General features: G+C 44.9%; 15 protein-coding genes, 11 long non-coding RNA genes, 1 pseudogene and 3 gene segments (V, D, J or C); 19 read left to right on the forward strand and 11 right to left on the reverse strand.

Annotated features, from left to right (window-relative positions):
- Nucleotides 1-95,300: 95,300 nt before the first annotated feature.
- Nucleotides 95,301-149,469, reverse strand: PI4KA (phosphatidylinositol 4-kinase alpha). Of its 8 annotated transcripts, none has more exons than XM_086856317.1 (55): nt 149,200-149,469; nt 147,082-147,198; nt 145,892-145,985; nt 145,140-145,228; nt 144,598-144,670; nt 144,072-144,331; nt 143,318-143,387; nt 141,278-141,426; nt 140,631-140,696; nt 139,519-139,615; nt 138,942-139,133; nt 138,211-138,311; nt 137,323-137,452; nt 136,462-136,594; nt 135,682-135,777; nt 134,798-134,981; nt 133,925-134,028; nt 132,820-132,988; nt 130,822-130,872; nt 117,513-117,621; nt 116,887-117,023; nt 115,866-115,999; nt 115,607-115,689; nt 115,263-115,333; nt 115,028-115,152; nt 114,492-114,573; nt 113,797-113,880; nt 113,352-113,441; nt 112,762-112,881; nt 112,039-112,131; nt 111,522-111,678; nt 111,118-111,245; nt 109,743-109,901; nt 109,368-109,519; nt 108,723-108,830; nt 107,892-108,019; nt 107,692-107,811; nt 107,137-107,216; nt 106,809-107,002; nt 106,000-106,090; nt 105,037-105,204; nt 104,476-104,529; nt 103,113-103,233; nt 102,681-102,810; nt 102,493-102,563; nt 101,733-101,805; nt 101,501-101,571; nt 100,802-100,911; nt 100,129-100,233; nt 99,549-99,674; nt 99,100-99,220; nt 98,294-98,453; nt 97,380-97,469; nt 97,096-97,179; nt 95,301-96,003 (listed from the first exon to the last, which is right to left on the reverse strand). In XM_086856317.1, exons 1-55 carry the CDS (start codon nt 149,419-149,421, stop codon nt 95,952-95,954), a joined length of 6,378 nt encoding a protein of 2,125 aa, XP_086712443.1. In that variant the 5' UTR covers nt 149,422-149,469; the 3' UTR covers nt 95,301-95,951. The 8 variants fall into 8 exon arrangements, with proteins under 8 accessions (XP_086712443.1, XP_086712444.1, XP_086712446.1 ...); XM_086856318.1 differs by having other exon boundaries at nt 136,462-136,591; nt 149,200-149,426; XM_086856320.1 differs by lacking the exon at nt 149,200-149,469 and adding an exon at nt 148,531-149,175.
- SERPIND1 (serpin family D member 1) lies at nt 118,762-127,914 on the forward strand. Its single transcript, XM_023937560.2, has 5 exons — nt 118,762-119,115; nt 121,116-121,984; nt 125,639-125,912; nt 126,852-126,996; nt 127,384-127,914. Exons 2-5 carry the CDS (start codon nt 121,132-121,134, stop codon nt 127,573-127,575), a joined length of 1,464 nt encoding a protein of 487 aa, XP_023793328.1. The 5' UTR covers nt 118,762-119,115; nt 121,116-121,131; the 3' UTR covers nt 127,576-127,914.
- Nucleotides 149,369-158,055, forward strand: SNAP29 (synaptosome associated protein 29). The gene is made up of 5 exons (XM_023937861.2): nt 149,369-150,030; nt 151,453-151,649; nt 151,872-151,957; nt 152,935-153,039; nt 154,041-158,055. The coding sequence occupies exons 1-5, from the start codon at nt 149,821-149,823 to the stop codon at nt 154,196-154,198; spliced, it is 756 nt and encodes a 251-aa protein (XP_023793629.2). The 5' UTR covers nt 149,369-149,820; the 3' UTR covers nt 154,199-158,055.
- A 236-nt stretch (nt 158,056-158,291) lies between these two features.
- On the reverse strand, nt 158,292-167,370 carry LOC147649909 (uncharacterized). The gene is made up of 4 exons (XR_015277823.1): nt 167,147-167,370; nt 162,748-162,960; nt 161,400-161,486; nt 158,292-160,644 (listed from the first exon to the last, which is right to left on the reverse strand). It is a non-coding gene; the product is annotated as an uncharacterized LOC147649909 (long non-coding RNA).
- CLTCL1 (clathrin heavy chain like 1) lies at nt 167,333-202,411 on the forward strand. 3 transcript variants are annotated; one of them, XM_086856339.1, is made up of 33 exons: nt 167,403-167,847; nt 176,131-176,338; nt 180,332-180,600; nt 180,868-181,029; nt 181,479-181,592; nt 182,732-182,905; nt 183,175-183,372; nt 183,744-183,944; nt 184,068-184,220; nt 184,757-184,879; nt 185,694-185,831; nt 186,027-186,191; nt 186,542-186,722; nt 187,074-187,237; nt 187,390-187,515; nt 187,795-187,937; nt 188,525-188,759; nt 190,565-190,687; nt 191,110-191,255; nt 191,647-191,830; nt 192,012-192,204; nt 192,694-192,851; nt 192,945-193,109; nt 193,287-193,394; nt 193,807-193,974; nt 194,057-194,206; nt 195,008-195,139; nt 195,482-195,592; nt 196,112-196,282; nt 196,851-197,072; nt 197,781-197,801; nt 199,999-200,074; nt 201,077-202,411. In XM_086856339.1, exons 1-33 carry the CDS (start codon nt 167,806-167,808, stop codon nt 201,190-201,192), a joined length of 5,040 nt encoding a protein of 1,679 aa, XP_086712465.1. In that variant the 5' UTR covers nt 167,403-167,805; the 3' UTR covers nt 201,193-202,411. The 3 variants fall into 3 exon arrangements, with proteins under 3 accessions (XP_086712466.1, XP_086712465.1, XP_086712468.1); XM_086856340.1 differs by lacking the exon at nt 197,781-197,801 and having other exon boundaries at nt 167,333-167,847; XM_086856342.1 differs by lacking the exon at nt 199,999-200,074 and having other exon boundaries at nt 201,077-201,208.
- A 270-nt stretch (nt 202,412-202,681) lies between these two features.
- LOC147649910 (uncharacterized) lies at nt 202,682-206,610 on the forward strand. Its single transcript, XR_015277824.1, has 3 exons — nt 202,682-202,763; nt 204,043-204,114; nt 204,925-206,610. It is a non-coding gene; the product is annotated as an uncharacterized LOC147649910 (long non-coding RNA).
- Nucleotides 206,611-208,711: 2,101 nt separating this feature from the next.
- SLC25A1 (solute carrier family 25 member 1) lies at nt 208,712-222,552 on the forward strand. Of its 2 annotated transcripts, XM_086856385.1 has the most exons (9): nt 208,712-208,908; nt 218,746-218,853; nt 218,981-219,080; nt 219,298-219,436; nt 219,911-219,995; nt 220,144-220,248; nt 220,620-220,735; nt 221,055-221,128; nt 221,225-222,552. In XM_086856385.1, exons 1-9 carry the CDS (start codon nt 208,818-208,820, stop codon nt 221,337-221,339), a joined length of 933 nt encoding a protein of 310 aa, XP_086712511.1. In that variant the 5' UTR covers nt 208,712-208,817; the 3' UTR covers nt 221,340-222,552. The 2 variants fall into 2 exon arrangements, with proteins under 2 accessions (XP_086712511.1, XP_086712512.1); XM_086856386.1 differs by lacking the exon at nt 218,981-219,080 and having other exon boundaries at nt 208,742-208,908.
- Nucleotides 222,553-222,799: 247 nt separating this feature from the next.
- On the forward strand, nt 222,800-225,412 carry LOC111936741 (somatomedin-B and thrombospondin type-1 domain-containing protein-like). Its single transcript, XM_086856389.1, has 6 exons — nt 222,800-223,071; nt 223,781-223,963; nt 224,068-224,158; nt 224,564-224,737; nt 225,108-225,228; nt 225,322-225,412. The coding sequence occupies exons 1-5, from the start codon at nt 222,864-222,866 to the stop codon at nt 225,211-225,213; spliced, it is 762 nt and encodes a 253-aa protein (XP_086712515.1). The 5' UTR covers nt 222,800-222,863; the 3' UTR covers nt 225,214-225,228; nt 225,322-225,412.
- Nucleotides 225,413-225,983: 571 nt separating this feature from the next.
- Nucleotides 225,984-239,290, reverse strand: LOC111936742 (tRNA (32-2'-O)-methyltransferase regulator THADA-like). 14 transcript variants are annotated; one of them, XR_015277805.1, is made up of 31 exons: nt 239,025-239,290; nt 238,394-238,571; nt 238,130-238,216; nt 237,828-237,855; nt 237,368-237,516; nt 237,063-237,185; nt 236,723-236,843; nt 236,337-236,488; nt 235,774-235,858; nt 235,333-235,469; nt 234,841-235,038; nt 233,787-234,483; nt 233,547-233,699; nt 233,348-233,457; nt 233,055-233,215; nt 232,653-232,819; nt 232,255-232,440; nt 231,645-231,796; nt 231,148-231,291; nt 230,768-230,872; nt 230,348-230,548; nt 229,970-230,120; nt 229,626-229,860; nt 229,239-229,478; nt 228,893-229,118; nt 228,566-228,772; nt 228,136-228,291; nt 227,747-227,929; nt 227,022-227,288; nt 226,726-226,931; nt 225,984-226,611 (listed from the first exon to the last, which is right to left on the reverse strand). XR_015277805.1 is itself a non-coding variant. In XM_086856330.1 (31 exons), the coding sequence occupies exons 1-31, from the start codon at nt 239,288-239,290 to the stop codon at nt 226,319-226,321; spliced, it is 5,847 nt and encodes a 1,948-aa protein (XP_086712456.1). In that variant the 3' UTR covers nt 225,984-226,318. The 14 variants fall into 14 exon arrangements, 12 of the variants coding, with proteins under 12 accessions (XP_086712456.1, XP_086712455.1, XP_086712454.1 ...); XR_015277804.1 differs by having other exon boundaries at nt 236,337-236,491; XM_086856330.1 differs by having other exon boundaries at nt 228,136-228,374.
- A 113-nt stretch (nt 239,291-239,403) lies between these two features.
- On the forward strand, nt 239,404-245,751 carry GSC2 (goosecoid homeobox 2). The gene is made up of 4 exons (XM_023937569.2): nt 239,404-240,555; nt 243,367-243,759; nt 244,520-244,764; nt 245,305-245,751. The coding sequence occupies exons 2-4, from the start codon at nt 243,447-243,449 to the stop codon at nt 245,404-245,406; spliced, it is 660 nt and encodes a 219-aa protein (XP_023793337.2). The 5' UTR covers nt 239,404-240,555; nt 243,367-243,446; the 3' UTR covers nt 245,407-245,751.
- Nucleotides 245,752-246,362: 611 nt separating this feature from the next.
- Nucleotides 246,363-255,001, forward strand: ESS2 (ess-2 spliceosome associated protein). 2 transcript variants are annotated; one of them, XR_015277806.1, is made up of 11 exons: nt 246,410-246,639; nt 246,921-247,089; nt 247,983-248,078; nt 248,397-248,563; nt 249,346-249,463; nt 249,915-250,048; nt 250,193-250,295; nt 251,270-251,379; nt 251,921-252,054; nt 252,290-252,405; nt 252,959-255,001. XR_015277806.1 is itself a non-coding variant. In XM_086856343.1 (10 exons), exons 1-10 carry the CDS (start codon nt 246,493-246,495, stop codon nt 253,242-253,244), a joined length of 1,446 nt encoding a protein of 481 aa, XP_086712469.1. In that variant the 5' UTR covers nt 246,363-246,492; the 3' UTR covers nt 253,245-255,001. The 2 variants fall into 2 exon arrangements, 1 of the variants encoding a protein (XP_086712469.1); XM_086856343.1 differs by lacking the exon at nt 251,921-252,054 and having other exon boundaries at nt 246,363-246,639.
- A 3,559-nt stretch (nt 255,002-258,560) lies between these two features.
- DGCR2 (DiGeorge syndrome critical region gene 2) lies at nt 258,561-303,702 on the forward strand. 2 transcript variants are annotated; one of them, XM_023937573.2, is made up of 10 exons: nt 258,561-258,798; nt 278,786-278,908; nt 286,585-286,710; nt 287,855-288,065; nt 289,057-289,133; nt 291,045-291,221; nt 292,570-292,773; nt 297,118-297,270; nt 297,712-297,948; nt 298,746-303,702. In XM_023937573.2, the coding sequence occupies exons 1-10, from the start codon at nt 258,720-258,722 to the stop codon at nt 298,985-298,987; spliced, it is 1,629 nt and encodes a 542-aa protein (XP_023793341.1). In that variant the 5' UTR covers nt 258,561-258,719; the 3' UTR covers nt 298,988-303,702. The 2 variants fall into 2 exon arrangements, with proteins under 2 accessions (XP_023793341.1, XP_023793342.1); XM_023937574.2 differs by lacking the exon at nt 258,561-258,798 and adding an exon at nt 272,174-272,225.
- A 3,475-nt stretch (nt 303,703-307,177) lies between these two features.
- LOC111944654 (carbonic anhydrase 15-like) lies at nt 307,178-314,256 on the forward strand. The gene is made up of 8 exons (XM_086856394.1): nt 307,178-307,398; nt 309,079-309,114; nt 311,086-311,256; nt 311,458-311,618; nt 312,289-312,381; nt 312,673-312,739; nt 312,941-313,107; nt 313,799-314,256. The coding sequence occupies exons 1-8, from the start codon at nt 307,332-307,334 to the stop codon at nt 314,015-314,017; spliced, it is 981 nt and encodes a 326-aa protein (XP_086712520.1). The 5' UTR covers nt 307,178-307,331; the 3' UTR covers nt 314,018-314,256.
- A 9,878-nt stretch (nt 314,257-324,134) lies between these two features.
- LOC111936554 (immunoglobulin lambda-1 light chain-like) lies at nt 324,135-329,375 on the reverse strand. Its single transcript, XM_023937577.2, has 4 exons — nt 329,274-329,375; nt 328,848-329,139; nt 326,213-326,250; nt 324,135-324,604 (listed from the first exon to the last, which is right to left on the reverse strand). The coding sequence occupies exons 1-4, from the start codon at nt 329,317-329,319 to the stop codon at nt 324,282-324,284; spliced, it is 699 nt and encodes a 232-aa protein (XP_023793345.2). The 5' UTR covers nt 329,320-329,375; the 3' UTR covers nt 324,135-324,281.
- A 6,421-nt stretch (nt 329,376-335,796) lies between these two features.
- On the reverse strand, nt 335,797-337,856 carry LOC147649911 (Ig lambda chain V-1 region-like). The segment is given in 2 exon segments: nt 335,797-336,378; nt 336,512-337,856. Coding segments are annotated over 2 exon segments (354 nt in total).
- A 2,445-nt stretch (nt 337,857-340,301) lies between these two features.
- LOC147649912 (Ig lambda chain V-1 region pseudogene) lies at nt 340,302-341,702 on the reverse strand (annotated as a pseudogene).
- LOC111936744 (Ig lambda chain V-1 region-like) lies at nt 340,463-344,073 on the reverse strand. The segment is given in 3 exon segments: nt 340,463-342,037; nt 342,468-342,795; nt 344,031-344,073. Coding segments are annotated over 3 exon segments (462 nt in total).
- A 422-nt stretch (nt 344,074-344,495) lies between these two features.
- On the reverse strand, nt 344,496-348,725 carry LOC111936555 (uncharacterized). Of its 2 annotated transcripts, none has more exons than XM_086855788.1 (4): nt 348,251-348,725; nt 347,874-347,959; nt 347,353-347,439; nt 344,496-346,966 (listed from the first exon to the last, which is right to left on the reverse strand). In XM_086855788.1, exons 1-4 carry the CDS (start codon nt 348,286-348,288, stop codon nt 346,548-346,550), a joined length of 630 nt encoding a protein of 209 aa, XP_086711914.1. In that variant the 5' UTR covers nt 348,289-348,725; the 3' UTR covers nt 344,496-346,547. The 2 variants fall into 2 exon arrangements, with proteins under 2 accessions (XP_086711914.1, XP_086711913.1); XM_086855787.1 differs by having other exon boundaries at nt 347,666-347,959.
- LOC147649913 (Ig lambda chain V-1 region-like) lies at nt 348,406-348,793 on the reverse strand. The segment is given in 2 exon segments: nt 348,406-348,725; nt 348,787-348,793. Coding segments are annotated over 2 exon segments (327 nt in total).
- Nucleotides 348,794-353,836: 5,043 nt separating this feature from the next.
- LOC147649914 (uncharacterized) lies at nt 353,837-356,614 on the forward strand. The gene is made up of 2 exons (XR_015277727.1): nt 353,837-354,894; nt 356,502-356,614. It is a non-coding gene; the product is annotated as an uncharacterized LOC147649914 (long non-coding RNA).
- A 102,343-nt stretch (nt 356,615-458,957) lies between these two features.
- Nucleotides 458,958-624,985, forward strand: MED13L (mediator complex subunit 13L). 2 transcript variants are annotated; one of them, XM_086856439.1, is made up of 31 exons: nt 458,958-459,122; nt 477,835-478,072; nt 541,523-541,607; nt 545,916-545,999; nt 580,504-580,649; nt 581,787-581,981; nt 582,386-582,577; nt 586,510-586,672; nt 587,328-587,432; nt 589,721-590,449; nt 591,134-591,356; nt 591,772-591,877; nt 592,245-592,369; nt 593,507-593,606; nt 596,941-597,161; nt 600,238-600,443; nt 602,700-603,646; nt 604,268-604,447; nt 606,017-606,240; nt 606,834-607,026; nt 608,574-609,027; nt 610,341-610,560; nt 612,860-613,048; nt 614,442-614,665; nt 615,113-615,255; nt 616,442-616,600; nt 617,786-617,962; nt 620,031-620,185; nt 622,045-622,206; nt 622,491-622,603; nt 623,657-624,985. In XM_086856439.1, exons 1-31 carry the CDS (start codon nt 459,051-459,053, stop codon nt 623,787-623,789), a joined length of 6,663 nt encoding a protein of 2,220 aa, XP_086712565.1. In that variant the 5' UTR covers nt 458,958-459,050; the 3' UTR covers nt 623,790-624,985. The 2 variants fall into 2 exon arrangements, with proteins under 2 accessions (XP_086712565.1, XP_086712566.1); XM_086856440.1 differs by lacking the exons at nt 458,958-459,122; nt 477,835-478,072 and adding an exon at nt 541,247-541,400.
- LOC111936557 (uncharacterized) lies at nt 620,246-676,733 on the reverse strand. Of its 6 annotated transcripts, none has more exons than XR_015277843.1 (7): nt 676,565-676,659; nt 676,238-676,371; nt 655,256-655,372; nt 640,643-640,799; nt 629,610-629,835; nt 624,450-624,512; nt 620,246-624,310 (listed from the first exon to the last, which is right to left on the reverse strand). It is a non-coding gene; the product is annotated as an uncharacterized LOC111936557 (long non-coding RNA). The 6 variants fall into 6 exon arrangements; XR_015277842.1 differs by lacking the exon at nt 676,565-676,659 and adding an exon at nt 676,437-676,519; XR_015277840.1 differs by having other exon boundaries at nt 624,068-624,310; nt 676,211-676,371; nt 676,565-676,733.
- LOC147649915 (uncharacterized) lies at nt 629,966-635,319 on the forward strand. Its single transcript, XR_015277847.1, has 2 exons — nt 629,966-630,081; nt 630,161-635,319. It is a non-coding gene; the product is annotated as an uncharacterized LOC147649915 (long non-coding RNA).
- A 146-nt stretch (nt 676,734-676,879) lies between the features above and the next one.
- On the forward strand, nt 676,880-931,536 carry LOC111936560 (uncharacterized). Its single transcript, XR_015277844.1, has 27 exons — nt 676,880-677,195; nt 686,194-686,431; nt 686,816-686,865; nt 688,272-688,351; nt 690,452-690,496; nt 690,662-690,762; nt 693,166-693,281; nt 733,065-733,186; nt 803,289-803,466; nt 840,629-840,699; nt 862,180-862,375; nt 865,717-865,877; nt 902,749-902,824; nt 903,373-903,449; nt 905,616-905,868; nt 905,964-906,072; nt 910,941-911,030; nt 911,182-911,346; nt 914,157-914,272; nt 914,538-914,670; nt 914,853-914,955; nt 915,455-915,566; nt 915,698-915,852; nt 920,709-920,884; nt 925,420-925,563; nt 927,398-929,640; nt 930,682-931,536. It is a non-coding gene; the product is annotated as an uncharacterized LOC111936560 (long non-coding RNA).
- On the forward strand, nt 850,677-854,794 carry LOC147649916 (uncharacterized). Its single transcript, XR_015277846.1, has 2 exons — nt 850,677-852,420; nt 853,510-854,794. It is a non-coding gene; the product is annotated as an uncharacterized LOC147649916 (long non-coding RNA).
- A 263-nt stretch (nt 931,537-931,799) lies between the features above and the next one.
- LOC147649917 (uncharacterized) lies at nt 931,800-938,498 on the forward strand. The gene is made up of 2 exons (XR_015277845.1): nt 931,800-931,889; nt 938,440-938,498. It is a non-coding gene; the product is annotated as an uncharacterized LOC147649917 (long non-coding RNA).
- A 68,063-nt stretch (nt 938,499-1,006,561) lies between these two features.
- Nucleotides 1,006,562-1,019,970, forward strand: LOC147649918 (uncharacterized). 2 transcript variants are annotated; one of them, XR_015277849.1, is made up of 3 exons: nt 1,006,562-1,007,019; nt 1,018,823-1,019,016; nt 1,019,603-1,019,970. It is a non-coding gene; the product is annotated as an uncharacterized LOC147649918 (long non-coding RNA). The 2 variants fall into 2 exon arrangements; XR_015277848.1 differs by lacking the exon at nt 1,006,562-1,007,019 and having other exon boundaries at nt 1,018,796-1,019,016.
- A 4,166-nt stretch (nt 1,019,971-1,024,136) lies between these two features.
- Nucleotides 1,024,137-1,025,224, reverse strand: LOC111936787 (uncharacterized). The gene is made up of 3 exons (XR_002868330.2): nt 1,025,151-1,025,224; nt 1,024,703-1,024,863; nt 1,024,137-1,024,622 (listed from the first exon to the last, which is right to left on the reverse strand). It is a non-coding gene; the product is annotated as an uncharacterized LOC111936787 (long non-coding RNA).
- A 44,153-nt stretch (nt 1,025,225-1,069,377) lies between these two features.
- TBX3 (T-box transcription factor 3) lies at nt 1,069,378-1,082,794 on the forward strand. Of its 2 annotated transcripts, XM_086856443.1 has the most exons (8): nt 1,069,378-1,069,804; nt 1,070,419-1,070,863; nt 1,072,644-1,072,911; nt 1,074,143-1,074,289; nt 1,076,445-1,076,521; nt 1,077,818-1,077,975; nt 1,079,276-1,079,979; nt 1,080,508-1,082,794. In XM_086856443.1, exons 2-8 carry the CDS (start codon nt 1,070,469-1,070,471, stop codon nt 1,080,952-1,080,954), a joined length of 2,196 nt encoding a protein of 731 aa, XP_086712569.1. In that variant the 5' UTR covers nt 1,069,378-1,069,804; nt 1,070,419-1,070,468; the 3' UTR covers nt 1,080,955-1,082,794. The 2 variants fall into 2 exon arrangements, with proteins under 2 accessions (XP_086712569.1, XP_086712568.1); XM_086856442.1 differs by having other exon boundaries at nt 1,069,397-1,070,863.
- Nucleotides 1,082,795-1,094,048: 11,254 nt separating this feature from the next.
- LOC147649919 (uncharacterized) lies at nt 1,094,049-1,103,392 on the forward strand. Its single transcript, XR_015277655.1, has 6 exons — nt 1,094,049-1,095,360; nt 1,095,976-1,097,794; nt 1,098,192-1,098,302; nt 1,098,881-1,099,787; nt 1,100,580-1,100,797; nt 1,102,490-1,103,392. It is a non-coding gene; the product is annotated as an uncharacterized LOC147649919 (long non-coding RNA).
- Nucleotides 1,103,393-1,121,628: the final 18,236 nt, after the last annotated feature.

The following is a 1,121,628-nucleotide window of genomic DNA, read 5'->3' on the forward strand; positions in this document are numbered from 1 at the left end:
GAATTTTGGTTTTGTCTGATTGTGCTGAGACGCGCTGTTTTCGGGGGTTAAGTGGGCTTTTAGCGTCTTTAGCACTTCCATATTTTTGAATATATATTGAATTGTTTTCTCCTTGATTCCTTGTTAACCCCCACCCTGAGAACGTCCCCAGAATAGTCTTTGGGGAGGATAGGGAAGGCCGTGCCATCTACCTTGTGCTCAGAGCGACTCTGAGCAGAACCCAGGGACAGCTGTGCAAGATGAGTGAGTTCCTCGGCACTTTCACCCCGCCTTTGCCTCCCCTCCAGCCACCCAGGGCGGAGCCGGCCGGCCAAGGAGCCCTTCCAGAGCAGGCTTTAGGTCCCTTAGCGAGGGCTGCGGCCGGGCTGGGGTGCGGCTGTGGCCCTGCGTGCCGCTGGGGACGGCAGGCTGGAGCCACCTTGGGCCAGCGGCTCTCGGGGGAGCAGCACCGGCACGGAGCTCCTCGGCAGGCAAACCCCTGCTCCCCCTCTCTTAATTCCATTTTTACGTGTGTGTGGGTGATGTAGCTTCTCCCCCTGCCCCAGGCCCCATCTTCATTTGTTTCTTAAGCCTTGAGAATTACGTTGAACTTTCAGGACCCAATGCTATTTTTTAAAAACTATTTTTTGGAGCATCTTTTTTTTTTTTTTTTTTTTAATCCCCTCCCCAGCACTTAAACAGTACGACATAAAGTCTGTGTACAGCAAGAGTATTGTACAAAAGGAAATTATGTTCTTTTTTCAAATAGCTGTGTAAAGTTGTGTTCCATAGATTGAGTATAAACGACATTTTCCAAATTGTGACAGTAATAATGAATAACTAATAATACTCAAAACTTCAGGGACTGTTTGAGGCCTGCTTGGGGCCTAAACACTCAACTGCATTTGTACGACATAGTATTGTATCAACATTTTTCTGTATTTTAATGAGAAAGCAAAACACTAGTTTCATATTTAAGATTTTAAGAGTTTTAGGGTGGGGGGGAGGGAGTTGCATTTTTGTTTTTGTTTTTTTTTTATTTTGATTTTTTTTTTAAATACACAAAGAGCCTCAAGAGGAATAAAACAACTTTAAAGGAAACAAAAAAAAAGAAAAAAAAAAAAGAAAAAAAAAAGAAAAAAAAGAGGCCAGGCAGCTTAAGTATATACTTTAGTCACTTAGTTCCAGAATGTTTTCGGAATAACAGGAAAAAAAAAGATAAAATAGCAAAAGTTGTATAAAAGAATAAAGAAGCTCATACCCAAATTCACAAAACTATTTTTTAAACCAAAGCACATTTGAATGAGTATGGAACCTCACTTGGCTCAGAAAAGTACTAATATATTTATCTCATTGTTTACATAAACTTTTACAGTTTCAGACCTCAACAGATCTAGGGGCCAGTCAAAATTAATCTTTGCTTTTTCCATTGGTTTGTCTCTGAAGGCTACGCAATGTTCCCCAGCTTGGGAGGGGGATCTGTGTCCCAGCCTGCATTCCAGCACTGCTCGGGGAGGGTGGGGAGAGGGTGGGCAATTACAAATATGGCATGTAGAATTTTTTTTTTTTTCAATCCATGAGAGATGTTGCTGGCAGTGAGACCCAGGCACTATTGTAGAGGCATTCCAGCCTACCTCTTCCTCAGAGGAGTCTGAGGGAATCAAGAGGACAAAGGGAGATGCAAGAAGCTCTAGAGATAAAAAAGGGTGTTAGAAGATGTTGGGAGCTGCTGTACCCAGCACATCTCCATAACTTCAACCATGGGGAGCTGGGCTGTTTTCCAGTCCTTTACTGCAAAACCTCCAAAAAGAAATTCCTGGCAAAAAAAGCCCCAAAGGCCCAGCTCCGTGCTGGGGGTGTTAGCAGGAGCCACAAAGGTCACAGAAGACACCAAAGAGCTATTGACACTCAGCTTCTGTGAGGCTTTGCGGCCGCTGCCGCGGCAGAGCCCAGCCCGCTCCCGGCCCAGCCCGGGGGCACCGAGCGGCCTCCCCCGGGCGGGCTGGGCTCTCCGGGCCCTCGGAGCCCCTTAATGAAAGCGCTGGATTGATTCACTGCAGACCTTACAGTCCTGCACGTAGAGCCCAACCAAAACTCCTAAAGCTGCCCAGGTGGAAACCTAAACCGATCTGCATGGTAGAACAGTTTAAAGATGACCAATGAGGATGGTTTGCTAAAATACCGCTGAAGCCAAAAATAAAAAGGTTTAAGAAGGCTCCCCATCATTAGTCTTGACCCTTTGTAGCTTTTACCTTCTACACCAAAGCCACCTCAAGCATTTGAGGGGGGGCTGATGGAAAATGAAATATTAATTTTGCCTGGTCTTAATATCTAACAAAGATGGTGCAAACACTATTTGACAGTGTTGTTTTTGTATCAATATGTATGTGCAGTAATGAATGTATTTATTTCTCAGATTCTGTATGCACAGTTTTGCAATGTAATTCAGAAAGTTGCAAACACAAAGATGTGTCCGCAGGGTCTTCTCTACAGGATTTCAAAAAAATGAAAAAAATATATTAAAAAAAAAAGAAAAAAAAAAGAAAAAAGGAATCTCAGAGACTCAGCATAGCCATAAACCATAACCTGTGAAGACAATACAAAGACTGGACTTTTGTAGCTTTGCATAGAAGAGGAATTTATGTTTTGCTGTATTTAAATGTTTCAATTTACAGTGTCACTCTCTTAAGATTCCCATTTTGGTTTTTGTTTTTGTTTTCCTCTCTCTCTTGTGTGTGGAAAGCATTGTTTTCAAGCAGTGCAGGTTCAAAGTCTGGGTTAGCAGTATTTTACCACGTTGCTTCAGTTCTGAAAAGCAGGAATATGGGTCTTGACCAGAGAAACATCCAGTGCACTTAGTGAAACAAAATGAAATCTGAGGTGACTGCTGGCAAAATCCAGAGAAGGTTAAAGTCACTTGAGGAATAGTTGTGTGCTTCTGATTGCAGCTTGTGACTGAGACAAGTCTGTTCTGCCTGAAGGACAGGATACAGCTCCTTTTTAAAGTCCCCCTCATCCCTCACTTACTGTTTACAGTGATAGCAATAAGGATCTCAAAAGTGGGGAGTCGAGGCCAAGGATGGGCAGAGGAAGCTCCGTGCCAAACCCCACAGCCTCTGTGCTACTCATGGTGGGCCTTGCAAATGATACTGAAGCATCAGGTTTGCCACAGCACAAGGGGGCTCGAGCCCCTGGGAAAAGCTGTGCTTTACAGAGCCTCTTGTTCCAGTATTGCTGGAGTCAGCACCCACTTCAGCTTTACAAATTAGCATGAAGAAAGGATGTTTGCTGATTTCTGGATATTTGCCAAATTCTGAAACCTTTCCAATCAGCAGTGCTGGAGTTAAGGGAAAAACAAATAAAAAAACAAAGAGACAAAACCTCCCTATGTTTTAAAGTGGGTTTAAGAGGCTCTAGGTAGCAAACATGGAGCTGTCCCCAGACAGCAGAAACGCTCATCATTGAGATGGCACGTTTGGATAAACATTTGTTTAAGCAAGAATTTAAAATCTAAATGAACCCAGAGCTGCAATTCTGGAATAAGTAAAGAGACTTGGCATTTTTTCTCAGTTTTTGTTTAAATAATTATTTGCTCAACATCACTAAAGTCTCTCAATTTACTGTAAAATCCTTTCTTTTTATAAGCTTTTTCTTGCACTCCAGAACTGGCCATATTCTTGAAAAAGAAAATGTAGGGGTTGCTTTCAATAGCTGAAAGTAGCCTTTTGCAGTGTTTTAACTCCCATGGTGCTTTATGGTCCTGATTTTAGTGCAGGAGACAAGCAGGCAAAAGGAAAAGCTGTTTCTCAGCCCCTTTCCACTCCTCGTATTTTGCATTTTTTCAGAATAGGGTAAGAAATTTCACCTTTGATTATTTCCTGTTAGACTCACTAAATTTGCTGCTTTCCTTGCAAAAGGAAAAGATTTGGGAACCCTTGTGAAGCAGTTCCAGCTCTGCTGTAAGGTTCCTAGCTGGTTCTCCAAGTCAGGAAGACTCCTTTGTTTCAGCCCTGGTTCATCTTTCTGCCACATCAAAACTGCAGTTTATTCTGGTTTCCTTGTTTTCATTAACAACTCAAAGATCCTGCAGCATAAGTTTAGAGATAGAAATGCTTTTTTTTTTTTCCAGTGTCTCCTATCACCACCATCTATCTTCCTTCCTTCCTTCCTTCCTTCCTTCCTTCCTTCCTTCCTTCCTTCCTTCCTTCCTTCCTTCCTTCCTTCCTTCCTTCCTTCCTTCCTTCCTTCCTTCCTTCCTTCCTTCCTTCCTTCCTTCCTTCCTTCCTTCCTTCCTTCCTTCCTTCCTTCCTTCCTTCCTTCCTTCCTTCCTTCCTTCCTTCCTTCCTTCCTTCCTTCCTTCCTTCCTTCCTTCCTTCCTTCCTTCCTTCCTTCCTTCCTTCCTTCCTTCCTTCCTTCCTTCCTTCCTTCCTTCCTTCCTTCCTTCCTTCCTTCCTTCCTTCCTTCCTTCCTTCCTTCCTTCCTTCCTTCCTTCCTTCCCTCCCTCCCTCCCTCCCTCCCTCTCTCCCTCCCTCCCTCCCTCCCTCCCTCCCTCCCTCCCTCCCTCCCTCCCTCCCTCCCTCCCTAATTTTCCTAAACATTTTGAAGGCCAGTGTTGAACACAGGGACCAGGGGATCAGTGTTTTTGGGAGAGAGCAGCACCTGTGGCATGTGGTGGGGCAGGTCTGAACCACCACACTTGATGTGGCATTTATTGGCATTAGGGACCCACTTCATAGCGCTGCTTTCCCTGAGGAGTGGGACTGGTTTAAACTTCCTCTGTCACAAGTTACCAATCGAAGCACTCCCAGCACAGCTGTTCCTCTGACCTTCCACAGGACTTTTGACTGGCTGGGGATAACTTTTCTATGAGGAGAGGATCTTGTTCTTGCTGGCTGGATATTTTTCCCCATTTTATTTTAATATTTTAGATACAACTGAAAAAGGGATGTTGCATCACCCCTTTTGGTTTTTGGTTTTTGTTTGGTTGTGTTTTTTTTCATTTTAAGCCTTAACTATCAGTCAGTCTGGAAGCCCTGGATGTTTCCTGGGGAGGAGGAAAGGAGGGGAGGTCAAGGAAAAGGCCGACATTCCTGCTGCAATGTTCTGTTCATTTCCTTCAAGAGCTTGAATTCAGGTCAGAGCCACAATAGTTGTGGCTTCAACTCAAGTGTCATATAAAAAGATACAGAAATTATAATATGATCTCAGCATTCAGAAATTTGCAGTCTTAATGTACAGTGATGAGAAACTGTTATTTTATGATCTTTTCATTAAAAGCTTGATTGAAAAATTGCATCTCTTGCTCTAGGGTTCACCTTGTTCCTATAGCTGACTCTCTCCATGTTTTCATTTATTCTTGCCTAGGGATTTGAATCAGCTATTTCACAGAGACCACCCCCACTCCATACACAGCCTAAAAAGACACTCAACCTCACATTTTATGCACCTTTGCACTTGGCTCATAAGCCAAAATCTGACACTTGTTAGAATATACGAAAGGATGAACTGTATGGGCCAGGCAGGCACACAGAAATTATGAAGGCAATGGATAATGGACCAATCATAATTTCACTTTTTTTTGTTGTGACCCTGAGTAAGATGAGGCTGATTTTGAAAGGCACCCCTGTTTTGTCCTAACCATAGTCTGAAAGCAGCGTTTGGCAGAGACAGTAGATGGTAGGTGTATCTGCCAGTCCACAAATCCCTCCATACTATTTGGGCTCTAAATGTAACTATGAGGAGCAGCGAAGAAGCTGAGGCAGAAAAGTTTCCTAATATAACTTATAGCTGTCCACCCACCTATGGTGCAGGTAAAAGGGGAAAATGCTTCCAGAGAAGATGAATGTAATTGATGACAAAAGCACCCACTGCAGATTACAACTCCTACAGTGTTAAAATTCAGTCATTTTTCCTTGGGCAGGTTAAATATGACCCTAGAAAAATTAATTCACATTTCCTGAACCTGGGTTCTAAATGGTATTTTTTCTGGCTCCCAGGCCAATTTTTTTTCTCTAAGAATTCTTTGATAAAATACCTATTTAATTGTAACAAATAAAGCATCTTCACTACACTGCAGTTGCCAAGCCTAATATTTTGCAGCACTTCCTTTGTAACAGTACTCATTACCTCAGTTGTGTTGTTCCTCCCAGAGCCCAGTAGAATGCTGTAATATGCAGCAGAGTAACCCTGGTGTTGAATTCATATAGTTCATTTTTTTCTTTAAACACAAGGCTGACTGTATTTTAAAGTGACTGACTGAAGGAGCTTCAAGTTTAGTCAGTTTTTTGACAGGTTGCAAAGTCAGCAGCACTAGCAAGAAAAATCATTTTTATTTGTCCTTGGAGATGTGTTTTACCCAGCAAGGTTAAAGAGAAGGACAAAAATGAACAGAAAAACAGATGAAGAGCTACAGAAAACCAGAGGCTGTTTTTCAACATCTCAGATGTGGTAATGATCCTGCACTCTTTTCCCAGCTACCGGTGACTTTTCCTGTTTTTTCCCTTTTATTTCTAATTTCTTCTGGAAGTTTTTGCTTCCTGGCATCCATTTCTCTGTGGCATAAGTGGTTTCTAGCATAGTTAAAAGATTGCATGTTCTATTTTACTTTCTTTGCTGTGGTCAGCTCCTTTTCATCTCATAAGATCCTGTAACAACTATACAAAACTCTTCATACAGTAACTCCCAACTGAAATGCAGCTGCCTCTGCAGTGGAACACAGAAATATGTACAACTGAAGTGCAGAGTGCAGGATGTAAAGGATACCAGATATGTCTGGAATGCCTGGGAATTTGTACTTTCTTCCCTCTGCTTTCATTATCCCCATTTATTGGTAGGATTTCTTTTCTCCCAAACCTGCACTCGCTTGCTTCCTCTCCACTACCCTTCTCCCTCTTGAAGAGCAGACATTGGGTCAAACCTTTGAATGATAGGTTTGGTTTTTGCTTTCTTGCAGGAAATATTTCATCAAAATTGGAACTTTTCCATGGGAACAAATTTTTTTTTAATGAAATTTTGTTTCAGCCACTGTTGAGGTCCCATTTGGACTCTGCTGAGTAGATACAGATGGAGAATGTTTCGTAAGAATCATGACTGATACCACATTAAGAAGTTAAAAAGGAAGGACAGTTTTTTAATAAAGAATAACTTCAGGTCAGTGAAGGCTGAAAGACTAGCATCTCACTTTGCAAATTATTTCTAAAATATGCCTCCATCCTGTTTTGTATTGAAGATAAACTGAGGCACTAGAGATTTCATCTGCAAGTGAATGCTATGTTTTCAAAAGGCCTAAGACTGCCAAAGCAGTTACTAACTATTCATTTTGTGTATCTATCTGAGTTTTGTTTGTCTGGATGTCTTACAAAGTTGTCCAGGTTTAAGCAAATTGATTTTGTGTGTACTTGTGCAAAGCCTGTTGTGTAGTTTAGTGTGACCTGGCTTAAACCAGTAATAGCCAAATCAGGTGCACTTGCATTGCAAAATGCATTGTTCTTTGTCTTGCTCTTTTCTTGTGCTGCAGAAGGCCCCCCATAAGATGCACCTCAAGAATCAAACTGGATCTCTCACAGGAGAGGTCGGCTGCTCTCAGCAGAGCCTTAAGTCTCTCACCCCTTTCATGGGGTGCGCTTATCGTGTTCAGCCCCCAGCACAGAATCATAAATACTCCAGAGTTTGCTATTTGGAGCAAAATTGCTTCCTTCTGCATCTTCTCTGGGCACTGCTCTTGCCTAAATTCTGCAGTTTCCTCCCTGCTACAGGTCACCATATCACATCTTCCTTCCCTTCATGGCTCTGTAGCAATGATCACTTTTCGGTTTGATTTTTTTGCCCTGCAGTTGTGCTGTCTTAGTGATGAACACTGTTGGAAGCTGCTGCAGAGCAAGGTTTGGATCCATATATTTCAGCTCAGTAGCTGAGCCAGTTGTAGGAAAGCACGGTCTCCTCCAACACTGCAGAGTAAAGAACATCCATCATGCTGTCTTCTGTTCCAGGTGCTAAGAAGAGAGGCCAATGTAGCTGCCATGTATGGGCCCAGGAGGTGATTCATGGTCTTGCCTACCTCCTTTGCTTCTGCCTTCTCACCATTTTGCCCCATTTTAGTGAGGAGAGGAGATGTTGCAGGGCTCTTTCTGCAGAAGAGGGTAATTTTTTGGGTAATTTGGCTCTGAAGCAAAGGCCTAATTCTCCCTCTCTTTTCTTGCCCATTCTCTCCTTCTTGTACACAATAATTAGATTTTAAAAAACCAGACAGAATCCTGCACCCCTTGTCTCTGGATCCAGACTCATTGGTCCATTTACTTTTCATTAGAGATTTTGAATTTGATAAAAATCAAGATCTCTTCCAGAAGCCACGCTTGAAATGAGCAGCATTTTAGGCTAGTGAAGTCAGGACATAGCTGTCCCTTGATTTCAGAGGACAGCAGTGGCACAGCAGATTCAAGCTCTAAGATCTTTTGGTCAGTCTCCCTTCACAGTCCTCCGTCAGGCACTGGGGATTCAGACACAGGAACCTGGCCAGACAACATAACCACATCCCCTGGCTCTGGCTGCACAGGGAACACTTTATGAGCACTAGGCAGAACTGAGCTTCACACCTGGGTAGATGCTGCTTCTCTGCAGCCCTACAGAGCTCTGTGTCTTTGCACTAACAGGCCTGGCCATTCAAACACCATCTGGGACTGGCCAGACAGATCTGACTGCAGGACACTGGGGAGGGCAGCATCACCAGATGTCAATTCTCAGCCTCCCAAGCATTTGTAAAACGTGCAGAACTAAGCTCTGGGTTTCCAGCCTTGTCACAAGAGGCTGTTACTACCCCCATCACCGGGTGGCAGCCTCTTGCCAAGTCCAGCTGGTCCCCTTGCCACAATAGCAGCCAAAGGCCAGCCAGAGAAGATTGCACAACCAGGCCTTGATCTGTATTTTCCACTGCTCAGCCAGAAAACCCCTCCTTTTTTCCAGCACAGCTGTTTTCCATCTCTACTCAGGAAACATGCCCTGTTTTTGATTCCTGGTCTTGCTTTATGAAGCAATCATGGGCAGGCTGTCTGGGTGGAATGGGTCACGAAGTGGTGGATAACTCTGGATTCTGAACGCCAACACAGAACAAAGGGGAGCTTTGCCAAGGCTCAGGTGAGCCTGGGGTCAGCATACAGACAGGCTACTGACGTAAGCACGAATGCAAGGTTTTCTTTCTCTGTGCTGTGCTGTTTGAAGTCTCCCTTCCCTTTTCCTCTCCTGCCTGCTTGCCACAGCCTTTTCCTGGTTAGACCCATATGTCAGTAACAACACTGGGTGTATGGGTGATGGTGTCACTGTTTTGCTACATCTTACTCACACTAAACTCCTAGACCACAGTGGCTGTTGTTTGTAAGCTGCATGCCTCGTACAGCTCGGTTAATAAGCAGTCAGTTTGTCCCCTTCTAGGCATTTTGGGTGACAGTATCACAATCCGCAGCTGCAGCTTGGTAATGCCCAGCTGTTAAAGACACTTTAGCCCACGGCGCACACAGAGGGTGGTGGGATGGCAGACAGTGGCTGGAAACCCAGGATGAAGTGCAGACCTGGATGTGGTCCACTCAGGAACACCAGCAGCCAGAAACACCCTGGCATTGCACTTCTTGGCTCTCTCCCCAAAACACTGGAAATTAGCCAGCTCCCTGGCCATATCGACCTGGAAATTAGCTCTCTTCCTCAAGGGTTAAGGCATTAATGTTAACACCATCTATATTAACTAAAAATAATATGTGTGCAGAAACGTTTGAGTTACAGCTGTTACAGGAGTCCTACCTTGCCTTTTCCGAGTCCTTCACATGTGAAGTATGGTCCTGTAGAGCAAAGGCCTATAATGTGTCTTTTATGCTGGAAGGGGTAGAAGGGGAAATTACAATGGACTTACTTGGAGCTTACACAGGTACTTGAGAACAGGCTTTGTGATTACCCAGGGCAGAACAAATGATAATCTCTTTTTCTTTTTTTAGTTTATTTTTTTCTGTGTAGGGTTGAGCTAACAACCAGCTGGGTACTGTCATCAAACTGACTGACTGTACCTCTAGGTAGAAGAAACACAGAAAAAGAAAAGGAAAGCAGAGTTCCACCTCTATTTCTTTTATAAATTTATGTTGATTAGTTCCTGGCCACTCTATCTGGCTTAAGTGTGTCCACACAAAGGACTTAGTGCCATAAGAGGAGGGATTCAAAAATCATGGAATTGAATCCTAGCTGCCATCACACAAGCCACAGCCTGCAGGAGCAGGGGCAGCTGACGTGGGCAGTGACTCAGGAATCTTTCACTATAGCTACTCCTTTGCTTTACAGTGGGAGTCTTTGTCCCAGGACTGGGGGTACAGTGGGAACTGGAGGATGGGAAGGAAAGCAAGCAGGCTTAAAGATCTCTAGCAATGCACTGCAGACCTACCAGCTGGCTCTTCCAATCTCAGGACTCACACCAGACCATGCAGTAGCAGTTTAGGATGTGTACAAACACTGAGAGGAGGGAGAGATGCCAGCCCTTGGTGTAAGCTCTGCTCTAGCCTGGCTGCACAACCTTGCAGCCTGGCAGTGTGTACCTGGCAGGGCTTCTCATAAACTCACAGTGCACTCTCCTGACCAGGGGTGTGAGGTTCCTCCTGTCCCTTGCTGTGTATGTGTACACACAATACAGTGTGTGAGTGTCTTGTCCTGCCTCCTCCCTTTGAAAGCAAAGGTCAGAGGGATCTCCATTATTATAAAGAGCATTTAGCTTGCACTTCTTAGCTTTTTACAAGACGGGTACCTTTCAAGCCTCCTGACCAGTGTGAATGCTTTCTACAGAGGCATACTGACTTCCCTTGACTCAGCTGGAGTGCCCACCTGCTCTCATTGCACTTTTGCCCTGCACAGTGCTGTTTCACAAGCTGGCATACTACAGGAGACCTCTGACTATAAAGCTTGGTTCCTGGTCCATAGCAAAATGGCAATACACGTAGAACAACAATTTCCAGATAAAAAGGTAGCCCAATAGTAGCTCATGCAGTCTGTGGGTCACATCATCCCAGCAGCATGGCCCTTTCACACCCCTAGGAACCAGTGAAGCAACATTCTTGAGCAACAAAGGGAAGCATGACACAGTGGCACATAAAATGAACTTGTTAAACTTCTTCCACTGCCATATTATTTCTGCTGGGTTCTGATTTAAGCTTATCTCCAATGCCAGTACCTTGTCTTTACCTTCATCCTCGCTCATTTTTACAGTGTCATTTTCTTTTGCATGAAGCACAATTAAAGAAGCTTAGGGAAACTAAAGACTTGCTTTGTTTTGATGCCAAAGCTAAATGTTTTTCTTTTTTTCCCCTTTTTAGTTTTTCTAGTCTAAACAAGAGATGACATACCTTTTGAAAAGCAGCTTTCCTGAGGTGGCTTGTACCCTGAAAACATATGCAACTGGAAGTTCCAGTGCTCTAGACCCGCTGTAGAAGATCAGTCTGTAGATGCTTTTCCTGCCCTTGGGTAGCTAGAAGAAGGGCTGGATTCCATGCTCTATAGCTTCAGTCTTCCCTAGAAATGGCAATACATGAAAGCCTCAGCATCTTGAACAGCCTTCCTCAACATCTCAGTGAGTTGACTCTACTGAGATATTCAGAACACGATGCTTTGACAACCTGATCTCAAATCATACAGTACAGCAGTAAAGGTAAGAGATCTCTTAATACTGCAAGAAGTACAAAGCAAAGCACAGTGTTTCTCAAAGCCTTCTGAACAAAGAGACCTATTTCTAAAAGTTTCTGTAGTGGCTGGTTCTCCCTGCCTCATTAAACCCGGAGAAAGGACAGAATTAAAGTGCATTTGTTTTATATGAAGCAAAACAAGGCACGGTCAGAGAGAGTGCTGGAGAGCACTGAGTTCTTCAGACAGTCTTGAGGTGTTTGAAGGGAGGATCTGTGAACACATACAGAAATATCTGCAAGCAAACTATGAAGCCTGCTGCAAAACCAGAGAGGTTTAAGTTGTGCTGCCCTTCAAAGAAGGCCTCTTCTGAGCAAAATTAAGTAGCATCCCATCTAAACCATGACTGCCTGCGTCACTTTAAGCTGATGGAATCAAACATGGGAGTGAAACCATGCAGAGGGAGGGAGCCTTTGATCATTCATTTAACCTATTGTTCTTTGGTACCTGCTACAGCCAAAGCACTCCATCAGGCAGCCCAGGGGATGGCTGTTTTAGAAGTGTGCATAGCAATAAGGAGAATTAGCAAAACTATGTCAGGTAGCTTTAGTCTTTATCCAATTGAGTTCTGAAATCTGCAAAGATGGAGCTTTCATACACTTGCTGGTGTACTTATTCCAGTGTTTAACCCACTCCACTGTAAAGTCCTTTTCTGCAGGTTGAAGAGTTTGTCTAAAATGTCACCATTACACTTTTCTCCCTAACATGATGTGTGGAGGCTCCAGGCCATCAGTAAAATCTCCCAGTCACAGCACTGCAAACAGAGTCTGCAATGCACTTATGCATGGGCATACAGGCTGGAGGGGCTCAGGGGTCTGGAGATGACAAAAGGCAGGGGAACTGTCTGGGCCTTGTCTTTGTCTCTCAAGGCCTGTGCCTAGTGTGCTGCCAACCATGTTTGCCGTGCACATTAGATAATGATCTGAAAAAGCCTTCCCCCTAGAGGTATCCTGGTCTCTGCTGCTACGCAGCTCTTCCTCTTCCTTAGCTTTGTCAGCCTGGGGACTGTGAACAAGTCCCATGTAAGAGCTGCAAGGAGCAGTCATCCTCTTGTTCAGGTTTCCAGCTTGTTATGGAGTGGCTCTGTGCAATGTTGAAGGCAAAAGCAGGGCACAGATGTTGAGCAGCAGGCGTGGTACAGCAGAGTGAGAGAGGGCCTGAGGAGAGTCATAATGCTGAAAACAAGGGTTGCCCCTCTTTGCCTCTTGGGAAAACTGAATCTTAATGATTTCATGTGATTTTACAATTTAAGGTACAGGGAAATCTGTGTTTAGAAAGTGGCAATAGGAAGAATTCAGCTAATGCCATCATACCTGCATCCACCCTGCCTTAAAGAGTACAGGGCGCATTGCTTTCCTCTGACAAAAGGGTTAGGGACTGGACTTGGATTAAGTTTATTCTCCTGGCTTTGAAAGGCTCAGTTATAGTAGGGCTGAGAGCCAAATGCAATTCTGTCTTGAGCTGTTCCTTCTCCTCCCCCACTAAAGAATGATCTTTAAGCTCTGGACCCTCATCTCCACCCAAAATGACTGCCCTGATTTATTTTATGCTTTTTTTGTTGTTGCCTTTTAAATCACTCCTAAGCTAAGCTTTTGTTTGCCAAGTTTTCAGCCTGGAGCAAATTTTTGCAGTCGAATTATAACCTCTTCTGCTTCCATTTCAAAAAGAGGTGTTTTTCTGGATATGCTGCTGTCCCACCCATTACTCACCTTTCTGCTGGGAGGCAGGGGAGATGGCAATCTTGTTAAATACCAGCATCTGAAAGTTCAGTGTCACAGGCATGGGCACACATCTGGTTAAAGCATTTCCTTCATATCTTGGCTCCAAATCCTTGGCTGAGACAACTCATGGCAGTGGATGTGTCCAGGGAGTGGAGAGGGAGGGAACAAAGGACACAGAGTGGTTAGGTTTCTCAGAAAGGGAATGGCTGTGGGCTGGAATATAAAGAAATGCCAGGAGTGGAGAGTCTGCTCTCCCAGCACGTTACAGGGTTTGGCTCTCCAGGGCAGTGTGAGGCTCACCCACACTTGAGAAGGCTCCTCTAAAGCACAGGCTGCAGAAAGCAGGAAACTGCTGAGGCTGGTGCCTTCCTCTGAAGCAGCAAATGAGAGATGGACTGAAAAGGTGCTATGACCTGGAGGCTGAGGAAGACTTGGGAAATTCTTTTCCTCAGGGATTATGGTTTCACAACTTAGAACTAAGCAGAAGCCTAAAAATCCCTGGTCAGCTGCTAGTGAATTCCCAAAGCTGAATTTGAAGGCAGAAAGGCTTCTTCTGGAGATGATGTTTTAAAGCAAGAAACTTCACCTCCCCTACTGCCTGCTTTACCAGTGGGATCTATTCACTCTTGCTTAGTCACAGCATGCCTAAAACTGTTATCTGTGGTCTGGGACAGGGTGTGGGAGGGTACAAGTAGGAAGGGAGTAAGACATTTGGTGGGGAATTCCCTATGGATGTGTCAGATCAGGATTTACAATCTTTCACTGGACTAAGAAGGTAATCTTGTAATTTCTTGTATAGGAACTGATGCCCAAATTATTCTGCATTATGACCTTTTATTATTTTTATCAACTTATTTCCCCTCCTTTCACAAGATCAGTTAACAAGCAGTGGTTGCCTCTCTCACTCCAGGGAGGTTACTTGCCTTTCCACCACACCCCCTCTCCTAAGGAATTGCTCCATGTTAAGAGCCACTGTAGAGTGCAATGACATTTTTATACATGTTGATGTTGGCAGAGAGTTATATAATTGCAGGGCACAGGTCTTCTAGACAGGCTATTGACAAGGGAGAAGAACAACCACGAATAGAATAACAACAAAAAGGCCAATTCTGGTACTGAGCTTCCCTGCAAAGGGCAGGGCTAGACCCAGGACTAACTCTGAAATTGTGACATCATCAGATGTGAAAAGCCACAAAAGATGGTGCATCTTGCCTTCTGAGAAAGTCCAAGGGTAAGAAAACCACATGGTAAAATGAATTTTTCCTGCTTTTTTAGAGTTAGAAACTGGAGTTGGGGACATTGTCTCTGCCTCTTCCTGCAGGCAAGCTCTCTGCTGCATATGAACTCCCACTGTTTAGGGAGTCACAGAAGCTTAGGACAGAAAGAGACTTTCTGGTCTATCCATCTGCTTGCCCCAAGGCAGGTCAGCTCAGTCTGCCATCCTTGACTGAAATTTTTATACTCTGTTTTAAATATTTCCTTCATAAACTCCACAGCCGAATTTGCACTTTATTCCTAGGTTTCATTACATTTACTGCTATGAAGGTGGGTTTTTCCCCCCAAAAGCCTTGCTGTAGTTAAAAAACTTGAAATTTTATCCTATATGCCCTGGACACTGAGAACAAATTATACCCATTCTCTTTGTATTATCTGTATTGTCTCTCCAGCCCTTTACTACTCCATGATGTTATCACATTTCTCCATTCTTCTTGTTTAAGAGCCTTGGGCTCTCTCAGTTCTCCCCTTCTAAACCTCCCAGATGCTCTTCTCATACCTTCAGGCAAATGCCAAGCTTGCTATGTGAGAGAATGGTACAGCCCCATACTTTGGGACAGGGGCTGAAGTGCAAAATTGTCTGAAATAACTGAGGCAGCTTAAAAATTTCTTTTCTCTAGAGACTTTGCTGCAGTATTACAGTTCACTCCTTTCCCCATTTGAGATTATCAATTAGTCTGCAGGTTATGTTTCACATAGTCTGGAAAAAACCCCAAAATATGGAAAGCTGCTTTCAACTATGGTATTTCCAGGGATCTGTGAGAACTTCCAAAGCTAGTTTCACCTCCCAAGTCAGCTTATCCCAACTACCCTCTAACATGTATTTTGCAAGTGTGCTTACAGGACCATAGAACTGCTGAGAATGGAGACAGCTCTGGAGATCATCTAGTCCACCCGCCCTGCTCACAACAGGCTCAATTACAGTGTTTTGAGAGCAGTCAAGTTGGATTTTGGATTATCTCTGAGGATGGAGACTCCACAGTCTCTCTGGCAACCAGTTCCTATGTTCAAACACCCTTACAGTAAAAATCTCTAAGAGTCTGTCTCTATCCTCTTTATTCCTCCCATCAACTCTTTATACACATCAGCAAATCATATCCAGCTCCAAAAACCTTTTTGTCTTTTATCTCTTCCCCATGTCTTCTTCCCATTAATGCCTACTCTGGTCAGTGAAGCAGATCCCAGTTTTAGAGAGCTGCCAGGGAAACACACAGCAAACAACCACTCAGGTGTGTCCAAGTATTTGCTCCTGTTCTGATCATATCTACATGACCAAACCTTGTTGTACTTCCCAGTAACAAAGAAGCAAGGATGCAGGCAGCAGAGCTGTCAAAGGCAGCATCAGAAAAGAGGGATGAAGAACTGCTCTACTCATTTTCTGTATCACAATCTTGACATCCATTTAAAAAGACACCCCCTTCCCCCAACATTTCTAGAAGCCTGCAGAATGATAAATACTTAAAAGCCCGTGTATAAGGAATCTTGTGACGCCTGGCTGAATTTGCAGGCAATTTGAGAAGTGTGACTAGCTGACATCTCAACAGAAGATAACTAAGAACCACAGTTCTGGAAAGGGTAAGAGGGCAGCAGCCCAGTATCTTTCTCAAAATACTGTATTTCTTACCCAGCCTCCAAACTACTGTCCCAGCTTTCCAGGGAAGGAGTATGGTAGGGATAAGGTAGGAAAAAACCCTCCGCTCCTCCCTCCACTCTCAGCTGTGTGTCAAGAGCCCAAAAATTGCTCTAATTTCGCCCTGCCAGACTTTTCAAGGGAACAATTACATAAGTCTCTGCCATTTACATTTAAAGTCTGCAACCCTTCAAAGATGTAGGCACTTGCCTGGCTTACAATGCTCTCATCAACATGATACGAAGGAGCTGATATGAACAGTCAAAGCAGGGCTGGGACACACATCCTTTGCAAGGGTTGTTGGGGAGCAGAAGATAACCACAAACCTCTCCCTCCCCACAAGGTGAAAAGCTTTACAAACCATGGACACTGGACCTCCCCCTTGTCTAAAGCCTCGTTTTTCCCTGGAATATTTATCTTTCCTACATTTCCCCTCAGTAATAACCTAATCAAGTAGAATTCTTCTGGTATTAATCGGATGTGCAGGAGAGCACTTTGTGGTTAATATTATCAATTGAGGATGTCAGGAAGGCTTTGACAGGATTACCCTTGGAATTTGCCATTTATTAACTAGGCCATTAGCTAAAATGGCATGGCTGGGGTGGGGCTGGTTTTGCTTTGCACATGGGAGACGTCCTAGTTGAGGGTGGGGAAGCTGAGGGTGGTGGAGTTCTGTCTCCATCTGATTCAGAGATCTCAAAGCGCTGCCCTGGCAGCCCTGAGTTATCTTTCTCCATCTACGCGCCTTTCTTTGATTTCATAATCTCTTCCCATTATTGGGAAACCATCACAAATCAAGCTGGAGACTGAGCTAGGAGAGCTTGCACCACCACGCGTAAGCTTGTGGTCCTGACCTGGACGGGAATGAAACCCTGCTGTTCCAGGCTGTTCTGCTGTGGAAGGCCAGAGAGAAATGCTCCAAGCCCCTAGCTCAGAGCACCAGGAAGGAGAAGCTAGGTTTAGAAATAGAGGCATATTAGAATTGCAGAAGCAGCTGGGATACAAAGTAGGCACACGCAAAAAGTTTAGGCAAGCGAGGAAAACAAACTGAAGAATTTGTTTAAAAATTTGTTTTATCTCCTTGAAAATTAGCCCTGCTCTTTGCCTAAAACAGACAAGCTGGATATTCATGGCCAGGTAATGGAACAATACAGGCAAACACTAAAGAGGAAGCAATTTTGAAAATATAACTGCAACATTTTTTCCCTCCAAGCAGGCTTCTATCCTAAATTCCAGAGGTTCTAGGCATTATTTGCTGTATGTTCCAGGCAGCTTTCCATGGGCTGTTGCCGGAGGGAACTTTCACAAACTTCAGTCTCAAAGATCACTGCAGTAGAACAGAGACAGAGGCACCCAGCACTGGAAGTTACTGGGCCATGATGCAAAGGGCCAAAGAGTGAAGAAAACTCCACTAATATATCGTAAGGTATGTCTTTATTCATTCCTCATTCAAGCAGGAGCAGGAAAATAATATTAGACCTCCATTCAGGGCCCTTTTTCTTGGTAGTACACCTCAGGAAAGACAGCAAGGACTCCCTCTGTCTGCTATCCCACATGATGACAGAAAAGGGGTCTCTAATCCTCAGGGGCAACTGAAACACAAAGCTCCAGAGCAGAGATTCTGGGAAGAGGACAACAGGAGCTTCTCTGGACAGATATGAGTCAGCACCTGCAAACTGCCTCTAAATAGCATCTCCTGCTACCCTTTCTAGAGACAAAACCTGTGGCTGGGTGGGAGCACCCCAGTGGTGTGGCCCAGCTGGGAAATTTTTAGGTTCTTATAAACCCCAGAATTACAAAGGCATTTATTTAGAGCTTGCCACAGCTCTCAGAGTCTGTGCACTGTAGCACCTGTCACTGCATCCAGACACCCTGAAGCATTTGTTTGTCACAACTCAGTGGAGTAACTGGACTCGGCAAGGAGCAGAACTGGACCCTCACAGAGCATTTACACATTGTTCTTTTGGACAGAGCTTTGAATACAGAGAGGCAAAAACCAGCATTCGTTTCTAAATTCTGTCCTTCCTGGTCAGCTAAAGAAAGAAGTAACACAAGAATCCAAATTGCTGCAGGAACAAAAGCACATCCAATTCATGCAGTCACCTCTGCTTTGATGCACACAGAGAACATATTTATGTAATTTCATCCACTCTCCCTTGAAATGTGACAATTATGCATTGAAAGGCCTGAAAAAGGAGGGTCTTGAAATCTCCATACAATTTGTAATTTATATATTTCCTAGCTCACAAACCAAGATCTTGAGGTAGCCCTTTACCATTCATTCAGCACAAATAGAATTAACTGAAAATTCAACTGCTACTCGGTAACTTCTCACATTGCCTATGGAAAAACCTATCAACTTATGTCTCATAGTGCAGGTGTAAAATTCCTACTTCTCAATTTGTTCCAGCAGTTGTTCTGATGAGAGAACATCCCAGAAAAGGTATTTCTTCACCAGGTACTTTGCAAAAATCTGGCTGTGAACCCAAATTCCCTATACCAAAGTAATCTTCTTCACCTTACGCAGGTCACTTAGTCTACATTTAGAAAGAAGGTTATGGGCTCTCCTTGAGGCAGTTTGCTCCAAAAACGTCCACCCTAAAGATAAATGAAAAGCCAAGAAAATGTCAACAAAAAATAGAGACTGAACCTAGCAAAACTGCTGCTGATATTCAGGAGCAGAAACCACATGCCTCTTGCCTGAACAATTTCCAAACCATAAATGATGCTTAATGTGGAAAAAGTCATAAATGTACAAAAGTTACTTCAAAAACCAAAAACACAGAATTTCTTACTTATGGCTTTGATGAATGAAGTGTTTTGTATTCTGGCGTCATGCTTGGCACTCTAAAGAACCTTTCTGGTAGCTGGAAATTAATGGCACTGCATGTTGGCATGTCCAATGGCTTTGCAGCAGACTGGAGAATGCCCTTCAGGATCCTAACACAGGCTGTCTCTGTTGACTGCTCAGCAAGGTGGAACATGTTCTCCTTGCACCAGTCATATATCACAAAAAAGGGTTAAATAATACTAAAATACTTTAAATGGTGCTGTTCATTATGTTCTTTTGTGCTGTTGGCTCCTACCTGTCTTTCAGCTACTGTCCAATTCAGGAAGAAATAATGTGTGAATAAATCATGCACAAACCAGAAGCGGCTCACACAAAGCAAAGCAGATTAAGGTATTTCAAAGGACACAGGAGTTAAGGAAACAGTGCTTTAGTCTCCTGTCTGTTACTGTTGATTTGCAGACATTTCCAAGTGTGTTCCAAAACTATATTTAAAATTAAACTTTCAAAGTAAACAGTTTCCAACGGGTGCCAAGATTGCTTTAATGCCAGAACAGAAAGCTCTGTCTGACACATGCATCATTTTCCAAGCCGGAAACATAACAAAGCATTTAATACAACAGACATCATTTGATAGTCTCAACTTAGACGCCCACTTGGCAGTGGCAGTAACCAGTCTTCCATCAACTGCATCCAAAAATGATGCTTGCCTAACTTGTTATCATGCAAAACACTAATGGGAGTATCTTCCTCTTTTGAAGTCCCTTGGAAATGGAAACATAGGCTGAAACTGCCTGCTACACAACCATGCAGAACATCTGAGAACCACCCTTCCGAGGTGGAAGCACACAGAAAAACATTGGGAAGCAGAGCTTCCCAGCCTTTTCTATCCTGTGAGTCACATAATGCACACACAGTTCCAGGGATCCCTGTGGGGGCCATGGGGAACACAGGGAAGCAGAACCAGTAACTATTTCATGGAAGTGGTGTGCTGGAAGAAGTCAGCAAGCCTGTAGCTGCCTGGTCAGCTCTCCAAAGGCAGCTGGTGGCTGGTCAGCACACGTTCTTCTGAGAGCTATCTGCTTTCTTTTTTCCCTACCACTGGTTACTTTTTGCATTACGCCATCCCAGACTTTTGTACAAAGATATTCTTCTCTTCCTGGATCAGTGAGTGGCAAGGGTTTTTCACTTCTTTACCTAGTATGAAAGAGCTATTTTAAATTGTCCTCTTCCCAAAATGCCCATATTTTCGGTTTTAAACACATGTGACACCAGATCCTCAGGATAAACAACACCTTATTCAGATTCTAGGCATAAGTGCCCTGTTGAGAGAAAATCATAGCTGAAAAGATGTGAAAATATGAAAAAAAACCCAAAAAACAAAGAAATCACTGATTGATTTGTTTAAAGACACTATGTGATGATCTGTAGCCTTGCCCCTACACAGAGAAAAGGCACATTACCTACCAAGGGATCTTTGTCAACAAGTCCTAGTAGTTGTTTTCATCATTTCTAACAACCAGTGACTCAGTTTTCCTTTTCTTCTCCTGCATCTCACTGAGTGGAGTAAATTAAACAGGCTGTCAGTGGCTCAAGGCCAAGTCCAGCCCTCTCTTTCTGACAGCACACTTCAATTTTGCTGTTCCAGCACTTCTTGTGGGACAGGTGCCCAGTAAATGCTTTAGAAACCAGTATTTACTATTCATGAGAGGAAGAATTTCAGCAAAAATACTATTGTAACATCCATGACAGGGGTTTTTTATAACCCTCTTGTTAAAGTCATGCACTTTTGGTATGGCAGCCTTCTGAAATGCATCTCTTTTGGGGTCCAACCCATTCTAGGGTTGCGATTTTCTGTGTGCCAGGAGTGAACATTCCCTCAGGTCTGGTAGCATCCAGATCCATGGTAATGTTCTCCCTGGGAAGCAGTGACTAACATGCTCCTGAAAAACAAGTCATTAGTTCTAAAGTATGTCAGAGCAAATATATTGCTGAACTTACCCACTGTAGCATATCTGGTCTTTTGTTAAGGCTGCAGCTGAAAAGACCCAAACCCTTTGTGTTTCAGCAGACTCTTCATTCCTGAATGGGCAACAAAGTTGAGTGTTCCCCCTAACAGCTCTAAGTTCTCTCTCTTTCTCACTGTGTTTTGCTATTTGACTCCTAACAAGTTTTCTTCTCAGCATAAGCAACTTCTGCATCACCTTAGAGCTGGTGCAGCTGGGTCAGAGTCTGTACACAGTGACACATCATGCACCAGATGCAGAGGGAATTAGCTTGAGTTCCATGGACTGATGTGGCATTTTTCAGCACTTTCAGTTTTGTTTTACTTTCCTGCTCATTACTGAATGCTTCTTATCCAATTGCAATGTTCCTTTGTCTTTAGTGCTTCTGTATAGCCCTCAGCAATCCAGATGTTGCTCCTATGCTCCAACCTAATGCTTGCTGGAAATTATATTTTCTGGTTTTCCTATGCTTTTCCAAAAAGACTGAGGCACTTTTCCCTCTTTGCTTTTTCTCAGCTATCATATGTGTTTTCCTCACACCTTTGCAAAATTTGTCACTGAAACAGTCCAATGTGCAACACAGCAACAATCTTTGAGCAGTCATTCCTCGAGCTGCTATGGAAACACAAGAATTGCTGGAGAAGAGTTTTCTGGCAACTCGTGGCTCCTCACCTGCAGCCTGGGGCACACCACCTGAAGCTGCTATCATAATGCCTTGTCTCCTATCTCATTAGGGCAGAAGGTAAAATGCAATTCTTTATTCCTCAGCACACATCACAGAAGTATCCTGAATAAATTCCCTTTTTGTTTTTAATATGATAATTTTATTTGGAGACTGCTTCTAAACTTGGTTAAAAAAAATTCTTTGGAATGAAGAATACAGTAATATACATTATTCAAATGGATAAAGAACCTCACCACTGTAATGCTGCACCCCCTTTCTTTAAAAGCTGCTGTTAACCACTGTATGTTAACACTTTTTTTTTACCCCAGTTGGACAACTCCATGATCAAAACTACTGTCATTAAACATCAACCAAGAGACCACAAAAAGACCTCCCTTATTTTCAGTAAATTAAACACGTTGTTAAATGGAATGCTGAGATTGAGTCTGAGTTATCAAATGCAGAATCCTCCAGCTTCAAACACATAGATCAAGAGACAAAAAAGCTGTATTGGTTCAGCTTTGAGTCAATGGAAACATTGGCATTATTTCTACCAGCACTGGTGAGAGCACAGACATTCCTGAACCCCAAATTTCTCAAAAGAAGGAAATGGTCCTTGGACCAGGCCTGAAGCTTTCCAGTGAAGAGACACAAAAGTTTGTCCTGCTGCCACACAGACTTTGTTTGGTGACTAAGTATGCCTGAGTATCTTGTTAACATGCCCTACAATCTTGAAAGCTGACCCTTTGCAATAAGAAGTGTGACAATGAAACAAGCTCTTGAATGGGGAAAAAAAGGCTGTATGCCCCAAGCACTGTAACCCGAATAAGGGGCTTTCTGAAGGAACAAAGCTGCTTTTACACAGGTGCCTGCTCCTTGAGGCAGCGGGTAAAGCACAAGCCAGCAACACTGTTGGGAATTGGGCAGCACAGGAGTTTGAAGCAGAGGCTGGTCTGCTTTGCCTCTCGATGTTACAACAGTTCCTGAAAATTTCAGAGTTCCAGGAGAGCTGCCCGACTTCCTCTAAGCCGCTGCCTCCAAGCTGCATTTGCAACACTGGCGGCCTGTGTATTTCAGGAATGCAAAAAACTGGCACAGTGAGGTGTATGATTCAGCCAAGATGATGTGTTGGGACATGACTGAAGTTAATTAAAAGGAGCTTAAGACAGACAGACAAAAAAAAGAGTTTGCAAGACTTCTTAAAGAGCCAATTAATTATTATTTGTGGCTGCACACGCCAGCTGGGCCACAACATGGAATCTCCCCAGCCCTTACCACTCACCTCAGAGTCTTTATACAATGCCAAAGAAAACCCATACACAGGTCAGCCTTTGGGAGCTCTGGGCCAAACTCCTTCCACAAGAGCTGAGTAGAACTTTATGTTCAGCAGGACAGTCTTGTTTACACCCACAGATATATGCTTGGTCTAAATAGGGGACACAGAGCAAGAAATTAATAATATTCTGGTTGACATGTAAAGAAGCACGGGCTCTGCAGAGCAGGATGTCCCAGTGACAATTGTCTTTGTAAGCATGAACTGGAAAAGGAAGGCCTGTCTCCATCTGGAGTCAGGGTTGGGGAAGATGGAATAAATGTAAATAATTTCAGCCCCTCTACTGCATGATAGTGATAATTTTCACTGCTGCACAAGGCACCCACACTTAAAGAAGCATAATTTCCCTGAACACACTTCTAGACTAGTTTTTTGTAAGAAATTCACTGCCTCCTTAGCAATTCCCTAAGACTTTAAATTCTTTTAAATTCACAAAGACTAAATTCCAAGTCCCAGGTCTATGGACCTAAACACTTCATTACTTCCCTGAGGACAGCAAAGTTCACATGTGTGAGCAACCTCCTTGCTTTCAATTCTTCTGTACATTCAGCTAGCACTGTCACAGAGGCACAGCTGAGCAAAGACGTGAGTGGGCCTTGCCTAGCCGTGGGAACTCAGACCCACATCACTGCACAAAGACAGAGCAGTCAGAGCACCCACGGGCTGAGCAGGCTGCCTGACACATGCTTACCTAAATCTGCACTTTTCCTGCTCAATACGACAGACCCTACTAAGGTCTGTCAGTAGCTGACATGTATGTTTAACAGGAGGCTACAAATTTTAAGCGGCTGAAGGTGATTGCAGCTTCCAAGGCTGCCGTGTGCGTGTGACTGGCATGGCCGGGCTGCTCCCGCGGCAGGGCCAGGAGCCTCCCAGCGCTGCGGGCCCCACACCTGCTCGCACAGCCCTACCTGCACGTAGACCTTGGCAGCCCCTGTGGCATTTGCTGGGGTGGGGGTGGGAAGACCACGGTGTCATTTACACACAGGTTGAGCAAACCAGGTGCAATCAGTTTGGGTTTGGCTGAAGAATCCTCCACCCTTCTCGAGCTATTTAACCCCTGCAGTGCCAAACCTTTATGCACGCCCAGGGCAATGACAGCAATAGTCTGCAGTGGAGGCATCTGTAGATCAGTCATCATTCTCATACTGCCAAAGGCAACACAGGAGGGATGGGTCATATTAAGAGAAAGATAGCCAGCCCTCCAGCCACTGTAGTCTTAGAATTGTTTTAATCAAAGCAATAAATATACACAGTAAATATAAACCCATCTGTCATCCAAAAATTGTTTCATTGTCCTGTCACCTGGCTTTGGACAAGCTAAAATGATGCATGACAACCCTTTGAAAAGTATGGCATAGTGATCAATACATTGCAGAAGCAATGGGCAAGAAGGTGGCAAACAGACTGCTGGACAAGCCAAGCCTTCAGGATTGGGAAGCGATGCAGCACTGACAGTGCACTGTCCTTGGACACAGCTGCGTGTTCAGTCCAGGTCTATCCCTTGGTAGAGAGACAAGTCCCCTGGGATCCATGGTCTGAAAACTGCTCTCTGGAACACCCACCTTTTGCCTTCACACCCACTGAACTCTGGTTTGTGGGGTATACATCTTGCAGCTCTCCAAAACAGGAAGATTGGAGTAGGCAGTTTGTAGGCGGTGGACAGTTATCAGTCCCTGAGCTCAGGGGTTTGTAAAGTCAACTAAGGGCTGTTTACTCCCAGTCTGTTATATTCCTCAAAATTAATACTGTAATAACAAAGCCTTAATTTCTCTATGGGAAATTGCTGAGTATAGATCATTCAGTCTGTGGGAGACATGTCGGCAGAAAGGCCAGGAACAGCAGATTTTATTTGAGTTTCTGTTTCCAGTTGTTCTTCTAAACCTTTCACAAAGAGTTGAAGAAATAGGGGAGGGACTTGGGGGGGAAGTCCCTATTTGAAGTAGCTTAACACCTTGCTGGGTCCTTGCCAAATACAGTTTCAAATTAACAATTCCAAACTAGCAAGAAAAATGCTTCTCTCGACCCCCGGGGGGTCAGCGCAACATCCAAGCGTTGGCGCAAAGCAGAGCTCAAATTTGACACAAAAAGACTGGGTTGCTCACCTCTCTTCGGGGCTGAAGCCCGGAGAAAGGGGCACTGCTTCCAGAAAGGGACAAAGCCAGCCAACCGCACAACAAAGGACACTTTTCAGCAGCACATAAAAGGAGGATCTGGCTCTGCCCCTCCGGCCAGACCCCACCCCTCGCAGCGTGGAGGCTTCGCCCCAGCGGCAGCCAAATCTAATCACGTCTAGCACACAAGACAACACGGACGGACACTTGCCTTAGGCAGCCCCCTCCTCTGCTCCTCACCCACAGACCTCTCTCCGACCCACAGGGAGCTCCTTGCTTGAAGAGCTCAGGCCAGCTCACGGCCTCATCCCTGACCCTGCCGGCCATCACCCCCTCCGCTCGGACAGGCACCGCCCCACAGCCCCACAGCCCCACAGCCCCACAGCCCCACAGCCCCACAGCCCCACAGCCCCACAGCCCCACAGCCCCACAGCCCCACAGCCCCACAGCCCCACAGCCCCACAGCCCCGAGAGCGGGAGGTGAGCGCCCTTCGCTGCACTGATGGAGCGGCTCTGCTCATGTGTGGGGAAAGGCAGCCCCCGACCCTGCTGTAGTGGGGCACGAGCGTTCCCTGCTCGCAGCCGCAACTGAGCTTCCCTTTCCCCCAACAACCTCCATACCTGCCCTAGTGTACCTGGGGGAGTCTTTGCTCCCGCTCCCCCCAGCCCTTATTATTTAAAGCACAGCTGAGTGTTGATTACAAGAACTGGGGCAGATCCTCAACAATACAAGTGTTCCTCCAGATAGGAGGAAAAAACCCACAAAGCTTTATAATAGTCCATTTAAGCATTGCTGGGACAATCAAGCAACTGCTGAAGGTAGAAAGCAGCTCAAAGCAGACGGACCTGTCTCATAATAGCAGGGAAGGGTGAATATTTCCTAAAACTGCCGCTCCTGCATTATCTACTCCACTCCTCAGGTCAGGACTCAGTATACTCCAGAGTGGGCGAGAGTCTAGCAAGGAAAGCTGAATAAGCATTGCTTGAAAGGGAGGAGGCAGGAATTCACCAAAGTGAAGAGGAGGAGGAGAGAGCGCAGGCTGTTTTTAGAAGTACTGGCACCACCTTAGTCTGCAGTGGCCAGGAAACTGGTTGGAAGCCCCATGACTTGATCAAGACACCCAGACCTGGGAGCCAGAAGAGGAAGGGACTTGGCAGAAATTCCCCTGCAAAGCGAGGAATCATTTATGCAGCAGAATATTCAGCTTGGCCTCACCACAAAGAAATGCTGCCAGATACCTGATCATGCCACCAGTATATTAGCACTCCACTTCCCTGCTCTAATACAGCCATGAATCTTCTCCATGCACTTCTGTCTTCCATTTGATCAGTTTTACACAGCTTCTCTCTATCCTCAGTCTTCCTTCACTGCCCTGGGGCCCATCCCAGAGCCATTGTGTCCCATCCCCCTGGCTCCCAGATACCCAGCCTCATTCCTTCCACACTTGCCCTTTGGGCACTGTTTTCCCAGCCTCTCCATAGCACATGGAAGGGTGAAAACCACCACTCTAGCCATCCTAGGGTTAAAGACAACGAGGCCAAGTATGAAAGAGCCAACTCAGGGAAATTTTGGCACCTGCAGGAAGCTGAGATAACCTGGCTGATGCATTGCTAAACTCACTGCTTCAGTAGATCTTTACCCTTCCTCTCTGAACTAGCTGTGTGTAGCTCACTCCATGGTGCAGTGTGGAATAAAGCCCTGAGTAACCAGAATGTCTGCAACAAGACAGTAGATAGGGGAATATTCTATCACTGCATTTATTTTCTTACTTGCTTGCTCCACAAAAGGAGAGTGAGAGGCTCAATACTAGGAAGCTGCAGCATGTGACACAATATCACAGTGGAACTAAAATTCACCTTTCAGTGCAGAAAGCTGTCTGGGTCAAGGGTTAGTGGTGCCAGTGTACACTGATGGGCACAGTCTGAGAGGTTTATACCCATGCCAGCCAGAACTTCTAAACAGAACAATGCCACTTCAAATACACAGACATCTAAAACCTTCACTGAGCAAGTGATAGTCATGTCCTTGTTTTCTGAATGTGCTTGTTCCTTTTCTAATTTTAAAAAATGAAGAACAGTTTTAACTGCTAGAGACTTTTTCAGGGCACAGCTATACCAAATAATTTCGCTTTGCTTTATTCCATGGAAAAAATATAACCCTTTTAGAAAGACTAGAATCACTTGGTTAGAATGTGCATCTCTCTCTTCCCAACAAGCACAGAAAACATAAATTTACACTTGAGTTGTAGTCCTGTTTTAACATGTCATCTACTAAGACTGTCAATTTCAGACTAGCTGTGAAAATCTGTTGCTGGAGGAACAAAATCCTAGCTGAAAGTCTAAAGCTAAAACATAACTATTCTGGAAACATTTGTTAATGAACAAATGACTGTGTAAAACATACACTGTCACTGACAATTGTATTTTAATTATCCTCTGTGTTGAAAAGAAACATAAACATATGAATCCACTTGGTTGGTGCTAAAAATTGAGAAGAAAGGAAGGTTCACTTTGGACCTGATACTTGCCACACTGGGTTTGAAGTTACACAGAACTGGTTCCAGCCCTTTTGTTCAACAAATCCTGCTGCAGACAGGACCCTGCATTCTTTCCCTTTTAAAATATAAGCTTGTACAGGGAAAGCCTTGTGCCCACATAGCAAAGTGGGTGACACCAGCAAGCATGGAGGGAAGCACAGAAATAGATTTTTGATCATGACTGATAAGCATAGAAGTACAAACTTTGTTCTTGGATACTTCAAATTAGAAAGAGTCTGCTCCTTTGGGTCCATGCCTAGTTTTTTCAAGTTAGCTGGATTACCATCCTGCCTTTCTTTCCACATACTCACTCAGACCATGAGTTTAAGGCTCCTGAAAGGCACCAGATATTGGGGGGAGGTGGGGTGTGTTTGTTTGTTTGAACTCTCCTTGCAAAAACAACAATAAAAGAATGGAAGAACATTGGATAGCTTCAGATTTGCTTTCCAGCAGAGTATGACTAAGGCAGGGAGGCAGCCTGGTAAATACACTCAGGACTCTCGGGTGGGACAAAAACATACGGAGAAACTCAACAGAAAATAAACACAGAGAGAGAAATTTCCAGTCATTAGCAGAGTGAAGAAAATAGACCAAACTTGGTCCAAGAGACCAAGATTGGGAGGCAGTTTTGTGGACATGGCCTGGAAGGGAGGAGAGCCAGGAGTTTAATCTCCAGGCATCTCCAGGCACAGTCTATTAATATGGACCCAGCAGACTGACAGACTGAAGTAATAGGTGAGGAAAGCGAGGGCAGGAGACAGACCAGAGAATAAAGCTCACTTGGAGGTGAGTGGTCCACATGCTGTGCTGGACCCTGTTTTGGGTAGTTGCTGTTGTTTAACTGGAGATTTCACATTGGATTCCTGGAAGTTTATAGTATTCAGGAATCTCTTCCAGGGAACTTGCTGTGCCTGAATGGAAGAGCACAGTGATCAAGGTGAGCCACAAGCATTTAGCAGGAGGTGTAACAGTAAAAGTGTGAGGATGAGTATGAGAAGAGAAAGTGTCTAAGAAATCCAAATTGATGCTGGTTTATGGGACAGGGAAAATCTGAAGAGGAAAGGATAACAGACAAAAGGAAGGTTCTAGGAGAGAACACAAGTTCTTTGAACTGAAATTCTGCTTTACTTTAAAACACACACATTGCAACAGAGATGTGCACAAACAAGTCAAGCATCCACATGAACACAGTTGGTTCTGGATATCCCTTCTTTCTTTAATTGGTCCCAGGTGAGGCATCAACAATCACATCTGGAAATTTTTATACAAATGGCAGGAAAGCCAATGACTCGGGTCACAAATATTTCACGCTCTCTCTTTGCCAGAAACACGGGACAAATGTGGTTTACATCTGCCTCCCTATAAATACACACACACTTGCAAGATTCTTTGCTATGGCAAGTACTTGTGCATGTAAAAGCTGAGCTGATCAGTGTTCCTCCCATCCACCCCATGGAGATTCGGTCAGAACTAAGAAACTGGATGCTGGGTGACACCTGCAGTCCAGGTCAGGCCTATTGTCAGTATAAGGATCAAGAGACGGCAAAGACATCCTTACTGGCTGTAGAAGCAAAACACAGAATCAAATTACATGGATGAGCACTTTCAAAAGCTGCTGCAGCCCCTGCCTTCCAGATACAAACTGTCCATGAGACCACAGTGTCAGGCACACCCAGTTTCTGTCTGACATGCAAGCTCAGCTTAACTTTCAAAAGCCTACCTTTCAAGAAAAAAAGCCACTGGGTTCTCCCTTAATCCCCTACTCTTCCTGCCTCAGATGCCAGCTACCGCCTGAGTTTATCCACACAGAGTCAAGAAGAAAATGTAATGGTTTCTTGTCTGTGATGCACCAATTCAAGCAAAGCACTGTCTTAGTTCAACACAGTGTGCACTGGTGCTGTAAAATGCTCTACAAATTCAACTCATCTCAGCAGTAAGGACCAACCTCGTGGGCATCAGAGGATGAACTCAGATCAGGTTAACAGCAGAACTGTTTCCTAGCAGGAACTCTGTGTTCAGCTTCTGTACAACTACTCTATGAGCATTATCATTTCAAGAGATGGACGCTGTGTCAACAGTTCTCAGGAATGCAAAGAAACTGTATTTCTCTTCAGTGCTAGCTAATTCTTAGAAGAACCACAATATCTTTGCTCTTCTGAGATGTCCTGCTAGGGTAGGTGATGCTGTTGGTACTTGGCAGCAGACACTGGTTTAGGAGAACTGAGAGACCTGCTGGGTGCAACAGTGTGCACGACAGGCAGAGCCAGGCAGGGACAGCTTACACACCCCTAATGAGCCAACTCTGATCCTATCTATGGCAACTTTGTGTTGCTCCAGGGGTAAAGAGACTGCAAAGGTGACTCAACTTGATGTCAGAGGGAATCTCCCAACGCCACCAAAGCAATCCAGTTGGCAGTTTTTCATTCTTTCTTCCTGTCCTTGACATAATGGATGTGCCAGTAGCTGTTTACAAGCTCTGCCAACCCTGCGTAGCAGGGTATGACACAGCTCACTGCCCTGCACCCCTAGAACAGCCTGGAGTCTGCAGCTCTGAACTCCAGGATGATGAAGTTTCTTCAAAGACTTAGATCAAAAATAATTTTTCCTCACTGAGGAGATTGCCTAAAGCTAAAGACACAACTTCACCCACCTCTGAATGTCCACTGTTAAGCTCCCTGCCATCAGAATTTACAATGGACAAGAGTCAACAGCACCCAGCTACTGTATCTCTGCGGCATTTAGCTAGAGCACCTGACCATATTTTCCCTCACCTAAAGCTTTGAAACAAATTGGAAAGTTTCATGTATGTTCAAATTGGAGCTGATCACTCAGGCAGAACAGCACAGCAAGATACACATTCTCCTAAAGGTGGCCGAATTCCAAAGGCAAAGCACTTAAAATTGACAAAACATCATCATTTTTTATACAATGTTTAATTAACACATTCAATTTACCTCTACTCCCACTGTTGCAAGAGAGATGAATAGCTTACTAATTTTAGGTATTTTTTTAAGGATTAAAGAAATTTGATTAAACATTTCATCTTTTAACTGTTAGATCTTTAGAGCACTCCATCAGCCAGGCTCAAATCCGTGATGCTGCTGGTACCTGTCCTAGCCTCACAAGTCCAGAGCAGGCACTGCCTTACTAGGTACCTTGTAAGCCTCATTCTCTTTGGATAAGGGACACTGCTGGAAACAGGATCACTGAACTGATCAATGAGTTTGTCATGGATGGCTCACACCACTTCCTGGAGCTTTCCAGAAGCTCACACCAGGCTGGCCAGCATCCCAGGACTAAGGAAAACTGAACCAACTAGAAGCACAAATGTTTGGAGTCCTCACTCCAAGTGCTGACAGACAGTGCCGTGCTCTGATTAATTCTCTGTAGCCTTTCTAAGGGCACACATTGAAATGACCTCCCTACGTGTCTCATCTGGTATGCCACAGGTGTGAGGCTGTTGCTGTTCTTAACATCTTTTAAGTGTTCCACCAGATGAAAAGATGAATTCCCTTTGTTCCTCAGAGATGGAGTTTCTTTCATTTCCTGCATAAGGATGCAGTCCACACTTCCAGTAGAGGGAACAGATGATGTAGGCCTGGAGGGTAGGGGTGCATTTGCATGGGATGGGCTATCAGGTGGGTTTGCACAATTAATCACTTACACCTATGGGCTGTACAGGGCTGGTAACAGCAGAACTGTTCTGAGGGGGTGCTCTGTTTCACAAGAGCTCCAGAGAAGAAAACTATCATTTCAAACCTCTTTGCTCTCAACCCATGGAAACAGTCCCCTTAAAACCAAAGCTGAATGAAAGGACCATGCTTTAGCTTATTTGCATATGTGATTATGTAAATCAACCTACTCCTTCTTATCCCACGGCAGCAGACCTGCCTGCAGAAGAGCCTCCAGTGGAGAAGATTGGATTATGGAAAGGGACATATGCGTGAAAACAGGTCCTAGCTGCATATTTAGAGTTCATCAGCAGGCGAGTGGAAAAAAGGGGGATTTAACCCTTCACTGTCAGAGAGACAGGACAAAGGAAAACAGTGCAACAGCCATGGAGAATGCTTATATATAATGCAGCAGCCTTTACTGGAACATGTTTAGGGAAGTATTCTGTGATCACTTGGACTACTGTGTTGCAGTTTAATGATCATAAGCCAACAGAAATCAAAATGGTGAAATATTTCTAGCTCCAGGATCATCACAAAAAGAACCATCTCATTCACATGTCATTGTCACCTTGTGATGTGCACACAGTACCTGCTCTTCGCTCACCAGCATGCCCAGTACCTCCTGAGATGCATGTTCTGCATTCCCATACAGCTACCCTGCATCCCACTGCTGGTTGGACTGTCAGCTGCTCCAGCCTTCCAGCTGCCATCCAAACCAGTGCTCTCTGCACTGCCCAGGGCATGCCATATGCCTTACCCTTTTTTTATGGATCTGCCTGCCTAGCACCCCACTACCTCCCAGGGGTGCCAGGGCAGTGACAAAGCAGCTTTTTTTTTGAGGGGCTCAACAGGCCCCATTGGTGTAGTAGCACTGCTGGGGTTAACACAACCCCAGTCCAGCATATCAAAACATCTGTAGGAAGTGGAACATTTTTAATCCTGTGAAGAAACTGCTGTATGGATGACAGAAGCAAAGAGACCAGGCCATCTCCATCTAGAGGAAAAAGGAGCAGCATTCAGGGGAGCATGGAAAGTGCTACATAGTATTTTGCAAGCTCTAAATAATCTCTTACTAGGGCTAATAGGATATCTCTCACAAAAAAACCCAAACAAACAAACAAAAACCAGTACCAACCCCCCCCCCCCGCCCCAATAATTAAACGTAATGAAAGGAAAAAGAAACGTCACTTCTAAACAGCTAATATAACTCAGCCATCTCACTAATTTTAAACTGACTACAGGAATAAGTGACAATAACTTCAGAATTCCAAGAAATGTCCCAAAGCAAAACTAAATATCTGTATAAATTAAAACTAAATAAATCTCTGTATTTCTCTTTGTTCTGAAATTTGAATCAGGATGATTTTGGCCAAGAGTCACACAGCTTTTAAAGCCAACTTTGACCAATCTAAAGCTTCTAAACCAAGGGAAATAATGCAGATTCTTTGGAGGAAGTTTGCATGTGTGACACAAATTCAGAGCAAAAGGTGTTTGGTGGGGGTAGGGTAGGTTTTGTTTTGTTAATCCTACCAAGATGGCAAAATAAGGGGGGATTGTAGCAAAACTTTAGGTTGAACCAAACCAGTAACACCTCTTCAAGTTATTCTTTTGTTACCTACCCTGAGTCAGCCACCTCAAACTATCCTTTGTGAATATATGGAAAAGCACATACAGTAGCTGACACTGGCTAACTCTGGTTCATTTTTCTACTGTAAGCAGTAGAGGTGAGCTCAAACAGTGCTGAGTCAAACTCAAACTTCATGAAATGGCAGTATTATGCACAGTCCTGGTAGTCCCAGAGGGCCCACTTCAATTATTTGCAGTTTGAAGTGTAAATGAATAAAAGAAAAATCCTTCACTTACAGGATTCCTCAGTCTCCTAGCTTCCTCAGGATCATCTGATTTGATGCCCTGAAGGACAAGATCAAATTCAAGATACTGGGGCATCTGGAATGTATCTGTGCTTGAATCCTGCGGTTTAGATGCCAGCTTCCTCTTCTGTGGTGGTAGTGCCTCTGCAAATCCTGCTCAGAATCAGGGGAACAACCAACTGTGTGTTTGTTTTCACTGTCTCCAGAATTAAGAGGGAATTAGGTGTGGAGTTTCTTGCATGCCAGCTGCACTGCTTTAGCCATAGCACTGTACTGATTCTATGGTAGAAAGGATGACACCATAGGAACAACATCCATCTAGCTCCAGCAAAATTATTCTGGCAACTTGCAAGATAATTACTAAACTTCCACTAATTTTCAATGTTTTCCTCACAGTGGAATTCGGAGTATGTGGTGGTTGGAGTCCAAACAGCCCTAGAGGCTTGCATGGGAGGGACTGCCACTCATGGTCACTCCAGAGAGGAGGGAGAAAGGAAGGAATCCAGCTGAGGGAAGGAACATGCATAGGGACAAACCCATCCCACTGAGGATTGCAAGGAGGAGCAGTGTGCTGAGTTCAACACATCCTGAGGGACAGATCTTGGAAGCAATGAGAAGGTCTCTTGGATGCAGTCAACAATGCAGTGTGAGCTGGCTGCTGGCAAGGGCTATGGCAGCATTCACATTATGCTGCTTTTTCCCCATTTTGAATGTCCCCTATCAAGCTTGTACCACTCCAAAGTACCAAGACCATATATACAATAAACCTCTTCTCTTCAGTCACTTCAAGGTTGGCCATGGATCTGTGCTGTTACCTGTATTTGAGAAGGCCTGGGAGCAGCTGCTCGCTGCATTCAGGAGCGGACAAAAACGTGGCAAATGTACTCTGCAGAGACAGCCTGGCACTTTTAATCTACACCAGCTGGAAAAGTGACTGCTGAATACTGGAAACTGCTTTATCCATGGGGCTGGTCTAAGGCAGCTCTTGTCAAACTGACCAAGAGCTTTGTGCCCTCACAGTAGGGTATTCTGTACCCACCGCTCCTCCATGTGCCCGCAGCAGATAAAACAGCTCAAGGTCAGGGTGTGCTCTCAGTGCAGCTCCTGGAGCACTGGCAGTGCCCTGTGCCCGAGTGCCAGCATCACCACCATGAGGCAGCCAGCCCCAGCCTCAGAGGTTCAACTCCAGCAATGCCTTCCCATTCCCGGCTGGCTGTCTCCCATGTGGCGACGCATAGCACTATTCACCCGACTATTGGCCCAGCCCAGAACTGTTTTTATTAGAAAACACTAAGGCAAGCCTTTCCAAGCCTCAGAAGAATCATCTTGTAAAGATCTGGGCTTGAGATGCCAAATGATTGCTGCTTTGGCGGAGTCTGCACATTCATTTTTTATTGGTCACAAACGCTTTCCAGATGCTGGCATGCTGGCTGCAGATTGCAACTCTGGGGACTTGGCTCCCAGCCCCAGTCACTTTGTTAAACTCTTGACCTGCTGTGGGTTAAAAGAAGCGGGGAATGGGACTGAGTCACCATGAGGGCATTGCTAAGAGAGAGTGCTCACTACACAGCAGAGACCCATTTCAGCAGCTTTCTGTGCTCAGCTGGCATGGAAAACATTTAAGGTGGTCCACAGCAATCCAGCTCAGCTGCCAAAGCTGGTGAGAACTGCAGCATAGCACTAGCCCGGGCTTTAGCAGCAGAGGCAGAGAGGCTGCCCTGCAGCTGGATTTTCCACATTGCAGCCCATACACTTTCCATCTTTTTTTCCTCTGCACAAGTGGATTTCCCATCCCTGCTGCAATACTAAAGCAATCCTCTGAGCCAGAGCCATGTGCAACATCAGACTGAAAGCTGAAGCCTGGAAACCTTCTTTGGATTCAGGTTTCATGACAAACCTGAAGCTTGTTCATCAAGGTTTGCAAACCTTTAGGGATAAAAATGCTTTCTGGATGCTCAGTTGTTGGTGTCCCAAGTAAGGGGGAAAAATAAAATAAAAAAAGTAAAAGAAAAGGATATGTGAATAAGCAGGAGACACAAGTTTGATGGAACTGTTTAGTATTTTTCTGAATGGAAAAAAATTTCCTTTGAAAAACATAGCTGTTACAAATCATTGGGTTTTTTCTCTCCCTCAACAGGGCAGTATTAAAAAAACTGGTATTTTGCACTTTTGGATAGCTTTCTTAACTGAAATTCTACAGCTGATGACTTTCTTTAATCTCAGTTTTCAAGAAGAAAAAGTTCTCTCAAAACCTCAATTCAAAGAGAGCACTTTTAGCTGAATTGAAATTTTTCATGCTGCTTTGAAATATGCAGCCAAAAGCAGTATTTCAGAAAATGCATTGCCATTCAGAACTCCTGGGCAGGAAGGAAAATAGTTCTTGATAAGATCCGTTGACCTGAGCTTTGGTGCAGTTTTCCCCTTCCCCTGTGTGGGGACCCTGCTGGGGCAGGGGTTGCTCAGGGAACAAAGTCCCTGCACAGGTCCTCTGCCCTGACATCACCTCAAGGCTCTCATCCTGCTTTCCCACACACTCCTTTTACAAAGTACTGCCTAAACCACAGCCCTGAGGAGCTCCTGGGCTCTGCTTGGGAAGATGATGAACTGTGCTGGATGCCAGGCAGGACACAGACAGGATGGGAGGCTGGTGCAGGAATGCACAGCAAGGCTGGAGATCAGCTTCTGCAGTACTCGCTCAGTGAGGTGATGCTGGGAATGGCTGGTTACCCTTCAGCTGGGGGAAACTGCCAGCAGAGGTCTGCTTGCTTCCCTCCACCCTACAGCTGGGGATGGAGACTTTCCAAGATGCTGACAGAAGCAGGATGTTGAGGGACATCTGGCTGCCTCACACTGCTCTGGATGTTGATTTCTAACCTTCCTTCAGACCTTCATGGGAGCTCAATGTCACCCACAGGCCATTCATTACAGCAGGCAGGGCCACAGGGGCTTGAGCAAAAAGGAGAGAGTGAATGAGCCAGTCCTTTTGCTTAAGCCTTCAACAGCTACACAAGGAAGAGATTTCAGTGGGAGCTGGGATCCAACTCTTTGTACTCATCCTCCTCAACAGAGGCCTACCCACAGCTCTCCTGCCCATGTTTGCAAGCAATGCACGATCCCTTCAGCAATACTTGTGCAAATAGAAAGCTCTACAGTCCAGAGGGAGTATTGAGGGAAGGTTTTATCCAATGGATCTGGTCCAGTGATGCTAATTAAATCATCACATTAGAGCAGGGGGCTTTCTTGAGTAAGTGTTACCACTTGAGCTGAATCACACCTCAGATCACCGCCAGGTGTGCTCCCTGGATCCAGAGAGCCCTGCCAAACTCATTTCACTTGTGATGCTAAGGCCAACTCCAGCACAGTCTCCAGAGATGAATAAAATGAGGGAACAACGCAGTGTAAACCTGAAATCTTTTAGATTCCGCCAAGTGGAAATCCAGCCTGACTCCCCACCCAAAACCAAACAACTGAGAAAAAGAGAGAAAATTTTTCATAATAATCTCTCCAATGTTACAGCAGACAGTGTTTCTCCAAGGACATTATGTAATGTCTCGTAAGGGCTTTTAGCTGAATTATCAGGTGACTTGCACAATTACTAAAGAGAAAAACAGAATCACAGGTGAGCAGTTGGTGTGAGAATGAATACACATCTGCCTGTTGTACATTAGCAGCTGGAGAAATTGTTCCGATTCAATGAGATGTCATTGGAGATAGGCTCATACTACAGACCTCGGGTTCAGAGGACCTGGACCTGTTTCAATCTGGCTTTCAGGCCCATGCCTACCTTCTCCAGCATGAAGGAGGACCTCTTCACAATCCTTTGTAGAGGGACAGACTCTCCAGGGTGAATTTTCCTGCCACTTCTGATCTTCAGGCCTTTACAACAGGCATCCCTGTTTTGAGACTGACCAATGGTGTCACAGTGACAAGAAAGAGAGCTCTTGGGTATTTCTTCTCCCACAGTCCAAGCATGGGAAATATTCCAGATGAATTCCCACTACATAGATGCTGATGTTTACTTCCAGGCTGTTCTCTCCCTTGCCCCTTCTGCTCACTGAGAGAACAGTGAGTAGCAGTACAGGAGGAAGAACATGTACAAACAAAGGCAGTACATCAGATAATATAACCCCTCATGCCATCTTACTGACTTCTGCCTCACAGCAAGAAGTAGGGAAAAAAAGCCCCAACAGCAAATTCTGCTCCAGAATCCCTCCCTTCTGATGGTTAGGAACCTTCTAATTACCAGCTAAAGTTACTATTAGCTTGATGATGCCCATCTGTTCATGTGCCAGTATTGCCTTTAGTCTAAGAAGTAGTTCTCCTCCCTGGCATTTACCTCTCCTTTTTCTCCTGTTCTGTGTATTTACAGAATTTCTCTCGGCCTTCACCAGATTAAAGTTTTGAAGGCAGATTTATCTAATGGGTTTTACATTTGTTTTTGCCATACATTGGTCTGTATTTGTCCAGCTTCAATGTTTGAATGAGGCAGCTTTGTTTTCAGATCAGCATTGTCCTTTTAGCACATTGCTGAAGAGGTACCTTACAGATTCATGAAAGCAATGAATCCTCTATTGCTATGCATAATGCTTTGCAACAGAATAAATATTCACATGAAGATAAATCTACAAAGTACTATGAACATGGTAGTAATTATTGAAGCAATGGGTACACTGAAGGCAAGAGAAAAATAAGGTGGATACTGCTGTCTCAACTACTATTGTTTGAAAGAGAAAAGACACTTGGCAGAATGAAGAATTAACTTCCAGAGAAATGGAGACACTGAATACTGCTCTTCAGCAAGCCCCTAGGCCACAAATTGATGAACTTCTAAAGAGGAAAAAACAAGTGTTGCCAAATTTTTTATATTTCAGTGTATTTTCTGTAGACAGTTCTAGTAATACCAATTGGAATCATAGAATTTTACCACAGGAAACATAAACCCTTAATAATCCCTCACTTGCACCATAATCAAATTGCTGGTATCATAACCTTTTGTGGTAAAACCAGCCAGACCAGCAAAGGCAAATGCCTCTTGGGTGAGTACATGCCAGTCTCACATGATGTTGGGATGAGATAGGAAGGCTTTGTCCTGTCTGGTTTTGTAGTCTATAATGCTTTTCAGTGTAGTAATATAGCTTACATGCATACTATCATCTCTCCTGTGAGTGCAGCACAGTGAGACATGTGTATCTATATGTGATATGTGATGCATTTAAGCCAGTATGCAGCTAGTTTAAATACGTCTGTGACCTGCATTCCCAGCAGAAATCGCCTTAGTTTCCATTTTCTGGCCAAATTATTGTGAATATTTTGACGTAGTTTCTGCTGGAGACATTTTTAAGGATATATTTTGCACACAGGTATAAACAAAACAGTTCCACTGACAGCTAACAGAATTATTTCAGATATCACTAGGACAACTGATATAAAATCTCAGCATTTTGTGTCCCTCTCGAAATCTGTTGTGAAGTTTTGTTGTTTAACTAACTTTTGTATTTCATCCCCGAGGCAGTTGAATTAGTCTAGAAAGTGAATAACTGAGTTAATCCATTACACTGTGTGGCTTCCTACAGAGAGAGCAGCGCCACACAAGAACATAGCCTCAAATAATTGAAGGTAAGTGCAACTCATTAGGTGGAATTCTAGGAGATACGGTCAATCACCCAGGAAGCTTTAAAGCACATTCATGTGTGTTTAAAATGCATTTGGTTGTACATTCTATAGATTGAAGGACTGCTCCTAGCACGGCAGCGAAGTGCCTCCCGACTGAGGGTGGGTGGGCTACCTGCGGCTCTCCTGCGCCCCCTGCCTCCTGTTACCTTTATTGCAGAGCATTTCTAGCATTGCCATTTCCCATTGACTTGACATGTTCTGACTGCAACGCACATGGAATCTGTGAGAACGGAGGATGGGTGAAAGGAGAGTCATGAGAAGATTCCTGTGAATCAGCCTGGGGAGAGCTGGTTTCAGCTTACCCTACTCATACTGGCTATCACTACTCCTGCACTCAAAGAGCTGAAGTCAGTCAAGGTCCACTTGCAGGCCAGAAAGCTCCTTCATTTTATTTCCATTCTGGAACCTCATCCTTGTCGTGTTCCACTTTGGAGAAGGGAAAAAGTATGGCTCTATTGTTTGTGCCTGGATTTGCCCTCTAGACTTCTCCACAGCTTCATGTCAACACATAGACACAATGTATATACAAATATTTAGCAAGAGTAAGAGATTCATTGCACGTCTTCCTGAAATTCTCCCACTTTGAGCTCTGCCAGGTGTCATCATCATAATTATTATTACTAAACTATCTTAGCAGGACAGACCACTGCTAACTCATGGATTCAGTGGATCCCAGCCCTCAGCTCTGGTGCCTCTACACAAAGGGATGGTAGCTCTCTTTAGCAGCCACTCAGCCACAGCACCTCCCTGCACCAACAGGACCTTCCAGCAGGAGCTCCTGCAGCACTCCGCCTTTGGACCAGGGCATCCACAGCTGAAGCATCAGCACCTTGCATCTCATTGCTCACTCCTGTCCTCTGTGACTCACTGTCTCTTCTCACATTCACATCTGGTCCTTTGCAAGCATTTCATCAGGAATAAATAACTCTATGACTGCATCCATAGGCAAATACCCAAACCTGTACCTGATCTCATCATGCCAATAGGGATGGAGGAAAGAACAGAGGGTTTGGGGCCCCTTATGAAGAGGTGAAGATTGATATTGATACAGAGAATGTGTCATCCTTAACTGAAATGAGAACGGTGAGAAGGAGAAGAGAAAGAGCCCCTACATAGATCCTAGGGAACAATATTTGTAAAGAAATCTCAAAATTCCCCTCTAGACATCCCATTTAGGATTCCTTGGGTTATGCAGAGAGAAGGCTGCCCACAACACCTTCATAGATTACTGAAATGGAAGCATGACTAATTTAGTCCATCATACCTCCCTACCTCTGGAAAATAAAGAATAAACACTGGCAGTCAGGAAGCAGCTAGCAGCTTGGAACCAAGACTTCATCTCCAGGAATTTCTTTCTCTCATCTCTTTCCTGACAAAGAAACAAATTTCTCTCTTAAACATTTCTTGATTGCTTTCTCTATAACTCCCTTCCTCTGAAAGTGTAAAATGAGTCAACTGGATAGCAAATCAAGAAAGAAAAAGAAGAAACATTCATTAGAAGCTGAAGAGAGTAGATATTTGCCTTCAGTTGTGGGGATTGGCATGGATCCTTCCCATAAAGATAAGCCTCCACAGCTGTAGTTCTAGGAGTTTAGATCTTCCTCCAAACACGATAAACCTCAATCCAGTGGATAGTACAAAGGGAAGAGGGATTTCCCCAACACTGGTACACACTGTGTTATATTCCACCTTCAGGAAATATATAATGGATTCATTATAAGCCCTTGACATCTAGTTTTCTAGTACAAACATGGACAGATCCTTAAAAAGGTTGTATTGATATAGTAATTACATCAGACAGTCTTGTTTACTTACTGCAATAATACACCATAATAAATGATAACCTACCTTTATATTATAATACTGTACTATGATTCTAATTTAGCACATATAAAAATCTTAGCTTAATTTCAATTTTCACAACTGTAGAAAGTGCCAAACCAATTTGAAATCTATAGGCAGAACAAAATGAACCAGCAGGTTATACAACCAGCAGTCTTGAAAGAGAAAAAGGAAAAAAAAAAGAGAAAAAGACAAAAGATGAGCAAAGGGAATAGCCTTGCAGAATCTGAAGAAAAATAATGTTGGAAGTGTTATAAAACAACGTGGGTGAGATGGTCACAAGAATGTTTGAATTGCCTTTCCTGTATAGGATTAACAAACTCAGCAAACTGCAGATGTGCAGTGACGAGGTATTTGGTTACTCTTGTTTAATACACATACACCTGAAGAACACTCTAACTAGATAAACCTCTGAGGGGGAAGCACGCTGCTATCCCTGCTGTAAGAGAAGAGCTATTGAAGCCATGCTATGATCTGCTGCGTCCTGCAGAGGAATATTCTGACTATTCTACACCCTCCACTATCGCTCTTTGGAGCTTTAAGGAATTTTGAGAAGACTCACAGAACCATGACAAAGCTCTTCACACCTAGATCATCACTCAGGTGCCCTGGCTAAGTCATTGCTAGTAGTGCTTCATAACCCTTATGAGTTGTGTAGTTTTTAAATGGGTGGTAAGCATGTTAAAGCAGGAAGATAAATTTGTATTCAGGTAGAAATGAAAACATTTCCATTTGCTAACCCTAAACCATGTGTGTGTGCCCAAACACACTCACACACACCCCGCCCCCCACCTAATCATAATGCTTTCCAAACACAACCTTGCTGCACAGTGCATCACATCTTAGAGGTTACTACTCTGAATGCTTTAGGACAAGAGGACTCCAGTCTAAGATTAATGATATTTTGCTCCTGCTTGATTTTGTTCAATGACAGTCAATTCTAATATTTAGATGTAAGTCAGACTTTTCAAGATGGTGCTAAGTTCTTCTAGTTATCCAGTAACTGCAGTGAGCAGGCTGGACAGGTCTTCCTGGCCTTCAGAAAGAACTGAATATGCCATCTCTGAGTTCCACTCCCAACCCTTCCTTCAGCAGACTTCTCATTTGCTTATTTCAGTGCTGGACCCTATACATAAAAGGCTTAGCAAGCCATCATGCAAACCAGCAGAGGTTTTCGAAAAAACCTTATGTGCAGGCAAAGCTACATGGTAAAAATGGTTTGGGGTAATCCCACAAAACCAACTCTAACTTTGCAAGAAGAGCAATGACACTTCCTCTACCACTCTGCACTGTCACAATTGAAATGAAGATGTAAACAATTTTCATCCATCCCAACCTCGCTACATTCAGCACAGAGTCATAAGACTCTGATTGGGGTGTTCGTTCTGGAACTATTGGGAACATACACACTTAGCCTGGAATATCAGAAGCACAGTTTGCCCTGAAATCACCTAGCAAGTGACCCTGCCATTGCTTTCCACTGCTACTCGAAGCACCTGTATTACAGGTGTGGAAGTGTCATTGGACCATGAGCTCTGTATCCGTCCTTTGGAGTGAGAAGAGCATGGTAGGGTCTACCAGTGCTGAGCTTCAAGCTGCTGCAGGTATATTTCTACCACCAAAGTGGATCCTCTATCTCTGCATTACATTGCAGTCATTCTAAATTAAGAGAGGAAGAAAAAAAAAAAAACATGATTGGAGACTGATGTTTTATGAAAGCTGAGATTCTCCCCCTCTGCATGATACCATCTCCCACATCAGAGGAAGCCCAATAGCCGTGGGCTTCCCATCCATCTCTGGCTCCTAAATGGCAAAGCTGCAAACAAACTCTAAATTAGGCAATGACTTCAGGTAACAGCAGAATTACCACACACTTGTCAAGCAGCCAATTCAAAGCAGCAAGACCTGAGGAGGAGGCTGAATGTTTGATAGCTTTGCTGGCTTGATTGGCTGCCACAATGCCCAAGATGACCGATGACACTTTCTTGGGCAGGAGCCATCTCCTGCAGGGCCCACACCCTGAGCAGAGGCTGCTCTCCGTCAGAGCAGCTGGCTCCTGCAGTAGGTTTACTGGCTGGCTGTTTGCTCCTTCCCAACTTCTAAAACAGGTCCTACTTGTAGGGGGGTGGTGGGGGGCTTGATGTGTCTCTGGTATTTATAATTACACATTTATTGAGCTTGTGCAATCCAAACTCCAGCTTCAGGCCAAAAGTTCATTGCTAGAGGGGTTCAATAAAGAATTTCCTCCTGAAAATGGAGAATTACATCACTTGCCAAGTGTGTCAGGCGGTCTTCCAGCCTCCTGTTGGGTCACACCCTTTTTGACTACTCTAGTGGATGGATACTGTACATGCCTGGCTGTATCCTTAAGCTCCATTGGATTTTAATCATGTCTGTGTACTCCACACATCAGAAAAATGAGTAAGGTTTTCATAAAGCTCTTCTTATCATGGCCCTCAGGACCCTGAAAAAACTGAAGCAAGTAAATGCATAAGGACCAAAATGGGTTTCCAAGCAGCAGACAGCCAACTGGTGAATATTTTGTATGTATAACCCTAAAAAAAAATCACTTTTCTTTGCAAATCTCATCACACAGGTCTTGGTGACAATAATTACATTTTTCTGTTGGAATGCTTAATAATCTCAGGGACACATCACTTACCGTGCTGAAGACAGTGAGTACATTTAAAGAGTGATAGTTCCTGCCCCAAAGACTTCAGTCCCTGTTCAGCATGATGCCCTGTTCCTTCATATTGCTTCTGTGGCATCATGATGAGCTTTACATGATAATGTATTACCATCTTTCACTCAAGGAAATACAAATCCTGTTCCTTCCATAAGCCACTAAAAGATCATTGCCTGTCTCTCCATAGACAAAACACATGCCTGAAGACCCCGAAGAGAACAGTCTCCTCTAATGCTGTTAGATTATATTGCGCCATGCTGGCATGACGATTAACAGACTAATCCCAGTGCAAACAGATAAACCAGAACTCTGAGACGAGTTTATGATGGAGTCTGATACTACTGTTGGTAGCAAACCAAGAGAGTGACGCTCATTTTGCTGGCACTATCAAAGTTCATGTGAGTATAAATGCTCTTCCTTAGCCTTTCTATATCAGCTGTCTCGATGGCCTTACTGCATTAAGCCTTGCAATGTAATAAATAATTTTTCAGATGGGGAAACTGGGGCAAAAAGCCGTACATCTCTTAGGGGATCACATCATGAATGAAAATGAAGGACACCTACCTGTTAATAGTCTATAAACTACATTTGCTGACCACCAGGCTAAATGTTTTCCACCTCACAGGTGTTTGCGCTGATTATGAGAAGCAAATTACAGGAAGGCATGGATTTTAGTAGAACAGACTGGAGTAGAAGGATTAATGTGATTTAATGGGTCACTTCGGGAGGAGAACTGGCAAACATAAAAACAATGATATTCAAAGAACTTCAGCAGGTGAACTAGGCCCTAATTGTAGACAGATAGCTACACTGCTGTAGATACCAGGTGCCTTTTCTCCCAAAAAGAAGCTCACAAGCCTCAGAGCTCCTGCACTCAAAAAGGAGCAAGGAACACACAAATATTATTTGGGGATATAAAAGCACCACCGTCTAGTGATTTCTTTTATAGCCAAGTCTGCTAGAATCCACATAACCTTCCCAGCTCAAATCCTGATGAAAGAGCACCCTCAGTTCCCACTGCCCAGAGGGAAAAGAGCACATAGTAAGAGCTCTGCAGCATGAGGCATATGAGTATGGGTATGTTAAGGATTACTCTAACACCAGGACCTTCAATCAATTCAAGGATCTCGTGCAGTTTCAAAGTTCCTGGAGCCAAAAGCCCGAAATAACACAGTTTTTTCATTCCCCATGTTGCACAGCCTGGAGCCAGTCTGGTGTCTGGGATAATGGCCAGTAATGTTTCTGAATGTTTTTTGGACCCTGACAAAGGTTTTGAGCTCAGCAGATCCTCATGACATCTTCTTGTGACTTGAGACTGGTTTACCGCAGCTGAGGCGGGCAGCAGCACCTGCCATGTCAGCCCCCTAACACAGGGCACATCAGCCATGTCAGACACCCATCTGGTCTGAAGAAAATGGTCACTGAAACGTTCTGTCAATCTTCTAAACATACTTACTGTGGCACAGCTTAGCTGCCAAACCCCCTGAAATCCATGGTAATATTTTTGGAGACAGACACATATGCAAACTCAAAAACAGGGGCTTGAAGGAGCCTCCAAATATAAATCACATTGTTGCTGACCAACTGTGCCAGACCACCTTAAATGGACACTGTGCCCATCTGCTCTTCCCCTCTCCTCCCCCACACCTCCTCCCTCAGGGTTGTAAACCATCCTGCAATATTTAAAGTAGCATTGTTCACCTCCCTTCTGAAGCCCCTGGACCATCTGAGCAGCTATATATTCTCTCTGTGCTGTTTGTTATTCCTGAGGACATGCACATTGCTGAACATACTAATAAAAATTTCATAAAAGAGGTTGCCAAAGGGGTGTCTATGAGGGGATTTGTAAAGCTTGCTCACACACACACACTCTCACTCACTCGCTTTCCATTCACCATTAAGAAAGGGCTGCAGCAGGCAAAAGCAAGTACCTCTGTACAACAAAAAGAAACGTCTCTGATCCTGAATGGGACGAAGCAGGCTTAGGTAACAAAGATCTGTATCATCCAGTGATTCAATATAAGCAAACACAGAAGCGTGTTCCTTTGCAATCTCCAGCAAGTTAAGTGAAAAAAAGAGGAACTAGCAAGAAAATGCCTGCACAAGGCATGGCAGTACAATAGTGCTACGTGTGTATGTTGGTGTACTGTCTGCTCACTCATCCCCAGCGTGCCTGATTGTACCTTTCCCGAGTGCAGATTGAAAGGACAAGGAATAGCACTGACTGAATGACTGAAACACTCTGGAAGAGTGCACTCCCCTCTAGGATGTTGTCTGCATCCCAGGACTCAGCAGAGTAACACTGAGGCCGGTACTTGAGTCAGAGCATATACAGATTTTAAAAAGAGCTATATAATAGTTTGAAGCACTGATCAAATCCATTACCCACTGACTGTCCTGCCTCAAAGCTAATCAGAATTATGTCTTATAGGGTGGAAGGCATCTAGGAAAGCTGAAGTGCTAAGGGATGTTTTTGGTAATTTCATTATTTTTTCTCTTTACATCTTTCCCTAGATGATTAGGCCTCTGCTTAGTGGACTTAACACTCAATTTCAACAGCCCTCAATTGTTAGCTCAGATTTTCTGAGCAGGGCATGGGATTAAAACCTCTCTTAAAACTCTTTAAACTGCTATGTGTACAGTATTCATCAGATGCTCTGCTCCACTTCTGTGTTGGTGGTGAAGTCACATACATTTTAATCTGAGCTGTATCTCTTCTGAATGGAAAATGCAGTATAAATGTAAGTCATTATAATCAAATACAACAAGAAAATAAACAAAACCCCAATAACATACCCCAGTGCATGTTTTGACTGTACTAAAAAGGTAGAGCATCTATAGAATTGTAAATAAATGACCTAGAGAAGTCAGGGCCCTTATTAAAGCAGACATTAAGAAATTATTACAACACAGGTTGCTGCCCTCACAGCAACTAACAGCTCATGTGGAATGGTTATGGCAGAACATTCAGTTACACATTAGGGATGTTTTCATTGTAACACATATTTACAGGCTTCATGATCTCTCTTGTAAATTCATTTTAAGGAAATACAAGTAGTTGGCTTTTAGAGCTGGGCCTTGAATAGTTTGTGAGTTTTATCTTGGATGCACAGGGACAGTCTCACAGGATGGAGAGCCTTCTTTGTAGTTGCCCCAATGGGAAACACTCAGAAAGGGAAACACCCAGCAAGTATTTAAGCAAGAAGCAAGTAAGGGAACCATCTCTCTTAACACTTAGGAAAGAGGACTTAAAGCACAGAAGGAAGGATGTTCCAGTGATGAGGTCTACTCCATTGAAATACTATACAGACATGGACACTTGGGTGTGCTGGTGGTCAGGGGCCTAAATAAGGCTAGATATTACCTTAGGTAACACCAGAATCCTATTTCTGCTTCAGTTTTCCACCCAAGAGGACTCATGCACAATCTATTGCTGTACCATTGCAAGCATCCATAATTATAACAAGGCAAACAGATTCAGACTATGTGAGGTGCCTTGACCATAATTTTACTCACGTAGAAGAATATATTCACTAAGAAGAACAATTATTTTCTAGATTAGGATCTGTATGTGCTGAATATTCCATATCCATTCACCAGCTCAGCAAGCTCCACGTGTGTATATTTAAACACAAAATGTACAGATGTTCACTGTAATTTGCCTTGGTGAACATCATGCCTATTTATCCATTTTGAAGGTCAAATATATTTTAATATTTTGGCAAATGCCTTTGGAACCAACTGAATTAAACACAGTTAAATTGGGCAGTAAGTTTTCCTCAAAAATGCTTACAACAACTAGTCTGAACAATTAGCTGCAGGCTTAGATGGATGCAGCTGGAGAGCTGGAACCGGGGTGGCTGTGCTCTGCCAGACCTGAGCTGGCTCTGAGTGAGATCCATGTGGGTGCCTGCACTGCACTCCTGGCAGCACACCCACACACTAGGGACAAGGAACAGCAGCACAAGGCAGCAAGGCAGAGCACAGCAAAAGAAGTAAAAACTGCAGATTTAAAAAAGTGTACAAACAAGGAAACTCAGCTATGTGCTAAACCTAAAGGAAGCTCATCTAGGATGAGCTCTGAGGATCCATGTCAAGAGTATCACACATTAAGGTAAATGAAGCATTAGTGTTCCCAGGAAGGGAGCCAAGGACTGGGACTGGAGCTCAGTTGTTCCACTTAGAAGAAACCACCTTTATGTGAGATACATACATAGAAAATGTATGCTCATCTCATGGTATGCATATGTAACAGTGCAGATGCTCTGCTTTGCTACACGAGTGCTTGAGCAAACACCTTTTGCATGTCAGCAGTCTATGCAAGCTTTTCACGTGGAATGTACATCTTATTTTCACACGTCAGCTCAACAGCATGCATGAACACCATATTGCAGGCACATGTGCACATGCATGTGTTCTTGTGAAATACTCTGGCAAGCATGCAAGCTTTAGGAAAATGTTCTGTCAGACATTATGTTGACAGATGTAGATGCAATGCCTCTTCCAATTTATCGAAACCAATCCAGACATCATCTTTCCACACACAAAGCCAAAACTGGAGTGCTAAAATTCAGCATTGACATCATATCCAATATTTTAATTGTTATCACTTGACCCTTTGGTCCATGCTTGTTCAAGGCAGCTTCCTTTTTATTAATATCTCAGCACACTGTGTGACACAACTTGAGTGTGTCCTAATTTAATTTTAATTAGTGCAGACTTTTGCTTTCCTCACTAATGAAACAGTGCTCATTACGAAGTGTAATTGAAGACCCCTAGAGGGAGGGGTGCCTGGAGACCTCATTGTGTTGGTACCCGGCATCCTGCCCAATAAAATTCCCTTCTGAACGAAAGCAGTTTTATCATTAATTCATACTGCAGGGGGGCTAACTCACTGCCAGCCGTTGAGTTCATACTGCTCTTAGGAAGAGCCCAGGGCCTGTTTGTTTTCTCCAAAGAAACAATTCCAATTTTCTAATGACTAAAACACTTATATCGTAAATCCTTCTGTCTTGTTGTTAAAAGTATCTTTGAAAAGTGGCTGTTATGAAAGTATGCCTCTCCATTAGAAGCAGACTATTCATAAAATTTTTGTGTGTGCTTTTAATTGAGCTTGAATGATACAAATATTGAGCTGCGGTTAACTCCATTTAAAAAAAAAAAAAAAAAAAAAAAAAAAAAAGAGTGAGAGACAGAGAGAGAGTGAGAAGGAAGCCAAGATGACCAGGGCAATCACAGTAAGATGCAAATGAGCTCAGAAGAACAGGCCAAGGAAGTGGTTAAGTGACCATCTTTGGATGCACACATGCAGTGCCATAAGAAAGGAAGTCTGCATGCCCAGAGTATCCCCAGACTCTCAGTTTCTTTGCTCCACAGGTGTGAAATCATGGTAACTGCAGAGAAAAGTTCTTCAGATGACTGCACTTATATTTGTTTATGGCAGACTCAGGGCTTTTTGTAATTTTGACTGTAAAAGTTTCCCCTTTCAGTTACTAGACAGAACATCGACCTGTATTTGCATTATCTGAGTAAAGACAGGATATTGACTACAGGGATTTGTTCAGGAATAATAATGGCACTTCAGATTCACCTTCTGTATCATTCCAAGCTAAGGCTGGAGCATGCCAAGCCTCTACACCAGGACAGGACAGAGCAAACTGGGGCCTCCAAGTTTATCAGAGCTATCACCATACCAAACACTGGAACTGGTAGATTTTTTTCTGGCACCACTGAGGGTCTTGAGTCTGGGCAGTCAGCAACGTGTCTTGTGAGAGCTGAGGAGCCTGTGCCAACAGACACACAAATCTGCCCAGCAAGGGGAAGGATTAACATATAAAAGTGAAGTGCATTCAGATTAACATACAAAACTGATCTGATGTTGCACTAAAACCTTCACTTCACCAGTCTGGGATTAGGTTTTAGCAAACATGCTCAGGGGTTAGAGACATTTATCTAGTGTTAACTCAAATAGTATCTGTCTGAAAAAGGCACTTCCCCCAAACAGGGCATCTGAAATATGCACAGCCTTTTTGGCAGCACAGATCATAAAATGTTGCTGATTGTGATTTTCCTCAAAACCAGCAGCAAAAAGGCATGCATTTTACCTAAAGCAGTGGGGACTTAAAGGTCTTTTCCCTCTCTGGTTGTAAACAACACCATAGCTTGTATTCTAATACATATCTGAAATGATAGCAAAGTGACCTCTTTTGGTTTCTAACCTTACAGTGCTTCTCAGAGCAAAAGCCTCCCCCTCCCAATCAAGTCTGGTGTGTACATGCTCATTTGTAACACTCCCTGCCATCCCATTCCAGGTCAATAATTGCTAGCAAAGGTGACTGTTTTCCAAATTTGTGCTGCCCAAGTTTCTAGGCTGAGGTACAGTTTAGTATCACTGAGAACCTTGCCAGTGTAAAGTGTGCTCAAAACATGAAAGAAAAATTGCATGTTTACATAAATCCAGTCCACCTCCTCAACCTCAGAGTAATGACTCTTCATTAACATTCCCGATATGACCTTTTATAAAGCAGCAGCAGAATTAAAAGATCCACAGACAATTGTGCATTCAGATGACTCCATTTCCAGTGTAGTTTGGAAGGTGAACCACAATTTAATTGCATCGCCTACCAGAAAAATCTCTGTGTTCCTGTGTCCATTATAATCTTAGGCTTTGGTGATAAGAAAGTTAGGGGAGACACAGGGAAGGGATTTTGCCCACTGACTCACAGCACCCATCACCAGCACAATACCATTAGTGAAACCCAGTTCCTTTAATAATGAAGTGTTTGATAGACACCGCTGCTCTGGTTCTGCTATTAATCTTGTCCTGATGCTGTTACATTAGGGGATGTAAACTATCTTTTCTCTCTACTCATTATGGAAACTGCAATTCACATCCTCCCAGGAGTGCTCCAATTAGCTAAGCCTGCATCACACTCAGCTTTCCATCAACTTGCTGCATTATGCTGCGCTGGAAAAGCTAACCTCCTACCACAGGCATGCACAGAAACAGCCTGCGGTAGCGTATCACTGCTGACTCTTCAGATACATTCTCTCTAAAGCTGCAGGTTTTGGTCTCATCAGCAATTCCTGAATCTTTAGACAAGAAGAGCAAATACAGTACAGTATTTTTAAGTAGTAAAAAGACACATATGATTCTTGATCGTAGTAGATCTAGGGCAGAAGGCAAAGGCTGTGTGTGACCTTAACCAAGCTACTTTTATCTATCAAGTAAGATTCTGTACTGTCCAGCACTGCTACTGAAAGAGATACTCTACACTCTGAGTAATCCTCTCTTCCTTTCTTGGCACAGTCAATTAGCAAATAGTTAACTCAGTGTTCTGTGCCTCTATCATATTTTGGTAGGTTTTTAGCTCATCTATTTCATTTTTCTAAATTGCACTTCCAAGTACACCCAGCCCTGGTCTTTTACATGAAAGGGTGGATTCTGAGATTAGATGTGCTTTTGCTTTGTTTTGCATCTTCCCCAAGGTCTCCATAGATAATGTCATTTTGGATATCAAGTACAAAATCCTTGTGGCTGTCTTAGGTGAGATCAAGTAGAGTTAGGGATCTTGCTTCACAAGTGAGCTGCCTTCTCCATGGGAACTAAAACTGTTTCACCACAGGCTGGTTACAGCAGCTGGAAATGTCTCCATTCCTCTCTGCTCACAGCTCTTACTCTGTTCAAATGGCGATGCTTGTTCTCTAGCCCAGACTCTACTGCTGCCTTTCTGATCTGTGAGCCTGACTGCAGCTGCTCCCTAACTCGCTGCTGCTTGCTGAGGAGCTGGTCTGGGGACAGCAGAGGCTTTACTGCTGCTTCCAGGGGCTTAACAACAGCTACAACAAGACATGCAAATGTAACCCACGGCTCCTGGCTGCTTTTTTGGTTGTTGCCATCGCTTTAAGCTGTTTGGGGGACAGCAGAATCAAGTACATGGGGTATTAAAGATTTCAATCTTCAGAAATTAGTTTCAAGCTATCCTGAAAGTAGGAAGAAGCAACTCTTCATGCAAAGCAATGCAGAGCTGTTGATTCCAGAGCCTGCAGCCACTGGCACGGAGCAGCTGAGTGAGTGGCTGCACGGAGCACGGGGCTGGGTCTGTGTGAGCCGCACAGCCCAGCTCAGCAGCGCACGCTGCAGCAGTGGGGAGCACAAAGGGTGCTGCAGAGGGTGCTGCACAGACTGGGCAGCCCACAGACATTACTGAATGTGATCCTCTGGTGCACTCCAGAAAGACCTAGAGGGTTATTTTGCTTGTGGGGTGGAGCGCTTTTTTTGTCTGTTTTTTTAGTAAAATATTCTCCCAGCAGCTTGTAAGTTTTTAAGCAAGTTTTCATCCTGCTGCCACTTCATATAATCCAGCCATGTAGAGCCCAGATCTGAGACACTTTTTGGAGAATAGTTATTGTTGGCGTTTTCTAAGCTCTCGGCTTTCCTTAGTTTGAAATGCAAACTCTGCATATATGCATTAGCAAAATGGCACATTCCAGCGCCTGGGAATGAACCACAGTGGAGGTGACATTGGGCAGGGGTTACTTGTGTATGGAGCAGCCAGCTGATGTGTGAATCCATTACTGTTATCAGCAATGCATTCAAATGACCTACTTTAACAGTGTCACAACTGCCCGACAGAATTCAGTAAACTGCTGGCATGCAATTCTCCCTTTAGAGTGATGGAAGACTAACACGTGCAGATACATAGCAGCTAATCCTCCTCAGGTACACCTACATTTTTCCAGGCAAAGCTATCAAAGAAGGGTAGGGGAAGCCGAGAAAGACCTTTAAAATCCTCTGAGTGCTCTTTTCCAGCATGGAGTCACCAGGTCACCACACAAGATGGTGCCGTAAATGGCAAGTGCAGGAGATCCCAGGCTCTCAGATCAGCTGAGGATGCAGAAACTCATTCAACAGCACCTAAGAGGCACAGAGCGTTTATCACTGTTCCTCTCCTTTGCTATTAACTGTGTGTTTCCATGAATGAACTTTTTGCATAAACAGCAACTGTCTTGGTTCCCAGTGAGCACAGCCTACCAAGAAACATACTACAGAGCTCCATTCTTACAAGGAGTTGTTATTGTTTGTTATATTCCTTACACATCCCTATTTGAAAGAATGACGTTCCATTTCATCTGTATAAATGTTTAAATGCAGCCACATGCTTTTAAGCACACCTAGCATTAGACATAATGCAAACATTTTGACTCTCCCATTTTAATTGAATCAATTAAAAAGTATTCAAAATTTGAAAATACTACCTCATAGCATTTTGTTATCTTAAAAGTAGAATAACTGTACTGACCATAGACAGCCTCAGCTCATATGTCAACAGGGCACTGGCACTTGCATTACGTGGTGGAAGAGAGTGACTCTGCAGTCCTGCATAGCCCTTCAGTTACACACAAGAGGCTGGTGGAGTGGGAAGGCTTGCCATTCAGGAATTAGGCTTTCCACTCAGGAATTATGCAGACTAGGTCAGGTATTAGCAGTAGAGTAGCATCAGCTTGCTTTGAGTTGGCTGAGTGAAAGACCCAGTTGCTACTAGTGCAGTAGGAAAGCAAACTTTGAGAGTACAGTTTACTCCAAATTTAGGCACAGCCCTCCACATAAAGGGCCTGCATTGGAGGCTGTTTGCTATCCTGTCCTTCGCACAGCTGTTCATGAACCAAAATTTGGGTGCCTGCCTTACCATTCTGATCAGATCTGAATTAGTAACCTAAGGTTGCAAGGCCACTTACAAAAGGATTTTTCCACAAGGACTCGTAAAATTAGATCACAAGCAAAAAATGCAGCTTAGTGCTTCAAAAGCTGCAATTTGCTAAGGCCCTGAGGGCTTTTTGGCAACTTAGTTCAAATATTATCTACCTCTATGTGCTGCCAAATTTGAAGATAAACTTATTTTCCATGGGCTCCTTAATGTCAGTACAAGCTTGGTAGTAAATCTGCAGTGTGCAAACCAGGTCGGATAGCTCAGGTCCTCCTATCAAGGCCCCTGGAATGGCTCAGATCAGGGCTTGGAAGAGGACAGAGACTGGAGATTCAATGAAGGCTGCAGAGCTGGGGTACACAGATGCCTAGAGTTCAACATTCAGATGTCAGGAAGTTTGCTTTCCTCTCAGAGCTCTGCTATTTCACCAGCAGTACTTGTCCTCTACACTCACCAATGTTGGTTTCAAATTAAAGAGCACTTTGTTGTGTTCTGAACAATGAAGACTGCCCTTTATCAGAAAGGGTATATGCCCTCCTATTTTACTCAGGTTTTCCATAAAACCCCATAAAATCACACCTGCGATTTTAGTGCTTGTTTTATGGCAGGAACTTAGGTGTTCTCTACACATCTGTTCATCCTTCTGGGACCCTGGAAACACCCAGAACCTAAGAAAATTCTGGAAACAAAATTCTTTGCTGTACAATTCTCAACTTTCACAAGATATATTTTTCCCAGAAGCATCACACACTTTTCTGTTTCATGCTACTTCTCCTCAAGTTCTACTGTGAACCTCCAACTCTTGTAGGTAATCAGGATTAACATGAAATTCATTAAGACTTTCACTATAATAAATATGAAATCCAGAATGGTTTTCTTTTCCTTTCCAAATCTGACTCTCATTTAAAAATGAGTCATTCAAATCCAATTTCTGTAAGTTGCATTCCAAGTTCCTCATGCTTCTAGTATTGTTATCAAATAAAACTGCATTGGTTTTGCACCAAACCCAGATAGGAATATGTTAATAAACTTCACATACAAGCATTTCAGTTCTTAAATTCATCTTTGTGTTCCTTTTAGCTTTTATAGTGACTATAATTCACTCTACATGAAAAGAAGATTAAAATGGCCAGTTCACACAGTGGGACTTGCTCTGGCATGAGCCAGCTTTGGAAATGACATGAGCACAGAGCAAGAGTCAGCTTTGAAGATGACATAAAAAAGAGAGGCTGTATTAGAAGTAGCTGTATCCTCTTATTGGTGCATCCCACTCCTTTTTACTTGATAAATGAAGGCTGCTTCTTTTTATAAAATTGTCACTGCACAACCTAACAGTGGCAGAGCATCTCTGAAGCTTCCTCTGGTTACGTCCCCTGACTTATCTAAATGTTTTTTAAAGCAAAGATGAAGGAGATAAACATATCTTTACATCTTCCCTGAACACGTGTGTAATGTGCAACCCCAAGACATATACATGCACTCACCTAATCCACAACATCCAGAGAATCTGTCTTTATTTTCTCCACAGCTATTTTCCAGATGATGGAAAATTTAAAGTTTCTAATTTTTTCTTTTTCCTTGATAAAGGATTTTCACTTTCTCAACCTCCTGAGGAGGCAGAGTCACAGAAACAGCAGCAGTGGGGTACTGTAAATCTTTGAAACTAGTAATTATTAAACACATAAATCTATTTAACACATAGAGCCTCCAAACACGCTGACTGGATAATATGAGAGAGAGAGAGTGATCCACGAGTAGCAAAAGGGCCTTACCATCTTTCCAGACACAAGGCTGGAACTTTATTCCAGTGGCAAGTCTTCATTTGCCAGAATAATTGCTGTGTAGGAGCCTTAGGAAACCTTGGGCTTCCAGCTTTTTATTCCACACTACCATCAAGCTCAGTTGGAGTCCCTGGCAGGGAGCTGTAAGCAGGAGATGGGAACCAGACCTCCTGAGCTGTTTCAATGACCACAACTCCCCCACCATGCCAAGCCTTTGAGCCCCTGAATGGGAAACAAGGGAACTGCCATGCCCAAGGCAACATAAACACAACTCAGGGCTCTACACCAACTCTCTGCTGGAAGCTTGGATCAGACCTCTGTGATAAGAACAAATCTCTATCAAGACAGAGTTAGGTATTTTTAGATGGTTTTCTGTTCCTTTCTTTCTTTGAGCTCCTTTAAAGTTTCATCTCAATTCTGAATTCCCTTGGTACATTAGCGCACACTTCTGGAATGATATATATTGTGGTGTTTTAAATTACTGACATATAATCTGAACTTCAGCTCCATTTTAGCACAGACCTGTCCTGTGATTATGATTCTGAATGTAGATTCCTATTTTGTGTTTGAAGACTATATCTTACTATATGCAATAAAGAGAAATGTCAAGAATGTGAGACTCTCTAACCAGAACTGCACTTAGAAAGAAAAGAAGAAATCTACCCATGGGATTTTGGTAAATGTTCAGGGGAAAAAAGTGTAGAAATATTACAATGAGGTCTTAGATGTCAAAATTCAAATATATCTGATGAGGAATTTGGGGAGAAGACTAGACAAAACCACCTTCAGTGGTTTCCTCTAACTCAAAGTATTCCATGACTTATGAGAATATCTTTTGTTTTGGCCATTAAAGAATTTGGTTTTGTTTATTTATGTATTTCTCTGCCTGCCAGTCCTATCATCTCAGCAGATGGAAAACAATCAAATGTCCCATGTTGCTCAGAATGCCAGCACTGGAGAAGCTGTAGATGCTGTGGCCTGGGCACTCCTCCTGTCTGTAATGGAAACGTGCTGACTGGAACTGCTGTACTGTGGGTGTGCACATCAAACTCAGTGAGTGACAGGTTGAGCAAATGAAACAATCATCTCCATATTTTCTTGTTGGACTTTTTTCTAAGGAAATATGAAAGTGAAATGTGGTGAACAGGTTCAAGGAGACTGAATTTAATCTGCTTTTGAAGTTTTTTTGTGAATTACAAGAAAAATCGTGAAAGGGATTTTTGGATGAATCTCCTTCCATTTTGCAGGCTAATGGAATTTTCTGAAACAAGACCACCAGCTGCTCTGCTTATAATAGTTTGCACTAGATTTCAATATATTCATTTCCTTCTAATAGATGCTGACACGAATGCATACTGGATGGGCCTTGTCCAGCACTCCAGATGCAAGCAACCCTTTACCCTAACGGTACTCAAAATTAGAAGTTACATTTTTCAATATGAAAAGTTTGATGAATCAAATCATTCTTTAAATCAATGACTGCTGCCTTCTGAATGAGTATAATGAAATCTTGATTAGAATTGTGTGACCTGGAATCCTGAAAAATAAATAATCAATTTCCTGTGTAGAAAGAGCAAGATAGGAAAGATTTATTTTTTTAAAAAAATTGTATTTTTATAAAAGCATTTCTAATGTCTAGCTTTAAGCAAACATTTCTTGGAAGTTTGAGAATGTTCAGTTCCTTCTTTCCAAACTATCCATTACTTATCAGCTGGTTTCCTGAGAAAACAAGTCTTACACAATCTTGCTGTATGTTTAAGTACATGTTTGTCCACGTCTCCCCATTAATAATTGTGTGGTGTATTCATATTTATTACGATATCATATATGACATTTTGTTGAGTAGTTATAAGTCATTGGCCAATGTCAACTAAATCTGACAGATACAGAGATCTCAAAGATACTTAAATCTGGTTTTAGCAAAAACAAGTTTTGCCAATTCTGCATAGTTTTGCACATAATTACTTTGCACTGTTCATACAACTCTCTTTTTTCATTCAAGTCCAGACTGTCCATGAAAATACCCAGGGATGGGTCTCCCTCCAAGTTGTTTTCCCAGCAAGCTGTGAGCAAACTCCCCAGAAAGTGTGACTGGAGCATCCAGTTTAGTTTCCATTTCTGCTACACATCACTTGCAGTACCACAGATGCAGAGAATCATTTAGGTTGGAAAAGACCTTTGAGTCCAGCCATTAGCACAGCACTGCCAAGTGCCCCACTAAACCATGTCCCTAAGTCCCACATCTTCACATCTTTTAAGTGGGAATGGTGATGCCACCTCTGCCCTGGGAACCCTGTTCTAGTGCTTGACAACCCTTTCAGCCAAGAAATTTTTTCTGATATCCAATCGAAACCTCCCCGGCACAACTTGAGGCCAGAACCACGTTGTAACCAGAAACATGAGCACTGTGTTTCTTGGTACGATGGGCGGTGAGTCCGAACTCCCAGCCCTCCGCCGGGTACCTTTGAGCCTCCGGGAGCGAGGGCTCTGGAGATGCTCGTTTTGCACATCAAGATACTGCCACCCCATGGCCAGAGAGGACGAGCGGCGCCCGCCTAAATAGCCGACTGCCATTTGCAAGCTGGCAGAGGCTTTTCTTCTCCTGGCTTTTTTTCGCACACGCTGAAAGATGCTCTGAATTTACACAAACACTACCAGAAATCCCATGCACTCTTACCCCACTGCTGCACCTTCTAGTGAACACAAGAATCTTTGAATACCATCCTTCTCACACTGTTATTTATTTGCCACACAGTAAGACCTTGTTATTGCCTCCAACTCTGTCCCTTCCACGCATCCTGGCCAATAAAACTTCCACTGCCGTGTCACATACACATTAAATATCCATCCCTGTGATCCACGCATGATCGATCTCCCCATCCCACATTACAATCATGATTAACTTTCTCCCACTACGTCACAGATTCAATACACCTCCTTTGCCTCCTTCACTCAGACAAAATGAATCTCCTTAGCATTGTCAATAATAATTTTCTTTATATCCTGCATAACAACATAAGGCAATCTGACAGAGCACTCGGGCAATAATTCAATCTTAGCTTCCCACCGACATTCATTAAACTGAATATAACTTCACCAAAGCCACCATTGAATAATACCCTCATATCCTTGAGGGAATTGTATATTATTCCTTGGGGAGTAGCAGCAATGCAGTTTAAGATGAAATAATTTGTTTTAAAAACCCCAGGATTATATCTGATAGTACATTATTTCTTCATCTTGTTACTCTGCATATTAGTAATTAGCAGAAGTTATTTCCTCCATTCCCCCACCTTTTTGTTTCATTTCATGTCTGCTAACATTAATCCATGTGAGATAAGATGCTGGAAGATTTTAATACAACTGAAATGACTGAGATCTTCACTGGAGGCAGGCAAACCCTAAGAAATTCAAATTCATTTTGGCAAACAACAAAACCATCCTCACCACTCTCCCCTGTATTTTGGCATCTGTCCCTTCCCCTTGAGAACAAGCCTCCCTGGCCCTACTGTGCAGTTGGATGGGGCAAAGCTCAGGTGGTCTCTGTGCAAACATTGAGGTTGCTGCTCCTCCTGCTGCATCTCCAGTTCTAATTTCTCTTGTTTGCTTTTGAAGACAGTTGTATGATTCACCAAGCTAATGATAAGCACAAGATTTTTCCCAGTCCATAGCAGCTCCTTGTGATGGCTCTGGAAGCTGTTCTGTAATGCTGCTGTGCTGGGGATGGGGAGAGTTTGCAATGTGCCACAGAGGTTGTACCAGTACACAGTGAAAAGAAAACCAAGAAATGCTACTGCAGTTGTCTTCTTGCCTTGTGCTGCTTCCTCTGATCTCCCTGGCCTTTGAGGAGTTTCCTTTAGCCAGCACATATGACCCCATTTTCTACAGTGATTCTGTGTTGCCTTCAGCAAGATGGCCACTGGTCACAAAGCAACTGAGTGCCACTCTCAAATGTGAGAGCTGGCATGAGCTCTGATCACAGAGCTCCTTCCCAGTCTCTACCACAGCAGAGAGGCTAAAGAGCCCATCAGTGCCTCTGCCGTGCCATGAGCAGCAACCGCCAGGCTCTGCCTTTCACTTCTTTTTCACGGGCTGTCTGTTCCTGTCATGTTTGGGGACAGAGCCCAAACATTCTCCCCCTCTCCCCCCACGTCACTCTCCCACTCCTGCACAAGTTGCCTGCTGTTAAACCTTATCCTGCTGAATACCATGTGTTTGATATTAATTACATGTCCGAGCCCCATGAAAGTCATTGAAATTTAATGAGATGCAGGGATGGAACCACTGAGCCAATGGCATTCATTAAGGGTTGCCATGGAGATCAGTTTGCCAGCCTTGACCCACATTAAGTGCCACTGGTCACCTCCCAAACAGACAAAAACATGAAATTAAAAAAAAAAATTGCAGCCAATTCCTGAGGGGTCTGAGCACTATGGGGCTCTGACGGCCTTTAGTCAGAGCAGCTGGGGCTCAGCCGAGTTCAGCGCATAGCCCATGGCCCTGTCAGGGAATGGGGGCTCTAACAGAAGTCAGGAGCTGCTCCTCCTTGGCATCTACAGAGAGGAGAAACCCCACCAACTCACTGACACAAAGAGGCCAGTGAGCTCTTCCCACATCCCTTCCACCCGTTATAAATGGTGCAGCTGAACAGAACTATCATTTGAAATGTATTTTGTGCTGTTTCCAAAATGATGCAGTTCCTAGCAAATATGAGCATTGTACTCTGAGTCTGAGGAGATGGGATGCAAGAGAAAGAGATGGGAAAGGTGGGGACATGGTTGGAGAAAAGAGGTTGTAACTCAGCATGGAAATACTAAGATAGACAAATTTTAAAAGTGAAAGCTTCGATGAGAGCCAAGGATGACCTGCACAGGGGTAGGGGAAAGCTGGTATTACTTCCTGGCTCAGTCTCTGCACAGCCTTGGCCAAATTGCTTACTTTCCATCTCCCCCATTCCCTCTCTGCAAAACCAGGGTCACAACATGCTCTTCTTCCCTACCCTGATCTAGCGAGATAGAAACCAAATCAAAGTCATGCATTTCTAGAGCCTACTGAATGGGGTAGCATGACCTCTGACAGCTCTTTGTAGTCTCTCAGTATAAATAATAGTACTAAACAGAATTAATTAACCAGCTCACCAATCTGCCTACTTTCCAGCCTACTAGTAATCTGTAAGAATCAGACTAAGATGCAGCTGCAGGAGTGGCTGGGTGGCAGGGGGGACCCAGGGGAAGGCAGAAGGCTGGCTGTGCAGTGGTAGACACACAGCTCTGACACCCAGGCAGTGTCTTTATCTCTCAAGTAAACTAGGTCCAGTTACAGGGCAGACCCTTACACAGAGCTTGTGGCAGGTAATACAGTATAGCAGCAGCAGAGCTGCCTCTGATTTCCAAAATATTTTAATATTTTCTTTTTCATCCTCAGTCCAAGTGTATACCAACACACACATGCAACAATCACATCCCAGGTTCTAAAAAGGAATCTACAAGAACATGATAGTTTAAGCCAGGTTTAAATGAAATGAAAAGTACCCTCATCACAAAGGCAAAATATAAGTTACAATTTATAAGGCAACTAACCCCTAAGCGCAGAGGCCATCCTTTGAAGCACAACTCAAAAACCAGAAAGAAATTGCAACAAACTTATCTGAGTACATCTGGTTCACCTAACCCATCTGCAGCCCTGGGAAAGAACCCCATTGCCAAAAATGGCTGAAACCTTATCCTCACAGCCTACGGGGGTTCAGATAATTATATCTGACATGAAAACTTGTAGCACATACAGAAAACTGGAGGGGGAAGAAAAGGTCAACTGTATAAAGATGCAATCACTGTGGAAGGGGCCAAGTTACAGCATGGTGAGCCGTTTAAACAGCCAAGATAAATAAGATACAATTAGGGTTACATTGGCTCACCCTTTTGAGATCCCATATGTGGGTGTACGAACCTTGGAAAAAAAGGGCCAAGTTATCAGGACTTGCTGTTTATTTAACTTGGCCCATTTCAAGGCTCAGCCTGTTCTAACTTCATCTCATTTTTTGCAGCAAACATCCCATTTTCAGTATTTTTGTACTTGTCAAGTGCTTTCTGATCACATCTCTCTTCTTTTTATTGTTTTCTTTAAAAAGAGAAAAGTGCTGAGAAAGGGATGAGAATCTGAACTCTGGGCCTCCTACACCAAAGTCAGCAAACTTTATCCCTTTGTGCCAGCTAGCCTAGGGTCTTTGGTCAAAAATGAAAGCACAAGAATTTCCAGCATGTTTAATTACCAACCACAGGGAGCCTGGTACAGCCTCACCAATGGAATAACATATTGAAACTAGCAAAGAAAAGTCAACTGAAAATATTTTGTAGAAGGGCCACAAAGTTGAAGCCCAGTTCTGGAAGGATGCAGAATTCCACGGGAACATCATGTTAGCAATCAAAGACTGACTCCTGCACAGTTACTCAGACTCAAGCCTTGGGATCAGCATTCCCCAGCCTCTGCAGAGGTTCAGAGACTAATCTAGTGTTTTACATAGCTACCACACTGAAAGGGGCTTATGTGCAGCAGTAAGGTTAATTCAGAACACTTGTTACAGGTCTGCCTCCTCAATACACATTAGAAACTGTTAGAAACTTTAGTTATAAATCTATGTAGTTGTTACTAATTCGTGTATTTGAGATGTTTCCTGCTATCACAGTGTTACCAATACAACCTCTGAAACTGACAGGAGGCTGACCCCATCACCTACTTTAGCCCCTACATGTCACTCCCCTGATGCATTTCTGCAAATATTCAGTGTCCTCATACCCATGTGAAAGAGTACCTGGTTACATGATGGTGGGAAGACCAGCGGTGTTCATTAATTTATACAGATAGCTGTGTTTCATGGCAAAGCAGGTTGGCCTCCTTCTCCAGCATCCACTGCCACCTGTTCCACTCCATGGAAACTTGCTCCTTTATCAGGTTTGTGTCTCTGCACCTGATTTTAAGATGCTCCCATCTGATTGAGTGCTTTGCCCTGCCTATAAAAATACATTGGTTTAACACAGTGGTGTCTCTTCTGAGTGAAGGGCAAAATTCTCATTGCTTGTGCACCAATGCAATCCTGTGGGAGTCTGTGCTCAGTAAAGCACAGACAGTAAAGACAGGCAAATTGGGAAAGGCTCCTGGAATTCTTCAGTGTGCACTATCTGTCCTACTCTGCGCCAAGCTCCAAGAGGCCTCAGCCTGGGACTACAGCTAGATACACACACACACACCTAAGATTCCTCTGTAGATGGCACATCTGGGCTCACCCAGTTCATCCCACAGACCAGCAAGACAAAAGTACCCATGAGTTTTTACTGGCAGTTCCAGGTTCAAGTGGTCCTTAATAAACCAGATATTGCCCATTTGCTGGGAGCAGAAAAGCAGAGATAAAGGAGCTGAAAGGGTCTGTGGCAGAGGGTAGTGTAGAGTGAGCCTTTCAGGGCCATCTGGCCCTAACAGCAGCACTGGCCTCCCCCTCCTTCTCTGGCAAAAAGGCCTGCTCTTTCCAGTTGTGGGGAGGGGGAAATGCCATATGGGCTTGTGGCTGGGAGACTGGAGGGACATGCAATATACCAGAGATGAAGGTGGAGATAAAGCCAAGTATGTTGGGGAAAATTTATACATCCTCCCCACCTCCTTGTCTCCTCTGCCAGATATTTAGGAACCAACAGCTCTACTCTGTTTTACTGAACAGAAAAGGCCTACCCTATTGCCAGCTGGCCCTGCCCCATGCCAGACAGGCATTTTTCTTCTGTTAGGCTCTCTTCTTCTGCCCAGCACTCCCCAGAGCCTCCGGCACAGGGATGCAGCTCAGACCAACCAGAACAGAAGTACCCAGAGGATGAACCCAGCCATGCAGCCCCTCTTCCCCTCTCCATTTATCACTGTCAAGCTGCAATAATTGAACATTTGCATCCCCAATTTCACACAGCCATCTCTCCACGTCCCTGCAAATTAGCAGTCTGCCTATATTTACAGACACACGTGTCTGTTGGATATCTGCTTGTGCTGAGGGCTGCAGAGATGGGGGAGCAGAAGAGTAAGAGTTTTCTATCCTGCTGGTACATGACAAAATGCTCTGGCTCTGAAGCTGGCCAGCAATACTGTGCTTTATTCCTTATATTCTTCCATACCATCTCACAGTATAACACATCCACATGGTGCTACTGCTGTTGTTTGGAGTTTCTTCTGTTTGTTTGCATCATTTACACTTTTATCTCCTTCCCCTGTGAGCCCTCATGGAGGTGTTTTCCTTTAGTATGCAGGCCTGGTTGGCCAGTTGCCATAGCAATCCATTGCAGTCCTCATAATATTGCAGGAAGCAAGATCAAAAAGGCAGGATTGTAATAAAGCAAAAAAAAAAATAAATAAAAGAGAGAGGGAAAGAAGAAGACGATATCTTTCCTACTCTTCTTCTGCCCTACCACACACAGAGGCATTTTGCAAGAGCCCATCATTTTAGGACTGGAGTGAAAGATGAAAACAGTTTCAACAGCCACACTGCCAAAAAGCCAGATACTAACAGGGAAGAAGCCATTTAGAAAGGTGGCAGCATGGACACAGCCTCTATTCCCTACAACACCTTATATACCACTTATTCTCTCTGTGCTAAATTCTGTGCTATTTGCCTAGTGACACAACTCCTCGCTCTAATAACAGCTAATGCTTGAACTTAGAGTTTTCAAAGGCTGAGACTGGCCCTCAGTGACTGGAGGCCAAGCTAAGCAACATTTTCCCTTTATTTGACTACAGCTGTTTTTCCTGGATGTGTTTGAGATTGCCATTCAAATCCAGTCTATTCTTTTATACAAATAACTACTAATCCAGACCTTTACAAAGTGGCCTCCAAAGTGGTCCACAGATGCAGCAGCCGAATCGCTGCCATGAATGGCTGAGTCCCAGACAAACAAGCCTGTGCTATGAAGGTGTTCAGCACAGGAATTCAACATAATGACACCAAAATATCCGATGTGACAACAATCCCAAAACAAAGATTAGTGTGCCTGGCCTTGGGGATGCTGCAGCTGATGCTTATGTCAGCACAAAAGCTGTATCAGTGCTGTTTAGTGTCTGTTCCAACATTTGCTCCTAACCACACGTGTGCCATGGATTTGTGAGGTTATTGTACCTAGATGAAAGGCGAATACAGCCAGTGTTACCTGACTCCTGGTCCTGGACTCATCGCAAAGACCAGGCTCTCAGCCCTGCTTCCCTTGAGCCCAAAGCTGCCACCCATGTCTTCCCTTACATTTCTGCTCCATTTTGAACATTTTGATTTACTTACAAAAATATTAAAAGGAGATTTATTTTTTAAAAAAAAATTATGTTTTATGAGCAGGTTTAAGAGGCAAGGAGATGAAGAATCCATCCCCAGTGGAAAACACGTGGCTAACGGGTAGATTTCATTTATATGAAGCACACCACTCTCTCATAAGCTCTGCTTGGCATATTAAACTGGTGTCTTACATCTCCTTCCAGTGCCAGAAATATTTATTTCCCACATCATAAAGACCTATCCATGAATAGTAATATTAATAATTAAGCACCTGACTCCAGGGCTATACTTTGAGCATCATAACACTCTAATCATTTGCTTATCCCATGATAATTACACTCCTCCATCCTATTTCTATGCTCTGCCTTATTGGTTAACCATTTATTTGCTATGGTGTTTCTTGAGACCCCACCCAAGTTTTCAGAGCCCAAGTCTCATCTTCCTAGCAAACTGAGGTATGTGCTCAGTATTAGCAGCAGCGTTCCCAAAGACATGCTGCAGTCCCAGGGCTCTGCTGACGACTGTCACTGTCACCAGGCTCACAAAGAGGGGTGGCTCAGCAATGCAGAGCAGTATGGATGTCCCAGCAACATGTACTGGCACAGAGCCACACTCATTTAATCTCTTCCTCAAAGGAAAAGTAACCAAAGCAGTGGGAAGCGAGGAGGATGAATCTCTGCCACATAGAGCCAGGCAGATAATTCTGGCTGAGCTTGCTCAGCACTAGTGAGGAACTAGAAGCAACACAGCTGTGTTAGGATAGCATTCTGCCTGGATCAATTGCATTTTCTGAGAAGTATGGTCTCTCCTGCACAGGCTCATCTGATGCAGCCATTAGGGGTTGTTTGGTTCAGTGCTGTTTTTTTCAAGTCCATTACTGTCAAAATTAGTAATTTTGGTCCCAGTTCTGCCATCTTTTCCATAGCATATATAAATTCACTTGCTACTGCACTGATTTAAACTAAAAATACTGTCACATGCAACTCAAGACAAGAAAAGGCTTACTGCCTGCTTTCACGTACACACTCCTTTGCCATGGTACTCACCTTTCATGTTTTCCCCACCAAAGCCTGCAACTGCAGCACAAACATCCAAGATTCTTGACCATCACCTTATCCATGACATTCCTGCAAACCCCAGCCAAAAATTTGTCCCATGGAGATAGAAACCTCAAAACAGGCAAAGTTTCCTCATTACATACAATCTCACAACATACAATGCATCGTTTCTGAAGGAGCTTCAGAAAGAGAGAAGGTTCCTAAAAAAACAGTGGATAGAAGTCTGCAAGACCATCAATAAGAAAACAACAGCAGAGAAGCCAAAAAAAAAAAAAAAAGGGAAATAATAACTAGTACTTCAAGAGCTGAGTATATCAAAAAGTTTAGGGTCAGCAAAGAGGGCTTATGAAAATAACATGAAAGCAGAAAGACCGCAAAAAAAAAAAAGTCTGTTAAAACAAAAAGTCTGGTGTGTCAGGAAAGATCTTTAATGTTGGAAGAAACTACTTTTGTGAGTGTTTCCAACTCCACACAACAAATGCAAAACTCACAAATGCTGACTTTTATGGCCAAGTTAAATCAGAGACTGGTGCTATGGCTTGTTTCCTTTGTCTGTTAAATAAAGCACCAATAAAACTCTGCTTCTTGCTGATATCTCAGTATCATGGAGCAGGAACACATACTCCAAACATGATGGAATTCTATATGCTTACTTGGGTAGAACTTTATTTATCAAAGAGTTACTAGTTACATATGGATGAAGACAAGTCAGATCCTGCAAACTTCAGTGATATAAAGAACATCTTCTGCAAAGTCTGTTGAAATCAAGAACAGCCAAAAGCACTGGATGCCAGTGTAGGATGATGCATTTAAACAGACCATGCTTTCATCAGCAATGAAACAAAGCAAGCAAGGGAAGAAAACCAGATTTTTCAAGAAGTCATGAAAATCAAAGAGGCCAGTTTATAAAACCACAACATATCAGACTCCAGCACTGGTACTAACACAAGCATCAGAGCAACTGTTCATCAGATTTTAGTGCTTTGAGGTACTGACGTACACGGAAATGATTAACCCTGTTCATTGGTGTCACGCAGAGCACATCAGGTATCATGAAGGAAGCAAGTGCCCAAGCAGCTTGTGGTTCCCTACATCTCTAAAAGCAAGCCACACCATGTCAAACAGGAACAGGACAGCCCCCGTCTGGAGCTCTGCCTGGGGCCCAGTCTACGCTGGAGAGCTGCACTTCTTTGTTATACCAAGATATCTACAAACCTCCCCAGCCAAGCAGGGGAGTGCCTGCATAGAATGCCTTGTCTTAAAGGCACTCTATGCAGGTTTCCCTATTCCTTCAGGGAACATGGCACAGTCATCTCTTGCAGCACTGCCTTAAGCACAGTGATATGCAGAGGCACGTTCCCCTTCCTTTTTCCCCCGCTGCACCACTACTATGCCATCTCTCCCCTCTTTTTAGTCAGACAGCTGTACACGAAATGCCCGGAAGGACCTCACTGCAAGGGCTGCAGTTTCACATAGAAGCAAAGCACCACCCATCAGCTGCAGGAAGTCAGAGCCCAGAGGCGGGAGCTGAGCAGCTGCTCATTGGAAGCAGCTGATGGCAAAATCCTGCTTCCCTGCAGGGCAATCCTTCCTGGCTCTTCTTGAGCTCAGGCAGGATCCTCCCCTCCTCCTGCCTGGCTTGGAATACATCCTACTAATAACCCATATCACTGTATCTGCCTTTGTGCTATGACTTTTTAGCACTGCAGCCATACCAACTGAAAATCATATCGCCTAGCCACAGTTAGTTAAATCATTAAAATTTCAAGCCCGTCAAGTCAAAGCCATTAAAAAACCCCAACAAATAACCAGAAACAGATATTCCAAATCATTGTTTTAACAGTGTAGCATAGCCTTATCTGATGATTTATGCAAACACACCAGAATACTTGCAATACTTCCTGGAATACCTTACTTATCTGGAATATTTGCCAACAACTTGCCACAAGTATTGACTTTGAGTGTTTTTTGCTGAGTTTATTATCTGTCCAGTGTAACTAATCTGTACACCATATTTCTGGAGTTCCTGATTAACTAGTAATCTCCCAGAACCAAAATCAGTCTCCATAGTAGCTGTTGACCAGTTCAGCGTGAAGACTTCTGTATAACTCATGGAAGCATCTATAGAAGTCACCTTTTCCCAGCATCTCTATGTACTAAACATGTGTTGGTCAGAGTAACCAGGGGAAGCCAGAGATATCATGGGGATGATATTGTGATAATTCATACTAGATTATGTAATGAAATAGGGTCAGGGCAATGAAAACCATCAACTATCCATCAGTGGCTTTTGTCAGCAGCCATTTAAGCTCTGTCTGGCACAGGGCAGTGCCCCACCAGTTATCTTGGGCTTCTTGTCTGATTCAAGCTCTGCACTAAAACTATGTTTTACATTATAAAAACACAAACCAACATATATACACACTTGTATACATGATACATGAGCAGCTCTGCCCAACTGCATCCTGAAGAAAGCAACCCTAAACATAGCCACAAGACTGGCACCTGAGAGCTATGAAGACCTGAGGCTAAAACCCAACTGTTGCTTTATACTTTTATTTGTCCAACAATATTTATTCATTGCAACAGTCTGCTGTCTCATGTATGTAAGACTGCAAGAGCTTCAGGGCAGAGGCCATCATTGGTTTTTGTATGTTTATACAATACCTACAACAACAACACAGTAGCAACAGGAAATCTAATAATTAAGTTCTTACAGTAACAATGACAGAGCTGAGTAGCAGTGATTCTGGCTGAGTCAAAGCTGCATAAATCCATTTAACATTCACACAGATATTCTAACCTCCCTGGCCTATTACAGAGCCTAGATCTTGAGAGCTGAAAATAGGGAGAGAAACTAATGCACTGAAGATTAGCAGTCCTAGTCCACAGCTGGTTGTCAGGGTAAAATAATGGGTCAGTTAAGGAAGCAAACGAGTCTGCTTCCAAATCCCTACTCTGAATGCTATGGGTTAAATTCCTGTACCCTACAGAGTTTAGAACTATGAATGAGAAAGATGAATGGGATTTTCTTTTAATGAATGGAGGAACTGCTCAGAAACTCCTCAGACCTGCAAGCTAAGTCCGCCTTGGTATCCTCATCACTGTCAATGCACAACAGCTTTCCTCTTTATGACAATAAAGCCTCAACGCTTCCTTGGGAAGCTCCTTCTAGTCAGTTAAAATCAATAGCACAGGGCTCCACACCGCTGTCTTCCAGAGCCAGAGTGTAAACACAATTAGTTTTCAGACCAAGACAATGAGGCAAACTCAGCCACATGGTCATCTCTGACTCTGACTGGTGCTTAATAAAAGATCCTTCAGTCTAAGGTACCACAAGACTGTGACCCCATCACTCTGAGTGGGACTCAGACCAGAGAGACAGACCCTATAATCTATCTGCTGATACTTTTTAAGCAGAGCACAGCCCAGATTCATAGATAATGCAGAGATGAGAAGAGAGAATAAAAACTTCTGCTGCTTCTTTTAGCTAGTATTGTTAATAAAAGTAGTAATATGTTGTCTGTTATGCCAGAAATTCTATGAACATTTACGTCTGCTTTTTAAACAACAGCTCTGAAGTGATCATACTCTCAGTTAATGACAGGCACAACGGGTGGGGGGAACAGAAGGAGACAAGCAATTAATAAAGTAAGAACATTTTGCATTCTAAGCCGTTACCACATTTCTCTACATCTCTAGAGTAAGGCACCCTTTCTGCAGTGCTCCTCTGTGGGACCTGTTCATCATTTGTATGACAACACCTGCAGACAAATTATAGAACTGCTTGCTGCAACGTTTTGCAATGCAGGAGATATGGACTCTCAAGATACGGTATTTTAAAAGAAACCAGAGAGGGCGCCAAACACTGATCCCATTTGCACCTCACCTAAAAACTCCGAAAACTAAAGCCCTACCTACCTCACTGGACATCACACTATCCTGTTACTGTCTTTGGCTCTGAAATCCTAAAATTTCACCAGACAGGTAGGATACAAGGCACACAGTTGAGGAGTTAAGGCAATGGAACAGATGAAACGTGTCTGGGAAGGAGCTTGAGCCTCTTGTGTTCTAGCTCAGGGTTTTGCCGAGACACCACACAAGGGTAAGATCATACTGTGCTGGCCTGCACTGTTTCCTCCAATCAGTCCAGTGTTTTGACATTGACTGCCTCTAGCAAATGGAAAAGGAGGCAAGTCCTGTCCTGTATGAAGCACCAGGGAGCATTAAACATCAATTATCAGGTCTGTGACTTGTTTCAATAGCTGGTCACCTGTGGGAGAACCAAGTTCCCAGAAGAATCAGCTACTTATTCGATCCTGAAATTCAAAGACCAAAAGATCACACGACTCAAAGAAAGACTGACTCCTGAAGGGGTCAGATACTGGGCCCAGTAGCCATCCAATTAAATTCTGGTATATTCATTATGGAATCATTAATAGGTCCGTGGCTATTGGCCACCCTGGCCTACACACTGTGCAAAGAGCCCCAAAGCAGGATGCAGCCAGAGAGACATAAAACCCACGTGCAAAAGTGCTTCTGGGCAGGTGACAAGATCCTGGACACAGGTTTAGCAGGATCTTTACTTGTTCCGCTGTGAGCTCCAGCTTCCCACAGAGCCACCCATACTGCCACGGGGTGCCAAGAGAGGAACTAATTCCTGGCTCCTTCCCCTCAGGAAGGCAAAGCACTTAACAGAGCTGCAGGGCAACAGGGCAAAGGTTGCTTCCCCTTGCAAGGAGACATCTGTCGGTTCCACACCCTTACCATGAGCCTCCCTACAACATCTACTATGCAAGAGAACTACAAGGTCAGGTGGAAGGTGTGAGAAGAAAATGGCCATTCCTCCTTGAATGAACAAGCATGAAAATCCTGCAGCCATCCATGGTGGCTGCAGGTAGAGATGGCTTACCCCTGCCACTCAGAGCTGCTCTAGCAGCTGTGAATTTAACAGAAGTAGTATTAAAATAACCTCACTTATTTATAAAAGCAGGCAGGCTGAGTGACATTTCTATTACAGAGCACACACCACCGGGAGATTCCCTGACGCTGCAGCAAACCAATGTAATCTGCATTATGATGCACTACTCTCTCTGCAGCACACACAAGCTGGCTGTGCTCTCCTGGTGTAACAGCAGGTCTGATTCTCCTTCCCCTAGAGCTGGGAGAAGATTTGTTATAGGCTCTGGTGGTAAGATCAAGTACTAAATCCATGAGTAACCACTGCTACTTGCATTCACTACAGCCTATTCATCTTGTATAATCAGTGTTATATATCTTGTGCATCATTCCATCTCTGCAATCCTCCAGCATGCTCACAGCTCAGTCAGAAATGGGGGCATTATCTTTCAGTTGTTGGATAAAACTGCATTACAACATCATTTCCACTGTGTGGCTGAGATGTTCAGACACTTAAACATGGGATAAGTAAAGTGAATGAAAGGCTCACGTTAGTTATTTGGACTCCTTCAAAAATCCCAGAAATGTACTGGAATCTCTTTTTTAGATTCCTGTCCTGCCCACTACAAAGACTGCTGCTGTAAAGTATCATGTATATTAACAAACATAACAAAACAATGAGGTCAGATGCCCTTAATTACACCAGTTTAAATCCAGAGTTACTTTGATAAAATCAATTGGATTATTGATGTTTACAATGGTATACTGGGGAGCAGAATTTGACACTTCATCTCTCTCACATGGGTTGCTGCCCTGCAGCAAACTGCAGGTCCAAGTAATCTGTTCAGATGCCACCAATGTAATCTGTAGCAACTGCTCTGCATCTAGCAAATTAGTATAATGATCTAACACTGAGCAGTAACAGCAATTAATGCTTACAGCCCAGGCACAAACTGTCCTCAATAGCAATATAACATGCACAGGTCCTCTGCAGTATATTGTACAAACCAGCTGTATATATCAACAGAATCATCAACAGCAAGATCCTGTCCCTGCAATACCACTGGCTTTATTCTGCCTCTCAGCATTCACTGGGCCTGATTCTGCCTGTCTCATCTAAGGAATGGGCATGATGATATGCTCACTTCTCTCTAGCTGGACAATCAGGGTTGTCCTAGAACACACTGCTACCCACGGCTGCAGAATCATGCACACGAATGGAAACTGTGAAATGCATTCATCTACCTTTTGTGCTCCTTTCTAGTAATGTCATTTACCAAACTTTCTGAACTGTTACTTGAATGTACATAGGCTTCATCTGTACCAAAACTACTTTTTCACAATGACTACAGATTTTAAAACAACACTTTCTTGCCTTTTTCTAAAAACAAATTATCAAAAATTCCAGTCTTTTCACTGTGACTCGACAGAGAAAAAATTGTAAATCAAAGCCATAAAGAAAAAAAGTACATTCTAATAAAGACACTAAACTCTACTCTAGGTGCCTATGGCTTCTGATTGTGCCCATACCAGTACAAAGATGGCAGCAACACATGTTCAATCAGAGCCTACTTTAAAGCTATTCTGTGTCACAGTAAAAAGGCATACATGGTGTAAACCATAATCCCAAGGACTGATGATAAAATTGCCTCAGATGTCTCACAACTGGATGTAACTCAGCTATTACATATTAATTTGGCTAAAAAGGCCCTGCTTTTCTAGTATTCAAACTGCAGGCAAGATGCAGGGGGATGACTTTTATGCAGGTGGGTGGGCTCCTTTTTCATCCTGGACCTCTGCTGAGTTAAAGGTTTATAAGCCACAGCAAGCTTGCCACTATCACTATTCAAAAATGATGCCATCCTAAAATAGCACAAAGGCAGGTCTCAAAGAAAATAGCACTGTTTCCTTTCCTACAGTCAGCTGTGTATATGCCATTCTCATGTTACACAGATGGACCGAACAATGCTCTTGTCATTTATCTACAGATACAAATGCCGTACCTAAATGCTGTAACTACTTGACTGCAGTGCCCATTGTAATGGTTGCCTTTTCAGCCCTTACTCATCATAAATTATTTCCTAAATGAGAATATGCTTAATTAACTTGTATGCAAGAGGCTTGTGCTTGGAAAGAAATTCTTCTCTAAGAGATTTAGGTACTGGGAAAGGCTGCTCTGGCTCAGTGCAGATCTGTTTCATTAACTATTGGAAAAGAAAAGCTTCCAGATATTCAAGTATTTATCACAAAGCATAAAAAATTAACATCAACATTCAAACAAGTTCAGAAAAATAATTTCTCTTTCAAGTATGCTCAGCTTGCCTTCCCATTCCAAATCCAAGTCGGAGTGCCAGACGGGAGTGCCACAGACAGTGCAGCACACCTCCACCAACGTGCACATCAGTGCCTTTGCCACACTTGCAAATGACTGAAATTCTGTTCAGCAGCTCAGGATTTCATTCACTCCAGGATTTCAGCGCCTGATGAGCTGGATTTTTGTTTGTTTGTTTTCCTTTTTGCTAAACAATCCTTTGCAAAGATGTAGATGTATGGAGCTTCAGAGTGGGCAAATTACAGACCAGTCTACTCAGAGAGAAGCTCCTTCCTAGCAGGCACAAGTCAGAGGTTTATGCCTTGACATACATGGTTCTTGTAGCTTTATCATTATATTTCACTTCATCCTTTTTTATCCAGCTCTTGATGTTCTCAGCATTTAAAGACAATGAGCAGGTATCAAGATCATGAATGCAGCTTCAACATGATTTACACAGGGAATTTGATGCCCACCTTATTCTTCCTGCTTTAGAAAATTCTCCTCTTTACTGCTTTGGATCCTGCTGAACTCATTGCCAAGTGCTACATTTTGTCAAGGTGTTCTGCAACATGTGACTCTAGAATACTTTCTTTAGCTGTTTTAAAAATGTTACCTATCAAAGACAACATTTATAATTCATTATCTCCTTCCGCTTCTATTGTAAAATGCAGAGAGGGAGGTTCTTTACCATCATTGTGCTAGTCCTTATTCCACGTGCTTTTGGAATTTTCTAAAAATTCTCTGGAATTGAAATAATTCTCCATTATTGCCCCCTCTCCAACTTAAATAATCTTTTTCTGTGTAAACTGCCTCATGTTTCTAAGAATAATCACTTCCCCTGAAAAATTTTATTTTTATAATGCTTTTGTGAACACAGAACTCTGAGAACAGATACAGAACCCCACATGAAGGCTGGAAAGGAAATGTCTAGATCTTAACCATGAGCAGCTCTGGCTGCTGAGACTGCTGACAGTCTAAATCACTGCAAAAAAATTCCCACTGGCTGTCCTAGGCTTTTTATAGCAAATCTAAGCACACTGTCAACAGGCTCACTTTCCTTTTGGTGCTTCCAGAAGAACCTCTGGGAACCTCCAGACCACAGATTATAAATCATTAAATCAATTGTCTTAAAAAGAGGTGCAAATTTCTCATTGAGCTCCACAAGGTGTTAACAGTACAGTGCAGCAACGGGCAACCCAGGTGTCAGCACTCCCAAGCAGCCTAACAAAATGATCACCAAGAGAGACATTAGATAATTTTGCCATTGTGCAAGGATTTGAGGAACACAGCTGGTATCAACATCTGCATTTTTCAGCCCTTCTGACACTGGTATCCTAATTCAAAGCAAGAAGTTTAGCAAAATTCTGTTTCTTTTCCTATGTAAATTTTATGCAAATACATGACATTTAAAGGTAAAAACTCTGCTCTATATAATAATTACATACACTTTTATAAAAGGTTTTTAAAGACCTGTAATTATGATAAAAGAGAAAGCATATATGTGTTATATTTAAACGTCCTACATAAGTTCAAATGGGTATTGCAGCTAAGAGAAGAAAAGATTTATCTTCTAAAGTTCTAATTCAGCAAAATGCTTTAACATGTAAGTAATTTTACACATATAAATAAAACTGAGAAATACTGGTTCCTTTTCTAAATAAAATTTTGGGGAAGTTTTTAATTTCCATTAAAAAACTTTATTTCGCTAATAATAAATCAGATATTTAAACAAAGCATTATCAAAACGATAAAACTTCTTTTCCCCCCCCAAAATTTTTTTTTTCATTTTTGCCTTCAAAAGGGAAGAGACAGATCAGAAAGTTTCAGCGAATAAAAATACAGCACAAAATTCTAATTTTTCCATTTTCCCCCTGCAAGCTCTGCATTAAACGTGAAGGTGAGAAATGCTTAAATGCTCTGCTGAAACAAAGGCTGGATGGGTTTGCTCGGATCGCCGTGTTCGGGCAGCTCCCCGCGGTCTCTGCTGTGACAGTGCGGGCTGGCTCCCGGTCTGCAGCGCAGCATCCCCAAGGCACTCGGGACCGTGAGAGCTGCAGCCCAGCCCCGGTGCGGGGTCCCAGCTGCTGGTCCCCTCCATTTGTGCCTGACCTAACCCGCGCTGCGGCGCGGGGCTCGCTCCCTTCACTGCCTGCGCCGGCAGCCAATGCCCTGTGCTTGGTGTCACACGGATAACACGGGGGGGACACCAGGCCGCAGCTCAGCTGCAGACAACTTATATTTGCCTAAAAGAATGGGTAAATCCATGGACAAATCACCGAGCAATATTTTAACAAGAAGAGAATGACGATGAGATTGATGTGGTAAAGGAAGTGGAGAGTGTGACCAGCCTTGCCCCCACCGGCCCCGATGAGCCTTTGTCTTTATTGGGGCACCACAACTGGAGCACCAGGCAGCCACAGAGCCAGCAGGCTGCAGAGGCTTCAGTCAGGTCCCTCATCTTCCCTTCCTGGACTGACACCTACAAGGCTGCTCAGCTTTGCTTTAAACTTGAACAGAGAATCAGGCCATCTCCTTTTCAAGAAGCAGCTAGGGAAGGAGTATGAAAAATGTAGACAAAATTAATCCAGGCCAGTGACAACCTGAGGATGGGGGAGAAGGAGAAGGATTTATTCATTTTCATGACAATAGCCGTAGAAAAAAGAAATGCTCTCTTGCCTCTCCCCAGGGACTTGAATTGAATTCCCAGGGCTGCCAATCAGATCAAGAATTTAACACGATTTATTCTGTGGGGAGCCTGTCTGGAGCCAGTGTCAGCATCTGGATGATGCCCTGAGCCTGCATAAGCAGAGCAGCCAGAATCACAGATCTGCCTGGCTTGCTACGGAGGGAGAGATTCTGGACACATGCACAGAGAAACAGTTTCTTCCTCATTTATGGCAACATCTCCAAAGCTGGAGAGTCAGGGAAGCCAGTATTATTTAATTAAAACTCAAATGGTAGAACACAAGTTTCAGACCAGAAATCGTTGGTATTGCTGTAGATGACACTCCCACAAACCAGGATCTTGGCTCAGGCTCAATGACTGGCAATAGACTGCTTGAAGTGGTTCCCACTTGGAATAGTGGTTTTGTACCAATTCAGGCAGGAAAAGAGACCCAAGCACATTACGAGGCTGACTCTTATTCTGGGACAGTTTGCAAAGAGTTAAACTGCAGCTTATGTGACTTTTAGCCACTGCTTGCAAAATTAATTCATGTTCCAGGCTGTAGAGTACCATGAACCACTCAGAGTGCCATGGGGACGATAAGCTCTTAGGTCAATTACTGCACAGATGTGCCCCAGTTTGGCTGCCTCTCACTTTAATAATAATGCTACATATGTATTTCTATATATTTAGCCTATACAGATCCACTGCAGAGAAAGCAGTAATCTACAACCCAAATATTCCCAAGTTTGTATATTTATTATACAAAGTCTGCACGGCTGTTTCTACAGAAACAAACAGGACCATATGGGTATTTCTGTCACTAGCAGTTCAACCTTTCCCACACTGCAGTTTCATTTCTTCCTGTGGTTAAATGCTCAACAAGAAAAAAATAACAGCACAAAGAATGCCAAGTCCCCTTTTGTTCTTTCCTGGAGCATTTCTAGCTATGGCATTTTCAGATGTTGCTAAAAGCATGGCACAGCAAATGCAAGACAGCATATTCTACCAAAAATCCTGGAAAGACTTCCTGCCAGTAAGAGACTGTTTTGAATTTCCTCAGAAACTGAAGAGCTGAGGGAAAAGATCTCCCACTGCAATCATGAAACCCAGTCTTAGACCAAAAAACACTCTGGCAGAATTTCAGGAGACAGTTGGTTATCAAGAACTGGCAACTAGAGCACGCAGTGAATGACACATTATCATGCACAAAGGTACCATTGGCACTGCCTCATCTGTCCAGTGCATCACCACTAAACCAGAATATAAGAAGACTTCATATTCCATTCCATGTATGAATAATTTCAGCTAGGACTGAAAACTCCAAAGAGTTTTCAAGGACTCCGAAGAGTAGTACTATTGATGAGAATGGATGATGAGAATGAACATCATTTATGTTGCTTATTTGCCCATATTAAGCTCAAATTATTTTTATAATATCTATAAATGGGTGATACCATTCATTGGGAAATCCTCATCTTTCTTTTTTAAGGAAAGAATGTTTCTGTATAGAAATTAAGAGTTGGAGGGGCAATGTTTCATTGAAAGCACCATGGAAAAGATTATGCAAATAACTACCAGAAAAGCAGGCTGTATTTTGTGGCAACTTAGACTGATCCAAACTAAGAACTCTGTATTATTGTTATTCACCCATTTAAGGTCCTATTTTCACTTCAGTTTCCATAGAAACCTGTTGTCCTAAATCTGCAGCACTTATAGCCTTTTAGTGTCATGGGTTCTTTCTTTACAGCTCTAATTACACCATCATCCACAAGGGGAAATGGCTGGGATGCTTTTCCCACCACAGAAACATTCAGGAAGTGCTGCTCTGTAGACAGAAGGAATATAAAACCTAATCATAAACCTTCAGACATCGTCCTTTTTGGACAATTCCCTTATGTCACAGCTGTATGTTTTATTGTTTGGGTTTTGAACATAGGCCATGGCAGAAATAAGCATTGAAATTGCCAGGGAAAAAAAAAATTATTTGGGTTTTTGCCTTTTCTCTGTCTTTTTTGGTCTATGGGAAAGAACAATTATATACAACTGAAAAAACCAGAAAAATACTTGTAAATTAACTACACTGGTGTCACATGGATATTAAATACATAAGGTTGAACAAAGCTGTCAAGGCATATGGTCCAGAAAGACCTCCTACTGCCAAAGGAATGAAGCTCGTGCCCTTTTATTAATTTACTTCAGCTCTCAGGTCTGCATACAATTTTCTTCTCAGCATTTGAGGGGTTAAGGTTCCCACCTATGCATTCCTGATAGACTCAATAAGACTTTTTCACTGTGCTAATATAAAACACACAGGGACCTTTGTCTTCCTGCATGCTGGTAAAATGCCCGTTGTGCTATGCAGATTATTATTGTTATTATTATTTCTGGCGCTGTCACTTCTAGCTGTGGTGCTTCAAAGCAATGATATTAAAAACATAAAGGCAGGCAGCCCTTTGGAAATAAGGAATTGCAACAGCAATGCAAAGAACTTTTTATAGCACCCCTTATTGAAACATCTGGAGGAAGTATCATCTAATGGTTAGTGAAGACAGCTAAAGAGCCAGGACTCCTATGCTCTGTTTCTAGGTCTGTCATTGTCACTGATTTCAGTGACAGATACCTTTAAAGTAGTACAAAAGTGGTATCTACCCAATCTTATTTCTTTATGAGAGGTAAAGAATTAATCTTAGGACGAAGCTTTCCTTTTTCAGCAATAACAAAAGATGTATGTATATGCAGACAGTTTTCTGCTATCGCTGTTGTGGTACAAAGGTGATCAAGGACACCGCTGGCCATCATCACCCAGAACCAGCACTTACCTCCCACACTGCTCACTTACTCTTCCCATCTCTTCTGTCCTTACTGAGGCTGTGTTTCCACCAGTTTGCAAAAGAACACTTCTTGTGAGCACTCCCTCATTTTCTCTGAAGCCAACAATTTTGCCATGGCAAACAACTGAAACTGCTTGAACAGACACTCAGCTTAGCCTGAGGCTCTTCCAGTGACCAGCTAGACAGTAAATTCTGTTGGTGAGGTAGCATCTTTTACTAGAACAGCTAAGTTTGGGGTTTTTTTTGTATTTAGGAGGCGCTCCATACTCAGAGTGTGCCTGCTTCAAGTGAGAAGCAGGAGAGAAAAGTGAGAAGACGATAAAAAGGATTACCTGTGGTGTTCCTGACATAAAAAATAGTTGCATCATGTATGGGGCAATTGCAGTTCTATTTATTGGCTCCATAACAATCAGAAAAATACCTAAATTTTCAATCTCGTTCACCTGGCATCTCAAATAAAATTATTTAAAAATAGAAGTTGTTGAGACAAAGGTAATCCTAAGGTGGCAGGTAGAGAGGATACAAAATACAACCCTGTTGTTTTGCTGTATTCACAACACTGTGGTCCTCAGAGTTTATACAGAACTCAAGACAAAATAGCAGAAACATAAAATCATGACATCCTGGCCATACACACAGTGCTCCAAGCAAATGCAGCAAAAAAAACCCCCAAAAAACTATCAAGAATATTTATTTGGCTCTTTTCGTCATTGCTGTGCTCTTGCCATAACTTCTGTGAATAATGAAGCTTCATGCTTTTCATGATTGTCTACATCAGCAAAAAGCCACTTGCCTAAGATTTTTACAGAAACAGAACAACAAAACTAATCCCAGAAAAATCTGCACCACAACTATTTCCAGTGTTAGGGAATGTAAAACGTTAGTCATTTAACCACTGTGACTATATTTACAAGTGCAGGCAGCTGTTTAAAAGACAACCTACAACAAAACAAAAAAACTCATTCCCCACACTTCAAAATTGTACAGAAACCCAACTTTTGAAAAATGAGCAAATTCAAGAAATTTACATGGAGCAGAGCTACATTTGTCAGGTAAATGATCTTTTTGTTTGGTATCCTACATCCTGACACTCTCCAGAAGCAAGGAGCTGCCATGTTTTACAATATTGCCTGAACAAAAGGGGCTCCCGAGCCAAACCAGAGGTCATGCTGACCCCACTAGCTAAGGCTTTTAATCTCATGAGCTGTGGGCAGTCTGATTCAACTTTGCCCTCATCAAACTGTTACCTGTTCAAAGTATTTGCAGATGTTTTCCAGCTGTGCCAGAGGCTACCGTTATGACTTCGTTGTTAATGACACTTGAATGGTTTCCTTTAAAAATAGTTCAGGTGCACTTACACTTGAGCTCTGGAGGTGAAGCAGAAGGCAGGCTCAGTGCTCCTAGCCTGCTCTGCCAGTTCTTGCCATGCAAAACAAGAGCAGGTCTCACATCGGATGAGCAGGATGTGGGAACCAAATCACTGCTTGGGCACTGGCAGTCCTTGGAAAGATATTTCCAAGCTATGCCTGGGGAGAAAAATCCAAATTGCTTGTTTCCAACCAGCTTATGCTTCAACATTGAAGCAGCTTGTGCTATGGGGTACATGAGCATACATTCTACAGGGACTGGCTGGAAACTACTCAGGAACAAAGAAGAAAGCATGCTTGTTTTCTGTTGGGAAAAGCAAGAATATGGTAGTAACGTTTCATGCAGGACAGGTGATACATAAACCAGGTACTACAGGTACAGGCAATCCTATAAGGAAAGAAAGTGTGGGAGGGCTCCTTGTTTCTTGTTGCTGGAGGGACAATTAACGAAACTGTTCTTGGGGTCAATAACTCCGTTTTTACCCATGCTAGCTGGGGACATTGATCCCATAATTAACACAAGCATGAGATAGTCCTCTCTGCTGCCTTGGTCAACACATCAGACTGAGCCTGAGCTCTGCACTGTACTGCAGATCTTAGTACTGCATTCATTGCCTGTGCCCACAAAGATTCAGTCTTCCTTTCATTTGGTCCCATTTCCTGACATGATACACTGGAGAGCACAGCCATGGACAGGTGTTAGAACATACTGGAGGGGCTGTGCTGTGTGTTTAAAGTGTGTGCAAGCACCTAAGCCCACAGGAAAAACTCAGCAGCTTCAAGATGGAGTCTTTCCTTCAGTACTCCAGTTAATTATGGCTTACCTCCCTTCTCCCCTCAGAAATTCCCTTTGTGCTTTCCACTACTGTGCTATTAAGTGCATCGTGCTCAGCACTGACAGGTGACAAATGAAGTGTAAGTTGGTTCACCACACTGACCCTTCTTGGCAGGGTTTACCCAGCTGGGCCTGACCTTTTCTTGCTGGCTAAGCAAATTTCCCTTCTCTGAAATTCTGCTCACAGGGTGCTGCTTCGTGGCAAAGAACCAGAGTAGAAGCTACTCACTTCCCACTATGGGGTTCGGAGGAGTCCTCTAGCACCTCAGTTACAATCCTCAAGAAAGCAGATACAGCAGAATGTGAAGAATATTCTTTTGATAAATGAATTATAAGATTTTTTTCCAGGAGAAAGGGCCTGAGGGGAAAATGGACAATTGCTGCAATGCCACCCATCCCTCCAAGAAAAGGTGGCATGTCTCATTAAAATACCGAATTTTCTGTACAGCTGTCAGCAAGCACAAGTTCTCCAAATGAACTGGTCAGCAATAACCTGCTTTCATGACAACGTGCAAAGAAGGGAGCAGGAGGGGTGATTTGTGCCCAGTACAAAAATAAACCACAAAGATATCCCATGCAGCAGACATACAAAGCTGAGCTCTGCACATCATGCTCCCCAGAGAAGTAGTCAAAGAATCAAAGCAAAGAAACAGTGATACAAATAGCCTGACTTTTTTAAACACATCAAAGGCCAGAAAACAAGTCCCCCTCAACCCCAGGGACCAAGACAGAAAAGATCTAATAAAGAATTCAAATGCCATAATTACATAATCCAATAAGCTACAGTTAAACTAAAACACCTCTTTAGCAAACATCTGTAAATGGAACAGGAAAGGCTCCAAAATGCTCAGCATGGATGTCTCCCTTCACTTCTTCCTGTTAACACATCACCTCCTTTCAGTGAGGCAGATGTGAAAGGTTCATTCTTGGTTTCAAATTCCCACACAGGAAAATAGGAAAAGGGAGAAGAGCATCTCAACAAAATCAGCCAGCACAGATCCACCAGTCACTGAGAGCTGAGCAGTACAGAATGTGTGCTGGACTGACTTGCCATGGTGAAAGATGGTTAAGATATCTGTGTGGGAAAGATGAGAAAGGGTAAAGGTTGAGACAGACAAAGAGAAAAAAATCTTATCCTCTCCAGATTGCTGCCAAGTTAAGTCCCTTTCTCTATACTCCAACAATATTCCACTCCTTGTTTTCATTTTATTCTGGATATGTTCCTTCCTCTCTTTCAGTCCACATGGTATTTTCTTCCTTACAATCTCTGAATCTCTCCCTCTTGTATTATCTAGGACTCCATCAGTCATTCAGCCCAAATACCTGCTTCCCTAAGTGCGTCTCTTCCATCACCTCCCTGCCACATCTGCCAAACAGGGAAATGGCTCACTTTGCCATTGTAGAGCAGTGGCAGCTGCACTGATTATTGTGACTCTGATGCTGTCATACAGCAATCACATGTCACAGAAAGAACCTTTCCATTCCACACTGGCATCAATTGGGGACTTCGTCCCTCCTTTGACATGCTGGGTAGGACTATCTCCTTCTCTTTCCATGCTCAGACATGTGGACAGGAGCAGACTCAGGGGACCATTCTGACCTCATCTGAATAAGCAGATCCTGACTTACAAACCTTCCTTCAACAGAAAGGCCATCCGTGGCCTAACTGGAGTAATCAGGAAGAACAAGTTTTGCTGACGAATGCATCCCTTAGGTATTTGCTTTTATACCAGCTCCTGAGTACAGTCGGTGAGCAGAGAGCAGTAAATCTCTCTGAAACACAGCAGGGGATGGCAGCACCAGAAAGGGTCATTTCCTCTTGCAGAGACTAGATCAGGCAAGAGCTGTTCAGTGGGTACAAAGGCAAAGGAAAAGGGGCCCCCGGCTCCTCTGATATGCTTGTATGTACTTGCAGATGCTTCTGCAGAATCCTAATATTGTCCAGTGATTCCGTATTTAAGTAGTAGAATTAACATTTGCAAATACATCAACCTTGTACTGGAAGAATTCCACTCTTAGGACTTCTCTTCCTGTGCAGCCTCCTGTCATTAGCCTCTCTTCTACTGCACAAGCCATGTGCTAATCCCTGTTTTTCTGAGTACAATATTCCTATGAGATACCTTACAAAGTGCATTGCTGAAATCCAGCTAGATGATGTCTGCTGATAAATCAAGACATTTAAGCTTTCTTATTAAAGAAATAAATTAAATCAAATTTAGACATGAGAACAGTATAGAACTGGTGGACTCAAATGTTGTTGCAGTCTTAGAACACAACATGTATGCTCATGCCAGCAGCAGTTTTGGTATGATGCCTCTGTTTTCAAACCAAGTATAAAGTGTAGGCTCCTACACAAAATTCTGGCAAGGCATGAGGAGGAATGCTGGAGTTCAATGAAAAATCACTTTTTCTTTTCTATAAGTAATCATTATGGAGAGGAGCACAACTCAATGCAGCCATTACAATTCTAAGAGTGGGAATTAACTTACTGGAAAAGGTTGGGCAGTAACCCAGACAAAACTCCCATCTGGAACTAGGCCAAAAAGGGTCATCAGCTCTTTTGAACTCCTTGCTTTATGCTATATGAAATCACTTTTTGTTGATGCAAAACATGACAGTACTTGCTAGGGTATTCAAGAAAAATCCATTACCTTGATGTGGCACATATACATCTCTGCAACAGAGCAGAATGTGTGAGCATGCTCACACCAGTTGTACAGTGAATTTCAGAAAGAGGGTTACAGGAGAAATGGGAGGGAAGTGCTGAACTGTTGTATATGATCTTTTACATGGTGAGTTATCGGTTGATTTATGTATCAAGTCCCACGGAGTTAGTTCATGATAAATTCATGAGGCATGTGCTTTTGATCGCGCCGTGCTCTTCTCATGTCTTGCCATTTTCCTCTCCCTCTTTATCCACCTTCTGGAGACATTATTCTACCTCCTGTGGTAAACTGGTGCTATAGACAATAAGGACTTGTCTGCACTGGTTGCCTCTGCTGAAATGCCACATTCTGGAGAGGAAGAGGTACTTTAAGAAGTCAGAAGTCCAGGAGATGTAAGTGCAAGCAGGCTGCTTGGAGGGGCTAACATATCCAAGCATGTATATCCATATGAGGAAAAGAAAGCTGATAGGGACCAGTTTTCAATCAGCTGGCTTTAGTAAAGGTGCTCTGTACTGTACATGCAGAAAAGTACTCCCAGCTTCACAAGGCACATAGTGGACTTTCCCTGCTTAACTGGGAGAGATTAACTCTTTCTTGAAAGAGACAAGCAGTCTATAGATTCAAAAGGTGTATCAGCTCTTGTTTAAGCCTCAGATATCATAAATTCTTCAGTCTACACTCATTCTCAGTTCATAATTACTCTGCATAAGTATGTCTACACCTAAGGAGTCCCAGAGGCATTGCAGCCATGGAGCCTTGCACAGGTGAGCCACCAGATACCCACCAGACTTTTGGAAAGGTTGTGCAGCCCATACTAGTACTGTACTGCTTTGAATAGGCATCTTTTGGATAAGCATTAAAGATGAATTGGAGCACACTGCGGCACTCCCCCATTCTCAGCCTTAGATCTGCTCCCAGTGAAGCCAGCAGTAATCCTGGTGAGCACTGCTTGTGACCCCATGGATGCAGGGAAGGTAACTCTATTCAAGCCCCATACTGCTTTATAGTTTGCAATTTCTCAGTATCCAGAAATAGTGTTCCATAGCTGGTTTTAGGGCACAAACACATCCTTGGGTTATTTTACTAGGACAACTGCACGGTAGGAATAGTCAGGATGGCATTACTACAGCGGCATGACAGTAACAGTTGCATGACAAAGTGATGCAACCTAGAGAGCAGCCCAAGCCAACATACCTACAAATCACAATCTGCTTCTTCATCTCGGCAAATAGAGACCTATGGGAAGATTGCTGCTTTTCAGCACAAACAGAACTTGATGGGAAGAACAGAGTCATGGGAAGATCGCCAGCATCTGAACCAATTGCTGTGGTCTGAAGAACTGTCATGAAAGCACATTTCAGAGTCAAAAGGCTGTGTCCACTATGGGGCATAGAGCACTGGCTTGGAGCAAGCAACCACACTGGAGCATGCATGCTTTAGTGAGAGCATACTCAGATCTGATGCCACAGAAAGATCTATGTCTCATTTTCCGTATCTGTAAGACCAAGCAGCTGAGACACGTAGCCAGGCAAGGAACTGTATGAGCTAAGCATTGTGTGTTAAGCTTGCACATTCTTGCTGGAAGGGATATGTCAACCAGGAGGTATTTTCTGACATCAAACACCCAGTACACCTCCATTTGGTGAGTTCAGGTACTCAGGTCTGATTTAGTGTGTATGGTATAAGATTCCCTATCCTTTTAAATATCTTCAGTAACATGGCACTTTGGAAGACACAATAATTAGCACAATTGTCAATTCAGACTCTAATAATGTACAATACGCTCATTAACCCAATTAACCCCACACTGCACAACAACCATCACAAACAACACAACAGATGTGGTGAAGGGGAATGGATGCTTGACAGCCCTGCCACATCCCAGCATGATGACATGACACTGGCAAGGGATGAAGGCAACTCTCAGAGGCAGGACCCCCACCCAGCTCAGAGATGGGACACGCTGCCACCTGAGCTGGTGCATCAGCCGTGTGCTCAGCTCCCTTCATCCCTGTCTCAGGAAAATAGAGGAGTTTCTCCTCCCACAAGGTTTTTCCTGGTACATTTAATTAAGCACTATGTATCAACACCCACATATCCACACCCCACTTCTCGACCCCCCCCCCCCCCCCCCCCCCCCTTGCTGAAAGAGTCTCAGGTGGGATTCACTCGCCTGCTTTTGCTGCTGCTTAATTCAGGCAGGCTGGTAAATAATTCAGCAAGCACTCAGCCAACAAACAAACAGGCAGGCAGCACAAATGGCCAGACAGGGAGAAAGAAGAATGAGAGAGAGAAAGAAAAACCAAATGGGAGAGTGACAGCTTTTGCTGGAGCTCCTTTTCTACAGGCAGTACTTCAAGCTGTGCCTACTTCTTTCCCTGTGGTTACACTCTTATCCCATAAAGAAGAAGGGAAGTTTTTTCCAACTGACATTGCCATGACCTACTGACAGCTCACGGGTTGGGGTCCCACTGAATGGCCATATAACCTTTTGATTGAAGTTCAGGAAAAGCTTCAGTACCTTGCTTATGATCTTCAGCTTTGAAACCCTTCAAGATGGAGACCAGCAGCTCTTGGGCTACAGCTGGGCATGGGAATCTGCATCATTGACTCAAGTCTTTTTAGGCCTCTGTTTTCCCAGCTGTAGAAGAAAAGATGAAAATCCTTCCCTATTGGCATCCCAGCAGGCCCAACAAACAGAAGCAATGCTAGGGGCCTGAGAGTCCTTCAGATGAAGTGCTAAGGCTTGGCAAAACCTTTAGAATCCTGACTGCATCAGTGAATATAGAAAAAGATGGTATCATCAGGCACCAAAAATATTAATTCCAGCCTTCCATAAAAACTGATAACCATAAAATATACATCCCAATCACAGCAAAGGTTTGGGATGATTCAAGGTATCTATAAAAACAAAGAGTAAACCAAAACATTTGGAGTAGAATTTTCTGTGATGCTTAACCTTACAATAATAATAAAGCTTTAACAAACAATATTTTGAAAATGTTTCCTACACACATAATAAATTAGCATAAGACAGCCTTATTAACACAGCTAGTTTGTTTGAGCTCGCTATGTGAGCATCCTATGAGAAAATAATTTAATGAAGTGAATAAGGAAACATCTATGCACCACAAGTTTAGTAAAACAGAATCCAAATCAGAAAGCACTATCAGGAGCCACAGTGATAACAAGACAAGATAACAAGATCTCAAACTGCTGGGACCCCTCTAGGCCAGGACTAGTGAGGGACACAATGACAACCAGCATTTAGGGGTAGCTTGCACACAATATGCTCATTACATAAATGCTCTTAATCTTGCTGACTCCTTGCTATAAGGTATTTAACAAGTTTGCATATGAAGATTGTCGTGAAGTGGTAGTGGAAAGACATGAATTTCAAAGGAGGTGACAAAGCATTGTACAACCATCTCTTAGATTATCAATTATCCTTGGAGCCACATAATTACATGATAGTTGCCAAATTTCAGTATGCAGAAATACCCTTTGCAAGAGCGCAAGACAAGCAGGACCAACATGCTTCATGTGAACATACTCTGAATCTCATGGAAAAGGCTAAAAAAGAGCAATGGAAGGATAACTTGAGTAGGTGTACATAGAAAATAACTACAGCAGAATGAAGATTTTTCAGGCTGTGGAATAACAAAGCATTTCCTCTGCCAAAATATAGAATGAGGTAGCAAGCAAGAGCCACAGCTCAATGACTGGCTGCAGACCCTGTGCAATTTAGGGTGAGAGCCCAGAAAGACACCCCAGAGAGAAACAGGTCCCTTCTGCTGGTGGGTCAGTCAGATGCTCCTGGGAAAAAGGCTGCCCAAAGAGTGGCTGAGTCACCATTACACTGTGGTGACTGTTAAACCAGGTATGGCAGCAGCATGGCAATGTGTACAGGCCAACTCCTTGGCAGCTCTTTAGTTACCTATTAGCCACAGAGAAAATGGGTTAAAAGAAAAGTAGGGCTTCCACTTGGGGTAAGCAGTGAAGTCATGCGAAAACCTTCTTATTGCAGTTCTGTGCAGGGTTGGGCAAACCCCTTCTGGTTTTGGCTCAAGGAGGCGCCTATTGCCCAAACCTTGCTCTGAGATTTTGTTTCAAATACACACAGGTCCTCTAAGCATAATTATGGCCAAGATCAGCCTGGTTGCAAGTCAAATGTTCAGATGATATCCACCCCAAATCATAAATCCCACCCCATCACCTGGACCTGAGCCCATTCTGCTCAAACCTCGGCTTGCATTTGGGGGAAACTTGACTCCAGTTCACTGAAAGGCTTGCAAATCCAGCCTATGTTCTAGGTTTGTAACAAACCCTTTGAAACAGGCAAAATGGCCTTGGCTTTAGGGTTCATCTGGACCTTGTTGCCAGAGTCATGGTGTCATCTAGTGGTGACAGCTTGTATGGGCACACACACGGTACCCACTTCCACCTTCATAAACATCCCCACACAATTGCAGGTTCGGTAATGTCTTCCAAAGTACACTACCTTTTTCAAAGGCAGAACAGCTCCACCATTTCAATAAAAGCCATTCACACCTCGCGGAGAGCTTTTTGCAAAGGCTCCCAAATAAAGTGAAGGACAAACTTAATCCACTATCACTTCTACACAACTAGAAGACAATCTCCTGGGTAAAGAGCAAGCCACAGTAAACTTTGAGGGATAGCAGTCAGCAGCAAACTTAGCTGTGAATGTTTTAAATATAAAAGTAATTTTCAGTACAGAAGGTGGATCTCTTGAAATGTCACTTTTACCTACGCTGCAATAATGCTCAAAAATCATAGTAATAGATACAAGTGGTAAAAGGGCTCAAATTTCTTTGAGAGCTCTCTTGCACAGGCACACATGCACAGGCCTCAAGAAAGGGCAGCTGATTTATGGATTCCCAGTTTATATCATACTGGGGAAAAACTCAAGAACAGTGCAGCTTAAGCAGCTTAAGCAGCTCCCAAAGTCACAGAACATCTTTTGCAAGAGATCAAGGCCTTTAGGTCTCACTTCAAGCATATCTAAAGGGATTTGACCCACCATATATTCTGTGTGACAGTTCTGGTAACATGAATTCCTTCTCCTTGGTGAAGCTAGGAACTGACGTACCTGCTCTTAAACCTAGTCTTGTTTTAATTCAATGAAATTTAAGCTTATGAGTTTTACCTTTCAGCTAAGACAAAGCAGGGACACTAACATGATTGGTTTTCCAGGCTCAGCTGATGAGTAGAAACAGTCACCATCATCCCTGTTCCCATAACCTCAGGCACTGCACTGAGTCACTTGTCCCACAAACTGATAAGAGCTGCATCTCAAAGGAAAGAAAACTCTGTTCAAATTGGAAGAAGGATCACAGTGTCAGCAGAGAGGCAAGAAAAAATGGCCAATTTCAGCACTGTCCTGGAAATGAAGCGGGTTTTCAGGTTCCTGAGGTCTATCATCATGGATCCAGCTCAAATGTTTCCTTGGAAGGTTTTTCTAGAGCTTAATCCTTCCCTCTCATCTAGCCTGTCTGCAAGCTAATGAGCTTGAAATTACTCTATATTTATGTGTCCCTCTGAGCTCTGATCTGTGACAACCACAGCTACAGCTGGACTTGCATCTTTCTTTATTGTCTAGAGCTGTAGCCTAAAGGCCAGGCTTGATGCTAAAAACAGTGAAATTCAAATCCCAGTTTACAAGTGGGATAAGAGGGAGAAAGCACTTTTCAGAACCCTGGTTTCTTTTGGGATCTTTCCAGAGACACTGAATTTTATGCCTGGTAACACACAGAGCAGGGCTATCTTCATGGCAGAGGATTCCACACACCCCATTCCACCTTGGTCACAGACAGCACAGGGAAGACTTTTAACTATGACTTCCCTGGAGTCAAACTGACCAAGGAATTATCCAAAATCAAAAAACTCTTTATAGCTGCATCAAAGTGTTTTCTTTTCTTTGATCTGTTTTCTTCCCCCATCCTATCACCTGAGCTCCACTTGTTCTATGAAGCTTAAAGACTTCATTGTGCCATCTACCCACTAGGTCTGCCACAAAAGTGAAGCCCAAGGCAAGTTACTCAAAGGTAAGAGAGAATGCTCAGCTACTATTATGTGGGGCAGGCTTTAATTTTTACAAAGTACACAATCTTAAAAAGAGCAGATAACTTACATCACAACCTTTCACCCCAACAAGCTTTCCAAAAATATTCATGCACAGCAACACAAATGTAGCCACCTCTGGAGCTGATTACAGCTGCTGCTCATCCAATACAGTGTGATAACAACAAGGAGAGCTACCACAATAAACCTCTGGGTTTTTGGTAAATGCACCATGGATTTCTGCACACTTGCTATATCAGAGGACACTCATATATTTAAAGGCTTCATCTGACACAACAATGCAGAGCCAGCAAAATGCATTTCCTTTTTGTCCCTTGGAAGGTCAAAAAGCTCCCCAGCACAATATGCTGGAATACAAACGGCCAGGCTCTTGAGCAATTTCATATCTGATATTCAGGTAGTCACTAGCTCTAGCACTCAGTGTGTGCCGTGACAGATGTCACAAGTAAAGGTCACGGCAAGGTTTTCCCTGCCAGATTTGTCCGCTTTACAGGAACGGCAGATTTGTGTCTGCTCAGTTGCTCTGTCCTGTGTCCCAGGCACGGTGGCTTGTTTTGGAGTGCCCTCTGCCGCCCAGCCCACAGACCTGCGAGCCTGCAGGGAACGAGGCCGGGACCATGAGCGGGATCTCGGTTAAGGTCGGACAGCAGTCAGCGCCATTCAGCTTCAGGAGCAGGTCACAGCCCCTCGCTAGAGCCGAGCCCTGAGTTCAGCATCTGGAACTGACTGCCTGAGCTTTAAAGGTTTGCAAAGCATCACCACCCACCAAAACTGCAGAGACAACTGATTCTCAGGTCTGTTTTCTGGGCCAACTCTACCTCAGCTCACCTCCCACACCTCAGAAACTCTAACCCAGTTCTTCTCATCTGGGATCTGAGGCAGAAAAAGCAGCATATGCCCCTTGCACTGGCACTGCTGGGATTCTTCCTTTGCAGCCATGGGAGGCAGCTTTACTCTTCCACCCAGCCCACCTTGGGTAACTCCTGTCTCCAAAGGAAAATAGGAAAGCTGACACATCCAAGATGTGGAGCCAGGAATCCCTTTGGGGGTCAGCAGGCCACTGAAAACTGCACAGAAATAATTTCTATTTAGGTGGTAAGAGATTGGAGATTCTAGAAGGTTCTATTAACTTACAACATATAATACCAGGCAAAATTCTTTAGTCACTCCATCATCCAGACGCCTCAAAAATTCTGACCCTGCCCTTACCCCTTTCTGTTCAAGCTGGTGCAGGCAGCTAAGCTTGACACCAAGACTGAAGATTCTGACTCCCAGTGCCAGAACATAATGTGATTTTTTTACTTACCTAGGTTAATATAGTTCTTTCAATAAAGTTCTTCTAAGCACAACACCGTTGAGTATCTTTATTAGATCACCCACTCATGTCCAATCAGCTACTACACAGGCTCACCACCATCCTGCACAAGAAGTAACTTTGCAGTATGTACAGGATTCTCTGTGCAGTGAGGTCAGGTACTGCAAAGCTGTTTGGTCTGCGCTCCAAAGTCCTGTGAAGTTCTCAGCAGGGGAATGGTTTGCTGGAGTGCATGCCAGGATGCACACATACAGCCTTCACATGTGAGCTAACAGCAAGCATCTTAAAAAATTTGAGATGTGGCAGTCAAAATGTAGCTTGCACTGGGGAAGACAACTATATGAGAGTAATACATGATTTTATCACTTTTGTTATCCAGAGTTATAGTCTTCTGTGAAATACTGCTCCTATAGCTCTACAAGGATAGAATTCCATGACTCTTCCCTTCTTACATCTGGATAGAAGTTACCAACCTACACGTTCACTCCTAATCAATACATGCAGCTAGAACTGTCTCTTAGACTTGCTACAATTCAGACATTTTCTCCTCCCTGACAGCAAAGCACAATTTATTTCGTCAGGAATGTCACTGCAAAGCTGGGACTACTTGCCTAAGAACAGACTAAGACACAATCCTAGCTCTGCCTGTTGAAGGGTTTTTAATTCCAAAAGGTGTATGTGGAGCATCAGGGTATGTAGCAGTCTTTGTGTGGGCACTTACAATAACAACACACAATTCCCTTCCTATTTTGGTTGCCGTGCTTTCCTTGGGAAGAGATACCTGAATGCAGCCAGGTAGATAGCCTCTCCCTTCAGTGAACTGCCAGCCTTTGTTGTTTGCCTGTGTGATTACTTATCTGTGTCACTGTGTCATCCTCTTGTATTGCTCTCCCCTGTCAGACAGCAGAGCCACCTGGAACATTCATAAAACTTAAGACAAACCTGGTCACAGTTTCTCACTGCCACAGTAAGCACTGAGGCTCCCCAAGGCTGTGTTGCCCCTGGAGAGGACTGTGTTAGAGCAACGTGATTCACAGCAACATATCACTGCTATTAGGCCACTGATATTGCACCAGAAATAAACACAAAGGTGTCACCTGTAACTACAAAGCTTTAGACACCGGGCTGCTGCAGTGGCAAGGGCCCAGATGAAACCCACTCCTTCTGTGGAGGCTGTGCTAGTTACTAAACCAGCTGGTGCCAGGGCTGCACCTTACCAGGGTTCATCTGCTCCTCCCAGCTAAGTAGCTTATCTAATAATTACACCATGTCACCTTAGAAATCTTGTTTCTTCAGGAGTGTAACCCCTGTGGCCTCCCAAATGCAGAATCCTTGCAGAAACAGATGAGGCACCAAACAAACCAACTCACAAGCTGTAGGTAACAGTGTGAGGTGGAGATCCTTTGCACGTCAGTAAAAAAGTTCTATCAGAGAGCCTTTATCTAGAAAGGATCCCTTGTGCATGCTGTCTTTTGAGCAGATTTCAGTCCTTGTTACATGGCACAAGCAAAACTGACAGGTCTTAACACCAAACAGCACAGGTGCAATATTTTTCAGTAAGTCAAATAATGAGGTGTGCTTAAAGCTGTATGTACATTCAGGACAAAGTCTTGTTTACTACCCCCCCCCCCCCCCTTTTTTCCTTTTTTAATAGCATTCATGTGTAAGCAAAGGGATAGACATATTTATGATATAAAGGAAAAAAAAAAGTCTCATCCAAACCATTCCGTTGGCCACAATCCCTTCCCCCCTCTTCAGCATTTTTCCAAAGAGAAGTCTAGCTCCTCTTCCCTTGTTGACTCATTCCCTTGGCTTCTCCACCGAGCTCCCATTCCCTGGCCACATCAGCCCCGATGTTCTGCAGCATGTGCTGGGTGCCTGCAGGGGGTACCGTGACCCTGCGTACCAGCCAGAACATCACACAGGCCCGTTGTGCTAACGGAGGTGGATTGCTGAGCTTCAGTCTCTAACACACATAATGAGATTAGCATTTGAATAGTGCTGATCAAGTTACCAGCAGCTCTGAACCCGGGGTCCATCAGATGCAAATGAAGCACTATAAATTTTGCTCCTTTTTTAAATGCTCTTTATATCCATGGCCAATGCAGAAAGAGCTGCAGTGGGTATATTGGCTCAGGAAGTCTGTCTCTCATCATTGACTGGGCCTTTCTGAGAGTGGATGAACCATAGGAGTATCTTTTCTTAGATTTTTTTTTTTTTTAATGAGCATTTTTCCCCATTTTTTTTTACGTGTCTTTTCTCCCAAGGCTGCACAGGCATCACAACATATTTTAGCATAAAGTTCAGAGACAAAATCCTTCACAATACCTTCATGTAGGTCTTAATTCTATCTGTTTTAATTACCTGAGTAACTTCTGAAAGGCCTGCCAGCCTCCTTGTGTCAAGAACATATCCTTCCCTGGTGGGAGGATGAAGGTGAGAAAAGTCTGTGGTGTCTCCAGCTGCACTAATTCAGTATCTCGGAAGCACCTGCAATATTGTGGGGCATCTCAGTATTCTCGCCTCCTCAATCTCCCTGCAGGAAGACACAGTACACAACCCATTTAGGAGGAATCTTCAGGGTACTGCCTTGCATGATTAAATGTAAACAGCCTGATCTCATCCGTATCTCAGTGGACACTCAATTACAGGGGAGTTTTGTCCCACATCTGTGCTGCAGGAAGGAACCCTGATGGGAGGGGAAGGGAAGAAGGCACGGCCAACTTGAGAAAATAAAATCTATGGATGTCAGGCAAGCTCTGGCACACACCAGAGCTCACCTGACACTGCAGTGAGAACAGAAGTTACAAGAGCATAATTTCTACTAACATGGAGATTTAACACACTCACAACATTCTGCAAGATACGTAGCAGTACAAAATTATGCATCCATGATATCTCAAATGCAGCCATTTGAGTTTTTAGGATCATACTGCAAGCAAGAATGTTCTTACAGTAACTACATGCAATTGACTTCAGCTGCTTTAATTTCTCTGAACAAACTTGAGAGAAGAAACTAAGACCACATCAGCTCTCCAGACAGCCTGACTTGAAGCAAGCACTGTGAAGAACACTCAAACTCATTCACTTCCCAATACAAAACCCTGTAAGGCCTTAATTGCATTCCAGAAAATTCTGGGCATCCTATGCTAGAATACACACAAATTGCTGCATGGTTTGAAATTTGCAGCTAGGAGTGACTTTCTGATTACCAGAGCTCCATTTATGATTTCTAATATTATTATTCACCAGATAATTCCTCACTTCTAGCCCTAGATATTTTTAACATGGTACATTTATTTTGAGGTGCAGGAAAGTACATGCACACAAGCATTAACTTGAATTAACAAAATATTAGAACTCCTCGCCATCTCCCCTGAGAAGAAGGGGAGCTTCACATCTCCTCACTCCACCTGCTCCTCGTTAAAGGAAAGGTGTGAGGAAGTTTACCATATTTGTAGTGTCAATCAGCTCCTTTCCTATGGAATCTAAATAGGTTCAACTAGCCACAGGCATAGAGCACCAAAATTACTCTATGTCCCAGTTGGCTATATAATAAATCTGAATTAAATCAATAATTAAAGCAGTTCTTGCATGCTACTTCCCCCAGATGAGCCTCCAAACGTTTTTAGAAAGCCAGTGGAACCTCTCCATGAGAAAAAGGGCTCAGAATCCACTTCACCGTGAGACATCCACTGAACAGGTAAGAGACTTTTAACACCCATGGCAAAAGCAGGTGTAAATTCTGAATGCTACCCACACTGAAGAAAGAACAGGCTTTCCACTGCACCATGAAGGCAGAACCAAACACGCTGCCCTGGCTGCCCCCTCTCAGGCTCCCTGAGCTGTGAGCTCAGTGCAGCTCCCTCCTCTGCAGGGACCTTCTCAGTCACTCTGGTTTCGGGCTGAGGAGGTCCCCCTGAGCAGCTCCTGCTGCCTGGGCTCCAGGGACACACCAGGAGACTTAGCCGACTCAGAGGTGCTCAGAAATGCACACTGCCAAGGGGAAGGTGTGGGCACAGTCATATCATCGGCCTACTATCCCCTCAGATAGACACCACCCTGACCTGCCGCAGGCTTCTGAGGAAGCTCCCGGCCTGGTCAGCTACAGCCCCAAACCATGCCCCTCGGGGTCACAGCTGCCTCGCAGAAGGCACGGCCCTCGGGTGGATGCAGCTGGGCGTTCCTCACACCACAGAACCGCACCTCACGGCTGCGCCCACCCCATGAAAGAGCCCTCCCTCAGGGCCGGGCCCAGCTCACGGCAAGGCCCTGCCCCAGGGCTGGGTCTCCCTCACGACACCTCCGCTCGTCAGCGCTGAGCCCTCCTCGAGGCGCTGTCCCGTGTTCCACTCATCCGTTGTGCTTCGGGATGGTATGTCCCCTTCACCGACCAGGGCTGGTTCTCCCTCACGACGCCTCCACCCTTTGGCCTGTGATAGCCCGCGTCCCCTCGCCCCTCAGGGCTGCGTGTCCCTCAGGGTGAGGCCGGGCCCAGCCCCTCACGCCAGGGCGCGCGCTCGCCGCAGCGCGGGGGGACCGCCAGGGGGCGCCCCGGGGCCCTGCCCAGGCCTGGCACCCCCTTCCGTCCCTGAGGACACGACCCGGACACTCGGGAATAGCTCCCAAAAAGGGAAAAATCCCCCTAAAAGGGGAAAAAAAATCCCCTAAAGACGGGACAGCCCCTGTGTTGAAGAGCCCATGTTGAAGGATAAGCATGTAAAAAAACCCCAAAAGGCCTATGTTCCAGCTCAGGACAGAGGTCCTTAGTCAGCAACACTGGGGAGCTTTACCTTGGTCCTAAATTCCAGTTCTTGCCCTAAACATTTATTTTACGAATAAAAAATGTCACTTGAGATGGACAAGCAGCTGAAGAAGAAATTAGATTTCTCTATTAGAAAGGGCATAATAAAATGAACAGTACACAAATGTGCAGAATGATGTATATACACTAAAAACAGAGCAGGGCAAAACATTTGCAACAGACACGAAGTCTAAGGTCTTTTATTACATTTTATAGATTAAATATATCTTCAGTAGAGTCTCTTTTTAAAACACACAAAAGGAAAAAATACATTCTTCATGTACATATGAAATACTGACCATGTAGCAGGGACCATGTACAGTGCAAAGTATGAACACAGCTACACAGACATCACCACCTTGGATGATTATCAAGCTTTTTCTACAGTAAAATTGGAACAAGTTAACATTTCTGTTTCCAAAGAGAAATCCACACCCTTCCCTTCCATGGCATTTTGTGTGATTGTACAGGAAAGGGTTTAATTTACTTTTTAAAGATATTATAAAATCCTTGCATTGCATGAAAAATTGTTGAACTCCTTAAGCTTTACCACTTTCACACATTTATAATCATAGTACATTTTTTATTGTGATTGCAACCCAACTCCAAGAATCCAGGGGAAAACAGTGATATATATATATAACCTGGTATAGAGGAAGGAATGAATCAGAACAATGTCCAGGAAACATGTACCCAACATGTACACACACATACACAGAGGGTAGAAGATAGCAAGGTGTGACAGAGCATCTCCGGTTTGTCACAAGTTTGGAGTGAGGGCATGGGGTTGCACATTTCACTTCGGCAGTGTATCTCTAACATCTAGTAGGGGATGTCATTCTGGTAATACTGGATCATGTCATATGTTCTACTCCTAGAGAAGAAAAGCAAAGCCAGAGGTAAGTAAAAGTTTAAAAAAACACTGCACTCATTGTCAAGAAACATTCATCAAGATCCCACAGAGACAAAACATGGGTGAAGGAAATCAGCTGCTAATTAAAGCTAGCCCTCCATTCTTTGAAGGCATTGTGAAGGTCCAGTTACTGTTATGGACAGCACAAAACATCCTCCTCTTGTTTAAACTAGTTTAAAAAAGTATTTCCACGCTTCTCAGTGTGGCAACAGCATCAGCAGCATCTGCATCAGCAGATCCAAACAGATCTTATGTTTGGATGAGCCACAAGCATATCACGTGGCATTTGCAGTTTGTTTTAGGAGAAGGAAATGCATAATGGATGAATCAAGATCAGCAGGGCTGCATGGAGACAGGATTATGTGGAAATAAAAGTCATCTTAATTAAGGATAATGCTAATAATGAAAATAAAAGTGCAGGGAAAATAACAGCATTAACAGCAGCATCTCTGATGAGTGACTGAACAAACAAATCTTAGCTTGTTACACATAACTCAATTATACATGGGCAGAACTTTTTCAGGTCACAGATTAACCATGCCATAGGTAGAAAAACTCAAGCTTGTCAGAACTAAGCTGGTTCTGGCCATTCACACAGCAGTGTCACTGCCTTCAATGCCCCATTATTAATCTCAGATTATTAATTCTGAGCAGGGGTACTAGCAAGCACTGAACACACATTCTAGTGGGGATGTATCTGAGCCAGTGAGAGGTACTGGTCTCAAGCTGACCTCAAGCACAAAAGGTTGTACTAGACTCTCCAACATATCCACAAAGTCTGTATTATCTAGCATAATAAAACATAACTATTACATTTATTCTTTAGGCTAACCAGCCTTGCTATTTGACCATCTTGGACATATATCTTCCTTCCCAGCACAAAATGGAGGAGATGCAGCACATTCAGAAACAAAGCTGCTATCCTGCACTATCAGAGTATCAACAACTTAAAAATTTTTGGGAACTGACTGATAAAACTCTACTTTTCAGCTCTGCTCAAAGCCTGATGACTTTCCTTTAGCCATAGGGAGAAGACATGCATAGAAGCCAAACCTGTTGCTGAGGAAACAGTTCTGGATGATCTTGATGATGAAAGTCGCAGCCTCCCTTTCAGTCATGTTGGGGCTGAACCTGTGTCTATATGCAGAAAATCACAATCAAATAAGAGAAAACTAGTGAGGTTTCTTTTGAACACGATACAAATGTGTCTTTGGACAAGCTCAACCAGGTATGATTTCACTTGCTGCAAGTATCTACTTCTTGTGAAACCACTTGGTATAAATGACATAACATTTTAATAAAAAACATTTTCCAGTTCACACTCATTGCTAACTTACTTCAACAGCTTGATTGTCTGCCCTCGGAAACAGGGCAGCCCTGTATCCAACATCAGGGTAACCAGTGAGACCACAGCATCCATGTAAGGCCTAGAGAAAAACAGGACAAAAACATCTTAACACTCAAACTCCTGCAGCCTTAGCAGGTAAAGCAGACAAAATGAGGAGTTCAATGAGCTGGATCCCACCTTTTTCTTTAATTAAATCAACATAGATAATCCTCTTACATTTGCTGGTGAAGCTACACCATTGCTTGCAATCTGTCACTTTAATTAAATGTCACTCCTTTATGCTGGACTGATGCTGCAAGATCAAGTCTCAAGAAGGATTATGCAAAGTAATGCTTTAGCAAACAACACTTCTTTGGCATCAGAAAGGTGAAGCAGTGCACCAAAACAGTACAGAAGGCTGAAACCAGCAATACCACAGGAACATACTATCTTTTAATCTTAATTACTCTGTGTAATTCTTTGCTACATCAGCCCAGCTTCCCTTTTCCTTCCTGTCCTCTTGCTCAGTACATTTATTATCTACCAGGCTATTACTCTGCTACTTGAGTGACACATTTACTTTGCCACAAGAACTTTGTCCAGACTATTTACCCCCTCAAGGAAACAAAACGATCTTGACAACAAGACAGTAATTTCCTGTTGTATTAACAGTGCACTAAATTGTGTGAGGAAATGTGTGAAACGTCGTATTTATAAATTGAATATATAAAATTTAACATGAAGTCAGAAAAAATAGCACAAAGTAAAATAGCAGGCTTATTACATTGTTTCAAAGTTTGCAAGATATACCAGGACAATTAACAGGCTCAGACTCCCAACAAATCAACATTTCTTATTATTTATCCTCTCATCTGTCTTTGGGCATGCAAGAATTCTCACTGTGAGCAGCTAAGAAGAACTTACCTGACTGCCAGATAGCCTCTGACACACATCTCCATAAACCATTTGAATGGTGTTGCCTCCATTTTCCCTCCCATTATCATCACCATTTCATCAGTCAGTTTAATGTCAGGCTCCCAGCCCAGGTTTCCACCAGGTGAGCTTTCAAACATGAATCCAAAATCTGTGCACAAAAGGTAAACTGCTTCATAAACTTTGTTGGTTAATTGTGTGCTGTTAAAGGTGACAGAAGCAAGAGAGGTAGATTTCATGTATTAATTATAACCATTTTAACTTCAACTGGAAAAAAGCTTTAGTGAAGTGTAAAAATAGTGACAAAATAGTGACAAAAGCATCATCACCATAAGAATAGATGTAAGAATGGTGATATCAAATGAACTGCTGAAATATTTGTGCAGTTCCAGCAAAGAAAAGCTAAAGCAGAGATTACAGCCTCACACAATTATATAAATTTACTTGTCAAGTTCAATTCACACCCTTGCAGTGATGAAAAGAATGCAAAGACATATTTCTATAATTACACACATACACACATGTATCCATGCATGAGTACATAAACATGTGTCATCCATACATATGTGTGTATATACTTTCCTGAACCTGACAGGACTTTGCAGAGCTAAATTTACACAGAAGCAGCCAACACACAACACTTAAAAGGCACAAAAAGCTTCCATATGTGTTTATGAACAGTGAAATCAGTATAGAGATGGATCTCAAAGGGGAAATGGCTTATTGTCTGTTATCAGCAATACTTAAGAGCACAAAGCAAAGGCAGTAACTGATATTCAGAGGTGCATATGACTGACCAATATGAATGATGTGTCCCTGTTTGTCCAGCATGATGTTGCCATTGTGCCTGTCTTTAATCTGGAGCAGGAACAGCAGCAGACTATAGGCAGCCATACTGCGGATGAAATTATAGCGAGCCTGTACAAACAACAAGTTAAAACAAATAAGAACAGCTTACAGAAATTATTAGAATTTATTAACTCTCCATCAGGAGAAGAGACAGATGAACAAAGCTTTTTTCTTTTTTTCCATTCATGATTAGTTTGAAGCAAAGTGCAATGACATTCTCCATGCATCTATAGCTGTAATTACTTTAACTAACTCACTAATAGCTTAAAATGGATTATCAGCATCAGAAACTAGATACAGCATTATAGCAGTCATTATGCAATTATTTGTCATTATTTCTTATAGGTAGAATATTTTTCAGCTGATATTTTGCTGTGTTTGCCCACTGATATTTTACCTTCTGGAATGCAAGGGTAGACTCGTCTCCGTATTGCCTTGTAAAATAATCATACATCCCAAAGTCTGTCTGCCTGCCCAGCTGGTCACGGGATGTGCAGTCAGGAATGCACTCAATAACACCACACTGGAGGGGAAGAAGAGGAACAGATTTGTAAAGCATGTTCCCAAATATATTTTGTTCATGGCTCTTGGCCATCATAGAGGTTCTCTGGGTAATGTGGGGAAGCCTACAGATCACCAAATGTAGAATTTCTAGTTTATTCATTAAAAAAGTATATCCTCTCTTTTAGGATTTCCATGCATCTAAGATAAGCTCTGTGACTTTCCACTGCTTTGCACAATGTAGTCCCAGAAATAAAAAACCAAACATTTGCAAGCAGTAAAATTGCAGAGCCAAAAGCTTTAGAAAAGCAGGAAGCAGGAGAGGAAAGAAACATCTATTGCTGGTAAACCAAATATTTGGCATAAGTGATGTGGGCAGTACTTCCTTGCAGCATGCATTTTTTATGTGTACTGGAAGAAAGTATTTTTGAATTAGGAATTATTTTCTATAGCACTTAAGTTATTTGTCCACTTACCCCAGGAGCTGTGGCCACCACTCTATATGGAAACACAAAAAGATCCAGGCCTACCAGCTGAAATATGTTCTTGAAGAGATCGATGATTTGTAAAGCTAACATGTCCTGTCAGACAAGAAAAAAATTGCACAAACATTACAAGGGTTACAGATCATAAACTGGATTATAAACTTGCTCTGAAGAACTCAGAAGTACACATTAAGTTAAGCAGGTGTGCAGATGTCAAAAAGGGAACTAATAAATGCTGTGTGAGTGGGCAGCAAACAACACTGATGATTTAACTGCTGACCTAAGAATGAACTGCCTATCACCCTTTGATAAAAGGACTACTAATAACTCCAGGGATAATAACCAGCATTCCCTCTTAATCAATCAAACTTCAATGTACAGTATCGCACCTCAGGAACAACCACAATATTACCAATAGAGCAATTGAAAAAGAAAGTCTGTAAAAAAATTTTTAAGGCTTGGTAAACCTGTCTTGACAGAATGGCCTTTATTTCCAAACCAGAATTTCTCTAGGGGTACAACACAGTTCTTCCTCTCAGTCCATAACTAGCAGAGATAACCAAAGTTCCAAAGAAAAATATTTTTATACTAAAATTATTTTCTTCTTATGTATTATCATGTACAAATCTGTCTCTTCTAAGTGCAAAGCCCGACAGCTTTGTACCTGTCTGCAGTCATCGCCCACTTTAAAGATTGCTGCCTGCCAGCAGATTTTCTCACTATCCTCATCCTCTTCTGCACTTTCATCGATGGAGTCAGAGCGACAACGCAGACCTGCAAGAAGAGAACCAAGCAAAACCCAGACATGGGCTTTAATTAGTAACTTTCTATCATGACAAGCCCTCTGCACTCAAACCCACAGCATTTTACTGCAGGTGCAGCACAGATATTTCTGCCTTTCAAGGTAATTATCATAAGACAGTTCCCTTTGTCTGCTGGAATTAGAACATCTCAAATCAGTGATGGTGATTTACCTGATAAATGCCTGCACTTCATTGAGCTAGTCAGCTGGAGACTCCCACGAAATGTCTTGTGAGAGAAAAACTGCCAAAACCTGGATTTTGCTACTATCTAAAAACCCAGAAAAGGCCAGTGATTTCTATTTTAGTCTAAAGTAACTGGTATAATCTCTTCAAGAGCCCTATGTGGCATTCTTCTTGGGACTTTAAAAACGATTTAAGTTTTCAGAATTTTCTTCTCTCTTCCTTTGATCCAGTTTATATTCTCAGCTGAACTATGGCAGATAAAGTTCAACATGGAAATAATTTTTCTGCAATGGTACAGGTAACTAAAAGTGGGCAGTTTTAATGGAATTGCTGACTATTAATTGAGTAGTATCAATGATTAAATTGAAGTTACTAACCTTCTTTTTCAAGCTCACTGACTCCACATCGTTTCACTTTAAATTTGGCCAGATAAGGTGCTTTTGCTGCACTAAATTACAGTAGAAACAAAGAGGATGATAAGTGCAATTAGCCAAACAAAAATTTATAGAAAAATACTTGAATATCATTAATTAACAAGCATATTTATATATATATATATATATATATATATATATATATATATATATATATGAAACAAGAGCATGGTACCTCTGCATAGGAGTTCCTGACTTGTAGTCTATATCCAGAACAATTGCTTCAGGATTGCTGGGCAAGTAACAGCCTGCAAAACAAAGCAGACAGCTGAGAACAAATCCACTGGCCAGTGAGACAATGCAAACTGGACAATAACTGATGTCAGTGTCTATAACTTCAGTACACAGTTTTGAATTGATGTTAGAGAGACTCTGGAGATTGCAGTCTGTGAGCCATGAAGGATGTGGCATGCTTTGCATTAGTGAGAGATTCCCAGGAACTAATAAAATACAGTTTTGAGCTAATACTGCAGAACCTGTACCACAGAAAGGTACAGAGAGGATATCTCTTTACAACAGTCCTGAATTAGATGTGGCAGCAGCCCCAGCACATTGGGCAGTGCCCTCAGCCACCAACACATGGTAGAAGGTTTGAGACCTGTTAGAGGTCAGGAAAACCTTTCATCAAACTCCATTTTGAAGAGAAGATTCAGGTTGGGAAAACACATATTCAAGATTTGAACAGACTCTCAGATATTTCAAGGGGATGCCTGATGGGAGAAAGGGGAGAATTAAAGGAACTGGACATGCTTCATTCCTGAGATAACAAAACTTCTCAAAAACACCACATCTGTTTAAAAACAAAGGCGGTAGAAAGCAAAAGAGTTTATTTGACAATCTGCCACTTCTAGGGATTCCAAGATTTGCTTGCAGAAAATAAATAATCATGTTGAATGCAAAAGCCCACAATTTTATATGACTAAATCACATCTTACCAGGCTGCACTTTCACCTCAGACAGAGCACTCAAACAAGCTTTTTTTCTTTCATCTCCTTTAGGGAATGGCCTAGAAAGATGAATTATCTTTTAATTATCTACATATTATATATTACCCTACACACTAGCCTCAAATTTGTTTCAAACTGATACAAACAGAGCACAGTTTCTGAAGTACAATACTTACTTGATAATGGCTGAAACATTGGTGATTTTATTAAAGAAATCAAACTCCCGTTGGTAGAATTCCTTGGCTGGGCCAGACAATGAGCCAGTTATCTCCTCCACTAACTGCTCCAGAAGTTCTCCAATGTCAGCTGCATGTGAAAAAAAAGGAAGCATCTGTGTCAGAAGCTTATTTCAGAAAGTAAAATGATATGGGTGATGGAAATAAGAGCCTTTGGACAGTATTCAGAAAAAGGTACTGAGGGAACCAGCACCTTGTCTCTCTTGAAAGACTCAGATCAGGCACTGATGCAGAATGCGTCCTACCTCAATAAATAAAAGAGAATTTCCCAGCTAAAAGGATTCTTCCTGACAAGCAAGAAGCAGGAAGAAGATTTAGTCTGGACTGGGAAAAGGAAAGGAGTCAAGTCAGATTATATTTTAAAGTACTCACGATCTTTTTGATGTCCTTCTTCATCCAGGTAGATATTAGTTTTCATGTTCCAGATGAATTGGTGAGCCAAGAGCTGAGATTTGGCAGCTGCCCACAGGATGTATTCCCTAACATAACCCATCTGCAACCACATGCACACCAATAAGGATCAAAGTTCATTACAACTCTCAGACTCAATATTATTGCTTCTAACAGCTATTCTTCAAACCCAGAAAGTGTTAAATGGATGGACAGAAGACCTCTGCACTCTCACTCACTTTGCCAAAAAGACCTGACAGTGTATTTTAAAAGGTAGCAAAGTGAAAACTGTTTTCAGCTTTGTTACTGACCTATTCTGTTATTCTCATCAGCCTTTCCCTACCTCTAGGCCATTTTCCATCTGATCTTTTTGGATTTCAAATATCTTTGAGCTCAGAGCATCTTCTAGTATATGTACAAAGCACAGTGTAACAGGGACACTGATCTTCCCTAGCATTGCTGTGTGTTCCTGTAATACCAGAAATCTACACAGTGTCATAGGGACTGTACAGTTAGGTGGCAAGAGCTGCATCTGCTGGCACAGTTTCACTGAAATTCTGGAAACTAAGAAGACACTTAAAAAGTTGAAGTGTCCAAGAAAATCATATTCCTTCCAGCAGCCACACTCCCCTTCCTCTACCTGCAACTACTTTTGTAGTCTATAGGTGTTCCCAGAGGTGTTTGACTGATATTAACAGACACGTGTCTGATGTTCGTGCTCTGCATTGCAGACTTCTCAAATAACTACAGTCAGTCACCCACACTATGGGATGGGAATATGTTCACCTGAAAATAAAGCACTGACCAGAGTTCACTGCCTTGCTGGCAGTTCAAATGATCTCACATTAATGAACTCTGAACTTGGTGGTCAAGCTTTGCTTCAGCTTCTGCAAGATAAGGCTGAGATTTGATTTCATATCATATTTCATATCATATCATCACATGATGCTCATGTGATGGAGCACAAGACACTCCTGGGTGTCTTCTCTGCTTAACTCCACAGCAAAATTATTAAGGGCAATGATTTAATTTCATTATTGGTTGTTTCATGCAGACCTCCAAAAGCTTTATTCAAACAGAATCCTCACCTGGGGCTTCCCATAACAAAATCTCTTTCCTGACAGATGAGCTACATAGCCTTTCTCAAGTTTATCTGTTCATAAGAGGCATATTCAAAGCCAGCCAGCTTCTAGAGACAGTAAGTTTTCTAAAATTATTATCGTAGATGTAGGATAATAATAAGCAGCATTAGATGACACTTAATTCTGCTTTTATTTGCTGCTTTAAATCTAAAAGCTGCATTAAAAATCTGTTTTCTTCACATGCAGCTGGTTCATAATCTCACCTTGTCATACCGCAGTGCCTGAACAATCTGTGGAATGTAGAATAAAATGGCATCCTGAAAGAGAAGGGATGGCAGGGTTTTACTGTTCTGTTTTAGTAGTCAGAAGGGAAGATACATACACAGAGAAAAGCTCTTTTCAGTTAGATGACAAACAAAATCCCACTCCCTCTTTATTTTAAACTATGTATGCAACTCTCTCAAATCAAGGTATTCTGTTTAGTTACTCCCTTCAAAAATATAATTAATAGTCATGTACTTCACAGTCCCAATAGAAATCTGAGAAGAGCTAAAAAACAGCTTAGAAGAAACAACTTTGTCATTGAGAGAAGAGGCAAAAGAGACAATTTGAGAAGGGCAGTCTGAAGAATTCAGCTTAGTGTATTTGCAAGCTGCAAATACGTCAGCCAGTTTTACATGGGACATCCCACTCCATGCACATTCTGCAGCGTGCTATGCCTATTTAGTACATGTCTCCTTGGCATTCAAATGAAACTTGTAGCCACAATGACCAGGGCTGTAACTTCCCCTGGAGTGTTAAGGCTTTCTTGGAGCTCTTCTTACCGGAGGGAAAGATCTCAGGACTTTAACTCCATACTGGGCTGTCAGAGGGTGAGGTGGATACATGCTGGAGAAGTAGGACAGGCCAGTTGGTGGATCTGTGGGTGCCCAGCACAGAACATGGCTGAGCTCAGGTGCATCAGCATCAATTGTGTGCCAGGTAACCAGGTACTGAAAAAGCAGGTCAGACACATTAGGGGTTTGTAGCACTCACTGATGTATAGGTACTACACATCAGACAGTAATGCTATCATCTAGCTCCCTCCAGCAAGGCAAGTGAAATACGGAACTTTTTTTTTACAAAACTATGGCTGTTTTAGCTACTGCAATTTTTCCATGGAAACCTAGCTGTTGGAATCACCTCACCTCCCAGAACACCAAATGAAGTTACTAAAAGCACAATCCAGAAGTTCTTGTACAGGGAGAAAGAAGAAAGGATGACTCATTCTGAAAGGGTCAAAAAAGGTTCAATTTTCCTGTCATCTATTTTACAAGTGATGTACAGAAAGCAGGTCTGACAAGATGGTCCCTCACAGGACTAAAGTGCCTCTCTGCAGATGATCCCTCCTCACTCCCAGGCCTTGGCCTCTGGATACACAGAAAAGGTTACGCTTGAAATAACTTCAGCAGCAGCATTCATCATAGCTTGGTCCCGTGATTTTTTCACTTATTATGCCAAAGGAACAAAAATGCTGGCTGTACTGCAAGTGATGAATTTTGAGCTATTTTGTGTACAGTGAGAATACCCAGAAGCAAAATGTACCATTAACTAACTGGCTACCTCATTTTACTGCTGTGATTCTCCCCTCAGCACCCTATTCCCACAGCTGTTCTGTCATTCTCCCCTACCAGAGATACGGGTAGCACTAGAACATACCCTGTGGTAAGTCAAGACTGTATTTTCCAATATATCTGAATGAAATGTGCCTCCTGGGGCCCTGTAACAGTAAAAATATTCACAGGTACCTTTATAGCCTCAGGAACATCACTAACAGCTCCTGGGTCCAACCGGACCAGACGGGTCACTTCTGTTCCAATAGCTTCAGTGTTCTTAAACCTAAGTATAACCAGGAACACAATAACATTATTAGAAAATTTTGATGGCTTCTTCTATTTATGTGAAGATGAGGATAGCAGAAGGCAGAAAACTATATGCTCAATAAACAAATAGTCCAACTTCAAAATAATGTACATCAAATATGCTGTGGAAAGAGAATTCTGAAATCCAGTCCTCATCTTTTGCATAAACCAGTTGTATTTCAGCCCACTTCCACTAGGTGGATTCTTGGCTGAAGTATTCTGTCTGGGATTCTACAGCAACCAGTGTACAGGACCCTACTTGGCAAAAACTATCACTGTTGTAAGGGGGAAAGAATTTCCTTTCCCCTCCAGAGCCAACTATGCTAATTCTCCTGTAACACTAAAGTGCAAGCCAATATCTAGCTAAAACACTGCATTCCAAGATACTTTTAGCACTGCTTCAATGTTATGCTTGCTAATGGCCTGAATGCTATTAAAAAACAAACCTGATTTCTTCTGAATCAAACACTGTCTAAGCGCTGGCAAAGAGCAGATGGTAGGAAAGGCTTTGTTAGTGACTGAGCCAAATGAGTCTATTAAGTAATGTAGTTCTTTTCAAAGGTCTCAAACAGTTGTGACAGTATGTGAGAAGCTGCAACCAGCAGCAAGTCCTATCAGTACTTACTGCAAATACTCACTCTAGAACTTCTAAGGCAGCAGTAATTACATCAGTTGTTTCTTTTGAAATATCTCACCTGGTAGGCAGCTGCACAGCAAGATGAGGAGAAATGCTCCAAGCCAGATTCACATTATCCTTCCACTGCTTCTCACTAAGGCTGATGTATTTAGACCTCCAGTTTGCTACACTACTCTCTCCAGTTTGATCCAACTCTAGCTCAGGGGAAGACAGTGGATTGTACCATGTGATCAAGCGTTCAATCTCAGTAGCCTGAGGGAAACAGGAAAAAAAAAGGGTTTTCTGGAAGAAGCAAAACACTCCCAATCACATACTTCAGTTTATATATCCTGCAACAATAAGAGGGTCTTAGAAATTCATGCAGTTTTCCCATCCTGATGACTCACCAACAATGACAGCAGTAATGTCCTGCGCTTCATGTAGTATTTGTGCAGCTGTGTCCCCCTGTTTGTCTTCTTGGACATTCCTGGAGAAAAGGATTAAAAAGATTTAAGTGGATTTTGTTCAGTAGGTTAAACTGTACTTTCAAACTGTCCACACCTGGAAACATGAACACAGAACTGAATAACCCCAGGACACCTGTAACTCAGAGTGCCAGCAGGGAGTCTGCTCTGCAGCCACTCATTATGCAGGTGTCCTTTGAATCTGTGGAGTACAACAGGCTACAGAGGTATCACTGTAGCCAGCAGCACATTCACTTCAGGAACACGACAGCCTACTAAAGAGTATGTAGCTTTAGATCTGTACAAAAACACAGTCCATGATCTAATGTCACTCTGCTGTCCCCAAAAAGCACTAGGGGCATGTATCCACAAAGCAAAAAATTTCATTACAGGATTTCAATATGTCTTGACCTCTTCCAGTCTTATTTCTCCTGCATAACAGAATTGAACATTCTATCAAAAAACTGAGGTGATTTCAGGTTACACTCAAAAAAATACCTGATTTTTTAGATATGGTTGACATGCCACTGGACAATGGGTAAGTATTTATCCATCCTTGTGTAGCCTGCTGCCGAGATCCAACATTGATATCCAGGTTGCTCCTGGTGTCTTGATTATCTAAGAACAGAGCACAGATCTGGTGTGGAATCCAATCAAAGAAACCAGACATTTTTAAAACAGTACTTAAAGGAACTCACCAGGTGGCACAAGTTGGCTGGCAGTCAGATACTTCTTGTCTGAAAACATTGCTGTCCAAAACTTGATCAGTATGCTGATATCCTCACGGAGCCTCTTTTCCCCTTGTGTAGGAAACTTTGAAGGACAACTTGAAGAAATCACACAAATAATGTGATGTTGAATGCATTAGGGGGAAAAAACTCCCAGCAGTCAAGATCACCAACCTAATCAAGTAGTATTTCTTATTCTGACTGAAATCTACAAGGATGAGACCACACATCACTACATTTTATCCTCATGGATTTATTATAACTGACTGAAGAGCACAAACTTCCAATTTTAACTGAAAATTAAGGCAGCAGTCTGTCAGCATCCTGGATTCATTTGAAAGTTAATATTACAACTGACTGACCTCCTCACATTCAGACATTCCTGTCAATTAAATTTTCTTTTGTGCCTGTGTCAAATGTTGAAATAATCAGATCCTGTGTGGCTGTATTTTAAAACAATGAAACTGTATTTCAGCCACACAAACTCTAACAGCAGTTCTTTAAACCATATAAATCTAGATATAATCTTGAGCACTGAATAAACTTCAAAATAAGGAAAAAAGGGAAGAGAAACATTCCTGCTTTTTAAATCACACATAAAATCTGAAACTAATATCTAAGCCTCTGTGAGATAATTTATGAACCATACTAAAGCACAAGTTAAGTTTCTGAAAGTAGGTAAAAAAGGAAAAGAAGAAAAAATCACCAGAAGAGAAAGACAGCTGCTGCTTTGAAGTATCACTGAAGGTTCAGGAAAAACACAAACACATTTTCAGTGAGTTGTTTCAAATAAAAGAGTACCTGAAATAATCAAAGGCAGTTGAATAAATCTTTTCTCTCAAAACGTTTCGGATAGTTGCATTTGGAACCACATCAGCATGCAGCAAAGACAAACCCAGGGTCAGCAACCTAATGAGCAAAACAGAGAATGGAAATATTGGCTCTCCCAAAATGGTGACCAATATACCACCAAGTAAACCACAACTACAACTGTAACTGTAGCCTCACAAGTGTCTGTTTCAGAGCTCTTGGCAACCTGGTCACATTATCATCAGTGTGGTTTTAAAGCTGTGACTGCTGAACCACAGTGAGAGCCTTTAAATCACAAAAAGTGAAAATAACTGATGAAGCAAAGACTAGATTCATTATTAGATCCATGATGTAGGCAATTCACTATATGAAATCATCCCATGAAATTTCCTGAAACACCAAAAAATTACTTTCAAGCTGAAGTGATCAACTTCTGCTTTGAAAACAGAGCTTAGACTGCATCATTGCAGGCTTTTAAAGCAATCCTCAGCACTAGAAGCCAAGGACAAGTTAAACATGTAATGTTTAGTTGCTTTCTTCCATCTCTCTATAATCTTATTTCTTCTCCCTATAATCTTATTTCTTCTTTCTGTTTATTCTTCTTCTTTCCAGAAGGAAAAACCCAAAAGCACTCACTTAAATCGGGGCCCAATGGCTGCCACGTGCCGGTTCAAGCTGCCTTTTGCGCCCCCGATGTTCAGGGACAGGGACCGCTGCAGCAGGCTGGAGAAGATCTCGATTTGGTCAGAACTGCAGTATTTGGCTATTTCAAACCTCTGCACCAAAAACTGAGAAGAAGAGACAGATATACTATGTCTCCTTTGACCTTTTTGAATTTCAAACCCCACCCCCTGACTTCTCTGTTTCAAACACCCTTCTCCCCCTCAATGATTATGCTCGTCTAAACAAAATGCCTCTCCTGGCTGTTAGCAAGACTCCAGTCCTTTCCCAAATCACAGCAACAGGAAATACAGACTGCCCACAGGTGGGACATTCAGAAGAAAAACACACCTCTATCCAGATGTAATGTGGGGTCACCTCTGGTGGACAAGGCCTTGGCTGGCTCTCCTCTGAAGCTGCTAAGGGATCTGCTTCTTTCTGCTCTGCAGAAAACAGCCCAACTTTCTGCTCCACTGTCATTTGCCAGGCTCCTGCCATTTCCCGCATGAACTGCAGAAAGGAAGGTGACAGTGCTTCCTGTTTCAAGAGCATCCTCTTATGTGGAAAGCACAATCTTTCCACACAGCACACACAAGAACCTACTGCATCAATTAAAATTCACTGCAGCGCTGATGGAGAGGCAGAGACAAGCCTATACATCCCACCTAAAATAAAATGTTTCTTTCACAGAAGGAAGAGAGGACTCCCCCAGAATCTCAGCTAGTAACAGAAAGACTGAAGGCAGCAGCAACCAGGCACTGTATTTGTTGAGGAGACTGAACTGTTAGATCAGCCCATGCCGTCCATCCTCCTGCTCTACTAAAGGTTGCGAGCCCAGCAGACACAAGTACATGCCAGGTTCCTGTGACCTGCAGGACATGGTTTGGCCCCTGGGCATACTGAACACACTCTGGTTGACCAAGCACAACATAAAGATGGCACATCATTCAGTTTTGCTGATCCTGCTCTCAGAAGGAGTAAGGGGGCTAAACAACCAAGGGTGCTTCTCTGTTCTCTTCAACCAGAAAAAAGACATTTCCCCAAATGTCCAGTTGAAAAAAAAATGAAACTGATGCTTAAGAAGTTAACCACTGAAACCTGCACATAAACTCAATTAAATAAATTCAGATGGATGATTATCTCCAGCAAGTGAAATTTACTTGGTGCTCCCTAAGCAAAGCAATTACCAGAGGCAGCTTTCTCAGCTGTGTGGACTGTCACTACACCATGCTGAGTTACTTTATTAGTATTACATTGATCCCCATCTCACAAAATACAACTGGTTTGGCCTGTTACAGGATTAGGACATTTGCAAGCCCATGTTTTTATGTAATGGTGCAATACCAGATACCAGAGGCTGATTAATGAACAGGGACACTGGTTTCTCTTCATTTTAAAACACCATTCTATAGTCTGTGATAGTGTAAAGTCAATTCATTAACAGCTCAGGCATCTCATCAGAAAAGTAAATTCTACAGCTGGAATTCTAACAAGTTTCTTTTGCTGTAACATCCATGCTGTTGAGAAAGGTCTGTTTCCCACCATTTACCTCATGGGGGTGCTCTGACTTCCAGTAATACTGGAACAGAGTATTCCTAGCAGGCTAAAGTGATTAACAGTGCATTTAAACATCCTTGACACAGATTCAAAATATCTGTGAATCTCTCAAAATCTTCTCTCTTCCCCCTCGAAGGGACAGAGAATGAGTAGTTATATCGCTTCCTACCGGCACTTCTATTCCATTCTTGGCAGCAAGCAGCCACTCCCAGCAAGCAATTGCTGTTTCCATGCCATGTTCATTGAACATTCGCAGGGGTCCCCAACACAGATGATGAAGGAGCTGGGGATCACAGTCTGAAAACAAACATTCACTCAGATTTCTCCAACAGAACAACTACTTTCCATATCAGCATGAAATTGGTGTGCATTGTAGGTAATAATCAGTTCCTAATATAAATAGCTTCTGGTTTAAGGAAGGAGGCTTTTCCTCAATATAAGCTTAATTGAAAAAATTCAAACACAGTTTTGCTGCAACTTGATGCAAACTGGGATGGTATATGGATAGTTTTTGTAGTTTATTATTCTTGGCATTCACTGTCAGAAAGCAGAACTCCATTTGGTTTTCATTACCTTTGCTGCTTATTAGCAGTGCAGTCAACTTAAACATGGCCTGGGTGTAGAATTCAGTATTGCTTGATTCAAGAGCAGCATTCAGCTCTTTGACCATCATTTTATTCAGGTCAGATGTTCGTCCTGTGGCATTTGAGAACTGAATCATTCCAGAAACCTGTAAAATTTAGGGGGGTTTTCAACAGAGAATAGTATTTTTAGGAATCCAGTTAAGTATTGGTCATGTGCTGATTAGGGAGTTCCAAAAACACAGGTATCTTTTGTTACTACTTTACCAAATCGATAGCTTCATCTGCAATCTAATCTTTAGCTTTATCTAACCTTTAGCTTTATCTGTAAGGCCAACAGTGAAATGATCTGTTTAATAACTTAGGAAAATTATACTCTTTATCCTGAAGGAATTTAGAGGCTATGTTTCATGTAACATAGACCCATACACCAGTAAAGGACATCATTCCCTGAGAAGTGATACCAGAGCTTCTGGACACCCCACATTCATGAGAAATCCTGTACTTACCTCCCCTGCATAACGGTTGCGCAAATTAAGAGAAGCCATGAAATTGGAGTAGTCCTTCTTCACACAAGTTGGTCTTTCAGTTAGCTGGGTTGCCTATGGTCAGACCACAACAAGGTGCTTATACTGTTCAAACCATATCAAGTATGTATCAACATATCAAACAATTTGCCTCTTTATCTTTTTATTCCTTCACGTATATTTTAAATTTCCTTATGCTTGTAATCAGAATAGTATCTGAGAGTAGGACTGTTATGTACAAGAGTACCAGGAGTGATCAGAAGCAAATAAGGAGTATGTGTATTTTTTCCATGGACACAGGATCACAGAATATCCTGAGCTGGGAGGGACCAACAGGGATCATTGAGGCCAACTCCTGGCCCTGCACAGGACAAGCCCAGCAGTCACACCACACCACTGGGATCACTATCCAAACACTTCAAGAACTCCGTCAGCCTTGGTGCTGTGACCATTTCCCTGGGGAGCCTGTTTCCATGCCCAACCACCCTCAGAATGAAGAATCTTTTCCTAACACCCAGCCTTAAACCTCCCCTGACACAGCTTCATGACATTGCCTCGGGTCCTGTCACTGGTCAGCAGAGAGATCAGTGCCTGCCCCTCTGCTGCCCCTTGTGAGGAAGTTTTAGGCAGCAATGAGGTCTCTCTTTAGCCCTCTCATTTGTCAAGGTCTCTCTGCAGGTGCACAAAGGAACAAACAATACTCACGCCCAGAGTGGTGTTCTGCCTGTTGTAGCCTGCGAAGTGCAAAACACTTTCTGTAGCCATGGCCAGTCCAGTGTGCTGGGACAACCCTGATACCCAGTTCTGATGTTTGTTTAGGTACTCCTGGAAAAAAAACAAACTCCATAATGACTTTTGATTATCTTCAAAACAAGGCGGCTCATAAGCAAGCGCTGTATCACTGCAAACTACAGGAAACTTAATTATACACAATTGTGACAAAAGACTGCTTCTACTCATCCCTTCCAGGCATTGTTCCCCTGGCAATAAGATTTTCTGAATGTCCTCCTAAACACAGAAAGAGTAAGACTCTTTCTGTATTAAAAATTAATAAAGTTGTCAAAATAAATGCTTGAAGGCTGCGATCTTCTCTTAAAAGAATCACTTCTGACAAAAAAACCCTTATGAGATGAAGTGTTTTGGACTACAAGGAAGAAGAGAATGTAATTGTTTGTCCTTTCACACACAGAATCCCTTGAGGCTCCTTTTTTTAGGGGAGGAAATATAAACTTCAGGTAGATTTGCAGTGTTCAAGACCTACAAAAATCAAATTTTCACAGAAGCAGGCCCATTACCTGTAGATGAGATTTTGTAACAGAGGGAGCCCATTTCATTGCCTCTTGCAGAATCATCCCACAGCGTGCAGCAAAGTCCTTGACTATACTCTAGAATAAAAAGCATCAACACAATCAGTAAAATACAGGACATTTAACATGAGACACTGGTTCTAATGGTGTAATAAATAACATCAGGAGCAAGACTGTTGCAGCAACATGACAAAGTTAAAATTTCTGTAACAGATAAATGTGCCCTTGATTAGAAAAGAACTGTCACACTTTAGGTCAAGTAAAATAGTAAAATTAAGAAAAACATAAATATTGAGTGTCATATCCTATTAGAAAAATCTTACCTAGGGAAGTACGTTTAAAAAATGACCATTCAGAGTAGTTCACTAATTTATCTCAAGCTACAAAATGAGGTATTATTTCATTCTTTGATAACTCAAGGAGAGCCACCCACCTCTCTGGCTTCATGTGTGTCAGGGACTGTTATTCTGTAGGGAGCATCAGGAATGTCATAGTATGGTTGGTCCTTGTGAATGTCCTAAACAGAAACAATTATCAACCCTCAGTAAGAAAAAAATCATCATCACCTGACATTAACACTACAGGTAGCAAACAAGAAGCCTGATTACCAAACCTTTTTTGCTAACATTTGCTCTCTATTTAAAAAGCTCTAAAAGCAACTGTTTATATTGCAGTTTGATTTTTGGAATAAATAATTTGAAAATCCAAAGCACTCTTCTCAACATTTAGTATAAAAATAAAATTCTATAAAGCATTTCCATCTTCAAAATTCTAGCATGTAACAGATTCAGGAAATATGGGCACACATACACCGACTGGAGAGAATACAATCTGCAAACCATAATTCTTAGAAGACCAAACTAACCACAAACAAGAAAAACACCACTGAATCTTTATTTCGAATGATACATTTCAACAACTATAAACCACGTCTGACAAGAACTTTTTAGCACTAGTTTTACTACTTATTTAATAGGATTGCGAAGATATTTCTTGCTTCACAGAATTTAAAATTAAGATTTTATCAATCTTAGTAAAAGGAAAGCCAAATTACAAACTCAATTAAATATCAAATAAATGCAGAACAAATAATAAAAAAAAAAAGTTCTAGGAAAGAAGAGCACTTACTGCACTAAGGGACAGAGACAATGTCTGCAGAATATCTAGCATAGTCTTCAGCACGGTTCCGCTCCACAGCAAATGAGGAAATCTAGAGCAAGACAGAATTAAGAAACACAGTAAACATGGAGAGCTAAGGAAGGCCATTATTTTGTCAAGGGAGCTGCTCAAAGAGCCAGCTTTATACATCCCTAGATAAGCTCATACTCAATAGAAGCCACAAAGCCTGCCATGGTTCACAACAGCCTGGCTTTATCCAGAGCTAAAAGCTGAGGAGAGTTATTGCACAGCAGTTGAGATTGCATTTGTATCATGGGCACTTTGCTTTGCTCCACCCATTTATTCCCACCACGGAAATACTAAACAGACACACATTTTAACCAGGGGTTTCAGAGCTCAGGCTAGAGATACCACTGAATGTAATTTTTCAAGGAGACGTTTCAGCATTAGTAGCAGCCAAGAAATCCACTTGACCAGTGCCACCAAGTGCCTAAGCAACCACTAAACAGGCATTGTGAAAAGAGAAACATAGCATCTACACTCACTTGTCTACCAGTCCAGATAAGTATTTGTCTGCAACTCTCCTGATCCTCTTGTGAATGTGGTTGAAATTCACCAGCAAGAACTGTGCATGTCTCTCCAGCTCCTCTTCATTCTCCTTAGTTTTAGGCTAAAAACATGCCAAAGAGAACTGTGAAGCTCTTAAAGGAACAGACAAACTCATAAACTGAAATGAGAACATTCATACAAGTTCAAAATTCTAGTTTCCAGGTAACCTACTTTATCAGCCATCATTGTCAGGAAAGCTTCAAACACCTTATCAGCAACAGCTATCACACACTGCATCATGCCTAAGGAGTGGAGAGAAGTGACAGATTTCATTGTCAAAATTACATTTGTTTTATAAACCAGGCTTAACAGCTAAAAAGTGTTTATGTTTACTCAGCCAATATTGAACTTGTTTCAAAACAAAACCAGTGCTCTTGGCAAGAATAAAGCAGCAGCAATCTGGTGAACATGATTCATTTTGTTATATAGCTGCTTGATTTGTTTCTGCTTTGCAGGCCTGGAGGTAATTTCCTTATACCACAAGTTGACAGGAAATCTAGACAGGTAAATCTTACCAGATTTGTCTTTCTGAATTGCTTTATCTTCAAAATAGCAAAACATGACTTGGAAGCGATCTTGGTCAGTTGAATGCAGCACCCTAGGGAAGGAGAGTTTTTTACATTGGGATGTTTGGGGGTTTTATTTTATTTTTTGTTTCAGTTTTTGTTTATTTCAGATTGTTCTTGTTTGTTTATGGGATTTACTAATTGTTTTGTTTTAGGGGTTTTTTTGCTGTTTCATCAGTGAAAAAACTAAATATAGATAAACATATACCTCATATACTCTAGGCGGTAAACAGAAAGGAGATAGGTAGACATAGCAAAGTCCAACTTATTGATCAACGCTGACACTTCTGGAGGAGGATCCAAGAGATTGATTATGGTACTCCGTAATTCATTTAATTCAGCCTAGAGATGAATACATGAAGTTATCTCAAGTGGGAATCCTGTATTATTTTGTTTCCTCAAACATGCATTCAGCTATTTGTTAACATTTCAACCTTCACAAACAATATGTCAGGATGCTTCTGCCTGCAGACTCAGAACAACCTCCCCTGACCCATCATATCACAATGCTTCAAATACAGAACAGAATTTAATCTGGAATTAAGCTTCTGGCAGAAATAATTGCTATAATTCCCATGCAGTTATACCAATGAAGAAATACAAGTCCTACACTAAATGCATGCAAGTTCAACCAACATCAGCACTGTGTCCAGCTCCTGAAACCTCATGGACTTGTGCCAGTCTTTGGTGTCACAGAACTATGTATCTAGGTACAATAAAGATTTCTGTCTTATTTGGGAGACAAAGAGATTTCATAAGCCAAAAAGCCCTTAGGCAAAATCTGTCCTGCATAATCTATCCTGCAAATGCTAGGGAGAGACAAGAATACCAGTATCCAGCCAGAGCACACTTAACATTTCTTTGAAAGCCTGAATGTGCAGTTTTCTTTCAAACTTGGTTGATTTTTCTTTCTTTAATCAGTGCGAGTTTTGTCAGGTACAAAATGGATGAAAAAGCACTAAGAGGCTCCCATCTCCTCAAAGACTTAGTTTCTATACCTAATCAAGGTAGTGTAGTGACCCCACTAAACACTTGTATTAACACTCCATAAAACTGACCCCAAGTTACTTATGCAGCCTGATGTCAGAAGAATAGTGCAAAATAGCTGCTTTTCACTAATAGGAGGCAGGTTGAAGAGGTGTTGTGCTATTTCAATATATCACAGGGAACATGTCATTTAACAATGGCAGACACTATAGAAGGAGGTAATAGAAGAAATTAATTCCTACAGAAGTCACGGTGTCGTTCTTCATGGCAGAATTGTACTGCAGAACAGATCGGAGTGGCTCTTTGCTGGGAAATGTAAGTAATGGAGACTTGGTGGCAATTTCACACACACCTTCATACCATTCTTCTGGCCAAAGACCTGGAACACAAGTAGGAAGAGGAAGGTGGAATGAGAGATTAAAAAAAAAATCAAATTTCACAAATTTACTTGCATTATCAAGCTCTGCACTACCTCTAGGGCAGATTTTTCATGCTCTTAAGCACAGATACTAACACACATGATCCATGTTCCAAACTTAGTAAGTATGTTTAGGTGAAGTTTCTACTTAATTATCATTGTACCCCATGAGTCATATCTTCCATTTCAGGAATCTGGCTATCAAAACTCATAATTAAGGCTATTAACTTAGTAATAAAACTAAGTACAAGTTGTACCATGCTGAATCTGATAACAAAACTGCAAAGATTTAAAGAAATCCCACCAGAGAACTGTCATGTAAGCTGTTTGCTTTGAAGTGTCTTTACGCCTGTAATTTTTCTTCCAGCTGCCTTGAATGGTTTGCACAGAGTTGCATTTAGATTAATCAAAAGTCTAAATGTGAGCAGAAGTGCTGTTCTCTTAGAGTACCTGATCCTTCCACAGCAAATCCCATCAGCACCGAATACAACCAGAAATCGCGGAACAGCTTCTGCAACCTGGGCTTGGCTTCCTTGATGGGAGGCAAGCGCCTAGTGAGCTAGCAAAGAAATAAAAATTAACATTAGAAAATGGTGGGAATTAGAATAACTTAATTCCACACTAAGGAATCAATTTGTGTACTTTCTTTACTATGATTTACAAAGGTAATATTCTTTGTCACCTATGAAAACTAGTATTGTACTCTTATTGTTATATTGAAGGAATTAGGTTATATTTGGAGAGCTGAAAGGCTAACTTTGAGATGTCTGAAGTAAGAATTTCCTTTGTTTTACACAGGAATAACACCATGCTGATACAGTAACCTCTGAGGAGAATACATAATATTGGTATACTATACACTGCAGGGAGGAAGAGACCACACAATCCTTTAAACTGTGCTGAAGACAATGCCATGCAGCTTTGCTTCAGTGTAAAGGAACTCCAAACTAAATAAATACTAGTCAAAAACACTTCTGGTTGCTATTGTTTATCAGCTTTGTGGAAATACATTGAGGCACCAGTTGGGGATCTTTCATTGTTTGCACCCACGCACAGAATGACATCAGTTCTGAAGAATTTACTCTCTAAACAAGCAAGTAAAAAAGCATTATTTTCAACACATTTATTAAAATTCTCTTATATTTTTTGCACAAATAGCTGCTACCACCAAAGGAACAGTATATCCTCTCAGCCAACATGATATACAATTTTAGATAAATTTATAAAACAAAGACCACATGTGTTATCCTAGAAAGAGTTAAAGCACAGGCAGTGTATAAAAAGCAGAAGAAATTGTCTCTTAAACTGCAAGCTTTATTCAAGATGACTGTTTATTACTACCGTAAATTTTATTAAGGAAATGTTACATTCTAATCTAGCTTGAAGAAGTTTTCTCTAACCACAATAATTCTCTCTAGGTATGAGAGCCAGCAGTATTTCAGTGAAACCTTACATAAAGCCAACTTCAGATGCATTTGTAAGTCATGAGGGAGATTAGTCATTTAAAAAGGAAAAGCATGAAAAAAATCTCTCCATTATAATAAAATCAGTCTGTGTTTTAGCTCTTGAACAACACTATGGTAAAAAGCTGTTTGTGCAATGGAAATCTTTGCACCTATGTAACATCAGCTGAAGAAACCCCATCACAACCACAGAGGCCTCAAACACATTTGTACTAAGATGCTCCTCCCCATCCCCCATTTCAGCAGAAAACAGCAGTTACATGAATCTTCCTGTCATTAACAGTCAAGTTTATGTGTGTGCTTGACTTTGAAACTTTACATACCCACCGATTTTTGCTCAAAGACCTTCCTCAAAAGGGAACAAGTACCTGCAAAGCTATAAAAGTAGTTCAACAAACAACAGAGAATTCAGCAGAGATTACTAGGCAAGGGAGGGATTTTGGCTGACGAAGTAAGTTTAGCAGTGTTTGGTTTACAGAATGTTTACTTTGGGAGATACACAAAAAACCAGCGTCAAAGTTCAGATTTAAACACAGCAGTTCCCTTTACTTGAGCTTTTCAACACATCCTTCCCGTACAGTGGCTTAAAGGTAAGCTTCATTTACCTCTCCTGTTATTTTGGGTAGATCTCACCAAAGACATAGGTATTGCAGAGAAGGGGGATGTTTTGCCTGTGTAAGTGCAGCTGAGCAATAACTGAACTTCGATGAAGATGAGAATGTAAAGCTGGGAATACAGACAGCAAATTCTGCTGTGCCAAGAACAGAAAATGTTTATCAATGGATACTGGACAGAGTATCTCAGCCCTAAGGGCCTGACTTCTGGGGGCGGGGAAAAACTAATGAATTTATGGAGAAACAATAAGAAAAAGACTGACTCAAGATGTTCAGTCACAGTGTAAAACAATTTCATACACATCTTATTAGTATCCTTCATTTTTGCAAAACAATGTATTATTTTATATGGGAGGATCACCTTAAATGGTTTTAGGGTTTAAAGCAAATTAGTTTGGGGGATAGCTTCAAAAATTTATCTGTCAGCACAGTTATTTCAATCCTGTTACAACATCTTTGAAAATATTTTCCTTCAAGGTTTTATTCATTGATATACAGGTCAGTGAACAGGTACAGGTATGTGAACCTTTATACCTTACAGAATAGCTCTCTTTCCTAATTTAAAAAGCATTTTAATCAACAACTTACTAAGACTTTTGTTTTAACTGCATTCAATATTTTGTCCTGTATTATATTGTAAATAACTGTCTTCTTCCTCAAGAAAGGGTATTGAAATTAACTTTATAAATGTGTGAAATAACTTTATAGTTAAGTTTGAGCCAAAGTCAAGGCCTGGCATTCAGACACCCATTCAGTTTCAGCTGACAGATCTATTGAACATTTTGATCTCTGCCTGTTACAGGAGGGAATTACACTTTTTTGTATCTTTTTAAGATCACTTTAATTACTGCACCCAATATTATGGTGAAAAGTCTCTCAGACCTGCTTCTTGGTAGAGGGTTTTAGAGCTGAGTAAGTTTGATGGATTCTCTTCAAATATATACTTAAGAAAATGGTTGAGTTTAAAAATAATTTAAAAATGCAAAAATCCCAATGCTCAGTAGATTAAGAGATTGATTAAGTTTCCCTTAGAAAAATGAAGGTTCTACTTAAATGCATTCTCAAACAAAAGAGGCGAGGTTGCGAATCTAGAACTGGGATCAGCCTAGAGAAACAAAGTTCTGAAGGGAGCTCACAGAGACCTCACATCACAAAGAAAACAGAGAGCACTACGAGTTCTGCAGTGCTACATAAAAGTGAAACAAAACATAACTAAGCCAAAAGTAGAATTGAGCCAATCCATTACAAAAGTGGCAGATGAGGACAGAGAGCTGCGGAAAGGGTGCACAGGCATTGAGTAACACACCCTAGTAAGGCTGTGAGCAGGCCAAGACAGACATTTATGCCCAACACTTCCCCCACTGCAGTCCCACTAATGGTACTTAGTGCAAATACACGTCTTTCTGCGTGCCTAGATCGCCTTTAGTCACCAGATTGCTGCCTTGCTTTTCCAAAATACTCCCACAAGACTTCCATTTTTGTTGCAGCTACGGGATGTTTGTTTTTCAAAATTTTCTGTACATCTCAGCCTTCTGGTACGCTCCTGCAGGGGACTGGATCAGGAGTCCCTCTTAACAAGCTCAAATCTTCAAGCTTAACTTCACACTGTATTTTCAACACAGACTAGTTGCACAGTTAGTGCATGGTTTAAATGTAAAAGTTTCAAATAAAGAGTCCCACATATTCTGGGTAACGAGTTTGTAACTGCTGAAATATGCCAGTAATGACTATGTGTATGGGAGGAGGCCAACCAACTCTTTGGCAGGCTGGAGGCATTGTGTAAGCAAAACCAACTACCAGTAAAACAGACTTATCCATCTAATTGACATATGTTCCACCAAAAAACAGTGCTGTCAAAAAAGGTAACTATACATCTGCTGTTGCAACAGAAATCAGCATGGACCTAAAATTTAGGGAATAGGTAACTAAAATTCAACTAGCCTTGACTCTCTCAACTGCGTTATGTTGTCTTCCAGGCTTTCACCTGTCAGAATGAAGTTCCTATTTCAATTGCTTGCCCTTGCTCTCATGATAACCTCCACATTTTGCGGAGTCAAGGATGTCACTGAACATTTTGAAAGCCTTAAAGGTGCACAGCCACATGAAAATGGGACTTATATGCCAAACCTACCACTCGAGTTCCATAGAGAAAACACCATCACTAATGACTTGATTCCTGAAGAGGAGGAGGAAGAGGACTATCTAGACCTTGACAAGATACTGGGTGAAGATGATTACAGTGATATTATTGATGCTGCCCCACAAATGGTTTCTGAAGTTCAGCAAGGAAATATTCTTGAACTATTCCATGGCAAAACCAGAATCCAGCGCCTCAATATCCTCAATGCAAACTTTGGCTTTAACCTTTACCGCAGTGTGGCAGACAAGGCCAGCTCCTCAGACAATATTATCATGGCTCCTGTTGGTATTTCCACTGCAATGGCTATGATCTCCCTGGGTCTGAAGGATCAAACCCAGCAGGAAGTGTTATCTGTTCTTGGCTTTCAAGACTTCATTAATGCCAGCAGCAAATACGAGCTCATGACCGTTCACAACCTCTTCCGCAAACTCACCCATCGGCTCTTCAGGCGCAACTTTGGCTACACACTGAGGTCTGTCAATGACCTTTATATTCATAAAGACTTTTCTATTCTCAATGACTTCAAAAACAATATGAAAACATACTACTTTGCTGATGCCCAACCAGCTGATTTCTCAGATCCCAGCTTCATAGCCAAAACCAATGAACGCATCTTGAAGTTGACCAAGGGATTAATAAAGGAAGCTCTTGTGAATATAAACCCTACAACACTGATGATGATTCTTAATTGTCTTTACTTTAAAGGTAAGACTCTGTTATTTCAATCTTGGTGATGGATTTTCTCAGTTTGCAATGTACTGCCATATGTCATTAGAAATCCCAGACAGAACTTAAGTCTAACATATACTACAAAAAACCTACTGACCCCCTCTTTAGGAATCTGTATTATTAGCCCATTTTTTGCCTGTTTCTGTAGCACAACAATGCTCTGAAGTTAGTGGGTATTGTATACATAGAGCAACTGCTTACTACTTCCAAAACCTCAATGACTCACAGTGAAACAGAGAAACAACATATGAATGCAGAATAGCCTCAGAAAGCATAAGCTTTGTAGAAGTATCAGATGGGGAGGTATAGATGCATATGCAAGTCATCAGTCACATTCAGTCCTGGTGTCACCAAAATGGTACAGGTTGATTTCAGTTAAAGCACTTAACATCTCTGAAGTACTCAGGACTCACACAAACGACTACAAAGAATTTCAGCTTGAAGGAAGCAATTTTTTAATATGATCAGTGCATGATCCTTATCAACAAGTCCATACATGGGACCTAAGAGAATAACCAAAACACTGTTCTTCTACAACTAAAACCAAACTCATTCACTACATGGAATATTTTAGTTAATTCAGCATGAATGGTCAGCTGATACGGACTTCTTCCTGTATTACTATAGGCTGAACAGTCAAAGAGGCTTGAAGTAAAGACTCTACAACATATTCTTATTATAAACCCTTATTTTCAACATCTTTACATTTAAGCTAAGAGCCTGTGGTGAGACTTTCAAGATATGTTATCTGCCTCAGGTTGAAAGTTTGTTAGTTTTTCAACAAACTTCTAAAACTATATTAAATGAGCAAGAGGTGTGAGGTGCCAATGGAAGAACTGAGGATAAAAGAAAATCTGTTACTGACTGTTAAAGATGAAAATCAGATGAAGGTGACTTAAAACACAGATAAGAAAAGACAGATTAGCCCAAAAGGGTAGCAATGTTTGCAAGTACAACACACTCCTTTCCATAATCATAAAGGAGTTTCTTTTTCCCCAGTTATATCCCTGCTTCCAGGAAACAAAGGCCTCTCTTACACCTGCCATCCCAGCAATTTATAGAAGCAACATTCCTATAAATGTACCTTTTCCCACTCATTTGCAGGGAATTACTTCCTTGAATAATGCCATTTATCCCTAAAAGAATCTGAAGCAATCATTAGCATAAAATCCAGATAATCTCCTGTTCTCAGATACCATCCAACAGGCACTTACTTGTATTCTTGACTACATCCCTGATGATCATATACTAAATGCAAGGCTTTACTGCCTGTTAAACCATCCAAAGAAAAGGACTATACAGAGTGAAACAGATACCTTTTTTTCATTATTTTGTGAAATTTGAAATACCCTTGCTTTCCATGCTGCAATTATTCAATACCTATGCTATCTCAAAATAACAAAAACACCATAAAAACAGACAGCTGTGGTATTGGAACTCTTGAGTCATCAAGACCAAAAAAGGCTTTAGGTTTTTCTTTTGCCCCTGAAGTCCTATTAGTCCAAATTGCCTTCTGTGCCATCTGCTGAAGGCTGGAATTTCTAACCCTCAAAACAAAGATCAATTCTCTACTGCTCTCATTCTTTTGTCTTACAGTGACAGTCTCCTGGGAACTCTCCTTTGAGTGGAACTGAACTTTTTAAAAGCAAGTTCTGCTCCTAGGTTTCTTAGTTTCCTCACTACTCCTTCTAACATGGCAAATTTTGTCCACATCTTTCCATTTGCACTGTTTATACCACTGTAGAAAAGCTCCACTAAGCCCTCAGAACCAAGAAACCTATAAGCATTTTCAGATATACAAAGGTCTCAGTACAAGTGAGACTGAGTAGTGGGATACTTGACAAACACTGTGAGGTTTCAAGCTCCTTTTATATTAAAGACCATCAAGAAACTATTGGAAACTATTTATGTTGGTAAGAAGCACATTATTTCTTGTATAAATGTCCAGCCCACCCTCCATTCTGCTGAACTCTGAGTAATCATTTATGAGCTTCCTATCAAGTAGGAGCTGGTTATTTTAGCCATGTCAGTTTTGGTAACTGACAAATGTTGACAGGTCCAAAATGTCCTGATTTTTTCTGAGATTCCAGTCACAAATGCAAAAGAGGAGTCACTCAATGGAGACAACATCTGTCAGCACAAATGGATGCAAAAGACATATTGGGGGAAGATTCAAAACAGAAAGCCACAAAAGTCATCAAGTGCCAACTGGTTTCAGCTGGCCACACAGCTCCTGCTGGGGATCAGTATTCTACCCCAAGACAAACACATTTGCAAAACTGAATCCAAGAAAAATGTTCCCCAGCTCCTCTTTTCCACTAGGAAGAGCTGATTATGTCTCCCATCCCTCAGTGGATGGCAGAGCTGCTGAAGCTCCCCTGGCCTACAGCAGCCCCATGTCACTGGCCAGCTGAGGTTCTGTATCTGTGAATTCTGCTCCCTGAAAAACAGCCAGATACTGGGTTTTCCTTGGAAGTGAGATTATTTGTTTGAGAATAGCATAATCCATTTTATACCCCATACCTTTCAGGTTATTAACCACAGTCTGATCGCTTCTCAAACTGATCTCCATCAGCCTGACATGTGCAGGAACTATTAGAATGAAAGTCGGACTTAAAGCTTTTCTTTCCTTATTCACAGTCAATCTGGCAAAGTCACACCAAGGAACCAATAAAGGTTATACTCTAGGCACTCCACACAGTCAGTCACATTCCTCACATACTTGCTTGCCAACAATGACCTAAATTCCTGAGTTTTTACAGGAAATACTGGCAACGCTATTTCCACTATAACTTCTAGCTTTGTCTGCCCCTTAAGAAATGATCTTTATTCCAGAGCCACAGTTCTGTAAAAAGACCAGCAGAACACTGTATTTAAAAAAACCTTCTTTCAAACAGTTAATAAATATTTCTGGTATCCAGATTATCTCCACACAGAAAGCTTTAAACCCTGATGGAAAAGCTTTCTGGGTTGCAAAATGTGTTGGACTGCATTATTTGGGCATAAACCTGTCAGATTTCAGCACATCTACAGGAACCTGTTATCACATCAAACTGGATCATAGAATTAAGCAGTCAACACCCCAATTCTTCAGGTTAAGATGGAAAATGAACCATTCTGAATGGACTAAGGTAACATAATGCCTTCAGCATAGCATTTTTCACAACCTTATCCAAAATGAATTCAGCCCTTGCTTAGCTTGATACACCACTGAAGTTCTCCAAAGAGGTGCTTTCAGAACTGGATTCAAGCATCACATCTCTCAGAAAATACAGTTGGGTCAGGTGTTCTGCTAAAGGCAAACCCTAAAAAATATTTTACATCTGTTTAAATTTCTTGGCTCCCCATAGAGAAAAATAATACACACACCAACCACATTCTTATTTCTGGTTTGTATTCACCTGCTTTTGTAATTCAGAACACTCAAATCAGACAAATGTTAAGTTATAAAGACAGGAATTCTGAAGTAACTTTAAAACTCATCTTCTAATTCAGGCTTCACTGAAATCAACAATCTCCTGCAGTAACTCCCAGTCCACTTGACTTAAAGCTTAGTGTAAACCTATTCTGGGAACATTTCATTAAACAGCCACCTTGGGGTTTTATCTGTCTTCTGCATTGTACGAACAGGAACTTGGGAGAATAAGTTTCCAGTGGAAATGACCACAAAGCGAAGTTTCCGGCTGAACGAGAAGCAGACGGTGAAGGTGCCGATGATGCAGACCAAGGGCACCTTCCTGGCAGCTGCTGACCCTGAGCTGGACTGCAGCATCATCCAGCTCCCCTTCGTGGGCAACATCAGCATGCTCGTGGTGCTCCCACACAAACTGGCCAGCATGAAATCCCTCGAAAAGCAGCTCACACCTCAAGTGGTGGAAAAGTGGCAGAAAAGCATGACAAACAGGTATCTGCTGAAAAGCACTTCTTGGTAAAATCTCAATGTATTTTCTCACTGAGACTGATGAGTAAAAAAAATTTATTCAAGTAAAGCATGCAGAGGATAGTATCTTTTGATAAAAAAATACAAAACCTAAACAAAACATCCAAAAAATCGATTTATTGAAGTAGAAATCAGGACCGGTGATCTCTCAAAATTTAAATACCATCAAGAAATCAAGGATGATTGAGGTAGAAAATTGTAATGAAGTTTCAAAATTCTTTCTATTGGGTAATTAACGATGTCAATTTAAAGAAAACATTCTTACTGATGAAGTTTACAATAAGAAGGAAAAACAGGACTGTGAAAATAACAGATTATTCTGCACCAATAATCTTGGTCACATCAGCCTATCAGCTCAGCACTGAGCATTTCAACAGAGCTGTGTGTAAAGGAACACATTCCATAGTCAACAAAGGACATCACAATTATGGGAGAGGAAAAATAAAGCCTCCCTTGAGGAAGATGACAGGTTAGGTGTATCTGTCTTCAGACTTGATAAAAAGAGATAATTTGATGTGATATCCAGGAATTCAGCCTACTTCTGTTGTACACAATATGTGACAAATCTCCAGTTTAGTACTTCAGAAAATCTGACACCTCAACGCTTATTACAAGCATGCACTGAACTGCTCAGTCACATACCTTATACACATAAATAATGCAAATCACTATAAATGAAATTTCAAATTGACAAATTAAGTTTTCACAGGGGAAATAATTTTTTAAAGCAGTTTTAAAAGTCATGATGCTCAAGTTTTGAAAAAAGTGCAGTCCTGTATCTCTGTGTCCTGCTTGCTGAAGACAGCAAAAAAAATCCAATCCACAACAGGTCTGTAAAGCAAAGGAGTTGTACACATACTTATCTGCTTAATTATTTTTCCTTTTTGTGTTTATTTTTATTAGAACAAGAGAAGTGGTTCTGCCTAAATTTAAGCTGGAGAAGACTTACAACTTGATTGATTATCTGAGGTCCATGGGAATAGAAGAACTGTTCAATGGAAAAGGCGACTACTCTGGTATATCAGATGAGAAGATCACCATTGACAGGGTATTTACTCCTCATTTCACCTTCTCTCTGATTAAACTCTATCACCCAGTATCACAGCAGCTCAGTAATAATAATGCACAGGAAGCTAAAACAATATTTTTTCCTCATTTTTCTGGAGGATGTTAAGAGGGAGGGGTTGTGGGCTTGCCCTTGTCTATTCACATGATGAAGCACATGTTTAATCAGATGTCAGAGGGACTAAGAGTGTTGTGTTCAGTCAGGAACAGGCTTCTCCACAGAACAAACCCCAAAGGTTTTTGGTGCTGCGCAGGATGAGCAGCAAGGGTGTGGAACATAGAGCCAGGGAAGGCTGTGAGTGCATCATTCGTGTACTTAGGAGAGCCTCAATGTCTCTCATTTGTTTTCCTGTTTTGTTTGACTGAACAGTTCAATCACCAAGGCACAATCACAGTGAATGAGGAGGGCACAGAGGCTGCAGCAATAACCACCGTGGGGTTCATGCCTCTCTCCACTCAGATCCGCTTTGTTGTCGACCGCCCCTTTTTGTTCCTGATCTATGAGCATCGCACCAGCTGCCTTCTGTTCATGGGCAGAGTTGCCAACCCAGCCACATCTTAAAAGCAGAGAAGACCTTCCACCACTCTGTTACACATGGGCTGTATAATTACATGTTAAAATACCAGTATCATAAAAGAAAATTTATTGTTGTATTAGTCAATACAAAAGTCACTGGTATAAAAACAAAACATATTATCTACAGGTAGTTTCTCCTGAATGGACTCGCAGCAGAAGGTAATTTGACTGCAATTTAAAATGGTTAGTGCCATGTATTGATGTAAGTGTATTACTAGCAAAAAAAAAAAAAAAATAAAAAAAAAAAATCACAAAGTAACTTATACTTTGTGTTTTGCAACAGTGTATAAAATGTAATCAATAAAGTATTTAGACTATCTGGAATCTTGAAATTTAGCTCCAAATTTGTGCTAGGATGTCTGTTTATGATAAATAGGACTAAGGAAATCCTGAATTCCTGACCAGCCATAGACACCTAAATCTCTCCTGGGCATTTTACACAATCTAACTCGGTGAATATACACAATGTGTATTAAACATTCAGACTGGTGCACACAATGAGCCTCATGGACCAGTGTATCAAGCAAGAGGCAACAGAAGTGTCTTGGAGGAATGAAATACTAAGAGAGCCACTACTTTTCCCTGATCTAACTTGTATTGCTTCAATACTTCCTCTCATTGGCTCAAGAGGTATCAGAGTTAGGCCAGCCTGGTAAATGACATAAATATCCTCAGAATACCCTTCAGAGGGAAAGCAGTCAGCAAAATGCTCTTTTCACTGGCTCAGTATCAGGTAATCCTCTCTAGAAAAAAAAGCCATTTATAGCAATCTCTCTATTAATATTCCAGTGCACTCTCCATACTTGATTTAATGGACAAAACCTTTCAAGTCACTGCAAACTTTCTGAATTGTTCCAGTAACAACACAAATTCTGTTCAAATGTGTCACATTTGAAAATGAGAAAATTTACCCACACTCTGTAGAATATCACTGGCTACCTGGTACAAGGAACAGAGCTGCACCATACATTCAAATTATTAAAGCCAATGAACATACTCACCTCTGCATACCTTACTTTACATCATACCTTTTTAAAAAAATGTGCCTCATAATCCAGTGAGAGTAATTTTATTGCTTTTTACAGTAATCAGTATCAAATACCGTATCAATCTATTTATATACATCATAAATTTGTCTTACGTTAGCAAAACCACACAAATAACCTTTAAACCAACCCATTAATTTAAGAATTAAGAACTTTCTTAAAATGGTGTTTTTCCGATAATAGGTTTAACTTGTTGATTTCATTTTGCTTTTATATACTGCTGTTTGTAATTTTGCATCTGCTCCAATTATATGCTCCATACTCAAACCTTTTCAACCTGTAAACCAGTGAAACACTGGTATTACATGATGATGAATGATGAAGAAATGATACTGAATAGGAAACTCAGATGTTCCCCTTTATTCTTTCTTTTAAGTCCATAATGTGATAGATAGTTTTCAGTACTGGAAGTGCATAACAGAAATCATTAACACATTTTGTTGTTTTATCTGTATTCAAAAAGGAAAGCATATACAAGAAAGAAAAGCATATGCAAAAGCTTAAATATTCAAGCCCCAGGTTTAATTAGTTTATCAATGATTGAATGAGCTGGAGCATCTGCAGTATGGGATTTTGGGGACTTAAGTAAAGATAATTATTCAAGGCAAAGAGGTCAAACAGAAAAGCAAATCAGCTACTGCTCGAAACTCACGATCTTCATACATTGTGCAAGAAAGTCAAATATTTGCTTCAACAACCATAATGTAACCATTAACTCTTGCTTCAGATTCTGGCACTATCTGACTGCATTTAAAGGTCACATTGGTTAAGAAAAATGCAGTTATCCCCAGCTATTCAGAACAAATGTATCATCAATAAAAATTTGAAACAGAAAAGTACTTCCGTAACTTTTACATTAAGTCTCTAATAAGCATTAATCTCCTCTCAATATGCAAGGAATAGTCCTGCTTTCACTGAAATCAGCATCACTGACAGCTGAAAAATGCCACCCACTAGAACATCTCAATGCAGGACTAGCTGGCTCATGCCAAAACTGAGCAACTATTGAATAACAGTGATCCAAGACATTTATAAACACATTTCTTTAAAGTTAGAAACTGGTCCTTATGATCACTGCTGAATTTGGGGAGGGCTGATGTACAAAACCAGTGGAAGAGACATGGGAAGGAAAGGAACAGCCCTCAGATCTTTAGTGCTAATTTAAACTCTTCTCTTTGACACACTTCAGTGGTTTGAGGGGGCAGAGCATGAAATGAATGGTTTTTTTCCTGCCTGTTAATGGATGTGCAGTAGGAACAAGTTACAAGAAGACATCCCTACTGGAAGCATGGGATACGTTTTTCACTTTTGTCCCACCAGCTGTGCAGGAAAAGCTCTACAGAATAATTCAACTTCAGGAGGGAAACAAGCAGCATGATGCCTTTTGTCCTTCAGGAAGTTTGTCTATGGATTTTTTAGATGTGACTTTTTTTTCGTAAAAGCTACAGCAGTTAGGCAAATAGTCCTATTGACCTGGTAACACATCTTGGACATATCAAATTTTCCACTGCAGATCCAGATCTACAATTTTTTCCTGAATTAGCACTTGTACTTTGTTAAAAGAAATGTTTTTTCCCCAGAAAAAGATTACATCCAAGAGTGAACTCAGATATGCTTCAGAATAAATGAGTCTGGCAGGGTCATCGGTGTCCTTGAACGTTTCCTAAAATGCTTTCAGCCTGAAAGTCAATTCTCATTTCAGAAGACATGGGACACTCACCCCCTTCTTTATCAATGATTTTTTTTTTCCTTTTAAGAAGCAGAATTCACTTTGCTGCCAAACTAAGATTTATTTTTCACTCTGCTTCTATTAACTTTTGTTTTTCACTTCTCCTCAGGCCACAGATATGCGTTGTTTATTACACTGCATGCCAAACACTATTCAAAGTCATATTCCCTACAGTGTTATTTAGCTCCAACAATCTCCTGAATTCATGGCTTGAAACAATCTAATCCTGAATCACAAAAGATTCTTTATTTTCAAGAGATTTTTCATTATTAAACAAATGTTTCCCACCCTTAGAGTAGGGTGTATTATTTTACATTATGTAGTAGTACTACATTTCTCTTGGATGGTAACCTCTGCTCTATCAGTCAATCCAACTATTTTGCTTCAAATAGCACCAGTATTTGATAAATATGAGAAAAATTATTGTTTACAACACATCATCCACTGGTTACTCACCACAGCAATGACAGGAATAAGCACACCCAGGTTCCCTGCACTACTGGAGGCCTGGAGAAGAAAAAGGAAATGCTCAAAACATCTACAAAAGCATTTCTAAAGTATCTGCTATAAGACAGATTTCAAGCATCAAATGTTACAAGTACATCTCTGTATCTTGCAAAGAGACATGCACAAGGTGGTCAAGAGAGCACCCATGAAATCTACAGGACTGAACACACCCTGGAATCATTTAACAAAGCTTTTCAGGTTTTCCTCATGGACTACAGGTGGGATTTTTTCCCCCGTCAGCACACAATCTGTAGATATTGAATAACTCGTAGAAACATTATCACATTAAATGGGTGGTCACAGATAAGTATGAAATGTTTACCAGAACTTTCATTTTACTATCAAAATAAAGCCAAAAATAACAAGCTTGTAAAAAGATAGCATTTTCAAGAATTTATTTAAGCAGGAGGAGCAGCCTTTTCCATTGAAATAGAAGAAGCGTAAGGAAAATACGAATTTCCTTTGACTTTTTTGGACTTTTTAAATTGCAGCTATATACGTGTGCTTGCTCTTGGCCAAGCAGAGTATTTAAGAACTGAAAACATTCACTGAGCACAGCACATCATTTCTCACCTTTTCTGATCAGGCAAACAGCAATGGCACAGACACCACTTTAAAGTCTTTCCCAACCTCCCATATCCCTCCACACTGGATTTGGGAAAGAGGGAATGCTCCAGCTCCCTCCTTGCAAGAGAGAGACTGCTGCCCCCACACAGATGAGGCAGGGAAGATGTGCTAATCGGATACAGCTTTGCTTGAAGTGGAATTAAACCAAAAGGAAGCAATTGAAAAAAAACAAAAACAAAGAAGGAAAGAAGAGAGCAATAGAGAAACAAAGCCGAATAGTCTTCAGATGAAACAATAATGGCGCAACCCAACTAAAACAAACTTCAGTTATCTTTCCTGGAGAGTCAAGATAAAGCAAAACAAAAGCTGGGTCTTAAAATATTTTTGAAGGGAATAAAATAATAGCACAGAAGACACTCTGAGGGGTGGGGACAATTGCAAAACGTCGCCATGGGTTTTTTGTTAACTTCAGAACAATTCACTGCATGTGACTCACTGCTTCAGAGTCAGCAGAGATGCAAACTAACTGCAATAGGCAGAACTCAGCAGAACTACAGAGTTTCTGCAGAAAACCCACTTTTCTAGTAGCATTTTTTGTTAAAAAAAAATGAAATATCAGCCTTTTCATGATAATATATGGCACTGAGGGTGAAGAACATGGAATGACTTCCATTCCTGGGCATATTCAGGGGACATTCCTGCCAACTATAAGCAATAGCAAAAGAAAAATAAGACTTTTTTCTTCTCCTCACAGAAAGCACTTTTGAATGGTTGAAAATAGAACAAATAAATCACTGAACCTTTTAATGGTTATCAAGCAAATTTTAATGTGCTGAGAAGAAGAGGCATAGGCAAACTAACAAAGAAAAGCTTGCTTTTGTTTAGGAAGCGCAGCATATGGGGTGTTTTACCCTCTTTATCTCTTCTTGAAAATGAAGTAACCCCATCTTCAGAATACCTTTCATAACTAATGCTCTGCATTGAGGAGAGTGTTCTAGTGAGAACTGCTCTCAGGATCTTCACACTAAAGAAACACTGCCTCCTAGCTCAATCCATCTGAAATCTGTCATTTCTCCATCTGCAGAACTGCACAGCTTTCAGTCAGTGCAGCAGTTTATCTCCCATACTGATGTCCAGAGCATCCCACGTTTCCCTTTGCAGCTCTGCCTCTGATACTCAAGCTCAGGCAGCTGAACAGCAGCTATCCCATTTTATCTGGGCACTCCACATGAATCAGTCAGACATCCTAGACCTGCACTCACACTCCACAATCAGAACGCACTCTCAGCCTTAGCACAGTGGGAGTTTTCCCTGTGTGTTCAGCAGTGCCACCCACACAAAGCACAGCTGCACACCATTAAAAACCAGTGCATATCTGACCTTCAGTGCTGGTCCTTTTTCACTTGCTCTCTCACTAGCTCTCTTTCCTTCCAGCCCAAGCTGAACAAACAGCTCCAGCAAGTTCATCAGTAGCTCATCCACAAGGTGCTCTACCTGGATGTTGGCAGCGATGTTGGCCAGGGCATTAATAACTGCTAAGGAGCAGTGCCTGAGGGCAAAGAACAGTTATGAACAAGCAATTCCTCGAGTTTTATATTTTCAGTGTTTTCTTCCTAATGCTGATAGTAACTCTTGTAACAAGGCTACTGACATATTTTCACCCAGATTCTTCCTTGCTGTTTTTATGAGCAGCACATCATTTTACTGACAATTGAAGTGCAATTGGTATTTAAGTGAAAAACTATTTTTAAGTTGTGCCTTTGGAGAATGTTCCATTTATGATGCAGTTATGGCCACAAGGAAAGTACTTCCATGCAGCAGACCAAAAGCAGCCAAGGGCAGTGTTTCTGTTTTGGGAAAGCTCTTGGAGCAGAAGAATCAGAACTCACATCAGTTGTTGAAGCCGAGACTGCATTGTTAAAATACTTAAAACATGTTCCTGTCAGTACAGGAACAGGCCTCTCAGCTACTCCCATTCTGCACTGAAAGGTATCCAGCCTACCCCAACTACCCACAGAGTCAGTGACAATCTTTATTTCTACTGGGGACAACAATGCGTAACTTACAAAGAATTAAACAGATAATGGTTGGCATTTGATCCAAGTACCAGGAGCACATTAAAAACAAAACAAACCACACTCTCAGTTTTTCTGGGCTAAGAGATTCAGTAATTAATTACTGCAATTTACTAATTTATTACCGTAATTACAGATAACATAAGTCATCAACGAATTATCTTTCACAAATACTGACTCCTTACAGAGGTAAAAGTTATCAGTGCTACCTTTAGTGAAAATCATTTTCAGGAATCTCTGCATTTTGAAGTGCTATTACTTTTAAATTATTTCTTTTCAACATCAAAGAACAGTACAATTTACAACCTTGTAACAAAATTTGATAGGGGGAAAAAGTGAAAAACCCCAAAGCAGCACAAAGGATATTTGACATAGTTTTCACATGTTTAAGGGACACAGTTAAGTGTTACCTGTATCCATGGTCCTTGTAGTCCTTTGTGGCAGAGTAAACAACTGAGCTTGCTTTAACACTGATTTGCTGAAATAGATTCCACACCTCACCATAAATGTATTGCTGCAAAAAACCAAAACCAAATCCCTAAGTAAAGCTTACTGAATACAATCTGTCTAAAGGAGAGACCTGTAAAATACTCTAAGTATTATCAAGTTCTTCAGATGAGTGTGTAGCCACAGTCTGAGCAATGGTTTCAGCTTCCATGAAACAAACAGTGCAAGTGCTTTTGTGAATTTTGTGAATGTTTTTAATTGATCAAATTTTTAAAAAATTATTATTTTTAAAATATAAATAAAAATATATTTTTATTTATTCTTTAATTCTGCCTTCCCGATGGAAACAATTCTTTCAGGCTTCTGAGTTCTGGCAATTAATTGCTTCTTCAGAGGCACAAATAACATTTGGAAAAAGCCAGTTAATCTTTGTATGAGAAGAAGAAGACAATCTTCTGTACTTTTAAATGTATGAATTTACAAGACTTTGAAAGTTAATCATTGACACAAAAAGAAAATACTCTCCACTTATTTGTGATAGGCCAAGTTTAAAAACTTAGTAACTTTTGAAAAGATTGAGTTTTGTAGGGTTTATAGTATTTTCTTTAAAAGACTCATATTTTCGATGGGGATTCATCTTCTTTACAGGGACAGCACTTTACAAATACCACAGATTTTGTTTTCTGATATCACAAAGATTGCACAAATGTCTACCTGTAGTGAAGAAAAGAGAAGCTTTAAAAGCCTTCTGCAAGTACACTTTCTAAAATATATTTCCATTTAACTAAAGGAAAGGGATCATGAACTGGCATTCTCTTGGCCAATTATTTTCTTACATTTCCAGTGATGACCAAACAGCCAAGCTGATCAATGATGAGTACATCAAGATGAGAAGGTGGCTGGCAAAACTTCTGCTGTAAGATCTGCAGGATGGGTTCCATCATTTTTGGGGTGTCCCTCAGTGCCACTGCAATGTGCCCTAGAGCACGAATTGTATGGTCAGGAATCAAATGAGCTTCCCTGTAAGGAAAACAAACAAAACCCACAAGGTGATAAATGTAACTGTCAAACAGTTACCAAAACCTCAGTTACATTTCATGTAAGTAACAAATCCTACCCTAACATCACTAACAGCTTTAATACTATTAATACTTTAATACTACTATTTAATACTTTAATATAAGAGGATATACTTGCACAAATTGATTTTCAAAATAAAAAATAACCTCTCCCAGAATCACTATTGAAGAAACCTACAATAACCCATGAATAAACTGTTCTAAAAACAACAGTGAAAAGAGGCAAAAATGATGGGCAAAATACTAAGTCAGACCAGCTACTACCATACCTCCACCATGAAACTTCTTGGTTGGTGAGTCTCTTAGAAACAGAGCAAAATGGCACAAGTGACAAGATGTGTCTAGCCAAAAAAAGGACAGCTAAAGCTTAAAGAGAAAGCATCACTCAGCTGAGGACTCAAAACTGGCTAATATTCACCAAAGAACTTCTGATTCAATCAGCTAAAACTGAATCCATAACTCTCAGTATGGAAAGGGGTTCAGCTCTGCAAAGGCTTGGCATGGGAAGACCTTGACCCCACGCACCATCAATCTCAGAGACATTTAATTCTAAAATAGTGCTGCCACTACTTATATCTTAGAATAAGTCTCAGATTCACTGAGTGAAGGAAATTTGGTTCTACGATTGACTGACAACTTACTTATCATTCTCCTGAGAGATGTACAGACGGTTGGATAAACTGGCAAGAAAGGCCTCAACAATCACCGAATCGATAGTCAAACCAGCTTTCAAGCATCTGGAGTAACAATGGACAGAAAAAACAATGTATCAATAAAACATATCACTTTTAACTACTGTAAATGCATGCCATTTATATATAAGGGAAGCAGGTTTATACTGGAGAGTAAGAACTGATTGCCAAGGAATGCTGCACATAAATTTCAAAAAATTAGCCAAGTTTCTACTTCTGCTTCCTCCAGAAACAATAGTGATGAGAATATGCAATAAGGTAAATTCAGAATCCACTGCTTTGAAACTTTAATTCCTTGTCTCTAGTCACCAACTATGTCTTCCCTCTAGCTCTCTGTAGCTGTCTAAAAGGAAGGATAATCACTGCCCACACGTGTGACAATCCTTCTGTTACAGGAGACTCACTCATGTGATAACCTAAGCTGAAAACAAAAAAAACAAACTACTGAATACCTACAAAAACACCTACCTACTGAAAATGGTGACTAGCAGATGTGGGAAGCAAAACAATAAGACCGAATTATTATTTTACAGTTAGGACATAAACAGAACCAAGAGATGCCTGAAGGAAAATGAACTCATGACCAAACAAGGCACAAAGACTTCACTGGCAGCACAGAGAAGAACCTTCTAAATGGGCACTGTACTTTTCTGCAAGGGAAATAGCATGTGTTCAGCATGGTGCCAGGGAAATAGCACATGTCCAGCATGGTGTCAGCCCCCCTCTTACCTGCAGATGTTGTCTATGGCAATGTCACGCAGCTGCTCATACATGGATGGCTGACCTTTCTTGCCAGGCGTTACATTTAGAGTGGATTCTGAATGCTCGTTGGTAACGCTAATCTTGATGTCATTCCCACCTACTAAGAACACAGGAGTACAGAAATCAACACCACTTGATGAGCTATACAAGCCATTACAGTATTTGACTATTCCTGTATTATTATTCCTAAATATAGCCACTTACTTACTACTTTACTGTTTTGCTCTAGCCTTACAATTCTGCTTTTGCACCAGCGATTCAAATTTTTCTTCTGGAAATCATACCTCAGTATTAAAATTTAAAAACAACAACAAAATCCTGCCAAACGCCAAGACAGTCACACGGCTGGAGCAGAGGGTGTGTATGGGGAGTGTGAAAAACGACCTAGTTCTTCTGGAGAAGCAGTAGCTTTGGACAGACCCAGTGGCTGCCTCCCAAACTGCAAAGTAGGCTACAGGGCAGACAAAAGCAGCCTTTGTAGGAGAATTAGACACAACAGCCTCAACTTGAAACAAGGGAGGTTCCAACTGGGAATGTGATTTCACTATGAGGATAATTATGCACTGGCTCTGGCTGCAGAGTTCCACTCAAGACAGAAGCGCTCAGTGTCAGCAGAAGAGGCACAGCAGTTCTACTGCTTACCCCTAGATACACTTCTACCAGAATTTCATTTGCTTCCCTTCTCCCCACCTCCAAAAAAAAAAATTGCACAATTCCATTTCCACCCATTTCCACCTACAGCTGCATCACCACAAAATACCAAAAAGTATGAAAAAGCCACACAAGTTGAAAATCAATCACTCAGGAGCACAGGCTTATTTCCTTTACCTGTGTGATACTGGCTGTGATATTTGTAAAGCTTGACAAGCACTGGGGAAGGTATCACAAGAAAGTCTCTCAATGATGGATTGACAGAATGAACTACAACAGGGAACCTCTCACACAAACGACCCAAACCCTAAAAAGGAAAAAAAAACAAACAAAAAAAACAAGACAAAACCAACAAAATATAGCTTTAGAATAAAACAGCACTGTTTTTATTTCAGCTGCAAGCTTGCAACTTCAGCTCAATACAAACAAACAGAAAACAAAATAAATCCTACATAGTTTTGAGATTCAATTTTTAGCAGAAGATTTAGACATTTTTAGCCTCTAACTGGTTTAGGTTATTCTAGGGTATGTCATATACCACTCAAGCCTTGCTGCTTTCTTCCTGGGTGTTTTCACAGGAGTTACATGACATTAACTGCACTCACCAAAAATAAAGTTACTGTACAAGCTCCAACATCTAGAGGAACCTGATAACTTACAACTTAAGTGGTAGAAAACACCACATTTGTAAGACAAGGTAAGTGCCCAATATGCAGACAAAAATTAGAATAACCAAGGCTTAGTCTAAAACCTCAGTTAAAACATTGGCACTGGGAGGTCACTATCTGTGTAATGGACTAAGAAGCTAAATAGTTCAAAAATTAAATACTGGTTAAAAAACCCTCATGAATATTATTGTTCAAGAAGTAGTTGAGTTAAGAAAATTCTAAAAGCAGTTCCTAGTTTTCACACCTGACCTCTGAAATCCAAATGCAGAACACAATGATGGAAATTAATAAAAATAGCAGATAAACTATTCTAGAAATCTGTAAAATTCCCCACACTCTCACTCACTGACACAGTGAGTAATTACAGTAACTAATGACAAATGCTGTAATGACAGACCTGCAAACAGCAAATTAGCAGTGGCAAATGAGCAATTATGACTTTGCTTGAGGTTTTTGACTGCAGTTTCTCTGATAACTTGATGCACAGGTTCTCTGCACCTTAAATCAAAAAATCCAATACAAAAAGTTATTTTCTATTTGTTATTAGGCCACACACAACCCAATGCTTACTGGAATTTCTAAAATAATGGAGAGAATTTATAAGCTTAAAGCTTCTAGTATAAGATTCAGTGCTGCTTCTGCAAAAATAGTTTTAGAAACTTAGCACCTGCACCAAACAGCTCTAACACTGTGTCTGAAAGAATGACAATACTTAAAGCTGATTTTGAGCATACTTCATACTGAACAGAAATCAAATATTGCAATGTCCAAAATGAAAATATCCTTCACATATTCAGCACATGTAAAATCTATAGAACAAGAAAGAAAACAGAGAAAAAGTAAGAAAGAGTTTCCCGAAATAAATAGTTGCATGCAATTCAGCATCTATAGCATCCCCTGGAGATAATTAATAGAAGTTTCTGTTTCCATTTCTATAAAGAGATGTCTAACTACTCAGCCAACTAATCTGACAACCTTTTGACAGAAATTTTACTCTCGTATTCTAGAAGTAAGAAGTATTCCACTGAAATTTAATATTTCTCTGAGCACCATCTACTCTGTAAGTATTTCTACAACTTAGAACACAACAAACAGACACTGTAGAGACCAAAGAACATTTTTTTTTACTTTGCTCATCTTTCACAGCCCACACCATGAGATCCACACAGGCAGCATTGGCCTGACAACGCAGTTTTAAAGGGCTCAGTTCATTGTGCAGTCGATCCACATCGTGGAGGATTTTCTGAAGTTCTGACTGGCTGCTGTTGAATTGCTCCAGCACAAAATCATGGATTTCCTTCACAAATGAGTTGGGAAGGTCTAACGAAAAAAAAGGAGACAACATTATACTGGAAGGATTGAAGTCAATGTATCAGGATAACAGCATATATAAAAGTCATTGCTACATTATAAATTATATTATTTAATCAGATTTATGTCCTGTCTAAAAGACAAATATCATAACAAAGTCTACCAGTGAACAGACAATTCAAATGCTATCTATTAATCCTTTTAAAGCTGGTCCAAACATTTTTTTCTACTTCCACAGCACCTTTTTAATATGGGAACATTTCAAAATACAAATTTAATACCATAAGTAGAGTTCCCAGGAAACGCAAATCCAATGTTCAAGCACTCAATACAAAGCAGATGATGCTTGAGATCGTAAACATAATGAAAGATAAATAAAAAAAAAATACTATACCTTTCATATAGTATAGTGTGTCTCTCAGCATTTTAAACTGAGCAAGATAAAGAGGGTCACTGAAGGTTTTGTAATAGAGATCTGTACTAGAACCCATCTGAAAGAGAAAATCTTTCATTAGATGCAAAAGGAAAATCTTAGATTCAAAAGGAAGTATCTTACATTATACAAATAAATATATCTCAGTCCACCTCCACAATGTAAACAAGTGTATAAAACAGGTACAAGAAGTAACTTCACAGCTTTTCCCCCTCTGCTAGTAATGAAAGAAGAAGTACAGCCATTCAATGCATTAAACAAGATTCAGTCACTGATTGGAAGAGCACATCTGTTTCTCTAACAATGGGGCTAAAAACAAAAAAGAAAAATAAAGGCGGGGCTCAAAGCTCTGATTTTACTGAGATGGAAAAAAGAGAGGCTGAAGTTGTCTCCACTCAGGCCTACATTTTGAACATGGCAGTGCTCAATGGGAGGCTGAGAGCAAAGCAGAGTCATTTCTGCACACATTTCAGCACACACCCCTTTCAGCACAGCTTTATGACCTGAGGAAATGAGGCAAACTCCATAAAATGTGGTGGAGGCTGTGACAGAACTGCACCCAGGGGAGAGGAGAACAAGAAACAAGTCCTTATTCTGAAATGAGGACTCACAGACCTAAAGAACCAAGTCTGCCACCCCTGAAAGTGCATGAGCTGAACACTGACAAACTCATAGAAAGGCATCTAAGAGAGCAGCAGCGATTTCCAAGCCATAAACTGACAACAACCAATGCATTTCATATATGTGAAGAAAATGTTACTGCAATATGCAAGAAAGACCTCAGTCTACAGTAAACCAGTCTGGGGCAATCAATGCTGTAATTTATTAGGACAACATAGCTAATGTAGGAAAATAACTATTTCCTCCTATGTTAGTGAAAAACATCAACCCCCATCACCATTTTCACACAGTCTAAGGCTAGATTTAAATCACTGAAAGAGCTGTTCAAAAAGGAAACTAGTATCATTTTGCAAAGAGAAAGCATACCTTATATCAGTAAAATACTGATTTTGTAAGTAATAAGGCAAAAAATGAAATATTGAAGTCATTAAAGAAGGAAGGTAAAACCATACCTCTGCAACTTCTGCTATAACTCCATCTAAGGTCTTCAGAAGAGAATCCTCAACAATCTGCTTTACCTATGGAGGAAAACAACCCAAACTGAAACAGGATGTTTCTTGTTAGTGACTCTAGATAGGAGAATATAATTTAATAATTCTGCTAATGCACAGAAAACACAAGTCACTTCACTACAAAGTCTCAGATGAAATTAAGGCTGCAACAAGAACTTTTGAGCCTCTCTGCTGTTCCAGAATAGCTGACGCCAGAAGCAGACAGGGCCTGCAGCTTCTGTCAGTCGTGCAAATTGCCAGCAAACAAATCCTTTAGGAAGTCTCACTCTGACAGCAAAACCCAATCTACTATTTCAGCAGCTAGCAGTATGCAGGTTACACCAGAACTAGTGGTCTGCAAGACTCAAGCAGGAAGCAGTTGACATAAACTTACTAAATTTTCCAAATTCTGCATGGTTTATATGAGAGCTTTTCAGGATCACTACTGAAGTGTGACATTAAATGATATAAAAACAAAATTACACAAAGCTTGAGAGACAAAGTTGGTTTACTTCCAATTCTAAATGTTTAAACTTAAACTGTGTCTATTTCTAGCAAATATCTAGAACACAGTGACACTGCAGTCTTCATAAGGAGCCATCACGTACCATGTTCAACAGCTGTCGGAGCATTTCCAGTGGGATGTTAAACTCTTTATTGTTAATACCATTGAAGAGAGGAGAAACTGAAAAGCTGGAGCTGATTGTGGAGAAGTAATAATCAGGATCCAGTGCACTGCCATCAGGAAGATATGAACCTGATCAGAAAAAAATGGAAATACAAATTTGAGAGAAAGGATATTAACTTTCTTTAATGGAACCATTTAGCCACTACAAAAAAGTTCTTTCTAACACAGTCTTTAACCTGCCAGAGGTTTCAGCTCATCTACTGGTAAATTAAGACAGAAAGCTATGATAGAATTATCATTAGAAATTCAGTATCACAACAGAGAATTCATTACAATAACTTGTGTCCAAGCCAGAGATATTTCTGACAAATCTTTCCAGACGACTGATGTGCATTTACTTGAAAACATCTGTAAATGTCCTTTAGATGAGAAGCACAGAGATGCAAAGAACAGGTTAAGTCAAAACAATCTTGCAAGGTTTTCCCCTGTATTAGATTAAAACGAACACATGGCACAGTGTCCATCTTAGAAGAGGCACCAATTCACCACAGCAATTTGAAGAGAATCAAATTATTTTTCAGATTCAAGTACTCTATTAAGCAAACAACTTGCTCAGCAAACTGCTCTTGGCTCTGTTTCCTATTGAGAAATTACATCTCATGCCTTACTGAAGTGCTCAGCTGGCTGTGCTAGAGTAATGTTCTCATGATTAACAGGCTTTCAAGCAAGACTATTTATTGACAACAACAAAAAAAGTCCTCAGTTCTTTTTTTTTCAAAACCAAGGTCACTATTCATCTTCTTTAGAAGGCATGGCTATATCAACAGAAGTAATACAAGGATTGACTGTAGCTGAAATATTGGATAGAAGTTAGTACTGAAAATAAAATCCTGACTGGAATAATCATAACTCTACCAGAGAGACAACTAAAATAATTTAAAAATATTTACAGAGTTGTCCACTATTCACCTATAAATTTAAGATTATTTCTGTTCTAGTAGTATCTCTCTAACCTGCAGTCTTTGGGTTTTGTCTATTTTTTCAATTCAAACCACGAAGACCACAACATTGAAGGAAAATACATTGGTTCAACACAATAGACAGATTAACAGGTCTGTTCCTACTTGGCAATTTAAGAACTACCCTCCAATCCCATTATATGACTGAGGAAAAGATGCCTCTAGAAATAGCAATGTGAAGGAAAAAGAAAAGCAATGTGGAAGAAATTAATTTAAGCCAGGGCTTAAGAGAGAATGACCCAGAAACAGAGAAAGCCCAAACTGTTAAAAACCTGAAAGGGCCAGACAAAACCAGAGACACCAAAACAGCTCAGATGCAGAGCTAGTCCTCCACATGATTCATGAAGAAGAGTTTATTTTTAAGCCCTGCGTCAACTTAGAACTCACAGATGGAGCTCAACCGCAACACAGTATTAAGAGTTTGCCTGTTAATTCCTGAAAATTTCTCAGGTTTTGGCCTTTTATGATACAGTAACTAATGCACATTACTGAGCACTCCACTGCACTGTCTCCTTTAGTATTTCTTGCTTCAGCAAATTACTGGGTCTTCCACAATGACTCACATCACACTCACTCCAAATGAAGCAGTTGTTTTGGATTTATATAATGTGCCACAAGTCTCAAAATTCCAGACCCCAGTTCAACAATGTTGCTGTCTACTGAAGCACAATATTAACTCTTGTTCCTCAAAGTTACTCAGCCTAATCTCCTGAAATCCTTTTGGCCTAGTTCAATTAAGCTCTTCAGTACTAGGCACTGCCTATCAGGAAGAGAATCAAGAAACAAATGAAAAATAACTGAGCCTAGAAATTACTGGTGTTAATAATTACTTCCTACTGTCCTTAAACCAGAGTTTTTTAAAAAATACTAGCCAGCATGTGCCATGAATTCCTATAATAATTCTAAAAGGCAGGGAAAGGGATCAAAAGTTTGGTTTTTTTTAAATTTCTATAAATAGCAACAAAACCCCAAATCACAGACTGTTCCTTAAGGTAATCTACCTTCAAAGTAATGAATTGCAGCAGGTCCTCCAGGAGAGCTGGGAGGTGGAAGCCCACGTTCAGGACTAACCTGAAACATTGCACAGAAGCCATATTTTAGAAAATATTTATAAAACATTTAAAAACCTGTCAAGGAGTAGATTGCACACTTTAAAATGAAACACAGCTTCAAGCAAAACTAACAGGAACTACATACTGTTTGGTCTAACAGCACTACTCAGCCAAAAATGGGAAGTTCAAATATGCCAGTTCAGTGCTTTTTGACTAAAGGGAAGGGATCAGAATGATAACTCCTCCACAGTATGAAACTATGCCAGTAACAATCTGTAGTTTCAAACCACCATCTGAATCCAGTCTTCCCCTAAGACAATGAACATCCACAGCCTCTAGTGAAACCAGGAAGAGCTCCTGTATCCACTTGTGATAACTTCAGCCATTAAGTGCCAGCATCCTGATTTTACAGCTACACATTACAATGCCTTTTCATGATAATAACAAAAGGAATGGGATTCACCAAATGCTCTATGTAAAGACTTACTAGTACAGTTGCTACTTTAACTGTCACTGCTTGTTCTGTGATTCAGAAACTACAAAACTATTTTGAAACTCAGTTGTGGAACCACAATAAAGATATTTGTATTTGGTCAAACAATGTGTTAAGAGACTCTCTGCATATCCAGGCTTAAGTCTTAACTCCACTGAGATCAAGAAATCATCTCAGTGCTGACTCTGACACAGAGGAGGGCATACAAACCTGTGTGATGCTGGATACACTGCTAGTCTTTCTCTTCAGTGTTCCTTCCTGGCAAACAGTGAGCAGAGAACTGGGAAGAATTGATCTGAAATCATTAAAGGATCGCCTGCGAATTCCTTCGAGCTCTTCTGGAACTCTCAGGGAATGTGGGGGAATTTTAGGAAAAAGCTTTGAAAGGAGAGCCTCCTCTGAATTGCTGTAGCGACCAAAGGCTCGAGAAATTCCAATCAGGCAGGGCACTGCATACTTGCATAAATATTCTGGAAAAGAAAAACACATGTAACAGCACATTAACAGTAACTTAGAACTTCCTCTTCATGGTTTTGCTACCACTTCACTGATTAAAGCATCACAAATTACTACAATTCTGCTTCTGTATTTTCTAGTCAGCAACAAACAGAATAGAGAAGTGCTACAGGAAGCTGAAAGACAAAATTCACTTTTCAGGATTGATCCTGATAACCAGCAAACACAAGAGAATTTCAGAGGAGAGGAGTTACAAATACAGTAACCATTTTATCACTACCTTTATCGTGCATTTGTGGTGTCTGGCACATTCCCAACAGGAACTGCATTACTTGTAGGACTGCATCCAAAATCTAAAGTCATCAAGACAGACAAAAACATCTTTTGGTAAAGAGATATCATTATCTTACACCAGATCATTATAACAAATGAAACTTGTAAATATTAATGTAAGCACCTCTGTGAAATTTCTTAATACTGTGTGACTAAAAGATTACATTGCCCTCCATAACATTACAGAGCTTCTCTTGTAAAGTCTGCACTGAGCTGCAAGTACTACCCGATAAAACAGCAGCACTCCCAACCTCAGCACCAAAACTGGAATTTTAAATCTGGGCTCAGCAACTGACACCCAAAAGTAACTGCAGACCTATGAATATCCTCTAAGTACTTGACTATCAAGACAAGCAAATTAATGCATCAGCACACACTAAAGCAATCAGCCCCTTGCTGACAGGGAGCAGCTGTGCTGTTCTCCAGACATTTGTCAGGATTGCAGCATTGGAGAGCTGGGTAACACAACAGCACAAACTTAAACTCCACCTGCTCTCGGAGAGATGCATCCCTGTAAGCCACGTCAGACAACAGTGTCACTAAGCAGAAGCTGAAGTTTTCTGCCACTGGAAGCAAACCTGCAAAGTAATGGAGAGAAAATCAGGCACTTAAACCTTGTTAGAGAAAACCAACATGCAAAGAGCAAACTGTAATAAAGCAAGAAGACACAAGTGACTCCCATGTCATAAAGTTCTGAGACAGACAGTAGACAAAAATAGTATTACATTACAAAATTTAGAAATACTCTAACCACCATAATTTCAGCATAAATGTTTAAAGAAAATTCAGAATTAAAAACCTTCCCAGGCTTTCACCTAATTAAAAATAAACCTAAATTATATAATACTGTATAAAAGTATTCATACATCAAGGGAGCAAAAAATGAAGTGGTTTAAACAACAACTAAGCATCAAAGCTAAAAGTAGAGCATACAAATCTCATGTTCCACTCTCCTACCCTAGCTACTACACAATCTTCTCCACTTTAGTAACAAAACATATTGAACACAGAACTATTTGGAAAGTGCAATTCATCTAAAAGCAGCCAGGCAGGAAAACAGGGATCTATTCAACTTCCTTTGGCTTCTAAAGAAAATCAATATTAAAGGCTGTCAAGCCAGGAGCTAAGTAAGAACACAGCAGGACTTCTCCCCTCCCCTTGAACCGTGTCCCAAACAACCTTTGCTATTTCTATTTCCTGGCTAGCGTTCCATGACAAAGATCAAAAAATCCAAATATCACCTCTGCCTTTCCGTGCATTGCTTTCTTCTATCCACTGGACTTTGGGAAGGCCCTTCAGGAGCCGCAGAAGGTAAGGAACCAAAGTATCCTTGTGCTAAAGAAGAAAATATTTCATTTAAAATGGAAGAGAAAAGCTGAACCATGTAATCTTAAGATGTTTTAGAGATATGGTAAAATTACATTAGCTCACACAGAACTTTCTTCTAATGATTACTCCACAGGCTTCTTGACTATTGCAAAACTGATTTCAAAACAAGCAAATGAAAGTAACCCAGTTCAGTGCCTTAAATCCAAGCCTTTCACTTGAGGCAACAGATCACTCTCTGTAAAAGCTGGAGAAAAAAGTTCCAGAACAGTAGCTAACCCCAAACATTTTATTAATTGACAGCAAGCTCCCAAAATAATTTTAAGACAGCTAGAAATTCAGAGCGCCAGTGCCAATTCAGTACACGTGATGCATCCCAAGGCCTTACGCAAGTCACTTAACACATCTATGTAACACTTCAGCTCCCTCACCTGCAAATCAAAGCACAGCACAGCTGCCTTATAAAAAACCCCAAACAAACACCAAAAAAAAATAAAAGAACAAGGTCAATAATACCCATGCAAACTGTGCATGCAATATGAAAGAATTCAAGGCGAGGTCTAACAGCATTGGACCCGGAACTCTGTCCCTGCTTCCTTTCCTTTACACAGAACAATACCAGGCCCAGTAGTCAAAGGGAAGAGAACCAGCTTGTGCTGGCCCTGCTGGCAGACACAGAAGGGATACTTGTGTACAACGCAGCCTGTGTGCCCTGTCTGTCTGTTTATCCTGGCATGAAAGGGCCCATTGCAAACCTTGCCTTCAGGAGTGCACTGGAACATCCCTGTCAGTCAGGAGCATGGGGGGGAAGAGCATGCAGTGACAAATCTGGTTTGAGTAAATCCTTCTGAATACTCTTTCCCTTCTCTGCTTAAGCCATGATGACCAGAAAACACAGCAGAAATTTGGCTGTGGTAGTGCCATGGCTACTGCCTATAGCACTTACTAGTATTCCCCTGCTCCTTGACTGCATCCATCCCTTATCTCTGGCCTTTTTAATTACTTTTATGAAGAACAAATATTAACTTCTCATTCACTGAACAACAAAACTTGAATTAATCCAAGATCTCTGAAGGTAAATAGGTAGCCTAAGTGAGAATAATACCTGAAGGTCAGATTCAATAAGGAAGATTCCTAAAGCAATAACAGCATCCCTACGACGTTCATCCAACTGGAAAATCCCGTGGAAATCCACTGGACACATACAGAGCAGCTTTTGTACCTGAAAAACAGCAGAAGGAAAGAGATTGAAAAACAAATTGGAGCTTGTCTGACACACACAGTAGTCTCTTCATCTTCTGGAATACATCTGGCCACATTACCCTCCTTCCATCATCAATCTTAGTGAGAACATTCAAGGGCAAGGAAGAGTGATGACAGAAACCAGAAAAAGACAGAAAAATCTCAAGTGGATGTCGAACATTTTTTCTATGACATGGGTCAACTTAAAGGTTTTCTTCAACACTTGATCAAAGTGCTGAAGTATGATAAAGCCTTTGTTCCACTATTTCACTCCTAAATGTGCAGGAAATTTGCAGCAGGCACTTTCATTATATGACTCAATTCCTGTAAACAAAAAAAAAAAGGTGGATGTAGCTTCAGTTACAGCTGCACCAATGCCTTCTACATACACAGCACTAAACAATTAACTGTTACCAACTGCTCAAATCCTTTCAAAACAACAGATTAAGTTTTCAGAACAATTAGTATCTCACTACTTACCTATTACTTCTCTCCATACTTAATAAATACATGTTTAAAGAATACATCAAACCTCCCAAATACTTTGTCCTTCTATAGAGTTGTTAATACATGGGAAAATGCAACAAACATGTTGCTTTTATAAATTTACTTTATGTTAGTAAATGCTACCTAAAAACAGCCCTCATAATAAATAACTGTTTGAGTTACCAATGTTTGAATTTCAAGTCACTTCCTGTTTAGATAACTCTCTGAACATCCCACCTTGAAATTTCTAAAGCAAGACACAACCTCCCTAGAGGATTAGAAGAATTGACTGGATGCTCAGTGCAATTCAAGATTCTGGTCCTTCAGCTGCCATACCTCCTAATTACAAGACCTGTAGTACAACATAGATAATCCTCTTGCTCAACATAAAATGCAGTAGACGAAATATGAACTTTGGAAAATGACTGCTGATATGTGTGTTCCACGTCAGGTTACATTTGCAGTAATATGAGTGAGTAACTTGAGCTAGATACAAACTGTTACTATCATTGAACTGCTGTATTCTGTCAAACTGCAAAAAAAAATTAAAATCCCTGGATATTTATGAACCAACAAGCAGGGCGCAAAAAAATTATGCACCGTTGGCTGTCATACCAACGGTACACTTCGAGAATAAGAAATAAGAAAAGAAGGCTGCAACAGCTGGCCCAGAACAAGCCCTATAGTTTTCATCAGCAGAGAGAGGTGATTTTTTCAGCTATTTAGTCACGATTATTGCCTGATGCAACTCGGACATGCTGTCACTTCGTGGCCAGTCCGGGCGCAGCAGGCTGTGCATCCCTGCTGCGGGCAGCAGCACACGCACCTGCCCGGGAGCGGGACAGCCCCTCGGGGCACTGCCCGGACACGGATCCCCGCCTTCTCCCCTCAGCACGGCTTTATCTCACCACGTTTCACCCGGCACTGATTGCGTCGCCTGGATTTAACCAGATACGTGGAAGAAAGCAACCAGCCCTAATTAGGTTGAGACTAATTACTCCCACACGACCATATTCTACAGACTTGGGGGACATGCAGCAAGATCCAGTTCCTCGCCCCGAGGGTGCGCTGCTGACCAGAATTTTTGGGTCACGCTGGCCCACACGAGCATCCCTGAGGCCCAGCTGCCCCGAACGCAGGGTCGGGCGAAGCTGGGGTGACAGAACCCTCTCAGAGCCCACAGACAACCCCGCCCAGGCAAAGCCGCGTCCTCTGGGGCATCTCCCGGTCCGCGGGCACGCTCGCTGCCCCTAACCCGCTTCCCACGCGTGGCACTGCCCAGGGCTCGGCCGGACACCCCGACACGGCACAAACAGCGCACAGGAGGGGCCACGAGCGGCGCTGACCGGGCTGCTCGCGAGTCCCGTGCACACAGGGGCCACCCCTGCCGCGGCACGGCCCCCCCGCCACACGCGGCTGCCACGCGTGACAACCCCGCAGTCTGCACACACGCAGCGCCCCACGCGTGTCGGCCGCCCCCCACAAACGCCCTCACCTTCTCCAGGGGCGCCGGGTTCTGCACCGCTAGCGACCGCGCCAGCGACAGAACCGTGTTGAAGTAAAAGCCGCGCGCGGTGGCCGCGCTGCTCCCGCGGCCCGCAGAGCCCGCGGAGGGAGCCGCGGCGGTCCCGGCCGTGGCGGCCGCCGTCCCGGCCGCCGCCGCCGTGGCCGCCGTGGCCGCAGCCGCCGCTGCCGCCGCCACCGCCGCGGCCGCCATGTTGTGGGGGAACGGCGCCGGGCAGCCCGTCCCGCCCCCGCCCGCGAGATCAGCGCCTCCCGCGGGAGCACGGCGCACCAATCGCGCCACAAAGATGGCAGCGCCCGGTGCGGCTTCACTTCCGCCCGGTGACCCGCCTTCGCTGCGCAGCCGTCCGTTCACATCTTCCCCCCCTGCCGCAGTGGTCCCGCCCGGCAGCCGCCTATCCACCAGCGGCGCTGCGGTGCGCCCACCCCGCCTCACGGGGGGGAAGGCTGTCGGTGGCTGCTCACGGCGCTTCCGCCCGGCGCTCGGTGCGGTGGGTGGAAGCAGCGGAGCGGCCGCGGCCCGAGGCGGGGGCTAGAGCGGTTGTGTGAGGGGGGAGGCCTCCTCACGGGCGTTCTCGCGGTCGGCGGTGCCATGTCGGCGCTTCCGAGGAGCTACAACCCGTTCGCGGAGGACGAGGAGGAGGATGTGGCGCCGGCGGCTCCCGGCGGGCCGGGCGGCACGGACCGGCAGCGGTACCTGCAGCAGGAGGTGCTGCGCCGCTCCGCCGCCACCGCCGACAGCACCACCCGCTCCCTGTCGCTTCTCTACGAGTCCGAGCGCATCGGCGTGGCCGCCTCCGAGGTGGGTCAGGGCTGGGAGCGGAGCCTTCGCCCCTGGGCCGCTGGGGAGGAGCGGCCGCAGGCCCCGAGCGCTCCCCCTTCGCTCACACCTCCGGGAGGGAAGTCTTGTGCTCCCTGTTCCCCCGGACAGTCTCCTGAAAAGTCCCTCTTTGCTCGATGTTTTCCAGTCAGTCTGTCTCTGTGTTTTCTGGATGGTGGCGTTTGGGTTTTAAGGGAAAAATTCCAGTTATAGCCTATGTGTCTGAATAGTACTGAGGCTGGGACTCGGCCGTGTTTTCAGCCGTTTTCAACAGTTCTTATTAATTTTTAGCTGACTAAAAAGTTTTTAGCAGTGGTTAGATGAAGGGCCTTCCCTCTTAGTTGTTTGTGATGTGCTTCGGTTCACCCTGATTAATCATTTCCTTCATTCCTTAGGCTCTGTTTCAGCACTTTGTGCTCGGGCTCATAAAGGTCTTGTCCATTGTGTCACCGGCTATAATGGGATGTTCCTTGAGTGATGTAGCCTAAATTAACCCCAGGCCATCCCCAAGCTGCAGCCAGTCCTTATGCTCAGAAGGTTCTTAGTGGGACTTCTGTGAACTTCCAGACTTGTGATTTGTTTGTCCAGGAAATCACAAGTGAGGAATCAAGAATTCAGGCTTGATGCAGAGCCTGTGGTAAAGTTTGAAGACTGTGTGTTTATTGAGAGGGGGGAAAAAACATATTCAACTAAAATTTCCCAGAGTTTAACAAGAACGTGAACACAAGTTCTTTGTTTGGCACTGGTGGTAGCTGCAGGCAACTTTCCTGCCAGCATTAATCTTTGGATTACTCTGGAACAGTGGTTGTGCTGCTGAATTAGAAAATAATGTACTTCTATATATAAAAATTCCTAAATCCTGCACTGCTAAAATTAACTAAAATATTCCTGAAGTCTGAAGAAATTCTGTTTGTGTATATTTCTTTTGGTTATTCTACTTGTAAATTATCAAAAACCTCCCAGTAAGGTGGAAATAGATTCCCTTCCCAATGAAGGTGCCACTCATAACTAGAAATTGTCCTGCTTGCTCATTCCCCTGCCATAAACCTGTGCATTTCCATCATATCACCCATCTGGTGGTCAGCCATAGAGGCAAATGTCAGCTTGACAAAAGGCTACTACAGGAAACTCCTGGATGTTTTTTGTGGTAGGTGCCATGAACCCAACAAGTCTCAGGGATGAGGATTTTACAGCTTGTTAATGCAGTGGCTGACAAGCAACTATTGATTGAAATGCCCTGGAGGAAGGGGAGCAAGGGAAAAAGCTGTTTGCCCTCAGAAATAATCTGCACAGGTGAAGGAGTGCTGTTAATTTTTCTTGAGAGTGTCACCTTTAGTGTTAATTATTTGATGGCTCAGTTTATCCTGGCTTTATGATCTGCTTTTCTCTGTCAATACCTGTTAGGAGCTCATCCGTCAGGGAGAGGCTCTGAAGCGCACGGAGCAGATGGTGGATAAAATGGACCAGGACTTGAAAACGAGTCAAAGGCACATAAACAGCATCAAGAGTGTTTGGGGGGGCTTGGTAAACTACTTCAAAGCCAAACCTCCAGAGAGCAAGCCAGAGCAGAATGGAGCCCCTGAATATTATGCTAACAGCAGGTAAATAATATAAACTTTTTATTTAGGACTTGTCTCCCATAGCATCTCTGAAATGTCACCAGAAAATCAGAAAGTAAAACATCTGTTGGTTCTCTTAAACTCTTGTAACTCCTGATATGGTCTAGCTACCTTTTTTCTTAAATGCTGAATTTTAATTAATTTAATTAATTAATTTCATTAAAACAATGCTTTCTTTAATTTTTTTTTTCTTTTTTAAACTAGGTTAAAAGAAGCAATGGTGTCTAGTAAAGAACAAGAGTCAAAATACCAGGAAAGCCATCCAAATTTAAGGAAGCTAGATGATTCAGGTTTGTTAACTTTATTTTACACTGAATGCCTGTCATCTCGGTGGGGCAAACTTCCAGAGTGATGAAGGCAGAGACCCTTCAGCCTGCCCAACTGCTGACTTGCCTTGCTGCCTAACATCTTCAGATTGGTATCCCAGATGCTTCATGTTTGAATTCTAGGGAATTGTTTCCATTAAACTCTCATATCCATTGGGAAGATGTTATACCAACTAAAGACTGAAAACACCCAGTGCTTCTTTTTGCATAGAGAATGCACAGTGTATAGACAGGGTTTCCCTAAGTTTGCCAAAATGTTACATGTTCAGAGGTTCTCCTTTTAACCATTGTTTGTCATAGTTTTTAGATAGTGTGCTTGTTATTTCAAACATGGATTCTAGCCCTTCATACTGAAGTAATTTCTTGATTTTCAGAAGGTGGTGTATGGAGTTTGGCCTCATTCCTCCTTCTCTCAATCTAATAACTTCTGTGAGGGCTTTTTCGTACTAAATGACTGTTTCTTTATAAAGTGAGCCTCGGTTATTTAACACAGTAAGAGTGGGAAAGCAGCAGGATATCGATGGTGTTGTATGAGAGTTGTATGAGGCTTTTGAGGGCTTGGATCCCATCGCACTCCGTGCAGTGCCGAGCTCTGTTCAGCAGAGGGCAGAGCGGCTCCGGCGGCCCCAGCTGCGGCCGCTCGCTGCGGCTCCCGGTGACCGTCCCAGCCCTTTGTCCCCCTGGATGTGCGCTGCGGGCTCCGTTTGCTTTTCTCTCCCAACTCCCTACTAGAACTACAATTAACAGCCCAGAAGAGAATAATTGTAGCTTAAGTGTTCATCTTGAGAGCTGGCTTGTAGACAATGGTCTTGGACTACTGATACTCTGGTTACGTGATTACCTGTGTTCAAGCTAATTTTTAACAGCCTTGCTAAAACTTCAAAACCTCTTCTCACATGCTTTTTCATTATATAATATTCTTTACTCTATACTCCTAACAGACAATGATTTCAACAAAGCAGATTTAGTTTCTTCAGTGCAAAGAGATGCCTATCCAAAGAACCAACAACTGCGAGCTTACCATCAGAAAATTGATACCAACTTAGGTGAGTGAGGAAACTGAAGCTGTTTGATGTTATACAGCTGTGAAATTTTGATTCCTAAACCAGATAAAATTATTATGTGATATATTTCCAACACTTGTTTTAGTTAACATGCAAAATTTGATAATTTTAAAAATAATTTGCTGGTATTTGCACTTCAAAACTATCTACGTGGTACATCAGTTTAGACCCAAATAATTTAAAGCAGTGCACAGCTTTTGAAATACATGTTTTGCAAAATATTTAATTTGTGGAATTTCTGCATTTCTTTTATTACTTCTCAGAACCATTCAGCTGAGTTTGCCTTCCTTTGTTCTGTTGCATATAGACGAAGTGCCTGTTTGCATACATGTGTCACTGTGTAGCTGACCTAGAAAGAAGAGATTGGGAAAAAATCAGAAAGGAATAAATCAAAGAGAAATAGTCATAAGAGCTAGTGGAAGCCCATTTGTTCTGTTCAAAAGGTGTGGAAAACTTACTAACCTCAAGAAGCATTTATACCAATCAATCATGCAATGAAATTGTCAGCTTTTGGTCAACTAGAAAATCTAGAAATGGGAGTTTCTCATCTCTGATAAATATCTGCTTACATCTTCCGCTCACTGGTATCATCTGTGCATGAAGCAAAACAACTGAGGTAGTAAGCACACTGTATGCTGAGCAGAGAAAACATGTACCAAATTTTCTATGAGGTACATTTTTAAAAAAAAGGTAAAAACTATATTACAGGGTATGTAATTTGATAAAGATCCAATTTGGTGTTAAGCATTTGCTTAACAACAAATGTAAAATGTAAAAAAGGAGGAAGTGACCATTTCTGGTAGTAACAGTACAACAATGAACATACCAGTGCTTCCTCTATTTCAGAGGAACACTGAGACTTGAGGAATTGTACCTAACATTTTCTAACCCAGGGTTTTGTAGAAGAAGGGATCCTGAGTGTCCCTTTAGATAATATGTGTTACAGCACTTTGATTCCTTATGATCCCTCTCTGCCCTGACAGATGAGATGTCTTCTGGGCTGAGTCGCCTGAAAAGCCTTGCTCTTGGCCTGCAGACTGAAATAGAAGAGCAGGATGATATGTTGGATCGGCTCACAAAGAAAGTAGAGACACTGGATGTCAACATTAAAAACACTGATAGGAAAGTCCGACAACTTTAAAGGATTTTTAGAATTTCTTTTGCCTGGTATTGGTTCATCCTGAATGCCTCATCTCAACCAATCTCTTAAAAAAAATCTTGGGCAGTATCTGTTTATCTTTTTTTTTCTGCTGTGTTTACTGGTTTTGTTGTCATTAAAATTATGTAGTCTTAAGTCAGCACAATACTTTACATTTCCTCTTGGTCTACATGGGAAAAGTGCATGTGGAGTAAAATCTCTCGGCATTGGGTCAGGATGCCCCACTCAGTTGTGTAACTGCGTCATGTGCATGGAGGAATTCGCACTCCACAAAGCTGCAGTGTCCTTGGCCTGGGAGCTCTGATGAGAAAAGGAACTGCATTTTTGCCTCTGTTTTGGGGAGGGGGCAGGGGGAACATAATGTGATGCTTTGTTCAGAACAAATGTTGCTAATTCTGTTTACCTACAGATACGTTAAATTCAGAAAAAAATGCTGATTTCCAGCTGTAAAAATATTTTTAAGTGACTGTTCTCCAGCATTTCTGGGGCTTAAGGAATGAACTGTTCTGTGGAAGTTGTAAAATATCAAGGGTGTCTTGTATTAATGTAATATCCTGTGTTGTGTTCCCTTTCCTAAGATGATTTTGCCCAAATGGTGCATCCACAAATTGTGGTTTTTATGTTTAGGTAGCTAAATACACTTGCCTTTACAGTCTTGTCAGTAAAGATCTCTAAGGGTATCTTATGGTCTGAAAGAAATGTTCCTTGACAGTGACTCAAAAAGTTTGGGTAACAAAATCAGGACTTAAATGTATCTGCTCTTAAAGATTCTTTTGCAGAAATGGTCACCATCTGTTTTTAATTTTCTGCTTTTTCTCAGCTTATTCATTTAGGTGGTTATTTGAAAAAACAGCTTCCATTTTAGAAATGGAGAATTGGTCTGATAGTGCACAAGCACATTACAGAAGATTGTTCTTTAGCATTTATTTCAGATGTGATTACAGATGGAGTGCTTTGCTAAGTACTGTGACTGTTAAGAAACTCCACTATGGTTCACATGCATCTGCATTGGCTTAGCAGGTATAAAAAATTCCTGCAAATAAAGAAAAGCCCAAAACCGTTTCTGAGTCTTCCAGATAGAATTTGGGTCTTTCACTTTGTTTTGTTCTTTTGTAAGGATCACTCTAGAACAAAATAATCACAATTCTGCTCCAGCCTGACACGAGACATTCAGAACTTGCTGTCTGTCTTGAAAACAAGCAAGGTCCTCCTGTTTGGAGAGGCAAAGGGACCTGTGTCAGCATTGGAGCATCACAAGTGACAGTGTGTGGCTAGGAAGAGATTGTTACTTATTTTGAACTAATGCCACATTGCCTTATGGATTAAAGGTGTTCTGAGCTATCAAGCTTGTCCCCTTCACGGATGTCACATTCCCACCCCTCTTGTTCCTTTTTCAAGGGATTTGTTACCTTGAGCTCACTTGCCACAAGGTGCATCCAAATTGTTAAGGAGATAAGAGAAACTGAGCCTTTCTTATTTTACTGTATCTCCAGAAAGTTCACTTGTAGAAAAATAAATCACTAAAAAAGCTACACTTATTGGACATAGTATTATGGAAAAAATACTATTTCTGGGGTACTGGCAGGGTTGAGTTGTGAATTAGATTTAAGGTGAGCCTCTTTTTCCTTTGTTACCGGTGGCATTGATTTCAGTCCCCCCAAAAAAAATCTCATTTGGAGTGACATAAAACATCAAGAGCAATTGAGTACCTTTAATTGCTTTTTAATTTTCAGTTTATATCATTTATGCACATTAAGAATTATAAATAACCTATTAATATATAATTATACTATTTGGGTTTATACCATGATTAATTATTTCACTCTGTTAGAATATTTATTAATGATATGATTTGATATCTCAAGAGAGTTGATGCATTTATTTAGTAAATTACAGAGTTTATATGAAGGAAGATCAAAATTTTGATTATACCTTTAGTTTAGTTTCTTACTTGTTTTAATAACACTCCTTTTAGTGTGAAATCTGCCTGCAACTGTCACAACTCAGTGTTTACTAAAGTAAGACTGATAACAAGGATGGACTCTGAGACTTTCTTGACTAAGTTATGGCAAATGGAGGAAAAACATTACTGGAGGATCTGGTTGTGTTATGTGAAGTAAGAAATCTGGAGCTTGAATCCAAGCAAAAATCTTTGATTTAAGGGTGAAGTGTGCTGCCATTCTGATGCCATTCCATTTTTAGTGTAAATTATTTCAAAAATTAACTCAAGTTTTTGAGCAAATGTTTAGTTGTATTTGCCTTATGAAATATTCAGTGCATCCTGGATATCTTTGATGCCTTTGAAAACACAAGGAGGGAAGTGGAATAAAAAATAAATCCCTATTTCTCCTTTGGGAATAAAAAATAAATTTCTATTTGTGCTTTGAGAATGCCCTAATCCAAGCAGAGTAAAAACCCAGGATCTCAGCCATGTGGAATCTATACAGATGTCTAACTCCTCATGTCTTCTAACAATCCCATTCACTGCCTCAGTAATGTATGCCTGCCTTTGCTTAGGTTTTCTTGCTCTATTTATTATGTTTGTTTGGTTTTAATGGCCTTGTTTTAAAGGATCATTTACCACACTGGGTTTCTTTTGCAGGGGAAAAAAGATGGTGCATGGGTATAAAAGAATTTCTGCTACAAACTGAATTGTTTGTCTCTGCTTTCATACTGATTTTTGCTGATAACAAACTTAAGTCTAACTGACATGAGGAGACACCACTATTTTATAATAGTGATGATGTTTTTTATCTCTTGGACTAACTTTCTATCCTAGAGGAAAAGGAAGTTTAAAGGAAAATAACCACATGATTTTTGCTTTTCCAGGAAATGCCATTTTGAATGTATAATGAAGGATTTACTTCAGTAGCTTTTCTTACTGTTTCCTGAGATGGAGTTTTATTTCTTCTTGGATACTGTTGAAAAACTTTAACTGTGTAGTGTCCAGGACTTTCAGAAGAAATTTAATTTGCACTCGTGCTAATTTTTGATAAAATAAATGTTGTTGCCTCTATATTCATGTTGGCATATAAGCTGGTGTTCTTGCAGCAAAATAGCTCTGGTTAATTTTATTGGCTTAGGTAGAAGTTTAATAGTCAAAAGAAGGTGGCAAAAAGAACACATTTTAAGTGTTCTCTATAAAAGGCAATTTGCCAGTTTCTCAAGAAGTTTGCTAATCAATTTTGAAGAGATCTTAAACACTGGGAAGTAGCATATACCCTTCATAACACAGACATAAAATTCTACAAGCAACAAGGAAAAAGAATGGAAATTACCAGTATCTGATGACTAGATTCCTAGGTGTATTTTATTTTTAATTTTCCTGAGCATTGAATTAAATCTTGTAACAAATTTTATGTAGCTGAATTTTAGTCTGTACTACACATATTTCTTTGCTGTGCTGAGGTATATTGGCCCTACTGAAATTGTTGGGATATGGTGATGTCAGGGGTTCTTTTAATGTGTGAAATTCACCTGAAATATTTTGCTGCCTAGTGTTTTTGTGATGTCGTTTGTTAAGTGTTGAAACAAAATACCTTCTGCCTTCTGAACAAACATTTTTGTAGGCATTTGTAACATCACATGGAGGATATGTGTTAATTTTTACTTTGAAATACTTAGGACTTAATTTCAAATCACAGGTAGTGATTATTTCTATCTATGACTTTTTTAAACAGACCTTTAATTCTGTGCCACCGAGGTATAACATTTTTTGTATAAGTCAAATTGCATTCTTTCATTTAAATGCTAAACTGGACTGTAGTTCAGCAGTTTAAGAGATTGAATGGAATGAGTGTTGAATGGTAAGACAGTCAATAAAAGGTGCTTATTGTTAATGAAGAGTTGTTGCACTTATTTCCCAAATTTTTTTTATTACAACTTCATTGATAGTTTTCCCCCATAATATCTTTTAAAATGCAGAAACTATCATGTTTGTTTCAGCATGGACATGCAGCTGGTGGATATTGTTTTCTTAGAATAAAAGAGAGTATGACATTTCTGTGTTTTTCTTGAGTAGATTCTCTTAGATGCTGAGAGAGGAATGTAAACCATTACTACATGTAAACCATTATTTTTGCAAAAGAATTTATTTGTGATGATAAAATAATTCCAGATGTTGCTTAAAAAGTTACTTTGCCACAGTTTGGTATTTGGTATTACCAGAAATAAAAATAACTGGATGTGTACATGAACAGGGGGCAGGTGAAATAGGAGTATGGCAAAAAAAGATACAAACCTTTTTGACACTCACCACAACACCTTTTTGAAAACCTTCTTGTGGTATTTGTGTGGTCACAAATTTGGTGATGGTAGAAAACTTGTGAATGTCTTGACCTTCAGGTAGGTTCTTGTATGTAAAGGGAGGAACTTGGCTTCTGATTACTATTTTTTTAATAGAAATTAATTTTTTTTAATTCTATAAAGAAAGATTAAGAAGTGCTATTTATTACAAAAGCTCTGAAAAAGGAAAATTTGAGAGAGACTGATGGATTTTTTTTAAAAATTCAAATAACTTTGATTTGCTGCCTTTTTACTGAGAGTTCTTCAACAAATGGGAATTGAGAGCACTTCCATCTCTATGCACTTAATTTTTGCATATAGAAAAATCAAAATAGTACAAAGAGCACAGTAGGAGATGATAGAGAATGGAGCAGCACCGTGGATTCTGGATCTCTGCTAGGAATAGTAATAGTTTGCTTGCTCTGCTGGCATGAGAATCCGTTTCAGAGTCTTAAGGGTATTTTTCACATAGCTGTTTGTTTATGGTTGGTCAGGCATTTCAACCCTTAGTTTTAATCTGAAGAATATCCTCCTGTACCAGTACTATTTTCAGAAGTCCATATGAGATGTAGTCCTGCTTATCTATCCAATCTTTCATCGCTGACTTTGGAAAGTTATTTTTCTTAGCCATACCGCTCAGCAATTTCCCATGCCATCCAAGAAATACATTCATTACTGAAACTTGTGTGATTTAATAATTTCCTGGCACAATAATTCCAAAACATGTGGGAGGAAAAATGGAGAAAGATTTTTCCATCTCCAGGTATTTATTTTACTGGATGAATCCTTGCTCCTGACCCTTTTGAATGGCTTTCTGTTAAGCTGGATTTCAACTGCTGTTGAGTGCTTGTCTGAGAAAGACCTTCATCCTTGCAGCCGAAGGAGGGAGGGAAGTTCATTCAGAGGAATCTGATGTACCCAACTGCTGTAGCACTTCCAGCTTTGGATTTATGCAGCTCTTTTCCACAGTCTCCATAAGCTCAACAAACATCTTTTTTTTTTCAATCACTCGCTTTGCTAATCAGTGTTTGAAATGCAAGATTGAGGCCTTACTCTCCACTCACGCCAGCTGTGCTGGGTTTACAGCAGCAGCCTGCCAGGAGCCCAAGGGCTTCACCTGTGCCCAAGTGAGGCAGGATGAAGAGCACAACCAAAAGCAGCTCTTCTGTGAGACACAGCCCCACATCACTGGTTTCCATGTGTTACTGGACAGCAGCAGCTCCTGGCAATGACAGCAGTGGGGTCCAGGTGCATTAAATAGCAAGACACTGGAGCCTTAAATAAGGAATGTACTTATTTAGGAAATGTGTGTGTATTTATGTTGAGCACCACATTAGAGCCATTAAACTTCCTTATATCTTTGCAGTTGGGCACATGCAGATGTACTGCTAAGTCAGCCTGGCTATGTTAATAACCCCAGTAGATCTCCAGGGAATGTCTGCTTCCCCACGTGTCTCAAGTGTCAGGGTGTGAAGCTGATTCCTGTGAGAACAACTTTCGTTTGTTATTTGAGAGAATCATTAATTCCAATACTCTTCCCTGGAGTAGTGATAAATAAAGGTATTAGATAACATTTCAAGATACATTTGTTAAGCCTCTACCACCTTTTTTTTGTACCTGCCCAAAACTATAAAATGAACAGTCAAGAGAAGGAAGAGAGCTACTGATGAGTCTCAGATGCTCTGTTGTCCAATTGCTCAGTCATCTGTAGGCCATGCAGTACAACATAATGTAGTTGTATTTTAACTCTCATCAACTGCTCTGCTGTTTTAGTACCTCTGTAGTACGGAATGACTGGAAAATTGCCAAGTAAGGGGAAATCTGTGTGTGAACAGCCGGGAGGGATAATATGTAAATCTGCTGGAAAGAGGCAAATAAAGGCAGCACTGAGATATAATGAAAAATAGACAATATTGAGCCTCACCAAGAATAGCAACATAAACAGCAGCTACTGTACTGTGAACTTTGCTGTAAATAACTGCATTTCACAAAAAACAGATGGATTATGAAGTCTGTGAGCAGACTTACAGAAAGCTGCTTGGTCTTCAGGAACACATCCACATTGATGTTTGGCATGTTGTCCTGGCCCGAAGGGACAAAAGGTGGATTTTTCCTGCTGTTGTGTTAACAGAGTCCGGGGGGAGCTGCAAAGTTGGATTACATGCAAGCCAAGTAGAGCTGAAAATAATTCTGCATGTCATATGTAACTATGAATGGAGATGACAGAGGAAGTGATACCTGAGATCAGCAGTGTAATAGATGTAACCCAGCAGCTGAGGAGGTAACACCCCAGTCAATGCATCAGGAAGTCCTGCCTAACCACAGATCATGCCCACAGCTTACCACGACCTTGGCATCACCAGCAAATCCAACCACATCATTTTTTGACATGAGTGGGTGGACTGGGAAAGGAAAGACCATTCCAAAATGTTTATATCACAAATGATGGATTCAGGCTGTGTTTTAATCCTATGGCCTAGCTTTGACTACCCTTGTTTTGGAATAATTGATCAAAAAGCTCAAGAGTGCCCTGTATTGTACCATTTATTCTGCTATTTTGCTGCTTTCATGAAGGAGTATGGTCAGCCACAGCCTAGATATAGCAAATCAAACTCCCGTCTGCAGACACAAACTTGGCAATATGCATTAACTGAACATAGTTCTTGCATCAGGCAACACATCATGTGCTGTCTCAGTGACATTCTGAGCTAGAAGAGAAATATGCACATATTTAAAGGTCTTTGGGGCCCATCAAAGTGCTTATTTCTTAACATTAAACTTGTTTCTTTTAATTCTTTAGTTTACCTCTTCCAGCATGACCAAAGAAACAAAAAAGAGCTGCTTATTATTAACATGTTTCAGTCTTCATAAAATGAGTAGAAACACACAGATGACTCACTTTTGGTGTGGCGCAGCTCGAGCCTTACTCCATCCAGAATTTAAGCACTGGACTCCGGTTGAGTTGGAGCAAATGATTTGTGGAGAGCTGAAAGAGGGAAAATTCTCGCACTGGGGATAGAAATCATCCCTTTGCTTCCTGGATGCAGTATGGCTTGGTGCAGAAAGAAGGAGGCAACTAAAAGCTACTCCATAACAAACTTAATATATTCTTTTTGATATTAGTACTTTATTAGACCACATTTTTTCCATAATAAGGACCAAAAAAGCATGCAAAGAAACATGACAACAAAATGCTAAATAAATGGTTTGTTTAGCTAGCTCTTTGTATGCTTCCCCTTTCATTTTTTGTGTTTGCTTAAGATACATTACATATCTGGAACAGCACAGTTTGCCAAAAGGGTGATGTAACATTTTATGTTTCAGGGCATCCCTCGGGCCTTTAGAAAAGCAGAAAGTACCAAATACTCTTTAAATCCAGGAAGATCTTTCTAAAAAGATTAATTATACCCTAAAAAGACAGCATTGTAAATTCCCTCTGGTGCTTGTTAAGGCCTCTGCACAGGTTTTCTCCCTTTTTAAAACATCCCTCACACAAGTAGCATCAGTTACACTGAAAGCTCTGGCACAAAGGGGCACGGCTGTCTTCATCTTGTGTCATCTAAATTCATTCTAGTGACAAGGTTGCAAAGTGCTTATGTATTCCCTCTGCCGAGTAGGCACTGAGCACTAGTAGGAATTTTTTCTTTAGTGAGACATTTCATTATGAGGACTTTCAGCTTGTAAGCCTGTGCTTGCCTACATTTTTTTCCAGCTCAGCCATCTTGCTTGTTGTCAATCATCTAAAAGGTAGTAAATGGATGACTGTCAAACCTCTCTGGGAAACATCTTTGTGTTGTGTTTGTATCTTGAATATCCTAGTTAAGACTGAAGTTCCAGAAAAGCCAGTCTGTTACATTCAGATTGTATATGTCATTAAGAAGCAAGAAATGCAGAGAATGTCCACTAAAACCTGTTCCACGAACAATTCCAGACAGAGAAAGCCAGGAGTGAAAAAGAAATGAAAGTGACTTTTATCTTCCACGTCCTGAAGTCCTACAAGCTGATAGAAAAAAACTCAGGGCCTTTGTGTTACATAAAACAGCATTACATGGTCTAACGAAAACCTGGTTTTGAAAGGGAGAGCACAGTTCAGAAAATAATGGTGGTTTTGGGAGAGGATTTCTGAACCTATATTTAAAGCTAATGCAGACAAATGTACATATTCATATAAAAGCAGGAATTTGGGCATAAGGAAAGGGAACAAAAATATTTCATGAACAATAAAACTAATTCAAGAAGGTACTGACCTTGGTCAAAGATTTTTATTTTTTTCATGATTTGCACTGACTGCTTCACGGATTTGCCAATAAAAGCTGAACTCCCACTTCAGCCATTCCTTCTAAATAAAAGTCTCTCCATTCTGGCTGCCTGTTTTCATGAAACTTAGTGGAATCCAGTATCTTTGAGCTTATTCCTCTCCATCACATATGGTTGAATTTGGCCAATGGTCCCAAAACTGACTGTCGTGGGGAAAAGGAAACAGGCAAACATAATGAAAGCACACTCATAAAGTCTTGCTTCCTTCTGAGGATGGGGGAATTCATAGATGGTGAATTTAGAGAGTACTTCTTTACGGGAGGAGGAGAAGGGGAAACATATTGTAAATACCCTTTAGAAATAAAGTCTGTTTACCATCCCTATGGTTTACCACTATACCCTAAAATGTGACTCAATTTCTGCTTTTCTTGGCTTCATTCTCTTTCCTGGATAATACAATAATGTTAAGAAAATGAACACTGAGGTTTTCTCATCGGGCTCTGGAGCCTCCACACAAGGCATTCTCTGTGGAGAACCTGAAGACTTGCACTGCTACTGCCTCCAGACACTCCAGTTCATTCTGACATTAAATGCTATCAGAATCTGCTGATAGAGATGATGGAGATGATAATCTCCAGCAGAGCTTTCATGTGGAGGGAATACAGGATAGGCTTCATATACTGAACTAAATTCATAAAGTGACCTTTGTTGAGAACCTGGCAAGAGTAAAATCCACCATAACAGGACTGTCTTGAAATGCTGTGTACAACACCATTCTCCTGTCAAAGAGTTAATTAGACATTAAACAATTACATATTAAATAAATCTGTAACATAATTTTTTATATTTCAAATAACTTCTTCAAAAACAGTACAGTTTTTACCAGCCTGCTCTCAGGAGCTTGCACAATGACTTACAAAAACCACAGAAGAAACTCATCCAGAGCCTCAGAGTGCTTTATATGACCCAGAGCTTTGCATTCAGTACGAACAGATGGAAAAGAATAATTGAATTCCAGGCGAAAAGAGCATTATTTAAATGGAACTTTGCAGTAAAATGGACTGCAGGATATGTACAAGAAGTCAGTTCTAGATGGGAGACAGTGATAGAAGACAGTTCTTGTCTCAGCAGCAAGGAGTTTGTTGGAAGGAGAGACAGAGCTAAGAAAAGGGGCAGACTCCACTGTCTCCAGGAGACAAGCTGGAAAGACGTCCAAGGAGTGAGGGTGTGGTTTGAAAAACAAGGAGTACAATTTCAAACTGGATTCCGAAGCAAACAGGGCAGTCAGTGAGGGCCTTGAGATGCATGAAATGCAAATTTTCTCCACAAGAGACCGAATCAGAACTTTGGGAGTTGTGACACTCTGTTATTACAGCACCAAAACATCTTTGTGCTGTGACTGCTGATCCATCATTCCTAAGGTTTGCATTTATCTGTTAGGCAAAACATTGATGCTCTGACAGTGCCAGGCAGCATTCAGCTGAGAACAGATGTGGATCAACATCCTGCATTCAGTGCTTTGCCACATGCAGCAGCTCTCCAGTAGTTTGCAGTGATCACGCAAAAGGATGTGCAATTCCAACCCACAGACTCCTTGTTTGTTGGAGCTGCACTTTGAGGAGCACTCCAAATGTTTGGGTGTTGTCACTCAAGCAGGTCTCCTGTGGTGGATGCTTTCTCATACAGGCCAGATGATGTGCCAGTGACTTTTTTACCTACTTGTATCAAAAGAGGGAAGTGGCCAAACAGTTGGAAATTGAACACTTGTGTTAACCAGTGATTCGAACGGATGTTGTTGAGCAAGAACTTGAGAGAAACATTTAAGAGAAATGCACATTGCTTTATCAGTGAGACTTCCTTGCTGATTCTGTGAGAAGAAGACTGTGAACATATATACAACATTTTTCCATGTAAATAACAGCCCTTCCAAGACAAAAATGTAGGTCTTCTCAAACATTGGAAAAAGAGCATCAGGCTGCCATTGATAGGATGAGCCAGAAACCCAAATATTTGGAGAGCAACTTCTGGAAAAAATAGAGAAACATTTACCAGGAGCTTTACCATTTACATTGTTAAGGGATTGCTAGGGATTACACCCTTCTCAGCTGCTGAGTGCTGTGGCTGTGCTTTGTATAAAGGAGCAGGGGAGTAACAGTCAGCTAATCTCAGGGGTACTAACACAGCAAACCATTAGAGACCTTTTACATTCCCTTTTAACAGACTACAGACTGTAGGAAAAATACCTTAAATAAGGCCAGTAGTGCCTTTTCACTGAGAGACCCCAACAAAATAAATATAAATATAGAAAACAAGGCTAAAAGACTCTGTTAAAACATCAGTGCATACAGCTGACAGTACAGAGGTCAGTTTCTTTAGCTGTGGAAGCTCAGGAGGCTGCAGAGTGGAGAAAAGATGGCAAAATACTTTTCCTATTTTTTTCATTTGTGCTAAAATGTCCAACACTCTCAGCTCACTCTTCAGAGCTGATCATACTTGCAAAGAATTCAACCCTTGGGATCAGCAAAGCCAAGTCTTATAAAGGACAGATATTTAAACATAGAGCAGTGCAAAGAAGGTACAAATGAGAAAGACATCAGCAGACAGAAGCGTGGCAAAGCTCTTTTACAAAAAGTGAGATAATTTTTAAATTATGAGATAAAGAAATTATGAGATGTTGTAATTAGGATTTGGCCAGCTGGGAGTGGGCAAGAAGGACTATATTATTAAAATTGGAGTGAAGAAATATAACAGATCTTTAATTTTAATTATACTTTAAAAGAACCTCAGTTTCCTTAGCCAGTGATCTTTCTAGTTCATGGCAGCAGCTTAGTGCCAGACTACTAAGACTGCGCACAATGCACAGTGACTTTTATGCATTTGTAATTTCTAATAATAAAAATATCTCAGAGACAAATCTGTTGCTTCTTTGTCACAATTTTCTTAAAAATATCAATGATATAAAAATATATAACTATGTACACTACCTTAAGTAGAGGTACATAGAGGTACTACTTAATTTGTACAATAAGTGATGAAAGTATGTAGCTTTTTTTTTTTTTAAGAAATAGCCATAAATTAGCAAAAATAGGAGCTCTAGATGTAATTAATTAGCATCCATAAAGTGAATGTGAGGGAGGGAGGGAGGTTAACAGAAAACAATCTTACTGTGCCAAAATGGGCTGGTGACAGATATGTCCTGATGTCCCACTGGTAGTCTGTCTCTGCAGCACTGCTGACTTGCCCTCATTTAGAAACTCATAACCCACCAAATTAAACTGCAACTAACAAACCTACAGAGCAGATGCTACTCAAACCTCTTTGGACCACAAAGAAAAGTTGTCTCCACTTTACCTCCAGTTTTCCTTCTTTCTTTTGAGAAACCAGACTTTGGTGCATAACCCCAGTCCTCTGAGGAGAGCTACAGATGCCAGATTCCTGCAGGGATGGGGCTTTAGCATCATCTCCTTCCTAGCTAGCAGTGTTTCCTCAGTCCCACTGTAGACCATTCTTCATCAAGGGATCCCCATGGCTGCAGCCCGTGACTGTGTGTGCCAGTAGAAACCCAAGTGTCTCAGCAAGCCATGTTTATGATTCCTGCAGAAACTTAACCCAGTTTTGGTAATTCCCAACTTCATGTATTAAAAATTAATGAGGTTAAGTGAAAATAATGAGGTTTTAAATTGTAATGTATATGAAATTGTTTTAATCTGCCTTCTGGTTTTGAGGCTTCAGGGGTCTCTTCAGCTTTGTATTAGAGATTCTCCTATAATCTTGTTTCCCAGAGCTGAGCTCTCTGGGAAAATGTGAACACAATGCTCTGGATAAAACTGCTGGAGCTAGCACCACTGCAGCCATTTCCGCCTCAAAGGATTACTGTAATTTAGGAGAAGTATAATAGCACTAACATTAACTTCATCTCCCTCATCTAATGTTAATGGGCTGGCTAGGCGTGAGAGTAAAGAAAAAAAAAAAAGTGTTGATGCATCTCTTGCATGTTGGACCCTTCACTTCTTGGTTCCAACTCACAGTGTCAACTCTTGGGGAAGGAGCCCTATTTCTATTTAGAAATTGAACAGGGCAGAACAGTTTGTTTTCATAGTTGGTAACTAGCCATAAACCCCCTCACCTACCTTCGGGCATGACTGGCCTAGCCCTAGCCTGGCATACCCTAGCCCACATGGTGCTAGGGTAAGTTGGTGGGTCGTGGCCAAGAGCAACCGTCTGACGCAGCCAGACCCCAGGGCCTTTCGGGGTTCTGGGGCTGCCAAGGAGAAGAAGGAGGAGAAGGGTCGCACTTTGGCACAGCCAGCCACCACAGCAGGTGCCAGGCAGGCGGCTCCCGGCTTCCAGTGCCCACCAGGCAGCGGTATTCCCTGCCTTACTCCTCACCTCCGGCGGGAGTCCCGAGGCGCCGAGTGGAGCATTGCCCCAGTTCCACCGCACGGCTGTGGGGAAGGGAGAAGCCCTGAGGGTCGGTGTGAGGGTGGGCAGGGGACAGCGCTGCAAGTCGGTGTGAGGGTGGGCCGGGAGGAGCCCCGGGGCCCGGAGTTAGGGTGGGCCGGGGGCAGCGCCGGAGGGAGCCGGGGAGGGGGCCGGCTCACGTGAGCGTGTGTGGCAGCAGCGGAAGGATACCTACACTCCGACCACCCCTCCCGCCCCTCTCCGCTGGCCGTAGCCGCGGCGGGGACCACCTACTCCTCAGAGCCCCGTCCCCAGCCCGCACCTTCAGCGGGAGTGAGGGATAGAGGGGCAGAGAAAGGCGGGAGGGTGAGGGCGGGCGAGAGGCGGCGGCGATGGGCGGAGGAAGAAGTACTGCAGGGAGGGACTATTTGAGGAGACCCTGGCAGGCTGGTGAGGTGCGGAGTGATCCCGGAGAGTGAGCGGCCCCGCGCTGAGGCCGAGGAGGGCGGCGGGCGCGCCGGGCGCCATCCCAGCGAGGGCTCCGCGCCTGCGCCGCTCCTGCCGCCGTGAGGGGAGCACCGGCGGCCGCCCCGCTTCACCGCCCGCCCCTGCCCCGCGCCCCTGCCCCGGGGAGCTCGCTCCCAACCATGGCCCAGATATTGCCCATTCGCTTCCAGGAGCACTTCCAGGTGAGCGCAGGGAGTCAGCGGAGAAGGCGCGGGGTCGGGGTCCCCTTCTTTGCCTCACCCTGTCTCTAAGAGAGTGGGGGCCGAGGCCTAGGCGGGCCGGGGGAACGCTGAGGGCGGGGAGAGGGGGCCAGGCCGCGGGGGGACCTGATCCGTCCCCTCCTTCCTTTTCCCCGGAGCGCGGCCGCCGTCCCGCTGGGCGCCGCGGGAAGGCGCGCGGGACCGAGCCCGCGCCCGGTGCGCACTCTGGGCTGCCGCTTCTGTTCATCCATCCGTCTGTCCATCCTTCCGTCCCTGGAGCTGTGTCCCCGCGGCGTGCGGAGCGGCCGCGATTTGTGCAGAGTCACTCGTCGCCTGAGGGACCTCCCGCTCCGGGGAGGGGGCGGCGCCGCGCCGGAGCCGCGCCGCTCGCCCCGGGCACCGCGGGCGCTCCCCCGCCTCAGTTCGGGCGGACGCCGCAGTCTTGCGGGCAGATTGTGGTTTTTCCTTTTTGCCTAAACGACCATCAGCCTCTGGATCGCGAAGGTTCCTGGAAACCTCTTTTTGTGCAGATGTGAGGAAACTGATGAGATGAGGTGCAAGAAACCATTTGGACTTGGAAGCTGCACGGCCACTGTCCCTTCTTCCAAACATAACAATATAAAAAAATCCTCCCCCAAAATGACATGGATCTGTTCTTAATATCCTGTGAAAACCATAATGCCAGCATTGGAAAAGATCCATGGCTAATGGATGCAGCACAGACAAACCGGCTTATATGTTTCCTTGTGACCTGGTGGTGAGGGAGGGTTGTAAATGGAGTGAGAGAATAGCATTCTCTGAACGTGCAGTTTGAGGCAGGAATTAAAGGAATTTGCTAAATGAATGAGAGAACAGGAAGTGGACTTGGCAAGTCATCCTTCTGTCGCTGTACCGCCCCTTAGTGTCAAATCAGGCATCCATTTCAAAATTCTAACTGGGTATCATCCACCAGTGTACTAAATGCCACTCTGGGCATTTCAGCTTGGGAAATGGTTACGGCCACTTCCAGCTCCCTTTGGGAAGTATTTTTTTGCTTAATAGAAAGAACTGGCCCCGTGACCCTAGAAGGAACTCTAGCCTGAAAAAAACAGTAATTAGAGTGAATTCCAGAAATATCTTATCTCTCTGTCCAAGCGAGGAGACACACCTGTGTCCTCTTGATCAAGTTTCCATGCATTCTGATCCTGAGTTTAACATGGTGAAGAATTCTGCGGTCACTCCACCTCCTCCCTGCCAGTGTCCACTATAGCAGTGATTCTGGTAATCTCAAATAGCTTTATGAGAGCTGCAGAACTCAAGAGCTGTCTTGAGTAAGAAACTTGGAATCAAAGTGATTTTGATGTCAGACTCTTCTTAGAGAGCCTGTAGTTCTTACCATTTAAAACTAGCAAGCATAATTGATCCTGCTGATTGTGTTTGATCTATATAATAGTGATGTGAGGACATCACACTTAATATGCAAGAGGTGTCCTGTGCTGCTTTGCATATTAAATGACTGTTTCTGTGATTACCAGGGTTGAGCGTCTTGCAACACTGCCAATATCAGCATTGTGCTACCTTGGGTTTGAGTGGGGGGCTGCCCACCCGCTTTTCAAGGGATTTGTACTGAAGTCATACTCTATTTTTTGCTCTTAAGCAATTTGATCGTATTGAAAAGGATAAGCCTGTGCTTGAGTTACTTTTCCTCGGCATGAAAGCTGCATGGAGGAGCAGGGAAAAACATGCGATGTCTGTTGCTAACATGTAGGAATAAACTTCAGCATTCACTCTTTCCTACTTCTCCCCCAGGCTGTGTGCAGAAGCCCTAAAGCAGTACTCTGCTAAAGAGATTGAGATTAGTAGTAGCTGGGAGTAGGCATGCAGTAGCCTCCTCATGCTGCTTCTGCAGTTGTCCCTACATGGTGGGATAAATAGGGAGCAGAAAACAGAAGGAATGTAGGAACTCATAGTGCTTGCTCTGGGTGGATATCTGCAGTACAGTTACTTCAGCTCTAACTTATTGTATGTTGTAAATTAGAATCAAGAGTCATGAATTAATGTTGCATGGTGCCTGTTGTTGACTGGTTAAGAATTTGTGAAAGCATTAGGCCTTCTCTTCACAATACTACACTGCCACACATATTTAGCTTTATCAGATTAATCTCTCTCCCCCACTCACATTCCTTCCAAGTAATTGTCTTGACTGGTTAAATTATCATATTTAAAATTAATACGGTAAATCTACTATGCTGCTTTATGATAAAGCCAAAAAAGTTACAATTCCATGTTGTGTGTTTCAGTGATCCTAAGTTTAATCTTTCTGTGCCTTAATTCAATCTGTGTGCTGTTTCTACCTGTAGCCTTTTTAATTAATACAGCTTTAAGTGATTAGAATATCAGTTAGTGCTATAATTAATTCTAAGTTCAGCCTGTTGCTAATGAAACATTATTTCCCTTAAGTTCAGTGTCTTCCCGAGGTAGGTGTATGTACTTCACTGAAAGAAGAGCTGAACCGTGCAGTAAGTGCTCTCCAGAGAAGCTAAACATAAGTTGCAGTGCTAAATACTGAACTGTTCTCTCCCACTCTCTCTTGCTGGAAGTGGATAAATGGTAGTGTGAAGTGAAACAGTGATCTTGGTCCGTGTAGAATTGGAGGAGTGCTAGGGATCCGGCAGACTTGTTTGTTTACATTCTTTGTGCAGCTCATTTTGTCTTACGTTGATCATCCTTCTGACTGTAGTAGCTCCAAGCCCGTGCAGGAGGAGTGACTGCCAGTCGCAGGGCATGATCACTTGTTAAATTTGAAGTTGTTACAGCTTGGGTGTTCAAGTCCTGTGTGAGCTGAAGGGCGGAGAATAGTTGCAATGCAAAAAAGTTACCCAAGTCTTGATGTGGTAGAAGGAACTTAAAATCTGTTTAGCTCCATTTAATGCAATTGAACAGTTATTTTTAGATATGAACTCTGTCACTATGAGTCTTCATAAAGAACTTTCATCTTGCTAATTTTTTCCCCAGAAGATATTAGAGTTTGTGTTCCACAGCAAGGGAGGGGAATAAGACAAGGACTTAGTTTTTATCTGTCTGGTGACTGCCCAGCTGCAGCAGTGCAAACTATGCCAAGTCCTGCTGCAGTGAATTACTCCTGCATACTACTTAAGCTAATGTGATTTAATTAGGTTCTTAACTCCAGTGTTTCTATTGGAGCAGTGAATTATAAATTATTTACCAGATTGAACTCTTCCAAGGGAATTGTAGTTTACAATGGAAGTGCAGTAGAAGACCAGTATACTGGTAGATAGACTGGAAGCAACACTACTGGAATCCAGTGTACAAAGTGTTCCTGATCTAAAATTAAACTTTTCCTTCACTTAGTCATTGCTTTAGTCTTAAAAGCATCTCTTTGTGCCTCTTCAAGCTTTTCTCAGTTCTCACTAGCAAAAATCTTTGCTTGTCTATGGGGAAAACTGCTGCTTAAGTAAGATCTCAGGTTCCAAGATTGGATCCATCATCCCTTTGATGCACAGACACACAGTTCTGCTTTCTGTTCAGTAACTGATACAGGTTCTTGAGCACAGCCAACTTCTGTGGGAAAACTTGTGTGCATGACATGCTCTCAATACATAAGTGCAGCACTGACAAGCTAAAGATCCTAGTTTTAAGCATAAAGGATGAAAACTGACTTCCATTATTTTTAAGACAAAACCACTTTCTGTTTGGATAGTCAGACTTGTCTTATTAAGATTTACTATCTGTTGTGTAATAGGCATGACTGAGCTGGATGGCTTTCATAGGTTTGCTTTGGCTGGACATGTGGACTTAAGTAGTACTCAGGATATTTGCAAGCTGTAAGTGAATTTATTTAGATTTGTATTCAAAAGGTAGGGCTAAATATTATGACTTGATTCAGCTATTCAGTGATGAAGAGCCCAGATATGCTCACTGGATTCAGAAGTGCCCTGCACATGGTAGTGATAACTCATTCAGTAGATAATCCAATCCTCATCACAGACATACAGAAATAGATTTTTGTGTAGGGAGTAACTGTCCTTTGAGATGAAAGCCTAATTGCAACTGCAGCTCAGACCAGTGGTTTTGCATGTTTTGGGTCTTACATACTTCCTTGGTGTCCCTCAGCTGTCAAAATGGGAACTATAGCAGGAGCTGAGGTGAGGGTGAGCAGTTGAGCAGGAATGTCCAACAATTACATTCACATCCTTACTGAGCATCATTAGAGCTTTATGTAGCCACATGAGAAAGAGTTAAGGGAAACTATTACTGCATTCTTGGTTTGTATTATGTTTAAAAAGATATATGCTTACAGAGCTTTTAGCAGGCAGATTTGTTTGGGTATGTACAGCCTCTGACTAAGCCTTACTCTTTTCTAATGGCCTTAGAAACAATAGTTGATCACCTCTAACAAGTATTTATACTAGAATTATGTGGAATAAAGCTGAAATGGGATACTTATTAAACCTCTGGACGGATATTAAATTCAGAGTTCTGACTCCAGCATTTTACTGATGGTAGGTCCCAATTACTGGTGTGTCAGTATTAGACAGAAATGCTTAGTTATTTCCCATTAGAGAAACAGACTTTTTGACAGACTCTAGTTTGAAGACTAGAGGTATCAGTATCTGAGTTGTCTGTGCTGGCTCAGTCTAGATCACTGCACTCCACAGTAAGGGAAATAGATTAGAAAGCTCAATATTTAGTAGAGCTCTTGTGTAAAAGACACATCTTGACTTTATTTCTTAGCAAATGGGACAATGCTGGTAAAGAAGGGGGAGAGACTAAATAGCTGATCGATAATGGTCTTTCATCCTGAATATCTTTGTGACTTAATTCATGTTAAGAAACAAATAACGCATCTTGGTTTAATCTTTACCATTTCAGTAGGTTCTCAATATCTGTAAAATGCTTAAAGGTCTTGTGGTATCTAATCCACTCTGTAGTAGTACTAGATATCTGTGAAGCAAAAATCTTTGTTTATCCGGTTCATACACGCACAGTGTAGAACCATTTTCACTAATGGGTGTTAGGGCAGAAGAGGCTTTAGGCTGTTACTTGTAGAACAGAGTGTTGTTACCCTTTCTCCTACAGCAGGGCTTGCTGTAACCTACATGGGGGTGCTTGGTAGGGCTTAACTGGATTACTCAGAAGTAGAGTGTGGGTGAAATCATGGAAATGATGGTAAATGGAATCATGAAAATCATAGTAAATCACACCTCTGTAATGACTAATGCTGAATCTTTCTTTTCAGAAGTAAACAACCTTAGTTTGAGAAAGCGTACTGCTTGCCTAAGAAGCATAATAAAAAATGAAAATTTAGTAATAGTTGAGAGGCCTGTTCACTCCTTTATAAAAATAAACTGAAAAAACACGAGTTAATATATAATAACCTCTGTAATGACCTGTAGCATCTTCACCTGAGGCCTTTTAAGATACATAGCTGAGTGCTTGCTGCCTCCTGTAATAAAGTTCTGCTAATTTTCTGCTTGAGGAAGGAGGTGGTGAAGGTGCTTTAGAACAACACTGTTCAGATCATTGTGGAAGATTTGTCCCATCCAGGGTAAAAGTGATGGCTGATGTCCTTTATTTGATGGTAGAAGGATTCTGCTCATATTCTTCTGTATAGTCAGTAAGGAATGTGCCTATTACAGTGCCTCACTTATCTCAGGAGGATACCTACCACTCCCCTAATGGTAAGAACAGTCTTCAGTGTTTTCAGACTGCTAAACTGTGAACTGTGAACATTGACTGAGGCTTTCAGTATTCACATGACCATCCTTTAGGGAGTACTGGCATTTAGCCTTTAAAAGATGTGACGGGTTTCCCTAATAATAACGATGGCAGTAATACAAGGAGAATTTAGCACTACCTTTTCTGAAGCCTTTGCTAGATTTTATAATAGTTTAAAGCAGAAGATTTTAATACCCAGAGCATGATGCCAAATCATACTTGTCTTAGTGAAGATACCCCAAAATGTTTTCTTGCACAGGGATGAGGCTTTGAAGTGAATATTGGTGGGCTTAAAGCTGAACTTCAAGGAAATGCCTCAAGGTTCTCACTTTGCAAAATGAGTGGCCAGGGGCTGTGTCTTGAAGAGTAGGTCAAACTGAAGCACACTAATTGAAAAGAGGCCTTGAAAAAAACTGTGTTTCTGCTTCAGTACTCTGGAAATACATCTGAATTTGGATTAATTAAATCATTTTAGGAGCTTAGCTGTGCTGCAGTTAAATCTCTTGACTACTCCTGGGACAATCAGTCTCTTACCATGGACTGTACTCTGTTGGCAGATGGACTCGGAACATACTCAACATCAAAGTGCTTAAGTGTCAACTGCTTGAACATATAATTTGTGACAATATGTGGACATTGTCTGGTGTAGAGCAAGCAAGCAAGAACAGTGGGATTAAGAGCCTGTTGTTTATTTCTCTGTTATTCAAAATCACAGAAGTTGATAAATGATAAACTTGCATGTTTATTGGGTGCTAAAACATTGTGTGTTACATATGAAAGGTGCACGAGTTGTCTTGATATGAAAACTTCTTTCCTTACTGACACCAAAGCCTGTAATAGCCACCTACCTCATAGATTTGTTTTCAAAACTCTGGGTGCAAGCATGACCTTGTGCCTAAACTTTGATTCTCTTTTGGAATGAATGACACCTGCTGAAGTTTACTGTTGTGTATTAAGTATTTACCCCTAAAGGGAGGTGTTAGTTGAATGGCTCTCAGTTCTGCTGAGAAACATTTATGGGAATGAGTAAATGACCTTTTACACATTCGTAGATTTGGCTTATATTACGGTACTGAAACTTGAGTCTGTTGAGATTAGCAGTTCCTGGGCTGAATAGCTCTTCATTAGCCAGCTCAACAGAATACAAACAATTCCTGAGGCATTCTTGGGCACAGTCCCGACACACCATACTTAAAGGTATCTCTGTTACATACCCAATTTACCATTTAGTGAGTAGCATTACAGAAGCTGTAGCAAGCCATGATCAGCCTGCTCAAACACACTAAAACAGTGTTTGTGATGCCATCATGGGTCTTACTGCCCAAGGGATTCAGTCTATTGTATGAAGCTGCTGGTGCTGTGTAGCAAAGGAGCATAATGACGGAGTGATGCTGGTGGTAGATTCTATCCTTTCTCCTTGAGGGCAGTAATTTTTCACTTGCAGTGCACTGAAAAGCAGTATAGGTTAATCCTTTGAGAAGCTTCAGTGAAGCTAATATAGTTCCTGTGCTTGAAAACATTGCTTTGGGCCATAAAGCAGGTGCTCAGGTTTGTCACAGTTACATAAAATACTTAAAGTATATACTTAAAATAAAATACTTAATAAAATACTTAAAATACAGTTCTCAGATGTACCAAACCAGGGTGTGCTGCATAGGTAAATCTGATTTACTGTGGGCCAGTGAAACAGTGATGTTTGTTCACTGCTACCTCCTCCTCCTGTTAACTGAAATTGAGAGTGAATGGAAACAAAGTTAACACAAAAGGATGAAAAGGAGATATACCTGTCTTGTAGAGGAGTCTATTTGGCAGCTCAAAATTACTCCAGGTTACATTTAGAGTAACTACTTCGTTTTTGCTATTGTGTGGTTGAGCACAAATTATGTTTCTAGAGCTGGGCATACGGCTGGAAGAGGCCTGCATTACAGTCCCTGCCTTTGTTGTTGAGTTATATGGCATGACATCTTGGGCAAGGAGAGGTGAAATGACTGTTTAACACATCTTTCTTATCTTTCACTGGTAAGAATTAGGTATTCTGTGAAGTAAGATGAAAAAGTTCACTTGTAGGCCAGTTGAGACCTGCTGTGTAGACTTCCTTCTACACTTGCCAGGAGTGAGTTGCATAAGGGTAATTGATTCTTTCTGTACTACCCACTGGTGTTGAACATTGTAGTTCTGCCACTTAGGTTTTGAACACTGAATTTACCAGCCTTGCTAAAACTGGAATAGTGATGCTACTGCTGGTATAGTCTTACCAGGTTACTAGAACCAGGTTAAGCAATAAACACATAAGTTAAAAGTCCTTTTAGTTTGCATCAACAGTATGACTTCAGAATGTCTTTAGGACCTGGATATCGACAATTGTGTAGTTCATTGCCTGTGGAATGAAAAGACTCAGAAGATAAATCATAGTTCAGTAGTGTGCACTCTAATCAGAGAAGCTTGTCAGTCTTGCATTTCCTTCTGGAGGAGGTTTTAGACACAGAGGCTTGAGTTAGACCTTCAGCACAGGAAGGATAATAAAGCACTCTTTTTTTGTCTTTCTAGCTCCAAAATTTGGGTATTAATCCAGCAAACATTGGATTCAGCACCCTAACGATGGAATCTGACAAGTTTATCTGCATAAGGGAGAAAGTAGGAGAGCAGGCACAAGTAGTGATAATTGACATGAGTGATCCAACAACACCCATCAGACGTCCAATTTCTGCAGAAAGTGCCATCATGAATCCAGCCTCTAAAGTAATAGCACTAAAAGGTGAGTAACCCTTTATGTTGCAGTATGAAAACTACTGTTAAGCTTTATTCCTACTTATTAATGCTTTTATACTTCATGTAAACTTTCTAAGAAGAATGTATATGAGGATAAGAATTCTTGCCTGAACTTGCATGCTGTATTTTTGGCAGTAGATCTTTCAGTAATCTTTGGATGATTTGCCTCCAAGTGGGTGTGAGATGCTTGGACCTGGCACTGCAGCCTCCTATCCTCACTGAGGACCAGGTCAGCATCTGGTGTACTTTCCCTTTAAACAGGTATTGTAAACGTAATGGGCACTTGTATAGATGAGTAGTGGTGTAAAGCCATATTTTCTGCCGTGTCCTGGCCCTTTCTTGTAGCTCTGAAGGTTTGACTAGATAGTGACAAAAATGTCGTAAGGATGGCCAGTAAGTGTAAAAGTCTAAACATAACAAACAAGTTTAACAAGCATGAGGTCTTGAAGCTAGAAGACTTTTGCTTACTGCTGCCTGTGGTGTTGTTACTGCCTTTAAGCAGCACTCTTGAGCTCAAAGAAGTAATTTTTAATTCATGTCTGGCTCTTTTCTCAAATGACCAACATTTGGTATTTAATCTCAATAACTGTTACTGACTATGTACTTTTCTTCCTGCATCTTATCTAAACAGATGGTGAGTGAACTTTGTCCTGACATTGTATGTTTGGTAGTACAGAATGGTCCAATCTCATAAAAAGTACTGAACTTTAAGGTAGCCATTTGACAGTTCACTTCATGGCCAGGTGGGGAAATCTTAATCCTCAACTGGTATTTACAATGATCATGTTCTCCATTGGCTTGTTTCTAACCATTTGGCTGTTTTGACTATTGACTGTACCAAGTGAAGGAGGAGAGTGTGCTTTTAATGTTCGTGTGTATATGTGATTGAAGTACAGTTGATAGACAAAATGAAGTTGCAAAATTTTTATGAGAGACCTCTGCTAGCATGTCCTGTGTGCTATTCATTTCTGCCTAAGTGTGTTTTTTATTGTGAAAAATTATGGTGAAATTACTTGGGGGTCCAAGAAACTGTCCTCAGAGCTGGTGCAAAACCTTTAACTTCTTTTCTTTGATCTCAGGCTTATACTGACATCAGTTGAGAACTAAAATGTTTGACTTCAGCTGAATCTGTGATTCAGCTGAGATAGTTATGCATCTTGCAAAGGACTGCCTTACCCTGGGTATGGGTAAAGGTAATAATGAAAAAAAGTCAGATCTGTTAAGAGCTTACTGTACTTTATCTTGAACCCCTTTAAACAAGCTGTATTGGCAAGGAAAGTGCCTTCTCTACACTAGCAGAGCTTTGCCCACCTCTTAAAAGGAATCTACGTAACCTGGCTTTAAAACTAATATACTAACTGAATGGATTATCATCAGCTTCAAAGAATATAGCTTTATTCTTTCTAGTTAAGACTTGCTCAAAAGGAGTATTGTTCTGTCCATTCAGAGTGAATAAATCTGTCCTCTGAGTCAACGAGGTTGAGTTCATGATGTTGACATTCAAAGTTGTGTTGTCAAGTGTTGCAAACTTGATCTCTTCTATAAATAATCTAGTGATCAGAAGTTTGGGTAGAAGAGAGGGTTAATAGAGCTACCTAACCAATATCCATGATGACCTGAAAACTTGGTTTAAGTCTGTCACTCCAGACTTTTCCCTGCTGGTTGAGTGAGGCTTCAATAGTCAAAATGGTTATGTATTGTGATTCAGTGTGCCATGATGGGGAGTTGCTCGTAATCCCAGGATTATAGAGCAATAAATGTAGAAACCCACCCTCAGAAAAAGAAATGAAATGGTTCTTGATTTTAATTGCTATACAGTATGCACAATTTCATTTCTGGATTGCATGTGGCATTCTCCTGGTGTACTGAGATTTATACATTGTCCTTGTGTTTTTGGTCTTCTTGCACTGCTCTGTACTGGGAGTACTCAGCAGTGGGTGTAAGTGGAGAATGCAGCATTTGAGGGTGCTTCCATTCTTTGTGGAATGGAGAAACGTCATGCACCAGTCAACTGAAATGTAAATTCTTGTGCTTTCGATGTTCAAAAATTGAATCTGCTTACTTGGTTACGCCTGTATACTCTAAATAGACTCACCAGTTTGGTAGTTTGATCAGAAAAGCCTTAAATCTTTTTGTCTCAAATCTTGGCCTAATAAAATGTTCAAGTAGACATAAGACTCAGATGCACACTTGCCCTCAGCAGATCCTGCTTTCTTGATTTTTTTTTTGTAGTTTAATTACAGTTCAGGGTTGTGAAGTTTGAATATATGTTGTCACACTTAGGGAGTTGTAAAGTGGCTTCTGCAGCTCCCAACATCCAGGGCTAAACTGCCTAGTGAAGCTTGTAGAAGCCATTTCCAGCTGTGACACAGCAGTTAAACTTAGTCTAGAAAGAAGACAAGCATGAGCTTTTAGCTGTTTGTCAGTTTCTTCTATGTTCTTAAAACTAGGAAAGACATCCTGCTTCCTCTTCAGGAAGACTGTCCTTAAGAGCAGTTTCTGTATGCACATATTGGGATTGTTGTTTAGATGGTGACCAGAGCCCTTCCAGAACTACTTATCTCCTGGCTGCATGTGAGGCTGCACACTGTGGGAGTTCAAAATCCATCTCTTGATAACACCAGGCCATTGCTGGACAAATTGTTGTCCAATACAGTAAATATGCTGTTTCCAGCTATCACTTTACAGGCCTGGGCTTACTGCATCTGTCTAGCACAGTAAGTGCATGTGCAGAGCAAAGTATTCATTAGCAGGCTGCTTTTGGTCTCAGGAAAGCCAGCAAGCTCTCCTAGGATGTAGTTGATCAGGTTGATAGTTCTCTATGCAGTTAAACCAGGCAGCAAATGCTGCATGCAATAGCTCTTAAGTCTTGCATTGTCTCTTGGCACTGCATTAAACTAACATGATCAATTTATGTATAAATTATGCTAAAACAGAGCAGTTCAAGATACTTACTAACTTGGGATTACTAACTCTTGAATACTGCTTCTTGGTGGCCAGCAGCCTTTATCTATCAGTGAACATCTCCCAGTTTGGCAGTCACAAGTGTTACTAACAGGAAACACTTCTGAAATGGGGATAGAAATAATGGCATTACAAGCCAGTACTCCAGCAGTCTGAGTGGGTGTCTTGTGAACAGAAAAGAAAATTCCTGGAGCCAAGTTGTCTCATCTGCAGTAAAATAAAACATTACTTTGACTTTATGAAAGGAATTGATTCCCTTATTCTTTATAGTTTGGTTCAATTAGCATTGGTTTTAAGCCTACTTAACAGGGTAGGGCTTCTGGTTGTTTAAAAGGACTACTAAATCAAGCCTAAACCTGCAAGTATAGTTTCCTAAACCATGAAGAAGTAATCTTAAGTGGAACTAAAGCTCCAAACCTTCCTACAGTCTTTCTGAGCTTTTGACTGTCCTCTTCAGTAGGCACTTGTTGTACAAAGCCCATCTAGTTCAGTGTGCAATTCATCCAGCAGGAAAACAAAATGGGAGCTGTGATCTTCGGCTGTCTCAAGCTGTTTCAGGTCTCCTGCTGTTTGACTCAGTCCAGGTCAGCAGCTACTAAACTGACATAAGCTGGAGCCATTCTTTCTATTAATCATACTGAATGACATCTACTAGACACCTGCAACTTGGCGTACCAGTACTGCCAACTAAACAAGAGTTTACACAAGCTCTGTAGCTTAGACTGTCTTTTTACAACAGCTTATAGTGAAAGTGTCTGTGCTTGTCAGTTGTTGGAATGTCTGTGTGAGTGTCTATGAGGAGATTTTTCTGGTTTTGGGATGGTACAAGTGTTGGGGGTGGAGAGGGGTTTCTGTTAAGAGTCAAGTGTCAAAGGAGACTGAGAGTGACAGGACACTACCCTGTCTGTAACACCACTGGAACAGAGGGTTAAACTGGGTGCTTGTAAATGGGCAAACCATAGGATGGCCATTATGGTGATTGATCTGTGATGTTTCTTGGATTTTGTCATAATAGCTGGGAAAACACTTCAGATCTTTAACATTGAGATGAAAAGTAAAATGAAAGCCCACACAATGGCAGAGGAAGTGATCTTCTGGAAATGGATATCTGTGAATACAGTTGCCTTGGTGACAGAGACAGCAGTGTACCACTGGAGCATGGAGGGAGAATCACAACCCCAAAAGATGTTTGATAGACATGCTAGTCTTGCAGGCTGCCAAATCATCAATTACAGAACAGATGAACACCAAAAATGGCTGCTGCTGATAGGAATTTCAGCACAGGTAAGTTCCCTGGCAGCAACATATTATGAAGATAATTGGGAAAGCCCTGGCCCCACTTGACTTAATAGCTGCTGTAGTTTAACTTTGGTTTCTATAAATAAAAAATTGAAAACTATCTTTTATGTAGGAATAGCCTGACTTTTAGTTCAGTTCAAGTGTTGGAGGAGGGGATGAGAGGCATTTGCTGCTTTTTAGTTCACTGTCTCAGGGGTCTTGCTACAAACATTTGAAATCTTATCTCTAAAAGCTGACCTTTCTTTTTTCTAGCAAAATCGCGTGGTTGGTGCAATGCAGCTGTATTCAGTTGATAGAAAAGTCTCCCAACCTATCGAAGGCCATGCAGCAGCTTTTGCAGAATTCAAAATAGAGGGAAATGCCAAACCTTCTACCCTCTTCTGTTTTGCTGTGAGGAGTCCTGCAGGAGGCAAGGTAAAGTCTGCAGCTATGTTCCTGTAGTGCCATAGGAAGGTTTGCATCAAACTGAATGTGGAATTCAGTAGCATTGAATATGCTACAACTGCTGAGCAGTCTGTGCAGGGCTAGGTAACACCACAGTAAATTCCTTGGCCTTTCTAGTCTTTCCCTGCAAAACAGATGAATTGACAAGTGTGACTCAAAATGTCTTAAACAGGCTGTCTTGAATAGGAATAGTTGACTTTCATAGAAAGCATGGTTGTTTTAGTTTTTTTTATTCTTCTCCCAGGTTTTAATTTATCAAGTTCTAGAAAACTTAATATTCTGAATATGTGGAGCACAGCTCCCCAGACTGTGTTGGCCAAATGTGGCAGATGATTTCAGCAGCACATCTGAGGAAGGGAACTTCTTTCATGTGGCTGTACTTGCAGGCAATCTTGTGACATTAACTTTTTTCTTCCTAGCTGCACATAATCGAAGTAGGTCAGCCAGCTACTGGAAATCAGCCATTTGTTAAGAAAGCTGTTGATGTGTTTTTCCCACCTGAGGCACAAACAGACTTTCCAGTGGCAATGCAGGTAAATGTTTGACCCCCAAAAAAATGAGCTTTATAGCCTGGCAAGGAGCTGACATCTATTGTAAAGACTGCTTTCTATAGTGCTTTGCTGTCATTCTTCCTAGTTCTGGGAGGGGTGTTAATAGGTTTGTGGGAGGTAGCATGGACATTAAAACAGTAATTTAAATATATAGACTGTTTCTGTATTTTAAAAGATAATAAACAAAAAGGCCAAACAAAACTTTACAAAAAAAGAACCCAAACCAATGGAACAGACCCGCCAAAAAAACCCTTGAGAATGTCTTCAGGAAGAGTGTATCCATCACTTTGGCTATTCAACTTCCTACTTAATGTTCCGAGTTCTAGATAAGAATATTAGCATACCTCCTGTAGTAGCAGCACAGAAAAGGCAATTTGGGGCATTAGTGGGAGGTTCTTCAGGGAAGAGCAAAGCTGGTTGCTATCACAAACCAAATTTCACTTAGCATGTCTCTAGGACTAGAAATTGTGTCATAAAATCAGACTATCTTGGAGCGTAAGACTGCTGGCAAGTCGAATAGATCAGCTTCGTAAATAGACCAAGAGATGCCCATAACTAAGGTGCATGCATGGCAGGATTCATGTGGCTCTATACTTCAGCTTAAGGCTTAATTAACAAAACATCCAAAGACTTGCTCCAAGGGGGGAGTACTTTTATATCTTAAGACCGTTTTGGCTTGACGGATAAACTGGAGTACTCAGTAGATGAGCTTGGTTTAAATTCTGCTGGTGCTTTGGGTAGCCTTTGTTGGAAGAGAATGGGATTATCTCATTAGTATTTCTGAACAGAAACTTGTACTGACATATCTAGTCTAGAATGCTAATTATGCCCAAACTTCTTTCCTCAGCTTGGCTTATTAGGATGAGGAGTATGTTCTTTGCTGCAGATGAATTTTGATTTCCCTTCAACCTTTCTATTCACTGGAACTACGCCTGCAAATGGCCAGCAAAGCTGATCATTGCTTTTGAGTCTGAAAGGAAGAAGCCCGAAGCTATATTTGTTCTTAGTGTCAGTACAAAGGCATGTCACTGCAGTACTTTCTTAGTGACTAGGCTAAAGGCAGCTGTCTGAAGTGTTACAATCTTACTAGTTTTGACTAATAAAAACCTGTCTTTTGGCAGATTGGAATTAAGCATGGTGTTATTTATCTGATCACGAAATATGGATATATCCACATGTATGATTTGGAGTCTGGAGTGTGCATCTACATGAACCGTATCAGTGCTGATACTATCTTTGTCACAGCTCCTCATGAACCTACCTCAGGCATTATTGGTGTGAATAAAAAAGGACAGGTAACAAAGCCACTGTTCTGTTTCTGAGCCTTCTAGAGTTCAAATAGAATGTAACAAACCTGATGAGGGACTTGATGCAACAAATGCTATGGAAGGGAGCAAGTGACTATTTGATTAATCATTTTTTATCTCTCCTAGTACAGAGAGAAGAACTTGGTTTTTTAGTAATCTGCTCCTTCACTGATAAACTGCATAGCCATTTTGTTGTTGTATTTCACAGTAGTTGTGGCAAGGTCAGTACTCCTCAATATGCCTCTTGTCCTTTCCAGGTGCTTTCTGTTTGTGTTGAGGAAGACAACATAGTGAACTATGCTACAAATGTTCTCCAGAATCCTGACTTGGGACTGCGAATGGCTATACGTAGTAACCTCGCTGGGGCAGAGGAGTTATTTGCCAGAAAGTTTAACACACTGTTTGCTCAAGGAAATTATGCAGATGCTGCTAAAGTAGCTGCATCTGCACCAAAGGTAAGTAACTCCAAAGGTAAAGCTTAGAAATCATGGAAATTTGCCTAAGCTTATTGGATTGCTTAGCTCACTTGTATCTCAGAGCTTCACATTCAGAACATAAATGCTGTTTTAGTTCTCTGCAGTCTGGTAGCAGTTCTGACTAATACATTTCCCTGTATCCCATAAAGGAACATTTGCTATTCATTTCTAACCAGACTGGACTTTCTGTGGCCACTAACTTCTTGCTATACAGTCACTGGTTTGATGGTCTCTATCCTGAAGGTTTAACCGTAGATGCTTCAGTTTATCCTTAAAACCTGCTTTTTTGACTAATGTTATTCAGTCTTCACTAATTAAACACTGCTTCTCTCTCTATTGTGCCTGTTCAGGGAATTCTACGTACCAGTGATACAATTAGGAAGTTCCAGAGTGTACCGGCTCAGCCTGGGCAGGCCTCTCCCCTGCTCCAGTACTTTGGAATATTGCTTGACCAGGGACAGCTGAACAAGTTTGAATCTCTGGAGCTCTGTCGCCCCGTCCTGCAGCAGGGCCGCAAACAGCTTCTGGAGAAGTGGCTGAAGGAAGACAAGGTAGGCTCAACCATGACAGTAGCCTCCTTCTGTTGCCTTGTAACAATTGAGTGTGAACAATACTTTTGTTGATGCTACATCTCTGAATTCTTCTGGTTGACAAAATACTACTTCTGACTTCAGCTGGAGTGCTCTGAGGAGCTGGGAGACTTGGTGAAGACAGCTGACCCAACCCTTGCACTCAGTGTCTACCTTCGAGCTAATGTGCCAAACAAAGTGATTCAGTGCTTTGCTGAAACTGGTCAATTCCAGAAAATAGTGCTGTATGCTAAGAAGGTAAATCATTTATCACAAAGTACAGGCTCTGCCTTATGTGTAATGTGTCCATTGTGCAAATCATAGTGTATTGCTACAGTCTAAAAAGTCTGCAAAAAATAAGCTTCAAAACATTCAGCATTTTATGAAGTATTAATTTAATGTACTGGCTTAAGCTTATTCTATGGAATAAAGATAAGATTCTTCCTTAATTTCTTAGACTTTGTTTTGTAATGCATAAAGAGAGAAAAATTGCCTAATGTCCACTTTTAAGTTTAGGACTTGATAAACAGGGCTTTAGCACTGTTGAAAAAATTATTCCAAGCAGTTTCTTAAATAGCCAGAAAATTGCCCTGGCACAAGTTCAGTTACTAAGTAAGTGAATACTGAATTTCTGTGTCAACAGACAAGAAATGCTTTTGTCTGAGAATTCCTGGAAGATGGGGGATGGGCACTCTGAGCTCCCAACAGTTTATAGTCCCTGTGCTAAAGAACCTGAAGGTTTAACAGAAGTGTGAAGTTTCTTAAATACACGTGACTGTTTCTGAAATATCTAGGTTGGCTATACCCCAGACTGGATCTTCCTACTGAGAAGTGTGATGAGAGTCAGTCCAGAACAAGGCCTGCAGTTCTCTCAGATGCTGGTACAGGACGAGGAGCCACTGGCTAACATTAACCAGGTGAGGCCTACAACAAGAGTACTGGTCTCTTTCTACACAGAGGGAATAGTGCAGTACCATTCTGGGGACTGGTAAGCCTGGTTCACATCTCTTGTCATCTTGATTAGAGGAATTACTAAATAGTCTAGTCAGGTTTGGTTATCATCGAGTCTTTAGAGGCAAGTGCATTCTCAAGTTCTTGTGGAAACTTTCTGGTTTATTGGTAGTAAACCTGCCACAATCTTAGTCTAAGCAATAGTGTTATTATCCTGCCGTTGGCTTTAATGGAGCTTGCATCTCCCCACGCAGAGAATTTACAGGAAGATGAACAAATAATCCTAACTTCAGTTCTGGCTGCCAGTGGCCACTTCTTGTTAAATGGATGGAGAAATAAAGGGAACATTTTGCATCATTAAGTAACTGAAGCTACTTGGAAAAAGTCTTAGCTTTTCTTCTAGCAACTATCCCAACAAGAGAGAAGGGATGAGCTTTGCATGCTGTGTTAGAACTAAACAAGAGTGGATAGTAAAGTCTGGCATAATAGCTCAGAGTAATGCACTTCTTCCATTCTAGAGAAGAAGGAAATATGTGAAACTTGTCTCTCTATTACCATGATAGTGATACTATGAAAACAAGGGAATGCAGCATGCCAGGTGCTGTGATAGCCTGGTGTCTGGGTTTGAGACAAGTTAAGATCTTGGCATAAAGCAGACAATAGGGGATACAGTATCATAACATCACCCCAGGACACCTGTCTAGCCAGGCTTTTTGTATACACAGAAAAATGTACATGTGTGTACATAGACCTCTCTTCTCTCTTGACTAATCTCAACAGATTGTGGATGTGTTCATGGAGCACAGTCTTCTGCAGCAGTGCACATCCTTTTTGTTGGATGCCCTGAAAAACAACCGCCCTGCAGAAGGCCACCTTCAGACCCGTCTCCTGGAAATGAATTTGATTCATGCCCCGCAGGTATGACCCACTTCCTCCAAAAAGGGAGAGACAATACTAGATTTGCACAAAATAGGATGTCTGATACAATTATCTATAAGTTGTTTAGTAACGTGAAAGTCTTCTAAGTAAGTCACTGCTGTGACTTCTCAACAACTTGTAGGCTAAGCTGCTGTGATTCTCTTGACAGTCTGAATATGAAATGTTACCTCGTAGGTTGCAGATGCCATTCTTGGAAACCAAATGTTTACACACTACGATCGTGCTCACGTTGCCCAGCTGTGTGAAAAGGCAGGCTTGCTCCAGCGAGCTTTGGAACACTACACGGATCTCTATGATATTAAACGAGCAGTTGTTCATACTCACCTCTTGAATCCTGAGGTAAGTGTTGTCCAGAGTAAGAAAGTGATGTGAACAGTCTTCAGCACTTCTGCAGCTGCCTTGAGATGGGTTGTAGGTACTGAAGTAGCTGTGATTCAGGAACATTTGTCCAGTTAACAATTAAGTTGTATCAGCGGCTTAAATCTGACCTCAGTTTCCCAAGTGGACATTTCAAATATTATTTCCAAACTGCACTTTTGTAATTGTAAATACAGTGAGTGTTTCTTATTATGTCTTTGCTCTTAGTTCATGGAAGACTTCTCGCTAGTAGCTGGGGTAGAAACTGTCTAGTTGGCACATCTTAGAAATCAGTCAAATCCTGTGTGAGTAAAATTTCTGTCTCTTTGCAGTGGCTTGTGAACTTCTTTGGCTCTCTCTCTGTTGAAGACTCCGTGGAGTGTTTGCGTGCTATGCTGTCAGCCAACATTAGGCAGAACCTACAGCTCTGTGTGCAAGTTGCTTCTAAATACCATGAACAGCTTGGCACCCAGTCTCTTGTGGAGCTTTTTGAATCTTTCAAAAGCTATGAAGGTACAGTATTAGAGGGAAGCAGCTTACTTGGAAGCACTGACTGATTGAAGCTAACAGTAAGGATTGTAGCTTTTATGGGAGAGGTACCGGTCACATGGCTGGATCTTAGGATACACTTATAAAAGCGAGCTCATCACAGTGAGTTTTAGGGGTAGTTTTGTTCTAGATAGTTTCTTAGCTCTCAAGTAAAGATCAGAAAGAAAGATGAAACCTGAAAGAAGTTTCTGATTCTCCCTGCAGTTGACTGAAAGCTGCTCTCTCAGCAAAGCTGAACTAAGTCACAAGCTGAAGCCCATGCAGCCTTCACTTGCTTCACTTCTAACAATGTTAAACACATGTGACTCTTTCCAGGACTGTTCTATTTCTTGGGTTCCATTGTAAACTTTAGCCAGGATCCAGATGTTCACTTCAAGTACATCCAGGCAGCTTGCAAGACTGGTCAGATAAAGGAAGTGGAAAGGATTTGCCGTGAAAGTAACTGCTATAACCCAGAACGGGTGAAGAACTTTCTGAAGGTAAATACTCTACCCAGGGGATTGAAGGGTCCTTTTGTATGTTTTGCTTAGCAGCAGAACTACAGCTTTCTAATGGAGGGAAACGCCAAAAAGGTTTAGTTGGCATGGCTATGAATAATTTGTTGCTTTTTCCTCTTTCGCACAAAATACAGGAGGCAAAGCTCACAGATCAGCTTCCTCTGATCATTGTCTGTGATCGGTTTGACTTTGTTCATGACCTGGTGCTCTATTTATATCGCAATAATCTGCAGAAGTATATCGAGATCTACGTACAGAAGGTAAGGACTTGCTCTTTACTTCATTATAAGGAGCTTAACAGACTACAGTATAATCTGTTGTCTCTTTTTGCTTACTCTCCCAGTGCAGAGGCACTTCATTAAGCCTTTTGTCTATCTCAAAAACATCATTCCTGGAATGTATATACAAATGTTAGTTACTCAAAGTTCTCTGCTCTGAAGCATAATTGAAATGGTTAGCTAGAATTTCCTCATGTGGAAGGCTGGGGGTGCATTATTAGTAATGCTAATAACTAATTTTAATGATGGTGGTGATTCTAGGTGAATCCTAGCCGTATACCAGCAGTGGTTGGAGGGCTTCTTGATGTAGATTGTTCTGAAGATGTCATCAAGAACTTGATCATGGTGGTGAGAGGGCAGTTCTCCACGGATGAGCTAGTGGCTGAAGTGGAAAAAAGAAATCGGTAATGAAAATGCATCTGTAGGCACCAGTGTTGGGCTTCCCTGATCCTGCTATACACAGATTGAATTGCATGCAGTTTTGTTAAATGATAAAGTACTAATGTTGTTTTGTGTTCCTTTATAGAAAAGCAGTTCAAATTTGCTAGTCAGTCTTTCCATTGTTTGTGTCATTTAGGAATGCCTGACAGCACTGTATGATGTATAATATGGCTTTTGAACACTCCCATACAGCCAGCCATGGGATGTGCCTTTGGAGTAAATTTGGATCAAACCATCTTGACAGTCTAGCTGCAGGCACACAGCAGCTTCTGTTATTAGTATCTAATAGTGCCTGTAAAATGAACAAATGGCTTTAAGCATGAACTGCCAGCTAATACAACAGGAGTTGAGAGATTGTAAAACTAGGGGTATCTGCAGCCTTCCCTGATTGATGTTAAACTGCAGATCTCATTAAAAAATAACTGTCTGGTCTGTGTTTGCTTTTAAGTTTGACCAGAAGATTTGCTTGAAGGGAAGGCCAGGTACTGAGTGGTAACTGTCAAGCATACCTCAGTCTGACTAAAAACCAGAAATGTTTGTTTCTTCAAAGGCTTAAGTTGCTGTTGCCATGGCTTGAATCAAGGATTCATGAAGGCTGTGAAGAACCTGCGACACATAATGCTTTGGCCAAAATCTACATTGACAGTAATAATAATCCAGAACGCTTCCTTCGTGAGAATCCTTACTATGACAGCCGTGTAGTTGGCAAATATTGTGAAAAGAGGGACCCTCATCTGGCTTGCGTTGCTTATGAGAGGGGGCAGTGTGATCTGGAACTCATAAAGGTTAGCAAAACTACGTTTATAAACATGCTTAAAAGAACTACTTGCTGCCTGAAGTGGAAGACTGTCTGGCTATTAGTCTAACACTTGAAGAATCCTGTCCTGCGGTCTCACTCAGGAGTTGAGGCAGGTGGGATTCTTCTATGTGGAGACAGTAATTTTTATGCTGATGAGAAGAACTTAAGCTATATGTCCAAGCTGGAATTGTATAAGTGGAACTTTGAATGGATCCATGTCTTTCATCCACTGATTCTGCTTGAAATTAATTTGTTTATTAGGCCCAGGTAATGAATATGCCTACCATTAACACTTTGTTAATTTGATTTTTTTTTGAGCTTTGAAGGCTTAAGAGGATGAACAGGCTGTCATCTAGCCCTACAGTGAAAAAAAAAGTTTCCCTAAAACTAAAACAGAACTTGTAATTTTCCTTTTTTTTTTTTTTCCTTTTTTTTTTGACCCATAGACTTGCTCCAGTACTTAACCAGAAATGAGGAAAATAAATGTTGACAGTCTAACTACAAGAACTTACTTCAATAGCATTCCTTTCCTTTCTTTAAGCTTTTTCTTAGAGCATCCTTCAGAATTTCAAGGGCAAGTGAAATTCTCAGGGTTTTCTAACACTTTCTAGTCTCAATATGAACACCAGAGCTTAATGTCAGATTAAGCCAGTAGTGCTTGTGGCTGCTGAGAAAAGCATTCTTCTACTTGCACTTCCATACTGGTATATGCAGAGAATATCAGCTGTGAGCATTAGAATGGTAGTACAATCCAGGCTTGCTGCTGAAAGTGGATGGCTTTCCAGCCTGAAGGAGTTAATTTTTAAGTAATAGTTGCACTGTAGCTGTTAAAAAAGGGCTAGCTGCATTTGTCTCCTTTATTTCAGGATATGAAGGTGGCTTTGAATTGTTGTTTGCTAGGAGACTGCTAGGATAAACTTTACCATTCTGGTTAACCATTAAAGCCTGTCTGTACCAGTTTCTTTCTGGAACTGATGTTCTGAGGTTTTTCTGGTTATGGAGAAATGATCTTCCTGTAAGAATTATTCTTAAGACTTATTATTGTTGTCTCCTAGAAGAAGGATCAACTCCTGCAACTGATAAATGTAAAGCATAAAACAAAATTGTGCTAGTACTGATTTCCTTACAGTACAGTAATTAAGATTCTACGGGCTTATTTGGATACCAGCAGTGTGAGCTGTTGGTAAAAGATGACTTAGGCCTTCAGGCTTCTACTCTTCTAGCTGGAAGTTGAAGCTAGTGGTATGAATAGGATTATGACTTGTAACTCTTCCATGGTGCACTTCTATAAGGAATTTCACATTTATTCTGTACCCTTAACACCTTAACAAGAGAATTCAAGCCACTTGCTATTCTGAACATTTATAAACACATGTAAAGCTAATGACACCAAATACATAACCTGCTTCTACCTTTAAACACCTACAACCATTCCTCAGTTCGCTACTTAGCACTGCCCAGGCAAGTGGCTCCCCTTTCTAGATTTAAAACTTAAGTTCTTCAGGCTTCTGCAGGTCTTCACTTCAACCAGAAGCAAATAGTTACTGTGAAGCCACAGTCAGAGTGTTTGTGTGTTGGGCAAAACCAAGAGAAGCTGTAGAAATTCTGCTGCAGACCTTCTCCATGAGCCTTCCAGATCAGAGGTTGGGTAAGAACTTGTCTGTGGCATTTAGCATTGGTCAGAAATTAGTTCTAGTCAGTCTTCTAGACTGTCTGGTTCATAGCTAGCTAAACCTGTCTTGCAGTACTGACCCTTAATAATAATTCCAATAATTGTAACTTCTCCTTCAGGTGTGCAATGAGAACTCCCTGTTTAAGAGCGAGGCTCGTTATCTGGTGCGCAGGAAGGACCCTGAGCTCTGGGCAAATGTACTGGAAGAAAACAACCCATTCAGGCGGCAGCTTATTGACCAGGTAAAGGAAACAGGTTAAACTTCTAGTGTGTGGAGACCTCAGGATGTCTCAGAAACATTATGGAGCATTAAAGTAGCATTCTTCCCCCACAAGGCCCCTTAAAACCCCATCTCACCATATAGAAGTTTGTAAGAGTTAGAGTGGCAGGTATTAATTCTGACCTTCATGGTAACCACTAAGCTACCAGTAAGATACTTTTTCTGTCCTGGAGAATGACCTTCCTCTAGTGAATTTGTTTCCCATACAGATGTAAATGGGGCTTTACTTCTCTGTAAAGTACAGGTAATAGCTGTTTCTTGCCGTCTTTATCAAAATACTCTCAAAATTCTGAAGTTTTAATTTATAGTTCACTGGACAGATAACAAATGGACAAATATTTCATTTAGGGAAAACACGTAATGGTTTCTTGCCTTTGAATCTAGGTTGTCCAAACAGCTTTATCAGAGACACAGGATCCAGAGGAAGTTTCTGTAACTGTGAAAGCTTTCATGACTGCTGATCTGCCAAATGAACTGATTGAGTTATTGGAAAAAATTGTCTTGGATAATTCTGTATTCAGTGAACACAGGTAAGAGGAGAGCTTTGCCCTCAAGTTTTGCCTATTCAGTGCCTTTGTTTAGGTTGTGAATGATCCAGGTTATCGTGGGCCTCTTGGTTGCAAGACCTAAGCACTCTTCAGTGTTTACTATAAGGCGAAAAGCTAGAATTTCGAGTGCTTTGTGCTTGAAGAACAGAGCTAGTTCACACTGTGCAGTTTGCAGTGATGTGTTGAGAGCAGGGAATACTAATATTGGTAAGCAATTTCTTTTTGAAGGTAAATGTCAGTGGTTCTCAATCTGGGGATGAAATGTTATTTCTAGTGACAGGAAGTGGGTTTATTTTTTCACATGTACAATCCATGTCACTTAAGCAGGTGTTGCTGTGCACTGCTTATAGCCTATGCCTTCTGTTAACCAAAGGAATCTCCAGAACCTGCTGATCCTGACTGCCATTAAGGCTGACCGCACGCGAGTGATGGAATACATCAATCGGCTGGATAACTATGATGCCCCAGATATTGCAAACATTGCCATCAGTAATGAGCTATATGAGGAAGCCTTTGCTATATTCAGAAAATTCGATGTCAATACTTCAGCAATTCAGGTGAGGTGTGGTTCCTGTATGATCCTGTAGAATGCTTCCCTGGACAGAAATGGCTGTTCTGAGAGCAGTTAGCTTAATATTGCTTACACAGAGCAGTGTATACACTTGAAGAAAGGCTTCTGTTAAAATGGACAGTGTTACAAAACGTCAATTTTTAACTTGGAACTTCAATTTCAAACAGGTGCTGATTGAGCACATTGGCAATTTAGACCGTGCTTATGAATTTGCAGAGAGATGTAATGAACCAGCCGTGTGGAGCCAGCTGGCCAGAGCACAGCTCCAGAAGGACTTGGTGAAGGAAGCCATTGACTCCTATATAAAGGCAGATGATCCATCTGCCTATATGGAAGTTGTTCAGGCAGCTAATAGAAATGGTAAGGCAAAGCATCTTCAAATTGCTTGGATGTGAGCTAGGTTATTGCATTTATATTTAGCAGCAGAGGCTATTGAGACTTAGGAATTCTGTTTCAGAGGAAGTTGGAACAGTCGGTACATGGAATGGATCAGTCAATGTTAGGTGAGATTCCTGTCAACAAGGTTGTCTGTCTTGCTACACCAGACATATCTCCACACAGTCTGTGGAGATAATTTGGACCGTTACCTATAATGTCACTAAGTGTAATGTATTTATTTCGTTTTATATGGCACAATTGCTTGCCAATTGGATTGCAGATCAGTAGCAAGAAGTCCAGTCTTACCTGAAGGTGACTTCGTGTCGTCCATAGCTGAAGTTACGGAATTGGCTTACTATCGTGGTAGAGGAGAGCCCTGAGCCTGCTAGTGAAAACTATCCCTAAGGTGGCCAAGGTAAACAACACAGAATGACTAAACACAGGAACTTAGATATCTCTGCTCTCTTCCAGATAACTGGGAGGACCTAGTCAAGTTCTTACAGATGGCCAGGAAGAAGGCTAGAGAGTCTTATGTAGAGACAGAACTTATTTTTGCTTTGGCAAAAACAAATCGTCTGTCAGAACTGGAGGAGTTTATTAGTGGCCCTAATAATGCCCATATACAACAGGTATGTCTTGATCCAGTTTCCAAGTGTGACTTGCTGCTTAGCTGACCCCTCATTCTTGCTGCTGCCCTTGTTTACCTTGGACTCCTCATTCAGGTCGGTGATCGCTGTTACGAAGAGGGGATGTATGAAGCAGCAAAACTTCTCTACAACAACGTATCCAACTTTGCTCGCCTGGCATCTACCTTGGTGCACCTCGGGGAGTATCAGGCAGCCGTGGACAGTGGCCGCAAAGCCAATAGCACAAGGACTTGGAAGGAGGTAACTTAAACTTGTGGGTAGTAGATTTTAATTCTAGAGCAAGTATTATGGAAACACCTATTTGGAACCGCTAGTAAATCTCAAATTTGGTAAAAGCTTTGTCCTGTTAACTATTTGCTTGTTGTCACTTTACCGTTCCTAATACAGTCCTAATACATTTGCTGACTGTCATGACAGGTCTGCTTCGCCTGTGTGGACGGAAAAGAATTCCGTTTGGCACAGATCTGTGGCTTACACATTGTTATCCATGCTGATGAACTTGAGGAGCTGATCAGTTACTATCAGGTAACTGTTAATATGCTAGAAGACTTGTACAGAATACTTGTATCTGCTAATAAAGTGCTCAGAGAAAAAAAGAAACATACACTGGAGGCTAATATCTAAATTAATTTGTCCTCTATCTTGGTATTTATCTATATATTTATTATACTATTATTATATTGTTCATTTTATATATTTTTTTTTTAATATATATATTTATATTTATATTTCTCTATATTTCTTAGTGGCAGCATGCATTTTTTCTGTAGTCAATGGAGAGGTAGTAGTTTTCCATTGTGCCTTCTTCTATAATTCTCTAACCTCATTGGAATCAAAAATCTAAGCACTTTAAATGGAGAGGAAATCAAAGCATGTTGTGTTTAAGTAAATATATGTTTTAGCAAGCTTAATTAATCCTTATTTTCCTAACATCCAGGATCGTGGCTACTTTGAAGAACTGATTGCCCTTTTGGAAGCTGCTTTGGGCCTAGAGCGTGCTCATATGGGGATGTTTACTGAACTTGCCATCTTATACTCCAAATTCAAGCCTCAAAAAATGAGGGAACATCTGGAGCTTTTCTGGTCTAGAGTTAATATTCCAAAGGTATGCAGTAAGGTAGCTGCAAGTGAAGGTGGGAAGCTGCCAGTGAATAAAACCTGGTGCATTTTTTTGTTTGTTTTATTAGGTGCTCAGAGCTGCAGAACAGGCTCATCTCTGGGCAGAACTTGTATTCCTCTATGACAAGTACGAGGAGTATGACAATGCAATAATTACTATGATGAATCATCCCACTGATGCCTGGAAAGAAGGCCAGTTTAAAGATATAATTGCCAAGGTAAGTAACTTGGTTAACTGAAGCAAAGTGCTGAAAGCTTCTTTCAGGAGAGAAAAAATGTACCACAGAATTGCTATTTAGAAAACAGTTTGCTTAAGCTACTACTCAGTTTTTCTGCTATACTTCCAATCAGTTTAACGCAGTTTCTTTTCTGCTGTGCAGCACATTCTGTTGAGTGGCTGCAGCTAGCAGAGGATGTTTTCAGAGACTGCACAGGATCATAGGTCACAAGCAAGAGGCCTAACCTCCTTAATAATTTTGAGCTGACTGCTGTTTTAGTCTGAGGCTGTAACTGTTCTTGGAAGATTTCTGCATATGTTTCCAGCTGTTTCAGTGTGAGAAATGGGGTGGAAAGTCCCATGAGAACAGCAGAGAATAGTGAATCGAGAAATAGTTTAAACAAGATTTATGACTGAGTACACTCTTACTGCACTGGGGGCTTCAAGGAAACAATTTAAAGACCTTTTAAGGCTGCAGTCTTCACTGGCTTCAGAAGTCAACAAATGGTCATATTAACTGTAGTGGGCTGCCTGTGCCAGGACCTCTTCAGTGGATAGATTAGAATTGGTTTGTAATGCCCCTAGTAGCCTGTGATTTCACTGTTGGGAAGAAGTTGGTACAAGAAGCAGTCATAGGATTGAATAAGAATTCTGCATAAGTGTAAAACTTCTGACCTCTAGAAGGAACCTTAAGCTGTTGTTTAGTAAGACTCACATAAACTTTGTGGTGAGTTAAGTGGTCCAAACTATGCACCTTAGGCTTACTTCTGTTTGAAGTACTAACTAGTGTCTGATCATGCAGGTGGCCAATGTGGAGCTGTACTACAAAGCCTTGCAGTTCTACTTAGACTACAAACCTCTGCTGATCAATGATCTCCTACTTGTATTATCTCCACGACTGGATCACACCAGGACAGTCAATTTTTTCTCAAAGGTGAGCTTGGGAGAGCATAGGTCAACACAAAGTCCTCTTGCTGAAGTTAAGATACTCTAGGCTCTGGCTGGAAAACAAGGGTTGGCATCTGCTGAGTAGCTTTGCCTGCAGTATAAAGGACTGAGAAGCAGCCCAGTCCTGGCTTGATAGGGGAAATGCAGGAAGAGTTACGTAACTGGCCTTGTAGACTTTTACTTTACTCCTGGTAATACAAGACACCTTGTCTGAAGGGTTTTAACAATGAGCACAAGCTCTTGTAATAACAAATGGGAACCTGTTTCAGGAGAAGGCAGTGTCAGGATTGCTATATTTAATCTTGTATTGGAAACATCTTCTTTCCAGGTTAATCAGCTACTTCTAGTAAAGCCTTATCTGCGTTCAGTCCAGAACCACAACAACAAAGGAGTTAATGAAGCTCTAAACAACCTTTTAACAGAAGAGGAAGATTTCCAGGTGAGCCCCAAAAAACAGATTGCTAAGCCTGAGGGATGGTCCTCTGACAAAAATACACAGTAGTGTCCTTGAGTAGAAGATAACACTTCTCCAAAGCAAGAGAGAAGGCGTGCAGTCAGGCCCTTAGCAGGCAGGAGTCTTGAGACATCAATGATTTGCAGAAAAGTGGGTGTCACAGATGTTTTTCTCAGAACAGACCTCAAAAAGGTGAGTATCAGGTGTGTACTCAGTGGGCAGCGCTTCTGTAAATAAATTTGCTTTTGGCCCCAATGGCTGCTATTTGAAGACACACTTTGTCTTTTAATGTAACTAGCTCTTCTCTCTGGACCCAGTATGACCAAGTTAACATCTTGCTTTGTTAGAAAATATCCTTTGGAGAGGTGCATGAAACACTTCAGTAAATAAGTTGTAACCATTGCAGCTGGCAGAACTGAAACACTCGTGCACTATGATTAGATGCTTCTCTAGTTCTCACCTACTGCCATCTGGAAGCACGTGTAACAACTGTCTCTGAAACAGGGTTTGAGAGCTTCCATTGATGCCTATGACAACTTTGATAACATAACGTTGGCTCAGCGTCTGGAAAAGCATGAACTAATTGAATTTAGGCGTATTGCAGCATATTTGTACAAGGGTAACAACCGCTGGAAACAGAGTGTGGAGCTGTGCAAGAAAGACCGTCTATATAAGGTGAGTTAATGACACTGCATAAATCTCCTGGATACTGAATGTTTGTTAGTTTCAAATCTGGAGTTTTAGTTAGTAGTCCTTAACTTGAAGGAAAGACTCAAAGCAGAAGTGGTTGCAGTTTCAAATGCATGTCTTAAATCTAGATTCATAATGTTGTCCTGTATCTGAGGATAACAGATCAGTTTCTGTCAATCAGTGGCATCTGTATAATTACCTGGATCAGTATGGAACATTCTCTATAGAACTCAAGTCACAGGCTCTTGTAAGGGTACAGATGAAATGTGATTACACTGGTATGCTCTTCAAGCCTGTAGTGAGTTCTTACAGGCCAGTTTGTGCAATAGTCTGTAGGAAACCTGTTGGATGGATGTTATTAAAGTATCTGGCTTGCCTCAGAGTTGTTGTGTGTGGTATCTTGCCTTCTACAGAGCATGCCTGATGTTGTTAAAGACTAACTTCATGGTATGCCAAATACCCGGCTTATCTAGCTAGTAATAACTGGGATGTAAGATGTAGAGCAAGATGTTGACAGGCAAGGGTCAAGCTTAAATGTTGTTCTCTTCTGTAGGATGCTATGCAGTATGCTGCAGAGTCCAAAGATGCAGAGCTGGCTGAGAAGCTGCTCCAGTGGTTCTTGGAAGAAGGCAAGCAGGAGTGCTTTGCAGCCTGCCTTTTCACATGCTATGACTTACTGCACCCAGATGTAGTCCTTGAGTTGGCATGGAGACATAACATAATGGACTTTGCAATGCCTTACTTCATCCAAGTGATCAGAGAGTACCTTACCAAAGTGAGTATTGCATAGGCTAAAGAGCTGGGACTTGAGTCTGCTGTATGATTAGCATTATGTAAACCAGAGCTCTTTGCATATATTTGGAATATTACCATTCCTCATAGAGGAAGTCTTCTTGAAGTTCTGTAGGTTTCATCACTCCAGGCTAGCTAGCAAAGTCTGTAAATAAATGCCTTGGCATTTGAAGAGGTCTGGTTAAACTGCTTTTAGCAGTAGATAGAAGCAATTGTACTTCTCAGCTCCATAGCTGATGAACTGAAAACTTGGTGAAGACAACACATAACACTTTTATCTTTGTGTAACTACGAAAGTAAAGTCACTTTATTTCCTAGAGTAAAAAGAGCATAGGGCTTTTGAGTAACTAATTGTATACATATGTTCTATATCAGCCATAAGAGTAGACTGCTGAAGGTGTTTTGTGTTTTAAATGGAAGACAGAACTTTAGATGCATAGTCTAGTTGTATAATACTGACACCAAGAACTGGCCCTCAACTGAGGGAAGAGAGATTCTCATCATGTGTGGTCCTGAAATGCTTGTCTCAAACAGCTCCAAGATCCTAAGCTAAGATTTTGCCTTGGAAAGCTGTGGGATTGCATAGGACATCACAGTAAAGAACTTCATTAAAATTAGCAATGTAAAAGTGACTGCTTCAGGTTGCTTCTAATAACTCATGTTAAGTATTCCCCTCTGAATTTTCTTGCAGGTTGATGGACTGTTCTATAAGGTGACACTCTGATTTCAAACTCTGTGTTCATTTGTGTCCCTCAATATCCTAGGTTTCTTTTACAGGAATCTAGCTGTAGCTTCTGCCAGAAGAGCAGTGTAATCTAGCTCTAACTCATTTCCTGTTCACTTTCTAATGCTAAAAGGATAACTATTCACAAGCAACTTGAAAATCCAACCAGACTCTTCTCCTCTTCATGGGAAATGAAAACAAGTGCTTGAGGAGGGCTTTACTTTGAGCTCCTTTTCACTGAATGCCGTTCATAAACAAAAAAAAGCAGTTGCCATGTAACAGGATGTGTTCTAAGGGCAAATTGCTTTTTACACTGTAAATTACCAAAGTGTGCAATAACTCAGGCATGATGGTGAATTTGAATAGTGCCATGAAGCTTCTGTAAACTTCCTGCCTGTTGGTATGATGAAAGTACTTGCACAGATCTTAAACATCTCCTACTCCTCATATTTCAGAAGAAACTTGCTACACGAGTTTACCTGAACTCTTCCATGTGAGGTTTAGGCCTAAAATAATTTATTTTAAACTGCTGGTTGGATTTACAAGTAATCATGTGTACTAAATATGGGATAACTTGCCAGAAGGAAAATCTGCATGGTGAAAGTGGTTTACAGTGAAACTAATTTAGTTTGTTGAATTAACTGCAAAACATGAAATTGGAGAATGGGCTTTATAAATGTGGTATGTCTAAAATTGTCATGTAACTAACTTCAAAAGCACAAAAGAATAGACTAGTTTCAGTGGGGTCTGTAAATCTTCCAGAATTTCTGTCTTTTCTGCATTAAAAAATAAGTTAAAGCACAGAATAGCCTCTGTCCCAGAAGGGGTCAGGCATATGGAGTATAGTGACACCTGGAAGCCTTTCGAACCAGTTCTAGGCAGCAGAGCAGATGTCATCTGGCTTTCCCAGAGCTGCTCATCCCTTGTTGGGGATGGCTGCTCTCGGCATTCCTGCTTTTTGCCCAGCTGAGGGCAGGACTGCACTTCTGGCCAGAGCCACTGTAGGACAGCACCAGGAAAAGGCAAACCCGAGAGAGCAGAGTCCAGGGATAAATAGAGCAGGACAGGTAATTGGAAATGGGTAGCTCTCAATTGATTTGATCCTTAGTAATTTGGATAGCATTTTTAACACCAATATTTAGTGTTATGCTGGAGAACTCTTAGGCTGATAGCTATAAAAGGACCAGCAAAAGACCAGCTGCCCCTCAAGTTGTCAGTTTGAGTTGCAAACTTCAAAACATTGAGGAAGCTGTTAAACACCATATCTGGATAGCATCTCTAAAGTGTAACAGAAACCCCTCTTGAAAGCAGTTCTCAGAGCAGATGTGATTCTTGCAGTGGGAAAGGAGGATAAGGAACAGCTGAAATACAGCATTGGGCTAAATGTAGGTTTGCCCAGGATATTACTGCCTGTACCAGGATGTGAAGCTGTGTGACTTTTATGCCTTGTAGTCTTCAGTCTCAGTGGTTCTCTTCTGGAAGATATAACTTGTTAAACCTGAGAAGGAAGGTACTGTTGCTCTTTGGATTGCTCTCCCACACCCACAATCTAAAGTTGTGTTTAGGGCTCCTGCATTACTGTAGCACTTCCACAGATTTGTTCAGCATGAACAGAGCTTTATGCGGCACAGCACTAAGATCTGTATAAAGCTGGTACTACTAGACCACTTTCCATGATAGTTCTCGTCTCCCCTAGAAGTCTCTGTGAGTACCAATATGGTTAAACCAGTACCTTGCAGCCAGGTTAGGCTGTATTCCTAGACAAGATCATACTTCATGGGCCTGGAATATTTGCAAATATCTGTGAGGTGTCACTGAAGGGGATAAGAACTGCAGGTTAATAGATAAATGTAGATTAGGCCCATTTGAGATGATGGTTGCTCTGTTGGGTTTGAGTTCTGAGTCATAGTTAGCAGTCACTAGAATAGGGCCCCAAAAAATGCTTCCTTTGAAGGTAATGAGTACCTCATCTGCATTGGAGAGCTGTTGCTTATTGCAATACGCCTAAAAGAATTGGGAGGTCAGTTTTACAACAAAGCTTGCTAGGAATAGGCAGACTTCAGTATATTCTAACTTGGAGTAAAAAGGAGCACTTGGTAGCTGAAGTACCAGGCATGAAAAGTTTCACACAGTGGTGCAATTCATAAACAAGGCCTTCATAAATCTCCTGTTCACTTCAATGTAGGTGGATAAACTTGATGCTTCTGAAAGCCTAAGAAAAGAAGAGGAACAAGTAACTGAACCCACTCCAATAGTATTTGGTAGGTTTTAATTGATTACCTGTTGTCACTCTGGTCTCTCTTTGTGGAGGCAGCTTACATGATTATGTTGTATCCAAGAAAACTGGTTTCAACTAGATAGTAATTGAAGTGGTTGTTTCTGGTCAATGAACTGTGTAAGTTGTTGAAGTGACATCTTGCTCTTACAGTACTTCTGTTCTTCAGATTAAAGCATTGCTCCTCTTACATGGCTCAGATCTCTACTTTAGGAATTATATTTCAGTGTGGTAATAGAACAGGAGATTACCAGGGTGTTGCCAACCCCAGGAATAATTTAGCATGAAAATTCCTCTTATTCCTGTCTGAGGAATGTGTCTGCTTTCTGCTCTTCCAAGTAGAAAAGCAGACTGGCTTTCTAGCTCACGCATTATAAGACATGTGCAGCCAAAACACCATGGCTGTCTTGAAGTGTGATGCTATTTTAGAAGCCCTTCTGAAGAAGCATTCAAGCACCTAGAAGTGGCTGGTAAGGGAAGGATGTGACTGGTTCACTGTCTGATATAAATGTTAACATGAATTTAACAGATGCATGAGGCATGTGCAGTCCTAGTGATGAAAATAAATCTGTCAAGGTGTGTTCAGACCTTTTGCAGCACCCTCCAGACTGTGAGACCTAACAGACCTAACTATTTGCTTGAATTGCTTTATTCTTTAGATCTGACCATGCATGTGTTAAATAATATCAGTTTGGCTTTCAGTATGGTCTCTTCAAAATAAGCCATATTTATTTTGACCTCAAGACGAATATCCATTGATCTTCCCTCTGAGTCCTGCCTTGCTCTTCTGTAGCTTCCTGGTAGCAAGAGCAGATGGCATGGGTGCCCACTCCATGGCACACATTGGGGAAAGTGGGACTTGCTGGTGTGTGCTTGCACAGGGGCTGATTTTTAGCTAAAGCCTAATAGTCATATCACACAGTACAGCTAGCATTAGGTAAGCTTGGGACTTTAAACTAACTTTCTTTTTGTCTCATGCTTTTCCTAGGCCAGCAGTTGATGTTAACAGCAGGCCCCAGTGCAGTACCTCCCCAGGCAAACTTCCCATACGGATACACAGCACCAGGATTCACCCAGCCGCCTGTTTATGGTTTCAATATGTAACTAGCTCTCTGACAGACCTCCGCTGTCTCTGTTCTCTTCCTTCCCGTCCCTTTTTAACTTCTCCAAGAAGTGTACAAGGCACAGATGACCTTCTGTTGGCTGAACACACTTGCAGCCCAGCTCAGTGAGGAGACTTCAGCAGGATGCCTGTTACTGTTATTTATTGATTATTGTCCGGTTACATTTCGACCTCTGAAAGGCAGCTTTTGTTAATGACATTGTGAGACTCTTGTCTGAAGTTAAGGCACTATTTCACTAACTCATATAGCAATAACTACTTGAGGCCAGGGGGAAGAGAGCATAATTTTCATTGTTTTGAAAAGCCCATTGAAGGCAGCTGGGAAATTGCCTGGCACCAAGTTGTTAAAGCTTTAGCTGAAGCTACTGAAGTAGCAGGGTTGTTAACAATTCAATGAAACATCTCTTTAATAATGAATTGTTGAAAGCTTGTGTACATCTGATCACCCCATTTTATTTGCATTCTTATGTGCAAAAGAAAATGGGCTTTTCTAATACTTGTGCTCTGAATGTTTAGAGGAATATTGGAAAAGTTTCCTTTTTTGGACAGTAATGCTGTTGGAGTTCAATGCTGTTGGGGTTCAATACTGTTGGAGTCTGTTCTCTATTTTCTGGAGTAGATCTGAGACTTGAAGAAAATAAATCTTCTCATGCCAGAGAGCAAACACTTCCCAGATCCTTTTTGTTTAACAAGAAGAGAGCATGTTACTTATTGACATTAAATGGTACTAAACAAACCTCAGCTGTGTGTGGCAAGAGAACATAGGAGTGTGCATGGGCTGCCAAAGCACTGGAGATGCAAGAGCACAGCGTCAGGGTTGGGGAGGGGGACACACTGCTACCATATTGAGGCAGTAGGGAGGGCCATAATCCTGACTTTTTATTTGCACCTTTAACTGATGCTGGCATTAGCTTCCTGCCACACCGTGTTCTGACCCTGTCTGGTGGGCAGTCAGCACCACCCAAGTGACCAGGGTGCACTGACTCAGTTCTGCTGTGCTGCAGTAGCATCAACAGCCTGTCCATCACCACCTCTTCCTTTGAGAATGCCAACAGGGATGTATTATTACTTTGTGCCACTTCAAATACATGTATCATTAACGTTTTATGTACTTAGATAACAATGTATAATTTATGGTTATGAATCTTGTGCTAATCTTGAATATTATAAAAGTCCAATTATAAATGTAAAACTGCAGTATCCACTGTGTGGTTCTAGTCTTACTGTCTTGGGTATGGGGACTGGCTGGTAGCAATGTACTACCACTCATAGCATCAGGTTTCTTAATCTGATAACTGAGGATGCCAGGCAGGAAAAGGGACACTTGTGCCAAGGCACATAACAGGGCAGGCCTAGGAAATAACTTAAAGGGAATTGTGGCCTCTTATCAGCACACGCTGTCATGTGGGGAGGGCATGCAGCAGGAGGCAGTCACATGTTCTCATACTTTCATTCACGGGGCTGGGAGAGCTTCAGTCCTGTGTGGAGGGAGGTGTGCTGCAAGGAGAGAGCATCTTCTCTGCTGAGATACATCAGTATAGCAGTGGCTTGGGTAAGCTGCACCCTTTCATACTGAGTCCCACTTGGAACAGGGCAAAACACCTTTAAATGCAAACCAGTGGAGATCGTCAGGGTTGTAGAATGGGTTGTAGAATCAGTAACAGCAGACTGTGCTTTGGCACAATTGTAATGAGTGTGTTGTCTCCTTGGTCACCACACCATGACAGTAGTGGCATGCAGTTCCTCCTTCCTGATGGATGCCAGAATACCCCCAGTGTTGTTGCAGCGTACTAACCTCAACTTTGTACTGGTCAGCACTCACAGCTCAGCTTGAACTGCTGAGCACTGATGAGTTCAGGCAAACCTCTGCTCTGTCCAGACCTACTCATTGCAGGAATTAGCCAGGTAGCTTGCCATTTTCCAAGAAAATAGTGCTTCTATTTTGTAACCAGTTCTTTGACAGTTGAAATAAACTGGGGTAAGTCAGCTGAAACTGAAGACCAGCTCTAGGATTAGTATGACTGTAGGACTTTCCATCCTGTCAACTTAAAAATGGGCTCTGACTTTATAGCAGCAAGTGCAAGCTGATGGTGCAACACAGTGAAGTGCTAGATCAAATACTGGAACAGCTCCTGACTGCAGAGAATTGAGGTAGCCTGGGGATCCTTGATAGCCTCAGTCTAGAAATCTAATTACAGGAGTGACTGAGTTCTCAAGGAAAGCAAAGCTGCCAGCTCTGATCAACAGTCTTGCTTTAGTTGCTCTCCTGGTATTTCAGCTCTTGCTAAGTAAAATGGCTTTTATAAATTTTGTGATCTTGCATTCTAATATGCAATCAAAACAGATTCCCTGCCAATACAGTGCAGCTGTACCTAAAAAGTGGAACAACCTCTTGTATACCAAGGTACTTCACTGCTTCTCTGAAAGTGAAGTCATTCACAGTAGGAGATAACCCCTCTTTCAGGGGTTAGGTGAAGGATTTACTGCATTTCATGAATTTGTAACATCCAAGTTTTTGAAAACTTGGATAAGATTGTTTTGCAGAGAATCTGCTTTAAAACTAAGCTTCTTGCTAATTCCCATCCCAGTGACACAGGGCTGGTGCTGTCCTGTTGAATCATCTGCTCATGCAGAACCTGTTGCAGCGTGCAGCATCTGGAGACCAACTGCTAGCTCTTATCAGTCAGAGGGGTAACTTGCTTGAGACTACATACAGGCTTTTACTGCCTCATGCTGTCCCAGTGAGAAACAGAGTATGGATCTCCTTCTGTGTAATGGCTCTTGCTATTTGTCAGACCTTAGGGAAATCTTCCCCTGTCTGTCAAACTTAGGGCACATACAGATCTGGCATCAGAGACGACAAGCAATTCACACAGGGAATTCAGGAGGAATACATCACTGGGGTAAGTCCCGTTTCTTGTTTCACGTAATTGTGTGGTATTTTATAAGACTTCTCTTTCCCCTTTTTAGGACTCCATAATTAAATGGTAGTGTAGCAGAAGGAAATTATCTGAAGTAACTTGGCTCATTAAAAAATAAAAATTATAGGCAGATGAAGTCTGTTGAAGTTTGTGCAAATAATAGGCATGATACAGTAAAGACAGTAGTAACTGTAGGGTCAAAAACCTAATTCTGATTTAATAGTCTTAGCTGCAGTGCTGAGAGCTGGCACTTAGAGCACAACATGGATCCTTAATTGGGCTGTGGGAAACAAGGAACAACTTTTTTTTTTTCCTCTAGCAAATCCAGCAGCAGTTACTCAGAAGCCTAAGAAATTTCCTTGGTTTTTGAACTCTAAAACTGACAAACAAACCTTGTCAGATGCCCACTCAAATGAGTGTGAGTAACTTTAGTACTTCGGCAAAGCTGACTGTCAACTGCTTGTAACTAATGCTTATGCTTGGATGTGTGATATCCTAATTGGCAGGCTTGGACTTGGCCTCTGAGAAATTGCTGGTGTGACTGAATCAGCATGACAGTTTTTCAATCTGCTGAAAAAAATATGAGGCGAGAACTCTTGCAAATCTTGGGACAGGTAGCACTATGTGCCAGGTTCTCATAACAAGCATTTTATCAAGTGTATGTATTACCTTATGACAGTGTAATTTCTCACTGTAAAGCTTGCAGTCTTTCTGCGCCCTTCTGTTCTGCTGTAAATGGTTTGGCTTTGTACTTGGTTCCAAGCTGACTGCATTTCATTTTTTGCTTTACAGAGTACCCCAAGACTGCTTCAATCTCATCTGTTTCCAGATAAGGACATAAGGCTGGAAAATGCTTGACGACATCAGAGTGCTTTGTGACACTCGTGTGTAATTAGGTTGTGGTTTGCCAAGTCAATGAGCCTTGCTATAGCAACCTGCAGGTGCACCAGTCCAGTTTAATGGATCTGGAGTCATTATTGTGCACTATCTCCTACTTCAGCAGGTCTCCAGCCCCCAGAGAGAAAGCTAGTCTAGTTTTCTCATTTTTCAATACTGTGCATTTTCTGTGGGTACCTTTCCAAAGGTACCCACAGATCCTGCCTCATGTTTTATACTAATAAAATACTCAGAATTCTTAGGCTAGGTATGTGTTTCAGTTTGTCTGGAGCCTTTACAATTTTTCAAAAAGGCAACAACATCCATCTGTTTTCTTCCAAGCTAATATAAAGTTGACAGCTTTCAAGCTTAGGATTAATTTGAAATGCAGTCAGTGAAGTCCTGTCTTTTATATATCAGAATTTAAAAATCCTGAGTCAGATTCTAAGCTTATTCAGGTATGCATTTCCTGCGTGATTCAATGACTCAAGATTTTTTTTTTATCTGTTCTGTTTTTAATCAAGATTGTAAAATTTGTTTGCCTAAAAATCTCCATTTCTCCTTTCCTCCCAGTGGTTATGAAAGGAAGGGATTACAAAGTCTTCTGGTATGTTGTTTTCCACAGCACTGAGTTCTCCAATATTATGCAAAGCACAGATTCCCCAAGCACTGGTTATCCATATGGGGTGCTAGGAGTGAGTTTGGGTGAGAAACAGTGCTTTTAATAAATCTTTGAATTGCTCTCCTTTTGTAAGGTACTTTTTTTTTTTTCTTTTTTTTCTACTTAGGTGGGGGGAAATGGCCTCATCAACTGCTAACTGAGTTTGTAAACTGGAGTTGCTTTGTTGAGTAATAGATCCTGCTGTGAGGGATTCACAACCATGGCCTGGTAGCAGAATGGTAATTGGTACATGCTGTACATGGGCTTCACTCTCTTCTGAGATGAGTCAGGCCCACGCAGATGTGAACAAAACAGGGACTTCATGAGAGGCTCAGTCCTGGTAATCTCAGTGAATAATCTTGAGTAGCAACAGGAGCTCTTTCTGCACGTGTGCTCAAGTGGGAATCATGTTCGTTGTTTGGAATCATCGTTCTTACAGGAGCTCCTGCTGCACACACTTCAAAGCTGGGGAAATGTTGACTCATCTTTCACTTCTTGAAGCCAGTTATGCGCAGGATCTCTTTTGCGTAAAGGAATTCTTTGGTCTCGATAGGGAACTTGAGAGAAAATGAGTTTTCTTATTTTATTATAAGACTGCAAGTGATGGGGATTAATAATGCATGGAAAGGTTTGTAGTAGTTGATGAGTTGTAACAATTGTGCTAATACATCTGTTAATTCAGTGAAATGAAGAGGTTCTCTGATCCCAGGATATATAATAGGAAACTATTTGCCCCATACATGACAGCTCATGGTCTCTGAAACCATAGTGTGCTGTTTAGTGCCAATTAAATAAAAGTAATAATAATAATTTTAGGGAGAGACAAGGGAGGAATAAGTTGGAACCAAGTGTTGTCATGTAAGCATGTGCTTCCAAGGATCCAGAAAACTGTCTGCAATTGCTGAAAAAATTGAAAAAATAAATTGTGAAAGTTGCTTTCATTTTCAGTAGCTCTTTTTAATTCTGATTATTAGGGCCTGGAGAGCTGCCATGAAGCACACAGGTTGCAGTAGCACCTGACTGGGTATTTCACAATTCCTGTGTCTTTGTATGCCAGCAGAAACAAGCACCAGCCACCAGCAAGGGAAATGAGTTCAGATTGTCAGAGGGATGTTTCCACAAAAATTCCTGAAGCAAGAGCAGTAACATAGTGGGTTTGATGTTGTGTCTGATGTAGTTGCTCTTTTATGCTTTGACCATGCATTCCTTAGGAGATGCTCTTGACCATGTGAGCCTGATGAAGTATTTACTTTCACAGAAGTAAAGGGATATAAAACATCCTCTTGTAGCCCCTGGTATTTCAGGGATTGCTTATCTTGTTTCACTGTTTACCCTTCAGGCTTTCTGCTGACAAGTGGTGTTAGCAGCTTCTTGGAGGTCAGGTCCTTGCAGAAGATGGCTTGCAATCTGCATGTGATTAAATATGAATAATCCTTTCCCTGTTCAGCAAGGTAAGCACTGCTGTGAATCCCATTGAGGCTGATGCGAATTAAGCATGTGGTGTGGTATTTTCTTGGACAGGATGAGGTTGTGCACAGGCCTTGATGATTCAGGAATCTGTAAGAGCCAGTGTTTATTGTGAAGGTAATCATGGCCTCACAGCACAGGGTGTACATGTCTGCAGGCAGATGTAAAAGCCATGATAACTTGATGGAAAGGTATGAGGAGTTGCAGAGGTTAATCAGAAATCAAATGCATTAGTTTGTTTGTCATGTTTGAAGGAATTTATCTTTACCATTCTAATAATGCTAACCTGAACATGAGTAGCTGCTCTGCATTTGTGACTGGGACTATGCCTATTTCTTCCTTCCCTTCACATGTTAATTCCTCCCCCTCCTTTAATTCCCTGTGTTAAAAAGAGGGGGGCCTTAGACTTGGCATGAGACCACTGCCTATTTTAACTATTGTGAAACCACATACAGTTCTGATCTCACCTGGGGGCGAGTTCTGCAATGCAAGTATGTTTGCTTTTAACGCTGGCATAATAAAGGTGCTTCAGTTTCCCAAAGGGTTTTTCTGCTGGTGGTTCAGCCACAAAGCCAGGGCTGTGTAGCTGCAGAGTGAGCTCTTGGATGGGGCTGGCAGCTGCTACATTGCTGAATCTCGTTAAGCAAAAACCATGTCACAAGGCACACAGAGAGCAAGTCTGGACAGGAGAATGTTTTATGCTTAGTTGGGGGTGACTTCTTGCACAAAATGTTCGCTCTTTTGAGTAATGTGGCTGCTTCAGGTGTAGGGGAGAGCACAGTGCTGGAGTACAGCTTGTGTTCCCTGGTTTCTGCAACATCCTGGATGGAAGTGAAACCAGTGTTGGTTTCTTTCCCCACATCCTGTAAATACAGCTTTTGGACGTAAACTAGAGCAGGGCAGTCTTCCTCTGAAGATAAAGCAAAAACACATCCTTGTGCACTATGCACAACCCAACTATTGAGGAGCAATAGATAATACACCCACCCCCCCAAGAAATCAAACAATAAACAAAACAAAAACAACAACAACAAACCAACACAAGCACCAACCAACCCCTGCTGAGCCTGGAGTGTCATTGCACTCACAGCAGCCTTTTAATTTGAGAATGTTTTTTTTCTCTTCCGCCTGCACTGGGCGTTCACATGCGCTTCCTACCCCACGAGTTCCTGGTCTCCGTTCCTCACTGAAACAGAAGGGACTCAAGCCAAGGGCCTGAGATGACCAAACCCTCCCTTTCCCTCCCCTCGGACCGTCACCACCGCGCAGGAGCGCACTGTTGTGTATCCTCGCTGACCGAAGGGTTTGGGGCGGTTCAGAGCTAGTCCTGGCCTAGGCGTGCCCGGAGGTGCGGATGCTGCTCAGGGGAGGAGGCGCTGCTGTCCACATGCCTCCGGCCGGGCCGGCATCTCTCCGTGCCCACGCGGAGGCTTTTCCCGTGGATTCCTGGGAGCGCGCTGAGCCACCCCCGTTCCCGCAGCACCGAAGGCCAGGCTGGGTCACGCTGCTGCTCTGCTGCGGTTCTCCCGCTCCCCGCAGAGCCGCTCCCCCGGTCCCCACGGGCCGCCCTGCCCCGCCCCACGAGGATGTGACGCCGCCGGGGCCGCCCCTCGCGGGCGCGGCACTGAAATAGGGCTCGGCCGCCGCCGCCGGGCAGCCGGAGCCGCGGAGCAGCGCGGCCATGCCCGTCCCCGCCGCGCCCCGCAGCCTGGCCGCCGCCGCCCCCGCCGGCAAGGCCAAGCTCACGCACCCCGGCAAGGCCATCCTGGCAGGTAAGGGGCTCCCGGGGCTCTCCTGAGGACGGGGCTCGCCCCGCCGCTGCCAGCGTGGGCATCCGGCTGGGCGGGGGCGGCCGGACCCGCCCCGGGGCGGTGGCGCTCCTCAGGTGATGCTCCATCCCGGGACCGCCGCCCCTCTCCCGCTGCCCGCGGGAGGCGACCCCGCTGGATCGGGGGCACAGCCAAAGAGCACCCGCAGCTGCATCCCGAGCCTGGCCGCTGGCTCCGGGGCTCCCTCTCTCCGCGGAAACCCCAGCGTCTTGCCAGGCTGTTTCCGCGCCCGGTGGTCCAGCCGGGAAGGTGCTGGTGGGCTCGGACGCGACGCGGGGCGAGCACTCGCGGCTTCAGCGGGGTTCAGCAGGCGGGAGCGGAACTGATGGGAGACGCTGCTGGCAGCAAGGGCCCCACATGCTCCCCTGAGGGTGTTATGGGACAGGGCTGAAGCAGCAGCAGTCGGGTGTCCCTGCCCCAACTGTGTCCCACAGGACATACTTGCGCTGATACAGCTCCTCTGAAGGCTGTTTGGTCCCTCCTTTGTGCCTGAGCATCAGTCCCTATGGATCAGGGCGTGTTTTCCCGTTCAGCTGTGACCACTTCCATGGGATCAAGCCCTGCTCCGAGTGCAGCAGTAACGGCAGAGTTAACGCTCTGCCTCTCTTGTGGCCGTTCCGAGCTCTGAGCTGAACGGAGTCCAAGACTCGCAGGCTTGTTAAACTCCTTTGTAGCTGTTCATTAGCTCCCTGGCTTCTCCTGCCAGTCGCAGGACAATTCCCAGAGTGGAGATTAGCGTCTTTGTTTTGAAATGAGCTATCGCAGCCTCGACATGATTGGCATGTTTAGAGCTTTTGTGTTTTCCAGCCAATTCCCCCTCCTATGATTGTGCCTTTGTTTGTCTATCCAACTCCCTGCTCCCCTCCAAGGGCAGAGCTCCAGCCTCCAGTAGCGGGACCGGCTTGCAGCGGGGCTGTGCCCGCACGGGGAGCGGAGCCGCGGCCGCTCCGGCTCTGCCCACCGGCCCTGCCCCAGCCCCGGCGGGCAGCCTCCCCCGCAGCACCGGGAGAGCTGCCGGACGTGGATGCGGCCGCTGGAGCGTGCAAAGGGTGCCGGGGCCTCGCAGGGTCACGTCTTCGGGAGGGGACTGTGCCGTCACTCGGCTGCCTGGCCAAAGGGCTGGGGCACAAGGACGAGGCAGTCTCCAACGAGAGGGTGCCTTCCTGCTCAAGGGAGCCCTTTGTAACACCAGGCTTCTCCTGAGCTCTCTGCCTCTCTCTGCTGCCCCACCTCAAAATGGGTTGATTTTTTTCAGGCCTCTTGACTTAAAGGTCTTTTAAATAGGATTTATTCCAGTTTTAGGATGAGAAGGACAGGATGATTCCTTCTTGCCCACCCTTCCTAGTCTTTCCAAACTTGCTGTCCATGTGCAACGAATGCATCAGGTTGTCACTGCCTGGACCAATGTCCCAGGTTACTTTCATAGATCTTGTGTAGAACTCTAATCAGGATCATCAGCGTACCAGAATCAGCCTCCTGTAAGAGAGGCTGCAGCAGACTCGCTCTGCTCTCGCCTGCCAGAAGAGTTGCTGTGGGTATGCCTGGAAGCTGTCCCTGTGTAAAGGAAGGGACATGGTGCTGGTGACCTTTGCCAGGTGCCAGGTTGAGCAATACAGCACAAAGCTGTGTGTGCACCTGCGTGGTGGGGGCCTTCTGGGCTTATGTGAAGCTGCAGAGGTAGAAGAAGGATCCTATTGAGATGCTGATCTTCTCCTCACAGGCCATAATCAGAGTAATTGGTTAATGGGCAGAAGTCCAACCAAGCCTCTGTGGCATCTGATTGTATTAGAGAACCACAGAAATGGGAGAAAGCTTCTGTTAACTCCCTGTGCCCTGGTCTGCTCAGCCCTCCAGCCCCTTGCTGGGGGATGCAGTGCTGTTTGTGGCTGTCTCTGCTGACAATAAGGGGTTTGCTGATGCTCTCAGAGTTTCTCATCTTACATCTGTCTGCACAACAGGGGTAGGTACTTCAAAGCTCCACGTTCTGGAGAGCTGGAGATGTTAAGATGGAACATCCCTGCTGTGCTTCATCAGCCTGTGCTGGTGGAGTTAAATAAGCCATCATCATAGCCTGGGTGCATATCTGCTCCCAGACCCTGTGTGTAAATGGGATCCTCTGGCACAGCTCCCTCGGCTGGGGTTGGCTCTTTTCTGAGAGATGCAAGTAAAGCTCTGTCTGCCAAGAGCTCTTCTCCTTCAGTTGTCGCAACAGACAAAACACAAGGTTAAAAATTAATTTGCTAATGGGCTCTCCTTTGTCCAAGCAGCTGTTGTGTGCCAAGGCAGCACTTCACCTTGCAGGGACAATGCTGCTGGTGCTGCTGTGGCCATGTGTGGCCTGAGCACATGAAGGCAACTCGGCCTCTTCTGCTGTATAACAACCTGTTAGCAGGCAGGCCAGGAACCCAGCCCTGTCTCTGGCCTCCCACAGCCAGCTTTCCCATTTTGTGCTGTGGTTTCCAAACAGGCCACCAGACTCCTGTTCCTCCCACCAGCATCCTGAAGGGCTGGGTGCTGCTGATCTACTATGCTCCCAGCACAGGGCCACACTGCAGTGGGGAGCTTGAAATAAAGGCAGTTAAGTGGTGAGACAGGAATGGTGGTGGCAGAGCTGGTAGGACAGTCATCAGTCACCTCTGGGATTCCTGAGAGTTCTCCTTCGCTGGGTTTTTGGATGCCACGTTGGGTCAGCTTGTTTTGGTGCTGTTGGGTCTGTTCAAGTCAGCCTGCAGTGTAGGTTATTTCCAGCCCAGCACAAATGATCTTTGCCATTTGCAGGCAAACCCTTGCACTCCTGCCCTCCTCTTGAGAACTTTGCTTGTGGCTAGCAGTACTCATTTGATGAAAGTCTCTGCCTGCCCTTGCCAGAGTTAAGTACAGCCTTATTCTGTTTTTAGCCAGCTTTGAAGCCTGGGGTCTGCTCTCTCCCACGGAGAAGCTCCCAGCTGCCTTGCTCTCTGCATGGTATCTCTGCTCACCCGGGGGCTGTTGCACAGTTGCTGTTTCTACCTACACCTAATCCTGCCTGGCCAGGGAGGTAGGACGCCTGGATGTTGTTCTGCACAGTGCAGGATTTGGAAAGAGCTCACAGGGGTTATGGCTGCTACCCAGGTGTGGGGTACCAGAGGCAAATAGTGATGTGTACCAGTGCCCTAGGGGGAGCACAGACAGGGGAGAGGGACTGCAGGAGAGAGAAGGGCCTGAAGAGAGGGTAGGGTATGAAGCAGAGTTCAGCAAGGGAGCCCAGGCTCGGGAACAAAGCAGTAATTGGAGCTTCAGTTTCCTCTTCTTTGTTAATCCTTGGTATTATCTTTCTTGGGAAATGCTGTACCTGCAGAGGAGAGGAGTCAGGGACTGGGTGTGAAAGCTGAGACTTGCCTCTTGCACAGCAGGTCTCCTTTCCCTAAAGTCCCAAGTCCATCTGGATTTCCAGTGCCGTTGCTCTCAGGAGAGGGTGTGAGGGAGGTTGTGCTGCTGTGAATTGCTGTGGCCCAGCACACACCCTGGTTTTGAGATAGATGCCTGGTGCTCACAGCAGAGTAGGGAATGTTTCTCCCTTCATGCTGAGCCAGGTGGAGGCTAAGCACAGCCAGGGGGAAAGATTGGTGAGCGCACAGGGAACCAGTCCTGCCAGGTCTGCTGGCCCTCAGTACATCACTCCTGGCTGTGATTTCTCCTGCAGCTGCCTCCTGTGGCTGTCATTTGTTTGGGGAGTGAGTCCCTGGCTGCCTGGGAGCCCTCATGGGCTGCAGTGGAAACCTGTAAGAGCCCCAAGGCTCCTATGGGAGGAGGATGTCAGCCCCAGGGCCAGGAAACCACACTAGGGTGTCCCTTCAGTCTGAATGGATTCTGTATGAGCTGGGGTTAACCCTGGGCTCTGAAATGTGAGTTTCTGAGCTTTTCACATGCCTGATGCTCTGCTTGACATTCTGCAGGCAACCATTTTCTCTGGGTTGATGTAAATGATCGGAAGGAGTCGTCCGTCTTCCCAAGACGATGAGCACCATGAGCTGACAGCCTGGGGATGTTGCAGCATGTCTCAGCTCTGACAGCCCTGTGTGGTGCATGCCAATGCAGCCTCCCTGCTCCTGCTTGTGCCCTGAGGCCTCAGGTCATCTCTTGACAGCAGGGATTGATTTTTTTGGCCATGTCTCCTCTCTCCCTGTGCTCCAGTGCTTGGTACAGCGGTCACTCCCCTGTGCTGGGGGCTGGGAGATCAGAGCCTGTCCCCAGTGAAGTCTCAGTCCTGGAAGTGGTTCCTTCATCCAGCTACAGGGCTGTGCTGGGGGAGTCACCCAACAGCCCTGGGCTTTGATATCAGCTCCCTGTTGCATGTCTTAAGAGAGTTTTTGACAATTGAAAAGCTGGTGTTTGAATTTAAGTCGTGGGATGGCCAGGAAGCAACTCAGGGTGATAAACCTGGGGCCTTGAGGTGTGCAGGGCAATGAGGAGAAGGTGACTTGAGCAGAACAAAGAACCTGGCAGTCCCCAAAGGTGGAATCGGCACCGAAGACAGAAGATGCTGTGACTGCGAGCATGGGGAAATGGCCATTGTACTCACAGCCGAGAAGTTTCAAATGTAATAATGATTAATTGTCATATTGAGAAGTAAATGCAAAGAGGTGATGAATGAGTGAGCTGTGAAAGGACAGCCTGTTCAAACAGGACAGTTCCAGTAAGATTCAGGACAAATGATTTCATCCCATCCGTAGAGTTATCTGCAGCGCTGTTTGCACGGAGCTGTTTACCCGCAGTGGCGCAGGGTACAGAGGGGCACCTCTCTCATGTTTGCCATTCTGTATCCCTGGTGGGGTCAGACTGTCACCAGCCTGCCTGTAGCACGCTCCCATGACCAAACCAGCTGTGTGTATTTACTGCTGGACATGCTGAACCCCTGTGCTTCCCCACTGGCCTTGCCCCTATCCAGTGGGAGACCTTCTTAACCCCACATGCAGACAGACACTCTCTGAGCCTGCTGATTTGTTGCATGACATGTTTTCTTCCCTTTTAACCAAAACACAGGTAAACTTCGGGCAGTCTGGTTTGGGAAAGCAGCCTTGCCCATCTCAGCACTGAGTCAGACTTTTGGTGGCAGAGCTGCCCCCGCGGTGGTTTTCCACAAGGATGTGGCTGCGGATGGTGGTGAAGCCTGTCCGTGGCCGGAGGAGGTGTCCGGGTGAGGACAGCAGTGCTGGAGCTCTGCCGAGAGCCAGCTGTCCTGGAGAGCTGCAGCCCCAGCGAGCCTCCTGCCCGCTCCTGAGCCCCGAGTTTCACAAGCCAGCCCGTGGTGGGAAGTGCGGGGAGGGTGGAGCTGTAAAACCCGTTTCACTACTGCAGGCAGGGCAGGATTGCTCCACGGCGATGGATGATGGGTGAAGAGCAGCCTGGACGGCTGCCAGGGGGGTTTGTCCCTCCTTGTGGGGAGCAGTCTGGGCTGCAAAGACCTGTCACGGGCTGCTGGTGGGTGTTTCTGCCTTCCTGGTTTGTAGCAGCCTGATGGTCTTTGTTCTTGGGATTTTTTTTTTCCTTATCTCCCCAGCTCCAAAAGCCATGTTGGCTAATGAGAAAGGGGACCAAGCACCCTTGTAAGAATGCTGCATACTGTAAGCACAGCATCCAGGAGCTGGGTAGGATTGCACCCTGTGCCCATAGTGTGTGCTCCATGTCAGCTGCTTAGCTCATCACCTTCTGCACATGGGCTGGGAGCCCCCAAAATGGGGAACTCAGGGCTCAGCTTCCACTGAGAGCCTGTTTGTGCCTTCCCACCATCCTGAGCCACCCGGCTGATGGGGCATGGGCCCTGGGAGAGCTCTGCTGCTTTGCTTCTAGATTCTTAGGAATAATTCCCTCTGGCCTGAAAGGATCCTAAAGAATCTGAAGTTAAAGGGTGCTTTTTATATGGAAATCAGGTGCTGGTATGTCAGCTTGTGAAATTACTCTTAGAATGGAGAGACTGAAATTGCTCCCCAGGTGCTCACTTCTCATCAGAGCAGCACAGAGACCTGCTGCTCCATCACTCTGCAGGAGCAGGATGCTGTAGCAGGCACAGCCACTTGTGGGAGTGGCAGAGGGTCCAGTGCCACTCTGTGGCTCCCAGACAGTGGGTGTTCACTTGCCTCTGGGTAGGAGTTTGCAGAGGGTGAGGCCAGTCCTGGCTGCACAGCCTTGGTTTGTGTCGGTCCTGGGGCTCTGCTTGTCTTCCCCACTGCAGCTGTGTCCTCCCATCTCCAGCGCTGCCCTGGGTCTGGAGCTGGGGTCCCGGGGTCAGGGTGGTCAGTGGTGTCCCAGGAGCTGCTCACGGACGGTGTGTGAAGCTGAACCTGCATGTGCTGATGCCATCACACGTTGTGTGAGCATTGCAGGGGCAGCACCCTCGCACTGTATCCAAAACCCCCTTTTCTCTCTCCTGCTAGCTCTCCGCAGCCGTGCCCAAGGGCTGCAGGCATATCCTCAAAGGACGGCCTCCTCGGGCCTCTCTGCTGGGGGAAGCTAAACTTTCTCTGGGAAAACTATGCCAGAGTATTTTTGCCTTCTCTCCCTTCCCGCTGAGCCTGCGATGTCAGGATAGCTGGCAGCAGAAGCGCTTGCAGGCTTGCTGCGGGCAGGGAGCCATTCCTGGTGCTGGGAGTGGGATCCCCCCGCCGGGGGCACCTTCCCTGGGGCCGGGCACAGTGACCTTCCCTGAAGGACGTTCCCTCTCCTCTGGCTCTGCTGCATCCAGCGAACAGCCAGAGCCTTGGCCCGGCATCCCAGCTGCCCTGCGTGCTCTTTCACCTCCTGAGCGCTGCTGCTCCTGCTGACTCCGCGCTGTTGCAAGAGCTGGAGCTGCTGTTTAAAGTCGGGGTAAACAGGTTGCAAAGTCCCTGCAGCCCTGGAGAAGGAGGGGATTGGACAAAGCTGCTGTTCAGGGCAGTGGAGTGATTTATTTGCATAGAATGAGGTTTCTGCTGGGGTAAAACTGTGTGGGGAGAGGAGATGACAGCAGAGCAGGACCTCTGGTGGGTCTTGCTTCCAGGGGGCTGCAGGGCAGGTGGCCTATGCCACCCTGTGGGCAAAAAAAAATTAATTAAAATTGCCACAAGTCATGGAGTAGGTCCAGGGTCCCTGCTCTGCGCACCTTCCCATGGGATTTGAGGCCAGAACAACACTGGGGAACAGGGAGGGGACCTGGCAGCATGGGTGCTCTGTTCCTTCATCCTTGGCTAGGGCAATCTCATTGCCCCAGAAGCTGCCAGTTCCCAGGAGCAGCATGCAGTTCCTTTGCTGGGCTCCTGGGCTTTGCCCGTGGGATGCTGGGCAGAGCCTCTGCCTCCCCTGCATGCAAATGTGCCTGCTGAGGCTGAGAGCAGGTGGCAGGAGGCTCAGCATCTCTCCCTGTAGCATTTGGTGTGGTTGCCCCTGGACTGCTGCTCGTCCTGGGTGTTTCCCTGCTGTCTGGCTCCTGGATGTGCTGGAGCTGGTGCTGGGGGACCGAGAGAGAACAAATATTTATGGTGATTAAATTGTCCAGCACTTCAGTTCCGCAATGTAGGAGGGAGGGAATGGCCTTGGCAGCACCTGTGGTGTTGTGTGGCTGTGGTGGCGTGAGGCTGGTGGCACGGTGGTGTGTGGCGGTGTGGAGAGGTGCCAGCTGGTGCTCAGCTTTTTGGGGACTGTTGGACCCAGCTGGAGGCCACTGCTCCTCATCGAGCTGCTCTCTGGGGCCTGCCAGCTGCTCTTGCAGGAGATGTTTGTCTTTGCAGGAGAAATTAGTGTTTGGCCAGCCCCCCTGCCAAGGGACCGGCAGTGTTTGCCACTCTGAGGGACAGCAAGGGCGGGAGAGGGTTGAGGGGGCAGCAGGGGTGCTCTGGGGACCCTGGGGGTGCTGGCTGTCCCCCTGGGGAGCTGTTGGCTGGCTGCAGTGCCGTGAGCTGGCCCCGTGTATTCCTGCCATGCCCGCAGAGCACCGAGTGCCGCGGGGGCCCCAGGGCTGGCAATGGTCACCGATCGCCGCCTCCCGAGAAAAGCCTGCCTGGGCTGGGCTGGGCTGGGCTGAGCAGCTCCAGCCCCCCTGGGAACACGGAGGGAAACAAGGAGCCTTTGTTTGCTGTGGCAGAGCTGGGCTGGCCTCACGCCCCGTCCCCACGGGGCCGGGGAGCTGCCCGGCTGGGCTGGCGTGTCCTGCCCTGGGCACTCAGTGCCACGGTGTCCCCATCCCTGCCTGCGGGAGGAGAGGGATGCTCTTTGAGCACGAAGCTGATCTTTGCCCCAGCTGTGTTGAGGCTGGCCTGGCTTCTTGGCTCCCTGGGTAAGACTGTGCAGCCTGGTGCTTTTTGTGCCTGTTGGGAAAAACCAGCATAAGGCTGTTTTAAGATGGGTGCTGCTCAGCTGCTGGAAGGAATGTGGGAAGGAAAGCCACAAAGGAATGCTTTTCCCTTCCCTCTGGAAGGACTGGCCTGAGTGCAGGCAGCAGTGCTCCTGAGGATGCCAGTGGCACCGACAGAGAGATCTTTTGCATATGTGGAGGTCATGAAGAAGAAATGATTTTGTGAGAAAGTCTGCTGGTCCAAGGAGTTGGTGCTGCCTGCTGTTGTCACAGGGAGCTGCCATGGGTTGTGATGTCCCCTATCAGAATCCTGTCATGGGGGTACTTTGGGGGGTGCTGATAAGCAGAGCTGTGCCACGTGGCAGCAGCCTGTGCTTCACTGCAGAGCGGGATAACAACCACTGCACCCAGTCCAGCCTCTCCTGCAGAGGCAGTGTGTTCCCTGCTGTGGTGTCCTCTGGGCTGTGGTGGGGCTGTAAACCTGGCAGTGGGGGCCACAGACCTGCTGAGTCACTTGGAGGACGTGGCCAGGCTGGAGGAACCACTGGAGGCTGTGCAGGAGACTGGGAGCTGGCAGCCCACTGACCTGACGCTGTGCCTGTGGGCTGGAGCATGATTCACCTTCCCTGGGCAAGGAGCAGGGAGATCCTCGGGGCTGCTCAGGTTGACTGCAGTGGCAGTGCCCCGTCCTGGGCTGAGCAGGGGTGGCCCTGTGAGACCTGAGGGAGCTCAGCCCTGTGCTTCCTCCTGGTGCCGGTTCAAAGGGCTCCTGCCACTCGGCAGGACCCAGCCACACTTTGATGTGAGGAAGCGCTCTGTGATCCATCGTGGCCGGATGGGCTGAGCCCAGCTCCCCCAGCACAGCTGGGTCCAGCTGCAAGGGCTCCAGCCATGCTGAGGGACAGCATCCCTTGCTGCCCAGGCCATCAGGAAAGGCTGCAGCCGGTGTAATCAGCGCCCAGCAGCCGCTGCTGCAGGAGCCTGGGACAGCCAGACAGGCTTGATGATAATTGTGCTTCCTGCTGGCACAGCCAGGCCTGCAGGTGGGCTCCTGCTGGGGTGGGGAGTGGTGCTGGGCCTGCCACAGCACCACTGGGCTTATCCATCCCAGTGCTGGCAGCTCACCTGGAGGTGTGAGGCTGCAGAGGGGGAGAGGTGCCTTTGAGGGGCAGCACACCAAATAGGCAGCCATGGGTGTGCTGTTTTGCCCTGTTTTCCCACCCCTTTACCCAGCCTCCTCAACAGCTTTTGCCATGGCAGCGCAGTGGTGCCCATGCAAGGCACCGGGTTGGCACAGGGCCCTGCTGCTGTGTGGAGTCCTCAGGGATTCTGGTGAGGACAGGGATATCGTGTCCCAGCCCAGACCTCACTGCCAGAGGTCCCAGGCTCAGCTGTCGTGGAGCTGGGAGCAGCCATGCGGCACTGAACAGGCACAGTGCTGCTCCTGCCTCAGTGTCCCTTCCTCTGCCGTGCAGGTGGCCTGGCTGGAGGGATCGAGATCTGCATCACATTCCCTACCGAGTATGTGAAGACACAACTGCAGCTGGATGAGAAGGCAAACCCTCCCCGCTACAAGGGCATTGGTGAGCAGCCCCTCTCTGGGTTTGGGGCTCTGGGGGAGCCTGGCTGGTGCTGGGGGGATTTGGCAGGGCGGTGGCGGGTGGTCCTCGGCGTGGCGGGTGACAGCGGCACCGCTGTGCTCTGCCGCAGGGGACTGTGTGAAGCAGACTGTCCGTGACCATGGCATCCGGGGGCTGTACCGGGGGCTCAGCTCGCTGCTGTACGGCTCCATCCCCAAGGCTGCCGTCAGGTAAGGGCTGAGTCGGGGGGGATCCCCAAACAGCAGCACGCGAGGGGCTGGCTTTGCCCGCGGTGTCTCCATTGGCGTTTTACCAAAGCCAGGTGGTTTCCCAGGCAGGGAGGGTCCTCTCACAGGGTGTGCAGCTGTTCCTGGAGACAGACCCCGAGCAGGGGGGTGCAGACCCCTGTCCGGGTGCCCAGGGGTTGGCACAGTGGCTCCTTTGCAGGTTTGGGATGTTCGAGTTCCTCAGCAACCAGATGAGAGACGAGCAGGGGCGGCTGGACAGCACGAGGGGCCTCATCTGCGGGCTGGGGGCTGGTGTGGCTGAAGCTGTGGCCGTGGTCTGCCCCATGGAGACTGTGAAGGTGGGTGGGTGTGGCTGCCACTGTCCCTTGCCTTGGCACCCCTCACTGGGCTGGGCTGGGAGGGGGCAAAACCCAGGGATGCCCGACTTTTGGGGACCTGAGGGCTGCATGCTTTTGCCCAAGACAGTTTTGTAGGGGAGGATCTGATGCTGGGAAGCCCTGTGGAGATCAAGTCAGGTGGCACTGGCCCCTTCCCCACTCTAGGGAGGAGCCCCACAGCCAGGAGCCATCGTTTTATGGGTGTAAGCCCCACATGGCTGCTTGCAGTGGCAGTTTCCTTGGTTTTCCTCTGCAAAATGCACTGCTGGCCACAGGCACAGGCTTCCTCCATGATCTCTCCCAGAGCTGCCTGGCTGCATGGGTCAGCTCTGGTCTTGGGACCACCCCTGGAACAAGGCAGGAGGTGGCTGACAGCCCTTGGGGCCATCACGTCTGTGTTGCCTCAGCCAGGACAAGTGCATCGTCTCCTTGTAGGTGAAGTTTATCCATGACCAGACCTCTCCCAACCCCAAATACCGTGGTTTCTTCCATGGCGTCCGGGAGATTGTTCGGGAACAGGGTGAGTCCCAAGAAAGTGGCTCCCTGAGTCCCCATGCTCTGGGGACAGGATGGGAGGTGGTGGATGGGCACAGGCTGGGGCAGGTGGCCTGGGGAGATTTTTCTCTGCCACTTGAGGCTGGTCTCCCCTCCAACACCCTCTTTTGCAGGACTGAAGGGGACTTACCAAGGTTTAACAGCGACCATCCTCAAGCAAGGATCAAACCAGGCCATCCGCTTCTTCGTCATGACCTCCCTCAAGAACTGGTACAAAGGTATGGTACCCTGGGCTCCCCAGGCCACCCTGCCTGTGCCACCGGCTCTCCAACCACCCCTGGGAGCTGGGATGGTTATTCCATCCACACATACCCTATTTCTCATGGCTAAGTCACTTGGAACAGAGGAAATGATGATGTGGTACCAGCTTGTGGGGCTGACAGGTCCTAGTGCTGGAGCATCACTTTCACACCCACCCTAAGCCCCACGGTGTAGCATGGGCTCTGTGGGGCAGGTGCTGCTGGACAGTCCCCAGCTCAGCACTGCACCCTGACCACAAGCAGCCAGACCTGGGACCTTCCTTGCAGGCTCCTTCCGGAATGTAGACGGGAATCCCAGCACTCTGCCCTCAACCTCTCTTCCTTCCCAGGGGACAATCCCAACAAGGCCATGAACCCCTTTGTAACAGGGGTGTTTGGAGCCCTTGCTGGAGCTGCGAGTGTCTTCGGCAACACCCCCTTGGATGTGGTGAAGACCAGAATGCAGGTATGGTGCCAGGGCCTGGTGTGGGACTGCTGTGTCTGCAGCAGGCTGGGGACACCCACTGCCTGGGAGCTGTTTCATGCAGCCCCTGGGGCAGGCACACGATGTCTGCAAGGTTTGTTTTGGGAGATGTCTGTGATTGCTCCTGAGCCATGGGGAATATTTGCACGGAGGTGGGGACATCCCTGTGGGATCTGATGTCCTGCAGCAGTGGAAAGAGATCAGTTCCTCATGGCACACCCCCAGCTTTCTGCCTCCCCACTGAAATCCCCCAGGTGCAACCCTGGCTCTGGCCTCTGATCCTGCTTTTCTCTTCCCACAGGGGCTGGAAGCGCACAAGTACAAGAACACCTGGGACTGCGCCTACCAGATCATGAAACATGAAGGGCCCCTGGCGTAAGCTCTGCTGTGGGGGTGGCTGGTGGGGAGGATGGGACGGGCAGGGGCTGTGAGGGCACCCAGCCCCATGGCCCCCTTCTCTATCCCTGGCAGGTTTTACAAGGGTACAGTGCCTCGCTTGGGCCGTGTGTGTCTTGATGTGGCTATCGTCTTCATCATCTACGATGAGGTGGTCAAATTCCTCAACAAGGTGTGGAAAACGGACTGAGGGGCCGGGCCAGGCAGCCCCCGCCTCCTGTGCCCCGCAGGGCTTCAGCTGGAGAGCAGAGACCAAACCCACACCCACCTGCGGCGCTGCTGGGGCCAGGTCTGCCCTGCACACCCCAAACCTGGCCACCTTTATCTTTAGGAGCAGGCCCTGGAGCAGGTTAAATTACTAGTTGTGTGCTGAAAGGAGCAGGGAGGGAGCTGCATCCCACCGTCCCATCCCCCAACATCCCAGTCATGCCCACCCCAATCTCCTGGTGATGCTTTCTGCCAGCCCCACATCAGCTGTGTCTGCTGGTTAACCAGGCTGAGATGTCCCTTAGATAGTGGTCTTGGGGCTTCCAGCAGCCAGGAGCTCCTCACTGCCAGGGGAGCAGCTCCTTTGGGGGTGCTGAGAGCCTCCTAGAGCCATGTGGATGCAATGCCAAGCTGTACATCACAAGCTGACAATGGGGCTGATGCCACTGGCAGGGTCACAGCAGCTCTTGGAGGGGGCCCAACAGCCCTGCACCCCCTGGGATGGGAGGGCAGTGACCTCCTGGTGTGACCCCAAGCTCCCTCCTCCCTCCCTGCCAGCACCAAGACCCCTGGTGTGCAACATCCCATCCCATCCCAGGGATCCTGCTCAGCCCCGGGCTGCTGCGCAGCAGTTGCCCAGAATTGCACATACAGCCAGGCCTTTAGTTCTGCTCACTGTGGGCTGGGGTTGGGGTGAGCCGGGTGCCCCCTCACCCGCCGTTTACAGCCGAGATGTGTGTGCGAGCCAGGGCGAGGTGCAGCCCCACGCCGCAGGCTTGGCCTCTCGGCCAGGGGTGCAAACCCCTTTCTTCTGCCACATTCCCCACATCTGCCCTCCCGCCGCCTGTCTGTGGTGCCATAGGTGATCCCGTAGCTTTTGGAGCTTCACGCTGACTCACTAACACCCGTGGCCGTGGGGCTGGAGCCCTGCCCTGCCCGTGCCAGGCTGGCCACACAGGATTTGTGCCAAATTTCTCCCTGAGGGAGCTGGGGGTGCAGGAGCCAGGGCTCAACCCATCCCTCCCTCTTGTAGCCAGCGATGAGCTCAGCCTTAACACAGGAGGGTGAAGGAGGAAAGCCTGGGCACGGTTTACCTGCGGCTTTCGGCTCTGAAGCCAGTGAGGGTTGCATTAGTTTTTTTTTTAATTATTATTCTGTTTTACATTTGCAATTTGAATAAAATCAGTCTGGCTTTAGCAGCTGCGTTTGCGTCCGGGCTGTGCTGAGTGGGCGGTGAGTGGCTCCTGCCCTGTGGGTGGGGGACGGGGCTCCCCATCATGCCAGGATGGTGCTCCCAAGCAGGTTTGTGTTGTCTCACGCGCAGTGCTTTATTAATAACCCTGGTTAATTGTATGAAGTCCTTGCCCTGCCATGGAGCCGAGGGGCGGTGGAGCAGAAGGGAACGGGCTTTGTCCCCCCGCCCAGCCCGGGGGCGGTGCGGCACGGCCGGAGCTCCCAGCGGCAGAGGCAGAGCCATCGCCCCGCGGGCTCGCAGCCTCCCGCTGCCATGCGGGGCCCGCTGCTCTGGGCGGGCTGGCTGCTGGCCACCGGCTGCCTGGTGGGTGCCACGGGCAGCTGCCGGCACCGGTGCTGCCCCGGCAGGAACAACGCCTGCTGGGCCCCCGCTGCCCGCCGCGCTCGCTGCTACTGCGACTCGTACTGCCAGAGGACGGGGGACTGCTGCCAGGACTACCTGGCCACGTGTCGCCGTGCCGGTGAGTGGCGATGGGGGTGGCACTGGCCGGACCGCGGCTGGGGACACCAGCCTGTGCTGCTGTGCTCGGTGGCGAGTGTTTGCTGTTACCTGTTAGCCCCGTGCTTCGAGTGATGACAGGATGTGTCAGGGGATGCCGGCTGGGCTGGGTTTGTAGCAGTGTCCCAGCTGTCCCTTGTTTCCATGCCGAATGTCTGGCTGGCCCCGGTGCAGTGAGGGAGCCCGTGGCCTCTGGGCTGCAGGTGACGGTAGCGCAGTCACTGCGAGCCAGAGTGGTCAGTGTGGGACCCAGCAGCACAAGCCCCGATGTCACAGGCGGTGCCTTGCACAGGGACGGGGAACCGGGGGCTGCTCTGAGGCTGCCAAATAGGACTCATGGGCTTGGGGAGTGCAGAACCAGCCTGCCCTGGGGACCCAGATCTGGTCAGGCGCTGGCCACGGCCCCCTGGACAATTGCAGCAGTCAGCTCTTCCTAATCTCCGGGGAGATTAGCAGGGTCCCAGCTCAGCGCGATGCACACAGGGATGAAGTCCTGCGGGAGCAGCTCACAATGCCCCTGCACTGGCAGGGGTCAGGGGAAAGGGGCTGCTGGGGTCACTCTGCCCTTGCCCTTCCTCCCCTCTCCAGTCCCCCGTGCTGCATCTCCCCTGCTCTTTCCATTGTTCGTGACACTGAAACTCTTTCTTTTCCCTCTGCTCCATCCCTGGCAGCAGTGGGCTGTGCTGTGGGGCCCTGGGGGCCGTGGAGCGGGTGCAGCTCCCCGTGCGGGGTTGGCAGCAGGGCCCGCAGCCGCCAGGTCACTGTGCCGCCCCGGCACGGAGGGGATCCCTGTCCCGACCTGAAGCAGCGCCGCGGCTGCCTGGGGCAGCACCCGGCCTGCGGCACGGCCAAAGGTACGTGGGCTGCCTGCTGCCCTCCTGCGTGGCCATCCCCGTGTGCTGCCGTCCCGGGGTGTCTTTCATCATCCCCGTGCCCCTCACAGCTTCTCTTCTGCCAGAGGTAGCCAAGATACTCCCCAACTCCTTCAGCCAGGACTTCAGAGATGCCTGGCGAAGAGCTGGGCTGCCGCTGCCGGAGGAGCCCTCTGGGTATGTGCGGAGTCGGGCCCCTCTAACCACCAACAACCTCAGCTCTGCCCCTAAAGCCGGGACCCCTCCTGCACCCCCGCTGCAGTCATGGGTGCAGTCTGCACCCCCCAGATCCAGGGCCTTTTTGCTTTTCCCAGCCATTACTTTTCTCCCTGCCCCAAACCATGGCCCCCATACATAACCATGGTCCTTCCTATGTCCCACAGAACCATCATCCTTCCCACCCCTCAGAGGAACCAGGATCCCTCTGCACCCCCCCAGAGCCATTACCCTTCTCACCTCCCCATCCGAGGCCTCTCTACCAGCCCCCAAACTCACATCCATCAAAAAAACCACCACAAGCTCTGCCCTACTGCCTGCCCACCATTTTCCCTCTTTTCTCCTCCCATTTTCCCCCCTCCCCAGCTCCCCCCTCCCCAGCTACTGCGGCTATTTCCGCCTGACACAGGTGGGACCCCCGTGCCGCGGGCGAGCCTGGAGCCGCCGGCTGCACCGGGACAAGCAGGTGTGTGTGGAGTGCCGGGGGAATCTGCCTCACCACCGTCCCCACTGCACTGGACACGGGCTGCAAGGAGCCAGGTAGGTGCTAATTTGTGGCATCCCCACCATGGGATCTCTCCTAAGGAACATCACTCCCTGCCTCTAAGGCATTCTCCTTTTATATTCTAATTATAATATTTGTAGACAAAGCTATAATTATGGTAAAATATGCCACAATATTATAGTATACCATCATATTATTAAATGAATCAATAATATGTCATATAAATCAAGATTATAATATGAAAACATATTTAAATAGGATATGTCTGTTAAAAGGGACATACAATGATCATCTAGTCTGACTGCCATTATTACATATGTAATATAAACCCATACATAAAACTCTATTTGATTTTGAAAAAATTATTAATGGCACACCCCAGTTCTTGCTGATTTTCCCTTCCAGGTCATTTTGGGTGGCCACTTCTGTGGTGGGGTGCCAGGGCTCGTGGGTGCAGGAGGGCCTGCAGGAGGGCTGCATCTGCTCCCCACCAGCTCTCATGTTCGTGTAGGATCCCCCTGGGAAGGTGAGCTGAGCCTCCCCACGGCCCCACTCCTTGCTGGGGAGGTGGGGAATGAAATAAAAATGTAGTCTCTTTCATAATTTCACCCTCCTGCAGGTTTGCTGCTCACCCTTGGTGCCAGCTCCCTCTATTTTCCATTAAATATTTTGCTGAAGAATGGAAAAACCCTCCTTATAAAGACTAAAAATAAGGGAATTGTTAAAGTGTGGTGATTAATGGTAGAACAACATGATGAGGTTAATTCTGGGTGAGAAGATGATGTGGCAGTGACATGGTGTGATGATGTCACACTCAGCCTTGACATCATACTTTCAACTGGCAAGCAACGTGAGGATGGAGGCAGCATCCTTCCTCTTGTCTGAGCTCACTCACTGCAGTATCAGGTGAGCCATGCAGGGCAGTTCAGGCCTGCTGGGCTTTGCAGAGAGCAAAGTCTGTACGTGGGCGATGGTGCTGGTGTCCAGTTCCAGCCGTGGGGTTCGGCCGCCTGCACTGGAAGGAGTGAGGCTGGGCTGGGCGGTGCTGCTGCCCTTCCCCGCTCCTTACCCAGCAGGACATGACCTTGCTGGAGGGGTCCCAGCTTTGGGTGGTGGTACCACAGCCTGTGGTGGGAGCACGTGCCATGCCAAGGCTGGATCCTGCTCCAGTGCAATCAGTGGCTGTTGCCTGTTTGCTGCCCCAGGACACCTTTGGCTCCTGTAGCCTGCTCTCACACCACCCTCCTAGGCAGGAGAATTAAAAGGCTTCAACACTGGGAGTATTCTTGGCCTCTTTTATTTGGGATAAAAGCCCAGGTTGGCCAAGGACCAAAGTGCTGGTTAAAAAAACAGGTGGTGGGAGTTGAGCATGAGAGGGTATGAGAGCTCTGGAGCACAAGTTCCCTCCTGCCAGCCAGAGTTTGAGGGCAAGGAAGTAGTGGCCAAGGCAATGCTGCACTGGAGTCCTCAGCTGGAGAGTTAGAAACTGGGAACAGAAGCGAGTGTGTCCTGCACTGTGAGTGGGGTTCCCCTGAGTTACACCACCAAACCTGAAGGCCTGGCTGCTGGTCAGAGAGCATCCAGGAAATGGAGGGAGATGGCTGCAGGATTTCATGTCACACTGCTGCATGCCTGGAGCTGTCAGTCCCCCACAGTAGTCCCAGCTTTCCTGGTGCACTGTCCTGATTTGGCACAGGGGCCAGCCCGTGCTGCACCAGCAGCCCCTGTACCAGCTCCAGCTCCTGCTCCAGTTCCTGGGTGCCACAGCCCAGGCCTGGCATGGTGGTGGCACCTTCCCCCAGCACCTGCAGCACCTGTGCCACCAGCTGGGCCCTCACCAGCAGCACAGCCAGGGCTGTGTGGAGCTTGGCACAGCCCAGTGCTTTCATCCCCCAGTGGACAGCAGTCCCTATGGAGAGAGCAGGTGAAGGAGCCGTAAGTGTGGCACGGTCCCCCTGGGCAGAGCTGGCCTGGGGAACAAGGACACTGTTTGCTTGTCCCAGGCACTCCACACTCGCCATACCTTGGCTCCAGCAGTGTTTGCAGTACTGCAGGTCCCTCAGCACACTGGGGCCTGTGGTTTCCAACCACTGCAGAGCCGAGGCATGGAGTGGGCTGCCAGTGGGAGCCTTCTTCAGGAGCTGCACCAGGACAGGGAGCAGCTGCCGTGCCAGGACAGCTGGCTCTGCAAAAACGTTGGGTTCATCCTCCTTGTACAGGCTGGCAGCTCTGGGGGGAAAGATGAGGTGTGTGAAGACACAGGCTGGCGCCATGGTACCCCACACTCCCTTACGCCAGTCCACAGGTCCAGCAACTCACTTGTTGGCCTCTAGCTCCTCCACGACACTCCTGAGATCTAAAATGGGGAGGTGGTGTAGTAGTGAGTTGAAGGTCTCAGGGTGCTCCCCAAACTCTCTCAGAAGGAGCTCTAGGAGGCTCTGGAGCCCCACATTGTCCTGCACAAAGATGCAGCCATCTCGGAGCAGCTCCCCTGGGCTCTGCCGCAGGAGGCTGGCGAAACCCGAGGCCTCGTGCCGGACCTCCCGCTCCTCATCTTGCAGAAGGTGAATGGCCATGTTTATCAGCCTGAGGAAAGGGAAGAGAAGTGAAAGGAAGCATTCTGCTCGCCCCAAAGCATCCCACCCTGCTTGGAGGGGAGGAAAGGGTGAGAAAGAAAGACCCTCAGAAAAATGCTTCTCTGAGGGACTTTTCTCCCGGACTGTGAAAGACACAGCCACCACCCAAGAGCTTAGAACTTGGGAGTACAGGGGCTGTGCCAGAGATTGAGGGACCCAGCAATGCCATCTGCTGCTCATAAGGCACTGGCTGCTTGTATTAAACTGCCACCCACACATTTGTAGGCTGTGAGCTCGAGTGCCAGTGACTTTTGAATGAGTGGGGTTTTCTTCAATACCCTTGAGTTTTTGCAGGGAACACCTTTTGCAGAGTCCATTAACCTGGAGCAGGCTGGGGCTGTAGGGAGCAGTGCTGCCGGGAGCTGGCTGCAAGCACAGCCATCGGCAGAGATGGGCTCAGTGACCTACCGCAGAGCCACAGGGACGAGCGAGGGACAGGCGGCACGCAGGGATCGCCGCACCACGTCAGCCCCTGCCATCTGCAGGGAGCGGGCAGCCGCCAGCCGCAGCACCTCGCACCAAGTGGACCGGCTGCACTCCTCCAGCGCCGCACACCAGCGCTCCACCCGCGCGCCATCCTCGTCCCCAAACCTGCCGGAGGCCAGGGAAGGACAGCAAATTCAAGCACACCTTTCTGCTCCATTAGGGGACCAAAGGCCACCGGCTGCCCTGAGATCGCAGGAGCCAGGTGCAATGCTGTGATTTATGGAAGAGAAGTCATGGCTCTGTTTCTAATAAGGACTAAGGAAGAATCTGCTGGAAGAGTTGGGCAGCCCCCAGCAGCAGTGGGGACCTACTGGTGAGCGAGCAGCAGGCTGGCAGCACACAGCGCCTGGAAGAGGAGATCAGGCCCAGGACACTCAGCCTCCACCATGTGCAGCAGCATTTCCAGGCATGATGCTGAGGAGCCCTGGAGCTTATTGGAAGCTTCCTGGGACCATGATGAAGGATCTCTGTAAAGATGCAGCAAAGCTTCAAGGTACAATCTCAGGAACTCTTTGTCCCTTCTCTCTTGCAGCACCGACCCCAAGCTCTCCTAGTTGACAATGGGAAAGAAGGGATATGGTTAGTGGTCCTAGCACTGCAGGACTGGGCAAGTGCTCTACACCCATGTACCCTCAGCCTGAGGAGCACCAAGCTTCTCAGCAATGGGATCTCAGGGGTCCCATCTGCGTGGTGCACTGGAGCCCCCCTGCTTTACTTGGTGACTTTTGAGCCCCATCATACCAGCAATGTCAGCCCAAGAGCATTTTCCACTTCCTTGCACGTTCCTCCCTCCCCAGCAATCACCCAGCTCAGGATGGCAAGCTGGATGTCAGGGTTGGGCTGCTGGAGAAGTGAGCAGACAGCAGCAATCCGCTCACTGTCTGCCAGCCGGGCTGCCTCGCTGCACATGAAGTGGGCCATGGTTTGGTGGAGGATGGCTGAGCCCACCTGCAGGAAAAAACAGGATTCCCCTTCCAATGCTCAGCCTGGAGTGATGGGTCTCCCTGTCCCTGCCCAGGCTCACTGCCAGTCAGGCATGGCCATGATTTTCCTGGCAGGAAGCGGTACCTGTGGCTCGGCACAACCTGGCTCTCCCCTCTGGGGGAGGCTGCCCAGCTTGGTGCTGATGGTGTCATGGATGTACTGGGCAAAGCCAGGGCTGAAGGATGTGGGCAGGAGGGTGAGGACCTGGAGGAATGCGGCACGGACGAGGGGGCAGCGCTGGGCAGGGCTGAGCAGCCAGCCCCGCGCCTCCAGCTGCAGAGCCACAGGGTGCAGCGCCTCAACTGACAGCCTGCGTGGAGACACAGCCTTACCATGGGGCACAGTGCTGAGATTGGCACCCTTCTGTGGCCAAAAGGCTGCGTTTGGCACAGAGTGACCCGAGCTGGAGAGACAGAATGGCAACACCCACCTCCCAGTGCCTGTGGCAGAGGCCAGCAGTGCCCGCATCTGCAGCAGGTGCCCGTGGACAGCGTTGTGCGAGCGGATCTGTCCGGGTGCTGCAGGGAGCTGCTGGGCCAGCTGCAGGAGCAGCCTGCAGCGCTGGGGAGGGGGGACAACAGGCACCAGAGCCTTGGCAGCCATCGCTCGTACGGCGTAGATGGGGCTCTCTGCCAACCCCAGCAGTGGCTCCAGGAAGGGAGCAGAGGGACTGTGGAGCAAAAAGGGTACCATGTGGTGATGTTCTGGCTGGAGTAAAATCTCACAAGAGCCAGGGCCAGCCTCGGCACCATAGGAGCAGCCCTTCCCACTGCAGGAGCCCTTGGCTGAGGCACAGGCATCCCCACTGCCCCCATACCTGCTGGGACTGTCAGCACCAGGCTGCAGCTGGGCCAAGAGGGTGAGGATGGCGTGGAGTGCAGGGTGCAGGCGGGGTCCCCCTGATGTGGGTGCTGTGGCCACCTTCAGCTCTCCGAGCAGCACAGCACCCAGCTTTGGGTGCTGCCCAAGGAAGGCATGCAGGCTCAGCCCCTCTGATGGGCAGCCATCCCTGTGGCTCCACGGCTGTCCCAGCAGCCGGGACGTGAGGGCACCTGCAGGGACAGAGAAGGTAGTGTAAGGTCCCATCCAACCCTGCCAAGCCCCTGCACTTCACCCCACACAGGTTCCAAACCCCGGGGGCTGTGGGATCTCTGTACTCACTGAAGAGCTGGATGGCTGCGTTCCTCATGGCCCAGCAAGGTGAGCCCAGGCCCTGCAGTGCCAGGGCCATCATGGGGGTGGCATGGCACAGCACTGCCCTGCCCAGCCCTGCCCCACGGACCAGCGTCTGCAGCACGTGGAGGGCACAAACCTGGGGAGAGCACACGGGGGGCTCAGTGGCACCATGTCAGGACAGGGCTCGTGCTACCATGTCAAGGGAAGAGGGTGGGAAAAGACAGGGGAGCCAAGAGGCCATCGGCTCCCAGGCAGCTGGGCTGGACAGCACGACCAGGCTCTGGCTTTTTGCTCACTCTGAGTTCTCACAGTCTCACACTGGGTACCTGGCACAGATCATCCTGTTCCCAAAGGGGCTCTCACCTGCGGGAGGTCAAGAGTCTGGTCCCAGTCCTGTGGCAGTGCTGTGGTGGCCAAGGTCAGCAGTGTCTGGATGCAGTGGGTCAGGAGTGGCCGTGCCTGCACTGGGGCCTCCCCACTGACAATGCAGAGGAAGAGCATGGGGAAGCCGGCAGCACGACGCGTGATCGAGCTGCTCCGGGGCCCACTCAGTGCTTCCAAGCCCTGACAGAGAAACAAAATCCACCTGAGATGTGCCTGGAAGTTCTGTGCTTTGTCACTTGGAATCTGCAGCTGCCCTGCCAGGAGGGCACCAGCTGCACTAGCCCTGCACCAGTATCACAGCTGCCAGAGGGTGCTTGTCTCAGGGAGTGGGGACACTGAGAAACAACCTTGGTGCTCCCTGGGGCACACGGGAAACAAGGGGCACAATGAGTACTGTACCTGCTCCAGCACAGCCCGTGGGATGGCCTGCAGCTCCGGATCTGGGTGGTTCAGCAGAGCAGCACAGAATTTGGTGAAGCCCATGCTGCAGCCCTCCACTGCTCCCTGGGCAGAGCAGTGTCAGGCCCAGCACCCCAAAGGCTGCACCCACCAGCCCTCCATGGCCCCAGAAAACTCATTGCAAAGGGGAAGATCAAGTGAGAAGATATGATGGTGTGGGGATATGATAGGGCCTGGCACTGGGATCCCAGCCAGGGGACTTCCAGCCATCCCCATGTCCTGCCCCAGAGCAGACCCTGCCCCACTGCACCCCTCCACCCCAGTATGCCAGGGCGGGGACAGGGCTGGGGGGATGGCTAAGGGCTCAGATACACTCTTACCCAGTGCCGACAACGCAGCAGGATTTCCTGGAACACTCTGGTGGCCATCTGCAGGGTGGGGAGTGGTAGGAGGGGCCCCAATTCAGCAGACATTGATGGGGATAGCAGCAGCTCAGCCAGGCCCCCCAGGAGCAGCCCAATCTCCTGGGAAGAAGAGGAAGGTCAGCCAGACTGGCAGAGAAGACGAGAAGCTGGGATGGGTGGCAGCAGGACCTCAAGTCAGGCAGCCCGGCTCTGCCACAGCAGGGGACTATCAGTATCTGGGAAGGAGCTGGGTTCTGTAAGGGCAGGCAGGGAGGGGGCTGCTTCTGGGGAGCCTGGTAGTTGCACCCTTTCTGGAAGGAGGTGAGGACATGTGTGAGAGCACTGAAGTAAGGACAGAAATACCCAGAAAGGATGAATGACCCAAGGGGAGGTGAAGCAGCAGCTGGGATGGGCTGGATGATGGGTGCCATGCTGGGCTGCCCTTCTCCCAGTGCCATGAGCAGGGGTGTCACCTTCACTGAAACCCAGCAGCACGTCAGGATCAGGTTGTGCTCCTCTGACAGCAGGACTGAGTCACCCTCCTCTTCCTCTCGCCCCTGGCCCTTCCCCAGCATGATGAGGGAGCCAATGGCATTCCCCATCTCTGCAAACGATGGGGCAGCTGCTGCAAAAGGAAAAGCCAGGTCTGAGCAGGGTGGTGTGGCACAGTGGGAGGGGGATGCAGCTTTGGAGAACCTGCAGTCCCCTGTCAGAATGCAGACAAACGGCAATGGCTCCTGCCCTGCCTTGCGTCCCACTCAGGACTGCAGCTACATTTTGCCCACTGCTCTTTCCAAGCCATTGCTGTAAGGGCTCTGCCAGCCCCTCCTGTCTCAACTGTTTTCATCTGGCAGGTGCCTCTCTACTTCTGGAAGGCTTTTGCCTCTAGTGTTCCTGATCTCCCATGGAGTTGAGAAGGGAACCCAAAGCCAGGCCTAGCCCCACCATGGTCCCCTGCTAGAGGCACTGAACCCAAAGCAAGTGCATTCCCCTTGGGCTGGAGGACTGCTAGGCCAGGAATGACTGTGATGGAGCTGTCAGTGGTTCCCAGGGCTGGTTCTGCCCCCCTGGGGACACACTTACCTTGTTCATCAGCACCAGGGCCTTGCTGGCTCTGCAGAGCACCCAGGAGCAGGGAGGTAATGTCTCTCACTGTGGTCACGAGGCAGGTGAGGAGCTCCTGCCAGCTCTGCACCAACTCTGCTGCCTGCATGGAGATGGCCACCTCCGGCACCTGGAGCAGGCACCTGCGCAGGGCTGCGATGGCTCCTGCAGAACACCCACCTCTGCTCACTGTGGTGTCAGCACAGCCCCGGCTCTCCTGCCTGAGACCATGGCTGATGTGGCTCAGGGGCAGGAGAGTGAACAGGGCCCTGGGTAACACAGCAACAGGCTGTGGCCTGAGTCCTGCCATGATTCTGGCCTGCTCCAGTTCCCAGGCAGCTGCTGCAGGAACTGCTCTCTGCCCTGCCCTGCCGTACCGTGCATCGGTGTGGTGGCTGCTGCCCGCAGCAGGTCCTGGCACGCCACCTTGTACTGGGCCTGTAGCACGTGGAGAAGGTGCTGGGCGAAGCACAGCCCTCGGCTGGGCACTGTCAGGGCTGCCTCAGCCTCCAGGGACAGGCTCTTCATTGTGCCACTGTCTGACCTGGGGCAACAGGCAGATCCCTCTGTGAGCACCGGGGAATTTTCTGCCCATCTTGTGCTACGCAGCTCCTTCCTCCCCTGGTGCAGACTCCTCAACCCTCCCCAGCTTCCCACTGCAAAGCTACTGCAAACCCCATCTCTGACCACAGACCAGTGAGGCACCAGTGCTGCCAACACACTCTTGGAGTGTCCTGTGCCACTGCAAGGAGAGGGAGGGGGATGCCAGGAGCCCATACTTCTGCAGGATGGTCTTTATCAGCACAGCTCCAGCTTCAGCCTCCTGCACTCGGGGGCTCCCCAGGCTGTCCTGGGCCAACTGGAAGAGAGCCAGGGCAATAGGCTCGGGGAATGTGGCAGGGAAGTAGCGGACAAGCAGCTCCGAGGCCAAGTCTCTGATCTGCCAGGACAGAGAAGACATGGGGAAAAGCAGGACACTGGAAAATGGGAAGCATGGTGGGCTTCCCTGCTGAGCCTGCTTGGGGCCAAAGCAGGCATCTTTATGACCTCCCCTTGGCTTTATAAAGCTCACCTCATTAGTGCTGTCCTGCAGGCAGCTCAGCAGTGCCAACAAGTTGGGCTGGGAGAAGAAGTCCCAGCAGCCGCTCTGCCTGGCGTAGCTCAGCAGTGTGGCCATGGTCCCTGTGACGGGGACACGGGGCGGTGGGATGGGATTGGTTGAGTATCCCCAGAGCTGTGGGTGATACTCCAGGTAGCTTGCCTGTACTCACGTGGGGGCTGGCCTTTCTTCCTGTCAGGGCTCCAGGTGTCTGTGCAGGTCTCCAAAACAGCTGCCAGAAGGAGCAGAGCTGTCTTCTTCCTCTGGTAGTTGGAGCCTGGGCTGAGTGAGGCGATGCTGAGCTGCAGCAGCCATTCTACAAAGCCTGTGGGCAGACAGCATGGCAGCAAGGGATGCCGAGCACACGAGAAGCTCCCAGGGCTGTGGTGAAGGTGCTGGGTGGCTGCCTCACCTACTGCCAGGGTGAGCTGCTCAGCTCCCCCAGCCAGACCGGAGTGTCGCGGTGCCTTCCCCCGCAGCTGGGCCAGCGAGCTGTCCCGCAGCCGGACCAGCGCCTTCCTCACCGCTGCCTGCAGCAGCTGCCGGAACGAGGAGGAGTCGCAGTTGAGGTTGAGGGGCAGGAACTCCTGCAGCAGCTGCATCTCGGTGCCTGAGAGGGGCTGGTTGGTGTTGGGGCTGCAGCAGAGCAGACCCAGTGCTGCCAGCCGAACGCCCTCCTCGTGGGTGCCCAGGCAGCGGGAGAGCCGCTCCAGTGCCTCATCCCCCAGCGGCAGGGCCCCTGCCACACTCTTCTGTGCCTTCAGCAGTGACACCCAAGCCCGGAGTGACATCGTGTCCTGGCCACCAAACTGGGCTGCTAGCAGTGCCTGGGTGGCCGGGAGCTGCCGCAGGGTCCAGGTAAGGAGGTGGTTGGCAGTGTTGCTCTGCAGGATGGGCAGGGGAGAGCAGAGGGCCTGGGAGAGCAGGGGGAGCCAGCGCTGTGCCCACTGCTCTGCCAGGGCCACCTCTGTGCCCTGCTGCCCACCCTGCCACTCACTGCACTGCTGCTGCACCAGGACCTTGTAGACCTCGGCAGCAGCGGGACACAGGTGGTTGGTGGAGAGGCAGCTCAGGAGATGCTGTGGCAGGTCTGGGTAGGCATCCAGCACCTGGGGGAAAGGCAGGAGACCCTCATCATCCTGTCTGAAAGCTGCATTTGGGGGAAAGACAGATGGGTACAGGCCACACTGCAGTCACTGGTAGCACTGAGCATCTCTGGTACCTCAAAGCTGATTTTGGTGGGCACTGACAGGCAAAGCTTCCCTTCCCACTGGCACTTCCCAGGGATGCACTGCTGAAGCCCACTACCCCAGGGAAGCTGAAATAGCCCCTCTGGGTGGGAAGGCTCCCTACCCACACAGCTGAGCTGAGTAGAAGGTGACAGGCAGTGGACAGAGGCTGTGCCACCACAGCAGCAGAGACACCGGCTGACACCAAGACTCTCCATACCTCCACGCCTTCCCTACCTGCTGGCTGCCCATGTAGGGGACGATGGTACACAGGGGCACATATCTTGCTTTGATCTGCCATGGCATTGAGACCACCCTCTGCAGCATCTGTTGGTAGAGGGGTCTCTCCTGGTCCTGGAAGTGCTGGCACTCCAGGTGGTAGATCTCCAGGAGCAATCGGAAGGAGCTGTGGATGAACTCAGACACACCCTCCACCTGTGCGAGAAGGACAGCAAACAGAGTGGTTAGGGTGAGCTCCCTCTTGTGTCTTGCTGTCCTGTGGCGGGTGAAGCACCAGGACATGGCCCTTTAGAGCCTGTGTGTGACAAATGCCACAACCTCAGCAGTGTGACTGCCCCTGCCCTGGCAGCTGCAGGCAAGAGAGTGTATTTGGCAGATGCAGCTGAAGCAGGCAGGGATGTGTTATTGGCTGGGGACAGCAGTTAAGCCAGGTGAAGGAAGAGCTGCTCCTGGCTGCCACACTACAGCTCTTTGGCACCGTGTCCTTACCGGGGTCTCTGCGTTGTTCCACAGCAGCTGGCTGACCTCCTGGAGGAGCTTGGTGTCCTGGGCCAGGATGTGGGTCCCTGTCAGGTGCCAGAGAGCAGCCAGGCCCTCCCGCAGGCGCTGCAGCCACAGTGCACAGGCTGCCAAAACAGAGAGCTCTGCTGCAGCCTTCACCCCAGACTCACCTGCACCAGATCCAGCACAGGCTGTGGGCTTAAAGACACTCTGTGAAGGGGCAGCAGTTCCCCCTTTAGATACACAAGACCCCAGGAGGGCAAGTGTCCATTGGGCTGGAACAGAAATTAATAGCAGTTTCCAAAACAGCTACCAAGAGCCAGAAAAGTATCTTCCCTGGGAGAAGATGAAGCACATGGGTACTCCATGCATCACAAGCACAGTGAACCTTTCAAACCTCCCCACCATGGCAGGGTCACCAAATCTTACCTTGGAAGCAGTAGTAGTGGCAGTTCTTCTGCTCCCTGATCAGGGCACACACAGCAGGAAAGACCATGTCCAGCAGCAGGCAGGCCTGCAGGGGCACAGTGGCTCAGGGAGTGGGCAGGCAAAGGATTTCCAGGGAGAAAACCCTGCTGTGAGACAGGCAAGGAGAGCGCTGCCTGGTTCTCCTGCTCTTACGGAGCTCACCTCTGCTCCCTGCCTGGAAGTCCTCAGCTTGTGAGGACTTGGGACAGGCTAGAGATGGGCAGAGCTGAGGCTGTGCTCTGCAGGTTCATGTCATGGGAACACAGGGTGAACACTGCTTTGCTTGTATAGGGGCTTTTGGCACCACTTTGTTTCCCAGCCCCCCCACAAAGAGAAATCCCTGCTTGGATGTCTTTGGAAAAAGCAGGCTCCTTGGCTAACTGGCTGTGCTCAGCAGGATTCATGGAGCTGCAGAGGGGTGCAGCCTGGCTTCATCCCCCATGGATCCGCAGGCATCACAGGCAGCTGCCAGTTCTCTCCAAGGGTTCCCTCAAGCCCTGTCCACTGGGTTTGAGCTCTCCTACCTTGTGGGGGAAGCCCTCCAGTTGGCAGCTGAGGATGTCCATCTTGCAGCACGTCAGCAAACCTCTGGTGAGCACCAGCTTCTCCAGCCCATCTGATTCCAGGACAGGGGGCACTTCCACCACCAGCTCCCCAAACTTCAGCTCCCCAGTGCCTGCTGGAAAATGGCTGCACTGTATGGAAGGAAGGTGGCAAACCCAAATGCTGCTCTGAGAGCAACTGCCATGGTTCATTCCAGAGCATCCATGGGAGGTAGCCAGACAGCTGGAGCTCCCAGTCCCCGAGAGACAAGCACAGCAGCAGAGTCCAGCTTGGCACCAGCCTCTGTCCCCTCACACCCAAAGACCCTTTGCCAGAGGCCGTCCCCAGCTCAGGATGGAGCACGCACCTTGGCTGGGGAGCTGGAACAGGGTCAGCACAGCACTGGCCCCATACTGGGGCTGGGGGGCCGTGTTCACCAACATGCTCAGGGCTGTGCCTGCCAGCAGCCTCGTGTCCTTGTTCAGGGCCTGGACTCATAGGGAAGCAAAGGCACAACTCAAAACACCATTTAAACGCCAACCACATTTAACTGCCCCTGCAAGCAGCTACATGGGGTCTCACAGACATGCCACACACTGGGCTGTCTCTGCAGGCTTGCCCTGGGGAATGGGGAAAGCACCCAGGAAGGACAGCACTGCTCAGCTCCTTGGGACAGGCAGCTCCATCCTTCCCAGGGCTGTACACACCTTCTCCCAAACCACCTCCAGCAGCAGTCCCAAGAGGCTCTGCAGGGTCTCACTCTTTCCTGTTGTGCTCCACACCAGGGGGGCCATGTCCTTTGGCAGTGCCTGGAAGACCTGGAGGCAGGCCTGGAGGAGCAGGAGGTGCCACAGGGATAATCAGTATTCCTTACCTCTGGAAAAGCAGCAATGCCTCAGGAATGGCCATTCAAAGCAGCTTGATATGTTACATCCCTCTGGACATTGCTGCTGCTGCCCTGTCAGTCCTTGCAGGTACTAATCCTTCCCCTGCTCCCCAGTCTGGCTCCTACCTTGATGACCAGGTAGCCCCACGTGCTGCCAGGTGTGGGCTGGCCCTGCAGCACCCAGCGCAGGGTGGTGGCCAGGCGCTGCAGCAGCGAGGTCAGGTTCTGCCGCCAGTGCTGCCGGCCCAGGCTGCTCTCCTCCAAGAACATGGACACTGCGGGCAGGGGGACAGCATCAGCCCCTGGCCCTCCTGCAGCCAGCCCTGCTTCCAGTTCAGCCAAGGGCTGCACTGTTGGTAAACGAGGTAAGAACAGGGCTGGGATGTAGGGGATGCTTTGGCTTCTCTGGTTTCCAGCTGTGGGTGGGCAGAGCTGGATGCTGCTGGAATCTCTGTAGAGATCACATGGATCTGGCTGATCCCCGCTCCCCTCCCATGAGCACAGAGTTTGGGTTGGCAGAAAGTGTTCTGTGCACTGGTGGTGTGAGCTGGGAGAAAACCCCAGAAGGTAAAGAACAACAACTCACCTGACTGAAGGTCTCCAGGAGAGAGCACCTGTAAGGACAGAAGGATAGTTTATCCTGTGTAACAAAATGCTGGGGCTCGGTGCCTTGGGCAGAAGGGTTCTGCTAGTGCCAGAAGCTGCCCCAGGGATGAGCAAAGGGCTGGTGTGATAGGCAGACACATGTTGCCAGCTGCAAGCAAGGGCAAGTCCCCAGAATAATGGGAACTGAAGTGAAGGACTGGAGGCAGCCCAAAACAGGAGGTCCCTGTGGCACATGGTCTCCAGCCAAGTCCTCATAAAAGCCAGTGCCACCGCTTCTCTCACCTCTCCCTGCAGTGCCAAGCCAGCCAGCAGCGTGTTCACCTCCTGGGCCAACAGGCCTTCCTTCCCCACTGCCAGCTGGGTCACCATCTGCCAAGAGAGACCCCAAGTCAGTTGCTCTGCCCAGAGCCCTGGGAGACACCAGCTACCAAGAGCTATCGGGGGAGCCTGTGGCACCTCTGAGCCCCTTTGCTGGTAAGGATGCCAGAAAGCTCCAGAGCTGTGCCAGGAGTGGGCAAAGGCAGCCCAGCTGATTGTCTTACAGACCTGTTCCAGTTTCTGGAAGGAGCTGGAGCTGCTGGTTGCCTCCATCTGGAAAGCCAGGACACAGCGGAGGAGGGGTCGTGCCTCTGCCTCACCCAGTGCCTGCAGACCCTCGCTCAGCACCCGTGTCAGCTGGAGAGCCTCCTCCAGGTGCTTCTCTTTGCATCTCTTGGCAGTACTCCTGGAACAGGACAAGGACAGGGGTGAGGATACCCTGGCTCGGTGAAGTTTTTAGTGGGGGAATACCCCGACTCAGTGGAGTCTGGGATTGGGATGCCCCAGTTTGCGATGCTCCTCTCTCCCAGCACTGCACTGGAGCGAGGACGGAGGGACGGCGGCGGTGGGGGGGAGCGGAGCTACACGAAATCCTCAAAGCTCAGCGCATGCAAGCCTGTGGTGGGGCAGAAGGGCTCGAAAATCCTAAAACCTGCGGGCCTGATGTTGCTGAGTGAGCTAGAAGGGCACCTGAGCGTGGCACGAACCCCTTGCTGGGTATCGATCTTCTCTCGTTCCCTCCCTTCCTCCCTCCCGACCCGCGCCCGGGAGATGCACGGGCGCTCCACACCGGGGGTTTCCCGACGCACCCGCCACCGGGGAGATACCGGGAGCTCCTCCCTGGGGCCCGCCCTCTTACCCCGCGAAGTGCCGCAGGCAGCGCAGGCAGGAGAGCACTGTGGGGGCGAGGTCCCGTGTGCCGTAGAAGGCGGCGCAGGCCCTCGCCTCCCGTTCGGCGCCCATGGCGGCAGCACCACAGAGCTGGGCCCGCTGCGCCCCGCAGCGCCCCCTGGCGGCGCCCCGGCCCAGCACCGCCCACAGCGGCGCCGCGGCCCAGCACCGCCCACAGCGGCGCCGCCCGGGAGCGCTGGGCGGGACCGCGACTGCGGGCCTCCCTCCCTTCATCCCGCCGGGACCGCGACTGCGGGCCTCCCTCCCTTCATCCCGCCGGGACCGCGACTGCGGGCCTCCCTCCCTTCATCCCGCCGGGACCGCGGGCCTCCCTCCCTTCATCCCGGCCGGGACCGCGGGCCTCCCTCCCTTCATCCCGCCGGGACCGGGACCGCGGGCCTCCCTCCCTTCATCCGGCCGGGACCGCGGGCCTCCCTCCCTTCATCCGGCCGGGACCGGGACCGCGGGCCTCCCTCCCTCCATCCCGCCGGGACCTTGGGCCTTCCTTCACCCCGGCCAGGGACCCGTGCTGGCTGTAAGGCAGGGGTTAAAAAGCATCATCATCCTAAACTGTTTCCGTAGTCGGGGAAAAGCGAGGTAACCCAGAACTTCTGAAAACCGGATGCTGCCTGCCGAGCACAGAGGGATTTGTACAGCATGAGGCGGTCTAAGATCTCCGAAATGCCAGCTGGAATGCTTCAGGGTGAAGCAGTTGTCAGATTGCATCCTGGTTCATTGTGGAAAAGGAGGTTTGGTACCCCACAGTCCTACTGCTACACCATGAACACCATCTCTGATAGTCAGCACCACTATTGGTAGCATCATTACTAGTTGTATCACCAATAATGCTACTACCCAGTGGAGAGACTCCACTTCTTCCTATGGTATGAAATGGCTTTTGGGGAGAGAGACAGATTTAGTGTAATTATCGTCAAATCAAAATGAATTTATTACAGTTCTTATTGTTAGTTGGCACAGGGTTGAACAATTTTAATAGGCACAGTTTTAAGATCATCTTTAAAGGTCCCTTTCAATCCAAACCATTCAATGATTTTACGGTTTCTGGTTTTTTTATTAAACATAGTTTTAACACCTGACTAGCACATCCCACTGAATTTCAGCTACACAGAAAACGCTTCTTGGTTTTGATCTTGAAGGATTGCTTTTAGCCTGGATTGTTCCTCACTGTGGCTCTGGAGCAAGTGATGGGCATCCACTGCTTGGATGAGTCATGGCATGGGAAGCCCAGGAAAACACAGCTGGCATGCACCAGTGGCTGCACTGGGTGGCCAGGAGGATGCTGAGATGTGGATCCCAGGCTGAGCACTTCCCTTGGGGATGGAAATCCCCCAGACTGTAGTTTTTGGCAGCATTTGTCAGCAGCCTCCATCTTTGTTCTGCTTTAGAAATCAGCCTGGAAGCCCAAATCCAGCCAGGGTCCAGATTTTCCCTGACTGCTGTCAATATCAATGAGTGAAAGAGCCCAGGATTTGTTCCAGGTAAGGCAGAGGAGTACAAGAGGATGTGTACATCCCTCAGATCTGATCCTCCATCACAGCCACCCCACACAGGTGATAGGGAGTGGGGAGAAGCACTGCCAAACGAGAGCTCCCACAGGTGCCAGCACACAGGCAGGGGCAAGGCAGAGGAGGGTGCTGCCATGCTGTCAGTGTTCCTGTTCCCATCACCTTGTGCTGCCTGCAGAAGGGAGGGGCAGAGGAGGGAAAGGGGGATTTTTTTTCTTGTTTCACCATAGGAAGGATTTTCAAACCCTATAAATTCACTTTTGACAAGTGAACAGCTAAAGCAGATTAACCTTTTTGCTAATCTTCTATAATGGCTTTGGAATCTCCTTAACCAATAAGAAAATGATAAGAGCCTGTTTCTTTTCTTTTTATCTATATCTATATTGTCCTCTCTTGTCTGCATGTTTTTTCTTTCTTGTTTTATTTTCCTTTCCTTTTCTAATATGAAATAGCCCAGTGATCCTATCTCTCAGAGGCTCAGTAAACAGAACATCAGAAATCCCTTTCCTTTATCCCTCTCTGGTAACAGGGTGCAGAGAAGTGTCTGCCGATTGGGATTTGATTACCAGCAGCTATCAAAAGTCTCTTTGTACAATCTGGGTCCTAAATCCCATAATTCTTTGATAAAAGAAGTATTACCAGTCCATTTTCTGTAGTGAAAGGTATGGGAGGAATGAAAGAAAGCAATCAGCAGAGATCCTAATAAGCTAAGTGCATGTGTGGTGGGAAGGCAGGGCTGGGACAGGATGCCCAGGGAAGGGTGTCCTTTGTTGAGGATGGCCAGGGAAGGGTGTCCTTTGTTGAGGATGGGGAAGGAGAATTAATCTGCTTCAGGCAAATGAACTCAGATCCTGCACCTGCCCATGGCATGTCCCAGCTCACCAGCCCTATGGTCCCTCTGGACCAACACAGTGTGGGGAGCAGAACCTGGCCCCACATCCACCATTGTGTGGTGTGGTTTTATACATGAACCCAGTGTTTGCGTTCATGTCTAAAAGCTGGGAGCAGTTTTCAGTGATCTCTGGAATTAAGGCATCCCCAGTGCCTCTCTGGGGCACTGACACCTTGGCAGGGCAGCAGTGAACATGTCCAGACTGTGCAGCTAAGAGGTGTCTTCGTCTCAAAAGGTAAAAAGGTTCACAGAGCTCAGTTATAAACCATGTTACAACGTTGGAACAGCTGAAGGAGAGGCAGATAAAGGGATGGAAGGAAAAATAGCAGTTTGGTTTTAAGTAAGTCACAAGTAGAATGGCTATGGAGCATCTCTTCCCAGCACTGAGGGACCCGCAGGTGAGGAAAGGCAGGCAGTGAGCAGGGACAAGGACAGAAGAAGGGAGCTGAGAGGGGGCTCTCCTGGGGACTGGCTGTGAGTTTTACAGAATGCTGGAGGTATTGCTGGGCTGTCCAGCATGTGGATCTTTGGTGTGCAGTAGTTTCACAGCACCCACCTGTGTGTCTCCTTGGTGTACTGTGAGTGGGGCTGGAATCTTCACTCCCCTGCAAGGAAACACCAGGTGTGAGAGTGTTCCCTACATCAGCTCCTGAGACCTTGCTACTCACCTTGGCTTAAACTGCACTGAGGGCAAGAGAACTTTGGTTTAAACTTTACTAAGCAACCTGATCTCAACCACACCTTCTCTATTTTATTCCCAGCTACTAATATCAATTAAAAACACAGGATCCGAGATGTTCTCTCTCCTTCTGTGGATAACAGCTGCCAGGCCTTGCTGTTTGCCCTTGGAAGGGGCAGAGCCTTGATTTTCTTCCTGTCCTAAATCTTGGCCATGGCCTCTCCCATGTTTCTCTGGCTGGGAAGGAGTTGGGAATTGAACAGGCTTTGGGAAAGCCTGGCTGTGGCACTGAGTCCACAGTCCTGCCTGGATGGCTGCGGGACCTCACTGAGAGCACATAGAGGCAGCAGCAGCAGCAACAATCCTCCCCTTCCCTTCCCCACATGGCTCAGCTGCATGGGAGGTGGTTACATGCCACTAAGCTGTGGTGCAGAGCTCCAGAAAGCAGCCAGTAATCTAATTTATTAAGGGCTTTGAATCCTTACAAAGAGTATGTTGGATACATGCAAAGCATCTGCATTATTACAGTGATTAGGACAGCAGAGATGGGGGAAAGGGGAAGGAGGGAAAATACAATTTCTCTGCTTTCAGCAGAAAATAAATCAACTTTTACAGAGAATTCTGGCAAAGGCTGGGCTGTCATTAAAAATGACTTTTTATTAAGCTGAACTCTCTTCTCTTATATTGTATGATATGACAGCTTTCTTTTGATGGGAAATCTTTCATTTGGCCAGAGAAAGGGATAATTTGCTTCTTTTAAGGAGTTAATCCTCTGGTCCATTTCCAGGCTGGGAACAGCTATCCTCCCCCTTCCTTGGATAGGAGGCTGCAGCACAATGGAGATCATAACCACCTCAAATCTACACTCGAGATGGAGAAATCAGATTTCCTTCTCCAGTCATTTTTGTGGGATTAGCTAAATCTTAGATCCACACTAACCCTTCACAAAGCTGCCAAGATTAGTTAGAATTTATTTTATTTGCAGGGGGGTTTATGGTTTTCTTTCCAAAGGGATTATATCTTTCTCTCTATATATATTTAGAGTGGCTTCAGTCATAAAGCAGCTAGGTCAGAGGGACGAAAAGAGTGTGTGTGTATAAAATAAAAACTCAACTGTGAGAATGACAGTCACTTGAAATGCCAAGACAAAGCAGTGGTTCTGCATGGCTTTGCCAGTCCATTTTAAAAGCCACATAAGCTGTCCTTTCTCTAGCAAAATCCTGCTAGGGAGCCAGTGCACGGAGAGCAAAGCCCCTCGGCTGGGCCAGCCGCTGCTGCTGCTGCTGGCACAGGATGTCTTCAGAGCCAGTGTCAGGTGCTGACCCCGGCAGGAGAGGCCTGAAGAAGCCACGTCCGTTCAGCATCGAGGACATCCTCTCCAGCCCTGCAAAGAAGAACCCCCAGGTCTTGGTGCCACTGTACCTACAGAACATGTTGGACTGCACACCCAAGCAGCTGTGTGAGCTGGAGACCATCCCAGCCAGCTCCCTGCAGGAGGAGGAGGAGGAGGAAGAAGAGGAGGAAGAGCTGGAAGGGGCAGGCTGCAACTGCTGCTGCTGCTCTCACACGAGCGCCCGTTCCCTGCAGGACCTGCCAGGCTGGCTGGGTGAGTGTTTGGGTTTGATTTAGGTGTGGGGCTTGCAGAGGGGCTGGTGCAAGTGCTGTGGGCAGGGGAAAACCTGGGTGTTAAGTGGCAATATGGCATCTGGCCATGGTGGTCTTGGGCCCCAGGCCTAAGCTGTTCTCAGCAGGGGCCCTAGAGTGGGCACTTTCACCTGCAACGTACCGGGTTTGAAAAGCAGAGGGTGCTATTACCGGATATTACTGGTTTAGTGTGAAACTCTTGAGAGAATGATGCTTCTAGGGGTGCAAGCTCTCTGTGGAGTGCACACTGCCCATTTGCAGAGCTGTGCCTGCGCTTCCTGACAACACCAGCCCTGGGGAACCTCACTTACCCTTTAAGGAAAAGAATTTTGGCTACTATAGCAGAATTACTGTGAGAAAAAGATGTAACAAACCCTTAAAAATGCAGTTCAAGAGCATCCCAAAAGTTCAGAATTCCCTTGTGTCAGGACTGAAACACAGATCTTTGCTGGGCTGTGAGTTTGCAGTTATTTTCTGGAGCTGGCCATAGTGCAACTGGTAAGTGAAAGAAATACTTACCACCTGCATCCTTGTCCCAGAGTCATGCCCTAAATTCTTCTCCTACTTGCATAGTGACCACTCAGCTTGCCACCCACTCCAGGTGACTGGCTGCCTCCTTCCAAACTGTAGCAGGGATGCAACTCGTGCCTGAGCTGCTTTGAGCATGACGAGTATTTCAGCCCCACACCTCTAACACTGCTGCTGTCCCTGTCCCCTCGCAGATGCCCGGTTCCCCTGGCCCATGCAGCTCTTCCACCCGGCAGTCAGGGTCTGTAAGAGTTCCCAGAAGTCAAGCGAGCTGCAGACCTTCCAGCAGATGCAGCGCCGCACACGCCGGCACCGCACCATATTCACCGAGGAGCAGCTGCAGGCCCTGGAGACGCTTTTCCACCAGAACCAGTACCCGGACGTCGTCACCCGCGAGCACCTGGCAAACCGTATTCACCTGAAGGAGGAGAGGGTTGAGGTGAGGTTCTGCCACTTGGTGAGGGGCTGCTGGCTGCAGTCCCCCAGGAACACAGACTGGGGCATTGTGCTGTCTTTTTTGGGGGGGCTGCAGATCCACGGCCTCATTTTAAAATCCATCCTTGTGCATTTGACAAAAGAGAGTTTAAGTTTGGCAAGAAGTGGAAGAATACAAACCATTTCAGCTGGGCTAATTTGTACTGGCATCCAGTCCCACAGACTCACACGATCCCTCCCTCCCAGAATCACCTGTCACACTCAGACATGGCCAGCTCTGCTGCTCATCCCCTGCTCCCAAGTATGTATTCCTTGCCTGGGTGATCTGTGTGACTTCTGAATTTGTCATGGGGGGATTTCCAACTCCCTTGTGCCCTTCTCATGTATCTGAGCAAGCGGCAGAGGGACTGATTACATTTTGTACCACGCCTTCATATTACAGTATCTCACAGCCCACACAGTACAGCCCAGGAGGGTCACTGCCAGTCCCCCTCCCAGTAACATGTGACATGCAAAAGCCCTTTTCTTGTTTTGCACTTTCTAGGTTTGGTTTAAAAATCGTCGGGCGAAGTGGCGGCATCAGAAGAGGGTGACTGCCTCAGCACTGATCCTCCAGGCCAAGCAGCCCCCCAAGGAGAGCTGTTAGTGCTCACAGGCTGCAGAGGAACACCAACAGCACCCACTGCCCATAGCTGACAGGCTCAGGGGGGTAACCCGAGGGGGCTAATGCAGCAAAAGGGAATCTCTGCGATTCACGCAGGAGGAGGATGGGTAAAAGCAGACATACCTCCTCCAAATCTAGTTCACGTGGCATATAACTTGGCAGGCAGGATGTGCAGGGGACAGAGCTTTACAGGTGTTAAACGTGTGTGCTTTAAGAGAAGGGGAGACTCCCCTTCTTGTCTTTGCTCTGTGCACATAGTATTTGTGCTTGTTTTATTGATGTAGATTTGCAAAATATCCTACAAATGAATGTTTCCTGTTTGCAGCACCTCAGTGGCATCTAGAGTCGCTTTTGGGGTTGAACTTGCTGGACAAGCGATTTATTTAATAACAAAGAAACACGGTTTTCTCCCCATCGCCCTGGGGAGAGGTGATGACCCTGCCTGTGGTGAGAGGGCTGGCACAGGCACCTTCACCCTGCTGCCAGCCGGTCCGTGTCACAGCGAGCCGTGCCCGTGTTCCCGGCGGGGCCAAGGAGCGCCCACGAGCTGGAAAGCAGCGACATCAATAAAACTGCCCTGTCACCCCCGCCCGAGCAGCCAGCCGGGGGTCCCGCTCCCCGGGAAGCCCGGGGTGGTTGTGAATTGGTCTGAAGAGACGGTGGGAGTGTTGGGGGGATGCCCCCGGCGCCCATCCCGTGTCCCATCCCATGTGTATCCCGGCTCCCACCCCGGTTCCCATCCCGGTTCCCACCCCGGTTCCCATCCCGGTTCCCACCCCGGTTCCCATCCCGATTCCCACTCCGATTCCCACTCCGATTCCCACTCCGGTTCCCATCCCGGTTCCCATCCCGATTCCCACTCCGGTTCCCATCCCGACCCTCGGTCGCTGCCACCGCTGTCACGGCGCGGGTCCGGGCGGGTCCTCCGGACCGGCAGGGGGCGCACGCGGGCCCGCGGGCCTCCCGGGGCGGGGGCGGGCATTCCGATCCCCGCGGCGCGGCCGTGTGACGTCTCGGGCCGTGGCGTTCGCGGCAGAGGAGGAAGCGGAGGGGAGCGGTTCTGACGCGATGGAGGCGATACCGGCACCCCCGGCCTCTCCCGCCGCACTGGTGCCGGCTACCGCCGCGGGGCCCGTCGCCGTGGCGGGGAAGGAAGTGGTATCGCCGGCCCCGAGGCACCCGAAGAAGATCCTGGATGAGGAGGCTTATATCGAGGTAAGGCGGCGGGCCTGGGCCTAGGCCCGGGAGGCTCCGCTCCGCCGGTGCTTGGGCCGAGCGCTTCCAGCGCGGCGGGGTCGGCCCGGGCTGCGGCTCGAAGTAGCGCCGGGGCCGCCCCTCGGGCTCCCGCCCCGCCTGCGGTGACAGCTGTCAGCGCTCTGCCGCCGGCCCTGCGCCCGGGCCTGCCCTGCTGCCCCTGCCTTTGCACTGCTGGCCCCGAGCTGAGCCGGCTCTCCGGGTGCCCCAGCGGAGCGTTGCAGTTGTCTCTCTCTTTGTAGAGCTTAGAGAAAATCATCCAGCGAGACTTTTTTCCTGATGTGGAGAAGTTGCGAGCACAGAAGGACTATCTGGAGGCTGAGGAAAATGGCGACTTGGAGAAAATGAGACAAATTGCTATCAAGTTTGGCTCTTCCTTGAGCAAATCGTTGAGGGACACACCTGCACCCTGTAAGAACTGACTCTGTGGGGCATGAGTGGTTTGTATCTCATATTCCATCTCTGCTTTATCTAACTTGGTGCAGGCAATGCTTTTCTTAAAGATTCAAGGTTGATGTTGCATGACAGCTAAGTGTACCAGTTTCAGCAGTAGCCAGTGTCAGGTGCCTCATGCTGAATTTCTCTTTGATGGTATCTAATAACTTCTTGAGGGAAAGGTTTTGGAAACAGCAGCCTTTTAATAACCATTCCTTATAGGCATCTTTTGCTAAGTTCTTGCTCCCTAGGGAATGTTATGTGCTCTCTACTATGAGAAATTCTATTTTGAATCCTTATTTTAGTTTGTAGCTTTAGGGGTTCTTGTTGCATCTGCAGATGCTTGAGATATTCATGTACTGGGGATAGAAAGTGTGGAAAGCTTGTGGTTATCAGAGGTTCCTACAGCAGGTATCCTGTATTCTGCTTTATGTCTTTCACTTCCAGTTCAGGTGTTTATTAAAGTCCAGCCTCTGCAGTGGGGTTTGGGTAAGGGACTTGTGACAAAGGTCACATGTCACCAGGTGGTGTCCCTTCCTCCCCTGTTGCAGGTGCTGGCCCTGGCCTGGACTCAGTTTGATTTGCTGCTGCTGCTTTTGCTGGCAAAAGCAGGGTGTAGGGTGACAAATATACTGGGCTGTGGTTCTCCTGGGATTTCTCCCAGCAGGAGAAAAATGTCTTAGACGGGGCCAAAATCTTGTCTGAAGGTTGAAACAGAATTCAAAAGAGCATTTTGGAGTTTTTTTCACAAGTTTTAACGTAATTGTTGTTCTCTTGATATGCCTTCTGTGGCTTGTTTGGTACATGATCCTTACAGCAAATCCTGCTGTGTGCTCCAGTAATCAAGTGAATTTTTTTTTTGGGAGCAGATGTTACCCCAGCCACGTTTGAAACCCCAGAAGTGCATCCAGGTGGCCTTCCAGCAGGAAATAAATCTAAAGTTGGCATCAAGACTGCAGAAGAAGGTAAGAGAATTATGTTTCTTCAGCTGAATTCTTCCAAAAATAAATTGTCTGCCAGCAGCTGGCCACTTGTACGTTTCACCTTTAAAATAAATGGCTACAAATGCCTTAAAAGGGTTTATTGAAAGTTGGTTATACGTGGTCCAAACTTGATTTATTATTGCCCCACTCTGTGTGGATCTGTTTCTTTGACCAAGCTTAGTGTTAGTTACGGGTGTGTCTGTGGAAGGATTGCTGCCAGGAGGGTTAAGAGGTAGATACACTGCTCTTATGGAAAGGGAGGCATTAACCTTCCTCAGGCTTCTTCCCTTCTCTTGTCAGGAGAAGCAGAGAAAGATGACAAAGATGCTCTTCCCAGCCTGGACACCTTCTTGGCAAAGCACACGAGTGAAGATAATGCTTCCTTTGAGCAGATCATGGAAGTGGCCAAAGAGAAGGAGAAAGTCAAGCACGCTTGGCTGTACAGCGCAGAGGAGGAGTACACCCGGGTAGGGAATTGCCTCAGCTCTGTCTGTGCTCCTCCAGAGGGACACTGCAGGGAAATACCATTTCACTGTGTTTCTGCTATGGCTCACTTTCCTGGGTCTTGTGACTGCTCTTTGCTTCATTGTGCATTCCTGCTTTTTCCCCATTCTGTCAACAGTCCTGACTTAGTTGCTGAGGCTTTGTCTCTTCTGCAAGCTTTGAGACTGCAAAACACTGCACAGAGTGCAGGTATTGCTGTCCTTGGCAGCCTCTTCTGTAAGAAGGAACACCAGGGAGAGCAGCTGAGCACAGTTCCTGTTGTTTGTCCATCATTATTTGCAGTTGGATTGTCTGTCTTATTTCACTTTTCAGTTTCTGTTATCAGTAATAACCCACTCAGCTGCTGAAGCACAGAACTGCATGAGCGTGGCTGGCTATGCTGCCTTCCTCAGCTACCTGCAGGGGAGGTCCAGGAGCTGTTCTGGGCCTGCCTTGTTGGTCTTTAACCATCAGCAGTGAGCAGCTGGCACAGATGTGTCATTGATGGCTGTGGGATGCAGTGCCTTTTAATGAAGTTTGGCACTGACGTGTGGGTGTTTGCTGCTATTGTTTTGAGGGAGTGTTATTTTTTATCTCACCTATCCCTCAGAGTCTGTTACATACTTTATGCAAAGTTTTCTAGGGCAGGTGGTTGAGCTTGTGGCTGAGCTCTCCAAGTTGTGTGTGCCTGAATAAAAGATTGCAGGAGGCTGCTTCAGACTCCTTTTTTTTCACCTTTTTAAGTTTTTTTCCATTGCCTTTTCAGCGACAAAATGAAAACCTGGCACTTCCTTCAGCTGAGCAGCAAGCTCTGGAGAATGTGAAAGCTGGACTGGATACCTGGGAGTACACAGCTCGAAACACCCTCATGTATTATCCAACAGGTGAGGCACTGGTTCTTGGTGGGTTGGCTCCAAACAGTGCTTACAGCATTTCTCTATAGGACTGAGCAGCTCCTACAGGTAATGCTGTGCTTTTTCTTCTGTAAGGTTGTTTTTAAAAAGTGGGGTTTTTAATTTTTTCTTGGCCTCTGATTCTAAAGTCTGCTCATGTTCTATTTGCCATTGAAAAGCTCACCTGTATTATAAAACTACTTATTTTCAGCAACCAAAACTCTTTCCTGGTGCGCCTTCTTTATGAGCACTTGTCATCTTCATTCACTGTTTTCTTCTGCTCAAAGAGTCCTCCTTGGACTTGTTAGTCTGTTTATTGCTGTAGAAAAACATATATTTTTGTAAATGTAGTTTTCTTTTTTGGCTATAAATGTACAATTGCTAGTTTCTGTGAACCAGTGAAGTAAAGAGCCTTTTTGTAAAAGCTGTTTGGCTTTTCAAGGTGTACCTGATGAGAGTGATGTCTTTAAGAAGCCCAGGGAGGTCGTGCATCGAAACACCCGCTTTGTGAAGGACCCTTTTAGCCAAGCTGTGAGCAAATCACAGCTCCAACAAGCTGCAGCCCTCAATGCTCAGGTTAGATAATTTTACTTTTTACTCAGACCTCGTTAGGCTTTGCCCTCTGGTGTCGTTCATCCCCCCAGAGAGCGCTGTGTGTGTGCTGGATACAGCTGACTCTCACCGTTCTCCAGAAGAATGGCTTTTTCTTTTTTATTTCAGTACAAACAGGGCAAAGTGGGACCCGATGGGAAAGAACTAATACCCCAGGACTCTTCAAAAGTGAATGGGTATGGATTTGTGGCTACCCCCTCTCCAGCCCCAGGTAAGAGGGTTTTCTTACTTCTTCTGCTTTAAGAGGACTATTACTGCACTTACTTTGGTGCTCTGTTTAGCACTTGAGTGTCATTACAGGGTTAGATGAGGAGGTAAAACTTCATGCCATGTATGCCAGCTGGATTCAGGGCTTAAATCCTAGTCCAGTACACTGGTACCAGAAGTCACACTGCACAAGAGGCTCTGAGCAAGTTGCTGTGCCATTGCTCAGGAATCTTCTAACTGTGGGATACTTTGTTAGAACAAACTGATTATTTTTTTCAAGTTGAAAAGTTGTATCTGAATTTGTAGCTGTTCTGCACCAGCCCTGCTGTTTCTCTGTGCTTTTACTGGTTATGCCAACACCTCAACATAGTGGGGCTTTCCCTCTGCAAAACCTGTAGATGGCGTTTGGAGCACCTCCTTTTGCCATCGTAAATGCCTTTTCCAAACCCTGGACAGCGGGATTTTCCAGCCTAATCGGGCTCTTAAAATCCTCTCTACACCTGTTAGACAAGGTGCAGTCACTGTTTGGTACAGGCTGTCCCTGAGGTGATTGGATGGTACATTTGGCTTTACATGTTTCTGTAAGTCCTCTGTCTCTTTTCTTATTTCAAAAGAGTTTCCCATGTTGAAGGAGCTCTCATACAGCGGCCAAGGGGAGGACTAGTACTGTAGAGGGAAAAATGAAAGTGTCACTAATCAAAAGCTTAGCAAATGGAAAAATAAAGACATGGAAAGGGTGGTGCTAAAGAGGGAAAGGTTGTTGTAAATGAGAGGGTGACACAGCTACAGGCAATCCCTTTTAATGGGAACCACATGTTACTATCCACATTAGCTGTGATTTCCTCTGTAGTGGAGGGCCTCCTTTGTTGGTGAATTTCCTGTGTTTCCTAACTTGCTTTTCTCTCTTTTTTGTAGTGAATGAATAGTCAAATTAGTCAAACGTCTTGCATAGACATAACTTGTTGGATTTGTTTTTAGGTGTGAATGAGTCGCCTTTTATGACATGGGGTGAAATTGAAAGCACCCCTTTGCGTCTGGAAGGGTCAGAAAGACCATATGTGGATAGAACACCTGGACCAGCTTTCAAGGTATTTCATGTCAGCAGATCAGCATGAGATTCTTTTCTGGGGGGGAGAACTAAGGAGGGAAAGGCAAGTGAGTAAGTAATAGATTAACGTGGTGTGTGACACATCTCTGGGTGGTGTTCCCCGTCCTTGAAACTAATAATCTAGTTTGTGCTTGGAGGGTGGAGGTGAGCATGGATCCACATGAAATCTTGGTGGAGCTACCTGAGGTGGCATACACACTGCTGGCAGGAGAATGAGATTCTGCATTTGGCGGTGGGCCCAGACAGAGGGGTTTTCAGAGGAAGCTGAAAACACAGCTCAAATTTTCTGGTTTTAATGTGTGAATAGGTAGAAATTATAGCATCTTCCTCTGTCTTTATCTTCTGGCTGTCGCAGCCTGAGGCAGGTGTATCAGTTGAGAGTAGAAAAGACACTCTGGCTTTGCTAATGGCACCTAACCCTGCATGCTACTTGTCTCCTGCTGGTGTCTTTGAATGTGAGCTGTCTGAGACTCTTAGTTTAAGAAAGGTGTAATTTGCTGTATGTGCTTCTGTTTTGTCAGACTCCAAAGGCTTTGACTGGTTCTCCTGCTGTTTAGCAATGCCTGTGTATGCCTGAGAGCTGGCTGGCTACAGGCCAGGCAAGACACAGGTGACATTGTTTGTCTAGGAGAAACGGCAGGAGGAAATGCCAGAGGTAATGGCTGCTTCCTTTACTGGACTGGTTTTACAATTTTTGCTACTTGCTAAGGCAGGTTGAAGGTCTCTGTGTCCTCTCTGGCTTTTATGCAGCAGCAGAGAGGTTCAGGCTGACCCCACTTCTCCCTGCTTTAGATCCCTGTACATTGGAATCCAGCTTTGAAGGTGCTTTGACTCATTTTTTGCAGCACTCTTGAGTGCCTTGGTAAGTGAACTGTGTGGTGCATTTATAGATCCTGGAGCCTGGGCGCCGTGAGAGATTAGGACTCAAGATGGCCAATGAAGTGGCAGCTAAAAACCGAGCAAAGAAGCAGGAGGCACTTCGAAAAGTGACAGAAAACTTGGCCAGGTGAGACTTCTGTTTTGACAGCAGAACTGGGGGTGGGTATTATCTGATGAGATGTAAATCAGCATATGTAGAAAGGGAGAAATGATGGTAAGGAAGGACCCTGGAAGCAGGAGGAGGTACATTTGGACTGAAAGTTTTTAAAAATTAAAAATTTAGAAATTAAAAAAAAAAGCTTAATTCCTGAGAGAAAGTGGCTGGTTGCTCTCCCTGACACTCCTTGTCAGGATCAGTGCTCTGCCCTACAGCCACCCAGCAATGCCTCTGGATCAGTGTCTTGCTTGTTGCAAAGAGGAGAAATGATAAGAGTTGCTTGGGGGGGGATCGCAGGAAGAGCAGAATGGGCTCAAAGGAAAAGCCAGGCAGTGCCACTCAGGTTTTTCTGTCAGTTGTTTCTCTAGAGAGACAGGCTGCATTTACCTGCAGGCAGAATGACTTCTGCAGGCAGTGGGTCTGCTCTGTGGGGGGAACTGATGTAGGGAGGCAATATTGATTTTCCTGCTAAAGGCAGATCTTTTTACTGTAAAATCTCTTAAAATTGTTTATTCTATTTCAGCCTTACTCCAAAAGGACTAAGCCCAGCAATGTCACCAGCTTTGCAAAGACTTGTAAACAGGACTGCAAGTAAATACACCGACAAAGCCCTGCGAGCCAGCTACACTCCTTCCCCAGCCCACACAGGAACTCCTGGTTACAAGACCCCAGCCAGTGGGCCTCAAACGCCCCAGAGCACCCCACAGTCTAGGACAGTATCTCAGACACCAGTATCTCAGGATACTACATCCATCACGGACAATTTACTGCAGCTTCCCAAAAGAAGAAAGGCATCTGATTTCTGCTGAACATTCCAATCAGCACCAAGGTGATAGGGATCTGGCTGTGCTCAGTGAACTGCGGACTGGTTACTGGAAACTGGGAAAATGGCGATAATTTCTTAAAGATACATTTCTGTTTTTAAGAGAGCCATGCATTTAAGTTTGTTTCTGTACAGCTACGTCTCTTTCTTAAGTGGGGTAAGTCTTTCTAAAAGGCTAAACTGGACCTGGCTCCAGCTTGTCAAACTTGAGTTTGTAGTTTGCAGAAGAGGGCACTCAACCATGTTTATACTGAGGTGTGGCACAGAATTTTAGAGAGGTTCTCTTTAACTTGAATTTAAACTGATGCAGTTCACAAATTTGGCTAACTTTGTCATGTTGTTAAAACCAGCGTTCCTTAAGAGGACCCCATTTCTTCCTTCACTCTTTACACTTTTCAGAATGGGATTTGCCTAGCTGCTTTTGCTCAGGCTTTTCTTTTGCAGGTTTTGGGCTTCTTGGCCTGTTCTGCAGCTGGCACAGGGAAGGGATCAGATTTGTTTTATATCTGCTCTGTGTATGACTCCATAGAGTTGCTGATCACGATGCAGGGACGAGTCCTGTGTCAGCCACCAAGACGACAGTGCCATTCTGAAGGACAGAAGTGGTACCTCTGATAGCCACACTGGGGATTTTGTTTGCTGTTGTCCTCCCATTCATTGAAAATTTTGGCTTTAGTCTTATAATGGGCAAAAAAAAGGAAAAGTAATTTTAGCCATACACAGCCTGCACTCAGTACTGTGGTTGCTGCATATGAGCTGACCTTTGTGTATGGGATGAGCCCTTGTGGTATGATCCAGCCTGGAGAAGCATTGTGTACCCTTCTGGATTAAGCAGGCGTGGCCAGATGTGTTCACTTCTTGCAGCACACCTGAGTACAAGACACTACAGTTGGCAGTATTGGCATTTGCTATAGTCAGGTGATGTTTTACTGAGGGAACATCCATGGAAAGTCTTACCCAGCAGCTTGAGTATCTGCGGCCTTCTCTAAGATGTGGGGTGTTGGGTGCTGTGTTTGTCTTGGTGGAGAGCTTCCTTTTGTGTGGTTTCCTCTGCCACTTCCAAAACTTGTGTCCCTGACTGTGAAAAACCCTTCCAAGGGACTCAGTTTTTATAGTGCACCTTGTAAAAATAAATTGATCAACATGGCATAGCTAGGAATCATGACTCAAAATTTAGTAATTTTTACCTTTTTTTTACCTTGAAAGCTATGTTTTTTTCTTTAAGCAAAAAAATTATTCTCAGGTACTCATGAATTAATGTAAAAGGACTGCATTTACTAAGCTTTTCATGCTTTAAGGACTGAACTGACTAAATATGAACCAAGTTCTTACATAATTTAAAGTACTCACTATTTATTTCATAGTGAAATGCTTGTCTCCATTAAGCATAGGACCTCTCCGTTAGGTACACGGGCAGATGGTCAGACCCTGGCCTGCAGTTTGGGTCACTGGGGAGACCAGGAGCAAGGAGTGGATGTGGGATTCCTGCCCATTTGTGGGTGCAGAAGCTCCTCTGAGTGTGGGATGCAGAGAAAGGCTGAGCAGCATTCGAGGGACTGCAGATGGGGTGTACACATGGATCAGGAGTGGGATGTGACACCTCTCTGCCACAGCATTCCAAACTGGCTGTGCTCATACCAAGGTGTAGCTGGAAAATAGGGGAATGTGATATCTGAGGGTGGTTAGTTCCACATTGTGCAATTCATGCTTAAAAGCTGACTGCATTAAATATCCTGTGGATGATGTTGGTTTTGTGTTTGCCCTTAAGTGAATTAACCTAGACAGCCACACTAAAATCACAGTCTTGATTCTGCCACACTGACGGGCCTTCACATGTTTTTGGAAATGGAACTTATTTTCAGTTACATGCTGTAAAACTGGATCTGTTGAAAGGGCTGTAGTGCTCTTCAGATTGGCTGTTCCTGTAATGCCTGCTGTAATGTCTGTTCTCTGCTTCCTGCTGCAGTTCAGCCCCTGCTATCTCTAATTAGTGAATCAGTAAATTCTTCACTGCCAGATATTTTTGCTGCTGTAGCAGTGGCACATAATGTGCCTTACAGGGCCAAATCCAGTGTGAAAAAACATCTTGGTTTTTGATGACTGGTGATTTTCTTTCCCTTCGCATTTTCAGCAGATGATTTTTCCTTTGCTGTTGCAATATATCTGCATTTTCCTATGTGCAAGGCCCAAGCACACTTGCTCCCTCAGCCATACCAGGACCTGGAGCTCTCCTGATGCTGCAGAGGTGGCTGGCAGTGAGCAGTGGTGGCCCCAGGCCTCTCCTGGGTGGCCAGGCTGGCTCTGGTGTGTTACTGGATGCTTGGGAGCCGCGGTGGACCTATGTCCACATAGTGTGAACACCATCACATCCAGAGGTTGTGGGGGCTTGCTATGTGCAGCCTGAGCCTTGGCTCCTGGGCCCAGGCAGGAAGGAAAATGGGAAATCATGGGAGATTCTTGTTCTTTTAAGTCTAATCAAGCTGTTTCTCTGAGCCCTTCACCTTCAGGGCCAGGAGCCTCTCCCTGGCCCCGGGGGTAACCATCTCTGTTGTGGTGCAGGGTCTGCAGCTTTTCACCCATCCAAAAGCAGGTTCCAATAAGGGAGCTGATTATTTAGGTCAAAAGAGAAGCTGTGGTTGGAGTTACTTTTTTGTTTTGGAGGATTGGGCTATTTCTCTGCAAAAATAAAGGAAATGGGTCTACTTTCTTTAGGGGAGAGGGAAATGGAGCAATTCTCACTTCCTCATATTTGCACGTCTTGCCTCAATCCCAGCTTAAGGCTGCTGGCCTAGCAGCAGCTGGCTCCAAGCCCCAGCTCAGGGTCAGGCCAGGGCCAGAGATGGGTTCAGCCACGCTCACCACGAGCCCTTTCCCCCCAACTTCTCCTGGCCCCAGCAGCTGACCTGGCACAGTCTGGGGCAATGGGTGCCTCTCACCCTTTGGTGCTGCTGGGCCTTTGCTCTGGGGTGCTGAGGGGCTGCTGGGCACACAGGTGTGCTTCAGACCCCCATCTCTGGAGCTGGGGGTGCTGCAGGACGTGGCATGGGGCAAACAAGGCCAAAAGCCAGGGATAAGCAGCCTGTGTGCCCTGCTCTCGCGGTGGAGGCATCATAGGATATTTATTTATGCATCACCCTGTATGGTGTAATGCCCAGGCCCTGGGGTGGATAAGGATACCCTGGATCAGTCTGGGGTTGGCCTATGAGGCTGTGCTGCAGGAAGCCAGGCTTGGAACAGTCTGTCCCCACAGCATCCCATGGGAGGAGTGAAGCTGAGAAGTTTAATGCTCACTCTTTGTGCTGGAGGATGTTGTCATATTTCAGGTCCCCACAGGCTCTTGGATCGTGACAGTATTTGGCAGCACATGAGAGCTGGGAAAGTGGGTTTTGGCCTAAATCTTCAGGCAGTGCCCTGCTGCTTGTGACACACTCCAGTGGGTCCCCAAGCACATTCCTGGCCACCCAGTGCTCCTGAGGCCCCCAGGGCTCACAGCTCCAAGCTCACACTTGCTGCAACTCCAGCTCCAGGGTGCTCTTGGTAGGCACCAATTTGCCCTCCCATGTTAAACTGCGCATTTAGGTTTGGAAGAAGCACCTCCCTGGAGCCACTGACCTGAGCAGTGCAACAGCTCCTGGGGGGACAGAGGCAGTGAGTGCTCAGGAAATCACACAGAAGCCTTGTCCCCTGCCTGCAGGCAGCTGACTTGTGGGGCAGTCAGTGACTGACGGGGAGCAGGAGCCATGAGAGAGCAGAAGTAGCTGCACATCCATCAGGAAACCCCTTGAGAAAAGTTTGCGACTGGGTATACTGAGTAATTGGTATTAACTGGGAAACAGTGGGTAAAATCAGGTCAAAATGGTCCTTACTGGCATTGCAATGTTTTATTTGAGAACTACAAGTTGTAGCAAAAGAGTACAAAACATCTCACTGTAAATATTAAAAATATATAAACATTTCCAAGGCACCTTCCCAGGTTTTGGCTTTGACTAGGTTGTACTAAAAAGCTGGAATTCCCTGCAGAGGAAAGCGACAGCTCTCTGCTGACCGTGGGTCAGCCATTGTGTCCAGCCCCTGGCTGAACCTATGTCCTGGTGCTGCCCAAACACACCCTTGTGAGTGAGAACTCCAGAAGAATTTGGGAAGTGAGTGTTGATGCTAAAACTGCCTTTTAATCCCAAATGCTACCCGGGCTGACCTCCATCCAGCACCAGGAGGGTTGTGGCACTGGGCCGCTGTCTCCAGCCACCACCCTGCCCAGCTGACAGTGCAGCAACACCCAGGGTCAAATTCCTACAGGCACCTGTCACTTGCAGGGCCACTAACAATGACCTGAGCCATATAATTAGTGTTCTTTATGCATTTCCTCTCTCTGGGCCTGGGATCTGGGAACGCAGCGTTTCCAGGAGCTATGGAAACACCTGGCTGGCTCTGGCACTGCGGGGTGCTGGCTGTGGGGATGTCCCAGCCCCAGGTGCTGCTTGTCTGTTTGCCAACCTACAGACATGAGAATGTGGACTGTCTCATCCTGCTATGGCCCAGAGTAGTGAAGAAGCAAAAGATGGGAGATGGTTGGGGCTGGGAAAGTCCAGAGCTTTGTGCCTCTGCTGCAGGATAGGCAAGGTGGTGGCACTGGGAAGTCCCGGCAGAGATGGAGGGGACCTGGAAAGGCTGTCCCGGGGTACAGAGGAAGCTGATTGGATCTGTCCCAGCGGGAATGGGAAAGGTTGTCAGGGAGTGATGGATGTGAGCAGGAAAGGACACTCCAGCTGGGGACAGGGAAATGCTGCTCTGGGCGAAGAGGGGACTGGTAGAGGCTGTCCTAAGGAGGTGGAGCGAACTGAGCAAGACTATCCTGGGGGGAATGGGGCTTCCACTCTGGTGAGGACAGAGGGGGCTGACAGAGGCCGTCCTGCGGGCTGTGGTGGCCATCACTGGCCATCCCGCGGGGGGCCAAGGGGCCGCTGTGGGGTCTCGGGGAGCGCGGGGCCCCGCCCGGCCCCGCCCGGCCCCGCCCGGCCCCGCCCGGCCCCGCCCGGCCCCGCCCGGCCCCGCCCGGCCCCGCCCGGCCCCGCCCACCGCCGTAAGTGGGCGGGGCGTGCGCTGATCCTGGCGCTCGGCCCCGCCCCCGAGTGCCGATTGGGCGGGCGGTGCGCGGCGGGAGGGGGCGTGGCGGCGCGGGCACGGCGGCGGGGAGGCGCGGCCGCCATCTTGTGCGCCGGCGGAGCCCTGCGAGCCGCCCCAGCGCGGCCGCCCGACCCGCGCCGCTCCCGCCGCTCCCGCCGCAGCCAGGGCCGCCGGCTCCGCCCGGGGCGGCGGCGAACGGCGGAGGGAGGGCAAGGGAAAAGCTCGGTGCGGACCGGGGCCCCCCGCGGGCCCGGCGGCGGCCCCTCCTCCCGCCGCTCCGCGCGTCCCTCCCCGCGGGTTTGTGGCGCTGTGCCGGGGGAGGATGAACGGAGGATAAATGGTGCCCAAGGCGGACAGCGGCACCTTCCTCCTCCTCTTCCTCCTGGTGCTGAGCATCACCGAGCCGCTGCGGCCAGGTAGGGGTGGCGGCGGGGCCGGGGGTGCCGGGCCCGGGCGGCCCAGGGTGAGCCCCCGGGGTCGCCGGGGACAGCCCGGCTCGGGGCGGAGTGGCCGGAGCCGGCCCCTCCGGGGAGCTGTGGGCTTTGCTGCTGCTTTGTGTGTTTAAACGGAGCCGGGACGCGGCCGAGCATCGGTTCCCTGTGCCGGCTGCCTGGATCCAAGAGAGCCTGGATTTACCCTGGGAGTCCGGGTAAAACGTTCGTGTCAAAGTGTGAAAGCTTGTGTGGAAATCTACATAACCCTGCTGGTAATGAGCACAGAAAATGTGGTGACTAAGTTTTCAGGTGCTTGTTACTTGCCTGCTTTTATGTTGTGGGCCTTGGATGCCTACATGGCCAGGCAAAATGCTTACTTTCGAAGTGCCATTTAATCCTGCCAGAAAGAGGAAAAAAACCCCTGTACCTGGTTCGTCTTTCTGGCTCTGTTGTGCTTCTTTTAGGGAAATAATTTAGCTATGAAGTTTGTGTGCTAGCTGCTAGGCATGGTGCTTAAGATCTTAAGATGATTAACTTAGGAGAAATGGTTGGTGTTTGCGGGTAGAAAACTACAGTTTTTCTAGGTATATCGCTCAGCTGGGGTTTCTTTTTGGGTGTTGAACTCTCTTGGAGCTTGGCAAAGCCCTCGGGTATCATGGGCAGCTCTTGCCAAAGCGTGAGGCTGCCTGGGGTGGCTTTGCAGGTTTGGAAATCGCCCTCCCATCGCACCAAGTGACTGTTCCTGGGTGATATGTGCTCCTAGTAAATAGGAGACTAAGAACCATGGTGTACTCTGAAACCCCCTTGCTCTTTCTCTTCAAAATAAATTTTGTGACCCAGACTAATAAAATATAACAGTATTAATGAACTGAACAGTATTAATGAGCTCACTCTAAGTGAGTTCCCGGCAGAGCTGAAAAACAATTGGGTCAGTGTAGGCAGAGTTATTGAAATAACTAACTTGGGTGTTGAAACGTCTCTGTGTCTGCCTTGTTTTGTTTTAGCTTGTTTTTTTGGCAGTGCAGTGTGTATACAGAGTTTATGATATGCACTTAAGTAGCCAAAAAAACCCCGTTGTGTTGGTAGCCTAGTATTATTGCAGCTAGAGGCTTTAATGGCTGAGAAGGTACTATGTAAAACTGATTTCAAGCAGCTCCTTTTTGCTGGCACAAAGTGCCACAAGCTGCTGGATTGCTGGGTATAAAGGTTCAGCTTATTCAGAGCTGTCTCTGCTTTTACAGGTGGGTAGGCCTGACCCTGAACTCTGTTGGTGTTAAGCATTGTTGCCTCCGAGAAATTAAAAAATGGCATTTTTCATATTGTGTCACATTTGTCACTCCAGTTTGATATTGTACCTCTGTCAGCAGCTGATGCTTGATGGATGAGCACAAGTTTTTCACTTGGATTTACTTTGTTAAGATGAATTATATTTTTCCACTGGTGCTCTAATGTACCTGCTTTAGAGATTGGCGGTGCTGTAGCCTTGCTGGCAGAAGTGTCCTTGTGAACAAACCTTAACTCATCTGCTCTGGTTCTACCCCACTGGCTTTGAAACTTGTAGTGTTAGAATTCCCCTGTGGCAACTCCATAAGCATTCCATGAATTTTGCTCAAACCATATGTATTCCTGAACCTAAGGTGAAGTATTGCAACTGGATATGGTGCTGCAGCTGGAATTCCTTGCTGTATGAGGAGTTCCTGAGTTCCATTTGGAATATACTCATCCATCCTGTTTACGTGGTTGAGCGTGGTGGTTGAGCTGTCCATGGTGATGCTTCTCCCTCCTCAGAGGAGAGCCCATCTCTTCTGGGTGGCATCACAGCTCTTTGCCTATGTCATCTGGATTTTTTTTGGTGTGCTTCATTTAGTATCTTGAATCTGCTGTCTCAAGCAAATCACCCATTTGATAGATTAATAGCACATGATTTTATCCTGAAGCATGAAGTGCAAGTAGGGAAAACCTTGCACATGCAAGTACAGAGGAAATACAGAACCAAATTTACCACTTTAATCAGTGTTGAAAAAGTCTGCCATGCCATCTCTGGGGAGACACAGCAGAAAAAGAGGAGTACTTGGACTTAGAATTTATTTTCCAGGTGATATTTGCTTTACTTTTACTTCTTTAATCCTGGGTGTTGTAGCAACTTTCTTTTTGGTTTAGGAAGGATGCCTGCAGCTTGCTTAGCTTAAATCTGCACTTGGAACTATCAGATGAGTGCTGCAGAGCGCTGGGAGGTTTTATGTACTCGGAGATGAATGTGTAGTCCCTTCACAATTCAGTCCCGGCAGATCAGGCATCTCTTTGTATTTCCATGTTAATTTGACACTAGCTTTGTATCCATGTTCTTGCTGTGCTCTTCAGAAAAATAAAACCTTCTTTTAAGCCTCATCAACTGTAGTATCTTTTCATGCAATCTGAAAGGCAGTGATTTTACATAGGCCTATTTTTTTCCTGCATTTAGGGTGAGGTGGGCTTTAGTAAATTAGGGGGAAATTAATTAAAATTTCTTTATTTTTCCTCTGTTTTTTACTTTCTCTTGGTTACATGAGTCTGTTTTTGTGCTATTGCCATCACTAACAGCACAAGGTACTTTCAACATACCATGACATTGGCCCCAGCTGTGCAGACTTGGGTTCCTGAAGGTGCTGTGGGTAGCTGGATTTTCTGAGCCTGTGGACTTGTAATGGTAATTTTGAACCTTTGAGATTGCCACTTGGATTTATTTTTTTTTTGTCCCAGTGTTTCCATCTTTTCCATTCTGTTTTGACCATATCCTTCGTGTTTTGCCTAGTTGTCCGCTTTATAGCACGTTTTTGAAAGTGTTCCTTCTTTTCAAAGTAGGGAATTTCTCCTTGAGTTGTGTTACTCATTGTTTTTGAATATGCTAGTGTGAATTGAAGCTGAATGTATCAAACTCTTCCAACTAAATGGGTGTAGAGTGAAGGACTATCTTAATATTTCCTTTAAACACTTGCTGATTTTGCTTTGTCTGTTGGGGGATATCTTTTGGGGGATAATTACCACCGTAGGCTTTAACTTAATAAAATGTTTTCCAGGACAACTCAAACCCATCTGCTTCAGGTTATCTGACTAGTTGGCTGAGAGAGCTGATGTCTTTGTGTGAGGAAATATTTCAGTGGTGTGTTAACTGAGTTGCAATAAGCTGTTCTGGTGCTAGCTTAGCTTTTTCCCCGAGTTTCTGAACCAGTGCATTTCTGTCAATTGTTGGAAGAGCATCAGAGATGTAAATTGTTATGAATTCAGTTTTTCACAGTTTGAGAATATTTAGGAAGTTTCTTTTTCTGTTAACAACTCAACGCATACCGCTGAGAAGCGGAGGTTTTGGTGTCTTTGTGTCGTGTTGGGAGCTTAAGCAGTCTGGAATGACCACGCTGACATGTTTCAGAATAGTGTTTAGAGGATTAATTAAGATCATCATCACTAAAGACAATAACATGTTTTCATATTTCTCTAACAAGATACTGCTGCTTGCTAATGGAGAACACTTAAACATGGTCAGGCTTTATATTGGATTTTGTAATAATGGTTTAGTACAGAGCCTTGTGAATGTAGGTCATCGGGCTTTCTTATTAGAGCATTTGCCAGGCAGCTAAAAGCCAATTGAGTTCTTGTTCTTGCAGTGTTTTTTCTCCACTTCAAAGCCAGCTAGGGGAAGTAATTTTATTACCCAAGTTCTGTTTCAAAAAAATATTGCACAATGTACTTAATCTGCAATGCTTAGAAAGACTTGCCAGTGCAAGTGGTCTGGTTAAAACCCCACACTCCAGCTCACAGTTGGAACTTCCCATATGCTTTGGAGCTTGCTGGCAGCTGTGGTTATGCTCTTACAGGTGGGGTGTTGGTGTTTTGACATTATACAACTGACAAGTGTGTTCAGATTGCTAACTTTTTCTTGTCTTTTAGTCAAGAGGTGTTGGTCTTACATACAAGGCAGAACTCATCAGAGTAGAGGTCTAAGCAAACCCATGATCAGCATAGTTTCAAGGTGATCCGCTGGTGTGCTGTGACTGGATGGGTCTGGTTTTGTCCAGTTGAAGTGTATTGATTAATTCAAATGGAGACCCAAATTTATCGGTCATAAAATTTGCTCTGGCCAGTGTTCCTCTGCTCTGGAGAGATTTTGTTGGTAGGCAAATACAAACCCTTATTTTGCTCTTTGTTCACTGCCTCCACGTTAGTGAGAGCTGAGATGAATTATATTTATTCAGGTTCATGTTGTTGCTAGCTGCAGTTCCTGTCTGTGTATTTAGGTGAATTCCCAAGTGGAAAGTTCTAGGAGTGAGGGGTAGAAGGGTTTTTATTACACCTCCTCTGTTAATTTTGCTGAAAGTAGGTCTTGGCCTGTCTTTTAGTCCCGTGTTTTTCCTCCTCATCCCTTTGCTTCTTAATCTACTGGTTTTAAGTTTTATTTTTCTTCCTAGTGTTGCCTATTACTGATTTCTTGTCCTGATGTTTCTTGCTCTGCTGGTTGCTGTTTTTGCAGCTGGAGAGCGAGGATGATGGATACGAAAAAGCTTTTTTGTGGCTGGTCTCAGTGTAGCAGAGACAAAGCAGAAGGTATCAGACCTTATTAGAGGGTCTGATACTTTAAGACTGGTAATTCGTGATGTTAATTATAAAGCAAAATTTTTGAGGCGCAAGTGGATTTGCTGCTACCTGTGGCTACAAAGTAAAGGAGGAAAAAGGAGTCAGTAGTGCTGTTTGCATTGCTTTGGCTCTGAGAAGTAATAAACCAGAGGGGTGCCTTGGGGGTCTGCAAACACATGACTTCTATGCCTCTGCAGTAGGTTTGAGGGCAGGAGAAGGTTGGTCCAAACCAGCAGAAGTGATGGAGAATAGAGCACTGCCGCAGCCTCTCTCTGCAACAGGAGGAGGCAGCTGTGCTTCTTTCTTGGTATTTGAGGGGAAAGCACAGCTAGACTGAAGAGTGAGGAATTTTAGATACTAAGTATGATACTAAGTATGAAAGATGTAAAATCCCCTGGTGAATGTCAGAAAACCAGTCAAGATTTCAATGAATCATTCTGTCCCCTGACATTACCTTTGTTAGGGCTGGTGTTGATGTTAAATTGTAATGCAGGAGTAGTAGCTACCTCTGTGGTCCATCATTGAGTAATGCCTGGGTCTCTGGGTTTTTACTTGGTGATTTCTTGGAACTTTTATAAGTTCTTGTTTGATGCTGGGAGGTGCATATGAATAATTTATTTTGTGATTAGCAGAGCTTCCCATTGTGCAGCGCCAGACCTGTGTACCCTGAGTGGAGCTTCTGATACCTGAAAGTTCTGTCTGGAGAAGAGCCTAGAAGGAATTGAGTAGAATCACAGCTCCTGCCCTTCAGGGCTTAATGTGCATGCTCAGGTTGTTTTGTATTTTGAAGTGGACATGTGCATTGGGTTCTTGCAGTGATAGCCTGGACAAGGAAGGGCTTAGATAAAAAAGGGAACAGAGCACAGCTAATGGCAGGCTCAATGAGAGGCTCTGCAGATCTTTGTTTGTGCAATCTGAAGGGTTATGCTGTGATGGAAAGAACTTTGCTAATCTTTTATTCTCTGTAGGCTGATAGAAAGTTATGGCTAGAAGAAGTATAAGAGATGAGGTTGTCTTCCTATCCCAAAAGAAAATCTGGCAAACTCGGGCAATTCCTGAAGGTGTTAAGCAGATTGTTAATGATTTCCTGTGATAGACTTCAAACACCAAATTATTTTGGTAACTCTAGTTGCCAGTCTGCTTCTTCTGCAGTTACAGCTTATTATTTGTATAAATGCAGTGTAATGCACGGGTCTCTCATAAGCTGCAGCTTTAAAGAACAGAGTCACAGTTTTCCAGAGCAGTTCAGGTGCCAGTTTTTCTGTAGCACTGAGTGTGGTGGGTGCCTGCCAGTGCCCAATCCTTCCTGGCTTTCCATTCTCTGGAAGGGTTTCTGTTTCATGCTGGATGCTTGCTTGGCAGGCTCACATGTTCTCACTGCAGTTCAGTGGTGGTTTTGTAGAGGATCCCGAGTCCAGGAGGAATCATGGATCAGTTGGTGAAGTCACTGATTTGCTGTAGCAGGACTTGAGCAATTTAGTTGCTTAAAAACATGAGTTTGGGATTAACCTTTAATCCATATTCTCCGAACTGTGAAATCCTCTGGCATCTTGTGGTTTCCTGTGAAACTTTAAATTTTTCTTTGTTTTAAAGGGTCAGCCTGGTAATTCTGGGTTTTATGAACAGCATTTTAATGATATTTGCTATATGGAACTCCTAAGGAAGTTCCTAAGGATGTGTTTGCCTTCCATTCAGATAATTTAGTAATATGGTTTTAAGTTTAATGGCTGTTGATAGTTACTGCATTATCTATAGTTAAACTAAATTACATTCAGCTTCCTACTTAATTAAAATTAAAATTGGTTGGTCTAATATTATGTTTAGCTTCTGTTCTGTTTATTGATTATTGTGCTTGAGAATTGTCAGCCAGCTGAGGGAGTGGAAATGTAGGAGTAGCTTTTGCTGGCTGCTCTTGTGCTATTCCCTGCTCTTTTGTCCTTTAACTGATTTTAATTTGACATATTTTCGTTTGTGTAACTTTTTTGCTGTGTTGTCTTCTCTTCCACATGCTGCCTCTGTTGTGCTTCCTTATACCTTTCCCACTATAGGGCCAGTTACTTGGGGTGCCCAGTGGAACTATTTGAAAGTCAAAGTTAGTAGAAAAATGGGATTAACTGCCATTTCTAGTAGAATGATGCTGAATGTTCTGGGCTGGCTGCAAAACTGAGTAGTATTATTGCTTAGTATTTCTATGTTTGGTCTGTTTTAATATTTCTTTAGCAATGTAAATAAAACGATTTCTTCTGAATTAAAAGTAACTCGTCATCTTTTACACACTTTAAAAGAAAACAAATAACCCTGCTTCTAACAGCTGCTGGGTTTGAGTTTGTGCACAAGTAGCATTTTGCCTTGTATGTTCAAACTCTAAAACTTACTGCAGCTTATTTTAATTTAGGGATGGTCAAAACTGCATTTGTGTTTTCTCTGTTGAATTTGTAGAAAAAATTGATACACTTTACTTACTCATCACTGATTAAAATCAGAGGTATAAGAGTACTCTGTTAAGGAGATCTGGGAAAATCTTCATGAAATGTTGGGAATCTTGCAGGAGGGAGATCAGAGACTTAAGTAGAAGCATCTTGCCTCCTCAATTCTGGCAGTAAGCAGGTTGGAGGAAACGATTCAAGAATGCTGTAGTGCCCATCTTTGTCTTTCTGAGCAGTAATGGAATTGAATGTAGTTTATTGATGTTAATATGGCAAAGATCAAGTTTTGTGGCATAGTACCTGACACATGGGCACAATAGATGCTGAAGAGTGCTGGCAGTAGTGCTTGATTTTTTAGAAGGTGTGGAGGATGAGAAAACTACTCTCAGAAGGTTTTGTGTTTTTTTAATTTGGGTTGGATCTGTATTTGCTGACTTCTAGTAGAACTGTTAAACTTAGGAGTCCGATATGTGGAGTTTCTCCTCAGGTATTTGATTTGCTGGGGAAGAGGGAAGCACAGGATGTCCTGCAGTGTGGACAGACGTAGCTGTAGCTGACATTGGCCACATTCCTGCTGTGTTCGGCTTCAGTGGAGCAGGGGAATGCTATTCAAAGGATGAGCCATTTGCTCCAGGACATGACAGCCACTGCACCAGCTCCTGTGCAAAGGGTAAAACTGGGGTTCCCTATTTGAGGTCATAATATTTCTGTGTATTGAATTCTTGTTCTTAAGTGTTCTAGGTGCTTGCTCATCAAGTCTTGCACAAGATGTGAAGAACAAAAGTGAAACAGGAGCAAAAGCTTTTTTTAGTGTGACCTGCATTTGAATAGTTCTCAGGCACAGTTTTCCTGTCTCCCTGATTTGTTAGATTCTTGTTTAGGACCTTGAACTTTCTTAGGGCCCTGTAGAGAACTTCTTCCATGTTAATTTGGTTTAAGATTTTTTTTTAAAAAAAGTTAGTTTTTGGAGAGTGGTGTAGTTGAATAATACCTGGTTTCATAGATAGAACTTTGTCACCTATTTGCTTTAAAGACTACTGCAATTCCTCGTGCTTTAGTTCAGCAAAGTTTTAAAGCACATACTTAGCTTTGAATTGTATATTTTCATTAGATTTGTTAGGATTGCTCATGTCCTGAAAGTTTAAGGAATATGCTTAAATGCTGAGTTGTGTACTAAAAAAACAACAACAAAAAAAGATAGGCACTTTTCTGTTTTCCTACAGAGAAGGAACATGTGTTGTCTTGCTAAAAGTAAATGGGCTTGCTAAGTAATACTGCTGAAATCTGGCAATTCCTACTTTTAATTTAATGGTGGCTACAAATTAGCCTTGATTGCTCTGACAGTTCTTGAATTGCTGTTATTGTGTTTCATCTGGGTACTCTTCTTGTTGAAACGTGATCTAAAAGAAAATACTAATTAAGTTGATGTAAAATTTTGGATTTGAATTTTTCCTGTGAGGAAAATGAGTTTCTGTAGAGTATCTTTTAGATTTTAGTTATTTGGTTAGAGGTTTTTTGTGGTTTTGGGGTTTCTGTTGGTTTTGATTATTTATTTGGGGTTTTTTGTTTGTTTGTACTCCTGTAGTTTATTTGGTCAAAGGGAATACAGCCTCTTCCTCTGCTGATTCTTAGTGAAACTGTTTTGTATATGAACAAAACCTGATCCAGCTGACTTGGTAGGGTGTAGTAATCTTGAGAATACAGGAGTGTATGCCTAGATTTTTTGGGAGTAGTTCTGGGTGGGCAGCTACCACATAATAGCTTTAGATATAGAAGTACTTCAAGCTGCGGTACCCAGGTAGTTGAAGGATTTGTGGTGTGTGGGGGATAATCCATCTACCCTGACCTGGTATATGGATTTTAGGGAGAAAGCATTGTTGTTGAGGCTGCCCTTTTCTGGACACAATTGATGACTTGCTGAGTATATCACTGCTGATGTTGTTCTTAATAGACTTTGTCATGTGTTGCTTCGTCTCTTGGGAGAATTAGTATGTTTTGTGTGTGGCTGTATTTAAGTTCTGTGTGAGGAATAGTGCTGTTTACATAGCACTGCTATTTCCTGTGAGCATGTTTCATAAGCAGTGGGGCTTAATGAAAACCTGGACTCCAGTGGGTTTGTCTATGTCCCTGTACCTCCTCTGCTGTAGTAGCCTTGCCTGACACTGATTTAGTAAGGCTGTATCTTGCCTGTGTCCCTCAGCCTATCCACAGCACATCCTCTGGCATGAAAAAGCTGGGAGTCCTGCAGGGTCTCTTGCAAAGGTTTGGTTACCCCAGCTCACCACTTCCCTCCACTGCCAGCTGGGAAACCAGCCTGGTGGTGCCAGAGTGCCACCCAGGTGTGCTGGCAGGCTGGCACCTGCTGAACAGTGCAAGCCATGTGTGGCTTTCCTGCCCTTTGAAGCTCAAGGAGGTCATCATTTCCTTACCTTGTGCAAGCTGTGGAAAGACATATGCTGTCTTTTCCTGGTCTTGGCTTTTCTCAAGCTTGCTTGAAATTGTTTAGTGAATTTGTGATGTGTGATTGGCACTTTCACTGATCAGCTTTCTTTAGGGAAAGGGTTAAACATTTGGTGCTGCACAGGTTTAAATCACTTGTCACTGTTGTACTAAAACATTGAAATCCTCCCTGAGGCTGTACAGGACACTTGAAGTTCTGAGCAAGGTTGTTAGCGTGGAGAAACAGTAGCCTTTAATTTTGAGCCATATTAGAGGCTTATTAAGTACCCATGGCTTTGGTTTTGTTTGTATTAACTGCTCTTTGTGCCTATGCTGTATTTGGTTTTTCCTTTCTGCCTCTTTACTTATTATCATAATATAACAGGTTCTTGACTGGGGAGAAGCTCAAGACTGTTGCTTAGCTGGTATTCTCACTATGAAAATAAACTGCTTTTCAGTCTGGAATGATGCATTGCCCAATTCTCACAGTATTCTTGCAGCTTAGTTCAAGTAGCAAGTTTTGTTTTCTCTTTGGTTTTGGCAGTGCTGGAGAATTGGGGAATACATTTTTTCTGTTTTAGTCTTAGGAATAAGTGCCCACTTTCATGAAGCTCAAAGTCTGTATTTTCTGAGCCTTAAAAAATTATAGCCAGGATTCCCATTCAAAAAGCTCTGATGTTGTTGCTTTGGATGAATGCCATGTCTCTTGCCTGCCTTTACTTTTTATTTTTTGTAGTTATTTTGATTTCTCTTTCTTTTTTCCATCCTTCCTGGCCTTGAGTTTGCCCTCCAGACAAAGAGCAGACAATGAATTGCAGTGAATGACACTTGTGAGCAAGGAAAAACTGGGTCAGTTCCAAGCCTGTGCAGGGTGTAGGTATAATAAATATAGAATCATAGGATCATTTCAGTTGGAAAAGACCTTTGAGACTATCTAGTCCAACCATTAACCCAGCACTGCCAAGTCCACCAGTAAAACATATCCTGAAGTGCTGCATCTACACCTCTTTTACGTACCTCTAGAGATCATGACTCCATTTCTCTAGGCAGTCTTCCAATGCTCAACAACCTTCTTGGTGAAGAAATTTTTCCTAATGTCCAATCAAAACCTCCTCTGATGCAATCTAAGGCAAATTCCTCTTGTCCTGTTGCTTGTTACTTGGGAGAAGAGGCTGACCCCCACCGTGCTACCACGTGCTTCCAGATAGTTGTAGAGGGTGGTAGTGTCTGCCTTGGGCCCCCCAGTCTGGAAGGTGTTTTACTGGGTGAAGAGCGTGCTCTCTGAACCATGAGCAGCCAATTTATCCACGAGAACGCTGTAGCAAGTCGTGTCCAAGATTTACTAAAATCTACCAGGTAAATGACATCCACAGCCTTTCCCTGGACCACTAAATGGATCACCTTGTCTTAGGAGGAGATCAGGTTAGTCAAGCAGGACCTGCCTTTCATAAACCCACGGTGGCTGGGCCCGATCACCTGCTTGTCCTGTGTGTGCCATTCGTGAAGGATGATCTGCTCCATAACCTTCCCTGGCACTGAGGTCAGACTGACCAGCCTGAAGTTCCCCAGATCCACCTTAGCACCCTTCTAATAGCAGCTGGCTGTCATACTTGCTGATTTTGAGTCAGCTGGGACCAACTGAGTTAGCCAGGACTGCTGGTCAATGATAGAAAGTGGCTCAGTGAGCACTTCCACCAGCTCCCTCAGTACCCTTGGGTGGATCTCATCCAGCCCCATAGACTTGTGCATGTCTAAGTGGCCATAGCAAGTCACTTAACATCTCCCTTTGGATTATGGGGGCTTTGTTCTGCTCCCTGTCTTCCAGCTCTGTTCTTCTGGAGAGCAAATACGAGGGAGTGAGGGGAAGGAGACTGCTACCATTCCTTACTGTGCTGTAAAATCTTTTGATGGATGTTGAGGTGATCTAGCATAACTTACAGTGGCAGAGCACTGAGTAATACTGAATGTTGATGAGTGTTATTCATTAAGGATTTACAGTTTTCAGCTGGAATGCTGTCACAATTTTAATTACTTCATGAAACAGCATGCTGAGGTCATGCAGAAAGTGCCAATGCCTCTAACATGTATTATTTATTTATCTTTGGAACTGATGCATTCCTATTAAATGGGATTATAACTTCAGAATCTCTAATTTTCAGGAGCTGGAATTAGACTTGAGAATCGGTGTGGGCTGTGTTTTGGCTATGAGCATATCATGTGGCCTTTTTCCCCCCCCAGGCTCTATGCTATTAGGTGCTGTTATGCTTTCATACTCTGCTGCACATACTCAGGTCATGACGAACCAAAGCTACATGATCTAAGGGTATTTCCTAAGCATGTTTTCACTATCACGGGTAAATGGCCAAGCATTTTATCTTCTGTGGAACTGGACATCAAAATGGAGTGCTCTATTTTTCTCTTTTATTTCTTCTGAAAGGTTTTAAATTTAATTATTCTATAGGCTTTTAATTTGAAGAATAGTAAATAGAACCAGTTTTATTGAGAAACTTTAATAAACTTTCTATGAAATGGATAACTGATAGTGACACATGAGCTTCACAAATAGTTTTCTTGTCTGGAAAAAGTTGGTGTTAAAGTCTGCTTTCCTCCTACTGTAACTTTGTTTTAAAGTACTGTATGTATTCATTCTGCTACACTGAATGCAGCAGTTGGTGGTATAATGATAAACTCAAAAATACATAATGGATGTCAGACTCACCAAGTGACACAAAAACCTGCTGGCAAATGAATGGTTAGTGAAAACTTCTCTGAGATCTGGAACTGAGGGAAATACCATTTACGTATGGCTTCTCTTCCCTGAGAGCAGAGGCCTTGTATGGGATTGGGGGTACCTCAAAGACAGGTTAAAAATGAGAAAACCTGTTTGAAGACTGAGTCAGAGCATCCTCAGATGCAGTTCACAGTGAGCTTCTCTGTCCCTGAGAACTGTTCAGCAGCTGGTGCTGGCCCCTGCGAGCAGAGGCGGCGCAGGATGGCCCTGCTCCTTACAGGCTGGCAGATTTTCAGGAATTTTGTGAGAGATGCACTGTACCTGCGCCAGTGAACTTCACCTGTGGATTTGGGAGACATCCAAGTTATGGAAACTGCTTTTGCAGTAAGGTAAGCATTACCTTAAGGAGAGTTTTTTCACCTTTCTGCTGAGGACTACATTATGATAACCATCATGATATTGTTGTGTTGGAAGTATTAAGAGTGTTTTAAAGTTCATGTTACTGCAGTAAATACCAGTCTAGAGCAATATTGATTGTGTTATGCTTCCGCTTGAGCATAAATATTAGATATAGAGCTGTGTGTGTGTGTTTGTTTGATGGCAGTGGGTGTGGTGTTCCTTCTGTTGTTTTGTTTCTGGTGCTTGTTTGCAGGCATTTGGTGAGCACTGGTGTTCAGCAGAATCTCCAGGAGTGAAGGACTTGGGGAGTTTGGCTTCTTGCTGGCATGGACTGGGATCTGATCGTACTCAAGCACTGTAGTATGGATCAGGTTATATAAGAAACAGTGATTTAAGAAAAAAAATAATTTTCAATTTTAGTAAACTTATTCCTAAATGTGTTAAAATATGAAAGGATAGTGCAACGTGTAGGTACAGGTCTTAAGTATGTAGGTTGAGTATTATAAAACATAGGAAAGACCTGTTGGACGAGTTAAAATCTGAATAAGAAGAGTTACTGGTCTAAGCACTTGTAGTTAGAGTTTTTGTTAATGCTTAATCAGCTTTTGATGACTGTAATTGCCTCTTGAAATCTGAACAGAATATTCCTTTACAGGTTGGTTCATCTGGTCTGGGACAATGAGTGATTTTTACAATGAGAAAGGAGGAAGTATTTTTGTCTTTTGTTTTTCTTTGGTCTGTAAATAAAAATGGTGCCAGAGGATCTACCATGTCCAACCTTAAGAAATGTTACCAAAATAAGCAAAGTAAGCTTGCTGTACACACAAACCTGCCATTGTTCATTAAAAGCTTATGTATAAAACCAAACCATGTACTTCAAGATTATCTCTTCCAGTACATGAATTTCAGAGTAATAACTTATACTTGAAATAACATTAAATGCTGGGTGTACATTTAATCAAATCTCAATTTCCATACAAATGAAGCTCAACAGACAAGAGCAATTAGTGTAGCAAAAAAAAATGACATTTCTTTGTGTTTAAAACTGAAATAGATTCAAATCCATACTTGCTGTGTAAACACTAACATCTAGTGCATCTGTAGGATTAGCTACTAAAAGACTATCTTAATGTATCAGACTTTACTAACTGGTGAATCCTTTAATCAAGAAAAGTTCAGTAATTGCAGCCAGAAGAACACAAACTTTCATAATCAGTGATTGTAGTCACTGAGTTTAATTTCTGTGTCAAAGCACTTTGCTGAATTGAGTATTATATTTTGGAGGCTTTAGTTTCAGCCTCTGGTTCCTCATCTGTACCTCTGAATTTTTGAATTGCTGTGATAAGGTTTTTGTACTGCTGGAGGTTTATAGGCCTAGGAACATACGTGAGAGGAATGTTCTGTTTGTCAGGGATACATTTCTGCTTTAGGATCTAGTGCTCATTTTCCCACAGGTTTCAGTAGGGTTAATGTTTGGTGTCTTGAAAATATAAGGTTGAAATTTAGATTTTGAGAACTTTGATGTGTTCACCTAATGCTTTACAGTAGATGTTTATAACATGTGCCTGAGACAGGGCCTCTGTCATTTTTATTGGATGTAACATTTCCTCCAGCTGAATTTCTTTTGTATCTCTGTCTTCAATTGAAGGAGGCTAGATAATCCTGCTAGAACAGTATCAAAGTTTTCTCATTTACCCAGCAGCTTATCTTTGCAGGAAATGTTTACAGCTGCTGGCTTTTGCCCATTGCCATGAGCTGTTTCCACCCCTGCTCCCTCTCTCAGCCCAGTGGTGTGTGACCTGGCACCAGCCTTTCGTGCCTCAGAGCTGCCACCCTGCTCCTCACTCGAGGCTTTTCTGATGCTGTGGAAGTGACTGTTTAAATGTTTTCTGTTAGAGCAAATATTTAAAACTAAAGAAACATTAGTAGATGTTCTGTCTTTGGTGGCAGGCAACTATTATGATGCCCCAATTCCATATTAATGGATACTGGATTTGTACAGCTAATTCTGCTGAATTAGCTGGAGCATGCAATCTTCCTGGTTGCAAGGGGACAAACCAGAGCTGATCTGACTTAATGTGGACAGACAGTAGCTAATTTGATCTAAAGCTTGCTGTTTCAGGGCCAACTGATCACATTCATTTTGGAAACTGAACCAGCAAGGTGAACTTGTTTTGAATAAACACTTTGTCTCATGTGTCTGTTACAGCCATACTTCGGTATTGAAATCTCTAAAATGATACATACTGTGTTCAAAAAGTAGTTTCACATACTGGATATGGATCCTCCCTATCTTTCTTTAAAGTAAAGCAGTTGTTTTGAGTAGCCATTTATCCCTTATGTCTTGCATAAAAAGGGGAAAATTAATATAAAATTAGTTGCTGTTTAGATTTGAGCAGAAGGTGTCTTAATCCAAATGAATCTCAAAGGTTTTAAAAAAATGATGCAGAAAATATGGGTTTCAGGTAGTGTAATGGTCAGCTCATTGGTCAGTGCTGCAGGAAGGATGCACTGCAGCTTCTCAGCACTTGGGCTCCAGGAGGAAAACGTTCTCAATTACACAGAGAGAATACATGAGGTCGTTAAACTTGAAAGGACTTCCTGGATCATTTTATAGTGGCCAAAATCTGTTTGTTTTGTGAAACACATGAAGCTGGCTGGAAATTAGAGGGAGTATGTATGTGTGTTTTATTCATCTATCATAAAGTCCTTCCTGTGGATAAAGCTTCTTGTAAATGGTTTTTCTTTTTGAGTACTTAGCAGAAAATCAGGAAATTATCCTGCTGTAAAGAAAATTCAAAAAGCTAGTTGACCCGTGAGGAAATACACGATGAGTTCTGTGAAACACCTGGCATTCAACATGCAGTGAGCAAAATTTTCAGAACAAAAACTCCCTGTGAGCGTGTAAGCAACCACCTTGAAACATTAGATTTTTCCTGTGTGAAACCCCAGATTTTCTGTTAGTCAGAAAATCTTGTTGGCTTTGCTGCTGGCTAACTTAGAAAAATATGTGACAGCTAAAGCAGATGAAGGTCTCTTGTTTGTATGGCACTGTTAAAATTGATTTGTAATTTCTGGTTTGATGAAGTAAATTTCCAACTGTTTTGGAAGTTGTCTTTAAATTTTGAATTACAAGTCCACAGCTAGCCTTGGTAAAACTGCTTTCAGATGAGTGACTTGTGGACAGGTTATATTATCTAATAATGTGTCCCAGCAAGTTGATAATTGGGGTTTTTTGGGGTTTTTTTTGGCCTTCACGTGACAGTAGGTTTTATCTTTGGTTATGTATTTAGCTTTTAGAATTGTTGGTCTGAATTTGATTTCAGTTTTTCTGCTCTTTTTATATCAAGTCAAGGAATGTCTTGTTTTCTGTTTCAAATTTATAGTAGAGAAACAGGTGAAGTGTTACCAGAGAACTCGCTGTTGTTAGTTGATATTTCTGACAGACATTTGTTCAGGGTGTGCTGGTGAACGAGCAGGTTGCTTGGGGTCTAGGGAATAGACACAGTGCCATCATGAAAGCATAGAACTTGCAGTCAGTCAGGGCAGCTGGCTCCCTACAGGTTCATCTTGCCCATGGCAGACTCTTGAATTTTTCTGTACTTCATTGTAATTGTGGCAGAGGATGCATTGGTTGGTAAGATTGTTGAGGGTTAATGTTGTAGAAGTGTTTTGAGATAGTGAAATGAAGAGACTATCATGACACCTCACTGCTTCAAGTGTTTTCATGTTCTCACATTGCCTGAACTTTGCGATGTTTCGTAAGTTTATACTCTGTATAGTGCAAAAACTACAATTGCTGCTGTTTTCAGTGTTTTAGTTGTCTCCTTTCTTCCCAGCAAATGCCAGATGAATTTAATTGCTCTGCAATAAGATTTCAGTGCTCTAAATTTCATCCTGTAGCATAGCAAAGACTGCATCTGATCTCTAAAAGAAAAAGAAGCCTTTTATGTTAGAATTGCCCATGTGAATCATAATACTGCTGATGTCACTTATCACATTGTACGTGAACACTGGGGGAGGTTGCATTTCCACATTTTCACTTCGACGCAATTGTTGATGCCCTTGGCTTAATGTCTTGTACTTCTGCTCCAACAGCTGCTTGCTCTTAGCTGAACTTGTGCCATTTCGTATTTACTAATTAGAATATTTGAAAATATGTTTCTGCATTTAATATCTGGTGGAAAGTATGGATTTAGTGCTGTGAAGAGGAGACAGTTTAAGTTACTTTCTTGATCCTTTCTTACTGTGAGTTACCGTCAACATCTGTGAACTGTGAGGGATATCTGGCTTTAAGGACAGAAATGGACTGATATTTTTGAAATCTTTGCTATTCTTCAAAAGAACTTAAAATATATGGATGAAGAAATAGTTTTTATTTACCACACTCCTGGAAAGTACAAAGTCTGGCCATGTGTTAAGTGATTACTTGCATTCCAGGAAAGATGGATGGTCACATAATGTACTTTTCAGTACTGCTCATACATCTTCCTGACTCTTGCCCTGCTGCTGGTAGTGTGACTTGCCTTTTCTGTGGTAGAGATGGGCTTGATATGTTTTAATTTATTTGCTGTTTTAAGTTAAAAATGGGCTACTGATGTGAGATGTTCACAGGGTTCTTGATCAGCACATACCCTCTGTACCCTTGCCTCTACCAAATATCTCCATTCCTTGGTTAATATCTTACAGATTTGTTATAGTCTTCCATCTTTTTTTATGTCTGTAACTTACTGCTGATGGCTCTGGGTTGGGATAGCTCAGGAGGGCTTATTGACAGAGATTTTAATTTCACAGTATTTCTTCGTGTCACATTTCTGCCTTCTGCAGCAGAGTTGCGTAGCAGTTCATGTTCCTTGGTCTGAAATAATTAGTGCATCTGACAGCATGATCTCCATTGGGAACAATGGTACAGCTGGTCTGAAAGGTGTTTTAATATAAATGTTTTGTACTCTTCCATGTATCCACATTCTTCAGAGAGGAGTGTCTATAATACAGGAAGTAATGACATTACAGCATGTAGCTGGCATTTTTTTAATGCCCATAATACTGAGATGGAGTCATCCTTTTATCTGAACCAGTCATATATAATTGTACATAAAATAGTAATAGCATGTATGAAATTGCAGACAGACAAAAGTATTCTTGACTGTTTTTCCCATGTGCAGGTTGGCATTCCTGGTGAATGCTGCCTGTGAAACCAGAAGGCTGCAGGATAACTTTGTTCACAAAGTGTATCTGTGAATTCCATTGAAGTCAAGCAGTAAAAGAAAAAATCAGGTTTATTTTAAAGTATTGAATTTTGCCATAACTACGGGTGGATGCAGTTGAAACCTGGAGATGGACTGAGAATAGCCTTTGATGTGTTAAAAGATCTACCACAGGCTCCAGTGTAAATTCTGTATTTGAAACTGGAGTAGCAAGACTTTCTAAGGAACCTCCCACTGCATCCTGAGCTTGTGCAAAAGTGGTGAAAGAAGCTGCAATGATTTCTAAAATGGTACTTTTCTGTGGACTTGAAATCTGAATGCTTTTCATTTCAGATTGAGGTTTTGTATTTGTTTGATTTGGTGGTTTGTGTGTTGTTGCGTTTTTTCCTCTAAGTTAGAAGGAGATTTAATTAACTCATAGATATTACTCTTGAAATTATTTAGCTTAAAGATAGATTTTTAAATTTTCTCTCACTATATTGGGCAAGCAAAGCTTTTCCTCCTTTTTTTTTTAACACCCCCTCCCAACTGTTTTAATTCCCCTTTCCCTCTTCAGGCTAAATAAATTATTTCATATTTTTTTTTCTAAGGGGGATGTCATTATGACTGATAATTTCTGGTTTTTTCCCATTTCCCCTGTGCTCACTCTCTGTTAGCTGTTTGGGCTGAATAAATCTCTGAATGGGTGAGAACACTCTTGTTCTGTCAGGTCTGTTGTTGCCGTCAGTAGTCTGGCAGGTCTGTGTGAGTTCTTAGCATCTTGTGACCTGAATGTTTGCTCTGAGTAGGTGGTTGCTAAGAGGATGTGCCTGCTTTTATTCTTCTAGAAGAGCAGGTCTGTGCTTTATAGAGGAACCAGTAGTAGGACTGGATTTTAGTCTAACATCAAATTAGAAGCCTGTTATCAATATGTTATACCAATTACTAGGTGTATGTGTACGGCTTTTATTGAGAGTGCCCTGATGACTGGGTTTATTATGCCCAGTCATGTTGTTTGAGCACTTAAATGTGACCTCTTGATTTAGCTTAGACGTGTGTTTCAAGAAGTAACAATTGCATTTACAGTCTGCTCTTACTTTGTAAACTGTGGATGAGAGAATGCATACCTGTATATTTTACATATAAACTTTTTTTTTTTTTTTCTATTTAAAAAGGTGCTCATTCTGTAGACATAAATTGCGTGGGATTAGTGCAGCTCACTGAGAGAAAAATGTGCTAAATTGCTCAAAACAATGGTTGGGAAATTGACAACCACTGTCTAGAAGAAAGATGGACAGTGATGGTCAGGTGAAAAAGTGAGCCTGTGGATGGTGTTGGCATTGGCAGAACAGCTGTGAACAAGCTTAAAATTGTTCAGTTTTGTAGACAGACCTTTTTCTTCCGTGCAAAATGTTTTGAGGGACAGAAAATGAAGCTGAGTTACTAGGTTCTGACATCTGATAGATGGAATTGAAAAAAAATGGGTTTTAAAACGTTGTACTTTTTGTAATGCTAATTAGGTGTGACAATGTAATGATGGAAAGTAGGCAGTGAACTCACAGAAGCAGGAGCTACATGTTTGCAGGTAGTGACAGTTTCTAGTAAAGGATATGTTCACGTGGAGAAATTCTACAAAATAGCTGAAGCTAGAAAGTGAAAACAGCTTCATGGATATAGATACCGTTTTACAAGTAGTTCTGTGAAATGTCTCTAAATCAGACTGGACATTTGTGCAAGTCTAGTGGGTTCTGGCATACACAGTGATTAGAATGGAAATAGGATTCTGAAGCTGTTGCATAATGTAGCATGTAACTATCAAAACATATTTTTGTTGAATTTAAGCTCTGAGAAAATTGAACAAGCACTCCTCAGTGCCCCACAAGAAGTAAATGGGTAATGCTGTGGTAATAGCTGCTCACAGGCTATCTTTATCAGGAAGGTTTTCACCTTGGATGTCTTGAGAGAATTATTTTCCATACCCTTCTGTCTGTTAAAACCACAAACATGCAGTTTAGGACATGAAGTGATCTGAAGGAGTTTTTAACCGGCTGAGTTAATCAGAGATTTTGTCCATTAAGCTTCAGTGATCCATTGCACGACAGATGATGAATATTGTGTATAAATTTGCAAGAATAAATAACATTTCAAACAAAGCACGATTGTTTTTCTTCTTTTCCCAGAGCTCCGCTGCACCCCAGGGCAGTTTGCGTGTCGGAGTGGAACCATTCAGTGCATCCCTTCAAACTGGCAGTGTGATGGATGGCCCACCTGCGAGGACGAGAGCGATGAAGTTGACTGCCCGGGTAAGCAAATCTAAGAGAGTGCTCAGCCCTGTGCCAGCTTACTTTGCAGCAGTACTTTGACTCTTCCAGGTTGTTTGGTTATTTTTATTTGAAATTGGTGATCGATTGGTAGAACTGTACCCATTATTAAGAAAGACTAAGTTGGCTTCTCTTCATTTTTAGCAACTAATGCCACAAACAGTTTTTTGCTTGTCTGAATTATCCTTCCATTCTTACGGTCAGAACAGGTATCCTGAAGATGAGGAGAGTTTGTGGTCTAAAAAGAGACTTCTGCCAAGGAAACAATGTTGCAGTTAAACTGAAATGACACATAAGCCTGTGGTTAATTGGAATTACTGATTAGGTTGTATATCAGTCAGACAGTGCTGGGTGACATTGCTGGACTTGGGTAGAGAGTTTGTTTCATTGCTCCCTGTTCTGATTATGCTTCTTGTGCTTAAGTAGAGAACTTTGTTCTGCCAGACAAGCTGGTGTATTTGCACTTCATAAGGTCCTGTGACCATATGCTTTGAGGAGCCTGTCACCAGCAGGGGATCTCTGCTAAAGCTACTGGATACTGAACTGTGCTTAAAAACAAGCAAAGAAATATTGTGACTGTACAATCACAATTTTGAATATTCTCAGTTGTTCAGGCTAGTACATGTCTTACAGTGTATCTTAAGAGTGAAGTGGCCTGTAATTTTTTTTTTTTCTGTTGAGAGCAATGAGACAGGTATCTGAAAGCATGAATTCAACTGTGACACAATTCAAAACTATCTTTACAGAATGACTAAATTACATTAAAAACTGTTTTAAGAAGTTCTTTGCCAGTGAACTACTTAATTTTCTTGGCAGAGAATCACGTGAACTCTGTGTCATTACCTTAACAGCATTCAGTCTGTCATCATTCTGAGTCCCTAGTTATTTTAGAGGTGCTACAAAATAATAACATTGATGTTTTATTGCAACAAACTTCTAGATATTCATATTATATAAAGGAATTAGAGAAATAAATCTAACACACAAGCTTTGAAACTGTGCTAGAGCTAGCCTTCTCCCCAATGAGTACTATGGAAAAATAATTAAAAGAATGTCAGTGCTCTTTTAAGAAAAATTTTTGTTAGTTTGTGTGTGTGAATGTGCAGCAAAGGGGAAAAACAGTCAGTAGTTTTTTCTGACATTGAAAATTAAGCTGTGCTATTGATAGTCTGTTTAAGGATATTCTTTACAATGTGGATGTCCTAAAGTAAATTGCTTTTATATTTGTGCTGTTATTCTTCCTTTTTAGCTAACTTTGGCCAAATGTGAAAAAAGCTATGGACTTAATAAAATTCTGGGGTATGATGGAATTCAGTGTCTGGGGGAAGGCAGAGTCGTGTTCTTATTCAGATTTACTCAAAAAGCACTGAAGACTTTGCTTGTGGGAACAATTGAACTTCCACATTAGTAGAAAACTATTTTTATCTTCTGTTCCTGATGTATTAGTCAGCAACTTAAGTTGTTGCCTGGAATATGCACCAGGATGGTGTTGACTAGGGACTGGAGTTCCAAAGAATGTTTGGTATATGGATAGGAGGAGGATTATATAGGAGTAACATTTCTCAATACATAGGTTCTGGTGTTGTGTTTGGGGTGCAGGTCTCACTGGACTGTCTAGCCTGACATGATGAAGAACTTGAAGGTTAAAGAAAGGAAATGTGGGAGAGACTTGATTCACCACCATGTCTGTGTGCAGGAAGAGAAGAATAACATCTGTAAATACCAAAGGGAAAAATGCTGGACAGCAGAGAGAAGGAAAGTATTTCACTTGATGAGAGGAGTAATTAGATAAGTAATTGGTGAAAAGGCTCAGTAAAACAGCCAGAGAGGAGGTGTGGTGTTTGTGAAAGAACTGAGATATTTGCACAGTAATGCGAGGAGTGCAGCCAGCAAACCAGAGGAACAAGAGCTACCGGTGTAGGATGTAAAAACTATTCTACTTGTAACAAAAAACTTGGTGGGATTGCATCGTGACCTGCAATGGGTGTTGAAGGGTAGGTGTTATTCATAGCTGTCAAGAATAAGGAGAGGTTGGTGTGCATGGGAATGCTCTGTTGGAGCATGAAGAGGAGTAGCATCAATGAAAGTAAACCTGAGGACAGAATCCGTTTGGATGAGCACAGTGTGCTTGTGTTGAGGAAAGCAATACATACGTGACGAGTCACAGGAGAGACTGTCTTGGGACACTGATTGTGGAGCTAATGCTACTAATAATAGTAACATAGTCATACTCAGGAGTGGCAACTTTCTTCTTTGGCCACTGAATTAACAAGAAATGATGCAGCTTTAAATTTAGAAAATACTTTTGGATTAGATGAGCAGTTGTGTGATGATTCAGCTAAATGTAAATACTTTAATTAAAAGTTCTTCCCTTCAATAAAGACAAGGCTGAACACTAAAAGAGCTAGTTAGTGAAGCCACCTGGACTTGTGAAACTTGGAGAATTACAGTATCTTTAAATTAAAAGGCATGAAAACTCTCTGAAGCATGAAAAGAAAACTTGCAAGAAAGGGCCCTGAATCTAGTTGGGAAGCTTGTTAATCTTCAGCCTTTGAGCCACTAATGGCACACTCCAAATGAGCAACTCGGAAGAGATCAGTGCAGTGAATTAGGGTTTTGTGGTGCTGTTAAGTGTGTTTCAGTGACTACTTAGTCATGTTGGTGTTTCAAAAGGTTTATTACAAAGCCATTGTAAGTTGTTTGCCACTGTTGGTTCACCTTTTTTAGGCTTAACTTCATTTGTGTTAATAACAAAGGTCCTATTAAAAGAAGAGGATCCATAATTAATAAATTAGTTTGGTAATCGTGTATTGGCTGAAGTACAAGAAACATTCCAAATTGTAAGGCTTTTTGTTTGAATTTCTTCTGGCATTTTTTTTCAGAACACAATTAAGTAAGACATTTCATTCATTGACAATCTGAATAAGTGTGTGAGATGCTTATTTTTTGCTTTATTTCTCTGAAGATTGTCATTATAGCTGTTTTTATTCTTACTGTCTCTTGTCACAATGACCTTTTTCCTTTAAAACATGGAATTTCTTTCAGTCCCAAATTTGTCATGTGTAAAGTACTGTTCCCCTGCCCTTCCCACTATGCACCATGTGTCAGTGGAATCTGCAGCAGTGATTACCCTCAATTCATCTCTCTGATAGACTAAAAGCAGTGGCTGCTTGCTTTTGTGAGCAATACTAAAAGTTCTGGGAGGGTTTGTTATGTAGCATGTGCCTGTGACTTAAGCAGTGGAGCTTAAAGAAATTTGTGGACTCTTCCATGTCAACTGTAATTGATCTGAAAAATAGGATTTAGAGTACATAGAAAGACCAAAGTGGTCAATATTTAGAATACACCAAAGTGATGTATTCTATGAACTGGTAGAAACAGGCATTAATATCTTAAACAAGGACTTTTACAAATGGGAATTTTTTATTACTAATCACTTTCTCTCGTGTTTCTACACAAGCGAAGTAGAAACAATTTTTTCACCTTTATCAAAGTTCTGTATTTAAACCTGTAAGAGGGAAGGGATCTGCAGTTTACCTTTTACTGCTTATTGGATTTCCAGCTTTGCTTCTACCAGAATATCAGATCAGCTTCTGCAGATATCCTACCTTCTTTGCAGGCCTTCTGGTCTAACTCATTGTCAGAAGGCTGAGCAGAGAAGGGTTTAGTATAGCTCTGGCTGTGTTTTCCTCCCAAACTGCAGGCTTGATTTTTTTTTTTTCTGTTGACTTTGAATGAGAATGGATGTCTTAAATTTGAGTGCCCTTCATAAAATCCTATCCATATCAGTTTTACATCTTTCCCTTCTGATGAAGCAGCAGCTGCAGCAACCTGTGATCAAAAACAGCTTTGTGTTTTGTTTCACCAAGGATATTTTGTATGGTTGAAGTGACTCTTGACATTTGTGCACTTCTTAGTACATCTCCTTTTTAAAAGCTAGGTATTAATGATAAAAACCTCTAAGCATTTCCACACCTTTCCTGAGCCCTTCCTGAACTCCTATTTTTTTTACCTTCCCTCATGATGTTTAAATTATAAGCTGTTTTCTGCCAGTCCATTACCCTGAATAGCACTCAGCACAGCAGGATGCTGTTCTTGCTTGGCATTGATATCCTAGCACAATACAGTTGATAACACACAGCATGGAGCTGCTTGATCTGAGAAGAGTCATTCCTCTCTAGGAGCTTCTGAACTATATTTCCAAATACCGAGGGACAAAACTGGACTTAATCTTGAAGTTCTCTCACCTCTCAAATTACCCGATGGAATTAGAAGCTTTCTAAGCTTTCAGTAGGGAATATGCTGGTCAGAAGATTTGAAGCTTAGGAGACAAGGCAGCTTTTATGCAAATGTTGAGAATCTGTGTGTTTAAACAGGAGCAACTCAAATCTTGGTACTAATAAGATATGGCAAGATCTGGTTGCTTCACAAGCAGTTTAATTTTGGCATCATTTGACATAGTACCTCCATCCTTCTGAAGGATTTTGCTTGAGTGACTTGACATGTATGACACAGAAGTTTTCCAAAAGGTAGAAGGAGCTGTCAGCATGGCAAACTTCCATTCTGAATTGGTTGCTTCAAGTTTTAAATAACTGAAAATAGCCACAGAATCACCACTGTTGGACAACTTTCTCTTGATGTATAGCCCTATAGTTAGACTATAATTGTGCTGGACTGAATTAGATAGCAACTCCAAATTGGAAGGAGCTGGGTGAATACTAATCATGACTGGATCCATTGGGAAACAGACTGGAGGATGCTTGTGTTCACCACACTAATATTTGAAGGGTGAAAAAAAATAGTGCCCCATGAGTTCATTTTCTGCACCAACTAGCCAGCAAATGACATTTCTGGAGTAATTATATGAAGTCAGAGAAACAGATCTATATCTTTCTTGGCTAGTGAAAATACCACTGTTGCTGTTATTGCCTGTGGTTGTAGTATTTAGAAGAATAAAGATCTTGGAATATAACTGATTTTCTGAAATGGCATTGCTTTCAGTATATGAAGTGTGCATGTAAGCACTGGAAATGATGGCCTTTTCTTTGTGAAACACTCAAACATGGTTAGGTTCTGATCTTCTGAGTTGTTATCTAAAGATGAGTGCATGGCACTCTATTTTTAAAGATAAAATTATTTGTAAAAAGGAAGTAGGGACAGCAAAGTACATGGAAAATTCTTCCACAGAGTGTTGTAAAAGTTAAATAGAAAACCAGTCCAATTACACCTTTGCCACCAGAATCTGCAACAGCTTTTCATGGCAGTCAAGTGACTTAGAGGCTTGTTAGTGTCTCTTTATTACCCTGGAAAAAGTTGTCATCGATGCTTTTCTTGGGAGACAGATATTCAGGTCAAATAGAAGCAATTTAATATTTGAAGAGCTCCCAGTTTATTAAGCAGCTGATACCACTGGACTTGGTGGCTGCTTTATGCCACTTCAGTCCTGGTTTCAGCAGCGAATCTGCTGACAAGGGCAGATGCTGAGGAAGGAATGAGTTCTGCTTCCTGGGTGTGGACTGATGGAACTCTCTCTGTGTGGGATCTGTGTAGCTATTTTTCAAAGCATCTGACATAAATTCTGTTAATTTACCATGTTAACCTGTGTAACCCTTCCTTAACCTTGCATGTTAAAACCTGTGAACTTTTGTTTCATTCCTGTGGGAGATAAATTGTTAAGTCCTCGTGGGCGTTCTGTTTAGCTGTGGAGGGTCAGCCATATGGTGCTGCATCTGCTCTCACTTCTGAAAGGCAATTGATTCTTCATGTGTTTGGTTCTGACTGGTTCTTTAGGTTTAGCTGTTACCACTTAATGCCATGGGAAAATAGAGCTCCCCATGCTGAGCTCAGTAGAATTTGATAAAGCATTCCACATTAGTTAGTGTTATTTTTAAAGTCCTGCTATAATTGAAGATTTGATTTTTTTAGTGTCTCAGTATCGCTCTGAAAATCACAGTGTAAATAGTGCTACTGAACCATTAGGATTAAAAACAGATTCTAAAACTAAAAATAGATTAGCCTTTAAAGTAATAAAAAATCAGTAATCTTCACTGTCAAATTATTTTACCATTTTGTTTCCTTTGAAATGAACACTGTCTGAATTTCTTGGCACTGACTTCTTGCCTGTGATAGATAGCATATTCTTAGATAGCTGCTTTATTCCTGTAAGGCCATGCGAGTGTATTATGCACAGCCATTCCTTAATGGGTGATCTCTGTAGACATGTAATTCCTAGGATAACGTGATAATTAAATAGTCCTTGCTTATCCCATTAACCCAGGGCAAACTCAGTATGCTAGAGCCAGATGAATGCAAAGTGACTCTGCTGTTCCTGAGCTCCAGCTAGCGATTTTTTTTTTGCTCATCAGTGCCTACATTTGTTCCAAGGAGTGCACTGTTTGGTGTTGGGTCTTGTGGAGGTCTTTCCCCAGGTAATGCACTGAACATACTGCAACTGTTAAATTATCATGTAATTGCTGTGGACCTCTTGCTTTCCAAAGATAGTCCGAAAAGAGAAGGTTCTATTGACGTGGTTTTGTATATATTTCAAACAGATGTAGTTAAACAAGACTGTTGAGGAAGACTGTGTAGCTTCTTTTATTTGGGATCATGACTTAGTTTGTTTGGTTTAGGAAGGCTAAATGGACCTAATCAGCTTTAAAGGAAAATAAGCAGATTTTTTATATAGAAATTAGTATCTACATAGTTCTGTGCTGGTTAAATCCTATTACCTTCTATAACATCTAGTAGTAGTAAGTAACTTACAAGTAGGTACTTAAAACACTTACACTCTTGGGTTTTTAGTTTTTCTCTTTTTAAGGTTAATCTGTTGTTTCCACAATAATCTTTCTTGGTGCCCTTCTCCATTCTTCTCTATGGTTTCTCCCCACTGCTGTGCCAGCCTTCCTGCTTAGGAACCTGCCAGTTTTGCTGGCTATGGCCCACCCTGCATTGCCTCCACCTGAATTGGGTGTTCCTTATTTACTCCTGGTAGGCACATGGAGCCCTCCAGTCCCTTTTCTTGAATAACACCTTACACTGTCCTAACTTACTGAATCCAGTTGTCATGTACACCTGTTAACCCTGACACTGAGATGAGGGGGTGTGGGGGTTTATTTCAGGAGTCATCAACTAACTTTTCCTTTAGAAGCTTGAGAGTGAATAAAAAAGCTTTGTTTTTCTGGCTGAAGCTGTGTCTCCTTTCCTGGTTTTAATTACATCCTACATCTCAGAGCATGTGTTGGAAAATGTATTGGAGGAGTTGTCTTATGTCCTTGAACACAGCTGAGGAACAAAGCAGCTGGAAAGTGGGTAGTTCTGTAAACAGGAGCAGATACAATGGGGATGATGCATTTGCTGCAGCAGTTGAAATGATGAGCAGCAGGTCCTGTGTACAATTGCAGGCTGGTGAGAATCTCCCAAAATACTTAGTTTACCCTGCACGGCTCATGTAATGGCTTGTTGGTTCTTTTCAGTTGAAGGTATTTCAGTTACCTGCTGAGTAAAATGGCCAAGCTGTTATTGCAGGAACCTGCCACCTTTGCTTACCCGAGTCATGTATCACATATGTCTTGAATTAAAGCCCAGAGAAAGTTTAATAAAATGAAATCTGCCTTTGCTTGCATCTTTCACCACTATTAACTATTCCTCCTGGTCCCCAGGCTTGACAGGGGACCAGCGAACTTACCATGGGAAGGAGAATGTGGACTCAAGGCACAATCGAGGGAGAGGAGGAGAGACCACCCGCTTCCACACCGTCAACGTGGCACAGCCTGTCCGCTTTAGCAGTAAGTTGCAGACTGGAAAATCTGGGCCATCTTTCTGCTAATTAATTTAGAAATTTAGACTATTTTTAAATGAAAAAGCTCTTGCATAGCTTTTTGACCAAACTTTGACATGTGGTGCTATTTCAGGTGTTTGTGCATTTCTTTTATATCTGTCCTGCATGGTTTATATAGTAGACCAGGACATGCAAAGAATGCTATGTCCCTATTAATCCTCTTTTTGTGAAAACAGAGTTGCAATTTTCTCTTACAACTCATTGCGGTTACAGAAAACAGAATAAAGAGGCTTGAGATCAGAACTGTGAATTGCAATGAACAGAAAACAGTTTCTGAATTTTAAGTTTCTTAGGTAATGCAAAATTAATAGTGCAGGTGCTAAAATCATATTTCACATCTATTTTAAATGTCATCCTCCTGTCCTATGGTTCTCTCTGTTAAGAACCCATCACCTCCAGGAATGTCGGTCAAAAGCGCATGGGCCTGTTTCATCCAGAAATGCCTCGAGGCTTTTATTTCAAGTTCCCTCAGTTGAGTTGAGAGAAAGCAGAAACAGCAGTTCACACCATCACCTTCTTACTTCCTAAAGATCTGCTTTACAGTGATGCTTTTTCCAAAGCAATCAAGAATTTCCCCAGAACTTCTGTCATCTTCAGTGATTGACTCTGGGAGCAGGATTCTGTGAATACTGTTGAGACTGTTAGAGTAGCTTGAAAACTTCACAACCAGTTGTATGTATTGCTAATTACCTAGTAGAAAGACACAGTCATTAAATTGGCTACCTCTGGGGTTTTTGTACTGCTTGTTTTTGCATGGATTGATCAAATTTGTTTTATACATATGTGCAGGCAAATGTCTTCTGCAGTAGATGGTCAGTCTTAATTTAAAATTTTAAAGGCTGTGACAATGTGATGGAACTTTAGTAGGAGCTTCATCTTTTTAAAAACATGTAAAAAAAAAAATCAACATTTATCAGAAACTGTAGTAAAGTAAATCTATAGGGATCTGTAATATGTGCACCTCCTCCTCCAGAGGTGAAGTGTGCACACTGTTGTGTGTACACATCCCAGTGATTATTGATTAGGATGCGTTATCTTAAAGATCCTAATTTGGGGGGAATGGTTTCCCTTCTATTCTTCATGTTTCCTAGGAAAGTGCCCAACAGGATGGCACCACTATGAGGGCACAGCCAGCTGTTACAAGGTGTATTTAAATGGGGAGAACTACTGGGACGCTGTGCAGACATGTCAGCGGGTGAACGGATCCCTCGCCACCTTCACCGCAGACCAGGAGCTGAGGTTCATCCTGGCACAGGAGTGGGACTTGGAAGAAAAAACATTTGTAAGGAAGGACCAGCGTAGGTGAGTAGGAAGAAAAGGACAAAGATCTCACATTACAGAGAATGGTTTCTGTGTGGTACAAATACTGGTGGTTCAGTTTGTGTAGAAAATCTAATGGCAGAATTGACATCAGGTGAATAAACCAGTATGAACGTGCTGGTTGGCTGATTGGCAATGCACCATCTCCATTTTATGTTTTAATTAATATTAGCAGATAATTCAATTCAGCAGAGTCTCTTTATCAGCAGTCTTCTTATCTTCAGCTTATCTTAGCAATGTACAGGTATTCTTGAACTGTGTCAGGGAAGGTGGATTTAACAATGATTACTGCTGCACTACCTTGTACAGAAATAATTATTTAAATTTTTCAACAACATTTTGATTTCCATTAAGTTCCTGTAGCTCTAACAAAGAGCAGCTTTGAGATAGGAATAAAGTAAAAAGGCATTTTGAGTTGCACTTACCGTGTTTGGGTAGCTTTAGACATTTCATTCTGTTAGTTCACAACAAACAATTCCTTCTTTTTCTACGTGTAGGATTTTTGTCACTCGCAGGCTGCCATGACAGGTCACCAGGAGTGGCTGAGTAATGGTGTATTTCTGTCTCTGGAGAGTTCAATGCTTTGATCCAGAGCAGTCTGACCTAAGTTGTTTATGTTCAGAGATACTTGACTTCTGGATGCTGCTTGTGTGATTTTTGGGTTTGAGATACTGATGTGCTGCCATGACAACAGAATAAGGTGCTGCTTATGAGTAGAAATAAAAGACACAGTCAGTTATAATTTGTAAATCTAGAAAATCACCAGATATTTTATCAAGTATTTTCCTCTGTTCCTCAGCTGTAGTCTGTCTACATGGCCAATGTATGGGCCAGAAAGATAAGGAAAATGTCATCAGAATGTTTTGAAAATTAGCTTTTACATATGAAGACATTAGAAGATTCTGTGTAATTTAATTTGTTACTGTGGTTTTGGCCTGTATCTTTAGACTGTAATTTAATTTTTGTTTTGCAGGTTCTGGGTGGGATATCAGTATGTGATCACCAATCGAAATCACTCTCTGGAAGGTCACTGGGAAGTAGCTTATAAAGGTGAGTCTCTCAAATTACTGCTTAGTTCAGTGCCCATGGAAACTATCAAAGCATGAATATGATTTGCAAGAACAACATATTAAAGCATGAATATGATTTGCAAGAACAACATGAATTCTTTCACTGATGGTATTGAAATAGTGTAGGTGAACTGCTTCTCTTTATAGGGCAGAAGTGGAAGATTTTAATACTAAACACGCATCTTATTTTAAAGTTTAAGAAGTTTTATGGGTTTTCACATTGGCATGGAAAGAACATGTGTCAGTTTATTTGGGCTTTCCCCTTGATTAAGTTGAGAGATGGGAAACTACTCTGTAATTTCTCCTTCTTTGTGGTGTTTAGATGAACTGCTGATTCCTGGTTCTAGTATTTGCAGACCAATGAAGCATGTTTGGAAGTTTTAACGTCTTAGGAATTGGTAGAATTTTATATACTAAAACAGCACACTTGAATTTTGCAGAATTTATACAGATTTTTTTCTTTTTAAAGTATCTCAGATAGTTTACTAAAATCATGTCAGAATTTGCATAATCCCAGAAATATATCTCATTTTATATGAAAAACTGAAGGTTAATTTGATGGGCATCATTGGCTAAACCCTTTCAATTGCAAAACAAGCAGCTCCCTCTGCTGAAAATACAAAGTTATGCTTCTACACCTTTTATTTTTAGCTAATTCAGTTGAGAGTTTAGTTAAAGTCATCATATGAACTCTTATGTGTACAGTTGCCTGTCTAATTCCTGCACTGGTTTAGGTAATGGAAAGTTTGTAAGAGAGGTGTTTTTTTAAGCATCTGCACTGTGAGTTCCAGTGTAGCATTTGAAAACTAATCTGAATAGTTTTTTTTCTCATGCATAGTTTGCAGTATCCATGGAAAATCTATAAGGAAAACTTTCCTTTAGGTACAGACACATAATTATGATCAGAATTTTCAGTTTGGTCTAGAAAAATACTTCCTTTGACACATGAATACAAAGATTCTCCTTAAAAGGACCTTTCTTTGCTTTTTGGAAAGCTGACTGCACTGCCATCTGCTGACAGAGTGGTTGCAACATGAATTACAGGCATGAATTACAGAAAAATCATCATAACTTTCTTACTAGTTTTATTTAATTTGATGCATTATATAAATTTAAGCCTTCTCAATACTAAATAATCTTCTGTTTTCAAGGTTTATATTCAATAAAGAGATGCCTCTATGAAATAAAGTACATAGTTACATTCAGTAGTTTGTGAAAATTTCTTTTTAGGCTTGTATTGAGGCAGACTGAATTCCTAATACCTGTTTGAAAAGTGATTTATAGCTTGAAAATTTTAATTTATTGTTGTGACATGTGGAACATAAGCCCTCCAGAAAATGCCCTCAACACTTTTTGCACTGTTTGGAGATGATCAGGATGCTGTTTCATGAGTTGAAAGGACCAAACTGTGGATGCCTTAGTGCATCCCCCCCAAGCATGGAAGGGCTCTGTGGGGGCTGCACAGGTGGATGCACATCTTTGGAAGCACTTTGGAGATGCGTGGAGTGCCAGGGACAAGATTGCTGTGTGGGTTCTTGCTCCACTGGTAGCAACTGTGACCAAGCTGAGCGTGGTTTGAGGAGGTGTATAACTATTGTCAGGCAAACCCCCTGGGGCTGTGTGAAGCAGCTCTGGTGATGTTGGAGTACCACTTCTCCTGGTTCAGAGTGACAGAATTACCCAGTACTTTGAAAACAGCAGCCTCTTTTCTGTGTGAGTCACCCCTTCCCTCCCAGCTGTTTGCCTTTCCCCAGAGCAGCGTTGCTAATGGGAGCTGAAGCTGGAGGACTCTTTGTATTGGAGTTGGTGTGCGTGGAATGGGTGATGTTACAGAGCCTCTCTAGAGCTTTGCATACCCATAGGCTGCTTATGTCAATGTATCTCATTCCAGGCTCTTCAGAAGTGTTTTTACCCCCTGACCCTATCTTTGGTACGGCTATGTCTGAAAAGGAAAACGTTCTTTGTGCTCAGCTCCAGTGTTTCCATTTTCCTACCCTCCGGCACCACGGTTTACACAGCTGGTATGCTGAAAACTGCTATGAGAAATCTTCATTCCTCTGCAAAAGGAGTAAGTGTTAACTGTGTCATGTGTTTAAATATGCATACAATAAGTAGCTGGAAATTTTTTCATTACCCTTTCTAATTTTTGCCCAGTGAATTAGAAAAAAAAAGGGTGGAGTTATATTTCTGCTTGTTTTTAATGAAGAAGAGCATCATAATGTGTGGCTGTCACACAGTAGAGTTTTACAAAAAAATCATTAGGCAGCAGTATCAGTCCCAAAATAAATTTGGGCAAAAAAGTTTTTTGTTGGTTGGTTTGTTTTTAAAATACCTTATTAGTAAACATTGCTCTGAAGTTATTAATTTTACATTAAAATGAGGAAACACTTATTTCTGGTTTATATAAAGTATAGCAAATTCTACTAAATTCTTTCCAGTCGGCTTTTAGAACTAGAAGGTGAAGATAAGTGAAGGTCACTGACTTCAAGGTGGGAAAAAAAGGCTTTTGTTCTGTGTCTTGCATTCTTGTACTCCAAAAACCCTTGATACCAACAGAGGTATTTGCAGTATTATCAGGTAATCTTAAATGTTACCTGATCTAGATGGTACTTCATTGCAAGGAGAAAAGGTGTTTAACTTGAGGGTCATAAAGGGTGCAACTGAGTGCCAGGGAAGTTGTGCAGCCTCTGTCCTCAGAGGTTTTTATGACCAGGTTAGATAAAACCCTGAGCAGCCCATTGGGATGTCATGGCTGACCCTGCTTTGGTCAGAGGTTGAGCTGGAGACTTCCTCAGCTCTCTTGCAGTCTTACCTTCCCTGTGGACCGTTCCAGCTGACCTGTGCATAGGGTGGAGGGGACAGACCATCCTCCCTGAGCAGTTGCTCCCTCTGCCAGGTTCCAGCACTGTTTTCTCTCTCTGGTTTTGGCACCTGCCTTTAGGTCAGTGGGCAAAATGCAGCTAAGCTTCCCTTGCTGGGCAGGGATCAGGATGCTGCTAGGACAGTGGAAGTACTATTGCCTGGCTTTCTTTTTAAGTCCTGGCCCATTCAAAGGCCTTCAGATTTGGTCTAGAAAAGATCCAGCTTTTCCTAATACCAGGAAAGAGGAAGGGAGCTGCAGCAGGCTTTTTAAGATTAAGCTTCTGAGACCATTTGCCTTCCTCTGTCTTGGAGAGGATGCTTGGAAGTGGGTCAGTTCCATTAAATACCTAAAACTCACCTTGTCAGTGAGCTGAAAATCGTCTCTGTGTCCCTGGAGACCATCCATTATCTTTCCCACTCCCTGGAGATCCCTTTTCCACTTTCTTTAATGTGAAGGCCTGGATTTTAACTGGTGGTCTGCTTATGTTTGCAAATCACTTAATGCAACAAATTAATCTGGATTCTGTGGTTACTGATGTGCTTTTCTTTCCTAGGCCAGACTTGTGTTGATATCAAAGACAACATTGTTGATGAAGGCTACTATTTCACTCCCAAAGGGAATGATCCCTGTTTGAGCTGCACGTGTCACAACGGTGAACCTGAGATGTGTGTGGCTGCTCTGTGTGAGCGGCCCCAGGGCTGTCAGCAGTATCGCAAGGACCCCAAGGAGTGCTGCAAATTTACCTGCTTAGACCCAGGTAAGACTCTATTGTTACAGTTTTGTCAGTAAAAAGTAGTTGAGTGCTCAGCTTGGCTATCTTTGGGTATAGCTTTGTTTGAAACAGCACAAGTGCCTCTACATTGCTGGGTACAACAACCCCATGGGGAAAGGTCTCAAATCATGGGAAAGGAAACACTTCAGGCTGTGGCTGGTAAAAATGAGTTATCCCTGATGCTACTTAGAAAGGAGAAGCAGTAGTTTATTTTCAATTTGGAGAGAGATAATAGTGTGGGTTTTTAGTAGAGCATCTGGTACATTTCCTTTGTCATGTTTAGTTGTCATGAAAACAAAGCACTTTTCTCTTGAGCATTAATTAAGCATCTTTTTCTGGTGATGAGCATATTTATGTGTGTGGAAGTTTTCATGCAGGGATCATGTGGGAAGCAGAGTTTTAAAATTATATAGAGTTTCAATAATAATCAGGACCTGCAATCTTGCTTGATTTGGCATATCAGTGCAAGTTTTTGTTTTAGATCAATAAAGTCAGTGAAGTTGACTTTGAACTGTTTGTCATTCACTGTTTTGGGATGCAGATTTTGGGGAGGTTATTTTCCTGTACAGAAAGGAAATGTAGCTTACTTGGAGTTTATTGTGAGGGTGGTCAGATGCTGGAGCAGATTGACTGTGGAAGCACCTTCTGTGCAGATATTCAGTGTCTTATTGGACTCTGTCCTGCACAACCTGCTCTAGCTGATGCTGCTTGAACAGGGGTTGGACAAGGTGATCTCAGGATGTTCCCTTTAACCATTTTGTGATACTGGGGTTTTTGATATTTTAAAAGAACCTCATCTTAATCTGAGTGCATTAAGAAGCTGTTGTTCTGAACTCCTCTAGAAAACAGAGAAGGTCAGCTCTTCCTATCAGATGCTTCTATTTCAATCTGTTACAAATAAAGAGGTGCTTATTGTGTTCCAAATTTGCAGTCTTACTTTTCCTAACTAGAGAAATTAATCATTAAAGGCCACTGGCTCTCCTTGTGTCACGTTTGTTCTGACGGTTAAGCTTAACAGATGTTTGCAGCAAGTGTGGCAGGTCTGTCAGTGAAAGAGTGTGGAAAGGCAGGAGTCTTCCTCCCACTCTTATCAGCTGAGTTAAGACTTAGGCTTCACTTTTTTTATCTTCAGGAACAGTGTCAGCAAAGCATCATCCAGCAGACAGGATAAGATGACCTGGGATAACCTCATGTCGTGTTCTTTAATCCTTGCTTATTGCTGTGGATCTTAACTATTTCATGAATACTGATTTGAAGAGTGTATTTTACCACATCCTTTCTCATCCTTAAGCTCTTTTCCTGTATTGATGCTAAATGAGACTGCTTCATTATACTCTTGCTTGAAATGTTCTGGTGGATTTTTCAGTAACTTGATTTTTTAGAGAGGAATTATCAAGCAGTCATCCAACTTCTTTCATCATGCAGTTACTTTAGCTAATGATAAACACTGAAAATTTTAAATTAAACATTTCAGTTTTCCTTCTGGGTAGTTATAAATGACTATTCCAGATGACAAAAATTAATTAATTTCTTTAATCAGCATGCATTTATCTCCATCCAATTCTTTCATGTATCTTCCCTAAGTTCTGTTGCAAAGGAAAGAAAACAGTTTACTAATCAACAGTAAGTAAATTAATCACCCAAGGAGAAACCTGGGGGAAATAAATCCTGCTGTTGGGTTTGGCAGGTAATCAGCTCTTGCAGAGTGAGTGGGTGAGCAATGATTACAAGTGGTAACAAATATTACTCAAGGACTTGTTAGTAGGGGGATTTTTCAGTGGTAGGAGTAAGCTGAGCAGTCACAGCTATAGCAGTTTCAAAGATGCTTCTCCTCACTTAGCCAAAGATAAATAGCAGAGGAATATTTTGAAACCAAGGTAGTCTGTATATTGCTGCTCTGTGTTGTGGTAGAAAATAATTTTTCTGTTGTGGCTGTTGTTTAGACAGACCTACAACTGTGAAAAAATAGTAGAAGAAATAGAATACTTGGAAAGAGCTAATGTGCCAAAGCTTTTCTAGTGACTGAACTGGTGCAGTTACAGGGCACTACTATACTGAGGGTAAAAACAAGTTTTCTGAAATAATTTGTTTTGTATTTATGTGGGCTTCAGGTGTCTTTGCTGGTCTCAATCCCTCCCTAGAGTCCATGCCCACTTCCTGCCTCTCATTCTTGCACCTGCACTGTACTGTGATGTGGTTTTTCCTCACAGAAAAGTGCTGCCCTATCTCCACCTGGCCCCCTTTCTCCAGACAAATCTTGTTCTTTCTCATGGCACGTTAATACCAATACTCCTTGGTTATTAACAACAATTCTCCTCTGTTATTACTAACAGTCCTTGGTTGGCTCCACAGCCACCTGTTGTTGGTGTTTGAGACATACACGTGAGTGTATCCCCTTATCTGGGAACTGAGAGATCAAAAGGATCTCACTCTGGGCTCCTGTTTATAGGGTCACAAGAGAATGGGCTCTAGTTGTAGTAATTTTCCATCCTGGCTACATTTGGAGTCACTAACTTTCTTTGAAGGTGCAATAACAAAAATACCACTCCAAGTAGATTGTTATTCAGGCAAGAAAAAATAGTTTCCAAGGCTGTATATTAAAAGAAAGGTGTTCATTAGACACCTGTGAGTTCCTGGGAACAGACAGTGTTTCTGCTAAGCTCAGGAGGGTTTAGTCCAAGTGCAGCTCATCGAGGCTGAAGTCTAATGAGCGTTTCTCAGACCATAGGGCAGCCTTCAGAGGGGGGATGCACCATCAGAATCCATCCCAGAACTAAAGTCAGCTTCTCTGGCCCTCTGCACCTACATGTATATTTTACTAAAAGCACTTCATTGTTACTGACAGCCTTGACTGTTCTGCAGTGATCATGGAGTCAGCATTGCCATAAGATGGAGGAGAGCAGGGGCAGGTCTGTGGTGTTCAGGAGGCTGTGCTGGTTGGGAGGTGTGTGACTGCAGCACTTGAAGCTCTGTCAGCGATAGTTGCTAAAAGGTTTGACAGCACCCAGGCTTTTGTGCCGCACAGCCGGATCTGAGAGGGTGTAATGTTCGAACTTATGCGTAGTGCACTATTAAATGAATTCCTTGTTGCCAAGAAGGTGTTACATAATGAATGCCAGCCTGTTAGCCATGTACTGGAATGATATAAATTAGGTGGATTTTTCTGTTACTAGCATGTGTAGCAATTAATACTTAATTTTTTTGTGAGGCTTTTAGCCTTCTTTTATAAGGAAACTTTGATAAAGCTTCAGTTGCTGTTAGTGGAAGGGAAAGTATGGAGGGAGCTCTTGCAACTGGAGTGGGTGTAGGAAAGAGGTGGCCAGGATCTGGCTCGTTCCTCTGGGAAGTGGTCCTGCAGTGGCTGGGAAAAGGGGCCATCCCTGCTAGTGCTTGTGTCCTGCAGCAGCAGGTGGCCACATTCTGAGGCCACCCCATCTGTTTCTTACCCACCCCTAACCTGGGTGTGTTTCTCATTCAGAACTCTTTAATGGGAAATGGGTGCAAAGAACACAGTACATCATCTTTAGGTCATTTTTCTTTGTGTAGAGTACCTGTGTGTGCTTGTGTTGCTTAAACATAACCAAGTGTGATTAGTTGAATTGTGAAAAATGAATGTCTCTTGTGCCTGGTGCACAAGGAGTACAGTGGTAGTTTGTTCACAGCAGCCTTCCCAGTGTGGGTCTGGTTAGCAATGGGATAGAGCTCTCCAAGTTCTGAGCTCCTGGGTCTGCTTCTTGTTCTGCCACTTGCTTTTGGTATGACTCTAGGAAAAGGTTTCCCATTCACCTTAATCTCTTCAGTTCCTGAGTGATAATTACCATGTTCCTATCACTTAGTGGTGCTAACCAATGTACTGGTGTCATGTGGAATTTTGATTGTCATTGTCACCCAGATGAGACTATGTTCAGAGATTTTTTTAGTGGAAATGGAAGTGTAAGGCTATTCAGAAGTTACATAGTGTATAGATATGCCAGTTCTCAAGCCTTTTCCTCTTTAGTATAATATCATCAGCCATACAAGGGAAACAAGTGGATGTGCAAAATGACATTAATCTTTCTTTTTTCCAATTTTTGGAGGCCTGAAGCCTTCAACGTTTTTCCCCTTTGCCTGAGGAAGATGTTCTTAGAAACTTTCGGATCTTCTTGCAGTAAAAAGATAAATCACCTGATGATTCATGATTTTCTTATAAATTTGAAACATGGAGAAGTGTTAAACCAGGCTAATGAATCTCCACTCTACGTTTATCTCTCCGTTACTGACAGAAGAACATCAAGAAAAGTGAATCTTGAACAAAAATAACAGGCTGTTTTTATATGTTTTATGTAACAGATGGCAATAGCCTGTTTGACTCAATGGCCGGTGGAATGAGGCTGATTGTGAGCTGCATCTCCTCCTTCCTCATCCTCTCTCTGCTGCTCTTCATGGTCCATCGGCTGCGCCAGAGGCGGAGAGAGCGCATAGAGTCTTTGATTGGAGCAAATTGTGAGTATCAGCTCTCACCTTGTGCTTATTATTGACACATCAGTGCATGTAAAAGGGAGAAATGTCACTGTCTTGCTTGACTGTGCCTGTGTCTTGGTGGGCTCTGCAAACTTGAACTTTTGTAGTGGATAATGGAAAAATATTTGTGTTTGTGTGTCGTCCTAATCTGAGATATCTTCTGTGGGAACAGTAGTCCGTAGTTTGAAGAGGTTAGAGTCAAATTTAGATGTGATGCAGGACAAATAGACTGGGAGCAGGTGGGCCTGGGTATTGTGTGATTGCAGCAAGTTGACTTGGATGGGTTATGTAGACTTTTCTAGGTCTCCAGGAGACATGAGTTCCTGAGGTGTGAAAAGTGGAAAACAGTGCTGAGATCTGACTTAAACTGAAGAAGACAGCACGAGATAAAGTCACTTACTCCTTGCCCTTCTCTTGAAATAGTGCACCATTTCAACTTGGGCCGCAGGATGCCTGGATTTGATTATGGTCCCGATGGTTTTGGAACTGGCCTTACTCCACTGCATCTTTCAGACGATGGGGAAGGTGGAGCATTTCATTTTCATGATCCCCCTCCACCCTATACTGCTTACAAGTACCCAGATATTCAACATCCTGATGACCCACCTCCTCCTTACGAGGCTTCTGTCAATCCAGACAGCATCCTCTGTTCCACTCCAGGTATGCAGGCAATAATTTCTCTTTTTTCTCACTTTTTCATTTTGGCTACAGGATAGATATATATATTTTTTAAAGCAATAATCATGTGTTTTAACAATTGTGATGGGAAAAGACATTTTACAAAAAAAACATCTCCAATTTCTGTGATGGAAAAGTCTTTTGTTAAAATGTATCATTAAGCTTAAGGTTTTTCTCAAAAGCTCTTTGAATCACCTAATTTAGCAGTGGAATCCAATCTGTAAGCAGTTTACCTCTTAAACCTTACCTATTTTTGAGTCTTACCTTGGATGTATTAGCTGGTTACCTTTTTCCTACCTTGCTGATACCATTTTTGGCCTTTTGAAGATAGGTTGATTGAGTTTGGTATTAAGAAGTAGAACAAATGTCAAGTACAAGAGATTTTGGATAAAATGTATCCAGCCTCTTCTCTCCTCTCTTCTTCCCCCACCCACATCCCCCAAAAATTGACCAAAAATACCACTTTCTAATGATTCACCCAGTGCTCTTCAGTTTTGCATCTGTGATATTCACATACTGTAGAAATCATTCCAATTTGGGATTTTATGGCAGCATGTTTCACAAGATAAGTGAGCCTGATTAGTGCAAGCATCTTATTTATATGTCAAAGTTTTATTTTTGTTACACAATTTTCCTCTTTTGCAGTCTCATCTTGTTGTGCATTAGCACAAAACCAGGAAAAACTCAGAGCTTCCAGAAATACAGATGATAAACCTGTTTGGGAACGTGAAATGATAAACTTTACGTTCTGATTCTGCTTGTTTTTTCATCCTTTGCAGATGGAGTTCTTTCTCAGGCTGTGCAAAGCAGTCCTCCATCACTAGGAAACTGTGATGTATCCCCACAGCTTACAGAGGGATCGCTTCCTCCCTCAGTTGGTCCCTCTCCAGTGGAGCTGGAAGACTCTGCTGACAGCAGCACCTTTCTTGTCCCTCCTGACACACCCATAAATGAAAACACCCCAGCAGAAACTTTGACAGGCAGCCGTCACAGTCACTGTTCCCTCAACACCATTGTATAGAGGAGTGAAACGCCCAGCACCGCTCAGAGTTCTAGCAGCTGTTTGCACAGACAAACACTAATCCGTGGCTTGAACTTCAGAAGGAATCTCCACTTTTTTTTTCAAACACTGCTTTTATGTTCTAGATTAGGATCGTGCCTCTCGTTTTTTGGCTGTCGTTATTCATTCACTAATCAATTTGTCCTGTAAATATGGATTGTACAACTGCTCTTTTTTTCCATTGGCTATGGAAAGGAGAGCAGAGAATTCCTTTGACTTCTGAGGAGGTGAGAAGAATGGGTAGTTTGGGTTGGTTTTTTTTTTTCCTTAACCTGAGAGGAATCAAAATCTACATCAGAAAAAAGCTGCTTGGATTTGGCTGGATACCACTGGACCCAGGAAACAGACAACGGAAAAGAAGGGTGGGGCAATCCTTGTTCAAGCAGAGAAGATGGAGCTGCAGGGGAGGAGGGCTGGGGGCCTGTTTTCTGGAGTGGGACACATCCATTAAGAGTTACACTGTGTAAAACACTTGGGGTTTTGATCTGCCTTGATCAGAGCACCAGAGGAACTGGAATGTGTACACAAATGTGTGGCAAGTGGGTACTGAGAAAATCAGGATTTGTAATTACAGTTATTTGTTGTCGGTAACTGCAAAACCTCATATTGTTGGATAAACTTCTGGCCCATGAAGAAAACTGGGTCTGTGTGATGTCCCTTTGGTAGAACCCTCACATATGTTAGGAAGTACTTTAGGGAAGAGATGAGGAGCTTTGTTGCAGCCTGAGTTCACTGTATGAAACCCCTGTTTGTTCCAATCCCATAAGGAAGATTGAAGTATTTTCTTTCTAGTTCAACTTCTTTACAGTGAACGGTTGCACAAAACTGGCCTGGATAAAAGACCACTGTTCTTGCTTTACTTATTGCATGCTATATTTAGCATGTGTGTTCCCTCCCCTTCATTTCACTTCCTTACAGTTCTACAAATACCACTCAAAAATGGTGATCAACATGTACTGTAGGTGATGTTTGATTCTAATTGGGCACCTGTTCTTATCTCAGTCCCATAAATAGCCAACCCTGTTCTAGAGATTTCCCCCGTGCCCCCCAAACCATTTATCCAGGTCCCACAAGGGGTTATAATGAGGTTAGTGTACTTAAATCAATAAAGCAGTTTGCTGCAGTCTGATATGTCATCTTAAATTTCCCCCTCGTATTGAACTCTTTAAGCTAAGTTAATTTACAGATGGCAAAGATTCATTCAATCCCTCATGAAACCCAAAGTCAAACACTGTTGGTTTTGATAATGAGTACAAAATAATCTTTACAGGCAATTTTAAATTTAAGTTTCAGTGTACAAATAATTTACCCTTTTCTCCCATCCTCCCATTGCCTCTGCTTCTCCTTGACTTACTGTAACACAGCAGATGAGATGAATTTTAAGGAATTTGTAAAGAATGCCTCTTGTGAGTGGTCTCCTGTTACCTTATGAAGGGTACAAGCCTAGAGGGACAGGAAGAAAACACTGCATGGGGGTGTGTATGTGATCTATTTTTCTAGTAATGATGAGAAATCATACTTGTATGACAAATCCTAACCCACTGTTGTGCTTTCCCAGTGCAGCTGACTCTTTCCCCATGGAATATGCTGCTACTTTCTATTCCCTGTCTTGCCTATAGGCTTATACTGTACTTGGGGATTGGTCTTGACAATTCAACTCGTTTTGCACAGGAAACTGTGAGTTTTGTTATTGAGGTCGTATCTGGTGTCTCGACATGCAGACACTTGCAAACAGCCCTGACTCCATCAGAGAGCGTGAATCACAGTTCTGGGGAGCGCTGCTGGCACACGAGTGGGAGGAAGCACTGGTAGGAAGCCTCTCCTGGAGCCGTTCCACCACCCCATCCTGCTCTCTGCTGTGCCTGGCTCCAGCAGCAGTGGTATGAAACAAGAGGAGCAGTTCTCCACCCTGTGGCATCTCTGACCGAGTCCTCCTCTGAGTTCCAAGTCCTGGTCTAATGAAGTGGATGGATAGCAGTAGTCAGAACCATGCATACAAATTATTGAGCATTTCTGAAGTATGAAAATAAAGCGGGTTTTGTGCGTTTTTGAGCACATTCATACGTTTTATACATTGTATGTACTGATTTTTCTTTAGTTTTATAGGTACGAATGCGTGTGTGCGTGTGTGTGTTTCTGGGTGGTGATATATATATACACACACATATATATATATCTCTATACATACTGTAGGCAGTAACCTTTGTGCTGCGTCCAGCTAGGTGAAGCTAAGCACTGAGATAGAAATTAGGCTCTAGGGTTAATACTTCTCTCGAGCTGGCTACACTCTTGTAGCACAGGCTGTGATAGTGTACACTTAAATAGGATGCAAAGTCTATGCTACTACAATCTGTTCCTGAAAAATACTTCGTTAGCAGCGCAAAATAGAAAGTTTCCAATTTCTTTTGAAGCCAGATGGAATATTTGTTCTTTGTAGTATCTTAACGCAATAACAAAAAGCCTTTTGGCTTGGTTCAGTCTCTGAAGCTGTATTTTGTGGCTGAGGTGAACAGATACCTTACCTCAGACTTCTCCTAATACTGCGGGAATCTGTTCAATATTTTTGTATTTTACTTTTGGTTCTGTGGTGAATTTTATTTGCAAATAAGCTCTGTTACAACTGGCAACTTCATTGTGGCTCCTGGTTGTAGCTATTCCAAATGGAGGCTTCTTTATAGAAGCCTCAGTGTGATATTTTCCCCATTGCTTCTGAGCCTTTCCCACTTGTATATTGGCAGGAGGCTGCTATTTTCTGTTTTCCCCTATCCTTCTTCATCTTAACTGTAAACAAGGGAAATTCTGCCTTGAATGGAGCAGCTCACTAAGTACAGCTCATTTACCTCTTGGTGAGCTTTTAATTTGGCAGTAAAATTGTCATTCCCTCCCCCCCCCCCCCCCCCCCCCCCCTTATTAATGTAGCTTTTTCACATTGAGTACTTTCTCTTGAAGTAAGAGCCTTTGTAGCAGAAAATGTCCCAACTACTCAGACTGCTGGACCAACTGGGGAAGAGTTAGGTTTTCTTGACAACAGTAGAGTCCTCAGCAAACCTTCCTTGCCCTTGGCCAGGTGACTGGTGGGCAGTTTGTCCCGAATGCCGATGACAGAGGGTTGGTGCTTGCCCAAGGAAAACCTCTCTGGTTTGATTGCCATTAGATTGATGAGATCTTTGGAGTTACTTTCTGCATTGATTTTTTTTCCCCCACTGCCATTCACATTTCTGGATTTTTTCTTAACAACTGGTGCATTCTAAATGTCCCTGCAGCCCCAGCAGGGAGATGGCATTGCCACATGGTTTCCAGGAGCCCAGGCTGCATTTTTCTTGGGATGCCCTTGACGGCAGTCATTGCGAAGTCCCAGCGCTTGGTTCTGTGCTGGGCTGGTCTTGTCCCACTGTGGCCTCGGACAAAGCTGCTCCTCAGCTTCCCCGTCCTGTGGTGCCATATCGAGGTCTCTGCTGTTCCCTGAGAGCGGCCCCAGACACTCTGGTGTGTCAGTGATGCCCATCCACAGTCTCACAGCAGCCTCTGGATCTGTACTGGGTGAGTTTGAAGTGTTACAGGGGCGGTGGGTTCTGTTGTGCAGGATCAGCACCATCATTCACGTGGGCAAGGAGCTTGTCTGTGTCATGTTCAGTCCTGTTTAGTTTGAGCTTCAGACTCTTCCTGTAGCCGTGCACAGCAGGACACTGATCTAGCTGAAAAATGAAGTAGCTGGACATTTTTTTTCTGAAGGTTGAATCTTCGAGTCGGTGGCTGCTCTGCCTCCACAGGTGTCATGGGGTGCTGGCCTGTTCGAGTACTTGGGAAGAAAATGTTTTTTCTGACCAGTAATTATTACCATTCTTTCCCATCTCATGTTAAATAAATTTGAACCTGGTACTTAAAGATGGTTTTATCTTTCAGATGTGACTTTTCAGTGGCAAAACACTGATGTTTTAATGTTGCCTCGTACAATCCATGATGTGCGTCTCCTTTTTTCAGTTGCTGAAACGTCTTTTTTCTCCCTAGCCAAGGAACATGTAATAAGCAGAAATTTCTTTTAAATTTCCCTTGCAAGCTGGGAGCTGGACTGTAAAATTAGAGTAGTTGAGTGTAGAAGAGGTGAATCAAAGTTCATGTTTGTTTCTCATGTTCCCCACTCCCAAGTGAAATAGGTGTTTCCTTGGAATAGATGCTTTCAGTGATGAAGATGCTCTTTCCCCTAACAAGAGTCAGCATTGCCTGCCTGCTACGGTACCACATAGCTTTAATTTTCTAGTATGTGCCCCTCGAGTGTTGAGTGGGTCAGGGTTGATGGCAGCAGAGGTGGCTGTGCTGCACCATCCCTGTGTGTTGGGCTGAGGGCGCCTGGGAGGCTGTGAGAGAATGAGACACTGCTTTTTACCTTCCTCTGGAAAATAATTTTAGCCAGCGCTGCACTTGCAGGCTTCTCCTGTGTAGTTGGTTTGTGACTGGACTTAACTGTGGCAGTGTATAAAAGATTTTGATATTCTGTGAAATACCATGTAGAATTTAAATTTGATACTATAATAATTGAGTCCCTGTGACACTGGTTTTTGTTTTAACTTCTTTGGGGTTGGCACTAATCTCTCTCTTTTTTTTTTTTTTTTCTTTTTCAAGATGCTGTGAGAAACATTTCATCTAAATGCCAAATAAATTGTGTTCTGTAAGAGAAATGTAGTGCTCCAATGTCTCCTGATTTCTGCGTCGATGTGGTTCCCCAGCGTTGTGAAGGAGGGTTTTGTTAAATCACGCTTCTGAGCTGTGATCTTGCAAGAAGATCGATAGATGCATTTAACTTTGAGCAGGTAGTCTGCCAGAGTTCCTGTGTGTACAGGTCCCAGTGGGATTCACCTTTATTAGTGCAATTTCAGGAAAGTCTTGGGTTTATACCCAAGAAAACGAAGTGCAGCGTATTCCTGGTGCCCTCCTCAAAGCCATGGGAAGCTGCTGATGGCAGGGGCAGGGGGTTCTGCAGAACGGAGAGGCTGGTGCAGACTCCCAGCTCCCCGTGTCGGGCTCTCAGTGTGTGCTGCGGGGCTGGGCCGTGCCCGCGGCCGGCCCCAGGTTCATGGCCGTGGGGCCAGGGAAGGCTCTGCTCCCCCATCCCTGCGCCTGCAGAGGGCACCGCAGCCGCTCCGTGGGGCTGAGCAGCACAGCTGCAGAGCTCCAGCTCGGCTCCAGCCGCCGGCTGCTGTTCCCGGGGGGACTCGCATCTCTCCGGAGCGGCTGCCAGATGGCCCGAGCTCTTGGAGCGGCTCAGGCTGTTCTGGAACCCCGCGGGGCTGTGCTGCTGCTGGGAGATCTCGGGCAGATACAACCTGCCCTTGTGTCCTGCCCCTCGCCTGGGGCCAGGACAGTTCCTGTAGGGAGCAGCATGGATTGTCCGGAGCACGGCCCCAGCTCTCGGGGCTCCCCACCCTGTCCCGACACGCGTGTCCAGAGGCAGCTGTCGCTGTGCCTCGGGTGCTGTGGCAGGGCACTGCTGGGCAGCCTCCCGCTGTAAGCTCTTAGCAGCTTAAAATGCGTTTTTCTGAGAGGGTGATGAGCAGCTGTGCTCAGCACGGCGTGTCCGGGGCGCTCGGGCCCGGGGGGAGCGTGTCAGACCCGCGGCGGGGGAGATGTCGCTGTCCCCGGCGGCGGTGGGAGCGTGCGATGAATGGCGGGGCTGTGCAGCGCCGAGTGGCCGGAGCGCATCTGCCGGCCACAGTGCCTCCTTTGTGCCTCTCCTGCTGCCCTCCCCGCCCCGCTCCCGGCTTTCTTCTGGGCTTGCACCGGCTTATTATGGGGATCAAAGATCAGGGTATTTACTGCCTGTGAACTTCGCCTCTCTGAATGCCCGCCTCTCTTCATGCACCCATCCCCGTGTGATGCGAACCACACCCTGGAGGCTCAGGCCTTGCTCTTGTCACTGTCCCTGTCAGCCTGGGTCCCTGGCCAGGCTCCCGGGCAGTGCAGGATTTACCTCCAGGAGCTGCTGGCACCTCTGCTGTGTGCTGGCACAGGGCTTGCTGACGGTGCACGTGGTGGGGTTCCCACCAGGGTGGCACACGACCAACCCATGGCTGCAGCTTAAGTAACTATTTTTATCTTTCAATGACATTTTTCCCATTCTCATGGCTCTTGCTCTTGGAGCTGTGACTACACTTGTCTGCGGGGACCTCGCCACCTCCCGGATCGGTGGCAGCAGGCTGATGGACGTGGTGTTGCCCTATAAGGACGATAGAAGCTGCAGGATCAGCTGTGAGCTCACCACCGCCAGCAGCACGTCAGCAAGGCCGGCAATTTCAAGGCTTGATCTGGTTCCTATAGAAACTGGAGGTTGCTCCTGCCTGGCACGGGTGGCAGCAGCCCGCCGTGCACCCTAGGGAGCGGTGGGGATGGGTGGGAGCAGGGTATGGCACAGGTGCTTTTACTGCCTTTCCACACTCCTTGTAGATCCCACTGCTTCCTCACTCTGCTCCCGCTTCTTGTCGGGGCTGTGCTGAGCCCCACACACCGCTCTTGCCCCTCTTGCTAAAAATCACCGCTAGAGAAGCCTGAAAACCTAAAAACATGTCCGTGGGGCAATGAGTGTCATCTTCCGACCCCAAGAGCCTTGGGCTTCTCCCCCACTCCTGGCAATATGGGCCGTCCTTCTGTGGGCGTGTAGGAAGAGGAATTACTTGGTGGGCTCATGTTTCCAAGGGAGGTTTCCATACCGTGAGTGGCCGCACAGCTCCTCTCTTTCCCGGCAGCAATCGGCCGCAGGCTGCAGAGCTGGTGCGACCCCTCTGCCGCACCTGCCCGCCCTTTGCGGCTCTCTCCGGAAGGATGAGCGCAGTTCTCTGCAGACTACCTCATCCCTGGAGCAGGGGCCAAGTGTCAGCCACGGCACAGATCCAGCCCAGGGGACACCTGTGCTGCCGCCCTCCTTCTGTACCCTGCACCGGGGCGCAAACGCCGCTCGGTGCTGCCCAGGCACTGCCTGGGGCTGCTGCTGCCTGGGGGGAGGAAGGTGCCCCAAAGAATCCCTGCTGAGGGTGAGCCCGTTGCAGCACCTGGCTGCCCAGCAGCTCTGCTGAGGCAGAGCCCGTCCCTGGCCAAGCCGGCAGCAGGAGGCTGATTCCCACTGCCCGAGCGCTGCTGCCGGCTTTCTTCATCCCGGCAGTGACTCGCGGCCAGGGCCAAGCGCCGGCGAGGGGAGCTGCGGGCTGGGCCCCTTGGCCTCCTTTCCTCTGCTGAGTGAGGATGGCCGGGATATTTAAGGGGAATGTGATAACACCATGCTCCTGTGTTCTCACCCCCTTCCTACCTGCCTGCTTGCTGAGCTCCTGGCTCCTGTGGGACCCGCCCGGACAGGTGCAATGGGATGGGGTATGTGCTGAGGAGCTGAACAGCTGCCTCCACCAGCACGGGATGCCAGCGCCGGGCTCCGGTGCTGCTCGGATGGGTGCGCAAAGCTTGTGCCCCAGCACTGCCCCCCTGCACCGGCCAGCCCGTGGCCGTGAGAGTGTGAGCCAGGGCAGCCTTGTGCCCGCTGGAGAGGAAAGGGCTGGATCCTGCCCCAGCACTGCGCGGCTCCCTGGTGGCTGCAGGGCCTGAGGGTCCCCCACAGCATGGCTGTGAAGGCCGCCTGGGCTTCCAGAGGTGCTCGCAGGGCTTTGTGCGGAGAGGGGCCTGTGCTTGCAGGCGTGAGTTGGGTTTGGTCTGCGGAACCCCGTGGCACCGCCTGCCCCATCAGGTGGGAACCTCCACGCTCGGACAGGGGAGATGCGGGACCCGCTGCTGGCTGGAGACTTCCCAAAGCTGGGGGGAGGCTACGTCCCACAGCCTGTGTCTGCAAGGAATGGGGAGGGGATGGGCCAAAGCTGCTGTCCCCAGCCCGTTCCTCCTCCTGGCAGGCCCCTGAAGTCCATCTGTATTCCCACGCAGTGTGCGGGGGCGGGATTGGGCACAGCGGGGATGCTGCCCACCTCCAGCTTTGGGCATGGAGAGCGGGACGGTTCCGGGGGGGAGCGGGGCGGGGGGGAGCGCAGCACCCGTGGGCTCCGCCAGCCCCCGCTCCCCGCCTGTCCCTGTCACCGCGGGCTGGCCGGGGGCCGGGCTCTCCCCGCTCCCTCCTAGCAGCCGAGGAGTTAAAAACTCAGCTCGGGTGATGAATATGTAAGAGCAGAGCCCAGGCTGGAGCCGAGCATCTCCCGGGCTGCGGGCGCTGCCAGCGCTGCCGCCCGCCCCAGCCCAGCACCGGGCGCTCTGCGGAGGGACGGGACGGGACGGGACGGGACGGGGAGGTGCGGGGGTCTCTCCGCTGCCCCCCGCCGCCATGGGCCCCACCGGGCTCGGCATAACTTTCCTGACACTGCCCCTCGTCGTGCGAGCGGCCGCGGGAGGTGAGCTGTGCCCGGCGCGGCGGGGTCGGGGGTCCCGCGGGTGGAGAGAAGGGGGGCTCGGGGTTGGGGGACTTGGGAGCGCCCCTTATTCCATTCCCTTCCCACGTGTCATGGGGTGATGCGGGCTCAGGGGTTGGCAACAGGGACCGGGGGACCTAGTCTGTCCCAGGAGCCCTCTCCTGCCCTCCCACCACCCCGAGTGCCGCCGGCGCTGGGGGTCTCAGCCCTCCTGAGGCTCTGTGCTGGCAGGAGGTGGTGGGGCCAGAGCCCCCTTGGCAAGTGGGGTCTTGGGCTTCAGCCCATCCACGCCACAGACCTGTACCACCGGGAAACATCAAGGAGGACGAAACCTCTGAGCGAATGGGCGCTGCCGTCCCGGGCCGGGGCGCAAGGTGCTCACCTGCATCCGGGCCAGGCTGGGGGTGCGCGGCGCTACCTTGGCTCCTGCCGGAGGATGCTCAAGGGCTGCTGTGTGCAGCTCTGAGGATTTTCCAGGAGCTCTGCTTGCTCCCGGACCCCAAGATCCCTGCTCTGGGCACCGTCGCAGTCCTGCCTGAGCCGTTCCGCTCCCAGTTCTCTGGGGCTCGTTTCTCCTGTACCATTGTAGTGAGACTTTGGATACAGTGCCGCAGGCTGGGGCTTTGAGCAGCACAGGTGGAGGCCGGCAGGGCTGCCTTTGTCCTGCTGCTCCGAGCGGCTGTGGCTGGCACAGAGCGTGGCTCGGCCCCTCGGCCACCAGCGGGGACCCTTCACGTGGGCTGAGCCCGGACAGCACCGGGCTGCTCTGCGCCTCCTGGCAGGAGCAGAATGGGACTGAGGAGGGAAGGGGGGCACTCCTCTGCAGAGCTGACGGCCCTGGGTGGATGTGCAGGCAGCAGAGCAGGGCACCGGCTTTCTCAGCATCCCCTCGGCGTCCCCGCACCTGCTGCGCCACCTCTCGTCACGGAGCCCGTGGTACCCACAGCCACCCAGAGCTGCTGGGAGCTCGGCAGCTCCGGCTGAGGCGGCCCTGAGGGACGGGACCGACCAGCACCGCCACAGCCTGGGCTGGGCCTGCCCTGCTGCCGCTGCCAGCCCAGCCGCGGGGACAGCGGGACAGCGGGACAGCGGGACAGGGGGACAGGGGGACAGGGGGACAGAGGGACAGCGGGAGAGTGGGACAGGGGGACAGCGGGACAGCGGGACAGCGGGACAGCGGGACAGGGGGACAGGGGGACAGGGGGACAGAGGGACAGCGGGACAGCGGGACAGCGGGACAGCGGGAGAGGGGGACAGCGGGACAGGGGGACAGAGGGACAGCGGGACAGAAGGACAGGGGGACAGATGGCAGGGCTGCAGCAGCTCCCCTCGGGCCCCACTCCCCTGGGCCCCTTGGCTCCCCAGGACGGGTAAGGGGGGGTGGCCCCACAAGAGTTGGGGAAGGCGCACAGTGAGCAGCGAGGTTTGGCTGCCTTGGAGCAGCGATACTGAGGGAGGTTTCCCTGTGAAGCGTCTGGGGGAGGCAGGGAGGGTGTGAAAACACTAACGCCAAAAATAACCGTGATGAACACAAGTGTTGTCGGGACCCCGGGCTGCACTGGGGGATGTCCTCCCTGTCAGGGGGTGGGGCACGGCTGTGGGTGGGTTTGGGGAAGGGCGTCTGTCTTCATCACCCGCCCTGAGCTCTCCTTTCTCCCGCAGGGCAGTGGTGTTACGACTCCCAGGACCCCCAGTGCGGTGAGTGGTGCCAAGTGTGGGTGTGCTGGGGCTGTGCAGGGCCCAGAGCCTCGTGTCTCCCCACAGCTCCCAGCTGAGAGCACCCTGGGCAGCAGCAGCAAGGCCCAGTGGGGAGCGTGACGTGGAAAAGGGCAAATCCCCCCGTGTCACACAAACGTGGGAATGGTTTGAGGAGCCTCACTTTTGGGGGTGTTGCTGTCGAGACTTGACAAACCCCTGAGCCCCTTGGAGCAACTCAGCCCCACCCCTCACCTCAGCCAGGTCTGGGTGCTCCTGGGACACCACCAGCATTCCCCTTCTTCTGTCTGAAACAAATCCAGGTTTTAAAATACTCTATTAAAAACCCAGTGCAGTCCAGGCAGCAGGGGGGACTGGGGGTCCAGGGGCCTGACTGAGGAGGGCCAACTCCTTTGAGCAGGCAGCAGCCCTGCCTGGATGGGGAGGGAAGCATGGCTGGGGGCACTTTGTCTCAAAACACACAAATACAAATTACAAATAGCTTGTAAAAGGTTAATTAAAGATCATCAAGCATTTAATCAGCTGTTACGGCCCAACTGTTTTATAGCTCTTGGGTTTACATGCCCTGTGGCTTGTGAGTGTGGATTGCTGGGCTCCGCTCATCCCTGTCGGAGCGAGGCTCGGTCTTACCCGGTTTAACATCGGGCTGGCAGCGAGGGCAGGTTTTGGCAGGGCAGAGGGGCTGGTGGGAAGCGGCTGGAGCAGCGTGGAGCCGGCTGTGTGCCTGCAGCAGAGCCATGTGGAATGGTCCCTTACTGAAGGCACCTGGTGATCTGTGGGGCCACCCAGTTACACCGAGCCAGGAAGCCGGTGGGATGATGGCACAGGCTGCAGCTCCCAGGGCTTCCAGGCAAAAAGATGCCTGAAGTAATGAGAGGAGAACATAAAGGATAAGGGCTGAGCCTAAGGGGGCAGGAGATTGGATACAGCCCACAAGTCTGTGGTTTTGTCTGCCCAAGAGGAAGGTAAACGTCAGAGCTGAACCGTGGGGCACTGCTGGGGGAACAGTTCCCCAAACCCTGGCTGCAGGCAAAGGTGGTCCATGTGTGTGTGAGAAGAGCCAGCAGCGCCTGCTGGGACGTGCTGAGCTCCCCTGGGAAAGGAGATGTCCCAGGAGCACAGGGTGGAAACACTGAGGGAGCTCCTGTTCCCTGGCTGGGACTGAGCCCAGATACTGGTGGTGCCCAGTGCTGACACCTCTATCCTGGGCTGCACCAGGAAGAGGAGTGGGGTGCTGTGGCAGCCACACTGGAGCAGTGACAGCAGGGAGGCTGTCTGGCTGCATCCTACAGCTGTGGGCTGCCATGAGTGTTGCAAGAGATGATGCTGGGGTGGTGGGGACAAGCCATATATATGGGTTGGTTGTGTGGTCTGGCTGTGGTGGCAGCCATGGGGACCCTGCTCACAGCCCCCAGGCAGCCCTGTGGGTTTGCAGTGGGTTTGGTTGGCTGCCAGCACTGTGTCCTCACCCAGCTCCTGCCATGGTGACCCCCTGCCCCAGGAGCTGCTGATGGACATTGTGTGGTCACTCTAGAACACGTGTAGGATTTGCCCCAGGAGGAGTTGTGTGGCTAGGTTGCACTGTCATCTGTCACAGCTGGACAGAACCAGCGTGAGTAGGTTAAACATGCTAAAACCTGGGAACGGGCAGGAAGAAAAGCCTGCCCTTCACCAGCGTCAATGTGGACACTGATGTCAGCCTAAATATAGCCCCCAGCCCCTCGAGGAAATCCTGCTGAATTACGGATGAAGCTGCAATAAGCCCCTGCTCATCAATAGGAAGGAAACTTAGCCGGGCAGGAGAGCAGTTCCCATGGGATGCAAGAGAGCACGGCCGGGCTGGCAGGGACAGCAGGGCTGCTTGGAGACACAGCCACCCGTGGCCTTGTGTCCCCCTCTGGGGGCAGTGATGGTTCCATGGCTGCCCATGGTGCCCCTGCTCCTCCTCTGCAGGGCCCAGCCACTGGAAGGAGCTGAAAGCCACATGCGGTGGTGACAAGCAGTCCCCTGTGAACATCGACAGGCGCCGGCTGCAGCGGGATGGTGGCCTTGGGGACATCCTCTTCGAGGGTTATGACCAGGCTCCCCCTGGCAAGTGGAGGCTGACAAACAACGGGCACACAGGTGCGTGCTGAAGCTGGGCACCTTCCCCTGTCCCAGATCCTCAGTCACCATCCTAACTGGAGCTTGGCTCTGGTGCGGGTGCTGCAGGATCCCATGCAGAAGTGCTGGGTTAGTGCTGGGATGAAGCTGGGGGAGAAGAAGCTGTGCAAGGGCTGTTCCCCGTCCTAAGCCTCCCCTCACCCTGTCCTGCTGCCCTTGCAGTGATGCTGGACCTGGCGAGTGAGTCGGCCTCTGAGCACATCACCATCAGCGGCGGGGGCCTCCCTGGCAGGTACCGCGCGCTCCAGCTCCACTTCCACTGGGGCAGCCCGGCCGGGAATGGTTCTGAGCACACCCTCGATGGGCGCCAGCTCCCCATGGAGGTACATGAGAAAAAGCCCCCATCATGTTCTGGGTTGCCCAAGCCCTTGGTGTGGTGGGAAGGGGTGATGCTGGGGCACCCCAAGGCTGTCATGCAGCAGGTGACTGGGCACAGCAGCTCTGCACTGGGGGGTTCAACCGTGCTCCTGCACAGGCACCTGGGTGGTGGAAAAGCAGATGATGTGAGACTTGAGGTGTTTCTTACTGTGCATGGGCCAAGCTGCTTCATCCAAGGCACTCAGTGGGGTTTGTGGGGCTCTGTGCCCTGCTGGGACCGCACACTGAGCTAGTGAATGCAAGTGAGAGCAAGCAGGAGCGTGCTGTGCCAAGCACATTGGGATCTTTCTGGATGAAAGAGGCTCTGCACCTCTAAAATATTCATTATCTGCCAGAGGAAAGCAGAATTTATGTTCTGTGTCTGGCGAGAACCCCGGGACTGCTGGCCCCCTTTTGCACACCCTTCAAAGGATGCTTGCTTCATTGGGGTGCTTTGATCCTCTGAGCACCCACCCCACAAAAGTGCCAATAGGACCAGAAGGGCTTTACTGGGAGAGGTTGACTCAGGGTCTGGCCATCCCAAGCTGGCTGGAAGGGCCCATAGCAGGATATCCTGCTTCCAGGGTGTTGGCTGGGGGCAGCTGTGCACACCTGACTCCTCTGTGCTTTCCTCAGATGCACATCGTCCACATGAATGCCAAGTACCAGACACTGGCAGAGGCCAAGGGGCATCCCAATGGGCTGGCTGTCCTTGGCTTCTTCTTCCAGGTGGGTCTACAAGGGCCCCCTAGAAACCCGGTGCTGCTGGTGCAGCTGGGCGAGCATTGTGTGGGTGTCCTGAAGGAGTGGGAAGGGGAAGGGAGGCTGGCAGAAGGCTGGGAGGGGCTGGGGGACCCACTGACAGTGCAAGAGAGGGCTGGCTGGGAACCCTTCCCCACGGCTCTGCAACAACATGAGACAGGGCTGGCTCTGCCTGTGGTTGTTTGGCAGGACAGGATGTCCCAGCTCTGCCCTGCTCACCTCTGCCTGACTTCAAGAACTTGTTCTCCCTGTACACAGGTCTCTGAAACCACTAACACCAACTACAACACCATGGTGGCGGGGCTCAGGAATGTCTCCCATGCTGGTGAGTCTCCTCCTCATTGGGGCAGGGCAGGAAAGGGGAGACCCTGCTGTGGGAGGGCAGGGATGCACCCCAGTGGGTTGGGTGGGGAAACTTGCCTGTCTCTGGGTTCATCTGCTGAGGGGAAATTGATGGGGGTGGCCCTGCTGTCCCCACCACATCCCTGGCAGGGGACAGGCTGAGTGCCCCCGTGTTGCCCCACAGGTGACTCCGTGGATTTGGCCTCCACCTTCCGCCTGAGCACGCTGCTGCCGCGTGCCGGCCGGCTCTCGGGCTACTACCGCTACCAGGGCTCCCTCACCACCCCCGACTGCAGCGAGGCCGTCATCTGGACTGTTTTTGAGGAGCCAGTGGAGATTGGCCGGGAGCAGGTACTGGCATGTACAGCCCCACATGCCAGCACCCGAAAGGCTGGATCCCCAGGGTGACCTCTCTCCTTGTCCTTCCTGACCCTTGAGCAAGAGCACAGGGAAAGCCATCTCTAGAATAATGCTCCTGGCAACTTGGCAATTAATTTATTTTATGAAGGTTAAGTAATGGAGATGTGGCCACCTGCCAATGGGGAGAAATCCCATCCGTACTGTTCTCCTGCCCAGCCTTGGCATTCAGAGAGAGAAATGGGAATGAAGCCATTGAAGCTCAGTAGAGACTCCAAGGAGATGGATGGATGGATGGATGGATGGATGGATGGATGGATGGAAGGAAGGAAGGAAGGAAGGGATGGAAGGGATGGAAGGAAGGAAGAGATTTTCTTCTGCTGTTCAAGCATCTTAGTAGATGTGTTTTCTTGAGGGAGTCATGGGCCAGCCACTCTCTGAGTGCTCACTGTTGGCACCAAAACACAATTAGCTCCTTTAAAACTCAAGACCTGATCCTTGTAAGGACCTCTGTGCTTACCTATGGCTCTGGCTTCAGGAGAGCAGTGGGGGTGGTGGTGTGGGGCACCGGGGTGCCATGGGTCCTGTGCCATTGGCAGTGGGGCAGTATGGGGTAGGCTGGCAGTGGGCAGGGGCTTGGGGTGCCTGGCAGTGCAGCTGCCCACCCTCCTCTCTCCCTGCACAGCTGAAGGCATTCATCAGCACCCTCCACTTCCCACTCGAGGGATCCGTGCTCCTAAAAATGATCAACAACTTCCGCCCACCGCAGCCTCTCCACAGCCGGAAGATCTTTGCCTCCCGTGGGGCCACAGCCAGCGGTGGGTCCCTGCACAGGGGCCACCAGCAGCTCCTCTCACCCCTGCTCCTCCTGACCCTGCTCAGCCTCTTCTCACCAGCCCCATAGGGTCTGGCCCTGCTGCAGCGGAGATGGAGGCGATGCATCTTGTTCATGGGAAATGGGAAACAATGAAAAAAAAGCACATTGAAGCCTTGGCTGGGTGAAGATTTTGTGAACCTGCATCTCTGCAGAGGTGAATCTCTGCAAGCTGGAGCTGCCCTGGGATGCCCCTGTAGATGGGCAGTGGGAGCTGCTGGCAGGGGGATGATGCATTGAAGGGAATAAAGCCAAGGTCCTCGCCAGTGCATTGCTGCCTCTTTTTTTGCTGGCTGTGTCCCTTTGCCATCTGGGGCAGGTGCTTGGCATGGCACCGTGGGGTCAGCGGGGAGGGAGCTGGGGGCGGTGTCTGGGTGGCATTCAGGGATATCCCCTGTGTGGTGGTGCAGGCAGGCAGAAAGGAGCCAAATCCGGGCCCTGGCACAGGATCCGTGTGGTCCCTGTGCTGCAGACACTGCCTGGTCGCTTTCCCCAGGGTTGGGGCTGGCTGTTGGAGGGATGGGGTGTCCCTGGGAACACAGCACCTGCAGTGCCCTTGTGCAGGACACAGGGAGCTTTCTACGGAGCTCATTTTGTGCTGGCAGGAATAACTGCAGCTGCCGGGGCAGGGCTGTGTGTGTGGGGTGGTTCATAATTAATGTGCTGGAGCTCCAGGCATGTTCCCATCTTCTCCTGAATTATGGGTGAAGAGCACAGGCCGTTATCTGGGAGAAGAACGGGGAAAGCTGAGGTTTGTCATCATTTCTGAAGGGAACCATTGCCAGTGCCGGGCTCCAGCCGCACCACCCGTGGGTCCTGATCATCCCCCTGATCCCTGCGCGATGCTCCGGGGGTGAAGACCTCGCTGCAAGGGGCTCTGCGTGGCGGGAAGGGCCCTGTCACAGGCCCCCGATGCCCTCGCCGGGGGAATGCGGCTCTGTGATCCCCCCGGAGCTCAGGGCTGGAGCCGCGGGACACGGGGACATGGGGACACGGGGACATGGGGACAGGGGGCCATAGGGACACGGGGACATGGGGACAGGGGGCCATAGGGACACGGGGACATGGGGACACGGGGACACGGGGCCATAGGGACACGGGGACATGGGGACAGGGGGACATGGGGACAGGGGGACATGGGGACATAGGGACATGGGGACATGGGGACACGGGGCCATAGGGACACGGGGACATGGGGACAGGGGGACATGGGGACATAGGGACATAGGGACACGCCGGACACGCGGGGGCGCCGCGGGCACGCGCACGGAGAGGCGCCCGCAGCGGCTTGGCTGCCGCCAGGGGGCGCCCTCCGTGCGGCTGCGGGCACCCGCACGGCCCCGCCACTGTCACTGTGACCTGACACTGTCACTGTGACCTGCCACTGTCACTGTGACCTGACACTGTCACTGTGACCCGCCACTGTCACTGTGCCCCGCCACTGTCACTGTGACCCGGCACTGTCACTGTGACCTGACACTGTCACTGTGACCCGCCACTGTCACTGTGACCTGACACTGTCACTGTGCCCCGCCACTGTCACTGTGCCCCGGCACTGTCACTGTGACCCGCCACTGTCACTGTGCCCTGCCACTGTCACTGTGCCCTGCCACTGTCACTGTGACCTGACACTGTCACTGTGCCCTGCCACTGTCACTGTGACCTGCCACTGTCACTGTGACCCGGCACTGTCACTGTGACCTGACACTGTCACTGTGCCCTGCCACTGTCACTGTGACCTGACACTGTCACTGTGCCCTGACACTGTCACTGTGACCTGCCACTGTCACTGTGCCCCGCCACTGTCACTGTGACCCGGCACTGTCACTGTGCCCCGCCACTGTCACTGTGACCTGACACTGTCACTGTGCCCCGCCACTGTCACTGTGCCCTGCCACTGTCACTGTGACCTGACACTGTCACTGTGACCCATCACTGTCACTGTGCCCTGACACTGTCACTGTGCCCCGCCACTGTCACTGTGCCCTGCCACTGTCACTGTGACCCGACACTGTCACTGTGACCCGGCACTGTCACTGTGCCCTGACACTGTCACTGTGCCCTGCCAATGTCACTGTGACCCGTCACTGTCACTGTGCCCTGACACTGTCACTGTGACCCGGCACTGTCACTGTGCCCTGACACTGTCACTGTGACCCGGCACTGTCACTGTGCCCCGCCACTGTCACTGTGCCCTGACACTGTCACTGTGCCCTGCCAATGTCACTGTGCCCCGCCACTGTCACTGTGACCCGTCACTGTCACTGTGCCCTGCCACTGTCACTGTGCCCCGCCACTGTCACTGTGCCCTGCCACTGTCACTGTGCCCTGACACTGTCACTGTGCCCCGCCACTGTCACTGTGCCCTGCCAATGTCACTGTGCCTCGCCAATGTCACTGTGACCCGGCACTGTCACTGCGCAACCATCACCATGCGCTTGTCCCCATCCCTACCACCGTCACCTGTGCTCCGTGTGCCTGTGCCTTGAGTCCCTGTGTCCCTTGTTCTTGTGTCCCCGTCTCTGCCACTGCCACCGGCATCACGTGTCAGTGTGCCTGTGTCCCTGTGTCCTGCCATCACCACCTGCGTCCTCCTGTCCCTGTTCCCCATGTCCTTGGGGCCCTTTCCTTTGTGTCCCTGGTCCCTTGTCCCCCAGGTCCTGTGCCCCTACCCCTTCATGTCCTCATTCACTTTTCCCCTCTGCCCCTGTTCCAAATGTTCTTGTCCTCTGTGTCCTCATGCCCCTGTGCTACACGTTCTCCTGCTGCTGTCCCTTAAAACTGTTCCTTGTGTCTCCATGCCCCTGGCCCCTGTGTCCCCTGTACCATTGGCTCCCATGGCCTCTTGCCACCATCCCCCATGTCCAGATGCCATGGTGCCCTGTGTCTTCATGTCCCTGTCCTCAGTGTTCCTATGCTCTCTCTGCCCTGCCACCTCCCTGCTGTGCCCTCTCTTCCTCCCATGTCCCATCATGTCCCCTCCCCGTGTTCCCCACCCCTCCATGTTCTCATGTCCTCCATTCTGTCTGTTCCCTCATGTCCATCCATGTCCCACCATTCCCAGCTCTAGCCCCTTGTGCCCAAAGGCCACAGGGCAGCTGCCCTACGGACATGGCCAGGTTCAGCCCAGGGTGGGCCCAGCCCCAGCTGGCAAAAATGGGGGCCCAGTTGGCCGTGGTGAGCCCCAAGTGGCTGCAGCCCCCCAGTCCACTCCAGTACCAGGCCAGGGTGTGAGGGGCACCCAGGCAGTGGGACCAGGAGCCTGCCCAGGGGGACCAGGCTGTGGCTCCCAAAGGCATTGGGGACCAAAATGTTGGGCAGTAGCTCTGGGAGCAGGCACTCCACAGGGTCCCCATCACCTGGGGGTCCTGTCCTTGCTGGCTGTGGTGTCCCCAGCAGAGGACAGTAGTGACACCAGGCAGGGTCTGGCAGCAGAGACCCCCTGTACTGCTGGTCACCAAAACCTCCCCAAAGGCTCAGCACACACTGGGCAGCCCTGCTGGGACTCAAACCCCGGGGAGGTGCTGTGCCTCTGCAGGGAATGCTGCGCTGCCCAGGAAAGAACGTGGCAATGCACCCCCTGCCATGAACCATTGCTGATTTGGGGCCAAACCCCAGCTTTTCCCGCTTTTGCCCTGGTGGGCAGCAGTGCTTGGGGTGCCACGTGCTGGAAAGTTTGTGCCAAGGCAGCCGAGTGTGGCAAGGCCAGGGCTATTCCTGGCTCCCAGCTGGTGTTTGGCTGAAGAGGGCTCTTGGTTTTGGTGGGCTCTTGGTTTTGGCGGGCTGTAATTTTAGCAAGGGCTATTTCCAAGCCACGGGGCTGCGGTCGAAACAGCTGCCTGTGAATGTGCCTGGCTCAGCTGGGGGGCTGTGATGTGCATCAGCACCCCCTGCCCACAGCCAGCCTGGGGAGGTCCAGCCAAAAGTGCCCAAAACAAGGCAGAAATGTTTAAACCTGGTGGTTTTTTCCCTGCAGTGGCTGCAGAGGAAGGGAAAAGGGCTCTGTCTCTGGCATGGGGCTGGCAGCATGTGCACAGGGTGGGGAGCTGTCGGTGAAGGTGTCACTGGCTGGGGTAGGAACCAGCCTTTATGGATGGAAAAGCTGTCTAAGATCATACTGCCAGGTCCAGCCATGTCCCTGAGCACCACACCTACAGGATGCAGGGTCCAGCCCTGCAGTGCACCCAGTGTTCTCCTCCACTCCCCCTCACATTGTCTGCTCTGCCCACTCTGGCTGTGGAGAGGGAAAAAGGCAAATTTGGGTAAAAGTCCTCCCTAACTGGGTAAGCCTAACTCTTCTGCTCCCTCCTGAGGGCCTGAAGAAGACCCTGGAAGCCATCCCCATCACACCCCTCAGCCACCACTGCCACCACCTTGTTGTCACCATGCCACCAATGTTCCCTACCTAGAAAATTCTTAACATTAAACTAAAAATTCCCACCTAGGGAGTCATAACAAGGTCTGCAATTCAATGACCACATTCCTCAGGACAGGGAGCACCAGTCCTGTGATCAAATCTTTCTCCATCAGCACACCTGACTGGGGATCAGCACCTGTTTACCTCAAATATGAGAGAAAACAAGGGTTTGCTGAGTCCCCAGACCAGGCTGAGGCTCTCCTGGGAATGACATTTTATTATGACAATAGAATAGAAGTAATAAATATTTTGAAGCTGCTGAAAGGTGTTTATTTTTGAGTCGGTTCAGCTTGTTTACAATCTGCTTACAAGCCTGGGCACTTATCTTTGGGGCTGTTTACTGGGCTCTGCCCCAGGCTCTGGTGTGGTTTCGTACACATCTAAATAACCCCCAGCAAGGGGGCACCTTCCTGCCAGCTGCGTGCCCTGGCAGTTGCTGTTTTGACACGGTTATGCAAATGATTTCTCTTGTCTTCACAAATGGGCTTGAATGCTCAGATCGTGTTTTCAACCACACCAGCCTGAAACATTTATTTATTTCATTTAATTCTCTTTCAATTGCAGGGCAATAAAACTTGGTCTTGCATTCTCTGGCTGTCTCCAGCTGGGTCTTTGACCCAGGGCTGCCCAGGGGTGTTTGATACTATTTTGTCATTCATGACTTGAATTTTATAATTTATATCTGGTATTTTATTAATTTATAACATGTATTTTATTAATTTATAACCCATATTTTATTTCCCGGATTTGGGGAAACCTGACCCATATTTTTTGAACCTGAAGGCTGCCCCTGTACCCTGTGAGAGGATGGGCTGAGGGATGACCCCAGAGAAGGGGCTGCCTTGGCAGCAGGCAGGGACTGATTAGTTTAATTCCGTAAATGAGTGAGTAAATTCAGGGTGACCTGACAGCAGGGTAGCAGCAGGAAGCTGTTCAGGCTGGTCCCCCTGTGGTGGTGGCACAGGGAGTCAAGGCCACAATGTGAGCAGAGGCAGGATCTTTCCTGGCCTCAAAGCCCACAGGTGTGGGGTCAGTGGTGCCCAGTGGTGCCTGGTGATCCATGCACTGGGATCACTGGAGAGGCAGTGTGTGTGCACACATGTATTCCATACATGTGGAATGTGCTGGGACATCCCACACCAGGGCAGGGACCACCCTGCCAGGTAAGACCCCACTGGGTGCCCTGTCAGGGACCCTCCAGGGGACAGGAGGGGTGACCCTGGCCTGGGGACACATAGCCTGCAATAGCTCAGAGTCCTGGCACAGCCTTGGCTCCAGCCCCCAGCAGGTCCCCCGTTCAGCACCACCCATACTGCCAATTTTGGGCAGCATCATGCCACCCCAAGACCTTTCCCCCATCTCAGGGGCTGATGTCCCCCACAAGGTGATGAACCCCAAGGTCAGGAGAGCCCAGTGAGGCAGGGACACAGAGCTGGCCACATCTCAGGGCTGAGCCGACTCAGGCTCGGCCGCGTGGCGCTCACTCGCCTCCACACGTCAGCACCCACTGGAGACAGTTTCGCTTCCTTTTTTGGGGCGCCCTTTTGAATTTCTGGTTGGGGACTGTAGTGGTGAGGAGTAAATTTAGCCAGGGGATGCCCCACTGCCGCGCAGCTGCATGCTGGGGCTGGCTGGGGGAAAACAGGAGGCCAGTGCTGGCGTGGCACAACCTGGGCTCTGCACAGCCTCTCCCCAAGTCCTCCAGAGAAGAGGGCTGTGTGAGCTGGGGGTGCGTCAGGATGGGGTGCAGGAACCAGCAGCACCCTCAGGGTGCTCGGGGGCTGCATCCCCCTGGCTCAGGCGAGGCAGAGGCCATGGGAGTCACCCAGGCTTGGCACCGCTGTAGCACCAAAGCGAGGGGACTTGTGCCATCCTCCCACTGCTGTCCCTGCTCCCCCCAGCCCGGGCTGGGGCTATTCTGGGACCATGTTCTTGCTTTCGAGTTTCAGCCCTGCTGCCTCCAGGAATGCGCTGTTTGTGTGGCTGCAGCTGTGCTGGGGGCAGGCGGGACCCATCCCCTCCTCTCTGGCTGTGCCACGTCGCCCGTGGCTCTCCAGAAGAGGTGTTTCATCAGCTCCAGGTGCACTCTGTCCACTCCTGCCACGTCCCCACAAAAAGAGACCCCACCTCCTCCTGATATGAGACCTTGGGACTTGCCTGGCCTGGGTGATGTACAGTAAAAAACAAAAAAATCCCAAAACCAACTTAAAATAAATTAAAAATAAAAATATTGTAGCCAGTGATGTACAATAAGAAAACAGGTCAGGGCTGTTTTTTGGTGCACAAATGTGGCCAGAGGTGGTCGTCACAGAGGGGAGCCAGGAAGGATTTAGGGACCAGAGCAGAGCTTTGCGCTTGAGGTTCATGGCAGTGGGTTAGGAGTGAGGGTTGTGAGAGCTCCTATGGTCCCACACTCCTTTGCCTACATTCCTGCATCCCTCACTCTGTTCTCAGCTGTGGGAACCCTCCAAGCCCAAGGTGTCCAAACCCCCAGGGTATATGAAATGGCTCCTGAAAGCTTTGTTAAGCCCTCACTTGGGAGCCTCAGCCTGGGAGAGCAGTTCTTACCAAGCCCCAACCCTTCATGGGATCCACTGCTTCTCTTTGCAGCTAATTAAAGCCTTCCTGAAGCATCTCATTTACTAAATTAGATCCCCCTCATTTTAAAATTACTGGCAAGCTGGGAAAATGAGAAAATAAATGACTGTTAAAATTGCAGTGCAGGAGCCGGCAGAGTGAGAGCGGGAGCTGCAGCTGGGGAGGGGAGGGAGGTTTTGGTTCTGCTCAGCACATTTGCTCACCAGACACCCCCAGCGAGGGCGGCACAGGAGTGGATCCAGATTGCTCTTCCCAGGCACTGCTTCCCTCCCTGCCAGGGGATAGATCAGGCCCTGCATCCCGCTGTAATTCCCAGCCAGGGCTCTCTGGCCCTGTTGAAGGATTGTTAAGGGTAAAACTGGCTGGGAGTTTGCCAAGTTGCAGGCAGCAGGGGAGGATGGGAGCCCTGGAGGGACCAGGGCCACTGATCTATAATTAATTAGGCTTTTTTTTGACAGTTGTTGCTTATGGGAAAGATTTAGCAAAATCTTTTAATCAATAATTAGTGAGGTTTCCTCCCCCTGAGTCAGAGATGTGCCTGTGTTCTGCCCACACAGATCTGAGCTGAAGCAAGACCCCCGCTTGTGCCCCAAATTGAGCTCACAAAAGCTGAGGCTGGTGTCCTGTGACCAAGGAATGGGCTTTTACTCGGGAAATGTCAAGATGAATCTCAGGACCTGGGGAAAGCCTCGCCCTGCCACCCTCCTCCAACGCCCCTCCCCAGAAATACGGAATTTTTCAGGGTAAAACCTGGTTGCACAGCTGGGATGGGGGGGTCCTGTGTTACCTGTCATTCACTGCAGCATCAACCACTAAGGTGATTCAACAGCTGCTGGAACTGGTAATTATTGAGGCTTGATCTTTGCAGTGGAAAAGAAGTGAACATCCTTTCTGGCAGCAGGTCTCATTCACTGGGGCATTTCTGGCTGGCAGAGTCTCAGGCAGCAGCTCTCCTGGCAGCCCCACAAGGCTGGGGATGAGATGCCAAAGGCAGGGGTTTGCCAGGAAATAACCTTGCTTGAGCAAGGAAGGGGATCAGTGGCAGTGTGGAGGAGCTGCTGCCATGTCTGGGCTCACATTCCCCAGCAGTGAGCCAGAATAGTTGCATGCATGCATGGATGTGGCCGTGCTGCAGGGATCCTCACCTTCAGGACCACCTGCCATAGCCCAGCAGCCCCCCAGGAGCCAGCCCTGCACCTCTGCTGCAGTGGGCACTCTGCTCAGGAAGCTGTGTTAAAGAAGCTGATCTTGAAACACAGTGGGACAGAACTCTCCATCATCTGCCCTTTCTGCCTTTCCCTGGCTGTGATGCAGGCTGAACATCCTGCTGCTGGCTCCTTCCTTGAGGGCAGCAGCAGCCCAGGGGTTTGGCCTGCACATGGGTTTGCTCTGTAGTGACAGGATTTGGGATTTCATGGGAAAACCATGAGCTTTTCACCCCACACCTAGGAAGGGACATTGTGACCCTGAGCAGGGTGATGGGAAGGGGGGTTTGCCCCAGGCATGGGGGTGTTCCATGGCAAGGCCTCCCCTGCCCAGCTGAGGAGGAGGATAAAGCAGGATTAAAGCCAATGAAGGTGTTTTGGAGCATGAGGTGCCTTTTGGCAGCACAGGTGGGGTTAAGGCCTGCTGCCAGCTCCCTGACAAAAAGCAGGAGGGAAGGGGCACTGTACTCTCATATACACTCTGGGGCACAAGGGAATTGATAATGGTCCTGCTGCAAAGGATTTGAGGAAATCAGTGGATAATGACCTGGCAATGTGCATCTGCAGCCCAAAAAGCCAGACATATCCTGGGCTGCATCAAAAGCAGCGAGGGCAGTGGTTTGAGAGAGGGGATTCTCCCCCTGTACTCCTCTCTGGTGAGGCCCCACCTGCAGTGTAGTGTCCAGCTCTGGATCCCATGACATAAAAAGGACATGCACCTCTTTGGGCTAGTCTAGAGGAGGCCAGAAAGACTTCAGATCACTGGAGCACCTCTGCTGTGAGGAAAAGATGGGAGAGTTGGGGCTATTCAGCCTGGAGAGGAGAAGGTTCTGGCAAGACCTCATAGCAGCCTTTCAGTACTTGAAGGGAGCTTATAGGAAAGATGAAGACAGATATTTAGCAGGCCCTGATGCAATAGGACCAGAGATAATGTTTCTTAACTAAAGAAGGGACACTTTTTAGGCTAGAAAAAATTAAGAAATTTTTTACTGTGAGAGTGGTGAGGTGTTGAAACAGCTGAGGGAAGCTGTGGATGTCCCATCCCTGGCTGAAAGGGGCTCTGAGCAACCTGATCTGGTTGATGTCCCTGATCATTCCAGGGAGCTTGAACTGGGTGACTTTTAAAGGTCCCTTCCAACCCAACCCATTTTAGGGTTCTATGATTCTGTGTCCCCAGAAGACACTTGTAGGGACATGTGGCAATCCAAAGCCTGGTGGAGCAAGGCACTCCACTGGCACAGCCTGGGAAGGGGGAGGTGGTGGGGCCATCCCCCCTTTCCCAAGAGGCTGGTGAGGGACACCTCTCCCAGAACCGTCCCTGGTGTGGCTCCTGGCTACCCTGATGGTGTGACAACAGCAGAGCACTGTTGCTTTCAGCATAGCCATGGCTGTCAGCCCTTCCATGGGCAGGGATGCAGGGAAACTTCCCCAGGGCTGTGCTGGGGATGGGGCATATGGCATGCAGGTGTCCAGGTTGTAGCGGCACAGGGTGCTTGTGCTTAACTGGCAGCTGCACCAGGAAGCACGGGGGTGACAATGAAAAGGGGACAGAGCCTGGTGGCAAAGGGACATGGCTGGCCATGCCTCCACCACAGGCCACATGTGCCTGCATGGCACCTGGCACTCAGAGGCCAGTGAGCAAGGGTCGAGGATGGCACAGCTGGGGCATGTGTTCAGTGACTGTGAGGGCTTAGTGCAGGCTGTGCCCCAGGCTGCTCATTCCCTGGTCTTGGCAGTGCCAGGGGGTTTCACTGGGGTCCTCAGGGTTGAGCAAAAGCTTCACAGAGCCCTGCTATATTAGTGTGTTTGTACACATGTGTGTGTTCCCATCCCACCCCCCATACTGGTGCCACTGGGCTGTCGCCAGGCAGGATGTGGGGAGCGAGCGCATTGGAAGGACACAGAGACAGGGATGCTGAGCCAGCACTAGTTCAGTGTCGGTGTTTATTTGTGTGACACTCAGAGAGGGGGGACAGGCACAGGGGACATGGGCAGAGACATCTGCGGCAGGGGGAGCCGCTGTTCCCAGAAGTGGGGAGGAGGGAGGGAGCCAGCAAAGGGCCGGCGGGGTGGGTTAGAAGCACTCGGATCTGTTCACGGTCTTCTCCACATTTCCAGCCTCGTGCCTGACCTTGCACGAGACAGAATTGTAACTCTGCCACTTGCTGGCATCCATGGACAGGTAGCTGCTGGCCATGTACTGGTTGTTGCTCTGCCGCTGGGGCTGGCTGGTCTCCACACCAGTGCTGATGGTGTTGCCATCAGCCACCCATTGCACCGACACAGGGCTGGGGTAGAAGTTCTCCATCAGACACACCAGGGTGGCTTTGCCCGTTGACGACAACTCCTGGGAGGATGGCGCGAAGAGGTGGACGGTGGGAGAGGTCTTGGGTTGGCCTGAGAGAGATGAGAGGGGTGTGGGGTCAGAGAGGGGCCTGTCCCCCACCACAGCCCCTGCCTGCCCTGCTGGCACTCCCCAGAAACTCCCCACTTTCCCCACAGCCAGAGCTTATCACTTGTAACTGTAATGTATTTAAATTTGGGATATATATATATATATATATATATATATATATATATATACACACACACACACACATATATATATAAGTGCATATATGTGTGTGTTTAATACACATACATCTCATATATGCTTGTATATATGTTTTATATACACTATATCTACATATATGTGCATATACATGTATTATATATGGTAGATATATACAGATAATATATGTAAAGTGTACAACATACATATGCATGTAATCCATATCATATGAATAGCCGTATAATTCTATAAAATGCATTTAATATTAATATTTCAACATTTCTGTATCTCAAATCTATCTAAAAATACTTACTATATATATTTATATATATAGACATATATATGCATACATATATACATTTATATATACATATCTATATTTAACTATACATATATATCTATATTTAACTAAATCCTAATTTCTTTGCCATAAAGTAATTTTTCTCCTTTTAAAAGGCATATTTTTTTTAAAAAAAACCCCAAAATTTCACAGACAAACAGTCCTGTTTTCTCCCCAGTTCTGCTTCCAGATATTTTCTTGTCTCTGGAAAGCTACCACTAAAAATCACCCAAAGGAAGATGGAAAGAAGATGTTTGGTCTTTTTGGTGTGGTTCTGTTGCCTCCTCCAATGTGCAGTGTTTCTATTTCTATTTTCACCTCTATTTCTATCTCTATCTTTACTTGAAAACCAGGATGACTCCACCATTAAATATTTTTTGATAAAGAAATGGTCAAAGAACATTTTTCTTGATCTTAGCCCTAAGAAATCTGGTTCAAATTTGGATTTTTTCACCAAATTATTTTAAAAATTACAGACAAAGACAGACAAACCACACTTCCGGCATCATTTTCAGCGCAATAATCTCCATTTTTGACGCGTCTTACCTGGACAATGGGCTCTTTAAGATATCCCTGGAATCTTTTGTCTAAGATTCCAGAGATGTGCTGTTTTAACACGAAGTCAGGATGGCTGTGGGCTCCTCACAGCCGAACACAGGCTGTGTGTTCACAACACCTTCACCCTTGGCCATGGGACCCCACGGAAGAGCCCCTGCCTCTCACCAGGGGTGGCAGACTTAGTCCTCAGGACTAAGACTTGAGGTTTTAGACTTTAGACTGACAAATTTCTTAGACAAAGACAAAAATCACCTCTTTTAGAGACCTAAACCTGAGTTTCCTTCCCCCTGAGACCTCAGACACATTTCCTGGACAAATTTTAAGACTTTTCGACTGAGAAAATACTCCCCGATTGTCTGTGGCGCGCACAGAGTCGTCAGAGTCTGAAGGGACGAGACAGAGCCCCCAGCGCCGGGCTTAGTGCCTGGCCCCAAACGGGTGACAGACCCCAGCCTGGCGCCAAGTCCGAGAAAAAAACCCCAAATCATCAAAAATCGACAAAATGTCAAAATTCCGCGGTGGGAAAGGAAAGACCGAGGGGAAGTCGGCGACTCACCTAGGACCGTCAACATCGTCCCGTCCCCGAATACACCACACAGTGACACAGGGCCATACAAAAACCTCCTGCCTCATGGCAGAACAGTTCTGTACCTTATGGATGTGGGAGGATGGTCTGGAAATATCCCAGTGGATGCAGTGGAAGGAAGGTGATGGGATGGAGATGTCTCAGTGGACACAGCAGGATGAAGGTGTGGGCACAGCTGTACCTCTGGAGTTTTGGTCCTGGCTGGGCTCTTTCAGTGCAGCTTCCACCACCAGCAATAGAGCTAATAGCTGAAGGTCTCTGCAGGCAACTTATTTTTATTAATATTTACCCTAAAAATATGAAAAGGCAAGAGGTGGAGATGCCTACATAAAGCTGCAGTAGCCAAGGAAGGGGTGAGCCAGAATGGGTTTCAGCTAAAACAAATTAACTTCAAAATTCCCTGTAAAGGCTTGGCTGCTTCTTTGACAGGTGTTTTCCCAGTGTGGTGCCAGTCCCACAGATTGGCAGATTTAGTGCTCAGCTTGGACCACCGAATGCCAACAGCACCAATGTAAATTGAACCCGCAGATTTTCAGATGATGTGGTTTGTGCAGGAAGTTATAGAAAGAGGCAAAGTCGGTGAACTTCCTGAGTCACAGGAACTATATAAATAGTTCACTATGAAACAGGTAACACTTCGAAGATTTTGTGGTTTGAGACACTTTCTCTTTAGGAGGTTTGCTTTGCATTTGGGAAAGTTTATGCTTTTGTACAAAACCTGAAACAATCCCCCCTCCAAAAAAAAAAAAAAAAAAAAAAATCACTGAAATTGCCTATGCAAAGCATTTTGCTGAAGCCACTGCCCCGTGTTGTGGATGATCATTTTCTGAGCATTTCTCAGGCTTCCTTGGGGTTTCAGTTTCATTTTGTGGGACGACAAAAGCAGGGGAGAGTGTTCATCTCTTCAGTCCTGTTCTCCTTGGACAGAGGCATGGAGGAGGACAGAGGCTGTACTGGATGCAGCAGGGTGTTGCTGAAGTAGCTTTTGGCATTGCCACCAGAGCAGGAGATATTGCAAGTCCCTCCCAGGTTGGCTGACACCTTGGATGGCTGACTCAGCCATGCTGCCTGGACCAGGGAATAATGGAGAGGGAGAGGCAGAAGAGGGCTGTCAGTCAGTGCCCCAGGACAGCCCTCTCTGACGTGCAGGACAGGGCTCCTGTTCCAAAAGGTCCTGATGGAACAGAGGGCTCCCTGCCTCAGACAGAGCCCATGGTCTGAGCCCAAGGCCACGGCCCCATGAAGAGACAGAGCAAGAGGACATGGCTGGCAGCAGAATGAGGTGGTGGGGCTGACAGCACAGCAATGCCAGGCACTGTACTGCCCCAAGGTCTCTTGCTGCACAGCATGGGGCAAGGAGGAGGCCATTCACAGCCAATGGTCATGGAGGGAGACATGAAGCTGCATCAAGCCCACAGCTCTGCTCAGCCCTGAGAGACAGGGCAGAGAAGCTCCATCTTTAACTCCTGTTTCCAGAGGGCTACATAGTGATGATCCAGAGGCTCCTGGCACAGCTGGCCTGGGAGCTGGGCTGGGAGGCATGAGCAGGGCCCTGGGCACCAGCCAGGGAGATCAGGAATAGCTTGGCTCAGGAGCACAGGGCAGGCACAAGAGGTCATCCCAGCATTTCTTTTTTGAGAGTGTAGGCAAACACTGGACAGGCTTCCTAGAGAGCTGGATGACATCCCAGGCCTGCAAGTGTTATACAATTTGACAATGTGACAATGCTCTATATTTTCGTCATCCCTGCATGGCCGTCATCCCTGAAGAGGCCACACAGTTAGACTGGTGAGCATTGACGGCCTCTTCCATCTGAAATGGTCTATTCAGTTTTATCCTATCCACTCTCATCCACAAATGACAAGGAAAGGGCTGTAAGGATGGAGTTGTATCACTGGAATTCAGGAACAGCCATATTCACCACAGGGCAGAAAAAGGCAGGGTTGTGCCAGGGACCTGCCCCAGCAAACAGAGACACCAGAGACTCCCAACAGACTCCTGCTATGGCAGGAAGACTTTGTATCCCTTCCCCATTGCTCCGTTTAACCATGGTAACATCATCACTGCCATTTTGGTAGTTACCACATTAACAGACAGCCTTGTTCTGGGCTTGGACCCCAGAGATGGTTACGGTGCTCACGGAGCTGGACTGGGATCTGGAGAATTGCAAAGGGGTGTCTGGTGGTCCCAAGCCATTGCAGGAGATCCCAGTGACAGGGGATCAGACAGGAAACTTAGGCTGGTACCAGTCACAGCTGCTGCCATCCCTGGAGCAGACGACTTTGATGGCTTGTCCCACAATGCTGACACTGAGAAGAGCTGACAGAATACTTCCTGGACCAGGGAAAATGGAGAGGGAGAGGAAGGAGAAAAGCAGATGGGGGTCAGCCAGTGACCAGGAATATGGCCCTCTCTGGTTAAGGGAACAGTGAAAGGACAAATCTGCCTGCAGGCACATACATGGGACACCCTGGGCCATGACAGTGTTGCTGGGAGGTTATAGCTTCCTCAAATGACAGGGGATGGGCACAGTCTTGGAGCTCCAAGGGATAGCAGAAGCAGGAGGTTTTTGTACGACTTCCCCATTGCTGTGTGTCACGGTGCAGCAGTACTGCTGCTGTCATAGCTACCACAGAAATAGACAGCCTCGTCCTCGGCTTGGACCCCAGAGATGGTTAATGTGGCTGAGGAGCCGGACTTGGATCCGGAGAATCGCGAAGGGATGCCCGAGGGTCTCCTGTCATTGTAGTAGATCACAGTGACAGGGCCAGTGCCAGGGACCTTCTGCTGGAACCAGCCATAGCTGTAGCTGCTACCAGAGCAGGTGATCCTGACCGTGTCTCCCACGTTGGCTGACAGCGAGGATGGCTGACTCAGTGCTGCCTGGACCAGGGAACCTGGAGAGGGAGAGAAAAGAGGGGAGAAGACGGGGGTCAGTCAGTGTCCCAGGAGCACAGACCTGCCGGGACAGCAGGACAGAGCCCCTGTGCCCAAAGGCCCCATTCAGGCACAGCGAGTCTGGCCATGGCACCTGTGCTGTGGGCGAGCACCACGAGGAGAAGAGGGGCCCAGGCCATGGTTCAATCCCACCAGCTCAGCGTCCCCAGAATGATGGGGCTGTGCTGTGGACCCTGACTCCCTTTTAAGCCCCTGCCTGCCCAGGACACGTCCCCTCCATGCAAATCCGACCCTGCGGTTACGGCCGGATACTGCCCGCGCCTCTCTCTGCGCATCCCTCCCTGCTCCACACCCAGCCCCTCCACCCCAGATGCATCAGAGCTTGTCCCCAGACACAAAGCAGAGACACCTCCCAGCTCTGAGCCTGAAACCCACCAGCACTGACCCCTCTGTCCCCACACCAGGCTGAGTAGCCACAGTGCCGAAAGATAAGGGAGAGTTGGGTGCTTTGGGCATACAGGAGCACCTGCAGCTCCCAGTGATGGGACTGGAATGATGCCAAGCTCCCCAATTCCCAACTCATTTTTGGCATTTTTCTCTCCCACAGGTGTTCCAGGCCCATAAAGTATCCCCCTGCTCTTTTTTGCCCTGGTTCTTCCTCTGACAGCTGAGATGTCAGACACTTAAGACCAAGACCTTTGCTCTTCCCAGGCATTCACACCCCAGAACAATGGGAGTGGGCCAGCACTGAGCCTCAGGGTCCAGCAGTGCCTCCCCATTAGCTGATCATGAGCCCAGTGTGTCAGTGCTCAGCAGCCAGAGCTGGGGCAGCTCCTGATCAGTCCTGCTCCGACTCAGTGCACAGGGATCATGGCTGTCTTTGGCAGTCCCAGCCCAGAAAAAGAGTGGCTGCACCACAGGAAATTCCCTCTCCCCCAGGACCCTCCCTGTCCCTGACTATGCTGTCCCCAGGGTGCCCAGGGCACCAGGAGCCTGGCTGGCATGGGCAGGGCAGGGCTGAAGGGCTGTCTCCGGATGAGCAGCATGGAGGGGACCTGCTGGAGCAGAGCATATGTTCCAGAGCAGGAGCTGCCACACAGCCAAAGATGCTGTTCCATGTTGCTCCTGGGCAGCTGCAGGCAGCACCCGAGGGTGCCCCACTGGGGCAAAAGTGGGCTTGTGTCTCCCTTTTCCCATGGTGGGAGTTACCATGGCCCTGATCACCACTGGTGTCCCAGCCAGAAGAGTGTGAGCCTCCTCCTGCTTCTCCTTCTTGTCTGCTTGGACCTAGCAGTGGGTAATGGGGCCATGGAGGTGTGCTCCCAATTGCTGTAAATCCCCTCCTGAAGTGCCAGGGAACAGGCAGGGACCTGGGGCTCTAAGGGAGTGCCAGGCCGAGACACCAGGCACAGCCACATCCAGTACCGGGCAAGCAAGGGCAGGGCCATGGTGGGGACCTGAGCCCCCATCAAACAGGCACAGCAGAGACTCCTGACTGATATCTGCAATAGCAGGAGGTTTTTGCATCACTTCCCCAATTGCTACATGCCACTGTGGAAGCACTGCTGCTGCTGTCCTCACCACCACAGAAATAGACAGCCTCGTCCTCGGCTTGGACCCCAGAGATGGTTAACGTGGCTGTGGAGCCGGACCTGGATCCGGAGAATCGCGAAGGGATGCCCGAGGGTCTGCTGTTATCAACATAGATCACAGTGACAGGGCCAGTGCCAGGGACCTTCTGCTGGAACCAGCCATAAGCATTGTTGCTGCCCCCAAAAGATCAAGGTGCTTTCCTGCAGAGACTTGGACACTGGGGACATCTAAGCCAGAGCCATGTGAGAGTCATGGGCTGCAGCAGAAGCTCTCCAGGCCTCCTGTGTCCTGGCAAACACCCATACACCCAGCCCTGAGCTGCCAGCGTGGCTGCAATGCTGCTGGACCCTGGGCAGGACTCAGACTATGGAGCAGATATGTGGCAGATATGGGCAGCTCCACAGTCTGCAGCTCCTAACGTCCCAGGCTCCTCTGCCCCTCACACAGATATTGGGCAGTGAGGATGAGGCCAGGCCAGGGCTTCTGCAGCACCAAGGCCCAGTCACTGGGAACACAGTCATTGAATCATGGAATGGTTTGAGTTGGAAGGGACATTAAATGCCATCAACACTTCTGCCATGGGCAGGGACACCTTTCACTAGACCAGGCTGCTCCAAGCCTCATCCAGCCTTGCATTGAACCCTTTCAGGGATGGGTCATTCACAGGTTCTCTGGGAAACATGCTCCAGTGCCACATCATGCTCAGAGTCTCAGCCCTGAGACATGGAACACACAGGGAAGGGAACCAGGAAGGGAAAATAAAAGTCCCAAAGCTGGAGAGGTGGTCATGCCTGGCAGAGTGGAATGAGGAACCAAAACCAGCCTTTTTGACACTCAAAGTCTTGCTTGCCTGTGGCTCAGTGTCACCATGAGATCAGCACTGCTGATCTCACAGTAATAGACAGCCTTGCCCTCAGCTTGAACACCAGTGACCCTCTGGAGCCAGACATAAAAACAGAATCGCGAAGGAATGTCCAAGGGTCTTCTGTCATTCCAGTAGATCACAGTGACAGGGGCACTGCCAGGGACCTTCTGCTGATACCAGCCATACTCATTGCTGCTCCCAGAGCATGTAGGCCAGAGTGTTTGTCCCAGGTTGGCTGGCACTGAGGATGACTGACTGGACCAGGGAGCCTGGAGAGGGAGAAGTGAAAGGCAATAAGATGGGGGTGAACCATTGCTTCAGGAGCATATCTCTGCCCAGGCAGTGCAACAGGGCTCCTCTGCCCAAGGTCCTTATGCCATGGTGGGACACCCAGCCTCAAGACAGAGAGAAGGATTAGAGGCCTATGGCCCTGGAAGGAGAGCTGGCAGCGGCAGAGCAGTAGAACATCACCCTCTGAGGGAAAGGGACCTGGTCATGTCTACAGAAACATGGGGGAATCAGATCCCAGCCTGGCCCAGGGCAAGGCAGCAGAGGCAGCTTCAGCAGCAGCAGGAGGAGGAGGGGGCAGCATGAAGCAAATGGCAACAGGGCTGGGGATGAGGCCGTGCCATTCCTATGATGGGGACAGGGGAAAGAGTCACCTCCTGTGCCTTGTCATGCACATTCATGTCCTTAGACAGGGGACAGAAACCTGCCTCAATTCCATTATTACATGGATAATTGACCATGAGAAAAAATGGCTCAAAACCTTCCTCTCTTGACCCTGGGTTCTGTGTCTCACTTCCCCATTACTCATTGGCTTCATTGTCCTCATCAGCACTGCTGCTGTCACCACCACCACAGAAATAGACAGCCTCGTCCTCGGCTTGGACCCCAGTGATGGTTAATGTGCCCGTGGTGCCGGACTTGGATCCGGAGAATCGGGAAGGGATGCCCGAGGGTCTGCTGCTGCTGCCATAGATCAGTGACACAGCCCAAGGCACCACAGTAGAGGTAGCAGGAGGAGGACATGGTCATCAGTAGCAAGATGTGATGGGTTGGGGGACAAAGCCACGCTGATCTTTGTAGGGACAAGGACAATGACCTTCAGACATGGCAGAGAACAAGAGATCCTCCAGTTCTGTGGGACAACAAAAGGACATTTGTAGCCATTTCTGTACAGAAGGGATAGGAACCTATGCCACAGCCAGGCAAGAGTGAGGAGGGCTGAAGTATTTGCTTTAGTTTTGGAGTCTGTAAATCCTTAGAGTTATCACTTCCTACTTCTTGTTGTCACTATACACCATAGCCACCACTGCTGCTGTCCCAGTTACCACAGAAATAGACAGCCTCGTCCTCGGCTTGGACCCCAGTGATGGTTAATGTGGCTGTGGAGCCAGACTTGGATCCGGAGAATCGCGAAGGGATGCCCGAGGGTCTCTTGGTGCTTTCATAGATCACAGTGACAGGAGCAGTGCCAGGAACCTTCTGTTGATGCCAGCCATAGTAGCTGTTAATCCCAGAGCAGTTGATCCTGACCGTGTCTCCCACATTGGCTGACAGTGAGGATGGCTGACTCAACGCTGCTGCCTGGACCAGGGAACCTGGAGAGGGAGAGGAGAGAGGGGAGAAGGGGCAGTCAGTTAGTGGCCCAGGAGCACAGCCCTCCCCATGCAGGGGAACAGTAATGGGAGAATTCTGCCTTCAGGCTCATGTGGGATACCCTGGGTGCAACCTCCAACCAGGCGCTCCTGAAAGAATGCTGTAGCTAGAGCCTGAACCTTGTCCCTGGCCACTGCCCCTCAGGGCGCTCCTCCTTCCAGGCATTGAGGCTGGACAGCCTGGGGCATGACCTGCTGCAGACACCCAGATTCTGGGGCAGTTGGAGACTCCCCTGCCCATGGACCACCAGGAACCACGTCCAGGCCAGCAGCCAGCGACAGCAAAGCAGAGAGTCCCCAGGCAGTGAGAAGCTCTGTGTGGTTATACTGCATGACAAAGCAATGGGGACATCTTCAACACACTATTGCCATCAGATGGGCTGTGGCATGAGGACAGAATTTCAGACAAGACCTGGTAAAGCAAGAGCAAAAATAGCGGCAGGCACCAAGGGTAGGAACCACCTATGCTCTGAACCTCTTCCCTACAGACAAAAAGGTTCAGCAGTGGAGTGAAAAAATTACCCCACCACCACCAAGACCCTGAGTAGCACTGCTGTCCCAGCCACCACAGAAATAGACAGCCTCGTCCTCGGCTTGGACCCCAGTGATGGTTAACGTGTTTGTGGAGCCGGACAAGGATCCGGAGAATCGCGAAGGGATGCCCGAGGGTCTGTTGGTGTTGTCGTAGATCACAGTGACAGGGCCAGTGCCAGGAACCTTCTGCTGGAACCAGCCATAATAGCTGCTGCTACCCCCTGAGCAGGTGATCCTGACTGTGTCTCCCACGTTGGCTGACAGCGAGGATGGCTGACTCACTGCTGCTGCCTGGACCAGGGAACCTGGAGAGGGAGAGAAGAGAAGGGAGAAGAGGGGGGTCAGTCAGTGTCCCAGGAGAACTTGCCTGGGGAGCAAGGTTACAGGGAATGCCACAGTCACAGGTGATTGGACCCAAACACAGTCACCAATATATTTGAGGAGTAGAGCCCTGGCCAAAACATTTCAGCAGAGAGGCAGCTCTGGCAGCTGCCGGAGGACATGGTCATCAGTAGCAAGAGGCAGTGAGGTGTGGGACACAGCTATACCATGAGTTTTGTAGGGACAAGGACAATGGTCCCCAGCCACAAAGTGATCTCCTGTTTTCTAGGAGAAAAGGAATTTATAGTCATGGTTGTACAGAGGAGACATAAACCTGCTCCAGTCCCACATCCACAACTCTGCTTGGCTGAGAGAAGGAACTGAAGATCTATGTTTTTAATTCCTCTGCACCTCATTTGAAAATCTGTCTTTGTCCCTTCAACACCAGTACTGCTGCTGTCCCTGCTACCACAGAAATAGACAGCCTCATCCTCGGCTTGGACCCCAGTGATGGTTAACATGGCCGAGGAGCCAGATACAGAGCTGGAAAATTGTAAAGGGATGCCTGAGGGTCTCCTGTTATCCCAGTAGATCACAGTGACAGGGGCAGTGCCAGGAACCTTCTGCTGGAACCAGCCATAATAGTTGTTGCTACTCCCAGAGCAGGTGATCCTGACCTTGCCTACCATGTTGGCTGACAGTGAGGATGGCTGACTCAGTGATGCTGCCTGGACCAGGGAACCGGAGAGGGAGAGAAGAGAGTCAAGAAGAAGGAGATCAATCTGTGCCCCAGGAACACAGCTTTCCCAGAGCAGCACGATGTGGCCCTGTGTGCAGAAGTCCTGTCTAGGCATAGCAAGTCTGGTCATGGCACCTGAGCTGTAGGTGGACACTGTAATGAGAGGAGTAGCCCTGGCTATGGTCCAATTCCACCAGCTCCATGTTCTCATACTTGGTGGGACTGTGCTGTGGATCTTGTCTAGCTTTTAAGCCACCACATGCCTGGGCTGTGGCTCCTCTAGGAAATTCAGACTCTATTCACAAGGCAGAAACATCTGTCAGTACATCTTTCCCCAGTTCCCACTCAGCTTCCTCACTAGGGGATACTTCCCATACCACACTTCAGCTGATGAGAAATACTGCCAGATTTATGGTTACACCTGACATGGAGATGGCCAAATGTCCAGATGGCATAACAGGGTACTGTTCCTTCCAGGGATCCCTAAACCCAAGGGCCTCTATCTGCAAAACCATTCCTGTAAACTGCAATTCTCAAACCTCAGTCATTCCTCAGAAACAGCATGTCCCAGCATCCATGGTCAACAACAACAACCATCCTGCAGGGTGCCACAATCCTGACCAGCACTGCTGTCCCAGCCACCACAGAAATAGACAGCCTTATCCTCGTCTGGGACCCCAGTGATGGTTAATGTGTCCCCAGAGCCGGAGAATCGTGAAGGGATGCCCGAGGGTCTCACATCATTGTAGTAGATCACAGTGACAGGGCCACTGCCTTCTGCTGGAACCAGCCATAGCCATATCTGCTGCTACCTGCAGAGCAGGAGATCCTGACAGCCACTTCCATGCTGGCTGGCAGTGAGGATGGCTGCGGATTCAGCGCTCCCTGGACCAGCGCATGTGGGAAAGTAGAGAAGAGAGGAGACAAGAGTGGAGCCAGACAGTCAGAAAGAGCACAGACCTTCCTGGACAAGGTTACAGGGAATGCAACAGTCATGGACAGAACACAAAGGGACATGGTCACAGGCACATTCCAGGAGCAGAGCCCAGCCCATTGCAGAAGAGCTGCACAGAAGCAGTTTTGGCAGCACATGAGGACATGGCCATCTGTAGCAAGAGGTTGTGAGGGACACAGATACACAAAGAGCTGCCAGGAAGTAGAAGGGCCAAAATCTTTCCTCTGCATTTTGAGTCTCTGTCACTTTCTCTTACTCAAGGTTACAACACACCATAGCTGCTGCCACTGCTGCTGTCCCAGCTACCACAGAAATAGACAGCCTCGTCCTCGGCTTGGACCCCAGTGATGGTTAACGTGGCCGAGGAGCCGGACTGGGATCCGGAGAATCGCGAAGGGATGCCCGAGGGTCTGTTGTCATTGAGGTAGATCACTACCTCAATGGTAGGGATCTTCTGCTGGTACCAGCCATAGTTGCTGCTGCTACCAGTGCAGGTGATCCTGACCGTGTCTCCCACGTTGGCTGACAGCGAGGATGGCTGCTGAGTCACTGCTGCCTGGACCAGGGAACCTGGAGAGGGAGAGAAGAGAGGGGAGATGACAGCTTCAGTCAGTGTCCTAGGAGCACAGACCTGCCATGGCAGCAGGATGGGGCCCCTGTGCCCAAAGGCCCCATCCAGGCTCAGCGAGTCTGGCCATATCACCTGTGCATTGGGCGAGCACCACGAGGAGGAGAAGGGCCCAGGCCATGGTTCAATCCCACCAGCTCAGCGTCCTCACACTGACGGCTCTGTGCTGTGGGCCTTGACCTGCTTTTAAGCCCCTACTTTCTCAGGCACAGGCCCTCCATGGATATGTGGCATCCAATGCTCCCTGGAGCTCCTGTGCCAGTGTTCCCTTTGCCCAGTGCAGGCACCTCTGTCCCACCAAATGGCAGCAAGATTGGTCTGGGTTGCTTCCTCCTTCGACAGCATGACTGCTGAGCTCTCAGATCAGCTGGAGAACAACCCAAACTTGTTCCTGCCCAGTAGGACCATGACCTTCCTGCACATGTCCTGCTTCAATTGAGAGTGCCACCCTGGGCTTCTCTGAATTGCCACAAGGGAAGAGCAGAACAGAGAAATGGAGCTTTGAAAGGGAATGGGAACCACACCAAGAGCAGGAGCTTCAAGGCTCCACAACACTAAAGAAAATCAAGGCCCCAGTTCCTCCAACCTGAAAGTGAGCTGAGGGTCTCCAGCAGCTTTGCAGCAGCTGTGGGTAGAGCTGGGCTGATGTTTGTAGCAATCACGAGCACGTAGCACCTGCACTCTTGTGCAGCCAGGGAGAGCCCCTCTGCCTCCTGCGCCCAGCACGGCCCAGGGCGGCCGCCGAAGGAGCCTGCAGGGCTGCTCTGAACCTCGCCGGCACAGGCTGGCACCTGGCTGGCCACAGCCCCTCTGCCTCCTGCCCGCCCCGTGAGCCCCAGGACTGTGCAGTGGAGCCACACTGACACCGTGTGGGGACAAGAAGGGCCTCAGGGACAGCACTGCAGGAACTGAGAGCAGAGCCCGGCACAGGGCTCTGCCCTTGCTGCCTCTCACCTCTGCCACGGCTTCCACGAGGTCCAGAGATTCCTCCGGGCCTGGCCGCAAGCATCAGGGTTTCTGTATGGCACCCTGCCCGCGGCAGCTTGTGCTCACAGAGGAGAGCCTCTCACACAGACACAGGGTCCTTTGGCACAGTTGCTGTCACCAGAGATGAGCTGGCATCAGCCCTACACTGGCAGGGGCCAGCACTACTGTGTCTGTGGTATCACAGATCACAGAGACATGGACTTCTGCTGGGACCAGGCACACTGCTACTGATCTTGATGGTTTCTCCCAGACTGGCTGACACCTTGGATGGCTGACTCAGCCATGCTGCCTGGACCAGGGAATAATGGAGAGGAAGAGGCAGAAGAGGGCTGTCAGTCAGTGCCCCAGGACAGCCCTCTCTGACGTGCAGGACAGGGCTCCTGTTCCAAAAGGTCCTGATGGAACAGAGGGCTCCCTGCCTCAGACAGAGCCCATGGTCTGAGCCCAAGGCCACGGCCCCATGAAGAGACAGAGCAAGAGGACATGGCTGGCAGCAGAATGAGGTGGTGGGGCTGACAGCACAGCAATGCCAGGCACTGTACTGCCCCAAGGTCTCTTGCTGCACAGCATGGGGCAAGGAGGAGGCCATTCACAGCCAATGGTCATGGAGGGGGACATGAAGCTGCATCAAGCCCACAGCTCTGCTCAGCCCTGAGAGACAGGGCAGAGAAGCTCCATCTTTAAATCCTCTGTTATCTCATTTCCACATCTCTCTGTGTCTTTATACCAGCTGCCACTGCTGCTGTCCCAGCCACCACAGAAATAGACAGCCTCGTCCTCGGCTTGGACCCCAGTGATGGTTAACGTGTTTGTGTAGCTGGAATTGGGTCTGGGGAATCTTGTTATTGCTGTAGATCACAGTGACAGGGGCAGTACCATGGACCTTCTGCTGGAACCAGGCATACCAGTTGCTGCTACCCCCTGAGCAGGTGATCCTGACTGTGTCTCCCACGTTGGCTGACAGCGAGGATGGCTGACTCACTGCTGCTGCCTGGACCAGGGAACCTGGAGAGGGAGAGAAGGGAGAAGAGGGGGGTCAGTCAGTGTCCCAGGAGAACTTGCCTGGGGAGCAAGGTTACAGGGAATGCCACAGTCACAGGTGATTGGACCCAAACACAGTCACCAATATATTTGAGGAGTAGAGCCCTGGCCAAAACATTTCAGCAGAGAGGCAGCTCTGGCAGCTGCCGGAGGACATGGTCATCAGTAGCAAGAGGCAGTGAGGTGTGGGACACAGCTATACCATGAGTTTTGTAGGGACAAGGACAATGGTCCCCAGCCACAAATTGATCTCCTGTTTTCTAGGAGAAAAAAGGGAATTTATAACCATGGTTGTACAGAGGAGACATAAACCTGCTCCAGTCCCACATCTACAACTCTGGTTGGCCGAGAGAAGGAATGAAAATCTATGTTTTTAATTCCTCTTTGTCCCTTCAACACCAGTACCGCTGCTGTCCTGGCCACCACAGAAATAGACAGCCTCATCCTCGGCTTGGACCCCAGTGATGGTTAACGTGGCTGTGGAGCCGGATGCAGAACCGGAGAATCGCGAAGGGATGCCCGAGGGTCTCTTGTCATCAGCATAGATCACAGTGACAGGGGCAATGCCAGGAACCTTCTGCTGGAACCAGGCAAAGTATCTTTTGGGATTGCCTTCGGAGCAGTTTATTTGAACAGTCTCTCCCATGTTGGCTGACAGCGAGGATGGCTGACTCAGTGATGCTGCCTGGACCAGGGAACCTGGAGAGGGAGAGAAGAGAGGGGAGAAGAGGAGCTCAGTCACTGTCCCAGGTATACACACCTGCCTGGACAAGGTTACAGGGAATACAACAGTCAGATATGGACATGGTCAAAGGCACATTTGAGGAGCAGAGCCCAGCCCATTGCAGAACGACTGCACAGAAGCAGCTTTGGCAGCACAGGAAGACGTCATCAGTAGGAAGAGGCTGTGGGGAACACAGCTACACCAAGCACTGCCAGGAAGGAGAAGGGTCAAAACCTTTTTGAGTCTGTCACTTTCTGTTACTCATTGTTACCGCACACCATAGCTGCTGCTGCTGCTGCCTTCATAGCTACCACAGAAATAGACAGCCTCGTCCTCGGCTTGGACCCCAGTGATGGTTAACGTGCCTGTGGAGCCGGACCTGGATCCGGAGAATCGCGAAGGGATGTCCGAGGGTCTCTCATCATCGTAGTAGATCACAGTGACAGGAGCAGTGCCAGGAACCTTCTGCTGGTACCAGCCATAGATGTTGCTGCTCCCAGAGCAGATGATCTTGACAATTTCACCCATGGTTAATGACACAGATGATGGCTGACTCAGTGATCCTGCCTAGGCCAGGGAGCCTGGAGAGGGTGGGGGGTAACACCAGAAGGGTCAGTTATTTCCCCAGTAGCCCTGCCCAGGTAGTGTGACAGTCCCCTGTGCCCGATAGTTCTAGTGTTTGCGTGTGGGACACCCAGCCTCAAGACAGAGAGAAGGATTAGAGGCCTATGGCCCTGGAAGGAGAGCTGGCAGCGGCAGAGCATTAGAACATCACCCTCCGAAGGAAAGGGACCTGGTCATGTCTACAGAAACAGGGGGGAATCAGATCCCAGCCTGGCCCAGGGCAAGGCAGCAGAGGCAGCTTCAGCAGCAGCAGGAGGAGGAGGGGGCAGCATGAAGCAAATGGCAACAGGGCTGGGGATGAGGCCGTGCCATTCCTGTGATGGGGACAGGGGAAAGAGTCACCTCCTGTGCCTTGTCATGCACATTCATGTCCTTAGACAGGGGACAGGAACCTGCCTCAATTCCATTATTACATGGATAATTGACCATGAGAAAAAATGGCTCAAAACCTTCCTCTCTTGACCCTGGGTTCTGTGTCTCACTTCCCCATTACTCATTGGCTTCATTGTCCTCATCAGCACTGCTGCTGTCACCACCACCACAGAAATAGACAGCCTCGTCCTCAGCTTGGACCCCAGTGATGGTTAATGTGCCCGTGGTGCCGGATGTGGATCCGGAGAATCGCGAAGGGATGCCTGAGGGTCTGTTGGTATTAGCATAGATCACAGTGACAGGGCCAGTGCCAGGGACCTTCTGCTGGTACCAGCCAGCATAAGCATAGCTGCTGCTAAGTCCAGAGCAGGTGATCCTGACCGTGTCTCCCACGTTGGCTGACAGCGAGGATGGCTGCTGAGTCACTGCTGCCTGGACCAGGGAACCTGGAGAGGGAGAGAAGAGAGAGAGAGAGAGACCTGCCATGGCAGCAGGATGGGGTCCTTGTGCCCAAAGGCCCCATCCAGGCTCAGCAAGTCTGGCCATCACACCTGAGTTGTGGGCAAGCACTGTGAGGAGAGGAGGGGCTCAGGCCACAGAGTGATCCCATGACCTTCATGACCTCACACTGATGGAGATGTGCTGTGGCACCCAACACCCTCTTATGTGCCTGCCTACCCAGGAGAGACTCTTCATGGAAATGTGGCCCCCAACACTGCTCCTGCCCCACTTCTCCCACTCTTGCTTTTCCACCAATACAGGAAGATCACTCCAGTCCATTTCTGCCCTTGGGCACACAGCTGGGAAAAGCATGTCCTGCTGCAAGCCTGAGTACCACAGGGTGGGCTATCTCAGGAGCCACAGCAATATGCTCAGATGGATCGAGGTGTGTGGTCAAAGACCCTTCAATCTTTGCAAACATCAGCTCCTCCAGCTGTTTCCTTCCCACAAAGGAGCTTCTGCACAGGGGTCTGCACCTGCAGCTGTCCCAACCAAGCTCATGACCCCCCACCAGTGCTGAGGTGCCACAACATCCCCATTGCAAGCATTGCCCCAGCATCAGTGAATCTTCCCCTTGTCAGCAGCACCAAAGGGAACAGAAGGGCTCTGCATCCTGAAGCCTCTGGAGCATGAGGGCAAGTTCCCAGCCTGGCCAGCCCCACACACCTGCACACCACCCTTCCCAGACCTGCCTCTACCTTTCCAAATTCTGCTCCTTTGGCCGTGGAGGCAGACCAGAAAAATTGCAGAGGAATTCTCAAGGGTATGCTGTTGTTCTAGTTACAGGGGACCTCCCAGGGACCCTCTGCCTTGACCAGCCAGCATAAGTCTAGCTACTGCTAAGCCCAGAGCAGCTGATCTTTGTGGTGTCTCTGAGGTTAGTTGATAATAAGGATGGCTGACTTGGCAATACTGCCTGGACTAGGGGAGCTGGAAAAGGAGACGGGAAAAGACAGGGTTCAGTAAGGCAGGCAGCTTGATACTGGAATGTAGGGACTCCTCACAGAACTCTGCCATGGTAGTTTTTTGGATCATGTCAACAATCCTCTGTGCCACTGTGGCAGCATCACTGCTGCTGTCATGGCTACCTTAGACAGCCTCATCCTTGGCTTGGACCTCAGTGATGGTTAACGTGTTCGTGGAACCGGACCCGGATCCAGAGAATCGCGAAGGGATGCCCGAGGGTCTCCTGTCATTGAAGTAGATCACAGTGACAGGGCCAGTGCCAGGGACCTTCTGCTGGAACCAGGCATACCAGCTGCTAGTCCTGGAGCAGGTGATCCTGACAGTCTCTCACATGCTTGCTGACATTGAAAATGGCTGATCCACTGCTGCTGCCTGGACCAGGAAACCTGGAGAGGGAGAGAAGGGAGGGGAGAAGACAGGGGTCAGTGTTCCAGGAGCACATATATCCTTATCCACATGCCTGGATAAGGATACAGGGAATGCAACAGTCAGAGGAGAAGAGACATGGAAAATGGCCACAGGCACAACTGGGGAGCAGAGCCCAGCCCCAGGTACCCCTGCACAGAGGCACTAGCAGGAGAACATGGTCATTAGTAGTAGGTCAGAGAACAGTGGGAGACAAAGCCATGCTATGGGTTTTGTAGGGAGCAGAACAGTGATCCTCAGCCACAAAGTCACTTTGCACTCTCTAGGACACAAAATGGGAAAAATTCAGGATCTTTTGGAGGAAAGAAAAACTTGCTCCTGTCCCACATCCACAACTCTGTTTGGTTGTGAGAATGACAAAAAAAATCTCCATTTTTAATTCCTCTGTACCTCACTTGAAAATCTGTCCTTGTCACTATACCAGCAGCACTGCTGTCCCTGCCACCACAGAAATAGACAGCCTCGTCCTCGGCTTGGACCCCAGTGATGGTTAATGTGCCTGTGGAGCCAGACTTGGATCCGGAGAATCGCGAAGGGATGTCCGAGGGTCTCTTGTCATTCTGGTAGATCACAGTGACAGGGCCAGTGCCAGGGATCTTCTGCTGGAACCAGCCATAGTCGCTGTAGCTACTCCCAGAGCAGGTGATTTTGATGGTCTCTCCCACATTGGCTGGCAGTGAGGATGGCTGCTGAGTCACTGCTGCCTGGACCAGGGAACCTGGAGAGGGAGAAAAGAGAGGGGAGAAGAGGAGAAGGGGTGAGTAACTGACCTGGAAACACAGATCTCTCCAGGCAGTGGGACAGGGATAGCACTTCTGTGCTGAAAGTCCCCAGCTGCTCATACAGGGTCTGGCCAGGATATCTGCACCAGGGATGAATAACAGGGCGAGGAGGAAGACAAGGCCAGCCAGGTGCCAGCTGCTCAGACAAAAGAGGATGATGATGGTTTCAGGCTCCTTGCTGTTCTGGGGTCATAGCAGGACATTGTCCAGGGCCAGGTGCTTCCCTGAGGGCTAGAGAGAGCTCCTGCACAGGCTGAACATGAGCCCAGTGGGCCAGCACTGAGTAAATACAGCCAATGCAGCCTTAGCCTGGCAGCTCCTCTTGCAGCACAACAGAGCATCCCCTGACTAGCCCTGATCTGCCCCAGCAGCCTCATGCATGACCCCAGAGCTGCTGTGTCCATGGGAAGCCTTCCTAGGTTTTGAAGGCAAAGCTTTGGCCCTGCTCCCTGGCCCATGGTATGTCCTCAGCTCTCAGGGCTGGGTCCACAAGACTAAACCCCCTTGTGTGAAATCCAGGGGGTCCTCGCACAGCTGGGCTGGGAGGCAGCCAGGAGGGCCCTGGACACAAGCTGAGGAGCACAGGGGGACATTTGCCCTGGAAGAGTATGCAAGGACAGGGCTGCTGGGAGGTCACCCCTTACCCAAATGTCAGGGCACAACGATTGGACTGTAAGAGACAGCTGAGCTGGGAAGGTTTTGGACCACTTCCCAATTTTTCTGTGTCACCGTGCAGCATCACTGCTGCTGTCAGCACCACCACAGAAATAGACAGCCTCGTCCTCGGCTTGGACCCCAGAGATGGTTAATGTGGCTGTGGAGTCGGATGTGGATCCAGAGAATCGCGAAGGGATGCCCGAGGGTCTGTTGTTGCTGTTGTAGATCACAGTGACAGGGCCAGTGCCAGGAACCTTCTGCTGGTACCAGCCAGCATAGCTCCAGCTGCTAATCCCGGAGCAGGTGATCCTGACTGTGTCTCCCACGTTGGCTGACAGCGAAGATGGCTGACTCAGTGATGCTGCCTGGACCAGAGAACCTGGAGAGGGAGAGAAGAGAGGGGAGAAGACAGGGGTCAGTCAGTGTCCCAGGGGCACAGACCTTCCCAAGGTAGTGGGACAGGGTCCCTGTGCCCAAAGGCCCCATCCAGGCACAGCAAGTCTGGCCATGGCACCTGTGCTGTGGGCAAGTTCTGTGAGGAGAAGGGCCCAGGCCATGGAGCAATCCCACCAGCTCCATGTCCTCACACTGATGGCTCTGTGCTGTGGGACTTGACCTGCTTTTAAGCTCCTACCTTCCCAGGCACAGGCCCTCCATGCATATGTGGTGCTCAGTGTTCCCTGGCGGTCCTGTCTCAGTGCTGCTCTTGCATGCTGCAGCACCTCTGTCCCACCAAAGATTGCTCTTGGTTGCCTGCTCCTTCCCCAGTATGCGTGATGCACTCTCAGTCCAGCTGGGCACCACCCCAAACCTGTTCCTGCCCAGTAAGACCATGGCCTCACTGCACCGGGAGTTCTGCGCACAGAGCAAGGACAGCACCACCTCGCCATGGGGACACATCCGCCTATCCTGGAGCACCCAAGGCTGGTTGGTGCCTCCTGGTCCCAGGGCACTGCAAAGAATGGGCAAGGAGACGTGCTCCTTTTTTAATGCCTTTATTGAGGTCAGCTCAAGGTGGTGGGGGACAAGGGGTCATGCACACCACTGCTGCTCCCCATGGACAACACAGAGGAGGAGGCATTCAATTTTGCTGCACAGCAGAGCTGGGGCTTCCACATCCTCACAAGAATCCCTGGGAAGATCACAGCTTGTTGAAAATCTAGGGTAGTCATGCAGAGTGAGTGTTGCTTAATTATGGAGATGAGGCCTGGAGCATCAGTAAGTAGCTCAACGTTCTTCCTTGCTCCTCGACGTAGTTTGGAGTCCTGTTTGAGCAATGGCTTGCTGGTTCTAGGGGTCTTTAAATGTTAATTCCAGTTCTGCTGGGTGCTAACCCCCATGGGAGTTCTCTCATTTGTGTGCTGGGTGGTGTCATTGGTTGCCATTTGAGGTGTGCAGGGAGTAGCGCAGGCAACGCAGGTACAGCAAAGGGCATGGGTACAAAGCAGGGTGGCATTTAACAAAGAAGGCTGTCACAACAACATCAGGCATAAGGTATTCAACAATGAAGGCACTTTACGGTGACAACACTCAGCTGAGTTAACATCTTTGTATAATGATCAGGAGGTCACATTTTACTCTTTACATGCACTGTGCTCCCTGTGTGCTGATCAGCAGCAGGGACAGAGCAGCCGGGAAAAACCACATCCTGCTTCAATTGAGAGTGCCACCCTGGGCTTCTCTGAATTGCCACAAGGGAAGAGCAGAACAGAGAAATGGAGCTTTGAAAGGGAATGGGAACCACACCAAGAGCAGGAGCTTCAAGGCTCCACAACACTAAAGAAAATCAAGGCCCCAGTTCCTCCAACCTGAAAGTGAGCTGAGGGTCTCCAGCAGCTTTGCAGCAGCTGTGGGTAGAGCTGGGCTGATGTTTGTAGCAATCACGAGCACGTAGCACCTGCACTCTTGTGCAGCCAGGGAGAGCCCCTCTGCCTCCTGCGCCCAGCACGGCCCAGGGCGGCCGCCGAAGGAGCCTGCAGGGCTGCTCTGAACCTCGCCGGCACAGGCTGGCACCTGGCTGGCCACAGCCCCTCTGCCTCCTGCCCGCCCCGTGAGCCCCAGGACTGTGCAGTGGAGCCACACTGACACCGTGTGGGGACAAGAAGGGCCTCAGGGACAGCACTGCAGGAACTGAGAGCAGAGCCCGGCACAGGGCTCTGCCCTTGCTGCCTCTCACCTCTGCCACGGCTTCCACGAGGTCCAGAGATTCCTCCGGGCCTGGCCGCAAGCATCAGGGTTTCTGTATGGCACCCTGCCCGCGGCAGCTTGTGCTCACAGAGGAGAGCCTCTCACACAGACACAGGGTCCTTTGGCACAGTTGCTGTCACCAGAGATGAGCTGGCATCAGCCCTACACTGGCAGGGGCCAGAATGTCCAGAGACCATGACAAGGAGTGTCCCAGCTCCTCTGAGTAACCACAGGACAGGACATTTTGAGGGCCGGAACAAGTAGCCCCACTACAGGTCTTCACTTCCAGGATCCATGTCATTTCAATGTCCTCCAGCACCGCTGAGAGTGTCTTTGCACTATGACAGATCACAGGGGCACTGTTAGGGACCTTCTGCTGGAACCCAGCACAGCCACCCCTATCTTCAGTGCAGGAGATCTTGATGGTTTCTCCCAGACTGGCTGACACCTTGGATGGTTGACTCAGAGATGCTGCCTGGGCCAGGGACTGTGGAGAAGGATAAGAGAGTGGACAACAGGAGTTTCACACAGTATTCCAGGAACATGGCCATCTCCTGGGCAGGGGGATCAGGAATTTCACACTCAGAGGAGAATGGGTGCAACTACAGCCACTAGTGAATTGGGGAGCAGAGCCAAGCCAAATGTACCCCAAGGCATCTCAGCACATCTCCTCTGCCAGCAGGAGGAGAATGTGGTCAGTAGCATCATCAGTAGCAAGAGGCAGTGGGATGGGGAATAGACAAAGCCACACCATGAGTTTTGTAGGGACCAAGACAATGATCCCCAGTCCCAAGTTCATCTCCAGTGCTCTAGGACACAAAAGTGGGGACATTTATAGTCATGGTCATGCAGGGGAGACAAAAGTCTGCCCCAGGCTCACATCTACCACTCTTCTTGGCGATGAGAAGAACAGTAAAATGCCATTTTTATTTCCTCTATGTATCCTTTGAAAATCTGTCATTTTCATTACACTAACATAGCTGCCACTGCTGCTGTCATAGCCACCACAGAAATAGACAGCCTCGTCCTCGGCCTGGACCCCAGTGATGGTTAATGTGCCCCCAGAGCCGGAGAATCGCGAAGGGATGCCCGAGGGTCTCCTGTCATTGTAGTAGATCACAGTGACAGGGCCAGTGCCAGGGACCTTCTGCTGATACCAGCCATAGCTGTTGCTGCTACCAGTGCAGGTGATCCTGACCGTGTCTCCCACGTTGGCTGACAGCGAGGATGGCTGACTCAGCGATGCTGCCTGGACCAGGGAACCTGGAGAGGGAGAGAAAAGAGGGGAGAAGACAGGGGTCAGTCAGTGTCCCAGGAGCACAGACCTGCCATGGCAGCAGGATGGGGCCCCTGTTCCCAAAGGCTCCAAGATGCCATGGAGTGGCCCGACAATGCACACAAAACACAGGGCATGAGAGTGCCTCCACTGTGCTGACCAGCATTGCTGCCGTCATTGTTACCACAGAAATAGACAGCCTCACCCTCGGCTTGGACCCCAGTGATGGTTAACGTGTTTGTGGAGCCGGACCTGGATCCAGAGAATCGCGAAGGGATGCCTGAGGGTCTCTTGTTATCTTTATAGATCACAGTGACAGGGCCAGTGCCAGGAACCTTCTGCTGGAACCAACTAAAGCCAAAGATGCTGTTACCTCCAGAGCAGGTGATCCTGACCGTGTCTCCCACGTTGGCTGACAGCGAGGATGGCTGACTCAGTGATGCTGCCTGGACCAGAGAACCTGGAGAGGGAGAGAAGAGAGGGAAGAAGAGGACGGTCAGTCAGTGCCCCAGGGGCACAGACCTGCTATGGCAGCAGGACAGGGCTCCTGTGCCCAAAGGCCCCAAGATACAATGGAGAGGCCCAGATTCACAGACAGATCCCAAGGCATGAGGGTCCTGTAGGGAGAAGTGGCAGCAGCAGGAGGAGAGAGAGAATGCTGGAGTCTGTGCCTCCGCTATGCTGACCAGCACTGCTGCCGTCATAGCCACAGAAATAGACAGCCTCATCTTTGGCTTGGACCCCAGTGATGGTTAATGTGCCTGTGGAGCCAGACTTGGATCCGGAGAATCGCGAAGGGATGCCCGAGGGTCTCCTGTCATTCCAGTAGATCACAGTGACAGGGCCAGTGCCAGGGACCTTCTGCTGATACCAGCCACAGGTGCCATAGCTAACCCCTGAGCAGGTGATCCTGACCATGTCTCCCACATTGGCTGACATTGACGATTGCTGACTTAGCGATGCTGCCTGGACCAGGGAACCTGGAGAGGAGAGAAAGAAGGGAGAAGAGGGAAGTCAGTCAGACTCTCAGGAGCACAGACTTCCTTAGAAAAGATGAAAGGAAATGCAACAATCACGGTCAGAACAGACAGGGACAAGATCACAGGCACATTTGAGGAGAAGAGCCCAGCCCATTGTAGAATATCTGCACAGAAGAAGTTCTTGCAGTACAGAAGGACATGGTCATCAATATCAAGAGGCTGTGGGTGACACAGCTACACCAAGATCTTTGTAGGGAACAGGACATGAATGGGCCCCAGCTGCACAGTCACCTCCTGATCTCTACAACATCAAAGAGAGGACATTCCATGCTGTAGACATGAAGAAGGGATAGGAATATGCCTCAGCAACATATCCAGCCAGGAGGGAGAAGGGCCATAATCTTTCCTCTGGTTTTGGAGTCTGTCTCACTTCCTGGTACTCATTGTCACCACACACCATAGCTGCCACTGCTGCTGTCATAGCTACCACAGAAATAGACAGCCTCGTCCTCGGCTTGGACCCCAGTGATGGTTAACGTGCTTGTGGTGCCGGATGTGGATCCGGAGAATCGCGAAGGGATGCCCGATGGTCTCTTGTCATTAGCATAGATCACAGTGACAGGGCCAGTGCCAGGGATCTTCTGCTGGTACCAGCCAGCATAAGCATAGCTGCTGCTAAGTCCAGAGCAGGTGATCCTGACCGTGTCTCCCACGTTGGCTGACAGCGAGGATGGCTGCTGAGTCACTGCTGCCTGGACCAGGGAACCTGGAGAGGGAGAGAAGAGAGGGGAGATGACAGCTTCAGTCAATGTCCCAGGAGCACAGACCTGCCATGGCAGCAGAATGGGGTCCCTGTGCCCAAAGGCCCCATCCAGGCTCAGCGAGTCTGGCCATGGCACCTGAGTTGTGGGTGAGCACCATGAGGAGAGGAGGGGCCCAGGCCACAGAGTGATCCCATGAGCTTCATTACTTCACACTGATGGGGATGTGCTGTGGCACCCAACACCTTCTTATATGCCTGACTGTCACAGGCCCTCCATATAAATGTGTCCTCCAACATTTACTGACAGCTCCTATCCCACTTCCCCCACTCTTTCTTTTCCACCAATACAGAAGATCTCTCCAGGCCATCTTCTCCCTTGGGCACTCAGCTGGGAAAAGCAGGTCCTACTCCAAGCCAGGACACCAGGAGCCGGTGTCCCTCAGGAACCACAGCACTATGCTCAGATGGATTGAGGTGTATGGGCAAAGGCCCCTCTGCCTTAGCCAAGATCCATGTCAAGGGATGGCAGGAACATTTTCTATCCTGCCTTGCCATTGCATCCTCTGCTGCCACTTTCACCAAGCCTGTGACCCTGGTGTCATCCATCCACTGTGCATTCCCTGAGGCAGCTCAGCTCTTCCAGCCACTTCCTTCCCACACAGGGGCTTCTGCACAGGGGTCTGCACCTGCAGCTTCCCCAGCCAAGCTCATGGTCCCCCGCCAGTGCTGAGGTGCCACAACACCCCCACTGCAGGCGCTGCCCCAGCACCAGTGAATCTCTCCCTTGTCAGCAGCACCAAAGGGAACAGAAGGTCTCTGCATCCTGAAGCTCCCGGAGCATGAGGGCAAGTTCCCAGCCTGGCCAGCCCCACACACCAGTTTAACAATGTCCTTGTGCGTGAAGTAATTACAACATCAGAATATCAGAACATGGTGCAAGTCCTCTTTTGAGGACAGCTGTATTGCATGAGCTCAGCTTAATTCAGGATGCTTTTGATTTGCTGTTGGACAGACTTGACATACTCTGGAATTGTTGCCTGATCAGAATGACACTACAACCACCTTGGTTCTCCCACAGCTGCTCTTAGCTCTCTAAACTGCAGTTTCAACTTTCTCCCTCTAAAGACCGCACAAGACAGAAAAGGTGGGTAGAGAACCTGTAAAATGCTGACTAAATTTCTGCTCCTCCTGCAAAGCCCAAGTGCCAGACTAAACTGGGCTGTTCCTGTCTATATGTAGAGCCTCATTTCTCTTGTTTGTATCCCATTCATTTCCCCATGGTTTTGGCTTCGTGTATGCTTTCTTAAAAGAAAATTAAATAAAAATATAGATGAAAACCTACAGAGGTGTTGAAGATAAAAACCACAAAAAACAAAGTGGTGGAGTATCCTGCTGCAAAAGATCTGTAGAATGCCATTGCAATCACGAATGGTATAAACAAGAAGTAGTATCAATCATCAGATAAAACCCGTTTGCATTGTTTTTGTTCTTTCCCAGAAGTCATCAAGTGAAATAATGGTTCCATAAGCAGATTGTCTTGAGATCTTTATCATAAGCAGTTTATCCAACTGCAACTCTATCTCCCCTTTGCTGCCATCCTGTGGCAACTTGCTGCAGCAGCGTGAGGCTGCAGTGTGAAATGCTGTCTTCAGAGGGTAGCAGAGGTTGCATCTCTTTTCAGTGTTAAATAGATTCTTCACCCCTTTCCAGCACTTCATAATAATTTTCCCTAGGGAAGGCCATCAGCTTAGTCTATCATATCATTCCTGCTGAGATGTATTCCAGCACTTCATGTGTTTGCACCACAGCTGATGAGGTCAAGATGCTGATGGCTTGGTCTTGCTTTCTTTTCCAACTTGGTATTAATTCCTTAGCAGGTAATACCACTGTGTGAAGCAGTAATTTTCAGAAGTCATAAGAACCAATGTGATTTGGAGAACTTTATGGGAATTCTTGGCCCTTTTCTCTCCTAGAAAAAGAAGTGTATTGTGACCTTTGCCCATTCAATGGGACAGAAACTGCATCCTCCTTCCTTGGTAGTGCTGTTCAACTAGTGTCTGTACTACACGTTAAACCATTAAAAATTCGTGTTCCAAAAGATTGCCTCTTCTCATGTCTTTGAACTACAAAGCAACTGTACCAAAATGTAAGTTTGAAGAATGCAGTGGGTCAGAGAAGGACTTGAATATGTGTAAAAAAGACAAGCAAGTAGAGGCAAACAGAAAATTTGTTTCATTTTAATCTAAGAAAAGAGCATGCTTCTATCAATGATTAACAGGAAAATCAAGCCCTTTGCAAAAGTGGATCGAGCAGGGGAAGGAATGCAAATGATTGCTTCATGTTGGGAAGATATGATAAGAAATGCCAAAATCTGTGCTTCCTGATAATACTACTATGTGGTTTAAGTGATGTCCATCCCTCTTGCAAAAAAGCCTGGTGATTCTGGTGTGTCTGATATCTCTTATTTGTCAGCTGAGAGACTGGGCTGGTTGATGTGTGTTTGGCAGCAGATTTAATGAGAGCACCTGATGGAGAAGAAGCTCTTATCTGCACTGAGGTCAGTGCTGGGGATAATTGGATGGGTTCTATACTGCCTGATTTCTGTAGTTTACAAGAATATTAATGCTAGTGAAAAATGGTAGCAGCTGAGGATGCTGTAATGTAATGAGGAACAGGTGTAGAATTTAGCTGTATCAATTTTGAAACAGCAATCTGTGGCAGAAAGGGAAGGTTCTAACTGCCGGCTTTGCTGAATTTTAACTTGAACCACTGGCCTTGAAAGAACCCACTACTGCTTCACATAGTGGTGGTACATAGAGAACTGGATAAAAATCCTTCCTGTCAGGGGCTGGAGTGCTGAAATGCAGACCTCTGAGCTGAGGCCACCACTGATGGTCGATGAGTTGGCCTTGTGTTTTCTGCATTCTCAGAATCTCTCTCATTGCAGTGGTAGTTCTTTATCACCAGGCTCTGATTACTTGGAGAACTTTCTAACAAACTATACTGGGAGTCAATTTCTGAATATAAAGCACTAAAGCACAGCAAATCCTAAACATGGATCTTTGTTTTGATATTCTTTTAAAAAGCATTTTTTTTAAAATTTCCCTCATAATTTAGCTGGATGGGTTTGAGCTGTAGGATTTGTTCTGCCTTGTGCTAGTCACTTAACTGCAAACACTGTTTATTCTTGTACCTAGCACCATAATGTGATATTTGTTCTTCAGTTCAATTCTAGTCAAGGAGGGGTGGGGGAGGAGGTGAAAAAGAATTTTCTAACTCAACAAGTTCCACAAAAGATGGAGTTCAGCAAATTATCAGTGCTTTAATAACAGCCTTCTGCATTTCTTTACAACCCGAGGCAAACAACTAACTATATGCAGAGGGGAAATGCCAACTTCAAAACCTGCAGGGAATGATGGGAAAGTACTTAGTTCTTAATTTTTGATCCGTGTCTAATTAAACAGGCAGCTCTATCTAATACTTTTGGTCAATTACGGTCTGACTTGTAGCAACATGCACATTGTCTACATGATGTTTTCCATTTTGAGGTAGTTGTGTGGCCACAGATTTTTCTTAGAAATCATGGGTTTGGTAGACTAGAAGTATATGTCTTAAGAATTCTCAGGACACCTTCAGACTGAAGCATGTTTGTTTCTGTGGTCTGCTGTTTCAGCTATGGTAAAATAACAGAAACATGCAGAGTAGAGAAAATGAAATTAATTCTGACTGAAATCTTGCCTCACAGAAGCTTTTCTATGAAGTATTTTGATTAAGGAGGTAGAAGACCACAAACTATAGTTGCAAATAGAATGGGAGGCAAGTGTTAGGTTTTCCATGGATGATATGATCTGTTTCTACTGGTAATAGCTGAAATGAAGACTAGCACTTGACTTCTTGGCAATGTGATGGAAGCTTCCAATAAAACCCAGCTCTCATTTATCCCATACGTATTCCATCTCTCTGCATGCACCTACAGAGTAAGGCTCACTAGTAGGAATCAAAGTAAATGGGAATTCTATATCCATTTCCTGTATTTTGTTCCTTTCCTTCCCAAAATGTGTTTAGATTTTAAACTTCTCAGAGCAAAAAGACATTTGTAGTTCCTACAACTTACAACCATGGCCTCACCTGGAGTTTTTAATGTACCTGTTGATATGAATAGTACCTGCCTTACATAGATATGAAATGTTGCCATTTGAAGAAGTGGGACAAGGTTGGATATAAATCACAAGTGTGACATATTTGTTTAAACACTGAAAAAAAAGTAGCATTATTGACGTTATCGTGTGCATAAAATGCATCATTCAGGTATGTGAGATGACACTTGATGGTTTATCCACATCTTCAAACAGAAAAGTGTAGATTAGCTGCAAACTACAGTTACAGACCTGTTTGGTAATAAAAGCTGCACTGTCTAAGGAAATAAACATGTTCATACTTGGATGAGCAGGGTCCTAATTTATCTAAATCACCGATGCCTTAAAAATACACATTCAAGTAAAAAATTCCAATCCTCTGTAGTAGCAAATGCATACAAAAGTATGAGTAAGTAAGTATGAGTAAGCAAATGTGAAATACCTCTTCTGATGTATTTTTGTCTGTTCAACTACAAGCTCACCTCAAATAACATCTTAGCTGGTGTAGCAACCAGGAGCTGCCAGCAGAGGTTACCACAGCCTTTGGAGAAAGGCTGGTTTCGTCCATGGAACTGGGCTGGCACAAGGCTCCTGGAGCTGGATTCTCTTTGGTGAAAGACTACAAGACACGAGTCATAACATTGCTTGGAAAAAGTATGGAGAATGTGTCTGGAATTCCTCCTGCACTTTTTCCCTGGCTACCTAAAATGACCTACAAAATAAACTTGTCTGTGAGAACTGCCTGGGTTTTAAACCTCTTGGGTAATCCTGTGTGCTAATGTGGGAAAAGAGATGTGACAGAGGGGTAGCCTCATTGATAACTGAGTAGTAGTAATAATAATAATAATAATAATAATAATAATAATAATAATAATCATCATCATCATCTCAGCCCAAGTGAGGCCACATCTGGAGTATTGTGTTCTATTCTCGTCTCTGCAGTTCAAGAAAGACAAGGAATTACTCTAGAGGGTCCAGGGCAGGCCACAAAGATGAAGAGGGGTCTGGAGCTGCTTCCTTATGAGGAGACACTGAGGGAACTGGGCCTTTTTAGTCTACAGAAGACTGAGAGAGGATCTCATTAATGCATATAAATGTCCCCAGGGGATGTCAGAGGATGGTGCCAGACTCTTTTCAGTGGTGCCTAGTGTTAGGCAAAGAAGCAATGGCCATAAAATAAAACACAAGAGGTTCCATCCCAACATAAGGAAGGAGTTCTTTCCATGGAAGGTGGCAGAGCACTGGAACAGCTGCCCAGGGAGCCTGGAGTCTGTCTCTCTGGATGCATTCCAAACCCACCTGGACACCTTGTGTCAGCTGCTCCAGGCGACCCTGCCTGGGCAGGGTGGGTTGGAGTGGGTGATCTCTTCTCAACTTTTTATTCAGTGATTCTTTGAACAGCAACAATAATAGTAATAATAATTATTACAATACCCCTGAGCCTCAAAGTAGGGGTAGGAATTGGATAGATTTGCCCAGCAGCTGCTGTCTGGGCTGTGATGGTACCTCTCCTCATATCTGATGAGGCACTGTAGTGCACCCTGTAGGTACTTGGGGTCCTTCCCGCCTTTTTTCCCCCTCATGTACCCCCAGCCCCATTTCCCATCTTTCTTTTTGTCACGCATCCCAAATCAAACTAGATTCCTGCCTTTTTCTCCTCATGCACCCCTGGCCCTCATTTCCCACTTTTATCCTCCCATGCATCCCTAGGTCCATTTCCTGCCTTTTTCCCCTCACACATTCCTGGGTCCATTTCCCGCCTTTTTCCCCTCACACATTCCTGGGTCCATTTCCCGCCTTTTTCCCCTCACACATTCCTGGGTCCATTTCCCGCCTTTTTCCCCTCATGCACCCACAGCCCCCATGACCTGCCTGGTGTGGGGCTGCTGTGACGAACTCATTGTGGGACGAGGCTGTCAGACAGGATGGACCGTGTCACCATCGGAGTGGTGTCCTGTGGCTCACAGAGTTCCATGGCTGCGCCAAGACTGTGGCCAGGGCTTGAAGTGGCCCGTGGCCCACCAGGGATTGCTGAGGTGAGGCTGAGGGAGGCGGCAGCCATGCCATGCTGAGGTGCTGCCTTGTCCCTGTCCCATCTGTAGCTTTGCTTACACTTCCCCTCACTGCCTGCAGCCCAACAAGCCTGCTGTGGGTTCATGTTTGGCAAAAAGGCCGTGTTATAATGTGTATTTAAGTGTTAACCTCCATGTGGGACTTAGAACCGGCCCTGCTCTGTGGGACGGGCCCAGCTCCTCAGCCTGACTTTACTTTTCCCAGCCCCTCATGGATGTAAATTTGCTATTAAACCTCCTGCCACCCCTAAACCTACTTTCATTTTCGTCCTCTCAGCTTACTGAATGTTTTAGTTTCTCTTTTACTATGCTCCTTTCCTCAGACCCCTCTGTCTGTTCTCCCTTCCCCTGCTTTGCCTTAGCTCTGTCTCAGCTGTAGTTACTGAAGGCTGAAACATGTAGTGGGAATTCTCCCTCCTAGAGATAATGTTGCTTTTTAAAGAAAAGCACCCCTATCAAAAGCTTTTGATAAAAGAGGGCATCTCTCCTTTTTTCCCCCCCCGCTCAATTTCTCTTCACCCCCACATGAATCTGGTGCTACCATTATCTCAGTCCACCTTTACTTTGTATATTTCTGCATAATTTCATACTGTCAGTTGCAATCTGTGTTAAAAACTCACTCATCCAAAATTTCAGGAGAGGAAGCTTGTGTTTCTGCCCACCGGTGCCATCCACTGGGCTGTGAAACCAGAGTATGAACTTTCCCATTTGTCCCTAAAAACTCAGCTCTTGGCCTGGATTCCACTAAGCAAAAGCATCCCAAATATATGGATTTTGCTTTGATAAACATGCATTTACTTTTTCAGCCACAGGAGTTCTAAATCTACTTGAAAGTTACTGAAAACTCCTATGTTGCTAAAGAAAGCATTTGTCCTCATTCCAATACCCCAGCCTGCTGCCAGCAGCAGATGAGGCTTGCTTGCAGGAGATAAATGCTTTATGGAAAGGTGTACCTGCTATCTGATCTGAATCTTTACTGTGATAAGTTTATATTTAGAACTTTTTATAATACCAAAATAGCACCAGCATCAGTTAAGCTTTTATTTTTTTCTTTAGTAGGTACTTAAAATTTTGTTTTTATCTCTAAATGAGCCCAAGTAAGTTGTGCTCACCTTCATCTTGATGCATGGAAACCCAGCCCTATGCTGAAAAGTAATTATTACATATATATATATAAACAATGTTCTCCTGCTTTGCTTAATGATGTCTGGGAAGACTAGCTCTCAGTGCTCAACAGGCTTTCTTCCTGCTATTTTTAAAATTCAGGTTGGGTTCTCCCTGTATCTTTTATATTATTGTGTTTAAAAGCTTGGTAGGTGGAAGTGAAATGATTTACTGCTGATACATGAACTCAAACAGCAATGTTGAACGTTCAGAGTTCTAACATTAATTCAGCAATTGTGTGCCAGGTCCTCTCCTAAAATCATATTAAATTTAAAAATAGCTGAGAATGTGCTTGTTTATCATCTGAAGATGGACCAATGAAGTTTCAAAGTCCTGATCTCCTCTTTACAATTGTAGATGTTGAATTTTTCTTTCTTGTGTAAAACTACATAACTATCTTACTCCAGCAGCTGCAGAAAAAAAAAAAAAAGCCATGAATGTTCTCAGACCCATGAAAACATTGTGGGAGTTGGTGACTGACAGCGACTGCAAGACGAGTGAAATAAAAATCAGACTTCAACCTGTGGTGTCTGAGTTGTTTCTGATTATGAAAAGGAAATGCATTCAGGTTTGAGGGTGTTTTTGGTACACAAGTAATACTCAGCTACAGGGGATGTATTAAGAAGCTGTAATTTTTTTAAGTCAGTATTTCAGATCCCAAGTCCTGCAGCTTAAAAATGGTGCAGTTGTGGGTGAGTGGAATTCCTTTGAAATTTATTAAGTTCTGTAAGCTGGGTAAAGACTGAGAGCTTTGGACCATTCAGGATTCTCCCTGGCTTCCTGCCAGCTGGCTTGCAGGTAAGTTCCATGTAAAGATCTGATATATTCTGTCCTCAAACCCAGAGTTTGCTGCTGAAATGCTGCAAGAGGCCGGGCTATTACAACAAATTAAGCTATCTATTTGTGAACATTTTGTGATGTTACACTGTATGCACTTGTCACAGTGCTGCCATATCAAGGTTAGAGTGAGAAGGTGACTAGCTGGCAGTCACTTAATCAAAGGGAGCTGTTGATGTCTCAGGTAGCCCAGGCAGGGTGAGGCTTGCATGCTCCGTTGCTTTTAACAGCCAGATAATGAATATGCTTTCCAGAATCTCTGTTTCTCATAGGGGAAGCAGCAGCTGCCTGTGATCTGTGTCGCTGTCAAAGGAAAGTGAGATGTAGTTAATTCAGGGCTACACAACAAAGACATATTGATCAGGGCTCTTCTGGCTCTTGTTGGATTTCTGCAATAACAATGACTAGGACAATGCAGCAAGCCAGGATGGCAAACCCAAATATGCTTTGTCTTACCCAAAAAAGCATGAGTTCTTGCCACCAAGATCTGCTGCTGGGCATCAGCAGGTTCAGAGAAATTCTGCTCCAGAGGTTCAGTAAGACACTGAAATCAAGTGAAAAGGGCACATCTTACTCACGTCATTATAAATGCACTTCATTTGTGGCTATAAGTAAAATTCATAGATTCACTACAAATAGCATGCAGTACACAAGTTCCACATGATTTAAAAAAAACCAACCAACCCTGTGTTTATGGTATCTGGATAAAGTCATACAGAGCTGCTTACTGAGGTACTGCATGTTGCAAGAATTATATAGAGTTAATGTATATATTATGTTTCCTCTGTTCCTGCTCTACTAGTAGGACTTGGATGTGGATGATTATGTGCTATATATTTACTTAAGTATTGCAGCATATTTTTTATTGCCAAGCTAAAAATCCTTGTTTTGTAATATAAATCTGTAATTACTATTTTTATTTCTGCAGAGTTACCCAACTCATTGTCTGTCTTCCCACTTTTTTTTCCCTGTTACTTCCCCTAATAGCTGTGTCTGCTTTTCTTTTGTTCACGTGTTGTGCAGAAGAAAAATGGGCACTAACAGGTTTGCTAATTACTATAAAAATCTTCCCAGCCTTGTTCAGTTCAGATCATTCTATTAGCTAAAGTAATGGCGTGCAGTGGCACAATGGTCCTCTCACTTTTCATTGTCTGGGGTCTTTCTGGTGCAATATATTATTGGGATTGTATTCTAGAGCTGTCACAATAGCTTTTGATTTCCCATACCTGCTGTTTTGTTTTATCTCAACATTCCTTTTTTTACTAGTACTTAATTCTCCTTATCCTTCCTAAATGACTTTTAAGGGCACAGGACTGTTTGCCCCCTGCTTCCTCAGTTTTTTCCTGGGAATCAATAAGGCTGAGGATTGTTGTGCTCAGTGCCTTGCAGATGGACCTGTGTCCAGTGTCAGGGTGTTCACATCACTGCAACAGCTCCTGGCAGTTTAGAGCTGTACTATTTTACCTAAAGGCACGGTCTTTACCCTCACCACATCATTTTGCTCTTGACACCTATTTTTCATTACCTATCAGCATTGTCAATGTCATCTTCCTCACCAGTATTTACAGCAGCAGACTTTTGTCTCATCACTCTGATTATATTAGCTCCAGTGATTGTACTTTCACCTCATTACTGAAATAAAGTTAACATTAATGAGAGTCATGCAGCTAAACCTCTGCTCACCTCTCCGGAAATTTATTCTAATGATGAAAAGAAGATGCATGTGGATCTATTTGAAAGCAAGCCAGCTTTTCTCCCCACCCCCAGCTAGCTACCTACCAAATTCATGTTAGATAAAATTTTTTGTTATTAAGAGCTGATGATGCAAAAGAAGCCAAATACATTATACAACATTAACAAGGAAAAATGTGATGGATTGAACACTGATTTATGTACTGGTCTGCTACAGAGTTCCTTTATGACCTAAATTTCTTTGTTCCTGCTGCTTCAGGAAAGGGTTTTCTCATATCTGACTCTCACAGTAAATTAGCCATAAAGCACTTGGAGGTCCTAAGGGGTGTGCTAGGAAAGTTCAAGATATTATCAAGGGTAACAGTAATAGCACTTCTAAACAAGATGAAGCATTGAGAGGTAGAAATTGTCTATAGAAACACAGCAAGGCTTTGAGCCTAAAGAAGAAATATAATTAAGATAAGCAAAGTTCATGAGATAAATGTACATGCTGCATGTGCCAAGCAAGGGGGCTCAAGAGATCTTTTACTGATCAGAATTTGGATTTGCAATCAGACCAGTCCTTTTACCACTGGTCACTGCTAGGGAAGCCATATGAGTATAGAGAGTTTTTTTGTGTTTTCCTTTGTTTGCTTGTTAGTTAAGGTTAGAGAATAAGAATTCACTTTTTATTGAAAATTCATTTTTTATTAATCCTTCTTACAAGCAGCTGCTGTGACATGGCTTTAGTTCTTTCTGAGGCCACTGCCTACTCCAGCAACACAGGTTACCTAGAAGGATAGTAATATTGAGTGAAAGGAATGCAGCCTTGGAGTCAATCTAATTGTTTGAAGTTTTCCTTAAATTTTACCCCTTCATGTATGAAACTAGTCTGAGCCAGCTGTGGTGGAAGAGGTCCAATATTATTCTCGCTGAACATTTGCATATCTTTTCCTAAAGATAAAAGAAGGATGTTCACTCTATACAATATTGTGAGCGAACAAACCTTTGTGCTCAAAAGTAAAAGTTATGACTTACTAGAAAATACCACTGGCCTGTACAGTAAGTGTAATATTTTAAGTACTAAGTATTCTAAAATGCTGCCTTAGTTTTTCAAGGAAAAAAAAAATCAAGAATTACCAAAGCATGGTTGGCTCAGAAAAGGGAGCGAAATATTACTGTACTGATAATCATGCTATGACCTATTTTGGATTCTGGGTTGTAGAAATATTTTCTCTCTTGTGAAGGCTTATGATTTTGACCATGGAGTTTACAAGGAAGAATATCTAGACTTGTCACCAAAAGAAAAGCTTTCTAAGAGGAAGGCTGTTTAAGTTAGCCTTTTCAAATGTCAAAATCCTAAACAAAATAGATTGAGTTAGATAAAGGTAACCCTTTACAAAGGTTGATGAAATAACATTATCGCCCTTTGGCAGAGAGAGGAATGGAAACACACTGTTTAGGAGACATTGGTCTTGTCAGACGGTGCAGCAGGAGTGGGCTGGGGCACCACATCTGAAACTGGTCCCTGGATCACTGTCCTGCTCTGCCTTCTGGATATTTCTACCTACTCTTTCTGATCTTGCTGCTGTTGTGCCTGAAGATAGCACTGACTCATGTCTGGAGCCACAAACTGAGTGTGTCAGGTTGAAATGTGCCTTATGGAATAATAGTATGTATTATATTTAGTTTGAAAGAATTTTTCAAGACTATCCTAAAGCAGCTTTTCTTACAGATGCAGATTAAATGAAGAAGTGACATGAATTCACTGATTTTCAGCTCATGTTTCATAGTCATTCTCACTGCTCCTGCAGCATTGTTTTTCTAAAATAGTCCATCAGTTGCAGGTATTTACTTTACAATTTGTTCTTTTTCCTTTATGTGCACATCTCCTCTTTTCCCACCTGCTTCCCAGCTTGGCTTTTCCTCATCTTGGTGCCCAGGAAATGCCAGTGTCTGGTTGAATGAGCTCTGCTATAAATCAAAGTGTCATCACTTAGCTGGTAGAAGTGATTTAATTAATGCATCATGCCTTCCCCAGAGCCTCTCCCCACCTGACTGCTAATCAACCTTCATCAGCAGGAGGAAAACGTAGCCCTTCTTACAACTGTGCAGGAGAGACTGAAGGAAAGACAGTTAATTGCAGCTGCCGAGATCAGCCTTGTCACTTGTCTCTAATCTGTTGTCTGCTTCTTAAAATACTGCTGTCCTAGTCCCTTGCAAGCCATGCTTAACTCCATTCATATAGAAATGATTCAGTATCATCCCAGAGATCACTTTCTGTCAGAAAATGTATTTGGCAGATGACATGTTTAAAAGCACCCTATTGTGCATGGCAGTACTGGAGCAACTTTTACAGCCTGAGTGCTTTTTTAAATGGAAGGAGCAGTTTATGTGTGAACATTTCTGCACTTCAGAGGTGGTGCTGTGCAGTTAGCAGTGCAGATTCTGAGCCAAAAAATTGTTGTGCCAGTATGGAATTACAGGGCAGATGTTGTTAGCAAGTGGTCCCCTTTGTCAGCAGCTGAATAAATGCTTGATGATTTTATCTCAGGTAAATATGTACCAAAATGATAAGCTCTGTACAAGCCAAAGCACTTGTCCATTTCAGTTTGGTGCCTCCACCATTCAGGGCAGGGTCTGTGATAATGGGAATCTCAGATTCCATCTGCTGTATGATATGGGCAGAAGATTTTAGGGAGTGTCTTATTTGTGACTATTCATAGTTATATAGGCAGTCAGGATAAATATGAGAAATAGCACTTGTGGGAACTAGTGTTTTTTTCCTGGTAGCTGGAATAGGAAACTGAGAGTCAAGATTCCTGCTTTCTAGGCTTGACCATACCCAGGTTGCCAAATGACCATGAGAGAGACACTTGATTAATTTTTTTCTGGGTTTTCCCCAAATATAATGTTTGTTGGAGAAGGGCATACTATACTTAGGACAGGACACACTCCTCCCTTCAAACAGATGGTGTTATGGAAGCAGATGGGCCAGGGCCACCTTCTGTGGAGAGCAAGGAGGTTCATCAGTGAGATGGACAGCAGTGCAGCCAGAGGTGTTTTAAGGTCCATAGGCCATTTGGATGACACAAGTGCAATAATGATAATTTCAGCTGTGATACTGCAGGTACTGGGGAGTACCTCTCTGCTTGTGGAGCCCAGGATGGTGTCTCAGTGTGGGTTTTGGGGTCACCTTCAGAGGCCAGCGGGAGAAGAACTTGGCCCCCACTAACTCTCAGTGTGAGCTAGAAGCTGCCACAAGCTGCACAGGATGTGTGAATTGGGCCACTTCTGATATCCCACCACCTTCTGATGGTGCCCTGTGGCCTATATCAAGCACACTCAGCCTTTAGTCCTTCCTATCACAGCCCATCAGACACACTGGCCAGGTGCTGGTCCCCAGCCTGCCCTGTGACAGATGGCACAGATGAGTCAGTGCTGAGCTCTGCGCAGTGGTACCGGTTCAGTCCCAGCTCTGTGTCCTGTGTTGCACCAGTCGGGTGCCCTGAGCCCCAGCCTCAAGGTTGGGTGCTCTCAGTCTGACCAGGGTAATTACCATTATGGCTAAGCAGCTGTTTCCTTTGTAAGTCCATAATTCTGAGGGTTCATTACATGGGCATAAAAGTCCTCTCCAGGCAGAGATTTGGCAGACGAAGCCCAGCCAGGGAGCTGTTTCATCATTTGTTAGTTTGTTTATTTTTGCATCTGTTGGGCAATTCTTTGGGTATTTTGTATACAAGGCTGCAAAAGATACAGCTGCAATCATTTTTAATCGCTTACCATTAGGGTCTTCACTGATCTTTATTTTTCTATTGGTCATTTATGATTCAATTGAGGAAACAAATTATGTATTATTATATTAATAGAAATAACATAATTTCCAGATATTTCACTGATTCCCTTGTTTCATAGGTGCATTGTTTTACTTATTCCCACAAACTCCACTGCTCTGATTGCTTATTGCTGGTTCTGTTGTTTTATACTACAATAGTAGACAAAGACAGTGCTCAGTGCATAGCTTTGCTGCTATTTTTATTCTTTCCCCAGATTTTTTTTGACAGAAAATCTGGAACCAGGCTTCTTAAATTTCTATCTTTTTGGTGATTTAAATTGAGAAGAACTTTAAAAGTAGTGATATTACTGTAATATTACCCCAATGCAACTTGTAATAGAGTTTGTGCCTATTGACGAATTATTTTTTTAGGAAATGCTCTTGAATATAACATCTTTAAATATGATCACTGAAGGGAACTGCATCCTCAGGCTTTCTAAAATTCCTCAATCTCCCTTATTTATACTGTTTAAACCACCCCTGAGCTAACTTAAAAGCAAGAGCACTGATACCTACAGCAACCCATGCCAAATAAAACCGCCCTCCCTTGTAGGATTTTGCTGAGGGCACGGAACTGAGTAAGTGGCCTTGTTGTAAGGACTGTGCTGCAGGTGAGTGAACGGAATATTATTTAGCAGGTATTTGGATACTAGGGAATCCTGTAGCTGGCAAGATGCTGAGCTTCTAAGTGTTTTTTCTAGTTTTTTTTCATTTTTAAGAAGCCTTGACACTACCTGATGATTTAAATCAGAGTTGTCATCTGGCCAGTTTTCATCTTGCATTGAAAAATATTGCAATGAATTCTTTCAGAGAGGGGAAAGGAGCTGTGACTGTGTTTTAATTTCACACTTGTGGTTCATTTTAGCACTCTAGTGCATGCTGTCTGTGACTGAGCAGGTCACAGAATTGCTGTGCTGCCCTCTAAACCAGGAATGTCATCTTTTGTGAGCATTATGAGCTCAGGCAGTGTCATAAGGAAGAGATGTACTTACTCTCTGTGTGTGAGGTGCTGAGGAGGGGCAAAGTCAGTAATGTCTGTACATCTTTACCTTGCTGCCTTGGGACAGGGACAGTGTGACCTGCAGACAGTGTGCCAGGGAGAGCAGAGCCCTCTGTGCCCTATCAGACCCCTTCAGCTGGGTCTGCTCCTCCTCTGCTCACACCTCAGGAAAATTGGCTGTTGCGCAGGAGAGCAAAGCTTGTGTTCTCAGAACAGATAAAATTCTGTTACTGCTCGCATGACAAATGCAATGTTTACCAGCCCTTAATTTTGTAAGGACTTATTAATTCATTTGGTTTAAATAAAAATATCCTGCCAAAGGCTTTCTATCCTTTTTCCCCAGAAAAATTTCTTTTTGATGAAATGAAAAAGTAACTTTTGATTTAAGAGTATTAATTTCTTAGGGGGAAAAATGGTAGCCAGATGTTTGACAGAATCACAGAATAGTCTGAGTTGGAAGGGAGCCACAATGATCATCAAGCCCAGCTCTTAAGTGAATGGCCTAGACAGGCACCAAACCCCTGTCCCTGGTGTCATTAGAACCTTGCTCTAACAAACAGACCTAATCTCAAGGTCACCATTTCAATGTAATTAAAAACCTTAATCTTGAAAATATTTGGTATTTTTTCCTTAAAATTCTTGTGTGATACAGATTTTTTTAACTTAATAAAAAATGATAAGTCTCTTTCAATGAAAACAACTCAGTTTAGTGGATAATGTGCCAGAGTGTTGGATTGGGAGCCTGTGAGAAAGCTACTTTTATGTGGGGAGTGAAGGAGAAGAGGACCGTCATTTCTGAAGGTATCAGAAAGGCAAGGTTTTTATTCTCTTCCATGTTCTGCCTCTCATTCTCATTTGTGTGTGTGTATTAAGTGGCTCTTGCTGAGCTTGGTGTTGAGATGTCATTGTGATAAATCACCTTTTGCTAGAGATTATATTTTTTCTTCAAATGAAGGTGCCAGCATGACACATTTTAACAGTTGCAAGCGACTGCAGTATTTTCTGGCATCTTTTTTCCTTTCTCTCCTCAAAATATTATACAGTAAATGCAGACTAAAGTATTATACAATAAATGCAGACTGTTGATGACCATGTTTTCCAGTGGAAGAGAAAAAATAACAGAGGTGGCAATTAACAACTGTCAGCACTAGTGAAGTATATATGGGTATATATGGGTACAAAAATCAGGTTTTCTCTCACACTGCTTATACTGGAGGAATCCCAGCCCTTGCAGTATTATCCAATGAAGCTCTCCAAGATCCCCAAGGAGCCATACTAAAGTTCCAAGTTGCCTGGGATCAAATTTCAGAATCATAGTGTGTCTATAAAGAATCAGATCATCATTAGATATTTTTATCTAGCCAAGTGAATCCATATTGTCAAGCTTAGACATCAGATATTAAGGTCATACAGTGTCTTCAGTAAATTGACTTACTTTTAAAAAACATTTGTGCCATTTTGTCTTCACTTCAGAACTGCAGAACTTTGTTGTTATGCTGATGTCACTGTTCTTGCCCCCTAAAAATTCAAAATGAATGTAGGAAATAGTGGATCATATTTGTAGAAAGAAAGGAATAAAGCAATTTCATTACAATAGAAATAATTTCTACAATGTTATTTTTTCAGTTAGCAACTGGGAGACAGGATACTTGGAAAATTGTCTTGAGAAGTTTTATCAGGATCATCAAAAGATTACATTTGTTTTGGTTTTGTGAAATTGTTAATTGGTTTTGACATTTTGGAGGAAATAATTTTGGCAGGCAAGTCACAAATAGTAAGTTGTACACTTTTAAAGCCTTTTGGTGTGCTTGACAGTCACTTCAAAGGTTACAGTCATATTACTCAAGAAACAGCTGTTTGAATCCCAGCTGGAACCTCAAGGCTAATCAGAGAAACAGGAATTAATTCCTCAGAGTTATGTAAAGTAAAACATTGCCTGCTTCCAAAGGTGTCTGGGTTCCTCCAGTGTAAGGTTTAAGTCACTGTGTTGGTGAAATGAATGGTGACACTGGTCAGGATACAAGTCATTCAGGGTGATCCCAGCTGGTCCCTCTCTCTCCAGCCTTCTCTGCTTGGTGACCTGCTTTGGTTTCTTTGCTCTAAAATTTCTGAACTCACTTCCATTTTTTTCCCCTCCAATTGTTGCTTTCAAATGAATTCCACATCAGTTTGCCCTTGAAGTCCATTTATAGCAGTGGCTGTGAAAAATCTGTTGTGTGATATATCCCCATGTGAAAATCAGTCCATTTCATAGTTGTCTTAATACTTCATTCAATTCTTCCTCATTTTTAAACTTTACATTGCTGGTGGATACTCTGATTTTTTGTGGGGTTTTGGTTTTTTTTCCTCTTGAAACAGATGTGAGAGAACACCAACATTACAGCAGGCTTCATAGAGGCTTCTTTTCTACATACTATATGGCCAGACATCCTCTTCTGTTTTTCTAGCTGAAACTGTCATATTTCAAAAATTAATTGTTTTTAGAAAAGGGGGGGAAACCAGGTTAAATTTGCAGAGCTAATTTCCAGGTGTGAAATGCCAAATCACAAAGGCCAGATACCTTATTTTGTCAATAGCCTGTGAAGGTCAGTCATTATCCTAGACAAATAGTGACTATGCTAGTTTCTTGGATAACTCCTGAGGCAGTTGTAGGAAAGATAACAGATCGGCACATTAAATAGTCCCACCACGATGAGGAGTGCAGCTTGGTCATGGAGGAGAGCCCCATTCCTCTGTGGTTACTTGACAAACACTTTTAATTATCAGTATTGTCATTTGCATAATGGAATTGTACAGCTGGCCACACGCAGCGAATGGAGCTGCCACATGGTCTCCCAGTACTCAGGCGCATGCAGAATTCCTGGAAGAATGCTGGCTCTGTCAGAGGGAGGTGAGCAATTGCCCAGCACAAGTGTAGGGGCTGCCTGCTCAGGAGGAAGGGGTTAACTGGGCTGGACTGGGAGCTCCTTGGGCAGCCCTTGGGCAGCAATTTGCTGGCCTGTATCAAGAACCACTTGCTGTTTGTTGTAGGAAACTACTTTAGGGCAAACAGTCTTTTTTTTTCTTTGCCATGGTTCAAGCTGTAATTCTGGGGAACAGCTTTTTGACAGAGATCCAAGAAACTAATGCAATGGTCAGCTGCGCTTTGATATCCTGTGGTTTTGGCTTTGGCTCCAGCTGGAGTGTAGCAGAGCTGAGCAGACCCTGCATTTCAGACTCTCCTGCAGCAGTGCTGAAATCCAAGCAGGCTATGGGCAGAGATGGATGGCTGCCTTACTTTCGAGGCTCCAACACAGCTGTGTGGATCAGCAGATGGCACAGTGCTGCCAGCCATGGGCCACAGACAATAGGAACAGCTCCTCTTCCTGCGCTGTTCCAGATGGGAGGCCTCTGAAGGGAAAATGGAATATGCTTGTTTTGCAGTGGTCTTTACAGCTCTGCCTTCTCTGCACTTGGTTTACTCTTCCCTTCTGGGAGACACTTTCCTGTGTGATTGAAGATGAGCACAGCCAGCCTTGGTGTGTTGTTTTATGATTCACTCTGACCTTGTAATATATACAACCCTACTCTTCAAGCTATCACCAATCTCAAATGTAGAATAAGATTTAATAAATACCATGATTTCTGACACTTCATGGAGTTACAAGTGAAGCTTTTGGGCTACAAAGCCACAATCAGTGGATGACATTCAGAGAGAAGGAATGCATCAGAATTAATCTGCTCCATCTGGGGCAGTCAGAGCTTGGCTGCCAGTGCAGTAAGTAAACAGGATTGCATCTTTGAGAATGACACAGTATTTGGCATAAGTAAGTTTTAATTTCATCCCATTGCTGAGGCAGTTAACACTGTCCATCATAAAAGCTACCTTAGGTGCTGCTCCTTTGAGTGGGTGGTTATAGATCACCTGTACATGGAGAAGTGTTGGCAGCTTAGGATGATGGAGCTTAAGAGGAAAAAAAATGATTTTTCTGTTATAAAAATTAATCTTTTACTTGTGCCCTCATGGTATCAAGGGTTTCCCAGTGGGAATTCTTTCCTTAGTGATGTGATTAAAGAGAAGGGAAATGCTATCAGTTTGTGCTGACCTCTGCCATCAGCAGACCCATGGTGCTTGGTGACACTCCTTGGTGATGCCCTGCTAGTGCTGTGCTGGAAACAGGATGAGTTGTCAGAGTACCTCCAGGTTCTGACTGAGGGCTTACAGATAAGAATCGTGAATCCCCTTCCCAAAGATCTGCTGTTATTTTCCAGATACAACATTTTTATAGGACTATCAGAGTATTTTACAGAAAGATTTTTCTCTCACATATGAAATATTAGGAATTGGTTTTGTTTTACATTTTTTCTCTGATTCCCAAATGCTTACTAAATGAAACAAGCAGCAGAGGATGAATATTCTCATCAATCATCTTTTGTTTGTGTATCCTAAAAATCCTCTTTAGGAGGGAAAGGGGAAAAATTCTGGAGGCTTTTGTTAATCTTAGTTCAAAAATAGAGGCTTCCAATTTAAGCCCTAAGCCCCATAAAGTAATTTTGTCAACTGGCTGCATAGTGGCAGAAGCCCAAGAGAGACAGCTAGTCAGGAAGATTGACCCTTCCATGGACACAGTTCTGACTTGGTAGCATGGGCTGACCCTGGAACACTCAGCTCAGGGCTCCCTCACAGGTTTTGAAGAGAATGTTCAGCAGCCCCAAGAGCTGTTTAGGGTTTTCCTGTCACATAAGCAATTGCAACCATCCCATTTCTAACCACAGCCCTGAAGACTCTGTGAGGAAAGAATGCTACAGCAGACCATTCAATATATTTTTTTCCACTGAAAATTTCCTGCTAATTCTCCCTTGCTAGATAAAACTCCCAGTATGTCAGGGTTTTCTTTTTCTTAAAATGATTTCCAAGTTTAACCAAAAGGTTTTTTTTGTGAGCATGTCTTCGGACAACCTCTTGGAACCAGAACCTACATAAATACTGAGGAGGCCTCTATAATATGAATTTACATATTGTCTGTAATATCCACTGTTTTGACAAAAAGATAACACATGTATACAATAGCATTTAGAACAGGGGGTTAATTGTGTGGTTTCATCATAAATTGCAGCATTAAGGAAAATAGCTGTTAAGAATGGCTGCACCTTGCAGTTAAATAAAAACAAAAATTGAATATTCCAAGGTTTTCTGTTGTGACTGACACCCTAAATTTATTAATGACCTGGAAAAACTAGACCATAAGCTTTCAAAATTTGTGGATAAAACATATGGATCTTGTAATGTCTGTGCAAAGATAAATAAATCACTGGGACAATCATTATTACAGTAGATGAATTTTCAGTTGGCTACGTGTCAAGTGCTATGTGTAGGCCAAAATGAGGCATTTTCTTGGTAACATGCTGGTGGACTTCAAGCTTTTCCTATCTCCTCTAAGGAAATATTGAGCAGTCTGTGTAAATATTTAATTCAAAAAATGTCCTCCTAATGAGCAGAAGCTGTTGCAGAATAGCTGGGACATCTTGTAGCATTGTACCTGGGCCAGAGGGAAAGAGAACAGGTGTACTGTCACATCAAATGTTTATTTTAATATTCTTTGACCCAAGATTTCCCATAAGCCTGGTATTTATTTGTTATTCAGCCCATATATTACAGTACTGTTACTCTGCCTACTCTCTCTTTTACACTGCCAGAGCTTTTGGCACCTGTGTATCCATAAATGCCACAGAAATTTAAGTTGCAAATGGGCAAAGGGATCTATCACAGCAAATGGAGGTTTGACACATGCATTTGTGGCCTTCAGCTCCTGCCTTGTGCATAAAAAGCAACTGTTTCCCTACCAACACAGCAAGGCTCCTTCTCATTAGGTTCATTTCCCAGCTCAAGGTCTTTCCCTCATATTCAGTACATTTTATATTATGCCTTGGCCACTGGTCATCACCTTTATAGGACCACAGCATCTTGCTCCATATCTGTGAACATAGGGCCATTCTGGAATTATATAGGAAACCAAGCTTTCCCAGAAGCTGGGGAAAACCAGATCTGTTTCTGCTAAGACGATAATTCTGAGCTTTCAGGTTTTTTTATAACACAGTAAAAAAATGGTTTACATTGCTCAATTTGTCATCAGATGCTCATCTGCACTTGCTTTTCTCTTTTTCTTACATGCTGTAGAGACACTGGAATTTTAGCCTTTTAGGGACGTGAGAGTGCATAAGAGACAACCCAAAATCAGTTAACACTTCATTAAATACAATCCAGCATCATACCAGAGTTTCCATAAACAGTTTGTGTAAATCTTCTGGGAACACAGAAGTGTCCTTCCATTTTTTCTGTAGTGTTATTCTTTGATTACTTTATCACAGATTATGAAATACATGTTTTGAAAATGAGTTTGTGTACCAATATCACAAATAACTGAGGCGTCACAACTAGTGATCTACTACTTGTGAAAAAGTATTAAGAAAAGCTCTCAAAATTCAAAACACAAAAGACTTTGTGGCTTACTTATTTCCTTTAGTTTGTGCCCCCTGGCTTAAAGCAGTCTCACTTTTTGGCAGTACCTTAGGTAAGCAGCAGCAGCAGCAATGCCCCAGTAGCTGTACTGAAGTTGAAAGTATGGGAAAGGCTCAGATCACCAAAAAAAAAAAAATCCATGATCTGTGCTGTCTAGAAAAGCAAAGCCTCTTACATATTTCTAGGCCGTGCTAGCATTTTTCAGTCTAATCAAAGAAGAGAAGAAATGCAAGTTTTGCTATAGTCACTTTGAAAGCCATCTATAATATTCTAAAAGTCACAAAAAGAATTCCAGAGAAGTGATTGGCATGTGCCTAAAGACATTATTGTATCCATTGGGGAGTAGAAGGTGGAAAGAAAAGTAAAGGGTGTGGATACTGCTGGATGTTATCTTTGCAAGATGCAACAATATTAAATAGAGGGGACACCAGAATATCAGGAAGGAATCTGAAACCAGAGCAGCCATCCTTATTGCTAAACTGTCCTTGCAATGGCTATAAAGTCCTATAACTTCAGACTCACTCTTTGTTACAAACCCACACCTTAGCACTTAGAAAGATATCTTCAATCACTCTGTTTCAGAAATACTTACAAAACAGCATGCAAGATACCAGTAAAACCTACCAGTGTGTCCAAGTGCACCAGACAATATCCCTTTAAAGCACTGAGGCAGCTATCGATGGCTTAACACAGGGTGTTAGAGCAAGGGTAAGGCATTCCTAATGCAGGACTGCTTTAAAATACATAACTAAAAACTGACCTTGCTTTGCATTGCTCACAATTTGACCACTGGTTTGCAGAACCCAGAAATATAATATAAAATAGGATTAATTTTAATTTCAATTTCTGTAAATAGGCTAAATTTAGGAAAGTAATTGAGGGACTTGGCTTGAAGTTTTATAGCTGCTCATAGCCAGCCAGATGTGGTTTAGGCATCTGCAGATCTGCAGCTATAGATTTAGCTACATGCTTATTGATCTTGGGAAAGATCCCAAATGAGTTCATAGCTGTGGGAGTTCCTTCTCAGGCCGTGCCTGATGGCAAAGGATCATCCCAAAGTTTCCTACCAGCTGGCAGCCTGAAGCTGAAGCAGATCCTCTGTGAACAGCCATCTGACAGCAGCCAGAAAGGAGGGCATGAGATCTGCTCTCATTATCAATTAGCACTTGGGATACTTGGGGCATTATTCCCTGCAAACAGCGGGAATGTCTCCTAGTTAAGGAGTCTTCCCAGAAATCCCTGTTCAGCCACTGTGGACAAACTGATATTGCTGTAAGTGTGTTTATCATGAACCTGAGGCTCAGCTTCCTCAGCAGCCTCCCCCTCCCCTGTTCACCCAGCAGCAAGCACGTCATTTCCCCACAGGAATCTTACTACAGTAATCCAGTGTCCTGGGTTATTTTGTGCTGCTCAACTTGAAGTGCTCTTAGCTTTACTGAACGTGTCTGTACTGTTTTAAGTGTCTGCTAAATTCCAAAAGCTGTTGTGCTGTGCCTGCTGCAAATGCTTGGATATGATCCAAGTCCTAGTCTGGCATTTAAAAGGGATTTTCCAGGATGTTACAATTCACCCAACCCTGTAACTGTGCCAATCCAAAAGCTTTGCTGCCTTCAAAGATGCACTCCTGCATGCAGTAAAAGCGTGTTCCAAGGCACACAAAGCATTACAAAGACCAGCTCAACCAGTGGCTTTATTGGCATAGACATTGAGCTCTCCAGAACTGCTTTTCTAAGCCACTCTCAGGCTGTGAGAGTCGTTCAAAGCTCCCGTGCTGCTGTGTGTACAGAAGTTTCTGTGAAAGAGAACATCTTTCAGTCTGTTCCTGCATGCATGTGCCTGCCTAGAGAGTTCCACATGAAGGAAAAATTCTCACTTCCTTTTTCTCCAGTAGATCACATAATCCAAACCCAAATATACAAATCCTCTCTACATTCTCAATTCTTCCATGGAAGAGTGGGGCAAGAAAATGTGTGGGTGCAATTCTTTGAGCAAAATGTGGGTCTGTTTATTCTGAAAATGGACAAGGCCATAGCAGCAGTGACATGACACTGTTAGAAACTAAATTGCTAAATGCTTAAAAGACAGGGTGACTGGAGGAGTGGGACATAAATATATTTAGCAATAATTTAAATAGTGCTGCGCTGGACTGAGTGCTCTACTGTGTCTAATATAAACTGAATTGTAATGAACAAATTGACCCTATACTGCATATAATACAAAACTGTTGAAAGTGAAGTAAAATATTTACTACTGAAAAGCTAAAAGAAACCCCATAAACCCAGGATAATTCTTCAAAATTACATTTATAATTTAAACAATGCTGTTGAAGCCACTGAAAATTTAACTTTATTCAAATGAAGTTGCCTTGTACTTATTCTCCAGATCCCAAAGCTGCCCTTTGTTATGAACGTAAAGTACAAGCTTTAAGCAAATACAACTTACTAGGATCAAATCTAAGGTGAGTGACTGGAATAAAACTGTCTGATACTAAAAGACCAGATTAAGATACTTAAGGGAATATGCCAGACTCAAACTATCATGGAATGGTTTTGGATGGAGGGGAGCTTAAAGCTCAGCTCATTCCACCCTCTGCCATGGGCAAGGACACTTTCCACTATTCCAGGTTGCTCCAAGCGCCATCCAACCCAGCCTTGGACACTTTCAGGGATAGGGCAGCCACAGCTTCTCTGGGCAATTTGTGCCAGGGGCCTCAGAGAACAATTTATTCCCAATATCCCATCTAAACTACCCTCTGACAGCTTAAAGCCAATCCCCATTGTCCTGGCACTGCTTGCCCCTGCAGATTCCCTCTTCAAACCTTTCTCTCTGCCCCCACTACACAAATTCTGGTGAGCCTGAATGTTTTAAACATATTGAGTACAATGTTCAGGGTGATGGCCAGGAGTGAGTTTTCTTGCCTGACTGAGCCATTACCTAAGCTGAAGGCTCAGGGCCCAGGTTATTCCAGAATGCTGGAGAAGGCTGCAGAGACTGGAGCTCCTGGTCCATTTGGATGGCGCAGCCCTGGCTCACAGGGAGCTGCAGCCCATCTCGGGCTTGTTTACTTTGGCCTTGCTGTTTTATACTGTTAAGCTACAAGTGTTCCATGTCCCAATACCAGCAGCATGGACAGCAGTGGTTTGCCAGGACAGACGAGTTGGTTCTCTAGGATATAATTAAAGTGCTGACAAGCTCAGACATAAGACACATAATAAATTAGTTATAGGACCTGAGTAAGAAGGATTAACTCTGCCGCAAAGGCAATTAGACAGAATTTCAGCCTTGGGACCACTTCTATATGTTCTTGTGTGTTGGGAAATCACATATAAATTTTATGTGTCTTTAGCAAAACTGAGAAATTATTAACATAATATTAACATAAACAGATATAAATTTTTAAGTCCAAGTGAAATCTAGGAAGGTTGTTGCAATAGAACCTGATTTTGACAGTGTTGTTATCCTTCTGGCTTTAGAAGCAAAGCAACAAGTATGGAAATGCTCTTAATCTATTCTTGTATAGAACAACTAGACTTTTAATTACTGAACTGATATTTAAACCACTCAGTAATCTGCTATTAAAAACCTAACAGACCTGGGTTTCACAAAATTGCTTTTCAGAGGTGATAAACATGATGGCTGCATTCAAGTGGTTTTCAAGCCTTGCAATCACCACAGGAGCTATTTTAAATGCTGTATTTGCTAGTGTTTCCATTTTGCCATTTCCTCTTATTTTAATTTTCTTCTGTGTTTTTCATTCCTTCTGGCCACATTCATCTTGTATTCAGCAAATCCATTTGTTTATGTTGGAGCATAAATTTACTCATACGAGTCAGACAAATTACTGGATTTTTATATCTTCTGTTTTAAAATCCACTTCATGGTAGGTGGAGAGGGCTGGACAGGGTCCTAGAAGAGCTGCTGACCCTTAAAGAATAGTTATCATTTCACTAGCAATAACTCGCCCCTTGTCTTCTGAAAGGAATTGCCTACTGTGCTTCAAATAACGAGGGACATTGTTATATTTGCTTTCATACAGGCTGCTGAACAGCTAATATACCAAATAATTTATTTTTTTCTTATTATACAAGGACTAGAGCTATTGTCCCTATTGGCTTGCACTGCAGTTCAGCTTAGTTATTAAAGTAAAGAAGCTATGTAAATTTTAGACCTAAAAGAACAAGAATAGAGGATGTGTCAAGAATAGAAGTATTTCATGTTTGATAGTGTAACTGAAATGCACCAATATCTAGGGGAAAGAAGGTGATGATGGAACAGCCATGCTGTGAACATTATCCATGGGCAGAATCTTAACCAGGCGTCTGGGGCAAGCGGCCATTGAAAATTAAATATACCAGTGGATCTTCAGTGTCAGAGCAGATGGGGCTTCAGTTTCTCAAATTTCAGCCACATAATTTATAAGCCAAGCAAAAGTGTAAGTGGCAGAAGATTCAAGGTGGAGAAAGACAATATCAAACAGAAAGCACTTATTTGTAAACCTGAGCAGTGCACAATTTGACTGAGGACAAACAATGATGTAATCAAAATTAAATGGAGTCTAGGACATTATTAGAATTAACATCTCCATTGATTAAATGAATTGCTGACAGCAGCAGCAGTGTTGCTGGGCTATCAGTCTTGTGCTCTTGTTTGATGTTTCAAAATAAAATGATGGATATTACCAAGATTTTTTGCTTTTATTTGTATGATGTAAGAGATTTTGTTTGATGGATTTCAGATCCATCAGATCCTTCTAGTTTAGTAGGATCCTGAGCACATCAAAATATTTACCTCTTATCTTCATTGGAGGCAAGTTTAATTTGTTTCTTCTACTGTGTTTCCAAAAGCAAAGGCTTGTCTACTTGCACTTTGAACTAAATTGACTAAAATCTATTTTGATTTATTCTGAAAATTATTTCAATGCAAGCCTGCACATACATGTCTTCTTTGACCATAGTATCTTAAAACTTAATCATAGTTAGTGTGTAGATGAGCTTTAATTGCCATCCTCCTCAGCACTTTTGCCACGTTCCATGTTTTTCATGCATTTTGAAGGCAGTGCAGCTGGACACTTGGCTGTAGCTTGCATTTCAGGAAGTCATCTTCTGCTCTGTGCCTGGCACAACCATCCTTCTTCTGGTGCCAAAGGAGAGGCAGCAGCCGCACGGCTGCATCCTGGCACAGGGCACAGATTGTCACTGACCTCTTGTGGAATCCAGTAATTGCCATGGAGCTGGGCCAGTCAGACAAGGGCACACTCCATCCCCTTTAGCCCTGGCTCTTCTAAGCCATTCTGAAACCCCTTGGAAAGAAAATATTCAGCTGAAAATGAAGATAAGTATGGCTGCCTCTAATTTAGCCTGGCTTCTCACACTTCCAGTATGGCAAGTGACCTGTGAGCCTTAACAATTAGAAAAAATAAGTATTTACTAAAGTTGGTACTGACAGGTGCAGGTCATCTTGGGAATGCCTGAGTATCCTGAGGGAAGTCTGCACAAGGATAGCTGCCTAGCTGCTGGGAAATGACAGCATCCGCACAGACATCAGTGTGCTGCAGAAAGTCTCTGGGTAATGCTTCCTACTCACTTTCCATAATATATAAATGTCGCTTCTGTTCTGTGCTGCAGGATGATGAGAGCCTTGCCCTAATTGCTGCTGCTTTTCCTGGCTCAGGTGGAGGCTCTGGTCACAGGGTTCATGAGGAGTATGAAAACAGATTTCTACATGAGTCAAGTCCTTACACTGGAAGGTTTCAGTGCACGGGAATCTCACCTGTCTAATGGAAGTTAGAGGTGTGCAAAATAGGTAGAAATCACAGCATTATGTACTTATATTTCCCAAAGATTAAGGCAGTTTTGGAGTTAGATCCTGTGCTCCACTGACCACTGAAGCACTGGGTCATTGCTTTCTCTCTCTTGTAATATCATTCACAGCCTTCTTACCCATGCCTCTTTCTCCTGCTCTTCCATTTTTGCCCATTGGAGTCCCATCTTTAAAATCCACCTTCCTAGAGAAGACTGTCTGGCAGAGAAGGTCAGAGGACTCAGTCCACTCTTCCCTTAGACTCTTTTCTTCCTGTTAAGTACCTGCCACAGAAATATTCTTCTGAGGCGTGCTCTGTGTGAGGCTCCTGCAGCCTGCAACCCTGTCAGCAAAGCAGGACATGCAACAGCCAGGTGACATGTGCACAGTGCCTCTTGTTCCCAAGGCTGGGGTGTTGGTGATGTCATCCCTATTGCTTTGAACTGCTTTACCTTGCTGAGGCTATAAGCCGCTCTTTTGTCCAGAGACCTCAAAAGCCAAGTGGGAAGCAAAAATGTGTTTCCAAAGATAGGAACATGGCATCTCTGGAGGGCATTCCATGCCACATCCCAGCCACAGCCAACAGCAATCCAGGGTCAGTGGAGGGGCAGCCCCATGGGGTCCCTCAGCTCTGTTCTGTTCCCTGGGCTTTGTCTGCATGGAGGTTTTCTATGGATAAAACTGGTTGATAAGGGTGCAGATTTTCCTCATAAATTACTCATATTGTGTCCTGTCTGCACTGCAAATATTATTGTGTTACAGACTCCTTATGTTTTTCTTCAGAAACAGTTGTGGGTGTAATTTTTCAGTATTATACCAATGGAAATAGATCTGTGTCCATGCACCTATGCGTAGGAGGGCAGAAGTATTACCATTTTAACTGGACTAGAATAAATAAAGCAATACAATATTTGGTCTGTACAAAAGATGGCATAAAATAAAAGCAGCCAGGTAGTGTTTACTCAGTTTACTAAAACTGTAAAGAGTGGAATTTATAAGTTGAGGAGAACCCTTTCTGATTCCAGCTTTCATTGAAAGCGCTGCATTGAGGTGCTGTATCCTGAGCACAGAGGTCTCGAGCACTGTGGCAAAGAACACAGCGAAATGTTCGAAGTGGAACACTTAAAAAAAGCCCAACCAAAAATAGATACCAGTAATGCAGCAGAGAAAGGGTAGGGTGAAGACAGCTTCATTTTACAAATGTCTTTGTTGAAACAGTAACTGGATACAGAAATCCAAGTCACAGTGGGATTCCAAGAGTGCACATCTGCCTCCCAGCCCTCGTGTTTCCCAGAGCAGCAGCATTTAGCTGAGATCTTTAGAAAGGGCTTATATGGTTCTGCCTGTGAAGGCAGATTTTAAGGTTCACTTTTAGGTGCCCTGAAGGAAATGAATGTCTGTTTGCTGATATTGAGCAGACTATGCTCCAGTGTGAACCTATTTCCACACCTTATTGTTCTAAAAGAGAAATACTAAATTAACTTTTACCACATAACTTTAGTAAGACCGTCTCTAAAAAGAACCGGAGTCCAGCTCTGGCTTCAGTGAGACAGCCAGGTGGGGCCACTGCCTGTGGTAGCAGCTACTCACCAAAAGAGTTGCAAGAATAGGGAATCTTCAGCAGAAATTCATGGATTGACATACTTTATGTGTCCCACAGAGGCCCAGGCAAAACCTACCCCTCAGCTGGTGTTACATGGGAATCTGATACTCGAGTAACCTGCCTCTGGGAAAGCATTAATGCTGCTGTCCTGTGCTCTCCAGAATTTCTTCACTGTAAATCCCCACAAAGTCTAATTCTTTCATACCATGTAACCCTATGTTATCATGCCAAGGTTTCCCTTAAATGCAAGTTTGCTTTTAAAAAAATTACTCAAAAAGGAAGACTTTCCCCCAAAAGTTATATGTGGATATCTATGTCAAATAAGTTGCAGCAGGCAAACATTTTCATGTGAGGTCTTGCACAGGTTTGGTTCTCATATGAAGACTCACCACAACTGTATCTGCTTTCTTTCTGTTCTGTCTTTTCCACCTTTATGTAGTGGTCAGAGGACTATATAGAAGGAACCCAGAGAACTTTCCCATCCCTGTTCATTGACTCCATATCCATGTGTACCCTCCCTCATGGAGCCTCACATTCCTCAGGGCTTCTCTGTAGCATCTCTTATCCACAAACACAGGCCACTTCCAGCTTTGCACAGATTTTCCAGTCTTGGGATCCCTTGCTTTTGCATTATGCTATGCTATTTGCATTATGTTATGCTGCTCTCCAGATCATACAGTTCAACTCCATTTATTTGTAGAGGCACAGCAAGTCTTAGCAAAGGCAAAGGCTGGAGCTTTGTGGCACTTCTTGGCAAGAAACTCTTTGCGTAAAGCCCATTAGGGAAGCAGCAGCTGAGCTTCTCCCTTAACAACTTGCCGAAGAAGATTAGAAGATTGAAATAAGTTGTACTTGTGGTTAGTTTTTTTTTAAAAAAAAACATATTTTGAGAGTAAAGTTCAGTGCCTGCACTCATACACACACACACACACACACACACACACACACACACTACTGAATCATTTAAAGCAGGAACAGAAAAAAAACAAATGAAAATAGAGGTCAAAGAGATCCTAGAGAAGGGATAAATACCTTTCTGTTCTGTTTGATTTGAATTCAAGGAAGAGCAGGTAATACCCAGATTCAGAAAAATGAATGTTGTTTTTAATGCAGTGTTAAAGGTCTGAAGTCTAAAACCAATTATGGGAGTATTTAAATGTAAAAAAGGGAGCAAAGTCCTCATGTTTTCTTTTCAAGTAGTTAGGATTCTTACTTGTGCCTATGCATGTTTGTTACAGCAGTAAAATTCTAGGAAAAGCTTGGAGGACTGACAGGGATTATTAGACAAGGATGATTCTGGAGCAGCACTGGCACAGCACATTCTATCACACATCTGTGCCTACCCCCAGGTTAACAGAAATATGTGTAAGTGTGAAACATGAGATTCAGGCATATCCTGCATTCAGAGGTATTTTCTCTTTAATGAGATAATTTTTTTAATCTTGTAACATGCTTTCCCATTTTATGGATATGGGAGGTGGTAGGTAAAAATCTGGTGGGTCCTAGGCAGAATTTTTGGATATAAGGACAGCCAACTCATTTGCACAGGCCAGAACCCAGGCACACTCTATATCTGTTTTGGGGAAGTGTTATATTTCTTAAATTCCATGTGTCAGGGGTGAGATTTCTTCCTTCTCTAACAATTTAATATTACAGGTAAGTGTTTTCAGAGCTGGAATTTTCTGCAAGTTATCTATGTAGTCCTGTGTGTGTGAATGGAGACATCACCACAAAAAGACCCTGGAAGGCATTTGAAACAAAGGACTTGTGTAAATGGTGGTATAAACCAGTACATTCAATTAGAAAAACAAAAAAATCTGAACCCAGGGTATGACATGCTCTGGTGGAGTGGCAAAGGCTCTGGAGAAGTTAAGTGCTTCCATGCTTAGATGGTGGAAGGCCATGTCCAGGGAATATGTAATAGCAGCAACAAGCAGTTTGGGATAATAAACATGTCCCGCTGTCCAGACACTTCACACACACAGGGCAGCAAAAGGGTTAAAGATAGTTGTTCTCAGTAGTGTTTGGCCCGGCTGAGGATTAGAGCTTATTTTAGCTGTTCTTCCTAAACATAGCAAAGGTCACGAGGGACCAGGCTTTGCTGCTGAGTCTTATTGGCCTTGTTCCTTGTAGGGGTTTTGCAGGAGGACAGGATTGTCTCACTTACAAGGATAATAGATGACAAGCCCAGTGCTGATTAACCTCATTTTAATTGATAATTAATTTTAAACCCTATTTACTTTCCCTGGAACAGCTGAGACTTCAAGGGAATCACAACAGAGGTGAACAAGAACTGAAATCTCCCCCAAGGAAATGATACAGGCAGGAAGAAGAAAAGACAAAGCTAGATGTGTATTCAGATTGTCAGTTTGGATCTTCATTAAATATATTGCTTCTGCAAATGGAGGCCTTTCACCTTGTGCTTGCTATTGCACTTGCCTTTTCTGCAAAGGTATCCCAGTCTTGTAGTACAAAGACCTGTGCACTCAAAAATCTGGGTCCTGCTTGCCAGTTAGCCTTCTTTTTGCTTTATTAGAACTCCTTTTGTCTCATTTCTGAGCCTGCTGGCCATGTGGGAGCATGATTTCCTATTATACTTGAAGTATATGTAATGATCCATAGTTTTTCAGTAGTGAAAGCTTGAGAATGTGTGTAAAAGGTCATTTTTATTCATAACCCAACTGTTTACACATTCTGGACTTCATTCTGCAAATCAGAGCCTTTGGGGATTAACAGCTGTATTAAGTTTTCTAGCAGCACATTCCTGCAGAAGCATTCTTTATCACAGTTAAAATCTGAAAGCCACAATGTCTGCAGTCTGCCCTTCACAGCACCGCCTGGAGAGGGCTCACAAATCATTCTACAAATATTAAGGAGTTAATTCCTTAAACACCTTTGAGATGCGTGTCATTCTTATGGCACAGGCTGATAAAATGGAAGTCAGTAATTGATTCAGGGACACATGACATCTATGGCAGAAGCAGTAGCTCTTCCTGGCACTCAGAACTGCTCTGAACTTATTTCCAGGACAACATTCCAACATGAGCCGCATTCTGAACTTTCTATGTTGATATTTTTTATGTTTATATCAACATGCACTTCATCGCTCTGTAACGATTATGGCATTGCAGAATCTCTTCTCAGGGGAATTACCAACACCATTTACTTGGTTATGTTTGTAGCCTATTCAGTACCTTCATTCTCCATCATAGAGCTCTTTAAAATAATGCAGATAATTTAGTCTGAATTTACATAATCTCACTTGATAGATACAATCAAGGTCTATTCTCACAGTAGCATTCTGAGGTATTCACACACCCTGAATATGAAATGCCACCTGTGACATTTCCCCTGCCTTTACTGAGCAGAGAACCCCCCTGCTGAGCAGAGTACTTCTCATTCAGGTGACATGAAAACCCATCACTCTTATGACCTGAGTTCTCAGAGTGATTAAAGTCTTAGACTGGACAGTTCTAGATGGTGTGTTTGAGCCCCAACTTCAGGAGTCCTTTACATCTGTCACACCACATAAAATGGGGATATTTTCCTGCTGTCAGCTCTTACAGTAAAGCTTAGTGTTTGTTGGTAGAGGACACTGGGATACATACACAGAAGGAATGTGGAAATTCTATTAATGAGGGCAATTTAGTTTTAATAGCTGCTATGTGAGCACTGGATCTGCTCAGGCAGAGACAAGTTATTAAAGGTGATAGTACAATGATGATTAGACCAAGCCCCTGGCTACAATCTTTCCTGCGTTTAAAGTCATTTCAAGCATCAAGATCTCACTGTTACAACTGGCAGCACAGGTGGTTTACCTGCTTGCTTCCACACGTGTTGGATTTCCCCAAGCTACACCTTCCATGGGGGTTTTCATAACCTTTTCTCTCCTTCCTTTGCCCCCACCCCTTTGCACTAGAAGGAGAAAGATATTTCCCCTTTGTTTTCTTCCTAAAGGCTGCAATGTATTTTTAGCTGCTCAGGATGTCTCCAAATAACGCAGTGACTCTGAACTTGCATTGTCAGCCTTCCCTGTAAAGCCCCTCCTGGGAGGTTTATGGCTCACTCTCCACAGCTTTGCTGATGCAGCGTGTAATGTTTATACCTGCAATCAAGCATTGGCTGAGCTGCAGCCCAGTGCTGGCAGCTCTTTCTTTCTCTCTCTACCCCCTCTCTTCCCTTGCAACTCCCCTTTGGTGATACTGGACTGATAAAGTGCATACAATGGTGATTGCCTGTATAAAAGTCAAGAAAATAAAAGGCATTTCTCAATAGCCAGAAAAACTTGTATGTGCTTTGCCCAGTGTGGATGAGATGGACTTGGGGGTCTATATTTCTTTTTCTAGATGATTTATAACACCTTCCTTCCCTGCCCTGCTGTTTTCCAAGCCATTTAATGGATTTTGAGATTTACCAGATAATAGGTTCATCTACAGTTTAGAAACTGTTTTTCTTTTAAAAAGAACACAAAGGTTAGTTTATTTTTTTTTTGGGGGGGGGGCGGGGGGGGAGGTACTTAACAGATCTTTTCCCCAAAGTACCTCATGGCCTGCGATTGCCTCAGAACAGCTCATCAGAATTTTTACCAACCCACAAAACTACTTTGTACTCAAGAGGCAAAAAGAAACCTTTGAAACAGGGGCCTCATCTAGATGGGAAAGTGAGGCTGATTCAACTGGAGCAGGATTCTAAAATAACTCACTTAAGCATTCACAATGCAGACAACTTTATTTCAGTGTAAGAGGGTCTTACTCATGCTTAGCTTTGGTTTACTGTGTATTCCCAATCCATGTTAGCTAAACCAAAATAAACATATCTTACAGACTTTTGCCAGCATTTGGCTAAATGGGTTTGAAGTCAATCTTTACTTAAATCAGTGCAGCTGTGGTTGAAAATAAGGCCAAATGCATTCAGTTAATCATGAAGACAGTGCCAAAAAAATACATAAAAAAGGCACATTTTTCCTTATTAATGTATCTGCAAGTTCTCTGTTACAGGCACAGAGATGCAAGTGGAGTTGAGTCTTGAATGCCATAGAATTAAGGATGTCACTGTCATGTGCATTTTTATTTACATTGAGTCTCCCTGCAGTGAAGTGCACTTTATATGTCACAGTTTGCCTATGTTTAGTCTAAGAAAACTGTAGCTACCATGCAGCTGGACATTTGGGAGTCTCCCTCCCTTTTGCTTTCTGAGATATAGTGTAGTATCTAAAAATCAGGTTCTGCTAGCAGGTGTATCTTGTGATGTTTGAGTATAGCTTTTCACTTGAAAATGTACTTCAGGATCACGTGAATCTCTTTCAAGGTCTCAAGAAGCTCTTCTGACCACCCTGTGATCCTGCCCAGATTCCCTCTGGAAGTGTCTCACTTGGTGTAACTCCCACCTATCAATGAAGTTCACTATGTAGTTAAAAACTGCTCCAAACTGAGCTAATTTTGTTCATTTATCCTTGAAGATTCTTCCTTAATTAAAATGGGCCTGGGGGAAGTATGACTATCTTAATTTATCTTTTACCAGAGAAAATGTTTGAAGGCTATGATTTTATGCAGATCCAGACTTACTTATATTAACAGATGATACTTTTGGTTGCCCAACTCTTTTTAAAGCCGATATCTGGGACTCTTGCTGCTTCATTGAATTTACAAAGTAGCAGCAGAGGTACTGAATTGAAGAGGCATCACTGAAAACACGGCAAGGGGAAAAAGTAGTTAAGTGTATCTTTGTAATAGAACTCAATCAGGATTCTGCTTTTATGCTTCCAAGTCAATATACCTGCTGTTTCTAGAGCTTAAATCAACATACAAAGGAGGGTTTTGACCCTTACCCATTCATAGCATTTTGTGACTTATCTCTGACTTAGACTTCCACAGTACAGCCAGCCTCCAGCTTCTTAGGTTTCCATTTAGTATTAATTGCAATAACTCAACTGGAATATGAATCTCATCTATGAATTCTTTTGTTCCTTGGCTCTAAATACTGTTATTCAGCTTTTCCCAGTTCGGATGGGTGGTTAAAAGGTTGCTGCCTCACAAGTGTGGCAAATGTCTGCTACATGCCTATTTTATTTTATGTTTTACCCCCCTTGAAAGTAGAACTACCAACAGTCATGTGAGACTTGGCTACCAAACCCCATCATCCACTTGGGATCCAAGTAGGGCTCAGAATAACCTTCACTCAAGAGAGAAAATATTATTATGTGGTTTCTTCAATTAGAGTTTAGTATTGCGCTCTTTCCTAGTAGTGCTGGAGCGATTGTTCTTCGCTGAAGTTGCTTTGCACCATGGTGTTGTTCATCAGTGGCTGCATTTTAAATATGAGAAAGACAAACATATGGTTTTAGTTCAGAAATGCTTATTAAAACCTTTCTTCTAATCTAAGGTTAAATAGAGAGTTCAGCGTATGTATGTCTTAGAACGAGCTTTAGCAGCTGTGAAAATGAAATAACTGTTTCTCTAACAGACTTTTGGAGCAAAATTAGCTTTCTAAAGCACATAAATAAGCTGGTAGGCTGCTTTCTTACTGATCAGACTCAGAATAATGAATTAGTAAGTTATACTTCTGTGTTTGAACAGCAAGGCCTTGAAGAAGAAAGAACTTTTATTTCCCCAGAATGTTACTTTCAGGTAAGACAGAGCTGTCATAAGGCAACTTCTCTTTTGTTCACGTTTTCAGACAATTACTGTATGTTTTTTTTCCATTTGTCCCTATTCCATCTCTCAGTAATATGGCCTATTTATCCTGACACATATTTTAATTACAGTAAGATTTGTGCCTAATGCTGTGTAACTTCCTCAGAATTGGCAAATTTGGAGAGAAGCTTGAAGATGAATCACATTGCAGGCCATCACTTTGAATTTGCCATTGGGGAATGAAGGGAATGTGCTGTCTAGGTAGAGCCTGTCTCAAGTAGTCTGTGGCTGCATCAGGAAGTTTTGAAAACCTTTCTAAGCAGTGACTGCACAGCCAGGGAAGTTTTGTTGTGAGGAGCCAGGGTATGGGCAAAATGTCAAAGGTGTGGCTTGCTCTGCCCTCCTTGCCTTCAAGCACTGAAGCTTCATTATGTGACTCAGGAGCTACGTGTGTTGCTGTTCACATCAAAGCTGCTCACAAAAACCACACAGCACTGACTCCAGCTCCCAGTTGCTGGCAAACTCACTGTCAGCTTGTGTAAAAGACTATTCTAAAGTGAATTTTTTTTTTTTTTGGTTGCGTTACAAAGTGCTCTACAAGAATCCAGAAATTTTGGTCTAAAACAAGAAGAAGAGAAGATGCTGTCAAAGAGGGATCCTTTGAAACTCTGGCTTTGTAGAAGTAATAGTAGAAGCTGTAGGAACCTAAATCAAGTTAAATCACATCCATGTGTCTGACAGAACATACTTTGAGGTGCTGCATGGGACAGTGTCCCACCACCAGCAGCTCAATTCTTTCTTCCACCAGCCTTCAGTCAGTTTACTCAGCAGAACCTGTGGCTCTCAAGGAAATTTACACACTTACCTTCTGTGTATGGATGCAAAAAGTAAAATGTTGGCAAATAGTGAGATAAGTTGTTACCATCCTGCCCATATTTTTAAACAACATGGACATGGTCAGTGCCTAGACTCAGTTCCTTCCCAGTATTTGTCTGTAAGAAAATAGAGAGTGAAAAAACAAACCCGTCTTACAACACAGGTGCTGGTGGCACAATACCACGTGGTGATCTGGATTTCATGGATTCCATCTGTGCAGACTGGCTACCTTAAAGTGGAGGAAGAAATCCTTCAACTCTTGGCAACAATCACAAGGCTGATTGATCTCTGGCAAGTTGCAGCCTCAGCAGAGACTGGCCACATTTCCACAAATCTCCTACTTCTTTGATTTCTTCTTAAAAAAATATTCAAAAGTATGTGTATTTCTGGAGGGCTATTCAAGAAGCCATCAGGGAATCAAGTTAAATAATGTTTTTATTGTGTTTTCTTCTGTAGTTTTATGAGTGTTTATGTGTGGGCTTGGCTAAGAGATGTGAGGTCAGATAATACACTCAAAGTTCTGTAAATGCAAAGCTTTGTGCTGAAAACCGTGAGTGAGTCCAGATTTTTCTCACTGTTTTTACAGACAGTTTACTCACAATCCCACCTGCAGTGTTTTGAGAACTAAGTAGGTGAAGACATTGTTCTTAACAGAACCTGAAAAAACAAAATGCTTATCTCAAATTTTGCATTTTAGACCGTGCCCTAACACACAGTGCATAAGACTGCAAAACCATATCATAGGTGGCACATTTTGGATTTTGGTTCCCAAGACACTTTAACACAGTAAGGACAAAGCCCATTAATCCAAATATAGCACAGTGTTACAACAAAACAGAGCTGAGCTGTAATCCTGAAGATTAGAGTTTCAGGAGAAAGATTTAATGTCACCTCAGGGTGGTTGCTTTTTTTTCTTGGTTCTGTTTTGTTTTCAGGCAAACTTCAAAGTGCCTCATTAGATGCCTTCAGAAGTCATGAAGATGAAATGAATAAGAAGCGATTCAGGCAAATTGTTGACTCTGGAGAAGGGTTTTAAAAAACAAGAACACAAAAGCAAAACCCCTAGGGATAGCTGTAATTGCATATCTGAAGAGTATTTCAGTGCTGGTCTGCCAGCCCCACTTAGCTCAGGCACCTTTTCTTCATCCTGAGAAGGACTGATCTTTTTTGTCCTGGCTTCTCAAACATCAGACTAAATTTTCCTTGACTGTCTAAATTTCCCTTGACTGTGTCATAGCGATTGAGCCTCACAGACTTCCTGTGGGGAATTCTTTATGCTGTAGAGTAGATTTGCTGAGGAGAGAGATATTCAATATCTGTATTTTAAAGTGTGTAGCAATGCAGACAATTTGATAGCTGTGGAGGAAAGAGGATGTTGGTTTTTTTAAAAATTTATATTTATTACTTTAACAATGCTGGGATAGGGTGAGAAGAAGAAATGGAACAGGAAAGAGATTCTCAGTGATGGATGGTTTCCATATTGTGAGGAGGTAAATCCTCAGGTCACGCTGTGCAGTGAGCGCTGTCCTTTAGAGCCCGAGCTTTGGTGTATGAGGCTCAGCCCAGCCAGCCCTCCTTGGCACACCCATTCCTTTGTAACCCGGGGCTCCCGCAGCGAGGCTCCGCTGCATGACCCTGCTGCTTGGGGCAAGTGCGGACAGATGCTCGCTGAGTCAGCGGGGAAGGTCTGTCTGCCCTGCCAGCTGCCGGCTTCGGAGCACGGAGCAGGGCAGGGTTCCCAAGGCAGGCTCTGTGAGCCGTTTGCAGCACCTGAATGCTGCTCCAGGGAGCATGGGGTGATGCTGAGCTCACTGGAGTGAGGATGGGAGCACCAAGGTTTGGGTGAGATGTGTTTCATGGCTCTTATTGGCGTTTCCTGTCTTGTTGGGTCTCTCCCAGAGGAGTGAACAGGGTGTGTTGGACCTCAGAGGGCAGATGAGTTCCTTTCCTGGTCTGGCACTCACTTGTGCTTCTCCTTCCTAACCACCCTATTACTGTGGTGAGAGACCCCCTGCTTTTCTTTTACATCTGCTGCCTTTGAGTCTTTGAAACGTAACAAGCACGAGAAAAGTAGGGATGCTGAGAAAGCTGTTGTAATTGTGGGGGTTTTCCTTTTTTCCTCCTTGGTGCAGTGCCTTTGTCATATATATGAAGGCCATGTGAAACTTGGCTGAGGACAAAAGTTCTGCACATCACACTCATACACACAAGCTTTTCTAAACTTCATTTTTTTAGTAGAAAAGTAATTGTTCTGCATTCATAACGGTCATGAGAATAAAAGAATGCAAGGTTAGTAGGGGGAGTTTGCTAACTGATATGACTGCAAAAAGCCAAAGGTGCTGCCAGGTTCGGACCCCTTCGTAGGTGTCTCCCTCCAGCCCGTGATTGTGGTGAAGCTGGGAGTGCCACTACCAGCGACAGCCAGACGGTGCTGCTCTGGCCCTGGGATTATAGGGGAAAGTGCAGGAGAGAAACCAGTGGAAAACAGGCGCCAGGGAGAGAACCATTTGTTCCAAAACATTTGCTTTGTAACAGGGTCATCTATAAATTCTGGGATTTCCTGTTTGCTGAATGGCAGGCTTTCTCTTTTCAGGTTACAGACTGGAATAATTTTATTACAGCTCACTGTAAGCTTCTTTCCAAGCTCAGATTTTCAGCCTTTGCACAGAAATTTCCCAGCTTTCTTGGGGTTTTAAGTTGTATCCTTCAGCGTTGTGCTCTAGAGCTGTGCTTTAATTTCCTTTGGACTTTGGAAGTGGTGAGATCATGGCAGTTTTAAGGTAAAAGCATTAGACATATTAATGAGTTCTTTTCATGCTGATGTATGTTTTCTCTGGATACTAAAGTAAAATTTAAATAAAGAAAACTGTAAAAAAATAGTAATTTTAGCTACAAGGATCTTGATCCTGTATCTTGTCCGTCTTGAGAATTCATCTACTTGACTGGGAGCTGTCCGTGTTAAGGAAATGTAGCATTTGGGCTACAGCTGCTCAGGATGTTGCTTGGGTTTTTTAACATTTTGTTTCAGAGCACTGCCCCCCCGCCTCTCAACGGGTTGTCTTTGTCAAGAATTCATTTAGGAAACACTGCCAGGGTAGTCCCTCAGGTCAGACCCTTCTTGCTAAAACAAGAGGGACCTGTCCCAGAATATTACCTGATTAATGATGTAACCTCGTGCTGGGAGAAGTCACCTGTGCTGGTAAAGATCTCGGTCAGGTCGCAGGTCTGAAACAGCCAGTGACAATTTTCCACATGAGTGCCTTGCGTACCTGGGTATCTTAGTCCCTTTCTGTCATGGAAAGGATGGGAAGCAATCAAAGAATGGATCCTTTGAGAGCTGATGATAAATGAGGAAAAGAAGAGAAAGGTAATTGCAAGTTTTGTGAGATAAGAGAAGTGTTTTGTGCTGCAGCAGGAGATGCTCTTTGGGATCTGCTCCCAGTACTGAGGTCATTGGCCAGAACTTTGTCCATGGTTGTGCTGCACAGGACTGCAAACAACTAGGGAAAGAGCCCTGTCTGCTTGGGAGCCTCTGCTGATTACACTTATAATGTGAGAAGATTAATATTTTTGTGACTGGGGAGAAAATCTGCTAACTCAGCCTGAATTTTTATTAATGAGAGAAAGTTTAGAAACTCTGTGTGCATGATTTTAAAGATGTCTGTTGTTGAACGTGCTGGGAGGATTTTGTCTTTATGCTGAGTTTAGCAAATGAGATTCTAGTCCTTGACTGACATTATTAGGCACTATTGTAACAATATTGAAAAGAAGATGATTAAAATCTGCCTACTAGTGGCAGGGGTTGATGTTACTATACAGCAGTAGAAGGAGGATGGCATTCTGAGCTTCTGGCATTCTCCACTGATGTGAGCACATCATTATCTGCATCTCTGTTGTAAGGTAAAATGGAATTTTCAGAAGAGATAAACTGGGTAATTGATGTTTTTATTTTAACTGATGCAAAAGCTAACTTTTTTCACATGGAACTGATATCTTCCATGGAAATTTTGTCTGTGTTAACTTTGGTGAAAGCTTCAGACTATTTTTGGCAGCAATTAAAAGCATTCAAGAGATGCCTGTCACTTCAGCTTGCATATTTCCACTGGGTACTTTATTTGTGTTTTATGAAAGAAATAGAAAACACAGCAATATGGCTTCTGCTTAACTTGAACTATCTCACATCTCGTGGCAGCAAGTGACAAGCAATTTTTCTTCATTGGAAGCTGTTCTTCAGGATATCACAGCATGGAGTTGCTGATAGGATTTTCACAAGGAAAATAATAACATCTAGCATTCACTAACACCTGCTGTCCAGTGATGTTAGACTGCTTTGGAGAAATATTTATTAGGATTCATGACTATGAAATTGGTCACATTTTATTGACTGGGCTTACAAGAAAAGCTGATTGTTGTCTCTCTAATACTCAAAAGTGCCACTAATTCCAATTGTCAGTGTTTTTCAAGGCTTAATTTGAGGGAACTGGGTCCTGATGTTCAAAGCAGACTGGTTCCCACTTTCTTCAGAAGGGGTTAAATGTGAAGAAATTGAAGAGCTGGGCCAACAGTTTCCCAAAATTAAGAGCCAGCTGTGAAGATGTTGCTGCAGAAAACTTGTCTAGTAATTGCTTAAAGGGAGAACAGTATAGTAGTCAGGCTGAGAATAAAACTAAGAGCTATTTTATTTGCAGAATCCTCTTCTCATTCAAATATTTATGAAGCTTGTTGAATACTTCTCTGTGGGAGGAAGTATGAAATGTATGTGTGGTATCTCTGATAGAATTTAGCTCACTGTGTGGGTATAATCTAAAAAAACATTAGATCAAGGGTACAACTGTGTTGAGCTCATCTGATGTATGACATACCCGGCTTCTAAAAGTGGCTCTACTGCAACACCTAATGCTTGGAGCTTTCACCAAAATTCTTCCCTCCACTGCATTCTGAATTTTAAAGTCTGTAATGGAGTTATCTGCCAGCAGTCCCTAATTAATACAGCATTGAGCCAGCTGGAATCACAAGAGCAAATGGCTCTCCTGGCACACCATGGAGCGGCTTCTGAGCAGTCCCACTGCCTGTGTGCAATGCCCATCCCACTGCACACAGACTTCATCTGCCAGGGCAATTCTTGCCTCAATTAAAAGTCACTTCACAGTCACATTTGCAGCTAGACATCTCTGTGTTTCCTGTTCTGCCCAGGTGGAAAAAGCAGGTGGAAAAAATACAGTGTGATTTTTAGGAATGCCTCAGCAATGCTGTATTAAAGCATCAGTGTTTTGGACTCCTCAGAGTGTTGGGCACCAAGGCTGCTCTTCACGATGAGGATGCCAATGTGTGAGCTCTGGATGGTAATGGGGGGTAGTCATCACAGGTAACAAGAATGTGTGATACAAGTAGAGGTGGGTTATTGATGTGGCAGCTGATTTCTTCACAGCTCAGGGTTTGTTTGCAGCTCTGCAACCTGAGGAAGTTTTCTGGAAGTCAGGACAGTTCTGTAGAGGAAAAAGTGGGATGCTGGGAGTAATTTTCTACCATCTTGGTGTTCACGTTCATGGTGCTGAGACTACAGTGACATGGGCAGTAAAATTCTTTCTTGCCCCACTGTAGGGCTTTGTGTGACTATAGGATTCCCCAGGGTTCAGCTGTGAAAAGATATTTTGCTCCTGTAGGGAGCTGCTGCCAATTATACTTTGGGTGCTTTGCAGCACCTCTGAGATCCTATGCTAAGACCAGAACAGTTTCCCTAAACACTGTACAAACAGGGAAAAAAACACCCCAAGAGTTCCTCTATTCCGTTCTTTCTGGTTCATCACATTGCTACTAGGCCAGACTACGGGAAGGATAAAAATCCCAAGAGGAAATGATTCATGTCTGAACAGGGAAATACTGTTCAGAATTACAAATGTCTGCCAGAGTTTAGAATAAGGTTCCCTGCATGACAAGGCTGTGTGCCAGTTTTTATAAAACATATAAGTAAAATTCATGCAGTATTTCTGTTAATCGCAGTGTCTGCTTAAGATACCCATTAAAGTCCATCATATTAATTTAACCGAAAAATTCTCTGTGAATTGTATTAGATATTTTCCCCATTAAATTAATATTACAGTCTTTAAATAAAATTTCTGGGCACTCATTGTTGTTCTCAGAACTATCATGCAAATTGATATCTGCTCTCTGCCTTTTTGGGGTCTGACCACTATATCTTTCTTCTTTTGTGCCTCCTGTCTTCTCCCTCTTCCTCAGTCTATATTTAATTATCCTCTTCCTTTTGATTTCTGGGGTCATTACTGTGATGCGTTCTGGGGTTTGTCACAGGACATTCAGTGTTTGTCTGCCAGTTTGGGCCTCTCTGAATTAATCTGTTAATTAATTAAGGTATGGGACTGTGAAGTGAAATTCCCCAGGTGGCAGCCTGGCCTTACGGTGAGAGAAAGGGCAGCTCGTGTCTCAGTGGCTGAGAGAGGGGAAATGCGATTAAGGTTGTTCAGGACTGATCTTTATGGGCCATTTCAGAGCCAAGGAGAGCTCTGGGCCCAGGACTGGAGCTGTGGCTGTGCAAATCCTTGGAAATTGCTACCCTTTTTGCATCCTAGGGAACCTTGATAAATGCTGCCATGCAATGGATGTCTCAATGCAGGTCACATTCAGGATCATAAAAACCCTTGTAGTTCTTTCCTAAAAAATAATACAATTCCTTTTTTGCTTGTGAGCCCTCAGCTTCCCTCACGTTCCATTTTGCCTTCTTCTAGACTTTTGTTGGAGCTCTTTCTATGTGGGGAGTCACCATGTGGACCAGCAGCAATGGGGTTGGAGCCCTTTAAGAAGTTGGGGCATTATCCAAGTAGCTGCTGAATGTGAGAGTTGTGACTTGTCTGTGCTGGAGTGCAGGGAACAGCTTGTGCTCATATGGAGAGGAACAGGTGCCACTGCACAACTGGGGAGGGCCAGACACAGGCACGAGAAAACAGCAGCTTGTTCTGCACTGATACCATAGCCTGGTGCAGGCCACAGGCTGCTCTATGGGCTTGTGCTTATGAGCTGTCCACCTCCACTGGCCATTCCTGATCCAGCAGTGAGCTCAGGTTTCCCACTGGAGCTGGGGAGCGGAGATGGCCCTGGCTCCTGTCCCGTCACCCAGGCCCAGCCCACAGTGAGCAGCACAGAACTCAGTACAGCCTCTGGCCCAGGAGTGGAGAATGCAAGAAGAGGGATTTCCTCTAATCAAGTAGCTCCAGGAGGTTGTTGTTGAGTTAGTGGGTCAATGTGTTTATCTTTCTGTTTTCTTTAGAAAAGTGCAAGTCCTTGCCCCCGTGGTTATTTTTACCTAACAGCTGTGCTTCCAGTGAGCAGCTGGGAGAGCTGCCTGACTCAGCAGATCTCCAGCCTCAGCACTCCCCAAGTGCACTCGAGCAGGACAGGGGCAAAGCAGGCGGCTTTGCTGTGGGCAAAGCAGGGGGTCTGCTCCTCTGCCTCCCACAGCCAGGGGAGAGAGATGCTAAGTTCTATGGATAGAGGTGTTTGGAGTGAATCATTCACTCTGAAGAGTGTGCCCACAGATAGGAAAAATACATGGTCTTTATTTGATCTGTATTTCAAAATAGTGAACGTGTGGAAGTTACTGTCTGTAAAAGTACACAATGATGTACAAAGACCCTGACACGAGGATGGTGTTCTGTAAGGAATGAGAGCCTCTTCCAGGATTTGGTTCTTGTCAAATCAGTCCTATAGAACACACCAAACCATTTCCATGCTTTAGTCCTATGACAACATGCAGCATCCCAGAAGTAATTTGAGTCACATTTTCTGGGCAGGCTCATCACACCCTTGGCATGGTGCAGCATTTCACCACTCCACATGTGTTAGTGAATTTGTGGGATGTTTGCATGTGGGATTTTGTGGGGTTTTGAGAGGGAAGATAAGAACTGGAGAGGGAGGCTGGGAAGACACCTTTGCCTGGTGGTTTGAGTACTGGAGTGAGAATAGGAAGATTGTGTTACCAGGTCAGGGTAAGAGAACTCTCTCTACCTCTCAGCATTCTGCCCTTTGTCTCCATTGTATCTTTTGACTATAATTTTTGATATAAAAGTGATCCCTCTACATGTGATTGTATAGTGTCTAATAGCTTTAAACATTTTGAGGAGAACTTTTTGGGACTACTATGCTACAAGTATGTAACAAAAATTATGTGAAAATGAATCTGTTTGGTAAAACACAGAGGAACTTGCATGAACAGCAAAATGCCAGCTAGAGTGAGGACGAATTAAATGTCTGGTGTAATTTGAGTCCACTGGAAACAAAACAAAACAAAACAAACCCCTAGAATTCCAGTTGCAGTGAGGTTGTTGGGGGCTTCAGGAGAGGAACTTTCCCTTAAGCATGGGAATGAGACTGTTTCACAGGGTGACAGCTTTATCATCTACCTGTATAGGAGGAAAGTTTCCTTAACTAATACGATTTTCTGGCAGCGTACCTGATTGGAATTGAGTCTTGTGGAAGCTCTCAAATTTGTAGTTTGATGGAGAAGAGCAAGAAAACTCTTCTTCTCCCCTGGGTGTGTTGAAGCCTTCCCTGAGCCATGTAGCTGTGTTTGGGTATTCTGCCTGCAGTAGAGGTAGGGTGTACTTGTCCACTCCAAAGAGAACAGACTGAGTTATGGATCTGGCACAGAAGAACTGTTGTGTCCTAATGCAAGCACTCACTCTGGTGAGGATTTTTCCTTGTCCTGCCTCCAAACCAGGCACAGGAGTCACAGCTGTCCAAGACAAGCTACAATTTTCACCAGGTCTGGGAAGTGCTGTATCCTCATTAGAACACGTCTTGTTGTACAGGGTTCATCTGGAGATCTTGCTCCACAAATCCCTGCACACAGGCCACACGATTTTGCTCCTCACAGCCCTACACCTGGTCAGGTAGTGGTGTTGATACAGCCTTCCCTCAGAAAGCTTCAGCACAGCTGCACACACCCCACAAAAGTCATCAGAAGAGGCCTTCCTTCTTTCAGGCTGTCTGCCTGGTACAATTAGGATTTCACAGCAACAAGAGCTAATATTTGTTTACTTCTTTTCAAAATTGTAACTAAGGCATCTTTCTGAAGACAGTACTAGGGAAAAAAAAACACAAAGAAACAAGAGAGAAACAAACAAGTTTGAGACTTCGATATGACTCACTTCAGCCAGCTTCAGAATTTGCCTCCATGGACAGCAGTGACTCCTTACACACTTGATTGCTCCATTTCCTCCCTGCCCCCTCAACAGACTTTTTAATGCCAACTCATACAGAACTCGCAGCAGCACAGGAAGCTTTTTGCTATGTAAGAAGAACTTGAGCCCTTTCACATGCTCTTGCGTCATGTGTGAAGTTAGATCCACATGAAGCCTCAGTAGTAACTGTGCTGATCCTCTGCTGAGAAACAGGTTCTTTAAGAGCAAAACCACCTTAGTCCATCCAACCATGCGAGTGAGCTTATGTGTGTGTAATATATATATATGTGTATGCAGATAGAGTGAGAGCACTTTGTCATGATTTAGGTTGACTCAGCGGGATTTGCAACCAATATTAGTTCTCACAGGACTGTTGAGACAGAGATTTTAACATATGAATAAATAACCAACATGATCTTCTCCACACAGACTTGTTGAACCCTGTCCCATGGACATATGAATAGTGTCATTGTGAAGGAAGGCATCAGAGATTCTTCTCACTCCATGTGTCCAGTCCTCTGGCGTCACAGGCAGCTCCATCTAGTACCTTTGTTCACACAGGGAACACGACCCTCATCTGAAAACTAAATACTGTCTTTTGCCCTTGTTTTGTGAGGGAGAGTGAAGGGCCTCTTCTCTGCCCTCATGTGCACACAGGACTGACAAAACACTTGTAGGTGGCTCATAAGATCCTAAGAAGTGTTATCAGCACTACACCATTTCACTGCCTGCCCTCCACCTTGATAACTACTGTGAACAGCAGCCATCTCTCTTCAAGGTCAGTTCTGTTTATTGAAGGAGTGGAAACCTGTTATTTAATCTAGGCTTTTCTCTCATGTGTAATAAATATCATGGATTTTCTGCAGGTTATGCTAATGTTTTTGTTCTCACAGACCTTTAGATTAACCATTTAGATGTTGAATGCCTTAAAATAATTTTAGCTAAGTGAAGTGGTTAATCTGGCTATATTGAATATGTTCAACCAGCTCCACAACTGACACTGACAATGAGAAAATCAGTCTGCTTAAGTTTATTCACCATCCTCCACCTGAGTCTTCCAGGAATGACTCGTTTTGTGGGTGCTTGAGAGCACAGGCAGCGTAGGTACAAACCAGTCTGTCTGGGTTGTGCAGAAAGAGTTGGAGGGAAGCAGCTGACTGGTGTGTGAGAAAACAGCAAGCCTAAGTCAGCAGCATGGTTTGATGGGGCTATTCCTGTTTCTTCTTTCCAGTTAACAGGAAGGTGTTAGAAATCTGGTTCCTGGTGAGGGAAGATATCTTCCTTTCCCTGCCTTTTTCACCTGTTAAGGGAGAAGAAACTTCCTTCACATCTTCTGTATCCTCCCTCCTCTTCAGATCAAATCCAGTTTTCAAACTGAATCCCAAGATGGGCTGCTCAGTCCATACTCTACATCCTCTTTGCTGTAGGATCTTATCTTCCACATCCAGTCTATCTAGGTTGAAGAACTGCTCAATCAGTAAAATGCACTTTTGTGGGTTCAGTGTGTTCAGCACCTACTGCTGCACACAAGTGCTCAGGAGCCCTTCTTGCTTTCCCCCGGTATCATTTTTCCACAATTCTTTGCTTCTCATTAAATCACTGGCTGTCCTGGGATTATTTAACTGCAGGAGCAGTACTTCCTCTTAAAAACCCTTCCTGCCTGCTCAGGAGCTCCCCAGCCCTTTCGTACAAGTCACCCTTGAAAGAAAAAAGGTGGAGAGGGTACAAGGATTCCCACCAGTGGGAACAAAGGCAGGTTCGTGGTGCTGGGGCTGTCCCTGCTGTGTGATCCACCTTGCCTTGAGCCTACGGCTTTAACAACATCTTTGTCCTCTGAAAGCCTGAGCCTGCACAGCACAATAAATAATGCCTTGGAGCAATGTGACCCGTGGCAAGCAGTAAGTGATGACATTGTCAGACACACACAACTGTTGAAACAACCAGGCTGTAATCATCGTGCTGTACCCACGGAAAGACATTTGGCAAATGAGATTCCATTTTCACATTGGTCTGTGCCGAGCATGTAAATTTCCAGCGGGACAAGCGGCATTAGGGATGTGTAATTGATTGTCTGAATTATAATAAACAAGCTGTGACAGGTGATCATCCATCATATTCCTGCTGCACGTTCCAGGACCACAGTGAGACACAGGGAGAGAGAGAGCGAGCTGGAACATGAGCAAGGGAAATGGGAAGTTAGGTTCACATAGAAATACAGAAGGAATAGAATAGAAAAAAGGGCCACAGTGGAAGTGAGAGGGGACTGCAGCTGGGAGAAAATGCATGCCCTGATTCCTGAGGGATATGAAGGCCTTGTGATGTACAGTGGTGCTGTTTCAGAATCCAAGTGATTGGAATGACGGTTCTCTCCTAAGGGGGACAGCAGCCTAGAGCAGCTCGGGTCTTTTGTTTCTCAGACCAGCCTTTCCAGGGAGAAAATGATTGCTCTTGGACAGGAGTGTTGAAAAAAAAAGGCATGTTGGGGAAAAATTTAGGGAAATGGTGTCTCTGGCTAGGACAGAGTTATTTTCCTGAATGTGTGCAGCCATACCTCTTGGGAAGCCCCATGCTCTAATTTCCACCCTCTGTACTCAAGCTGACTAAGCAACTGTGGGAATAATTTGCCATTTTAATATACTTAAGTTTTTTTGTGTTACTTCTTCTCTTTGCAGTATGAATGATCGCAATTCTTTTCCCACGTTTGGGAAATTTTATCTCTCTCAGACTTGCTTATGTACAGTTTTATGGCATTAAGACAATCACCCAAAGTTTAATTGCCACAGTATTTTTTATATTTGCTGCTGGGTCAAATTGCTCAAACAGTTCCCCTATAGACCTTTGCCCACAAACATTTGAAATTCATTCTTTGTAAGCATGATAGTCACCAGAATTTGTGATGTAAATGCTTGTTTAAAATGGATGTGAACACAACTAGTGCAAATTCACCTAAATGGGGTAGAAGAATGAAGTAAACACTGTGAAAATTTTTTAAATTATTATAAAAAATCTTTAAAGATGTAATAACTTTTATTTGATCAAATAATGGTTGAAACAGATTTCATGATATGCCTGAGACTTCAAGATTAAACTTTCTTCCAGAGGGTAAAAATAAATCCATTATTTTTGTGTAATAACGGAGTATGGACATATCTCCTACTGAGACTGCTCTGCCCAGATGTCAAATTTCAGTCCTGTCTGACCGTAATCCTGTGATCGGTGAAGCAGGGGCCATTTGTTCCTTGAATACTTTCACAAGAATTTGATTGAGGCATCCAAGTTTTCTATGAGAACAGAAGTGATGGAGGGGAAGACACAGTGCAAACTGGTTTCTGAGACTGGGAACAAACCCATTCCCAAGAAGGAGAAATGAGGGTGGGAATGGAAAAGCTTCATAGCAAAGCAGGATATGTTCTGGGCAGAGACTCCCTGGATCCAAGGCGGAATATTTACTTCTCACCATTTGCTTTTCTGATGGTTATTCTGTGACTCAAGGAAAACATGGGAAGGGATGCAGTTGGAGAAGTGAAAACTCTCAGTGGAGGCTTTATCTATGAAGGGAAATGGGACATGGCTCGGACTGGGAAGCTGCAGGGCTGTGCTGCCTGGCTTTGACTGTTAGTAACTGCTGCTCACACAGCAGGGGTTTATTTTGGCCCAGACTGGCCCTGGGAACAGCAGAAAAACTAAGGCTCTTGGAATTCTCTCCCTTTACGATTCACTCAGCAACTTGGCTTCAAAAGAGTATTTAAAAAAAAAAAAAAAAAAAAAAGGCAGGAAATGTATCCAAATATTGAAGCCAAGGTTTGTATGCGAAACTGTGAGGAGGAGATTAAAGACCCAACAACGCTGGTCTCCCTGAGTAGGAAATTTAAAGGGGACTGAGGGCTTGTGCAGATGGAGGGGAATGAACTATTCTGAAGAGCTTGTTCAGCCCTGTGTGAAATATAGTTGTGATCCCTGGGCAGGGAGTCACCTCCTTCCCAGAAAACAAACCAAATTTCTAGTATCTGTGACAGGGACTGGGAAGGACTTAGGAGTTGCAGGGAAGGAGGCAGCCAGGATTTTTGTATTTGTGTGTTTCAATTATGCCAATTTTTCTTGTTTCCATCAGCGCTGCTGCTCTTCCCCCGGGGCTTCCCTCTCCATTCCCTTCCATAGACCGTGGTGTCCTCGGGCTTAATGTTCATCTCCCATGTAGGAGGTGAACCAGAGGACTGAGCCAGCCAGGAATCTGGCAATGGCATGAACAAAGCACTCTGTAGGATCAAAGTCACCTGGTGCACAATGATTAAAACTTGTTCAGGTGAAAACATCAGAATCAGGATTTTTAATTTTTTTTTTAATTGCTGCAAAGCTGTGTAGTCAGTTCACATGGGACAAAGTCACATGTGAAAGGAATGTAAAACGTAATTTTCAGTATGGGTATTATTTGTTACATTGTGTATTTTTAGCCTAGAGGATGAATTATATATCCTAAATACCTATTTCAGCACATAACCCACTAATTCACAAGCATGTGGCAAATGCTGGAACCTTCAGGTTATGTACAAACCGAACTGATTTTATTCCTGTCTTAATGGTTTGTGAAAGGGCAACATAATAGCTTCCATTGAGGAACATTACTAGAAACAGTATTATTTAAAATTCCAGACTTTGTGGCAAATGCAGTCATTCTCTTCTTTTTTTTTTTTCTTTCCTTTGTCCCAATCAGATCATCTCTTAAGTTGGATATGACAATATTTTTCTCCTTTTTTAAATAAATGTAAACAGAACTAAGCAGAGAGCAGAAATTCTCTGCAGCCTTAAGATACCAAATTTTTCATTTGACCTTTATAAAAAGTCAATTTTGCTTTGTTTCTTTAACATGAAATCTAAAATGCCCTCCAGCCCCTTCCTCACAGAATTCATTTTTGACCATAAGCAAAGCAATTCTGCCTTTGCTCTTTTCTGGCACTGCTGAAGCTCAGGAGGCAGGGGCGTCGTTTCTGCTTTTTGCTTCTGCTGGAGGGTTCAGGTTGAAGAGCTCTGGTGTCACAGCCATAACGTCCCTCACTTTGCAGTTAACTCTGCTTTGCAGAGCATCAGTGTGAGCTCTGTTTGAGGAGGGATAACTGTGGATTGAACAGGGATGAACCCCCAGAGTGCTGGTGGTGCATCTGTTGTTGACAAGAACAAGTTAGGCCAGTTCTTAAGTTCCTTAGGCCAGAAGTGGTGTCTCAGTGAGGGTGACTCACCCTTTGGAGATCCCCCACCACAGCACAAAGAGGCTGAATTTTTGGAACAGGGAAACACCCCTGTTTGCAGCTGGTGGGTCACAGTTCTGCAGAACTCCTTTATTACACAGACTGCATTTGATAGGAGTGGGCAGGAAGCGTCCTCTGAATTCATTTGCTTATGTTCCACAAAGCGTCACCCAGGGGTTTTCCCACAGTAATTTGGATTCTGCCTCTAGAAGTTTAGTGGGAGATTCAAACCCGGTGACTTTTTTGTGCCTTTAAAAACTCTGAGCAAAACTCATTACTTTCTTGACAGTCCATCAGTGACTTCCAGAGTAATGTGGTATGGAAAAGCCTTTCCAAAGAGATCTACTGTGTCTCTCCACGTAAGCTCTCCTGCATCTGGGAGCACTTCCCATCTGGTACCCAGGCTGGAAGAGACACGTCCCTTGACCTGGTACCACACCCACAGTGCATAGTTTTGGACACAGGCATGCATGCCTTATCATGCCAGCTGTGGTCAAGTATTCACATGAAACTCAGGTTTCCAAAGATGTTGCAGCTCAGAAGTGCTGTTGAAGAATCACAGTCTCCTGTCAATATAAGTTCCCAGTTTATTTCTGGGTTAAATTTAAATACCAATACATTAGAAGGATATGGCACTGGGTTGAAAACCCCGTGATGGTGTGGTTGATCAAACGAGTCACATTTCTTTTCTGGCTGAACCAAGGTTTGTGATTTACAGGATGCTTTGATGCCTTTGAAAGGCTGGGAGGTTACCAGAACTATATGAATTGAGCATTACCTTCTACAGACTTCTTTCAAATAACCATGATTTAATCAAGAATTACATTTTTGGAAATTCAAACACTGTATAGTATCTGCTAATGGCTCAATGTTCTAAAAATAAAGTTAACACAAAAAATTAGCCCTACAGAATCAATTTAGTGTCTCCTCTTTCCAAACTTTCTAATCTGTGATCATAAAAATTCTTCTTGTACACTATTTTATGTACTTTGTGACAGTGTAAGGCATTTAAATTAGGACCTCAAAATGCTCATGAGCACAGATTTAAGTTTTCCAAAACTCAGTGGAAGAAAGTGAATGCTATTGCACTAGAAGGCCTCAACAGAATTGGAAGGAGAAAAAAATGTAGGCCTCTAGATTCTGTGAATCCTTTTACTTTAACCACAAGATCTTCCTTTTGCTTCTGTGACTCAAAAAACAAAGTTATTTTTCTTCATTGTAATGAAATGTAGTAATTAGAATATGGAAACAATCTGCGGCCTCTGAAGCTGTGTAGAGATGTCACTACTGCATCTTAGAGTCACTTGGGGCTTTGTGGTTAACCAGAGATAGAATTTGAACTGTCCTGATCCAAAAGCAGAGGCTCTTCACTGTTGGGCTAAAAACGGAATCTGTGCTGGCACTTTGCTATAAAGGGACTGTGATGTTCACATGTGATAAGGTTTAGTTCTGGCCTCTCCAAACAATATTATGTCATCTGTATATCCATAGGAAGGATAGAGCAGCAGGAGTTCCTGGGCAGTGTTCAGCAGCTCTTGATGTCTGATTTACTCATCAGTCAATTCATTTACTGCAGCTTTGTGTGTGCAGTGATATGGCTCAGTGTTGTATAATTCATCTCCCTTTGCAAGAAACTCACTGTCCTGGTTTGCAATGAGACCTTGGAAATGTGTGAGTGTTGCTCAAGGAACTTCTTTTTTCCCTCTTTCTGCTGTGGTTCCTGTTTTTACCCATCTGCTTGACTTTACTGATTGCCTTTTGAGCCTACAGAACTTCCCAAGGCAGGGAAAACCATACTGTCCTGCTCTTCTGTCAGACTCTTCATTCCAGTGTCACCCACCTACACTGAATAATAATACACAGAACTGTTTGAAAGCATCTTCATTTATATGCTTTCCAAAGTGTCTGATCATCAGGATGCCATTTAAAAATTCATCAGACCTGGAAACCAGTGGTTTGGAGTTGACAATCAGTTGACTGTGTTATTGGTGACCACAGGGGACCAGAAGGACATAACAGAAACATGAGATGGTTTGGGTTGGAAAGAACTTTAAAAATAATCTGGTTCCCATGGGCAGGGACACCTTCCACCATCCCAGGTTGCTCCAAGCCCCAAGCCTGGCCTTGGACACTTCCAGGGATCCAGGGGCAGCCACAGCTTCTCTGGACAAAAGATTACACAATTATACTCCTTACTGATTTTAAAAGCAGTCAGCACTGGAATCTTGCTACTGGATCTGCAGAGAAGAGTGAGTTACCTGGGCTGGATGATGGATCCAACCTCCTTGGCCTTGTCCACAGAGAAACTTCTACTGACTGTCCAAAGCAATTCCAGTGCTCCATCCATTCCAGCATATCTCACCATATGGATATGCTTATTCCTGTGTAAAACATTCACCTGGGGAGTAATATTATTACAGCAGTAAGTCTGTGTCATCCTTGAGGATATGAGCTCTTTATGTGCTGAAATCTTTAAGGAAGGAACCTTAGGCCAGTGAAGGAAAATAAGAAAGAAAAGTTCTGTTATACCAAGGAATCTTGTATTTGACCTTGCCTAAGCTAAGGAGTAAATGGTGTATTATCCCCTCATCTTAAGACAACCTATATATGTGTGCCATCTTGATTATGTCTTCTTTTCTCCCCTTCCAAAATTTTAATTTTTGGGTGGTATTTGAGGATTTTGTTCTATTCATCTGGAGTTTGAGCAGTTCAGCAGCAGGGTCAGAACAGGGAGTACTTCTGCAAGCAAGATACAAAGAAGGATCTTGCACCCCCCAGATCTGTTAAGCTCACTCTGTGTGTGTGTCAGGAGCACACAAACATGTTATTTTTACGCAGGATTTCCCCAAAGTAAATACAGCTTCCTACCTTCTTTTGAAATCACATGAACTCTTCTGATTCCCAGAGGCTGCAGCTACAGTTAAATCCAAGTTTTATTGTTCATCTGTGGGAAAAGCAGAGGCCTCATGTGTCCCCATCATTATGTGAGCAGGAAGTTTGGGTTAGCTGGAACCCGTGGCTGAAAGGAAAGGCCTTGGGATTGCTGTGTATCTCCTTTCTCAGGAATTATACCTCTCCCTGGACTTGTCAGCAGTGGGACAGGTGGGCTGTGGCATCTAGATCTAGTCCTTGAGAATTAAAGCAATAGACCTTTCATCTTAACATTAATGCAATTATCCATCTTGCACTTTGGGCCTGTTAACTAGAGAAAGAGAAATCAATGGAAGCCAGGCCATGGCTGTTTTCTGCATTCTATATTTTAAATAACAGTCTTTCCAACTGTTCCTGGAGTCTGGAATAGGATAAGTCCCTGGAGAGAAGGGTTATATACAGAACATAAGTGATGTAGCCAGGGTTGAGTGAAAAATATTATTTATTGTCTGTTTTTACAGTTTATATTGCTACCATTTTATATACACACTTTATAAAATATCATTGTATTTATTGCAAGCTCTTGTCTGTATGTGTTAGTCACTTATAAAGCTCAATAAGGACCCTCTACGGTTCTTAAAATAGCCAGACATATTCTTACTCCAATGAGTTCATAATTTCTAACTACAAAATAAGTTTTAATTACTTCCTATATCTCTATTACCACTTTTTGGTCACTTTAGTCTGATTTTGTTTTTTCTTCATGGACAGATTCCAGACAGTAAAGCCAGAGCAGCTCAGGGAAGGCTGGATATCATTTCTATTTAACAGCCTGAAATGTTTCTACGGGTGTTACATGGGGATGATTAAAAGGGAATTCCCTCCATGTAGAAACCTTCAGGGGAGAACTTGTTAGGAGGGGAAAGACAAAGAATATTAAAAATAAACTCTACCCATCAGCAGGTATTATGTCAGCAAACACACTTCCAGCTGAGCTCATTGCACAAAGCCCCTGGTTCCTCCAGCTCCAACATCTAAACAGCCTTTTCCAACAGAGCTCTTTAAGTGGAGGGGTGCTTATGCCTGCATCAGTCCTCACTGTCTCTGGAAACAGCCTCAGCATCGATGGACAGTAGTTCAAGAATTACTCAAACTGACAGATTTCCAAGATTTTCATTGTAGAGTCTCCTCCAGATCTGGAGTAGGTCCTGTCTCAAATTGTTTGTAAAACTGTTCTGCCTGCAGTAAAAGAGTGTTCATATGCACTTGTGGGAAAGCCCAGGCACAGGTATCCATCAAGGAGAAGGCAGCAGATGCTCTGCTCATGGAGGGGGGACAATTTCATTGTCTATTATCAAGCTACTCTGACATAGTTTTCAAAACAACAGCTTTCTGCTTTTAACAGCTGTAATCCTCACTAGGGAAAGATGAGAAGAGGAGCCTCACTGCACCCTCTTGAAGCTTTTTCTTTTCATAGAAAACTGAGATTTTTAGTGTGGAAGGAAAGTATTTCTCTTTTGCCCCTTTCTTTTCTGTAAGAGAAAGCATGAACCCATTCACATATCTATATCTAACAATGGTGAGGTTTCATAGTCTTCATAAAACATGCCAAGTTTCTTAGCTGAAGAAGATTAGGACATAGCTACAAAGCTTCATTATAATCAGAGACTCTTCATTAAGAGGTTATTGGATATTAATTATCTATTGATACTGACAAATATTTCATAAGAAAGTTCTTTTCTGCCTGAAGTCAGATCACTGGTGCATTTGCCAGTGAGAGACCACTAATAGAGCTGCAGCCTGTGGGCAAGAGCTACAGAGAATATTGTGATGCTGTGTTACAGGAGAGAGATGTAATTTGAGGGCATTTATGTCCAAGAACTGTCATTTTTGATCAGGCTGAGCACAGAGGGACAACATGGTGGAAGGCTGCACAGTGGCACAGAGGTGACAGTGAGCTGGAGGTACTCTCCCAGTGCAAACTGGGGGACCAGTCCAGGCAGCCAGAGATGGCAACAAGCCAGGTCATGGCAGATTGATTTGTCCTGAACCCAGGAGAATCCTTAGGGGCAAAGGAGCTTAAAGAAAGCTGTTGGTAATAAGCAGAATTGGGTCTTAATGGGGCTCACAGAGACAGAACAGGAATAAAATCTGTGTTTGCATAAGATGGAAGGAGAAGTGGAAAGCGCAGAGCAGCAGTGACTGTCTTGATCTGAAAGGCTCAGCAAGCAGCGCTTAGGCAGCCAGGCTCCATTAAGATCCTATCCATAATGCATGAGGTTTGGAAACCCAGGGGACTGCCCAACAAAAAGGGAAGAATCCTCCAAACTCTCCTTCCGAAAGAGCTGGGTTGGCTGTCCCAGAAGGGGCCCGTCAGGAGAGCACTTTGAGTAAGTAATGGCTCACTTTGGCAGAGGTGATGGAGCACTAATGCACTACGCGGAGAGCGCCTGCCCTCCCCGCACTCACTCGCTCCGTGTTCAAGGATCACTGCGGGCAAACAACGCTGGGCATAATTCATCAACATTACTCTTATTTTTGTTTTATTTTGGGCAGATTGCGGGACATAATTCCTGCCTTCAGTAGGTCAGACTGGAAGTACCAGTGTCTTCCCAAAAACTTTGTTAAACTTTAAATTTTCAAATGTCAACCCTTTATTTCTCTGGTGTGGTTTTAAAAAGATTAGTTGTCTATTTCAACAGCTCTGGAGTTTAGAAGAATTCACATGAAGAGTGTTGGTTCACGTGACTTAAGTGCTAGAACAGAGTGGCCAGCTTGAAAATGTGCATTTGGACTCTTCTTGAGACACTGATTTGGTCCCCGTAAATTTTCCTGTCTTTTCTGCTGAAGTTGTGTGCCAGACCTGCTATCAATCACTCCAAGTCCTGTTTCTCATTTCTCTTGTGTGGTATTTTTGAGTCTTCAGCATAAATATATTATTGAAAAAGAAGAATTATTATCTGAAATAGTTTCTTCATTAGAGTTATTTCTGCTGGAATAAAGATGCAACATGCACTGATTGGAATGACTGAATAAAATGGAGTTTGGAACTAAGGAGATATTTCCCAGCTGTTCATGTTTTATTTCCCTTTGGGCTTTGCACTGTACAGTAACACAGACCTGAGCTGACCCTTGGGATCTTCACAACTGTGGTGTCTGATCTTTTCCACTTCAGAGAAGACAGAGGATCTGTCAGCTCACACATGTCCAATTTATTTGCAGCAAGCTACAGAATTTTGGAGAATATAAAGCCTCCGTCGCTGACACCACAAAGTCTTCAACTACCTTGTGCTTTGGCACCAGCTGAGGGAACAGCTGGAACAGCAGGGATGGAAGTTACAGTACCAGAAACATATTTGGCTTCACTGAAATCAAACTTGGCAAAGTATAATGGTAAATTTGCTTCTCAAGCATGAGAGGTGACAATTCCTTCTTCTTTCCCAGCCAGAGCTCCTGCCTGGGGTTCAATTTGACAAGTAAGATTTTGAGAGATCTTTATGATCTTGAACTGGTGGAGTGGGTCTGGAGTGCAACAAAGAGAAGATATCTGAATGTTCAGATTTATAGCTCAACAGCTTGGGGGAGACTACAAACACTGTTGGTCCTTTTTCTGAAGCAAAAGCAGAAATATAAATATTTACCCAACTATAAAAGGGACCTGATACTAATCTCAGAGTATATAAAAGGCTGATGTAAAGAGAGAAGGGATCAATTTTTCTTTATGGTGGGTAAACTGAGAGAAAACAGTCTACACTTAAGCAAGGAGCCTCAGACAAACGTTTAGGAAACCTTTTCAAATGATAATGACAATAAAGTACTGAAATGGATTTCTTAGGGAAGTTGAAAGACTTCAGAAGAATTTGTATAAGGACAAATGAACCTCCCTGCAGAGCAGGGAGAAGGACTAGATTGCAAGGCTCTTCCAGGCTATCATTCCACAGTTTTATAATTTGGTTATAATTTGGGCAAAATCCTGCCCTTGTGCTGCAGAATTTGTTTTGCCCCAGTTCTATCCATCTGTCATAGACAGAGTGGGACCAGGCCAGAAAGGTTTATTCTTGTGCATCCCTCCATTTAGACACAGAGTGTTCTTGCCCCAGCCTGGAATCCAAAGCCCAGCTCAATGAGTTTAAGATGACTGAGACATTTAGAAAGAACTGTTTCTAAACTCTGCAGTTACACATTTGGCCCATTCCCACATTGGTACACGATCCACCTGGATCCTGTGAGGCCAAGGTAAATGCTGAGCAAATCTTTCTCAGCCTTTGTGCCAGCACTTTGGAGTCTGGCAGCACTGGCAGCAGCTTCCAGTGAGGCACTGTCCATCCAGATGTGTTCCAGGACCCCCACATGCCAGGTGGTTCCAGCTGCACGATACATACCACTTGTTGAGGGAAGTCAAGACATAACTGTGCTTCCTTTTAGGACAAACTGATTTATTAATGCATTGTTGTCCCTCACCTTTGGTAGGTTTTGAAGAATATATGATCTATGGATTGATGTTTGACCCATAAAAATTATACTCCTTCTACCTACTTACACACCTGTACAATCCCATGTGACATTAGGTTCATCTGGGTGTGATTTAATTTAATTTTATTTTTACCTCAAAGCATCTTCATTTATTGTATTAAAGGAAAAGGTCCTCCATTTTGGGAGTTGTGGTTGTGTGTCTCTAATATTTTTCTTAGCCATTCTGTGCACTTTGCCAGGGATTATGTTACTTCCACTTCACGAGAACAGAAAGTCACCTTGTAGGAGCAGCTGCTGCAGGCAGTGGGCACTAACCTGCCTGGTGATGTTAATAGTAACATTTAGTTATCCTAAACCATACTCTCACTGCATGCAGAACTCCCCCATAAAGAATAGAGATCAGCAATAGGGACCATGTTCAGAAAGTTCTCAGGTGGATGGAGAAGTTTTTGAACGTGGGCATTTCAGACTGACATGGAGAGACCTGTATTCTAGTTCTGTTTGTTTCCTCCAAGTCCAAAATATTTCAAGATTTTCCCAGAAAAGCATCAGAAATTTTGAGGAAATTTTCTGATCTGTTAAAGAAATCTGTTGTAAGGAGCAGAAAAAAAAATAAAATTTAAAAGACAGAGTCAAAAATACTTTCTTTTTCTTGCATATCTCTGCAGTTTTTTGGCAATGCCTCTGTGCCATCCTTCAAAGCAGGTGTGTGCCAGGTCTGGATTTTGCTGTGCCATGAGAAGGATGCATTAGGTCTGTTTGTCATTCCCATGACCTTTGTCTCTGGATATCTCTTTGTGGCACTCAGGTTCTGCAGCTCCTGGGAACTTTTCCCTTTTCACTGATCCCTGAGTCAGCAGTGGCCACTCTTCCAGTGGGACTGAACAATTTCTACTCTTCCCATCTCTGCACGCTACCATTGGGAAACAGACCACATAGGAGGATCAGGTGTGAGTTCTAAGTGATGAGAAGGTGTTAATTTGTGTTAATTGTATTTCTGTTTAAACTTTCTCTTCCTTCTTTTATTCACCAGGTTGTCTTTATGTTTTGTTGTAGATACTGAGAGAATATTGTAACAGGTTTCTGCTCAGATCTCTTGGTCCAGAGTATTTTGTTCCAGTGTTGAGATACTGATCTGATGAATTCAGAAGTGAGTTGTTGGTCTCTTCAGAATATTAGGAGGGTCCTAATAGAAGATGAGATGGAAGGTTGGTGCTTCTTGCATAGTCCTATCAGCAGATTCCCAGACTCCTGTGCAGGGAGGAGGAACTGGGGGGAATCCTCCTGAGCTTGGGAGGAATTCATCTCACTCTTGGAGACAGCAGTTCTGGGAAAGATCATGAAGAATAGCTGAAATCAACCTAGACTCTTGGAAAATATATTCTGAATGAGTACAGGATCCTTTCATTGCTCTAGACATGATATTGCAGCAAACCCCGTGTTCAGCTTGTTTTGAAAGCAGAGATACTTGTCAGCAATTATTGCTGAGCTAGGGAGAGCACAGTTAAGATAGATAAACTTGCCAGCTGTGTCAACTGTGCTGATGGAAGAGCAGAAGGGCCAGCTGGAAGGTTGAAAAAGACCTTTGTGCTAGAGATGCAGATATTGAGGTGGTTCTTCCATAATACTTCAATATGATTGAGAGTATCTTTGGTTCTTGTGCACTAATTCCACAATTACTACAGAATAGAGCCAGGAGTAATGGGCTAAGATGGTTGTATTATTACTAGGAATCATGTTTGGCATTGGCAGTATATTTTTGTAGGCATGCAGGGCAGAATCTTTCAATTTGAGCTCCCCTTGCTATCCAGGGGGTTAATTTGGCTCCTCCTTCTGCACACTGTTGATTTGCTTATCATCCATCTTTCATATTTATGTCTTTAAAATGATGGTCTGCTGATTTTCTCCAAAAGTTTTTCATAGTTGTGACTGATAGCTGAGTCAAATGTACATTTATGGGAAAAATCTATTTTCTAGATTCTAAGACATCTAATTTGAGACTGGCAGTTGAGGTATTGCTTGTTTGGCTGCTGCACTTGGGTTGTGTCCATGGTTGGTGGAACCCCCTGAAGGGTCCCTTGGAAGGAAGACTGAATGGTCCTAGCAGGAATTTCCTTTAAGTTCTACTATTGTTTTTATATAAAATTACTAATAAACACATTTGGGGCTTGTAGGACCTAACCAAAACAGTCTCATTGCTCCAGTGCCTGAGAGCCAGTAAAGGGAGTGTGAGGTAACAGTGAACATCCCTGGGCAATGTGGGATGGAGACAACCAGGGAAAAACCTGGGGCGCAAAAGCACTGAACATCGTATTCCTTTCAGGTCCCATTAGGAAGGAAGGCTAAATAATCAGCCCACCAAACAGGAAAATATGGTGATAGTAGTAACAAAACCCATTTTAATTCCGTGTTTCTAAGTGGATATTAGCAACAATAACATTAAACAAAATTAAGCCATAAAAAAGTACTCAGGAGTGTCGTATTCCTAGTGAGCACTAGAACCTGATGAGACTTGGAGTGTGCTTTCTCCATTGCAGATTCTCCCAGGAAGGAGCTGAAAATCTGTGCTTTGCCCTTGGCATGTTCAGGCTGTTGTGTTTGTTTCTGTATTGCTCTCTTTCTCTCCCCCTCTCAATAACTTCTGGGTTTCAAGCACTGTTTTGCTCAGTCACAGTGAAAGATGTTTAATGCATCTTCATTAATATACATGAAATGCTGTTCCTGTTTTCTGCTGAGGAGGTAACTGGGGCTTTTCCCTCTCAGGTCTGAGCTGTGTGTGTGAAAGTGGGAGAGACAAAGAGCAAGGGAAGGGGAAGTGGGAGAGAGTTGGTTTGTGTCCATGTGTAGGTAGTTTAAAAATCCCAATCTTTTCTGTTCTTGTAGAATACATGTTACATATCCAGAAGACACTCAAAGCAGAGTCGTGTCAAGCAGGGTGAGAAGGGGAGCTTTTCTCCAGATTGTTAATTTTTCAGGCTTGCCAGCCAGCTTTTAATCAATTTGGTGTGTATCGTGTTGAAATGTGTGTCATGTTCTGGATTCTTCATCAGAATTTCCTATCTCAGAAAATCAAATATCTTCTACAGAACTGAAACTGGATGGCCCTTTTGACTCCATTGTTTGCATGACAGATAACACTGGTACAGAAATCAGAGTGAAGTTCCTCTGTATATCAGGAATGATAGCAAAGGGATAACAAAAATAACAGGACATACACTTGGGATTATTAATCAATCACTTGGCCTTGTTTGGGCCATTTCTCATGCCAATAAAGGAAAAGATTTTTGCTATCAAAATAAATCCAAGTATTTTCACTGCTCAGAACATGAAGATTCACCATCAGGTCACTTTGAAATTAGTGGTGTGATAAGGATAAACTATTTGATGAAAATAAAACATCTTTTTCTGCGGTGCAGTCAGAAACATTAACTTTTCCTTGGAAAGGCTGTTCCTTGCTCCAGTCAGATCTTGCCCAATGATTTTCTCCCTAAAAATGTATGCATTATAATCCGTGTGTAAGTTCTAGTCTAAGAAAAGATTTTTACAAAGCAGGGAAAAATCAGCATTAACTCAAAGCATAAAATATCTGGAGGTTTGATTTGTGAAGGCAAATCAAAAAGGTTTTTTATCTACAGCTTGGTAGAGAAATGTAAGAGAGAACTGGTCTGATAATGTAAAATGTTTCATAAAGTCACAAATGCTGTGAGGTTGCAAAAGAAAACCCAGAACATGCAACATAAAACCCAAAGGAAAAAACTCTGGGGAAAAGCCATTAAAGATGACACAAAGGAGTGTAATTTCTTGAGGTAAAAAGAGATGATGAAATTTGTTCTTGACTGAGCCAGTGCACAGATGAGCACATTTCTAAGAAATATGATAGAAGTACAGCTACTGACTAGGACTGAGTATCATTCCTAGAACACTTGCGGCACTGCTCAGGATTAGGGACTAGAGACTCTTCAATATCAAAGATTTATTCACTACCTCACTACATAGCAGATAATATTTCATATTCTTGCAGCTCCTTTCAGCAAATGATTTTAAAGAGCTTTAATTAATGCTTCAAATTCCCTTTGAGATCAACAAGTGCTGTGCTCCTTGCCCACACAGGTAATGGGAGAGGAGTGTGAAGTGCAGCTTTGTAGGGATGGGCCTTTCCAAGGTCTGGGGACTGGTGAGTCAGTGCTGCCTAAAGAGGAATGGGTAAAAACACTAAAAACACCTGGTCTGGGTAACCAAACACCTCAGCCTCAACTGTACACGTGAAATGGCCATCAAGATCTGCTAGTGAATAAGTTTTTAGATGGTTCTGATAAAAATACGTTCAAAAATTTGACATACATTATGTGAAGAAAGTGAAATTATTTGGTAACTTGTGCTGGGCTGTGGTAGACATTTGTTCAATTGTTCTTGACAGAAATAATTTTATCCCAGATGACACCTCATAAGCATTATTTGGTCATCATTTTGTATAGTCCAGGTGAAATGCAGAGTACTGGAGTGAAGAATGCTGCATTTTGACCAAGAAGTAGAGAATATCAGAATCTGAATCAATGTTTGAAAAGAATCAAAGGCTCTTTTGTCTACTTTGACACCTGATACTCTGCAGCAAAGATTTCCACTTCCAATGAATAAAACTGCCCTAGGCTTGTTTCTTCCTCCAAATATCCAGGGAGTAAATCTCTCCAATTGTTCCAAACTGCATCAATATACAATATCAGGAGGAATGTGCAGGAGAATGGGTATAATGTGAAAAATCTACAAGGCTGAAAATAAAAACTAAACAACCCTCTGATCTGCAGCCTAATCCCATGGTGCAGCTGACCCAGAATTGTAATGCAAATATTGTAGTTCAATCAGGCTATTTTAAGACAGGATAGGAATGAGGCTTCTACTTTCCCCAGAAGGAATGTACATCATTGCCTCTTCTTTAATTTCCTTTTGATTAAAAAAATATTAGACTGTCTGAAGAGTATGTGCTATCTTTTCTGTGTGTTGAGGGAAAGAAGAAAATCAAAAGGAATGAGAAATACAGGTGAACTTGTCAATTCAGGTTCACTGGGAAAAGCTTAGAACTCTTTGTTAGATGCTCTTTATGTGCTGTAGTTTGGCTGATTAGGAAATGCAATTTCTTTGTTTTTGCAGTCTAAAATTCTGAGATCTTCCCGTGAGTTTCTAGGCAAGGGGATGAGAGTCAAATTTCTGTGTAGCTCTTTCTTCCCTCCCCAGTTGTTCCAGGTTTATTTGTACAGCCATTAGTTCAGTGAGATTCTATTCTCTTCTCTTCTCTGTGAGGTTTGATACCTAGAGCAGGCTGAAGCTGAGCTTTATTGCCACATTTCCTGCAGCCAACCCAAATAACCAGTGGCAAACCCTTTATTTTTGAGCTTCCCTTGTTTTTTTGAGGTTTGCAAAATATTTGCAATATGAAAGAAGGTATAAAAAAATTTCCAACTGGTTTACTATGTTTTTATTCTTGAACTGATTGTGCTGGCAGTTTTCCATGCGTTCTTTGTCTGCTTAGGAGCCAAACGGGTTCACTTGTGTGGCTGACATGCAACTTCAGAGCAGCTGCCAGAGCCTTTGAATAGCTGATGGCTCAACCTATCCAGCCCCAAGAGATTTAGTGGAAACCATTTTTACTGCTTTTCACATTCTCTCAAAAGTGTTTGGGAAATGTCAGTTGCAGAAAGCATCCCTGAAATGACTCTCCAGGACATGATGGTGAGTGGCTTTTCTTGACAGTGTCATGGAGACTCCAGAGAACAGGATAATATTTAGACCAAAAAACAAACCAACAAAACCAAATGAAAACAAAACAACAACAAAAAAAACCCACAACCCAAACCAGACCAAACAAAACAACCAGATGATGGCTTTGCTATTAAGAAGGCAATATCAGAGAGGGTTGAGGAAAGAGAACTGCTGATAGAGAGAGTGAGCTACAGGCTTTATCAGGAATATCCTTAGGCAAGGGAATGTTGATGAGGTTGAAGCTCTTGAATTTCTATTCTTGGATTTGGTTTTACTGTCCCACGGCTGGTTTGCTTTTCGTAGCTGTGGAATGGCAAGAGGGTGAATCTGGGGCTGAGATAATGATTTTGCACAAAGATTTGCATGTGGTAGTTGAAAACCAGACTGCACTGTATGAATATACTCATGTACATAAGTAAAGTGATGCTTAAAAGTTCTTTAATCCCAACTTTAGAGAGCCCTGTGTTCCGTTGAGGTTCCTTCTCGTTAGTATGTACTATTATGTAACAGTTTCTGTTACTTTGTGTGTCGATCTGTCACTCCCACACTGCTCTGCTAAAGCCAGACAGCTGCTTTGCACATGAAACTTGAAAATGTGAAATTTTAAACTCTTCATGGATTTCAGACACTCATCTCTCCTAAAGATGATAATTTGGTGCAAGCTATAGAAGTGTTCCTGGATCTGAAAGCTTTGCAGCATTAATTGGAGCATGGAGGAAATTCTTTCTGCAGTTCTGCACGTTGATGAAGGGAATAAAATCTTTGTTTCATGCAGTCCAGGACTGCCTGGTACTACAGTGCTCAGGGCCACAGAACTGTTGGGCTGAACATTGTATGTGAATCAAGTGACAAGATCCCGAGGGAAATGGAGACGGCAACTCCAAACAAATGGTCACACAACTGTGCCTGCAATCTTCACAGTGTGCTTTTAGGTTTGTGAAGACAATCCCCATCCTTGGTTTTCGTAATTTTTAAAGTTTCTCTTCTTTTTTAGGTTCTTCCTCTCTTTTGCAATGCATTAGTTACTATAGTAACTATGCTGGGAATGGTATAGAGGGAGGATAGTGCACCCTAGCAGTGAAATAGAAAGCCACTTTATATAATAGTTGGAAATTTATATCATGGGTTTGAAAACACAGCAGTTTTGTGGAGGTTTCCATAACCACATATGTTGCATAAGTATATGTAGCACTCTTAGGTCATCACTGGTAATTACCCGCTGCTGCCAACATCCAAAGGATGGCAACTGGAATTCTACACCTCAGACAAAGCTCTCTGACATCCACAGCCAAGCACTTCAGCACCATCCACTGTCATCTCCTGAGGAAGTTTGGTTGTTATGGAAAAGTGTTATGGAAAATTGTACCTGTAGGCACAACTCTGGATTCCAGCAATTCAACAGGGGCTGCTACAGGGTTGTATCTGTACTGGTCACTCCAGCAAGGGTATATTCCATGCCTATATTCCATGTCTATATTCCATGCCTGTACTCCATTCCTCTAGTGTAACAGCTGCAGAGTTTGACCTGTGATCCTGTCCTCTCTTAAGCTACCCTACTCTGAGTCAGTGTTTTCACAGGTGAATGCCAAATATTGCAGGAAGCAAAGGCTGAGTAGAAAGTATTCCTGAAGCCAGTTCTGACCTGTAGCTCCTGCATAGCTCCAGGAGACACTGAAGTACAAGCTATTTGTTGATAATGATGTATTACACACCTGGTAACTTTGGCCTCTTCTGGTAATAAGAGACTTTTCTCTTTTTCAGGGAGCATATTTAAACACAGCCTGGTGTAAATTCATACTTTAGTAATTGTGTTCTACCCATCCCTGGAGTTCTGAGTGAAAGCATTACCATTCATTACTTCCTGTCCGAAACTCAGGCTGCCAGCTCTTGTGATTTTATGGAGTCTCAGGATAGCTGTATTTTCAAAAAGTCCCAGCTCCTGAAGCAATGCAAATATGTGAACTCTATTTCATTACATAAAGGGCACACTTCTGGTTTTCTCAGCTGGGGAAAAGTCTGAACTAGCAACTCAGTGCACTGTAAGACTGGGGGGAAAATACAATTTAAAGGTATATTCTTTTTAATGAAGACTTAAATTTAAGCATGACTGACAAGTTTTGGATGTTTGCACTTGATAACAATTGTTAGTTCGGTTTTGCTGCCATGCTCTACTTGGGAGCTTGGATATCGCTCCCTCACTGGTAGAACATCCTTTGCATTACCACAAAAAAGACTGAAGATTAAACTAGAAACCTATTTAAAAATGTTTTGAGATCTTTGGATGGAAGCTGTGAAAAACACATCTGTCCTCTTAAATATGCATTAATGTATAAAGCATATTAAAAATTCAGCTCTTAAAATCTTCATCACATGACCTGAAAATCTGCTGATGTTTCTTTTGACTCTTGAAGGCAGATTCTCGAGGAGCTGCCTAATTGCTTACTTTAACTCCACAAACCCCTTCAGAGCTGCCTGGTTCATAGGAGCAGGGAAGAAAAGGGAATAGTTGAGAGAGAAAAATGGCAGGGAAAGGGAGGAAAAGTCTGTGTGTGCCTGTGGTTCCAGCACAGAGCTTTCAGGAAGCACGGCAAGCACTGAGCAGGGAAAAATGGTGAGTAAATTATTTCCCAACTACTGACTTTCTGCAGGTTTTCTTGGATTTAAGCTCCTGGAACTGACTGCTGACACAATACTTGGCTGATGGTCTCACCTCATCCACTCCCTTTCCCTACACTGGCCATGGCCTGAGTTTCATCATATCCCACATCCAAGCTTGTGTTTTTCCCTTGTGAATCTATTTGCTTAAAGGATTCCTCACCATGCAGTAGTAGGATGTTTATTTCCATAACACGAACAGTTGGATTCCTGTAACTTGGAGCTTGGAGAAGGGGGAAGGAGCAGTAGAGAGACTGAAATCTTTCTGTACAAACCTCTGGCTACAGAGCCCAATAACCTCTCCAAAGCACTGTCAAATCTCAGCCAACTTTGAGAAGGGCTTGGAATCGTGCTCCAGGCAGGCCTAAGAGAAATTTGCATTGTTCACATTATTGCTGGTATTCTCTGCTTTCTGAACAACAGCCAACAGGAAATTCCTGGGACAAATCTTTCCACTTTTTTTTTTTTCTTTAATAAAATATTTAGGGGAAAAAAAAAAGAAGAGCAAGAGAGTGGAACCAAGCCGTACAGAACAAAGAAGGCAATATCAGCCTCAAATGACAGATATGTAAAATTTTGAGCCTCCTTCGTGATTTTATTTTTTTCTCCTGAAGGATTTATGACCTCACGTGTGTTGTTTCTGTGACATCAGATGGTGTTGTCATGGGAACCATTTTATTGTCAAAAACAAAAGAATTTTGAAGAGTTTCTTAGCAGCACAGGACACAAAGTACAGAGGATAAAGAAACTATTTTTATCTAGATGATAAATCTGCTTTATTAGACCCATGATTTTTCAGCTCTGTCCTGCTAGAAGCAAAATAAATCTGGCAAAAACAACAACTCTTGCACCTGTTAATCAGAGTGAATTTGTCCCTACATGCAAAATCTTGGGAATTTCCTTTCTTGTCTCCCCCTCCAAAAGACTGATAGCTTCCAAATGCTTTAGCATATGAGGAGAAACAACAATCTGCTCATATGAGCTTTGCAGGAGCAAGTAAAAGGAAGTTTTGTGTTGCTGTGGGCTTGGTTGCTTTAAATTGATGAAATATAATGAGCAGAATAAAGTATTGAGGATTTATATTTTGCTTCCATAATACCTCCAAAATCGAATTTCATGACAGATTTGGTAGTTCATGTTATTAAATATAAAGCTCTCTAGTTTGTACTGAGACCTGCAGGAATGATGGATCCAGTGGACCCATAGGTAAAAATGAATAAAATGTTCTGATTAAGCATGGTTAAAATGCAGAATAATGTTCAAACCCTGCTGAGAACAACATGGGATCAACCCTCTAAAAACTAACAGTTAACATGGAGCAAATCTGGGAGTTTTAGATTCATAAAAATAGCAAGTGTGTGGTGTATGAGCTCACTGATAACATGCACTGCCAAGTCCTACAATCCAATCTGAATGTGAATCTACACACAGCCCAGTTTTTCTTAAGGGAAATATCAACACGGGTTCTGAGAGAAAGTTGTTGGAGGAAATTTTAAAATTCCTTTCACATATGTATCCTGCCCTGGTTAAGATTCTGCAGCTGCTGAATTCAGTGCCCCAGCACTGTTGCTGTATTTCGAAAGACAAGTGATCTCATTGCCATATATTTGCTGGAGTAAAAGGAATATGCACAAGGGGACAGGTAGGTTAAATGCCATATGGTTAACCCCAACGTTCCTGTTTTAAATGATTCCCCATGTTTGGATGGATATCAGCATTTCACAATATTTTGCTGATCTTTTCCTTTGTAATGAGGTAACCTGGGGAGAGGGAGAATGATAGTGACTGTAATTACTCCAAATTTATATCTGCTCTCTGTCCAATCCACCTCTACAAACGTATTCCTGTAGACCTAAGCAGCTTAGAAGTGGATCTGAGGGAATATCAAGGATGCAGAATCCCAGCATGGGAAGGAGAAGGAAAGTGCTGCTTAAACATTGACACATTGCCAGATGTAGTGCTTTTTAACATTGGTGGAGGCTTGTTCACACTTGTCAAATCACACTGTGCTTGCTAATGTTGCATTTTCATCAAATATATTAGCTTGTTCTCTATTCCCACTCTCCAGCAATCCTTTTATTTTCATTTTCCCTTCCTTACCTTCCTTCCCCATTCTTTGTTTTCCTTTTTTGTCCTCATGGTTATTTCCTTTCTTTATTTCTGTCTGTCTCCCCCTTGTCAGCTGAAAAAAATCAGTCTGACCCGATCTCCCTTTTTTTCAAACATGTAGGTTAAGCAGATGCCTGCCTGGAGGAATTTACAGTCTCAGCCTGATGTACAACATGTAAGGAATACATAGGCTGATATTCCAGAGAGGGAGTAGTTAGCTGTTAATCAGCAACTGAAGGATGCATGAAAGAAACACATTTCTTAGGGAATCTTAAGGATCTTCTTTGGGGGGAAAAAAAAAAAAAAAAAAAAAAAAAAAGTGAAGCAGTGAATGTCTGCCCTGAAGGAAAGGGATCTTTTTTTGGTGCACCAGTGGGTAGTGTCAGTGAAGAAATCGAGTTCAGACCTGAGGAGCATTTTTTGTAAAATACTAGGATGCACCAGAAATAACAGGTTACAGTGTATGGGAGTTTCTGATAGGTGAAAAAGAGGCTCTTAAATTAGTTGTGAAAACAAGCTGAGGTTTATGAAGGGGTTTAATAAAAATAACATAGAGTAGCAGAACATCCCCCCTTTCCTTTCATTTCAACTATACACAAAAGCAGCAAGGATTCTCATTCCTTTGCCCCCTCAGCTCTTTTCCCCCTTTCCCTGTCATGTGGAAGGATAAAAAGAGAGCACTAAGCTCAGAGCGTCTGATTGGGTTGGACAGGAGAAATACTGAGAAGTTCTTTGCTGAGGGCAGGTCTGTAGGCAGGGAAGGAGGGTGAGGGGAAGGGAGTTGTCCTGAAAAGCTCTTATCTGGGGTCTTATCTCTTTCCATCTGAGTGGGGGATGGCTGACAAGTGCAGACACTTAAACAAGGCCAGTGTTAAAGCAGAGCATTGCCCTTCAGTGGTTTGAGAGCTGCTGCTGGAGGGAGAATGTTCAGCAGAACAGAATCCTTGAGGATCACTAAGACAGCCTGAACTGTGTAGGGCTTGTCCAGTTGGCAGTGGGTGCTTTTTGGGGCAGGTGTCATATTGTAGATAGATAATTTTTAATATGTAAGCCTTTGTTTTCTTATTGTGCAAAATGCTAATGCTAAATCTGCTCTTCACATAGACGGTGTTTTAGAAGCTCAAAAGGAGGTTTTGCCAAGGAAAAGTTTCTTCTTATGCTCCTCCAGCAGTGTCTTGTACAATACAAATATGCACATTTGTCCAAAAACCAGAAATGAGCTGCTGAGAAAGCAAAGCCACTGAAGACTCAATTGTACCAGCCTTGCCTTGCACCTGGCACCTTTGCTGAATGGGTTCTGAGGTGGAGTTTGGGTTTTGGGGCCTCTGTCAGGCAGGGTCAGCTCCTCATATTGCCCTGGGGCAGTTACATGTCAGATTCAGAACTAAAGGTATGGGCTGTGTAAGATTCCTGTGGCCACTGCTGTATTGGAAGCCCACGGAAAATTCTGTTCATTTATGCTGTAGAAGCAGAGAAAAGTCCTTGAGCCACCAGAGTTAATGGAGGAAGAACTACAGATCTGCTCTACCTCTGTATCTTGTCATCTTTTCAATGGATAATTCTTGCTCTTGTGTCACCTTAGGGTGCTGCATCCACTCTTGATGTGATGGAGGTTCCTAGATCTGATGGTTCTCATCCCCAGCCTAGACTGTAAGGTTTTGGAGTCCTCATATCCTATGCATAGCAAGGGGAACATATCCAAGTATTTTCTTAAATAGTCTCTCTTATTTCCATTGTTCAGGGAAGGGATGTGGTGTGTTCAGACATTGGCTTACCACAAACCATCCCTCTTTCCATTGTGTGTAATCTGAGGCTCTCCTGTGTTTGGGGAAAGATTTGCAGGCGACTTAAGGAAATTAAGGATGGTAACATGTGAGAAGTTACAGAGCTTCTGGGATCCCCTGGAATGGCTGTGGCTATGATAATGAACCTCTATCAAACACCACTTGCTAAGCCCCTGCCTCCATGATTACTTTTCAGCTGAAAGGAGCTTTACCTGAATTAGTGTTTTGATTTGGAGCAAGAGTGTGCTTTTGAAGGGAGTCCCCTCATCAGTTCTGCTCTCTTTGCATTGGAGTGGTTTAGAATGCATTATATCAGTTTACTTTGGAAGCACTTGAAATGTGCTTTAGGAGTAGCATAACCTCCAGCCGGGATATACAGACCCAAACCAAGGATTGGTTTTGCAGATCCTCCTAAACCATAAGTACAGCTGGGCTGCTCTGTGCATGGAACCAGACTAAACCTAGTACAAAACAAAATTCCAGGGCTGAATTTACTGCTCGCTTTGATCCACTGAGGTGCTGATATTGTACAAAATTACTGGCAGGACATAGCCAGAACTGGTTGCAGTTTAGATGTCAGAATTAACCGTAAAGATGAAGAACAAGAGAAAAAAGAATGACTCCCATGGAATACATCAGTTCATCCCAATATTTCACATTATGACCAGCCTTGTGTCTGTCCCTCAGCTTTGTATCAGTGTCAGACACAAAAACTTCTGGTCAACTTTCCATACCACATCTCTGTGCTGAAGTCAACCCCTCTTTCCTCCACACAGGAGTACAACTGTCAGCTGAAAATTTGTGAAAATTTACTTATCAGAAAAGCATTAAAGCTAAAACTTAATATTAAGAAATGGGAAGGGTAAATGGTGTGATGTGGGAGTCACTAGTATGTCCCACATGTGCATTCCTTGCAGATTGTGCTCCCTGCGGTTCAAAGGACAGGGATACCGGAGGGAACTCGAATTTTAATTCCCTCCCTTCCCCACAAAGGTCTTATGAAGAAGGAAGCTGGAGGTAAATGTTCCTGTTTTTCATCTCTGGGGTGGGGCAGCTGTTCTCTGATGCTGGCTGTGAGCCACCAATTTTGCCACTATTCTAAAAAGGAAAAAATTTTAAAACTTTCATCTTGGAGTCAGGGAACAGCTGGGGTGATTCAGGCACTCTGAGCCCTGTGGCTGGCCCTGATTTAGTATTGCTTCATGACCAGCATGAACATAATTTTTGGTTCTTTTGAGGAGGGTTGTGTTTGTATTTTTGAGAAGGCTGCATTTGTTTCTTTTTAACCATTAATGTGCATCCCTTGGAATCTGTATTGGATTGGTAGTTACAGAGAAGAGAACCACTCTGAGTGTGGGTGCAAGGATGAGAGATTACAGCCTGGTGCAGCCCAAATACACAGACAGAGATGGGACACAATCAATTTATGGGCTGGAGTAGTACTGGAGGAATCCTGTCAGAGGACAGGGGGCTCTGCCATATGGAGTGGCTCAGATGGGGTGAGGAAGCAAAGGAATTCTCACAGAAAAAGGGTGCTGGCATGTTTTCAAGTCCAGCTTTTTGATCTCCTTAGTCCTAGGAAATTTCACAGTGAACCAGTCTAAATTATTACCTCCTAAAGTTATTGCTACTTGCTGTGTTTTTGTGGGAATATTATGATTCTTAATTTTTATGGCCCTTTCTACAGTGATGCAGGGATGTTTGGCCACGTCACTCCCAGTGGTACTTGATGGACTTGTCAGAGTTGGGTTTTCTGTGTCTTAGATCTCTGATGTAATAAAAATACATTATTATTGACTAAGCTTTGATGTTCCTAGATTCTCAGCTGAGAATCTGAACCCAGAAGAGCGCATAGAAATAGAAAGGAGTTTTATGGACCCTGTCTGCATGCAGGAATAGTTCCTGGAATGTGCTGAGTATTTTAGCTTAACACTTCTACAGGAAAAACCTAGAACACTGCAGTTCATTCCTTCAGACTGATTTATAAACCAGATTTTTAAAGGAGAGGAAAAACTCCAACTTAATTTTTTTTATATGACTACAGACCATTCAAAGTGTACCAAACTCATAAATCAGATCCCAGAAATGGAGTGTTCAGGATTTTACTTTCTGGATGGCCCTTAGGATTCAGTTTTCTAGACTTTTCTACAATCTTGCAGTTGACAGGGAAGATGGGTAAGTAATTTCTTGATTCCAGGAGCTGGATCTTTGTGAGAAATACAAAATGTATAAATACTGCAAGACCAGCTCCCCCAAAAAAGCTCAAAAATGTGACATTTGGGTTATGATCATCTTGGTTGCTGTAAATCTTGGTTAAATTCTTCACCATTGTCTGGCTTTTACACATTTAAAATAATATTTTTTCCCCCTTAAGAGTAAGCAGGTTCACACAGGGCTAGGGAGGAAAACACAAGGACAGTAAAATGCAAGTCTTCCCTTAGAATCTATTTTGGGTAAAATTCGTTTTGACATTTTCTCCCCTATCTTATACTTCTCCTGTGAGAGAGGAATGAATGCCAGGATTTCCAGGGCAGAGTACAGGATCATGGATCAGAGCAGGAGTCTGTGGGCAGCTTGCCAGTGTGTACCCCTCACTGTTGTGTAATGCCTGTGATCCCTAAATCCTGCTCTGAAAGGTAAAACACAGGGCTTTCTCAATGTGTACACAGGTAAAACAGGAAAGCCAGTGATAGAAAGCCTTCCCAGACAAGGTGCTTTAGAAATTTGGATTTGACTGCAACCATGTGCATCACATTCAGTTCAACCCTGGGAAACACTGGATTTTTGACTCAGCCTAAATATTGTCACCATCAAATAATGGATCCTTTCCTTTGTGGGTGTTTTCCAGAAATCTTCTCAGAAGCTTTGCAATGCGTGCAAGAGAAAAAAAATTGCAAGGCTGATGCTGAATTCCACACTCAGCCAGCCATAGCTCTCCAGCTGCTGCCCCCACTTAGCTCCCAGTCTTAATGTCTCCTGATTTAAACAGGAATAATTTGGCAATTGACTTTAAAGGTGCAATTGTCATTTGAGATGAGCACCAAGTCCATTTTTACATGACCTGTTCCTTCCTCCCTTACTTTTAGCAGGAGTTATGCAGGCGAACTCATACCTGCTGTGTTCCAAGGAGGTTCCAAGGGCTCAGCAGTTGATTTTAGGCTCCCTCCCCTGGTGCTGCCACTCCCCCAGGCATGGCTGAACCGTCAGCCCTGCACATCTCCTTAGTTGCAGGGTAGAGGCAGGAAAATGACCCTTTTCTGTCAGTAAATAGCACTCCTGAGTGCTTCCCAGCTGGTGGCCACAGTCCCCTGCAGCATTTTCATTGATTTTCCACCGTGCAAAGAAGGTAATTTCTATCTTGGAGAGCACAGGATTCTCACCGGGTTCCTCCAGACTGGGAAGAGCCAGCGGCATGTCAGAGTCATGGAATCATTAGGATTGGAAAAGCCCTCTGTGATCATCAATTCCAACCACTTTCCAGCACTGCCAAGGTCACCACTGACCCATGTGCCCAAGTGCCACATCCACAAGGCTGGTAAATCCCTGCAGAGATAGGAACCACAGCAATGCCCTGAGCAGCTGTGCCACCCTGACCACCCTTCCCATGAGGATATTTTTAGAGTATCCAACCTAACCCACCCCAATTTCCCCCAATTTCCCCCTCCCCAGCAGAGCTTGAGAGGCCATTCCCTCTCCTCCCATCCCTGTTCCCTAAGAGCAGAGCCCGACCCTCCCCAACCCCCTGGCTGTCCCCTCTTGTCAGGGAGTTGTGCAGAGCCAGAAGGGCCCCCCTGAGCCTCCTTCTCTCCAGGCTGAGCCCCTTTCCCAGGTCCCTCAGCTGCTCCTGGGGCTCCAGCCCCTTCCCCAGCTCTATTCCTTTCCCTGGACACACTCCAGCCCATCAAGGTCCTCCCCATCATGAGGGGCTCAGAACAAGGCTCAATGTGCCCCACTCTGGGATAAAATGGCCATTCTGGAAAATAAGAGAGTGAGGCTGAAGTCTTGGGACAGAGAAGATCTCAGGACTGCTGTAGGAATATGCTGGGAATCCTATGAAATCAACATTTGCCATCTTCACAAGGGAAGCAACAGTCACAGATTGGTGCTCACCTGTGTGCAGGTGAAGGAGGAAAGTGCCTGTGCTATCTCATTTCTGTTCTTCCATCTGACAAGTGTTACCTATCTAAAGAGCTCAGACCACCAGGAAAGACATTCTACCTCTTTGGCAGGGATGGTAAGGCTTCAAGGATGTTTAAGGTCACCTTAGTGGTGCTGAATTTCCATGCTCACAAACCAAGGGAAGGGTTTTGAGTGTTTTTTTGAGTTACTCCAGAAACCTCCTCAGCTCACGGGCTTGTTTTCTGGAGCTTTGTCTCTCCCTAGAAAATGAATTCCTGCAATTGTATCTCTTTCCATTCATTGGCGTATTTTTTAAAGTATTAATTTGTTTTCATATTGTACTTCATTTGGCCACCTATATTCACCTCAAGGTCAGTTCAGGTTTGGAGCTCTAATCTTGTGCTGGTCTTTCATAAACCTCTGCTCTCTGAGTGCTACTTTTTAAACTGGATTATGACAAGGATGTTCAAAAAATGAATTTAAATCTCCCATGGGAATACTGAAACTGTGATTTTTTTGGTGGTTTCATTTTTTCATTTTCTCTCCACTATCCAGAACAGAAAAAAAAATTTAAGAAATTTACTTCCAATTTTTCTAAAATGAAAGTTCCAGTTGTGTAGCCACAGAAATTAGAGCTTTAAGAAAACATTCTAAAACAGAGTTTCATTACAAGACCTTGAGAGTGGACAAAGCACTCACCCCCACAGAACAGCTCTTGTGGTAGGCAACAAGAAAAACAAAAACCCAAATACCACACATGGTGATTGCTGAGGAGAAAATTCACAAAAAACCCACAGTGCAACAAACAAAAATAGAACCCAAATGAAAAAAAACCCAAGTTATTTATTTGTATTAATATCCTCCATCTGCTTTCTGACTGGTATTTTTTCTAAATTAGGTTGAGATCCTAAGGTCAAACACAAAATGCAAAATAAAGTTCAGAGAGTCTGGGGAAAGTGAACTTCGCTGTGTTTGAGGATAATTAATGAAAAATTTGGCAATAGATGGTTTATCTCTTTCATTGGACTCCTGATCATCTTTACATTGCATACATTTTTCTGTCCAGAATCGAAATGTTTTTCTTAGAATCACTAATGTAGCTCTGAGGATAACTTTGCTGTGTGGTATCATTTACAAATGAAAAGGAAGATGAATTTTTCTGTTGGTTGTAAATTTGCAATGTTTCAGTTCCATCCCAGCTTTATCCAGCTGGTACAGGTTTCCCGGGAGGTGCTGGCACCACACAGCCACTGCAGACTCGGGATCTGGGCTTTGTTCTTCTCTTCCTCTTTGCTGGACTGCGCTGGTGTCCCTCCCCACCACACACTTCTTATCCAGCCCAGTGCAGTGAGGCTTGGAAATGAAATTCATTTCCCCAGCATTCCAGGTTTGGAGTCTGAGCCTGGGCTCTTTGTCCCTAGCATCTGCTCTGCCTGTTTGTCCTTTGTTCTCACCCAGAGCTCAGAGGATTCTGGAGTGGCTGCAGCACTGCAGTTGTGAGTGTCCTTTGGCACTGCAGGAAACACCCACTGGGGATTGCTGGATACTCAATCCATGATCATAAACCTATCCACAGCTTAAGGCATTTGCTTTTCCTAACACCACCTCAACCCCCACTGAATTTTTCGATGTAAAACTGTTCCATCTCCAGCAACTACTTTTGTTGTCTCTTTTTCCTTTTGACCTTCTTCTGTGTCCCACTTAATTTTTAATATCTTTCCCTGCTTTTGTCTTTTTGTCCAAAGTTCCTCTGCAGAGTGGCTTTGTCCTGCAAAAGCACTTTGCTGGAACACCCTCAAAATCTTCAACTAGTAAAGTGTGTACAAGGATCTAAGTTTGGGGAGAGTGTCCTGTCTAAATCATGATGATGTTTTATAATATCATCAAATTATAACATCATCAAAATAAATTAATGAAAAGTGAATCAAGTTCCAAGTCTCCCTTGAGCCCTTTGGTTTCTAAATCAAGTTAATAACCATGTGTGACCTTTAAGGTGGAGATGGCTGGCCCTTTGGTGCCTGCAGTGGAGTGTAAATCAGGGGCTGTTCAGTTCAGTTCTGCCCCTGCCCTTGGCTGCTGAGCTTTCCCCCTTTTCATTATTTTCAATATCTTTTCTGGTTTGGACTTTGAAAAATATAGGTCATCAATGGCTGAAAGCAGAAGATAGAGAGGATGTCTGATTGAAATATGATTTACTGAGGATTCAGTATCCAGAATAGGATTCACTTATGACAAGTTACTGCTGGAAAAGATTTGTTAACAGTGTGTGATAACGCAGATTTTCTGTGGCACAGGGGCCATTCTCAGGCTCCAGCTAAAGGCACTTGCAGCATTCAGAATTGGGTTAGAAGTGAACATTTTTCAGCCAAAGGAGTTCCTTAAAGTCATTTATTTACTCCAGCAAAAGAGGGAGGTCCTCCTGAGGCTGCTACTTCCAGGATTCATTCTCAAAATCACCCTGTCATTTCAATTTTTTGGGGTGTGTGGGTGTCTGTGATGGAGAAATAACGTTCATGGAGCTTTTGCACCATTGGTGTAGAAGTTACTCTGGCAACTCCCCATGGCTTATTGGATGCCAAGGTAAATAATAGCCAAAGACATGCATACACTATTATTCTCATAATTTCCTGCTGCCCTCAGGCAGCAATAACTTACACACCCTATTTTCCAAATGTTTCTAATTTATTTCTCATGAGCAGAATTATCTCATAAGGAAAACTCCTCCCCTTTGCAACCAGTCCCTGTCTTGTCTTTTCTTTTCCAGCTGCCACAAATGAGGTGACCAGTTAAAGAAAAAGCTTAGGGATCTCCTGCTCACTGTGAACTCCTGGATGAGAGCACGTTCAAACTCCCAGCTCATTCTCCTTGCTGGTCTGGAGCTCTGATATTCTCTCTTCCCAAGCCCTAATCCTGCAAGCAATGTTGTCTGCAACTCTGCAGAGAGATTTCATCCTTTATAATCCCATTTTGTGGTTCTCATACAGCTCCTGCATTTCTCTCTAAGCCTGAGACTGGGATATCCCTGTTATTCCAGTCCCACCTCTGTCATGTGCACCTGGAGCTGGATTTGCAAGCTGCCTTTTGCATCAACCACAAAGCTTCTCCTGAGAAACAGCAAAACAGGGAGGAAGTAGCCAATTCTGTTTTCTTAATATTAAGGCAGAAACATCGTTATAGACCTTCAATTCTCTGTTAAGGGATATCTTTGGTTTTCCAATACTTTTTTCCACTTGATTACCATCTATATTGACTTGTGAATTGTTTTTGAGAGTGCAGCAAACGATGTGCAGTGATGGCTACATGATAATTGAAAATGCAGGATAAAAGACAACTCAGAATTCTGAAGACTGGTTAAGCAAATAAAATTTCTCAAAAATACCATGAAACTATTTCCATGAATGCTTAGGTGAAGCTGCAGTTTGAAAAGGATGTCCCTAGGCTGGACTGTAATTCCACTTTGTGACTCCTGTCCTGCTTGAACATCCTTTCACATGAAGCTTAGGAGTGTGAGAATCCAGTCCTGAAAGTACATTTATATTTTTCATCTTTCCTTTTAATTTTGGGGGCTTGCAGAATACATTTTACATTTTGACTTTGAAGAGACTGCAGTGGAAAAAGTGTCTCCTCCATTAGTTTGCAGGAATCCTCAAAACAAAAGGTTTATTATGATTCCATGCTCAGTCTTGGAAACTAAGAACACAGACATACACAATGAAAATATGTACCCATGCTGCAAATTGTTATACAAAATAACTTACTGCTACAAACAGGTAGCTATTGCTGTTTCTCTTCTCTACACTCATGTAGTTTAGCCTCTGAAGTGGTTAAGGGAGCTAGAAAGCAGGATTAAGGTTTTTTTAACACGTTTTCTCACTCAGTCCCATGCACTAATACAGTGTTGTGGTAACTGGGTTGCAAACATGACTGAGATGTTACTGTTCTCAGGGGTACATGAAGTAAGCAGGTTTTATTCATGTACTGGAAAGTAATCAAGAAAAATAAGCTTTCTTCCTCTTTCTATGCTATTTATTGTGTGCTCTGCCCCATTCTCCTCCCTGCAGCTTCCCGGGGTGAGGGATGTTCCGCTGCCTTGTCTCCTTCCAGCCCCAAAAGCTGCTTTTTTCCAGCAAAGCTTACTGATGGTGGAGGCATGGCTGGGTGAGGGAGAAGAAGGGTTGGGGAAGACACAGGGTGGGCACAGCCTGGGCTCTGTGCTCACCTCAGGAGGTCCTGGCAGGCAAAGCTTTGTGTTCCTTTGTGGGCTGACTGCCCAGAGAATGGCATTCCCCATAGCAGGGTGATAGAAACAGGAGCATGGCAAGTGGGATAAATCCATGAGGGTTGCATCTATTCTTTGCAGCTGAGAAGAAAATTTTAATGTATCTTTTTCTTTTTTTTTTAAATAAGCCTTTTTCTGATTTTGTTCAGTTTAGGTTTTTATGGAGCTCTTTCTCCTTCTTCATTTGCTTTTTGTGACTAAATTTTTATCCCAGTTTTTGTGTGGCCATTTTCAAGGAACTCACAAAGCTTTAATTCTGATCTAAGACATTTGCTTCTGTGCTAAATAAAGCAGCAATTAATTATTAAAACCATACCTTTTGTGGCTGAACATTCTCCCTCATAGCTGTTAAACTCTAAGACATATTTTGCTTTTTAATTATTCATATTTTAAAATTTATTTTGTGAGTATACAGTAAGTGTTTTGTGGGAAACTGGGAGAAGGATGATCTGGCTGCTGCTGGAGACTGCAGTGTGAGCCAGGAACAATTCCAGCTCCAATACAATCCTCCTGGATGGCTGGCCATGCCTAGAAATATCCTGAGTTTCTGCTCAATGCCTGTGTGAAAGCAGCTGTGGGGTTATTGCTGAGGGGCTTTGGTACCTCCCTTTCTGCCCCTCTGCACCACTCAGGTGAGACCCCACCCCCAGGGCTGCCTCCAGCCCTGGGGCCCAGTACAGGAAGCATCTGCTGGAACAAGTCCAGAGGAGGCACCAGGATGATCAGAGGGACGGAGCCGCTCTGCTGGAAGGAAAAGCTGGGGTGGTTGGGATTGTTCAGCTAGAGAGGAGGAGCTTTGGGGTGATCTAACTGTGGCCTTCTGGTGCTGAAGGAGCCAACAAGTAACATGGAGAGAACTTGGGACAAGGGCCTGGAGTGCCAGGACAAAGGGGAATGGTTTTCTCCTGACAGAAGCTGGGGTTAGGTTGGGTTTAGGAAAAAATTCTTCCCTGTGAAGGTGGAGAAGCCCTGGCACAGGTTGCCCAGAGAAACTGTGGTTGCCACATCCCTGGAAGTATCTCTGAGGCCAGATTAGATGGGGCTTGGAGCAACCTGCGCCAGTGGGAATTGTCCCTGACCACGGCAGGGTGGGGAACAAGATGGACTTTGGAGACTATTCCCACCCAAACCATTCAGTGATTCTCTTGCACCCCTGACAAGGACACTGCCCTTCAGTGTGTTCAGGGAGCAAGAGATCTAAATTGTTCTGCAGTGCCAGAATACCACAGGCATGAGGCAAATGAACCAGGTATGTCAACACAGAATGCTGTGTGTTCTCCTCCTCTCTCCCCATTGACAGCCCCTGAGCTGGAACAGTACAAACCCCACATTTCTCTATGAACTGGGCAACCATCACTTTGCCCTGAGAAAACTGTTTCTGTATGATGAGAAAAATGGTAAATTTATTTGCTTAAGGTTTGAAAGATATTTATGAGCTTTGGTAAAGAGGAAATTTCATCTCCGAACAAAGCCTTATGCACCAGTTCTTTGTGAACTGCCTGAAGCCCTTTGCTGTAGTTATTCCTCTGATTAGCGCAGGGTGGATTGGGCACAACCTATTCCTCCTGACAAACTGAGCCTGACTGCTCCAGCAGTGCTCTTTAAGCCTTTGCCTCCATGCTGGAAAAGCCGCAGGAGCCGGGGAAGGGGAGATCTGAACTCAGCTGGTGTCAGGAGCCTGTGCTGTTCAGTGTGGGAGTTACAGTGGCAAAGCCACAGCAGAGGGAAACATCTGATGGAACCAGACAGGTCACTGCTGAGTTACAGGGTCCCGTGCTGCTGACAGGGCCATTTTTTTCTAATGAGACTTAAGACTGGAGCTCTGACCTCCCATTGTGTGTTAGCACTTTCTGCAAGGGATGAGAAATTGGGTAACTGGCCAGATTCCAGCCCGCAGTAAGTTCTTATATTTTACCTGCTGAGATTCCCTCTGCAGTTTCAGGGACACAGAGTGCCTGACTCTCATTATCCTGGAGAAGGGGAGACTGAGGGGAGACCTCAAATCAGTCTGTAACAAGGGCAGCTCCGATCTCTGCTCAGGGACAGGACCCAGGGAAAGGCTGGAGCTGTGCCAGGGAGGCTGAGGTTGAGTATCAGGGAAAGGTTCTTCCCCCAGAGGGTGCTGGGCACTGCCCAGGCTCCCCAGGGAAGGGGCATGGCCCCGAGGCTGCCGGAGCTCCAGGGACTTTCGGACAATGCTCTTAGGCACAGGGTGGGATTGTTGGGGTGCCTGAGCAGGGCCAAGAGCTGGACTGCTGATCTCTTAGGCTATCCCAGTCTAATTGCTAACAGAGATACAGCAACTGCTTAACATGTTCAAAAAAGGCTGCACTGCCCTTTTTGTGTAAGTGTACACATGTGTAAACAATGGGTAATGGAGAAGGAAAACATGTCCTCCTCTTCTCCCACAGTAGCTCTGCCTGGAATCTGAGGGAAATCCTTTGCTTTTGAAACAAGAATAATACCTGTTCCAAACAAGCAATTATTTTCTCCCAGCTGATTGAGTGATTAGGAAGGTGCATTTGTGCCCTGCTGCCAGCTTTTGAAGGACTCTTGAGGAGGGAGGTTGTCTCCACACTTTTGAGGTCAAATTACTAAATGATTCAGGAAGTATAACTTTAATTTCAGCCTATGTCTATTTAATGTGAAGAGCCAGGCACTTGTGAGGAGATTCTAAAGGTCTGGAGCCTCTGAGTGAACAACAGCCCAGGGATCAGTAAGAACTGGCACTTCAGGAAAAGAGAGGCTGTGGGAATTTTTTCCTCAGGGTTGGATATGTGTTTTGACTGGGCTAAAATTGATTTTCTTCACAGAAAAAAAAAGGCTTGATGGGGGCAAGACACTATTTCTGTGCCCTATGCTTTCCAAACAAGAAACCAAGCTGTATTGGAAGATTTCCAGTATGAAGCAAATGGGTGGACAAAATAAAGGGAAGCCCAGTGCACAAGTTCAGCAGTCAAACAGATGTTCAGACTCTTGCTGATCATAACGATTTGTTCATTACCTTGGGCTTAGAACTGTTGCAAGGCAAACACAATGCTGTGGGCATTGGGAATTTCAAAATCTGATATCCAGCCCAATGCCATGACTTTTTTCGCTTCTTATTACTGGACTACTGGGACAAATTTTGTAAAAGTCTCAGGCATTGGAAGTCATCTTTTGGTTAGCTGGTTTGCTTTCTCATATTCTTTTAAAGAAATCTGTTTCTAATTGCTGGAAGGGCTGCATTGTTTTCCAAACCTCCCTTGGGGGCCCACTTAAAAAATAACATGAGTTTCCACAGTGCTGACGGTAGCATTGGGTGCTGGATTCCCTCAGCCCAGCTCTATGTCTCTGGACGTGCTGAAGTCTCTGGCCATCGTGTACTGGGATTTTCCAGCATCCATTTTTCCCATCAGACGTGGCCTGGCTGCTGCCAGCTGAGCCTGAAGAGCCGTAGAGTTTTTGTTGCCAACTCTTCCCACGTATCTTGTGGTGCCAAAATTATAGAATTATCCTGATCAGCAGAATGACATGGGACTCATTTTCTTAGATTAAATGGTTGATATTCCCATGAGTTCCTCTCCACCCTTCAGTAGAACTTCATTGGGTGACTGGATTTCCATACATAGGATCTCCTTGGCATGGATTCCTTCCATTTCAGTGGTTTTATTTCCCTTGTGTGTGCACCTAAATTTAAAGATGTTTTTCCTTGGGATGACAGAATAATTTCCTTACAGTAATTAAGAAATGCTTTTGAATTATTATTCTGGAAAACAGCATTTACCTCTCAGTGGAAATGATTATGCTACACTACTTCCATTGAAAATCAGGGATATTTCATATTCTGGGGACAAGAGGAGACCTGGGGTTTAGTTATGAGAGCACAGTGAATTTGGCAGGGATGTTCAGTGTAATGCTGCTCAGGCTGCCTATGAGAGCAGCAAGTCTGGAATGTGTGCTGTGCAAGCAAGGAATCAGAGAGATTTCAGCCCAAATTAATTAGCATTATGTAAGTGGAGAGAAAAGCAAAAATTTAAAGGGGAGGGAGACATCTGTTATGTCTCTGAGTTTCCAAGTCTGCCTGCAAATACAGGTCTCCTGGAAAGACAGGAAGATCTCCATGCTCTGGAAATGGAGTAAGTGATGAGGAGCCATTGGCTGAAACCCAGAGGTGTGGTCAATGCTAATCCTGGCTCTGTCTTGTGAGGGATGGTTTGCTCTTGCAACTTTCCGGGGTTATTTATTATTACATTATGGTGGGGATTATATGGCAGCAAAATGACACCTCCCTGTCCTCTCCCAACAAACCCAAGCAGAAGTGGCAGTGTCTATCAGACTGATGGATAAAATTCCCAAACACTCTTTTCTGCAGAACAAGAAGTTTTCTGCGATAGCAAGAAATCCTTGCTGAGGAATGTGCTGTGTTTGCTCTGAGGTGCTGCTGGCAAAGGCACAGTGGCTCTGGAATACTCCTGAATATCCCAGGCAAAGAAGTGATTGCAGTGGCAACGTGGGAGGTAATGTTCCAGCAATTTGGATATCACTGTTGAGAGTTATGATGTTTAGCTAAGGAAACACTTCTCTGAAATAAGACGTTAAGGCAGACTGACTCCTTCTCCCCCCACTGCTTTCCTCTGGTGGACTCTATTAAAGCATGTTGTGAGGAATAAAAGGAGTGAGGTCAGGTCAGGCTGCATGGCCAGGGAGGTCAGACAGTGTTAAGCAGGTCAGGTCACATTTCTGTGTCTTCTGTGGTTCTCCAGGAATTTGGGGTCACTGCTTAGAAACTGCTATTTGACCAGCTGTTGGTAATTTGAGCATTACACAAGAGCAAGTGAAGTCAAAGATGATTCTTGGAGGTGAATAATGAGTAAAAAGAGGAATGAATGGAACACCGATACATTAAAAAATTAAATCCACCCATCTTTTGTTTTATTCCAATTTCAAATCAGCTGTCATGGTTAGCTGACCTAGAAACAAGGGCTGTGTGTATTTGACTGTGTTTGAGAAATAAGTGAAGCAGAGGCCGTGTGTCTGGGAAAGGAGGACAGGCAGCTGAGTTGTGTATAAGGTGTTGTTCTCCTGTGAAAATTAACTTGTCACTTCAAAAGTGGCTGGGCACCAAACATGGACAAAAGCTACTTTGAATATCTTCTAAGAGATGGAGCCTTGTTGAAGGGCTAAGAATCCTCTTTATCCAGTAATTGCCAAGTATTTAATAACTTTTTTTAAAAAGTACATTGTCATGAGGTGGTTTTCATCACCATTCATCAGGCTGGCAAATGGAGACATGGGGAGGTTAAATAACTTACCAAAGGTCAGCACAGACCAATGGCAGTGCTGGCAGCAGTACCTGGTGCTGAACCTTCCCTGCTGAAATGATTGGCTCTGAAAGAAAGGAAACTCAAGGGCCATAAATTAACTGCTCTTGAATGATGGAAATGCCAGTAGAATCAAGTAAGAGGAGAAAAACCTGGCATCAGCAACTTAGACAGGGGAGCTTAGGGATGGATTTCCTGTTCCCAGGGGAATGGGAGAAGGTGGAGTAAAACCATGTTTGTTTAGGGTTTTTATTACTTTTCATTTGTTGTTTGAATTCTGAGTAAGAATTTGGCTCAGGTGTTCCTGAATCTCTCAGTCTTTGCAGGCCAGTCTCCTTATAAAGTCATGATTTTCAGGCCTAAAAGTAGCAACACAAATGAAAAAGCAAATTCCCTTGAGACTGCTGGTTTATCAGTGAATTCTTCTCCTATAGAGATACACGTGGCTCTCTATCACCTGCCATCCTTGTTTTGGATCTCCTACTCTTGAGTTCTCCAGCACTGGTAATGGCTCTCCAGTCGAGGTAATGCTGAGAAAGCCCCAATGTAGTGGGGAGCAGAGGGAATCCCCTGCCCCTTCACATTCAGCAAGCAAAATCATGTTGTGGAAAGAAGAATTTATTTACAGCCCAGCAATACAAAGTGAGTTTCAAGACAAATTTTGTGTCTGTTTTACCAAAACTGCAAGGACTGACATCCATGGTTATGTCACTCCGGGATTTGTACTCCAGCTCAGAGTTCCTACTCACCGTTCTCCTCAACCCACTCCTGCTTGGCAGTTCTTCCTCTGAACATTGGGTTTGGAGCCAGATTTCTGAACAAAACAGCAATTTCTCTGCACTGTGGTTCTCACAGTGTTCTCTGATGCACCTGCACCCCTCAGACTCTGAACATTTCATATCCTTTTGTGCAGGAATGGCTACTTTGGAGTTGGGCTGGAGGTGGAGCAGAAGGAGAAAGCCCAGCAAAATGCCATGTTTATTAAAGCATTCAATGAACTTACAGTGTAAGTTAATTGTATATACCATAAAATTGAACTACCACAATAGTTTTATAGGGAGTGGATGTTTTAAAATCATTTAAGCAGAAACACATTTAATTCATGGCAGATTTTCTGGTTTCTGGGTGCAGAAAATGCTCCTGTTACAGAGAACAAAAAGAATCACAAAGCTGATACTACCAGAAATTTTTGATTTTTCTGCTTCACAAACAAGGGAGCAAGCTTGTGTGGTGGATATTTGGTGATGGAATGGTTGGAAAGCAGGGTTAGAGAGGTAAGACTTTTAAGAAGAAGGGCAATTCACTGCCTAATCCTGAGGCACTGATCTCCCCCTGACATTTCACCCTGCCAAGGCAGCTTCTCCTGCAGTTTGGGATCTGTGCTCAGTCTGTGCTCTGCCTCCAGAAAACATCTGTGTGAATTCTTTTCTCTCATCTGTTTGAGAAAGAACAACACAAGTCAAAATCTGGTGATGAATTATGGTGTTTTCTACGTGACAATGAACCAAGCACTTTAGTGTTTTCCTTTGGGTTATGAAAAACTAGAAATGTAGATACTCCAGTCCCACTGTCTTATTTTCAGTGGCTCGTTAATGATGTGTACGTTGGGTTTTCCTCCATAACATGAACAAAAATAGTTCATTTAAAAACAACACAGGCAAATGCACTCTTTTTATAGCAGGAAGGAGAAGGATAAGTGTCAGTCATGACTAGTTCCAAATATGTCTCCAACGAGGCCTCCTACAGAATCAGCGATACTGGCTGGGTGCCATCGAGATTACTCAGGGCTATAACTCTTTAAAGAGTGTTTGTTATGGATTTCCACAGGAGAGAAATTTACCAGGGAAGAACAAACAGATCCTGCTACCGGGTTTCTTTGTGCTCTAGAGAAGTGCTCACAACTGTTTACAGTGTTGCCTTAGATTTTTCAGAGTAGTTTCACTTTCCAGGTGTTGTTTTATCCTGATCATTTTGTAGGGATGTCAAGTAGCTGAAACAACTCACCTGTTCCTCCCTGGATTCCCATGTTTTCCAAGGCAGGCTCTTCCTCACCCTTAGCCAGGGGGTCCAGCAGGTGTGTTCAGAACGTTCTTAACTCGTCCAAGAAGGCATGACTGTGGAGATGAGCCAGAGAGAATGGCAGCACTCCTTAGAGTGTTTGGGATGTCTGGAACTACAAACTTCAGAGCCCAGAGCAATTCGAGGACAGCCTACATTAATAAAGTGTATCCATAGACAAAGGGAGAAATCTGAGTTCATCCCTGAACCAGGGAGGACAGAAGATACTTTACCATAGTCATTCTTCTGGCAGCTGCATGTGGAACAGCCTATACCTTGCTGTGCTTCAAGGGCAGAGCACACATTTGCCTCTGGAGGACGACGTGCACATGCTAATCCCACAGGAACAGCTGCTTAATTAATAAAGCCATGAGGAAAATTCTGTCTGGCTTTTTTCTTGCTTTTCTGACTTCAGGGTTGATGAGGCTGACTACACAGAAGCTGTTTGCTGCAATGTCTTGGGACCTTCCAGCAGCAGAGAATGTGCTTTTTAGTGGCTTTTTTTTGTAGGAAATAATAGTTTTGCATCTGTACAGAGTTCACAAGCACTGTGCCATTCCATATAGGTTTAAAAGAATCACAGAATATGCTGTGCTAGAAGGGACCCAAAGGATCATTGAGTCCAACCCCTGGCCCTGCACAGACACCCCAACAATCCCACCCTGTGCCTAGGAGTATTGTCCAATGCTCCTGGAGCTCTGGCAGCCTTGGGGCCGTGCCCACTCCCTGGGGAGCCTGGGCAGTGGCACTTGAGTAGCTCCTGCCATGTTAAAACCCCAGCATTGAGTAGCACTTGGGCCATGTCACTCTGCAGCAGGAAAACATCGGAAAGTAGGTCGTGGAAAAAATCCTGCTGGTTCCAGTATACAATAGGGTCAAAAGTTCAAAGGGAGCTGGGGAATGCAGAGAGTTTCTTCTGCCTGAGTGCTGGACATTGAGGTGCTCTCTCTGAGGGGCTGTGGAAGGAGAATTTCTCCTAAGTGGCATGTAGCCATCAGCTGCGTTAGATAAAAAGTGCAAAATTTACAGAACCATTTCTTCCCTGGAACTTGGTGTCTTCCTTCCTCTCTGAAGTTCTGGAGTGTGCAGGAAAAAAACTTGTAAGGTCTCTATATTCAGATGTGCAAGTCCTACATACTGGAAATATATCCAGGTTTCTGGGTAGCTCATTTGATGGTGATGGTTTGCTCATTCCCAGTTAAAGAATTTATACACAGGATGAGGGAGAAAAGAAGAAAATTGGATGAGGGTCAAGTTTAAGATGAATTTTGGGTTAGAAGCTGTGGGTGGAAATGTTTTTATCTCTTTTTTTGTTGTTTGTTTTTATTTTGGTTTGGTTTTTTTTTACTTAGTGATTAAATTTTCTTAAAATTTTAAGTGGGATATTCCTGTGATATTTTGGCTGCTCCTTCCCCAGGGCCAGGACATAGAATCCAAATCATGCTGTGGACTTGATTCAGAATCCATATCTCTTTCTGGTGTTTCAATACAGGCATTTGTATCCATGATTATAAAACCACAGAATCATGGATACAAATGCCTGTATTTGGTATGGTATTAGGTATATGTATTAGGTTGGTATGGAAGGACCTCTAAAGATCATCCATTTCCAAAGCCCCTGCAAGGGGCAGGGACACCTCTCGCTATCCCAGGTTGCTCCAAGCCCCACCCAACCTGGCCTTGAACACTTCCAGGGATGGGGCAGCCACAGCTTCTCTGGGCAACTTGTTCCAGGGGCCTCACCACCCTCACAGCAAAGGTTTTATTCCCAATATCCCATCTATCCCTGCCCTCTGGCAGTGGGAAGCCATTATCTGTGTCCTGCACCTCCAAGCTCCTCCTCCAAGTAAATGGGGTCTCTCCATTCATGTTTCTTGTTGACCCCTTCAGGCACTAAAAGGCCATGATGCAATCACCCCAAAGCATCTCTTTCCCAGGCTGAACAATTCTAACTGTTTAAGCCTTTCCTTGTAGGAGAGATGCTCCATCTGGACTTAGTCCAACAGCTCCACGTTTTCTCTACTCCTGGTCAAAGCAGAAACTCTTTGAAAACTCCCTGAGAATACCAGGACTCCCCTCTGACTCTGGTGTCTTTGGCACACAAATGCCTTGAACCCAGTAACTGGGAAAACTTGAGCTGTGGAAGGGCTCTGCATAGGGTAAGATCCTACTGCTGAATCCTCCTGGCTCCTGACAGGTGGTGGTTTATGTGTGTCCCTACAGGAGGGATGCACATAAACCATCATGTTTAATAACTGTCAGTGGATCACTCCTCCATGAAATAGCTTAAGTCCTTTCAGATCCTAGTGCCTCCACAGCATCCTGCATCAGTGAATCCTACAGTTTCAATTATGAAGAGAAACCCTTGTTTTGGCTGGTTTAAAACAAATCTATCAGATTTCTTTGCCATGGCTCCTTAATCATTGTAATGTGAGAAACAGCAAATAATAATATTTCATCCATTTTATCCGTGGCACTTGGGATTTACATCTCTGTCTTCATTTTCTCTTCTCTGAGCTGAAGATAATGAGCTAGTCCAGATTTTGCCACTGATGCAGAGTCCTTACCTGGCTTTGCTCTTCTATTTGTGTGCATGTGAAATAAGGACAACACTCCCCACACCATAATTGTTCTTGTAAAGAATTTAAGGCCTATTACACAGAAAAGATGTTATTGTAGCATTCCAAAGGCTGCTTATAAATTAATTAACAGGGATGAATACAGGTGACTTGAGCATAATTTGGTCCTTCTCATTCACAAATGGATTTTCTTACAGAACACAGATATCAGAGGCATCAGCTTTTTCAAATTTGGTCATGTGCATCATTCCCAGGACGCACACCCAAAATTCTCTTGGCTCTGAAATATGAACATTTGCATTTAAGAAAGGTGTAGAGTGAGTCCATTCAGAACTAATCAGTATTAACTGAAAGAAGAATCTCCCACATCTTATTCATCGCCTGACTCATGACTCACTGTTCTTGCAAGGCATCCATCATTCCTGGACCAAATGAAAGGGGAAGTGTGTAGTATTTAAGTCATTTTAGCATAATTAAATTTTGATTTGTTTCTTTCAAACCCCTTTTTTCCTCACTAAATCTCAGAAAGAGAGATTACTACTGGAGTTTAAATGGCAACTTTCAAAGTCCTACCAGATTCTCTTCTGAAGGGTTCGTCTGTAGCTCATTTTTTTAATCTTGAAAGCCTCTTTTTCCCTTTCAGATGGTCTGTGCAGATCACTTTGTTTTACTTAATGTAAATACTCCAGCAAATTTCAGAACCAAATAGTGATGGACGTGATTAGAATCAGAGCTTTGTTAAGTAGCATGAGAAGATCCTTTATTCCAGCAAGAGAGATCTGTCACCTCGCTTGCAAATTATCTCATGCTGACAGAGTGAAATGTTCTGTAACCTGATGAAAACAGAACATGATCTAACTGTATTGATACAGGAGGGGAGAAATGCACACTGTGTTCAAAACAAGTATGTCAGGAGGAGTTCCTTCTTCCCCTGTTTTCATTTTCTGAGGCAGGGTGAGGTAATTGTTTCTCTGATAGAAAAGTGCAGGCAGTGCCTGTTGGATAGGTGGGTTTTACTCCTTTGCTCATTAAGTGACAGTTCAGAGTCTGTATAACAGGGATGAGGAAGAGCTATCTCATACAGAAAACATCACAAATGCCATCTTGTGAAATTGGACACTGAACACATCCTAAAAGCCTTTTTTCAAGGGAACTGATGGATTGTTTACAGGCAATTTTTAAGACTATGTCCCTTCCCTCAAGTGTTTTTGGTGTCAAGGCCAAATTTCATTTGTTGTTACACCAAATCTCAAATTAAGTCATTATCTACTTCATCCAAGCCACAGAGAGTCTGGATTAATACAGGGGTTGTTGGGAGGAATGTCGGCCTAAAGGGCATGTATACCAACAGAGAAAGAAAAACCCAGTGGGGAAATGCAACGTCTCTGAGCACTGACATGGAGAAAAATTACCTGGGTCTGTGGTCTTGTTCACTGGTTTGCTCAATGGATGCTAGGATAAGTTGTACTTCAGAGACACAAGTGACCACATAAAAATCTATTGATATTTCCTGAGGTCAGGCAGGGGGAAGGTGCTCAGAGCTGGCTGCTCACACACAGGGTTTTACAAACATGTAACTAATAAAACTTATCACTGGTGCAGGTTAAAGGAATCACCGTCTTTAAAACAATGGAAAAGGAGGAGCAGGACTGCTCCAAGTGTTGTCCAGACTGTCCTTTGCCACTCTCCCCACAGATTGTTTGATAGTGCACTTGAGGCTGAAGCCTCTTGCATGGACTCACTGTACTCAATTTTCAAAGGCAGTTTATATGCCAAAACAAATTCTTTTTGAGTTCTGTGGTCACTGACACTGCCAAAGTTGCCCCTTTTACTGCTCTACCATCCTCTACACTCCTCACTCCAAGCCATTGCTACAAAACACATTTGTACTGAAGAAACCCATTTCCAGTTGAAACACAACACAAAGCTTCTACCACTCTTACTGGGGAAACAGAAGTAGCTATTTTTCAGATCATCAGGTGTATCAGTAAATGTACCTATTCCTTGTCAGTGTTTGTTAAACCTATACTTAAACTGGGCTTTGAAATGGCAGAAAATTACATGTTTGGTTTATCATTAAGGGGGTGGCGGGGGAGAGAAGGACAAAGCACTGTCTGGAGTAGGAATAAAGAAAAAGGAAGGATTTTATTTTTCAAACACTGGTTGCTGCTGTAAATGCTGTAATGAAGTGTTCCATGGCCCTTATGCTAGTCTTGACCAAATGTGTTAAATCTGAAATTTATCCCAAAATTCGAGTGAGAGAGAATGTGTTTACCCACATCTTAATTCTTGCTGTAATTTTAGCATTTAAATTTTACATTGCAGTATCTTCTTGTTCTAAACTAGCAGGAAATGTTATACTGATATGACTGCACGCTGTTCCTATCAGAATAAAATCTCTGCTAACTTTGTTGATTATATAGTTTGTTCCTGAATGGTGCTGACTTTCATCACATCAATAGTGAAGAGTTACCTCTGCACGTTAGGTCAAGCTTCTCAAGTAGTTTTGAAAATTAGCTAGAAAATAAATATTTATATCTTGTGTTACCACACAAGATCACAGTCTTAGAACATGTGTGGGAACAAAAATATTTTTAAAAATAACTTAGAAAAAAAGTATTTTTAAATTCTTTTTCAAAATGGCAGGGCAGTTACTGGGTTTGTTCACTTTTAAACTCCCCAGTTCTGTATTACCCAGATGATCATTTTCTGCACTTGTATAAAACAAAAATAGTTTTGCTCTAAAAGATAAGATTTGGCACTTAGGGCAAAATTCCCCTCTCCAATCTGCAATGCAGGTGCTGTTGTCGCAGAGCAGATTCCCAGTGCCTTCCTGCATTCAACTCATGCAGAAAACTTCCCTGACCTCCATGGGAGCTCCATGGAACAGGCCACAGGAGAGAATATTCCCATGACCAACCTCCCATGTCCACAGCCAAACCAGGACAAACACTAAATTCATGCTGGGAAGAGCCATTTTAAGCTGGTTCTTCTGCAATCAGAATAACTTGGAATAACTGAGCACGATCTGGTGGAGAAGCTGGGATTTTGGTGAAGCCCTGCACAAGACTGTGAGTGGTTTCCCTTCCCCAAATTGAGGTGACAGCTCTGCAAACCTACGAGTAAAAATTTGCCATCAAACCCAAATCCTGGCAGTCTTTGTTGTGTGTGGGAAGAATTAATTTCCCCACGGTGCTGCTCTGAAGTTCCTTGTGGCCTTCCATTCTTGTCATCCTACCACTGGACAGTGGTACCCAACCCATCCCACTGGTCACATGCCTAAGATAACATGGAAAAATCCTACAGGGAGCAGACCCTTGGGATGAAGTGGGTCTGAATCCTTTTGGTATTTGTACTGGGGAAGGTCCCTTCCCCTGTGGAGGGAGAATGCATTAAAGCCAGCCCCAGTTGCTGGTTCTGTGTGCCTCGAGGCAATGAAAGCAGGATTTTCTCTTTAAATCACTGCTAATTAGAATGAATAAATCTAATGAAATAGCAACAGTGAATATTAATTGAAATAACCCCCCAAATCTCACCTAGATATAGCTTGAATTTTTCAGTTGGTTTTTTTTGCTATAAAGTCATACAAATAAATTTGTACATGAACATCTATGTCTGGGAAAGTGTGAAAAAACAAAAAAATCATAGACACTAGTGGAAATTTATTTTGGTAGACATTTACAGCAGAAATATTTGTTCAGCCATGTTGGAATCCATTTCCTTCGTCTCCCTAAATCACTGTATTTGTGAAAAAGAGGGAGAAGAAAGTCACCTAGTCCAGGTTTCTGTGCCAGATTTGGCAAATAATTGAAGGTACAGGGGTTTTGTTAAAATGAGACCTGAGCCATCCTGCTAAAAATGAGTAGAGCCTGGACACATTAGTTGTTTTTGAAAATGTTATTTTAGTAGTTCTGATATGTTATTTCTCTGAAGTCAGTCCAGGAGAGCTCATGAAACAGATCCCTGACACTCAAACTCTTCCTGCGCTGCGAACAGAAGAAGGGGCTCAGGCCATGGAGGGAACTGGTTCTGAAAATGGTTCTGGTGCAGCTCCTTCCAGTTTTCCAAAACCAAGATCTTACCTCTGGAAAACATATTATAACATAAATCCATAGAGTTTGGGTTCTACGGGAAGAATAGGAAGACTTTATTTGCATCTTATTACTGGCTTACTACTGAAATTTCTGTCTGACTACTTAAAATGAATTTCCTTTATAAGACAGAAAATGTTAAATGTGGTATCACATACGCCTTTGTCTGGAATTTTGTTCTTTATAGAGATGTTATTTTTAAATTTCTTGGATGAGACAAGAGGCCTTTGAGTTTAAGTGCCTCACTTGGTTCTGTGGTTTCTGTGTTAGGTTGCTCCTCTATAATTTTTTATCATAACCTTGGGCAAGTCACTTAATACCTGCATTTCATTCAAACCCAATCTGGGTGCCAAGAGCTGGAACCTGGCTGCTAGCTCTGCCTTCTTCACAGACTTAAGGAGTTGCCTCAATAAGAAGGAAACTGTAAGATTAATTAGTATCACGTGTTCTGGGATTAATTCACTCCAAAAATTTCATGTAAGATATAGTGGGATTAAATAATCAATATTGATTTAAGTACGTGAATGGTTTTAAAAGAGGACATGCTGCCTCAACATCAAAAATGGTTCTGAGAGGTTTTGCCTTGCTTACATGATTCATATGTTTTAAATGCAGTATTGATCTTTGCCATTCAGTGGAAATGAAGGGATAAAATTCTCCTTTTCAATTATAGAATAATACAAAAGGGACCACAATTATTTTAAAGCTTTCCCTTTCTAAGTTGTAATCAACACCAGAGCTAGAACACACCCCAGAGTGTGGTGTGCAAACTTAGCTGCAGTGCTCCAAGCCAGCTCAGAGGAGTCTTGTCTGATCCCCCAGGACAGACTCTGTCCTGTGAGAGAAATTCTTTGAAAATCCTGGTGATCAAGGTCTCTCCCAGAATATGATTTCCCATCCCCTGCCTGTTCCTGCATTACACAAGAAATCTCCAATTTAGCTCTAATCCTGGCAAGCATTTCTTGGCCCACGTCGCTGTCCTTTCATGTTGGCCAAGTTTAGAGGGGGAGAAAGAGGAGGCCAAAGATGAGCCAGCTGGTTTTAAACCATTCAGTGCATTCTGTATTCCTTTACACATGGAATAAAGACAAGCTTCAAGCCTCTTGTTTGCTTTCTGGAGAATGGCTGGGTCATGTTTGGGGAACAGAGCTCACGTTCTCTTGCACTTGTGTCTCGTGAGTGGTGTAGTGCCTAAGGACCAGGAGGGATAAACTTCTGCTCCAAAGGAAGTTGGCAATAAAGTTTGCTCTATAAAAAGAAACCTGCAGTTAGGATCCAGTTTCCTTTTCTGAGTCAAGGCAGGGTGTCGAGTCAGAAATTCCAACCCAGCAGGTCAGGAAGGATTCCAGGACATCTTGAATCACAACTCCAATGTGTTCCCTTCCTTTCACCCTTTGGCCCAAGTCCCACTGGGATTACTACTCAGAACTATTTTATTCAATTCACTCTGTGCCTAGTGCTTGGTATGAATACACACTGTGTTTTCCAAAGGCTGGAGCTTCTCTTCATGTCTTAACTGGCTACTCCTGTTTCTCCTCTACTTATTCTGCACATGCAAAAAGTCTTCTCAGAAGACTTTTTTATACATAAACCACAGGAGACACTGAACTCTACCATAAACAATAAGTGGCCTTGCTGTTCCCAGTGTTTGGGTGGTGATTTTATTCCATACTTATTTCTTAATTATTTTGCTAAGGACACAGATGATTTTGTGGACAAATTTGTATAAGGAACTTTTCTCACCTATCTTTATGATTTTGTGCTTGGCAACCTAGGTGGAGAATAGGAAATATTTCTCATAGTTGTCATTCTCAAGTGGTGCTGGCTTCCAACTATAAGGTCACAAAAATAGTATAAGAAACTATAAGTTATATGTGTATAACACATGGTTCTGTGATACTTCATGATGAGAAGAAGTGAAAACTTCAAATTTGTCTGGAAAGAAGACAAAAGGTAAGATAGAGAAATCACTTGTAATGTAGAATCACTTAAATTTGGTGAAATGGAGCCAGTGGGACACATTTACCTGGATGGTTTTACTGAACATTTATTGAATCCCACCCTCCTGGTTTTCTTTCCCCCAGCAGGACACTAAATGAGCTAACAATGGAATGTCTTTCTCTCCACAATTCTGCAAGCAGCACAGGCTAATGATGAAATGTCCAAAGGTAAAGATAATGCAGTAATTAGCAAAGAGAATAGGCACCTAAAAAGAGAAGAAAAATATAAAAGGTGCAATAACAACCTTAGAAAGAAAATTTTCTTGCAGGTAAGTGGAATTCAGGGGATGAGCCCATTCCCCATGGTTTCAGTGGTTCTGTGGATCAAAGAGATATATTTGCACTGGGCCTTACCTGCCATTAGGTAAAGCAGTTGGTGGCAAAAGAAGGCAAAAGAAATCTGTGCTTTATTCATTAGGCTTTAATAATTCTTCTCTTTTGCCCAATGTATCTCTCACTGTGCTACACACTAGGCTATCATCAAAGCAAGGGTGGGGAATGCTCCACCTGGAGCAAACACCCTATAATTTAGAACTGAGGTAATTTCCATGGGAGATGTGGGCTTGAACCTCCTTAGGGAGAAGTCTCCCATTTCCCTGCTACTGGAGTGACAGGGGACACTGCCCCAGTGTCTGCAGAGTCTGCAGAGCATATTTTCTAAAAGGTACCTAAACTCGAGGGGAATGATCTTAAATGGAGCTTCAGCTCTGTGCAAGGTGAGCAAAGGTGGCCACGGAGGTCAGCCCTTTGTACCTGTGGACCATGAGGTTTAAACCTTGCTGGAGGAAGACACTTCAAACACCCCCCTCCCTTCAGGGTTTCCACTGACACTTTGTGTCTATCTGCTGAGGAACCAAATTTTCCCCATGAATATATGTGCCAAGGCCTTCCTGAGAGAGCTGTGCCTTCCCTTGGACAGGGTGATGCACAAGCTTGACCCCATTGCAAGCTCTCCCTCAGCTCTTTCCCAGACAGATTAACACCTCTGGGAGCTCTCAGCCTCAGACCAAACCAACAGGCAGGTTTATGCTGTCCCCTCAAACTCCTGATCCTTTGCTACAATTTATCAGGTATGAAAGTGATCAGGAATCCAAGGTGCATTATTCTAGATTAATTTGGGACATGTATAAAGGACAGAGAGTTTGGACAGTGGAGAATGTAGTGGATTTTGGGTTTTTTTTCTTTGCCTGACAAAGTCTGGATCAAAAATCTGATGCTGTGCTGCAAAGACCCAATTCCCTTCCCCTCCAGGGCAGTAGCCATTATTTTCCTTATTCCTCATTTGCTGGGAAGTTGCCTATAAGGCTTCAAACTGAGAATGAACAGGGAATTCCAGGCTTCCCTTCTTTACCTTTGCTCTAGCACATGCAGGTTATTTTAGACGACAATTCCTTTGAAGAAGAAACAATGAACCGTGTGAATCAAACATTTTCACAGCGGTTGAAAACTGGAGCTTGGCAGAAAAGGGGAGCAGGGAAACATTAAAAACAATGTAGCAATAATAGGCAGGGAGCAAAGAGAGAGATGGGGTAGAAGATAACAGGGTATGGGGTAGTGTACACAAGCTAAGCAGGAAAATTTAGATGAGGAAAGGAATGTGGAAAAATGTAGAGGTAAAGATTGAGAAATCAGTTTTGCCAGGTAAGCAAGCTGAGCTGTCTCACTTTGGGAAAAGGGAAGGTTAGAACTGTTGACTGACCTCTGATGAAATCTAGCATGTACTTTCACAACCTCTTAATAAGAGTAGTAAAGTAGTTGTATTGCATAATGGTCTGAGAAATGGATATTTGTAACACGTTCCAGTGCCCTGGCTGTGCTGTCACTGCCAGGACACCAAACTCCTTCTACTGGGTACACTGGTCCTGGGAGGCTGCTGCAGGTGCCTTCCACAGGGCAGGCTGTGCCCAAGCCTCACAGTTTTGATGTTTTTTCCTGGAATCTCTGTTGGACTCCTATGTGTCCTTTAAGTGCATATTTCTTTCATCTGAGGTTCTATTACAGAGGTGAAAGAAAAGGTTTGGTGTCCACACTCATGGCATAACTGAAATTTCAGGGGTTGAGGCTTTCATATAATTTGTTCAAGGATCTGAAGGCCTGTGGCCAAGCACTCACAGCTGATCTGTAGGTTGGTGGTGTGAACGTACTTTTAGTGAAACCTGAAGAGGTGGGGTTTTCTCCCTATTCTTATCCTGGAAAATATCCTTAAATCTGCATCCCACAGGCATTTGCAATGGCCTCTCCGTGCATTCCAGACTTTACAGCTAGCTGTGGGCTGGGGTGACCACACTGCCAAACCCCAAAGCCAATGGGTACTTCCCAAAGGCAGAGCCCAAAGGCTCCCAGGCTGTGATTTGCTCCTGTGGTAGAGGAGAACACAGAGAGCTTTTGCTCACGAGTGATTCCACCTTTCCCACTGAGTGCTGCTTTCCTTTATTCCTCTTTACATCACACTTGCCTTGTTGTTGTTGTTGTTTATTTGGGCACAAAGTCTCCTACACCAGCAGTCCCATCACAGATCCTCTGCAGGAGAGTGTTTTTTTCCTCCTGATCCTGGAGGCACTGCTGTGAGAACCTGCTGGTGACACTCCCACAGCTCTGCCCTGAGCTGGATGAACCCTGGGCTCAGGGAGCAAACCCCAGACCTGGAGCTGCTCTGCTTTTTCCTCATGCAATCCCAAAACTGCTTCAAACCCTGGCAAATTTACACCGTGTGGTGTCATATCACAGCCCCTGCCAGTGAATGTAAATGGCATAAAGAGCTTGTGGAACAGATGGAACGAGACATGCACGTAAAGAATTAAAGTATTTGTGAGGGAATTTGGCAAGGATGTTGGAATGCTTCAAGCACTGTGTATGGGGGTGGAGGGAGGGAGACCAGGATGAGTTGTGGGGGCTTCTATGCTGGTGATCCATTTCCTTCAGAAACAGTATGTGACCTATTTCTGTAATTGTGCTAAACATAGCAACAAATATTCCCTTCTTCCCACCTTCCTTCGGGAAGCTTGACAACTTCTTTCGTTGGAGAAAATGTTTCCTTGAGGAAGGGCTGTGAACTGCTTGAATTTGCATTGAAATATTAGATGAAATTAAAGATAGCAAAGGGAAAAAGGAAGGCCTGGGTGGGAATAGGATGGTTTGTTACAATCAGGGGCAGTGCCCTCACCTATGGGCAGTGCTGGGAACCAGTGCAGAAACAATACACAGCTGTTAAGTTCACTTACATGGAATGACTTAGAGTTTTCATTTTAAAATGGCTTAGCCAAATTATTTTAAAGGTGACATTTTAGGAGATTTTTATACACATACACAAAGAGTGGTGGATTTTGAGTGGCTCATCAAATTGGAAAGGAACAGGATGAAATTTTATGTAAAAGAGGCAGAGAAAAGACACTGGGAAGTTGAATAAAAAGTATGGAATTCTGCAGACTTTCCTTTTATAATTGATCAAAGCAGACTTGGTAACTCACATTTTTGATCACCTCATTGCATAACTTTTTTCTTGGAAGATACCTCTTGAAGTTCATGATCATGGCTTGGATTGGCTTTGAGCAGGGAGCTCTCCATGCCACAGGTAACCCTCACACAGATTAGGGTGAGAGTATTGTAATCTTCAGTCTGTCTTTCTCAGAGAGAGGTGACAGAAGCCCTGAATCTGAGGATAGATGTTCACTGCTCAAACAAAACATCTAAATTCAGAGATGGGAAAAGGAAGCTTTCCTGCAGCCACATGAAAAGCTGAAATATTAACTAAACAGATTTTTGAAAGAAAAAAGGTGATGAGTTTTGAACAATGCAGACCAGTGATTTAGGATAAGGTAACACCTGGTGGTTTTTATTAAATCTGTAACACTTCTTGTGGTGCTACTGGACTTTAAAAGAAGCCTCCAGCCAATGAGTTTGCCCCAAAAGAAATCATGAAACAACAATGTGGATAGAAGACACAAGTCATGTTTCCCTTGATAATCATAAAAGGCTCAAATTACCTTCCTTTCCATCCCCAAAGGGGGCATAAATACTTCATTTATGAGATTGTTTACGCATGACTAATCTATTTCTACTTGCTAATTGTAATGACTAATGTGTGTTACAAGACAAATATTAGCTTGTAATAATACCTGAACAAGTAGATTTATAAGCATTAAGCAAAAATACAAATAATTAGCAGAAGCTGACTGGCATTATCGTCTAATTAAGTGTAAAGACACTTTCTATATGAAAGCAAAAGCCTGAAGAGTTCTCAAGAAGCTGTAGGAATAACTAGGCCATGCTGCTGTTCTCTCGATAAAAGGGCAGGAGTCAGGTAATATTTAATTTTCATGGGAGCTGCATTCAGTCACGCTTCCCCCACTGACGTCAGTGCAAGAAAAGCACTTTCGGCCTGTTCCTACCTGCTGAGGCCATATGTCCACTGGGAAGAATTTGGCAGACATCTCCAAGTAGAAGTAATTACAAGAGACAGGAGCAGTCCAGAGAGCAGAGTTTGGGAGTTATTTCTGCACTGCCCAACTCCCTGCCCACTGCTCCCAGAGAGGGAGTGCAGCTCACCATGCACTGGGTGTGATACACAAACACAATTTTGACTTGGCCTGTGCTGCTTTGTTTAAATCAAATGTGAAAACTTGGCTTCATTAAAAGTGGGTTCTCCTTAGGTGAGGTGGAACATCACCTCACTTATTCCAGGCTATGGAATGTATCTCCATTTTCTGGAGATTCCATTATGAGGGGCACACGGACCAGAGGGATTTTCCAACTGCTACAATGTAAATTTTATGTACAGGTCAAAGCACCACAGTTCATATTATATTTGAAAAGTGGATTTAAAGGGGCACCATTGAGTGTGGTACCTCCTGAAGGAACACTGAGGGCTCCCGGTCCAGAAACTCCCGTGGATTGTACCCTCCTTGCCTGAGAGGCAGGACTGAAGCAGTGATTCCCTGACTGTCCTGGATGGAAAGATAGCTGGTTAATCCCAGGCTGGAGCCAGAGCACACAGTGAGCAGGCAGCACCTGTGATGAGAGAATTTGACCTCAAGAAGCAACTTGGGACAGACGTGTGACACAGTGACACAGGCTGAAAATTGATGGCAGTTGGTTCTAAAGGTAGAAATTGGATTTTGGCTCATAAACAGTGTCATTACCTCAAAAATAGTATTCTAGAGTAGCTTGTTACACTAATAATGTAATCTTTCATTTACCATCTGTGAGTAGCACCTAAAATATTTGACCTGTATCACAGACAGGAGTCTTGCCTGAAACATCAAAGTGAGCTGAGGCTTGTGCTAGAATTGTTACCCAGCTCCCACACTCCCAAATCCTTCCTTTCTTTTTGACATCTTCCAAGTTTTCAGTGTTCTGATAAGTGATTGGGATAGTTCACACTGAGGGATAGGATGAGGAGTTCCTCCCTGGGAGGTACCACAGGGACACAAGGGGTGTGTCTGACCTTCAGCTTCAAATAATTCCTATGCCCAGCTGTAGACTGGGAATGTGCTCCTCCTGCAACCCAGGGGTCTACACCCAGTTAAATCTTAGCAAATATTTCTTGTATTTACAATGTCAAGAACAACAACAAAACAATGGTTTGTGTGCCTTCATCCAGTCCATCTTAGTGGCTTAATACTGAGATCTAGAGATTCAGTAGAATTGTTACTCGTAAGTTTCTCCTTTTACTCAAACTCTACAGCTCTGATGTGAGTTTAGATTTTATACAAACACATTTCTTCCAAATACAGATTTGGAACACCAACTGTGTTTTGTCAAAATACTGTATTGAAGGTGTAGAATAGAATTTAGGCTCTGCAGAGTGCTGTGACTTGTAGCTTTGTCAATCATTTAAAAAAAAAATGTCTGTTAGCAAAACCAAGCACATTTCAGAATAAGTTTGTATCCATCAAGCCCCATATCAGCAAGTGCAAACAGCACTTGTTTCTGAATATGAGGAGGAAAGGTTTGTTTAAATCAGCAGAGTTGGTCTTTGTCCATTTTAGTTTCATGTGCCTGAACACTGGAGGTCACATCTGATTAGAATGGACCAACATCCTCTGTGATTTCAGAAAATACAGGGGCTCATGTGAACTGCTCCCTCTTGTATCAGGAGGTGAACCTTGGGGAGTTCCTTGGTTTGGACACTTTCCTGCCAGGACTGGGTCAGTGTTACCCTTTCCATCTCCTCTGCAAACCCATTCAAATTTTTTATTTTTCTTCTGCATAAAATCTCAGTCAAAGGATTTTCAGCCAAAATGATTGGCTGAGTAGGAATGTGGGTATTTGCTCTGTTGTGTGACTTAAACAAGGCCAAGAGGCTGCAGGCTCCACACAGGAAAATAATAAATATCCCTGTGTAATTCCTTTCTTCGTATGTCAAGGAAAGACTAACATTTCAGTTTCTTCCTGAAACGAGTGTCAGAAAAATCCAAAAAAGCAATATTCACTGGGCTGCAGGAAAACAGAAGGCTGGAAAGATATCTCTGAGCTGAAAGACAGGCTCCCTTTACACAAACATTTTAAGGTATGGATAGTTTCTTGATTAATCAAGAAAGCAGTTGATTAAATTAAAAGCAGTTGAAATGTTTTATTGTATGCGATTGTATTGTCTCTTAGGGTGAATATTTTAAATTTTTGATAGTAGGAGTGGTAGCAAAATATATTTGCTCTGTAATTCCATTGTAATTTAGGGCATGTGAAACCTTAAAAATCTCAGAGAAATGCATTGTTTCATTTAATAAGGCTTGGAAACAGGGATGTCAACACAGAGCATCTCTGGAAATCTTATGGCTCTAATTCCTTTATTCCTTCTCATAATTTCAGTGAAAGCTTTCAACACAACATTTATCTGCAGTTGATGGATCACTGAATGCTTACAACTGAAGAAAATTAACATCAAAGATATCCAGTAAATTATTTTAATGGTTGGATCTTTACCAGAGCGAGCTTCGCCTTTTGCATGTTTTGCTTCCCATAAAAATACAGTTCATATATGTTCTGAAGGCAGAATTTAGCCAGAGCTGACTATTTGCTTTGATTTACATTTCTTATAAGTGAGCTGTGAGTGAACTTGACAGCTCTGTGGCCGAAGGGAAGTCCTGATACCGAGGTTCCAGAACAAAAGGGCCTTAATGAGGTCAGAGTGGTAACAGAATGTAAAACAGAGCATTTCTTATTCAATCTCATTATTACTGATGAGCCTCCACTGCGTTCTTCAGGCTCCAGTTTGGAATGGGGTGAGAGGAAGCAAAGACAGAAGGAAGAACAGACCTAAATGTGAATAATACTGAAATTATAACAAATATTGCAATGTGGGCACCTGAGTGAAGTGCAGGAACATCACCTTTGCATTTTGGTCGGTACACCTGACACTGAGCAGCTGGTTTAGTCTGTGGATGAGTTTTTTTCAGGGGCATGACCTGAACCTCAATCTCTCTCTAAATGGTGAAGTCCATGGCAGTACCATCTACTCCAAACCCTTTGCTCTCCATCCCATAAATGCTCACTGACTGCGCAGCTGCGCTCCCCTCTTCAAATCTCAAACCTGTGGAATGGTTTGTTCTCTTTTCAGTTTACAACATAACTTTGTACCCACAGAAATCAAGATGTACAAAATTTGAGAGCATAACAATAAAATACATTTTGATGACAAGAAAAATAAATCTAGAGGGAAAAGAAGAGGGGAAAATGGAAATTCCTATTAAATAATGCCTATGTGGATCTGGATTTGAGCAAAAGAATCTGCACAGTGGCTGATAATGGCCTGAAGTACCAGAGCTGTTGCCTAGAAAGTATTTTTTATACCTTTCCAGATTGTGGTAACTGTTTCAACCTATGGATGTTTGAAGGAGGAATTGTAGGAAGATAACAGAAGGCAAAGAGCTGCATTAATCCAGGCTCTGATGTGGTCACTGATCACAGACAGGAGCCACAGTTTTTATTTATCTTTTTTGTAACATTACTTGAGCATGACTTTCAAAAACCCCAAAGATTTCTTAGGACTTACAAGAAAAACTTCACCTTATCTTTTCCCACCACAGAAAAGGAAAATTATTTTTAGGATTCAAAAAAATATTTGGAGTGATAAATTTCATTTTCCTGGGTTTTTTTTCTGTGCTTTGTCCACAAAGGTCCTACTGTCAGATTATTTTTTTATTTGTTTTAATTTTAAACTGCAGAGTAAATCTTGTAAGTTTGGCAGAAGAAGCCCTTAGATATTTCAGTGCAATACTTTGTAATTCTTGTTTTTACAGCCATAAACACCTTCTAATGCCAGAGGGGAAGAGGACTTTAATCCAGATAAAATAAGATTCTTAAACCCTGAAAACTGTACTCAGATTTATGGGCCAATTTTAATTTTTGGGCTCCCATGCCAAAAGCAGCACATTCCACATGTGCAGCACAGGGTGATGCCTGCCTGGCTGATTCCAGGGTCATGGCACACCAAGCAGCTTCACCCATCCAGAGCTACCCCACAACCTAATCCAACAAATAAATGCGGAGTTTTGTTCTCAGAATGTGTTTGCCAAATGTTATTTCCATATTTACTTTGCCTTTTAGCCTTAAATATTTTTTTTTCTCTTGTAGTATTTTTATCCTGTATCTTATTTAACACCTTTTAATAAGCTGAATTCTTACCAAGCTAGCACAACAACATCTGAAAGATGAAATATCTCTCTTTGATGGTATGAAACCATGACCCAACAGGCCCATCCTCTGCCTGCAGGGCTACTGGGAGCTTCATGTTAGATTATTAAATCCTTCAGAAACTCAGGTATGTTTATTCCTAATGCAAGGTATCTTGCCAAATCGCCATTCTTTCCTCTTTTGAGTGCAAAAATAATTTACAATTTAAAAGTATTTGCCATTTTGCTCTGCCCTAAATCACACTCCCCTTTTATTCCTGAGTAGTTTCAGTTGTCATTTGCTTCTCTCTGTTTTTCCAAGCAGCTCATTTGCTTTGGTTCTACAGAGTATTCAAATGTGAAGTTGCAATGGTGTCTCACAGAAACCAAAAGGACAAGCTGGAGCACAAAACTGTTCCTCACTTCCACTTGAAAATAAGCACCTTCCTCTGCCTTCCTTGCAAGGAACTTCTGGCCAGCTCTCTGTCCCACTTGCACCTGAAGCTCTCAAAGCCTCTGTGAAACAGATCATTCTCCTTTCTTTAAAAAAAGCCAAGTGAAAACCTGTTCACAGGTTTTGACACATTTTGACTGTCAAATGGGTCAGCATATATGGGACTGCCTGAAGCTTGATTTTTAAATCTTATCTCTATTTCCAACATCTTCTATTTTTTTAGTATTACACTTGCTTGAAAGTAACAGTTTGCATTTACTACTTGCTTCATCCCTACCAGTTATACCTGAAATGTCATCTAAATATCACTGTGATGTAGGGAAGGAATCAATCTACTCTGCTCCTGAACTGTTTTTATCCTTTCATCCACAAAGCCACATTTCTAGAGATTTTCTCAGATTCATTGCTGGCAGTTTAAACTTCACACAGACAAATTTAGCCATCCTTTTTTTCCTGGCTGCCTCACACTTCCATCACCAGTAAAGGCACCCAGCTACAAGCATGGCTCTTTAGAATGAGTTGGGCAGCTTTGGTGCCTTCCATTCCTTCACTGTTCCTTCTCTGTCCATCCCACTCCTCCCTGCTCTCACCGAGCTCCTGCTGCTCCTCCATCCGTAGCAGTCAGAGATGATCTTTTCTCTTTCTAGGCAGCACAAGATTGTCTATCTCCCCTTGCCTGCCACTTCTTCCTTTCCTGCCTCTCTTCTATCTTTTACAACCCAGAGAACAAGCAGCTACTAAGATAATTTTTCTGTTTTTTGATAAAAATACGGGAGCACATCTGCTCCGGAGTCAGCTTAGATGTCTCATTTTTGTCATTAGGACTCGAGTATTAATTTGAACTTTTTCTCTTCTCACTTTCCTAATGATGTGACCTTTGGATAATGGAAGTCCTCTACAACTGTTTGCAGATTTCTTTCAACATTATCTTGGAGGTGGAAAAACTTCCCCAAGTTGGCTTTCCAGGTCATTAATCTTTCCTCAAAGTGCTCCATAATAGGCACTGTTAGTGTAGGATTGAGACAAGCAAATAAAATAATTTTCAGGGAATTTTCATGTGTTTGAGTCTCAGGGGGATGTGGAACCCTTGACAAGGTTAGCTGATTCAAAGGCCACAGTCTGATTGCTGGCAAGACTTAAACTATGGGTCTATGGACAGCTGCTCTACAAACAAATCTTTTACTGATGTTTTTAATTTCCTTCTAGAAGTACCCATTCCTTCAGAAAATCAATATCTTGCTTTAAAACTCAGATAACTTTTTTTACTATTATTTTTACCAGGAGAAAATAAACCTGCTAATGCAGCTATTCCTGTATCTTAATAAAATGAAAATGAAAATGTGAGTTTACTGGTAATCTGTATCAGTGTTTAAAAAAAGAACTATTGGGTATTGGTTTGTTTTGTGAATTTTAAAATTATTTTTATGTTAAAATTAGATGTTAATTTAGTCAATGAAATAGTTTATCTGGTTTGGCTTTGGGGTTTTTTTTTCCCCTCTTAAATCTCCAGTTTGTGGAAGTAAATTGTTTTGGTTCAAGAACAAAATAATTTTGAGCTGTTGTTTATAAATATTTGGAGAAAAAAAATGTAAGTATTGAATGAATTGAAAAACACTTAAGAAATTTATACAATCTCATAGACAGCAGACAATGAGACCACTGCGAACACACCTGGGGTGAGGCTGCTCAGCTGTGCTGTATCACGAGAACATATGAAAAGAAACTGCATAAATCATGGTCAGAATCTTCTAAAATTCTGTGACTTTTAATCTTTGCCAATGAACTTGCTCATTTGAGTACAGCTTATTTAAGGGAAATCCAAGAGCAGGGGGCAAACAGAATTATTTTTATTTTAGCTTTTTGCTATATAGAACAGTTGGAGATCCTTTGCTTGTGTGGTATTCCTAACCTGGGTATCCTATCATCCTTCCCTCCCTGGTCTTTCCATTACTGAGGAGGAAAACACAGAAATCAGTAAAAATGACACTTGATTAAATTAGACATGAGACAATCCTTAGTTGTACTGCAGCTGCTGGACTTTTTTTCAGTCAGTAACCACAATGTCCAGCTAAAATACATGGAAAAATATGTTTCACCTGGAAATGAGTTGTCTTTGTCATGGAATGTCCAATGCTGCTGAGTTTTAACATAGACAAAGCTTGGCTGAACTCCAGTTTTGCTCTTGTAGAAGGGCCAAATTCTACATCCAGGAGAGCCCTGTCTGAGCCTGCTGCTCCAGCTGGGTGAATTCCTCTAGGAAACGCTCCTTCCATGGATTGGATGTACAGCAAAGGGGCCAGACTTTGGGACAAAACAAAGCCAAGCCCCTGTTTGCCATTCCATCTTTGCTGGAGCCTCCTGTGACACCTTTGTGTCTTTCCCCATGTCTACTTTGAAGCTTAAGCAGCACCTGCTGGTGAAAGCAAAGGCTATGGAAGTGCTGAGGCATCCTCCTGGAAGAACTGGTTTCATCATTACTCTGAGCTCTGGGGAAGTTGTTCTAGAATGAAATAAGCTGGGCTATCACTGTTTGGAGTAATTTTGTCACGGTGAGGACTGGCTCATTCCCAGCTCTGTGTGCTGAAGGCTGAGTGTGACCCAACTGATCTCCACGAGCCTGGGAATTTCCAGTGGCTAAACTTTGGAATTGCAAATTAATCCATTGACAGATCTAGTAAAGACTGTATCTTCCCACTACAGAAAAATGGTTATTTTGTATAGTAGAAACCCCAATGTTATTGTTCATGTTCATTGATTTTTGAAAAGAGGTAAAGAAAAGAGGGAATAAAACTGAAATGCTCTGAGTTGGGGAACACGTTCCACCACATACCATCTCAGGTAATTATGCACAAGGAAGTGTCACTTGTGTGTGATATCTCTAAGTGGAACAGTTTCTGTTTGAAGTAATGCTGCTGTCAGAGACAGCAAGGGAACTTCCCTGGTTTTATACTGGGAAGGGAAGGATTAGACTGTAACGATTTCCCTTCACTGCAATAACTGAATGCAATATAAAATCAAGTACCTGGCAAAGGATACTTGTAAAGAAATGTTACCTTTTTTCAGTTTAAAGCCAAAACGGACCTGGCAGTGAAGGGCTGTGGTCAAAATGTGTGACCAGTACCATTTCCAAAGTGCAAGAACCAACTACTCAGCTTCAGAACATTGTCACAAAACAGGTAATTGAATTCCATTACATGATTTTTAGTAAAACTAAGAGGGGAGATTTAAATTAAATGGTAGGAGGAAATTGCTTACGGTGAGGGTGGGGACAGGTTGCCCAGAGCACCTGTGGCTGCCCCATCCCTGGGAGTGTCCAAGGCCAGGTTGGATGGGGCTTGGAGAAACCTGGGATAATGGAAGGTGTCCCTGCCTGTGGCTGAGGGTGGTACTGGATGGGATTTAAGGCCCCTCCCATCCCAGGCCATTCTATGATTTCACAATTTTTAATTTATAAAGTATTTAACATTCATAAGACTACTGGAAGGTGGCCAAAGCAGCACAGTATGAGTATGTTAACATTTCTCCTCATGAAAACGGACCTGAATCATCTGTTAGACCCCACATTTTCCTGACAAAATAAAGCATAATAAGTCATCACTACTTGAAAGATCCAGATAAGAGGAATGGTGCTGACTGGAAACACCATTTGGAGGCTAAGCAGCATATGGAAGGAACAGGAATTCTGTAGTGTCCAATCCTGCACAGTGTTTATCTGGATAAGTAATAACACAATTCGCAATTCCAAAATATTTTCTATAATAAGAAAATAATCTCTCTTTTTCATGGTAGTGGATGTTCTTTTATTCCAGATATAGGGTGGATATTTCATCAAAGGGTTTGTTGTCCCTGGGCCTCCTGTAGTGATAGGATGGGTGCGTGGTGCTGCAGTGGAGTTACAAAAACTGTACTATTCTAATGCGGAAGGATGTGGTTTGGGGTTGGTTAATACACACTGCTTGACATATTTACAAGTGTCAGATTGTGTTCTCTGTTTATAAGACTTGTGCCAAAAGGAAAGGGAGTAACATGGTCCAAAGTACTTCCCTGATTGTGGGTGCCAGGATGTAACAAGCAGTTTTGAGGCTGTGACACTTGGACGGAATAAATTGCAATTGTAACTGAACTTGAATAATTTGTATTTGAAAACATTTTTCTTCACAATATAGGCCCAGTCTTTGCAAGACAGAATTCCTGCTCGGCGTGGCAGGGAAGGGATTGATGGATGGTGGATTTGTAAGAGGAAACATACACAGAGTAAGGACTCTGAGCTGGGTGGAAATTTTCTTTTGGCTTAAATTCTGTCTCTCACTCTGTGTACGTAATTCAGGTAAACGTGATGCCTGTTTGTAGGAGAGATTTGTTGCCATGAGGTAAATCCAAACAAACTCCAGTCAGCTATTGCAAGAGATGCTAATCTTAATTTATTGCCAAGAAAAGTAAATTGCAAAAAAGACTCTTAAATGTGATTAAAATCACGATAAGGAAAGCTGACATTGGGCACAGAGTGAGAAGTTTTTCCACTGAAGCACATCACTGAAAACGTGCTGCATTTCTGTATTAAAGCTTAAGCTGAAATGTTCAATATCTTCACCCATTAAACACAATATTTGCTTTCTGCCACCTGTGGAACACTTCAGGCAGGGAGGAACTCAGGCAGGTGAGCCTAAATCTGCTCTCACTGGCTCAAATCAAAGGGTTACAAACAGTAAAAACGTTGTTTGTGATGAATTATCTGTTTTAAACCGAGTTATCTCCCTCTTGCATGGTGCTGAGTTAGACACCATGGTCCTTATGGGCCCCTTGCAACTCAGAATATTCTGTGGTTCTTCTCCAGATCATGATTATTTTGGAAATGAAATTCATTTGTTTATCTAACTCAGGTGTTCTCGAGCTCCCTTTATAAAAAGCTGACGCCCCTCGATGACTCTGAAGCTATTTCAGGAGAGCGCGGGGCTGTGGAGAACGTGCTGTTAAACTCGGCTATGAAGGGAGCTCGGCGTGCCCTGATGCAGCAGTGGCCATGAACGAGACTTGAGGCCTTTTTAAAGTTACTTTGAGCACTCTCGGGTGCTGGGGAAACCCTCCGGTGATCCGCAGAACGGCCGGGACCGTGTTTCCCCCGTGCCTGGCACCCCGAGCGACTTCCCTTCGGCGGCCAGGCGCGGTGCCCGTGGTGGAAGGGACTCCCCGGGGTCATCCAGTGCCGCTCCGGGCCCTGCCAGGGCCACCCCAGCAGTCCCACCCTGCCTGCTCCTGAGAGCCTTGTCCAAGTGCACCCGGAGCTCTGGAAGCCTCGGGGCCGTGCCCATTGCCTGGGGAGTACCCGAAGAAAGACAAAACCTTCCCCAAATGTCTAGGTAGCACGTCTGTTCTTTTTGATTTTCCCTGATGGTTAATAGAAGTATTCTGTCTGGTTCAGAGACAGTAAATGGTAACTTTCCTTATCCAGTTTTTCATTTATTTGGGAAAAAAACCCAAAAAACAAAACATCTCAAAACCACCTTTGGTAAACCTGTAACATCACAATGTAAAACTGTTTCAACTTTTCCAGTAAGTCACTGGTTTTCTTATGTTCTGTGGTACTTCGTGACTTTCAAGTGGTCCCCGGGGAGCCCACTCAGTGCCCAACCACCCTCTGCGGGAAGAGCCGTATCCTGATATCCAGCCCACCCTCCCCTGGCACAGCTCCAGCCGCTCCCTGGGGCTCTGTCGGTGGCCGCCGGGAGCATCGATCCCGTTCCGGGGCTCGGGACAGGGACCCGGGACAGGGACCCCCCGCGGCCCCGCCGCTCCCGAGCGCCCCCAGCGGCCGTCGGGCGCAGAGCAGCGGCGGCGGGAGGCGCCCCGGCGCCGGGGCTCCGCCCCCGGGCCCTCATCACGTGGTGCGGCGCGGACCAATGGCGCGGCGCGGTGCGGGCCCGGGCGCCATTGCTGTCAGAGCGCAGGAGGCAGAGCGGGCGCGGGGCTGCGGCCGCCGCGGGCACGGCCGGCACAGCGCGGGCGAACAGCGCTCCCTGCCCGGGCCGGGCCGCGCCCGCACCGCCGTCACCCCGCGGGCAGCGCCGACGAGGCGGCGGCGCCGGCAGCGGGAGGAGGAGGAGGAAAACACCATCCACGCACAGCCAGCGGCGGCAGCAGCGAGGGGCGGCCGGGCGGGGCGGGGAGGGGACACAGCGCCCCCCGCCCGCCGCCGCCTCCGCACGGGGCCGGGACCGGGACCCCCCCTCGCCCCGCCCGCACCGCGTCCCGCACGGACCCGCCGCCCTCCGCGCGACCCCCGGCCGGGGGGGGCCGCACCTGGACGCGGAAGGGCGGCCCCGGGCCCCCCCTTCCTCCTCTTCTTCTCCCGGCCTGGAGGAGCGGGGGACGCGTCCCCCCCGCTTGCACCGGAGAAGGGCCTCCCGGCTCGAGGATTATCGGCGCGGGGGCGGGTAGCGAGGAACAGCGCGCCCGCCCCGGCCTCGGCGCGTCCCCTCCCGGCCGCGGGGCCCCGCGGGGCCGAGGGGCCGGAGCGCGGCGGCCGCCCCGGGCAGTGACGGGCTCGCCCCGGGGGTCGCCCGCCTTGCCCCTCGTCCCCCGGCCGTCCCCCCAGACATGCCCCGCCGTGGCGGCTCGGCTCGCCGAGGATCATGACTGCGGCGGCGAACTGGGTGGCGAACGGGGCCAGCCTGGAGGACTGTCACTCCAACCTCTTCTCGCTGGTGAGTGAGCGGGCGGGTGGGTGCCCGGGGGTGGCTCCGCACCGGCTTTGCCGGCCGGGAGCAGCTGCCGGGGGTTTATAGGCAGGGCCCGGGGCTGCTCCTGCGCTGGCCCCTCCCCCGGCCCGGTCCCCGTGTTTATTTTGCTCCTTAGCGTGGTTTGCTGCGGGTCCGTGTATCGCGCTCGCAGCTGGGGAGCGGGGAGGGGACGGCTCTGTGTCCCCTGCACACGACCATCTTCCCTGGTAAACAGGCTCCTCTCCCCGCCTCCCTTGGCACTCCGTGCCCTGTGCGCTTTGTGCCACCGAACCGGGGGGTTTTCTCTCCTCTCACAATGACAAACGCCATTTCAGCAGCAGCGAACGCTCATGTAGTGTGATCGTCTGTCGGACTTGCTCTGGGCTCCTGTGACGGCGTGTCAGCTGCTGTTACAGCCTGCTCTCCTCTTTGCACACATCGTGCTCGGGGGCAAGAGGTTAAAAAAAACCAAAACAACCCCAACCTTTTAATTTGTTCTTCTCTGAAGAACAACAGCGGCGGACAGTAGTGTGCCGGATTGTTTGCATAGATGCCGTCTGCCCATCTCACTGGGAACTTCCCATGTGGATTGCGTGGTTTAATGTTGGAGAAATCACGGTATCAGTTTTGGCTGGTTATATATTGGCAGTTTAAATTTAAAATACGAAAACAATTTGCGTGTAATGGCAAAGTCATTTGGAAATACCTTGCTTTATTTTACCTGGCACGCACAGGAACATTATCCCTTCTGGCTAGGCAACAGCTGAGTGAGCGAGAGGGCTGCTGGATCATCGGGAGCCTTCCAGTGCTACAGAATAATGTCGGAGGGGAGGAGGGACTTGTTCCGTGCGTGGTGTGGTGGAGTTAAAACCTTGTGATGCAACTTTGGGGGTAGCATGTGTGAAAGGCTTGTGGTGGGTGCCCCCTCCCCGCAGCAGAGTTCTGCCAGAATTGGAGGTGGGTACATATGTTCTTCTTCTGATAGAACGGAAGAGATTGTTTTTAGCTCCCTTATGAAAATAAGGAGAGGGGGAAAAGAAAGGAAATTATTTAGAAATGCAAATGATCAAGCTCTTTGTTTTATTTTTTTTTTTAACTTTGTTGTAGTATATTTGTTATTTTGTCTCAGGGTTGTTTTTGGTTTTTTTTTTAATCTACATATATTTGGTGTATATTTTGCTCGTACCTTCTAAGAATCTGGGACGAGAGTCGTCGTCTTCCACTGCTGGAAAACTGTTCCAAGAGCTTGTTCTGTGAAAACGATACATTTCTTACTTTGGCTTTTTATTGAACTGTTATGTAAGTTTGTATCGGTGCTTCTGTTTGAAGGCATGTAGTAATATTTATAAATATGTAGCAGTGCTCTGTGTATCGAGATGCTGGAGGGGTGATTTGGGGGATTGTTATGGTGATTTTGACTACGCTGCTCTTAGCCAGGGAGGAAAATAAATCGGGAAGCATGAAGGGAACAATTGTATCTGATTGTGGAAGGGAGGCAGTGGAGGGTTTGCTTCTCGCAGAGTTGTGAAGTCCCCGTTCATTAATGCAGACTGGAGTGTGTGTTTGGAGAGGCGGAACTTCTCCTGCAGTTGCAATCTGCAAATCTGTCACTGGTAAAAATAATTGTTGGCATGCAATTAGCATAAATTATAAAGTGAAGCTATTTCATAGTTATTGTGGTTTGGTTGCTTTTTTTTTTCTCCCACCTGACTAGGCTAGGGAAATGTTCAATTTTAAATGGGTGTGCAATATCACTGAAATGAGTTTAACAAAATTCTTTTGCAAGTGGCTTTAATAACAATAATGAGTTTAATGTGCAACCCTTTAATCTCCATGTAATTTTGTGGGAGGTATCTGTGCCTAAATGTGGTGCTGTGTATGAAACTCTGGTTTTATTACATTCTGGGTCTACAAAAAAAAAAAAATACTCAAGTAGTAGTATTTTTAAAATGCAGCCTTTATGAAAACTATTAGGAAGATTTATTTTATATGGTGTTAGGTTTTTTGGGGATTTATGTAGCAGAGAAAGATATTGAAAACGGAAACACTGACTGGAAATATGTGGCCAGCACCACTGACCCTTTAACCTCAGATTGTCATATACATTTCAAAATTTATGTAGTGTTAAAGCTACAGTAGTCTGGATTAGTAGTTAGAGAAGCTTTTGCTAATAGTTCACTTTTTCAGTGTAACAGAGCAAAATCTAGTAGGTACAGTAGTTGGTGGGAATCCATTCGTTCTTTAGGAGCAAGATAGATAACAGATATTTTGAAAATTGATTCTGCTGTTAGAAGTTGGGGGTTTTTCAATTGCAGGCTTTGTTTTGTGTGTGAATCACAAAGAAATGTTTGTGACTGGAGAATTACAGTTCTGAAATAATTATAGTCTATCGTGATACTGTTTGTTCATGGTTAAATAATATTTCTTACCACAGACATTTGTTTTGTGGAAGCAGGAATGCTGTCTCCCTGCCCAGGAGAAGCCAGAGCTCTGTGCCAGCTCTGTCTGGTTGCTGTGGTGGATTTGGGTTGGTTTAACAATTCATGATTTCTATTTTTCTGTCAACTGTAGACACGCTAGAGAGATTAGGAGCCTTTGCTGCTTTTGAATCTTTTGATGGGAGTTACTAAAAGCTTTTAGTAGCTGATTCTCTTTTATCAGTGGTGTCCAGAAGGTGTGGAGGCCCTCAGTGCTTTGGGCTCAGAATGTGTCACCTGAGGGGAGGGCACAGTCTGAAGTGAAGGTTTTAAAATTACCTTTGACTGTGCAGGTGCTGGGGGTGGTGCTGGGCTGGCAGAGCTGGATTCCATGGAATGTCCCTCTGGACTGCAGCGCTTGGCAGCACCATTGTGTGTGTGGTGTTCTCCAGCAGTGCGGGGATCCAGTGCTGCTCTGGAAAATGGGTTAATGTTGGTGTGCTCTGGCAGGCAAAACCTCCCAGCCAGCCTGCACAAAGACATCCCCAGCCCTGCTCTAAGCATGGAGCCTTTCCCAGTAACGTGATGGAAGGGCTGGTTTGCATCTTTGGCATCACAGCGCTCCTCAAATAATAACTTGTTTAATCTGCTAGATATAATAGCTTTGCTCATTAAAAATACACTTTCTGTCTGAATTTGCTGTTCCTAGAACAGCAGTAGGAAAAATGATATTTATCCTCACTCTTTTTTTTTCTGTAGTCAAAATGCCTGCTGGTGCTTCTGAAAAGAATGTCTGTTTTGATAAACAGTATTTAATAAGCCATTGTATGGGCCAGTTTATTTAAATACTAATTAAGAGCTGTCTAATAACTGTTTAGAGACAAAATATTCTGAGGTAAGATGCTCTGTATTAAAACTTCAGCCTTGACTGGCAAGCAGTATTCCTGTGAATAATCCTTAATCATAAAAGTAGTCTTAGAGAAATTAATTTGGCTTTTCCTGTGAGTAAGGGTTACTCATGTGACAGTGAGGGCTTGCATGAAAATATTTCAACTGTCTGTCTTTGCTGCCATGGTGGATCCAAAGGCATAAGTCAGTCTTGGGAAATTGGGGTGAAGTTGCAGAGCACTGGATACACTGGAGCTGGGAAGAGTACAGCCAAGGGCATCAAGAATGACCTGCAATTTGGAGAAGTTTTCATGGGGTAGGAAGATTTGGTACTGTAGGAATCTTCATGCTGGAAACAGCACTATTGTGTTCTTACAGAAGCTGTTGTAAAAGATGTCTCTTGTTCCTGTGTAAGTGTATTCCTCCAGAAACTGGCTGCTAGAAAGGTCCAGGCAGTGGGAATTGTGTTTGTTCTTGCTTAAAAGGCAAAGTTACAAACAGTGAAGATCGTTGCTACTGTTGCTTTTTGCAGTTCACATGCAGGAACAGAAGTTGTCCCCTTTGGTCAGTGAGTTTTGTTGATGTTTCCAGAATAAAATAAAAGGAATTAAAGCAACCTGAGGTGGCGTTTGGTTTATTCTCCTAAAGGTTCTTCATGGCATCAGAAAGTGAAGGTTGCAGAGGCTGCTGTGAGCTATTCCTTGGTGTTGCATAATTGTCAGTAAAGGACTTCATAGTAAATGTGGATTGCTCAATGCCTTTAGTAGTACTGAGTTAACCAGTAGTCCTTGCTTATTGTGTTTTCATAAATGCAGTGCTTCGAGCAGTGGGCTGAGATTTTGGCATGCTGGAGGTTACTGCACTGCACAGTGTCTATCTTTCTTGTTTGGAATTTTATGTAGGTGTGAATTTACATGCATAAATAATTAAGAAATGGAATTAACCTCTCAAGTTGTGTAAAAGTATTTGATTATTTAGTTATCTTTATTCTGAGTTTTATTAGGTAACAAGGCAAAAGTAGAGAGATGACATTAGAAAGCTTGTTCACTTCTTGCTAATAAAAGATTATTTCAGGTTTTAAATCACTTCAGTGGTAGGTTTTTATTATGTCCTGTCAGAGTATTTGACAGTTTAATGGGATGTGCTAGGGAGAGGGTTTGAAGAGAACATACCCAGATTTGCAGAGATTGGGACAGTGATGTTCAGCCAGCATGCCCAGCTACAGGAGGGGAGTTGAGGGATTTGTTGGATAACCAACGCTTTTGGAATATTCCCAAAGAAAACTGGGGGTGTAGGAGTGACACTTGCAGCTCAGACTAAGTGTGCCCAAGTTAATCACTAAGAAATATTTGAGTGAGGTTTCCTTGAAATCCTGAGTATTTTGTGAATGTACACATGTCCTGGGGCTGGGAATCCTTCCTCAGAGACTCTGTCCTGGTTCTGGTGGCACTGTGAGTCCAGACAGCTGTTGGGAACAGCAACGCAACAAAATTAATACTCCAATATTAGGGTGATGTATTAAAAAAAGTCCTAGGTACCTACACCTTAGGAACAAGAATTTTAATTTACTGTAACAGTATCTGGAAATAGATTTTTCTATTTTTCTACATTCTTAATACAGAATTGACATCATAACCCCAGTTCTCAAACACTCTCCCCACCCTGACTCATTTGATCTTGAATTTTTTTGCCTTCTTCTGAGAGCGCTTCCTCATATGAAAGAATAGAGAAAGATCTACAGATAGAACTTTTTAATCCTTTCTTCTATTATTTTCCTTCTGGACAATGCAGTTCTTTTGAAGAAAATCTAAAGAAACTGAAGGTTTTGATCTTCAGTGGAAAAAAAAATAAGCGTGGTGCATATGAGATATATTTGCTGAGTGTGTTAACTTGAGTAACTTTGGTCATTAGATGAACAAGGATATGTTACCAGTTTTGTTTTATTTTTTTCATCTCTCTAGTTCTCAGAAGCATTACATGAAAGGATATGTATGTATGCAGATGCAGGGCTTTTAAATACCAAACCCCATCAGTGTTAGGGGGCTGCTGCACTTTGTGATGGGGTGAACACCTGGGCTGGTTTGACACTTCCTGTTCACTGGGTGAGAATGCACCTGTTGTCTCCACTTTCCTTGATGTTTCTATGGAATTACATCTACCTCCCCACCTGCCCCAGTCTACTTTTTGCATCCTTGGGTGTGGCACACTTTTATCAGGGTTTGGATTTTATTCTGATCAGAGCAGGGATGCACCTACAAATTTTTTCTTGCATCCTGTGACTGGAATGGTTGGCACCTTGCTGCGTTCCTTCATCATCTTCCTGCTGTTATACCTGCTTCCTCTCTGCCTTTTATTTTTCCTTGAGTGCTGGCTCCAGTGTGTGCCAGGATCACCTCATTATAAATTTATGTCCTTTGGTTTTTTTCTAGTTGTTCTGTCATAGCTGTGGAAGGTGACAGTTGATGTCCACAGACCTACAAAACCCCTTTTCCTGAGCTTGTGTGGAATCCTCTGGACAGCCAGTAACACTGGATAGGTGGTTGGGCTGTTCCCACTGTTGTTAAGGCTGACAAGTGTAGTTTATACAAAACTTTGGAGTCTGTGTGTGTTCATTTACTGTTCTGTGGGTGAGTCGTGCACTTCGTTGTGTAGAGTCTGTCACGGTGCCATTTGCATCTTGTTGGTGCCATAGTAACACAAATAATAAGCAAAAATACCGCTCTGACTGAAAACATGCTTGTTTTAGTATTAACTTGCCAGTTTTAAAAGTGCACAAGTGTTTCCAACAGAAGATCCCAACCCAAATCCAGAAGATTTGCTTATAAGGAGTGTGTGTTTACATGGGGCCATCTTTGTTCCTCAGACCAGGCTGTTCACCGCTTTCATTTTGAGCTCGAAGTATTGCTTTAAAAATAGATCCTCTTTCCTTGAGTTCCCTGACATCAACATGTAGTTTTAAAGATAAACCAGCTAATAAAAATACTCTGCTCTGCAGACCTCAGAGTATGACTAGAAGCTGGTGTTGGGCTCCCTGTGCACATAATAGTGGAGTGAGCGCACAGCTCAGGGATAAGGGGACTGGGATACTGGGAATGACAGCTTGTGCTGTTTCCTGCTGTGGCCCAGCTGGTTACAGAGCTGTGCATTAGTGTGATCCCAACACTGCAAAACGATAACGAGGGCTGAGCAAAACCCACTCTGATACCAGGGAGGAAATTTCACTTTGGGAGGGTTCTCAGCATTTCTCATGCAGTAAGGAGCTGTCTTATTCACAAATGTAAAATATTTAAGCAATCTTTCCTTTGTGATGTGAATTTTGATTAAATTTGATGAATTCTGACTATCACTTTCTACCTTAATTCGTAAAAATACATTATTTCTCATTGAGTCATGTGTGACTTAATCCATGAGCAGAACTGCAGTAGTGCATGTGGAAATGTGGCTCGAGCTTTTAGTGGTGTCCTCGTTTTTGTTTCTTTGAGATGGGGAATTTTATTGTGTGGTGCTGTTGTATAAGGTGCCCTGAGGCAATATTTACATTTCTGTGAGTAACACAGATGAGCTCAAATGTACACAATGACCTTGTACCTATATTAAGGAATGTATTTAATCAGGTTATGAAAATGGAGAAAAATGGCCAGGCTTCTAAAATGACAAAAGTAATAAAATATGACACATGTATTTTCTGTATCACTTCTTATGAGGCACTTTAATCAGCCAGTGTTGCAGCATAGTGTATTCTTGTTTAGGAAAATCATAATTACAGAGGAAAAACTTGGGGGTTTCCCCCCTATTTAATTTTTGTCCCTCCCCCTTCACTCTTCTTCCATGCCTTGGTGACTCCAGAAAGGTCCATAAATTCATATTTAAGCCTGGAGTGTGGAACTGACCTAGTGAAAATATTTTCCCCCTTTTCTCTCCCAAGGCAGCTCTGTTCCCCTCATTCCTCTCTCCCCACCACGTTTTGGCAGTGGTGTGGATTGAATGGAGATCAAAGTGGCTTTGTAACCACAATCCGTGTCTTAGAGAAGGAAATTTAAAGCTTGTTCAGTAAAACTTTATTTCATTCATCTTTTAGCTTTAAAAGAGCTATGCTGTGGTCAGGGCCTTGTGGTTGCCTGTTCTTATGACTCCATATTTGCCCATAAAATACAATATTTTGTGAGAACAGAGGACTGAAAGCAGAATTTAAAGAAAAACTCTTCCTTACCTATTGACCAGGCATTGGCAAACATCCAGCTTTTGATAACGTTGCATTCATAGCTGACAGCTATGAGACATAAGTTTCAAAATGTGTTGGTTTTTTACATTATAGACTAATGACTTTTTACTTACAGGAGTCTCTGGTTTACTAAGAAGTTTTCAAACCTAGTTAAATATATCTGCAGTCTCTTAGTGTTGAACTTTTATGAGTCTCACTTCATGTATGTCTACAATGTTACTGGATTTGTAGGTGGCTCTGGTGAGACACAAAATTAATTCCAGGAATATTTTATGGTGGCCATGTCAAGTATTTTTATAAAAAAGTAATTTCTTTGCTGAGAGAAAAGGTTAATTGGTTAAATTACTTTATTCTGGAAGAGCTGCTTTCAGTTGTAGCCCAGTGTTTCTGCTTATTTAATTTTCCATGTGTATTTTAATAAAATTTTGACTGGACCGCTCTTTGAATTTCCATAATTCTCTTCTGGCAGGAGGTGCTGGATTCTTGTCTTTGCAGGAATGACAGTGAGAGCTGGCAAAGTGAATCTGCATGACCAGTCATGTAGTGGCTTTATTTACTGCTTTCCATATTGCAGAAGTCATACACCAGGATTCTCCAGGTGGTGGGTTTTGAAGAGCTGAGGGATTTTGGCTGCTCCTGACAAGCTGGGCTTCACTAGGTGTCAGTGGTGAGGATACGGATGAAGAACCAGGACTGGGGAATGGGATTCCTGTGCTGTTCCTGCCTCCCTGTCCCAGAGCAGGAGCCTGGGATGGATCCCCTTGGGAAGGGAGCGAGGTGTGTGAGGCAGGGATGAGCATGGGTTAAAAGCGAGCTTTGCTGGGCAGGGATGGACACAGCTGCTGTGCTGCTCAGATGTGGAGCACAGAAATGTTCTGAGCCCTCGGTGCAGCTTTTTGTGTCATGGAAGAAACGGAACTGCATTCTTTAACTCACTGTGCCAAAGTTTACTCTGCTCGGGGTTGTTACTTCCTCCAGCCCACCCTCCCCCCGGTTTCTTTCTGCCCATATGTCAGATTACTTGGTTTGGGAAACAGCTGATAGTCCATTGTATGACTCTGATGTTTGACATTTCCTTCCTCCCTTCCTCTTTTAGTTAAAAAAAAACAACTAGAAAAGAAAGTTAAATTTGGGAAGGATAGAGAAGATTCCTTTGTTTCCTTGCAGATTTGCTTTTGCCTTTCTTTTTTTTTCTTTCACATGTTGGTCTGCTTTTCTGTAGTCCAGCTTTGTCCAAGCGGGGGCTTTTAAATTTGGAAAATAGCCTGTCAGTTCTGATTCTTTCTGAAGGGGACTTGGAAACCTCATCATTCACCCTGTCTGAAAACAAGAGAGGGATAGATACTCTGGCTGCTAGCAAGTTGCATCTTTATTTGCTTTTTTTTTGGTGTGCTACTGAAGTCTGCAGTAGTAGTTTCCATTTTATTATTTGTTCTCAACCATCTACTCAGAAGTCAAAATATAATTGATTCCCTTTTGTGAAGAAGCTAGCTGAAGTGATGGAGAACTCGGAGATGCCTTTCTGTAAAATAGTGTCTGTGACTTGAGCTGTGGGCTGGGTCACTACCTAAACCCAGGGTTTGGTAATATGAAAAGAATTTCTTCAATTCCGTCTGTCTTTTGTCTTGGAGATGGCGTTTTGCTTCCAGGCATTGTGTACTTCCATAGAGTCTGCAGGGGTAAATGTTCAGCTCTGCCATGGGTAAAACTTCATTCCATGTAGAGTTAATAAGGTTGGAAAAGAACTCCAAGATCAAGTCCACTTCTTCCCCTTTTCCCAGTAGTAACACCCAAACCAAAGCAAACCCAGTCATGCCTTGTTACTTTTGCTGCCGTGGCTTTGCTGGGTAGATGTTTGGACATGGGTAAGGTTTTGTGCATCCTCTGAACCCCAGATTCCTGCCTATTCAGTTTTGTTGTGCAGATTGGCTTTCCCATTTCCCTTTCTCACTCCTGGTGATGGGATTCTGGCTCAGCAGCTTCCCATTTTGTGTTGCTGTGTTGGTGCAAGAGCCATCAGAACACGTGTGGAAGTGCTTGTGTGAGTTTCACTCCCATGCTGACCTGGGACCTGCTGCCATCTTTCTGTTTCCTTATGTTTGTGCCTTGAATATTTTGGGCTTAAAAGTATCTTTTCAAGTGATGGCTGAGTCTCAGCCCTTTGGCTTCCAGCCATGCTTATCACATTATCCTTTCCCATCTCTGATGAGCTGGGTTACAGCCTTGAACAGGGGAGGGGAGCTGCTGAGCCAGGCACCAGCGTGGAACCATGTTCTGAATTTGCTGGATTGGATTTGCTAACCAAAGCCTTCACTGAAGGTGAAAGATGTTGATGTAACACGAAGGTCTTTTATCAAAAGTTTCCTCTTTAATTCTTTGTTTCTAAATGATTTTTTAAGAGTTTTTGCAGTTAGTCCTGAATGACTGTAGCTGCTCTGTAGATGGACATTGAGTCTGAGGATGGCAGCTCTGAGGGTGACCATCATGTGCTCTCTGTGTGCTGATGAGATTTCCAAGGTACCTCTTGGTACCTGGCTAGATGAAGGAGTGTGGAATAGTGTTGTGGAATTATAATTCCTCCAAAGTGTCCTGTCTCAGTGGTGGCCAGTGTTTGTTTGGCTGGCCAGATTTGCTGAAGTGGGTGTGTTGCACTTCCCTTGAATAATCTTCAAGGCTCTCTGTGTATATGGTGGAGAGGTTTCTTGAACCATGTAGATGTTTTGTTGAGAAATTCTAAACTAGTACTTAAGCTTTTATCCTGATACAAAAGTTTCAGTCACCTTGTTTTGGTTTGAGTCTGTGTTCTGCTAATTTAATTTGATATCTGGAAGAAAACTAGCAGCTGTTCTCTAGAGAACCTCAATCTCCCTCTAGTAAACCAACCAGACTTAATCCTTGGATGATTTTTTAACTGTATGAAATATATATTTTTTGACCATTCCTGTAATTCTCCTGGTTTTGGTGTTGTGAAATGAGCTGCAATTTGTGATTAACATGCAGAGCTACAGATGAATTGTAATAGCCTCAATTTCTGTGTCACCTTCTGTTTCTTTCATAAGAATCTCACATTTGGTTTTGTTTTGCCAACCTGTTTTTGTGGTGGACTGGAAGAAGATACTTTTTCTCTTTCAGTGTGTCAGTGTGTGCTCATTTTCCTTCTGCTGTGTTTGATTGTAGTCATCTACTTTAGTATTTAACCTTGAAATTCTGTGAGGGTTTGGATCCATATCAGTAATTTGGGTGCTTTTACCAGATTGCTCTTTCTTTTATGCTTGCCACTCAAAAAGCCTTTGTTGGTAGCTCCTGCATCTGCCAGAGCTGCTGAAATTTGAGCATTAGTATTGGAGTCCTTTTATATTTTCCACTGGGAAGGATGGTACTTGGTTGCCACCTCAAATTCTTTTTGAGATGGATCTGACTTTTGTTTTTTTGAAAGAAGCAATTAATCTTCCTGGCTGCCTCCTCTCCTGCATGGGCAAAGTCACCCTTACACTGGGGAGAGAGAGGAAAAAATACCTCATTTCTGTCCATGCTGTTTACTTTTTAGGCATAAGGGCTTATGATGTTAGTTTGTGCTTTTTAATAATGTGAAATCTATTATTTTAGAAATGCCTTGGTTTTCTGGTCTCCAATACTGTGATATGGGATCTCAGATGTCCCCAGGTACAGAAGTCCATCAGGGAGATACCTGATAATAGGATTTTGGTTACAGCTAAATCCTTCTCTGAGACTTGGCAAAGGTAAAAGATGACACACAAATGCCCTGACACTGTTGCTTGTCACAAACAGCTCTGGAGTAGAAGCATTTAGATAATCTTCCAGAGAGCATGAGGGAGGGAGTGCAGGGATTTATCCAGCAGAAAGCTGTTCCAGGCACATGTGCTGCGTGCATTGGTGTGCTCACTTTCACATTGGTTTTAAGAGCAAAGGAATAACAACCAAAAAAAAGGTGATTTCTTCATCCTTCATTTTTAAAAGCTTGTTAGTGGCTGCCCTTTATCCCTTTTTTTCCAGCCACTTGACTGTGTGCTTATGCAGGGAGAGGATTAAAGTCAAACATGTCATTCTGCTGCTGCTCAGTTGCATACTAAGAGGGCTGAGGCTGAGTGCTGGGTTCTGAAGCACAAACCTTGGCATGGTGTTTTTTTTGGCCATGGGACACTCATTTCAGAATTAGCTATTTTTTAATGTAGTATTTTTCGTCTGTTCTTGATTTCAGAGCAAGTTTGGAGGACTTTGTGCAGTTAGGGCAATACTTGGCCTCACAGAAATGTCCTTTTGAAGCTCATTCAGTGCATGCAAGGCCTCTGCACTGCCATGTGATCCCTCCCTCTTACAGGGGCAGAAGGGAGAAGCCCTGAGGGAAGGGAACACAAACCATTCCTTGCTTTTTTAAAATGAAAAGCATAAAGAGGAGAATGTTAATATGTAGTTCAGGGAATGATCTGATTTCAGGAGACTCTGCAGGGCTGATATAGTCAGTCTGCTGTGGGTATTCAAACCGCAGAGATCTTCAGACCCAGCACAAAAATGGGGAATGTCTGTGGACAGGTGCTGGCACTGCCCAGTTGTGCTGTGGGAATAGGAACCTCTCTCAGGGTGTACAGACAGTCTGTAAAGCTGTGGAGAAAACAAATTTTTTAGTTAAGCAATTTCCTCTATTCTTTCAATTCACTTGACTGGGACTTAGGCAGATGTTAGTAAATTATTTCACTGCAAGAGAGGATGGTGTTTGCCTTCCCCACAAGCAACACTTTGTTACAGAGTAGTTTTCAGTCCTTCTGTCCTCGTCCTTTTGTCCTTCCTTCCTGGTGAAGTGTATCAACATGACATAACTTTTATCTGTTATTTAAATGGCTGGAGTGGAGTGTGCAGTGATATTTCCTTGCTGTGTGAGGATGATGTAGTGAAATGAGACACTGTAACCAAAACAGATGGTGCTAATCTTGAGTCTGTCTGCAAGATCTTACAGCATTTAATTAAAATGGTGGTATAATTCCCATGACACCTTTAACTACAGTTTAAATTCTTGGACTATGAACTAAAGGCTTTCTTATGCAGATTTTCACTCATGTGAGTAGTCCTTAGTATGAGTCTCTGGTGGCTTCAGAATAGCTACTTACTTGAATGAAGCTCTCAAGATGAGACACTAATAAAACTGGCAAACATATATATGGCATTAACATGTTTTATGTTTCAATTTGAAACATGAATTGTAGACTACAGATACTTAGCAACTACTCTCCTATGTAGAAGCAAACAAAATTCTAGATTAGAGGAATTGTTTAGACTGAGCCTAACTTCAGAGGCTGGTAAATACAATGTTTTTAAGGTACACTGGGCAGCTTAACATCCTCCCCTTGGTTGGAAGGATGTTTGATGAAAGCTTTTATATTCCCTTTGTTTAACTGAAATGTGTTTGTAGAAGTGATGAGGTGTGGTTTGGTTTTTACATTGCTTGCATTGGTCTTTTTAAGACCATTTAAGAATGTTATATTTGAAGCACTGGGTAGACCTGAATTTGTGTGAGTGGCACCTTTTAGGCAAGCAGCTGGATAGTATTTTTATATTTGGTGTTTGTTTTGTTTCAAATTGGAGAAGTGTGAAAAATAAAATGACCTGAATGTTGCCATATTGAAAGTCTTAGAGAAAGCAGGGTTGGAGCTGAGGGCCTGTGTGATGGATATCTGGTTCTTTTATTCATGATATGATCTTACCTCCTTTCCAATGCATCCTTCCTATATTGAAAGTACCAGTGATCATTTTCTACACTCTGTGGCCTGACTTGCCTTAGTTTTTATTCCTTTTCTGTTCTACATGAAGCAGGAAAAATAACACATTTATATAGTTTTAGTCATTGTTTTTAATGTAGAGAAGCACAAAGTAGTTAAAAAATAGCTCTGCTTTACAGTTGGTGTGGCCAAATACAAGAATTTCTAAGCTTTTGATGCTCTCCCTTTTTGTCCTTCTGCTGTGTCTGTATTATTGTATAATCTCTCCAAGGGAGCTTTGTGTATTAAAATGGGTGGAATTACTCAAGTGATCTGGAGAAGTTAATTTGGAGTTGGCCTGTCCATTTCCCATAAAACAGAGGCCAAAAAGCATTTGGTGGAGATGGGGAATAAAAGAAGAGGTGGAAGATGGGTTTATTTGTGTTCCATCTGCAAGGGCTGCAGAAAAGGAAAACAGTCACAGTGGCTACCCAGCACTAATTATATCTTCAGGGTTGCTGGGAGCATGCCAGCACCAAGTTGTGCACTGTGAAATGTTACTGGGGAATTGTGATTTTTAGCAGCTTAAACTCCACCAATCTGAGTGGAGCAAGATGAGATCAGCAGAAGACCCTCCCAGCCTGCCTATTATTGTGATTTAAGCCTGAAGGGAGAAAAGAATGAGAGCTTAAGTTTTCTGTCTCCTCGGAATTCACAGTCCTGCATGGTGTCCTGGAACCCTGAGCTGTGGCAGGTGCATTTGGAGGTGTCTGTATTTAGGGCAGCAAGGTGTGAAAGAAAGTGCTAATTTGCTTTCTGTGTCTCTGTTTGTCTGTGTTTGTGCAGGGGGGATTAGAGGTTTGAACACTCTCAGCTCATCTCTTTTGAGGCTCTTTCACTCTGCAGGGTGTGATGATGGTCACTGAAACCTGAGTTTGTGTCCATTTCCAAAAAAACTCTGTGTGATCACTCTAAGTCCATGCATCTGAATAAAGATATAGGCAGTGCACTGTTTTCATTAATGCCTCTTTCTTGGGGATGTTATGGGTGGTTTTGGATGCCTGTGTGGAATTTGAACACACTCTTCTACCCTGACAGCTGCTTTTGAAAACATCAGAAACAGATCTTTCTGTGTCTTGGGAATTACACTGTAAGAAGCTGGATGTTAGTGAAGGGTTTGGATATTGCTGTTAGAGATCAAATTTCTCTGTTTCCTTACATGCTTGGCCCAGTGCATTTAAAACTGGCGTCTCACAAATATTCTGTGTCCAACTGCAGTTAGCTGAACTTAGGAAAAAATCTCCATTTCAAAACAGCTCCACTTATCTGAGCAGTTGAACCCTTCACAGCACAGTCCTCCATAACACATGTTCCTTTATAAACCAAAGCAAAAATCTCATTTAATGCATGATTTGCTAGCAGTGTTGGATAATAATAAGTATTTGTAAGTTCCTCTTTTTTTTTTTTTTTTGTCAGGCTTTTTAGTTTTAAAAACATTGTAGCAACTGCAATAAGCCAAAACCGTGCATATGGGAAGAGATGCAAGAAACACAGTAGATTACATCACCTGGCAAGTGTTCTGCTTTGTTCCACATTCATCTCTAGCCAGTAGTGAGTTAAACAGCATGTTCACAGTTTTGTCCTCAGGTTGGCAATTTTGGTTTCTGTCTCAGTGTTTCAGGCTGCTTTCAAACCAGCAGTTTTACTAATCAGACCAGCTCTGCCCTCCCTGACCTGCTTTGCTGTCCTCAGACTTCCCAGTACAAGCATCTCTGTGGCTGTTTAATGAATCAGGTGTGGGGACTGATCTGAGTGGAGGAAAAAGTCGTTTAATCCAGCCCTTCTGGGTTTGAGTCAGCCCAGCTCAGTGTGAATGTCTGAGCAGCAGCTGAGTGCTGCAGGGAAAGCACCCAGGCCAGGCCTGCTCTGGCACCACTGCTTGCTTGTGTTGGTTGGGGTGTGCATGAAAAGCTGTCTGGGTGCACTGAAAGTTGTGTTTTATCTGATTGGAGCTGTAGCTGGCAGGGAGATCACTCTCCCTCCTCTCCTGTGGCTGCTCGGTGATTCTCTGCAGGATGAGCTGTCAGGGTGCTGAGCCTGGGAATGTTTGTCTTTGTCTTGTTTCAGTTGGTGAAACGGTCCCATTCCCTGAGTGATTCCATGAGCAGTAGATGCAGTGTCAGACTGGGACATGGAAATGCATGGCTGGGGCTGAGGAGGCGGCAGTGTTGGGTCAGCCTGTGCTCACTGCCGGTGATGCACAAAAGAAACCACATTTGACTCTTCAGAACAGTTCCCAGAACCACAGCCCACTGCTTGTCTTGTCTGTGCAAACCCTGCTATAGATGGAGGCCTCTTCAAACCAGGGCTGTTGGTTTGTTTAAAGAAATTAATGTAAATAAATCTCCATGTGGATGCAGATCTTCTCCCTATAGTGTGTTAAATACTTTACAGAGAACATCAGTAGAGGCGTAGAATGTATGTAAGTGTTTTGGGTGTAGTCTGCTCTCGTGTATCTCTTCTGGATTCAAATCTCTATTTGAATTCAGTTTTAATTAACATGAGGACACAATCCAGAAGTTCTGAGGGATTAGTACTGATGCTTACCTATTAAAAATTTAAACAGAAACAGACATATCCCAATATATGTGTTGAACCACATCTCTGCAACTTGGACTGGGAAATGATGTGTGAGAGCTCATTTAATGCTGCTACTGAGTCCAAAGCCCCAGGACTCATCTCTCCCTTTTTTTGGGAGTCTCTCTCTGTGTGGGTGGGCACTGGTATGGTCCAGGTTAGTAGTTTATCATTCCTCACTGTCCACAGAATTACAGACTCCAGGAGTTTGTTAGCACAGAATTAAATTTGGTGTAGCTCTGCTGATTTCACTGTGCTTTCCTTGACTGTTTCATCCCTCCTCTGGGGGGGATGTTGGGGTGACACCTCTGAGCTGGCAGGAAGCCACAGGAGCCTCTCTGCTCTTTGAAACAGCTGAGCTCTGGCTTTTGCTGTGTGGCTTAAGTGAGTGCTGCTGTTGGGTAATGTCCTTTGTTCAGTTGGGTTTTTTGGTTTTGGTTTTCATCATCTTCCTGTTCCATGCTTTTTGTGACTCAGTATATGTTCTTAGTATATGTTCTAGCTGCTTATATCACAAACTTTTAACATTATTTTTTCACAGGTTGCCTATGCTAGCACTAATTCTTGATGTTTTGTGTTTCATAGTTATATTCATCATCCTGTTTCAGGAACTGCCCATTCCTTTTTGAAGCTATAGCTGGGGACAGACACAGAACAGATGCAGATGTTTTGGAGGAGCGCTTTCTCTTAGACTGTTATTTAGTGTATAAGGTGTTCCAGCACCCTACTATGGAAAAAATAACTTTATCTATTCCATTTTGCCTCTTCCTTCTGCATTCCCCTGCCCTTGTCATGCCAGGAAGGTTGGCATGGCTGTGTATCTCTGTCTGGACTATCTTTTCCCATTTCCTTTTCCGTAGTGCCCAGCCCTTTGAATGGCTGATCAGCACTTCTGTTTGAATTCAAGAGCTCAGTTCTGGCTGTAGGGAGCCTCCAGCTGGGACAATCCAGGACTGGTGTCCTACTGGCAGGATATAGCATGGCAGTGTCCCTTCTGCCCTGCAGAGCTAAAGATGCCTGGTGGTTCAGGGGCCTGCAAACAATAAACTAAATTTCCCTTCTGTTCAGTGTTCCATAGGTTTTCCCCCTTCCCAGTGCAGTACTATGCCATGTGCCTGGTGAGGCCTCTTCAGAGGACAATTAAATGGGCAATCTAGGTAATCAGTGTTTGGGGAAATAGTTCTTGAGGCAGAGTCCCAGGAACTGTAGCCATGGGCCAGAGCCTTGCTGTGCCAGGCAGTATACAGGAACAAAGTGAAACTTTCAGAGAATTTTCAAGATCCAAGACATACCTGTGTTTTTTGCTTCTGTTGTTGGTATGGTGAGCATCACCTTCAGCTCCTCAGCAGTTCATCAGCCAGCTCTTGAACCAGGCACGCTCCTTCCAGCTACTGTGGTGGACAGAAGTAAATTTTAGAGTTTAAACTTGTAAATGGGCTAAGTTGGACTTGAAAAAGGGATTCCTTCTGTGTGTTATGGGGAGTTTGGGTTTTGAAGAAGTTGAATGTCCTTACGCAAGTGATGACAAGGGAGGAATATGTGATCCACAAGTCTTTGGTTTTTCTTTTTGAGTAAAAATTCATTCCTACAGTCAGTGTTTCCAGTGCTGGGTCTTTCCCTCATCCCTGGCAATGCCCTCTCTTGTCAGAGGTGTAGCTGCTGCCCTGGAGTGTTTGCTCTGCTTGCGGCAGACCAGCTGGCTGTTCCTGCAGGAGCACTTTGGAGCTGAGCACCGGCTGCTTCTGGGCAGCCAAGGGAAGGTGTGAACACTGGAAATGAAGCACTGGAGGGAATAGCAGCAGCAGGAATGTGGTAACAGGTTGGAGAGTAGAGTACAAGCCCGCTGTGAGCAGGGTATACACACACCAGTTGTGTTTGATAACAGCCAGACTGTCCTGGGGGTATTCCCTATCCTGTGCTGGAGAGTGGAGAGAAAGGGGAAGGCTACAACAGGGATGGGGCAAACTGGGAGTGGAGGAAAAATTTCAGAATCACAGAACACCCTGTGTGGAAGTGACCCACCAGGACCATTGAATCCAGCTCCTGGCCCTGCCCAGGACACCCCAACAATCCCACCCTGCACATCCTTGGGAGCGTTGTTCAAACACTCCTGGAGCTCTGGCAGCCTCAGGGCCATGCACATTCCCTGGGGAATTCTCTGTTCAGTGCCCAACAAAAATCTTCCCCAGACATCTGGGTAGAAAATAGTTCTTTTTATTCTTCCTTGATGATTTGAGAGAATTCTGTCTGGTTGAGAGACAGTAAATGGCAACTTTCCATATTCTGCTTTTGTTCATTTGGGCAAAATATAAATAAAAAGCCGATTTGGTGAACCTGTAACGTCACAATGTGAAACTGTTTCAGCTCTTCCAGTAAGTCACTGGGCTTACATACTGTGGAACTGTGACTTTCAAGTGGCCAGCTTTTGGGCTGACACTGAGCTCACATGGCCACCAAGCAGCCTGTAGTGAATGAGCCTTATATCCCTCTCCCTGTTTGGGTTTTTTCCTTTCTAACTTGTAATATGACAGTAAGGTAACACTATGGTTAGAAATTGAATGAAGCTGTTGGAAATTAATAGAGTAGAAATGAATAGAATTGAGTCAGGTTGTGGTGAAAACCTAAATGTAGGAATAAGCCAGGTTTATTCAGTGTTGTTTCTAAATTCTTTTTCCTTGAAGGGAAGTAAAGGAAAATATACAAATGGGAAGATTTTTGAACTTGAATTGAGGAATTAACCATTGAAAATGAAACAAACTGTGGATGTAACTAAATTGTGAAGTGATCCAATGACTCTTTTCTTCTTTTTTTGTTTCCCACAGGCTGAACTCACGGGCATCAAATGGCGTAGGTACAACTTTGAGGGCCACGGGGACTGTGGGCCCATCATTTCAGCTCCAGCCCAGGATGATCCCATCCTGCTCAGCTTCATCCGCTGCCTGCAGGCCAACCTGCTGTGCGTGTGGCGCCGGGACGTCAAACCCGACTGCAAGGAGCTCTGGATATTCTGGTGGGGGGACGAGCCCAACCTGGTCGATGTCATCCACCGTGAGCTGCACAGTAAGCCACTCTTTGTTTCTCAATTGTTTCTATTTTTTTCCAGTGAAAAAGGAATATTTTTATAATGCTTTAACTTGTTACCTTATGTGATTTCATCATAGTTTGTATTTTATGACCTACAGGAAAACAAAAAGCCCTGTAAATCTGACTTTTTTTTGCCGTGTGATAAAATGCAAAGTGAAACTTGGACTCAGGAGAATTGTCAACATCAGGACTTGAATTTTTGTGGAACCTCTAAAAATAAACTTAATTCTAGTTCAAGGAATGATGATGATAATAATAATACCCCAGCTCTGGCATAAGGTAGCAGCTAATGGAATAAATCACCTCTTCTGTAGAGTCAGGTGAACTCCACAGCGCCCCAGGTAAATCTGTGAGGTCAGGACTTGCTCCTTGCTCGTGCTGCAGGATTTGAGTGTGATCCAAGGCGAGTTGCAGCAAGTGAGTGGAATAGGAGGCAGGAAGGGGCAGGTAGGTCAGAGGTGACAGTGATAAGTTGGTGATTATAGGCTTTATGCAACTGGGATTGTCTTTAGAGTCTCCAGAATGTGGAGCCTTAACACGATAATGTCACTTTTGCTGCATCTGTTATGATCCTGTTTGGGTTTGACTATATCCTGTGTATATTATTTTCTTTTCAGTGGTGTATTGTTGCTATGACAAGTCTTAGTTTGCCTGAACTAAAAGGTGTTTTATTAGGCTGTATGAATTTTACCTCCTTTTTCACATTGTGTCTTGCAAGAAAACGACTGAAGTTCAGCAGTTCTGGAATAATAGCAGTAGTTAAAAACACTCAAGACAATCATAAGGATCAGGTTCTGGTTTCTTGCAATAATTTTTTATCCTCGTGGCTTTTAGACCTTCTGGTGACTTGGTGATTAAATTTGTTTCAAGTACACAAAATATTTTGTTTAGCAAGTATGCTTGAGTTGTCCCTTATCTCCTACCTGTACTCTACACTGTTTAGTCCTGAGTTATGGTATATTGATTTCTTTTCATTCTCTTCTAAGCACCATTCCAAACTTCCTGCTTTGATGGCTGCCAGATTGTTTATTTGGCATCAGAGCCTGTGAAATCACAGATATGGAGGGCTGAGTACCTTGGGGCGTGTTCCATGCAGGTTGCCCTGTGATCATGTATAATTAAAGAGATGGCTCACAAGTGCTGCACTGAGCCATTCCACTGACATTCATTTTTTATGAGGCACCTGTTTTGAATGAAGGAATGGATAATATTTCTACTTACCCGGCAAAGCTTTAATAATATATGCTTTTCTCTTAGTGAAATATAATTTATTTAATATTTCAAATGCAGTAGATGGGACTTAAGTGTCTTTTTATTTGAGGGGAGTTGCAGGTGATGCTTCTGTTTCTGTTGTAAATTGATGGAGCTTGTTTATATCTGACATCTTAGTTACAAGAGTGTGATGCTGCTTCCAGTGGTGGTGCTTTGGAAATCCAGTTAAATGTCTGGACAGCTGAACCTGTTTCTGCTGGGTACAGTATGGGGCAGAGTGTATAGCAAAGCATCCCTGTCACACATCGTTTGCCTTTATGGAATTTTATGGAATCACAGAATTACTCTGTTTGGAATCACAAAGACTTCCAAGGTCATTGAGTCCAACCTGTGCCTGATCTGGCAGCCAGAGTGCTGAGTGCCATGTCCAGGTGTACCTTGGACACCTCCAGGGATGGGGACTCCACCCCCTCTCTGGGCAGCCCCTGCCAATGTTTCACAACCCTTTCCATGCAGAAATTCCTCCTGGTGTCCATCCTGAGCCTGCCCTGGCACAGCCTGAGGCTGTTCCCTCTCCTCCTGTCCCTGTTCCCTGGGAGCAGAGCACAACCCCCCCTGGCTGTCCCTTCCTGTCAGGGAGTTGTGCAGAGCCAGAAGGGCCCCCTGAGCCTCCTTTTCTCCAGGCTGAGCCCCTTTCCCAGGTCCCTCAGCTGCTCCTGGGGCTCCAGCCCCTTCCCCAGCTCTGTTTCCTTCCCTGGACACGCTCCAGCCCCTGAATGTCCTTCCTGAACTGAGGGGCCCAGAACTGGACACAGCACTCAAAGTGTTCCAGCATCCAGGCTAGAGCCTTCAGAGCAGTAACTTTTGAGTGGAATTCAATCTGAAACTTGTCTGTTGTCACATGTGTAAATCCTACAAGGATAAATTTCCTTGTTCTATATTAAAAGCACATTGAAACACTTGTAGTGACTTATCAGATATACTTCAAAGTGATGTAAATTGTGTAAGTGTTGTACATTTTCCTGCTGATAGGGCTGCTGGGCTCTGTTTGGTACATTTTAGAGTTCAAACATCAGTATTGACAAAATATTGAGCCTCAAATTCTGCCAGAACAAGGCATTTATGTCCATTGATTCCTTGAGATAGGACAAAGGACAGAGTTTGTGTTCACTGCTTCATTCAGCCAGAGCAAAAGGAAAAAGTTTATTCTGCTTTTTATTGTATAAACAGGCCACAATACTGAACTATTTGATAGTTGAAATTAGCTTCCTGAAAATATATGGGGCTTTTCCATGTGGGCATACAAACAGAAAATAGGACAGTTACTGAAGCAGAGCTTTCCTTGCCTGTCAGCTGAGCCAGGGTAACATGATGCTTTTTTTTGGGATAACTTACTCAGGAAATGAGCTGCTTTGGCTTAAAATGCTGTTCCTAGAGGCTGGATTGTCACCGTGACTTAGAGTTCTGTGGCCAGAACTTTGTTGTTGTGTTGTACTCACATGTTCAGGAGCACAAGTCCCAGGAATTTGATGCTGCAAATCCAAGAGCAAGACTAAAGTTTATCCAAAACATTGACATCTGAGATGTTGGAACTTTAGGGAATAACGCCTGTTGGTGAGATCATGAATTCTTATCAAGAATAGAGTTTTAGATTTCTCTTTCCTTATATAAGTGCCTAGGACTTGTGCTTTAAAAGTGAAATAATTTAGTGATAACTAAATTTTAAAGAACTTAATTTTTAAATATTATGTTTTATTAATTCAAGTCATAATTTTTGATTTTTCTGGATAACAGAATCACTCCAATAGTGCTGTATATTTACTGCTTTCAGTAAACAGAGGAAAAGTCCAAACTGAGGCTTTGCTTTCAGAAGCACTTCAAAAACTTTTGGTCATGAACTCCAAGGGTTCTTTTATCTTTATAACATTGAAGATTTGGTAAACAACAAATCTGCCATTAATAAAAGAATTTCAAATAGTCATAGGGAAAACAGCTTAGTGGTTGTAAACAGGAGGTACAAGGAGAGTTGTTTATGCAGTAGCTTTCCAAAACTGTGGATAATTAAATGCTGTCACGGGAGATTAGGTAAAAACAATTATTTGCAGAGTAGTTATGGATCAGTGGAGTGGTTGGATTAACCAGGCAGCTGGGAACTTCAGAGGTGTCTCTTGCACATTCTCCTACATTTCTTCTTCCTGCCAGCTTTGACTGTGGTGTTCTGGTTTTTATTGTGGTGGCATTTAAAATTGGATGAGAGGGTGAAGATCTTTATTCAGTCCTGCATGGAAAAAGCTTATTGGGGTGGGGTAGTGAGTGATGAAAAACTGGAGTGATTCTGTAAGTCTGAAAAAGTTGGGTGTGCTTTAGTTTGTTGAAGTTAGGTTTTCTGAAGGATAAATGCTGTTTAATGATGTTGCCTGGAGAGGTTTGGCAAGTGTTCCAGCCACAGTACCTTTTCCCATAAATCCATTTTTTTGTACATCCGACAGAAGAAGTGGAAGGAGAGGAGGGACTGTCTGACTGTTGGCAGCGTTTTTGACAGGAACGTTGTGGATTTGCAAGTTGCAGAGCTCTCATTTGCATTTGGTGACCAAATACCATCTGGAGCATCACAGAGAATTTAGACTCAACTCTTGGGTTTTCTCTCTTCTCCCACCCCTGCCCTGGACCCTGTGAGTTCCACACAGATTATAGGGAAGGGAGATCTGTTCCTCAGTTCCCTTCTTTGCTTTTGCAAAGAGCACTTTGCTCTTTTTTTTTCTTTTTTTTTTTTTTTTTTTTTAAATTTTTCTTTTTAACACCATTCCAAGAGTTGGACTTGATAAGCTTGTGTGTCCCTTTCAACTCAGAATATTCTGTAATTCTCTGTCAGTTTTGTCTACCAATTTTTAATCTCTGTACTGGATTTATGGATATATTCCTCTTTGTCTTCTGCATCTGTGGTACAGAATACTGGAATTCTCAGGGATAATGCAGGGGTTATGATGTGTACCACTACTGAGAGTACAGGTTGGTGACTGTAAGCACAGCATTGGAGGTGGACTCTGGAAAGCTGGCAGGATGTGAGACAGGAGCTTGAAAATGAATAAATTCTGGGTGTTTGACAGTTCTTTAGGTGAAACTACATCCTTCTATCAGCTCAGTAGCTTGTGTCCCTGAATTCACTGATTCTGGTAGGTATTTGGGATTTCCATCTGATATGTTGCACTGGATCCATTAATTTCGGGAGCTGCTTCCCCAGAAAAATGATACTATTTCAATTTCTACTATGTAGAATATAAGAATTTGGATGAAAATGCTTATGAAGAATAGATTATCTTGAATGAATTAGACAAGTCTTTCCTGAAAGATTATTGTACGCGATCTTTGCAGCTTGATAGGTTTAAAAATGTAGCTGAAATTTGAGCTGTGACAGGAAAAACCTGGAGCTTCGGCTCATTCCTGTTTATGAATTCTTGGCATATCGGGCTGGCGCAGCCGTAATCCCCTGGTGCTGATAAAAGTGAGGAGGGAAAAATGCTGCCTGTAGGAAGAGCTGTGTGCAGGGCACCCACATTAACCCAAGTGGTTGTGCCCCAAAACAAATTTCTGCTATTGTTTGCCTACCTGAAATTTGCTGAATTTTACAGTTTGCAATAAACAAAATTTTTCATTTCCTACAGGAAAGCAGAACATATCAGCTCTGTTTTTAAGGATCTTTCCTGAGGAGAACAACTTGCACCAGAACTCAACTCAGTAGTTTTTAATCCTGCTAGGAAGGGTTCTTGATGCTCCCTTGTAAACTGCCAGATTTCCAAGTTTCATTTATCTGTCAAGTCCTCTAAATTAAGTCAATGTTTAACCTGTAGATGTTTAGTGGTTGTTGCTTGTCAGCATTTATTAGGGATTAAAAGAAAAACAATAGAAAACTTGGACAAAATTATATTTTTTAGTTCTGCTAATGTAAAAGACAATAAAGTAGTGAAATATATACTTTCCATTTCAATTTGAGCCTATTTAAGGTTCTTTCAGGGTACTGTCTTACTCTGCAATTGTGAGGAATTGGGAGCTCTGTCAGGAATTAGAGTTTGTTCTGTGCTCTGTGTAGTGAGATATGTTAATTATTGAATGAGAAGATGTTCCTGTCTATTCAAACATGTTTTAAGTGTGTGAAGCAATGCGTGAAATGAAGACTGAGCCCCCTTGCCATGAAATGGGTGTTCAAACGAGAGTGCTCCTGAGTCTTTTCATTCTGCTCTGAGATTATGGCAGCGGGCAAGAAGGGAGGGAGTTGCTGCTGGAATTGCATTACAGCTGACTTGGAGTCTTCCTTGGATTTTCCCAAAGGTTATTCCTGGGATCCCTGGGCTTTGGTGAAAGCATGGGATGTGTATTACAACAATTTTATGTGCTCTGGGTAACTCCATAAACCCTGGAACTCTTGTCATGCCCAGTGGTACCAGGAATGAGCACAGCCAGGGCATGGAAAAACAGCTCATGAGCAAGGACTAAAGGATCTGAAATGCAAGGCTTTTGCAAGGGTTTCCATTTAAAAAGCAGCAATGAATATCAAGCAGCTGAGTACCACTTATTAATAATTTGAAGTGAAATCTGAAAATGGTTAATTGCCGGTTCTTGAGCGCAGAGTGGAATTAACAAGTAGGTTCCTATGACAGAAGACTTTATTGGAATATTAAGTTACTGAAAAGTCTGTTTCTGGCTTGATTATTTTCAATAAGATAAGTAATTTGCATTTTCTTAATTGCCTAGCATAGATTATTCCCAAAGACATGAAAACAAAGTTCAACTTTTCCATTCTTTTGGCAAGAAGATGGGATTGAAGAGTGAATTCCTACTTTCTCAGCTTGCAGAATTGTTCTGTGACCCTTATATCTGACACTGGTAATTGGTGTCCAGTGATTGCCAGTTGAAGTTCAGCTTAGACAAAATAAACTTTTTCTTTTATGGAGGCATATTAAATGAGGTTATTATGCCATCATTTGGGATTAAGGAGTTGCTTCATGGGAAAATGCCAACTCCTTTTATACACATGAAGTTGACAAGAGCCTTATTGTGTCTGAGTGAGATGTCTTCATTTTGTTTTGTTTTCGTTTTTTTTTAAATAAATGTTCCTCCACTACTTCTGTTCCTTTTACTTGAAAGTTGGTTTAGAGGAGTCATTAAAAAAAAGATTAAAACTGAGTGTCCTGTTTGGAGTTTTGATTGCACTTACCTTTGCTTTAATTCCTCTTTCCTTCAGTGGTTTTGTCTCCACATGAAGAGGGAATCTGTGTTCAGAGCAGGATCCAATGAGTACATGTGGCATTTGTGAATTCATTACTAATTCTAGTCAAGAAATGGACTTTACTGATCCTTATGGGTCCCTTCCAGCTCAGAATATTCCATGGATCATTCCCACATAGTGCATTTTCCCCTCTTCCTACAGGTGACAAAATCTAAGGCTAAAAAGTTATAAAAAAATCTGAAATCTACCAAAGGGCCATATGCAAAAAAGCCTAATGTTTATAGTTTTATTTTATTTATATTACTCAAGAATTAGCATCTTAATTTTGTTCATGGCTGGGAATTTGGATTTGAATTTGGAAATTGATTTCATTCAAATTTGGAATTTGCTTGCAACAAATTACCTTCTGAAAACAGTTTAGAGGAAAGATGCTGATGGATAGCAAAGCCAAGAAATTCTGTACTGAATCCACATGCTTCCTCATAATCTTTCTGCTTTCCAAATATAAGCTTGGTTCGACTGAAATAGGTGAAATTTTGAGTCATTAACCTCTGGATTTTATTTGCCACATAATAGTTCTTGTTTTTCTCCGGTGTTTTTGTGGGAAAAGGAGTTGGTATTCCAGAGGCAGCATTAACAGCTGCCTTCTGGAGGGACATTTGATGGTCCTTTGGCAGAACTGTTTCAGCAAGGCCAGACTTAGAGCAAATCCAGGGTATTTAAAGTGGGATAGAACTGTGGAAGTGGAACTGCCTGGAAAGCGCTGGAAATCTAAAGCAAGGTTCCAATAGCTGAGTATCCCTCCCAATAACAGCAGAGTGAGGTGTTTCTAATGAATCCAGGAGAACTATTGTGTGAAATGGGCTTGGAATTAACTGGAGTGCTGAGAACAAACTCAAGTTCAACTTTTGAATGTAAATAAAATTGATGTGTTACCACAGGCAATTCGGTGAACCACGTAATTAGGTTTTTTTCCATGAAAAACGAGACATTATGTTGCAGCTGCAGCAAAGCAGTATGTAAAGGATTTATATTCTAGTTATATGAAAATTAAACAATCATTAAAAGACTGTGTTTTTTAAAGTGCTGCTAGGGGGTGAAATGAAAAAAAATCCAATCAGTAGAATTTATTTTTTAGCAATGCATTGGGCAATATCAGCCATAGTAGCTGTTGTTTTTTTTCCTTCAGGGAATCTCTTTTTCCAGTGAAATGAACTCACTTAACTGTGTGAAGTAAATCTAAGTTAGCTTGAAGTGAAATCTGCGTTAATAGGGCTCATTACTAATGTTTGTATTTTCATGTATTGAGTAATTCTAAGAACACATGGTAAGCTCTACTGGAAAATTTAGACTTTAAAAATAGATGAAATGCCACCTTCTGAAGAAAATGATTAAAAAATTGCATACAATTGCATTTCAGTAAAGGCATTTTTAGAATAATTAATGCACTTTAAATGACAATGATGGTGCTGGATTGTAAACAGAAAACACTGAAACACAGCTCTGCTGATGTTAACACGTCATTCCTCTTCAGAGAGAGATGGTTTTCATTACATAAAAGTCACTTTTTTAATAATGAAGTTCCTATTAAAGGTCATAAATCTTACTACAGAATTCTTATACCCCAAGCCGGTTTCATTTTAAGTGGGCTTCATTATACACCTGCACTTACTTATCCTGGGATTTGGCTGTAATCTGTAGGACAAGTACCTTGGATACCTGGCAGTGTGTCCATGTGGCAGTTTCCAGATGTGATCCCTGGCTTGGGGTGTCATGGATGAGCCAGGAGAGCGAGGCAGCTTTGGAATTGTGAAGTTTATTCCTTACGTTCATTGAAACCACAGGGCTCTGAAGCTGGAATATGGCCTTTCCAAAGGAGCAAACAAAGCCATATTCCTGCATGGAATGTAGAGGAGGAGCAAGTGGAAAACAACTGAGTACATGGGATAGGTTAAGAATGAGGGTGGACCTTTGCTCTTGCCCATGGGAAGTGGGGGTTTCAAAAGGAAAAGGCTGGAGTTGTGCTGTTAGTTAAATATTAGTCTCTTGGTTAACAAACAAATAAACAAACCAAGCACCCATGTGTTACAGTCACTTATATAATGATAAGTAGAACTTTATATGGAACGGTGTAGAATTGATTTTCCAAGGCTGAAATTGAAATGCTCAGTAAGTTTGAAGTGAAGGTACAAGCCAGAGAACAGGCACACTTCAAAGTGGGCACAGCTGAATGCTTTTGCCTCCTTGTTGCTGTACTACACTTAAATGTGTCTGGAGCTGGGGGGTCAGCAGGAGCTGCTGCCCTGGTCTGGGGGCTCAGCCTGGCTCAGAGCAGTGGAGGTGCCCTGCAGCTGTCCCTGTGCTCCCTTAGCTCAGGGATGCTGGGAGCCTGGCACAGTTTCACTTTCTGTTCCAGTGCTGAAGGCTGGGAGCTCCCTGAGCTGCCTCTGCCTCTTCCCAGCCCTGACTCTGCCTTGGCACAAGCCCAGTGCTGGGCTGGGTGCTGGCACAGCCACCTCCGGTGTTCCCTGGCTGTCCTGAGTGCCTTCCTGCTCAACCTTCACAGCCCTGATCTCTCAGCTCCTCCTGGATGGTGTTGCCAGTATTCACACCAAATCCTGGGGTGTTTATTGCTTTGGAGTAGTCAGTGAGCTGGAGGAGTCAAACTGAAATGCTTCAAATTTCTGTAACAAATTGGTGGGTGGGCCATACAGATAACCAGGTAAAAGTAGCACCTCAAATTCCTGGAGAAATTGAAGCGTGAATTTCCTATATTAAAGTGTTTATATTGATAAACTTGATTGCAGAAGGTGGCAAGTGTGGCAGTTTCTAAACAGGAAGTAAACATCAGATTTTCAATAAAACATTTCTGTTTTGTAGTTGTTCCATTACATTGCTTCTGAAACACAAGTAATACGTTTCTCACCAGGGAAACTTCCAGTCACCATCACCTTTCAGGTGATGAAAGGGTCATTGTACAGGATTTCTTTTTTACTGGAATGGCTTTAAGAATTTCATACTTATTCTTTAGAAATCTCTAAAGAGATGGGAAGTATGGACAGTGTTATTGTGTCAACAGGGGAGCAGCAGGGCCTGGAGTCTGATGGGTTTATGGTTCTCGGGAGTTGGAAGGAAAACCTCTTGGTCCCTGTGGAGTTTGATAAAATTGATTCTTTGCAATACTTTGCTACATATGTCAACAAAATTCCCTGGAATCTATTCTCTAAGGCAGGTGAGGGGGAAGTGTGTGGTGTTTGTCTGCCCTGTCATTTTTTTGTCTCTTCTGTATGAAAAGGATGTGATTTCTGATATTATGGTAATGAGCAGTGTGACTGTAAGGCAAATTTAGCTTCTGTATTTGAATGATGTCCTCTCCTTTTATCAAGGGATGGAGGTGATGTTGGACAGTGGTGGGATAGAATGGTCAAGGGCTTAACTGGCAATCCTGCCCTTTCCAGAGATATTCCTGAAAGTTCTGCCACTTTAACTGTCAGATGGTCAAGAGGAATCTGTGTTCCTGACAAAAGCTTTATAGATTTTCTTTAATGTGTAATTGGATTATTGAAAGATAGCGCTTTATTTTTATTTTGTACTGACATTATAGTTTGGATAACTTACTTGTAACTTAGGGATTCTCTTGCCATCCCTAACAGCCCTGAGTTGGGAGTCTAATTTGGATTTTCTATACAAAGCAAAATAAGATTTCCATTGCTGCACCATGGTAAAGTTAATGAAATACTTCACTAAAACTGGAGTGTCCTGAAGTGGTGTCATCATCGTTGCTGCTGCTTCTCTGCTGGTGTTGGTGCTTCCAGCTTCAGTATGGCATTCTTGTTCTCTCATGGAATTTATACCCAGCAAGGTTTTGCAGTTCAAATGGAGGAATTCCCACTAATTTATTCCTTTTCTTTGTGAAATAGTGTATTCAGGAGCTAATAAGCAGGTGAGGTAAAGCTGAGAGTAATAAGCAGAGCATGCTTGAGAGATCTCCCCAGAGAGCCTTTGTACCTGGAGAAGCTGTCCTTGGAAGTGGCAAACTTCCAGGCAGATATCCCCTGTCCCAGGTGTCTATGTGGAATTATGGCTCGGTTCCTCTCTGCCTTTTTCCTAAACTAAACCAGACTGCAGGAAGCATTATTTTATTACTATTTATTTTGCTGTAAACCATAGTTAAGGCCTGGAAAGTGTGAAGAAAAATGTTTTTTCCTGCAAGACTGTTACTGCTTAGTCTCAAAGAAATTCACTCTAGAACTGAAATCCTAATCCCTCCCCTTTTGGGATAGGGGCTCCTGCCTGGCCTTGTCCTCAGTGGGGGAGGTTCTCAGTGGGCCCACAAAAGGGTAATTGGTGAGCAAACATTACACTCAGCACTGTTTGCTTGTCCTGTCCCAGACAGCTGCCGTAGGATGCCTGAGCCTGGAGGTGAGACACTGCTCACATTCAGGGGCTCCGATTATTGTGTGGGAACAGCAGAGACAAAAGATCCTGGTGCTTAGAGGTACACTAAATAAATATTTGTATTTAAAAAGAAAAAAAAATCATTACTGTCTTAAGAAAAAGTGACTTTTCAGTTTAAGGTGAATTTATGTAAGTTCAGCTTTCAGTTCCTCAATGAGTTCTTGCAATTATTTTACACATTTATTTATTCCTGCATAGTAAATACGCCAGCAAACCTGTGTTATAAATCCCCATGAGAAACATTCATTTGCTTCATTTTCCCTCTTCACGTACTGACTGCAGTTTACATTTTGTCATTAATGCACTGAACAGGAGTTCCTGTAAATTTCTGAAATTCAAAATGTTAAAATTTAGCAGCAACCCCAAACTGCCACTTGCTGCCTCTTTAAGATTCCTGCTTGTGTTCCCCAAATGTTGGAAGAAGCAACTGAGATTTTTTAGTAGCTTCTTGTGAGTTTACTTGCTTTGTTTAATTAACATGTAGTCACTTCACTGAAAAAGTGGAGACCTTGGATTACTGGTAGATTGGGAAATCTGGAAGCTATTCATTGTCCAAGATGCCATTTTCCTTAGCTGGCTGGAATACCAGGAATCAGAGCTGTGATGCTGATGTAGCCAGAATAAGAGGGGCTGTGGAAGGAGCTGCCCACAGAGAAGGCTCCGTGATTAATTTCTGTGTGAGTTCAGAATCTTTCAGTGCTCAAACTGCTGAGCTCGGGAGTTCTCTGCTGTCATTTGTCTTTGTTTTAATGGGATTAAGTAATTATGTGTGCATTTTCTTTCAACTAACCAGCCTGATAAAGCAGGCACAACTCAAGAGCCTATAAATTGTCAGCTCTTCTGTTCCAGCAGAAGTGCATTGATGGCTCTGCAGATTTTACACCTTGGTGTGTATATTTAGCTGCCTTACTAAGGTGAGTAAGACTAGAGTGTAGTTTATATAATCGACAGGCTGAGGGTCTCCCCTTGGGAATGGGCCTGGGGGAAAGTGGATTTCAGCTACAGGGCAGTTTTAAGGGAGAAATTCCTGGCACTTCCAAGCAGAAATAGAAGCTGTTCCCTAAACATGGGAATAACTTCATTAAGCTAATCACGTCTGGTGTTGATACTTTGGCTGTATCAGTTGTAGGTTCAAATTTTGCTGCTGCTTTGCAAAACCTCTGCCTGTGTCCTGCAGCTGTTAAGACTCACTAGTTTTTTCTAAGTTTGACATCCATCTGATTTTTCAAGTAGGAGCTTCTCACTGTGTATCGTGGCATCTGCAGCCCTTTGTGTTTAATGAATTCATCAGGTGTTTGCTATATGATATCATCAGCCCACTTAATTCTTTTCAGAATTTCATTCTTTCTGCATGGTGTGTTTATGCATTCAATTTTATCTTTACTATTAATTCAAATTAAGTTTTGGTTCGAGAGTTTATGTAATCACTTTAATGAAGTGTCTGTGCCTGCTCACTGCTTCTTGTTTATTTTAAATATTGGTCTGAGGAAGTAGAGGTTTTAATGTATTCCAAATTATAACCAGCAGTAACTATGCAATAGTCCTCTATTAATTCAGTTTTAAGAGCTCTGCATATAAGATGACTTTTACACTATTGTGCTGTCTCATAATTTTATGCGAGAACAGGCTGCTGTTAATTTGTTTTCCTGTTAGTCCATATGTGTCAGAGGCAAAATTTGTCATTTCTCTTCTGGCTTGAAGTTGTGTTGTCACCCAGATCCACTTCTTTTCTGGAGTTTTCCTATTATACTTACCAATGCAGTTTCTGAATTTTTGGGCTTATGGCCGCTTAATCCCAGGTAGCCATTTAAATTAACCTGTTAGGATGAGGAATGAATTGCTGCATCCTAGAAATTACTTTTCCTGTCACCTGTCAGAGGCTTTCTGTGGTTACTTGGCACACGTTAAGTGGTCTTGGTTTAAGAACAGTGACCAGTGATGGAAATGCACAGCTTCCCAATGCCCGTGGGGCCAATAATCAGTCCAGCCCCCTTGTTTGCCTGTCTTACACATGGAATTTTTGGTGTCCTGGTTCCCTCATGCAGTGGACAAATTCTGTGGGAATGTTGAACTCTCAGATCGTTACACCCTCCCTCACCTGGCTGTTTGCAAACCACACCAGTGGCTGCTCTTGCTGTGGGATCTGGAGCTGCAGATCTGACTGGAACCAGGAACAGTGAGCTGCCTCAGCTAAAGCTTTTGTGTTCAGCATTTCCCCCCTGGCCACCCTCTCCAAGCTGTGAATTATCCAGGATGTGTGCCCAGGATGTGGGATGGAGGAGGAGGAGGGAGCCCTGGACCACAATTGCTTTTCAGTGCTGTGCTGAACAAGCAGGCAATGCAAATGGTGAATGGAAGGGAAGGTTGGTTATTGCTCCACCTTGTCTTCATGTTCTGGGAGCTGGGGAAATTGGGAAAAAGAGAGAGAGCTGGTGTGGAACTGTTTTAAATCAACAGATACCCAGTTTCCCCTCCCATTGCTTACACTACTCCCAGCTAAGTCTTTCTGCTAATCTTCACGTGATTAAGAATGTTGGATGGTAACACAAAGTAATGCTTAAGGATATCCCGCTGTGTGCATTTGATGCCACATCTGGCATGAGATTATAAATAAATAAATGAAAATGAAAAAGAACAAAAGAAAATGCAACCCTAGAATCCCATGAACTGTAACTTTTTTAAGTTTTTGAATATACAGTGCTTGAGGAAAATGGAAGAAGTTAAGATATTTTGTACAAATATATTAGAAAAGAATACAGGGTATATTTGGAGTACAAAGACTCCCAGAGTTTTATTGGATGTGGTTGTTGTCAGTGTTAACAAAACACGCAGTCAGCACGGCCCCAGTCTGTCACTGTGACATGTTGAACATTTGCAGATGTAAATCCCTGTCATATGTCAGAAATACGACATTTTGCAACCAAATAAAAACACACAGAAACTTGGGATTCACAGAACTTCCTGCCATGTACCATAATTCTGGCCATAGCTTCTGTTCAGCGTTGCAGCTGCCCAGTGGATAAAGGGAGTTTTCAAAACCATATGTGCTGTGAAAATGGGGCTGTTTATGTAATGATAGTTTATTTAATGGGAGCTTTGCAAAGAATTGACTGTTCTGTGCAGTGTCCAAGAGGGTGAGACACAAAGGAAGTGGCAGGCACAGCCATCATAACCTGAAATCCCATTATCAGATTTTTGTGGAAGTGGATTTGGTTTTTCAGAGGTCAGTATTTCATTACTGCCAAAAGAACCTGTTTTGTACATACCAGAAGGGGCAGAGTGATGAGGATTGGTGATCACCCAGCATTTATTGTTCCTCAATACCGGTGTGATAATTGGTTTGTCACTCATCTGCAGTGGGTGCATTGCAAGGGTGGCATTAGGCCCTGGTGCTTTTTCCCCTCAGGAGACACCATTTATTGTGCCAACAGGTATTTGTGTCACGTGCCCTGGTTTGGGTGTGTGAGGGACGTGTTGCACCCTGACCTTGGTGTGCAAGCACAGCAAACGTGTTCAGCACGTGTGGCTGAGCTGAGCTGGTTGTAGCCAAGTTCCTCCTCTGCAGGGTTAGGGGCAGCTGCCAAACGGCTGCAAATCTCCCCTAAATGCTGAGAGTCCCCACGTTTGAGCACAGCTTTGGGGTTTGAAGAGATGCAGCCACTGGAGGCGTGTAGGTTTTGCCTGTGGATGCACATTTCCTTTGTGATTCCATGGATTTTCCACTCTGAACAGCAGTGGTTGTGTGAGGGGCTGCCTGTGCTCCTGGCCCATCCATTAAGCTAGAACATCAACCACCCTTCTCTCTCTGAGTTATTAAATATTTTAACATTTCATCAATATTTATTAAATAAAAAATGACCGCCACTACAGAATCAAAATGTAAAGGGGCTTTTTTGGCTGTTACTGGAATAGAATTGGGAAAAAGATAAGAAGCCTTTAGTGCCTCTTGGATTCTTCTGTGATTTAGCCCTGTAGAAAATGTGGTAATGCTTGGCTTTGTGTTGTTCTGGTTTAAAACCAAACCACTGGATTCTCTCATTTACATAGCAGAAATTATTTTGCTATTATTCTATTTACATTAGTATTTCCTTGTGTATTTGTTAGGCAAATGAATTCCTTGTTAAATGGCTGGGAAGAGGATTTCGAAACACTGGGATTAGTTCTTTTCTTTTGGAAGAAATAGTTAACAAATAGGAAAATGCTCGTGGAGAGCCGAGTTTCTGGCAAGCCCCACTGGTACAGAGTGTACTGAGCTGGAAATGTTGCCGAGTTAGCACAAACTGTCTGATATAAAAAGCACGTTTTTGTTATAAACACTGCCTGCTCAACAGAGTTGTTGGTCTTACAGAACAGCTTTAAACAGGGACTGTTGCTTTTGAGTAATATTAAATATTTGTCTTCTGGTGAATGTTTTCTTAGGAAAAATCACTGTAGATAGCAAACAAACCAATTTTTTTATCATCCAGTATAAATGCATTTGAACTTCCTTGTTTTTATCTTGATGGCTTCACTTGAATTTATATGTTTTTGGTGGGGTTATTTTTCCCTTGAAAAAGTTTTGCATTTTTTCTTAAAAAAAAAAAGTATTTATACAGGTGTCTTCAGATTTGAAATTAGGCTTTGTTCTTTCTGAGCTTTGTCTTGTTGTTTTTCTGGCTTTGTACTGACACTTCATGGTTGTTTCTGTGGTGTTTCAAATGACAGCAGTCACAACAGTAATGGAAAATAGCAACTTAAATAAACATTTTCAGGAAGTATAAAGCAGGGTGAGTGTGGAAACCTTCCTGAGCTCAAACCCCATACAAATGTTCTTTACAGCTCTGCCCTGGGAGTAGGTTTATAGGATAGAGATGAGGCTTTTAGATTTATTCTGTGTCTTTTTTTCAATAGTAAATGCTGTGAACAAGATGTCTCTAGACACTGTATTTTGTGAACAATCTGATGGGTATTATTAACTTATAAGCATCAAATTTTCTTTTTATTGTACAAGGTGATTGGTGTATTTTCAGTTCTAGGTTGTGTCACCATTCTTCACTTGATCCTGTAGTGTATAAATTCCCTTTTTCCAGCTGTCTCTGTGTACACAATTGAGGAGGTGATGTGGTGATACAATCCTTTTTTTTTTTTTTTTTCTTTATTTTAGTGTGTGTGGTTGTACATAGTAAGAACAGGATGGAAAAAAGATAATTTTGGAGCCAAGTTCCATTTTTTCAGTTATGCTAGCTGTCAGGGATGATAATTTCTGAACTATCTGTGTGAAGATTTGTGGCTGTGTTGGAGGAAGAAACAATACATTAATTTAATTTATCTCTTTTAATTTCCTTCCCAATCTCCCATCTATCCCTCTGGCAGTGGGAAGCTGTTCCTTGTGCCCTGTCCCTCCAGGCCCTTATTTCATTTAGGTCAGTTCTGAGTGTCCACTTGGAAGAAAGTTTTTGGAGGGCAAAGAAGTGTAGAGGGGCAGCTGTGGGTTGGATCGTAAGTGAGCAGTGTGTTTATCCTCTCCTTAACACAAGGAAAATCTAATTACTTAATGCTTAAGCAATGAATCAAAGCAAACCTTAATCCATGCCTTTTTTTTTGGGCAAATTAAGTGGGCATGTCATTATTTAAATATCCAACAAGATTCTGGAAAATTTGATTAAACCTACTAAGAAAACCTTGTGAAATACAGGAGAGGTAAAGGAAGAATTACACTGCAATTGAGCATAAATAATTATTTTTATCAAATAGCAGTGCTCAGTAATGATGTGTGTGATTATATTTCTTCTTTGCTTGTTTTGTTGGGGTTTGTGTTTTTACTTCTGTAAGTGTCAGTCTCCTGCTGTCTGTTCTGGGGAGATGCTGTGCAGTCAAATACTTTTTGAGTAAGGAAAAAAGGAACTTGTTTCTTGCTGATAATCCACCCAGACATCAAGGGAAGAAAATATCAAAAGGAAACTTATTAGAAGTCAGCCAGTTTTTTTTTTTTGGAAATGAAAGATGTGGAAAATACAGGCCAGTCTGAAGGGAGGTTGGAAAACTGTCGTTCTCCCTGTAAAACATCACCTTTTTCACTTTAAATGCTGTATTTTGAGAGCCCCTGGCTGTTTGTCCTTGCACACTCACCCTCTGTGGATTCCTGTGCCTTGCCACTGAGTAAATGATTAGCAATGGGAAAATGTTACACAAGAAATACTTTGGAATGTTAATTGTAAATTTAATTATTTCCTTCTAAAATGAACCTGAAGCACATTTCTGGTAGCGGTTACTGGGAGGAGAGAGGTGGGAGTATAAAGTAGCTGAAACTTGTGGTAGTTGAAAGGGGATCTGGTAATTAGGGCAGAGAGTTTCCACTTCAATTTCTAAGACATTTTGGAGGATAATTGAAACAGGGACTTTATTTCAGAATACTCCATAGCTTTAAATGTATTTCATGGAGTTACACAATCATTTAGGTTGGAAAAGACTTTTAAGATCAGGATATTTTGCAGTTTATAATGGCGCAGCTCATGGGATCAGGTTGTGAAGCTGACACATTTCTCCTCAGAAACAGTTTTATTTAACTGTTTGAATTTTGTATCAAAAAATCTATTTGGAAGAGTAAAGGAAATTCAGTTTTGGCTTCCTGTGTTTGGTGAGGGGATGTGTGGGCAGCAGTAGCTCTTGTGTCAGTCAGTGCTCAATGTGTGAGTACAGGTGGGTCAGAACTCACCTGCTCTGACACCCAGTTAAAAACCCAACACACAGAAAGCTCACAAACCCAACAGCAAACACCTTCCTCTCCCCAACTGCTCGCACCTGGTTTGAAATTTTCACCTCCTCTCTTTTTAAATTTAATTTTAAAATTTAAATATCTTCAAATTTAATGGCCAGTGTAGTATAATTCATCAGTTGCCATGCATGAGTGCAAGAAAGGACTCCCAAAAGAACTCAGAGAAACTCTAAAATTAGTGACAAAACTGAAAAATAAAAATTTCAGGCAATGCTTTTACTACAAATCCTCTTGTTTTGCTACTAATAATTTAGAGACTCATTTGCTATTTTCTAAAATAGATGAGAAATTACGCAAGTGAGGGCTTTGCAAAACAGAAATTCTGCCAAAGCATAAACAGTTGTGTATCTGTGTCCCTTTTTGTCTGCAAAACCTGGACTATCCTTCCTCTTTAAAGCAGGACACAGAACTTACCCTGAATTCTTAGTGAATATGTGGAGCTCTGTGCGTGTTGAAGGTGGATGTGAGGAGTGCTGATGATCATGGAGAGGAATAAAAATGTCCTAAACTGGGTTAGAAATGACTCCTTCCCACCCCCTTTCAGTGTTTGATATAAAAAAAGAATCTGGTAGAAGATCTCTTCGCTCATTCTGCCCCAGCAAACCACAAGAAGAGAAGCTGTTTTTAACTAGATGACATATTTAGTAGTTGCCTTGCCAAAAAAACTTTTTTCTTTCAAACTGGAAATAGTTTTTTGTTCTGAAATAATGATCTTTTTATCTGCATAGCTTTTTTTTTTTTTCCTCTGAAGCTGGTCCCTTCTTCGTGGAAGTTTATTTTTGTAAGGCTTTTCCAGATTTAGGAACTGCATTTGATGACTCACAGGATTTTTTTCCCTTTGCTTTCTGCCAGGTAGGAGCAGCTGTGTACTTGGTAATTAGCTTACTCTGCCTTTGCTTAACCACTGTGCTCTCACTGTGTTCTGGCTAGGGGGGGAAAAACGCTGCATTTTCCTCCTGTTTGTTTTCTGTGTTCAGTCTACAAAAGCCAATTTAACCAAGCCCTTGAAACAGCCAGAATATTTAAATAGAGCATCGATGTAAAAGGAGGGCTGTAGAACTTCTGTAAATAATTCTTTCTTTTTTTCCCCCCTCTGTGTTCACTTTCTCTGAACATGGTCATTCTGGACAGTATTGTAAGAGCACAGAGGCAACAAAAAGCAGATGGTTACTATAGTTTCAATGAATGGAGCCAGTTTTACTTGGCTGAAGGTATTTTCTAATTTCTGTCCTCTTGCCTGACATTCATGAAAGGCCTTTCTGAACGCATTGAAGTCCTGACTGTTTTCATATAACATTTGATCTCTTTTACCTATAAAAGCACAAGGACCATCTCTGATGTTTTTAAGTACATCCTTATGCCCAGGGTTTTATTGCCACTGTGGTTGACTCACATCTGTGGAGGAGCACAACCACTTTCCTTATGCTTTATCCAGAGAAGCTGTGGCTGCCTTTGGATCCCTGGGAGTGTCCAAGGCCAGGTTGGACAGGGCTTGGAGCAGCCTGGGACAGTGGAAGCTGTCTCTGCCTGTGGCGGGGGTGACACTGGATGGGCTTTTTCCCCTCAACTCAACCCAGTCCATGATTCTGTAATTCAGTGACAAACAACACCTGTAACCACAGGCAGAGTTGGATTCACTTGAACTTCAGGAAACAAAGCAGCAGCCACAGCTTCCTTGTGCCCAGCTGGGTCTGTGCTACGGGAAATTAATTGGGATTGCAGAGGAGGTGATTAGGTGACATTTTCAGGAATCTGCAGTATGTCTGCGGGCATCTAGTGGATGATGGTGAGGATGAACCTAAGTTATGATCAAACAGACACTTGAATAAGTGAAAGGGGTTCAGTTTGCTGTTATTTCATTAAATGAGCATCTGTTGCAGCCTTGTTATTTTAAAGCTGATTTGACAGTGCTTAAAACTGAATTTTCTTTACAAATTATGCATAAAGCAGACCTGTCTCCTTGTCCATAAATGGCTTCTTCTGTTGTGGAATCATAATGTCTTTTGTGTGAAACTTGCTGTGTCCTGCCCTAATAACTTGTCAGGTATGTGACAGCCGATTTGATAGCTGTGAAGAGCTGTGATCCCAGCTGAAATTCCTGTCATTTGACGGGTTCAGGAGGAAGATTACTCAGCAAGAGCCTCCCCTCCACCAGAATGAAGGACCTGCACAAATATCTGCCAAGGAGAAATTGCAAGAGGTGGCTTTTGCAGGATCTGCAACATTTTCTTTTGCTTAGTATTTAATATTGAAGCCTGAAATGGGTAGAGGATTTTTACAGAGCATAAGGGCTGACAGCAGCATCCCCAGGTGGGTCTGTGCATTTTGTCATTGCCAGATGCACGTGGACGTGCTTTGTTCCTGTTTGTGGTGTTGTGGATTAGAGTTTGACAGAAATGATCTATTTTGGTGTGTGCACACAAGTGCAGGTACCAGTGTTCAGGCAGACAGCTAAAAATTACAGCTTAAGTATTTGATTTAAATTCCATGGAAGTTTCATGAAACTTGCATGACTTTCTGACAGCAAAATTGCAAAACACTTGAAAAACGAAGTCCAAGACAAGTTTTGTGGTTTATGTTTGTTAAAGTGTTCTTTCCACACACCCTGTGCCTTGTTCTGAACCTGCCGTCAGGAGTTTGGCATCAGGGGAGACAAAGGTGACATTTTACAAGGTCTCTGACTCTAAGGAGATGTGACCAGTGGGGCTTTGGGGTTTGTTGTGTTTGTTTTCTTTTTCCCCAACCCTTATCTCCTGGCTGCCTGATGGCAAGAATTTACTGCAGAGCTCTGACCTCTGCCCGCTGGCCCAGGCACAACCTGGAGTAACACTTTAAACCCTGAGTAGCTCTGTAGTAGTTGGCAAACTCTTGTGGAAAAGGATTTTTGTGCAGAAGCCATGTCCAAAAATATTTCTCAACTTCTAAAAAAACATTCATTATAAATTCAGGTGTTTTAATCAGAACTGGTGTTTACTATGGCATCACTGCAGTGTCTCCTCTCTGGAATTGCTGAGGTTTTTAGCTCATGGCTTGAGTTCTTAAGCCATGGGGAAGCAGAAACCCTTTGGCTGATATTTTTTTAATTACTTTTGTAGCTGAGGAGTGTTTGTATGTATCCACACAAATATATATATTTAATATCTAGAAAAAGCAGCATTTGGTTGGTGTACTAAGCATCTGTTGTGCTTCAAATTCAATTAGCAACGCAACATCTTCATAAAAATACCCAGGACTGTTCACAGTTAATGAGTATTTAATTTTATTAAGGTGCACACCTGGGGTGTGTGTGGGCATGTGAATCCAGAACTTTCTTGGTGTTTGGTAATTGTATGTTACTCATAGTGTATTAAAAATCAGAGATTTTAGTATTGCTCTGTACTGTGCATCGTGACTTTGGCATTTCTCAGGTGTTCATTTGGCAGTAGTGCTGTTTTTTGATCATTTTTTCAGTATTTGAATTGGCATGTAGAACCAAGAGGAGTAAACAATCCCAACTATTTTAAACTACAGTTATGATTTGTTTTTTTAAGATTGGATGAAAATCAGCTTAAATCTCCTTTGTGCCAACACTGGAATAGCAAGTAAGGAAAGAATTACCATTTAAAAAACAGTGACTGTGAAGAAATCTGCAAGTGAATTGTTTTGATTAATTGGTACCACCTTGAGCTGATGGGACTTTATATTAAAATTTATTCCTTACTTTAGGGAACAGATTTTTCCTTGATAGGTGTTATTGTGACTGTAATAGTGCTTTTGCTTTAGAAAATTGTCAGTTTTGTTGTCTTTCTGCTCTCTGTAAAATGCCAGCATAATTTGGCATTAATCCACCTGGATTTTCTCTTATTTTCTTGCTCTGTAAGAAAAGACAGCACAACTGGAATGGTGATAAACACAGGAGAGACGATGTGAGCTGGGAGCAGGACAGGCAGAGCCTGTGAGGTTGATGGCTCCTCAGGGAGTTCACTGGTGATAAAAGGTTTGGAGGAGTGGCTGAGCAGCCCTTCAGAGGGGCCTGGACAGGTGGGAGAGGGGCAGAGAGGAACCTTTGGAAGTCCCACAAAGGCAGATGCAGGTCCTGCACCTGGGGGGGAACAACCCCATCACCAGCAGAGGCTGGGGTGACCTGTGGCAATCAGCTCTGTGGAGAAGGGCTGGGGTGCTGGGGCAGGAGTGTATATGAGTACATGGGGTGGAATTTCAGAAATCAGGTATCCTGTCTGAGACTGTAGGCTTTGGAGAGCTGCAAAGACACCACCAGAACAGCTGCAGCTATAAAAGCCAACAAAGAACAGTTTTTTTGTCATAAAGAATAAGTGTTATAGTCAAAGGCAGGATAGGAAATAATGTGAATAAGGGAACAGAGATGACTCTGGTGCTTTGTAGGTATAAACCTACTCAGAGTTCTGTTGTTGTCTTGAATTTTCCACCCACACCTTCCCCTATCTCAAAATTTGGCTTTTATAAATGCCATTTATACCTCTGGCTAGAAGCCAGGTGGACACTTCTGAGACAAACTGGTGCCAGGACAGGAAAATCCCGCCGAGGTTTGCTATTTCCAGTTAAAAGGTTGGTTAGACTCAAACACTGAGGAGGCTTTACGCAATCTGTGGGGAGGGAAACGAATGATTCAATGGTGTTTCCAGTTAAGAAAGTTATTAACTATTCCTGGCCTTGTCCCTTCATCTTCAGGGAGCAGCTGTTCAAATCCAACCAGGGAAAACTTGAGCAGCTTATCTAAACCAGGTGGCATGAAAGGAACTTTGGTGTGCAGAAGAAAATAAGTTTTGTCTCTAGGCAAACAGATTGGTGCAGGGTTTACCTGAAGTTGCTGATAACTATCAAAGAGAGCTAGGGCCGGGTCAGGCAGCCTGTTCCTAACTCAAAATACAGCCTTTAGCCTAGATGAGAACCTGAGATGGGACTTTGGAGTCACAAAGCTTGATCGTTCTATCTTGTACAGCAATCCTGAGATATTCAGAATTCATGCTTTTACGTCTGAGCCTGATTCCCAGCAGGCTGGGGCTGGGTGGAGCAGGGTATGCTGAGGGGACGATGACTCCAGTGCTGTTTGGGAATTCCTGTTCAACCCTGCCAGCCTGGCCTGAAGCTGCACACCCCAGTCCTCACATGCTGAAATGAATCAAAGTTGTTTAGTCTGCTTGAGTAACCAGCATTCCTGGGGTCAAATAAAAATTCTCTGTGAAGCAGATGGAGCAGTTCAGCCCTAATTGCACAGCTTGCTTCAGGTTTCCACAGCTCACTTTTTTGTGCAACATCAACTTTTGAAAAGTCAGAAAAAGAAAAGAAATAAAAAGATAATAACTAGAATAATAAAAAATCAACACACTGAAATAACACAATTTTATTCCTGAAAAGTTTATTAAGGATCTGCTGGAGCTTCAGCTGTTTTTCTAGTTAGTCCTACAGAGGATGTGTCCAGTCCCTAACTATGTTAATCTCCTGAAAGAGTGACACAGGGTTTTTCCTGTTTTTAGGACCTGGAAGACTTTGAGGTTTATAAATATATGGGGGAGTAATTGCAAGGCACTGTACTGTATTTATATTGGTCTTTTAATAAGTCATAAAATTACAGATGGACCATGATAGGAAAATAACTTGCTGCAGGAAACATTCCTCAGGATACCTGGTTATTCCCAGTATCTACTGCTGTCATTTAGCAGGGGAAGACGGACAACAAGCCATGTCTGAATAACAACATGCTAATGTGCTCTCTTCCTGAGTCTGCTCTGAAAAGATCTGTGATTGATAAAGATGAAGGAATTTGAAGAGTTATTTTGGTTATTTCAGAGAAAGTTTAAAATGGAGAAAGGATTGGGGTGACTAGGAGGCTGTCATTAGCTATCACTTTCAGTGCTGTGTATTGTAGCAGAAATGATAAATGTGCCCTTTTGGTGTTCTGCTGGTGTTTAGATTTTCTGAGTCCCTCAGCTGTGAGTTGGGTTTCCATGCTGGTGGAACTGTCCTGCCTGTTGCTTGCTGGGTGCACTGGAACAAAGAGCTGAGCAGTTTATGAGAATTACCACAAACAAGTTTGTGTGGCTCAGAGTGAAAGAGAGGAAATTCATGTTTAATGTAGAAAATCTTCCCTGTGAGGGTGGTGAGGTCCTGGCACAGGTTGCCCAGAGAAGCATAGTAAATAAAGTTTCAGAATCCTTCATTTCTGCCCCATTCTTTTTCCGTAAGTTCCGGTTTGGTTTTCAGAGTGCCACCTTCTCAGCTGGTTGCCATTTGTGTCCTCCTTTCTCTCCTGCCTTCCTTTGTCTGCTCTTTTTCCTTCCCAGTGTCCCTCTTTTCCTGTGGCAGTTCCCAGCCAAAGACCCTCTCCTGATTTTTGTTTTTCCCCAATCCAGGAGGTAAAGCAGCCCTGGATGAAGTTATGGAGGCTGGCAGTGGAATGTCATTGTAAGATCTTGCTCCACTTGGGTCTCTGCCCTTTGAGAACTTTGCCTTGAAGGGCAGGAACATCTTTTCCTTGCTGGAAGCTGGAATGCCAGCCCATTGCAGTGTGTGCCATGGACCCCAGAGGGCAATTCCCGAGGCTGCCAGGGTGCTGCTCCTGCTGTGCCTCCCAAGGGAGCTGGGCAGGGTCCAGCAGCTGGGTGGGCTCCCAGAGCAGACAGCAAAGGTTGCTTTGCTGCACATTCTCCAGCTGGAAGCGGAGGGAAGAAGGGAAGGGAGTCCTGACAGAATCCTGGAGTGTTCATGACTGGAAGGGACCCTGCCCATGGTTCCACCCAGGGTTAGGATGCCATGAAGGAGAGGTGCCTCTGCCCCAGTGAAGGTGCAAATGAGACCATAGGAGGACAACAAGCAGATTTTATTGAACGTGGGTTTTATTGAGAAAGAAATGGGTGCCAGGGACATAGAAACAGGGAGGAGGTCTCAGAGGCAGAGAGTGCTCAGAAGACGATCAGGTGGAAGTAGGTGCTTTTTAAGGTCCTTCCCTGCATTCTGGGATCCCAGATGTGTATTTTAATTTGATGATCTTCTTCTTCTTCTTCTTCTTCCTATTTACTATTTCTTCATCTCAATCGTCTTCTTCTTTCCCTTCTTCTTCTTCTTCTTCTTCTTTCCCTTCTTAATTGCTACTACTATTTTTTCTTCTTCGTCTTACTCTTATTCTTCTTATTCCTAATTTTTATTCCTATTTACTACTACTATTTCTTCTTCATCCTATTCTTCTTATTCTAATTAATCTTATTCACTTGTTATGCTTACTGTAATTCCTATTCTTCTTATATTAATGACTATCTTCATCTTCTTACTCCTATTCATCTTCTTATTCCTATTCCTATTCTTATTCCTAACTACTACTACTAAACTCAACGTTGATTTGTTTGGAAGAATGGTACGAGTCAGAGTTCTGCAGTCACGTCAGTGGAGCAGCACCTCTGGTGTGTGCCCATTCTTCATGGATATAATCCCAAAGGATCCCTCCTTTCATGAGAGGAAATGTCCCGTGATGCCACCAGGGGAAGTTCAGACTCAGTATCAGAAGCAGTTTTTCTCTGACAGAGGCGTGAGGCATTAGAAGAAGTTGCCCGGGGAGGTGGTGGAGTGGCTGTCTCTGGAGTGTCGAAGAGTTGTGGCCCTTGGGGATGTGGTTTTGCGGTGATGGTGGTGCTGCCAGGAGGCCAGTGGCACTGGGTGACTGTCAGGGTCTCTTCCCACCTTGATGACTCTGGGATTCACTGCTGAGCGCCCTGGCACCAATGTGCCCCATGGCTGCTGTTTGGGGTTGGCCACAGCGGTGACTCTGGGTGTTGGGGAGATGCCCCTGGCACAGTCCACAGTAGCCATGGCAGCTGAGGCTGCAGGGCCATGTCCAGGGCAAGGTGTGGCTCCCTGGGGCCCTGGGCCAGCGGCCATCTGTAAGCCTGGCACCGGCGCTACTCCTGTGGCTGTGGTGCCCAGCAGGGCCAGCGGAACAGCGCCCGCAGCGCCCGCCGTGCCCGCCTGAGGAAGCCGGGCCGTTTGCTGGAGGGAGACGGCTGCTGCCTGAGGGCCTCGGGGACCTCGAGGCTGTGCAGGGCAGGCCCCAGGCTCTGAGGCCCTGCCTCAGGCCCCTGCTGGGCCGTGGAGGCTTGGCCGTGCAGGGAGGAAAGTGAGGCACGGAGTGACTCCGGTGCCTGGACCTCAACCCAGGCCTCCCGAGGGACAGGCACTGGCAGCCCGTCTGCCGCAAGAGCTGCCAGGCTTTGGGCCCTGCTTTCTGCTTCACACAGCTCGAGGACGCTGACTTTGTCCAAGCTGTCCTCCTCCTGTGGCAGGGGGGTGATCCCAAAGCTGAGGATGCTCACATAGTCATAGCTGTCCTGTGTGCTGCTGTTGTCTTCCTCGGTGGAATCGTCTAGGCTGCTGGAGTCCCCGTCCAGGAAGTCTCCATGGCCCAGTTCGCTGCACTCTTCCGAGTCATACCAGTCCTGGGAGCTGCTGACCTCTTCCTGGGACAGCTCTGGCTCTGCTTGGCACTCCTGGGAAGACTCACTCTGGGTGTATTGTTCCCAGTCTTCATCATAGTCAGCTGGGGTCCCCTCCTCACTCCCTTCCTCTGCTAGGAGTGACCTCCCCTCAGTGACATCCTGGTGCTCACTGGGGCTCTGGGCTCCCGGCAGGCTGGGGGAGCAGCAGGTGCTGTGAGGGGCAGGGCCTGAGCTGTGTACCCCTGCTGATGGCATCTCCTCACTGGGGGCAGGAGAATGTGTCTGGTTCTCCTGGCTGTTTGCACTTCCTTCCCCTTGCTGGGACAGCTTTAGGTCACCCACCTCCTTCTCCCCTTGGGGCAGCTCCTTGACTGTCACCCTTTGTTGCCACTGGTAGAGGTGTTGCTGTGCCACATCTCCCCAGGGCACTCTCACAGCCACCTTCCCCTGGTGCAACTCTTGGTGACTCCCTGCTCCGTAGAGGCGAGGCTCTTGGGCCCGAAGGTCTCCCCACTGGGAAGGCTCGTCATCCACGTCAGGGTTCTTCTCTTCCGTGATGACCAAGGGCCCCTCCTTCTCCTCAGTGCCTGACTGTGGCCAGGCTGAGCCACCCACTGCCCCCACCATGTGCCCGCTGAGGGCCTGGTCTTGCCCCCAGCTGGGCAGGGGGCTGGGTGGCTGGGAGCATTTGGGTTTTGCCTTGTTCTCCTCCATCTCTGAGATCAAGCGAATGGATCTCGGGAGCTGCTTCCTTCTGCAAGAGTGGCTCTCACGGGACTGGGCACCTCAGGGTTCTGCGCCGCTTACACACCCTGAGTCGTGGTGGGGCTCTCTGATGTCACAGGGGTCTCTTAGCACCGCTGAGTCACAACGGGCCACACCCAGTACCCCTGCAGGTAGCAGCTGAGCCCACTGGAATCTTCATGGAGGATTTGGGCACTTGCAGCCCTTGGTGTGCCCGGGCCTGTCCCACAATCCCACAATGTGCTTGCTCACTGGTGCCACGGTCCCACCACCCTGCAGAGCCCTGGCTTCGGGGAGTGGGCTACTCTGGGCACAAGCCATTGGCCAGAGGGATGCAGCCACGGACTTGTGGGGAGTGGCTCCATGTGCAGCTGGAGCCCTGCGATGAGGAGTGTCCCTCAGCCCCTTGGCCCTGGGGCTCTTTCGTGGCTTCCCCAATAGCACAGACAGTGGATCAAGCTTTCCCGCAGTGTGTTTGCAGGGGATGGGGGAGCAGAGCGGGCCAGGGGCACCGTGGCAGGATTTCACCATGCACACAGACCTGGGCAAGCTTGAGAAGGGGGACCATGAACCTTACCAGGTCCCACAAGGCCAAGTGCCAGGTGCTGCACCTGATCTGGGACAATTCCTGAGTCCCGGATTCATCCAGCTCAGAAGAGACCTTCAGATCTGTCAGTTTGGTGCCTTTTCCCTGGCCGCTCCCAGCACCTCCAGAGCCAGCACTTGGCTGGGTCTTGGACTTTTCCTGTGCCCATGCCCACTTCCAACAGGGCTGGCCAGAGGGGAGGACCCCCAGCCTGTGCCTCTGCCCCACAGCCCCTGTGGCCAGTGTCGGGCTGCCATGGGCACGCTCCGGCGGGGAATGTCCTTGCAGCAGAAAGTGCAGAAGGGAACCCAGGGCCAAAGAGAGTCTCTTGCAGTTACTGCTTCTTCAGTGCATTGAGATACTTCCGGTGCTGGAGTGGTCTGAAGAGTGTTTCCTCATCCCACCCAGAAAAGAAGCTGATGGTTGGATATTATATGAGAATTTCTCTTAAGTTGAGCCTTGCAGGGGGTTATTTACAGGGAGAAGCTGCTACAATAGATTCCCCCATGACTCCCCAGGGTCTGTGGGTGTTTCAACACTCTTGGGCTTTCTTGACACTTCTCAAATGAAAAGAAATTCTTGGGGCAGCAGTAATATTTGCCTCTCGCCATAGAATACTTCTACATAAGTTGGTTTTCCAGTCCATCCACCTCTTAGAGTGGGTATCCTGGCATGTGAGGAATTCTGCAGCCTTTTCTGTAGCCACTGTGTTCTTGTGCATCACCCAGATGTGCTCTTTGCATCTTGGGGGACAGTAAATATCAGCTCATGCTCTGTGTTGCTGCTGTGGTCTCAGGGAATGTGCTGGCACTGTTCCCCATTCTCTGAGCATTCTCTTCCTTCAATAAATTCTACCAAGCCCTGTAAGCTTCTTAAGAAAGAATCTACCAAGTCATTTTATTGCTTTGAATTTCTGTTTGTTAAATGTGTATTTTGTCAGGCCATTGTTCCCTCTTTGCTTTCCTTCTGAGGGCAGGGTCCTGCACAGTCCATCCCTTCCCAGCTCCAACGTTCCACTTGGATTGGTCTTTATTTTCCAGCCCTGGGGAGGCTGGGCTAAAGTGAGAACACCAGCTCTGGTGACTGGTTTTTGTTTGCCTTAACTAGAATTAGCAGGTTTTCCCATCCGTCAGAGGAGATACACCCCAAAGCTAAATTTATATTATTTCAGAAACTTGAGCACATAATGCTTAAACACAAATGGCTTTTGGAAATTTGTGCAGGTTAGTTTGCTCTTTGTTGGGATCTGATAGTTATTGGTGCCTCAATTCACAGGACAGCTGATGCTTTTTACTTTTTTTTAACCACTTGCTTGTTTTTCCTCGTTGATTCTCATTTTAAATGAGGGGAGAACCTTGTCAGCTGTAAAAATATTTGACTATACTTTGAGAATATGTTTATTTGTTCAAACAAAGAAATACTGTCTCTGGCAAAAGGCTGAGTGGAAGATGAGCACGAGTGATATATTGTGGTGTTGGGTCACATTGAGAGGCTTTATTTGTGTGAAGGGAAAACGAAATTTTAAATTATTCAGCTCATGAAGTTTTAAGATCCTATGACAAGACCTGTTTTGGTTTGTAAATACAGTATTTAATGTCTGGGCTGAACTGGGGAAGTTACAGGAGAGCTGGAGAGTCAGGGTGCTCAGAGATTCCAGGATGGGAGCACTGGGATTTCTTTTTGTGTATAATTAGTCTCTGTTTAATCCAAACTCACCAAACTGCTGCCATTCCCTACTTAAGTTAAGCAGTGTGGATCCTGCTCTGTGGAGGACGGTTCCACATCCTCTGTCATGTTTTCCAGGGAGGAATTGGCACTCCCTGGAGTGAGCCAGATCCGAAATGGCAGTGTCTTTATTTGCTTTTTCGGTAACCTCAGTTGTATAAGCACTGTATTTGTCATAATTGCTCTCAGTTTTCAATATTTCTCTGCTACTTGGTGGCTTCTGGCAAGTGATTAAACCCCTGAATCTATTGGGTGTTAGAGATCCCCTTATTGCATCTCACAGGTATTTCCAGATGCGCTGTGTAATGGGAAAACTGTAGGAGAACTTGATGCTTAAACTGGGGGAAAAAATGTTGTTACTTATGTTTTAATAACATTTGCAATAAGGCCTTGTGGATGGTGTAAGGCAGTCTGCTAAAAAAGAATGAAAACAACCTTTCTGCTGAATAATAGCTTTTGCTTTTGTAATTACATAATTTTCTCGTTAAATCTAACAATTATTTTTTGAAGAATTAATGGAAGCAGTTTAAAGGGATTCCCTCAGTATAAGAGATACCTGATAGTGGTGAGTGGGTAGCACTAACTGGGATTTGCAGGTGTCCTCAGCACTGGCAGAAATAGTTGCACTTAAGACATTTAAGAAAGAGGGGGCGAAGAAATGCTCTGAAGCCACATCCTTTTTTAAAATTTATTTGTTGCATAGAAGTGCAGCTCAGAGCTTTATTAGTGCCCTGCCCTGCCCTGTGTGGCTGCAGAGCAGCCCCTGTGAGGCAGGAGAGCAGGAGCTGTATTTTGGGTGCCTTTCCTCTGGGAAAACACGGATCTGAGGGTCGCTGATGCTGTGAACTGAGAGGTCTGAATCTCATCCAAGAGATAAAACCATTGACACAATGAACTGCCCCTTGACATCAAAACACTTGTCGGGAATCCACTTTCAAGGCTGTCCTGGATGTGAAGGGTGTTGCTAAAATGATCGGGGAAATGCTGTATGGCTGTTTTTATGAGACTGTATTTATTGGATAGGTATTTATTACCTGCTTTTCACTGGTTATTCTCAGTGTTATTGCATTCCAGCTATTACAGAAAAAAGGTGCAGAAAATGGCTCAGGTGTCTCCAGGGGCCCCTTCTGTTAGCTCACACCAAGCAATGTTATCTTCAGCTCAGAACTATAAATGAAATTCCTGAAATTTGGGGGTTTTGTCTAAGGTGAGCACAAGATTTGGTCACTGCACCTGTCCAAGGGCTCACCTTGCAGACAGGAATTGTTCCATTTACTGAGATCTCTTTAGGAAAAGAGAGGAGGGGATACACAAACATATGGAACAGATTCCCTGGCCAGGCCATGCTGGCTTTATTTGGATACATAATGAGCTGTGTGAGGGTTTGAATCCTTGCATTGTAGTGCTGGGACTTGGCTTTTCCTGCTTTTTTTTCCCTCTTTTTCTTTTTTATCCTGGGTCATTTGTGGGTTTAGCTACACCGATTTTCTTGAGCCATCAGAGTTGTGTGGAACAATTTTGGATCACTGCAGGTCCATGAAGATGACTTTGTGTTGATCACTTGAAACACTGGCTTTTTCTCACAGTTTAATGGTGCTGCCTTATATTCCCACCCAGGCTTAAGGCTCAGTATGACACATAATATACTGCTCCATAAATATAGTTTAGCAAAACTCATGAAAGAGGTAGGATTATTTATCTAGAAATTATTGACAGAATTGGCTGTTTCTGAAGGGATGGAGTAGTCTCATTCACAATGAGGCATTCCTAGAGACTTTCTGAAGTCAAAGGTATTTTGACCTTTCTCAAAAATTAGTCTGTGTGGAAGCAGAAAAGGTGTTTATGAAACAGATTTTTAGCTTGTTTTGGGGTTGGTTTTGTTTTGCTTTTTTTTTGTTGGAAGCCAGAATATTTTTAAGCTTTCTTCATTCCTAATATCTGAGATCAAAATAACTGCAGCTATAATCTTTGTATTTTTGATTTCCTCAGCTAAAATCTGTTTAGATTGTCAAAATTAGAATTGTGTCTCGTCCTCTAGTGCATTTCTCAGGAATTTGCAAAGCTTGAACACTTTGAAGATGCTCAGTGACATTAAGGGGGGTGTTGGTCCAAGCAGCATCTTCCCTGTGCATGTTGTGCCCTGAGCCTGGCACAGCTGGGCCAGTGCTGGGCCATTGAGTGCTGCTCCTGGAGGGACAATTCCAGCTGAAATCACATTTTATAAATGAAACTTTTTATAGATTGATGCTGGCAGTGGTGACACTAATTCTGAGCTTAATTTCTCCCCGTGTTTGGCCTCTGTACCAGAAGCCTCGTGGTGCCAAGGGTGCCAGGCCTTGCCCAGGCTTTCCAGGCAGGGACACTCTTGGTAAAGTGGGTACTGGCTTGGAGAGCCATCAGTGTTCCTGAACACAGACTGGTTTCACAAATGTTGTGGTGCTAAGGTGAATCCATTGCTGGGGAAGTCACTCAGGGAAGGCACCATTTCCCTGCTCCAACTTCCCTAGGGAGCTTTGGAAATACCCTCTGTGCCTTCTGTCCTAAAGGAGACTGAGATAAAGCTCATTATTTGTTTTTAATGGACTCATTTTACACCCACCCCTCCTCCTGTTCTCTTTAATTTCATGTTGATCAGAACATTTCCATTCCAGCCTTCAGCTGTTCCAAGGCAGCCTCTAGAATTCCTGCAACTTCCAGGAAGGTGGATCCATCCTGCTCTCCCATATCAGGCTCTTCCACAATGGACTTTGCCTTCTTAATTTCTTGCTGCCTCAGAGCTGCATTTTAAGAGCAAAAAGGAGGCTTTTCCTGTAGAGCAAATCCAATTTTACTGGGATGGCAACCCAGGAAGACTGACAAGATTAAGGCCTGCTGGCTGAGGTGCAGATTCATTAGACAAACTGCCCTTGGAGTTACATGGAATAACCTTTCTAGTGCAGCCTTGGCAATACTATCCCCTGGGAGCTGTGTCCTTGTATTTATTGTAATTTGTGTTGTCTGATAAGCATTTCTTAAGGATTTTAAGCATGGCCAATTGCTTTCCTGGCCCTGAGAGCAGTGTCTGTAGGTACTGAGATCCCGTTGTCATTTCTTGAAGTTTGAAATTCTACTGCTCTTATTTTGCTGCAATAAAAACCTAAATCTTGGAGATGAAGATGAGCGCAGTGTTACTTTCACTCTAAGTTTGCAGGAGAGGCCATGTTCTCAATTATTGCATTATTTCTACTTTATATCACTCACATTTGGGAAACAAATGCAAAAGTGTAACATGACTGTTGGATTTGACCCTCTCTAACTTCCATAGCTGGAATGCTTTGTACTTCTAATCCCTGATCACTTTTCAATATATTCTTGCAAAGGGCACCTTCCACTATCCCATGTTGCTCCAAGCCCTGTCCAACCCGGCCTTGGACACTTCCAGGGATCCAGGGGCAGCCACAGCTTCTCTGAGCACGCTGTGCAAGGCCTTCCCACACTCACAGGGGACAATTCTTTCCCAATATCCCATTTAAACCTACAGTCAGTTTGAAATTCTCAAGCTCTTTCTCTCTTGCCTGTTGAAAAAATTGGAGTGGCTCACCTGGAACAAACACAGTGACATAATTTACTAGGAATTTTTAAGTGTTGTTCGGTGTTAAAATTGAAGAGAGTTTAAACAGGCACAGACTTGATGGAAACAGTTGGATCATCTTTCAGAGTTAGAGATGGTCATGTGTAGGTGGACTCTTTAAAATGTAAATCAGGCTAAAATGAGCTGTTAAAAGCATACTGTGAGTAGGTTTTGTTGGATTTGTTTGTGATCAAATAATGCAGGCAGGGATTTGGGAAACATAAGAAGCAAAAATTCCTCCTTTATGGAAGTTTTTCGATAAGCCCAAAAAAGTAACATCTGCTCCCCTGTAAGCTGCCTCTCCTGCAGCTCGGGATATTGCACACCTGCAGCTCAGGCTGAGCTGGAATCCAGTACAGGTATCCATATGGATGGCAGTGCATTTTTGCAAGGCTCACAGGCAACAAAACCAGTTTTCCATTCCCTTTATCCTTATGAAAACTTGAGTCTCGTGCTTGATGATCCTGCAGTTGGGAAAATGAGCTGCAGCCAGATGGGGCTGGGTTTTATAGGAAAGCTGTTTAATTATCTGCCTTTCTCCTGCCTTTATGGGCTCAAAATGTGAGAGTTTGGAGGCATTAAGTGTTTTATTAGACTGACTGTTGTTATTAATGGCATTACAGGTCAGTTGGTGCTGTTAAATCAAATTTGCTGCTCTCACAGTAGTTGTGCTCAGTGCTCTGGAGAGGGAGCTGAGGTGAAGCTGAGGATAAGCCCCAGTGCTTTGGGGAGTTTCAGACCCTGGTGCTGACTAGGTCAGGAAGAGTCAGGGCTAGAAAGATACTCAAGTACTCTTGGAACCCCCTGTACGTATTTTTAACACTTTTACTTCAATGGTAAGAATGAGCTTTAATTTGTGGCCTTTTGTTATTGTAAGCATTACAATATTTTATTTCTTTTTGTGGAGAAGAGCGATAATTTCTGTGATGTCAGAAGTCAATGATCATCTGTACTGCTGCTTCTATTTATGAGCCTATGTTTACAGACTCTTTATTTGGTTCTTTGAAAAATACACTTTATTAACATAGTCACAACAGCTGGGACTAGTGGAAGGTGTTTTTGGAAATAATGGCGTGTGTTGAAGAAACACCCTCATTGCATTGTGCAGCAGTGCACAATGGCTTTTGACAGAGCTCCATGAGAAGCAGTTGAGAACAAGTTCAAGTTGAATTATTAATGGTGTCCAGAGCAAGCAGTTGCCTGTGAATTGCAGTGAATATCTGAATTCCATTAACTGTTTTGAGAAATTACCAAAAAATTATTTTTATACAGTAATAATGATAATAATATACTGTGTACTTATTTAGATTTTAATGTAAATTCTGTATAGTGGGTATTGCTCAGTGCACAAGATAAATTACTGCACAGTAATAATTTTCTGATAAATAAAAGCCTGATAAAGAGCGTTTCTGTAGGTGCAACAGCCAAACTCTGCTCTTGAATTATGTTGACTTAGAGACTGGATTTGCTCACTGCTGTGAATTGGCTGAGTGGGAATGGGCAGGCATTGGTAGTCCTGCCATTCCCACAGGAACACCTTTCTTCTGGAAGCTGTTTCACTTCTGCTTTAGCTCACACTTTCAACTTTTCAGGTTTCAGAACTAGGTTTGTCACTGACAAAATATGAGCTACAAATGAGTATGAAAATATTAAATACCTCTCTTGTTTACAGGAAAGATGGAGTAGAAGTCTATGAAAGAATGTGTCCTACCAGGGATGGTTGTGTACAGTTTCTGTCCCTGACATGAAAATAGCAGATGAATTTACTGATTAATTGTACAGAATGGAGTTGTTAGCCTGGCTTTGGGATTCTGTGCACAAAATTCTTCCCTGCCCTGTGCTTGCAGCAGAGCCTGTCAAGGAGTTGAAATGCTGGGTCCTTCGCTGTTTGCTGGTGCCTGTTCTGGGATTCCAAGTCTGAACTCGTGGAAAGGGCATCTTGTGTTCCCTTACAGTGCCTTGGCAAGGCTGGCAGCTCCACAGAGCTGAAAGATCAAAGCTCAGCCACCTCTCTTGGGCAGTGCCTGGCAGTTCTGGGTGCCAGTGGCTGAATTTCTACTGCAGGGAGCCCCAGACTTTCAGTCCCCCAGCAGCAGAGAGGGTGCAGTGTAACACACTCTGCACTCCATGGAAGCCTTGGCTTTAATATTTCCTCCTTGAAAGCTTTAAACTCCGTGTTCAGTGATGTGACATCTGTGAAATTCAGATTCTGATATCACAGTGCTAATGAAACTTGGGAGGCTTCAGTTCCACTGAATTCTGCAGATCCTGAGCTTAACAGATGAGGTTTTAATATAAACATCAAACTAATTTTCCTCAACCGTCCTGTAGGACTGATGACAATTATTTCTGATATTTTAGCTGTGGTGCTGTGCTGCTCTTTGAGGGGAAGCCATGGAAGGCAGGTTTGGGATATTTTCCTGATTCCTTCCTTTGTGTGACCTCCCTTCCACCTTTTCTGCCAGTGTCTTTACAGAGGAGATGCTTGGAGTGCCTGTGGACAACAAGAGACCCTGAAGGCATTCGTGTAGTCATTCATGATTTATGGGCTTGGCAACAAAGGTCTTATCTTTCTCCAGGAGTAAAAGAAAACAAAATGAACGAAAATGCCAGAAAATGAACAGTGGCATGATTCTGCTTTTAAATCAAGGGAGAAATCAAGCAAACAAAACATTTACCACTAATCTATAAAACGGACTTTCAGCCAGTCTTAGATTCCTCATTTATCTTGCTCCTGTTCTTATTATTTTGCACTTATTATTCCGTCATAAAACAGCTGAGAAAATAATTTTCTCTGTGTGGATTTTTAAATTGAACTCTTTTACCCTGATATTTTTGCTTTTACTTCTAAAACTTTACAACTCTTTTTTGAGAGAAGGAGACTTTGGTGACCACTGTTGGTTTGGTTGTGTTGCAGCTTATTCTGTGCTATAAACACTCCAGCATTTCCAGGCCTCTTTGTACTTATTTTTCTTTGGGCAGTGCTCAAAAAAGTAAAAATGTTATTGTTTGAAGTGTTTCGGAGTTATTCCTGGCAGGGAATGGGCTTTGTCCCAGCCAGCATCTGCTGCCTGGAACAGTTTCCTGTCGGGAGGCCGGATCTGGGAGCTCCTTCCTCGCAGAGAGGGGCTGAGAGGCACCTGAGGACAGAGACCTGTGCCACTTGTGCCTGGCTGCAGGGCCACAGCTCAGCCAGCAGTGGCACTTGTGCCTTTTGAACAGTGTCTGGAATAGAAAAATCCCTTTCCAATGAAATTATCTTATCAAAGTGCTTGGGGAGTTCTTGGTGGCTGTGCACAGCTGCGTTACCTTTGCTGTCAAACACCACTTCCATACCTAGGGGTTTTTTATGGATCCTGTGGATTTTTTTCTCTCCCATGTTAGGCTTTCCTTTCTCTCTGCAGCAACATCTGGTTTTGATATAAGGAGGAATAAAGCTGAACACTTCTTCAGAGCTGTATACTGTATTGCAAATATCTTCAGAATTTTTCTACTGTTCGGTAATAACATTTAGTTTGTTTTATAGAAAAATTCCTCTGCAAGTTTTATTTTATCAGAGCCTGGAAGCTTTATCTCACAGGGGTGATATTCAATCATTTTCTATTTGACCCATTTTTATTGGTTATTCTTTCAAGAATTAGGCAATGCTTATTACTTGTTCTGGGAGGGCTTTCCCATAACCTACAGAAGTTATAGCATGTACTGTTCCTGCTGTTGAGAGAAAATATATCTCTTTCCAGAGCTGGTTTTTTTTTGCTTAAATTCAGATTAATCGGCTGTGGTAGGAGTTGTTCTTTTAATCATTTCTAACAAGGTCATACACTGAACAATACCATCCATAAAAGGCTGCAGCAGCAGCAGAGAGGGTGTAGTCCTGGAGGTAAGCACTTTGTGTGACAGGTAATCCACTGGAGACAGCCGTGTTGTTCATCATTCCGGGCATGAAAAAGCCATTAAATCCAGGGAATGAATGAGGAATGTGGCACTGCTCTGGCTTCCTCTCCTCTGCAGACTCCGTGTAGGCAGGGCAGACTCTTTTCTTGCTGTTTTCAAGAGGCCATTTGCTGGTTTTTGTCAAAAAGAAAAGCCTCCCTCCCTCCCTCCTGTTTTTTTTAAGCAAAAGCTCTCCAGGCCCTGTGAATTATTAAGATCTGTTAGCACAGTTGCTCTTTCTTTGGGAAATTGGCTGTCAGAAGTAGCAAGAGAGCTCTTAGAAGTCTCTTTGCTTTTGATTAAGTGGAACAGTTGGATCGGTAACAGATTCCAGATTTTATGTGACAGTTCCTCATTTCTGCACAACCTGTGCGATTCCAAGGCCTCCTCTGCCATGTGCCTGTGCAGCTCCCTGTATACCCATGGAAATCGGGGATTGGGCACACACACACACATGCATGGTCACCCTCTGGATGCTGCCACAGCATTCCCTTTGCTTTTCCTGGAGCACAGAATGTTAACAATGCTCATGGAGATGGATTTCCTATGGCTGCTTCCTTAGGGAGCAGTGATCCAGTAAATATTGTGTCACTCAGAGCAGAGCATCATTTGTATGTGCCACCTATTAATGAAGTCACGGTACAAATTCTTTACATTTATGGAGTGTGGGTTTGGAAAATAATCTTTGGGAGAATGCACTGCTTTGTACTGCCCTACTTTGTACAAGCAGGGAGACTAGCAGTGTTTAATATTTTTGGAGCAGTCTCACTACTTCTGCTAAGAGAAAAGGATTTTTCCTCCACAAGTCCATCTTCTCCATCAGTTCTGGACAAATGGATGCACTTGGTTCAGGTTTCTGTCAAGCCCAATTGCAAATGTACCAAGCTGTGGTACATGCGTGCCTGCAAGGTAATGAATATGGATTTCAGTGGAAGCTTTTTTGAGAAATGTTTTGAAGTTTACCTCCTCTTGAAACAGGTTTTCAGCTCAGAGGATTAGCTTGCCTAATTAGCATATATTAGCATACATAACTTGCTGTGTGGTGGAAGGAGATCTGTTCAGTACAGGAGCATGGTACCAAATATGTTCGCATCTTTTAAGTGGAATATTTTTTTCTTACTGGACAATTTTGGCTTAGGCTGGTTTAAAAAGCTGGCAAGCCTTCAAAGGGGCAACAGGACATGGAGATCTTGGAATTTCTGATTTCACTGCTGTCTTCTGGACTTGACTTTGGACAAACAGGGCTTTTGGGATGGTCTTGGTCTCTGGTGTGGAGCACAGGCTGAGCTGCTGGGCTCAGAGGGTGTGGTTCAGAATCCAGCTGGCATTCTGGGTTAGCAGCACCCTTCTCCAGAGTCAGTCCTGGGTTTGATGCCAGATGTTGCACCTGAGATGGAATAAAATCCTGCGCTGACAACCACTTATAGCCTGGGGACAACAAAACAGCTTTTGTAGGAAAGGATCTGGGCTCCTGGTGGGCAAGGACCTGAAAATGGATCAGTAGTAGTTCCCCTGTGGATAATTCCCTGCTGCTCTGGGAATGGCTTATTCCTCACTCTTAGGCACTGGTGGGACCACCTGGGGCCCTGGGTTCCATGGGAGGCCCCCAGGTGGGCAGGCTGGGAGGGGCAGCAGGTGGGGGAAGCAGGTTCTTGCTCTGGACATGCTCAAGGAAAATTAAAAACATCATAAAAAGTTACCTTAATTGGCAGAAATTTCCATTTTGGATCAGAATATTTGTTTCCAAGGAGAATGTTCAAACACTGGAACAAGTTGTCCAGAGAGATGATGGAATCTTCATCCCTGGAGATGCTCTAGACTTGTTTGAGCAGCGTTAGCTAACTATTGATTTGATTATCAGCCATGGCCTCAGGAGGGTTCTGGGCTAAATTTTACTGTGATCCCTTTGCTTTTTGGAAGCCACCACCCTAGTTGAGGACTGTCATGGCCCAGAAGAGCTGTGGATGCAGACCTGGGCTGTGGGAAGAAGCTGCTCTGATTTGGTACAAGATTGCTGTCAAGAGATTGGACACAAGGAGAAAATGAACATTAGGAATAGAATTTCCCTGCCAGGTGCCTTCTGTGTGTATCTTCCCCCTTTTATTTCACTTGTTTTTTTGAGGCAGGAACATTTTTCCTGGAGTATTTGAATCTTAAAGAAATTAAAGTTCTCTGAGCTGAGATACCCAGTTTGCTATTTAGAGGTCTTGGAACATTCACTGGTGGTGATGCATTGTGTTCTGACCCTTTTTATATCCCAAAAAGCATTGTTCCCATTCCATAATACAGCCTGCAAGAAGGAGTACAGCGTTTGCCATCCCTCTGTCCTTTCACTCTTGTTTTCTTCCTTTTTAATGGGCTTTCTGGTGGAATTTAGAGCTGTAATTCCCTGCAGTACAGCACTCAGGATGATGTAAATTGAACAAAAAGAGGTTTTTACACTGGGTTACACAAAAGATATCAAAATTTCAAGCCAAACCTTGGAACTATAAATGCCTGAGCCAGTCTGGGGGATGTTACCTGGTCACTGCCTGGCAGGGATGTGTGTGCTGTGCCAGGTCTCCTTTCCTTCCTGGAGAATGGGTGCTGTTGGTGCCTTAATTCCCTGCTGCCTTCCTTCTCCCTACTGCAATTTAAAGGTCAGGATGTTCTGATGTTTTGTGATTTCTAATAAATTTATAAAATAAGAAAGATACTTTGAGGGGCCCTTATTGTTAACGAGGCTTAATGTGCAGTTTTGGTGGTGATGAGGAGTTAGTGTGAGATCCTGGGTTCCTTTTGTTTTCCACCTTGGAATTACATGTCGGAAAATTACAGGAAGTTGGTAAGAGGGAGTAAATAATTTCTGAGATACAATCAAGCTATATTTTTTTAGCATGTTATCTGCTTCCTTTTTCAGGAAAATATTTCCTCTGAACTATCATCGTGTAAAGGTCCTTCATGGGATTTTCTACTCTGGAACCAGCTCCTGTTCTTGGGGAAGTTGCTAATTAGGCAGAAATGGGATTTTAACCTGTTTTATCTTTAAAGGCCAATTCATCCTGTCAAGTCTATGTTCAGTTGTGAGAGCGCAACCATAAATCTTTTTAATGCACAGCCAAGTCCTGGCTTTGTTGTGTTGGATATTTCCACCAATTTCTGTGGGGCAGAACTGGTTGTACCTTGCTTGTAGACAAATTGTTGAGTGTCCAATGAAAAGTGGTTTGGTAGCTCCAGTGGGATTGCTTGGCACACATCTCTTGGAGGAAAAGTTGCTGAAATTAAGGAGCAATTAATTTGTCCTTAAAGAGAAACCAAGGTAAGGAGTGGGGCTGGGTTTATGTAGTACAGCCCCCAAGTTTAAGAGAGGTCAAAGTTAAATAGAACCATATTTATGTTTGGGGTGTCTGTAGATCCAGTTTTGTCAATGCATAAGGATTTTGGAAAGGCTGAGCAAGAGATGCACCAGGCAAGATGAAAGAGGTTTCCTGGAGGTAGCACTGCAGGAGTGCCCCTGGTGGTTTTAGGGAGGCAGAGAAAGTATCAGAGGGCCAGGCAAGCTGGAGGAGCCATGAGCAGAATTACCTTCAGAATGGAGCCGTAAGAAAACCTCAGAACCGGTTTGGATCATTTGTTGTGTGGAAGGAAACTCGGAGCTGTGACCTGAAGTGCTGTTTGATTTTAACTCAGGATCCAGTCATGGTCTTCTGCTCTGGGAATAAAACCTTCTGCAGGTGGAGTCAGGGCTGATTCTGGGGGGCAGAACATCCCCACTCAGCCAGACTCAGGTCTGGATCTCTCTTGCTATGATAAATAGATAAAACAGCTTAGGAAAGCTTTTGTTAAATCCCTTGTTACTTGGATATCCCTCTGTGCCTTGGGGGAAGCTGGAATGGTTTGTTGGGGTAAAGCATGAGATTTATAACTAAAGAGATGTTGGATTTGGTTGTTACTCAGCTCCTGTGGGAGCTCCCATGGAGGGAGGGCTGTGTTTCCAATGTTTTGTGTTATCCTAAAGCTGTTGGAGGCACTGTGTGTTTGAAAATATTATTACTGATAACATGCATATAAATTATTAAAAGATAGGTTAGAAACTCATTGTACTTTGTACAGGCACAGTGTGTTGGACTTCAAATTGCTGTAGAATGAGGTAAGGGCAAGAAATTCACTTTGGAGTGACCCACAGAACAGCTCCAAACAGTTCTGAAACCTGCAGAATTATTGGATGCTAATTAAAAAAAAAAAAAAAAAAAGTCCCTTTTCTTAACATGTGGATTGTCTTCCCAGAACAATCTCACTGGGAGCAGTGTCTGGAGTGTAGTTCCCATTCCAGAAGCACAGAACTCAGGGAGCACCTGTCGTATTTATATTTACACCTGGGCTCAGAACATTCCTTCTTTGCCACTGCTTCAGTTTACTCTCCCAACTTTGTTTCTTGGGCCCAGATTTTCACTTTAGCTCTGATGTCACGTTGTGAAACTCTACTGGAATAAAGTGTACCTGGTTTTTGGAACCTCAGGGCAGCCAGTGTCTAAATTTGGGCAATGATGTCTTAAACTTACGGGAATTCTGTATGTGCTGGCACAAGACTGTGATGATTTCCTGTTTGTTGATTTATCTCTTTTCCATAGGTAAGCTTCAGACATTGATTAATGGCTGTAAAGAATTTAATGAGTTGAAATAGAGGAGAAAACACAGAGTAAATATGATCTCAAACCCCCAAATTAACACATAGATAATATATGTATTTTAACTAATTTCAGTAGCATGTGCCTTTATAAAAGATAGGTTGGAGTTGTGGCCCCAGGGAAAGGGTAAGGATATAAAACTTGAGCCATTGTTTTCTTGCAGGGATTTAACATCACCTCGAGTGGTTTGGTTGGGTGCACAGCTGACTGTAAGGGGGCAGCAGATTTTGGTGTCATTGCAGATGGAATTGTTGCCTGACAACCACCCAAATCAGTGCAATACTGGAAAATAATTGAATAATTAAATTTATTGTGTAGATGGAAGGATAAGACACATCTAAGTCATTATGGAATTCAAGAGTTAGGTTTATCTGGAAGTTCTGATTTGTTTCTGAGCTGATAAGGATTCCAGTGTTTTAGGGGTGCAATGTGGATTACAGCTTCAGATCTTACTAATGATGCAGTTTTTCCTATCGCAAGCTGCAAGGAAGCCACAAATAAAAACATTTTGTTTTGCTCTCCAGGAAGGAAAATATACCCCAGCTAATGGTGTCAGCTCCTTCAAGCCTTTGGGTATGGGCAGTGATGCTGAATGATCTCTTACCAAAACAAGGTTGGCGCTTGGGATGGAAGAGTGGTACCGAAGGAGAATGAATAATTAGAAGTTATGTTTTGTTTTTTGGCAAATAAGAAATTCATAAGTAACCAGACAAACACTAACCTAGTAAAACATTTAAGATATTTTTTCTTATTACGTGAAAAAAACGTGAACAGCTACAAAAACCTAAGCAGCACCTATTGACTGCAGGTAAAAAATTAAAACCACAAAAAACCACAAGTGTGCAGTTTTCATAAAAGGTTGTGTTTGCCTGCACAGGGGAGAGGTTCAGTGTCCTCCTTCCTTTTGAACTGTTCTCTTAAGGTTCAGAAAGCAAAAGGCCTCTGAGGGAGGAGAGACCCAGGTGTGGATGGAATTACCTTGGTGAAATGTCCCTGGAATGCTGACAGTCCTCAGGTGCATCGTGGCAATGGTAACACCCAGAGTTTAGTCTCTGTAAATTTACTTTTGACTTGCACACTGCTGAATTGCCAGCTGTCTTCTATGTATTTTTCTTCATATTTTTAATAGCGGGAGAAACATTATTTTATCAGTGTCTTTCTTTAAACTCCAAATTAGGGTAAATTAATCACAGTTAGTGGCTGCTGCTGCAAGAAGCACTGGCAGGATGGATGGCTTTTGTGTGTGTTTAATATGTTGATACTTCTTGTCAAATAGACTTTCTCATACTGAGTGTGCTCTGAGTAATGGAAGATGAGAGGGGAAGGGAATTAAATCCGATTTATTCAGTGGTTTATTGTTTCTCTCTCTCATTCCTGAAACCCTCAGAAAGATTAATTAATGGATGACAAACATCTCAGCTTCAGCTATCCAGCTCAAATACATGATGAATCTTGGAGCTCATCATCAATTTATTATTAGCTTAGCAGTAAAAAGATAGGACAAAGTGCAAAGTGGACAGAAACCCCCAAATCCTCACCCTAATATTGATAAAAGGACAAGGAATTGTTCCTAAATTCCAGTGGAGATCTTTTGGCTCTCCTTAAGTTCTGGCCACATTCCCAGGAGGAAGCAGAGCAAACAGACAAGGGGGGATATGGCTCCTGACTTATTTTGTCCTTGTTGTAACAGCAGAAATCCAAAGTTTGTTCTTACAAAGCACTAAAAATGTCATAACATAGAATGTCCTTTTTAGGCCTGCCTGGATGCTCTGCAGAGCAGTTATTTATGTGTTGCAGCTTTTTGCCACTGAAGCAGAATTACAATATTTTAGATATTCCAGGAGCTGTTTTTAAGCCCTTTAGGCGCTGCAGAAACACAACATTTATTTGTAATTGCTGTGTGTGTTCCATGTGCAGCTTGTTTCGATGTTCTGGACAGGGACGTGATGTTTACAGCGTGTGAGCCCTGAAGAACACTCATGTATACAGCAGAAATTCTGATTAAACACCAATTGATCAGGCAATTTATTCTCTATTTCTAGATTATTTCCCCCTCAGCTCATATTCCGAGTGCTACTGGAAGGCTTGGGTGCATTTGCCTCTAGAAGGAGATGCTTCCAGCTGTGTTTGCAGGATCATCTGAATTTCAATCTGATCTGATTCCAAAAAAAGGGGCCAGTTCCTCCCCTCTGCCTCTAGCTGGGCTTTTCTGCCCCAGACATTGTCACTGTTGATGGCTGTGCCTCTCTAGAGGTCCCTGTGCTGGCAGGTCCTGATGGAAGCTGAGGAATAAGTTTGAGGGAAAAGTGGGGATGCCAGAATGAGAAAGAAAGAGGGGAGGAAGGTGAAAGTGAGAGGGGTCAGGCTGTGGGAGCTGGGGAGCAAATGTCACCCCGGTGAGGGAACCACATCCAGCCTGGGCCCTGGCTTGGATGGCACCCTGGGAAATTGCAGACCTTGGAATACCCTGAGTGCAGCAGCATTAAACTCAGAATGGAAGCTCAAGTGCTTGTCCAGAGTTCAGACAGAACTTTGCACTGCATCCCTGAATGCTCTGCCCAAAATGTGCCTCAGCAACTCCCCTGTGCCCTGCCAGGCTAGGCTGCCCCACAAGGAACTCTGGCATAAATAGATTAAACAAACATTAGAAAGGGAAGAAGACCTAAATCTTCTAATTTTCAAAGTTTATTTTAATCTTCATTCCATGCAAAAGTTGAAACAATTGCTGGTGCTTTGTCCCTTCCTGCAGGTCCCCTGAACTGCTGCACCCCTGGCACGTGTTTCAGTCAGATCTCGGTCTGGGTCTGACACCAAAATCCCTTTAGTTCCTAATTTTTTTTATGATGCCATCACATTTTGAGTGCCTGCAGTCTCTTACACGTGTGTGTTAGTCATGGATGGGAAAGGATGGAGTTCTTTTGTGTCTTTTTAAGATGAATGAACTCACTCTGTTTGGTCTTTATGGATGGTGGTGCCAAAGCACAAATATTGAGCTACTCAGCTGAAGTCATCGCTTTGGGAAGAAGAGAAGGAATAGAACACAGGCTTTTTAATTCATGTTTATTTTTAGAGCCTTACCCATTGTTTCATGTAAATTTTTTTTTAAAATCTTTTAAGGTAGTAAGCCTTGTTCTTTCTTTTCTGCATTTTGATGATTTCCTTTAACAAAATACCTTAAGTTGTAAATATTCTTTTGCTTTATTAAAAAAACCAAACCCCACCCAAAGGACAAAACCCAAACCCACACAAAACCCTCCCACAAATGCAAGGCAAACCCAAGCAAATCTGTTTTTATTTGAAGGATTAGTTTCTGTTTCCCTGTGGCTGTAGCCCAAAGACATAGATCAGGACAGACAATGTGGTTTTGTGGGGAACAGAAAAAATAAAATTTCCTACTATTTTCTGTGAAACCATATTTTCTGTTTATAAATGTTGTATATTTAAAATATTTTTATTTCCTCTCCCTCTTTTCAGATGGGGATATTTTCCTGCATGATAAATTCAGCTATGTGTAGAAAAACACTGTGTTTGAATTCTTGAAAGTTAAAAAGGTCTTGTTTTTCAGAAGTCAGCCCATTCCAGATTGGTTTTAACCTAGATATTTCAAACGTGATTTGGGTTGAGAGAAACAGTTCTGCGAGTGCTCCCAGCAAATATCTCATCCCTCTGGGCAGATGCCATTAAATAAACATGTGTTCACTACTACATAAGAACATTATTTTTCTAATGTGGCATATGCATGACAAGCACAGAAGGCTCAACTGTCAAACTTGGAAAAATATCTGTATAGCTAATTCTGGGCTTGCTCTGCAACCAGCTTTTGCATATGCTGCAAGTGTTGTTTTTCTGCATAAAATGCTTTACTTTTGCTTTTCAGTATCCAGTATAATCCTGGGAGTAGAATAAGCCATGAAGTAACAGAATGTCGCTGAAGCCCTGTGAGGGGGCTGGTGTGAAGCAGGGTATGTGCTGGTAGAAGCTAGATCATATTAAACCACTGGACATATCAATGTAATTCATAATTAGTCCAATGTTACTGGGTAATTTTGGAGGGAAGAGCCTTTTCCTTGTATCCAGCCTGAACCTCCCTGACAGGGCTCTCCTTGAAGAGGGAAGATGAGTGGTTTCAGTGTATCCTAAGAATTGATCAGGATTAATTGATGGAATTAGCCAGCCCTCAGAAAGACCAGCTCACCCTCCTTCTGCTGACTGGTGCCCCTAAATGTGCCCTTTTCTCTGGCCAAGGTGTGTGTGAGCAGCGTGGAAGCCTCTCCTTTGGAAACTTTCCCTGGAATGCTTTTCCAAGCCCACAGGGGCTGAGCACCATGGAATGACTGCCTTTAGAGATCCATGGAAACTGAAATAGAATTGTCAACTGGGGTTACATTATTAACAGCATCTTCCTTTCCTGGATGCTGCACAGCCATGATGTAATTAATTAAATATATCTGGACAGTGGGAATGAAGGATCTGGCAGAGGGGCACGTCTGGAGAGCAGGAGCAGATGCTGCTGTGTCTGGGGCCTGCAGAGTCACGGAGGTGACACTGGGATGGGCTCGGGCTTTCCGTGGCTGTGGGATGGAGTCACTGGGCAGTTCTGTGTAAGGCTCCAGGTGAAATTGTTTTAGCCACAAGTTCATCCATGGATTTAACATTTGCCATTACAGACCTAAAAATGATTCAGTGAAACTGAACTGTCTGAAAGTTTTAGGCAGCACAGACAACAAAATAATGTGTGTCACCTGCCAGCCATGTGTGTTGGCTATAAAAGATCATTCATTTCTGACTTTGAAGTTGTACATTTCCCCCAAACCTAAAATGATGGGCAAAAATAAATACAGCTCATTGCACCTCATCTCAGTTCCTTGTTGTGTGTCATATTTATATAATCAGTTGCATCTTTTAATAAATTTTGAAAAATTCGGGCTCGCTTACATTCCAGACATGGTAGATTACTTTTTTAGGTTTAGAAAAATGGAAGTTAAGTAATCATAATGCTGAGAATTGTCTGAGAATGATTGTTGTAGATTTTTCCAAGTAGTAATCACAGGCCCTGCTTAACCAGCTCCATATGGCCCAAGGCATGTAGGCAGCTCTAAGTGGGACAAAGAGTGTTGGAGTGGTAATGAAATATGCAGTAATCATCAGGGCTGTGTGAGCTCTTTACATTATTTCACACTGCTGCTTTGAAACAAAGAACAGGATGTGGCACATTTAATGCTTTCCCCTTGAGAATCTGTTGGAGTAAAGTTCAATTTTTAATTCAAAAGGCAAGGGAAGCTGCTACAGAATTAAAGATGTGGATGCTGCCCAGATGAGCTATAAATAACTTATCCATGAACAGCAAACCCTCTTGAACAGTCATGAAGAGATAAATGTGCCCCTTCGACAGCACACTCACCCTGAGCCCTTCCTCTCACGTTTGGGTTGGGCTTTTTCTGCTGAGTAATTTCGCTGTAAAAACAGCCCCCAGTTAAACTGGGTTAAACTGGGAGATGCTGATGAGAGCTGTACCTTGCAGATAGAATCACAAGTGCCTTTTGTTTTGCTGTTCCATGAGTCTTTTCTGTTTGTTTTGGCACTCCCATTTTGTGTGACACCACTTGGTGCTGGTGCCTGGTTGAATGTCCCCAGCCTGTGGTGCCTGAGGAGCAGAGGGGCCTCAGGAGCAGAGGGACACCAGCCTTGGTTCCCTTGCTTTCTGGCATTATTTTTCTATTGACCATCCCAGTCCAATTCCCTGTTTGGCTCCTGCTGTCCAGTTGCTGTATCCAGTGGGTTTGGTAGATTTTAAGGCACGTCCAAGTGTGGAGATTTCAGTATCATGGAACAGGGTTCTTGGATACAAACACCACACCAAAGAGCAAGAGTTACTGCAGAGTGGCTCTTCTCTTCTGGCAGAGATCCCAAAGTGAAAATGTTATTGTTGTATTGAGGTAATATTTCAATTTTGATAGATCTGAAATTGCTTCTGAACTTCCTCCCCCCCATTCTCTTGCTTGGATTCAGATGAGTCCTGGTATCCACCGGGGAGCCAGCCAGGAATAATTGAACGTTTTCTAGTGACTAGATTCTGGTGTGCACTTGTCTGATGTGAATATATCAGAGTTTGGATCATTCCTTAGCATTAGGACTACTTAATGCATTAAGTACTTTAATAAAAATTGAGTTTAAAAGCATCTGTGGTGCTGTCCATAATGTTTTCTAGAATAATGAATTTATTTAATGTTTTTAAAGGGTGATGTAGAGTATAAGACTCTTCAGTATATGTGTATGTGTGTACATATGTATTTGTATATTTATTTGTGTCTTATCTTCCTTCGATACACCAAAATAAGAGTTTGTTAAACAGCAGTGGGATGAAGCCAGTTACTTCCACTTCTTTCTTAATTTGGAGTTTGAAAATGAGCCAAATTAGAAGTTAATTTGTTTTTTCCTCTTAGCTAAGCTTGTGTGTATTTGATTGTGTAACTTTCACCAAAATTAGCTTATTTACAAATAAGCATGGGGCTGGGGTGCTACAGGAGGAAGTCCCTGGCACCTGGGCTGCTCAGCTCTTGGAAATGAGCATCTCCATGGTTTGGGATGGGCACGGCAAGGAGAAACTGCCTGGTACTGCCCAAACCTGAGCAAGGGACACCATGCAGGAACTTCAAAATCTTCAGGACTAATTTGTGCCTGATATCACGTGAAAATGCATTAAAATACAGAGAGACCAAAAGGAAGTTGAGGAGGGTGTATTTTATTTTAGCTGCAGATAAATGCAGCATTCCGATGGGGATGTCTTGGCAAGGAAAAGACATTCAGACCACTTCTGTGAAACACAAAAGTGACAGCAGTGAGAACAGGGATCTATTGCCTTACAGATTTGCTGACAATTCATGGGGAATTTGTTGGGAATGAGGAGAATTTTAGGTGTAAAACACTGATCATCAAACATGTTTTCCTACTGTGGTATAAATCTCTTGCCAAAACATATCCCAGTGGAAGTGAAGGACGGGTTAAATAATTTGTCTGTCTCTTACTGGTCTGTCTTGGAAAAGATTCTCATGCATGGCAAAATTATTTCTCTTCCCTGAACATAGGAACTTTAGGCATTTTCTACTAAGGTTCTTGTAGGTTTTCATAACCTGACTGATTTTATTTTGCATTAATGAAAAATATCAATAATTTTCCAGAATTACCCCCCACTGATCTGACTTTTATTCCTTTCTGATAGCCCAGGTAAAACCCACCACTGTTATGGCTGAAAGTTAAGGTTTAGAGATAAAGATTAAATATTAGCGGTAGAGACCTTTATTTTTTATTTATATAAATATATAAAATGTTTAAAATATTTATATAATATAAAATCTATTAATTTTTGTATTTTTAATTAAAACAGAATGGTGCAGTTACTTTGCACATTAAATCCTGTCTAGTAATTTTAGTAGAAAGTAACTGCATGTTGATAATTTTAGTTATTAAAAGTGAAGTCAAGATTTATTTTGTTTCTTATGTGATACTTTGTACAAAATCCTCCGTCAATACTGGGAATTAATTTAAGGGGAGCCCATCTCTGCTGTGATTATGTGAAAGCCCAGGGAGGTGCAGGATTCTGGTGGTGGTGAGATGGAGCACAGATGGGTTGGGAGGTGCAGCTGGACACAAACTCCCAAGGTAAGGGGCACAAGGAGTGACTCAGGGCATGGGTTTTATGTAAAACAGCTTAAGATGCTAGCTCAGAGCAATTACATGCAGAGTTATTAAACTGGGATTATCTCCATGTTGCTACCCTTTTTAAACAACCCAGACATGTTTTGTGGACATTTAAATGCATTGTAGCTGGGGTTTTATGCCAGTAAAATAATGTCTGGAGTAATTGTGATGCTTTGTGCTTGAAGGGAAAGGCCTCTTACAGGCTATGGGGGTATCACATAAACAAGAAGGGAAGCATAAAAGAAAATAAATTGTCAGAAGCATCAGTCATTTATCTGTTGGTTGTACATGATAACTTTTATCAGGATGAAGAATATATTATGGAGTATATTTCCAAGAGGATATCTTTCCAGCTGGTTTATATTCTACTTGAGAGGGGACAAGTAAGCAAACCCAGTGTTTTATTAATCTTCAACTGAAGCTTCATTTACTGTCAGATTATGTTTAAATGTTATGAGTGAAATTTTTTGGCCCAGAGAGATGGAGCTAGGTGGGGCTGCCGGGATACTGGGAGATTTCACAGGGGGATTTTCCCCTGTTAATTTGCAGTGAAACTCAAGGGCTGTGATTTGTATTTAGCCATGGTTTGCAGTAGTTAGGAGTTGCTTTTTACATCCCTAGTGTGATAAAGTCAATTAAGTCTGGCTTTGCTGCTTCCTGGGGTAAGTAGGTGAGAATTTGGGTTTGGCTGTAGGCGTTCTGAAGGGCATGATATATCAGCGATGGAAAATCAGCTTAAATTTTGTTCCACGAGGGACAGCCGTGGTTGTTGCAGGCACTGTGGGGACGGAGCTGTGTGTGTGGTATTTAACACTAAAACCATTGACAGAAAGGCAAAATGCCGATGTCCATTGCAGGCTCCAGATGGCAGCTGGCACAGCCTGGCAGCAGATCCGTCCTCCTTGCCCTGCCGAGGAACGATCCTGCGGGTACCCCCTGTCACACTGGCTCAGGATCCTACAAGCACTGGCTCCTTGCTGGGGTGTTGGGTGGGCTGTGCAGATGTTCTGGGGTGACTGTGCCCAGGGGAGGCTGTGTCCAGGAGAGGCTGTGTCCAGGACAGGCTGTACACAGGGCTGGCTGTGTCCAGGAGAGGCTGTGCCCAGGGGTGGCTGTGCCCAGGAGAGGCTGTGCCCAGGAGAGCCCAGGGGTGGCTGTGTCCAGTGGAGGCTGTGTCCAGGAGAAGCTGTGCCCAGGAGAGACTGTGGCCGGGAGAAGCTGTGGCCAGGAGAGGCTGTGGCCAGGAGAGGCTGTGTCCAGGGGTGGCTGTACCCAGGGGTGGCTGTACCCAGGGGTGGCTGTACCCAGGGGTAGCTGTGTCCAGGAGAGGCTGTGCCCAGGGGTGGCTGTGCCCAGGGGTGGCTGTGCCCAGGAGAGGCTGTGCCCAGGAGAGGCTGTGTCCAGGAGAGGCTGTGCCCAGGGGTGGCTGTGCCCAGGAGAGGCTGTGCCCAGGGGAGGCTGTGTCCAGGAGAGGCTGTGTCCAGGACAGGCTGTACCCAGGGGTAGCTGTGCCCAGGAGAGGCTGTGCCCAGGGGTGGCTGTACCCAGGGGTGGCTGTACCCAGGGGTGGCTGTGCCCAGGAGAGGCTGTGCCCAGGGGTGGCTGTGCCCAGGAGAGGCTGTGCCCAGGAGAGCTCAGGGGTGGCTGTGCCCAGGAGAAGCTGTGCCCAGGGCAGCACAGCAGGCCGGGCCGTGGCGGTGCAGGGTGAGGCTGATGTGTGGTGATGGCACGGCCAGGCTGCGCTCTGGCCCAGGGCTCACAGGGTCACCCACAGTCCAGTTCAGTCTCTGGAGAGTTCTCAGGGTGGCTCCTTCTGCATGATTGCCAAAGGCTTTCATGGAGATGCAGAAATGGATGCTTGTTATTTACTGAAATATTAGGGGAAATTAAGTAGGCTGAGCTGTAATCTTCTTATAGCTGCGTTTTTAAACAGAATTAGGTTTTTTAATAAAATAAAAGCTCATTTTATAATTATTTTTATTTTAGAAAGAGCATTTGTGTTCTCCTGTGCAACGAACCCCTGGGCTACGTGTACAGAGCCCTCCTGATTCAGAGAGGAGCTGCAGGGCGCTGTGTGCAGAGTACTGTTCTTGGGTGGATTTGCCTGGATAGCTGTGGGATGCAGCTTAGGAGTGTGCTCTGGCTGGGGAATTTGATGAAAGCCCTTCATGTTGCATCCCAGAGGTGTTCCTGCAGCACCTGTGCTGCCCCTGCTCCTGTCTGGTGTTCCAGTGTGGTGCTGTGGTGTGTTCAGGCTGCCCTGTAGGGCTCGTTGACTTTCTATTGCCCTTTGACCTTGGACTTTGAGTCTGTAGGATTGTAGGAGGTAAATCCTTCAAGGGTAATAATTTCTCAATATTACTGCTCACATAGCAGCTACTGCTTAACTGTTCAGCGCAGGGGGCCATGGTAGAGTTTCTGCTTTGGGTGGCTCTCACAAAATAGGGACCCATGGCGTCTGAGAATTGAATTAAACTGTTCCAATCAAGAAGTATTTCAGATGTGAACAATTAAAGGTTGCAGCCTTGGTTTCCCTGAAAACCTTGTAGCAGTCTTCCAGCGCCTAAAGGGGCTCCAGGAGAGCTGGAGGGGGCCTTAGGACAAGGGATGGAGAGATAGGACATAGGGAATGGCTTCCCACTGCTAGAGTGGGAGAGATGGGTGACCAGGGGATGTCGTTTGGAGGCTGTTTTGCCCTTTAAGCTCCTGAATTAAAAATAGGATTTGAAACACAGTGCAGGTGACCTTGTGTTGCTCGAGTTGTTCATATTGTCCCAAAATGCCTGATGCATCAGTGCAGCTGCTATGGAGTCAATGGAAGTAGTGCCATCACCAAGAAATGCAGCTGGTGAATGGGACTGGGCTAAACTGGGAGGGAGACTATTCACTGGATGTTTTACTGGCAGCAGGAGCTCTCATAAGCAGCCAAACAAGTTAAGTCAATAAGGTTGAACATCTCCCAAACTAGTAAAGTTGCAATTACACACCTGTTTAAAATAAACACCTCTTTAAAAAAAAGATGTCAAGAAACTTATTTTTGTTTCCTATTTGTTCAGCTATTCAGTAGCCTTTTTAATCTTGGAGATACTGGAATGGTGAGCGTGTCTTTTGATGGGTGCTCCTCCCCTAAATGGGTGGGGTCTTAGGAACAAGAAGTATTTAATGAATTGTGATGGAGAGTTAAGGGTGAGAGACTTGGAGGAGCAGGTTAAGACTCCAGATTAGATGGAACGTGGAGGTGGAAGCCACAGACAAGATCAGGGAAGGTACTCTTGAGTTGTTGAAGATGAGATCTGTTCTGTGGATCTATCTGTCTATCCCATTCCACATGCAATTCAAGGGAGTTTGGAAAGGAGAGGAACACCTCAGTAAGTGGATGATTTCCTTGCTGTTGGGTAGACTTAGAAGTGCCACAAGACCCCAGAAATGCAGGCCAGGTGTGAGGTTTTTTTTCCAGTTGGAGCTGCCAAAGGAAATGCTCAAGAGCTGAGAAGTGCCTGGGTTTCCTGGCACCGCTGCCCAGAGAGGGTCAGACTGCAGCAGGATTCTCCTTGGCCAAGTGCTGCTCCACCTCTGGGTGCCTGTTTGTGACAGGGGAAGTGGGGGGAATGTGTTTATCCCTATTCCCAGGCAGTTATTCCTTGGCAGGTCAGCAGCTCCCGGCAGGCAGAGGTGCCCATTCATTCCCCACTTGCTGTGTGTCTTTCGACTTAGTTAAATCCACTCTCAGCAAAGCTAAACTGTTTGGGAAAAAGATTAAACCAGACAGTTTGACTAATTGAAAATGAGGGAAATCCTCTGTGACTGTGAACACTGGGTGTGCTTTGTACTATATTCTGCTTTTCTCTAAGCTAAAACATTTTTTTTTCTGTGTGTATACTTACAGATAAAGTAGATTAACTTGTTGTAATCTTAGCTACTGTTTTAATAAGGCAGAGTAACATTTTGTTGATTCCTGGAATCCTTGGAGAGGAAAAAAACTTCAGGAGTACTTTTCAGTAATAATTTTTAACGGCAGCCCACCGCTCTGATTTTCTGAAAATTAAGTATTTGCTGTGGCACATATGTCATGAATGGAATTGGTCAGTCAAAAGGTAGCTGAAATGAAAGGAAAAGCATGTTGGCATTGCTGGGATGGTTGGCCACTGCCTGCTAATTTAAAGTAGAGTTAAGAAACTGATGTTTCCAACAGAAAACTTTATTTCCAGCCATGGAGAAAAGCTGAATTTTAGATGTGCTGTTCCATCTGTTGCTGAGGAGGTCCCACTGTGCAGGTAACAGTCCAGTAAAAAATTCAATAGGGAATTTGGAATCTTTTAGGAAGCACTTACATAGAGAAACATTCAACACTAAATTAAAATACATATTTATGTGCCTCTCTTTTCTTTGTGATTTGTACAACAGTTGCTTATTCTTAAATATGCTTGGTTAGATGAGTTCTTATTCTTCTCCTGCTTCCAAGCCCTTTCATTTTGTTTCTGCAATGAAGATGTAACAATTTATGACATCACATTAATATCCATGGCAACAGCCTGTAAAGTGAACAACATATTGCATTTGCATTGCAGAGGGAGACGGCTCCTGCTGAAATATGGATATGGGAAAGAACTCCAGCAGTGAGCACAGGGGATGCCTGGGAAGGGGAATTCTTTTGTAGTGGTCAGATTTTGTAAAAGTGATCTTTAGAAGGAGTCCCAAGTGCAGAGAAGTCAGAAGTTGCAGTGCTTTTTTGGACTGAATGGAAAGTTAAATCACAACTTTCTATTCCTGGGTGTTCCTCTGGGAGCCTGCTCATCCCCGAGGGAATCCTGCTCACTTGGGTTCTTGTTTGCAGTAACTCTCACAGGAGAGATTCTTATTGGAGAGATCTTACAGAGCAGGACTGGCTTTAAATTAATAATTGCTGTATATATGTTCAGCCCTAAAGATCATGAGAAAAGCTGAGTACTTGGTAGTCTAAGGCTGTAAAATCTTGTAATTTAGTTTATTACTGTTTGGAATTCCAAGGACTCCTCTGTTTCAGAGCAACTCTCCAGTCCTCAGTAATTTTTTTTTTCCATTCCCAATGCCATGTTGTATCTTCCTCATTATTTTTCCCCTGTAATACCTTCTGTTTATAAACAGGAGTAAACAAACATATTATTATAAATAAGAATGTGCTGCAGAAGAAATGGTTTTTCTGTCCCCATCTGAAAGGATGTCTGCAGCAGTCCCTGCTTGGAGAGACAGGGATGGGGAGGGAGCGGGGTTGTTTTCCTACACTGAGGTTTCAGTACCTGTTTGGGGCAAGTATCTGTTCAGCCAGTGGAAGTAAGGGACATCAAGGATCTTCAGGGATCTTCTGGAGCCTTTCCCAAGGGATCACACATTTGACCAGATTATTTTTCAAGGACGTTTCTCTGCTTTCAAAGCTGTTTCATATGGACACATATGGACACTTACACTGTGCCCACTCCAAACCTTCTCTCTCCTAATATATTTATTATTGAACGTGGTCGATTTTTTTTCCCCTGAAGTTTTATTTTTAGCCTGTGTGATCTCAGATCCTTTTCTTAATTGAAAAAGCAGTCCCTGTGTGAAGAGCCCAGCCGGGTCCCAGCCAGCTCCCTCTGCTGGCTTCCTCAGAGGACAAAAATAGATTTAAAAACCTGTTTAAAAACCTGCTTGACATTCTGCTGCCTCCAGCTCAGGCCCTTTGCTGGCAGAACTCAACACAGAACTGTTATTTTGCTTTTGCTTCCGTTCAAGTAGCAGCAAACTCCAGTAAACATTTTCTTACAGAAGTGCACAAAGTATTTTGGCATGTTTTGTGGGGAGTAAAGAACAAACAAAATGACAAAAATATGCTTGTTTTGTCTTTGAAGTCTGTTCTGCGTTTTTGTTCTGTGCCTGTGGTTTTGGAAGGCTCCTGGCCTCTCCAAAAAGAGGAGGATATAAGGAAAAAGGTTCTCACTGGCACATTTATAAAAACATATATTTCATTTACGCTGTTCTTCATACCTCAACTTAAGATGCATTTTCAGGTTTTTTTTTATTACTAAAAATGGTTTCAAAGCTAAGAGTCTTTTCTTTTGAAAATATTTTTTCAAGTATTTTATTTACGAGCATCAAGTCTGATCATTTATAACCTAGAAATGATACTATAAATTATTTATAACCTAGAAAAAATATATACTTATTCACATCTTTTCCTGTTTTCAAATAGTAACATGAAGAGGATTTATCTAATATGTTCCATACATAATGGAATTATTGTTGTGGCTCCTATGTGCAACCTTTGGCTATTTTGTGTGGGGCACATGATGTGCACTTAACACTGGAAACTGCTCTAAAAGTATTTAATGTATCCCTTACTTAAATCCAAATCTTGTTTTCTCACAATATATCATTGCATTATAGTAAGTTGCTAATGGGGAAAAAATAAAATAAAAAAAATAAAATAGGAGCCTGGGGGCTGCAAGTAGTGATACAGGACCAAAAGCAAGTATGGACTGAGATAAAATAAGCACAATTCTTAATTTTTATGCAGAAGGGTAAACTCAAATTTTATATTACGGAAACTCAAATGTTGGTTTGGTTAAGTCAGCATACAGCTGAGATGGAAATATCACCAGTTCTTGTTCTGTAGAGCAGAGCCCAGCCGGGTGGAAGCAGAGCCTGGGGAGTCTGGGCATGTTACACCCAGGATTTCTCCATGAATGTCTCCTTGGATGTGCTGGAGATTCTGTCTTTCCTTCAGCTGTCATCTTAACATAGCAATTAAAGGCTGTGGCACACAGCATGTTGTGAAGCAGTGAGGAATGCTGCCCAAGCTGCCTTCCTGCAGGATGAGGATGGATATTCATTCCCTGGCTGCTCCTTGGACAGTGGTGGGAAGTGGCCCCATGGCAGTGACTTGTGTCCATGTCCCCTTGGCCATGGCAGTGACTCGTGTCCATGTCCCCTTGGCTGGGGGAAGCTCCTGGGATTGCCCTGGCACGCCGCTGCAGCTCCCTGTGGATGTGGGGCTGGATCACCGGGAGGGATTGGGAACGGGAATGAGAAGGGACAGGATTGCAGAGTCCGAGTGGAATCGCCTGTCTGGAGCCGTGTGGAAGGGCAGGGGTGCTGCTCTCTGAACTGAGCTGTGCTCCAGCAGTGACGTCCTGCATACTTGGGAAGTGAGGGAGGACTCTGGGCTCCTTTCTCTTTCCAAGTAGGGATTAATAGGGACGGCAGTTTTCCTCAGAACAAGCCCTGTGTTACTTGGGAATGGCCAAAGTCACTCTGATTTCTCCAGAGAGACTCGCTGCCCTCAAACCTTGAGGTTCTGTTACCTCCAGCAGAGCTCTGGGAACAGGGAATGCAGTCAGCGTCCCACCAGTGCTGGTAAACACCAGTTGTGTCTGGAGAGGAAAAATGAAAGTTCTCCTCATTGCATCGATGGTGCTGAGGAAAGTTCCTTGCTGTGCATCCACTGCAGGAATCCTGTATTCTTTGAACCTGGGGAGATCAAAAGGCAGAAGTGGGGGTTGCAGCTGATATAGGGAATTGAGGGTCACGATGGGTGCAAGGCCCAGGTGGTCACTGGAAATGGAAATGAAGAAAACTTGGGAGATTTGGAAGGGGGAAGAAGAGAGCAGATAAAGTTTGGAGAGTACAGGTTGTTTCTGGGATTAGGAAAGCATAGTATACTTTTGAAAATTTCACTTTCAAGTTTTTTGGGTTGCTTTTATGTTCTTCTGACAAACTACCTTTAATGTCTTCATTCGAAAGAGTTGAAGATGTAAAGGAAAAGGAAGAGTTGGAAATGTGAGGGGGAATTCTAGAAACTCCCAGGAGTAAAGTTAAGAAAATACTTCTTTTCTACTGGTATCCATAGCCTGGAACATTTTAGGAAATGATGGTGAGAATCTCCCAAACCTTTAGTGCCTTTTCACTTATGGTCAGGTTATGCTTTTCATTTATAGGAAATACCTCTGCAAAGAAATATAAAGTGGCTTGGAAATAAGACTGCTTAATACAAACGCACGGTGGGACAAATGAAGCAGTGTAAATCAGGGATTGGAGGGATTTTTCTGGCATGTGAGAGCAGGTTTCCCGTTGCATACAACTTCCTGCTTTGCTTTGGGAAACTGTGCAAATCACATGTCTTATTTCTGTTCCTTTTACTCTTTCTGGTGATTGTAGAAAGCATTCACAGCAAAAACCACACAGCAAACCCATGGTTTGATTTGGAATCTGTCCTGTCTCGGGAGCGAGCAGCTCGGCTCTGCACAGCTCATCTGCATTCCTACACAGAGAGCAGACTCGGGCTGTAATTGCACAGAAGTGCTCGTTCTGATTTCATAGATAATAATTTTGGTTAACCAAGCTGCTGAGAAACTGTCCCTGTGAAGATCTGGCTGGGGTGTACTCTGGTGAAAGACAGGAGAGGCCGTGCAGGAGCACAGGAATGTGAGTGTGTGGGCCAGGGAGAGGATGTAATATTTAATGTGTATTTTATAAAAAACAACTCTGTACCTACTGGGATTGAGGAAGCGATAAAAGTATTACTTTAAGTAGTGCTAACACAATCTAAGTGCAGATAGTTACCTACCATCTGTTTTTCAATAAATAGCTATTATGCTAATTTCTGTTTCAATGCGCAACAATTAAAGCCTCCGAGTATTCCTGTGATATTCAACAGCTGTTGCCTTTGAAGGTTTTATTTATCCTTCTGAAGTGCAACAATTTTAGTTTCATAGTCAACTCTGCTTGCAAGTGTTGGTTTTTATATCAAAAATTGCGGTGCATTGAGATGCAAACTTGGGTCATGCCTGAGCAGCAACCTCCAGGCATTGTCTCCATTAATATTCTGATTTTCCTGGAAGCTGTTAAGGATACCTTGGGAGGATGCGGATTGGAAACTCTCCTGTGCATGTCCAGTGAGTATTCCCTCAATTTGGAAATAGGAGAACACAAATGAATATTCTGGGGAACATTTTCAGTGGTTTGGTTGATTTTGTGATGAGCTGACTTGGGGAAGGGAGCCAAGATGGATTCTCGGGCCTGTACGAGTGAGCAGCACAATTTCCCTACGATCATAACCAGCACAAGGAAATTAGATCTCTAAGTGGGTTGAATCTGATTTAGTAATAAGTCAATTTAATCACTAATGACTTCAAACGCAGATTTTACAAGGTGATCAATGGCAGTATAGCCATGATCGATCAATGGCGTTGTCTTTAATTGGATTTTTATGGGTATAATATAGTTTTTCAGAATTAATGTACCATTGCATTGTGTTGTTACTCTCTTAACTCAATTTTTTAGGAGAAATGATACTTCAAAATGCTCGTTGGTTTTTGAAATATTGTTCTAAGGGTACGTTAATAAAAATACAGATGAAAAATTAAATGCTTGCTTTTAGTAATTTTATGTCTGATGTTGTTGGAGCTGTTTAGCCATGTGGTTTTAAAACATGGAAAAAACCTCACATCCTTCATATTTCATGGCAACAAGGGGGTAAAATATCAAAGGCTAGGAAGGGAGCGTGTGCTGCTCTGAATGTGAATCTTGAGGAGCTGAGTAAGTCCCCGTCCTCAGCAGTTTGACATAGTAATCTTCCCTGGAAGTAATCTCCTTGTCCCATGTGTCCTGCTTTAATCTATCAGTATTTCTGCAGTGTGCAGCAAGAAATTGATTTTCAGTAATTTTAATGGCTGAATAACTGGTGCTGTCCCAGAGTGTTTTTTCATATTTGCAGTGGCCAATGTGGTAACTGAGGGCAGTGTTCTGGATAATGGGTTTCATTAGCTCTGATGCCTGAGGTAAAAAAGCAGTAGGTGGGAATAAAGCCTTGTTTTTGATGTCTAGACGTTCATTTCAGCTGTTGCTGCAATATGATACATTAAAAGGAAATATGTAACATAGCTCTGAGGAAATATGTATTCTTTGAAACTAATTCTGCTTTTAAACTGCACAAGGCAGTGTGACCTGAATTATTAAAATGTGGGTGGCTAGATTTCTTAAAGGTATAACTGTCTCTGCAGTGCCGACACAGCCTCGACTTGCCTCCTCTCCTTCCTTCCTATATTTCTTTTAAGTAAAATATGTCAGTTTGGCCACTGAAGCAGAACAGAGATCTTATTATCTTTCCAGTATCTCTGCTGGGAGACCTAAAATTATTGAAGTATTTGCTTTGATATTTTGCTGTGACTTCTCTCCTTGAAATTTTTATAATGGATCTTCTTTTTTTTTGAGAACATGGCTGGCTTCATAAAAATCGTTGGACACTTTGAAGACCTTAATATCTCTGACTTGAAAATAAAAAAGATCCCAAGCCAACTAAGCTGCTCATTAATGTATGTTTAAATTAAAAATTTCCCATGTAAGTCTAAATTATTGTAGTTGCCTTTCATTCTTTTAACATCTGATCTGCAAGAATAAACATAAAAATCAACACAAGCATTTTATTCATTTTTTGAACCTATGAAAACAAAATCATAACAAATGCCTAAAAACTTCATATATGAAAGCTGTTGATTAATTCCCGTTCTGTTTGAACACCAGCAGTGAGATTAACACCTCCACTGTAATCCATTATAAGTGTCAGATACACGTTTTTCTTGTTTTGGATTTTCTGCTGTTCTTGATAATTTTTTTTCTGAGAATCCAGATTTTTTTAGAGACAGAATATTAATAAACTTACTGGTTTATTTCGGGAGATGATTTAATTTTTTTAAAAAATAACAAAACATAACTACAGGAAAGCAGTTGGTGAGAAATGACATGGTGAAATTCTCCCTCTGTTACAGGGCAGTGAGAAGGGGATGAGCTGCCTGTTAAGGCAAAAGCTTCTCCCAGGTGTCATCCTTCTCCAGAGTGTGCTGAGGCTTGGATAGGGTAGTTAACATATACAGAAATATATATATACACACACAGGGCTATAGCTATGTGTGTGCATAAACTGGTCCCAGTGGAGGAGTATTCACCTGCCTGATCACTCTGGTGAGAAGGAGCCTGGGCTCCTGGAGGTCACCCAGCCTGACCCCTGCCAAGGATGGGATTGCTGCAAACAAGGCTCACATCAGCCATGGCTTTATAACCCCATGGCCTGGCAAGCAGTGACCCACAGTTTGTCCCCTCTGCTTTGCTGCCTCTCCAAACTCTTGTCCTCTGCTCTGACTTCCATGGAGGAAAACGTAGTTTGTGCTCCATTGTGCTTTCCCTCACTAAAACATTCCATCTGTCCTAGAAATTCTCTGGTTTGGAAGATGCCTTTCACAGCTGTTGTTCAGTGTCACATTTGTTGTGTCTAAAGAGAAATATTTCAACTGAAGGAACAGAAACGTGTCCAGGGCAGGCCAGAGGTGCTCCCATGTTTTGGAACCTGTGCAGCACCTGTGTTCTGCTGGCTGTGCCTGGAAATGCTATCAGGAGCATGGGAAAGCTGAGGGGGCTGGAGTTGAACGTTTGGAGTGTTAAAAGCATTAGAAATCATTGTGTAGACAGACAGAGACTATTTTCTAGGCTTCAATTTGCTATAAGGAATTTAAAATACCCTTCAAAATCTAAAATATAGTTAAATTATAAGTGTCAGGAGCTTTGGAATTTACAGGGAATAGTCTAATTTTTAGTGTTTTGCCAAGCTTTTTTATTGGTCACCATATGCATCCTGAAGTTGTAACTTGCTCCAGTCATTTCAACACTTTCCTTGTGGAATCTGGATCAGGAAGCCAAAGAGCAGAGAGAAAGTGAAATGCTGCACTTCTAATTTTTCCTCCTCATTTTTATGGCATTAGACATATGTACATGCTCTTAATTGTAAGATGTACTTTTTTAGTAGGATAAAGAAGCATTAGAGATAATTACAGTAAGTATAGTGCTTTAATATATCTGGGAATTAGAGGCATTATTTATTATAGGAAAATGGTTATGGCAATGTCTTATGATATGCTTAGAGTTAAATTTAATAGGGAAGTAATTTTATTTCCATTTCATATATAATTTATGTGAATTCTGCGTACTAAGAAAGGCAGTTTGGAAAATTAGAATATTGAGGATTGATACCACTCTAGACTTTCCCCTTTTCCCTGTCCCACTCCACTGATGCTCCTCAGCCAGTCTGACCTCATGGCACACTTGACCTTTGGGACTTGGCTTCAACATTAACGTTGCTTTTTCCCTGCTTTTCCTAGGATTTTGGACACCTTCCTCCCAGCCTGCTGAGTGCAGGACAGCCATGGATGCAGTTGTGGTGGTGGGTAGGGAGGGGGAGTGCTGCCAGCTTCCATTCCCTCATCCAGTGCCTCCTGCTGGGATATGTAGTGCTTTCATGTCTGGGATTGTGGAGGAATAACAGGCTGGGCTAGCCTAGGGAACCCGAGCAGGGAAAAGAATACAGGTGATGTCCAGACAAAAAATAACTTTGGATTCAAATTATCCCAACTCTACAGAATATTACATTCAGTGGTGTAAAGCAGTGTGATCTGATCTGAATTCTTCTGAAATGGCAAAATTATACTTGCAGAAAATAGTTCTGAGAGAGGATACAAAATGTGACAAGGTCCCGTTAGTCTGCTCCCTACCTGGGAGTAGGTAAGGGGTTAGGACTGAGAATTGCAGAACTGGTGGTGGAAACTTTCCTGTAAAATCAAAGACTTGATTCTTGTCTCCCCTTTTTTCCATGAAGCTTCTAAAGTGGGGGCAGTAGTGGCAGTATAAGATAGGATAGGATAGGTCAAGAGCTCACTGCTGTGTAAAAGTGAATTTATTTTGACTTTTACAGGTTGACTTCATGATGTTGTCCAAAAATTTGATTTTTAATTTAAATACTGAATTTTCATGCAGGTGTGATCTCTCACAGTGTAACTAATCTGTAACTTTTCATATATTCGAGGATTATGTAATTTTTAAGTGCAAGACTGTACCTGCCTTGCAGCTTCTGGGGCTTCACTAGTTCTGAGCTGTTGAGAATTTATACATCAGTAGTTCTGACGTGCACGGGGGTTGTGAGTTCCTTAAGCGCAGTGTTTTACCCATGAAAGCCGAGGAGTTCTGTGCAGTAAATAGCCATGGCCCATTACATCCTCAGTGTCAGGGAGGGCTTGCAAGCATTAAAGGGCTTGCAGTGGTTTCTAAGGAAAAGCTCCTTGGCTGCTGCTTGTGCCCAGGGGCACAGGTCTGTGTCTCCATTCTCCCGGCAAATCCTGTGCTGTCCGATAAAGGTGATTTAGGTACTAAAACCTGGCTTTTCCATTCTGCACGGAGAGGCTCTGTTACCGACATTAGCATATCACAACATTGCACATGCCAAAAAATGTGCTTTTTCTTGTCTGAGTGTGTGAGTTACAGCTCCTGGAGAAGCAGCACAACAGTGGCTCGAGGCTTTGAAGGCTTCTGGCAATATTGATATTTTCCATGGTGCACAAACTCCTTAGAAGTTTGCCTTTAAAGAAGGTTGTAAACTATACTGAGATAATCATCTCTGTGCGATAGACGCGCTGCTGGGAGGTCTCGTCCTGCAAATTGGCCAGGGAGAGGTGTGAAGTATTCAGTGCTTAACGTGCAGTAGATTTTTATGTTTGCACTTTTAAAGATCTGCCGACTATTCCTGTAAAATTGAAATGACAGAACAATTAACGAATACTTACTCCTTGAAAAACTTGTTTTATCATACGTTTTTGCTCTGCATCTTCTGCCTGAGTAAGATTTAGAATCTGGTACAGGCATACCAGAAATAGTGCTACTCCTGGTAGTTTTAGCACCCAAAAGCCATGAGTAAGGACAGCAGATATTTTTGAGGTTTGTCTGTCAGGTGACTAATTCAGGCTGCACTCTACTATGAGAGATAATTAGACTTACTTTTTTAAACTCTAAAAGCTCTGCAGTTCGGTACTGAGTGTACAGTTTTTATTTTGGTATAAAATCTGCTGTGTATTGCTAAAACTGCAATAGTTGAAGTCAGTACAACGGAGGAATTGCACTTGAGTGTGACAGCGAGAGGTTCAGAGGAGTCGTTTCATGTTGTTTCAGTTATGTAAATTGATTTTACACCTTTAATGATTCACTTTGTTTCTTGATTGTCGGCATCTGTGGTTAAGTTTTAAAGGATCTCTCAGCAGTGGTGGATAAGAATGATCTTGCATTCCTCACCCCTGTACTTGAATACTGAATGCTACAAACAAATGGGTTTGCTTTTATGCTTTTGTGTTTACTTTTTTTTTTTTAAAATTCGAAGGATGCATCTTCGGCAAGTAAAGATTAAAGCTGCTTGGGTGATATAGGTAATAGTTGAAATAGTTTAATGAAACATGCTACTTTGAAAATTAAAGCTGTGGAATATATGTTTTGGATAAATGTTTGTATGTCCCTATTCTGAGCATGTTGACATTTTGTGTTTTTGCAGTGGTGGAAGAAGGATTCTGGGAGAATGGACTTTCCTATGAGTGTAGGACCCTGCTCTTCAAAGCCATTCATAATCTTCTGGAAAGGTAAGAAAAACTCTAGGGCTCTCAGATATTTCACTTTGATACTTAGAATTATACAGGATATGTGTAGAGCAGTTATATTATTATGTATCTTAAACTGTGGTTTTTTTTAGAGTTAGACCTTGAATCCAAGAGAGCAGAATAGAGATGGATCTCTTAAGTCATTGACACTGGAAGTTAATCACAAAACACTGTACAAACTAAACACTCTTACAAACAATAATGTTGATACATATTTCTGCTCGGATTTTTGCTAAGGAGCTGTTTTAAAAGCCAAAAAAAAGGGAAGTTTTCACCTTCTGGAAGTGCTTAGAGAATGTCATTGTATCTGACCTTCAGTGCCTTGATGAGGTTAAATGATACACATCTTAAAAGCTTTTAACTCTCTTCTCTCAATTATCCTGGTTACATGCATGTTAAAATTTGACTACATTTGTGCACAGTATTCAGGGTGAAGCTTAACAGTTCCTGGCTCTGATGAGCCATATATATGTATGACTTTACTGCAGAGTTTTTCTGTGATTAGTTAATACACTTATGCCTTTTTCTTCTTAATCCAGCTATCAATTTTTGAGATTACTGAAGATTATCTTGTTCTTAGGCCTGTTGAGTGGGACATGGCATCTTGGGCTATACAATTTTATTCTTTCTGTTTCTGCAGTTCTTCAGGTCATCATCACCTTCCTATACTGCATCCTAGTTCTTACAAATTTGGATAGCTTCTTAGAATTAAATGTCATTAGACTATTCCCACTTTCTCTGAGGTTATAGTAATACTAATAACAACAACAACAAAATAGAATGCACCTTTGTGTTGCAGTAATTTTGTAGAATGCAGCCTTGGATATATTTCCTTTCAGAAACTAAGCAAATGGAAAACACTTTCATCTTGTCTCATTTAGTGTCCTGTTTGCTTTGATGTAGATTTACTGGTAATGAGGTTTGCATTATGTTCCTGAGGCTGTGTTTCCTTGGGGTGGCCGAATTACCTGTGTGCATATTTGCAGGTACAAAGGATTAGTTGTTTTATTCCCTGTTTTCTATCCCATCACTCTCTTTAGGGGATTTTTATAAAAATTGTAGGCTACTTAGAATGAATAAAAGTATAAAAATTAAATTCCAAGTTTAGAATGTTCATTAGTTCTTTTGTAGCTTTATAGCATGAAAAGGAAAATTAATTTGATATTAATCTGTGGTACCCAGCCAGCTGACTTCTAAGTGTAAAGTGGCTAATTTTATTCTTTAGATCTCTTAAAACTTGTGAAATAAATTTATTTTTTTTAATATAGCTTAATTGAAATCAGTTGTCAGCTGAGCTGTTCTGTCCAGCTGTGACTGGAAAGTCTTTTTTTTCCAGCAGTAGTTGGTGAACACACCTCAGGCGTTTGCTGAGAGCCTCAGTTCATGTCCTGATAAACTGAAACAATTCATGTCACGATAAGCTGATATGATTAATGTTGTGATAAGATGATATGATAAATGCTATGATAAGCTGATATGATTCATGTCATGATAAGCTGATACAACTCCTGCTGCAGACCCAGCCTTGGACACGAGCATCTTCTTGCTGCGCAGCTTACTGCAATTTTTACAGTTTCATAGTTGAATTTACTTCAAGTTATTAACTTTTTATATCTCTTTTCTTTTTCTTTTTTTTTTTTTTCCTGCCATACCAAATCTGAAGTTAACATCATAATTACTTCATTTAAAGTAATAGCAACATGGGTGCAGGCTTTATTAAATATCACTTTAAAGCTCTATTTTGCCCTGTGTTTAGGAAAAGCCCCTTTAATAAAGCAGAAGGCTCGAACGCGTTTCTGGCCCATCAGCCAGGGCCGGTGCCGGCGGTTGCTGTTTTGTGGGGTTTGGGGTTTATTTCGTGTTTATTTCGCTGGAGGCTGAGGGGCATCGGCCGTGGCGGGAGGGAAATGACGAGAGGAGGAACCGTGAGGGGGGAGCGGCCCCTCATGGAGGAGCCTGAGGGGCCTGTGGGGACAGCACGGGGCAGGGAGGGAGCAATAGCGTCTGCTTTTACCAGACCCCGGCAAAGGCAAGAAAAAGGGCTTTTACACAACTGTGGGGTTTTTTTTCCTTTTTGGTTTTTATTTTTTTTCTTTTTCTTTTTTTTCTTTTTGCTTTTTTTTCCCTCTCCTCTGTACCCACACTGATGTTCAGTTTATGCTAATTGGCAGTATAGAAAGCATTACAGGATTTGAGGGATGAGTACTCAAAATATTACGGTATTGTTTCGTAACCATTGGTGTGCCCTTGGCAGGTCATTTTTTCATGGGAAAATCAGAAATACAGGAGGTATGCCATTGAAGTGCTGGAACAGCTGCACAGCTGAGGGAGGCATCACCCAGCCCTGAGGAGGGAAGAAGCCAGGGCCTGAGGGGTGTTTCATGTCCTTCTATCATTAAATAACTGCTTTTTATGACTATATATTAGGTTTTTTTTACACTACTCCATTGTTACAGCTCACTGTGAAAGACTAGTTACCTTTAATGCTTATACAGCAAAAATAACCATACTGTCATTAACTGCCCACCCGGCCGCATCTGAGATCCGCACTGCTGCAGGCATGGCTCTGATTTTATGTGGGATTATTCCTTAAATAACCCGTGATTTAGTTTAGCATGTAGGGTTGACTGATTTTTAAGGACAAATCTTCCCATGAAGACTTTTTTTCTAGGAAAGCAGCATTAGTTTGAGGCAGTTAAACCTGCTGTGGTAGGACACAGCAATGTGGCATTGAAGTGTGTGTGATGGGAAGAGTTTATTACTACATTTTTTGCTACTACAGATTATTTTCTTTAAGGATCTGATGTAAACTTCACAGACTTCTTTTGTTTGTATAAAACATGCTGGCTCTGACAGACTCTCTGATAGCAAATATTTCCTAGGGAAATAGTTGCTGAAGCTTTTTTCCCCCTCTACCAATGTCTTTAGATCTTTGCTGCCTTAGCTTTCATATTCAGTTTCAGATATTGGTTATTCAACTGAAGTGGATTATTTTTGCTTTAATTGACAAAATGCTGGTAGAATTTTCTTCAGCTTTAACTTTGGAAAGTCCTGCCAAGTTTATACAGAAAAATTGGGAGCATATTAGCATTTATATTGTCAGTTGTCCATTTCCTATCTGTGTCTTCTAGGTATGTTTTGAAGTGTAGATCACACAGCTTTTTTGAACCTTGCAGAATGTACTTGCCCAGAAAGTTTCATGTGATTTTTAATTTTTTTCTCCTTTGTTTTGGCTAATCTCTAGCAGCTGCTATAGAAATAAACTATTGGAAAACTTAAAAGAGTATAAAAATCCAGTTCCTTCATTGAAATAAAAAATACTGAATAGATGTGAAATGTATGGGCAAGGTTTGCATATTACTTGTAATGGTGTATAAACCACTAGCAACAAATAACCAGTTTTACAGAATTTTTGAAGCATATTATTTACCTTACTGAAAAATACGCCTTAATTATGAACTTCTGTGTGTGGTCCCTTGGGCAGCGTGTTCAGGTACATGTTTAATTTATGAGGCATATTCAGGGTTGGCAAATTGCTCCTGTGATTCATCTGTACAGGTGGACCTAGAAAGGCACCAGGCACTCCCTAATGTGTCCATTTCAATTGGGTATTGATCACTTTGTGTCCTCACTGTTGAGGTTTGCTTAAAGAGGAATATGCAATTTCTAAAAAGAAACTGTGGACTTTGAAAGGGACCACAGAGAATGGAATTTATTGCTCTGCTTTTGGTGATGTGGGAGTATATTTGATGGAGTGAGGTTTTCTGACAGAGGAAGCAGTAATTATGGGAGTTTCAGCACCTGAAATCATGCTGGGGATCATGTGAAGGGAAAATTGTATCATTTTTAATATTTCCTTAATGCAATTTTCTGTCATTTCTTTACTATACCATTTACATGCCAAAAATATGGGAATGCATATTCTTTATCATCTGAAATCTGAAAGACTGGATAGAAAAGAACTTGCACGAATGAATGGCCTTTGTTCAAGAAGAGGAGTGTGAAAAATAGAATGAGGGATCAGTCAGCAAAAAGAGTAGCACAGAGTGGAAAAGATTGTGGCAAAGGTGAGGGGAAAATGCACGTGTCAAATTCAGCATCAGTGGCAGTGTTATGAGATGGGACAGGGATTTTCTATGACTGATATGGGAAAGCAAAAAATGGAACAAACTTTTATTTCATTCTGATTGAAATTCATCTGCCCAATCCCTAAGAGTCACTGTATTCAAAGACTCCTTTTAATTACGCTTTAAGATGTAATTAGTAATTGTTGCTGTAATTGTTTTCTAGATGCCTGATGGATAAAAACTTCGTAAGAATTGGGAAATGGTTCATACGGCCCTATGACAAGGATGAAAAGCCTGTTAATAAAAGGTAAGGAGATCTCTACATCAAATCCTGCTTCTGTCAGTGTTGTGGATTGTATGATGGTAATTGGATGCTTCATTTTGGTGGTAGTTTTCCCACTTTTTTTGCCATGTAACAAGTAAAAACACAGATGCCGTGTTCACATCAGTAAGATGTAGAAAGCAATTAAGTAAGTTTTCAGTCCTTGTTATGATAATTTAAGATAAGAAGGCGAGGTTGGTATTTATCCATTAGCTCCACAGAAATGTCACATTTATTAATATCTTTTGAGCAGCATCTGCTTTTTCCTCTCATTATACAACAGAATTGCAAGCAGTTATAACGAATTATTTTAATTTCTGGACACTAAACCCCAACCTGACATTTTAAGCAGTAAAATAAGTAGTCGATAGATTTCTTGATTTATTTTCTTTAAAGATGCCACCCTCAATACACAGTTTCCCTGCTCAGGCAGGCTGACAGATCAGACCTATAGGAGTGATTAATGTGCTTCTCCCACAGCAACACAGCCGTGGAACAGGGGTAGCTGGCTCCACTGCTCGCTATTTCCTCTCTGAGCTCTAAAGGTTACAATGTTCTCAGATCTTCTGGTACTTGCATTTATAGTCATCCGCTAAACAAGTTCTGTCAAAAATAATCTGAGTTAAGCTGAAACGCAGATTTTCTAACGGGAATCATTTTGACAGAACTGGGTTAGGAAGTGACTAAACACACAGTTATGCTGGGAGATTTGAAGGTAATGAGCAGTGGAGATGAAGTGGGGTGGCAACTTCTTCATCCGTCCAGCGTAGCTGCAGTCACACAGCATCTGATGGCAGGGTGGGGACAGGTGGAAATCATCCTTTGCATCAGACCTGTCTTCTCCCTCTCGTCATGATCTCACTGCAAGGTTTAGTGCAGAAATGATACAGTGCAATGCTACAGACCGTTTGATTTCTTCTGTAGCAAACTTGGTGCAAACCAGTGGCTTAGAAACAGTATTTGGTTTTGAGAGAATGCAGGAGTTAACCATGGATTTGTCTCCTTTCTAAAACATGAAGCGTTAACGTAGCTTGGAGTTACCTATTTTGTTTCTGTTTACTTTGTGGCTGACACTGTGTGTGTGTAACCTTGGATTTCACATTGATCTAATGGCAAGGAGCCATGGAAAGGCCCAGGTTTTTCCATACCTTCCCCTGTCCTGGCTGTGTGTAACCACCTTTCTCCCTTGTGTTTTCTCTGCTGCTTTTCTGACCATACTAACATCAGCTTAATTTTCTGGAAGATTAATTCCCTTAAGTGACGTAAGTAGGGGTCAATTCCAGTTTCTGGAAAAGAGAGGCAGCTCCTTTCAGCAAAAGCTGTTTGTTTTATCCACGTCACTGCAGCCTGAGTGCTTAGATTAAATGTGCTTGTGAGTCTCCTGCCTGTTCCTGGTGTGTATCAATTTAATAAATTAAGCATCTGATACAGTAGATGATGTCTGTCAAAAACAGCAGCAGCACTGCTGTGGGAGGTAATATCACCTTAGAATTCTGATTCAGATTAGTAAGTCCTGTGTCTGATTTACATGTGTGTAACACCCTATCAACCTGCACAGTGAGGGTTCTGTAGGGGATAATTGCATTTGTAAACAGAAGTGCAGTCTGCACATAAAGAAATCTGGCCTGGAAAATGTCACAAAATCCAAGTTCATGTTGAACTCAGTTAGTGATTAAAGTATTCCATATATAAATCTGACACTGAGGATTTTAGGATTGGAGGGTGCACTCTTGATTTGAAGAAGATAATTGTTGTTGGCTGGGGCCGTGTTGGTTTCTCTGTTTACTTTTATAAAGTTCATGTTGCTATAGATCCTTTGGATACACACGATCTCAAAAGTGTTTATTTAGCAATAACAACTATGCCTAATTTGAAATAGGTTTTGTGTAGTTTTAGGTTATTTTTTTTTTTTCTATAAATATAACATGAAATTAACAAATCTTCCTGAAAAATTGCAGTAAAAACTGCAAAAGTGGACAGTAGAGTCAATTGTGGACAGTAGCAACAAGTAGAAGGAGGCTTTGAGGACTAATCTGTCCAGACACCTTTAATTTAATCTTTTAAGCTTTCTTTTTCAGCATAGCACAAAAAGCTATCTTCACAAATTGATTCATGTTAATTCCAGATAAATTCTTTGTGAAGGTCTTGCTCTAAGCAGCAGCTTGTTCTAGATAGAGCAATAAGGAATAGTCGCAGGAAAAAGAGGCCAACTGAGAGTGTTTAGGTATTTTAACATAAAACCTTCATAACCAAAAAAAGAAGGCATTTTATAAAATATTACTTAAAGCTGTGTTATTATATAAAGTAATAGAAATAAATAGCATGTGTGTGCCATGATCAGATTGGGGTCTGGGAAGAGGCAATCCCTGTTGAAAACACCTGCTCTGTTCTCCTTGAGTGTGGAAAGAGATCTGTATGGATATATCCCCCCCTTGAATGGTGGAAACCAGCAGGTGTCTTTCTGCTAAAGAGTTAGAATCATCTCTTAAAGTCTGCTTTTGTATATTTTTGCTTGCAGCAGAGTTGCTCATCTCAAGTTTCCAATGTCCAGAGTTACTAATACCATTTCAGGAATACACTGAGAAATCCTGGGCTGGGTGTAAATGACCAGGGAAGCAGTTTTAAGTCACAGACTGGCTTTCAAGGAGTAAAGTCCTTCAGGGCCTGTGGTTTTTGTGAATGGCATTAAAGGAGAAGGATGGGAGGGCTGTGATTTCAGAATGAAGTCAAAGATGAAGTGGAGCATGGCAGTGGCCGTGACCTACTTATGCTGAGATGTGAGAGGGAGGCCTAAGAACAACAGAGGGCCTGGCCTGCCTTCTCAGGCAGTGCTGGAAACTGAGTGCAGGATGGGCTTTCCTGCTCTTCCAGAAGGACTGAGGGAACAGCAGAGGGAGTTCCAGACAGATCCCTGTATGCTTGTGTTTAGTTTTGCTTTCAGCACAGACCAGATGCTTTTAACAGGAAGTTTAGTGCAGAACTTGTGGGTTTCCTTTCCCAAGTATCTTCAGTATTTCTAAAATATATTCAGTATTTCTAAATAATTCTGCGCATTTTATTGTCACCCTACAGCAGTGTGTCTAAAATAGGTTTCACGCTACTGATGGGAAATGGCAAACTTGATTATTTTTTCACACAGGTTTCCAAAGGAGATCTGTATGTTTGGGGTTCACAGAACTTGTCTGATCCAAGGCATTGGTAGTGCCTTTTACTGTATGATGAAAATTCATTCTCACAGTCTGTATGGGTTGGTTTTTTTTTTGGTACCACAATGAAGTGTTAAACAACTTACTGAAGAAATAAAAAAACTTGACCATCATATGTAAGGATGTTTGCTGATTGTTTTAGTGATTGATTTCTTAGTGTGTAGGAAATTGGGGGAAAATCAGTTTGTTTTGAACTGTATGAGCAGCTTAAGTTGTTAAGCTGTTTTTAATTAAATTCAATATAAAGAACACATGAAAAAATAATTGTTGCTTTTTTGTAGCTTAAATAATTATGGGTCATGTCCTCTGGGCTGGGTTTTTTTAGCCTTAAGAAGAAAACTACTCCATCAGTAGAATATACAGAATTAGAGCTTGTTCCTCTCCTTGTTACTCCGTGAGGGCTGGCAATTAAGGAATGGGGTTTAGGCAGCTCCTGTGCCCTCTGTGAACCAGCATGGATGGGGCAGTGGGGTTGCAGTCAGGCTGCAGGGACATGCAGCTCTTGGATTGCAGTTCCCAACAGGTTTCTGGTTGTCACTGTTCCATACTTGACAACCTCATGTGATGTGCTGGAACACAGAAATCTTTGAGTTATTGAGTGCATGGATAACTTAATAAGTATCTAGAGCATTCCATGTCAGCTCTTCTCCTGTAGACCTAATCCAGGAACTTTTCTGTCTGTAACAGCTCAGTCGGTGCATCCACAACAAGTTTTGGTCAATAACTGTGTTCACTTCTTTGTGAGCGTGTAAACTGGGCATTAATCAGTGCCATCAAAACCTGAAGACTGCAGGCACTTAAAGCACTGCTGCCTCTCTCAGATCCTTGAAATCATCTTTGCCTTCAATTTCCCGGGACTAGCCATTAGGACTCATCCAGGGAATACCTAAATCAGTGTACCAGAGTTGACACTGAGCATTGTTGCAAGCTGCATTTGCTTTGTGCCATGCCAGGAGCTCCTGCCAGTCACGTCAGTGTCTTCACATGGAAACATCAGGTTTAGGGAGCCCTGGAGAGGAGCTGCTGTGCCAGGAGCAGTTGGGAACCAGTGGAAGCACTGGAGCACCTTGGCTGAATCCCACATACTTGCTCCTGGCACATATAATGTCTTCTGGCAAATGGCACTCAGGTGTTTCATTACATGGTGACATAGTGCAGTAAAAGCACAGTAAAATAAGTTGAAGTGCTCTATTTAATTTTTTATGAAGATTTGAATTCCTCAGCTGAGAAAAAGTAACTGATTGTGCGTGTACAGTTTGCTGTGATGCAGTGAGGAGGGTTTTATTGCATTGACTTTGAGAAAAAGTCTTACAAATGATTTTAATTCTGCACATTTGTGTACTTGTATTTTAGCCATCTTTCAAAATTCAGTAATGTGATCATAAATGTGTCTTGAAAATGCTGTCTAGTGATGCTGTATTAATATATATGTACAGTATTGCCAACACCATTATAAATGAGGAAAGACCAGGCAGGAAAATAATAAAAATCAATCTGACTTAATTTTAAATAATGTGTTCTTATTTCTGACTTGTCAAAATACATGTGATAGAAATACGGAGTAATAAGAAACACTGTGTATTTTCCTATAATTCTTTGTACCTCTGTAAAAATAAGCTTTTCTATTTCAGTTTAAGAGGCTTAGTTCCCAGAGAAATATTTTCATATTTTTGAGGTTTAAGTTCTGAAATTTTATGTTCATCTTTGCTGAGTTTCTTCTGAGGATTACTTATGGTTTCAGTAAAACCATACACCAAGTTGGTATGTTATATCTGTAGCTGGTGTTACTTTAATTGGTAATCTTGTGTGTGCTAGAGCTGAATTAACTCTTACTTACTCTGAAATATTGTGTAATGTACCCAGTGTAATATAGTCTGCATTTGTATTTTAGCAGAAGGAATAGTTCTAAAACAGAGATTTTAAAATATGTGTTTTCACATGCATTTTTCGGGTAAAACCAGCAAAATATTATTAGCAGCTTAGGGTTACTTAAGGATACTATTAAGATGGTTAGGGAAAATGCTCTTCAAACAACAGCTTTTTAACAACTATTCTTATATATGCTACTAGTAGTCTTGGATTATTTTGTGTGTTTGTATTTCTGGACTCTCGTATGTAAAATCCTTGATTGAAAATATTAGTGTACTGTGCAGGATAAAAGCATTTTGGACTGAATGTCTCAATGTTGATGTGCTTTATCACCAAAGTAACCTTCTAGATAAACTATAAATTAAGGGGTATTCGGTATTCAGTTGGTTTTTTATTGTTTGGGTTTTTTTTTTTTTATTTAATAATGAAAGTAATAAACCAATATTTTCTAGAAGCTGGTAAGATTGGTGCTCGAACGTGCTGTAAGATTTCCATTGCCTGTTTGAAATGTGTGACCCAGTTTGCAGTGGCTGTGCCCAGCTGTGCATCGGGGCGTGGGGCTGGGCTTTGTGTGGTGTCCTTCAGGAATGGAACCGAGCAGCTGGAGCCTAGGGCTGCTGGCCCCAGCCTCAGGGCCTGGCCTTTTCATCTCTTTTCCTGCCTAAAACCATTAAAAACACAGTAGCAAAGCAACCCCAGGCGCCGATTCTTCAGATTCCTTGCCCCTTGCCAATCAGGATAAGTCCTGGGAACAATAGAAGGGCTCCAGGCATAGGGTCATTGGTGAGATGTCACTGGAGCTGTGTTTCCAGTTTGCTGCATATCCCCACTAAAGCCAATTCAGGTGATGCTGTGCAGTGTCTCACCCTGCTGTTTGCTGAGGGCATGGACCTGAGCCAGCCACCCCAGATAATGCTGCAGGCCTGTGGGTGGGTGTGCTGGGGGCTGTTCAGTCACGTCAGAGCTTGTATTTTGGTGATAGAAGTGGGGTTGAAATTGTTTCTTCACAGGTGCATCTTTGTCTTGGTGAGAGAGATTCTGTGACTGGAGTGACCTCCTTGTCTGGCTGCAGCATTATCTCAGTGCTGCTGCTGCAGCTGATGGGCACTTGCCCGGTGTGTTTGGGGTGCCTGTGTGTCCCTGGCAGGCAGATCAGGGTCCTTCCTGTCACACAGGAATTCCCAGCCTGAGGCAGAAGGGTTGGTACTCACAGAATAATCTGGTGTGGCAGTCTTGAAAAAGGATCTGTGTAAACTCCAGGTGTTTGGCTCCTCGGGAGCTTTTCCAGCACAGGAGACAGATACTCCTGAGCAACATCCACCAGTATGAAATGAATTGGTAGCAGAATTCTCATCCCTTTCTGTCCTGAGAAAGAAGAATTCTGTCATGCCTACTGCTTCCAAAGGCACCCTGAATTCCTGGTGTTTGAGACAGGACATTCAGGGTGCTGTCACAGTGTCACAGTCTGATTTTTGTGAGGTGTCCAAGACTTTGGATTGCCTTTTCCGCTCTGAAATACTTGGAATACACCTCAGTGTGTGTTTGTAACTACCACCTCCCTGCAGGATTTTGAGGAAGCCGGGATATGTGTGCTAGGGTATATGTTTCCATGTGTTTCCTCTTTTACTATCTGGGGGGGTGGTATGTACTGGCACATACTTTTGTGGATTCCAGTTTATTAGGCAGAACAATTGTCTCTGCAGTTTTGAAGTTAAGGAGCTTCTTTACTGATTTAATTAATGCAAATGAACAAATATATAAAGCTGATCCAGTAATTTTTAACTTCAGGAAGCTGTAAAACCTTTTCTTGTAGTTATTTTTTCTGGGCAATGTTATTTATATATATATAAGGTTTTTGTAATGCCTTTATATATTCTAAATATTTGCATTATTTAATGTAATTGAGAGATTATCTTCACACTTTTATAACTTTTAAAAAATAGCGGTATTTAAACAATAGAAATATTTTCTACAAGGAGTATACAAAAGGCAGGTAGTTCAAGTAAATAAATTCCCTGTTTCTCTGTTTCTTTCCTTTTTCATGCCTTATTTTTATTCGTGTAGTTTAGAAGCGACTGACTATCTTCATGAGGTGTTTTTGGATACATTTGTGTCAGATACTGGAACTTCAGTAATTATATATGAAGCCTGGCTTAATCAGGACTTGGTGACCAATTAGCACAGTCCCCCTAAAGTTTAAGCTCCTTTTCTCATTATGCACTCAGTACTGGCACTGTGTGTAAAGGATAAACTAAGTGCCCCTGATGTGCTGTTAATGAGATTTGTCAGGGCTCCCAGTTGCACTGTCTGCCAAACACAAGTGTTGTCACTTACTGTATCAGTAATGAATTGACTTAAGGGCTTCTGTAGATATTTAGAGGGCCTTAGTTTGGAATATTTAAATCTGTTGCAACTCTGATTGTAGGTGCAGTGCAGCTCTGCTCCCTATGCTGCAGGAACCCCCGGGATCAGGAGAGAATGGCTTGCCTGGGTTTCTGAAAATCTGGCTACATTTGGGCCTTAGACTGATTTAAAATCCTTGTATATGGTCTTGTGAGTTCTGCAAAATCAGTACCTCTGTAGGGTTCGTTTTCACTCCAATTCAGAAGTAAATACACTTTCTTATATTCACAAATAAAACTGGTGTCCAAAGCCAAAAAAAATCTTCAATCTCTCCCCAAAACCAGAAAACTTCAATTGAAAGCAATTCCATTGAATTATTTTTGTCATCAATAATACCTTTCTCGTTTTTTTCTGACACTTTTATATCTCTTTAAAATAACTTAATCTGGAAGTAAAGCTTTATTTCATAATAGTTATGTAGGTTATTTGTTCTCAAAGTCTGTTTTCTGAGACTTACATTCCCTTAGAAAATTTTGCAGACCCTTATTTTCTGAAGACTCAGACTAAAATGGTGGTGACAGGGGAATGGTTTTAAACTGAAAAGAGAGTAGATTTAAATTAAATGTTAGGAAGAAATTCTACCCTGTAAGAGTGGGGAAGCCCTGGTGGAAGTTGCCCAGAAAGCTTTGGCTTCCCCCAGCCTTGGAGCAACCTGGGACTGTGGAAGGTGTCCCTGCCCATGGCAGAGTGGAACTAGTCCTTTAAATACTGCAAAATAATGTGATTTTGGTGCAATACCACATGATCCATTAGGTGTTGTGCAACCGAGTCCCTTGTTTAAGAAATCCTCAAATGATAGGAATATAAATGGACTTTTTGTGACTGCTGTGCAGCAAAAAATGTTATGGAAATGCTTATTTTTAAACACTAATTGTCTGGAACCATTTATAAAGTTGAGCAAAAGCTATATTAGTCTTCTGAGTGCCTGTAGTGTTTTAACTTACTAAATGGTCAGATTCAGGATAATGACACAGCTTTAAAGTAGCTTTGGTAGGAATTTACTGCTGGTTTAGAAGTCAGCAAACTTGAATGAACACTTGGTATATCCTATATAACATAAATAAGGCTGTATAAAACAATTCCTCTGGGTGGGCCTATAACACAAGCCCATATCTGAACAATTAACAAGGAGCTGTAGGCAAGTCTTTCCAAGGCTGAAGTGAACATTGCAGAGGACCAATCTGCTGATAGAAACAATTGCACAGCAGATTCATCTTAAAATGCATCACCATTTGTGAACCCTGTTGGCAACTGAGAAAGCAAACCCCTGAGTTATGGCTCCAGTCAGTCAGAGGACAGAAGCAATGCTCACTGCTTCTCCCCTCTCTTTGCTTCCAATGGCTCCTTCTCCTGCATAATCACTCTAACCAAACTCTGTCCTGAGCTCAGCAATATTTATTTTTAAACCTGTCTAGAACGGGAGGAGCTGCAGTTGGAGCAGTGATGTTTGGTGGGACAAACTGGGTAGAGCTGGATTAGTAAAGTGCATTAAGAAGCCACTGGTTGTTATTCTTGGATGCTGTCTGAGTTGTAGCAAGAGGTACTGACTGGTGACAGGGCTTTTACTTTTCCTCTTTGAGAAATCTCGTATGGTTAAAAAGAACTTTCCTATTGAGAAGAGTGGGTAGGAGGGGGAAGCAGGGAGAGGTTCTGGCAACAGATATATGATTCTCCCTCAAACTGGGATTTTGGGGTGAATTGTTGAAACATTTTGCCCTTTGAAAGGCAAATCCTCAGGAAAAAGCCTCTTCTCCTCCTGCTTGGGATTGCAGAACAGACCTTGTTCCTTCAGCGTGAACGCTGCTTAAGTTTCATGTGGCCTGAGCTGGAGGCAGGATGAGGAGCAAGTGTGGAACAGGTCCTTTCTCAATCCTAAGTGCTGGGCAGCTCTCAAGTGCTCTCAGTTGGGTAGAGAACTGACTTTCTATGTTCTGAGTGCCTGCACTTTGGAAGTTGAGAATTTCTGGACAAGTGACTGGATAACATTTTGGAAACATGAATTGGATTCTCTAGCAGTGTGTAGGTCTGGGCTGTCTGGAGTCCCTCATGGTAGGATAGACCCACTTGTCTGGACCCACATGTGAAGCTCTCTGCTTCACAGTCATGGCACACAGTGTATTTATGTCAAGTTTTCTTTCTGAAAAATCAAGAAACATAAAATGTTGATGTAAGAGATCAGACTGCATTTAGTCTCTCAACTCTACCCTGTTAATAAGAGTGGGTAATTCCTAAGGAGAAGACCGTTTTTCCAGGTGCCCAGCAAAATACTCTTCCAGCATTGCCAAACTAATCTTTGCCAATCCTGTGCTTGATGCTGCCATCTACTGCCACCAGGTCTGCTGATGCAGCAGGGATCAAACCATGGCTTTTCTCTGTGGCAACACGTGTGGTCCAGACTCCTTTGCTGTAATGACACCTCTGCAGATTTGCTGTTACAGGGCTTGGATGTGGATACTGTTCTTCGGGATGGGAAGTGCTACTTCTGGAGTAGCTCATGTGAGTGTCAGAGTTTGCATTACACAAGGAAAAGGCTCTAAATCCTGACACTGTGTGTGCAGCTGCCTCAGTGATTATTTTGGTCAGGATTCACCTGCCCAGGGAATTGCAGATGAAGTATGCTGTGATCCCAGGTCATGTCTGTGGCAGTGCCTTTAAATCCTTGGTGATCTATAAAGAAAAACCCAACAAGAATTCCTCATGCATCACTGGATTTTGCAATGCCTATGTAAAACTCACCTGTATGAGACTTGCAAAATATTTTCTTCCTATAGGAGTAGACTTCCCCTTTTCTCTCCACCCTTTCTTCTTGCCTTGTTGTTCAAGTTTTATCTGCATATCTGAGAACCTGTCCAGATTTGGACTGAAAAATAATTTTCTTCCTGTGCATTGTGTAATGATGGCCATCTTTAAATGCAGCTAGACAGAATATTTGGGAAAGTTGAAACTTGCATGGAGGCATGTTGCCTTCCTCTGATTCCTGTCAGTCTGAATGTCATGATGACAATTTTTGGAGTTTCCTCCCTGGAGGAGTGGGAGGGGGAAGGCATTCTGAGAGAAGTGGGAGCTGTGGTTGCCTATGTGAAGGATCCAAGGACTTCCAAAATACAGTCCCACGACTGATGATGTGATATGGCAGGGTGAGAGACTAACGCTGATGGCTGGATGTCTGCAGGCATGGCAGGACTGTGGGGAGAAGAATCTTGAGGGACAAGGCAGTAATGCAGGGGTAGATTGAATTTCCCACCAGCCAAAGGGATTTTCTGTCTCCTGAGGAAAGCAAGCTGCAAAAATTACTTTGAGGGATCTCATCTCTTTATAATCTCTTCATGTTGCCAGCTGTTAAAGACACGGGGAACTGCAAGTGTTTTTTGCATGATGATGTCAGTACATCTAATTATATAATTTCCATCTGCTGACTGGAAAGCTGATGGAGAAGAGCTGAAGGAAGAACATTAATATTTTTTTTCCTTGTTGAAGGATCCAACAGTCTAAAATACGGAACTGCATGTCTAATGTACAGAATTATCTCTTTACTAATTTTCAGATTATGTAGAAATGTGTATGTGTGCACACAATGTTGCTGAAACCACGTTGACATTTTGGAGAGCAGCTCCCTAGGACAGACACAGAGAAATTATTTACTGCCCTGCCCAATTCCTAGAAAAAGATTTAATTTAGGAAGGAGTGGAAATGTTGCCTGAAGAGTATCAGATTCTGCCTAGTTTGGCCCCAGCCATGAGACAGATGTAGCCTTTGGCCAAGTCAGATAAAAATCAGTGTAACACAGTTACTCTGGGCATTTCAGGAAGCTGCCTATGATTATGTGCTTCTAATTTCTTAAAAAGGAATATACCCAGATCCTAAATAATCCCTTACCATAAAAATTGTCTCCAGCAGTGGTCAGAAGTGGGATAGCTCAGGGAAGAGTCTTCAGATCATGTCAAGAATTCAGTTATTTTTCTGTACACTCGGTCAGGTTCCTGCTGGGTTTGACAATACAACTTGACATATTTTTATGTTTAACAACTGTTGATGATTTTTTCTTTTGTGCATTTAATTGATTTTGAATCCACACAGAATTTCAGCCTGCGTAAATACTTGTTGGTAATTAATACCATAGCTCATCTGTGCAATGGGTGGAAAAAAGGCTGGGATTTTTGGTTTAATTTTTTCCTTCATTAATGTACTTTAGGGCTCCTACTTTCCTGTGTGAAGGAGAGAATGTAACAATCTATATCCTTTTTTGTCTCAAGCCTTTTGATTTTAGTACACATCTGCTCTCTCTCTGTTCACTTCATCTTCTTCACAATGAAAACTCCTAACATTCTTTGTATGGAATTATTATTATTATTGTGTCCTGTTCCTTTTCTTTATGCTTTTGAATTTAATTTGGGGTTTTTTTGGTGGTTTTTTTTTCCCTGTTGGTGTTGTTTGTTTTTTTTCTTTTCCCTCATCCAGTTTCTGATTTCTCTAGAGTTGTACTACAGTTCTTTGCCTTGAATTCTAGTTTTCATATTTTTCCAGTATAATAATCAGAGCAGAATTTGTTTCTGTGCTGTTTGCCTTCTTCTTTTAATTCTCATTATTTAGCCTTAATAATTGTGACATCTCTTTTAAATGCAAAGTAAAGTCAAGGACCGTGTCTCAATGCTGAAAGAAATCAAAGAGCGCTAAGTGATCTCAGGAGAGGCACTTAAGTAGCTGTAGTGTTTGTATAAGTGAGAGAATTAAAAGAACTAATTAAAGTAAGCTGGAGCGCTTTATGAACTGCCCACACAGACCTGTTTAATACAGCTCAGTCCAAACTTGTAGCACTTGTATTGATGGTAAAAATTACAGAGGAAAAAATATCTCACTGATGGAAGTTAGCACAAAGAAAGCTGTTCTAAATGAAAATATTAAATACTGTGAACCAGTTGATTAAGAAATTCTACTAGCCAGTGAGTTTAACTGTACATTCCCTCATCACATGTTCATTTTATTTACAGGAGCTAACACTGTCAGTGACACCAAATCTATCTTCTCTTCTGTTAAAGTGGCTGTTCTTTGTAATATAGGGTGCAGTGTAGCAGGATTTGCTGTTGTACTTCATTATTCTTAAGGCCACTCTTCTCACAAATCCATGATTGTTTCCATTTGTGGCGCGCACACACACACACACTGGTAATTTCAACTGCATTTCCATTTCCCTTTATGTACCATTTATGATCTTCGAAGTTGCATTTTGGATGTAAATTACCAGTTGAAGAGTATAAAAAGAGAAATCTATTTAATGTTCCAATTTTGAATGATGGTTTTGCATGAGTGGAGATGATTTACTTTGAGTTAAAAAATAAACCAGTCAATCCTTTTACAATACACTGTCACAATAGAGATGTTGAAATAAGAGTGTTAGTTTGGTGGGGTTTTGTTTTGCTCAAGTCGCAAACTGCAAACCACTGTTTTGAGACTGGACTGACTTTGGTTTATTGTGTGTTTACCTGAAAATTCTTTTGATGATGTATTTATATTTAAGGGCATCTTCACTTACTGCAGCTTTGTCATTTGTGTGGTATTGCAGAAAAATCCAAGTCTCCTGGAGAGCAGATGGACCCATAAAGTGTCCACCAAACCTCCATACTTATTTTAGAGTCTATTTCTGGTACAGTGCAATCAACAGTAACAAAGAACTAAAAATAGCAGTGCTTTATTTTAGGCTGTCCTGATGCCTCTCTGCTTTTCTGGCAGTGTGCTTTGTGTCACTGACGTGCTCGTGTGACCTGTCTGCTACTTGGAGGTGGATTTTTGCAATTTGCTCTCTGTTTCGTTCTGAACTGCTCTAATAGAGCTGAGCACACAATTTCCTCGCTGTAAAAATCCAGAGATTAAACAAGGAAGACTTGACTTCCACCACCTCTGGAGCCAGGGGATGTTGTTCTGTCCTCACCGTGCTGGGTTACAAGAGCTTTGGGGATACAGCTGGTTCACACTTCAGGAGTTTCCGACGTCTTTTGAGAAGGTTCAGCAATATTCTTTAAATGAAGACACTGATTATTTGAAGAAATCATTTGGACCAAGGTCTTATAAAAATAACAATATTTTCTGTAAATATAATAAACAATGAGAATCACAACTGAAGTCAAGTACTTATGCAGTTGGCAATATTTCAGTAATTTCACCTGTCTTTACTCTTTGCTGATGCATCCTGCAATGGAATTCCACTGCTTTGTTTGAGAAAGTACTGAGCTGACTTTATTGATGTGATTTTACTGTTAAGCTTTTAAATATTATTACTTTTTCTAAAAGTCTCTATAAAAGCCAGTCAAGTGAATTTTTACATACTGATTTGGTAACATGTTAAACCAAATAAATAGTTTAAAACAGTTTATAGTAAAAGCACACTGGAAATGTAAACATGAATTAAACAAGACAAAGATGTGGTTAGTTACATGCACAAACCAACCAGTAGATCACAGAGAAGCAGCCCTATTTATTAAACAGTCAGATGGCACTGCGAAATAATATCAGTGTCATTCTGCCAAAAGCAGCAGATTGCCACCTGGGCTGGGTGAAAGAATCATCCCTGTGCTACTGTTCCAAAATCTGTAAGAGATTTTTATGTTGTAGTTAAAAGTCTTGGTTTTGGAGGCAGTTAAGAGCATCTCTGTGATTTAATGTGCAGGTAGCTGCTTGTAGGATTTGCTGGTGCCATTAGGTACCTACTTCATGTTTCTGTCAGGGGGAATTGGGCATTATTTGTTTCTTCAAGATCCTGCTTGTTTTCTTTCTCCATCTAACAGCAACCAATTGCTTTTAAAATCTAACTCTGAAGTTGGTTTGTGATGTAAGTCCTGTGTTCAGTGAATAAAGGATATTAAATCCAACTGAGGGTTTGTGAGATTCAGTATTTTAAATTCCTGAGTCGGTTTTTTTGACCAGTAATTGAACATTTTTTCAAAGTTCAATATGAAAGCTTTAATTTTGTCACTCCTGTTTACTTTCCTTTGTAGATTCTCAAGTAATTCCTGTTAAATGAGTGAGGTGTATCCACCTGTTTCTGAGTGGCAATAGAAATACATATTTGTTGAAATGTTTTATTTTGGATAGAATTATTTAACTCTGCATTCATGGGGCTGTTTGTGTGCATGTGCACATAATCCCAAGCACAATTTTTATCCACACAGTTATTGTCAGCATGTTAGAGAATATGGTTTGTGGGCAAAACCCCTGAGCTGACACACTGCTCTTTCTGGCTTTCTTGTTTTGAAACAATTCTGGAGCATCTGTCATTGTTTCACACAATTTCCTGTAAAGCTGCCTGTGGCAGTTGCACTCATTCTTTATTACCCAAGGGCTTTGCAAGCTATAAAATAATGTATCTGACTACCTAATAGCCTAATATTCAGCCTTCCCAGGAGAAGGGGGAGTAGAAAGCTGGTTTTACTTTCTTTTTTGCTGACCATGCAAATCTGACCCTCGATGAGGTGCTTTTATCTGTGTTGTCAGTGAAGTCAAAGGATTTCCTGTGATAATGGCTTTTCTAGCTAGGAGGTGGTTCCTTCCATGCTCCAAAGAATGGCTCTGATCAAATGAGATTCAAATTCTGCCTTAATACAAATGGCATATCTGCATATGATTATCTTTTTAACAACCCCTTGTTTTTTTGCTTTGTTTATTACTTTAGAGGCCCTTTATACTGAAATGAACTGTTAAAGCAGTCCAAAAATGTGATGCCTATGAATGCTGGACTGTGCCTGTAGATCCTTGCTGCATATGCACACACATTACATCATCTGTGCACAGCTATAGATAGATACGTGTTGCTGCTCTTGTTTTTAACTACATTTTTTGTTAAGGAGAATTTTCAGATATTTTTAGTTGAAAATTGAAATGCTTGTACAGAGCCACTTTTCTGTTTTGTAGTTGAATAAATGAATATTTTTTCTGTAGAATTTTTTTCTATAAAAAACAAAACAACAGCAATTAGAATTAATTTAAATTTCCTAAGCCTAATGGAATCACATTAAGATCAATATGTGGTGAGCACATCACTCTTAGTTCATTTTGCATGACAACAGTTCCATTGGGGTTACTTATAAAACCTTATTTAGGTATGTTTGAAAAATTAAATTACGCTTGTGTGGATTGGGGCTGGAAAACCCCAACCACAGACCTACTGTACCAGTACACCCTAAAACTGGATATTTTCAGCTACAAACAAACCCCAGACACACCAGAAGGCTTGTGCTAAAATATTAAAAATCAGAGAACAAAGGAATACTTAACCACTTAAGGTTTTTGTCTTTCAAGCGAGTTTCTTAGAAATATAAAAATGTTGCTGTAGGTTTGAGGGAAACCTTGTGAGTAATGCCAAGTGAAGTGAGCTGGTGAGAGCAGTGCTCAGGAGCCAGGGTTGGGCTGAACTCCTCCCAGGGAGCAGCACCGACACCATCAGTGCAGGGAGCTGTGACCTGGGGAAAGGCAGGAGCTGGGAACTGCAGTCTGAGTGCTCAGCTGCACCATCAGGTACAGAGGATTGTGTGTGATGCCTGCTGGTTTAATAGTGCTCTGCCTCCTCCCCTGCGGTTGGATTCCTTCAAGTTCTTATTTAAAAAACACTTGAGCTGCACATAATTTCAGACTATCACATTCCAGTGAAGCCGTTGTAACCACATGATTGTTTAAAGCTCTGTCCTGCCTTCCCTGTCTGGCTGAATTAGGGTACAGTCTTCATTTGTACATTCCAAACTCATGAGCAGCTTCAAAGAGATTATTTTCCTGGCCTGGGCTGCTGCCAGGGATCCTCCAGCTTTCTGACCTGAATGTGGAACCAATGTGGCTCTGTTTAACATTGGGCAACTTTTGGCCTGCATCCTCAGGAAGGTGTTAGCTATGTTTGGGATAGAAGACTGTGCAATGGGAGGGCTTAACCAGCATCTAAACTGCATAATTCACCACTGGACTTTCCATTTGCAAAGCACTTCAGCAATCCTGAATGGGTATTAATAAAACCCCTCCTGCTGTACCAACACATTTAGAAACAGGAACTGTGTATTCCTGTTCGTCTGTCTTGTGCTAAATGCTTACATTCACATGGTTTTGGGATTCATTTATCTGATACCAGCCATGCACCTCTGCAAACTCGAAACTTCCCACCATGACATGAGGTTCCAAAGTACATGGTATATTTATTTGGCTGGGTTTCCTCACAGGATGAAGGGAGTTTGCTGCTTCCTCCCTTCTCCCCTGGCGACCTTTAGATTTTGTCCTGGTGCTTATTTGAGATGGCTGTGTGTGTAGCTCTGGATGTATATTTAGAAATGCCATGGTCTCCTCACAGTTGTGTTGTTTTTGTTTTTTCTAATTGAGTCCATGCGATTACTTTGCTGGCAGAGTGTTCCTTGCATTTCAAGGAACACTTCAAATATTTAGTTGTATTTTTAGGAGCTTAATTTTGTGCGTCAATTTTATGGCCAGGTAACATAGTTTTAAGTCAATATTTAGATTTTTCTTACTTGCTACTTGCTCTGACCTAGTCTTCTTAACAGATAGTAGCATCTGAAGAATCTTAACAGATTTTATTAAAATTTTGTCTTTCAACAGGAGCATTAGGAAAATTTTCACTAATGGTTGAAAAATGTGAGCTGAGCTATTCTACCCAGGCCATTTTAATACTGAGAGTGTTTGTTGTTGAAAGTAAGAAAGGAACTACCTAGTCTGATTCTTTTCCAAAGAAATAAATTATTCCAGTGCAGAGTTTTTATTTAATATCTGTCTGTCCACAGTCAGGTGTACTGAAGTGTTGTGTGGAGCAGTGACACAGAATTGGCCCCCAGGCAGTCACAGAAACCTCTCCTGAGGAAAACACAGGCACAGTTCTGTTCCAGTGCAGGGAACAGACACATTCTTGGGGAGTGGGGTGGGCTTTGTACCCACCCAGGTGCCTGGAATCAGGAATGGTGCTTCTTGCAGGACATCTTGGGTTTCAGGAATTAGTGAAGTTTATGTTCTTTGATCAAGTGCTGTCAGTGAAGCAGCCAAGCCAATGGAAGTGGATGAAATCAAATTTTTTTTTAATATATGTCTGGTTTTACTCAAACTTTTCCTTTATTCTGCTGAGAATCTACTTTAAATATTGAGATCTAAGGTGGGCTCTAATAAAAGAATTATTAGTTTCTGAGGTTAACCTTTTTTTTTTTTACTGCAGGTTTCAAAAAGAAGATTAACAACCTTGCCCTGAAGTACAAGGGGGGAATAGCATGAGGGAGAATCCTATTTTTTTTCTGGTTGTGTTTTAATATTGTTATACTTTTTTTAACCACTTAGTTCCATGTGAGAAGGGATGACAGTTGTTTGTGTGTTACAGATGGAGAATGCAGAGGTGTAGGGCAGGATTGGCTTACACAGGCCAGCAGAATGAAACATAAACCTCTTCTTCATCCTGCCCTCTGGAAGGGAAGGGTCACATCCTGTTAGTGTTTAATCCAGGGAAGTGCTATTTGTGAAGGGGAGCTTTTCCTAGGAGTCTAGAACTCACACCCAGGTTTTCTATCTGCCTCCATGCTGCCAAATTTGGCTGCTTCACTCGCAGTCTGTACTTCTGGAAAGAAAGAAAGAAATCAGAGAGAAATCTGTTTCTTCAAGTGACCTAAATAATTCTCCTGCTTCCTCTGCGCAGCTCTGTGTTACTCCATTGCCTGCAACATTAATAGGATCAGATAATATCAGAGACTTGCGGGTGTTTTTTCATAATTATCTGTTTAACCTTGTGATTGAGGGTAATGCATCTCCTCCATCTGTTACTAATTCAGCTGAAGTAAAAGTAGTTTGTCTGTTTGGAGGCTGTTGGAGCAAACACTGATGGAAAATTGTGAGGAGCCTTTAATAATGTCATTAACTGACTTTGTACCTCCTTTGGAGGTAGAAATGATTATTGATGCAGGCCACCAGTCTGAATTCTAGGTCAAAAAATCTCAAAGCTCTGCTGATTCTGATAGATGTGTTGCAATCATTGTATGAAGGAATTTTGTAGGTGCTGTTTCAACTTCCATATTCTAAACCTCATCACCACACTTCACACTAATGAGCAGGCTGGGGAAAGAAGCCAAGAAATTAATGGACCATAGAAACTAAATTACCCTTTCAACCCTGAAGGAAGTCTTCCCTCGCTCAGCTCATGAATTGATCCCAACACAAGGAAAACAGAACCTGCTAAAGCCATTTGCTGGCAGTGTCTTACCTTGCTATTAAGTCTGTGTAGTTTTATACAAAAACATACTGTGTCTTCTTTCTAAATAATTTTCCTAGATTTAGATTTCATTCAGACTTCCATGTGTGATAAAATTTGGCATCTATCTGAAATGATTTCCCCCCCCCCTTCCTGCTCCTCTGAATTCCCATGGCTGCTGGAAAATTGAAATCCTTTTGGCTTTATGAAGAGAGGTTTAGCAATGGAAATTTCAGGACTAGCTTAGTTTGCTATTGCACTACTTATCATCAGCCTTTATGTTATAGAAGGAAAAATTGTGAGGAAAACCACAGTTAACTGCAAAGTTCTCATGAGACACATGTTTTTAGATACTTTGAGAACCTTGATATTGTTTGGTTAAGAAAAAAGGAAGCTGTATGGAATCCAGTTTTCTCACTTGGCTGACCTTATCCTTACAGTTCACCTGGACTCTGTGGGATCAGTGAATGTATATTCTTACAGTGTTTAGAACCCTAAGACAGATGTCTTGTTTTCAGCAGCACTTCACCTGTCCCACCTCAGATGGTGACTGTAATGACCCAACAAGTAGCACTACTGAAAAAGCTCTCTCTACTTAGAGTTTATGAAGAAATGAAAACCACTGAACCTGTCTGATGCCAGTGTATCTTAAATTTGCAAAAAATACTGTGTTCTAACAGTTTAAAGCAGGTCTTGAGAAGCTGTTAACCTAAGAAGGAAACTCTTGGGTTATACAGATTCATTTCCAGTGGGGCTTTTGCCAGCATCCTTGTGTCTGTGAGGAGATGTCTTGGAGCTCTGCTCCTTACATCATTAAATGTTCTCAAGGGTTGGCTGTGCTTTCTTAGGGTTTTTACACCTGAAAAGCCTCTCATGTTCCATACTCATCTCAGCTTAAGCCGGGGCATTGTTCTCTTGATGTTTTTGTGGGGCTTTTTACCCAAGAAGAAATCAGTGAAATAAGTCAGAAGTGACAAGAAGTCTGGAATGAGAGGAGCTGCTTGTGAATCTAAGTCACTCTGGATATTAATTATGAGTCCCAGAAAGAACAGCTTCTCTGGAAGCTTGGTTCAGGACTGGTTATGTGATTGAAATAAGAATATCATGTTCCATTGCTCTGCACTCAAACTTCCTTGTAGAAGGATCCATGGCACATTTAGCTGACAATTTGCAGCCATTACAGAGCTTATGCCCTGCTTGGGTAAAACAACAGGAAACTCCTGCTGGATTTTGGATGCAGATTGCCCTTTGAAGCTGACTGTGTGACAAAAGTAATTCTTCCATATGAGCATGTCATATATTTTCACAAACACGTAATTTCATTTCTGTCATGGAACGGTGTCTTCCTCTAGCAGATACCTGTTGAAAGTTCCATTTATGTAAAATACAAAAGTGTAGTTTTTTGTGTGATGTTAGCAATTTCTGTATGATCCAGACACACTGACAGAAACAAATTGTCTCATTGCTGATACCTGCTGCAAGTTGCTGGCTGGCTGAACAGAAAATGTTCACAACTTCTGTCACTTGTGTATTGGCCAGTGTGACAAACCCTCTCACTTGGTGGGTTTTAATGTTAATAAATGATAATTTTACACTTAATTTTTATATAAGGATTGTGGGTTTTGGTACTTTCAGGGAATTTTTTTTTCCTCTGAAGGCCTGTCTTGAAAATGTCTTAACTAACAGTGTGTTAAAGAGAGAAGATGTAGTTCACAGAATGCATAAGGAATGTAGGTACTTGGATCTTTAGGCTGCTGGAGTATCAAGAGGGTGTGAAATCCCTCTTGCCTCTGGTTAGTGTAGCTGAGGAGTTGTGTTGGGCATGGGGGCCTTTCTTTCTTTTTGTGGTTTGAGTGATTCCTGTCAAATTATGTTGCTGATGATTGAAGCACAATAACATTTAATAACTGCAGGCTGCTGCACTGCTGCTTCTGGTGGTTTGTGCTTGGGACATGGTATGTGATCTTTTGCTTCACCAGATCATAATGGTACCAGTCATAGCTGTAGCACACACTGGAGTTTGAACGTTCAGAAATTTTGGCAGCCTGTCAAGTGGCCAGGTTGAGGGAGGAAAAAACAGAATTAGGAAGTGTTTATTTGCTTTTCCTTCACCCTACAATTCAGTCAAAAATTAACAGTATTTAATTGAAAGCCTGAAGAGAATATTTCTGACCTTGAGGAAAATCCTGCCACATCTTGGTGACCTGTTAGAAATAATGATGTTTTAGGGGTTGTCAGAGAAGTTTTGTGAACTTGTACAGCTTGAACACTGTGGAGTGCACGTAAGCATGGCTGCTTTACCTTTTAACAGCTGAGTTCATGGAGCTCAGTAGCTTTCCCTTGTGGCTACATTCCCTTCCAGTGCTGGGTCTGCTGAGAAGAGGTCTGGTTGGAAGCTCAGGGCTAAGAGCTGCATCTTTTTTTCCCTGCATGCTGTCTGTATGTGGCTTTGCCCTGTGCACTGATGCTCAGCATTACACATGTGGAGAGCTGTGTACACATGGCAGACTCATTTCTGCCTGGTAATTAATAAGCTAATCCAGCTTTTAGAGTAATTTCTTTCATTTTATTTCCATGTTTGGGTTGAAGTCGTTCTGAACAGCAAACAAAGCTGTGCCACCACCACAGGCAGCGGCACAGAAAGTTAGAAGCATTTTGTTTCTGTCTGTGGGTGAGAATTCAGCACAAAGCGACGGCTGCAGCACATTCCTGCCTCAGGAATTGTTTGGCCTGGCAGAGATCCTGAGTCAGCAGCTGGCAGCACAGGCCAGGGCACAGGCACTGGGCTGGCAGGGGCTGAGCCCACTGAGGGCGGCACAAAACTCCCACAGGTCTCAGAATGGAGAAGTCGGGAGCTGCTGGAGGTGGAGGATGGATGAAGATCCTGGTTTCCCTTTCTCTGGGGGTCACTCTGTGTCAGTGTCCCATGGTGGGTGGGTGCTGGTCACCAGAGCTCTGTCTGGTTCACTCATTTGGGTGGAGTTTCAGTCCTGCCAAGACGCAGAATTGGTATTTCAGGCATTTCTATAAAATACTTCTCACTGCAGAAATGTTTTTCTGCAGTGGTGGGGTTGGGGTTTTTTCTTTTCAATTTCTGACAGAAACTTGTTCTTAATTCAAGGGGAAAATGAGGGAGAAAAGAATTTATATTATAAAATTACTTGGTGGAACTGAAAACACTAAATCTTGTGTTTGATGTGAGAATAATTATTTTTCCTTCTTATGATTCTTTCTTAAATTTTTTTCTTGGAACATACTTTCTCTAGGTTTCAGATCATTTGTTTATCATGTGTCTGTGTAAATTTTTAAAATACAACAAGCCTTGGACTGATGTGCAAAAATAATACTTTAATTTCTACTTGAGCCTCATGTGGTTTCAGCTGTTTTTAGCTTATTTGAAATAATTTTTATTTTCAAGCTCTTTTCTTGGTTGAGCACCTTATAGAAGGGGTGAAGTCCTTGACTCATTTTCAGATTTACTTTATTGTTTAACTAGAGAAATTCTACCTTCATTCTGATACCTTTTAAGGTGTTATTTTATGGGAAAATAAAATGTCCTGTCCCATTCCAATACTCTTGAAATTGCAAGTGGTTTTAATAGGCAAAACCCTCAATATATTGTGATTTTTCCCTTCTTTTAGGATTGTGATGCTGGAGGTTACTGGTTTGGTGTCCAATACCTCTGTTCCCCACCTGAGGAATGATTTCCTTGGTGACAAATCTACCTCTCCCTATCTTTGGCACTGAATTATTTCCATGTGCCTTGTAAAAAAATGAAGAGAGGAACAGTAGGTAGGTGAGGATGAGAAAGTAACAAAAATTAAAATAATTATCTGTGACCTGCAGTTGTTATTTAAACCCCACCAAACATTCAGGGCATGACTGGGAGCTGGAGTAGTGGAGATCAGGGAGTGAACATGGTTGGCTGAATTGTGCATCTTTAATGCTTTGTATCCCTGCTAGTGCAGTTCTTTCTCCATTCCTAAATGTGATTTGTGTGCCACCTGTTTCAACTGCAGTCACTCTCCAGGGACATCAAATGGGAGGCAGCATGTAGGAGCTAAATTATTTGGAGAGGATTCAGTGATTGACTTAAATGTAAAGGGATTAATTGGTCTCTAAACTAGTCAATTAAACCGTACTCCGAAAGTGGAAAGATCACAAATGCATGGCAATGAATAAATTAATGCATTTTTCATGGTTTTAGAATTTTCTACATGTTGCTTAATTTGTTTTGAATCATAAAATTTATTTCATTAATTGTGATCATGCTGCATAATGGACGCATGTGAAATAATTTTGTGCAGCCATCCTCCTAAAGGACAGCTGGCAGCAGGCTTACAGCTCAAATTTTGGTGTGTATTAGGAGGTGTTTGCAGCCTTTGCAGGCTCCTTTACACACCATACAGCAAAGGAGAACAAATTTTCTCTGAGACCATGCTGTAAAATGAGGTTCAGATCTCTTAAAACTTTCTGCCCTGTGTAGCTCATTAAACCTTGTGCTCTTCAATAGGAGTGTGAAGGGCATTTTATGTCCTTAGTGCTTGGTGCTCGAGCAAGGTGTGCTGTGCAAGAAAATGGGGAGAGATTCAGGCACTTGGCTTTGCTTTGTCATTTGGGGGGTGGGGGTTTGGTTTTTTTGTTTCATTTTATCAAGGTATGGTTGAGCTTTATTTCCTTCCATTTTCCTTTCCATTCAGTAGTGCTGTTGTGCTGTCACATTTAAGAGTTCAGCCGTGAGTCCTGGGAATATTAAAGCTTTCCATCAGGATTCATCTCTCTTCATGTTCTGTAATTGAAAATACTGAGTTATTATTATAGATTTATAATCATGTAAAGATATCAGAAGATTTGGTTTGTAGGAAGAAATTAATTTAGAGGGGGATCAAGTCTTGCAGCCCTTACAAATTCTGTTTCCAGTTGCCATTTCTAAATGGATGTGAGATGGTCAGAAGGTCCCCAGCTCCCGTGTTCTGAGAGCAGGGCTGCTTCCTCACTGGAGAGCTCCCAGTGCTGGTGTTCACCTGCCAGAAAAACGGAACTTTCCTCACTCTGGAGAGTGGGTATTGGGATTTAATGCCTGTAGAATCTGAATTTCTTTTTAAGGTTGTGTGAATCTGTGACGTACAACTCACAATATAATGCTTTACTTCTCCTTTTCTCTTGGGGAGCCCACAGTAAGCAGCACTAATCAAAACTGCATTAATAGTTTTGAGATTTTGAGAACAATATTCTTATTATTTCTGTGTTGAACAACCTGGGTAACCACAGTTCCTGCTGTTGATGTACTTGCTTTTTGAATGAAACCGATAAATTTAATTTTATGTGGAGTGAACTTAATGACAACAAGAAATGAACGTGTGGCCCTTCTTTCCCTTTGCTTTGCTGGGTTTTTTTCCCAGGAATCTCTTTTCAGAATGGCCTTAATCTAATATAATGCTACTTTGGATAATTGCTCAGCCTCCATGGGGTGAAGGGGAGAAGGGTGCATTAACCTACATTAGCAGGCAGGAAAAACAAGGCAGTGCCGGCCTTGCAAGCAGAGGAGGAGCCTCTGACGAGCTGCGCTTTATTTTTATAGCTCAGACATGGAAAAGACGCACCCTGGTTGTGCTCTGGCTGCTGGCTGTGGGGACAGAGCCTGTGTGTATGTCTGGAGAGCATCCCTGTGACTGAGACTGCAGGAATTTAAATGGGGAGAGAGCAGATGAATTGTTGTGTCTGTTAACTTGTGAATTACTGGGCCCTGTGTTACCATGCCAGTGCTGCTTAACTTACAAAGCAGGGAGAGAAGCCTGGCTGCTTGTGAGAAAGTTAGGTATTTGATTGTAAGAAACACGTGTCTTTTCTTTTATGGGATTTTAGTTTTCATTATTTTTGAGCTTCATTTTTAGGATTTGTGTAGAATTATCTGATTATCTTGAAAGAATTTGGATATAATAATTTTAAAGCTTCACACAACCCCTCCCTAATTTAAACATGTGGTGCAAGCCAGGAGTAAGTGGCAGTGGCTGCTTTGCTTTCTTCCCCATGCTACGAGCAGCCTGAAAATGATGTGATGTTCACGTATTATTTCCCCTTGTACCTTATACCTGCTAGTCAGGGTTCTTGTCAGCTAGTCAGGTTCATTGACAGCTGGTTTTGTTCCCATATTTTTAATTTTTTTAGGTCTCCCTATCCTGGTCTGCACAGCACTGAGTGGTTGTTCCAGCTCGGTGCTCCCAGGTGAGGGAATGTCTGGTTACTGAAGAACTCAGGGCTGTTATTTGTAAGAACACCACGTGTGTTACATAAACAAATAATGTGACCTTTCAGACTCTGCCTCCATAATAACAGAGTAGCCCTATAAAACACACAGCAATGCTTATCCACGTCACAGTGTTCATTCAGGTTACAGGGGTTTTAGAGTAGTCATTTCTAACTAATGGTTGTTGAGATCAAAGCCATTTCAAGCCAAAAGAGGCTATCAGATGAATTAAATTTCTGGATTTCAGATTTAATTTTGATATAAATTAAGACAGAATTAGGTATTTTTTGTTAATTTCTTATAAATAAATTTCTGTGGTATCCCATGTTGATGCTCTTCTTCAATGTGCAGTTTTGAATCCAGCAGAGCACAGAGCAAATATTGGTGACAAGCTCAGCTGTGGCTTTGAGTGAATCTGTGCTACAAGGACATAGTCAAGTAAGGAATTGTCTAAAGCAATTACTAAGGGATCACTAATGACTTGTGACTTTACTCCTAGAGCAACATTAATTTATGAAAATGAAGCTCCCAATATAAATGTGGTTTGATACTCCCCCATACCTGAGTGTTAAATACTAATTTTATTTTTCTGCTGAACATGATTTCATCACTGACTTTACACACAACTCCTGCAATTCAGGTGTGAGACTGAAAACTAGCCTGACTTCATTTGGATAAAGTTAACTGCCCACCAATGGCCAGAGTGTAACACAAATCTTAATAGAAAGGATAATATTTTTACCCCTTTATCAGGGAAGCCTTTTTCCAAAGCTTCAGCTCTGTTTGGGTCTGTGACCACAGACAAATCATTTTGACTGTGCCAGTCAACCATCCAGCTGGAGCTGTGAGCCAGAGTAACTGATAGCTGTGTTATCTGTGATAAAACTGCCACAGAAAGCTTCAATTTAAGGGAACCCAGCATTTAAACTTTGCAGGGCCGAGCTGTTAAGGAAAGGTCAGTTTATGCCTTAGGCTGAAAAAAAAAATGGCAATAGCTGGTTGGCGAACCTCCATCAGCGCTCGTCAGGCTTGTGCTGGAGTTTGGGGTTATTAATATTCAAAAGGATTTTTTCAGTCCTGATCTCCAGAGCACAACTGCTCATGACAGTTGTGAGGCCTGGATGGTATTTAAGAAATGCTGAGACTAACAGCACAAAAAGAGGGCTTTTTGGGAGATTCCACATGTAACTAACATGTAACTTATTCATGTGTCATGTATAACTTATGGGGCACATTGAATGTATGAGCTTATCTGCCTGCATTCTTGTTTGAAAGGGTATCAGATCTTTCATGGAAATGAATCTTCCAAAGGACCCATTTCAGACCCTGTGTGAAAACAGTGCTTCAGACAGAGAGACATGGCAGAAGGGTGATAACAGCAGGGATTTTAGGAGATTTATATGCAGTTTTTTCTGATGTGTTGGTATTTTGAGTATGCTAAAGCAATAGTATGCTAGAGAAATAGTACATCCATTCTGAAAATCTTCTAGTTAATTATAATCCGTTTCGTAGTTTTCACTGGTACTATTGTTTTTAGAATACCTGGTGATGCTAGTACAGATATAAGCAAGCTCCTGATTCCTAAGGACATAAATTAAAAAGCTCAGAATTTCCAGTGAAAAATATATGTTTGTTTTGGCATTAACCTGAAAATAACTTTAATAACCTCCATGTTTCTTTTTTGGTATGCATTTATATAGTACTTTAAAGTCTATATCCTGTAGTACAGTAGAAATATGGTCACAGCAACTTCTGTGTTTTCTAAATAGGACAGGATCCAGTGTCTCATCACGATGAATTTTAATTCATAATGAATATAATAAACTTGCAGAATCACTTTTTGGTACTGGCATCTTAAATAATTCAAAAGAGTTGTAGTTCTAAATCAGCACTGCTCTGAAGTGTGGCACAAATGTAACAAATAATGGACTCGGTAATCCTCAGTGCCTCGAGCTACGTAGTGTGGTACAGCCCTGACTGCATCACTCATCATCCCTCTGCCAAGGGAGCAATGTTCACTGGGATTTCACTGCAGGAATTTTATTTCAGAGATCCAGGAGATCCTTTGGGTTTGGCCAGCTTTATCTGGTATTGATTACATTTAGTAAAAATCAGATTGTATTAAAAAGTTGTAATTTAGCACATAAAATTTTTAGAGATCTGAATTTCTGATACAGGGAAACTGTATGTTGATCTGTTCTGTGTCTCTACCCTACAACCTCTGCTTGTCTACTGCAGGTAGGATTTTTCTAACCTGACATGCCTTCAATGCTCCTGATTTTGGAGCGTTGGTGGGAGGATGCACAAGCTCCTCACCTATTGAGCAACACTGTTGGATTGCTGTGCTTTGATCTGCTGGTTACAATCCTACTGGAGATGGATCCCAGCCCATTTCCAGAGCAGGAATCCTCTGCTGTTCTTTCAAGTGGGTCAAGCTTTCAGCATGAAAACTAAAATCCTGCATAGCTGTGCTCTGACTTTAATGTGTTTATTTTCATACTGGCAAATGTATTGACCAACCTTTCGTGCCATCTGTCATTGTCCCATATTTCTGAATATATGGGATAAATGCTATCCTTGATCCAGGGACCTGCCTTCCTTTTTGCTCCAGGTTTCCTTTGGTAATAACTGATATCAAGAGCAGGGTTTGTCCCTGAATGTAAAGAAAGAAATACATTGCAGTGGTTGTGGCAGCCCTGCTGCCTGATTTAGTTATTCAGGGTATTATTTTGGATTATTTCTTCAGTAACCATCAGTGGTCTGAGAACGAGTTCAGTTCATCGTCTTAAAAATTGTGGGAAACAATTTTAGACCACCGTATTTTGACAAATCACATTTTATGCACATGTGCAGCTAATAAATAAATAAATAAAGCTAATAATAAATCAATAAACCTTGATGTTCAACACACAAAACTTACTTGATACAGAAAAATAAGGGTCTATAGTGCATATTTATGGGACATTTTCACCTATTATACTGTAATACTTCGCTGAGGATCACAGGAATAAAGCTACTCCCGTTGTACATGGAAGGGAATTTCTCAATGCCAGCACACTGGAGGAGCTTCTTATACATTTAAATTATTCATTAATAAAAATGGAACCAAATATTGAACGCTGCTTCAATACAGTGTAAAAATACGCTTATTTCTATGTGTAGTTTCCCAGGCAAGCATGGATGGCTGTTGCTGCAGAACCTGCTCCTCACAGCAGGAGCACTGTCCCTGTAATTTACTCACAGCCAAGCCTATTCTCTGTTCTGTAAGCAGTCCAGTCCATCTCCAAAAAACCCAAACCTGGAGCTCTCCCAGCCTTCAGACATTGGGATAAACAGGAGCAGTTTCTCCCATTTTCCCATCAAAGGACATGACCTTGTCTCCAGTACAGTCTTGATGTGGGTCTTGTTCCAAGTGGTCCTACAATGCAATTACTGCTCAGAACAGGCTGATGGGATGTGCAGCATTTCCCCTGGACTCGTGTAGGTGCTGCTGTTCTTACCCTGTCCCACTGCAGACTGATGGATCCATTGGAAGAATAAGCCCTGTGTCCCCCAGGCTGGCAGCTCATCCTGTGTGTATGTTTATACTCAGGGGAGGGTGGGAGGATGCTGGAGACGGGATCAGGGAGGGAATCCCGTTAGGGAGGTGTTTGTTGGCCTTGGCAAGGGCTTTGCTGGTGACAACCGAGGCAGTGTTGAGATAATAAGTCTGTAACACAGCAAGTGTTTAGATAATGTTATCTAAATGCATGCTGCATTGTGAAACTGTTATCTTAGTGCTTTTACTTCACTACTGGAAAAAGGCAATTAATATGTGTACAAATTAATTAAAGGCAATTCATACATATACAAAGTTTCTGTCTGTGCATCTCATACATTTAAAAAAAATCCAACAGAATATGTGAGATAACAAATGGACTTACTGATACCATTATTAAAGATCTGGTAGTTCTGGGAACTGATGTTCTGTTCCCTGCTTTTTATTTCTTTGAGTTGGGGAAGAGAAAGAGATAACAAGATGAAGAGACAAGGAGTCTTTACAAAAGCAATATGATTTAATCTGCAGCTTGGCCTCCTGTATTCTTATTCTGTGCCATACAAAAACTAGTGACTGAGCAGAGTTGTATAACCAGACATCAGTTTCCATTGTTCGTGAGGCAGCAGTGTGTTCACCTGTGATACAGTGAAATCACACTTTCACAGTGAAAGAGGACCTGGCTGTGGGAGTCCCATGCCTGGTGCAGAAAAGGGGGTTGGGTGTTGTTGGGAGGCTGTGGTGTCCAGAAAACTCTGAAATTGTCTCATGCCTGGAAATGCTTTCCTTTTAGCTTTAGTTGTGGTTTTGAACATGCAGTTTCCCTTAAGCGCCAGAGAATGGCCTGGCCTTTTTATTTATTTCCAGAATATTGAAGAAGAGCTGATTTACATACTGGACTGTTAATTTCTGTGCTGTTGGAGTGTTAGTGACTGTAGGGGTGTCCAGGTGCTGCCATCTCCTGCCCAGACCCTGCTGTGACCTGCTCTTGTCCTGTTGCTTTAGCAGCTTTAAAGGAAATTATTTTATTTTGCTCTCACTTGCTCTTCTGTTTCAGATTCGCCTTTCGATGCCTCTTTTTTGTAGTCCACATTAAACAGATGATTTGACTCTTTTCCTAATGCCTGTGCCTTGCTGCTGCCTCTTTTCTGACATCAGACTTGATTAATCTGTTTTGGGGTAACTGTGACTTGAGGGCTTTCAGATCCCAGTCTTAACTTTGAGGAGAATTAAAGCAGCCATACAATTTCTTGGTCCAAGAAAATGTATTAATTAAATACAATTAATCATACACAGTCAGTGGCTTTGTAGACAATTGCTGATAAAATAAAGGAGAAACAAGAGGTTGCCTGCAGCCTGGAGGGCGAGTCATGGGAGCTCAAACTGCTCTGTGGAGAAAAAAGTATTTAAAAAATGCTCAGCCCTGAAGTTCTAAAAGTAGGCTGGATATGTACAAATATAGGATTCTTAAATTTTCAGTGTGTTTTTCTAAGGAACCTTTAGTGTCAGTCCTAGCATGTGGTTCCCAACTGCCCTTTCCAGGTGTGCCAGGAGAGGTTGCAGTGTTTGGGACAAAGCAAGCTTAGACACTGTGCACTGCATGGCAGCAAGGGGTTTTCAGGGAATGGTTTCAAGTCCTTAAAATAATGATGATAAAATTGATACCATGAAAATATTGTTTTAATATTCCTCGAATAAGGAAAAAAAATTGGTTGTGTTCAATTATTTTTTTTGTTGCATCTTCTCCCTCAAATCCCCCAGTAATTGTTACTGGTAGATTGACTTCCACGTTTGTGGTGTATTTTGGAATTTGTAGGGGGCAGTTTTGACTTTATACAAGATTTACATTAGTATATACATTCCAAACTTGGTTAGGAATTGTAGTATCTTGGCATTTTTTTCCTGTACAGTTTGAATGCAGAACAGACAGGGTTCCAGTCAGTATTTATCCAAACTTCCCCCCAAAAATGAAAACAACACCTGAATCCATGAGTTGTTCTACTTTCTCTGCCAATGTTGTGGAGTTTAAATGTAGTCAGGTTTTCATAATCCTCATCTGATTTTTATATGTAAGTAAATGTAATGTTATTTTCTTTAAGTCATTTATAGTAACTGAGGAATTGGCATTCATAAAGTTTATGGGAAGTCCTAAATATTACATTGCCAAGGCATTCAGCTACATTTTTAGGCATCTCAAAAGTTATTTGAGGTAATTAAGGTCCCAGAAGAAACACTGAAAGACAGATAATGCCAGCTGCAGGTGATTAGGTACCAAAGTGAAGGCTTGATTTTTCTGTGTTGTGGAGAAAAAGTACCTGCAATACTTAAGAGGACACAGATCTTTTGTTACAAAAGGTTATTTGACATTGCTATTTCTTTGTATTTCTGTTAATAGCTGCCTATTTTAATTTTAGCACACAAGTCTCAGTGGATGTAGTGGAAATATTGTTGAAGGTATGTGCCAAAGTGTTCTGCTGGCTGCAGACCAGTGCTCAACGTTTTTCCCACCTCAGCCTTAGTGCAGCCAGCATTGGAAATAACATATATTCTGTATATGTTCTATACATTCCACTGGGGAAGATGACATCCTAACCATCCCAGTTGTCAGGCACTGGGAAAGGAAAAAGAAGGTTTCTGAAAAAGTACCCATAAAAAAGAATTCCTGTGTAGTGTGACCAGAGTGCTGTCACATTTTTGCTCTCTGTTGTGGTTTCACACTGGTTGAAATGTCAGGTGCCCATAAAAACAGTTCACTCTCTCTCCTCTGCTACAAATGAGAAGAGGAGGGAAAAAAAAACAACAGGCTCGTGAGTTAAGGACTGGGAGAAAACACTTTAAGGGTGAAACAGGCTCAAATTTAAAATTATAAAGTAAATTCATTAGCAGTCAGAGGAGGAGTAAAATTGTGCCTCTGACTTTTTTGCCCTTTGTTCCTGTGTTAGTGTGTGCAAAGTGAATGTATAGTACAGCTGTGCAAAATTAGCAACATTTGTATTATTGTGCTTGTCCTGAGCTGGCAGCTCGAGGTATTCCAGCAGACTTTGGGGAGTAGGGAGATCATTTGGAAGCCATTTCATGTGCCTTTCTGGTGGTTTCTGATGGTTTTATCATCTGATCAGAAAAGAGTACAGAAAGCAGGGTGTTTAAAAACCCACAGAGATAGTGGAGTGGCTTCTCAAAAGCCTGTCAGCTTCAGTTTTTGAACTGGGTTGAAATAAATGTAAATAAAATAAAAACTCAGTCTGAACATGGTGTTGAATGTTTTTAGGAACCCTGGGCTGATCTGCATTTTGTGTTCAGTTTTTTGTTGGTGCAAAGAGAAGTGGATCTGGTAGAAAAACTGGATATTGGTATTGTTGGTGGACTCTAGTGAGGACCTGAACAATTTGTGTGTTTTGGAACTTTATGTGATGTGAATAGGTTGAATGTACAGCGGAGCTCAGTGGTGGATCAGGTGAAGCCTGGTGCTGGGGCTGTGTGAAGTTTCTCCACTTGGATTTTATTCCAAGATCTGGCTCACATTTGTAGCCAGAGCGATTTCTTTGGGCTGGTATTTCAGGAATGGTGTGAGCTGTACTGCATGCAGGAATGTCAGGAGGCTGGGAGCACTTGCCAGAGTGGGACACAGCCCAGCAGTGTGTGCTCAAATTCTTATTTGTTACTAAAGGAAACTTTCACTCGGGGTCATGGGGACTGCAGGAAGTCCCCAGGCCTTGATCTTTATTATTTTTGGTCTTGAAAGCTGAACTTCTGGTGGTGACTGGCACCAGAGGGAGCTTCACTTGTGTGTCAGTGCCTCTCCCCTGGCAGAGGTGGTGGGGAGTCAGGGAGGGAAGCAGGGCACGGGGTCCTGGAGTTGGACCTGCTGGGCAAAGGGGCTCGTGCCAATAGCTCCACCAAGCCTGGTCTGAAGGAAAATGCTGCTGGACTGGGCAAGCTTTATTGCTCTCTTCCTAGAGCTGGGCACAGTTTAATTTGGATCCAGTGCTCGATAGAAAGGATCCATCTTTCACTGATGAAGTCCTTATTGCTGGGTGCGAGCAGTAACATTCATTACTATTATTCCTTAATCTGGCATTCAGGGAAGGGAGGTGGGCTGATGCTGTATTTGTACACCTCTTTCCCCCATAATTAATTGTCTGTACTCTCAGTCTGAAGCTATCTAATTCTGTGATCTCAGTTACTAATTCTGGTGTTTGTTGATTCTCAGTTGAAAGTTAGTGGCATGCATTGCCTTCCCACCAAAATGAAACGAATCTTTTGTTTTTCAAGCTCTGATTTGGTGTATTCCTTATCCTCACAGTGTTTGTGGGTAGCTGTGAGTGTTGCAGAAGATTCCACATGATTTGTTCATGCCAGAGCACTTTGCAAGACACTTGAGAGGGTCCCTTGCTCGTCCCAGTTTTTTCCCTTCAGTTCAGTAGCAGCCACACACAAGACCCAGTCAAATCCTGCAGGAAGCTTGCAGAATCCAGTGTTTCTGTGTATATCCTGAAGACAGGAGCTGAAAATAACAGCTTTGCTCTCTGCTTTGGAAATGCTGACCTGCTGCACATGAACTTTCTGCAGACATTATCCCCACTTGATCTTACACCAGATCTCTCATGAGGGTTTTATTCATTAAAACCTTTATATTAAAGGCATTCACCCTGTGTATGGAAATGAATGGGTTTTGATGAAATAATTGGACTTTGCTGTAATTTTGTATTTCTTGTATGTGCAAAAATCCATTGTTCAGGAGGTTTTATTACATGAATTTATTTGCTTCTCTCCTTGGGGCAGGATAGAAATACCTGGAGTCTGACCCATTTTGTCCCATGTCCTGTTCCCTCCCTTCCCCGTCATGTAACTTAATGCTCAATTTATCACTTCATCACCGAGGATAGTGAAATTGCTGTCCTTTGTGAAAATTGAAACAACGAAACTTTTTATTTAGAGGAATTATTGTTGCAAAGTACTTCAGAATCGTGGATGGCAGCACTAGGGAAGTGTAGCTGTTACCTGTTATTTAAGTAACCTTTTCTCTCCAGATTTTTCTCAGCTGAACATTTTTTTCTGGTCTCTTTTTGTGGTAGGATTTGAGGCTTACAGAAGAGGAACTTGAGCTACAGGATGACAGGTTACTCTGCCCAATGTGTGGACTCAGAGATTTAGTGAGGTTAGAGCAGCTCCCAATTCTAGACCATCAGTGCCATTATTTAGAAACAACTAGCAGCAATAGCAGAGCAGTTAGCTGACTTAAAACACTAAAAAGAAATGGTTATAGTTGCCTCTGGTTTTTCTTCTTGGTGCAGGTAGTGAGAGCTGAGTGTAAAACACAGATTAGGGCTGGCCCTGTGCCAAAGCCAACACCCATAAAACTGTGTGCAGCTCTTGAATTGGACAGAGAAATCTCTCACACTTACTGCAGCCCTGTACATTTTTAGTTTATTAAAATGATTATTAAAAACATGAAATGTGCTTTGTTTTTTTCTTGTGGCTTTGTAGCAAGGAATATTTAAGCAAATAGTTTGCTGTGATGGAAGCACATGGGTAGAATGGAGTGAAAACATTTTCAGTACCATTCATTTCAAGTTAAATTTGGCCAGCAGTGGCAAATCTATGGTTCACCTTAGGTTGTTGACAACTTTGTTATGTTCATGTGCTTTTATATTTTTTAATCAAGATTCTCATGAGGTTTTAGGCAAATGTCTTTCCTATTCCTTTGTTATTCCTTTTAAGCTGGACCTCATTGTGGCTGAACTTCAAAGAATTTCTAAAGACCCATCATTTTACTGCTTGGATTCTGGTTAAAATCCCATTTATTTGTAATGAAACAAGTAGGAAAACACATCAATGAGACAGCTGCCAACATTGTCAGTTATTTGTCTGGTAATAGATTCCTCTGTCATGTGATTATCAGCAGGCAGTGAGCCTCAGAACAGGACAGGAGGGTGTGTGCTTGGCCTCCGAGGCTCTGAATTTCCCTCCTGGAGCCCATTAAACAGCATTAAATGTTTCCTTTTGTCTCCTCTCTCCTTCAGCGAACACTTGTCGTGTGCCTTCACGTTCTTCCTTCACGGGGAGAGCAACGTGTGCACGAGCGTGGAGATCGCGCAGCACCAGCCCATCTACCTGATCACCGAGGAGCACATCCAGATGGCCCAGTCCTCCCCCTCGCCCTTCCAAGGTACCCAGCTGCTCGGGACGTCAGCCATGTGGGGATTGTTCTCCAGAACTTTCTGTCCATTCACATTGGTGGTAACCTTACATGCCAAACAAATCAATCGTTTCAGTTGAAAAAAAATTAGTGTTTAAGAAAGTCAGTGCACCCATGTGATTTTCTGACATGGTGTCTCTGTGAATCCTATGTGGATTCAAAAACTGAGCTGATCTGGTTCAGGACTGCTTTTCATTCATACTCTGGCAACTATTTACTATTTTGTTTTAAAAACAAGAAGTGGGTGGGTGTGAAAATGTAGCAGAAACAATGAAAAACTTGATGTATCTATTATAAAACTTGACTATTTATTTGCCAGTTTAAGAAATTAGAATTTTACAGAATTAAGTTAATGGCTTAGTAATTCATAATGCAATTTTCATGTGATGCTCTAAAAAAAAATGCTTTAGAATTTTGAGTCATTGCATTATGCTGTCTTTACAACAGTCTGAAGTTATAATTTCAAAGCAATTAAAGCAAGAAATCTTAGTAAAGTTCAACATAGAGTAAAAAAACACCCAGAGACACATGAAATAATCATTTATAGAGATGTTAATTTACAGAAGCTTTATTGAAAACATTTTGTGTCTACATGTAAAGCTTTGACAGAGGCTCAGGCACTTCAATCATACATTTTATTTCAGTGAGCTGAATTCATGTCTCAGATCAAATACAACTAAAAGCAAAACTGAGTCAGAATGGAAATACCTGTTGTTAAGCAAGTAGTTTTTCTTATTTGTTCTGACCCTTCTTTGTGTATTATTTATCCTTTTTAATGCTGAAAAGTCTCAAATTCCCATCCTCTCTTCTTTCCATGAGTGCTCATCCCTGAGTGCTCTTTCACTACATTGGGGTTGCTGGAATTTCATTTGGTGTGGAAATTATGAACCCAAACTTCCATGGGGTGCTGAGTTAGCTCAGGATGCCTCAGTGCTCTGTAGGTTTGGATTCACACCCATACTGGGTTTTGCAGTGGCTTTCCCTGGACCCTTCAGTCCTCACGGGATGGAAGAGTGGCTCTGGCAGGAGCAGCCCTGCTGTGGGACCATTCTTTGTTCTCCTGCAGTGCTGCTGAGTCCTTCAGGGCTGCTGTTTGTTGTGTTGCAGTGCTGGTGAGTCCTTACGGCTTGAACGGGACCCTCACGGGCCAGTCCTACAAGATGTCAGACCCCGCCACTCGGAAGCTGATGGAGGAGTGGCAGTACTTCTACCCCATGGTGCTGAAGAAAAAAGAAGGCATGAAAGAGGAGGAAGAGCTGGGATATGACAACGATTTCCCTGTGGCAGTTGAAGTCATTGTTGGTAAGTTTCAATATTCTGCCTGAAGGATTATTTTCCTTCCCATGATTAAAAAAAAAAAAAAAAAAAAAGACATCTAATTAATCAGAAAGAGCCATTATAATTTTTCTATATTCTCTCGTAGCTCTCTTGACACCAGAACATCTGAGTAGTTCTGTTGCCTCAAGCTTTTGTACTCCCTGTATCCCACATGCCATTATTCACTGGATTGAGATACTTGTTCCAGCTCTGTACTGGTTACAGAGGGCTGGATATATATTAGCATGGAAATTCCTTAGCTCTTTGTATTTCAGATAATAAGTTTTGTCAAATTGACATTGAAAACAAGTGGAAGTAGCTGTGGTTTCTGGATATTATCAGGTGTGTCTAAGACTTGTGGTTTTCCATCTCTGGTTTTCTCTCTGCAGGGGGTGTGAGGATGGTGTATCCTTCAGCCTTTGTTCTCATCTCCCAGAGTGACATCCCAGTGTCACAGAGCGCTGCCAGTGCTGCAGGCCATATAAATGTGGGCCAGCAGGGGCTCGGAAGCGTGAAGGATCCTGTCAGTACCTGTGGGATGCCACTGACTCCCCCCACCTCTCCAGAGCAGGCTGTTATGGGTAAGCAGTGGGCTGGGGACATGGAGTCAGACTCTGGGTTTTGCTAAGCTCCTGGGGAGTGCCTGTGTGAGCAGAGGCAGGCAGTGAAGGAGTGTTGGGGGAGGACTTTGTAGGTTGTGGTAAAGGAAAGCCAGTGCTATGAACATCCCATTACACAAAACAGAGTGAATTCAGTTCAGCTCCCTTTCCTGTAGGTACATCTGTGTGCAGTGCTGCAAAGCAACACAGAAACCACTCACCACTGGGCAACCTTCTGCCTGAACTTGGAGAATTTTTGAACCTGTTGGGCAGCACTTATTAAATTTCACAAAGCAATAGAAGTGTCAAAGACACACAGGCCCTACAAGTTCTGTGAGACCATGCAGCCAGATGGGGCTAAAGAATCCTTGTTATACCCTCACTGAGGAGCTCCTGAGCTTAGCCTTTATGGGATAGTTCTGTCACATCAACAGGGTCAGTCCTGGAATAACAGAGGCATTGAGGTTGGAAAAGTTCTCTAATGTCATCCAGTCCAACCTTTAAACCTTGATGCAAAGCCAAAGAAAACAGGTCTGGATTCACTTGTCCACGATTAGAGCCTATAGATGACAATAAAAGTATTTAGTGTTTGCTGCTAATAAGTCAGAATATGAGATGCAAATTCACTTGGAATAGTGTTCTTCAAAGGAACTGAAAATTAAAATAAGCAAGAAGGCAATTAATAACCAACTGAAGCAAGACAATCACCATTTAAATAACAATCTCTAGACAAGTATTGATGCATATTTTAATGTGCTATTGTATTTTTAAAATTTTCAGAACCCTGTTACACTTGTAGAGTATCAAAAGGGGGATTCTATTTTTGAATATTTATAAACTATCATTTGTATAGAAGTGTTCATGTTGTCCAATCTGGCAGTCACAGCTTGTGTTTGATCTCTGCTATTGTTTGAGGGTAGTATGAATTTGTATCAGAGGGGTGCCTCTCCAGAAAACAATGACATGATTATTTTTTATCAAAAAACATTTTAAAAGTCCTTTGAAAACTGGAGAAATGGATTGGGAAAAGCATGTAATGCAGTCCAGAATCAACAATGGGACCCATAAACTGGATTACTGTGAGGCATGGGAATCATACTGCAGTTCTGCCCAATACTATTTGAAATGTGCCTTTAGTGCCATGTCCAGTTTGTAGCTCCTGAAGATGTGGTTAAACTGACTGGAGTCCACGAAAGTACAGTGAGAGTGATCCTGGATTTTGAAAACAGGACCTCCAGGAAAAGATGGACAGGATTGAGGTGGTTTACTCTAGAGAAAGTGGAATTTCAAGGAGAAAAAGAACAGTCTTTTCTTTGCCACCAGTATGTAATGAATCTGAATTGGAGCAAAGCAAAACTAGGTTAAACAGGAGGACAGTCTTGCTCTGAGGAAGAATAATGAAATGTTGGAATAAATTGGCTGTTGGGAAGCTACAGAAGTTCCATTAACAGAAGGGTGATGGGTTTTGGGAGGTTTGGTGGGGACATTTTGTAAGGTTGTTTTTAAGAAACAGATTAGTTAAATTTGTTGATCCAGCTTTCAAGCAAGGGCTGGACTAGATGATCTGTTCTCTTTTAATCATATTTTGCATGGTTGTGTCTAAAGTATGTAACAAAACAAATTGTTGCTGGAACTGGGGAACGGTGTTTTTCACCACTGGAACCAGTTTGGACTGCAGGGGTTGTGTGGTGGCCTCTGATGAGGGGCTGCTGTGTCCTCCACTCTGTACCATTACCTACCATAGGTATCTCTGTGTTCCAGGACTGTGTCAGGGGTGTACCTGGATAAAAATTAGTGTCAGTGTGTGAGAACAAAGTGTTTTTGCCTGCTGTGAATTTCTGTATCCTGTTATGCTGTCTATTGATTTACTGTATGGTATAAAAATATTACATAATTACAGAAAGCAATAATTAAGGCACTCCAATGTAACTTGAAAGCCCTGGTAGTTCCTTGGTTATCCTCTTGTGCCTCCTGTCCTTCCCTTCCTATCAGACTTTTCCTTGTTTTCCTCCTGCTGTTGATACATGATGCCTCTGTGTGCATATGATGCTTGTCTGTACACACATTCCTTTTCCCCTTCTCCAAAGGTGGGCACATTTGCCAGTTCTGAAGTTCTGACTTGTTTGTTTTTTGATCATCTGTTTAGTTCTCCACTTGCTGGAGAGCATTTGGAAGCCAGTGAAATACATGGTTAGGGGCACAAGTCTCAGTATGGCCAGGGATTTCCATGTTTGGCTTTACAAAATGATAATCAGGGAAGATCTAACTGGAGAAAGAAATACATAATGTGAAGAATGGAAGAAGATGCAGGGTTAGGCAGCTTGTGCACCATTTCAGAAGTTGTGTTTTGCAAGTCACCTGGTGGCAAGCAGCAGGATTCCCTGTTAGCCGCAGTGATGTGCAGCAGAGTCCCTTCAGCACTTCACACTTGAGGCTGCTTGGACTGCGTCAGCAGGAGGACGAAGTGTTCTGTACCCTGGTGTGACCTTGTGAAAATGCAGCACATCCCTCCTTGCTGTTCCAGCCCCAGCCCAGAGCAGGGACTCCGTGCCCAGGGCGGTGGACCCAAAGCTCCCTCTGCTGCTGCAGCTGGGGTGTGGCAAGATGGATGTGCTGCTCGGTTCAGCTAAACAGAAACACATTGCAGGGCAGAAAAAGAAGCCTCTGCTTGTACAATAGCTGGTAAAGGCTTCTGCATCACAGGAAGGAATGGAGTGCAGAGAGTTTTCAGGCTCTCAGACATGCTGAAGTAATATCTTCATATTTTATCTCTTTGATAATCATATAGAAAATACATACTGAGAATATCATATGCTGTGTTAACAGTGTATCTACTGGTGATAAGCTGTTGGAAATTTCTGTAGTAGTGTAGATCTCAGCTGGAAAGTCTCACCAAAGCCAGTTTTGATTCTAGTATTTCAATTCAAACATATTGTAAAGAAGTGGCACAGAATCCTAGAGTGATTTGGATTGGAAAAGACCTTAAACTCATTCCACCCCCTGCCATGGGCAGGACACCTTCCACTGTCCCAGGTTGCTCCAAGCCCTGGCCAGCCCAGACTTGGACACTTCCAGGGATCCAGGGGCAGCCCCAGCTTCTCTGGGCACCTGTGCCAGGGCCTGCCCACCCTCACAGGGAACAATTCCTGCCCAGTATCCCATCCATCCCTGCCCTCTGGCAATGGAAGCCATTCCCTGTGTCCTGTCCCTCCATCCCTTGTCCCAAGACTCTCTCCAGCTCTCCTGGAGACCCTTTAGGCCTTGGAAGGGGCTCTGAGGTGTCCCTGGAGCCTTCCCTTCCCCAGGCTGAACACTCCCAGCTCTCCCAGCCTGTATCTGTAGGAAAGCATCAGTGATCCATTCATTTCCTCAATGAGGTTTAATATGGAGTATAAAGAATTTATCCTTGCTCTGAAATAGTCTACATAAATGATTAGTTTTCTTAATAGATGCTTTTAGGACCATCCATATTACAGTAAATTTCATCTTTAAAGCAACTCACTAGAGACTATATAAATTCAAGTTTAACATCCAGGATAATAATGAAAAAGCTCTATCTGCACTATTTCTTAGTGATTCAATCCAGGGCTGTAGGGGCTATCTGAAGTACCGCCATTTATTAGAGAATGTATTTCTTTATAGATACATACAGATATAGAATATACAGAATGTAACACATCAGGTGAGGTGTAGTATGTACACAGCTCTGTTGCCTGTGTCTGTGGTACAACCCAGTGCCTTGTTACCTCTAAGGAAGTGTTGCTTTGAAATGTGTTTTGTAAGGATGCTCAGAGCATTCCCCAGTGAATGTGAACATCAGTGTAGCCAGCAGCCTGCTAAGAGACTTCCAGGAAAACATAGCTAGTGACAATATGGAGAGCAGTTCTGACATTAATGCTTTATTTCTCTTGCAGGAGAAAGTGGTTGCTCTCAGAGCAGTATCAGCCATCCAGCTGTGCAGGAGGGGACAGTCAGTGTCCACAGTCCAAAGAAATCAAGCAAGATTACTCCCAGATTTCACAACCGTATTGTTCACCGTGTGTGGAAAGAATGCATCCTCAACAGGGCACAGTCCAAGTATGGCAGCAGTCCTCATGCTTTGTTTATAACACATAATATATAGCTAAAATTGTCATAGTTTGCCTTAATGCTATTCCTTACAGGAATAACATTATTAAGATTGAGATTATATATATTATGTTAATTTTTATTGTAGTTACTAAACTGAAAGCTGGGTGACTGCAGAACAGATTGTATATATTTGATATTTAGGGCTCTAAGGGGAGTATTTGTAAAGCATTACATGATTTGGACTAAAAATTCAATTGACAAGGGTGTATAAATTGATGTTGGTATCATAGACCTTTAGTTCTGGAGATTTAAAATGTATCACAGCATGATGAGCCCTGAAATATTTATTTTTTTCCTATGTCCATGCAATTTCCTCATTGGGTATGTCAGACTAATTTCCAGAAACGGTTTAAATGGCTTTCCCCTTGTTTCTTGTGCTCAGACTCCAGACAGAATTATTTGACGCAGAGCTGGGACCTTCCTGCTACATAAATCAAACTGTAAATTTAAGGAGTAGTACAGGGATCTGCTGTTAATTTCAGAGGTCAGATAGAAGGAAGTAATTTCTCTGAGGGGAAAATACGTGAATTTATGCATATACATTTTAAAAATTTTGTTCTTCAGAAGGTGGTGATTACTAAAATAATTTCCTCTTCTTCAGGAGGAATCAAATTACAGCTGCAAATTTGGAAGAGGAAGTTTCTAACAATAGTGTGTCATGGGATTTTGTGGATCCAGTCCAAAGAGTCAGTTGTTCTTGTTCCAGGTGAGCTTTGAAGAGAACAAACATTTGTTGTATTGTGAGAACCCTGTTTAATTCAGACAGAGGTACACTTACAGAAGGGAGTTATGTTTTAGCTGAGACAAGAGGAAATTATAATATCAAACCTGTGATCACATTTGGGGGATGAATGTGCATCTCAGCCCACTGTCACTTGAAGAAGCCAATCCAAGTGGAAAAATGATGGTGTTGGAGCCAGGATCACTCCAACAGTTCCCATTCGTAAGGAACTCATCCTGCAGCTTTTCAGAGCTGTAACCTTTGGTTAAGTGGTTAAGGCTTGTGGCAAAGAGGAAAGGATCTTAGACAAACCTAAGTTGTGAGTATCCTGATATTTGGAGGAAGAGGGAAAACATCCCTACAAATCATTTCACGTACCTCTGGTGAATCTGCCACAGCACCAAAACCCACCCAAGAGAATATTACACCTTTGCAGCCTGGTCACCCACTGTCACTGGATCAAAAAGAATTCACAACTCACACTAAAACTTAAGGGGGTTATTAAAGTTATCTGTCATCTTTGGGTGGTTAGAATTCCATAACTACGCACTCAGAAAAGGCAAACCATCATCACCAATATGCTTAACCATTCAAAACTATCAGAGAGATGTTACAGGGCTAGGAAAAAAACCCAGTTTGCAGTGAAATAGTCCTGTGAAACACTTCTACTGAAATTCTTAATTCCCAAGGTCACCATCTACTTGTAAGATAGATGATAAAAGCACCTTTACCAGAAGTTATTCCTTCAGCATGCAGTTCTTCCTTGTGTAGTCAAAGGAAGAGATGAAGGGTCTGTGCATCCTACAAGGGTGGAATGTTCAACCTGGAGACCCCCTGCTCTATCCCAAGTGAGAGGATGCTTTCTGCAAATCTTCCCTCAGATTATACACATTGTTTGTATTTATATACTCAAGAATGTGGAACAGAGAAATGTTTTGTTAGAATGCCAAGTGTTTCCTGTGGAAAACTGAGGTCCAGCTTTGCCTGGAAAGCATGGGAATCAATAGTGGGCAGTGGGAGCCTGCTTCTATGGATAGGTTCAGCTGCACTTGCAATTTCACACTGTCTATTCATCCTTCCAGTGATAACTGCATCATGCTGGAGTTAGTAAACACAACAGCTGGGAAATGGAAACATTATCCTTAAAATGAAGGCAGTACCTGATTTCAAACATCAATAAGTACTTTCTGTGTAGCTGCAGAACCTGAGCAGCTACTGACATGTAGAATTTTTTTAGTCATTTCTGTGCCCATTCCATGTACTGGAAAAATGTCAGGATATAATCTTAGATCTGGAGTCTCAAAGGGCTGTCTGGTACTCCGCATCAGATTCAGTCTCCTGCAGACCCAGCTTGCTGTGTGAGGAGCAGAATGTCTGAAATAATTCTTTGCAGCCAGTTAAAATATGGTGAATGATGGAGAATTAAGGCAATGAAATGTTACAAGAACATGCTTAAGGCAAATCTCCAGTTACCAGGGCATTAACTGCACATTAGGGTGATTGCAGGCACAGACCATCTGCTGCTGCAGGGAATCTGCAGCGTGGCCTGGGAACAGCAAAGCCCTGCAGAAAGCTGGGATAACCCCACACAGCCTGGATGCTTCCAGGGATCGGGGCAGCAAGCACAAGACCTGTTTGTGCTTGTAAACACGTTTGGGTGTCTTCAGTCTAGTCCACTTCACTTGTGATCATGTAGGTTAGATTCTTAAGTAAAAAGCACATTACTTGTTTTGAAATGGGTTTTTGTTGTCCTATTGTTGTTCATAAAATAGGGATGGAATGATTCATTTTGAAGTAGTGCTTATTTTTAAACAGGTTTCATTGTTAAGCAAAACACATCTTTCAATTTCTGTTTAGCTTAATAAAATCAAATAAAACAGCTAAACAAAAAGCCCTGAACAACAAAAAGACCAGTAAAAGTGCAGGCAGAGTTATATCCCTCTTGTCACATCCTTGGGAATCATTCTCAGTATGATGAAAATACTTCTTAGCAGGACCTGAAATTCAATTCTGTGCTTACCAGTCTCAAAGATACTGGATGTAAAGTCAAAAAAAGCCACATGAAGCCAGTAACAAGATTGTATGTTACTGCATTTTTTTGTTTCGAGTATTTAAAAATATGTATTCAAACTTCCTCCACCAGGCAGAAATTAAAAGTCTGTTATAAGATCAGGAGTAGGCAGGAGCTTTCTCAGTGCTGTTCTTTGGGTTTGTCTTTCCCTGAGGTGGAGTAACTGCCCAGGGCATGCAGTGAGCGCTTTCTCCTTTTCCAGGCACAAGGTGTTCAAGCAGCGCTGTGCCGGTGCCTCGGGCCGGCCCCCCACGCTGCCCCAGCCCGGCTTCGGAGTGGGGACGGCGGCGGCCTCGGCACTGCCCCCTCCTGCCTCCTCAAAGCACAAAACCACCGAGAGGCAGGACAAGGGAGAGAAATTGCAAAAAAGGCCCCTGATGCCATTTCACCATCGGCCTTCGGTGACTGAAGAGCTATGCATGGAGCAGGACACATCCGGGCAGAAGCTGGGACTGGCCGGGATGGATTCTGCTCTGGAAGTCCCGAATTCCAGGAAATATGAGAAGCCACTCTCGCTACCTGCTAGAAATCCAAGCAAGCAAATTAATATGAATCCTATGGATTCACCCCATTCCCCCACTTCCCCTCTGCCTCCCACCCTGAGCCCCCAGCCCAGAGGTCAGGAGGCGGAGAACCTGGACCCCCCTTCCATTCCTGTGAACCCAGCACTCTACGGCAGCGGGCTGGAGCTGCAGCCACTGCCCAGCTTAGATGACAGGACAGTCCTGGTGGGACAGAGGTTACCTCTGATGGCAGAGGTCAGTGAGACAGCCTTGTACTGTGGCATAACTCAGAGCAATGAGGCCGTGGACGTGTGGAGGACCTACAGCGTCCCTTCGAGTGATGACCCCGAGTTCCGGCCGCCAGAGCTGCCGTGCGAGAGGTATGATGGCAGGATGGAGATCAACCCCGACAGCACTGCACTGAAAAGGTGAGTGTGCACACTGGGCAGGGGGCTGGGCAGTTTTAATCATCATCGAACTCTAGTTTCTACTTTTCAACTGAGAAAGGCTATGGCTTCACCATCACAGATGTTGCAGAGAGCACCAAATACTTAAATAGAAACAATCTATTGCAGGATGCTTGCCTTTTTCATATCTGGCTTTCTGTTATACACTACAAGAACTGATCAATCTCTTTGTAACCTATTTTGTATTTTATGCTAGCCTAAAAATTACTAGCATTCTGATAATGCATTTTTAAAAATGCACCAGAGAGAATGGTTAATGAAAATGTTTAGGAAAAATTAATTGAGGAAGAGTTATTGAGTTAAATGACTGTTGGGTTTGGTAACTCCAATGGAGTTTGCTAGGCTGAAAGGGGTTTCAGCCTCAAAAACACAGCCTGGAAAGGCTGGACTCCAAAGTGTTTTCATTTGTACAGTGACAAAATTGATTCTTCTTTCATTGTCCTGAAGTAGGTCTTAATATAGTAAGGTATTTAGTACTAAATATATCCAGTACATTTATTATTACATATATGTTATTATTGTTTGAGGAAAAAAACATTTCTGCTTGATTAAGGATGGAGTGAACCATGGTCTGTGTTTGTGTGACAGCTGCAGATCATGCTGGTTTTATTTCATGGAGGCTTTGCTTGTTCATTTTCACTTCAGGCTCTTAGCACAACCTAATAAACGGTTTAAAATTTTGGAAGAGCAGAAACCAGTGCAGACCCTGAACTATCTTGACCCCTTGCCTCTACTACAACCTCCTGGAGAAGGCTGGGGAGACACCAGTGATCCTTACACCTTCGAAGATGGAGACATCAAGTACAGTTTCACTGTCAATAAAAAATGCAAACTTGGGGCTGACAAAGATCCTTTGAAGAAGAGCAAGGTAAGGTGTAAATTCAGTCTTTGGCATTAATGTTCTAGGGGGATTTATCCTGTAGCACAGTGTTTGCTCTACAGCTCTCTGGAAGACACAAGTCTGTTCCACAGAACAAAATTAGACATGTATTTATTTTTTTTTATTATATTGTCACCTACACAATGTTCTTTACGTATCTTATCCTTTATGGAACTGTTTTGGTGTCTGGCTGTGCAAGCAAACATTCTAAAAGATGTTTATTCCTGGAGAATTTGAGGTGGTTAATTACTTGGACTGGCTGTCAGAGCTGAATGTTGTCCATGGAATCCTTTGTAAATCTTGTATTTAACTCAGACCCCTGAGCCTGGCTGGACATAGGAAAACATTTGTTCTTACATAGCCTAAATCCATATCCATGAAATCTCTTGGATTTTTTGTACAGTCAGAAGATGGGATTGGTTCCAAGGAAATCCCCCCAACGGGCCATTCCACACCAGTTCCTGATGGAAAAGATGCCATGTCCATTTTCAGTTCTGCTCCTAAGACTGGTGAGTTAAAGCTCTTTGGTTTGGTTTGCAAAGCAAAAATATCCATATGCCAGAACATCTGGAGGGAAGAATCACATCTGAACTTTTGTCTGTAACGTCAGAGCTACAGACAGCTCCCAAGCTGGAAAAATCTCGATTTTCCTTGTCCTTTTTGTAAAAACAGTTATACATTTTTTAGAATATTAAATGAGCAGCGGCTCCTTCCTTGTTTCCCAACTGACCGTCGGTGGTTGCTGAGCAGCCTGCAAGGCTCCAGCGCAGCAGAGGGGCTCAGTGCTGTGGGGAAAGGTGTTGTTGTGCTGCTGCCTGTGCTCCCGTTTCCCTGACCGTGCTCCCATTGTTCCCCTGCTCTCCCCGGCGGTGGCAGACCCGCGGCAGGACGGCGCTGCCGGCAGGGCCGGCTCCGGCAGCCTCACCCAGGTCACCGACCTGGCCCCGTCCCTGCACGACCTCGACAACATCTTCGACAACTCTGACGAGGATGAGCTTGGGGTGAGTCTTTGTGGGGATGAGTGTTCTCCAGGCCAAAAACCAGGGATCCTAGTGGGAATGATTATCCCTAATAGATGAGGGAGAGAGAGTTTCCAGGTAGGCAGGCTTGGATTTTAGCTAGGAAGGATTGCTGGCAAAGAGAGAGATCCTGCAGGAGATCCATCAGGAAGGAGCTTCTACAGGGAGAGCCATGCTGTTGCTTTATAAATCCATTATATCTAGTTCTGTGTCCTGGACCTGCCAGAGTTTTGTGTTTGAGAATTAAGGTGGAAAAGATCCAAGTTTTATTAATTGGTGATGGGTTCTTTTACCTTGTCTGAGAACCTGCCCAAAGAAAAATAAATTTAACCTTACAGGATTCCAGTAATTCTCTGAGTCGTGTTCTCTCATATTCCTCCAAGCACTTGATTTCAGTGCAAAGAGAAATAGTTGCTGCATGTTAGGATATACAGAAGGAAATGCAGATTTATATCAGTTATGAGGGGGAAGAAGTTGTCTGGGAAGGCCAAAATTTGGATAGTCACTGTCTTTAATCATAATCTAATACAGCCATAATGATACAGAAGGTGGTCCTAAAGTGACTGTTAGTAGATAACTGCCTTGTTCCTGGCAGGACTTTATAAGTGCACCAATTTTCTTACTGTGGTTCCACACAAACTGCACTTCAGATGCCACAGTTAATATGCAAATCTGCCAGAGGACTGTTCTGTCAAAATAAAAAATTACTTTCTTCTCTGAAGTTGTCCTGGACAGCCCTAATGTTCTTCCTGTCTTAACACCTGCATGTGTTGGTCTTACTCTCAGTGTCATATTCCCATTACTACCTTGGAGTAATCCAGACATGGAAACAAACAGAGCAGTCACATGCATTTCAAGCTCAGGGCTTGTGATAACATTTTGACTATAATTTGTGTGCATGTAGAAATATAAAAATACATAGTTATACATATGCATCAATTTACGGGGGGATGTATAGACAGGCAAATATTTCTTTCTGGTTTCAGTGTTGAAAGAGGGGAAAAAATCCAGACTCCTTGTGGGGAGTGGGTGGGAGAGAAGGAAAGCAGCCATTCTCTTTGCTGTGCAGTGCCACTGCGAGGTGTCAGTCTGTGCTAACTGCAGTGTTTGGCTTTGCAGGCCGTGTCCCCAGCCCTGCGCTCCTCCAAGCTGCCGGCCGCGGGCTCCGAGGAGCGGCCGCTGGGCAAGGACGGCCGGACTGCGGTTCCCTACCCTCCCAGTGAGTACCAGGGCTGCACTGGCGCAGCTCACAGCCTCGCTGCACAGCCCTGCAGGGGGGCTCACTCAGCTTGCACCTGGTGCTGGAATTGCTGGGTTTTAATGAGGGCAGTGGTAATGGAGACATGGATTTTTAATGAGCCTACTGAGGTATCAGGTATTCTGCTGTTGACATTGTTGTCTTAGTCTGGAGCTATGGGAGGGGTTTGTTACAAATCTTCCTTTGGAAGCTTTCCCCTCTCTGCTCACTATTGGGCACTTCCACCATTACTAAATCCCTCTTTAAGTATAAATCCTTCTACTTAATGAAATCAAAGAATCTAAAACCATGGCTTACCACCTGCACATGATGGTGCAACCTGTCTGGGAAGAAAATTGCACTGAACATTTGACAAATTAAAAATGAAATCACTTTCAGGGTTTAATCTGGATGTGGAAGTGCATGATCAAAATCAAAGTGCTAGGTTCTAACTGGAGGCATGGTGTGGACCTTTTGTAGGTGGCTGTGGTAGTGATACTTATGCAGGCTCTGTACATGGACAAGGGAGGTTGTGGGAGTGCAGGAAACTTATGAAATTGTATGAAATTAGATTAAAACAATAGAACTTTTTTCTAAGGATTGTGCCAACAGCTATTGGGAGCAATAACTTGTACTCTGAGGTTTGAGGGCTTTGCTGCATTTCTTGCACCTGATAGGAGGGGACAGCCGGGGGGGGGTCAGGCTCTGCTCCCAGGGGACAGGAAGAAAGGGAATGGCCTCAAGTTGTGCCAGGGCAGGCTCAGGATGGATATTGGGAAAATCCCTTCACTGAAAGGGTTGTAAAGCCCTGGCACAGCTGCCCAGGGCAGTGCTGGAGTCCCCAACCCTGGAGGGATTTAACAGCTCTGTGGATGTGGCACTTGGGGACATGGGTCAGTGGTGGCCTTGGCAGTGCTGGGAGTGCTTGGAGTCAAGGATCTCAGAGGGCTTTTCCAACCTGAACAGATCTCTGATTCTATTGGTGCAGGTGGCATTTCTCTTGAGATGAAGGAGAAATGTGTCTGTGTTTGTGGGACAGGAGGAAGGTGAGAATTTTTGGTATAATAGTAACGAATCAAAGTACAAATTACTTAGTGGTGAGAAGGAAGAGTGTTTGATTTCTGTGGCTACTATAAGCAGAAATCCAATCTCTCTGCAAATCATTCTTTGATGCCTTCTCATTAACTTCAGCTGGTAATGAGAACAAATTGAGGTGAAGAAAAAAACCAGTCTGAAGGAGATGAGTCAGAGTTTTATGGACCCATAAAAGCTGTGCTGATTTACTCAAATGTAGAAGTCTGAAGTATACAGAGATTGGATTTTGACAGGTTTAGTTGATCCATAGCTTTTTAAAATATGCAAAGCTTTTTCAAGCATGACACACATGAAAATGAATGATGATAGTTGCCTGTTGCTGTAGGGTTGGGGGATTTTTTGTAATTAAACGTTTTTTATGAATCTGCACTGCAGAATTTTGCTAAGTGGAGTGAGCTGGAGGTGAGAAAATGATGTAGTGTGAAGTTAAACAGATACGCTCCTCTTGTAGCCGTGGCCTTGCCACCAGCTGTCGAGGCAGAACAGTGTCTGTGGGGAGCTGAAGTGCCTTGTACAGCATCATAAATTCCTGCTGGCCACCCTTCATTTTCACCTTCCTCCCTGTCCCCTCTCCAGTGCCTAAAGCACCTCTGCTGAGAAACAGAGGGAGCCAATCCAGCTGCCAGCCTGAACATTTTATTCCATACTAATGTTGGTGGAAAAGAGTTTCTTCCATTCTGCTGAACTTTTTTTCAGCTTTGATATATCCTGTATCAGGACAGACTAAGGTCTTTTAAATTCAGATGCTGAGAGAGTGGGGGGAAAAAAGAATATGGACAGAGTGGGAATAATTCATAGCCCATTGTTTACTCTGCTGCTCCAGATTGTGAAGGACTGGGCCTGGCTTGGACAGCTATTGCCAAAAGAATTGTATTTTGAGAGGACTGCCCCTATTTGAGTGGTTTCCCTTTGTCTAAGGAGTTCAGTAGCCAGGCTGTGTCATCTCTGAGCACAAAGGCATCACATGCAGGGTTTGCTCTGTTAAGGCAGGGTGGAGACAGCCTGAGGCCGCAGCATCCTGCACAAATGTACTATTAGTGCAGGTATTCATAGTTCTAATCCCATCACTTATTTCTGCCTTTTTCTGTTAATTTTTGAGAACAGTACCTGTTACCTGTTTGGATTTCCACAATACAGTGTTTACCAGTCAGAAACCCATCTGTAATTATTTATGAATTTTCCATAATCTTTAGACTGCAGATGTTATTGAGTACAAGAGTGTGTGTTCTTGTGTCCCATCAGCTTGGGTATGGAAATGGGATTGGGCATTAAATCTGTCCAAAAAAGTGTCTAAGAGGAGTCACTTCTGAGAATTCACCCTTCTCTAATTTTAGTGGTTCACCACTGATGGCTTTGTCCAGAGGTGATCTGTCCTAATTCAAGTCAGGAGAACAGAGCATTTATGCTGAATGTGACACAAAATAAATATTGGAGCTGTAGCTGGAAGGAATCAGAGTGGAGCTGGAGAGAACATGCAAGACTGTGCTGTGATTTGTGTTTGATTGCATTACACTGTGTAGAGCATTTCTGTTGGGGTTGGTTGTTCTGCTTAAAGAAAAATAGACAATGGATGATTCCATTACATTCATTTCCTGAGAATTCATTTAGGGATCTTCCTGGCTTCATGTCTTGTGATGCAGAATTATAACTTTGTGCCTTCTCTGGCACTGGAGCTTTGGGGTGCCTGGCAGTCTTTTCCTGGGCAGAACTGCCTGTGTTTGTGGCAGGAGCTATGTTGCCATGGACCAGACAAGGCTCCAGTGACTGAGTGAAGAAATCCAGCTCAGGGCACGTGGATTCCAAAGGCCTCCTGCTTTAGGGATAGGTCAGCTCTGGCAAAGGGAGGAAACTCCTTCGTGACTTCTTAGAAACAGTCACTGGCATGAGCTTGGCATTAATGTCAATTCCCCTCCCCTGTTACAAAGGATTTATTAGCTGTTGGTAAACTGTACACTTGTTTGTCTGTCTAGCAGGTTGTTGTTTCTGCTGAACAATAACTTTGCAGAGTATATCCCTGGGAATTTAGGGAATTTGTCCCTATGAGTTAACTTTTGGTCTAGACTTACACTGCTGTCAGAACCTTGGTAAGTCTGGAGAAGCTCTGCTGGTTTTTAACTGATGAAATAAGAGCTAGCATTGAATTAAAAAGTTCTTCTGTTTCATTGAATTTCCTTGTGAATTTGTATTTGAATGATTAACTGTGTTATTTCATCCTCTTCAGCTGTGGCAGATCTCCAAAGGATGTTCCCAACACCACCCTCTTTAGAACAGCATCCTGCCTTCTCTCCAGTGATGAGTTACAAAGATGGAATAAGTTCAGAGACTGTGACTGCCTTGGGAATGATGGAGAGTCCTATGGTCAACATGGTTCCAACACAGCTGGCTGAGTTTAAAATGGAGGTGGAAGATGGATTAGGTAGCCCTAAGCCTGAAGAAATCAAGGTAATGTGGGATTTTTACAAACTCATCTGTGCACACTGATTTTTATAAACAAGTCCCATGTAGTGTGTGTAGCAGCTAACAAATGTGAGCTGGACCTGTGTAAAGAACCTATCAGCCTGGAGCTGGAAAAATATTCTTCTCTAGTAGAAGAGCTTTTTAATTGTTTCCCTGATTTTAACCGTAGGCATTTAATAATTTTATGTTTGTAATGGTTCTGGGTGTTCTCAGGAAACAAACAGCATTGTCTCATTTCATTGTGAAATGAGCCCTGTGCCTAACAGAAAGAATGTACATGTATGGAAAAACACCACACTTGTGGCTAAGTAGCTGTTAAATTATGTATTTCTTTAGATAATCCCTCTGTGGCACCTTTGTTGTGTCCCCCTCCCTGCTGCCAGGCTTGCACACAGTGGGATAAAGTGGTGCATGTAGAAAGGCTGCCTTTATCTCTCTGAAATGTTCCTTTTTTGGTTAGGGTTGAAACTCTGAGAAAGCCCAGGGGTTGAACTTGCTCTGTTTCTTCTTCAGCTGATGTTACTTCACAAGTTTTAAGGCCAGATGGGACCATTCTTATCTGACTTTCTGTATAACACAGGTCAGGTAATGTCACCTAGTTCCTCCTCTCTTGAGTCCTGTAGTGTCTCAGTAAAGAGCTGTTTGTAGCTGGGGACTCTGGGTTCTTGTGACATCCCAGTGTGGCCATTTCTCCATAGCATCCCATGGAGGGACCCAGCATCAGCACTGATACGCATTGGTTGTGTCATTGTTCCATCACAGGGTGAGAGCAGGGCACAAATCATTCTGCCTGTGTGTCCTGCATTTCTGAACTTCTGGGGCTGCCTTTTGTCACTTTTGTCAGAAGGTGCTGTTGCCATATTTCCATGCATACAGCCTGAGGGTTTTTTTTAATAAAAAATGCACTTTTTGTGTCGAAGTGCACAGCACGTTGTTCTGCAACAAGCTGCTGTGAACACAGGGAATAAAAAAGGAGATGCCCACTCTAACTCTGGCTTCCTGGTAGTCCCCAGGCTATGGTTGTATAGCATAGCCTAATTCTTCTCCTTTAGCCCCTCTCCCTCATGTGCCACAGCCTGTTCTATTTCAGCAGCTGTCTGTCTCCCCAGCACCACTCCCTTCCCTCTCCTTTGTGCCCATGTTGGAATTAGCTGAGGGCTGATTTTTAGGGGTCTGCATTGCTGAGCCAGGGACACACTTGCAGCTGCATGGACAAGAAGTGGCTGTGTGTAGGTGTGAGGATACCGATGGATGCCTTTGTTCAGTGTAAATGACGTGGTCAGCTGTGAACCAGGACATTTTCCTGCCAGCAGGAATAGCATCCCTCAGGCAGACTGCAAGGGGGGCTGTGGCAAATCCCACAGGCGATTCTTCCCACCTCTTCCACAGGAGTTTTCAGTTTTGTCATTAGGAGAGAAGGGAGTCCCTGTCCCTGGCAGGAAGCAGGACAGCGTGTGGAACAGCATTCCAGGGTTGTGCTCCCATGTTTTGGTGCCAGTCCAGTGTCCAGTCAGGCCCCAGAATTCCCAGTTCACTCCCCTGTCAAGGGCTGAGCTGGCAGGGAGCTTGTCCCAGCAGTTCTGTGGAGAAAGGGGCTTTGCAGATGTGGGAGGGTATTCCCAGTGTCCCTCCTGACAGCAGAACCCAGCTGGACATCAGGACATGGGACAAGTCTGCTTTGGTACTGCCAGATCTCTCCTTCCTTCCTCCCTGAGCTCTCACTTGTAGGCACACTGGGAAGAGGCACCTTCTCAGTGTGTGCTCCAGGACAGTCTCCATTGCCCATCTTGAGTTGGTGCATCCACAAGTTTTTTTGCCTCTACAGGAGTTTGAAATAAGTTTTTTATAAGGTTTGTGAGACTTTGCCTTGCCACACACCTTGCGGGTTTTTCTCTTCTGCTTGTGCAGTAAATTGTTTGTTTAAGAATAGGATAACTTGGGCCTGGAAAAAAACAAGTCTGTCTTGGAATTTGTTGAGCTGAAGGTTTTGGAGTGGGAGCAGATTTCAGGGCATCATTGATAACCGAAGATATTTTAATCTCCCTCACAGCCATTACCTGGAGTATTAAAATACTTACTTCAGTTCTGCCTGAGAACATTTCCAACAGCACAATTGACTTGCTTCTGTGTGTGTCACACCTGCTCATACACACCAGTGGGGGAAACAAGCACTAAACCCATTGCTGATCATTCTGAGAACATGGAAGTAGATTCCTTGTGCTGAGCATTCCGCAGCTGGAGATAGAAATCCACACATTCCTCATCCCTCAACGCTTGACAAAGTGCAGGGGGAAAAATGCAAAGCTCTAACGAGTTGTTAAATACTGAGACTGCTATTACTGTTTTCACATTGATTTTTACTTTGCAGTAGTGCCTCAAGAGGACTAGTTCTGTTCTCCTGAAAGAGCTGGAATAGCTCTAGAAACTCTGGCTGAAGTTCTTGTCATCACTCTCTGCGAGCAAACGTGACAGTCACTGCAAGCCCAGCTGGGCTGAACTTCATTGATAGTTAATACTGTATTTGCTGGATTGTTTAGATATTTGTATTTAATACTCTGTGTAATGATTGGCATGTGCAAAGTGTGCACTGTTATTGCTAAAGTGATGTGAACCCTCATGGTGGGGGTTATTTAGAAAGGCTGCCTCAAGGCACCTCAGGGTTCCTCACACTGTGACAGCCTCTCCCCACTGTCAGCATAGAAGTCTTGCAAAGATCAATCTTTCAAGTGCCTAAATGAGGTGCTAAAAGTTAGGTACTGTGAAAATTTCATAGTGTGCAACTCGTGTTTCAGGCACAGCCTGTCTGAAATGAGCCTGATCCAATTGTGAAACCTCATGCCATAAAGCTGTGCAGCATCTCAGGATAACAGGGAGCCTCAGCTGAGTTTGCTTGAAGGAACTACTCTTGAATGCCTTGTAGAAGGAAAAAATATAGTTCATTTGGGTGGGGGGAGATGTAATTGTAGAGGGTGCAAACAGTGCAATATATTTTAATTAAAAATAAATATCTAAAGAACAACCTGACCACATTGTTGTAACCAAGGTCACTTGAATGTTACAGGATTTTTCGTATGTGCACAAAGTTCCATCATTTCAACCTTTTGTGGGCTCCTCCCTCTTTGCTCCACTGAAGATCCTGCCTAGCCAGTGCCTCCTACCTCTGAAGATACCAGATGCCTGCATCTTCAGGCCTTCTTGGGCTGTTCCTCCGAAAATTGAACAACTTCCATTGCCACCTGCAGCCACTTTCATCAGAGATGGCTACAAGTAAGTACAGCCTTGGAGGAAATGGGTCTGCTAGCCCATGCCTAAAGCTGGATAACTAAGATGGGAGTTTGCATTGACAGTGCTTTAACCTGCAAATGTGTTTTAAACCTGCTAGGTTTTATTGACTGAGATGAAAACAGTTCTGAGAGCAGGAACATTTAACCCTGGCTTTGGCAGTCAGGGGTATTACAGTGTGTGTCTACCCCCAGCACTTCTAAAAGAACAGGAACGTGCAGTGTCTGAATTAATAGTAATTTCTGACAGGAAAGTATTGTAATTCAACAGAAACCATGAGTGTTGGGGAGCAAAATGAATGCACTGAACCCATCACATCTCTGCCCTCCCATCTCCATGTCCAGCCTCCAGCCAGGCTCCCTTGTGACACTTTGAGCTCCAGCCTGGTGCTCTTTGGTCCTGGTGATTCCATTTGGCCTTCCGAGGGCTCTGGAAATGTTGAGTGGGCCTGTGAAAGCTCCCCAGTCTGTTCCCACGGGAGCTCCTGTGAACTCCTGTGGTGTCCCTGAGTGGGGCCAGGGGGAGCTGCTGATCAGACAGATGTTGGCCCATATCCTGTCTTGTCCCACCCTTCCTGATACCAAGAGGAGAGTGCTGTGACCTGCAGGGAACCACTGACATTCATTTTCAAAGCTTGGATTCCTCACTCAGTTCTCAGAAATTAGCAATGTTTATGGAGGAAATTCATTGCTGGAGGTTTTGAAAGTTAGCAAGAATTGGCACCATTAAATTAATAAAACCTCTTTAAAAGCATAGTAATAGTACGAAGGTCTCCTGCTGCACTGCTTCATTTCTAAAGGAAGCAGTCTGTATCTTTAAATCAGTCTGTAAATCCTTTAAATCAGTCCTTCTGCAGCCCCAAAGGGTCCTTCAGTGTTCTCAAAAGAATTGCAAAGAAGAAGTTGTAAACCCTTGATATAGTGCCTAGGGAGCAATTTAATTCTCAGGTTTTTTCATAATAGTAACTGATGCACCGGGCCTGAGCTGGTTATTAATTTCAGGTATTTGTTGGGGGGAAAAACCCTTTCATTTTCAATCTAATCCAATTAGAGGGAGGATTATTACTGCAGGCTTCCGACAGAGTGGTGATTGCCAATCAGGGTTTCTAGGTCACCTTTTCTTATTAGTCTGAGGCACTCACTCGGCTGCAGCTCCACAGCTCCTTCAAACCCCGCTTCATTATTTTCCCCTCTCCCACTTTGAGTTGGACACACATCAGTTCAAGGTAATAAAATGATTGTAAGGAAAGAGGTCTTCAGAGTTTTCCTTTTCAAGTCACTAATGATAGGTGGGCATTCAAATGATAGTCCTTTCCAATAAGACACAAAATACACTGTGAGGACAGACAAACATGGAAAAATCCTGTTCCTTATCCAGAGACTCATTGAGTTCTAACACTCTTTCCTCATTCTAATATGTAATTAACACATTACAAGAAAAGCAGGTTAGAAGTGATGTGGAAAGATAAAAGGAAGATCTTTTTCTTTGATTGGCCCCTTATTACCTGTTTCTTGAAATGAGTCCTTGCAGATGGAAAACAGATCTCATGGGGATGTACAGACTGTTCTGTGGTAACTTGAATTTGGCAGGAAATGACAAAAACAGGGTAATAAAACCTAGTCATGAATGGAGATGACCCAAAAATATGATTCTTAGCTTTACTGGACTGAGAGTTTGTAATGGAACATATCCCATTGTGCCACAGACTGTGTAATCCGAAATGAGGATTTGAATTTATCAAATCAGACATACAGAGTGTGTCCATGAGGTGCCACTGTGTGTCAGAGCCACACGTATGACTTGTGGCAGCTATTTCAAGTGATCATTTCCAAAATAAAGATTTCTGTCTCTCTGAAATACTTTCATTTCTACTAGTCTGTATCTTTTCACAGATAGCGGTGTTTAAAATGAAAGCTACTATTCTTTCTTTTTTCCCTAAAAAAGTTGTAAACATTCTAAATCTTGACTCGATCATTTATCTAGAGATTGTTCTCGAGAGTAGTTGAATTTTAGGCCGTGAGAATAATATTTAAGAGACGAAGTGATACTTTTTACCATAATGATAAGAAACAGTGGCGCTCGTGGTGGGAATTCCAAGTTCTGTTGAGAGTGATGAGTCAAGGTTATGAGCAGTGTGTTCTCTACTGCAGTTTCAGTGTGTCCCTTCAGGTTCCGCTACCTCCTTGTATTTAAAAATGAGCTTTGACAGAAGGGGTCTCTGTTCCCATCCCTTCCCTGCAGCAACGTGCCCAGCGTGGGCAGCCTGGCGGACCAGGACTACCTGCAGATGAGCACACCCCAGATGAGCACTCCGGTGACGCTCAACAGCGCGGCCCCTGCCAGCAACAGCGGCGCGGGGGTGCTGCCGTCCCCGGCCACGCCACGCTTCTCCGTGCCCACGCCGCGCACGCCGCGCACGCCCAGGACTCCCCGAGGCGGGGGCACCGCCAGCGGCCAGGGCTCCGTCAAGTACGACAGCACGGACCAGGGCTCCCCCGCCTCCACCCCCTCCACCACGCGGCCGCTCAACTCGGTGGAGCCGGGCACGGTGCAGCCCATCCCGGAGGCGCACAGCCTGTACGTGACCCTGATCCTCTCCGACTCCGTGCTCAACATCTTCAAGGACAGGAACTTCGACAGCTGCTGCATCTGCGCCTGCAACATGAACATCAAGGGCGCCGATGTGGGGCTGTACATCCCCGACTCCTCCAATGAGGATCAGTACCGCTGCACCTGCGGCTTCAGCGCCATCATGAACCGCAAGCTCGGCTACAACTCCGGGCTCTTCATCGAGGACGAGCTGGATATTTTCGGCAAGACCTCGGACATTGGCCAGGCTGCAGAAAGGCGACTGATGATCTGCCAGAGCAACTTGATCTCACAGATGGGAGAGGGAGCCAGGAGGAGCCAGGAGCCCCCCATGAGTCTCCTGCTGCTGCTGCAGAACCAGCACACGCAGCCTTTCACCTCCCTGAGCTGCCTGGATTACATGGCCTCCAACAACCGCCAGACGCTGCCCTGTGTCAACTTGAGCTACGACCGGCTGCAGGCTGACAGCAATGACTCCTGGGTGGAATGTTTCAATGCCCTGGAGCAGGGCAGGCAGTACGTGGACAACCCCACGGGGGGCAAGGTGGATGAAGCCCTTGTCCGAAGTGCCACTGTCCATTCCTGGCCTCACAGTAACGGTACGAGCACAACTGAGCCTTTTGTCTCTGAATGCTTTGTGATTTCTGTAAATTTGTTTAGTTGTGACCCATATAATCTTTATGTGGGAGGTGACAGGACTTATAATATGCTAAAGTAGATTTCTGAAAACTTGTAAGTTACATCTGACGTACCAATAATCTAGTTGTCCTCAGACTTCGTGGCCTAAATTGGGAATGAGTCTCCAGAAGTTCACAAATCTGAAGCAAATTTGGGGGAAGGCAATATTAGGGGCTCTTTTTTATTTTGGAAAAGGGTATAAGTAGTCAGCAGAAAAGAGTTCCTCTGTTTGAGTTAGGGGGAATAAGTACCAAGGAGGGGAAAAAATTATAATTAAATATTACTTGTTTGTATACTGAAGATGCTCTGATGTCTTGTGACCTGAGCTGGACACCATTGATACTGAAACATGTGTATAAAGGCCTGTGGTGACAGCAGTGTTTTTGAAAATGCAATATTGAGTGCTAACCAGCTAGTTAGAACTGTCCAAATTCCATGGGCAGTGTGCAGAGCAATTCAAGGAACAATCCATAAAAGCTGTTGCTGTGTCTGAGGGATCGCTGTCGCTCCCTGAAGTGATTGCTGCTCCTTGTCCCTTGCAGTGCTGGACATCAGCATGCTCTCCTCCCAGGACGTGGTGCGCATGCTGCTCTCCCTGCAGCCCTTTCTCCAGGATGCCATCCAGAAGAAGCGGACGGGAAGGACCTGGGAGAACATCCAGCACGTGCAGGGACCACTCACCTGGCAGCAATTCCATAAGATGGCAGGACGAGGGACCTATGGTACCTACACTGGGCTCTGTGCCAAGTTAGAGCGCAGCTTCCTAGAAATGGGCACTTTCTCCTGGAAATGTTAGGAAGGGGCTCTTCAAAGAGCTTTAAAGTGCCTCAAAAGGCCTTTGTAACACCCTGGTGAAGGTTTTACCCCTCCAGGTGATGTACATTTACAGGGAGCAGAAACTGTGGGTGAGGCTCGGCCTCCCCCACCTGAAAGTGGGGGCTGGCTGAGACCAAGGCAAGCTGGTGCAGACATAACGGGAGCAGAGGGAGCTGCTGAAATCATAACATCATAATAGGAACAGGGCCTGTGTGAGCTCTGCAAATCCAGAAAAACTGGGAATGCTTTCTCCACACAGGTTCTTGTAGCCTTTATGAGAAGTTTCACTATCTCCTGGCTGTAAGTAGTGCTTCTGTAAAATGTGAAGTAACAAACCAGATTGTCTGTGCAGGTTTGCAGAATAATGACTGATATTTCAGTCTGTATTTCTTGCCATTTATTTCAGGCTTAACCAGTGCAGTCTGGTTTATTGTTTTTCCTGCAGCTCCACCATACTTTGCTCTCTATTGGTATTTGATATATTGCTGCTTTCCTTGGGGCTGGGACCACTGGGGGTAACTCCAGTTCCTGTCTAAAGCTGCTGTGCCCCACCAGGAGCACTTCTAATAATTTTTCCAACATTTGTAATTTGAAAAGTTAGGATTTGCCAATTGTTACCAGAAAATAGCACCAAAATTCCCATAGAGTGCAGAGCACAACCTTTGATGGAAAGTCAGTGAATTTCACTGGATGCTGGCTTTTTAATAAAGTTGAATTATATTCTGCAGGAACTACTGGGTATATTTTAGCTTGACATTTGCAGCAATATTTCTTCTACTGAGGCAGTATCTGGGAGACACCCTGTTACACTGGATAATAATCCTCTCTGTGGGGACAGCAGTGCTTGGAGCACATCCTATTGAGAGGGGCAGGAGGCAATTTTTAGAATTACAATAACTTTGTATAGTATTATATACCTGGGAATGAATTTCTCTAAGCATCAGTAATTTTGCATAACCAGGTGGAGGTGGATGAAGAACTGTAAGGTCAGATTTTGTGTGTTCCTGTTATTACTTGTGATTGAACAGGAACTCCTGGGCTGTGGTTATGGACATGACAAAGGAAAACCAGGAGATGAAGCTTTGGGAAGGGCAGTACATGAGCTTGGAGCTCACTGGGAGAAGTTTTATTGCAGCTTTCTAGGAAAGTTTAAGTGGTGCTTGGATCAACTCCCTCCACTTTGGCCAACAATTTTGATTATATGACATTCCTTAAGTATGACATAAATCTTCCCTCTCCTTTATTAAATATCTTTTCCAAGAAGAAAGGCTGGGAGCACATGGTTTATCAGGCATGGCACACCCTTGATAACCATTTCCACTCCATGATAAACCTGTAGGACACTCAGAACAGCAAGGGATGAGTGGTTTCCAATATTCCTGTAAAAGAACCCACTTCCTGGGCCATCAGAGGCCCACTGCAGTTAAACCTGATATTTTAACAATTTTTCTTTGTTTGTTTGTTCTCCTGTGAAGGCTCTGAGGAATCTCCTGAGCCTCTCCCGATCCCAACGCTGCTGGTGGGTTATGACAAGGACTTCCTGACAATCTCTCCGTTCTCCCTGCCCTTCTGGGAGAGGCTCCTGCTGGACCCCTACGGGGGCCATCGGGATGTCGCCTACATCGTGGTGTGTCCAGAAAACGAGGCCTTGCTCGACGGAGCCAAAACTTTCTTCAGGGACTTGAGTGCTGTATACGAGGTTGGAAATAGGAACCACACTGAATTATTGCTTCTTATGTGTCATTGCTGCTCCAGTGCATGTCCACTGGGAAAACTCTGTGGGGTTTAAAGTAACAACTATTTGAAGAAAGGTTTTGTTTTCCTTTTGAGGGCTTTCTGTACTTTCAGAGTCCGGGAATGCTGTCTGAGTGACACTGGGATTCTGTGGGTATTTTGGGGTGTTTGCTGCTGTCTGCTCTTGCCGGCACACGCTCATTTAACAGAGGAGGCAGCAGTGGCACTAACAGAGCTGCAGCCTCCCAGTGATAGCCCAACCAAACCTAAGGAGCACATTAAAGAAGCTGTTGCTTTCTCACTATTGTTAGGCTGAGGTTAAAAGCATTCATTTCTTTAGCCTGTACTCTCCAATATGTCAAATTCCTTTGTAACCTTAGTTTTGCTGTGAGTGCAGTTTAATCCAACAGATAAATGTAACCCCTTTTTTTAGATATTTATTGAGAAGCCCCTAGCTGTGTGCTGAGAACGAGGGGCTTAAGCCACAAACCAGTCTCTGTAACTTGCTGGGGTGGTTGGCATCTCCTTACAGGCATTTATCCTTCCCTCCCCTGGCAGATGTGCAGACTTGGGCAGCACAAGCCCATCTGCAAAGTGCTGCGGGACGGGATCATGCGGGTGGGCAAGAGCGTGGCGCAGAAGCTGACGGACGAGCTGGTGAGCGAGTGGTTCAGCCAGCCCTGGGGCTCCGAGGACTGTGACAATCATTCCAGGCTCAAGCTCTACGCGCAGGTCTGCCGCCATCACCTCGGTGAGTGACACCCCACGGCTCTGGGGACTGTAGGGAGCATATGCAAACCCACAGCATGGGTCTTCTAGAGGTGCAGACTGTGGGCTGTTTAAAAATTTAAAAGATTTTACAAGGCTTTATCTTAAGTTCTTCCATGTTAAATTTGCCTACTTCAGAAAGTTGTGGTGTTTGTCACTCTGGGGATTGTGTCAGTGATTCAAATTCTTGTCTTTTTAGAAAAGTCAGTTTGGTATAAAATGTTTTTGTGTCACAAAGATCACAGAATGATAGTCTGGTCTGGTTGGAAGGGACCATAAAACTCATCCTGTTCCACCTCCTGGGATGCATTCTACACCAGACCAGGATGCTCCAAGTCCTCTGCAACCTGGCCCTGAATACTTCCTGGGATGAGGCAGGTGTTCCACACAAGACTGAAGGTGTCCATGGTTCTGGTTTATTGCTGCTGACACATCTCATCACACCTGTGTGACAGAGCTGTGTCACAGTGGCCTCCAGTGTAAAGGTGTGTTTATAGGAGAGGGGAGGTACTGAGACTCTGCAAAGGCAATGAGTTAACACAGGGGCAGAAGAGACAGTGCTGATGTGTGCCTGGGGCATCAGTCTGCTATGTGTGGATCCTTGGAAATACATGGCCCTGAAGGCACCTTCTCCTCTGGACCTCACGCTGCCTTATTCCCCCCTGAAAAAGTGACACTTTTAACAGATCAGTCTGGTTGTTTTTGTTACGGCATCCTGCCCTGTTCTGTATTACACCAACGTCAGGAGCACTTGTTTGTCTGGTGAGGGACTGTAGAACCCGAGAGTGTGGAAGGGTATAACTTCTCCTGATCAGCTGACTTCTCCTGGCTGGGTCCCTGGAGTCACCTGGTTTCAGCTGGGGACAGGCATGGCTGTTTCCTCCCAGAATCCAGAGTTAACATATATTGTATGTGACTGAGAATTGGAATCTTAGCATGAGACACAGGAATTATGGCAAGCTGAGGAATTATTACAACACTACTGAAGTACCTCAGGCTTTCCCACAGAAAGAGGCAACATGTGCACAGCCAGGTGAGGAACTGGGCTGCTCAGTTTACACCTGAGGCATCTGGCAGGGCCAGCACTGGAGATTTCTCCACTGGTGATTTACACCACCTTGGGGAGCAAATAAATAATAAATATTCATTTATCACCATGGTATCTCACAGCAGAAATAACTACATTAAAGTTTGCCATGATTGTAGCTCAGATATAAACGACTCTAAAGTTTCCAGCCTGACAGAGATAACCTGTCAGAGACTGCTAAGGTGTGAGCACTGTACAGTGCTGTTACTGCCACAGTTTGGCCAGAGAGCAGAACGTGTCAGTACCAGCTTAAAGTCACAAAGCACTGTGAAGTCAGTCTTGGTTTTAAAGACAGTTGATTCATATCAGTTCAAACTGAGAAATGGAGGTTCCATTCTCTTAGCATTTGTATACTCTTAGAATTTTGTAAAAGTGCAGGGAATGTCATCTGAGTTGCAGGTTCCTTTGATCTGTCATTAATCCCTCTTTCCATGCCATTCCAGCACCTTACTTGGCCACCCTGCAGCTGGACAGCAGCCTCCTGCTGCCCCCCAAGTACCAAACGCCGGCTCCGAGCCAGCCGCAGGCAGGTCCCGGGAGCTCGGCACCCGCTCCCTCCAGCTCCTCCTCGTGTCTCTCGGCCGCCGCCGGGGCCCCTGCCACGGGCAGCTCCTTCAGCTCCACGCCCAGCGCGGGCACCACGAGCCTTCCGGCAGGGAGCGCCTCCTCCTCGGGCTCCTCGGTGCCGCAGCTGTCGGCGTCCTCTGCCACGCCCGGCGCCAGCCAGATGGGCCCCGGCACCTCCTCCACGCCGGGCTTCAGCGGCAACGCCGGCTCGGGGCAGAGCGGCAGCGCCGCGGGAGGCACGGCCGAGCGCTCGCAGGGCAGCGCGGGCCCCGGGACAGACACCGAGCCCGGCCCCAGCCTACCACAGCAGCAGCAAGAGGGCCAGGAAGGGTAAGTGGTGCGCTCGCAGGGCTCCAAGGGCTGCTCACTAATCCCCTGTCCTGTGCTCAGACAGCCTCTAAGCCTTAGGGAAAGCCTAAGAGAGGCCCCTCTGACAGGTGCAGCACAGCTGAGCAGGTGGGAGTGGAGCAGGGCCTGTTTCTGTGTGAAGCAGTCGCTGACAAAGGGGAGCTGGAAAAAACACCCCTTTTTCATCACAAGAATCCCAGCCTGATTCAGCTGCATGCATGTGGAGCTGCCTTAGGACCCTTCACCTGCCCTGTCCTTGCAGCACCAGGAGCACATGGGTCCTGTCAGGTCCTGTGCCACACATGTGGCTTGGCACTTGCAGGTACCTCATGGAGCTGAGTGCCTCTTGCTCCATCACACCTGCACCATTAACAGATGCAAAGTACAAGCCATGGATTTTCTTTTCCCTAATTTTTTGCACTGCAGGTGTTGTTTTGCAAACAGGTACACTTGGAGACACACAGGCACATACAGGAGACACAATTTTAGTCCTGTTACTTTAAAATAAATTTGGACACCACAACTTTTTTAAAGATTTCATTATGAATAGCCATCCATTGCATAAAAATTAAGAAATGGTTTTGTAGCATTATATGTAACTTCCTGAGGCAGCATGTTTTTCATTACCCTCATAATACACATTGCTGATAGTCCTGGTGTGTGTTGCAGAGAAGGAAACGCCCACATCCTGCTGTAGCTGGGCTTTTCCTTGAGACATCTGTTCCCTGATCAGTGCAAAACACCCTTTGAGCAGCTGCAGGGGCTTCTGACAGAGGCTGAGTTGCTTTGATCACATACAGATGTTGAGCCTCTCTCTCCTGGCTGAGACACAGGAGGAGCATTTTACCAAGTAAGAAATTCTCAATTGCTTGTTCTGTTACCAGTGGAGCCTTCCCTGGACCTGAGCAGGACTCCAGGCTCCATGAATTGCTTTGGCACTTCTAAATTCCTGCTCACCCCCTCCCACCTCTCCCAAAGCATACCCTAAACTGCACCAAAACCCAGACATGCCCTGACATGAAAAGACACACAGCTGAGTCAACTTTTCCATATTCTTCAGGTATAATCTGGTCTGATAGCATTCAGTGAGATGCTGTTAGACTCTGTGGTCCCTTTGATGACTAATTAACCCAGGTATTTTGGATTAGGATCTGTTGTGAGCACAGCTCATCTCAGTGCTTATCCTCATGGATTTTAGTTTTGCTTCCGGACATCAGAATTCCTCATGCTTTCCTTCCCCCTGGCTCAGCCTGGCCCCAGACACAAGCAGTACTCACCTGTGGCTCTGCCCCCAGCACGTCGGAGCGGGAGCGGATCGGGATCCCCACGGAGCCGGACGCTGCAGACAGCAACGCCTACCCCCCCGCCGTGGTCATCTACATGGTGGATCCCTTCACCTACACTGCAGATGAGGAGTCTGCCTCCACCAACTTCTGGCTCCTGAGCCTCATGAGATGCTACACAGAAATGTTGGACAACCTTCCTGAGAATATGAGGAATTCTTTCATTCTCCAGGTAATTCTGCCTTCCTCTGTATCCTCACACTGAGTCTGTCACAGCACACCTGTGATATGGACTGTGCTAAAAGAGATACATGGGAGATAATGCATGAAATGTAGGTGGCATTTACAAATTATTTTGTTGACAGTACAAGTCTGTATATTAAAACAATCCCTTATGTTTGTTTTGATGAGAAAATTAATTAGAGCAGCCACAGAATCCCTGCATCGAATCTGTCCTGTGGTCCCAGCAATCCTATCTGCTCAATGCTTCCTGGAGAGGGATTTCAATTAAGTTGTAACTTGAGTTGCCATTGCCAAAACTGGCCAGTTGCTCCTTTGATTACTTTACACATCGAGTTGTTTGCTGTTTATATTCCCTTGATTTATACTATTTAATCCAAAAAAAGTATGTCAAGCCAGACATTTAATGTATAACTACTGTATTGTTATTATCTGCTTCTTAAAAATAATTTACCGTGTAACTTGGCATATAAAAACAGTTACTTACTATGGAATTGCTGAAGAATTGAATTTGTGCAGCCAGAGGCAGCTGTTGGCCTCTTGCCCAGGCTGGCTGCATTTGCCAGGCCTCCTGTCACAGAGGCTCAATAAATGTGGGGGGAATGGGAGGCCAGAGGGCACAGGCAGGAACAGTGTGGGAAGGATTTCTGTGCACCTTATCCATGTCTGTTCACCTTGGTTTAAAGGTATTTCAAATTAGTTTAAAAAAAAAAATAAAAATTGGAAGTTCTTGTGATGCCTCAAGTTTGGCACAGAAAACTGTTGGTTTTGATAGTTTTGACCTCATTGTCCCCTGAAAGGATGGGGGAAACTGTTACCAAAATATTTCAGGCTTGGGGATGAGCTGAAAGTCAGATCCACAACTTCATATTGTGGTAGGCTGCAGGCAACTGATTGATCCAGACCTGGAGACACTAAAACCAAAGCAGCCACTGATACCATGGTGTCTGAAACACGAGAACTGTGTGACCTCTGCACTGCCATTGGAACTGAGGCTGTAGCACACTGACCCTTTTTCTCAGTCCTGTTTGGTTCCACATTCACATGTATTCCTCAGAATACATTTTGCCAGTTGAAGTCAAAACATCAATTTTCTCTAAGTCAAGGGAAACATGATCCAGTTCCAGTACTGTATTCTCACAGACAACATACAGTTACTATAAAATAAATCAAACCCAAATGTTTGCAGCTTTATTACCATTGCTGTACTGATGGGGAAGGCTCAGTCCCTGAAATCCTTTGGTAAAGATGGTTCTTAAAACACACAGGCACATTTAGTAAGCACAATGTGCTGCCAAGTTTCTGAAGATTCAAGCAAGAACCATAAAGTATTAAAAGTTTTGTGATGTATCACTTTTATTTCTACTGAAAATATTTGTTGAAAGAATCTGTTTGGGTCTTGTAGTGTTGGCTACAATGTAAATGTTTTATACTGACAGCTTCTGCTCTGAAGATCTCACTGTAAAAGAAACTTTAACAGCCATGAGTGGGGCTTGTACAATAAAACCAGTAGATAAAAACAGTGAGGTTACAGGTATTTAATTCTAATTTTAAAAGAGGTTTGATCTGAAAACTGCGTTTTTGTCATGCTTTGTTTCCTTCTGAAGAAGTGTTGTTTCATTTCTCCTTCCTGCTCTTGTTATGTAGTTGGGTCTTAACCCCAAAGTCGTGTCCCAGGCAAATCTCCCCATAGCTCTGGTTCTTGCTGTTTGAACCTGTGAATCCTTGTGGGCTGCTTCCCATGACTTTCTGAAACAAATGAAACTGAGCAGCAGCTGAGGCTGCTGAGCTTCCACTGGGAGCTAAATTGAAATGGGGAAACAACCACACAGATCATTGTAACAGAACTTAATTGTGCCCTCTACCCTCCTCTGTAAGGATGACACCATAGTGCCAATTCCCACAAGGACAGCAAACAATTCCCAACTCTGACCATGAGCCATGGAGCCAAACCTGCCCGAACACAACGTGCAGGGATTGTGTGGTTCAGGCCACCTGCAAGTGAAGATGTTGCCCAGAAAAAATCTTCTAAAAAAATCAGGGTGTTTGAATACAGGTGTTTGGATTTTATGGATTAAAATTCACTCTTGTGATGGAAGCAGTTTTGTCCCAGAGAATGCAGTCCCTGCCTGCTGCAGCCACTGCTGCCAAGGGACCTATAATGCAAATTGTGGAGCATCCCAAAATGTGCTGGGTGTTCAGTGACTAATGACTGTGTGGATCTGGTAGGATATTAATGAGCAGCTCCTGGAAGCCTCTCAGCCATTTTATTGTGTGTCTGAATTCCACAGATTGTGCCTTGCCAGTACATGCTGCAGACAATGAAGGATGAACAGGTTTTCTACATTCAGCACTTGAAGTCTCTGGCATTCTCTGTGTACTGCCAGTGCAGGAGGCCCCTGCCCACACAGATCCACATCAAGTCCCTCACAGGCTTTGGGCCAGCTGCCAGCATTGAGATGACCCTCAAAAATCCTGAGGTTGGTATTGGTGGCAAGAAAAATCAAAGTCTGTTAATAAACTGTAACCACTTTCCTCAATTATCAAAGAGTAGAGAAGATACTTGTTGGGGCATTTTTTTTCAAGGTATAGAAGACAATGATGATATAAAGGGAAAAGGCAAGCTAATATGAAATAGAAAATAGTAACAAAAACATCAGGCTAACTTGCTTTCAAAACATTGAAATCATAAAGCAAAAGATTGAAGTGTGAAAGAAGAGAAAATGAACATCGTTAGTTGGGATTCTGAGTCATTTTGTGGTTTCAGTCTGTAGTGCTCCAACCTGAGTTTAAACTCAACCTTTATTTCTATTCACATATATATGCATATATATGAAATAAGTTCCTGTGCCTAATTGCAGATGTTATATTAATTCCCTGAGGTAATGGAGAAATCCCCCTCTTCGATGGGCTTACCTTTTATCTATTTTAAACTGTAAATATTAAAGCCCTGATTCTGGAATTTCAGGGATTTCAAAGGAAGACTAATTCATTCTACTTTCTATGAATGTTTTGCATTCTTTGAAAGATAACTATGAATATTTTATTCAGATCTAATGGACCAGCAAAACACTTAAACACTTACCTTGGCATAAAGAGCTGCTTGGGAGGGTTTAAAAACCTACTTGCAAAGCCAAACCTATTTATTAGCATTTATTTATTGCATTTAATTAATTTCCATTTATTGCATTTTACCCATTTGCTCTCAGTCTGCACTGCAGACTCCCAAACTTTGCTGAAGAATTAAGAAAATACCCTGACCATTTTTTAATTATGGAACATGTCTGGTGAAGCCTCTCCTGTGTGTTCTGCAGAGAGGAGTTCCAAGGCAAAGATGGGTTTGGGCTGCCCATGTGGGAAGCAGTTTTGCAGATGACCTGAGGTCCTGTTGGACATGATGGTGCTCCCAAGGAGCAGCAGTTGGGTTGCCTTGGGAAGGTGCTGCAGCACAGCCAGGGTGGTGCTTGTCCTCCTCCCTTCTGGGCTCCTCAGAATAAGAAGCTCACATGCACTGGAGCAAATCCAGCCAAGGGCCTAAAGATGATTAAGGGACAGGAGGATCTGACAGCTGAGGGGGTTTAAACTCCTGCCTGTGTCAGAGACTGGTCCAAAGACTGCTTTCACACCCTGGGTTACCTGTAAATAAAAAGAAATCTTCAGATTTCTTTTAAGGTTTGAAGCGCATCAGCTTTAACTGGCAGCAGTGAATTGTCTCTAACCCCCCTTTTCCCAATCTCCCTCCTGACTAGGAATGCTTTGAATTTACTCATTGTTTCAAGCTTGCCTGACTCTGTACTTGTTGCCAGTGTGTGTGTGTTCCTTGTGTTCAATAGTTTCCGATCTATCTGCTGATGGTTGTGCTGACTCTTGCAGAGGCCCAGCCCAATCCAGCTGTATTCACCTCCTTTCATCCTGGCCCCCATCAAAGACAAGCAGACAGAGCTGGGAGAGACGTTTGGAGAGGCCAGTCAGAAATACAACGTGCTCTTTGTTGGGTACTGCCTGTCTCATGACCAGCGCTGGCTCCTGGCATCCTGCACCGACCTGCACGGGGAACTGCTGGAGACCTGCATTGTCAACATTGACCTGCCCAGCAGGTACTCACTGCCCTTGGCTTCTCCCATGGGTCCATGTCTGGAATCATCCCTCACCAGCTCCTTGCACATCCCTTCCATCCCCTTTCCTGCTCAGGAGATCATGCTGGTGTTACAATGAGAGCCTTTCAGTTGGCACTTCCAGATTTTGAGATCTGCACAGGGAAAAGGGACTGAGTTACACTTGTTTTACAATTTGTTTAACAGCTGTTTTGCTTACAAATCTTACCTTGAGAAACACCTGGTATGTTGCTTGGTAGTTTGATGGCACTGTAGTAATAGTACTGAAAGCAGACACATAGTTTTTTCTTGGTAGTGGTAGTAAAAGATGAGTTAGGGACTGCCCAGAACTCTTTAGAGGGTAAACAGTGGCATAATTAGAGAGGACAGAAATCTGAATATTGTCCTTGATTCTCCTTTCACTCTTGTTTTTAATTGCTTCCCCTGGAGGTCAAGGAGGAGCAAGTTGTCTGCCCGGAAGATTGGGCTGCAGAAGCTCTGGGAATGGTGCATCGGCATTGTCCAGATGACATCCCTGCCGTGGAGAGTCGTCATCGGGCGCCTGGGCCGGCTGGGCCACGGGGAGCTGAAAGGTGGGCACTTGTCAGGGCTGCCACTCCTAGGGGGTCGGGTGGGACAGGGACCCAGGGTGCAAGGCAGGATGGCTCAGACCTGATCACAAACCTTTCAAAAAGGGTGAGAGTGATAATCACATAACCACTGAGTTGTTTAGGCTGGAAAAGCCCTCTGAACCCATCAAGTCCAACTGTTCCCAGCACTGCTGAGGCCACCACTGATCCATGTCCCCAAGTTCCACATCCACACAGCTTTTGAATACTTCCAGGGATGGGGACACAGCCATTCCTCTCAGTTTTGCATCACCTGCCGACTTGTTGAGGGTGCACTCTGCCACCACACAGTGGCATTAGATGGGGTGAATTTGGCTTAACCTTCCCAAGTCCTGTCTGCTTCCTAGAACCATGACCTTACAAAAGGTAAACAAGGTGTGCCAAATTCTATCACAGACAGGATAGACTGTTGTTTATTTTTCCAGAGTTTAGTGAAGGCAAATATGGATGGGAAGCCAGATATCCAGGCTTCCCAGGCAAGGCTCCTTAGGGATTTATAATCAGCACCAGAGCTGCTGAAGCCCTTTCTCTCCCTTTGTCCCCATCATTGTCTTGATACTGATGCCCACTTGACCAAGTGGATCTGAGTGTAAAGTACCTGGCAGAGAAATCACCAGGATCCTCCACACTGGAATTTCCTGGGCCATGACAGCATGGTTTACAGGAGAGCTGGCTGCAGTCCTACCTTGGCACTGAATTGGTTTCCATAAACCTTTCCTTGTTTTTCCCTGGGTCTGATGGAACTCCCTTGTGTTGTGCAGGATTTGCACACTGTCCTTCCATGGGAAGTTGGAGGCCTTATCATGTGTTAGAGAAATTTCTCAATGAAGTTATCCTGACACAATAATAGAGGCAGGATTCAGTTGTGATTCCTCAACTTCAACATCACTAAACAAACAAAAAGGGAAAAAATGTAAAAAAATGTATTGAACAAAGGAAAGCCAACAGACTGCCATGGAATAAAACATTGCACAGGAGCTCCTCGAGCACCCAGTTTGTAGGGGCAGACCCCTCGTGTGCACAGTCAGTCCTGGAGAGTTTGGGATTAGGGAAATGCCAAGTGTTGGGAATGTTTTGCTGTTTCCAGGTGAGTGCTGGCTCTGCCAGCTCTGCTTTAGCTCTGTCCTCCCATGGTGCTTTTCCCTTGCAGACTGGAGTATCCTGCTTGGGGAGTGCTCCCTGCAGACAATCAGCAAACAGCTGAAGGAGGTTTGCCGCATGTGCGGCATCTCCGCAGCAGATTCCCCCTCCATCCTCAGTGCCTGCCTCGTTGCCATGGAGCCACAGGGATCATTCGTGGTGATGCCAGGTATGTTTGAGCCAGCTATGGCAATACCAGCAAAATTGATCATCACATTTCACACTTAGGCACAATAATCTTGGAATTTCTGTGAAGAGCTTGACTAGCATGGCTAATGGTGTGTCAGAAAATAGGTTTAGCCAGCAGAATTCCCCAGAATACCATGGAGAGATGCTGTATGGGGAGATCAGTCTCCTGAGGGAAGGTGACTGTGGGCCACTGCCAAAGTGCTGATCTCTTCCCTGGGAAGGCCATGGGCTGGAAACGGTGTCACAGACACCCTCGTGCATGGAAAAGGCTGCAGTGGGAATGAGTAGGAGCCTGTGGAAATGGGAATAAGAATAAGCTCACTTGCATTCTCACATGCTGAATTTATTTAGAGAGTTCACTTACAAGCAGCAGTCTATGGGTTTAAGTTGAAGTAAAATTTAATGCTGAGGTTCCCTTTGTTGTTTTACCCAAGCACGTACTTTTCAATGTATGTAGTGACACATCCTTAACATATCCTTACAAACCACTCTGGGGTTTTTTAAGTTTGGAAAGAAAAGACTAATACAGAGCAGAATTAATTGAGCCTGAAAATTACTTATCGTGTTGAATATTTTCAAAGCAGAGACTTTGTAATGTGAGAAAACAGATGGCAAATGAGGCTTTTTTCATATCACAGTAAAACACAAAGAAAGACCCAAATCCTTCAACAGAATATTTTTTCCTTTAGATTCTGACACAAAATTAGGTCAACAGCAAACAAAAATTATGTTAAAATTGAAGGTGCTGGTTAAATAGTGCCAAAGAAGATGTCTCTGCATTGACTATTTTCACCTTCCAAGTTAATTGTTGGTGGATAGTTGAGAAGAATAGAGGAGAGAGAAGCTTTATTGTTGTGTGGCTTTATGTTTGTGTTCATATTGAGCAAAGTAGGGTGTATTTCATAATTCTACAGAGATGTGTCTGAAAAATCAATTTAACTTGCTCATTTAACAAGTAAATATTGGATTAAGGGGCAGCAGAATGACAGGAGAGGTGGGGCTGGTGATCTCAGTGTCAAGCTCTTGCAGCAGTGTAATCCTCTGAAGGCCCTTCAGCTGTGTCTATGAGTTTGCAGAGCAGGTGGGGTGGGCAGAGGTGTCCCTTACACAGAGCAGTCGTTTGGGAGGCGATGCAGTGACCGCTGTGCTCTGTCTGTCCCTGCAGACGCGGTGACGATGGGCTCGGTGTTCGGGCGCAGCACGGCGCTGAACCTGCAGTCGTCCCAGCTCAACACCCCCCAGGACGCCTCCTGCACACACATCCTGGTGTTCCCCACCTCTGCCACCATCCAGGTGGCACCTGCAAATTACCCCAACGAGGATGGCTTCAGCCCCACCAACGGTGAGTGAGGGGGAAATCTCCTGGGGCCTTTCCAGGGCATCAGCAGAGCTGAGCTGGGCAGGAATGAACCCCTGAGAGGGCTGGGGTTCTGCACTGACCCCACACCACCCTGGCAAGGGAGCCATGCAGGGCTTTAGCTACAGGGAGAGGCTCTGTGCTTTCCCTCAGTGTGTTTTCACAGTCACACTGGTTTATTCCCAAAGGGCCAAGGACCAGCCAGTGCACCAAGTGGCACAGACCAGAATGTCCTTTGTGTTGTGACTTGCTTAGGCCAGTCACTGTTTTTGAGTCGAGTTTCACATCGGGCCATGTTGTGTACAGAGCTGACAGGAAGGAGGCACTTGTGGAGTAGGGAAAATATCCCAACCTGAGATTTGCTGATGCCCCCAGAGTGCTTTTACACTGAACCTGCAGTTTGAGTCAGCAAGACTGTGGTTAATGCTTTATATCCAAATAAGCATTTTCCTGCTTTGTCCCAAATCCTTTAAATGAGTGCAAAGCAATTTAAACCAAGAGTAGCTACAGACACGTATGGTGGCTGTATTAATGAGGGCAGTTGGGCTAGAGAGGAAGGCAGGCTACTGCTTTTAAGGCTTTGATCTGTCCCTCCTGGAATGTCCCAGGGCCTCTGGAGGGAAGTTGCCCCTCTCAATCCCTGTCCCAGAAGGCACTGGGATCCTTCCCAAGCACGACAAACATTAACCTGCATTAACCTGCCCGTTGGTGCTGCAGATGTTAATTAGAGTCAGGTACAAGAATAGCCTTTTCCAAAATGGTGTTAAATTTAATTTTCTTAACTCTGCTCTACTTAATGATTAAGCTGCTTCCTATGCCATTAGCCAGCTCATTTCTACTCTGGGGGCCAAACAGAGCATGATATTAGCTCTGGTTTGTTTACTGAGGCTGTAGGACACAAGTTAATAAACTTCAGTTAAAGCATTGCTCTGGCAATCCAGAGGTTCTCTTTGGGAAATGAAAGAAAACAACTACCTGCCTGCTTCAATACTGGGGTTTCAGGTGAAATTAGTTCAGGACACACATACTTTTCCATTTTATATGGAGGTAATTCATCTTTTTCAAGAGAAATTGTTGTTTATTATATGTAGGATGCTTGACTTCCATTTAGAGCTTTGTGTTTTAGTATAAATTTGGTTGCAATTCTAATTAATGCAGTCAATTCAGACAGCTCCCACTGTCCCTGTCTACCCACTGAAATGTACTTTAAATGTCATTATACTCTTGGATTTCTTTGCCTGCTGAGAAATCTGGATAAGAAAAACCCCCCTCTAAACCATATTGTTATGCTGTAATTTTTGGCTCTGTGTTGATGGTGCCTTATCCTTCTCTCCCGTAACTTAGGCTATTGTAACCTGTGTGCAGATGATGAGTAATGGAATGCACAAGGCAAACACATCTTCCCTGTATCTTTAGCTCTCCCCACATATTAACATAAACCAAATTATTCCAGCCAATTATGCTAATGAGCAGTGTGGCACTCCTGAGGTGAAAGTGGGATATGAAGGCGGTGTTGTTGGGGATCCTGGTGCTGTGTCTGAAAGGATCACGAGGGCCTTGCTGCCCTCACGAATTCCGGGGGGAGCTGCCAGGGCCGTTCCCAGAGGCTGGAGCTGCTGTGCAGCTCTGGGAGCCTGAGGAGCAGCACCTGTGGCAGCAGCACATGGAACTGTGTGTGATGATTCCAGGTGTTTTGTTAAGAGGTCTCCGTGACCAACTGCACAGAGGTGTCAGTTGTTCTGTTACAAAATTCAGTCTGGATTTTATGGAGCTGCTACAACGGGAATTCTGCTCAGTCTGTGGCCACTGCTAAAATTCATTATCCCAATAGCTGCCTGCCAACTCTCCCTTTCATGTCTGTGTGGTTGCAGTCAAGAGTTCTAAAGGGGATTAAACAGTAAAGTCTTTATCTCTGCTTTCATCTATCTTGGGAGTATGTAAAAGAAAAAAGGGAATGATACTAAATTAAAGGGAAAGGTAATAAATCATGAAAAATTATTGGAGAAAAGAGTATAGCACATTGGAAGTGATTTTCCTTTCTTTTCCTTTTCAGATGATATGTTTGACCTCCCGTTCCCAGATGACATGGACAATGACATTAGAATTTTGATAACAGGGAATCTTCACTCTTCGCCAAATTCCTCCCCAGTTCCTTCCCCTGGATCACCATCTGGCACTGGAGTGGGATCTCACTACCATCACAGTAGGGTAAGGCTGGAGCACCATAGGGCACACACTGCTTAAAATAAATACAAAGAAAGACCCAAATCCTCCAACAAAATCTTTTTCCTTTAGATCCTGACACATAATTAGGTCAACAGCAAGCAAAAATTAGGTTAAAGTTGAAGGTCACAATACTGCTGGAGGTGTCTCTGCATTGGCTGTTTGCACCCTCCAAGTTAATTGTTGGTGGATGGATAACTGAGGGGGAGAGAGCAGGAGGAGAGCACCTTTATTTTTGTGTGGCACAGCCATTGCTCATCAATTCTTTCCTGGAAAATCCTATGGAATGTCCCTTGCACCAAGTGACAGAGTATTTGAGAGAAGGGAAGCTGTGATAGCCCTGTTCCCGTGGCTTTCAGGGGAGGCAAGAGGGAGAGAATTCTCCCAGTGATGAAACTCTGCCCATGGAAACTCCACAGGTGCTGGATGGTTATGTAAATGTTGTTTTCTTAGGAATATTTAGCCCAGAGCACACAGCACTTGGGAGTTATTTTTGTTTGAAGTGGCTTTTATAAAGTCAGTTCCAACATCAGTGATTACTTAAAATGCAAATTATTTTTGGTAATTCAAGTTACTTTCTTGAATTGGCATAACTTGGATCAGGTTTGATGGAACTCTTCCACTCCCACATTTTATCATGTAAGACTGAGCTGTTCTCTTAAAACGGTTTCCATCAAAATCAGGTAAAAGTTTTATACTTCAAAAATTTCTGTGAAGTTTTGTTCTAAAAGTATTACATTTAAAGTAGTAGCATATTACTTCTTTTCTAAATAATGTTTTATGAGATAAACTTTTATACCATTTTTGATATGTCAATGAGATGTCTCAAGATCCGAATTCTAACTCCTGAATGTGACTGACTAAATGGTGGTAGTTTCACCCCTGGAAGTAGAAAGTCCTAGCTATTCTTTTCCTTGCAAACTGCCAAAATGCCTCAGGGCAGCTTCAATACAGTCAGTGAGGGAGAAATGCCTCCTGCCTCAGCCACAGAAATCTTGATCCTGTATTTTGTGAGCTCAGTTCACAACCACCTTGTGTGGATGGTGCGTCTCTCCCATCAAAGGCTTGATAACAGCACATTGCTGTCCCAGTTATTCCAGACTGGTGTGGGAGAATGAAAACTTCTAAATTCTGCTGCCAAACCCTGAAGCGATAAATCACAACTCCTCACTCTCTCCCCAGTTCCCTCAGCAATCCATTCTGTCCCACCCAAGCTATGCAGAGCTTGCTTTCAGTGGAAATGAATCCATTGGGAATAGCCCTGGGAGGTTCATGGCCTGAGCCCAGAGCCCCGGACAAGCCGTTTCCAGCTGAACCTGAGTAATTCCCATTAACCATTAAGCCAGGTCTGGTAATTGCAGTGTAATGTTTGGCTTTAGCAGAGCAGCAGTGTGTGATCATCCCCCCGTGGGCCTGGGGTCATGGAAATAATTGATGGTTGGGCACTGGCCCCGTGTGCTGGCCTTCCAATGCTGCCTGCTCCAGGCTTTTTCCCTGCCTTGGATTCCTGTCCAGACCCACTGGAAGGGATTGGTGAGGGGAGAGATTTGTAACTGAGCTGCTTTCTGTCCAGTGGAATATTTTTTTTTTAAACTTATTGACATGTATGGATGAAGTGAACTGCTCTCCCAGCTGTTTGGGAATCTGCAGTGCTTCTGAAACATAAGCCTGGAGAACCCAGCTACAGGGGAGTAAGGCAGGACCTGGATAACTTTGACTAAGATTCCTGACTGACTAAAGGATGGCTCATTTGTCACAGGACAGTAATTAGCAAATGAATTCACCTTCCCAGGAGTGGGATGGATTGCAAGCACTCTCTGAGCTGCCTTTTCCCTGTCTTGCAGAGCCAAGGTGAACGTCTCCTCTCCAGGGAAGCCCCCGAAGAGCTGAAGCAGCAGCCTCTGGCTCTGGGATACTTTGTGTCGACTGCCAAAGCGGAGAACCTCCCACAGTGGTTCTGGTCCTCCTGTCCTCAGGCGCAGAACCAGTGTCCCCTCTTCCTGAAGGTCTGTCACGGAGCATTCATTATCAATTGCTATTTCCATGCCTGTAAAAGCTGCAGTTGGAGTCTGTGGTGTCAGAGTGAACCTGAGACCTCCCACTCCAGAACGGCAAAACTCCAGTTTGGTTTATTCAAAAATGGTATTTGGAAAGACATGTGGTCCTGGGGGGTTCAACACAACTGCCAACTTCCCACGCTGTCCTGAGGTGATTCACAATGGATGTTTCTTGGGAATCTCTAGCAGTACCTGCTGTATGAGGAGTTAATTTTTGCTGTTTCCCTGTGCAGGCCTCTCTCCATCACCACATCTCTGTAGCGCAGACGGACGAGCTTCTACCTGCCAGAAATTCTCAGCGAGTTCCTCACCCCCTCGACTCTAAAACTACATCAGATGTCTTGAGGTAACACCCTTTAGGTGTTCATTTTTGCCCTAAACATATAGGGACAGAGCTCCAAGATTTCAGAGTAACCTTTCCAACCTATCACAATTACTTACCAGTTTTATCAGCAGTTTTTAGCCCTGCTGCGCCCTATGTGTCCAGGGCATTTCCTCCTCAAAGATGCCAGAACAGGGCCCTGAGGGGGAATTCTGTGGGCTTCCCTCTGCTGTGCACAAAGATGCCAAGGAAACTCAGAACAGTTCAGCCTTGCCAGGGTGACATCATGGTTTGCCCCCCACCCAGACTGCTCTTTTCCCCTGTCATCTAATCTGAGCTGTGCCACTCATTATCTTACCTCACCGAACCAAATGGATGAGTAGGAGGAAATAAAAGCACTCCCTGATACCTCTGTGCTAGGATTGGGGTATAAAGGAGACACTGCTCCTGAATGCATGCAGGGTGTGTGTTTTATTGTTCAGGATGATGTGAGGCCTGTTTGCCTCCATCCCACCTTTGGGGACTGGACACAGATCTGTGTGATGAGAACACGCTGTGTGGGACACCTCAGTGAACAAGCAAACATCAGCAGGGAAACAGCAATGTCTAATCTAACGAAATTGGGGGGGTCTACTATTCTAGAAGATCTGAATTTGCATCCTCTTGGAGGATTGAGCTCTCATGGGTGTCCCAGGTATTGAGTAAAATGAGAATACAGTGGACAGGGAAAGGATGAGATAAAACAAGCACAAGTTACAAGATGAGAAATTGCAATTAGATACAGGATCACAGGAGCAGTGTGAGCAAATACTGGCACAGGGTGCCCAGAGAGGCAGAGGTGTTCAATTCCCAAGGCTTTGACAGCAGTGGCATTTGAACCACTGTGAGTCCAGAGTCTGATGTGTTTGGAAGGGCCTTCATGCAAACAGTTCAAACGTAGTAAAGCTAAACCCTCCTGCTTTTCAGTGAGGTTCCTCCTTTGCCAGCACCCTGGCAGCTCTGTCAGGGTGTAGATCCAGGAGAGCCCATTTACAACCCTCCCTGGGCAGTCTGTGACGTCTCTGCCTTGCTGTGCAGGTTCGTGCTGGAGCAGTACAATGCCCTGTCCTGGCTCACGTGTAACCCGGCCACGCAGGACCGCAGCTCCTGCCTGCCCGTGCACTTCGTGGTGCTCACCCAGCTCTACAACGCCATCATGAACATCCTGTAGGACACACACAAGCACTTGTTCTTCTGGCTGCTTCTCCCCTCCGCCCGGGAACGTGCCACCACCTGCAAGAGCTCCGTTTGCTTCTCTTCAGACCAATCCTGTGCTGTGCTTCTGTTCCTCCAAAAGCACATGTGAATTCCGCAGTGTTCAAAACTAAACTACCCATTAACATCTCTGGCAGCTTCAGTCCAAAATCTGGGAACATCCAAGAACAGTGAACACGGAGTAACCTCAAGCCAGTGTTAGTTTGGTGGCTCAGTAACTACTGGTCAGCGTGATTATTTTTTTTAATATTTTATTTTTTTAAGGAAGACTACAGAATCTTTTTGCATTAGGAACTGATAAAGACCCACAAGCAGTGTCAGCCCTGCAAGTAAAAACCACCTTGTAGTGACCAGTTCGGGTGTTTCGTTGTTTGATCGTCGTAAACCGGGACTTTGCAGGAGGAAAAAACCACAAACACAAAACCACACAGTCATAGTCTCGTATAAATATTGGAGTTTTCTGTCTACCTGGAGTTCCTGTCAGAGTGGATTGGGATGAATGCATGCATTTGTTACCTGTCCATGTAGATATGAATGGTCTGGAGATACTTTATTTATTTTTAAGTTTGGGGAGGGGAGGGATTAAATTATAAAGGACCAGGAACAGTAGAAATACCTTAAAAATCCAGCTCCGTTCCACTGTAGGGTTATTTATCTACAGACCTCTCACTCTTCTGACCTGGAAATCAAAAGCGAAGCTCATAACAATCAAAATCTTGGAAGGGAAGCGTGTTCTGGTATAGGTATTCTGTATTTTAAAGAGTTCTCCCCTGTGTTTAGCCTGGTTAAAGCAAGGAATGACCAGTGTTTAATGAAGGATAACACTACCTAAGGGAGAAGAGTGAGAGGGAGGTAGGGAGGAAAAATACTTTAAAGCCCAGTGTCAGGGCAAGTGGAAAGTGGTAAATTAATCTATTGTAGAGCTATGATTGAAATATATTTCCAGTAAATTTAGTGATGCTAGAAAAGTATTTACTGAAAGCCAAGTCGCCCTTTAATTCTGGGTAGACTCGTCCATGTACATATCCAAAAATATGGTTTTTGTTTACACTAAATCAGTCACAAATCTGGTGTATTTTTTCTGACTATAGGAATATTATTTCAAAGAAATAATTTTTAAAAATTATATCATTAAATTAGTACTTGAAGTTACACCACTGTGGTGGCAAAGTTACTTTGTTTAGTGAAATGATTGCCATTGGGAAGGTTAATGGCTAATTGAAGTATTTTTATGACTCCTTCATTCCAGGCTCCAAGGGGGTCCTATTCCAGCCCCATTCCCTCATTTCTGGGGGTGCACTGGGCAGCAGAGGGGGCCAGGGTCAGGCACTTGGATCAGGCTGGGTGACCCCTCCCTTGGCTGTGGAGAAAAACTACCAAGTTTAGAGTTCTTCCAAAAGACTTTCATGTTCTGGTTAAAAAAAATGAAATTCTATGATTTTAAAAAGTATTTTTCTTGAGATAATGTAACATTTAAAACAAATTATATAAAATAATAAAAGAAAAAAAAAAAAGAATTGCTTGTGTTAATGAGAAGGTGAAGGCAGGAGAGGAACCTGTAAATGGATTATTTCCTTCCCTGCTCCACCCCTCTGTGTGGGTGTCCTCTTTGCAATGTATAGGTTAAAAAAAAAAAATCTGATATCAAACCATTTGTATCTAATGTGTACAGTGTAAAATTGACTTTAAAAATATTGCAGTACTATTTTTTCTTAATCAGAAAAGAAAATTCTCAAGGCCTTTTGAAGAGCATAAAAAGATGAAGATTGTAAACTTGTATAAAAAAATTTAACTTGGGGAGGAAAAAAATGTAAAGTAGACATTTGTAATCTTTTACCATTTGGGGGTTATTTGTTCCCAGGATTCATCTGAACTTTGGATTATTATTTTGCTTATTGTTTTTAAATGGGCCGTTTTTATCCAGGGGCGTTTCTTCCCCACAAACCTGGTTCTAAGCAAAAATTAGAAATTAAAAAAAGGGCAGCAAGGAGTAGTTTTCATCTGGTGTCTTTTATTTAATTTTTTTAAGTTAAGAGAAGCTGGTGACATATTTATACGTTTTTGTGCAAAATAAATGAATGGCAATAGATTTTAAAGAAAAATCTTATGTACTTCAGTGTGAAAAGTTCTGTATAATATTTCTCTTAAATATGCATTATTTTACTTGTGAGTTTTTTACTGAATTAATCTGAAATGTACAAGCCCTGGCTTTCCTACAGAGTGAAGAAAGTTTTTTTTTTTTTGTTTTTTGGGTATTTTTTTTTTTGGTTTGGTTGTTTGTTTTTTTTTTTTTATTTCTAACTTGGAAAAATCATGCCTAAATCAGAATTATTATTACAGTTGTTTGAGCTAAAGGGAGCGGGAGGGTGGGGAATGTCCAGCATGCTTGTATGTATATTTCAGAACCTTTTTTAAATGTAAAAGCTGTACATTTCTGGGGAGTTCTGAATTTCTTTTTTTTGTTTTGTTTTTTTGTTTTGTTTTTTTTTCCTCTGAGCATTTTGCAGTGAGCTTCTTTTATATATAGCCGACAATTTGAAAGAAAACAAAAAAAAAATGTGAAGTTCATTTTAAATCTACAGTATATCGCTGGTACAATACACTAAAAAAGACTTTGATAAAAAGAAACAATAATAATAAAAGACCTCCATTTTAAATGTCATTCATATATACCTTGTGGATGAGAGCTATATACTTTTACACACTTTTTTAGATGAATAAATTATTGAATTACTGAAACTGTTGGTGGGGTTTTATTCTTGTATTGAGCTGAGTTTTGGCATTCCCAGGGAAGGAGTTTCAAGGTGCAGATCCAGGGATGTGAATGGAACCGGAATGAAATGTTTCAAACTGTAGGTGTTGTGAGGGGAAATTGGATGCCAAGGATGGAAAATCCCACCAAAGGGATGGGTGGGAGCAGCCTGGGATAATCCAGTGCCACAGGAGCAGTGGCTGCTTTCCATGGGCAACTCCAAACCCAGGGGCCCATCAATGATGGATGAACTCCATGAGCAGCAGGTGAGTCTCCAAGAGGAGCTGGCAGGGGCAGGTCAGGCCTGGCCCCTCTCCCTGCACAGGGACAGGGCCATGGTAGCTGCAGGACTGCCCTGGATGAGGGACCAGAGCCATGGCCTCAGGCTTCCCAGAGGAGCTGCAGAACCCCCGGCCCACAGCAGCCGGACTCCATCATCCTTGTGGGCTCCTCCCAGCTCAGGATACTCTGGGATTCTGTGCTGATTGTGAATTCTGTGCTAAATGTAGCTGCGGTGGGCAGGGCTGGGTTGGACTCTTGGACCCCAGGTCTCTTCAGAGTGAGACACTGTGGGTTTAGCAGAGTCATTCCTAAACACAGATGTACCAAAAATGACATTTAATGAACGCTGTGACATCCCAGGATGTGTTGGAGGGGAGAAGGTTGGAGCCAGCCGTGCCATCCTGGGATGTGGGGAGGGATCCAGCTGTGCCGTCCCAGGATGTGTGGGTTGGAGCCAGCTGTGCCATTCTGGGCTGCAGGGACCAGCCCCTGTTACAGCAGTGCTGGCTGGCAAAAGGGGATGGGGGAGTTTCTGTAGACCCCAAGTGTTTCATAGCTGATCTTTGTGGCTCTCTCCCTTACAAAGTATCCTTAAAGAACTCATTTTCCATAACAACTGGAGCCCACATGAGCATCCTGTGACAGCTCCAGTGACTGGATAGAGAAACTGCCACTCCTTTCCATGGCTCTTTAATGGCCATTGGGATTTCCCAAGTAGTTGGTAATTCTTGTCCACTTTAATTTTGGTGCATCTTAGTTCTGAATTCAGAGTTACAAAAATAGTCCCTAAGATTTTACCTTTTTTAAAAATGGTCAAGCTTGTATCTTTCAGTTCATTATACTACTGTAAATGATGGTTCTAAATTACACTGTTTAATTACCCTCTCCAAGTTTGTAAAGAGCAGTTACACTTTGGCCTTCCCCTGTGAGAGCTCTAAGTGCCTGGAATTACTGTAGAGCAGTATTTGTTACATGGAGATTGCTTTGTGGCTAATTCACTGGTTTCACAGACAAAACCTACCAATTAAATACTCCGTTCAGTGAGGACTGTAAAGAAGAACTGAATGAAAACACTGAAATCTCAGTTGATTTGTAACAATAGTGGAATATGTACAAATGTGTGCAGCACTGTGGTGATAGCTCTTTAACTCCAATAAAGAAAATGCTTTTTAAGACTAGGCTGACATTAAACTACTTTTCCCAACTGCCATCTCTTTTTGACACAATGTCATGGCCGCCTGAAAGCTGTTTCAGCACATGTAGAAAGCATCAGAAACTGTGAAGTAAACATGAGGTTTATGGGCAGTCTCTCACCATTCACAGTGGAAATGGAAACAGCCCAGGATCACCAAACAGGAAGTCTTTGGTCTTTGACAACAAAGCAGGATTTATAAAATTATGCAGCTTCCATTTCCCTATTTTGACACTGAACCTTAACCCTTTGACTAAAGGCGATGTGGCAGCCCCTGGTTTGTGCTTCAATGGCTGTTCTCCTACCAGGTATCAAAGGGGCAATCCTACAGCGCATCCCATGGGATACGGAAACCTCAGGGCTGTTTGCAACCTGAAATACTCAGCAGAGGCCTGGAAGAAGATGGCCCCAGTTTCTGTGTGAGGCCAGCTGGGAATTCAGGCTGCCCTGAGCTGTCAGTTCTGGGATCCCACGGAGCTCTGCTCCAGTCTGAGCCATTCTGTATGAGCAGCTCCTGCTCTGCTACCAGGCTGGGCCCTGTCAGCCACTGCACCCATGGACACATATATCAAGTACAGCTGGAAACAGCCAAAACCATCCAGCATGCTCCTTTATCTGACAAACATCAGCTTTTCCTGGTAAGAGCTACTTACTGAAACCTTTCAGAATCATGGTTAAAAACCAGCTTAGCGCAAGGGTCCCTTTGCACCAAACAAACAGGACATGGCACTGCTGGGGACTCCTTCTACAGGAACATCTTTTGTGGTCCTGCAGCACCCACTGGAATTCACTGGCTTCCTCTGATTGCTCCACAGGATCTCATCCAGTTCCACTGCCACTCTCACCTGGCTCTGAGGATACTACAGCAGTCTCTGCTGTTGACACCTTCTCTGTTCCCCAAAGCTTTCAGTTCTTAGCCAAACCCCTGGGTATCCAGCCACCTCCTCTACCTTCATATCCCAGGAATGTGAGTTCCTTCCCACAGCACACACACCTTTTCCTGTTGGACAGATGTTTCATTTCAGCAATACTTGCTCCTGCAGGACCTTTGCCATCTACCCAGAAACATCAGCTGCTCCCCAGGCAGTGATGCTTTCTCCAGCTGGGCCCTTTTAAAAGACACAGCCAGGCCAGCAGGGAACTGCTGCAGCTCACATGGCGACCAGGGCAGGCCTAGGGCCTTCACAAGTGGAATTTATTTTCCTTACACATGAAATTAGATGTATGTTTAAAAAATTCCTACCAGCCTGACACTCTCTTTGTTTTTATTTAAATATTTTGCCATTGGGAAAATGTCAGGCTGGTATAACTGCAGGAACAAACTACATCCTCAAATGCACTGCTGTTACTATGAGTATTTGGAGAACTCTCTGCCAAAAGATTTGATGTCCAGAACCCCCATCAGAAAATGAATATACACACACAGAGCCCTGCAGAAAAAGCTGACTGGTTCCTGCAATTCTATAAAACACAATCCCACACAAAAAAAACCCCAAATAAAACCAAAACCACAACCAACCAAAAAACAACAGCCAGAAAAATTTTTTTACCTTTGCAGTTGGGTGAATACTTTAAGAATTCTTTTTAAGCCGACCTTTCTTTAGTAGTCTGTGATTTCCTGCAGCCAGTGACAGCTGTATCATATCACATTAATCACATCTCTGCCATTCTCCGTGTGGGGCTGTCCATATGAATAACTGAAAGTCACATCCTTGGTCCTCCAGCAGGGGTCATGTTTTGATGGCAAATGAAACTCCAACTTCTCGCTAAACTGGGCTTTAAAAAACCAAATTAAACTGCAGAGTTACAGAGCTGGATCATTAAAGGTCAACCACGCGAGCAGGTGTGGGTTCATTGGTCAAAGTGCTCCACCCCACTTGTAATCAGTCTCGGGGGTAATTTCATTAGTGCCTGGGGAAAAGACAGGCCAGGAGAGGCAGGTGATGGGGCAGGGTGCGCATGGCAGGGCAGGGGGCTCTTAATCCCAGCAGGGTAATGGCCCATGGAAGTGCTAAAAGAATGGTGAGCAGCTCTCCGGGCTCTGGCTTCAGCAACATTGCAGTTACAAGTAATTGCCCTTGGACTTCTTTCCCCCTCTTAGGCTGTGGTGTGTGGGGAAGTGCTCTGCTATAATTCTCCATGCTGCAATGGCACATGCTGCTGCACTGCCTGAGCATCAAGGGAAAGGCAGAGGACAGAAAAGGGACCTGCACAGGCCCAAGCCTGATCTCTGGGTGATTTGAGCTGTAAACAACAAGGAGCCCAAGTGGAAAACAACTCATACCACCAAGGACCTTGCTGCATCTATGGCAATAGAGGGACAGCCCTCCTTTGCTTGGAGATTCCCCTCATCATCACTTGTTTGCCAATCTCTTTGCACTTTGTGTTGCTGACTTGTTTTTTTGATGTTGGGCTTTTTCACTAGTGAAATGTTACTTTTGTTTAGAAGAAATATCCCACACAAGTGAGCATCCCCTTCCACAATACATAACCTTCCCTCCCTAAATAAATTCAGTCAGCAGTTGAGAAAGTGTAGATACTCATTTTCCCAGAATCTCACCGCTTTTGTTATTCAGGTGACTTGGATGAGTCCCCTGTCCATTCAGGAAGCATAAATCCTTTCCTGTACAGTCTACAGATGCCTGATCAGAAAGGGGTATTTGGGGTGACCTCTGTTCCATGTGCAACACTTTGATGTGGGCTCCTCGACCCCAGTTCCCTGTTCCTTTGGAGACTTAGAGATGGTAGCCCAGGGTGCCTGTGCAGGTGAGGGGCACTGGCACTCAGTGTTAATGCATAACTACAGAGTGCCTGAGGCCAGCACTCATGGAATGAAACTGCTGTTCCAGGTTTTCTGTGCAGCTACTGCCCACCCTTTCAGCCTCCTGAGCAATGGCTTTGCAGTTATTAAGGGTGCAGTTAATCAGAAGAACAGCTCCAGATTTAATAAGCCAGTAAGGAAGGCATGCTAAAGGGATTGAGGGGAGAGGAAAGATCAAAACTCAAAAGCTTCCCAAACTGATGTGGGATTTTGTGCAAACTGCTGGTTTTGCTACTCCTTCCCTGTGTAACAATCAATGCCACTGGCTCACTGGAGCTCAGGCTCATTTTAAGGCTCTCAGGCAGAAGAATGCAGACCATTAGTTTGCAATCTTCAGTAAAGATTATATAAAATTATTTAGGACAACAAAAACTAAAACCTTCTGCAAAGACCTAAGAAAGATCCCAGAATGTTGTGAACTGGCCAATAAAATAGCAGAAGGAATTCATAGTAAGACACACACACACACAAAACCTAAAAAATTAAGCCAAACACATAGATGTGGAATGGCCTCTAAACTAGGATACAGATCAGGATCATTCACTTCAGGAGAAAAGAAGTGGGATGTCTGAGCCAAAAATGACCCCAGCAGGAGTGTTCTAATGCCACTCAGGCAGCCCAAGCCCAGCCCAAGCTCAGCTCCGTTCTGCCTGTGGCATGGCCCCATCCAAATCAGGCAGGACTTGAGGGCGGGGGAGAGCAGATCCTGAGCCCCTTCCCAGGACTGCTCTGAGCTCTGTGCATATCCCAGGGCACTACAGGCCCTGTGGGGAGCTGGAGGCAGGACTGCAGCCACAGCTCTGTGGCTCCACAGCTCTGGGGATGTGCCTGATCCTTCCCTCAGCTCCCCTCACCCTGGGCCACCTCGCAGCTCCTGGTGGCAAATCCCCTCCAGATCCCACAGGATGAAGCCACCCGCTTGCACACCACCCATCACCTTCCAAAAAATGGCTTCATCCCAGACCCCGATTCCAGCCAGAGGCTTGGGAAATGCCAAGATCCGCTAGTGCTTCAGTAAGTTGGTAACAAGCAGGGGCTGCACCTTCACTTCCGTCTTCCAGGTGCTCTGATGGTTCTTCTGGCTGCACTACAGGTAAAAGTGCCGGCTCTACATCAGGTTTTCATTAAAGAACTCCTCTCCTCATTCTCAACCCAGCATGTCTGAGGAGCTTGGCTGAAATTTTAGCATCGTTAACACCCCATCAATGCTGTGTGAAACATGCCTGTAGGCCAACGCTGGGGAAGTATCCATCTGGAATCCATCCCTGGCATGGATCAAAGTCACATGAGAGCCTGCCCCTGGACATTCTGGTGACTCTGCTGTGGGGACAGGAGGCTGCAGGAGTCCTAAGCACTTGAGACATCTGATCAGGTTTAGCTGTCAGTAGCCCCAACTCTGTCCATGAATTATGTTCATCTGAACAGAAGAAGCCAGGTGAACCCTCACTGCTTTGCAAGCTGAAGCCTCCAGCAAGGAGCAAGTCCCAGCTGAAGGAGGAAAGTTTGAAGTCTTGTAGTTAATCTGAGGAGGAGGAAGAGCAGACATTCAGCAGCTGGCTGAACTAAGGAGCAAATCAGTGTAGAGATGGGATAGGGAAAGAAGATAATCCTACACAAAAGATCTGCTTTGTTCCTCTTGTACTTTATGTCAAGGCAGCAGAGAAGGAACTGTAAAATCTAGAACAACTCTTTTCAGAGCCTGATAAAAAATGCAGGCCATAAATGTATTACATCCCTAAAACACTTCTGCAGTGCAGGGCCTACACAACAGTTACCAGGCACACTGATCCTGCGTGTGTACAGAGCCACTGTACCCTGTTTTCTTTGTTGGCCTGGACCAAATTCTGAACTTCTGTGGAGATGTGTGATTTCCACTGACCAGAACAGCACAGAGAAAGGGAGTTTCATTTAGGATAGTGCCTGATAGGTTCCCACACAGTGAGCTGGCTGAAGGCTAAATTATCTGCTTCACAGCAGTGAAGGATTGATATGCTTGAACTCTGTAAACTTGGAATTACTCAAACACCTCTTCTGACTTCAAGACTTTGGAAATAAATCAGAAGAGGCTGATTAATGCCAAGCTCACACCCTGCTCCCCATAAAGGCTCAAGAATTCAGGCATGGCATCTTTGATCCAAGAGAAGACCTTGCAATTGTATCTGTTGCGCCTGTCTCTCAACAAATGGACTCCTTTTCCCAGAGATTTTAACTCTGGCAGCACTTGGCCTCCAACACATATCAGCTGATGTATAGTGCTTGTCTGGACACATTTGGACCAGTCCTGACTCTACGTCCCTTTCTTCTCTCCCCTGCTTTCCAAATAGCTATCCCTGACTGTTTACTTTGGCAACGCCTGCAAAAAAAAATAGCCTCAATGAAAAGGCAAAATCCATTAGGAAAAGCCAGCTGAGTGCTAAAAGGCCCCTAATCAGTAGAAAGTTTAAAGAGCACCGCTCAGAGAGAGGCTGCGGTGCCTTTCCAACACCTCCCCAGCAATGTGTGAGGCTATGACATGTCAGAGTGAAGCCCCAAACACAGGCACGCTGCCAGGGGAGCTGTTTCCTCAGGGCTGAGCAGAGCCTGTGTCCGGCTGTGCTGGAGAGGGAGCTGCTGATGGAGGAGCAGCAGCATCACAGCAAGTAACTGCAACCAGACTGGTAAAAGTTCACCCAGCTGCTTCCAGCCTCAGCCCTTCTCAGCCAAAGAAACAGAGAGAGGGTTGACCTCAGCTCAGCATTACAACTGGACCAAAGCAGGAACTTGGGGTTTAAGGGCCAGTGCAGGTCCAAGTAAGGGGATCTAAGCAAAAGCCAGCTCAGATCTCAGATAAACAGTACTAGAAAAGCAGCTGCTGCTGTGGAGAAAGAAATGCCTTCAACATGTCTTGTCTGAAACACTAAATTCAGCCAAGAGCTGAATACAGTTCAAGCTAAAAGGCAGTTGCCCCAAAACACCTCTCAGCTGTGGATTCCAGGTGAGAAATGACTGCTCACTTTGGCTGTATGAGGTAGCCAATGCTCCAGCCTGGGTAGATTTACTTGCTTTGAGTTGCAATTATTTCAAACCACCATCATCCAACATTTCACAAGTGCACTGAATTACAGATTTCAAAGCACCACAAAGAAGTCAACAAACCACTCCTTTCAGTTTCCCTATGAAGAAAAGAGTTGCATGTTTTTCTTTCAAGGGAGCAATCAAAATATTTGTAATGAATCTGCTGCTCTATGAACTGTGTTTTTAAAGCTTGATAGAAACAATCAGGCTCAGGTTTAGATCATTCTCCTTCATCTTCTAGAGACTAATACGGAGTGTAAGGGAACTTAGGCACAATTTGCCTCTAGCAGCTTTATGCCACTAAAGGATGTGAACATCACAGTCCACAGGTGAGCTAATGTAGACCCTTCCACTCTACAAAATTCTAAGACATGTTTTAAAAAGTGTCAATAATTGAAATTATGATGCTTTATAGATGCACTGAAAACCATATGAAGGAATGTATAAAAAGAGACAAAATTAGATTATATGCAAAATTGATGAAGGTGAAGTTTAGGAGGTAAAAGTTGCCCAAAAAGTGTGTGCTTTCATTTTCTGTTAATTTTTTTTCTCCCCACTTTTTTCACCTTGAGGTTAAACTCATTACTTCCTATGTCTGAGCAGGACCAAGGTGTTGCTTTTACTTACCTGCTGGATGTAGATAGCGCCAGTGTCCCACCTCCATTCCTGCAAGGAGCAGCTCTCCCAGTCAGGTTCAGCTGAGGATGTGTCACTTGGGCAGGAGTCTGGGAGCCTGAACCATTTGTAGCTTGTGAGTGTCTCTGGAACACCGAGGGTCATAAAAGCCCTTCTGAATGGGCACTTTACGGACAGCGCTCACCTTTAATGGCCTTTTTGTTGGTTACAGCTTGGCTTTTAGGCCCTTTTTGCAATTCATCACTTAATCCATACATGCTACCTTGGCCAAGAGCCGGACAATGGGGCCCACTGTGTCTGGTTTTGTTATGGAGCAGCCGGAGTGGCTTTTAACTAAAACAACGTATCTGAAGGAGAAAAATGTATTCACCTTGAATTCCCAACGGCTTCGACTTACTTAAGGCAGCTCTGCAGACACTGGTGTGTGCAATCAATGAAATCAAAACTGCAGCCATGTAAGGATGGCAGAAAGGAGTAAGAATGTATATGCCTTTGCATGTATAAAATATGAGGGGAGGAAATGTACAGGGAGGAAGGAAACAGCTATCCTTGCAGTTAGGTCTGGAAAAGAAAACATTTTTCTGATACTAATTTTTTCAAGATCAAATATAAAGGTATATTATATTGATAGGGAAGGACTGTTACACAGCCCTGAAATCTGCTGGGGCCCCTTCTAAAGGTACTTTCAAAAATAATGTGTCTTCTGGTACAGATCCATCCTATAATCCATTTGTCAGTTCATTTTTGAATGGGAGGTGAAAAGATGGTAAAACTGATCCCCCTACCAGTCTTCCAATGCTGCTGCACAAAGAATACATGGTTTGCCTTGGAACATGTAAACCCAAGGTGCTGTGGCAGCAAAACAGGGCCAGCTCAAACCTGCTAAGACTTGGAATACATCAAACTAACTTGCTTAACTCTCCCACTGCAACACTTTCAGGTACAGAGGGAAGAGGTGGATAGCCTTACTTGGGGAGAAAAGGGAAAGACTCCTCTAGGCACCAGGAAGTATGGAATTGTCTTCTGGCACTGCTGTCAATCCTCCACAGAAATCAATAATCCTTTATCACAGAATGGCCTGGGTTGGAAGGGACCTTAAACATCCTCCAGTTTCATTCCCCTGCCATGGGCAGGGAACCTTCCACTATCCCAGGTTGTTCAGAGCTCCACCCATTCCTTGACAGAAGCCCTTGGTAGCAGGAGGGAGTACCCCACTGGAATCCCCTTGTGATCCTACACATGCGTCCTCTTTCCAGGGTGCTGTGTCAATCCAGTGGGAACAGGGACACTTGGTACAGGGAAGGATTTGGCTTCAATGTCATAGAGGACGAGCAGTATCCATATTATCATCTTTTGGCTCAGGTAGCCCAGGGACTTGTCACTTCAAAGTGGGGCCCTCAAAGGGGACTTGGTAATCTTTATTTTCCCAAAACTTCAGCTGTCAAATTCAGATTATTTTTTTTAAATGAGATGAGATTTTTGGCTTAGGTTCCAGTTAAGCTAATGTGGAAAGCTACACATCTCTGGAGGCTTCTAGAAGCACTTCCAAGGACTGAAGTAAAATATTGAGAAAGCCAGAAGGGAACACTATACCCTCCTGTGGAATTTATCCTACTTTAATTTGGCTCTAGGCACCCAAAGCCACAAATTTGGCAATCAAGTAAGTGGGTGGCCAGTCCAACACTTACAGAGTAGCAGCCACTGACCTCAGTTAATTTTCATTCTACAGCTGATCCCTTTCTACACTCAGCCATTCCACCCACGTCCTGATTTTTATCAGGCCTCCAGTCTTCCAAAGAATCTCTCTCTGAGAGCGAAGCAGGACCGATTCTTCCCCTAGACTTAAATGTGTAAGTGAAACCAAAGCAGGCAAAAGGAACTGGGCACCAGTGGCATTTGCCTGCGGGGCTGGAGCCGAGGGCCTGTGTGCAGCAGGCCTGCTGAAGCATTAGCTCCATTTGCTTTTTGTCTCTTAGTCCCCCACACCTGCCTGCCATTTAGCTGCCTCTGAAGGCTGGCCAAGGGACATCAGATCAAATAATAAAAGCCACATTGAAGCAGTGTTTCAGCTGAAACAGTATGAGTGGAGGCGAGATGGGGCTTGGAAAAGGCTCCCTCTCAAAGAGCCCACACATACATGCGAGAAGGTCATTAACTCGTACCTTGTGCTATCTTTGCCGTCTCCGCTCCCTCTCTCTCAATTATTACATCAGAAGGAAATGAGAGAGCACTTTGCCAAATACTAATGGACTTGATGTTTTCATAATCTCAAGTGCACAACAATCAGAGCTGTTTATTTTCCAAAGAAGATGGGAACCAGGGGAGGAGGCTGAAGACTGTGCCACTCTGTTAAGGAGGGGAAAAAAACCCCTTAAGGTCAAGAACTGAGACTGAAAAACAAGCATCTAGGAACACTTTTGCTGTTGTTACAACTCTAGCACTCATTTCTGGGGAAAGGTAGTGAGAGTGGTTAGATACTGTCCTGTCCCCCTGGCCACTGCACAGCATCCGGCAGCAAGGGTCCAAGTTGGCAGAACACTTTAAAGTCCTACTCCAGCTTGAACTCAGATACTTTAGTGTGCTTTTTTATGTCTGAATGTAATGATACCACTACATATTTGTTTCTGAACAAGAAACAGTAGTGAAGAGTAGCAAGAACCATTTTTTTCTGAATGAAACATATGCTCATAAGACAAGATGTGACAGCTGACAGGAGGGGTCTCTGGAGCGACATGAAGGAGTCAGTTCTGTTTCTTGTTCTCAGTAGTCAGTTTCCCCTCAACTTGAGCCTGTGTGAAATCCCAGGTTTTGCTTACAAAGGGAGCTTAGTAGGATACTTGTGCATCCTTAGATCTATGTTGGTGACAAACACTGGAATTTCCCCCAAGAGCCAGCTAGGACTATAAGGCTTCTGTCCTGGAGTGACCAGGCTGTTCCCCTGGTAAAGGACAGGCATCCCCCTGCGGTATGAGGAACTATGGAGGGCATTTGGTTTTACTAAGTGAGCCCAAGTAATCAGCAGGAAGATAAGGACATTTTGTGTTCTTCTTTGCTGCTCAGATTTTGGAAGCTTCTGCCTTTGACAGGGGTTTTAAATTCTCAGTACCCTCTGGAGTGTGACAGACACCACTGACAGGAACCTGCAGAGGGACTGATATGGGAATGACAACGCAGTCACACCAAAACTGACTTATCAAAGGATGCCCCAAGAGTGTCCTCCATTCTCACGCATCACCTTTCAAAGATCATAACCAGAACAAAGGCTTTGTATAATTTGTGAGTCTTTGGGCTGAACTGTGGCTTAACAACTTTCCTAGTGCATGCAGGTACTTACTGATCCCTGTGATCCAGTCCCACTAACCGTCAGCCATTTGTCCAGACAGGCAAATATTCTGGGCCTTTAACTGGGTTAAGAAGCAAAAAGGGCTCTTAACTAACACTGTTCAAGTATTTTTCACCCCCTTAGCAGTTAAATTCCAGGCACCTTCTATATCCATGCTGGTGTTGTGTATAAGATCAGAAGTTTTCCCGGTAGTAAAATAAAGGGCTGCTTCTCTGAGGAATGAACATAACAAATGTCAAGCAGGGAAAGTTTCTGGACCCCATGTTAAAAATCAAAAGGCTGTTTCTAAATGGTGGACTGGACAGGAGCCGGGGCAGTGGAGGAGAGGAGCGGGTGCCGCTCCTGTGCCGTCAGCTCCCGGGAGGTGTCGCCGCAGCCCAAGGCTCGAGGCACCAGGACACACGGGCTGTGTCCTCACATGCTGTGTCCCCACTGCCCCAGGACACTGGCTGAGGGGACACCTCAACCCCAGGTGGCAGAACCAGACTCCACTGACACCTCCTGTGTGATGCTCTGGCAGCAGCAGGGCTGAGGTCCCCCATTGCCAGTGCTCCCTGTACTCACCTGGGGCTTCATCTGCAGCAGGGCAGAGGGCAAGGGGCTCTCCCTGCTGCTGGCTGGGCTATCATCCGTGGGTGACCTTTGTGCTAAAGCCTAATAAATGTTCAAAACTAGAGGAATTTTGGATTTGGTCTAACAAAAAACATGGAGATTATGCATACAGAGAGATCTGATACAGAGCTGGTTTACTTCTATTAAAGAAGACATTTTTTAAGAGGCTTTCACTGAAGACATGGTTGGTGTAGAGTACTGGGACTGTGTCTTCACACTGGAAGGCAGTATTGGGCATCTTAGGCACCATAAAATTAACTTGATTTTTGGGCATCTTAAGTGCCATTAGACTTGAATGAGAAATATATGCAGCACTTGTTTGTGGTCATCGGAGGTACTCTTTTGTTGTACTTGAAAATACAGCAGCCAGTGCAACAGAGGCTCAGCACTGGCTGGTCTGGTGGGGGTTACAAAATACAAACTGGGCACCACTGGACAATGTAGTGTGGGGACATGTAGCCACACACACCAGACTGAGATGTTTTCTGTACACCTCTGATGCAGGAATATTTTGGCACCAAGCTTTAAACTTGTATGATATCTCAAACTTATATTGATTATAATTTGGCATACAGGAAGGGACTAACGTAGCTGAGATGGAAGTGATTATTATCCCTCACACAAAATTTAACTGGAATATTGAATAGGGATAAACTTCCTGTGTCACTATCAGAAAAAGGAAACATCTCAGAATGCAGAGGCCATACTTAGTGGGAGGGAAGTTAAATAAACCCCAAAGAATCCAAGAATACTAACACAATCCCAAACCACTGGGGAGTTACTCTAATCCTTCGGAGTTGAGAGCTGGAAATGTACCTCATCTATGAAGTACATCATGAGCAGGAAGTCCATCCTCCAAAAGGAATCAGATGCCCTATGGTCCATATGGGTCCTCCTCGTGTACTCGCTTCTGTTCTACTCCTTAGAATCTTATGGAAATCTTTTATTCAGTGAAATCAGTCTTCTCCCACTCCCTAGTGGAGTGTTCCTTCAGTCACAACTAAATGTTTCTTTACAATTCCCACTAAAAAGATTGTGTTAATGACAAGGAGAGGCAGATGCAATCATCAAGGGCTGGATACATGGGCAGCAAACAGGCTTACAGGCAGATGTGTGCAAAAATACCTGAGAACTGGGCCTTCCCACACCTGCTCTGGATCTGTTCTCCCCCTGCCTCTGGTCTCAGGTAACCCAGCAATGTTAGAGGGTTTTCCCCATCAGTCTCTAACACTGTTTGTCCTTTGCACCTACTGGTGACCCCTTCAACCCACCTTGTTTGCTGTTTTCAGATTCCTCCTAAGTTTTTCTTGATGCACCATTCAGTAGTTCTCCTTCTAGGAGTTACACTTGCATTATTAGTGCTCTGAGCTTCCTATTAACTTTGCCCCCATTTTTTTCCTCTCTTAAGCATTTAAGTACATAGGTCAGGCAGATACTTGTCTCACTTTAAGCAGTGGCCAAGGGCTATTTGATGATTTCGGTTTATACAGTGAACACTGACTGCCTAAGTACCTGTGATACATGGTAAAAGCACAAATTCTTCTGTCAGAAACAGGTTTGTGATTAAAACAAATGAATGTACACTCAAAGTTTTCCTCAGTGCTAGCCAGATGAAAGCTGTCCAGCTCAAATAAGCCAGCTTCTACCTCTCAAAACTTTCCTTCTCCTTTGTAGAGAGTGTGGAGTGTTAGTTTCTTGTTAAACCTTTTATCAGAATCAGCAGTGAGGGACAGTGGTGTGGTTTTTAGTCCTTTTGTCTCCATCTACTTAAGATCACAGTGGATTTTTTTACATGTTAGAATTTTCTTCCTAAAACTTCTCAAGGCCGGAGAACTTGAATTACTGAAAGATCACTGAGTGATTACTGCCCCTCACTCAGGACAATTATGTAGCCCTTAAAACCTTGTTTACACTGTTTTATTTGGGTTTTTTCACATTGCATCCTCTCCACTGTAAATCTGTGTCTATGTAAAGATGCCCTAGAAAGGGACCAACTTCATAGGTCTCAATGCGGTGATAAAAAAAGGTTAAACTTGTAAGCAAACAATGTAATTTCTCTTAGCATTAAACGATTCTCTCCCCACTCAGATGGTCAGATACCTGTACCCCTTTCTTACCACGTTGCTGGGCAGTGCAGGATTCTCCTGTTTGCTGGGACTCTACAGGCTGTACCTCCACATGTGGTCTTCCTGCATCATGGGATTGAAGGGGAAAGAGGGGAAGGGCTGATCCAGCTGTAGGACACTGAAGTTGTATCCATAAGCTACTCCTGGACTGGAAAACAGAAGTTAGGGTGCCTTAGAACACGAATGGCCTATTAGAAAATACTACTCTCAAGAGAGGAGAATATTATTTTCAATAGTTATCCCTCACCTGCAAGCTCTGGAGTTTGATAGATTTTAATTCAAATACTTCTAATGAAGTTACACTCCTGGGTGAATAAGGCCCACAGAAAGACTGTCTTTCTCCAAAACGTGTCAGTACAAGAGTGGAAATGAGGAAGAGAGGCAATGATAGCTAAAGATGTAAAAGGAAAATGTGTGGTGGAAGAAATGTAGGCAAATACTCTGCAGCCTTTTGACAGCTTTGGAACAGTGTTGTCCAGCTGCAGCATCATCCATCAGAAAAAATATCTGAAGGTCACATTTTCAAGCCTCCCAGAGCACTTGAATCTAGGGCAAGTGTTATGGGGACAGATCCAGGTCTGCTACTCTGCATGGCATTCTTCCTTTTGTGCATCACCATGGTAAACAGAGAGGGTTGCCAGGAGCCTGGATGCATTGTTTGTGTCAGTCCCTCATCCCCTCTCCCCCTCCTTCCCCAAATGCTTTCTCGTTGATTAGTTACTGAGTAGAAGGGGCTCCAGTTACCATGCAGCCTGCCGTCCCTCCTCATTTTATTGGACTAATATCCCACCTGCAATGATAAGGTTTAAACTTGTTTAATCTCCCAGCTTAGCTGTGGTGTTTTAATATTTTTAAAACGGTTGTTTCAGAAAAAGGGGGATTTAAACAGGTTTTGAATAAATAATAAAAGCCCTTCTCACAGGTTGCAATGCAGGCTGGGAGGCTTGAACCATTTTCATCAGGTCAGATTTCACATTGGGTTATCCCAAGGTGGCCTGACTTTGTGGCTACAGATTTACAATGGAACAGTCAGATGCAAAACAGTTTATGGAAGAGAAACTGCTTTAATAATGCATTTCCTGCTCAGCAAACAGCAGATACAATGACATTCATAGGGAATGGGAGAGTGAACAAAGTCTCAGAGGAAAGAAACCAGTTTCTCCCCAGAGTTTAATAACTTTTTTTGCTCCTACAATATATTTGGAGAGATAAAGAGACATCAGAATGCACAGCTTTGAAGTGAGAAAAAAGACAGGTTTGCACATCTCAGGCTTGATAACCTGGAGCTGCATCTGCATTGTTTCAAATCTAAGGGAAGGGAAAGAGGTTCTCATTTCATGGTGAAACTTCACTGGCATAAACATGGCTCTTCAATGACATAAACAAGGCTCTTTGTCTGGAATAATCTGGATAAAGTGCCATGTGTTGATGTGTAGAAAACCTTGGTTTGTCTCTCACTCTTTGTTCCCAGGACTGGGAATGCTGTTTTCAGCCTCAAGAGGAGCACTGACAAGCTCCTGACTTCTCAGAGCCAAGCTGAAGTTGTAACACTAGGTCTTCAGGAGAGTCTTTGCTCTCTCAGTCCAAGCCATTGGGATGCGCATCAGGCTTCCAGGAGCACATGTGTAGGACCGGGATTGTAAAGCCAGAAAAACAAGGTGAGACTTCTCTAGCTTTGTTCAAGACTTTTCGTGCACACTTAGGCACAATTTGTGTGGAAATTGGAGTAAAATAAAGCACAGTAACTAAAGCAGGGGTGGCAAAAGGCTGCTAGAAAGGAGCCCACTGATCCATGGCTCAGTTCCAGAGGAGCCCAAGGAGCACCAGTTGAATGATCTCGGTGCTGTCCAGTTCTTTTCCTATGGCTGCAGAAAAGAGAAGGTGGGCACAGAGCTGTTTTGTACAAATACTGTTTATATTATTTCTGTCAAAAAAGAGTAATTCAAAGTGATACCAGAAGTGAACTTGGCTGTGGTCATCTTCAAGTGAAGGGGGAGCCATTGTGTCTCAAAGATGGGTTATGCCAAGCTCTGAGCTTGCACAGATGAATTTGCAAGTGCAGCTCATAAACAGATTAGCTCTGAGTAGCTCAGTTCCCCCTGCCACTCCAGATGGGCTCCTTCCTAACCTGGTGGAGAAGGAGAGGGGGAACCCAAATAACTTTGGGGTGGCAAGGAGGACAGGGAAGAGGATAATGCCTTCATTGGTGGATAAACTCCTCTCTGACATAGCTAAAATTACCTTTGAGCTCCTAGCTCCCCCAGGAAGCTTTTATGGGCAAAACAGCAAATAAGAGCAATTTACTTCACAGCATATAATCATATTTCCCGTATTCTCCTCTATTTGACATAACCACAGGGCAAAAACATGTAAAATCTAGATGAGATTGGGTAAATACATAATAATAACAAACCGTTGCCTCCATTACACCTTCTATTTGAGGGAAAAGAGGCTGTTTCAGCATGATTTCAAGCACTATGCTAGTTTTGTATCACCTTGAAATAGTGAAGTATTATCCCTATCTTTTTTAGCAATGCCATAGAAGTCAAGTAATAACTTGCTACACACACTGCTCACTCTGTGAGAAGCCCTGTGGGCACAACCTAAATACCCTCAACTGCAGTTGTCTGCCTCGACATAAAAGCATCCTTCCTCAGCAAACCAAACAAACCCCACACCTAAATTCTTTATGGAAAGATGTGATATTGCAGGCTGAAGGTGATGTATAACATAGAAAAGATTTTTTTAAAAAGCAAGAGTGGAACAGTGAAATTTGGACTCAATTTTTTTACTAAAATGAAAGCTGCGAAAGAGCTGAATCTGTCAATGAAAAGATATTCAGATTACTTTTAGGACCCTTAAAGGGGTGGGGCTTAAAACATCAATATTAAAGTGGATCTTGAATGTCAGGACAAGCAAACATCCTTCCATAGGTTCGGAATATTACAAAAGAGAGCCATCCATCTCTCTGGTCATCTCATGTGCATGGAAAAAACCCTTTCTTAGAGGGCCCTGTGCTAAGTAATGAATTTGTTTTTCAGTTCCTTGAATGTCAGTTTTTACTTGAAGGGTACCGAAGGGCAAACATACAGAGTTCAAACTTGTTTAGGAATGAGCTGGAGTTTGGTTTTAGTAAAAGAAAGGTCTGGGCAAGTGTTATTTGGCTTTTAGCTGTAACATCACTAAATCAGACCACACTGCAGGAGAGCCCTGTAGTTAGTCTGCCACTAGATACCTGTCTGAATACAAATCACTCCTGCTAATTGCCAATAAAACAAAGATCAGTATCATATTTATTACATGTGACTTTTCTGAGGCAAAATTTCACACAACAGCACAGGCTACTGTGGTACTTTCATCTGTTCTTCCACAAGGTTTTATTTTCAGTTTTTCAGAGTATACTCATCGTAGTTGTCTGGTTTCAGGTCATACAAATAAAGACAGATAGTGGGGTTTTTGTTTTGTAGGTTATGTTTTTAGTTTGGTTCCCTGCTATATGGCTACTGCTGAGCTATGCAACAAGAACCTCACTGCAGGACAATCCCAGGTGAATACCACTTCTGATGCTCACATGTATGATGGACACAGTCTTAGCCACAGAAACTAGAGATCAGTTCAACTTGTGGGAATTGGAATCTGCACAAGTGGGTCTAGAACGCTTCCAGTCTGGTCTGTAAACTGTTTAGCAGGAGCCAGCGTGGCTCAAAACAAAAAGGGAGCAAACCCAACAGAAACAGCCATTTGTGAAGCAGTAATTACTCCTTGTTTAAGTGGAAGGTCACTGGAGGAAAGCAGTGTCTAGAATTGGAAAAGTGACAAGTGCTGTTCACTGAAGTACTGCGGCAGATTTTTTCTGGCAGTTGTTCGTACTTGGGGTACCTGGCTTTGGCCAAGGCTTTGTTGTGCTGGCTGACTGTTTGTGGGGCAGCAGTACAGGCTGAACCACTGATACAGCTGCCTGGAAAGGTTAATTTGAACCAAAAATAAAGTTAATTGCTTCAGCTGATGATCCAGCCATGTGAATCACTGTACATACATGTAATACAGCTGATTTCCAGCAGCTCAGATAAGCAGCTTGGAGTAATGGGATGGAGGAATCCAGAGAAAGATCTGCTTCACAGGAGTTTGCTGATGGTGGAAGGATGCTGTGGATGTACCCTTTTAATTTTTAGAGATTTGATCTGCAAATCTCATACTTCAGGCGTAAATCCTATTCACAAAGATCTTGCAAGATATTTGTAACAAAGAGCCAAGACTTAAGCTTCTGCATTAGAAGAGCACTTTTTTTCAGATTTCATATTTAAAAATACATTAGAAACAAAAGTATAGTTTTTCAGGTAAAACTAGCCCAGTGCCCTATGTGTCAGATGCTCTGCATTGTTTTCAAGGAAGCAGCTGTTCCCTGCCAGCCCTCAGTGTCCTCAGGTGCAGGACATACATATAATTTGCTCTTATACCTCAATCAGTGAACAAGCAGAAAATAGGACTAAATTAATTTCTCTCGTTCCTTTCCCCTCTGTCCTATTTTTTACAAGAGCCTTTTAAAAATGTTGCTTACTATATGATTATGCACAGCAGGGGTTTGTAACAACCTCATCTTAACTCAACTACCTCTGCCCTTGCTGTGGAATGATTAGTTGCCTTGGCAATTTTCTCCATGTGGTGCTCAGGAGGTACAATTACAGTGCTTTTCTCGGTAGTGATCCTCTTAGCTCCCTTTCTTAGGAGTTCATGATAAGGAGACACAAAATGATATATATAATGGATTTTATTGCTCCAGCCTTCTGTCTCCTTCAGTCCTGAAGGAAGCAAATCTGCACTATCTAAACCTGTTTGCTCTGTAGCAAGGAGAAAAAACCCCTGTTTGTGTAGGATGAAGGACTGTGTTAGCTGGAGGTCACAACCAGATGGGTCAAGCCACCTGAGGTGATAACTCTGAGTCCCACATAAACCCTCAGGATTGGAGCAAGAGCTTTTTGGGGCCACTCTCCAGTGGGAAGGGAGCATTGTTCTGTATTACATTCCATAGGCCTCAACTCAAATGTGCTGTCTTTGCAAGTGAAATGATGGCAACTTGAACTGCTGGCTCTGCAAACTCAGGCTAAATGAAGATGAGCAGGACTTCACACTGAAATGGGAGGGGGAACTGCCTCAGCCTCCCTCAGCTTTATAGACCAAGCCTTGTAAACTACACCATCACATATTGTCTGTGTACATAGTTACAGGCAAAACTAAAACCTGTGTCAGCTCTGTGACATCAGCAAAAGATTCAGTGATAAAAATGCACTATTTTCTTGACTATACTTGTTCTTTGGGGGTAACAGGGGACTTTAAAATAATAAAAAATAAAAATAAAAATAAATCTGTCCCTGATTTTGAGTATGACTGGTAACAGAGAGGGAGAAAGGCTGCCCAGTAAGCAGTCACCTAATAGAGCATTAGTTTAGGGAGAAATCTAAGGACAACACTAGGTTAGTTTTACCTCTGCTCTCTGTGAGCAGTGGATGGATGCACAGAATGGTCATATATTGCTTCATCTACATGTGAGCCTCTGTACTGCACACCTGTGAATACCTGAGGAAGGACATGTGGCTTTCTTGCTGCTGAGGTTGGTAGGCTCAGGGAGGAAGCTGTTCTCACCACGCTCAAACTGGGGGGCTTCACAACAGAAATGCTTAATTGCAGCTGGCATTTTGGACACTCTCAGTGCCTGTGCCAGTGGGCACTTGGCTGATGAGAGACATCCCTTCTGACATGAGTAACGTGAAAACTGCAGAGGAGACTGAAATGCTGAACTGCTGGTTCAACAATTAAGAACCTAAAAAAAATTAAGCAGTCCTAAACAGTTCTGTTCTAACTGCTAAAACACAATCAAGCAGAAGATGGGTTTCCAATTCTATGCACAATGGGGCTCTCCCCATTTTCCCTTCCCCCTGTGCTGTCAGTGTGACCACAGATGTACTCTGCTCTAAGAGGGCAGCCACCAGCAGCTGCCTGAGATGCCATCGTTAATTAAAGTCTTGGTTATCAAGTGCTGCTCAGATTCAGGAAAGCGTGAGAAATGCCACCTCTGAGAGCCACGAATAGAGAACTATCTCTCAACCAAAAGCACTGATGCTGAGCACTTCCAAGCAGATCACACAGATGCTTGGCATTCACAAACCAAATTCAAACATGACTCGAAGGAACAAAACCCCACCACCACCACAAGCTCTTAATTCAACTTAGAAGCTACATGAAGATTTTAAGAAGGAGCTCTTCTTGCACTAGATATTGTTTTAGTACCTTTTGAAGGAGAAAAGAAATGGCAAGGTATTAATGTGATTTGTTTTGTTGACACTATCAGTAATTTTCCCATTTTGGACCATAGGAAGCCTCTGGGCCTCTGGTTAAACAGCAAACAGGATACACAGCTACCCTTGACTTTCTTGTCTCAGCACACCTCACATGGGTGTGAAGCCCACGTTTGCTTTTTCTTTCAAGAACCAAGAAATCCAATAGAATAGTTGGAACAGGTTTCTGCTTCAGCAAGGACCCAAGCTTGTTTTGGGTCAAACAAGGAATAGCATTAATCCTCCACTTAATTGCAGCCCCCTTCAGGGCAGAAATTGGCAGCAGTTTAATGTGATGGAGGAATGTTACGCATGAACTCAGGACAAAGCAAGGAATGATGTCTCCATTGCAAATGCAATGAGACATTAATGGAGAGAAGATAATTACAGCTGGAATTTGGAGGGGGGGGTCAGGTTTAGCACCTCTGTACTTGCAAAGAGTGCTGCAGGATGTTTAGAAACTCTGCTCATCTACGTCACTACCTGCAGTGCTGCATTGACTTGGGAGCGCTTATCGTTTATTGCTCTGCAATTCTTTTTAAAATGTATGGAATCTGACAAGATAATATCTTGAGGTGGCATGCAAGCTTCAACTGCACTTCACTAAATCTCAGAGAATCTATGCATCTTTACCTTTTTGCCCTTTTCTTTTTCTCATGTTTGTTGCACAGTCAAAGGAAACAGCTTTTTATGTGAATGATGATTAATAAGCAGCCCTGCTGAAGGGTGACAGAGCTGGTGCTAAGAACAGGCTCCTTTGATAGACACTTTAAAATGTGTTCTAACATGTGAAAATGATAGGCTGTCAAGTCACCATTCAGGTGTACACCGAGATAATAACATGCATTTGAGAAAAATGATAAGGTAAAATACACATTTCTACAGTATGAAGATAAATAGTGAAATACACACTTGCGTGCCTCTATGTAAAGTAAGGAGAAAAAAAGAAAAAAATCAATTTAGAGTGGAATTTTGAGTAGTCTGGACATCTCTATTGCCTTGTGCTTGAAATATCATCTTAACTGAGCGTGTCTTCTTGTGTTTGTGCTTGAATTAAAGATAAAAAGCATTTGCATTGTCCATGCTATCAAATCTTCCCACACAGTTGAAGGCATCTCAGGACAGGACTTTGTTTAAAGGTTATGGCCATACTTTCAGTATGTGAATTTCTAGGCAGAAATAGAAATGGGACCTTTCTGGAAAATAGCACAATTAATAGGAAGCTTCTAATGAAAATGAAACAGTGGAATGTCTGGTTTGCTTCATATCAACAAGAAAACATCACCTTTCTTATTTGGGAAGAAACTTGACAAGTAGCAACTGAAGTAGTGGACTACTGAAAAGATAGTTGAATTTTTCTGGTTTTTTGGAAGTATACTGCAGCCCAGAATCCCCTTCCCTGATTGCTACTTTGACCTCTTAAGAACAAAGTGCCCAAGCATTTGAAGTTTAACCTTAGAAACATGCAGTGAGTAACAGGAATTTTCCCATTCCTATTCATGTTGCCATTTTCAAACCTCTGATAAATGTCAAGCCCTCTCCGTTTATAAAACGTTTTTCCTTTTGTATCACGGAAAAACAAAACAAAACAGCAATGTCCATAATACCAGTGTGAACCATGAAGGCAACTTTCCTCACCTGAGCAGATCACCCTGGGGAGACAGGGTAGATACCCCTACATGGAGTTGTTCCAAACTCTTCAAATCCAGCATCAAAGCATCAACCTTCTGGCTTAGAGGTGAGAAAATGATGCCCTGAGGCACAACTTCTGCATCAGGCAGATAGCAAGCAATGGGCTCGTAAAACAATATTTGAAGAAAGGTAAAAAAACATGAGGGAAGGGAAGAGTTTCTTATTAGTTGCAAAGTAAGGCTTTTCGATCACAATCTCTGACAAAGAACAGCACTATTTGGACAGTAAATCACTGTGGCCCACTGAGGAACCTGTGCTGATAAGAGCCTGACAGGCCAGGGAAGAGGTTCAGGGCTTGCAGGGAAAATCTTTCATTCCAAACACACAGCAGACCAGCAGAGGCAGGAGGAGCAGGTACAGGCAGGCATTCTGAACAGGAGGGTGAAATGGGATTTCTGCTCTTTCTACAAAGAGGAGAGGCAAACACTTCTCTGATGCTTTTAGTTGTGAATAAAGAGGGCTGCCTTGAGATTAAGGTTCCTCTACCTATGTCTTCTTCCCAACAGTTCCTGGGTATAGTGACACAATCCAAAATGAAATTGTGTCCAGAGATTCCTCTTCGTGCTCTGGGCAGGCAGGTGGCAGTGGACAGGTGACTCAGCATGTCATGCATTTCCTGTAAAACTTAAGAATTTTCTGGACCTGCTTACCTTGCAGTGCATGAATATCATGCTCTTCCTCTTCCTTTTCCCTTCCCACTCTTCTGCTTGTGCACTTAGTTTTGTCCCCACAGCAAGAGGGAGTTTAATATGGTGTAATTTACATTGGCAAGGAGGAAGATCAGAGGAAAAGCAGATAACTGAAGAGTTTAAGCACTTTCCTCTTGATTCCTCAAACACTGTGTGTTTCACAATTCTGCAGAATTTCTGGGACATATCTGAAATCTGAAAGATTTAAATTGAAGAGGTGACTGGAAATGAATTTTTTTTTAAAAAAAGTTTAATTAATGTCCAGGAGGTTTTCTTGTTCCTTTGTCCTTATCCAGGACAGATACAGAAGACTATACTATGCCCTTGACACTAACCTGCACATTATTCCACTTTAACTATACCATTTTTCCAGGGACTGCTCCACAGCATTAGTGTAGAACCACCCAAACACTCATATATTACTCCTGTTTTCAAGTGTTCCTCTTGTGTTACCATTGCTCTTAAGTTTCAGAAAGCTCCATACAAGACTGGGTGATGAGAGAGAGCCCTCCATACAGTAATTTTCCCCTGAGCCCTTACTGCCAGTCCTGCAAGTGCATCATGTTCCAACAGAGCAGCAGAGAGGCTCAAAACACACTGAAGAGTCTATTTCTAAAATTTTAAGCAATTATGAGCTCATTGAGGCTATTCTGTGATATCTAAAGACACAAATCAGCAATGCTGAGGTTTCTTCCCTCTCTATTTACCTTCCACTGGTCAACAGTCAACACCTTGCTGCATCCTGTTTTTTTTGAATTTTACTACTGCTCCAACTAACCTGGCATTCACATTCTAAGCTGAAATTCACTTGACAACTTTCTTGGTACAGTTGAGGGAATGGCAGGGGGAAAACATACACAGGTGTAGAAGCACTACACTGTGCCACATATGAGCGAAACTACATCTAGAAAGTATTAAACAATATTTTAAAAAGACAAGAAAACCCAATAAACACCCAGAGACTCCTATTTTCCTTGTCTCCTTTGGAAAAAGGGGAATTCCAACTCCTGACATTAGAAATAAATTGCCAGCAGCAAGGAGGTACTAACTAGTCTGACACGGTACTTTCCCCAGGAGAAGCGAATCCTGTTGTAGCACCAAGAAACATTCTGACCTCAGGCAACTGATCTTAACAGTTCAGTGTCTTAAATTTAGGGAGCAAGAAGGGAACGATGATAGCACTTGCTCTTCACTGAGGCACTTGCCTCGAGAGGCCTCTCAGTCCCACTTCAGATGAACAAAGTCACTGTCCTGTCAAGCACTTAGAGGCACCACAGTTCCCTAACTCCACAGATCGGGACTACTCAAATTGGGTAAACCTTGTAAATCTTCTCACTGGAGACAGTGTCTTGGAACCACTATCAAATCACACAAGAGAAGTCAGATTGGATTAGATCACAGCTAAATCTATCCCAGTATCCTGTCTGTTACAATGGTCATTAGTGGATACAAGTGGAAAGCTTGCAAGAAACAAGGCAAGTATAAAGTGATCTTGTACCAACCCAGTCCCCCAGGAATTAGGGATTAGATGACTAATGATCTCATAACAGGCTTTCACTGCAGTGAGACCCACCTTTCCTACCTCCTAGTCTCTGCTTTGAAACTGCCACCCTGCAGTCAAGATGTCTGCAGAAAAACGCGTCTGTAGTGTGTTAAGATAGGAAAATTTCTCAGCAAAATTCTCCACATGTTGACAGAAATTAATGTTGAGATGACAGAAGACTTCAGCTGTAGGGAGGGGTTAAAACAAAGTTGAGGGCTTGACAAAGTCTTCATCCTTGGATCTAATAACCAGGCTTAAAAGCCCTCATTTGCCTCTTGACTGAACCCTGGATCTTCTATCTTCCTTAAAGCACTGACACAAGGCTGTTGGATATTTGAGGACAGAGGGATATTTTTGATGCTCAGGTTTAGTCCTATTCCATTTTTTAAAATAAAATATTTAGCCAAGCTAAAGAAAAACTTAAGTACACTGTTCAGTCCACTGAGAGAATTAGATGTGGGTTCAGCCTACTTCAAACAGAAAGCGGGCATGAAACTCGGGTTTCTAAATTCTTTTTCTGTTCCAATTTTCTGGGCTGATCCAGGAAGTCACAAGCATGCAGAGTTTTCCCAACCCAGATCACATGTATGTGAGTAGATAACAAACTATCGAGACAAGATCCTTCTCTTTTCAAACACCAGTTCCAGTGAAGCTGGAAGAAGACATATTGAGAAATTCCTTAAATACTCACATAGTCCTCTTCTGTATATGGTGTCATGCAGAAAAACAAACTGTTACCCTTGGTGCTTTTTAAAATGTACCAAAATTCAGGTGGATCAAATTGTGCTGTATAACAGCTGGGGAAATACAATGCTATGGCTTCCCATTCGGGTATTCAAATGAAAAGACCTAATTTTACATGTAATTACCTCACTATCAGTTTCTAGAACCTACCTGCCAATTAATCCCCCAGTGTGGGAGGCCCTCATTTGAGGATTGGAGTGTGATCCTAGACAATTCCCCGAGCCAAGTGTGCACTCAGGGATGTCTCTGGTTTGTCTCTGTGTCCTTGTGAGGGAACACATGCCACGACTGTCCTGCAGACCCTGAGAGGCAGGAGCAGGTACAGCGCAGTCTTCCCTGAGCCGTCCCAAGGTCAGGATGCAGAGCCCCTGTGGCAGCCCTGACCTGTCTCATCACGGCACAGATACTCTGCTGTTCTGACAGCCTGGCAGTTCATCACCCAGATGAAAGCTCTGATCTCCCTTGTTTGTCAGCAGAGCTGTCACAGGTGAAATTTTGCAGATTTCCCAAGGTAGGTGAAATATGACTGGGGGGCAGAGGCAGAGGGGAGGGCAGGGAATATGCAGTTATTTAAGTCTTCAAGATGTCTCGAGCACAGAGCTTGGTGCTTCTGTCTGGCTCTTGCCTGTGACTCTACTGGAAGAGGCCTAAGGGACTGCTCTTGGAATTCTCCTGATTGTCAGGGACCAGCTGCTAAACCAATGGGCTACATATGGATTCCTCAGCTCTAGGAGGGAAAAATGTAAGCCCTGTACTGAGCCATCTTCTATACTTTCAGATTTCTAATGTTCAAGTTAAGGAGTCCCTCTGATCCCTAAACTTCTATGTTCTTATACACTAAATGTTAATTAGTTGTCCATAAAGTGTTAAATTTTGAAGTAGTTAAGAATCTTATAAGCATGGAAATTAGAGCCTTGTATATTCTGCAGAGTCCTGATTCAGGGCTCTGAATCTCGTGGCAATTCCAATGATGTGGTTCAAAGCTCTCTCTCTGTCAGAGTGCAGAATGAGACTTAATTTTTGATGGTGAGTTGTGAATAACAACAAAGAACACTAGCTAGTTATGTTGTGGTTTTACAGCAGACACTTGGAAACAATGACAGAACAACAATCATTAGAAGAACTCCTCAAAAAAACAAGCAGCAGATGTCTTAAGAAAAGCCTAACTGCGACTGATAGTGGAGGAAAGAGAAAGCTTACAAGTTTATCAAACAGGAAAACTAGTCAGAGTAAAAGGAAATGTAGCAGGCAGAACTGATCCATCTTTATCTTTCTTATGTACTCTGTAGCTAATCTCACTGGCATTCCAATAAGAAATTGACAGTGCTCTACTTTCACTGTAACTGGTCAAACATTTAGCAAATAAACAGCAAAAACTGGTGAGTTTCGTTAAACAATACATTTTCTTCCTTTTTCTGATGGTATTTAAGTAAATCAGTGGCATGCTGGAAGGGGAGAGAGCTTTCATCCTGTCAGTCAATTTTGTATTTAATCCCTTTTCTTGTTTCATTATGAACAGCTAATTTTGTGATAGCCTGAGGATTCAAGGAGATCAATACATATTGCAAGGAAAGTCAGGAGTCAAAATCTGATACTTGCACACTGAGTACTTCCATCTTCTCTGACAAAATGTACACTGCATCTACTTGTGTGATTCTAGCACCCTTAGTCCCCTCTTTCTGGTCTCTCCAATATCAATGACTCAACACACTTTCCTTGTGAGGAAAAAAGTGGTGAAAGTGACCAAAATAGGTATTTTGGAAGCCTGTGCTAGGTGTCAGTGCAGGAACTGCCTCAAGTAACTGACCCACAATTTCAACTCTATGAAATAATTTGGTTCAAACAGATCTACTGCCCCAAGCTTTCTTAGGTGGACCTTTTGTTGTGTACGTATTTATGTTATAGCTTTGGCCAGTCAAGCATGGAGGTACAGGGTTCCTTTCCATGCAGTTCTGGGCTCTAACACCCCAGTCACCAACTTCCTGTGAGCAAAGCAGGGTATTCCCAAAGATAACTCCAGTACACTATTCACAGCATTTATGTGGACATGATCTTCATTTAACTAATGCCATCAGAGTGTCTCAAAGGAAAATAAAGCAGAACGAAAATAGCTCAGGTTCATATAATGTGCTGCTCTGAATAATGAGGAAAAGATGATGTAAAATGTGCAACCACTTTTTTTTTTTTCCAAATTTATTTCTCTTCTGTATTTGGAATGAACTGACCAACTGAAATATGGAAAATGGCAGCAGAAATGTCTGGAGATAAGGAACGCTCCAGAGGTGAGATTTCCCCTGTGTTCCCTACACAAGCATATCATGAACCCCATTATGAAAATTAACACACCTTTCTACTAAACACTGTTCATACAAAAAATAATTGGCATAGACAAATAACTTGTAGTTTATGTCAGCCAAGATTCTCTTACAGGTCCAGTACCAACTGCTACAGATGAAGGTGAAACAAAATAAAAATTGATAGGACAACTCGCCCCAAGGAGAATTCTTCCTAATTGTGAAGAGAGTGGCTGAAAGATGAGTTCAGACAGTACAGAAGGAAACAGGTATCAAAAAAGGGACACATGCAGGGAGAGTTTTGCCAGTTATACAACTTTGCATAAGCTAAGCTTGTTTTTTTTTTCCAAGTGAAGTTTCTTGTGAATTGGTTTCTTCTAGTCTTGGGAGCAAATAATCTCTGTGGTTGTCCCAGGACACCACAGAGGGCAACTTTCTCCCCAGCATCCATGTAACTCTGGAGCTGGATGTACAGGGTGAACACTTCCTGAAGCACTCCCAGTTTCCCATCAGAGCCCATCAGGAGGGTCACAGTGGAGCTATGGTGCATCTGGAAGGGGTGTCTGGTTTCTGAGGCGAGCGGCAGAAGCGGGACCCCAAGGGAAGGCTCTGTCCCTGACCCCCTTTGCCCTCCCTTGTTCTGATCTTTATTGGGCCGTCTGCCTCGTAGCATCAAAGGCAAAAGCAGGCCCGTGATTTGTCCTACAACAGCTCTATAAAAAACATAATTGCCCAATAACCCTCTGTCTGCAAACCAAGCCATCTTCCTGTTTCTTCTCTCATAAAGACTATTTGACAAGCCTGTTCCATCAGCTTATAAAAACCTAGAAATAGTTGCTTTCCCTAGAAAGAAACTTTACTGAAAAACAGAAAAGAAACAAATTTACTTTTATATATATATGTATATATATATGTGGTATGTGCATAAACACAAATACACTAAGACTTCCACAAGTAAAATACATAAATCACTTAAAACAGTCAAGTATTGGCATGACAAGAAGACGAATTATTCCTTGCTAAAATAAGGATGCAACTCTACATATTGAATTTTAATTATATTTTAATTATATATACACTTATTATAAGTGTCAGAAATGTTCTGTACAAAACTGAACAAAAGTGAGGTGGGGGGGTGTGTTGCTGTACTAAATGGAGAATGATTTAAAAAATGATGCGTCAAGAATTATTCTGGATATCCTTGCATTATTCTGAAGCTGTATATGATCAGAGACAATTTAGAATTACTTTTTTCCTCTTGCTCTCTTAGAGATTGTTTTCCCACATAATAACATTGTTGCAAGACTTACCAACATAAAGGATTCTTCAGCCTTCCTTTCAGTAAGTACACAGATGTAAATTGTCCAGTCACCTTCTGGTTAGTGTAGGGAGTAGCTCATTCAGGTGACATTCTGTCCTCAAGCATCCTTGAGAAAATACAGAGAAACTTCAAATTAAATTGCTATACTTAAGCTTTAAATCTAGACCATTTTGTGCTTCAGCCACTAAAAAGTAGTTTGAAGTAATCCTTTGAATGATCTTGCTCTGTTGTTTTTAAAAGATCAGTTATCGAACAACTTGTCTGACTGTCACAGGTTTCATTTGAAATATTGGACATAGATATACAATTAATTTGATTTGTAGTGCTCAGATTTACACTCCTGGCAAATGTAGGAATATTGCATTTTAATTTACTTTCAATACAAAATAGTTGCTTTGATATGCCTGAGAACAAACGCCTTGGGATCTGTTCCTCCCAAATGACGTCAAATATGAATTCCTCTATTAACATTAGTGAATGAAGGATCAGGTCTTCAAAAACAAAATTTATGACTCCTGCTATGGGCCAAATTTTGATGTGTTTACTTTACTACACTCTGATTGCTGAAATCAATGAGGACAAAATGGCAAAGGTGATGCCAAAGCAAGGGAAGTTCCTGATTTCAGATTTCACTGCTTTAAATCCAGGGATGTTTCAGAATGCTCTGATTTCACACCAGTGTTTTGTGTGAGCAAAAAATCCCCAAATCTGGAACAAGGGTAAACCCACAAACTCTTAAGTGGCCCTTGCAGATAAGGCCACTCTGAATAGATGTATACATAGTTAGGGTGTTGAATAATGCCAATAGCTGTAATTTAAAAGTTTCAAATAATATAATTTCAGTCATGGTACATAGAATGTCTCTTCATGTATTTTTCCTAGCTTTTATTCAGTCTTATATAGGAATGAAATATTTCTTTTTCATTCAGTTATCTGTGCTCTGGTTTGTATTCACATAACTAATTGTCTCTGTGGGACTGAATCTTGATTACAACTATCTGCCTCCAGAATTTTATACAGCTGTCAGTTACTGCTGGCTAACAGTCTGCTTCCAACACCCACTCTCTTGGTTTCTTATCATGCACTGGTTCATCTCTCTTCAGGTTCCTCCTGAAATTAGACAATTGACTTGTCAAAAAAGAACTATTTCTAAGCAGTCTCTACTTTTTCTGCATTCTTTCTGTTCAACTCAAGGTCATCTTCACAGGAACTGAGCCCTGCACTTCCACAGAGGATCCCACTGCATCTTTTCAGTAGTTACACTCCTGAGCTATCTTCTACTCCCTCTCCAGGCTCTTTCCTCCACATTGTACCTAATGGAGAAGAAACATATCTGCAACTTTTCACTAATTTGAAGGAATTAATGTCCCAAGGAACTACATTCGGAGTGACCTGCCTGGTGTGGACTTGTGGCTCAAGGCAATCCAGCAGGCTTGTCTTACAATGTGAGATGATGCAGGAGTCCTACCTGTTTGGTCAAACAATGTATGGCTAGGCTTAAAAGAACTGAAGTCAGTGTCTGCCTCTTTCTAGTGATGTTTCAGCTCTTCTCTCAAATCTTCTTAGTGCTCCCTCTATGTCCTCCCTGAAAAGCTATCTCCCTCTTAGTTCATCTGAATGATGAATATTCCTGCAACACTTTCAGCAGTAATGCACAAACACTGAGAGAAGGCTAAGCCCATCCTATGATGGCAAGATGACATTTTTGCTCAATGAAGATGTCAAGCAGAGTCTCACATACAACTCACCCAGAATGGTCGACAGAGAGTGACCAGTCACATACCTTGGGCATCTCAGTCTTATTCTCCCTACTTCCCAAGCTGGGAATTCCTCCTTTGTGTCTCCAATAAACTTCTGTTCAGCAGCCTCCTTCACCCACCCAGTTTGTCTCAGGGACTCCCTAGTGATTTACTCTCGTCTGTGCTGAGGAAAGCTCTCAGCAGAGGCTGTGCCCATCTCAGAACCATGCCAGCCTAGATGCCTCCACCTGGGGGAAGCAGAGAACCACACTGAGCTCCTTACTTTTGGAAGGTTCCGGAGTACTCTCCTCCTTCAGGCAGCTCATAAATATGCCAAACTCCAGGCTTAAAAGTAGTGACAGGTCCAACACCAGCACTGAATAACCAGAACTTGGACTAAAATCTCATATGGGAAGGAATTTTCAGCCAAAAGAGGGACTGGGTTGGTTGGTGTCTTCATACCTCCAATCCATCAATTTTGAGGGTCTCTCCCAACGAAGAATTAGACCCAAAGGTGGGGTTCCATCTGTAGCTTTAGGGCTGATGCAATAAAGGGAAGTTATAAAAAGCAAATGACATGATATTGTCATTTTTGATTACCTCCTCAAGTGGGCAGGGTAGATTTGTCTGGGCCATCAGGCTGTAATGCTGTATGTGTATGAAGGTTGTGTTACACACGATTACTACAGTAGTAATTCCTAACTGTATAGTATTGGAGAAGAAACTGTATACCATTTGTTAGGATATATACTCTTAATATGCAGTATTTATGTAGTACATTCTACTGACTTCTATTAGAAAAGCAGAAAGGTGTTGGACACAGCATTACGCATGGCAGACGGAATTTTGAGCAAAAACATAGAAATTAAAGTCTGCTCTTAAAAAAAGGAATTGATGTGTCAGTGATGAAAAGAAGTCTATGCTGAGCAGCAGGAACCTATTGTATTAACAGTCTCCTCTGAAGATGCTGGTGCAGTACAAAAATAACTTGTCTTGAAATATTAAAAAAACGGAGTTGTCCACTGTGAGACTGAGATCTGTGGCCCAGCACCTTCAAGCCCAGAGTTTAACTTCAAGCCTCCCTGCTCAGCAACTGTTCAAAAAGTTGTTTAAAATTAAGGTTTCAATCCTGCTCGACAAATCTGCATGGTATAAAGTTGAGCTAAACCAGAACCTTGTTAAACAAAATAGGGCTCAGTGCTGGCTTGGCGGTTTGCTCCTGCCATACAGAACTGAGAGACTCAAAGTAGAAATAGATTTAAAAAATTGTGGAAGAACAAAATTTTCCTCTTGTTCCATCACTCAGGCTCTTAGATATGTTGAAAAATAAACAGCCAGCAACTTTTACAGCAGCGGGACTTGGAGTGTGCTATTGGGAAACCCACTAAATCTTTAAAGGACGTACCTTTGGAAATATTTTATAGACACTCATCTCCCCAGCAGGAAAACTAGTGCTGGAAAGAGACATCTTTAACAAATAAGTAATAGTTTATTAAGTCACTTGTCTCCACAGCAGGAAATAAACTGGGGGGTGGGGAAGGAGGGTGGTGGGGTGACAAAGGAAGGGAAACAAAAAACGTTACCCTTGCAACCCCTCTGCTCCAACAGAGCTGTATTTATTTAAAACACTCTTCTCCTAAGACAGATGGAAAAAATAATTAACCCAGCCACCCACCCCTTTTATTAAACTCCTTTGTGACCACCAGGGGTACGATTAACATGGCCACCATAAAAACCCAGTCCCCTACTCTCAAAATAAAGAGAAAAACACAAGCAAGAGTGAGACACCGTGCAGGGCAGGAAGTAAATTAAGAACCTGCCTTTAGGGCAGTGAAATATTTTTTTTGAGTACCTGCTGGAAAATTTGACAGAATCACAGTAAAGGGGTAAACATTCAGTTTATCTCAGTGCGGCTTTGAGGACTCCTGTGAGAATCTTCCTCTTGGACAACCAGCTTGTGTGGAAACTGTGGAAACTGTGGAAGTGCCATCACTCAACAGTGGAGTAGGGTCAGAGGACACGGTGCCACTTGTGAGGACAGAAGGGCAATTTATAAATTGTCCCACACTTTCCCAGTTTTGAAGCTTGCCCAAATCCTCTGATGTCCCATGTACAATCACAGAAATTCTTGGGGTGCTAGATATCTATCTAAATTTTTTACTCACTGGACTTCTCTATTATCTTCCTATTGCTGCTCTTAGGCATTCCATGCCTATGGAATGCCAGGCCAGATTTCCCCAGGAAAAGCTGTCTTCATTTAGACAGTGAAGTCTAGATTTCTCTAGTTGTTTACACAGCACCATGGCAAACCCAGGTACATGGATCCCAAGCAGCAGGATTTTTTACTCTCTATTACTGCCTTTTATAGTCACCTATACATCAGCTTGCAGTTCAAACTAGCCTCTTGTACAGAAGATCAAGGATGCTCACATCGACCTTCACCCCTTTGTGATAATTGTTCTGGGATCTCCTGAACTTCACAACCCTCCACATCATTACAATCACAGGAAAAACAGACCTTAAACATATCTGTGGCTATACAAATGTTCTCATGGGCCAAGTGGTCACAAGACTGGATGCAAAGAAATTAGTAGAAGGTTATAGCAGGCTTTGTGTGCCTGAGGCTGCAGTTGCAGAAGTCCATACTGGGGGCATCACCACACTTAAATACTGACTTTGCTGTGTTACTTCCATGTTATCTTTAGCAATAAACTTGCCCTTTCTGAACATGTGTATACTGACATTCACTCCTGACTGCAGCACTTCATTTGTTAGGATTACCCCAGGCAAGAGGAGATCAGCCAGAATCACTTTGTAGAAAAGGCTTTTCATCATAGCAGTCTGACTAAAAAATGTTACATATTGTGTCTACCAGAGCATAATGGTGATGAGAAGCCATGCCAAATGTGGCAGCCTAGAACTAGAAGCTGCCAGGGTAAAATGATAGTCATCTCTAAGGTTTAAGATCTGTCAGCTTCCCAAACCAAAGATTTCTATTCTGTGAATGCCAAGGAAGTTCCTTGCACACTGTCATCATTATACAAGGAAGCACTGAAAACATTCTGAGTATCTCGGGAGAACACATTCAAAGAAAATATTCCTCAATACACTTGATTTCAAGCTGACCTGGAAAGCATTTTGCTCACCTCCTATTAACCACAGCACTGAGTATTCCATTCTTTGTCCCTTAAGAAAAACTGGAGGCCTGAGGGCTTAGTCAGAATCTGTTCCTATAGAACATTAGTAACCCCTGTGCTGTGGTAGATGGTGACAGTGGGAGGATAAAGTGGTAGCAGCTCAACAAAAGGATGAACAAATCCACTTGTATGGACAAAAGGTATGCACTGAGCTGTCCCAGTGACAACTGTTTACAGTGTTCTGTAAATACAGAAGAGAGATACCTGGAGTGCAGGTAAGAGGAATATAGAACCCATACTGATAATCTGGACTGAAGTAGATGTTCCCATTTTAATAAGGGACTGTTTTAAATAAATAAAATAAAATAAAATAAAATAAAATAAAATAAAATAAAATAAAATAAAATAAAATAAAATAAAATAAAATAAAATAAAATAAAATAAAATAAAATAAAATAAAATAAAATAAAATAAAATAAAATAAAATGAACAGTAGCACTGTATAGGTCAAAATCTCTCTAGACCCCTTGGTAGAGTGAAGTTTTATTTAGCAAATGGTTTCAAAATACATGACTGAGGAAGGTCAGAAGGAGGTGGTAACTATGATACTATCCATTTAGGGCAGCAGTAACCAAAATCAGAAAATTATACCTAATATTTACTAGTCTCTCATTTCTTAGAAGAGCCAAACTCTACAATACGTGTTGTTACAGATAATGGGGGGGTGATAACTAGGGTACTGTATGTGATTGCAGATATTAGAAATGTTAGACTAGCACAGTGTGGTTCAGCAAAAGGGCACTGAGTCAGGAAACTGCCTTTACTGCTGGCTCTGCCACTGGAGTGTTTTGAGTAAATCATTTTGTCCCTATCTATAAAATTATAAGGACAAATGGGCTTTCTTTATGACATATTGACATAAATGGATAAAAGGTGTTAAAATTAAAGATAAATGTAATTGGATAGCTTAGACTGGACTTAGAGCATTACTGGAAGGTACAGTCTAATTGGAACTGGGAATATGCTAACTGAGCTGGATGAGGAAGTCTCATAAAAGTATCTTTCATGATTATGTGGAGATGACAGCATAACTTTAATGTCCTGTCTGGTTGGCTTTTATACAGCAACATGCATCCTATTTGACAGAGCTTAGGATACCTTAATACAAATATTTTAATGGCTAGTTGCTACACATCTAACTACTTTAAATGCAGATTTAGTTTACATGAATTTTTTTGCATTCTCAGGGGGCATCAGAAGTCAACATCTGAGTGTTGGGATCAGAGGGAGAGACCGACCTTGCCAGATTTTCAACTTCTGGTTACTGGCAGTCCAAGTATTTCTCCTGCTGCTCTGACAACCAATCTGTTTGTCTGGCGAGCAGTCATGAAACAGTTGATGTGGGCTGGCCCTGCTCACTGCATTTCATCATCACTTGTAGCATTCATCTGCTGCTTATGGAGATGGATCTCAAAAGAGAGATTTTGAGTGGTTTAGTCAATTTCCTGAGTTCTGCCCATCAACAATGTCTTCATTTTCTGCCACTTTTATAAAACAGGCTCAAGTTACAGTAATAGACTTGTTCTGGGTTATTTAGAATAACTACACTGAGCTGCTTCAAGTTTACACTCATGTGGAATCCTGCTGCAAACACTATGGGGATTGATGGGAATCTTCAGTAGACTTTTTATCAGCCTTGATTCTTCATTGTTCAAACCTATCAAAATTTTACCATTCACTTTAATAGAAGCAGGAATAAATGCCTAAAGAAGCTGTAGTTAATCCCTCACCATGTAAATTGTTCATGGATTGGAAAAAGTAACAAAGCAGTTAAAAAAGCAGTCTGAATCCTGTACTGAATGAATGCCATAAATTTTGTATTTAAGTAATTTCATCTAATATTTAACTATGAACTAATGGGTGCTGCTCTCTTGTTTTCTTCTGAAAGAAATCAATTTCTTAGCTGCATGGCAGTATTGTATGAAAAGGGATTACTGTGTACATGAAGATTTTCAATACTTGGCTCTTACCTAGGCATTTCTGGTAGAGTTTAGCTTCTGTGGGACAAAACTTTGCCTCATTAAACTGTTAAAGTTTCAGGACTGTGAAATAAACTTATACCAGTTGTAGCCTGGAAGGGTATCAGGGACTGGACTGGGGATGCTAAGGAAAGCTGAACTGCATGTACCTGCATCAAGGTACCTTGATTGCTCTGGGTTTTTTTGATTTAAAATGGGTTTCTCAAACAAGTTTCCCTGTTTGTTTATTGACAGGATTTCCCTTGACAAGCTTCTCTCACTGATACCCAGATCCACAATCCATTCATACACAGGACACTGGGTTAAATGTGTCATCTGATGTGATATCTAGAGGGGTTTTTAGAGAAAGTGGGGTTCATATTTTTTTCCCTGTTATTTGACAGGTGAATAACAAAATAATGAAAGAAGATAATCTAAACCAGCACAAACCATGAGTAATGCAGAATCACAGGTGACAGTGGAGGGTTAGATAGGAAAAAAGCTACTCAGCATTGCCCATCTTCCATAAGAGAAGGTAGAGGTGCTGTGCTGTCACAAAGTTGCTTGAGCTAGTCCTTAATTACTGTGAGGTAACAGACTACATAAGAGCACACAATATAATAAGATTTTATGGGACACAAAGTTGAAATTCAAGTTTTTAAAAGCAGGTGATTACAAAATTGAAATTCTCCACCTTAATTACATTTTCATTTCAAATAAAATAGTATGTTCCTGAGTGCTTAACTTCTATACCACAGTGAAGTGGGTTTGCTTGTATTTGGGCAAGTTTAATACATTTCAGTGCTGTCACTGGCTCAACTAATATATATAATTTTGCTTTTGAGTTTAGCCCACTTTTGACAGACAATTCAAGGAGATGTCACAATTGTGTCTCGGAAAAAAATATCTTTCTAGCAACTGATATTTAACCAAAATTTTCTGCTCAAGTCAACTAACCATTTGTCTTGAATTATTGATAGCTTTTCACAACATAACAAACTTGAATTGAACATTCTTTTCTGTACATTTTTTGTATCTCCTCTTGTAATATCAAAGCTGAGGAGGCTAGGAACCTGGTTTGCTTAGAGAGAATGCAACAAACACAGATGTGTGCTTTGGCACCAAGATTTCTGGCTGTAAGGAAAACAGAAGTGTTAGAAAGCAGGAAATCCTGATTCTGCAAGAAAATTACTTTATGTACTACTGAAAACTTGGGGCAAATTTAATTAGCTGGCACAAGGGGACAAAAAAAAATTGGCCTATGCTTTCAAAGTACTGTGCATTGGTCAGGTGTTCTAAAAAACACTGTCACGGGTTACTGTGATTAATCAATACCGTTGTGCCATTTGCCTGAAAATGCATTCTCTGGCAACTGAATGAGGCTTTCAGGCAGACCAGCCTAATTAGACAGAATATCTATTTATGTAGGCATCTACTTTATACCATAATAATAAAAAACAGTAATAATAAATAATAGGTGAAAATGGATTCTAGGAACCTGATCAAATATGCATTTAGTTCAACACACACTTTCCATTGGTTTCAGTGTTCACCATTGTTCATGCTGGAATGCTGAAGAGTATTGAAGTGAAAAGATTTAGTAAAAAAGATAGGAATTGTCACTGGAGAGGATGCTGACATTTATCCAACACACAGAAATCCTAAAACTCTGCAAGGCACTAAGTATGGTTAATACACTCTTCCTTTCATTATGTGTCTAGTTTAAATTACTGTGGCTCTGACTCACTGAAGCACTTAACCCTGTTTTTGACTCCAAGAAAACTCTTAAAGCACACAACAGGTCAGATTAGGTGTATGCTAAAATGCTTTTGCAGATTCAAATTAGGAAGCACCAAAATCACTATATTAACAGTTTTCTAAATGTAAAGAAATACTATAAAATTAGCTATTTTTCTGTATTTGTTTTCCAAACAAATATCATGGACAAAGACCATGAATACCCAGTTTGGGAAACAAATCATGAGTGTTTGTATGCAATGGCACCTCTAACAGTGTGCCCAGCCCCAGCCGTACGATGAAGGAGATGCCAGACACAGGCATTATGGGCTGGGTCTTTTTCTACTCTTTCTGCCACTCTTAGTTCAAGCAAATATCTTTAAAAAGAGTAAGAAAAACTCAAGGAAAGTTTGGTCTGTATTAAGAGACATTAGAACAAAGTGAAGCTCACAGCCTTAGTGAAGACGGTTGATACAGAATCTTTTTGCAATTGAATTATTTGGATTTTGCAGCAGTCTGATTCCCTCTCATAGAATGATCAGGAATCTTTCCTCAGTCACTGTCTGTAACATAATAAAACCTACTGTCTCCTGATTTAGATATGCAGATGTTACACTGTGTCTTGGCATATTACTATGAAAACCTTCCAAGAAAATCACTGTAACAATTTTCTTAGTCCAAGAGCAAACTACATGCTCAGATCTGGTTTGATTTTTTTTTTTTCCCTTTTCTTTAAAGCAGTATGGATAAAGAAAGATTGATGATTTTGATTAGGTTCATAATAACAATAGGCAGCCCTTTACAAAACCCTCAAGGCTTATTTTGAGAGAAATCCCAGCATCCAAACAATAGTTGGTGCTTCTACTCCTGCTTTTGTAAAGAGTCTGAAATTGCAGCTCCTACTAACCTGAGTTATTTAATCACTGCCATGAAATGGACATAAGAATCAGTCAAATATGCAATTTATTTCTCCACAAAATTCATTAAAATACTTGTAATTTAGTTGCACTGAAAATGTGGGAATGGACAAGGTCAACAGGAAGAAACAGAAAAGGGAAAAAGGAAAGAAAAGGCTATAGCTGCAACATTTTGTGCAAAGATGTTGCTTTGGTTGCTAGCACTGTAAGAGGTATGACGTGATAGCAGGTTTATTCATTTTTAATTATGGACATGGCTTTATCTGCAAGTCTTCCTCCCCCTCCACTAACTGCCTCCCTCCTTTTTCCTCCCATCCCCTGGGGCAGCACTGTGGTGGGGCTCAATCACTCTTTTATTAGTTGTGATATACTGTGGCTAATTCCCTTAATCTGGACCTTGCTTTCCTATAAAGCCCAGACCTCAGGTATTGAATTTCCCTGATCAAAGTGCAACCAGTGTGGGACACAGCAATCTCCACTAAACAGGGGAGCCTGGGAAAGCTCGTAAATGGAGTCAAAGAAATACACACACACACAACGCACTCACAAGATGGTGCAATCAATTGGTAGAACAATCATGTGTGAAATATTACTGGCTCCTTAAAGTGCTGGTTCTGGGATTTACTGCAGTGTATTAATCTGCTATGCTTAATGCATTGACCTTTCACCCCCAGCAATTCAGTAGACAGGGCTTGAATTGCCAGGAGCTGATACAATGGATTAGGAGCAGAAAGACCCCACCACACTGAAGTGCCATGGCAGCCCTAAAGCATACCACCAGTAACTTCTCCCTCTTTCCTAATAGATACTGCCAGACAATGTGGCTACCACAGAAAGGACTGTATTGACAGCAGAATTTCTGGAAGGGGAGATAGTGGAAGTAAGGCTTGTTATAAAACAATAGAGAAGGGCAGTCTTGTGACTGAGTCACAAAACAGGGATTTAGAAGAATTGGTTTTACTCCATGCAGTCATTCTCTCCTTGTGTGTGACCTTAGGCAAGACAATTCACCTCTTAGGAACGTGTCTTTCCTTCCTATCTGTAAATTTGGGATAATGGCACTTCTCTGATTTTCTCAGGGGCAGCGTTTCATGTTCAGTGTTCACTGACATTTGAAAGGCCCTTCAGGATCACAGGATTAAAGGTGCTATATGTTCATGCAAAATAGTATGATACTCTGTACATTAAATATCCATCTGGATGAAGACGAGAATGAAGAGAACCTCCCATCTTTTGCAGACCAGGAAATTCAATCATTAATCTAACAGCTTTCTCTTCTTGAGTGCTGTGTTGAACCAAGAAGTTAACTCAAATCCAAATATCAGTGCTATGCAAACTTGGGGAAATGTGTAGAAATAAATGAGATGGAGAGCAATGCATATCTATAATGGTGACATGTCCTTCCCCTCCTTCCTTGGTCTTTCAAAATCTCAACATTTCATGTACAGAAAACCCTTTGGAATTCAATTCCAATGTTAACTCTTCAATGTCAACTTTATTCCGTATAATTAAACAAACAGTGCAACTGAATTTGAAAGGAGTGTCCAAAAACCTCATAAAGGAGATTATTCTAAGTAATTGCTATCAAATGCCATTAAATTCTGAATAGCGTTAAGCCCCCTCCACCCGCCTGCACTCTCATTTAGGATTAAAGGGACCTTTATTTGATTTGTTTTACTTCAATACAAAATAAATTAGGTTGACCTGAATTAAGGCCTCTTTGATACTCAGGAAGAGTGTCTACACAGGGATTTACTATGCTTTAATTGGTCCACTTCAAAAGTTAATTTGGATATTTTTTCCCAACATGCTCCGAAACTACCCCAGAGTATATGTGTTGTATTTATAAAATGGCAGAGAAATTCAAGCACAGGGCTCTGTGAATCTACATTCAGAATTTGCCATTTCAATGAGCATATTTGCACTGCTAAGCACTCCTCAGAACTGGAATATACTTGAATGATAAATAATGGTGAGATTCACCTCACCAAACTTTGGTTGTCCAAAGTGAGATCTCTAAGTTTGTTACATGTCTTAACTCCACAGAAAGACGTGCAAACCTAGAGGATGACAAAGCCATCATGGTAGGCATCTCTGAGGCTGCTGTTAAAAGATTGCTGTAAGTCTACATAAGGGTAGGCTGTCCCCAAAAGTTCACCTCATATTCCCTTGTCCTTAGCTGCATGTTTCCCCATGTCTTGTGTGCCAGCAAGCATTCATACAGCTGCGGAACAAATCAAATTGGGAAACTGATCCAACCCAAACCAACTCTGAACAATACCAACAACAAGAAGAGAGAGAAAAACATGAGTTATGCATCTTGTCTTAAGCTGGCTTAATTTTGATTGTGCGACCGTATCCGAAAAAAAAAAGCAGGATGAATTTTTTTCCAGTGATATTTCTCTCAGACTACCAATTATATGAGCTTTGCAAGTTAATTTATAGCAAACACCTAACTGAAGACAACTGAGAAGAAAGAAGCCTAGCCCCAAGAAATCATACTTGTGCCAGCTCCTATGAATGGAAGTACATCTGAGTTTCTGAGCAATATTTATACCTCGGAACTTGTGGTTAAGTGTCTTTCCTTCAATTTTTCACAGCAAGCATTGGCAAAGACAGTTGAAAACTCTTTTAAGTGCACAATTAATAGTACCTTAAAGAGGTCTGGTTTTCAGAAAATGCTTGGAGCCAGTCCTGTGAAAACCATCACTCATGTAGGGCAAACAGAACTGCTAACTGGTTTTCAGACTCTTGGCCCTATCTAAAAGGAGTTGAGTTCACATAAATTAACTTTTAAAATAAATCAATACATATATATTTTAATCCAGCCATGTGTACATCAAGAAATAATCTTTGTATGTGTGGCACTGCTGATCCTGTTACACATGGATCAGAGAACACATCATGCATTTCAAGACTATCTTGCCTCGTGGTCAAAAGGCCTGAGTGCTCAACTTGAACAGCCTGGAAACCAGAGCCCCTGAAATCATAACACAAGGACTTGGGAGTAACAAAGGACAGAAGAGATGAATAGTGTAAGGGCTGAGAATGGATCTGAACAGAAGGGATGTCACAGGGCCACAATGACAGTTGGGACATTTCTTTGCCCTGGTGGGTTTGTGGGCCCTGTTGCACACTGCCTGACATCAGCCACTTGGAATGCCAGTAATATAACACCCCTGTGACACTCTTGCTCCTGCCGTACAGTTTTATTGCCCTGCTTCCACTCTCTCTGGTTTATATCGGATTGTGTTTTCCAAAGACAGGCAATAAAGAGGGGAGGAGGGGAAGGGGGATTTATAGCCTGCTAAACTAAACTTCCCTGGGCTTGCTGTCCTCTGTCCCAGCCCTCCTCTTGCTGCCCTGACCAGTCTGGAGGAGCAGTGCTTACAGCAAGGTCTCAGGGTGTGAACGACAAGGCTTGTCAGAGACTACTTGTGTTCTCTTCTTGGGAGGTCAGGGAGCACACACCAGTCACCCACCAGCTCTGCTCCCTGAGTGTCCCAGGCACTGTGCCCTGCTGCCATGGAAAAGCATAGTGGTGGTGTCCCACACTAATAATCTTGACTCACATACTTAGAGTCTGCTACACAAGTCTCTCTCACTGTTTGTGGAAGGACTGTGGAGCAGCTTTCAAAAATCTGCCTCAATGCAGGCATCTTCAGCACTTCTGCTTCTGAGAAATAATTGTCAAGGTCTCTGTCTCAGCTGATTTAATGTAAAGGTTTGGCTTGCTGCATGCATGATTTCAAGTGCTGTATGATAGTATGAAGTGGTTTGGGATCTTTATAATACAGATTAAACTAAGCTGAGAGCTTTTAGAATGTGAAGATGAGGACCTCCAAAACATCACTATGCCCCTCCATAGTCTTTCAGGTGTCTGAGCTAAGGATATGCAGCAGAAAACAATTACAACTGCCGTTTTCTGGAAGAGGGAGTTGAAATTCTGGAAGGCTGCCATTTAGATATATCTGCTTTGTGACAGGCACAATAATAGCACCATATGATTATGGCATTCTCTATAAACATCGGAGGTGGGAATTTGGGATGGAGAACCATTTCTACACAGCAAATACATACTGAAACAAAAGGCGTAAGTCTCTAAAAAAAAATTAATCTGAGATGAAAATTCCAGTTAGTGGAACACTCAAACTCCTGTGCTATTCAGAGTTTTTAAAACATCCAGTCTTTGCCAGTATTTCCTGGGAGATGGGATAAATAGACGGCATTCTTTCCTACCAGATTTTCAGTGTGGTACAGTATAGGATAGAGAGAATGAAAGCAAAGTGACTTTGTGACTCAAGTCATTGCATTCTGGAAACTGGCAGATGGGTGGGGAGGCAGACAAACACCAGTAAAATGCAAGCACATGCACCATGTAAGCAGTGAAATTACAGTGTGCTCTCCTGTGATAAAACTGTCAAGTGTCTCTGAACTGCCTGTCATCAACAGAAATTTTAAACCAGCTCTTACTAGTGTGATCTCAGTGCCAGGTGCTCCCCTCTGCTCTCTCCATTGCTGCTTCCTGCTCACCTCCACTTCTAGCAGCTGCCCCAGCCATGGTGGGCAAAGGGAACACACCAGGCAGTGGAAGGGATTGCCTCAGCTTCTCTGGGGAGTAGAATGAGTAGGATGGGATGAAATGCAGAACGGTAAGTGCAGTCTGCAAGGGACTTGTGAAACTATGATGTTCAAATTGTTTAAAGACAGCACTGAACAAAGACAAGGAAAAGTACTGCACTGTGAGGAAAAATACAACAAAGGCAAAGACAAGTGGTGTGATGAGACTTCTGAATGTACCACTTCTCTGAGAGCCCACATGTCACAGCTTCTCAGTCCAGTTCAGCTGCAAACCACAGGACATGCCAAATGATACCAATCAAAAACCACCCACCATTTAGGTTAGCAAGTGATTTTTTTTTACACTTTTTGTCTTTCCTTTTTAGTTTTCTCTCATGAAACAAAATGATGTTATGTTCTTTACTACAATATGTGAAAAAGAGAAAGGGAATCTGTGTTGGACACTGGTCGCTTCTATCACACTTCTAAGCTAAGCCTGGTTTTTCTCACAAAAAGCAGAAGGATGGTTCCACCCTTAAGAGATTTTCATTTCCTTCTTAGATTTGTACAGAGGTAGCAACTCCTGGAAATGGAGGTCTTCTATAGGTCTTGAGAGTAAAACACTAATCAGGTTCTTGTGTTTTTATGCTTTGTTATTATCCATGATAAGAAACCTTAACAGGGCAGAGGGAGAAGGCAAACCTGATGTTTAGAAAGCATCCACTACATGCAGTGAGAAATCCCTCATCTCTTCTCTAGCAGTAGGGACAAGATCCTTTGTATATTGTGCACACAAAATTTATTTACACCTCTACTGCTCATGCTTCGTCTGTCTTCAGAAACTGGAACCTAATCAATACTAATAAAACTCCAATTATAATTTAAATCAAATTTGAGCTTCACAAAATCTCAGGGAATGCAACTGTGCTATTCCCTGTGAAGATCACAGAGATGTGCAAGGCTTGAAGGGGCAGCTGAAATTCTCAAAAATTCAGTGAAACACAAGCTGAGTATTCGAATAGGGTTTACCTTTTGCTGCAATAACAGGTTAAATGCAAAAGTGTCTCTAGTCACAATTTCCTCTCTATTACAGACTGATAAGCAAAGACCACACCAGAATAATTAAATCAAACTTCTTTAAAAAGAGAACCAGCATAAACTGGCTGAGGACTCATTTTTACCTGTTAGTTCCTGGAAGATCAACTGCTCTGGATACTTCTAAATAAACTTGCATTACTCATCCACAACACATCTATTCATTCTTGCTCAAATTTTCCCTGTTCAGAGCAAGAGATAAAGGCATCTTTTACACCCCAGAATTACAGATAAGGTCTAAGTGGAAGTTATATTTGCTCATCCTTCATTGATCATCTACTTGGAAATTAATTTTGCTGTTTGTGAGTGAGAATGCAAGTGTTCTTTTTTTTTTTTTTTTCCTCAGGGAAGTTTCACATTAAACTTCCTCTGTATTCTGAAATATTTAACACAACCCTCTGCAAAGACTCCTGACAAAACCAGTGCCCATTAAACAGTTACAGAACCTCAACCTATCTTGAATGCTGCCATGGTTTTGTCTGGCAATACACAAGTTTGAGCAGCATTTCCCGACAGGTTTTCCATATATTAATCTGATATAAACATCTTTCCCACCTTCATGCTTTTATTTCCTGCTTGCCCTGCATAGTATTTAATGCATTTAATAATTGCTTCATCTGAAGTATTTCTAGTGAAATAAAAACAAATCCTGCATTCCTTCCTTCCCTATTTCTACTGCTTATTAACCCATGGTGATTTAGGACGTCCTTGAGGCTTACAGCAATTGAAATTTATTTTGGGAGCTGTGTGCTTAGGGACATGTGGAAGAGATTATTTATTCCAAAGAGCCATCCAGCAGTGATGATGTCACCAGCAAAACACGGTTATCAGCTCAGTTGGTTTGCTACCAAATCACTGCCTTGAGTTTCCTGTATGTGGTGGCATCTGCTGATATACAGGGTGCCTGTATATAACTGGCATATAGATTACTTATTTTGTTTTAAATACTTATAGTTATCTTTTGTACTCTTATTTTTGGCCTTCTCAAAACCCCTGGTCACAAACTTTTGCAATAGAGAAAGATCTATTGTAAACAAGTTCCATCCCAATCTAAAGTGAAATGCAGCTCAGTCATGGCACGGTGAACTCCTGGGCAGCTCTTTGACTGCTTCCTTTGCATAGACAACAACAGATGACAGATTTGTGAATAAAGTGATCTAAAATGAGGATACTTTTCTATAGACTCCTATGCAGATATAGTTGAGTTGGAAGAAATTCTGCCACAGGTAGCTCATATTATTTTCTGCTTCTAAAATTCCTGGCTTGTCCCTGAGACTAGCAGTATTCCAGTCTTGCCCTTGGTTCTAGGCAACATATACTGGTAAAAACTACCCAGGGTAATGAGTAGACACAGTCCCTTCACTGGGGTTTTTCAACCAGTTATAACTTGGCTGCTCCAAAATCCAAGCAGTGGTGTGTAGGCTTACTTTATGGAACACAGCACAGAGTCATAGAAAACAGGCCAGAAAGGAAGTCTAAAAGACCTCCTAAGTCATCTCTTTCCCTGGGACAGCTATACTTGCAGTCTTCCTCAGTGAGGAATGAAGGATTGAGATGGGATGCTTTTTACAGGCTGAACTACAGGTTTCCTATACAATCTTTAGGAAATTATGCAGCACAGCACAAGCAAAGTCATATAACTCCTCTGATTTTCATATGGGTATTGAGGAGCTTAAATACTGCTGATAAAATGGCGTAGGGCCATGCACTGCTGGATTGAAATGCATATAAAGGTGTCCAAAGTGGACTTTTTTTTTCATGGTTTTGACTCTCTTAGCATTTGATTCAGTGGGATTTAAATACTCAAGGGAAGATTCTGAGTAGTGAATTAGGCTCTTTATAGCATTGAGCCACTGGTAAGTGGATTGTGACATTCTGAAATCTGATGCTTTACTACATGTAAGTGTTAGTGTGCAATATTGCTTGTTGCAGATAGCTCAGAACCAGGCCACTGTGAATATCCCATCTGCAAATTCACCCCAAGTGAGCCAGTTGCAATACTCAGGTGACAGAAATACTGCACTGGTAACTGAACAGCACATTCCAAGTATGCCATAAACAACTGCTCATTCAGTGTGTGCTTTCTGCAGATATTCAGATATTAAATTCTCCCTTATCCAGGTACACTGCTATATACTCTAAACATTTGCTGGCCCACAGAGTATCCTGCTATGATTAAGCCCATAACTCTTTCAAGATTCTAGGATATGCTTATAAAAATATTACTCAACCCTTAGCTGTAACAAGTAGAGGACTGGGGTTCTGTTCTAGAAAAATGGTCAGAATATTATTGAGACATAATGGGAGTAATAGGTGTGAAATGGTTATTTGCTACCTGGAAACTTGTGAGGGAGAGAAGATAGGTGAAAAGAGGGACCACATCTGCAGTGTAAGGGTGAGTGGGTCACTTAGTTCTGTTGTCTCAACAAGTCCAGTCTGCACTGAGTGAGGACCCACACACCTTTGACACCTTTCTTGATGTCCTGAAGCCAGAAGTGGCCTCACTGCACTTGTGATTCTATTTTAATTTACACCTGACTTTCCTCTGTATCTCTTTCACTAAGATGGTACAGGTAGTCATTGCTATCAATCACTCTGAGCAAACACATTCTTTTAACAAGATCTTTCCCTCACTTTCCCTTGGAAGCTTTTTCTTTGCCCTCAAAATGCATTGTTTCCTACCAATCCTCTTCTCCATTCCCTTAACTTCAAGCAAACAAACCAGATCATGTCTCACTTACTAGGACACCACCACCTCTAGGGAAGAATAAGGCTCTCACGTTCCTCTCCTACTTCAATAACTCTATTTATAGGGTGAAGTTATTTTCCTACATCAATTTCTCATCTGTTATTTCTGTGCTGCTGTTCACTTCTTATTCCCATCATGGATCAGAATCTGTCCTATATCTGCTACAGACTTCTTAAGGTGCCCATGTATGGTTAAAGGGTCCTATTAACAACAGAGGTTGTTTGTATGACCTAATTAGATCTCCACAGAGACAGCCTTAATAGGCCCTTTTGGTTTCTTTGGATTGTCTGCAAAGTAATAGTGCAATGGCAGTGTTCATTTTGCTTGGCTGTATCAGGCCATATATCACATCCTTTTCCTTCCAGTTCTTCAAATAAGCTTGTCTCATTCTTATTTTGGTTTCAAATTATAGATTATAAATTTCACTTCTCTCCACTTTTCCTTATAATTTGACCCCCAGCTGTTGTAACTACTTGAAGTGATTCCCCCTGCCCACCATCCACCCCACAGCTTCATATGAAAGACAGCCCTGGCTTTAGGAACAAATGACGTCCCTCGGACCAGCTGTGCCTAATAAAAATCCAACCTCCAACTCTTGCTTCCCTTCCTCAAAAGGGCAAAATTGATTTCAAAGTGCTGATGATAAGATACATGGGAATACAAAACCCACCTCTGCCAACAGACCAAAGCTGTGCACTGTGACATCATCGTATCCAAAAGAAATGATGCTGTCAGTTCCTCCACTGCTCTATAACTACAAGTTATTGCACTTGTCCTAGAGACAGGATATTTGTTCATTTAATTTAGCCTTGTTTAGTCTGGCAAGAGTTATTTTCATTCCTGAAGTGCCATAGCAAATACTACAAAATACCAGTTGCCCTCTAGGGTCCATTAGAATCAGTTCATGTAGTGAAAAACACTCCCTAGTACTAGATGGCCACTTGAAGCAGTTTTCCAGCAACCCTGTGGAATGCCTAACCGGGAAAACAAGGTGTCTTTCAGCTGGCAGTGAGCCTGCAGCACCTGCTGTGCGCAGCCAGGGTTGGGAGGTGGCAGGAGCTGAGAGCACTCACTCTTCCTGCGTGTCCTGGCAGGCAGACCAAAGGCTGCCTACACACGGCTGTGACAGAACACAGCTCTAGTGGAGCACATTTCACTCCACTGCCTGGGCAGTGAACATTCAAAACATCTTCTGTTTCCCTGTCTCTTCCTCTCATCAGCCAAAGCAGGCTATTTCTGTAATACTTAGTGATGAGGCAAAAACAATTACTTGATTTCTTTCCCTGGTTCCTACTGAAGATTTATTCTGTTCAGCATTCCTAAACTTCTTTAAAATTATGCATCCTTCCTTCTCTTCACCCTCTTCTGTACTCTACTTTGATAGTTAGGGATATTTCCATAGACCTGTTTGATTGAGAACACTTTATGGAACTCTAATACATAATATTTTAATGAGATTTCTGGTATACCTGAGTATCATGCACTTTCAAGATACCACTCTCTGGTTTTTAGTTCCATTTCATCCTTCAGTTCCTAAATGAAACCAGCAGGTACAGAACACCTACAAATGATCTGAGAAAAACAGTCTGGAATCTTTTTCACAGTTTTCACAGTTGCTATGAAATAAGGAGATATAAATGTAAACTTAATGCTTTTGTTACTACTGTAGAGTGTGAAAATGTTCACAATCAAAAAGAAATAAATATATCAATGCTATATTCAAATTTTGAATCAAGGCTGCTCTTGCCCATTCCCACATTTTGTTAGAAACCTGGTTCTGAAGATATAACCCTTCTCTGCTACTGAAAATTGAACAACTTCAGTGACTTGGTGAGTCAAGGCTATTGACCACCTTCCAGAAAGTTCTGAAAAGCTTATAGAACTGAACTCTTAATTATACACTGGTATAAGCAATCTAGGCAAGGCAGCTGGGAAATCCCAGCTTTTTCACAGCTCCCATTGTTCATAGAGCAACTCCCCAAAATCCTGGAGAAAGAACATGAGATTAGTTTTGTCCTGAAATGGCTGCCTACAGAGTATTTTGTACAATGGATTTACCGCTGGCTGTAACAACAGGGCCTCTGTGAGCTCCACTGGTAGAGAGTTCAACTGTCTAGCAGGTCCTATCATTAAGAAATGTTTCTGGTGCTCAGCCAAAATGCAGTAATAGCCAATCAGAACTGCAGCCTTGCTTTACTATGGCTGATCAATGACAATAAGTTGATTAAATACAGAGTTCAGAGTGAAACACGGGAGAATAAACTTCAGAACAATGAGAACCCCAGGGAAAATATTTTGATTTTCAGGAAACTGCCTTAATTACCTTCTGTATTTTTGCTTCACTACAACAAACATGACAGTATAGAGTAAACACTGATCTCAATTCACAGAATATTCTGAGTTGGAAGTTACCTACAAGGATCACGGAGTCCAACTCTTAAATATATGTGGTCTGTACAAAGATTGAATCCAGAACCTTGGTATTATTAGCACCGTCCTCTAACCAAGAATGAATCTAATTTTATCAGGAATCATCCTGATTCTTGCTACTTGCCTCAGTTTCAGCCTTTAGTTTTATCTGAATGCTTAAATCTTGATAGTGCCAGTGTGGGCAAGGAGATGGGGAGAAGCCACTCAAACCCTCACAATGGGAGAAGAAACCAAGGCATTTTCAGTCTACTTTGTGGTGACAATTATATTTAATTTTTTTTTTTTTATTTGACTCAATGAGCCATGAGCGAATTTACTAGAATGCCGCAAAGCTGAGTTTGGAAAATAACTGTCACCCTCATCTCCTGCCTGAGGGTAGCCCACATTCTCCTTTTACAGGCTCCCAATGCTGTAAAGTAAAGCCCTGGCACAAGTTGCCTAGAGAAGCTGTGGCTGCCCCATCCTTGGAAATGTCCAAAGCAAAGTTGGACGGGGCTTGGAACAACATGGGATAGTAGAAGGCGTCCCTTCCAACCCAAACCATTCTGTGACTCTCTAATACCCGAGAGGATCTCTTCCCCAAACCGACTTGTGATGTCCCTGGCGCTGGAGCGTGCTCCTGGCAGGACACGGGTGATAAGCTACCCGCTGCAGCGGGACAGGGAGGGCAGAGCCATGGGGCCCGAGCCCTGGACGGACACGAGGCGTGGAAGTGATGCGACACTGCGGCTCGAGCGCGGGAAGCCGTGAGGGGCGGAGGGACACGAGGCGTGGAAGTGATGCGACACTGCGACCCGAGCGCGGGAAGCCGTGAGGGGCGGAGGGACACGAGGCGTGGCGGTGATGCGACACTGCGGCCCGAGCGCGCGAAGCCGTGAGGGGCGGAGGGACATGAGGCATGGAAGTGATGCGACACTGCGGCCCGAGCGCGCGAAGCCGTGAGGCGCGGAGGGACACGAGGCGTGGCGGTGATGCGACACTGCGGCCCGAGCGCGCGAAGCCGTGAGGCGCGGAGGGACACGAGGCGTGGCGGTGATGCGACACTGCGGCCCGAGCGCGCGAAGCCGTGAGGGGCGGAGGGACACGAGGCGTGGAAGTGATGGGACACTGCGGCCCGAGCGCGCGAAGCCGTGAGGCGCGGAGGGACACGGGGCGTGGCGGTGATGCGACACTGAGGCCCGAGCGCGCGAAGCCGTGAGGGGCGGAGGGACACGGGGCGTGGCGGTGATGCGACCCCTCAGGGAGCGCCCGCGGCGAGAGGAGGTTGAGTGCAAAGAAGGGACCTTAGGCAAAGTAAACGCGGCTTTAACAGGTTCACAGGGTAGTCAGGGTTAGAGGGGACCTCTGCAGATGACCCTGTCACACTCCCTTGCAAGGCAGGTTCCCCTGTTGCAGGTGACAAAGGAACATGGCCGAGTGGTTTTATATATTGTCTCCAGAGAGGTAGACTTCAGGTGTTCCAGTGCTCTGCCACCCTCCATGGAAAGAAGTTCTTCCTCATGCTGAGGTGGAACTTCTTGTCTTCTAGTTTATGGCGTTTCATATAGGTATTGTTTGTGAAATGCTACAAATGACTTTGAAACTCTTGTCTGTTTCAGTATCAACTCTCCATTTCATGTTAATTTCAATGACAAGCTGCCTGATAGTTTGGTTGGGACCTAGCCTGCATTTCCAATACTACGGTTGTTTCTGCTTATGGCTATGGGCAGCTTTCATCAAAACACTTGTTCATTCTTGCGTCATTCTTGTTCAGCAGATCCATACCTTTAGGGTCACATGATTGTCTCCTTAATTCCCCACTGTGTCTTCTGCGTCCTGGGATAAAATTGTTCTAGAGCCTTTGGTGGCTCATCTGGGCTCCACTCAGTAAGGCAGAACTGGCTTCTCCAGGAAACCTGAATATGCACAGTCACAAATATGTTCTGAGTACAGTTATTTAGTAATAACTTTGTTGTTGTTTAGTAAAAACCTCATTAGAGTTGTACAGTGATAGAACATGGCCCCAGGAGGCTCAACGTCTGTGAGAACTGGGCTAAAAATGAGTATTTCACAGGATGAACCTTTAAACAGAAGAGTAGTGATGAGAAGAAGATGGAGGGGTTGGGCAAGCCAGGTGTGACTGAACATATTTATTTATGGAGGAAGCATGATACTTGTATCCCATAACCTTTTTGAATCTTATTTGAAGTAACATAATCCCTTGTATCTTAATTACCTGTCATTTAAACTGTAAATGAGATTTGGGTGGGTTTTTATGTATTAACTACAAAATATTTGCTGCTGTAAATACCCTGATACAATTGTATCACTGAATCTTCTGAGTGGAGACGCAGCTTTAAAAGAACCATTTGTCTGCACAGTTTATAAGGATTTCCTCATGCCCAGGGCAAACCCTGGAAGCAAATTGACTTCGGTTGTTTGCTTTTGGGTTTTTGCCTTTTTTTTTAATTCATCCATATTAGGGTAACAGGGGTAACTCTCTATACCCAGTCAATACAAATATCCTTATGCAAGTTTTAAGACTAGGCCAGGTTTCAGTTTTCCATTCTAAGCTATCACTACCTGTGCTAGCTATGAAATTACTTAAATACATTTTTCTGTAAAGCTGAATGGATATATTTTAATGGAAATGGGAATTTTGGACTGACTTGTATGACAGTGCAATTTCTAATCTCAAACTGCAGTGTGAAATTAAATTATAAAAATAATTTAAAAAAAAATATAGGAAAACCCATTTAAAGCTGAAACCCCAGCATTTCTTGTGATTTCCCAAGCAATTGTGAATTCATCATCAGCTACCTGTGAGTTAAAAGATTGTTAGAAAACTGAAATTCTGCATGGAAATTGTTACAGTTCTCTCTTTTGCTTTGGCATTTGGAAAATGTTTCTCCAAGTTTGAATTTAGCCTCTCCAGATATGTCAGTTGAAATTTGTTTGAATTCTGATTCAGCCTTAATTGCAATCTGTGTAAGTTGCTTTATAACAAGGTTTAAAAAGATAGTGTTAATGGGCCCAAACATCTGCTGTGCTATAGGTAATACTCTGACTTTATTCTTAGGGTGGGAGAATCAGGTAAATAAGTACTTCAGTAATGTATATTCTATGAACAAAGCTAAGAACAGCCCTTGTTTGAGTTGTGGCTGCTCCTACTGGGTGTCATTCCCAACAAAATAGTAATGGGAATGGTTGATGAGGCTTGAATGTCATCTGTGAACGAAGGACACCCCATCTGTCAATGGAAAAGTGCTGGTGTTTGTAGCTTAGCCTGTAAATTTAGCCTATAGCTGAGCATGGTGATTGTGTCCTGGTGATCTCTGCTGGAAGAGCTTGGTGCCAACATGAGCTGGAGCCACATGGTTCCTGCTGTGAGCCGTGTGCTGTCAGCTTGTTCTGAGGCAGAGCTTTATCCCTGTCTTGCTCCGTATCTCCTGCCCCAAGTGCCTCGGAGTAGAATAGGCCCTGTGTGCTCCTGAGCAGGCACCGAGGCAGCCACAGTGCCCTACAGAGTCTCACATGTTCTACTGATTATCCAGCACACTTAAACTTTGAGTTATAAGGGTGACCCCAGCCAGTTGGCTGAAAAAATATATTTGACATCATTGAAAATGTATGCTGCTGCTGAAGCATGGATTTTAATTTGAGGAAAATGTCGACCGTAATCTAGCATACATTAAAAAATATACCTTTTTATTTCCATATGGGTCACGTTAAGGAAAATATTAAAAAAAAAAAAAAAAAGCCAACCCTATTATATGAAGTCTCATTAAAGCAGCCTGGAAAAGTTTAGCCAATTTACAGGCTATACATCTTAATCTCCCCAAATTACAGGACCGATAGAAAAACGGGTGGTTGAGAGGGAAAGCGGGACCAGCAGAACCTGGATGGGGGCCAAACAATGGATCAAGTAGCTCTTGCTTTCACTTGACTGCTACCCCTTGCTATTTAAAGAAAAGAAAGGATTTTCAAAGAGAGGCCTGGAAATGGCAAAGCATGGAACGTACTTCCTTCTCCAGGTGAAAACTAAAACCCAAAGCTTGGTTATTTTAACATGGTGTCTTGGCTCAGCTCTCTAGTGCCTGCCCAGAGATTTTTGTGAACTCTTGAGAGAAAATAAAGTATCTGCAATTCTTCTGTAGTTTTTAGCAGGCAGGTGGTTTAAGGACTGATTGTACAATCTTGGATAGTGTTTGTGGAGAAGCCAGAGGTGGAATGGGTATAGGGTTGCTAAAGGATGCAGGGGAAAAAGGCAGGCAGCCGTAAGGTGGGAAATGGCAGAGGTCATTGTCACCACTAAATTCAATGCTGTATGTGTGGAAACCTATACACCTACTGCTTTTGCTGCTGTTGCACTGTATCACAGTGGGTCACTACCAATGGCAAAGTGGGTTTGTGAGGCGAGCATGGAGAAGTTTGGGATAAAGATTAACACTTCTTACATTGATCTAAGAGACCAGACACTGTAGAAAGAATTGAGAGGAGGTGAAGTGGCCTGATGTGAGTTAGCAGATATGTCAAGAGCCAGCAAAGAGAACCAGCCTTATAAGCAGAAAGAAGAGGAAAGAAGCTACAAGATCGTGAGTGTTTGCTCTTAGCTAAGGAGCTAAGAGGCTTGGCCTAAAGCATCTAGAAGAGAGTAGGGTATGGCAGGTACTAGGTTGGTCTAAGAGATGTGTCTGTATTGTTTTTCCATGAATAAGAACTTGCACTGCAGCTCAGAGCAGAACTGTGTGGCAGAAATCAGTGGTGTTTTTCCTCCTGCAGGTGTGATTGTGGCTGACCAGGCTCATCTCCTGTTTCTGTGGTACCAGGAAAGCAGATTGGGGCAAGCTAACTGGCTACCTGTGCAGATGGAGCTGCTCACTGCTTGCCTCCCTGTGTCTGTGCCCCTATTAACCTGCTGTGCATTTATGTATTTATTAGACAAATTATGGGTGACTGACAAAGCAGTTCTATACATTTTTGAGAGGACTTTATCTCCCTCAGCCATCTATTTTATGCTTTTATATCAGGGGAAGTTGATGGAGGTATGTATTTTTCTGTACTCTGGTAGCCAGTGTTTCACTATGGTATTCCATGAACTGGATCTTGAAATTTCCTGTTCCTGCCTTCCTATTCCTCAAGCCCTCTGGCCAGGGATTGCCCCATTACCAACGTAACAACCAAAGGGAGGGGTTATGCTTTTTGTGTGGCCAGCTCTGGCTTGTTTGAGGAGTTTCCTGTGACTTGTTTGCTCCAGGAAACAGCACTTGGCAAATGGGCTGCTCAGCCTGCTTTCTTGTGGATATGAGAATGGTTTTTCATGTGTTTGCCATGCCCTACCTATTTCTTCTTTAGCACTGTTTCTTTCATAGCACTCGGAAACACTGCCCGCAGGGGCTGAGGCATTCTCTGCGCCTTCCATGTGAAATGGGTGCATGTGGGAATGTGAGTATGGGCGTGTCTTGGAGGCAAGTTTATTAATACCACTAGAGATAATGGCCTTGGCAATATTTCGAAGCATCCTGCTCCATTAAATTATAGACTTTGTGGAGACAAAGAGATTAGGGAGAGCAAGGAAGATTATTTCACAAAGTAAAATACTATTGTGACTTGCTAGTCTTAAAAACTTTGCAGAATTCAGTGGGAAAAATTAGAGGCCTTAAATATGCTGAAGTACCTACACTTGATGACTGACTCACTCCACTATCCGAATTAGTGTCCAAGAATGTACAAAGAAATACATGTTTGTACACTGATATTGTTAAAAATATTTGTCATTGATCAGTGGCGCATTTTGAAAAAAAACCCCAATCCTTGGCTTTGTTGACGTCTGCTAGGATAAGTAATAGTGCATATTTTCTCCTGATTAATTTAATTTTTTCCATCCCTGTTTTTATTCATGTTTTGTCTGCAAACAGACCATAGAACATCTCAACTATTCAGCATTTATTAATTCCTTTCATCATCTTAAATGCAAATACTTCAAGATGAAGCCAGGATTTCTTATATGTTCCTACCATGCTTAATAGAGCAGTGTCTCAGTCTGGACTGAATTTGGTTGTCTGGGAAATGCTTTTCCTGTGTATAGTAATTTATTTTCAAAAAAGGGTTTTTTTGGTTTTTTTCTACCTGTTTCTTATGTACTCCATCTTTTCACAATTTCTTTATTTGGAGTAAGTGTCTAAGATTTTCCCAGCATTCCCACTGGATTTTCATTACTTCAGTTCCTTCAGCTGTTCATATTTACATTACAAAGCTCTGCCATGGGCTTAGTGACTTTCATTTGAATCAAGCTCCTAACACCTCCTCTCAGGTAGGCTACAGGCATCATAGATTCCTACTGATTTAATTTACTTTTAATAGTAATTTTTACTGCCCATTACAATTCCTCCATATGAGTTTGAATATCTGACATATGCATAAATCTTGTGAAGGTCTTCTGACAGAAGGAAAAAATACATTTTATTTATTAACATCTGTGCTGGAAAGCTGAAATTTCTGTGATATATTTTTTTGGCATACCAGGAAGAAGTGTAACCCCATATTCCATGGGGTTTTCTTCTGTAGTAACTTTCTTTTGCAGCCTTCTTTCCATGGGATTTGACTGAGGTAGTCACCAGTGCAGAGCTTCTGCTGTCCACGTTTGGAACCTCAGTGAATGCAGATGTATGAGCTGGCAGATGTCTCTATCATTTTCAGAATAAATCTGCATATAGGTGTCACTGTACTGGTTCTGGGATTTTATGCTACTGTTAGGTCTTACACCCTCTGAAAATTATGACTGGTATCACTAACATTTATCCTGTCTGATATTTGAGTGCTTTGTGCACCACAGCTTGTTCTTTGTTCACGCTGTGAAGTGTGTACACCTGCCTTGGAGATGCATCAAGCTACACCAAGGAATTTCAGTTTTCTGTTTCCTCATCACTATAAATGGAACCCTTTATTACAGAGCATTGGCCCTTTGGAGGTACAGTGCTCTCATTTTATCTTACCCAGAGCTCCTGAAATCTTCTGTCACACTTTCTGTATACTTAGTGTACTCTTTTTCCCCTATCAAACATCATAACAAGTTGTTTAAGGCTACACCTCTATTTGTGATTGTGTTTCTTGAGTAACTGGGAAAGCAGGACTGTAAAACCTGGTGTGTGTGTGGGGGGGTGTGTGTGTGTGTGTGTGTGCGTGTGTATGTGTACTATATAAAGGGAAATTTTGAGTTCTTAGAATTCTTTATTGCTTGTATTATATTTGGTGCTAATTAGAATACCCTGTACTCTGCATGAAGTTCCAAACACTGCTCAGTGGGAATCTTGACTGTTTCCTACCCCCAAAAGCTGAAAGAATGCTTGCTTCACCTGCTATTTGAATGCTGAGCAAATTTATTGAGACAACTTTTCCCTAAGGTGGAAAATTTAAAAAGGTTTTGCTGATTGACTGCAGCTAGAACTGTCATGGTCTCCTGAGGAGAGGTGTCCCTCTCCCCTGGGAAGGAAATTCATCCAAGTTCCCCAAGGTGAGCCTTTGCATTTTACAGGGCAAATACAGACAATACTACAGGGCTGAGCTTACACTGAGGATATTTTCCTCTGCCACGGAGATGAATATAGGTTGTTTGTGCACAACCCAGTAAATTAGGCCGGAAGAAAATGAGTATTTGTCTGTGGCTGTATCTTAACCTCCATTGTAGAGGTACCACAGGCTTATGGAGAGCATTTAGGGCTGATACCTTGGTAAAATCTGGTCTAATTTCTGCTCTGCTGCTGATCCATGTCTTTGTGTGGTTTGCAATCCTCAGGACTCATTGTGAGTGTTGGTGAAGCAGCACATGTAGGGTGCTGGAGCAGCTGGTAGGCTCTGCTTCTGTCTGACACAGTCCCTGCACCCTCTCTCCACAGACTTGCAACACCTTAAAATTAAAATACAAAGTTTTAAATGATCCTGACCTTGACAGGACTTAAAGCTATTATTTCCACTTGTGCTTGTACCTCCTGACTTGTATTTGGCAGCACTACAACCACTTGAGGATGTGTGTGTTACTGAGAGATCTATTTGGCATTTCTGTTCATTATGCTCTTTACTGCCTCCTTGTCATTCTAATCAACTCTTCTTTTTAGTTGAGAGGCATGAAAGAGGAAAACAAAATCCAGTTCTGAAAAATGCTATGTACTCTTTTCGGAAGCCCCTTTGATGCTAAAAATATGATGTAGTGGCTTCAAGAACAAAGAATTTCCATATCATACTTTCTGTTGTCTGGTTTTGAGGAGCTTATCTTGCCTCTTTTCCCACCAATCATTTATTAAAAAACTATCAATAGGGTAAAAATTAAAATCAGAATTCAAAGTATCTTTCAGCAGACTTCAATATACCTTAAGCATGTGGGTACTTTTGAAAATTTGACCCTGTCAGTACATTCTGTGCCCCTTTCTGAACCCCTGTCTTGCTTCTCTAGAATGTGAAGTGCTCTAGGGGAGAAGACACCAAGGTACGTGTTTGCACAGTGTCCATGATGCCAGGCTCTCATCCTCAGAGCTCTCAATGCTGCTGTCACGTTACTGAACATCCCTTCTTGGAAGTGAACATTTCCCAGGTTTCGCAGATCTGCTGCTGAGGCATCAGGTTTGTGCTGAGCAAACCCGTTCTGGGATACCATTCACCTCTGAGGCTGCTGTACAGGCCTCCCACTGTACCTAAACTGGCAGGGTTGGGACCAGCATGGCATGGAGACAAAAGCAGCTCTGTCTGTCCTGAGGAACAATGGAATAACCTTAGCTGGTGCTGCAAGAAAGCAGGTAGGGAATGTCTTTGTGCTGTGCTAATGCTGGGAAGTTAGCACAAGGAGTCAGGCATACAGCTCCTGAGAGCTTCTGGAAAGCAGGAGGAGTGAGTTTGCTTTCTTCCCTTTTTCTTTTTTTTGTCAAAGTTTAAGTTGATTCTCTCGTCTACTCTCTTGCCCCCCTTCCCCCTCTGCTCCCTAAGCCTGCTTTTGATTTGGTTTTATTGGCTAGTGAAAGGAATCATTTACTAGTCAAGGGCCAAGCAGTGACAAAGGAATGCAGGTAAATTAGTTTCAGTTCCTATTTCTCCCCGTCTTCCTCCTTTGGAATTTGAGCTTTAGAAAATAAAGTCCTTTTACCCATACTGCCCCCCTCTTTTTTCCTAAAAGGATTTTCCCCCTTCTCAACCTCTCTTTCAAGAACTTCGTTTTTGTAACTAAGAAAACCCCCATTAAAGTACCTAAAATGTCAAGGTGTACAACACATTCAATGAAATCCAACCAAAATGCATTAAAAAAAACCCCACAACTTTTTGCATGCACCTTAAAAATGCAGAAATTAACTGAGAGTGTCATAAAGCTTGTTCTAATGAATAACTATGTACACACTGGGAAGTTTTACATGCACATATATCATGCTTCAAATGCTAAAATGTAGTTAAAGTTTAAACATTTTGCAGAAGAAAATATGCAAAAGAACTTGCAGAGAATCAACATGGAGAAAACCTGTATGTTCAGTCTTTCATCACTCAGTATTATTGAAGTATTAAGTACTAAACTAATAGTGTTGGCATTCAAACTTTTTTTTTTTTTTCTTTTCTGGCTTTTTTTCCCTTTGTAGGTTGTCTTCCTTTGGACAATTTGCTTCAAATATACCTGGATGTTTCACCAACTCGACTCTTAAACAAAAATCTTTAGAGGTTAAGGCCTTCTGTTTATATCACATTGATGTCCTTAGTAAATAATGTAATCCAAAATGCTCTGTGATGTGACATAGTAAATGGCATTGTGGCATTAATGACAGAAGAGGGTTTGTTTCTGATTGGTAGCTATTCCTGTTAGTTATTTCCACATTCCTAACATAGAAATAAAACCACCCTTTGTCCTTTTTTCTTAGTGCAGCAAAAAGTTGCTTATTCAGTCTTTCAGTTGACTTCATAATTAGATGCATTTTGTGTTTCTGCATGCACAACACAAACTTGAAATACAAAAGAACTCAGTTCTGTCTAAACAACTGTAAGGTTTTGGACAGCAGCTGGAAGAAGCCAGGAAATGTAAGTTAAGACTGATATTCCCCACTTGCCTCACGCTATTGTTGAGTGCGTTTTGTGGGGAAAAAGCACAATGATGAGAGAAGTAAGAACACAACATCAGTCCTAACACTGCATTTCCTGGCTTTTGTTGGTTTGTGTCACAGCCCTAAAAAATTGTCTTTAATTTCCTCAAAAAGGGGGCAAATATATTTTCCAGAGTAGTGTAATATATACAAACGTAATTTATCTGCCTAGGCAGAACACTGGCTACTGGGGGAGTAGAATCAGAATTTGACATAATTTTCTCAGAAAAATCTCTCCTGTATTTTCCAGCTGTGTTTAAATACAATTACTTTAGTTTGTAATTTCCATCTGATATTTAAATGACTGTTGGAGACCAAAAAATTCCTCCTCCCAGTGGAGCAGTACCTTTCATTAAACACCCACTAAAGGTGTTTTTACAAATGATTTCTAGGGTTCAGTGGTGGTCTGATTTTATTTGATTTAGAGCCACTGAGTCAGTTTCTTTTCTCCTGGCAGGTTTAAGAAGTACAGAACTTGCTTGGAAGCTAGGAGGTCAGATGGAAGGAATGAGTTGTGTTGTGCCCTTCCCCTTAGGTTGGATCCAGGGACTGCTGCAGTAAGAAATGCAGGTCTTGGTTGTGTCAGAGCTCAAGGATGAGATGCTTTTTCCATGCTTGGTGTGAAAGGAAAATGGAGATCGTGTATATTCAGAACTGCATGAGTGACAAGTTGTGGTGGTTTTTATCTGACACAGGTGGATTTTTTATGCTTCATTATTTTATCAATAGAGTTTGAATTACTTTCACGTGTGCACATCTTGTTACATTTGTAACTCCTCAGACAGTATTAAACTTTGTTTAAATTCCACAGACTCTTTAAAAGCATCACTGTAAGCACAAATGGATATTTTTGTACTTAGTTGTCCTGTATAACAGGATGTACAATATTTGTACAGGTTCCCACTGGGAGACATTATTATTATTGTTATTATTATTATTATTATTACTATTATTATTATTATTATTATTATTATTATTATTATTATTATTATTATTATTATTATTATTTCACTTTAAGTAATCATTTTGAAATACCAAAAATATTATATTTATTTAATGTGTATTTATATTTTCTTTAGGTATATACAAAGGAGGAAAAAGTTATCAGAAATATCAAAAATCATATGAGGTATCTAAGTTCTGGGTATGAACATGAAATATCCAATTAAGACTTTTTAGCCTAATATTCTCTTTGCCACTGAAAATAAATGTGTGCTAGTAATCTAAAATTTGAACAGTCAGATTTCCTGCTGCAGTGAGCTTCTATCCACTTTTCCCAAAAGAATGGTTTGGGAAGGAACTGTTTATACAATATTAAGAAGAACAATGAAGGCAATAATTTTATTCTTTAAATTTTTATAAATTTTATAACAACAAAATGTGTGGATATATTGGCCCAAATTTGTGATTGATTACATATGTTTAAATGTTAAAACATTATAATGAAGTCTTTCTGCCTCTATAGCAATTTTTATCACATAAACAAAAGACTTGGGATCAACAGATATGTCTCAAAATCAGAATGATTCATTTTTTTGGTCTGCCCTCCAGGATATTTTGCATAGTGAATTGTGTCTCAGTGAAGCAATAAAATGGATCCTGACAGTCTCCCACACTTAAGATATATTTATTTCTCAGAAAAGTAACTGAATTTCACAGCTTCAAATCCAAACTGGAATTGGCAATCAGGTAATACAGGTATATGGAGCTGTATATGACTACCAGGTTTGTATTCACTACATTTTAAAAACCAATTATATTCAAATATGAAGGAATTTACTCTATGTGGTGAACACTTTCTCTGCTTTAGTATGGTTAAACATAAGAGTTTAAAAAATGTATGTGAAGTCTGTTATTACTGGGGCTAAGCTCAGAACCAAGGCAGTTTGGTCATGAAGATTTTAAATGCCTCAGAGCGCTTCCCCATACGTGCTCCCACCTTCGCTAGTTCCACAGGTAGCTGATTAAAATCTTTGGGAATCGGCGAAGGTCAGACCCCAACTAAAGGGGCTGAAGGGGAAAGGGGAAGAGCGTTTGAGAGCAAATTGCGATCGCTTGGGAGCTCCGGACCGAGCCTCGGCCGTGCCCCGGCCCGCGGCCTCCAGGGGCCGCTGTGACACCACGAACCCCGCACCGCGGCCGCTCTAAGGGTTCCTTTAAACAACAAAACATCCAACTTCGAAATCCTTTTTGTCTTCAGATGTTCCAAACCAGCATTCCAGCAAAGGAAATGAAAAAGGGAAACTAAACGAGCTTTCCCCCGCCCCCCCTCTCTCTCTCTCTGGTTTCTATTTGTAATACTTTATTTCTACAACAAGCACAAACCACTAGAAAGGCAGAAAACAAAATATGAATTTTTCCTTCCTTTTTCACTGTAAACCTCTGTAAAAACAATGAAAAAAAATTCTGGACTATATTAGATGGCTTGTTTCTTGTTTCTTCTTTTTCTTTTCTTCTTTTTCTCTTTTATTTTTTCCCCTTTTCCCCCTCCCTTTCTGTTATATTTGCTGAGCTGTTTGCATTTTAACTTTGCAGGAGAAGGAAAAGAGGAAATGATGTTTTGTAAAAATACACAGTAATTACCAATTGGACTAAACTAGAGGCAGCAACTGATGGTATGAAATTGTTATATTTTATGTCAAAATATATCCAAACAGGACAGAAAGTTGTACTGGATTTAGTGTTAAGAAGCTGCATCTATCAGACATGATAGCCTTACAAAGAAGAAAATTATATGTAATATTAAAAAGAAAAATGGCATTTGCTATATGATAAAGATTTAATTATAAGTCTCCATCAAACATTATCTTATATTCTGGAAACAAATAATAAATGATATAAAAGAATATAGTTGATGCATACATTTAATTAGGGTTTATTTACCATGGACTATATAAACACTTTTTTTTCTATAAGGGGAAGGATTTGTATCTGCAAGTTCTGCCTTGAACATTTCAAGTTAAAAACAAATGTTTTAAGAAAAGACACTAACATAAAACAGCCCAGTGTTGGCTTTGTGTCTTTGTAAATGTCTGTGGCGGTTTCTCCTTGTCTGAGGGAAAGAGCCATTCATTAAATTAAAAGTGAACCAGTTAAACTGGACCTTTCATTGAAGAAAGTCTCCCAGTGATCCGTGCTTTATTTGGTGGATTGTCTTACAACACAAATAAACCAAGGGGTTTTTTATCTTGGGATCTAAAAATACTAGAAAGAAAGGAAATCCAAGCAAGTCAGAAAATACTAGGAAATAATTTCCCATTAAACAGACCCTCTGCCTCCATATATCTCAAATCATGAAAGTACACAAGAGAGAAGGGCTCATATTCCTTTTTCTCTCAGGTTAAAAGCCAGTGACAGAGGAAATCGAATTCAAAGGTACCGTCAATGTTTGCAGTGTTCAAAAATAGATAGGCAAGAAATACACACTGCAAATCCATCACGGCTCTTTGCTGGCAGCTAACTGCTAAATGCAGATGATGTTGCTGCCAGTGAAAACCATTGAAATAGGATCCTATGTGCATAAATGTTGTGTAAAATGCATAGATATTTGGGGCAGATTTGAAACAATTTTTATTTTCTGAAAAAAATTCTCAGGCATTTATTTAGATATCTGTTTCAGCCGACTTAAATCCACACTTCACATTCTCTTTTTCCTTTCAAATCTTATGCATAGCTTTACAAACCCTTTTTAGGAACACTGTGTGATAATCAGCAACAAAGAAATCAGTATAGTTTGGAAGAACAAATACAGTAAAATATGGATGACAATTTAAGAAATATATTTTCCTTCTCTTTGTTTCTGCTGCAGTTAAAATCTTGATGGTTTTATTTATATTTTCATATTTTTGTAAGACAATTTAATGTAGAATTCTCAAAAATAGACTTTTTAATAATTGTGTACTTAATGAAAAATGGGCAGAGTAATGGACTCTAAGATACAGAACTGAAATTCAGAATAAAATGGAGCCTTATACACTGAAATTGCATGAATGCGTAGCTGATTGGAAGGCTGTTAGTGGTTTGATGCAATTTTTATTTTTGGATGATGAAACTCAGATGCTCTAAAAGAGTCCAAAGATGTTCTGAAAGGTCTCTTGGTGCTTATGCTGATGAGCACTCAAAGGCACCAATTCCCTCTGCATGTTATTTACAGGCACATATATTTATGTACAGACACAAATTTTACCTTCTGTAAACACTAAAAATAGCTTTGCCTTTATCCGCAGCATCCATACGTAAATATAGCACATGTAATAAAATTTCTTTTGAACCCACAATGAGCTTCTAATTAATTCTACATATAATTCCACAATATTTATTATTAATAAGTATTAAAACCATTTTTTTAAAAATAGGGCCTTTCTCAGCATTATGACTCTGACCTAGCATGTCTGGGATGAAAGAATGTACAGAGACGATAAATGCATTTTTTGTTTTCTTGAGATAAAGATGAAACAAAGCTAAATGAAATGAAACAAATTGTCACCAGGCTGCTGTGATAGGCAGATCACTTTTCTGTGCATGTGATTTTTTGTTTCGTGATATAGGCATGATTGTGCTGATAGTGTAAAAAGTACTTGCCGGTAAATATGCTCGCTTTTGTGAGTAGTGTGACCAGGTTTTAAAAAATACATATCTGCATATATTCATAGGAAATTTAGATAGAAAGTACTTGCAAGTTTAACCTCTGGTAGTTTCATGTCCCTTTCTCTTAGGCAGTGCGGAGGGAACCAGCCAGGGTTGCTGACAGAGGGAGCCTGGTAAGGTCTGTGTGTGAAAAGTTCATGATAAAAGAACAAACTTTTGTTTGTTCTGTGTTTTGGGAAGAGGGAAAAGATCTGTTCTCTTTTCCTCCCCGGAAATCTGATGGAAGTCTGTGGTGTGCAATGCTAGGAGCAACTGTGTGGATTTTTGTGCCTCTGTAGGTCTTCATGAAATGAAAGGGATGTGGAGCTCTGCAGCTTCTGCCCACAGCTTCTGCTCAGCCATCGTGGGAGTCGCTTCCTCAAAGTTCCCTCCTGAGAAGGTACTGTAGCCACTCTGGATAGGATTATATATGATACATTGTATCAGTCACTACTAAAATGCATCTCTTTCTAGGATAAAACAAACAGAGTAGCTCTGAACTGCAAAAATTCGTAATAACCAGCGTCTTGACCCTTTCGCTTCTATGGGACTTGCAAGGCAATTCAATGCAAAAGGTAGCAATGAAGTGCAAAAAGATAAACGGATGGTTTACCTTGAACTTTCTGGTCCAGTAGAAGTTGGAAACTAAACTAGTACTAGCAAGGCCTGATTTAAAAGGTTTTGGTTTGTCTGATGCCAAAGCAAAGTATTTTTTTGACTGCCATCTGATCTTAGGGAAGCACATTTTCTGAAGACTTCACTTCTCACCTGGGCAAATAAATAAGGATTCAAAATATTTTCTCCATCCAGGACACATCAGATGGGTTTAACTCATTCTAAAAATCTGTCTAGTCACCCTAACAGGCAGCTTAGCCATTCTGAAAATCTGGTCATTTGTGCAGAATGGAGCACAGTGTGATGTGTTTACTTGTGCCAAAAAAGCACGAGGGCTATGCATGCTGGGCTGCCAAGGGCTCCTTGTTTTCAAGTGGTGATCATTTGTAATCTGTGCCCTTTAACTGTCAATGTGGGCTACCATATATCTGACTTGTCCTGAAATGTTTAGAAATGGAAAGGAACTTTGTGCTCTGCCTGTTTGCCCAGGATTTCCTGGCATTCAACAGCCTTTCTGGAATTGTAGTTTTGCTGCAGTTGCTGAATATTCACAGGTATGGGAGAAGCAGCTGCTGTGTCTCACTCCATGTAGGATGTCTCACATTGCACAGGGATCTGAGCAGGCACTGTGAGCCCAGCTTGTCTTTGATTGTGGAGCACACTTGGATTGCTTGCTGAGTCACTCTGCACATGAGATCATGCTGCTGTCTAGAAGCCCCTTCTGTCCATCAGTCCATACTGAGAACAGTCTACAGCAGTAATAGAAAATTTCCAAATGCTTTGCACACTTTCACTTCAGACAGTTTCTCATCCTCATTAAAGCTGGTGAGTGGGAGTGCACCAATCCTCTTCTGGCATATGTGTTACTCTCTGACTGGTACAGATGAGAGGGGTTAGTTGTGCTTTGAAGAAATGTTTGGCTTATACAGTTAAAAAGGAAAAATTGTTTTGGGTTGTAAAGGCCTACAGGGCGTAATCTGCACTATCTGATCCATTTGCCTTATGAGCTACTACACTGAAGCACAAAACAGCCACTTGATTTCTTAAGGACTTGAAGAGGACGAGAGGCAGGGGCTGGAGAGTGGAGGAGAGGGGAGCAAACAAATCCTGGCCAAAAATTTCACCACTGAAGTTTCACTGTTTTAATTTAGAAATGGTCACACATGCCAAAAGTTGCCAGTTTTTTTCCCAGCATTTCCATTAGCACATTTAAATCACAGTTGTTGGAAAACTTGGTACAGGTAAAAATATACTTTTCATAAGCTCTTGGAGATGTAAAATAAGTAACAAACCCCTTTTTTCGGATTCCCCTCCACCCCCCTTCAGCAAAGTCACCTAAAAATGAGGGGATTAACTATTACCAGTCAATAGGAGGCACTTCTGAAAGAGGAAGCATTGCTATCCAGATTTGAAGGAAATGAAGCGTTTATTGGAACAAAAATATACTCTTTGTTCACGTTACTTCATTGAATTGTGTATTCTCTTCTAAAAGCATGAAAAGCAATTGAAGAAAATGTTTCATGCCACTCTTTCTTTTACCACTCATCTTTTGTCTTCCTGTTTTACCTCCTTTTCTCTGTGTCCATCTTTCTCATTAAATTGCTAACCAATGCTTTGCTAATTAATGCCAGCTTAATTTAATGTTTAATGACGCTCTGTCTGTGTGGGGAGTTTGATTTCTTTTTGTGATTCTGGCCTGACCATTGAGATTAGCAGCATCTGTACAAAGCTGCAGAGTCCCTTGGGGCACTGAGCAACACTTTTTTTTTTTCACAAAATCAAAGTGACTGGCATGTAGGGTTAGTAGAAAGTATCTCTTCATAAAGTGACTGCAAATGCTTTGCAGTTTTCTGAATCAGCTAATATTTACTCACTTCTTGCAGATTATTAAAGATGATGGAGCTAAAGACAACATTATTGTAATACAGCTGAAAATTGAGCTGGGAAAACTATTTTTAAGAAAAATGTTGAGAATTTTATAAAATCTTATCTATCAGTGTTCCATAAGCATTTATATAATTATACCTGTCACTGGAAAACACTAACAAGTATTGCATAAGTATATATTTCAAGCTGTAAATTATTTACAAACAGTTTTCAGAGACTTTTTTCTTAAGTATGCAAATTTTTTATGTCACTGGCCATCTAGATCACATGATGCTCTTTCTGTTCCATTTTGGTTACATAGCTCAGAACAAAGGAGTGCTGAAAGACATGTTTTAAATGTCACTGCTGAAAGAGTTGACTTTAGCAGACCTGTCCAGAGAAGTTGGGCTGTGGTGAGCTGGTGTCTGAGGCAACCAGGTAACTGCAAAGCAAATCCACACAGGCTCATGGTGGCTAAATAGAGCAGTGGTGCAGGCCTTGCTTGGCTCATAAACATGCACTCACTGGTGTGTTAGACTTCTGTGTTTGTTGTTTCAAATCATGTTATTTCTTTTGTGTATTTGTTTTTCTGGTGGGATTGGAAAGGAAGTGTCACTTTCAGATGTGTGATGAACTTGTCCATCATAGTCTAGCTCTTAATGACTTTATGACTCCACCTGCAATGGTAATTATGTTTATCCTCTGCCGGTACCATCCTACATCATTTGGATGAAGGAAGAAAATTAAGGAGCATCCTCATAGCTTTCCTGTGAGATTATGCATTGAAGCAGAATTTTTTTAGGACACAGTTGAATTTTGACGCTTGTTTTCATTTCAGAAGAAAGACTTTCAACATGATTGTGTCTTTTTGCATGGTAACATGCAGGAGTAGGATGAAGATTAGATGTTAAAGGGAAGCTAAGAATATACACATACTTTCAGTCACATATATGCCTCTTATATGACTTTCACCCTTTGCTTCATACAACCACTATTTACATTTGGAACTAGTGGTTTCTTAAATGCTCAGAGCCCACAATTGAGCCCAGATTTCCAAAAGTGCTTGGCACCCAGCAGTTCTCACTGAGACATTTTTATGGCCAGATAATCAAAATTGCTCAGCATGGTGGAAGCTAGGGAGTTTTGAAAATCTAGCCACTTATTTTAATGCCCAAATGGAGGCTGGGTTCTTCAGGAAAGCTGCTTCATATATTACAGTTGCAATGACTCTGTATTAATCCTGTAAGTACTTTTTTTTCTCTTATGGACATACAGTCTATCGTATATGTGCCCACTTAAAGACTTTCCTACTCATTCTTCCATATAAATTGTAATTACATTAGTTTCATTGAATTTCAGAAGTTGTTGGTACCATATGAATGAAGCAAAAGTTCAAATGAAAATCAGATCCAGTAATTACAGGATTTTTCTACAAGCATTTTTCTTTCAGGCTTGACTTGGAAATGAAATAAAGACAAGAAATGCCGATTTCCAGGTTAGGAAGCAAACAAAACCAAATTGTAGAGGGTGAGAGTTGCTTAGCTGAGCTGCTTTTCATAAAGCACTTTGACAGCTGAAAAGAAAAACATTGAGGTAACTTGTAAAGTGAATAACTTCAGCTATTACATTTGCAATTTTCCGCTCAGTGTTCCCTGTCCTACTGCGCAGAGAAACTTCGTAGGACGTAATACCCCAGCAATAATAGTCAGCTTTGACTTTGTACTCTGCAGACATTAACTAGCTCACCTCACACCCCTGCAAGGTAAGGAAATGGTGTGATTGCCACCTTGCCTCTGGCACAGCAAACACTCTAGTTAAAGTTGAGGTTTGCCAAGAGAACTGCTTGCTGTGTTGTTCCTCTCTCATTGCTCCTCACAGTTGCAGAACCACTTCTTAGTGCCCCAAGAGATGTACTTTCTCTGCACCATTCCACACACCTGATCCTTATCAACAAATGTGCTGTTCTGTTTGTGACAATAACGGATTATTATGAATATTTTGTGATGGTTGAGGTATTTCACAGCTGCCCACGAAAGGTTTGTTTTACTCAGGTATTTGTTATACATGAAGGGCAATTCCTGTACTTTGTAGAATTTCAAAAAAGTGCAATTAATAACAGTCTCCATGCCTCATAAAGTCATTTGGAAGAAGGCTTAAGGAAGATCAGAATGTCTTCTGTGCTGCAGGAGAGACACCTGGATGCAGAGTCAGCAGAAGCCATGACTGAGACAAAGAAATGTCAGGGATTTTGTGGGATCTTGTTCCTCACACTGGCTGCTAGGACCTCAGCATCTCTGTAAGAGCTGACCTGGCACCTGGGAGTGTTGTAGCACTCAGCCTCAGTTTCTGAGGGATCCAAACTCTGTGAGTGAAGGAAAGCATTGCAAGGCTGGGTGTTTCAGGTGGGGACTGGTTTTCTCTCCACATGCTGTCCCATGAGGAGGTGTATTCTCAGTAGCAGTATTCTCATACCAGAAGAATGCCTTAAATTGGATCATCTGAGTAAAAACCAGTTTCCAGTGCATTCACATACAGGCTTTGTTCTACACAACTCCTGTGGAACACCATGGCTCCTCACTACCTTCCATCTGGAAACTGACCCTTTTTTTGCTAAAAGTTGAGCAGTACTACCTTTTCAAGGGCACCCAGGTCATTTTCCCCAGGCTCCATATACTGTTCCCATGAGCAACACATGAGTTTGAGTCTCATTAAAAGCCAGCAGATGGAAGCCCAGTTCTTTTAATATAATCAGGTACCTGTCTCTTACTGATTTCAGTAGAGATGGATGTATAAGTATGTTTAATATATTGGACTATGGCATGTCTGAATTAATAGTGAGGTTTTAACTCACTTGGGTCCCTTGGACCAAATTTTCCTTGATATATGCACTCTATGCCTCTTAGCTTGGCCACTGGCTCTTCTCTTACAGAGCCCAAAATGCACTGTGGAACTTCTGTTTACAAGATTTGGTTAACATTGTCCTGGGAAAGCACTGACCTTGGGATGATCCCACTCCTTTCTATGCTTACCCCATGAAACATATTTGTCTACTATCCTCTCTCAACTGCTTTTAAGCAGTAAACTTAGGGTACAGGCCTGGGGAGAGATGGGTTGTTTGCAAACCTATATCCAAAAGGACTTAATTTAGCTAATGGTAATCAATGGTAAGTAAGTAACTGTAGGGAAGAGATAGGAAAGAAGTGGCTTGCGTGGTGTGGGCTGATGAATTCAAAAGGAATTTGTCTTTTAATTACTTTGCTGCTTTTGAAAATGTGTGCGTAAGTCTTTCCTTCAGACAAAGGGAACTTAAGCTTTCAGACAAAGAGATCTCTGACTCACTTGAGGCATTATGACACTAACTGCTTGCAAGTTCATTCTGTTGCTGGATCTGCTTCCTTAAACGTCTTGTTAAGAAACCTTTGCCAAAAATCGTGTTTGAGGCTGGCTTAACATGGTGGTAAATGAACTCTTTCATCTGCTTTCTTCCAGCAGCAAGTGCTAGCTTAAAAAGAGGGTGCTGAAAAGGACAAAATAAGTGCTATGTCAGTACACTCATTTTTAATAGCATTACTGGTAGTGGCTGGCACTAAAATATATTATAATCCTTTGTGCTGTTTGCCACGGGATGTCCATAAAACCAGTATTCATGTCTGCATAATTTGCATCTGATGTTCTGAATAACAGGGATGATAGAGTCTCCAGGTATCCATCCTTCCCTCTATACAAAAAAACCAAACACTGTTGTTTATTTGACAGGTAAACACACTGATGACTGGCAATTGCTGTTATTAAAAGAAGACCTCCATTTCTTTGGGGAGTCATTAAAAATCTTCTGGCAACTACATGCAGATTAAATTTACAGCTTGAGCTCTTGCTCTTGTACTCTGCCTCCTTTTGCCCTTGTAATTTCCGCTGAAGAATTATTCACTGTTTTATCTAAGATGTTTAATTCTGTGGTGGGGCAAAGTGCAGACAACAGGTCCTGGTGGAAAAAGTAGTACGGTGATATTGCCCACCTTAATGCATTTATTTCCAGCTCCTCTTGCATTGTTGTCCTGTTTTCTGAAATCTTTTCCTGCTACTAGAAGAAGACAAAGTTAGGCTACAGGTTTGCAGCTGAAGCCCCAAGCTCAGATCTTTCAGTGTATAACTTTCATGTAATTCCAGTCAAGAATCTGTCTTGTGTATAGTTTCATGCAAACTGAATGATTTAATTGCCCTGCAGGGTATGCAAACCAAATAAAATTAAGTCCTCGTGAGCTACTGTCATCTCTTTTGGCTTGACAAGAAAAAGTGATGTTAGTTTTGCATCTGCCTTAGTGTTATTAAATCTTTCAGTACTTTGGGTGTGTCATGCTTTGGAATTTCATTAAAACCTTATCACTAACTTAAGGGTCATATTGCTGGTCTTGATCATGGTAGAGAGTAGCCTCAAAGTGCATTCCCTAAGTATGGTAATGGCTGAAAAAAGAAAAGGTGGATAAAAATAGTCCCCACTTTGTTCTTTTGGAATCCATAAGTACTGTTTGCTTTTCATTTATTTTTCTCTTTGTTTTTAAGATCCTGTGACTGACTTTAAAAATCATGCAATTGTGAATTTGCACATCAGTTTTTCAGATATGGGAAGAGGTAGTTCTAAATTCTCTGGATGCTTAAATTTGAGTGGACTTATGCTGGGGAGCTCCTGAGTTAGCGATAGAAATTGCCACATTGACTCAAAGGTTCATTCTGGGAGCAGGTTTGTGCTATATAGACATTACTTGGCATCTGAAGCAGTGTGTGTAAACCAGGATAGCCATGCCTGTAAGATTGCATCACTGCAGGTATTCCCTTTCCGCTGAGCATCACTGGGAGTGCCTTGGATTTGGTAATTCATGGAATACAAGCCTGTCTTTGCTCTCTGCACCACGCTGTTTACAATCCCAGAATCAGCGTTTGCAAAAAGAGTCCTTTCTCCTGTTGAGCAAACACACCAGGGCCTTCTGCTGCCTCCCTTTCCAAGTAACATCCCAGGCCACACTGCTCTGGCAGAGCCTGCCTTTTGTTTCAGCAAAATGCACACCTGCCAAAGACAACATGAAGCTTTACCAGCCAGTGTTTCTTCAAACAGTGCTCTTGCCCTCCCACATCCTAGCCAAAGAATGCTTGTGTGTTGCTGCCAATTTCTGCCAACGGATACAAGGAGTGGGGAATACAGAAACTGCCACTAAGTCTCCAGAAGAACAAGGCTTGATGTATTTTGGCCAAAAAGAAATCCATAATCCTTAAGAAACAAAGATTGCATTTCATGGAAATCGGTTTAATGGGAATGGAATGGCAGGGAGATGTAATTCACGTTCAATGGGATGTATATAAAGTAAGCCAAAACAGTTTCTTAGCAGAAGGCAGGTCTATGATATTAGTCCCATTAGGATACCTCTGGAATGTTGCCCATTTCTGCAGCGGAGTTGCAGTGGATTTTTGTGAGAATGACACCAGCATCTGGCTCACGGGAGCAGCTCATCTGACCTGATCTGCTGGTAGCTGAGGATGTTGTGTACCTCACTGTGAGCATGCCTAGATTTTCAGACAGCGTATTTCCAAACACAGTGTCTTTTCCAAACTCTGTTTTTGAAGGAAATCAACATCTGCTTTAAGGGTATTTAATGACTCTTCAAATGGGAACAGTCCATTGGCAAGGCAACAATACCTTAGAAGAAATGACAGATCTGTTGAAGAGTATGAAAGATTTTCTTGTTCTGTAAATTGGGGATTTCTTCATTGCTCAGTATTCTCTGGGTAGAAATAATATCCAATATAATTGCTACTTTCTCTTTGTTCCCTCAGAGTCTGGATTGTGGAGTGTCTCTTGAGCCTGAACGTTTTTCTGTTTAAGAATATTCTTTCTGTTACAGCTTCTATATTCAGTAAATGGGCATAAGGAGAAGAAAACCCAAGATTCAAAATGCTTGGTGAGGGAATGATAACTATGTGGTTGTTTTATTGTGTCCTACTCATTTTTCAAACTACTGCATAATCCTTAGTGGAAAACCCAAATGAATTTGTTTGATTAATTAATGCGTTGGCTCCTTAGCAGGTATGATTTGTTGTTAATGGAGCTGTAATAAGGCTATGTTGATTTGCATTGTGGATCCAACTCTTTGAAGCAAAGGACTATAAAGTATTGAGTATTCTCTGTGGGTGTGCAGAATTAAATACTGTCCATAGGTTGTGTGTATATACATATGTTAGAGTTTATGTTTTTGGGCCCTAACTTTCTTTGCAGTTATGAAGAGAAGGTCTGGGAAATTCCCTTCTTATTCCACCTCTAAATGCTCAGCAGTTCTTTCTGAGGTTTATATTATATCGTGCTGGGAACAAACTGACCAGGTATGTATTTTTTTTCCCCTAAATGGTTCAAAAACATCGCTTTAGATTTCTCATTGTCAAGATTTTATTTCAACCACCATAGAGAACAGGCAGATACAGTAACAAAGATGTTCAGCCCCCTTGTCTGTATGTTCCTGGGCTTCAGAGTAATTTAAAGCAGTCTAGGTCTACAGTTTGAAAACTGAATTCCTTGAATTCAAAGATCTAATACAAAACAAGTAATAAGCAGAAGCCACGGAGCTGTGCTACTTTATTCTTCACAACACAATGACCTTGGCTGAACTTTGCATCCTTTGCATTGACCAATGGAAGGGTTGATAAACCAAATGGCAGGGAGAGGGTTGTGGTACAGAAGTTCCTGTGTGTTGGATGAGAAGATCTTGTAGTTTTTAACATCTACGCAGGGTGTCTACATTTAGGAAGGGTCAACAACACTCCACTTTTGGAGACCTCCTTGGTCTCCAAATTGGTGGGGTTCTTAAAAATTATTTTTGTAGCTAAATTGAAAGTAGCTTGAACTAGGCTTTGACAATTATTGGTTTCAATGAACACAGGAAGGAGATAGGAGATGAAGTAGATGCTCAGCTGTTTGTTTTTAGAAAAGACACTCTGGTGTTGGTATAATCAGCAGAACACTTTGCCTTCCCTTCCCCCAGCATCAGGACCACTGATCCTTTGCACAGCTTTTATATAGAGCACAAGGACCAATAAATAACAAGGGAGCCTATAAATAAATACAGCTGTGAGCCGACAAAGGCTTCTGACAAATGATGTTTATTGAATTTCTCACGTGTGGTCCAGTTTGAATCCAACTGTGGGGCTTGCTATGTTTTTGAAAGTATATTTTGTGCCCAAGCTTGGGATTGCCCTGTTGGAATAAAGAGATCTCTGGCTAGATGAGGAACGGAGAGGAATGAGTGAAAACAAGAGATTTTGTCAGTGAAGGTAGGCTCAAGGTATTAACTTTAGGTGAATCAACCCAAGATCTGCTGATTGTTTACATGAGAGGGTTTATGAGAGAAAACAGTAACACTGCAAAGTGCTGGCTCAGATAATATAGATCTCCCCTCAACAATTCTACCTAATGTCATTGTCCTAGAAATGCAGTAATCTATACCTAGATTTAAGTCCATTTTATGGTTGCCTTCAAAAATGGTAGCCAGGTATGTATGTAGATACGGGCTGTTATGGGAGGTGTTGTATGGACAAGAGCATAGGAAGCCCCAGTCCCAAAGAGCTTGAAGTCTCCCACTTGAGCAGAAGTTCCAGGTTTGCTGGGTGCATGGAGTTCATTGGATCTCACCCATAGCCACCATGGGAACTCTAGTCAGGTAAATTGACAAAGCATTAATTACTTCTAAGGAGAGCTAATGAGGCAATAAACCACAAGGGTGAAACTCAAATGGTTTATGGTACCATTAGTAGACTGAAATGGAATTATAATTAGAGCAGGGCAAACGATTCATAGTCCACAATTTATCCAATGGATTTAGTGCTTGTTTCTGTTCATGAATTATGCACAAGTAGGCATATTTTAGGAATGTATTCATTGTTTTCAATTGCTCAGCAACCACTTTATATGGAGAGATTTCTGCAAATATGAGCAGCCTTGTACAGTTTGCATATGGTTTCTCTTTGCTTGGGGGCTTTGTGTATATATTTGTGCTCCGTAGTGGGTCACTGATATACTATGGTGTTTCTACTTCCTGGAATGTTATAGAAAAACATGTTAATTGTACTGGGATATGTAGCAGTTACCTAAATTTGCAGTAAAACCCTTTTTTGATCTTCAGAGATGGTTTTTTTGCTTGAAGAACAGTTGTGTAAATAGCTCAGCAGTAGGGCAAGACTTGCTCAAACATCCATCCCCTAAAATGAATAAAATTTGTGTGTCCAAATGAAAGTGTGGTTCAGAAATAATGAAACATGTTTAGGAAAGCTTCATTCCACTGCTTAGATCTTGACTTAAATGCAAAATAATTCAAACATTTGTTGAGTGACAGTCTTATCTTGGCCTTTGAGGTGGTATGGGGTTGAGCTCATAAAATTCCTTTTGGAGATCTTCCAGTTTGCATAAAGTACTTGCATAATATAAGGGATAATCCTCTGTTGTGAGATATCTTTCCTGTCTGCTATCATTTGCTTGGATTTATACAGGGAAACAATGTTGCTGAGTGGGCTCTAATGTTGGAAATGACTGCGTACACTCTCTGTGCTCCTCATCCTTGCGTGGTTTGTTTGTGTCTCCATCTGGCTGTGCATGTACTAGTGTGTCACAGGCTCTGTTGGTGACATCCAGCTCCCTCAAAGACTAAGAAATATGGGAGTACTTAGGAGTGTCCAATCCACTATCCTATGAGATGTTCTGGTGTGTTGGACTCTCAGTCAAAATGTCTTGGGGGCCAGTCTGTCTTTCTGTCACACAGCCCTGTTCTCTTCTATGAAGAACCTACTCAGAAGAAACAGAATTGAGCCACAAACCTTTATCTTCTCACATTGCTGTATCCTTTAGCCTGGTGATCAAGCATTTCATTCTTCTCTCTGGTGATTGACAAGTTTAGTTGCTTGAAGTGGGGATGCTCTGTGCTGCCCAGTGGTTGCCTGGCTCCATGTTTGTCTTCCTGAATAAATCATGCATTCTCGTTTTTGTATGACATGTTTAGTTCCATGATTTAAGAGCTTCAACATATAGCTCTTGTTTGTTCTTACATTTGTTAATATCTAACCATAAATTATTCATGAACGGGCTAATTAGGCATTAACCATATATTATACACCAACCAAAAAATCAGAACTTTCACAGACATCTGTGAACTTAGTAACTGCTTGGAATGTCCCTGGGCAAGGAATGTCTGCATGTATTTGGGAAGTTCTTGCAAATCCTGGCCTACAGGTAGTGGCAGCATAGCTCAAAAATCAAGTCATACAAGGAACAAATGCCTTGTAGGGGAGAAGATCAGGATCCCAAGTGATTCAAATGGTGAAGTATGGATCAGGAATTTGGTAACAACTTATCCTTTCAGAGAGGACAATGTTATTGAAATTGATTTTGAGTTTTCATGTAATACTTTGAATGAAGCTCATGTAGAATGAAATGGAAATAGAAAAACTATCCATGTCCTGTGAGGTTGTTTTGTGAATTCTCATATTGTGACTTTATTAGAATGGAGACAGAGAGACTTTGTAACTGCTTGTGTTGTTTATACTCTGGATACCTCTTGATACTATTCTGTCATGATAAGTTAAGATTTCTGTTAGTGTAGTGAAAATCATCAGTACAGAGGAGAAATGAACAGAAACTCAAGGAAAGAGTCCTGGAGGTGGCCAACATAGAGATTGAGGCAAATACCATAGAAACAGGATTAGGTGATGCTGATACCAGAAGTGTTCAGTAATATCAGCAGTCATTCTCTGGAGTTCTTAAATGAACTGTGTATCAGACTAATAGGTCTGATACAGGTCTGAATAGAGGTGCTGTTGCCTGGACGTAAGTGAGCCTGGCTGGTTCTGTCTGCCTTTTGCTGCCTCTCCAAGAACTCAGCAGCACCTCTTCAGTCTGCCCCGCTCCTGAAACATTTTCTCAGATAGCTGATACCTGCTGGGCCTCAGAATGACATTATAAAACCCAGTCTGTAGGTCTAGTAGTGCTCCTGAGGCTCCAAGGTTTCTGCTGTCCAGCTCCCTACAGAGAATGTTGTATGGTCTTTCCCCACTTTGAACTTTCTGTATCTCACTTTGTACATGACCCAGCAAAACCCAGCTCCAACTCTGAGTCACTGTACAGTAAAATAACAAAACTGTCATTTAGATGTTGAAATTAAGAAGATTGTGGAGCCTCTTTCTACCAAATTACTTTCCTATCAAATATTAATAAGCTTGGCTGGTTGGGGGTTTCTTTCAGAAGAAAATTCCAAGAGACATAAATCTATATTAAAGACTAAGTGCCTATCAAATGGAACTCTATGCACATTTGCTATGGTTTCTTGCTTTCTTTTTACTCAAGTGTTACTAAGGAAAGCTAGCAAACCCCACAAAATGGTTATTTTCTCTCTTCCATCTTTTAGGCCCAAAAGTTTAGTTTGAATGCTGCTGTTTTCCACAGCATGCATTTCTGAGTGTCTGCCTGAAGCACAGATGACATGATACATGATGAAAGCCAAAGGGTTAATCTTCCAGGGACTCAAGACTAATGGCCCAGTAATGCTCACCCAAGAGGGAATTGTTGTGGCTGTTTCAGATCTCAGTCCTAGTCACTTTATAATAATCTGGAGATTTTCACTGAAACTTAGGTGGCAGTAGGAGCAGCTTTTAATAAGAGACAGCCGTGCTTGAGGTTGATGTCTTATATCTTGGATCAAAACCTTACTCCTACCTCTCTTTCATCTGCTACTGAAACCTCTTGTTGCAGGTCTGTATGTTGCAGAAATTCAGAAGATACTTCAATCCCTCTCAGTGGGACCTCAAATTTTCATTAAAGCTGCTCTTTGCAGCTCTCCTTCTCTGTCATGATTGTTATATAGGTATGAGAGAGTGCAGATTACTTTTGGGAGCATCCCTATATGTGTGTATATATGTGATATGGAGAGTTTCTGTATGTATGTGTATTTACATAGATATATACATATATAGATGCATACATGCATTTACATGCATTCAGACAAGTCCTGGAAAGTATAAGTGCGTGTTTCTATCCATGATTTTGACCAGCACAGAGATTTGTGCACAGGGGAGTCTGTGCAGGTCTGCATGTGTCATGGAGGTAAACACTGCATGTATTGGCTTCCTTGCTCTGATTTTTGTTGCTGTGGGAATTCTGACTTGCATCAAATCCTCTTGTGCAAATGGTTTGGATTTGAGGACACCTCCCCTTGCCAGTATGCTCTACCAATCTCTCTCTTATTGAAAGAAAGAAGAAGAAAGATGGAAGGCAGGAGAGAGAGCAGTTTAAAGGTCAGCCAGCATTGTAGCCCGACGCAGAGATTTATAACCCTCCAAATTCTCCCTCTCTCTGGCAGCATGTCTTTACAGACTCACATTATCTCTATTAATACCAGCCACAAGGTCATTACTCAGGCACTGAGCCTTCCTCCAGCATAAATATTTATACAAGGCTGACCTGCGGCTGCTGTGTTTGCCTTTTATTTGATTTCTGCCGCCTTTTGTGTCTGTTGGTAATGTCTTTAGCTGCTCTGGCTGGGATGGGGAGCTCAGAGGAGCCAGGGAGGGGTTAAGAACAGAGTGAAAGAGAAGTGGGGGCAGGAAGAGCAAGAGGAGGGGGATGGATAGGAGGTTGACATTTCATATGATCCCCATGGATGGTGACTTAATAAACCCTTATTTCACACCAGCTGAAATTTTTTAAGAAGTCAGTATTTTGCAATGAGATTACAAATTTAGTGAAAATTTCCTTTTATCTACTCAAGGAGATAGGAGTGCAAGAATCTTTAGTGTATGAAGTGTTGCTTTTTCTGTAGATGAGTAGGATTTTAGAGATTTATTCCAGAGAATAAAACTAAGGATAGTTTGGACAAAGGCATGCATGAGTGAATACAAAAAATGATATCTCACAAATTTCTATCAGCCATGAGTTCATGGATGTGCGTCTCTGCTCATCCTAACACACTAACACTGCTCTGAACCATGTTTTTAGCTTCTATCAGAGTCAGGTGCAGATACTTATGGGCAGCAAGGGAGATAAGGTTGCTGTACTTCTTTGGGAAATGTTTTCCAAGGAGCAAGGACAGCCTTGGTGTCTGTGCTGCAATCCTGTCCTCTAGCAAAGCTTTATCTGCCAGTGGTCAGAGATGTATGAGGAGTTTGGGAACAGGAATGGAAAACTGAGACAAGTGTGGTGCATGCCAATGATTGGTTGAAGTTTTCTAGTGTGAAAAAACACAGAAGCCAAAGGGAAGAATCATGAGTTTAACCATGTGCTAAAATTTATGATGGCACAACCTGTCCTAATTCCACAAGGAGTGGATATTTAGTGGCACTTGTAACTGCTGATACATCCCTATCCCTCCAGAGCTGAGGGCACTCAGTGCAGTAGTAGTGAAGATCCCCATACTAAAAGAGAGAGCTTTACTGTAGGAATGGATTAGCACTACCTTAGCATTTGCACTTCTGAATAATTTTAAGCCTGGTAATTTTACTTAGTTTTTGCTTTTTTCTGTTTTAGGATTTTGATCCTGCTGAAGGCAGGCTATAGGTTGGAGCTAGTACAGCAAATGAGGCAGTCCACTGTAATGGGTTTTTTCTTGTTGCTGAAGAAACACTGTTTAGTATTTGTATAGGGTTCCTCCTAGCACCCTGCAAAATATCAGTAAAAAAGGTAAAGTAAAATTAGGCTGACTTGAATATGGCTTTCAGATATGTTTTCTCTACTTTCTGGATGATTCCTTAATTTTCTCTTCTTCCTTTTTAGAGTTTGAAAAACTTAACTTTTTCCTGCCTTCAAGATGCAAATACATGTGCTGGGATGTCAGTGCTGATTGGAGAGTTTCACTGCAGTGGGAGAGTGAGGATACTCCTTAAAATAACATATTGTCTTTTGTCATTATTCTAAGCAAGGATTTTGGAGCTTGAGTCCCAGACAAACATCCCTCTGTGTGGTCTTGGTCTTCCAGCCTGACTGAGTTGACTGAACTAATCACTTCAATGTATTTCTGAGAAATTCTTAAGTTTTACTGTGTGCATCTGCCTACAGCCCTTTCCTGAATACAAAGGTCTTCAAAGCCTTTCAACTGTATTGTCAGTACTGTGGAAATGGCTGATTTCAAAAATCTCTTCCTTTCCTTACACCACTTGAGGATATTTTTCCTCCATAACAGTGGTTCTGTAATACTGCATTTGCATGGGACCAAAGCTGCTTTTTTTTGTCCATGAGTAGGTTACATTTTTTTAAATTAAAGCCCAAGAAACAACAAAAAAATACAGCCCCTCCCCCCAAAAGTCTGGTCTCATTTTTGTAGCTTGTTTTCCTCTAGAATAAGATGTTCATGAGCTTCTTTGGTGATGAGTTTTCAGTTGAATCTCCACAAACCAGTGTGCCTGGTGGTTGGAAGAAACCCAGATCCTGTCAGATACTCACACAGAGCTGAAGCTGAGGGTCACTGACTGCTCAAATCCTAAACCATGGGAAATGTGGCAGGCTGATCAGTGGTTTTGCTTTTTCTCATGCAGTAGGTAAGCAAGTATGTAAGGCTTAGGATGCGTGTGAGTGGGAAAGGCAGTTGGATTCTGTGCATGATTAGGAGAATAGGGGGATTTCAAGATGCTTGGAGTGTATCTGACTTATTGCTGTCACCTATGTTCAGTTTCTGTAGGCGAGCTGATACTGGTGAAGAAAAAGGCTGAGGGATTGGTACTGGCACCTTCCATCCAGGTTCTTGCCTGCACCAGCACAAGCTGCAGGCAGCCAAGTTCTTCAATACCTCATGTTCGTGTCTCTCCTTCCTGACCTGCAGATGAAGCCATGGGGAGAAGGTGGGAATTATGTAGCCGTTGTGCTGAAATTAGAGAATTTTATGGGGAAAATGTACAAAATACATCACACAGTATGTCCCTTCTTACTGATTGTGATGTTGAATAGTCTTTCTCTTGAGCTGTCTTCACACTTTCCTTTTTTGGTTATTGCTGTCAAAACAAAAATCTGCATCCTGAGTATGAAAACAGAAGTTTCTGTTGAGAAGCTTCAGCTGGAGCTGTGGGAACTGCAGCTGAGACAGTGTATGGGGTGTGTGTGTGTGTATGCACACACTCCCCTCCCAGGAGTTATTAGAGCCTCTTGAGCCAAAAATGCCAGGGAAAGATCCCTCCTTTCTCGTTATCCGAGCTCTTCTGTTTGTGAAGATCTCTACTGAATTATATGGAGGGATTGATACAGGGTACAGCTAGGAGAAAGAAAGAAAGAATAGGGGGGGGCATTCCTCTTTGGAATTTGCATACAATTTCCATACCAGCTGTGGAACAATAGTGGGCACTCCTGCCATGGGATGCAAATTTCAGCAAAAATGCTTGAATAATAATTAGCAGTGAAAAAATTCAATAACTGACATTTAAATTGTCCTTTTCGAGCTCCAGGATTAAAAACAATAGAGATAAATGAGGATGGTTCTTCCCTGTCAGAAATACAGAGTACAATTTTGCTTGGTTGAGATTTCAAACAGATGATTGCATGCAGTGTTTAAAATGTGGAGTTGTGATTAGGAACACAGAGTTGTGACAGGAAGGATCTGTGCTAACTTCCAGATAAACAACAGGGAATACATCCCAGTCTGTGTGCAGCTAGGCGAGCTTCCCACCTTGGCTACTTTAGAGGGAACTTACAGGGAATGAGTTACTCGTTTTAATACAGATCTTAAAGAAAATAAAAAAATCAAATTTCCTGATGACTTATGATCTTTGAACTTTATAAAGCAAAGCCATGAAACATGATTGCAATTTTTCCAATTTAACAATCCTTGTTGAAAAATTGCAAATGTGGTTGAAGAGAAGAGGTTTTGAAATTGTTAAAACTCATTCTCTGCCTGTGATCTTGTACTTCACTTCAGCTGATCAAGAAACCCATGTTTTGGTGCTTCCTTGGCCCTTCCTTTAGTACCAAATTACTTTTTTATTAAGATGGGTGGAATAAAACCCCTGCCAATTATTCCTTGGACAGTTTACTGTCCTCTCTTTTGGTACCCTTAGTGAGTCAAATCGAACCTTCCTTAGCTGTCTGTTTGGGTTCATATGCTCTGAAATGGCTGTGTGTGTGCTCAGAGAATGTGTCACAGCATCACAGAAGGGAGGACAAATACTGAGTTGGGGTGGTGTGCTCTGATCTCTGTGTAGTAATGCACAAGCGCATCAGCACATACACTTTGAGTTTTACTTTGAAACCACTCTCTGTGCTCACTTCTGCCCATGAAGTATGGCTGTCCTTTGAATTTGGCATAGTGACTCCGTAATTCCCTATTTTCTTTTCTTTATTAACATTTTTTTTTCATTTTATATGTACATGGCTGTCTTATCTCTAAAACCTGGAACTGCTTTTCCTGGGCCAACCTGGTAATTCACAGTAATTCATTCAGGAGCCCTTTTCCTGGTTATCTTGTCTGCTTTTATTCCAGTAATTTAAGCAAGTTACAGAAATTCTTCTCTGTCTGATAGGCTGTTAACAAACACTTTTGCTGAAATCAAAATCCCTTGTCCCATGTAACAGTTTTAAATGGGGAAAGCAGGTTTGTATTTCTTATACATGTGCCATTTTTAAATTGCACTATATATCTGAAACTCCGTGAGCCAGTGAGATTAGTGGGGGATTTGAGGAGCCTGGAACAGTGGCTGCATCTTGCAAGATCAAGTTTATATTGACCAAAGAGTAAGGGTTATATAGCAGTCGTAGCATTTTTCTTTAGCACAGTGTAAATCTGTGATCTGAGCCTGTGATGTCTGAGGACCTGTTTTTCAGAGCAGCAGTTCCCATTTAAGAGGCAGTGAATCATGTGCTGCAATCACTGATAGGTGTAATTTCCCAGAACAGGTTAGCATGAAGAGAATGTGGAAGAGTCCTTAGGTGGCTTCAGTTCTGGTTCAGTAACAGGCAGTTCTCAGACAGTGATTGAAGCTGCCAAGTGACTCCCACCATCTCTACCCCAAGTAGATGTGGAGCTTAACTCTGTGGGAGTCACACTGAATGTGCTACATTGTACTTTGACTTGGAGAGCCTTGTGGAGCTCTGTGGAGCCTACATGTAGTAGAAATCTTCACTGACTGCCTCTGATGGGATTCCTCCTTGGCTGAGATTTCTGGTCCCAGGCGGTGAGTTTCATTGTTACTTCTTATCTTTATTTTGAGGATTTACAGCATCTAACTCTGTTAGTAACAGAACTGTGTAAATCTGGTGCAGATTTTTATTGTGGTTAGTAGAGTCCATCAGAAACTGATCAGAAGAGTGGAGATTAATAGGTATTCAATAGCTAGTTGGTATCTAGGTAAGGTAAATGCACTCCAAGTACTTTGCAAGTATTTTAACTGCATTTGGGTAATTTTTAATATAAAGGGAACTATAGTGGTGGGCAGACACTAAAAACTTAGTGTTCAAAACATCAGCATCAGTCCCAAATCTCTGTGCAATGGAGCAATTTCAGTGCCTGTATGATGAGAACTAAGAGTGACTTGTGAGCCAGGAAACATGAGCTCTTAACTTGCCTGTGGTCATACAGCACATTGATTTCCCTTCTTGATGTCTCAGTGGTTTCATATGGAATATGGTGCCGAGGACACTTACTTTGCTCTGGGAAGCCCTTCTTGATCTGTACGTGTTTAGCAGTGTTACACCTGCACAGCATGGTCTGTTCTTAACTGCATTGTCTCTGAGCAATAACACAGAAAACATGGAAGAGTAAAAGGTTTGAAATGTGAATGCATTGAAAATCCTGAAATAAAGTCTTGCTGTGTGGTGGTTAACTGAAACATGGACATTTTGGTACTTGATGGTTTTAACAAGACACTGAAACTATCAATTTCTTACTGTTTCATTTTTTGAAAGTGTGACAGTTGTAGTCCATTTCAGGTAAAATCTTAAAATAAATGCCTCAGAGGCACCAAATAAAGCAATTTTCTTGCTTTAAACTCCACTCTTGATTCTCATATAATGTGAACCACATGCAGTTGCTGACGTGTGAGTGCACATTATGTGTTCCTGTATGAGTTTGGAGGTAGTGCATTTTAAAATTACATATGACGAATGCTGAGCTTACGTGAACAGGACAGGCCTTTATGGCTTTGAACTCATGTTCTGAAGTGAGCCATGCAGGTAAGATTGAAGGTTTGAGCAATAGTTTGCTGCTATTCAACTCACACATTTGGTGGATGATACAGTGATCTTCTAGAAGAACAACTCCTTAAACTGAAGCAAGATTCAAATGAAGACATTTTGCATTAAGATAAAATCATGAAACAGAATATAGAACCTGCAATTACTACAGAGTATTTGCTCGTTTGGTGAAAATGCTGTTTTCTGCAAGCATTTTAAGGTGCTATTTTGGCAAACCAAAAACAATTACTGGTGTGCCTGATTATGTGTGTGAGCCAAGGATGACATTAAAGAAATACTGCACAGGACTTGGACAACAGGATTTCTTTACTTCTTGTACTCTCCTCTACAATTTAAAGTGCTAGACCAAACTTTCCTAGGATCAAAGTTCAAGCAGTTTTGCATGAACTACAGGGTAAGTTTCAGTCCTTCCAGCCACTGCTGGAAGTTCCCTCTCGTTTGCTGATGTGAAACAAACCGACATGCTGGCATTTCTGTAGTTCATGGGTTTCATCTGCAGATCTGGGGAGAAGTGTATTTGCAGGATTAAAGTGGGTTTAAGGAGTTGAATAGCTAATTCAGCTAAATAGTTGAGAGGCTAGAGGAGAATCAATAAATAGGGAAGGTACTGATACAGTAATCACTATTTTAGTTAAATACTCTGGGAAAGGCCATATGGGAGCAGGAGCTGAAGTGCACATACCTGCATTGTCTGGGGAAGGATTGTATGGAAACTCCAGTGTCAGGTCTTGGGATTGAGTGCATGGACACAGCTGCCTGCACTATTCCTTCTCCTAGTCAAAGATCAGGTCTAAAATGGTGCAAGTACTTAGTGTCCCTTATCCCATGAAATACCATCTTTGCTCAATTACTGGAAAGTCACCCTCCCACAGGGAGCTATGAAGCTGTAATGGAGTTGAACACAAACATTTGTTTTGTTTAAAAACCCTGGTGTAACATTGCTGTGCAACTTTGGATATGTCAGTTCCAGTAAATGCTCTGAGCCTGAGACTAACAGTGCAGAAAGCGTTGGGAGAACCCGTTGTGGAAGCGAGGTTTACCAACCTCTCCAATGTTTCGTGCTGGCTTCAGTGATCTCTGTAGCTCCCTGCTTCTATGAAGGCTTCCAGCTTTCTGCTTGTGACATCTCTCCTGATGTGCTCAGACAGAGGGAATATGCAAAAGGACGGCTACGGCTCTGTGCTCAGGAGATGTCATCTCCGATGGATGTCAGGCAGAGGAGCAGCAATTAAGGCTCCAGCCGACTCTCTGCTCAAGCTCCAGGCACACTGGGGGAGGAGAAGAGAGGAAAAGAAATAAGGGAAAAGAAAGATAGTGGGAAAAGGGGGAATCAAGGGGAAGAAAGGGAAACTGAAGTGTGGAAGAATGGGTATTAAGAGCAGCATAGGACAAAATATGAGGAAAAACCATGAAACTATCTTGGAATAATGAAGAGAGGGGGAACAGGAAGGAAATAAAGGAATGAACATGTGACTTTGGGAGGTGAAAGATAGAGGAGGTGGCAGAACAAGACAAGTGGCAAGGAAAACCATGAAAGCAGGGTGATGAGGGCAACTTGAGTGCTTTTAGCTACTTGCTGCTGGTGGCAAAAGAAGCCCATTGTCCCAATCCACCAACTGTGCTGCTGGAGAATCCCTTTATTCCTGATTTACAGCGAGCTACCAATGTAAATCAGCTGCTGTTTTACAGTTGTGTGTCAGTGGGGAGAACCACTGAATTACTTTTGAAAACAGCTCATCAGATGCATCCAAAACCCCAGTTTGACAGTGCTCAGAATTAATGCTTAAAATTAAGACTTGGAACAGCAAGCTAAGCAACTTGTATCTCACCCACTGTGCCATGAAAAAGATTTGTTACTAGAAGAGATAAAGAGATCAGCCGCTTGGGAAACTAAAGTACTGAAAGATTTTGAAATTACAGCTGAATTAGGAGTTGAATGTTCTTTATGAACCCCAAATGTTTTCATAATAAAATTACTAGATCTTTTCTATCTTTTCAGTTTTCTTGTTTGAATACAAAGATGTTTCCATCTCTTTCAACTGTTCAGTCTCTTACTTTGGGGTTCTCTTTCTCGTTCCCTGCTGCTTGGCATCATCATGACTTTCTCTTTTCTAGTAACTCTTATTATCTGGGATCTTCTATTTTGTATCTGTTTTGAAATACTGTGCTGGAGCTGAGCATCCATTTTTTGTCTTCACCTATTTTTAAATACATTATTACTCTCTTAAGGAATCCAGTGTCCTTGTCCCATAATCCTACTTTGGTAGCTCATCTAGGAATGGGTAAAAGTTCCTGGGTGGTGACTATCATGAGCAATAGAATCATAGAGTTGTTTAGATTGGAAAAAAATTTAAGATCATCAGCATCACTGGTTCACTCTTTCTTTGCTCATTCTGAATTCCTAACTGGCTAAAATAAACCAACTTCTCAAAAACTTTCCAGAGTCTCTTGGTGCACCAGTTATTAAACCTTGAAATACAATTTGGAACATAAACTATGATGGGATTATTAAATCTACAAGGTTTAGCTGCAAAGAGCCAGGCTGTTGCCAAAGCTCCATGCTTTAGCTTATTAATAGTTACTAAATTGGGGTGAGAGCTGGCAGAGGGCAAGTGGAGAGCGAGCTGGAGAGAAGCACAACCCTTATGCATTCAGTATCCTTTGCTGTATTTTATTTTCCCCATCTGGATTTCCCCTGCCGAGCAGCAAGCGGGCGCTCAGACGCGCGCGCGGTGCCAGACAGCTGAGTAGGCGCGGGGAGTCAGCCCAGTGACGTTTGGCATTGCTTGGCCTCTTTGTGCCAGTGGTTTAGTGCCAAGAGTAATTGTGATTTACACCCGCTGCCCCTTTGGTGGCAAAATGGTTTTGATTAAGTGCATACCTCATTTATTAAGTCTTGCACAACCCAGCGCAGGGTCTTGGCTGGGATGCCGTAAAAGGCAGTGAGATTTACACATCTCACTGCAGGATTCATTTAATCTCTTGGGGATTTACTGACCTTCAATTAGAACTGTTAAGTACTGTTTACTTGGTACCTAAATCATGTAAGGCCCAGCTAGAGTTTCTTTTTTTGTTTTCATTAGTAATGTTGTGATTAAATGTGGGAAGAGAAGGAAAAGGACCCAAATATTATTTGACCAGTGAACACATGCTCTAAAGAGAAAGACTTTGAGGGTTTTAAATCAAAATACTGAACTGAACTGAACTGAACTAACCCATTTTTCCTTAATGATCTCTCATCTGAGGCCATTGGTTCAACTGAAAGACAAGGAGTGACTTTTTGGGAGTTGTGTACATACTGAAGGACACCTTCCTCTCTTTCCATACAATTAATCCACTGTCTGTGGATTTAATGGAAGAATAATTTTTAAATTCAGAGAACTTCCAAACAGATGTTGAAAGAACTTCTCAGCTTGGTTGTGAAAATGTATCTGCTTCATTGCCTAAAGTCACTGAAGTTATCTGTGATGAACTTACTTCTCATAGTGAAACAAGTAAGAGCAGCTGTATCGGGAAGCAAGATTGCTCTCTCTCTAAGTTCCTTCAATATTATCCAAACAACTCCAGAAAGTCTCTGTGGTTCTAGAGAAAAGATCTATTCTTTTTCACCAAATACATAGAATTTAGAGATGGCATTGCAGATTAAAAGTGAAAATTAGGTCTGAGCCTACATTACAGAGCAAAAATGTCAGTATTTTAGATCCAGGTTACCACTGAGCAATGTGTCATTCCAGCTGGATAACATCACAGTCAGGAAGGAAGGGAAAAGATTTTGAGTTTGTGAATGGAGCTCTGGTTAAAGATGGGATTTTTTGTAATAAAAAAGGTCTCCTCATTGTAAATAACTTCTGGTTTTCAAGAATATGGTATTTTTAATATTTGGCTGGAAAATGCTGGCAGATTATGAGCATCTAGGTGTGAATTCTCAATGTTCAGAAGTGAACTAATTTGGTCTAATCTTTGTTGGGCAGGTTGATAATTTGGCATCTTCTCTGCACCCTGATTAGATGAACACATACAGCAGCACCAAGGACCTGTTTGCTGGGATGAAAGTGGAGTTTGACAACCTGAAAATTCCTTTTCCAGAAGTATTCTCTAAATGTTTCTTTAGAACTTGGCTGCTTCTGAGATTTTTCCTGCCAAGAAACTGGTCGGCTGGAGTGCTCATGGAAAGTGAACCCCAAAGGAACCATGAGCACAGGCAAAATGAGTTCATGGGTTGGAGAGCCAGAGAGAATGTCAAGCATTCACTCAGCTCTCATTAGTGGCTTGGGCTTCTTGCTTCCTCCTGACTATTCAAATTAATAACCCAGCTCTCCATCCTTGTGCTTTCTCTGGCATAATGTCAAGAGCAGGGGAATGAGGTGTGGAGGGGTTCAAGGAAACAGTCAAATGGTACGTGGCCTTTTAATTCAAGGTGTAGAAAATTCCCCTGAATTTTCTACTAACCTAAATCAAAAATTTAACTCACATTTCCTGTCACAACCAGAGCTATATAGCATCTGATCTGGAGCACTTGGAGATAACTTGCAGTTTCTGGTCATTGAGCTGAGTCAAATGAAAGCCCACTTGTTTTTAAGGTGCATCAGTTTACCTATGTGTGAATTTTGGATTCACATTTACACAATCTCATCTGGGTAATGACTGTTTAGGGCATATGCACACTCAGTGGCAAATAATGAATGAAAAGAAAAGGTAGTTTAAAATGTTTTCCATATTGGTGGCATTAGGCAGCCTAAGGCCTAATCAAAAGGCAAAGAAGGGAGGAGAAGAAAGTCTCAAAAGGCCATGTTTTTTACCTTACTCTATAGTTACAAAAAGTATGTTTTTTTGTTATAACAGTGCCATCTCTTCATGTTCTGTTGGCTTTCTTGGTTGGGTAAACATGGAATTGTTCCTCTTAGAGCTCTGGTTTACTGAACTTCCTCAAACTTGGGGCTACATTTGCAAGTGCCATTATGTAAACAAGTAGAAAGTGCCAGCTTATAAAAGATTGTGGTGGTGAACAACAGGCTGCTGTCAGGTGTATAATACTGGGAATTGTCCTCTTGGAATACAGTGTAACTGGAAGTGAAGCATGTCCAAGAGCCCAGAAGTTCCGAGTACTTTGGGTGCCTCATTTACAATGTCCCAACTGAGAAATTTTACATGGTTTGGTTTGCATGTTTTTGCTGTCCAGGAATACCCAGTGCCATGACTCTTGTGATTTTGTTTTTAAACTAGGACCTTTAAATGCCTGTTGGGGGTTGAGTGTCCTTCCTTTTGTTCCTTCTCACCTATGGAATTCTTTGCCCATTAGTTGGGGGGAAAACCTGATGGCTGGTTGGTACTTTTTGGGTGCTTGAGAAACACCCCAGAAGAGTTTGGCTGGGCCCAGGGGGGAAAGAGGGAGAGCAGAGGCACCTGAGGGGGCTGGCTGGTTTCTTGGGCTTGAGAGCAAGACACTCTCTGTCGGAGCTGTTGTGGTTTGGAGAAGGGAATTCATCATCACCCAGACTGAGCTGCTTCTGCTTCTTCTTTCTTCTTCCTTTGTGGGCCTCACACCCTCTGTCCTGCTGGGACACCGGCTGCAGAGCTGCTGATACACCTCAGCCACCGGCCCAGGATCTCTGCTCATTCCTACCGTTCCCGCCGGCTGTTCTGCTGAGTCTGGCAGGAACACCAAGACTGAGTGCCCAAGGGGGTTTGTGAGGCCAAGCCTCTCCTCAATCTTTTCCCATTTCAGCCAAGAAGGCTGTCATGAAGTCCTTGGTTCTGTTTTTGTTGTTAATGCTGTAGTTATTGTTTGTTTGCCTTGTTGTGCATACTAGTGAAGAGCTGTTATTCCTAAACCCAGACCTCTGCCTAAGAGCCCCTTGCTTTCAAAATTACAGTAATTCTGAGGGAGGGTGTTTACATTTTCATTCCAAGGGAGGCTCCTGCCCTCCCTAGCAGACACATGTCTTCTAAACTGGGGCAGTGCCCAACTTGCAGGTCCACAGGGTCTTCTGGACGTTTTTTAGATCCAGCACAATCTTAATCACAAATAATAGTAATTTTTGACCAAGCTTCAAACTGTCTCTGGATCCATAATGGGCCAGGACCAATGCCCAGGTCCAGCTTGGTTTGAATACTTGAGGTGCTTGTGGCTGGCTCTTTTGTTGTATCAATCCTAGGTTTGAAGAAAGGTGGATGAAGATGGCTGCACTCTTGGTGAAGGAAACAAAATTGTTAATACAAGCTTGGCGGTAGCTGACAAAGCCACAGTGAGAGTGTGGCAGTGATTTCAACAACCGTGTTTCTTTACACACTCCCGCAAAAGGCAAGGTATGTGAGAGGGCCCTGTCCTGCTGGGAGGAGGTGAGCACACCCACCCCAGATGACAGCAGGGCCCTTGGTTCTCTGGTGGCTCCTTGAGATCTGCCAGGCAGTTCTACAGCCCCCAGAAAGCTGCTGCTCTTGATGAATAGGAGGTGCTAATCTCCTTCTTCCTAAGAGACCTCTTTGTCCAGAAGTGTTGGGAGTTAATTGGCTTGTTCACACTTTCTCCAGCAGACTCTGACTTCTAACACTTCCTCCACACCCCACCCCCAGCCTTTGGTTCTCGGTGTCAACAGGGCTGGAAGTGTTTTAATTCCTTTACAGACAGTCCTCCTCCACACCAACTGCACGACTAGGTGAACTGCTGGGGTTGGCATGCTGGGAGCTGTTAATCCAAAAAGGCGATTTACTTTTTTTTTGTCTGGAAGGATTTAGTCCATTGCACTTGAACTCTTGCAGAGACTGAAGCATTTTCTCTGACCAAACCATTAATTCTTGACTAGGGGTGGAACAAAAAAATTACCTTTTATTAATCCACTTTTTATTTCCTTACCCTTGCTCAAATCTATTATATCCTGACTTGTCTTCACATGTAACAATTGTAATAGCACCCACTGGTCCCAGTGTGTTGTAGGTGTTTGCACAGTGCTCACTGTATGGTGCACTCAAACTTTTGTGGTGCCACTGAACAATACAGACCAGTAGCAAAACCGTCAAGTTGCTGGTGCAGGAAATCAGGGGGAAATAAGAAATTAAACACCAGTTTAATTAACAGTGTGGGCTTAGACAAAACCTGTTAAATTTCTGATGCATTTTGTTTGGATAACATATTCTCTGTCTTCCATTTTCCACTTGAGCAGCATCAATCACCTTAGGGATTGTGGCAGTGTGAGCAGGTGCTGCTGGAAGGTCTTTACACTAGAGGCCTTGGGTGCCTGGGAAGGCTGTTCCAACACACTGACAGCGTGCTTATTGTGTAGTATGCACTCCCTGGGTATGGGAGGCACCACCCTGCCAGTCCTAGAGCTGAGAACTGGGACTGTGGAACAGCCTTTGCAAAGTCTGTGTCACTCTAAAATCATTGTTCCAAAGAAAGTACAGGGTTGCTTTTTCTTTTTGTTTTGGATACTTGAGTCATAGCCAACAAATAGAAAACTCATTCCGTGGTTATCTGAAAGACGATGTCACATACAATAGCAATTAGAAATATTTCCAAAATTAAACCTCCAAAGGAGGAAGCGAATTACAATGCAAGCAACCTTTGACCCTGGAGAATCATAATGGCTTCCTGGATTTGGAGTTATTATGAGCTGAAGCTAGAGAGGTACTGCTGCTGCATCATAAGAAGTGTTAAAATTAGAACACAATGTGGTAACCTTGGGTGTGTCTTTCTGATCTGAAATCTCCTCCCACCCACACCTCTGTTTAATAATGATATATTTTGAAAAGCTTGTGTCTGGCTGCCTTAATGTCTCGGCATTTGCTCTGCGTGCATCAGCTTTGGTGGTTATCACTCTGCCAGACTGTGGGCCACAATCCAAAAAAGTACAAAACTACTTGTTTACCCCTAAGTATGGGAACAAGGCCACAGAGTAAAGACAGCTACTATGCTGGGAGCCAAGGAAATCAGATGCGTGTGCACCTAACTTCTCCATCGCTAAAAAAACTTCTTCTTAATTTTGGCTTTGTTTATTTTTGACATTTCAATTTACTTTTCTGAACCTAGACCTGCATGCTCATCCCTTTGGGAAACAGGGATTTTGTTGCTTTATACACCCCCAGCATAGGTTTATTATTCCAACAACAGCAGTATCCAGAGGGGGCTGGTCTCATTGTATCAGGCTTTGTGCAAACACATAATGAAAGACAACTCTGGCCTAAAAAGAAAAAAAAAATACAGTCTAAACAGACGAGGCAGACAGTAGGTTTTTCTTGGGGAGAGTGACAGAGAGATAAGCTGGCCTAGGAAATGTTAGGACATTTAAAATCTTTTCCTGTTCTCTCTCACAGAAGAAAGAACATTATATTTGGCTACATCCACAAATCGAGATTTAAAAATAGCTGGGTTCCTTCCTGGCTGAGGAAAAAAGACTGAAATGAGTCAAATTTATTAGCCTCCTAGCAAGCTTGCATTGAATTTTTCTTGTTGGGACACCCCCAAGTAATTGTGTTTTTACAAACAAGTTGATTGAGGAAGAGTTTCATGGGCAAATACCTTGATTTATGCATGGACATGCAGGAGAAAAACAAGTCCAATGTTTGTGCGAGTGAATTCCAGCCACACAAATGTTTGAGAAGTGAAGCCAAGGGGGCAGAATTGTCATTAGAGTGATTTGGGAGCTGGATTTAGTTGAAGGGCAACATTTTAAAAGCACCTAAGTGACACAGGAGCCTCAGGGCAACTCTTCAGCAGATGGGGCTTGTTAGGGGGAATGCGGTATCCTGCTCTGCGGGATCCCGGCACCCAGGCAGGGCCGGTTTGGGGGGGATTTAGCAGCTTAGGGACCTCCGCCCTGGGAGCCGCACTGCAGTATTGACTTTCACGTATACGATTTTTAAAGGTGATTTAGGCGTGAGCACTGGATTTACAAACGTATTAAGGTGCCGATCTTCCACTGAAGGCAGCGAAAGCTGGAAGCTTTAAATGCCTTTTTGGAGGGTCTGAGCCTCGGGCCAGATTTACAGAGCTGTGTAGATATCTGAAATGCCTGGTGATCTTTACAAAAGCACCAAATGAGTTAGACCTGTCTCCTCTTGACTTCAAAGTGACTGACTAGTAGAGATAAGAAGGTTGGTCCAAGATCTGAGTCTCAAGCTGCCTGTATGGCTTTGTGGAGATGATCTTTAGGAGAGTACATCTTACCTTGAAGCCCAGCTCAGTCTCACTGAAGGTCAGAGTGTTGTGGGTATTTCTGAAAATACTACCTTGCCAAAATTAAGTAAACAGAAGGGGGTTGTTGCAGTGAAACTATTGACCTGCTTGACATCCAGTGTGCTCTACATATGCTTTACTTTAGTCATGCAAATCTAAGAGAGGAAAATGGGATTCCAGCGTTACCCCATTACCCCTTGGAGTATGGGGTATTTAGCAGTGAGGAAAAGATGTTCAACACAGAAAAATGGGGAAGAGCAAAACAAACAAGGTGTTTGGGGTGAAAGAGAAAAGCAAGCATCAGTTAATGGAGTAAGGGAAAGGAAAAAAGGGTAAATGTCCAGCCCAAACGGACTTCTGTGCCAGAGTCGCTGAAATAATTTGTTCAAGACACTCCTCATCTTTGCTTGTAACTGAAGGCTCTGAGGACAAGGGAGAATGTGCCTCATGTTTTTAAAGCTCTGTAAGAAGCTCCAGGTCTCTGCTACTGGGTGTGGACCTTTTTTACCCTCAGACAATGGCTGGATGTATTATGCAGCAAGGAGAGCACCAGCACCAAGTCATCCAAGCAGCCAAACCACTGAGGTTTTTTCTCCCCATTGCTGTTGCCACCACAGTCACAGCTGGCCTTGAAGGCTCCTCTGCTATTCTGAAAGGGTATTAACAAGAGAATGCATTTGCTTTTCTGCTTGGCAGAAGGGGAAAAGAAAGTAAGATTTTTAACAGATATTCTTCATGTTCATTTGTAAAGATTTAGTTCTTTGTCCTACCCCTGTGTCATGGCTATCTTAGATCTGATTGCTAGAGAACTGTTGCAACAGATACTCACCTAGTCTGGAAAATCCCTTCTCCTGATAGGGCTGCTGAGGAATTAAACCACGACAAAGATCCATGGTCATGTTGCACAGAATATTCCATCGTACAGGAAAGTGGTGACAAGAGCTTGTTTAAACAGAAATGGATGTGGGTAAGATTTAGGTTGGTCTCCTTCCCTGAGGAGTGCCTGTGAGGAGGGACAGTGTGAGCAGAGTAGCCCCAAAGCTCCCTTGGCCTCGACAGCACGGTCAGAAGCAGTCAGGACAGGGAGGAGGGAAGGCACGTCCCTGTTGCCCCTCTGGAGCCATGGTGATGTGACAGCCCCGTTCTGAGCCGTGACTGTCCGGTGACAGCACAGCGGCCCCGACAGCTCTGGGTGCTGCGGGCGTGTCCCGCCTGCCCGGGGGCTGAGAGCAGAGCAGCCGAGGCAGCTGCCTGCAGTGGCTTCCCTACACATCCTGCTCTTTTCCGTGCCTGCCAGGGCGTCTGAGTGAATAAGCACAGCAGACAGGGGCTGAGTGACAGCTGCCAGTCATGTTGGCTGCAGGGTCTTCAGAGGGAAGGCAAACAACCCCTTTGTGTCTGTGTGTTTCCCCCTCCCATATCCCAGCTAGAGAGCCATCCCCAGGGCTTGCTCCTCATGCCAGCAGCCACTGGGTACATTCTTTTCAAGTCCCTTCTCAACACAGACCTGTTTTGCTTCTGTTTCCCACTTTAACTGCTTGCTGCAATGTCCATATAATTATTTCTCAGTTGAGCCTTGAAATACTCCTCCTTGCAAGTGCTCAAAGGCTCATTTCCACACAATAAGGGCAGTTAGCAATTTCTTCCCATCCCCATCTGCTACCTGCCTGCTCTGGGGGACTCAGTGAGTAGCAAGAGACTGGCAGAACTCTCATCTCTTGGATGCTTCTGACAATTTCTATTAAGGAAAGCTGAGAGCATATCAATTAAATAAATATATTATATAGACATAGGCAGCCTTTAGGATTTGCTTCTATTTTCTGCAGTACTCCTTGATGTCATGCCTTAAAGACATCTTACCTCTGGTAGCAGCAGCTGCCAGCAGGATCATGGTTTTGGGTCAAGAGAGCCTCAGCTCCTGTGAGAGAATGAGCAGAGCTGAAGGAAGAAGGAAAGTGGCAGAGAAAGATCCCCCTTGGCTACTGGGTAACAGATATTGGCTCGGACTTGGGAAACAGCAGAGAGGAACCAGGCTAAATTTAAACAGATAAAGAGGCAGATAAAAGGAAACCAAACAAAGCGTTAAGGTTTCTGAAGCTAAAAATCGGGCTAGTCTGCAGCAACCCAAAGCATTTCCTCGTCATTTCCAAGCAAGCTGGATAAAGCACCAGAGAATGTGCACTCTGGGCTGCCCTTATGGGCTCTGCTGGCCAGTGGAAGTCAGGGAGACGTGGGGAAGCTTTGGGCAGATTCTTGCGTATTCTAGAGGGGGCATGAACTTGGTAGCTTGAAGCACTCATTCGTGACAGTAGGCAGGGGATTGAATTGGTAAATCTGTCAATCTCGGCTCTTAAGAGAAGCCTGGCTGAGCTCCTCTTTTGAATTGCAAAAGTCAGCTAATGGTGTGATGGGAAGGTCTGGGAAGTGGCACAGGGAGACAGACGTACATGCTGAGGTGAGTGCTGATTGAGGATGGATGAAATCGGACAACACTGAAATACCATGGGCTGGAATTGCAGTTGTTTAGCTCAGATCGGGCATCTGATATCTTTGAAAATCATCCCATCAAGGCGGAGCCTCTGTAAATAGCACCACTTGATGTCTTAGGCTAATTCTGCAACCGTTGAGTCTGGAAGGATGAGGCAACAACTTCTGATAAGCCTGACTCCTTGGAGGTCTTGTCAGCTCACTCAGAGACTTGCAGGATTGGCACATCAGGAGGTTTGTTTCTTCTGCAGCTGCCAACAATAAGGAATCATGTAGGCTCTTTTCCATCCTGGTTAGTTAACCCCTGGAGAACTTTGCAGAGCTCAGTCTGTGACATCACCAGGTGTGGTGGTATGGCCAAACTACCATACCTGGTCACTGTGAAAGAAAATGGGGAAGGTTTTGCTTGAAGGCTCTGGAAGGCACTATTAGAAGCATCCTTATTCTGCTCAGTAAGAAGGCCCCTTTTTCCTTCCCTGAAGAAGCAGCTCCTGCTCTCCTAGTTTCTGATGGAAGCAAAGGCATGAACAGGAAGAGGTCCTGTGTGGTGAGCCCAGACCTCAGGCTCCTATCTGATCCTTGCTGGGCCGGAAGTGAAGATACTTATCTGACATTTGCAATTCAAAAGCTGTGTCATTCCATAGCCCTCTCCTTTTGGCCTTTCAGGTATCAGAGACAGGTATTCCCTTTCCCCCAAGCAGCTGGCCCTGGGCTCTGACTGCTTGTGTTGGCTGTGGACCTGCCCCTACAGTATTGCAGCCCTGCTGACCTCAGGGCTGGGATGCACAAATGTGCTCCAGCTCTTAGAACAGTCCTGATTCAAATAGCACACTGCTGGTTGGGATGGAGTAAAACATATGGAACTATTGTTTAAGAACACTAGATATTGGATTTTCTTGATGCTCTGTATCAGCTGCCTCATCCTTTTTGAATACAGAAGGGATAGATATGGCCTGATTCATTGTCCTGTGTGGATCAGAGAAGGTATCTGAGAGCTTTCTACACATTTATGTTTCACCAAAGTATTTATAAAGATGGGTGTTTATCGCCTCATATTTTGAGGTTTATCTTTCTAGATGTGACAGACAGGCTTATTCAGAGGCAGATTCATTTACTGGAGCCAGCTTCATCTTGTGAGGGAGCAGAAGCTGTGCTTATGGACAAGAGATGTACTTTCTTGATTAAAACTCTGCTGAGTTCAATAAACTGATTTATTGTGGTCAAAGAGAAATGAAAACACTTAAATTGGTGATAGCTGAGCTTTATTAAAGTCTTAATGATTATAAACCTCACAATAATGTGACGATATAGACAGAACTGCACTTGCTTTGTGCCTTAGATCTGTGTCTGAGTTATCCAGATTATTTGTGTGATATCTGATATCATCACAACTTTTTTTTTCCCTCTGGATGCTGAGTTGTGTCCTATCAGGTGGATGGATTCAGTGTTTGGTTTTTTTTTTTTTGTTTTGTTTTGTTTGTTTTGTTTTCCTTTTAGCTGCTCCCGATTTTCCTAAGTTTCTTCTAAGGTGTTAGAAAATAGCCCTAAAACATAACCAACCCAAATGCTTGAATGGATTAGGTAAGAGCCCTAAACAGCAACAGAAGAGAAAATTCGTAAAAGTAGTTCTACAGGTTGAATCTTTGCCTTTTGGATCTTAGTTTGTATTGCTCAAGGTGTTAGAAAGAAGAGTAAAGAAATTTTTGTCTGACTAAAGCAATAGAAATATCTTTGACTCTTACATGCTTTTTTTTTTTTGAGTTAATACTAAGGCTGTTTTTTTTTTTTTTTGGATGCAGCTTTCTTTAAAGTTGTGGGGAAAGGGAAAGTTGTTCTCCTACTGCCTCTGCAGCTCCATCCCTTTCTCTCCTTCCCCCTCCTTTCCTCTTGGGTTGCTTGCCTTTCATGTCTTTGTTTGACATCTAGGAAAGAATCATGAGGTGCTGAATATTATTAACTTCTAAACACCTAAGAAATCAGTAGGAAATCGCAAACATTTTGGCCCCCTGACAGTCTCCGTAAATGACCTGTCCGAAATCCCTCCCCTTCTGAGATGAAAAGAGGGAGCCAGGCAGAACGAAGGAGAGAATGGGGAGAGCCACGGAGTGAGAGGGATACACAAAATAAATGAGAAATATGATTAAGTTATTTCCTTGGCTGGGTCCACAGCTGGTTCTGGGTATTTAATAAACAGGTTGACACTCCAGGTTCCCCTCATTAGGTGATCACTAAGGTCTGGGCTGTCATAAATCAAAGAGCCAGGTTATCAAGGCCTGTGATCTTTAACTGTACAGGGGCGCCCAAGTGTCTGCCCCGGCGAGGGCTCAGCAGTGCAAGCTGTAAGGAATTAGCTGCTGCAGCACTTCAGACCGTGCACAGGCACCAGCCCTGGCCCAGGATGGCTGTGGGCTCACACAGTTGCTGTGTCCCCACTCAGCTGGGGCAGGAGCCAAAGGCACTGCGCTGCAAACCTGCCTGAGCGCACCTCTGCGTCGGGACAGGGAGAGGAGCCATCTCAGCTCTGTGCTCCTGAAAGGGACAGGGACAAGCAGTTCTCTTTATTTCCTTCAGAGAGGAGACACGGCACAGCCCAGTCTGCTGCTGTGCCATTCCAGCACTGTGCTGGCACCACAGAACCTACCTATGACTTACACGGCTGAGGAGGAGCTCCTGCTCTGCATTGCTGAACTGAACCACCAGTGCAGAAGAACCACCACAAAGGCACACTGTGATACCATGGCAGCTGCACCCTGCACTGCCCATTGTAGAGGTAGGACCTGCACTGCTCCTTTTACACTGCAGGTGAGGCAGAAACTTGATGAAAATTGGGCTGCCTGAAGCTACAGCCTGAGGTCTCATAACAAACCTGGCACATTAATAAGTTCTGTGAACTTGAGTACAGCAGAGCATCAAATCACACAAGTTTGGGCAGTAAATAATACAAGTAAGAGCCAAGTGGACTTCTGGGAAAAAAAAAAAAAAGCCTGTGGTCAATCTCAGCCCTGCTTTTGTGAGAATATGAGTTAATTTTTAGATGATGGGAGTGTTCTCCAGTTCCTGGTTTTCCCCACTGTTGAATAGCCATTATTACCCACAAAGCCAGGAAAGCCTTGGGAGGAGTTTCTAGGCTGATTCTGCAGGACAAGAAGCTTTGTGACACAAACAGCAGTGGTGAGAAAACTGAACCATGTGCAGCTCTTGTATCTGCAGTGTGTGTTAGAAACTGAAATGACCAACAGGGGAAAAGGAAATTAAGAGGGCTTCTCAAAGTAGATGTGTATTCCTGCACTTTAACTGGTGGATGGAAAGTGCCTCAAGCCACCTTGGTAAAAGTTTTGAAGGAGTGGGGACTGTGGGCAGAGCACAGCTGAAGGTTGTGTTTTACTCCTGGCACTAGTCATGAGACTAGTGACATTTCCACATACATCAGGAGGGAGTTTGAGGCCCAGCTCTGTGTTAGAGGGTGGGAGTCAGCAGTTCCAGAGGGAGGCAGTGCCTGTGAGCTGCAGCAGTGTTTTGCTGCAGGTGCTGTGGCTATGCTGGTGGCACCTCCCTAATCCATTGTCTGTGGAGCAAAAGAAACACTGTCCGTGTATCTTGGCTGCTCGTGAGGGCTGGGGGCATTTTCAGTGGGGTCTATGTGAGGAACCACATCAGTGGGGCAGGGAAGAAGTGCTGAGTTAGGCTTGTTTTCCAAGTGATTACCTAAGCTGGGCCTCAGCTACTGCCTCCTGCCTTGGACAAGGGGATGATTCTTTGTGGAAGAAAGACTGGGGCAGATGAGATGGCACAGAGATGACTGCTGTTTTCAGGAACTGAAGGCCCCTAAAGCCTCATCCCAGCAAAGATGGATTCACTGAAGCAGCTGTACACCTTGTCACATCTTGTGTGAAGGCCCACATCTACCTGTCTACTAGATATTCAGCTGATAGGATAAGTGATGTCCCTACAGTTTAGCCCAAGCTGAAATTCCTTGAGGGGCTCAGAAGGCACAGTTCCAGCTCTGCTGCAGTCACTCCAGGGCATTCCATGCCTATTTATAATGGTCTCTGTGGGTTTACTACTTTACAGATTGTAATGCAACTCACTGCCATGGGGGAGAAACATGCAACACTAAAGTATGACATGCTGCCCTTTGGCCATCAAACCGTGTGGTTTGTGTCAGGCTGTGAGGTGGAAGTGTCTGGTTCACAACAGTGATTTCAGGGTGTTTTCCTGCCTCCTTCTCCTCCTGTTTTCCTCTGCTGTACTATATTCTAGCTACGATTCTGTCCTTAAACACTGAAGCATCTCTGTTGTGAAAAATCAACTAATGCTGTGCTTGTAAAGACCAAGAAAGTGAAAGAATGTATTATTCCATATGCCCTTGTTTTTAACCCCTCCTCTGATTTCAGTCAATAATATACAGATTTTGGCAGAGGTCAGAGACAGATCTTCATATCTTTGCTTGAAAAGTGTTTGCAGTTTGTCAGTTTTATGTTTTGACAACAGAATCAAGTGCCTGAATTTTCAGAAGAGCTCAACACTTGACGAGTGGTCAGTGTAGTTTGCTCTTTTGAAACCCAGGACTATGCTTCCTGATAACCACAGAGGACTTACCTGTACAGCTAAAGGCTCACATTAGAACTTTTAAAAGTGCTTACTTTGTTTAGGATTAGGCTAATTTACAAATGGCAGATCGATAATTTAATACCTTCTTAAGAAATCTGATAGGAGTAGGATGCTGAAATGCCCTCTCTGCCTCCAAAAATTATTCAATAGCCCTGTATCATTTGAGTACTGTTGAAAATCCCATTCTGAATTCTAGTCTTTGCTCAGCTCTTTTTTTGCAGTTGGACAGAACTCTCATTGACTTTAGTGGTAGCTTTTCTTGAATAGTCAATTTTTTAAGCCTCTTCTCCAATAACAAGCCTTCTAAAAGTGTACTGAAAGCAGAAACCTGTCTGAAAGGCACTTATGTTACATCTAATGTAGGTATACCATGAATTTGGTCCCGTATATTCCACATTCTTGTACACACAGTCTATATTATTAATCATTGGATTGTGTGTCAAGACTTGAGGTTCTTGAATTTCAACCTAAGGATATGAGTTACCAAACCAACCAAGCAAGTGAAAATCTTCTAAGTTATTGCAGGAAATTGCCATCACTACCAATTTGTAAGGAGTTTCCTGTGTTCTTGTTAACTAGTTCCTGTCTGTACCGTATATTTATGCAAAACAAAATCTGTCTGTGCAGTGTTTGGTGTCCCATCAAAGTCATGACTGTCGAAGTGTGACCTGTGTGGTGCATATCTGTATTCCATCCCCTTGGAGAATATCTTCAGATATTAGGGAATAACTTCTTTGCTCAGTAGGTTCAACCTGTCCTATTTTAATACCTAGGGAAATAGGAGGAGTTTGGATTTGAGCGGAACTGTGTGCTAAAGGAATCCAAAGTTGAATAGTTTGAAATTTATTTGGAGTGCTGGTGTTTTCTACTTAGTAAACCACTGAAACTTCTTGGGAAGAAGACAGCATCTCAAAATCCCCTCATTTTTTCTAGGCTGTTACTTACACAGGTGCTGATGCAATTCTTTCAGTTTATTTATTTTCCCATTATTTTAGGTGCAATAACTTTTTTTTCTGATTGAGGCATTTACTGTGGAGAGCAATTCTGCACACCCTCATTATCCTGCTGGCACTGTGGAAGAAGGATGATGTGAGACCCTCTGAGCAGATACAAACACTCTTGTGAAGGGAAGGTTGAATGACAATGTTCAGATGGGTGTGACTGAATGTCTGCAGAGACATGAGCCTTCCCTGGGCCTAGCCAGCCTGTTTTCTGCTGCCATTCCACATTTCCACTTTCCAGGTTGCCCAGCTGAGCTCAGGGACTGTAAACTACATTTTGAAAGTTGGTGAGTTCTCCCACCTAAATGCACACAGGCTGATGTCCTTTACTCTGTGTATCACTTGTACGTAGGCTCAGATAAGTTGAATGCAACAGCTACTCATATCACTCAAATCCCCTCCAAAAGCCAATTTTTGGCATTGCATGACTCTTCCTTTTAATTATAAAAGCACAGAACACCCCATCTAACTAATTATTTTGAATTGCATACTGAGTATTCTAATAGAGAAAAACCAATTACCTTCTGATGGCCTGGGTGGAGTCCCAGACTGGGTCAGTTTTCTGTTATGTAGGTGTGGGTTGGGGGTTGATGTACTGCTCTTCCCACTTGCAGAATAACGAACTGCTGGGTTGAAATCAATTGTCTGGTGTCCAATATCACATTATTTTAAGGGAGAAGAGGAGGTGGATTTACCTCAGGCCTAGCAACAGCTGAGCTATTTCACAGGAAGGACTGAAATATTTGGAATATGTGTTTTGGCTGAGCTAGAAAGCAGGCCAGGCTACAGAAGGAGGTCTGTAACTCTATAAAGAGCAGAACTAGTGGGAGAAAAGAAATTGTAGGGCTACAGAAGGCCTGGTTTCTGCTCTAGCTACTTTGTTTTGCCCCTCATAGCCATGACTGCTTTTATTTCTCAGCTTTGTCCTTCTAACTCTTATCAGTGTTCCACTCGCAATGATTGTAAAAAGCACTGGATTTAGTTGAATGGCTTTGCAGCAGCCTGTGTTGGATGTTTTGAGGCACAATTTAATCCTTTGTTTCTGTAAGGTACTAACTAGCTGTTTTCAAATCCTCTGGTGCCACTGGAAAGTGATTTCTTGGAAACTTTTCTGCTGAAAGACAGAGCTCTGAGATATAATTAACACCAGGCTAAGTGCTACTTAAGCACCTGGTGTTGTTTATATTCTGAGTTATACAGACTTTACTGTTAATTTTGTCATGAGTAAGCACATGTCACTGTCATGTAAGACTTTAGATGACTTTATCCTTGTTATCTTAGAATTTCACTGTTCTGCCTGACTTAGTTAAGGTCTGAATTGAGGAAGTTTTCATTTCAGCTATAGCTATTACTATTATTGCAGTTTTTAAAATATACAGAGGTTGCTGAATGCTAATGAATGTGAGTTTGAAGTTAAATATAAGCACTGAGGAATGTGGGGATGTGTCTGTCATTTGACATCTGCACCAGACTGGATTAAGCTTTCTAGAGTTTTCCTCCTCCTTAGAGATGTTCTTAGGTGTGGTGTCAGAAATATTTGCTAAAAAATTCTGCAGTCTGTCTTATGCTGAACAGCAGCACGAAGGAACAAAGTGGAAAAGGGGCATTGAGGATTAGGATACTGCGGTTATTAAATAATTTAGAAGAATTTTATATGCCTTCTGATGGTTCACACTGAGGCTTTTCTAAGGTCAGTATTTGCTCAGTCTACTTGTAGAGAAAGAGAGCAAAAGGGAAAGAAATTAAGAGCAAACCAGAAATGTATTTCAACATATTTAACTTGTTACTTGATGTCCCTACTGAAAAGGAAATAGGGGAAACCTTGGAAACCCAAGTATTTTTGGCTTAGGAGCACCCTGGTGAATTATTTTTCCCTTCTCCAGTCAGGACTGTGGCCTGAACTGTAGATCAAAGAAGAGCAGCACTTTGCTTAATCTGGCATTAAAATCTACTTTACCCCAAAGAGACAAGTAGAAAAAGAAATTGAGGCCCAGGCTCCTTGGCAACTGTGAGCTAGGTTGTTCAAATGGTTGGTAACTGTAACAGTTAAAAAGAAAAAAAATAGGAAAGATATATTGCTACCATATTGGAAAGGACATTGCATCCCAAGCCAGGGTTGTTTGCTGCTGTTCGAAAGAATGTTCATAGCAGTGCATGGATAGGCTTCTCCCATTTTCCTTATGGTATTGCAAAGAATAAATGGTGGCCAGCTGATACATCTTCAGGTCTGCTTCAGAAAATGTGTGCTGAAGATGCAAGCAGTGATTTTCTTCTTTGAATCTGTTCTGCATCACATGCTGACTTTACAGCTCTTGAGCCAGGGAAATGTGACATGGCAGGTGCCCATTTGTCGTGCATGTGACCACATAGCAGACAGTGCCTGCTGGTGACACTGGTGACACTGAGCTCTGCTGCTGTGTTTGGTGCAGAGGCTGCACTCTGACCCTGCATGGTGCTGTCAGGTCCTGTGCTGTCACATGCAAACCTCCCAGCTGCTTTGATGGGGGACTTGAAAGGCAGTCCAGGATTCCTGAGTCACTGTTCCTGGTGAATCTCCTCAGTCCACACCTTGCTTATCAGACCAATCTGATATCAGACCAGCTGCTGAGCGAGCAGATCAGTGTTTTGGTTCAGGCCAGTCCAGGTGGGGAGCTCAGGGTGACTCAAATGTGGCTTCCTTGAGGTCTAGAATTTTTGTCATTCTCTCCTCAGAGCCTGTTACAGAAGGAGGCCTGCTGCCATTCCCAGTTCCTGGATCTATGGCCATGTGGTGATCCAAGCCCTGTGCACAGAATCTGTTCCACAGCTTGGATAATTTATGATGTTTCCTTTTCTCTCTGGAGAAAGAGGATTTAGCACACAGCCCCCCAGTTGGGCTTTACTGACAGAAGTGTTATTTAACCTGCTTTGTCTTTGTTCTGGACTGTGTCTTTCTCTTGATAGGAAAAATTACCTTGAGTCACCATTAATCTTTTAGTGAATGTGGAAGTAAAGAAGGCATTGATGACTTTTTTATTTTTTTTCCTTTCTGCTTTTTATGTATGGTGCATGTAATTTGTTTTGCAGTTCTGTCCCTGATATTTTCTCTTTCTCATATGCTCTTCCTTTATATTAACCCTTACCTGCGTGTTGCTATTTCCATGTTAGTGTTCAATTTTTTGGAGTTAGTTCAGATCAGAGGCATTCCATTTCCCTTCTGTCAGTTTGCCACTGTACTCTCGGTGTAGTCTGTCCAGAAAATTCCCACCTTACTCTACCTTGCTTCCCATGGGAAGTCTTTACAAGAAGCCAACCTCCCCAGCTTGCTGGCATCTCCTCTTTTGCAGTCCAGTGTCCATTATTACCTTTCCTCTGACAGAAAAACATTTGAGGTCATGATTCTTTTTCATCCAAGTTACCTTCTGGTTGCAGTGTTCAGCCAGTCCATTCCTGCTGGGTATGAAGGTGTTCAAAGCAGCTGATGACACAGTTCAGCTCCTCCACCTTGTGAAATAAATGTGTTCCTGACACACTGGCAGAGTGGGGTGAGCAGTCTTTGACTGGCAGTGTTGCCTTTCCAGAGATTTCCTGGCTCATTTTCCATGAGCTCTGGGCAGCTCCTATTATTGCTGTGTGGAGATTTCTCTCAACCACACTGGATGCCTTTTCCTCCCTCTGACATAACATAACATTTCAAATTCCCAGATAAATCAAAACTTTTGCTGGTGGGAATTGCATTTACAAAAGACAAAAGTATATTTGAGCTGCCAACTGCTGTTTGTATTCGTCCATGTTTGTGATCCCTGTCGTTTGTTGTTAGAGAACAAACTTGACGCGTGTAGATTTTGATTCGCGTAAAACCACAGAGAATGTGGTGTTTGATCTGAACATCTTAGAGAACAAGGAGGATTTGGTATGTGAACAAAACACTTCGCTATTCTCTTGGGTAAAGGGGTTTGCACATCCACTCAGAGTGCAGAAACAACAGCATATAACTTAGGTGCCCAATTACACCCTGTGTGTCACCAAGGAGCTGAAGGAGCAGCTCACAAATACTTCATAGTCTGAAAACAGTCAGATGAAAGCTCCAGCAAAAGGTACAATGCATTCAGGGCAATTGTGTGCTTTAATGCTTTGGGAAACAAAAAAAAGTCTAAATTTGCAGTTATCCCTAAGGAATTATCTGTGAGCTCTATCTGCAAATAATAATTTAATCAGCTTATTTGGCTGCCCAAATGGTCACAAAGCTGTAATTGATTAAAAATGATCCTTTTTGTAACAAAATAAGGCTGCCGAATAGAAATGAGATTTTAAGGTGATTCTAATGTGTCCTGCTCTGGCAATGTGATAAGGAGCACTTCTGTAGAAAACTAAAGAATCTCACAGCAAAAGGTTTGGGGACTGTTACAGAGAAGTCTTTTCAAACTTTAGGCCAGTTTAGACTGAATTTGGATTTTTTTTCTTTCTTTTTTTATCTTTTTTTTTTTTTCCCCTTTCGTTCCTTTTTATTATTTTTTTTTCAGTGTATTCATGTTTCCTTGGGACCTGAATGAGGGAGAGGAACTTCTTTTAAAGGCCACATGGCTCACTTCCAATTCTGATAGATAAAGTCAACCTGCTTGGCCCTACCAACAGGAAATAGGATGCTGCCCCTTTAAGCGGACTGTAAGGAGTATGGAATTACGGCTAACTTGGTTTGGAGCCTTTGTGTAAGGCTTTCAGGAAGAGATAAACCATTAATCATGCACAATTACTCTGACCTTGCATGAACTAAAGCCTCTCTGAACACATAAGATTACGGTCTCTGGGGACCTTGAGACACTGACACGATCAGCTCGTCCGAGGGCATTTGAAATGGCTGCACAAAATGGCTGAAAGCTTGGCCTTGCTTTCCTTCCCTTAAACCCGAGTCTGTCTTCCACCCAGGACAGGGATTTATCCACCTGCTTGCTGTGCAAACTAAGGAGAAGTCGTTTCCCTTGTGCCAAGCTTTGTGTTCATGAGTGGAAATGATGGCAGTGCTGAAGAGAGTGAATTACATTTGAATTTTGAGATGTTTTTTAATAGTTACTGAGTTGGAGCATTTTACACTTATTTCTACCCTCTCCCTATGGATATCTTATTTTTCTCTGGGGTTAGAACAGCTTGTAGTACAAATGTTATGATCAGTGGCAGAGGTTCTTAGGTAGCTCAGCAGTGTAATTCACTTTTGCTGTTGTTACTCCTTTTCTGGTGCTAGCCTCACCTGTTCTAATTAGATTTTAGATTATGATTTTCAGGGTAAGTTACATTCCCTCTGTTAGTTTTGTTTAGGATTTCTTTGACTTCTTAAACTCCTTAAACAACCATGTCCCACACACCTACTATGATATACTTTCCTCTGTCTCTTCTTTTTCCAACCTCTGGCACTAGCAGCAATATGTAAAATAATAATAATAATGATAAATAAGCAATTAAGCATTTACTCATCAAGTAATTATTCATTTTAACTCGTAATTTTTCAAAATTAGGGTGAGCTAAAAATGTACACAAAGAGTTGCAGAAGCACAACTAACTGAAATGCTTGTTAAAATGAAAGTTTTTTTGTTTGATCCTTCATTCTGTGTTTGATCCCTACAGCTTCATTCACTTATCAAGTTTATACTGCTATAAATATTCTACTTACATATATGATCATTTAATGTTATTTACTGCAATGTGACACCTATTTTGAACTAATTTTACATTGCTATAACTATCTTTCCTCTGTCCACTGAAGTAACAAATTTCTGATTTTTTAGAGATGTGGTTTTAAGAAGATGGAGATGGCTCATTCTGCATTAAAGGACTGGACAGGGGATTCCAAACTAAAATATGGCTCCAGTTCTGACCAGCACCTTTGTGTTGCTGTGTAGGAAGATGGGTAAGTCCAAAAGGAATAAATATGGTCTTCACAGAGGGAATGATGCAGAGAATGTGTATTAGGAATCCCTGAAAAGGGGTTTTGAAGGTAGAATCATAGCATTGAAGAATGTCCTGGAAGGCACCCACAAGGATCACTGAAATCCAAAAGATAAGCATAATTAAAATACCACAAGGATAAGGACAGCAAAGGAATTGCTTTACAAGGTAAGATCTCTGGCACTAATGTCAGACTGGTAGTATCAGGACATCAGTTGCTCTCTATTTTATAAGGAAGGTTTCTCCAGATTGTTTGCTGCAAGCCTTCTGCACATTGCCGCTGAGTTTTTTCATGGACTTGGTTCAATAGTTTGGTAACAGCTGATTCTGGTTTGTATCAGAAGGGTATCAAAAGGCTCCCTGTTCTGTTAGGCATTGAGGATGAGAGCCTGGTTTGAGGGAGCTGTCCAGTTCTTGCTGGAGAAGACACACAGTCTGTGCTGCTCTTCTTCATGGATCTTTTATTAAGTTTTTTCCCTTCTTTTACATTTCCCACTAATGTATTGTAAACATGCAGTCAATGGTTAAAGGGGTGCTCTAAGTTCTAAGAAATATACTGCAGAATGTAAACTCACTGGAAACAGAAAAAAGCTGAGACAGCGTGGTGCTCACACTGTCCTGATTGTGGTGCTGTAGGGCCACAAGCGCTCGTGGCATTCTTGGGCAGCTTGGGCCAGTTTTCAGAGAAATGTGAATCCCAGCCCTGCTCCTCTTTTAGGAAACAGGCTGTGGAAGAAATTGAAATTAGCTGTGAGAGGGAAAAGGCAGGAGCTTGCTATTAGGACGGGATGGGAGTCTGTTCTGCAGGAGCAAACATCAAACAAAGGTAGATTATTGTCTGATGTAGCCCAGCTGAAGTCAGTGTCAGAGTTGCATCACAATCAGGCTTGAAGTGAGCAGTATCGGGCCCACATTGGTTTTCTGCTTTGTTTTTAATCCTATTGCACCTTGTTGTGACCAAAGATGTGGAAAGATCTATTGTAAGAGGTTTTTAAGTGGAGCAGTTCTTTACTTGAAGGAAAAAAGACAACCCACTGCTTTTTGGGTTCAGTCCAGGTGTGCATTCTATATCTACACTGCAGTGCTGTCAGTACAGCTGTGTAGCTCTTCCTGAGGCAGCTGTTAACAAGTTGGCCTTGATACTTCTCTCTGTGCTGCCAGAAACATAATAGATTCCATGTGTGCCTTCTCCAAAAATATTATTGACTCTGCCTTTTAGTATACACCTAGGAGTACTGATGCTCACTACCTTAAAACTACCTCAAAACTACCTCAGCCATGTGTATTCAACCTGTCCATACTTTGGACTGAAAGGCTGGGTGTTTTCTTTAGTTTTAGATTTGATTTTACAAAATCTAAAACCTGATTGAATGGCTTCTGCAAGTAAACGTGTCCTGGTTTTACCATTCTTCATTTGGAATCTGAAAGGCTTTGTTTGTTTGGGTCTGAGATAAAAATGGACAGAAAGACAGTCAGGCAGCAGATATCTGTGTAGATTATTCTCTGCTGCTGGCAGTCCAGGTGACTCAGTTAAAGCAGTGGAAGAGCTGGCTGAGGGCTGTTCCATCCTAGTAGGGGAGAGAGAACTCCAGGGGTTAAAGGCAAGAGCATCCCTTTTATAATTAGGACAGATCAGAAGTGGAGCAAAATGTTCTTGCAGCTGAATCAGCTGCCCTCTAACCAGCCTGGAGTCTGGAGCTGGGGCCTGATGGACACTTGTACAGAATGCAATTTAATCTGTAATGGCTGAGGAGGACTCCTCAAAGTCTGCGGCAAATGGCAATTATTGTCCCTTTTTGTCACATCCCCCCAAACAAAACAAAAAAAAGAGGAAAATTAATGAAAATAACAACAGGGAAGGATCCTAACTAGCATGCCCTGCCTCCCCCTTTCTCTTTAAAAATCCTCTGCAATATAGTGACTGAAATGAGCTGCCCAGTATAATAAAATCTCTGGAGCACCAATGTGAAACGAGAATTCCTCCCCCACACACAGGCACACACACCCCTGCTCCCTAATGAGCAGGGAGACGCCAGCTTGGGGGCTGCAGCCAGTGTTAAATTAGCAGAGAAGGCCATCGAAGTGGGCTGACTCCAGCGTAAACTGCCTTAAGTGTCTGTTTATTAAATCACACCAGCGCTTAGAGTCTGCCCTGCTGCCACATCAGAGCTGTCTGCACACAGACAAACCCAGGCCAGTCCCGGGGGAACCTGGCCCAACTGGATACTGGTGGTAGTAAAGGCAGGGGGAGGAGGGAGCAGCCCTCACCAACAGCCCCTCATTAGGCTCCATCATGGGTTATTCTTCTAGAGCAGAAAATCCTTTATTTAGGGTCACTGTTTGCATTTGTAGCAGTGGGGAAACCATAAAGTTGTGTTTCCCTCTCCTTGTTAGGAAGCAGGAGTCAAGGCAGGCATTTGCTTACTAAACTGCTGTGTCTGAGCATGGAGAGTGGCTTTCCTATGTCAGTCCTTACAGGGAAGTGTTCCTTCACTTTCAACTCAGTCTTTCAGTTACAGTGGGAGTAGGTTGTTAATACCGAACAATTTTCTAAAAGGATTCCCCGGTCTAGCTAAGCCTTTGGGAATAAAAAATTCTGCTGGACAAACCTTAAGTTATCATATCAAAGGAGGGAAAAATCAAAATGCTTCTGTATATTTGCACAGTGGGAGGTACAGTGCGGGCTTGTTTCCAGATGGGATTTCTACACTTGCCTGTTAAACAGTACTGTTACATATTCTGCAGTTAAGGCAAACAGAAGAGAGAGTCAAGCTGGAAACCTTGTTCTGTAAGTCAGGAGACATCACTTCTATTGCTCCTAGTTCTGAAACAAGAGCCCTACTACATTCCCTTCTTTCTCAAGGACTGCTTTTAAACACAGTTGAAGCCAGGGCTTCTGGTTTATGATTCTGCTGCTTACATTCCCAATGGGCCTGCCTTGGTCTCTGCTCTGTGATTCCAAGGTAAGTATCCTTTTTTGCATAAATTCCCCAAAATAAATCTTCAGGAGAAGTGGATGACCCTCTCATCCCATATGGAGGCATAGAATGGAGTTTTGGAAAAGTGTCTGAAATAGCTTGTTCTCATGAATTGCATGGGCTTGCTGAACAGCTCTTAAATTTCCCATCCTACCACTTAGGCTTGATCTTTCTCTGCAGTAAGATTTTGAAGCTTCAAACAAGTTTCATCCATGTGTTGTCAGGTGAGGATGTTGAATGTACAGAATGTAGCTCCATTTAACTAATTTGTGGGTACTTCCATACTTGCGTTCCCTACTCAGCCTGCTGGTTTATGTCTTCCATGAGGGATTTTTGCTGCTCATTGGCCTCCAGAGGCTCCATTGCAGCCCAGATACCACTTTCTGTGAAAATGGGTTTGGAGTCATGGTCAAGCATCCTTTTGTGAGGTGGCCTGTTGACACTGGAGAGGAGCAGCAGTTGAGCCAATTTGTATGAGGAAGGAACCATGTAAAGTTTAATATGAAGTCGTTGGTTTAGCTGGCAGAAAGGAGAGGTGGGCTGTTTTCCATTTCCCTTTAAAATGTCAAACACTAATAGTCTCTTCCGATCGTCCTGAGATTGCCAAATAATTGACTCCTGCCTACAGCAAAAACCTCCCTGATCCACAAAGCAGGAAGCTGATGACAGCAATTGCCTGAACGTGTCCAAATTAGTCAACTCCTGGCAACCCCAGCAGGGTCAGCAGTGGCAGCCCAGGGGTCGCGGGGCAGCAGGAGATGGAGGTTGGAGATTGCCCTGCTTCCTGTGCCCTCTCATGCCTCCAGGATATAGAAAGGACATGAAGGATTCCCAGCTGGAGCAGCCAGCACCTGAACTGTGTGTCCAACAGAGATGTGTTTATCCAGAGAATCTGCTGTAAATTAGCCAAAGCAGGGGCTTAGGGGCAGAGTGGGGAAGTGCCTGTCCCTGTGAGTGGTGGCAGAACACGTGTGTGTGGGGTGAGCTGGTGTCACACAGCTCCTGCTGGGTTTTCTCCACAGTTTCCCTGATCTGCCGTGTAGGACTGACCTGTGTACAGCTTGATGGGGTCTGTCCCAGGGCTGGATTATTTTTTCTGTAGCTTCATTTGTTCTCCCACATCTGTGCAATTGATTGTAGGAAAATGTATGGACATAGAGTGTTTAGGAATATGCACACAGCCCTGGAGCTCAGAGAGGAGCTAGAGAAGGGTGTCCGTCAGGCCATTCCTGAGCCTCTTCAACACATCCAGTTACATGTGCTGGGTGGTTTGGTTTTATAAAGTGGTAGCAGTAAGGCAACAACCTCTGTCCCCATTCCCCCCTCTCTTGCCTTTGAAAGGACTTCAGTGTGCCTGTGACTTCTTGAAGGCAACTCAAGCATTTAGGGGTTGTGGCCTTTTCATAAGATTATTTTAGGACTCAGAGAGAGGACAGAGGGAGAAAGAGAGAAGCACTGTCTCAGAGCTCCCAAGCAATACCTCTGTTGTTACAGGCAGGATGAGAAAGTTTTAAGAGCAGGCTCTTTGTGTGCTAGGCTGTATTCCTCTCTGTGCTTCCTAAAGCAGAGGAGTTGGGGACAGGAGCCTGCCCTGACAGCTCCCTGAGCGTGCTGCTGCAGGTCAGGACCTCTGCCCGGGGAAGGAGCACTGCCTGTGGGCCTCCCACGTCTGCTCACGGAAAGCCTGGCTGGACTCTCTGTCACACTCTGACAAAGGTCACTTTTACATCCCATCTTCTAAAAGGTCACAGCATGACCCCAGGTGCAGGAGAAGAGGAGGAGGAGGGAGAAGGCAGCTTTCTCTTTTTTTTTTTTTTTTTTTTTTTTTTTTAATTTGTTACCACTGCCTGAAAAAATATACCTTGTCTTTGCTCTTGTACTGCCCCCTCTCTCGACCTGCACTGGCACTTTCTCTTCCTAAATGCTACACCATAAGCTCTCTCCCTTGATAGGTTTCAATGGGTGGTTACTGGATCTTCTCCTCTTTATCCACTTTGTCCCCTCTGCAGAGCTGTAGCTGTTGTCCCTTGATGAATAAGCAAACACTTCTAACCTCACTGTGCCCTCCAGATGTAAAACTCTTTGTGCACAGTTCTTCACCAGAGCTTGTATGAGATGCATGAACACAAACTGCTACACAGATAGTTTTTCCTTCAAGGGCTGTGTGGAGGGAAGGTACCAATCCTTCTCTTATTCATCCCAGTATATAGGAGTAAATGGATACATCTCTTGAAAACTACCTTCCCTTGCTCCTTTTTGGCAGTGATTGCACAGGTCAGTGGGGCAAGGAGGACAAAGGCCAGATGCTCAGGTGCCACATACTGCTGCAGAGTTGTTTCCCAAACTAGGATTTACTGAACCAGCTAGAAGATGAAAACTATTTGTTCTTCTTGACTTAAGTAAGGCCCAATGGTTAACAAGACATTTATGTGAAACCCATAAGGCTTCAATACAGAACTAGTGTCTTTAATTGCTGGGTCATCTTCCCAGCATGATTTGAAATTTTTCCCTCTCATAGAATTTGCAGCAGCAGTGGAATAATTTTCGGCATTTTGGATGCTAATAGAAGGGATAAATACAGGGGTTTCTTGGTCTGCTCATTTTAATAATTTGTTTCTTAAGGGCTGGAGTGAGATGGTGAACATGATTCTCTGGGGGCTGCAGGGACTTGTCACAGATGCTGGACAAGTCCTTCAAACAGCAGACATGGGACATTTAAATTTTACAGACACAGTTGACTTCATGAGGGCGATAACTTGATACACGTTATTTTATTTACGGCATTCATTCTTCACACAGAATTTCCTTAAGATGTTTAAGTAGAGATATAAAGAGTTAGAGAATCAGAGAGGAGTCTTTTCAGAAAACATACTATAACTTTTGAACAGGAAACAGCCTGTCCCTGGCTTGTTTTTGAAAAATAGATGGCCAAGTTTTCACTTTAAAATGTAATGATCTGCATCTATCTTAGATCTCTCTGTAAGGGCTTTTATTGCTCACATAGCTATGTTTTTTGAGCTAGTGTCCTTTAATAGAGGTACTTACTGTGAGCCCAGAGAAATTAAGTATCTCAAGACTGTCTTTCAGTTGTGCTAATACCCTAAAAAATCCACATCTAATTCCTAGGATCGCAAAGGAAATTGATGCAGCTTGCAGACTACCCACCAGGCCAGTGTACCTGTTCCTGACCTTTAACTAAGCAGATCGATGGAATTCTTTGTATTGGCCAGACCACATGAAAGTCAAAGTCTGTGGAGAAGCAGAAGTTGCATAAGGTCAAAAACTAGGTCATGGCTGAGCTGGGAATGCCAATGAACTGGGCTACCTGTTGAGCAAAAAAAGGAAGAAGTAGCCATGATGAAGAGTACCCAAAGGTGGTTTTCCAGGTTCCCAGTCAGAAAGGAGACTGTTCCACTAATTGGGTCTTAAAAGGTCTTTTCTATTCTGTTTAAATTCTTACAATATGCCCCTCACTGAGATATGAGGGTGTCTGTCTAAGGATGTCTCTCTTTTCATTCTTTTCAGCAGTGTTTGTTTTCCTCCTTCCCCTTCCCCATTCTTTGCAGGTTCGTGAAGAGCATTCAGACCCCATGAGGGGGTCTCTACAGATCTCCTAAGAAGATTAAGCTCTCTGAATATTTCATGCCCCTGATTGACATCTCTTGAGGACCTCTTGTAAGCCTGGCGCCCGTATTCTTGTTTAAAAAAAAAAGAGAGGGAGACAAGAAAATCACATCCACAGAAAAAAATTGATCCTATGGGCCCGACCCCTGCTGACAGAAGGCACTAGACAGAGGCAGCTTCTCTGGGACATCTCCCCCTCCTTTCCCTCCCACCACTCTCTACTGTGAAATAAAAGGAAGGTAATGGGATTTTAAGAGGCAAGGAGTAGGCAGAGGAGGAGGGGGTGGTTGTGCCCCGTCCCCTGAGCCCCAGTGCTGCGGCTGCTGGTTCCTCAAGAGCCATTGTGTGCCCCTGTCCCCGCTCCCGTTCTGTGCAGAGCCCGACCTTCCCTAACGAGCTGCGGGCCGAGCCGCCGGCGCTCATTAGGGGCTGAGCCGGCAGCCAGCCCCGCGCTCCCCGTTCCGCCCCATTAAGGGCTTGCCCCCGCTTGACAGCGGGGAAAGGGAGCCGGCGACCTGTAAATTCTCACCAGGCTGCTTGAGAGCCTCCCTTCCCCCTCAGTCAGCCCGCAATAGGCAACTGAGAAGTTTCTTCTTTATTTAGAGAGGCAGGGCCAAGCAGATCTCCTCACATGCTGGGTTTAGGAGACATTTCTTGGTGGAAACAGGGGGATGAGGATTAGGGGGAGAGAAGCAGAAAGGAACAGCTCTGAGCCCTTCTTACAGCTGGAGCAGAGAGTTTTGCTGCTGTGCTTGCCGTCGATACCCGTATTGGACTGCAGCGTCCTGTGTTCCTCTGCTCCATGCTAAGAAATTGGCACAGCTTCCTGCTGACAAATTTATGGGAATCATTCATGGTGCTGGGGATACTGCACAATTACGACCATGCAGACAAATGGAATGGTCACTGCTGAGTGATTAAGACTCCACCAGCTTTTGCAGTACTTTAACCTTTTCCTTGCTCAAGACTCCAGAGGTGCTAAACTCAGTTTAAATTCTCCTCTTTGATGTTAGACTTGCCTTCTCAACATGATTAATCTCTATTAAACTTGAATATCCTTTCAGTGTTTCTGTGTGGGGTATGGCTGGACACTCCAGCAGTGGTACTTTAGACCGTATGAGTAGGGGACTCACTGGTATTAAGATTTATAGAGAGCTCGATTGTTAGGCCACAATATTATCACCCCTGGTTTAGTCTTTGTGTCATTTGTTGTTCCTGACACTGCCACCCTGTGCCCTACCTGTGTGGCTAGGTAAGCTGGGCAGACAGCAAACTGTTCCAGAACAGTTGCAGTGGGTTTGGAGGAATTTAATTCTCTCCTACTGAAATGAAAAAATGGGACATGGACTATATTTTCATCTTACCTGTAGCCACTGAAATGAAGTGGAAAAAACTAGACAGACTTCCTCATAACTCTACCAGAGTCTGGAAGATGGAATCCTACATCTGGAGAATTATGCTCGCAGTTTTCTTGTAGTGGGTATAGTCTCTATAGACAAAATCCTAGATCTAAGATCAGTGAAACCCTTTTTAAAATCCAGTTCTATAGTGTAAGACTTTCCTGTCTGGCTCCTTAAAATCCCTTCTTCTACTCAGTTTCTTTGTCAGGCTGAGCAGAGCAGCTGAGAATGACAGAGCCTGGAGACAAAACTACCCTTGAGCCATTCCCAGCTTCTGACATGGTTTGCCCAGTCTCTCTCATGGACACAGAGAAGGAGCTTTTCAAAAGTGACTGAATGCCTCCCATCCTCTCATCACTCCTCTTTCAGATGAGCAACAAATGAAGCAGGGAAGACTGAAGGTCATTTTTCTCAATGGCAATCTGCTGGCCTACTCACAGACTTCTGCTTCTCATCTACCATGCTATCTCATCTGTAATTAAACTAGAGATGGTTTTTCTGGAAGGAATCTGCTGATGTTTGGGACTAATGGGGTGTCTTCACTACAGAGCTCTGACATATCTTACCTGCTTTGGTAAGACTAGCACACAAATCACACATGCTGTGCTTCTGTTCTGAATGCTTTGGAGAAGCCTGTTTGCCTCCCTCATTCATTTGCAGAGACTTGAGGGAGAAATCCTTTCCCTGACTTAGAAAAGTGGGGTGTAAATGAGCAGGCAGTGAAAGTATCCCTCAGTGCCTCGGGAGTACTCTAAAGATCCTTGTGCACTTGTGTTGAAATGGTCAAGGAGGTTTTTGTGTCTTTTTCTCTTCTACTAACTGTGGTGCCATATAGAGCTTACTGATAATATCACAGTTTTCTAGATTAGTCCTAGGAAAATAGACCTAATCTTCTGTTTCTGGACACCTGATACAAACCAACATATTGCTCTGCAAAGCAGTCCTTAGCTCCTACAGAACTGTGGAATAATACAAGTTGGAAGGGATTTTTGGAGGTCATACTATCCAAGCTCAAAGAAGAGGGGGAGAGCAGTTAAGAATCCTGTTCCATCCTTAATCCCATACAACCATCTTTTCCCATTCGGGTTTCCAGGAGTCCGCATTGCTGCATCCTGCCAGCCCTCCTTGCTGGAGTGGCCTTTCTGCAGTGGCTGTGGCCAAAGGAGGCTGTGTGACCTCTGTGTGGAACTGTGGAACAGAGGTGGGCTGCAGCCTCAAAGTTGGAAGTTCATGGCACTCATCCAAGTCGAAAACTGCACAAAGCTATAGTGCTGGCTATGCTAAAAAGTGGTTAGCACAGTAACAGAAAGAGAAAACTCAGGGTTTTCATAAGGAATAAAAAAATAGTAATGGATAAGCTATGCTGTTTTTAGAAATGCATATCCAGGTTCAAAACCAGAGTGAAATTTAAACTTGGTTTTTAGGGTTCTGAAATTTCTGGATAATTTTTTCCATTTTAATTTGTGGTTAGGAATAGAACCAGAAAGACCAGGATACCTCACAATTTATCTGAGCATTTGGAGTTGTGAGCTGAACTAGAAAAATGTACTAGAAATCACAAACAAGCTAATAATTTCCTCCAAGGTTTGGAGCCCAGTTTTGCAGAGTTGGGAGGTTTGCTATAGTTTGCAGTTAGACAGCAGTCAGGAGTGGGTCAAAACCAGGATCTGGGGTTGCAGGGAGGTCTCTGTGACTGGGGCCCTATAAAGGCTTGAAGGTTTTCCCCCCATCAGGTTGCACTTGTTGCTCTAAAGAGGGTAGAGCAGGTTGGGAGAGTCACTGCCTTTGTCTTCCCTCATAAGAAGAGATTTTTCACTGGATGTTATCAAAGGTCTTAAGAATGTCCCTTTGTCAGAGGGAGTGAAGATACCAGCAGAGAGAAACACTGACTTTGTCATCCAAAAGTGAGTTTTTCTATAGGAAAATGGATCCCATTTATGTTTGCAGAGACTGTGTTTTGCCTTGAAAAAGCTGGCTAAATTTGGAATTGAAGTCTATGACACATTTTCATTTGGGTAGAGAGAGATTCTTCTTTAATCCATTTTGCCAATAGTGAAAGCTGCAAATGTACTATGACCTAATGCAGTGCCAAGTGTAGGTGTTTGGAAGTGTGTGGGGAGGAAGGAGTTAAGGATTCTGCTCCATGAGCCATCCACAGCAGGGAATGACCCAGTTTAAAAGGGTTAACAGTATTTGGTTTTTCAGAACTATTTGTTATATCAAGTTAGTGCAGCAGAGGTCACCCAGGTCACTATGCCTCCCCCTTCCCTCTCCATCCCCAGCCCCTGCTCCGTTCCTTGTTTCTCCTCTAATCCGATGACCTCAGACACAGCTCTTTCCTTATGATGTTCTTGACAGCATCTTCAGACAATATGCAGCTCGACGCCAGTTGTCTTTCCCTTTTTCTCCTGTCCCTCAGGAGAAAACCTGGGATGCTAAAAGGCACTTTGTGCAGTGGGGAAAAGCCTCAGCAATTTGTTCTGTGGTTTTTGGACAAGAGTAGGTCAGAAAACAGTTTTCCATGTCTGTGCTCTGTTAGCATGGCTGTCTTTTCTTCAGTGTGTGTGTTTGGGTGTTTTTTCTCTATTTTGTGTGTGTGTGATTAAATTCTCATTTATCCACTGTACATTCTGGTCTCTTCCATTATGATGTCACTGCCTGTGACTTGCTGAAGCTCGGAGCAAATGCTTTTTGGGAGTACAAGTTAACTGTTTACAAATGGGAATGGAAAAGTTTGGCTGGAATTCATAGTTGGGCTTAGAAACCAAGTGATCTCAGATTTGCTACCGTAACTGAGAGTTAAATACAGAAAACCTTGCTAAGAAGGTTCTCATCCTCATTCCTCCCCTCTGACCGTCTTCTACCCATCGAAGCTTCTCTTAGATTTGTTTTCAAAGGTACTGAAGGCCCACAGAAAAGCAGAACCTCAGGTGCTCTAGTCTTTATCAGACTAGAATTAGGCAATGACTATTATGCTTATATGTTTTTTCACCTTACCAACATCACGATATTAACTTTCTGTCATACCATCCACAGGGAATAGGATACAAAACACCCTACCTGATACGAACCCAGGAAGTCTCATTTTCCTGCTTCCTCAGTTGCTTGTTTCACTGTGTTTCTCCTTCTCCTCTACCTGTGCCTCTGACATTCAGTTAGTTGATTTTTTTTTTTAAGAATGTTCCTTGCTTCTGATTTTATTTTGTTGCTCACTGTGCAGCCAGAGCTAGAGGAGTTACACTTGCTGTTGGGGGTAAACTAAGTAAGGTGTAAAGGACTGGTTTTCTCCCTCTGCTGTGGTTTGACTGCTTTCTGAGGGGTGTGCTTTGCTTTTCCTAGAAAGATGGGGTAGTGTAGTTCTCAATGTCCTAAACCTCCTGAGGGAAGTGAATGGTCACCAACAAGCTGCTGCTGGTAATATTAAAGCTGTTTCTTGCAGCCTTTCCAGAGCTGGGGAACTGCCAGACCTCAGCATTTTTAACAGATCTGAGGGATCAGTGAGAAAAATGCCTGTGTAGATTTGCTTGAATTGAAAATCAAATTGCAACTCAATTGTGTGTGGCTTTTCTTTGCTTCTTGGTCATGTTCAATTACATAAGGGTTATTAGTGTGAATGTTAATTAGAAAACAAAACTTAAGTCTTTTGTTGGAACTTTTTTATACTGTGAGAACATCCAATTCTATTTCGTTCAGTCACCACAAATTGATCAGGAGAGCAGAGCTTTATACTCAAAGTTTCATGTAACTAGCAAAAGCAAAGTTCAAGTTGTACTTTCCATTGCCAGCTTTTTCAATTCCCAGCTTGCTTCTCTTTTAATGTTACGAAGTTGCATTCCCAGTGGCATGACCAGTGGCACTGGTAGCAATCAAAATGATTATTGTGAGTTGCTTGCTGTGCTGGAGGAATCAGAACAAATGGCAGTTCTGCACACAGTGTATCCTGGAGTGGGACTGGATGATCTTATGGGTCCCTTCCAGCTCAGAATATTCTGTGATTCCTTGGAAAATTATTTGAAATCATAAAAAATGTTGGCTAATGAACTTCTTCAGCTGAGCAACAGCTGAACCTTTTGCAAGAAAATGTGTTTTAAGTTTCACCTTCTTTAATCTTAGGTGGAACATTCCTAATGTTTCATGTTAGCCAGGATAGTGTAGGTCTTGAAGCCAGTATCTGTATGTTTCAGAGCTTTCATCCAGGTTCTCTGGGAGGGTTTCAAGTCTTCCCTCCCGCACCTGCCCAGATGTTTCCGGATTCTAGAGAGTTGTGGCATTGCTGTGTCATTTATTATGCAGTTCTCTCACCACTGGATTCAGCACTACAGGTTTTTGGAAGCATGAATGTGATGGAGAAAGGGAGTATCTGGCGGCATGGAACACTTTCAAGTTTTTGTGGTTGTTTTGTTTTCTTTTTTTTTTTTTTTTCTTAAAGAAAAGGGCAAGACCCTCTCCTGTCGTTGCCGCACTCGTCTTACCCACCAAGTCATCTAGGCCGAAGGACACTGTAACAGGGACATTGCCAGGAATGGAAGATGGACGGTTTCTGTAGCAGGGAAGAGAGCATCAAAACAGGAATGGAAATTGGCAGGAGGAGCTTGGAAAGGCCAAAAGTTTCCAGCTCAGAAAGACAGTGAGAGAGGAAGTCAGTAAGTGCAAAAGGATTCCCTCTCTCCCCACTTCTCAGCCCCCACCCTCTGTCCTTCCTCCACACCCCACCCGGGGAGATGGGAGAAGAAACTTGGCAAGCCATCTTGTCGCCAATCAATCTGTGGTGTAACAATTAGCACTTAAGCAGCACTCACGCTAAACACAGTCTCAGAAAACACTTACAAAGGAAAAGAAAAAAACGCTTAAACCCCAACACAACAACAACAGGGGAAAGCTGGAACAGATCAATGCCACGCCAACCAGGAGGCACCTAATACCCCATTATTGACGAGGCCGATAGCGCTTTAAGTGTGTGCTCTCCATGCTGAGCAATTAGCGGCAGGACCTGTGCGGTGAAGGCAACTCCAGCACAAGAACGCACCCCCCGCTGCCCAGCGCTTCCCCCAAGAGGTGTTTGATGACAGCTTCATTTGTTAGCGAGATCCCAATAGCTGCCGGCGCCGGCATCCTTTCCATTACGGAGCAGAGTGCGAGGGGAGCTGGGCAGTGGGTCCGCTCCCCCCGCTCCCCCGGCCTGTGGTAACAGAATACAGTAGACACGGAGTCTGTCTGTGCACTGCCTAAATTGATTGTAATGGCTTTCTTAACGTGCTGAAAGAGCCGACTGTTTTCTCGCCTCGAAGAAAGGCTGGAGGAAGGAGGAAGCGACTCCAGCGGCTGCGGCACAGTGGATGAAAGTAAACTTTTGTTTAGTAAAGGCCAGCCGACTGCAGACTGTCTCTGGCCTTTCAGCTGGCTCTCAGCAACACTCTGTTTGAGAAGAAAGGGGAGAGGGTAGAGAACAAACTAACAGCTTCCTGCCTTGGCTCTCGCTCCCGTGCTAACCCTGCTCGTCTGGCTGCACCTCCCAGAAGCACGCTGGAACCTCTTCATGCAGGGAGTCTGGTTCCAGAAGGTGCCTATAGGATAAGGCTTTCCAAGGGAATTCATGCATATGGACAGTAGGGCATATGTGCTTTTAAATGCTTGGCTAGGCTGAGGCTTACCTCAATAAGGTGTGCTGAGCTCCCGTAACAGCATAAGCTAAGCCAAGCCTGGAGAGGATATGACCTTCTGAAGAGTATCCAAACAGCATCTGTTATTGATAAACTGTGTTTATCTGGAAGCCCAGAGCCATTCTGAGACCTCCCAAGTGGAGAGACGTGCCCCATGTCAGAATGTCCGAGCAGTCAGATAAAACCATCCATCAGTCAGTCATATCTGGTCACCACAGCAAACCAGCAGGTGCCACTCAGGGGCTCTGCTGCCCTCAGGTGTGCTGCAGCCTGTCCTGCTAATCTTTACTGCATTGGCTGGGAGATGCCAAGGGTAACCCAAACACTTCTGTCATAGAAGAATCATTGCATCACACCTGAGCAGCCTTTGGCAATAAAATGAACTGGGTGACAGATGTTCAGGCTTCTCTGAGAGGCAGTGTAATACCTCTGTACTGGAATCTGCTCAGCCAGTGAGGGTCTGGGGTACCAGAGGCTTCCTCCTTAATTGCTCATCACTGGAGATATGCTTTGGTTCCCACTTCTCTTTCCATGGAATGAATCTCTCAGAAGTACCACAAACTGTTTTGTTACTACAAAGGATGAGGAGGCACCTGGTGTGCAGGTACTGCCATAGTGTGAGGGAAGAGGAAAATAACCAAAGTTCTCCACTGTGGTGTACTCAGGTTGCAGGAGGTCCCTTCCCACCCTTGCCTGGTTCCAAACATTTATTTATCCTCAAAGTTAGATCTTGTGAGCAGAGAAAGGGGCTGTAAAGTACAACTTCTCAGGCTGCTGTAACCAGAAGCTGCTCTTTGCTTCTGACCAGGAGGCTTTAAGATGATGCCAGATGGGGCCATTAAAGCTGTGCAAACAATAAGGAACACATAGGGGAATCTGTTAATGGGTTTCTTTTGGAAGCATCAGCTGGAGCTGCTGAATGAGGCACATGACCTATTTAAAAAAGCCACTTGAGAAATCTGTCTGACTGCTGAAAAGATGGGATTTCTTACCTTCCCTGTTTATGCCAAGCCACTAAGGATCTGCCATGCTGGATGCTCACATGCTCCAGTGTTTGCAGTGTTGCTCGCTTGCCAATACACTTTATGGCTCATGCTCTAAAGCTGAGATTGTGGGCAGGAGGAAGTGTCCCAACCACGTTCTGAGCAGGAAGGAAGCCACACATAAGGAGATGGCTTCTATAGAAGTGTTGTTTGATTATCCCTTCTGGGAAGAGGGAGCCCACTGTGAAAGCAGATTTTTCCATGGTTGCAAACCAGCATTTTGCATGGAAAACAAGCAGCATGATTAGAGGTGACTGACAGAACACAGCAAGTGCAGAAGTTCCTTGGCCTTGTGTCCTGATGGGGGCTTATGTGATCAGAAATTGTGGTATAGCTTGGCAAAGCTCTGAGTTTCAGCTCACATGAGGATCAGCTACTGATCCACTTTATGAAGGGAAATGCCTCTACCTGCAATGGCCAGAGGAAAAATGATGTGATGGAGGAAAAAAAAATACAGATGTGCTCCTTGGCGGAATCCAGTTCCTAAATTGCTCCAGATTATGAAGGTATTTTCAGTCAATCTTTTGTGGAATACTCCAACATCCTGGCTTGAATTTGAGCCCAGGGAGCTGGTGATGCAGGGGAGGATCAGTTCCACAGTGGGCATTGTGTGCTGCTTCATTGGAAGCATTGGGTTTGAAAGAGAAGGATTCTCTGAGAAAACATAGAACACTAATTTCTAGATTGAAATATGACTCACCCTCCTTCATTCTATACTATTTGAAGCACAATCTTATGGTTTTATGATGGACAGATCAGTCATCTTACAGTGCCATTCAACCATGGAAACTGCAGAAGGGTAGAGTCTTCATTCTTTGCAAGGCAGCAAGGCTTGCTCTGTTCAGATGACCCACTCCTGATTGGTTCTATTGTATTTATCTCATAAAGAGTACAATAGAAAGGTGTTGTTCTTGCTGACATAAAGGAAACAAGACTAAAATCTGCCTTGGAGAACACCTTTAGGAAAGCATGAAGAGAAACATTACATTTATGTCTACCTTACCAGTTTGGCACAGACAAAAATGGGAGTGTTTGGTTTGCATTGTGTGTTTTGTCAGATTCTCTGTCAGGAATTCAGTGGCTGTTTATTAAACTCAACTTGGACACAAACTTGGATTGTTTTATGTGGCAAAATCAAATCTGAAACCCCTTTGAACTACTGGCATGGCAAACAGAAAATTTCACTTGCAGGGAACATCCTGGAACTTAATTTGCCTACCTTCAAAGGTGTTTTCTTGAGTTTTCATAAGCAGAAGGAAAAAAAGTTCTCTGACTAGGGAACTTTCCACATATGATCACTTCTCCTTGCTTTAGCTGCAGCGAAGAGAGGGAAGAAAATCTGGTCTAGTTTTTAAATCTCCAGAGGTGTGAAAATGCCATTCTGCAAACCCTTCAAGACCCTTGACTGTGCCTGGGAGCCTTTCCCATCTGACAGGGAACATCTCCTGAAGGAAAGTCAACGTGAAGTGTTTTCTCTCCCACTTGCCACCTTCTAACTTTGGTTGCTGAGAGAAGAGAAAGGCTTTTAACACCATGCAGTGACCCGGCCCTAAGTACAGTCTCCTGGAGTTGATCTAGCTGGGGAGACGCGAGGTCAGCTGCAGGGGGCAGGAAAAGTGAGAGAACCCATGTCAACAGGCTGCTCCCGCCGTGTCTGAGTGGTGAATGATGAGCCTGGGACACGAGAGAAGGAGCCAGGGTGCTCACCTGGAAAATGTTGCAGGAAGCTTGTCATGGATGTTTAAGTGCTGACAAGATGTGTTGGAGATACCTTTGCAGTGCATTTAGGATAAAGGTAACCTTTCCTGTGGGTCCTGCTTCACAAGGGAAGTTGTTGCCCTGGTTCATAGAGGGGGATAGCAGCAGCTTGATCAGGAGGTCTGAAGTAATTTTTCAATATGGAATAGTGCTGCTGTATTTATGTAAGGACTGAAAGGGCAGGGGATGGTGGGGTTTTAATTCTGTCATCTTCCCATAATCCATAGGTGTGATCCCAAATCAGGTGAAACCAGCAAAAACACATTTTTCCCAAACAGATTTTGAAGCAAGCTCTGTTTCAGGAATATCTCCAGATCAGTAAATCCTTTGGTCAAATATATGCCTTCTTTCTGAGAAAAATATCCATGGGATGAATCGGCTGCCTTTCAGTGGTGAATTGTATCCCATACCTCCGGGGATGCTGTAGATGAGGTCGGAGATTTGGCATTGGGCAAATCTGATACCAAAGACTTGTGAGTAACTCTTGAAGGAAAAGAAATTCTAAAAGGAAAACTAATTTCTATAGTGAATTGTAATTGTAAGAAATAACAGCTCAGTGGATCTCAGAATGTACTTCCCAATGCCTTGTCAGTGAACACACAGGAAACACATGCACCATGGAACAGAAAGTGCCTTGCAAAGAGCTAACCTGCCTAATTCTGGTGTCAGTTTAAATTGCTAAAATGAACCAACTTCCTTGCAGTTTTCCTGCTTAGGATATGATAAAGAATAACACAACCAGATCCTGATCTGCAGCAGATCCTTTTCATTGATCTGTTATCAACATTACAGTGAGACCAAGCTTAAAAATGGATATTTTCTACTACTTATTTGAAGGCAGAAATTTGAATCTTTTGTTGTTTCTCTTCCTTTGTTTGTTTTTCACACTGTTAATTGCTCAACTTCTGTCCTTCCACAAGAGTCATTTGGGAGAGCTTGGTAATGTTTAGCCCTTGAGCCTGACCTTCCAATCTCTGCAAAGTCCAAAGGAGAGGAAAGAGTTTTAACTGAATTTAATTGGGGTCGTCTTTGCCCATCAACCTCTTCCTCCTCAGCACCTGGGGGGTTTGAGCTGGGGCCCCAGTAACTGGTGGAAAGGAGAAGATGTCTCCACGTCAGAGCCGAGCAGCTGTCACTGAGGCTTAGGGAGCAGACAGGAGATGGTGCCTGCAGGAAACAAAGATGGTTCCCACCTGTCCAGAGCTAATGAGGATGTTTCTGATGTCAGTAAATGTTTCCTGAGCACAACAAAGAGCCAGGAATCTTCACAACACCCACTCCTGAACAATAAGCAAGTACAAGAGGTGGAAGACAGAAGTGAAGGAATTGGGGAATAGGAATGAAGATGAAGCAGGGAGGAATAGGAAGGAAAGGGAGATAATTGAAGAAGGGAAGAAGGAAAAGAACTAAACAAGGATAAGAGAAAATAGAACACATGGCAAAAGAGGGAAAATGAGGATGTCTGGATGGAGCAGAGAAGAAATGGACAAATAGGTGGAAGTGTCCTGAGATGAGAGATACTGAGAGCACACTGGAAAAGGACATGCAGAAGAAAAAGAGCTAAAGGAATGGAAAAAAACATCAGCATGTGGAGAGTAGTGCTTAACCCAATACATCCTTTTCACAGAAAAGCTTGAGAAGCCTGAAGTGATGAAGAATAGGATATAGTCTGTAAGAGGAGTCTTGGGTCTAGAGAAGTTAAGGGAAAAGAGGGGCAGAAAGCATTTCTGACATATAATATTTTTAATCTTATTCTTGGAGTGTTCCTTTGTGTCAGCATCTCCAGGAAAATCCTCAGTCTTGACATAAAGCAAAGAGAATCCTTTTTATGTATTGCACAAACGATGAACATCAACTACTGAGTGCCCAGCTGAGGCAGCAGCTCTCACCTGGGACTTAGAGATAGAAGCCAACAGCTGATTTGTCCAGGAATGTGTAGCACTTCATTAGCTGCAGCAATAAAACCATGGCTTTATATCTTTTGAAGATGATTCATTCTTACTGCCACCCTCAGTTCTTTTACCCTTTCTCTGCAACAAAATTACTGTTAAAGCATCAAGAGGTCCTGCTCACAGATTGGGGGTGTTATTAACCTTTCCCAATAATTTATTTTATTATTGACCATTTTACATGTGCTGATGTTACTTTAAATTCTATGAAAAATCTTATTTTGGAAGATTGCTTCTTCCCTTTCAGATATAGCATTTTAAAGTTCTTATGTGTTTCCTATGCCTGTTTGAATCTCAGTAGCAGTACTTGGAGTAACTGTGCCATACAATGTCCCATCAAGGTGTGATTTATCTCATTTTGGTCCAGCTTTCTCATGATCCTACACCAAAGCTCCGCTGGAGGCAGTAAGAGATCAGCAGCTCCAGAGTGTCACTCAACTCATGTGTTAAAGTAGAAATTATTCCTATTCAGAGTCACACTGGGCTGTTAAAAACAGGAAGATATTTGAATCTACACAAGAAGAAGAAATATTTATGTTGGTGCTAAGTAGCAGTTGTCCTTCACAAGTTTAAAAATAAAATGAAGGCAGAGTATTCCATCAAAGTACATCCTGTAGCAGCACTGGGAGCAGTGTGTTATGAAACTGAGTACAAAAGCTAAAACATTTAAGAAGGGAATTTTAAATTAACTGGGAACACATATAAAACTTTTTTTTTTTTTTAGTTTTCTATTGAAAATGATGGAATTTTGGTTTTATCAGATGCCTGCAAAGTCAGACTGTTACAGTAGAACTGTGCAGTGCTCCAGTGGTACAGTCAGGTCTGCCAATTATCCTGCTCGTTTCCCAGCATTTGCCATTGGCCAAGAGCGGGGATGGGAGCCCAGCAGCTCGTTTCCTGGTCAGGTTTGGTTCTGAGCTAAAAACACATTATTAGTGTTCCATTCCTCACAGGGACACCGGGCTCCCCTGTGAGACGCCAAGGGGCTGCATCCAGTGAAGATGTTCCTGGAGCTGTGACAGTCACAGGGAGCAGGCACAGCTGAGCCCCGGAGAGGCCAAAGCCACACAGCCCGAGAGTTTCAGACTCTCAAACTTTCAAACGAAGACTTTGGGGTCTCTCTCCTGCTCAGCTCCCTCTGCTGCTGTGTGCTGCCTTGCCCCTCTTCCCTCGGAGGAAGACTGCGATGATGTAAGTGGACAATGCAGGGAGCCAACACTGGGGTGGGGAGAGCCTGTAGGAGATTGCCTTTAGCCAGAGAGGACACAATTACTGCACCAACTGTCCGGCCAGGCACAGCCAGGAGACTCCACTTAATGTAATTGAGTGTGAAGGCAGGCTGGAGACACTGCACCCGCTGCCTCAGCCCCCCCTGCCACAATATAGACACTATTGGCTGCTAATTGGCGCCAGTGGGCTGGTGCTAATTGTGCTCATGTCTTGGGCTGAGGACAGGCATGTGAAGGATGAAGAGGTCTGCTGGGAATAGGAGGAGGGGAGAGCCAGGGAGACAGTGGTCATACAAGTTGGAACAGGGCTTTAATTTCATATCAAATATTTAAGTGAGTGGAGGATCTGTGAACTCTCTTTGTGGTAACCCACAAAAGGCCTTGGGGAATAGCAACCCCTGCCTCCAGCCCAGCCATGAGCTGTCTGAAGGCCTCTGTTCCTCTTCCTCCTTAGCTTTGTTTAATTAATTGGGAGAATTGCTAATGATCCTTTATTCCTCTTCATACCTTCTCTGCTTTCTGCCATTGCATCTCCTTCATTCTTTATTTCAAACATTCAGCTTTTCCAAATTCACGCCCACCCAATATTTACACTTGGAAATTTTAGCTGAGCAGAATGGCAGCCAAGGCAGAGATCAGGCTCATTACCCTGAAATTGGAGATGGTCTGCTTTGTACATGCAAGGCCATGATGAGCAGTGGGGAAGGTCTGGTGTTTCTTATAAACATCCAGTCAGACTTCTGGAGGTAGAACTTTGCACACATCAAGTGTCAGTAAGACATATGTTCAGTAATACTCACTTGGGCTAGGACCACCAGTGCAGATGTGAATTGTACCTGCATGCTGTCTTGCTTCTAAGATTTTTATCTCAAAACTAGGCAGGGAAAATCTAATTAAGCTGTGCTGTGCTGGAAGCAGAGCTCCTGAAAGGTGACCTGGCTGGAATGGTGTGCTGGTGAAGGGGGAGTTTCAGGACAATAGGACAATGCTCTTCACTCTACCCAATATGAATGATTTTAGTGAAGATAAGATGCACTAGCCTTTGATATATCCTGGGAACAAGCTGGCAATGTCAGGAACTCTGCTGGGAGTGCTGGCTGCCACCATTTGTTTACAAAGTCCAGGTGATAGAAACTTGTGCTTGACTTGGGGATTGAGGTGCAGCCAATTCCACCTGAATTTAGATACCATCTCTCAGATCCAGGTGCTGCATAGGTTTGTCTTGAGCTGAAGGTGGTAGATGTTCAGATGTTTTACACTTTTTTCCTTTCAGTGTTTTAAAGTCAAAGTGACTTAGGTACTTGTGCCTTGACTTTGAAGGACCTGGAACCTTGTAATGCAGTTTTTGACTGTTGTGTGGCTGTGGGAAGCACCATCCAGAGGTACAAGCTCATCCTGCCTGGGGGTTCCTCTCATTCCAAATAATTCCATGATTGTGAGTTACATTTGAAAACAAAATCTCCTCATTCCATTGAAAGCAATTATTTTCTTTCTTAGTTTACTGCTAATTTTCTACATGATCCAGTTTTTTTATATGGATCATTCCTTCTCAAAGAAGCTGGAAGGAAAGGTGTGATCAGAGGAGAGAGAAGCAATAATCAGTGTCTTATTTTTATTAGAAATCACAAGAAGTTCACGTCCCCAGTGCCTCCTAAAAATGGACCATAGTGGGCCTTGCAGTGCTGTACCAAACAATGCGTAAATAACTTTAAACTTGAGCTGTTTTAATTGTGTTACATTTGTCTGGTGTGTAACACAATGATGACTTGTTTGGCCTCAAGGCACTGCTGCTATAAAATGTTCAATATTAAATAATAATTGCAGAAAGTACTTTAATAGGTTCTCTGGGCAGGATGTTCCAAATACATATCTCACAGACCACTGCATTCAGATAACAATTTCAATCTAAAATTAATTTTTAATGTACTGATATCTAGGCAATTTTAAGCTTTTTATAAATTATCACAATGTGCAGATTCTTGGGTGAAAGTCTTAGGCATCCAAAGTTCTCTGCCTCTTTCTTTCTCTCAAAATGTAATCCCAGAACTGATGTATGAGGCCTTTAAATTCCTTTGACAGCACGTCACTTTTAGTAAGGCAGGCACAAAGTGAGTGAAAGCTCTGCAGTGATTTGTTTCAAAACCTAAGTTCCAAATCCCAAGCTCATGAGCTATCAGTTCTGTCTTACAATCAAAATATGCCTACCTCTTCCATGCAGACACCAGCTTCTAGAATATGGCATCCTTAAGAGAGCCTGTAAGCTTGGGAGAAAAGCAAACCATTGTAGGTCAGGGATATATTGGGCCAGACTTGTACCAGGTACAAAATGAAGCTGTACAAAGCTTTCCTTTCTCTCTTCACTTTCCTCTTCAAAAGAGCTCATGGCTTGTGAGGGTTCATTGGATCCTTTGCACAGATGATGTGGCACTTACTCTAGGGCTGCTGATGGATCCTACAGGGTGTACAAAGTACCTTTAGCACCAGACCTTCAGTTCTGCTTATTAATTAATTGTTCTCCCCATCCCTCTGGACCTAAGTCTTCAGTGCAGTGCTGAAATAGCCAGGCCAGCTCCTAGGAAACGAAAAAATGCTGTGGCCTCATTGGTGTGAGCCCTTCTGAGACTGTGCTCATATTCTCTTCTTTCCTTCCTTTTATTGTGGCTTTTTGTGCTTTCCCTTGAATCAACACTGGTAATCTCACAGAGGGGTGGTAAACCAACTCACTGCTCCAGCTGAAAGCTTAGATACCTATGCTTTTCTTTCTTTTTAATTCTTAATTTATGTCACTAAAAGAGCATAACAATGTGCTGGAAGGGATCTCCTTGATGCATCTGAATTTGGACAGTGCCAATGATCTGATGGTTCAAGTGCTTCCAGCTGGGCATGGACTGGTGCCTTGCTGAGTAGGACTGGACCTGCTGATACATGCAAAGGAGCATCAGCTGAATGTCTGTAGAGCTGTGGAGCCTTGGGCAGGGTCTCTGCAGCACTTCTGTCCTCTGCCAGCTTCCAAGTGTGCAGCACAAGAGACTAAGCCCAGTTCTCTCACAGAAATCATAATCCATATCCTCAGGCATAGAACTCCCCTTTGACATCATGCTTGGACCTTTGCATCTATCTGTGCTTTAGCAAGAGAGAATATCCTAGGAATTTCCTCTAGGTCAGCCTAGGGATGTGTGTGGGGCTTATTTGTGTGAGAAAACAGATGGTTTTTTGATTGTTCTGTGAATTGGGAAACCAAGAAAAGCTGCCATTCTAATGGAACATAAGTACCAGCAACTGCTTCCTCACTTCCAGTGGGTTAGTACCCCAGAACAAAACTATTCCTGTCTCAGCTCATCTCAGAGGGCCTGAACCCAGGGCTTTAAGCAGAGGACGAGGTGATTTCTTCTTTGTGTATTGTCTTCAATAGGTCAGTGCCAAGTGCAGCAAATGGAACCATTCTATCAATATGATATTTTTCTTCCTTCAGAGGATCCCTGCATTTTATGTTTCAGTACTGCTTTGACCAAAGAATAAAGGGAGGATCCCAGTTCCACTGTCTTATATTACAGAATGTTTTTCTTTTAAAGCCTCTCTCTCCATCCCATGCCTTTCCTCTGCACACATGTTAAGTGAACTCATTGGTGCTGAAAGAGATTGGTTTGACAGGCTTGATGCTTCACACCTTCTGTTCAGCTTCCTACTTCAAACCAGCCCAGGCTGAAAGGGGAGAGGTCATCAGCTTTTCTGTAAGGCTGTGATTACTGTAATTCTGACTGGAAAGGAAGTATCTGAATCCAAGACCTCACTCTTCCATTAGGCAGTGGAAGAATTTGCACCCATTGTGTGATATTGGTGAGACATTGAACCTAGACCTCAAAATGTGTTGTGGTGTCACCTCTGGCTTCCCTTTTGGAAACACCAGTTCTCACTGAGCTGCTCAGAGTGTGTGGTGCATCTGGTGATATCACTGCTATGAGGGCTTGCTTGCACTGCATTGCAATCAGATCATTTTAACATGGTAAATAGCTATTAATTACTGCTGCTGGAATTACTCTCCCTGAAAGTTGGTTAGCTAGCTAGAATGCTAAATGTGGGTGCATATTAATGACTGAGGAGCTCATTAGCTACACTTGCAAGGATGGAATGTCTGAGGTTTCCTGAGTGTCTCTGCAAACCCATAAAGTGAAAAGGCTTCTCTGTACTCAGACCAAGAAACAAACAACAAACACAACCCTACATGCAAGGCAACTCAACCCAGCTGATTGATGGACAGTCCCTCCTGACCATGCAGAACATTTGTCCTTCTGAAGGCACAGACACAAAGGTTCAAAGTGTGGCACTTACATTCCTCGGTTTCAGCACTGGTTGTAGAAATGTGACTCCACAGAAATTATCCCATGTCTGTGTGCATCAAATCCTGTCCTAGTGTGTCTAACCCTGTACTTCCCAGAGAAATGCTGATGGCCACGTGCAGCACACCCAGTCATGGCACACAGAGTTGCCTTTCTTCATCAAAATAAAAAATCCCATTGATTTTTACTTTTCATGCTTCCGTTACCAGCTCTTGCTAACAACTGCCACTGCTGTTCCTTGTCAATATTTAATGAGTAGGGTGAGGTGGAATGGAGAAGCCCTATGAGCTTCTCCTTCTAAATGGTCTCTGTGAGGGTTGAGGTTTTGTGGCTTATGTTTATTTTCTCTGTCTGTTTTACTCAGTTGGTTCAGGTCCTGAAGGTGACTGCTGCTAAAAGATAGGATAGAAATAGGACATCTCTCTTCCCCTACACCGTGTTCCCTGTTCATGCCTTTATGTCTCTGTTTGCCCCTCTTGAGTAGGTTCATGGATGATTTTGTGGGCTTTTGAGTTTTTAGATCCTTGGTGAAATTCATTAACAGTGGAAGGTCAAGCAGCACTTATTTGTATGTAGCCAACATAACTTCTGCTTAACTAGTTTTTCCCAGTCTTTATCCAGCTAAGTGTTCTCAGGAAATGAGTTCTCATTTTTAAAATTATCTTTCAACTCACAGAATTAATGACTGCCCTAGTACCTTACTAAATTGTACCTAAAGAAAAAGAGTCACTCCAGAATAGAGCAGCATGCCTTCAGGATATGTTTCAGAGTTGAAACTCTTCAAACTCTTCATTTATTCTTCACTTGTTTTAAGAAAGAAGCTTCCATAGTAGCTGAGAATCTTTTTTTTTTTTCTTTTTCCTTATGGTTAGGCAGCTATTAAAACTTTGTGGATGTAAGCTTATGTCAAAGTAAGGTCAAAGGATCATTCATTACTGAAATGAGAATGCAGTGCTTTGCTTAAAACAGCATTTCTGCAAATATTTTTCATTCTAAAGAGCTAGTTGGAGTTTACAAGGATGGTGTCCTTGAGGTCCATAACCCAGACAGCAGTACATGAAACATCATTCCAATGAGCTCTGTGGTGAGAATATTTGAGAAGCAAATAAAGCTCAGAAAATGTAGCAGAGAGAGCGTGGAAGCCTGGCACACTGAATTCTGGGCTGCCAGCTCTGCAGCCCCTTCATCTGCCTCCTGATTTCAGGTTAGCGAGCACAGGCACTGAGGTTGGCAGCTGCAGGATAATCCTAGCAACTGAAATGTGCTGATGGCATCCCAGAATATGGGAGACCCACCAGCAGACACAGGATACTGCCAAGGTGTTGCTGGGAACAACTCCTTCCCCCTTCCCTGAGATTCAGGCTGCAAGGGCTCATTGCAGGGAGATGGAGGTTTGTCATTGGTTAGGCTGGATGTAGGTGTAGGCATCCACACTTATCTGTACCTTCTGGAATTAAAACAGGGCAACAACTGAAGGAGGAACTTGCAAGGCTAGAAAAAACCCTTGTTTTTACTGTAGCCATCAATAGCCTTATAGGAGTGACTGGTAATTGACTTAAAGATCTGCATAAGTCTCACAATCACAGCAGGTGAAACATTGGTTAAGGAAAACCAATGTATGCTTCTTCAGTTCATGGTAAAAGAAAATAAATCAAGGAAAGACATTTTGTATTAAGCAAAATGCTTTTTGCCTCATTTTAATATTGTTTTTTTCATCTTAGTACGGTGTAAAATTTGCAAGTTAAACAAGTCTGGGCTTTTTTGGTGGCTTCATTTCAAATCTAAATACCTGGGGATATCTTACAGTTTCATGATTCTGTTCGTGTGGTGGCAAAGTTCAGCCTCTCTTTGTTCTTGCTGTGCTCTGACCATAAGGACCTCTTTCAAAATGAGCATTAAGAGTCACTTGGAGGACAGTGTAAAGATACAGGTAAGTGATTGAAACATTGGTAAACGTGTAGGAGGCAAGAGAAAACATGAGCATGTGCCACCAAGAGCCTTCAAATATGTCACCAATCTACTGCAAGACAAAGTAACAAGAGAGAGAAGGGCAAAAGCCAGGCAAAGCTCTTGGGATGGCAGCTTTTCCATGGCAAAGCATAAATCTTGAGTTTGTCTGATGTGTGCTGTGAAATGCTGCTGGGTGAAGAGAAAGAAGGGATGCTGTCTCACAGAATATAACTCTTGCCAAATTCCTCAGGGTACCACAAGAACCAGCAACATAGAAAATCCTTTGGGTCGTTTTGTTTGAGGACACTTTGTGTTTCTTAGTTTGTTTTTCTCTTTTCCTGGAGAGCATTGCTTTTAAGTCTCCTCTGTTGCCCTTCTTTTTTGATGATTTCAAGATTGCTGGTGTCCAGAATTCAGCTCAGAACCATCTGGAGACCCTCTGCTGCAGCATCATTAATCCCATGCAGGACAGGCCATACTCATTTCACATCTACAGATATGGACAAATCTAATTATCCATCTCCTATACAAGTCTTACAGAAAAATTGTGGCTGAGTCCGTGGAATTTAGTGAAAAGACTTAAGAGGTTTACAGGCTTTGAAGCTTTCTTTGGATTCAGTTTAGGATTCAAAGCTGATTGTTGGGAGGTCTGGAGGCCTTCTTCTTCCAACTTTCTTTGCAGGCCTCTTCTAGTGAGCAAGTCAGTGGTTTTCTTCCTGTATGCTGACTGTGGGGTCTGTGGGCAGTGTGAAGTTGGTGAGCAGTGCTGGGATCAGGTGTCCATGTGGGATCAGTCACACCGTGATGCTTAACTTAAAAGTGTTAGTTTATGTCCTCTACAACACACTTTTCCCTGTTATTTGAACCCACAGTCTGCTTTGAGGAGTACACCAGGTAATTCTTCTCCTTAGTCTTGCATCCAAACCTCTTGGGCAGCACGTGCACAGGTTGGTGTGGGCACCACAGAAACATCTGCCCTAGATCTAACCCTCAGGGTAGCATTGCTCAGAGTCCATTCCCAGTGACAAAGCAATCCAGTTCTGTCTTCCAAATGGTTTAGCAAACCACATCCTTTCTGTAAGAGAAAAATGATCTTTCTTCATTTGTAATATCTTTCCTAAAATGTGCTGTACAATCATGTCTCTAAAATATATGAGGCGATAGAGCAACTATATTGAAAAATAGCACATACTTGGCCAGTTTTGCTAATAAGTAAAATATACAGGTCTGAATATGACAACTGTATGTGTTGAAATATATTGAAAACATATTTGGATCATTCCACATAGACTGAAATATTGAAAACTGGCCAAATCTGTAAAAAATTTAGGTCTGTGTTTTATATATTATATATTTAAAAATCATTTTCACAAATAGATAGCAAGGAACCTTGCTATGAAGATGTGGGAAAGACTAACCAGGCTTTATTTTTTCCTGATGGGAACCAGTGATCATGGATGCTGTGTCATTACAGACACTGTGGTAAGAGTTAACCTGGCTGCTGGCTCGTAATTTGTGTGCTGGGCCCAGCACAGGGCTCCATTGATCTTAATAGAGACCACTCAGGAATGGGGAATTCCAACAGTAACGGCTCCCTCGGCATTGCTGGTGCTGATTTAAGTCTGAGCATTTCTTCCTCTGCAGTCTCTTTGGATTAGCCTGGGAATGGACGGGAAAGTGGGAGTGAGAGTGGTTACGACAGCTCTTAGATGGAGGAGCTTGCAATTTCTAGACAAATGAGAAATTTCTGGAGGCTGAGGATTCAAACAGCAATATGACCCCAAAGACAATGCAATTGTCTTGGCCTTTGCATGAAAACAAGGATCTCCATTTATTGTTAGCCCCTGCTGGCATTCCTAAGCATTCTCTAGGTAAGACGAGAGATGTCTGGATACCCTGGATCCTCTGGGAAGTGCCCTTTTGCTGCACGACACAGGGTTACCTTTTGAGTTTTTCTGTGTGCATTGTTCTACCTCTGAAAGATGGGGGGCGAGAGACCCTGGTGTTTTGCCATGGAGGATCCAGGACTTTCTCTCCTTGCATGTTGTAGCAGCATTGAGATCCCCAGTGGAGATGGAAGCCTTTGGATATGTTTCTGGTTGGGGTTGGGATGGTCTGCTTTGCTGACCTGTTATGTGTTGCCAGGGAATGTATTTCTGGTGATGGCAATTGAAGGCAAATTAGTGACCTCACTAAACTAGAGATGAGTGTTTTAGAGATGGTAAAAAGGCCATCTGAAGACCTGTGAGGAGAACCGGTTCTGTTTGAGAGCTGATTGGTGGAACCAGCAAGGGCTTGGCTTCCTCATCCAAGGTCAGACCAGGTCAGCAGCTGAGCGTGGAGACCTCACCCAGAGAGCAGCTTTTAAAGGATGACCACTGTCCTCTGAGATGACCTTCCTGCCGGATTTGGAGCTGAACAGAGTTTTCTTTGATTCTTAAAATTGTCCAATTCCTCTGTTAGGAAAAAGCATTTAAGCCAATTTGGAGTCCTAAATCTGGCTCACTGTGTGAATGAATCATTGATGTCTCTAGCAGGAGTGATGAATCCTATGATCCTGTTGATCAGGTGAATGTACTTCTGCCAAGCTACACAACACAAAGTTTGTGCAAATATTTATCTGCATGCAGAAAGTTGGAGAGAGACCAGCTCCAGGCAGAACAGAAAGGTACATCAGAATCCTGTCCTCAGTGACTGAGGAGGGTTAGGAATGTCAAAATGGGAGTCATGGTTGTTTTCCAAGACCCCTTGTGCCCTGGAGATGAGCTGCTCAGAGTGGTGCCCTTGTGTTCTGAACAGCATCAGCGTGCTGGGAGCTGGAACACCTCAACATCCCTAATGAAAACAAGGAGCAAACCAGAATTCTCCTGAAAAATAAACAAGCCCACTTCCATGACCTCTTCCTGACCTCCCAATGAGGTGCTAATTACTAGAGGATTAGCACCTCTTCTGTATCACAACGCACTCAGCCAAGGAGCAGGAGGTGACAACACTCAGCACAAAATGCAAATCCAGAAGAATTAGTCCAAGGGCAAGAGACAAGTCCCAAAGTTAAGAACAGAGAAACCTTCTCCATTTTGAGTTCAACCTGTTGTCAGAGAAACGTACTAAGTTACTGCCTTTTGGAGGAGTTAAGCAGGAATGGAATCTCTCCGCTTTCATGGTAGCCAAATATGCAGCTTTTCTTAATTTGACTTCACAGTTCAACGGAGATAATTTTTTTTTCAGTGTGGCTGCAGTGGCAGCAGTATGAAAAAGGGCTTATTAAAAATTAATTGCACCAGCAGAAGTATCTCTATGTATCTGTGTCAGTGTTGAAACACCATCCCTGTTGCACCACATCCAATGGCTCACTGATAAGCTGGAAAGAAAACTGTAGGAATTAGTGCTTGCAAAGGAAGCCCTGCAGAGATGTGTGTGATCTGTCCTGTCAGGCTGTGTGAGATGATCTCACAAGCTTCAATGCCTGTATTTGTCATGTCAAATGGAAAAAGTCTTTCTGTGGTGGCTACTGTGGTCTTTATGTGGGGATTTTCACCTCTTTGATCCTGTATGGGATGGGAAATAAATTGCTGTGGTATAAGGCATCGTTATATTTGCATAAGGCTTTGTATTGGTGTTTTTATTTTTGGTAGGAAATATTTATTGTGAAATGAAGTGACTTAAGCTGTTTCCAAACACCAAAGGGAACATTGTCCAAGGGAAAGAATTTCTGAGGTGTGGAACAGCACAGTCTGGTGGCTAAGGTGGCCACCTGGAAGGTGTGAAATCAAAGCCTTTGCTGCCAGGTACTGGGTGAGACTGGAGCAGACAAGCAAAAAAGCCTCCTTGGGAGCAAACTGGCACAACTGTTCCCTAAAATAAGTGAAAACCCAGGACTTTCTTGAGGGAGGGAAGACAAACTGTAAACCAGAGTCTTCTGGAGCTCAAGAACCTCTCCTGAGCAGCAGCTCACAGCTATTCTGAGTTTTGGGGTTTTTTCCTGAGTGGAAGTTCACTCATGAACCTGAGAATGCTGCTCTTATTACATTTTTTCCAATGATGCTTCATTCTTGGAAAGGGGAAAGTTTCTGGTTTGGATAATTGAATTTTCCCATAGAAGATCTCATCAATAAATTCCTAACCAGCTCCCCACTGACCAGTTGTTTTGCCTCTACCCACTTTTTCAGTTTTCTGAGATGTGAACATGAGCTGCTTATGCAGAAGCCCAGAGAGCTCCCTTTAGATGAGATACATCCTCCTCAGTAGTTAAACCATTTCAAAGCTGTACTTTTTAGTCCTGGCCTTGTTCATGGCAGTTTCTTTTGCTCTTCTCTTCCATGGATGCAATTCCTCCTGTTGACTCTAGCACTGCTGCCTGTGCTCAGTGTGGCAGAGGAGGTGGGACTGTGCCTCCTGGCTGAAGCGGCTGTGGCAGACACTGCCTTGTGTCATTTCCTGTTTGCAGAATTACCACAGGGATTTTCAGATGGGCCAAGAGACTCCTGTCTACATTGTTCTGCAAAGGATATGTGTGCTATGGGGCCCAGGTGACACAATAAGGATCTCCTCAGTGTAGTGTTTGACTGGGGCCTTGAAAAAATAACCAGATTACTATCTCAAACTTATCCTAAACATGCCTGCCTCCTTTTACAGTTCTACTTGTTGCACAGTATTGTTGCCAGGATGGATTTATGCTAGGCCATTTCCCACTCCAGCTGCGTCATTAGAATCATTGTCATGAGAACACAAAAGCAGAGCCTGAATGCCCTGTGCCTTCCGAGGAATATATTTGTCCTATTGCACTGTTGTGACCTTCAGGGTGCCATGTGCCGGTGGCTACTAAGGCAAAGACTTCCTGATGCTTGATTACCAGGGATCCTCAAAGGCCAAAGTGACTCCTTGCTGTCTCAAATAGCCTGGCTTGAGTACGTAAAGCGAAACTGCCAAGTGAGGAACAATTCCTAGAGGACAGGAGCGGAGCCACGTGCCCAGAGTCTGCCCCTAAAGAGGGATTTTTGTGCGATTTTGGTGCCCACACCCCCGGCCATGCACAGACGTTCTCTCTCCACCAGAAGGCGCTGTTGGACAGGGCACGATCCGGGGGTGCCACCACGCACCGGGGTGACATCACCAGAGTCCCCGCCCCGTGCCTCAGTTTCCCCGTTTCCCAGTGTTCTGAGAAACAGTGACCAAAGTGACACAGAGCAACTGGATGTTATTAAGTCACCAAAGGAGTTGGTCAAACCACATCCGTGCTTTAGGAAACCAAGATCAAACCAGACGCCTTCAGGCTCCTCTGTGTGACACTGAGCCACAGAAGGTGAAGAAACTGTTCCTTCACGATTTCATTGGTTTCCCATTGTTCTGCTCTCATGTCCAGCCTCCTGGAACATTTTGCCATGGGGCCTGAAGGAAAACAAGCGCTCATGTGCTAATTTTACAAGCTGCCATGGCTGCAGCAAACAGCACGTGCGGTCGGGGCAGGCCCTGCCTCAGACACACAGCCTGGCACAGCAGCCTCACTGCCAGTCCCAGCTGGCAGCTTGATAGCAGCCAGAGAGCTCTTTTTGCAGCACCGATTAGACAATCTGCTGACTGATCATGGGGGATCTAACTGCAATCAGGCTTCCTCCATAGTGTGCTGATGCTGAGATGGGCTTGGTGCTTCTCTGGGTCTCATATGCATCTCCTCAGACAGGCCTTTTCCTTCCATCTGCTTTGCTTAGAAAGCTCTGGTAAAAAGCTTTAGAAAGTGGTAGAAAGTGGTTTTCTCTGCTGATAAGGGATCTAAAGAAATTACTCGAGAAGAGTCCCAGTTCCTCCTGGAATACTCTGCTTTGCAGAAGGAATGTGTGACTGCCCACCAGCCTGTCCACTCAGCTGCAGCCTGAGTGCTGTCTGTGTTCATGAAGAGGGAAATAATTCCTGCCTAGAGTCTACTCTGAGACTCAAATTAAGAAACAAGCTTTAGGTCCACGTCTTCTGTGCAGTTGTACAATGGACAGGGACAATCTGGTACCTTGTGCTTGTCATTTCTGCAGTTCCTGGCTGTCAGCAGCTGCTTGTTGCTGGTATCATACAGAGCAGAACCAGTGATTTCAATAAATGAGACAAATACAGAATTCTCCCTCAGCATCTCTTGCTCCACCAATCTTTTCCTTCCAGCCCTCGGGTCCATTAAATGGTTTGGCCTAATGAAGCTCTCTGATCTTAAAATCACTCCACTCCCAATGACCTCCTGTGGCAGCGGATAATATTTAAAAGCCTTATGTGCCTGCAGAGGCTCCTTGTCTCTCTTTTGGGTTAATAGTTAAAAATTCATGGTTGTTTTTCAAAACCTAAATTGCTTTACTCTCTGCAAATGATTCCCCTTTCAATTCAAAATCAAACCTTTGTCTAGACTCAGCAGACTCTTGGCTAATAGCTCTGGCAGGCAAAGATACCAACAGTTTGTCAAGATATTCACTTTCTACCCCAAACTCAGCTCAATTTCATGAGGTGGTTTTTGTTTTCTTTTTTTTCAGTGGCAGAAGAGTGTTTAGCTAATTGGGTTAAGGAGCCTTAGATGTTCCTTGGCTCTCCGCAGAGTGTTTCTTTTTTAGCAGTGCCAATTTCCTTAACAAATGTATTTCATTGTGTGGCGCATTTGATCCTCATATCCGGAACTGTGTGTGAATCCTGAACCACCCCTGAGCTGCCTTTCCAGCTGCCGTGGTACTGACTGCACAAGGCTCCACTGACTTACAAAGTGACCTTAGAATTCACAGGCCTACTTCTAAATAAATGAGAATATAAATAAAGGTAAAAGACTGCAGCTTCTTCAGGTCCATGTGTGATTTCCCCCGTGGAGCTGCTCCCGTGGCTCTGTGTCTGTCACCCTGAGTGAGTCTGTGCAGAAGTTTTCATGAAGTCATCTCTCAGGTGTTTGACAGTTGTCTGTAGAGAACAACCTTTCCTTTTGCTCAGAGTTCAGAGGAAGCTCTGCAGTGATTCAAAAGTTATGATGAGAAAATTTGAGGCTTCTGCAGTCAAAGTTTGAGCTTTGGAAACATGTCTAGGTGTCAGGCTGGGAGTTTGGAAAGCCTGGCTGTGGAGGTCAGCACTGCTAAGCCTGGGCAGAAAATGTTTATCGTGTAAAAGAACTTAGCTACGACTGTTTTATTAGAAGAACAGCTCCTATCTGAGATTTTGTATCAGTGTTTGGGGTCTGCCTCTCATGGGTAGAGCCACTTGGTACCTAAAGGAGCCTTAGAGAGCAAACTCAAGTCCCATTTAAAACTCTTCTGTTTTTGCATCTCCTCAGCAGACTGTCTGTTAACTATTCAAATATTCAGAGTCCTTACTACTATGTGTCTCCTACAAGTAGTACCAGAGAGACTTTAAGTATTATGAACACTTGAAATCTCATTTTATTTCCTGCCAGAACAGTATAAAGGAACTTTAGTGTAAATGTGAAACAAACTTTAAGTCTTGGTTGCAGTCCTGGGTTGTGTAAAGGTTTGATTACCCAGTGTGGTGTTCCCACATGAGGAGATCTCCACTGTAACTGCAAATTGCTGTGCAGCCTTAATCTGGCCACAGCTGCTTGTACTACTGCAAGGTAAATAAAATAATACTTATCATGGATAAATATTTTATTTGCATGCTGGAGCATCTTAAAACTGTATTTTCCAGCCCACCCAAGGTTAAAGTAAATATTGGGAAACTCAAGGAAAGGAAAAAAGTGAATCACTATCACAAACCATTTTAGAGCTGAGGCTAGAGGCTGTTCTCTGGCATTTTGGCAATCCTTCCTACCAGGGCACCGTAAGTCTAAGTATTGTTATTTCATGTGGAGTATCCATGCTGCTGGGAAAAAAGAGAACTAGCTTTGGGTACAACAGCTACTTTCTATGATTTTCTTTCAGGATTAAAGTGGGCAACTTTCTCCTGATTACTGATAATAATTATGGCTATTACTACCCACATGTTAAAATATGCAGTCCTAGATCAAATGACAGAAATGGCAAGTGGAGTTCTTCAGTGGTTTGATTGGAATGAACTCAAGTCTTAACTTCACAAGTATTCAGTTTACAGGCTTCAAAGAGACCCACTGTATCCTTATTCTATATTTTTTTCCCTAATTTTTTGCATTTAGCTAAAAAGACTGTTGGAGAAGCAAGGCTTGAGGGAGGATTGCAGCTGGCAAAGGTGAAGGAAACAAACAGCACTCTCGTGGTGGCTGTAGCACCTCCTTTGCCCAGGTACAAGCATTAGTTATTAGAGCTCACATATAGTAACCACTATATGTCACAGCTGCACAGGGCCAGGAGCAGGAGGCAGCTCCTGCTGTGACCTGGAGCAGCTCTCAGAGCAGCTCCAGCAGGTTCTAAAGGGCTTCTGTACCATCTTGATTTCCAGGCATCTACTAATCCCTGGCAATGCAGAAAAACTTCTTTCTAGGCTGTAAGAGGTTTATGTGATGCAGAGGTGAGTGCAAGGATTCCGTACTACCCAAGGGTTAGCTTTTGGGAAGACTCTCCAACAGGCTGTTTGGATTCTTGAAACAGATCTTGTGCATCACAGAGAAGGGATGGGAGCAGTACTGGGACCATGAAGCCCTAAAGGTTTTTCATTGCACTATCAGCTCACACTTTGTGTGTTGCCCGCAGCACAAGCTCCTCTCACACAGGAGGGCTCCATACAGTGCTGTTATCCAAAGGTTTGGAACCAGAAGGAGCTGCTGGTGTTTGGTTAATGCACCTCCAAGCCACTAACACCTTCCTTTGACTCAAGGGGACTCCATTTGAGCCCTTCTGCTTTGAATGAAATGGAAAATTCTCCAGAGGGTGACTGGAAAGGAGTCAGTGGAACAGCTCAGCAGTGCCCAGACTTCATGTTTGTCATGCAAGCAAATTTCAGGTTCAGTAGCTGGAATGTTATTAGGTGATGTAACTGCTCAAACTTATGGCTCACGGGTAGTAATCTGAAGATGAGCTAATTAACTGTGGCATGCCGCTGAGGTACTCTTTTAAAAACCTCCATTGAACTCAGGAGTAATGCACAGTGAAAACCTTGCAGCTCTTTTAAAAAGCATGTTTCTGTTCTTTGGATGATGAGTAGATGTTGTACAAGGAAGAATCTCCCAATACACTGGGTTTGTAAGATCTGCTAGTGGTCTGTGGGCGCCATCCATATCTAATTGTGGGATGGAGTGGAACTCAGTATGACAAACTTGCTGGGAGAAGCGTGGAGGAGAGGAGTGGGAGTCCCAGGGTGGAGATGCTGCTAACACCCAGCAATAACCGGTTACCCTGCTTGGCAACCCCCGTGCTGGTCTAGGTAAATGGAAATGACTTCATTATTTGTTTGTCCCTTGTCCCAGTGCCTTTTATTTTTAAGCCTGCATAACGCAAACCACAGCCCCTGGGGAGCTTAACGAGGGTCTAAGTGGCACCACCGTTCCCCGCTAACAATGGGCTTTTGTTGTTCACACTTTCCCTATCAGAGCGTCCCGGAGGAACGTCCTTGCTTAGGAGACTATATTGTGATGTTATGACCTCAGAGAGGGGTGGGAGAGGAAGGGAGGGTTCAGGTGTATCTTTAACTTACTTGAATAACTTTCTTCTAGTTGTGTTTTCTTCCCACCAGGATCTTTAATGAGTGCTCCGAGGGGGCTGGCTCTGAGCTATAAATACAGGCGCGTTATCACCCGGCTGTATTGTGTGCGAGCGCTAATTTCTGTGCTGGGCTTGAACTTGTTGACTTCTGCGGTCGCTGTCAGGAAATGTTGGGTGGGAAAGGATTAAAGAGCCTATTGATGTGACTCGGAATCTCGGGCCAGGAAGGCTGCTTGTATCATCTTAGATCTAGAGACGGTGGTGTTGATACCCAGCCTGGGCTTTTTTTATAGAGTCGCTTTAGTGAGCTCCCTGTTCCTCCCTCCCATCTCCCCCACGGCGAGCACACTGACTCCGGCACTCCAGGCTGGAGTCTCCAAGGAGGAAGTAGACCCTGTAGGCGAATTTCCTGGTATTATGCCATTTTAACAACCTCTCTCTTGATTTAGGTGTTGCAGGCTGGCTAAGAATATTCCTTGACACTTGAAAGGGACCTTTATTGTTTTCTTAATTTGTGAAGAATTACCTTTTTTTTTTTTTTTTGTCTCTCCAAACTTTTCTTTGTAGGGTCAGACTGGAGCCATGTTATTGTTGTTAAATTTAGATCTGAGACTATATTAAGTCCTCTGGCAGTCTGCCCCAGCGCTTTCACTTCTTAAAACAGGAAGGCAGGCCTTGGCCTACTTGTGCTCATGTACTTAAAAAGGGTGAGAAGACGACTTTTTACACTGCTGGGAAATAAATATAAAACTGCATGGTGTGTATACAACCACTGTCCTGCTGGAGCCAAGAGACAATTTCAAAGGTTGAAACTTTCTAGGCCTCATGCTCTTTAACAGGAATTAGGTACCTAGTGCCTTTTTGGAAAGTCTGTCCCCAAAACAATTCTGGCACATGAAAAAAGTATTGTTCTGTGTGGTGTGGAGGGGAGCAGATGCAGCAGCGCTGGCTGTCGGGATGTAGTGGAGGGAGCCATTGGTGCAGCAGGGTTGGTTCCCACGACTCACAGCTCCTGCCTGCATTTGGGGAAGAGCTCTTCCAAAGCCTTGTGCAGGGTCTCATTTGAAAAGCTGGTGCCTAAAATGTAACCTCCTAAATTATGTTTGTATGTCTCAGAGAAGGAAATCTGGCTTCTAAGATTCCCAAGATTCCTGTGGAAGGCAAAGAGAGGGAATGCTCAACACTTCAGGAATAATGACTAACTCAGATTGTGAAGTCTGTCTCTGTAATGTCTGGCATCTGTGTTTGGAAACTGCCTCTCAGCATTCAGTGTGAAAACAGATTAGAATATCTGTCCATGTTTGTAAAGAACAATGTGAAATATTAGTCCATAAGCTGAAAAATTATGGGAAAGGGAGAAAGCATGACTACATCAATGACTTTAAATTTTCCTGTTTAATTTTAACCTTCCTCAGCATTTTTGAGCATACTTGATTGACTCCTGCCTTTAATAGGGATCGCCCAGACAGAAGGAAAGGAAATATTGCAGCACCTGCAGTTTGTTCTTTTATCAAATTGTGGCTGAATGCACACACATGGCTCCGTGGGCTGGAGGGCTGTGCTCCCCTCAAGTTTTGACTTCTTCCCTGTGCCATTTCTGTAGCTAATCCTTCCTATCAGCAGACAGCTAGGAGCCAGCAGCCCATTGAAAAGGGAACCAGACTAAGGACAGGCTGCTGAGAGGAGTAAAAAAACTGTTCCTTTGAGGGCTCTATAGATTTTATTTTTTTTTCTCTGTGTAAAAGCATTCTTATTCTGATATATATGATGGGGATAGGGGGCCACAAACTGCGATAAAAATACCTCTGAGCTTCACCAAGGCTCTTTCTATCTTTTCATAATTCAGGAGTCTGTCAATCAGAGCCAAAGGCGAGGAGGATGTGTGAGGCTGTGTGGGAGGGCTGGGGGCAGCAGAGACAGCAAATACCATTGTCCTCCAGACTGCTGCCACTCCTGATTCTCAGGATATCACTGCAAATGGATAGGCAAGAGCGAGTGACCCCCTCTGTGGGAATTAAAATACATTATTGAATTCATGGTAGGTGCAGGCTGCTCCTGGAAGGGTTCAGGTGCTGCCTGTGGGTCCCAGTTCAATGTAGGGGCTGGGCACTGTGTGTTTCAGTGACACACTTTCGCATGTGCAAGGCTGAATAATTTGCTTTATCATTGGAGAAGAGCTCAACATGAGCTTCTACTTCACATGGAAAAACTTGCTCAGATAAGGATTGTCTTTTACTGCCTATCTTTGAAGCTGGCTGCACAAAACTGAAATTGAAAGCTCTTGGGCCACACCTCTTTCACAGTATCTTAGCTCTTCCAGTTTTATGTCGGGTGAAATACAGAAGAGGAAGAATTCCTGAAGTGGGCAGTCAGTTCAGGCAAAAGATGTTTAAGCAGGCCAAGGCATAGTATGAAGACAGCAGGGTCTGGAGGATTTCTGGAATTTTTCAGTAATAATGAAACTTTGAAGATAAAGTAGCTCAAGGTTTGAGCTGAAATAGCATTCTTTTTTTTCTAGGAAGGCTTATAGCAAGGGATAATGTGGAAAGATGATTTAAAATTTACATTCTCCCATTTTCCAAAGGAAAACATTCCAATGTTGCTCAATCTGATTGGTATTGCTTTTGTGTGAGTGTTGTTTTGTTTTTTCCCCTTGAAATCAATGCATCATTCCTTAGTTTCAAGTAATTCCTCACCCAGAAAGAAAACTTCAGTGCCAGAACTGAGAGTTTTTCCTTGGGACCAGTCCTGCCTCCTCTTATCTTCTGGCTCCTGCAGCAGGGCCAACGATAAGCCAGGACTCAGAATTCTTTCTTTGGACAATCTCCCTGACAAACACTTAGATGAGCAACAAGCAAACCTGAAAGAGTGTAAAAGGCCCAGGCTTTCTGATCCTCTGAATCTTCAGAGAGATAAAATCAGGATTGTTTTAGTTGTGATAATTTTGGAATTGTATTACTCAGGGAGGCTGCAGGGGGAGGTGACCGGGTAGAAAGGTTGTTTCTGTTTGTTGCAGGATCTAAATTCCCCAGATCCATTTTCTAGGGATTTTCCTTCTTTATCTTGAATTTCTCCTGGCCCTAAATTCCCCTACTGCCTAACTGGCTGCTGCCTTCTGTCTCAGCACCATGGGATGCTCTGGGATGACATGCAGCCTGGGTTACTGTCATTATCTTGGCCTGAAGCCTGCAAGCTTGTGAGGCAGAGCAGTCAGTTATTTAGTGCCTTGCTTCCACCGACAGGAGAGCTGGACTCTGTGGTTGGTCTTTTCTGGTGCCTCTTGGATCCTCTTAGTGTAGTGCTTTCTTGTTTGCCCCATGTCCTGTTCCTGTGTTGTCCGAGCACACTCCTTGCAGCACCGCTATCTCTTCTGCTGTACACGGCTCTTAAACCCCAGTTTTTGCCTCTTGGTTCCTTTCCTGTTTGTCTGTCACTCCCCTGACAGGGCCATGGCACTTAGGTGCAGTTTGCAGAGCAAGGTCTTGCAATTCCGTGATTGTGTTGGTGTCCAAACAAACTATAAATGAATTGCTTTTGGAGCCAGGCCTGTGGATGTTGCCTGAGCAAATAGGCTCTGACTCCGTCTGCTGGAGCACACCTGTCTCCTCAAACACAGAGGTTTGCTCTCTGTGGAGCCCTGGTGCCTTATCCGTGTCCCTCCCCCGGAAGAGCCAGGTGTCTGCTGGCTGCAGAGCCTTTACAGCCCCGCTGCATCCCTGGGCAGGCACCAGGCCCCGTTATCAGCACGGCGCGGGCTGGCCCGTTCCGCAGAGGAAGGAAGGTAGAGTCACAGATACTGAGACATGGGAGAAAAGCCCAGATCAGTGGACAAGATGTCTGAGGCATATGATGCTTATCTGCTGCAGTGGGTGGAGGAGGAAAGGGCATCCCTTATCTCTTCTCTAGTTCCCAGCCCACTCTGGCTGCTTAAGGAGGCTCACTGGAGTCTTCCCACATTCCTGTACCTTCGGGTTCCTGCTGGACAGGAAGCGGCTGCTGCTCCAACACCCATTACATCTCAGCTGGTAGTGTCATTTACAGTCAGATTCCCAGGATCCCAAAGGATTTGGGGTGGAGTGGGTGGGAGTGGGGTGGAGGGGCCTCTTGGTCAGTGAAAATACCTTCCTGGGAAAACAACAAAAACATTGAAACTGCTAATTTCTTGAGCAGTTGGTGAAGCTGGCCTGCGATACCAAAGCACTTCAGGAAATCAAACCGACCCTTTGGAAAGAATTGGAAAGTTACAATGCCTGTAAGGCTTAAATAGTACAGAAAGGTAATCTCTGTTTAACATTATAGGTAAGATGAGGCTGACCATTCCATTATTATTTTATGTCTGAGAGAAACCTGGAAGTACAGCATTTATAAGTGAGATTTCTATTTGTGCAGATGCTCCTGTGCAGCCGTTTGGGTATAGGAAGATATTGAAAGCTGCAGAATTAAGGAAAACAGAGTGCTACTTGCAGTAAGAGAACCCAACATGGCTTGTGGTCTCTGAGGTCTGATATTTAGGCATTTTGAAAAGTGAAATTCCTGACCTTAAAGAGACTTTAAAGCTCATCCCATTCCATCCCTGTGCCATGTCAGAAACACCTTCCAGTATCCCAGGTTGCTACAAGCCCTGTCCAACCTGGCCTTGAGCACTTCCAGTGATGGAGGAGCCACAGCCTCTCTGTGCCAGGGTTTGTTGTCCACATCTCTTGGTTTGTGTGTGTGAGTGTGTGCTCAGTCTGAGTTGGCAGAGGCAGAACTTCATAACTTGTGTTTTGGCATCGTTATCATATATTTAAATTTTAATTTCTTTTGAATCAGTTCTGGAGGACTTCATAGATACAGATATTTCTACAACTTGAGCGTTGCTACCTTCTGCCTGCTGTCACCCAAACCCGTTAGAGGTTGATCTATCATCAATGCAGTACTAGTGCACAGCTACAATCCCACTGAGGTATTTAATCTGGGATGAATGTGGGGAACAGGCTGTCCACATCTATCTCCACTGGTGATCTTCAGCAAATCTCCCACTGTTGTTCCTCTGTTTCCATTGTGTCCTTTGCACCTCACTGTGGGCTTGTGGAAGACCCAGAACTTCATTTGGAACTCTACCATTGTTATGAAACAGTTTCAATGTAGTTGCCATTTAGATGAGTGAATATTCTAAACAAAAGATGTAGAGGGAGTCAGAAACAAATCCTGTAATTGGGTGCCTGGTTCTGCCTGTATGAGGAAAAACCTCGCCTATCTCTGTGAGGGAGATTGGCATCTCTGTTGCTCATCCTGCACGTGGATATAATTAACATTCTATTGCACCGGTGCCCTCTGGGTGACCTTGGTGAGGTTCCAGTGCTGGACTCGCCTGTCTATTGTCTGACACTGGTTTACATCTTCAAATACGTCCTTCCTTCCTGTGCTCAGGAGAAACTACTGGGGCCAAGCGTGTGGCTCCTCCTGTCTTGTTGGCATCTTGGTCTTCGTGGAAATTCCAAAATGACACAGAATTCCTTTTCCAGGGCCATTTTCCTATCTTAGTTCCTCGATATCTTTAAATTGCTGACCTCTCTCACCTTCTGTCACATCCACTACTTGATTCACACCTTGTCAGAACATGATTTTAGCCAGAGTCTCACTTCTCCCAGTGTTGGGTAAGCCTGGATTCAGGTCTGTAGGGAAGGTAAAGGATTCAAAAGCTCCTCCAACAGAGGTGACATGTGAAAAACCCAGTCAGTGCAGCTCTCAGTGTTTGTGTGTGTGGTCAACAGAGAGAGAGCTCTTTGAATAAACATATTTTCCACTGTCTTTTGTGCATAAATGCTTGCTTTCTTTAGAGAGAATTGCCAGGTGGAGATGGCAAAGAGTTGGGAGTATAAATAAAGAACAAAATCCTGCCTTCATTTATGTCCCTATTCTTGAGTTAATGTTGTTACCTGGATATTGCAGACTGCAGTCAGGGCCTGCCATTAGGGTATGGAAAGTACCAGAACCATTGACAAAAAAAAAGAATTCTATTGAAATCACTCTCAAAGGAAAATTAATCCCATTCAAAATGAACATTTTTCTAGAAGGTATCTCCTTCCTTCAAAAATCATTGTCTCTGTTGGAAAGCAACTTTTAAAGCATGGAGTAAAATCTTTAGGCTTTCAGTTTGGGGTTTCTCACTGCCCAGTTGAATGTACTGTGTAGCTTTTGTGATGTGTTATTTTTGCAACTCTCTCCCCAAGAAAGTGTATCTCTTCTTCTGGATGCTGACTTTGCAGTCCTTTGTACCCGTAGGACGTGAGGTTTTGTGGAATAGCTTGCCCAGTTGTTCTGCTGCTGTGTCTGTGTTCAGATAACCATTTTCCTGTGAAATCTGTCCCAACAGTACAATTCCCTTTTTCACCTTGCTGCTTGTTTGCATGAAAGAAGAGGAACTGAGTTTGTAGGGGATCCTGTACTTCCCTGTTCAAATGGGCATTGACTGGTCACAATGGCTTAGGAATTACTGTTGGAGGCAGGAATAGAGTCCCCTGCCTGGGCTAAGGGTAATTACTACTGTATTTTGGGTTGGACTGAATGAATGGGTTGCCTAAATGCCCCTCTGAACCACTTACTTGTCACTCCTACGGCTTTTTCATTTTAGAGACCCAACATTTCATTCTAATTGACAAAGTTTCAATGGCAGACTCCAAACCAGAAGCAAAGCATTCAAGGCAGGGAAAATGCATGAGGCTCTGGAGGTCATTCATATATCAGAGGGTCTGGATATCACTCATCTGGAAAGAATTCAAAATTTGCCATATGTTTCTTTTGTAAAATGTTTGTAATGATATAACACAAATATATAAATATTGGAAAATTGGCCATTTTCCGTGGTATTTAAAATACATTATGTTGTGCCATATAAGCTAAATTGTAAGGAAACTGGCCAATTTTCTAAATTATCTTCAGTGCATTTTGATATATACATATCATAGTATGTCTAATAAATATATATTTATGCAATATGGTTAGGGAAATACATACCCCTAAATGTGTGTATGTATTATATATGTGTGTATATAAATGGATTATATATTGTTTTTTCCTTTTGAGTTCCTTTATTTATTCTCTTAACACACAGCTGACCTTCCAAATGCATGCCAGAAATCCAAGGTTGTTTAGCCCTAAATGATGATGTTAATAATGTAAGCAAAAAAACACCCCTGAATTTTAAAATCAAGTCATTGCTGATATGGGTGGAAGCTGCAGAGCTCTGTTTGTGCATGTCCTGGACTGTGCAGACTTGTCACTTTGCAGCTTCTTCAATATGATTTCTGGAGGTTTATGAAGTAGAATATCATTCTTCAGGCTTTTGGAGACCTGTCCTTGAAAGAAAAATGTTTAAATTGTGCCTCCAAATTGTGTTTTCCTTTTGTGCCTCTGCCCCTCCTGCCAGCCCTCCAGTTCTGAGGAGACTCCAGTGGATTTCTGAACAGCTCAAACAGTAGGAAACTCTGCTGTTCAGAGAGAGAGAGGTCTGAGCAAAGGCTGATACAGCCAAGGTGGTGTTGGGATGAAGGGGCAGACTTTCTTCTCCAAAACATGGACGGGGGTAACTTGGAAGGAGGAGTTGACAGGCTGATCCCATCCTGCCAACATAAGGGCTTTTGAGAACTAAATTATTTTTAATCTAAGGTGTTAGAAGGGAGAGTAGAGTTAGCCTTTAACTTGATGGGTATAGATTTTTCCCACTGTGAACTTATGTAACATCCCTTGTATTTATTGGGCAAAGCATTTTGAGTTTTGCTGAACCACTGTGGGGAAAAAATTGGTTCAGTGTAACCCCAGAAAAATCAGTTGGGCACTGAACAGGCTACCCAGGGAATGATCATGGCTTCAAGGCTGCCAGAGCTCCAGGAATATTTGGACAATGCTCTCAGGGACAGGGTAGGATTGTTGGAAGTCTGTTTGCAGGGCCAGGAGTTGTACTGGATGTGATCCTTATGGGTCCCTCCCAACACAGGTTATTCCACAATTCCATAACAAATTGCCAAGTTGTAATATCCACTCTTGCTTCACCTTGTCTGTCAGTGAGTGCAGACATATGAAGGACAGGAGGGAAGAAGGGAGACCTGGGAGATACTTTACACTCATGGAGAAGAGGTGGTGAGTGTGAGTGTGGACACACGCATGGACCTCTTGTAACTTTGATGGGCAATGGGTCTTCTGTTAAACTTCAAGGGGAGTTCCAGACACTGATTAAGGACAGCCTATGTCTCTGAATATCCCTTCTGACCTGTTCCTCCTGACTCATTAATCCATCATAATTTAAATTTATATCCTGTGCCATCAAAAATTATTTTCAGTCCCTGTTCTTTGGGCATCTCTTGCCGTCTGCCATGTGAAATGTTCCAGCTTGATTTCATTTGGTGGAACATTCCTTTTCCTGTTCCATCCTCTCTCCCTGGCAAAAATGACCTGCCCCAGCAGCCCAGGCAGCAGCATGTTTTTACATGTCTGCTGTTCTCTCCCTGCCTGAGAGAAGCCAGGGAGCTGCAGATCCGTGGCACTGCTCTGGTAGCGTGTTGGCAGGCACATGAAGCAGATTCTCCAGTCACCCTTAACGCCAACAATGAGATTTATTATCTTCATTGCTCTTAGGGAAATTAGCCCAGGGAATTAATTTATGGTGTTTTGAAATGCTGTTGTCTTATCGAGTGACTGCTTGCTTATAGCCAAACTCCCTGTTACCTTTGGTCACATAGATTGCGTGTTTAATGTGAGCTTTAACGGGGGCAATTAAAAGGGCACAAGTGAACACAGTCACACTCCGGGCCGTTTATGGCATTTGATCCTTGTACAGCAGGAATGACCCCTTCCAGCTCACCTTCTCTCTCAACATTGTATCTGGGAAGGGAGATAAATTCACAGTTAATAAAGATAAGGCTGGAAAACTCCCTTTGTGAACTTGTGAATAGCTCTCAAGTTGCAGTTCAGTTTCTAACAGCAGGATACAGCAGAATCTCGTAATTCCATGAGCCAGAAGGAACCAGTGCTGAGGGAACAGGAATTGTGAAATGTTTCACTGCACTGAAAAGAAAGATTTCAAGGGTTAAAATCCTCTGCATTAGCATACTATTGATGAAGTCCTTTCATTTCCCATGGTACACACTGCAATCTTTTGTGATTCTTCAGCATTTCTGGAGTAATGGTGCTCTTGGCAGGGATGGCTCTTGTGGGTACAGTGCTTATTCAAGCATCCACAGTGGTGTTGGAGTGGTGACTCTTGCCCTTCTGTCTCCTACATTATTTATATTTGTATTATCATTAATTAATGATTTATGGAGCCCATTTTGCAAACCATGAGCCTATTTAGGGCACTATAAAGCTGTATGGATGTAAAACATGCATACACACAGGTGCTTGCCCTGTGCACAGAGGCAGCCACCTTTGGGATGGAAACTGGAAAGAGTTACAAAAATGTATAAAAACTATTTAGCCAGAGGGCAGAGCCCTGTATCCCAAGAGCTGGAGAAAGATAACTAGAATGTAATTATTCTGAATTGTATTTAAACATCAGCTTCTCTTACAAGTTGCTTGTTGTAGTTTGACTCAGTCTCTTTGCTGCACAAAGTAGCACAACCTCAGGTGGATATTCCCCCTTGAGGGAGTTCCATCTTCAGTACCTGGCCAGGATGTTGAGAGGGTTATTTCATCATGGTAATGGAGATATATGTGCAAGATACAGTGCTTTTCTCTTATGAAATTAGACACCCCCAGTTAAACAGTTATCTTGGGGTTTTGTATCAAACCACACATCTAGGAGTCCCCAAAGGGCTTGTTTTCCCACAGTTCCTGCAATATCTCTCAGTGTTTTTCTTCCTTCATCCCAGCTCACATTGGTTCTTTGGTTGAAAAGGTGCTCCAGCAGTTTCTCTTGCACTTTTTCTTTTAATTGTAGCTGGTTGGCTCTGTTTGATATGCCAAGTCTGTCTTTTTGAGGATTTTATGTTACCTGTCACTGTCATGTAATGGCATTAAAGTTAGATTTCAAATCCAGCTGATGCTCAAAAGTATATGGTGTGAGAAACTCTGAGGAGGTCAAGTGACTGTGGTCACTTGTTCTTCATCCAAACAGTTGTATTTGTGTCATTTTAGAGCTGGACAAAATGTCCTGGGCAGTCTTTTTGCCGTAAACATAAACATTGAGATCATCATGTATTGGGTGTAAGGATAAACATCCTCGCTTGTATTTAAACGTCCATTTTCCTTTCTCAATCAGATACTGGAGAGACAATTGTGTGGGGTTTTTTTTTTTAAATTTGATTTTATTTTTTTATTTTGATTTTGTGGTGTGGAACACTCGTGTGAGCTTGGCTTGTGATGGAATATCTCAGTCACTGGCATATCATACACAAGTTACATCAGTGCAGCTGAAAGCTCTCTCTGTAGTTATGCCACACAGGTTTACCTCCGTGCCCATAAAACCACATCCACCAGGGACCTCATCAATGCAAATACACTCAAGAGCAGCTAATGAGGATTTTAATTTAGCTTTAAATGCCTTTGGTGCTGGGAAGGCCTTTACAGCACCAGGAGGGGAAATCTCCGAAGCTCTGGCGGCTTTCACCATAAATGTCACTGCACTGTATTTATTGTTTGTTTTAGCTGCGTTTCTAATGACCAAAAAGCTCATTTCTCAGATTACACCGATGCTGTGTGTTACTTCCCAGCACCTTGGTTTGTTTAAACACAGTGCAAAATGCAGGATTTGGCCAGAAATAATTTTCCCTTATGGGACCAAACGTGCGAGTAGGGGAGAACTGACAAAACATCTCCGGAAAGAGGCTGATGGAGACCCTGGGAAGGTCCTGACTTCACTGGGTGACAGGATTTTATGGAGGTGTGTGCTGAGGTGTTACAGATACCTGTGATCCTCTATCAGCATGGATCCTTGGAAGGACTTTCCCCAGGGTTACTTGAACATTTTGCTGTATGTAGCTGAGCCAAACTTGTGAGATTAAGGCTTGTCTTGCCAATGTTTTATAACTGCCCAGACGTTTGCAGGCAACGATTACTTATTAATGCTGCTGTTATATTGAGTGTCACCTTTCCTTCTAATTCCTTCAATCCTCAGTGAGTCATTATAGACTTCAGAGCTGACTTCAACCTTTCTCGAGGCCTGTGTTTGCCAGACCCTATCAATGCAAGATTTATTGCCCTGAGGTGGTATTTTCCAGCCTTGGTCCAGAACCGGTCTCATTTACGACAGGGTAGGGGCAGAGTTTTCAGAGGCTCACAGTCTTGGTGCTTGTTTGAGGTCTGAGGCACCTGTCTTAGGGTGTTACATGCTCCCACTATGAGGTAGTTCTGGTGCTGCTCCTCCTCTTCTTTTTCCCTTTACTTTTTTTTTATTTTCTCTCACCTGACACTTTCTCTCACAAATTTTCAAGAGTCCCTTTTGCACCATCTTTTCCAGCTGATCTCCTACACTTGGAGTGCCCAGAAATTCCAGCTTTTCTTCAACTTTTCTACCTCTGCAATCGACTCCTTCCACAATCTATCTCTCTTTTCACTTTCCTTACAGTCCCAAGCTTTTTTAACCTCATTTGTCCTGCACAGAAAATTAGTATCTCGTCATATTCTGGGAGTTAACAAAAAAACTATCTGAGTCACCAGCTGGCTATGATTTAAAGCCACAGGATGATACATATGATATATACGATACATATAATAGAAGTAATATATGATACATAACTTCTTTAAACCAGGGGGAGAAATCCAAGATCCCCAAATCCCTTTTACCCAGGCAGAGATGCCGGGCTGTACCGTCCCATGTCGATGCTCAGTCCCACAGTAGTAGGACATGAAGAGTTGGGCAAAGGGGCCTGATGAACTGCTGGGATAATAGTTCTTGCTGTGTTTCTCCAACTGGTTTAGGATTTGTAGTGCAAGCTTCTAGGAGTCTGTTTGCACAGCTGGAAACCTGCTGTAGCCAGCATGATTTCTTCATTTATAATGTTCTACTGCCTGACATGTTTGGTAGCTTTGGTGAGGTGCCTCTCAGATCTCACACCAGGGCCTGGCCTTGCTGTCAAAAACACACCATCCCTTCAGCTCTGTGGCCAGCCTCAACAGAGACCAAGGATTAGCTTTGCATAAGCTTGAAGTACAGACAAAACGAGGTGAAAATCCTCCTTCTGGCTTTTCTTAATAGAGTTTGCAACACCTGCCTTCCCCAGGTGACAGGATTAAGTGTCCAGTAAACATGAGAAATATCCTTCTGTGTATACATTCAGGCACTATTAAAAGCCCACTACTATGAGCCTGTGCTTCAAATCCCAGCTTTCTCAGCTGTTTAAGGCCTGGCTCCTACACCCGAGACACTTCACCGCTTGACAGCTGCTCTGTGGCCTATATACAAAATGAGTCCAAAATCTCAATTTGATCATTCCAGGGCTTGCAAGTGTATCACAGAATCACTCTCAAGCTTGACAACCTGGAAGGACATGCTATAGATCTGGAGTTAGATGAATTCCTCTTGGAGTTTTGGAAACAGGCCTACAACACCAGGCAGAGGTGGAGAACCAGAGACTTGGCAGGGAAAGCTTTCCCTTTCCAGGCATGTACACTGTTTGAAGCCTGAAATGAAAGCAAGTTTTTCCAGCCCTTTAAAACTTGAAGAAATCTGTCCCTCTGTCCCACCTTCCACCATAAAATAGTTTCCTTCCTCACACCTGTTTGAGGCTGACGCAGAAGTCTTTGTGTTGGCCTGTCCAGGGAGATGTGGTGGGCTGGCAGGAGCCACCCCACAATACCTCAGCAGTTAACACTTCAGCTCATAGTGAAAGCAGCTGCTTTGCTCCACGCCTCATAAAGCCCTGAACAAATTTTACACATTCGTGCTAAGAGAAGGGATAGATACTCCTTATCCACTTCCCCGCCAGTGCGCAGCACAGCCCGGCAATTCCGTCAGGGCCGTGGTTATCAGGTGAGCAATGAGGAGGAGTGTGAATGGAGATAGGAGCTGGGCTGGGCACTGTGGCAACGAGCAGGTTATTGCAGCTCTGCTGGCGCCGGCGGGGCTGGCGCGGGTGGCTCGGTGGCCTGCAAGGGAGGGCCATGCTCAGATGGCTCCTCACCCACGCAGCGATGAGTAAACAACACCCAACGTGACATCCAGTGCCAGCCCTTGCTGTCACCTACCCTCCTTTATGGGGGAGGGTGAACTTTCACCTTGCTTCCATTTGTCAGGTCTCCCTTTTGTATTTGCCCTGTCAAAACCAAAGCAAGGGAAGAGTTGTTCAGTGGTGTTCCTCCTCGCAGCCTATGCATCCTCCCCAAAATATTTCGCATGGTGGTTTCCAAGCAATTCAGGAGCATCTGCTTGTGTGTTGGCTCTTCAAGGCTCTGTGCAGAAATTGACTGTCCTGCTCACAGACCGACACTTCTCTGAAAACCAGAACCTATGTTACCAGATTTGTCTTACCAGATTTCTCAAGGGAGACAATTCAGCTTCAAGGCTGAGTTGTCTTTGCCAATCTAGCTGTGGTTCTAAGTCAAGTCAAGTGTCTTGTAGCACAGTAATCATGGGGACATGAGAAACAAGGGGCTGTAATATATCAAGTGGCTGTGTTCCAGTTTTTCATGTGTTGTGATATCAAGAGGTACAGAGAGTTAATGGCAGGTCCAGAAGCAGAATTGGGTTGTCTGATCTTGTGGGAATATATATAAAGATCATCATTAGATTCTCAGTTTCTTTGACAACCTTTTCTTGAAGGTCATCTTTTTTCAATTAAAAGACCACACTTCAGATTTTTATCACTAATTAGAGATGGCACTTTTTACGGTTTCAGGAACCATCTTCTAATACTGTCAACAGATATGTGTTCAGAGTTAAGTTTACAGAGAAGATAGAGAATTGCCCTCAGAAAGGAATGAATAATCTCCTAGCAGTAATGAAGTGAGAGATGCTCAGAAAGAAGGGCCATGGGGGTATGATCTGAGTCCCTGGAAATGCAAAACCTTCTATTTTCTTTTTTTTCTTGACTCTTGTTCTGACCAGTTATCAGAGCATTTCTTCATCCCAGGGGTGCTACCATGTGACAATACTGTACAAGACAGAAATGACAGATGATTCAAAAGGAAAAGCGATGCTTAATGCAGACACCAATTGCCCTTCCCCTTGTTGTAGGAAGTGCTTTACTAAATGGGGTTTCTAAATACACTTTCTGATTTCTCTGTAGACTGCAGATAATCTTTGTTCTCAGGAATTCTGAATAGATCTGAGATACTGAGTTATGACAATCTTTAGTAACTAGCAATGCTCCATTAGCTAATTGCTCAGTGACAGTGACCTTTCTGGGTAAGTCCACATGACAACCACATAAATGCCACCCTACTGCTTCCTGATTAACTTTATAAACCATTTGCTGTATAGCTTTAATCCTCAGCTAACAGCACCTTTGGCTTCATGTGACTTTGAGTGTCAGAGCTGGACAAGGAGACAGGCTTTGCTTGTTTGGAGTCCATAGGGAAGGTCAGCCTCCTTTACGTGAAATACCTGAGGAATTTCTTTAGGGAACCCAGTCAACACCACATGGATTACTGTTCAGCAGTGGTGTGTTCCTGAACACCCTGCCCACGACTTGGCAATGGAGAAGCTTGTTCTATGTGTAGATATGAGATCAAAGAGTGATGAGCAGAAGAGGAAATATGGGGTGGACCAACTGGTCTTGGCCAGAGCTGTGTTGCTTTGCTGGCTTAGTGTTGTGTCAGGAGCAGGGCTGCCTAAGGCAAGAGAACAGAGGTGCCTGGCAGTGTGTGAGCTGTGCTGGTCTTCTGGTACAAGAAGGTCCAGGTCTCAGGAGGTTCCAGTGGGCAGGCCATGCTGTGAAAGGCTCTCCAGGGTCTAACACCCACCCTTACCCTTCATGCATCTGTGATCTGGAGTGATAAGAGTTTCCCATATTGGGAGATAGTAGCCTAGTATCTGATCATGGATCTCTTGGGAGACAGTAGAAAGACAGGACAATTATAACTGGTCCATCCTTCCTCTCCTATGTGGGTACCCAAGGCATCAGAAGAGTTCAAAGTCCAGTGCTTAAATGCACATAGCAATTACCTAAGTAGTGGAAAATCAGTTCAATCCAACTAGGCCTGGTTGTGAGGGTAGTTTATGCTCCATGTCTTTGAAGTGAAGTGTTTTCCTTCCTCTTTAAACCATTGTGTTTCCCTTTTAACAGTATCTCAAACAAACCTCTTCTATTTTTAATTTTTTTTATTTTCTTACTATTTTTATTTTTGCTGTGCTTGGGACTCTACTTAAGACAGCTGATTTATGCCTAGGCCAAATATGCAAGCTGTGGGATAACATCTCCAAGGTTTGATATCTTCCCTCCTGTAGCTTAGCTAAAGATATGGGGCCATGTTGTGGAGTCATGATTTAACCCACCAGCTGGGTGAGAGTTTAAACACCAGTTAGTGCCTCAGCACTTTGCTTCTGATCTGGAGATAACAAGGAAGTTAAATAACTGCAGCCAATCTGGATGGAGATCACAACCATGGCTTATGTGGGTGTGGCCCATAAACTTTTATGATAGTCTTGGATACTACTGAGAGATTTGTGGCTATCTTGTCTTGGATCTTCAAGGATCTGCCTTTCATAGGGAGAGACCAAGTCACAAGTGGTTGTGTTGCAAAAGCTCTTAATAATCCTGGGTATATGCAGAGGGTTGATGCTGGCTGTGGGCTTTGCTTTTGGATCTATGGAGCTTTCAGTGGAGGCAGGAGGAGAATCTGACACCCTTAGAAGAAAAGAAGTTCTCCCTGTTTCTGGTCTGACATCATGCTTGTTATGATATGGGTTGTGATGTCTGGGTCACTATGTCAACCCCCAGAGCATCCATTTCTCAGGTGACAAATCCCAAGGAAGAAAACCTAATGCAATTTTAGCTTCAGCAAGCATTGAATAAGTTTGAACTTAGAGAGAGTGTGAAAAAGAGGGGCACAGCAGGGATTTTGGTGAGGAAAGAAAGAGGACAGTTTAACAGAACAATTTTCCTGTTTTTTCTCTTTTCACATCCCTCTCTAGACCAATCTTGTTCAAGTTTCTGCGAAGAGCAGTTTTGTCTCCTCAGTGTAAAGCATGGTTTAAGTCCTGACAACCAGACTTATAAGACTGCCTAATTAGCTGTTTCCTTCTCACCCTATGGCAAAGTAAACTGTTGGTGCCATCATAAAGGCTGGTTGGGAGTAGATGTCATCCCAGTGACAAGAGAGGCGTTGTTGATCATATTGGGCCTTTTTCCATGTTTTTGGATGTGTCCTGTGTCAGGCATTTGCATGGAGCAGAGGCTGCCTCAGTGGAATGTCTGTGCTTGTGTTTCCTCACACGCTTTTGCAGTGTTGCTCCACACTCAGCACTCGGAGTTGTTTTGAATTTGGTGACAGTTGATTTCTGGTGAGATGTATAATGGTGTAACCAAGGGTAGCACAGGCTCTGGGATATGAGCCTGGTGCTGTTCCCTCTGAAGTTAGGAATAATAATCCTGATGACAAGTTGAAAAAAAAACCTGCAACTGTTCTGCCACCCCAGAGCCTTTTCCTTCTGGCAGCATTTCTGTGGATTTCAGTGCAGAGAAATAATGTTCTCTATCTCTTTGCCCTTTTATTCCCCTGGGTTCCTTCTCTTTTACTTCCTATGCCTCATTTGTTCCACTGTTCTGAATCATAAATAGTTCTGGTAGTAAAACACATCTACCGGGGGTTGTATGGGCTGTTCTTGCAGTTCTTCTTCCTTTGATGTATTCTTCGAATCCGTTATGTCTTACTTGGAGCCTGAAGGGATGTGACAAGACAAGTAATGCAGCTGGTAAATATTTTAGCATCCCACTTGGAGCACTTGAGAACAGTCTGGTAATGTTCTCAGCATCGTTGAGTTATTTTCACATGGATAATGCAGTGTCTTCACTGCTCCAAAGGATCTGAACTCTAACATCAACTCAGATTTTAGGTGAAGAACACTTGACTATCTGTCCTTGAATCTGTTTGGATGTCTGGTCCTGGGGTCTTGTGTTGCTGCCTGGCTTTCCAATGCTGTTGAGAGAGGTGAAAATTAATGTTACTGCATTGGCCCGAGGAAGTTCACCTGCCTTACACCAGAGATGGCCCAAGGTTTTAGTCACAGTTTATGAAGCCTTACATTTGATTGATTGGTAGGATCAATGCAGCACGGGGATCCCATTCTGCTGCAGCCTTTGTTGCAAAACTTAATTTTCAGTCCCTCAATTCAGTTGAAGCAGCCATGCTGAATGTCATGATGGACATTACCTGTAATTTTCATATTCACACTCATTGTGCAAGATGCTTTGAGGTGATGCAGCCTCTCTAGGGATGCAGTTGGTGGGGTAGGATGGACCTGCAACCATGATTCTGTTAGTGGTGGCCTTGGGAAAAGCATGGCTTTGTCACACTGCCACAGATAAATGATGTACTGTGGCAGAGCAGTGGAAGAGCTCTGACTTACCTGAGCCTCATCTTCTGCTGGTCTAAAGCCATTACAGTTTAATTTCACTGTAAGATTAAATCAGACATTCAGTGGTGATACTCCTGGGCTTCTACAGTGTTCTGAAATGTTAGATTTAACAGGAATGCAATGAGCAAGCTTTTCAATTCAAGCCTAATAGATAAATATGTAGACAACCTAAAGAAATAAATGGGTAGTGTTCTTTCTCCCTCTGTCAAATAATTTAACAAAATCATAAGAGATAAATGACAGGAACATAATCCATACTGTAGTTTTTGCACTTGGCAAGTTTATCCTTTTCCCTCTTTTCCTGTATGTCCTTGCTGCTGCTGTACTGAACAATGACACTCTGAATAGCACAGTGGACATTATTTTCAGTGTTTTAAAGTGCAGCTTTTGGTGCTGAGGTGACAGAGGGATTCATACAGTCAGAGTCTATTATTCTTATCTGTGGAAAGCTCTCTGAATTGCAGACATCAGCTGCCCATACAAACCTGGGTTAGTGTGGGCAAATATCTATTTATTGGCTTAAACCACACCACAATATGAAGTTATTACAAAAGCAACTAGAAGCCGTAACTAAGATCAAGTCCCTGTTTTATGCACCTAGAATGAGTGATGGCTTCAAAAATGGAAAAATCACACTTTTTAAAAGAAAAAAGTAAAATTCTTGCTGCCATTTCACAGATGGGAAGCCTGAAGAACAGTCAGCTTGATGTCACAGGGGTTGTGTGACAGAGCTGAAATTGGTCTGCATGTCCAATTTAAGGTCTAATGCCATGGATTTTGCCTCTTCTTGGCTTATTCCTTCTTGGAACTGCTGGTGTCTTACACACCACTCCAGATTAGCCCAGGCTGTCTCTCATTTGACTCTTTCTGACAGAATACTGTGTGCTACTTTTAAAAGCCTTCTGGGCTTGGAGCCTTTGGAAGCTCATTCCTCCTGGAGGCTGGTAATGACAGCTCTGCTGGTTCCTACTGGCACTGCTTGGGAGTGTTGCAAAGGGAATGAAGTGAGGGCATGTTCATGTGATTTACATGCTGAGGGGCAGAGGAAAAGGGCTGCAGTCAGTATTCTCACTCCCTTGTGTCTCCTAATCCCCACTTTCCTTCTGTTGGGACATCAGAGGCAGCTTCTTGTTGTTGGTAGGTAGTCAGCTGCTGAGATGTGATGGACACGTCAACTCAGGACAGGATTTTCCCTCAGGGCAGAAAGCCTTCAGTAGGAAAGGTGGAATTTTAAGCATTCTGGACCGAAAAAAAAAAAGAAAGAAAAAAAAGCCAACAATTCCTACCTGTGTGACTGAGAAATGGAAATCTGGTTAGAGAAGGCACGCTGTGGGCTGGGGAGATTCTTCATGTGCTGCTGAAATCACATTTCCTCAGAGACTGGGGCAGAAATTGTGACATTGAATTTCATTTTCCTTTACATTTGTATACCAAAAATAAACCCTGCCTAAGTCATTCAGTGTCTTCTTGATGGTTTAGAAACAGTCAGGATGACAACAGCTACTGGTCAGAATTGTCAGAATCAAGCCTCATTATCACAGCTTGCAGTACTTGACCTGGTGCTCTGGCCAGGAGGAGACATTCAATAGGGTGCCAGATTCCCTTTGAATTAAGATCTTGCATATGGAATTTGTGCTTCCTAGAAAGATGCTCTTCCTACTCACAGATATAATCAGGGCAATACCGGTACTAAGGTAGAGTGGATGGGGAGATGGGCACCTCCAGCTCTCTGTTCCAAAGGTCTTAAGGTGTAATTAGAGTTACAGAGAATATTCCCCCTCTGTGGGAGAGGGTTCAAATGAATGAAGGGTGTGGTTTGCAGAGGAGCTCCACATCTGTATTTTTATAGATAGAAAAGCTGTAAGCTTTGCAGCATGGCTTTGTTTTAGCCTTGTGTCCATGGTCAGTTCCTGCCTTCCCTGCTCTTTTCCCTGCCTTCTTTCATTCTCTGTCCATCCCCTCTTGCTGAGTCTGATCAAGACCTGAGACAAATCTTGGTACATATGTCCTCCAAAATGTTTGTCCATTTTTTCCATTGAAATCAGATTTGTTACCAAGTTTTTAGTTAGAATGACAGTTTGCCCTTCAGATGTGCTCAGGCCTCTAAATCAGGCGGGAAAGTTTGAAAATACTTGGATGAAGGCAGAACAGATGTCACAAAACTTTGGACTTTCATATATAAATCTTTTATTAAGATTCAGAGCTGTCCAAATGTAATCAGATCTTGTGGTTTTGAGAATCCTGACTATTTCTGTGGGAAAATTCTTCATTTTCTATGCACACTAGGCTTTCAGCAGCACAAAAAGAAGCAAGAAAGGTATTGTTTTAAAAATACTGGCATATCTAGATTTTTATCAAGTCTCTATAAAAAGAAGAGGGTTTGGCCTAAAAATTGTATACAGAGAAGATAAATCTTATATCAGTGCACAGCTTAAAAAAAGTCATTATTTTTAGCCAAACATACAAATACCTGCCTTTTTATTTTTATGAGTTTGTTTTGGTTGTTTTCTTTTTACATCAAAAAATAAACTATAGACAAGCATGGGAAACAATAAATCTGGGTGTGTCAGTAGTAAATGCTCTAACAAGTTCCCATTGCATAGTGGTATGAAATTCCTCTGGGAACATATATTTTTATATACATGTCAGAGGTCTAAAAATACATTACTAGAATAAACCATAGTGTTAGAACGGAGGAAGAGGACTTTCCAATCTGTTTTATAGTTCTGTTTTGCAAATGAGAATTTGTAATCTGAATGGAAAAATATTTTTTTTGCAAAACCTGTGAAAGAAAACGATCCAGATTAGACTGAGTTAAGTAAAACTAAGACTGCGGGACTGATCCATAAGAAAATACATTGTGTTCCTCTGGAAATGACTGCTGGTCTTTCCATTTGAAATGACTGCTGGTCTTTCCATCTGAAATGACTGCTGATCTTTCCATCTGCTTCAGCCAGAGCTGTGTCAAACCCAGCAGTCCCAAGCGTTGTTCTCCCTCCAGTGCAGGCAGGGGATGATGGACCATGGAATGGTTTGGCATCTGCTCTGCCAGCATTGCTTGGGTGGTTGTACCTGAAAGGGTGAGACAGGATCCAAACTTAGAGTGAGATAATGTGGATGTTCAGCCCTCTGGCTTTGGAAGCCTTTCCAGAGGTATTACACTTGGTGCTGCTCCCTCAGTCTGGGAGTGGGGCTCAGAGTCTGGGAAACAGGAGGTGCTGTGCTGCCTTTACAGCTGCCAGGGCCCAGTGTCCCACCATGGGTCACCAGAGTAGCTGGAGATCACTCCAGCCCCACCAGCCCCACCAGTCCCACACAGGAGCCCTGGCCAGAGCTTTGGGAAATCCCTGTGTCCCTCCTGGCTTTGTTCTGAGCAGGATGGCCCTGGCTTGCGTGTGCTGAGGTTCCGATCCCAGGGCAGTGCGTGTGAAACATGGCTGCTGGGATGGGATTTGGGCAAGGGCACAGCAGTTCCTTGCTCTGCTCCAGTGGAAAACAGGAAACGTGCAGGGTGGTGCCTCCTGTCCATGCCAGACTTAGGGCAAACAGCTCCTTTATTCACACCAGCTCTAACCTTGCCTTTGATATTTATGTTTCCTTGAGCTGGAGCGGTGTTGGGAGGCTCCATTTGGAAAAGAAGTTTGCTGGGGGGCTGAGTACACATCCCCACATGTGGGTGCACACACACCTTCACTCACAGACACACAGCCCTCACTGATGTCAGGAGAAATGGCCAGTCCTCTGCTCCTCTGTGAAACTGCTCTTTATCAGCTGTGGATGAATGGAAAACTGGGTTGGAAACAGATTGTCCGTCTTATTTATAATAGCCTAATCAGGCAGATCAAGAGAGCCTTTTTACCTGTGTTTTCTAATCAGAACATGCCACCAAGTCTGTTTGGTTATCTCTTAAACCTCTGCTGTCCAAACAGAACGCAGGGTATCTTTGCAATGGGAATGGTGAAGTACTCAAGCCCTGTCATCAGAGGGAGAGTTCAGGAAGATTTAGAAAATAATGGTGTTATTCTGCTGCACTCCATCAGCTGGAAGTGCTGGGGCTGCCCTTGTTGAAGGTGGATCTGGCTCCTCTCCTAGCTAGTGCTGGCCTCTAGGAGATGGGGTGTGCAGTGCTGGGTGACCCCAGCTCATCCTGAACAGCCCAGAGGCAGACAATGATGCCCTGTGAGACTTGTGTAACCTCAGGTACAGCAGGGAATGTTTAGATCAGAAAGAGGAATAGTCACTGACTTCACTGAGCACAGACCCTGCGTTAGTGTGAGCTTGTTGTCATGGGTGGAGTCAGTTCTTTCTAATTTTGTCTTCTTTCTACATATTCTGGCAATGAACTTGCTTTTCAAGAAACTAGACCGGAACAGGCCAGCTTTTTTTTTTTTTTTTTTTTTTTTGTCAAGAAATAGACAGTATAGACTGTGTGAGTGAAGAAGAGGCAAGTGCTCAATTACCTTTCAGTTATACACAACACATGTTTCTGGTGTATAAATAACATGAAGAGTTAAGCCCTCCTTAGTATTTCTTCTTATTCTCTTGTACTGTGACTGAGTGATGACTGTGGTGACTCCCCTCAAACAAACACCTCTCCCCCCTCTACCCCCGTGCAGAGATTCTTCTCCTTCCCTTTCTTTTTTTGCCAAGATAAACTCTGTGTGTAAACTGGATGAGCACTGAGTACATTTTGGGGGAGGGGATGGAACAAAAATAAGACCCTAATTAATAGTTTTGTAACTAAGGGAATGAGAGAAGAATAATTTGAGGAATAACAAGAACAGCTTTCAATCTGTTACTTGCTGTGTGTTTGTGCATGTAGTTGTACACTAAAATAATTCCATCTGTTCTTCTTTCTTTTAATAATGGTTCATTGCTTTCCCGTTGTGGGGCCATATTTGAACAAACATTAACCAGATCAAAGCCTAATGGATAGTTATGATGGCTCTGATTCAGCAAAGCACTTAAGCACAGTGTTTCATTGTAACTTCAATGGGACATGCTTTGACTTCAGCAAGATAGAGGCAGTGCTCCAGCCAGTGACAGGAGAAATGCCTGTGTGACTTGGCGTGGGTATGTGTGCTGTGCTTAAAATGCTAAGGTAAAGTGAGTTCCCATTCTAAAGAAGGATAATGGAGCCTTCTTCCTGCAAGGTATCACTGTTGGACTGAGCACCCCTTTGCCGTCCTTAATCTTAGTTATTCCCATCGTGAAGCGTTTTAATAGCTGTGCTAGAGCCAGAGCAGTACTAGAGCCAGAGGAGGTTGTGGAGATCAAGAATTCCAGTTAAAGGGAGGAAGGACAGAGGAATACCATGAAGGAAGAATGGGAATGTGCCCATGAAGCAGGGCCTGTGACTGCTGTAACTGCCAGAAGATTCGTCTGTCTCCAGAAACTGTGTCTGACAGTGCCTTACAGCAGGTGCTTAGGAAGAGTTTTAAGAAATGGGAAAAACTCCCTTCCTTAGTGGGAGTCAGTGGCCTGAGGACATGCTGAGCTGGACACTACACGTATGGACTGTACGGTTATTTTCTGCCAGGAACACAGCGAGGGTCCCTGCAGCCCTCCTGGTGCTGGAATGGTTTCATAGGAGAGAGTTTCACTGTTAAACAAGACATGAGGAAAAGAGGCTGAAATGGTTTTTGCTGAAATCCTCCTGTTGGTTCCTCCTTGATGGCATAAAATCTTAAGAGTACAATTTTCTTGTCTCATCTAGGCCATTAAAGCGTAATAAATTATGGCAGCTTCTGGGATTTAAGATACTTTTTAAAGTGGCTGGGCTACACCTCCTTGGAAACACTTGGAATTCCCCTTTGTGATTGTCTGGGAGTTATTTATAGTAAGTCCTTACTCTGATGGCAGAGGCATCAGAGCTGCTGATCTGAAGGGGGTGTAGTTTCATTTAGAAGTTTTACTTGCTGTGTTTGCCATTTTATGTTTCTGGTTTTTAAGCTGCTGTCAGGAGTGAACAGAAGCCGTTTGTGGCCCATTTTCACCACACACAGGGCAGGCTTGCTTTGCTTGGAGCACTCTCTCTGGAACAGCTTCCTGATGGGAAAATCATTATCAGCATGACCACGTGTATTGGGCCTCTGATGGGCCAGACTGTCCTGAAGTACCGGGGTGAAAGCCTGGAGAAAATGGAGACATAGGGGGAGGAGAGGGAGAGGAATTTAATTTCCTTTGCCCTGACATAGATGTTATTGTAAACTCTCTAAAATGGCACCTTCTGGCTCAGAATGAAGTAGCCACGATGGCATGTCTTAGTTTGTCCAGACTGGTTTTCTTGTCCAGTTAAAATGGGAGAGCCTTATGTCTTTAAAGCTTCCTGGCTCCCAGGAGGAAAATGCCAAACTTGTCAGAGAAAACAAACAGTGGCTGTCCCAGCCTGTGTGTGTTCCGATTAACGAATCTATTAGGCTATAAAACCTGGGACCCCCTTTCCTGGAGAAAGAGCATACATTAGGAAGCTGTTGACAGTTCCTAAGTCTGACCCCTTGCACAGAGCTGGAGACCTATCAGCAGCTCTGAGGAGCTGTTTGTTCCAGGAGGTCTTGGAGAAGTTTTTGACGCTCCGTAAATGCCAGATGCGTTCTTGTTGTTGTTTTAATCTGTAACGTGGGAGGCCAGAGGGAGAAAAAAGGAGGAGCCACGGCACAGCTGAGTGTTCCTGTTCTTTTGGTGTAATCAAAACGTGTTTGGAGGCACATTACCCTGGGCTGGGATATTATTTGCTCCCTCCAGCTGAGCAAGGCCTGCTTTAGTGGCAAGTTCCTTGGTGGATTTGCTGCAGTTACAGCTAACACCCACTGTTGCAGCTGATGGCATTCCATGCTTTTGGCTCAATGGGGAGGAATCACCAGGGCTGCATTCAGCATTCACTTCCCAAGGAGATGCAAAGCCATGGCTCTGATATTTGAGGACATATAAAACCCATTTTACAAGAAAAAGAGTTAATCCCTGTATTCTTGATGTATTCCCATGAAATTCCCAATTGCCTCTTCCTTGTTTCCACCTGCCCCTTTTCCTTGTTTCTTAGAGAGGCAACTTTTTTCTCTGGCATTATGGTATTCATCATGCAGAAATGCAAATCACTCCTGCACTCCTTCACATACACTGCTGTGTGGTTTTACATATGGAGCATTTGTTGTTGGAGCATTTCTCTTATGAGGAAGAGCTCAGGGAGCTGGGGCTGCTCTTGATGTGGTGGTTGAGAGGGGCCCTCAGCCCTGGGTGTCGCTGTCTGCAAGACCTGGGCTCTGCTCTGGGGGCCCAGCAATGGCACCAGAGCAACAGGCATGGACTAATCCCAGGAATTCCCCCTGCACAGGGGGCAGAACTTCTTCCCTGTGCAGTGACTGAGACCTGAACAGATTGCCCAGAGAGGCTGTAGAGTCTCTTCCCTAGGGATATTCCAGAACCCTCTGGACACAATCCTGTGCTCTGCTGGAGCAGGGAGGTGGCACCACTGTGGCCCCTTCCAACCTGACCCATTCTGTGACTGAATATTTCCATGAGTTTCAGGTCACTGCTCTGTCCCTGGCTGGGTCCCTGGTGCTCTGTCACAACTGAAGGAGGCATTTGCAGAGCAGACTTGCTGCAGTTCCTTCCCAGCCAGCCATGCACAAAACTCCCAGCCCAGCACACAGCTAGCAAGGCTGGTCAAACCAGTGGTCTCCCCAGCCCATGTTGTGAGTCAGTCACCCTGCTTTTTGTAATTAGTAATTAAAATAAAAAAAATGTGTCAGTGAATACTGCAGAACGTATTGAAGAGTTACCGATACGTGACTCAACACGCTTGAGACAAATTGCTGCGCTGAACCAAACTTTGCCAAACCACGGAGAAGTTGAGCAGCAGCCCTGCAGTCCCAGTCCCTTGTGTCCCTCGTGGTCACAGGTGGGTCTCAGTGCTCTGCAGCCCAGGCTCTGTGTAGCAGGTGGCTTTTACCCTTGATAGAGCACACACCATTTAGGTCAGTCCCCAAGAGAGCTCCGAGCAGGAATACTGCAATTCACTGTAGCGCTTTTAATTTGCTGGATGAGATCTCTGGTCTCTGAAACACAGGACTTGTTGTGAATCACAGCAGGATATTCTCTTAAAGAGCCCAGCAGAAGGCTGCTGACAGTGTCCCCGGGCGATGCTAATCCGACATCACATTGGTCATGGCTGCTCGGGTTACCCGCGGCCCCGTCGCACGGGAGGCCTGTTAGTGTGGGAATGAGGGACCTCGTGCTGCAGGGACACAGCCGGGGCATTAGGAGGAAGAAAATCTATCCTCTTCCCATCACTTCCTGAAGGGAATGTGTCAGAATGACGCACGTACTCTGGGCTTTATTTGATGAGGGGACCGAGGGGGAGTGAGAAAGGAATGAGAAGGTCTCAAGGGATGCGCGATTTGGCTTCACCAGGTCACAATGCTCTGAAAGTTCATTTGGAGCTGCTGAAACTGAAGCAGCGGAGAGTAGTCGTGGCTGGACACACATTTGTCATCTTCGTGACTCAGGAGGGCTCTTGTGGATATTTTAGACAGCCCATGGATTATGGTGGGCTTTTCTCAGCCTCATAAACACGCCTCAGGAATGAGATGGGAGAATCCAAGGATGGTGGCATATGCTGGGACTGTAGACATTCTCCCAAGGTGCTTCTGGGATAAAAGCATCCCTTTCCTCACATTCTGTCCTGCATGAACTTTCAGGCTAAATTGCAGTGTGTGTCTTGTAAGTCAGTGTCCTCTCCAGTGTGATCTAATATTGACATAAGAAATGGAGCTTTAATCTTTTGATGAGATTCTTGTGTTCTCTGGTTGTCCATGCTCTGAGGGATACTGTGAATGTCCTTGGGAAATAGGGGATCTCCTGAATAGAAAACTTCCAGTGCAGTTTGTACTGACCAAAGCACAACCACTTGTTGGCCCAAATCTCATCTGTTCTTTTCCCACTCACATAAAGCAGATTTTGGTCAAATGAAGTATTTAAAAAATAGGTGCTGAAATACTTTGGTTAAAGCACCATGTACCCTACTGTCAGTTTTAAAACTAGTCAGAAAACTGGGGAGAAAAAAAACCAGTTCGGTATTTTTGTTTCAAATGAGAAACTTAGGAATAAACTTCAGTGTTATTTTTAAGTGTTTTTCCTTGGGTCAAATTAAATGTTTTGTTTGAGGCCAAAATGTTACATCGTTCTGTTTTTCAGTTCACTGAAAAAAAGTTCTGAAAAAATAGTGTTTATTTTGGACTGCTGCCCAACTAATCTGTCTTCCTTTATTTTTTCTATAATGCAAGCAAAATACAAAATCAGTCATTTATGCATCTCAAGTTTTAGCTTCTGTTTTAACCATCCATCAGATTAACAGATACAACAGTACAGTAATTTTTTTTTACTCTTCAGACATAGAGCTGTATTTCTGTGCTTTTAAGAGTTGCACAGTGAAGGAAGAAAGTCCTGAGGTCAATGGGATGCTGGGCTCTGTTTGCTGGGCTGTTGAGTGATTCCCCAACTGAATGAAGAGCCTGGTTGAATGAAAGTGTTAATCTTGGTCTCAATATGATGTCCCCCTCGCCATTTGAGGAGTCAGCAAATGATTTGTTTTAGCTCTGGAATGATGGTTTAGTCCAGGTGCTGCTTCTCACAGCAAACTTTGTCTGAGGATAAATGGGAAGAGGCCATTGGTGTCCAAAAAAGAGGATTTGTTTAACATGGGAAGGGAGGAACTGAATTAAAATACAAGAAGATCACATAATCTACCACCTCCTGCAACCTCATCTGGTGGCTTAACCTTTGATGCCTACTTTATTTTTCTTCATTTCTGCTGCTGTCTTCAGAATTCTCTGTTTTCCCCATGGCTTGATAGAAAACCCTGCAGTGGAGCTTTACCTTGGGTGCACGTGGCTTGTACTGCAGCCACCCTCAGCCCTAATGGGCTTTGGTTGTTATGGGATTATTGTTTCACTCTGTAGCAGAATTATTTTTTGTGCTCCTTTCATCAGAACAACTCCTGTGAGCATGCACACATCACCTGGATGCTCAAGGTGCTGTTCTGGATGTTGTGCCCAGGTGGGAATGCAGGAACTGACTCAGGTTTAGAGCAGCTTCCACTCCTCACTGCATTTACATGCCATTGCTTGGGTTTGGGAAATCCATTTCTCTCCCTGTGCCTCTGCTTGGCTGAACTGTCCTTCCTGCAGGAATTAGGGCTCGGCAGCACCTTGGAGCAGGTGTGCAGTTTCAGCGGGTGCCTGTAGGTGTTACCACAATACAAACAATAATCAATCACTGACCGACACCTCCGAGGCTCTCACTGAAACCAAACACAATAAAAAAGCCTCCCCAGGGGCCAAATCTACCAGGCTGTGTAAACGATTTTTTAGTGAAAGTGGTAGAATCCCCATCTCTTGGGACATTTAAAACACGCTGCAGAAAGCAGGAGCAATCAGTATGGTGGAGAGCAAGGGCAGCTTGGCAGAAGGATCAAATAAAGAGGACTTTATTATTTGGGAGTGCCTGTCCAGCAGAGATCACCAAGAGTGAAGGCACAATGACTTAATAGTCATTGCTCTCCCCCACTGCAGGTGCTCACAACCAATAAACAAGGCAAAGAAGGCCTCAGCCAAAATGGGACATGTATTTTTAACCTTCCCACCAAACTCTGATATTTTCCTAGATTTGTTTTAGGTATATTTAAGCCAGTTCTTAAACTCCTTTGCTAAGATTGTTTGCTCCAGCAAAACACAGGGTAAAGGTGTACATTTGGACATTATGGGAAGATGATTGCATTAAATCAGAAGTAAAATAGAATGAGAGTGTCCTGGTGAAGAAGTGCAGCTCAGTGCAGGGTGAAATGGCTAGGTACAGGTAGGAAAAATTCCACAGAACTTGCATGAAAACTGCATAACTTGGATTTGATTCTCATTTGTGTTTGTTTTTCAGTTTCCCCCATTCAACAGAACACTAATTTTCCCAGGTAGGTGAGTGCAGGCAGGAGTGGAGTGAAACTACCCAATGTTATGAGACAGGATCATTCTCTAGGTGCTTACCACACTAATTAGCTGCTGTGAGGCTGCTCCATCCTGGATGGAAACAGTGGCCCCCGCCTTGGAGCTGGTGCTAATCCCTACGAGAGGCATCTTTTCCAGGCAGCCCTGCAGGTGGCACAGCGAGCCTTGTCTTTCCAAGCCACGGGAGCAGTCCCTGCCTTCCCTTCCCATCGGTTCACAGTGCAGCAGCTGCTGGGATGGGGGAGACCTTCAGTACAGAGAAAGAGACTGGAGTGATACTCTGGCTGCTGAAACATCCTGTCTGTTCCCGGGCTGCTTCCAGGGCTTTGCTTTAGACAGGAACAGAGAAACCAAATCATTTTCTTTTTACTGCAAGACGTTTTGAATGCCCGTATGATACTACTGAGCTAAAGTTGAAAAAGAGAGTGCAGCTAAACTCCTAAACTCCTAAAAATTCTTAAAAATCAAGATAACTGTTGAAATCTTGGTTGTACCCTCTGAATGTATTCTCTGTCTCCTTATCAGATAATCTCTTCTGAAGCCATTGGAAGCAAGTGGAAATTTGATTTGGGAATTGTGGAAAGGGTGGATTGAAAAGGGCCTTGTAGCCTGCAGGGCTGCTGGGAATTCCTGCTTGTTAGTCCTTATTCTTGCTTTGCTTCTCTTCATGGCCTTGGGCAAGTCACTTAACTTCTTAATCTCTGGCTCAGTTTCTCTGCCTGTAAAATAAGATAACTATTACTATCACATACCTGTCTGACAGGATTTTCTCCCCTAGTAATAATTAACATTTGTAAAATGTTCTTTGACTATGTTTATTTTTATTATAATACTTCCAGATTATATTACAATACTGATGCTGTTGCTGTTGCAGATTTGAGCTCCTGTACAAGATTACACCGGAAATTAAGTCATTTTTCTAATAAGATATAAAACAACTTGTGGTTGGTGTGGTTAAGCCGAGTTGAAAGCTCGTTTGCAGCATGACAACAGTGTGAAGTAGCTGAAGCCCTGCAAGGAATCTAACCCCAGTATCTGTGACAAAATGAACTACATGCACTGAAGATTATCCATGATCTGATTTTACCCCTAACAGAAAGGTTACTTATTTGAAATATTTGGTAAGTGAGGCTGAAGGTTTGAGGTTTCCTTTGCATTAACAGAAGGTGTGAAGTGTCTCTACACACTTGGATCTTCAGTCCTGCAGTCCAGACTGAGCTCTGAGGAACTGGACTGAGGATTTGTGAGGGTGTCTGCAAGACTGAAGAATCTTTATTTGCATTTCTCTTTTTTCTTTTTTAACTACAATCGTAGAATGGGTTTGGATTGGGTTTCAAGAAATCTTCAAGATCATCTCCTTCTTCAAGCAAAAGTTACCTAGAAATAACTTCAGTTTTCCTCATATATGAAAGGAAGGAAACCAGGCTGAAACCTTGGCTCTATGAACCTGCAGTTCATGAAGCTGCTTTTTACCTCCAGCAACTTATCAGCAGGAATTCAAAGTTTGATTTTGTTAATGGACTTTGTGGTTCCAGTACCTTTGTCTCTGTCTCTTGGATGCTCTGGTGTCAAAATTGATCCCTTCATTCTCTCCCTCTTTTCTGACCTCCTCTGTATCTGTGTAAACTTTGATTGTCTATCAAACTCATGGCAGTGAGTTCCACCATTTATCAAGGGTCTGGGTAAAGAGATGCTGTTTTTGCTGCTCTGAGCCTCATGTCTGCTACCTCCATCTGAGGTGGATTGGGCAGACTTTTGTTTTCATTCTTAAGGTGAAGGATGAGGTTGTTTGGCCTTTCCTGAGCCAAGGGAGGCTTGTCCTCGTGGCATTCCCAGCTGGGTTCATGAAGACCATCCAGGAAAGGGCATTGTAATCCAAAGTCCATTTCTGTGGTGGGATGAGGTGGGGGAAAGACAGTGACTCCTTAAATAGCTGCTTCTCGACTTGCTGTGCTCATTAGCACCCACACATGTGACCTGTCCAAATAACAATAAGGAAAGTGTAAGCTAAGCAGGAATCAAATGCAAAGTGGTAGAAAATCAAAAGTGACTCCCTTTAACCTGACAAAGAGGAAATTGTTGACAAAGTTTCAGGCTTGATTGAGCAAATTTTTTTTTTTAACTCATCTTCTCCCCCCTTCCTGGCCTCTGCTCCCCTGGAGAGAAGTCTGGATGTAACACTATTGCTAGGACTAGGCCTATGATTAAGTTCTGTTTTTCAAAGGTGATCCCAGCATGATTAAAAACAGGTGGCCCCGTGGCGCAGCAAGGGAGCCAGATGTGCTCTGCAACTGGATTGCCATTTCCTAGCCCAGCTGCAAACATTTGATTGTCCACTCTCTCTGAGTATTACAGCCGTGACCTTCTCTCTTCCTTACCTCCCCCGTCTCCTGTCTGCTTCCCCCAGTGACATTTGAGAGCAGAAAAGTCCCCTTAGACTTGTTTGTCACTGTTACAACCATCCTCTTCTCCCTTCACCTCCCCATTCCCAGCTTGGGTTGTGCACTTCCATTATTCACAGATGTTGGAGGGTAGGAGCTGACAGCGTTGGCTTTTACCTCTCTCTTTCCTTTCCTTGGATTTTTTTCCCTCTCTGTGTTCCGGCGTGTGTGCACTGACCCCAAAGCACTCCCAAGTCAACTGGCAGCGTCTGAATCCACTTAGAGGTGAAGGGATAAAGCAATTTTCTTGGAGATGTGGCATCAACTGTTTAGGTTTTGCTGTCTCTGAAGGCCTGTAATGAGAGGGTGGCCTGGTCCCAGAACAAGCCCTGTCTCACCCTGATCTATAAAATTTGGAATAGGTTAATCTTTTCCCCCAGCACTGGCCTGTCAGCTCTTTTGTGCTGAATTAGGACTCTAATGCATGGATGGTGTCAATAATTGCCTAGTAAGCCATACTTAAAAAAGAGTCACAATCAATCGTCCCAACATTAGGATGTCATAATGTATCAGTCCTGCATTAGGAAGTTGTAATCCATCAAGTTGACATCAGAAGGGACAGTGCATGGTGGGAGCTCAGCTCAGGCCTAGTGCAAGCTGGAACTACTCCACAGGCTTTGCATCAGCACTGGATTTGGTCTCAAAGGGTCACACTCTTTTTTCCCACCTACCCTTTGCAGCTTAATAACCAATTTGATGAATATGGGAAGAGAAGGGCTGCTGATGCTATTTCAAGGAGGTCTGGGACAGCAGAGAGTTTGAGTTTCTGTCTAGCAAACTAACTTTTTTCTTCCTCCACTGCATGAATTAATTAATTCATAATTATTCCTGTCCTGACTGGTTTCCACTTTCTCCGGAAATTCCTATTTGTGCTGGTTTGTAAATCACCCCTTGCTTTATTCCATTTTAAGATTCATCTTCCCCAGATCAAACCTCAGTCTGGTCTGCAGCTCCTTTATTGAGCCTCATCTGTTGTTTTAAATCTGCAACTCCTGTTGAGGGCAAACGCCCTCAGCTGCTATTTCATTTTTGTGGCACAAGCCTGAGGATGGGAGGTGGTACTTGCAGCAAGCTCTGAATTCAGCTCAGTACAGGTGAAGCTGTACAGTTCCCTGGACACATTGTGTGCATCTTCAGGCCTCAGTTTTCAAAGCACACAGGCAGAGTTCCCTGCGAGCTGTGTTGGGTGTGCAGCTCCAGCATAGGCTCCAAGTGTCTGGAAATCACCTCAACACTTGTGTCCTTTCTTACCAGGCATTGTCATGAGCTAATTAATGTTTCAGTATTGGAGGTTTGAAATGTAAGCAAGAGCCTTTATCCTGTGTCCTGAGGAAACAAAAACCAAACTCAGAAGTAAGTGAGATTCAAGGAGTTTCGTGGATCAGTTCTTTCCCAGAAGCAGTGGAAAGGCAGCTCCAGGGGCAGCTGTGGGCTGCTCACCCACCTCTCGGTCAGTGCCTGTGAGCAGCTGCCTCTGGTGGTGTTTCCTCAGCTCTTCTGTCTGTCTTGAAATCCTGAGGTGAGAACAAATCCCTAATACCACTTGTGTTACCCTTCCTGAGCTGTTGGGTAGCTAGTGAGGAGCTGGGTTTGGGTGACTGCTGTGGGGACAGACAGCTGTGTGTCCTGCTGCTTGGTGGGGCCTGGCTGGGCCCTGGGAGCTGGGAAAAATGCAAAAGAAAGTCCTGGCTTGTCCCCCAGAGCAGAAAAAGGGAGAGGAGCCACAGGAGAGGAGGTTTTGGGAAGTAATAATTTCATTAAAAATGGGATGTCGCTTCTTTTCGAGGGTGAAGGAGAGAAAAGCAATCGTGATGGAAATGTGAGTGCAGGAAAAGGTGATGTTTGGTCAGTGGCAATGTGCCAGGTGGAACATCCACAAGGAATGACCACAAAGCCAAACACAGACCACATTCTTGTGTCTGCTAACAGCACTTGGTTACTTTTTTGAAGAACTTTATTGAAATTGTTTGTTTTCTTTGTGTTTCTTAGTTGTTGTGTTGTGTAGTTTCAAGTGTAGTAGCTTGTTTAAGCCCATTTGCTTGCCTTGAATTTAGTAATTACTGGCTTTGTGTGCATAGATGATAAACTGAATAAATATTGATAGTAATTTTTTAGAGTGAGGGACAGCTTTTAATGTGCAGAGTCAGTTAAGTTTTAACTCCTGTCTGAGATTTTTCAAATCTGCCTGAAGTTGCTGTTGGTGTTCAACCAATCCTTTCGAGTGCCTTGAGATAGGGCTGGGATTGGCAAAGCAGATGGTAGAAATAAAAATTAAAATTAAAATTAAGAAAAAAAATCCCAGCACTTCAAGTGCAATTCCCTTGCTTTTAACCTCACATTGAAGGGCTCTGTCACCATGACTAAAACCCCACTTTGGTGGCTCAAGAAGCAGAGGCTCCTTGAGGTGGCATTGGCTGAGCAGAGGCTCTGGAGCTGTGTCCTAGAGAAATCCATGGATTCTGGTGTCTCTTCTATTCCCATATTATCATATTCCTTAGATCCTTTCTGTGTGGGACACTGAGATGGTCTTGAGAGAAATGCAGCAATTTTGCATCTGAAACATCCACACTGACAAGGCTCAGGTTAAGGGCTGAGCCTGGGGTCAGTTTTAGGCTTAGCCTCTGGCTTTGGCAGGCTCGGTTAATCCTTTGGGAGGATTTTGCCATGCACCAACAGTGCCAATAGTGACCACTAAATTCAGCTTTATTGGCTGAGTTATCTCTGATGCCATGAGAACACCACTCAAAAGTGACCTTCGTAGTTGATCTGGTTCTAATTATAATCCAAGTAGTTTTAAACATTCATTTAAATGTCTTCTTAATTGCAACCTAATTTCTTCAATTGTAGCCCATTCATCAGTTGTTAATCATTTTTTAATTGTGTGGAAAGTTTGAAGGGTTAATAACAAGTCATTTGTTAGCGAGAGGTCATGAAAAGGGTTATAATAATTGCTTGGCTAATTTTAAATAATAAATTAACAAATAGATGTGTTCCCAAATTTTAAGGTATTTCAATATTTCCAATATTGCAAAATTGTTGCAGGTCAGGAAGGATGGATGGATTGTATTTCTTGTACAAATATGGATTTTGGATGTGTTATAAGTTACACTCTGTTGCTTTTGCTTCTCAAGAAAACAGTGAATGACAAAATGAACATTTTTTAATGATGGTTTAATTGGAATTGCATGGAAGTGACTGACAATTCTGATGGTAATCTTTTAAGGCATGCACATTATGTGAAAAAAACAAAGGGGAAAGAAAACCAGTGCGTTTTTCAAGGTATATATTTTTTAAATAACATCTCTTGACTGTTTCTAATAAGAGCAGCTGTGAGCAGGAGTCAGTGGAAGAAGAAAGGATGTGAAGCTGAAATGAAACAGTGTTTGGGATCACATTTGTCACATGAGTTCAGATCTGGTGTTTCAGTTTGTGTCTGCCTCGCTCTCCTTACCAGGGATGACCTTGTTCTTCGGGCTCATTCCAGCAGGGATTCTGGGCACTGGGAGCTGCTAGGGGTGTTTTCTTACAGAAAATCAGAGAGTCCCTGCACCTTGGTAGTGTTAGGCTGAGATTTGAGGTCATGTGAAGCTGGAATAAATGTCTCAGCAGTTCCTTCTCTTTGGATACAGGATCATGGTGTCAGTCTGAGCTCTGGGAGTCTGGAGAAATCCCTGCCACACTGTAAAAGAATTTACAGGAGCAACAAGAGTCTGAACTGTGCTGAAATAATCCTGAGAGCATCACACTCCTCACACTGCAACAGCTGAAAGAGAAAATTCCTCTGTACCTTCCACAGGCTGGAAACAGGTAGAGTGGAGGCTACAATTGGTTGTATTTTCCTATGAGAGGTGGGGTAGCAGGGCAAGACAAAATCCTGGACAATGAGACAGCCTTGCTAAGAATTCTTTATTTTAAAAAGTAGCAGAATTCCTCACTCTTTTTCCTCTCCTAAATACAGACATTCCCCAAGTAGTGAAATTTTCACAAAGGGTTTGTTCTGTACAAATTAAATTTTCCATTTATTTCCTTAGTCATCCTCCTTTGTCTCAATTCTCAGCTTAATATTTTGTAACTTTTGCTCCTGGTATGATATCTCACCTTCCTCTGCTCTTGCAGTGGCCTCAGAGATGTCAGAGAGGTGATTTAGTGCCGGGTTTCTATGGAAGGTTCCTCCATTCAGCTGTAATTTAGAGCCATTGCTTAAATCCTTCCGAAAGTTCACTTCTGGGAGCTTCCCTGCTTTGTACCCAGCCCGGGAAATAAAAATGCACATCTTCAGAGGAGGTTCCAATCAGCATCTGAGCAGGACTGAGGATGGTGATTGCAAACTGAAGGTGGCTCTTTGCCATATATCAAGGAGGTATATAGGATATATCATCTTTCCTGATGGGATGGGAAGGGAACTGCAGGCAAAGCTCACGTATGGAGCCCTCTCACCGGAAGGAACAGATTACCAGAGGGAAAAACCCTTTAGACAATGCCTATGGAGCAGCCCAAGAATATTCTGTCCTGCTGGGACTTTCTAACCCCAGTGAACTATATCCTTATCCTTTCTTTCCTGCTTTTCCCTCTCCCTACATCCGCCCCCGAGACTGACAGCACTGAGAAATTTGTCTCCCCTCAAAAAAAGAGGAAGAAAATAAGAGAAAAAAAATCCCAAGGAAAGGATAAAGCCCAATTTTCCTGACCCTGATGTCTCACACAAATCACACTATGGGAGGTGCACTTGGAGGGCTCTGCATGGCAGAGGCATAATCCAGGCAAAATCCAGTATGAGCTGGGTCCAGCTGGGAAGCTCCCAGCTTCATAGCTGGAGTATCTTGCTTTGTATTTCCCAGCACAAAGCACTTCTTTTTGTCCCTTCTTTTAATATAAATGGCAGAGAAAGGCTGATTTTCAAATGAAGAGAAAACTTCTCTCACTTCCCTGTACTAACCCTCTGCAGAGGATAGTGATGGAGCTGGAATCCAGCACAGTTTGAGTCAATATCTGTAAAATTTGTGTTCATTCCATGAAAGGAGGAATTTTACTATGATGACTTAGTGCAGACAGCATGGAACAGACCTGTGGTTGAAATGATCTGCAAAAGACTTCCCCTTAATTTTGTGTGTTTGATTATTTTTTGAGGTTGACCCAAGTTGCTTCTTTATTATGAGCCTCTAAGAGTTCTCTGTTTCTATTTGTTTTACACTTCTAAAAAAAGTATATTACTTGAGTCTTGAAAATACCATAAATATGAATTTACTTCTGTTTTCCTGGAAGTGTGGTTGTGTTTGCCAGAGATACTCAGTGCTCTGGAATCTTAACTGGAGAGACATGGGAGTTTTTATGTCTGATATGTTGATATTAATAGTATTAAGTATTGACAAAAACAACCCAAAAGCAGAAAATGCTGTGTTTGGTTACTAAATTCCTTTACTATTCAAATTCTTCTTGACTTGATGTCACCATTTCAGTGCCAGTCATGGAATTCTGTTGTGAGAGGAGGGGAAGCCCCACAAAGGGAAGGAGCTCTTTGCTAATACCTGTTCTGAGGAACCATTCCAGCCTAGCCTCAGCCTGGGACCGTGGGGAGAGGAAACTTGGGCAGAAATAAATTGATTTTTTCTATTTGTCAAGGGTTCTGTACAGAACATTGCAGTTATTTTTCAAATGTGCAGAAGAAAAGCTATTTCTAAAGGGGACTTCATCTACAGCTGTATGGAACAGTGCTCTGATTCAACAGTTCTGAGCAGCTGAAAATGCTTCTCTTGGCTTTTACCTTTGTAACTGTGTGAAAGTAAAATAAAGCCCAAGCCCTTGTGCTGATATCAATCTGTAAAGCTGCAGCATTTGTGTAGCTCTTAAGCATAGTGCTGATTATATATATGGAATGTAATTTAATCATGATCTTAACCTTAAATATTTCTCTTTGCAGTTTTTCTTCAGTGAGTGATTTTCTTCATTAAATATAAAGCTTGATACATAAAATTATATTTAAAGAATATAAAGCTTGATAAAATTTTTTGGATTTCTCTGCTGTATTCTCATCAAGATACCAGAGCAGTTGGCAATGAAATGAAGTCACTCTTCTGGAAAAGCTCTTTGCTTTTTCATCCTGCTCTGCCTTACTGTGTTTTTGAGACATATCCTTGGCTACTTGTTTAAATTTTCATGTTCCAACAGACTAACCTGTTCCTTATTGCATGGATTGGGTTTGTGGGTTTGAAATGGAGCCTTCAAAGGAGCACTGGGGCAGGTTCAGGTCAGGTTGTTGTTCGTTCTTCCCCACACTGTTTCTAGGGTCTGGGAGTACCCCAGGCTTGAATTTGGCTGTGCAAATTGCAAGGAGAGTGGTTTTAAAATTCTGAATTTATCCTGCCTGATGTGCTTGAAAAGAGTGAGAAAAGGTAATAGAGTAAGAAAGGATGAGTGACTCCAGATCACGTCTTGGTAGGAATTAATTTCCTACAATTGCTGAATTAATGTGATCAGTAACCAGGGTCTGTAACAGACAGGAAACATCCAGAGGGATTACAGCAATACTGAGCAGGTTTCTTATCCACAGAACTCTTTGTATAGGAAAACTTCATTAAAACTTCTCTGTTAATTGTTGGGGAGTGCATTGGTTTGGGATTCCTCCATAAAAATTAAAATTGACCTTACTTTAGAGATGGCTCTCTCTGACCCTCTGCTTAGGGATTCTCATGATTATTTAAGATTTCAGGCATTTAATGGGGTGTGTCCTCATTCACACTTTGACTTTTGACTATGTCTATTAAACAGAATTGTTGTAGAGGGCAGAGTGTCAGCAGTGTCCATGGAACATGTGAAGGTGCACTGTGACCAAAGGGCTCCCCATGAAGCGCCAAGCTGTGAAATATTGCATCCTGGCTGCCTTGGCTTTCTCCTCCTGGAGTCTCCAGGCTTCTTTACACAGTGGAGCTGCTTGTAGGAAAAAATCTCTTTTGCTTCCAGAAGCAGTAAATGGTAAACAGACCAGAGGGTGATCCAGCCCCTTTCTCCCCTGAGCCTTTCCAGGGGAAGTTTTCTGGGAATGACTTTAGCAGAGCCTCTTGAAGAGTCATGAAATACACAGCGATGAGATCACAAGGACTCTCTTTAATAGGATTTCTTTTTTGGGGTCCCAGGAGTAATGTCATGCCAATAATTCACCACTGCAGCTCCCTTTTTGTTTCCTACCAGCAGTAAAGAGCCCTAAACAGCTTCCTTTGGAAAAAAGCATCCTGAGTTCAAGGATCCAACATGCACGGCAGTCAGTAAACACTGATTGCAGTAATCTTTGTACAAACCTAATGCCAAACCGCTTTGACACCAGCAGGTCTCAGAACTGTGTCTGGTTCAGGTTTCAGTGTTTCACCCTTGTCCCTTGGAAAACAGAAAGAAAAGAACCTCAAACCCAGAGAGCTGCAAGGAAAATGATATTTTGAAGGATGGACTTGGGCCAGATCAGGAAATGTTGAGTTATCCCATCAAATTCAGTAAAGAAAACGTATTTACAGATACAGCATTGGCTTTGCATACAGAATTCCTGTCATAAATGGGGAAATAGAACCATGTTCAAAATAAAAAACATTTCCTGAACTCTCTTAACTTCTCTTTCTGGGGGAGAAATAAAATCTAAGGGAGAGGTAAGCCTTGGAGCCAGATCTTGCAGGTCATTTGAAGGGAATGTGAATAAGGCAAGTGTTTTCCAGATTCCAGACCTGAGGAAGGACCTGTCCTGAGGGGTTTCTGCTTGGAAAATTCAGCTGGACTCTGCAGCAGTCTCTCCCAAGTCCTCCTATAACTGAGATGCTTCCCAGAGCTCTCAGGGCTCTGTATCACACCCAAATGTGACCTTTCTTAGGGGGCCCTGTGGCCTCTCCGTGTGGGTTCGACTCACTGCGTGAAATAGGCCCTTCAGCCATGAGGGATTTTCATTAAATTGAGTCAAACAACTGGGAAAAGTGAGGTAAAGTGCTTTTTGACACTTTTCCACTTCTAAGCCTGAACCAGAAAGTGCAAAACTCAGAGAACGAGGGTTTTTGCTGCATTTGAGTATTACAGGATGATCTCATTTGAATGCCTTGTTCTCCCAGCACTGGTATTTGGGAAAGCAGACCAGAACAGTGGGAATTAAATCTCTGTGGTGATTTTTGGTTGCCTGAGCTGTTGTGCTGAGGACAACTGGTGAATGGGCTGGCATTTGTGTTTCCCTGCCCACAGTGTCTGTCCTTCAGCAACCCCCCGAAGCCTCCTCTTGCCTGTCATCTCTTCAGACAGATCATAGACATCTCCCCCAGCCCATCCTTCTCTTAAAGGGGATGCTAAGCAGGAACACAGGATTAAAGAAAGTGAAATTTGCTTGCAGCTGCTCTGTGCTGTCCGTTCCACTCAGCATCAGTGGGATTAAATGCTTTCTTTTGGGTGTCAGGTTCTGTCTGTGCCTAGCACCGAGTTGCCAGCAGAGCCCAGTGCCCTGATCACTCTCCCTTCCCAGATTGGTTCCACCTTTATATCCATTTCCTACCCCACTGGCTGGTGTCAGCAGCCTATTTGAAGTCAAATGAATTAGCACCGAAGAAATGCCTGATAAAAAATACACATTAGCACCAAGCAAACTACAAAGAAGGAATTGGCTTCCTGACGTGAGCATTCAGTACCATCTGGGAACTCTCAGTGTCCAGGGACAGGCTACATTTTGCCACAAATATTTGAGCTGTATTAAAATTTTTCCCAAAGGAAAGAACCAGTTCTGACACACAACTATTGTTTTGAATGGTAAGGCACTCAAAAGAAAGGTTTTCCATCAGTAAATTTTCTTTCATTCAGAATGGCCATTGCAAACCTATCTTTTTTTCCTATGTAAATATGAAATTTTCTCCAAGTACATGGATGTTGACAGGACAGAGGAAATGTGTCCTAAGCTAATCTTTGGAGAGAAACATGCAAATAAAGCAGTGATAATAATGAGAATGGGCAGCTTGTGTCCATGAGCTTTTTGGGAACCAACACAGCCCTGGCTGCTGTGATGGACTAAAGCCAGAGAAAATTCTCTTATTTTGGGTCATTTGTGAAATGTCCTGAGTATTGTTTTCAAAGCAAGGGAACTTTCTAGGAAATATTTCCTAAGTGTTTTAATCTATAATGTGGTGTTGAGCTGCAGCAGAACCTGTCCCTGGGATTTAGTGTTGGTCTTCTGCACCTACATCTGAGTTAAGTTCATTACTAACCCCTAATTTTATCATGAAATGATCTCATGAGGGGACCTCAATCTGCTCAACAGAGCTCCAAGGGGTCCCACACACCCAGCTATGTGGCACCTCTGTTTACCTTTATGGGGGAAAAAACTGACGCTGATGGCTGTTTCAGGTCTCAGTTTCAGATCCCTAATTCTCAATTTTAAGGATTCCCAGGAGCATCCCTCCCTGCCAGAGCACCAAGCAGTGCTGTTGTTCTGAATACCTTGGAACCTATGGCAGATAAAAGTGAATTATTTTATTTTTTTATAAGATGTACTTGATATACTTGAAATATTTCCTTAAAAAAAGAGTATCCCTCTTTCCAGAACATGAGCTATGTGTTAAGGTGTTTTGTGGATTCTCCCTTGAATGGAGCCCTATACTTTTTGCTGCTGCTGGATTAAAATCCCTCAACCTTGTCTTACTGATATCTTTATCAAATTCTTGTGGAAACATGTTTTTTTTTAAAAAAAACACACACACACACACAGAGACACAACCCAGCAGTGAAAGCTCTAAGTTAACGCCTCATGTTCTTCTCAGATTTCCAAAGCACTGAGGCCTTGAGAATATGTTTCCAATATCCTCTCATCTCTCTCTGTTAGTGTTTTACTCAGCTCCATGCTGGGGAGGTCCTGACCCCGGCAATCTCCAGGGAAGGGGGTGGGAAGGGGGGTCAGGCCATGGTGGAAAGCTGCAGGCCACAGCCTGTGAAATCAGCCCCATTTCCTCAACTCCTTTAATACATTTAACCTGGAAGAGGCCGTCGCCGGCCAAAGATTAGATTACCAATGTTGGCATGTTTGGCCTAACAAATGGCAAATGGATGACGTGCCAGGCAACAGCTAATCAGTGCTGACACAGATCCATGGGCAGGCCTTTTCCAGGAGGGGATAGTTCATGGCTGCAGCCAACTTTTATCCTGACGACTGAAAGGAGAGTTGAGAAGGCCACAAGAGTATCTGTCTCTTTGAATCTCAGGGCTCCCAAACTGTGTGTCATTTTTAAAGGTCTCACTGGCCCTCTCAGAGGATGATCTAAATGTCCCGTGCTCCTCCAGGCAATAGGACATGAGAGCTTGAACCTTTCTCGTAGCAAACCTGCTCTGTGTCTCTCTGTGTATGCACCTATATCCTGACTGTCACTAATTCCTGGGCAGAAAGGAAAAGGAATTGTTTCTGCAAAGCTGGTTTGAAAGGATAGTGGGGTCACCAGCCTTGCTCACAGCAATGTTTTTATAAATATTTTTTGAAATGCCTTTCCATGGCCCTGGCTTTTGGAGTGTTTCTGGCTCCTTTTCTGTGACATGGCTCTCACAGAGGGGTGCCATGGGAGGTGATGGCTGAGGTGCTGCTGGTCTCTCTGGCCCAGCAAGGCTGTTTTGCAGTGCTTGAGTTTACTTTCAAGTTCTCTGTTCTTTGGTTCCTCTAATATCCAAAAGCCTGTGTTACACCTGTATTTTGCATTCTGCTGAGTATTTTCACCTCTGCTCTTAATTCACCTGGATGTGTGTACCTGTCACTGGTGGGCCAGTAAGGAAGAACCTTCTCTGAGTGTAATCAACTAAATCAACCTGAATTTTGGAAGGAAGAGCTGTCTAATTGCTAAAACTATCAGTCACAAGCTCCCAGTTCCATTCCTAGTTACTATCTTCTATAGCCTCAGTCAGATTGTCTTTCAGCTTTGCAGTCCTTCAACTCTGAAATTAGGTGGAGTGTTTTACTGGATAAGTGAGCTCTGGAAGGGGTGAGGAGGAGGAGGAGCAGAATCACTCTGAGACACTGAAACAGTCTAAATAAGACTGGGGAAAGGAGACTACAGTGAGATCCTGTTTGAGAGCTCTTGACTATTGTTTGGGATAAGCCCAGTCTGTCTGGAACTCTCTGTGCTAAATCAAAGAGCTTTTAGATGAGATACTTGTCCACAGAAGGTTCATATGCTGTGGTCTGCCTAAGGAGGGATGAATGGGTAGGACATGGAAGCAGGAGGTGATGGGAGGGGAGAGGAAGAGCACTTTAGCACAGTGGAGAATGTCACAAGCTGAAGCTTGGCATCCAGAGAGCAGCAAACAGAGCTGGATGTCAACTAAGAGATTACTGGAGATTCTACTAAGAGAGCATATGTTTTGTTTGCCTCATTGAACTGATGGCATTAGATCCAAAGTCTTCCTTTCTGCTTTCCTGTGAGCATTTTGAGCTCACTTGCTTGATGGCAGGATATCACTCTGGTACCTTTCTTAGAAGGCATCTGCACCGCTGGGTTTGATGCTGTTGACAGCCTGGTCGGCTGCCAGTCAACTTTATCTTCAGTGTCTGATTCCACTTGTAAGGATTTCTGTTGCAGATCAGATGTGCACCTAGATGCTTCAGACCTTCACAAACCTTGTCAGGCCAAGATAGATCACAGATATTGTTTCCTTGGTCCAGAGCTCATCATACTTAATTTTAGACATAACTTTGGTCAAATCAAAGAGAACTGTCTGTGTTTTTAATATAGCCATGGGAGAAAACCAGGCTGTTCTGCGGGGAGTGTTCCTTCTGTCTTGAAATGGAAGATTGTGGTTGAAATCAAAGAGTAGCCCTTTGGAAGCTGTTTTGTGTTTTGCAGATAAAGGGAACCTAGATGATTAATTTAGATCTGGGGTGCTGTGAGTCATGGGAAATGAATCCCAACTTTTGAGAGGAAATCTGTGCCAGAGGTTGAAGACTGAGTACCTCTGGGAATAATGCAAGACCTCCAGGTGCCTTCAGATCACTGCCAGTAAAGTCCTGAGACATCTGCCGTGTTCTGTGGCAGAAATATTTGTTGCTGTTTGAAATTGCTTTTCTTCACATGTACTCTCAGATTTTGGATGTTGGCTCTTTGTTGGAGAAGGGCGTTTTGCCTTGGCTTCTGTGATGTTCCTGGCTATTGGGATGGCCACTGCTTTACTGTGTTTGTACTGACAAGATGTCTTGTCCTATTTCATTGCCAGAAGGGCCATCAAGTACTAAAAGTGTGAGATTTGTCTTTCTGAACAAAACAGTAACTTTTGTTACTGAGAAAAGAGCACTGAACATGGCTGCACATTGATGAAGTTCATGCATTTGTGAGGCCTGATCCTTCTTTTAATAATTTATTTACATTCTGACTTTGGAATGTTGTTTTTATATCCATATTTAGTTTGGGGAATACTTTGTTGTTTTCTTAGCTTTAGTAACTGGAGTAATTAATGGATCTCTGCCTTATGGACATATGAGGGAATAGATTTCTATAGAGGGTGAGTCTTCCTTGCTAAGGTGGTGAGGCCCCTGGCACAAATTGCCCAGAAGAGTTGTGGCTGCCCCATCCCTGGAAGTTCATCCAAGACCAGGTTGGATGGGGCTTGGAGCAACCTGGGATAATGGAAGTTGTCCCATGGCAGAGGGTGGAGCTGGATGGGCTTTGAGGTCCTTTCCAGTCCAAACCATTCTGGGATTCTTTGATAAAGTGGGCTTGGTTTTGTTTTTAGAGTGATTGTGAACCTTCATTTGAAATGCTCACAGTTGAAATAAAAACAAAACAGAAATTAGAGGGTTTTTTCCCAGGACATATATTTGCTTTTGTTTTCTTCAGAAATGAAGAGAAAAAAAAGGGTGAGGAGGCAAAGGGGGGAAAATCTGTGCCTAAGGAGGCTTGAGCTGGGCAAAACAGAGGCTGCACTGCTGTGCAGCTCAAGGAAGTCTCATCAACCTCTGTCTCATGCTGAAAGCTGCTCCTTGGTCATGCGTGCAAAGGGGATGAGATGGAGGCAGAGGAGGACCTGGGGGAAGGAAGAGAAGAGAGAGAAGATGTTGAAGGGGGTGGGGGAAGATGTGGAAAAACCAAAACAGTTCCAGGGCAGAGGAAGGGAGGATGGTTCCATTTAATTAGGAGGGAACAGGAGCGAAAGCTCCAAGAGCACACGCACACACGCGCATGCACACACCCTCTGCTCCACACCCTCACCCCCCAGAGAAAAAAAATTCATCACACCGATTTTTTCATGGTCTGGCAGTCAAGTGATAAAATTATCAGATGAGGGTCCCATTCTCCTTTCCTGCAGTCACTTTTGCCAAGTGCACCACGTCTGAAATAATGAAGCAGATTTGATTAAATTTTCACTGGCTGAAGCAGCCACGCTAATTTGGAGATGGGCTTATTAGTTTAATGACCGATCCGAATAATCAGAATTCATTAGCATTAGTGCCACTATTGTCAGCTCAACATTAGCCCTGGGCTCCAGTACACAAAGATGCATGGTTATATATTTATATAGAGGGAGGCTGTGTTTATAAAGAGTGAAATGGAGGGGGGTGGAATCTAAAGAAAAACTATATGTGTGCATTTACATTTTATATTCTTCTTCTTATCCCTTACTGCATATCCTTGTCCATTAGCAATCCACTGAAGGAGAAATCAAAACAAAACAGGGCTTTGTGAGAGGGTCAGTGTTGCTCTGCCCTGGGCCATGCAGCCCCGTGCTCAGGGCAGGTGAACTTCGGGGCCCAATTTGCAGATCAAGGCGGTTGGGGCTGTTTTCCCATAAGATGCTGTTGACTCCGATGGCCATTACTTGGATCTGGAGATGCTTGGGAAGTCCTTAGGGTTTGGAGCTGGGAGAAGCCACAAGGGAAGCCCAGAGATTTTAAGGTATTTACTCTGCTTCTCTCTAATGAATTGAGTGAGCTGTCACTTGGTGAAAGTCTCTCAGAAGGACTTTGAGCCTCATTTTCTGTCACCGTGAAGGTATGATCTGGTAGTTCCTCTACCAAATCAGTGAAGCTTGCAGAGGGTTGGCTTAAATGAAGAGAAAAGAAATTCAGTTCCCAGAGCTCTGATGGTGGTAGCAACTTAGCTGTCAGCTCCAACTACTGCTCAGTTAAATGCAATAAAACAAGATTAATTTAACATTAAGGCTGCACAAAATGTCAAAAAATACAAATTATGAACCCTGATGTTTACTCAGGCTGACTGTGTGTCATGTCTGTCTTCTGATAAACATCTTTTCATGGAGAGAATACTATATTAAGTCCTGTACTTAGCAGAAAATGCAGGAATGTGCAAGACAACTCATGCTGTAGGAAAGAATGAATGTTATAGTTATTTGCAGTGTTTGCATTTCCTTCCATTGGGATCTTTTAAAACAGTGAAATTGTATCACTATATCTGTTGCTTTTTTGTGTGGTTGGGATTTTTTACCTAAAATTCTTGTTCACATTTATAAAATGTATGTTGTAATATCTAGGTTAATATATGTCACCTTAGAACTAAAGCATTCAGGAAGCCTTCACTTTCCAGAAGATTTCTTCAGGTATTGTTCTAAAATATGTAAAGCAAATAGTTTAATGAGTGTAGATTTTATTCCTCACAGAAGCACAGCGCAGTGTCTGTTCCTGTGCATGGCCTGCTGTGGTTGTGCAGTGTGTTGGCGTGTGGTGGGAGAGCCCTGTGAGATCCAAGCCTGAGAGACCTTGTACCTACATCCATTTAACTCCTGTTGCTCACAGGTGTTCCTGAGACAGCATCTAACACATCTTGCTCATTTGCTTTCCCTCATTTCTCTGCTGCTTTGAATAGAGGTGCTTTGCTTTTCACCTGGAGGGGCATTCCATCACCATTATATTGACAAAGTAAGATGTATTAAAATAATATCCGAGGGACTGGGAATAAATCACTAATATTTGGGGAAGCAGTGTAACACCCATCTGTCCGTGACCGCTGTTTATATATTGATGTATTGGGGAGAGCACAGAGCACTGAGTCAGGTGAGTAATAGCAAAGCCAAAAGCATTTACACACCTAAGGATGATTGAGTACAGAGAGTTCCTCACCTGCTGCATTTGAACCCATCTGAAAGCCCTGCCGGGGGCAGATATATTGATTTAAACTTTGCACCTTGAGCTTAGATCCCTGGAACGGGGTCCTTGGCCCTCTGACCTTCTCTGCAGTCGGTGGAATCTGGAGGGAGCAGTGGAAAGGTCCATCCCTGCATCACAGAATTCCTGACTATTAGATAGGTGTTTAAGGACCCTTCTCCTGCAAGTCTCGTGCCTCAGAGAAGTGCATCCTGTAGAGAAATGTGCTATAATGTGCAGTTCAGTTGCTTTCATGTAAGCATTGGCATCACTGGATTTAATCAAGTATGGGGGACTGAAAAAATTACATTTGCCTTTATTAATTTCTGCTCTTCAGAAGTTACACCTTTTGGAATGCTTCCTTCCACCATGCTCAGCACCACTGACAGTCTCACTGTGTCATCTCCCTGCATCTTCACAGCTGCTGTCAGGCTGGGCTGGCAAACAAATAGTTGGAGTATGAATATCTCCAGGCACATGAGCTAGGACTGGGCTTAAAATCCCAGCAACATGGTATTGGTGGGCATCTAAAACTGAGGCCATGAAGTGTCTCACTGTTTCCACAAGTATGAGATAAAGAAGAATTCAGGGGTCACTTTTTACTTGTTTCCATTGGGTGTAGTTTAGTGAGTCTTGGATTGATTTGATGAATCCCATCACTGCATCACTAACTGATTCCTGTCACTCATTAGGTTGTCTCTTTGGCATCTCCTCATGACTGCCAGACATGAGAGTGGGATGTTTCAGAAGTCCTGATTCCTGTTTAGCCATCTGAATACATGAGAAGACTGTTAATGTATCCAGCCCTGTTCTGGAAATCTGCCCTTTAAGAGATTCAGTAGATGTTCAGTTATTGGAAGTCTGGTGCTGATTTGATGGGTTTGAGTCCTTTAAGAACCTGACTCTCAGCTCATTCAATAGTCTGACTCCATGTTTCAGTTTTGGACAGAGTTCAGAGTGACAGATGTTAACCTTGAAATGCTTTTTGGTGTCTCGGTTCATGCAGCATTGGGTGTTGGAGATATTGATCCTGGCTTTTGCTTTGTTATTAACTTGTGCTGCAGATGAGGATTTATTTCTCCTTGTGATCCATTGTCCTGCAGAGCTGGGGAGTCTGGCTGATCCAGCTTTTACGCTGGGCTTGATACTGTCCTAGGAAACAGTAAGTGACAGTTCACTCCAAGAAGATGGGCATTGCATATAAATTCACCATAATGAAGCTCTGCAAGCTGTACACAAAATGCATTTCTTCCTTCCATTAACTTTAGTTGGTATTCCTGAGCCCTAATGTTTGAACAAGGATTCGACTCTTCAGATGGTGAATGGATCTTGCAGGGTCAGCAGTGGTTCCAGCTTCCCCTTGTCACCAGGGAGGCTTTTCTGCTGTCTCAGTTGGCAGAGGGGTGGATGCATGAGGGACATTTGTCTCACTTTGGGCATGATGAGGGGAGTTATCTGCATATGCTTCCCTGTTCACTAGTTGGGTGTTAGGAATTGCACCCTGAAAAATTGGCATCAAGGGTGTTCCCTGCATAGTTGAAAGGACTGCTGGCATCTGTCCCCCCTCTCTGTGAGCTCAGGGTCTCTGTATTTCTAGTACTGTATGGAAACACAATTAGCATGAGAGTGGTGTTGCCAAAAGGTCCAAATAGACTTCAAGTGTCCACTGGAGCTTGGATAGTTAATGGGAATGTTCTTGGCTAGTGTACCCACGGGGATTTTGAAGGGGCATAACACTTTTGTGGGGAATGAAATGGAGGGGGAAGTTTGAGAGATCTGTGCTTGATGAGGATGGGAACAGGCTAGAGACAATCCAAGAATCAATTAGATTCAAAAAGACCTCTGAGATTTAAGTCCAACTTGTGACCTAACACCACCATGTCAATCAGACCAAAGCACTGGGTGCCACATCCAGTCTCTCCTTAAACACCTCCAGGGATGGTGACTCTACCACCTCCATTACAGAGTGGAGTCAAGGACTATTTTGTATGAAGCCCCTTGTTAAGGGGCCAGAACACTGAATGAAAATGAGTCTCCTATAACAGGAAATCTACTAAAATACGTAATATAAGAAACCAGGTGTCCCAGCAGTGTGAAGGGATGACTGGAGTGTGCACAATTACAGGGATGAGAAAGCACTTCTGTTCCAGCAGAGGTAAAGCAAAGCTGAAGCTCAGTGTTGGATGTCTGTGTGTCAGTTCTGTTGACTTCACAGCCACTGGGAATGAGTCGACTAGAGCTGACCAGTAAAGTCTTTCCCCAAGCCATGCCAGCTCTAGTCTGGGCAAATCAGGAACATGTCAGCATGATGGTATGAGGATGAGTAAATCTGCAACACCTAAAAGCTGGCACGAGAGAAGTACAGTGTGATTTCCTCCCCAGCTGGTATGGATCTGGGGCCAGCAGCTCAGTGTGAGCCAGGCACAGAACAAAGGGAAATTGTGAGTTCAAACCTGCTTGTTCCAGTACAGGGTTTGCACACAGGATCCTACCAGAGGTGCATGGTTCCTGTGCTTCTGTAGGAAGAACTTGGAATCCATAAAACACCTACAAATAAGCACTTGGTTTATTGTCTGACACACCACACTGTATGACAACATGTCTACACATAGAAAGGATTTCTGGAGAAGTTTAAAAGTGCTTCATGGTGAGACCAGGGAGCAGCAAGTGTGAGTGTTATCCTGGAACTGCTACTTACAACAGCCTCTTTTGGTGGCCAAAACAGCACCAGGACATGGCATCAGCCCAGTGTTTTCTCCTCTGAGCAGTTTCTTGAACAGCAGTTTCTTGTGACATGCATTGGAAAACTGGCCTGGGAGGAGCAGTTGGGGAGGGTGGGCTTTGAAGGAGCTTTGCCAAGCAAAATTTCTAGGTTGTGTGCACTTCTTGTTTTGAAATCTTTGTTCTGTTCAGTAATCCCCCAATTTTCATGCTTTTCATACTTTCCTGTGAAGAAAGAATTTATTTCCAAGGACCCGCAGGTTGTGCACCAGTAATTAAATAATAATTCCTGGCTTAGCCCTTTGTACACCTCTGATTTAGCTTGTGTGGGTTTTTTTTTTACAATTCAATAGGAAAAAATACTACATAAAAGTAACTAATTTATAACACATACTGCCTCACAGATTACTTGAGAATTACACCATCTGAACAGACTGATCAGCTGCCATGAGAATTAAAATGCACATTTAGGTGGAATGTTATTTACACTATAGACAGCTGAATTCCAAATACACCAGTGAAGGTTCTTTTCCAGGTTTTTGAAATTGGAAACCAGTGTGTTACATTGCATCATTCCCTGGGAGCGTGAGGCAGCCATTCAGGTTGGAAACTACTTGGATTGTGCCCCGTGCTGTGGGATTCCTGCCCGTGGAGAGCATTCCTCGGGGTGTGTCTGTGCCCTGACTTCACCTGCAGCCCCTCAGAGCCCAAGTGTTCATTGTGCCATGGCCCACACAACACCTTGCTCAGCCCTGCACACCTGAAGGCACCCAGGGACTCATAAAACAAGCTGCTTGTTGGGTTGCTAAGGAGTGGCAGCAGGAAAGCTCCCTTTGGAGTGGCATTATGGGATATGAACCATGCACCTACACAAACCTCCGCGTTTAATTTCCCAGATTTATTGGTTTGAGCTTCTTGCACCTTCAGGGATGGAGTATTATCTGCTGTTCCTGTAAAAGGGGAATGCTCTTTCTCCCTTCTTCATTGGCAGCTGGAGGAAAACCCATGGCTATGGAAGATTGCAGAGCAGAGTTTTGGGAACAGATTGGACTGCAGTGGGATTGCTGCTCCTTTTGAACAGCTAAAAGATACCATGAGATACAGTGGGGATTTAGAGCAGTTATAGTCCCTGATTGCACAACAGAGAGAAATTTCCAAGAGGAGTTTTAATCCAGTGGCTGGTGCTTCCAGGCTCCCAGTTCTGCTGGAATACTTGGAGGGAGAATTATTCACACTGTGGCTTCCTGAGGTCGGAAGCTCTGCCCCATTCAGAGAGCTTGCCCTGCCCTGGAGTGCTGCATGCAGGAGAAGTGCCAGCAGCTGAGACAGCTTCTGCTTCACTTTCACTTGGGCAAGAAGGGAGAAAAGAAACTCAGTGGGAATACTTGGAATACAATCCTGTAGTCTCATGGCAGATGCTGACTCCTGGTCAGCTGCAGTGGGTCAGTACAAATCATTTTCTGTGGGCTCCCATTGACAGCCCCAGTGTGTTTCTGACAGGCTGTTACAGCAAATGTGAAACTGGGAGGGAATTGGTTGTTGTCTGCTTGTCAGGAGCTCTCAGTGGTGCAAAATAGAGCTTTGATATTTCTCCATGGCTGTCCCAATTTCCACTTAAAAGGAAAACAAATAGGCTTTTCGATAAAGAAGTTCCTGACACGCAATTATTGTAACACTGGCACAGATTTTTCCTTCTCAAATCTGACTGATTTAAATGAGCCAAGATTGCAACACATTTGGAATCTGTTGGTCAGAGGTATGGAGCTGGCTTTCTTGTGAGGTTTCTAGTTCTTCTTGGCTTGAGAGCAGAGGTGGGCTGCCAAGAGGTAGAGGCGTAGAAATCTTTCCTTTTGAAGTTAATCAAATAATTTGAACATTTCTCACCTCTACCTTAAGACTGTTGGGATTAATCCAGTGGCATATGGTAACCTTGAAAGACCTCCAGCACCTATATCAGAGTTGTCTCTCTGGTTTTAATATGTGTGAATTCTCCCCTGCAATCTTTCCTCATTGCTGGTGATTTTACCAAATCCCTGTACAGCTCTGGAGGATTTCTCCAGAGATTCCCCAAAGCAGCAGCAGCCGTGGCCATCTGAGGAGAGCTGAAAGATCAGGGCACTGTGTGTTCCCAGGGGGACAGAAATGCCTGAGCAGGGAACCTGCAGTGAAATCCTGGGGCTCACAGGTGAAATGGAAAGTTTATTTAACATTTATTTGCAGCCCTTAGTGCTTTTCAGACTTGCTGTTTACTTACAAAGTAGCAGGGAAAAAACCTTGAAATTGCTCTGAGAGCACCGTAGGGAGAAAACCAAGGAATTTGGGAGCCCTTGGGATACAGGACATGCTCCTGTCCTTCTGAGGAAGCCCTGCTGGCAGTAGTTTGAACCCAAGGGATGTGAACTGGATGATTCAATGTTGAGATGCAAACCTGGGAATTGGTGGATTTATGACTAAGTCGTTGTCACTGCTTTGCCACAAACTTTCTTTGTGATCTCATGCAAAATGCTAAAAGTTCCTGTGATTTGGATTGTGAGTTTTGAAATGTATTTTTAAAAAAGACCATTACAAACCAAGGTCACCGTGCTGGAGCAGGCCAGCCTGTTTGTACTTGCACAGTAACTTGAGCAGCAACTGGTTCTGCTGTAGCTAAACTTGCCAGACTTTGAGTTCCTCACCTCAGAAACAGGACTAATTGTTTTTTGTCACCTGACAAAAAGCGTTGAGAGGATGAAAGGTTGTGAAGTTGCCTTTAAATTCAGGTGTGGGGAGAATGAAATGATAGAGAACCTGGATATAACACATGGAATTACAGAGGTGAAGGGATCTCTTTCATTCGTCCATGAGGATATTCTCCACCTTGCTGCAAGACAACAAAGGTAAGCCAGAGGTGGTGGGGAATAGGCCATGAGCAGCATCTGAATTACTGCTTTTACACAGCATTGTTACATCTGTGAGATTTTAATTGAAATGACCTTTGAGGTCATCCTGCTCCAAAACGGAATTATTGGGATCAGAAGGCAGGGAGATTTCAGAGACTTGGCTCTGCTTTGCCACCCAAATAAAGAATTTTTGCTGCTTCTGAGGTAGGAGGATTTACACACTGAGCTCCTGGAGCAGCATGATGGGTAAAGCCAAACAGCAAAGAAGTTAATGTAAAAGAAAAACAGATGCAAATCTTCCTCTAATAACTAAGCTGATACAGAACTATTTTTTTTTCTTCCCCTGACTTGGAAAATAGTTTTAGTCATTGTGATTATTCTTGATGGGGTTTTTTTTGTGGTTGGATGGATCCAGAATAAGAATGTTCCAAAGCTCTTCAAGAAAGTTCCTTGCGGTGTCAGCCATGCTGTATTCCATATTATGCAGCAGTTAAATTCAGATAAAAATCTGTACTTGCTTTGATTCAGCAAAGCAATTAACCATGTGCTTTAGATCCACTTGGGATTTGAGCATAACCTTAGAGTTAAGCATGTACTTAACATTTTGCTGAGCGGGGTCCTGAGTCTTTAACCCTTGCTGGGACCCCTTTCTAATGAGTGTTGGCATAGAACAGGCCTGTTTCTCAATAATGTTTGATTTTTTGCAACCTAGAAATCTTTCTCTCAGCTTCAGTGGGCTTTGGATCAGGGCCCAAGAATGCAATCCAGAAATAATAATTTACTGTATTTACATTGCATGTAAATTATATATGAAGAAATGAAATGGCATAATGAATCAACCACAGGGGCTTTTCTTCCCCTCTGATACCAGAAGAGAAAAAGCCTGTAGGCAGCTCACAACTTTTCTTACTAATACTCTTGAGCCCTTCTCTTATTAAGTCTTCTGTTTTCTCTGGCAAAGCCTCCCCTAATGTTACCCTCAGTACAACCTTCTTAGTCCATAAATGAGATTTTGATTCTGCTATTATTAAAATGTACCATTGAGCACAGGGTTTACTGGTGGGAAAATCCCATTAAGTATTTCTGAAATACCCTTTAACTACTTGTTTTTTAAGATGATAGGCAAAAGTTAACACTCCTCACAATTATATGTACAATAGCTGGTGCACTCACCAGTTTGGAGATGTGAAGGGGAAAAAAGTAGATATTGAGTCTTGTGTTTTAATGGCTTTGCTGAGTGGAGGGTATGGAGTGCCCTGATTTTAATATAAATTACTGAATCTTTGAACCTGTTCTGTTCTGTGAAAATACATTGGGATGAGTCAGTCCAGGATCCCTAACAGGTGGAACAGTGAATCAAGAGATATGAGCTGGAGCTCTTAAAACAAAGATCTACTTTGTGTAGAAAAGGCCCCATTGCTGGAGATGATAGTCCAGGGGTTCCTCTACACTGCCACAGCTGTGTCACAAATTTGTCACATATGAGTGGTTTAGGTCACTCAGAGCAAAGCTATCAGCAAAATCAAGTTTAACAGTAAAGGGAAAGTACAGCAGAGTTTGTTGGCTAGGTTCACTCTCCTACTTACTAGGTGGTGAAAGCACAGAGAAAAAAATAAGACCAAAATTTAAATCAATTAACCTAAAAATAAAATCAACATAAAATGATTTACATGGAAGCTGGGGATGGAAAAGGATGGGAAAGAGTAATGATAGAAGGGAGTAAGGGAGACCCTTCCACTGAGTTACAAGGTTCATTTTAAGTGGCTGGGTACATCAGTGAAGGACTTTCTAGGCAGAGCTGGAGTTGTCACATAGACACTTGGAGTTCCTACTCCAAAAACACTAAACAGAAAATTTGCAATAATTTGTTTCATTAATGGAGTCTGTGCCTCCATTTCTTCATTCATGGTTGATTTTTTTTTCCCCAGGAATCATTGAGTTAGAAAATTCTAGAAAGGGTTGGATTGGGAAGGACCTTAAAGCCCGTCCAGTTCCACCCCCTGCCATGGGCAGGGACAACTTCCACTACCCCAGGTTGCCCCAAGTCCCATCCAACTTGGCCTTGGACACTTCCAGGGATGGGGCACAGCAGCCACAGCTTCTCTGGACATCTTGGTGTTTTTCCACCCTTGTTTTCCAGCTCTGAGATGGCTGATGATTTTCCCTCCCACAGAATTCAGGGAGTCTCAAAATACTTTTAGGCTGAACTAATGCATCAGATGTAGTCTCCAGGAGTGGGTTTGAACTGAACCTGTGACTCAAAATCAGTTCCTTGGGCCAGGTAAAACATGGCTGCAAAATGCACAGCTCTTCTGCTTCTTCTTTGGCCAGTTGTTGTTACTCCATTTGGTGAAACATTAGAGTAAGAGTATATTCATAAATAAATTTAAAAGGATTAATGCATGATGAATAGACTGTGTAAGCATATTACAGGCATGGCTATTATGTGATATAGGTGATCATAAGTCATGGTTAAATGCAACCTATTGACCAACTGGACTCTGTAAAAGTCTGTAACAAGACATTAGCCACTTGTTAACAGAGCTAGTAATCATTTATTGATCTTCCATGCAGTATTTATACATCCGCCACCCTAGAAAGTGTGGAATTCAATTCCAGGATCTGCTTTCAAGTCCCACTTACTTTAATGGGGGACACAAATCTCTCACTTTGGAATGTTGAACTGTCAGAAATTGTGAGGGCTGGCAAGAGGTGAGTGCTGTCCTCAGGTGCATGAGGGTCTGGTGCTGTTCTACCAGAGTGGTGAGAGCACTGGGCTGCCCGGCTTGGAGAGAGAAGTAACTCAGCTTTTGTGAAGGATGCTGATATTTTTGTATTTGGTTTTGTTCAGTTTAGAAATGAAATACCCACATTTGGAAAATCATCACTAACAGGTATTGAGACCATCAGCAGGGACAGGCCCAGTGATGGGGCTCTTCCTAAGAGACCACAGCTGGGAATGTTCAGGTCCTCATGGCTGCAGAAGTCTCAGCCAAGGCTCTCAAAGAGAAATGAGAAGTGAGGCAGAACAACCCATACCTGCTGAATCTTTGTTCACTAATTTCCAAAAGAAATGTTTGTCTTGAATTGGTCTGTCAATCTTCATCCCATCCAAACACAAGTGAGAAAGCAGAGGGATCCAACTGTTCCAATGCAGTGAGGTAAGAAGCAAATAAGGTCCTCAAAAGTCAGAGTTAAAATTTTAGAAATCTCTAGTGACCAGAGATTTGGTAATGGTCTCCCTTTGAGAGATAGGTAACTGGTGTTAGGAGAGGGGCAAATTGTCAGAGGGTGTTGGACAGGGAGAAGGAACAAAAAGGTCAAAGGTGCAGGGAAATGAAAGAGAAAGAAGAAGAGAAATAAGCAGATATAAAAGCAGAGAAATAAGGAATCACCCTTGTCAAAATAAGGCATGACAATAATAAATACCTTGGAAAGTCCACAATGCAGTCCTGGAGTGTAGAGTGACACTGAAAAGAGCCTTGCATTTCTCTCCTTCTAGTGGGTGGAAGGAGTGATTTTATTATGAGAGTGAGAAAAAATGATGGAATGGCACGATCATGAAGCAACAGAGTGAGGAAATGGAGGACACACAGCCCTGCAGGCTGGGAGAGGATGGCCCTTAATTCCCTGTCTCTCTGTGTTCCTCTGGCTCAGCCTTGGAGCACACACAGCTCATCTGATTTAATAAAGGCAGGAAGCAAATGGTGCCGGAGCCATGAGAGACTGCAGAGAGGGGTTGGAGAAGGGTCAAACTCATTTGTCATATGATGGGATGTAGAATGTGGGGAGGGGGAGATGCTTGGAGGGTTAAGAGGAGTGGAAACAGTTACAGCGCTGCAAAAATGGATGTTACCACAGCTGACCTGAGTGCTGTGCTGCAGTGTGACTTCTGGGGGTAAGGACAACATCCTGGCCTTTCATCCTCTCCCCTTTCTCACTTTGGGATGGGGTTTTATACTTTCATTCTTTACAGCTTATTCAGCATCCATGAGAGCTGGCTATATTTAGTGTTTGTAGCACACAGGGACTCAAGTCAGGGGTCCCTGCAGAGCTGTTGCTGCTCCAAAACATCTGTCCTTCACAAACTGATACTCCCTCCTATTTGTAGTAGGGGCTTCTCAAACTGTGTGTTCCTCATGCAGCAAGACTCCAAATGAACTTTCCACTCACGTGCAGAGGGACTTCAAAGGGTCTTTGTTGACCATGGCAAGTGATGAAGCACAAACTCAAGAGATAACAAGGGAGGGAATGCTCATCCACAGCCCACACATTCATTCCTCTCGCTCAGTGAGAGCCTAAGGAAAAGTTCTGGGATGGCCAAGCTGTCATGGGGATTTTCCTTGTGTCTTGGGAGCAGGAGCAGCACAGGCAGCTGCCCTGGTGCCAGGCTGGGGGCAAGGTGGTCACTAAATTCCTGGGAGAAGTATTTGGGTAATGCCTGGACTTCAGCAGCAATGGTCACAAATAGATGTCACCCTGACATTAATGAACTGCCTGAATATATATCCATTAAAAGCACATCAATAGTTTAAAAAGTGCTTTCATTACAGGAGGAAGTTCAAAAATTCTAGGTGTTGTGTTACATTTCAGGACAAACTTTGCTTATGGTAACAAATCTGTTTATTTCTAATGCTGTCTTTTTTGATTGAAAACAAGTTGTTGCTTTTTTGTTTTTTTGTTGTTTTTTGGGGTTTTTTTATATATGAAACTAAAACCAGGCATTATAGGCATCAGGTCAGCAAACAATGAAAACAGATCTGAACTTTCCCTCAGAGATGTTTATTGAAGTTCAAGGGGTTTTTCTCACTCCCTGCTTCTTGCTGGAAGGAAATCCTAAAATAGCAGTCAGAACTTTTTTTTTCTCAGCATGTTTCTTGTTCAGTAAGGAATTAGAATTATTGAGTCATAAAGGGTGGGAAAATGCAATTTTTAAGAGAAAATATTTTCCTAATTTTTCTCCTTCCTAATTTCTCTGAAGTTTTAAAGGTATTTTCAAATTTCAGAGTCTTACATACAGCTCTGGCAGCTGACTGAAGCAGGTACTGTTCCCTGAAGTCTCCATTTCTGTCCCCAGTTAAATAAGCAAATTTAATTTGGCAAAAACTCAGCCTGTACCAAACATTATAAACTTACCAGCCCTAAAGATAATTTTTCCATTTTCAGTGCCTGCTCCATCCACATTGTCTCTAATAAATGGGCCAATGAATGAGAAGGCTCAGGCTGATGGCTGATACAGGATCAGGAAAACTCTGCAGATCGACACCCTCGGAATATCTTGTCCTGGGCTTTCTGCAGCATCTGTAGTTTGATGTAGTATCTCTCAGTGATATCTTCTCTCTCCTGGGGTTCCCTCATCATGGCTCTGCAGAGCAAAATGCCTTTAGGGATTCTCTCAGCATCCCAAAACCTCACAGCAGGCTGCAAGCACTGGCTGTACCTGGAGTAGGGTAGAGATGAGAGTGACAAAATTTACTTCAGGCTGACTGGTGGAGGAAGGCTGGGTTTTCATACTTACAAGTGCAAGTGATAAATGGTGAATTAATGCTTATTAGCTATGCTGAATGGTTTAGAGCTGCAGCTGAAATCCTGGGAATGCAGACCCTATCAATTGATGGATTAGTCATAATCTCATACAAGCACTGCAGGACTGGGCTGTTTGAAATGTAACATTTGGGGTGGATTTCATTGCTTGTTTGGTCTGTTTTGTGTTCAGACACACCAAAGGTACCAAACACAGCTCGAGCAAAGGGTTCTGGCTTTTTCCAGGCTCCAAAGTTTGGTTCCTGCCTCAGGCAGGAAGGGTCTCTGTAGCTGTACAATTAGGCTTATGACAATGTAGAGTGAACATTTGGTTTGGTGCTTTGATTGGAGTGATATTTTGTCACCCTGCTGCTGGTGATCTTTAGACCAAGCATTTATCCATAAACCATTATACATTTAGCATGGGTTTTCTCTATTTTCCTGTAATCTACATTTACCTCAATTTTTCTCTGTTAACAATGGCAAAGCCTTGTTAGTCTCTTTACCTTGTTTTAATATATAATTATTTCATTTACCCTTGTACAAGGCACCTGCAGCATTCTGGGAGCAGATAGATCCCCGAGCAGCAGTGATTTGTGCTGTACATCCCCTCCTTTGTAATTAGGGTTTTCTCCCTTCCTCTTTCAACCCCCTGGCCTAATGTGTCCTCTTTGCCGCCTTCCCCAAGTCAGACAAACGTGTTCCTTGGAAGGTCAGTGTAACCTGTAGGAAATTCCTGCTGTCTCTGAGCTGGCTCATTCATCACTAGTCATAACCATTCTGGAATGTGAACTCGTAGTCTGTTATCTGGCTACTGCTAGTGATGATGCCTGGAGACGACAGCTTGGTTTTCAAAAGCTGGGTTGACCCTGAGGGGCGAGGAAAACTTGTTTTGACAGAGCAAACATGACACGGAAGCAGCACAAGTGCCAATATGTGCAGGAACAAGGTGTTATTTTCTCAAGGTGGATATTTTTTTTTCCCAACTGGGGAAAGCACAGCAGTGTACAGGGAAACAAAAAATTTAGAGTGTTTTTTCCTTCCCCAAAAATACGATTAAAGCACAAAGGCTACCTGTTTGTATTTTGAATGAGAGAAAAAAAATGAAATAGGTTCATCTGGGAAGGGAGCAAGGTGTGTCCTCCTCTCATTGACCTGTCCAATAGCCAGGTTGTGAGTTGGTGGTTGTTCCTGAGACCCTCCTGCTGTCCTGCCCTTGTCCTCTCCTCTCTTTCCCCATCTTCCCTTTGGGATGTGCTCTCTCTAAACAGGGACTTGCAGGGGTCTCTGTCCCAGTCCCATAAAGAACAACAATCTCAACTCTTGACCCCAGTGTAGTTATTGTTCCTACATGTTCTGCTTCCCTCAAAGACAGGACAGAACAGATGACTGTAGATATTTTAAAATGTCAGCCTGACATTGTGGCATTAGTATAATTTAAGCCAAGCACTGCCAGTTAATTCACTTTGCTTTCTACTGGCTGAATGTCTTGCACGCCTTGTTTGTGGGGCTCAAAGTCATGTGAGTCCACGGCACCTCTGATCCTGCTAAGCCACCGTTTCCAAACTGGAACAGCCACATGCTTCTTCCATCACTTGTCCATGGCCTGGCCTTTGTCTGGGAGCTGTGGCTGTCCCTGGCTGTGTCAGAAAGAAGGAAATGTCTCTCTTGCTTGAGCCACGGTGTGATGTGGCTCTTTTTTTGGGAAGAGAGATTCTCCCTGGAAACCAGGACTGCCACTGAACACTGAAGGAAGAAGCAAAGTGGTGAGGCAAAGCACTCCATGGGTAAGAATAATGTTTGTGAAAACCAGGAGTGGAATTTACTTCTTAGTATCCTCTCCTTTTTTTTTTTCCAATTACATCTATGACAGAACAGTTTTAAAGTCCCTGGTTCTGTGTGCTGCTAACACACCTGATAGACCTTTGTAGTATTTGAGAATGCAAGTAAAAAAGATGATCTTGAGTGTTTTAGCAGCAGCTTAGGTCTTACAGAAATCTGTGTTTGAAGGCAGAACCTGAATATTTAGCCAAGCAGACAAGATCTAGTGAGTCCCTTTCATAGTCCCCATGAAATACTTCAGAAGTCTGAAGATAATCTTTCACAACTTCAGTGTGAAGTCAAAAAACTTGCTGAAGACTTAACAGCACACTGTGATTGTGATAAGTTAAGATGGTTTATGTTTTAATGCTGACAACTCGCTTCCTCTTCATGCTGGAACCAGTCCTGACCTCAGAGCAGTGTCAAGGGGAGAAGCAGCATCTTCCCGTGGCTGGTGGGAGAGAAGCAGTGGGAAAGTCCAGCTGTGGGCAGTCCCATGCAGGATGCTCCTCTGTGTAACTCCCACTGTCCTCCAAGGTTAATTCCACTGCACAGCTGCACTGCTTGGGGCGATAAGGATGCATTAAATAAAAAGGGATTTCCCTCCTTGGGAATCAAATTAGAGCAGTCCAGATCAGGCCAGTTCTTTTATCTCATTCTCACCCCAACAGGAAGTTTAGACACCAGTCCCCAAAGGTCCTTTTCTGGTCAGAAACATCTGCGAGGCACTGAACTGGAGGAGTGTGGAGACAGTGCTGATATCCTGGCTGCTGGGAAGATGGACACTGCTACTCAGTGTCTTGGGAGAAAAATGAGGAGGCTGAATTTGCAAACCCTGGAGACTGCTCGGAGTCATGGATTAATCCCAGGCGTGAATGGTGGAGCCATTCCTGGGGAGCAGAGCTGCCAGCAGTAGCACTGTCACTGCAGCTCTCCAGCACGTGGGAGGCCCCCAGTCTTTGACCTCTACACAAAGACCTCAAAATAGGGAAGGAAAAGAAAGAGTATAACTGAAAGAAAACATATTTCTCTTGTAAAGTTTACAGTCTGAGGATGGGTCAGGCATGGTGTCTTTAAGAGAATTTTTGGTTCAGTGTTATTCCATAGAGAAAAAAACAAAAATAACTCTGTCAGAAGGTTGAAAATGCAGTATCTGGCTAGTTTCTGGGTGGGATTCTCAGCACAGAGCTAATAGAAAAATAGTAAGAGCTGATAAAAATGAATGACTGTTGATCTGTAACTTGAGTGAGAGGAGTTGGTGATCTCAGTCCAAATCTAATTAGATCAGAGCTCATAGCATGGAAAACCAGCAGTGACCTTGCTACTGCTGTGGCTGGAGCTGGAACAGCTGATGGGGAATGAACTCCCCTGACACAAAAGTGCTCCTGAAGTTGGCCTGGAGGGCTCAGCTTCCAGCACGAGGCTGTTCCTATCACACAAGCAAAGCAGCTGTACAGCACATCAGCTCTTTGTGTGTTTGCTGGCATCAAGACTTGTAAGACTTTGTTCTTTTCCCTGTATCAGACCTCTAACCCCTCCAGAGACTGGCTGCATTCACCACCAAATCCTACAGAACTGTCTGGTAGCTGATGTAGCAGAACTTCCCTCCAGTAAGTGGCATAAAAAGTAGCACCGATGAGGTGCCTCTCAAGTTTTTTTCTGTGTGCATTAAAACCACCTTTTAAAGTTGGTTCTGCCCAAGGTCAGTTGAATATGGCCAGTGCTATAGAAGCCTCTAATGCTTTTTGCAACAATAATGCCTTCATTGTCTATGCAGATAATTGCAATCAGCCGAAATCCAGATGTTTGTCTGAAGGGAGACCATACTGGGGCATTATTTACCTTATAGCTCACACTAGAGATGCAAACAACAGCAGCACAGTTTTCCCCATTTTGGCATGAATCCCGTGAAAACAATGGACCAAATTCATCACTGATAAAACACCATTGTTCTACTGGACTCTCACAAGAAGAGACATTGCTTGGTAGAAAGATGGTGTTGCCCCTCTTCTTAGAGAGACTGGAAAAAGATTTTGTCTCCTTTGATACCAACACAAATGGTCTTCTAATCTCCACTGGCACACGAGAACAATTATCAGCTTTTCAAACCCAATACATACAAAACAAGACAATAATCGTAAGGTTGCCAAGTGACATCCTTAGATCATTTCCACAGGCTTTTGTTGTCTTCTGTGTCTGGCCAGAATTCCTTTGGGCTCATTGATGTTGTTCTCTGTGCATCCCATCATTTATTCTGTTCGACAGCCAGCGTCAGACGCTGAGAAATCCAGCAAAGGAAGGCAGAGGTCAGACTTGTGACATCTTCTGAGCTCCGTGTGTTTGTGTAACCCAGCAGGGTTCATTTCCATCAGAAAGCAGGGATGGAAAAAGCAGGATTTCTGCTGCTGGGAGTAAGAGTGGGAGCGTGGCTGGGAAGGGCTGTGTGGAGGCAGCTCTCTGCTCTGCCTGCAGCTCTCATTCCTTACTGGTCCCCCTGGTTTCCTGGGAGGAGCCATTCACTTTATGTATTGCTCTTAGAAGTTTACCTGTGAAATAAATGGGGGAAAAGGAGGAGGGAGAACCTGTAGCATCCCAAAGGGAGACACTTTCCAATGAGCCACTCTTTGTGAGCTCTTCAGCGGTTGCAGCCATGGAGGGAAAGGAGGAAAAGCAGTGAGGTACATGCTGGAAAACCGATGGAACTGCTGCGCCTTCTCTGCACATGGAAAGATTTTAGGAGCCTGCTTCTGCTCTTCTCCCCAGACTTGGCAGCTGAGGGACCTCAGTCTTTGTGTCCATGTGTGAAAAAAATGTCCTTTTCTTCTCACTCCCTGGTTTTCCTCAGTCTGTGTTCTGCCCACAGCACTGTCCCTTGGGAAAGTGTGGCTGCAGTGGATTTGTTGCTGGAGGCAGCATTGTGACAGTTCCCTTATCTTGTCATGGCATTGTTGGAACTTTCCAGCCTTTTCTGTGCCTTTCAGGAGGAGACACTGTATAGGAGTTACTCATAAAGAGTTGATTAACTGAGCTAATTGTTCCCCTCATTTCCTAAGTTAAGGCCTCGTATTAACTAAGTAGTTATTACCTGCTTCTGATTTGGCAAAGAGCAGTGAGGTGACTCCTGATTTCCATGTGCATGCTGAGACGCTTCCATTCAAACACACATGCTGGGAACCACAATGAAACTTTCATTTATGGAAGTGTTGGGAATGTGTTTGTGAATGCCTGGAGTGTGCTTTGAGAACCAGGCATAGAAGTTACCAGGTACATTCAACATACCAAAAATCCCACAACGAATAAAATATAGATATTTGCTATTCATTCTCATGGCCCTAAACAGGAGAGGAAGCTGGAGGTTTCCCCTAAAGACAAACATTCACAGTGACTGAAATACTGCTCCTCTATTTATTTAGTTATTGAGCTACTTACGGTTTGCTGTCTGCACTCCTGATCTAGTCAGGGCCCAGCACATGAAGTAATGGCCCTGTGTGGAGTCAGTTCAGAGCCTGTGCACTCTAGCAGAACCTCCCTTGCAGACAGTAAATCACTGTCCCCAGCAGGTTGAGGACAGCTTGGTGAGATAACAGTTCTCTGCCTTCCTGGGGACTCCAGGCCCTGCCTCGATGGAGCCTGGCTGCTGAGTAAACACTCAGGGAAACATTTTTCTTGTCCTACAGAGCTTGCAGTCCCAACAGACCAGAAGCAATGGGGGAGTCTGAAGGAAAACAGAAGCTGCAGTTGCTCAGCCAACCATACTCACCAAGCCTGTGGTGGAGCTTGGGCCCCGATGCAGTTAGTGGCCTTCAGTGAGGTGTGCTCATGTACAGGCCCAGGGTCCCTCTTTACTGAGCGTTCCTTCACTGGAGGGGACCTGGGGTGACCCCAGTGCAGCTCTGCTGTAAGGTCACACAAGTGATGGCTTTATAAAAGGTAGATCTGTCAGAAGAAAGACAAGATGAAACAGCTTTGCCCTGAGCAGAGATGACCAGGAAAGCAGGAAGTAGCTGTTCCACATCACAGAACAACTCCAGACTGGTCATGGCATTAGCTGGGCTGTTCTCACAGCATTTCATCTGCTCGGGAGACCTATAGCTCCTTTGTGACCATGCTTGTTTGTTCCAAAATAATTCTGAAAGCTAGAAAGGTGTTTTTTTTTTTTATGTAGAACCATTCCTCTGAGCACACATAGTGGTCAGAAGGCTGATTAAGACAGTATGAGCATCTCAAGGCAGTTACGCAGCCAGAGCTGCTCTCCTGCAACTGGAATTAAGAATCCAGACAATGTGTTCAAGATTTATGGTTTCCACTGGGGTTTGTGCTGCTGACATTTGTTCTGCTTCACACAACGTATTCCATCCCATAATGAACTCTGTCAGGAGAAGAGAAAATAAAGCCATTGTCTCCTGACAAACTCTGCCTGTGCAGTCACCCTTCAGTGCCAGGCATGAATATGTGACTGTTTCAGTGTGAGGTGTAGCTGGGGGCTGTTGAGGTTGGTTTTGGGGAAAGGAGAAGGCCTTGGGGTGTGTCAGTAAGGGAAGGAGATAAAGAAGCTGGAGGATACTCACAAAAACAGGTTTTGGCCTGTAACTGAAGGAAGATTGAGAACAGATGGTTATTTTCCAGATTTCTTGACCCCTGGATTCTCTTCTGCAGCCATGTTATTCAGAGAGTGATTCTGTGAGGTCAGAGATTGATTCCAGGTTTTTGTCTTTCTTTGAATACTTAAATAGGCACCAAAATGGGCAGAGGACTGTGTTCACCCTCATGATCACAGAGCATCAAGGTGAGCTTTGGTCTTGCTGTTCTGCTCCTCATGATGGCATAGGCACAATGCCCCCCTGGGATAGGACACAAGGAAATGGAGTGAAGCTACATCAAGGGAAGCTCAGATTGGGCAGTAGGGAAAGGTCCTTCACCCAGGGGCTGATCAGGCACTGCAACAGGATCCTGAGGGAAGTGGTCACAGCACCAAGCCCCAAGGAGCATCTGGACAACACTCCCAGCCAGGTTTAGCTTTAAGGTGGTCCTGCAAGGAGCAAGGAGCTGGACTTGGTGATGCTTATGGGTCTCTTCCAACTTGAGATACTGTGTGATCCCTGAGTCACTGGGATTGTGTGGGAAATGGAGTGAGGGAGAGGAGAGATGCTTCCTGCTGCACAGTGCTCTCCAACAGAGGCATGGAATTTCACCTGCAGAGTGTGGGCACTTAGAAACACATTGTCCTAAGTAGAGCTGAGGGAACTTGGAGATTGGAAACATTAAAATACCACAGCGAAGGTTGCTCATGCAGTATTTATGATCAGAGTGAAAGCAGAATGTACCAGATAGCTTCTGTTGGTGTCTCTTAACTCTTCTCACGAGGTTTCCCATCCTTCATCCTCAAGAGCCTGGGAGAATTTGGATAGACTTCAACTACACACCCAAACTTTGTGTGATTATCTGTACTGAACATCTGACCCCTTTTGAGGTTTGGGCATCTTTGGGCAAATGGAATCTAGCAGAGATAAAATCAGGCTTTATTTTTCATGCCTGAACTTCAAAAGTGCCTGTTTTGGTTAATGAAGCTGTGGCATGCCCATGGGGCTTGTGTGCCTCTGGGGTCTCTGAACAGGGCCAAATCTCTTGCTGAGAGTGGTGCTCCTTGCCAATGTGTTGCCCACTGTTTTTCACAGCTCCATCATTAAACAACTCTGTTTTCTATTCAGATAGAAATGTTCTCCTTACTTTACTGGATATCTTATGGGAGTGAATTTTAGCCCACAGTGGTGTTTACTGATTCAGACCCTCTTTTCAGTTCCTGGTCCATTTGTGTTTGCATTGTGAGGTTTATTATCTCTCACTAGAAAAGCAGTTCTTCAGCTGTTGTAAAATATTATCATTCCAAAGGCCTCAATGAAGCTATAAGAAATTAGGATGATTTCTGATTTCTAGCTGAGGATTTAGATTCTCAGTGGGTTTTTTTAATTCCTCAATTTAAATTAAGTGGAACAGTTAAAGGAGAGTGTTAAATGAGCATTAGTGAGTAGTGAGAAATTGCTGCTATGAGTTTTTCTCATCCTTTGCCTGTTATACCAGAGGTCCTAAATTTTTTCTGGATGTGCTTATAAATCATCACAGTATTTGCAAAATGTCTTTGCTTCTTGAATTACACCAAAACAAACTCATTGAGATTGATGGGCCTTTGACCTGTAAGCTGCATAGGTGTTTATGTCACAGTGGAGTGGAGGTGCAATTGAACCTTCTTGATCTGGCAACATTTTTGTCTCCACTTTGAACTGATTTTGTGGTAAGGAAATGACCAGACAAGGTACTGTCCATTATCTGGGATTCAGTGAGCCCTCGCTCTGCCTGTGTCTCCTTCGGCAGTCCTAACACAAGCAGCCCTAAAGCTTCTGTACCCCAGGAGAAGCTGAGCACTTGTGGGGAATAGAGACCACCGTGTGTGGAGCAGAGTTTTGTGCTTGCTTATACCCCTCTGCCTCCCCTGAACCCCATGGAGCTGTTCTGGAGTGCAGAGGCCTGAGAGCAGCATCCTTCCTGCACTGCATAAACACATCAGGGATGGGACACGTGGCAGAGGAGAGGGGAGAAAAGGGCCTAGACTGACAGACAGACAGACAGGGCTCCATAGACAGCCAGACAACAATTATAAATAGCACCCTTTTGAGCTCTGTTTGATGTGTTGCCCAAGGCCAGGTGGAAAATCTTTCCGTTGCTGCCTCTTCAACTAATCGCTTTCCCCTCATTTTTCAATAAAGATTCCAAGTTTGGTCACTTCTTTGGCACATTTGTTTCCCATTAGAATACTTTGTGCTATTTCACTGTGTTATGCTAGATAATTGCTCTAATAACAAACCAAGGGAAAGCTTTTGAACATTTTAGGAAGTGATTTTTTCCCTTATGAAAATTCAGTGAACACTGACAGAGATCTGGAGAATAGCAAAGGAAAGGCAGAGGGAGAGAAAGGGGAAAAGGAGTCTATTGACTTTTATTGATGGTATTTCTGCACTTACATGTAAACCACATGCCAAAAATTTAATTGCAATCCAACTGAATATTTATATAGCACTTTATCACTTTCAAAGCTTTTTAGTGAGTATTGTTCAAGAGAACCTCACAGTATCCTGTGATTAGGGACACACAAGGTTATTGTGTTCTGCTGCTGCTGGAGAAGTGAGACAATGTCTTTTTCAACTGGAAAAATGGTTGCAAAGCGAAGATAGGAATTGAAGAGGTCCTCACTCTGCTAAACTTCCCCACTTCCCATATATCAAGGGCATGATTGCTTCAAGTGCCCCAGTAATTGTCCAACTCGGCTTCCGCTCACAGCAGAGTGAGTTTTAGCAGAGTAGTGCAGAAGAAAACAATTAGAACATGTTTAGTACTTTCAATAAACTCCCCCTCTGTGTTTGCATACTGCCAAGATGCCTTTCAGAATTTAGTGTGGTCAAGGGGATAGGGAGATAAATAATACAAACTGAGGAAAGGAGGCTTCAGGCTGATTTACTGGAGCCTCTTAGCTAAATTCTTTCCACTCAGACTCTGCTAGAGGTGGAGCTTTTGCTCTGCAACGCCTGTTCATATCCCATTTTACACAAAAAGCTCCAAGTGCACTCAGGGCTCAAAGCTTCTGGGATGGAGGTGTCTGAAGTCAGAGACAGATGTTGATAAGGGTGCAGGACACAGGAGGTGTGTCCCCACCTGCTGTTAGGCCTTGACTGGGTTTGTACTTTCTCATCATTTGAAGCTTCAGTTCCCTGTTTCACAAATGTGGAAGGATGGCACTTCCCTCCTTTGCAGAGTGTTTTTAAATCTACTCTTGAAAAACACATAGTAAGAGCTATGTTCATATGTGTTGGCTCCTCCCAGAACTAATCTCTGCTCTTGTCTGCAAGCAGAATTTTCACTTTTTTATTGTCTTCCTTTTTTTTCCAAAGCATTCAGATATTTGTGAAGAAGGGGAAGGAAATAAAAAAAATAATCTTCTGCTAAATTTCACTTATTTGACCTCTGGATTTGGTGCAGATGGCCCAGCTCTGATAGCTCCCCTGCTGTGATTCCATGGCCTAGATTCTGGATTTCCCTGTGAGCCATGGTGTCATCCTCCCACTGAGCCAGTCCTGCTGAATCCCAAACACCAGCACAGTGATTGCTCCTGCTGGTCATCCCCCCTGTCTTCCCCAGGGCCTTTTTGGCGTTTGCTTTTGGTTTCTCTCTCTGTTGGCATTGAATTCTCCTCAGCACAGCAGCTGCTGGGTTACACTGCCTTAATCTTGGTCTGGGAGAAGAGGGGGAGGCAGTTAAAGTCATGTGTCTCTCCCCTTTTTTCCTTCTCCTTTCTGGGAAGCTGTTTGGGTGTTGCAGGATCCATGGCAGGAGATGCTGAATCCAGGGGTAAAAGGGGAACTGCATCTTTCAGCCACTTCTCCTGCAAATTCCCAAACAGCTGACAATCCTTTGATGACAGCCCCAGAGAGTTAATGAACTAAAAGGGCTGCGGGTTATCTGTTCCCAGAGATTGGGGAGCATGAATTAAATGGTCTTTTGGAAGATGGGAAATAATTATTCTTCTGCTTCAAAGCCATGTCCAATTGAATGATGTCGCCAGCCCGAATCAGCAATCACAGTCTCTGATGAAGACCCATTAAACAGATTGGGCTGAGTAATGCACAGGAAAAAATGTCAGGAGCATCTTTAATTCTGAGCCACTCAACCCTACAATGGTATTTTTTTCTTTTTTTACTTTTCTTTTTCTTTTTTAAGAAACTCTTTAAGTGCCTTGAGCTTTTCTACCTCAGCACTTCCAAGCTGGAAATAGCTAGGAATGCATTTCTGCACCATCCCTGATGGAAAGGCAAGGACATGAGTAGCCAAGTTTCCTGGGGCATTGTCTGGGATATCTGAAGGGTATTGTTTAGGATATGTGAAGGAAATAAACCTTTTGGGAAAAGGCTTGGGCAAGACCAGTTGGCAGCCCCTCCTCTGGGATATTGTTCTCTAGGTCACTTCCTTCTGGCAGGGGATGGGAAGGAGGGGGCTTCCCCAGGGCCAACACTTTCATACACTTTAAGAGGAGGGAGTGTTGAGTGATCCTTACTGAAAGAAAGACACATTCTTCTGTACTTTAGCTATTGCAAAAGTGACATAATGAAGTCAAACATTAGGGCATGATCATTAGGGGAATTCATTAGGAACGCTTGGCTGTACAGTGAAGTCAGTTGGAAGTTATGAACTATAACTCCTTAGTGTTATTGGAGAGAGGAAAATCTTATTGCAGTGGTTTGTTTTTTCACTATATTAGCTGCAGCTTGAAGGATGTTGCAGCAAAGGTAAATTTTGCCACTTGGTGCATGTGCCAGTGTAGCAGCTCCATAGGTTGGGCTGCAGGTGAACTGACTGGATGAAGTCCAGCATCTCCTCCAGAGGACACCAAGTTACAGAAGTAATAAAAGGAGACTGAGAAAGGCCCTTATTTTGGAATAAAGGAGTTGTCACTGGGGTCTGCCTGGTTCCCTAGTGTGGTCCTTACTACTTGTATAATCTGCCTCCCCATTATACCTCATCTTAATCCCTCATAGATCAAACTTGTTACAGCACAGTATTCTCAAAACAAATCTGGGAAGGGGCACATGTGTTTTGCAGAGATGGAGCAAAACCCCTAGGGCTGTACTAAACAGCAGCCCTTGAGTGCTTCTGAGGATGTAGCTCTAGGGTTGTGTGAGGATGCTGAGAAGGAGCTGTAGCCCCAACTGAAGCATCATCCAAGGCCCTCACACCTGGCTGGGTTTCAGCTGCCCAGCTTTGCTCAACCCCCTGTGGTGTCTCATCTGGACCAACCTCACTGGCAACAGTGAAAAGACAATGCTGAGTCAATTTACCTTAAAGGAGCCATCCAAAACAATCAGATGCTTGGAAATGCCAATTTCTTTCCATTTATGATAAAATGGAATGGAGTTTATTGTCTCACCTGTAGTGATCCAACAGCAATGGATCTCAGCAGTCAACTTCATTTTCCTTTCCTTGTCACAGACACTTAAAGATTTCCAACTGTCACAGATACAAAGTTTGAAAATATGGCCTGAGTTGTGTTTGCCTGTTTGTACAGCCTGTCTGAAACACAAACTTCAACAAAGGCAAACCATGGCCCTCCTGGCCTGTCCTGGAGACAAGATAACAAGAGATGTGTATATGGCAGGACCATGGAGGTTCTCCCTGGAATGTGGCTTGGCTTGGCTTCAGCCCAGGGACAGTGAGGGGATCTCCACATACACTTGTCAAACACCATGTCCTTAATGGCAGTAGTGGATTGGCCGCATAAAACCTGGGGGAATGTCATTTGAGGAAAAATGAGTAGGAGCTGAGCTCAGTTGAACTCAGGAGGGTTCACTCAGGTCTGGAACCCTGTTATGGGGAAATTGCACACTGTGAACACCACAGTACTCTCTGTCCTGGATGTTGAGGAATTATCATTTGAGGCCCATTAGCCAAGCTTTATTTATTGAGGAACCAAAACGCAAGGATGACACACATACCCATGGACCAGCCCTTCAGCCACCCACTCAGTGCACTCAGAGGCACTGCAGGTGGGCTCAGCAGCTGAGGCAGTGTAGCAAGAAAGGGCTTCACAACAGAAATGTTTGTAACCTCTGAAAAATACCCTGGGAGAGCACAGAAATCATCTGGGGGTTTCAGTCTGCATTGGCTACTCTGGTTCTGGTGACTGACAGGGATCAGAGCCCGTTGTCCTCTCTGGGGTGTGATGTGTGTGTGGAAGTCCTGTGTCCACCCGGATGTGGGCACGTTCCAGCTCCAGAGCAAACAATGCCTGCTTGTTTTGCCCAGCAGGTTAAAACGCTGCTTCAGAGGCTGTGTCATGGTGTTGGAATGTGATTCGGTGTGAAAGACTCAGCAGTGTTTTACAGGGGTGCTGTGCAGGGCCCTGCTCGGGGATGGGAGGGGAAGGCTGCAGGGCATGTATTCCATGTGCAGGAACGCTCTTCTCTCAGCCTGTGTGTGGAGGGTTTGTTTTCTAAAGGTCTTCAGCATTTTTTAATCTCTGGTGGGGTTTATCCACTCTTGTCTACCTTACCCTTTGACATGCACTATCTGAAAATTAATCTGTAGTTAGCTGAGAGGTTACCTGTACCAGAAAAAATCATTCCATGACCTCCATTGAGTATGGTGCCCCTGGGAATATCCCCTGAGTCTGACTGTAATAATCAGAGAAAAACAGGGGTACAGCAGGGAAAAAATAAATTCCTTATAAAAACATCTTTTGCAAGCAGTTAAATCCAAAGGAACCCCTACTGCCTCTGAAAACTGAAATGGCAATTCTTGCTTCTCCTGTTACCAGGTCTTTCCTAGACATTATCACAGTTGGGTACAGATGATGAGCTGAACTGTGGCCTCTCCCAAAATAACTTCACATGGTTTGAGAAATAAAGGAGACAGGGACACTGAGGAATGAGTGCTGTGTTCTGCCCTGGTGGGCTGGGCAGGATTTAGTCTCATGGCCTTCCTGCAAAGAAGAAGAGTCGAGGGTTTGGACTGATTTGTCCACCAGTCATCCTGGCCAGCCCTGTGTAGCTGGGTAAAATTCACTGGGGTTAATGGGATGCATTCCTCAATGTGGTTGGATGGAAAATTTGGAGATGCTGGAAAATTGCCTTATGCCAAGCTGGAGTGAAAAATCCTGAAAAATGTTGTATGCTGACACACTAAGAGGAAAAAATGTTAAGTTTTGCTCAGCTGAAATGTTTTGTCATGTCTATGTAAAGCTGAGAAAAAGGGAAAAATCAAAACTAAACATTTCAAAATTTAATTAAACTGCACAGAAAGCTCATTTGAACAGAAAGCAAATGTTCACTGGCTGTTCAAACAGCGTGTTTTGCTTATTTGAGATTTTTTTTCCACAAATCATTTTTTTTTCATTTTTTTTCCCCCCTTGCGTCTGGAAATTTAATGACACCAAACCATTCCTAGAAAAAAGGTTTTGGTTTGGACGAATCTAAGTTTTTCAACAGCAACATATTTTGTGAGAAAATTCCCTGCTGCTTCTGCTCATCAATAAAGTTGATGAGTTTAACCAGTCTCATGGCTGGCTAGGGAAAAAAAGATCCCCCAGTTAGTGAAGTGGATAAATAACTTGGCACAAAGTCCTTCTCTGTTGACTCAGTTTACTTTGTGGACCCGGGCACGACTGTCATAATAAATTAAAGCATGAACATTCCCATTTGTCACTTCACCGCTTCCTTTTGCTGCCTTCCAACATGTGGTAAAGCCATTAGTTTTAAGAGACAGAAAAGAGCAGAGAGGGACCAAGAATAGTGCTGGAATTACGGGGAGAGAGGAGAGGACTTGCAGGGTGCAGTGGAGCAATTGTGCATTTACAGGGCATAATCTTATCAAAGGCATTGGGGTTTATCATCTCCCTCTGCAGACACAAAGGAGACTGTGGCTCTTCTGGGACTCACTATCAACACCTTCCAAGTGCTTAGGGTGGCCCCAAATCTAAAGGCAGGAGAAGACTCCTCTTGGTCAGGCTGTGTCCCAGGATTTTAATGAGCTGTGTCCTGCACTCTCAGGTGTTCCTCGCTGTCTCCTCAGCTCTGCACAGCTTCCCCCTGTTTTCCTGTGCCATCCTCTGTGGGAATTTCCTGAGCTAAAGGAGGATGTGTTCAGATCAGGCCCGTTGTTGACAAGGTGTGAACAGATTAATGGCCATCCCATCCCACCTGGCCTACTGGGCTTTCTGGGGAATCCCCCTCTGAGCTGGAGCCTGCAGGAACTGAGGGTTTCATCTCTAAAGAGGAGCAGAGGTCACATTCACAAAGGGAAAAGGGTGTAGGGGGGTGTTTATGTGCACTGGGAAGCTCGGAAGAATGTGAGTCTGAGATTTGAAAGCATCCTACTCCTGAATTATGATTATTTATTGTCATTACAGTGCCTAAAGGCCCAGCCTCGTTGTGCTGAGGACTCTGCAGACAAAATGAAGGCACAGTCCCTGCCTTGAAGGTGAGTGAGGAAAACCTCCCTAAAGGGGGCTGGGAACAGGTGTGGCACATATCCATCAACCTGATGAAGCTGTTTACTGGATGTGTCTAAGTGTGAGCAAGTGCAGGAGAAACAGCAGGAGAACAAGAAAGTTGGATGTCATTTTTCATCTCCCTGGCTCCCCTTCTAAAGTGAAGAAGGGGCTTCACTTTTTGTATTAATTATTTTTATTCTCACCTTTCTTCTCCAGTAATGATTATCCACAGGTAAGATAAGAATTAACAGAGCATTTTAGTGGTTTTGCTAAAGTTCTGGGTGCTGAAAGAAGTGATTCAATAATCTCTTCGCTATCTTTACGCAAGTCACTTCTACTGAGACTTTTCTGAAAGGTAATTCAGTACCTAGACCCCAAAATCAGTCTTTAAAAGTATAGTGCTTTCTTATCTTTTAGTGCTTCAGTTTTACTTAACCTGTCTGCAGAGAAAAGCAAAAGATAAAGAAAGTTTTTGCATGAGCAGCAGGTTTAATGAAGCCTGGTGTCCCCATGGACTTGTATCTTGTGTCTTACAACCCAGCCAGCTCATGACATTCCTGTCCTTGCTGTGTCCCCACCACCCAGGAAAGGTATGGAATGTCTTATTTGGAGCTTTTAAGTCCTGCTGCTGCTCCTGCCAGGGAAAATGCTGAGTTTTCAATGCCTCTCCTTCATTTGGAAACTTATTTGAAACCTCTGCCCTCAGTCAGGTTTATCCAAGACTGGACTGTGGGCCCTCAAGTTGTAAGATCAGCATGACACAGAAGGTGGGATTTTTAGGGGGAGTTAGGTTTGCATAGGGATTCACTTCCCTCCTGGAAACCTGGGAATAAAAACTGCGAGATGTTGAGGAATGGTATGTTTGTTATGGGTTAATGAAATAATGAAGCTCATGAAAGAGGGGAACAGAGTATTCTGCACCTTGGTGGGACATGGTGGTTCTTGAGTACTTCAGACAGAAAAAGGAGCAGAAGAGAAATGTATAGTTTTTTTCTTTTAGTTCTTAGAACAATCACCAACAAGAAGAAACTTTGCTATTCTTAGTTACATCTCAGGGCTCTGCATAATCTTTCCTTCTGAATTATGAAATATGATAGCTTTTATTAAATCCATTACAATTACAGCCTCTCTGCTGCAGAGATTTAGAATATGGAATAACTAGGGTGCATAATTTCAAATAAATATTTAAGATTTTGATGCGTGATACAGTTTTAGACTCTTAGGAGATTGAATCATATTTGATGTTTTCTTCTAATTCACACAAACTTTCCTATCCAGCTACTTTATAGTACTGTATACTATTGTAATAAAGAATTGGATGAATAAAAATTCGAAAGAAAAGGTTTAAATAAAGTATATGTGATTGTAAATGATGAAAATATGGAATGAGAAATCCTCCTCCAAGTCGAGGCAGGATTTCTCTTCCAAAGCAACAGATTGCAGCCAAGCACCCAGATAACAATCGCAAGCAGGCACATCAGCCCCGAAAGAATGGGCAGGACACGGGCCATCAAACGAACAAAAGAACGGGCCCGGACGAGATATCGCCGAGCCCGAGCATCTCCGCCCTGACCACCTGTGCTGGAGAAATGGAGAAACTAGACAAAAGAAGAGGAGCCAGCCGAGATAGCCATCGGCTCCAGGATGGGTGCCACCACTCCACCCTAATGGCCCGGACCAAAATGATATCAAAAAGACATCCTGGACCTCTTTACATATGAGGAGCCTCTGCCCAACGTCTATTGACTCTATTCTCCAGTGCCAGGAAATCTATTCTTCGAACAATCAAGAACCTCTTAGCAAAGGGTGCCTGCTTGGAATTTGGCCTCGGGACACAAACTTCCTATAAAAACCCAGGCCAAAGGACTCTCAGGCGTGGATTTGGGAGCATCTATACCTTGCGTATAGACCCTGTCCACCCAGCGCTGCGCTGCTTATTTTATTGTGGTTTTTTCTCTTTGTTCGAATTTATTATTGTTTGATAATAAATTTTCTCTTTTATATAACCCGAAATTGCCTTTGCATTTATAACAGATTGGTGCCGTGACTCGGATAGGAGAAATTGCAGGAGAATCTCGCTACCCAGGACGGGTACCCCCGCTGATTTTAGCGGCCTGGTGAGTCGAGAATCTCCGCAGCTCATTCCTATATCCGAACCAAATTTAGGCTAAGGAAAAACCACAATAAAAAGGGAGAAAGGATCCAGAGAGCTCGGGAAGGCAAGGAGCCTTCGAGAAAACCGCGGCTTGATAGCTCATAAAAAGTCATCTGTGCACGAAGACACCCTCGCAGGAAAATAGCTGTAAGTATTGTGAGGTTGAGCTGGTGATTGGGCGATTGTGTGAGACGTGATCTGATCACGGAGCGAGTGTGGACTTCAAGGTCGCGGTTCCATCCTCCCGCGAGGGAATTGGCCGGCCAAGAAGGAAGCGATTCGGTGTGAGAAAGGTCTCTCTTTACACGATTGTAAAAACCTGGGACGAAGGAGGTCCTGGGGGACCGATCACAGGAGGCTGAAAGGGGAAGAGGACGTCCTGTCGAGCTCGGGAATTAGTAAACCCTTTCAGTCAACGGGCCTAGGCAAAGGTCCAAGAGAGAATCAAAGTGCTGAATACAAGAGACTCCAGTACAGCTAACTGCGAGGTGAGTATTAGCAAAGACTTTGATTCATCTGGTAAAGGCGGAACGAACACAACGCAAGAAAGGTAAGATATTTTTCAATATGGGACAAAGAAAAAGTAAGATGCAGAAAAAGAGTAATGAAAAGGGTCCCTCTGAGAGAGAGAAGGGATCACTAGACATCCCACCGGAAAGTCCCTTGGGATGGATGTTAAAATATTGAGAAAATTGCCCTGAGAGAAAAAAAAAAGAAATCTAAGGCAAAAATGATCTGGTATTGTGCCGAGGTCTGGGGAGGGCAAGAACTGAGAAACCACCTCACTTAGCCTGTGGTGGGCACATTTGAAAGGTGGACGTGTAACGAGTATATTTGCGAAGTATAGAGCAGAGAAAAAGTAAGCTACAAAGAAAGAGCACAGGGAAAAATCCCTCCAATCCGGAGGAGAGATCACCAGACATCCCGCTGGAAAGTCCCTTGAAGTAAATGTTAAAACACTGGGAAGATTGTCCCCTGAAGAAAGGGAAATCGAAAGAAAAATTAATACATTATTGTATAGAAGTTTGGGGAAGACAGGAGTTGAGAAGTCACCTTACTTAGCCAGTGTTAGGCACATCTGAAAAAATAGACCTGTAATAAGTTGTTCTCCTATGTGGAGAACAAGGACCCCTCGGACCCCGAGGAGAGGGAATATGCTAAGCTCTGGTTAAACGCCAGGGTAGGGCTGTTCCCAATGAAACAAAAAGAAAAACGTGAGTCGAAAACTGAATCTTGGGAACCCCTTGACCACTTACCTCCCCCGTACCATGGACTGGCTGGGCCGTCGTCCCCAGATCAAGTGGTGCCTTCAGCACCTTCGGGCCCCCGAGACCAACCCACTGAGATGCATGTGTCTCAAGCGGGAGACTCGGTGCTGGCAGCGATGCTGGCAGCCCTTCCCCTTTCCCCGCCTGCAAACACCGTAACCACAGGAGTCTCTTCAGAGGTTTCTCCGGCACAAGGCTGGGGACAGCTCTATCCGTCCTTGCCGGTCCGGCCGCCACAGCCGGGACCCTCACACTTAACTGAAGGGGTCCCTACCGGTAACCGGGTGGCAGGGGAGTTCCCACAATCAACAAAAGGGAAAACCCCCACAAACCTCAGTTCCCCTCCTGCAAGTAGAACTCGTTTGAAAGCAAAAATGATGGGCGAGGAGGGGGGGGAGAGAGTAGTGAGAATGAGCACCGGTTGTTCCCTCTCAGGGAAGTACCGACAGCCCCGGGAGTGATTGGATTTGTGAATGTTCCTCTTAACTCCGGGGATGTGCGAGCGTTTAAAAAGGAAATGGGGCGATTGTTAGACGATCCTTTGGTGTGGCTGAAAAGCTGGATAACTTTTTAGGAAGTAGTATTTACACATACGATGATCTTATGGCCATCCTGAGATCGCCTGTTTAATCAAGAGGAAAGAGAAATGATTAAACAAGCTGGTATCAGAGACTGGGACCGACGCAGTCCACAGGGGACACCAGGTGACCAGAAATGGCCTAGCGTGAGCCCGAGCTGGAATGCCCAGGGAGGAGGGCAGGCAGAGCATGATGGATTTAAGAAACATGATTGTTCAGGGAATAAGAGAGGCAGTTCCCCGAGGTCAAAACATTAGTAAAGTGTTCGGGGAATGCCAAGGGAAAGAGGAATCGCCCATGGAATGGGTAAAGAGGTTACGGCGAAGTTTTCAGATCTACTCTGGAACTGACCCGAACTCTCCCGTGGGGGAAGTCTTACTAAAAACACAATTTGTTGCCAAATCCTGAGAAGACATTAGGAGGAAATTAGAAAATATTGACAGGTAACAAGATAAAAGCCTCCAAGAGCTTCTGAGGGAAGCTCAAAAAGTATATATGAGAAGGGAGGATGAAAAACAGAGATTGTAAGCTAAGGTTTTGGTAGCTGCGGTCAAAGAGGTCCAAAAGCAAGAACAAACACAAGGTAAGTTTAAAACACTACCTAGAAAACAGAAAAGCACTCACAAGGCAGCTCCTACCCCACGGAGAGAGCTCCCCGAATGTTACTACTGTAAGAAAGTAAGACACATTCAGCAGGATTGCAGGCAAAGGAAAAAAAAAAAATGAAAAGATTTTTCAAGAAGATTAGGGCTGTCAGAGGCTCTTTAATTTGGGGACAAGAACATCCAAGGAGCCCTTGATAAAATTAAAAGTGAGTCCCCAATGGCAAGAAGTAAGCTTTTTAGTGAACACTGGAACAGAGAGAGGTACTCTGCAGAAATTGCCAGAAGGGTGTGTGACAAGCAAGGAAAAAGTTTTTGTAATTAGAATCAAGGGGGATCCTTTCAAAGTATCTGTAATAGAGATGTAGGAATAGAATCGGAAAATAAAATTTGTTTAAGAAATTTATTGCTTGTAGAAAAAGCAGATTATAATTTATTAAGAAGAGACATGATTTTGCATTAAGAATTAATATCGTTGTTAAAAACTCTGAATTAGTAGTAAAAATATTCAAACTGACTCCCAAAGACGAAGAAGAAATTAACCCTAGAGTGTGGCACTCAAAAGGAGAAATAGGGAAATTAGATATCAAGCCTATTAAAATAGAAAACGAGGACCCTGAAGACCCTATAAGGATCAAACAATATCGCATCCCGATGGGAGGGAGAAGGGGATTAAAACAAGTAATTGACGACCTCCTTAAAGAGGGTACCCTGAAACCCTGTATGTCTCAGCATAACACTCCCATCCTGGCTGCAAGAAAAACAGATAGCAGTTTACGATTGGTTCAGGACCTCAGAGCTGTAAATGTTAGAACCCGAACCAGATTCCTGGTGGTGGCCAGTCCTTACACTTTACTGAACAGGCTCTCACCTAAAGATGTATGGTATAGTGTAATCGATTTAAAAGATGCTTTTAGACTTGCCCTCTAGATGAAAAGAGTAGAAATTTCTTCGCCTTTCAGTGGGAGGACCCGGACACAAACCGAAAGCAACAGCTGAGGTGGACCGTCCTCCCACAGGGGTTTGTAGAATCCCCAAATCTGTTCGGACAGGCTCTGGAACAACTACTCACCCAATTCATTCCAGAGGAGGGGACAAAATTGTTACAATATGTAGATGACTTGTTAATTGCCGGAACGACGGAAGAAAAGGTGAAGAAAAGCACGATTTCTTTACTGAATTTCTTGAGACAGAAGGGGTTAAAAGTATCTAAATCCAAATTGCAATTCACAGAGCCCGAAGTAAAATACCTTGGTCATTAGATATCTCAAGGGAAAAAGAAATTAGACCCTGAGAGAGTAGCAGGGATTCTTGCACTCCCTGCCCCAAAAACAAAAAAGACAGATAAGACAATTTTTGAGGCTCCTGGGATATTGCAGACAGTGAATTGAAGGATTTAGTGAAAAAGTAAAATTTCTGTATGAAAGGTTAAACACTGATAAGTTGAAATAGACTGAGCAAAATGAATTTAATTTTCAGAAATTAAAGGATGCACTCATAACTGCCCCCGTACTAACTTTACTGGATACCAGTAAGAATTTCAATTATTCGTAGATGTGAATAGACAAGCAGCACAAGGAGTTCTGACCCAAGAGTGGGCAGAAAAAAGAAGCCCATAAGGTTTCTCTCAAAATTTTTATACCCGGTTAGTTGGGGTTGGCCTACTTGTTTGCAAGCAATTGTGACAGTGGCTTTATTAGTAAGAGAAGAAAAAAAAAAAAAAAAAGGGTAACTTTCGGAGCTCCCTTGATAGTCTACATGATGTAAGAAATATCTTACAACAAAAAGCGGAAAAGTGGTTGACTGATTTGAGGCTTCTGAAATATAAAGCCATCTTAATCAGCTCGCCTGGTTTAGAATTAAGAACCACTACTGCGCAGAATCCTGCGCAGTTCCTGTTTGGAGAACCAACAGAGAAACTATTACACAATTGCATTGGAACTGTGGAATTGCAAACTAAAGTTAGACCAGATTTAGAAAATCAGGAGTTAGAAAGAGGAGAAAAGTAGTTTATAGATGGATCCTCGAAAGTTGTTGAGAGAAAAAGAAAGTCAGGATATGCTATAGTGAATGGCATATCAGGAAGCATTGTGAAATCAGGCCCCCTGAAAGCAAGCTGGTCTGCACAAGCTTGCAAGCTTTATGCTCTCCTGAGAGCCCTCCAGGGGTTGAAAGGAAAGAGGGGGATCATCTATACAAATTCGCGGTATGCTTTTAAGGTAGTACATACTTTTAAGAAAATTTGAGAAAAAGAAGTCTGATAAATACGAAAAGAAAAGAGTTAATCCATAGGGAAATCATTCGACAAATTCTACAGGCTGTCAGAGAACCAAAAGAAATATCAGTTGTCCATGTAAAAGGACACCAAACAGGATGGCAGTTCCACACCCGAGGTAACAACCTGGCAGACAAAGAGGCAAAACGAGCGGCTTTGTTAACCAATCTGCAGAAAAGAAGACTGATTCCCCAAAGCACAACACTGGGATTTGCCATACACCAAATGCAGCCTGGGGATAAAATCCTGATCAAAGCTTAGAAAGAGCTCCCCCTCAACCCTCACTAGGAAGAACCGTTTCTCGTCCTCCTGACCACAGACACAGCTGTCCGGACTGCAGAAAGGAGCTGGACACACTCACCTCGAGTGAAAAAAAGTAACAGATTACAACTCCTCCGAGTGGAAAGTCACCACACCTCCGAGAGAGCTGAAAATCAAACGCCGGCGTCATCACAAATGACAAGTGACGACCAGATAAGTTGTATTAATCCTGATTGTAATTGTTTTCCATTTATCCACTTCGAGTGTGCTTATTGTAAACAGATTTGGGTAGCCCACTGTTTAGGAGGGTACAAACCTAAAGGATTGTGCACAAAGTGTCTAGAGAAAGAACAGGAGGAGACTAGCCGTTTCTTAACACTTGCCACCCGGGCGGGGTCCCTAGAACTAAACTCTCCTGAGTGGTTCCTATTGTTCCAAAAGGGGTTAAGAGGCCAGTTAGATTCCAAAGCCAAGGCTTTAGAAATCGAGGGCCGAAAAACAATTAAAGTTTAAAGTACTGTGTAGGACAGACCCAACTAAATCGTCTCGGTGAGCTACTTTCAAAAAAAAAAAAAAAAAAAAAAAAAAAAAAAAAAAAAAAAAAAAAAAAAGGCACGCCTTAAGGACTACCAGGGCCCCTGAAGACAGTCCCTGCTGCCGAGAAGATGATAATCCCCGCCGTATGTTCCTATACGGGCGAAGGGCAAAGCAGAGGGATGCAATGGTGGGGAATCCTGATAGTCCTGAACCTAGCCATGTGCTTGGCCGAGGGAATGAGTCCCGAGGTACCTCCAGGGGAGAGTCCCCTGGGGAAGTGTGAGCAGTGTCAGACTGCCACAGAAACCGGACGAAAGATTGACTGTCCTCCAGAACTGCAAAAGGGGATGTGTTTTTCCAACAGCACTCAGTATAAGATCTGTAAATTAAAGGGGGAGGTCTGATGTTACCGCTCAGAGGCAAGTTTTAAAGACGGGCAGTTTCAAACTCCTGAAAGACAAAAGATCAAAACTACCCACTTCAGGTACAAGAGAGAAGTGGGAGGGATTCCTCCGATTTCAATTTATAGTCAATGTAATAAGACCATCTAGATCAGAAGAAAAAGACAATCCACCTTTGTAGCATATTTCAAAATCAATCCTATGTTACAATAAAGCGAACTTGAAAACGTGTACTATAAGTGGAAAAATGTATTAAGAAGATAGAAATTTAAAACATGAAACAAAAGCTTCCTTCAATAATGAACCAATAATTTTAGATTTGTTAAAAAGTGAAGTTAACCGGGTATGTTTACAATTTGACCAAGTATTCTGTTTCTCCAGAGATGAAGACGAGTTAAATCCTAAAAGCAAAATATCAGACTGAGAGAAAAGTGAATGTGGTTAATCTCACACTCATCCCTCTGTAAGATTGAATAAAATAATACGAATTTTTAATGTAGTCAAATTATTAAGTGGGGGACTGTAATAAAGAATTGGATGAATAAAAATTCGAAAGAAAAGGTTTAAATAAAGTATATGTGATTGTAAATGATGAAAATATGGAATGAGAAATCCTCCTCCAAGTCGAGGCAGGATTTCTCTTCCAAAGCAACAGATTGCAGCCAAGCACCCAGATAACAATCGCAAGCAGGCACATCAGCCCCGAAAGAATGGGCAGGACACGGGCCATCAAACGAACAAAAGAACGGGCCCGGACGAGATATCGCCGAGCCCGAGCATCTCCGCCCTGACCACCTGTGCTGGAGAAATGGAGAAACTAGACAAAAGAAGAGGAGCCAGCCGAGATAGCCATCGGCTCCAGGATGGGTGCCACCACTCCACCCTAATGGCCCGGACCAAAATGATATCAAAAAGACATCCTGGACCTCTTTACATATGAGGAGCCTCTGCCCAACGTCTATTGACTCTATTCTCCAGTGCCAGGAAATCTATTCTTCGAACAATCAAGAACCTCTTAGCAAAGGGTGCCTGCTTGGAATTTGGCCTCGGGACACAAACTTCCTATAAAAACCCAGGCCAAAGGACTCTCAGGCGTGGATTTGGGAGCATCTATACCTTGCGTATAGACCCTGTCCACCCAGCGCTGCGCTGCTTATTTTATTGTGGTTTTTTCTCTTTGTTCGAATTTATTATTGTTTGATAATAAATTTTCTCTTTTATATAACCCGAAATTGCCTTTGCATTTATAACACTATTAAAAAAGAATTTCATTTTGAGGAAAAGATATGGGCTGGTGCTGTTTTGCTCAATATTTTGTCTGCAGTGGTGATTTGGGCTTTCTATAAAGTAGCTGGACAAGAAAAGTCATAAACATTTTCTTTTGAAAGTTTGGACTAATGTTAAGATGAGCATGCAACTGGAAAAATTACTAATAAAAATTTTGTCAAAAAATGAGTAAGTATAACATTGGGACAAGGTAATATTATTGCAGAATTCGGATTGTGCCTCTTTGCAGGGGGCCCAGGAGTAACAGGAGAACAGGAAATCTGAACGTGGCTCTTGCTCTGGATCTGCAGCAAGGGGCTGCTGGTGGGTTCTCCCTGCTCTGCAGTGCCTTGGCTTTGTGGTGGTTGCTTCCCAAAGCCCAGCAGCGATAGGAATACCTGATCCCCACAGCAGCGAGGACAAGGACAGTCCAAAACTCCCGAGGAGGCCGGCAGGGACAGCTCACCTTGCAGGTGTTCCAGGCATGTGGCAGGGGAGCTCCTGAAGAGCGGCAACCTCATCACCTCTTTGAGGAGCAAGGGTGGCAATTTCTGAGCGTGAGGCCAAGAGGGAAACCCCCTGTGGATGACTCTATATTCCTCCTTTGTCTTCCCCACACCTGCTCCCTCTTCTCTTCCGCTCTCCCCACCCACCCTCCAAGAAGATGCTCTGGGTGTTGGCTTTGCTCGGCTGCCAGTGCTCTGCGGAGAGGTGTTAATTATGACTGGCAGCTTTTAAAAGCCCTGTTTCAACACCTTGCTGTCACCACACCTCATACTTCAGCAGCTTAGCACATGTTCCAAGGTGTTTAAAGAGCTTCCCGTGCGGCCCTTTTCCAGGCACCAGCCTCTTGCCAGGAGCAGTAGCGCTCCTGACCGCACTTTTCTGGCTGCGACCTTGTTGGTGTTTGCCTAAGACATGTAAATGAGCAGCGCAGTTGTTAGCGAGAGAAATGTGTAATGTTTTCCATTGTGTGGCAGGCTTAGAGCTGACAAGAGCCGAGCTCATGTTCCAAAGTCTAAAGCAGTTGGCAGGTTTCTCAGTACCAGTTTTTTATGCCCCCGAGTGGGTCATGGAGCAGAAAAGGGGGTGGAGAGGGAAGGAAAGGGAGGAATGTGTGTGGATGTGTGGTGGGGGGAGAGTTAGCGGGAGAGAAGGGCCATTTGCAAGCCACCAGCTCCGAATGTCACTCGCTGGGCCTTGTGGTGGTGCTGAAGGGCCCGCTGGAGCGTTTGATTGACTCGAGGCTTGATGCTGCTTGCCACTTACCAGCACTTGTCTTTGCTCATTAGCAGGGGGATTGTGGGGAAATATTTAGATATTCAAGAGAGGAAATGTTAATCTTTGCAGTGTTCACTGAATATTTAAATCAGGCAGCAGGCAATTCTGCTCTGCGTTTGACCTAGACTTCCAGTGCTGGGCAAATGCCTCGGTCTTGGGATGAATTTGGTCCTGCACCTCCCCGCTCTTGGGGTTCAGGTTGTGGGGTGGAGTCCAGGCCCTCTCAGAAAAGGCAGCACAGCCTGTCTGCACAAGCCCAGCTAGATGTAAATGGCTCAGGAGCCTTGATCTGGCCAGTTTTAGGCACAGAGAAGTGCAGCCCCCATGGAGTCACAGGGACACTGGCCTCTGGCAGACACTGCTCTAGGAAGGAGATGGCTGTGCACTGGAGGCTGAAGGTAACAATGGCTGCTGGATTGGGCTCTTGGGGTGCTCTGTTTGATAGAAAATGAGGACAATAAGGATGTCCCCTTGGGGTTTGGATAGGCATCTCTCCCAAATAAGTGTTAATTAAGAGCTTAGGTATTTGGAGATGAACATGGCATTAGACCACCTGTGTTGTAGTATGGACTATGGGTTAGTCTGCATTGACACACTTGAAGCAGGAAATTAAAGTGTCTTGCACCACCTTAATACCCAGAACTTTTCTCTGTATTTACTCCTAATTTGCTTAGTTTCAGTTTTCTTTCTTCATTGCTATCTTCCAGCATTATTCTAGACAACAAACATGGAGGCAGCAAAATCTAATTACAGAATGTTGCAGCGTTATAGGAGATGAATGTTGAATTAGCAGTTCCTGATACCAGCACTTGAATCTTCATTATTTTTTATCAGAAGCAGATCAGGAATAATCTGTGTAGGAATATCCTTTCCGATATTTAGCATGTACTGTAGTTCCTTAGAGAAAACTCTAGACTAGGAGTTATGAGAATTGTATTATTGTGTCAGGTAAAAGACAAATATACCCACATACAACTTATTAGAATAAGGGCCAAGAGGATTAACTCTGGCAGCTGCTTATTTAATTGAAGCTTTAAAGGAATATAACCTAAAATGAACATGGTGTCACCTTCAACAGGAGTAGGTGAGTTCAGAACCTGGCAAGTGCTGATCTACCCTGACCTGGCTGTTATTTCTGTGTTTCACAGCCTCTATATTTAAGGCAATTCAGTTAACCTGGAATTATTTTAATTTAATTTTATTCAGTTACAGCAAAATTACCAAGGAAATTATTTACTTATTCCTAAATACAGTCACTAGCTACATCCTGACAGGATGAAGTGAAAAACATTTATATGGATTTTATTATTGATGGAGCTCCTAAACACAGTTTATGTTTTCTGACTCTCTTATTCCAGTAGCTGCTAGTCAATTAAATATTTCTCCAGTAAATTTGAGGCTTAGAGAATCCCTTGGGATTTGTAGAACTCCTTTTAGTGGGAATTAAAAGCCACTGTAGATTTAGGCACATCTGACAGTTCCAGCCCTCTGTTCAAAGCACAGAAGGTGCCTTCCTACCTGGGATTTCTTCGTGTTTTTTCCTTGGGCGTTTTTTCTTTTTGTCTTGATTAGTCTTTTTCTTTCTGTCAGAGCATTGCTCTGGGGAGGACAGCCAGTCCTTGTTCCACTCTCCATTTGACCTTCACTTGAGGCAGGGGGTCAGGATTGCAAGGGCCGGTTATCCCCTGGGAATGAGAGGCAGCAGAGATCTCACTGGAGCCAGCAGACAGCAGTGATTTTAGTCACAGCCACAGCTTTTAATCACACCCCTGCACACAGGCTGGTGGTGATAGGTGGGGATCCCACGTTTCTCCCATCTGCTTTCATTGGTTTGGCTTTTTTAGGTTGGCAGAGCTGTTCCATGTGCTCAGGAAATGGCTGCATGTGCTGGATTTTTGCAATGCCCTCTCTGAGCTGCTTTCATTGTCAGACTTGTGTGTTCCTGGCTCAGGCTGGCACTGTGCTCTGAGAGCCCTGGCTCGTGGCTCTGTGAGATATAGGGCACTCACTGCTCTAGGGGCTGACAGAGCTGGGCAAGAGCAGCCTGGCCCTCCTGTGCCCGCATTGTCAGCTGCACTCAGAGCATCACACCCAGCCACCAGAGCTCCTGGGACTGCTGCTTCCACCGATACACTCACAGCTTTCCCTCCTCCTCCCTCTCCTCTGCCTGCAGCCGGTGGCACTGCAATGCTGGGACTCAGAGGCAGCAGGAAAATAACCCTGGAGGAGTCCAAAGCCAGCCTGGAGGGGATTTGGAGCCGCCTGGGATAGTGGAAGGTGTTCCTGCCCATGGCAGGGGGTGGAATGAGATGGCTTTAAAGTCCCTTCCAACCCAAACCATTCTGTGCTTCTGTGACTGATTCGGACAGGCACTAACGTGCTAGGACAGATTCAATGTCGGCTTGAAGACACATTTACAGAGGCAGGATGGATTTGTGCTGCTGGAACAATTCTTCTTCCCAAAGGAGAAGTTCTCACTGCTGACTTCCCAACAGGAGTTATCGCGTGGACTTTTACATAGCAGTGAATGTCAGTCCATGTGGAGAGACTCTCCTGTCCCCAGGATGGTTCCTCTCCTGTTTTTTCCCTACATTATGCTGTTGTTGGCTGATTGATTTGGGGCTTTGCTGTTGTTTGTTTGATTTGGTTATTTTACAAAAAATACAAATTTGACTTTGTTTTTTAACAACAAAAAAAGTAATAATAAAAAAACGAACCTTTCCTTCATCCCCAACCAAACCCAGAAGCCAGAAACAAAGCAGGCAGTTTGTGATCCTTGATTGCATGTGGCAGGAAGAAAATATTGAATTGAGGTTTCAGTGTGAGCCATTGTGAACTTGAAAGGGACGTTGTCAAGTAATTTGATTTTCCCACAAAGTGTTGCAACCTTCCGAAGAGAGAAGAGTGTCTTTTTGGTGTGGTGTATGCCAGGCTCCAGGAAGGAAAATGTTGCTGAGGCAGCTCCAGCTGGCTGTGATCCCAACCTCCATTCCCAAAGCCAAGGCCATGGCATCAGCAAGGCTGGCATGGGAGTGCAAACAAAAGTGTCTCGGTGTCTTGACTGCAGCTCCCTTTGGAATAGCTCCCACGTGAGGGAGGGGATGGCAGGTGAGGAGGTGGGTGAAAAATGTATTTTCCCAAGTAAAAACTGTTGAAAAAGAAAAGGCCAGTGAAGCAAGTTGTTGTCAAAATGTGGGGTTCTGTGGAAATCCAAGACTCTGGGGAGCAGTCACTCTCAGTGAGAGATTTCAGCAGGAAAAGTCTAAATCCTTAATTTTAACAAGTAGCAGAATGGTAAATGTTGGCAGTGTTGAAACATATTGATAGTAATTCTATTTCAGGTTTTTTATGGGATGGTAAATTTCTAACTCCAAGATGGAAACATTCCATTTGTTTGTATTATATTTATTATTATGTCAATATTAAATCCAGTAAAAACATAACTGTTGATATCAAAATGAAACCTTTGAGCTCTACTGGACAGGCTGTCATTCCCTCAGGGTTGCTGGATTTGGGAAATTCACAATTTTCAGGTTCTGGTTCAGTGTAGTTAAGAAGTTTATTTCTTTGATTATGAAGATTCCAATGGAAACTGCTTCCAGACCAGTTTAACCAAAGTCTGCTTTAGAAGCATTTTAACTGTGAGGACACAATTTTATCTTTCCATGCAATTTAGAACAGGAAGAGGACCTAGGTAAAATACATATAAAACACTTGGGTTGCAGTGGACAGCCCTGTCCACCCTCTGTGGAAGAGGAAATTTTGTGAAGGAAAATGTTCCTGTTTTGTCTGGAATACTTACTAGGAATGCATAGGCAGGATGAAATGTGTCCCAGAACTCCTTAAGGTTCTCAGGGGCAGGAGGTACATCAAGGATTTAAAGGTGTATTTTGAATCACTGGAGAAGAAAGGGAGGCAATCAAAGGGAAAACTCCAGAGCAGCTCAATATTCCTTTGCTCCATCTTTCTTCTTTTGCAGTAAATCCTTGCAGCGGTTCCTGCTGCAACTCTTTCAGGTAATAAAGGTGGGAAGGTGCCAACAAGTGAGGATACGGATGGATTAAAAGGATCACCTCCAAGAGCTATGGAGAAATAAAAGATCCATGGTATGACTTAAACAAGCACGTTCTGTGAGGTTTACTAGTGGTTTACTAGAGACAGTTTGTTCTAGCTCTTCAAGTAATAATCAAAATTGTAATTTCTAAAAGTTTTTGTTTGGGTTTCTTGGCTGGTTTTTTTTTTTTGTTGTTGTTGTTTTTGGCAAACTTTTTGCAGATGAGAGAAGGCAGGGTTGGGTCAGACAGGATTGTACTGAGCTGTACAGTTGAGTGCTGTGTGTTGTCTTAGAAATTACTGGCTCCTGGGCTATATTTCAGTACCTGGTAACTAAAAATGGCTTTGTGGTCAGAAAGCCATTGATGTTTGCTTCAGAGGTAGTAGGTATTGGCAGATGCCCAATAAAAGGCAGAACAATTCTATTATCTGTCATGGAGACAGGATGGTGGGTTTTAGGACTGCTGCCTTGTTTTATGATGTAGATGCCCACATCTGTTAATTCTATTCTTAATTACCTGTATCGGTCTGGGTTTGCTGTTTTTGTTTGATGCTGTGTTTTATCTGCAATTTCCTATTTACTTTTATTTTTTTGGAAAGCAAAATATGTAAGAGCAGCTCTTGGAGTCAGTCTTTATTGGCTGCCAGTGCAGCTCATGGTGACCCTGACCCACATCAAGTGATTGTGCCCAGGTAATAATTGGTGTGTCACAAGAACCCCTGTGTGGACCTGCTGATCACTCCAACATCCCACAGTGGCTTCCTTTGCTTCCAGGGGAGCTGAGCAGAGAGGAGGAACCAACCAACAGGCCTTTTCTACTCCCTTTGCTCTCTGCTCTGTTCTCAGGCCACCCAGATCTGTTTGTGAAATAGATCCTGGTGTTTCACCCCTGCTGGGCTTTTGTTTAGGGTCAGCTGTGCCCTAAGCCCCCTGCTCTAGAAGGAGCATCTGCAGAAGGACTGACTCATGCTGTTTGCTCCTTAGTGTTTGCAGGATGTTGGTCCTGACCCACGTGGGGTTTGTGGTGAGGAGACCCCCGTCCCTTTTACCTTGGATGGTGAACCCTCCCCCGTGCGAGGGCTCACGCCCCCATCACTGCTGGGATCGAGGTGTGGTGTTTCTCCTGGTGTGTCACTGGGGTTTATGGCCCTGCAGTGACGCAATCCTGCAACCTGCAGGCTTGGGAGATACCATCAGGACAAACAGGAGATCTTGGAGCTCAGGCCCCAACAGGCATCTGGTGATCCTGATCACCTGAAGGGCAGGGAATGCTGTGCCTGCACACACCCTCTTAATGAGTGCACACTCTCTGAAATTCACATTTTCCTTGCAAATTGGTGCTGAAATGGCTCTGAACCCATTTCAAAATGACCTTGGCTCTGTGGCTCTTGGGTCATCTGACTCTAGCTGGGAGTAGATCCATCTGCAAATGTAGGTATAAAAATGTCTGATCTCCAAGAACTAACCCAGAAATATCTACATCTGTCACAGGAGACATTATCAGCTCTTTTTTTCTTCCCCTTGACTTTTTACTAATTTTTCATGAATCTCTGAATCTGTTTTGGGAATCCTAATCCCCAAGAAGTCCCAGAAAGGGAGTAGCAGTGCTGGAGGGACCTGGCAGTGAGTGGAGCAAGCACTTGCATGGCCTGAGGACCGCTGGCCTCGCTGGCCTGTTCCAGCCTGGCATCTGGCACAGCTGGCTCTGTACTGGACCTGGCTGCTGGATGGGCCAGGACATGTTTGGCCAGGTCTGTGACTGTCTGCCAGACATCCCCCAGCCCTGTCTCCATGTATCCCTGCATTTCCACATTCCTTCCTCTTTTTATGTGGACATGTGGCTCCCGTCTCCCTTCCCTCAGACATCACTGCGGTGTGTGCATTATTCCCAAATAGGAATGCTCTTATTCTGATAATTCCCTGCCAGAGAGAGAAACTTTTTTTTTCTGTTTTTTCTCTTCCCACTTTTTATTCATGCTTCCTTTGCTGCTTTCCTTTATCAAACCTCTGCTCCTTTTCCCTGTTTCTCCTGAATACATTACTCCTTTTAAAACCAATGGCTTTTACCTGCTAACGGGAGAGCTGTTCTCTCCTGTCCTTTGCTCTTGGCAGCCCCTGAACTTTTCTATTTCCTGTGGTGTTTGATAAGTCTGGAAACTCCTTTGGCAAGCACTGGAGTAGCACAGGGCTTGCCTGCTCCATGTGTTTGAGTGGATTCTCATAGCTCCTCTTGGATCATCACACCTACACACTGTCACAGTTCAGTCCTGAAAGCCCTGCAGAGCTTTCCCTGAACATCCAGCTACAAAATGAATTTTATGAGCCACATTATGGGTATGAAGCAGATTTTATTAGGGAGGGACGTGGCAGGGAAAACCTTGCAGTGAAGATTTCCCAGTAGGAATGCACACTGCATTCTATTTTCAGTGGATGTAAGAGATGGTTCTTCCTTCCCTTATTCCTGCTTCTCATGAAAGCTGAACAAATTTTTCATTTTTAATCCCTTCTATGGGTAGAGAGCTCTGAACTCTGGTGAGGCAGGTGATTGCTCCAAGACATCAAATCAGCAGGTGCTGGATGATCCCTAAACACTGCTTGTGTGCTTTGTGGGGCTAAAGACTCTGAAGAAAGGAGAAGGAAAAAAGCAGCTCTGTTTCCTTATTGCCACTGAATACAGAAGAAAACAAAAGGGTTTAGTTTGTTGAAGAAAAGCAAGGTCAGCTTTAGCAATGTCTCTGAAAGCAAAAATATGTTTCTGTGCTGATATTTTTGTATCATGTATGTGATATATTTTTATAGAGTTTTGGACTTACTTTATTTACATATATTATAACCTCCCTACTGAGTAAACAAGAGATGCCCAGCTAAGCAAACAAGCCCCAGGGTGATGGGAGAGGGAGAGAGAAAGGAGAGGAACAGCGAGAGGGAGAGGAAAGGAGAGGTGGCAATAGGAAAAGGGTAAACAGACAAGCACTAATTAAGGCCTTCATCACAAGCAGGGAGATGTGCGAGGCTGACAGTCAGTCAAGCAGATAAGGGAAGATGAGTTAAAATCTAGCCCCAGGTTTTGAAGGCCCCGGGGCCCTGGCAGACAAGAGCACAGTGAAGCACAGGAAGCCACTGAAAGGTCATTTGCATGAAATGATGTTCAGGATCTTTGCTTTTGTTGTTGCCCTGATGGCTTTAACCCATTCCTGGGCAGGAAACAGCAGATATAAGACACTGCACATGGCTGGAAGGCTTCTTTTCGTGGCCTTTCAGGGAGCACTTCTCCAGGCAGTGTATGGGGAAGGAGAAAGGGCTTGCTTCCCACTGAGAATAAGGGGAGCTGAAATTCCTTGGCAAGGGATGGCCTCACTCTCCAGCAGAGCATGAAAGGGAGAAATCATGAGAATAGGAGACTGGGCATGAAATAAGCCACAAGCTTGCCAGGCTGAGGGAAGGTGCAGTGACCTGCACTGGTCAAAAACATTCAGATATTTGAGACTTTCATTGTGCATCTTTCCAAGAGCTCTGGACACAAATTGGAGTTTCCATTATGGAGCGATGTCAGAACCTATCGTCACTCGCCCTTGCTGTGGTGTCACGAACACGTCATGACTGTCAGGAGCACTGTGCAGGTGGCTCCTGTCTGCCCCTTCACCTGCAACTGAAAACACATCCCAAATTTTTTGCTTAGCAAAGAATGGGCAAATTGTAGTTGCAATCTCTTCTTCCTGAGCTGCTCCAGGAAACAAGATCTCGCTCAGCTCTCGAAGGGAATTCTGACACTCTAATTATTGTTATATGTTCTCAATGTGCTTAGGCATTTAGGCAGGTTGTAATTCTTAGTGACACGGCAAGAGAAATGAGCACAGAAGTGCTCCCCACTTTGGAATAGTCTGGCAGCCTCACACGCTTCTTTCCAACCCCCACTTGTGTTTAGACATTTGGGAAGTCACAGTCGTTACTCTTCTGCTTTTCCTTCTGAAACAAAAGCTGGTTAGAGCCAAGTTGAGTAGATTAAATGGAGATCTGGGCTATTGGACTCCTGGGTTCTGCTCCAAATCACGGCCACTTCATTACTGCCTGACCTTCTCCAGCTCATGTCAACTCCCTGAGTAATGTATCTCTCTGCCACAGCAGGGCAATAAGCTGTACTTGCCTCCAAGACTGAAGATGATTGGAACGATTGTCTCTGGGATTGCTGGGTTGCTCTGGGATCCTTGGGTGTGAAGGCTGGTGAAGGTAAAGCAGTGGTTAACAGCAGAGCAGTCAGTGGTCAGGCTGCAAGTTTAAACTCCAGGCTTAAGGCCAAACCTTGTTGGGGAGCCAGTGAGGTCTTGAGAGATGTTGGCCTGTTAAAACATCAGATCTCACAAGGAAAATCTCACTGAAGATTTCCAGTGGGGTGAGCTCCATTCAGAGCATTTTCAGGTGCAAACCCCTTTCAGTTTTGTATCAGAGCTTGAAGATTCCAATCTGAAGTCTACCTTAGATTGGGGCTGAACAGACTGGGGGTGTTCTTGTTGGCAAGCTCCTGGGTTTTCCCACTAGAACCAGTGCTGTCCAAACCAACCATTCCCAGTTCAGGTGTGAAGGTTTGGCTCAAGCCCATCAGTAGCAGATAATCTTGTGCAGTGCTGTGGCCACAGCTTTCCCAGAATGGTGTTTCTTTCCATTTCTCTCTTTCTAGCACACAAATCGTCATGAAAACAGAAACTTTTTTTTTTTCTTTTCAAGATGACAAAAAAAAGTTTCCAAACTTTTCTTCTGTTTCACTTTGCTTATAGCTCACCCTGCATTCCAATGCAGTGTTAGGGCATGCTAGGATCCCATTTAGGGGAATATTTTTAAAAGCTCCCGTGTGGAATCAGTGGAGATGATGGCATGTAGGATTACAGGTAATTGTTCTGTGCTATGAATACAGTGTCATGATTGAGAATGGACTTGTCTAAAGCAGGAGCTACGAGCACATGGAGGAGTAGCAGGATATAGATAGCCCTTGGCTAACTGCTCATTGCTCCTGCTCTCAGTAGCATTTTAAAAGGCCACTGTCATCAAGTAATTTTTCATTTAATTCGCTGTATGTAATAGCTTCTTTAAGAACCTGGAAATGATTTTATTTGCCCTTTTACTCTGGACAAACAGCAGTTTCTTTTTCTTGGCCTAACATTCCATCAGGAAGACAAACCCAAGCCCTGTTCAGAATGTTTTTGCTTCAAATTCCACATAATGCCAGTGCTAGCATCAGCCCAAGAGGAAGAGTTCTGAAAGTGTGATTAATCTGTTCAATGTATGACCTTGAAAGCTGAGCAAGTGGAAAGGAAATATTGATTATTAAAGGTGAGGTCTATGGTTTGGAAAGAAACCTTATGTTGGTGAAGTAAGAGAGATCAGTGAATTCATATGTTGAGGGAAGTAATTTGTATGAAAGAAGAGCCCTCATGCTCATTTAAGGAGGAAATATGTGTTGTTCCATTTTGTGTTTTATGGGAACACACTGCTGTTGAAAGACAACCCTGTAAAAATCCTGCACTGTAATATTCTAAACTGATCCTGTACCTCGGGGCAAAACACAACCTGGAATTACAGATTTCCCTTCATACCGATAGCAGAGATGGCCAGGGCTGAGGATGTGGAGTGGACTCTATAGAGCAAGTGGAGGAAATATTATCCTGCTGCTTGCCAGCCACTGGATTTGGCTGTCCAGAGCCTCCAAGAGGAGTCTTCACCCTCCTGGATGGGGTAGTCTTGTTCTCCAGGGATCACACTGCTCTTGCCAGGAGGAGCAGCCCAGGCATCCAGCACAGCTCATGAGTGAACCAGGGGGAACTCCTGCTTCCAGCAGGCTTTAAGTAACCTTGGGAGTGGAGCTGAGCAAAACATTTGCCAATGGCAGCAGTAAAAGTTGGGAAAATACCAATGTATTTTTCTGTCCTCTCTTTGCTCTTCAGCTTTAATAGCAAACGTGCCTAAAACGCTGTGATTCTGGGTCAGGGAGGAGAGTCAGCCAGAGATTTGTTATGGACCAGGAGTGTGTTAAAAACCACTGAGCTATTTCCAACTCCCCATTTTCCTTTTCTCATTTTAAGACAAGGCCAGCCTCTGCCACGGCAGTGTGGTGTGATCCGTGCCCAGCAGTGTGGCGCAGGGTCGGAGAGGTTCACTCCCCACAGGGAGCAGCCTGTAATTTCCCAAAGCCCAAGCAGGCGATTTTTCTCTCTTTCTCTCTCTCTTTTTTCCCCCTTTCCGCCTGGGAAGGATGCAGCATCACAGACCTTGTCACCCGGAGCTTAGAGGACAGCAACCATATGCCTTCCGACCTGCCCTTGCTTTTCTAGGAAAGCTTCAGCCTGCTGGGCATTTCCTATCAGAATCGTTAAGGGAGAAGGGCTGGGATGTGGCCCAGGCTGGCGTTCCTCTGGTGCTGAGCAGGGGTGGAGGGAAGGGGGAGGAGGGTGAGGAGACCGGGCTGCCGAAGAGGAGGAGGAGGAGGGCCGGAGGAGAGGCGAGATTGGCATCTTCATGTGCAGGGGGCTGGCCAGTGCCGGGACAGGCTGATGAGCCCGCGGGCCCCGATCTCTCGGCTTGCGCTGATTGCGGTGATGGGGCTGTCTGGTGGCTCGGACACCAGCGCTCATTATCGCGCTCCGCAGCCTTCGCAGCGGCGGGGGAAGAAGGCACGGAGGAGGTAAAGAAGCCCTGGAGTCACAGGCGCACACAAATCAGAGACAGGAAAGGCAGAGAAATAGCTTTGGCTCCAGGCTATTGATTTTGTTCCGTGACACTTGCTCATTTCCCACTTAGTGCTTCTCGCCGCGGTACCTTCCCGCTCCGGCTGCAGCGGCTCTCCGAGGAGGAGCAGGGACCGGGACTGGCAGGGGCTGAGCAGCTGATGCCTTCATCCAGAGAAATGGAGCCATTTTGGGAGCAATCCTGGGTGCTTGCAGCAGCACACGAACACTCCAGCACATCTCCACACTCACCAAGGGGACACTTCCAGGTGCTTTTCTCACTCATGTGCACATGCAGCCTCTCCGTGTCTGTACCTGGGCTCCTTAGGTGGTCTTCCAAAACCTCCTTTGCTCCCCCAGCCTCTCCATCAGTCTTGTCCAGGTGGGAGAATCTGGAGGCAGGGCTATCCAAATAGAGAAGTGATGCTTTTTTGGAGGTATGGCCCCAGTGTTGCACTGTCATTATTAAAGCAGTAGCTTTACGTTCAGTTGCACTGAGGGCCAAAGCAGTGGTACAACAACACTGCACAGGCAGCATCAGCCTGTTGTTTTTCCCTTGGTTGTGACTTTATTCCCTTTGAACAGTTGTGGCAACATCAGTTTTGATTTTGCCCAATTTTTTTTTTTTTTTTTTTTTTTTTTTTTTTTTTTTTATGCAACCAACTCCCTGAGCCGAAGGGAAGGAAGAGGGAGCTGCTGGTGGGCAGGGGGTGAGGGGACCACGGCTGTCAGTGAATACCACCAGAACCAGACTTGGTCAAAGTCTATGAACCTCTGCAGTGACTGCCCAGATTCTCTATCTCGTGAGAATACTGATGATAGCAGACATTTGTCATCACACCAGTACCAGAAATTTTAGAGGCACAGAGAAGAGGTGCTGGGCTGATGCTACTTTGCTGTTAGTATAATTTCCCATTATTGAGATGCTTCTGACAGAGCTTCTCTACTCAGCTTGGAAATTTAGCTCAGCTGGGAGAGTAGGAAGGGGCTTTTGGGTTAATGTAATTTCTTGGTCACTCTCTCCCTTCCTGGCCTGAACACACACAGATGCATAAAGACACATGGATGTGGCAACTTTCCCCAGCTTTGTATCAGGGGATGTTGGAATGCCATGGCTGGCAGGACCTATTAACTGGATTAGCTGGTAAATCCATCTGGAGCTCCCAGTGGGAGGGATGGACAGGTTCAAGATGAACAATAGCTTGTCTGAAGCAGCAAAATGGATTATTTTATGAAAAAGGATTTCTTGCAGGCTTTTGCCTGACACAGGGGGGAGTAGTTTCAAGAAGGGACACCTTCCACTGGACCAGGTTGCTCCAAGCCCTGTCCAACCTGACTTTGAGTGCATTCAGTGTTTAGGGTGAGATTCCTGTGGTGGAGGGGTTGTAGGAGGTGCTGAGAGACCCTTCCCTCAATGCTGGGCTGGGAGCACATTGTGCCCTGAAGTGTGTGTCATAAAATGACCTGGGTTATTTAAAGATCCTTAGGACAAGGGATAAGGACTATAATTAAGAACAACAATAATAATAACAGCAACAATAATAAAAGTCATTGCAGTGCTGTTAAGCTGTGACCTAAAAACCAGAACGGCCGATGAGAAGTCGTGGGCCTGATCTCTCCCCCTCTTCCCTCTCCACCCACGTCTCTGTGCTTATTTCTCTCTTTCTTATTTTTCCTTTCTTACTGAGAGGTTTTTTTTTTCTACTCTGGACATATCCTTGAATCCTGGCCATTCCCCCAGCTTATGGGATTCCCATTATACACGCTTGATATTTAACAGCTTTGGCGTCTTCCATAGCTGGGAGTGAAAAGAGAAAAAACAGCTCAAAAACATAATGGAGCAAAATCTGCATACTGAGCCCTGGTTCCATGTCCCTTTACACTGTTTACTGAGATCTTAAAAGCTACGAGCTGTGGCATCTACTCAGACTTCATCAGCCCATCCTGCCCTGATGCTGGCCTTGCAGACACTGCCAGCTCCCGCTGCTCCGCAGCCACCTCCTCGCACCGGGAGCGTTCTGTGCTGCCCAGGCTGCTCCGGTGCTGTGGGGCAGGAGGGGGCCAGGGACCACTTCTGCCTTTGTGGGGGCAGGATGGATTCTCTTTGCTGTAATCAGAAATGCTGGTAAAGAGCTAAATTCACCCTGCTGGCTTTGTTCAGTAAGGTGTGGGGCATGCAGATGGGGTGAAGAGGTGATGAGTGTTTTAAAATTATTGGAATCTTTTTCATATTAAAAAAATGTCACAAATGAATGGAAACACCTTTGAAGTCCTGTTTCCTTACATGCCAACCAATTCTGTGTGTGTCTTGAAATTCCCTTTTTTTTTTTGGTGAGCTTTTCTTGGTGAAAAGGGGTTGCTGTCAGATGGACCTGAGTGTCACAAGCAGTCACCATCCCCAGCCTCTCTCCCATTTGCTTTCTGGTTCTCTTTTTTTTATATGTTATTTTCCCCTTCTTTCTTTCCTTCTCTCTCTTTCCATTTTTCTTCCCTTCCCCAGTGGATGAGTTTTATGGACAGAAAAGGAGCAGTACAGCATTTACCTGTCTGTCATGTTAAAACTGGAAAAGTGTCTTAAGAGTATTTAGATAATCTTGTTTGCTGTCCTCCTTTACCTGAAAAAATTCAAAGTCAGAGTGAGCATTTTTTATGTTATTTCTTTTGAGTCAGTGGGGACAACCTGACATGTCCAGAGGGCACTTCATATGCGCAGTCTTAATAAAGTCTTAAATATTTATTTTACAAGAAGGCTATGAGGAAAATAGAGGGGAATTAGTTCTGAACCTTGGCTCATACATCTGAATTAGACTTGACTCATCCCATGCTTTAATTGCCAGTGTCCTTAGCAGCTTTGAAAGTCTTCTGATGAAGCACCTTCTTTTATATCTTTCAGTATCTTTCTTTCCTGGGTCCCATCTTTTACACCTCAGATAGATCAGGCATTTCATTTTCAGTGCAAAAGCCAAAATATTTTCATTAAAGTTAACAGTGACACACTTAAAGCTCATGAAGATAAATTATGGCCTAGTTAGTTGGCCTAGTATGGCCTAGTGGTTATGGCCTAGTGCTTAGTTACTGAGTGGGGAACTATTGCTACCAGTCTCCAGTGAGACTATAATTTTTGTAGTATGAAAGATTTTATATGGTTTGTGGCAGCATCCACAGTTTTATTAAACAGACTAAAAATGCATCAGCATGAAGATGTGAGATAGCTGTTAACTGATGGATCTTAACAGTAAAATTCCCTCAGAGGTGTCCTTTGTGGGCCTTGCTGTACATCCCCTTGGATTTTTTTCATTATCCTTGGCCTAGTGGCACAGAAGGAAATTATCCTATTACATCCTCTCTTGTGGTCCATTTTCCCAAAGGATTTTTCCCTTGGCCTTAAGGGTGAAGCTCTGGGTGAAGCTGTGTTCTCCTAGAGAGGAATTTCACTGCAATGTTGTTGTCTTTGGGTCCTGCTGAGCTTCAGGGCTGGTGTTTGGATTTGGTTTCACGCCCTCCCCAAGAGCTGAGACTCATTTGGCACTCAGCTGTTTGGAAAGCCACTGCAGACCAGAGCTATCCAGGCTGGAAATCAGGATCTCAGGTTAACTCTCTCCTCTCCCAGCACAGCTCAGAGCATCCTCAGGCAGCTTCTGTGCTGCAGTGGTGGAATCTCCTCTTTAATGGCACCAGGAAGAAGCAGCAGGAAATGCAGAGTGAAATTCTTCCACACAAGCTGCCGCCAGACCATCGCCCACTGTGCCTGGAGAGTCCCTGCATTCTCAGGTAAAATCCCTGATTCCCATATTGGAAGTGGGGTGGGTAAAACCCCTTTCCTCAGCTGCACCTTCGAGGCTGGTGGGTGTTCACAGATCTCTAACTCTGCACCAGCAGGTCAGCACATTCTGCCAGGGCCATTATCCTGCTGTGCTCCCTCAGCCTTAGGAACACAGCAGGGAGCTGCATCAAGGAAATGCATTAAGACGAATCAGCAAGAGAGAAGGGACCTCTGGGCCAGCTCCCTGCTTCTCAATTATTTATACTTCATAATTTCCAGCAAATCACTGGCTGTTTATTGGTGCTCATCTATAATTGAAGAGTTTCCTAGATCACTGGCCAGCTTTGCTTAAGTTGTAGCTGGCCGTGCCTGTGAAAGCTGTTAGGAAAACCCCAGAGGGAAAGGCAGGGTCTCAGGAGTGGCTGGTCATCCATTGAGGATACCCACTTTTAATTTTTGGCTTTTGTGGGCACCTGGGACTGGGAGGTTTCCAGCATGTGGTTTACCATCTCCATTTGACCACATCATGTAGGGGCTGCAGGCTGCAGTATCAGGAGGACCTTGATCAGGAGGTGCTCCAAGGATTCTCCCTTTCCAAACCCTTGCTCATATAGTGTGCTGCTTGTTCTGCAAAAAAATAAAACCAAAAAAACAGTGGAACGTTTTGATATTCCTGAAATTCTTGAAGAGACTGTGAAAAAGGAGCTACTGTTCTGAATTGAAATGAAAAGCTAAAGCCTTGAAAACTTTAGAGAAGTTAAAATTTAAAGGAAGAAAAAAAAATCAAGTGCATACTTGTGCAGGGAAGAGAGTTGGCTTTGCATGCTTGGGATGGCTCCTTCATCAGGCCTGGCTCAAATAATATTTCAGCTTAATTTTCCTCTTTAATGTCAAAATTAAATTATTTTGGCCAAAGCAGTTGAACATTTCTATTTCAAAACACCAGAATGGGCTGTTTTGAATTTTTTTTATGATATTATTTTCAAATTAAAAGATTATCTGAAATCAGCTACTTTAGAGTAAACAACTTCACACTGGAGCAGTTAGGAAATTCTAATGAAAAAATGGTGAAGTGTTCCCAACCAGCTCTATCCATCACTTCCTTTCACTACTACCCAATAAAAATAGCTCCCACATACCACTGCAGTCAGGAGTGCCATGTTACAGAAGAAGAAATAACTAAGCCAACAAAATGACTCACATTCCAAAGATAATATACAAGGTAGGGCCTGGCCAACTGGTTCGATTCAAATTAGAACCAGCCTCAGCCCTCCTGTGCAAGACAAACTGATCACAAAATATGATCTGTTGTTGTTTTTTCATGTCTGCTTGTTGTATTTTCACACACTTCTATTCATGATCCCACTTAGTGGAAGTGGACATGCCTGTGATGCTGCAGAGACTGCAGTTTCTTGTCATTTTTAGCCTAATAAAAAGCTGTGGCAAGGGGATTTGTTCCTGGAAAGAGGGTTTTTATCTCTGTTCCAGCATGGAGTTTGGTTAAAGTAGATCTAGAGCCTTGCAAAACTGAAGTTTTGCTCTTCTGGATTTCTGTTTTTGAAGTGGCAGAGGTGGAACCTCACAGAAATCAGGCAGTATAATTCTGTGAGAAGTGTCATGCATGAGCATAAAGAACTAGAGCACTGTGTTCCCACATGCCCTTAGAGCCTGAAATATCCCTCTTAATTTTAAACATATAAATCAAAGGCATAAAACTTTTAATTTTATTGTTGTTGTGAGGTACTGAACTAATACCCTGAAGTTTTTAGCTCGTTAATTCTGTCGATCTTCACAAAAGCACTCGTTCCAGCAGAGTGAGTCCTTCATGTAAGTACAACTTCTCAGCCAGGTTGGTAGTGCTTTTCAGAGCAGCTCATGGTTTAGGGTGAATGCATTTTAAAGCAACCTATAAATCTTTATGATCTTTGTTTTTCTTTCTCTTGCATGCATACTTGGCAAGCATTTCCAGTTTGCATCATTGAAAATTTGATTCACCTATGTACAATGGGTGAGATTTGTCCATGTCTGAAAAGGCAACATCAAGCCCTTTGCACCTTTTAAATCTTCCAAACAGGACTGAAGCAGGACATTATGGTTTGCCAGACCGTTGCACTGCCTTCCCCTGAAGCTGGACTGAGTTTCAGCCAGGCAGAATGAAGGGGGTGAAGGTGGAGAATGAATTACTGTGGCCTTGCAATGTGCTGTGAAAGAAAAAGGTGTTTTGGGGCTGCAGTGCTGATTATTGCTTTCTTTCCTCCATGGCTTTGGTGCTTTAGATTCTGCTTGAACAATTGTGTCCCATTTGGGGCAATCTGTTACCAAAAACTGAAAGCTTAGGAGAAGGTAAATTTATATTAAAGGTCTACAGAGCTCAGTTTCTGGGGCAGAGTTTTGAGTTCAGGAGATTTAGTTTAGATGAGCAATATGGACAGAGTAAGAGGCTGCAAAAAGAGCTGAGAATGGTGACTTGATGTGGAAAGGGGAGGTTTTTCTGGGCATGGATTTGTCTGCTGGAGGGGTTTCTGTACTAGTAGGAGTTTTCAAAGGGAAACTGAACCAAATCTGAGGTGGTGTGGAAGGTATGGCCACGGTCAAACCTGGCCTTGGATACTTCCAGGAATGGGGCAGCCACAGCTTCTCTGGGAACCTGTGCCAGGGACTCCCCACCCTCACAAAGAACAATTTTTTTCCATATATCTAACCTAAATTTCCCCTTTTTCCATTTGAAGCCATTCTCCCTTGTCCTAAGGATTGCTGTATTTCAGGGAGTTGCCCAAAGTCCTGAGGTGCTGCTGTGTGTGTGTGAGGAATGACAGGGACATGATGGGACAGCCTGAAACTGGGACTGGACCCTTTTCCTTGGATCTGAATAAAGAAATCCAGCCAGGGCGAGGGCACGAGGCATTTCACAGGAGAGTTGTCAAAAAGGCTTTTGTGCCATATCCCTTTGGCTCCCCTGGCTTTGAACCAAGCCTAGGGCTTGCAGTGTTTATGGTGCTCGGTGGTGTTTAATGCTTGGCTGTTATTAAATATCTTTCCTGTGTGTTAACTTAGCGGTTTCTGGGGACACTCGGAGGAGTTAAGGAAAACAAGCTGGAAATTAAAGTGGGTGATGGGAGTGCTGCAAGGTTTGTTACAGCTGAGTCCCTCTTCCCAGCTCTGTGGTTGCACCAGTGACTCTCCAAATCCTGGGGAAGTCCTTCAAGGATCAGGATGCTTTGGAAATGCATATCCCTGAAGTATCCTATAGTATTTTCCTTCACCCAAGTACAGGGGAACTTCTTAACACTGTTGTCAAACATCCCTGGTAAATGTTGTGATTGTTGGACTGGTCTGCACCAGGAAATAAATAAATAAAAGCCATAAGAACAGAAAATGCACCCTCCCAAGATAGCTTTTATGTAGCTAGAAAAGTGAGGTGGTTTCCTGTTCTAAATATTTAACATGATGTTTATGATATGTCCTCTGGGGGAAGAGATGCTTGAAAGCTAATGTTTATGAAGTAAGTCTGGAGGGATGGAAAGGGGAGGCAGGGCACACTAACTAGGGAAAAAAAAGGAAAAGAAAGAAAAAAAGAACCTCAGGAGATGTCCTGATTTATGGCTTTAGTTGCTGGAGAAAAATCTCTGTTTTGTTAAAAAGGTTGCAACTGAAGGAAAGCAACTCCAACTCTGCTCCTTTTGAAACCAGAAACCTGTTCCCTCAGTCCAGACAGGATCTGAGCCTGGGCCAGCAGGAATCTTTTACTGGCTGCTGCCTTTGTGCTTTGGAGCCCCGCAGAAGGGTTTGTCTCCCCATCACGTGAGGCTGGAATGATGGGCTGATGGTTAAGAAGCTGAGCTACGTTTCAGAAAGGAGGGGTGAGTTCAGTTTCCTACTCTGCCAAAGGCTTCTAGTGTGATATTTGGGTGTTTAATCTTCCTTTGTCTCTGTTCCCTGTCTGGGAATAGCAACAATTTCCTGATTCAACTGGGAGATTGAAAATAAATCACTTTATTGTTAAACAGTTAAAAAATAAAGGCCTGCATAGCCATTATTTCAGGAGGAGTGACTGAACTCCTTGCGAAGAATACTTGGAATGGATGGTGTTTTTCAACCCAGCTTATTAAAACCAATTCTTGGCTTGTTTTACCTGACTAATTCTGTGTGTAAACTCCAGCCACCCAGGACCAGCTTCAGAGGTCCAGGGAGAAGTCTGGAGCCCCAGGAGCAGCTGAGGGAGCTGGGAAAGGGGCTCAGCCTGGAGAAAAGGAGGCTCAGGGGGCCCTTGTGGCTCTGCACAACTCCCTGACAGGAGGGGACAGCCAGGGGGGGTTGTGCTCTGCTCCCAGGGAACAGGGACAGGAGGAGAGGGAACAGCCTCAGGCTGTGCCAGGGCAGGCTCAGAATGGACACCAGGAGGAATTTCTGCATGGAAAGGGTTGTGAAACATTGGCAGGGGCTGCCCAGAGAGGGGGTGGTGTCCCCATCCTTGGGGGCATTTAACAGCCATGTGAATGTGGCACCTGAGGACATGGGGCAGTGGTGGCCTTGGCAGGGCAAGGGAACTGTTGATGTTCTTGGAGGGCTTTTCCAACCTCAGTGACTCTGTGACTCCTGCACGGCTTTGCCATCCCTGCCCCAGGGACACGGATCCTTTGTGGAAAGCTGGAGCTCAGAGAGGTGGAACAACAAACGTTGCCACTGCTCCAAGCTTCAGTAGTTCTGCCATTTCCTTTCCCAGCTGGGTAAGGATGTAGGGTGTGTAAAAGGGAGGCTGCTGTGAAGGGGGTCAGAGCAGCTCTTACCTTGGTGCTGTGTCTGCTGGGCCCTCAGTGTTTCCTTCGTGTTCCCTTGGATCCTGGCACTGAGGAGCCGCGAAGGCAAACATGAAGAATTTCCAACACAAGATTAAACTCCCTGTGGCTTTAGCACTGAACTTTGAAGGTCTCAAAGAAGTCAGGGGCCAGGTAGAAAAACCCATGTCTTAATCAATATTTTTAAGTTTCTTCCCTGTGTTGTGCTCAGCCGGGCTGGGAGTCAGGCCGTTTGTTTCAATTATTAAATACAGATTTATGACCTGTTGTTTTTGTTGGAAATAGAACCAGGCTTGGGACCAGTTTTCTCCTTGCAAATAACTGTGGCTACAGTCAGTTCATGCAGGTAGAATTGTGTTTATAAATTCTGAGTTTCCTACTGGTTCTCTCTCTCTGTCCTCATGGCTCGGACCTCTCTCATCGAAGTGTAACAATCCCGTGTCCCTTTTTCTGGGATTATTGTGTTTTACACAGGACTAATCTGCATTTGATGGCTTTTCTTTGGCAGGCTCTCAGCAAGCTCTTGCAGAACTTCCCAGTAGAGAAAATCCCTGCACTGTGACAGTCCTGGGCATTCCTGGTTTGATGACAGCCAGGTCTGGTGGCTCCAGCATGGGAACTTTACCACTGGTGTTGATAATAACAATGTGCTTCTCACTCCATTCCCTGGGCTGCTCTAACAACTGCTTTGCAGTACCAAGCATGGGAAGTTTCCTTTTATGTAGATATTCCTGTATGACTGTTACTGAATAAAAGCATTTTGATAATAGTTGAAACAGGGATGGCTGAAAAGATGTTTGAAGTGAGGGAGAGTTCAGATGTTTTGGGTAAAATTCACCTAACAGAGAAAGCTGATAATGTGTGATGTAGTAACACATTAAGAAAACAGGGAGACAAGTCTGCTACTCTTTCCCAGTAACCACTGGAGCTGCAGGAGGAGCTGGGAAGAAGGTTCTTTCTTTAAACATTCTTTTTCTGTTGTACAAGAAAAGGTTGTTGCATATACCTGGCATTTAATTTTTTTTAATACTCCCCTTTTCCCTAAGGTTATGAATCTCTTAAACTCCAGCATGAGAAATTACTGAACATAGGAAAACCAGCAAACCCCTGTCCATACGCACCCCTCCAAAACTTCATGTATTACCTGAGCATCTGGAGCACTGAGCTGAGGGAAACATGGTTTCTAAAGTGGTTTTTTTTACCAAAAAATCCCTAACTCTAATCTAAAACCCCCTTCAGACCTGCCTCTAGGGAGAAACCCACCAATTACTATTTACTTTACCAACCTAGAGTGATTTGTGGGCGTATGGAAGAATTATTTACGGTTTCATGCAGGAAAAACTTTCAGCTCCCTATTTGCCCTTGTAAGTAATGAGTTGCCTCAGGGGATCAAAGGTCAGATTTTGGTTTTAATGCCCACCTCCTTTTAAAAAATAAATAAAGCAATCTATGTGAAAAGAAGAAGAAGAAAAAAAACCCCAACAGTCTGAAAAGGCTCTGACTCCTGCTCTGCTTTGATGTTTTAGGTCTGGAAGGGATCATAAATTTGCTGGTGTGAGATAGAGTGATAATAAATGTAGCTTTTAACTGCTGGGTTTTTAGCTAACACAGCATCCATTATCACTGGCAACTGCAAAGGGAATGTGCTTTTTTTTCTTGTTGCTCTTTAGAAAGATAATATTCACCTGGCTATCCACTGATTCCCAAAAGCTTACAAGATCTCCATGTGATCATTCCCTAACAACTTCCATTCTTGGCCCAAGTCTGGGGATCCAGGGCTGTTGATAAGAGTCTGGAGGGTCAGCATTCCCAGCTCTTTATTGAATAGATCCTTTTCCAGTAGTTTGAGGTGAGCAGGGGTTAGCCAAGGAACAGCTGGAAACAGAAAATTTGTTTGGGGTTCCAAGATGGAGAAGTCTTGAGGTTCCCAAAAGAGCTGGAAGCAGAACAGCTGGTTGGTTTCAGGACTCTTGCATCTGGGTTGTCCTGTTGGCTTTCTGTGTAACTCATCCCTTGGAGCCCTTCCTGCCTCCTCTTCCTGACAATCCAAGGGACTCTGCCCTGTCAGCACCTTTGTGCCAGCCCCAGGGTGTGTTAACTCAGACAAGAAGCACTTTTGGAAATTCCTTTAAAGTCTGATGGATACTTTGTGCCAGCATGGAGCAGAGCTTTCGTTCCAACAGCCTTAGTCATGTTATGAGATTCTGAAACAACCTTGTTAATAAATGATTTTAGCCACTTAGATGTCTATTAATGTTTTTTTGCTGAATGCCAGCAACCTCATATTTCAACAATTTCCACAAGCACTTATTGATCATGTATAGATTTGGAATGAATTTTGCCAAATCAGTTTATTATCCCTATATATCTCTTTCTCTCTGCTTTGCTATGTGGAGTAAACACTTCAAGTATTGCTTCTGTTTTCCCTAGATCAGCAATTAGGTAATTTTTTTACCCAACTCACATCCATTATGGATCACTTCTATTAAGAGTATAATTTATTATTTTCTTTTGAAGTTCAAACATAGATTTCTTTCTTTGGTCTTCTGCAAAACTTAATGATTTCCCATATATTCTTTCAGGCCTCCAATCTAAATGAGAATGTTATCCACTCAAAAATCAGAAACTGTTAGAAAACTCTGGGAGTAGAACAAATGCTGGACAGCACTTTTACATAAATAACATTCAGAGGGTGTATTAAAAAACACTGACTGGATCTTTACTAACAACTCAATGCAGTTAATACTGTTGTTTATGGTAGCTCTTTCTCCTAGTTCCTTTTTTTATGCCTTTATTGAAATTGCATTTATTAGAGTGTACCTTTTCTTAGTTGGCCATTCTCTTCCAATCATGGAAATAACCCTCTTCTCATAGATTAAAAAAATGTGAGGTCAGTGGGACGTGCTGTGTAATCTGAATTCTTCTGCAAAGGAAGCCAGGCCCTTTGAATCGGCTTCTTTATAACTTCCAGAAAAGTGGTGGCAGTTAATTACCATGGCTTTGGAGCAATTAACTGCTAATTTGAGTATGTCTGGGTGTGGCTTCTGACAAATTAATCCACTCAGGGTTTTCCTTCAAGGATCAGCTTTACTTATGACTTTATCTTTGGAGCAGACCACATTTTTTACCGAGGACATCATCTTGGGTTTCTCTTCCTCTATCCTTGAGTATATCCAAGAATCAGTTTGGAGTATTGTCTGAGTTCATCACAGGGACTTTGGCTGCTTGCCTTGGCCACACTTTTGCTCCTCTCTAGGTCCATGCAGGTGGCCATACCTGGCACTCTGAGGTGGTGTTTAGCCTGACAGGGTGAGCTATTTCATCCCCAAAAGTTCTCTGGGACAGATGGGATATATTACCTTAGGATGTGCCTGTGCCATTGGCTCAGCTAAGAGCCTGGAGGATTATCTAGGCTAGACCTCATTTCCTGACTGCTAAAATTAACTGAGATGTATGCTGCTTGTAGTTACAAGTTTCTATAGCCCTAGAAATATCTTTTTGGAAAAGTATATATCTTGGCTATATGATTTTATTGAAAGAATTTTCTTCAAATTAGCCATTACTGTCAGCTTTCTTTTTCAATTACCCCTTCTAAGATGGTCCCAGCTTTCTGGGATTCCTTGCAGGAAAGGGTACATGGTTGTCAAACAGAAAATGGATCACTCATCCTGTGAGTAATTTCCCAGTAAAAAGGAAACCTGCATTTCAGTGACCACCTGGAACAGAGTGGGAAAATATCTCACCATAATGTGAACTTGAGCTGGACTCCAGTGGTTGTAAGGCTAGGCTTTAGATAAGGTCAGTTCTGGGACTAAAAACATCTGCTTTCCTAGGCTGGATGTTATCCATCCTCCTTGGAATAGGACAGCTACTCATGGGAGATGTTAGCCAAGTTCTGGAACCAGCTCTGCTTGTACACCCTCTCAGGAAGCTCCTGCTGGAGTCTGGCAGTGCTGAATGCTCAGGTGGGAGGAATTGAGGGCTCTGTTGAAATGAACCTCAGTGGTTGGGATGAGACAGTAAAATGCAGAGAGCATGAACTGGAGCTAGGTACCCTCAGGTAACTTGCAGTTGCCTTTTGAGAGCTGTTTGTATCCGTATCTGTGCAACCCAGCTGCAAGTTGGATAACACTGCTCAACTGAGTGAACACAAGGAACCATTATTGCTCTGGAGCCATGATGGTCTAAGGATGTGAGGGGCAGATTTTATGGGCAAAAGAGGATTATTTTATTTTTCTGTTGTTAAACCCGGTGAAATATTTAGAAAAGCAAACAAAGTTTTGGCCTCATCTCTCTTGAGTTGTTACCTATTTCAGGCAGACTCACCAAAGCTGGACACCTGCATGCATGCATGTGTAGTCCCAAAAAGGTTTGGAAAAGAATTCCAAGGGTAAAAACCAAAGAATTCCTGACTGACCCTAGGAATGTCACATTAACACTGTTTCCTTTTGTTATCAGTGACTAATACCTATTCCCTCCATGAACAAAATAATCTCTGTGGTGTGTTGGATGGTTTTTAACGGGGGAGCAGGGATAAGGAAATCTGAACATCAAAGCAGTGGTGAAGGAGGGTTTATCTGTGGAGCAAAGGTGGAATGAACACACACCAATGCATTTGTTGTTATCCTCAAAGTCTGATAATCTGCACCACACTGAGATGCTGTTGGATTTCAGCAGTTAAACAGAGACAGCTAGGAAAAAACTTCACCATTTAGCTAATCAGGATTACACCCAGCTAATGGAGAGAGGTTTTTTCCCCCCTTCCCTATCATCCTGGTCGATTCCAATTGATCCCAGTTCTGCTGAGCGAGAGCAGTCCTTCAAAGTTTATTCTGGTGTCAATTTTTATAGTTTCCCCCGCTGATCAATAGAATGCATAATCATTAAGGCAAAGTTTGTGAAAGCTAATCCTTCAATAGGAGTTTTATGAATGGCTCAGAGTGAGCTCGAAGCATTTGGATGTAAGTGGAACCTTTAATCAGGTGAGTGACAGGAGACAGTCAATAGGATTTGCTGAGATTGGATTCTGATTTTCTGTACAGCTCTGCAGAGTGAGCAGGAGAGAGGGGAATGGGGATGGCCAGAGGAACAGACACAGGCTAAAATGGAAGTTTCTCCTCTTTTATTATTTATAAAATGTATTTCCAATATTTTTAAGAAATACTTTGCACTTGCATATCATTTTTCACCTGGAGAACACAGATGAGGACATTTGCTGATTAAACACTGCATCATCTTCTTGTGAAGGTGACTAACAATTAATGCTGCTTTATGCTATGAGAACTTCATAGCATAAGCAACACCTTTGGAGCTTCTCAGCAAGGTGAGAAAAAGCAGAGGCTGATGGATAGGACAGTGGCAGAGGAAAAGGAGCTGTGGAAGCAGAATTGCTTTGGGTTTGCCCACTTGGCATGTGGTTACTCGTTTTTTTCTTTTGTGACACATCCTAGTCTCTGTGGAAGGACTGATCTGAGTTGTGTAAGCTAAGAAGAAGAGTAAGGAAATATCTGAAACAGAACTGAAAAATCTGAGGATGAGTGGGATGAGCTGTTGCATTTAGCTCATCACTACCAAAAAGCCTTTGGTGACAGCATTATTATCTCTCCTTTTCTCTTTCTCTGCCATTTCAAGTGCAGTGAAATGAGCAGAGCAAACCTGCCAGCAGGACACCTTTTCCAGCAGCAAGAAGTATTTTTGCTTGGGCAAATAACTTCTTCTTGCAGAAGGATCAGCCTTAGCATGCCAGGATGAGAAGAAAACAGCCACAGGAGAATCTGTTTGCACTTGGCCTGTTGATGAAGGGCTGAGTTTTGGTGTTAGCACAAAGATGTGTGTGCAGTTGGACACTGAGCATTCCTTAGGTGTCAGGTTGGGCAGTGCTTTGGGACAGGGAACCAAAACTGCTGAAGAGTGAGGCTGGGCTTTTCATCAACCTGGATCTGAACATTTTGTTTCTCGACTCCACTGCTGAAAGACTGGGGTTTGGCATTCAGTGTGAAATGCTTGCAAGCCTCTACTCTGAGCCACTTATGAGTTACATAGAGATGGGGGCACCTCTGAACTTGGAAATTATTCATTGCTGAGATGTATTTCAAAGCTTTTGGTCTGACAAGGGCTAACCTTTGATCTGGTAAATGAGAACTTTACCCTATGGAGGTGAGGGAAGGGGAGGAGAAGGGAGGATTAATAAATAGGGGAAGGGGAGGATGACTTGGGAAAGGTCAATGGGACCTGAGACCTGATTTTGTTGCAGGAAGCTCAGGTGGAAGCTGAGGGGGCTCAGGAAAATACTGTAGATTGTGAGAGTGCTTCAACTTCCATGCCTCCCCCATGCCCTTGTCTGCCTTCTCCTGGAAGTCCTGGTTTGCTTTGCCAGGGTGTCTGGGGAGGACACTGGCACCTAGGGTCAGTGCTGGAATTGGCCCACTCAGCCTGGGCTGCCCCAGCCATCAAACTGTGGAGTGCAAGTGTGTGTTATGGGCAGCTGTAGCTGGAGAGGTTTTGCTGCCAGGGCAGGTGGTGGCTTTGGGAAAGTCACTGGAGCTTTTCTTGACCTGGAGTGCAGCTGTGCTGTCCTGCAGCCTGTGGAGCCCCTGGGACTCGGAAAACAAAGGCATCTGAGTTCAAACTGGGCAGGACACAGCATCAAAGGGGCTTCCCGGAGTTATTCCTCCAAGAAATCAGGGGAGTTTTATGAGTCTTAGCTCACCCCAATGCTGCAATGCTGTGTTTGACACCTCAGCTTTTCCTTCTCATTTGTCATTGCTTTCCTTCTGGCTGACCAAGTCGTTTTCCTGCTCCACCAAAAGCTTCATGTTCTGCTGGGCCCCTCCAGAGGCTGATGGTGCTGCTCACCAGCACTGCTGGGATACTTCCCATGAGTGATGACCCTGTTCCCAGCCTTCCCCACACCCCCTCCCTCTGCCTCCCACTATGGTAAATATTTTAGTACTCATTGAAATCAATTGAGCCTCATCAATTGGAAATAGAGTGTAAATCACTGGGACTTTTGCATTTGCCCCAGAAATCAATTTTCACACATTAGGGCTATTAGCTTATTGAGAAGTGTGTGATAAATGGCTGTGGGCCATGGTGCATCCACACCTGCCAGCTCTGCATTTTGCATCTCAAGTAGGCTCAGATCAGGGGGATGCCAAGGGAAGGCAGGTCTCAGCGTGGGATAGGAGACATGAGGCTGGTGAGCCAGACAATCTGTGCCTGGAGATCAATAACACCACGAGCACTAACTCATCCTCGCCGGGGCTGGAGGCGGCTCGCAGCCAAAGCTGTGGTTAGGCAGCTAATTTTTATTCTTTCACAAAGATGAGTGTAATTTGGGGAGGAAAGGTGAAACATAGATTCCAAACATTTAATAAAACTAATGCAGTAGTTTAAAAAAGAAGCTTTTGTGTAAATCAATATCCTCTTTCCACACAGCAGCTGCAGGTAGGGTGTAGAAGTGCCGCCTCCTTCTGTCTTCCCAGCGCTCCAGGGAAGGAGGATGCACAGTTCATTTCCAGCTGTGATACAGGGATAACTGGGATTTCTAGTCTCTCTAATTCCTCTCTATCCCCTTGATTTCTAAGAGTGGTAGCTAATTAGCTTCTTGCTGAACAAGTCTGGGAGAGGCGAGGGATCTGGTGGCCTTGGCCAGTGCCCAGCAAGTCCTTCTGTGGCCATCTGGAAGAACTTGGTCTGTATTTCAAACATAACTAATTCTTCTCAGTTACCAGTGCCAGTCCAAACCATGGGTGACTCCAGGGCCTTGGAGGCTCTCCAGGGCTGCACTCTGTGTTCATGTGCTGTGTAGTTTGGCATTTTACACATGTGAGCCACCCCTGGAGCTGTGGCAGTCATGCATAAGTAGGGCAGTCTCTTTGGCTAGAGATCTCATCCCAGTCCTCCTAAAAACTTCTCCAAAAAAAGCATATGTTTCCCAGGATTGGATATTTGTCTGAACAACAGGAAAAAAGGGATCCTGGAGCACTGTGGATGGATTATGCAATGTCAGGAGCAATTGATTTTCTGGCTGTGCAGTGGATGCTGGGCTTGTGTACCCCTGTCATTCTAGGAATAAAACCCTGAGTTACTTCAAGGGACACAGGGGATTGATGTTATCAAAGGATCTTTCCCAAGATGACCAATGTGGCTTAGAGGCAAAGCTCCTTCCTGTGAACATCTGGAAGGGAGTGACTCAGATCTTCTCAGCCTGTCCACTTTGGAAGCCCAGGCCAGTGGTGCAATAGAGGGGTTCTTTGGCCAGACACTACAGATGTGCTATGGCCTGGCTTGTTTTAGTGCCAGTGCTGCCAGATGGACTTGAATTGCATCAGGAGCATCCCAAGAACAGCAGGCAGCAGGAGAGCCAGCACAGAGACTAGAGATTTCCAGCAGGAAGTTCTTGGCTAACACTTGAAGGTAGCTTTGATCCACCCCTAGGATCCACTGATGCTAATGCTTTATCACTCTTTGTGCTTCTTCCCTTCTTGCTTGTTTGCTTTGAATGGATCAAACTGAGGGACTGAGAGTCCTGACTCACTTTGGGATGCTCTTTGCTGGCCAGCTGGGAGCAGGAAGCAATGATCTGCTCTCCAAAGAGTGCCAGCAAGGTTTGGCAGCTCTCACAGCAGCACAGACAGCTGGCTTTAAAATGTTCACACCTCAAAGCTCCTGGGTTTCATTCAGCCACATTGCTGGAACATTTTCCAGTTGCTCCATCCAAAATTTTGCCTTTCTTCTTCCTTACAAGTTTGGTATGGAGCAGCACCCCCCGTGCTGTGCAGACCTGCTGGGTAAGGTTATTCCCAGGATCTGGAGTTTGAGGCCGGCTGGCTGCGATCAGGACTCCCGGGCAGGGACTGCATTGCTTCTCTGACAGTCCTGGGCTCTCACCCTCAGCTAATTACTTTGATCCTTTACACTTTGTAAAAATTCTTACGACACAAAATAAGTCCCCCCTGGCTTTAACCTTGTGACCTGACCGGCCCTTGTAAAAGGGAGGGAGAAAACCCAGCCGTGCGCGCCCAAACACACGCACCCACCCCTGTGCCTGCATCCACATCCCCACAAACTGCCTAAAGCCTGGGGCTTTAATAGTTTCCTCCCAGGACTCCCACAAAAAGGCAAATAAAACTCCTTTTACAAGATAGCAGAGCAGCATGAAGGATCAACTTCACCAACAACAAGTTCTTTCTTCAGTTCATTTGTTTTAAACCTCCTTTTCTTGCAGATTTTGATCCTCTGAGTGCCTCTCCCACCGCCATCCCTCTTGCCTGCCCTGCTGCCAGCAGTTTAATGGCTAAAATAAGCAGGGTATTTTTTCAGGATCTGCTTGTTCACAGGGAGTAACCTGTGTGTGAACATACTTTTAAATTCCCTTTTCACAAATAGGGAATGTTTCTTCTTACTTCTCCACAGGACCCAGCTAAGAAAAGAAATGCAGAGGCAAGAGAGGGAAAATCATTGTATTTATGAAGGGCAGTTAAACAGAACAGGGATCTGTGAGGTAGCTGAGGAGAGATACAATACAGGTCTATAAAATCATAAGTGGTCCGGAAAAATAAAGAGGTTGTTACTCTTTTACCTTGGCTTGTACAAAAAGCAGATTCAGTTCTTCATGTAACGTGTATGTCCCTTTCCCTGAGCTGGAGGAAGAATTTCAGTGAATGGCAACTTGGTGAACAGCATAAAGAAATCTGATGTATGGTTTAGATTAAGGATGGGGAAACAAATTTGTATCTTGCTCCCTCACTGGCTGACTTGTATTTATGAAACTTACAGACACTTAATAATCTTGAGACTTCTTTCTCTCTGACATATTTGGTGAAGAATGCTCAACATCTTCTGAAGTTGCCATAACCCAGAATGTAGTGCAAGCTGCACACACGTCAGGATTCAGGAGCCTTGCCTCTTTAGGAAAACAGAGAAAAAAATAAAACCCTTAATTTGCCAACAAAACCCACATTTGGATGCCTTTATCATTTCCTCAGTTAAGCCAAAACCAAACTGTTTGAAAGCTTTTAGGCTTTCATTTATTTCTCCCTTCTTTCTAGTATTTTTTTATTTCCCATGCTTGAATTAGAGTTGGTAAAAGGAGTTTAGGAATAAAATCCTGCAGAGTCTGCCCTTCTTAACACATCACCTGGATGTGATAGGCAAAAAAATCTCTAGACTCAGATGGAACCAAGGGTGTCATTTCATGTTCTCTGGGAGCCAGGAAATGCATTCTGGAAACACTGAGGGGAAAAGCACCCCAGCCTGTTGGTGAAAGGTCTGCAGTGTCCGTGCTGTTCCATTTTGTTGGACATCAGGGTCTTGGATCAAGATGAGTAATCTTGATTATTCAACTTTTTGACTTAAGACATGGAGTGAAACTTCCATGTCATTGGTAAGGATGGCTGTGGAGGCAATACCTGCACAGAAACATGTTGTATATGTTCTTTAATGAGAAACAAATTCTTGAATTTTGAATGTGGGCCATTTCTCCAAGTCCATTTGGCAGTTCTAACCCTGAAATAAAAACAGAGGCTCCTTTAACTCCCCAAATGAAGTCCCTGTGTATCTTTTCTCCTCTTTTACCCCTCAGGGTGAGGAACAGCAACAGTGTCTGGTTAAGATCTGTGGAAGCCATTCAGCAGATAGTGGCATAATTAGGAAATGTGTGTGTCTGAAGCAAAGGTGGATTTTGCTGATTGCTTGGGCATTAAGGCTTTGGGATCAAAAGTGTGACTGAGAGATTGTGAAGGATCCAGGAGGAGTCTTGGTAGGATTTTCACACTCATCCCCTTGCTTTATTTGAAGAGGATAATTATTTGTATGGGGAGCTCCCCGGACTGGGATCTCACTTGTTTGTCCATGTTTGTACTGCACCTACCACAGGAGAGCCCTTGCTGCTTCCTTGGGAATCTGGGGGATTCTTGCACTGTGCAATACTGGTGCTCAGGGGAGAATCTATTTCTGTAACAGAAAAAGAAGAATCCTCCCCAGCATCCCTTCCCCTGTGAAAGATTCTTTGTGTGGGTTTTCTCATACCCTCCAGGCCTGTGAGCCTGATTTTATCCCGTCAGGGGGGACTTGAACTCCCCAGTGCTGAGGTTTGTCTCTGCTTTTGGCTGGGTCAGCGTCCCACACGCGAGAGCCTGAGTGGAGCCACTTCCAGACTCGGTCTCTGTAGGGTGCTGACCATGCCAGAGCTCTGACCACAGCCAAATTCTAGTCCAGGGCTCCGAGCTGATCTCTCTTTCCCCAAGTTGCCTGCTTGTACTAAATACTGGGGCAGCTCTCTAAAATACTGAAGGAACAAAGCATGCAAGGCTGTAAAATGAGGCAATTAAACCTATAAAACCGGGGTTTACAAGGGAATTTATAGTGTCAGAGGCTTTTTATAGCTTTTTTAGATTAGTTTAAATAAAAAAGGGGGAGAGAGAAAGAGGGAAAGAGAGAGGGAGAAAAAGAGGACCTGAAACTTGAGGAGACTTAAAAGTTCAGAGAGAGGCTTTTAGGAAGAACAGAGGGGTAATAATTAGAGGCACATTTTCCATTTCACTGTCTTTGTAAATTGAAATTAAATAAGAGGGGGAGAAAGCATGGACAGAACAACAGGCAGTTGACATTGCTCCCTCTTCCTCCTGGTAGCATTTGATTTTTCTATTTCTGTTCTTTTGCTTCCTGGCTGGGTGAGAGCATCTCATCACCTTGGCAAAGAGACTAAAGGGAAAGAGTAATCTCAGGCCAGGTGAAGTTTAGGTTTGGTTATTTTCCCCTCCTGCTGTGCCTGCTCACTGGTTCAGTCTGCCTTGCAGATCTGGGAGCTCATGTTCAAGAGGTGAAATGGAGCCAGCACCTGATTAAAGCAAATTTGGCCAGGGGAGACAATGGACCCTGTGTTTTAAAGGGCTTTTTGTGTTTTAGTTCCTCCAGCTTCCCTTGGCATTCCACTAACACAACATGCAGCACCAGGAGATAAGACTACCTTGGGAGTGTCTAATCAGAGCCTATCTTGGCTTTTGTCTGCTTCTGTGTGAACTAAGGAAAAGGTGATTCACATCTCCCAAATCCTGCATCCTTCTCTGTGGAAGCACCTCCTTTATTCAGGCCCTGTTTCTTCCCCAGCAACAGAACACACAGTGCTTTCAAAGGGGTGCAAATCAACAAGCATTTCTGGGCCTCTCTTTTCTCCAGCTCTGTAACCCACACAATTCCTCTGAGCAGACCCTTGAAAAGGCCAAAGTCTGCTGTCCTGAACCCCAGGGCCGCGATTCTGCTTTTTGCCTTGTTTTCTGCTATCAGTTTTGGTCCCTTTAGAAGTGGCCCCAGAGCCTGTGCTCTGTGTTTGATGGCAGGAGAAAACAGTCTCACCTCACATATGTGGCCATTTTTTCCTTACAGAAAGAGGAAACGTCTGCTGGAAATCTTGTCATCGTCACTCTCATTTATAGCATTAGGAAAATTACCCTTTCCATGGTGTTTGTAGGATCTTGTCCAAGCCAGGGATCTTGGAATCTGGAATACTTTGCTCCATTCATTCTCTTTATACTTTTCTCTTTTTAGTAATGGTTTACTTTGGTAGAGTGTAGATCCTGGTTGGTTGCTAGAATATGCAATTAGTAAATTCCTAATTAACCATAGCAATTCATCATCCTGCTGCTGTGCAGTTTTTTATATAACCCTGTCTGTTCTCTAAGGCAATATAGGTAAAGGGCCTATCCTTTGAAAGATAAACTTACAGGGAATAGGAGCCAGCAGCCTGTGTTCCAGGTCAGCTTGAGCACCTGAGTGGGACATTTCTCCAGCTGGAGAGGGTGACAGAGAGGAGGGTTCCACCACCCTCAAGTGGGTTCTGCAGCAAAAAGGGAGTTTGCTCATGATAATCTTCAGTTCATCTGAGCTGAATCCTTCCTTTTGTAACAATACAAAATACAGGGTGCAGGGTGAGCAGGAGAGACAAAATCTGAAAGGAGCGAGGATGTGTGATAGCAGAGAAGGTGAAGGTACAGAAAGAAGAGTAAATTCAGATCTGAGATGGGCACAAACATCTCCAAAATGTTTTTCTGACCAACTTGCAAAAGGCATGAGCAGTTCTAAACTGCATCTCCACACGCTTTCCTGCCTTAAAGAAAGTTAAAAATTAAACACAATGAGGCAAAATTTCCCATTTCTGATCCCATTGACATGGGGGTAATTATCTTCATTGGAGATATTACCATTTTACAGTGAGATTAGAGTCAAGCCCAGCATTCTTGAAGTAGTGCTTGAGTTTTTAAAGTCGGCAAATGTGTGTTATTGCAGTCACATGATAAATACTCCTGAAATCAATAGAGAAAGCTATTAAAAATGTGGGTTTTGTCTCTGTCTAGTATGGTACATTAAGATACATGTATCATCCTACAGTCTCTTTTCCTCTCTCTCCATATATGTGTGTAGGGGTGGAAATTTTAGAGTACTCAACGTTGGTCAAACTGTCCCCAATGGAAAATACAACACTGACCTCAAACAACATCACATTTTAGGGCAGTGATGAGTGATTTCTAAAATGCTGCCATTAAGTATATATATTTAAAGAGAAATCACTAGAGGAAGAGTGAGTTTGACTTCCCTGATCCTGAAGTTGTGTTTGAGAAATGGTGATGAGAGGGAGCTCTGTCTGGGCAGAGCTCCCTGTTTGGGTCATCCCAGTGTAACACTGGTTTGGCATTTCTATTGTGATTTCCCACCTGGGATTTATTTTTTTGCAATCTGAAGAGCTCAAGGAAGAAAGTGAGCCTGGAATGACTTGTTTGCATCTTCTATATTATCAAATGCATCAAGAAACAAAGAGCTGGCTGCATGAAGCTCTCAGAAGAAAAGGATAAATAAAAGCCTCACATTTGCTAGTTGCTAAATACAACCTTGAGTAAGCACTGGAGTCAAACAAACAACTTTTATGAGTGAGAAGATCCATCTGCTACCACTGATCTTATAGATCTTCCTGTTCTCTGATACTTGAGTATTTTAAATGACATCTAATGGGCCAGAACATCCAAAGCAATCGATGTTATTCAAGCTCCACGGCCCTTGCTGCAGGTGTGGGCTGCCCCAGCACAGTGGGCTTGAAGCCAGAGCCTCAGCTCCTTTCAATCTATGTCAGCATAGTCAAAAAATCTATGTTTACAGCTTGCTCAGGGCCTGGCCCCAGAGAAAAGTCTTGGCCACCAAATTATCTTGGTCTGCACTAAAAAAAGCTCCTTGGTTGATCCCGTTGGGATGCAGGGCCACTGTGCTGCTTCAGTGCTTGGAGGAGAGACTGCTCCTAAACCTGAGCCTGCTCAGAGCTCAGGAGAGAGGTGATCACACTCCACGGGAACAAAAAGGAGATAGCAGGGAAAATTAACCCAGTTTTTCATGCCTGTTTAGTCCTCTCTGCACAGTTTGCAATGGCAGTGCTGCCAGGGCTCGTTGTTGGGATCACAGCTCCTCCTGGCAGGAGGTTCTGAGCCTGGCTGGCTGAGATCCCACAGGCAGCATCCCAGAGCCACACAGGTACCTGGCTGTGCTGATGCCTGGCAGTCTGTCTGTCTGTCTGTCTGTCCCCACTCTCAGTGTGTACCTGGCTGTGCTGATGCCTGGCAGTCTGTCTGTCTGTCCCCACTCTCAGTGTGTACCTGGCTGTGCTGATGCCTGGCAGTCTGTCTGTCTGTCTGTCTGTCCCCACTCTCAGTGTGTACCTGGCTGTGCTGATGCCTGGCAGTCTGTCTGTCTGTCCCCACTCTCAGTGTGTACCTGGCTGTGCTGATGCCTGGCAGTCTGTCTGTCTGTCCCCACTCTCAGTGTGTACCTGGCTGTGCTGATGCCTGGCAGTCTGTCTGTCTGTCTGTCCCCACTCTCAGTGTGTACCTGGCTGTGCTGATGCCTGGCAGTCTGTCTGTCCCTGCTCTTGGCCAGGACAGTCCGTGGTTGGCCTGAGAGCCTCATGGTCTGTCTCTGCCTCTCTCCCTTTCGTTTTCTTGGCTCCATAAGTTAGATCAAATGTCTTTAAAGAGCACAGTTTGAATGATGGAGTTTATAATTCCATCTCGGGAGCTGTGATGACTCGAGCTTGGTTTTTGTGGTTTATGATGTCACCGGGACCCATCGATGGAGTCGTAGCCCCATCATTCACCATTGCCCTGTTATTTATTCTGTGCAATAAATGGCTGCAGTTTAATCACCAGAGTAAATTGCTGAAGCATCTTGGTGGAAATTGTGATGTTACTGTAGTGGTTTCTATGGCAATGGCTATTCCATCTGGGAGGCTGATGGGGAGGGAACCAACAACACTGAGCACCCAGGGGGACAGGAGTGAGCACCAGCCTCAGAGAGGGGAACCTGGGGAACGAGTCCAGACACACCCTCAGGGGTGAAAAATCCATTAATTGCTACTGGATATCACATGTAGTCTATGGAAAACTGGGATGCAGATCTCGACTTCGCCAGCCTTGACAGACTTGTGGCATTGATTTCATGCAGAGAGATTTTTATTAAAAACTCCCAACTACTCTGTAGGGATGGAAAACAAAACTATCTTTCCTGCACAGTTTTATTTTGTTTAGGGTTTTGGTTTTTTTCCCTTTTCCAGTTCAGGTAGAAGAAAAGGACTGAGGATACATGAACCAAATGGTTGAAAACTTCCTACAATTAAGGTTTGTGTTTGATTTTAGTGTAGGCAACAGAAAGAGGTGACTTATCTGCATTCTTAATTCTTTTTGCCTTGTGACCTTGTATCTCTTGCCTTAAAAGGCCTGGTAAGGTCCTGGATTTTAGTGGTGGGGGGGCCTAATGTTCCTTGATAGTACATAAAGTTCCTCCTTTTTTGGCAAAATACATTTGCCAACATATTTAATGCCTGATGGTTGTGGATATGCAGTTGGCATTTGAATAAACATAGGGCTGGGATGTAGTATCATAATAAAACCTTATTATAACATAATTATTATTTATTGTTTCTTAGTGAAGGGATATTTATGGGATGGTTTTGCTTTCCATATCTTAAGTTTCCATTCAAGCCCCAAATTTTCTGGATTTCTTTCTTTTTTTCTCTTTTTTCTCCCCCAAGAAAAATCAAAGCTTTAACTAAACCGTCTCAGTTTTCTGATTTTAAGAAAAAGGCAAGACACTTCTCTCCTTTCCCCTTTATTACTCCCCACTGTCTTAATTCATTCATTTTTCTCCATGGGGAAAAAATAAGTAAAAGCCTTCTCTGTCCATCCTCTTTCAACACGTTGGGAATGCTTGCAGTACTCAGCTCTTTTTTTCTCATTTCCTCAGCTGAGCAGCCCTAGAGAAGTACCCCAGCACGTGGTATCAGTGCCCTGACAGTCTGCTGCTTATGGGAAATGTCATTTTACAATGTAACTTTTTTTTTTTTTTTTTTTTTTTTTTTTACCTCAAACTTTATGATTTTCTACAAGGATTCATTGTTTTAAGCCACGGAACCAACATGTGTTTCTTGAGATATCACTTACCTTTAGTAGCAGTTGAGTTTTGGTCACCAGGCTGGGCTGTCTCTGGATTCCTGCATTTATTCTGTTCTGGTAACCTGATACAGCCCAGCCAGGGAAGAACAGAAAGAAAAGCCTTTTAATTTATGGTAGGTCTCAGTTCTAATCATGTAGTTGTGTAGACTTTGGCTTTACCGTGAATCACTTTTAATGACAGTTGAGGAGAAAAGAATTGAAAAGCAAATCTTACCTTTCTCATCACTGACAGCTTTTCATACCAGATCAGACTTTTTTATGGCACGGCCTTGCAGTGAGGGTAAGATGCAAAGGAAGGGCTGGACCCAAGGGCTGCCCAGCAGGAGAGCACAGAGCCTTTTCCTGCCTAGCACAAGACAGGACTTTAAAGCAGCAATTTCAGAGCTCTCTGTAAATAGAGAGCAATTTTTCACCTTATGGATTCCTAAACATCGTCTGTGGAGTGTCCATAAGGAAACTTGTGTTTTCTTGTAGGAGACTTGATTTTCTTGGTCACCTTTCAGAAGGCCCTCAGAAGTTCTTTAGGGAAATCCCTGGACAAAAGGGTGAAAAAAGTTGATGGCAAAAGCCCTCATGGACTTGAATGGAGTCAGAAAGTCACTGCTTCCCTGCAGTGAGCCTGGTGACATCTGTGTGTGATCAGTCAGGGGGTCACCAGGGGCAGCTCCAAGGCTGCCAGAGCTCCAGGAGTGTCTGGACAATGCCCTTGGGCGCAGGGTGAGATTGCTGGGCTATCTGTGCAGGGCCAGGGGATGGACTGGGTGATTCCTGTGAGCCCCTTCCCACTCAGGATATTCTCTGATTCTCTTCTATGATCCTACTTGCTTTGGAGTCTATGCTATTGGTCAGAAAAGGGAATTATCTGAGGTAATTGCTGGTTTGGCATCATCTTGCCAAGAGAGGTGATTTCAAGGGTCATCCTCCTTCAGCTGAGCCCGTGGCTGTGCACTCAGGAATCACAAAGCAGGAGTTTAGTGCTGATCCCCTGAGCAGGGGCAGGAGGAGGCAGTGCCAGGGCTGCTGAGGTGGTGCCCAGCAGAGTTAATAGGGAGATGCTCTCTCTGTAATTGGATACTGGCAGGATCCTGCAGTGCATCTTCGTGGCCGCTTCCCATCAGCACTAATGTAGCTTTCTGAAAGCTCATCCCTTTTCCTGGCATGGCCACTCTTCACCAGGGCACTTGTTAACTCCCCCACCTTTGTGTGCTTTGACCTGCCATGCTCTGGCTGTGCCAAGATCCTGTGCCAGGCTGGAGCTTTTCAGTGCTCCTGAAACAAACCCAAGGCATTTCTTGGAGGCTGAGGGAGCAATGAGAAGCCAGCATAATATAAATCCTACATCACCATGGGCTTCAAATGGCTTCTGCCATCCTTGTGTTTCCTCCATGACCTCCAACTTTCTCCTGTATGGAAACATTTTCAACTTAGGTTGGCTACACACTGCGTTCTTCCTGACACGTTTTGACAAATTCAGTTTGATTTTGCCCTTGAGGTTTTTCTAGGCTTAATTTTATGGTTGTGGAAGGTCATCAAAAGGGTAGTGCTATTTAAAGACCAAATTGTGTCACATTTACTCACGGGACTGGTAACTCTTCTTCTTGAAGATGTCCATTCATTTCAATGGAACTACACCTGGAGTAAATGGCACCCATTGTAAGCAGAGGCTCTGGGGCCTGTCTTACTCCTCTAACTGGGCTACTCAGAGAGTAAAAGTCAACTCCTTGGCCTCAAATTTGGTTTTCCAGCCCCTGTTGTTCTGAGGTGGATTTTTGGCCCCCTCTAGTGACTGCCCACATGGATTTATGAGTGAGATCCAACCTTTCTGTGATCAGAACGAGCCATTTCCACCCTGACCAGAATAAGCTTCAATTTTAGAAGTGGCATTTCAAATCCTGTCATACCGAGTTTATTCCCCTTTGCTCACAACATTCTCAGGAGCATCCCATTTCCAGCTTGGTGGGGCTTCTTGCAGTGTTGGGAAGTGTTCACAGTAGTTGAAGGAGAGTCAAACCACACAGCTGTTGATGTGGTGGCATGGCCATGGTTACACTCCCACAGCCCAAAGTTCACCTTCTTTTGGGGAAACAAGAGGTTTTGGTGTTACAGCTGCACTACCAAAGAAACAGCTATGGGCTGAATCATAGAACCATCCAGGTTGGAAAAGCCCACTGAGATCATCGGGTCCAACCACTGCAGGCCACCACTAACCTGTGTTCCCAAGTGCCACATCCATGTGTTCTTTGAACACTTCCAGGGATGGTGATTCCACCACTGCCTTGATCAGCCTGTTCAGTCTCTGACCACCCTTTCAAGGAAGTAATTTTCCCAAAATCCAACCTGAAGCTCCCCTGGCACAGCCTGAGGCTGTTCCCTCTCCTCCTGTCCCTGTTCCCTGGGAGCAGAGCACAAACCCCCCTGGCTGTCCCCTCCTGTCAGGGAGTTGTGCAGAGCCAGAAGGGCCCCCTGAGCCTCCTTCTCTCCACGCTGAGCCCCTCTTCCAGCTCCCTCAGCTGCACCTCCATGGTCTGGGATTTATGACCTTCTACTGAATTACAGTGAAACCTGGAGTGGCACTTGGAGTTGATACTGAGAAGGCATTTTCCAAAACCTTTCTTATTATTTTCATACTACTGGAACCACAAAAGGGAATCTCATTTAAAATATGAATTAGAAACTTTATACTTCTTATGGCTCTGTATTCTGGAGAAGCAGATACTTATCACATGCCTATATCCTTGGGGGAGTGTGCAAGGAGCTTTTGGAATAGGTTTTTTTACTTTTTGGCTAATGAGGAGTGGGGCAATTACTTATTCCAAGAAGCTGGAGCCAGGCTGACAGCCTGGGGGCAGACCTGAAAGCACTGTAACACTAGGCTTTAGATGCTCTGAGATCTTTTAGAAACAACTGCCTTGATCTTTTAGTGCCCTGGTAAATCATTTATTCTGATCATCTCTTACGAATTCCTCCTCACTGCTCCTGTGGGATGGAATGAGCTGGGTATACAGCTCCCAGAGCTCCAGCAGGTGAACTTCAGCTGGGCCCCCAGAGCACCTGGCAAAGCTCCTCACTTGGGAGCAGCCTCAGTCAAGGCAGAAATTCAAATTCCTCTGACAAACGGTGTCTGGAGCTGAAGGTTTTGGATGGGATTTTTTCCCTCTCAGGTTGCAGGCTGCAGTCAGGACATGCTGCCATCCCTCCTCCCACGTGTGCCTTGCTGCTCCTTGACAATCTGTTTCAATTCCCCTTCACTCCAGCATGACCAAGTTCCCCCAGGTTACCCAGTGATTCATCTCCATGGAATTTGGGAGTGCTGCTTCTCTGCTCCTACCCAGATTGGCAAGAGGGTTATTAAAGCATCAGAGATTAACCAGAACCTCTTTTGGTGAATATTTAGGCTAAGAGCACTTGATGCCAAATGTTATTTTACATGTGCATTCTGACACCAGACTTCACTACTGCGCCTCCCATTCCTCTCTATGTGTGGGTTTGAACACCTTTTCCAACTACAATCACATTAGAGGATCCCTGATGCTTTGGGAATGTACATGGGGAATGACTTCAAGTGGAAGCGTGTTTGGATTGTCCTATTTCTATTTCTGAAGCCCTCTCAAGGAAGCTCGCTCTCTCTTCTCACCCCATCGCTTCCGATGGGGCCCAGTCATTGCAGTCCGTGTGCGTACAGTGACACCTCAGAGAGACTTGGACTGTTCTCTTGTCTCACATCCACTCTCTTCCAGGCTGGATGCACACCCTGGAGGTATGTGGTTTGTCTCAAGATATAAGACTTCCCCCCTCAGAAACTACATTACTTCAACAAGCCACAAAGGGCTGGCAAGAGGGAGAAGGATGCTCATGTTAGTGCAGCTTTCCCCTGGGATCTCTTCTGCGGACTCCATGCAGCTGGAAACAGACCTTGCTGCTCCTGGATCCTGTGTGTGCACAAGCACACGTTCCCTCACGCAGCTGATTTCTCATTTCACTGATGTGTGGGTACAAACACTCACAAATGCACAAATACCTTCCCTTTGTTGTCCTCCTGCATGAATTCTCTGGGTGCACGCGATCATCGCTCCCTGCAGACACCAGCCTGCTCTGGCACACGGCTGCAGCAGTGCCCCAGGATGCCTGGGCCTTCTCTCCTGGGATGTATGGATACAGGCACATTTACACACCCTGCCAAGGTGTTGCAGAAGATGGTGGGAGAGTTGAGTAAATGGAGCCTGAAGTGACCTCTGGAGGCTTAATCCACCTGTCTCAGGCAGGCTCACCCTGAGGTCAGAAAAAGTTGTTCAATGTTGTGTCCAGCCAGATGTTTAAAACCTCCTGAGGCAGAGATGTGATAGCTCAGTTTTTTCCTTATGTTCAGACAGAACCTTCACTCCTTTAATATTTATCCTCTCTTTTGACCTTTAATTTGTCTTTCACTCCCCTGCCACAACACCTGAGCAAAGAGCCTGTGTTTCCCTATACCTGCCATGGTATCAAGAAGGCTGCTGTAGCTGTCCCTAAAACTTGAACAGGGTGGACAAACTCCCTTCCCTCAGGAAGAAAGGAGATCTCCATGGGTCTGTGCTCCATGATCTTCGCTGTGCTCCAGTCTCCTGACCATCCTCTCTTGGAGGGTCCCTGTTGGATTTGTTCAGGTTTATTGGCATTTTGCTTGTACTTACAAGCTCACACCAGGGTGGGGACCAGCTGGGGTCTAACAACTTACAGAGGGATAATTGTGTCCCTTGACACAATTACAGGTGGTAATTGAGGTACAGGTGAGTTTGCTGTGAGCTTTCCTTGGTGCCAAGTGCTGGTCAGGTTCTCTTGGCTGGAATTGGATGGATAACAAAATAGTACATAAGAAAACTAAACTTTGCTTTGTTTCTTACCAGACTGGGCTCAGATTTAATGGATCTGAGATCCCAAGCAGTTCCATGACTCTCTTCAGGAGATCACAGTAGTTGATCCAGCTTTGGGAGAAGATGGATCAGATGAACTACCAGACTTCCTACATGTGTTTCATCATTGCTCCTTTTTTTGGCCTTGAAGATTCACTGAACATTTTACTTTACTTTACTTTCATGGAATGGTTTTGGTTGGAAGGGACCTTAAAGCTCATTTGTTCCAACTTCATGGGCAGGGGCACCTTCCACTGTCCCAGGTTGCTCCAAGCCCCATCCAAACTGGCTTTGGACACTTCCAGGGATCCAGGGGCAACCACATCTCTATGACAGGGCCTCCCCATTCTCACAGGGAACAATTCCTTCCCAATATCCCATCTAACCCTACCCTCTGGCAGTGGGAAAGCATCCCCCCTTGTGCTGTCACTCTATCCATTGTCCCAAGTCCCTCTCCAGCCCTCTTGGAATCCCTTTTGGTACTAGAAGGGGCTATGAGGTCTTCCCAGAGACTGTTCTCCAGGCTGAAAATACTGTCCATGTTCATGGATAGGGTTGCAGGATGTGTACATCTGTATCAGGATGCGCATTTGTTGTTGTCCAGTTTGTCCAAACTGTCACACAAGTGCATTTTCGAATGAGCACTCACTAATTTGGTGAGTGACACATGCTTTACTTTCAGGGGGAAAATCTGGACTTTCCTGCTGAAGCCAAAAGTGTAAGCAGCACAATTCCCACTGAGCACGTTTCCTCTGAGTGACAGTTTGAGTGCAGGGGGGTGACTGGGTTTGGCTGAGCTCTCTGCTGCTCTGAAAAGAGCAGTCGATGCCCTTGACTAGCAAGTGCCACATGAGTGATAATGGCCAGAGGCCTGGTCACTCCTCTTAGCCAGCCCCCATGGGTTTGGGTCTGGGCAGCAGAAGCCAGACTGCTTTGGAGACAAGCATCTGTAGGATATTTGTGTTGCTGCTCTATAGGAACTGAAATTTTAAGCCTCTCATCTCTCTTAGATACAGAGCACAGAATAAACCGTGACCCTGGGGATGTCTGCAGGTTCCTGGGTTGCTGTTTGTGCTGTTTGTGGATCCTGCTGTAAGGTGAGGATGGGTTATGCTGCTGTTGGCAGGGGGAAAATCTGGTTGAGCTGAGGCTGCTCACACGTCTGTGGGTGCAGCTGTTGGGGAGCGCTCGCGTTCATGTTGGAGCTGTCTGGGGCAGGAAGGTGTGTGTGGCACTGCTGAGGTGTGTGTTATTCTCACATTCCTGCTGCCTGCAAACAATGTCATGTCCCTACCTGGACTGCAACGTGACATACACCTTAAAAACAGCAGCAACAACAAGCTCCAGAGCCACGGGAGAAGGCAGAGCTGCTCTTTTTGCTCATCAGTTAGGAACCCCTGCCAGCCCCAGCAAAGCATGCCGGGACCCAAGCTGGCTTTTGGACTGGGACTCGGAGAGTGAGAGAGAAGCAGTAATTTGTTTGCCATTGCCCTCAAGCCAGGAAATCCAAACCTCAAGCATTTCCCAGGCCACAGCACATTGGAGTGGAGAGAGAGTGTCAGGGAATGGCTCACACATCCCGACAGGAGCGCACGCACACGCGCGCGCACACACACGGAGACAGCGCCGGGGAAGGGGGATTGTTCCAGCACCACTGCGGTTAAGATGCTGAGACAATCTCGAGTTTTCAGGCCATAGCTGTCAGGATGCTTTGGTATATTCATCACCCCCCACTCCATGGTGATAAAAATTTACACAGCCAACGAAACGAAGATTAATTTCATGTGAAAAGCTGACAGAATGGCCCATGTCATTGCTTTATTTGTGCCAGCACTCAGTAACTCGGCGCAAGTTCCATTGAGGTGGCAGACACCCCGTCCCCTTGAGCCATCTCGTCTCCTCTCTAATGATGCCACCGTTTTGACAAAACCAAGCAACACAGCCGGTATGTGCGAATTTGGAATTAATTTTCTTCAGAAAGGTCAAGTATGTTAATGAGCTATTGGCTGCCTGCGTTTTCTCTCTTGGGTTTTTTCCCCTGTTAATGGGGGAAGAAGGGGAAAAAAAGAAAGGAGAGAAATAATTACAGAAATAAAAATGAAGGAGGAAAAGAAGGAAGCTGTGAGGATTTGGAAGAGGCAGGATTCAGTGTAGCTTTTCATGGGTTCTCCTTTTCCAGGGCTGAGGCAGACTAATTGTATCAGCTCAAGCCTGTACAGTTTGCTTGGAGCTGTTGAGTGAGGCCAGGGATGTCATGGATTGTGGAGTTGGTGTAACCTGGCACGGAGGAGGTGGATTGCACCTCCTTTGCACTCAGGGACTGACGGCAGCTTTGTGTGTTGGCAGCTGCCTTCATTTTCCATCCTGGGATGGCTGAGCTCGGCTCAGCACAGGGCTCTGTGCTGGGGGAGCAAAGAGCAAACAGAGGTGAAGGAGAGAAAGAGTTCATGGGCTCCAACTCTTGTGGCTGTTAGTGAAAGGAAACTGGAAGAGAGCTCAGCTGCTCTGGGAGAAATCCAGGGCCCCCTAATTCATCCAGCTTAGAAATAGGAAAAATAGGCAGTTTCCAGGGAAGTTGTCCCCCCGTGTGACTGGCATATGAAGTTTGAAATAAGTGTGATGCCAATTACCTCTCATCAATGTGTTCCCTACATCCCTGCCTTTATTTGTGCCAGTTAGAATTTGCCAGTTTCTAGCATCCTGGTGGCAGGAGCTGCCAGGATTTCTCCAGGGGTTGGGTGAATGATCAATTGGGGATGAGGTGAAAACAGCAGATGCTGTGTCAGGGTATGAGGGAGTGAAACCGGACTTTGTCAGACCCAAGCCACACTCACCTGGGTAGAATTTAAGGTAGGATTCATCTCATCTAATTTTAGTCTTCTTAAATGAAGTATCCAGACTAAATTAATTGTCTATGTTTCCCTTCTCGTTAATGGAGAACAGTAAGAAGGAACACATATCCCACCTAATTTAAGATGAGAGAAATTCCATTCTGGCAAGGACTTTGTTTCTCATTGAATACAAAGTGAACTTAAACAATTAGTCTGGACTGAATCCCTACCTTTAAGAGGCTTAAAATTATGGGGCGTGATTTCCTCCTCATTCTCTTCTCCCTGCTCCCATTCTGGCTCTTGTTTCCCTATGCAGTCTAATCCAGCAGGCAGAGGAAATCCAGCGGGGCTCCCAGTGCCTGTATTGGCAGGGGTGGATCAATGCTTTCACTCCAGATTGCCCAGGCTGGCTCCAAGCTCCTCCACTCCTGTGGCAATCCAACCTCTGGCTGTGATGTGGTCCTGCCTGCCTTGCTTTGCTGGAGGCAGCCCAGCACACGGATTCTGGGCATTGTCCAAAAGGCTGTGTTGATTTTGGAGGGTACGTTTTGCCATCCTGGCTATGGTGCAAGGAGAAACGATGTGGGATGTAACAGTGCCAGTGCCATGCGGGACATATTTCAGGGTGTCCTTAGGAGGAATTTTCCTTAGTTTCACACCTCTCTCAGCTGTGCTGTGTGGGTCTCTGTGCGTGTTGGATCCTTGTGTGTTCTCCACATGAGTCACTCCTGGCTGGGGCACGGATTTCAAAAGTACACAAGTGACCAAACTTAATGATTTTCAGCTGACTCCAAGCATTGTCCTAAACATGGGATTCCTACCCATAAACCACTGTGCTGCCCCCACTCTCCCCCTCATTCCCAGGCTCTGGGGTGTGCACAGAGGCACATCCTGCTCTGCTCACCCTGCTGTGAGGTAGAGTGTTATTGGGGGGCAGTGAGAGGAGCCCATGGGCTGTCTTTCTCATTTGCTTGCACAAATGGTCTCAGAACATTTATGGGCATCACCAGCACCTGTGTATTTCTCTGTAGAAATTGTTGTGTTGCTAAGTGGTTGCTTTATTTCTCCTCGGAGGAAGTTTCTGTGATGGAAGGAAATTATTTGGTGAACCCTACTAAAGTCTTTGTATTAATTTAACATCAAGTATTCATATGTGCACAGGACAAAGTGAGGATAAGAGATAACTAAAATATTTCAGTGACAAGTTATATTTTGAGTTGTCAGTTCTAGCAACAGAACATACAAAATGTATTCCTCCTTCATGGGCATGATGAAGTGGGGAATCCCTGTCCTATAGTTGCCTGGGATGTCAGGATAAAGTCTATAAGAATTTGAATTCTTAGGGAAATTCTCGCCCAGCAGCTCCCTGGGGCTTTAGCTGAACTGTGGGATATTCAGCATTTCCCAACTCTCGTGTCAAGGACCGTCTACTCTCTTCCCAGCTGTGAGATGTGGCTGTGCACCCTTCTGTGTCCTCCCCTCCCACGCTCTGCTTTCCATAGGAAGGAATCCTGGGCATGTGAGTCAGAGAGCTGTAGCATGTCCTGGCCGTGTCACAGTGGGATGATTCAGGACTGAGACAGCACAGCACACCTACCCCGTGATCTGCATGGAGCCCCTGGGACACTCAAAGCCACATTTCCTCAGCGTGCCAAGCTCTTGAGAAAGCCCAACCACTTGTTTTGGTGCATAAATGGAAACACAACCCCTAAGAGCAGAAATGGAATCTAGGAGATGCTCAGGGCAGTGATTCTGCTGGCCTCTCCTAGGATGGTGTCTCACCATCCCTACTTTGCAGGGGTTGTTTGTGCCAACTTCTCTCAGCTTCTGTTTCTCCTCTCCCACTGTTTTTCCCCTTTGTGAGAGCACTGGCATCTACAATGGGAGGTCACCACCGAGGTTACTCAGCTGGCTCCAAGGATTAAGACTTCCTGCTCTGCTCCAAAGAGCTGCCAAGTTCCCCCTCCCCGCTGCTCACCACAAACCCAGTGCCTGTTTGTCTCCTTCTCTCCCCTTCCCATCCCTCCTCCTACCAAGAAATGCAGATCTCTCTCCAGCAGACAGAGTGGGAGGTCGAGGCACCCCAGCAACCTCCAGATGCATTTGCTGGAGCACCTAAAGCAATGGGGCCCCAGGGTGATGTTCTTGATGCCGCTTACCAGCATTGCCAGAAGGTGAAATGAGCCTGTCTGTCCCTCTAGAGTCTGGGACAGATTCCCATCAGGATCTGACCCAGTAGTTGGGCTCAAAAAAGGCTTTTATTACCACTGGAAAATGCCATCAAGTTTTTCTACCAGCAGCCTGGGGAGGGGGTCTATGGACAACTGGGAAGTTTTTCTTGAAAAGTAACCAAGGACAATGTGATTTTTTTCATTAGATGGAAACTGTAGCTTCCTTATGAAAATAGTGAAGGGGTAGAGAAATCTCTGCCCTGGGCATGTCCCAGAGGAACAGTGCCCTGGATGTTCCAGGATCTCTGCCCTGCCATTGTCCTGAGGACAGTGTGATGATGGGGAAGCAGCCCAAGAGGACAGAGCTGCCTTTGGTGGGCACCTGAGCATGTGGGAGGAGGACACAAGGAGAGTTCCGTCCACAGGAGCAGAGCATAAACCAGAGGAGAGGAGCAAATAGAACAGGATCCTGTGAGAGGGAGATGAGATAAATATGGTGGGAATGGGGGGAAGGTGGGATGGCTGCTCACTATATTTGTAAAGGGGGGATGCTGCTTCAAAAAGCACCACAGAGATCAACCACATTCAAGTAAAAACAAAATTTTCTTTAAAAATAATACAGAAGCCCTACATACTAATGGTTCAACAGGATGAGGAAAAGCTGCCTGCTCCACCCTAGTATGTGCTGAGGTCAGGTGAAACCACTACCACCCTCAGGCAGCCTTTGGACACTGTGAGGGGGGTGCTTGAGTTGCCGAGGGTCCTGCTCTCAAAGTAGAAGAGAAACAGCTGCTTTTTAGGATTTTAGCCTCTCCAGCCATCGCTGAGTCCCTTTAACTCCTCTTTGCTCCTAACCCTCTTTCTTAAGGATCCCACAGGAGAGTTGCCACTGTTGCTCAGGCTGCTGGGGTCACCAGCCAGGAGCTTCTGTCTTTTTCCCAGGAACCATGAGGCTGCAGTAAACGTACCTCGAGGAGTTCTTTGTGAATATCACACCTGAATTTGGCCTGTTGTCTGCCAGTTTATGCTAAATGGAGACCACAGAGACCTCATTTAATGACTGGGTTTGTGTAGGTGTAAAGCTCTTTGAGGTCTCCGTAAACATGGGTGTTTATTCATTTAGATTTCATTTTGATTTTCTTTTCATTAGCAGGGAGAAAGCCAAAGCCTCACTGTTAAAAATCCAAGTCTAGTTTTCATTTTGTTTTGTTTTATTTTAAGAAATGAAAGAAGCATAATTAACTCATTTCTAATGATGATCTCAGTGCTGGTCCTTCAGGGTGCCTCCGTGTGTGTTCTGGAGGCTCATAGGTAAGGAAAAGCTGAGAAAAGCATTGAAAGAGGAGGACTAGGGGTAGCTCCTGCCTTGTTTGATGGCACCCTGTGTTAGCTGCTCCTTCGGTTGTTAGGGATATCACATTCCAGGGATGCATTGCTGTGGTTAAGGGGTGAAGTGAGACAAATGAGAGGACAGAGGTTACACACATGAGCTGCGAGGATGTCCCCATTTAGGTGCTGGGTGGAAAATCAGATGGAGTGTGCTTGCTCCAGCCCTGGGGCTAAGAGCAACAAAGGCAGAGAGCAGGGGATTTATCTAGCTGGAGTCTAATATTCCTTTGGCTGCAGCAAAGGCTGCAGCACTTCCCGACTATCGGCTGGCGCTTTCACTCACACACATCTGTGATTGATGGGCAGAGAGTATAAACACCTCATTAGTGCCATAATTCACTGGTTAGGACTCAGGCTGGGCTGTGGGAGGGAGGGGGGAAAAAAGAGTTGAGAAAGTTTATTAAAGAAAAAAAAATGGAAGAAGGAGAAGAACGGATGTAAAGGCCACACAAATCATTCCAGGGAGTTATCTGACCTGCTTTGAAAACTTTAATTGCTGATAATGGACAACCTGTTGGGTGGTATTTTATTAACACTAATAGATTTTTACGGGATATTTCTCACATTGCTCTCCCAGAGCCTGAAGAATACATTAAATATTAAAAGTTAATGCTCTTGGTTGCTGTTTCAAGGATGCCCCACTGATAACGAGCTTTCCCGCAAGTTAGAAACCGGGAGCAAACACGAGCTGCCTCTGCCACTTACAGCCTCTGCAATAATAATGAGGAAAATACTTGCAGCCTGTGTGCACCTTGCAGCTGAGGTTCTCAAGCCTGGCCTAAATGCCCTGTAAAGGCAGTGCCCAGCCCAGAGCTGGTGGTAGCAGTATCTGATCTCCAATCCTGGATTTACAAAACTTGAATTACAGAGTCCCACACTGAAAGCAAATGCTCATAAACTCCCATATGCTACTTTACATTTCAGTTATTCAAAGCAGAGGCTGAACCGACAACCCATTCCTGTTTCTCAGGAGAACTCAGGTCTGAACTGAATGATACTTTTCTTTAATATGTCAAATGGTTTTATAAAAGTGCTGCTTCCACACTAATTTGTTGCAGAAATGACACAGCTACCTAGAACAGAAATGGAAGTGTGTCTGACTGTAGACAGCAAGAGGGGTTTTGGAGGAAGCTCTTGACATCCCAAAGTCCTGCACACAGCATTGAACCCTGAAAGTTCAATGATGAAACCCTGAAAAAAAGATCACTTTTGTACTGTTAAAAGCTGGATTCAAGAAGCAAATTCAGGGAGGTTTGCTGGAGGGAAAGTGGATTTGAAGCAGGAAAAGCAGAAACCAGCTTGTAGTGTCAGAGCCCTTGTGCTAGAACTAAAAACTCCTAATACACTTCTGTGGTCAGGGGGCAAACCTGGACTGTAGTGCCTTCTTCAGACACAGCAGCACTGTCAGCAGCCATGCCTAGAAAACCAAGTGACGTTTGCTTTCCCTGCCCATGGTTTCTCTTTTGAGTAGTGTCTCTTCCCTTTTGGAGCAACGGGCTTGGGTTTGGCTCTGACAACTTTTTGTGCAGCCACCTCCTTGTGCCAAATCCAACTGGACTGGACAGCCCCATCCATGTTCCCTGGGACTGCACCGGTGCAGTCTCGGAGAGCAATGCAGCTTCCCAGGCTTTCCTGTGCAGTTGGACCTCAGTGAGAGCCTCTGCTCCAGCTGCCAGGCTGGAGGGAGCCCACAGAAAGATGGGATACTGGGAAGGAATTGTTCCCTGGGACGATGGTGAGGCTCTAGCACAGGGTGCCTGGAGAAGCTGTGGCTGCCCCTGGAAGTGTCCAAGGCCAGGCTGGATGGGGCTTGGAGCAACATGGGATAGTGGAAGGTGTCCCTGCCATGGAATGGGATGAGGTCACTCCACCCCTTGTCCCTCTCCAGATTTCCTGGAGCCCCTTTAGCCACTGGAAGGGACTCCAAGGTCCCCTTGGAGCCTTCTCTTTTCCAGGCTGAACAATCCCAGTTCTCTCAGTGAAGCTGGGTCCTGGCTGCATTTGGGAGAGGAAGTTGCTTACAGGGCAATGGGGAGGAAGGGCTGGGAGACTGGGTGCAGTATTTGTTTCCAGAGGGGTAAATCCTCTGGCTCCCATACTCCAGGATGTGCTTTGTTGCTGGACTGCTGCTGTTCAGCAATAAAATAGTCTCAGTTACTTAACGGGAATTGAGTGCTTGGTCACTTCTCCCCCTGCCAGCCCATCCGTTCTCCCGTCTCCCCTCCAACAATGACAGCTTTTCCTGATTGACCCCACAGGCTTACGAAAAACCTTTTTACTTAAACGTGTATTGACCTCAGTCTTGCTGCCCAGTGAATTATGTCACAGCTGGCTATCTGAAAGTCATCAGTCAGGGCCCAGACCACAGGGCCCAGACCCCAGGAGCTGTCTCCTGGTGACACGGATCCGAGCCTTCATCAATGAAGGTTGTACCAGGTGCCTTTGTGTCTCTGGCAACTGGAAGGAGAACACCTTTTGTATGGTTTTTTTCTGTCATCATCCTATAGGCCTTGTGATTTTTTCCTTTCCTTCAATTTGTTTTTTATTTCTTTTCCCCATCTCTCTTTGTACTGTGTTTAAAATTTCCTTCCTTGCCTCAACCTCCCCTTCAAAGACAAAGCAAAGGAACTGTCAAATGTGACATCTTGGATGATCTTAATTCTTAGGTAGTGTTAATTTTACCAGTCTTTTCTTCCCCGTTTCCTATTTGATTTTTGTGATTTGTTGTTGTTGTTGTTGTTTTCCCTGATGTGATTTTATGATCTGGACAAATGCACTGGACAAATGAGAAATTTAATGATACTAGAAATATTTCTCCCATATTTTGTAATGCAAAGTAATTCCAGTAGATCTTTTGCCCCATGACTTGGGATGTGCTGGCTTGTTGTCACTTTGTGGATGAGGGATGGGGATTTCACTCCATGAAATGTGAAGCATCACCACAAATTCAATCAGCCCTACTGTCTCTGTATAAGGATTGATTGAGTAGGAAGGAGGGAACTCAGTCCATGACAGACTTTGTAAAAGGAAGATCTGCGTTGCATTTGACTGAAACAGTAAAAATGCCATGAGTTTTCAGGCTTGAGTTCTTTTGGGGAAGAAGGGAGGCATAGCTTGATCTTCCTCTTCTAACAAACAAGAGCAAGGCTTGAGTATCTCACACCTTGCATAGGTGGCAGGGCCAGAAAAGGAGGGATATTTGCCTCCTTTCCCACATCTCAAAATAGGGTTACATAAACAATTCTTGACTTTATTCTATCTACACTGGAATATTCTGCTAACAAAGCTGGAAAAGAAAAAGAGCCTATTTTTAGCTCTTCTAGAATTAGTAGAAATACCACCTTGGTGACAGACCCATTTCTTGTTGGAGCTCGTGTAAGCCTGATTTTATATCTGTGGCACATTCCTTTGATACACCACGTGAATTCTTCAGCTCAGGAATCTCTTGAATTGGGGATACTTTACCTTTTCCTCGTGTCTTGACTTTAGGAAATGCAGGCAGATAGGGCTGGTGATAGCTCTGACAATGTGCCTGATGCTGTGGCCAGACCTGGCAAGGCAGGGCTGCTGTTGGCTCCCAATGTCCCCAGGGAGGCTGTGAGAGGCCTCGGCACCTCCAGTGCTCTGGATGGAGATCAGGCCCCGAGATAACAAGGTGATGACAAGCACTTTCAGAAATCCTGACACACAGACAGATAAAAGAAATGCAGTAATAGTGTGTAGAAATAAATCCTTCTCGTTCTGCTTTTGATCTTCTGACTTTCTTAAATATAAGAATTTTCTCATATAAGTTTCTTACATCATCCATAAACTTATGGTCTGCATTTTAACAACCTTACAAAATATTACTAAAAGAAATTGATTCAGGCATTTGTTTTAAAGACGCCAGATTAGGCACTATCTGTATTTAGATTAAAATCCTCCCCCGCAATGTTTAATATCTGTGGTACTGGCATGTGCAGCAAAGCCCGAAGAATGGAACTGGAAATTCCCTCATCTGCATAAATGCAAATGACTGAAGAAGTTGGACTGGTGGGAGAAAAATGAGTAGATTGTGGATTTTATTCTTCCTTTATTGATGTAAATTGCAGGCATGTGTAATGATATTTGTGATTTTAAAGTAGGCTGTGTCCCTTCAAAGAAAATGTGAGCTCATAAATCCTGGGAGATTAGAGATCCTGAGGCCCGATGTGGCAACGGCTCCGGGTTTATGGCATTCCTCAAGACAGCCAGGATAGGATGTTCTGTGACCTGGCTTTTATGAAGATCAAAAGGCTTGAAACTGTTGGGAATAAGATTTTCACATCATGCAGGGGGAGACACCAAGCTGTCAAATGGGAGGAGGCTCTTTGAAGTGTGGAGATAAGGACCCTTCTAACCTTCAGTCAGGTATGAAAGCCATTTCCAGCGGCACGGGAGCGTGTCCTTCCACTGGACTCTTGGTGGAATAGCCCAGCTGAGTTCATTCAGGCAAGCACCTGGCAGCATCTCAGCCACAGGGAATGTTGAAGTGGACTAAAAGGACTGGGAACATGTAAAAGTGAATGTATTAGGGAGGTGGGAGTTATAAGTGTTAATGTCTCTGGGACCAACGAGCCTGAGCCCAGCAAAGCTCCCGCTCCGGGAGCTGGAATCACAAGTGTGCTCCTCCGTGGATCACCTGTGTCTGAGTGTGGGGGTGCAGGTGGGAGTGCTCACAGAATGCTTCTGGCTGGGAGAAGGCTGGAGGGAGACACAGAGTGCCTGACACCTCTGTGTTCTGGCCAGGGAGCCGAGGCAGTGCAGGGACAGCAATTCACTGTAGGCCAGAGAGAGCTCGTCACTGGCAGGGAAGAGCCGTGGGAGAAGCATTTGTGGAGCACAGCAGCACTTTTCTGACTGTCCCAGAGCTCCCCATCTAGCACAAACACTGACATGTTTGTTCATTCCCTTCTCAGATTCCTCAGAGGGGCTGGCATTGGCAGCTGCATCATCGTGGTGCCTTGAGAAAGCGCTTCTGCACAGCATTTCTCATGTAAGCAAAAGCTCTTAGCACTGAAAATCTTCCCAAAAAAGGATTCCCCTGAGCTTGTAAGAATAATTTCTTGTCACATTATAGAAATTTAAATGGCATCTAGACAAGATAAATATCCTTAATGTTTTGTCATCTTTGTGCTGATGATCTAAGGGTGTATTTTCTTTTGCATAATGACTTTCTAAGAGAAAACAGCTAAACAAGACAGAATAAAAATAAAATTTCATGACAGATGCTGACATATGTTTTCTCTGTAATAAGCTCAGTCCTTGGCTGACAATAAAATAGTAATTGTCCTTGGCCAACATCTTGAAAGCTGAAGGTGAAAACACAGTGGTGGGAATCACATGGCTTTATAATTAATGTCCAAGGATTTAATTCTCTCACAACATATTTTTTTTTTAACTGTGTCCTAATTATCACAGCTCACATTGATACTCTAGGAACTGTTGTAATTTGAATTAGTCATAAATAATTTCATAATCTAGTTCTCCTTGGAAAATGCCATTTCCTGTTGGAATGGAAGAAGAGCTTGACTGAGCTGCAGCCATGGGTTTTATTAAGGTGTTCTTTTTCTTCTCCAATGACTTTTTGTTTCTTTTGTAGTCATGTTTAGTTGTGTATTAGACTTTTCCAATGTATTTCAATGAGTTCAGAAGGAATTTGTGCAGGGAATATTATGAGGGCTGTCTTCCAAAGCAAAAGACAATTAATGAAAGAATGAAGTTGTACCAAATGGAACTTCTATTCTTTCCCTGATTCCAACAGTGCTCTCACACCCAGAGGCTGACCCATGTGTGGGGTACAAATATTCCAGCAGTAGGATTGCAGAGGGAGCTCCTTGTTTCTCTGAGCACAGTTTGCTTCTTCTTTACTCCTGACTGGCCAGGTTTTCTTTGCCATCCTTCTCAAAGCAGCAATTTCCCAAATACCAGAGCAGGGAGGAGTGTGCTGTCACCCTTCCACTCAGCAGTGTAATGAATAGTATCCTGCTCTAACGGGCCCACAGGTCCAATTCACAAGGAAATTGCTGTGTCCCTGTATCCTTTTAATTGTAGGGTTTCAAACCAAAATATAGAGACACACATCAATTATTATATTGTCATTTAATCTGGAATAAATCCAGTGTGAACCCTGAGTGCCTGGAGCTGGTCCAGAAGAGTGGCAGGAACAGGGCTGAGAGTCCTGGTAAACACCACAGGATTCCTGGGATTTGCAGGGCGTCTGTTTTGCTGCCCTTGCAGTCCCTTGGGCTGCTCTGGAGGAGCTCCTGGGTGACTGGTGATTTTATTAGGGCCTGGCACAAGAGAGGTAGGAACTTCTCAATGTGCTCTCAGCAGAAAAGCTACTGTGAAAAAACCTTGCTGAGGGCTTTGAAATCTGAACTGCAGCCAATTCCAGCTGAGGAATGTGGCAGTCACCTTTTGCTGTGAAGTTGCCATCTGAACAATGACAGTGTTTTGTGGTTTGAAGAGACAGGGAGCAGCAGGAAGAAGTGTCTGTTGTGGTTGGGATTGGGCTCTGGGAGAGAGCAGCCCAGGCCCTCAGCCCTTCACCTCAACACCCACAGTTGGACTTGTTTTGAGGGGACACATGTGCATCCCAAATTTTCTACTTTGGCAAGTTCCGTTTGGCTGGGCCATCTGGCCATGCTTCTGCTCCCTTAAAAGCTTTGCCTGATTAAAGAGTCCTGGAAGCTCAAGAAGGAAAGTCACAGGAGGGGAACAGGAAGGGGTCTTGCTAAGAGATGTACTATTCCCTAATTAAATAATAGCCTAAGAGGAGCTCACAGCTTGTAACAACCAGGGAGATCCTGCTGCTAATATTCACTGCAAAGCTGCTCTTCCCAGGGCCATGCTTCCCACCCCCAAACCCAGCTGTGCTGTGCATGTGCTGCACAGCTCTCTCAAAGTCCTGTCACGGAGGCTGAGAGTTGGAATATATTCATCCAAATTACAACATCTCATCTTTTGTTTTCAATTTGTTGGGACAAACAGCTCCACTGTTACTATTTATGATTTGCCACTCCTGTAAGAGCTCAGCTGAAGTCATTGCACTGAGTCTGAGCTGGTTTGGTCTGAGAAATGATTGAATTTTCAGTACAGTGATTGTGGAGAGGAGCAGGGGAGGAGAGAGAGGCTGGTACCTGTTGTGTCCCTTTTACAGCTGGGGAGCTGAAGCCTGGCAGTGGAACAATTTGTTATCAGTCTGGAAAAGAGGTGATGGCAGGATCAAGACAGCAACTCAGCTCTTCTCCATTTGAGACAGAAACACCTTTTTTGACCTGTATTTTTGATGACAAATGTGCCTGAAATATGATACCAGCCTGAAATGATACCCAGCCTGAGAAATGGCTAAATGATATTTATGAACCAGGTCCTGCTGTCCTTGGACTTGATCCTGCATAAGCATATTGGAGGTGAGAACTGCTCTTTTCCCACCCAGGAACCCCAGTGCATCTCAGACATCTCAGATTTACTATTTGTGAGGGTTTTGCTTGGACTCTTCATACAGGACCAACCACAGATACTGCTCCAATGAGGTGAAGTCCTGGTAGAGTGCCTCAAGCACTGAAATCCCATGAGGACAAAACCATGGACATATCTAGGGATGCCAAGCACAGGTAAAGCTCCAATAGCATTAGACAGTTATGCAAACTCTTCAGTTACAGGTTTAGAGTAACCCTGACTTTTGGGCACCCTTCCTGAGTTGCATGAGGGCTGATATTCAGGATTCCTGTGGGTACTGAGGTCTAAGGAATTTTTAGGGTCTGGTTGTGAAACTTGCAGTCTTTTTATGGACCTTGTATTTTTATCTTATCCTGGCAAAACAACTGTTCTAACAAACTTCAGGAATTTACCTTGTGCTTTGTTCTGGCCTAAAATATGATCTGCCCCAGCCAGGGATACAAAGTCCAACAGTCCTTTGGGTTTATTTAAGTAATGGACCTTACATGGAGAGTGAGAAAATTCAGTTAGGTTTGTGTTCTTGTAAGGAATAGAAATCATTAAAATATGGGGACAGGGAAGTACAATTAGTGAAAATTAGCTGAGGTAGAGCCAAGTTAAACCAAAGCTGGCAACAAGGCATTGTCAGACACAGATTTTTGATGAACTGAACCAACACTCTGCTTGGGGTGACAGCCTGGTGTAACAAATTGGTGGCCATGAGATAGAAATAAACAGAAGTAGCAGTTGACTTTTTCCCAAAAGAGTAAGGAAATACTCAGATAAACAGATGTGTTACCCTAAACACCAAGACATCAACTTCTCTTCTTCACTCTGCTCTCAGTTTGTTGTATGGATGTGGCACAAGTGTCTTTACAAATCTGTTACAGCCACAGATATTTTCATCTGTCCAGCACTGTGATGTAGTAAGAAGCAATACAAATGCTATTTGCTGTTTGCTGAAGTAAGGGGTGAGGTGAAAAAGCTCAACTGCAAGATGAAATATCCCTGTAGAGGTTATACCACATTCCAAGAGGCTGTCCATACCCATCTCCCAAGGGTTAGGACTGTGCTATTGCAATTCTTCGTGAGATCTTTCTTACACAAGTTTCAAACCCTGTAACATCTCTCATTCTCTTGGTCCAGACTAGGAGCAGATGTTGGGAGAGGATCCAGGCCTGTGTATATGTATAAATCCCACTTCTTTCTACAGCTGTAATACACAGTATGTGCACCCTAATACCAGAGAGAGATCCAGAGCACAGGGTAGAGAGTAACCAGGATAAAGCAGAGTCTTGGGAGATTTCTCCCTATTCAGAAAAGCTGAAAGAATTTTGTTTGGAAAGCCAGACGTGGGAAGCAAAGGACAGGGGTGAGGAAGGAGGACTCGCTTTTAGTGTAAAAATGTCTGAAGGGAGTAGGGAAGTGTGAGGTTTCAAGGCTATGTGAGCAAGTGTCATGTGCAGGGATAAGAGACCCTAGATTTAGGCTAGAGACGAGCCAACAGGCAAGGAATTTGCTCCAGACAGAGTCCTTCCTAAACCCTGTGTGCTACTACAGCTAACAATCATGTCAATAGGGTTTAAAAGTGCTTCAGAGGAATTGGGAAGCAAAGATAAATAAGGTGGGTGGCTGAGGGAGGAATGGAAAGTCCAGTGGTTACTGAGTGAGGCTTGAGTGTGATGAGAATCCTGGCTGTGTTCCAGTACAAGATTTCCTATCACATTAATTATATTGCGACGGGCTCCAGGGTTTTCTGTGATTCAGACTTGGTGTATCAAAAATCACAGAGGTACACAGACATCAGGGGTGGGGTAAGAGATAATCTTGCTGTGTTGTCTCCCAGCCTTCCACAAAGATGCCCTGAGATTCCTTGGTGCTGTTCCCTCTGTGAAAAGTGGGCAGGAAGTGAGTGACCTACAGGGAACAAGGAATGACCAGTTCTGGGAAATGTCATGTTCCTCTCAGAAATTAACTCCATCCCCTTCCCTTTCATTAAAATACGTATGCTCTAGGATGGCATTTTTGTAACACTGGAAGGTGTTATTTGAAAAGTGTTTCTTGCTTTGAAAATATGGAAATATGGTTACTTAAACCTATATGAACATACTGGGAATGTAGTGGTACTGTCACTGTTTGTTGTGGGCAGAACTCTTGGCAGGTATCTCATGAAACTATCTGTTCAAACCAGGAAAACTAAGGTGAAGACTCTCTCCCCTCCAACTCTCTCTTTTTCCCTCCATCTGGGTGTGATGGCTGGCAAATGCCTTTGAGACTATGGAAGGACAGGAAATTGGTGTGGAAGAACTGAGGTCTGGGAAAGAGAAGTCATGGCAGAGGCAATTCCATTCTGAACAGCACTGAAACAAAAGCAAAAGCCAGACAATATTGACAAACAGAAAAAGAACAAGCGAGGAGCTTCCCAGCACAGTCTTGTAGTGAGCAAGGAGGGTCTGATGCTGAGTTTTCCAATCATGACTGTGCCACAGTTGCCTTCTGTCAGCTGCATATGAGGTAGATGAGGTAGAACATCTCCGAATAATGCCTAAGTCACTTTGCTGGCTTCTGTGGAGGGGAAAATAGGGGTGTAACAAGTACCCTTCCCTGGGAGAGGGTGTCATGCAGTGTGTGGAGCCAGGATTGCTTTAGACCTGGAATCTGAAGATTGTAAGGCCTGGCTTTTACTGACACCATTGGGGTAGGAATGGGTTTAAAGTCTCTTTTATCACTAAAGTCTGGAAGTGTAACCCAAGGAGGACAGAAAGCCACCAGAATCCTGTGGATCACCAGAATCATTGTGACCACTGTCATTCCCTTTAGTGCTAGAGGTGAAGACTTAAGCTTTGTGCTGGCCAAGGAATTCCTTCAATGAGGAGTTAGTCTTGGAAGACTGATTCCAGATGCTTTTTTCCTAACCAAAAGTAAGTAAAAGAGAGGAGAATCGGGTCCTTTCTGGAGTACCCATCTGCCCTCCCAGCCTGGTGATGCATTGCCTGGAAGACCTGGAGCATCCTCTACTTGTGCCTCCTCTTGTGTGGCCAAAGCAGAGTTAAGCCTCCCGTCCCTCTCTTCCCCCCATAAAAGTGCATGATGGGATTCTCTTTCCTGCCTCTCCCTCCTCTCTCCAGAGCTGTGTGTTTGAAATGATATCTATTTCTCTTTGTGACAGCACACCGTGACTGCTGCCTTGACATTGTGCCGAGCTGACATCCCAACCGGTCTGACACTGATGCCTTTGGGCAGAAATCAGAGCCGGTTTGCTCCATGGCTCCGTGCAGCCACGACGCCTGTAGCGCCTCGCAGAGCCCCCAGTGCCCTGCTGGGGAAATGGAGCGAGCACGTGGGCCCCAGATGAACTCCGGGAAGAGCGCAGGCGTTACCTGCGCTCATCCGCCTGCCCATTTCCAGCTTAAGTGTTCGCATTCACATGGGTTTATTTATTTTTATTTCTCCCCCCCTTCTTCTCTCCCTCTTTCCCTTGCCTGTGAGAAGGTTGGTTTTCTGTTTCTCCCCCGGCTGCAGAGTCCTTGGGGAGCTGGGTTTCCGTGAGCTGGAAAAGGAGCGCACAAGCGTCTGATCAGCCCTTATTAGTGTTGAGAAAGATCTAATAGGTCCTGGCTTCTGGGACCATTACCTGTCATTTACTTTTATTAAGTCAGTGATGAGAAAGTTTAAAATTAAAGGCTTTGTAAATTGGATTCCAGTTCTAAAGGAAGGCACCGACCAGGAAATCGGTGCCTAAGCTTGCAGATGGACCACTGGGAGCAGCACCAGACTGGGGTGTTTCTCTTCAGCTGTTTGACAAAGGCCCTGGCATGGAGGGGACAAAGCCTCGGGGTATCTAGAAACCTTCATGGCTATATGAACCATGTAATCTCTCCTTTGCCAGGCTACTCAGGTTCAGATCTCCTGTTCATGAGGCCAGAGGGGTCTTCTGGTTGAGCCATTACCCAGGCTGGGAGCTCTGTTCCAGCTGAAATGATCCCAGGCAGGTCATGTCATCTCCCCATGGAGAGATTTTCCTGGTTTATAAGGAGAAGAACCTCGTGCTAGTACTGATTTTGTTTCTTACCTGTTGCCTGGTTTGGGCACTCAGCTGTTTGGGGCTGGTACTCTCCTTGGCTCTTGTGCTTCAAGAGAAGCTCTAACTCCTTTGGGTGTTCCAGGCAAACAGACTTTTGTTAAGTCTGTAGCAGAAAGCAAATAAAAGGGATGAGCCACCTAGTAAAGTTAAACATCTAATTCTTAGCACAGTTTTATTCTCTGCTTTTGAGACTTAATCTTTGAATTAATCACCCAAACACACTTGTGAGTGAAACACCCCAATTGCACTAAAGCAGTGCAGCTAATTATGGTGTGACAAGGGAAGCTCAGGGGCCAACCCCAACCAAGAGCTGCTGTCACTTCTGTTTTCTCAGCTGAATAAAAGTCTCATGGTGACATTGCTCTGATGAGAAGCAGCATGAACTAGTGCTTATAAGTACAGTCTGGGAATCAGAATTCTTGGTTCTTGTGTCTCAGTTTGTCTTTGACTGGAGTGACATGAGGGAAGTCACCTGAGGTCAGGATTTTAGGCTGCCTTGTGCCCATCCTTGCATTGTTAAATACACAAGTTGTGCTTAAACGGCTTTGCATGAAGATTTGAGGTCCACATGGTGTCTCTGAGAGGTAGAGTACAGAGCTCCAGCAAAGCACAGGGCTTAGCCAGTTAGTAGGAGTTTGCAGAATTAAGTGTTTGCCTCCTGAAGGGAGAATGAAACAGATTCCCTTCAAACTCATGGTTTCTTGGAAAAGTTCACCTCAGGTTCTCCCTGCGTGTCTTGGCAGTTTTAATCTCCCTGTGTTTTGCCAGTGTTGTTATAATTATTGTTGGTAGTATTGGTATTATTATTGTTATTATTACATCATACTGTATTCACTTTTAACAGGAGTGAGATTTGTGAACATTTGGAAAGGATACTCTCTGCCCATTCCCTCTAGCACCCCTATAGCCAAGCTCCAGGTGTCAGTTCCCACTTTTAGGAATATTCTCCTGTTTTTATAGAACCAGGACTGAGAACAGAGGCTCACACTGTACAAATCCACACCCTTCACCTCCTTTCCCCAGAGAGACTCCAAACCACACGAGCAGGAGGTGAGAAAATTTACCCAGAGGAAACTGTGACAGGGAGGAATGGCTAAGGAGGGGCAGGGAGTGGGCACTTGGGCAACCCTGGACCCAGAATTCCTGCCAAGTGAGGCTAAGCATGTGTTGACTCTTGGCCATTTTTCCTGTCTGTCCACAGGCACAGCAGCTCCTTGACTTCAGCTAATTGCCATGTTCCCTCGAAGGAGGAGTGATGCCTCACCCAAGTTTCTCTGCTATGGATGTGAGGAGCTGATCTCGGAATTATTCAGTGGTTTCTTACATCATTCCTCTGTTCCCAGCCATGCCACAAGGCTTTCAGAAGGTAATCTGGGGAGATTTTATCAAATGTAAAATGTTCCTAGACATTACTGGAGCCATGATGTAATGATCCAAGGTTTTTGTTCTTTAAATTCCACTGAAAAACCACAGGCCCCAAAAAATTGTTGCAGGGGAACTGATGAGTTTTAAGAAGGAGGCTGAGATCTTGGGCTGGGCTGAGACATTCTAGGGGCAATGATGGGAGAAAAGGTTTCTGTAGGTCCTGTGTTTCTGGCCTTGTAAGGTCTGGACTGAATCTCTGAGGTGGGCAGCAGCCTCTTCCCAATACCCACTCCCTGGTTTCTGCTGCCTGCTGGGAAGTGCTGCCAAAGGAGAAGGCAGCAGGACGTCACTGCTCCTGATTTCACAGAACCACGGAATAAGCTGCGTATGTTGGGAGCTTTGGTATTGGTATAAATTGTGGCTGTTCCCATTTTTTTGAAGACAATTCCAACCCAAAATTTTGCTGAAAAAGACCAAACTCATGGTCCCTTCAAGTAAGAGAGCTCTCTTAGGATCATCCATGCTTGGGCTGAGGACCTGGTTTACAGGACCTCAGTGCTTTAAAAGGCCTTAAAACCCTTTTCAGAGGGACAGTGATTCCTGAGTGACACAAAGTCTCCCTGGCACATTTATATCTGCCAGACTGGGATGAGACTGTCCATGCTTTGATGCTTTGGATTTCAGTACCTGTTGAAATCTCCTGAACAAATGGTGCCATTAATTAGGGGGCCTGGCTTTGGTGAATGGTGCACAGGGGACAACATTTCATTTTGTCTGGGGGGAGTAGGCGGGATGGGGCGTTTTGGAGTGTTCAGTGATGCAGGAGAGGTCCTGGGTGTTGCCTGATCAAGGGGAAGCTGCTTCCTTTCTCTAGAGTGCTGTAAAGTCAGTGTCAAGTCACTGTGGCATCTGGGTTATGTCACCTGCTGAGGGGGCTATGCTTTATACATCAGATTTACTCAGACAAAAGCCAATTCATCCCTTTATCTAAAAAACTTCTGGAATTTCTCTAAGGGTTACAAATAATTTTGTCCTAAATGGTCTCTGCCTGCCCCATCACCAGGCCAATGAGTTTGGGGTTCAGATGAGACACATGAGATGGGGGAAGGCCATGGGGTGTTCCCAGGGAGAGCCCCAGGATCCTACAACCCTATTTTCCCCATATCCTTTTGAAACTCCCAAAACAAAAATTGTTCATATGACAACATTGTAAGAAAGGTTTGTTCCTGAAGTTGGGGAATTTGTTTTTTTGCAGATTTGATTTAGTTTCTTATTTGTGTGGATCATTATGTTTTAGTGCTGGAAGTTCATGCTTATGCCAAAAAATTGAATTAATTTTGGGGGCATCTGAAAGTTTTGTTGTGTGCAGACAACACACTACTTGTCATTTCAGTCTAATTAATTGCAGCCATCTGAGAACATCTCTGGGGGGTTTCACAAAGGGTTTCTGGACAGGATAAAGCAGTATTAGAAGACTTTCCTTCTGGAACAAGAGGACTGCTTTCAGGACTGCTGGGTGATAGCTTTGTGAGCTGATGGGGTTGGTGGAAAACAAGGCCGTTCAAAAGGGAAAGGAAAAAGAAAGAAAGTCAAAGACAGCGCCATCAAAACTAAGGATAATGGGAGGAGAGTATTCACTCCTTTAAAGCTCCCAAAATGACAAGGAACAAATGGGAGTGTGGGATGTTCCCTTGTGGTCACGAGGAATCTCAGCAAGGACAGAAGGCGTGATTCCTTTTAAGTGAGTCTGGTTTACACTGAAGATGTTTACGTGATTCACTCATCCATGTTCCAGTTTAGTGATTCATGATTCACTTCAGGATTAACTGAATCATGCCTTAGGAATTTCTTATTGCTGACTTTAAAGGTGTTCTGATGATACTGGATCAGGTGAAGATATCTGAACTGCATCCATCTACCTGGGTCAGAATTAGACACAGGAATATTCAGTTTTGTGCACCTGGTTAAATGCTTGAATATAAGGTGAAACTCCAGATACCTGATACTCAGGTAACCCTAAAAACTAGACATAGAGTGAAGAGTCAGAAGAAACTCCATGCAGGTCCTGAGAACATACTTTTTTAAAAAAAAACTAAAAAATTATTTTTTAAGCTAAGAATAAAGTTCTTTCTGTAAGAATTTTCTGTTTAACTTATTTGATCTTTCCCAATGAAATTGCACTGAAAAGTTTCCTGAACAGCTCTCACAAGAGAGCAGGCAGAACTCTTCAGGTGATGAGTCTGAAAAAGGTAAAAGGAAATAAGTTGTGTCTGAGCAGATTGCAGAAGGCACTGCCAGAGAATCCAGTGGCCAAAGGTGTAAATACACTGAAGGTACATTTAGGAGTGCAGCTGCAGGGTGGCTCCATGGATGGCTGTGCTGGCCACCTGATGGAGGAACTCATTAAGCAAATTACTGTAATAGAAGCCAAGTAGAGCAGGGGAAGATGAGTGCTGGGAAGACCTCAGTGTTGTATTCTCCTTCACACAGTGGCTTTTGGTAGAGATCAGTATCGAGCTGCATCGATTTTTGGTCCAATGGCATTTCTGATGCTTGTTCTAAGGACTTTGCCTCTTGAGAGAGTTTTGGAAGGTGACACAGGGTGTGTCCAGGCTGCCCTTGAGCCCTGTGTGCACACACTGACCTGTGGGGCCTGCCCATTCTTATATCCATGTAGGATTTAGGGGATCCCACCCTTTGCTTGTTTCCCATGGGGCACACAATGGCCCAAACCAGGCAATCCTCCTTGTGTTAGCAGTTCCCAAAAATACCGAGCAGGGGATAAACTCCAGCACTGTGCTTTCCAAACAGGCTATGAAACCAAGAATGAGAGACAAGTGTGAGCCTTCCTCCAGCCCCTTCTGTCATCTGGGCATGCTCGTGCCACGTGTCACTACAGACATTTGGGACATCTGGAACAGGTTCATGTGAGTCCATGGGGTTTGGATCCTTGTGCGTGGGAAATCCCTCATCCTCTGCTCATTCCCCTGACAGGCAGCTCCTGCCTCCGCATGACAACACACAGACAGATCCTGTGCAGAGTTAATGGAGGAGGATGTTCTGTTTGGGTTCCAAAATTGTTCTCACAGTAACATCTTCTGATGTTTAGCCCTACAGATGGGGCAGGATCTTACATCTAGCACAGATCCTCATGTGTAAACCACTAGAAACCACTTATTTTGTTACTTCAAGGCAAGACATGCTCTCATCCTCCTTGGTTTTACACGTGATTAAATCCATTGATCCAGTTTCTGCCTCACCACACTGGAGCCTTCCCAGCTGAGGATCTATTTCACACCTCCCAGCTGAAAGACACCCAGCCCAGGTGATCACACACCTGCAATCCAGCCTGGCCAAGGGATTTAAACACATCCTGGCTGAAACTGGGCCTAAGGTGGGGTGAAAGCTGGTGCTGTGGGGGCATGTGAAGTGAAAAACACATAAAAAATAGGTAGGGCATAAACTTGGAGCCATTGTTTACTACATTTTTATGTCGTTATATGGCAGCTGTCTGACCTCCTCACCTGATTTGCAAATAATCTTGTCAGGACAAATTAGCCCATGCTGAGCCTGTGCTGTTGAGACTAGATGGTTATCAGGACTTGCACTGGTGAGTTTTAAGGTAGTTCTGGGGTCTCTGCAGTGTACTGGAGTCCCTGTGGCAGTGACTGCAGTGCAGAGAGGCTTTTGTATTAACCAGAATGAATATGCACAAACCCTCTTCTGCAGAAACCTGGAATTAATGCTTTTCTGAGCTGGTTTCTTTCAGGCCATTTTCACTACAGGGGTGAGTGTTGAAAATAAAGATTTAAACTCCATTTTAAAGTGCAGCTCTGAACGCTGTGAATTGCTTAATTCATCTTAATAGAGGTGTTCACTCTGAACCTGAAAAGCTTTTAGTTGAGATTTAGCCTGTGGTTTGATATTACAAATTGCTTGGTGGTAACATTGGTTTAAGACCCTGTTGTCTCTCAGCCTCTTGTTCCTGCTGCCCTGCTGGCACAGCCACTCCTGTGGTTGGGAACCAGGTGGGAGGAGCCATCCGGCTTGGAAAGGGGAAAAAAAAAGGTTTCGTGTGTTTGGTTTTTTGTTTGTTTGTTTGTTTAAAGTAGGAAAGTTCCTCTGTCTGGTTCAGTGCCTGGTCACAGCGAGTTTTCCTGGCACAAGCGAGTGGAAAGAGCACTTTGGCATGGAGAGGAAATGAGCAGCAGAGGGTGAAAGGTGAGCAGCAATTACTGGTGCTGGGAATGCCCCAGTGTACTTTAATACAAGCCCACAATCTGCAGCTCATCTCAGCATGTGAAAAATGTCCAAATACCTTTCAAATTGTAGGGTTTAATCTTTGTTTTTAGGTGTCCTGCCAGGCACTTCCCATTTGTGTCCTTATCCCAGTTTCCAGACATCTTCAGAGGCTTCCCAGCTACTGTGTCCTGCAAGTTCAAAACCCTGCAGCCCACTGGGACTGGGAATGTGTGAAGGAGCACAAGGATTGGAGTTGAATGACAGTGTAAGTATCAGTTGTCACTGGAAGGAATGTTTCCTTTATTTCCAGAATGAGTTCATTGAGAAAGAACCAGTTTTAATATAAAGGAAAGCTGGGTTTCCACGGTGACTTTCTCAAATTTAGAAGATCTTGTCCTTTAAATCCAGTTTGCCATGGGACATAAAGTTCATTTGCTATAGACTACATCAAACCAGCTGAGCTCAGAGAAGAATATGGTGAGGTGCTTGGAAAACAAAAATAATTCTGTAAAAAACAGACGTTTGTGGCACTAGAAAGTGGGAAATTATTCTTATTGGAAATTAGTCACCCCACTCCCAGAAACAGAGTTGCCTGATAAATAAATTCCCTGCAAAGACTGAAAAAAACAAGCCAACCCAGAACAGTGGAATACCCAAATGATTTGGTTAAAGAAATATTTGTTTTGTTTAATAAATTATGATGGTTTTGATAAAATTTTCCTTTGCAAATTTGAGCTGTACTTGACAGGAGAAAATTGAAACCTCCAAAGCCTGTGAAAAAATGTGTCTGCCTTCAATCCACATCCACAGAGCAAGATTCAAATAGTTCCCATCAGTATGTGGCATACAAGTGGAAAGGGCAGCTTAGCAGAGTTTCTTGGGTTATAAATAGTAATGTGTATTATTATTATAGTGCAGTGACACAGCTGGAAATCTCAGGTCTCTCCCTTGATTAACATATCTCATTAGTGGGACTGCTGGGCCCTGAAGTGTGGAGTTTGCTCTGGAGCTCAGTGGGAAACTTGTGCTGGCAGTGGGAACCCCATTTCCCTCTCCATCCTTTACCAGCAATGCCCAATGCTGTGAGAAAAAGCAAGAGATGGAGAGAGGAATCTCAGATTTCTTCCCAGTGACACAGACAGAGGCAGCTCAGGGGAATCCTGCCCAGCAGAGGTTAATGTGACCCACATATAATTGTGTGAAAAGATGCCACTCTGCGCCTTTGTCAAAGAGGCTTCTTGTTACAGCCCGAGCTCCTCAGTCCCCAGCCCCTTCAGCAAAGCACAGTTTTCTTGCATTAAATCACCACTGCCCTCTTGCCAGCTGCTTAGAGTTTGCACATTATACAGAGGAGATATCTAATATATATTTATATATTTTTAAAATGTGACAGATTGTCTTGTAACATATGTGGTACTGCCTTGAAATGAGCTCCGTGCATGTGATGGCCGAGCCAGCGGCCCCCGTGTGTGTGTGTGTGTGTGGTTTGTGTTTTATTCCTTCTGCTGGAAATCTGAGAGCCTGAGACACTGGAGCTTTTCATGTTGCTTTTTCTCTGAAATATTCATGACGAGTTGATGACCTTGATTCTTTGATACCTGCCATTTATTTCTGTGCCACTGCTGATAACTGCTGCTAAGTACATATGTCAGTGCCATGGTTGAATGAGTGGGATGATAAGGAGAGGGAGAGCATCTCTGGGATTCATGTGCTGGAATAAGATTACTTTAGAAACTCTGAGGGCATTTTAGGAGCCTGCCATGCCAACTTATTCACCCCACTTTGGTTTTTCTGACTAGAGTCTGTTTTCTTTGCTTCTCCTCCAGCTTTTTCTTCTGACTTGGAAATGTGCTAGGTCGCTGCTGCTTTTCTCAAAGATGATCCTTGGCTCACTATCAAGTGAATTGCTAATGAATTAGTTACACTTACATTTTTAAAAAAGAGATGTGAGTCTGGGGACACCCAAGGAATACTTCTTCAGCCAGAAACAGGTTCTCACTGAAATGGACTCTGTGAAGTTGGATTAGATGATCAGGGCATTTTGGTGCCCTTAAGGACAAGGAAAGATGAGGGTAGAGCAGAGGAAGATAAGATGAAGAGTAGGCAAGTAGGTAAGCACCAGTACCACCTTGTAAGTGTGACATTCAGGCAGGCAAATCTCGTTGATGTTTGTGAAACCATTCTTTGGAAGGAGTCTAGCCTGCCTGCCAGGCGCAAGATTTTGAGGGTGCTGGGTAAAAGCAGTGACAGAAAAGGTTACAGAATTGACAAAATAATTAAATATATGGGGAAAGATTTCCTGAGTGAAAATTAAATTAAATCCAACCTGAACCAGTTTTCACTGACGTTGATGGATCAAGGGGGCCAGTGTGGTTCCTTTTGACTGCACATTATTCTGTGGTCTTCCAGAGACATAACTGGTGTCAGGGCCTGGATTCATCCTGCTCTGTTCAATTGTTCAGCTGACATATGGGATTGGGAGACCTTGGGCTGGCTGGTGTGCTGTAGGCTCTGCAGGGGTGATCTGGAGAGGGAAGGCTGGTGCTTTCAGCCTCATTCAAGCTGGGCTTTGGATGGAAATTGGAAAGTTCAGATGGAGGCAGCTGGTCCCTGTCTGTTGGATGCTGAAGATGGGACTCTGATGAGATGTATTTACAGAGTTTTTCTTCACCTAAACTGGGAAGTGAGGGAAGCCAGAGCAAGGGAGACAATGGAGAAAAGCCTCTGCCATGGACTCTCTTCTCACCATATTTCATCCAGAAAATTGCAGTGCTGTCTCTTTTCTGGGCTGTCACTTTCCCCTCTCAGAAGTCACAGCACATGGCTGTACTGCAGAGCACATTCTCTTGAAGAATGTGAAGCACATTCTCTTCCCTGTGAGAAAATACAGGGAAAGGAAAGAGAACACAAGGATGGAAGTAAAATAAGCAAGGCCTAAGGGGCTTCTGCACATGTTTGTTGAACTGCAGCATCCTGGAGAGGCAGGAGATAAGGTGGCTCAGGGAATGCAGCCCAGTCCAGAGAGGCATTTATTTAAGATTGATATCAAACCTTGGAATTGTGAGTGGGAGGATTTTCGAGGAAGGAACAGGATGTTGTCAGGAGGGAGGGAGGCTGGCTAGAATGATTTATTGTGAGGGTCAGTGGCAGGAAGTCACTGGAGATATGCGATGGTCTAAAATGCAGGCCAAGGAACCCGCGTGCGGACACTCTTTTATACTCGGAGATCCTGGCTCCTCAAAACAGGGCCAACAGAGTGACTGGGTGGTCTAATTTAGGGTCATCCTTGGTGGTCCTGCATGTGTGTGTTTTGGTCAGCTTCCTTGTCTGTGTGTCTCTGTGCACAGTGACCCGTCCTGCTCTGGGGTCTGTTACAGAGGCTTCACCACTAAAAAACATTTCACTGTACTTGCAAGAGAGATTTCAGGCCCTTCTTAAGGCAAGCAGTCACTTGGTGCTTACACAAATAATTGTGCACATGGGGGAGTGAAGTAGTGATGTTTATTATTAGGCTTCCCTCCTCCCCATAGGAAAATTCCCTGTGACCAAAGAAACGAAGAGACTGGCAAGAGCAGAGGAGTTGTGATTGGGAATGACCTCTAGGGCCATAAAGAGCATTGGGGAGTTCAGCTGGATGGAAAGCTTTCACTGTTTGTCTGTCTGAAATCTGCAGCTCCACAGTTATCTCAAGCAGGACTCCTGTGGGCAGCCATGCTTTTTGATACTGATGGCTGTGAATAAATAACTGATCACTAAGCACAGCCACCTTCTGTCTAACCTACTTCTGAGTGCCACTTCTGTGTTTTGTGCTGTCCTGGTCTTCTGGCCCAGTCAGACCTGGAGTCCTCTTGTGTCAAGAGCAGTTGTCCTTCCTGAGGAGAGAGGTGTCACAAAGAACTTGAGTTCTTCAAGAACTTCAACAAGAATGAGTTGAACAGGAGTGTGGAAGGGTTTTGGCTCCCTGGGAAATGCAGTGTGGTGGAGAAGGCAGCAGTGCTTTGGAGTGAATGGAAGGGTGCCCTTTGACTTCAGGTGACCTTAAATGACTTGTCAGAGCTCACACAGAAAAGTTAGAGCTCAGAGACAGGACTAAGTTCATATCTTCTTTGTAGGGGTGAACATCCAGACAACTCTCCCATATCCCTGTTCAGCCTCTCTTTACTGCAGACTCGGCTGTGTTGTGGTTTCCCTCAGAGCATTCCTCCCCTGCTGCTCTGCTTTTGTTCCTTTCTGCAGCTCTTTGGGCTGTCCCTGCTGATAATGGCACCGATTAGAACAACATGAGGGGGTGACATCTGAGTTTTTCATGCTGTCCTTTTATCTAATGTCCCCCAGCTCGTGGTCCTGTTGTCCCTGCACAGCTTGGTCTGTGGTGATGTTCACCCTCCTGCTTACACTCAGTGAATGATTTATCATCTGTTATCAGTAGGACTCTGTACAGTGTCCAGGGACAATGTTTTCTTCCATCTGGTTCCAACCTGGTGGAACACCCTTCCATATGGTTTTCACATGTAGTTCTCCCAGTACCTCCTTTCTATTTCCCCTTTCTGGATTCATCATTATGCAGTTTGTCTTTATAAATTAACCACACACATTAATTAAAACTTTAGTAAATGTGGATATTCTTAAATGACTGAGAAAAGCTTCCCAGCTGGGTGAATCTGTCTTCTGGGAGAAATATCCAGTCCCATGACATACTGGGAATTAGTTGCTGCAGCGTTTCACGCCACTCTTCAGGCACACATCAGCCTGGGACTTGTTCTGGAATTAGAACGTGTGGGGAAGTCTTTGGTTCAGTTCTGTATTATGAAGGTGCTGGTTGCAGTTACAGGTTCATGGTGTGGGCAGGACAAAGACCACAAAAACATCTTTTTATGTAAAATGTCTTGAGTCACTGACAGAGATTGCCCATGATTTGATATTGGACATTCCAAGAGCCAAACAGCTCTGTCTCCCCAGTCCTCTGGGTGATCCAATGCCCTCCATCAGGATCCCTTGCTGCTACATTTGTTGGTCTTTGCAGATAATTTTTGTTGATTTTGTGTTGTTAGACCTGGTAACACACTTTTATCTTATCTGCCTTTTTCTCTTTTTTGCTCTCTGTGTCGTTTGCCATCCCAGGATAAATAGGGAGCCGCCTGCCCCTGGGGGCCATGCACTGTGTTCCTCCCCCAGAGTGTGCAAATATTTGCAGCAGAGCAGCCTCTGAGCCCCGAGACGTGAGCAGCGACACGAGGAGGTGCAGCCCAGGGCAGGGGCAAGGCCAGAGGGTGTGAAACCAGCGCACAGCCCCCGGGGTAAGTGGCCTGGGGACTTTAGGAAGCTCCTGCCTGGTCTCCAAAGCAACAGGGAAACAGGGACTTGACTTCAGCACGTGCTCCCACTGCTGGGATGTGCTCATGTGATTCAGGAGCTGTTTCTTCAGAAAATTTTGCCTCTGAAGTGACTGACACCTTCGATCTGGCAGTTACCTGGATTATCACCCCTCCGTTATGCCCAGTTCAGGAGCAGAGGATCTCAAGTAGCTTGAGGTGTTTGGAGTGTCTGTCCAAGAGAAACAAGCCATTGCTAGTGCAGCTCTCACACCAGGGAGCATATGAAGCAGTAATTTTTTTAGCTGTTGAGGTCAATGTAAGCCAGTATTCTCACCAGAAAAAGATATTTCCATTTTTCCTTCTTCTTTTACCTACTCTTCCATGCTTTCTGCTCTTTCAATAGCACAGATGTTCTTAAAGCCCCATGATAGCCCCCACACATCTCAGAAAGGAACTGTGGTTGCTGTTATCTTAGATCTGTTGTGATCTAATTCACTTTGTTGTGGAAAGCACGTTTTTGTCACTGTGGTGTCCCATTATGGTGGTGCTTCTGTTCCCTGAGGGATGCCCAGGACTGGTAGAGACCTGTGCTACTTTGTCCCTTCAGGGTTCCTCCTCCTTGCTGGCTCTCTCACCTCCCTCACCTTGCGTTTGGGGGTTCACCAGGACGGTTCCTCTGTGTTGGCTTTGGGGGTTTTGCTGTTTGCTCACGGTTGCCTTTTCCCGGTTTGAAGTTTGCCGGCCCTGGGGCCAGTGACCCCTCTGAAGCTGCTGGGGTTATGGCCAGGGGAGTTATTCCGTGTCCATCAGGGCTCTTGGCCCACACTGGATCCATCCTGAGGGCATTGACTGATGGCCCTGTGCCAAGCAGGGTGACCCTGGTCTGGAAGCTCCCCTCCCTCCTGCAGGGCCCATTTGATGCCCATGGAAGAGGTGCTCAGGTCATCAAACAGCCAATTAAAACTATCAAGAGGGAGGAGTGGAAAAGGAGGCCTTAACTCTTTCCACCCCATCATAAACATCTTTGTGGAGCCGTATTTTTCGGCCAAAAGGAGGTGTGTGAGGGAGGTAAAAAAAAGGATCCGTCTCCATAAAATTTATCTGTGGGATCTCTTTAAAAATTGACTAAGCAGAGATCAGGAAACAATTAACTGTTTATGTAGCTGTCAGTTATTTAGGGTCTGGATCAATGGCTTTCTTTTCCATTTCATATTTTATTTCTGTAATGCACATCATAAAGCAGCCCATGAAATTCAGCATAGGGTAATGAATATGTAAAAATACATCTCAAACTCCAACACTGCTTGGAAGAATTGAATTTTCTATCATGGCTGTTGCTTTCTGAAAAGGAGAAGGACACTCCCATTACAGCTACTGGCAGCTGACAGCAGGCAGAAGGCAATAAATTTAGGAGTTATTTAGCATCAGCTTCTGAATTAATGGCATCAGTAGGGCGTGCTCTTCACTTGAGGAACCTAATGAGGTAGGAGTGCTAGAGCTGGGAATTAAGAGCACCACTGGGATCAGGGGTAATAAAAGGTCTGTGATCTGCCAGGGGCTGATGCTCAGACAAGTGCAGGGTCAATCCCAGTTGTTTCAGTGCTAATTTAGGGCCTCTGTTGTAAGATCATGCAGCCTTTCCTAAAATGCCTGCAAAAATTCATGAGAACCCAGATTATTTTGCCTGTTGAGCAAAATCTACATTTACTCTGAAGTTTTCAGGTACCAGTGTTATGGAAATGCTGACAAAATAAAGACTTGCTGAGGGTTAAGTGTAGAAAGGTTACTTTTTGAACAATTCATCACACACTCAATTCTGGATCCAGACACAGAATTTTGGAGTGGCACTGTCCTGTACTTCAGTTTCCAGCCTTTAAAAGAGGGATCAACTGCTTTTTTTTCCCCAAGGAACACTAGAATCTATGCAACACATTAATGCTAAAAATGGTCTCAGTGTCTGAATAAGGAAAGACCAAAAAATCCCATTCTCCCCTTCAGAAGATAACTCTGTTATACTTGAGTGCAGCACACACTCCTCCCAGATCTTCCTTCACCTGCTTGTACTTGTTCAGTTTTTGCTCTAATATCATCATCTAACTAATGCAAAGGCATTGAACCCATTTTCTGACTGTTGGGTAAATGATGGTTAAGTGTCAGGAGATTTATTTAATTGTCTAGCTATTAAAAAGAAAAAGGTAGGTCTGCTGAGTGAAAGCTTTTATGCTTTTAAATGAGGTATTGTTGTGATTAGAGTTTAAACAGCAATGATTTCCTCAAAAATGCATTGTCAATAATCACTGGCTTGTTTGATTGTCCACATAACTGTACCACCCTCACTGCCAAGAAACTCATCTGACCCACCTGATAAGAAGAGCTATTTTTTTCCGTTAAGTGTGCAGTAGATCTAATGCTCAGGGCCAGGAACATCTTCATTAGGCAGTACGGAAAGTGAACACATTGTTCACGAACCAGCCTCCAGAATAATGGACTAGAGAGACTTCAGAGGTGAGGGATGGAGGTTGTGGGAATGGGAAAGGGGCTTAAAGCTTCACAAACCACATACAGAGAGGATTTGAGTGGGATATGGGCAATTGATTCCCTTAAGTGTCTTTGAAGAGGCCAGTCTAGAGGTGGAGAAACTCCAGATGACTCATTGTGATCCCACTCGGTCTCATCACAGCAGCTCAGTACTCATTTTACTCTTTTCTGTGGATTTAATTCAAAAAGCCAAGAGTCCAAAGGTAATTCAGCTGGCATAACCCAAACCCACAGCAGCACCATGGCAGGTTCCTGGGGTGAGGTGATGACCTGCAGGTGAGGTGGATGCTCCTTACCTTACCTGGCTGTCTCAGGGACTGATTTGAGAAATGCAAACAGGCCAACCCTTTTCTTTATGCTTTTTTCTTCCATGTGAAGTCCATTTCCCAAGTGAATGCCACTTCCCTGCTATCTCTTGTCCCAAAAATCTATGCCAAGTGTGCAGCTCAGGATCAGTTTTTGCCCAGGACATTTTCAGCCTGGGGAGTGTGAAGAGCCTATGGAAAACTTGTGTTCCCAAGGGCAAAGGGAGATGTTCTTCCCTATCCACCTTCATGTCTTCCTGAATTTCCCAGTCACTAATATATTAGGCACTGGGAGCTGCTGCTTCCAGGTGTCAGGCCTGGGCAGGATTAAGGCTGACACTTGCCCTGAGACTTGAGCAGGAATATTAAATTCCTATTTCTCACTGCCACCCCCTGCTTGGGGAATCCCAGGCAGGGCCAGCAAGGAGATCCTGGCTGTGACCCTGGCAGCAGAGCTGGTGTGAGCAGGGCTGAGCTCCCGTCCCCCCTCCCTGCCCTCATCAGTCCTAAGTGCCACTTAGCCACGTTTGCTGCCTGCTCTTCCCAGCTGGACAGCGATTGCTCCCTGTTGGAGAGCTGTCAGTGAGGGGAGAGCCATCCATCCCGGTGGGAAGTCATCTCACCCAGCAGGGGGACACCACCTCCTCCCAGCCAAAACAACGGGGCTTTGACAGCCTGGATGTATTTATTATCTCCTGTGGGGCAGAAATGCTGCCACAGCAGGGTGGAGGGGATGCTGCTGGGATCTTGGAAGAGAAAGCAAGCAAAAGCACAAAGTGCCAAGGAGCTGCCTGCAGGGAGCAGGAGCTTGGAACTAGGTGGTCTTTTAAGGTCCCTTCCAACCCAACCATTCTGTGGTTGTATGATAAAGGGAAAGGAGGAAAGAAAAAGCTTATTGTAAAGGGGCCATTTCTTTTCTTTATGTGCTTAACTCATCTCCTGAACTTGAGAGCTGAGAAAAGCAAAGAGCAGGTGCAAAAGCAGGGGCTGCAGCTCAGATGGGCCTTGGTGTCAGGCTGGGGCTTGGGGATGGGTTTGGAGAGCTGTCACCTTGTGAGGAACATAAATCCCTGCTCCTTGTCCTTAGGGCTTGGCTTCCCTCTGGCAGGGTTTCACACAAGTGATATTTGTCAGGTGCTTTTTCCAGCCCCAGTTTGGGTCCATTTTGCCTCTGCAAAGTTATCAAAGGACATTTTGACTTTAAGGACAAGCTGTCAGGTTATTTCAGGGGCACAGTTATGTCACATCCTCTGTAGCTGTGCCAGTTCATAGTGCCCATGAGATTTAAACTCAGCCTCATTACCAGGTTTAAACACCTGGGCAGCAGTGGGGGTTGATCAGGAGCCTGGGCTTTGGGAAGACATCAGCTGAATGTGGCTTCTGAGGTGATCCATTCCTTTTACTCCAGTTTTCCAAGAGTTAAATCCCCTCACAAAAATGAAGAAATTTCTCTAGCTGAAAGGTCACTGATGATATTCAGGTGTTTTCTATTAGCAGGTATTAATTACAAATTGGCAGGGCCGGGGTGTGCCCACAGGGTCTGATTTCCCTAACCAGCCACACCTGGGCTCACCCACCTCTGCTCATTGGTCCAGGAGCTGTATTTGAGCTTAGTCCCTCAGTGTTCTTCTGTTTGGCTGGCCTGAGGCCACCTTTGGATTTTTTTCTTTGCAGCTCATATGGAGAATTCAAGTTTAGAAGTTACATATTGGTATAAAAATCCATAATTCTGCAGCTGGGTTGTGTCACCTCATGCCATCAGCAGGTCTCCCCTCACCATGGCTCTAGCAGAGAGGCACAAGCTCCAATGAGAAACAGGTAGGGGTTTATTCCTGTAGTAGTTATGTGCCTGAATTCAGGGTTTGGTTTCCTCCTTCAGCCCTTCTGGCAGCCCAGTCCCTCCACAAGCCCTGGAGTCAGACATGTAAAGAGTGACTCCTTGCTAAGCACAGGTTTTCCTGTGCATGACCAGCCTCAGCCCAGGCTCTGGCACTGTTCTGCTCTGATTTCATCCCTCTCTGAGCTGCTCAAGTGTCAGTGTTCTCCCTCACCCACCCCATGGACCTGTGCTGCTCTTAATGGCTTGTCCAGTCCTGGGTTCTTGTGGCTGTGCACAGAGCGCTCGCCAGGCCATGCTCTTGGTTTCCTGCAGTATTTCATGGCTTTTGATGGCAGCTCAGCTGAGGAGTTATGAAATTCATATCCTCCCTGCCTAGGAGAAAATGGCAACTGGAAGATTTAATGTCCCAGAGGGTTGGTGTAGGAAGTTGTACCAGAGGGGAGGAGGAGGGGGCTAAAGCTTCAGGTCCTTCACAAATCTCTGTGAGTCAGGCTTTCCAAAGGTTGGGAAGCTGTGAATTACCCCAGCTGAATTACGTGCGTGGCACAGTGTTACAGCACTTTTACTGAACTCCCTTCCCCACCAGTAATTCCAGGATTTATGTTTGGAGGAAATGGCCTTTTTCATTTGGTGATGGATTTCATTCACCAGCACACAATGGCTGGGGATCAGGAAAGACAAACTCATGGTAAAATCTATCACCTCTTCCCCTGTGCTGCTTTAGAGTCACAGATTAGGATCAGGTCCTGGTATCCCCAGCAAGCATTCTATTTTGGGGTTTCCAGGGGAGGCTGGAGCTGACCCTTCTCTACAATGCAGGGGATGGAAGCCCATTTTGTGTGATGACTTGCTGCTGCTTGGTGGACACTGACCAGCTTCTGCAGGAGTTTTGGGCTGTAAACATCAACCCTGGTCACTCCCGTGCACAGAGCACATGTGGTGTGTGTTAGTGATGTGCTATGGCTGGACTCCAGTGTCTCAGCTCTGGTACATCTCTAGAGCCAGTCCTTTAATAAGGAAAAAGGTTGGGTGTGGGATTTTGTTTTCCTTTCAATTGTTCTATCCCTCTACAACTAAAGCTTTACCATTTAAATGGCCTAATAGCTGCAGCCTGGCTTTGTGTGGCAGCAGTTGTGGTGAAGCCAAATGTCAAGGACCAGCACAGAGAAGCTGTTGGTTGGGCACATTTTACTGTTTACATGTTTACTTTTTTCTCTTTAAAAAAAAAGGAAAGTGTTCGGTTTTCTAACAAGATGTAATGAAACAGTAGCTAAAGAAAGATTATTAATCTTGTTCCTTTAAAAAGCAAAAGTTTCATCTTCCTCTGTAACTCTCCAAAAAGTGTTTTAGAACAAAATTGTCTTGAAGTCCTCAAAAACAGGAAAACAATTTAGAGGAGATGGGAAAAAAAATCAAAATGCTTTTAAAATGAAAGATTTTGTGAGAGTAATTTAGGGAGAGGCAACAAAACCAAATATTAAAAATGCTGATGGTTGGATGGCAACTATTTTTGGACAAAGACCCAGATTCAGTCCTGGAAGAATAGCAACTGTTCTGTGACTCTTGGTGGCTTTTTTTTCCCTTTGTGGATGTGTTGGATACGGAGCTGTCTGGTTGCTTGTTACCAGAGTGATTTTAGTGAAGTTGTTCCTGCCACGTGGTCTGTTCTCATCTGCCTCTTCTGACAGGAGACATCAGAAGCAGGAACAGAAGCTATTCAATCACAGTGACAGAACCCCTTTTTCTGGATGGTAAAATGTTCTGTTGGTTTTGTGTCTATAACTCCATGTTTGTCCCTCTGCTTGTATCCAGCTCCCTTGATGAAATCCAGCACGAAAGGTGGCTCTGGGAGATTCCTGCCCCACCCTGCAGGGCTCCAAGGAGAGGATCCCAGATGCTGTGTGCTTGTTCTGGCTGGTGCATGAGCAAGGAATAGGATCATGGAATATCCTGAGTGGGAAGGGCCCCACAGGGATCAGGGGGCCCAGCCCCTGTTCCTGCACAGACACCCCAGCAATCCCACCCTGGGCATCCCTGGCAGCGCTGTCCAAACACTCCTGGAGCTCTGGCAGCCTCGGGGCCATTCCCTGGGGAGTCTGGGCAGTGCCAGCACCCTCTGGGGAAGAACCTTTCCTGATATCCAAGTTCAACCTCCCTGGCACAGCCCCAGCCTTTCCCTGGCTCCTGTCCCTGCTCACAGGGAGCAGAGATTGGAGCTGCATCCCCTAGTGAGCTCTGCCCTCAGTCTCCTCCAGCTGAACATCCCAAGTGATGTCTGCCATTCCTCTAGACCCTTCACCATCCTTGTAGCTCTCTTTGGAATAGGCAGCTTGGTTGGAGATTAGAGATTGTTCTGAATTTTGGATTGTTACTAGTGGCAGTGCTGTATGATTGAGAAAATATAACTGGTGATACCTACAGATTTTGTCAACCCTCCACCAGGTTGTGTATCCAGAAGATACACACCAGGTGTATCTTCCCAGAAGCTTCACAATTTAGTCTTACGTGCATGGTGTTATCTGCTAGGTGGTGTGGAGGACCTGGAGCTTGTTGTGATAAGGGCTTGACTCCCAAGCCAGGTCCTGTCACTGCTTTGTGCTGCATTCCCTGACCGCAGAACGGGGCTGATCACTGGCTCAGCTGATGACGAGGGTGAAAGGAGAAAGAAGCCTTCTCCTCTGATGTTTGTCAGGATGCTGACCTAGATGTGCACAATCAAAGTGCATGTAAGCTGCAGAGGGCAGTTCCACAGGACAGCATCTGGGCACATCCAGCCTGCCTGGCAAATCACTGCCTGCACCAAGGTTACGAGCGTCACTGTAAGGCAAACGGACTGGCTGCTGCTCCTTATTTCAAGCAAAGATGTGTGGGTTTTCAAGCTCAAATTCCCTGGAAGGATGAAAGGCCATTTGTCAGGTCTGAATCTATGGGTGGCAGTATGTGGCTTCAGTGATGTTCATGGCAGGGTTGTAGTGGATGTGTAATATGTGGGTGTGGGTATGTAATATATGCCTTCTGTCCAATACACTTCTAAGTCCTGTGTCCATAAAATCCTGTAAGATCCTGTGGAGCTGCTAGATTCCTGCCCTGGCTCCTCTCAGAACAAATTTTGTGTCTGCTTTGTGGTGTTACAGACTTTTTACTCAATTGAATTCATCCCTGTGCTTTTCCCTTTCTTCCTTCTCTGTCCCAGTTTAAGAGGACACTTCCCAGTTCCCTCCCTGGGGACAGGGGGTTTTGTAAGGCATTTTATGGTGTCTTTGGTGTGGATCCTGTCACTCCAAGGGCACTGGCAGCAGTGCTGCTGCTGTGTCTGCACTGTGCTAGCCATTGCTGACATCCAACTTCTCCAGGAGCAGGATGAAATCCAAGTGGCAGGGCAGGCACCTCTGAGGAGATAGCTCCTAACTGTTCCCACAGAGCTTGAAGGAAAAGATTTGACGGATTTACAGAGGAAAATGGCTGAGAAGGGATTGATAAACACACAGAGAGATCTAACTAGTGTGTCCCATCACTCTGAATAGCTGATCATAGCGAAAGTGCTTCGGGGCAGTGTCGGGAAGGATTTGTTGATGTGAACTCGTGTCTCCCTGAGAGAATCATGCTGTTTCGGGGAAGGGACCATCCAGGGAAGGTTGTCGTGAGGAAAAATGCAACGGCAGTGGGGTGGGCATGTGTGTCAAGAGCAGTTGGTGAGATGCTCACCAGTGCTGTCTGAAGGCAGAGCTGTGAGGATGCCAGCCAGGACCTGAGAGCTGAGCGTCCTCCCAGGAGCAGCACCGAGCCAAACCCCACTCCCCAGTGCAGGCACTGGCCCCAGCAAGGTCTCCATGCCAGCCAGGGTCCCAGGCATGAGGAATTCTGTGCTGCAGTCTCCTGTAGATCCTGTGATCAGGCTGTCCTGCAGCAGTCAGCAGTGTGAACTGGCTTGGCTGAGCACCTCTGGTATAAATCACTGCCTGCAGTCCTGTCAGTGCCAGGAAAGGCTCAGGACAGGAGAGGAACCGTGGCGTTGTCAGTGGCCTCCTGAAGGCTCGGTCTGGAAGCAGTCAGAGGTGAGCAGCTCTTGAAGATCTGGGGAAGTGTCCATTGATACATATTAATATTTTGAGGAGGGCCCTGTATCACAAACACCTGGGCTGAAGTGGGGACTCTGCAGTCAGAGTTTGAGCATTAGAGGGGGAGGTGTATGGGGGTGCAGAACTGCACTAAATATTCCCCAACATTCTGCTTTGCCTTTGTTAGAGCTCACATAAACCATTAGATGCAGCACTGGGGAGCTTTACCTTAGGTGAAGGTGAAGTCTTACCTTGTGCAGAGAACATCACTGTCAGGTGAACTGTGTCAGTTTTTAATGTTCCACTTCACCTGCACTGATATATTTTCTTGGACATTTAATGGACTGCACATATATATTCCAAATAGGGCACAATGCTTCAAACATTTTATTAGCATGTACAATATACTTATCAATTCTTCAAAAATATTTGAGCTTTGCACTCAACTATTCTGCATGAGAGTAATCACCAGAGTTCACAATTTCTGGTTGTTAATACAGGAAAAAGATCCAAAGTTCCAGATTAGTGGAAGCATCCAGACAAATATTTGAACCACACTTTGAAGCTCAAAACTAGGAAGTTCTATCCAAGTGCAAGAGAAAATAAGAGCTACTAAGGCTTTGAAACTTTCAGAAGTGTGAATATTTTATGTCTGCTTTAGTAGGAGAGAGGTGTCCAACTCTTGGGAAGCTTTCTCCTAAAGTACAGGATTGCTGGGGGATATTTGTGTGCATCCAAGGAATTTCTGTCTGACAAACTCCAAACTGGGATGGCAGGCAGGGTGATCACGGTGTCGCCTCACCTGGGAAGGCTGAGGTGAGGCAGCCCTTTGTACGGATGTTTTCCAAAGCTTTTGTAAACAAGCTGTGTGTGTCTCTTACACTTCAGGCCAGGCTAACAAATTGAGATGAGCCGCAGCAGCTCTGTGAAAGCTGGCTCTGCACACACAGGGGCCTGAGCTGATTTATCTTGATGTTTGGTTGAATTCTTTGCATTTTGGGTCCCTTCTGTAACCTTTTCACCTCGTTCTTTTTTAAGGTGGCTGCCTGGCTGTTACAATTTATCATGAACGCATCTCACTTCACTTCTGGCTCCTCTGACAGAAGGAACAGCCGGTCTCCGGGAGGTCAAAGACATTATTTTCCCCTAGTCTTTCTCAGTTTCCAGCACATATTTGTCACTTTGAAAAAGCATGAATTCTGGATTTGATGCACTTTAATTGATTTCACCCTCAACAAGTCCAACTGTCCATCAACCTTTCCTTTTTCTTTCCTCTCCCCCTTCTTCACTTCTTTCCTCTGTCCCTTTGCTTTGAGAGTGATGTTTTCACCCGCCTGCATGTTGGAGCTGTCGCAAAGCCCATGACCCTATCAAGGCTTACTTAGCCATTGCTCTCATTCTCCCTATCCTCCAAGTTCAACTTTGGATGCTGAATGAGAATGAAGTAGGAGTAGTGAGTTGTAGAATCTCAGTGATGTGCTCCTTGTCAAAGTAAACGCGGTGGCTGAGGGTCCGCTTATTTTGAGATGACTGTGTACAACTGGAAGTGTGAGGGAACTGATTCATTATATGCTGGCATTGGTATTTAAAACATTTTGCAGAGTTATGGCATAGATGAACATGTTGTTTCTTTCCTTCTGGAAGGATGAGTATTCCTGGTGCTGTGCATATATCCAGGGTTGTGTGGTTGTAATTTTGGTTTGTAAAATGGTGTTGTGCCCTCCTAAATGGAGATCATATCATCATACAGCATCCTGAGTTGCGAGGGGTCCACAAAGACCATCCCAAAAATCCTATGAGATGCCATTACACTCTTGTTTGGGTAATTCTTCTGGCACAAGTGGTGAAACAGAATAAATGTGGGCGTGTAAGAACTTGTCCTTTGCACAGAAACCCTCAGAGTGTGTCCTGGAAACCAGGGCCTGCTTCTGGTGGAAGCTAAAAGAGTCACAGGTGTTCTCTGGGTGCTGACATTACATCCTGGATACTGTCAGGACATGGGGCAGGAGCAGGCATTCCAAGTTCTCTGCCCTGTTATGAGGTGTTCACCGGACCTCTGCAGGGAGAAGGGTGTTCCTGGGGCCCTTGTGCGCTCACTGAGGAGCTCCAGCTCTCAGGGTGAGCAGAACAGGCTCATGACACATTGTGTGAGTGTCCCGGGCTGGAGCCAAGGGATCCAGCCCCCTTCCGCCGTGTGCCCGGCGCGGGGCTGGGAGCGCACCGGGAACTGCTGTCCATGGTCCTGGGTGAGCAGCAGGAGCGCTGGGGCTTGGGGACAGCGTGGATCCCTCCCTCCCTCCCTCCCTGGCAGCTCTGCAGATCAAGGTTTGCCAGCGTGTGTGGGCAGGGAATGGAGTTCCCGAGGGCTTCCTCTGGTGCTTGTGAGCCTCACGCTGACCCTTTCCTTCCTTCCCTCTGCCAGAGGGTGGTTCAGATGAGCTTTTAGGAAAAAGCTCTTTCCTGTGAGGGTGCTGAGTCCCTGGCACAGGTTTCCCAGAGAAGCTGTGGCTGTCGCTGGCCCTCTGGAAGTGTCCAAGGCCAGATTGATTGGAGGGTTTTTAAAAGGCATGTAGATGTGGCACTTGGAGACATGGGTTAGTGGTGGCCTTGGCAGTGCTGGGGGAATGGTTGGGCTCTATTTTAAAGGTCTTTTCCAACTTTAATGATTCTGTATTCTACCAGGAATAGTACAAGCTTGGGGAAATACTGCCTTAAGGTAATTCAGCATGACAATAATGGAGCTGGAAATGCCACAGATCCAATCTTCCTATCCCTGGGATGTACCTCAGGAAAGTAGCAAACACTAGCACTGCATTGTGGCTGCTTATAATAAAATACTGGGGTTCTGGGAGTGTTCAGCTGATATTGGAATAATTTGAAGATGTAGGCTCAAGTTTGATGCTTGGATTGGGATTTAAATAAAGATCAGCCTTAAAACAGTCCAGTCCAAGTCCAGTGTTGAGAACATCCAGCTCTAGGAATCCCTTTGCTGGAAATCTGGAGTTTTTAAGCAGTTTTTGTGTTCCCTGTGCTGTATCAGGCAGCGCTGAAGAAGCCCTTGCCCCTGAGCAGCCCCACATCCTCAGACAGCTGCACCTTCCTCTCCCAGCCCAACCCCAGGAGCCAGGGATAGGAATTTTCCAGGTGATTCCAGGGAGGCTGCACAAGCCATGGTTTGGCAAAGCTGTGGAAGTATTCAGAGCACCAATTTAAATAGGCAAATGAGGAGGAGGAGGCAGAGCTCGTGAGAAGGCGATGCAGAACAATTGCATTACACAGTTGATAATTTCAGTCTGAAGAGCTCTGAATTCCCCTCTGAAATCTTCTCTTGGGAGTCTTAGTTCTTAAGTTAAATGACTAATTAGAGTCTGTTCACACCACAGATCAGCCAAGCAAAGCAAACTCCTAAGAGCTAATGCTGCTTACTTGCTCCCAGAGGAAGCTGAAGGTCTCAGGATCTTGCAGAGGCATTTTCCCCCTGGAAATCTGTGCCTGCTAGCAGAAGAATTTAGGTGGGAGGGAAGCAAAGAAAAATCCTCCCCCATCAAACATCAATCCTTCTCTCAGGCCAGTTTCTTTGCCTTGTTCTTCCTCTGCTTGAACATCTTGTTTAGTGGGAGAAAAAATGTGAAACTAAGTGCCCCAAGCTGAGAGATGCTGGGCACCCAGCAGGACCCTGACCTCCCTTGTAGGTGACAAATTGGATGGCATGTCAGCTGAGGGGGGAGGGAGGGGCACGGCTCACGGGGAGGGGGGTAAAGTTACAAAGCCAGCATCTGTTCTCAGGGTCTGTATGGGCTGCAGGCCTCGCTATTCCCTTCAGGAAGGCACGAGGGAATGGCCTGGGGTCACTGCAGGACAAAGCTGGGGGTGTACACAGGGAGGGTCTGAGGGGATATAGAATAGGTGCAAATATAGAAAATAGATCCTGAGGGGGTGTTGTGGAGGGATAGAAGGTGGAGAATGAATCTTTAAAAGAAGCAATGATGTGTTCATCTGTGAGGTTCAAAAATCTGGGTTTGGTTTTCTTATCTCAAGGCCCCACAGGAATTAGTCATCCCTGAGTAATGGAGGGAAGCAAAGCTGTTATTCATCCCTCCCAAAGTTTCTCCTCTGATCATCTCCTACATTCATATCCTCTGTCTCTGACTTGTATCTTCCTTCCTATTTAGCCCCATGAGCCACTGCAAGAAAAAAACCTAAAATCTCATTGGACTGGCAGTCTGAAATGATCTGGAGAGATAATGTGCCACAGCTTCCATGGGGGAACAAGAGCCTGGGCAATGGCATCTCTCCTGCGTTCAGCTGTGAGGTTTTGCCCCAAATGCCTTCTGTTATCTCAGCAGACCCCATCCTTTTTGCTTTAATTGATTCTGTCTGGCTTTAATCTGGTGCGAGAAGAGACCTCCCACCGTGAGCACTGAGAGCTGGTTTGTGCACGGGGAGCGGTGAGAAGCACGAGATTATTTTATTGAAAAAGGGACACAAGGATGTTTTGGGAAGGACACTGCCTTCTGTAAACCCATTAACAATTGAAATGAGGCCTTTCACTTCCACACAGGGTTTGTGGGAAGTGCTTGTACAACTGGAAAGCAAAGTGCTGTAATAATAATTTTGCATTATAGCCATGGTGTAGGGTTTCCTGAAGTCATCCACAGTTGGGTTGGCTCCGTGCAGTGGGAGACAGTCCTGGAGACCTGGCCCTTCCCTGGGGATCCAGAGGAAAGGAGAAGGGAATGGCTTTGGCTGTGCTCACCCCAACTACATGATGACAGAGATGAGAATAAATAGGGAAGTTGAAAAGGAAACCTCCATTGTGAGTCTGCTCAGCCAAAATCTAAACAGTTGAGGAGTTTGTTTTATCAAATCAAAATATTTTGGTTCAGTGGTGGTGTTGGCTTGAGTCAGTATGTCTGGGCTGATACAGTGCTGGAGAAACACTCAGGTTTGAGGGGCTGGATCCCTGTCACTGGGGGATCAGGAGCCCTGAAGCCATAGGAGAGGGGGTGCCGCTCATTGTGGCTGGGTGGGAGCAATCCCATTTCCCATGGCTTGAGTTTAGAGTGTTCAGATATTTTTATAGCCTCTCCAAAGATGTTCTGGGGCCCTGTTGAGTCTGATTAAATGTGCTGTTGCTTGGACCACAAATAAGGGTTTTAAGTGGAATGGGAAGATTTTTGAGGAAAAAGAGATGAAGTAGTATGGAGAGTTAATTATCTGCAAGCCCCTGAAATTGCATGAGTAATAAAATATAGATAGGTACACACTTATTCCTATCATGCCATTAATGGTCTGTGTCTCTGTGTCAGGGAATGATGTGTAAGACAATACTCCAAAATACAAAATTACTGCCTGCCAGCATTGAAGGCTCAGCTCTTTGGAAGTGTGGTCTGGTTGAGGTGTTCTTCCAAAAGTATCTTGCCAAAAAACCTCGTGCTGAGAATCTAAGAACAAAATAAATAAAGCAGTCGAGGTTAGGCTGGAATAGATCCTGTGTAGCTCCTGACCTCTCCCACATCTCCCCCAGATACAATTCCCAGTGAGAGCTCACTGTTCTTCTAAAAAGATTTGTTCCTACCTGTTAGTTTTGCTTAGGATATGATAGAAACTGTAGCAAATAATACCATGTATTTTTTTGTTCAAATACTTCCTCCCTTCCTTCTGTCTCAGAAATCTTCCTATTTTTTAATTTGTTTCTAGCCATTCCACCTGACCCTTCAATATTTCCATATTTCAAGGAGATTTAGCCAAATGGTGTGTTTCCATGGCTGATATACAGCAATAATGCAGGGTTAATACCTAATTAGTTCCCAGGGACATTGAGCTTTTCATGGATATTCAGTAACAAAAGCAACAACAAACAAGCTGAATTCCTAGGTCTTAATTCATCGGGAGGAGGAAATAGAAACCTAAAAATGCAGGAATTATTCAGTGCAGTCTGAAAACCCTGTTCTTTCTCTCATGAAGCCCAGAGGATGCTATAGTAGCTGACAGGGGAAATATAACCTCCTCCTCCTCCTCCTTCCCTCCCTCCCTTTAGGGGGGCTGTAGATGTGTCTGCATTTGCAGCCCTGACATCTCCAAACAGGAAAATTCCCAGTCCTGCAACACACTTTAAACAGCTCCCTGCCCATTCCCCTCCCCGCCTCAGCCCCCAGCCAACCTGACCCTGGGTTTTTTTGACATCCAGCCATACCTGATCAGTCGTATCCCCAGCAGCTGGATGTGATCAGAGCCGGCCTTCCACCTCGCAGGATGGCGAGCATATGGGCCTGGGGGCTGCAGCCATTATGTTCCTGAGCACTGAGCTTGTCTGCCCCTGGCTACAGAGGGTTTTTTCCCCTCTCAAGCAATCGCAAATAAACCTTTCTGATAAGTAGCAGCAAAACAAACAGGCCCTTTGGCTGTGTAGGCAGTGAGAAGGAGGGAGGAATAAAAACCTGACCCAATAACAAAATCTTTGCTGTGTTTAGGCAGTGCCTCTAGGAGGGAGAAAGTCTGCCCTCAGCCAGACAGAGCTTTTCTGGGAGCGGGAATGGTTTCAGGATGATTACCCCTCAGTGCTCTACAGCCAGGCCCTGGTGTGGGAGCTCCAGGGGATGGAGAAGGTTTGGCTCAGAGAACAGCCCTGGAGATCATCTGGACCATCAAAGGGAGGCTTTGAGCTGACCCATGTGGGCAGTCTGGCCTCAGCCTGGAAGTGAAGGGGTTGGAGGCTGAGAGGTGTGAGGGTCCTCAGCTGTGAGCAGGAGGGTGGTGCAGTGCAAGAGTTCAGGACAGCTGTGGGAAGAGTCTGGGGACAATCTCAAACAGCCTCTCTACATCCTTTCCTATTTCTAAAAAATTTCCAAAAAGTGCCTCAGATTCTGGAAGGGCTCAACAGGAGGCCTCTGGCACTTGGCAGACAATGTCTTGGGGCTTCACTGTGGTGCTTGGAGGGCTCAGGAGGGGTCCCTGAGTGTCCTCACCACCTTAGTGTGATCTGAGCCCCGATCCCTGTGGAAAGCTTGAGGCAACAAAGGGATTTTTGCATAGAATGTATTATAGGAATGCTGGAGTTTACCTTCCTTTCCTGTACACCAAGGAAATAAGGCTTTGGTCTTCCCAGGAAATCCTGGCTTCCCAAAACTGTGTAGCTTAGAGTATGTGCATGCCAGGGCATCCAGATTGGACCTGACATAAAGCTATGGTCTAAGCCCAAGGATGGGAAGAACACCCACATTTTGTTCTCTGAGCCCTGCTAATACAGCACCCACTGTTGCTGCCCCATGTGTGTGGTGCTTGGATACCCAGGGCCACAGAAACCTGTGGATGAGCAGACAGGGGAAAAGCTTGCTCCAAGATGTTCAAAAAATGTGATGAAAGCTGATGAACTAAAAAGCTGCCTGCTAACACAACCCTTTTCAGGCCAGGAGTCTGTTCTGGGTAGATGTCCCATTTCTCCAGGGTTCCTTGAGGGTCTGAGCCTCTCCAGTGCACTCCCAGCTGGTGGTCACCACAGTCAATAAACGATGGACTTTTCCACTTGGAAGGCAGACCTGTGAGGAGCCTTTGAACCCTTTGCCTGGGCAGATATGGCCAAGGTTATCACCCTGGCAGGGCCGTGGTGAGCTCGGACTCTACCTTGAAACACTGCCAGAGTCTGCACCAGGCTCGTGCTGAGAGGCTGGGAGCACATGAAGGGCCCGTGGCCCTGTCACCTCGGGCTGACAGGGGCCAGAGCACTGATGTCACCACAGTTACAACAGATGGTACCAGGGACAATCAGCTGTTGCTGCCAATGCCTTTTCTCCTTCAGCAGGACTCACTCCTGTGGAGTGATGGAGTTCTGCACCCCTAAACACTTGAACTGTAGAGAGGAGCTGGAAATCTATCTGGAAATGCATTCAGAGAAAGGAAAATGAGAGTATAAGCCATGGGATCAGCATTAAGTGGGCCAAACATCACTGTCAATTATGTCCCAAGCAGCTCCATTGAAGCAAACATTAATTTTAGATTAATTGTAGATTTATGCCAGCATTTCTGAGAGTCATTCCTGGGACAGAGCCAGTTCTGGTAGAGGATTAATCTTGTTGGAAAACTCCCTCTTGTTCTCTGCTTGGTGTCTGACACTCGCACATGCACACAAACAAACCTCGGTGACCCTCTGCCAAGCCAGTTAACTAACGGGGAATTTGGGGATGTGAAACCTTAGCTTCCCCTCCAGCACAGCCCTGCATCTGCCACAGCCCTTTTGGAAGGCAGGACAAGCCACCTGCTACTTGTTTTGCTCAAAGAGAGAATGTCTGTTGGGCACATAGGAAACAGCTAATCTGGTCCCATGGGAGGGAGCAGCCATTTGTCATTCCCACAGTCTCCAGAACAGGTTCTCAGCACCTTCCAGGGCTGGGGATTTTCTCTGGGTGTTCTTCCACCTGCCAGTGGTTCAGTGGTTGGCTTTATCTGGTGGGGGGATTTCTCAGACATTGGCATTTGGTCATTCACCTCAGGACAGAAAAATAGTGTGTGTTCTATTCCCACACGTGCATCCCTTCTCAGCTTCAAAATTAATGGAGAAAGGCGTGCATTGCATGTGCTGGGTGCATGTCTCCTTTACACATGGACATGTTTTATGATGGGGCATTTGTGCAGTTCAAGGTCTTCCAGAAACATGGATCTTCTCTAGTTCTGACTTCTGTCTGTGCCTTAAGGATGGTCAATGGCATCCTCTCACCACATTTCCACGGTGTCATTGTACTCCATGTGACACTGGAGTGTGATTTATTTATTTTTTTTATTTTTTTTTTTTTAATCCAGATTTGCCAGTGGAAGTGCTCCAGATGCTTCCCTGAAGTCTCAGCAGCAGAAGGGCTAGTTTAAAAGTCCTGAGCAGCAGGCTGGGAACACCTCCTTTCCTTGGGAACAAACAGGCTGGGAATGCCTCCATTCCTCTGGAACAGCAGGCTCAGCTCTGCAGCCAGCTCAGCCTTTCCCCTTTCTGAGGGCAATAAATCGAATACCATTCCATTTACTGCCTGCCCACAAGTTTCAAGTGGAAGAGGTGAAGCAGAGCCTGAGGCCAGCCACTCCATGGGCACAAATCAGTGTGGCTGTGCTGGCTTACTCCAGCTGTGGGGCTGGCCCCAAGGTTTTGTGTTCACATTATCCTGAGGCTCTTATTGCAGGAATGCAGGGTTGGCCAGATGTGCTGGTCACAGCATCCCCTCCCAAAGTGACAGGGTACCAGCTGCCACTCCCTGCCCTTGGAGCAGCCTGGTGTGGCCTGCCTGCAGCACGGAAGGTGCTCTGGGATCCTTGGGAATAGCCACCAGCACATCAGTGCTAGCCCTGTTCCAGGACACGACACTGAGAGAATAAGAGCAGTCGAGGAACTTTTCCCCCTTCGACGTGATGTTCATCTCCTCCCCCAACCCAGCATATGGAATTCTGGATCACATTTCTCTCTCTTGCCAATAAATATTGCAGATTTATTGCTCTCTACCTGGTGGGTAGTAAATTGCATTCCACCTCTGTTATAAGGCTCTTTGCTATGACACAGCCTTGCAGCTCCATTAAACCTTAATTACAGCAACACTTCATTGGGTTGCTGCGATGGCCCGAGTGCCATTGCAGTAGGGAGGATGTATGGCCAAAACAGGCTGATGCAGAGGGGCTTTGTTTTGTTTTCTTTCCTCCCATTTTAAGGATTATGGAGAGTTGAGCCCAGCAAGGGGAATAGAGGGAGCCTTGGCCTCCTGCTCTCTGCTCATTTTCCACAACAGCTGGCGTCACCTGCCACAGCCCAGGCAGCTCCTCTGCACCCTGATGAAGTGCTCAGCAAACAGCCTTGCAGGCTGCCTCTAGTAAAGGGCTGATTTGCATTTGTGCTGATGGGATGCATCCCAAAGCCAGAGTTATCCCTGGGTTTCGTTGCGTGAGGAGCGTGGAGCTTGGCCAAATGGAACACCAGGAGCAGCACGGCACTTGGATTTCTATAGGCTGCAGCAAGACAAATTTAAGAGCAGCTCTGCTGGTGTGCAGGCTCGTCCTGCAGCAGGCAGCTTGCTCTGTGTCAGCTCAGGGCACTGTTTCTGGTGCCATCTGTCCTTCCCTGCAGCCTGTGACAGGGAGTGAGGCTTTGCTTCAGTAACCTCTGGCTCCTGAGGCAGCTCCTTGGAGGCCAGTGCTGCCTGGTGTGTTCCCCAAGCTCCTCTGGCCCTCCTGCCTGAGGCCCCAGGGAAGGCTGGGAGAGGGTGGAGGGCTCGGTGCCTGTGGACACTGCACGTGTAGATAGATGGTTCTCATTTCCCCTCTCCAGCCAGGCAGGGAGGAAGCACAGCTTGGAGCTCCCAGAGAGGCTGCCTGTGCTTCCTCCACACCAAGGGGGTTCTGCTTGGCCTTATGGCTTTTGTTTTGGAGATCCTTCCTGGTGTGGAGTGAGTCCCCCAGCCCCTGGTGCAGGTTCAGTCGAGTGTGCATTGTACAGACACCTCTCCTCGTGTGGATGCTCGGGCCTCTCTGTGGGATGATGAGCTAACCAGAAGGCACTAATGGCTACACCAGCAACTTGCATTTGGTGCTGTTCCAGAGCTGAGGCTGTGTTGTCAGATCTGCCCAGGACAAGGACTGTTTCATTCCCAGTGTGGAAATTATTTGCTTCCTTGGCCATACTGGTGTGATACCAAGTGTCAGATGTGGAGTAGCTATGCCAGTAACCAAAATGTTGGGATTGTCCTCGGGATTCCCTTTACCTTCAGCACTGCTCCAGACTGTTGTGGTCTCTCTGTGTAATGCTCACCACCCTTGTAAGTCCACTCATGTGAGCAAGGTTGTTTATTTGACTGCATTTTACCACACCTGTAAGTTTATCTGGTCAAACATCCACACAGGCTGTACGCAGGTATCCACAGGAGCTGCAGATAGGCAGCACAGAAATCTCCTACACCACTGCTAGTGCAGAAAGCAGGAATCAGCTAAAATCCTTCAGCAAATTGAGTTGCAATGAACAACCAACACATGGGAAATACTTTCCTATGGAGAGCCTGTGCTTGAGCCTTGTTTGTCCTTATTCTCTCCTCTTGCAGCAACCTTGAGATGTCAGACATAGGAAATGTGGCCACAGCTGTTTATGCACTTAGAGGGTTTTTTCCAAGGCCACATCCTTCTATTCTCCCGTAGATTACTTGAAAAGATGCTGTGGGGACTCCAGCAAGCCAAGGTCTATGTGCCATGTGAGGGTGTTGCCAGGAGATTGGTTTCAGGAGATTCTGAACGTTTGAAAACTCAGAGAACTCACTTGCCGGTGGGTCTTCCCCCTCTCCTTCCTTCCCTCTCAAACCGTGTGCTGCAAGACTTTCTGCTGGAGATTAATATTTCTAGCAGAGCCACATTATTCAAGCCATAGTCACACAGGACAGCATGTATTAGGAAGGAGATGGGCACCTCATCCTTTTCAGAGTGTTCAGCTTCTCTGGGATGAATTTTCCCTCACCAAAGTCTTGTCCAACCCTTGACTTCTCTTTCTCTATAGAGTAGTTAAGTCATGCCCACCCTAAGTGGCTCAGAAAATACCACTGCATCTTCTAGGAAAATGTCATCACCTTGATGAAAACTGATTATTTTTCTATGTGAATATGGAGAAGTTTTGAAGAATCTTTGTTTTAAATAACATGAGGGAAATAGTATCAGAGGTCTGACTTTGGTAGGTGCAAATCTTAGGAGTTTGTTCTTTCTCCTTGGAGGGAAAACTTTTAATTTTTAAAATGCAGTTTATGTGTAGACAAATTAAAGATGTGTAAAATTAAATGGGAATGTTTTGAAGGGATTGAAAATATATATTTTGATTAACTGAAATGAATTTAAAAATAAATCATGGGGAAAATGAAATGTTGGTGGAGGATTTTTTTGGTCCTCATTTGAAATGAAAAATAATTTGCAATCTTGACACTTTTCATGGAATGAAAAGTCCATTTGCTGATTAAGGTCCAGATTCATCCTGGTTAATTTCAGGCACTATTGAACTGCTTAGTGCCAAAGGGCACTTTAATCCACCTGAGGTTTAAATTGCCCTCTGGAGGTACCTATTTCTTGCACTGATAAGACAAGGACAACGTGACTGCTCCTGCGTGTGCCTGAGATAACTGCCTGAAGCTGGGTGCCATGGGCAGGGTGCAGTGCTCGGCCTTGTTTTGGTGACCTCTCTGGTCCCTTCCAGCCCAAACCATTCCATGATTTTATGATTCTGGCTGCTCTACATTCTGCTCTTCTGTTTGTGTGCCCTTCCACCTCTCCCCTCAAAAGCTGAAGGATTTGGGCTTGGGTTGGATTCAGGAGCTGGACTCCATCATCCTCCCAAGTCCCTTCCAACTCAGGGTATTTCATGATTCTATGACTGATTTTTTTAATTTTTTTTTTTTTCTGAAGTGGGGAGGAGATTTCCACTAAAACACAATTTTTTATCTACTTGTTTCCTCTTGGTGAGGAAAAAAAATCTGGAGGACTGGCAGGATGACACCTGGTGAAAAGGAAAGGAGCAAGATTTGTGGTTAAGATTGAGGAGATCACTGGTCAGGTTCATTCTCTTTTAAGCACCACATCCCCCGACTCTCAGCTCCCACATCTGGTTGGCAGAAGGCAGGTCCTCTCCAACAGCTCCTCCACAATGTGCCAAACACTCTGCTCCATCTTTAGCACTCCTTGACCCAGAACAAAAGTGAAAATACTTGGCATGCCAGGAAAGGTTAACAAATAAATGACGCACAGCCTTCTCCTCCCCATGACATCACTTCCATGTGAGAGAACAATCTTTGTGCCACGCCTGGCAGTCTGGTGACAGCAAAGGGACACATCTGCTGCAAGTCATTTCCCATGCTGGGATTCCACAGTGCTGTCCTGCCTGGCTGGGTTCTCCCCTCCTCTCTGGGCTGAGGATGTAACCTCTGGGAGGTCAGGTCTGGCTCACTTTGTCACCAACCAATGTCATCTTGTCTTGTCCGTGAGGACTTTGGTCACCTGTCCACTCAGCCAGATGGTTTTGCTTTAGGTAGCTGGACATTTGGGAAGTATTATTTCTTTTGAATATGTAGCCCGTACTGTTCTTATTTTGGGCTCATAAAACATAATGAGATATGGGTCAACATTTAAGCTGTGTGGAAAATTACATCCTGGAAGACTTTGTGGAGCCAAAAGCTTATCTGGTATTAACTCTAATTATACCACTGAGCTGTGCAGCAGACACTGTGGCCTTGGACTAAGACCTTATTCTCCTTCTAGAGAGCTCTCCATGGCTCTTATACCTGGTGACATGAGCAGCGTTCATCCTCTGCTGCATTTTCCTGGGAATCGTGGGATGCTTTGAGTTGGAAGGGACCTTAGAGATGATCTAGTTCCACCCCGTGCCATGGACAGGGACACCTTTCACTAGATGCAGCATCTCACTGCACTGAGATTGTCTCACTTCCTTGTCCACCATGGAGCATTTTATTCACCTTTCAAGTTTCCAGGAACTTCTTCCAGCTCGTTGCAGCAGCAGCTCCTTGGCAGAGCGTGTAGGATGTGTCTGAGTGTTTCAGTCTGAGCATCGCAGGCGTGTGCTCTTGGAGGCGAGCAGGCAGCATAGGAGGCTGGGGGAAGGAGATTAAAATACAGTTGTTGGCTGATACGAAACAAAAAAGAAATGCTTAAATAAACCACAAATTACAAAAAAACAAAACAAAAAAATCCCTGTGAGAAAGAAAGAAAGTAACAAGTCTGTGGAGGATGGATGTTTGGAACTGTTCAGCCTAATGCATGCCAGATTCCTTCTCTCCTTGCTCCCCCCACCCCCTCCCGCTGCCTTCCCCTTACCAAATGCTGTCTGCTAAACTTCTGAAACACCCTTTGCCTTTTTGACCCTTCAACTCATCTTGAACTTAGGAAAAATTGGGGAGGCGGGAAGGACTCGTTGCCTGCGCAGTGCATGTGGCTGTGCCGGGGCAGGGAGTGTGTGCCGGGGGTCTGCGAGTGCGGGGGGCTGACATGGCTTTGTGTGCTTGATGCTCCCCTGAAAACAATTTGTATCCTGTTAATAGAATTAGTAAATATTTGTAGCTCCCTTTGAAGCCTGTGTCCCCAGGGGAAGTCTGGGGATGGGGGGGCGCAGAGAAATTAGAGACAAGTTACTGATTTAGTCATCCTGGCCCCTTCCCCCGCCTCTCTCTTTCATTTTCCCCTCCTTTATGAAGACACTAAACAGACAAATTGGAGGTTTGAAACGAGGCTTGTGCTGGTGCCTGCGGAAGTGACAGGGGTGGTACTTGGGGGGCTGAGAGCTGCTAATGCAAAAGCCATTCACGTCTAATGACCCCATTTGGGAGCCAAGTTCCTGAGGGCTGGGGGGCCCTGCCAGGCGCACAGCCCTGCAATGGGCAGGTGCCCAGGGGGCTGGCAGGGATCTCTGGAAGGGCACTGGCCCATGGCACATGGGGGAGACTCCAGACAGCAGGATTTGCCTCATGGGACTGTTTCCTGGGCTCTTTCAGCTCCATCACCATAAGTATCCATAAAGGAAGATGTGTGTGTATAATTTCAAATCACAGAATGGTTTGGGTTGGAAGGGACCTTAAAGATCATCTCATTCCAACCCCTGCTATGAGCAGGGACACCTTCCATAGACCTGGCTGCTCCCTCTCTCTTCTTCCTGGTGTCAGAGAGGACAAAGGAAGAAGAAAGTGATCTCGGATCGGAAAACTGAGTCATGTTGGGCTGAGACGTTTCATTTCCCGTTATTATTCCTGATTTCTTTACAGAACTGCACAGATGCACAGGCTGAGCTTAGATCACCTGCAAGTTTTTAGGGGGTGGCTGTGTTCCAGCTCTCTGCCTCCAACAGCTGGTAGTTGGGAGTCCCTGTGAGTGACAAGGGCCACCCAAAAGGAGGCTCAGGTTTGAAGCAGGGGAAATTCAAAGAACTGTTAGCATCTCCTGATGGCAGCATTGCTTGGGAGTGATTTTGACGTGCTTTAGGGGGAAGTTTGTACCAGTTACATTACTTTAAACCTGTGTTGTGCCATTGTTTAGGGAAGCTCTCACTGAATTGACAAATCCACCCAACTCCATAGTTCTGTGATCGTGTAAAGCTCTTGGCAAAGCAGCTGAGCTCTTACAGGTGAAGTGACTTGTAAAAAGTCCATCTGAAGTGAGCTTTCACCTTCCTCACAGTCCATAAACAAACTGCTGGGTGAGTGGAACCAAGGAGGGGACACCACATTTCCTGGGAACCACTGGGGTTGGGTTGGAAACACCTTGTGCAAGGAGTTGCTGTGCTCCAGGTGTAGTAGAATCAGATAAACCTGCATCTTGGTGCCTGTCCAAATTAAACTGCTTGGACTCGAAAACCTTTGTTTTGAGTCTATCAATGTATATATCAATGCTTTCCATGAAGCCATATGAGCCCTGGCTGGGGAGGAAAGGATGGAGGCAACACTCAGCTAGGAGAGAAAGTGTTGCTGTTGGAGGGTCAGCCTGTGCTGCAGAGGAGAGGCAGCCCTAGATGGGAGCCACTTTAAAAAATCAACTGGCCATCACACAGTTTCCCTACATGCTTTAGAGGATCCCCTTGTTCCTTGGAAAGAGAACAAGCCATTCCAAGAGGTGGTGGGGCTGCCTGCTGGGTGAGGCCAGGCAGTGATGGCATCTCATGCAGCTGAGAACACGGGAGGTGAGTGAATGACTCCCCAAACCCAGGTTGTGAGGTTGGAAATTTGCCTTCTGAATTTTGGGGGCTGTGGAAAGCAAGGAAGGAACCTCAGGTGGGTAATTTCTGTCTTGAGGGAAGGAGCAAGAGAGGCAGGCTCTGAAATTGTTGGATATTGGGCTGTCTGCATGACAGGAATATTGAATGGGATTTATAGGCTTCACTTCTGTAGCAAGAGGCAGCCAATGTCACCTCAAGGAGTCCTGGTGGAGAGAAGCTGGAGGTCACAGGGTGATTCCTCAGTCTCTGCTGAGTTGTCTACTCCTCTCCATGAGCTACCAAGTCACCCAGGATTACTTACTGAAATATGTGCTTCAAGTTAGGATGGATAAATCCAGTTCTTAGCTGGGAGTTTGGTGTCTTGGAAGAACCCAGATGAAATGATTTCATTGGTTTATACATGTTTGAATGTTGGCCTTCAACGTTTGCTCACCTAAAGAATGAAATCCTTTTAAAAGCCCTAACCTTCAGATGAAACATAAACTCTGTGTAAAAATTAAACCATAAATTGTTTGAAGCTCATGAATTTTCCTTTCTTGAGAACAGGTTTAGAAAGAGAGAATTTTTGCAGTTGTTTCTCTCAAGTCTTGTTGGGTTTTTGTGCAAAGGCACCTACAGGAATGTTCACAAGCCTTTACTAAAGAAAACTTTGAGGAAAATAATTGCAAAACACATCTAGTATGCTTCAACCAGCTGGATTTTCTGGCAGCTCCAGCAAAATCTAAACAAGGAAAATGATTGTCTTTTTTGTTGTGTTTTGCAATATTTTTCTGTCCGGACTGGACAGTACAAAGCACATCCTCGTGGGAAGGTGTCACGGGCTGCAGATGAGATAAAGTTCCCTGTGATTATATGGGGTGTTTCTCAACTGAGAGTCAGCACATGTGGAGGTCCAGTCCTTTTAACGCTCACCAGCAGGAAAAGGGTGGAAGTGGAGTCCATTAAGGAGAATAGTAAAACCAGGAGTCAAGTAATGAATGAGGGACTGCTCCAGTAACGTCATGTGAGCACCTCTCCCTCCCACTCGTTGCAGGAGGTATTGGCCAGTCCTGAGCCCCAGATCGTGTGAGCAAGGGCCTCTTTTGCAATTCTATATGTCTGCTCTACCTTTTCCAGACATGCATCTCTGGTTTTATTGAGCACACGGCTTGCTGTGGTCCTTAAGTTCCCAGCAGCTCTTTCCACTCCCCTTCCCACCCAGAGCTGAGAGACCTATTACCATGTAATGATGTGTCAAGCAATCGCAAGGTGGGGGAAATCACTGAAGGAAAACGCTGATGTAGCAGTGGAAGCATCCATGGTTATTCTGCTTTCCTTCATGACCTGGTTTTCTACACCCAAAGCCTTTAAGTTTCTCCTTAGGTGAGGAGGTGGCTTTGAGCACTGAGAGAACGGCAGCAGGTCTGAAAGTGTTGTAATGTTTCTCTTGTCCTAAGGTGAATTATGTTCTCAAATCCCCAGACTTGGAAAAAAATGCTTTGATGTAGTGAGCTTTAACTTCTCTTGGGTCTGTACAATGACAGAAAGAGTCTAATTAACTGTGGGTTTGTGTTTATCTGACTTCTTCCAAAATTGAGTCCAGTACAACTCAAAGCTCAGTCTAACTCTGTATGACCCGACCTTGCTGGGCTCCAGGCCAGGAATAGGTGACTTCTCCAAGTTCCCTCAGGGAGCTGCCTTCAGTCTAGCAGGGATTGGAAGCATCTTAAATTGTGGTGTTGTAGAAAGCTCTGCAGAACCAAACCTGTTCCTGGATGAGCTCCCTGGAAAGTGTTGGCCATCTACAGCCTGGCTAAAAGTGATCTGTGATCCAGGGCTGCACCTTCTCCTAGTCCTGATCTCAGCCTAAACCAAGGGAAAAGCTTGCCTGGCTTCTTCCTGCATCATGTACCATTTTAATGGTTTCCCATATGTTAAGTATTTTCTCAGTAAGTGGGAAATCCAGTGTTTCCAGTGAACCATTTTGAAATTATTCCTGGTTGGCAGATCTGCAAATGTGCAGAAACTCCTTTTTTTTTTTTTTAACATCAAGTGCTCAGAGTTGCATTCTGAGATTCCCTGCAAAGACTCAAGCCTAGGCTGTAAAATGTAGTTTGAAATTTAATTTCCACCAATATCAGTGTGGAAGAGATTAAAATGGGGAAGTCCACAAGGAGAAAGATTTTCTTGGTAACAAAACAAACTCCACTGTGAGCTGGTGACAGGTTTTATCAAAAATATTTTAAAAGCTGTCATTTCATATTGTTTCTGCTTTACAAAGTTGGAAATGCTGTAGAAGCTGGAGCCATTTTTAATCTCTTTAGGGAGCTAATTTTACAAATCAGCCACTGTAGCTTTGATTACAACAAACTTCACTTTCTGAAAACAGCGGCTGTGGTGAGGAGGAAAAAACACATTCTCGTTTTGCAAACAATTTTGGTAAGTTCAGTAAAAATATAGATAAATTATTCTGAAAGGACCCAATGGTCTTTCCAAATGCCCACAGTAAAGAAAAATTCTGGCTAAAATTTTTGGTTTTGAAAAGAAAAAAGCCTGGTTTCAACATAAAACACTTCTGATGCCAAGAATTTAAGCCAGCTGTCATTGTCTTTTGTATCCATAAACAAATGCTTTGGTCTCCCTAACAAATCTCACATGAGGAAAAGGAGAATGGGAAAAGTGAGGGCTGGCTGTCTGCAGTGCCTGGGCCAGCCACAGAGTCTGACAAGATTTGGGGCTGTTTCCCTGGAATCCTTGCTGTGGCCAGGGAGCTGCCCAAGGCTCTGGTGAAGTCAACTGTGAGGAGAAGTTAAACTTTTCCATAGATCCAGGGAGAGGAGATCCAGCTTGGCCATGGGTGTTCTAGAGAACCTGCCTTGAGGAGCTGACAAGTGTCCCACCATTCCTGACCAGCCATTCCAGCTATCCAAGGACATTGGATGGGGCTCTGACCAGCCTGGTCATGCAGATTATGTCCCTGCACATGGCAAGGATCAATCAGGTTGGAACCAGATAATCCTTAAGGTCTTTTCCAACCCAAACCATTCCATGATTCTCTGATTCCCGTTTTCCACGGCTGTGCTGTGACACTCAGTGGGAGCAGACTGGGCAGAGCGATGTGTCAGCAGAACTTTTAACAGCTTGTTGGAACTTCTTAACAGCTGGAAACCAGGAGTGGTTTGCTCCTCTATCTCTTTGGTCTCAGATCCTTTATTATTTTATTTTTCCTCTTTAAATGTTAACCCTACTTTAAAGCAGGAATTCCCTCTGGAATGTGGGAGACACCTATGTCCTATTTCCTGCTGTACTGAGAGCAAAGCCCTGCAAATGTGGATGAGGATTTTGAGTGCATACACAGCTTGCAGATCTTTGTTCTGTCCCAAAGATTCTGAAGCCTCAACTGCTGTAATTTTCTACCTTATAAGATTCTCTGGTGCCTTCTAAGTTTGGGGTTTCCTCTCATTCAGGCTGCTATGGGAAGTCTTTCCCACCTGGTTTCCTGGTAGTGTGATACTTGTCAGAACTATGTAACCCTGAGATCTTTGTTGAAAAATGTAGTATTTCAGCTAAATCAAGATCTGTGGCTCAAAGATGGTGAGGTAACTGTGGGTGAACAGGCTCTGATCACACCAGCCCTGTCTTCATAGGAATCCAGGGGGGGGGGAAGAAAGGCTGACATCACTTCTGAGACTTCTGCCTCTGTTTAGCTTCAAGTTGTTGGTGAAGGTTAAACAGAGATGTTCCCCAGATGGTTCATCTTACCAAGACTCTCTCCTTTCATTAGTGATCTGTGTTGTTCTCTACTTCTGTGATCAGCTTTAGAGTGGTTAATTGATAGGGACTGGTTGGTTTTGGTTTTTTAACTGCCTTTATCCCTATGACTCCTCGTGGATTCAGGGAATCCCTGGTCATACCTGCTAGAATGGCACAGACCACGTTATCTTTGAGTGCAGGGTCTGTCAGCTGTATACAACTTTCATATGTTAAACACTGATGTAAACAGACTCTCCCCTTCTCTTTGGAGTCAAACCCAAGGTCGGGAGAACATGAGGTACTCAGCTGCACTTCACTCACCACAGGACAGATCTGGAAGTGATGCTGTCTCTAAGTTACTTGGGTAGGATCTTAGCTGGATACCTGTCCTGCTCATCCCTGGGCACAGAAAACCTGGGCAGCTCTGCCCTGCTGAGGCTTGGAGCTGATAAAACATCTGCCTTTGCACTTAGGAGATGCTGCAGACATGGGCGACTGTCACCAAGCTTAAAGGTCGAGGATGGGCAGAGCACGGGGTGGAGTGAAAAACCTCTTAGGGTAATTAATCCAGTCCTATTACTCCAGCTTTCAGCTTTGTTGTATTTTTTCTAAAGCTGGCCTGCAAAACCCAGGTCTCAATTAATACTATTATCCTGGGGATGACATTTCCTCAGTCTGTCGTCGGTTATTTTTTAATTCTCTAATTTGTTCTAATCTGCACATTGCCTGCACATCAAGTCAGCCATGAAGACGCTGCATTTCCAGGTTCCTTCCTCTCCATCCTCCCAAAGAAATTAAAGCAAGGAGGCTGCGGGACCACAAGTGCAGGAAATAGAATTAGGGAACATATTAATTGGGGCATCAAGTAGGATTTTGTTCCAGGCGGTTTCCTTCCGTGAGCCACTTTGATGCTTCCCCTTCGCAGCTCTGTTTCTCATTAAAAGTATCCCTTAATGGCAAATGTTGTTTATGCATGTTGCAATTATGTCATGCTGTAACCCCTATGCTGGCAGGCCGGGCTGATTGGCGGCGAGGAGGAGGAGGAGGTCAGTTGTAGGGAGGAAGAGGGGGAGGTAAACAACAGACAAATAGTTTCGGGTTTGTGGTTGAAGGATGGCTGCTCCAAGCCCCTCGGTGTGTCCAGCCAGGCTGGACCCTGCATGAATCTGGCCTTGAGGCTGCTCCTTCCAGTTGGGTTTTGGGCTTTCTGTGCTTTACTGGGCCTGGGGTTTGCAGCATCACCAGCAGAAAGGGATGGGTAATAGTAAAGCTTTGCAAAGTGAGATCTGGGCTCCCTTCTGCTGTTCTAGCTACTGTTTGGTTTAAGAGAAGGAGGATTTAGGGTTGCTTAGTGGGTTTTTGGGGGAAAGGGAATGCAGGTCTCTTCACTCTCAGGGTTTTCTCTGTTCTCTATGATTCTTGTGTCATGGGCGCAAAACCATCCTTGGGGATCTTCTCCAGGGCACTGAGATTTGCTCTGGTCTCCTCAGACCCAGATCCTTGAGTGAGGCTGCTCCTGGGTGACTCTTGCCAGCACTAATTCAAGGCTGTGAGAATAGTTCATTTGTGGGAGGGTATTTGTTTTTCCATCCAGGCAGCCAAAACCTCCAGCTTCCCCTCTCCCTTCGCTGGCGTACCAGGAGTGCAGAGGGTTCATTCTGCCCTTGATCTCTGAGTGATCAGCTCAAGGCAAACCTGATGGTGAACTTCACTTTTTTTTTTTCTCATTTTTTAATTGCTCCTACTGCAAAATGGGTTTGCCCCCGTGTCTAGATCTCAACAGCAAACAATTAACAGCCATAATGAAAGAAAACAGCTCGTGTGTGTGGGGAGAGCAATCCAAGCCGTGTCCATGCCCAAGCAAGTTCAGGAGCCAATACAAATACCACTGCTGTGTTTTGGAAACTCTTGGCCTCTCTGGATTTTGGGAGCCAACACACAGTGACTGAAGCTGATGGTGAAAGCAGTGAGTAAAAACCTCAAAACTGTAAAAACCAGAATGTAAAACAAATCTAAGAGAGGGAAGAAAAAAAAACCCCTCTCTCCTTCCTTCCTTCCTAGTATCCTACCTAAAGAGATTGGAGCCTGAGCAGGCAAACAGGCTGAGAAAACCACAGAAAGCTGGTGAATGAGGGGAAACAGACAAGTGTAGGAGTCACAGAGGAGAAGTCACTCAGTGCCTAGAGCCAGAGCTGCTGTGAAATGACTCATTTTCACTTTGCATGTATGATATTTGCATGCAGAACACATTCTGTGATCCGTCACATGGGGATTCTGCACATGGGTTTTGATCCAGGATGAAATTTCACCCTTTCCTCCAGCAAAGTCGTTTATCTTTCTTTCAGGGAGGAGGGAGGAAGTGGGAGGGAACGGCAGGGAGAGAGAACGAAATTGTCCTTCAGGCATAAAATTCAGGGATTTATCCCTCAAAAGGGTCACTCAGCTGCTTCCTAACATGGGGACAGAAGTGGGAAATGCTGGTGAGAGCACAAGGTCAGGGCAGAGGTGGTTCTTTACTCTGCTACCTCCACCCACCTCTGGCCTGAGCTGGAGCAGTCCCAGTGCAGTCTTGGCCAGAAACTGGGAGCCTTTGTACTACTTTGACTTAAATCATTATTCAGCTTAAAGTGTCCTCTGGAATGAAGTAGAACTACAGAATTGGACCCATGATGTGTTCTGGTAGTCTTGAGAGGTCCAGGGATGTCCCCTGAACAGGGCAGAAGAGCTACTTGGCCTTTGATCTATTCCCTGTGAGAGGTTTGTAGTGGTTTTGGGATGTTTTCTGGTGTATCCATAGCAAAGGGACTGGGATCCTCAGTGATAGACAGGCTATGGTGTAATAATCCTGATAATGCCAGCCTGTGTGCTGGGCTGGAGGGCTGCTGGCTCTCAGGGTCAGGCTGATAAACACAGGTGATGCTAGTTTAGGAATGACTGAAGAGGTTCACAGCTTGACAAATAATAAACCTAATCCTGCAGTAGGTCTTGGTGCTGTTCCTGGGGGGCTCATTGCTTTGGGGCTTGGACTGATCTTGGTGTCTCTGTGGAGCAAGGTTTGTGGCAAGATGTATCAGCTTCCACTGCTTGCCTACCAAAGGGATGGAGTTTCCCAGGATTAGGATTGCATTCATGCAGTCTCTTTACATTCTTCTGCCCCTTCTGTGCCAGTGCCTGTTTCCAAAGCCTTACAGGAAAGGCAAACCTTTGGTGCCCTGCGAGTGAGCTGCTGTTTGCCCGTCCAGGGAGTCCTTAGGCAAAGGAGCAAACCCAGAGGTGGGAATGCTGATGGCAGAGGTGTGCCATTTCCACCAGCTCTCTATCTGGGGGCTGATAGCCTTTTAAATGTTAGTATCTTACCCACCTGGGAGTTTCTCTGGCAGAGCTCTGCTGTGGTCTCTGGTGCTTATGAGCGAGATCCTGCAGTTCTTGGCATGGCAGACAGGGAGAGGCACGGGGTGAATGCAGGCAGGTGCCACCCTGGGCGTTGGGTTACAGAGCTGTGCTCTTGGGCTTCTTTTCCCTCTGGATAATGGCACAGTCTCTCCACTTTGGGAGCCTGAGGGCTGTGTCAGTCGTGGCAGAGGCTGTGCCTTGCTCAGGTGGGTGCATTTGGGTACAGGGGGCCAGGGCAGGGCAGGTGGTACTAACGGGATCTGGGGGTTTGGTTTCCAAGGCAATGATTGAAGTGGGAGGCTCACCCATGTGAGCTCAGTCCTGCACATCAGGTGATGAGAGGGTGGGTAAGGATCTGCCTTGCATTTGCTGCCTGTGTTCAGACCCTCCATCTGCATGGAAAAACATCTCTGTGGAGTTTATCACAGAATTAAATCTCTCCAGTTGCTCTTCGGCTGTACCTGGAGTTTACATTGTGCACAGACCCAAACCTGAGCTCACATCAAACTCACCATATTCTGAGCATGGGCTGCTCTCCAAAACTGAGGGTGTTGAGCTTTGGGGCACCCCAGTAAAGGAAAAAACCTTAGGACAGGCCTTGCCTGTTGCCTGAGCTCAGTTGTGTGGGTAGGGAAGGGTCTGTGCCCAGGCTGGGGGCCACCAGTCCCTGTCCAGGCAGCAGCACTGGCACTAAAGCTGTTCTGTTTTCTAATGCCATAAGCCAGCACAGCTGTAGTGGGGTCCCAGCCATCTGAAACAACATGGCAGCAGATCACTGCAGTAGTCAAAAATGCTTTGAAAGGACCTATTTTAGTGCCAAGGTGGAGGAAGGACATCCCAGAACAAGCACAGCTCATAAACAGAGGCAGAACAACTGCCTCTGGCATCTTTCTCTGAGCCCGTGATTTTTACAAGGACTTCCAGCATTTCCCAACTGTTGGAGATGTTGGATTCTGAGTTGGAGGGTTGTGTGGGCAAAGGAGTGAGACTGCAGTGTATCAGTCCAGTTCTCCTCTAAAGATGCAGTTTTCTCAGAAGCCTGAGCAAGGAAGGAGGCATCACCAGGTAAACAACCTTAAATGAAGGCTATTTTGCTGGAAATGTTTATACATCGTTCCTGAAAAATACACAAAGCATTGATAGTGTAGCACAGAGTTCAGTTTGTGCAATCAGGAGTGTGTGAGTAGGTGTCTGTGTTTGTTTGTGAGATATGTGCTTCCCTGAAAGTAAGTTTTGAGAAACAGTTGCTGACAGGTGAATTTTTGCTTTAGAATTTCCTAAAATATCCTGATCCATCCAAGTGACTGGGAAGAGAAGTGATAAACCCCAGCCCTCGTGTCTGTCTGCCAGGGTTTCCTGACAGAATGGCACAGGCAGATGTGTTGGAGTGTGTGGATAATAAATCTAACTAGGCAGCACACAGGCTGGCACTGCAGCACCTTCTGGGTCTGGCATGTGCCAAAGGCTGGATCTGCTTGATGGCACTGTGGGATTTCCAGATCTCTGGGTGCCCAGTTAGAGCTGCTGCACAAATCAATATCCTGGTACCTCTTTCTTTGCAGAGACTGATTTTCATCTCTGGCCAAAAGAGCACAAGTGGGGACATCTATGGTGTGATGACCTTAATTCAACTCCTGACCCACGGCTGGAGGAGTATCAGAAAGGCCAGGGCAAAGTCCCTCATTTGGTAGTAGAAATTTAATCAGGTGACCCCAGAAACCCCTGATCAGAGATTTTTGGCTTTTCCATTTTGTTGTGTTGTAACACCAGGGAGAAAGGCTGAATGCGCTGCTGTTGGCTCATGGTGATGCCTCAGGGTGCTCATGAGGAGATAACCAACACTGTGCCACTTGGTCTTGGATATTAAACTAATTCAAAGAATTGGGAAAGTAAATTGGTCTGGAATTAATAGTTGCAATCCAACTATTTCCAGCATGCTGTACAATTTTCTGCCTTTTTCTTGCCATGCTCTACTTTTCTCCCTTGAATCTCCATTGCCCCCACTTAGATACACAGAGCAATAGTGCTTGTTGTCTGTGCCCTCAGAATCATGTGTTTCCATGTTCTGCTCACAGACACCAAACTCCACTGTCCCTACAGTGCTGGAAAATGAAATCTCTTCAAATGAAAGATTTTTGTATGAAAATGCCTTTGTAATTTATCCTGCTTATGGAAAAAAAGAGTGGAAACGCCTAAAGTCAACGACACAGCTCACAACTTGGGTGGCCAAGGGGTAGCAGGTGGGGTGCTGTGGTAAAACAAAGCCCAGCTTAATTACAGGAACCTCTGTCAGAGAGGATTTCTTTTTTCTCACACGCACGTACGTACATGTGTGCATTTATCTCCTGCAAACGCAGCGGGTTTGCTCGAACACACGATTAACTCCTGTTGCCACAGACCCTTCTGCTGACTCAGTCCTTGGAATCCTGGTGTGAGCAATGCCAAATTGCACTTGGGTGTTGCTTTTGATTTGCTTGCTTCTGAGTATTGGAAAAAAAAATAAAAATCTATGTTAAGACATTTTTCTAGCAGAGAGCTGAGAACCTGAGCCCAGCTTTGGATCTCCTGCAGACCTGGATGCACCTGCCTAGGCAGGGGAGGCACCTGGGTGAGCATTCCCTCTGAGAGCCTCCTCAGCCAAGGAGGAGCAGCACAACTGAGTCAACAGCATCATCCAAATTCCAAAGTGTGGGTGGAAGGAAAGAATCACCCTTTGTTGCCGAACCCAAAATCCCGGAGCTTTCTTTGCCGCGTAATTTGCCGGTGTCAGCAGATTCTGGGTGTTTTATTGCCAGCAGCCGGACTCAACTTCCTTGAAGTTGCAACATCAGGAGGGTTAATTATGTACAAAGTGCTGGCCAGTGCCGAGGTCTGGCACGCAGGGATCCAGCTGTGCTGCAGAGATGATCCAGAGGTGATTGTCATGGCCAGGGTTTGCGTGTTCCTGCGGATTGGGGGCCGGTTGTGTTCCTGGGATGGGTGAAGGCAGGGCAGAGGCAGGCTCTGGAAGAAGCTTCCCTTTCTGTGAAGGGTTCTGGTTCACAGGGAATCACGTTAGTCTGTGGAGGGTTAGCATTCCCAGGAATGGAGCTGCAGCCCTGCTGTGTTTAATCTGGCTCTTTCTCAACACTTCCTAGCATTGCAAATGCCATTTTCAGCCATTACAGAATTATACTTTACAAATATAAGAAAGGAGTTTTGGGGGGAAAAGTGAAATATGTTAATTTTGAGGCTTGTTTGTGTGAGTGCCTGGAGGCTTTACAGCTGAAGGACTTGTTCAGTGTCACTGCCGAGTTGAGCTCAGCTGAGGTGCATGGAGCTCTGCCCATAAGGTTTGGAGTGAATCTGGTGTTGAGATCTTCCCTCCACACTCCTCCATCTGTTTGCTGGGTCCTCCAGAGAGGCAGAGAGTTTATTCTGCTCTTTCCAAACTCCCAGCAGCACTGCTCAGCCTCCATCCTCCCCCTCCCAGCAGCTCTTCAAGTACAGTTTGTGGATTTCCCAATATTTGTAACCTCGTCAGTCAGGGCTTATCTCCCTGCTACATAAAAGGACAGAAAGCACACATGGGCCTTATCGAGGAGCCAACAGCGCTGGAGGCGAAGACACGGGAAGTGTTCTGTCAACAATTCAAACAGTGCAATTAAAATGTGGATCGATTCCTTCTTCACTTGCACTGGTGTCTCATCTTTGGCTGCCAAAGCTGTGCTTGACACCAGGCTTAGCCAAGATTGTGGTGCAGGTTCTTAAAGCATTGAATGTTCCTCTCTTCTCCCTTGCCTGGTGTCTGGTACCCCCATCCCAATTCAGCCACTTCATCACGGAATGGCTCTGGTTGGAAGGGACCTTTAAACTCATCCCACCCCCTGCCATGGCAGGAACACCTTCCACTGTCCCAGGCTGCTCAGAGCCCCAGTGTCCAAACTGGTCATGAGCACTTCCAGGGATCCAGGGGCAGCCACAGCTGCTCTGGGAAATCCACCCCAGCCCCTTCTCACCCTCACAGGGAGGAATATCTCCCCAGTATCCCATCTAACCCTGCCCTCAGCAGTGGGGAGCAAATGTGCAAACTGTCCTTGATACTTTAAGGTCCTTTGTCCCAGTGGGCAAATGTTGTTCTCCCTTGCCCAGTGCCTGGCACTGCAATGTTCCCACTTTGTATTTTAATACAATTTTTAGTTAATTATGACACAATTCAGTTACAACAGCAGCAGACTGGCGGATGTCTTAAATGCTTGGCTGTCCTTTGTCTGCCCTAGGTCAGATGTCAGAGCTGCCAAATGTCAGCGTTGCCAGACAGGAGGGGAAGGGACTTAAATACAATTTAAATCAACTTTTTCCCCTCTTTTTTGTTAAATGGACCATTTTCCTTTATGCTACAACATTATCAGAGACCTCCAACTCCCATTTTCCTGTTATAAATACCTGACAAGGGAAAGCACAGTTGTTTGCACTGCCAGTGGGTGATTTTTTTACACAGTAGTAGAGTTTGACTTGATTTTTGGCTTAGATGTGCAGTGCAACCGTCTTGTGTCTTCCTCACTCCAAAGTGAATGGCTGTTTAATCTCCATCCCATGGAAAAAAACGAAAAAAAACCCAAACCAAAACAAAAAAAAAGTCAGGACATGCAAGCCCCCTGAGATGGGCTTTATAATTGCTCTAGCTTGACACTCCAACTTAGTGTCCTCATGGCCACTGATTGATTTCAATTAACATTCCCATGCTCCAGGCACTATAAATAACCCTTGTCTGGCCGGCTGCTTCCCACTGCCAGCTCAACCTTTCTCCTTTAGCTGCTGCTGCTGCTCATCTTGCTTCTTGGCTTGGCCTCAGGCTCAGTCTATAATTCTTTCCAAACTTCCCTGTATAAAATAATCATGTACATGAAGTAAAACAGGAGTCTCATATACACACTTAATAACTCTTGTGTACTGTATGAGTGGGAATTCCACTTCATAACCCCCAGAGCTTTCAAATGGTTCTCATTTTCGGCAGCATTCCTCCTGCGAGATCTAAAACTTCCCATTTTATCCCAAGCCGTTTCTTTGCCTTTCAACCCTTGGATTTCTCGGCTGGGTTTTGGGGAACAGGCGGCTTTGTTGTCCCTTTGGGCTGTGGTTTCAGCAGGGAGCTGATAGCCCTGCTCCTGAGCTTTTAGTCAAATGTCAGGGTTCTCTTCCCAACACCACATTTTCCAAATTAAAGCTCGGGCTTGCTTGCAATCCAGAGCAAAAGGCTCTGAGATTTAGACTAAACTGATAAGATAAGCTTACAGGGACCCAGAGCTAATGTTCTACACGTGTTCCTCTGTCTGCCTACCTGTTATCTCATTCCCAGTGAAAAAGAGGAGAAAGAACATCAGCTGTATTTAGACACTTGGTGGATGTGACAGCTAGATAACATCTGTATATAGCTATGGATATATGGATCCATGGATGCAGGAGCACCACTGACAGATAAGAGCCAGCAACCTGCACATTTCTGAGGCCAGGAGGGACAGTTGCATCAAAGAGTGCAGAACTGGAGGGTTTCAATCTGGGGGTGTGTTGTTTAGATGACGTTTCGAAAGCCAAAGCAAAATAGACACCTCTTTGATAAAATGCACATGTGTTTCTCTCTTGCCCTGGCAGCTGGAGATGGCGTTGGAGTTTCCCAATCTCACAGTAAAAAAATAATAATTCATGATTTGTCTCTATTACATCTGGCATTTTTTCTTCTTTTTTTTCCACCCAGCAACATATCTAATGGAAGATCTCCAAACACCCTGATGTATCGGTATTTTGAATTTGGAAGGTTTGTGTTGATTTGGGGATTACTCCACAAACATGGGAGAAGTAAAATGGATGATATATGTTGTCCTCAGAACCTCTGGCTTCAAAAATTCATTCTGCCCGTGGAAATATACTGATATAATAGAAATATAGTGATACAACAGTGATGGAATAGAAATATAGTGATATAATAAAATCAAGGGCAGCTGCTTCTCCAGGTTAGCAGAGTCAGAAGTGCAGGAACACGCATAGGTGGAGAAACCCAGGGAGCAGGGGAGGCTCACGCAGATGAGGGGTCAAGGTCAGAGTCCTGTGGCCACTGGATGTGCCACTGTCCCCATCTCAGCACAGGTGACCTGCCATGCTGGCAACCCCCAGAGCCATTCTGGTAACCCCAGAGCCATTCTGGCAACCCCCAGAGCTGTGCTGGCAACCCCCAGAGTCATGCTGGCAACCCCCAGAGCCATTCTGGTAACCCCAGAGCCATTCTGGCAACACCCAGAGCTGTGCTGGCAACCCCCAGAGCCATTCTGGCAACCCCCAGAGCCATTCTGGCAACCCCCAGAGCCATGCTGGCAACCCCCAGAGCCATTCTGGCAACCCCCAGAACCATGCTGGCAACCCCCAGAGCCATTCTGGCAACCCCCAGAGCCATTCTGGCAACCCCCAGAGCCATTCTGGCAACCCCCAGAGCCGTGCTGGCTGCCAGGAGCTGACTCTTCCCCCTAGTGCCCCGGCTCCGGCTGCGTGCGGAGCCCATGTGCTCCGTGCATGTCGTGCAGTGGCTGCTCATCCTGTTAATTAAAACAGTGTTTTCAATGGTACATTCTTGGGCTTTTTTTTTTCCCCCCTCCCCTTTTTCCACATTTGGAGCCTGGCCTTGGTCCCTCTGTTGTGCCCCTGGCTCTCTTTGCTGAGCTCTGTGTCAGTGCTGTATCTCCATGATGAGCAGCTTTGGCCAAAGGTAAGGATCCTGAAATTGTAGGAGTGTTGAGAGGCTGGACCCAAGAAGCAGAAGCTCTAGTCTAGATCTAGTCTCATCAGTGCCCAGCAGAGGTGGACAATGATCTTCCTAATTCTGCTGTCCATGTTCTTGGAACAATTTGCCCTGTGTGTGATGAGAGGATGCTGCCAGCTCGGCTCCATCCGAGTGCCCACTGCAGAGCTGGTCCCAGGTACTGAGCTTTGCCTGCTGCATTTTCATCTGAATCTCTGGACCAGGTCTCAGTGCTGACTTTCCCCCTATTTTTGTCAGGTTTGTGGTGCTTGTGTCAGTGGAACTCATTTATAAAGAGCAAGGTGCTGCTTCATGGTCTCAGCTGGTGATCATTTAGAAAAATGAACCCATTCTTTGAGAAACAGTTTGGTGCACTGCCTTCAGTTTCTGGTTTGTACCTGGTGTGGGGCAGCAGCAATCAAAAATTATAAATCTCTATAAAATAATTCAATGGATTGGCAATTAAAAAAAACCTTTGAGCAATGATTACTTTGGAATGAACATTAAAAACACCGAAGAGGACTAAATTTTCTTTTGTGCAAGGTACAGTGGCAATATTGATAACTTTTAATGCCGTTCAATGCTATTCCAGGGAAAAGCATACAAAGGAGGAATCTTTTCAAATATAAATTTTATTTCTGGAGGTATTGGAATTTGCCAATTTGATGGGTTGGGATTTAGTAGAAAATAGGAATAACAACCCCCTAGGTCAGCAATATCAACGTGCATTTATCATATATTGTCATCCTGAAAGATTTTTCTTTTTCCATAAAAAGCAGTGCGGGAAAAAAAAATCCACATAAGTCAAATCACACGATCTATTAGTGGATATGCTTATAGATAAACAAGAAACAAAACATCCTGAGAGCAGTGGGAGAAATAAATAGACCTTCTGGAAGGGAGAGTGAGTGTGAGAGCAAGGGGAGTAATGGGGCAGATGTGTGTGAGTTTGCAAACTGTTTTTTGCATTACAGGATGTCATTTATTTAGTTTGAAAAAACATGTTTTTACGGTGTTATTCTGTGCCTTTCAGAGTTCTCATGCACTGGAAGCCAGCTCTGACTTCTGTGTCAATGGGCACTTGGGGACTCCAAGGCCTGAGTTATTTGACTGTCAAATGCTGTTACTAAGTCACTGGAAATCACTTTTTTTTTTTTTTTCCTTCACAAAATTAATTTGTTTTACTCCAAGATGCCCAGAGCAATCATTTATATAATAAAGCTGCAAGTGGCAGGAGGACATCTAAAAATAACACATTCTAAACACAAAGCTCCGATGCAGACACTGGAGGAGAGGTTTTCCCCTTATTCATATTCTGCATTGCTATTTAATCTAAAAAACCCCAAAAAGGTCAAATGTGGGAAGTCATGTGGTGTACAGACCATGATCTTGTCATTTGTGTCAAGTTAATCGATCTCAAAGAGATATTGGGCCAGCTCTTGCCAAGTTCTGTAAATTTCTGTGCTGGGCCAAAGTCTTACCAGGCAAACTGCTGTTAAATCCCAGACTGGTTTGGGTTGGAAGGGACCTCCAGTGCCACCCCCTGCCATGGCAGGGACACCTTCCACTGTCCCAGGTTGCTCCAAACCCTGTCCAAACTGGCCTTGGACACTTCCAGGGATCCAGGGGCAGCCACAGCTTCTCTGGGCACCTCTGCCAGGGCCTGCCCACCCTCAGAGGGGACAATTCCTTCCCAATATCCCATCTAAATTTCCCCTCTTTCAGTTTAAAACCATTTCCTCTTGTTTTGTCACTGCAGGCCCTTGTCCAAAGCTGCTCTCCAGCTCTCTTGGAGCCCATTTAGGTGATGGAAAGGGCTCTAAAGCTGCTAAATTGGGATGTTGGTATTTTATCTGTGCAAATGTACAAGTTGCTCTTGTGCCAGCTTGGGCCGAGTTGTCTAAGCCTACAGAAACATCTGTGCTGTGGGAATCTCTGCATCCAGCAGATCACTCTGGGCTCCCTGTGTTCTCCATGTGAGCTGGATGTGCTCAGGGTGCCCTGGGCTGCAGCTCCCTGCAGGTGTTTGTCCCAGATCCCAGGGCTGATCTGTCCTAACCTTCTTGGACTGCAAAAAGAAAACTGCCAGTCTGTGCTGCTGGCATCTTCCAGGCAGGAACACCCCTCGGTGGCTGTCCACAGCAGGCTGGGATGGGTTTGTTTCTAAAGGTCCAGAGTCCTCACATTTCTGCTGGAGTTTGGAGGTGGGTGGCATGAACTTTGGCCTTAAACTGAAATTTGGCCCTAGATCTCTGGTTTTGGCTGGCTTTGAGGGCTTGTTCCCAGTTCACTGGGATCTCTTCCCAAGCTTTTGGGAAATGTGGCCCAAGCAGATTATGAGGAGGTGTGGAGATGTGTCTAATTCCTGACCCACCTGCCTTGGCTTTCCTTACATGAATGACTCCTGTTACTAAACTTACACAAATCTAATTAAATAGTTGATCCTCTTCTACCACCTGGAAATCTCATTCATAAGGGAAAGAATCTGACCTTTCATCTCTCATTCTGGACTTCAGCATCCCATGTCCTCCTTAGCCAAGCTTTGTTATGGCCATATAAAGCAGTACCAAAAGGCTGGTCTGACATCACTCCTTTCATGCCACACTTAGTTTATAAGCCTGGATTATGCTTTTGTCCAGGACAGTTTGCCTTACCCTAAAATTCTGGCAGTCTAGAGGAGAGGAAAATCAGATTAAGTGTTCCTGATAGCAGGGGAGCCAAGAGCCGGTACGAGGAGCGGCTTCTGCACACAGCAAACACTGCTGCCAATCTGGCAGCTGGACACAAACATCCTGAGCTGGCCTGGCCTCGTGTGATCTCATCCCCCTCTGACTGCTCCAGCACGTGTTCAGGAGGCTGGGCTGGCACCAGGAGCTGGGAGCCCCTGCAAAAGCAGAGACCATGGAGGAAATGTTTAACAAAAGTTCAGCTGTGGCAGCGAGCTGCCATAAAAATCGCTCGGTTGTGTTTTAGGGCTGTCACCCACCTGCTTTGATCTACATGTGATTTTTTGGAGAGGTAAATGTTGTCTGTGGAGTGGGGGAGCTGGGAATATCCACTGAATGGGGTCAAGTGTTTTCCCTACATGGTGCAGAGTGCTGTGGCCTTGCCTGCAGTTGTGAACAGGCCACTGCTGTGGGCAGACCAGATTCACAGAATATCCTGAGCTGGAAGGGACCCTCAAGGATCACCAAGCCCAGCCCTGACAGGACACCCCAACAATCCCACCCTGTGCCTGAGAGTTGCCCAGATTCTTCCTGAGCTCTGGCAGCCTTGGGGCTGTGGCCACTTCCCCAAATTGGGCTGCTGAGGCTGCACTTGATGATCTCCAGTGGAGGAGTCCCAGTGGTGGTGGAAGGGAATTTGCCTGGTCACTGTGGTGGAGCTGGAGACCTGGCTGCCAAGATCATGTTGGAACCTGGGGTCAGTTTGACAGCAGTGCAGAGAACTTTATGAAATGCTGAGCGTTTTAAAGAACTTCTCTTGGAATCTCTTAATACCGACACGAGTCACATTCCTTCTTGCAGGTAAGGGATCTGCAGATGAAGGAAGAAAAGGAGGGAACTTTGCAATAGATAGAAAATAGAATAAAGAGAATAAGGAGATGGACTGTTGGAGGATGAAGGGGTGATCATCTCACCACTGCCACCCTTTGGGTGGTGTCTACCCTCCAGCCCCAAAGGGAAGAAGGAACAATTCACCAGACTCCACTTTGCTGCTCAAGCTTTCTGGGCTTGGCACAGCGTGAACCACTTGGTTTCTAATGTCAGGGACTTTCCTTTGACTGACCCTTGGAGAAATGGTTTATACAGGTTACTGGACCGTTCTGACCTTTTGCCTGCTTTATCAAAGACCAGAGAAAAGATCCTGTCATTTATTTTATGTGGGGCCAGAGACTGACTGGCCATGCATGGTCATGGCTTTGATAAAAGCCGAAGTCCCAGCTGAAAGAATAAATTAATTTTGACAGCTCAGGTACATATTGCTCTTCTCATTCAATAGCCACTTCAGTCACTTTTCCATTTCCATCAGTGGCAGAGGGAGGCTTTGAGTTTGGGAAGTCCTGATGCTGTGACTGAGCACTGTGGCATGGCACCTCCATCCTGCAGCAGGGCAGGGCCAGGCTGTAGAACAGAGGTAGGAAAGCTTTGTATGGTTGGTCACATGGATTCAAGCTGCAAAATACAGTAAAATTGCATTGATAATTTTTAATTCATAATTTAACAAATTTTAATATGTTGTTCTCTCTGGGGACAGGGGAAATAATTTTTGTGAGCTTTGGATGTCTTTGTTGTACCTCTCATGCACTGTGTTGAGACTTGGTGCAGAAAACTACTCCTTCTATTCTTCTTTTTTAGTTAATCTTCAAATGATATTTTTAACAGTGCACAAAGATTTCCTGTTTCCCTTTGTATTTTCCTGAAGTTTTATTACCTCTGCAAGCATGTAAAGCACTCAGCAGGCAGAGTCACTGCTGTGACTCAGTCCCTCCTGCTCTTTGCACAGTTCATTCTCTTCATTCCCAGCTTCTCCCCAAGTGTTCATTGGTACCTGTGAGCTGTCTCATCAATCCCAGTTGATGATAATTTAAATTTTTTTTGCTGTACCTCATCATCCTTCTGTGTTCCTGGGGGTGATTAGCATACATATCTGGCCGGTTTTTCTCTTTCTTCAGGAGTTTCCCCAACTGTGTCACCCTTCTCTCCTCCAAATCCAAAAGCTGAAAACAAGGAGCATCTCTTCATTTAGTGGCTGATGTGTCCCTAATTTCCCAGGCTGGCCAGGGAAGATGACCAATCACATCAAGTGTTTTGTTATCACAAGCCATCCTTTTTTATGGGATAATGGCAGTAAATATCCCAAAGCTTCGCTTTAATTCTTTCCTGGATGGGAAGATTTCTTGGCTGATCATCTGAGATGAGTTACTGGGAATGTTTTATACTGGGATGTGCTGCGGATGTGGCTGGCCGTGGCTTGATGTGTCTCTCAGGGATGGAGATACAGACAGCACCATCATTTCTGCCTGTGATGTGTGGTGGTGGGTTTGTTCTTGTGCTTGTTGTGCCTTTGGCTGCTTGTTTGTTGTGGCCACTGTGTTTTCATGTTCTGATTCTGGGTTATCATGTAGCTGTGGAGACCCCCACTGCGCTCTGCCTGCCGTTGTTGTGGCTTCCTGCTAACCAGTGTTTGTTGTGGGGAATAATATGTGGTGATGTTTTTTGGCTTCTTCCTGGCTGCTTGATGTTTGCATTGTAGCTATAGATTTCCGTGGTAAAATGAAGAACAAACAAGCTTTCCCTTTCCAGTCATTTGTGAAACTCAAACACGATCTGGTTCAGCACAACCACGAAAACTTGGAGATCAAACCAAGTAAATTGAAAGTGTCCCACAACACAGAAATTCCCTCCTTCTGCCTTTCCCTGTTGTCTCTCCACAACCAGATTCCTGCTGCCAATTCCAAGCAGAGGGAGGTTTGCCTGCTTCTAAGAGAGCTGCTTGTGATCCCAGTGAGTGGGGTGGGACAGCGGTGATGGACTAGTACCTGAGCAGAACTATGTTTGCCAGTAGAAGTTTAGTAGGCTGTAAAATGTGAATTCATGTTTTTTGTCAGCCTTATGACTCCATAAATCCATGATTTTTATCATAAAAGAATAATGTCTGTGTCCTTGGAAATGGAGAAGAGGGGTGGGGGCAGTGGCATCTGTTTATATAAAACATTTTCATGCAAAGAAAAAATGCAGTTCTTCAAAGGCTCTGTTTTGGTGATTTGCTTATGAGCTCCATTCCACTCCTCTCGTTTCCCCCACAGTTCCAGTGCCAAACATCTCTCTTTACCTGTACAGATTAAAGCAGAGGGATCAGGGTTTTATGAACCCAGCATTTTTCCCTAAAGATAAATCCACTGGATAATCAAGGTGGGAAAACATAGCTGTGATGTACTTAAAATGAGATGTTTGAAAGCTCCTTAAGAAACCTTTTCCCCGAGTCCTTTCTTCCTAGGAGTCAGAAGGCCCCCCTTTCCCTGAGCCAGCCATGATCAACAGCACTGAAACTCAGACAGTTGTAATCAGCCCTAATAGGAGCAGAAAAGCCAAGTGCCACGCGTTATTATGCCTCAGCCCCTGTAGTGCCGGTATCCGGAACCTCACTTGTGCTGGGATAACAGTAAACAGATGTCAGGGCAGCAGTTGCAATACTGAGTTACCCTTTCAAAATCCAGCTTGCCCCATGGATTTTTGTAGTTCTTGTTAAGGCCCCTTCTTACCGAATGCTTTTTCTTTCTCTCTCTTTCCTTCTCCTGTTCTGCGGGGTTATTTTATTTTTTGCAGGATCAGCTCCCTTGGCGGATTCACCATGTGGCTCCATAAATAGTTGGATTGGCATAATTGAGGGGTGAACCGGATTTGTGAGTGAGTGGCTGGTGATTGAGGAAGGAGGGGGAGTGTGATGGGATAAACTGGGTTTACCACCGAGAGAAATGTTTGTGGAACCATGGCTTTTCCACAAGGAGCCACAAGTCTACTGGAGAAACGGAGAAATGCTCCGACCGCTGGAGGAGTGAAACTGCTCCCCGGGCCAGATGCTGATATCATTGCTCTGAGAGTTTTGGCTCTGGCCCTGGCCTCGTGCAGATGTGTGTGCCCATCCCTCAACACACTGAGCTCTTCAGTGGGATTGGACATGGGATTCTGTAGGGAAAAACTGCTCTAAATATCTTTGACATCAAGGCAAAAGACTCCATTGGCTGCTGTGGAGCTGAGCTGGCTCTAAAAGTCACATTAAATACCTGCCTAAAGTGTTACAGAATTGGGATGTTATACCAAACCCAAATCTGGTGATTTTGAGGAGAAGCAACCATTTTGTCTGTGGTGGGGTCACAGAGATGTTTGCTCTGTTGGGTGCTCCAACAGAAGAAGGAGGGGGAAAAGAAGAGAGAAGGATTCAGGGGTGGTGGCACAGATTTTAGATTATTTTCAACTGGTTGTGAAGGGGCACCTCAAGGATTGGGTTTCCCATAACATCCAGCTCAGGGTGTCCTTAGGCAGCTGCCCTGGACTTGCTCCTTAATTCCCACTGCTCCCCTCATGCTGATAGCCACAGAGAGAGCCCAGTAAATTATAGACTCATAGAATGGTTTGAGTTGAGATGGGCCTCCAAAGATCTTCTTGTTCCAATCCCCCTGTCATGAGCAGGACACCTTCCACTAAATCAGGTTGTTCAGAGCCCCATCCAACTTTGAATGCTTCAAGGGATGGGGCAGCTGCCACCTCTCTGGGCAACCTGAATCTGTTGATGCTGGGAAAAATGAGCCCAACAGCAAAGAAGAAAAATTTTCCTTGCTCTTCTGATCCATTCTAGACTTATTGCCAAATCTTATTGTGAAGGGAGCAAGGGATTAAAGTCAGAGCTGCAGGAAGGTGAGCAGGCAGTGGTGAGCTCTGCTCCAGCAGGGAGAGGTTACATGAATGTGCTGTGGGTGAAGGAGGATGAGTGTGGCCCTTTGGAGTGACTTATCCAGTAGCCAACACTTGGCTTTTGGCAGCTTCAGTTCAGTGCTGTCATCAGCTCTGCCCACTTCTTTGCAGGCAGCCCAAAATGCTGTAATTTGGAGGTGTAGCATTTTTAGCCATGAAAGAGACGTTTCTAGAAACATCATGACCACAGAGTGGCTTTCAACAGAGGGGTGTGGGAAAGAGAAGGCATTTTGTTGGGTTCAGGGGCATTATTGAAGGGCCTTCTCTGGAGAGGGTGGGCCAGGGTTCCTGAACTGGAGCTCTCTCTCCATTTCCCTTGGCTGTGAGTCCACAGGGAGAAGCCGGAGAGCCGGGGATGTGCGTGTGGATGTGGGCAGTGACGCATTCCTGGGGCATGTGCAGAATTCTGTGAGTGACCACAGCACTTTGCTCAACAACTATCAGAAGGTTTCTCACCCTTCCTCGAGGGAGGATACTGTGCTTCCAAAAACGCCTCCCAATGGATGTTCATCCGGTCCTGTTGTGACCATTGCTTTTCCTGTGGCTGTTTTGCTCCTCATTATCTCCCTGGGAAGAGGTTGTTCTCTTGAGCAGCAATATCCCAACCCCAGTTTGGCTCCTGCAGTGTCCATATTTCGTGGGACTGTTTCTTATTTAGCAGCCGCCTTTGCAGGGGTGTGAGGATGCTCCACGCCGTGCCAGCAATGTCAGACAGGCTTTGCCCCCTGGTCTGGAGCTGCAGAAAATGTGTAAGAGATTTCCCTGCTGCTAACAGGCATTGTGTTTGCCTTCCTCCTTGAGGCGGGGAGAGATTGGGGGAAAGAAGTTAAAGAACCAAAAAAGGCCTTCCAGTGGGACATTGGGGTGGGAATGTTCCTGCCTGTGTTCCCACATTGTTCCCAGCCTTCTGCCAGAGTCCAGCTGTATGATACAGGCCTCCAAAATGTGGGGAGATCCCCTGATGAGTGACACAGCACGATGGCAACTCACTGCCTGTGCCCACAAGGCCATGGGGTGGGTGCTGGGGAAAAGTGGACTGGCCTTACCCAGCAGCATGAGTTGGACCCTGGGCTGCTGCAGGGTTGGACCCAGACCCATCAGTGGCCCTGAGGGTTTGTAGAAAGGCTTTCACTTCTTGGCAGCCCTCTGCAAATTGTTTGCTGATCTGTAGATAGCTAAAAATGTCACTGTGGGCAGGCAGGTAGCCTGGTGTCCTGGGAATTCTGGAGAGGAGACGAAGGGAATGCCAGGTTCCTGGGAGCAGAGGAGCCACCTCCAGCAGCAGCAGAGCGCCTGTGCTGCTAATGCTTCCAGGGAGGGAGCTTGAGGAAATGCTCAGCTAGGAATAAGTAGAGCTGGCAACAAATGTGCATTTCATTTTATGAACATTTCATGGTGAAACTTAAAACTTCCACAAAATTTGGGGGACTGGATAGCTCAGGGGATTAGTAATGGGATACAGAGCCTTTCATCTCACCAGTGCCTTTTCAACTGCAGCTCAAGTCAATACCAGTGACTGAAAGTTGTTACCATCTGATGGCTTATGTGCAATGAGTTGATGGTCTCAGTGCATTTCCTGGCAGTCAGGTATCTGTGGCTGACGCACACAAACACTCCAGAGAGCCTGGCTGCTCGCCAGTCCTGTTGGCAGCCTCTGCCCATGGCTGGATGAGTCTAAGAGTGAAATATCCCATTTGCTTTTAGCTGGGAGCTCTATCAGGTACTGGCCTGGCATGTGCAGCGTGCGAGAAATGCCAGGTGGGGAAGCAGTGGGTTTATGTGGGCATCTTCCATCTGTACTGTGGTCCACCAGGAATACTGCTTTGTTGCAAGGACCTCCTCCTCGGATGCTCACCCCTCAGCAAAGCTGTGATGCACAGAAAATTTATGTTTTGCCAACAGAGGGAAGACATTATGGCACAGGGCTTTGTGTTTAAAATAATGTTGCTGCTTTTCTGCCCCTCCCCAAAGTGGTTCTAAGTGGAACACAGAGCACATTTTAACAGGCGTTTGTTTATTAATGCATCTGGGATGTGACTTTAGCACAGAGCTGCACCATCATCTCCATTTCCAGCTGGGAAAACTGAGGTAGGGAGAAACCAAACGAAGGAGCAGCTCTTCCAAGATAAAAAATTCAGGAGTTTGTGGGTGCTGACCCTGTGCCAGGTCCAGTAATGGATTTAGACTATCAGTCCACTCTCTGCTTCTCCCTCAAGATATCTGCCCTTGCTCCTTCCTTTGTGGATCTAAAAGCAGCCCTTCAGAGGAAGCCTTGGAAAAGGCTGTTGCTTCAGGGATGTGTCCTTTCCCATTTTATGCTCTAGGGACCTCGTGGTTAGGACACAGTTTGGAGCAAGGAGACTCCTAACAAAGGTGTTTAGGTGTAGATTTGGTTGCTTCCCTTCCAAGTTGTGGTGATGGGATGAAGAACCGGTGAAGATGTGGTTAATCCTGTGGTTAATAACCAGTTACCAGCCCTGGGATTGGTTGTGGCAAGACTCCCTCGACACCAGCAGCAATCTGTGGAGGAACCAGCCCCAGCTGGAGCGTGAGCATCCCTGAGTTACCCCCATGCTCTGGGGGAGTTCCATCCCATATCTAACAGGAAGATCCCGTGGCATTGGGAACAGTCTGGAACTGTTCCCTGCAGGAATCTCTGCACCCAAGTGGCAGTGGGTGGGATGAGTGTCCTGTGCCCCTCTAGCCTTTCCAGGCTCACACCAAGCCAGGCACAAGCAGGCCATGGGTAAACAAATGATGTCAGCTCCCAGTGGCGTTATTTTTAAGCACTTTGTATATATTATTTGTCCCTATGTGTCTCTGGGATGTTTTTCTCCCCCTCCCACTGCCTCTCAGTCACCCTCAGAGCTTTTTTTTCTTTTTCTTTTGGTTAAAACTGACATCTGTAGATTTGCTCTTGACAAAAATAAAGCCATCCATCTCCTTTGCCCTGCCACTCTGTCATGTGAGCTCAGGAAAACGGGCTGCTCAAGGTTTACAGTAGCCGTGGCTGCCTGCAGTGGGAAAGGCACTTATCTGTGAGGAGGGTTCGCAGTTCTCAGGAATGCATCCTTTCCTCAGACTGGACCGAGGGGGTGGCTTTTGTTTATCTTCTGGCACACAATGAAATGATGGGAAAACATGCTTGGATGCACTGCAGTAGTAAGGTGGGGCAGGGCAGTGGTTAAAAATGGAACGGAGCCTTTGATCCCCGGCCAGAGCAGATGACTCCCAGAGTTTGGGCTTTAGGGTGGACATCATGTTCTTTCTCTCCATGTCTGTGTACAGATGGAAGAGTTCCCCTCCTACCTTGGGAGGGGAATTAATTCTCCCAGGCAGGCTTGGGGGAGAGAGGAATTATAAGTGAGGCTGGAAGGAAGGAAGTGGTTTGGGATAAGCCATGCCTGGCTCAGGTGGGTGCTGGAGGAGGGGGTGCAAGCTGGAGCCTTCCCAACAGCTGGTGGCTCCATGCAGCAAATCCCAAGATCCCAAACTCCACTGCAAAGAGCAGCTGAGCCTCTGGGCTGCTGCCCTGGTGGGGGCTGCAGGGGCTGGCAGGGCCAAGCAGTGAGTCATGATGGGCGGCTGGCGTTTGGGACAATGTTTTTCCTGTTAATCTCCCCCACCATCTCCCCCAGAAAACACAATGGAAACTCCATAATCCAGGAGATAGCCTGGGGCATTCCACAACTCCAGAGGGTCCTCACTGGAGGCTCCGAGTCCTCCCCAGATTTCCCAGCAGCCAGACCAGGTAGTAAATAACCACGAGTCCAAGAGATCGAAGGGGCGTGATAGAAGGATTACGTGCCTGCGCTTAGTCCTGCTCTATCCCGGATCTGGAGTGGGACGCTCAAAGACTCTGGAGCGCTGACTCCTTGGAGCCAAAGTATATCATCTGTTAAGTCTCTGGCACGCCAGACTCGCTTTAGAGTGAGCAAATTGAAGGTCATCTCTCAGAACCTGGTTAATGCCAGATGCCAAAGTAGACAGAGAGGGAAGCAGAGGGATGATGGATGCTCAGATGTACAGATCAATGTATGGCTCAAGGCGTGTTTGTTTCTGCCCTGGTTTGGTTTCTGTAGCTGAGGTACATTGTTTTTATTATTTATAGTGCTGGGGGGAGGAATCCCGTGTGTTTGAATTTATTTGCTGTGCTGTGTGGCTGATTTGGAACACGTCCTGTTGCGAGGTTTTTGTTATTCTTTTGCTAAGGAGCTCGGCAATCATTTGGCATTGACTGCAGAAAAAATAAAAAAAACCCCCTCCAGATTCCATTTAACCATTTACATTTTCAGCACTTGGCCACTGTGCACGTGTTGGGAATGGCCGAGGGAACCTGTCTGGCCTTGATTCAAGAGGTCTTGGGTGGAATTTTAGCACATGCCTGAGGGTGAGAGCACCGTGCCAGCCGTGGACACGGCGAGGATGGCTCTGGAGATGGAGCGCGGCAGCTGCTCCGCAGCAGCACGGGAGCCTGAGCCAGGAGGGAAAGAGGATCCATTACATTGCAAGTCAGCTTTCAACTCGCTTCAGGGTTTGAACGTGAATCATTCATTCCACTGGGGAGATGACTGAGGACTCTGGGCAAAAAAACCCAAACCCATTGGAGAGCTGCAGAGGAACATCCAAGGGATATGAGTGCGGACTTGGAACTGAGGACTTGGGCACTTCAGGTGCTTAACCAGTAGTCTTGCTACTTCCTTTTGCTTGAGAACTCAGGGCTCTGAGCTGCTTTTTTCCTTGCCTTAGAGTGGTTTGTGTATCTCTGGCTCGCAGAAGAGACCTGTAACAATACTCTGGGGCTTTGCTTCTGAACTGAGCCACAGCTCCCCTGCAGGGAGTCAGCTGCATGTCTGCAGTGGAGTGAGAAGTCCCAGGAGGAGGGAGGGCAGTGTGAATTCCCTATTTGGGGTACCACATGCTGCTTTTGTAGGCCTCTGAACAGGGCTTGGGGTGGTTCCAGTGACATGGTGGGTATCCCTGTGGTCACAGGGCTGAGTCTGAGTCAAGAGTCTGGAGCACAACCCATACAAGCATAGGGCTAGGAAAGGAAATTTGCCTCTTCTGCACAAGATTTTCCAAAGAAATCAGGATTCTGGAGACACTGAACACTGAGTCCCATGCTCCTGGGCAGAAGACAAAGGTCATCTCAGAGCCCCTCAACAATTCAGTTCTCCAATGAGCAATTCAATTCTCCAGGGAGAACCACCCCCGTGGTGCCCCGTGTCAGGGATTTCCCCAGTCACATCTTTTTGCAACTGGAACTAACAGCTCAGGTTGTGCAGTCAAAAGCCAAATGGAACACATGTCCCCAGAGCACAGGGGACAGTTCTGGCCTCTTACATGTGCAAAAGCAGTTTAAATGGAGAACCAAGGCCAGGAAACCCAACCTGCATAGCCTGGAAGCTTCACATTGTAAGTTGGCTGAGGCAGCATTAATTCAGCTGCTTTGCTCTGCCTTGGCACCAGCTGCACTTGTTTTCCTTGTGATGTGCAAACCTTGACACTTGGCTACTCCTGACTTTTCATCTGTACTGAACTTGAGACCCCAGCACAGACACTTTGGCTGAGTGGACACTTCAGGAGAAATCTGAGCTGGTGGAATTGCCCACCTTGGTGTCATTTCTAACTCTTCACTTGGACTTGGGCGATTTCTTTCTTGCTGCTGTGCATCTGGGGAAGAGATACTGCTGCTGGTCCCTTCTTTGTATCTTCCCTTGTCTTGCTTCCAAAATATTGAAGGTAGAGGAAGTGCACAAATACTTGATTTTAAAAATGTGCAGCATTGCCCTTCCTAATGAGTTTTAAGGTGTGTGACTGTCAGCATCACCGTGTGTATTTAAATTATTTTCTCAGTCTAACTGTTGGAATTACAGAAATTCCTACTGATTTCCATGCAGGCTGGTACAAGGAGACAAAAGGTAGCCCTGACTCACTCTAGACTCCTTGGATAGGAACCAGCTTTACACCCTGTATTGTTTTGGAGTGACCCTCCAAGGTCACGTTGCAGTGGCCCAATTCAGCACAATATTGTGGATTTTTTGAGCATGTTCCAGTAAAACCAGCCCAACCTTTCTTCTCCCTTTGCTCTGTGTAATGGGTTACACTGAAAAGGAAAACCAGCTTTTGGCTAAAATCAAAACTTTTTCCAAGAGTGTCAGCTTCAACTAAATTTCCCAGCAGCTGACATTGGCATGACTTCCTTTGACTTTCAATGTTTTGTTTGCATAAAATCAAAAGGCTCTTATTTCAATGGACTGGGGTCTTGTCATTTCAGAGCAGCATTTCAGTTCATCCTGGTTTCTCTCTTGCTGTTCTTTGCTGTTACAGTGAGCAAGGGGGTTGGTAACTCCACCTCCAGAGGGGATGGATGATGCCTCTTCCAAAAGGAATTCAGAGATCATGGCATTGGAGGGGTAGGGTAGGGCTTCCTACAACCCTGACTTAGAGAGAGATTGGGCCAGGAGCTTTATGGTCTTTGGTGTTCAGCACCAAAATATGATTGAGTTGTTCTCATCATGGCAGGGCTTTGGCTTTACCAGAATGGCAAAGATGTGGTTTTCTTCCTAATGAAAATATCTGGAACTTTCTGCTTTGTGGAAAACTTCAACATCTTGTTTGGACTCTTCTCAAATGGGAATCTGAAGTGAGTTTAGTCACACTGGAGGTTGTGGCAAGGGTTTGAAAACCCTGACCTGCTCCTCAGGAAAGCTGCCTTGGATTGCAGAAAATGGGGTTTTTTTGGGGTTTTGGGGGTTTGAAATCACAGAAGTGTTTGAAACAAAGATGTTGTCAAGGCTTTGAGGAGCACAGCTCCCTCAGCTTTGGGGCTGCTGAGTGTGTCCCATTTTTTCATCCCAACACTTTGTTTTAAGGGGTTTATTTAAATAATATTTCTTTAAATGCATAAAGTTTCCCTGGAAGGATAAAAAAGAATCCTTCCCATGTCCTTGATGGGAAAGAAAGGCAGACTAAACTGTGAAGAACAGGTAAAGATTCCTTACAATGTGATGAGTTTTAGTTGCTCACTCTTTGGCTTCTAGGTCCATTGGTGTTTCCAAACCAAACCCCAGAGGATGATTTTCCCATTTCCGAGGCTTGTCTGCGTTCCTGAATTCTCTGCATTTGTTTGCTTCTCAGCCAGCTCTGTTTCTCAGCAGGTGCCTGTAGTAAAACCACAGACCTATGAATGAAAGCACACACAGTTCTTTGGAGACACTTTATCTCCCTCGTCAATGCCGGTGGGGAAGGTAAAGGGAATTCTGCTTTTCTTCCTGGCTTTGGTTGCAGTCTCTTCTCAGGGCTCTGGGCCATTAAGCAGGGCATGCTCCTTCCCTTGTGCCTGTGCTCAAGGCTTGGGTTTACCCAATCCAGAGATATATAGTTGCATTTTGAATGAAAATTACATCTGAAACCAGTTTTATCAGTTTCCTGGAAGATGACAGGGAGAAAATATGTGAAAAATGTCTTTTCACCTCTGTTGGGATTTTTTTCTTTGTCCTTTGTCACCCATTGCATCAAGCTTCCTTATCATTTAACCATGAGAAAATGTTTTCACCCAGTAAAAGAGAGGCCAAACCCTCATGGGTTCATCAAGGGGTGAGTGGTGTGACCAGAGATACCTGATCTGGATATGAAGGAGCATCAGCTCCGGGACCTGCGCATTGGGCTGGCTTTTATTTGCTTGGTGGTGACGATTTGGGGCAGGGAGACAGAGACACATTTCTCCTGCCTAACACAGCTCTGCTTGCAGGTAACTGAGAGGAGCAGCTGGTACCATTCCCAGCTCCCATTTCCCCACCACTTGGACAGGAGGGAGCAGCAGGACTCTCCTCAGCAGCGCTGGGGCTCGCAGTGTGAAGGAACGAGGGAGCATTTGACAGCCCCTGGCTCTCCCGCTCAGAAACAGGGCAAGAAACCTTCTCACTTTCAGTGACGTCCCCTCTAGGCAATATATTTTTCCCATTTCTCCCAGTGGATGCAGCTTTACTATCTGTGTAACAACATATTAGTTAGGTCACTTCACAGCTATGAGGCTGTTGTGCGGATTCCCTCTCTTCTAGGAATTCTGCCGATGAATCATCAACACTTAGGGCTGGAGTTTGATGTCTTTATTCACACTTAATGCTCATACTTGGCTGCAGAAGTAATCCTGTGGAATCCAATGGGACTAACTGTGGAGTTAGATACCATTAAATCTTCAGCCTTTTAACAGGAGTAATGGGTTACAGCCAGATTTGTGAATAAAACTGAAATGCAGTCCTGGCTTTCTGAGGGGTTAGGAGGGAGTTCAGGGCTAAAATGTTCCTGATGAAACCTAGACCCATGTGAAAATTCCCTACTAGCTGGCTTTGTTGTAAAGCCTTGGATGTGATCCTCTGGGGAAGAGCAGTCAGACCCACCTGGCCTCACTTCTCACAGGGACCACTGGAGTTGGGAAAAATTACATCCCAGGGCAGGGATTTTTGTTAGTTTGTTTCATTTGTTCACTATTGTTTTAATTAAGATGTTTCAGAAGATAATGAATTGTCTTTCTGAACTAATAGCTTTTTAATGCTGGACATGACAGGATGTTCCCTCTCATACTGAGTGCCATGGGCTGCTGAAGATGCAGTTATGGGATACACAATCCTGCTCTCCCAGAAGGAGTTTGGGATCTGATGAGGATGCTGTTTATTTGTAGGAAAGCACTTCTCTGGTCTCCACTCAGATTCTAGATGGATTTGCTGGAGTTGTCTGAATATGAAGTGATGTGCAGACTTCAGCTTGACTTTCTTGGAGGGTAAGGGAAGTGAGTACCAATAACCTAATTTTCCCATGTGGAAAGAAAAAACCAGGTATTTGAAAAAGCAGCAGTGCTGTCATTAGTCTCAACAATACCTTGGTAATACGGTGCTTGATGAATTTCAGATGTAACACAAATTGATTTGGATTGGATATTGGAAAGAAATTGTTCCCTGTGAGGGTGGGCAGGCCCTGGCACAGGGTGCCCAGAGAAGCTGTGGCTGCCCCTGGATCCCTGGCAGTGCCCAAGGTCAGGCTGGATGGGGCTGGGAGCCACCTGGGACAGTGGAAGGTGTCCCTGGCCATGGCAGGGGCAGGCCTGGGTGGGCTTTAATCCAAACCATTCCATGGTTCTTTAAACTTAAAAATAAGGGAAAGGGATCCAGATCTGGTGAATCACAATGTTCCTGTGCTCTAGTGTTATTTAAGAAACCCAAAGTCAGCAGAGCTGTGGATCACAAATCTTCATTCAGTGAACTCTTGGGAGTCATCCTCAGCTTCAGGGCTGAATTTCAGGACAGTGCCCCTTCCTGTGCCATGCCCTGGTGTGACAAAGCCCTGCCAGGAGCAGGGGACAGCTCCTGCAGTGTGCCCCGGGCACTGCCATGTGCCCAAGAGGAGAAACCTCAGCAAGGACACTCCAGTGCAGCTGTATAGCATTACCCTGCAGGGGAGGAGGCTGGGGAAATGAGGAACAGCCACACATCCTCCCTTGGACAGGGCTTGGTTTACACTGCCCCACTGAGGGTTTGTTTTCTTTTAGACCAGATTGGGTTGTGGCAATGGGGGCTGGACATGAAAACACAACCAGGCTCAGTGGCTGCTGATTCCCTGGCCCAAGCTCCTGCCAGGACCCAACAAGGAAGATTTGAAGTGTCTCTTTCTTTAGCCTCTGCCTCTCCCTCCTCCACTCCCTTCCCCTCCCAAGGTGCTTTTTATCCCTTCAGTTAATGTGAAATTAAGATAATAAGTCAAAGAGAAGAGCGGATTGGGAAGGGGATAGCAGGGGAAGAGGGAAAGAAAAGAAAATAGAAAAAAGAGGGATTCTTCTGACAGATAATTAGGGAGATTGGTTTACCAGCCAGGGACTAATGCTGGCTTCCCAGCTCAAACAGTCCCTTGTGACTCATTTTGTGACTTTAATTTCTATGGGGCTCCTTAAGCAGGTGCCCTCTGACAGGTAGTCAATAGGGGAGTTCTGGCCGAGCACCAGCGCCTCTTTGGAGAGGTCAGAGCAGGAGGTCAGAGAGCGGGGCCTGCGAGGTTGGCAGGTCAGGAGCCATCACGGTGACAGATGAACCTAAACGTGTTCCCTTGTCCCAGGCTGTCCCTGCCGAGTGCAGCGCTGGCGTCTCTGGGGACCGGCCCCCTCTCTGCTCAGGGACATCCCTGTTCCCTCCGCTCGCACCTCTCAACTGCTCTTCATTAGCCAGAGGGGCTGCTCACAGCCATGATCCGATGGGGAGAGGGTGCTGTCTCCATACCTCTCAACTGGTCCTCATTAGGTAGAACAGTCCCCTTTTGTCCTGCATGAAGCCCCCTTTGTTTCTGAGCCGCAGCGGGGCCGCAAGAGCAGAACCTGATACAAAACAATGCAGCATTATTTAGCCAGAGCCTAAAGTCAAGGAGGGAGCAGCATTTCGGGAAACTCTGGCTGCTGTAGTGTGTGTGTGTGTGTGTGTGTGTATGTGTGTGTTTGAACACCCATGGATTGCTGCTGTGCATCCATCTGTCCTTCCTGCTCTGAGCTTGGTTCCTCTCAGAGTTTCTAGCTGGTGTTCACACCATCTGCCACCAGCCCCTGTGGCAGGACCCCTCTGAGAATGGATTTCTGAGCTGCTGTAAATACAATGAGCTGCTTTTACTCTGCTCCGTGTTCTGGGGGGACTCAGCACCCCACCCCACCCCCTTTCCTGGACAGGTTTTTGTGGGGTCCCCTGTTCTGGCAGCATTCCCCTGCTTGGCAGAGGAATCTGAGACCATTCTGCTCTGCTTCCACCTCTCCCAGGCTGCCTCCCTGCTGCCAGCAGCTGAGGCTGTGTTGGCTGGAGCCAGATTAGTCATTCTGTCTGAGATTTCTTTCATATTGAGGATAATGATGACAAAAAATAAATTAATTTTCTTTATAATTGGATTCCTGCTTTTCCCTGAAGAGCTGATGCCTTTTTAAAAAGCAGCATCTCTCACCTCTGTGTTGGTGGCTGTGATGCTGCTGCAAAGTGGGATCACCACAGGAGTGTCTGGTAGGTTATAAATCAGGTGGCAGAATTAAATGCTTACATTCCTGGAGTGCCAAGGTCAGGTCCCTGATCCCTTTAGCCACTTATTTTGCCTTGAAACAGTTGGAGCAGAGCTGAGCATCAGCTGCAGAATACTCATTCGAGTAGAAACTGCAGAGGGAAACTGGAAGGAAATGATTGCAAATGTTGTGCTTTTTGGGTCCCATCCACTCAAAAAAAAGTGAGAGAACTGAGATTAAGCAGAGTCCTACCCCAGAGAAAGAAAACAAAGCCTGACTTGAGAGCAATGGTGAAGCCAAAATGCTGCTTGCAATGAATAGTGTTTGCAAAATTAAGGCCATCTTTAATTTTTTTTTAATAAGAAAAGGAAACCCAATGTGCATCAAGCCCCAGCAGAGCTTCGAAGAGGCAAGAGTGAAGACAAGGAGCTCATTGTCCATGTGCCAGTGATCCAGAGAGAGGAACCTCTCTGTCCTATGCCAGAGTCTGAATATGAAAGTCCTCTATAAATCCAACCTGATTTGAGAGTTAATTGGAGTGGGAAAACCAGGACAGCGGGATGGAGAAATAGGGCTTTGTGGGTTTCCTGGTACATCTCTCCCAAAGAGATCCTCCTGCATTTGGAGAAGGTTTTTGTGGCCTGTGGGGCCAGCATTTACACCAACATCTCTGCCAAGGCTGTTGCGTCACGTCGGTCAAGGTTTATTTTGATACAACCGCAGGCGGCCCCACGCGTTGCACACTGGTCACACCAGCACTTTGGCCACCTTGGGAAGCCCTTACCTGCTGACCACCGAGTCCAAAGGGTGCTGTGGGAGCTGGAGCCGTGGCTGTGGTTCTGCAGCCAGGGCCTCTTGGGTGTCAGATGTTGTTTGTTTGAATCCTGCGCAGCCCAAGGAGCGAAGCTGGTACCAACCTTCGTGTGACTCAGGCAGCAGTGACACACAGGCTTGGCTGTCTCTGGTAAGCAGATGTTTCAGTGGCCAGCTAAGAATTTTCAGGGCGGGGATGTTTTTGCTGTGGAAACCTCCAGCACCATTTGCAGAAGGGCTGGAAATTGTGCCAGGTGGCTGAGCAAGCGTTATACCCAGCGGTTTGGTCGAGGCTGGTGCCTGCCTTTCATTCCATGCTCCCACCTTTGGGAGGGATTTTGGCTCACTGCACCTGCAGCAGGGTGGGCACCTGAGAGGATGAGTCCAGAAGGTGACTGGGAGCTGTTTGCACCTGGAGGGTGGATTGGCTCCATGGATGCTGGGATGGGGTCGGGCACAGCGCTGGGCTCCAGGGCTGCTCCCTGTTTACGGCTCTTCCAGCGAGCACAGGCCATGGCTGGGTGGGACTTGGAGTCCTGCAGTTGAGGGTTTTGTGTTTTGTTTCAAACCGTAAATATAACACAATTGTGTTTATGTAACGCAGTTCTGTGAGATGCTGCACATGGGTTTTAAATAGAATAAGGGTTAAATTTAGCCTCTTTTTTTTTTTCCTCCCATTGATTCTGCAGAGATAGATTTGTGTTTAAAAGACTTCTCACCCTGGAGTTTACCGGACTCTGTGCTGAATGATCTCATTGCTAGGATCTCACTCTTTCTCCACCCTTCCCTCCCGTTGTTTGCTATTCCGACTAAAGATGAGACAGAAAAAGTTAAACAAACTTTTTTTTAACACAGGGAACGCATCATCCTATGTGTTTATGCAGTATTAAACACAACAAGATCATTATCTGGAGAGACTGGAGACCGGATTCCCTTTGGATATAAATGAGTAAAGTTCCCATCAAGTACATGATTTACACCAGCACGGGCTTTGGCGCCAGGGTGTATAAAGATGAGCAAGGGAAAAAAAATTCAGCTATGCAGAGTTGGACTTTTAAAGCATTTCTTATTAGCCTTCAATTAGCAACAGGAAAAAATGATTGGAAGAAGGAAAACAAATAGGCTGAACATCATGAGAAGAGCAGACTTTGAAATTATGAACGTATTTTGTATTTTTAAACCTGACTTGGTTCTTTTCCAGTCAGCAGCAAAGGGTTAGGCCCAACAACTGGGTCTGAATTTCCTCACTTCTCAGAGGTCAACACTTGGCATTTATGCCCCTAATATGAGCTGAACTGATACCTGGAATTCAGAGCCAAGAGCCAGTGATGCAGAGGGCTTTGCAGATTGGGCTGGCTTTGCCATATGGGATGTTAGGGCAGCTTTTCTCCAGCTCCAGCCTCTCCCAAAGTTATTTTGAAGATTCTTGAAAAGACATGAAAAAGAAGTTGTGATTCACACGTCCTTGGATCTCTGCAGTAAGGGATTGGAATTTTGTGCTTGGAGTCCTTGGATTCAGCTAAGCTAAGTAATATACAGCACTTCATGCTTCCAGGGCTCTCAAATAGCAGCATTCTCTCAAAAGTCTTTGATTCAAAGTGATTTTAGGTTTCCTAACAATATTTCTGAGAAAGAAATTCATAATCCACCCAGAGCAGGATCCCCACTCAGGTCTGTTACTGTCCATCTGCTTCCATGCTGCTGTTTCCATCCTGCTGGAACACCAGAAATACTGGGTTTTATTCTCTTAGGAAGGAAAAATATTATCTGGCTTTTGGAGGGAAAAATGACTGGTGAGCCAAATTCTTTGGTCATATCTTATCGTGGTCTTTATGCAGCCTGGAAGAGTCTTCCAGTTTGTCACTGGTTCTTCACACATATTTGTTGACTAAGTACAACTCTGAATTTCTTCCATCTCTGACAAGGATGGCATCTGTCTGGGGAGCTGGAATAGGCAAAAGGAGGTTTGGGTTTTTCTCTAATATGGATCCAGGACTTAAAACCATCTGCGCACCCTGAGGACCTCTGTTCCTCACTGTTCCTTCAGGAGAGAACTGCCGAGGCTTCCTGGCAGCAGGGATTTGATGCATGAAGGAAATCTGGGTAATTCCCCCACCAGGAGATCTGGATGGAGCAGTTGTCTCCCAGTTGGTGTGAGGTTTAAACTGGGAGCAGAGTGGCGCTCAGAACATTCTCCTGGCTTACTGGGGACATACCACACATACGTGATGTTTATTGGTTCCGAGCTTGGCCCATGCTGGCTTTGAAGCCCAGGTTTATTTTTGAAGGTGGGACGATGCTGTGGTTGAATGACACGTAATTCAATGCCCATTTTTGCCAGTTGGACTGTCTGTGGTCTCTTCCGTTGCTCCTGTCCAGGGCTCCAAGCTAATTGGGTGCTGGCTCCAGGCTTTCTATTTTAATGCTGTTTGATGATAATCATCATTCCCGCAGGATGAATGGTTGAGAACAAAGACAGGAAACGTCCCCCTGATTAGATAGAGGCAGGAGAGCCATTGGAGGAAAAAAACAAATGACAAAAGTGACAAATGAGGGTCCTGTAACTTCTGCCATCCTCCAGGGGCATGTGGAAGGGCCTGGAAGGAGACATGAGTAACACTTATTTACTGGCTTGGAAAACCATGCCTTGGAAGTCTTCAGGTTTCATCTCCATCTGCAAACAAAGGCCAGAGGAGAGATAAGGCCAGGCAGCGCCCAGGGCTGGGCTGTTTTGGGGACAGTTACACAATCCTTCCTTCATTCCAGCCAGATCAAAACTAATCATCAATGCTGCGTAAGAGAGAAACAGGCAACACTTGGATGTAGGTTTAGGTGATGAGCAGGGTACATACAAACTACACCTGCAGTGTATTCAGAGCAGAGCCCCAGCTGGAGTCCGACCTTGTTTCATGTTGACTTGTGTTGGTGCCATGCTTGGGCTAGGTTTGGTGTATTCCATGGGAATCACTGGAGAGGCAAAATGAGCCTCAGCAGCAGCCGAAATGTGTGTGGTGGTGCACAGCAAAAGGGTATGGTCTATCTGGCACTCCATTCATGGGTAAATGTGTCTTTTACAGTATTATGAAATAGTTTCAGAATCCAAAAAGGACTTGCAAGTGTCTTGCTGCAAGGACAGGAAGGTTCTACAGGATTTGGGCTTTAGGTGTTAATCCAGAGAAAGGTGAGCACATGGAGCTTGGAGCAGGCTGTGTTCAACCCTGGGTCCTGTCCAGGTCCCAGAGATGCCATAAGGGTCTAGTTTTACCTTTTTCTTCAAGTACAGAGGTGCTCTGTAAACCAGTCAAGTGCAGCCTAGCATGTCTTGGGGGAAAAGACCAACAAAAGTAAACTCTTTGACTTCAGAGAAATTATAATCAGAATAATGTAGCTTCTTTAAAACTAAGAGGTTTTCATTTTCAGTGGTTAAAAACTGAGTGCGAGCTGGAAGTGCAGGGGAGCTGGTTCTGATTAGCCCCAAATCCCCACATGCTGTCGTGCATTTGGGGTTTATTTTTGTTTGTTAAGCTTTGTTTCAATTAATTCTGTTTAGTGCTCATGTTTAGAGCATGGCCTTGAGTTTGTTTATGATTGGTGTGCACTGGGGGGATGAGCAGAGCCTGGGCATCCTTGAGAAACCCCCAAACTGGAAACTTGGACTAGAGGGGGCTCCGAAATGCCCAAGGATTTTGACATTTCCATGGCTTGGAGAAAATCTTTGAAAGGTTTTTTGAGGCTGAATGAAATAAAAAGGCCCAAATCTTTCCTTCTCTGTTTTGACTGTAAAAGAGGCAAAAACCTGATCTGGAGAACAGCTCTAGGGCTGGTATTTTTGGTGGTTCTTACTCAAACCTTGGCAACTTGTTCTGTTCCTTACCAAGCCTTTTGAATTAAGGGTTACCGTGGTTGAGTGCTGTCTAGGTTTGAAGCCAATAGAAATCTCCTGAAAGGAAATGGAAATAGAAATATTCTGACTTGAATACCTTTAACTTAAGATCTGGGATGAAGTATATTCTCTAATGCTACAAGATTTTTGTTGATGGTGTTTCTGAAAGTGAGGGTGACTTTTTAGGTGTGCTTGTGCAAACCAAGTCTTCCCTCCGTGTTTCGTGATAATTTCTAAATACTCTAAGATCTCTGCTGTGAAATAAAATAGGGACATGCCTGGAAAATACAGGTTTGGCTTAAATGTGCTGCAGAGTCATTTTAGTTTCTTTTATGCTGCATTTTTAAATTAAAGAAATGTGATGATTTAAGGCGTTTGATCTCTGAATGTTGCAATTTTTATTAGCATTTGTTTCCAGTTGTGTGTTTTCCCGGTAATCGGTTTATGGAACCTTTCACCTCCAATCTCCTCCTCCAGGGTCGCATGCCATGCTCAGGTCCAGCCATCTGGCTCTTCTCTCCCACCACTGAGCAAATGTGGGTCACTTTTTTCTCTGGAAAGAAGGAAGAACAAATGCTGCTGCATTTGTTGCTCCTTGCCAGCTCTGTTGGGTGGCCTCAGCAGGGTCAAGGACTTAAAAACTGCAGAGTGACCTCCTGGTCCCTTTCTAGGTAAGATATTCCAGCCTGGGAATGAGATGTACGAAGCTGCTGGAAGTTCTGCCAAGCAAGTCAACATAATGCATGATTTCACTTCTGAATCAGATATTCTTCCCTTCCTCTTCCTTTGGAGGGTCTAGTGAATCAACATGTGGCTTCAAAACCGTTCATTTCAAAATCAAGCAGATCTGTCTTTTCCCATCTTGGGACCAGTTCAGGCTCTGTTTGGAGTCCCTCATGTTCACAGGCAACAGCCCAGCAGTTGGCCTGGAGCAACACTGGAGGCAGAGCTGGTCTGACTTCAGAAGGGAGGTGTTGCAAAGATCACTGAAGTTCAGAAATCCCTAAGAATTTGTTCTGATCCTTTATTTCCAGTACAAACACATCCAGAAGTGTTTCCATGTCAGTCCCACTCCCTGGTACCTTTGTGTACTGTCTGTGGGTTCCACCAGCCCACACTCCTTCAGCTGCTCTGCTGTGCCAATGCTGGGAGCATTCTGCTCTCCCCGAGTGCTGTCCGGTCAGCTTTGGTGCATCCCACACGAGCTCCCGCTTCAGCAAAGTGCCATTCCCCATGTCAGAAGGGAAAAGCTGTAATTTGGTTCAAGCAGCCACAGCTCTGGAGCTTGGGTTGCTCTCCCAAAGCTCAGCCCATGGTTCTGACCTTCAACAGGCTCCGTAACAAGTCGTTCCAGCCTCTGTGTGCGTTGTTAACTGTTTCCATGTTTTTGACAGATGGCTTGGTGTACCTCACAGCAAAGCCAACTTCCTGTTGAACAAACAATGAGGAAAGAGGAGGGAGGAAGAATGGGGTGTGGGAGAGAACACAGGATGCCATTTATATTTTATTTATGCACGTGTTGGATTTATTTTTTTTTTTATTTTTAAATCTTGGGTATGCAGAAGACTGAAAATTTGGAGAGAAACTGGAACTTTGAGGCTTCATTTATGAGGAGTCTTCAAAGTTTCCAAGCCTCCCTCCAGAGACTGAGACTTGTTATTACTCTTGTTTGTACTGATATCATGGGGAGTCATGTTCAATGAGTTACTGTCTTGGAAGTCGTTTGTATGCCACTGTCCATCTCTCCCTGGCAGTAATGTTCCTTTTGGAGAAGCTTTCAGGGTTCAGGCTGTACAAGGCTTTGCTTTCAAGGTTTTATGCTTGTTTGAAATGCCAGAAGCCATCACCAGGCTTCACCTCCCAGTGAATTGCTTTGATAAGTAACCCCATATTTCATACCCCATGGTCCAGCACATTCTTTAACTGTCCTACACAAGATTTTGGTGGTATTTCTTTTTGGTCAGAGCACAGGACTGCGACTTGGACTTAGGTCTGGCAGGGTGAACTTGGAGAAGCCAGGGCAGAGTCTTGTCAATCTGTAATATGAACAGGAATATTTAACTGCTTCCACCAAGTATTTCTAGCAGCTAGTGGTAGAGAAAGTTTGGAAGCCTCTCCAGATAGCAGAAAGTGTCTGTTACTGTGGGGATCAGCACAAGACTTTCCCAGTCCTGTAGAGAAGTACTGGTGGCACTGACAGAGCAAGAATTCCATGTCAGTCACAGAGTGGGACTCAAGTGGTGGTAACTTGTTTGATGAATGGCTTGAGAAGCAGCACAGCTTCTTGTCTATTATTGTTCAACTCCTCATTGGCCACGACTGCTGTCCAGCCCCTCCCTAACAGCACACAGTGATTCCCAGGGTTTCTGATGGCTGGGTTTGGAGCTGTCTGTGCTGTCCCCTCTGAACAAGGGCTGCTCCTGCAGCATTTCAGTCCTGCTGGCACTTGTCCTGCCTGGTCAGTGCGATCGATTTTGATGGACACAGAGTTCAGCTGACCCCAGCTCCTCAAAAAAAGCTGACTCTGCTCTGTGCCTTGCCCTATGCCTTGCTCTGCTTTTTGTCTACTGTGACCCAGCTCTTCTGTTTACCTCTGAATCTGCTTTTTTTCTCTCTCTCTCTTGGAACCATATGCAAATTTAATATCTTTCTTTCCTTCTGTGTTTCTGCATCCCTCCCTATGGTGATCTCATCCTTGTTTACAGCGGAGTTCTCCCTGGTCAGACACTGTGCAAGGTGTGGCTGATGGAAGTGAATTCCTCCCACTTGGGATTTTGCCACCAGAGAACCAAACAGATTTTGCCCCTGAATCTGTGTAGATCCTTGTCAGCTCCTCAGCACAGTCTGATGACGCCAGGAAAGCACAGCTGGTGATAGTTCTTATTCCAAAACTCCTCTGCTTCCTTGTTTGCTCTTTAGTAACTCCAGGGAACTGCACCTGGATGATCCCTTCTGAAATGCAGCAAGGGTCTACTGGACCAGACCACGCAGCTCTGGCCACAGGCTCTTGGACAGTAATGTCCTGCCAGAATATCAAACTCCCATCCTGCCAACCACCTTACCCCAAGGCTGTACCCCAAACCAGGGTACATCAGTATATCTTGGGGTGTTTCCCCCCCAAAAAGCAGGCAGTTGCAAGGCTGAGAAGCATCCATGTAACCCTCCAGTTCTGCAGAGGCATTTGCAGGGATCCCAAGTGGTTCCCTGTCCCCAAAATAGCACAGCCTGTAAATGCTCCCAGCTGAAGGAAACCCACACTCAGTGGCAGGAGCTTCGGGAGGCACCACGATGCCAAGTCCCCTTTGCAATCCATCATTCCCCTTTCCACAAGTTTCCCAGGCAATGGGAGAGTTTTTCCATCCTTCCCTGCTAGTAGTGAAGTAAAGCATAAAGCGAGTTATAAGATGTTTAAAGGAGCTTTTGCCCCGGTCTGGCCTGGAAGAGCTGAGGTCATTCTCAGTGCACATTAGTGGATATGTGGAGGGTCTTTGGAGCTTTCTTCCAGGGAAACAGCTAATAAAGCTGCCTGTGTTTGTTGTTCATGCCAAGACACATTCCAGCATCTGATTATTTTATGTCATTACTTTAATGTGGAAAGAAAGAGCGAAGCACGGATTTTTCCAGGTGGATTGGCCCGTTTGGGGGAGGTCACAGCTTAGGGTAGGTGTGTTGGATTAAAACTGACCCAATCTGCTCTGTCAGAAATAACCTTTGTGCAAATAAACTTCAAATTTTAGTGTCACTAAAGTTGAATAAGGAAGGGTATGGCAGCAGAACCAACAGCTTCCATTCAAAGGCGTTTGCAGATTTGATGTGGAATTGAAAAAGGAAAGAACAAAGAGACAATAGTGTTGTAATTGCTTAAGTGGCTCAAACTGCAAAGGAAATGTTCGAAACTCATGTAAAAGACCTCCCTGTAGCCAAATGTAGTACAGAAGGTACCAAAGAGGAATTTTGCTCCCTCAGAAATTCTGTAGTTTGAGGAAGGGATTGTTCCCAATTGGAATAAAATGCCAAACTTCCCATGTCCCACAGGCCTACTTAAAAAATGGATTTAATGTTACCAAGACACTTTGTCAAGGGGATTAGTCACTTGAAGTTTTTTACTGTGGTAAATAATGCAGAAATCTAGCAAACATTCTGACATTTCTAGGGAAAATAAGTCATCAAAATCAATACTTCTCTTTAGAGCTCTGCTTTTTTAAGGTAATTACCCTGTTTCAACTCTTTTAAACCAGCTGTGCTCTGTCTGAGGTCTTGGTCTTTGGATATGTGACCAGTCGGTACTCGTGGGAATAGGGAATAATGATTTTGTGAAACTGGATACATGAGTATGGACTCTCCATAATCAGAAAAAGTCATAGATTCATGTTCTGTAGGTCTGGTTTAATTTTTCACTTTTGTGTCACTTCATTGGCATTTCTCTTAATTCTCCCCAACACAGCCAGAATTGGAAACAGGACATCTAAGTCTGGGAATTTGTGGCCAGCTTCTTATCTCCCATTGGTTTTCCACCACTATAACTTCAATGACGGATCATCTTTTTTTGTTTAAATATTCTGGTGTGAGAGAAATGAAGACCAAAGGACTTGGGATAGTTTATGATGGGTTCCTGGATATAAGTGGAAAATTAGAAGTGATCCATATCCGGCCTATTCAACTCTGTTATCCATTTAATCATCACAATTCCAGGCACTGTAAATTTCTAAATGTTATTTGGAAATGAAGTGGCTCGTTACAACTGATGTTGCTAATCCTTCTGCTGGCAGTAGCTCCCCTGCTGAAATGACATAATTTGTGACTTGCAGTGATCAATGGTGCTGTAGGCAGGTTAAATCTAAAGCCCAGTTTGCTATGGTTTTGCTCATTATCTTACAACACTCGTTAACTGCTACATGTGGCTGTTATGTTTGACGTTAGATGGCGAAGGGAAAATAAATATTTAAATCCTGTTTATGTGTGGTCCTGCCAAACAGCACAGAGACAGGACTGGTGTCCAGTCCTCCCAACTGGAACTCTCATGGCTTTGGGGTGTAACTGGATATGGAAATTCCTGGGTTATGCTCTGCACTATGGGGGTTTTTGGCTTGTAAAGAGGATCCTAAAGAGAGGAGCCATTAATTTTCCATGTCTGAGGATAGACAAGAACAAATACGTCTCATTTTCAAGATACTGAGGAAAACCAGCAGAAGAAGATTGGCTGTTGCCAGCAGCTGTCTAAGTCTGGTCTAAATTGTAATATGGGATTCCTGTCCACAAGTGGTCTGTGAGTTTTCATTGAAAATTCTTTGAGATCCTATATTCAATGTTTCCTAAACTTCTGCTGGAGATACATTTCAACTGCAACTGCAGCTGTGAAGATTGTGGGCAGTGCTTGATGAGCTGGATAAAATGGTCTCATGAGTAGGCAATATGTCCATGCAAATCAGCACATTTTCTGGCTGGGTGTCTAAAAGGTGGATTAATTTAAATCTGAATTGGAATATATTGATATCAGGGTTTGGTGGAATCTTTTAAGGAAGAGTTCAAGGAGATATGGATGTTTTGGATCCAGATGAAAACTTTTGAAGTGAAAATACCAGATTTGTTTCAATCCTGAAAAACTGAGTCTGGTGTAGAAGGTAGATCATTGCTCATCTGTGGTGAGGCTCAGATGATTTAATCCCACTGCATTTGTACCTTCTTCTAAAACAGTGTTTAGTACAGCTCATCATCCCCTAACCACATTTTTGTTCCATTTGGATTTGTGGAAGTTTCTTATCAAAAGGAAAACATTCAAGGACTGAACACAGATTTGAGAAGGGAAATGAAAAGCACTGGCAAGGGAGAAATAAGGTTGATTGCCCAGTTTTCTTAATAAACTGAGTCTAAACACAGCCTTGCTCCTTCAGCCCAGCTTCACCTTCCTGCCTTCAGCTGTGGAAAAAATAACATCAAAACTTTGTATTGTGATGGAGAATGTTGCTTACAATGTCATAGAATCACTGCATTCACCTATAACAAGAACAACATGACATTGGTCTGGCTCTTGTGTGGGTTCCAGGGGTCAGCAAATTCAATGGATCTGTTTGGGTTTGGGGTTTTTTTTGATTGGCCTCTCATACAAAGAACTCAAGTCCCCAAAAAGGAAGTGTTCCCAGTGTCTCAGGAACAGCTTCACACCCATCCTCAATCTCTGAGGACTGTAGGGAATGTGCAGGGTGGACACAAGACTGTGGGGAAGACATGAAAATCATGGATGACCTGCAATGATTTCTCTGCTGGACAGGTAGGGACACATGACAAAGTATGCCACAGATCCTGGAAACCCTTCCAAAGCTCCAGGCTTGAATGTGCCTCCAGGTATTTGTGAAATGCATGGTACTATAAATGTGCTGGAAAACAGGGCTTTTGGTTTCCTTCAAATTATTTCACTGTTTTTTTGGGGTTTTTTTAATTGCCCTGAATGTCCTGGACATGAGTGGAGAAGAAGAAAATTTGCACAACTTTCAGGACTATTTAGCTTTTTGATAATGATATTGGTAAAATAATGAGATTATTCAAAACAATCACCTGCTCTTTTGTAGCCTTGACTTTTGTGTAACTTTTTGAACAGCAACAGTGGATTTTGCATCCTTTGTGTTTTTCCTGGAGCTCAGAATTTCTCTGCAGTGGCAGTTCTGCACTTACCCTGGGGACACAGGATGCTCTGCTTGCAGATCAATCTTTCACACAGTCCCAAAGCCTGCTGGGATGTGGGAACCTAAAGCCCAGGCTTGCTAGAAGCTGGGAGAATGAGCTGATTGATAATGCAGCAGATTTTCCACTGGAAGCCAAATGGTTTATGCCAGGATTTTGTTGTGACCAGCACTGAGGAACATCCCAGGATTTGTTCCATTTGGACTCTGAAATTTTCTGCTGCAATTTCTGACCAGTTTGGGTCATGGTCCCATGCCTTTGGTGAAGCTGCAGCAATGAGTGTGTCATGAAAAGAAAGCTCTTCCATCCACCCAGATCTGACCCACTTAAGTGTGTCCAGATGGACAGATGACCTCCAGAGGTCCCTTTCAGCCTAAATTATTCAGTGGCTCTGTTTCCAGCATTCCAGAGGGAGTGTTAGGTGAAACTGGGACCGTCCCATCTGGGGAGGAGGATAGAGTTATATCTGCAAGTCCTGTATCTTGACCCCACCTCTGCCCTGACCATCCATCACTGGGCACTGGTATTTTATTCTACCAGGATGTCAATCACCTTTTCAATTAGTGAGTGGGAGGGGAGAGTGTGGATGATAGCACCCAATCTTCCATTTGATTTAGGATGAATCACACTTAAGAGGGCATCTGGGGTTAAAGAACACAGGATTCTGGACACATGTATAAATCAACAGACTTGAGGTTTGCATTATTCACCTTCTGCAGTATGAAGTGATATGACTCATTGGATCATAAAAGAGATCAAATAGCTTTGTTGCTAATAATTCTTTCCTTGACCCATTCCCTGGCACATTAGGTTTGTAAACAGAGTTTTAATGGCATCCCTTGGAAGTAATAACATCACGCCTTTATAGCACCTTGGCTGACTGTACCCTCTTGGCTGTAACTGTGCTTGGGTTTAAGCCTCAGCCATTTGTGGGAACTAATGTGCTTTCATATCTTAAGTTTGCAGTTATTGCCTTTTTGAGATTGATCATCTCCAGTTACTTTGCCTCCCGCCCCTCTTCCACAGATGACATTTGAACCCTCCCAAGAGCCCACAGCTCAGCTTCTCCCAAATGATAAGCACACCCTGTAATACTCTGGTGCAGATAACGTGCTTGAACTTCAGGGTGTTGTCAGTGTCTAATGAGCTCATGGCACCGTTTACTGTTTTATGGCTAAATCATGATTGTTCATTAACAAAAACAGCACTAGACCATGTGCCAGCTTTGGAGAGAGGAAAAGGTAAAGCAGAGGTGTATGATGGAGTGTGATAAGGACGTGGCACCTGTGGCAGGACAGGCAGAGCATTTCCTGCTGGCTCCTCTGCCCATTCCTGTGCCCATTCCCCTGTGGAGAAGCCTGGAGGGGAGGGAGAGCAGTGCAGGGCTCTGATGTCGTGGCTTTACAGGTACAGGGTATCAAACAGCTCCTGAGTTGTGCTCTGATGTGATGGTGCTGTTTGTCTTTCTGGGTGTCTCCTGTGGCAGCCTGCTTTGAGTTGTTTCATGGAATTATTAATATTGGGAAAGGCCTCTGAGATCATTGAGTCCAACCACTAACCCAGCACCACCGTGTTCACCACTGCAACAATGTCCCCAAGTGCCACATCCACATGGTTTTTGAACACAGAACCATAGAATGGTTTGGGGACCTTAAAGCTCATCCCACTCCACCCCCTGCCATGGACAGGGAGACCTTCCACTATCCTGGGCTGCTCCAAGCCCCATCCAGCCCAGCCATGAACGCTCCCAGGGATGGTCATTGCAGCACTTCCTTGGCTCTGCCTGTGTTTGTTGCATTTGCTGCCTGTCAGGTGCTGCTCCCTTGCATCACACCAGCTTTGCTCTGTCTGCCCAGGCTGCAGGACTTGCATATGGGATTGGTGGTTCCCAGGACAGGAAATCACATTTTCAAGCAGAAGAAGTGTGAGAAAGAAGGTGCCAGTCTCCATTAGAGAGTCTGTCCCTGTTGGAAGAAAGGGAAGTACCTGGTCCAGGGAGAGGAAGAAGGGAGTAAAGGAAAGGAAAGAAGGTTGGGAACTGTCAGTGTAGAAATGTGCTGCTTCATCACACAGTCTCAGGTTTGTCACGCAGTCTCAGGTTGCTGCTGAGCCTACAGCAGGTAAGAGACCTTTTTAGAGATAAAAACTGGAACAAAGTCTCAGAAGTTATCTAAGAACTGGGGTTTTTTTGGTGGCTAATTTAGTCATGGGCTGGTGGACACTCAAAAGCATCAAGCTGTAGGTGATGGTCACTGAAGAGCGTTTGGATGCAATAGAGTTGAAAATCTCTAATTATAGCATGAAATCTTGCAGATACACAGACCAAGGAGTTTAAGAAAAACATTAAAGAAGGAAAACAATGTGAAGGATGAAGTGTGAGTAGAAATTTGGGAATTATCAGGATCATTCCACCTCATCTGAAGGACGTTCTATATCAGTTTTCATGTTATCTCTATTTTGGTCAGTTCCTATAGTTAGTACATAAATTCTTGCATTGAGAACTAACAAAAGACTGCTCAGGGACAGCATATAAATAGCTTTTGGGCTGCCTTATATTTATATATGTTGGTTAAGCAAACTTACATGGATAAACAATAGCAATATAATGACCTTTTTATAGATATGGCTCCATGCATGCACCAGAGCAGTCTGGTGTATTTATTTCAGCTTGTAAACCATGCATGGTTAGTACAGGATGTGTACTCTTCAGCATTTACAACTGTTTAAAGGGAGGCTTTTGTGGTGGTGCCGTCACACAAGGAAACACCACCAGCTTAGGGCACACAAAGTATTAACTGTCAAGGGGTGGATGTATTAAGTGAGAGATTTAATTAAAAGGCCATCATGATATCTTGTAGCTAAAGAGTATCTTCAGTTAAAAACTGAATATAGGAACTGAATAACCCTATGAGATACCTGAAATGCTTTGGAGGGGAGTTAGATACCCAGGAAAGATGGGGTTTTGAAGAATTGGGTATTTAACTCCTCTTAAAGTCTCTGGAGTAGTTAGTAGCAACCTGAAAGCTGAATTCATCTCTGGTCTTGTAAAATCGCTGCTTTTGGCTGGGAGTGGGCTTGGCTCAGGGAAGAAACACTGCTCTCTGATGTGTCCTGGAAAGCAAAGAGTAGGTTTGGGATGCACACTGTGCTCCTGCCAGCTCTGCTCTGCTCTGGAGGAGCGTGGCTCAAAGAGCAGCAATGAACAGCCATCGCAGGACTTAGATGGGGAATTTTGCTGTAAATCTTCTAAAACTCTTGGAAAGGTGGAATGATTCCCCTTCTCTTTTCTCTGCCCTTCCTTGTGAATACAAATCCCCAGTGTTGAGTAGCACACAACTCTCGTGTCTGAGGACAGACGGTCAACTTGTTTTTGCTGAGGGATTTTCCCCCATGGCTGTTCTGGAAGTAATGCCCAGCTCTTCCCAACTGCTGGACTTAAGTTCTTTCCAGAGGAGTATTTGCACATGGGGAAAACCAGGGCAGAGCAAAGGAGTTGAATTATCCAAGCCAGAAGTTGAACATGAGGCTCTAGAGCCCATCTGGGTGTTAGGGGAGGTGAAGTTCCCCCCAGGCAGCTTCTAGCTTGGGTGAACCTGCTCTGGTAAGGTTATCTCTGGACCTTCCACGTAGGTGGATGTCCTGAAGCTTCTGTTTGCTCAGCCATCAGCACTTTAGTGCCTGGACAATTCCTGCTGAGAACATGCAGGATGATGAGTGCCCATCCTGCTCCATCATGTTTCTCCATGGCAGCAGTTTGTGCCTTTCCTCCTCTTCAGCTCCTTGTGTGCTGCTCCACAGCCAAGAGCAGGAAGGCCCATTCCATGGTTGTCAGCCTCTTCTTTTGTATCCTACGGAATGGGAGCAACTGCCAAGCCCACTTTGCCTCCCGAGGTTTAACAGATTGGCCCACATCTAATTTCTGCCTCTGTGTTTACAGAAGGTGGAGGTCGGAGGGGAAGGGGGGCTGCTGAGCAAGGGAAGAGGGCACAGAGAAAAAAGAAATTACTAACCCTCCATCAAAGAGCTGCTTTCCTACTTGTGGTTTCAAAATGCTTCCTCCTTCCCCAGCTATCCTGTAATCACTCTCCAACATTCACCAGAGCAGTGTTTACATCCAGCCCTATTACCGGCAGGGGAGACAGGAGAAATTAAGGGCTCCCATGCCCCATTATCTCCCCCTCTTCCCCCTCCTCTCCCCCTCCCACAGGCAGACACACTTCTCTCCCCTTACCCCTTTTCATCAAACGCCTCCAATTCATGAAGGAGTAAAAGCCCTTTAATGGGATTCTGGAGATCTTAAAATCCAGGTGGTTTGTTTAAAAAAAAAAAAAAAAAAAGAGGGAAATAAAAAAAAAGGAAAAACTTGGAGGAAAAAATACCACCGGCTCACTCTTTTTGGCTTCTTTGTTCCTTTTCCATGTTGTCTTGAACCTTTTTCTCCTCCACAACTCTGCTTGGCAGCTGGGGTGAGCTGAAGTTTGACTTGGATGGCTGGTGAGACCACACAGAGCTCACCCTGGCTGGAATTAATTTCCGATGTACAGCTGAAGAATCCCATGCACACACACAAACACAGCGAGCCCTTGCATTTCCTTTTGATTTCCTTCTGGTGCTTCCTTCCCCAGATACCCTTTTTATCAGAAGCAGAACGAGCTGCAGTGCCAGCGCTGGAGCTGCCAGGGCGAGAGGCTCTGCCCCAGCGTGGCAGCAGAGCCGGGGGAAGGCGGAGGCTCTTTAGATGTTGGGCAGGCAAAGAGACGTGTGAAAAACGGCCAGTGTTGGACAACAATAAATGGGGGATTATGACTTTTTTTAACCAAGGGTAAAAAAGGATACTCATCTGGTACTGGCACTTGACGGGGACTTGAGGTCTGATTCCAATTCCTTGTTTAACCACAGATTTCCTCTAAATAATTCTCGTAATCTCTTGATTCCCTAGCTGAGGTCAGGGGCCCATTGTTCTACACCCTGTAACAACACAATGGGACACAGTTCCTGCCCCAAAGAGCTTACAGTGAAAACAATCAAAGAATGAAAAAGAAACCCAGGCTTGCCTGGAGTTACACCCTGGTGTTAAATTGAAGATTAGAACCAGACCTCCTGACTCTCTAGGTTTTGAGTCTTCTGCAATAGTAACATTTTTCTGGCTCCTATCTTGAGATTCACACTGCAGTGTTAAAGACCATCAAAATAGAAAATACTGAACCTCTTAGCCCTCGGAGCAGAGGAGAAGGAGCTGTTTATGATGGACAGCTCTGCTCCTACAGCAAGATCCTTGTTGATTCTTACTCAGTGTTACCAGCACACAGAGAGGTTGGGAAGTTTGGGAAGCTGGTTGGCCTTTTTGGTTCCCGGGTTTCCCATGAGCCAGGGCGATGGAGCGGTGCTGCAATGGGCTGGGTGGCTGGTGAGGGATTGCAACAGGGCTGCATTGAAGTCCCTTCCTCAACGGGAAAGGAAATGGCCGTGGGCGTATGGGGACATTTAAGCGGAGAATATTCACTCCCACATGTAGGAGTTGTTGGAACAGCTCCGCGCCCGGAACTCTCCCGCCTCCCAGGGCAGGGATGTGCTGAATGCGAGGGGCGGCGCACGCGCGAGTGAACTCGGCCCAAGTCCTCCAAGTGCTGGCACGGCCGCGCTTCGCTGCGGGAATACTCGTGGCACCATGGTCCTGGAGCAAGAGGACAGGCTGGAATGGGCCTCTGGTTGTACTGGCAGTGCTCTAAAGCATCAGAGCACGATGTGGTCTCTGTGACTGGAGAATAAAACTAAAGTAAACTGAAGCAGGCTCGGCAAATGCCACCCTTGGTATTGCTCGGCAAAGAGAGGATCTGGCCCTACCGTGTTGCTGGAAACCTCGTGATGTTATGGCTTTTTTAAAGTCTCAGCATCTGGAATGAGCTGGTAATATGGAAAGTGGTGATTTGTGTATGCTCAGCCATAAATATACAGCCATACATACACTCCACTTTTTCCTTGGTTTCCCAGAGCCTTATTCCTACCTCCAGAGTATTCCAGTGGCACTACTTGGGCTTTGGATACTGAGCATTATTAGTGGGGGGAAATGTAAGTGCTCAAATCCTATTTTCCTTTTCCTATTTGACAGTTTATATGAAATTTCTAGTCACTCTGGGGTCTTTGATTTCATCCAGATTCAGTTTTTAGGTGTGTCAGAGACATTGACACATGCACATCTGGATGAACACACTGCAGGATTCATCACCCCTAACTCTGGGCATCAGAAGAGAATTCCTCTCTATGTACAAAGACTACACCTTAAATATGCTTTACATCTGCTCAGAGATCTACATTTTTGCCTGAATTTTATGGTTGAAGGAAATGGCTACTACTAGAGCCAGGCTCAACAGTTTAATCCAGAGTTTCACTGGGGTGAGAAGTTTCCTCAGACTGCAAAGTGAGTCGGTTGCTGCATAAAAAAAGAAAACCAAACCTCCAGCCTGCTGGGGCACTTGGGAGAATCACCAGAGCTGTGTGGTTCTGTCTGAGGGCACTCAGAGGTCCCATGTGGATGTGCTGGCCTTGGCTCCAGATCCTGATCCTGGAGAAGGCTTGTGCTCAACAGCTTTATTAAGCACAGAGTTGCCACTGGCAGATTTGTTCCTTGGCACTAGGGCTGAGCTGTTGAATAAGACTTTATTCTTCAGACTTAGGGATGACAGGTTTGACCATACAATGAAATCAGCTTCATCCTCCTGATACTCTTAAATTTATTTTCTTTGTTTCAGAAAAATGTGGGGAAATTACTGGATTTCCAAACATCTCTTCCAAAGGGAACTGCACTTTAGACCTCAGTTTCTGTAGAAGTATTGGCAAAGGGTAAGAGAAGGAGCAGGAAAATTATTCTGCTAACATAAGATGTTCCAGAATCAAGAGATAGGCATCAAAATTGGATAAGATTTAATACACAAGAAGTCTGTTTAGCTTCTGGATTTTGGGATGTACTTGGGTCACATTTTCAAGGTTTTCCTTGCACAACAGCAAGGAAATTTGCTTCTTTTAACTTCTTTCTTCTGTTGATGAGAGCTGAGACTCATGTAATTACTGTTTCCTGGAGCTGGGGCATTTAAGTAAATATCCAATATCCAGAGATTTGTGTTAAAATCAGGAGTTGGCCATTCCATTTTATTTTATTTAAGAGAAGCCTCTATTCATGTACAAAACTTAGATAGCATTGAAATAGCCATGGAAAGAGAATTATCATTGGTGTATTTTAGTTCTACTAATAGCTTGTTGTTCTGCTAATAGCAGTTGAATTTTTGTTTTCCTGTGAGAATTTATTCTACTGGAAAAAATTTGGAACATAGCAAAATGTTTCTTTTTGGAGAAGTTGAAAAGCTTCCTCTTGACTTAATTCTGCCTTCCATTATAGTACACATTATTTATAGTATAAGGGATGAAAGAGCCGAGCTCCATTTGAAATGCTCAAGTGGAAATTAGATAGTTCTTAATAAAAAGAAGGATTTGGGGGAGGGGGGTTACAACAAACTTTTTTCATTAGTTTTCATCTCCCCCAAAGTCTGAGGGTTTGGGCTTTTCATGCCAATTACTTGAAATGTGGATATCTCAGAAATTTTTGCTGTACATTCAACTTTTGACCAGCCTTTTCTATTATTTCAAATGCAGATTCTAATAGAAACACGATGATACAATTTGTTTAGTTGTAAAGATATTCCTTGTTTTCTTGTCCTCTGCTTTTCAATTTTATTGGCGACCCATTTCAAAAGCAATTGTTGCAGGCCAATACCTTGATGCAACATTAATAAGAACAAAGAGGCTTAAATTATGGAAATAGCTGTCTATGTGACACATTAGTAGTTTTACTCTCCATTTGGCAGATCTATTGTGGATAAAATTGTGTGTGAAGGGATGAAAGGGAAGAAACTTGGATAAGAGTGGTAGGATCTGCTCCAGAGTAATGAAGAAGAGAAACCCACGCAGAGATTTATTTTATTTGCTTTTGGCAATTAGCATTAGCAGTACTGTCTCTGAGAAGCTGAAACTGCCACAGATAATAATGGGATTGCTTTTGAGATGGCTTACCCAGCTCTCATAACCAGGGATCGAATTTGTGAGGGCTGTGGGGACTCAGCACCACCTCTGGAGGTGCTCTCATATGTGCTGCTAGCCACACAAACTTTTAGGCATCCAAAGTAAGGAGCCCAGGGTAAGAAAAGTTGGCTTTAGAGCTGCCAGGTGAAAGCAGCCTTGCCCTGGCTGTTCCATCCCTGCTGCTCATTCTCACCACCCTCACAGGGAAGGATCCCATCTCTCCCTGCCCTCTGGCAGTGGAAGCCATTCCCTGTGTCCTGTCCCTCCATCCCTTGTCCCCAGTCCCTCTCCAGCTTTCCTGGAGACCCTTTAGGCCCTGGAGGGGGCTCTGAGGTGTCCCCAGAGCCTTTTCTTTTCCAGCCCCCTCCAGCTTTCCCAGCCTGGCTCCAGAGCAGAGGGGCTCCAGCCCTCAGAGTATCTCTGTGGCCTCCTCTGGACTCACTCCAGCAGCTCCAGATGGTTTGTCCTGTGTTTGTCCTAAATACCTGTGGCTGTGTACAGCAAACTGTCCATTTACACCAGGGTTTCACATAAACATCAAGGCTTTGGTGTACTTGTTACCTGGGATCAGCTGAGACGTGGCAGCTCAAACCCTTTGGGCTGTGCTGGTCCATCTCCTTCACCCAAGTACGTGATTCCCTCTGCTTCTGGCTTTGATCTGGGAAGGAGAACTGCTTCTGGTTTTCCTGAATGTCAGAAAAGTCCTTCTCTAATGTAAATCCCCAGGCTGTCAGCGAGCTGCCCTGACTTGACATAATGCAAATGACACAAGAGATGGGTCTGAGAGGTAGAAGAAGTGCAATGGCTGGTGTTTGGCCAGTGTGGCTGCTGTGAGCTGGCCTCAGATCAGCCTGTGGCAGCTGTGGTGAAAACCCCCGACACCGGGATGCTCACAAGGCATTTCATGCATTTCCAGGGCCTTGCCAGCTGTCACAGTCCTGGTGACAACTTCAGCAAGTATTTCTCAGTGCTTCTTCAGGTGAAAGCAGTGAGGGGCAGAAGGTCAGTGGTGTCCTGAGCCACAGGACAGGCTGGGGAAGGAACCAGAGCCGTGGGGATGGGAAACCCAGCTCCTAAAAACGTTGCCCTGAAAGGCTGCCAAGGCAGCAGAGCCAGGAGGTGTCTCGATCCCCTGGGCCAAAACACAACCTGTTGGCTGACTTCAGAGCAGGAAACTCGGGGTGCAGGTTTGAGCTTGCTCCATGGTGAAGTGCCACCAGCCAGCTCCTCATGGCACTGGTGACAGAGAACCCCCAGGCTGTCACATCGTCACCGAGGGCTCTTGGCGGCGGCGTACGCGGCAGAAGCTGTGTCACCCATGGCTGGGAAGGTGCCTGTGTGGGAGTGTTGAGCAAGATCCTTAAGCTCAAGGGAATGTGAAATCCTTCCTCTTCCTGTCTGTACTCTTTTTGTGTGTCTGGGAAGGAGAAGGGAGCTCGTGCTGTCTCCATCCTCTCCCTCCTCGGGAAGGTTTGGGGAGCTGGGAGCCAGGGACTCGCGCACCCCATTCTGTCGCAATGTCCCAGCATCAACACCCTCTGATCTATGGTATCCTGAGAGTTTGCAGCTCTTGTGTGGAGATGGAGTATGAATAAGGGCCCCCCAGTGTATTGGGAATTGGGCCTGTGGGTCTCCCATGTCAAGTGAGTCATAATGTATTAGATCCGAGGACTTCCCCCACGGGTGTTTAGTCTCAACAAACCCAGCTAATTCAGATTTAACTTAGCTCTTAATATGCTACATTGCTGAGTCTTCTAATTAATGCCACATGTTGCAGTCAGCTGTCATACTGAATAAATGTTTACAAAGCTATTAATGTACTGTATTTGTAAACCAGACCAGCTCCTTTTTGGAAATCATGTGGTATGTGTTTTCCCCTCAAAGATGAAAAAAGATTTTTAGCAATAACAGATACTTTATTTTTGCAGCAACAGCCACTTCCCAGGAATTCATTACTAACTTTCTTGGGCTGCAGCCATTATCCCAGGGAAGGAGGTGGGGAAAAGTGCCATCTTTTAAACAGAGATGCTGAGCTGAGCCCTTCTGCCATGGTGGGACGAGGGGCTGCGAGGGATCTGAGATCCCGAAGCTGGGAGGAGGCAGAGTCTGTGCCTGTGCTGGTGTCTGTCCTGTCCCCAGCTGCTGCAATCCCTCCCCTCCACTGCCACGTGAGCGGGGACACCCGGCCACAGCTGAGGGAACAGGGACACAGCCGTGCCGTCAAGCAGTCTGCAGGCCAGCTGCCTTCTGCTCTGGGGCCCTCACAGGGCTGGGGACATGGGCTGGGGACATGGACTGGGGACATGGACTGGGGACACAGGCTGGGGACACGGGCTGGGGACATGGACTGGCCACCACCATCCCCACGTGGCCAGCACTTTCCTGCCACGGGGACCGTGCAGTGACTGGAGCAGTGGGATCCTGGGGGTGGGAGCTCCAACCTTATCCTCAGAGCCACTCCCCAGCAGCTCACTCTGCACAGATTTATGTTTTCTGTTTTCTGTTTTCTGAGTTTGTTTGGTCGTGTCTTTAATTCCCTCCTGGGGCTCCAGGGAAACAGCTTTCTTCTGCTGGGATTCCTGCACTCCTGTTTCATTTCTAACCAGCTGCAGAGACTATAGGATATGCCAAAGGACTTTTGAAAGCTTAGGGAGGGTGAGGCTGGGATCTGTGCTCCACCAGCTCCTGTGTCCCACTAGCCAAAGCATCTAGCTAAGGGATCTGGGGATGCTGTCCTCTCTGAAGTCCATGACCCTCACAGAGCCCGTTGAGAACAGTTTCACTCCAGCAATAACTAAGTAAATGAAAATGGGTGTTTCTCTGCTTTTAACCAGGTGAAATTTAGGCTAACACTATTTTGGAAGAATTAATAGAGGAGCCTGTACAGGTAAAGAGAGGCAGAGTAGTTAAGTGATCTCACTGGTAGGGCTCAGCCCTTTGCCCTCTTGCTCCTCTGGCTCTGACTGACTTCTCCAACACAGGGATTAGCTCCAGATCCAGACATCTAAGCAGGGCAAATCCAACCTTCTCCTAGTCATAATGCCTTGGTGAGAAACTCAGTCCACTGTCAGCAGAATGAGTCTAGAAAAAATATTCTTCCCTAGGGACTTTATTCATTCTTTTCTCCCTGTATGCCCTGTAGCCCTCTAATGGTGCTGTGCCTGCATGTGTTGTGTTTTCCACCCAAAAGGGAAGAGAGGGTCATTTCACCTGGAAAATGTTTGAGTACTTTATCAGGGAATGATGCTGCATAAGTTAAGGACTGCACCTTACAGCTGTCCTGTTTTATTTAGTGCCTATTTGTGGCTAAATGTGGCTGAGGGAGTGGGGGATCTTTGGTTCCCTGGTGCTGGAAGCAGGTGGAAGGTCCTGCTGCACCACAGAGCCTCGTGCTCCACGAGGCACTGAAGGTGCCATCAGAAATCACCAAATAGCAGGACCAAATATCCCTCCCTGGAAGAACTACCCTAAAAGATTCCCTTTGCACTTTGCATGGTAGCCTACAGGCATCTCTGTGGAGGTGCCTTTCATGCTCCCACATCCCCTTGGACAGTATCTCCAGTCCTTGGGGATTTTCTCCTTACCTGATGCTTGTCTCCCCTCTGCAGTGTGATTTCTGTTCTGTTCATCCCACGAGCTCTCCCTGTCGCCCTCCTCAGCTGCTGCAGCCCAGAGCTGAGGGCTGTGTCTGCAGGGGGGCACATGGAGTGCAGCAATGTGCCACTGTCCCAGTGCCTCGGCCAGCTCGGATGGGGGACCTGCTGCTGCCCTCCCTGCCTGGGCTGGAAAGGAAAGAGCATTTGGGGTGGGAGGTGGAGCATCCCCTGGGGCCATGATCAGGCTGTGGGTCACTCCTGCCTGCCAGGACTTTCCAGGACCTTCCAGTCAGTTCAGACTCAGCTCCAGCTTGTGTGCAGTGAACTAAGAACTGAGACATTTTTGGTGTTGCCTCTCCCTAGGATCAATTCCCCTGCTAATGGAGTCAACACTGTGTGCCTGGGTGTTACCTGTTACCTCCCAGCTTGGTCAACCCCCAGTAGAGGCCTCCAGGGGCTGCTGGTGACTGGTGGGGCACAGTCACCTCTCAGAGCCACACACATGCAGGGAGAAGGAAGTAAGGCAAGCTAAGCTGGCTTTTCATTTAGGATAATGGTTTCGATGCAGGATCCCTTCAGGACCATGTTTTGAGGGGCTGCCACAAGCTGCAAACCTTAAAACATCCTGCCCTCCCTGCTGAAGCCGAGCACACACCTGCCCTTGCTGTGGAGCTGCCTCTTCCATGTCTTTAACCCCCTTTTTCCCAGCCTGCATCACCAGTGCAAAGTGTGCTCGTGATGTTAAACTTCCCTCATTAGGCTGAACATTCCTCTTTTTAACCTCTTTAACCTGCAGCATTCCCTTTGGGAGGACCCTGTCTCCATACTTCTCAACTGCTCTTAATTAGATTGGGCATTTCTTGCCTCCACTGTATATTTACAATTTAGGAACAGGAAAAAATACAGCCTGCACTTAAGGGCTTTCTTCCCTTCGCTCGCTTCCCGTGCTTGATATGTTGGACAGCAGGAGGTGGAAATTTTAAAGCCCAGAGGAGCAGAACTTGTCTGGGAGGACAATCCAAGGAGGTTTAGGTCATTCTTTAGGCAGGACTGATTTCATATCTTGATGGATTTTTACATCAGTTCTCACTTTTTTTATTTCCATGGCCCTGTGTGCGCATGTCCCTGTGCACACACAAACACACACACACACAGACACACACACACACACACACACACACACACACACTCACAACCCCATTGTCTGTCGTCTGCTCTTCTCCTGCCATCAGCCTTTTATTATTGTTGATGTCTTTTCATTCCTGATGCCAAACTTGATTTGGAGATCACAGTACTGAGGGTTTCATTTGAAGCACTGTAGATGGAAAACTGAAGTCCTAAGTGACTGGAGCCCTCGGCCAATCTAATTGTTATTGACATTTGTGTCTGATTGTTCATCAAGGGGGATTTGACTTGCAGGCCAAATCATTCTATTACCAGGGTTCCTTTCAACCTTTCCTCTAACATAAAAATACACCCCCACCCCAGTCAGCAGCAGCAGAATCAATGGCAATATCTGGAGATGTGGGAGGGGGGAGTGAAGCTGGAGGAGATCATGTACGACCCGTTTGAAACGTGCGAGCAAAAGATCCGAGAGCCGGCGGTGTTGCCTTACAGGGGGAAAAAGGATCTCATTAACAGACTACCGTTTTCATGGCAAGGTGAAGGAGGCAGAGGAAGGAGGGGCTGGCAGGGCTAATTATATTAAGGTCATTTCACCTGTCAAAACTTTCCCTTTAGTGGTGTCCCTGGTGCCCTGGGATAACATCCAGATTTGTCCTGAATGGTGTCTCTGTTCCTGCTTAGGAGCCTTGACTGGTGGGTCGTGAAGCGAGCTGCATGAAAGGAGCCCTGAAGGCACCCTTTTGCCTTCTTTTCACCTCCTGCTCTCCTTTGATTTTGCTTTTCCCCCCTCTTGAGTTTCAGGGCGGGTAATGACGAAGCCCTGCTGTGCCGCTTGCCCGGAGTTGCGCTTTCCCGGGAAGCACCGAGGCAGCTGGCACAGCAAACACTCCTGTGCAGCCAGGTTCCTGTCTCCCTGCATTTCCAGCCCTCTTACACCCTGCTGCAATGCCAAATTATCCCCCTGGAAAGCTCTCCTCTGGAGCAGAGAGGGATGGAGTGAGGCTGATTTTGCTCATTAGACTAATGGTGGAAACTGGAATGATGCAGACACAGGGATCAAAACAGAACCAAGGGAAATATTCTGTTTATTCATTTGAAAGAGGCAGGGGTGAGGGGGTGGCTGGTAAACCAGAGCATCCTCATCCTGGTGATGAACCCTAGAATTACCTACCCTCCTGCAGGGGATTGTTCTGAGCCATTAAGTTATTTCATTTTCTAGGAGTTGGGGGGTTGGATAATTTCTGCAGTTAATCTTTCTCTCAAGGTAGGTGAAGCCATGCAGATGGCCCCACTTTGCTAACATTAGCAGGTAGAAGTAATTTGGGGAAGGAGGCAATGGGAGGAACACAACAGGGTTCATTCAGGATCACACAGGTTTTACATGTCGCCACAGAAACAGCCGAAGTTTCAGAGATCAAAGACTTCTCCACCAAAAGTTGCTACCTCAATGTGTTGGTAGCTTGAGAGAGAACTGAGGACAAGGAGGAAGTGAACCTAATTCCCCTGGCCTTTGGCAAACAGCTCAGTGAGTCAGATTTATCCTGCTGAAGTTGCATTGTTGGTGTTTGAGAGATGGATTTGGCTTAACATGGCCTGCCTTTGGGAGATGCTCAGGAGCAGCGGTGAGTCATGAACAGTTGTGATGTGCAGTAGGATTCGATGAGTTTCCCTAAATCAGGACATATTTGGATCCTGGGATTGGCTTTCAAATAGAAGAATAAGCAGAACCACATAGTTGCTAATAGTACATAGTTACTACTACTTTTTAATTAATTATTTCCTTTGAGAGACAAACAAGAAGTGTTGAGCTGTGGATGCAGAGTGGAAGTGCCTGGTGAGTGGTGCCATTAAGGTTGAGCTGTTGGACATCTGCATTTTGCTCCACTGAAAGAGTTAAACAGCCCCTAGTGTTAAAAAGGATTCTTGAGGGCAAAACCCTGCACTTTGTAGTTCTGAGGGTGCCAGGGGAATTGTTCAAACTGAGATGTGTGTAACTGTGTGTAACTATCTGTCACACCAACCTCCACCACTCCAGGCTCTTCACATCATTTCCAGCATATGGGAAACCATGATAGTAGCCTGTCCTCTGTGTCTGTCTGACTGGCCCAGTGCTGCTCTTCTACCCTTCTGTCTCCCGAGTTAGCTTTATTCAGCAGCAATATCACTGGCCAGGGTCATCTCTGACTCTCTAATTGCTTTATTTGTTTTTGGTGAAGCCTTTTGGGAGGTAGGTCTCAATAAATGCCACTTTCTTCTTTCTGGAGGTAGGCAGGGGTGTAAAGATACCATATGATGCTTTGGCTCTAAATAAGAAGGAAAAATACCCAAATGAGGAGAGTGCTGTGCATCCTTACTCCTTGAGGATGTGAATCTCCCCTTGGGACCAGACTGAGTTGCAATTTAAAGTCTTCCAGACCTAGAAAAAAACTGGTTTCATCATAGTACCATTTGTAATTTGGGCCTTGAGGAGGATGAATGAACAAGTGTGAATGCTATTGCTCTTTCAGGAAAGGACAAGCCAGAGTTCTGATCATATCAAGAGTGATGGGAAGCGAAAATATGTGCTGGGGCTGGCACTTGAGTATCCACCCTGAGTCTCACTCCTGCCAGGTGTTCCTGCCGTGGCTCCCAAGGCAGCGATGCTTCCAGTGCAGTAACCTGAATCATTCTAAAGAGCAAAAGCAGAGACAAAGCACCGCTTTGTCGGCAGCTGAGGTTGAATAAGAAGACCTTTGGGAGCCCCACCACTTCTCCCTTTAATCTGATCAGCAAGCAGCATTCTTGTAATTCCCTCCAGGTCACTCTGAATTCCTGCAGTTTCTCAGCCAGGTTGAAGCCTTCCCCTCTGATACTAAATAATCTGCAGGCTTAGAGAAAACAACAGAGCAGGAGCAAGGCTGTTTATGTCAGAAACCAACAGGTAGCTGCTGGCACCTTCTCCCAATGTCTCTGAGACTCAGGAATCTAAACCTTACCTTGCACTGTGCACTCTGCTTTTCAAACACTTTGCAAGGTCATTCTGAGAGGATGTGTTGTTTTTGTTATAAATCAGTGCCTTTATGTTGTATCTGTAAGCTTCAGTTGTTCCTGGCTTAATTCAGGTGAAGCAGCAGCTTCAGTGGTAACCCAGAGACATGGGACTGCTCCTAAAACTCATGAAAACAAGGTTGGCTTGGTTCAAATCTCACCTCTGTTGCATTTTAGGGGCACAGTGCAGCCCACAGACACAGAATGAGGCAGGAAGATGAACCAAAAGAATTAAAACTACTTTTTTTTCTGTGGGAAATAGTGATGTTGCCAGAATTCCTCATTCCAGCTGCCCTAGGAAAGCACTTCATTCACTTCAGTGACTGCTAACTCCAGCTTAGTGTTGAACTCTAAAGATTTTAAGTGATGCTGGAGAGATGAGACTATTTTGAGAAGTGAAGTGTTATTGTTTTTCTGAGGACTTGATTTAGAAAAGGAACAAGTTTTCTTCCACAATATACAAAAAAAAAAAATATTCCTACCATGGAAATGCATAGCCTGAAGACTCAAATGACATTAGGTCACTGCTTTCTTTTATCAATAACTTTGAAGTCTTGTTCCAGTTTTCTAATTTAGATTCTTGTGATAAGAGGTTCTCAGTGAGCCTGGGCAAAAGCCAAGGCCCCTCCTGCTAATAATGTGTTGGGAACACAAGTACCAGTAGCAGTTTCAGTTCTGAGGATGGGCCAGGTCTTAAAAGTGGCTGTGGGGACTCTGCAGAGACAAACCCTGAGACTTAGGACTGTTTTACATTTCAGCCAGCTCTTGGACCCAAGGGCATGAGCCATGTGCTGGGTTTGATCTTTAAAAGCATCATGCTGGTGCTGCATTCCTGGGCTCTGCTGGGCTGGACTGATACATGAGGTGGATTTCACTGACTTGCTCTTCAAGCTCCCCCCGGTCTTATCTGTTCACAAAAGCTTGTGAAAGTTTCAAATAAAAAGATGAAGAATTAAATGAGCAGCTCGCAGCACAGCTTATTTTTGAGCAGGTGCTCTTTGTGATGAGCCAGCCCTGGGCAGAGCCCATCCTAGTCTGAATGACTTGGAGATGTGTGGAGGGAATGGAGAATGAAACATTTCTAGAGTGGACAGTGGCTGACTCCAATTATTCCTGCCACCTGAGAGCAGGCAGTCCTGGAGAAGGTGGGAAGGTACAAAGGCTACCTGTCCCCAGGAGTTACCTTCTCCTCTGTGTAGTGTTGGGGGATGCTCACAGACACTATAGAAAAGCTTCAAAAAGCTTTCCTTGCTCCAAGACCTAAGGCAGCTGGCAGCTGAGCACAGCACATCCACAGTTTGCTGGGTGTTTGAGCAAGAAGGAAAAATGGGATCCTTGTGTCCAGGGCAGCACCCTGGCTGTCTCAGGCACCCCACCTCCAGGACAGGTCACTGCAGCGGCGCTGAGCACTCGGGCCTGCCTGAGGAACGACAGTGCCGGACGTTTGTGCTGGAGCTGTGGCTCTGGGAGCAGGGGGATCATCAGATCTGTGCTGAGCTGTGTGTGCAGGACCTGAGCCCTGAGAGCTCCAGCTCATTCTGTAATTAATTAGTGATTCCTGACAGGCAGCTCCAGCCCGCTGACAATAACAAGATTGCAGGAGCCGCCTCCGCGCCCTCACCACTCTCATAACATTAACTGGAATCCCCTGCAACAGAGACAAGGGCTGCTGGCAGGCAGGATAAACCTCCTGCTCTCCTTGGTCTGGGTCTGTTTCCCTGTGAAATTGGCCCTTGGGTGTTCCCCCCACCCTCAGTGGCTCCTTGCCCCAGGGCACTGCCCCAAAGGCCTCGGCAGTGCCAGCAGCTCACGCCCATTGCCCATCCAACCCACTCACCAGCTGGGACGGGAATTCCGTGGGAATTCTCCACAATGCCCTCTGTAGGCTCCAGATGAACAGAGCACACCCTTCCCAGGGCCAGGGGAAGCAGGAATGGGCCGGGGCTGCAGCAGGACACTGCCTGGGAGCTGGAGTAGCCCTGGGAGGAGCTGGCTGTGGTTCCCTGGGTGTATCCCGGTGTATCCCGGCAGCGCTCCCGGCTGTGCCGGCTGTCCCGAAGAGCTCTGCAGCAAGGAGGTAAGCTGGGAGCTGTGCTAGCGTGTTTGCTGTCTCACACGGGGGTGCTTTCACACTTAGAATGGTTTTAATTATTTGTTGGAAGATTTTGAGAGCTCCCAGGATAATGGAGAGGCCTCAGTCAGTGTTTCCTAGCTGAAGGCATCCATGGATGTGCGTTCCTCGCCTTACTCGCAGCCCAACCTTGCATCAAGAGTGGGGCCTGTGCCAAGTGCCTGGGTGGTTCCTTGGTGGCTCTGGTCATGGGTCTCAATGGTTGGCAGCTCCAGGCATGTTGGAATTTGCACCAAGCTCTACGGAATTTGTAGAGAAGTGCCTGTTTCTCCTAAATTATCGCTTATTATATTGCCTTGCAACAGTGCAGTACACGTAACCATGCAGAGATAAAAACTCATCTGTGGGAACAGCAAAGTGACTCGGAATAAAGGGCTTCAGCTGCAGAGGTGAGTTGTGGCTGTAGCTTCAACCCTGTACTCCTGACCCTTGATACACTGTGCAATTCCTAATGTTCAGGATACCCTTTAGTGGTGATATTTGAGCAAGACAAGACTCTCCCCATTTTTTTTCCTGGAAGAAAGTATCAGCAGATGCTGCTGACTAACTGAACTCACACTTCCAAGCAGAAAAAAATCAAAGGAACAGGTTTCCTTTCCTACTTGGCCTCAGAGTTCATCTCATCTGGGTGAACTGTGTAAGGAACTAGTCCAGAATTTTTTATGTAGGTTTTATAAAGTATTTATGGTGAAGGTGAGAGGACGGATCCCAAATGAATGATCTGGGGAGCAAAGGCTCCTACCGAGCTCAACTCCAACGTGATCCATGTGTTCCCACAGCGCTGAATTGCCCAGCATCACTGCTCATCACCTGGGAATCTCCCTGCAAGGCTTTGGAGCTCGGCTCTGAGCTCCAGCTCTGTCCCTGTGACCCACAGCATGTTGCTGGAGACCCCACACACCTTCCCCTCCGCGCTGGGATGCCGCAGGCTGGGCGGGCACGGAGCAGGGAGCAGGGACAGTCGGGTACAGTGCGAAGGGAGAGCACAATAGAGCAGGGCCAGATGTTCCCACATCAGTGGGGAAGCAGAGTGGCCAAGAGCTGTCACCAGGACAAACAGAACTCTGATGGATCTGTCCAGCCCTGTCCCCTGCTCTCTGCAGCTGCCTTCCCACCCTCAAACCGTCCTTCCCATGGGCTCTTCCACCCATTCCTTACATCCTCTGCAAGGCACTGACAGAGTTGTAACAGGGCTAATGTTTCTCCAGACGCTGCTGATCACTGCAGGGGGCTGTTTCCATCTCCCTCCAGTACCTGGGGATATTTTATGGGGAAGAGGTGAAGAGACTCACAGTGCTGGGTGGCTTGGAGAGCACATGGACACAACCGATGAGCTTCACTTCTCTTTCCTCTCACCCACCCCACAAATCCCATCCCCGTGTGGTTCTTCATCAAAGCTCACATGATGTGATCCGATACTCGCCTGTCCTCGGGGAAAGAAAAAGCACTGAGTGATTCCTTTTGTTTTAAGCTGTGTAATTGGTAAGGAAAACATATCCTCTTCTAGTGGCTTTTCTTTTATTGTCATGTTTAGGAAGTTTTCTTGCATGTCATAACATTTTGTCTGTTTTTACTGAAATCCTTCCATGAAGGAATGATTGTTTGCACAAACAGACTGACATGTTGATACAGGCTGACAACTGCATGGCTAAGACCAAAATAAAATGTAAAGTAAACACATTTGCATAAGTTTATAATATGACCCAGTTCTTACGAAGCAGAGGAAATGGGGAGATGTGAATCTAAGCAGCTTATCTTGCATCTCCCCTTTCTCCTGTGCCCCTCATTCTTAACCTCTGCTCCATGAGTGCCATGGGAGAGTTGTCTGATTTTTCCATTCAGATTTGAAACAACAGGTCGCTCTTGTAGTTCACTTGTGGTTTTATTTGGTTTAGGAGGGAGGGCATGGAGGAGGAAGCATTCCTGGTTTTAGCCTCATATGAAACTGGTTGGTCTTTTCATCCTTTTTCTTCTCAGTTACACTTTAAAAGGCTTCTGTCAGTGTATTTTCCATCACTTTGAAATTGCATTGACATGCTGCTGTTTTGTCATAACTGTAGCATCACAAAATGCTGATTTGGTAGTATCTATTTTTGATCTGCTTGTGGCATGATTTCCTTAAGGATTGTGAGATCAGTTCCTCTTTTTCCAGATGAGAAAACCAGAGCGTAGAGCAGTGATTTCCTTTTGGACTCAGATCACTGCTGTCCTGGCTGAGTGAAGTGAGATTTGTTAGTTCTCAGCTGCCTGGAAATGATACAGCTCCCTTGTTGATGTGTGTGACTGGAAACAAGCCCTTGCCCAGACACCCAGGAGTTCATCCAGAAGTTTGTGGCATCAGTCAGGTCTAAGTTGTTGGTTGGCTTTCACAGAACAACTCCCAAAAGCTATGAATCTTAAAAATGCCTTCTGAAGGGCCTCCTCTGAATCTGGCTGTCCCAGAGGGAGCCAAAGGGCCCTTATTCCTAAAGCTGCAGTTAATCCATGCTGCACAGCTGAAGAGAAGGAATGAGGGAGGTCTTGGAAATGTTAAGTCCTTGGGACAGAAAGATGCTTAAACACGAGTGTCACAATGACAAAGATGGACTCCAGCTCCATCAAAGGACATTTCTTTGACTTGCATGATTTCTGCCTGCAATTAAGCATCTCTGTTGGGTTTTCTGCAGTAACTCAAGGCAGAGTAACTTCTAAATTCAACTCTCAATCTCGGAACCTTAGAGGTCCCTCAGCCCCCTGCAAGCCTCTCCCCTCTGATGTGCATGGCCCCACTCATTGTTGGTAGTGGAGGGGCAGAGTTAACTTTTCTATCAGCTTTGAACAGAGCCACTTTGGTTTTGATTAGAGGAGCCCATTGGTGCCAAACAATCTGACTAACAGAGCCCCGTGTGAGCAATCCTCACTGTGGACAGAACACAATAATAGTTTCCAAAGTTCTTGAAGGGAGCTCAAAGCCCTGGTCTCCCAGAGCATGAGCAATTCAGATGCACCGTCATTCCGTGTGTGAATTTCTGGGAGGGAGTGGGATTTAGGGAAATATTTATTTCTGGGTTTCCTTTTGCCTATTTTGGGTAGTTTCTAGGTTGGCGAGTTGTCGTCCATGCCTCTCTTGGATAGTCGTTATTTTAGGAACTGACATTCAGTCCTTGGAGCTGTGAGGTCTCACGGTGACCCTCATGTCACCATCCTTGGAGGGTCCCAGCTCTCCATCCCTGTGGCTTGCTCAGCTGAGCTCCCTCTGGAGCTCCAGAGCTGATAGGTAATGCAGCTGTTTTCCTGCTGGCCCCTCTGGTCTGAGATCCAAAGGAACTGGAGGCTCAGAGCTCCGTTTGTCACCATCTGACCCCCTTGTCCTCTGGGAGGACTTTGCCAAGGACATTGCAGATGAGGAGAGTGGCACAAGGGTGCTTTTTCATGGCAACATCAGCCTGGAATAACAGTGGGGAACATTATTTAGGTTTTTTTTTTTCTATGTTGTTGCACATGCTAGTAAGAGTCTAACAGGAAAAATATGTGTTTATGAAAATCCTAGACACGGTGTCCCCACAGCCAGACCCTTCACATGTCTTTATTTTGTTGGATTTTGGATGTTCCTCCCTCTTGACAGGAATTGCATGCCCAACCTTAAAAAGTGTCAAGATATTGAAGATTTATAAGCCGTAATTTTGATTTCCAAGGGGCAGCAATGGGGCTGTGATATCCAAATTAACCAGAATGAAATATTCTGGTGCCGTGGCTAGTGTTGGATCCTTTAAAGGGTGAGGTCTGGATAAATATCCTAGAAGAGTTAGAACAAAAATACTGTTTGCAGGAGAAAGAAGACCTGGGAAGGGGTTGGCTGATGCTTGTATTTTGTCATTCTGGGTATTCTTCTGTGACACACATCCACTTTAGGACACTGGTATTAAGCTCTGATACCATGTTGCAGGTTTTGTGGCTTTCACAGTTTTCTCACAGTGAAAAGAAAGAGCTGAGAAGAGTTTTGGTGTATGTGGGAAAAATGTGGCAGGGATGGCTGGAACTGAGTCTGTGAGCACACAGCAGATGTTCCTATGGCCAGGATACCCCAGGAGAGGCAGAGCTGAATGTGGCCCAGGGGATTTTTAGCTGTGCTCTCCCAGACTGACAGTGAAGCTTCATCTTATTTGAGGGAACTGGGCTGAGAGCTGAGGGTGTTCACCTGGAGAAGAGAATCCAGGGAGATCTCAGAGCCCCTTCCAAGGCCTAAAGGGGCTCCAGGAGAGCTGGAGAGAGTCTTGGGACAAGGGATGGAGGGACAGGACACAGGGAATGGCTTCCATTGCCAGAGGGCAGGGAGAGATGGGATATTGGGAAGGATTTGTTCCATGTGAGGTGGGGAGGCCCTGGCACAGGGTGCCCAGAGAAGCTGTGGCTGCCTCTGGATCCCTGGAAGTGCCCAAGGCCAGGCTGGCCAGGGCTTGGAGCAACCTGGGACAGTGGGAGGTGTCCTGCCCATGGCAGAGGGTGGCACTGGATGGGCTCTAAAATCCCTCCCAACCCAAATCATTCCATGATTCTCAGAAACTGGGAGGCCTGAATCTGTATTTGTGGGGTTTGGAGGTGATCTGGAGTGAAAGGGGAAAATGTCACGGCCAGAGCTGAACCAGTTTATGCAACCACCACATTCTCTCCCTGGCCTTGCTACAAGCTTTCTGAGAAACTATAGACCAGTCACATATTTCCCTCCTCTGCCCTGGTATTATTATTTGGGAATTAGAAATAATTAGCTGTTTTTTGCCTGTTGCATCTGTTCAGACCACAACTAACTGGAACTTGACTTTCCACTCTGTGGCCAGACACAAGAGCAAGACGTTAGTCTGAACGTTTGGCTTGTCTGATCATTTTCATAGCTAATGTATCAGATAAAACCGAGCACAGCAAGAACGTGTCTCGTTCCTGACTCTGCTCTGAAGGTTGGCTTGACAGTCGTGTATTTCTGCACCAGTGGAACTTTTTAAGCCAATGTAATTGTGCTGCTGCATACATGGGTGGGACTGATTTTGGACTGGAGATGTTAATGGCTCGAGTGTGGTGTAGGACTCCAGGAACAAAGGATGTGGAAGTTTGACTCCCAGATCATAAGTGGGAGATGATAAGGGCATTATTTGAGTCTTCTGGATAACATCTGATAAATATCAGATTATCTGAGTCCCCTGATGGAGGAGGTGGCTAATAAACCCAGCCTAGTGGCAGTTCTACCACCCCAGCTTTCAGAGTTCACTGGTTCATGCTAGCAGATAAAAAGATACTAAAGAGATGTGTACTTCTTATTCCTTAAAAGTTCTTTTTTTCCTCCCCTGTGTCTCCTGGCTCATCTGCACTGGTTTTCATGTCCTTCTGCTGGGGGGGAACACAGGGCTTGAGCTGGCGTCTGTGGGGAATTGCTGGGAAGCTTTGCCCTGATGGTGCTCACGCTCCAGATCGTTTACACAAGCTCTGCAAATCCAGCGCTTTGGGAATATGGTCGGGATATGCTAGAATAAACTAAGCATGCTGCTTCCATGAAGTGTGGGAGCAATGAGTCACATTACACAGAGGGACTTACGTAGAAATACTCCCTGCTAGGTGTCAGAAGAAAATGTGTTTTGTGCCTGCAGCCTCTGCGGTCAGGCAACACATGCTGCAAAAATGTTCTGGATGTGCAGGAAACCAGATAGAGCTGGGAGCTCTGACCAGATCCCAGGAACACACAAATCCTACACAAATGTCCAGAAACTTCTCACTGGGAAAAGAGGGCACGAAATAGACTCCTGACAGTGTTTTACAGGGCTATGGTTTGCCCCTTTCAAAGGGGGTTTGTTGGATACACCCTGATGCAAGTCTGGATGGAGCTGCTGCCATTCATGGCTGAACATCCAAGATCACAAACTCCCTCTTTCCCCATTCCCATCACAGAACCCCTTGAGGAGGAGAATAGCCTGTTATTGAAATTGTCTGTAAGCCAGTTAGATCAGCATCCCTAAACTGCTGCAAGGGCTCTTGGATAATATATGTATAATTTCTTTTTATGGCTTTTTATGAAAAAGGAAGTCAGGCCCAGGTTGGTGAGACTGGAAAAGCAGGGAGTGGATTGGCTGTCAAGGGTCAGCCTCCAATAGCCCTGTGATCAAAGGCTGCTCTCAGCAGCATGAGTTTATAGGCAGCCAAGACAAACAATGAACGACTTTATCTCCTTTCAGAAAAGGGAAAAAAAAAAACAACACTTAAGTTCCAGGAAGCCATTTCTGGACTAGACAAATTTTGGTTCTTATTCCCTTTCTCTCCCCTAGTGCAGCTATTTCTAGATGTGGTGTGGATAACAGGGAGGCAGCAGAGCAAAGCCCAAATGTGAACCAGGTTGTGCCATGTTCTCAGGTGGTGAAAACTGATGCAGAGCTGGGGATCTCCAATCAGCAGGAGCAGTGTACTCCTGCTGAGAATCTGGCCTTCACCAGCAGCTGTCCCTGGAAAAGCAACAGGAAACTCTGAATTGTAGCGTGGCCATTTCCCCCTGTTCGATCCCTTCTCCAAAGGTGTTTGCAGTTGGAATATTGCCTGTTTGGTTGTCCCAGCTGGGCCTCCAAAGTCAGCTGGTCAGAGCACAGCTGGCCAGTTTTAAACATGCTGGCTGCAGTCTCAGCTCACTGGATAAAGTGAGCAGAGGGGAAAAACATTTTGGGCTCCTGTGTACTTGATTATTTGTTTGGGAGGGAAAGGAAGATACGAGAAGAAAGACTCTCATTCCTAAAATGGAAAAAGTTGCAAAACATTTAGTTGGGTTTGGATGCGAGGGAGAGGAATCTTCTCAAACTGCAGAGTGTTCTTGATTTAGGATTTCCTGTTGGATAGGTTTCAGAAAGCTATTCCTGTCATAAGTGGCCAGATTCTCAGCTAGAATAGATGTGTAAAGCTCTGCTGATATGAATCCATGTAGCACTTTGACCCCAGCCTAAGATCTTGGGCTGAGGTCTGGTCATGGATTGCAAAAATCTATCACTGTTTATGGGCTCAGAGCAGGACCAAATCCAAACAGAAGTGGCAGTTCTGAGGTTCGGAGCTGCATGTGGGAGTTTAATCCCCCTCCAGTCCTGACACCGCCAGTGATTTCAGGGTTGGACTGTTCTTGGAAGATGCCTTAATTCAAGACTGTGAGGTTTGATTTGGTGGTATGCTAAACAGGCCTGGTCACACCAGTCTGGGGAGAGACAGGAAGCCCCCCAACTTTCCAGCCAAAGAGCCTTGGGGGTTTTATACCCATTACATGTTTGCACCCTTCTACACTCTGAACATGGAAAATATTGTGAGAAAATCTTTCCAAGCCAGGATTTAGTGCTGAAAATAGAGGCAAAAAAGCCCTGGGAGCTCAAGAGAACATATTTCCATAGTCTTTCCAGATGTCCACACAACAAAGTAGTGGACAGTTGGGAGGGCATCGTCATTTCCAGTCATGGATGCTCCTGAGACATTAATGGGGATTGTGGCCTTAATGTGCAGGAACAGGACCATGGCAATGGAGCTGCTGCCCAATGAAGGATGAAGCAGCAGGAGAACTTCACCATCTCTTCTTCCCATCCACCCTGGTGGACTCAAAGGGATAAATCTAATCTCCTGTTCTGGATTTTGGGATATAAGGGGGAAGAGAAGGGAAAATTCGGTCCAGGCCTGCCCACTGAGGCCAGTGGCATAATCAGTAACAGGAGAGGTTGTCTGGTTCTCTGTCCTGAGGTCTTGCTACACAAAGTTGATCAGCTTTTGCCAATGGCTGCAGCCTAGGGTGGAAGGGCTTTCTCCAGGGGCTTACTGAGTTCCAGCTGGAAGGTTTGAGCTGAAGCAGAGAGAGATTTGTCGATGTTTGTAGGGTTTAGATTTTTTTTTTTTGGTCTCTTACCCTTCCTCCCACCATGGGAAGGAGCAGCTGCTGGAGACCTCCATATGAGGAGAGGATTTCCAGGGCTGGGACAGGAGGGCCCTAGATCTTCTTTCCTTGGCTGGCACCGCTGTTCCAGGGTATATTCCCAAATCCCTGACTTCCTTTCCACACCTGTCAGCAAGGGCTGGGCTATGTCCACTGCTGCACTCTCCCCTTGATGTCTCACTCTCTCTGTTCACGTACTTTGTGTTCCTCTGCCTTTTTCCCACCCTTCAGAGTCAACACCACAGCAGCCTGTGAGTGACAGCAAAAAAATGAGCGACTTTATTTTGTTGAACTTTATTGACCTACAGGCCTTTGTTTTAAGCCTCTAACATTCAGTCTGCTGCCTGCTTCTCCTGCCTCGTGGGAGCTGTTGAACTTCAGAGGCACCAGAGCTCACAGGTTGGTGCTAACATACCTGGAACCTTCAGAAGGTCTAAGAAAATGAGGTATGGTACCCACTTGCCCAGGGATTTTGGCAAGGTTCAAATCTCCCATTCCTAGAAGGTGCCTGTGACTCTCCCAGCAAAAACGTGCTGCGTTTCCCCAGCGTGGTTCATTATTTATACAGGATTTTTGCATAATTACCAGGCTGGTGTGAAGGTCTCAAGGTGCTCTGCAGATGCCAAGGCGTGACCTCACCTGCAGTTAATGAAACTCTGGTGACCGATAGACCTGTGACTTGCCCAGGGCACAAAGCACTGGGCAATGTGAGCCGGCTCCCTACCTCCACCCCGATGAGTTACCCCCATTCTGCTGCTCCAGAGAAGCTGGAAATCCAGTTTAACCATCTGCTTGGGAATTCCCCTGTAGCTGGAGGGGATGGAGCATTCTCACACCCCAGCATCGAGGGTGCGGTTGAGGTGAAGGACGCATGCGTGGGATTGGTGCGCTCTGCCTGAGCCAGGCTGACCCCCAAACTGTCCCTTGGGAACTGGGACAACTGGGCAGGACTCAGCGCAGCACTTTGGACTGCCAGCTGTTTCCCAAGGCTGGGCAGTGTGTCCTGAGCATCCTGGAAGCTTGGTGACTGTGCTTGTGCTGGGATGTAGCTGGAAGAAGAGTGTCTGATGTGCGGGTGTGGGGAATTTTCCCCATCTCTCTGGTTAGAGGGCCTGTGGAAACATTCCCCCTTTAGCTGCTCTGGAAGTAGAGGACAGAGCTGCATTACTCGTGAGCAGAACAGACTTTATGAAGGGGGAATACTCTCAAAACCAGCAAAATCTCCCTCTGCAATTAAGGACATTTCTAAAATAGTAGCTGTAAGCACCCTCAAACATTCTAGAAGTGGTTTTTAGCACAGCACTGTTAGGACCTGGTTCTCCAGAACTCATTCTGGAACTCATGCCATCTTCCACTGCCAGACAATAATTTGGAAAGCCCCAGCTGTTGAATAACATGTGGCAGCAGCATGTGCTCCAAAACTGGGGAGAAACCCATAAAGCAGTGGCAGCCAAGCCATAGTTTGGACCACCACTGATCTGCAGGGTTGGGTTTTTTTTAGCAACTCTGATTGTTTTGTGAATTCATCCTGATTTCTTCACAGAAATAATTCAATGGTTTGATGGTTCCCTGTTGACTGGAGAGGCCCTGCTGCTGTGGCAGGGCAGGGGAGCTGGTGCTGCTCTGTGGTCACTGGTGCTACAGTAGGAGCTGAGAACATCACCTGGACAGAGGTGATTTATTCAGTAGTGCCAAACCCCTCAGATTATTGCATAACAACACTTTGGGAGACCAACTTTAAGGTTATGTATTGCAATAAAGAGTTTTTAAATTTATTTTTCTGATAAAGCTCCCCATGAGAGCAAATCAACAGCGCTGACTGGATCTCAGTTAGGATATCCCCATATGGAGAGGGCAGCACTTGGAGACTTGCTCTGTGCTGGGTGTGAAGGGCCATTCTTATGACCCAATAGTCAATATATTGGATAAAACTGTATCCAGCAATGAAGTCTGGATTGAGTTAGAATTGCCCAATGACCTATTAGTGCAATGTATTTGTTATTTTTCCTGGCATGCTCCGGTTTTTCTCTACCCCTCTTGTTTTTTTCCTGCAGTTTACAGATAGTTGGGAAAATGTACTGCCTTTATTTTGTGCGTGGCAGAAAACATCTTCATCTTCTGCTTTCTTTTTTTTCTTTTTTTTTTTTTTTTATTTTAAGCATAATTAACAGAGCAAAATTGCTTGCAGATTCTGCTTTTCAACGGTCAAAACACAAACTGTCGGTTTTGCTTTGGGGTTTTTTTATGGCTGAATTTTGGGAAAGAAGGGATAGAAGAATTAAAATTACCTGCTTTTCTGTAATGGGTAAAAACAGGAACCTTTTCATGAAAATTGACTGACGACAGTACTTTTTTTCATGGGGAGGAGGGAGGATTAGGGTAAAGAGCAGAAAGAGCAGCTCGAGTTAAAACTCCTTTTGGCAAGTGAGCGCACATCAGCACACTCAACAAAATTCCACCCGGCCTCTGCTCTTGCTAGATTGAGTTGGATTCTGTTAACCTCCCAACTGCAGTTTCTTTTGCAAATATGGTTTTCATTTTTCCTGTTTTGCTGCTGTTTAGGCCCTTATCAGTTCCTTGCTTGACAAGAGATGCTTCTGCTTTTTCTTCTTATTCGTCTTCCACGCTCCAACTTGAGCATTTTCCCTCATTGTTGGGTTGTTTCATCGCAGACCAAATCATTCCCTTGCCTGTCCCTCCTCCCCTGCTGTTGAGCTTCATGATGAGGAGTGTGGAGGAAGGAAAATATAGAGCTCATTTATTTTTAAGTAACTGTAACTAATGGCTTGATCAGCTAACGTAGTGGAAAATATGCAAACTGCTTGGAGGAGAGTGGATGTTAAAAATGTAACTACAACATTATTGAGACATCTTTCAGCTCTAATGACAGACTGAATAACAAACATGTCAGAAACTTTGTTGCTTCTCTAAGCAAAACCAAATAATTGAATTTATTTTCAGTGATGGTTTTTCCTTCTGCATATGCAGCTCCTCATCCATTTTGCTGTAGACCTTGTCAGAGCTATTTGAGTAAACAGATTTTTTTCTTCAATGGTAGAGTGAGTGGGGGACAGGACTTTTTCGTACTTCCCTTTCTTCTCTGCCACACACTTTATTTTGGTTTATCACATAAGATCAATTCTCAAATGATTCTGCTGTGGCTCTATCACATGCATACACTGCTTGTAGCTGTCTCTGCTCTTTGAGCACATCCATAAATGATTTGAACTGGAGCAAATTTATTTATTTCTCAATAATTGTTACCGTGTATCAGCTGATGATCTGGTCCCCACAGTCTGGAGCTGTGAAAGTTTTTGTGCAAGCCTTTGTGTAAATTAGGGGCTGCTCGTTGTGCTGTGGCCCGTGGGCTCTGCTCTGTGAGACTCCCATGATGGTGCACATCGTGTGATCGTGTGTGAACAGCACGGGAGAGTCTACGATGGGATCTTTCTTCACAGTTCTCACGGGAAATAGGGGAATCAAATCTATTTGTCTAATGGGACAACCCTTGAGAAAGCATGTATTCTCTTTTAAGGTATCCTCCCAAAGAGAAAGGTTGGTTGGATTTCCATCCTTCCCTGATGGAGGGGCTGGGGAGGCCCTCGTGGCACCGTGCCCGCCGCACCTGCCAGCCCCTGCAGCTCTCTGCTCCAAATTGCTCCTTGCCCTTCTTGGCACCAGGAGCCAAACCTGCTCTTCTCCCTCTCTGAAAGGGAACCTGGGGCTGGCCCACAGCTCTGCACAGCAGTGGCGACACGACAGCTCAGACACATGGTTCTTGCATGTGTGTTTCTTTTTAATTTAATGCAGAGCTGCAGCAAAGCGTTCCCCTCACAGGTGAGATCCTTGGAAAACTGACTGCCCAGAGCTCTGGAGCTTTCAGCCTTCACGCTAACGCACGGGCCCAGCTGGCTGGAGATTAAAGCGCACAGTTGAAAACCAAAAAGCATTTGAAATTGCACCACTGAGCTGGCAGGAAATTCCAGCTTTTTGTAGATGTTGGAGGCGTTGGAACGGCGAGGAACCAGAAGGTAAAATTCCGGGGTGAATCGCATCATCAGCGTTTCAGCAAAGCCTCGGACATGGGTTGTGCGTGGGGGGGACACTATCCCCACCCCTCCCAATCTTGGGAAGGGGGAAGAGCATCCTGGCTCTCAGCCTGGCTCATGCCTCAGCTGTCTCTGAGCACAAGAGGCCTCTCAGCTCAGTGTGAATCCCAGAGCGGTGCTCAGCACTTGCTCTGGGGATGGAGCTTCCAGCCCTGTCAGCCTCAGCCAGCCCCAGGCGTGCCAGAGATCTCCAGGGCAGATTGGAGGCTTTTGTTGTGCCCAAGATAAACGTTCCCTTTGCTTCTTGGGCTGACTTGCTCGTACTCTTGGAAGATAACTCACAGTTTAGCGGGGTTTTAACTGCTCTGAAAGGAGTCAGTGTTGTGTGCGGTTTGATCAGAGAGGACGTCTGCCTGCAAGGAACAAGGGTAGGAGACCAAGAGGACAAAATGGTTTCTGAACCTTTATCCTTTATTAGTGCAGACATGTGTGGGCCTGAAATGAGAGTGTTGGTGAACACTGATTCCGAAATCAGTGTGACCACTCATTCCCTTCCCCTCCTAAATAGGCTGCCAAAGATTATCACTCCAGCAACAATGCTTACAGGCAGCTGAAGAACTCGAGGCCTCCTGTGAAGCCTTTGGCACCAATGGAAGACTTCAGCTTCCTCTTCTCTCATCCCCTTTCCTCCCCCCCTCACCAAGAGCAAATCAAGCCCTGCCAGCATGAGCGGTGGAGAACAGAATCTGCATTGACGACAGATGGAACGAATGTTATGGATGCATCCCAGGCCCTGAGCTGTTGTGCCACATAAATCAGTGGTAAAACTTTGCCAACTCAGAATGCTTCACAGGACTAGACTATCAGCCAGCTTAATGTCTGGCTCTGCAACCCCAAAATTGCATGGTCCAAATAAAAAAAAAAAATAATAAAATAGTGAATGTGTGTGCCCTCAGTTGAACTTGCAGCCAGCAGGGCTGGGTTGGGTCCAGCTCCTGGAGATGAATGTGTGTCTGTGATAAGTGACTTGTGCAAGATAATTCATGGTTTGGAAGCCTCCCACTGCAGCAATGGGCCGTGGATGCTGCAGATGAAGTGTGAGGTCCCAGGCTGCAGATGCTATCAGAGCTGTGCGGGCGGCTGGATGTGTGCGATGGCCAGCCCCAGCCATCAGCCCTGATTGGATACTGAACAATCAGGGCACCCAAAAATGCTTCATCTTGCTCTCCTTGCATGTGTGCCAGTGCCTGGGTCACTCCTTTGCAGAGAAAAGCTGGAACCACACACAACCATCGTGTGTGAAAACTCGCTCCCATCAGGAAAGCTGCTTCCCAAGCACTGCATAAATCCCAAGTGGTTGGGATTTAAGACAAAAAAAAAAGAGGCAAATAAAAATATTTGCTGTTAAAATTATGACTTGGCAACCCCATAGATGTGTGTGGGGGAGAAGTGCCTGCAACCTTTTTAGAGGCATACTTGCCCTTTGGAAAATGAACTTCCATTAAACAAGGCTTCACCCTTCTCGGTGGGATTTTGGCAGCACGAGGGGGAGAGGAAAGGCTGAAATGATCCCTTCAGCTTTCTCACTCTGTCTCAGCAATGATAAAATGAAATACTTTACTGCAGCACTTCAGATCTCTGACGGCTGTGGTAGCCTGGTGTTTACAGAAGACATCCTGTTGCTCAAGGGAGACACTTCTGCCTTGCTGAAATTAAGGGGTTTTAAATTTTTTCCCCTCCTCACTGCTCTTTTATGCAATTTCCACTCCAAGAGGCCATTACAAGGGTGATTCTGCACATTCTGAGGGTTGTAACAGCAAGTTCTCCATCAAAAAGCAGATCCAGTTTGTGGGAAAACTGCCCTGGCACCCACACAGGGCCGAGCAACACTTGGAAGGGGGAAAAAAAAAAACCTTGATGGTCATAGAAACTCTCACTGCAGCGCTGAGTCCAGCACGTCAGTGTATCCTCCTGGGATTGCACCCCAGCTTGCAGCACAGTGGGATGAATCATAAGGAAATGCCACCCCAGGGAAGGAATTGGTCATTGTTTGAAAGAGCTGATGGCTCTTGGACGAGGGCTGGGATAGGGATGGAAGCAGGGAGGGAGGATGCGTCCAGCTCGCTGCATTCGCCGCAGCGCTGCAGGAACACGCTGGCGAGGCTGGGCATGCTTTGCTGCCTTCCCAGCAGAAAAACCATTTCCCTGTGTTTTTGGTTTCTTGATCTTTTTAAATAAACAGTTTCTTTGTACTGAGAAAGAAAAAAAAAAACCAAACTCAGCCATTGGTGCGCTGCAGAGATTTTTTTGGGAAGTAGGGAATGTGGGGACTTTCACCTGCTGGCAGCCCCTTTGGTGCTCCACAGGGGTTTTGGAGTCTTCCTTTTCTGAGCAGGGTGATGGGGATGATAGCTCTGAGCCTTGAACAGCTTCTTCAGCTTTGGAACTCCAAACCTGCTGCGCTCTCGGATTTTCCCCAGCCTCGTGGGTGTTCACAGCTTTGTTCAGCTGTTGCTTTGCCTCTGGATTAGGAGAGCTCAGAGCTCGGTCAAAGCTCAGGGTTACTGGGAGGATTAGCAGCAAAGCCAGAATCGGTGGTTTACAGGCTGCTTACCGTGTGCTGTGGGGTAGCTGGAGAAGGGGAAATTTTGGTGTTTTGGTGCTGCTTTGCTTGGCAAAGGCTGTAAGACCCTTATTGTAAGGATAAAACCTGGTTTCCCTCTGTGAAGTCTTCAGTGGAAACCACATGAAGATCTCAGGTCATTCTGTGATGAGACACCAGAGGGAACACCACCCTGGCATCTGTCCTTGTGCACGAGATCCTGGGAGCTGGAACTTTAGAGGCCCATGATGTCACCAGGGAGCAATCCCTGTGGATGCTTGAGCACATTCAGATTGGGTAGAAAAAAGGGTGAGTCCCACAAGCTGATGGATATCTCGCACCTCCGGCCGCTGATTTAAGGGGAAATGTGTTGCCGTCCTCCTGTCTCCCCACAAAAAGCCTTAGATGGAAGAAACTGGGAGATCTTATAAGATCTCTATCAGGGGACTTACTTTCAAGTGACAGCCATGTCTTTAATCCAGCAAAATCTTTCTGTTTCTATTGATGCCCTACAATAAAAACAAAAGTAAAGAGAGGGAAGAATTAAGAACAGGGAGACTCGCTTTTAAAAGGCTTATAAAAATACATATAAAGCGAGAGACGATGAGAACAAAGGGGTAATGGAAGCCGACAGACAGTTCTCATGCCATTAAACTGCATCTCAAAAAAAAAAAAAGCAACTCTCTCAAAAAAAATATCAAAAAAAGTTAATCGTTATTTGGAGGAGGGGGAGTGTTTTTATTGTGAACATGTGCAAATGGAGGCTTCAGCCATATAAAACCCATGCCCACAATAAGTATATTTGTGTAGCAATTAATGTGAGATCACAGGCTCGGCTTTTGCCAAATAGTCGTGTCAGCATGGGGTACATTATGTGTGTCAGGAATCCAGTTTCCAAATGTGGAAGACATTGGGCCACTCGTAATTAAATGTTTTGTCATCGCGGGGCAGAGCCGCGTGCGCTTCGGCTGAGCCGAGCGCGGCACCTCCAGCACCATCGCCCAGGGTTTGCTCTTTTGGCAGCTCTTTAAGGAAACTTTATGCAGAAGGAATTTCAAGACACTTGTAATTAGATCTCCCCCTTCTCCTTCTTTTCTTCCTCCCCCTCCCTGAAATGCAGAGGGCAATTTTGATTTTCTCTCTCAGGCAAGGAAACCGAGTTTCAATTTCTCTTTATCTTAGCAGGGATTATCTCCCTGATTGGTTGCATTGAGACATCATTTCCATGGGTTTCTGTTAGTGTTTCTAGTAACACTTCTGTGAATCCAATACTTTCTGGGAAGTTTATTACAGCAGCTGCTAAAGGCAAAGCAGAGACATCCAAATAGTGCGGGAACATGCATTTACCACACTTACAACTCCAACAGATTCAGTTACAAGAACTGCTGCAATATTTCTTCTTTTTCCTTTTTTTTTTTTTATTCCTTGTGGTCTTATTAAGACCCAGCAAAAGGCTGTGGTCCCTGGTGCTATGACTGAATTAATTTTAAGTAAAGCAGAGGCTGGAATGGAGTGTGGGAAGGTTCTTGGCATGGATGGGCTTGGCTGGAGTTTTCAGTAAAGAGACATTGAAGGGAAAGGAGAAGAGGATTGCGTGTGTGTATATTGGGGGACAATATTTTTATATACTCTGCACAAAAAGCCATCTCCAGAGCTATCAGGCTTTCATCACCCCAGTCTGATCCAAGGATGTTCAAAAAGTGAAACACGTCGTAAATCTGGCAGGCTGGCTGGAACTTGGAGAGGTTTGAAAGGCGCTGGAGGGTGGGAGCATCCCGGCTGGGCTGGGCTGGTCAGCACAGCCAGCAGCGGGGGAAGCCCCTTTCCACGGCTCTGGGCACTTCCATCAGCTTTTTATCTCCTTTTGGAGGAGATATTCCAATTATTCCCCCCAACCCGCTGCCAGGGAGATGGGAACAGATGTGCCCCACTGTAGAAATGCTGAGCAGAAAGAAGCTTGAGAGTTCAGAGTGATTTTTTCTTTTAATTTTTTTTTTTTTTTTTTTTAGTTCTTTAATGGTTTTCTCAGTGGTGATGTGAGGCATCACTTGAGAATGAGGACGGCAGCACAAGTCAGTTTTTATTCCACCTTCCCCAGAGCTACTTCTTCAAGTGATTTTCCACTTGATAAGAATTGGGAGAGCGGTGTAAAAGATGATTCGGGGTGAATGGCAGAAGCATTCTGGTGCTTCCCCACCCTCAGTGCCCTTTTCTCGTGAGGTGAGTTAGATGTGGATGGGCAGCGCTGGATTTCGGAGCCTTGCTCCCCCTCCACTGGTGGTTTGTGACTCAATTGCCCTGGTTAAATCAGAAATGAGCTCACTGATGCTCCAAAACTGCAATAATACCTCTTGTTTGCAGATCCCATGGTGGTGGGCTGGTACAGACAGCTGCCCTGTACCAAAACTTATTCCAGGAATCTTCCCTACTGCTTTCAGACCTCACATTTTCCAAAAGTAATAAGAACATGCACCAGTGATGGGGACATATTTTATTGTAAATGAGCAAAACATTCACATTTCCATGTTTGCCTTTTGTTGACTTTAACCACAACTCTTCGGGACGGACCGTAAATAAAACATCAGCCATATTAACTTTGGGAGATGATGTTACTTAAAGACACCTGCTAATTAATTACAGCCAGAAACTTAGCAAGGCTCTAAATGAGAGGGGTTCTCACCTCCCAGGTAGCATTTCACAGGAGGCAGGTAGCGTGCCGAACTCACGGATACTTTGCTCCATTTGTTTGTCTTGTAGGTGTTGCAGCGGGATGTTAATTCTTGCTATTATTAACAAAAAATCCCCTTTTCTGAAAGTGATTCATCAAACACCTCGTCCTCATTGCATGTAACATCTTGTTGGGCCTGGAATTGCTCTCTGCCGAGCGCTCACACCGCAGGGAAGGCGCTGGGTTCGACGGGAGCGCTCGCGAGAGCAGCCTTTGCTCAGTCTGTGCTTGCCTCCCATGGCTGCGTGGTGGAGAAGCCTGTGGAGGGGTAGAGGCCAACAGGGGTTGGTTTCAACTTGTTCCAAAGAGGTGAAACCCTCGTTTCCTCTAAATCTTACCAATGATGCTTGGTTTTCCATTTCCCCTACAAACGTTGTCCCTGCTTGGTATGTCCACGGAAAGGGAGGAACCCAGGGTGCACTAGGAGGTCCTCTTTCCAAGAGGGAGGAAAATTACTTGGAATTAGTGGTGAGGCCACCTAATCCTGTAAGAGCTTCTCCTGGAAAGCAAAATCTCAATGAATAAATCTGCAGAAATCTCAAATATTAATGAAGGGAGAAAAGGAGAGGGCAACAGTAATTAGGGCTGGATTGCCTGACTTGGTGGTGTGCACTTCTCATCCCTGCTGGGGGAATTCCAAGCTTTTCTGTGCACTTTCTGTGCCTTCTGCCACACATTTGAAATTGCCTCTCTAGGTGGAAGGGCTGAGGGTGGTGAGAGTGCTGCAGATGCACAGCATCCAGAAATGCAAACCTATGGCATGGGGGAAATCTGCCCGACACTCACCTGGGATTAGGATGGCACTGAGCATTTGTACAGGAGATGCTGGTGTTTCTGTTCCTCCAGGAACAGGGGCCCCACAAATTCCCAAACCTCACAGACACTGGAAGAGCTTTTGGGGCTGGAGTTGTTTCCATGGCAGCACCTGGGGCTGCACTTGAATGTTGTGGTGGGGTGATCACAGGCAGCGGAGGTGATGGCATCTGCCTGCTCTGCATGGCCTGTGCATTATCCAGGGTGGGGAAATCCCCCGTGCCAAGAAGGTGGATTTAAGGCTGCACTTGGCTTCACAGATTAATGGAGTGCCTCTCTTTGTAGTAGGATGAGCTTGTCTGGGTCCCTTCTCCAATGGCAGGTGAGGGGTCTGTCCCACACTGAGTGCTGGCTTTGCCATCAGGGAGGTTGGGACATTATCCTGGTGGTTTAATCTGCCCCTCCCAGAAGCAGCACTGTTCTTGTCCTTTGTGTTGGTGGTGCTGCAGGGCAGGGGCTGCTTTCTGCATCCCAAAATCCCTTTGCACCACTAGTGCTACTGCAAAAGCTGCCTGGAGCAGCCCAGCAAAAACCTCACCTTTTCCTTCGCTCCCTACCAAGACAGAGCTCCCAGTCTTGAGCTAGGAGCCAGGTTGTATCCTCACTCCCAAACCCTGGCCCTGTGGATTAAGCTCAGTAACACCTGGACAGCCCTTTCTGCCAGCAACCCCAACAGCACTTCCTGCAAAAGAGGATTTTCCCCCTGGCCTTCCCTTCAGTCGTGGCCACTCTCCCTGCAGAAACCCTGGCTCTCCACTCCCAAGCTGAACTTTTGAACCTTCCTCCTCCAGCCCCAGCCAGGTCGTTATTTTTGACACCCTTTCCCCGAGTTATTGCACAGCTGAAAAAGAGAGAGCCGGCTTGGCCACGGCTCCTGGCTTTTCCCAGTGTCTGATGGTCCCTGCTAGCCCCTGGCACCATTTCAGGTGAGCTCAGGGTGGCCCAGGACTTGTGACAGCACAGTGGACAAGTGCCACCAGGGAGGAGAGCTGCCTGCCTTCTGGTCTTCCCACTTCTTTGACTTAGGGAACGTATTTTTCTTGATCTGGGTCCTGCATTAATTGTTTCCTGGAATATTTTGCTATATGAATGTCATGCTTCTGTCTGCTTGGCTTGCCCTGAGTCGAGCAGAGGTATTTATGAGTGGTTTTTTTGCACATATTTTTCACCTTTTTGAAATGCTTGGCACTGTTCTGGATGCTGGAACAGATTTTTCCTGCTGAAAATACAGAACTCAGTTAGTCTGGTTGGGGACTGAAGGGAAAAGCGATGGTTGAGCTGCTCAGCTCTGGCTTGGCTGATGCTGAGTGATGGTGAACCCTGCACTCCTGCAGAGCTGGGGGTGGCCAGTGACAGGGTCAGGTCTCTTTGCCTGTGCTAGTGTAATTCAGAAGTCAGAAAAATCCTCCTTCTCCTCCTCCCCAAAAAGAGCATCAAGGAAATCTGTCCTCCCCAGAGCTGGGTGCCAGGGCAGGGTGAGAGCCCTTTGGCTGCAGCCCTTCCCTGCACACAAGACTTATTGCAGTATTTTATTTGTTGTATGACAGTCTCTGAACCAGGTTCAGGCCCGTGATCAAGTTACCAGGGCTCAGCTGCTCTGCATTAACCAGCCAGGGGAGCATTCCCATCCTAGGACAAAGAAAAGGTAAAACCTGTCCATTTAAACATCTTTCACAGAGGTTTAAACAAAACATTTGCTTTATTGTACTCACCTGCAATTAATGAGGCAGTAGCTTGATTTGAGCCTCTGGTTGTCCAGCTCTGATGATCACTTTGGTTTGGACCAAAAGAGAAGCATCCCAAATGTTTTTATTTATTCACCTACATGCTGTGGCACTGGCAGACAAATGGAGAAATTAAAGCTTTGCTTATGGGAGTGGAGCTGAGCATTGCCATGGATGTCTTACAACCATTTCTTGGAGGCTGGGGATTCGTGTTCCCTTGGAGGGAGGGGCTTTCAGACCCCACCAAGCTCTTCTTTCAACTCCAGCAGGAATCAGGAGGTTGATGATGAGCATCAGGCTGTAAACCTTATCAGGAGAATGAAAGGGTCACTGAGGATCCCTTGCTTCCCCAGAAGATGTCCCCTCATTTTCACCTTGGAGCGAAAGGATGTTGTGCTGGAGGCAGGGACACAGTGTAGAGCTGGTGTAGCTCAAGGCTGCAAAAGTAAGGCTCAAAAATCAGTCAAGAAATAGGAGAAGTGGTTCCCAAGACACGTGAGGTGTTTGTAATTTAACAGCTCTCCTTCCAGGGAAGGTTTCCCAGCTGCCTGTCAACCCCAGCCCCAGAGCTGGGCACTCCGAGGGCCTGGCTCTGCCCAGCTCTGGGACAGCTCTCTTCGAGCCCTGTCACAGCTCTTCAGCTAAACAGGAGCTTAACTGTGACCTCCTGTGGGCCAAGAGCTTTGGAGATGGCATAGCAGAGCATGGTTTGAGGATGATTAAGCATCTGTCTGCTCTGTCTATTATTGGAACTGCATTTGAGTTCAGGCTGGGGAGCCATTTTCTGAGCAGCCTTCCTGAAATCGATGGTGAAAGTAAGCAAAACACGTTTACATTCCTCTGTGCCGACAGCTGAGCAGGTTTTCAGGTGCCAACTCATCATTTATCTTGCTTTTCTCTTTTCCTGTATCTCCCAAAGTCCTGAAGAAAGGCCAAGGCAATTGTTCACACCCTTGTTCAGGGCCGTTCCTTGGACTTTGCAGAATTTCAGAGCTGGTTACAGAAAAACAAACAAAACCCCCTTTCCTGCAAAAATTTTTTACTGGGATACTTGCTTATTCCTGTTATTTTGGTGAGTGGTGGCTTTCTTTCTTCTAGGTCTATTAATCTGCTTTATGGTATGTTGTACAGAAAGACAAATGCCAATTTATAGTCAAGACAAAATTCTAGTTTGGTGTTTGGAAATGAAGTGCCCAAGCTAAAATCCTTCATTTTCTGCCCATTCAGACTGTTGGGAATTGTCGGGCTTCAGCTCTGAGCCTTCAGACCAGAGGCTGAATTCAGACCAGGAGCTATTTACTACTTCAGGGAAAGCAAAGTTAAATCTAAGTGTAGGGATAAATACAGGCTTAAAGTTTACAATTGTCAAACTTCCTTGCTCAGGAGCATTTCTGCAGTGGGTTCATGAGCATTTTGTCCTTTTATGCTTTTCTTAGTTGTATCATTATACTTTTGAAGCCCTGCTGCTGTGGCTGATTCCCTCCATCCACATGAAACCACGGCTCCATCGGATAGAAAGAGCCACAGCAAAGTTCTGCTTAGCTCCATTATTTTTGCTGGAACACCAGCAAAGGAAGAAGTGCAGCACAGCATCTCACAGACCAACCCTCAGCTCTCACGAGGGACATAAATCAGAAATAAGAAGCTCACCTAAAGTCAAGGGAAGAAAAGGACATTTTTTGTAAATAGAAACTTCTGCAAGTCCCATGTGGATGTGGTGGAGGAGGTGGCCCCATCACCCCCACACTGGCTTTTCCCATGGGAATGGGAATTCATTATTTAGCTCCTTCTGAGCCAGAACTGAATGTTTTGCAGAGCAGCTGAACAGGACTGCAACACTCAGCCAACAGAAATGCCATGGCCTCCAGAGGAAATCAGAATTTCCCCTTCGATTTGAAGGGGGGAAAGCTGATTTTTACAAGGAAATTCAGGGGTAATCACAAAACTGCCCTCTTCTCCCTGTTCCCCAGTGATATTACCCAGCAAGCAATACTAGAAATACAGATGTTGGGTTTGCCTTTCATGTTTCCTTGGTAAATGTCTGAATAAATATTTATCAGTAAACAGAGCAGATTTATTTCTAAACTGATGTTGGCTGGGTTTGTGCATAGTTTTCAGTGAGGGGTTTTTAGGAGTGGTGGAGGGATGCTCAGTCTCCGGGACTGAGCTCTGCAGAGAGAAGAAATGAAGCAGAATTGGGTTTTTAATCAGAAAATGATGTTTAATAGTTTCTCCCTCATAAAATGTGCTGATGGAAAAAATTATGTAATAAAAACAAACAACACCTCCTTCCCCCTCAAAAAAAAAACAACCAAAAAACAACAAAACAACAGGAATAGGGAGTTTCCTTGCAAAATGTATTATTTGGATGTTTTCAGATTGAACAAACACTTTTTATTTAATTTTTGAACTCATTTCAGGGGAGAATCCATAGAGAAATAATTGAACAGAGGCTCCAAACCCAGATAAAAGAACTTGCCCTGACTGAAACAAAACATTTTGTTGAGCTTGAAAGTATTTGTGCGCTTGGAAAGCAGCTCACTGTGTGTGTAGGGGGGTTGTTTTGGTGATCCATGAAATATTTTTAAGATTTATGGGACCTGGTGATGACTTTGAAGACAGAAAGTGCCTTTTCCAGCACAGCTGCAGCCACTCATGTCCGTGTGCTGTGTGGGCACCGAGGAGATAAGAAAGCAGTAAATATATTTAGAGAAATGTATTATTTGCAAAGATAATAGATGTATTTTATATAAATATCTATGTATAAAATAAAATCTATGTGCAGGTGGGAAGGGAAGCATGTGTGGGTGCATCCCACAGCCAGGTGAAGAGGGATTTAAACACAGAGCAGTGGGGAAGATGATGGGATTAATTCTTCCCATCACCTCCATTACTCTGTTTGGAGGGAGATGTCCTGACTCCCTAATCCCATTTTAACCTCCCCAGCTGGAATATTATCCTGACCAGTACAAAACCAGTTTGCTTCTGGTAGGCAGCAGCACTCTGCTGGGCTGCTGCCAGTGTTGCCTGGGTTTGGAGGCTCCCCTCTCTTCTGAAATAACTCAGTTCTCCTGGGAATGCAGGGCAAGCAAGGAAAACTTCAGGCCCCTCACTCCTTGCATCTTTACCTTTTGGGAAAAACTCTTCTTCAAACGAGGTGCCAGTCAAAAGAGGAATGTCCCCTGTCCCAGGAGCAAGTTTGAGGGCTGGGAGAGTCTTTGCTGGACTCTCCAGAAAGGGATAGACCCTCAGTTTGTGTTATGAGGGAAGGGAGGGCACCAGGGAAATGCAGGGCAGGGTATTTCTAGCTTGATGTGTCCAAGGAACGTGGCAGGATTCAGCTGGAATGATTAAACCAGAATGAGTGATGGATCTGGAAGGTGCAGGGAGCATCCTGTGCCCTCCTGCTCTCCAAACCTCAGGGCCCAGGTAGAGCTGGCAAAGGGGTGGCAGGATGTTGTGAGGGAGGAATGTGGAGGGAATGCCTGCTTTTACAGGAGTGTTTCCATCACAGCACTCGTGTGTGCTGCTCGTTCAAAAGACACATCTCTCTCTGCACAGATTTCTCCCTTCAGACCAGAGAGGCTGAATGGATAAATGCTGAATTCAGGGGCTGGCTCACATCTGTGTGTTTGAAGCAAAGGGGTTTCCACTTCCTTAGAACTGGAATTGTTGAAGAAATCCAGTATTTCCACATCTTTTAGCACTTCAGATTCCCATTTTCCATGTGCACTGACACATGGCAAAGAAAAAAAACTGTCTGGGGGAGAGGCACAGCTCTGGGCTGAGCCTTGAATTAGACAATGAAATAAGCTCAGAAACAGAAGGAATTGCATCGAAATGGTTTTGTGGTGACAGGGACACAGTTGTGTCCCTTCCCTCTCTCTGTGCCACGGTGCTTAGGGAGCAGCAGGTCCCAGGGTGCTCAGAAGGGCAAGGAGCTGGTGGGAAATGAGAGACCTGGGATTCACATCCCTTCTCTGGTGCTGACCAGGAGCTCCCCAGAGCCCGGCAGACGGGGCTTTCACTCAGGGCCCATCCAACACAAACAGGAGGATTCAAAGCTACTGGATTAGGAGCTGGTGTGGCTTCCATTAACCCGGGGGTTCTGCTGAGCTGACTCCTGCAAGAGCCGTGCACCAAACGCAATGAATCAGGAGGGAAGCCCATAGATCAGAGCTGACCTCTGCAGTGAGATAGCGTTACCCACAGCTGCTGTGTTGGGAAGGGGGCAGCCGACAAAACCAGCCTGCCTCCTGTTTATTAATTCTTTAATGTCTTGATAGGCTTTCAGGCCCAAACTCGTTAATTTTGCCAATGCACACACAGGTTTTTGTCAGGCTGGGGGCTGAGCCTCTGCAGGTATTAAAGTGAAAAAGCAGCCAGGGAAGAAACGCTGCCTTGTAAGCAGGGAAGGTTTTACTGCAAGACAGCCAAAAAAATGCTGAGCCCTTCCCGGGAATTTGCCTGCTCTTTGTTTTCTCTTTGCATGCTGCAGATATATGAAAATATTGATGCATTCCTCAAGCATCCATCTGAGCCTGGAAGTGCATCAGGGAGCCCAAAAGCAATGCACGCCCAAAGCGTGTAAATAGAAATTGTTACCCTGAGACTGTGGGGCTGCAGCTTTCCTCACTGGGACCAGGTTAGTTTCATGCACTGATTGAGTTCATTCCCCAGCCAAACAGCAATTAAACTACTGGAGGCAATTATTTTTTAATCCTAAAAGTAAAAAAAAAAAAACCCAAACAAAACAACAACAACAACAAAACCTACCAAAAAAATAAAATAAAAAGGCAAAGAAGGAAAATCCCTGAACTAACTCCAGCAATAGTTAGGTGAGCTCCTTGCCAGCTGGGATGTGCCTGCACATATGGACACAAAATAACTTTGTCCATTGCTGTCATAAAACTAAAGGCACTTATATGAGGGTGAGAGGTCAGGGGAGACCTTGATTTAATAACAGGGGAAACATTATTTTTCTGTTATTAATTACGCATTGTTCGTAGTACATTTGCTGCACTTACTTTAGATAAGGTTACATCTATATTTTTGTTAGGGAAACTTCTCAGGTCACGTAGGGGAAGGTGGCTGGAAGGCAGGGAAAAATATCTGCTTTAGAGAGCTGGGGAAATGCTGCATTTCTCTGTGAGCTCCCCCTTCTCAGCCTCCTCTTCTGGGGACTGTTCCTTGCACATTCCTGGAATAGCTCACTTGGTGAATGCTCATTGAATTGAGGTGCAGAGGAAAGTTGGGGCAGCACCCCAGAAAGTCCAGAGGGATGGATGCATCCTTACACCTGTGCTCTCCCTTCCTATCTTGTTGCTACTGGATCAGTCAGATTCAAAGTGAAAAGTTACGTTCAGTGAAAGGGAGACTTAAAAGTTCAAATGCAGGTCTGGTTCAGTGCATTCCTTCTCTGTTTCCTGGCTTTCAGCTGCTTTGGAGGAGTCTGCTGGGAGGATTTATCCCATTCCTGCTGGGGGGCACTCCCAGGTTGCAGAGATGACAGCCAGTGGGGATCATTCCTGGGGAAATGTGGGGCTCAGCTCCAGGAATTCTCCCAAAATGAGAAGCTCAGGTGCCTCTGTGCTCCCTGCCCAGCACACGTCAGGAGATGACAGTGCTGCTCTCAGGGATGGATCCAGCTCCCCTTTCCCTGATGAGGCAGCTGATGGGAAAGGAGGAAAAAGAAGTGAGGGAAAATAACCCTCATGGAATCCTCTCCACACAGATGGATGCTTTGCATTACAGGGAGATGAAGAAACCTTCATGTGGTGTCAGAACTTGGGAAGTTTCTCCTCTATAAGTAAATTTTTGGGAGAGAAAAAAAATAAATAGCAGGGTTTGTTTTTTTAGCACAGCAAGGCTCGGGATTAGGATTTACCCACCTGAGACCTCCATCCCTGGGAGCACAAAGGGCTGAGGGAGATGCTTGCCTGTTATGTGGGAGAGCAGATCATTCTCCAGGCACTTCATTCCATAGGAACGGGCAGCTGCTGCTCTGTGATCATCACAGATTTGTTAAGTTTGGCAGGTGAGGCAGTGCCAGGGCTGGATTGGGGATATAATCCTGTGTGGAGCCTCTCCTGCAGGTGAGGGACAGTTTGGTGTCCCTGGCATGTCTGTAAGGCTGTGCCCCAGCCCTGTCTCTGTCAGTGCACATGGAAAATGGGAATCAGCAGCCACTCTATCCAAGCTGATCTCAGATTAAGCTGTTTCTTTTCTCAACCCCCTCGGGACACAAGGGGATGCAACACTGGGTCTGTCTAGCAAGAAAGCGAACACAAAAGTATCTGCTAGTCTGGGTGATCTATAGAAACAGCTGGGGGCTGGATGTTTTTAGCAGTAGTTCCTTTTTTCCTGATCTTTTCCATACTCCAGCAATGCTCACATCAGGAGGAGCCACAGGCTGAGGCCAGGAGGGGATCTCTGCTGGGTTTCCCCCTTGGGATGTCTGACAGGTCTGGTACAAATTCAGTGATGGAGACCCAGCTGCATCTGCTCTGGCTGAGCTTATTGCCTGCCCAAAAAAAGCTCAGCACTTGTCCATCTTTGTGTACCCATCTATTTATTCCACTGTTTTCAGATGGCTTCTGGTATCTGTGGAGTGTTTGCCCCCTGTGGCTCATCCCTGGGATGATCTTCTGGGGAAGAAACAAGTGGAATTGTCCTTTTTTTTTGGATGTGAAAGGCAGAGACAGCAAAACTCTGGTTCTGCTTTAGTGGCTGAAGAGTAAAACACCTGAGGGCCTGATGAGTGTTGGAACACCAGCTTGTGTTACTTGACCAAACCAGCTGGGAATCCTAGCTGAAGCCAGCACAGTAATTTGCTTAATTAATTACTTTGATTAATTTATGTGAACACAGTGACAGCTCCCCATTCCAGAATCCTGGTCCCAGAGCTGAGCATCCCTTGGATGTCCCTCTGGAGCCTCTGCTGCCGTCTCCCACCAGCGGTTTCAGTAGTGAACTTAACATTATTTCTTTGGGGGTTGTTTTATTCCCCAGTTCCCTGTTTCTATCAGTAAAATCAGAGCCAAAAAGCATCTGTACAGCTCAGGGTGATGATGTCCTTGGGTCAGTGGTGTGCCTGTCTGGTACAAGCTCTGAAGGGTGATGTGGTCCCCAGTGCTCTGCCTCGTCAGGATCTCCTGTTGCATGTGTTTTGTTCCAGGATATGTTTATTTATATGGAAAATTAGACATTCATTTTCATTGGTGGCAAGCTTGTAGCAAGGCAGTTTGTACAGATCAACCTTTTGAGTCAAGTTGTTTCAAAACTTTCCTAAAAGTCTGGCTGTGGAAGTTCTCTCCTTGAAAACACTCGTGCCTTAAATTAGGGGATTGATTTAAGCAGAGTTCTTAAATCAACTTAATGTCCCTGCTACAAGGAGCATTCATGCAACAGTCATCTCAGTCCCTGCAGTCAGAGCCTCCAAGCTTTTCTTCATAAGTAAATAGAAAAAAAAACAAACAAAGAAAGCAACCCCTGAGCTGAATCAGAGCCCTCTCGCTCCCACGCAAAGTGGAACGATTAAAAAAAAAGGATGCTTTTGTTTTAAGTGTAGAACCAGTCATAATAGGCACAACAGGGAAGTGCTTAATAGGGTTTCAGCTTGCAAAACAGTAATTAGAGATGATATTCCTCTGATTGCTCAAGGCTGAGTTTGTGATAGGTCATCCCTCAATCGGGGCTGAATATATGTGATGTGGAGGCCCATACTTGCAACATTACAAGGCAGGCATGCTTTTCTTTAATCATTATTATTTCAGTTACAACCCGGATGAGTGATCCCAGCTGGGAGATAAGAATCAAACACACACAAATAGGGCTCATCTTTCTTACCATATGGAAACCTGAATTGCAGAAGTCGTCTCCATCTCAAACCCTGCTCAGCCCCTGTCCACCCAGGCACTGTTTCTGTCCTGTTTGCACTGTAGTTAATTGATGAGCAGCTCTCAAACCCAAGCACAGCCTCTCCCTGGGTGTAGGGGCAGGGATAACTTCATTTATAAGGGCCTTGAGTCCTGCCTGGATCTCCTTTCTCCTGAGCTCTTCTGGCCAGCTCAGAACACACTTCCCATCTGCTCCTCGGTAACAACTTCATGTCCCAGCCACCAGGTATCATCCAAATGGTTCTTCTTAAATCCCAAGTGGGAAAATGGGTCCTGCTTTTATGAGATATTTCCTTTACAAGTTTTAGGGAGGATTTCCCTTCTTTTCAGGGGTACCTGCACAGCCAGAACAGAGACAGGACAAGCCCAAGGAATGCACTCATCTTCCATATGTGAACACACTTTGCCCTCTGTATTAAAAATTAGAGGGGGTAGAAAAATCCCTGATGAAGGGGAAGGGGCAACAATGTCTAATCATTGCAGAGCCATCTTGAGCTAATTGAGTTTGTCTACAATTCATCCAGCCTTTAAGGTTTAATAGAAGATGATGGTCTTAATGCATCACATGCCTTGGAGTAAAAGGATACTCTGCTTTAAAGGCCCTGTTGATGTTATGTGAAGGGGAACAACAGTTGTTATGATTCTGAAACTCAGATTGAACCCAATTAATCAATGCTGAGATGATTTGAATCATGTGGCATGCATGGTCACCTCTCTGATATTCTATCCTTATCCCTCCCTAGACTGAGACATGATTGATGTCAACTGTACACCGAATTTTCAGGGGGAAGGCTGAGCCAAGTCATTTGGACAGAGAAACAAATTAGATCAAAAGTGTGATCCAGGGGAAGGGAGATCGGTTTCAGAGCAGAAGCTTAAATTTCTTTTTATACCTTGGGTGCTCTGTCCTAGTGCACAAGTGCTGGGGGTTGTGTGTGTGTTTTGTGGGGGTGTTTTGTGTGTGTGTTTTGTGGGAGTGTTTTGTGGGGGTGTTTTGTGGGGGTGTTTTGTGTGTGTGTTTTGTGTGTGTGTTTTGTGGGAGTGTTTTGTGGGGGTGTTTTGTGGGGGTGTTTTGTGGGGGTGTTTTGTGTGTGTGTTTTGTGTGTGTGTTTTGTGTGTGTGTTTTGTGGGGGTGTTTTGTGGGGGTGTTGTGTGTGTGTGTTTTGTGGGGGTATATTTGTGTGTGTGTTTTGTGTGTGTGTTTTGTGTGTGTGTTTTGTGGGGGTGTTGTGTGGGGGTGTATTTGTGTGTGTGTTTTGTGTGTGTGTTTTGTGGGGGTGTTGTGTGTGTGTGTTTTGTGTGTGTGTTTTGTGGGGGTGTTGTGTGGGGGTGTATTTGTGTGTGTGTTTTGTGTGTGTGTTTTGTGGGGGTGTTTTGTGGGGGTGTTTTGTGGGGGTGTTTTGTGGGGGTGTATTTGTGTGTGTGTTTTGTGTGTGTGTTTTGTGGGTGTGTTTTGTGGGTGTGTTTTGTGGGGGTGTTTTGTGGGGGTGTTGTGTGTGTGTGGGGTGTGTGCACGAGTGGCAGCTCAGGACACTCAGCAGGAGATGGCCACACATGCCTCGCTCAAACCCCGGCGTGTAGAACTCATCCAAAGAAAGGCACGTTTGCATCTTCAGGCAGCCCTTAATGTAAAAATAATCTGCAGCCACCCTCAGATCTTAGGTTACAGCCAGCCGTGGTTACCCTGTGACTTTCCTTGGAGAAGAGGGAGCGGGAGGGGGCAGAGCTGGGGGAGCAGCCCGGTCCCTGTGCTCCACACCCCCTGCCCACCCTGGGCTCGCAGCTTTTCCTCCCTCTCAGCCTGCCAAGCCTGGGGGCTCACTGGGATGGGGGGATTTGGGATCTCGCCTTTAATTTCCTTGGGCTTCTCCTCCTGGATGACAGAAAGCAGTGGGAGGGTTGGCTGGTGTGACATGGGTGTTTCAAAGGACTGGGGGTTGGGTTTTGGTTTTTGTTTTGTTGTCTTTTTTTCTTTTTTTTTTCCCTCCTATCTTTTTTTTCCTTTTCCTTCTTTTTTTCTTCTCTTTTATGTTTTTAATTCCTTCTTTCTTTTTCTTTTTTGTTTTGTCTCATTTTCTTTAATCCTTTCCTTTTTCTTGTCTCCTTTTTATTTCTTCGTTGTTGTTGTTAATTTTGTTATTGTTTGTTTGTTTGTGGCTTTTCCTTTCTTTTCCACAAAGGGGTTTTCGCTGCTGCTCTCCTCTCCCCCCGCAAGCCTTGTGCCACCAGTTTGAGGGTGGAAGGATTGTTTTTTAGCCCAGGGAGGTGTCCGGGGGTGCGGGGGATCCCGGCAGCCGCTTCATTCCCTCTCCCTGCTCAGCACACGCTCCGCAGTCCCGCTCCTCTCACAGCTCCACAAACACCGGGGCTCTGGGGAAATCTTGCCCAGACAGAGCCGTGGGATGCCAGCAGGGAAACTGAGGCAGCGATTGCCCCTCGGCAGCCCCGGTGCCCTCCGGAGGGACGCGCTGGTGGCGCTGCTCCCGCTCCGTGCCCGACCCTGTGACAGCGGCCGTGTGGCACATCTGTTTCCTACAAGGAGCTAAAATCACATCTATTTCCTACAAGGAGCTAAAATCACATCTCTTTCCTACAAGGAGCTAAAATCACATCTATTTCCTACAAGGAGCTAAAATCACATCTATTTCCTACAAGGAGCTAAAATCACATCTATTTCCTACAAGGAACTAAAATCACATCTATTTCCTACAAGGAGCTAAAATCACATCTATTTCCTACAAGGAGCTAAAATCACATCTATTTCCTACAAGGAGCTAAAATCGCTGTCGCTTCACCCCCTGGCTCCTGCGGGAGGGGGACAGTGGCTCGGACCCGGTGTCACCTCCCCGTGGGACGGGCGGAGGGTGGAGACCAGAGCCCCGAAGTCCCCAGCGTGTCCCTGTTAAAGGGGTTTCAAAGCCTTTGTGTCCACGAATTTTCGGTGTCGGTCTCCAGCTCCTGGTGCAGGGAATGCTGGAGTTTGCTGACGCTGAGAACTAAGGAATTTTTTCTTTCCTTTCTTTTTTTTTTTTTTTTTTTTTTAATAGGAACTCTCCTAATTATGATATTAAGCGATCCAGCCTAATTCTGATTAAAGCGAGCGTTGTAACAGCTCAATACAACCCCGTCTTATCTCTTTAATAGCTCTGAAAGCGTCTGCGGGGGGAAGATACCTTAAGGAAGTTAAATGATGTCAAGATTATTTTTCATTACTGCAGTTTTGTATAGTTAGAAAAGCAACAAACACTGTTAATCTGGTTCAGTGAGGGGGCAAAGCCTTTAACTACACATCTTCTTTTACTCATTAAGTTCATTTGTGCAAAAATTCTCGTAATATAATTGCGTGATTTTACTACCTTTGCTCGTTTTCCTCCTTTTTTTTAACCCCCAATCGAAAAAAAAAAAAATCACTGCTGCTGAAAATCGCTGATTATCCTGACACATTTTTTCCCCCCCAGTGGAAACGCTGATGATTTGAAGCACAAGGAATAGGAAATTCTGACGGGAGATCTATTGTTTTTCAGAAAGATCCGAACAATAAATGTCATGGAAGGCTCCGCGCTTGTATATGTGTTAATTAGAGGCTGCATAAATAGGTGCACAGAGGAATAGAAGCGGCTTCCTTAAGTTTCCAGAGCTGGGCTATAGTTTATGTTACAAACAAAAGAAAATTCGGGTTTGGGTTGGCGTATTTTTAATGACAGTGCATAAAACCTTCTCTCTTTTCTCAGTAGCGTCCATCCAGCCCTTCCTGTCCCTCGCCTCGGGGGCGGGGGGGAATAAAGAAAGGAAAAGTGAGGATGTAAGCGTTGCCTTAAGAGTTTGGGTAGTTTTAATTCATCCCCGCTTCCTTTCCAGCCGAAATTCTCGACAATTCGCACACCAGCGGGGAGAAGGGATGGGGGCAAAGCCGCCGCTTTTCCGTAACATCTCGCCCGGGGGGGATTGGGGTGAAAACGCTGAATTTTGGGGTGAAAACGCTGAATTTTGGGCTGCCAGGGTGACACTTTCGTCTCTCCGCAGCGTTTCCGCAGAGTTTGAGCGGCGGCGGTGGGGCTGAGCTGGATGCGGGGATTGTCCCCCGTGTCCCCAGCGCTGCCCTACTGCCCCGATGCCAACTGCATCACCCCTCCCACCAAAAAAAAAAACAAAAAAAAAAGTGATTTTGTGTTAAGATTCACATCTTTTCTTCAAAAATAAACCCCAAACAAACCCCCAAGTCTTGGGGTGAGGGTGCTGTAGAACCCTTATTCCCCCTCTCGGAAGCCGCCCTGGCTTCCTATTGATTTTATTCCTTGCCCAGAGCCTCCTGGAAAATGGCATTTGCCGGGATGTTTTTCCCTGCACAGCCTGCGTATCGTCACTCAGCGGCAGAGCTCTCGCCATCCTCCCTCCTTTTGTGTCCTTCCAGCCCTCTGCTTAATTGTATTCCCAATTGCATTTGCTTTGATGGATTTACTTCCTTTTATAATTTCCCAGTTATGGACCCTGGTTTTGCCTTCCCGACACTTAATGTGGAAAAAAATGTCCTTTATGTGCTCAAGTCGAGGAGGAACCGCTTGCTTTGAAGGTCTCTGCCGGGATGTATGAGGGGTTCTCCCCTTTTTTCTTGGGCCTTGATATCCCCCCCGTTTTCCAGCGGTTCTGTCCCGTCTCCCCATTCCCCTGATGATGTTTTTACAGAGTTAAACCCCCCGAGCTCCCCGAAAAAAACAGGGAGAGCACAGCGGGGGAAGCCTGAAGGAGAGGGATGAAGGTGTGCGGAGGAGAGAGCGGGGGACCATGGCAGAGCAGGGGGGAGCTGGCAGAGCAGGGGGGAGCTGGCAGAGCCGGGGGGAGCTGGCAGAGCCCGGGGGGAGCTGGCAGAGCCCAGGGGGAGCTGGCAGAGCCGGGGGGAGCTGGCAGAGCCCAGGGGGAGCTGGCAGAGCCCGGGGGGAGCTGGCAGAGCCCAGGGGGAGCTGGCAGAGCAGGGGGGAGCTGGCAGAGCCCAGGGGGAGCTGGCAGAGCAGGGGGGAGCTGGCAGAGCCCAGGGGGAGCTGGCAGAGCAGGGGGAGCTGGCAGAGCAGGGGGGAGCTGGCAGAGCTGGGGAGCTGGCAGAGCCCAGGGGGAGCTGGCAGAGCCCGGGGGGAGCTGGCAGAGCCCAGGAGGAGCTGGCAGAGCCCGGGGGGAGCTGGCAGAGCCGGGGGGGAGCTGGCAGAGCCCAGGGGGAGCTGGCAGAGCCCGGGGGGAGCTGGCAGAGCCCAGGGGGAGCTGGCAGAGCAGGGGGGAGCTGGCAGAGCTGGGGAGCTGGCAGAGCCCAGGAGGAGCTGGCAGAGCCCGGGGGGAGCTGGCAGAGCCGGGGGGGAGCTGGCAGAGCAGGGGGGAGCTGGCAGAGCCCGGGGGGAGCTGGCAGAGCCGGGGGGAGCTGGCAGAGCTGGGGGAGCTGGCAGAGCCCAGGGGGAGCTGGCAGAGCAGGGGGGAGCTGGCAGAGCCCATGGGGAGCTGGCAGAGCCCGGGGGGAGCTGGCAGATCCCTGGGGGAGCTGGCACTCGAGGGGTGCAGCTCTCTGCAGGGCTCGATGCACCGAGCGGATCGCCCCGCAGAGGAGCGCACACGGCGGGGCTGTGCTCGCCCTGGGCGCTGCTCACTCTCACGGACATGGGAAAGGTTCTGGAAGCAAAACCGAGGGACGGGCAAGGGCCAGGGGTGCTCCCCTCGGCGGGCTTGGGGCAGCTCCCTGCAGAGCCTCTCCCGGCACCGGCCATTCCCGGCGTTCCGGGAGCATCTCCCGGGCCCGTCCCGGAGCATCCCGCGGCCGCTGTCCCTGCCGTGGCCGGGGGACAGTCCCGGCGCTGCCCGGCCGAGGGTTCAGGGCTCCGGGAGGCCGGGACACGCAGCCCCGGTGCGGGGAAGTGGGGCTCAAGCCCTCTGTAAAGGAGCCGCGTTCCAAGGGGCACCGAACCCCTGTGTGGGAGAGGGACGGAGCGGAGCGGGAGGAAATCCCGAGGGAAGGAGCAGAGGGGGCCGCGGAAGGCAGAGCCCCCCATGGGAGACACGAGCCCCGGGCGGCCCCGGGCGGGAGGAGCGCTCCTGGCCCCCCTCGCAGGGGACGATTTCGTTTACGGAAATAAAGGTGGGGATGCTCCTTGATCCAGACACAGCGGTTCTTCTGCTGATCCCCATAACGGAGAGGTGCCGGCGTGGAGCCCCGCGGCCCCTTGGCAGTGGTTTTGGGGAAGGATGATGTGTTTGTCCCTCTGCAAAGCCGCTGATTTTTCTCTGCTTTTGGGAAATGCTGTTTCCCACCCCCCGGCCGAGCCCGGCGCCGTCCAGGTTTAAAACATTTGCAGCCTTGTAAATCCGAGACCTTTTCTCTTTGGCAACAAGGCGGGTTGAGGAGGAGGTGCCCGGCTGGCAGTGCCCGGGGACCGGAGCCCGGAGCCCTCCCCGCTCGCTCGGCTCCGGCTCCGGCCCCTCCGAGGATGCTCGGCTCGAAGGGCTGCGGGCGATGGGGAGGTGGATGCGAGTTGGGCTGGGACTCAAAACCGGTAGAAAACAACAAAAAATGAGGCGTAAGGAAGGAAATGAGGCAGCGGCTCGGGCAGGGGGACACCTCTGCAGGTACAGAGCTGTCCCCACGGGTGGCTCCCCGCGGGGCGTGTGGGGGAACCTGCAGCTTTGGGAGCAAAAGAGAAAAATTATTCCCTGCTCTTTTTCCCTTCATTCCTTCTGTGTCCCTGCGCTGGGCAGGTATGATGTGGGGTTTGGGGCAGGGCGCAGCTTTCCACAGGGGGCTGAGCCCTTTTCACCCCTCTGTGTGTGTGTGTCTCGTTACTCATCCCCAGGTGGAGGTGGATGCCCGATGCCTTAGACCTCGAAAAAAATATTTTCATACCCTCTCAGCACCCTTTTCCCAGCCTCTCTCCCTCCCCTCCTGGGGGAGCAGCTCCAGCAGTGGCCAACCCACCCTCGGTGAGCTCGTATGGGAGAAGAGGGGTCGGGCAAAGAGGGGGCAAAAGGTTGCTGAGGCAGCAAATAAATCCCAACACCCTGTTCCCCCCACGTCCTTTCTCCTGCCCCAGGTATCAACAACAACAATAACAGCCAGGCTGACACTCCAGCCGTTTGGGGAACAATCCTTTTAATGGGGGAATAATCCACAGGACACTTTAAAGAAAAGCTGGAGCATTAACCCTTGTGCCCCAGTATAATTCTTCCAAGAAGCATCTGGTACTTACATCACAACATGGGATTAGCTTTCTCCTTGCAAGTACTGCAAGATCAAAGGGGTTTTCCTGTGCCCTGCAAGGACCTCGGTGAGGTGCCCCTGCTCCTCCCCAGTGTCCCTGGCAGGAGGGACACGCGTGGGATCCTGCAGTGCTTCTGACAGAACAAATTTTGATGGACTCAGCTGAGCCTTCTGCAGGGGACAAGGGGTGATCAGGACTCAGCTGGGCAGGGAAGGGCTGGGGGGATATTTTAGGGCTTATCCCACCCTCTTCTGTGCTGCCAAGGGCTCCTTCTGGGCATCATGGCCCCGAACTTCCCACCTCACATGGAGCTTTCAGGGCTGGAGACCAGAGCAAGAGCTGCTCTTCTATAATAGGACAAGAGGACGCCTTCTTAAGTTGTGCCAGGAGAGGTTTAGATTGGATAATAGGAAAAATTTCTTCACTGAAAGGATGTTCAAGTATTGGATCAGGCTGCCTGGGGAAGGGGTGGAATTGCTATCCCTGGAAGTGTTGAGAAAACGTGTGGATGTGGCATGTGGGGACACGGTTTAGTGGTGAACCTGGCAGTGCTGACTTAATGGTTGGACTTGATGGTCTTAGAGGGCTTTTCCAGCCTTAACAATTCTATGATTCTGTGATTCCCCTGTCCCTGCTCCCTTACTCATCCTGCTCCAGCTCTAGTTTAGGCCTCACTGGTGTTCCTGGGCTGGGTCATAAAAAGATTTACAAGACATTGTTAAACCAGCAATAAAAACAATTAACTTTAATGGCACCTTGGTTGGGTTTTTCTCTCTTCTCTTCTCCCCTCCAGAGTGTGCAGCAGGCCAGCAGCAGTGCAGGACCTGGTGGGGAGAGACCCCAGGGAGGGAGGGAGGGGGCAGCCAGCTCCCAGCACCCTGTCTTAGGGGTCTGGGAAGTGGGGTCAGCTTGGACAACCTGGGTTTTGGGGAAGTTCAGGGCATGACCTCTCCACAGCTCCAGAGGAGCTGCTGAGCGCTCCCTGTGCCAGTGCTGGGACCTTCCACCACTTCCTGGGGATCCCCACAGGGCATTCCCGGCCCTTCCCGAGCAGGGATGGAGGAGTAGAAACTGCTCCCATGCCTGGGGCTCTGCCCTGCCCAGCCCTGGCCAAGTCCCATCAAAAACCCCTCAGTCCTGGGCTCAGTCAAGGTATTTTTCTTCCTTTAAAGTACAGGAATTAATTTCTAAGAAACTGGAAATGCCAACTGTAGCTATAAATCAGAAATTGCCAGAGGATGAGCATTATCCAAAGTGAAGCAATTTAGTAAAATCATCTCTTTCCTTCCATCTTCCTCCCCCCTGCTCCCCAATGAAAATTAAATTATTAGCTCAGCAGTATAAATGATAGTGCAGCACCAGTTGGAGATGCTGTTTGGGGTGAGTTCATTAGATAAATGGCATGGAGAAAGATTTGCAAAAATACAAATAAAAATTGATGCTTACTTCTGCTGATCATCAGGGGAGGGTTGTCTGTTAATATTGTGATAGCAAACATATTTCTTGTAAGGACAGAAGAGAGGACCTTCTCTTCTTGGAGTACTTCTGTATTGGTATTTGAACATCTGGACAGATTGTACAAAACATTTGCCTAAAATAGCATTGCTTCATTGATCTTAGGAGTTATTAAAAATAAAAGAGCTGGCAACAGAAAGGAATCATAAAGTACATTTGGATTTCATATGAAGTTTTCACCCTGAGATAAAACTGTAGCATTTTACAGAAGATGAGAGATCCCGACCAAGTTAGGCTATGCGAAAAAGTCATCAGCCCAAAGATTTCAAATGTTCCTAGGTTATTATTTTTTTTTTTCCAAAAGCTTTGCTGTTGGAGAGGGAGCCTGTAAAGGTAAATCCCCCCTGAGCAGGAGCCTGGCTGAAGCAGCAGTGCCAAAGTTGGTATTGCCAAGCCAGAGTCCTGGATTTATGTCTGAGACCCCCAGGACCTGGTGTTGGGAGGTTTCAGCCCTGAATTCACCCTCCAGACGTGGAGAGAGGATGGGTTAACCCAGATGGAAGTTTTCCTTCACAGGGACACCCACATCCCCTTGGGATGACGTTTGTCATCCCTCCATCCTCCTGCTTTTAGAGCGCAGCCGGCTGATTTCTCACGCTCTCAAACACAGAGGCACCTTATTAGCACACAGATGCCATCATGCAATTTGCTTTAGGTTTGTGCCTCAAGCTTTGCCTCTGTGCAAAATGTCCAGAGAGAGAAAGAGAAGTATAATTACCTGGTTATGGCTCTGCTGACACAGGGCAGGGCCACGCCAACAAGCCACAGCCTGTCAGTGCTCCTCACTAACTGTCCGTGGGGCTGCTCCTACCTTATCCCAGCTGGGAAGTCACCCAGAGCACTGCCTCCTCCTTCCCTTTTCACCCCACTTTTTTTTTTTTCCCTGGTCCTTTCCTTCTTAAAAAGATATTTGCTGTGCTTCAAAAAATGCTTTGAAAGCATCACGGCTTGCAGCGCTCTGAAAGAGGGAGATTCAGAATAGCTGGGGCTGAGTTTTTCTGCAGAGCAACAAACCCTCTGTCTTCAGGGGCTCCAGCATTGTAGAAACTTTCCTCTGGAATGGGTGTATTAATTGCTGGCTTATTCATTTACTTCCCCTCTGTGCTTGCTGTAGAGGAAGGTGGCTGCTGCAGTCTCGCTGCTCACACCTGGGCAATAACAGCACGGACAGGTAGTTGCACGTAATTAAATCTTGAGTTACCAGCTCTCGGCTGTGCTCCCCGGCTGAATCCCTGCTCTGGGCATGCCCTCAGCCCAGCCATTCCTCCCTCTGCCCGCCCTTTAACAGGTTTTTCCCCCACTGGCTGTGGATCCCTGAGTTAGTAGTTGAACCCTGGTGACAAGTGGTTTGTTTTCCAGTTACCTTTGCAAACCTCTCAGAGAGCAGCCTCAGACTCTGAGGCTGGAAAACGCTGTCCTGAGCCATTCCCGACACAAAGAGCTTGTGGCAGCTCTCCGGAGGGAGCAGTTCATGAGCCCCAGCTAACGAGCAGTAACTCGTTAAGTTTCAGTCACTTATTGGCCTGTCTATAAGGGAGAGACCACACAGGAGCAGAGAGAGCAGCCAGCTCTGCGGCCCCTGGCCACAGTCAAGGGGGAGGTGATAATTATTTGTTTGGACTCTCCTGTTTTAGGGGAGTTGCCGATTGTTTGTTTTTAAGCCGATCAGCTGTTGAACCGTGTTTGCCTTGTGGCTCCTAAGCCGGACGAGTGAGGGAGCAGAGGCAGCACTGGCCGGGGCTGCGGGGCAAGGAGCACAGGGGATGCTCAGGATGAGGAGATGCGACAGCCCCGGGAGTCATTTGGGAATCTCAGCTAATGATAACCGTGGCTTGGAGGTGTCACACGCGGGCTCCAGCAAGTTTGGGAAGACAGGCACCCCTGACAGCTCTCTCTGTGATGGGAGGGGGATTAAGGGATGGTTTGATGGCATTTATGTGCCCTCCTCCCCCAGCTTCATGACAAACAGCCAGAGGGGAAATAAAGGATTCTGTTTCCTCACCCTGCTCTCGCTGGAGCTCTGAGTGAAAGGGAGACAAAGCCCAGGCTTAACTCCTAAGTGTTTCCCTTGCTTAGCTCTTGGTCTCCTCTGATTCCAGTTGTAGGCCCCCTAATTCTCCTCTGGTGTTGCAGATGGGGCTGGAGACAGGGCTGGGCACTTTGCAGGACCCACACACCAGGAGACCCCACAGCTCGAGCCATGTCCCCAGCTCCTGCTCTGATTTTGGATGGCACGTCAGGAGAGAGCAGAGCATCGGAGCTGTGGGTTCAAGGATGAACTCAGCTCCTCACTAGCAGGACACGAAAGGTTCGCTGTCACCAGTGCTCCTGCTGGTAACTGGAGCCCAAACTTTCTTATCACGTCCCACGGGAAGGCAATAGCAGTGTCACACATGACTCCTTGGGGCAGGAGAACAGCAACATGGAATTGCTACTTTAAAAAGCCCATGCAGATAAGCTTTTCTGCCTTTCCTTCACTGGTTATACAAGCACTACTTAGGGAAAAAAAAATAAAAACAACACCGGAGACAGACTTGAAACAACTGCTCAGTGCTGGAAGAGCGTGCGTGTGAGATATGGAGTAGATTAGAGCTTGACATGGCACGTAAAAACACTCTTTCCTTTTAACACCTTTATTGCAAGTTTTAAAGGGCAATCAAAATATGTTCTTAGCTGTTTGCCTCCGTGCTATAAAAGGACACTCATACCTGTGAAGTCTTATGACCTACAAATAGTGAAAATGGGGTATTTTTTTGCGTCAGTGACCTCTTGAGTGAGGCTACGTAAATAAAACGTAAGTGAAGGGCTGGGGATGCGTTGTGTAACAGGAGGATGGTGGGGACAGTGCTGGCTTCCACCAGAGAGTGAAAAAATCGTTATGAGCACTTGCTTAAAGAAAACGAATCCAGTCCTGAGGGAGCGTGGTTTTTCTGAAGTCAGTGGAACGCTGCCTGTGTGTGTTGGGCTTGGAGAAATGCTCGGTGCTGCTTGGAGGAAGGCACCTGTGTGTGCTCTTGGACCCTTCCCTGCCTCTCAAATCTTCATCCCAAGGTTTTCTGTACTGCTTCTTCTCCAGGAGGTGCAGATAGATGGATTTGTGGATGATTGGCTTAGAAAGGAGTAAAATAATGTGCGGATATTTCAAAAAAAAGGCCCCCAACAGCCAAAGCTCTGGGCAGGAGGGAAGGGCAGTGAGATTTCCGTCCCTGCAAACCCTGCTCCATTTGCTTTTATTTTTATTTCTGCTGCTTTGTGTTTTGTTATTGGATGTTTTCTTGGCTTTTTTTTCTTTCCCCAAGTCAAACTCAATGAAAGTCTGAGAATGAAGTCAAACAAGTGAATTTTGTGGCCTTGCCTCCACAAGGTCATGAGATTTTGCAAGACACCAGGGGCTGGAATGCCTTGAGCTTTGACTCCTGAGTCGCACAGCGGCTCGGGAAGGTGGTTTCCAGCAAATAGGGCTTGCACAGGTACCTGGCCCTGCCTTGTGGTGTTTGGAAAAAGGTGCAGGAGCAGTGGAAGCACTGGTTGAGCCGGATGGAGCCTGACTCCATCCCTCTGTCTGGAAACGAAGCAAATGCCTCTGCCCGCACTATCAGCTCTGTGCATCATATGATTCATGCTCGAGGAGTCCCAGAATTACAGCTGTAAGGCACATTGTGTTTAGGCTCACTGAAATCATTCTGTCATAAAAGGGCAGCCATTGTGGGCACACTGGGGAGGGAAAAAAGAGAGGAAGAGTCACAAAGGCAAGGCAGGCACCCAGCCATCTTGTGCAATCAATATTCCTGCAACCCTTCCCTTCCGGAAAAACTCCGGTGCTTTTGAAATGCCAAGCACCTTCTCCTCTCTACCCCAGGGCAGAGCTGCCTTGCTCTTCCCTCTTGGGAAGAGCCCACAGACCCACTGTGAGCATCCCTCCATGGCCATGCAGCAGCTGCACCCAGCCTTTCCCTGCTCTCAGCATGCCTCAAATGTATCCATTTTCGTTTGTTTCCCAATTATCCTGGCATGACTTGATTAAAGGCTGGTTGAAATGTACGGTGCAATCTGGTTCATCTCCACACTGCCCTTTTATTTTTTTTCCTGTGGACAACAAGGGGCTGGACTCGGTGGGAAGGGTCTTTTCCAAGCCTGGCTCAGAGCAGAGCTGCTGATGTGAGGGGCAATGAGTGGAAAACGTCCCAGGTAGTTGTTGTTCTCCTGCGTTTGGGAAGTGGGAAAAGGAAGTGGCATTTCCCATCATCTCTCCTACAGCTGTTTTGGGAAGCAATCCTTGTGTTTGTGCCTGTGTCACACGTGACCCTTACCAGGACACAGCATCTCCTCACAGCCCCCAGGAGAACCCCTCAGTGCCGAGGAAATCCCCCCTCACTCCTTGCCCAGGCTGGGGGCTGGGGGCTCCCCGGGCTGCTGGAGCAGGTTCTGAGTGACAGGATCACTTCTCTCTCCTCCCTTTCCAACTCAGGCCACTCACTTCAGAGTTCCAGCTTAGGCTGATACCCAGCTGCTGCTCAGCTGCATTTCCAGGTATCCCACCCTCTGTATGATCCTCCTGGATCCCCCTGGTCCTTGCAATTCTCACCTAGGCTCGACTTCACTACAAGTTCTTAGTTGCCAGCAAAGCACGAAGCTTCCTTTGTCCCGTGGGTGTTTCCCAGCCCGTGGGTCACAGCCCGAGCAAGCTCAGGGAAGGCAGGGGGTGAAGGGAGGGAGAAGTGAGGGGGAGGGAACCACTGAAAACTTTATTGCAATAGAACGCCAGAAAAATCCTGCTCCTCCGCTTTGCTGCTGCCAGGGATTCTTTGTCAGAGCGCTCTGGAAACCTCTGCCTGTGGAGGGAGTGTGGGGACGGAGAGGTGTCGTTGAAATGTTTCTGGGTTTATTTTAGGGAGAAGGAATGGGAATAACAATGTGTCTCCGGTGTTGTTTCGTGCTGTATTTTTTTTTTCCCCTGAATTAACCAGAAAAAGAGCAATGAGCTGTTCTAGATCAGCCTCTCTGCAGCACACGGGTACAGGATCCACGCTGTTACCATGCTTCTGTTTATTATTCTACCAGGTCTAATTGCTATTAGTCATAAAGTCATACTACAGTTAACCACTTTCCAAATTCATCCTGGGGACACCTCTCCTAAATTATTTCCATGCTGGTCATTTGCCATTTATTTCCTTCTCCTCTGTTTTCTGTCTCAACAAGTTTTTAATCTATGACAGCACTTTATCTCCCAACCCCATGATTATAAAATTTCCTTCAGAGACTCTACTGAAGGGCTTTATCAAAAGCCCTTTGAACCTCTCCATAAATTAGAATCTCTGTTCTCCTTTTCCTACTATTTTGTTAACTCTTTCAGGGGTTCAGAGGGATCAGGAAGGTTTAATTCACCTTTAGCAAGACTGGATTCCCATTTCTTTGCCTTTACTCAAGGTGATTAATTTACATCACTATTCTGGCAATATTCTCTCCATTTATCACCCCTCTCTCTCTTTGCCCAGCACATCCAGATCCCTGGCTAGGGACCACACGTTGGTGCTCTCCTAACTGGGGAATGGCCTTCACTGAGCTCCCATCTCCCCTCTTCCTGGCACTGGTGATTGCTAAGGTGGAGCAGACCCTGCTGATGTTTGGTGAGAGAGCCCTGGCTGCTGGGCAGCTGTGCTGATTTACCCCAGCACTGACACCATTATGTTTTTGCTGGTGACAGACACTTTATTGTCACAAGTACCTGGTATTCTCAGATAATCTTCTCTTGATACTTCTCCATTTGCTGCTCTTTGGCTGTGGCCTGGCTTCTCATTTTGATAGGAGGTGACTCTTGCTCCCTGCTGTTATGAGCAGATCAAAGGGGTAGGTAGGAGCAACCTTGTCTGAAGGACAGTGTTGGACTGGCACGCTGGAGCCTTGGATTATTCCTCCCTGCCTCTATTCTTGACCAGATAAGTAACCCAGGGTGAGTCAGTTCAATTCTCCTCAACCCTCCCATTCTCCCTCCCACACTCTTTCTGTCTCTGCAGCTTAGATTTTAATATATCTAGTGCAGGAAATTGTCTCTCGCTGTTTGCACTGTGCCTGTTGCAATGAGATCCTGGAGGAAAAATCATAAGTCAACTTGGAAATCTTTTCCTTGAATATCTGAATCTCCTTTCCCTCTTTGATGGATTCTTTCCTGTAACTTATTCTCTGGCTGCATTGGGTAAAACACAATTATTCCTTTTTCTTCAGACAGTTGCTAGGAAAAGGAAGTTGAAGCAGCTTTGCCCTTCCCCTCCATCCCCTTCCCCTAGTACCCTTTTGAATGGTGATTTCAGTCAAAGCTGAAAAAAGGGTGGAAGTTTCCTAAAACTTTTGTGGGAGTGGATGGCAATGGGATAGAGGAGGAGACCATTAATGATCCTCACTAAAACCGTGGGTATTGGAGCAAGCTCTTGTTTCTGGGCAGAGGATCCACACTGGGAGCAGCTGCTTGGTGCCCACAGCAGGTGATAAACCCATCCCTGGTGTCCATGAGGACGCTGGAGATGCCACTCCACAGAGTCCATCCCTTGCACACAGCCCTTGGGAGCAGAGGAGGGATGAATTCCTGCCTGAGCCTCCATGGGATTTCATTAAAATGGGAAATGGGAAATGGGAGCCAGGCCATGCTCCTGGGGCCCTGGTGCTCGTGGCCCTACGTGCTGCTTGTGACTGAGGTGTCTCCTGGCAAGCAGCAGCACTGAGCCTCCTGTTTGGAAATTCCTCCCTTCCTCCCACCCTCTGCCCTCCCACTGAGCTCTTGGGCAGAAGAGGGGGAAGCTATTACCCGTTTTCCTATTTTCCCCTCTAGATATCTCTGCAATGGAGAGATATGGAGAGAGGTGGAGATTTGAGGCTCATTAATAGCGTACCCTATTATCAGCTGAGTGTCACAAACCACCAGTTTTGGATGCCCTGATTTTTTCTGAGTGGGTGGTTTGGAAGGAGGATGGAGTTGGCTTTCTGGAGCACTGCAGAATCCTTCCACCAAATATTTGGCTGCTCAGCAGCCCTGAATACTGAAGCCTTTAGGGCATTTTGGAGTTGGGAGTGTGGAAAACGAGGAATCCTCAATGAACAGACTCGTGAAAATTACAGGTTTCCCTCTGCCGTGCCTCAGTTTACTCATAAGTAAATTGGGCAAAGTAATCCTTGGGCTTTTGCCCCAGGGGGCCCCAAGTCAAAATTCTTTAAAGTCCTCGAAGGCACTTGAATGAAAGACTCTGGACTTGGTAATTACAGAGTGTTGTGCTTGCATGAGGCTATGAGATAGAGAAACCTTTGCCAGGCAAGGGCTGGGGAAGAAAATCAGCCTGGTTCTGCCAAACCCTGCAAGGGGAAAATGGAAGATTTACTGTTGCCAGCATCAACATCAGCTGTTGTCGTTCAAGGCCATAGAAAATGGATTTGTGGCAAGGCTGTATTCGCACAAACCAGGAGGGAAGAGCTGCCTTTGCCAGGGTGAGGCTGCTGCTGGTGGGATTTGCATAGGAGCAGGTTAGGAGGCAGCACTGCCTGGCCAAAGTCAGCTCAGCCCCATCAACCCAGCCAAGCTCTGCTCATTTCCCTAAGCTCAGTTTTTGGCTTCTTTCCTTGAAAAACATCTTCTCGAAGAGAGAAGGAGAGTGAGAGAAAGGAGGTCAGCTGTGTCAGAGGATGTTTTGCCTGTCTCCCTTAGGACTCAGTTATGGATTTAACACGAGATTTCCTTAAAGCCCTGGGAAAAAAAGCAAGCTTCAAATTGTAGGTCAAAGCTGTGACTCACCCTGTGGTTTCTGCTTTGCTTTGGGAAGGAGGGGAAGGCATTTGGGCCAGTTCTGCCCTGTGCAGGGGTATCTCCAAGCTGTGCTGAGTCCAGTGTGGCTGTTGGATTTGGGAAGGTGGTGGGAGCAGTGCTCTCCTGCCTGCAGTGCTGTGCCACATCCCTCTTGCCCTTGCTGAAGAGGGAGATGTGGCCTTCAGAGGTTGATTTTTCTGCCCTGTGCTCTGCCTGGCACTGGGCTAGAGAGGAGAACATGGGGAGTCTGATATTGTGATGGATATTCCAGTTCAAAGGTATAAACACGCCTCAGGTCTTCCTTTGCTTGACTACAGGAAAAGCTACAAGACCCTCACGGCTCATTCTGCTGACACCTCTTTTAGAGGTGCCATTCAGAAGCTTTGTGCATCAAGGAAGTTGTCAGCACGAGATGATAAATGATGAGGTGCCGGCACTATTGCTAAGGGCCCATTAAAAACGAGACACCTTTGAATTCACAGGGTAATAACAGGCACGGGGTATGAGTTATTGGTCTCTTTTTCAGCAGAAAAATGATAAATGTTCCTGTGGAAAGAAGTGCCACACCCCCTCAAACAAGCCACCCTTCCCTCTGCCATCAAAATTCCTGGGTCAGAGGAAAGGATTTGATTTCACTGCTAACACTCAGCCAGCACAAATATGTGCTAGGTGTGAAAGCCACCTGTTCTCGGCACAAACCTGGCAGGGAGATGTGCAGAGAGCAAAGGGTGCGAGGCAATTTGACTGTCACTCATCTTCTCAGGAACTCTGGAGTGATGTGTGAGTGTCTAGAGGAAAACTCTCACTTGTGGTAGAAAGCGCAAACAACTTATTTTACCGTTTCCTTTCTTAAATAAAAAATAAAATCCAAAGTTGCCTCACTGCACAAAAGAAAAAAGGGAGCTAAAAAAGCTTGGGTCATTGTGGGTTTGCCCATCCACTTGCAAGGGGCTGAGCGTGGCCTTTGGAAATCCCACTGCTGATGACTTGGCTCAATGCTAATCTCCAGGTCTTTTGATCTTTATACATTTAGGGCTTGACCTGAAGTCTGGAGAAATTAATGGGAGCCTTTCTCTCTCTCACTGGGTATTCGCTCAGGGACTGATTAATTGATTTTTACATTTGTTGACTGTGCCTATATCATGGACTCAGAGTACACCATGAAAGTTTAATGAAATATTAAAATGGGATATTTGTTGACAAGAGTGACCCTGTGTGTCACGCAAGAAAAACTGCACGTTTGGAAGTGTCTTCTGAATGTCCTTAACTCCCTCCAAATCTGATGTTTCCCAGCCATGTGCTCCATCTTCAGGACTTCTTTGGCTGGACAAACCATCTGATCATGGCAGCTCTTGAGTAGGCTTAGAAAATGTCTGGGGTTTCTGAGCACACCCTTTTCCATGCCTGGAAATTATGCCTGGGCTCAACACATCCAGTCTTCCCAGACGTGGTCATTGAATATATGCAGATCAGCTGTGTCTGAGCAAGCAGCAGCAGACCCAGCGCTCCTGGGATGCCCTGGATGTGTTGTGTGTACCCTGGGAAGTGGGAAGGAAATGCAGTGTGTTTGGGGCCTGATGGGGCAGCACACATTCCCACCTGGGGAATCCTTGCTGGACAAGGAGTGGATCTCCACCAGGAGGGTGCCACAGGCAGGCTTTGGTGAAGGGAGGTGAGAAGTGGTTGTGCTGCCCAGGGCCTCTCACCGAGCAAAGCCGGCTGTCAGCACTGCCCCCTCCACAAACCCCAGCAGCTCCAGTGATCCCAGCACGCAGGAGGGGGAACTGGCTTTTTTCTGAGAGGCAGGGTGCAGATCATTTAAAGGGATGAGGAGGAGACCTTGACTTAGACTGTGTGGTTGGTGGCAGATCCCCAAACGTAGGTAATGCACCCTGTGTGTGAAATTGTGGATGGCAATGGCATGGAGAGATGAACTCTTCATTGTCGTGCACCTGGACCTGCCTCCCTTGAAACATCACCAAATCAGCTCCAGAGTGGCTGGAAAAAGGTCATTCAAAATAGTCTTGTACTCCATCCTCTTCCCCCACCAATCCCAAAGAGCACCTTTGTATCTTCCCTGGAAGGCATTTACTGCTCAGAGTAGTCATATGCAAAATTCATCTGCATATTCACATTGCACAGGGAGAAAACATAAACCTTTCTTCTTAAGTTTCCAAAGGGTATTCTTGGCCTCATCAGTTCCTGCAATGCAATTCTGCATTGGCAGAATCATCCCAGAAAGCCTCAGCCTGTGGAAGGGAATGCAGCAGGGAGACACATCCCAGCTCCTTCGGGGCTACAAAAGGTTTAACTCCTGTCTCTGTCCCCCGTTAGCCCTTTGTGATATCCTCACTGGGATGAGCGTTACCACAAACCATGTTATCTCATGATTACTGCGTGGCAGTGCTGTGTATCACAGGTGAAATGGTGAGTTATTAATCCTAATTATTTTAAGGAAGGTACAGTGAAGTTGCACAGCATATTTTTCTGGGCAGAGACTAAAAACTCAGTTATTAAGAGGAGACAAGCTGTGAAATCTCTCTCCAGGCATCTGAAGAAGCCTCAAGAGATTTTTAGAAGTGCCGAACCCTTAGATGTTCCCAAAGATTTTAGAGGAATCTCGAGTGCTTGCCTCTGGCTATAACCCAATTCCAGGGCTTAGGGTTGTCACCATGAGCAGAGGTACCTGTTTGCAAATCCCCACGCTTGCTTCATTTGGGGCAGGTTCTCTACACTTTCCTAGCCTGGGGCAGTCGAGAGTCCTCCTGTGAGGCATTCCCACTCTTTTCTGTTGAAACTGACTCTGTGTAATTGGGAAATCACTGAATCACTGCTGCAATGAGCCTAATAGGGACATCACAAACCCCCGGCTTTTGGTTTGTTTTTTCGTTTTTTTTGTAGAACTGATGGCTTTGGCTCCCTTGCGTGTTGCAGGAGGAGGAATCCAGCTGGAGATCTCCAGCAGAATGTGGCACTTCACAAAGTTTGGGTGAAAATGCTTAGAGCAGCTTAGGATCTTTTGTTTTTTCTGTGTCTGATGTCCCACACCTGAGTGTCTGAGCACTTCTCTGCCCAGGAGCTCTGTCCTGGGAGCTCGGTGGGCACATGGGATCCATCAGGAGACCTCGGTTGTGCGCTGCTGCATCGTGGGGCTCTTACATTTGGCTCTTTGACTGTAACTTCGGGCACCCATGAAGGAGCAGAGCCTCCCCAGGCCCCCTCAGCGCTGTTTGATGAGGCAGTGATGAGATGTTGGGCTGTGCTCCTTGCTCACACGGTGCCTTTGGCTAGGGGCTACCGAAACCTATTCCAATCCTCTCCAGAGGACCCTGAGCAGCACCCCTGTGCCCTCAGCCAGAATGGCTGCAGCCTTCCAGGCGTGCTGAATGCGGGCCTGAGTGGTCCTGGCTCCAGCAGAGCACTCGAGAGCTGGCTTTGAGGAGGGCTTTCAGCAGGCACTCGGAGGTGGCAACAGGCCCTTGGGGTGGCAGATGGAGAATGCAGCCTTTGTCCTCTCCACCGATGAAAATGGCAGCTGGGTCCAGCCAGATTCCAGAGGCATCTGGACAGCCTCTGTCATCGAGGTGGGATGTTTGAGGGGAGACAGGCCATGAGGGGGGTTATCTCCTCTCTGCCTTCTCGTCTGGGAGGGGACAGCTGAGAGTCGGAGGAGGTTACAGCAGGAGGCTGGAGTGGCAGACCTTGGGCACCCAGTGTGACCGAGGAGGTGCTGAGAAGGGGCTCCCGGGGTCAGCTGTGATACTCGGGGGCACAGGGCGGCGGGGGGAGCCCATCAGTCGGGTCCATCCCTCTGTGCTTCGTGTCGTGCCGAAGGAAGACGAGGGAAAGGGAGAAGGGAGCGGGAGGGGCAGCGGTGGGGGAGGACAGAGTGAAAAAGCAACAAAAAAGGCGAGTGAACCTGCTGACTTCCCCAGACTCCGCGGCACCACTGGTCATTTCTGTAGGCTATAGGGGTTGTCAGAGTAGGCTGTAAGGACAGGTGTAAATCTGTCCTGTCATTCCACCCTTCCAACATCTTCTCACCTGAAGGGCTCCCATTTGTTGCAGAGAGCAAGCAAATAAACGCAGCCATTGCTTTGACTCGCAGAGGGCATGAAAAGACACCCCGTGCCGCCGGTTAACCTCCGTCCCCTGCCTTTCCCTCCCGTGTGGAGCTTTTACAGCCAGCCTGAAAGTAAATCCCCCCCTCCAGCTGTTTGTTAAAGCAAAGCAAATAAGGGCTATTACGGCTCAGCCCAAAATCCACTTGTTTGCAGTCTGATTTTTAACTATCGTTCCAGCAGGGAGGGCAGGGGGAGGGCTGCAGGCTGGCCCCAGCCCAGGGCAAGAGGGGCCATTTGTCTGCCAGGAGGAGAGGGGTTTCGGCAGCTTGCAGAGCGCTCTGGGGCAGGCAGGGGGATGCTCCGGGGCTCTCTGAACCGGGGGAACATCTGCGGAACGACCCCGAAGTGTGTGTCGGGTGGAGACGTGACCTCTGGCTGCGGCTTCGCTGCTCAGCCAGCCGAGGCGGCTCCCTTCTCCCAACTCCTTCCTCTCCTCCTCTTCTTCCCCCTGCAAATTGTGCCGCTGATTTTTGTCCTCAGACCTGGAGCGAGGATTCCTCTCCCTCTTTAAGGAGCCATCCGCAGCATCGGTCTCCCCATGGTTTTCATTAAGGAGTGGATGGTGTGTTTCCCATCAAGAGCAACTTTAATCTTGACCGAGTTCTGAAAGCTAAAGGTTTGCAGTTTTCTTCGGCCACCTTTGATTATTACTTCTTGTTTTCCAACTCAATATTATAGATCCTCCCTCCTGGCTGAAGTCCTTAATGGCCCGGTCCATCCCCACTCCCCCAAGCACCCACTCTGTGGATGTAGCAAACTCTAATTAATTATAACTTATCTCATGACTTGTCAGCATCACATGTTTGATCCTGTTTAGAAACCATATTCCCAGGGGACGGAAAGACTCGGGAGTAGGTTGATGCTACTCAACAGTGATTTAATGGACGCATTAATGCCGAGACAGATAACTGTGCAGCCATGTTAAGTAATACATCAAGAATCTTTCCAGAGAGGCAACTTTACAGGTCACTGCAGAACTGCTAACTGATATTAACCCGCTTTGCATTGTGCTGTGCATACGGGCGCTGGGAGTTCACACACTTTCTTTTGTCTGTGGTTTTTTTCGAGCAGCCTCTTCCCATTCCCCTCTGGAAGCGATGGAGATATTAGACGCCTAATGACAATGTTTCACACGCGGGGGTGGGGTGAGGAGGACAACAGGCTCGTTAGCCGGGTTGATTTTAAGCGCACCCAATTACTGGCCCGGAGGAGGCCGGGGCAGAGGCTGCGGGGATGCTCCGGGCTCTGCTGGGCTGTCCCCGGCCCCGCGGCGACCGCCGCTGGCTCCGCATCTCCCGGCCACGGACCGGGATGCCTTCCTTTTCCAAACCTTCCTCTCCCTTAAACCCAGCGGGTTTTGCCTTCCTTCTCCTCGGGAGAGGCTCCTGCCCCGGGAGGGATGGATGCCCTCGCAGCTCCCCCAGAGCCGAACTCCCTCCCGGGCTGGGGGAACGCCGGGGACTTGCGCCGGTGGCCCCGGAGGCCCGGGAGGTGGCCGGGAGGTGGCCGAGAGGTGGCCGGGAGGTGGCCGAGAGGTGGCCGGGAGGTGGCCGGGAGGTGGCCGGGAGCGCGGTAGCAGCGCCGGCTGCTGCTGCCCCTGCCAGGGCGGGCACTTCACTTCCCTGGGGCCCTTCTTTCCTCCTGGAGGAGGGGGTAGGGTTAGGATTAGGGCGCTCTCAAGGCGGGGATGGCCCTAACTACAAACAGCAGAGTGCAGCGGATTTTACCGTTCGGCAAGGTCCGTCTGTCCGTCCCTCGGGCTCTGTCAGCCCCACGCGGGATGCTGAGGGATCTGGACCCGGGCTCCTCGCGGTCTGCCACAGCCTCATCCTCCCGGGCCCCGTCCCGCTCGGGTACCCGGAGCGACCCCCGAGAGATCTCTCCAGAGACCCTCACAGGGGGGACACCCACACCCGGCTGGGAGTTCCCGTGGGCTGAGGGCTCCCCCTTTCTGCTCCCCTCGCTCCATCCCGGCTTTGCGCTGGTCCCGGCAGAACCGGGGGACCTCTGCGTGCGGCTCCCCCCGCCCCGAACCCCCGGGCTCGGCGGGGAGTAACATTCGCCTTCATTGCTGAAGGTTTTCCTCCCGTGAGGACTCCTCTGCTGAGACTGGAGGGATGCTGCTGCTGATCCCTGGCTCATTCCCATCTCTTTCCCCGTCTCCTCTCTTCCTGCCAGCCGGACCCTTCAGGGCAGGCGGAGGGAGGAGTGTGCCTGGGAATTCAGCTTGCTGGGAACGAGGGGAAACTCCCTTGCTCAGCCTTGGGACACCCTGGCGGGGCTGCGCTGGCCTGGGGCTGCGCCTCCTGCCCGCCGGGGCGGCCCGGAGAGCCAGCGGCTGGCAAGCCGTGAGTTCCTGGAGGAAAGCAGGCCGGGAAGAGGGAGCAGCAGCCGGCGGAGCCGGGCGGGCGGCGAGCGGCGCTGCCGCGGGTGGGCAGCGGGGACCGCCTCGTCCAGCGCCGGGGGAAAACTCCCCCTGGCCACGGGCCCGGCTCTTTGCCGGCTCCGTGAGGAAGGCAGAACCCGAGGCACCGCGGAGACCCAGCCCTGCAAGCGCAGGGACGGGCGAAGCCCCACGTGCCCGGCTGGGGACTGGCTGCGGGACCCCCGCCGCCGCCCCCTGCCCGTGGGACGCTTTCAGCCGCTCGCCAAGGGGGGGTCTGGGGGGGTTTCTCTCGGGCCGTCTGCAGGGCGGAGGGAAGGGAAGGTGGTGCGGTTTGCCCAGGTTGCGAGGAGAGGATTGTGTGCCACTGTTGATTAAACGCTCTCCCCGAAAGATGGTATCCGACATGAGATAATGAGGCTCTGTGACCGGCCCCAGGTTCCCTTTAAGCTTTCCCATGGACTCGAGCTGTCGCCAGTTCACAAAACGACAGTGTAAGACAGCACCACGCTACTCAGATCCAATTTACGGCACACAAAAGCTGATCCCCAAATCCTCACTAACAAACCGGGACCCGCAGACAATTCCGATAATGTTTAGTTTTTATTCATTTCTCGACTAATTAACTGGAATCCCACCTCCTCTTCCCCCCTCTTGACAGTGCCCAATTAATCCGCAATGTGTGTCAAAGGTCTGGGACCCACTGTAAACTGCTAAACCTTTGCAAAGATTTGTGTGTCTCTATATTGATCTGATTAGGACCGCGATGCTTTTTCCTCGCTATTATTGCGTGAAAAATAAAACTGTCGCGGGTTCGGGTTGGGATTTTTTGGTTTTTTTTATTGTCCCCAAAGCTTTACTTTCTCCAAGTCTAATAGGATTTTTTCCAAGGCGCCTTCAAACCTTGCGTGTCCATGACTAACAGCGGCTCCAAAGGGCATCAAGCGAAATAAAGTTATCTGTGAGACAGGAGTGGAGCGTGTGTGTGCGCGATGGGGGGGTGCTCGAGGGGGCTTAGACACAACTTGGATGTGCTGTAAAATTGGCTTGTCTTGAAAAATAAACAGGAGTGGGGAGGGATAGGAGTAGGGAATTTTTTTTTAATTTTTTTTTTTTAATAAACTTTATTTTTTTTGTGCCGGGGCTGGGCTGGTGGCGGGCTGGGAGCGCGGCTCCCCGGCGGAACGGAGCGGTCCCCGCCGGCCGGGGCTGCCGCCCACCCCGCTCTGCTGTCGCTGGGGCTGGGGCAGCTCGTTTCTAATCTTCGGAGGGAGCGAATATAAAAGAGGAATTTATTAGCTTTCAGGCCATCAGAGGAATAAACATTGATTTTATTGACCTAATTATGGGCCAAATGACTCCTTCCATCGATCACGTAAAATACTTCATTTGGAGAAAACCAGGCGCAGGCGCCCGGAGGCGGGGAGGAGAGCGGGTGGATGTGCTGCAAGAGGGGGAAAAAAAGCAAAAGCTCGAAAATGCATGGAGGGGTTTTAATGTAGTTAACGTGCCCGTCGCGCTGGAGCTCAAGCCCTGTCTCCCAGACGTTCCAGTGCGGATGTTTTGCAAACTAAAGCTTTTATGTCGAATTCCAATCCGGCCAGTCAATTTGGCTAAAATAGCATTAAACAAATGGACAGCAGTTTATTTATATTCCCCCCACACACGCTGTACTTTATAGACAGAAAAGAATTACTTGAAATGTATTTTACAAGCACAGGACAACACGTCGTTTCAGCCCGAGAGCAGCGATTTCTCGTAATTAGAGTAGGCTCGACACTAATAAAGAAGCAAACAGGCTCTTTTTTATGCTTAAACCCAGCTACTGTCCCCAGCGCTTTGCTGTGCGGTGGGATCGTGTTTGGTGGTGGGAGCGGGCGGTGGGCGCACCTGCCCTGGGAAGGGGACAGCGAGGGGCGACCGGCTCCTCTCCTGGTCTGATCAGGAGGAGCAGGGCTCATAAAACGCTATTTTATATTTTTTTTTTTCCCCTTTTTCTTGGCTGGTGGGTGACAGCGAGACGTGACCATGGATTTATTTGTTTAAGGGTTTTTTTGGCGGGGGATGGTCACTGCGGTTCGGAGGCAGAGGTGGTGCGGGATGAGAGATGCTTTTGGCAGGCTGTTTGCTCCCTTCTTATGTCACCTGAAATATTAGATCTCGTACACCTTCACCCAGCCTTCAGTCTGGAGGGGGAGGGTGGATATTTTTAGTCCAGCTGTTCTGAAGAACGGATCTTTCCCTTCCCGGTCCCTAAGTTTGGCTCAGCGCTTCTCTTGCCCCGCCGTTATTCCTCCCCTCTTGGCGAGCTCAGGAGCTGCTGATACTGACCTCCAAACTCTGAGCGCCAGGATCTGAACTTTCCCCCATCCCCTTCTCCCTCCTTCCTCACCCCCTCCCCCGGGACAGGCTGTCCTGCGTCCCCCGCGGGTGCGGGGAGCAGGGATGCCGCGGCGGCTCGCCTTGTCTCTCAGCCCATAAACGGCCGGCTGTCACTTCTAAAAGCTCTTTTATTGCGATCCTTTCGGATGAGCGGTGCCGCTGCTCCAGCCGCTGCGGGGCCGGGCCTGGGGGTGCTCCGGGCCGGGCCGGGGGAGCCGGGCCGCCCAGGTGAGCCCCGCTCCGGCAGGTGAGAGGCGGCGGCCGCGGCGCCATCCCGTGGCCGGAGCCCACGGAGCCTCCGCGGGGCCAGCCCGGCCCTCGGCGGGACCCCCGCGCCCCCTCCCCACCCGCGCTGGGAGCGCGGGGTTCAGCCGGCGTTCACCCCTCCCTCCTTCCCTCTCTCCGTCTCATTAAGATAGAGCTTTATGCAGAACATCTGTAAGGGAAGGCAAAATAAATGACAACACTTTTACACCACTTCCTACTTAACTTCTCTTTTTATGTGGCTGCTCTGGATTTTCCGACGCTTTGTACTGCTCGAATCTTGTTTGGATGTTTGTACATGTAATACTCTGCCCACTCCAGCTCTTGGGACGGGCTTGTCTCGCATGTTCTTTCTCTTTTCCCCCTCTTCCACCCCCCTCCCAGTGCGCAGAGGCTTCACAATCTGCTCTGCTTACTTCGCTGTCGGGGGACGAGCAGCAGGATTTGTGAGCCAGGGCAGGGGCAAACGGCTCCACAAGTGTCGGGCATTAATCACACCTTGTCTTTGCAGAAGGTGAGCTCCAGGCACTGTGCACCCACTTATTCGCTCTTCAAATCCCCCCTTCTCCTTCCGAGCCGTCGCCTTCCTGTCTCCACTGAACAGCATTTTTCCCTGACCCGGGGTCCGGACAATTGTCCTAATGGTATTTAAAGAAAACAAGGATTAAACATTCATTAATGCTTTTCCCCCTTATTTAGACTGTAACATCAGAAAGTTGAGTGCCCCGTGCACGGAGTGTGTGTCAAGCCTCACTCTAAAGAGAAAAAAGCTGTTTGAGGGGGTGGCTCCCACGGACCACGACGTGATTTGGGCTCCTGAATACTCCTGATGAACAAGGAACCAATTTTCGGGGGAATTAACGCTCCCAACACCCCCGAGAACCGAAATGAGCAGCAAGTGGCTGTGCTCTGTGAGAGGGCATTTCCTTTCCTATCCCGAGTGTATCAGGAGCGGTGCCCCGGCTCCCCGTCTGTTTTATCCTTCCCCATCTCCCATCTACCTGGAATCATTCCTTCCCGCCGCCGCTTTCCCGAGACCGCTTGGGAGCATTTTAGCTTCCCCTTAAGGCCATGCCATTAAAGAAGCGGCTGAAGCAACAGGTGAGCAGGGAATTTTCAGGGGTAGGAGGTGGCGGCCGGTGGCCCCGCGGGGGCAGGCGGCACCGAGCCGCCCCGGCGCGCATCGACCGCGGGGAAAGATGCTCCGCGCCGCGGATCCCGGCGCCGGGCCGAGCCCGATGGCTCCCTAGCTAAATCTCCTGCGGGAAAAAAAAAAACCCAAACCTTTCCCCTCTAACCCCAGTTAGAGCAAAGAGAAAGGAGCCGCTCCGGGAAACGCAGCGAGAGCTGCACAAATGCAGTTTACACCTGCGACGCGGAGCTGGTTGGATTCTGCTCCGCTCGGCTTTAATTGGAAATCTTTTCCGTCTGCCCCAACTCCCGGATCATCTGGGTTTAATAAATTTTCGCAACACTCCTGCTGCTCCAGAGAAACGCTGTGGCAGAAGCCGGCTCTGCCCGCGTTTCTGAATCCCAGCAGAACTGTAATTGCCGTAGGAGCAAGAGTGGCCTGGGACTTGGTTTTGGTCCAGTGGAAAGGGTGGGGAGATGAGGGGAGAGAAACCTGGCCGTGAAATGGGGGCTGTAAAGCTCAGGGATGTATATACACACACATATATATATGTACAGAAAAGCAAGGAGCAAGTGCAAGATCGAAAGCAGAGCCCGGCTTTGCTGCAGCCACGTGTGCCATTAAAAGCAAATAATTCAAAGTAGTTTTAAACTATAAAAACATGGGATCTTTCCCCTTCTGTTACTTTTTTTCTCTTTTTTTGCGGGGGGCAGGGGGGGGAAGAAGGATACAGATCCCGTCTCCCCTTCTCAGATGACCTCGAAGGACCGGTTTTTTCACTTTCCCATGTGTGCGCGTTTGCGCTTTCCGGAAATCAATCTGAAGTTTGTTCAAAATACTAAACTAAAATAAAACTGCGCTACAAAACCTCCCACGCCCCAGAGACAGAGAGGAGCCCCTGATTTATTTTTCTTCTTCTTTTTTTTTTTTTTTTAAATTATTATTATTATTATTAATATTATTTTCCAGCTTGTCGTGCTCCCCGTGGAAATGATCTGCGGAGGGTTTTGCTGGATCCCTGTGGATGTGTGAGCGTGTAGAGGAGTTTTTGGGGAAGCGCAGTGGGAGCCGGTTCCCCGACGGGCCGGGGGCTGCTGGGGGGCTGTCAGCACCCCCAAAACAGGGCTGAGGGGCTGAACTACCGGCTCAGCCCCCGCGGGAAGGTGTCCCCTGGCACTGGGGACAGTGGGGAAGCGGTGAGGAAGGAGGAGAGGATTTTCTCCCTCCACCACACCCTGTGGAGCTCCGAGGGAGCCCGCAGCCCCCTGCCCTGCACATCGGGTGGTAGTTTCAGGCTGACCAAAGCGGTCAAGTTCTTTAGAGAAATTTGCAGCTACCCTAAAGTTTCCCAGGGCTGAGCTGGCACATTTCGGCTGCCTTTTGCAGCTCCCGTTCGAAGGGAGGGCGGGTGAAGCCCTTCCCTCGCCCTGCGCAGGCAGATGCCAAGGGTCAAATGCACAGAGGGGCTCCAGGAGAGGAAAAAAAAAGAACGTTCCCAGCCTCCCCCTCTCGCTCCGAACCTCCTAACTGGGACACTGAAAAAAAAAAAAAATAAAGTTTTTCCCTCTTTCACGGAAAAAAATAAAAATTGGTGGAGTTTGTTAAATATTTTTTTTTTTTTATCTGGGGATAATTTAGGATCTGTTTCACACGAGAAGGAATGAGTGAAATGAAGTTGTTGGGGACAAGGTCACGCTGTGGGTGCCCCACGCTGTGCCCCGAGTGCCCAGATGAGCGGGGAACATCCACCTTTAGCAGATTTTAAGTCCTGCAGCCCATGGCGAGAGGCTCTGGCGGAGGGAGCGGTGCCGGTGCGGGGTCCTGGGGCTCTGCCCCGGCCCGGCCGCTCGGGGCTGGGGGAATTCGCTTGGGCACGTCAGAGGCTCGGGGCTGGCAGGAGTTGTCCGCTGCCTCCTCTTCCCTTTCATGTATGCCCTGCCTTGGGGTGTGCGTGTGGGGGTTACAGCTCTTTAATTGAAACCTAGTAAGGAAAATAGTAATGGATACCAGGCTTCGATGGAGAATTCGTGTCCGCGGCCGCATGATGAGTGTTAGTTCAGCAGACTTTAAGAAGCCGATTCTTCTTCGCTGTCATTTCTTTATTGACAGCAGCCCCTATTAGATTTACCATGTCCTTTTGCAACAGCTGGTGCTCCCCCCGCCCGAGGTATCAATCGATGACCGGGTGACTTGGTGGCATCTTGAAGAAAACGGGAGCAAAGTGTGTGTCAGTGGCGGTGCCAGAGGCTCCCGGCTCCCCTCCTGGAGCCAGCGCCTGCCGTGTGCCCGGTGCCGCCCGGCACCCCCCGGGCTCCGGCACCCCCCGGGCTCCGGCCCCGCTCCCGGCCCCGGGGGAAGGAGACGCCCGGGGGGCGTGTGGGGATGGGAAAGGCTCCGGTTCTGGGTTGTTAAAGAACACGGCTGATGGTCAAAGCAGATAAAATCGGTTTCTTTGCCGGGTGCTCTCGAGTGCCTTGTTCTGCTGGGTCTGCGGGGAGGTGGGGGGGCAATGCCGCGTCTGGAGAGCTGGAGGGCTTCTGCAGGAGGAACCGGCGCTCCTTGGCCCTCTTGTTGTGTTGTGTGTGTGTGTTTAAATAATTGAATAAACGTATCCACTCATTCCCTCTTTCTCCCTCGCACGCAGAGACACAAAGACAGCATTGAAAAGATAGATCTGTTTGACTATAGGAAAGGACAATTAGTGCGACTTCCTCTGAGCGGCAAACTGGATGTATGGCCTGGGTATTTAAAAAAAAAAAAAAAAAAAAAAAGCCTTATCCAAATAGTGAACTCTATTTACAATTTCTGCTTGGCCAACGCTGGTGGAAGCAGAAGAATGGGTGTAGAGAGGGCAAGGGAGGAAACAGGGCTTTCATTTTGCTTCTGCCAGCAGCACATTGGTGAGAAGGATGAGACCAGAGGCTGGAAAGGGTCACCGGATCTGTGAGTGCAGAGGGTGTTGGTTTGTGGCAAGCAGAAGCTGAACGGTGCAAAAAGGGCTCAGAAAAGGTAAAAAGGGACGTGAGCTTGGGAGGGAAGAGGTCCGGCCCCAAACCTTGCTGTGCCCTGACATGCCCTGGTCGGTGAGGCTGGGCCTGGCCTGAGGCAGAGGGGAGAGCCCCAGCAAAGTGGAGGCAACTGGAGAATGTCGGAGCAGGGATGGGGACAAGGTAAACGCAGGTCTTGTGAGGAGGGGAGGAAGCGGGGCAGGACTGGTGGTCCCAGCATGCGGAGCCCTGATGTTTTGGGCTTTCACCGGAGCCAGCACCTGCCAGGATCCCGAGCAGGCTCTGGGTGCCCAGGAGGAGCGAGGGGAGCCGGGGGCTGTGCAGGGCTGCTCACTGCCAGCGTGAGCCTGTGCTGGGGGACAGCACTGCCTGAGCCCGCCGTGGCTCTGCCACACTCGGTGCTGCACTGCTCCCACCAGGCTGGGCCACGAGCAGCCTTCCCCTGAGGAGTGCATCCCAGTGAGAGGTGCTGGAGGAAAAACCTCTCCAAGCGGTGCTTTCCTCTCCTTTTCCCCCAGTATTCCAAGAAGCAGTGCTGTCCCTAGGCCTCCCCAACTCTGCAAAGCCCTCACCTCGGCTGTGTTGGGAAGGGGGCCTGATCCCCCTGGTGGGGGATCTTCTGTTCAGAGAGATGGGAATAACCCCTTTGGTTGCTGGACAGGATGGGGCTGAGCCTGCTCGGAGAGAGATGCGAGGGGATTTAATTATTGATATTTTTAATGCCTCTAAATGCTTTTTTAGTCTCTGGCAGGTTATTTTTCAAAGTTTTTAGTCCAGTCTTTCCATGAAATCCAATTTGCAATCGGAGGGAGTGCTCTGCCAAAGGGCAAGGCAAAGAACTGCTGTAGAGATTCCCCCCTCTCCCCATAGCAGTTTGTATAATCCAAGTGTATAGACGAGCTCCCTGAGGGACCTGCTCCATTACACTTGTGGCCTGCAGTGCCACACTGGGATGGATCTGTGTCAGCACGGCCCCCATCTCCTGACACCTTTGTGGGGCTGGGGAAGGGCCTGCCCGGGGCTGGGCAGACTTTTCCTCGGAAGAAGCGTGTAATCGCTGCTCCCCACATGCCCCCCGTGCTCCAGCCAGTATTTACTGCAAACCTGCCAAAGTAAACCACCCTGCTGCGTTTTATTTTGGATAAACACAGCGCGGCCACGCTGGGGTGTTGCCTTCTGAAGGGCTGGGGATGGAGCAGAGGCTGCGTCGCCGTGGGAAAGGGAAGGAGGAGAGGGATAAATCCTGCAGGATGCAGAGCTGCTGGCAGGCAGGATGGGCCTGGGCCCCTGGGGATGCTTGGAACAGGCGGCGCGATAAGGAAATGTAGATAGGATGCAAAACCCCACTTAGGCTGTGCACGTTGGCCCTGCTCGCCGTGCACCGAGGCTTGTTCTTTCCTGCAGAGCACCCAGCACACGGAGGGGGTGTCAGGGACACCCCAGGGGCTGCTGTCGGAGCAGGATTGGCGGGGTGCCCCAGGGCACGAATCCCTCCCCACACACCCACAGCACATCTCCACCGAGGCCGTGGAGCACACGGGGCCCCTCCACACACGCACACACCTCGGAGCTGCTCCTGCAGGCCTGCGAGAGGACGTGTGGGCCCAAAAGCTGGGCTGCCTTTATTTTCCTTTTCCTCCAACTGGCTCTTCAGGCCACCGGGAGAGAGCCAGAGCCTCTCTCCTCCCACACCTCCAACACATCCGCACGGGGAAGGCTCGCTGCGGCGCCGAGCTCTCGTGCAAACGCTAAAAGTTGCTTAGGAGGGTGAAATCCGAGGAAGCGGAGCTCTCCCAGCCTCTCAGCCACCACAGACCCGGGGTCTGGATTGAACTGGGGAAAACCCATCGAGGTGCTGGCGATGGTGGAGTGAAGAAGTGCTGGGGGGCGGTGGGAGCCGCTCTCTCCGCCCTGGCCTTTTAGTTCTTGTGCTCCGAGATTAGAGAGCCCCGGCCTGGCCGCTCTCCGGGGAGACAGCGGAGACCTTTCATGCCTCTTTGAAGAGCCAAGATAGTGTCGGCCTTGCTGCAAGCGCAGGCTGCAGACAGGCCGGGAGGCGCGAGGGCAGCCGGCTATCTCAGCGTGCTATCACCCTGGCTCCCCCCGCCAGCAGCCCCATTCCCACCTCCACCCGCTCCCGGCACTTCACCGCCAGCCACCCTCATCTCTTTTTCTTCTTTTTTTTTTTTTTTATTTTTTATTTTTCCTTACTCCCGTATCATCCCTTCGCTTTGTCATTCATTTCTACGGGTCTCCTTATTTATTTACTTCTGCGCCTCGCTTATTTATTTCTGGCGAAGAGGAGGCTAACAAGTAGCTGGAAGCACTGGCCAATATTTAACTAAGATGGCTGGCCATCAGGTCCCTTTTGTTTGCTTGCAAATTAATCATCCAGCGCGCAGTCGGCGCCAGGGTAGATTTATCACACACAGAAGGGGGAATGAGGCGGCCGAAGGGAGACAAAGACTGTTCGCACCTTCCCGCTTTTGATCTTAGATTAGTGCAGCCTCCCTTCATAATACGAGTCTCCGGGGGGCTTCGTCGGGGAGGTCACTCGGAACTGGCGGAAGTTTGCACGCCATTAGCCAGACGCTGGAATTGGAAATCATAAGCGGCAAACATTTTATTTTCCTGCGCGGGTGGGTGCGGAGCGCGGCGCAAGGTGAGGGGCAGGCGCGGAGGGCGGCAGCGGCTCCGGTTTCTGCCGCGGCGCCGAGGGCGAGCTCCGGCGGGGCGGGCGCGGGGGCCGGGGCGCGGCGGGGCCGGGGGTGGCAGCGCTTGTCCCGCAGGAGCCCGCGGGCACCTCCTGGTCGCCGTGAGAGAGCGGCGGCCCGGTTGGGATAAATTGCACCAAACTTCTTGAAGCCGCCGGGCGTTTGCTGTGGACGCTGGTAAAGAGAAGGTATCGGCTCTGGGGGTTCCCACCGCGGCAGGAGCCCGAGAACCGGCTCCGAGCAGAGGCTGGAAACACTCGCTCTCCTGGTCGATAAGCAGCCGCACAGCGCAGCCGAGCGCTGCGCGGGTAACCAGGCTCCTGGCTTCGTGAAACACATCAGACTTCCCCCCCCCTCATCCTCTTTGAACGCATTACTCCCGCTTCCTTTCCTCCCTCCTCCTCTTTTCACCCCCACCCCCGACCAAAGGGGAGATATTTTGGTGAATGCAAAGCGATCCTAGACGCTGGTTACTACAGGGACTTCACCAAGCTGGCGCCAAGCGCTCTTAACCATGTGCGTCAAAAATGCAATGTTAGAAGAGCTAATCACTTTAGAGGTTCCGCTCCCATCTGCGCGCAGCCAGCGCCGAGCCCCCGCGCTCCCCCGCTCCGCTCCCGGAGGATTATCCTCCCCTCTTTAAAGCAGGGTGGGGGGCGTCAGGAGATTCCCCCCCTCCGTCCCCAGGGCAGGGCAGTGATTCGGCACCTCCCAGCGCTGGGATACCCTGCCTGACACGCGTGGGCGCTCCGTGCCCTGCACGTCCACGACACGCACGGTCACAAGCCCCCTCTTGCTGCCCTGCACTGTCACACACCCGTACCCAGCCACACGCACCCTCCCCCCCGCCAAAGGAATATATCTCCCCAGAAACTTCCCAGGAGGATTCTGCCCGGCTCTTCCCTCTCCGTGGGGTCGGATCAGACCCACGCGTGACGCCTTTCCCGGGGGGCGCTGGCTCCATGCGGGCCCGGCTTAACTCGGAGCTGGGCCCCCCCCGGCCGGCGCTGCCCCGGCCCGGGCGCAGGGAAAGCCGCACTTCCCGTCTCCTCCCCGCGCACCTCGTGGAAGAGGAGGGGTGTGGGAGCGTAACCCTGTCGGCGCCGGTGCCAGCCGAGTGGCCTTAATCCGCAACGCCAGAGAAAGAAAGAAAAAAGGGAATAATAAATACATTAAAATCCTATTTTCCAGCGGCCTCCCGCTTCCCTGCGCGCAGCCGCCTCTATCAGCAGCCGCCGGGGCCGGAGCTGAGCCAGCGGCGGCCGCCGCCCGCCCGCCGCAGCCTCCAGCCGCCCACCACAACAATAACAGCGGCGGCCGCTGGAGCAGCCGGAGCCGAGCTCCGAGAGCTCCGAGCGGGGGCAAGAGCCGCAGAGCCACCCCCGAGCCCCGGAGCTCACCCCCAGATTCGCGGGGGGAAGGAAAGCGCCCGGCTCCCGGCCTGCGGGTGTCGTTTAAAGAAAGCACCTTTGCCGGGGAGGGGAAGAGGGGCGCGGGGGGCAGCGGCAGGGGGGTGACACCAGCCCGGCTGCTGCGGGCTCCGGCGGCGGCGGGGATGGGCGTGCGGCACGGCGGCCTCCCGAGGCGGCTCCGGGCCGGGGGGGGACGCAGGGGGAGCCCCCGCTACGGTACCGGCGGCGTTCGGGGAAGGGGGACACGCAGGTTCGGACCCCCCCCGCTACCGGCGCTCGGGAAGCTCCTACCGGGGGAGAGCGGGCGGGCACCGGCCAGGCTGCCGGGGCGGCGAGAGGCCGGGGCCGGGGGGCGAGGCGGCCCCCAGCACCCCCCTAGAGGCGGGAGCTGCCGGCCCCTTCCCTCCTCCCTCCCCGCTCCCTCCCCTCTGATCATGTTGACATATTCACACGGCCCGAAGTACTAGTGATGCTTTGCTGCAGCGTTACAGTTTCCGACACCTTCTTTTTATAACTCGGCGCTGTCCCCCTCCACCCGAGCTGTCAGAACCCCGCCTATGGAGCCTCACAATTGGTCCGAAAGCGTCAAAGAGCCAATCAAGGCGGCTCCAGCTCCCCTGTAACCCACAACACATCCCTACGATCGGGTGCACGCAGAGCACAGACTCACAGGGAATTCTCAGAGCCGAGAGGCTCCTTCTCCCTCTCTCTTCTCTCTCTTTCTCTTTTCCTCTCTTTCTCCCTCCCCCCTTTTTCTCTTCCTTTCTCTTTCCCTCTCACTTTCTCTCTCTCTTTTATGGAGACAACAGTATAATTCTGCCAGAATATTTTTTTTTTTAAGGCACAGCGAAAGAGAAAGAGAGGGGGAAAATTAATTTTTTTTTTTTAAAAAAAAAAAAGGAGGGTGAAAGAAAGAAGAGATCCTGATGGAAATCAGGGCACCCTGACCAGCTCCTGCTTGGAGAGCGAGGAAGGCGAGGCGGAAACGAGATTTCCCTACAAGTTTTTGCTGCTGAAGGTTGCTCAGGAGCCTTCCTCGGCCGGCGAGGGGGGGTGGGTTTGTTTGCTTCTTTCTGCTTTCCCTCCTTTCCCAGCCTCTGCTCCACAGCCTGACCGTACGAAGGAAAGGTGGAGGGGTGGGGGGGAGGGGGAAGAGAGCCAGCCACCCAAAAAGAAATCCCAGCTTCGAGCCGTCACCCTCCGCCACGGAAGAAGAGAAGGGGGATTGGGACTAAGAGAAAAAAAGAAGAAAAAAAAAAAAAAAAAAAAGGATTTCAGCTTGTCCAGCCCTTCTGCGACAACAGGAGCAGACAGCGAACCCGGTGGATTTTTTTTCTTCCCTTCTTCAGCGTTTCTTTTCCAGCGCAAGGACTTCCACTCAGGAAAAAAAAACGCAAACAACTAAAAAGCAAAACAAAACCTCAGAGACCGAACACGAGAAAAAGCAAGACTAATAATGAACAATCCTGTTAATCCGCTGTCCCGAGGGCTGGGGATGAGCCCCGGCTCGGGAAGTTGTAGGCTGTAGAAGTTCTGCCTCTCCCTCATGTACTGTGCTGTTTAGAGCTTGTTTTTTTTCCCCCCCAACCTTTTTTTTTTTTTTTTTTGGCGCTTTATTGCTGTTACTGTTATTATCTTATTTTTTCTTCTTCGTGATGTGCTGTTAGAAACCACTCCGGGACTACTCCAGCAGTAGGAAGACCGAGGAGTGGAGTGGATGAATTTACCGATGAGAGATCCAGTAATCCCTGGGACAAGCATGGCTTATCATCCTTTTTTACCGCACCGGGCACCGGACTTTGCCATGAGCGCCGTGCTGGGACATCAGCCTCCCTTCTTCCCGGCTCTGGCTTTGCCTCCCAACGGGGCAGCCGCCCTCTCCCTTCCCGGGGCTCTGGCTAAACCCATCATGGATCAGTTAGTGGGGGCTGCAGAGACTGGTATTCCCTTTTCTTCCCTGGGTCACCAGGCTGCAGCCCATCTGAGGCCTTTAAAAACTCTGGAGCCAGAAGAAGAGGTAGAAGACGATCCGAAAGTGCATCTGGAAGCTAAAGAGCTTTGGGAGCAATTCCATAAAAGAGGCACGGAGATGGTGATTACCAAATCGGGAAGGTAGGTCTGGGTCGGGGGTTTGTGCCTTTTCCACCCCCCTTGTCCCCCATTCCTCAGTCTCTGGACCCCACCAGGGCAAGGCTCTCTCTCTCTCCGGTGGTTTCCTCCCTAAATCTCCTTTCACCTGGAATTATGGAAAGCTTTAGGAGCCGAAGATCCGAGCCCGTCTGGGGCACCACGCTGCCGGGAGAAGCCCAGGCGCGACCCGGCCCTGCTCAGCGGGTGCAGGGGGTGAGAGGGTCCCTTCATGGTTCAGTAGCTTAATGCTTGCTGGAGAAAACTGGGAGCAGGCAGGAAAATAATTTGGGGTTGGCAAAGGGGCTGGCCTGCTCTCGCTACACGCAGTTTTCCTTCCTTAAGGAAGGGGAATGAAGGAAAAATCCTTTGGAGCGAGGTCTGGCTGCTGGTGGGGCAGGAGGGCAGATAGGCTCGGTGTGTCAGGCTGTGCCTCTCTCTGTGCTGGGGTCTCGGCTGGCTTTGTGCTGTCTGATTATGCCTGGAAATGTACAGAAAAGCTGACAAAAGTCCCCAGCCGTCCTGCAGCCGCTGCTGGAGTGGCAGGGAAGGGTTTGCAGCTCCGCGCTGCCTGTCCCTGTATTTATGTAACCTTCACGTGGGAATGAATGAACACACACGGCGCGTCCACGCTCAGCATTTCTGCTTTTTATAGCTTTACCCGTCTGAAATCTCTCTCTATATTCGCTACTTATTGACATCTGGACTCTTTTACAACTCTACCTATTGCTGTGATGATACATAGGGTGAAAACCCCCTTTGAACCCGGGTGTTTTTCTAAGGGGCTCTCTGAGAAACCTCCCAAACTCTCCACGTGTGATTTGCCAGGAGAATTACTCGAGGAAGCCACTCCTGAAAAGTCTTCTTAGATGGCCTTCTGCTGCCTCGCTGGAGCTTCACCTATTTGCAAAGCACCAGTTGCAGGCTACAGGCTCAGGGGGAAAAAAATAAAATAAATACAAGCCCTAAAAGCAGCAAGGAGAAAAAAAAAATTAAAAAAATTCTCCTCGCCCATTTTACAGCTCTCCCGAAGTTTTTTCTGTTAATTGTGGTCAAAAGTTTTTGCGTGAAAAGCCTCGGCCAGTATTAAGAGCTCTTACATGTTGCAAAGTCATGTGTTTCCTTTTAAGTTGAGATTTGCTGAATGCCAAGCACTCGATATAATAAACAGCAAATTTGTGGTATCCTGTTGCAGTTGGGAGCTGGGAGCGGGGTTTGCAGAGAGCCTCGGCACACGGGGGGATCCCGGAGCACGGGGAGAGCCCCGCTGCCCTCGCTGGGGGCTTTTTATTCCCGTCTGTAAAGTGTAAAACCGCGCACTTCATCTGGAGCTCGGCTTGTAACAGTTCAGAGCATTTATTTTATCGGGGTGCCATCAGCTCCCGTTTCTTTGTTTAGCAGGCAAAAAGGAAACTAATGAGAGATCAGAGAGCCCCAAATGGGCCTTTGCTGTTTAGGAATGGCAGGGAGAGGTTGGCGCCTGCTGATTTCTAGGGAATGCGTACCTTTCTCATCCAGGGACCATTTTCTCCTGCAACTTTTAAGTATTTGAGAAACCTTTTCGCTGGGGACGGGGGGGGGAGGTGGGGGGGACCTTTTTGCTGGACACAGAGTTACTCTGCCGCTTTTGAGAGCTGAAGTAGTTGCTTGGTAGACGTGCTACCAAAATTCAGAAGCTTATTTAAACGCTGTAATTAATTTTATTTTATTTTTTGTCTTGTCTTTTCTTCCCCTTCCCCCCCCCCCACCTCCCCTCTGCCCATAGGAGAATGTTTCCTCCATTTAAAGTGAGATGCACTGGACTGGATAAAAAGGCCAAGTACATTTTATTGATGGATATCGTGGCGGCTGATGATTGTAGGTATAAATTCCATAATTCCCGGTGGATGGTAGCCGGCAAGGCTGACCCTGAAATGCCAAAGAGAATGTACATCCACCCGGACAGCCCGGCCACCGGCGAACAATGGATGTCCAAAGTCGTCACCTTTCACAAGCTGAAGCTCACTAACAACATCTCTGACAAGCACGGATTTGTGAGTGCCTTTTACACCTTCCTTTGCCCCCCTTTTCCCCTCCCTCGCCGGCCGGCCGGAGGGGGGGTCCCGGCGGGGGGGTGTGCCCGGGGCACGGCGGCTGCTCGGCCGGGCTGGCCCCGGTGGGCGGCCGAAATGCGGGGAAAACGGGGCAAAAAGACCTCCCCACGCAGCCGGGGACGGGCATCTGCCCGGTTTATAATAGTCCTCGATTTTTCCTCCTGCTGGGGTCAGGATTAAAGCCTGGAGTTTACTCTGTAACCTCCCCGTGCCACGCAGCCTTAACTTTAGGGATACATTTCCAGCGCAGCGCAACTCGATATTTCTCAGAGCTGCGGTGACTTTATATATCTATATATATTTTTAATAAAGTCGATCACACTTTCTAAGCGTAGGAAAACGATATGCATATGTGTATAAAGGGCTTAAAGGCCTAAGTACGCAAACGTTTAAATCTATATTAATCTGGATAATGTAAAGCAAGCCGGAGTGAAAATAAACAGGGACCAAAAGCAGAGGTCAAGTTGCCCATTCATGTCTATCCACTCCTTTACATTTACCGGGTGTGCAGAGATAAAAACTTACCCTGAGAGTGAAATCAAACAAACCTGCTGATAAGTGCTCTGTCGATCCTGGCCATTTCTTTCTATTCCTGGGAAAGCCTCCGCCTCGGAGCCGGGGCTTGCTGCTGGTGGCCGCGGCCGGGGGATCTCTAATGTGCCCAAGATTGCATTTGCTGTTGGGATTCGATTAGACGATACATTTTTGCCGTTCGCAGAAGGCCTTAAGTGAATTGGGGCACGCAATTAGAGCGAGCCGAGGCTCTCGTGGTGGTGTTGCAACTGTAGCTGCTGCTGCTGCTTTGCTTGATTTCATTATTTTTTTTTTTTTTTTACACTTTGAAATCAAAAGACATTGCTGCCGGAGCCCAAAAGCTTGTCCCTCTCTCCGAGCAGAGCTCGGAGGGGATTCCCCCCTCTCCCCTCTCCTTCGAGAGGTGCAGCGAGAGCCTAAGCCCGGCGAGCTGGAGCTGTCAGTACTTTTAGCTGGATGCTGCGAGGCGTGTGCGTGTGTTTGGAGTGTGCTTGGCGGGGAGGAGGAGTGAGGGGAGGAAGGAGAAGGAAGGCAAATTAGAAGGAGAAAGTGCCGATGGCTGGGGAAATGCTGCTCCTGCTGACCGTGTTCTTTCCCCCCCTGCTGCCCTGTCTGCTGCCGGCCGCTGCCCCCCCAGACCATTTTAAACTCCATGCACAAGTACCAGCCCCGCTTCCACATCGTCCGGGCCAACGATATCCTCAAGCTTCCTTACAGCACGTTCAGGACCTACGTTTTCCCGGAGACCGAATTCATCGCAGTGACCGCATACCAGAATGATAAGGTAAGGAGATTAAGAGAGGATTTGTTTTACGTGTTTTGGCTTTTAAGAGAACTTTTACTCTGCATTGTTCCCTTAAAACTCACGAAGCCCATCCCGCTCTTCTCTCTCTCTCCCCCTCATCTTTTCCCCCAAAACCTCCTTGATCTAACTTCGGGAAAGTGCTGGGGGAGGGTGTCGAGCACTCTCCTAATACCGACCTCGGGGAAGGCAATTAAAAGGAAGGAGGGCTGGGGGTGAGGGAGAGAATGTTTAGGGGTTTTGTACCATTTTTTTTTCCTCAGCATATCTCCCCAGTATGAAGAAAGGGATGGGGTGGGGTTTGCTGCTCTTAGCGTGGATTTAATCTAAGATGCATCAGAGAAAAAAAAAAAAAAAAATAATGAAAAAGACTCGGCTCCGTGTGTCGAAAGACAGAGTGGGGAGAGCAGCGGGGCCGAGATTTTGTAATTCTTCCTGGCCTTTGTGCTGTTTTAGCTCCTTTAACAGCAATTGGCAATAAGGCTGGAGCGCACGTCTGGTTCCTATTATTATTATATTATGATTTTTTTTTTTTGCATCCTGCAGTGTTTTATTATTTTTTGTGGTGCAGAAATATGCTCTGGTCAGAGAGGGGTATCTCGCTTGAATTTAGCTGGAAGGGCTGAAAAAGCCCGTGTGAGAAAGTTTTGCAGCGCTGCAAACGCTGCCTCTCCATTGCTGCTGGTTTATTGTCGCTTGCGATGAAGGTGGTATATTTGGGAGAGTGGCAAACGGCGAATTTACGATAATTAAGTCAAGTGGAAAGAAGCGAAGGAGCCAAAAAAGGGGCTTTGATTTTTTTCTTGTCTGTGAATTACAACTTTGCGTTCTCGTGCGTTGAGCGCAGAGGCTCGGGATGCGCAGCTCCCGCTCGCTGCAGCTCCCCTGTGCCCCTCTCTGCCCCTCACATCCTTCACCGTCAAAAATTCAGGGCTCAAAAGGAGGGCTCTGTACTCTTCTGCCCTCGGTTTCCAGAAAGCCGCTTCCCCCTCGGGGCTCGGGCTGTTTTCCTCTCCCTCTGCAGCCGGGCACTTGCAAGGAAACTGAAAGAAAATGAGTGTACAGAGAGTAGACTTTGCTTTGGGACTTATCAGCAGGGCTGGCCGGCCCGGTCTATCAGCTGGGGGCGGCTGGGTTGAAGGACAGAAATGAGCATATTTGTGTGATTGCCATGAAATCGGCTGAAAGCGGCGTGCGGCAGCGGCGGGGAGCGCTCGGCTCGGCGCGGGGGGAGCAGAAGGCACGGCCGGGAGCACCTGGATTAAAGGTCCCGCTGGTTTTAGCAGTGGGGTTTTCCTGCTCTCTCCTGATCCCGTGTGTGCGGCGGGGGGGTGACTCGGGGCCGGGACCGGTCCTGCCCGCACTCGGGCACAGGAGGGGTTTTCCTTTTTGGAGTCATCCTGTGCTCCTAAACTGGGGGTTGCTGTGCTTCCAGCCCGCTCCGAGCCCGGGAATGGAGCGGCGGGGAGGCGGCATTCCCGTTCCCACTGCTCCCATCCTGTTCCAGCGGGGTGGCAATTCGGCTCCGTGCATCGTACGCGCGGGCACCGGGCACTTGCGGGATGCTCCGCACCCCCCATCCCTCCCAACAGCCATTCCCTGCCATCACCTGAACCCCGAGGAAACCAAAACCCAAAAACTTCCACACACATCCCCCCCAAAAAACATGAACTGGCTCCTGGCACCCCTGGCGCCCCAACACACACGGAGCATAATGCGATTATATAAAGTATTTTATTATAGCAAGGAGGTGGGTATGATTCCTTTGCGGTTTAATTATGGTATTTAAAGAGTTTTAAGCACAGGCATAACTTGCATGGATCTCATTGCACGGCTCAGTTAATTCCGATGTGGTGGCAGCAACACGGGGCTCTTTCATTGCCACCACGGTCCAGGTCACCGGCCAGCCCGGCGGGGGACTGGGGGAGAGCTGCTTCCAAACAGCTCGGGAAAACACATGGATTCACCAAAAACCAGGGACCTTTGCCCCCTGCCCTGTCCTACTCCTGCCAGGATCCTGCCAGCACTGGGGAACTGGGAAAAGTGGGGTTTGCTGTTGTTTTTTAGTACAAAAATCTCCTTATTCTGCCCCAACCCCCTGGCTATTTTTATTTTTTTTTCTCTCTCTCTCCTATAGATCACGCAATTAAAAATAGACAACAACCCTTTTGCCAAAGGTTTTCGGGACACCGGGAATGGAAGGAGGGAAAAGAGGTGAGTCTGGCTCGATTCTGTGCAGGCACCTCGTTTGGTTTCCACGTGTTAAGCTCCCAACATGAGCAGAGGTCAAAATCACCTTGCCTCGCCTCCAAACCACACTTCCCCCCGCCAAAATCCATAAGGATCTTGGCATTAATAACGTCAAAGGGATTGCATGGGAATTCTTTCCTGCTCTCCACGTTCAGTTTTCACATCGCAGGGGATGAAAGGCCAAAGGGAGTGAGGTACATTTAGCAAATCTTACCGGAGAAAAACTTCACCTTAAAAATTCGAGAGAGAATATTGCAGTGTAGCTTGGACCTGGGACTGGGGAAGAGCAACAAGTGAGGACTGAGCACTGCTTGAATCTCCTCTGGCATTTTTCTGGGGACTGCGTGGAAAAGAGTGAAATGTGGAGGAGAACCATATAAATATGTTTGGACAGAGGTATCTCATGAATATAGAAGTAATTAATGAGAGAAGATTCTTTATTTTTTTTCCAAAAGCAGCAGGACACGGTTTGTGCTCCAGGTAGGCAGGCAGAACTCATCATAATGAGACTCAAGAGTTTTATTTTTAATATAAGAAGAAAATATAAGGAGAAAAAAGGGACAGTTTTTTTCCTTTGACGGGGGATATGTCTGTTTTGGTGTGTTACAGGAAACAGGATATTTTAGCCATTTACACAAGGGGTTAGATAATGAATAAATCGATCTGTTCCTCTTTTTTCAAACAAACAACAAAATAAAAAGGTGGGGGGAACGTGGTGTAAACCAAGGGGCCTCTCTCCCTGCCCAGCACACACACACAAACATGCACACGCCAGCTCCTCTTGTCCATCAGTGTGAAAATAAAGCCAGCGCTGCAGCCACAGGACGGAAATGATTTCTAATTTCTCTAAATATAAATAGATTTTTTACTCCGGGTTAATTGTTGGTGAAAAGATTACATAAAGTGCCTAACAAAATAACCACTTCCTAGCAATCTTAGCAACCATTAAGATGGCTCATATCTCTGGAACATCCTTGCCTTTTCAAAGCTAATCTCCAGGGAATGCTTCCCTCTCCCCTCCGCCCCTTGTCTTTAATATCAGCCCTCGCTGAGGAGCTGCTCTCGCTTCCAAGAAATCTCCTCTCATTAGCAGCCAAGCGCTGCCTGCCAGAAACGCGCTCTTCTCCTCGAGGGAACCGTGGCTCTTAATTCCCCCGTGCTACTCGTGCCCGAATAGGAGCTCCAGGAGGGGCTGGGGAGGAGGAGGAGGGGTCCCGGGGGCAGCGGGGGCCGCTCGCCCAGCGGGTTCTGTGCCCGCAGGAAGCAGCTGACCCTGCAGTCCATGCGGGTGTACGACGAGAGGCAGAAGAAGGAGAATCCCACCTCGGACGAGTCGTCCAATGAGCAGACGGCCTTCAAGTGCTTTGCCCAGTCCTCCTGTCCTGCCGTGCCTGCCGTGGGCACCTCCAGCCTCAAAGGTGAGAGCTGTGGCCCCTGGTCTCCTCTGGGAGAGCCTGGGTGCCCGCTCTGTGTGGTGGCAAATCCTGCCCCTTCCACTGGGGCACTGGCCCGCTTTCCTTCCCTCCCTCTTGCCTTCCTTCCCACCTCTTTCCTTCTTTGCTCCTGTTTTGTCTCTTCACTCTCTTCTCTCTGTTCTTTCTCTCTTTAGTTTTTCCTCCCTCTCTTTCCTTCTTTCCCTCACTACTCTTCTTGTTTTCTTTCTTTTTGTCTTTCCTCCCTTCTCCCCCCTCACTCTCCTCTCTCTGCCTTCCTCACTCTTCCTCTCCTTCTCCCTCTCCCCCCCGGCCTCCTTCTCCCCTTGCTGCACATTCATCCCTCCCCTCCCTGGTTCAGCAAGGAGCCAGCTCCGAGCCAAGGGAGCAAAGACAGACCACGGGGCAAAAGTTCAAAACTGGAGTCACTCCATTAATATTCCTCACTGAATCTGTTACTGGAGGAAGGATCTTTCCCCTGGATACAGTCCCGAACTTTGTTATAGAAAAGTCACCCCGGGTTTCTCCGTGCGGGGTTGGGAGCTGTCTGCAGCTCTCTCGTATGTATTAATCCATCCCGGGCTGGGGGGGCAGGGGGAGGAGGAAACAACCTCTTTTTTGTAGTTGTTTTACTCGTTTTTTTAAAGGCCTGCCGAGCTGAGGGGAGGGGAGCTGGGAGGGGACCCGAAAAGCAAACCAGAGCTTCACACCTGGGGCGCTGAAATTAGGAGATGAAGTGCAGAGGAATCCAGCGAAGCCGTGCATGTGTTTGGGGAGAAGGGGGGCCCAGGGGGCGATGAAGACGGCTGCAGGGTGTCTCTGTGTGCGTTTGCAAAGTTTGCCCATTGAAAGGGATGAAAACTTTGGAAAACTTCCTAGGAGACACATCCCCAAGGCCCTTCAGCCCTGCCCCGAGGTTGTTACTGTCCCGTTCCTCCTCTACCCCCGCTGCAGCCGGGGTGGGACGGGGGGTCCCTGGGGGCTCCCGCAGCCCCGGGGAGCGGAGCCGCTGGCCCCGGGCCCGCCCGGCTGGGGGGTCGCTGCTCCGGCTGCCCCTTTGTTTCACAGCCAATTTTGCTGCCTTGTGTAAAGCTCGGGCTGGCTCGGACGGGGCGAGCGGTGGGAGCCGGGGGCTGTATTTATTTATATAATAATAAAAAAGGGGAAGTATTTCCACACAAACCTCTGGCCGGCCGGGAAGCGTTTGTGCCCCGTCTCCCAGCCCGGTGGGGATTTCGGGATGTGCAGTGCCGGATCCCAGCGCCGGGCCCCCTTTGTCTTGCAGATCTCTGTCCCAGCGAGGGAGACAGCGATGCAGACAGCAAAGACGATCCCTTGCTAGAAGGCAACGAGTCGGGCAAGATCAGCACGACCACCGCCGCCACCCCAGCGCCGGCCAGCTCCGCTGCCACCGCCGGGGACGACCCCCGGGACAAGGGCGGCAGCCCCTCCAAAAGCCACTTCTTCCCTGGGGACTCGGCAGGGAGTCGGAGCCGAGAGAGGACTGAGAAAGCCCCTCCGGACTCCCGGCACAGCCCGGCTACCATCTCTTCCAGCACCCGGGGGGGAAGCCTGAGCGGCGAGGAACTGAAAAGCCCCCTCAGGGATGGCCCCAAAGTAGATGAGAACCGACTGCTGGGGAAAGAGCCCTTCACCCCCCTGACGGTGCAAACCGACAGCACGGCCCACCTGAGCCAGGGACACTTGCAGAACCTCGGCTTTCCCCCTGCCCTGGCCGGCCAGCAGTTCTTCAACCCGCTGGGGAACGGGCACCCGCTGCTGCTGCACCCCGGGCAGTTCGCCATGGGGGGAGCCTTCTCCGGGATGGCCGCGGGCATGGGACCCCTCCTCGCCACCGTCTCCGGGGCGTCCGCCGGGGTCTCGGGACTGGACAACACGGTCATGGCCACGGCGGCGGCCCAGGGGCTCTCGGGAGCATCGGCGGCTGCTTTGCCTTTCCATCTGCAGCAGCACGTCCTGGCTTCGCAGGTACTGCATTCCCCCCGCGCCGCCCCTCCGGGCCAGGGGGGCTCCGAGCCCGGGCACCTCCTTCCGATTCCTCGCTCCCATGTGCTGCCCCTCCCAGGGGCCGTCACAGGGCTCGGCTGAAAGTCGGAGGAGGGAAAGCTGTGGGCGGGGAGGGTGGCCCAGCGTGATCTCCCTGAGCTCTCCCCCCTCCCCGCTGTCCTCCGGAGCCGCTCACCCCCGGCACAGCCGGGGCGCTGCGGGCGCTGCGGGCGCGTCCCGGCCTGCGGAGCGGAGCCGCCGTCGGGGGGAAGCGCCCGGGGCTCCCGGAGCGGGAGTGGGGGCAGGAGCTGCGGGTAAAGGGCGCTTGCCCCAGCGCAAGAGAATCGCCCGGCGATGGGGAGAGCGGGGGAGAGACCCCTCGGCCCTTTGGCCTCCGTTGGGAGCGGGGCCGTGCGGGGCAGAGCCCGGGCAGGGGGAGGACAGCTCCTCCATCCTCCGCCGTCCCGTGCGGGCCGGTAACCCTTTCCTCTCTCTCCTCCCCTCCCGCAGGGCCTGGCCATGTCTCCCTTCGGCAGCCTCTTCCCCTACCCCTACACCTACATGGCCGCGGCGGCCGCCGCCTCCAGCGCCGCCTCCAGCTCCGTGCACCGGCACCCGTTCCTGAGCGCCGTGCGGCCGCGGCTCCGCTACAGCCCCTACCCGCTGCCCGTGCCCCTGGCGGACGGCAGCGGCCTCCTCAGCACCGCCCTGCCCGGCCTGGCCGCCGGCTCCGGAGAGGGCAAGGCGAGCGGGCTGAGCGCCAGCCCCGGCTCCGTGGCCCTGGACTCCGCCTCGGACCTCACCAGCCGCTCCTCCACCCTCTCGTCCGGCTCCGTGTCGCTGTCCCCCAAGCTGGGCGCGGACAAGGAGGCGGCCACCAGCGAACTGCAGAACATCCAGCGCCTGGTCAGTGGGCTCGACCCCAAGCAGGACAGATCCCGCAGCGGCTCCCCGTAACCCCCCGGCCTCCGGGAGCTCATTTCAAATCGGTCTCGCAGTGCACTTTGTTTGAAAGAAACCACATCCTCCACCCCGCGAGTGGTTTTTTTGTTTTGGTTTGTTTATTTTAGCCCCCCCCCTCTATTTTTTTTTTCTCCCTCTTTCAATTTATTTTTTTTTTTTTTTTTAACGTATAAAATATCGCGGCGTTGTGTGTGTGTTTAGCAACAAAAAGGTGGAGCAGGGAAAAGGGTCGGGGATGGGGGAGCGCTGGGTTGGAGGCTCCTCACAAGGAGCAGAACTGGCCGGATCGAGGCACTGGTGGGGTTTGTGGCATCTTCTTATTTTTTATTTTTTTTTTTTTTTTTGTATCAGTGTAAAAAGAAAAAAAAAAAACCCAAACCAAAACACCCCGAAGAAAAAAAAAAAAAAAAAAAAAAAAAAAGAAAAAAAGACCTAAAATAAAAAATAAAACAAAAAAGTCAAACAAACTTACAAATAAAAATTAAGTAAGAGAAGTGATTTTTTTTTTTCTCTCCGAAAGAAAAGTGTGTAACTCACGTATTGGTTCTTCAACAGTTGTTTCCTGGGCGGATTGTTAACCACAACCCCCTCAGTCGATATTAAGGGAAGCTGTGTGTTTAAAATATTATTGTGATGTCTGAGAGCCAGTTGGTGGCTTTTTTTTTTTTTTTTTTGCATGTTCCAGAGTAGTCTGCTTTTTTTTTTTAATTTTTTTTTTTGAGGGGGGGTGGTGGTTTTTTTTATTTCAGTGGGGTTTTGTTGTTTATTTTTAATGCTCGTTTCAAATCCCAGGGAAAAAAAATTATTATTAATAATAATGAAAACAAAAATAAGACCTTTGTCCCTCTACCTTAAACATCCTCCCTTGTAGCAACAAAAATAACAAGTGTAGTTGGAAAGAAAAAAAAAGTGAATTTATTTTATCTAAAAACGTCTGTAGCTCGACTGTAGATTTATCACAGCTTTCCCTCTTTAATTGTATATGCAATAACAAGGTTTAACATACTGAGAAGAAGAAAAGAGCGGACACTATTATTAAAACAAAGTATTTATGTAATTATTTGATAACTCTTGTAAATACGTGGAATATGAATACTCGAAATTAAACTTTAATTTATTGACATTGTACATATCTCTGTAAATACGACTGCAGCCGTCTTCTTTTTTTTTTCCTTCTGTTTTTATTTTTAGTCGTTTTCATTTCAAGTTGGTAATTCCTTTAAACATAGGTCCCGACCCAGAGGAGAAATCCCCCCATTTGTGAGGGCTCAGTTTTTAAATCAGAGCTCAGCCCAGGGAAACCTCGTCCTTTGGTCAAGGAGCAGAATGCAAAAGGCAAAACAGAAAGAAACCAAATTAATCGAAGACCTTAAAAAAAATCAGAAAGAGAAAAAGACAAAGCAGCGTGCCATGGTAGCTTTTAATCCTCGATTTCTTCAGTGTTCAAAATGTCAACAACCACGAAATTATTTACATTTATACCCGACAACAGGCTTCTCCAGTGGCTTGAGAGAAAAAAAAAAAAGGCGAAGATTCTAGGATTTTTTTTTTACTTTCTATTATTTTTGCCCGTTTCTTCGGTGTGTCAGAAAACAACCCCGCGATGGAGTTTTACTACTGTGCTTATTGTTGTCTTTGTTTTGAGTGAGTGCATATTTTCTTGGGTTGAAAGTCAGGTGCTCAGAGCTGGTTCAAAGAAAAAAAAAAATGAAGGTATATTTTGTGTTATATAAATGTTGAGAAGTTCTTGCTAATTTTTTTTTTTTCTGTAATTTTTTCCCCCCCCCCCCTTTTAAAAGTCACTGAAGTTTCAATAAATTTTTATTGAAATGTCTTGGGCGTACTGTGAAATGCCTTCACCCCAACCCTCCCCGGAGTGCCTGGGAGGATGGAGGGGTTGAAAGATATATATCCCTGCTCTGCCTTTCTCCTCCACCCCTTTTCCATTCCCAATATTAAGTTATTTCTCCTGGAAGGAGCCAGTACGAACCAGTCGAGATGGTGTCATTTGAATTGTTGGGGGGGGGAAGGACGAGTTTTAAGCAAGCTGTTTAATGTACCTTTTCCGTCTTTATCCCTCTCGCTTTTAAAGTCGATCCAGAGGCTGCTAAAGTCACCTCTTTTAATGGAACAATATTAAGTGGCGTTTGAAAAGTTAATGAGAAAGGCTCAGCTATGCTTTTATCTGTCATAAATTAATAACGCAAAAGTGAAGAATTAGAGAATAGATCGGTTAAATTTTAATGCAGAGCCCTCCTTCAAAGTTTCCAGGTAAAGTGCTCAGGAGTTGGTGCTGTTGCCGGGCTCGTTTTCCTCTCCTGTCCGGGCAGAGGATTTGGCTTTCCCAGTCAGTTACACCTGGAAATACATGTCTTTTAAAAATCTATTTTTCGCCCTTCGATTGGAATCGCCCCTTCTCGCCCTCAGGCTCGTGATATATCGAGATTAAGCTGGAAAGCAGCTGGAACAGGGACAGACATCCAGGCTGGACCAGGGGCCTGGGAGGAGAGCTGAGGAGAGCTGGCAGCCCCTGCTGTACCTCTGCCAGTCTATGAGCACATCCTTTAGCAGAACATATATATTTCTTGTTAATGAGATTTTTTTTCCCCCCCATCCCTTCAACAGTTAGTGGCCCGTGTATTGAAAAGCGATTCATCCTCGGCCAGTAATAAATATTATAAGGATGTACTTCCAGCCTGTATCCTGTTTTATGCTCTGCCTGCCCCTCGGCCCCCGGTTCCTGTGCCGGTGAGATAAAGGGAGATCCAGGGGGTGAAAGTGCTGATGAAGTTGCGGGGGATTTTTTCCCCCTCGATTTTCTAATTTAAAAATTCCCCCACGAACATCAAACCGTTCCCCTTCTTGGGGGAACGGGACCCTTCCCATTTCTTCTCGGGGATGAGGGTTTTGTTTAAATCCACGCTGTTTGAGCAGGAGGAAGGCTGGGGCTGAGCAGGAGTTTTTCTCTCCCTCTTCCCTCACCTTTGGATGGCCCTAAGGTGACGGCTGCTGGAAATGTCACTTGAGCTGATGCTCCCCTGGGCGAGGAGGGGCTTTTGGGGATAGAGGTGGCAGCGAGAAGAGGCAAAAGAACGAAAAGATAAATCCACCCGAAGAAGGAGGCAGCGGCTGTGCAGCCAGCCCGAAGGCTGCAGCCCCACAAGGGCTTTCCACAAGGATCCTCCACGCGGGTGGGAGCTGGAGCCGCTCCGGGAGAGGAAACCCGGGCCGAGGGGAGCAGGCAGGCGGGACAGAGCCAGGACAGAGCCGGGACAGAGCCGGGACAGAGCCGGGACAGAGCCCGCGGGTGGGACAGCCACGGGGAGCAGCTTTCCCCTCTGTGCTGAGCCTCAGCGGCAGCGCCAAGGCAGCAGCCCATGACAGACCCCCCCAGGCCCCTCTCTCCCATCTCTCTGGCCTCAGGAATCATGTGGGGATCTCTGGATTTTACCTCTCTCAGCTGCTGGCCCCCAAAAAGGCTCTTAGAGGGGGAGAGCCGCTATGATCTGTGTATGAGTGGGGAAAATTTCCCTAGCTGGCGAGGAATGCACTGCTGATGGTCAAGAGGAGAGACACATCCAGCCACCCCCAGACCCCCCCTTGTCCATCTCTCTCTCCTGCCAGCCCAGGAGCCCCGGTAGCCGCCTCGCAAGCCAGGCAGGCACCGACAGCCCCGGGGCGCCGCAACCCCCGAGCTCACAGTTTATTCTTTTTAAGGCTGAGGGTGCAGCCTGATTGCTTTAAACCCTCCTTGTCCACGGGCCTAATGCTGACCTCCCCCTCGCCATGCCCTTGCAAGAAATCCGTGTACCGCAGGTGTAACTCTGACTTGCAAATGGCTTTATCTCTTGTGTATCTTATTTGTATATAGTAACGTTAATGAGTAACTCTTGTGGCGCTTGTGGATGGAGGTAAACAGCGAGCAATCTCTGTGGATTATCCTGTCTATTACTCACCTGGCGCCTGTCTTGATATCCTCAATGGTTTTATGGCTGATGCAGGCGACCCGGCGCTGGGCGGGGGTGGCCGGCGGCGGGGGGGCTCCTGCGGGGCGCCGGCGCCACCTCTCGGGCAGCGCTGGCAGCGCCCCGAGACCCCCGAAGGGAGCGGCGGCCCGCGGGAGGGGGCACGGAGCGCACGGAGCGGGATCTCGGGGGGTGCTGGGGGGAGCCCGCAGCCCGGCCGGCCAGCGCGGAGCAGCTCCCCGCAGGCTCCGCTCGGAGCCGAGCTGCGTTTTACCCACGGGAGATTTTAGCCCCGAGTCCAAAGTCTCTGGGAAAGCGGGGCCGCGGCCGCCCCGGCGGGATGGAGCGGGGGAGAAGCGCGGAGCGCTCCCCGGAGCCGCAGCGCCCCGGGGGACAGCGCGACACCGACACCCCGGCGGGCCGGGCACCGCCGCCGCCCGCGCTCCGCTATTAGTTAATTATTGATTGATTACAAGTGAAAATTTATGACCCTCTCTCTCTTCCCCCCCTCCCCCCGCAGCCTCCCGGCCCCTCGCACGCACACACGCTCCTGCCCTCTGCAAACACTCCGGGGGAGGCGGGAGGCGTGTTGTTGTTTTTGGCCTTGACAGCTTCCAGGAATATGAAATATTTAAGCCCTTCGGTCGATCTCCCGTACCCTGGACGTCCTTTTTTTTTTTTTTTTTTTTAATTTTTTTTTTTTTTCCTTCCCCCCTTTCATGTCCCGGCTCGGAGGCTCCCGCGGCGGCCAAGCCCCCTCCCCGCACACGGCCGGCGTGCGGGATCGGAGCACGCCAGGCCTCGCAGATCAAAGGGACCTCTCCGGCCTCTGCACAAGGGAAGAGAAAAAAAATTTAAAAATAAAAAACAAAAAACCCCGTTGATTTCTCTAACGATTGTTCGTAAAAGTCTTGGAAGCAGGGACCATCCCGCCTCCTCCCTCGCCTCGGGCTGCAGGATTGCACCGGGAAACGATTTTGGGAAGGCAGAAAGAGGGTTTGGGAGAAGGGAAGAGAAAAGAAAAAGGGGGAAAATTAAAAAATATAGAGGAGTTGCTTGAAATTTAGCAGCCGCGTGCCTGCAGGAGCGCACACACCCTCCCGGCTGGGAGCCTGGGCAGAGGGGTCGGGGCCACCCTCGGACGGGGGCTTCCCAAAACGGGGCGAGCTCCGAGCCCCCGGCAGTGCCCGTGGCTGTGCGGGGGGCACTGCCCCCATCTCTGCGGCGCCCCCCGGCCGAGGGCCGCTGCCAGGGGGTGACCTGAGCTCCACGCGCGGCCCTGCCCGGGGCTGAGAGACGGACGGACGGACGGACGGACGGACGCGGGGATGGCCGGCCGGCCGGAGCTGTTGTTTGTTATCTCTGGAGGGTAAAGGGGCCGATGTGGCGATGGCCTCGAGGCGCTGGCGCTTGGCAGCGTGCGGGGAGCGCCCCGCTGCCCCCCGGTCCCTGTCACCCGCGCCGGGAGCGACAGGGGCCGGGCGGATCCGCGCTGCAGGCGCCGGGACGGCGGGCTTGGAATCATCTGAGGGGGAAAAGCTCCCTCCTTCGGCACCTCCAGCCGCGCCTCGCAGAGAAACTCCCGTCCACGGGGGCAACCCCGAGCCTTCATGCTCTTCCCCGCGGTACAGGCACGTCCCGGGGGAGTGAAGAGACCCCCAGCAGGACATTCCAGCCCGGGGATCACAGGGTTCGCACCGCGGGATCGCCCTGACCCGCCGGCCTCTCCCGCAGCCCGCCCCGCCGCGCAACCATCCCCCTTCGCACCTGAAGTCTTGGTTGCGAGTGGGGAGAAAAAACCCAGCGGTTCCCAGGGATCCATCCCCTCAGGGTGATGCCTTGGGGCTTTTCTTGTTGGCATTTTTGTTTTGGTGTTTAGATTTTTTTTTTCAGACAGCCCCAAACTTCCCACGTGCTTCTCAAACCCCGCATTATTAGGGAACAATTAAGGCGTGTAAAAACACGGCGAGGCGAAGCCCTTGAGCTGGAAGTGGCCGTCCAAGGCTCTGTTTGAGCTCCTGGCCCCATCATCTCGCCCCGACTGCTGCGGGCAGGGTGAGCCCTGAGGCCGGGCCGGGGCTCTGGAGCTGCGCGTTCCTCATCTGCCACCGCTCCTTTGTGGCTGCTGGAACCCGCAGCCGCCTCGCAGACATCACCTTTGGGCTTTCCCTGTTCTAATCCATCTTCTTTTCTTCCTTTTTTTTCTTCGGTTTCTTTCTTTTTTTCATGATTTGATTATTCTAGAATAAATACTTAATCATTATTGTATTTCTAAACGCTCTCAGCCGAAACAGAGTTCGACCTTTAGCGCAGGTAACCGCGGCCGTAATTCCTGCTAAATTTCACCTTGGTCTCACCAAACTAAGCTTCTCCTCCCTCTCCCACATGAAATCCTTCCCAGAGAAGGCACTGAAATAAAAACCAAACCATCACCGAGCGGGCTGGGCTGTGCGAAGCCGACCCGACCCCACGGACACCCCGACCCCCTCCCCTCCCTGGGCAGCCCCGCTCTGCCTCCGGCTTCTCTCCTTTCCGAGGTCCTTTCAAGCTTTATTTCCTTTCGAGCCGCCCGAGCGCCACTCACAAAATAAAGTTATCAAGGGAAAAAGGTCGAGAGAAAGCCAGTGGTGCTTTTCCCCCCGGATCTGCTGCCTCCACCGAAGGCTCGAGCGGAGCGGCTCCGGGGAAGGGGGAGCCGGCCGAGGATGGGGACGCGGGCTCCGGCTTGGAGCATCCCACGGGCTGGACTGCCGGCTCGGTAAAACAGGAGCTGTTCTTGGGGCAGGAGGAGGCGGCAGGGAGGGAGCTGCAGGGATTTCTCCCAGGCTTTCGCCGAGTCCAGTTTTAGGTTCCTTGCAGGGAATGGGTGCTCGGCACCGCGCTGCCCGACCGCGCTCCCTCGGGAATGTCACCGCGATCTTCCGGCAGGGCTCTGTCCCTTCTGCCGTGACACCGCTCCTAGGCGCTCTCGCTTTTATTTTCCATGGGAGTCTTGAAAATGCGTTTTTCCAGCTTTCGCTCGCTGTCCATTCGTGGCCTTCCCCGTGGATTTTCGAGGGGCGCTTTTTCACTCCTCCGTTCTCCCGAGTCCTTTTTCTGCCGGTTTTCATTTCTCCCGTCTCCGATCTAAAAAGCAAGCAGGAAAAAAAAAACCCCCTCAAACCTAAATACAATTATAAACCAGGGCAGGAGGCTCCCCCGCTTCCCTTGCTGGAGCGGGTGGGGGTAGGGGCTACCCCTAGGAAAAGTGAAAAGCTCGTTTTAATGGGCGGTCATTGCTAAATCTCACCTTAGGGCCAAAACGACTCGCGACCCATTGCCCTCCTTACGATGTATTTATTTGTCTCAGTGGCACCAGCCGTCAGTCATTAGTGGGGGGGTGAACCCGAGAGCCGCCCCACCATGGTGGCCGTGGTCCTGTGGCTTTTTTGGTTTGTTTTAAATATGGTTTCTCAACAGGAACCCTTCCAGAAGAGGAGGAATAACCTGGCGAAACACGGGGGGAACACGCGTGGGAGCGCAGCGAGCCACGACCCCTCCGAAAATGGTTTTGGTGCGAGCAAACGGGGTTTGGTTCGCACCCCGAAGGGTTCGCTCCCAGGAAAAGCGGCGCTTGGGCCAGCAGGGACTTTATTTAATGGATAACAACGCTTTCCAACAGTAACAATAACGGAGGAGCAAAGCAATCCCGAAGCCCGAGGTCAGCAGCGGCCGCCAGAGCCCTCGGGCACCCGGGCGAGCATCACCGACCCCGGCACCGGGAGCGCAGCCGGGCAGCAGCTCCGGACCCCCGGCCGGCCGTGCTCGCCTGCACGCTGCTCCAGAGCTGGATGTCACTTTATGTACAGCTTTCTCTGCCCGTGACAGTCAGAAAGCGCTAAGAAGTTTTATACACATTTTAAATATTTCTCTAGCTCAAATACATGTGTGTGTGTCTGTGTGTGTGATCATATAAAGTTGATGCAAAGAAATGTGGCTTTGAGCGCGTTTTTTTTCCTCCGCACAAGACGGGTGCGGTGTGGGCACGACCTGTCCCTGCTGCCCGCACACATCCCCCCCGGCCCCGGCTTTCCCAGGTTTAGTCCCGCCTGGCCGAGCACAGCCCGGCTGGCACTCGGAGGGTCTAACCGCTGGATTTGGATTAATTTAGCGATACTTTCGCTATGGCGTGTTTTGGGTAAATTAATCTCTGCCAACAGCAGTTCGCTGAGCAGTCCCAGGCACCCCCATCACCCCCGGGACAGCTTTGGGGTCCCTCCCCTCAAGGAGAGGGAAACGCGTGCGAGTCTCCCCGGTGCTTGTGTTCACAGCCCTTTCACAGCCGCCTCCGGTTTGTTCCCTCTGCCAAATGTTTAACCAGGGCTAGGGACGAGAGAGAAACCATAAATGTCAAACTCCCTTTCCCCCAGCTCGCCATCCCGCGGCTCCAAAATTCTGCTGTCAGGAGGCAGGACCGACGGTGCGGGAGTGCCTGGCCTGGCCGGCTCGGGCAGAGAGGGAGGAAGAGAGGGATGGAGGAAGGGATGGATGGATTGGACACGGGGTCGGGATGGGGAAGCTCCATCCTCGTGCCACCGCTCATTTCATCCTGAACTCGGGAAATGACGGAATTAGGCAGTCATGAGCCCTCGGCACAGGCAGGACCTGGGTGGCCGGTGGCAGCAGCCCGCAGGAGGAGGACAGGGGGGCTCCTCGCTGCCGGGGGTGCCCCCCGCCGGGACCGCTGCAGCCGCGGCCGCTCCCGGGGCTGTTCCCGGGCCGGGGCCGCTCCCGGGAGCGGGACTGATCCCAACGGGGCTCCGGGCTCCGTCAGCCGCTCCTGGAGTGCCACCTGGTGGGAGCAGCCCGGCAGCACGGGCACGGCTCGGCTCAGGGGTCCCGCAGCCCCCCGGGAAGCGTTTCCCGGGGCTGGCAGGGGTGAGGGGTGTCCTGGGGATCCCCAAGAGCCCGGGCGTGAGGAATGAAGAGGACACCAGCAGCAGTACCCAAAAGGAAAAGATCTGAATGGAAAGTCTTTCTTCTTCAGAGCCGGAGAAAGGAGAGGCACTGCTGGAAACCCTGCGAACCCCCTCTCGCCTCTCTGGGGCTGCGAGCAGGAGTGCGAGGCTGCTGCCAGCACTGGCAGGATGGCTCCTGCGGCTTTCCACCCACTCCAAATGAGAACCCTCATGCTGGGCATTCAGAGGGAAGCAGCTTTGGGCCTGGCATTTTTGCAGGAAAGCTCCCAGAGTTTTCCAGGTGTGTGTGTAGCTGCACTCTGAGAGCAGGTGGGGTTTTACAGACTGAGCTGTCGCCCTCCTGGCCGTGCCATGGGCTGGTTTGGGTGCCAGAGGCCTCCTTGCTTTGTCTGCTTGTGTTTCTGATGCCCTCCCTCACATATCCACATCTACTGAGCTATTTCGCTCCCCTGGTTTTGTCTTTGCTCACGGCCTGCTCGCTCACAGGTCCCAGTGTGAGCAAGCACAAAACCAATGTTAGGTTTAGTTTCATGGTTTTATTCATACTCCTCCAACTTGCTTTACACTTTTTACTCTCTCTTACACACAACTATCCTTCATATGCACTTTGTCTTATTATACCCTTGTTATAGCTCTGATTTCTGCCTCCTGCCTCATCACAAAACCATTCTGCATCAGAAACTGCCATTGCACACGGAATGCTTCACTCTGGGCCAGAGATTAACTGGCTTTGGTGAAACGGGGGGGCACAAAAATGTGAGAACAAGGATGTAAAAGCAGGAAAACATGCATCAGACTTCAGGGTAAACAATAGGAATGATATTGATTGCATTTTAATGTGCAGTGGGTGCACAATGGGGAAGAAAACCTTCCTGGAGAAAAAAAAAGAAAAAAAAAAAGACACCCGCCCCACCTTAGAAGCTTGGAGCAGTTTGGGAATAACTCAGAGGGGACCTTATCCTAAGGCTTCCATGGGGAAGTGCCTTTCCAGGTCTAGCAGAGCTTCCTAATAAAGTGCTGTCCTACTTTCTGGCTGTGTCTAAAGAGCGATGAGAAATGCCCATTGTCTCTGCCCAGGCTGGTGCGTGCTCTCATTAAGGCTCTGGATTGTGTGTGTGCATGTCGGCGTCAGGGCTGTTTGGAAGGCAGGGACGGGCAGGGATGTTGTAGGAGGTAATTCCCGGCTTCCAGAGGGCTGAGAAATTTCTGAAGGAGTTTTAAACTGTTGGAGGTTTGCTGCTTGCAGGAGCAGTGAGACGGGAAGATGGTGGCGGGTAGGACGGTGGTTCTGCATCACAAATGTTTAATGAAGCTGCGTGAGCAGAGCTCTGGGGGAATCCACCCGTGCAAGGGCAGAGCCTTCGCTGGGAGCAGCAGGATTCATTTGAGGTGTTCCCAAGTAACCCCACTTTGCTCCTTGGGTGTCGAGTTCTGATCAGAACTGACAGGGGTGAGGAGACCTGGAAAATGGCCTTCCCTGCCTTCCCTTAATGAGTTACCTCAAGTCCAAATCACTTCATATTCAGCGAGGATGCTGTAACAGGAAAAAGTGTCAGGAAACATGAAGGCACAGCTGTTCTTTCCACTTGGGTAGCTGCGATCGGTTTGAATAATGGATATTCTGTTCAGCTCCTTCGAGGGGAACTCCGAGTCTCCAGCTCCTCACTAAGAGGAGACACGCTGATTTATCATTTATTTATTGGATTATAACCCTGTTTTACGGGTAATCAATCGCTGCTTTTTCGGCTTCCTCTTAAATCACATCACCCCAGTGCAATCAGGGGGTGAGGCCGCTCCAAGAGCACAGAGGTTTCCACTGGAAAAGTCTTTCCATCAGATTTGGAGATGTTAATGTGGGCAATTGATGGGGGAAATAACAGGCAGGGGTCGATTTGGCCATGTCCTGTGGGGCTGGGTGAGCAGCCTAGCGGCCCTGAGCACACACTGGTGGAGGGTGCTGTTTTCTAAGCTGCTTTGCAGTTTGGAGACCCTGCTGTGTACACTGAAATGAGCAGTGACAGAAACAACACCCATTTTGAGGCTAAATCCTGTTTACCACAGGAAAATAGAGGAAGGGGAGGGCACAGTCTGTAAACTCAGACAAGAGCTTGGAAAATTGCCATGTATTCTTTGCACATCACTTGTACATCCCCCCAGATGCTTCCCCACCATCGAGTGGGACCTGACACTTCTCTGGTGACAGCTAAACACCAATTTTACTGCCAGAAGCCCTCCCAGCAGCATGGGCACCTCTGTGAGGGCACTCACTGCCTGCCTGGAGTGGTGTTTGCTCTCCTCCTGCGCCCAGGTACAAGTGATGCCCATCAGGATGGAGGAGATCCAGTTGTGGACAATAGAGAGATAACTAAGGTGTGGATTTGGTGCATGGACGAAGAGGGCCTTGAGTTTTTCTAGGCTTGATTCAGGCTGGGGAAGGATTCCTTAAAGCTGTGATGTTGAAGGAGCTATGATGGGGAGCTCTGGGGTCCTTCTGAAGGTAGGAAACTGTGAGAAGCGAGGGGGACGTGGTGCAGGCAAGGATGGAAATGGTTGCTGTGTGATTTCCTGGCTCCCCTCAAGAGCTGCCGGGGGTGGGTTTCCCTGGAGGGAGTTTTGCTGTGCTAGACGTGCCTTCCCTGTGACTCAAAAGGGCTCCAGGGTCTTGGAACTTCTGGTTTCTGCTTCTTTGGGGACTGGTGGGATGAGCAGAGACAGAAGCAATGTGATTTACATGGAGCTGAAGGGTGGGGGAGAAAGCAGCTGCTCTGTGCAAATCTGGAATCTGAGTGTGTGAAAATGTGGGAAGGGTTCTTCGAGGTTCCCTGTGCTGCTGCTTCTCCTCCCTGCTCCTTTTGATTCTGGGCCTGCTGCCCTCCATCCATGGCTGTGACTTCCAGCCAGGAAAAGCATTAAATCTCAGGGGTCTGAGGTTTTCCGTGGAGCCTGTGCAGGTTTTCCTCTTGCTGAGACTCTTCCAGACTCTCCCTTGCTTGTCTGTGGGATTCAAGCTACACCTAAGCAAGCCCAACCTGGTTTTGGGTCCCCAGGTGCAAATGTGTCCCTGCAGAGAGCTTGTAGCCAATCTGTCCCTGAGGGCAGGTGGGAAATGCTTTGGGTTGTGCGTGGGGTCCTGTCCTATCAGGCTCTGCACTCTTTGATTTTTGGAGCTCCTTGGCTGGAGAACAAAGGAGGTGTCCTGGGTTCGGAGAGGATGTTGAAACTCAGGGATGAGCGTGGCAAAGATTCTGCCCTGGAATCAGGAGTGTAGCTGGAAGGGAAGGAACTCGACAAACGAGTGAAATGCTGCCTCTGGCTGGCCTGGCAGCCTTTTATCATCCTGCATTCATCTGCCAGCCTGGCTGGGCCGTTCGACACCTGCTTTCTTATGTGAGAAGTCCCCAAACTCCCCACAGTGCTGTCTCTTTTTAGGGACCTCAGTCAGGTACAGCATCAATGTGTAATTTTCCATTCTTGGCAAGGCACACCCCAGTAAATCTGGGACAGCCATCTGCTGATAATGACTGTCCCTCGGGGCTCTGGGTGCTGCAGGGGAGACACAGCAGGAACTAACACCCAGGAATTGGGTGGCAGCTGTGATGGGAGCTTCTGGAAGAGCTTCTGGTCCTGTTCAGTCTGACATGGAGCAGAAATAAATGCTGGTTTATTAGGAACTCTCCCCAGGAAACGTGATCTTTGACTTTAAAACAACCTGTTATCCCCTCTAAAGATTTAATGTAGAAAAAGAATAATGTTGGAAGGGTGGGACACCACTGCAACCTTCAAAGCTGCAGATACTTCTAGTGCCTGTTGTCACAAGAATGTTCTCATCTTTGCCATGAGGCAACACCAGATATTTGATCATTGTGGAAATATTGATTTTTTTTCCAATAAAATTACTGCATTGGATTAATATTTCATTTGCTAGCAAGTGAGATATTATACCTAGGAGTGAGTGCCACAACACTTGAGGCTGGGTTATGCTCCCGATAGGCTGCAGCTTCCTAATTTTTAAAAAGGCTAGAAGCTTAATAATACTTATATATAGCTATAATATCTACATATATATCATGTCTAGGAGCTTATTCTCCCTGCAGAAGGCCATGAGGCAGGAGCTGCACAGATGTGGCCAATGTGCTGTATAAATGCTGCTGTCCCATCAGTCCCAGGTGGTGAGAAGGATGCTCATCCTGGTCATGTCCTGCAGCTGGGGGCTGAAGAACCAGTTCCATGTTTATTATGGGTAGATGGACACAAAAAGTGACTCAAAAAGTGCCTCTGTCTTGGCACTGAGGGAACAGAGCAAGGGCAGGGGAGTCAGGACACAGCTCTGGGTGGTTTTGGGTTCTCGGTCTCCTCTGCTTTGGTTGTGCCCAGAAAAATGGTGTTGTTTCCCTGTTGAGCTCTGCAAATAACTGTTTTCTAATCCCTGCTGCCATCTCTTCCTGCAGAGGCCTGGCTGGAGTCCCCTGTGGCACCTTTGTGTGCAGAAGCAGGGCTGTCCCACCTTCTGATCCCTGTGCAGTGCTGGTGACACATCAGTGAGGGCTCTGCTCCTGTGTGCAGGGAAATCATTTGTGTTTCTCTGATCTGATACTTCTGCAGCCTTGTCTAGATCAGGGAATGCTGCTCCAGGCTTGGGTGGGATTTGTAGGAAGAGCCCATTCTCCACCTTAAAATCTCTTTAGGTCTGGGGGTTTTTTTGCAGGGCTTAGTGCATGGGAACAACATCACATGCATGTTATGTCAAATATAATTTGGAAAAATTCCAGGTGTAGAGGCACAGGTGTTTAGGTCCTTAATGTCAATGGAGATAAAAAACCCTAACCCTTGTTGTTAGTCCTGATTATTCTGACTTGGCTCTGAGACACGGGTGGGCTCCTCACAATTAACCAGCTTGCTGCCCTAGTAAAAGCATTTTTTTGAGTTAAAACTTTTCATTTTCATGCAGATGTTAAACAGAGGGAGAAAGGGAGCGTGTTCTGCCCCTGCTCTGTCAGAGGAAAGGCTGAGAAGGTGGCTGCTCTGGAGATGCCGCTTTGTGCTCTGATGCAGAAGGGCTCGGATCGGCTCCCAGAGCCCGGTTTGCATAAACGCCAGGTGAACGTGCGGGTGTTCCAGGGAACTGTATGAAAATGTGCCACTAGATGGCCCCAGGAAGGTGGATCAGAAGGTGGATCAGAAGGTGGATCGGGCAGCAGGGGAGGGCAGCAGCCTCCGGCAGACACCTGGCCCCAGCCGCAGGGCCCCGGGGCAGGGCTGGGGTGGCACAGGGAGAGCGCCGAGACACGGCTGCTGGCAAAGAGCAGCACCCGGGGCTCCCACACTGCCTTCCTCATCTTCCACAGCACCTTCTGCTGCCTCTGCTGCCGTGGGAGTGTGCTCCGGGGGGCACGCAGCTGTGCCGACTCCTGGGGGCTGCTCTGGGCTCCATGTCCCAGTGTTGTGTCCTTGGGGACCGGTGTGGGCTCCGTGTCCTGGTGTTGTGTCCTTGGGGACCGGTGTGGGCTCTGTGTCCTGGTGTTGTGTCCCCCAGGACCGGTGTGGGCTCCGTGTCCCGGTGTTGTGTCCCCCAGGACCGGTGTGGGCTCCGTGTCCCGGTGTTGTGTCCTACAGGACCGGTGTGGGCTCTGTGTCCCCTGGGACCGGTGTGGGCTCTGTGTCCCGGTGTTGTGTCCTCCAGGACCGGTGTGGGCTCCGTGTCCCAGTGTTGTGTCCCCTGGGACCGGTGTGGGCTCTGTGTCCCAGTGTTGTGTCCTTGGGGACCGGTGTGGGCTCTGTGTCCCGGTGTTGTGTCCTTGGGGACCGGTGTGGGCTCTGTGTCCCGGTGTTGTGTCCTCCAGGACCGGTGTGGGCTCCGTGTCCCGGTGTTGTGTCCCCTGGGACCAGTGTGGGCTCCGTGTCCTGGTGTTGTGTCCCCCAGGACCGGTGTGGGCTCCGTGTCCCCCAGGACCGGTGTGGGCTCCATGTCCCGGTGTTGTGTCCCCTGGGACTGGTGTGGGCTCCATGTCCCGGTGTTGTGTCCCCTGGGACTGGTGTGGGCTCTGTGTCCCGGTGTTGTGTCCTCCAGGACCGGTGTGGGCTCTGTGTCCCAGTGTTGTGTCCCCCAGGACCGGTGTGGGCTCCGTGTCCTGGTGTTGTGTCCCCCAGGACCGGTGTGGGCTCCATGTCCTGGTGTTGTGTCCTCCAGGACCGGTGTGGGCTCTGTGTCCCGGTGTTGTGTCCCCCAGGACCGGTGTGGGCTCCGTGTCCCGGTGCTGTGGGCACATACCCATGAAGTGAGTGAGAGCCCATCAAACCTGGCCCACGCAGGAGACTGTAACCTGTGTGTGTCTGAGTGTCCTTACCAGGATGGAGAATTAAGCAGGTTTCTTGGAGCCCTGGTCACTGCCAAACATCACCTTCCATTTACAACCAGCCTGGCAGCCATACCCAACCTCACACATGTTGGGATAAATGACAAAGTCACCCCTGTGATGAGCAAACCCCTGGGGTCTGCTGGCCTGGGCTTGGGCTGGGGGCTGCCCTCCAGGGACTCTCCTGTGTTTGGGATCCAGGTGCTTTTCCTTTCCCCCACTGTGTGAGGAAGCCTTAACTTCAGAAGGGGACACAAAGTGTCCAAGGTCAGGTTGGATGGTTGGGCTACCTGGTGTCCCTGCCCATGGCAAGGGGGTTGGAACGAGGTGGTCTTTAAGGTCCCTCCCAACCCAACCCAAACCACTCTGTGGCTCCAAGTGTCTTCTTGTGGCTCCTACTGCTACTTCAGCTGGATGTGGGATCACAGATCCTTCGGTCTCGATAGGAAGAGCTCCAGGTGCCCTGGAAGGAAAGGTGGTGGCTGTGCTCAGGGGAGTTTGGAGGGGACTGCAGGGGTTGCAGCGTGCTGTGGCTCATACTCCAGACCTGAGCCTGTGGGAAGCAGGAAGGGTGAGAGGCTGTGCATCTCTGCTTCTCTCTGGTGTGCTGATGAGCTCCTGTGGAGGATTTAATGAATGGAGCTTCTCTGATGGAGCAGATAGGAAAAATTGCTAACCTGGGGAGGTGAAAAATCGTGCTGGGCCATGTCACAGACGGAGCCTGGCCTGGTGGCCCTTCAGGAGGGGATGGCTGCTGTGTGAGCCAGCTTAGGTGGGGAAGCACAGCCAGGGAAGGAGCCGACCGGAGCTGCCACCAAGCCACAGCTTTCTGGGATGTGCTGGCACAAATCCGCTCTGGAATGAGCTCTGGGAGGCTTTGCAGCGCTGCAGGCAGGTGTGAGCACTGCCAGGGAGGGCTGCAGGGCAGGCTCCCCTCGGGCTGCTCCCGCTGCTGCCCTGCCTCGCACCTCGCCGCCAGCCGGGGAAGTACCTGCTCTCCTGCAGACAGGGAAGCTGCGTCCCTCTTCCCTCTGATATGGAATTCTTGTGGGGCCCCAGGCGGATGGCACTGCTCTTCCAAGCCAAGCTTTGCTCCTGAGGCAAACTGGGATGAGTCCAAGGGCTTGTCTGGTTTCCTTTCTAGGTTTCCTCCCTGTTTAGTGGGATTAATAACACCTAAGGGTGTCAGAGTTAATTACTCATCAGGCTTCAAGCGCTCTGAGAAAATGCTGTGCCATCCATTGTTTGAATTTACAGGGTGCTGCTGCCTCCTGACTTTCAGAGGAGTGGCTGAGGTCCCTTCTGTGATTTTGCTTTTTGAAGGACACACAAAAGCCCCTCTGCCGTGACTACTGGTGCCAGCACAGACTGATGGGGCACAGGAGGGAATCAAAAGGTTCTTAGAACAGTTTGATTTAGGAGCTGGTCAAAGAGAGAGGATGTGGCTCTTCCACAAGTCCCCTCAATTTAAGGAGCAAACCAACCTTCAGCTGAAAACCTTGGGATAAGCTGGAGTTTTGTGGCCATTGGCTGTCGGGACAGAGCTCAGGCCTTTCAGGTGAGAAGTGCAGATTTCTGTCCCTGTGTGTTTGAGCTGACACAACTGAGTTTTGGCCATTTTATGCAGATTTGAGCCACAGGACAAATATCCCATTTTTTAGTCTTGATATAACCTTGATATAATCTTGATATAATTTAGGAGTATGAGCTGAAATAACACCTGCTAGGAAGCATCCCTGTGTAGCCATGGATAAATCCAGCTCAGCACAGCTCAGAAAGGGATTGACAAGGCTGGGACACCTGGCTTCTGTAGTCAGAAGGTTTTTCCCTAAAAATCTTCATCTTACCCCTCCCTGTCCCTAAATATCAACGCAGAGCCTTTTTTCCCTCCCAGCCCCATGTCCAGAAAGCATCCTGTAGAAATAGCTGTTCACTGAATAAATTCCTTCTGACAGGTAAACTGAAAGCTGCTATTGAGCCCTTTTGGGCTGGGGATTGAGCAAAGCTGGGATGTGCTGGATTTTGCTGCTGTTCTGTCAGGGAGGTTCAGTTGCAGCTGAAGCAGGGTGAGTACCTGCTGAGTCAATCTGTCTCTGCTGCTGTGTGAAATGGGAAGTGCAGTGCCCTGTCTGACACCTGCTGATGAGCTCAGCCAGGACTGTTTTACCTGTGGGAGGAGGAATTTCTGGAAGGGGAAATGCAGAAGGGAGCAGGAATAACTCCTGAGCACTTGGAGTCAAGCTGAACCTGTTCTGTGGGGTGCAGGCCCTGCTGAGGCACTTGGAGGGTTGCTCTGATTGCTGGTTTTGTGGGAGCAGGGAGCTGAACCTACCAACACATCCCTGAGGATTTTATTCCCATACTTGCTGAGTTTATTAAGTGGCAGCAGTTCCTTTGTGATCTAGGAACTATGGAGGATGTGTGCTAGGAATTCATCCAGCTGACTGCAGGTGCATCTTGAGGCTTTTGGTATCTTGAATTTCAGGCCTTTTAGCAATGTGGGGAATTTGGGAGCATTCTGTGGTGTGTGTGATGGATGTAGGAGGGGGAAGTGGATATTCACTGGGCCCTTTGGGATGAAGGATGGCTGTGCCTGGAGGAACCTGGGGTCCTGTTGCCTAAAATAACTCCTTTTTTATTGCAGACTGTGTCATTCCCACCCTACAGCAAGATGGCAATGTGTCCAGTGTCCAAGTCTTTGCTGCCAGATTCACAGAGCCACAGAATTGTCTGGATTCCACCCCTGCCAAGGGCAGAGACATCTTCCACTATCTATCCCAGGCTGCTCCAATCCCCATCCATCCTGGCCTTGGACACATCCAGGGGCAGACACAGCTTCTCTGGGCAGCCTATGCCAGAGCCTCACCACCTTCCCAGGGAACAATTCCTTCCCAATCTCCCATCTAACCCTGCCCTCTGGCAGTGAGAAGCCATTCCCCCTAGTCCTGGTATTCCAGGCCCTTGTGAAAAGTCATGGAAGCCCTTGGAAATTCCACAGAGAGAGGGGGAAGAAAGGCTTGGCATGATAGAAAGAAGTGAGAAGGCCTTTAAACACTGCCAGGCCCCTGTTCCACAGCTGTTTGTGTCTTGTGTTGGGCTTTCTGCTTTGGCAGTCTGGGGCAGGAGAGGAAGAGGCTGTGCTGGCCCTGCGCCGTGCCTGGGCTGGAGGGAGGAATGCTGATCCCTGCCAGGGCAGTGCTTCCCTCGGCAGAGCTGCTCCCAGCTCTGGCTCTGGAGCAGCTGTGGAGGAAAGCTGGTGCCTCCCAGCCCTGCTGCACTGGGGGAGCCTTGCCTGGGGGATCCCAGCTGGGGGGGACCCACCTGTCCCTTCATGGATTGCTCCGGGGGGATGAACCCAACCTCTGTACCCCCAAACTGCAGCCTGGGGTTGGGCAGGGGGAAAATGGGCCTTGCCTGCCCCTTCTCCCCTGCAATGGCTGCAGAGGTCCACGAGCTGGTTATAAATCAGAATGCACGAGGAAGGCAATTTTCTGGAACGAAACCTGCCCTCACCAAGCCCTGGGGGAGGGAGGAGAGCTCTGAGTGTCAAGGTGAGACGGAAGAGCACCAGAACGAGATTTAATTTCCTTCCCAATAATTTTTTCAAGCTGTATAAACTTTCTTTATTTAAAACAAATAGTCCCTGAAAACACGTTCTGTGTCAGTGGCCCTGTGAAAACACCCCCAGTCACAACCTGTGCCTGTCCCTTGCTTGCAGCCTCAGCCAACAGCCAGCAGTTTTACATTTTGCTCTATTAACTCGAGCTGTAAATTTCCTTGTGCAAAGTCTCCCAGGCTGGGGAATGAATTTAAGTAAACAGGGTGTACAATAATAGACTTGTGTAAAGGCAGGTTTTTCAAGTGGCCTGTAACTTTTGGAGTAAGTTGGTCTAAATCTTGCCCTGTTACATGGGAGAGTGTGCGAATTTGTCCAGAAGGTGGAGGAAGTCAGAGAAAAGGCCTGCTGGTAAAAATGTCTGGATCCAGACAAGAGCAAAGAATTCAGGTGAATCTCTTGCCTGGCCCATGGCAGAAGTGTTAAACGAAGGGATTTTTAAGGCCCCTCCAACCCAAACCATTCTATTATTCCATTACAGTTTTTGGTTCAAGTCTTCCACAATTAATTTTTTTTTTTCCTCGGTGACAGCATCTATGAGATACTTATAAGGAGACTGAGGGGTTTTTTCGTTCCCTTGACCTACAAAATCCTGAATGCCCTCTCTAAAATCAGTTTTGTTTGCTTTGTTGACTAAAGGATTAGATCCTTCTCAGTTATGTTCTGTGGGAAAAAGGCAAGAGGAGTTTCTCCTGTTAGTGTGATGGAAACCAATATTCTGTTTCAGATTCATGGGCATCGTTGCTCTGAGACTCCTGAAACTCTGCCTGCTTGATGTACAGCTGTGCTGGATCCGTTTCTGGCTCTCATTGCCAAGGAATCTGAAGGGATTCTGGGAATATTATGAGGTGTTCATGTTTCCTGCTGCTCCAGGAAATCTCTACTGTAAATGCAACCTACTTATCTCAGATTGTTGTTCAATCTTCAGCTAAAACCAGGCTCAAGGTGAGTATGATCTAGAAGGCTGCAGCTGAGGAAAAACTGATCCCATGTTGCAAAATAAGCAGTTTTCCTGCCTGATACTTCTGTAGTAGATGATTTTATTTTCCCCCATGAACTTGCAGTTAAAATGCACATCTGGTCGGTGTCTTTGAGTAATCTTGTAAAGGGAACTTGATCATTAGATAAAGAGGAAAGGAACTCCTGCCTTATAGGCAGCCCTTTCCTGAAAAAAAAAGGAAAGTTGTATGGAATAACTTGGCATAAAAGCCCATGAACCAGGGTTTCTTTTGACTCCCCTGGGTTTGGGGATGTCTGGTTATCCAACCTTTCTCCAGCTGGCTCTTGTAAAATCCCAGCAAAGTGGTTCTGACTTCTGCTGGGGAAAAAAAAATCTTTAAGCCCTTATCCAGAACTCAGCAAAACCAATGGAAAACCTCTGAGTCCAGGGGATATTGGGTCATTTCCAAAGGGTGGAAAACAGTGGGGAAAGGTTGAGTCCAGCTCATGCTAGATCTAGAAGCCAAGGGAAATTCTCTGCTCCTGGGAATGGAAAAAAAAAGGTCTTGGCAAAATCTGGATCTTAGTGCTGGAGGAAGTGATTGACTCAAAATGGAAAAGGTTTGGATTTATGGGATAGAAGGAGGATAAAGCCTTGTTTACTGGGGCCCTTGAGCAGCTTCTGATCTAGGAATTTCCTCTTGGTCTCTTTACTAGATAAAAGGAGGGTGTCAGGGCTCCTGCAGCTGCTGTGATACATCTATTTCCTCTCTTTGAAACAAGTGTTTGCACCCAAAAATTCCCTCCTTCTCCCAGCCAGGGGAGTGATCCTGCAACAAGGCCCAGCCCAGCTGTTTCTGTAGCCCCAAAAGATGTTGAGTCTCACTTCTGTGGGCCTGAGGGTCCTGCACCTGAGGTGTAACTGGCAGCAAAAGGACAAATTTACCCAGCTGAATGCAAAGACTTTTTTAGATAAAACCAAGTGTTTGCTTTGGCTTTCAGAAGCTTGGAGATACCTTGGATGGAGAGCTGCCAGCTGGCTGCTCCCCAGCCACTGACTCAGAATGTAAAAGTGTAGTGTGAGTCCCTGTATTCTTTCCCCCCACATCTTGACAAACTTTATAACTGGCTTTCTTTTTCTTCTTTTTTTTTTTTTTTTTTTGAGAGGAGGAGGGAATTCTCATGGTTTTACGCAAATCACAACTGACTCAGCCTAAGCCCAAGGGTAGAATGGCAAAGGCTTGATGGATTAAGTGTCCTGGAACAACTGGCTACACAGCTCTTTCTTGTTTTCTGGCTGTGAGGATCATCCTTTTGATCAGATCCATTTCCCTGCCACTTTCCGGGTTGTAAATCCATATTAGTCATGGCAGGGTGGCAAACAGTTAATATGGAACAGGAGGTAAAGCCCAGGGAGCGTGTGGTGGTCTCTGGGTGCTGGTCACACCCTGGTGGCCAGGCAAGGAAGCAGGGACACACCTTGAGGCCACCTGCTTGTAAATTTGGAAGGGTTGAGAGCCTGAGATTCCAACAACAACCTAGATTTCTGTAATCTGTTCAGAGATGTGTCTCTAACTGAGCTGCTTGAGTGCCTGACTTCCAAGTCTTGCTGTAAGGCTCAGGTTTGTATCCTAAATCCAGGGGGAAAAGCTGTGTTTTGGTCATTTACCAACTCTCCTGTATATCTGACCTTCACAGCTCCTTGTTTGTGCTGCTGAGGTCATCCTTCCCCTCAGGACTCCTTGGATAACTGGTCTTTGAGAGCACCAGTCAGCTCCTGCTCATCCCTTGAGTGCTGGTGATCCCTACTGGAAGCAAGCTCTTCTCTGGCCAAACAGGAAACTGGGGTGATAATATAGACCTCTGCAACTGGGAGAAAACACCTTGAATGCATCTTCCAACCTTGGTGTCCCTGCTTTTAATATCATTAAGCCCAAAAATCAACCCAGCACTGCCACTGTCACCCTTTTTTAAGGACTTCGGGGACCATGAGGAGGGCAAAAGCCTAAAGTGCAAGGGACAAAGGGTTCTGATTCCCAGTCAGAGTGCTGAGGGGTGAGCACAGGAACACCACAACCCTTGGCTTGTCTCTGACCAAATCCCTCCCTAGCTGCCCAGTCCAACCAACAGGCTTGTTTTGAAGGCCAGATTGGATTATACTTCCCCAAACAGCTCCTGCTGTGGCTTCAAAATGCTGCCTGTCCAAAGGTGAAGACTTTGTAAAAGATGAGGTGACCATGCCCAAATGACTGCTGGGTCCAAGCCTGAAAATGTTATGTTAAGGCAATACTTTAAAGCAGTAAATTTACAACAAAATCAGTTTGTGGTGGGGTCCCAAAGGTGCAGCTAGCAAGAGCTGCTGTGTGAATTTGCAGATTTATTTGCAACAAACTGATTTGCCTGATTAGGGTGGCTTATGAACACAGCTGCTGCTTGGTGCACGGCTTCTGACATCAGCACTGTTATACCAGGGGTGAAATTGGCCTTCCCTACATTGTTACCAGTTGCAGGAATTTATCATCCACCTGTGCTCTGATTTAGGGGTGTGTAAATCCCAGGTAACTGCATTAACATCAATAAAGCTGCTTGAATAGATCTCTATCTGAATTGCTGCTGAAGCCTTCTCCCGTTGCTGTTGGCTATGCAGGTGCAGGGATGTGGTTGGCTTCAGCTGGGAAACACGATGCCATCCAAGTGTGTGTCTAGCATGCAAACAAGAAAATGCTGAGTTGAAACCACAATGTTCATTTAAAAGCTGGGGGGGAAGATGCTGTCAGGCTTTCAAGAGATGATTTCTCTTTGCCGTCTTGAAATATTTGAACAGGCAGAAATTTTCTGGAGAATGTTTGCCTGGAAATGTTTCCCTTAGAGGAGGAGAAAATGTCCTCCTTCTTTGTGGTGGACAGACAAAGGTGGGCTGGTTCCAAATTGGTTTTGATGGCAAAGTTGGGAAGAAAAATGAGTAGTTGGGAAGAAAAATGAGTGTTTCTTATTTCTCATTTACCTCCACCACTGTCGTTGCACCTCCACCTTCACCAGTTGTAGAAAAGAACAAGAACAGCAGCTTGCTTTTTTTGCAAATGTTAATTTTGTGGATTTTTTTTTACACAAATTTTGGGAATTAGAAATACAAGAAACAACACTGAGGATGTGGGGTGGGACAGAACTGCCTTGCACTTGTGTATGGAGTTTGGGTCAGTTGCCTTGTGGCAGCAGCAGAAATGAAAAGTCACCTGGAAAAAAAGTTGTCCCAGGGAGATGAGAGAGTTTGGCCCTTAAAGAATTTCTCCACTGAGCTGGTGGCTACGAACCCAAAGCATTTGGGGCTGGCAGCTCTTCTGAACCACTTGTGATGTTACTAAAGGCTCCCAGATGAATTATCCATACAATTTCTGAATCTCACTGATCTCCTTGTGACAGCTGCCATCAAGGAGATTCTGGGATTTTTGAGGGGCTATGTGGCACCTTCATGGATGAGAGTGCAAGCCAGTATCAGTTTGGATTGGTTTTTCATGTTTGAAATGCAGCTTTTTCTGTCTGGAATTTCTCCTGATTAGCTGTAATAGGAGGTTTGGGAATATTGTTCAAGGCAGTTCATTTTCTGGGAGCGTGTGCTCATATTTCAGGGATTCCATCACTGAGCTAACAATGGAAAGGTGCAGGGGAGGAGTAAAGTGGAGTATTGGCAAGTTTATTATGGTTTTGCTTTTTTTTTTTTAATTAATATGTTGGCTCCTTGGAGTGAGAGGTGACATCTTATTGAAGGAAAAGTCTTGTGGCATCCTCAAGTTTTCCAGTTTGGCCAGGGAGGGATGTTGGCTGCATGTCCTCAGCTGGTGACACCTGGGGCAGGAGAAAGGAGGTGCCAGCCTTGGCTCTGGGGACACTGGGCACTATCTCTGCTGTGTCTGTGCAGAGCCACTGTGTCCTCCAGTCCAACCCTTGGGCCAAATTCTCACTACATTCAGACAGCTGGAAATGGTCAATATTGGGGTGTGTAACCTGGCTCCATTATTTTTACCACTGCTGTGTCTTGTGCCTCTGAGCTGGAAGCAAACACAAGACAAAGCCAAGCACCTTAACCCTAGACTGAACTGTGGCCTTCCTCGTACTCTTCATCCCAAAAAAACCTGGAATGCTGCCTTTGGAATGAGCAGAGAATGAGCTTTTGGGTTGCACCCTTTGCAGCTGATGGGTCCTTAGTATGAAGAAGGGTCTGAAAATATCAGTTTGGATCTACTCCTCATTCACCTTGTGGGGCCCCTGAAGCAGCTGGTGCAGGAGTTGCAGTTCAGGTGTCTCATGTGCCTATTTTCCATGAACAGGTTTCCCACCTGGGCCGTGTCTCCCATGGCTGATCGTAGCTGGAGGTCCCATTGGGAATTCTGGCTGTTTTTCCCACAGGCTAATGCAAAGTACCACAGGGATGGGAAGTGGGCAGGAATCTGTCACACAGAGGAAATGTCTGCATCTTACATTGCAATGGCTTTTTGGTAATAATGCCTTTTGTCAATAATGCCTCTTGTCTTGATTTTTATTCATCTGGGGGGAGTGTGTCACAAGCAGCTTTCCTCAGGGACAGGGATTGGAGTGGTTCTTGCAGAAATGCCACCTGTACAGTGGTGTGAAGAAGGGGGCTAGTAAATTCCTTTCCAGCCTCAGTGCTCCTGTAGGTGTACCCAGATTTGCTAAAAATAGGCTCCTTAAGCTGACTGAAAATGGGCTGCCCCAGGCATTTGACTCTGTGCAGCTCCCCTCCTCCTTTCCCTGCTTTTGAAGTTGAATGCTTATGGATGTTTTTTAGCTTATCACAAACCCATCACAACTGGCAGCACTCCACTGTTCCAGGGCTGAGGGTTTTCTTTCTCAGCCTCCACCCATGCATGTACCTCTCGGGAAAAGATCACGTGAAATCCTCTGCTCCTCACTTCTCCATGCCTTAAAGATTGTGCTTAGCATTTCTTTCAGCGAGGATTTCCCACCTTCTGAAGGACCTCAGACACTGGCTGTGCCCTTGATCTCAGCACTTCCCGTGACAGACTCGTTCTTGTGGCCTTTAGTCTCTGCTTTGAGCCCTTAGGCTTGTCCTAAGGGGCTGGGTGAGCTTGTGAAGGGGATGGTGTTTCCAGGAGTCCTCCTGATTTAAGGGTTCCCCTCACAGAGATCACAGGGAGAAGCAAATTCTCTGTTGATACCTGCTGAGACAACCATGGAATTGTTTGGGTTGGAAGGGACCTTGAAGATAATTTAGTTCCCCTGCCACAGGCAAGGACACCTTCTAGACTTCCACCAGATTAAGACACCTTCCACTAGATTTAGGGAGTTTTTGCACCATCAGCAGCAGCTGGAGGTGTCTTGTACTGATATTGTTTTTTGTGGGGCACGTTAGGGGACAGGTCTGGCTGAGGGGGAACAGAAGGAAAGGACATTTTTAGGAAATGTGGCCGTGTCCACAGCAAGGACCTGTGGGTGTGAGGCCCTGACACAGCCGGTGTTGACACCAGGAAAAGGGAGCCAGAACAACTGTGGGACTCTGAGAGATCTGTGCTGGAACGTGTGGGCTGGGTGTGCATGTGGGAGCTGCAAGAGTAACCACAGAGTGCTGGAGGCTGGGAAAACCCAGTGGGAAAGATGTGTGGGCCCTGCTGTGCCTGCCAGGTGGGGGCCAGGGATGGTTCTAGCTAAAGCCAGGCTGCTCTTCTCACCTTGGGCCTGGCTGCTGCAGCTGGGCTTAGGGGGGCTGTGTTATAAACTACATTTTAAAGGGCTGGGAGAACTGTTTTGTGCACACCTGTGGGCTTCCAAGTGGCCCTTATCGAGGCCTGAAGGGGTGTGCAGCCTCCAGCTGGGGCTGGGCATGGCTCCACAGCTGGGAGAGCTGTGCAGGAGCTGAGCTGTGGGTTGGCCACAGCTGGCACAGGCTGTTGGGAATGGCTGTGCTCTCCCCACTGCCCATTCACTAATCCAGGTGCTGCTCAGGTCTCATTTGTGTGGGGAACAGACTGAAAAGCACCCCAGGTGATCAGCGGGACTGTGGTGCTGCCTGTGGAAGGGAATCTGGCTGAACAGGCCGTGTGGATGAGGCTCCTTCCCCTTCACCCCAGCACAGATTAACCCTGTCAGAGATGCTGGAAAAAAGGGTCTTCCCTGGAGAAGGGAATAGGGTTTCCCCCTAACACAGGTGTGGCTGCCAGTTCCTGCACACAAAGGATCCCCTTGGAAGCCTTTCCAGCAGGTTTCTACCAAGAAAACTATTCATTTTAGACAGAATTTTGTAGGGTTTCTTAAAAAATCTTCCAGAGACGGGGATAGAGTAGAACATGTAGGGAAAGAGTTACGGGGGAGTTAATGGGGAGGACCTTTTCAGAGGGTTTCATTCCTGCAGTGTCACAACAAATCCTACAGAGATAAGTGAGAAAAATCTCAGAGGCTCTGTGCAGGTGGAGATGGACCCAAATCTTGCTGAATTCCAATGCTTTGTGACATCCATGCTGATTCAGGTCTGTGTCCATGGATTGCAACAGTCTTGGATACCCATGCCAGGCCCCATTGCTGTGTCTGCCCTGGCTGGTTATATGGATGTGGAGTTTAAAATCCTTTCCTGTTCAGGGGGTGGTGCTGAGTGACTCTTCAGGGGTGTCATCTCTGTTAGTTCTTGAGGAGGCAGGAAAATTCACAAATGTGCTTGGAAACAGTTTGTCTTCCTAAGAGCTTTGCTCCCTGGGTCAGGCTCTCCGATAATATCAGTGTCTGTGCACAGGGAGGGATATTTTGGTGGCTGGGGCACTGCAAACAGGACAGATAAATAATAGCAATCCATGTAGACAGAGGTAATTAAAGTGACAGCCCCACTGACAAATAGCTGAGTAAATGGATGGGGCGATTTGCTAATGAAATGAGGATAAACGGATATATGGACATGCAGGATGGGGAAAACGACAGAAATATGAATTTGGCATATTCCCAACAGGCACTCTCAGGGCTGCTGTGCAATGATTCAGTCAAACAAGGCTTTGTGTCCTAAATCATGAAGTTGTTGCAGATTTCAAAGACTTTTTTCTTTCCCCCTATGGCTAAATGTGGGATTGAACCAGAACTGGAGGAAGAGTTTCTTTCCTGAAAGAGGCAAACCTGGACAATAATCCCAGCACTGGGCCAGTGACTGTGGGTTAAGGTACAAAGTACTTTTAAGGCAAAGAGATGTGCAAGCAATTTGATGAAAAGTCTAGGGAATTTTCAGTTCTTTACTCCCCCTTTAGTTATGGTGCAAGGTGCAGGAGTGTTTGGAAGCATTAGAGTTGGGGTGAAGTCAAAATGAGAGGAAACAGAACTAGGAAGTCCTAATAGCCAAGTTATGCTCCCTGCAAGCCCCCAGATGATGTTGGAGTGGACAGAAGGTCCTAAAGGCGGTGTAAGCACCTATTTAAGGCTGAGGATCTGACATGTATCAGCTTCTCTAGACAGTGATTAAGCACAGCTTAAGCTGATTTACATCTGGGACCAGTGCAAGAATGGTTTAAGCTCACTCTTGGACAATGAGGTCCAAGATCTGTGGTTATACACAGCTCGGCTGATAATTAGCTTCTCTTGGTTTTTCCCTCCCCTGTCCTATATGTTGGGAAATCCATGAATTTTTTTGTAATTTTGGTCAACTTTGGAGCAGAATCTGAATAGCCAGCTTGTGATTCTACTGATCATTGACAAAACACTTGGCAAAGGTAAATACTAATCTATTAGTTGCTGTACTTTTATCTTGTTCTGGCCATCTGATGTTATTTAAAGTGTTATCCCTACCTTTGCAGCCTTTTAATACCCTACAGCAGTCTTGCACATGCAGCTGTTTCTGGGGAAATAGCATGGAAAAATGGGAATTGTTCCACTTTGTAAGTGAAGCTTGGAGTAGTTTCCCTGGCTCTAATGGAAGAGGCACCCACTGCTAAGCAACATTTCAACTCCATGTGCTCAGAGTGGGGAAAAATGCTCCTTTAATATGAAAATGACATGATGCTTCTTTTCCAGAAATAGCATACAGTGTGTGTTTGGAGGGTACCCATTAATCTTCATTAAATTAGTGTCCTGGAAATTGGGGTGAACAGAGGTGCAGAGGGGAGGGGGTGGGAGGAGATGGGGCAGCTCTGGAGCACGTGTACCCTGCTGCTTTGTGCAGCTCAGAACATTAAAAGTGCTGCTTGTTGGGACTTGAATTATGGAGGGATAAGATGGAGGAGGCAGGAGAAGGAGGCACCATAACTTCCCTGGAGGCAGCATTTCTGCTCAGAGCCTGCTTTGTTTTGCTGTGCTCTTCCTTCCTTGAGATTAATTAATTTGCAGTGGTGGGGAAGCTTTTGAAGACTGCCTGATGCCACAAGTCCCATGTCCCTTTGTGTCCTGCAGGAAAGGCAGAGCAAATCTGTCAAATTGCTCTGAAGATGGAGACCTGGCCCCCAGCCTGGGTGGTCTTTTTGTTTCCAGAGAGGGAAATAGCAGGTGTAAAGCACCTTTTTGATGCAGAGCTTTCAGACCATTTCCCTGTGTGGAGCTGGGCTCTGTCCACAGCGTCAGGATTCCCTTCCCAGAGTTTCAGTCAAGCCCTGGCTGTGGTTTTGCTTTGGTTACTCTGTGCTCTGGTCTGGTGTGTGAGCAGCAGAATATTGCCTTTTGCAAAGAGTGAAGAACAGCAAGGGAGTGTGTTGCATCTTCCTCTGAGAAGTTTGTTTGCTTTGTCCCTGGGCTGAGCAGAAATCAGGAATGATGATTTCCCCAGGCCAGCAGTTCTTTGCTTCCCCTCAGCCTGTGCAGGATGCAGTGCCTGCTCTTGAGGGATGCCACCTGAGCAGAGCCACACCTCTGAGGCTTTGTATTGATTGGCAAAAGTTTAGAAACACGTTTTGTCGCCAATTGAAACTTTTCTCCATCAGATTTGCTCTGCTGGTTTCTGTCTGGACCCAAACCTAAGTGTTCAACATTCCAGACAGGCTGGATTCAAGGGACAAAGCAAGGTCATGGTTCACGATTTTTAAAGGATTTTATATCTTTCAAAAAAGAGAGTTGACAAAACCTAGTTCTGTGTGACTTAAAAATATTCCTCCCACAAACTCTGTTTGTTGTGATTTTGTACTCAAGATACTTTAAAGCTTTTCTGCTTCATGATTCAAGCAGAAACAAGTGGATGCTATTTCTTGTCAATCTCAACGTGTTTTATTATTTGTCTTGAAGTGGCAGGTAGAAACCAAAGCTGAGTTGGGATTCTTCAGCCCACAGCTCGTATTGCTGACACTGAAAGATTGGATGTGTGTGGCTGGAAGAGTCTAAAACTCACTTTTCCCACAGTAGCTGGACCTCCTCAGGTTTGCTTTCTTCTTCCTGCTGCCTTTTCCAAATTCCTCTTCATGCTGAGTAAAGGGAGGTTGTTGCCACAAGTTAGGCAAGCCTTGCTAACAAAGCCTGAGCCTGGAATTTTGGAGTCTAATCCTGGTGTAAGGTGCAGCGCCGCAAACCGCTCCAATTAGAGAGCAAACTGGTGAGCACATGCTTCATCCTGAGCCCAGCTGGAGTCTGCCTGCTGAGTTGGCACAGCCTTTTAATCCAGACTACTGGGGGTAGCAGCAGAAAATCTGTGGGGTTTATTCAATTTGACCATAAAGTGAATATTAAGAAATTTAGGATGTAAATTTTGTCTTCAGTGGATCAGGGTGTCCCTGAGATGGATCTGATGCAAGCAGTCTGTCCTGGCTTCTTGATCTTGCAAAATCTTTCTCAGGCTTTTGTTGAGTGGAGGGTTTTTTTGTGCCAGGCATAATAAAAATATAACCTCTGCCCCAAATCCTGCTGCTTTCATGTCAGAGCACTGTAAATGTTTGCAGATTTTGATGCCCAAATGCTAGTATTAAACCTCCTGTCAGCTGTGCTTTGTAGTAAGGGTGAAGTTGTTTATCCCTTTTTCCTCTTACTCAAGCTTGTTTAGGTGTAACCTGTTTCTGTATAAAAGGAGTTTTTCCCACTGTAAACTATTTTTTTAAAGAGATCAGATTATGTAGTATATGGAATTTTACCTCTGTATTACAAATATAACAATCTCTGGTGGTTTAGACTATTTTTAAGTCACTCTCAGCTGAATTAGGTGTGTTTTACCTCTCTGTTTTGGGGCGAGTGTCTCTGGAGAGCTCACAGCCCTGGTTAATGGTGCAGAACTTGCCTGTTGTGGCAGACTCTTGTCCCTAAGAGGCATTGCAGGGCCATAAATGATAAACCCTCCCCTTCACTCATGGGGTTTCCCCTCATTTGGGAAGATGAGGAAGGACAGGGATGCAGGAGATGCTGGGAAATGTGGCTGGAGTGGGGGTGGCTGGAGAGGCCATGAACTGCTGCCCATGGCTGAGTGCAATGGGCTGAATGGGAAATATGGGAGAGAATGGGAATGCTGGGGTGTTTCCTGTCAAATTCCTTGCCTTGTCCCAAGCACTACTGAAGGCTTCTGCCTGCATGGCACAGGCTGGTTTTGAGTCCTCAGTGCCACAGGCTGCAGGTGCTGGGAAGTTTTTGGCTGCTTCCAAATCAGAGGGATCAGAGGGAAAACGGGATCAGGCACGCAAATGAGTGAGAGTCAGCAGCAGATTTAATGTCTTGTGGCATTTTCCTTAGAGCTAAAGCAATTAGCTCAAATATGGTGCCTTTGGTGAGCTTTAATTCCCTGTAAGGTGTGTTTTGAAGGTTTCTTGCAGACTCAGGGCTCAGGTGGCATCCCAGCCTTCCTCCAGCTTGTGTAGTCTTCCATGCCTGGATCGTGCTGGAGTTTGAAAAGAGCTCCTTCTGGGAGTTAAAACATCCCAGCAGTGCTGGCACTGGAGCCCACCTGAGAGCTGTGGCCGTGTTCCCTGTCAGTGGCAGCTTGTTACTGGTTTATTGTCTGAAACGGGGATGGGGAGCTGCTGGGGAATTGTCAAGGCTTAGCAAAAATCAATAGTTTTATTTTCCTTTTAGCAGAGCCGCCTCTGAACCTTTCTTTAAGGTTGGTTTCATGTCCAAATGCAGATCCCCAGAGCTCCGTAGCATGCTCCACTGGCTCTGAAATGCCTTGTGTGGTGGGCAGTGTGTCTGATGTGAGCTGATGTGGTTTTGCACTGCTCGCTGCAGCTTCCCTGGGCTCCAGGGGCAGGGAAGAGCTTAACTGGTTGTGTTCCACTTATCTCCAGCTGCTGAAACATCCTCGTCCAGGTGATGAAGAAACATATTGTTAAGATTTGAGGCCTTGCTCTTTGCCAAGGATATCGTGTCCATTTATCTTCCCTTAAAATGTTTTTGTGTTTAATCTCCCAGTTCATCTTCACAACACCCATCACTCTGACAAACAACACCCAGTTCTAGGCTCAGCAGTAGGGGATGGAAAACAGAGGAGTGCTCTGTACCAAAGTGACTTCTTGAAGCTGGGGTTTATTGCAAATTAGTCATGAATCATAAAATAAAAGCTTTGCACAGAATAAGTGCTCCCATGGAAATTCTGGGAGTGCTCTCCTGAGCTCCAATCTCATTTGTGGTGCTCTTGATTCTTTTGATATCTGGTGGCACTCCAAGAGGGCTGGCAAGCTCACAGGAATTGACAGAAGAGTCTTCAGGGAAATACGGACCCAGGTGATGTCTTCAGCCTGGTGGAGTTATGGACTGGGGCAAAATGCAAAGGAGAAATCTCTGTGCCAGGACAGAACTGGTTGTACTGTCACTGCTTTGAAAATAGCTGCAAGATGTGGGAGAGGATCCATGGCCCAGGAACCCCATCCACAGTCTGAGGAGCTGGGTGGGACAGTTTATGACAAGATGCTGGAAGGGAAGCTCCCTCTGTGTTTGGGAGAAATTAAGCTGTCAATGGGAAGCTCCTAATGCTGGACTCGGGGTTCAGCCTGTTGCTCTGGAAACTTTAAATCTTATTTGAGGTGTTAACAGTGCTAAATCTCAGTAAATGTCATCTCCTGTCAGGTGGTGGCCTCACCTGTGAGAGGAGATAAAGCTCCCCCAGCTTGCTCACCTTGTTGGTGAGAAGCAGAGCCTCGCTTTGCCTTTGTTTCCTCCTGCGTGGAGCACTCGCCGCTCGTTTAGAGGAATGGGGAGATATAATTAGTGTTTATGAAACACTTGGGGATTGTGTAAAACAAATCATAAAGAAGGGGAGCTCTGCCAGAGTGCTGACAATATTTACACAACATCTGAAGCCTGCCTGTGTTGGACTTTATCATAAGGAAATATGTGCAGGTGCCAGAACTTGAGCAACTGTTAAATGCATCCTTCTGGCTTGGCGTTGCCATCCATGAATCCTGTGGGAATGCTCAGTCCTTGAAGCTCAGACATAATGTAATGTTCCTGCTGGTTATCATCCAAAGCCCTCTGAAGGGGGAGACCACCTCGCTGCTGCTTGTCTGGAGGAGGGATGATGGATCCTCAGGGAAGCTGAAGTATTTGAGGATTGCAAAAGAGCTTTAAATGCACAAAGCTCTCTGCCTTGTTCTCAGTTTTTCTGTTCTTGGCTTTCCCTCCTCCTGCTCTGAGGAGTGGTGGTGTGGGGAGGGATTAAACCTTCCCCTGGAACAAATTCCAGTGGCTTCCTTTCACAGTGTCATTCTCATTTTAGTTGGCACCTCCTGCTCTCCAGGAGGAGGCTGCATCTTCCAAGAGTTTAAAGTCTAAACACTGAAGGTTATTTCTGCCTTCCTTTAAAATCTGGGATTGAAAGGCTGCTCAGGGATAGCACCAGCACCTCAGAGCTAATTCCTGCCCATCAGGATGAGCCCTTGGATTCAGCATCCTCATGGTACAACGGGATGCCTGATGCCCCACCCTGGAGTTGTGCCCAGTGTGGGATGAGGCACATCCCAAGCTCTTGGGAAGGATTTCTGGACTCATTCCTCCCTGAGCTTCCTGGGTTTGAGCATCCTATTTCACCTTGCCATTCCATGGGAGCCAGCTGCTGCTTTTCCAGCTGATAGGCCTTATCTCCTTGGAGAACCTTCCCCCGAGATGGGGTTGTACTGCAGGATCACCTTTGATACCTTTTCAGGAAGGGTGGGTGATGGTATTTTAGGATCCTTGTGGGAAATGCAGCCAGGATCAATGTGCTGCTTGTTTCTTGTGTCTGAACTGCTCAGAAATCCATCTTTTTTTCCCTATTCCTGTGCTCAGTGCTGCTTGCCTGGGTCTGATACTCAGCTGTCTGGTTCAGATATCAGCTGGGTGTTTATCAATGACTTCCTCCACCCAGCTGCATGTTCAGGGTGACTTTCAGATGAGTGCTGGCTATCATCATGGAATATCCCTGCCTTTTATTAGTATTTTTGGGATCAAGTCAGATCCTTTTCAGCCCTTGCATGCTCTTGTGCAAACACCAGCAGCAAAATGTCCTTCAAAAAACATCTCCCCCATAAAAGACAAGAAGTCCCTCTGTTCCTGAAAGGTGGAGTTTTGAGACTTGTCAAAGGCCATGGGAGATGTTGGGAAGAAGGAAAAGGGCTGGTGCTTGCAAATTCCTCTGGTCTTTGAGCTCACTCCTTGGATTTAAACATGGGAATATGGTTTGGTTTAGCTGGAGGAGATTTATGGCTTTTGGAGGAGATGGGCTAAGCAGATAGATCTGAAACCCCTTTTGAATTTCAAACAAACAAATGTTGAACATATTTTATTATCTTTTAATTGAATGGTGTCCTGTATCTCCCATAGACTGCAGGTAAGTGCCTGGAATAGAGGCACAGTTGGGTTATGTTGATCATGGGGATAAATCATGAGGGATGTGGAATGAAATAAATTCATTCCTTCTGTACATTTTGGTATGCTCCTTAAGAATGAGGAAGCTCTGCCTTCCTGGAATTTCAAATGCCTTTGGATGTTTGATCAGATCCCATGTGAGACCAAGTGGTGTGTTTTGGCTCTGCATTCAGGTTTTTTTGGGGTTTTTTTTTTGCATTTCTTGAAGTTATTAGAGAAGCACAAAGTCCTGGCAAGAAGTGGATTTCTTTACATCCTGCCTAATGCTGAAACTCCTGTCTGGGTTTCCAGATTTTAGTGGAAACAAGACTAATGTCCGCTTTAACAAAAATAGAAGTTGGACTAAAGCACCTTCTGCTCTTCTGTGTGTGGGGAGGGAGGGAATTGAGAGGGAAAGCAAGTGAGACTCAGCAGCATTTCTAATCAAATCCATGGTCTGATGATTGTCTTAATTTCAATTAGTGAAAACATCCTCCAAGAGGCTGAGGCCAGCTGCAGATGCTCCAGGGAATTCAGAACCTCCTTCTCTCTGAAAGCTGGAATGAATCTGCTGGAAGCACCAATCCGCTGGATTGTGCTGGGCATGTAATGGCAATGCAGGCTTGCAGTGGGAATTACTGATAGATGGTGCTTAAATGGACTTGAGCAATCTTTCACCCATAGCTGGATGGCATTGTTAAAAACACCAGAGCCTTGAGTGATGGCACAAGTCTATTTTTGATATGCAGGGAAAGCAGGAAGGTTTAAACAGAGCAGGCTGAGGAATGTTTATTGTTTTATTAGTCAGGATTTACTGTTAAAATGGTGTTGGCTTAAAATTTGTTGCCTTTAACTTCCCTAGAAGCTTGAGTGGGAATGAAGGATGGAGATGGGAGAATTCCCCCCAAGCTGTGAAACTCAGGGAGGCTGCAGCTCCCTGCTGGCATTTAACATCTTCCCTCAGAAGGGCTCTTCCATGCACTGGACAAATGTTTTGGTCACTAGCCAGGATAGAACAATGATTCCAGCAGGTTCAGTGTGTGGAAGGCCTGGCCCACCAGGATAAATTGGGATTTCAGGCCAGGACCTCAGAGCCCATCTGTGTTTCTCTGTATGGCTCTTGTACAGCCTGGGCTGCTCATGCAGAAGCTGTTCTGCTTCTGAAAGCACTCCTGGAAATGTTTTCAGCTGCATCAGGAGCTCCTGTGTCAGCTCAGGAGTTCTTTTGGATCACAGCTGTAGGTCTGACTGTCCAGCTTCTACCCCAGGATCTCTTCCAACAAAACACTGGCACCGTGTTTCTTCTCTTGGTTTAAAAAAAAATAGTAAAAACTTTGATTGTGTGGTCTGGTTTAGATCAACTGAACTCCCATGACTCCCTGTCAGTAGCTGCTTCAGGGACTCATACTGGGTAGAATTTGTGACAGTTCAGAAAGTCTTGTATTGTTAATTGGTCAGACAGAAGGGTTTCTCAATTGCTGGTCTTCTCTACTGCTTTCCCCATCCTCCCTCACCTTGAAGAGGGGGGAAATCCCAAACCAAAATAATATAATTGCACAGTTTTACAGCAGAAATCACACCTGAGGCATTGAATGTGACTTGGGGGTATCCCTTGAGCACCGTGGGTGTCAGTTCTTACACCAAGTTCAGTGGCATTTCTTAACAAGAATAGGTACAGATATTTGTGAATGATCACACAGCAGTTGTGTTAGCTTAGAAATGGATTTTATTCAGTATGAAATCCTTTGAAATATTAAGACAGAGTTTCTGAGCTGGTCTTCATTGGAGAAGGTGTGAGAGCTTCACACTTCTACAAGAACTGGGGGTTTAGTTTCTTCACTGACATTTATTGCCTTTATATTCTCTGGTTCTGTCTCCTCCCTGTCAATTACTCTGAAGAGGCTGTAGCATTTTTCACACCTTGTCTTGATAATGTGCTGTTGGTTTATTAAATAACTTTTTGGCTTTAATTGAATTAAACCTTCATGGATGAAGAATTGGATGAAACCTTCACTAAGACTCTTCCTATGGCAGGGGGTTGGAGCTGGAGAGTCTTTAAGGTCCCTTCCAAACCAAACCATTCCCTGATTCTCTATCCTAAAAGCCTGGCACCTACAACTGCTCAAGCAGGTGCTGCCCTCTGCTCTGCCCAGATAATTGCATTTCAGCAATCCCTACACACCCTGAAATCCCTTAATACACTTCACAGCTTTGCTGTGCTTAACACACCTGAGTCCCTCTGTGTCTGTAATGATCTACTCACCTCTATCATGCTCGTTGTTATTTATGAGGCTCAAGGCAGGGGTGTATTGGTATTTTCTAGCTGTTATCCAAGCTCTCAGCCCTGCAGGCCACATTCTGATCTCCTGACTTGGAGCAAGGAGTCTTTGTCCCACAGAAAGAGAGAGAATTAATTGCGAAATGAGCTCTGCTCGGTGAGATCAGTGATTTACTGTTCTGTTTGGAAACTACCTGGGCAAAAAGCATTCTAAAAATGAAGTTGGCTTCAGGAGTTGGGCTATGTGGCACAGATAATTTGAATCCAAGAGTTAATCAGTGGTTCATTTTCTGATACACAGCCAGACTGCTGTTATTAAGATGGAGTGCGGGTAGCAACACTCCTGGTGCTTTTAGGACTTGTTGATGTAGTTTTGTGACAAGGTTAATTAGGCACCATATGAATTTCTAAGTTGTTTGGAGAAAATCAGGGCTAGTTATATTTAGAGATGCTTCCAAACTGCCCCTCTAGAAGTGCAAGTTTTGGGATGTGCTTCAGCTTTGTCTCGGAGATCTCAGAGTTCACAGAAGCAGAGGGATCTCTTGGCTAATTTAGAGTAATTGAGCTGTGAAAAATTTTGAATGGTGAGGGAGCTGGAGAAATGAAGCTGTGAAGTTTCTGTGATGTCAGTATGTTAAGCAACAGGGGAATATTCACCCAGGATATCATGGATGAGGAAAGTGTCTCTGTCCAGAAAGAAGCTGCTTTCTTGTGGCTGTGCTCTGTAGCTTGTATTTGCTCTCTTATTCACAGACAGGTTGTGTCCCTGTCAGTGGATTTATCTTTTCCTGCTGGTTTAGCAAATGCTTTTGTGGGGCTGCAGCTTCCCCCTGAAGCTTTCTGGGCGCTCCAGATGAAGGCAGAGGTTGCAGCAGAGCTGTTGCAGGCAGTGGGGTGGAGGCTTGGCCTGGGTGCACTAAAAAGCTGGGTGTGAGCTCTGACAGGTGACTGCTCACCAGGAGACTGCCCTGCTCAGAGGCTGTTAATTGATCCCACTTCCTCCCCAAAATGAAGATGGTTGCATTAAGAGAGCAGTTGGCTCTGCCGCTTGACCCAGAGGAGCATTTCCATTAAGTTGCAGGATCTGTATCCCTGGAGGAGCAGATGGTTCCTGCCTCCTGCCAGTGCCTGATGCAGAGAACAAAGAGCCGCTTTCCTGAGACAAATGCAATGGGCTGAGCCAGGTGTGTGCTGCTCTCCACGGGGCTTTGCCTCTGTAGAAGAAGAAGAGAAACACTCAAGGGGCTCTAAGGAAGAGCTGTCCCCATACAAGACATTTTATTTGTTATCTGATTTCATTGTGAGCTCTTTACTTGCATTTCCATCTCAAGGCTCAGTGCTGCTGGGGAAAGACCAGATGCTCCCAGTTTATACACGCTTTACTGAAGTGTTTCCTTTTGTTTGGAGGATCCTCTTTGAAGCTAGAAATGAAAATATCTTTGATTGCTGCCTCTTAGATTATTTTGAAGCAGTGTGGTTAGGGGAAGACGTCCAAAGTTTAATCAGCGAGTCCCATATCTCTGTCTGGAGAGCTCAGGAGATGGGAATTTGCTACATGAGCAGCTGTGGGTGAGAGGATGGGAGGAATTGTGCTTTTTTGAGTGTTCTCTTGGTAAAGTACCATTTGGGGAACACCCTGCCAAAGTGGGGTGTTCAACCAGCTCTGAGTCTGAATAAGAAACTTCTGGATCTTTTAACATTTGAATTTTCTCACATGACTTAGCAGTAGAACCTTGAGACGAATTGTGATGCTGCTTGTACCTAAGCCAACTCTTTAGATTAATCCTCTCCCTGTGTTTGTATCTTTGCTGTGCAGCCAGGGGATCTGTCCTCCTTTTTGTGTGGATTTCACCTGGATTCTGATACTGGTGGTATCTTCCCCCCAGCAGCAGCAATCCTAGGAATCTTTGCTCAGTAGTCCAAGCCATGAGTCACAGAATGGGGTGGGGAGACTAGAGGAAGATTGGAAAACATGTAATTAAAAGCAGAGATGTTCAAAAAAGGTGGGTATAAGAATCCAATTGCAGTGTCCTGTATTTGTGCTCCTTGTGCTGCATCCATGGTTCTCATTCCTTCCTCCATAGATGCAGTTTATCCCTGGGATTGTCTTTTGTCACCATCAGGGGTTCACTCTGCAGGGTTGGCATAGATGGAACCAGGGTAGTTGTAATGGAAAGAAGCCAAGTGGGTGCTGGTGTCCCTGGCAGCAGGTCTGGTCCCAAGGCTCTTGCTTAAAGCCCCCCTCTTTCCATATAGATTCCCTTTTGGGAGCTCTGCTTTCACAGGACTCCAATTCCAAGCTGGTTTAAGGCATTTGCTTTTCATCTATCACCTGGAAATTCTGTGCTGGCAGGGGAGATGGAAGGGCTGTGGGTGAGCTCGAGCTTGGCATGCCTGCCTGGGGCCCTGTGCTGCCTGTGAGGAAATGTCTGCTCCCTCCCAGCTTTGGGAGGAGGGAGAGGAAAACACCTTGGCCCATCTGTGCCAGCTGCAAGTCTGGCAAAGTGCTGAGAGCTGCTGGAGCTGTGCTCTGTGCAGTGCCTGGGGAGGAGCTGTGTGCCAGGGCTTATCTGCCTCTTGCTTCCCTTCATTCCAGCCTCACCAGGCATCTAAATGTCTCTCCTCCTTCCCAAAGGTCTTCACCAGCTGGCTGGAAGCAGGGATTTGCAAACAGCACGGTTTTACCTCGAAAGTGATCCCAGGTTATTTGGGCCAGGCATTGGCAGGTTTGAAATCCGGTTGGAATTCAGGGTGAGACAGTCCCTGTCCTGAAGGGTTTTGTCTTTTCTCACCCTCCTGAGAGTCTGGTGACAGAGCAGGGACTCGACTGAGGTCACGTAGCTGCTTTTGTGGCAGAGGGGAACCTGTGTGGAGGCTCAGCAGGAGCTGGGAGATGGGGTTGCAAATAAAGCATCCTGATCCTCGTGCACCCAGCATTTCCCCAGCAGGTCAGTGGCTTCAGGCAGTGCTGGGAGCATCCCCTCTCCTCCCTGGTTGTTTTGCATGGCTGGAAAAGGCTCAGGGAATGTGGCAGTGACAAGCAGGGTTGTTTGAAGCCAGGTTTCCCTGGGCACATCCTCTCACTCCACCTCCAGCCTTCACTGAGGCAGAACTTGGGAACAAAGCACATTTTCTGCCATTTGCAGGGCTGTGTCTTGCACAAGAACAAGCTTGCAGAAACTCATGTTCCTGGCAAGGGCTGGGAAATGGGTGGGATGGCACAAACAGGCTGGAGGTGGAGAAATCCAGCCTCAGAAAGGAACTTTCACTCTGTCCTGTCGTGCCTCAGGCAGGGATTTGGATCTGAGGAATAGATCCTGCATCAAAGTTCGGAAGAAATGCATAAAACTGGGAGATTTGGGGAGCAGTGAGAGTGTAGCCTTAGGCTCAGCTCTGTGCATAGGTGCTGTACAACTGGCATTACAGGTCTGGCTCTGTAGAACTCTTGTTCTCCCTCCTGCTCCTCCTGGCTGGAATTTCTGCTGGCTGCAAACAGGCTCATGTCAGGGAGGGTTTTCCTCTTGTCACTCAAAGGAACCTGTGCTTGGATCTTGGGCTTGTGTGGATCTCCAGAGCTGGCTGAGGGGTGAAGAACCTGGGTTTTCTACAGCCCCTGGCTCTGAGTCTTGTCCTGCATTCAGGTCAGATGAACAAGGTCATTGTCCAGCCCTGTCTAACAGGGAATTATGCATTTCAGGGGAAATGTGGAAGGTTTTGGGATGCCAAGGTGTTGCCAGCTGGCAGAAGAAAGGCAAGACGTGATGCTTTCCTTGTTTCTTGCTTAGAGACAGGGGTATAGAAGAGGGAAGCTAGATATAATTCTTAAAAATAATCTAGGGATTCACTCCTCCTTCCAGTTTTACAGGACCAGAGCCTGAGATGACAGGCACAAACCCAAACCCTAGTCCTTTGTCTCTGCTTTCCCTTGTGCAGGATTTTACCATTCAGCAGGACCAAAAACAAAGTTGACTGTTCCACACTGAGGGAAGGATGTCAAAAAAGGGCTACAATAGAATCAAATTCACCTTAATCCTTTCTGGAGGAGTCAAGAATGGGGACAACCAAAAGGAACTGAAGTTTTTTGCTTCTCCTGAGTTTCTTTGGGGTCTTTGGATGGGAAAGCAGCTTCGCCTGGGGTGCCTCCCACTCTTTTCTCCCATTTTTAGTTCTTTGGTGTTAGTGTGGATTATTTTGAAGAGTAAATTGCAGTTGTCATGAATGCAAATAACATTTGGGAATATCACACTGCACAGAGACATTTTGTTCTGTATGTGTAAGGAAAAGTCATGTCCGGGAGAGATGGTGTGGGATGGTTTTCAGCATGGGAACCCTGCTAGGTCAGAATAGGGGTCTGTTCTTTCTGGGGGTAAATCTCAAGACAAACCCTTCCAATGGAATGGGATTAAGATTGGATTTAATCTGCTCTCTTAATGTTTAGTCTGGAATTACTCTGCCATGAATGTGGAGGAACAAAGGGATCATTTGGAGTTCACTGGGGATCACATAATGCTGATACTACTAGAATTAAATAGAAATTCAGAGGCAGGGTATCTTTTCAGGCCTGCCTGCTGTGGAAATAGAGCAAGTCATCAAAACAGGCTGAAAGAACAGGCAAAATCATGCATATGAAGGGCTTTGCATGCTGCTACAATCCCTGGGAAAAGGACTAGATTGTACTGTAGGTCAGCATTCAAGGTGTTTAAAACCCATACCCAGATCATTCCTTGAATGTGGTGCAACGATGAAGGAGTCTCTGTGTCTTAGAAAATGTCACTGTGCACAGAAGCAGACCCTGAGAGTCCTCCTTGCCATCCTTCTGCCCAGAGCAAACCCT

This window comes from Cyanistes caeruleus, chromosome 18 (assembly GCF_971803275.1).
Source record: "Cyanistes caeruleus chromosome 18, bCyaCae1.hap1.1, whole genome shotgun sequence".
Classification (NCBI taxonomy): Eukaryota; Metazoa; Chordata; class Aves; order Passeriformes; family Paridae; genus Cyanistes; species Cyanistes caeruleus.

Bases quoted from the DNA above. Each gene is read 5' to 3' on its own strand.
- SERPIND1 (XM_023937560.2), top strand. From the start codon at position 121,132: ATGAAGTTCCTATTTCAATTGCTTGCCCTTGCTCTCATGATAACCTCC. The intron at 125,913-126,851 runs GTATCTGCTGAA...TATTTTTATTAG, and splicing joins CAGAAAAGCATGACAAACAG to AACAAGAGAAGTGGTTCTGC. The intron at 126,997-127,383 runs GTATTTACTCCT...TTGACTGAACAG, and splicing joins AGAAGATCACCATTGACAGG to TTCAATCACCAAGGCACAAT.
- PI4KA (XM_086856317.1), bottom strand. From the start codon at position 149,421: ATGGCGGCCGCGGCGGTGGCGGCGGCAGCGGCGGCTGCGGCCACGGCG. The intron at 139,616-140,630 runs GTATGGTTTTAC...TTTCTCTTTCAG, and splicing joins TTATAGCAGAAGTTGCAGAG to ATGGGTTCTAGTACAGATCT. The intron at 137,453-138,210 runs GTCTGTCATTAC...TTTCCTTTTTAG, and splicing joins TGCTAATTTGCTGTTTGCAG to GGTTTGGGTCGTTTGTGTGA.
- SNAP29 (XM_023937861.2), top strand. From the start codon at position 149,821: ATGTCGGCGCTTCCGAGGAGCTACAACCCGTTCGCGGAGGACGAGGAG. The intron at 151,958-152,934 runs GTTTGTTAACTT...TACTCCTAACAG, and splicing joins AAGGAAGCTAGATGATTCAG to ACAATGATTTCAACAAAGCA. The intron at 153,040-154,040 runs GTGAGTGAGGAA...CTGCCCTGACAG, and splicing joins GAAAATTGATACCAACTTAG to ATGAGATGTCTTCTGGGCTG.
- CLTCL1 (XM_086856339.1), top strand. From the start codon at position 167,806: ATGGCCCAGATATTGCCCATTCGCTTCCAGGAGCACTTCCAG. The intron at 182,906-183,174 runs GTAACAAAGCCA...TGTCCTTTCCAG, and splicing joins GTGTGAATAAAAAAGGACAG to GTGCTTTCTGTTTGTGTTGA. The intron at 186,192-186,541 runs GTAAGTGTTGTC...GTCTCTTTGCAG, and splicing joins CTCACCTCTTGAATCCTGAG to TGGCTTGTGAACTTCTTTGG.
- SLC25A1 (XM_086856385.1), top strand. From the start codon at position 208,818: ATGCCCGTCCCCGCCGCGCCCCGCAGCCTGGCCGCCGCCGCCCCCGCC. The intron at 208,909-218,745 runs GTAAGGGGCTCC...TCTGCCGTGCAG, and splicing joins CGGCAAGGCCATCCTGGCAG to GTGGCCTGGCTGGAGGGATC. The intron at 219,081-219,297 runs GTAAGGGCTGAG...GCTCCTTTGCAG, and splicing joins ATCCCCAAGGCTGCCGTCAG to GTTTGGGATGTTCGAGTTCC.
- LOC111936741 (XM_086856389.1), top strand. From the start codon at position 222,864: ATGCGGGGCCCGCTGCTCTGGGCGGGCTGGCTGCTGGCCACCGGCTGC. The intron at 224,159-224,563 runs GTATGTGCGGAG...CCCCCTCCCCAG, and splicing joins CTGCCGGAGGAGCCCTCTGG to CTCCCCCCTCCCCAGCTACT. The intron at 224,738-225,107 runs GTAGGTGCTAAT...TTTCCCTTCCAG, and splicing joins CACGGGCTGCAAGGAGCCAG to GTCATTTTGGGTGGCCACTT.
- LOC111936742 (XM_086856326.1), bottom strand. From the start codon at position 239,290: ATGAAGGGAGGGAGGCCCGCAGTCGCGGTCCCGCCCAGCGCTCCCGGG. The intron at 237,856-238,129 runs GTGAGAGAAGCG...CTGTCCTTACAG, and splicing joins GCTTGGCACTGCAGGGAGAG to GTGCTCTCTCCTGGAGACCT. The intron at 228,773-228,892 runs GTACCGCTTCCT...TTTTTCCTGCAG, and splicing joins CAGGTTGTGCCGAGCCACAG to GTGGGCTCAGCCATCCTCCA.
- GSC2 (XM_023937569.2), top strand. From the start codon at position 243,447: ATGTCTTCAGAGCCAGTGTCAGGTGCTGACCCCGGCAGGAGAGGCCTG. The intron at 243,760-244,519 runs GTGAGTGTTTGG...GTCCCCTCGCAG, and splicing joins GGACCTGCCAGGCTGGCTGG to ATGCCCGGTTCCCCTGGCCC. The intron at 244,765-245,304 runs GTGAGGTTCTGC...TGCACTTTCTAG, and splicing joins TGAAGGAGGAGAGGGTTGAG to GTTTGGTTTAAAAATCGTCG.
- ESS2 (XM_086856343.1), top strand. From the start codon at position 246,493: ATGGAGGCGATACCGGCACCCCCGGCCTCTCCCGCCGCACTGGTGCCG. The intron at 247,090-247,982 runs GTAAGAACTGAC...TTTTGGGAGCAG, and splicing joins GAGGGACACACCTGCACCCT to ATGTTACCCCAGCCACGTTT. The intron at 250,296-251,269 runs GTAAGAGGGTTT...ATTTGTTTTTAG, and splicing joins TACCCCCTCTCCAGCCCCAG to GTGTGAATGAGTCGCCTTTT.
- DGCR2 (XM_023937573.2), top strand. From the start codon at position 258,720: ATGGTGCCCAAGGCGGACAGCGGCACCTTCCTCCTCCTCTTCCTCCTG. The intron at 258,799-278,785 runs GTAGGGGTGGCG...TTCTTTTCCCAG, and splicing joins CACCGAGCCGCTGCGGCCAG to AGCTCCGCTGCACCCCAGGG. The intron at 288,066-289,056 runs GTGAGTAGGAAG...TTTGTTTTGCAG, and splicing joins GTAAGGAAGGACCAGCGTAG to GTTCTGGGTGGGATATCAGT.
- LOC111944654 (XM_086856394.1), top strand. From the start codon at position 307,332: ATGGGCCCCACCGGGCTCGGCATAACTTTCCTGACACTGCCCCTCGTC. The intron at 311,619-312,288 runs GTACATGAGAAA...TGCTTTCCTCAG, and splicing joins GGCGCCAGCTCCCCATGGAG to ATGCACATCGTCCACATGAA. The intron at 312,740-312,940 runs GTGAGTCTCCTC...GTTGCCCCACAG, and splicing joins CAGGAATGTCTCCCATGCTG to GTGACTCCGTGGATTTGGCC.
- LOC111936554 (XM_023937577.2), bottom strand. From the start codon at position 329,319: ATGGCCTGGGCCCCTCTTCTCCTCGTGGTGCTCGCCCACAGCACAG. The intron at 326,251-328,847 runs TGCACCGTGACA...TGTGTCACTGTG, and splicing joins TATGACAGCAGCAGTACTGC to TGGTGTATTCGGGGACGGGA. The intron at 324,605-326,212 runs GTGAGTCGCCGA...CATCTCTCTCAG, and splicing joins GACGATGTTGACGGTCCTAG to GCCAACCCAAGACCTCTCCC.
- LOC111936555 (XM_086855787.1), bottom strand. From the start codon at position 347,918: ATGTCAGCCAATGTGGGAGACATGGTCAGGATCACCTGCTCAGGGGTT. The intron at 347,440-347,665 runs GTCAGCATAGCG...CTCCCTCTCCAG, and splicing joins CTATGACGGCAGCAGTGCTG to GTTCTCTGGTCCAGGCAGCA. The intron at 346,967-347,352 runs GTAACAGCATCT...CTCCCTCTCCAG, and splicing joins CAGGATCACCTGCTCTGGAG to GTTCCCTGGTCCAGGCAGCA.
- MED13L (XM_086856439.1), top strand. From the start codon at position 459,051: ATGACTGCGGCGGCGAACTGGGTGGCGAACGGGGCCAGCCTGGAGGAC. The intron at 591,357-591,771 runs GTAAGGTGTAAA...TTTTTTGTACAG, and splicing joins ATCCTTTGAAGAAGAGCAAG to TCAGAAGATGGGATTGGTTC. The intron at 617,963-620,030 runs GTGAGTGAGGGG...TTTCCTTTTCAG, and splicing joins TGGCTTCAGCCCCACCAACG to ATGATATGTTTGACCTCCCG.
- TBX3 (XM_086856443.1), top strand. From the start codon at position 1,070,469: ATGAATTTACCGATGAGAGATCCAGTAATCCCTGGGACAAGCATGGCT. The intron at 1,076,522-1,077,817 runs GTGAGTCTGGCT...CTGTGCCCGCAG, and splicing joins AATGGAAGGAGGGAAAAGAG to GAAGCAGCTGACCCTGCAGT. The intron at 1,077,976-1,079,275 runs GTGAGAGCTGTG...TTTGTCTTGCAG, and splicing joins GGGCACCTCCAGCCTCAAAG to ATCTCTGTCCCAGCGAGGGA.